We start from the raw sequence: 1,153,433 nt of genomic DNA, 5'->3' as shown, positions 1-1,153,433 counted from the left end.
ACATTGCCAGTGAAGAAGAGACAGGGAGGGGAGGCCTTAGAAGAGAACTCGCTGTTACCATCCTTTGGAAGATATGGTGAAAATAACCCGAATCGGAAGAGCACAGAACCCATCCTTGGCCTTGAGACGGCTCGGAACCCGCTCTGTACTTACTGAGCATGGAGTATACTGATTCCTTTTCGACTTGTTTACACAAATTAACATACTTAATCATTAGAGCGACCTCGTGTGTCAGCGCTATCATTTGGATAAATGTCCCTTCAAGGCCTATCTTCAAGGAATGATGGGTTCCTATGGTGGCACTGGGAGGTCTCGTGTACCTTGAAATGATGTAGCCGAGAGGGAGTTTGTTTGACTTTTTATCTTCATGGCTGTGATTAAAATACCCTGGACAAGCAGTTTCTGGAGATTAAGGGTTTGTTTTAATGGATAATTCCGGGTTACAGTCTGTCATCGGGGGGAATGGAACAGTTGGCCACAGCACATCTATAGTCAAGACAGGACCCGTGACCTTCCCTTTGAGAATGAAAGGGCACACCAGAGGCTGACTGTCACCATCAGGGTCCTTAGTATTTGGGGTGCTGAGAGACACCCTATTTGCGAATTTCTTTAATAAACTCTTTAATATGTGAACATCTTTGATCTCCTACCAAAAAAATGTCCTAATTAAATGCTGTGTCATTGAAGTAGGAACTCAAGTGAATTACTTTTTCTTTATTGGCCCAAGAATGTCATTATTTCTTAATGGCTTCTGCTTTATTATAATGTAATAACATTAGGTCCTATGTGTTAATTGCTTATGTGTCAAGTACTGCTGTAAACATTATATGTGTTTGTGTTATATATATGAAACTGTTCTATTAAATGTTTTATACACACATAAATACATCTGCACATTTAATTCCCATGCCAGGTATATGATGTTTGGTTGCTATTGACATCAAGTAGACAGCCAAGCTCAAGTGACTGGAGGTATAATAACGTTAGCTAGAAGACCAAGGTCACTCAGCTTCTAAGAAATGGAGTTAAAATATATCTAAGCAACACTGTGAAGCCAGCTGCTTCTGCCTTCCACCTTTCCCTCTGTTTTGAGAAACCCAGGGACTTTGCTGGCGGTTCCTCTCCATGTGTTCTTTTTGCCTGGGACCCAATCACAGCAAGTACACAGCAGAACATTCCAGAAAGCCTAGTCTGTGTGCATGTGTGCTTCTTTGAGAATAAATTGTTGGATGTACAATGTGAACATTTTAGCGTTGTATCAATAAGCTCTGGGTTGCCTCACGGACAAGTGGTAACGGGTTTTCACCCAACACAGAGTCGAAGCCACAGATGAAGATCACTGAACAATCTGTGGAAAGAGTCCTGGGGATCCAGATGTTAAAGTCACTATGTAAGGGACGAAGAAGGCTACATCATGGGATGGCGAGGCAGGAAGGGGCTGGCATCCGCTCAACTGATGACCACCAAAGAGGAGTGAAGCCCAGCGTGCCACTCTGCCTTTCCGCCTGGATTTTAAAAAACAACTAAACAAACAAATGGATAAAATTCAGAGTGGCTGAAGATGTGAGAAAAACGGACAGCCTCATAAGCCAGGGTGGGTGAAGAGTTGGTGCCAACTGTCTGGAGGGCCGTTCAAGTCATATATAAATAGCACTAAAATGCTCACATTGTTCTCCTAACAGCTTATTCTAAAAGAAGTACACATATACCCAGATTTAGATACAAATACGCTCCTTGCATTATTTATGAGTGAAAAATTTGAAACTCCCTAGACGTCCCTCTAAATTGAATATTGCTTATATGTTGCATAGTAAATGCTAGAAAATTCTATATTCAACTGTGTATGTTGCATATAGAATGTATATTTACATATGTATATTTAGTACAAGACATACTACAAGCCATGGCGCATGACACATGAAAAAAATAACTAGCCCAGGCAACACAATTCATACTATAATCAAGACAAAAGGCAATCTGCAAATCAGTTGCACGTGGAGTTAATATTTTGGTGATTAAAATACAAGCATTCACGGAGAAGACAGGAATAGAGGCTCTAGCAGCCGGCTCAGGCTGCTCTCGCAAGATACCGTAGACCCGTGGCTTACACAGCAGGAATTTAGTCTTGCAGAGGAATTGATTCTTACAGAGGCTGAAAAGTCCAAGATTAAGGTGTCAGCTGACTTGTTTCCTGCTGGGGACTTTATTCCCTGAGTAGTATAGCCACCTTCTTGTCTCATGTTCTCTCTCTCTCCACCCCCCCACCCCGTGTGTGTGTGTGTGTGTGCGCGCGCGTGTGTGTGTGTGTGTGGCATATGTGCACTCTTAGACAGATCTCTCTCTTCTTTGTTTATCTCTTTTGCTTGAGTTCTTGGTATCATTATAGTTTTTCTTTTTTGTTTTTTTTTTGTTTTTTTTTCCCCTGAGACAGAATTGGGTCTTAGTCTGGCTTCAAACTCACTAAGTGGTTGAGGAAAACCTTGAACTTATGATTCTCCTGCCACTCTACCTCCTGAGTGCTGGAATTACAGGCATGTGCCACCATGTCTGATTTATGTGGTGCTGGGCATGAAACCCAGGGCTTCAAGTATGTGCTAGAAAAAAATGTTGCTAACTGAGCTACCTCCAATAGCCCTTATTGTGTGTGTGTTCTGTTTGTTTGTTTGTTTGTTTTGAGACGCGGTCTCAGTGTCTAGCCAAGGCTGACTTGGACCTTCCTGAGAGTGTTGGGGTTACAGGCGCGTATTGACCACCACACCCAACTTTCTTCTTTGAAAGTTGCCCAGTCCTATGGGTTAGAATCCCACCCTCTGATCTCATTTACTTTAGATTATTTTTTGCAGCCCGATCTCCAAACACAGTTACATTAAGTGAAAAGGATTCAGCATATGAATTTGAGGTCAAGGGGAGGCATAAATCAGTCTATAGAAAGATCCCACTGTTACTAGCAATTCTAGCTGAGTGATGATGGCCAGGGTTTGGATGAAATTGTGTCTTCCACAGCTGGGGTATTTGGACACCTCGTGCCCAGTGGATGACACTGTGTGGGGTGGGGTCGGAAGGTGCAGCCCTGCTGGAAGAAGTGTGTCTCTGGATGGGTTTTGGGAGTGGGTAGCCCTGCCGTACTCCTAGCTTGCTTCCTCTGCTTCCTGCTGCTGGATGTGATGTGATCTCCCAGCTTCCTGTTCTGGCTGCTGCGCCTGCCACTGCTGCCATGCTTCCCCACCATAGTGTATTTTTTCCCCTCTGAATCTGTAAACCAAAGTAAGTGTCTTCTCCCATACGCCAGTTTTGATCATGGTGTTTTATCACAGCAACCAGAAAACTAGCTAATCCACAATGCCCATCTGTTGATGGCTGGATCCGCAGTTGGTTTAGCCAGTCACGGGAGGGGTTGATTGGATCGCAAATGTTCTAATTTCATTCGTGGATTAATCCCTCAGTGAATTCAGAGCTGAAGGGACTGTTAGGATGTGGGAAGAAGTCAGGACTGGGGAGGTGCCTCTTGTTACCTTTTGTTTTCTGGCCACTGTAAAGTGGATAGCTGTGTCCTGCCATGCCCACCTGCTATGCCCTCCAACTGGGGTGCTCATCCTTACCTCAGCATAGACCTAGCCCACCTGATGCACAAAACAATCCCACACCAGTTAGTATTTAAAGGGGCATTTATTTTGGGGTTAAAACTCACAAAGCACCAACCGTCAGGGAAGGAGCCTAGTCAGCGGAGCAGGAGCAGGAACAAAGCCCTGGAGCTACGGGAGCACACCCGCCAGATTTATAGGTAAATATTGACCTAAATGGATCCAGCCCTACAAACAAGGTGATTGGCTGGGCTTCCCCTACACCCACCCTGGTCAGAGGCCTCTAAGACTATGAGCTAAAAAACAAAAACAAAACAAAACCTCTTCCTCATTTGAGTTTCTTTTCTTGGATATTTTGTCAGTCACAAAACCATCTGATTAGCAGGAAGATGACAGCAAAGGATTCTTAGGTCCTCTGTTATCAGATCTTTTTATAACGAACATGCTTCTTTGGTGTAATAAGAAACAAAGTGTGATTTCCAAGTGGGAGGCCCAGACAGGGAGTCCCCGCTTGTCTTTCAGCTCCACATTCCTCAAGCAGGAGAGCCAAGAAGATCATCACTGCGTCAAATCCAAAGACAGTATCAAGACCAGCCACTTGATACGTGTGCTTTACCCAGGTTTGTTTTCTTTCTGAAATCAGTCCTGAGGACTTGAACTAAATTTCAGTACTGTCATCATCACGTGTAGAAGGACCCAAGTAGGAGACCTGCACCTAGCCTCCATGCGCTGGTCAATTGGGGGTGCTACTACAGGCAGGCCATGTGCCTTTCTGATTTCAATGGACTCAACACCTTTCAAGAGGAAATCAAAGGACAGGCTGCCTTATAGGGACTTGAACATAGCATCTCTCTTGCTTGTTACGGTGTCCTTGGTGCCTCACATAGTGCCTGGCAATGGGATAAGTGTGTAAGGAAAGAATCACAGTGACTCAGAAGTTTAAACTGTGTAGCCCAAGAGATGGGCCAAGTCACAGTATAGGTGGCAGGCAATGGCTCTCATTGGGTCAGCCAGGGGGATCACTGGAAGAGGCAAACGTGAGCAACAGAATCTACAGATGTTTCTGAGGACCAAGAGGGGGTGAGAGGACCATTCATCTCAGACCCTGTGGTATGTAGTAAGTTCTCAATATATTCTGGGTGACTAAAGGAAAGGAAATATTGGGCTAGCGTGGGTGAAAGTGGCTTTCAAATCATAAGGAAACTTCCAGAGATTGAGCAATATTATTACCACCCTCTCTGCTCCCTGGATCCACAATTAGGTGACACTCTTCAGCATCTTGTGTTGGTGGAACTGCAGAATCAAGACACACAAATGTTGGGTTTGGAAACTTCCAGGTAGCCATGTTTGAAGAAAGTACAGCCTTGAGACAAAGGGAGAGTGTCCTGTATCCTCATTTGAATGAAGCCAGTAGCTAACTGCACACGCCTGCCTTCGCTTCATGTAAAGGAAGCAATAAGTATCTTATTTTTCTTATCTTGGGAGTTAGCTAGCATCTGGTGCTGTCTTGGCTTATATGCAATAGCTGAGATAATTCAGATTGCAGATCTAAGAGGTTCCTGAAGGCTGCGTGTGGGGCAAAGGTCCAGGAGCATGATACTGGAGCCCTGGGCACTACCTATAAGCAGAGAGTAGAACTCAAAAAGCCCCTCTGGAACTGAGAGCTTGTAAACCTGTAGCTCTGATCATGGTCCTAGCAGTCCACATGACCCTAGTGAAGACAGAAGAAAGGCATACTCGAAGAGAATGACTACAGAAGGGTTTCATTGGGGGTGCTGATGAAAAGGCACCCGTTGGAGACCACCTGAAACACTTACTGAGTCTAGTCAGGCAGACTATCACAGCCAAGGGTTTGATCTGAAGGATTCCAATATGAGCTGCTAAAATGTTTACAAATCAGATGTTAGGGAGAAGAGCCAGAGGTCCTGAAAATGAAAGGTAAAAAAGTACACTGTTGTGGGAATAATCCTTCTGTGTACTGTGAATATGTATTCCTCCCATTGGTTAATAATAAAGCTGAATTGCTCTATAGCCAGGCAGAATAAAGCTTGGGAAAGCCATACAGAGATACAGAAAGAAAGAAGGGTGGAGTCGAGGGAAATGTGAGCTGGTCTCCAGAAGAACAAGATGTGCTAAAGGATAGGTAAAGCCACAAAGTCAGGTGGCAGAATGTAGATTAATCAAAGTGGGTTAATTTAAGTTGTAAGAGCTAGTTAGTAATAAGCCTGAACTATAGGCCAAACATTCTATAATTAATATAAGCTTTTGTGTGATTATTTGGGACCGGGTAATCGAGACAAAAGAAAAGCTCCAACTCCATTTATAGTGCACCCCCAAAGCCACCAAGGATAAGGGGACATCGTTCTGTGTGCTTGCTTGGTGAATTGACTACAAATGCCTGTTTCAGTTCCAAAGACCTAAAAACAATGTTTTCAGGATAGTGCTTCTGCTCTTCATGAAGTAAATACACAGATTCCCAAGACCAAGCTGAGCCAAGGTCATTGCAGCTCCATTTCCTTCCGTCCTAATAGTCTGGCACGTCAAGGACACGCAGCGGACGCTAATAACCAAGCTTTATACAACATCTGGCAAAAGTCCTCATAAAATCCGGGGAGATTACACAGCCTGGGAAATGGTGCAATTAGTTAGATTTATAACCAGCTGACAGATTGTACCCAAAGGATGCTGATAAACAGGATATAGAATCTGCTAAATGGAGACCTTCAGGAATGAGACAGACATTGTCAATAAGTAGGCATGTTTGCCTGATAACAGGGAACAATTGGGAGAGAGGCCAAATGGAGAGCCTATGTATTGACTACCAGATGAGCTCATTACACGAGTCCCAGGTAGAATGTGCAGTCTATAACCTACATAACTGTATACAGCTGTTCCAGCTGTTGGGTTGTGGTTCTGGTGTTGACATAACTTCAATTATCCAGGAGAAGCTCAAAAAAATTAGTGTTGGCCACTAATTCAAAGGTTAAAAAAAACAACATAAAATATTATTCAGTACAAACACAGCACATCTGAAAGCCTCTTTTGGCAGCTGGGCCATCAATATGTGAGCTCTGACCCCAGAAAGATTTTCAGTAGCACAGGGCTGTGTCATGTGTCCACTTCTATTCAACATGTTTATCAATGACTTGGACCAAGCTCTAGTAAATATGAGGATCAAATTGATTATTGATCCAAAGCCAGAGGGACAGCCGGATGGTCAACCCTGGAGTCTCAGTCACTTCAAGAGATAGAGATGATGGCTGAATTGTGCAAGAAGAGCTCTTGGGTAAACAAACGTTAGATCATGTCCTTGTACAGGGTGTGGGGGGCTAGGGACACATGATTTAACAAGAGCACGTGGTAGAGTTTTTGTTGCCCACAGATCAGCGAGCGGCATTGGTGTGATGTGGTTGCCAAGATGGGAGGAAAATTTCAGCCTCACCAAGGGGAGCAGATTCTGTTCTGCTCGGGCCAGCAGCAGCTGGAATTTTGCCCTTGGTTCTGGGAAACATCTGAGATAGATGACAGAGATATTGGAGCACATTTGAAGGATTGCAGCAAGGAGGGCAAAGAGATTGAATATTATTCAAATGGAGAGCAGACAGCCGAAGATGTTAGGGCTTCTTGCCTTAGAGAGCAGAAGTCCTGGCATGTAATTCCTGGGCTCTGACACTTGGGGAGCGTCAGATGGATTTCTCAACTAACATGGGAAAAGAGATAAACCAACAAAAGACAGAGTTCAGTCAACCCTTCCAATAGTCCGTGAGCATGTCTCAGATTTGGGGAAGGACAGGCTCCACTTGAGCCCTGGAGACAGAAAGTTGGGAGCAGCAGGTGGATCATTTTAGCCAAGACCAGGGTGGAGGAGATCTGACTGTTAGTTGGGTGGCCATCAGAGATACAGTGGACACAGCTCAGGACGGGAGGCAGAGCGGCTCAGATGGGACCTAGCCATGATTTTTTAAGCAACCATTAAAACTAAGTGCAAACCTCTAACAGTAGGGCTAGTAAGGATATAGGGCATTGAAGAAAGTTTTGGAGGAAGGGGACAAAGCCAGTGGGGACTTAGGAAAAGTCAATGTTATAAAGCATAGTTTCCAAAGGGTAGGGTTTCTCCTCCTAGGATCTCAGGGGACATCTCATTTTTCTCTACTTCATGGAACTCAGAGAACCACACTTCCACAAGGATGATTTTCTCACCAAGTGACGAGTACTCTCTTCATTCCTAAACCTAAGAAACACATTCTTCCCCCAGAATCTATAGATTCTGTCCACAAAGCATTAGCCGACAAAGCTGTTTTCCGATGGCTGGAGGAAAAGTCCATCTAAGTGTTGCAGAGGGAAGAGGGGGATCCCAGAGTGGTAAGTGATTGTCTGTAGTCCTGGTGATCTAAGGCTGCCCTAGGAAGCATTATAGACACCCATGAGAGCAAGAGTCGAAGGGCCTCTGGGTGAAGCACTGAACCCCAGCTACAGAGCAACTTCTGATTCTTCACTGCTTCAGAGCCAACAGTTGAAGACACCAACTGTCTGGCTAGGAAACAAACGGCCTTTCTGATAAAAATTAACACTGAACTTGGCATGATAACGCATTCTTGTAATCTCTGTAGCACTCAGGAAGCTGAAGAAGGATTGCCTTGAGTCTAAGGCTGGCTTAGGGTTATACAGTGGGGGTGGAGGTCAGCCTGGGCTGTAGAGTGAGACCTTCTCTCTCTCTCTCTCTCTCTCTCTCTCTCTCTCTCTCTCTCTCTCTCTCTCTCTCTCACACACACACACACACACACAGAGAGAGAGAGAGAGAGAGAGAGAGAGAGAGAGAGAGAGAGAGAGAGAGAAATTGCTAGTAGGCTATAAACTTGAACACTGATTCTGCCCATCATAGACAGTTCCTGTTAGCAGCACAGTGCTCTGTGTGTGTGTGTGTGTGTGTTCATAGCAGGCAGGAGTTACCTCCAGGCTAAGGACAATCTCTGCGGCCACACCTTTAAGGTGACGTTCATCCAGAGATTGTGTGTCATTACAGTTGTGCACACCAGCATCACCATCATTTTCCTAGATGCAAAACCATCTCATTCCATTTCTGTCCTTAGCACTCAGTCTGGCTTATCATAGTGATAGTTGGCCCCCAGGGTGGTACCCAATTATCCCTAAATTCCAATAGCCGCATCCCTGCACGTGTCAGCTAGGGCTAACTTGAACGAGGATGACTCACTGGTGACCAAGATATTATAGAAATAATAAGTGTGACTCTTCAGGCAAGGTCATAAGCATAATCCTTGCTTCGTCTTGGCTTTCTCTCAGTTTACTCTGGCCAAGCCGGTCACCATGCTGTAAAGACACTCAAGCAACCCTCTGGAGAGGACCACGTGGTAAGGAACTGAGGCGTCCTGCAAACCCGGGAGTGAGGGCAGAACCTGAGGATGGATTCAAGTCCTTAGTCATAAGCTGTTCTACCTGACCTCATGGACTCTATCTCATGTGGGACCCTGATCCAGGACCACCAAGCTAAGCTCCTCTAGGATTCATGGCTCACAGAAGTCAGAAAAGACAATACTGTTTATTGTGATTTCAGTTGCTCAACTTTGAGATCATTTGCTACACAGCAAAACACAACTTATGAATCCTCTGTAAGTGCACGATGAGTGGGGCAAATAATGAGCAGACAACAGATGAATACATATATGATTACACCTTATAGTAACCATAACAACAGATGAACTGATTACACCTGGACAATAGCCCCGTAACAACAGATGAATATATCTGATTGCACCTTATAGTAACAGATGAATATATCTTCTGATTGTAACCCAGTAACAATAGATGAATATATCATCTGATTGCACCTTACAATAACCCAGTAACTGTTGTGGCTCAGCTCTATCAAGGGACAAAACTGCCCATGTCATGAACAAAGCGCCTCACGTCCATTGCATGAATGAGGAAGAAGAAGGCAGATAACCAACATGTCTCTCACGCCATCCAAGAAACTTATTTCCCTGCAAGCTCACTGGGAACGGTATTCCCCCAGCATCCAGATGCAGAAGTTCATTTTTTTGAACCCCAACCTTACACAGGTTCTTTACCCATTCAGAAATTCTTTTCTTGATTTTTCTACCTAGTGCTTATATTTTTGCTTCTATTTTACAAAATAGGGCTCCAAAAAAATTTCTGCCATCAACAAAGGAATCCTTATAAATACTCAAGGATCCATGGACCCCAGTTTGAGGAAATCTGAACAATGGACTGTCCAATGGGAGGATACTGTACAATCGTTTGATGGGATATGGCAAGGCTTGAAGTCTAGTTTAGAATGCTTGTTAGCATGAATAGGGCCCCAGGTTCCAACCCCAGCACTGTGGGGCAAAGGGGAGGAAGGGGAAGCAGGGTAAGGAATATTGCTAAAAATAATCCATGGCAAGACAGAGAAATAAGTTCATAATAACGCACTGCTGACCCAGACAAGAAGGCAATTCTGATGGGCACAGGCAGACGACCTAATGGATGATGAACTCCCTGCATAAGGACCAGAGTACAGCTCCCCAGTACTCAGGTGAAGGCCAGGCAGGTGTGGCGGCTGCCTGTGATCCCTGCACTTGGGGAGGTGGAGACCAAGGATCCATGGACCACACTGGCTAGCAAGACTAACAGATAAGTGAGCTTGCCAGAGCTTGCCTCAGTAAACGAAGTCGAGAGCGATTAAAGAAGATGTTCTGTGTCGACCTCTGGCTTCCTAACTCACCCCCTCACCTGCACACGCATACACTTATATGTGTAAACATGCATGCATTCATATACCACATATACACACACATACAATAAACAATAAGTAAATAAGGAAAACAGCTTCTAAGAAAGCAAATGTACATGCACAAATATATCAGATTTTATGTTATTGTTTATATTATTAAGTATGTTGTTATGTGTATAAATATGTGAATGATAAGATACACCCCCTGCACAGTCAGACATATTGAGAGGGAGCAGGCCATCCTCCAGATGTGTGGATTTCGCATGTGTATATTCAATCAACTGGGGAAAATGTTTGGGGAAAAAAATAGTGTCTGCATGGGGCATAAAGGGCCCTTTTTATTATTGTTGACCACCCCAAAAATATTATACAGCAATTATTTACACAGAATTCACACTGTATCAGGGATTATGAGTGATGTGAACATGATTTAAAGGGCATAGGAAGGGCAGAGGTTATATGCTGATATTACACTATTTATATGAGACTTGAACTTCCCAGATTTGGGGACCCAAGGGAACAAGGTGTTGTAGAAACACAAGTGTTCAGTCAGGGACACCTGTATCCAGACAATACTTAGGATTTCCTTCCTTAGATAAGATAATATGGCTAATTTTTTAAGAGTAGGGTTTTCAGAGCTTTTTTTCTTTTTTCTTTTCTTTCTTTCTTTTTTTTTTTTTTTTTTTTGCATCCTGTAATACCCAAGTCTGTCCACTGCATGTTTGCATATTGCTTATAATCAGAATAAAGTGCTGAGATTATTTTTCCCAAGTGAGACACATATGGCTGACTGCCCCAGCTCCGGGAGGGATCCTGCTCAGGAAGACTGGAGAAACAAAGGACCACTGGTGCCCCTGATTCTGGCAATCCCCCACAGTCACAGAATAAGGCCGAACAGGGAGTAAGGGCCTGGCTAGGCTCCCACCGGCATGTGGCCCAAGGGCCACCATCTGGAATGGAAGGTCAGAGCCTTTTCCTTCCAACACAGCAGGAGCAAGATGGACCAGAGGTTGGGAGAGTAGGAAGAAAGCTTGGAGACACAAAACTAGGTCATCAGGAAGCTGAGGAAATAAACAAGGGGTTCCTGTGGAGGACAGGGTCGCTTTGATCCCAGGATGGGAACAGGAGAAACCAACTCTGGGAAGAGTGACCTGGTCTCTGTGACATCCTAGGTTCCCTGCAGGCTGACACGGGGAGATCCTTAGAAACACACAGCAAGGACGGGAAGCAGCCGCTAGCCTCCCACTCTCTCCCTCCTCACCCGAACACATGAGCGCATCTCAGCTCAGTCACTGACCCTGGCAGCCTACTCCACTTTCTATGACCACTCCAGTCCCTGAAAGATGCCCCGACCTGACACCAGCCATGGGGTTATCCTTCCTTCGGCTCTGCTATGTGACTGGTTCTCTTTGAAGAGTTTGCGTACACCTCTATCATGCAGAGCAGAATAATCTGTGATAGACTTTGTTTTCAAATAAGTTTGCAGAATTAAGATTGTAGTAAAGTGTACATAGCATGAAGTGCACTGTCTTACCCATGTGTAAGTACGCAGAGACTAACCCGCTTCACACCATTGGGCAAGTAACCACCACCATTCCCCATCTCCTTCCCTCCTTCCGTACTGAAATGCTGTCTCCATCAAACACTCACCCGCTTTCCACTCCCTCTAGATCGTGAAAGCTACAGCTGGTTTTTTTTTTCCCCCTTTCCTGCATGAATTCGGCTAGAGACCTTATGTAAGCAGACTCCTACCGTGTATGGCCTTTGGAGGCTGGCTTGTTTAATTTAGAATAATGTCCTCAGGGTTCACCTATACTGGAACACACGTGAGAGCTTCCTTACTTTTCAAGGCTGAACGATATTTTGCTTTTTGTACAGATGACATCTTGTCTATGCCTTTGTCTCTCGATGTACACCTGAGCTGTTTCCACCACTGGGTTATAGCATCGTTTATACTGCTGCTGTGGAAGTGACTGTGTGTGTGACATTTTGATTTTAGCAAAATGTATTTGTTACTTTTTCCTTTGCTGTTATAAAGTCCTGAGGAAGAAAAATTAAAGAAGGATGGATGGAAGGAAAGAAGGAAGGAAGGAAGGAAGGAAGGAAGGAAGGAAGGAAGGAAGGAAGGAAGGAAGAAAGGGAGGAAGTGAGGGAGGGAGGAAGGATGGATGGAAGGAAGGAAGAAAGGAAGGAAGGAAGGAAGTGAGGGAGGGAGGAAGGATGGATGGAAGGAAGGAAGAAAGGAAGGAAGCGAGGGAGGGAGGAAGGATGGATGGAAGGAAGGAAGAAAGAAAGGAAGGAAGGAAGCGAGGGAGGGAGGAAGGATGGATGGAAGGAAGGAAAGAGGGGACAAGGAAGGACAGAAGGAAGGAAGGAAAAAAGAAAGGAAGGAAGGAAGGGAGGGAGGGAGGAAGGAAGGGAAGAAGGGAGGGTTTATTTTGGCTCATAGTTTGAGGGTACAGTTCATCATTGTGGGTTTTTTGGTTTCAGAATTCCATGCTTTCCCACACTGTGGGCATCCCAGTCTCTAGTCTAAGGAAGATCTGGGAAAAGGTTGTCCCTGATCACTCTTCCTGTCTTGGGTAGAGTTCTATTGCAGCGAAGAGACACCATGACCATGGCAACTCTTATAAAGGAAAACATTTCACTGGCGCTGGCTTACAGTACAGAGGTTTAGTTCATTATTGTCATGGGAAAAAACACGGCATCACACAAGCAGACAGGTTTGTAGAGAGGTGGCTGAGAGTTCTACATCTGGATTCGCAGGCAGCAAGAAGAGAAAGCAACGCTGGGCCTGGCTTGAGCATTGAAACTTGAGGCCACCCACATTGACACACTTCCTTCAACAAGGCCACTCCTCCAATAGTTACACTCTCTGTGAACCATTTTCATTCAAACTGCAGCACGTCCTGAATTAGTCTAAAACAAAATCAGTGGTTATGGTTTTGTCTTACTAAGTATTTATTGAAGTAGGCAGAAAAAAAAAATCAGCCAAAAAAGTCCCCATCTGAATCCACAGAACCCAAAAACCATATTGCCTAATGTAAGGAAAAGATTGAGATGAGATTATCCTGGATGACCTGCATGGCCCCAAATAATCCCACAGGTCTTTAAGGAAAGAGGCAGGAGGTGGGGAGATGGCCACGCAAGCTTGAGGACTTGAGTTTGACTCCCAGAACCCACATGAAAAAGCCAGGCGTGGCAGTGGATACTTGTAAACCCAGTGCTAGGCAGGCAGAGACAGGTGTACCCTTGGATTTGCTCGTCGTTCAAACCTACCATAATAGACTAATCCAGGCCAAATGAAATGCCCTGTCTCAAAAAGCAAGGTTGATCGCATCTGCGGAATGATACCAAGGTTGACCTTGCCTCCACATACACATTATACACGTGGGCACACATACTTCTCTCATATTTCCACACAGAGAGAGGAAGGCAGGAGAACCAGAGTTAGAGGAGGTGACGGGACATCAGGCAGAGGCACAGCGGGGCTGATGGACACTAAGAGGTGACAGGATGTCAGGCAGAGACACAGCGGGACTGATGGACATTGAGAGGTGATGGGACGTCAGGCGGAGGCACAGCGGGACTGATAGACATCTTCCAGTAGAAGATCGCCAATCTTGAAAACAGCATTGACTTCCTTTTATTATTATTATTATTACTGTTATTATTATTATTAATGTGTATGTAGGCAAGAGATCAACGTCAGGTGTCTACCTCAAATGTTTCTTCACCTTTTATTTTGAGACAGGGTTCCTCACTGAACCTGTTACTCACTGATCCAATTAGTCTGGCAGGCTAGGGAGTCCTAAGAGTCTTCCAGTCTCTTCCTTCCCAGTGTTAGTATTACAGGCTCACACTTATGAGGATGCTGGGGGTTGAATTTAGGTCTTTATGTTTACAAGGCAGGCCCTTCACTGGCTGAACCATCCTCTCAGGCCCTCGACTCCTTTTTCCTAGCAGATCTACCAAGGACCATCAGATGTAAACTTGCTCGTACTACCCTGTACTATAACGATAGGGTCCTACCTGTCTTCCAGATGGCCTACGGAAACCTCCAGGGCTTACTAGCATGCTTGGCAGCATGCCATCCAGTCTACCTACTGTGAGTGAACAAGAAGGGTTGTCACCATGGGACTAGGTCTGTCCTACTCCCAAGTTAGGCTTCTGCCACCAGGCCCTCGGGCCTACCTAGCTGTTTGGTGCTAAGAGAAACCTGTCGCAGAGAGTTCAGGTCATTTTGACATCCCAGCGTCTCCATGTGCTGGGCAGAGCTGTGAGCAGGGCAGGTTGCTGCTTGCAATTAAGTCTTCCTGATGTGACTTTCACACACAGAAAACCATTTTTTTTCATTTTTTATGTAATCTTGACTTTCTCCAACATACCCACCTCCCATTTGACCCACAAGGACAGAAACATGGCTTTTAAAAACACAGCGTTATGCCTACTTTTAAACAAAGTCCAGAACGGCAGAGAGAGGGGTAAAAAAGCCTGCTTCTGTCTATTTTACTCTTCAGGAGCTGGGCTGACAAATCATCAAACTGAGGGTAATCAGCTCAGACTATTTATTTACTTCTGAGGCTTCCCCAACATAAGGATCCACAGCAGGGCAGGAGTCATCAAGTAGGCAAAAAAGGAAGAGAAGGAGCTTTGAAATTAAATAACAAAGGTCTCAAGTTTCTGCTCAGGTACCCACAGTGGTGTGACTCTGGGACAAGGCTATGGGGGGGGGCACCATGCACTCCACTGTCAAAGGGGATAATGCTACAGTGTCGCAGTAATGTTAGGATGCAGCGCACAATGCCTGTCTGCGCTCTATGTGCTACCATACAGCTCGTGAGCTTTGGGCAAGGGGCTGGAGATTGAAACACACAAAGACACATATAGACAGAAAGACAGACAGAGACATGGACCTCTAGTCACTGATAAGCCCTCTATTCAATAGTGCCACGGAGCCTTATATACCCAACAGTTAAGTTATCCTCTGATCGACAAGGCCAAGGCAACACGTGCTCATGAAGCAGAGCTGGTAAACAACTTCTGGTAAACAACTTTGACACAGCTTTCAGTAACTCAAATCAGAAGGAAAGTAAATATCTCTAGCAGGGAAGAGCAGCTGGAGGCCAGGACTCCAAATGGTCCCAACATTAGGACTCAAGGACCTAGTAACTATCCCTGTACCACAGGGCCAGGCACAGTGTAGAACCCAGTGCCGTCCAGTCTCGGACATTGCAACATCATGTCGTCATCTACAAGTATATTGGGTCATATCCATAGCTGTCCTTGGATGTATGAGTTAATGGACAGCCGGATGGGCATACCTGGTAGGCAGTCAACACAGATAGCCTTGTTTGGTTATCAACCAATGGGACTCCAGACTGAGCTCAAGTGAACTGGCTGCTTCGCTCAGGTCTAGACTCTGACTGTTTGTCCTACTGACTTGTCAGTTCCTGGTGTGTGTCTCCCTTTCTCATCCTGAAGACTTGATGCTCATGGTTAGCACAAGTTAAGATTAGATTCAGCTGTATAGAGAAAAGACCTAAAACAAGAAGCATGAAATAGCAACCAAAGAGTATTCCATTGTATATCGCTTCCCTCCTCCCCTCCCCAGATCCTCTTGGTTTAGGCTTCATGGTTACAGACAGCTCTACTCTGAAAATGTTAAATGAAAAACTAGAAACAAACATGATCCTAAACGGTACATTATCCCATAAATCCTAAATTGCTCACTACTCTGAACTATCCGGCTCTCCCACCCTTTTCACCCCTGGAATGGGAACGATCCTTTTGTTCGCTCTCCACACTGTATGTTCTGCCCTCCTTTTTACCACCTAGTCATTTTGGCTGTCACATCCACCGTCATGGTATCACGATGCCTGTATCGCAAACCCTGCATCATTCCCTGTGGTTCACATCATCAGCTTCTCACGTATCACACCCTCTCACCTGAACACTAGAAGCATCTTCAGTGTAAGAAGTTTTGAGAGAGAGAGAGAGAGAGAGACCATATTTGCATAACTTTTACTATAGTAAATTTAAATAGTATTCTATTTTATCATGAATTATTATTAATATCTTATTTTGCCTAAGTTATAAATTAAACCCTATTATAGGCATGTGTGTTATAGGTCAAAACAATACAGAATATACAGGACTCCGTACTATCCAAGGTTTCAGAGGGACTCTTGAAATGTATGGTAAGTGGTCTACCATAGCTTGTTTTAATTTTCTTGACACAAGCTAGAATTACTTGGGAAGGGAGTCTCAGTGAAGGAGTATCCAGGTTGGGTGGACAGATCTGTGGGGAATTGTATTGACTGTTGAGGAGGGAAATTGTGGGTAGCACCATTCCCTAGGCAAGGGGTCCCAGGTTGTGTAAGAGTGGAAAAGGTAAGCTGAACAAGGCATGTGTGTATTAATGAATAGCTCTATATTTTGATACACTCTAACATTGTATTTATTTAGTGTGTGTGTGCTCATTTCACAGCGCAGTATGTGGTGCCCAAAGGACAGCCTGCAGGAGTCAGTTCTCTCCTTCCAGCGGCGGGTCCGAGGGATTGGGCTGAGACGTCAGATTTCACAGCAGACACCTCCACCCACTGAACCGTCTCTCCGTCTCTGTTCTTGGCTGTGGTTCTAATTAATGTCACTGACTGTTTCAGGTTCCTGCTGCCTTGACTTCTCCACATTGATGGACTATAACTTAGTGTCTACCCCAACCCTAAGCTGAACTTCAGGTACCAGACCCCCTTTCTTTCCTCCTTATGATAATTTTCTTGGGGTATTTTATGTTAGCAGAAGCACAGCTAATATAGTGGTCCTAAGAAACTACTGGTTTCAAGATAACCAAGCCTTCTGCTTCCTCCTCTTTCTCCTTGCCATCATCATCAGCACCTTCTTCTTCTTCTTCTTCTTCTTCTTCTTCTTCTTCTTCTTCTTCTTCTTCTTCTTCTTCTTCTTCTTCTTCTTCTTCTTTCTTCTTCTTCTTCCTCCTCCTCCTCCTCTTCCTCCTCCTCCCTCTCCTTCTTCCTCTCCTTCTTCTTCCTCTTCTTCCTCCTCCTTCTTTCTCTTCTCCTCCTCCTATTCCTCTCTCCCTCCTCCTTTTCCTCTTTCTGCTCTACCACAATTGACCGTAGGCTTCTTGTGTCTTCTTGCTCCATCATTTACCGATAGCTAATGTAATATTCAGTTGAAACAATCATGTTGCATTCATAAAATCAAAACAGCAAGGCAACAGGATCATAGCCTCCTTTCAAAGATACTTCCTGGTTGGGTGTGGTGGTCACATCTTTAATCCCAGAACTCTGGAGGCAAAGGCAGGAGAATCTCTCAGAATTTGAGGCCAGCCTGGTCTATATAGTGAGTTCCAGGACAGCCAGGACTATGTAGAGAGACCCTGTCTCAGCAAACTAACAGCAACAACAAAAAGATTCATAAAGAAACGTCCAGGAAGTTGCCCACTGCACTTTTTTTATTAAATTTTTTTATTATTAAAAATTTCCACCTCCTCCCCGCCTCCCTTTTCCCTCCCCCTCCCCCACTCCCCACGCCCCCTCCCCTCCCCCTCTCTCTCCAGTCCAAAGAGCAGTCAGGGTTCCCTGCCCTGTGCCCACTGCACTTTTATCTGCATTCTACGGATGGCAATTTTGTCACATGGTCTCACTCAGCTACTAAAGAGGTTGGGAAATAGCATTTTCATCTTAAACAGTCATGTGCACACTAAAATTTGTTAAGGCTGGGGAGTACAGCCTGGTGATAAAGCACTTGCTTAGTAAGGGCAGGCAAGGCTCTGGATTCAATCCCCATCAATGGAAAACAGACAACAACTACAATAATAAAACTCGTCAAAATTTTATGGAGACTCAAATCGGTTGGAGATTCACTGTTCATCTGATGTAGTGTCCTCTTGCTCTCCTAGTAATCTGTTCCCACATGAAATAAAGGATTACCTCCATAAGAAAGGATTACTTTCTTCCCAAAAACCTGTTTGTTTTCCGTAGAACATTTATCTCCAGTTGGAATTACGCGTTTGGTATGATTACTTGACCCCTCTATCCTAAAGAATTAGCTAGGTGCTGTCACTCATGTCTGTAAACCTAGAACTTGGGTATCCTAGACAGGAGGATTGCCATGAGTCTGAGTCAAGCCTGAGCTTCATAGTGAGACTGTCTAGAAAAATAAAGAGGAGGAAGAGGAGGAGGACGAGGAGGAGGAGGAGGAGGAGGAGGAGGAGGAGGGAGAAATAAATGTGAATAAATATGATGAGGACAAGGATATTGTTTGACTTTATATACTGTTGTACTCTTGGTGCTCAGCATAACTTAAAACATCCTTTAAGCACAACATCTCAGTGAAATGATGAACTTAAAGGAAACTGCTAGCTCTTTCTATAGACCTATGGAGTCCCCCTCCCCTTCCCTTCCCCTCCTTCCCCACTCCACAAACACATTTAAAAGGAATAAACATGGACGTTCAACACTGCTACAATACACATGAACATGAAAATAATTACGCTGAGAAAAAGAAGGAGTACTGGGCTGGGGAGATGGCTCAGTGGTTAAGAGCATTGCCTGCTCTTCCAAAGGTCTTGAGTTCAATTCCCAGCAACCACATGGTGGCTCACAATCATCTGTAATGAGGTCTGGTGCCCTCTTCTGGCCTGCAGATATACACACAGACAGAATATTGTATGCATAATAAATAAATAAATAAATATTAAAAAGGAAGAAGAAGAAGGAGTACTGTAAGACTTTTGTGGGTTCAAAATTCTAGGAAATGCAAGTGAACTTGAAGTGGCCAGAAAATAGAAAAGGCCATGAAAGATGGAGCCAGAGAGGAAGAGAAGGTTGGACATGAAGGCACTTAAGAAAATCTGGGGGCGTGGGGCTAAGGCCATGTTTACTGCCATGACTGTAGTATTGAGGGTTACCAAGGTACATTTAATATGTATGATTTATTTTATTTTGTTTTACTTACACAAGGTCCTGGAAGACATTTATTTATAATAACATAAAAGAACTACTGTGAATTGTCAAAATATTAGCATATCAAATACATGAAAAATAATGAAATAACAAGCCTTACTTAGCAAAGAGAGTAGCCTAAACATGTGTTTCTAGGCAAATAATTCAACATATTAACAGACTTAAGTTCACTACTGGATCTTAGGAAATGAAAAAAAAAATCAGTAAATGTAATAGTAACAAATCAGTAATCTACAGGAATTCTCTCATCTAATGATTTTAGTAAATTATTACTTTTCATAAAAAAGTAACTCATACCAACTACAGAGACATTACATTTTCCATTAAAATCATAAATGAGGGTTGGGACATTAGCTCATTGGTTAAGAGTACTTGCTGCTCTTATAGAGGTCCTGGGTCTCATTCCGAGGACCCACGTGGTGGCTCACGACAATCTGTAACTCCACTTCCAGGTGATCTGATGTCTTCTTCTGGTTTCTGAGCCCACCAGGCACATACATGATATACATACATAGAGGCAAAACGAACCCATAAAAGAAATCAATAAAGCCAGGCAGTGGTAGCTCACGCCTTTAATTCCAGCACTCAGGAGGCAGAGGCAGACGGATCTCTGAATTTGAAGCCAGCCTGGTATAAAGGGCGAGTTCCAGGATAGTCAAGGCCACACAGAAAACTCATGTTATGAAAAACCAAGACAAACAAAACAATAAAAATTAAATCAGAAATGATATAAAGATGGCTTTCATCACTGCTTCGTATGTCTACCCAATATTGCACAAGTGACTTGAGCCAATGCAATAGGGTAAGAAAAGTAAATGAGGTGCAGTTTGAAAGCCTATCAACAGGGCAGAAAAATCTCTGAAACTACATGAACGTTACTCAAATGATGAGAATTTCTCAATGTGGAACATTTCTGTAGGGATCAAAGTGTACAAGGGGCTCTGATAAATCCATCTTGTTACGGGCAGTAGTAATAAGAGGCTAATGTGCATTAAAAAGAGGCTCTACCAATTCAACACTTAGTATTTTAAATGCACTACATTTTATTGAGCACCATATCATCTATGTATAATTGAATCATAAAATACATAGTACAGTCCATTCACTGTATCTGTTGGCTCCATACTGCGAATTCAACCAATCTTAGGTGGAAAATAAGAGGGAGAGTCGTTTTCTTTTCAGGAGTATGTTTAATGGGAGGTTGTCAGTGCTCTAATGTGTTTGAGCAGCAAAAAGACTTGGTGGATTATTAAAACAAACAAAACAAGGACATGACGTTAAGAGGGCATGCAAGGGAGTTCTGGGAGAAATTGGAGGTGAGGGGTGGGAGGAGGATATGATTAAAAATACATGTGTATATATATACATGTAATTCTCAAAAATAAAATAAAAAACAAAAACAGATTTTGAAATGAGTGTGAAGAAATGGGATATTTTAGTAATTTTAATTCTATATGTTATACAAATACAAAATTAAAAAGAATTTTAACAGTGCTAAACTCTTAGTTATTCCATAAACAGTACAGTACAATAACTATTCTACAGCATTTACCTTGTATTAGAAGTAGCCTAAAGTTAAAGTATATAGGAGGGTGTGCACAGGTTCTATGTGAATACATGTAGGCCTGGTTAGATTTATGTCAACTTGACACAGAGAAACCTCAATAGAAAAAATACCTGCATCAGATTGCCTGTAGCATATTTTCTTTGATTAATGATTAATGTGAGAGACCCAACCCTTTGTGGGTAATGTCACCCCTGGGCAGGTAGTCCTGGGCTGTAAAAGGTTTAGCAATCCAGGAAGAGCCAGCCTGTAACCAGCACTCTGCTTCATGGTCCATGGTCTCTGCTTCAGGTCTGGCCCTGCTTCAGCTCCTTCTTTTGCCTCCTCTGATGGCGAACCTGATAGGGATTTTGTAAGCCAAGTGAACTCTTTGCCCCCCCAAACTGATTTTGGTCATGGTCTTTATCATAGCAATAGAAAGCCAGGATGTGTGCCATCTTACACAAGGGACTTAAGCATCCATGGACTTCAGTATTTTTGACTAATACTTTGGGGACACAGGGACAACTGTTTATGTAGCCTAGTCACGGTGCATGGAACTTGTGTAAAGAGGCAGGTGTGACTCCACCCTCCCTGGTGGCCTGCATCTAACGGGCTGTGGTTTGCTGCCCCAGAAAGAGTTATAGCCTTTGTATTACTTATGGCAAACATATCCTCCATCTGCCGTCCCTTCATCAGGGTGTGTCTTAATTCCTTGCGTCAGATCGTGAAGATGAAAGCTTTCTTTAAACTCAAGGAAGTCGCAATGTTTACATCTTAGAAGGGACATGGTGGATTCTAAAATGCTTTGGGTGGAGAAAAGCAGAGGTTTTAGATTATAGATACTGTTTTTTAGGTTTCCAGCAGCTTTGTAAGGTGGGCACTACTGTTGTCTAGATGCCATGGTTAGGGAAACTGAGGCATAAATCAACTTACCCAGGGGTCACACAATGACTAAAGGATGGAGCTGAGATTCAGTCTCCATCTGTTGGATGTTAATACCCGAGTTCTTTCATTCTCTGGGCTGAATTCCTCTAGAAGAGGAGAAGAAGCATAAGAAGGAAGAGGAAGAAAAAGAAGTATTACTCTCTTCTTAATGATATCCAGATGTCTACACCAGACAGAAGAGTCAAGTCAGTCATTCATACTGGCAGACAACAACAACAAACACAGTATCTTTGAAGTAACACAGGACTGAATTCCCCCTCTGACTTTTCTCCTTGAATGACCTTAGGAAGCTTGTTACTTTATTTGTAAAATGATAACAACAAGAATAACAACACAACAGCTCAACATGCTCCTACATGCCTGTAATCCCCGCATTTAGAAGGCTAAGCAGAGGAATCATGCATTTGAGACTCCCAGGGCTCAACGGAAACAGGTTGGGTTTCAGAATAGCCTTATCTACACAGCGGGATCTTGTCTCAGACAACCAAAAACCAAATCAAAACAAGACACATTTTCACAGTTGTTCTGGCTTTTGCAGTCTGTCCACCCACTCTTCCGCATTTCCTCAGTCTTGGCAAAAGACCACATGATATAGATGCTCTATTTATGGCAGAACACTCCCCGGACATATAGCCTCTGTACTTTAACAGTTGTAAGTCTCTGCAGTAACCACTTTCCAAAGCACAAAACTTGATGACCTCTTTTTTGTTAAGATTTATTTTATTTATTATGTATACAGTGTTCTGCCGGCTTGCATGCCGGCATATCAGAAGTGGCAGCTCTTGGTCCACTGAGCCATCTCCCCAGCCATACAGTTTGGATCTTAATATTCTCTAAAAGAGTCAAGACTTGGTCCTTGGCCTAAAGGTGGTAGGATCTATTGGGAAGTTTGAGGCATCTGGAGAGGTGCCCTTGGAGGATTGGGGGACATTGGTCTCTTTATGTCTCTCTCTTGCTTCTCTCTGCCGTAGTATGAGCAGCTTACCTCACAGTTCACTTCTGTTATGCTGAATCCCTCATCACAGGACCATAAGAAAGAGGCCAATTGAACATGGACTGAAATTTGCACAATTCTTAGTCCAAAAAAGCCTTTTCTCTTTATAAGCCTATTTTATCAGATATTTTGTCAGAGTAATAGAAAGTTCTCTAATATAAGCACTTGTGGAAGAATTAAAGAATCTGAAAGCCTACATTTTAATTCATAACAAAGTATCAATTTTTTTTCTTTTAGCCATGACAGATCTATGAGCTGTGGTCTGGACGTAGCCCCAAAGTCCGTGTGTTGGAAGCTTGATCCCCAATGTGGTAATATTGGGAGGTGGAGCCTCTGGTAGGTATTTGGGTCATGGGGCAGGCCTCCAAGAGCAGATTAATGTCATCGTCTAGGGAGTGGGTTAGTTGTCACGAGAGCCTGTGCTATGAAGCAAGCCTGACCCTCCTGCTGCTCCTCATCAGCAAGCCCTCACTTGGTCTCCCGCTTTCTATCACGAAGCAATAAAAAAAATGCTGTTGATGTCACCCCCTTGAACTCCGCAGTTCACTGTCATGAGTCAAATAAACCTCTTTTGCTGCATGAGCTCTAATTGGTCTTAATAATAAAGACCTGGAGACAGATATCAGATGAATGCTGAAAGATCAGAGAGACAAAGGAGCAAGCCACGGCCACCTCTTACCTTGCTAACTCCTCAGCCGGAAAAAGGGCTGACGTGTTTCCTCCCATGTTATATTCCTCTCTCTGCCTGCCCATATCACTTCCTGTCTGTCTGTACAGACCTCCAGACCTCTATGGTTAGCTAGTGCCTCGCTTTTCCCTCTAACCTTCAGGCAAGTTTTATTTGTTAGGGTATAAACAAGACATCACCACACACTTTCCCTTAGTGCAACCTAGCCTAGGGCTACTGGTATATAGCAGTTGCCTCGCATATACACGGCTTGGGTTCAGTAACCAGTACCACAAATAAACTTCCTCCTGTTCTAAGTAACATAGCCTTTGCATTCAGTTATAGTAAGAAAACACAAACCAGGCGTTATTACTGCTATCGTGATACAAGAGGCTGATGGTGGGAGAAACTGGAGGTGGTGCATATAGGAATATTATTGCTCTCACAAATGTTCTATAAATCTAAAGCTCTTCAAAAGTTAAAAAACTATATTAAAAATTATCTTACCCTCATTCATGTATATCCCAGAGGTTTGGAGGGGGCCAGTTAGCGCCAAACAAATGCGCGTAAGTTATGTGCGGGATTGGAAGGAACTCAGTACCCGCATGGGGCACCCTGCACTCTGGAACTTTTGGTGGGATGATTTTTTTTTTTTTTTTTTTTTTTTGGTTTTTTTTCAAGACAGGGTTTCTCTGTGGTTTTGGAGCCTGTCCTGGAACTAGCTCTTGTAGACCAGGCTGGTCTCGAACTCACAGAGATCCGCCTGCCTCTGCCTCCCGAGTGCTGGGATTAAAGGCGTGCGCCACCACCGCCCCTGATTTTGTTTTTTTTGTTTTTTGTTTTTTTTTTTATTCTTTTTTAATTAAAATTTCCAACTGCTCCCCGTTTCCCATTTCCCTCCCCCTCCTCCCACATATTGCCCCCTCCTCCTGCTCCCCTCCCCCTATCCCCACTCCTCTTCTCCTCCCCCCAGTCCATTCCCCCTCCCTCTCGATACTGAAGAGCAGTCCAAATTCCCTGCCCTACAGGAAGACCAAGGTCCTCCCATTTCTATCTAGGTCCAGGAAGGTGAGCATCCAAACAGGCTAAGCTCGGTGGGATGATTTTGAAACATAAAGTATGCATCACAGAAGGGGGAAGAACACGATGCAAAAACTCATTGTGTTGCCAGCAGAAGCACAATTAAAATATTTCTAACAGAGAGCCTACAAGGCCAGGTGGCGCTGTGCAGCACAGTGAAGACCTGAGGCTGTGTCCCTTCGGAAAGTCTCCTGAGAAGCCAGCTTTAAAAGAGCCTGAGACTCAGTAGTAGCTCCATTTTAACATTCCTGTGGGAAACTGTGGCATGCAAACTGGGCATTAGTCTCAGATCAACCGGTAAACAAGAGTCTACCGGAACCCATTTATAGATAAACTGAGGCTTGGGGTGCTTAAAAACCTCTTCTTGGGGGCAGCTCTGTGAAGTGCTTTCTCATTACATGGGTAAGCATGAGGTCCTAAGTTTGATTCCCCAGAACCCATGCAAAGCATCTGAATGGATGTGATGGTGGTTGGAGTCCCAGTGCTGCAGAGACCAAGACAGGCAGCTCTCTGGGCTTCACCCGCCAGGCAACTTAGAAAAATTATCAAGTTCTAGGCCCGAGGGACCTTATCTCCAAAACAAGGTGGGTGGCATCCTGAGGAATGACATACAACATTGGCCCCTTGCCACAATACACATGTGCATACACACGCATGCTATTCCCACATTACCTCTCCCCACCCGTAAATCCTTGTCCCAATTTGTGGAAGGCAAGCATGACTTTTCTGTGGTTCCTTCCGGCTATCTTTCAGCAATGGCAACCAAAGCACAGGGCGCCGTCAACTCATTTATTTTGTTCTTGGCAACCACTGAAGCCCCACACACCATATGCCCCTAATGTCGGCTGGCAGGGACACACACACGCGCGCGCGCACACACACACAGAGAGAGAGAGAGAGAGAGAGAGAGAGAGAGAGAGAGAGAGAGAGAGAGAACGTAAACCCAGCACATGCCAAAGAACCCAAAGCCTCTACTGATGTGGTCCCAGAGGAAGCCCGTGTTAAAAGCAGACACACAGACCGCTGCTGGTGACTCACGGCTTCTAAACCCCTCCTCTAGCCAGTTGTACAAACTTTTCCAGTGTATTGAAGTCTTGGAGGAACAGAGCTTCCTGGGAAGATATCAAGGAAAATGTTCTAGGAGCCAGCCAGCCAGCCCAACTCAGGGAGTCCTCAGCCCTCTTTTTGAGGTTTCTTTCACTCTCTTTTCCCCTCGGCAATTCCTTTCAATTCTTTCCCGGTCGTCATTGACCTTGTTCGAGTTGCTAGCTCTCTCCCCTTACACTGTGGCACTTCTGTAAATGTTTTCGCTCTTTGTTCTACTTCCTGCCCTCTTTGAGCTTGACTGTGATGTCTGCTCACTGAGGCCCTTCTGATCCGATTGCTCATTGCCTGCACATCCTCTCCCCAGGTTTCAAAAACAAGGGCAGCCAGGCCTGGAGGGCCCCTCATTAGGCAGACACGGCCGCGCTCAACCACCAGTCGCAAGCAGAGAGGGCAGAACCAACTCCACGAATGACCAGTATTGAAAAGAAAGCTCCAGGGGTGAGAGAGACACACAGACTGGCAGAGTCTGAAGCAGAAGGTTAAAAATAAAGAAAAGAGGGAAAAAAGACCACCAAAAAAAAATCTGCTTTTTGACTGCCTAAGCAGATCCCCTTTTAGGACCTGTGGCTTTCCAAAAAAGGTTCTGTGAGGGGCAAAGCATTTCATGCTGTAAAAATCTTCCAACTGAAAGTGATACCTTGGGTACGTCTGACATCCATCCCCCGGGAGTGGCTGGCTGTCCGCTACTCCTCTCTACTCTGAAGATGGCAGAAGCCTTTTATTCCAGCGAAAAGTACCACCGTGATCTGAGAGTGTATTGCTGGTCAGTTCCAGCAGGAATGGAGTCTGGGAACTTTGCTTGGGGATCCAGATGAGTCAGCCTCCTAGGAAAGAGGAGAGAACGAGGGAGGGGAGTGTTGTGGAGTTGTCCAGAGGGCCTAGGGGCACACCCAAGATGCAAGCAGAGAACTGTGAGGGTCTTCAGGGGCTCTGGCTTTCCACGGAGCTCAGGGAGCGGATGACCTTCCACAAAAAGTTGTTTATTCTGGGTAGCAGAAGTGGTACTGGCCTCGGGCATCAGAAGGCCTGGCTTGGAGCCCCACTGCCCCAGAGTGACCTTGAATAAGCCTCTGCACTCCAGTTCCCTTTCCACGGGTGAAGACAATGCCTTGCCTTCATTGAGCATTGGACAGATGTTTTCTTGAGTACCTACTATGTGCACGACACACATTAGGATCCCAGCACTTAGCAGACAGTTTGCGGCCATGCTCGTACATAGTGAGACTTTGTCTCAAAGGCCTTTTCTTCGCAATAAATAGTAACTTTAGACTAACAAAATTTAAATGTAGTGGACAATGTTTTCGAAAATTTAGTTTACTCAAACTGACACTACAAGAATTACAAAATACGCCTACTCCTAAATCCCTTTTAAAAATTAATCTTTGATTACAGAGACACAAAGGTTTTGAAAGACCCAGATCCACATGGCGTCACCAGTAAATTATTTCAAACATTCAAATAAGAAATGACACCAGTTTCGTATAAGCTCTTCCAAGAAATAAGAAAAACAAAAACGATTTCTAACTTAATTTATAAGGACAGAGTAAACTTGATACTAAAACCCAACAAGGCATTTGCAAAATGGGAAAATTACAGGCTGACATATCATATGAATGAAGAGGCAATTTCTAGATGTATTATTTATTTTAGTGTGTGTGTGTGTGTGTGTGTGTGTGTGTGCATGTTCATGATTATCCCTACATGCTCAAGGTGCAGGTGCCCTCAGAAACCAGAAGAGGGCACTGGATTCTCTGGAGCTAAAAATACATAATCTGTTGTGAGCTGTTGACCTGGGTACCGAGAATCTAACTCAGGTCCTCTACAAAGCTAGTAAATCGGCTTAACTACTGAGCTAGCTCTTCAGTCCCACAACACAAATCCTAAATACTAGGCTGGGAAACCACATCCTGAGAAATAAATTTCAAAAGTAATAACATATCACAACAAAATGAATTTGTTCTGGCACTATACGGGCTTTTAAATACTAGTTAGCTAGCCATTGTAATTGGTCTCACAAACAGTTAAATCATTGTCTCAATGGGTAGACAAAATTTATTTTACAAAATTTTATAACCACTAGCCATTAAAAGGTAGAAGTCTATTAATTATAAATGGAGGTATGTCTGCTATAACTACTTATACTTAGCATCACAGTGGAGAACCTGCCCAATGCAATGTAACAAATTATGATTTTAAAGATCATTATTTACAAACAGTGTAGAGAATCTCAGGGAAATACTAATAAGTTAAAAAAAATGAGAACTCAGAAAATTATTTGAGTATAATTTTAATATGCAAAATTAATCACATATCTATAAACCAACAACAAGCAGTTAGAAAATAAAATTTCCAGGGGATGAGAAGATAGTTCGGTGGGTGACGGCACTTCCTACACAGGTTGATAATCTGCATTAGAATTTTGGAACCCATGTAAAAAGCAGGATGCAGTGGTGTACATCTGGAAACCTAGCAGTCTTACAGGGGAATGGGAGACTGAAACAGTGGATGCTCACAGGCCAACAAGCCTGATGTACTCTGCAGCAGGTGGAACTAAAGAGACCCTGTCTGCCTGCTACACAACATCACACACATACACACACACCACAATTGATACAAGCAAAACTTAAATATTTTTAAAATTTATCCTTGCATTTGCATTTAAAACCTTAATTATTCAAGTAGGGTTAGAACTGCTAAAGGTTCAAGAATGTAAAAGATGAAAAAGATTATTAAGAGAAATGAAAGAGAATCTAATAATAGAGAAATAAATGTTTGTTGAGTGTCTTGGAGTTACTGTTGCCATGATGAGACACCATGACCAAAAGTAAGCTGGAAAGTGTTTGTTTGAGTTACACTTCCACGTCACAGTTCATCACTGGAGGAAGTCAGGGCAGGAACTCAAGCAGGATCCTGGAGGCAGGAGCCGGTGCAGAGGCCATGGAGGGGTGCTGCTTACTGGCTTGCTCAGCCTGCTTTCTTATAGAACTCAGGAGTGGCGTCACCACAATGTACTGGGCGCCCTCCCCCATCCATCACTAATTAAGAAAATGCTCTTCAGGCCCACCTCCAGCCTGATCTTATGGAGGTATTTTTTTCAACCAAGGTTCCCTCCTTGCAGATAACCATAGCCTGTGACAAGCTAACATAAAATTAGCCAGCACATTGAGAGTCAATAATATAAAGCTAGTTTCAATGCAATCCCAATTTTTTTAAAAAAAAAAAAACAGATAATTTTGTGTGTGTGTGTTGACAAGATGGTTCTAAATTTTATGTTGAAATGCAAATAGATTTGAGTGGTGAAGGTCAATGTGAAAAAGAACGATAGAATATAAGTTGGAAATACTGATACAGAGTACTGATATGTAGGTATTGATTGCTCTCATTAAGATCCTGAAGGGCTGAGAAAATGCTTACTCAGTAAAGTGTTTGCTGTGGAAATAAGGGCCTACCTGAGTCTGGCTCCCTAGCCCCAACATAAAGAGTTGGGTCCAGCAGTAGGTGCCTACCCCCAGCACTGGGGAATCAGAGGCAGGAGGATCCTGGGGCTTGCTGGCCAAGCTAGTGTGGATGAATCAGTCAGATCCAGATTTGGTAAGAGATCACATCTCCAAAAATAAGGTGGGTAGATACTCAGTGTTGACCATTGGTCAATACATACGTGCATACATGCGTGAACACACACACACACACACACATGCACGTACGCATGCTCATGACCTTGCTTATATTAGTAAGACTTCTGGCACTATCACAAATATCCTTGAAATAATCAACTTAGAAAAAGGAAAGGTTTCTGTTGGCTCACAGCTATAGATGCTTCAGACTGTGGTCAGACTGACCTTTTGATTTTAGGACTTTGGTGGGAAAGTCAGATGAATGATGAGGTGAAGTAGGATAATGGACTTTGCTACTGACCAGGGGCTGAAAGTAGAAGAGAAAAGGCCTAGAGTATCAGGGACCAGCCTGGACAAAAATACCTCTCGCCAGGGTAGAGGTGTGGGGATTTAGAAATATAGTAAAGAATACGAAGACACAAATGAAAATAATAAATTGGAGAAACATATAGGATAGTATTAGGAGGAAATTCCAGTGAGTACTGAAATCTCCTGTGTTTAATTTCCAACTGCTTAAAATACCCCTGACCCCAAAAGGTAGGAGTAAGACAAAACATTACATTAACTTGATACAAGGAAATGAACATACCAATTGAAGAACATCATAGTTAAACATTCTGTTGCTAGAACAAAACAAGTCATATATACACACACACACACACACACACACACTAGACCAAAACATTCTGTAGGCAAACCACTCCCTGGGTAGAACCCAAAGTTATTTCCTTAAGGGAACTGGAATTTAGTTGGGTCCTTAGATTTTTGTTTGAGGTAGTCTGAGGTAGGAACATATCTACTTCCCTATTCCTGGAATACAAGGTTTGGTTATTAGCCACAGCTGTTGACAATAACCTTGAGAGCACAGAACTCTCTGACCTATTTCTAGGTGGGATTTTTATTTGAGGTTGAAGCACAATAACCTTGAAGGAACTAGAGGTAACTAGAGGTAAGTTCCAACTCTCTAACCTTTGGTCAGAGTGGAAATAGGCTCACATTTTCAGGCCTCCATACTAAAGTCTGATTATTTTCTTCAAGGACATGCGCCCTGTGCTGGTTTAGTTTTACATCAGCTTGACACAAGCTAGAGTCCATTTGAGAAGACGAAATCTCAATTGAGAAAATGTCCTCACCAGACAATTCTATGGGAAAACCAGTGGTGCACTTTCTCCAATGATGATTGATGTGGGAAGGCCTGATTTACTTCGGACAGAGCCACACCTGAGCTGTGAGTCCTGTGTACTCTAAGAAAGCAGGCTGAGCAAGACATGAAGAGCAAGCTAGTAAGCAACACTCTTCTCTGACATCTGCCTCAGCTCCTGCCTCCAAGTTCCTGCCTGAGTTCCTGCTCTGACATCATGGATGATAGACTGCAAGCTGTAACATGAAATAGACTCTTTCTCCACAACTTGCTTTTGGTCATGATGTTTTTTACACAGTAATAGAAACTCTAAAACACTCCCTTTGACTGAACAACATGTTCAACACATTGAAGGCACCAACACTTGCTTCCCAGTAGCACGAAGGGCTGGGTGTCAACATTAACCCATGATCCTTTAGGGAACATTCCAGACATAAACTATAGCAATGTGATTGGTGAGATGTTAGTTAAATGGATCAAAGTCATAGGGAGTTCTGAAAGAATAATCATATTGTATTGGTTAAGTTTGTGTCCTTTCAACCAAAACGCCTGAGAACAACTTAAAGAGTAGGATTACTTTAGCTCATGACATTGGAGGTGTCAATTTACTACACTGGCTGTGAGAAAGGAAGGCAGAGCAGAGCAGAGTCCTTCACATTACGGTTGTCTAGAAGCAGTGAGAAAGGAATAATATTTTGCCAAGGCAAAATAATAGTTCTTAAGGACATATGCATAATAACCTACTTCCTCCAACTAGGCCCTGCTTTACCCCAGACCTCCATATTATGCCTACAATTATTAATCCATCGAGCAATTAATTCATCAATTTGGCCAGAGCCCTTCTAATCTAATCTCCTCTGGAAATACCCATATAGATGCAGGCAACGCTTTACTCTTGACCTAGTTACTTCTCAATCCAACCACATTGACAAGATTAACCACTATACATACTTATACAACCACTTGGTTTATTGTACAGGTGATACCACAGAACAATGCAGAAAGGATAATCATTTAAATAGTGCTGTATTTGTTGGATATCCATATAGAATAAAATTAAAAGTTTCATTTTATTATTTAATTATGTGTTTGGGGGTGGGCAGAGTATTTATACTGAGGCTTAAAGAGGCGATGAGATCACTTGGAGTCACAGGTGGTTGTGAGCCACTAGCGATGGGGATTGGGAATTGAACTCAGGTCCTATGGAAGACTAGCTAGTGCTCTTAAACACTGAGCCACCATTACAGCCCTAGAATAAAATTAATCTTGGGTCAATGTGGTGATTTGAAAGAGAATAGCCCCCAAGGACAATTAAGTACTGTTAAAAGGTGTGGCTTTGTTGGAGGAAGTGCATCACTGTGGGGGTGGGCTTTGAGGTCTCTTTTTCTCAAGCTTCCCTCAGTGTGACAGTCAGACAACTTCCTGTTGTCTGCATGGTTGTCATGGTCATGGTGTCTCTCTCTTTTTTTTTTTAATTATTTATTATGTATACAACATTCCTTCCATGTATGCTTGCATGACAGAAGAGGGCACCAGATCTCATTACAGATGGTTGTGAGGCACCATGTGGTTGCTGGGAATTGAACTCAGGACCTCTGGAAGAGCAGTCAGTTCTCTTAACCTCTGAGCCATCTCTCCAGCCCCCATGGTGTCTCTTCACAGGAATAAAAACTTAACTAAAACAGAAATTGGAACCAGGGACTGGGGTATCGCTGTGATAGGCTTGACTGTGCTTTTGTTGAAAGTAATATTGACTTCTTTAGGTTAGGAAAGCAGTGGAATTCTTTAAGCACTGCTTAACTGGGTACTCAAGTAGGAGCATGGAAGACAATGGTGATGATAATAATTTGAAATGTTGGGAACTGGCTCAAAAGTTCAGAGAAGAATTTTAGAATGTTGTCTAGAAATCATTTTTGTGATATTTTGGTGGAGGGGAAGTAGATGTCTTTTACTCTTGTCTGAAGAGTCTGCCTGAGGCTAAAGTGAAGAGTTTGGGATTAATTACCTTGGTAGATGATATCACAACAGTCTAATATAAACTCTATTGTGTGGATATTAGTGATAATGCTAATGAAGATTTGTAATTAGAAAGAGCAAGCTGAGCATGGTAAATTATAAAATGTAAATTTTGAGACGAAAAAGGGCACCGGGAAATGGAATAAATATAAATTCTGTGTTCAAGAAGATAAACAGATTAAGAAATGGAATAAAGGTAACCTCAGGGCAAGATTCCACCTAGCTAAGTTTCCAACTCGTGAAAGGGAACTAAAGAAAAGCTTAGAGCTTAGTGTAGTCAGGCACACCTTTAATCTCAGCACTTGGAAGGCAGAGGCTGGTGGATCACTGAGTTTGAGGCCAACCTGGTCTAAAGATCAAATTCAAGGACAGCCAAGCTTAGGCAGTAAAGGAAAATAGAAAGCTGGTGAAGATATAATTAAACAAGGGGGCCATGTTCCAGCCCCAGTGAACAGCAGTAGCTGGCAGCTTCAGCCACATGGTTCTGGTTTTAGAGTTAAGGATAGAAGAAATAGGTTATAGGAGTTACCTCAGGACAGCGGCTGAGGCCAGGCCTGTGTCCCTGAATGGAAGCCTAGGGGAGAGGCTGTGAAGGTATGGAGGTGCAGCTTGGGTGACCTTGGAGAACCCAAGACATTGTAGATGACAGAATCATGGGACACCCGCTGAGGACAGTTACTAATGGGGAGTGGAACCAGCCCAAGAGAAAGGAGTGTGTTGCAGTCAACAAAGCGAGACAAAATTGGAGATGTGGAGAGTATTTTGACACCAGACATGGAGATGCAGAGTTTGGAGTTTGCCCACCCGATTTTCAGGTCTTGCTTTGATGCGGCATTTTCTCATTACGCTCTCTTCCCTGTGTTTGGGAATGGCAATGTGAATCCTGAGCCATTATATGTAGGAAGTATGTGATCTTCCTTTTGATTTTTACAGGGGTCTTACAGTTACAAGATTTCCATGCATCTCAGAAGAGATTTTGGACTTTAAAACATTGTTGAGACTGTAATAAACTATGGGGACTTTTGAAGTTGGACTGAATGAATATTTTACATTATGATATGGCTATAAGACTTTGGGGGCCGGGGAACAGAATGTGATGGTTTGAAAGAGAAGTGGCCCCCAAAGGGAGTGGCACTATTAGGAGGTGTGGCCTTGTTGGAGGAAGTGTGTCACTGTGAGGGGAGGCTTGAGGTCTCTTTTGTTTAAGCTGTCCTCAGTGTGACAGCGAGTTAACTTCCTGTTGACAGCAAGATCTAGCACACTCAGCTTCGCACATCTGCCTGCAGGCTGCCATGCTCCTCTTCATGATCCTAATGGCCTGAACCTCTGAAGCTGTAAGTGAACCACCCTCAATTAAATGCTTTCTTTATCAGAGTTGCCATGGTCATGGTATCTCTTCACAGCAATAAAAGCCCTAAGACAGCCTTCTTCCTATGGTCAATGAAGATACATTTTAGGTAGAATTTAGATCTAAGTGTAAAAAAAAAAATTCTTGATAATAGAAATAAGCAACGGCATTTTTAACACAGAACGGAGCATTCACTATAAGGTGAAAGTTACCAGTTGGGTGAGGTGGAAACATTCATTTTACCTCTCAAAGACATTATCATAAAGCAAGTGGGAAAGTCATTAGGGAAGGGAGGGATGCTTATGCTAATTATAGCAACAGGGTCCTTGATTCAAAATACTTGCAGAACACTCACAAATCTATAGCACAAGACCAGAAAGCACAGTAGAAAAATACTCAAAAGATATGTACAGGTAGGTAGCTTACAAAAATAGCTATGCAAATATGCTGAAAACAGTAAACAAATGGGGGCTCAATTTCATTGTCACCAAGAAGTGCTAATCGAAAGTCACCATGACTCACACTTATACACACACCAAAATAGATAGTTAAAAAGCAAGAATATGTTCGTAGCAGCATTATTTGTCATAGCCAGAACTTGGAAACAACCTAAATGCTCCTCGAACGAAGAAAGGATAGAGAAGATGTGGTACATGTTTACACAATGGAGTACTACACAGTAGAAAACATAAGGACATCTTGAAATTTGCGGGCAAGTGGATGAATCTAGAAAACATCATACTGAGCAAGGTAACCCAGACCCAGAAAGACAAATATCATATGTACTCACTCATAAGTGACTTTTAGACATAAAGCAAAGAAAAACCAGCCTACAGTTCACAACCCCAGAGACCCTAGACAACAAAGAGGACCCTAAGAAAGACATACGTGCATCTAATCTACATGGGAAGTAGAAAAAGACAAGATCCCCTGAGTAAATTGGGAGTGTAGGGATCGTGGGAGAGGGTAGAAGAGGAAGAGGGGAGGAAGGGAGGAGAGCAGAGAAAAATATATAGGTCAATAAAAACAATAAAAATCAATAATATCAATGATTTAAATATGAGGTGATGATTTAAATATTTAAATTTTCATATGAGAATATGAGGTAACTAGGGCTGAAGAAATTGGCTAAAAGCTCTTGTTGCTTATACAAAGGACCCAAGTTGGGGTCCCACCCATGTCACAACCACCTATAACTCCAGTTCCAAGGGATCTGATACTCACTTCAGACCTCAGAGCAGCCCTGCACTCAGGTGCACATAAACCTTCATATACATTCATTCATTCATTCATTCATTTTGGTTTTTCGAGACAGGGTCTCTCTGTAACTCTGGAGCCTATCCTGGAACTAGTTCTTGTAGACAGGGCTGGCCTCTACTGACAGAGATCTGCCTGCTTCTGCCCCCCCGCCCCAAGTGCTGGGATTAAAGGCATGCACCACCACCACCCGGTTTCACCCAAATTAAAAAAAAAAATGAAATAACCAGAACTGTTATTCATGACTTGTAAGAATGTAAATTATTATAATCACTTAAAAATCATTTAGTGTTGCTTAATGAGGTTGAAGACATGTACATCCTATGATCAGTTCCATTCTTAAGAGTATGGTTAACAGAAATACATGAGCATGTATATCATAAGACTTACATGTGAGTGTTTTTGTGAACATTGCTAATGTTGTACCCAAGTGAAAACAAACCATACGTTTGCCAGAAGTAGAATAGATTTCTTTAAAAGTTGTGTTTACACAATGAAATTCTGTTTGATAATGAAAACGAATGATCCAACACTGTTTTGTAGTGAAGTCTCACAGGAATAGTGTGGTTGAGTTCAAAACAAAACAAAACAACGCAAGGCCAACAAGATGTCTTCACGGGTATAGTTGCCACCTGTTGAGCCTGGCAGATGACCTGAGTTTGGTCCTCAGGTCACATATAATGGAAGGACAGAATTGACTCCTGCAAGTTGTCCTTTGGCCCCCACACATGCAGTGTCCTGCACGTCCCAACACACACACACACACACACACACACACACACACACACACACACGGGTCTAAATGGGATATTTTTCTTTCTCAACGAAAAAAAGAAGCCAAATGCAAACCGATGCGTTCCTTCATATCCAACATTACTCAATCTATAAATAAAGCTCAAAAACCCAAACCAAAACAAAAACTATTAATGGATTTAGGAATGTGTGTAATGAGCCAGCCCCCCCCCCCACCTCCCGTGTTGTTTTGCTGAGGAGGAAGGACTCATCCACAAGGGTAGTGAGGTTCGCGGTAAGGCTTTGGTCTGTGGCTTTGGCATGAGGATTCACAATGAACCTATTTTTTTGTTGTTCTTGTTGTTTTTAAAGGAGCAAGTCACAAGATGCATACAAATATGTATTTATAGCAGACCCAGATCTGGCCGCTCACAACGTGAAAACCGACACTTAAGACTTGAGAGTTTGTGGGAAGGAGGCTCGGTCTGCTTTTCTTTTTGTTTTCAAAAGCTGGCTGCTTGAAGGAGGGAGGGAGCATCATTCTCAGAATTCCATCTCGGGCAACTGAGATGCTCACAGGGCCTCCTGGGGACACTCAGAGAGACTGGCCAGGAAGACTGTGTCCTACATCCAACCTTCGTCCTTTACCTGTGGCTCACGACCCTCTGGGGAGGAACGGCTCTGTCATGGGAGTTGCACAGATATCCTGCGTGTCAGATAGTTACCCTATGACTCATAACGCTAGCAAGATTATAGTTATGAAGTAGCAACAAAAATAATGCTATGGTAGGGGGTCACCGCCACACGAGAACCTGTATTAAAGGGTCGCAGCATCAGGAAGGCTGAGAGCCACTGCTCTGGAGTGTATGGCTCCATTTTTCTTCTTTCCCCGGGGATGTCCAGATGGGCCTCAACCTCCTGGGATGAATTCCCGTAGTTCTTTAGACAGACAAATGACTTTCTGCGGGGAGAGCCTGACTGCAGTCTGTGTGATCTGTGTCCATTGCTGCACACGGCTAAAGATTAGCAGGAACGTCACACGCTCGTTATTGTCGTTCTGTTGCTATTGGACCAACTCTGTAAAACTAAAGGGCTGTCTGCCTTTTATGATCTTAACCTCTTCAGAATTTGAAAACCGAGCCAAGGGAGAGGCTGGCACCTTGCGAAAGGCGAGGGTGGGAGCACAGCCTTGTGAGGACAGCTTCCAATGCAGCAGACACCCATGTTGTGCAATGATAAAAGCTCCGTGTGTGTCTACATGTACTGTGACTTTCAGACCTATGTGCAGGCACTCAAAACAACTGACCCCTTCTCTGTAAGACAATCTGGTGTCAAGAAACGTAGCGTGAGTTGACTGTACTCCAGTCCTGTGGATTTCAGTTTTTCCTCCTCTCTTTTGCCCTAGGTGACATCACCTATTGGTGGGAAGGTATTTAGGAAGAGGCTTGGAGATAGTATCAACCTTTAGCAGAACCTCCTTGATGGACTTCCCAGTCTGGACCTCAGGGGAGGATTCAGGTGTACACTGACACACACTTACACTGGCTCTTCACCTCGGTCTAGCCCCTCCTAGTCCCCTTATACTCACTTTTAGCAGGTGCAAATCCCTTATTCACAGGGGCAAAATGCTTTGACGTTGGCTCTCTCCTTCCTCTCCAGAACCAAGGGCTCCTCCATGGCATCGCACTGGCTCCCGTTAGCCACGTCACCTGCTGGTCATACTTCATTTCTGCCATACCCTGGGGACAAGGGCTCCTGCAGTCACTGTTTGCCATCTATGGAGGAGGTGGCAGAGCCCTACTGCTGGCAAATTCCTCAACGTGCTTTCAAGAGTCATTGTGCTCTTCCTACCTCTGCAGTCCACTAGGGACAAGTTCAGAGCGGATGTGGATGTGTGTGGGTTGCTGGTCTCCATCAGACCCAGTTTTCCACCTCCTCCTCGCGCTCTGCTTCTGCCATGCTGATAGGGAAAAGCTCTACAAGGAGGAGGCTCCCATCTTTTCGCATTTTTCCGTTCTCTCTCAAACTTTTGTTGTGCACCAGTGCTAAGCGTTTGAACCCTTTGTTCTCCGCTTCCATGGTGACAGCTCTCCCCAAGGGCAACAAGAGGTAGGAAGAAAATGTGAAGGAGAAAGAAATCCACGTGAGTCAGTATGATGCGATATCTCCTCTCTGCCTGTGGGTGCCTGGGAATGTTGGGGCAAAGAGCTGGAAAGCATCTTAGTGACCTGCTTGGAGGTACTATGAGAAGGGAGCAGGAGGGTGCAACAGGAAAAGGGGGACTTCCTGTATCTCCTGCACGCATGAACCGCCTAAAATGCTGGCAATAAGCATGTATTCACATATAATTGTAGCAATTTTTTAAATGTAATGTTTGGTTTTCGAAGGAAACAAAATCGGTAATCAGCATTGAGAGAAGTATGTGTGTACATGGAGAAGCCCAACACAAGACTAGGAATAGAGACCACAACAGATGTGGTATTTTGTTTGTGTTTTAACAAATAAAGCCTGTCTGAAGATCAGGGTGCAGAGCTAAGCTGCTAGAGGCCAGGGAGTGGTGGTATACACCTTTAATCCCAGGACTTGGGAGACAGAGGCAGAGGGAGCTCTGTTAGTGATGGAGGAAGGTCAATGGCTAATAAAGAAACTGCCTTGGCCCATTTGATAGGCCAGCCTTTAGGTGGGTGGAGTAAACAGAACGGAATGCTGGGAAGAAGGGAAGTGAGCTCAGACGGCATGTCTGTTCCTCTCCAGGGCAAACGTGATGAAGCTCCAACCCAGGATGGACGTAGGCTAGAATCTTCGTGATAAGTGCACCTCAAGGTACTACACACATTAATAGAAATGGGCCAGGCAGTGTTTAAAAGAATACAGTTTGTGTGTTGTTATTTTGGGGCATAAGCTAGCCAGGCGACCAGGAGCTGGGGCGGCAGGAACACAGCCAGCAGCTCCTACTACAAAATGGCACCCAACGTGGGGCTCGAACCCATGACCCTGAGATTAAGAGTCTCATGCTCTACCGACTGAGCTAGACAGGCGACCAGGAGCTGGGGCGGCAGGAAAAATGTTAGTTTAAGGCTACCCTGGACTGCACAGGATTGAATCTATCTAAAAGAGAAACAGAGCTCACACAAAGGTGATTCCAGCACTTGGGATCCCGCATGAATCCCAGCACTAGGGAGGTAGAGACAGGAGCAGTATGTCTGGCGGAAAGAGGAATATAAGGCAGGAGGAGACAAAAGCTCACTGAAGTCTGAGGTTTGGTGGAGAGAGTTGCAGTCAGAGAATGCAGTCTGAGGATGCAGTCTGAAGACAGGATCATCCCTTTGGTCTGAGCATCAGTAGAAGTAAAAGGTCGCTCTAGTGACTGGCTGCTCTGCTTCTCTGATCTCTCATCTTTCACCCCTAATATCTGACTCTGGGTTTTCATTAAGAATAATTAGAATTTATCCCCCAACAGTGTTTTCATTCTTCACAGCCTAGAAATCTCCTGAGAACTGATCAAAGATATGTGCAGTATCCAAGTTAAGCATTCTTTAGTTTTATAATAATAAATTAGATGCATAATAAATACATCTAATCCCTGATAAATAAGTTGTGAAATAAGCATATTATGAGATACTACATGATCACCAAAAAGGTAGGGGTACTTACTGCATGTGGTTCAGATAGACGGATGGCTGAATATATAATGATTGACAAATGGGGTAATGGATGAATGGGTGCACAGATAAACGAATGAGTATATGTGGGTATTGATATTGCAGCCTTGAGACAGTTTCCTCTTTTGTTTTGCTCTTAAGGCCTTTCATATGATGAGATGAGGACCATTCAGGTATAGAGGTTGTGCTGGGGTTTGTTATTGTTGCTTTGTCTGTTTGCCTGTTTGTTCTTGTCAACTTGAAACATGCTAGAATCTTCTTGGAGGGACAAACCTCAATTGAGGAATTCCCTCTATTTGATTGGCTATGGGTGTATCTGTCAGGCCTTTGCTTGATAAATGACTGACATGTGAGAGCACAGTGCACTGTGGGCCACGCCTCCTGGGCAGGTGGTTCTGGGTTGTATAGGAAATCAGGCTGAGCAAGACAGTAAGCAGCATTCCTCCACAGTTCCTGCCTCTGCTCCTGCTTAACTTCCTGTCCTAACTTCCTTCAGTGGTAGACTATGACCTAAAAGTTACAAGGTGAGAGGATTCCTTTCCTCCCCAAGTTGATTTGTTATGTGGGACTCCCCACTGTATGCTGTGAATGCCATTGGTTAATAAAGAAACTGCTTTGGGCCTATGATAGGGTAGAACAGAGCTGGGCGGGGAAAACTAAACTGAATGTTGGGAGAAAGACTGCCGAGCAGAGAGAGGCCTTGTAGCCCTGTCAGAGACAGAGGACCGAACTTTACCCGGTAAGCCACAGCCTCATGGCGATACACAGATTAGTGGAGATGGGTTAAATTAATATGTAAGAGATAAGCCAATAAGTAGCTAGAGCTAATAGGCCAAACAGCGATTTAAATAATATAGTTTCTGTGTGATTATTTCATGTCTGAGCTGCCAGACAGCTGGGAAACAAACAAGTGACCTCTTACAATGGATTTGGTCATGGGATTTATTGCAGCAGGAGAGAATAAACTAGGCCAGAGGTTCCTCTTCACTCAGTCAGTGCCTGTCAGAGGCACCAATATTAAACATATACATATATAGTTTTCATTATTATGCATTTGTGGCACATAATACGAGGTTAAAAAAAGATATTTTATGTACGTATAAGCCAGACATTGAGAATTGTCTTAGTTATTGTATTGTTGTGAAGAGAGACACATATGTGGCCAAGGCAACATATAAGAAAGAGCACTGAATTGGAAGCTTGCCTATAATTTTAGAGTGTGAGTCCATGACCATCAAGGCAGGGAGCATGGCAGAAGACAGGCAGGCAAGGTGCTGGAGAAGTAGCTGAGAGCTTACATCTTCTCTTCAAGATGGAGGCAAAGAGAGCAAGCCTGGGGCTAGTGAGGGCTTTTGAAACCTCAAAGCCCACCCTCAGTGACATACCTCCTCCAAAGTCACATCTCTTAAGTTTCCTAAATAGCCTACTAACTAGGAACCCACCATTCAAATATATGAGCCTATGAAGGCCATTCTCATCCCAACCACAACAAGCATGTTCTCCCATAGCCCTTTATCCTCCCCTCTTCCTTGCCTCTGATCCAACCAGTCCCTTTGTCTCCCTAGATAGCTTATCTCTACTTTTATGTTATACATACATACATACATACATACATAATTTAATATACATTTAATCCTAATGTAATTTAATCACATATAAGTGAAAACATATATTTGTCTTTCTGAGACAGACTTGTTACAAGGAGAGCAAGGTGACCCTTTGTTTTTCCCGGCTACCCAGCTAGCTTACACTTGAAATGACCACAGAGAAACTGTATTCATTTAAACACTGCCTGGCCCATTAGCTCTAACTTCTTATTGGCTAATTCTTACATCTTAATTTAATCCATTTCTATTAATCTGTGTATTGCCATGTGACTGTGGCTTACCGGCAAGATTCTAACCAGTGTCCATCTCAGGCAGGAGATCCATGGTGTCTGCCACTCTGCCCTTCTTCCCAGCATTCAGTTCTGTCTTCTCCACCTACCTAAGTTCTGTCCTATCCACTAGGCCAAGGCAGTTTCTTTATTCATTATCCAATGAAAGCAACACACAAACAGAAGTAACTCCTACACCACAGACTTAATTCACATAATATAGTTACTTCCATCTGCACCGTTTTATTACAAGCAGGGTAACTTCATTCGTTGTGACCGAAAGAATTCTATTGTATACACGTACCATGCTTTTCTACCCATTTCTCTACTGTTGGACATGTAGCTCAGTCACTCAGCTATCATGCACAGTACCACACTGCAAGTGTGACTGCGATGTGCTGACTTGGGGTCATGGGGTATATGTCCAGGAGTGGTACCGCTGGATATATGGGAGATCTGTTTTCGGTTATTTGGAGTATCGTCTGTACCGATTTCCATCATGGCTGGACTAGCTTGCATTCCCACCAGCAATGGAAGTGCTTCCTCGTCCACATCTTCACGAGCATTTTTGGTTGTTTTCTTTCTTTAAAACATGTATTTATTTTATGTGTATATGTGTGTTCCTAAGTATGAATATATACATAAAGGAGCCCTTGCGGGTCAGGAGAAGCACAGCTCCCTTTGGAACTGGAGGTACAGATGGTTTTGAGCCATGAGGGTTCTGGGAACTGAACCCACACCCTCTAGAAGGAGCAGCACACACACTGAGTGCTGGTCCATTTCTCTAGCCCTGCTGTTTTCTTGATGACTGCATTCTAGCTGGGATGAGATTGAAAGTCGGGGTAAGTCCAATTTGCATTTCTCTGATGAGTTGTGAGGTTGATGATGTCTGGGTTTTCTACGTAAAACCAAAGTGACTTTTCTAATTGACACGGGGAGGGACTAGCTGAAATAACTATTTGGGCCTTAGACAGACAGACTACCACCTTATGAGATTCCTCCCATATCCGGAGCAGGGACAGTGTCCTTGTAAATTCTATTGTTCCCAGGAAACCTTCTAATTTGTGGACATCACACATCTTCCTTCCTTTGGGATAACTCTGAGTGGGCGGGACTCCCTGAGGGAGCAGCTGGACATTTCCATAGAGAATCTGTGTGGGCTCCAGGGATTTGGGAGGACCGTGTATGAGAGTACACATGAGTGTATGTAAGAGTGAAAATATACTGACATTAGTGTGTAAGTGTATGTGTGTGAAGGTCTACATGTGAGTCTGAGTGCATATCAGTATGAGTGGCAATGCATGTCTAAGAATATTAGGGCAAGCCAGGCAGTGGTGGTGCACGCCTTTAATCCCAGCACTCGGGAGGCGGAGGCAGGCGGATCTCTTTGAGTTCAAGACCAGCCTGGTCTACACAGAGAGATCCAGGACAGTCAAGGCTACACAGTAAAACCCTTTCTCAAAAACACAATAATAATAATAATAATAATAATAATAATAATAATAATAATAATGGGGCTAGCCGGGTAAGGGGGAAAGGGTAAGGGTATCCTGGAGGGTGACCCCTCACCCTGCCAAAAGTGTCAGAAAGGAGATCAGGCCTGCATACAATTTTGTCCCAAGAATTTTCACAAGTATGAACTTCTAGGTAATAGGTCTCTATGACTGAGTGAAAGATCACATGGGTGACAGAGGAGATGTCACCCTTGCAAGGGATGTTTATTTGGAATTGAGGTGGTGTTTTATCACCTTGCGGGGAGGACTATGATTTAGAAAAAGGCCACGGATATACAAAGTCCCTCCCAATGTCAGCTTGTCCCAGCCAGCACACCAAGCTAGCAGAGGACCTGGAACCTTTCTGTATCCTCAATCTATGCTGGCCAGGCTCTGCCTGTAGGGACATGAGTTAAATCATAAAAAGATATACAGCATTAAAGGGCCCCAGTGCAGACCCCACTATATCGCCTCCTTGCTCTATATTTTTAGGTACGAGCACAAGCAGAGGTGTGGACATGATACGTAGGAGGAGAAGCCTGGGTCATACTCCCATCTTCTGGCGTTACACGAATAATAAAAACCCAGAGACAGATATCGGGATTCAAGATGAAGATCAGAAAAGCTAAGCAGCCAAGTCACTAGAGAGATCTTACCTCTACCAAGGCTCAGACAAACAAAGGGGTGATCCTGCAATGTTCTCCACCAACCTCAGACTCCACACTCCCCTGACTTCTTGTCTCCTCCCTTTTATATTCCTCTCTCTGCCCAGCCACATCACTCCTGTCTCTGCCTCCCTAGTGCTGGGACTAAAGGTGTGTGACTCCCAAACACTGGGAGTAAAAGCATGAGCCACCACCACCTGGATCTGTTTCTGGATCAATCTCACATAGCCCAGGGTAGCCTTGAACTAACAGAGATTCATCTGCCTCTCTCTCCCTGGGGTAAAGGTGTGAGCCACCACTCCTTGGCCTGTATGACTGACTAGTATGGCTGCTTTGCCCTCTGGTCTTCAGGCAAGTTTTATTTATTTATTTTTAATATTTATTTATTTATTTAGTATACAATATTCTGTCTGCTTGTATGCCTGAGGGCCAGAAGAGGGCGCCAGACCTCATTACAGATGGTTGTGAGCCACCATGTGGTTGCTGGGAATTGAACTCGGGACCTTTGGAAGAGTAGGCAATGCTCTTAACCACTGAGCCATCTCTCCAGCCCAAGTTTTTATTTATTAAAACACAAATAATATACCACTCTACTCTGGTCTTCTGCCCAAGATTCACCTACCTAGACCTGAAAGTTCATGAAATGGGGGAGTGATGGTTTAGGACAGGCAAGGGTGATTGTTCAAAAGGACCCCCTCCCTTCTGTGCTAAGAAGGCTTTTCCCCCGGGAAATCGAGCTCCAGAGTAGTGTAGTCTCCAGAAGGAGAAGCAGCCCCTGCCATCTTCAGAGCTCGCCCCTTCTCCTCAAGTGTTGAAAGGGCTTCTTAGGATGCCCAGCTCCCTCCTCAGTGGGTAGGACCCTGCAGAGGCCAGCTTCGGCGTCCTGAAAGTGCTGGGTCAGATGGCGAACAGGAAGGGTGAACCTGGTGGGTGGGGTGGACAGAGGGACAGGAAAGGGTGGGATGGGCAGAGGGACAGGAAAACTCCTTGTCTGGGCTGAGCAGGAGTTCAGGTGAATGAGGAATCCAGCAAAGCAGCCAGGCCCGGAGGAGCTGCTCCTCAGAGTATGTTCAGAGCCATGGTTCTGCCTCCAAGTAAGAGATGCGTTCCCTGGGCCCCATCCCACATCCCACACCCACAGAGCCAAAGCAAAGAGCCGTGGCCTTTGCTCCTCTTTCAAGGGCAGAGTGGGATGGGAGAACACGCAGTCCCTCTTCACTGAGGTTGGAGGATGTGTGAGCCAAGGTGGCATTAATCTATAGAGGATACTTTCTATTTTGTTAAGCGTTTCAGTCCCCAGAGCTTCTGGTATTTTGGAGACAAGGAAATGCATCTGGGCTTATGTTAGAAGAGCTTTATGGAGAGGTAAACTGAGGCGTAAGAGGGATCATAAGACTTAATAAAAATGACGTAGCCTCGAGTAACAAACACAGAGTCAGTTTGACCTCCTGAAAGAAAGCTCAGCCTAGGAGAGGGGGATCAATAGCAGGTGACCCCATGAGAAAACCATGGGAATTTGGGAGCCCTGAAAGGTGTGACCCTTCTGAATGAGCCTGGCTGCATGATTGCGAACGGTTCGCTTAGCCTCAAAGAACAGCTTCTCTTCTGAAGGGTTATGCCAAGGCTTTCTCTGGGTACTTCAAAAGATGATTCAGGGCTGAGAAGGCAGATCAGAACACAAAGTTCTTGTCATACAAGCAAGAGGACCTGGGTTTGATCAGCAGAACTTGTGCAGAAAGTCAGGTATGGGTGCTGGAGAGATGGCTCGGCAGTAAAGAGCACTTAACTACTTTTGCAGAGGACCTGGGTCTGGTTCCTAGGACCCACATGGTGGCTCACAACTGTCTGCAACTCCAGTTCCAGGCCATCATACATCCTCTTCAGGCCTCCACTGGCACCAGGCATGCATGTGGTGCGCATACTTGAATACAGGCAAAACATTCATATACATAAAAAAAATAAGTAAAATCTAAACCAGGCGTGGTGACACATGCTTATACTATGAGCATTAGGGATACACAGACAGGTTCCTGGGCCTCAATGACCGGGCAGCCTAGCACCATGTCTGGATGAGAGAACATGTCTCTTAAACAAAACGGAAGTTGGATATTACCCACGGCAGAATAACACCTAAAGTCTCTAAACACATGTGTAAGCCTGTACCAACACCTGTACAAATGTGTGTGCATGCACACATTGTGTGAGCACTTGTACACACACATTAAAATTCAGGCACCCTGGCACGCATCTGTAAGCACAACCTTCACAAGGCAGAAATAGGAGTATTGATATCTGAGGTCAGCCTGGGCTACATAGTGAGACCCTGTCTCAAAGACCCTAAATAAATATTGAGTCAGTATATTAAAACGCTACCTGCATCCACCCATCACGAGACGTGCGGTACTCCCGTTTCTCTGGAGGTCATAGAGAATAAAGGCCAGCCCTGGCCTCAGGTGTCACACTTGGGACCACTGCTGCTACATGCTCAAAGGGAGTCAGGAGGAAGCCAGTGGCTGAAGCAAAGGCAGTTAGCAAGTAACGGACGGATCTCAGTGGCTCCCTTTGGGCAACCAACTACAAAACAGAGCTCACAGGGAGAGGCGGCTTGCCTGCTCACCCTCCTCTCCCTCCTGCTTTGGTGGCTTTTGTCCCTGTGACCTTCTCTACAGATTTTAATTAATAGAATTTATTCTTGGGAGCAGTTTTAAGTTCTCACGCTCACAAAGAGTAGGAACTACAAAGACTCTCTCTCCTGTGTCCACCCCCTACCTTTCTCCTATTCCTCACAGTGTGTACTCCAGTGATACCTCTGGGACAAATGACGTGTGGGTATTGATATGCCATCATTAGCTGAAGGCCAGTGTTTCCATTAAGGCTCACACCGAGCTGATAACTCATACACAAATATAGTGTTATATAGAAGCTTTACTGTCTGAAAAATGCCTTGTGTACTGGCAGGGAGTGGGGACAAGCGAAGGGTACTGGGGTGGAGGTAAATATGAGCAAAGTCAAATGATACATGTGTGAAAATGTCATAATAAACCCATTATAATATTATAAATACATACAAATGCCTTGGCTCTTGTTTATTTCTTGCTCTCCAGCTCTTGGCAATGGCAATACTGCTCTCTCTCTCTCTCTCTCTCTCTCTCTCTCCTTCCCCTTCCCTCTCCCTCCAACACTCCCTCTCTCTCCCACTGTGTGTGTGTGTGTGTGTGTGTGTGTGTGTGTGTGTGTGTGTGAATGTACGTGTACCCATCTGTGGGGACCAGAGCTGGCAATGGGTGTCTTCCTTGAGTGGTCTCCCTCCACCTTATATTTTTTAAGGCAGGATCTCTCACTGAATCCCCAGCTCACTGGGGTGTTGTGAGGAGCAGCGGCGGGCTGCATTCCGCCACCGGCTAGCTTTATACCCAAAATAATTACACGGAAACTGTATTCTTTCAAACACTGCTTGGCCCATTAGTTTCAGCCTCTTATTGGCTAGCTCTTACATAATGATCTAACCCATTTCTAATATTCTGTGTAGCACCACGAGCTGGCTTACCAGGGAGGATCTTAACCTGCGTCTGCCTCAGAGAGGAGAATCATGACGACTGCCTGACTCGGCTTCTTTCTCCCAGCATTCTGTTCTGTTTACTCCACCTACCTAATTTTCTGTCCTATCAAAGGCCAAGCAGTTTCTTTATTAATTAACCAATGAAAGCAAGAGATAGATACATGACCCACCTCCATCACTGGGGGACACTTAGCTCTAGGACCACTCTTGTTTCTCCCTTTCCCCACCCAGCTACCAGGGCTACAGATGTATGCAACCACATTTGGCTTGTATGTGAGTAGCAGAGATCAGAACTCAGGTCCGAACGCTTGTGCCACAGCCGCTTCGCCAATGAAGCTGTCTCCCTAGGTCCCATCTTTTCCTTGTCTCCTTTTTGCCTTTGCGTAGTGTCAGAGACTTGGGTTCAGGCACCAGATAGTCTTTCCAGATTGGCCTCTTTCAACCGAACAATAGACATTAGTTTCTTTCATGTCTGTGTGGGGCATATTCACTCCTTTCTTTGTAGCAATGGCTCTGCGACCTTCTGATGTGGGAGGAAAACCCTGCAGGCCGGGCCAGGCCCTCCTTACCACCATCTTCTAAGAGTTGGGGGTGCTGGAGGTAGGAGGGTGCCGGCTGCACATTCTTAGAGCAGGTAACTCAGTTAAGCCTACCCTCCTGTCCACAGCTGTGACGTGCCATGGTATGACAGATGCAAGAAAGGGGGCAGGAGCAAGGATTAAAACCACTTCCTGGGACTGAACGAGCATGGGATCAAACCGGACTCTCTGAATGTGGCTGACAATGGGGGCTGACTGAGAAGCCAATGATAATGACACCGGATTTTGATTCTACTGTATGTACTGGCTTTTTGGGGGCCTAGTCTGTTTGGATGCTCACCTTCCTAGACCTGGATTGGGGGGGGCTTAGACTTCCCACAGGGCAGGGCACCCTGCCTTCTCTTAGGACTGGAGAGCGAGGGGGAGGGGGAGGGGGGAGTGAGAGGGAAATGGGAGGATGGGAAGAGGTGGAAATTTTTAATAAATAAATAAATTAAATTAAATTAAAAAAAAAACACTTCAAATGAGAGGCAGGAAGAGCAACATCTCAAGGTTGCCCACCTGGGACATGCTCTTAAAAGACACCTTTCCTTGTGGGCTTGGCAAACTCAGACCATTGCATGCTTTCCATACAAACATGAGGATCTGAGTTCAAATCCATCAGGACTCGCATGAAAACCCGCAGAGAAGGCAGTGTGCACCTTTACGCTAGCACCTGGGAGATGGAGACAGACAGACCTAGATCCCTGGGGCTGTGGGCCAGTCGGCCTAACAAAGTCAGTAAGCTCCAGAAATATACTTTCTAGAAAACGGAGAAGAAAGTGGTCAAGGAAGACACCCAACATGAATGTCTGGTCTCCACATGTGCGTGCATGATGTATACACATATATAAAAGAAGACATACCCTCAGGTGCATCAGACACACATCCTTGTAGGAGATATTGTCTGTCACCTGCATAGCACAGACAGAATGGTGACACAAGGAACCCTCCTGGCCTCTGCCATGTGTTAATCCTTTCCCCAAAAACAAGCAAGGAAAGAGAAGTCTCAAAAGTGAAAGATCACCCTCCCCCTTGCCTGAAATCAGCATGGCTGGCCTCAGTCATACACAACAGCTGCCTGGCTGCCTTCCGCCCCCCCCCCCCCCCAGTAAATGGTATTTCAGAGGAACTGGGCAGCATCAGGACACCCCCAACGCAGGCAGGGTCAGTTTGATCTCATCTGTCCTGCTCCCCCAGGGCCAGGACAAAAGTGTCACTCTGTGTGTGACACGGTGGCCTGATTTGTTCTCACCCCTGCAGTCCCTGTCAATGACTCCCAACTGCCCAGCCTTATTCCTGCTCTCTTCTTTGGCTGGCATTATTTATTGCAGCAAAATGAACAGAGGAGCAAGTCTTAGCTCTCCGGAGTGCCATTGGCCCACAAAAATTTACCCACAGTTCTACACAAGTTGGGCAACCTGGAGGTGTTCGCTGCTTCTTGTCTGTGGGTTCTGGAGGACTGGGACCCAAAGAATTCCTGTGGGAAAAGCCAAAGAAAGTGCACTGGAGTGGAAGAAGAAATACCAAAAACAAAAACAACAACAACAACAAAATCCGACTACCCAAACGAGGAAAAGCTGTTTGTTACCATCTGATAGTTCTTCGGCAAAGGCTGCATGCCATTGCTTTGCAAGTCTAAACTTAGCAATACCAGGGACCCCACGCCTGTGGATCTCAGGCCTAATACATCGAAAGCCCAAACTACAAAGGTCTCTGATGTTTCCTTTTCCAGACTTTTTTTTCCTTTCCGCGATATGAACTTTCCTAAGGCCCCCACTTTCCGAGCAGCCATTCTCCGCGTCTCTTTCTTGCTGAAGCTGCAGATGTACGTGGAGGTGGTGTGAAGACAGCTAATTAAACTGCAGAAGCTCTGCGGGGAGGCAGGGAAGGCCCCGCAGAGCTCGCAGGGTGATTGATTTGCACTGTCACACGGCTCTGCTGGATGTCATAACTTAGTGACAAATCACGGATTACAGTGGCCCAGACGAACTCGCTCCCTTTGTTGTGAGGCGGACTTCAAAGCCGTCAAGCATATTAGTGTTTTTAATAAGTAGTTAGGTCAAGAGACGCTTACAGTTCAGACTTACTTTCCTGTACCCCAGAAGGTATTAGAGTCAAGGGGGGAGGGGAGGAGTCAAAATTTATTAGCGGGATGAAAAATAAAGTATGAAACAATAAACTAAACTAAAATAAAAAGCTGTCCTATAAAGGGAGCGGTCTCTTTGTTGGGGTATTGGGGATTTTTGCATTATTTGTTTAAGCCACATGGCGGCCTGCTGTGGCGAGCCGTACCTTCTACCTTCTGGAAATTAGATTCTTTCCCCCCAGAGGGAAAATGACTCCCAGCACTTCAGTTCTGCAAGGAGTGGGTTCATAAGCAAAGGGCTTCATTTTAATCAGAGCAGCAGGCTGGGAGGGTAAGGGTGGGGTGTTTGTGCGTGAACATCCTGTTCTCAGCAATTAGTATCATAAAATAGGGGTGGCTGGTCTTATCTCAGAAGTGCACATCTCCCCGAAGACAGCTAGCTGCAGCTGGGGTTGTTTATCTTGGGGTTTTTACCTTGGGCCTCAGAAGCCTGACCTGAGTGGTGCCATGGTGGCTGCTGTTGGCATGACGGCTTCTCCACAAACTGGCAAAGGTCTTTGGAGGATGCTGCTGGGGCAGCCCACAGTGAGATGCCAGAGACATGTCTGTGAAGTAGAAGTTCTAACTTGGAAAAAATCATGTTCATGTATTTGTGTGTACACATGGGGCTACACGCACATGAGTGTATGTGGAGGGCAATGATGGACATGAGGTATCTTCCTCTGTGTATGTCCATCTTACTGTGTATGTTCATGTGTATGTGAGTGTGTTCCTGTGTGTGTGTGTGTGTGTGTGTGTGTGTGTAGGCTAGAGAAAAACGTTGAATATCTTCCTCAAATCCTCTCCACCTAATTTTTTGAGACAGAGTCCTTCACTGAATCCCAGAGGTTGACCAGTTGATGCAGTTGGCCAACAGGCCAGAGAAACCCTGCCTTTGCCTCCCCAGTGTTATACATTTGTTGTTTCTTGAGACAGGGTCTTACTTGAGAGCTGGTTTCCTATTTCTGGGTTTTGCAATTTCCACTGCCTCAGCCTCCTGAGATGCTGGTGCTCCAGGGATAGCCACTGGGTCCCTAACCCTGGCGAGGTTAAATATATGGAGACTCTGGTTGTAGAGAATCATGGCCATTGTGACACCAGGTCTCAACATGGCTGACCCAACCCATGTATTTAAGGAGAGGTTCAAAGACACAGACACAGTAGGAAGGCTCTGAACAGTTTCTCGGGGCTTCCGTTCCTTCATTTCACACAGCTGAAGATACTCTTTCTTCCTCTCCCATAAAGTTATGGCAGCCCTAACGAAACAATGCTATGGGAAATAGCTCACAAATTCACCAGCATTATGCAGTCCTGTCGGAAGACAGAAGTACTTCTCTCCTGCACACTTCGTTGTCATCCCTTGACCTTGAAACTCTATGGGGACAATTCAAAAGAGATTTCCTCTCCATAAGTAAGTTCATCGAGTCTCATATGAATTAATGCTGTGTGTAAAACCCATTTGGAAACAGGTGTAGTAATACCTGTCTAGGAGGACCAGAAGTTCAAGGTCATCCTCAAGTCTGAGACAAGTCTGGGATGCACAGGATTTTAACTCAAAACGAAAATAAAATTGGGACTGAGTGTTTGGCTCAGTCAGTAAAGTTCTTATCATGTAAGCCTGAGGATTTGATTTTGGAACCCTAGCACTCACATAAAAAGCTGGGTGTTACCTGACTGTAACCCCAGCCTGGGGAGGGAGAGACAGGAGGTCCCTGGTGCTCACTGGTCAGCTAGTCTAGCTGAATGGGCATGCTCCAAGCTTAGCAAGGCTCTGCCTCAAAAAATAAAGTAGAAAGCATTTGAACAAGGGCTGTCACACTGACTCCCTGGCCCCATATACACTCGGACATGTGTGTTCATGCATGCCCTCCTACCATGTGCATACACACTAACATAAAACCCATTTGAAGCAAACAATGACCTCAGTCTCCTTCTTCTAACATGTATAAATCTGTATGCTTCCCTGCATCTTCATGAACAAAACAAAACAAAACAACAACAACAAAAACCCCACCACTAACTATGATGAGAAACCACAACGGTAGAATCTTGCTGTTCAGAATTAAAATACTGGAATGAGCCAGCTAAGCTGGGCTACCGTTAGGAGGTAAGGATGATGATGATGAAGGCTCCCCTATAGGAGGTCCCAGCAGGCTGCCAATAAAGCAGCAGCTGCCAGAGTAGGAAGACTTTGAGGAGCCAAAGGCCCCTGAAACACAGTAGTTGGAGAATGGGCCCCGGCCCCAGTATCTTGCGTCCTGCTATGCACAGCCCTGAGACAAGTCAGCAGCCTTGTCTGTTTTTAAGCTGAAGGCTGTCTTCCTCTGTCTGGGTACCAACCCCACTACATTGCACTTGTAGTCATTCCTTTGTATCCTCTGGGAAATGGCTCCAATATCTGTCACAGAGACCCGGAGTCAAGATATTCAAAGCCCTTATTAACAGTCGTGGATTTGCACAGAACCTACATATAGCCTCCGGTGCACTTGAAATATCTCCAGGTTGCAGACAGTACAGAGCACACACAGTAAGCGGCAATGGAAATTGTTGGTATGTTGCATTGTTTGGGTCGGGGGGGCAGGGGATAATGATAAGAAACGGTGTGTTGTACTGGTTCAGTATAGACATAATTTTAATGAATACTTTCTAAAGCTGGGGAGATAGCTCTGTCAATAACGTGGCTCCCATGCAAGCACAAGGACCCGAGTTTGATCCTCGGAAGCCCCTTTGAAAAGGTAGGTGAGGTGGTGCGCACTTCTAACTCCCCTGCTGGGTTGATGGAGATAAGTAGGTTTATTCTCTCCCCATGCTGGACCCTACTGCTCTAGCTAGCTGGCTAAACAGTGTAACCTACGGGGCAGATTAGAGGCCAGAGAGAGATGCAATGAAAATGAGAACGGAGCCCAAGGAACAACACCCAAAGCTGCTCTTTGGCCTCTATATACATGCACAAATACACACACACTTTTTTTTTTGAACCACCAGATGTGGAGCCCATGACATGGAAGGATGAACATATACACACAACAGCCTGTCTTTCTTAGAGAGTCCCTTTTTGTGATGGGAAACACATGGGTAGATAAAAGCAGGAAGTAGAGGCAGGGCGATGAGAACAGGAGAATTCTGGGAAGAGGAAAGGCTCAGTCTGCAGTCGTCACAGAGGAAGCCAGACATAGAGGAAGCAAGATGAGAACACCTCACTGATAAAAGGTACCAAGCCACGTGGCTAACACAGACAAAAATAATAGGCTAATTTAAGATGTAAGAATTAGTTAACAAGAAGCCTGAGCTAATAGGCCAACCAGTTTATAATTAATGTAGGCCTCTGTGTGTTTCTTTGGGACCGAGTGACTGCAGGATTGGGCAGGACAGAAACCTCTGTCAAGAGCATCCTGCCCAGGGTGCTCCTTTTGCCTAAGACCAAGTGCTTCATTGTATGTTCATTAAATTACATTTACACAGGGGCTGAGATGGGTCAGCAGGTTGAAGCACTTGTAACCAATGCTGATGACCTGAACTGAATCCCGGGGACCTACATGGAACAGGGGAACAGACTCCAGGGACATGTCCTCTGGTTTCCACATGTATACTGCGGTAGAATCAGCACCCCTGCTTTCCAAAAAATAAAATTCAAATACTTTTATAAACCAGGCTTGTGGTATAGACAAACTGTCTTAGTCACTTGGGAGTCTGAGGCAGGAGGACTGACCTGGTTGGGTTATTTAGAGCCTGTCCTAAAATTGGAAGTATGAAAAGACTGGAGAAGTAGCTCAGTGGTAAAGCACTTGCCTAGCATGCATGAGGCCCTGGGTTCAATCTGCAGAACACACACACAAACACACGCACACACATACACACACATGCACACACACTTAGATTTACAGTAACTTTAACAAACTGACAATCTCCTATATTGTGATTACAGAAGGCAATCATGAGTTCACCTGGACACACACACACACACATGCACACTCACTTGGATTTAGAGTTACTTTAACAAACCGACAATCTCTTATATCGTGATTACAGAAGGCAATCACGAGCCCACCTGGCCATGAGCTCATCTCCCTCACTGTAGAGAAGGTTGCTCATGCGAAGTCTCTCCGTGGGAAACACTGGGCCTTATCTAAGGAGACTGCACCTGCCCTTTACACACAAAGCTACAATTCCATTCCTGGGAGTTTACTTTGGAAACAGTCCCACACAAGCACCAGGAGACAGGCAGGGATGTCCGTTACAGCATCATCCTGAGAGACATAGTTAATTGCCTGAATGCCCAGCTACAACAGAGGGGACAGACGGCAGAATTTTGATGTAAAAGAATGAGAGTATGTTAATTTTTAAAGATTTGTTTAGTTTAATTATTTTCTTTTAATTAATTATTATTAATTATTTATTTTTACTTTACATGTATTGGTGTTTTGCCTGAGTGTATGTCTGTGCACCACATGCATACAGTATCAGAGGAGGCCAGAAGAAGGGGTTGAATCCCTGGAACTGGAGTCACAGACAGTTGTGAGCCACCACGTGGCTGCTGGAACTGAGCCTGGGTCCTCTGGAAGAGCAGCCACTACTCTTAACCACTGAGCCGTTTCTCCAATCCCTTCATATAGAATAATTCTTAATAATGTAAAACATAGAGGTTGGAGAGATGACTCAGTGGGTAAGCTGGTTGTACAAGCCTGAAAATCTGAGTTTAACCCTGGGTACCCAGAGTGGAAGGAAAGAGGTGACTCTCCTTAAAGTTATCCCCTGCCTGTTACACACACACACACACACACACACACACACACAACCACCAGCAGCACCACCACTACCACCATCACCAATGGCATCAATGGTAGAAATAATAAATGGTTTTAAATAATTTTAAATAAATAGTACCATTTTAAGCAAATGACTGAGCATTCTATTTTGTGTGGAAGGAAAGTGTCGTAGCTGGGTAGGACTCAGAGAGTTGGCACACTGTGGATGAAGGTCAAGATATGATGCTACCCACCATCTTGGAGCCTGTGTCAGTCACGCGATCTGGCAATGGCTGTGTAGCTAGTTAGTCGATGCCAAGAGATTCTAACTCAAATGTTCACGGCACTGGATTACTTCATTCTAAATTCCTCTGAGAAATGGAGTAAAAATGGGTCACAGAGCAACCAACCTGGGGAAGTTGACCTGTGGGCTAACCAAGCTCAGGTTGTTCCTTCACACCTTCATACTCCCCAGCGTGCACCACACACTTTTCGTATATTAAACAATGCTGTGCTCAGACTCAGGATCTGTGGTGTGGGGAGCGGTGGCAAGTAGACAATGGGGCAGGTACAAGGAAGGTTTGGAAAGGAAAAAGAGGTGACCCTGCGGGTAGCCTGCTCTTTGGACTGTTAATGAGTGAATGTCTGTGTAAGTGAAAGATGAATCAGAAGGTCAGGCACCTCTCATCTTTATCACTACAGAGAAGAAACAAAGAAAGATGTACCACTCATGCCTATCTACATTAGAAAAGTTATCTCCCAGAAAGAGACTGTCAGCAAAGGTTGTTCAATCATTTCCCGATTGCTCAGACCCAAATAATCACACAGAAACTATATTAATTACAACGCAGCTTGGTTAATAGTTTAGGAATATTCCTGTCTATCTCTTATATCTTAAATCAACCCATTTCTATTAATCTGTATCCATGAGGCTGAGGCCTACCGAGTAAGGTTCTAGCATGTCCTTCTCCTTCTGCAGCTACATGGCATATCCTTGATTCTACATACTCTCTCTGTATATTGCTGTTTAGATTTCCCACCTTGTTTTGCTCTGCTAAACCATTGGCCAAAACAGGTTCTTTAATAGCCAATGGTAATAAAACATATTCATAGCGTACAGAGGGGAATACCACATCATCTCCCATTTTCTGTCTAAATAAAAAGGAAGGCTTTAACTTTAACAGTAAAATTACATATAACAAAACAGGTATCAAGCAAGAATTACAGTTATAATATTTATATCTACTTTATCTTTTATCATAACTAATAAAAACAATAATTATAACTATTCAAATATATATATTTATAAATATATAAAAATATATAATATATAAATATATATTTATAAATACATATAAATATTTATATATATAAATAAATATATATATAAACTATATAACTTTAACTCCATCAAAGACTCCAGAAGGATATACTATTACCTAAGTTAACAGGAAGTACACTGTAAGTAACTTCCAAAACTCTAGAATTAACAGAGACTTCTTGTTGCCTGTCACCCAAAGTTCTTCTGTAAGATTGGGGCATCCATCTTCAGCCTACAGGCCCACAGTATTAATAAACTTTCTCATGAAGCAGGAAATTTGAAAGACTATTTTGCCGCTATTGGCAGTTTGTCAGTCACTTTCTTATGTATCCTACAGAATGTCTGGCAGACTCTTTCATGAAGCAGGAAACCCAAAGGACTGTCTTACCTTCTTTTGGCAAGTTCAACAGTCATTTTTCTGTGAGTCCTGCATGTCCAGTTCATACAGCATACCATCAAGCAGTTCAGGTAAGAACAGTTTCTTGCCCAAATGGTTAGCCTCGTCATATTGAAGGCAAATTTCATAATGATTTTCTTAAATGCCCAACAACCTCTGTGAAGTAAATGGTGCTGCCAGAATCAGACATATCTCACTGTCAAGAAAAGTCTAAGTTCTTAAAAAATTTTAAATGTTATATTCTGTAGGTATTTGAAAAGGTTGAAGAATACCTATCCAACTGAAATATATTGCTGTACATCTAGAAAACCTAACTAACATGACTACAAGTTTGACTATTATAGATGACCATCTGTTAACCTGTATTTCTTTTTTTTTTTTTTTTTTGGTTTTTCAAGACAGGGTTTCTTTGTGGCTTTGGAGCCTGTCCTGGAACTAGCTCTTGTAGACCAGGCTGGTCTTGAACTCACAGAGATTCACCTGCCTCTGCCTCCCAAATGCTGGGATTAAAGGCGTGCGCCACCACCGCCTGGCTAACCTGTATTTCTTAATTATATATTATATTTTTAATGAGCTGCACAAACACAATACTTTAATCAAGAGCAGAAATATACATATAACAAAATTGACCTTTAAATTTGTATCAATAAACCAAGACCCATACCAGTGCAAACTATTCATCTTTATAGAATATCCCCCTTTAAATGTAAATAGACATTTATAAACAATAATTTAGAGAATTTGGACATTTTTCTCTAGACTCCTTCCTGTTGATTGGGGTGCTGTTAATCAGGTCTTTCATCGGGTATTCTGTATGGTAGGTTCATCTCAGCCAGCTTTCCTGAAGCTGTTATGGATGTTGAATCCTCTGAGTCATCGCTTCAGGTGATCTTGTTTGATCAAACCATATTAGCCAGTAAGGAATCCACAGCTTTCTATCCTCTGTGGAAACAAAAGCAGAACCTCTTTTCCAAAGCAACATATCCTTAGACCCAAATTCTGAAGTCAAGATACCTTTAAAATATATATGTTGGTTTAGCTTAGCAGCCTGTACAATGAAATGTCTCTCTGTACTTAGCTCATTCACAGTCAAAAAATTCAAAGAAAATACAATAGTATACGTAATCCACACTCTGTGTATTTTCTATCTTTCATGGCTTATTTTTCTTTATTCTTTTAATCTATGACTGTCTGTACTCTGTCTGTTTAAAGCTTTTATTTTATTTTTTAAAACCATTTATTTCTTTTTATAACTGTCTATACTCTTTTTCTTCTTTCTCTCAAGCCTATGTACACTTTTTAACATACACTGTGACACATTCAGAGGCTTATTTCTGTCTGAATTTGTCTCTATTGCATATCTGTAATCATTTTCTGACCAGGAGCACTTTAAAATGGCAAGCAGCTTGGTTGCAGCAGCCCTGGATGCTGACTTCACCTCTCTCAGTCTTTCAATATGGCAGAGGTACCTTTACTGCCAGTTCTTGGACTGCTGGGTGGGAACCATGCTCACCAACTCAACTCTATGAAGCAGTTGGCCCATGCTGCCACCAAGTAAATTGCAGCATGCTGCCCAGAAGCCCCATTCAAGTGCTCAGCCTCCTGAAAGAGCCAAAGCTGTTTGTGAAACTAGAGCGAATCAGGAAGCCTTCTTAAAGGAGCCACACAGGTTTTGCTGCTACCGCTGAGTCAGGAAGCTTTCTCTTAAAGGAACTGTGCTTCTTTTTACTTCTACAAACAGAAAAAATCGGAAAAAAAATACTGCTACCAAGAAGTTGTGCTTGGCTCTGTTCTTTTGTGTCTAGAATTCCTTTCCAAACTCTCTCAGGTTTTACGTGCATATAGTTGCCTCACTTTGGCATGACATTTTGTCAGCAGAGGCTGCTCATTTGTTTCCCAATTGCTCAAACCTAAATAAATCACACAAAACTATATTCATTACAACACTGCTTGGCCAATAGCTTAGGCATATTTCTAGCTAACTCTTACATCTTAAATTAATCCATCTGGGTATCACCACAAGACTATGGCCTACTGATAAGGTTCTGACTGGTGGCTGGCATCTTCATGGCATCTCTTTAGCTCTGCCTACTTTCTCTTTATATCTCTGTTTAGATTTCCTGCCTGACTTTACTAAGCCATTGGCCTAAACAGCTTCTTTAATGACCAATGGCGATAAAACGTGTTCACAGCATACAGAGGGGAATCCTACATTAAGAGACTGGAAGTGACCACCAGTCACTGACCAATACCACCCTCTCTCATCCTCTGCACAGAGCTTAACAATATCTCATTTTTATTATTAGTTTGTTGATTGCTGCTCTCCCACACTCTGATGGCCCACAACTGTTCCTCCGCTGGGACATAAGCTTTAGTACCTTAGCATTCATGTTTATCAGAGCAGCAATCCCATGCCCCGCCCACAAATTGGGGTGTTGTTCTTATATAGAACCCTTCAACCTTACAGCAATCTTTAAGACAATTTTTCTTAACTTATACAGTAATTATACCCAGGCCATCAGCAACAGTGGTTATTTTAGGATGTATAAAAACGACCAAGATAACAGTCTACTCAAATATAAGTCCCAAGACAACCAAACTACTCAGAGGGGATAAGAAGGAAACACCCTTCCAGATATTAGTTTAGGCAAGAATATTTTGATATGACCCTAGAAACATTGACCACAAAAGCTAAAAGTGGCAAAAAGGACTGTAGTTAGTTAAAAAAAACTTCTATGCAACAGAGAGAAGGACGGACAGGGTGAAGAGACTGCCTACAGAGTGGGGAGAACTTATTTGTGAACTATTCATTTGCGAGCGAAGCATATCAAGAAGATACAAGGAGCTGAACAACTCAACAGGAAAAAGAAATCCTTTCTAAGAAAGTAGGCAGATAACCCAAATAGATGTTTTTAAAGAGAATATAAGATTAGTCAACAAGGATACGAGAAAAGAAAAAGGCTCAATATCATTAATCATGCGGAAATGTGAAACCAAACAAGAAGGAGATGGCATCATCTCATGTTAGTGAGAAGGACTTTTGTCAAATTGCCTGAAACCAAAGGCTGAAGATGCAGGGGGGTGTGGCTCGGGGGTGTCCTTAAGCACACCTTCCGGATATGCAAACTAGGGAAGCCATCTTGGGGAAGCATGAAGAGGGCCTTCCAAACACTAGAAACGGGCTTGCAAGGGTTTCGTGGAGAAGGGTGTTTGCTGCCAAAGCTGCTGATCTGAGCCCAATAGACAGTTTTCACGCTGTGGAAGGAGAGAATGGACTCCTATTTGTCCTCTGACCTCCACACCGTGACATGTGCCCCCTCCCAAATAAATCACTGTCATAGAAATAAATACAAATCTAGAAATAGAATTTTCATAGGCTCCTACTCTCTATTTATGCCCAAGATGTGGAAGCCAGTCTGGACATTTCAAACCACTTCACTTGAGGTTTCTCAGGCTTCTCGAACATTTCCAAGCCACTCCCGTGTATCTGGAATTTAGACAAAATTATGCGGCTGCTATCTCAGGTTTTTGTTTCATTCCACAGAGGGCTAGTATTTTATTTCTTTTTATATTGATTTTTAAGCTAGCACACAAAGTAATGGGTTTCATCAAGGCATTTTCATATGTGTGTTACGCTTCACCGCCACTTTCCTTACAATCTCTCCCACCTCTCTCAGGATCTCTTTGTAGTTGTATCACACACACGCACACACAGAGAGAGAGAGAATAGACACACACGTGTGAGTATGCGTGCACACACATGATTTTCTGAGACCGGGTCTCATGCAGCTCAGGCTGACTTCAAAGTTGATACATTGCAGAGGATGTCCCTGAACTCTTAGCCTTCCTGTCTCTACCTTCCACGTGCTGGGATTACAGGCCTGTGTTACCATGACGTAGAGCACGGGACCCAATGCTTCATGCCTGCCAGGCAAGTACTCTCCAAACTGAGAACACCCTTAGCTCTATAACTTTAAATTTAGGGTCTGCACACGATGAAAGAACATGTGTGATATTTGTCTAAGACTGGCTTAATTCACTTACTAATGATTTCTAGTTTGATCTGTTTTCCTGAAAATGTCCTGATTTCATTTTTCTTTTGGGCGGGATGAAATGCCATTGTGCGGCTGTACCTCGTTTTCTTTGTTCATCTGCTGATGGATGGCTAGGCTGGCTCCATTTCCTGGGTATTGTGAACAGCACAGCAGTAAACATGGCTGCGCAGATCGCTACGGTTTGCTGATTTGCTGGCCTTCGGATCTACACCCTGGGAATCCAGGCTGAGTCTCAGGAGCTCTACCTTTTGTTCCATGAGAAGCATCTAGTCTGATTTCGATATGAATGTGCTAGTTTATATTCCCCCGGCAACGAAAATGGGTCCCTTCCTCTTTCCTCACCGGCATAACAGCCACTCTTACTAAAGACTGAAGTGAGGTGGAATCTCAAAGCGATTTTAATTTGCGTGTTCCTGATAGCTAAGGATGTTGAGCACTTTTTCAAATGTTTATGAGCCACTCTCGCTTCCTTGTGAGGAACAAGAGCTTCCTCATGCTCTTGTTGTGCAGCACGGACTGGTCTGCAACTCTCTATGTGGTCCAGGTCAGTCTTGAACTTAGGACACCGGATTTTATTTTCATCCTTTCCACTCTCCTCCTCCCTGGAGGAGTCAGAAGAAGTTTCTAGAGAGAGAGACCTTAGGAATGATCTATTCGTTTAAATCCCCAGAGGAATGGGATGCTGTCTCTCTGGGCATACGCTTGCCAGGAATGTCTTGGTGGATGGTACAACCTTAGCTAACACCTCCATCTCTTGGGCTTCCCGCAGGGAGTGTGGCCACCGGGCAGCCTCCGAGAAGAAGCCAGGTAAAGAGATCAGCCAGCTTTCTTAGCAGCTGGAGAAGTTCCTCTCCGCTAAACCAGGAAGCTCATAAAAAGGCCTTATCTCTGGGCAACCCGTGCCTCCCCCAGTTTCCACCTGCCTGGCGCCTGGGGAAGAACAAAGGGGCGTCAAGAACAATGGCCATCTGTGAAGTCGAGCCTGCCCCGCGCAGAGCCATGGGAACCCCAGATCTCCATTCTCCCGTCCCCACCAGCCATCCTCTGCGGGATACCAGGCGGGTCTCCAAGCCAGTTGGGCTCCCTGTTTGCAACTTAGCCACGCCCTTTCTTAAGTATTCTCTTTCCAAACAGCTTTATGCGCGGAGTGGCCTCCTCTTTTGTTGTTTCTTAGAATCCTCCTGTGGTGACAATTTTAGAAATAGTCTGCCGTTTCCTTCCTTTCTGTTTCCCATCACTAAAGCAATCGCCCTCTCTTTCCCCAGCCTCGTGACCGGGTGACCGGAGCAGATTCCAGTGGGTTTGGTTGTTGCTTCCACGAGATGGGGTCTCTCCAGACCCTCCCGACAGATACAGAGTCCCAGGAGATCACGTAGGCAGCCTCCCCACCCTCACCATCCCTGAGAAACCTGACTTTATTTTCTTTACATTTTCCCATCTGCCCAGAGATAAGGCCTTTTGTTTTGTGTTTATTTTTTTAATCATTAATCTGAGACGTACCTAGATAAATATCTCTACTTTATGGATAAAGAAACACATGTACAGATTTGTCCAGGGTCATTAGTAGTTATTGGCTGAGCAAGGACCCACAACTCCTGACTCATAGCCCAGAGCCCTTCCTTAGTCTGTCATCTCAGGGACGTTACTCAGACTTATGGTCCTATCCCATTTGTTCATAGCACACAGCATTGAAGCTGAAAAGAATCGTGTCTCACTCATAAAGATTATAACCCGCAAACAGAGGTTGCTTCCCAGATAAGTCATTGGTAGCCAAGCTTGGATGAGGTAGTTGGGCTGGCCCCCGGACTTGGACTCATTGGGGATCCTTGCTCTGTTTCCACATTCCCACTCAGCCAGGTCAGCAGAGATGGGAGCACCACTCAGCTAAGACATCAAATATTGGAGTGCTACTCAGGACTGGGAGGGAGCACCATTCATCCAGGACACTAGAAGGGAGCACCACTCAGTCAGTACACGGGACCACTCACCCAGGACACTGAGACAGGAGGACCATTCACCCAGGACACTGAGAGGAGAGGACCACTCACTCAAGACACTGGGAGGAGAGGACCGCTCACCCAGGACTCTGAGAGGAGAGGACCACTCACCCAGGATGCTGAGAGAAGAGGACCACTCACCCAGGACACTGAGATGGGAGGATCACTCACCCAGGACACTGAGATGGGAGGACCACTCACCCAGGACACTGAGAGGAGAGGACCATTCACCCAGGACACAGATGGGAGGATCACTCACTCAAGACATTGGGAGGAGAGGACCACTCACCCGGGACACTGAAATGGGAGGACCATTCACCCAGGACACAGATGGGAGGACCACTCACTCAGGGCACTGAGATGGGAGGACCACTCACCCAGGACACTGGGAGATGACACTATTCAGCCAGAACACTGAGAGACCAAGTTTGAAGCGTGAGAGAAAAAGGACAATTTCTAGTTTGGGTGTGAAACTCTCCAGCTCCATCAGCTTCCCTCCAAAGTTACCCAACCCTCAAGTCCCAGTGAATTCAGGTTGCTTTGAAAACACAGCTTCCAGGCTAATCCCTTCTACTAGAATGGCATTCTCAAATTCTCTCAGATGGAGATCTGAGTGCTACCAAGTGACAGACAGTGAAATCTGTTTCCTAACAGAGAAAAAAAAAATCCCATCATTTCAATACAGACACACACAGACATAGACAGATAGACACACACAGACAGAAATATACGCATGCACACTGATAGACACAGAGACATACATGTAGGCATAGACATACACACATACACAGAAGGACAGACACACACACACTCCTACATGGGAATGCTTTAATAACAACCGTGATTGTTTTTGACGGATAGAGAGCATGGGTCATCTAGCTCAGCCACTCTCTATGTTATTCCCCTGAGATAGGGTCTCTCACCAAACCGGGGACTAGACTGGCAGCCCGCAAGCCCCAGCAGTTTTGTCTCTGCCCCAGACGATGCTCAGTCTACAGGCGTGTGTGTGGCTACACACAGCTCTTTTATTTTTAAATGTATGTACTGTGGACTTGAACTCAGGCCCTCGCGCTTGGGCAGCAAATGCTCTGACCCAATTAACCACCTCCCGAGCCCTTGATCCATTTTATTAAAATATTTTTTTGAGACAGGGTCCCACTGTGTAACCCTGGGTGGCCCAGAACTCACTATGTAGATCAGGATCACTAAGAATTCTACCTCCAAGTGCTAGGATTAAAGATGTGTGCCACCATGCCCAGGCTGAACTAACATTTCAGCAACGTGACAATCAAGATTCCTGGGTAGAATCCTACTTCCCCACCCGTACCTGCCATGGACCACAGGTCCTAAGCCAACTCCGGTGACTTCCATAGGAAGTCCAGCACGGGGCTCCATAAAGGTTCACTTCCCAACAGGAGTGATGCCCTTCTGTCCCTAGAGAGTCAGGGTCACACGGGAAAAGTTGAACCCCATTATCTTCTAATCCAACTAGATGGTGAGACTGCAGAGACAGGTCCACGACCCCGTGCTTACTTTTAACTTTTCTGGTCTCCACCACCTTACAAGTGATAGCCGCTTCTGAGGCGGAGCTCTATGTTATTATATGTAATAGCTCTAGCTAGTACACTCCGGACTGTGTGCAGAAGAGCTGAAAACCCATCCACACAAAAGCTTGACCATGAATATCTGTAACATCGTTATGTCTACCAGCCCAGAAGAGGAATCAACTTCCGTTTCTACTGGACGGCTATCCATGTCTCACAATTGATCATGGTTTATCAATGGATACCCAAACAATGGGATATTACCCAACCACCAAAAGCACTAACTCAGGCTACCATGGGGATGAGCCTTGACAGTGTAGGAGAAAGGATGGTTACAGTCCCCAAGCAAACGTTGCTTATCAGGGCTCTTAGCTCTACAGGCACTATGCTTCTCAGCCCGGGCTCTGAGACCCTTGGCTTGGAATACTTGCCAGCTCTCTAGAACTCCTCTGGCAGCCATGGCCTGTGGGTTATCATCTCTGGCTCCTTTCAACACCTTCACCCTGATTTATATATACGTCTGCTTCCTATTGCCTTTCTGCTGTGGCCATTCTCAAGCTGCCCCAACTGCTCTCTTAGTTGCTAGTGGCCCCTGTCAGGACACGGCGCTCTTCCCTCTGTTAGGACAGCCTAGAGGAACCGAGACATGCAGTGGGTTATTCAAAAGCTGGGGTTTCAGAATGGCCTGGATCACCCATGAGCAGGCATCCCCTCCCACTAGAGGTCAGATTCTGGCAGGCAGATGAGATCACAGGGAGAGACCAATGGGAGGTGGGTAGCTCAAAGCTGGCACCACTGGGTGGGTCTAAACCAATCAGAGTTTTACCACCAGTCATATACTCTCTCCATCAGCCAATGTGGAAACTGTTCACTGAAGTTTATAATTGGAGGAGGAGGTTAGCACAAAGGGCCCCAAACAGACCTGGCTGAGACTGTGTCTTTGGGAGCCAGGATAACCAATATTCAAACATCTACGGGGTGTTCAACATGGCCACCACTGGCATGGGCCAGACTGACTAACTGTCAGACAACTCAAGGCAGCTCAAGCATCAGGGGAAAATCCAATTTCTGATAATCAGTGAATTCAATTACCCATGCCCAGTGTCTCAGCTGATTTGTTGATTGCATGGTTTACATAAACATCATGAGTGCTTACTAGTAACTCTATCGTGAACACAATGATTTCAATGGTGACTTAGACCTGCCCAGGGAGAAATGAGTCCCCACGTGGGTTCTATTTTTCTTTTCTTTTTCTTTTTTCTTTTGGTTTTTCAAGACAGGGTTTCTCTGTAGCTTTGGAGCCTGTCCTGTAAGTAGCTCTTGTAGACCAGACTGGTCTCGAACTCACAAAGATCCACCTGCCTCTGCCTCCTGAGTGCTGGGATTAAAGGCGTGCGCCACCACCGCCCAGCCCCATGTGAGTTCTATTCCCTGCATTTCTTGTTCCTTTTCCAAAATTAGGTCTCCCGGCTTCCTTTATGAAACCACCCCCATTCTGCCCTGCAACCAACATACCGTCTGCATAGGATTGTGGTGGCTTACTTACCCTACAAGAAGGAAGAGTTTGCCATTCAGATGTGGCCAATCCAGCTCCTCAACTCTACCCATCTGCCCTGGGGTGATTTGTGGTCCAGGCTGAGTCTAGTCAGAGTCCTTCCCTGTAGGGATGACTAAGAGATATGCTGTTCCTTCTCTTTAGGGACCGTCAGTATACAGTGTATTTCGTGTTCCTGTTGTGTGAGGACATTCCTTGTACTACAGGCGGGAATGAGGCCAATGTGCAGAGCAAGACAGACCTGAAGGGCTAAGTTTGGGAGTGAAGAAGTCCTGGCAATGTGTAAGTACCTGGGTCTGTTTAACCCCTGAAGTCAGTGCCACTGTTCGCATGTGAAGTTAAATGTTGCTACCTCATTAAGTGGGTGGTATGGTTTGGCTCTGATTTGTCTCTCAGAGATTCACATGTTGGAATCGTGTTCCTCAGAGTGATGGCTCTGAGAGGCAGGAGAGCTTAAAGAGGCATCACTCTCAGAAGGGATTAATGCTGTAGTCATGAAATGAGTTGGTTCTCATGAAGAACAAGCCTGGTCCCGGAATCTCACTGACTTCTGACTTTGCTGACTTTGATAGACATTTTTTTTTTTTTTGCTCTTACATGCTCCCCTAGGCTCCCACCACAATGCTGTCTGCCATGTTATGACGTAGACAACACAGAACTGAGCTGAAGCTAGCACCATGTTCTCAGACTTCTAGAACTGTGATTTAAGTAAGCCTCCTCTCTTTATGAAGTAACAAGACCCTGGTATTTTGTTATATTTATAGAAGATAGGCTTGTACATCTAGGTTTGTTCCTTAACAACCAAGACAACCTAGGTAACTCGAGGAACCAGTAGTAAATGCTGTTTCCCCCAGGGAACAGCTGGGGCACCTGGGAATAAAGCTCACAGCATAATTTTCATCTCTTCTGTTGAGGAAAAGATCAAGGGCTCTGTTGTGAGAAATCCACAGATGCTTGAACAGAAGACTTATTCTTTAAGGGATGAAATAGGGAACACACTCATGAATACAGGGGGAAGCAACATCATTGCCTCTTCATCCACCAGGGAAGGAAGGAGAAAGCTCCAGACTAAGGCACCAAATGGTCCAGTCATCAGGAAGTCTTCCACAGTTCAAGCGATCCAAGGGAGAGAGCATATGTGACCCTCCCACACCTCAGTTCTTATGGGGGCACACATCAGAGAAAACCACACCCATGGTGAGTCACTCACAAATATCATTGGCTAAATGGATCGAGCTCCCATAACAGGGCTCACGGGTACTATGTGCTAAAGCAAAAGATGGAAAGAAAGACGCTTGAGAGGCTGGTCCCCTTGACTGCCATAGTGTGAAACAGAATCTGCAAGACATCAGTGTCACCATCTCCAAACAGTAGGACTTTCTACCCCATGAGACAGAACATGGTCAAGAGAAGAAAAGTACAAGATCAGTCAGGGACCAAGCCAGGGATGAGCAGAAAGATCCTGACTCTGTCTCACTGTAAGATCGAACCACCTGTGCATCCAAACAGGAGGTCCCAGTGACATCTGAAAGCTCCATCAGACATATTCTTGCCTCTTCAGGTCCCTTTTGGTTCCCCAGTCCAGAAGTTGCTAATTCCTGTCTAAACTCTCTTTTGCACTTAAAGTCAAAATGTACTCTATTGGTCTCTTCTGAGTCTGGGGGAGGGGAGATTGCAGAGGTCAGCAGGTCTTTGAGTATAGAAAAAAAATAAGCACACAAAGCTATGCAAGAACGGGCTGTGTGTGAGCCCACACAACGCCAATGATTTCCTGACTTAATCCATTTTTCGGCTCCACTGTGCAAGACCACAGCAGAGAGCTGAAAAGTACCTCTCACCAAGGTCCTCTAAAGACAGAAGCACGGTCCCCAAAGTAGCCCTTTGTAGTTCACAAGGTCCGTCATGCAGATTTCCACAGAGCTAATTACTGGTCAGCCAGCGGCCACTTTGAACTGGACTCACAACAGAGGTCTGCCAAGGACCTCGTTTGCTAGGTGACTGTTGTCATTGGGTGCCTATTATGTTTACACGTGGCAGAGGCCTCCTTCACTGTCACTCAAGATGGAGCAGAGAGGGGAGCCTTCTAATTAAAGCAGCAACAGGGAAGTGGAGGAGTCCTGGAACCTCCTGACAACGTCAAGGGCAAGATGGCTCGTGGAAAGCTAAGTTTGGTTGCTGCAATTCGTTTGAAAACGAAACCGAAGAAGAGAAAGAGAGAACGTGTGGGGCGGGGATGAGCCAGGCATTTCCTTCACGCCAACCTCAAGCTTTCTATCCATCCCCAGTCTCCAACAGAGATCCCAATCGTGTCCTGTGCAGACATGTCTCATCCACAGCAAGGAATACTTATGGTGTGGGTGTAGCGGCATTTCTAATGTATTTTAATACATAAAGACTGCCCAAAGATCAGAGAGTAAAACAGTCCCACTGGTCAGCCTTACAGACCAGTCAGTGGTGACATACACCTTTAATCCCAGTAGCCACACTAGTTGCCATAGAAATCAGGTGGTGCATGCCTTTAATCCCAGCCCTGGAGAGGAATATAAGGCAGGAGGAAGCAGCTCTCAGACACAGTCTCATTCTGAAAATCCTGGAGGAAGGATCACCATTTCAGACTGAGGTTGAGGTAAGAGCCAGTGGCTGGCTGTTTTGCTTTTCAGATCTTTAAGTTGAACCCCAATTTCTGACCCTGAGCTTTTACTAATCATGCATCAGTGTGGGTGCTGGTAAATGGAAGAGTGGCAGGGATCATCTGCTTTGCTGAGAAAAGGGGGAGCGGCCAAACTAAGGATGGTGGGAAGGAGAAGAGAGGAGTAAGGGGTGTAATCAGCAGATGCAAGGGGGGGGGGCAGATGATAAATGTGCCACACTAATAAAGGTACTGCCATGTGGCAGAGAGTAAATAGGGGATATGAGTTAGTTTAAGTGTAAGAATTAGTTAATAATAAGCCTGAGCTATTGGCCAAGCATTTGTATTTCATATCAGCCTCTGAGTTGGTTATCTGTGAACTGGTGGGCAGGTCAAGAAACCTCCATTTACACTCAAGAGCCAGAAGAGAAGTGAGTGTCAAGAAGCTGAAATGCAGCCATGCAGGATCAGAACTTGCATGACTGCTAGAAATAACTGGGAATTATGGGGGAACAGTCAGAGAAGAAAGAAGGGTGGTCAGAAAAGAGAAAGTTGGTCAGATGTGTGGGAAAGAGCAGAGTAGCTGGCTCGTGAGAGCTACAGACAGTAGGAGCCTCACTTTCAGATGGCTCCCCACTTCTCAAGTGACCCACCATGCTTACTATTAATAATACTGCAACTTTAATACTCCATGCTCTTTCAGACTAGCTGGTTGAGTGGGTGGCAGAACACCTGTCTAGTGTGCGTGGAGCCCTGGGTTCCACAGCCAGCATTGCATAACAACGATGGCCGTGCTATACTCTCAAAGTAAAGGAGCTACCTCCAAGATGACAATTTTTCTTGAAGGAGCTACTTTCTGATAACTCTGACCCATGGGGCTTGGCCACTGATAGAACTCAAGAAGCTTGGAAGAAGTGTTTCCAAAGCCATGTGCCTCCCCCATGTCCCAGGGATGCTGATACAAGGGTTCTGGAATGTTTTTGTTCCTTGAAGCTCTTCTCAAAATAATGCTCTTCGATGCTTTAAATATTTTTAAAGCAGAAGAGAAAATACACAGGCTGAAGAAAAGGAAGTCAATTAGCCTGAAAACAGAGTTATCAAAATATTTTTGAGACATATAATTACCATGTAAATTTATTAGTACATTAAGAAATCGTACAGTTGGGTTTAAAACCTACCGTAATTTAAAAGCTGTATAAATAACAGTGGAAGATATTTGGTGCTACTGTAAAAGAAAAATAAAGCATGAAAATAATCTTTTTGTTTTTTCTGGAGCAAAGTTAATACAGTCACAGATGCCATGGTTGCTTCTGTGGTTTCTTGTCCATGAAGCTGAAGCCCGGGCCAAGACATCCTCAGACACTTGTGAAAAGAAAGAGATTGCATTGTTCATGGAAAGAATATCTCATTGTTCCTGGAAATGAAAATGCCTTGGTCTCAGTCACATTCATGGGCTTCTTGAATTTTTGTAGTGCCTTGGCATGTCATAGACCACAGGTTGCAACTCTCTAGCCACAGCCCCCCCAGCCCCGTGTGTGTGTTTTGTGTGGTGTGTACATCTAGAGGTCAGAGAGTAACCTTGGGTATCATTCCTCAGGTGCAATCACCCCATACACATACACACAATGTCTGACTGACCAGTGAGCCTCAGGGATCTACTTTTCTCGGCCTTCCCAGAACTTGGATTTCAAGCATGCACCGCTATGCCCAACACGATTTTTATACGCATTCTGAGGCTCAGATACACGTCCTTGCGCTTGCAAGGGAAGTGTCTTATTACAGAGACACATCCCCAGCCTCCAAGTGGATTTTCTGGACAGATGAACAATGGCTGAAGAGGAAACAGAAACATCATTACCCTAAGGATAAGCAACCAACAGTGACTAATACCCAAGACAATGTCAGCTTATTGGCTTAGTTTTTTATCACCTACTAAAGAGCTGAGAGAGGATCCTGAATCAGGAAATGGGAGTTCAGGTTCACTGGGTTGGAACAGCCCAAGCCCACATGGCTGTCTTCCAGGACTAATGAGAAAGGACTTTGAAGGTTACACCTGCCCTCAGTCCCTGCTGTTTTCCATGTTTCCTAGCTGGCTCTGATGTGAATGGCCTCCAACACATATTCCAGCTGCAATGGTCTGAGTTACCCCTCCGTGCTTCCCTGCCATTATGGATTGAGAACTTCTGAAACCACTGGTAAACATCGTAAATCTTCTCTCCCGCAAGTAACTGAAATTTGTAATATTGGCTGATGTCAAATACCTCTGTAGGTGTCACTTAAACCCAGGTCCTTTCTGGGGCTGAAGGAGAAGGAGGAAACAAAGCTCATGTCTGGGGATGAATTGAAAAATAGCTGAACATACCCAATAGAACAGCAATAGCCTAGGTTCAATGTCCCTTCTGCCTCTCTCAAGTGCTGGGCCTTCTACACCAAACCATTTTTATTTCTCTGGGTCTTTGTGTGTTCTTCTCTGAGAAATAATGTAGCTTGGTGAGACAACTTCATCAGACAAGATGTTTCCCAACATCAAGACCTTCATGAATACTCCATTACCATTGCTGCCAATTGTAGCTACACGTTGAAACATTTTGAGGAGTTTTAACTTTAAAAAATGCTGCCTTCTGGGGCTGTAGAGATAGCTCAGATTTGCTATATAAACAGGAGGACCTGAGTTCAACTCCCAGTGTCCACACAAAAGCCAGATACAGCTGTGTCAGAGCGCAGAGACAGTAGAGTCCCAAGGATCAGAGGGGCTCACTGGCAAACCAGTCTAGACAAGCAGGGAGCTGAAGGTTCACCTGTCTCAGAAAGTAATGTAGAGAGCATGCTGGAGTAGGGTACCTGGCATCAACCTCTAATCTCCACATGCCCTCAAGTGGGGTATATACATAATGCCCATGTGGGTACATGTTTACACATGAATATGCATTCACACACACACATGCTCACATGCACACATGTGACTGTATACATGCACATGAATATGCATTCACACAGACCCCATGTGGGTGTATACATACATTTGAACACACACACATGCATGAGTGCACACACATGCCCACATGCCCAAACATGTGCACCCACACACCTGTACCCCATCTCCTGGGTCTTTTGGTCTGTTATAGTTGAAGTGTACCGACGACAAGCCTTCCTAGCTGATTCTAATCCTCACTCAAGTTCATGACCAAGACTCCGTGGTAAATGCTGAAGAGATTGATTCTTTCCACTTGGTAGAGCAATGATAGATAGTGGAGGGGCAGAACCATGGGACAGAGACAGGGTGACCAGATCCAGTAAGACCCAAGAATTAAAGACAAGAGAACCACTCTGGGCCGTTGAAAAGTGCCAGGGAAGGCAGTGGACTTGGGGAAGGGAAAAGCAGGGAGTGGGGTAAGCTGGCATAGAGTGCATGAGTTGATTTTGTCCTCTGAGCTGAGGGGACCTGGGCCAGCACCTTTGTCTTTCTGGACCTCTTATCATTTGTAGTGCGAGCCTTGCATGGAAAAAGAGAGGCTAACTGGGGAACTCTCTGTGGCCAACCCCTTTCCACACGCCTCACATATGCTACCCCATTTGGTTCTCAGCCCCTGACAGATGAGAAAACCACTGTCGGAGAGAGAGGCCAGTCATTTCTTTCTCTCCCACTTACTTACTGTGAGACCCAACATGAAGTCACATGCCCAGAATAGGGTTTCCAGCTCCAGCAACTCAAAACAGAAGTTACCCATTCAATTAGAATTTTAGGTAAACAAGGAATGCAGTTCCCTTATTGCATGTATGTCCCAAATATTGTTTGTCTGACAACCTGAGCTTGAAGGCAGTTTATCATCTGTGAAGGTTCGTGTTGCTTTATTGCGTTGTTTGGCATCTTATTAGCACAGAAATGTTCATTTTGGGTACTAACCTTCTGACATGTGTCCTACATTTTTTTTCTTGCTTGTGTCTTGTTTTTTATTTTTTTGACAGTGTTTGCTGTGCAGAAGTTTTTAATTTTTATGTTGCCACATGTTCCAATTTTTTTTCTTTATGGTTTATGGCTTTTTTTTTTGCCACACTAGAAGTTTCCATTCAAGATTATGCGACTATTCATGTATACTTTCCTGTAATGCTCTTGTGGCTTTATTTTTCGCATTTAGAGTGTCTGGAATTTATTTGGGGGGATGATGGCATTTTTTTTTCCCTAAACAGCAAGCCAGTTATCCTGAACACATTCAATGAATTATCTTTTTTCTTGCTTGTTTAAAAATGCCCTTTATCACACACCATATTCTGAGATTTACATGGCTATAATTCTGGAAACTCTCAATCTGTTCCACTAATCTTTTTTTCTCCCTCTCTTCCTGGTAGGATGCTGTTTAAATCACGGCAGCTTTATGCTGTGGTTTATTATCTATGGAGGAAAATTCTCCCTTGTTTCCACTCTTTTAAGGCTCCCCTATTTAGTCTCATTGTTACTCTGTTCCAGCACAATTTGAGTTATTTTTATCAGACACCCAAAGCAGGGGTTGAAGTTTTGATGTATACTGGGGTGAACTTTCAAAACTATTTAGGGAGAAAGGACCATTAAAATAGTACTCCCTTATCCGGGAACAAAGAGACCTACCCCTTTAGGCTTCCCGTTCATGTTCGTCCTAAGAACAAATTTCCTTCATGTACATTTTTGCACAGGTCTTACAAACGGATTCCTAGCATTGATAGTCATGAAATTTTCTATTTGATTATTTACTCACTATGAGCTATTTTGTTAAAATAGAACATGGGAGCAGAAGAGACAGGTTGGGGACAACTTTATACATCTGTCTTTTTAGAGAGATTCCCACGGAAGGTTCCTTTTGGAACACCATAATAAGAAACCATGTTTCCTTAAGGACACAGCTCCTGAGCCTGGAAGAACAGAGGACTCACACACCTTCTCTTCCTCACCAGCCTTCATTTTGTCACACCAGACCCAGACCTGCCATTGGCCATCAGCGCAAGTCCCGCCCCTGAGATCCATCCTCGCTCCTGGTTCTGTGGGACCAGCCTTCTTTGGAAGTTTTCTCTCCTTTGTTGTCTAACGGGCTCCTGCGAAGGGCACCCAGCATCTCTCTGACACATGCATTTGCTGGAAAATTTACATTTTCGATTTCCTCGCCCCGTTTTTGACTGCATACATAAAAGAGAATTGTAAATGTTTAGAAAAATCAAAGTTCTTCTTAGACACCTGCAGTTCCTCTGATTCTCCAATCGGTGCAACAGAAGACCAGCGGGATGATGATAACCTGCCCGTGTTCTCATCGAGGCTTCTTAAACTTTATTTCTTCTCTCCCTCTCAGAGCAGCTTCGAGTTCCAGGGCATTTGGAAGCCCTTCTTTGCTTGGACTGAGATATGACAGTGAGCCCTCTCTGTCATGGGGTGGAGGCAACCATGAGAGAAGAACAGGCAATGACATTGGCTGTCCCTGAGCTGGGGACACCAGGTATGTTCTAGATGCCCCTCTCCTTACCAAGTGCAGAGAGCTCTATTGATCCCATCTTTTTACACCTGCTATTCTCTGCCTGCTCCCTGTCTTTGGACCTCTGGTGTGCTCGTAGGCAGAGGACATTTGGTGCTGAGGAGGCTACCATCTTGAAAACTAGTTAAGTGTTAATTCACTCTCGGGAAAACATGAACTCTTCTGTCCTTTCTAGATTTTTCAGATGGAGGGGTGGGGGGAGAGAAAAGGAAAGAGAGAGGAGAGAGAGATACGCTGATGATCCCAACACTCAAGAGGAGCAGGAAGATCACAAGTTTGAGTCCAGCCTGTGCTGTATATTGCAAGGTTCTGTTTCAACAACAGCAACAACAACAATTTAAAAGAAAAAGCAAAAGGCCAAGCAGGCTGCTGAGATGCCTCAGCCAGTGATGATACCATACTGGTAAGCCGATGGACGATGGGAGTTCAATCCCAGGGACCTACATAGTGGAAGGCGAGAACTGGCTCCCTTAAGAGGCCTTCTGACCTCCACACATCACCGTGTGGAATGTGTGTGTGTACACACACACACACATAAACCAAAACAACAACAAGAACAACAAAAACCCAGTGTTGTTGACGCCAAGAATCTCAGAGCTATTCTCCACATTGGTGTGGAAGAAGGCACGCAGAGTTCGTAGTTCACTCTTAGCCCCGGTTAGGAGACGCTGTGGGTGATAAAGTCTAGGGTTTCTGGGTGGAACAGCACTGATCATCTGTGGGCCGTCTGACCAGAGATGACTGCACAGCTCTCTGCTAGCTCCATGGACTTGCAACCCCCCAAGCCGGAGTGCTGAGAAAGAGCTGTGCTCTAGGTTTCCCGCTCACATCCCCACCAACTCCAAGAAACAGAAAAATACGCCCAGGCTCTTTCCAGCACCAGGCCCATAAAACAGGTTCTTTCTTCCAAATCCTGCACCAGGACCCTTTCAGGGAAATCCGAACTCTAATAAGCCAATTTTTTCCACAGTTCCCACCTAGTAATGACAAGGGAGTGGGCCATGTTATGATCGCCCCGGGCTCATACGGCATCATGACATCCTTAGACTAAGACGGCTTACAACAGTAGGCCGCGTTAACCTTTTGGGACCAATATCCTACATGTCATCATAAACCATGTATCATTCTGACCAACAGCAGACAACATGTAGGATATTGGCATATTTTTCTGGTTTTTTTTTTTTTTTTTTTTTTTTTTGCTATAAGTTTGGAGACACCAAAGTTAAAGAGAAGAATGAAGTCTGCCTCCAAATCTCATCCCTGACACAAAAGTCTTCCTCTGCGTATCATTGCCATGCTGTTCACACACCCTGGTCTAATATGAGCAAGCATCTTCAACCCAGCCAGTCATGAGAACAGCTGGGAATTCTAGGGCAGCCATGGAAGCGATCTCCCGATCTTTCCGATCTCACGGCCCCTCTCTCCCTCATCATCTTTTATTGGCCTGCAGTTCATTGCCTCACTCTTTCCTCCGCCTCCCACCACCCTCCTTTGGCTCACACAGATCTTGTGGGAACCTGCATCTGGGGAGGGAGTCGTGTTCCCTTGGCATGATGCCGATTGAGGAGACCTCAGTCCAATGCCCAGCTGACAATATCACTTCCTCCTTCTCTAGCTGCTCTTTCTGGCTCAATACGGAGCAGCTTCAAAGCTCGTCACAGCAAAGGCTTGGGGCTCCTTCCTTGATTTCTGCCTCTCATCTCTTGTGTATTCCCCAAGAACTGTCAAGTGGTGGGAACCAGGTAGCAACAATACATTGAGGCTCTAAAACTAAAACAAACAAACAAAAAAAAAAAAATTGAAGAAAAAAAAAAATCCCAGAGAGTCCATTCCCTTTGGCTCCAAGTTCACATATGGTCAGCACATTAGAGACCTCTTTCAAAAGACCACATCAGGACTGGGGTGGGGGCAGGGCATGGGTCTTCTGTCATAAACATACATTGTGTTCCCTAAATCATGTGGGCGGTCAGGGCTCTGTGCCCTCCTGCTCACTGCAGATTTGGCCATGACATTGGTCTTAATGCAACATGATGCCTCTTCTAGAATGGTCTTCCTTGAAAGATAAAGTAGCAGCCCTTGTGAGTGATTGCTTCCAGACCCAACAAAGAGAAGCGCATGTGTTTGAGGGGTTTGCCTATTCCTCCATTGCACCGTAAAGTAGCCAACTTCATTTCGCACAATGCTGTTTGATAACAACCATGTGTGTGTGTGTGTCTTCTGTATTTATAGACTTGGGAAAGGACCTGCTTGGTCAGTGTGAGATAATTTCACAAGCAAAATGGAACCAGATGCGACTTCTCCTTATTCGGCTCTTTAAACGCAGGCAATGGAATTCCCAAGGTCACTCTTCTGTTGCCTTCCAGAGGGGGCTCCTTTTCTACAGTGGCTGTCTCTCCAGGGTACCTAAGGAGCAAGAGCAGGCGGAATTTGAGGAAGCTGCTTCTCAGGTTGGCATTTTCTTGCCTTCCCAAGCTTGGACAAACAGCAGGGCCGATGCTTCCTATTTTGGAGCAGACCGTCTCTGTCTTTCCTACCATTAGCTAAACAGATCTTCCAAGTTCCCAGAACACATATGATTGGCAAGTCTGGGATCTGCAAATGCTGAGATGGCTCCTTCAGAACGCCAAAGCAAAGGAGGCAGACGGGGCTGACACCGTAGAAGGGCAGAACTTTCTTTTTATCTTAGTTCCTGTATTGGGGGTTGGTTTGTTATTTGTTGTTTATCAGTGGTAGACCTGCCACAGTGCAACTTTGGCATCGTACAAAAATGTCCAGCTAAGGAAAGGAGTGGGAGCTGAAATCTAAGCCACGCACCGCTTATCAAGCCGGGTACCCCAGCGTGATATTTATATATGAAAGAAGAGAAACCTCAGTCCTCCCACAAAGAAGTCAATTGTTAGTTGAGTTGACTTTATAGTTTCAGAAGAAATACTTTTTTTTCCTGAGAAGTTGTTGGCGCCCATGGTGCCTAGAAGACTGTTGATAGCCTGAGAGATGAATATGCAAACGTGAATATGAATGCAAATATGAATATGATAGCCTGAGAGATAAATATGCAAACGAAAGCTAAAGTGTTGTGTGCTCCTGTTTGTGTATGAGTACTTCTCAGTGAACCCCGCTTCCCTGTACTCTGGTCTGTGTTTGGGAAGCACCAGAATAGTTCATCAGTAGAGCTTTAAATAAAGGATGGAAAGTGTGTGGCACCTGTACTACCGTGACACCTTCTGTGGCAGACATAACTAATCGATCCCAGGAATCTTTCACACTGAGCTCAAGTTAGCTTCACAGTCCTTCCGAACCCAGTAGATTACCTTCTGGGTCACTGCAAACGGAGTGGATTCTGTATATAAGAGAGAGTCCTCTGAGATGCCCTCAGTCGGAACTAGCTACAGCCACAGGAAGGCTACATAACAAAAACACCCCCAAACGAAAACCATGGATCCCTTCTTACCTTCTTGGGACAGCCAGAGTTTGGCCTTGGCTTCTCATCAGAGGCTGGGCTCAGATCTGCTCAATGTGTGCCCATTCTGGAGCCCTGCCAAGAACTCATAATTCGCTAGAGCATATCTGTTCTCGCACCCAAAGCAAAGACACAAGAGGACCAGTACGGCATATAAGGTTTCTTTTTTGCAGCGCCGCAGTGAACCCAGGACTTGAAATGCATGCATGCCAGATAAAGGCTCTGCCACTGAGCTGCACCCCTTACCTGGCATATTTTTAGCCTGCCAATATCATAACCACCAGCATCTCCTTACTTGAAACAAATGATGCCGAGTCCAAAACCCAAAACGTGGAAAATGGAGGAAAAGAGAAAAGTCTGTGACTTAATAAAGGCCATTGAAGTAGAAGTGGCTACAAGAAGAGGGAGTTTACTGTGGGCTGAGCTGAGAGGGAAGGAGTGGGGGAGGATAAGGGGGGCAGGGAAAGCCTATGATCTTACAAACCCTTGTAAGACACAGCTCAACTCATGGTCAAGAGCTCTATGCCAGGGCAACCAAGGAGTGAAAGAGTTTTCCCCTTAAGAGAAGTCTAGCTGCCTTAAAAACATAACTTACAGAGACTGAAGAGATGATTCGGTAAAGTACTTGCCAGGCAAGCCTGTGGATCTGAGTTGAATGCCCAGAACCTATGTAAAGTTGAACACAGTGGCACACCTCAGCCATCCCAGAGTTGAGGAGCCAGGGGCAGGATCTCAGGAGCTCAGTGGTCAGCTAGGCCAGTCAAATCAGTAAGTGGCCCCATCTCAAAAATAAAATTAAATTAAAAAAAAATAGGATGGGGACAGTTGAGGAAGATATCTGCTGGGAACTCTGGCCTCCACTGCACCTGGACCCATATACAAGAGTGTATACAAACATCAACATGCACAGGGCAGCAAAAACATCTTAATAACAGTGAGAGAGGAAGGAAAAGGTGGGTGGGTTTGGATGTAGCTCGGCTGGTAGAATGTTTGAGAGAACACACAAAGCCCGGGGTTTAGTCACTAGCACCACGTAAGCCCGGCATGCTGTCCCTGGTGCTTATAATGCCAGCCCTTGGAAGGTGGAGGCAGGAAAGTCTGTGTTTGAGAGAGGAGGTGCTGGGGGGGACTGCTTACGCTCTTATCTGTCATCTCACCAGAGGGAATTAATGGGGGAGGGAGTCACCTATATTTCTCGTGGTGTGGACAGGGTGCCCCTGTCAGGTTAGGTTCTGTGCTTTGTGAACTACTACAAACATGTGACAATTATTGTGATCCCCATTTACAGATCAGGAAACTGAGTCTCCTGATGTCACCCTTCACATGGTTAGAGAGTTGACAGGACTAGGATTCGAAGCTAGATGCCTGAATCTAGAACTTTCACCACATGGCTATAACATCTCTAAGCGGTGTCACTTGCCCAAAAGACTCAGCCCGACACTGTGTTTGATTAGACCTGGCCAGCGACGGCAAGGCCTTTGTGGATCTGGATCATGAGAAGGGAGCTGTCAAATCTGGGGTCGCAGCGAATACTGCTGTGAAGGAAGAGCGAACCTCCTAACTCGGCCAAGACCCTTGGGAAAGGTCGGTCTCCTATCAAATGAGCCCTCCATCTTCTGTCCGTGGCAGAGTCCCAGCGTGTTTTCTTCCCGTGTGAAGTCAAGAGCTCCTGGCAGCCGAAGGGAGGCTGAGAGAATGCTACAGTCCTCTTTCAAGCTGGTTCCCCGAGTCTGGCATGTAGGCAGGTGAGTCATTGATTTCCCTCTCTCCGCCACAGAGTACTGCCACAGGTACATGGATTAAAGGCGAGGAAGAAAGACTGCAATTGAATGGTCCAGGTTGAAAGGAAACTTTTGAAACAGGTTTGAAGACTCCAGTCGGGGGTTGGTTTGGAGTGTAAAATACCAGCTCCCAGCTCCAGCTGCCTGGCCTTGTTTAGATGAGGTGGAGAAGGAGGGAGACGTTACATAATTACCTCGCCTCTCCAAGCCGAAAGGAAGGAAGCTGAGCCGCCTTTCTTGTGTCTTTGGTTTTTGGCTCCCTGTATGCGCGCTGTTCTGCAAGTGTGACTTTGAGCTTGCCTTCCCTTAAAAGTGATTAAGGTTTTGCTTAGGTGTCAAATTCCACAGATGCCACAGCTCAGGGTTTCTAAAGAACTGCCTTGACTTCTTGGGATTTGATTGACAAGCCCAGGAGAGGTGGGTGGGAGGGGGCTCTCTGATGATGCAGGACAAACCATGTCCTGCTCTAAGACCCTGTGGAACAATCTGGGGAAAGTTGTCTCCAGTAGAAGCCAGTGGAGAAGAGGCCATGAGAGTCTTCTGGGGGAGTGGTTCATCTTAGGAGAAAAGGAAGTAGAGGTATGGACGTGTTTGAGACGGCCAAACAAGGACCACACGTGTATATCCAGAAGTGTTCCACGGATCCCTATCCTGGGCCTGGAGATGCACTTAACTGTGCGACAAACTGAATCCATTTTAACCAGTTCGGACAGCAACTTTGATGAACAATCCAGCAAAAGAACAGAAGTGAGCTCAACTAGGTTCCTCCTTCCAGACCAAAGGGCTGGTCTGGTATTTGAAAGGGGTCAAGGCAGGCAGGATGGCTCTGTAAGGGCACTTGCCGTCTAAGTATGACAGTTCCAGCCCAGAACTCACAGTAAGGAGAGAACTGACTCCTAAAAAGGCAATTTTCGTGTATGCACCTGTAAACACACACACACACACACACACACACACGATGATGATGATGATAAGCAATTTAAAAATAAATGACCAAAAGGAGAAGATAATTATTTTATCTCTCTCATATATATATTACTGGGCATTGAATTGAATCCAGGGCATCATGCCTACCAGCTAGGCAAGTGCTTGACCACTGAGCCATATCTCTGGCTCGCTCTTCACTTTTTATGATGGGAGAGCAGCTTGCTAAGCTGTGCAGGCTGGCCTTGAACTCTCTACCTTGCCGAAATTGGCCTCAATCTTGTAGTTCTCCTGCTTTAGCCTTCCCAGCAGATGGCATTATGGGCATGTGACATTAGGGCAGCTAAGAAATGATTTTACAGACGGAAGATTCTGACTGCTGGTACCAGCCTTCCAGAAGTCCCACGGGACTCCTGCAACAACAGACTTTCCAGAGATCAGAAAAGTCACAATAGAAATTACTCCTCCATATGAAAGCCAGTCGGAGTGAAGCCTGATCTTCTCAGTGTTCCTAAGGAGTGTTAGCCCACTCTGCAGGTGGGAAAGCAGAAATACGAAGGATCTTGCTAAAGACCACTCTAGAGCTCTTCCAGCTCTCAAACCATCCTGCTCAGTAATCAACACATCCCGTTCAGTGAGGCCACCGTGGCTGAACCCCTATCCAAGCACTCCTGTGCTCCTTATGGATCCCAGATTCATTAAGAGTCTTCCGACCTTTCTGGAAGCCTGTGGTGTGGGTGGAAGAGTGAAGAGAAGGTGGATGGGGAAAGTGTTCTCCCACGTGACCGTGGCCAGCCAGAGGTGAGATCGAGTCATGTGTCTGGCGTAGGCCCGAAAGATAACTGGGCTTCCGTCTGTGATCCAAATCATTTAGGATGATTTAGACCCACTGCCCTCTTTCCATGGAGTCATCCTCCACTCTGACACTGACTACGCTCAAAGTAGACTCTATGGCAGCTATTTCCTCCGACTGTATTTTTATACAGATCCACTGCGGGTCCCAGCAAGCCTCCAGCTTCTTCCTGCCTCCCAGTGGGTGCACACATACAAGTGTGTGTGAACAGGCTCATATGTGTGGGTAGCACATGTATGGAAGCCACAGATTGACATTAGGTAGTCATTTCAATTGTTCTCCAACTTGATTTTGAGACAGGGTCTCTCACTTAGTCTAAAGCTCACCAATTCAGTTAGATTGACTGGCCGGCAAGCTCCAGGGGTTCTCCTGGTTTTGCCTTCCTAGTGTTGGGGTTACAAACAAATGCCACCATGTCTGATGTTTTTATGTGAGTGTTGGGGATCCTCATGTTTGTGTGGCAGACACTTTACCCACTGAGCACCATCTTCCCAGCCCTTTAGAGATATTATTTTGAAGCCATGATGTGATATTCATCTTTTCTTATTCTTCAATAATGTACGCATTCTTGACTTTCTGAAATTACCTGTGGACTACAGGTGTGGTGGAAAGACTGAAACTTGCTGAAGAAATGCTTATTGTTCTGAGAAATGGTTAACCTACTGGACTCAACTTTTCTTGTCCTCTGGCAATTTTTATATCTTAACTTGTTATTCCATTACTCTAGGCTTATAAAATGCTTTTGTAAACACCATGCTCTTTCCCCAAAAGGCTTCCTTGTTTACATTTTCTTCCCTCCACATTAGCAAATTCTATTGCATGTAAGGAAGTTACCTACTGGGTGTGCCACATGGCAGCACCTTGTGGGTAACAAGTGCCATGCTGTGTTTCCTAAAGTGATCTACTGCTGGACTTTCTTCGCAGTGTTTATTCCAATAAAAGGAAGGCAGAGACAAGAAGAACCTTGGGACTTGCTGTCCAGTCCATCCAGACCAATTGATGGACTCCAGGCTCACTGAGAGACCCTGTCTCAAGATACATACATACATACATACATACATACATACATACATACATACAGTGGTAAGTGTTAGAGGAAGACATTCAACATCAGCCTCTGGACTTCACATGCATACCTATACACATATATAAAAGCACATATGCACACCAGATACAGATATACGTACGTAGCCAATGCACATGCATATATATACAAACAAACACACATACACATATACATACATACACATGCACACATATACACACACACATACAAAATACAAACACACACACACATACACTAGCAGTAAGTCTACTGACACATACCTTTAATCTCACTCAAGAGACAGAAGCAAATAAGTTCAATGTCTACCTGAAAACTTAGCAAGACCCTGTCCAAAAGTAAAAACTACAAAAGGAATGATAAATGAGAGAGTTCTTGCCTAGCATACACAAGACTCGAGGTTCAGTTACTAATACAGCAACACAAACCAACAAATGAACAAAACTGTAGAAACCAACTCATTTTCAAATATGCTAATACACAGAAAGCTATTCTTTTTTTTTTTTTTTTTTTTTTTTTGGTTTTTCGAGACAGGGTTTCTCTGTGGTTTTGGAGCCTGTCCTGGAACTAGCTCTTGTAGACCAGGCTGGTCTCGAACTCACAGAGCAGAAAGCTATTCTTGCTCCCAGTTTCTTCCTCTGCTTTTCTGTCTTTCTTTCCAAAAAGCCATTCATGGGCAAATGAAAATGAGCTGTCACTGTCAGAGCTACAACCCTCTAGCAGTATAATAAGTCACAGTTGCCACAGTTCTCAAGATGATGTCAGTCTGTCGATCACAAACACGTGGGCACTTTTTTTTTTTCAAGACAGGATTGCTCTGTGTAGTTTTGAAGCCTGTCCTGGCACTCACTCTGTAGACCAGGCTGGCCTCGAATACACAGAGATCTGCTTGCCTCTGCCTCCTGAGTGCTGGGATTAGAGGCGTGTGCCACCACTGCCCCGCTCAGCATGTGGTCACTTTTACAGCAGTGACTAGGACACATCCCAAGTCATTGGTTGAACTGAGCCATGATTATCTACTTTGTTCACTGACATTTTCAACCACTTCCATCTTAAGAAGATCAAGCATCCTTTTTCTAGTATGAGAGACATTGAAAATAATAAAGTCTGCTGGGATTGCCTACTCTAAACCTGGGCATTCGTGTGTGGTCCATTGACACGGACCCATGAACCTGTTTGACTTGGCCTTGACATGTTGAACACCATAGTGGGCCAGAGAGCTTGCCTTGTGAAGCAACACACTGATCATTTCTCGACTATTTACTGCCCTTGAAATCTCCAAAACAAAAGAGCCATGTTCTTCACCTCTAAACCAGGCCCAGTTGTTTCCCAAATGCGTCTGTGTGAGTCATGCTAAGAATAAATAGCTCCAGATGAGTCTTATGTAGAAGGACCATGTAGTGGTGACCCTTCCATATGGTACCCCCGTGGAGGTGCGGCACAGGCGGATAGAGACAAGTGGATCTTCTGAAGCTCAGTGGCCATTTTCTAGTTTTATCGATGAGTTTCAGGTCTAGTCTCAAAGCTAAAGGTGAAGAATAAGCAATGAAGACAAAAGATACTGGCTTCTGACTTCCACATGTTCGTGCATATGTTCCTATAGATATGTGCATTGTGAGAGTGCACACACATGCATGAGCACACACACACACACAGAGTGGAGTATGGTGATCCGCATTTTCTATCTTGTAATCCTCATGCTACAGAGGTAAAGAGATAGTTGGATCCCTGGGACGAACTGGCTGGCCAAGCTAGCCCACCTGGTGAATTACAGGCCCGTGAATGACCTTGTCTCAAAAATTACCAAAGGCACTTGGCACTTAGGAACAAAACTCATGGTTGTCCTCTAGCCTCCATATGCACGCGCATATGCACACCTTCATGTACGCCTGCATGCAGTGTGCATGCACAGACATGCACACATGCACACACACACACAACAAAAGAACATCTGGAGCAGGTGTGCTCACCTAGGAGAGAAACCAAAGGGACTGAAGATGTTGATGGAGTGATAATAAATACAATAACAATTGTATTAGTAAAAGTGAACCTGCACCAATATAGCCTTTGAGACAGATCACAAAAGTGTGCCCAAAAAGTTCTAATACCCAGAGAACAACCCCACTGCTTAGCTACCTCCCACCCACTTCTGTCTTCCAGTTACCAAATTGGAATCAAACATCCGAGAGAAAGGCATTCTAAACCTCAACCCAAGAACAATGGGGACTTAATTAAGAAAAGATTTTTGATCTTTAAATAGACAACTCCACACATGTTCAACGCATAGGGAAGCAGACAAAAGAAAGCTGACCACTTGAAACATCTCATTCTTTTTAAGCATGCAGATTTCCAAGAGTCAGTTGCTGCTGTGGGTGTCCTGGCCGCTTGTTTGGCATCGATGGACACTGCGGTCAGTGTGAAGGTAGGGGGCATCCTTTGGCCAGGGCTTTGCACGCTTCATTCTACACTTTTCAGTAAAACCAAAAGGAATTCTCATAATACAAAATCTCCATAGAAAGAACCCAAACCCAAGAACTGTTGTACAGTAGCACGTTTGGAGGCAGTTCTGCTTGGAAGCAAGGGTGACCAGGGAACGACAGCTCGGCTTTCTTCAAATTTAAACTTCTAGGAAAACCAACTATGAACTAGGTATCTACTGATTGCTTCAGGTGAGACACATTTGAAATACTTTTTGAGCTAAGTCTGGCTCCAGCTCTTTCCTTAAGCAACATAGGAACATTCAGGCCAGTAGAATGTCTCTGCCTGCTTACCTGCCTGATGCCTACCTGCATGCATGCATGCATGCCTACCTGCCTGATGCATGCCTGTGTGTTACCTACCTGCATGCATGCATGCATGCCTACCTGCCTGATGCATGCCTGTGTGTTACCTACCTGCATGCATGCATGCCTACTTGGCTTCTGTCTGCATGCCTGTGTGCTGCCTACCTGCATGCATGCATGCCTGCCTACCTGGCTTCTGTTTGCATGTCTGCCTGCCTACCACATGCCCGCTTGCCTACATGCCTACCTGTCTACCTGCCTGCATGCCTTTTTCCCTCTCTCCCTTCCTCTTCCCTGTTCCTATCCTTTTAACATTTTTTTTCTCCCTGCTCGTTCCTCTCTGGTCCTTCCTTCATACTATCCTGCCCTCCTTTCTTTTCCCCCTCTTTCCTTCCAATCTTTCTCTTCTGCCTCTCATGTCTTTTTCTCTTGTTGCCCTTCCTCCTTTGCTATCTTTTCTCTCAGTCTTGATTTCCAATTTTTCATTATTCCATTCCTTTATTCCTCTCTTCCTCTTTTCCTTCCCCCTTTCCCTTCCTCATTCTTCCTTCTCAACTTCTCTTTCTTCCTTTCCTGTGGCTTTCTTTCTTCCACTTTCCCATCATTTTCTCCCACGCCCTTTACATAGTTTTCTTTTAAAAACATTTTAGGTGTGCGGGCAAAATCCTTTCCCTAAGTTTGTTCCGTGCTGTCGTTCTTATTCATCAGCTTCAAGCTACGCAAGCAAAGGGAAACAAAAGATTTATCAGCATTTTCTGTTTCCAAGGCAATAAAACATTTTGATTGGATGTAACTTAGTCAAATGAGTGCAAATGTTAAACTTGCGCCCCAGTAGCTCTTTCCTCTGCAAAGTTGTTCCATGCAAGTTTCTTAAAAGCCTCCGCCACATTAAATCCTCATTAATACAAACCCAGTGTGTTTATGGTGTCAACGTATGCTTCAGAGAAGCCAAAAGCAACCGTTACACAAGTTGCTTCATTATCAATAATCTAGCCTCATGCCTTTTATGTGTCATCTCTTTACACAATACACTATCATTGATGACTTTTAGCAAATACATCATGGCAAAGGATTACTCTCATCAGAGGCAGCCTTTGAAAGGGATATGCTAATTTCTAGGGAGCAAGGAAACATCAAAACAGTGCCAGCAAATAGCCAAGGGACTCTTATGTCTTAATATCCCTTAGAACAGCTTTATCTCCTGGTGCAACGTGTAGCCCTCTATAAACAGGAAGCAAAACAGCCAAGGCATCAAAGGAGCGCCCGGCCGCGCCTGTAATTTCAGATCAGGTTTAATAAAGGTTATCTGCAGTGGGCTAATCAAACAAAAGGGTGCATGTTTTAAACAGCCATTTGATAATTTTCATTTAAGGGGCCCTATCAAAGAGCTCTCAACAATAGCGTAAGTCAGTTCAGTCCCAGCCCCTCCTGTAACGGAAAAAATCCCTTTATCGGTTGTGACGCTGCTTGGCTCTACATTTTCAGGGAACTCTAAGTTTAAGGTAATCAGTTTATTTGAAGTTGGTTTATTTTTAATGTCATCCTTGATCTCAATGTATCTATGAACCCAAAATCCAAAGTAGAAACTGTGCGGGAGTGACACCCACATTCAGAGCCAGGGACCGTGAGTCCTTCACTTGTCCCCTAAAAATTAGTTATCCCCAATAGTCAAACGGGATGTAGGGCTTCATGACCTGACTTTTGACTTCAAAATATGCTTGCAGAAATAGTACAGCCATTGGGATTCTGGCTCAGGTGCCCAAAATTACTTCCGAGGTTCCATGGTGGGTGCAGAGGTTAACAAGACTTGCTCTGTGTGATCACCATAAGCCTGGAGATGCAGAGAGCCAAGACTGGCTTCAGCTCTGTGCTGAGAGCCACTCCAAGAGGAGAGTAACAGTTTCCCATCACCCCCTCTCCTGGCCCTGCCCCCCAGGCCAGCCTTGACCGCTCCACTTCCCAGCTGGACTAAAGGTTTCCCACATTTGCAAGTCAAACACCACCTCACTCAGTTCCTCCCAGCTGATGACCACAGAGGGAGGAGGGCAGATGGATCACCTGTCCTCTCTCTCATCAGGGGAGGGGGCGTCGGGAGGGGGAAGGTCATCTGCTCAGAATTGGGTCTGGCACGGCTTGGATCCAAGTGAGCCACTGTGCTAAGTCCTTCCTTTGAGGTAATCCCAACCAAATTCAACCTCTCTTGGCGAGCTAGGGGTTTATGGGTTCCAGGGGCATGTTGACATGGGGGGAGATAGGGAAGACTTGTGGCTGAGGAAACCTACTTTTTGGGTGGTTTTCCCCACACTCCATACCCTTCCTCTCTGCCCCTCCAAAGAGAAAGACCTGCTAGGAGAGAAAGGGAGGGGACCCTCTGGCACTTGGCCTGTAGCCTATCTATCTCAGGCCATCCTCAGCCAAGGCAAGGGCTCCCCCACCCTCAGCTGTTGCCATGGCAGGGCACTTTGCCGTGGGGATCCAAAGGGACAGACACTGGTGGCCAGAGCGACAGGGTCAGTTGCAGGGCTGGGAGAACGCCATATGCCAGACCTTGAGGCTCGGGGCTAAATCAGCCAGCAAGTCGCCCATCGACAGTGAGAACCTTCCGGCTCCTTATTGAAGCAGCTGGGGGGCGGGGGCATTCTGTGCTTTGTGGAGAGACAGCCTGTGTGCCTTTCATCTCGTCCCTGGCCCTCTGGCCTCCAACAGAGTCCTGACTATGGCTGGCTCAGGCTCACCACATGTCTAGGATCTGGGCTACGTGAGAGTCATGCCGATGGGGCCCCGGGGTCGCAGAATTGAGTCCCCCGTGGTCCATCTGCCCCAGACCCTTCCCAAACCCAGCATCCAACTCCCACAGGCAAAACTCAAGCTTGACAAATTCCCACACCACTAGCAACCCAACCCATCCGAATTCCAGGCACTCACTGTAATCTCTCCACCCTGATATTCTGTGTAGGAATCTGATAAAACAAAAACTCAATCACTCCCACAAACAATGTGGCAGGCCGGCTGCACCATCCATCCAGGATAACACATCAAAGCACCAAGGACAGAGTCATAAACATCAGTCTCTAAATCCCCCCCCACACACACCCCCGGGGAGCTTTACTCCCCCTCCCATCTCCGCCCCACCCCTTAGGAACGTGCGCAGGCCCAGTGCGGTTTGCAGGCTCTGGGAAGTCTTTCAGGACAAGTGTCATTACTTTCTGAGAAAACCGGCCTGGGAAAAGTTCAAGGGGAAACAAGCTTGTCAAAGTCAATTTTTAAATGCTTGCTTGTCGCTGGGATTCCGCGTTTCATTTCTCCTGCCTTGTAACCTAAGTTCCTGCTGGATGGGAGGCGGCCTGGCTCGGGCGCAACTTGGGGCTACAGGCAGCTTCCTATTAGCGATGCTTCGGATTCATTTTCTCATTCAGCATTTACAGACCGGGTTCCTTGAGAGACACCCAGGCGAGTTCAAGGCTGCTCCGTTCAGTGTGAACAGAATGTGCCACGCCTCAAGGTTTTCATCACTTCGAGTGCCCCATTACCGTGTCAGGCTCATCGGAGACTCAAAGGGATCCATGAAAACCCGGATTGATCTGGATTTCAGCTCAACTCTGCCGCTGATCAGTTTGGGGAGCCTTGGTTTTGAGTAGTTAGCCTAGTTAGTGGGCAGAAACGCTTGCTGCCCAAGTGTGAGGGCCTGGGTTTGGATCCCCAGAACCTGGATAAAGCCCGGTAGAGATCCATCTGCAATCCTAGCACCTCTGCAGTGAGAAGACGCCAGCGGAGACAGGAGAATCCCTGGGAGTTTGTGAGCCATCTAGCCTGGAGCATGCAGTGCTAAACCAGATGGAAGACAGGACTCCTCCAGCTGACTGCCTCTCAGCTCATGGCACATACGTACACGCATGCACATGCACAAAGATTTTCATTAAAAATAAAAGACCGCCGGGCGGTGGTGGCGCATGCCTTTAATCCCAGCCCTCGGGAGGCAGGCAGAGGCAGGCGGATCTCTGTGAGTTCGAGTCCCGCCTGGTCTACAAGAGCTAGTTCCAGGACAGGAACCAAAAGCTACGGAGAAACCCTGTCTTGAAAAATTCAAAAAAAAAAAAAAAAAAAAAAAAAAAAAAAAAAAGACCATTTTGAGGATGAAAATATTTAGAAAGGAAACCTCACTAAACATTTAGTATGGGCAGTCATGGCGCTCAGATGGACTGTACCACCTCATGCACGGGGAAGTCAGAGTACCATCTGTAGGAGCCCCGCCTGCCCCCCCACCCCTTGAGTTCCTGGGATAGAACTGAGGTCGTCAAGTTTAACACTGAACTTTCTGCCTCGTAAGGTATCTCACTGCCCCAGCTTTTCTCATTTAGTCTTCTCAAATCCACTATCATGGAGGCATTGTTATTTGAATTTTACAAAATGAAAGGAAGGTCAGGTCACATAGCTGTCTATGGTGCCAGTGAGATTTGAACTTGGATCAACATTTAGAACATAAAAAGGCAGATAATCCTTGCCCCGTCAGCTACAGTAGGACATTCCCACCATCATGAACAGTTCTACTGGACATTGTTGACAAGACACTCATTATGAACCATATTTAGCAATGGGATTGCCTTTTTCCCTCATAAAATCATACATGAAATTGAAGTGTGTTGAAAATGAGCAAATGAACTTTCAACTGAATTTCCTTCCTAAAGCCAAATTAATAACATTTGCTAATCACCCAATCAATGAAAAGCATATTTCTGTGTATCTATGCACATGTGGGGGGATGTATTTGTACATATGTGCTTATGTGTTTGGATGCAGGAGTTGACATGGCTGTCTTCCTCAACCGCTCTCTATTTGTGAGCCACGGTCTCTCCTTGAACCTGGAGCTCACTGATTGACTAGACTGCCTAGTCATCAAGCCCCGAGATCCTTCTGTCTCTGCCTTCCCACCGCTGGGATTACAGGCACCTCCCAAAGCTTTTTTATGTGGGCACCAGGGATCTGAACCCAGGTCCCTACTCTTATGTAGCAAGCTCTTTTCCAACTGAGCTATCTCCACAACCCCTCAAAACATATATGTTAATTTCCATGCTGTTTGCTTTCAAATGTTTGCATTAGAAAGCACTTGATAGGCATGCAAGAAAGCATAAGTTATAACTACATAAAGTTTCACGAGTGATGATGATGCTGACACATCCATGTAGCCACCGCTGAGTGAAGAAACCAAACCCTGGCAGGAATTGCAGCCAGCTCTTCCCTTCCTCAGGTAGCCCCGCCCTTTTCCGGTGTCATCTACATTCCTCCTTTGGAGATGATCATCAGAAGGCTAATTTAATTGAAGGACAGTAACATCCTGTTCAAGGTTATTGTTTCAAACAGCAAATTGCAGCTCACAGTTTAGGAACAGTTTCTATATTTGTAAATTTTTCGAAAGAAGTAAAAGAGCCATAGTATTGCATGACACAAGAAAATTTATATGAAATTTAAATTTCAGGGTCTGCAAATAACATACAGTTAGGACATGTTACGCTGTCTGTAGCTGCTTTTGTATGACGGGCAGAGCCACGCAACCGCCATGCAGGTGACATGCTTGTCTGACCCCTTGAAGACAAGTCGGCCTACTTCTAGTCTAGATGACGACTCATGCCCACACCAGCTTCCACATCTCGTGTATAAATTATTTCTACATTTTCACCTTGATTGTGTAATAAGAAGCCACCTCTGATTCACACATGCAAGATTTTGACACTGTGGTTTTTCTGGGCTTTTCTATGGTTCATTCTCATGCATCTCACCTTACAACCTTAGGATACACTTTAATTAAACTCATCTGGAGACTGGGAAAATTCATTTCCAAGTTCAAACACACGTGGTCTCTAACGCTGGATAACAGTTCATCCTCAGATTTGCAGACGTGACAGATGTGGCCTTATTTAATTAGGGGCCAAAGAAAATCTCAAGCACAATATATCAGTTGGTAGCACGTGACAAGCTTCCCTGTTACGGTGCTACCCGATGCACAGTGAGACATGCCAAGACCATGCGCTGAACAGATGTTGCCTGAGTTCTGCTGGCCCGTGAATGGAGCTAGGCCCACATTAGCTGTGGCTTTGGAGTGAGGAAACAGCCAGAGTCTGAATTTAAAAAAAGACCACTTCATGTTTTCTGATCCATGACACACTGACCAGAAGTTCAAGTAGACTCCTGGGGACCGTCAGGACCATCAGGCATGACGTCGTTGTTTCTGATGTGTTACACCTTAGTAGCTAACACTGTGAGCAGACCTGTTGGTTCCTAGGAACTGTGCATGCGTTCCTGGGCAAGCAGTACTTGAGTGTGTTTCACGCATATGTGTGCATATGTATGTTTGTACATCTGTGCATGTATGTCCGCAAGCCGGAGGTGATCAGGTAATCCTTCCTCTAAACACTCTCCACCTTTTTTTTTTTTTTTTGAGAGGTTCTGTCAGGTTCACAGACTTTCATGGGAAGCCCTTTAGCAGCTACGCCATCTCCTCAGCCCCAATAACATCTTAATTTTATAATAGAATATAACACTTCTCACACCCATTGCACTAGAATGCTCTTAGCATGACGAAAGAGTTACAATTTACTGTTGATAATTCTCGGGCAGTGGTTCAAAGAAGACACAAGCGTGCAAGTATGGTTATCCGTCCAAGATGAAGGAGAGAGTACATCGTAACATTCACAGTTAAGCCCAACAAAGCTGTCCTCTGTCATGGGGTGTGTGTTAAAAAGGTTGATGAGATCTGCCTGGTCTGAGCTGAGGAGAGAGAGAGAGAGAGAGAGAGAGAGAGAGAGAGAGAGAGAGAGAGAGAGAGAGAGAGAGATCAGTACACACCAGTGGCTACACTATCCTTCTAGAACCTTCCTGAGCAGCTCCTCAGCCCTAAACTCAGGAACCACCATTCTCTAGTCCTCCTCAGTGTCCAGCCCATGTTCCAAAAGACTTCACCTTTCCTGACTTCTGATTTTCTCCCCAGGCGAACCCCAGAGTCTGGCCCAGCCCCGCGCTTCCATCTCTTCTGCACACGGACTTTGGAATCTTCTTCCCAGAACCAAGCATTTCCAGCTGGTCCCTTTCGAGAAGGGTTTCTGGTCTGTCCCACCCCAAAGGCTCTGGCCCTGGACTCTTCGAGGCAATGAAGCCAGAGTCACTTTGCACCCTTCTGCTGCCCTCACTGCTCTGCCCCCAAACCAGATGTATTTTACATAAAGATGTATTTTTATTGTTGAACTATTACAAAATTTATTAAAAACTATTTAAGTTTTTCAAATGCCTGTTTTAAAATGTATAAATTTCAAAACCTTTAGATCAGGGGTTCTCAAAATGTGGGTTGTGGCCCCTTTAGGGATCAAACAATCCTTGCACAGGGGTTGCCTAAGACCATTGGAAAACACAGATTTTTTTTTTTTTTTTTTTTTTTTTTTTTGGTTTTTCGAGACAGGGTTTCTCTGTGGTTTTCGAGCCTGTCCTGGAACTAGCTCTTGTAGACCAGGCTGGTCTCGAACTCACAGAGATCCACCTGCCTCTGCCTCCCAAGTGCTGGGATTAAAGGCGTGCGCCACCACCGCCCGGCTAAGATTTTTTTTTTTTATTATTGGTTTATATTGAGCTCTACATTTTTCTCTGCTCCCCTCTCTGCCTCTCCCCTTCAATTGCTCCCAATTTACTCAGGAGATCTTGTCTTTTTCTACTTCCCATGTAGATAAGATCCATGTATGTCTCTCTTAGGGTCCTCATTGTCTAGGTTCTCTGGGATTGTGATTGGAAAACACAGATGTTTACATTACAATTCATAATAGTAGCAAAATTACAGTTATGAAATGACAATGAAAATAAAAATTTTATGGCCGAGGGTCACCACAGCATGAGCAACTGTGTCAAAGGGCAGAACTAGAAGGCTAAGATCCATTGCTTTAGAGGCTACTCATACATTTCTTTGAAAGTGACTTCATATTCATTTCTGTGTGGTTGCAGGTGGAAAACTGCAAAGGGGGTAACTCATAAGGACAAAAAACACATCAAGAACTAACCATTTTCAGCAAGATCCTGGGTCCTGTTTCAGTGGACAGCTCTGAACTTGACCCTCCATCTCTGCTGTTTGAGGTTCGGGGAGATGAGCTGGTTAGGTGAGTGTTGAACCTGCTCTCAATCTCAGGCCAAGCCTTTCTCCTTTCCTGAGACCCAGGGGATGACAGGAAAGGAGAGGAGACTATGACCCTGGGGGTTCAGCACCCCGAGTTCTATTCCTTACACACTATAGCCGTCTCTCCCTCCTGGAGTCTCCCACCCATACATCGGGGACCAATGTAGGTGGGAGTTCAGACTCAGGTGATCATGGCGAGTTCTAAACCCACTTTCCCTAACAGATGAGATGAATGGCCCCCAACCTCCAAGGTCTGGCACAAGGACGGAGTGAGCTACCACCACGTGTGAGATGTGCATCAACCGTCTTCATCCGTTCCACAGCCACCCAGCAGTGCCCTCAAATGTGTTGGGTGACCTCCGCTTGTCCCCTGGGAGTTATACTCCTGGTGTTAACGGCTGTGAATGAGCCCTTGTGAAGCACACAGGGCCCGCCTCTTCTCCACAGCCGTATCATTTTAGGCAGACACACACTTGGAATGAGACTAGGCTTTCGTGACAATCTTGTCTACCCTGCAGTTGGTCCGGCATCATTCCTTGCCCCCGTATCCTGGGCTTTGTCACAGAGACACCCTTTGTGCATCCACTGAAAGCTTTGTGGTACAGGGCTCTGCTCTCACAAACGAGATCAAAGATGCCAGGTAACCAAGGCAACCTGTAAGGGAGACCCTGGGATGTCAGCCTCCATTCTGAGCCATCTAGGCTGGAACTGAGCTGTATTGTAAATGTTTTCCAAGTGGGGATCGGAAAGCTGGGAGCACACAAGCACTCCCCAACTCCTATTTCTCTCCTTTTGAGGAGCAGAGTCACGAAGCGTAGGTTTTAAGACCACCCACTAGCATAGGTTCATTTGAGTCCTGGCAGATGCTTGAAGTTCTAGAATGTTCTCGTGGAGAGAGAAAAGCCAGGTGGTGATCAAGAAAAATCTTTCTATACATACATTTTCCCTGAATCTTGCATTCTTACCCTTAAAGAGAAACCTTAAGCCCCAAGTCTGCTCCTTTTACTGGAAGTTTCTAGGCATATTTCCCAAAGGAAGTCAACACTGTGAAAAGCCAAAACCATCAGGCAACTGAACTTCAGTCACAGCAAACTGGGTGAGCAAGGATGAGTCCCTGTGTATCTCCAGACAGTCATCTTTAAAGGTGAATGGGGAGGTGCTGGTTGCTCCAAGGTCCCTAAACTCAGAGTGACTGAATGACCCTCCTGTTCTCTGAAAGACAGAACAGGGGGATCACAGGCAGAGAGCCTCTATGTGCCCAGAGCCTCCATAGCAGGAGAGATGCTGCTTCTACTGCACCTCCCTCCTCAGGGAACACTGCAAGGCTCCTGCACGTGTGATCAGACCATCAACGGCAGTCTAGACAGTGACGACCGCTTTGTTCCGACCGTCATTGCATGATCTTCATAATAAGGTGTATCTGAAAGACACCTTGTGTGTGGAACTTTCCAGATACACAACATCCCAGTGCAATCAAACCAAGGTCACTCTGGTTAGACAACGTCAGAAAAAACTTCATATGAAAAAAAAAAAAAACTTCCATTTTTTTTTTTCTGGTCCTGAGTTTTACTGAAGTCATTAAGACAGAATTTAATACAAAATAAATTACCCATTTATATTAATAATTTGCTGTGGATATTTACGGTCTTTTATAGCAGACAGAATGCCTTGGGAAAGCAATAGAAAACTATCAAGTCAGCCTAAGCATCAAGGAAACTTCTTGGCTCTTATAATAAAAAGTACAAAAGTAAGCCAGGCATGGTATCATACATCTTTAATCCCATTGCTCTGGAGGCAGAGGCAGGCGGATCTCTGAGTTCGAGGCCACAGAGTGAGTTCCAGGACTACACAGACAAACCCTGCCTCCACAGCAACAACAATAAAATTCAAAAGTAATATGGGCTTCAGCCGTAGCTTGATTCGGCTACACAAACCACCATCACGACTCAGTATTTTTGACTCAATTTTCTCCACACTCTACAAAGTGTGGCCATTGTTGAGTGGGTGTCTTAGGAAGCAGGATCCTGAGATTATGCCTCTAGTACAAGTGGTTTATTTGTGAGATGGTTCCAAGCCCCCTTATAGGTAAGTGGATGAAATGAGTTGAGGAATAGAAATACAGGCAGCTAGCACAGGAGCCAGTAAGGGACCACCAAAGACAAGTGAGGTTGAATCACACCGGGCAGCTCAAGGAGACAGTGAAGAGCATGCATCAAATGCATGCAAGAGGGTAGGGCATGAATCTACCTGCTCTGGTCAGTAGTTATTGGTTGAAAAGTTGGTTTCATGCACATGAACAAAAATGCTAACAGAGTCAAAGGCCTCCCATTCACTCTCCTGCCTCTCAGATGCCAGCATCCCAAGCAAAACCAAGAGGAAGTCGCTTGCTTTGTTTCCTGGCCACTCGGTCCTGAAATAATCACACAGGAGCTATATTATTTAAAACACTGCTTGGCCCATTGAGTCTAGCTTCTTATTGGCTACTCTTACATCTTAATTTAACCCATTTCTATTAATCCATGTATCCCCACGTGGCTGTGGCTCAAAAGGTAAAGTTCCGATGTCTGTGTCTGGCGGGGCTGCATGGTTTCTCTTTTTCTCTGCCTCCTTTCTCCCAGCTTTAGTTTCCCTGACTACCTAACTTCTGCCCTATCAACAGACCAAGGCAGTTTCTTTATCCACCGATGGTATTCACAGCATACAGAGAGGCATCCCGCATCAACTCTGAGTCATTTGTCATGCTTACTCGGGCAGCCCTGACCAGCTGTAGGGCCAGGAAGGGACATGTGCCAACTGGCATGACGTAGCAGAGTATTGTCCACCCAATACAATATGGCTGCCAAATAAAGACCATGAACTGTGGGCAAAGGGAGAGAATGCAGGACACAAACACCCGCCATGAAGCGGAGATGGGCCAGTTTGGACTAAGTGGAAGACGCTGGATTACTAAACTCAAAGGCACAGAGGCCTCCTAAGGGGTCACAAAGCCAAATGCTTAGGTATCAAGTCATAGCATTAGCAGCTGAAACCGGCCAGAGGGGAGGCTGCTGTGTTTGGGGTGCACACCCAGCCAGAGCGACCAGACCTTGCACTCTGCTGCAGCCAAGGACTGCCACAAGGGAATGTGGGTCCAGGGGTGCCAGATTTTCTGATATTTCAAGAGTAGCCAGAAATCTGGATTTTTATATGAACACTCTCCATCTGAAATGTTGGAAATGAATTCAAAATGTCTTGGCTCCTCTACGGGCCAAGTGACACACATCTGCGAGCCAGACACAACCTTGGATTGCCAGTTTGCAGCCTCTGATGCAGATCCACCCCATAATTTACTGAAGGGAAAATCAAACTGTTCCAGAGACCGTCAGTGACTTACCCAAAGTCACGCAGCCGATCGCTAGCAGAGCCAGGCTGGAGCCCAGTGTCTCCACTGTGGTCCATCATCACAGTCTGTGCTCAGGAAAGACTCATTCAGGACACACACCAAGGATGGCAAGCTATACAGCCCTCAGGTCTGATTGGGCCAGCGCTCTGCTTCTGTGAATAAAGTTTTATTGGAACACAGCCACAAGCATTTGTTTATGTATTCTCTGTCACTGCTTTCCCGTCACAGTGACAGAATGGAGTCATTGGGGCAGAGACCACATGCCTCACAAGGTCAAAACTATTTACTGTCTGATCTCCATAGAAAAAAATGTTTACCAGTGGCTATTCTGGACACTTGACGTTCACAGATGTCATATTTCTTGTTCCAGCTATTCAGGAGAATTCCCAAGGGTCTAAGCAGTATTAGCATTTGACTGGTATTTTGCAGTGTGGCAGGTTGGGGAGGGGCATGCCCCAGAGTAGGTTGGAGGCTGAGCCCAGCAGCTGAAGTGTGTCTCACCCCTAGGAAGTTATTGCCTTGAGAGGATGAATAAGGAAACCACCACCACCACCAAGGCCAAGTCTCTAAATAGCTCTGAAAGGAAAGGTGAGTTAAGGGGCGTGAGGAGGCCAAGATGAGTTGAGGGCGTGGTGAGGCAAAGGTGAGTTGGGGCGTGATGAGGCTAAGAAAGTGACTTAGTTAGCAGGACCTTTACAGAAATAGAATTTGGTGATGACGGGCCAGCAAGATGGATGACAAGGCCTACCATCAAGCCTGGGCACCTGAGTTTGATCTTGACAACACACATGGAAGCTGGAGAGAATGTAGGTTGTCCTCTGACCTTCACCTGTGTCTTCTCTCTCTCTCTCTCTCTCTCTCTCACACACACACACACAAAATAAATAAGTAATAAATAAATAAACAAACAAATAAATAAAATGTATTTTTTTGAGTGGTTAAGAGAGCGTGTTGCTCTTTCAAAGGACCAGAGTTCAATTCTCGGTACCCACACCAGGCGGCTCACGAGTGCCTGTAACTCCAGTTCCCAGATTATTGGATGCCCTCTTCTGGATTCTTCAGGCACCTGCATTCACATGTATGCATGCATGTGTCAAACACATGCACACACACACACACATATTAAAAATAAAATTAAATCTTTAAAGCCTAAAAAGACTTTGGTGGAGGCAGTGGGTGGGACACAGACCGTCTTCCCACCACACATTTTAAGGAACAGAAAAATCAGACAGTGAAGCAGTTTCAGAGTCTGCCCCAAACTACACAAGAGTCATGTATGTAATATGTGAATAAGATACATTGACATGGACAAATTAATCAAACTGATGAGCGAACCAAGCCCAGCTCAGCCTTCCTGGAGCAGGAAATGAGATCTCAACAATACCTAGGGCCTCGGGATTATATGTCAATCATTTTTTGCATGCAGTTTGAACTCTGATGTAGCTACTGTTATGGTTTTCTGTCTCTTTAAGAGACAAGCCACGCCCACTCCCTCCCCCATCCGCTGAGGTAGGTTGATCTTCAGCTTCCCGCCTGAGCTTGCTCTCTTTTCCATCTTCCTCTTGGAGAGGCAGCTTCGCTTCTGCCTCTCTCCTCACTTCTCCGCTTCCCCCCTTCTCTGTCTCTTTCTCCCCTTCCTCCTCCTCCTCCTTCCTCTCTCTCTCTCTCTCTCTCTCTCTCTCTCTCTCTCTCTCTCTCTCTCTCTCTCTCTCTCTCTCTCCCCCTTCACTCTTCCTTCTCCAAAACCCCCTGAATAAATATTCAACCTCACTCTGCATGTAGTGTCTATCCATGTCTCTGTCTCCTGCCCTCCCGCCATGTGTCTTCCTGCCTGGGACCAGCCACTGCTTGGGGACTGGCAGCCATCTCTGCCTGGGACTGGCTACTCCCAGGGCCCGTTGTCTGTCACCACATGGCCCACTACCACCATTTGGGACCTACAACATTTCTGCTGCCTACTGCTGCTGGGGATCTTGCAGCATTTTTAAAAAATTATAAAAGCTACCAATGTTTGCCCTTTTGTCAACTACTAACCCAAGCTAAAGTTCCTTGAGAGCAAAGAAGCAATTTGTCAAGAACTAAGCTTGTATCACTCCGAGGAGAGGAGGAAGTAACTAGAAAACACAAGATAACCTTAAAACCTTACTGCTTTGACTTTGTACTGGTCTCTGGTTCCAGAAGGTCATTTTCTCATGGAATCAAAGTGATAGAGTTCTAAAAAACCACCAGAAAGCACTGGAACCGTGGTGACATTCTTAAAAAGAGGCGTTCCTTCTGGCGTTTCATTCTAACATCCATGGGGACCAAAATTAGAAAGTCAGTTTCAATGCATGCATGTGTGCATGTGTGTGTGGGTGCCAGTGTGCATGTGTTTACACTTGTGTGATATAGTGTATGCATACGCAGGCACATAGATAGAATTTCAGTTTCGATTTTCCCAAGAAAAACCCAGCAACAGAGAAGGTTTGACGGTCTCGAAGCTTCCATGAGACCTAGAGAAGTAAATCATTTTACAACAATTTACGCAGATATCTAAACAACAGCTTAATTGATTGAACAAACGAGTACCATACAGCTGTCAGCAAGTTCTAAGATCTAACCTTGTGCCTCCTTGCCATGGAAAGAATCAGCAAGGAATACAATACTGTTTCTTGCTGTTTTATATGTATGTGTATGTGTATATTTCCTCTGCTGCACACGGGCACTGGCCTACTTCCCATGTGAGGGTATTCTGAAAGCATCCACTGTGATCACCTTTCTACATCTCGGAAGACAAAAGCACCTGGATAGTGTTATGAACCAAACTGAGTCATGTGTCCCTGTTCTCCCCACCCTCGCTCCAGTTTCCAGTCCATACACTGAAATCTTTGACTTTAGAGTTTCAGAATGTGACTGATTTGGAGACAGGATCTACTGAAGTTGACCAAGCTAAATGGAGGCTGCAAGGTTGGGATTTTTCTGTGAAGAGATAGTTTTGATAAAGACACATACAGAGTGGGGAGACAGCCATCAATAAGCCAAGAGAAGGTCTGAAAATAGACCCTTCCCTCATACTCTGGTGAGGGGGTAACCCACCCCTTCCTTTATGTCAGTTAACTTATGGTATTCTTTTACAACAGTCCTAGCAAACTCCCATGGCTCTGTACTAAGAATAGAAGCACTGTGCCTTAGAATGTCAATTTAATATATAAACATAAGGTATGGACAATTTCCCGTGATTTAAATATAACTCATAAGCTTCCCAGCAATGTTTCTTTGAGCTGATTATATGCAATAAATATAAATATTACATATAATGCATATATATAATATGTGTAATTTATAGTGTGTATACATAACATAAGTAGGATTGGCTCTAGTATATACTTGATTTGTAAGCTATTCAGAAGTATGTACTAGAGCCAATCATCTAACCATCTCTCTATATATGTACAATACAACATATAGTATGTATAGATCATGCATATGAGATCAGCTCTTGTGATGGATAGTTATTTTATCTTTTAAATTGTGTGTGTGTATGTGCTTGTACAGTGCACATCTGTGTACAGTGCCCAAAATAGCCAGAAGAGGGCTTCAGATCCTCTGGAGCTGAAGTTATAAACAGTTATGAACTGCCTAACATAGGTGCCGGGAACTGAACTCAGGTCCTGATGGAGGAAGGTCATTGGTTAATTAATAAATAAACTGCTTGGTCCTCATAGGTTAGAACATAGGTGGGTGGAGTAAACAGAACAGAATGCTGGGAGGAAGAGGAAGTGAGCTCAGATGCAGGGCAGCTCCTCTCAGAGCCAGACACGATGCAGCCAGCCGCCAGGTCAGACATGCTGAATCTTTCCAGATAAGCGCACCTAGTGGTGCTACACAGATTATTAGAAATGAGCTAAATTAATACGTGAGAATTAGCCTAGAAGAGGCTAGATATAATGGGCCAGGCAGTGTTTAAAAGAATACAGTTTGTGTGTTGTTATTTCAGGGCATAAGCTAGCCAGGCGGCCAGGAGCTGGGTGGCAGGAACGCGGCCTGCAGCTTCCTTCAACAAGGTCCTCTGTGAGATCAGCAAGTATTCTTAACTGCTGAACCATCTTTCCAGTTCCTGGTTGATGTATATTTAATTTGCATGCTGTTCAGCAGACTTTACTAGAGATAATTTTATATATTATATATATATATAATCACATATTATGATTAACTGGTAGATACAGTAAACATCTATGACATATGCTTTTGGCTCCAATAGACATTGCTAAAAAGCATACAAAATTAAAATTTAAAATCAGGGAAAATCCATCATGCTTTATGTTTCTGATTTTATGGGTGCATACAGTCACAAACATAAACGCATGACTTCCAGATAGAAGCAAAGACAAATGTGGGTATGTGGGGGATGGAGAGATGGCTCAGCATCTAAGAGCTCTGTGGGCTTCTTTCCCAAAGGACCCAGGTTCAATTCCCAGTACCTGTATGGTGGCTAAGAACCATTTGCAACTCAAGTCACTAAGGGAGTCAATTGCCCTTTCGGGCCTCTGCAGGCACCAGGCACAAACACGTGTGGTACACAGACAATCATGCAGGCAAAACATCCATATGCATAAAATAAATTTTAATCTTTCTTTAAATAGTCACCTAAGTAGAAAGAAGTGCATCCAGGTGTCATCTGTAGATTTTTAAAAATCTATTATTTATAATTAACATGTCTTATATAATATAGAAGTATAATTATATATATTGTATATATATGTATATATATATATATATACATGTCTTATATAATATAGAAGTATAATGATCAAGGCCTGAAGATAAAACTTGAGGGGTGAAGTGGTGGCCTACATGTAGAAATCTGTGGGTTCAGTCCCCAGCTCTGCAATAAATAAATAAACAAATAAAAAGTAAAATAATCTGAATTTGAACCATGGGCTATATGGGCGATAGGACCATCGGTGACTGGTATTGAATGTTACACCTGTCCCTAGACTGGTGGGGTTTCCCACAGTAGGCCTGGGTTCCTCTTATAATCACAGAGGGGATGTCCCTAATAAAATGAAAAGCTTTGGCGGGAAGCATGGTGACACGCTGTTAGTGCTGATCTCTCCGTTGCGTGTCTTAGGATGACTGTAGCTCTGTCTTCATTATCTGTCTGCCTCTTCCGCATCACATACTGATCACGTGTTACTCCTAATAATGAAAGTGGGAAGAGAAGACGGTCCCCTTTTTAAAATAGCCGGAAATAAGCCACAAAGCTGCCAGGCATAGCGAGAGAGGCCATACCATATGTCAGCAGCCATTGGCAGATGGCATTGGTATGATGGACTTTCATTGGAGTGGCCAGGAAGGAGGAACACTATTTCAACTGAACTACAGTCAAGTAGTTGCAAGGTATACAGTGATCTAGGGTACTTATGTGGTCTTTCAAATATGAAAAAAAATGCATCTAAGATTACTCAGTAGGCAGCATCATGAATGCTAGCTACCCAAGGACAGAGATGCAGCCAAACCCCTAGGCCCATGTAGGCTTCACCCCCATCTGCAAGTCATGAAGACCAAGGCTGGAAAGGCCAGTGTAGAACCCCGTGCAGAAGAACGCAGTGGGAGGGGCTGAGACCCTGGCTAGGTCCCCAACTCCCTGGAGACCAAGGGCAGAAGGAGTCACCCACTCTATTGTGTGGTTTCCTTTTGGAGGATGCCCACTGACCGACCAGGGAACTGTGTGTGACGTTTAATTGGCTAATGTCTGGAGAAGGCTTTGAAGATGAAACGTGCCAGGTGGGTATCATCACCATACACTTCTTAAACTGATGCATGAGAATAATAATAAAGTTCTCTCCCCACTGGGCCTTTCATCCCTGGGTTTCAAAGCTCTCAGGGAACCTTAATTAACCCTCCCAGCACCTCTAAGAAGTCAGCATTAATAGCCTCTCTCTTTGGAAAGGGGAGAGAGCGGATGGTAGGAGACTTGCTCAGGCCCTCGGAACGTCAGAAAGAGATGACATCCTTGTATGAGACAGACGATGTGTGCCTGATGCCTCCTCTACATGAAGTCTCTTGGGAAGTACTCGGGACACCCTATGGAGTGCTGGCACCGGCCAGAATCAGCTCACAAGTCCCAGTTAATAAATTTTCAGGAAGTTTGCAAACCAGTTGTGAAACAAAGCCATTACTGAAAATTAGATTATATATACGTAATTGAATCGTATTGAAAACAAAGGAGCAAAAACCCAAAATGCATCCCTCCTGAATATTTCGCCAGTTTTTGCTGCTGCCTGCCCCCTCAGGGTTGCTTACCACCGTATGGTAGACATGACGGATGACGGTACACTGGAACATCGCTTCCTGCTTCTGTGCTCAGAGATATCCCAGCGGTGGCTGGAATGAGCTATGGCGGAAGTATTTATACCACAGGCATTAGCAGCTGCTACAGGCCAAGACTTGACTGACCGCTCTCTTGATGTCTAGACTAAGAAGGTGTAGAGAAAATGTCATTTCTGTCACCAGCTAATTGTGGACAGCCTTTCAGAGAGGAATAGGGTAGTGATAGAGATCTTTCAGAATTATAAAGCCATTGTCTAAATTCTGCAAAAAGTCACTCACGATGTTAGTGACAAACAAGGAGTCTCCCCAGGCGCGTCACTTTCATCTTAGTTCATAAGTGAACATATCTGTCAACATTTGTGTCAAAACTACATTTCCCTCAATTGTAATTCTGGATAGGCTACAACTACCAGAGTTTGACAGAAATAAATAAAAATGTTCTATGAGACTGTTGGCAGAAATTGGGTTGTGCTTACAGATTGCATATTCTGCATTCTTTATGTGGGTAGAGTTTACTACTCTTTACACCTAATTTTTTTTTCTTGTGACAGCGCTCCATACTGCCAGCACACACTGGTGGGCTGTTTGTGGGTATGCGATGAGCAAAGGTCTTGTTCTGAGATGGATGATAGACAAGCTGGTACCTTCAGGGTCTTGGACACAATAGGGGAAAAGCAAGAGACCCCGTCTCAAAGAAAGAAGGTCTAACACCCTAGCTTGCCCTCTGACCTCCACACACCCCCACATCCACATTCAAGAATGTATGCACATCACATGCACATACACAAAGACTTGTTTTCAATAATGAATTTTTAAAACCCCATCAGCTGAGTGTGGAGGGACACACAGGCAGACCCAGCTCTTGGGAAGGAGGAAAGGAGGGAAGATCAGAGGTTAAAGATCATCCTTGGCTACAGAGTAACTTCGAGGCCAGATACCTAGGCTATATGAAACCTAGCCTCAAAAACAATTAATTAATTCAACTAAAATTAAAGTGATTTTTATATAAATAGGCAATCAGAGTATGCAGTCAAAATGTAAGGGGAAAATGCTAGCGGCATAAGGAAATTCATTCAGGACTTGTATTATTTGCCAACTTTTTAAAAACGTTTATTATTGCGGTTTATTTAATCATCTGTCATAAATACTTGGTTTCGCTTCTAATGCTGTATTTTCATTTGGATTCTTTGTCTTAAGAAAGATCTCCTCCCCAGTTTGTATAGAGTGCCAGCCTGTCACACGGGGGAGAGTCGTCTGTGGGGAGAAATACGAGGGTGTCCTGTGGATACCAGAGAGGGACTGAGTCCTGAGGAAGTCTCCGGGGAAGACTTTCTGCCTATCCAGAAACGCCGTGGAAGGATGGGAATTAAATGGCACCAGGTGAAATGAAACCACAGGAGGTATGGGCCTGAGTCTCCCCACTTCTTATAGCTCCTCGACCCTTTCTGAAGGAGGGGGAGACACAGAACCTCTTTCTCCAGTTCATTCATAGCCTCTCAGTCCAATGAATGGGCTAGGAAGGTGGCGGGGACAGGACAGAGAACCAACTGGAGAGAGTATACGAGAGGTCTCTTTGATGTCAGGACATGACCCACTGTGAAAACGTACCCTGGCCAGAACACCCCTGCCTCTCTGTAAATCTCTTGTTTGGAAACCAGTTTGACTGTATCCCTTTATTGTGAGAACGCAGTCTCCTGACTTGACAGTGTTTGGGTGGCAATTCCTCAGGTGATGGCAACAGGGATGCAAAGGGGGCACTGTGGGTTTTTGTTTTGTCTTAAGATCGCTATAGTTTAAAAATATATTGCCGAGTGGTGGTGATGCACACCTTAAATCCCAGCACTCAGGAGGCAGAGGCAAGTGGATCTCTGTGAGTGCGAGGCCAGCGTGGTCTACAGAGCTAGTTCCAGGACAGCCAGTGCTACACAGTGAAACTCTGTCTAAAAAAAAAAAAACAACATATATTGCAGGGGGCCGGCAAGATGGCTTAGGAAGAAACGGTGCTTGCCAACAAGTATGATGAGCCGAATTTGACCCCAAAGCCTACATGGTGGAGGGAGAGAATCAACTCTTGAAAGTTGACTTCTGATTTCCACACATGTACTGTGGTGTAAGCACGCCCATAACATGTTCGCACAATGTATAAAGTACATTGTGCATATATGTATATTAATATTTAAATATATGCATATATCTATCAACATATATTCCCCAAAGTATATACATATGTATATGTGTGTGTGTTATAAATAATATCTCAGATTTCAGGGTACACCAAAGTTCATACCCCAACAAGCTCAGCTAAGGCCTGGTCCCTCCCAAAGACATTCTGAGCCTTTCATCTTCAGAGTGGAAGAATGGGGTTTCATAGCCCGTGAGCATACATCCCTGCTATATCAGAAGGATCCCAGCCCCCACACTGAACACCAAGCAGCTTCCCTTAGAACTCCAGCCATCTGAATCCCTCCTGATGCCTTGGTCACAACCCCTCCAACCAACATATCTAGGGAACAGTCCAGTTTTCTGATGGGATAGTAGGACAATTGTGTCCCCCTGAATCTGATGGGACCTGATGCTGCTTACTTATCTGCAGACGGACCTGTCAAGGCTGTCAGTAAAGCTTCGAGGGGCTCCTGGAACAGCTGCCACCTGAGTCTTTTTATGTGTGCTTGTTTGTATGTGTGTGGATTGCAAACGTGTGTGTGTGCGTGTGTGTGCATGTGTGTGCAGATGACATTTGTGTGGAAGTCAGAGAACAATCACCAGTGTCAACTCAGGAATACCGTCCATTTGCTTTAAGTTGGGGGTCTCTCACTGACCTGGGGCTCACCAAGTAGGCTAGACTGGAGAGCCAATGGGGAGCCTTGGGGAGCCTCTTGCCTTGGCCTCCCCAGCTCCAGGGTTATAAGCACGTGTCATCACCACACCAGGCCTCTGGAGCTCCATACAGGTTCTGGGGCTCAAAATCAGGTCCTAAGCATATGAGGTAAGCATTTTACTGACTGAACTCTCTCTCCAGCCCTACAAAGCCTGTTTAGCAGAACAATCCCACTCCAAACAAAGATTTCCTCAGGTGGGAGGGGGAGCCCACCTCAACTGAAGGAACATATCCCAACAGTCCCTGTCAAAGCACTAAAAGATAACCATGATCCCTCCCTCGGCCAGAGGTCCCAGCCCTGTCCAGCTTGCCTGTCCTGCTTCTCCACTTTAAAACAACCATCTCAGGAGCAAGCACTTCACGCAACATAATCCTGTAGGCCACTTCTGATTGGCCGACGACATGCCTAGTCCAGTAGGGGCCGATCAGCAGTGCCATGAGAAATGGCTGATTATAAACTGGAGAGAGTGCCAGGCTGTCTGTGGCTGAAGCAGGATGACATCCATCTACGGACACAGGGTAGCCTGGCTCCATCAGGAGAAAGAAGAAAGGATAGAGCCAGGGTAGAAAGCCTCAGAGAAAATGGCCTAAGTAATGGTATAGTTTCCAGCTTCAGAGTTGCATTTGCTTTCTTGTCCCAATGGACCAGTCAGAATTCAGCTTCTCTCCAGTCTCCATCATATCCCTCAGCATCCTTCTACTATATCCTGATCTTCGTTTCCCCACCCCTCCTCCTGTCTGTCTCTTCCCCTCCCTTCCTAGCTTTTACTATCTTCAGTGAGAAATGCCACGCATATTCTCATATCTCGGGATGGCAGATTGACTCTTTTAAGATTTTCCAGGCTTCAACTGAATTTGTGACATGGGGTAAATTGTGGGCACACAATTCCTGATCACTGCAGGTTAACCGCTGAAGGTATAGAAGAGTGTGGCTCATGCATCCCAAAGAGAGACCATTGGATAAAACCCAAATTCAAAGCCAGCTCCCATCCAATGCATGAACTTCCTTTTCTCCTTTGCTCCAAAGGACTTCAACCCATTACCTTTCCAGCATGTTCATTACAAAACAGTCCTTCCAGGTTGAACCAAAATCTTCTTTTCCGGTAAATTCTAACCACCGGTCATAATTGCACACCCTTGAGCTACACACAATAGATCAAAGTCTTCATCCACATGATAGCACTTGAAATATTTCAAGTCGAAGTAGGATTATTACCATCCCTGCCTACTGAGCAGTTGCTACTTGCCAGCACGGAATTCTCACTCTGCGGTTTCCTCATGGGTAGCTGTTAGAACTTCAGCTTACAAGCAAGGAAGCAAAGGCAGGACAGGGACGCAAAGTCATGAGTCCATGGGTCTGATGGTCTTACATCAGCATCTTCCAGCAAAGAATTACAAAGAGTCCAAGGGTTGAGCCTTCCGGGTTGTCTCAAACTTAGATAGATCATGGTAGATGAATGGGATATGCTTAAGAACATGTGGACTTGATTTATTGCTTTTAATTGCTGAGACTCGTGGTGTGCTGGCCTCTCTTTGTAGTCCTGTCTTGAATCTGAAAGCATTGTGGTGAGCCAGTGGATGGCTTTGGGAGATGCCATCTCTTTGTCACCATCCTCTGAGTATTCCTGTCCATCCTGGCACCTCACTATTTACTACTTAGAGTTATGCTGTCCCAGCTACCTGCAGGATGGGCTCTGCCTCTTGTTCCCTCTGTCTGAATTGCTACAACCTTCTGCCACTCTGCTGTTGCCTGCAAAGGCCAGGATGGTTAAACCCCTGGCTAGACATGTAAGGGACATATCCATTTTTTATTGTCATGTAACAAACCATCCCAAAATATGCTGACATAAAGTTACCACCCTTAAAGCCTGACATTATGGGCAGTGATTTGGGCGGGAGAAGTTGCTGTTCTCTGCTCCACACTGTCGGATGTCTCGGATGGGAAGTCTTGAGAGTAAAAATAGTTTGCCACCCAGTACTGGGGCCATTTGAAGGTATCTCTCACACATACCTATCAGGAGAGAGCTAGCAGCTGTCAGCTAGGACCCTGGCTGGGCTGCTGGTCAACACACGGCTCTCTTTGTGGTCTTTCCACATGGGCTAGCTTGGACTTCCTCACAACATGGTGGCTGGATTTCATGGGTCCTAAGAACAAGTGTTGTCAGACAACGAAATAGAAGTAGGTGGTAATTTCATGCTCTGATCACAGAAGTCACACAGCATCGCTCTGTTCTAATACACTGGTTGAGGCAATGAACACAGGTCTTCCCAGACTGAAGGCAAGGGCCATGGGCCCCACCGTCCAATAAATAAGAGTGTGTAGGATGGAAGAGTATGTGTTGGAAAAAATACAATTTTCCATGGAGAAAAAAGAAACATAAAGACCACTAGCTGACACGGAGCTCTGGAGTAGGACCTCTGCATCATTCTAAACTGTATCCAATTTGGAGATTCTTCATTCTGAAAAGCCTGAGGATGCCCTCTTCCCCTAACGCTTAAGGTGGAAGATAAGAGACCTGCCTACATGCCAAAGGATCCCTCCCTTAGCTTCTGCCATAGAATGAGACCCCCATAAAGCACCAAGGACAACAGAAAGCTCTAGGGTATTGGCTTAAAGTTTCTAGATTTTACCAGCATAGGCTTCTATTTCCCAGCTCCTTTGTTACTGACAACCAAGTAGCTAGTTCATGTTCACTACACCAAGAAGAACTGCTTCACATTGGAGAGTTAGACTGCAGTAAGAGACCCTTTAGGACTCTCTGCCCCTTGCTGTGGTGGCTGGTAACCATGACAGCGTAGCTCTCCCTCTAGCAGAACACGTGCTGTTTTGACTTATCCTGGAGAGGTGTGGATACATTTCTTTTCCTCCCAGATAGGATACCAATGATGATCCTAAAACATAATTATACTCAAGCCCAGGTTGGTGAACCAATGAGTTATTGGGATGACTTGGAGGACCACAGGCGACTCAAAGACAGTCGCACCACCAAAGGGCCTAGCCCAACATGGGCAACAATTCATCAGAGCCGGGTTTCCGGAGCTTCCTGCCTGACTTGCAGGCAGCTGCACCAAAGACACTGTGCTCTCTCCAGAAACTGTCTACTGCTTATGGAACTCGAGTGAGCCCAGAGAATCTTGTGACTCTCTGAGCCTCCTGGGCATGTACGCTTTAGTAATGTCCTTAGTCTTATGAGCGAACATCCTCCAAGAATGTCTCAGTTTGGGGAAAATGGCTCACAATACCTGCCAGCCACTGAGGGGACATGGGGAATGAAAAGGAAAGCATGAACTTAACTCTGTCGAGCCATCATAATTTGAGGAAGCATTTATTACCACAGCTTCACTAGCCTATCCTCAGCAAGCGACCCAGGAGAGAAGACAGACGGAGGAAAGACTGAAGGAAGAGCAGTTGGGAAAATTATGTCAACACTTTGTTCCCTTCCCTGGCCTCCCGAAGTCTCTTGACCTTATGACAAGACTCTTCTGACTTGGGCCTCGAATTCCTGTCTCTCTCTACCCCCCGCGACTTTGCCTCCAATGTATTTCAGCTGGACCCATTCTCTCTCTGCAAACATCTGAAGGGTTACTTAGAAACAACACCCTGCAGCCAGATTCAAGTCTGCTGTATTTAGGAGCTCCCCCCCCCCTCGACGTAACCCCCAGTCTGAATGCTAACAACACTCACTAGGCAACATCCTCTGTCTCCTGCAGGCTGGTAAAGATGCCAATGCTTTGTCAGTATGGGGCATGAAGTATTGCTGCCCCCCACTTCCCCTGCTGCTGCTACCACCACTGACTGAGAGTCTTTGGAAGACGCCTGGGGCTGACAGCGTTTGAGGCATCGCTGAACGTATATCCTGCCAGGCAGGAAGAAGAGGAAATCTTCATGCTGCTGGCTTCCCAGCTCACAGCACCCCACCAACAACCAAGGGGCCTTGTTCAGACCATTGTCTTGCCTGATAGGAACAGAGGCCCCCAGTTCTGGCAGAAGCAGCTGGGCTCCACGCCTGGGCGGCAGGAGGTGGCCAGAGCTTATCCGAAACTCCCTACCCCACCATCTGCTGCTCTGAGCCCCTATGGCTGTCTGATTCTTTTTTTTTTTTTTTTTTTTTTTTTTAATAAGTTCAAGGGGAAAACAAAGCAAACTTGTAGAAAACAATGTGAAGGGTTGAAAGAATTTATATTTAGAGTGTGGCCAAGAGAAAAAGTGTATTTTTATCATCTTGAGTTTCATAATCCTACGGTTTTCATCAAACTTTGAAAACAACAACAAATGGCAGTATTCCTTTAACACACTTGGCGTGGACTCCGGGGATCTCTGTTTAGTCCCTTCTTGTCCCCTTAACACCATCCTAAATCCTGCCCAGTCTCCTAACAGACCAGCAGCTTCCTCCGGGGACAATCACTCTTTTTAAACCACACAAACCTTTGACAACATTCATTACGCTTGGGTTGTTTTCCCCTTCGGTGGTCTTAAACGTATTTTCCCATACTGCTTTGCAGTGCAGGCGAAGTTCTACAATCCTTCGCTTAGCTCGTCCGGTCCGAAGCACCTTCAAGGGGCACAAGTAAGCGGCTGACGTAAGAGGGGTGTGGCCTAGAATCCACTACATTAAGGACGGCTATCTACACACCTGGCTTTCCGTGGCAACGCTGAGCATCCAGAAGCGGAGGCTGTGGGAGCTTTAGGGTCCCAAGCTCTGTTCAGCCGTGTCCCAAAGAGCGTATCAGGTCATTTGAACACTGTATCAGGATACAGAGCACAGTATTAGCCAATGGGATTAAGAAAGACAATGAGGCAAGCCTCTTCTAGGCATGGCCAGCACACACTTCCATGTTCATCTTCCTGGTTTCAGGAAGGCAGAGCCGTGTAATGGGACGGTTCTGGGGATAGTAGCAGAAAAGAGACTCGTGGTATCAAGCATTGAGCTCCCAAGGGCTTTTGTTGCAGGTTTGCTCCTCCGACCCAGCTACACAACAGAGCTGAAGAATGGTTGGGGGTTAAATACAGAGGAAGAATGGAAACCACCGTGACAGTGGTCCTGGACAAAGCCCACGGGATGAGAAGGGGAACAGGGGGGAGGTGGGAAAGGCCCATGAGCGTAGACAGTGTGGGTCTGGGAGACTCAAGATAAGACGGCCGAGGCTGGTGGGAGCCAGTCTGTGATTCGTGCACTAGCCAAATGACGGGCTGACAGGATTCATGCTGGCTCCCGTTCCTCCTGCCCCTCGTTCTGCCTGGGGTCCCTGGCTGCTTGTTTTCAAGACCCTGCTAGCCTGTCGTCTCCATCGCTGAGGGCCTTTGGGAAGAAGCTGTACTTTTCCATCCTACAGTGAGCTGCCCACATCAAAGCCTGCGAAGCCGCAGGCATCCGAGGAGTCACGGGTCAGATATTTAATTATTCTAATCTAGAAGTCTGCTTTTCTCGCTTTGCCAAGAACAGAAAGTTCCTGTTGGAATATTAGGGTAGACCTCTGGAAAGGTGGGGTCTTATCCTTGATCCACAAAGTGCTCAGACCCTTCAAGGTTTCCAAAGCTTGTAACTAGAGATGGGGCTCCTTACCCACAACATAGACAAGGCAGGAACACACCACACACACACACACACACACACACACACACACATCCCTGCCATGTTCATAGCAGAGAGAGAGGACGGTTTGAGATGTATTTTATTTTTAGAACAAGCCACTGTCAGAAACAGGCACGGTTGTACACGCCGGTAACTTCAGCACTCTGGAGGTAGAGAGACAGGGAGATCAGGAGTTCAAGGTCATCTTCAGTTATACAGAAAGTTCACGGCCATCCAAGGTACGTGAAACCCTGTTTCATTCTCTCCCACAAAATAAAAGCCATTTTTAAAGTGTGGGGGGGTCCAAGTAGGTCTGTATTAATAAACAGCTTTGTTGGTCCACTGAAATCAGATAAAGAAATTACTGAAAAACACATTACCTCATCTACAAAGCCTAGGACATTTCCTCCCCTTTTTTGCTCTTTTTTTCTTTTCCTTTTTAATCTTTGAGAAAGATAATGAAAGAGGGGGCTTGAAGCCCTGATTCTATTGATGTTCGGACACACAACTGCTGGGTTTAAGAACCATAGGAGATCAAAGGGAACGGGCCCATTCCGGTAACATTATAGCAGCGCTAGAAGAGGGAGTGGGTCTCATTTGGAAGCTCAGAGGCTAGGAGTCGTTAGTACACCTTCATCTGAGCCGAGGACAGAAGGAAAAAGTGCCCAAGATTCCAGGGGATTAATTAGGAGTGCGGCTGAGACCGGCACAGAAGCTGCACGCACGGTCCACTAACGCCCCAGTAGCAATGTCATCCAAGAGGAGATGTGGAAGGCAGTGACTCTCCCCTAGCCTCAAAAGAAACTCTGACCTGACATTTTAACTGGCTTAGAGCCATCAAGTCCATTCTTGCTGGAATCTGAGATTAGAGGCTGGGGAAAGCAGAAGTGGAAAGACAGCAGCAGGTTCAGAAGTCAAAACTCTGTATCAGTTCTCATTCTCACGTGTGTGTGTGTGTGTGTATGTGTGTGTGTGAGCGCACACGTGAGTGCTCACACAGGTGTATTGAATGTGCAAGGGTATGGCATGCAGAGACCAGGGAACAATCTTGTAGGATGCTGTTCCTCCTCAGCAAAATCCATTGTTGTTTTGAGCCAGAATCTCTCACTGTGGATTAGACCCGGAGGCTGGCAGGCCAGCAAGCCCCAGGAGTCCGCCTGCCTCCTCTATCTACCCCAGCACTGGAATCACAAGCACACGTCCAACCTTCCTCTTATTATGTGGATGCTAGAGGTCACACTCGGGTCCTCAGGCTTGCAGGGCAAGCCCTTGACAATCAGAGCTTTCTTCCCAGTCCCATTCTGGTCCTTCAGTAGCTATTCCAGTGATTTCCACACTTCTCATAGGGAATCTAAGAAGGGCCTCACTACCTAAGACCCAGCTCTGCTGGGAGGAGGATGTTGGACAGGTGTGACTGAGCAGGTGGCAACACCAGGGAGGAGCTACCTGGGTGGTCCTTCTGAATACCAACAGCTCCCTAAGTCAAGTGCTAATGTAAAGAGTTAAATGGTGTTAAACACCAAAGTGTGGCCGCTCCAGGCGCCTGTCGACATTCTTCTCTCCAGAGCCCTTGCTCATTGGAAGAGCAGGAAGGAAAAAGTCCAAGATAAGGTGCCCCATCCTAAACTAGTCATTGCAAAGGGAAAGTCACACTCACTAAGACAGTCTTTGACACCCATCAAAGAGGGTGCCTTAGATACCAAGTGATTAGAACATGAGGTGCCCTTCCAGTAGGACCTGAGTTCAATTCCCAGCACCCACATGATAGCTCACACCTGTCTGTAACTCAGTCCCAGGGAATCTGACAGCCTCACACCAATGCATGTAAAATTAAATACGTTATTTTTTCCAAGGCCAGGGATCATATTTTGAAAGCATGCATGCAGCCCTGCTTGCTCATCCCCTCTGAAAGGCAATGGCAATCACTTTATGAAGACCCAGAACCTGCTTAGCTCCTCCTAGTAGGTCAGGCACTTACTGAGAGATTTATGTATAAGACTTTCATATCTCAGAACCACCCAGGGAGGAAGGTGGGTACCTTATTAGCCCATTTGACGGATGAAGAAATTGGGACTTGGAGCGGTCGAATGATTGTGTACCATCACTTAGCCAGGGAACGACAGAGCTGCATTTGAACCTCCCTTCTCTCGAACCCCCAGTCAATGCCCTTTCCATCAGCAGCCCACCGGCCTCTCCGGATGTAGTTGATCAAGTGTCCAATGACAGGGATTTGAATCTTTAAGTCAGCTGAGCAAGGGTGGCATTGACTAATATTCTAGAACCTGTGATTTTGTGGAGCCTCTGGAAGGGAAATTTTTATTTAAAATAACTACTTGGGGCTGGAGAGGTAGCTCAGACAGGAAAGGGCTTATCTTGTGAGCACAGGACAAAGGCTGGATTCCCCAGAGCCTGAGTGGAAAATTCCGGCATGGTGACACTCTTCGGTATTTGCAGCACCGGGAGAGACAGAGACTAGAAGAACCCTAGTTGGTCAACCTAGCCCAATTGGCAAATGCCAAGCCAGTGAGAGACCTTGTGCAGCTCTCTCTCAGTGGTAGAACTGGACTGTGAATCCAGGGTTCCCACCTCTCCCTCTCCCTGCAGACACAGCGACAGTTCCCTAATGACCCACCTCATTTTCTCCTATGTCCCTGTCTTATGTTAGGCTCCACCATCAAGCATCCCGTCAGAAACCTGAAATCTTGGGGCAGGGGAGATAGCTCAGTCAGTCAAGTAATTGCTGCACAGGCATGGGCTCCTCAGTACCTGTGTGAGAAGCCAGGTGTGATGTGTGGTGTGTATCTGCAATCCCAGTCCTGGCGTTCACTAACTAGACAGATTAGTTTAATAAACAAGCCCCAGGTCTCATGAGAGACCCTGTCTGTTTAAAAAATGCAGTGAACAACTCCAGAGGAACAATACTTCAGGTAGACCTCTGGCCTCTGTATGTACATGCACACAAGTGCACATATGAATATGAGCATACATGGGCACACACACACACACACACACGGAGAGACTCGAATCCTTTCTTGTCTTCTCAACATCTGGTGGCACCCATATTAATCAGTACCAAATTCACAGCCTCTCTGACTCCTTTTATTATTTACCAGTGCTTTCGTTTGCCTTTTCCGATAATGGTCTATAGAAATGCAAATACACTAGCAAAGGGAGCATTGCAAACATTCAAAATACGGGTGAGGATGTTGCTGGTAGCCTGCTTGCCTACTATGCACAAATCCCTGGGTTCCACGCAAGCGCCTCAAAAATTATGTGTGCTGGTGCGTGTCTACCATCCCAGCATACGGGAGGTGGAGCGGGGAAGGAGGATTAAAAAAAAAAAAATCAAGGTCATTTTCAACTATACAGCAAATTCAAGACCAGCTTAGACTTGACCAGGGATCCTGTCTTTACAGGGGGATAAGGGAGGAAGGGAAGGACAGAATGATAAGAGGGGAAGTAAGGGAAGGAGGAAAGAAAGGGGAGAGGAAAGGAGACAGACAGATGTAGAGAGAGATTGGTTGATTGGTTCAAAATAGCGTGGTAACTACACGTGGCAATTTATAATCCAAGCGCTACAGAGGCTGATGCAGGAAGACTATACATTTAAGGTCAGTCTGGTCTGCACAGCAAGACTTCGTCTCCCCCACACCAACAAATAGACAAACAAAAACCAGTATTTGTTCATGAAAACCATGCGAGGCTCAGCTAAAAAGTTGCTTTGTGGCTTTCACTGCTGCATCTGCAGACCTGAGTATGTTCAGGCTACAGAAAGGACTTGCCTCTAGTGTCCTCCACTGTGGTAAAAGTATATGGTTGGACCCCAGTAAGACCAATGAAATTGCCAGTGCCAACTCTCAGCAGATCCAGAAGCTGATCAAAGATAGGCTGATCATCCGGAAGCCTGTAACAGTCCATTCCCAGGCTTGATGCCGGAAAAACACTTGGGCTCGACGGAAGGGCAGGCATCTGGGCATAGGGAAGCGGAAGGGTACTGCCAGTGCTCGAATGCCCAACAAGGTGACCTGGATGAGAAGGATGCGGATCCTGTGCTGATGTATCAGGGAGATACCGTAGATCTAAGAAAACTGACTGCCGTATGTTGATGTGGGATTCCCCTCTATATGCCTTGAATATGCTTTATCACCATTGGTTAATAAAGAAGCTGCTTTGGCCTATGGCAGGGCAGAATATAACTAGGTGGGAAAACTAAACTGAATGCAGGGAGAAAAAAAGGCAGAGTCAGGTAGACGCCAGGTAGCCACCCAAGAAAGCAAGATGTGAGGTAAGAAACCACAAGCCTCGTGGTATAATATAAAATAATAGAAATGGGTTAATTTAAGATCTAAGAGCTAGCTACAAATACACCTAAGTTATTGGCCAAACAGTGTTGAAATTAATGTAGTTTCTGTGTGATTATTTGGGTCTGGGCAGCCAGGAAATGAAAGTACAGTTTCCATTTACATTATGCATCACAGCCTGTACCTGAAGGTCAAAGGCAATGTCTTCAAAAACAAGTGGGTTCTCGTGGAGCACTCATGGACTCTGCAAGAAGTCCTGGCTGACCAGGCTGAGGCTCATGGGTCTGGGAGCACCTCCAGGCCAAGAAAAAGGAAACCATCAAGACTCTATTCAAGGAGGAAGAGACCAAGAAAAAAAGCTCCCCTCTGTCTGTGCATAGTAGGCTATTTGTGGCCTTCGTAGATAAATCATTAAAATAAAACAAGCCTGTAGCGGCGTAAATGAACGACAAATGGAAATTATAGTAAAATATTTAGCTTTAATTAGGGAAAGACTCACAGAAACCAAAGTTCCAGCGGAGAGCGGGGAGCATGCCTGCAATTTTTGTAATTATTTTTTTATTTTATTTTTTTATTTTTTTTGGTTTTTCGAGACAGGGTTTCTCTGTGGTTTTGGAGCCTGTCCTGGAACTAGCTCTTGTAGACCAGGCTGGTCTCGAACTCACAGAGATCCGCCTGCCTCTGCCTCCCGAGTGCTGGGATTAAAGGCGTGCGCCACCACCGCCGGCGGGGGACCCCGCCCTACAAGCAAGGTGATTGGCTGGGTCTCCCCTACACAAGCAAAAAAAGAGTCCCTTTGTGTTGAAAATACATTACAAGTGGGAAATGGCAAATCTATTGCATTCTATTTCAGAAGTTTTAAGTCCTGTCTCCATCCTACTGAAACAGACTGCTACATCTCTTATAGCTATGAAAACTGATACAACCTTTTTGGAAAATAATTTGACCATATATATTAACAGCTATAAAAACAGTCATTCCCTTTTACCTAATACTCCCACTCCTAGGAATTTGTGCCAGGGAAATAACTCAAAATAAGTAGAAAAAAACCCTTAGCGGTATAAAGATGTTTATTATGTCTTTATAATAACAGGAATCTAAAAGCAAAAGAAATATTGAATTCTACTGGGACAGTAAAGAAAATGTTGGTGATTACCTCAATGTTATATTGGACAACTGAAAACTTAGGTAGTAATTTGAGGGAAGTATAGGGGAAGTGATGTCGATTGAAGTATATATGCCCCCCATTACAAATACGTAAAACATATATTTGTACAGATGAAAAATGGAAGGGGCTGCAGAGGAATGTAAATAATGTGTGTGATTGATTGGTGGGATTAAGGACATGCCCTCTTTGATGCTTTTGAGTTGGAAGGAAATGTTTCAGAAGCCCCTTTGAGGCTCTCTAGTGAGGAGGTGAGCAGGAACTCCAGCCACAGGCTTGCCGGGGGGGGGGGGGGGGGGGTTCTGCAGGGTTCTGCTCTGCCCATGGCGGCTGGCCAGCTCCTCACACTGAAACCGTGGTTGCCCTACTTCTGGATGGCTGGCAGAACCTTTCTTTGAAGGCTTTCCATCCCAGGTGGGCACCTCATTCACAAGCGTAGATGAAGAATGTACTATTGGGCCCCTGAAGAAGGTAGCCCTGGGCTCTGGGCCCCTGAGAACATGTGATGGTCTCAGTTCTATCATTTTACCTGGGTTAGTTAGGAATGTAGCACACGTCCTTTCTGAAGGAGTAAAACATACCCACAGTCCAAACAGCAAACAGAAACATGGTCAGGCCTGGGAGACCCCTACAGATTCTGGCACGGGCAGGTGGGTGATAACAGCTGTTCCAGGAAGCTCTCATGGACAGCATTCTCTTTCTCTGGGCCCAGTAGGCTTGAGTCTAACTTCACTGCCCACTTATGATTGGCGGGTGACAAGTCCAACCTTATGTGCCCCACCTGTTATGATATGGCATGAGTTAGGACCTTGGCGGCGGGTCCCATGGCAGGTGGGTCCAAACCACAGTTGGAGAGGGACAGACAAATACACTACACAGAGAGTGTGGAGTTTATTGAGATAAAGGGTAGAGGGGAGGGAAGGGAGAGCGAGAGGAGAAAGGGAGAAGGGGAAAGAAAGAGAAGGAGGGAGAGAGAGAGAAGTAGGGGGAGAGGGAAAGAGGCAAAGGTCTTCTTGCCTCTTCGGAAGAATGGGGGAAGATTAGAAGTTGGGTGGAGCTTGACTCTTGAAGGGACCTTTGTACCTGTGTAATTAATTTTCTCATTACCAATGGCTGTGAACCACCATGTGGTTGCTGAGAATTGAACTCAGGACCTTTGGAAGAGCTGGCAGTGCTCTTAACTGCTGAGCCATCTTCTTGCTTGCCATGCACAGAGGGGTGAGGTGCCAGGTTCCCAAGGGGCAGGGCCAAGGTGTACCTAGATACTAACACCACCTAGGTGCTCTTCAGCTGAACCTCACTCAACCTTCTGCATAGCACGGTCTCCTCCCCACCAGTCCACTTTGTGCATGTGTGTGTGTGTGTGTGTGATATGTGTATGTGTGCATGTTCATATATATAGGTGCAGATGCGTACAGAGGAATCCAGAGGCCGATCTCAGGTGTTGCTCCTCATGTGCCATTCACCACGGTTGTGAGACACAGTCTCTTATTGACCTGGCCTTCACCGATTCAGCTAGACCAGTGAAGAGAAGCCAAGAATCCTCCTGTCTCTGCCTCCCTGGCACTGAGTTACAAATGGGTACCACTAAACCCAGCTTTGGTTAATTGCATGCTAGTGTTATGTGCATGTGTGTGTGTGTGCATGTATGTGCCTGTGCACCCATGTGGAGCTCAAAAGACTTGCGGAGCTGGTTCTTTCCTTTTATCATGTGGGTTCAAGCCCAGAGCTTGAACTCAGGCCTTGGGGCTTGACAGCCAGTGGCCATGGGGCCATTCTGCTAGCTCCAAGCCTAGCTTTTGTGCATGGGATCTAGGGATAACTCAGGTCCTCATGCATGCCTAGCCAGCACGTGACTGGCTAAACCATCTCCCCAACCCTCCCCTCCTTTCTCACTTGCACCCTGCCCCTGTCCTATTTATACCTCCTTCCCTGCACCCCGACCTGACCTGAGGTCTGTCAATGACACAAACGAAGAGCACAGGAACCCAGCACCACCAGGACTGATTCATTCAGATGGGCCTTGCAGATGCCGAGTTGGCTTCATCCATTTTGTCCTTGCTGAGCAGTTCCAGATCTGGCCGTTTGCTGGAGGCCTGGGTGAGGCTGTCCACAGTGACATTCTGTGAGTAAACAGCCCTTTATCACAGGCAGGACGGTTGCCGACAGTGGCTTTCATCTGGCTCCACACAGAAGGGACGGAGAATGAAGCCTTTGGCTGATCAAAACACGGCGGGCAGGAAGCCAGCAGGAGCTCATTGTCCTTGCTGCCATCTTGGACTTCACTCCCACGCAGCTGCCTTTGGGTTTTTAAACAGCATTTGTTCAGGGGGACAGTGATTTAGCCAAGGCTGGCACCGGACTCAAAGGAGTTTGCAACTGGGTAACTCCAAATCACAATGATTGCTCTTAGCCTTTCCTCTCTTGGCAGGTGTCCTCTGTCCCAGAGACCCTGGGCAAATCTGCTCAGGAAGAAACTCGGGAAAGAGAGGCCGGAATTCATTAGCAGGGAGATATTATAAACGATGTCTTCTTAAATGCGATTGCAACTTTCAGGCCCAAAGGTAAATCAAATCAGACTAATCCAGGATAAGTTAGCAAGGACACCTCTTCAAGGATGTTGGGGAAAATATGTTTCTGCCTGTTGCTTGTACGGCAGGAATTCCAACCCGAGTTCTGGGGGCGGGGGCGGGGCATTTAAGAACAAGAGAGCAGTTTTAAATGTCTTACTTGAGGAAGGGCAAGATGGCTCGGTGAGAAGGCGCTTGCTGCCAAGCCTGATTGATGACCTGAGTTCAATCCCCTGGACCTACGTGCTCTAACACAGTGGAGCATCTTCCTGCTGCTCTCAGCTAAGCCAGGGCTGCTCGGCGGTGATGTGACACCAGGGGCTGAAATTTTCTTCATCCTGGGAACTGCGCTTTATCAAATGCTGAGCAGTATTCTCGGTCCCTTACTAGAGGACAGTCTCACCCCTTCACCCATGACAATCAGAGATGTCTCTGTCTTGTGTCCAACCTGTGTGAAGTTGCAAATGGCCATGCTCAGGTTCGAAACTGAGCCCAACACGCAGTCATAAATGCAATTAAAACATGGCGAGATACTCTATGACACTCTTTCAATTGATTTGTGCCGTTCTCAAGGGTGACATTTTATCAGTGACAACATTGCATTGTAATCGCCAAAGGATGGACACAGGCTAAGGAGCTGGATCAGTCTACGGAGTGCACAGCTTGCCATCACAAGAGCTGAATTCTGTGCCCAGAACCCATGTTTCAAAAGCTGGATGTGGTGGGATGCATTTATAACCCCTGCTCAGAGGAGATGGAGAAAGGTGCGTGTCGCCAGAGCTTACTGCCAAGTTCCTGGCGAACAAAACCGCTCCTCAGAAGAAAGAAAATGAGGACAATGGCTGAGAAATAACACCCAAGGTTGATCCTTGACCACCACATGGACAAACAGACATGCTCTCTCACTCTCTCCTCTCACTCTCTCCTTTTTCTCTCTACTATGTCCTCTCTCCTATCTCTCCTCTTTCCTTTCTCTCTCCTCTCTTTTATCTACCCTCTCTATTTCTTTCTTACGCACATGCCCATGTGCATGCATACACACACACACACACACACACATACACAGAAAGAGACACACACACAGGAAAAAATATAGGACAAGCCTGCAAGTTAGACATTATCAAGTGTCCATTAAAGACATCACCCTCTCCACCCCTGAGACCTGTGATTTAGAGGGTCTAAATTACAGTCTAAATTGAAGGAGGTGTTTTGATCTAAAGGGAAATGATAGAGGAATGTCATTGGTTAATTAATAAAGAAACTGCTTGGCCTCATAGGTTAGATCATAGGTGGGTGGAGTAAACAGAACAGAATGCTGGGAGGAAGAGGAAGTGAGCTCAGACACCATGCCGCTCATCTCCAGGGCAGACACAATGAAGCAAGCCGCCAGGTCAGACATGCTGAATCTTTTCCGGTAAGACTGGTGCTACACAGATTACTAAAGATGGGCTAGGCAAGATGTGAGAATTAGCCATTAAGAGGCTAGAACTAATGGGCCAAGCAGTGTTTAAAAGAATACAGTTTGTGTGTTGTTATTTCGGGTCATAAGCTAGCCAGACAGCCAGGAGCCGGGCGGCAGGAACGCAGCCCGCAGCTCTCCTCAACAGAGAAATAGCCTTATCTGCTCCCCAGCAGATCACTATGGGTGTGTTGTTGCTATACTTTCAGTGGGGACCCTGAACAGGACATTGAAGTTTCTAAATGGCTTCATGTCTGGAGAGAAGTCACCGAAAAAGGAGATGCCATTAAATGCTGGCCACATGGCGTGCTCCTTAGAGTTTGTCAGTTTGACACAATGTGGAGTCATCTGAGAAGAGGGACCCTGAGATGAAAACATGTCCCCCATCAGATTGGCCTGTGGACACTTCTCTGAACAGTGCTTGACGTAGGAAGGCCCAGCTCACCCTAGGTGGTGCCACCCCTGGGCAGGTGGTCAGGGCTTGTATAAGGAAGCAGTCTGAGCAGACCAAAGGGAACAAGTCAGTAAGCAGCGTCCTTCCAAGGCCTCTGCTTGGGTTCCTGACTTGAGTTCCTGCCCTCACTTCCCTTTGATGAACATGTAAGGGGAAACAAACCCTGGGCTCCCCAAGTTTCTTTTGGTCATGGCCTTTATGGCAGTGATAGAAGAACGCTAATTAGGACACAGGTGTTTCAAAATGTCCCTTCTTTTCAAAAGAAAACATACCTTTATTTTTTATTTATGTGTATGTGTTTTTTGTTTGCTTGTTTTTGCCAATGTGTAAGTCTGTGCACCACATGTATGCAGTACCTGCAGAGGCCAGAAGAGGGCATAGGATTCCCCTGGAACTGGAGGTGTGAGCCACAATATGTGTCCTGAAAATTTAACCCAGGTCCTCTGGAAGAGCTGCCAGTGCTCTCAGCCACCGAGCCACCTCTCCAGCCCTACATCCCTGCTCCCAAAACGACCCTTGAATCAGTAACTATGCTGACAAACTCACACCACAGAACAAACATGAAGATGTTTTTTTAAGAACATCAAGTCTCAGCTCCTGGCAAAGACCTCCCACCCCGGCCTTAGAATTTAGTTGCACTTGGTCCCAGTAACCACATAGCCTGTCTGCGTCACAGAAAATCTTGGAAGACTATTGCATTACAGTGGATGACATTAGTCTGGTGCGTGACTTCTGTGTGCAGAGTCTGCACGGGTCATTGTTTCACCCGGGGTCTTTTCGGCCACATCTGTTAGCTAAAACGAGGTGCATAAGTGAGCGAGAGTGAGTAATAAAAGTCTCAGATATTCATTCAGTCGCTTTACTGTACTTTGCCTAGCAAACACTGCCTAGCCCTGACCTGCACACTAAGTCAGAACAATAAACAGAAACAATTGGCGTTCCATCTGTTTGGAGAGACAGGATATGTGTACTTCAGTCGATACAGGATGTCAGCCAGGCACTGAACATGGCTCCAGATCAGAAGAGCAAACCAAAGGTGGCATCCTGGAAGAAGGGCTCTTTAGTCAGACGTGGGACACCTCACACTGGGCCCCAGGAAGCAATCGAGGCTCACTATCAGTTCTGAGCTCTCCTTAGACGTCGCACTCAGCTTTGATGATGTCTTGTGGTTCTTTCATTCTCCAGGAGTATTTATCTTCTTCTTCTTCCTCCTCCTCCTCTTCCCTGCTGTCTATATCCACTAAGCAAAGACCCCAGAATCTCCAGGCTTCCACTCCTTCATTTTGGTGAAAGACAACAGGGCAAAAATGAAACTCTTTCCTCTTCGTGTGTTTAGATCTACAGAGCTGGTTCCATTCCACACTACTGACACCATTTCTCAACAGATGAAGAAAAAGACCACCACCCTCGACCGCATGCCCCAGTGGCCCCCAGGAACCCAGAAATTCAAGTTCAGCATAAAATATATTGGAGTAAGTCAAACCAAACTAGTGGAAGACTTGTATGACAAGAACTTTAAATCTTTGAAGAAGAAGACACCAGAAAGTGGAAAGATCTCCCATGCTCTTGGGTAGATAGAATTACCAATGCAATCTTACCAGAAGCAATCTACAGATTCAATGCAATGCCCATCAAAATCCCATCAAAATTCTTCACAGACCTCGAAAGAACAGTACTCAACTTCATACGGAAAAGCAAAAAAAAAAAAAAAAAAAAAAAAAAAAAAAAAAAGTATAGCCAAAACAATCCTATACAATAAAAGAACTTCTGGAGGCATCATAATCCCTGACTTCAAACTCTACTACAGAGCCACAGTACTGAAAACAGCCTGGTATTGGCATAAAACAGACAGGAGGACCAATGGAACCAAATCGAAGACCCAGATATTAATCCACACATTTTCGAATACCTGATTTTTGACAAAGAAGCAAAAATATCAAATGGAAAAAAGAAAGCATACTTAACAAATGGTGCTGGCATAACTGGATATCAACATGTAGAAGAATGAAAATAGATCCATGTCTATTGCCATGCACAAAACTCAAGTCCAAGTGGATCAAAGACTTCAACATAAAGCCAGTCACACTGAACCTTATAGAAGAGAAAGTGGGAAATGCACTTGAACGCATTGGCACAGGGAACCACTTCCTAAATATAACCCCAGCAGCATAGACACTGAGAGAAACAATTAATAAATGGGACCTCCTGAAACTGAAAAGCTTCTGTAAAGCAAAGGACATGGTCAACAAGACAAAACGACAACCTATACAGAATGGGAAAAGATCTTCACTAACTTCGCATCAGACAGAGGTCTGATCTCCAAAATATACAAAGAAATCAAGAAATTGGTCATCAAAATAACAAATAATCCAATAAAAATGGAGTAAGACCTAAAGAGAGAACTCTAAACAGAGGAATCTAAGATGGCTGAAAGACACTTAAGGAAATGCTTAGTCATCAGAGAAATGCAAATCAAAACAACTCTGAGATTCCATCTTACACCTGTAAGAATGGCCAAGATCAAAAACACTGATGACAACCTATGCTGGAGAGGTTGTGGGGTAAAGGGAACACTCCTCCATTGCTGGTGGGAGTGCAAGCTGGTAAGTCCCTTTGGATGTCAGTGTGACGATTTCTCAGAAAATGTGGTACATTTACACAATGGAGTACTACACAGCAGGAAAAAATTGCAGGCAAATGGGTGGAGCGAGAAAACATCATTTTGAGTGAGGTAACCCAGACCCAGAAAGGCAATTATCACATGTACTCACTCATAAGTGGCTTTTAGACATAAAGCAAAGAAAACCAATCTACAAATCACAATCCCAGAGAACCTAGACAACAATGAGGACCCTAAGAGAGACATACATGGATCTAATCTACATGGGTAGTAGAAAAAGACAAGATCTCCTGAGTAAATTGGGAGCATGGGGACCTTGGAAGAGGGTTGAAGGGGAGGGGAGAGGCAGGGGGAGCATAGAAAAATGTAGAGCTTAATAAAAAACCAATAAAAAATATTTAAAAAAAATCAAGCTTAGAGGCAGGGACAGATCTCAACCAGACCTGAGTTCAACTCTCTGAGCCACTGCCGAACAAGACTGAGTACTGAGCATGGGTTTCCCACTCTTGTAACCCTCAGTACTGCACAGGAGGAGGCAGACGGGTTCCAAGTGCTGTATAGCCTAATTGGTAAACCCTAGGTTGATGATAGACCCTGTTTCAGGAAACAAGGTAGATAACACCTGAGGGATAACACCTGAGGTTATTCTCCGACCTACACATGTGCGCGAGCATGCATGCGCGCGTGCGCACGAACACACACACACACACACACACGTATGCCCACATACACATGTACTTAGACACACGTATACAGAATTCAATATTAAACATTAGCAGAATAGATGCTGTTTCCAGTGTCAAAGAGAGAAAATTCTGCAAGTCCGAGGGGTCAGGATCCTCAGCTTTCCCCCTTTTCTCCCTTCCCCTATGCTGCTCACACCCTTACACGTAATACTTGTGAGTAGAGCCATTTTCCAACATCTGACCCCATCCCCTGGCCACAGATGATTGGCTCAGGAGTGCCCCTCCTCTGAACAGTCTGAATTCCTCCCCCAGAGACTATGAACTATAAACACACACTTCCTGATACAACATATCATATCCTGTTTGTTTAACAAAAACGTCTGTGCTCTGTCTATCACTTCCATATCATCTATCTATAGATCCACCTGTCATAATCTATCGTGTGTAATATATATCATCTATTCATCCATTAATTATCTGCTGTCAATCATCTACTTATCCATCAATCATCTATTACCTATGATCTATCAATCCATCTATCCATCTATCTATCTATCTATCTATCTATCTATCTATCTATCCATCCATCTATCTTTCTATCACTACATACTTACCTACCAGGCCTTGGCCTAAACAGTGCATATGAATAAATTTAATCCGGATAACACTTCTATGAAGGATATATGATGGCCCCCATCCTCCACCCTCATTATACGAACGGGAACACAAGTGAAGGGAAGTAACACGGTCAAGGACACAGAACTGGCAAGAGACAGAGCTGCGACAATACCATGTTTCTTTGAGGAAATAAAAATGAATGGATGACAAGGTAGAATCAGGCTGCTTGTCCCATCTCTGTTGCTTTCAAATTGCCCTTGCATGAACTGCTTAGCTTTGCTATGAGAGAGTGAGACTGAGTGAGATCAATGAGATCAATAGCTACCAAACTGTGGACCAGCTACTGTTGTCATGAGAATTGCCGTAGGTAACAAATGAGGACAGATGTTTTATCATTATTCATTTCTGTGAATACTAGAAAGAATGTGTATACATATAATATAGATATATATCTAAAGGATATATAGTGTATATCATCTATATCACTCTATATCTTTATAATATATCCTTCCTACACACACACATATTTATATACATCCTTTCTACATAATATCCCCCAGACCTTTGAAAATGGGGCTAGTAGAACTTAGGACCAAGCCAAACTGGGTCATAGCATCATAGCTTAGAACCAAGTTCTGGATGCACAGGACCGCACAGCAGAAGATATGACCACTTCCCTGGCTGTGGTTGTTTCCATGCTGCCCAAATAAAGGTGACTGAGGTGGAGGTGACTCTGTTCCTTCATGCCAAGGTGAACTTTGAGCCAGGTCCAGCCACCCTAAGTGTCCTAAAGTGATGACATCTGTAGGTCTCCCAAGAACACCACAGTCCACAGATATTGAAGTCCCTTATATAAAATGATACCATAACTGGATAAAATCTAATACATCTTTCTGTGTACTTTCAGTGACATTTGTATTGCTTATAATACCTGGCCCAATGCAATATATATATATATATACACACACACACACACTATTTGGAGGAATAATGACAGGGGGAGTATATTTCCAATACAGATTAAATGTCTTTTTTTCTCATTTCTAAAATTGATTTCTGCTCATCTTTTATCAGTTCCTTGAGAATTTTATACATTTTGATCATACTCATCCCTTACCTTGCTCCTGCTAGACCCATTTCCCCATTTTCCCATTTCCATACCCACTCATCTTTGGGTACCCTCCTTTTTTAACTCATCGAGCATAGTTTGCGCTGCCCACATACCCTTGGCTGCGAGTTCTTTCCTGCAGAGTGGTTTGTCCACCAGGAAAACTCTCCCTGTCTCAGCAGCTGTTAGCTAGGTGGGGGCGGGACTTCATGCCTGTCTTTCCTCTCTACACTATAATTTTGCCTGTATTGAGCTTGCCCGGGGCTTGTTCACGCTGTCTCAACTGCTATGAATTTCACGCACCGCTGACTGCCCCGATGTTTCCAGAAAACAGTCTCCTGGTAGTCGTTCACAGCCGGGTAAGACACGCCCACTGGTGCAGCAGTGCCGTGACTGGAATGGGACCAACAAACCACTTCCTGGCCAGATCTACAGCCTGCTGCACAAGTTGAAATCTATATCTAGCGCCATTATTGGGCCAGGAACCCGCGGCCAAATAAAGTATAGGTTCTAGTGGACGTGCTAAATGGACATGGTATTAAATCAACTCTTAATGACTTTTTATTATACTCATAGATTAGTGCATCAGTCAGTCGCCATGAGGGAAGCTTCTTTTCGCAGTAGAAGGAGCTACAGAGACCCACAGATGATCAAGGTACAGAACATTCATGACTATGGATTGCTCATCCTTAAATGGGACAGATGCGATTTCATTTTGAAATTATTTTCCATGTACAGTTGGTTGACTTCCCAGATGTGGAATCCATGGCTATGTATTGTGCTGCACCGCACTGATGCTTTCCGTGAATTGATGTATTTCAGTATGATCCCTGTGAGAATCCTTTCCTATAAAAGTCAGTGTCTTTACCCTATTCCAGAGAAACTGGGAGTCGGGGAGCTCGGGGGACTGTCTACACACAACTAGCTGGCATAGAGTGGAGATTTGGGGACTGGAAAGATTACTCAAAGGGTAAATGCTTGCTGAGTGTCTTACTTAGGATGTCTATTGCTGTGATAAAACACCATGACCAAAAAAACTTGGGGAAGAAAGGGTTGAATACAGTATAGTCTCACATCACAGTTCTTTACTGAGGGAAGACAAGGCAGGAACTCAGATAGGGCAGGAACCTGGAGGCAGGGCCTGAAGCAGAGACCATGGAGGAATGCTGCTTACTGGCTTGCTCCTCACGGCTTACTCAACCTGCTTTTCTTTTCTTTCTTTTTTTTTATTAATTCTTTTTTTATTAATTAATTAATTAATTAATTTAATTATTAAAGATTTCTGCCTCTTCCCCGCCACCACCTCCCATTCCCCCCCCTCCCCGAATCAAGTCTTCCTCCCTCCTCAGCCCAAAGAGCAAGCAGGTTTCCCTGCCCTGTGGGAGGTCCAAGGACCACCCACCTCCATCCAGGTCTATTAAGGTGAGCATCCAAACTACCTGGGCTCCCACAAAGCCATTACGTGCAATAGGATCAAGAACCCATTGCCATTGTTCTTCAGTTCTCAGTAGTCCTCATTGTCCGTTATGTTCAGCGAGACCGGTTTTGTCCCATGCTTTTTCAGACCCCGGCCAGCTGGCCTTGGTGAGTTCCCGATAGAACATCCCCATTGCCTCAGTGTGTGGGTGCACCCCTCGCGGTCCTGAGTTCCTTGCTCGTGCTCTCTCTCCTTCTGCTCCTCCTTTGGATCGTGAGACTTCAGTCCAGTGCTCCAATGTTGGTCTCTGTCTCTGTCTTCTTTCATCGCCTGATGAAGGTTAATATTCAGGAGGATGCTTATATATTTTTCTTTGGGTTCACCTTCTTATTTAGCTTCTCTAGAATCACGAATTATAGTCTCAATGTCCTTTATTTATGGCTAGAAACCAAATATGAGTGAGTACATCCCATGTTCCTCTTTTTGGGTCTGGCTTAACTCACTCAGGATAGTGTTTTCAATTTCTGTCCATTTGTATGCAAAATTCAAGAAGTCATTGTTTTTTACTGCTGAGTAGTACTCTAATATGTATATATTCCATACTTTCTTCATCCATTCTTCCATTGAAGGGCATCTAGGTTGTTTCCAGGTTCTGGCTATTACAAACAATGCTGCTATGAACATAGTTGAGCATATACTTTTGTTGTATGTTAGGGCATCTCTTGGGTATATTCCCAATAGTGGTATTGCTGGGTCGAGAGGTAGGTTGAACCCGACTTTCCTGAGAAACCGCCACACTGCTTTCCAAAGTGGTTGCACAAGTTTGCATTCCCACCAGCAATGGATGAGTGTGCCCCTTTCTCCACAACCTCTCCAGCAGAGTGGTTTTTCGAGACAGGGTTTCTCTGTAGTTTTGGTGCCCATCCCGGAACTAGCTCTTGTAGACCAGGCTGGCCTCAAACTCCCAGAGATCCGCCTGCCTCTGCCTCCCGAGTGCTGGGATTAAAGGCGTGCGCCACCACCGCCCGGCTCAACCTGCTTTTCTTATAGCACCCAGGAGCACCAGCCCAGAGGTGGCACCACCCACAGTGAGATGGACCCTTCCATATCAATCAGTTGAGAAAATGCACCGCAGGCTTGTCCGCAAGCCAATCTGAGATGTAGAAGTAGCATCCCAAGGAGTCAGCTGTCAAAGGATAAGCCATGTGAAGCCCATCAACGGTGGAAAACAAGCAAGATAAAATGGCAAAGCCAGTTCCCCCAAGAGCTCGCCTTGTATCCTGCCCACCTTGGAAAGTTCCTTGGAAAATCCCGAGGCTAAGGGTTGGAGGAAAATCAGCTTCATGGAACAAGATATAAAAGAATCAGCCTGCTCCCGGTGCATCAAGAGGAGTTAATGCTAACACACAACCACAAATCCCAGATGTTGTTATGGTTGGATTACAGGGACTTGGAAAGTTCAGGCATGAAATGCCTGGATGATAACAATAGAAAACAGATCAAAAGCCCAAAGAAAGAAATCAAGAGAAATGAAAAACAGAAGGAATTGCTGGGGAAGATGAAAGAGGAGGGCTACAATTTGACACCAAAAGCAAAGCCAGCGGTGAAGCTTTGGCTGGCGGTTGACTCACATCCAGATGAGGATTTTTTTTTCAGCATTACTGGAGGTATGGGGTTACAGTCCTTGAGTGCATTTGTACATTTCCGGGACCTCAGGGTTAAAAGGATTTCCCAAGAGTCTCCCGGGCCTGTCCCCACTTTTAAATAATCTCGGAGACAGTGTCCAAATCTACGGTGGTTCTTTGATTCTCAGTTTTCTCCACAAATATCAGGCAAGTCAGCAAACAATGACATAAGGCAGTTTGGTTGCCCTGGCTACAGCCCTACATTCAGAGCCCTCCCCATCACTCGGTTCAGATCATACAGGACTTAACTCAGGACATAACAGGACTGACGAGACAGCTCTGCTTATAAGGTACCAGGCAGCAATCTGATTGCCTGAGGTCGCCCCCCAGAACATGGTGGAGGGAGCACTGACTCCTAAAATCTATCTTCTAATATCTACCCATGGCACACAAGCTCACATGTACGTGTACGTATGTATGTGTGTGTGTGTGTATGTGTACACGTGCGCACACATGCAATCTAAAATATCCATTGACCCTCATCTGGTCATCTGCCCATCCTAGAGAGCAGAATAGGATGCTTTGATTGGCAGGTTGAGCCACATGCCTATACCAGAATGCATCATCTCCAGTTTGGAAACTGAGAATGGAAGGCAGGTGTTCTCTGTCCCACAGAAGAAACAAATGTGTGTCTTTGGAGAACGGAAATGGATGCTAGAAATCAAAAGACCCGACCCAGCTCGGCCATTCCCATCTGACTCTCCTTTAATCTTCCCTCCATCCCAGCTCAGTCTTATAGACCAGACTCTCCTTTGCCACGTTCACCCTTTGGAGAAAGCCGTAAACACCATCACAGACACTAGATATCAAAAGCATATGCAATTGGTCCCTGCCTGTTGTAAAGTAAAGCCCACGGGTCAGGGAGACAGTTCAGCGGGTAAAGGAGCTGCCCAGTCTGGTGACCTGAGTTTGACCTCCAGAACCCATGTGGTGAAAGGAGAGATTCTACTCTAACAAACAGTCCTTTGACTTCCAGACACCCACGGTGGCATCTACACACTGTCCCTCCCAAAAGCACACACATAACTTATAATAAAATTTAAAAATAGTTGGGCATGGTGGTGCATGTCTTTAATCTTAGCACTCAGAAAGCAAAGAAGGTGGGTCTCTCGGAGTTTGAGGCCAGGATGGTCTACACAGCAAGTTCAATTAGCCAGGTCTATAGAGTGAGAACTTGTAATAATAATGGTTAATAATAATAATGATGATAATGATGATGATGCCCAAGCTATTTTATATTTATTTCCTAAAATGTAAATTCTAATTTTTCTAATTCTTTTTTTACAAAAGATATTTTAAAATAAGTGACATCGCCTTTTGACCATTTGGTGTCTCCAAAAAGGAAAGAAATAAGAGTTTACAAGATCTGACTGTTACCACAGAAACTACACATTTCATTAAGATTTAGGAAAGAGAAAAATATGACTCAGATATCTCATGAGTATGCTGCTTCTTAATGCTCTCAAGAAGAGACCTGCAACTATAGCGTTTCCCCCCATTTTGACCAATGGCTTTACAGTTCACAAAATACCTTTGTGCTTATTTTTTTGCATTCGAAGCTGTGGAAGGCTGCTTCTATTATTAATTACCATTTTTATAATGTAGAAACAAAGAGTCAAAGTGGTTGAGTGACTTGCATGGAGTTGTGTCTAGCTATTGCTGTACACAGACTTGATATCTGGTTCCCTGTCTTCCCTTCAAGCCATGAAGCTACCAGAAGTTGAAAACTATGCCACTTAGGCTTGAGGACTCTTGGCGAGGAGGACGCCAAAAGGCAGAAGAGCTGGAAGTCAGTGAGGACAGGGACAAGACAGTGGCCTGTGAACATAATGAAGCTGCTACACTAAGGAATTCATCGCAGGTGTAGTTGCCTACACAGAATCAAGCCGCCAAAGTTCCAGCGTGGATGGATGGGGGACTCATAAGAGCTGAGAGCCATTGGCAGCTGATGGCTCCTAGGAAAAGAAAGAGTCTGTTTGCTTCAGGAGTGTGGCTTCTCCTAGATTGCTTCTGCTCCAGGAAGTGGCCCTGAACTCATACATATTTAAGAAATACGAATTGGACTTGGTGTGTTATAATGAAAAAGAAAAAGAAGAGAATATATTGAGAGGGGGAAAACTGGGGGTCTGGGAGAAGTTGCAAGGAGGACTGGGGTGGATGTAATCAAAATATATTGTATACTTCACTATCCAGATCCACTCACTCCTCCTAGGCCATCTCCATCCATCTGTGATTCACTGCTAACTGCAGAACTGCTCTCTACCAGGGGCCACACAGCTCTCTTCCTCAGCCTCTCCTTCTAGCCCATCTGAATCCCCTTCGGATTTGTTGCCAACTGTGACCAGAGCCAGGGAACCTCTAGTTCTGCCTCCACCACCCTTCATGGAGCCAGACTGATAGCCCATCAGTCAGCCAACCACTGCATCCATCTTGGACTGCTTGGCGTCTGAACCCAGAGCTCCATCCAGAACCTTAGAGCTGAGGTTAGTCAGAGCCTGAACCCTAAAACCCAGAGTGAACCCAAGACTGAAAATAAGCATTGTTCTTCTCGTTTACAATCTGTCAAACTGAGGCAACCGTAACCAAATAACAAGACACCCACCCAGTGAAGGCGAAACCAGATCTCTACACCAAGCAACACCACAAATGTCATCACTCCAGAGGCCTAGATCCAAGCATAAAAACACAAGATAATGCGCGTCCTCCAGAAGCCAGCAGCCTTCTTATAATAGACCCAGAGAAAAGCAGTTCAGCTGAGGCACAAGACAGAACTTCAAAATATCAATTATTAATATGCTCAAGGACTTAAAAAGGATATGAATAAATGCTTCAATGAAGAATGTAAAAACACACAAAAAAAAGACTGATTGAAATAGTGAGATCTTTTCAAGACATAAAGGTAGAATTTAACAAAGAAATAGAATCACTAGAGAAAAGCCAAAACAAAATAATAACTCGGGAAGTCAAACAACAAAACTCAGAGGTAAGCCTCAACAATAGGGTAAAAGGCATGTGTCATAGTTACTTCTCTATTGCCATGACAAAACCCCATGACCAAAGCAACTTCACAGTTCCAGGGGGTTAGAGTCTGTGGCCATGGTGGAAGCAGGAGGATGGCAACAAGCAGGGACGATGTGCTGACCATCGTGGAAGCGGGAAGATGACAACAGGCAGACACAGTGTGCTGAAACAGTGGCTGAGAACTTACATTCCAGTCCACAAGCAGGAACCAGAGAGAGCTAACTGGAAGTAGAATGGGCTTTTGAAACTTCAAAACCCTCAGAGACAGACCTCCTACAACAAGGCCACGCCTCCTAATCCTTCCCAAGCAGTTTCACCAACTAGGGATCAAGTATTCAAATATATGAACTCATGGGGGTCATTCTCATTTACACTACTACTACATGGAATAGAGAATTTCAGGTCTTAAAAAAAACTGGGTAACCCAGTCAAATAAAAATGTTAAATCTTCTCTCTCTTTTTTTTTTTTTTAAAAAAAATATTAAATCTTAAAAAAAATAATCCAGGCACAAAACACCAGGAAATATGGGACACTATGAAAATTCCAAACTTATGAATAATAGGTATAGAGGAAGGAGAAGAAACAAAGGCCAAAGGCACAGAAAATATTTCTTAACAAAATTATAGAAGAAAATTTCACTAAACTGAAGAAAGAGATGCCTATCAAGACACACAAGATTTACAGAACACCAAAGAGAAAGGACCAGAGGGTGAGGAAACTCCACACCACACAGAATAATCAAAACACTAAATATATAGAACAAAGAAAGTATATTAAAAAGCAGCAAAGGAGAAAGACCAAGCACATATAAAGGCAGGTCCATTAGAATAACAACAGTCTTTCAGTGGAGACTGAAAACTAGAAGGACCTGGATGGATGTTCTACACGTTCTAAAAGAACACAGATGCCAGTCTGTAAACAGTCTGTACCTTCATTTCCTGGCCACCCAAACCCAAATAATCACACATAAACTATATTAATTAGAACATTGCTTGGCCAAGAGCTGAGGCTTATTCCTACCTAGCTCTTATATCTTAAATTAACCCATTTCTATTAATCTGTGTATTGTCACAAGGCTGTGACTAACTGGTAAGGTCCTGGCATCTTTCTCCTTTGGCAGCTACATGAAGTCAGCCTGACTCCACCTTCTTTCCCCCCCATCTCTGCTTGGATTTCCAGCCTTGCTATATTCTACCCTGCCATAGGCCAAAGTAAATTCTTTGTTAACCAGTGGAAATAAAACATATACACAGCATACAGAGGTGAATCCCATATCACCAGTCCAAATAACTATATCCAGCAAAACTATCAATCACAGTTGACAGAAAAAGAAAAACATTTCATGATAAAAAAATAATTAGACAATTTCTATTCACCAATCCAACTCTACAAAGGGTACTAGAAGGAAAACTTAAGAATGAAGAGGTTAACTATACCCAAGAAGATAAAAAGAAAAAATAATTCCAGAACAGTTCATCAAAAGGGAGGGAAAACACAATAACAGAAATTAATAATACTGTTCAATAATAACCCTCAACACTAATTATCTCAATTCCCTAGTAAAAAGACACAAACTGAAAGACTGAATTAGAAAACAAGGTCCATCTTTCTGATGCATCCAAGAAACACACCTCACCATCAAGGACAGATATCACCTTATGGTAAAAGGATGGAAAGGCTTATTCTAAGAAAATGGAAACAAGAGAAAGCAGGCACAGCGATTCTAACATCTGACAAAATAGATTTCAAGTCAAAACTAGTCAGAAGAGGTAGTGAAGGACACTCCATAATCGTTAAATGGAAAATTCACCAAGAGAATATTATAATTCTGAAACTGTATGGCCCCCAAATGCAAGTGCACTTAAGTTCATCAAAGAAACACTAATGCAGCTGAAATCACACAGTGGTCCTAACACAGAGATAGCAAGTGACAATAATACCCCACTCTCACCAGAGACAGATCATCCAGAGAAAAACTAAACGGAAGTGCTGGAGTTAAATAATGTCATAAAATAGATAAACCTGACAGGCACCCGCATAGCCTTCCACCCAAACACTCGGGAGCTCGCTTTCTTCTTAGCAGCTGCCGGCCCCCTAACACTGGTCACATGTTAAGCCACGAAGCACATCTTTTAACAGATACAATAGAATCGAGTTAGTGTCTACATTCTATTTGGTCATTTTCCTTTTTCTGTCAAGCTGGGTATCAACAACAATAGATAGAAAGTATACAGACTCACAGAAGCTGAACAACTCATTCACGAATGTAAATTGGGTCAAGGCATAAATTTTAAAAAAGGAAATTAGGGCTGGAGAGATGTTTTCCAGTGGTTAGGAGCACTGGTTGCTATTTCTGAGGACCTGTGCTTGATTCCCAGCACCCATATTGTGGTTCACAGCCCCCCCCCACTAGCTCTAGCTACAGAGGATCTGACACTCTCTACTGACCTTTGTGGGCAGGCACTCACATGCACATAACAACACAAACACACACAGCTACAAAATGGAAATTAAATTTTTTAGAGCTCAGTGAAAATAAAAACATGGCATATTTCATATGAGGCATAATGAAGGCAATTCTAAGAGGCAAGTTCATATCGTCGAACATCAACATCAAAAACCTGGAATGCCAGGTGTGATGGTGCATGTCCTTCATCCCATACTCAGAAGGCAAAGGAAAGTAGAATTCTGTGAGTTTGAGGCCAACTGGTCTACATAGTGAGTTCCATGACAGACAGAGCTACATAGTGAGACACTATAGTGATGAGGCGAGCAGGCCTGCTTTTCGTCCCTCACGGCTAGCTTAGCCCCGGAAATAATAACACAGAAACTGTATTCTTTTAAATACTGCTTGGCCCATTATATCTAGCCTCTTCTTGGCTAACTCTCATATTGATTAACCCATTTCTAATAATCTGTGTAGCACCACAAGGTAGTGGCTTACCGGGAAAGATTCAGCATGTCTGACCTGGTGGCTGGCTCCATGGCAGTCTGCTCTCACTTCTCTTCTTCCCAGCATTCTGTTCTGTTTACTCCACCCACCTACGTTCTGACCTATCAGGCCAAGCAGTTTCTTTATTAATTAGCCAATGAGAGCAACAGATACACAAATGACCTTCCCACATCAAGGTTAGCTAAAACAAATAAGAGAAGGACTTCTGGAGGTCTTGCCATCCCTGATTTCAAGTGTACTGCAGAGCTACAGTAATAAAAAATCACACAATATTGACATAAAACAAACAAGCTGAGCAAATAATTAGAACTGGAGACCTGAACACAACTCTACACATCTACAAATGTCTGACTTTTGACAACAAAGCAAACACACACATACTGGAGAAGACATAATCTTAAACAATTGTTGTGGTCAAACTGGATATAGCATGGACAAGAATGTAAACAGATCCATATCTATCACTCTGCACATACTAAACTCCAAATGGATCAAAGACCTCAAAATAAGACTAAATACCCCAAATCTGATAGAAGAAAACATAGGGAATAAGTTTGAACTCATCAGAACATGCTGGTGAGAATACAGAAGTGGGAGAGACACTTATTTATTGCTGGTAAAAGCCCAAACTGTAAAGCCACTATTGAGGTTCCTCAAAAAGCTGAAAACCAATCTAACATAAGATCCAGCCATATTAGTCTTAGGCATATACCCAAAGGACTCTACCTTCTACCAAGGAGATATTTGCTTATCCATGCTCATTGTTGCTTTAGTCTGAACAGCCAGAAACTGGGAATAGCCTAGATGTTTACCAGTTGATGAATGGATAATGGAAATATGGTATGTTTACACAATAGAACATTATTCAGCTATTATGAAAAGTGAAATTTGAAAGTAAATGGATGGAGCAAGAAAGAATCATTCTGAGTGAGGTAACCCTGACCCTGAAAGACAGACATTACATGTTTAATCTTAAATGTGAATGTTAGCTTTGAAGCTTTATATGTGTGTGTTTCATTTAGAATAACCACAGAGGTTAGGTAGCTAGTAAAGGACAAGGATGAGGAAGGAGATCTTCCAATGAAAGGGAAGCAGAGCACTGTGTTGTAAAGAGATAAGGTTGAAACTAGGAGGATTAAATGGGGAGAGGTTGGGACCCTGAAACCAATATGCAAAATATACTGGTGCAATAGTGGCACAAGTAACATGGAAGTAACCAATCACTTTTTTTATTTTTTAGGGCTCACTCTACGAGTTGTAACTCATACCTGATACTCCTAAATGTGACAAGAACATGAGACTAGATAGTTTGTGAGTCCTAGGGGAAAACCTACTATTATTCTGCCAAAGGAACATAGCAATAAAATTACTCCTAATAATATTTTTCTATACCTAACGATCAGTGACTCACTCAGCCTTTACCAGAGAAGCTTTTTTTATGCAGTAGATGGGAACACAAAGACCCTCAACTGGAAAATATGTAAAGAGAGAAAGAAATTGTCTTTATCAACCCCTCCCCGTAAGAATCAGGATCAAAGTGAAAGAGGAGTTGCAAGGACTGTAGGAGCCAGAGGTGGTGGGTGGGTGACCAAGGAAACAATGTCTTCCAGACACATCAGGGCTGATGCACACATGAACTCACAGGAGTTGTGACAACATGCATGAAATCTGCAAAAGTTCAAATCAGACAAAACCCAGTGTGGAGAAGGGGGGATGGGCACAAAAATTCCACCCTGACCAAATAGCTATTTTCAATGTGCATGTGATGCCTGCTGGAGAAGAGAAAAACTGGTTTTCTCCAATATTGTGGCATGAGGTATAGGAACTACACTCTAGGGCAGACCCCATGCTCAGTTATAGTTGGCCCACACAAAACAGACTCCATGTTTTGTGTGCTTTCTTTTGTTGTTATTTGTCTTGGTATTTTTTTATTTGTTTTGTGTTTGTTTGATTGTTGGTTTTGGTGTGGAGTTGTTTTTGAGGTTGGGTGAGTAGAGAGGTGGGAATCTGAGGGAAGCTATGGGAGCAGGAAGAATATGGTCAAAATATATTGAATTAAAATAATTTTAAAGCAAATAAATATAAAAAATAAATATAAAAATGCATCATATAATGTATGAAACTCTCAAAGAACAGACATATAAAATTAAATTTTTAAAAAATTGTGTGCCTGTGGGTTAGAGAGATGGCCTCAGAAGTTAAGAGCACTTGACATTCTTGCAGAGGACCCAGGTTTGGTTCCCAGCACCTGCATAGTGGCTTATAGTCATCCACAACTCCAGTTCTAGACAATCTGATGTCTTCTTCTGACCTCCTCAGGCACCAGGAACACATGCAGTGCACATACATATGCAGACAAAATACACATGCAAAATAAAAATTTGTTTCACTCATGCTGTGGTGTGGGAGAATTGTCTGTATTGTAAATCATGTTTTTTTTAAATATTTATTTATGTATTATGTATACAGTGTTCTGTCTGTGTGTATGTCTGCAGGCCAGAAATGGGCACCAGACCTTATTACAGATGGTTGAGAGCCACCATGTGGTTGCCGGGAATTGAACTCAGGACCTTTGGAAGAGCAGGCAATGCTCTTAACCTCTGAGCCATCTCTCTAGCCCCCTGTAAATCATGTTTTGAATAAATGCTGATTGGCCAGGCAGGAAGTATAGGCGGGTCAACCAGACAGGAAGTAGAGGCAAGGTGATGAGAACAGGAGGATTCTGGGAAGAAGGAAGTTCTTCCCCTGAGTCCTGCCCAGACCACCAAAGAGGCAGAATGTAATCTACCTGACTGGAAAAGGTACCGAGCCATGTGGGTAACATAGATAAGAATAATGGGTTAATATAAGTTACAAGAGCTAATAAGTAGCCTGAGCTAATGGGCCAATCAGTTTTATAACTTACGGAGATCTTTGTGTGATTTTCTTTGGGGCTTGCTGGCTATGGGGTACTGGGCGGGACAGAAACCCCAACAAGCCGGCCCTCATTGTTACAATGCTGGGCCATGAGAATCCCACAACAAGATTGTCCCAAAATTGAATAACTTGAAACCATTTGAGACTGGGGTTATCTCACACTGTGTATGATTTACGTGAATGTTTACAACTGTAAACCTTCCTACCATTGAACTTATTCAATCGATACTTTATGTTTATTTGCTGGCCTGTTTCCCAGATGCCAGGGCCTCCCTAAACTTGCCAATCTCAGGACCTGACCTAGAAGAAAGAGTTCCCTGCCACCAGAGCGACACATTCAAGTCTGGCGTGAAGCTAAAGAGTGGCTTCCAGGGAAGGGTGGATCCAGCTGAGTATGGGGAGAGTTTTTTTAACTCAGGCAAAGGAAAAGACTCCAGCAGGTAAAGCTTGTGAGTCCAGAAAGTCTTGAGTGGGTACAGAGAGAAGATCCACACATCTTGCCCTACAGTGTGATGGGGCTCCAAAGTGGATGTGGACTTGGTCTTAATGTCCACAGGTTGCCCTACAGTCAATGCCTGCTGGTGAGTCAATCTGAAGGCAGCATTAATAGGATGCTGCTCAAGTCATCCATGAATCTATGGTGACAAGAGAGAGTAAGGATGGACAGGAAAAGAAATGTTCAGGTTTGAGGGGGACTTGGGCAGACATTAAAAAAAAAAAGGACAAAGGACCTGGGAGGGGATATTGAGCTAATTTTAGCTGAGACTCGGGCCACAGGAATACAACAGGAGATGTCGGTAGCCTGAAACTTTCAAGAGAGCTAGTCTTTGGGAGCAGCCAAAGTGAGCCAGGAATCACCCCACATTTCCCATGAAAGTGAACATGGGGAGCCATTGGAGCTGGAGGATTGAACATATCTCTCAGGGAGCAGTTCATAGAACAAGAAAGAGGTGTGAAGAAATTAGGGGAGAGGATGTCTGAGGAGCAAGAGAGGGAAAGCTTTCTAGAGAAAAATAATTATCAGAGCCTGAAAGGAAACCTGGAGAGATAAGGGCTAAGCAGTATTGACTGGATTTCACAACAGAGATGTCCTTGGCCTGGTTGGCAAGCAAGTCAGCAAGCCGGTGCGACCAGCAGCCAGCAAACGATCGTTGGACAGATGAAGGGGAGGTGATGACATGGCCTCTGTGGCTAAAGACAACTCTTTTATGAAGTTTGGCAAGAAAGTGATGGAGAGAGATACAGGCATCAGGATGGAGGGATGAGCAGGGGCTTAGTTCAGACTGCTGTTATTTTAAAAGACTAAAAGGTTTAGCTGTGTTTGTGTGATGTTTGAGGCTTCCCCGCAGGTGGGCAAGACTGGCCTAGGGTTCTGAGGGAGGCAGAGGACTCTGGGAGACTAGAGGAAAAGAAGGAAGCGGACAAAGGTTAGGGAAGTGTGTCTGTGTGACCCAAGATATCAAGAGAGGTAAGAGCCAACCTGGACTTTCTCAAGAATGAGGAGGACAGAGTCAGTGTCATTTGCCTGAGGCAACGGGTCTGGGTCTACAAAACCATGTCTGAGAAGCACTCCATAGAGTTGTTTTTAAGGAGATATCTATCATGAATGGTTTTAGTTTGTGACCCTGTGTTGGGCTACATCCACAGCTATCCTTGGCCACTTGTGACCGACAAGGCTGAGGGCTGGACATGCCTGGGAGGTTCTGAGTTCCCTTGGCAGGGAACGTTCAAGGTTGATGAGCGTGTTAGCGGCACTGAGTTGTGAGTCTCAAAGTCTCCATGGGCTCGTAGCTGCCAAGCTGTGTGGGCTTTAAATCTGGTCTAGAATTCATGGTGAGGTCAAGAGAGACTGAGCTGAAATACCTTGTTCAGGAAGAAAAAAATGAGCTAAGCCAACGAATATAATAAAATAAGAACAAAGAGGAATATTTAATCTACTCCAGGGAACAGACTTTTCAAACATTTTTCCTGGATCTGTCTACAGTCCCTGTGATGACATTATATAAAAGGATGCTGATCCGTTCACAGAGGCAGATCTGCAGAATTTCTCCTTGACAGTATTTGGTAGCCTGGACTGAGTCACAAAAAGCCTGTGGAAGTAAAACCTTCCTAAATGGATCCTAATTCAATAATTCTGACTAAGTAAAGGGACTTACTTTCACAGTCGATGGAATTTTTCATTAAGGAAATCGATGCCGGGAGGGAGAGATTGCTCAGGGGTGAAGAGTGTTTGATGAGTTCAGTTCCCAGCACCCATCCTAAGTGACTCCCAACAGCTTGTGAGTCCAGCTTCTGGAAATCGAACGCCCTCTTCTGGGCTTTCCTGATACACACACATGTACACATACACACATACAGATGCACAGACATAAATAAAAAAATAAATCTTTTTGTAAAAGGAAATGAATGCATGGAACCGCAGCATACTGGAAAAGCCAAGTGACATGCAGTGTGCCAGCTGTGTGGTGCGCTGCATCTGAACCTCCAACCTGGGGCCACAGTCAGTGTTGCTGTCCACGTCCCTCTACACTCAATACAGACTCATACCAGGGAAGGATGAAGAGGGTGGCCAAGGCTGGCCAATGTCAGTCCATAGGAGAGCATTTTATGGGGTGGGTCAGGTAGGGAGAAAACTGTCTTCCCAGATGGAGAAACTGAAGAGGATCATCGCAGTCCAGCAAGCACTTGGCTAGTGATATGAACAGGACCTGGCATTGATTAAAGGTTCTGTCCACTGAGATTGCATAAAAGGCTGTGGGCCGTTGCTGTCACTGTCATGTTGGAGATGAAGGGGGGTGGTCTGTCTTAGGCTGCACAGCCAGCAGAGGGTGGAGTCCAGATAGAAGCCCAAGGTGTTTTACTGACTCTCAGTATCCATGAAGTCACCGCTATTCTGGCCCTTAGCCTCCAGCAGGAGCTAAGTGCTCAGTGCTGCAGTAAAAACCGTGAAGGGGAAGAGGCTCAGTGGCAGAAGCAATCAGTGAACATGGCGGCTGCATTGTTCTGTGTGTCATCTACCATGGTAGACAGCTGCAAGACTGAGGAACATAGAGTGGACAAAATGACACCCCCAAAACCCTGGAGCAGCCATTGGCTGTGACAGAGAGGTGATGAAGATGATGAGCAGTTTGATGTCATTAGAGTCTTCCTTCCACTGCAAGAAGCCAGGTCCTAATGGATCCTCCATTTTTTTTTCTAGGCAATGGGGTACCAGGGATGGAGTCAGGGAAGGGTGGAGGTTCTCATTCTGAGAGAACTGCTTAGGGGTGGCACACTACAGTGCACAGACATCATGGAAACAGATGATGCAGTGTGTCCAAAGGAAAACTTGGCTGCCCCAAGGCAAGGCAGAAGACAGATGCAGGAGGTCCTGTGGTCCCTGCTCTGAGTCCCTCCTGCATTTGGGCATGAACTGTGCATTGCTTTTGGTCAGTAGAGTAGTGCTTCATCTCCTCGGGTGGATGTTTAGAAAATGCTATATAAGAATCTTTCTTGCTATGAGTCTATTGACTTTACCCCTTAGTCATGATGAAATCCTTTAGTATTCAAGGATAGTCTAACCCCACAAAGGATTGCAATAAATCACATAAGTTATTAATTCAAAAATATTCATGAATCCTGCATAGTTTGGGAGACTGGATTTACTAAATTTGAAGACTCTTAGCTTGTGGACTTTACTTTTTATGCCTGTTTTTTGGTTTTGTTTTTAAGCTGAATCTCTCTGTGTAACCCCAACTGGCCCGAAACTCACTATGTAGACCAGGCTGTCCTTGACCCAGCAGTAGTCTTTCTGTTCTTACCTCATGAATACTGGAATTGGAGGGTGTGTAACCATACCCACTTGACATTCCAGTTTTAAAGTGAGAGGTCTCGCACCTACAGATTGTTCTGACTCTAGAAAGAAAGAAAAAAACTGTGGCCACGGATCCTCAGGTAGAAACCTAACCATTCCATCTTGAATCTCCTGAACCTGCAACTCGCTGACCTTCAGATGCCCTTGAGAAGATAATGTACGTCCTCCAAGGCCCACTTAGCCCCACAGCAGACCTGGAACAGAGATCAAGGGTTAAGATTAGGATCTGAACGCAAGTTCCATTAACTGAAAGAGTTAATAAGAAAAACTATTGCCATTTTATTTCCCCAAATAAAGGAAGTACATAAGTAGCTAGTCTTTGTGTGACATTGTGGCAGAATAGATACCTAGAAATGTTACTGAACAATTATGAAACAACTTTCCTCAAACCAGGATAGCATTGATAATGGAAAAGCAACTCCATAATAATCACACTGAGATGCTAGGGGTGTAGATCAGCTGATAGAGTTACTTGCCTAGCAGACACAAAACACTGAGTTCAGTTCCCAGCAGCACGTAAAACGGGGCGTGTCCATGCATGCCTGTAACCCCCACACTTGAGAAGTAGAGATAGGAGGGTTGGAATTTTGAGGTCATATGGAATTTAAGGCCAGTCTGAACTACAGGAATGCCCCTAGACGTGTGTGTGTGTGTCTGTCTGTCTGTCTGTCTGTGTATGTGTGTGTTGTATTGAGATATTAGTAGTAAACCCTGGACATATGGTCCTGTGAAGATGTAAGTCATAAACAATCCCACACTGGTTCGGAATGATGATTAATAGAATAGTTATTTATTTAAAGGGGAAAACTTACAGATCACCGTCCCAGATAACAGCCCTCTGTGCAATCAGGAAAGGAGCCTAGTCGCCGGAAGCAAGAGAGCAAGCAGAGGGCAGTTGCTGCATTTTTAAAGAGAGAGAGACCACGCCCCAATGAGCTGGTATCTCAGCAGCTATTGGCTGAAGGAGTGGAAGGAACTACCGTAACACCCCTGGGCCACAAAACGATATGAAAGCAAGGGTGGCTTCATGAGTGTGTGTGTGTACAGTGTATGCACATTTTACAGGTTCACACACACGTGCACACCCCTTGGAGGTCACAGAAGGGGAAGAGCACCATTCCCCACTGCTCTCTACCCTATTTCTTTGAGACAAGTCTTTCACCAGCTCTGGAGCCAGGCTGGTGGCCAGCAAATCCCAGCAATCCTCCTGTCTCTGTTCTTTCCAGTGTTCGGGTTTCAGGCACATGCACGGTCACGCTGGCTCTTTACATGGGTGCTAGAGATTTGAACTCAAACATGCTTGCATGGGCTTTTTACCACTGAGCCATCTCCCCAGCACTGCCCCTAACATTGCCAAACGTCTTAATCACTTCTGAGTCACCATTCTGAGAATGGTAATGCCACTTACAAATGTTATTTCGTTCGTTCTGTTCTCACTTCTAAAGTGGCATGCTTTTCCTTGGCTCTGGTTCCAAAAGCCAGGGTAATTGCATCTCACGGTCATTTCTTCTGGTGGTGATAGACATTCGTATTCCATTCTGTCAGCTTTTTGTGTCACTTCTAAAACAATCGGTCAGTTGATAACACTACAAAAATAGTTTGGGCATTATAGAATGTTGTGGGAGCTGCGGGCTGTGTTCCTGCCGCCCCAGCTCCTGGCCGCCTAGCTAGCTTATGCCCCGAAATAACAACGCACAAACTGTATTCTTTTAAAACACTGCCTGGCCCATTATATTTAGCCTCTTCTTGGCTAATTCTCACATATTAATTTATCCCATTTCTAATAATCTCTGTAGCACCCCAAGGTGCGGTTACCAGGAAGATTCTAGCCTACGTCCATCCTGAGTCGGAGCTTCATCGCGTCTGCCCCAGAGAAGAGAGCTATCAAGTCTGAGCTCACTTCCTCTTCCTCCCAGCATTCTGTTCTGTTTACTCCACCCACCTATGTTCTAACCTATGAGGGCCAAGCAGTTTCTTTATTTTTTAACCAATGACCTTCCTCCATCATTTCTCTTTAGATCAATAGAAAACTCAGTTAAAATAAAGAGAAAGGAAATTTAATCTTTAAATTACAGAAAAATAAATAAGTGCCCTTTTTTTTCAAGGTCTGATCACTTATTTGTTGCTCTTAAAGACTTATTTTTGGCTGGACTCAGAAGTAGAATCTCTCGGCTAGGGCAGTCTATGTTTCTTGGCAGTCTGTTCCAGGCATTTTTCTTTGGCTTCCTTCATTCTCTCTGCCGGAAGTTTAGTATATTCTGCAACCTCCTCGCTTTCCTTAGTGTGCTCTTGTCCAGTACATTTCATCATCATGTGTGATGTGTGTTGCAGTACATGTGGAGTAACAAGACACTGACTCTTGGGCGCTTTGATCCTGGGTTTCTCACCTTCTTCATTTAAGGTCTTTCTGATTGTATATTGGTGCCCATCATCTTCCTTACAAAGACTGAAAAGCTTTCAGATTCTGTTAGCTCTTTGCGGCCCCAACTGCCAAGGTGCAGGAGTATCTGCCAGTCCAGGAATATCCTTTTCTCCTTTTTTACCAAGTTGAGAATACTTAGGTTGGCATCCACAGAGCACCCTCTAACTGACTTCTGCTTCCCTTGGGCTGTAACAAGAATGCTGCCCCTTACTCAACAGCAGGCACACTCTGTCATGGGTCAAGATAACGTGCTTCATGGGCAAACCTTGTTTGGCACTGCCACTGATTCAGACCACACGGCTCTTCACTCTTCACCCAGAACATGGGCTACTTCTGGGGCCATGCACTTCTCAGAGAAAGCGTGAAGCCTGAGTTCATCGTGCACTTCAGAGAGTTTCTGACAGCCGATGGCTGGGAAGGAGACATTCAGCTCCGCCCTGATGTGACTGACTGCCAGGGTGGCACCATGGCAGAAAGTTCTCTTACAAAAGCAGCACACAGAGCAGCAGGCTTCGTTGTGGTGTTCCCACATTTACTCTGTTGTTGCTGATCCCCCATCTCCCTGTCCACCCTCTGCCCATTGCCTTTCTCCCCCACCTTCACCACACCCCCAGCCTCCTTCCTGTTTTCATGCCACACGTATGTATCCCATCACCCTCCTTTTTCTCCTTCTCCCCTTCTCATGATTCCCTCTCTAGTCTCCAGACCTACGGCCATCCCGAACGCACACACGACAATGAAGATCTAGGACCTGCATGTAAGAGAAGATATGTGTGGTATTTGTCTTTCTGTGTCTGGGCCATTTCTGGGACCAGGTTATTTTACTTCATATAATAATCGCTAGCTAACTGCAGCCATTTTCCTTCATATGTCATGATTTTGTTTTTCCTCACAGCTGAATAAAATTCCATTATGTATATATACTTCCTTTTTAAAAAAATCCACCCAACTGCTGATGGATGTCTAGGCCACTTCTGCTTCCTAGAACACACATAGACATGCATACATCTCTATAAAGTATGGACTTAGTCCTTCAGGTTTATACCATGACCATCTCACTCTTGGCTCTTACAGGGGAACCCCCCTACTGACTCCTTGGTGGCTGTGTGAGTTTACACTCCACTAGCAGTGAGTACAGGCTCCTTCTCCCATGTCCTCTCCAGCCTTTGTAGCCATTGGTTTCCTTGATGTCAGGCAATCTGACTGGGGTGAGGTGGACTAAAAAGAAGTTTTTAATTGCCTTTCTCCAGTCATCTGGACATCAATAACCTTTGAATATGGAGCCCTGTAGTATCATCTATCATTTCTATTATTATTTTACATGTGTCAATGTTTTATCTGTATACCACATGGGTACCTGGTGCCTATCACATGAATGCCTGGTGCCCAAGTAACTCAGAAGAGAACATCAGATCTCCTAGAATTGGAATTATAGCCATGTGGGTGATGGGAATGAAACCCAGGTCCTCTGCAAGAGCAGCCAGTGCTCTTAACCACTAAGTCATCTCTCCAGCCCTTCATATTCTCATTTTGCCCCATGTCCTCTGAGTGTTGTGACATCTGGGGCCCCAGAGCAGGTGGCAGCCCTCCTCCAGAACCAGCTAGCACAAGCTAAGCTGCTCCCAGGAACCATATCATGCCTGTTTGACTGGTTGAGTCTTTCAAAGTCTCTGCAGTGTGCCAGAGGGCTGGCCTGCTCAGCAACTGGATGCCCGCACCGTAGAAGGCGTGTGTATTCCTCATCCAACGATGTTGAGTTCACTGACTGGCAAAGCCCAGCCCACTAATACCTGCAGATGCCATTTATGGAGCTTTCAAGGGCAATAACTGTAAAAATCCCATTCCCTGTCTTAACAAACCAGAACCAAGCGGGGTGGCGTTGCCAGAGGCATGCAGCTGCCCATGACAGTGTATAGGCAGGAAGGAGATCTAACTCTCTGGACGAACCCTTAAGAACAAAGCATGCTTCCGCAGAAAAGTGCACCAGCCTGATTGGGGGAGGTGCAGTCGAGACCAGTATTTTCAGGTTGAGCATCCCGGGGCATGGAGGGTCACCATTAGAACTCCTCAACCCTGGCATCAATGACTCGGGGGTCAGATAGTCCTGTGTTGGAGGGGAGGATGTATTGCATAGTTACGATTTAGCAGGAGCCTAGATCTCCACCACCCGGGGCCTTTCTTCTATAAGAAAGAGCCTTAAATCCATGAGTGCACCGTCTCCTGGGACCAGGGATTCCACCTTTACTTCTGCAGTGGTTGCAAAACCACCACTAGATCTTGATAACAATTCCCTGGCTTGGTGTCGAGTTGGGGGAGAGAAATTGCCTCCTGTTGAGAAGCCCTCATTTACTGAATCCACTCAAGGACGAAGGTAAAGCCCTGTGTGATGACATTCACCTGTAATCCCAGCACTCAGAAGGTGGCAGCAATGACTCAGGAGTCCAAGATCATCCTCACCTACTTAAGGAATTCAAGGACAGTTTGGGTTGCATAACGCCTGCCTGTTTTTTTTTTGGGGGGGGGGCTGGGGTAATGATGAGGATTAAATACACTTAGAATTGGTCGTGAATTTGGAAACAGAACCCCACAAGCTTGGAACTCTGAGGTGGGTTAAATAGATGATAATGTGCCCTGCTTCCCACCCTGGCACCTCACCTAAGGATAGTATTGCTCATATCCTGCACATCTGCTGGGTGCTCTACCGCGCTCACGGCAGCCAATACCTCCCCCGGCATTTGCAGCTCTGTGTACCTCAGGCTTCCTGCTCACGACAGTCGGTACCCCGTTTGTGGCTCTGTGTACCTCAGGTTTCCTGCTCACGACAGTCAGTACCCCGTTTGCGGCTCTGTGTACCTCAGGTTTCCTGATCACGACAGTCGGTACCTTGTTTGCAGATCTGTGTACCTCAGGAAGTCTTTGCCCTCCTCTGCTTAAACCTGCACCACTTGCTGCAGGGGCATGTCTTAACTCATCTGAGATTCAGTTGGAAAAATGGGTTTATTACTGTACTCAGCTCATGACAGGGTTTTGAAAAGTAAACGTGTCCATGTCCCTGCAACAGTGGTCAGCCCATTGGTATTGCCATCACTACTCAGCAGTGACCGGGACATGAAAGAAGCACATTGGTTGGGCCTGGGTGACAGATGTGCTGAAAAGTAGAATTTGAGGAGACAGTTCAGAGGATAAAGTGTGAGGAACCAGTTCGAATCCCAGCAAGTACTGGGCATCATGCATGGCATGCCAGCTGTAATCTTCATTTTCAGGAAGCAGAAATGGGAGTATCGCCGGGGCAAACGGGCTAATTACACTAAACAAATGCCAAACTCTGGGTTCAGGTGAAAGATCCTGCCTCAAAATCTAAGAAGAAACCCGATGTCAACTTCTGGTCTCTGCACATACATTTGCACCTGCTCACACACCTATTTATACACATGCGTGCACACAGGCATGCACACACACACTGAAGCACCAGTATAGAGATTTCCTTTTCTCCTCTCTCGGATGGAGCCAGATCTCAGTTCCACTGTGACATACCCATCCCACTTGGTCCAGATGGTGCAAAATAACCCCGGCTCCATAAGCCTCCTCGGGGGAAGAGCTGCCTCTCTGGACTTTCCTGCAGACAGAAGTGGAAGACACAGCTAGTGAGAAGGTGAGCAAGTGGCCTAATTGCCCAGGGCCAAGGGGGAAGTGTTGGGACAGATGCTTAGTACAGAAACCAAGAAGGTTCCAGAACAACCAGCAGGTGGATCCTCCAACCTGAGCCCCACAGCCCGGATGAGTCTTCCCTGTAAGAAATCCTACACTAAGGGAGAAGGAAGTGACATCCCCCTGTGCAAGGCACGCTCTGTCTGCTCTGGCTTCCGCAGGCATGTGGGCACCGGGCCAGAGTCGTCTGTGCGTTGCTGGGGCTTCACATCTTCTTGGGAAGGTACCACAATGCCAAACACTGAGGCCTTATCAGCATTCTTCACACACACACACACCCCAACCTTCCAGAAAAGCACACCTGTGCAGGAAAGTAGCAATTAACATTATCAGCCATCAGCCGTAAAGGACCAGAAGGAAAACCCGGGGCTATTGTGAATTGTTCAGGCCATAACCACTTCAAGTGCTTGGGAATTAGTTTTATTTTCTCTGGTCTGCAAGAGTTGTGAGGAAGGGCTCTGTTGACCACTGGGCTACTTTCAAATATATCAAATGTGCCTTTATTCTAGAAGCTAACAACTTGAGCCCCCAGGGGAATCATCTACTGGGGTCCAGGCTTGCTACTTGAGGCATAGCACTGATGCCCGCAAGAAGTAAATCTCATAGTGGGTTGAGGAAGATAGAGCCCTCTGCAGAAGAATGCACCAAGCCTAGAAGAATAACTCACTCTCCTGATTCCATGACAAACCCCGGGAAAAGTGGCGAGAAGACCATCCCATTCCCAGCCTTGCTATAGTAAATCGTTCTGGAAAGGAAACCCAACGGGAGAAAAGGGCAGGTTGCTGCTGGGAGCAGCTGCTCCCACCAACTTAGATCAATCTGCTGACCGATTCAGTGCAGAGAAGGCAAGGCTCCCCCCAGAAGGGTGAGACTGGAGCCCCTTCCCAAATGCAGACCCAGCACTGTCTCTACCCTACTCCCTATAAGGCTGCAATGGAGACACCACCCCGGGGGCATGCATCCTTGATCACAAGCCAGGCTCAGAAGGGCCTCCTGGAAGCTAACTTACATCTCACTGGAGTCTCTGTTTTTCCGGCATTTTGCTACAGTAGCTCTTTAATAGGCTTTAGAAAAAAAATGAACAACCAAAGCTCTGAACTAAAGGCTGCCGGACATGCGTATTCCCCCAAATGCCTCTGCTCAGGGTAAAGCACTTCCTGCCAAGACTGACACCGAGTTCCATCAAAAGATCTGGCTCAAGCCGGGCGGTGGTGGCACGCGCCTTTAATCTCAGCGCTCGGGAGGCAGAGGCAGGCGGATCTCTGGGAGTTCGAGGCCAGCCTGGTCTACAAGAACTAGTTCCAGGACAGGCTCCAAAGCTACAGAGAAACCCTGTCTCGAAAAACCAAAAAAAACAAACAAACAAACAAAAAAAAGATCTGGCTCAAGCAAGTTGTCTTCTGACCTCCACATGCGCACTGTGGCATATGTTCATGCACTGTGGCATACGTTCGTGCACACACACACACAGCATACATACACAAAATTAAGGATTTAAAAAATTCCTTAGAACAATACCTAAAATTTGAAAAACACACCCAAAAAGGAAGAAAGAAGGAAAGAACTATTTTTAAGTGTGAATGCCTTAGATCCGTATTTAAAACTTGAAACTCCCAATGAAGAAACTGTCTGGCCTGCTCACACTGTTGTGGGAATTCATTCTGGCAATGGTTTTGGGGGGTTCCTGACTTAGGGCATGGCTTCTGTCTGCAGGCATGATCTTTTATAAGGAGGAGGAGGGGTCTTGCTCACACTTTTTGCTCTGGCTCCTGCTTGACCTGAGGGGAGACCAAACCGGCGGAGAAGGCAAAGGGTATCAGTGGCGGCTTCTGCCTTGTCCTGTATTTTGTGAGTCAGTATTTCCCTTGAATCCCCATAAGAAAGACTTCCATAAACTCTCTCGCGTTAGGAATCCCCATAGTAAAGACTTCCGTAAACTCTCGTGTGTTAGATCACCATGGATCCTTCTTGTTCTCCTGCAATCAAAAAGCCTGTTCAGAAATCACCATAGCCAATTACTTCAAGTGTGCTTCAGAATGGGGCCTACTTCAAATTGCCTCTTCTGGGTATTTTTGCTCAGGAACTCATCTTCTTATGCAAGATCTGTTTTAAGTCACACCATCCAGAACTTTTCTTTTCTTCTTCTTCTTTTTGTAAGGGAGAGGCAGGAGGGCAGAAGAAACAGCTCTGATTCCCAAACGACCTGTCTTGGCTCTTCTGGGACAGGGAGGCTGAACATAGAGGATACTGGCTTTGCAGAACACTTTGCCCATCAAGATTGTTTGGTTGGACTAAAAGCAACTCCCTCCCTACCCCCATCCTGAGGATCAAGCATAGCAGGCACCAGCTGCTGCCCAGTGAGATTCTCCCTTGGAGATCCCCATGTATTTATTGTACGTGGGCCTGGAGGCCAGTTCTGGCTTCAGCCAGCAAAATCGAGTTATTTCTCTAGGTGATGGGGGAGATCTAGCGAGTCTTTTCACCCCCAAATCTGTTACCAATTTTCACTTAAGAGAAATACTCAGGACTGGGGAGAGAGGGGATCAGTAGAGAGCTTGTAAGAATAATAAACACAATGGGTTAAATGCGGGTGAGGGGAGGGAGGGCAGGGTAGAAGAGAGAGAGTATGGGAAGAGATAAATAACACTAAAGACTTTCTGAAAAAGGTAAATGGCAACCTAATAGTGTAGAAGTTGTGTGTGTGGCAGGGGCAGATATATGTGTATACACACACACACATATATACATACATATATAATATATATGTATCTATACATAAACACATAAAAAGAGCTAAAATGGAGCTAAATGGAGGGTGGTGACTGTACCCCTACTAGACACCACAGGCAAAGAAGTAAAAAAAAAATTCCAGGAATAAGTTACTTCTTTTGAAGTTTTTGGTTATTAGGATCCCATAGACTCCCAAATATTACAGACTGTTGACAATGCATTTGGTTATGCTCCAGAACCCGACAGTAAGACCTATTATTTCAAACATCATAATCTCGAGTCAGACCGTAGAAAAATTCAAGCTGGTGCTCACCCAGAAGCTCCATTTCTACTGGCTTAGCTTTCATAGTGCTAGAGGTCGCTGTACACACTGTAGGAGGAGAGAAATAGTCACCGTCTAAGCCGCTGTGACCCCTGTGAGGTACAATCATGAGTGGCCTGGTCAAATATTCCCACTGTGCAGTAGTAGCATGAATGTCATGGGAGTGACTAACCACTTTCTGTCTGGATTTAAGTCCAGATGAAACCCATAGCTGGCATCACTATCAAGCCAAGGACCTATGGCTAGACAGGCCATACCCCTAGGGGAGAGCCTAGTACCATTATTCTGCTCAATGACATGATATTAAACTGACTCCTAATGGTATATCATTATACCCACAGGTTCAATGCATCTCAACCCCCATCAGAGAAGTGTCTGCAGTCAATGGAAATTAACACATAGATTCACAGACGGTCATGGTGCAGAGAATAAGATACTGGGGGATGCCCAGCCCTAAATGGAACATCTATACAACACTGTCTCCTCCCAAGGCTCAGGGATCATTGCTGAAGAGAGGGAATCAGAGGCAGTGGGCAGCTACTAGAAAACAGCCTTCTGGGCACAACAGGGCAGAGACTCAAATGAACTCAGTGGTTGTGGCAGCACCCACAAGACCTGTGCGAACCCAAACCAGAACAATTCATAGCATGGAGTTAGGCACTTATCATGGGACTCACCAAGGAGCTGTTGGCAATTATTAACTACTGGGAGAGGGAGAGCTGGCTTCCTCTAAGAATGTAGCCCCCGGAAAACCAACTACAAGACAGTGGAGGGCCATACACCCAAGAGCATTTAGGCAGTGCAAATTGGACTTGTTGGGTTTTTTCTTAAAAACATGACACAAGGTTAGGTGGGTAAAAAGGGGAGGTGGATTTGGGAGAAACCGGGGAAGGGTATGAATGTGATCAGAATGTATGAAATTATCAAAGAACTAATAAAATGATTTTTATATATTTAAAAATGTGTAGACATCTTTAAAAGCCAGGTGTGGTGTCACACATTTGTCAACCCAGAACAGAAATGGGGACAGAGGTGGTCCTAGGCCACCCACAGTCTAATCAGCTAATCTGGACCCAGTGAGAGACCCTGTCTCAAAAGAAAACCAAGGAGGGTGTCATCTGAGGAATGACACCTTAGGCTGACTATAGCCTCCACAAACATACGCACACATGTGCATAAGTATCTACACACAAGCATGCATCTGTACATGCGTGTGTGTGTGCACACACACATGTGCATTCGTGCATTTACTTACGGATTTCTACCCATGTGTTTTGGGAGATTTTAGCCATTCTACCAGATTGTAAGATGGGACAGGATGTTCTTCGTACCAAGCAAGAAGCTGGTCTTGAATTCCTGAGGAGGAGCTAGGGCGGGGGAGATGGCTCCATCACCAAAGCATTTGTGTCTAAGCAGGAAGACACGGGTTCAATCTCCAGCACCCACATAAACAGCGGTATGTAGCAGCATGAACCTGTAATCTCAACACTGGAAAGAGGGAGACTGGAGAGTCCTGGAGACAGGCTGACCAGCCTGTTTAGCCTACCTGGTGTGCTCTGGGCTAAACAAAAACAAGATGAATAGCACCTGAGGAAAGAAACTCAAGATTGACCTCTGGCTTCCACATGCGTATCTATATACCTGTATGTGCATAGATGTGAACACAGACACACACACAAACATGCACACATGTGCACACATTTTAAATCCACAAATTTGGAAATGAGGTTAAAGGACAGCTTCATGTCCTTTCCACGGCATCCTAAATTAGTCTCTGGTGTGGGAAGTCCTTCTGTATATGTGTTGCTTTCATTGGTTAATGAATAAAGAAGCTGCTTTCGGCCAATGGTTTAACAGAGTGTAGTCAGACCAGAAAAGATAGATAGAGAGAGTAGGCACAGTCAGGGAGAAGCCATGAAGTCCTGCCAACGACAGATGCTGAACAGAACCTTGCCAGTAAGCCACAGCCATGCGGCAATACATAGATTAATAGAAATGGGTTAAATTAAGATGTAAGAGCTAGCCAATGAGAAGCTAGAGCTAATAGGCCAAGCAATGATTTAGTACAGTTTCTGTGTGGTTATTTGGGGGCTGAGAAGCTGGGAACAAAGAGGCAGCCTCTTACTACCAGTCTCAATGCATAGATGGGCGTTTGCACACACAGATGCTGAGAAAAGTGTTGCCTATGAAGGGGCTCCTGGGGCACCATCAGATTTTCCTAGAAAGAGGACAGTGTGGTGGTTTGGATGAAAATGGCCTCCCACAGGCCCTTAGGAGGTGTGGCCTTGTTAGAGGGACATCAATGTTCAAGCCACGCCCAGTGTGTCACAGTCACTTCCTGCTGCCTGTGGATCCAGATGTAGAACTCTCAGCTACATCTCCAGCATCATGTCTGCTTGTATACTGCCATGCTTCCTGCCATGGATGATAATGGATTAACCTTCTGAACCGTAAGCCAGCCCCAATTACATGCTGTCCTTTATAAGAGATGCATGGCCATGGTATCTCTTCACAGCAATAGAACCCAAACTAAGACCGACAGGAAGGATGGATGGAACAAGGAAGAAAAGGCCAAGTATAGTTGTTGCCCAGGCTTCTGCCCACCTTATAGAAAGCTCACGAACCTGAGCAGACCCCCAGTATTGTCCCAAATTAAGGCAAGAGATCATATATGACATTGCCTGCTCAAGATCATCAGGGGGTGAAAGAGGAAGGGACATATGGTTGGGGGAAGTTTTTTTCATTGTCAGGCAATTCTCAGTGAGGGACATCAAGATCAACAACTGCTGTCCCTGTCAACACTGGCAAGGACAGAGTTCCATGTTGTCACTGGCAGTCAAAGGAGTTGTTCCCTTAATCTTTGAGGACCTTGACTCAGGTGAAACTGACCTGTTCCCTGTTTATGTATTCTCCTTATTACAGCCAGGGCCCCAAACATTTGCCCCAGTTCCCCTATACAGATAATATGTCCCTAAACTAGTGGTGGTGTGAAGACTCCACAGGGTCCCATCATTTCATCTTAACCCATGTCATCAACGGTGCACATGTGTAAAATCTGGCTTGTGACATCCAGGAGGTATGCTATGCTAATGTAGTATGTAGTAAAGCTCGTAGTAATGTAGTCATGCTTAAATGGATGCATCTGAAAATACATCCTTTGTGTCATGCTAGACTCAGAAATTACACAAACTTAATGACAATCGCTGGGTGGGGGAGGGGAAGCACTATAATGGGAAAGGAAGGAAGGAAGAAGGAAGGAAGGAAAGGAAGAAAAGAAAGGAAGAAAGAAAGAAAGACAGACAGACAGAAAGAAAGAAAGAAAGAAAGAAAGAAAGAAAGAAAGAAAGAAAGAACAGAGAAATGGTCATTCGAGTCACTATTCACTGCTTAGCTGAGCAGTTTGGATCTTGTGACTGGGTGATGCTAGAACAAACTGTCCTTAGAAGAGGAAAGACAATCTGTATCCTCCCAACAGACAGCTACCCACACACCGTAGGTGGAGATAACCATGGAACTGGGGTGACAGGACAGATTCCTGAAAGACAGAAGAAGAAAGTTTGCTAGCACGGCACAGAGTTGCTGGTCAACTGCCAGTGGAGTCAGGAGACTGTGAACAAGATGCTCCAGCCAGTCCCCTGAGTACACTGGGCCTTGGCTTTGTGGCTGTTGCATGCTCTGACCCAGTAAGATAAGCAGCCACAGATGGAGAAACTCAAATACCAAGACAACTTGGCTCAGTCCCCACTGGGAGAAGACTTGATCTCTGCACATCAGCCTCTGGTCTGGACTCTCTCCTGGCAGAGCAACTGAGAATCTAGGGCGCCTTTCTCGCTCTTCCCAGTGCCAAGGCACTGAGCTAGCCAGTGACCAGACATATCTCAGCTTGAGAAACCCAACACTAAGACGGTACTCGCCCCCCATACACACACACACACACACACACACACTCTCTCTCTCTCTCTCTCTCTCTCTAATTTCTTCTCTGTCTTGTCTGGTTTCTTTGGGTCATGCATCTGGCTTGGTGCCTGGAACACTGGAAGGGGGGGTTGATAAAAGTTGCCCTGAACTTCATGACCTTGAATAAAACCTGGGAACAGCCACCCCTAGGCATTAATTCACTTCCTTTGTAAGGGAAATCAAGGCACGCATCTTCCTGAGAAGCAGACTCACCTTCCAGCCACTGAAAGACGTTTCCATGGCAGAACCGAAGAAGACCGTTGCATCTGCATTAGCTTGCTAGGACCACTATAGAAAAATATCAGTCTAAGTAACTTAAATAGCACAAATGTATTGTTCCAGTGCTGAAGAGAAGATATCCAACCTCAAGGTATCTGTTTGGCCAGTATATGATGGACCTTCATATCACTTGTCTAGCTGCCGGGTCTTAACACACACACCTTGATTCTGCCAGCATTACCCCAGTCTTTGACATCACATCCTCTGGGCATGTCACTGTCCCTCACACAGCCAGTCATGCTGGACTCATTGTCCCTCCTACTCCAATAGGATCTTGACTTAATTAATTACATTAATTAATAGTTACTCTATTACCAAATAAGGACACGTTTACACCTTCTTAGTCACAGTTTCCCCCTTGCTGCCAAGTGTGGTCATGTTCAAGGTCTCCAAGGCACCTGTGCATGCGCACTATGCAGAAATCTTTGCCAAGAAAACACTGGTGTGCCTTCTCCGCCTTTCCTCTACATCTCTTCTGCCTCCCTGATGACAATGGACATGATGGCTGGAGCTACGGCCACCGTCTTAAACCAAAAGGTAACTACTGTGACACGCTCATGTCTAGCACAGGGTTAGTAACCTGCTGGCCAGGGGACATCCCTCCCACTCCTCACTGGTGTTTCTCAGCTATGGAGAAGGGCTTTGAGAAGGTGTTGACTGGGCTGCACAGCCCAAGCTCATCCTAAATTTGTATTCAACTCCTCTGAACCCTGTGTTCTTCTTGCTATTATAGAAAATTATGAAACCCCAGGGCCACACCCAAGCTGTTCTGAGTTGTGTTTCTAAGAGACCCCCCCACAATCTAAGACAACCAAAGTGATAAGAAAAGAATATGCTTCGTGACATCAAGGAGATTGAGGTACCAGTCCCTGCTACCCTTTCCCCCTCAACAGCTGTGTAACTGTAGGTGCATTCCCGGCCACCAGACATGGATTTCTTCATAAAACAGCAAGAATGCCCCTTTCAAGAGTTTCCCATGGGAACCACATTGAAAGCTGGCCGATAACTTACGTAACACAGCAAGTGAAAGTGCTGGCTGAAAATAAATAGCAATGTTCTTCCCTTGTTTTAGATAGAAAGCCTGCCCAGTAAGGAATGTAGGGACAGAAATGGGACAATTCAAAATTGTCCTTGTGTGCCAGCCCCAAACCCCTTCTGCCACTGACGTAGCGGTCAGAGGAGATGAAGGCAAGTTGGGAAATCAAAAGACCTGGGAGCCAGTCCTGTCTGGCCATTCGCCAGCTGGGTGACCTTGAGCCAGAAATATAACCTCTCTGCAGACCTAATGAGGTCCCACACATGAAAGGAATTTATAAATCATAAAGGACTATGCAAACAAAGATGGCTGCCCATGCTTATGCACAGCCTGGGGATAGAAGCCATCACTCCGCACGTTTTCTTTTTAGGGGACAGCTGGACAAAGGACTAGCCTCTACAAAAGACTGTGGAAAGCAGTTTGGTTAATGGTCCTTCACCCAGAGATCAAAAGGTGAAAGGTCACAGTGAGGCCTTGTCTTCCAGGGCAATTCCTATTGGGAGGCCTGGGGACTAGCTGCCCTTGCCGAGGCCTGGAGCAATTGACTGTCTAACCAAAGAAAAGGATACTTTGTTTTCTGTGACTCTAGGGGAAAGAAAGAAGAGGAGGAGGAGGGTGAGAGAGAGAATGAGATTGCCTGAGTCTCTCCCCAGCCCAGCCCACAGCATCCCCAGGGTCCCTAACACCCTGGATACTGGGTAAAACTCAACGGTGTCCGTCATTTTTGTGATGAGTTAGCTTTGAATACTTTGCTAAGTAAGCGCTATCTCATTGGATAGATGCCAGGATGACCTGGCCACTGAGCTTAGACACATTACCCCAGCTGACTCCAGAGCATAATCCTAAGAACTGCATTCCATAGGTAAGTACAGACATCTTAGACCATGGTAGGGGAGAATAAGAAATGACCCCTGTGAGACCCCTAGCTCACAGGCCAGGGAGAAACAAGGGTTAAACAGGAAGAGAAATTGTGTGTAGAGGACATATACCTATCTCCTTAACCCAACTTGTTCTAGGCGGCTATCCTCCACCCATCAACAACAACAAAAACTCTATAAATTTGGGAGAGGGTCTCCTTCATCTCTTGTCCCCTTCCCTACATTTAGCTGCTTGTCCAGGTTGACCACTGTGCCCCAAGGTCAAGTTCAATCCCAGGTAATGAGTAGTAAGAGTTTTCATTGGTGCCTAACCTCTAAATGACCTGAAGAAAACAGGGTGGAGTTTTTGTTCCAGGGAAAGATGGCGAAAAGGGCTGCCATCCCGAACAAATGAGGCTGAAGCGCCTTCACTTTCTTCATTTGATTGGTGGCTTTGTGGGTTCTTTTTCCATCCTCTCAGTAGATTGGCTGTGGCTCCACGTCTTTACTTCGGTGACAAGGAATTTGCGTTGGTCATCTTTTGTCCCTGTGACAGAATGCCTGGCGAATGACTCTAGACATCTGGATTCTTCCTCACTTGGCTTTCTTGCTTCTGGTGCAAGTTGTGATGAGGTAGAATGTCATGGTGGCACCATGTGATGGGGAGACAGAGAGACAGGAAGGGGATAGGACAAATCATGTTTTTGCAGGGCATGCCTTCAGTGGTGACCTATTTCTTTCAACAAGCCCTTACCTCCCAATAACGCTGCCATATTACGAGTCCATCAAAGGATTCATGAGTTGACTAAATCAGAGCCCTCGGGGTCCAATCACTTCCCCCCAAAACCCATTGGCTAATACTCAAGCCTTTAACACACAAACCTTCAGGGACATTTCAGATTCAAACCCTACCAAAGTCTGACATTCAAGAGGGAGAGACGCTTGTTGCGGTCACAAAGTGAGGAGGTAGGCAAGCTAGACATTTCTGTCATGGTTCATTTCTCCATCTATACGCACACAGCATAGAGAGAGGAGAGAAGCTGAGCTCGGGGAGCCAGACCTCCAGAATGACTTTCCAGAGTAGGAGCCTCTCAGATTCGGGCTGAACCTCCTTTGGCTGGGAAGTCAGGCCAAAGCATTGATATCACTCCTCCAGACTCAGCATCCTCGGCTTCCTCTTGTAAAGTAGATACACCCATAATGTCTGCTTCGTGGGATTGTTATGAAAAGCAATAGGTTAGTAAATGCAAAGCACCTGGAGCAATTGCAGCCTAGTCACCCCTCCCATGAAGCAAATTCCTCTTAAGATCTCTCCTGGGAACTGGAAACAGGTAGCATCTATTGCATGGCAGGAACTTCCGGTGAAGATTTTGTTTGCATTTTCGCCTCTCTGAACTACAAGACTGAGGAAGCTAAAACTTGGAGAGGATGAAACAGCTAGCTTCCAAGATGGCCCCGGGTCATCCTCAGTTCCTTGGCATTTGTGCTGTCCATGTAGCCACTGCCCACATCAAATATGGCTGAGCCAGTGAAATACCGTGGAACTGAGTCTGATCTTGGAGAAAGATCATGAAAGACATGGCACCTTCTACCTTGCTTTCAGAGATGGCCAACTTTGGAAAAGTCACTTGCTCTGTGAGGAGGACACTCACACCGTGCTTTGGGAAGGGTGATGTGATGGAGAACCAGAGGCCTCTTGTCAATGGTTAGCACTGATTTTACCAACAGCGACTGGGTCACGGCCAGCAGAGCCTTCACCTTCTTATAACAGACCTGAGTCGGTCCCACCCAAAGGGACCACCCCAAATTCCTGACTCACAGACACTGGGAGGCAATGCATCTTCCTCAGAATTCCGAGCGTTATATGGCACACAACTACAGCCAAGAAGAACTCGTCCCAAAAGAACAAGGTGCAAGGCCGGGTGCACCTGGTTCCAAAGTCCATGCTCTTAGGGACCACAGCATGCTTAAGGAGTGGTTTCCAGGCACACGGGAAGGGGAGTGATACTTCTGAGTTGCCCGTCACTTCTTCCCACCAGCCCCACCCACGGTGTCCAGCTGGCGGGGGAGTCGCGGCCTGTGAAGACACAGCACTGGATGTGAAAGCCAGAGTCAAACAAATTCAGAACCGCAGGCTGCCTATTGATGGGTTATAAGCAGCTGCCTGCCGCCTTCTCATTTTCAGAGGAAGGACATATTCATCCTGTTTGGAAGACTCCAGCTCAGGCCGGTGATCATGACAAGTCTCAGCACTCAGCGCTCGCTTCCTTTCCATGCTCGGACTTACCCAAATCACCAGCTAAGACTCTCTAAATATGCCATACCCAATTCAGGCTGCCCACAAGTTCCAGGTAGAGCCACCCCAGCTGCTGGGAGTGTCCTCTGAGAACTGTGGAAGGGAGAAAAAAATGGCCTCTCCCATCCCAAAAGCTGAGTCCGTACTTAAACCCCCTTCCACTCTGTTCCCACTTGCCCGTGTTCAACAGGCCCTGGGAGCCTCCAGAAGGGCCTGGAAGCCCCTTGGAATGTCTTTCTTCTGACTCTGTTTAGAATCCCAGGTTGCACAATGTCCACAAAACACCCTTCTCACTTGGAAAGTGGCTGGCGAGATTTTTTATCCCCTGAAAAGAAAAGGAGCATTCATTATCAGAGACGGTTTATACCAGGGTTAGTGTCCTCAAGAGACAAAGCGAATTCTCTCTGCAGCAGAGGGAACCTCAAAACAGAAAATTTAAGGGTGGGGTAGGTGAGGACCAGAAAGCAACTTTCTATGACCCGTGAGTGAAAGAGAGATCATAAATCTCCACAGTGACTTCAGTCACACTGGAGAACAACACGAACTTCCTTATCCATCCAAATCCAGTGGAGATTGGGGGTGGCAAGAGATGGTGTGCAGAGCCTGGTGAAACCTCGGCTCTCCCTTCACCAGCTTACACGGCTACGGTGAGTTTCTCTTACCTGTGTATCCTTCCATCTATAGAGACCTTCCTTGAGTGTTTTCTGAAATACAAGACCTAGAAGTTATATTGACAACACTCTGGGTCCCCCACACCTCCCCCAAGGATAATCCCTTAGACTCTCAGACCTGGTACTTTATATGAGCATCACATTGTTAAGTAGAGGGAACCAGGGCAGGGGGAGAGCTTTGTATCAAAAGACTTGGCTTTGAATTCAGACTCTGTTACTTTCTAAATCGTCAAGGTGAGTCCAGGTGGATGCCTCAGACTGAGACAATGTAAGCCAGATGTGCAGTTCACATCTGTGAGTCCAACACTTGTGAAGTGGAGGCTGGAGGATTAGGCATTCAAGGATATCTCTTGGCTACACAAGAACCTGTCTCAAAAAGGAAAGGAAGAAAGGGAGGGAAGGAGGGAGGGAGGGAGGGAAGGAGGGAGGGAAGGAGGAAAGGAAGGACAGAGGAAGGGAAGAAGAGAGAAAGGGAGAAACGGAAGAAGGGAGGAAGGGAGTGAGGGAGGGAGGAATGGAGGAAGAGAGGAAGGGAGGGAGGGAGGGAGGGAGAGAGGAAGGGAGGGAGGAAGGGAGGAAGGAAGGATGGAGGGAGGGAGGAAGGGAGGGAGGGAGGGAGGGAGGGAGGGAGGGAGGGAGGAGAGAGGAAGGGAGGAAGAGAGAAAGGGAGAAACAGAAGAAGGAAGGGAGGGAGGGAGGGAGGGAGGAATGGAAGAAGGGAGGAGGGAGGGAGGAAGGGAGGAAGGGAAGGAGAGATGGAGGAAGGGAGGGAGGGAGGGAGGGAAGGAGGGGCAAGGGAGGGAGGGAGGGAAATGTATACAGAGCGGCTACGATATGGCCCAGCATGTACCAGAAGCTCAAAAACAATAGCTACAGTAAGGCAAGCTAAATATGCTACCACTCTCAAAGATGAAATACAGAACCAAGAGAGGGTGAGGAAAAGTACCAAGGTCACAGAGTACACTGGGTTCAGAGCCCAGCCAAGGACCTAGGGTTCCAGATTCTCACATACCTTGTGGTTAGAATGTCCAACCTAACATGAAAAATGGAGGTAGGGAAGTGTCTATGGGCAGGGTGACTATAACAATAATGACAACAATATGGGCAGAAGACAAGTCACTAAATGTCAGGGCTCAAATCTCCACTCTCCATCTGTAAACTCTGTGGCTTCTTTTAAACTGTCACTATCAGGCGCTATGGGACAATGGTCTGCACCCTGTCAATTGTATTTTAATAAAACACTGATTGGCCGGTATCCAGGCAGGAAGTAGAGGTGGGACAGCAAGAACAAGAGAATTCTAAGAAGAGGAAAATTCAGTCTGTAGTCGTCACCCAGAAACAGAGAAAGCCAGACAGAGCAGGCAAGATGTGACTGCCTCGCCAAAAAAGGTACCAACCCACGTTGCTAACACAGACAAGAATTGCGGGCTAATATAAGTTATAAGAGTCAATAAGAAGCCTGAGCTAATAGGCCAACCAGTTTATGATTAATGTAGACCTCTGTGTGTTTCTTTGAGACTGAACAGCTGTAGGACCAGGCAGGACAGAAACCTCAGTCAATAATCAGGTGCCTCCGTGCTCCTGTTTTGACCTGCTAAAGGTCTTCTTCTCAGAATGACGACAAGGGCTAGTAGCTCATAAAGAATTGCAGTAATCTGACATCCTACTGCCTGGGGCAACCTTGTCCTAGGCTAACCACACATGGGACAGGTTTCCCAGGAGTAGAAATAGCTGGCCTATCCTGTTCTGGCCTTCAAGGGGGTTGGTAGATTGAGGACAGTTACTTATAGGCACTGACCGGACAGAAGGCAGACAGCCCTTCAGTCCCCTGTGCGTGCAGCCAGCCATCGGCGAGACAGTCCCTCTGGCCAAACTCTTGGGTAACTCAATTTTGAGCAAGTCTCTAAAGGATCACAAGGTCCCTGAGGAGAACACACTAGCCTTGTCCGTACATCCTCTGGGTTTGATCTCTATTTTCAAGATGGTCATTAATCAGCCACCACTCTATTTTTAGATATTTCATGCCTAGCCATCTGTCAGGCTCCTCTGGCCTTTCTCCAAGACTGGACTCTGATTTTTTTCTTTTAAATCTCTCTCTCTCTCTCTCTCTCTCTCTCTCTCTCTCTCTCCAAACTGAAACAAAGTCTTCGGGCAAGGAAGACATACGGAAGTTTCTGCTCAGCATCTCAGCATGGATAGTCACCGGTAACATTCTCATTAACATTGATAATGATAAACCGGGCAGTGGTGGTGCACACCTTTAATCCCAGCACTCATTCATGAAACAGAGGCAGGCGGATCTCTGTGAGTTTGAGGCCAGCCTGGTCTACAAGAGCTAGGTCTAGGACAAGCTCCAAAGCTACACAGAGAAACCCTGTCTCAAAAAAAGAAACATAAAACAAACAAACAAAAAAGATTGATAATGATGATGACGATAATTATGATGATGGTGGTGATTAACACTAATGATAAAAATTGGGGTGCTAGAGAACAACTCAGCAGTTAATAACAGGTGCTGCTTTTCCAGAGGACCCAAGTTCAGCTCCCAACACCCAAGTCTGGCAGTTCACAATTGCCTGGAATTCCAACCCTAGGGAATCTGAGGCTCTTTTCTGGACCCTGAAAGCACCTGCACTCTCAGAAGTAAACACAGACACAACTAAAGATTGCTTCAAACCTAGGCATAGGAGCGACAGCCAATCAGAGCACATCCTAGAGCCTGAGCCAGCATGATTTGGGTATCTAAGTCTGTGCCATCTGATGCAATAGTCATTCACCACAAGTAGCTACTCAAATGTAAATTTAAATTAGTTAAAACTAAACAAAATTATAATTTGGCTTCAATCATACTAACCATATCTCAGTGTTCAATAGCCACACGTGGCTAGTGGCTACTGCCCTAGACTGAGCCAGTAGGGAATTCCTAACTTAGATAATTCTGTTGAGCCACCTGATCCATGTATGGCCATTCTTGACCCAGACCACAACAGATTTCCTTCTCATTTTGTTGTCCTTTGCCCAAATTTATTTGAGTTTCTGTCACACAGAAACTAAAAAATCTTAATAAATACAAGACAAGTTCCACTTCATCAATCACTCATGGGCACTGAAGGACAGCTAAATGGGGTCACTTAGACTCCTGCAGTCATTTTATTCCTAGTCAAGCACCTATCGGCACATGGATCACTGAGTACCATATCTAATAGGATCAGATAGTTCATCCTCCACCTTCAGTTAGGCAAATATGTTTCCTATTTCCATGTTTCCTATGAAGAATTTTATAGATAGAAGGCTGGCTAGATAGATAGATGATAGCTAGATAGATAGATAGATAGATAGATAGATAGATAGATAGATAGATAGATGATAGCTAGACAGACAGACAGATAGATAATAGATAGATGATGGATAGATAGATAGATGATAGATGGATGGATGGATGGATGGATGGATAGGTAGATAGATAGATAGATAGATAGATAGATAGATAGATAGATAGATAATAGATGATAGATAGATGTATAGGTTATAGATAGATGATGGATGGATGGATAGATAGACAGTAGATGATAGATAGATAGATAGATAGATAGATAGATAGATAGATAGATACATACATACATACATACATACATACATACATAGATTATAGATAGAAAGAGCTCTCTTACCTGGAATGCTGAATTTAAACATGCCCTTCCTTAATTATCTTTATTTCCACCCAGCAGTCAATTCTTTCTTATCTGCCTGCACCCTAACTGATTTCCTTTGATAACACTGGTGAAGATCCAGACTCACTTCAGCTACCTTAAATAAGAGGGATTTACTAAAAGAAGTTGAGTGAGTGGGAAAGAGGATTCCCACAAGAACTCTAGAACAGCCCAGTCCTATTTCTGAGGTAATGTTATTTGGTAACTAAAGGAAAGACCAGGCCCTGGACCATATAAGCAAGTTGCTTTTTCATTCTCTCTAGCACTTGGTTACAACGTAATTCTGTTCTCCTAGCTGCTTCACATACCATTTCCAGGTCGCCAGCTCAGACTCCAAAAGATGAGACGCTTAGGGATCGCCTACAGCTGTCATTATCACAGATGGTCATTTCTTGGTATGAAGGTTATAAATGTGCAAGAAATGGGACCAAGCTGGGCAGTAGCGGTGCACACCTTTAATCCCAGCACTCAGGAAGCAGAGGCAGGAGGATCTCTGGGAACTTGAGGTCAGCGTGGTCTATAGAGTAGATTCCAGGATGGCCAAGGCTACTCAGAGAAGTTCTGTCTAAAAAAAAAGGTGGGGGAACAGCCTGATGCAGGTCATTTGAGTTCTGTTCTTTGGCTATGGCCTTGGTGAGCTGTGACAATACTCATCTGTAGAATACAGATAACATTACATGTGCTGATAATAATATTCCTGCCTCGCTAGGTGGGTAGACCAGAGCACGTGTGCAGCAAAAACATACTCTATCCGTTATTATATTAAGTGAGGTGACACAATCTCCGAAAGAAAAACATGCATGCTCTCTTTCATCCGTGGAATCTTCTAGCCAATACTATATGTGTGTATGTGAACAAATGTACACCTGTGTTACAGTACAACATAGCGGAAAGAGAAGAATAAAGGGTAAATATAAGGAGAGGAGTAATGACTGGAAGCAGGCTTTGCACATAAGCTATGAAGAGGATATAAAGCTAATTGTCCTGAAAGTGCAAAACTCAACTTCCATTCTAAATGTCTATACTAACTGTATAGAAGTTCACTGAGTTATATAGACTTTGGGTCTGGTTAATTTGAGCATGAGATTTTGTTTTCACTTATTTGCAAGTTTGTTTGTCATAATAATTTAAAATAATAATAATAATAATAAAGTTAATAATTTTTAAAAAATAGAGTCCATCCTAAGGTCTTGCTCTACCATTCCAAGGTAAGCACTCTACCACCAACCTTTGTCCTTAGCTCAGTTATAGCTATGGTTTGTACTGAGAGGGACTTGTTCATTACATTTTTTTTTTTTTTTTTTTTTTTTTTTTTTAGCGCAGGGGTAATTTTTGTCTCCTTCCACCATGTGGGTCCTGGGAATTGAACTCAGGTTGCCAGGCTTGGCAGCATGTGCCTTTACTCATTGAGCCACCTCTCCAGCCTCAGTGGGAGTCTTTTGACAACTTCCAAGACAAGACAGGGATCTAGAACTCTGTTGGTAAAGTGCCCCGTCACACCGCGTGAGCTCCTGACTCTGTTCCCCAACCATGCATGGGCTAATGGCTCTTGTTCTGCATGGCACAGATCCAGTAGAAAATCACTCTCATAGAAAGTTGAATTGAGTCTACGGCCATGCCACCCTGAACATGCTGGTCTCTTCCTTCTTGGAGACTCAGCACTGTCTGGCCTGCTTAGTCCTTGGATAAGAGAAAGATCTCTTGAACACCCTGACCCAGAAATGGCTATGCCCGAGCCAGACCAAAGCAAGTTTTTATTTCCTTTGCTTTGTTTTTTTCTCTTAAGTTTGAGTTGTTTCTGTCACAAAACCTTCAACAATTCTTGCATTATACTGCTATCTGTACAAAACACTCATACTTGACCATAGAGTGAAGGAAATTCATACCAAGCATCAAAAGACCTTGTTTCTTTTCTGGTCTCAGCCAGTTGCTAATTATAGCTCAATCTTCTCAGCTGAGGATATAACTGTTTTACTGACTGAAGACAGAAGGGGTAGACCAGATGGTCTCACCCAGATCCATCAAAGTCTAATCAAAGATTCTTCTATTTTAATTAAGGCCATTTCTTCTTGTTTGATCTCATAAGGGCAATGAACAACATATGCTCTCCCCATAAAACACACACACACACCCTCATTTCTGTTTGACCCATACCAAAGCACTCCTTTCCCAGCTGTCCTAGGGAGGTCAACAACACTGAGAGTCTGTGCCTTGTCCTTCTCATAGGTCCCTATTAAATTACCAAGACCAGTCAAAATGCCTGCCTATCTCACAGAAATGCTCCTAACAGGCCTGCTTTCTGCTTCCTGACAGTGACCCTAAATATAACTGGTGTAGGAACCAGATCTGAGTCAATCCAGTAAGTATGCTTTCTCCCTCTGCCCCTTTCATATACATGTGTGGTGTGCATGTGTGCATGTGCTTGTGTTTGTGTATATGTGTGCATTTGTGTATACATGTGGACGCCAGAGGTTGACAGTCTATGTCTTCCTTGCTCACTTTCCACCTTATTTTTTGAGACAGGGTCTCTCACTGAACCTGGAGCTCTCCAGTTTTGCAAAGCTCGCTGAGTTCCAGGAATCCACCCACCTTCACCGCCCTAGCCAATAGGATTGCAGGCACATCTAGGATTTATAAGAGTGCCAGGATCGAACATGGGTCCTCATGCTTGCCAGACAGGCAAGCCATTTCATCAGTATTAACTCCCTCTCATGGGAACTGTGCTCAAGAGAAGTCCCTCTCAGCAAGGCCCAGAACTGCAGACATGAACACTCATCAAAATTGCCATGGGAACCAAAGAGCAGGAAAGGCTAAAAAAGAAAGGAAAATGTTATCCAGGGAAACTGGAAGCAAGTGACCAGAGAGAGAATGAACCTCACCACCAACCCTCCCAGGCTTCAAGGCAAGCCCAACACGGCCCTTGGTATCTCTCAGGGCAGTTATAGTATTTCCCATCCTGCATACTCTTCCAGAGCCTTGCTGTTCCATCAAGAGACAGAGACCATACCCTCTCCCCTCAAACACATGTGAAACTCTGTGTCTACCTATGTAATAGAATGTAGCAGAAATCATGTTGTTTGATTGCTAAGGCTTGTTCACAGATGCCATGTCACTTTTGCATGGCTCTGCCTCACGACACACACAACCACCATGCACTAAGGAGATATGGAGTTTATGGAGGAGTCTGTGGGGGTGATGGGAACGGCAGAGGTATTCAATACCTACCCGACAGCCACCTTGAAAGTATCCAGTCTTCGCCCCAACAATCCTAAAGACGACCCATGGACCAGGGCTCAGACTCCAGACTTCCCCACTGAGCCCCACGCAGATTGCAAAACCAGAAGCCATACATGATTGGTGTCATTTAAAACCATTAGGTTCGTTTGGCTCTGCAGAGGGAGATTGGGAGAACAAAGCTGACCCTGTCTTCCTTCCCAAAGACAGCCCTCCTCCAGGCGTAAGCCAGCACACACGTGTTTATTTGACCTGCAACTCAATAGGAAAAACTATTCAAGGCCTCCTTTCTCACATTAAACAGAAGCGGGTAGGAAATTAAGGCTGCTGTTCGGGTCTACACCACTTTCCGTACAGTCAGACAAGAGGCCTGGGTCTCTTTTACATGCATGTGTGTATTTGTACAGGACTTTTCAGTTTTCCCTCACCCAACGGACCGGTGCTGGGTCTTTTTTTTTAAACACTTATTTATATATTTATGGATGGAGACATATATCAATCATCCATATAGAGGTCAGAGAACAACTTATAATAGTCAGAGCTCTTCTTTCTAGGGGATCAAACTCTGGTTGCCAAACTTAGCTGCAGGGGCCTTTATTCACTAGGCCATCTCACCAGCCCCCAGCAATAAGACTTTACATATAACATGTATCCAAGTCCAGAGATAAGCATTTACCATCCTGCACTTGCAAGCCCAACAAACTTTTCAATTCAGAGCAAGAATCCTTCTTGCTACAGATGCTCTCCCGAGACCCACACTTCAGCCATCAATCTACACAGAAGAGAGAACGACTATCCCAATATTTGAGTGATAATAGCCTGCTGCACCACCCAAGGCTGGAGCCGGTACCACTGCATAGACAACTGGGAAGCCTGGTACGCTAAGGAGCCAGACTGTCAGTCACAGAGTCTTGGGCTTCACAGTAGCACTGGAGCGGTCCTAGCCCATGAAGAAATGTTTGTCCCCCATGGTTACCACAAACCTCTGACAGAAACCTGTGTCACAAGGGGATGCCCAAGGGCCTGGAAAGAGCACATTGACTTCCACAAGACCCATGAGTTTCGGCAGGATCTTGGAGTGTGTAACATTGAGACCCGACACTATGTGGTTTCCAGTGTAGAACAAATGCCCCTATACCGTATCCTGTCCCTGCTGTGGAGACAGGGCTGAAAAGCCAGGCTCAAGTGCCATCCAGAAAGACCAGGAAGGCACTGAGAAGTCTAAACACTGGGTGCTCTTCCTAACATTACTCCCATCATGCATTTGGCTCTCGCCCATGACCTCATGTGCTGAGGGGACCAGGTGCGTTCCCTGCTTAACCCTGAGCTGTGAGTTTCAGTTCTATCTGTGATTATCCAAACAATCTGATCACACCCTGCCATGGGAACCAGGCCTCCTCACCCTCTTGCTACTAAAAGTCTGCCTCCCACACCCCTGTTTGTTCATTCTTTGCCACCTGGATACAACCCCCATGTGACGCCATAGACTGGCAGTGTCCCCTCCCTCGGGCAATAAGTCTGTGTGACCATCAACTGCTATTTGTCCCATCTGCCCTATGTGAACCTACGTGAACCAGGTGCTGCTGCATCCTTTAGAGGGTTCCCTGCCTTTCTCGGCTGCTCTCCCAGTGACCCGGGGATCGGGTAAGGAAATATAGTGATAAGCCCTGTAAAGACCCAGGGTAGGGAAAGTTTAAAGATTTCCAGGGACCAGGGACATGGCTCAGTTAGTACAGTGCTTGTCCCACAAACCTGAAGACCGTACTCATGGCCTAGCACCCACTTTACAAGCCAGGCACAGCAAGATCAAAAATACTGGTGACAACTTATGCTGGAGAGGTGGTGGGGAAAAGGGAACACTCCTGCATTTCTGGTGGTAGTGCAAACTGGTACAGCAACTTTGGATATCAGTATGGTGATTTCTCAGAAAATTAGGAAACAACCTTCCTCAAGACCCAGCAATATCACATTATTTGGGTATATATCCAAAGGATGCTCAATCATACCACAAGGGCATATGCTCTATTATGTTTATAGCAGCATTGTTTGTCATAGCCAGAACCTGGAAACAACCTAAATGCCCCTCAACTGAAGAATGGATAAGGAAAATGTGGTACATTTACACAATGGAGTACTACACAGCAGAAAAAAAATGACATTTTGAAATTTGTAGACAAATGGATGGAGCTAGAAAACATCATTTTGAGTGAGGTAACCCAGACCCAGAAAGACAATTATCATATGTACTCAATCATAAGTGACTTTTAGACATAAAGCAAAGAAAAAACAGTCAATACTTCACAATCTCAGAGAACCTAAACAACAAAGAAGACCCTAAGAGAAACATACATGGATCTAATCTACATGGAAAGTAGAAAAAGACAAGATCTCCTGAGTAAATTGTGAGTGTGGGGATCATGGGAGAGGGGAGAAGTGGAGGGGGGAGGAAGGGAAGGGAGCAGAGAAAATATATAGCTCAATAAAAGCAATTTTAAAAAAAAAAAAAAAAAGTCAAGTTCAGTAGTGTGCCTAGCAAAGGGACAGTGGACAGAGAGGACCCTGAGCTTGCTGGACAACCAGTATAGCTGACTGGGTAAACTCAGCGTACTGTGAGAGACCCTATCTTGAAAAATAAGGTGGAACCAGGCAGTGGTAGTGCACACCTTTAGTCCCAGCACTTGGGAGGCAGAGGCATTTTGAGGCCAGTCAGGTCTACACAGCGAGTTCCAGGACCCAGGACTACACAGAAAAACCCTGTCTTGGGGGAAAAGAAAGAAAGAAAGAAAACCAGAATATCAGGCAAGGGTCTGATGACCCTCCACACTTCCTCCTCTGAGATTATCAACAGTCCTCAGTGATTCCTCACGATCTCTCCTCCTCCCAGGGGCATAGCCACAGTCCTAAGGCCTCATTGTGAAAAATTCTTACAAGTAGGCACACTGATCTGATGGAGATGGTGGCTGTTTCCCTGAAATATAGAGCTATACAGTGCTAGGGTCCTGACAGAGGTCAAAACACAACAGCTCCAGGGCTATGAGAAATTAAAATCAAACCAACCTCTGGTATTTTGTTGCAGCCACTCAGGCACGCTGAGACTGTGTATTGGTCGCTTTTCCCATTTCTGTGACTACTGTGCCTGGCAGGAAGCAGCCGCACAGAAGAGGGGTTTATTTGAGAAAGTATATGGTCATCATGGTGGAAAACGCATGCTGGCAGGAGTGTGAGGATTATGTCATATCTTGGCCACAGTCACAGAACAGAGTAGACAGGAAGAAGGCTGAACTAGCAAACCAGTGACCCCCTTCCTCCAGTGAGGCTCCGCCTCCTCATGGTTCCATAACATTCCAAAACAGCGCCACCTGCAGGGAGACCAGCTAGTCAAACATCATGCCTGTGGGGCACATTACACATCCAAATCACGTGAGGTACCAAGAAGAATGCCACCACTTAGGGACACTGTGAGGAGGTTCCACAGTGAGGAGAGCCCAGCCCTAAAATCCCCCTGAGAAACCCCACAGCCAGCATTCCAAGTGTCTGACAACTATCAGTACATATGGGCTTCACAGAGGTCAGAGTGAGGCCTCCAAAAAGACGTGTCCAGGAGTCTGGAGAGATGACTCTGCTGGCAAGGTGCTGGCTGTATAGGCAGAGCTTATGAAGTCAGGCATGGAGGAGTGTGCCTATAATCCCAGCACTGAGAACGCCTGGGGCTTGCTTTGCAGTCAACCTAACTGAATTGATGAGTTCCAGACTCTGTGAGAGACCTTGTCTTAGAAAATAAGGTGACGGTTAGGAGATAGCTCAGGGATTAAAAGCACTTCTTTTTCTTCCAAGGGACTTGTATTCACTCCTCAGGTATCTCACAACTGCCTTAAACCCCAGCTCCAGGCTATCCAATCCCTCTTCTGGCTTCCTTAGGTGTCTACACATATGTATCAATGAATATACATACATACATACATACATACACACACACACACATACACACACACATATATATACATATATACATATATATACATACACATATATACACACACGGGGGACTCTTACAGAAGCAAATCTTTTTTTTTATTGTTTCATTGAATTGTGTGTGTATGTGTGTGTACACGTGTGTGCACTCACACAAATTTAGTATGTATAGGCAAAGGTTGCTTATTTGTTTCTAGGCCACCCAGACACAAAATAATCACACAGAAACTATGTTAATTACAATACTGCTTGACCAATCATTTAGATGTATTGCTACCTAGCTCTTATTCTTAAATTAATCCATTTCCATTATTTTATATTTACCACGCGGCCTATGGTTTACAGGTAGCGTTCCAGCATCTGTCTCCTACAGCGGCTACATGGGGTCTCCCTGACTCTGCCTATTTTCTCCCAGCTTTCAGTTTAGTTTTCCCACCCAGCTCTATCTGCCCTGCCATAGGTCCAAAGAAGCTTCTTTATTAACCAATGGTAATAAAAAGCATTTACAGCATACAGAGGGGAATCCCACATTAACTATGGGAGGTCAGAGGACAACTTTGTGGAGTTGGTTCTTTCCCTTTTTACATGAGTTCTGGGGATCAAACTTGGGTCTACAAGGTTTAGCCTTTGTCCCCTAAGCCATCTCACCAGCTTAGTCCTGCAATTTTAGGCTACCTTGAGGATGGTAACATGTTAGAGAAGGCCTGGGAATCGGCCATGATCTGAGTGCTCCCCTCTCTCCAAAACCTGTGATGAAATGGGCTCCTCAACACAACAGTGCCAGAAGGTGTGTCCTGGTCAAAGCTGTAAAGACTTAGACTAGGGACACGCAACCCGTGGCAGAAGGCAAACTTCAGTCAGCAGCATCTGATGTTCCTGTTTCCCTCTGAACGTTCACCCATATCTTTAAGGCTCTCCTCCTGAAGAAACTTCCCCTTCCCTAAATCAGTGACAAGTGCGACCAGGCCTCCACAGTCACTCAACAGCTGCAAACCCCAAAGCCGATCCTCCCTCCCCCACCACCTGCTGGTAACACCACACCCTCACCTCCCTGTTTGTTCTCATGTCTTCCTCTCTGCCAACACTCCTTTCTGCCCTACATACCCACCATAATCTATCTATCGGACTACCGTGAAGATGTCCCATCCTATCAGTTCCCTGGAATTATCCAGAGCGCAGGAGCAACCAGGACCCTCCCCAGGGACCACAGAAGATCCCTTGAAAACTGAGGTTAGGTGCCTATCCCAAGACCCCACACAGAATTTCCAAGAGTTCTAACTTGCCACAATCCAGTCGATACATGGTGGCACACACCTTTAATCCTGGTATTCAGGCAGCAGAGGCAAGCAGATCTCTGAGTTCAAGGTCAGTTTGAGCTACAGAGCGAGTTCCAGGACAGCAAGGGCTACAAAGATAAAACCCTGTCTCGAAAAGCCAAAAATAAAACAAAATGCCACAGTTCCCTACAGAGGCTCCTCAGCCCTCCAAGCCCTCCAGGAATCTTACGTGTTTCAGAGGCGTTGGCACTGGTCTAGGACTCTGCACTTCTCACAGCTTAGATCAAACTTAGAATAGTAGCAAGGGACGAGGCTGGCATTACCAGTTCCATTTTACAGGTAAAAAGCCTAAATTTGAGCCAGGGTAATTAACCAAGGCTGCATTGTGGGTAAAGAGACGATAAGCCAGAAGTCATCATGTCTGTCACTCACCAGCTTTTAAACAGGGTCACACGTAGCCCAGGCTAGCCTTCAACTTACTGTATAGTTCGGGATGATCTTGAACTTCTGATCCTCCTGCCTCCATCTCCTGAGTGTTAGGATCACAAATCTGTGCCGCCATGCTCGCTTTACGCAGTTCTGAAGATCCAACCCAGTTGGCAGAGAGCTGAGTAAACACTCTACCGGCTGAGCTCCACCCCAGCCCCGTGTTGTGGACTATTAGTTTAACTATGTAAAGATGTGTTACATTTGTTTATGCTGCGGAATATTACTTTAGCTATGTAAGGATGTGTTACATTTGTTTATGCTACATCTGTTTAACTACGTAACGATGTGTTGTATCTGTTCATGCTGTATTTGCTTAACTTTGTCCAGATGTGTTGCATTTGGTTCACCTTGCCTGCCTAAGGCATCTGAATGGTCTAATAAAAATCTGGGCAGCCCATAGCTAGGCAGGAGAGAGGCTGGCCGGCAGAGAGAATAAGCGGGAGGAGAAATCTAGGCTTGGAGGGAGAGAACGAGGGAGAAAAAAGGGAGATGCCTGGGCCCAGCCAGCTAGGCAGCCACCAGACAGACACAGAGTTGGACATACAGAATGAAAGAAAAAAAAAAAGTTCCGAGGAAAACATAAAGAGGAACAGGGCAGTTCACGTTATAAGAGCTAGTGGACAAACGTAAGAAAAAGCCAAGTCTCCTTGTGATTTCAGACTGGTGGTTCTAGGAAGCCTGCTACAGCCCTGTCTCTAACATTCTTGTTCTTTACAGTAAAACGGCCCATAAACCCTGCCCTGTCACTCCTTAATCTGTCCCCTTCTTGACTGCCCACACCAGGAATGTCTTTAAACGCACCTGGCCGTTTCAATCTTAATCATTTCTTTATGTTTCCATCTCTTTGAGCACCAGCTCTCAGGCCCATGCCTGGAGCACAGTGGATTCTCAGCTAGTGCCGAAGTGATTGAATTTCTCTCCTGCCTTGCAGAACGGGCCTGCCATCTCTCAAACCAGTCTGAAATAGAGTTTTCTTTCCTTCTCTCGGGGTTTTTATTGTCTTCTTTCCAGCAGGCCAGTCAATGGAAGGTTTATAAAGACGTACGGGCAAGCCCAACTAGATCCATTCATAAAGCAGCAATCCATTGCATCGGCACCAAGATATTTCTGTGCGGAAGGTGGTTACCAAGTCCTGTCACCCTGGCAACAAGAATCATAGTGATGGCGCTTCCACAGGTGATGGAAGTCAGACTTGAGTAGAAGGATGTCTCTTGGTCATTTCTGCAGCCTCAGTATGAACAGACTGGCTCCAACCAAGATGGGCTTGTGAATATTTGCTGAGTGAATCATCTGAGAGAAGGCATGGGCATGTCATTTTTAATGAACACATAATCAATCACACAGTGCAATCCTTTGATAGATGCACGCAGCATACACTGGTCGAATCTGAATAATCATTGTGTCACCGCTGACATTTACAGTTCTTCACAAAGAGAACATCCCATGTCTAGCTATTTTGAAGGATAGGACGCATTGTAGTTTATTTTTAAGTCAACGGGAGAACCCTCCAGAAAAGCTGCCCAAGCCAGGAGCGGAAGCTCTTACCAGAGGGGGGGAGGCACTCTGGCCCAGCAGGTGGCCCTGAGCCTGCTGTCCCCAGCCAAGGCCCAAGCTCTAGGAGAGGTGGGTGGGAGGCCATCTACCCAAGCCCTCTTGAGTGCCAAGCGCATTTATGTCTCCAAACTGAGAACCGGGCCCCTGCTTCTTGCCAACCATTCACTGGGGTGGGGGGGGAGATGATTAAAAAGCCAGAGAGACTGACTCATGAGGAAATATGAAAAAAAAAAAAAGCATAACAGTCCCCAAGTATGTTTAGCTTGGCACGGACATAAAAGGGGGTATGATAAGGACTCCAAGTTGGAGGATGGTCACATGTGGCGTGGGGGCTGCCTGGGGATGCAGGGAAAGACACAGATGGGATGCAGGAGGAGTGGGATGTGGGATCTGAGATGCAGGGGAAAAAATAAATAGTCCCTGAGTCCAGGACCTGTTTCCCATGGGGGTCAGGGTTAGAAACCACTTCCGGCAACACTGTCCTCCGCGCTGGCTACTCTTGCTGCCAGCACCGGGAGATTAAAGGGAATTTTCTTCAACAGGCACTTCAAGGACCCTCCCCCACCCTATGCCAAGCATGATACCAGGTTCGGGGGTGGGGGTGGGATTCCCTGCTCTCAGATAGCCTGCAATCTGTTTGGAAGAAGTCCCTGGGTATTCTTCATCTTCCCTGGATTTGACCACCAGCTTAAGTGGACCATCACTCCCCATGGTCCTGTAGACCCTCCCAACAGGCCTAGTTACTGCTTAACTGTCAGGAGACAGCCAGAAACAATGGGATGTTTTCTTACAACCTTTGCCCCACATTGTTCCATGAGTCCTGCCTGTATCGCGTGTCAGCTCTGTGAACCTCAGGTGACGGCTGCCTTCCCATTTCTGGCCTCAGAGACTCTTGTGGAAAAGGTGACCTAACATTGTGAGAAGGGATAAACCTGTTCATGGTTGCCCAAACAATGTATCAGACCCTAAGGGATTCTCAGTGAGCAACAGGCTTTGGCCACTGGAAGACTCTGGGAAACCAAGCTTGGCTTGTAGACAATTATAGGTTAACACGAAAACCAGCCATGAGGGCCTGGGCACAGACAAGCCCAGAGCACTTGGGCCTGTTTGGGTCGTCCTTCGTAGGACCCGCTCCTAGTTCACATAGCCACGGTGGAATGGCCCCAAAGGAAGGAACCCACAAAGTTTATGAGAAAGTGGGGGTACACCGAGGGCAGCAATTACAGAGGAACTAACCTGCGACTCCCTGAGTGCAGCATCCCCTGCACTTACTGAGGTTTTCTGTATATGACTGCTGCCTTCCCACGAGACTGTAGCTAGGCCCCTGGTTTAACTGGTAGCCTCCCGTCCCTTATTTAACAGATGGCTCCTGTCTCCCTTGTGGTGGCTACCTGCCACGTCAGCTGTCATCACGGCAGGCACAGGAATGGGACCCACCGCATCTATCAATTCCACAAACCTGCAGTGCGACGCCCTCGATACTCTGAACCTCAGTTTCCCTTCTGAAAACTAGGAATGAAGCTGACGTAGGCTGTCCTGCTTGTCACCAGAGTAAAGACGGATGGGTAAAAATGGAAGGACTTGAGAAAGGGCTCTCGGCTCTGCACCAAGCCTGCATCCCTAGGACTATTGACTGCACACAGCTGACTGTGAACACATTCCACGTTCTGTGGATTGTGCGGCAGGGAAGAACCCAGCTGTAATCCAGCCACGCAGCTCAGCTCAGGTATAGCACTGATCTTGTCATTGATGTGAGCGAGTCACTCAGGGCATTCCCATATAATAAGTCAGGGGATGGTTTTGACTCTTTCTGTGACTATATTATATTTGAGAGACTTAACCACACTAGAGACCCAGGTAGTCTATCTAGTCAGCTAACCTGACCTCATTAGAGAGCCCAGCCCTCAGCGGGAGTCCTCTCCTGCTTCCCCATGATCTCTTGTTTTACAGGTGAGGAACCAAGTTCTGGGGAACTTATTCACAAGCCGATTGAGCCTTGGTCGTTTTGGTTCCAACACGTGTGTGTCTTTCATTTTGTATGCCAAGAAACGCAGAGACGTTCTGGGCTTGCCATGACAGCCTGCCATGTCATTCTATAGGGACACTTGCTATGGTTTGAAAGACCCTGGAAGGGTCTAGGTCATTGAAGCAGATGACCTGATGATCTTCACCTTCCGAGGAGCAGCGCCCTGTGTGTAAACTGAGCCCGAGTCCAGCCCTTGCGAGATAGAGGAGGAGGGACCCCAGGGAGGGAAGAATGCCCAACAGCACCTGCCAGGGCTATGAACGAAGGAAAGGGTTGAAGAAGAAAGAACAGGAAAAAGCTTTCTTCCCCCTGTCAAGTTAGAAGCCAGCAGAGCGAGCAGGAGCCCAGATCAAACACCACTAAAGGTCCCTCAAGTCAACTTCTCCCTGTTTTAATTGAGCAAGGAGTCCTCACGCCCACCCCCACCCCTCAAACGCTTTGCAACTCAGCGAGAGCCACCTCAGCAGGTCGCAGTTAAGCCTTCAAACGACAGGCAGCCTCCGGGAAATGCCAGCAGCCCACAGGTGTAAGCTCCGGCCCCTCCCACTCTGTGCCCGGACCAGACAGACCATCATGAGATGCCTAGGGAGGGTCTCCGGAGCATGCCCAGGACCTCCTCCATGTAGGGACCCTTGGTAGAGCCACCCTCATATAAGAAAGGCATCCTCTGTGGGGGCCCTGCCTAGTCCTGAGGACATCAGTACCGGAGAATTAGGACCGAATCTCACAAAACCATTCTTCCCACCATCGTGTGCAGTGGGCTCGTGTTTTCTACTGTGTGTGTGTACTGGTGGTGCACACATGTGTACACGTGCATGTGGACGCTCAGGGACAATCTGTAAGTGTTGTTTGTTGGTGGCATTTTCACCTTTTAAAGACAAAGTCTCTCACTGTCCTACAGCTCTCTAAGTAAGGATAAAATGGCTGGCCCCTGAGTCCTCCTGTCTTCACCTCCCTAGTGCTGGAATTATAACCTCCTGCGGCTAGGTCCTACTTCTCTCTCTGTCCATTCTAGGGATTGAACTCGGGTCCTTGTACTTGCACTCAAACACGTTTCCCACTGAGCCATCTTTTTCTACTCTATTTAAATTCAGGTCACAGGCTTGGATTTTTGTTTCCAGACTCACTAAGGAGGCTCCACTCCAGTCTGTGAGAGATGGAGACACCAAGTCCTCAAGCCATGTGAAATCCTGGCCCAGACTCTGCTACCCCATCAGTTCTGCTCCTTGCTCAGGCCCCACCCTTCAACAATCATCCTGAGCTTTTGTACACCTCAGTTCCTCCACACCATGGCCGTCACCAAACTCCTCCCTCAGCCTGGATGCCTCTTCCTCTGCTCCCAAAGTCTTCCCACAACTGTGACTACCTCTAACATTGTCCCTGGATTCCTGGCTCATAACGGCCACCAGTGGCAAAAACCTGCATTCACTGAGCAGCCCCGCTGTGGCCAACAGCAGGCATTAGGCTGTGAGCCTTTCTGGATGGTCAATGTCCCCAAAGCCAAGGTTTCTCATTCTCATTTCTAACTGCACTCCAGCACGGGGATTCGTGCCAGAGGAAAGGGATGCCAGTGGGGCCTTGCGGGAAGAAGAAAGGAAGGCCTGTGGGATGTGCCCAGGAGGGCAGGAATGAGAAGGAAGATGGCCTCAATTGGGATAGGCCAGAGTCCCAGAAGACCTGACCCTGTAAGGGGAACTATAACTGGAGGAGTCATACCTGACCTTGAATTTACAGAGCGCCCCCCTCTCCCACCTATCTATCACTCTTGTCTGTAGCACGCAGTGTTGTTTGGGGAATGGAAGGAAAAGGGTGGAGGCTGGGGTCGAAGGGCGGAATGGGAAGCTAACAGCAATGTTAGCAGTTAGACAGGGAGAAGACAGTCCCGACGGGTGGGAGGCTGGGTTCCATGTCGTCCATCTAGCAGGTGGAGAGCATCAGACCAGGCGCTGGATCTCCCCTGCCAGCCTCAATTTCAGGATCCTGGGCTTCCCCCGCCCCCCACACCCCCACGCCCATTCCTCTGTGTTATTACTCCCTGGCTGGCATGTGGGGGCAGCAATTGTACCTGTCTCCCAGGGGCTGGTAGGACCCGGTGGTTTTATTCAGATAAAGCCCTTCAACAGCAGCTCTGAACAGAACAGCGCTTCAGAAAGAATATTCGTTATGGGATAATCTTTTCGTACACTGTGAATATGTGTTGCTCTTATTGGTTTAATAAAGAGCTGAACGGCCAACAGCTAGGCGGGAAGAGGTTAGGTGGGACTTGTGGACAGGAAGAGAGCACAGAGATGAAGAAGGGTGGAGTTTTCAGAAGAGGGGGGTCGAAGCCAGCCAGAGTCAGACACACAGAATGAGACAGAGGTAATAAAGTCAGAAGGCAGCAAGTAAATTAAAAGTGATCGGCAAAGCATTTATAATTAATGATAAATTATATGTGTGGTTATTTGGGAGATGATTGGTGGAACAGAAAAGTCCACCTGCCAATATTGGCCCTAGATGAGGAAATAGAGGCTCAGAGTCAACTCCAGCAATCGCATAACCTCACACTAACTGAAGATTCTTGTTGAGTTCCCTGTCAGGGAGGAGAAGGTTCCATGCCCTGCCACTGTGGGAAAAGGTCACCACGTAGAGTTCAGGTATATAAGCCAGTGGTCCTCAAACTTGATGACACATTGGAACCCCTTGGAGTCCACCTGTCCTGTCAGTCAGTCTGTTGAGCAGGCCCAGGTATCACAGAGTTCAAGGTTCCCCGGGGCAGCTATGCTGGCTAACACCAAAAGCTGGCTTCCAAAAACCGTAGCCGACTGGAAGTGGCCAGAGCCTCACTCCAGTGGAGAAACAGAGAGCAGAAAGGAGCTCACTTCTCTTTGTGATCTTCATCTAAAAACCTCATTTTCTCTCGCTGAGGGAATCTCCCAGCAACCTCCAAGCAACCATCCAAAGGTTGGGTCCTCGGCTGTAGAACAAAGAACGCTTTGAGGTCTCACAAGAGGCTGCATGGCTCTCTGGCCCTGGACTGCTAAGATCTCCAGGGAAGGCCTAGATGCCCCACCCAGCACAAAGGGAATCTTGGAGTGGACAGGGCTGCAGGCGAGTTTATCCTAAAGGCAGTCCCTCCGGCCACCCTTGATCTGGCCCTAGAAGCTCATAAAGTGAAGGAAAGCCAGGGGCTTGCCCAGGAGCCCCAGCACTGTGCCGGGATTCAGGTAGTGGCTTGTGACCCCTTTCGCTACAGGGGAGCCAGCTTAAGTTTGATGGGTAGGTGGGACCCTCACAGATATGCCAAGTGGGTGGGACCCTCACAGATATGCCAGGTCTCCTGCTCTAGTCCGGTTGCTTGGGGAGTACTCCTCCAAGGAGACAGAAGCTAGGTGGGAACAAAGCACTCTCGGTCTTCAAATAGTGAAGGTGGAAGCAAGACTTTGCTCTCTCCTGCCTCAAGGGTAGATGACAGGATGGCAGTCAAGAAAACTGCCAAGCCTGCCTGGACAGCCTATAATTCTGGTACTAGGGAAGCTGAGGCTGGAGAATTAGAATTAGAAACAAGCCATGGTTACAGAGTACGTTCAGTCCCAGCCTAGTGGAATCTAGTCTCAAAGTATAAATGGTGTTTTAAAAGTTCAAAAGAGGTGGGGTGTGGTGGCACATGCCTTTATCCCAGTACTTAGGAAGCAGAGGCAGGTAGGGCTCTGTGAGTTCAAAGCCAGCCTAGTCTACATAGGGAGTTCCAGGACAGCCAGAGCTACACAAAGAAACCCTGTCTCAAAACAGAACAAACAAAAAACCAAAAACTTTAAAAGGGAGTGGGGCTAGAGATTTAGTTTAGTGGCAAGGCACGCGCTTTGTCCGTGCGGGCACTAAGTTCGCTCTCCAGGAGTGCAGGGGAGAAGAGGCGAGAGGCAGAGCAGACCAGCTTCCTTTCCACTGCTATGTTAAAACACTCCGACTATAAGCAGCTGGACGGTCCATTCGGCTTACACTTACAGGTCACTGTCTCTCACTGATGGAGACAGAGGGAGCAGGAAGGACCACTTGCTGGCTCCCGCTTAGCTAGCCTTCTCATACTGCCCAGGAAATGGTATTAACCACAGTGGGCTGGGCCCGCCCATATCAATGAAGATAATCCAGACAGTCCTTCACAGATGATGTCCACAGGCTGACCCAGTAACACCTACTCCCCTGAGAATCCTATCTACCCCAGGTAATTCTAAACTGTGTCAAGTTGACAGTTAGTGCTAGCTAGAAGAAGAAGAGAAGAGAGGAGAGGAGGGGAGGGGAGGGGACGGGAGGGGACGGGAGGGGAGGGGAAGTAAGAGGATGGAATGGAAGAAAAGGGGGAGGAAAGGGGGAGGAAAGGGGATAGAGAGGAGAGAAGGGGAGGGGAGAGGAGAGGACAGGAGAGAGGCGAACTTGAGTGAGGTGACTCATGACTGTAATTTCAGCATTCGGGAGACTGAGTTCAAGATTAGCCTGAGCCACATAGTGAATTCCAGGCTACAGTATTGGACCCTATCTTAAAAACAAGAAAGAGAAGGAAAAAGGAGGAGGAGGAAGAGGTGGGAGGGGCAAGAGGAAAGGAGGCTGTTGGGTTAACTTCTCCAAGCCCTAGCTTAGGAAGCATCACACTCCTGCCTGGTCCTTGGCAATCACTTCCAGGCATGCGCTTTGCTGACCTGGACCCTACATCTTCTCCTACCCCTCTCCTTCTTTACAAGTCCTGACTCACTCAGAGCCACTCTTTCTATGAAGGTCGCTCTTTCTGGTGCCATCCTGATTCCCACCCTCTCACCCAACATCTTAGCACCCTTGGATCCGGCTGGCTGTTCTCCGTGGTGGTTGCAATGAGGCAGTGGGGTTAAATTATATATATATATGTGAGGAGGAAATGTATGTAGGTCTGATGTGTGAATTCTCTTCATCATCTGCCGCCCCCGCCCCCCACCCCCCCGCCCCGCTGCCTCTCTGGAAAGACCTTGGAGCCCTACTCTCCAGACTTTATCAGTGACCGGGAAGGAAAGAGGAAGGGAAGGAAATGAAGGGTCTGGTTTGAGGTCTGGCAGAGGTGGCCATCCCTGAGATGTTTAAACTGACCTCCTTGAGGGTCGTCGTTTCTTAGGTGGGGAGAGATGGTGACGTTTCTTCTTCTCTCTCTTTCCATGGAAAATCACCAGGAGTGGGGATGTGTGAGTTCCAAGATGGAAGCAGCCTGTGGTACCCACCTTCCTCCGTGCTAATGAGCAGACGACCACCCTTCCTTCCTCTTTCTTTTAACGGTTTTGGTTTAACTTGCCAAGAAACTTGTACCCAACTGTTATTTCAAGACTTTGGTTTTTTGAGACAGGGTTTCTCTACGTAACAGTCCTGGCTGTCAGGAACGTTTATCATGAGCTATCGTGGGCTATGACACAATTACAGCTTATAGCAATCGATAAATCAAATGTCAACCCCGTCAGTGGGTACCCAGTCAGCAAGGTGTACAGACCACCAACTCTGAAAACTGCTGCTTTCATCTATAACTTCACTGGTGCAATAACAGCTATGATATCTGCTCATTACCATGCATTTTTGTGTAATATGCATACGTAATCTCATGATTGCATCTCAGTCTTATGGGTGCATATTTCTGTAGGTAGGCAGGAAAATGACTTTTCATTTAGCTATCTGGTTTTGATATATACGACATATACTGGGGCATGCTTCCTAACTAGATCTGTCCCACAAGGACTGTAGACACTTAAAAGCTGGCTTTGTTCCTTTGGGCCAAGACTAACTGCACACAATGAGCTCACTTTTACCTCAAAGCAAATTTAAACTAGACTAAAGGCTTTTTGTAAATAGATCATAAGTTTAAACCTTACAGCTATGCACAAGGTCAGAGTCGCAGGTGTCTGACGAGGTTGTTACACAAAGGAGAATATGCCAGTTCTTCCCTTGCCAGTCTGCTAACAATAGGCCTATGTCTCAAAGTTTGTCGCTGGGCATTGAGGCCCCAAATCTGGTCACAGCCTTACTCCTGTAACCTTGGAACCTTGTGTTGCCATGGCAAAGGCTCGGTTCCTATCACTTACCCTAGAAATGTGCTTTTGACCAATGAGAGGTGACTCTTATAAGTTTTTCATTGCTTTGAGACTCCTGTAAGAAGAGTTTGTAGTCTAGGGCAGAGGAAGCTAGGAGAAGAAGCCAGGAGGAATCAGAATAAGGACAGGAGAGTTAGAATAAAAGCAGAACAATAAAGAGACTGGTTCAGAAAAGTACGTGAGAGAGAGGAGAGTTCGTCTTCAGAAAAAGTCCTTTTCGCTTGCTGTTGTGTCCAATCTGAACCCTAAATAGAGTCTTGGGGCTGGACTCTCAAGGGTCTCATTACCTGGCTGGCCTGGAACTCACTTTGTAGACCAGGCTGACTTCAAACTCACAGAGATCTGTCTGCCTCTGCCCACCCCCACCCCTGAGTGCCAGGATTAAAGGTGTGTACTACTACTGCCCAGCTAAAAAAGGGCATCAGATCCCCTGGAGCTAGAGATTCAAGCCGTTGTGAGCCATGGATGCTTGGGTTTGAACGCCAGTCCTTTGAAGGAGCAACAAGCTCTCTTAACAACTGAGCCATCTCGCCAGATCCCCAACTATTATTTAAGTTTGAGAACATACATGTAGTCTTAGAGGTAGCTAGCCACCTGGATAAATAAATGTGAAAGAAGAAAGCAATGGCTAGTAGATAGTTTTAATTATGAGAAACAAGAAAAAATATTGAATAGTTATGAACTCCTAGCAGGATGCATTTCTAAACACACACAGACACACTATAAATTATTCAAATAAATGTTTTTAAAGTACAATGTCTCTGTGTTAAGAAAACCCGAGGGACTGGAGAGACAGCTCAGTGGTTAAGAGTACTCATTGCTCTTGCAGAGGACCTGGGTTCGGTTTCCAGCACCCACATGGTGGCTCACAACCATTTATAATTCCAGTTTCAGGGGACCCTACACCCTCTTCTGACTTCCATGGGCACAACACTAGGCTCATATGTGGTGCATAGATATACAGGAAAAACACTCATATACACAAAGAAATTCAATAAATAAATAAATCCTGATAACTAAAAAAGGAAAATATACATAATTATAAAGGCTCAATACTAAAATATTTTAAATATATAACATAAATTAATTTTCATGTTTAAAGATCTGTTATAAATCAATCAGAAAATGATTGAAAATTCCAATTTTAAGAAAAATAGTAACTACGAATATGTAATTTATGAATGAGACTTGTAAATAAATGTGTGCATCTTAATATTTTTTGAGTAGTAAATTCAAACTAAAGTAACAGTAAAATTCCTTTTTAAAGCCAGGCAGTAGTGGCGCAGGCCTTTAATCCCAGCACTCGGGAGGCAAAGGCAGGTGAATCCCTGTGAGTTCAAGGCCAGTCTGGTCTATAGCATGAGTCCCAAGACAGGCTCCAAGACTACACAGAGAAACCCTGTCTCGAAAGACAAAACAAAATCCTTTTAAAGAAATTTAGCATATTATCAACTATTAGAAATAAACACTAGTGTCAGTGAGATGGCTCTGTGGGTAACAGTGTTTGTGATACAACCCTCACAACCCAAGATCCACTCCAGAGCCCACATAAAAAACTATCTGTAATCCCAATAATTCCTATTGTGAGATGGGAGGTTGATAATCACTGGGAAACAATACCTGAAAGTGTCTGCTGATCTCCACACTTGTTACGCCACACATGAACCTACACACACACTCAGTAATAATAATAATAATAATAATAATAATAAAGAAATTTTAATTTTAAAATGGGGCTGGTATATGCTCAGCAGGTAAAAGTGAACTGGGTGTCTGGCCCCTGGTGCCCTCCTTTCCTTCTCCTTTTTTTGCTCCTCCTCTCTTTACTCTTCTCTTAAACCTAGATTTCTTCTCCTATTTATTCTCTCTGCATGCCGACCCTGCTTATTTTTCCTTCCTGCCTTGCTATTGGCTGTTCAGCTCTTTATTAGACCCATCAAGTGTTTTAGGCAGGCAAAGTAATACAGCTTCACAGAGCTAAACAGACACAACATGAAGGCAAAACATTTCTGCATCATTAAATATTCCACTGCATAAAAAAAGGAACACATTGGGCTGGAGAGATGGCTCAGCGGTTAAGAGCATTGCCTGCTCTTCCAAAAGTCCTGAGTTCAATTCCCAGCAACCACATGGTGGCTCACAACCATCTGTAATGAGGTCTGGCGCCCTCTCTGGCCTGCAGCTATACATGTAGGCAGAATATTATATACATAATAAATGAATAAATATTTTTAAAAAGGAACACATCTTAAACTAATATTACACAACATACTCTAAATAAATAATTGCAATTAAAAATTTAATTAAAAAAACTTTTTTGAGACATTCATTTTATTTTATTTTGTGTGTGTGTGGTGTGTTTTTTTTTTTTCCTTGCAGGGATGTTTGTTTACCATGCATGTACAGTGCCTGCAGAATCAGAAAAGGACATAGGAACTGGAGTTACAGACAGTTGTGAGCATCCATGTAGGGGCTGGGAATCGAACCTGTGTCCTCTGCAAGAGAAGCAGCCAGTGCTCTTAACCTCTGTGCTATCCTTTTAGCCCCTTAAATATTTCAAAATTTTAAATAATTGAAAAAAATGCTAAATGTTGTTAAGATTTGGAAGAAGCAAACCCTGACTTGCAACGTGTGAAAACATAAAAATTAAAGAAGTAGGGATCTGACTCAGTGGGTGTGAAGGTCCTGTTTAAGGGACATCAGTTAAGAAAATAATTGAAACAATATATAACTATTTGGAGGTAAAGATATTCATCACTGAGTTTTTCATAGTGATTTTTAAATTAAGAACAGCCCAAACATTTGAAAATAGGAAATAAATTTAATATAGTTTGGCATGAATACATTGGATGGAATACTCTATAGCCAATAAAAATGATCATTTCAAAGAATATGTAATAACACAAAAAATGCTCACCTTGTAATATTAAGTGAGAGAAGCAAAATAAAACGAAACTCTTTGACGCATTGGAAATTCACTCTTTTTTATTATATAAACAAAGCTAAAGAAGCTTGGCAAACTGTGTTGGTTCTGGAGCCAAGCGCATGGGGAGAGCCATACAGTGCTTGGGCTCACTGCCTTGATCACTTGCCCACACTTTGGTGGGAGAGGGAGGGCTCAGGACTACAGCTCATAGGAGTCACCTGGAGTGAGATGGCAAAGCTTCCCAAGGGAGGGGCCAGGAAAGATCGGCACCATCAAACACCTGTACAACTGATGGGATTGGTTAGACGATGTGGGTAGGGGTGGTAATATGTAAAGGTGTTGGTGGTTTTGGGGTAAAGGTAGTGACAGGAACCAGGCAGGATGTACAAAAACTTACATGTCCTGCATCAGGGTGTGTGGGCACTCAGATCTGAACCATGGCTTTCCACCTGGGGCCTCATTTTTGTCTTCAAAACTTTCCCCTGTAGTTAGGGTTATCCTTCACTTCCTTGGGGGGGGGGGGCGGCAGCGCACAGCTGGAGAGATGGCTCAGCGGTTAAGAGCACTGAGGGACCCAGGTTTGATTTTCAGCACCCACATGGCAGCTCACAACTGTCTATAACTCCAGTCCCAGAGTAGGTCTGATGCCCTCTTCTGGCCTCTGCAGGCACTGCATGCACGCGGTGCACAGACTTACAAGCAGGCAAAACTCCCCAACCATAAAAATAAGTTTTAAGTTAAACAACAACTAAAACTAAGGAGAGGACTTAGCTTTTGCTCAGCAGCCTGTATGTCAGAACACATGTACCTAGAGCTGCCTGCCACTACCAGGCATCCTGGTAGTGCCATCCTGACTTCTGAGCAGATTTTTCAAAAGCCTGTGTGTGTATGTGCATGTGTGGTGTGTGTATGATGTGTGTATGTGTGTGGTGTATGGTGTGTGTGGTGTGTGTACATGTGTGGTGTACAGTGTGTGTGTGGTGTATGGTGTGTGTGTGTGGTGTATGGTGTGTGTGTGTTGATGGTGGAAGTCACAAAATAATCCCACACTAGTTCAGAATTATGAATAATAAAGGGTTATTTATTTAGGGGAGACTTACAGATCACTGTCCTAGTTAACAATCCTCTGCATGGACAGGGAACAGCAACAGAGTCTAGCAGCTGGAAGCAAGAGCCGCAAGCAAGAGAGCAAGCACACGTTTTTTTACAACTGTATTTATAGTATAAGAGACCACGCCCAAATGGGCTAGTATCTTAAAGGCTATTGGCTGAAGGAGCGGAAGGAGCTCCCACAGCAGTGTGTGGTGTGTGTGTGGTGTGTGTCTGATGTGTGTATATGTGTGGTGTGTGTGTGATATGTGTATGGTATATGGTGTGTGTGTGTGGTGTATGATGTGTGTGTATGGTGTATGGTGTGTGTGCTCATACACATATAAATTCATATATACATACACATAAACAGACAAATAAATAAATGTAATAGAAAAAATTAATTTGAAAGTTAAATTTTCACCCACATTTTATCTAGGCCAGGAAACCACACCAGCAAGTTCTGTGTAGCACTTAAGGGGATATAATGTCAGTCTTCCGTGATTTTGTTCAGAAGAAAACACTAGTTCACAGGACAAAATGGGTGAAAATTTCCACATAAAAATCTTAGCAAATGAACCTCATAATAATTTAAATAGATCAAGACAGGAAGGACTACTAAGGACTACTAAGGTAATTTATTTTTAATCAATCAGGGGCCAGGCATGAGGATGCACACATTTTTGCTTTATTTTGTTTGTTTTTTTTTTTTTTTTAAAGACAAGATTTCTCTAAATAATAGTCCTGGCTGTCCTGGAACTCACTCTGTAGACCAATCTGGCCTTGAACTCACAGAGATCCCCCTGTCTCTGTCTCTCAAGTAGTGGGTTTAAAGGCATGCTGTCACCACCTAGCAAGTAAGTGGTACACACCTTAAATAACAGCACTTAGAAAACAGAAGCAGGGGCAAGCAGAGCTCTGAGCTCAAGGCCATCCTGCTTGTCAGCCAGGAACACAAAAGAAACAAAAGAAAAATAAATAAAAATAATTATAAAAGAATCAATAAATATATACCATCATATTACAAATAAAAAGAGATAAAAACACGTGGTCAATTTGATAGTTACAGAAAAAGGACTTGACAAAGAACAATTTTTCTTTCACGGTAAAACCTCTCAGGAAGCCAGAAATGGCCAGGCATATCTTTAACAGATAAAGGCTGCCTGCAGCTTCTTACCTGAAGCTACAAACTTTTATGACGAAGGAAGGAACTTTTTTTTTTTAAACCAAAGATTGGGAATGGGCAATGAAATCTAAGCTTTCATCTTACAGCACGTCCCAGTCAATGAAAAACATAAATAATTTATTCAAAGACAATTTTCGTGGGGACCAGTGAGACAGCTCAGTGGGTCAAAGCATTTGCCAAACTGGTCTAATGATCTGAATTCAAACTGCAGAACCAACTGCAGAATTCAACGGAAAGACGGAATCAACTCCCCAAAAACTGACCCGTCAGGAAAGGAACAAGTAAATCAATCACGGTATATCCTTACAATGGACTAATACTTGATAATCAAAAGGGAAAATATGTATATGTGAGAAACTAGATGCAAGCTGAGCGAAACAAGCCGGCAAGGAAGCACACATATCGTATGATTCACGTATTGGAAATTCTACAGTTCTCATCAGCGGATGGTTTGTCCCTCCTCAGGGGTAGTATTTGGAAAAGTCTAGAACTTTTTTTGGTTGACACAGGTGGGGACAGTTACTCCTTGCGGGAGTAGAGGCCAGAGAGGCTGTTACCCATCCACTATACAAGGAGTCAACCATAGACTAGAAACCCAGTGATAAATGACGCTAGTCACCGGGCAACTTGGTGACCGCTTCTGGCTTCGGATGGGACGGGAAAGTGAGGGTGGATGGCCACGGAGCATGAGTGAAAGGAGAGTGTTATGCCTAGACTGTGGTGGAAGGAAACACCATTTTAAAACGTGTTTAATATGTGGAGAGTGCATGCTTGTGCTCACAGATGCCCCGTGCCACGGATACAGCGTGTGTGGAGACTGCAGGGTAACTCTCAGGACTCGGTCAGTTCCTGTGTGTTGAGGCAAGGTCTTTCTTGCTTCTACTCCTGAGTGGCTACTACCCCTGAGTACTACAGCTTCCAAGCAATTCCCCTGTTGCCACCTCCCATCTGGGATTACAGACACACCACCACAGCCCTGGGCTGCCAGGCTTACAGAGACTGCATGGCTAATGCTTTTATCCCTGGAGCCATTTCCCCACCCCTAAAGGAAGCTTCGTATTTCATGCAAATTATATCTCAATAAAACCAATGCTTAGAAAAAAATAACTCTGGATGCTGATTTAAAATATATTCTTTGCTACTCCCATCCAGCTGATAACAAATAGACCATGATTATAAATTATCTTAAGGCGAAGTCTATTTTTTATCAGGGTCCCGGGATCCCAGGTTATGTCATCTGTAGTAACTCTGAATTTCTGACCCTCTTGCCTCCACTTCTCAAGTGCTAGGACCATGGGAATGCTGGGATCACCACCATAGCTGGTTCACACAGTGGTGGGGATCGAACCCAGAGTTTCGTGTGTGCAAGGCAAACATCCTACTAACCAAGGCCTGTCCCTGTGCCCCTTGAATTCTAAGGAGGAAAACTGTGTCTTTCACTCGGCTGGGAACTTGGTTACAGTGGGGAAAGCTTGCATGTCACATAAGACTGAATCCATGTTTCCTAATTGGAATCGGGGGAGGATGGAACAAAAGCAAGAAGCAAATACTCCTGGTCAAGCAACATCACACACATGTCCATGTGTGAGCGCACAGCGATTTGATGCCATTTACATGGAGCCAAGAAAGCACCAGGGTAAATAACCACTGACCGCCCTCCACGTCCTCTGCCTCTGTGCCTTCATTCCCTGGTCCTCCAGCAGAGCCCAGAGACTCTTTGCCTTCCCAAAGACACAGCAAAGTTTGGGGACAGAGGTATCGAGAAGAGAAGACAGGACTGGGAAATGAGAGTTTTATAATCCTGTTCTATCGTGTGCTAGAACTAGTCATTCCCGAGGGAAGGCCTTGGTGAGCATCTCATCCAAGCTGCCTGAGGTCGGTAGCCTGAAATTGATCATGGTGGGAATGTTTACACTGTGGAGATCAGGAGATGCTCCCAAGACAGGAGAGTTCCTTGGAGACCAGCTTGGTCAAGGTCGCCAGCATCCAGCCACTCTGACTCAGAGGGAAAGGAAACTTATACCCCAAAAAGAACAGGCATGGGTGTGAACAGAGACAGTGTGGTTTGGAATTTATGAGTTTTCCTCTTAGATCATAAAGACAGTTGCCACTACCCTGAAGATCCATCTTCCTATTGAAAAAAGAAACAGGGCCGGGCCAAGGGAGAAGGGAAGCAAGGGGGGGGGGGTAGCTTGGAGGAACTCCATGGAACAGTTTAAAAGAAAATAGTAATTGGTAATCCTGGGCCTTCAGTTTAAATAAAAGAAAAATGTTTACTTTAGAAACCTGCTCTCAAAGGAAGGCAGATGTGGTTAAGGGAGAAAACCCTGAAAGCTCAAGGATCTGAGTTTGATCCCCCGGACCCACATAATAAGTTGGAGACAGTTGTATGCGCTTGTGATGTCAGCACTCCTGGTGTGAGACAGGCAGACACTGGGCAACCACCCAGAAGCCCGGGGTCAGCTGGCCTGGAGTCCACAGTGTACAGCATCAAGAGTGACCCTGTTTCAGCAAGGCAGAGGCCAGGAGCAGCTCCCAGAAGTGGTCACTGCCCACACACATGAGGTGATACCACTTAATCAATGGATTGATGGGTCGTTTGGTGATGTAACTCAGTGGGTGGAGTGCTTACACACAGTCAGTCCTGGGTTAGATCTCCAACGTCAACTGGGATTGGGGGCCCAGTCCTAGAATCTTAGCATCCAGGAAGTAGAGGCAGAAGGCGCTCAAGTTAGCTTTAGCCACACGGAAAGATAGGGGTAGCCTGGACTACATGAGACCCTGTCACAAAAATGTGGGGAAAAAAAACTGTTCTTTGTCTTCGGTTAAACCCAGTAGAAGGAAAGAAGTGGGTTTGATCTTAGCCGTGTTCTCAAAGGAAGGAGGCCAGGCCTGGTGTAAAGCCAGCCTGGCACAGCTTCTGTGGGACATGCAGAGACATCTCAGGACCTTGCCTAAAGACCTCCATGGCAGCCCCAGCAAAGCTCCAACCCCCACTCCCCAGTGTGACTTGTTGCAGCATATTTTCTGGCTTTGTTTTTAGGGGACCAAGGCAAGGGCTCGGGGCTCCCTGTGAGTACTGACTCTACCCTGGCACCTCCTGTTCTCTGGCACCCAGCTTAGCCTGTGCTAAGGGCAAACTGTACTCTGACCATGGGATTAAGACTATACACGCCAAGTGTGGCTCCATCAGTACCAGCAAAACCGAGGCTTTAGATAAAGATGGGAGGGAGTTATGACCCATTCTAGGGCTTGAGGGCTTTTCTAGAATGCTCTAACACATCTTTCAAATGTGATCTTTTTCCCCCTCATCAGGGCAGTGTTGAACTGAGTGTGGTAGTGGTGGTGTACACCTATAATTCTAGTACCTGGGAACTAGTATTCGTACCTAACACTGGGCTAAACAGTGAGTTCAAGGCTAGCCTGGGATACATAGGAAAAACCTGTCTCAAAAAAAAAAAAAAAAAAGACAGTGTTGGATCACCACAAAAGTCTACCCCCATGTCCTTGAACACATTTGGATAGCTGAAGGGACATTTTGAGCCCACACAGGCCTTCTCCATGAACCCCAGGAAACAAGAAAGAACAGCCAGCTACAGAGGCCCACAGCCAGCAGTCCTGCTGGGTCAGCCTGAGCAAGGCCTGGGATCCAGACTCCAGGCTTCGGCCCGTAGAACTCCTGAGGGACTTGGGGGAGGGAGGATGACCATTGACATAGCCTGGTTACCCCAGAAAAAGAAGGGCAGGGCAGGAGCATCTGTCATCTCTCTCTCTCTCTCTCTCTCTTCCTCCCCCTCTCTTTCCCCCCTTCCTCTGCTGTCTCCCTCTGCTAGTGGGATTTCTAAAAACTTGATCCAAAAAGAAAAAGGAAAAAGAAAGAAAGAAGACACAAAAGAACAGGAGGGGCAAACCCCAGGTAGAAATCAATGCTGCCTTTAAACCTTCCCTGCTGAAAGGCTCTGCCTCGCTCTGCCGTCTCTGGGAAGCCACTGAATGGCTGGGAAACTGTTTTTAATAAACAAGAGTTCAAACGCTGAGTCTCCGTAGCCAACAGTCACGCCTTAAACTCTAAACTTTACATGAAAACTCTCGCAGTCCCTTTGAACTCTCCTTCCCTCTCCGGCACGGCATTCCTGTGTTTATGCATTTTTTGAGATTGCTGGCAGGATCGTGGGCTTTGAATACTTCCCGGCTGTTTAGCAGCCTCCTGCCTTCAGAACCCATTAATGCCCCTCTCAGCAACATCAAGGTATTGCTTTGAAGTCCCTTCTGGCTACAGGCCTCTCACACTCTCTGGTTACTGTGCAATCAAATAATTAAATGGATTCTCAGAGAAAAAAAAATCATTCTTTTCCTTGGTAATTAATCACTCCAGGTTGGACGGGAGTACTGGGTTGCCAGGGGAGCGAGAATCTATAAGGCTCTGAGCCCAGAAGTCTTTGCTTGTGGCCCCCAAGGGAGAAAAATAATAGCAGGAAAGTCAGCTGGTCCCACACTCCAGTTCTGAGGTGCCGCTTCCCTTCCTTCTGGACTTTCGGGTCTCAGGGTCCCCACCTTGGGCTGCAGGGGAGGCCTCTCTGCCATGAGGGTCCTTCTGGGGCTGTGAGGTGAATGAGGTTGTGTGGCTTGGGCACCTCTCCCTGGGCACCCACTCCGAGCAAGGCAGAAGAGAAGGGCAGAAAGAAAAGTGGGGGGCGGGGAGAATGGGGATGAATAGGAGAGAGGAGGGAGGAAAGAGGAGGAAATGGAGGGAAGGGTGGGGAGCACGGGTGAAGGAGAGGTAGGAGAAGTGGGGAGAAGAAATGGAGAGGAGAAGGAAGTAGAGATAGGGGAATTGAGAGGAAGTGAGGGGAGAGATGGAGAGGAAGGCAAACAGAAAAGGAGAAGGAAGAAGAGAGAGGGAGGAGGGAGGACGGAGGGCAAAGGGTAAGATGTGGAGTCAGGTAGAGTGGAAGGCAGTTGAGGGGCAGTTGGCAGCCACTGGTTTCTCCTCTCTCCCTCTGCCAAACCTTCTCCAGGACCAAGCACCTCCAGAACAAAGCTGAGGGCTCCTTCAGGTGGGGGTGGGGGTCCTAGCCTGGTAGAGCCTAGGAGTCAGAGCCTTGACGACCACTGGTGTTTCCCACTCTCTTGGCTCTGTCCAGGCCAGCTTCTCCTGACCACTTCCAGAATGCTCAAGACTTAAAAGTCCCCTCTCCTGGGGAGCCCAGGCAGAGGCACAGGCCTTGGAATCTCCATCATGTAGTTTTGCTCACGCAATCAGGATCTCTCTCTCTGATTTCCCACTAGTCAGGGGTTGTGTCTCCAGGTACACGGTAGCTCTCAGAAGGTGAGGTTGATGCTGGATATTAGTATGGTACCCAGAGAACCATGCATGGGCCTGGCTCCCAAGACTTCTTATTTTTTTTTCCTTTTTTAAAATTAAATGCTCTGGAGCTGGAGAGATGGCTCAGTGGTTAAGAGCATTGCCTGCTCTTCCAAAGGTCCTGAGTTCAATTCCCAGCAACCACATGGTGGCTCACAACCATCTGTAATGAGGTCTGGTGCCCTCTTCTGGCCTGCAGGCATACACACAAACAGAATATTGTATACATAATAAATAAATAAATAAATAAATATTTTTTTAAAAAATTAAATGCTCTGGTGTTTGGCCTGCATGTATGTCTGTATGACAGTGTGGGGTCCACTGGAACTTGAGTTACTGACAGTTGTGAGCTGCCACGTGGGTGCTGGGAATTGAACCCAGGTTCCTAAGAAGAGCAACCAGTGCTCTTAACCGCTGAGCCATCTCTCCAGCCCAGCTCCCAAGAATCTTTAAATATAGTCTATGATGCATCCTAGGCTTTGGTTGTCTACCTCTGAGTAAACATGCCCCCCTCGACTCAAACTTGAGGTGTCTGACTCTTTATCATTCCCATCTTATCTTCCAAAGCGGCTAGTGTCCCCTCTTCCTCTTCACTTTTGGAACACTCAATAAGTAACCTTGAACCCCCAGGGGCAGGGCTCTGTGACATTCAATGTAGCCGTGAAAACAGAGCCCACCTTAGGGACTGGAGTCATAGTGTTGTAATTCTTTTTGGTTGGGCATGATAAAACAATGTGGCAGTTTGAATGAGAATGGCTCCATAGGCTTGTATATTTGAATGCTTGGTCACCAGGGAGTGGCACTATTTGAGAAGGATTAGGGAGGTGTGACCACATTGGAGGAAGTGTGTTACTGTGGGTAGGCTTTGAGGTCTCAAAGTACCAGGCCCAGGGTCTCTCTCTCTTCCTGCTGCCTGTGGATCTGTATGCAGAACTTTCAGCCACTTCTCTAGCACCATGTCTGCCTTTGTTCCACCATGCTCCCTGCCATGATGATAATGGACTAAGCCTCTGAAACCGTAGCGAGCCCCAATTAAATGCTTCCTTTTATAAGAGTTGCTGTGGTCATGGTGTCTCTTCACAGCAAGAGAACAGTGGCTAAGACACACAACAACAAACCCACACCAAGTTGACTTAGAAGGTAAGATTCATTGACTCCCAAGACTGGACTCTCAGAACAGTTGAAACCAAGGATTCAAATGCCATGGGGAAGGGGTCATTCATCTCCTCTGCCTCATCTACTTTCTTTGTGGGCCTCTGTTCATGTCACCCTCTATTCTACACTTTAGGAACCCCAGGAGAAAGGCCACCTCAGGAGCCAGGTGCTGTGGCGCACCACTGTAGACCAGCATTTTGGAGGCTGAGGCAGGAGGATTGCCGTGAGTTTGAGGCTGACCTAGGTTACATAATGAATCTGAGTCCAGCCTGGACTATAGAGTAAGACTCTGTCTCAAAAAAAATAAAAAAAAAGGGGGGGGGGGGTGGACTGGCTCACTGGGGAAAGCATTTGCGGCAAAGTCTGACGGCTTGAGTTTGATTCTTGTGACTCATACAGTGGAATGAGAGAAAAAGAGTTCTATAAGTTGTCCTCTGGTCTCCCGGGACACACCCATCCACAGGCATACATGCGCACACACACACACACACCACAGCTCCACATGCACAAACAAATAAATATAATAAAAAATATTTACAACTTCATTCTTGGAATTCCTACAAAAGTCTCAGGGCTGATTCTCATTGGACCAGTTTAAGTCACAGGTCCATCTATGAGCCAATAGCAGTAGACAAAATGATGCTCTGTACTAACTGGTCATGTGTCCATCTCTGGAGTTGAGAAGTGTTCTCCAAAGGAAAACAGAGGTGCCGTTATCCCACACTGAGAACTGCGTGTTGGAGTCCTGAAACACTGGGTCACGATGGTGTCACTTTATGACGTCTCTCAGGAGAAAGTGACTGGGAAGATAAAGTGCTAGAGATAAACGCAGGATCGGAAACAAGACCTTGGCCAGTCTTGTACACAGCTGGGAGGCCACGGCTCAGCAAGAGTCAGCTGTGCTAGCCAATGCTAACTGTCCACTTGACAGAGCCTAGACTCACCTGAGAAGCGAGTCTTGACTGAGGGATTGCCCAGATTGGATTGGCCAGTGGGCATGTCTGAGGGGATTGTCTTGATTGCTGGCTGATTCACATAGGAGGGCCAGGGGTGGGGGTGGGGACACCATCCTGGCATGCACAAGGAAGCCAGAGAAGCATATGCCTGGGACTGAGCCGGCACACATCACTCCTCCACAAATTCTACTCCAAGTTCCTGCCTTGACTTCCCCAATGGTGGATGGACCCTTCCCTCCCAAGGCTGCTTTTAGCCATGGTGTTTGTCACAGCAACAGAAAGGAAACTACAACATCAGGAAGGTAGTAAACAAACCAAAAGGTGACCAGGCGGTGGGACATCCTAGCCAGAAGGAGCAGGCAAGGCAGGCAGAAGTTCCGAGCTGATTCCTTCTCCGCCCAGAGTTTTGGTCCATAGCCTCTACAGAACCTGGAGTGCACTGTGGTCTAACCTGCCTTCTGCCTACAAGTAGGAGGGGCTTTGTTCTGCCTCTTACTTGAAAAGGAGGGAGGGATCCAGGCAGGTCTGGACCATGAGGAAGACTGTGCCCAGGAATGGCCACAAGGAGGGTTGGGAACTTAGCTCAGTGGTAAAGCACTCACCTCGTGTGCACAGGCTCTGTGTTTAGTCCCAGCTCTGGAATGGTGGTGGGGGAATCATGAAAGACCAACAGCAACAATACAAGGCCACAATGCAAAGGCCACAACGCCCACTTACCTTAAGCAGAATCTTTTCATATGGGACCGAGTCGTCCTGAGAATTTGTGAATATCTTAATAGACTTTTCTGAGCAATCAAGTAAGCCACACACTGGGAGGAAATGCGAACATCATTACCATTTGGTCACAGGTAGAGTTCTTTGACCTAAAAAACAAAACAAAATTTTTTCAAAAACCTAATTCTGTGTGCTTTTTCTAAGTCTCTACCATAGCTATGTATTTGGGGGTAGTCAAGGAAAAATAAAAACTACAGGATCAAAATCCCCAAATGCCCTGTGTAGAACACTTGAGACAAACTTTCTAATGTAACTGGTTGGTTTATCATTTATTTTGCTGCCTTACCAATTCTCTGGGTAGGGGTGGGGAGGACCTGGCTGTCCCTGAGTCGGGACAATCGGCCCCTGGACCAGTTGGAAGCAGGTGGCTGGTGCAGCCCTGCAGCTACAGACAGCTTGGGCAAGGCAGTGGCTCCAATTTTGTATCCCACTGGGCCTGGCCAAGGCTCAGGTGCCTGACAGCTGTGGCCTTCTCCCAGCCCAGACCCCTCCCCTTCCCTCACCTCCCGGGCATTCCAGGCTGGATGAATGAACAACAAAGGCCTTGTGGCCATCTCAGCCATGCCAAGAAAAGGGTGTCATCTGGAGGCTGTGCCAGCCCCCTGCCCACCAACCTTTCATGTTGACAAACTAAGTCGAGGGGAAGACTAATTGCTTCTCACTGTCTGCAGTCCACCAAGTGCTCAGGAAGGAATCACAAGACACTTCCACCAGGGACTCCCTCAAAAGGACTTGGCACCAGTGGAAACAATGCCACACGCCCATTGCCTGGCTGGAGGAAGCTGAAAATTGAGACTCCGTTGACAGGGAAAGGTCCCATTCCTGAGAGAAATCCCAGAATTGACTGTGTATCCCATACCGACCCTGAACTCACAGGAATCCTTCTGCCTCAGCCTTGTGAGTACGATTACAGAATGACAGGCATGTGGGATCACAGTGGACTTTTTGTAACGTCCCCCCCCCCCGAGGACAAAACAGCAAGGGGACAGACAACACTATGGCTACTTGTCACCGTGGAAACTGTCTACTGGAAGGATACAGTGAGGTCTAACTCCCTCCCTCTCACAGTGTGACCTCATTTGGAAGTCAAGTCTTTATGGACTCAGGTTGAGATGGGGCATCAGGATGGACTGTGGTTTAATGACTTGTCTTCTTCTAAACTGCCTGGCTGAAGAGATGGCTCAGCGGCTAAGCGCACTGGCTGCCCTTGCGGAGGACCTGGGTTCAGTTCCCAGAGCCTTCATGGAGGCTCACAGACCTCTGGAACTCCATTTCTAGGTGGATCTGACTCCCTCCTCTGACTTCAGAGGGCTCCTGCACAGAGGGAAGATGAGAAGATGTGAAGAAACATGGGGCGGTCACACAAGGGTGAGCTGCTTTGCCACAAATCAAGGTGCTGGGAGAAGCTGGATGAAACAAAGAGGGTCCTTCCAGAAGGTCCTTCCTCCGAACCTTTCAGGAACACAATCCTGTTTACACTTTGACCTTGGTTGTTGTTGTTGCTGTTGCTGTTGCTGTTGTTGTTGTTGTTGTTGTTGTTGTTCTTCTTCTTCTTCTTCTTCTTCTTCTTCTTCTTCTTCTTCTTCTTCTTCTTCTTCTTCCTCCTCCTCCTCCTTCTTCCTTCTTCTTCTTCTTCCTCCTTCTTCTTCTTCTTCTTCTTCTTCTTCTTCTTCTTCTTCTTCTTCTTCTTCTTCTTCTTCTTCTTCTTCCTCCTCCTCCTCCTCCTCCTCCTCCTCCTCCTCCTCCTCCTCTTCCTCCTCCTCCTCCTCCTCTTCCTCCTCCTCCTCCTCCTCTTCTTCTCCTTCTCCTCCTTCTCCTTCTCCTTCTTCTTCTGCTTGTTGATTCACTTTAGCAGGCTACGGATGTGATCCACATTCAGTAAAATACTTCATATTTCTGACTTGTGTTTTTGGGGGCTGGTGAGATGAACTCAGAATTCTCAACTGGGAGCCAAGCAAGCACAAAGGGAACACCGGACCCCTGCAGAGCACCTGGTCAGCTGATGGGGTTCCTTAACCGTATTCTTGACTGAAACATCTTAAGGGGATGAGAGGGTCCTCGGAATAGAAATCCACTGTCAGTCTATGTCCCAGAGAGGAGCTTGGCCCAGACTGCAGAGCCCAGACTATCAGGCTGGACACTCTAACTGATGGGAGAGACTAGATCAAGGGTCACCCATGTGTAAGGCATCGGAGATTCAGAGTCACCACCTCAGCCTGGCAGGATGCAGCCAAAGTCCTCAAAAGACCTTTGATTTGACAATGCTCCGTGGCAAACCTTCACGCCAGCGGTTAGAGACTACTTAGCATGAATATGCCAGGAGCCATGGTGACATTTATGAAGATCTAGCCTTGGCAATTTAGTTATACTCATAGAAAAAAAAACTAAAAACTATGTGAATGTCAAGTTAGAAATGATTAAATAAATACATTTAATGTTTCCTGTGAAGGATCCAGAAAAATTCCTCTTGCTATGGGAATGTGCCCAACGATTTTATTGAATGAAAATGCCATGCTACAAGATAATACAAACATATGGTATATGTTTACCCCAAAAGGGAGATGCCAAGGTGCTAGCACTATAGACAATTTGTTTTGTTTCTGTTTCCTCAGTATTAACTGAAGGAGTGCCTATCATGAGGTGGCAGGTGGCATGTTAAGTATTCTATGTACAATAGTGAACAAGACATTTATTTCAGGCTATGGAGATGCATTAATAAGCAACTAAGGAGTTACAACTGAGTTACACACGAAAATATGCAGGGTGGAAATTAAGAAAGCTGCTCCCTTCCTCCTCCCGCTTACTTCATGGCATCCATGTCCTACCACCTGTGCCTCCACGGCCCTGTCTCTCTGCCACTATGGGCCCTTTCTAATTTCCTAGCTTTTGCTGTTCCTCCAGGTCATATAATTATATATAATGGTTCAGAATTAGGATCCACAAATGAGAGGACATGCGGCATTTGTCTTTCTGGGTCTGGGTCAACTCATTCGGTATAATACTTTCTAGTTGATTCCATTTATCTGCAAATTTTTCTACATTCTATTTCTGTATTCTGTGATGTATGTGTCCCACGTTTGCCCTTGGTTAAAGGACATTTGGGTTGCTTGTTCCATCTCCTAGCTACTGTGACTGGTGCAGCAACAGACATGGCTAAGCAAGCATTTATGGAGTAGGGTGTCCAGTCCTTTGGGCGTGTGCCAGGTAATGGTATAGCTGGGTGATGGAGTAGGTCTCCTTTAACTTTGTGAGCATTCTCCAAATTGATACCCAAAGAGATTGCACGGGTTTGCAATCCCACTAACAGTGAAGGAGGCCTCCCTAATCCCTCACCACCCTCCAGCTTTTGGTTTTGTTGATCTTTGCCATTTTGACTAGGGTAAGATAAAAACTCAGTTGTTTGGGTTTTAGCTTCCTAATTGTTAAGGATTTGGGCACTTTTAATTTTTTTTTTTTGTGGTCATTTTTGCTGCTTCTTTGGAAAACTCTCCATTCAGATCTGCAGCCCGTTTTTCAAATTGAGTCCTTTCCACCCCCTTAATTTTTTAAATTTATTTTAGTTGTTTGTATATTCTAGGCATTGATCTCCACCGGACACATGGCTGGAAAAAATTTTTCCCCATTCTGTAGGTTTCCACTTCATTTCTGCTTCCTTCGCTGCACAGAAGCATTTCAGATTTGTGGGCCCATCTGTCAGCTGTTGGCACCCTGTTCAGAAAGTTTCCTTCCATGCCGCGTCACGTTCTTAAGGGGCTCGTCCGCGCCTTAGTCATGTTGATGCTCCCTGTGCTTTCTTCTAACAGTTTCGTTGTTTCCGGCTTCAGAATGAGGTCTTTCAAGACCTCTGGAGCAGGGAGCCTTTCACTCAAGTCTCAGGATAGCACAACCCCCCAGGAACTCACAAGAGACGGTCCCTGCTGCAATCACACGAGGTTTATTGACAGGACAGGAACCAGTGCACTGGGGCCGAAACTCATTTCCCATGTAGGGGTAGAGAGTACGGCCCCGAGTAGCTGGAAGAAGGAGTATTTAAGGGAAGAAACCACAACCCAGTAATCCAAAGGGGGTAGGGAGGACATCATTGGAAAATTCCAAAAATACCAGTGATAATCACAAGGGGGTAACTCCCTGTTTCTCAAGATTATTCTCAAAATTATAATCTAACTTTTTCAGCTAGTTCCTGAAACAGAGTCACTGAACCTGCTAACCTAGATTTTTGGCTCTATTTTTCCTGCTAGAGGGGTCTGGATTTATCTCGGTCTTTCAAGGTCTTTGGCCCATTTGGAGTTAAATTTTGTTTGTTTGTTTGTTTGTTTTGTTTTGTTTTGTTTTTTGAGACAGGGTCTAGCTTGTCCTGAAACTCATTCTTGTAGACCAGATAGGCCACAAGAGATCCGCCTACCTCTGCCTCCAGAGTGCTGGAATTAAAGGCCTGCACCACCACGGCCAGGCTGGAGTTAGTTTTCATGAAAGGTGATAGATAAGGATCTAATTTCATTTTTATACACATTTACACACAGTTTCCCCAACAGCGTTTGTTGAAGATGTTGTTTCCTCCATTTTGAAGTTTTGGTGTCTTTGTCAAATATCTATTGGCTGTAATTTCCTTCATTCATGTTTGAGTCTGCTGTGTCTCACTGATCTAAGTATCTGTTTTTGTGCCAATACCATGCTGTTTTTGTTACCATAGCTCAGTAATATAGCTTGAAATCTGGTGTGGTAATCCCTCTAGGATTGTTCTTTTTGCTCAGAATATTGACTGTGCGGTCTTCTGTGCTTCCAATATGAACTTTAGGATGGCTTTTTCTATTTCTCTGGAGAATGTCTTAAGGATTTTCATCGGGGTTGCCTTCCTTAAGTCTGTAAACTGCTTCTATAGAACAGTCATTTCTTTTTAAAGTTTTGCCTCTTGCAACTTTGCTGGAAGTGTGATAATTTCTAGAAGTTTTCTGACAGAATTTTTGAGAGAGGTGACGTTATGGATGTTGAAGAAAGTTGCAGAGAAACATCCTTTTATAAGCTTGCCCTTAAAAATATATGTGTGCATAAACCAGTGTGAAGAGTCACACCACAGAGTGCTAAAAACTCCCCACAAAACCGCCAGTGACCGGCACAGAACGTCTCCCTTTGAGTTGTTGGTCATGGTGGAGAGGTTCAGGGGAGCCCCAGAACCATACAGGTTATTGTCAATGCCCTTGGCTGCCTCCCGTGACTTGAAGGTAAAACCACATTGCTGAAGACACCACACACTCCGAACACAGGATTTGGAGGAATCCAGCTGGAACTAACCCGAAAGCCTCCACCCTGAAGCTCCCATAATACGTGGTGACTCACAACTGTCTGTAACACCAGCGCCAGGGGATCCAATGCCTCTTCTACAGGCAAAGGCACACACGTGGTGCCCATACGTATGTGCAGGCAAAACACCCATACATTTAAAAATAATAGAAAAAATTAAAAATAAAACTGTGCTAAAGACAAAGAAAATTCTCCAAAGACATATTTTTTTTTTTTTTTTAAAAAAGCAATTTCGCCGGGCGGTGGTGGCGCACGCCTTTAATCCCAGCACTTGGGAGGCAGAGGCAGGCGGATCTCTGTGAGTTCGAGACCAGCCTGGTCTACAAGAGCTAGTTCCAGGACAGGCTCCAAAACCACAGAGAAACCCTGTCTCGAAAAACCAAAAAAAAAAGCAATTTCAACTCTGGAGATTTATCAAGTACTAAAATCGAGATCTCAATGAATGATCTGCATTCTCGTGTTTACTGCTGCACTGTTCACGACAGCCAGGATGAGGAATTCACCTAAACGCTGGCGGCTGGATGAAGAGCTAAAGAAAATGTAGTATGTATGTACAACGGACTACTGCTTAGCCTTGAAAACTGCAATCTGTGTTGTGACATAAATAAACTCCGGGTCTACATGTTAAGCAGTTTTAGTCACAGAAGGATAAATACAATTGTATGACTCCACTCAGAAGAATTTAAAATAGGAACTGGAGAGACGGCACTGTGGTTAAGAGCACTGTCTGTTCTTCCAGAGGACCTGGGTTCGATTCCCAACACCCACATGGCAGCTCACAACTGTCTGTGACTCCAGTTTTAGGGGATACAACACCCACAGCAAAACATCAATGCACATAAAATAATAAGTTAAATTAAAAAAATGTTTTTACGTATTTAAAATAGTCATAGAGCTGGAGAGGTCACAGCTCAGTGGTTAAGAGCATTTGTTGCTCCTACAAAGGGCCCAGGATTGGTACCCAGAGATTTGATGTCTTCTTCTGATCTCTTGGCACCAGACATGCATGTAGCACACATACGCACATGCAGGCAACACACACACATAGGATAATCCTAAAAATAGCCAGAGTGCAACATGGTAGTTAGTTGATTTATTATCCAGTCAATGTAAATAATTCTGTGGGGTGAGGAATTCCAGGGCTGGGGAGATGGCTCAGTGGGTAAACGCTCTTGATGTACACATGAAGACTTGAATTTGGATCCCAGCTCCCAGGGAAAAAGACAAGCACGGCTGCACACTTGCCTGTAACCCTAATGCTGTGAGAGACAGAGACAGGAGGATCAGTGGGACTTGCTGGCTTCCGGTCGAGCTCCAAGTTCAGTAAGAAACTATCTCAAGAGAAGCAAAACACCTGACTTCTGGCCTCCACAGGCAGGTACACCTCTTCACATTCAAGTACAAACGTAACACACACATACAGAGTTCTAATTGTACAATATTAGTGTCACTAATGTAGTTGATACTCTTGTATCCTTAAAACATGGAGACTGCATTGTATCAATATTCTTATCACAGTAAACAAACCTGAGTGATTAATTGTTCCAGCTATATCCCGCCATACAAGGGCCAGGCCAGGTACTCACACAGAACGTGGTAGTGCTGGGACTCAAACCTGGGCCTTTTTGTTTTTCGAGATGGGGTTTCTCTGTGTGACAGCCCTGGTTCTCCTGGAACTCACTTTGTAGACCAGGCTGGCCTCGAACTCACAGAGATCTGCCTGCCTCTGCCTCACAAGTGCTGGGTTTAAAGGCGTGCGCCACCACTGCCTGGCCTCAAACCTGGATGGTAAGCCCTCCTTGCCTCTGAATCAAAAGGCTTTAAGATGAAAAGAAACAACCACCCATAAACCTCACCCATCACCAGACTTCTCCAAAGTTCCCCTCATACGACTTCATGTGGACGCTCTGTCCACGCCTCAGTCTGGCTTCCTGAGCTGTACACGTGAGGCCCACATGACAGAGTAAGCAACTGCTAGCTGATGTCTAAGGTCAGGTCACACACACCATCAAAGGGCAAGCTGCCCTTCATGACTCCTACTGAGGACCCATGGTTTGTTCCCGACACTTGACCCACCTGGAGCATGGATGATGGCTGTAGATGATCTAAGGCCAGATCCCAGGACAGAAAGGGTGGATGGCATTAGACTCAAAGCCCACTGGCCTTGACTGGCTATCTCTTGGCTACAAACCCACTTCCAGAAGCTTTTCACCCAAGACTGAGAAAACCACTTAGTCAGGTCAGGTATCGGTGATTCATTGCAGGCAGAACACGGCTTAAGCGAGGGGAAGCCACATCCAGACATACCTGTGCAATATGGTCCCTGGTCCCACTCCCACCCTGGGGGATCCAATGATGAGGCTGACGTTTTGAAAAATATAAAATTTTAATATAGGCTACATCTCTTAATTACAATAATTATTGTACCAAGTAATTTTCTTTAAATGAACTCTTTATAATGCATAATTTACAGTCTAAGTAGAACAAAATGCCATGACAAAAGTCACTGAGTAACAAGACTTGTAATTAAAAGGCATAAAATATATTTACATAAACCCCTTTCAAAAACCAAGGGAGAGCTTGAGCCCTGAATATAGGGCGGTGCACGGGGTGGGTCCCCGTGTCTGTACAGGTACTGTACCGATTCCCAAGTCAAACACTAGCCAGTGGGTTAACACTCTGCCCTACTTATACACAGGCCTATAGTACAGTAAGGACGGCGAACAGGACGTGCAGGTTAACTGAACACAAACCCGAGCGCCGAGGGGAAGGTAACGGAGGAGAGGTGCTGCTAGGTGCCCATGTCCTCGCATGGTCGGGTAGACAAGGATGAGGTCCTGATGGCCGTGGTCCAGAGACTAACCAAAGAGAAAAGCGACTCTCGCTTCCTAAAAAAAGCCAGCCTGAACCACAAGACCGTGAAGGTCAGCAGCCTCAGCCACAGGGATTCCAGAACTCAGAGGGGAAGGTACACAGATGGTCTAACCTCTGGTCCCCGGGGTTAAGGCTCCCTGCTCTTTCCATTCTGGATGGCCTCTACCCAACATGACATTTCCAAAGCGGTGAGGAATCTGTCACAACCCACCCTCAAGACCTCTGTGACGAGCACAGCAGAATGGCGGGGGTGGGACTGATTTCTGCACGTGGGCACCATTTTTATTTTTTAAGAAGCCTGTCTTCACTTGGACAATGCCATGCAGAGCAGAGTCTGTTCATGAAGAACGGTTAGGGCACTCCCAGCTCGGCTCCTAAGTGTAGACAGCAATCCAAACTTCTCTCTTCCATTTCCATGTTTAAAGCAGCATAAACGGGGGGAAGGGGGAGGAGGGGGATCGACTGTTCAATAAATATCAATAAGGACTCCTGTTTGGGCAAGCTATACACAGTTTTCTCTTAGCCTATGAATTTCAGATCCCTAGGAAGTCATATATTATGTATGGCAGTCTCTCAAACACGGTCAGCCTCTCCAATAGCCCAGTGTGGTCATGTTTTGAATAAATAGTTCGGATATTTCTGATCTCAGTCCCCAGCTCGTGGACACCGAAAAGCAGTCACTGTCCCACCCCTCCTGAAGGCCCAGGGGCCAGTTCTTCCCTCGACTTCGTCTTCTTCAATTGGTTTCATTTTCCTTCAAAATACTCTGTGGCTGTCGCGCAGGGCTGAGCCAGGTCTCTGAGCTTCGGGTCCACGGGGCTTACACACTGAGGCCGAGGCTCAATCGATCCTCTCCACTTTACCCAGGATCCTGCCTTCGTACATGGGGAGCACTGTCTCGTCGTCCCAGATCTCCTCAAAGACTGCTCCACAGGCAAACTCATCACTGGCTTTTTTGAAGTAATACCTTAAGAGAAGATGGGAAGGCTTGGTGAGACAGCATGGTCTTGCCAACAGAGAACCAGGCTGGGCATCTGTGCTGACCGGCAAGTACGCTGCAAACCGCAGTCCGTACCAGATGAATGAGGGCAGCCTACCTTGCCAGATGGGCCAGGCAGAGGCCTGGGTGGGAAGGCCAGGCTCTTCCTGCCTTCAGCCTCTAGCCAGAACTGCTGCCACCTGCCAGCCCAACATGGACACTCTCCTTCCCCCACCTCTTTCTGAGGGAGGAGAAGGGGAAGCGCAAGCGCTGGGGCTTCATTTGTGGTAACAGGGCAGGGGAGCCTTCAGGGACCCAGGACTCAGCTCAGCCTCAAGAAGTAGAAGGCTGACTGGCTGTTAGCATCAGTCAGTGGTCATTCACCCAAGTCTTCGGCCCAGCATAAGAGGCAAGTCAACCCTAGGACTCACCTGTTCTAAGCTGGGCATGGAACCCTTTTTGTCCCTGGATCCTTCCCTCTGCTTTCCCCACCTGGCTAGGATCCAACACTAATGCCTTCCCTCCTGCTGCCTTTATTTAAAGGTTCCTCTTCTCCCTCTCCAACATTCGCCCTTCTCCGACTGTACAGACACAAATGACAGCCTCTCTCGGGTCCTCATACTCTGTACAACCAACCATCCTGGGTCAGGTCGTCCAAGCCTTGAAGAGGACCCTCAACAATGCCTCTTCCTTGTCCCCAGCAACGGAGAACCCCCTCAAGGGGATTAAGCTTTCCCTGTGAATTGGCCCTTGCAGATCAGAAAGGCCACTCTCAGGCAAAAGGTCACCACCCCCTGGAACCATGGAGCCACTAAAACATCAAATTCTGCCTCATGTTTAGGGCTGAGGTACCTTCTCTTGAAAATAAATAAGTAAAAATGACCTCTCCTCAGTTGATTGTGGCGTTCCCTTGTTAGAGTAGGTGAACTGAATTAAGGGGGCAGGCTAAGCTCAAGGAAGCCGGGTCGAGCCAGGGCGTTTGTGGCTGAGCTGGCTGTCTAGGGCCACAGCTATTTAAGGGGTGCAACACTGTACAGGAGTCAAAATGCTTAATGAAGCCTTAGGGGAAAGAAAATAGGGAGGGGAGTCGAGACAGCAAGAGGGAATCCTTTTCCCAAACAAGAGGGCCTGGACCGCCAATACCTCCGGGCCCCCAGCTCTGACCCTCGAGCAGTTACCACGCTGGGCTTTCATGGCACCTCTGGGCAAACACGCGCTGACCTTTTCTGTAATTACAACCTTTTCCAGCAGGGAGAGAGGCAACATTCCCGAGCCCCCACCACCACCACCAGGACTTCAAACACACTGCCTCACCCTCCTTTTCTCCAAGAACCGGATTTTCCACAGCACCAGGCTGCATGTGGCAAACTCTGCCTTCTCCCGACATCTGGCACCAATGGCGCCTGGCATGTCTGGAGAGCTGTTTGTTTCTGATCTCCTGCCATGGTGAGATTACTCAACACGGCCCAGGTCCCAGCTCTACAACCCCAGCCTCACTGGGCTCTCTTTCATCAGGGTGGGGGTTAGGGGTACAAACTGCAATGTAGGGGGTCAAGGCCCTGGTTTGGGAAGGGAGGTGCAGAACTCTCTTGCCCAACCCCCACCTCCAGGAGGACACACCAAGCCCAACAGTGGAGATAAGGGGGGTGGGAGGGCCTTGCCACAGCCTGATCCAATCAGGAAAGAATTTGAGAGGGGACCATTTGTGCAAGTCTCTGTGCATTAAAGGGGAGGCCAGAGCTTCAAAGCCAGGCTTATTAAATGTGCCTTAGGGGGGAAAAATCAGAGCCAGATGTGGCCGGAGTGGTTGAGCGAGGCCTTTCCCTGTGGGCCCCTTATGCGATGTGCTGTGACACTTTCGCCCCCTGAAGGTCACCTGTGGTTCCCCTCCAAGTCCAGCAGAGTCAAAGCCAAGATCAAAATGAATTCCTGGAGGGGCACACTGGTGCAATTAGCTTCACCTGTGTCTCTGTCAAGATTAAAGGCGGCAGCCAGGCCTGTTCCCCAGACCCTTTGATAACATTGAGAATGGTTCCTTCCTCAGGTAGGACAGGGAATAGCCTAAGCTCAACTACACACTTGCCAACCCCAGTAAGCTGTCGCCTGCAGGGTCTTGGTCCTTCTCCCGGCTAAAGGTCACTGTTGGGACCACCAGAAGAACTCCACGACAGAATGGCTGGTGCAGCCACACAGTTTAGGATCCAGCAGGGAAGGTGGGGCAACTCAGCATCCTGCCACAGGCTTGCTCATCAGGGGGCCAGGGCCCATCCCGGAAGCTGAGCATCCTTCAGGCTCTCCCCTCACATCTGGGCTCTGGAGGTCCGCATGGGCTGAGCCTCTACACCCAACTGGGGAGTGAAGAAGGGGGACCTCCCTGAGTGCCTTGTCTGCCTCATTTTGTCCAGGCTTGGTGCTCTGCACCTGGGACACAACACTGTATTTCCTCCAGGGGAGACCCAGCAGGTCTAGCACTAAATGAGCGGACATGGTCATCTCCTGCCTTTCAGAAGGCTAAGAAATGTTTCTGAGCTGGCCTTCATCATGCTTGATCCCGGGTTCCTCTCAAGGACGTGTCAAGGTCAGCGTGGGCCTTGTTAAGGGTTCCTCCACTCTACCAGGGAGGCAAAGAGGCCAGGCGGCAGGGAGGGGACAGAGAAGCCCAGGGTCAAGCAGGAGACTGGCCAGCCTATTGGCCTTCTTGACTGCCCACAGGCCCAGCTCTCTCTTAGTCAGACAAACACGGCTGCTACAGGTGGCCTATCAACCCCAGAGAGCGTGCTCACCAGGTAGAGCAAGGAAGGGGTTGGTGGCTTCCAAAAGCCTGGTGTCTGCTTTTCTGAGCCTCCAACATGGCGGCCCCTGAGTGGCTCTGGGCTCTCCCTAATCAGTCCCCACCCCAAACAGACAAGGGGGCCTCCAATTTCAGGCAGAGTCTCTACCACAGAGCAGAGCCCTGCTTCCTGGTCAAACAAACTGGAACTCCTTGTCCTCCAGAGAACCAGCCCCTCTGGATGGCTCCCCCATGGCTGCTCTTGTTAGAGTTGAGGGGGAGAGTCAACAGAAGGACCCTAGATGTCCAGTGGCCCACTCAGTGCTGTTCCCACAGCACTCCCAAAATCCACCCGAGGCCTACAAAAACTCAGGTGTTCCAGGCAAACTCCAGAGCAGGAAAATTGGTGGGATCCTTACCTATAATTTCCCTTTTTGCTGAGCTGCTCCTTGAAGTAGCCCAGGGTCAAGGTTTGGGCCTTCAGCACCCTCCTGTATGGGATTTCTTCTCCACAGAAAAAGTAAGTGACAACCAGCTCGCTGGCCTGGAGCGCGTGGACACTTGCCAGTTTCTTTGGCTCTTTGTGACTGAAAAGACAGGATGCCACAAATTCAGCATTTCAAAGCAGATGCACACTCATAACCATACAGATGGGGTCTACAAAGGATGGGGGGGACTTCATATGACAGAGGTAGCAAGCTCTAAAGAGACAGGCAGAGCATGAGGGAAGGGGTGGTTGTCCTGACTGGAAATTGATAGCGTATCCCTCAAATGCCTTCAAATTGGGGTTCTCTCAGAGGCTAGCACAACAGAGCACTCGACAGTGAAGACCAGAGAAGAGACAGTATTGAGGAACTGCCTGCACAAGGCTCACCATGGAGGCAATTACCAGCCAGGGCTCCTCCATGGCCAGAGGGAGCTCAAATGCCTAAGAGGCCTGCCCATCATGGCCACAGAACCACATTCACAGGGGGATAATAGCCCACTGTTTCATATATGCCAAGCTGGTCCCAAGCTTGCTGGGCAGCCAAAGCTGACCTTGAACTTCCGACCTTCCTTCCTGTAGCTCCAAAGAGTGGCTAGCTGGTGTTTGCTCACCCCGCCTCTGCCTCAGGAGCTAGCCCAGGGCTTCCTGCTTACTATGCAAGCACCCTACCAGTGAGTTACACCCCCAGTCCCACCGTCATTTTAACTGTCCCATTCATTCTGTTTGGAGAGTGGCTATAAGAGTCACCAGGGTAGCAGCTGGCAGACTTGAGGCTAGCCAGTTAAAACAAGGAAAAGGTTCAGGAAGGCGGCTTTTTCGGGACCTCAGACGTTAGTCACTGCTCAGGATGAAGATGCTAAGAAAATGTTACCTAGAGCATTCTAGAACTGGCACATTTGGAATTCTGTCTAGGGTTCAAAGTCCAGTCTCCCAAGTACACATTTTCAACAAGAATCATGGGCCCAGTTTGGGACAAGGTTTTTATCTTCTCAGAGCAGAGCATGCTCGGGGTGACAGAAACAAAGACTTGTCCAGGCCTGTGAGCTTCCAAGTCCTACAACTTGGGCATCTGGAGTCAACCCTCCTACCCTTCTGACAATGGCTTCAGCACTAGCTTTTGATTCCTGTGAGCCCCGGAAACCCTGGGTTGGGGTTGGGGTGCAGCATTTTCACTAGGCAGATTTCCCATGATCCTCGCTGATGGCAACATCTGCTTCTACCAAGGCCACTTCCAACATGGAGTTCCACATACACATCACTCCAAACAATGATGTGCCCTAAAGTATAAGCCATTCCAAGTATCCCCGCCATGCCTGAGAGAGGACACTCACTCTGCCTGAGCCAGGCTTGGGTTAGAGAAGGGTGTGGCTCCTGTCTGACCAGTGGTCGAGTGGTTCCTGTCCCTCTGCTGACTGGTCACACAGCACCTGAGGACAAAGCAGAGTCAAGGATTTAGAGAAGCGGCTCTCAACCTTCCTAACACTGCGGGGCTTAAACATGGTTCCCCATGTCGTGGTGACCCCCCCCCCCGACCGTGAAATTCTCTTCGCTGGTTCTTCATAACTGTAATTCTGTTACTGTTATGAATCACAATGTGAGTATCTGTGTTTTCCAATGGTCTTAGGCGACCTCCGTGAAAGGGTTGTTTGACCTCCAATGGGGTCATGATCTGCAGGTTGAGGACCACTGGCTTAGAGGTTAGAGGTAAGCTCACATCTCCCATGGCATTGGGGAAGCAGAGAAAACCACTCTGGCCTCCTAAAGAGATGTAGGCCCAACCCAGACTCCATTCCTGCAGAAACCCAACCAAGGTCTCGTGTTCACGAACATTCTGGAAGAGCCTACAACAGGGCCATCTCAGTGCCGGCAAAGGGCTCAAGGCTCTTGATTCTCCCCTGGTCGTGGCTTCTCATATGTTCATCTAACCTGCCTCACATGAAGTAAGGACATTCGTAAGGATTTACACGGAACCATCCCACTTGTAGGAGGAATAAGTTGCCTCGAAGACCCTACCCTGCTTGAACTCTGACAAACGAACCGAACCAAAGAGAATGACTTCCCGAGGCTGAAAAGGAGACTTATTCAGCCAGAGACAAGAGGAGTCTCTCACCCCACCCCCCTGCTGAGTGCGTCCCACACTGCCACTCACCGCTGCTTCTGGGGCTTTGACACCTCTGCCAGCCTGCGGCAGGCTTCCTCCAGCTGCGCCAAAGTGTTGGGTGGGGTTAGGGGAGGCATTGCAGGATCCTGGGTAAACGGGTGAGCCCGGGCCACTGAGCGGGGGTGTCCGCTGGCCCCCAATAGATGGTGCCGGCTAACTCGTTCGCCTGGGGATGTGCGGGCAGACTCCAATGGGTAGCTCTTTCTTAGGCTTTGGGCACTAAACGGGACATGAAGAGGAGAGAAACTGGGTTAGAAAAACTGGAAAATGTGACTTCAGTAGAAACTTGTCTATTCTGAGAGAGAAGAAAATAACTCTACCATAACATGAGCAGGGGTCAATGCCAAAACATGACATTTTTGCGGTCTCCTCAGCCTAGTGTCTAATACTAAGATGGCAGTCACATTGGCATTCCAGACTGCAGAAATAGCCGCCCCACACAGCCTCGGTGTCGAACCCCCAGGGCGTGGTATTTACCTATGAGGCTTGGACTTGCTCTGCCTCTCACTCTCCAGCATCCACTGCCAGACATCCTGTGATCGGTCTCCTTCCTCCCCAGGGAGCTGAGGGGCCCCAGGTCCACTGGACATCCCTCCTTCCCTGGCTGGCAGGGCCAGACCCGGTTCTGTGCCTTTCGGATTTCGTTTCGGTAAGGTACTGCCTCTGCTGCTACTGTAGGGAACCAAGAACACAGATCCAGACTTCTCGTTAGAACTCCAGGACTCCTGGAGCGTGGCCATCCCGCAAGGGTACAGGGAAGGCAGGATGTTACTTCCCATACTTAAACCCATGCCCAGGCCCCTCCAGGAAGCTTAACTGTGACCCTGGCCCCACCTTACACCTGTTCAGGATTCAGGCAGGAAGAAAAGCCCTACTCTGGGGGACAGGGATGCTAGCCACTTACCAAAACTGCTCGCCAGGCAGGAGCTCTGGAGCCTTGGGATGACTCTTGCATTTGGAGTAACAGTAATACTCAGTACCCCCAGGACAAAGGCAGCGTACTCTCTGTGTGGCTTCTGCCTCTATCTCCTCCTTGGTCTTGGGGACAGCGTGGTGATGGATGTAGTGGTGGTGAACATGCTTCGTCGTCTGCTTGGTCAGGAAGTTCTTGCCTCCGAGGAGTGGGCAAGCAGCCACAGGGGGCAGCTTACCCCCAATCGGGAGGGGGGAGTGGTACGGCTGACGGTGATGCTGGTGGTCTGGGGAGCGGGAACGGGGGCTATAGCGGCCCACACCAGGTGACTGGCAGCCAGGGGTCTTGAGGACCCTGGACAGGTGGTCATCCAGAATGGTCTGTGGGTCCTCTTCATAGCTGCCAGAGGGTAGGAGGGCTAAAGGGTGCTGCGCCGGGGCTCCATCCCGTGAGCTCAGTGCTTGTTCAGACCCCTCCTTTTCTTCATCCTGGAAAGAGAGTCCCCAGGGGGGAAGTGAACAAGGAAGTAATCTTTCCACACCCTGAGTTCATGCACCCATGGGTTGGCACATGCATGCACACAAGCACGCTCATGCACAGGGATCAGGAGGATGCTGCGGCCGGCCCTACCTCCCGGATCTGCTGCAGCCGCTCCTCTAAGCTGTGGCGGCTCTCCAGCTCCAGTTTCAGCTTCTCCAGCCTAGAGATGAGCTCGGCGGCGAAGGCAGCGGGTTCCACAGGCGCCATCTCCTTGGGCAGACGGTGGGTTCTCTGAAGGTGTGGGAAGGAAGGAAGGAGGCACCATTAGCAGGCCAGGCAAGCGCTGGCCACAGCAGCATGGATGGAGCTTGTGGGGCCCATCGGTGTGCGCTCTCGAGTCCCCGTGTTTGGGTGGAGAATGGATGGCGAAACAGGCTGCCCGGCTCAGGACTTTTATGCGCGGGCTCCGTGGCCTCATGGAGAGCCATGGTCCCCACCAGCATTTGCCTTGGGCAGGAGCAGTTGGTCGCACTCCGAGAGGCCCTGCTTGTTCTCTCTGTAGTACAACCAGCCCATCAGTAGCTACTCTGAAGTAGAAAATCTTCAAAGACTGTTGTCAAACATCAAAAAAAGGCAGCCCTCTGAGATGGGGAGGGGAGAGAAACCAACTCAAGGAATAAAAAGTAGAGTCTAAACAGAAAGGAGTTGGAAATTAAAAAAAATAAGATTGGAAAAGAGGCAGGGGGGAGGGAGGGGGAGGGAAGTCACCGGCCCCAGATCAGAGAAGAAGTGGTAATTTATTTCCTGGCCGCACACTGCGCACCTTTGAGGTAGTGTTGTCTCAACACCGTCCTCCATCTCCCTCGTTTTCCTCCTCCCCTCCTCCTGCTCTCTTTGTACAGAAAATGAAGAAAGCTGCTGCGGGCTAGTAGCAGAACACTGCTGAGCTTGGCTGCCTGAAGCCGATCTATCAAGGGAAAACGGAACATCTCCAAACCAAGTACAGAATATAAAGAGGAGTCGAGAAAGCCTGCCAAGAGCAGCAAATGGGGAGAACCCCCACTGCCCGGCTTTCTGTCCTTGCCCTGTCATCTCCCCCCCTCTAACCCCCCCTCCTCTCCACTTGTTCCTCCTCCTTCCTCCTCCTCCTCTCTTGCTTTGCCTTTTTTTCTTTTGGGGCAGGGAGAGCAGAAAGCCAACTTGCTCTCCCTAGCTGAAGAGCCAGCCAGCCTCACCAGGGCAACCCCTTAGCTGCAGGAACGTGAGCAGGGGAAGGGAGGGCCCTTGTGGAAGGCGGTTCTTAGGAAGGCTGGCTCTATGAACCTGCACCCCAAAATCGACTTGCATACCCCAGGACAAAAATCAGCTGATTTATATGCTTGGGGAGAAGAATTCTGGTTAACAGTCCCACCCCACCCCTATTCAAATATCTTTGTCATCTATATTATGTGTGTGGGGAGGGAATCACAGAAGTCACTCCCTAAAGCAATCTTAATATGCTCATTTTAAGACAAGATGACTGTCGTCTGTGCCAGGAGTTTCTGAGGAGAGCAACAATCTGCAACCCTATTCAGGTGACCTGGAATTCGGAGTCCCATGTGCTAGTTTTCTGAATAGCCTACAACCACATGGATCAGCCGGACTCTCGGAAGCTGCCAGGAAGAACAGCGGACCAGACACCTGCTCTACAATGGATGCCCCAGCTTTCTTCCCTGTCCCCCAAATAGCTACTGTAGAAAGACCACGGCCTGGGAACTGGCTTATGGGCGCTTGAGCCTGATGAACCCTGTGCTCGCTGCCTTCAAGGAAGTGTATGAGGGTCCCAGAGCAACCTGTTACCCTCCTTCATCCTTGAGGGAGGATGCTTCCCCCAGGAAGCCTCACTTCCAGACACCCCCCACATCAGCACTCATGAGAGCCCAGCTCTGGAACACAAGAAAGGTTAGGACCGTATAGCTGCCCCCTGGGGACACGAGGTAGTAAAACAGTCCTGTAAACAGACAGACGGACGGCCAGCGACTGAGCTGTGCAGGAGGAGCGGAGTCCTAGGGAGGTGACTTTCCTTCTGTGGTGGGCAGAGCAGGAGGACACAACACTGAGCTTCTCCTAGCCTCATCCACTTCAGGTTTGATGAACTATCTGTGTGACGGGAACGGTGCCAGATCCGCACACAGAAGCTAACAGATAAAAATGGAGCTGCAGAGAGGGGTCAGAGGTTAAGAGCCCTCGTTGCTTTTTTAGAGGACCCAGGCTTAATTCCCAGCATCCGCATGACAGCTCACAACCATCTACAACTCCGGTTTCAGAGGATCTAATGCCCTCTTCTGGCTTCTGTGAGTACCGCATTCAAATGGTACATGGACAAGCAGACAAATGCCCCCCCCCACACACAAACACACACACACACACACACACACACACGCATGCATGCAAGCACTCGCGATTTCATTGAGGCTCCCTGCCTTGAGGGGACTTCCAGTTCAGCAGGAATGCAGGGAGCCCATCACCTCATCACCTAGTGATATATGGTTTCTTTTTCAGAGAACTTTCCATTCTTCAATTCAGGAAGTATCAAGTGTCCCTCTATTAATACCCCGCCCCCCAAAAAAGTTCTCCACTCCAGTAATTCCTTTCTCTCCCTTTACCCCAGCCCATCTCAGGCATGCTGGTCTCCACCTCCCAGCTCTTTTCATGAGTCAGGACCTGAGGAAACAGCACTCCCCGTGCCGTCTAGACTCACCGGAAAATGAGGTAGAGACACTTGGCCATTGGCCTTCACACTGCGGTGCATCTCTCTCTGGAGCTGCTTCTTACTCCCCATGCGATATGGAGGGATTCCATCTCTAAGAGAAAAGACAAAATACACAGACATCACTCACACATGCCTCTGGAGATTCTGCCAACAGGAACAGCCACACGCCTCCGAGGGAAGGAGCCACACATCTTCAGTGTAATTGTGTGATCGTGTCCCCACGGGGAAGGGCCTGTCCCAAGACCAAACGTCAAATCCTGCCCGCTGTCATCAATGGCAACTTGGCTTTCTCTCAGCCACAGGGAGATCAGCTTGGGAGGAGCTTGTGTCCCCAAGTAGCCTTGGACTTCTTTAGTCCTCTGGCAGCCTGGTATCTAAGTTGGAAGAATGGTGCCAAGGCAAAAGGCTGTCGGGTCATGTTAAGAACCAACCTAAGGGCTCCCCCCCTTTGCATAAAGATGCCTGTAAGTTCTAACAGCCAATCATTCCCAACTGTCTTTGGAGGTGCTTTTATAAAGCGCCTTGTGGCACTCTTCCCTAGTCATCAGAGACTCAAAGACACAGAAGGGACATGGACATTAAGAGTAAAGTCCCTCCTAGACACACTATGAACTCATCAAAACATTCAAGTATCTACACCACGCCAGACTGTACCTAGATACCTTCCCTCTGTAAGAGGTCAGTGGAGAGACGGAACAAAAGGTTCTGCTCCTCTTAGGAAGCTGATATCCTAAGAGAGTCTCAGGGTCGTATGCAAAAATAAGGAAAAAAAAAAAAACAATGTTCACAAGTGGTAAGCTCCGAAAGGTGGCGGTGGTGATGTAGGCCTTTAATCCCAGCACCCGGGAGGTAGAGGCAAGCAGAGGTAGAGGCAAGCAGATCTCCTGGTCTACAAAGGGAGTTTTAGGACAGCCAGGGCTGTTACACAGAGAAACTGTGTCTCAAAAAAAAAACAAAACAAAACAACAAAAGAAGTAGCAAGCATCTGACAAAGTACAAATAAGAGAAGGGAGGAGATTCACTGGGGAGGAAGAGGCTGAAATTTAAAATTGGTGTGTGGCCAACTGGGTCTGGGTGAGTTTTCCAGGCCCATATCTTTCAAGCTATTTAAAAAAGAAAACATGGGCCAGGTATGGGGGCCCAAGGCTTTAACCCCAGGCTGATCACTGAGTTCCAGGCCTACTCTTCAGTGAGACCCTGCCTCAAAAACCTGAACAAACCCAAATTAGCAACTAGAAGGAAGAATAAGGGGTCGAGGCCATTTAAAAACAAAACCAAAAATGAATTTCAGTCTTGGGAGCACAATGGCCAAGGTAAGACTTTTCTCCCTGCGGATGTCCCTTCCAGAGACCACGGGGTCACATGCTTCCCTGATGAGTCGCAGTGTCACTGAGATGCGCTGTCTGTTCCCCTTTCCCTGGTGTTTAGTAACCCCAGGAAGAAAAGACCCTTCACCTCATCAGAAGTGTCCACCTGTGTCTAAAGAATGGCCAGGAGTGATGGCTGACCATTACTGTCTGCTCCAGAATCTTAACTGTCTGCTGGAAGGCGGCTGATCTAGGTCACAGAACAGGGTCCTTGAGGGGATGATGAAGAGTCGGCCAGGACAGCAGTCAGACTAACTCCCACTTCGACTAAAGAGCATAGGAGGACTAACTACCCCAAGGGGTGCTAGGAGGTGGGAGAGGGGAGGTCAGAAGCAGCAGGCACAAGGTTAAGTATCTAACTCACCAAGGGCCTCTCTTGATGGTGAAGAGTATACAGGTTTTACGTCCAGCAAATTAATAAGAAGGTGCCATTGCTCTCACCCTGGAACTGCTGTTTAGACACCAGCAGCGTGAGGACCCTACCCAAGGCCAGCAACTGCAGCCCGAGGCCGCTGGCTCCCACAAAGCAAGTTCAGGTGCTACTTCAGACACCTGACCCATCAGCTTTTGTTCACAGGAATCGCATTCTATACAGGGCCAGAAATGGTACCTCGGACTCCCAACCTCTGATGAACCGCAGAACAGACATCCTCAACTCAGAAGCCTGCCTTCAAGCTCCCAAGTACCCTGATGATTTAAACCTGGGGGCCCATCCCGGAAGCTCCGGGAGGTCACGTGATAAGGTCAACGGGGGGGGGGGGGGATGTGAAGTCATCTTCTGTCACTGGAACTCAGTGGCTATGGGAGTGCCAGGTGGAGTGGGGTTCACCTTGGGTTAGTGCCCCTGGTCTGTGTAAAAGACGACACTCCTCTCCTGACCAACTCTTCTCTTCCTCTGGGGTCGTAATAGTGGGAGGTGGCTACCCACACGGAGCTACCTTGGAGTAACTTATATCAGGCTTCAAGAGTCCTGGGAAGGGCCAGTGAGAAGGCGCAGTAGGTAAGAGAGCTGGAGAGCTGAGTCTGGTCCTCAGAGCTCATATAAAGATAGCAGAACCCCAGACACCCCTTTCCAGACTCTGCCCTTCTGTCTCCACCAGCAGACCTTACTTATCCTTTCCTCTGGGGCAGAAATCAATGGTAGGAGAGACTTTCCTATCTTGTATGCTTTCTCCATATAAGGTAGGAAAGAGGAGAGTAGGAAGTGGGGGGTGGGGGTGGCGGTGGCAGCCAGAGCAATGGGCAAGGGAACAGACGATTTCCTAAGTACCTTTCACAACATCCAGGGCAGGTGAAGGACACAAGCATAGGAGAGGCAACTTGTGCTCAGCACCGAAAGGCAGAATTTTAGCTTGGAGAAGTCAGAGAGGCTTAGAGGCGCCTTTCTGGAAATATGGCTTTAATTCCCCCTAGCCAGGAATCCTCTTCCAAAACAGCCCCTCATTCCAAACGGGGGCCTCTCCTTTCTTTCTTCTATTCGGGCTCCAAAAGTTTATGACCAGCATCCTGGTTGCTCATAACCAGAGTCTGGTCCCTCTACGGTCTCCTTTAATTATAAACATTTTAGCTAACGAGCCTGCTGCCGGGCCCAGCTGTTTCTGGGGCGCACGGATTTTGAAGTGTAGACTCCACTTAGCTGCCATTTAAGCCGAGCCAATTAGCTTAGCCCTTTGACTCCACTGGGCCTGACCTAACCTGAATGTCACTTTTTCCGGTGGCTTTGAAATAGCAGGCGCGAGCGTACGCGTGCCCACATTTGGCAGCCACTCTGAAGCAGCCACCGATCACAGCCAACATCAAAAGCCTGGTTTGTAAGATAAGGTGATATTTGAAGTTCACTCAGGCACTCCCCAGTGTCCAGACCAACCCCCCCCACCATATGTAAGATATGAAGAAATAAAAATAATTAAGTAAGAAGACTCCCGCCACCCACTCTGTGGAATGGAGAAAGGTCATCTTGCGTGGATGTAGGGGGGACACAGAGAGCAAAAGCAAGCTACTGTCATGGTACCCTCACCTGACGGTCCTTGAACTTGGGTAGCGAAGCACCAGCTGCTCCCATGCTCAGACTTCCTGAGCCTGGTGCTCTGCATCACTTTTGCTGGGGCATAGCCCCATGCCCCTCTCGTTCCTAACCCTCCCAGGATTGGAGTTTAGGATTTTGCTGGAAGTTTAGCAGTTAACTTTCAAAAGAGGGGGAAAAAAATTAGAGCCACTTCTCCCGAGAATGGAGGTTTGAGAGTAACAAGCTCATAAAACAGCCTTCTCGGGGGGGGGGGGGGGACCTAAGATGGAGACTCAAATACCTCAGCCATCTTTAGGAGTGATTTTTTTTTTTCCTTAATTGCAAAAGAGAAGTCAGTACTGGGCTCTAGGAGGTGGCCTATGTGACTTGCCTGCCCCACTCCACACACACACCTAGGCCACTGCGTGCGGGTCCCAGGAAGAAGAACCAAGGCCTGGCCCAGCCCTGCCCACCTTCTCCTCAAGCCTCTTGCAAAGGCCCAGGGGACTTAATTGGTTCTGTGGCAAATGAGATGATTGCTTCCCTGCACTTGTGTCTAATGGACTCCAACCTTCCAGAGTCTATTGAAAGCTGCCTCTGGCCCCCCCTCCCCCCTCATCCCTGTCCCCTCCCAACTCCCAGCAGGGCAGCCAGCCCTGTTCCCCAGCCCCTCAGCCCCTCAGCCTCCAGCAGCCCAGGCAGGCTATTGTGAAGAGGAGAAGCAGCCAGGGTTCTTTTCATGCTTTATGGGGCGCTCCTATTCACTTGTTCAAGCACATTTCAAAGGGGCCTGCTACCCTCTTATCCCCCCCTAAGCTCCCCTAGATGAACAATGAGCTGAAAGCGGTTCAGCTTTGCTTTTCATCCCCTCTCCCCAACACACACACACACACACACACACACACACACTTCTCACATGGTACTCTCATCTGCACGAGGCCCACGATTGGCAGAGCTCTGAAGAGGGGGTCTAATCCCAGCCCTGGGAATCCCCGGGTGACCGCCCAACACAGGGTAGATGCACACACCCATGGTTGGCTGGCCAGAAAGTGCTTTACACTGCCCGGAGCTTTTAGCTCAAGCCAAGTCTGTCCAAGCAGGAGACTGGGGATCACCCCACTCCGGGGGGGGGGGGGGGGGGGGAGGAGCAATCCTATGCTTGGCAACGGATGGTAGCCGGACACCCACAGGAGCCTCTAAGTATGAGCAAGTCCCATAAGTGGGCTCTTGTTCCTGGACAACCCTCCATCCCCCACCAAGATAATTCCCAGGAGCCCTTGGGGAAAGTCAATGCCAGCTGCCCCTTTAGTCTGTCCAACCATGCTTGTGGGCATATGTGTGACGAGGAATCCAGTGGAATGACCACTTGGCCAGGAGGCTCTGAACCCCTAAACTCTAAGTCTCGCAGGGACCACTTCTTGGCGGTTTGGTTTCCTCAATATCTAGCCACCACAAGACACCGTTACATGGCCCACAGACTATGCCGCCAGGAACCTGAAGGAAAACCGCCAAGGGATGAGTTGCTGGCCCTTAAGTGGCCCTTATTGGCCCCTGTGCTTCCTAGAGTCTGTGCCTGGCAACTCAAGTATGGTGGCACCTAACTTTGGTGCCAGCACTCGGGAGACAGAGGCAGATGGACCAGATATCCATAAGCATCTCTAGCTACAGAATGAATGCAAGACTAGCCTGGGCTATGTGAGGACCAGCCTGGGCTATGAGAGACCCTTTCATATAATAAATGAGGATTCAGGAGAGTTATGAGCAGTACTAAACAAAAAGAAAAACTCAAAGAAGCTCAAAGGCAACTGGTCCCAATAACATCTCATCTCACGGTGAACACAGAAGATGCATGTGGCAGGGCAGCCGCCATGTCTGCCTGGGTCTGAGTTCTGCCTCTGCCATGGCTAGGGACATGTGAGGCTACTTCCTTCTTATTATGGCAGTCACCAGTCACTGCCTACCTTGCTGATTGGGTCCTGTGAGGACAAATAGAAACACCCGCATGGGGCCACACCCAAGTTATCTCATCCTGAACCTAGAATAACACCTCCGTGATGGGGACTGAAACTCAGCCAAGCGCCAGGACGCAAGCCAAAAATAGTCTCTAAGAAACCTAAACAGAAGCCTCACAGAAGTCTTCCGAAAAGGGCACTGGACTTCAGAGATTCACTCAATGCCTCCATTCAGAAGCGGCTTGCTCTTATTTTACACGCAGCAATGAGGCTCCTACACAATCCGTAATTACTGTGCTCTGAAGGAGTAAAGCTTCCGAGATACCAAGCCCAGGCTTGAGACCCAAACAGGACAGCAGGGACAACCAGAGAGAAAAACAACCAGCTATATGATGGGCAGGAGACAGGAGGACAGAAGTTCCACACAACCTCACATCCCGCAGCCTACAACACACCTTGGTTGTTAATTTTCTGGACTATCAAGAAACAAACTAGGGTCAGATATGCCTCTTGAGTTTGGGGCCAGCCTGGTCTACATAGTTGAGATTCAGTCACAACAAAACAAAACACAAAACCAAAACAAAACAAAAAACTAGGTCTATTAAGGAATAATGTGAGTTTTTGGGGGGGGTTCTTTGAGGGTGGCACTGGGCACACAGGTAGTATGCATATATACATTCAGGTAAAACACTCAACTACATAAAATAAGCAAGAATGCTTCCTGCCCCCCGCTACCCTGTGTGGGCAGTTAAAGAGCTCGGCCAATCATGAAAATGGAACCTTTCATTCCTGGTGGATAAAGGATGTGTACCCTACCCTCACTAGTGCCAAAATGATATTCTGGGTTTTTTGGTTTTTTTCAAAATAGGGTTTCTCTGTAGCTTTGGAGCCTATCCTGGAAGTCACTTTGTAGACTAGGCTGACCTCGAACTCACAGTGATCTGTCTGCCTCTGCTGGGATTAAAGGCGTGTGCCACCAATGCCTGGATATGATGGGTCTTTCTTTAAACTTCGACTTTTTCCCTGAAGAATATCTGTCACTTTGGGGAAACTGAGGCAACATAATAAAAACTTCCAGGAGGAGTTTTTTTAAAAAACAAAACAAAACAAAAGAAAACAAAAAAACAGGCAGCAGAGTCCAAACTAACCTCTGCCATTCTCTTTCCAAATAGTTCTGCACAGCCTGCCAGGCTACAGGACAACGGCCAACAGAAGCCAGACAGTTTCAAACATGAGAAGAATAGACAGTCGGTTTTAAGAGGCTAACAGGAATAAAGTCTAAGAGAGCATCCCAGAACCTACCACTGCTAGCTTAACGGGTTGTCTTTCAAGACCATTCCCTCAGCAGGAGAAACCCTAACTCTACAAATGCTTGCTGGAAGAAAGCCTCGAAAGGCCTTCCTGAAATGCTGATTCTCAACTGGGTGCTGGGTGAGAAAAGTCTTGGGTGGTTCTCACCCATACCTGACTTCTATCAAACCCCAAAGGATGGCAGAAAACTGGGACTCTAGGCCTCAGCTACATCCACACCCCACTATGAGACTCACGGAAAGTTGACGCTGGCCATCCAGAAATCCCCGACTTCACTTCAAATGACCCAACACTCAAAGCATGACCTTACTTGACAGTCAACTGACCTTATCGACTACTTCAATGACTTAGATTGTCAAAGTCATCTGTTGGCCAAAGATCTGAGACCAGACAGGACTACGGAGGGTCCTACCTAGGGTCTGGCACAGACTCAGGACTCCACCAACATTAAGGCCTGAGTGATGCCCACTGAACCGTATGCATGTCGGCAGATAGTCCATGCTGGCCTTTCAGAGAGGCCTGGCGCCTGGCTTTCTGTTCCTTGTCTTTTTCTCAAAGAGCAAGGGTGAAAGGAAAACCATTCTAGAAAGGTTCCACGTTCCAGCAGGTGGACTTGGTTTCAGGACCAGTCAAGTGATTCTCCCATAAGCACAACCAGGAGATGGTTTTTAAACTTAAGAAGTCCACAGACACTTGTCTTACCCTTCCACCGCACACTCTGGCTTCTTTCTATGACGACACCACCCCAGCTTCCCTTTCCAGGCCCTCACTGAACCCTACCCAGACCACGATGCCACTCTCCCTCACTAGCCACATGCCTGTCATATTCCCACCCCAGAAGACCAATGTCCACTCGTGGTTCCTGCAAAGCTGGGTGAGCGTGAGAGGCAGACACCCCATCCCTCAGGGTACCACACCCCCAGTCCCACGTGGAGAAGGGAGACAGGATACTTACACGCTACTGTCTGTCATGGACATGGAATCATCAGTCAAGGCGTCGCTGGAGATCTCGCTGTCGTTGGCACTGGTGGCTGGTGCAAAGACATAGCCGGAACCTACGTGGTAAGGATTAACGGGGTCGTTTCTCTTGAAGGACCTATGGGGGAAGTACAAGAGCATGGTCACTATTGCCCACCAGAAACCCAGGTCTCATCGGGTGACCCCAGAATGATACACTGCACAGTTCCACATCTGGTCCATGTCACCTTGTCATTCAGGTCCAGCTGCAAGCCTGGGCAGATGGCCACAAAGAGAAGACTGGTCGTCACTGACTCCCCTTGGAGGGAAGGCAGGCTGGGTTCCCCAAACCTTAGAAGATGAGGGGCCACCACAGCAGTGCTGCAGCGACAGCCAGGGAATGAACGTTACCGACTCCTAGGACTGGATTCTAGGACTGAGACAGGGTAAGAGCTAACTAAAAGCAGCCGCTAGACAGGTGTCTTTTTTCTCCTGGTCTCCACATCCAAGCCTGAGGGAAGAAGCCAATTCCCAGACCAAGAACTTGTGAGGTCCTAACTCCAGTGTCTGAGGTTTGCCGGCCTACTCCGAGTCAGGGGTGGCCTTCCCACTTTGACCTAGGCCTACATTAGCCAGGCAGATGGGACAGATAATGTCTAGGTGGCCCACACAGTGCCTGCAGCGCCCTTCCCCCCACCATGGCTGTCCTTCCCTTAGGGCTGGCTAAGGCGCCAGGACTGAAATGAGCAGCTGTGTCAAAGGCAGGCCCAGGCCCCTCCTCCAAGGGTCTCCAGCCCCTTTGTCTTAGTGGCCTGTAGGTCCCCCATTCTCAGCTCCAGAACAACCAGTGAGCCTGTCTCCTGCTGGGCTGCATTCCACTTGGGTCATCAGCCAAGGGCTTCTGTGAGGGGGAGGGGACACAGGTCAGCGAGCTGCAGGAAGGATCCCTTCCAGGGGGTCAGTCCGCCTGAAGTTGCAGGAGGCTTCATTTACCAAGCCCCTGGCATAGTCCTCCTGGGGCTCAGCTGGCAAGAGACAGGAGTGGAGGGGAAAGGCTCCGAGAGGAGCCCCGCTCCACCAGCCCACAGCAGCTGCTCTGTAAAGATAGCCGTGAGGCTGGCAGCGGACAGGGACCGGAGAAAGGTCATGACCAGCCATCTGCTCTTGTTCACCGAGTTCCTGTCCTTGCAGCTAGGCTCTGGTCTTCTGGTACCCAGGTTCTGGTCAGGACACATCACCACAACGAAAGGGGCTGTCATCAGGGAGGTATGTGGTTGCTACTGAAAGCCTACCAAATCACAAGCATTATCTTAGGCAGAAGGCATGGGGTGCTGTGCCCATTTTCTGGAGAAGGCCATTAGTGGTCCCCAGCACACAGTCACCAACGCTGTAGAGCCGAACCTGGTGGGCATGGCAAGGGTGCACCTTGCTATCAGTCTCTTTCTGCCTCCTATCACAAGCCACTTTAGAAAGTTCTAGAACTGGAGGCAGGATATGATAGAGAGGTTTCTAGCAAGGCTAGCTGGGAAGGACCCCCTAAGACGGAGGGAACCAGGCGTATCAAGTCACATGAGCAGGAATCTGAGAAGACTCAAGACACTTAGGAGAATACAGTGGGCAGGAGAGACTGCAGAAAGCCTTCTTCTGACTAAGAAGAGAGTGGACTCTAGAGAGCTACACTACTGAGACTGGTACAAGGTGTAAGGCCAGGGCCTATCCTAACAGGGCAGAGAGTGGACAGGAGTCTGGGGGACAGCCCTATGGACGGTAGTTACGAGCAGCACAGACCTAGGAGGACTGTGAGGAGGGGCAAGCGCAGACACGGGCCCAGGAGGGACGGACCTGTTGTCCACTCTGGTGACAGTGGAGCTGGAAAAGAATGTGTGGGGAAGCCCTACAGAGTTCATCCCTGAGGGGGTGAGAGAGCTAAGCATCGAGACTGGAGAGTCAGTGAGAACCGATGGACACGAGCTGGGACCGTGGTTCTGTGCCTCCGCGCCAGTCTGGATGCGTCCCTCAGAAACAGAAATGCCTACAAGTGCACACCAGGGGTGCTGCGTGCAAACCGGCCATACGCTTTTGACAAGTGACTCCAAACCAGCCCTTGGCCACTGGCCCTGCCCTGTCACTGAGGGCAGGAGATCTATCGCCTCTCAATGCTTTTTAATGAGAACTTTGACTGCTAAACCATCCTTGCCTGTTCCTCATCTGTATGTGCTCAATCTGGGGTTCCCAGGCATCCAAGGTGGCAGGGACTGAGACCATAGGGAGGCAGAGAAGACTGCGGGGTGACCAGTTGTTCTAGCATCCTGGCCAACGGGGGTCTGACTAGAAAAGAAAGGCTCTCTGCTCACCAGCGCCTCTAGAGGCCGAACCAGAGGCAACATGACACACAAAATGAGAATGAAGATGAGGCCAATAGAGATCACAGGGTGGGAGGGCACAGAGATACACCAAAACTTTTTTTTTTTTTTTTTTTTTTATTTTCAAGACAGGGTTTCTCTGTAGTTTTTGGTGCCTGTCCTGGAACTAGCTCTTGTAGACCAGGCTGGCCTCGAACTCACAGAGATCCGCCTGCCTCTGCCTCCCGAGTGCTGGGATTAAAGGCGTGCGCCACCACCGCCCAGCTACACCAAAACTTTAAAACAGACTAGGAGTCCCCTACTGTGATGGGCCAGCTGCCTCAGAAGACTGTCAAGGTAACCACTCCTGTCCCCTCCTGTCCTTGGGAATCCAGAGGGCTGTACAGTCTGTACACTCACGATAGGAGCAGAAGGCAGAGACCTGGAGTTGGCTTGGCTTTGCTGATGAACTACTGGACCAACACCCCCCCCCTAGGTGTGGGGCTCCCCATGAAAAATGAGCAATTCAAACATGGCCACCTGCACCACAGCCTCTAAAGGCCTGGGCAAGGGCACTGAAATTGGCGGCCGAGGGTGGGGGGTGGGGGGGGGTGTTAACCCCAGAAACATTCCCAGGACCCAATTGCCGGCAAAAGTGGAGAGACCTGTGTTCCCGAAACCTCTTCTACTTTCTCCTGTAGTCGTTAGCATGGATTCACAGCTGAAACCTATCCTGAGCCCCAGACTGTGTGGTCTGTGGGGGCACAACCCATCTGCACATGTGTATCCCCAACACCAAAAGTGGGGGGTGGGGGTGGGGGCTGGGCAGGAGCTCCAAACTTGGCTGAGCTTCCTTCAAAGACCTACATCCATCAAATGGGTTGCTGAAAAGGTTCTGAAGAGGCATGGCGCGGGATCAAAACAGCCAAGGCGGCCTGAAATAGCATTCAAACACCTTCCCTCCCCTCGGTCTTGCTATCTTTGGTGGTATTAACACATCAGTTATGTTTTAGATCTAAGACTTATACTTCAGCCTCCGTGGGGAGAAAATGACTCAATAGAAATTCCTTCCTCACCACAGCAACAAAAAAGGATACCTCAGTCAAACGGGTGTGTGCGCACGTGTGTGTGTGCACATGCTCCTTTTGCACATGGCTCCCAAAATAAACTTAATCTCCCTCCAGTTCTAAAATAGTGGGCTGCTGTGTGATCAGCAATTAAAACTGGAATCCGCTGCTCTTAAACTCAACTGATTGCAATCGAGCACTCGGATTTTCCTACAGTCATAACACGGCGGCAGCAAGGTGGTGGGGAGACACAGAAACTCAGGTTTTAAGTGCTCAGAACTTTCTCCAAAGTGCCACGTAATTTTAAGAAAATAGATCAGAGCTGTCTTCTTGTGATTGCTTAAAAGGGGGGGAGGGGACTGGAGCGTGCTACCTTAATTGCACCCAGATGAGGACTGTACTCCCAACTGGGCAGGAACTTTGCATTCCTGGGGAGTGTGCAGGCTTGGGGTACGTTCTGTGTGAGGGGTGCACCCATGAGCAGGCATGGGGCTTTCCGCTAACAAGTAGCACAGCCTCCTGGGTCCTTGAGGGAATGAAGTGTCTACCTCTTATCTCTAGATGTTGGGGCCACCTCTGTTCCTCTAGAGAATCCTATCCAAGGACCTCATTCTGGGGCCCCTCTCCCAACAGGACAACAAAAGGAACCGATTTTGAAGCTGAGCTTGGGACTTTGCATGAGCCTCTGACATTTTACCGTAAGGTCAACACCCTCCCTTCAACTAGCATTTTGGAAGGCGAGATCAAGGGATGGCTGGCCAGTAAGGGGTCAGCGTCTTCTGTAAGCAGGCGAAGTTTGACAAGTGTTATCTTAGCCAGCTGCGGTCACTAGCATTCCGTCCTCTAATTTCTGACCAATGCTCCCGGCATATCTTTCCTATGGCATCACTTTCTTTGATAATTGAAGCCAAACTTGATTCCAATGGCTTCTCACAAAAATGGGCCTCATCAGCGAGTTCTTGCAGAGAACAGGAAGCATTTGCAGCCAGCACAGGGCCATCTGCCGGGGCCTCTAGGATTTAAAGCCAGGCCAGAGAAGAGGGCCCAAGGGGAGGCAGATGAACCCCTGCCCAGAGTCAGGGCAGAAAAGGATCTTTCTGTATGCCCAACACTGTATCCTCCCTCTTAAAATAAGTGTGGGCCTAGTGCCTGAGATCACAGCCCCTGGCTCCACACACCTCCGCACTGGGCAGGGGAAGGGGAGTGTTGTTTGTGTGAGGGGTTAGGACACACGCTCCCACCACCAGGTCACTTATGCCCTTGGTTATTTATAGAGACCATCAAAAGTCCAAGCATCCCACTCAACCAACCACGCACAAACCAGAGCCCTTCCCTCCGAGGATAATTTCTGCTCTTCCGTCTCAACTATTTATATTAAACCCGACACCACATCGGTAAAGGCTACAAACCAGTCCTTAGGAACCAGGCTCCTCTGAGTGCCCACATAAACACAGGGCTTGGAAGACTAGCCGGTGCCTTGGGCACCCAGCGGCCCGGAGGACTCCCAGGAGCGGAGGCAGACAGGTCCTCTGCAGGTACCAGCTGCTTCAGCCCCTTTACTGGGTTACTTCCTCAGCCCATTCCCTAAGCCAGGCAGGATGGGGGAGCTGATGAGGAAGGGAGGCTCAACTCTGACAGTGAGGCCCAGTTGGTCTCTGTGTTCTAAGAACTGGCTGAGAGGCAGACTTGAAAAGGTTCAAAGAGCAGAGGATGTTGAGGCATGGGGAGAGGGGCGCCTCTAAAATATTACAGTGAAAAACGGGCTGAAGCCCCAGAGTTGCTATTTAAAAAGGCTATGTGTTGACTCTGCTGCCCTTTCCAGAGAGCCACTCATTAGGGTTAATTATACTAATTATAACACTTAACATCTTTTCAAAATGCTTCCCTTCACAAAAGGCTTTCAAGTTTATTATTTTGATCCTAAGAACAACTTTGAACATAGACAGGAGAGACAGTGCCCACCTATCTTACAGATGGGAACATGAGGTTTACAAAGTTTCAAACCAAGTAAGGCCATTGGCCGGGGCTGGAACTCGTCTTTCAGAGACACCGTACACAGACTAGGAAACCTTGCGTGTTAAAAAGAAGTAAGGCCACCTGGGTGTGTCTTAGATTATCTGTTAGGATGCCCTGTTAAGACGTGTGGCCTTTGGCTGGGCGGTGGTGGTGGCGCACGCCTTTAACCCCAGCACTCGGGAGGCAGAGGCAGGCGGATCTCTGTGAGTTCGAGGCCAGCCTGGTCTACAGAGCGAGTTCCAGGACAGGCTCCAAAGCTACAGACAAACCCTGTCTCGGAACACCCCCCCCCGTCTCCCCCCGCCCCAAAAGACATACGGCTTTGTGGAAATGCTGTTAAAACGTTTCATTCCAACTTAGCAGTGGGAGAAAATCCACTTGCTCTGGTGTGGAGGCTCAAGGAGTCCCTGAAGAGCTGTGCTGTACATATCAATGACACCCACAGTCCCCAGCCTGGAAGACAGGGCTCCCGAATCTCAAGTGCTTTGCAAACTTAACACTGGTTATATCCTAAATGAAGCCTCTGGGAGGAGGCAAGCCATCGCTTCGCCTAGGCCGCCCACCCACAAGGAGAAGCCAAAGCAGAGAGTCTTGCCTGGAGAGCGCTTTCTTACTGCCAGCCTCCCAAACCACACTGTGCTATTTACAAAGGTGACACTCTGGGGCTGACACAGAAGACCCACTGTCAGAAGGCTGCTGGAGAGGCAGCCTTACCACAGGCCTTAAGGAGTCTCATCGCTGCTTGCCAAGGCTGGAGGGTAAGGAGGCCAAGAGCAAAGTTTACCTACATGTCCTTGCAATGCAGCAGGGCAACAGATGCAGGTGCCTGGGTGCAACCAGCTACAGCGGCCCCAACAGCTTCATGCCAACAGCCTAGCTCCCTACAAGCTCAGGGCCACTGCAACAACCCCCTCCTGAGAGCCTACACTTGCCTGCAAAAGCCAAGCCAGTTCCCTTTAGGTGTAGTAGACCAGATAGTCTGAAAGGCGTTAAATTCACTCCCAAAGCTGCAAGAGCGCCCTCTGGTGGCTAGAGAGCAGGCCCTCCCCCTTCTTACAAGCAGTCAAAACCCAAGAGCGTGCCTACCTACAACAAGCAGGACTAACTATGGGAACCCAAGTGCTCCAGGGCAGCAATTAGGGGCATACCCCCCTCCAGCTGGGGGGGGGGGGAACCAATGGAGACCACGCCCCACAAAGACAGCAAGAAAACAGGCATAGACCGCGTCCAGAGTCCCTGACACAGAGGCAGAATAAAACCCGGCCCGCAGAAAGCAATCCAGGATCGCCACCTCTCGCCCTGCACATCATAAGCACAAGCCTAGAATTAAAAGGTGCATTCTCTTTTGGGCTCTCTGGAGAGGTGAAGGGACAGAAAAAGTCATTCCAACAGGAGGTCTGAAGTTGCCTGCAAAGGCCAAGAATCTTGAGACTTGGCCAATCTATAATGGTCTGTTTGTCTTTGAAGTATTGAAAAAGAGAAAGTGCTCCGGAGGGGCCGGTCCTCCCACACTTCTCTATCAGCACTAAACAACAAGCCATCAACAGAGGTCTGACCCTGGGGCTCCAAAACATTTTAAAGCTGGATGAATAGCCCAGCAGACTCTAAAGCAAAGGCTCCTTTGCGTGAGGAAGTCACAGGGCTTTCCCCAAGTTAGTTAGAAGTCTTCCTTGCTGGGAAATACCTAATTCTACAAAGGGAACCACCAACTAGGTGGCTAGGCCAATCGCTAGCTCTTATCTTAACAGAAAAGTTCAAAAGATCCCACCTACCCCTTCGCGGGTGCACACGTTATTTCCCGAGTCTCCACAACCTCACTGCCCCGCCCCCAGCCAGTGATTCTACTTTGATGACCAGCGGTCAAATGACCCCTCCCCAAACTGGCGCTCGGTGGGTCTAGTGACTCATGGGCATCAAAAGCTACTATATTCGTATTTTCTTTCTTTTTTCCTCTCTTTCCCTCCCAGTAGTCAGGGATAATAAGTAACCACCTTAATAAATACTGCTTTCCACTGTTTGAAGTTAGCACTGGAAGGCTACAGGTACTCAGCTGTGCGTACATTGCCCCCCACACACACACAACATGAGATCAAAGGGTTTCTACTAGCCAGAAGTCCTAGCTCTCAACCAACCTTTACCAGTTTCCAAAGCCTATCCACCCGCCCACCTACCTTAACTGAAAACATTTGCAAAGCTAACTCATCCTCCAAGCCCTGGCCCCACCGCCCCGCTCTGCCCCCCAGCCAAAAGCCTTACCTGAATGCATTCTCAACCGTTTCCGTGGATCGCACACTCGCTGTGGCCCGCAGAGTTTTGCTGGACAAGCCAACCACGGTGGGCGAAAGTTTGCATTTCAAGTCAGCACAAGTCCACTCCTCTTCTTCATTCAAGGTAGGGAGGTAGCCGCACAGGACCTTAAGGCTCCCCAGTCCCCCATTGCTCATGTAAGCTGTGTTCTCTCCCCCACTCCTCACATATTCGAGGTATATGTCCGAAGTCAAAAACATCTGGTAGGCATTTTCCTCCATCACAGCCTGGACCTCAGTCTGTGCCTGGTCAAACATGACGGAGTCGATCTGTTGCTTCTTGATGCCATCCCGGATGTAGGTCTTGGTGGCAGGTTTCAGCTGCTTGGAGACGATGCTGTTGTTTTCAATGTACCTCTTATAGATTGCTTTGGCTACTCGCAGAGTTTTGGTATCCTTCAAGTTCATCTGCCTGAATCCATTGCAGGCAAACCAGAAGTCCAGGGTATCCACACATTTCTCCCTCTCCAGGAAAGTCCGGAAGAGGTAAGCACCATCCTGGTCGCCCAACAGGGAGTGCAAGGACTTGGTCCACCTGGTCAGAGGGGAATCAGGGGAGGCCCGCCCCTCGGGCTCCCCCAGCCCATCTTCATTCCGCCTAGCATTAGAGGAGACAGGCATAGGTTTGGTGGACTGGCCCTTGCCAACACTGGGCTGGCACGGTGGGGTCTCCCCTTCTTCTCCCGGAACCGGGGGCCTCGGAGCATCCTCACGGAAGCTGCTGCTGGGATCTGGAAGGAGAGTCACTAACACAGCGCTACTCATGGTGAGGGAAAGCCTCTCACTGAGTTTAGGTTTTGTTTTGGTTTTTTTCCTCCTCCTCTTTCTTCTTCCAGTTCCCCTCAGCAATCGGCTTGGTCTCTCTCTCAAGTCAGCAGGGGCTCATCTGAGCCTCCTCTCTGGAAAGAAAAGGAAGGGAGGGGGAGGTGGGAGAGAGAAAAGGGTATTGATCTAATCAAAACCAGATCTACCCAACATCAAAGCAAGAAAGTAAACAGGCTTTTCAACTCCTCAAATTCAAATCAAGCAACCCAGCTATCCGCGAAGTGCTCATCTCAAGTATCCAACGCAGCTTTTTCAAAGGCGAAATCTGAGCTCCCCACACACTTTTTTTCCGGGGAGGGGTGAAGAATGAGAGGGGGGAAGGTGAGGCAGAAGCAGAGGGACGCGGGAGGTGTAAAACACAACCTTCCCCACAACCGCGGGTCCCAGAGACACTCAGGGTAGCCCAGCTGGACCCCCTCCCACAACCCGGCTGAGTGCAGGTGAAACCAATTTCTGTAAAACTTCCCCACTCTGCTCTGCATAGATAACTCAAGCTCTCAAAGTGCCCTTCCCCGGCATCTGGTTCCCATTCCCCCCACCACCTCCTCCCTCTGCGCTCCCTCGTCCCACTTCTTACAGAAGATCCTCGCCCGAAAAAGAAAAAAAAAAAAAAGCCCGCCCAACATCGGCGGAAAGGGGCTCAGGGACTCCTAAATTCAGCACGGACCCCCAGATTCCTGATGAAAATGTTGTCTGTACTCAAGACTCTCCGCCAAGAACGTGGTTCAGTCTACACCCCTTGTCTTCTCCGCTTCCCCAAAGCAGAAACCAGTTCACTATGTAAGAAGCTTTGATCTTCAAACTTTGAAAGAGAAAAGGGAAACCTCGAGACCCGCCGCCCCCGGCTCCCCCAATCCACCTCCTGGAGCCGCGAACCCAACAAAACCGGATCAGAAGGCGTCTCACGCTACTACAGCCAGTGCCAAGAATCCCAAACTCCACTGATCCCAAGCCATTCTTTCTCCAAAAGAAAAGAAGTCTTATCTAACCAATAAACAAGCTGCTCTCTCTAGCCAGGGAAGGATCAAACTAAGAAGGGCAGGGGCGGGCTGGGGAACCGGGAGGAACGCCGGGCCAGCTGCTCAAGACCCCGGGCCTGGGTGGATGCACCCCGCCCCACTCCTGGACCTCGGGCCGCCAGGCTGAGAACAAACCCGCGAAGTGGCGGGGCCGCGGGTAGCGCCGGGCACCCGGGCGCAGAGGGGGTGGTGAGACGCCGTTACCTGGAAGATGAAGGCCGCCAAGGCCGGGCTCTCATCTCCTGAGTCCCTCCGGTCCCGTCCCTCCCCGGCCCAACTGCAAACGAACGCCTCCAGTGTCCCGGTGCGCAGTTAACTAGGAGAGAGGCCGGGGACCAGAGAGCCCGGATAGGGGGTCACTCCCAGGCGTCAAGCCTCGCAGAGGTTCCCGTAGAAAAGGCACGGAAAACAGCCGCCTAGTCCAGAAATGGCGACGCGCGGAGTCTCGGCCTCTCCGCAAAAGGGGCGGCGAGGAGGAACGCGGGGGGCGCGAGCGCCCCGGACTCCGGCCGGTCCAGGGCTCAGACTGAGCCTCCACCAGCGCTCTGGGCACCTAAGAGCGGACCAGCGGTTGGGAGGGGGAGACAAGAGGGGAACGAAGTGGGAGGGGGCGGGGAGGGCAAGAGGGGGCGCCGCTACCCTTTCATCCCACCTTCCAAAGGCACTCGCGTGCATACGCACACCCCGACTCATCCACACCCACGGCGACTCGACCCCCGAGGGCGAGCTGCCCGTCTCCGCCTCAGACCCCGGCGCCACTTGGAGAAGTCTCCCTGACCGGCCCCCCCCGACACCCCGGGCCCCGCGTTGGGGAGGGGGACTCCGACGCATCGTGCGCTGGGCCGCCCGGCCAAACCCCCCGGAGCGCTGGGCGCCGAGCCCGCAGCTTCCCCTCCGCGCCGGCCCGGAGCGCGCCCCGAAATAGCCGGCCTGCCAACTTCAAAGCGCCGCCCCGCACATCAAAGCGCGCGGGCCGCCCGACCGCCGCGGCCTCCGCACTCACCATTGATCCGCTGGCGCACTCCTCGTCGAGACCTCGCAGGCGCCGCGGGCAGGGCCCCGGCCCGGGTCCCCCGCTGGACTCGCAGAGGCAGCCCCGGGCCCCCCCCGGACCCGCCCGGGCAAGGGGAACATGGGGAATCTCGCGGAGGCGGAGGAGGGGGTGCGCAGAAAACAACGATCCCGAGGCGAGAGCAAGCTCCGCACCGGGGAGGGGAGAGTGCGCCCCGCTGCCCCTTTTATGCAAAAGATCCGAGTGGGCCTCCGCCCCCGCCGCGGCCGCCCCTCGGCCCCTCCGGCCCCCGCCCGGCCGGCTTTCAACCCAGGTCCTGTTTCCAGCAGTCACTAGGCGCACCAAATGTCCTCCGGGCGCTTCCAACAAAAACTGCGCTGTGGATTTAACTGTGCACTTCAAAGGCGCGAGCCGAGCGCACGGTCCTGGAAGGGAGGTACGCGAGCCGCACCCGGGCCAGCCCAGCGCGCTCGTGCGCCCCTCTGGAGGCCATGCAGCCCGCACACCCCTCTGCTACCCACGACTTGCACCCTCCTGCCCCCTTCCGTGGCCCCGTACCCCGCTGCCAGCCGCCCCCAGCCGCCCCGAGCTTTCTTGCAAGCAGCTGCTCCGGGACAGAACCTCCGACCCCACCTTTTACAGCTGAGCTCTCCGTTGGGGAGGCGGGCGCCTTGGCCTCCGGGTGGCCCCGGAATCCATCGCGATCGGGGGCTTATTTTTAATTTCCCCGTTCTTGGGCCGTTACTGAGTTGCCAGGACCTTATCAAAGCACAGCCGGCTCCAGCCGACTCCCCCGGGCCGGGCTCAGGGAGCCAGTGATCCCGCCGCGCCAATCACAGCGGCGCTCGGCCGGCCCGCGCCGCCCGCCTTAAAGGGACAGAGCGAGCCTGCTCTGCCCCGCCCCGCCCCGGCCCCCGTTGCACACTCTGCTCCCGCGTTAACCCTTCCACAGTCCTTGTCCGCCCCCCGCCGGCTCCCGGCGGCCCCGGGGCTCTCTCGGCCAGAGTTCTGATTTCATCTTTCAAGTTCTCCTGCCTCTTTGCTCATGCCTCCTCCCCCTGCCTGCCCTGGAGCTCTCAAGCTATGGAATGCCAGTTCCTTGTAGCTCTCTGGCCATCGCAAGAACTGCAAGCAAGCAGAGCGTGCCCACCCCCCATCATCAAATACTTTCCTACCTTTATTCAAGTTTCCCTGGAAATTTGGATTGGGAGTGCCTTCTGGAAGGAACTGTAGCCGTAGGATCCGCTGACCAAGTGTCTTAGGGCATACTCTGGCTGGGACCCATAAGGCATGGCACATGTGTGCGTATGTGCGTGTGTGTGTGTGTGTGTGTGTGTGTGTGTGTGTGCACGCGCGCGTGCCCTCTTGTGTTCCAGTATCTCAATTAATATAGGGACAGTTTGTGGACGATTTGCGGTCGTGTTTGTGTGAAGGTGGGGAGACCTGGTTTGTAGTCAGGGAACACCCATCGGTTCCCCAGTTTGCAACCTTGCATGGCAGTCAGAGCCTTCCTTGTACACACATTTGACTTCTCAACAAATTCGTGCCCAATACGCTCTTCCAAAAAGGCTGCCACCATCCCATATGTTACATATTAAACGGCCATGGAATGCCTCCCACACACACATGCAATGTTAAAGTATAAAAATTCACCCCATTGTCACCTTTGGATTCCTTCCCATCTTCTCCCCAAAATGTTTATAAGGCAGAGCCCTTAAAAATGTGTCATAAGCCCAGAGCATTTATGTTTCTATTGTAGAATGTTTCCTCATGGGTGAGCTAAAGATCTTTCATTCTATGGGGGAAATAGAGGTGAGGATGTAGCCTGGTATAGCTATTACCTTGAATGCTCACAATTCTGGAAGCCCTGGGTTCCACCCCTGCCCCCTACCACCCCACACCAAGTAAACCAGAGTTGATGACAACTGGCTGTCACCCCAAAGATAGAACCAACAGAATGAGAATTCCAAGACCAACATAGTAAATTTGAAGCCAGCCTGGGCTATTTAAGACTCTGTCTCAAAACAGCGCTAACAAAGTAACAACACCAAAACCCACAGAAAAGTAATCCAAAAAGAGGAAAGAAGCAAAAGCCAGGGCCCTGGCCCTACCCTGCTGTGTTGGGGTTTTGCTTGCAAACCACTCATTTTGTCTGTCCTGTTAACTTAAAAATGAATGATGGATAATCACTCGGCTTTGGAAACTTTGAAACAGGTGAGAAACATGACTGTCCAAAGGGAAAGAGTAAGTGCCACCCAGCTTCTACTGGAGAAGAACTGGGGCTGTGGCAAGGGACAAGAGAACCCCCAGGGCTCAAGCCTCCAGAGTCAACAGCCTATAAATGAGGGAGGGCCTCCTCTGTGTCCATGGTCAATACACCCAGCTTGCCCTGCAACCAGGAGCCCACCTATAGAGGTCCAACAGTCCAGGCTGTGAAATGTGGTTCTTCCCAGAAAGACCAGAGAAAGCATGTTCCCATGATGCATCTGGGCACTGAGATAACCACTAGGTATGGAGAGACTGGTGGCTGGAAAGACTGTCTGCCTTCCAGAATCCTGCAGGGTCCATCGCTCCTGACTGCCCTCGGCTGCTGGCCCTGAAATGGTATATGGAACCCTAGATCCACCTCTAGGAACACACACCTCCTTAATCAACCCCAGCAAAACTGTGCCTCCTGGGGGTCCTGAGCCACAGAGATGTTGTTCCTGAAGCAGCAAGGTAGAGAGAAGCCCTGACTACCATAGACGCAGCTACAGTGCAAACAGCCAGGGGTATTCATGTATGTCACACCCACCCACACCCACACACGCACACACACAAAAAATCTGTGGGGGTGGGGGAGGGGACATAAGAAAAGTCAAGCCATCCCAAATCAAAATAAACAAGGTTCAGAAAAGAGGAGACTTTCAGAAAGGAAGTGGAAACTGGGCCTTCCTGAGTGGTTTTCCTTTCCCTCCTGGTTGTCCCCACTGACCCCTCACTGCCCCTCAGCCATTCAGTCATCGCAGGCTGCCTTTAAACCAGAGGGTGCTCCTGCTCCTTCATTAGCCCAGTGCAGCCTGGGGAGTCCCTTGTGGCTTGGATCTTCTCAGGAACAACCCCTGTGGGAGATGGGCTTCCGCAGCAGGTGTCGGGGTCACCTCAGGCCAACCGCTCCCCCATCTCTGCCGGCTCACCCCTGCCCAGTCCCCTTCCTCCCCCAACTTCATGTTCAGGGGAACACTTTACATCCAGCAGGAGGCTGGGGGATTGCTGAGAAGCCGGAAGCCCTCTCTAGCATTGGGTCTTCGACTACTTGTTGATATAACTGGAGGAGCATCCAAAAGCCTTCGTTTATTCCCAACCTTTCTCAAGATAGCAGTTTGCCATTTTCCTCTTCTCCCTGGCAGCAGCATTATCATGTGATTTGTTGTAATCCTGCACGGTTGCCTGGAAACTGGAAAGCAAGGTGATGGGTTTCTGCACATGCTCACTCGCCCTCCGGCCTTTAAAGTGCAGCCGTACGGAGGATAGACAGTACCCTCTGCCAAGGGGAGACAAGTTTAATAAAGCAGAGAGGGGTCCTTTTCTGGAATTCAGTCATGGGCTGACATCCTAGAATACCAGAACACAAGGCTAAAGGCTCCATGGGAGGCATCCGGCCAGATCTCAGACCCAGGCAGCTTCCACAAAAAACACTGTGGAGGGGAAGTCATGCCAGCTGGGACTTCAGAGTTGCTGAGACCCGGGATATTTCTCTAAGATTCAGATATTCTGGCTTTTCCTTCTTGGGGGAAAAATACCACCCTAAGCAATGTTCCTGTGTTGAGAGGGAGAAGAGGGAGGTGTGGCTAACTATTGCTGAGACTGAAGGTCACCTAACCACTCTGGGTGTCATTTGTTGTTCATCTAGACACCATGTCTGCCTGCATACTGCCATGCTTCCTGCCATGACGATCATGAACTAAACCTCTGAAACTGCAAGCAAGCCCAGAGAAAGGTTTCCCTTGGTAAGAGTAGCCGTGGTCATGGTGTCTCTTCACAGCAATAGAAACCCTAAAACAAGATGTTTTCCCAAAAGACAGTCTGAAATCCCTCCAAAGCACAGTTCATTCAGTTCCTTGACCCTGGGAGCTCAACTCTTTCAGCCTCCCCTGGATAACTCCTAGTCTTTCATGGAAGCAGTCATGTCCATTCCATGGGCATCTCGGTACTTGGACTCAACTTCCTGTCACTCTTCCTAAGTAAGTACCTCTTCATGCAGAAGAGAAAATACGATGCCGAGGACTTTGAAGTCACACGGGAAGGTGGGGTTGCTCTGAGAAAGCTGGAGAAGTTTGTCATTGGTACATTAGGTTGAAAACCATGGAAGCTGATACTTTAAAACTTCCCAATTCTAATCGAATTGATTAGGAAAGGCCTTCGCAGTATACTATCAGCTACAAACTGCTGGGTGTTCTCTGCAGCTTCTTGATCATGGCTTTAGAGCCTGGCTTTTTTTTTTCAGTTGGCCTGAACTTGTAAGCAGGAGAGGTCAACGGTATCAAAAACCAAGCAGGAAAAGGGCTGGAGAGATGGCTCGGCATTTAAGAGCCCATGTTGCTCTTGCAGAAGACGCCAAGTTCAATTCCCACCGCCCATGTAAGGTGAACTGCAACTGCCTGCAGCTGCAACTCTAGGTGACCTGAGCCCCTCCTCCAGCCTTTGCTTCCCTTGGCCCTGAGACAGGGTTTCTCTGTGTAGCCCTGGCTGTCCTGAAATTCTTTGTAGACTAGGCTGGTCTTGAACTCGGGTCTGCCCACCTCTGCCTCCTAAGTACTGGGGCTAAAGGTATGTGTCATCATACCTGGCCCCATTTGCTAAGTAAAAAACAAAAACAAACATCATCATCATCAACAACAACAACAACAAAACGACTCCTGGAAAGTGGAAAAATAAGCTGAGCTTGAAATCATTTCCTTTCTTTCTTCCTTGTTTCTTGACCCTCTGTGAACATTGCGGCATGCTGGGGTGCTGGAGGATTTGTCGCAGAAATGTTGACTGCTCTACAGAATTCCAGCCTGCCCTAGAACCTTCTAGATGTTGTTCCATGTTGCAGAGACTTCTCTACATCACATCCCCAAGTGTTCTGCCTTGTTTACATAACCTGTCAGAGCTGCAGCTGTGCCCCCGCCCCTAGTCTGATTAACTTTCAGGGACCCATTACAGTCTCTCCCACAAGCAAACCATTTCCAAGCTGGTTTTAAAAAAAATCTGGCTGAGTATGGTGGCACAGGCATCAGGAAGTAGAGACAGGGGCATCTCTGTGAGTTCAAGGCCAGCCCGGTGTACACAGCAGTCCCAGCTAGTGAGACTGTCTTTTAAATTAAGAAAAGGAAAAACCCTACTTGTGAAGCCATGAAGCCTACAGGACAGCAGCTCTGTCCTTGGTTCCTCCTCCCTTAGCTGAGAACCCCTCATCTTCCTTTCATGGGTGGGGGATGCTCTGTCCTCCGGCTTCTTCTCTAGGGAATTCCTTGAACTGTATGGAGCCCACGGTCTCCTAAGGTTGTAACTCCAGCTCTTTTGCAGTCTTAGTTCATCATGGTCACATTTCGCTAAGCCAGCCACAGGTCCCTCCCATTTAAACATGCTTAAAACAGAGCTGGGCTCTCTGTGTAGTTTAGTTAGCAGAGTGCTTGCCTAGCCCTCAGGAGACCTGGGTTCAGTACTTCATACTGCATAACCCCTCTGTGGCAGCACAACAAAGAACACCAAACCCAAAGTCACTGTACCACGGTGTCCCTCACGGGGTGGGGGTGGGGGACAGGCATCTTTCTGGAAGGCAATGGCTTCACCATCCTCCCACTGTCTACCTTACAAACCTGGTCCAAGTCTTGGCCCGTCTTTCTCCTTGGAATGCTCCGTTCATTCTCCCAATGCTGTTGACCCCACATCCTAAGAACTCTGTGTCGCCCTTCTTCCCAAACCCACAGCCGCTCCACAGCTCTCACCATTTCCAGCGTGGGCAGCAACAGCCTTTAAAGGCTCTCCACAACCCAAAGCCGCCCTGGTCAGTTCTTGGTTTCCAATCCTCCCCTGACCCCCCACAGACTTTCCATAAGGGAAATGAGTATGGCCCATCAGACGGCCTTTCTGCGCAATCTCCAGCTTCGTTCTGTTGTTTACCCATCCTCACCCCATACAACCCCACATGGCGGCTCATATCTCCCCTCTGCCCCTTTGCAGGATCCCCTGGGTGCCCGCTACTCTCTACTCTCCAGCTTCTCTGCTCATGTCCTGGGCTGGCTCCCGTGGGCGTGGAGTGGCTCCTGTCCTCTAAACTCCTGCAACACTTGGGCCCTGTACTTTTCTGTCTTTATCTACTCAGTCGGGGCCCCTCTCAAGTCAGGAACCAACCGTTCTTTATGAACTTGGGATTCTTAGTTGGGTGCCTGGCATATGGTTCAAGGAATGGCAGAGGTAGATTGTGGGTAAGAGTATTATGGGAAATATTTAGCAGCTGGTGATGAGAACTGACACTGGCCTATGTGCTAGAATAGTCTTGGGTGTGTGTGTGTGTGTGTGTGTGTCCGCCAAAGCCAAGCCTTTAGTGGCTGCTCCTTACGATCCACCCTAGGTTGTTTCTAGGATCCCTACTTAGATCCTACTGTGCAGGTCCCGCCTCTTGACCACAGGTGGAACTGATTGGCAGCCTTCTGATGAGGTGATGGGGTGTCCCATCTGAGATTAGCGTTTAAAAGGTTGTGATGGCTTTGTGTTTTTTTCCTCCCAAGAAAGGGTTTCTGCGTAACAGCCCTGACTGTCCTGGAATTTGCTTTGTAGACCAGGCTGGCCTCAAACTCATTGAGATCCACCTGCCTCTGCTTCCCAAGTGCTGGGACTAAAGGCTTGTACCATCACTGCCTGGTCTGGCTTTTTTTTAGACAATCTCACTGTATAGACTTGACTAGCCTAGAACTCTGTGTAGACCAGACCTGGCATAAAACTCACAGAAATTCACCCAATGCTGCCTCCTGAATGCGGGGATTAAAAGTAGCATCAGCCTGTGCGCACACGTACATACACACACACACACACACACACACACACACAACCCAACTGTGTCTTGCTCAAAACTAACTTCTGTCTGCAATGTTTTCACTGGGATTATGAAACAGCCCTCACACCAACCAGGTGAGAAATCTGGAAGCCAGTCCCCAGCTAAATCTTGCAAAGGCCCCGAGGGCCCAGGGCCAAGTTTACCTGCGAAGTCACAGGAAACCCTGAGCGTGCAGGCCAAACCCAGATTCTGAAGCCACAGATTAAGACCCATCCCTCAGGGAGAGGAGCAGCAAACTCAGATCCCTCAGATAACACTTTTGCCCTGTCAGCTCCTCTTGCAAAAGCTAAGAACCAGGTTGCAAGGCACACTGGGGGCGTGAAGCCTTCTTGTACTTCATTAGATAAGAACACACTGGGGGTGGGAAGGGGGGGCCGCAGCGTGAACTGGCCACAATTAGAGCACGTTTGAAGCTCTTCAAAGGCTTCTGGACCTTTATAAAAATATATCAAAACTCTCCAAAGAGATTATGAGAAGAAAACCGAGTCATTATGAGATTGTACTGATTACAGAGCGGGCGGGATCACACTCAAATGCCACCTTTGCCCATGTTGCTTCCCCAGCCGCACTAAATGAAGAGGTAGGATTTACTGTTTCAGAAGGTGGATAATATTGGCCAGCTACTCTTGACAGATTACAAGGAGGAAAACCGATCTCACTGGAGGGGTGCTAGACCGGAACAAAAGAAGCCGAGGAGAGTAGCTCTGATTTAAATGCAGTGTTAAAACCAGGGCTGGAGGGTGGGGACCGCTAGCGCCTGGAATGATGATCTTGGGGAAGGCGCTTCCGAATGCCAGTCAAATACCGGTGGAGCAGGAAGCGGCCCCGCGGAAGTCTTGATGGTTTTTTTTTAAGAGGAGAAAGTTCCCTGAGACTGTGTCCTCTGAACGGAGAAACGGTCCCAACCCAATTTCATTGGGGTTGAAGATACTGGTTTTCTCAGAAGAAACATTAGCTTCACAAACAAAATCAAAGGTATGCACTGAGCCCATCCTCCTGGACTTCCTCAGAAAAATACTTTCACAGATAACTTTAGGGCATTAAAAAAAAGATAGACTAATTATTGAAACTGTAAAACCCTGTTCAACGAGTCGTCCCAGCATTAAAGAGACGTTGGGGGGGGGGGGAATTAAGTGGCATAAACAAGTGTGCCCAGCTTTTCAGGAAAGGAGTTCTGGAATCTGACCTCGGAGGAAGGTGAGGTAGGAACGAAGCTTAGCTGGGACTACCGTCCTCCTGTCCCCGGGGCAAACTCCTGCTGCACACCTCGAAATTGACTGCCCAGTGTGCTACCTCTGCCTAGCTTGGTAAAACCCGGAATCCTCCGTTTAGATCACAGCTCAGAAGAGGACCAGGGTCTGTGAGTCAGAAAACACAGTCACAGGGGGGGGCCCGGGGGTGTGGCGAGAAAGGTTCCTCCCTGTGGGCGTGTCTGGTCCAGGGTGGGATCAGAGTTGGCAAGGCCTTTCCTGAGGCCGAGAGGTGAGAGGCCCAAGTGTCAGACGGCTGCGTGCCCAGGAGGTGGGGGAGGGGCGGGCCGGTGTCCAGGTGGTGGATACTTGGAGGGCACCCTGGGGACACCCCCAGCTGCTGAATCGCTTCTAGAGGTCAAGACCGAGGAAGACGCTCGCCAGTAAAGCCCCACCACCCGGTGTGTGTGTGTGGGGGGGAGTGTGAACTGGGTGGGATGTCGGAGGTCTTTAGTCAATTTCCGCTTTCGCTGGAGGCCACCCACTTGGTGTAGGTCGTGCACCTGCTTCACCCAAACTGGCCTCATCTTTCACTGACTTGACCCTCCCTACCCCTCGAGTCTTGCTCTTTTCTATCCTAACAAAAACAGGCTTCCTGCCTACTCCCCCCCCCCCCATGCCTAGGGGATCCCCTCCTCTGAACGTGCAGGTGTGAAGAAGTCGGCCTTAAACCCCAGGTGGAGGATCTGCACATTCCTGAGATGGTAGCTCTACCAAACAGAGGCCTGGTCATTTCCCAGGGAGCCTGTGGGGCTGGGAGCAAAGAGGATGCAGTCTGATGTTATGGGTGCCAGGCCTGCACGTGGTAGAAGGGTAGAGCCCTGCCCTCTGCAGCCTGCCACGTGGGCGAGGGTCAGAGTGGGGAAGAGGTTACCAATAACCCGGCGATCAAATTTGGGGTGTAGGGGTGTGTGTGTGTGTGTGTGTGTGCGTGCGCGCACAAAAGAAGGGTTGGTGTGAACTAGGAGGGCACCAATATGGTCTTGAGACGCTAAGGAGAGGCCATAGGGCCCAGGTCAGAGGAAGTGCTGCCCTTTCCAGAATCCCATAGAAACTGAGAGAGGCAAGCTGGGCCACAGTGGCCCAGGAAGGTTTAGAGAATGTGAACCCAGGAGGTAGTCTTCCCCTCCCCTCCCTCCTTTCCTTCTTTTCCTTGTTATTAGGGGATCCGATCCTCTTGCCTCAGCCAGCACATTGCAGCGCCACACTTGGCGGGAGGTACTTCCTTTATCTGAAAGTTTAAAGCTATGCCCAGGAGAGGGACCTAAGGGTTAAGCTTGGATGCTCTGGAGAGAGAGGGGGAGAAAGAGCCCCCCCCACCCCAGCAGAGCCGTCATTCCTTCCTTCCTCTGTGCCTTGGTTTCCCTGGATGTAAAATGCTTGGCTGTAGGGATTAGATTGGGTGCTGCGCTGAAAGGCCTAGGACGCAGCTGGGGCCCTGGAAACACTAGGGTAGAGTTAGCCATCTTAGAAAACAAAACAAAACAAAAACCCAAACTAAGGGAGTCATCCTGGCAAGGTCCCATTTCCCACTAGGGGTCTTCCTTGCATGTTTCCCCCCCTCAGGATGGGGGGCAGGGCTGCCTATTTTATCCCCTCCTTTCCTTGAAGTGGGGATAAAAATAGGTAGCCTAAGGTGATGAAAGTGCTGTCCAAATGGATACCAATGCTCCCAGGAACTGTGTGTGTTTAGAAACAGGGTTTCTCTATAGTCCTCGTTATCCTGGAACTCACTCTGTAGATCAGGCTGGCCTCGAACTCACAGAGATCCATCTGCCTCTGCCTCCGGAGTGCTGGGACTAAAGGCAGGCATCACCACTGCCTGGCAGTAAATTTTCAGCTTTCTGGTAACAAATGTCTTCCTAAGGCAAGGCAGGGAAGATTTTGGCTTTCATTTTATCTTTCTGTGGTTCATGGCCAGTCTTCCGAGAGCGAAGGTGCTATGGCCACCGGCCGCTTCATCAGGGTCCCTCAGGTTGGACATTTTAGTCCTCAGTGTGCCTAAATTCTGAACTCCGGATGGAGCCAGTTTCAGGTGGAAAATATTCCAGGATGGAAACAAGTTTGTGTCTATGTTAAACATAAAGATCTTTTTCTTGTACTCATTCCCCGCACCCCCTCTCCCAAGCCCCACAGAATGGTAACCATGGCAATGCTCTTTGCATTGTATTAAGTGGCATGTCCACTTGTTTATTATTATTATTATTATTATTATTATTATTATTATTATTATTATTATTATATTAGAGACAGGGTCTCCATGTACCCTAGGACGGCCTTGATTTAGGAGTAGTTGTTCAGGAATAATGACCTTGAACTTCTGACTCTCCTGCTTCCACCTTCCGAGGGGTTGAGACTCCACAAGATTCCAATCACAAATGGTTTATCTGATGCCAGAGGGTGGAGTTCAGGGCTTTGTTCAAACTAAGCAATCACCACACCAACGGAGTTAAACCCAAGCCTAGTTGTATGGCCTCTTAAACATTCATCTCTCAATCCATAAAATACCAGTAAGGACCAATAACTGTTTTGTAAAAAGGGTTGCCTATATGAAATGACCCTTAACCTTCTTACGTTTCCTGCATGCACACCCGGCTCGCCTCCAAGCTGACCAGGGAATGGAGATACTAGTGTAGGAATAGTGCCCACCCAGTTGCTGGCACTGAAAACAGTCATTAGAGACATGCATCCTATGAGGGTAGACCTAGGAAGCTACCTGGAGCCATGGGCACAGTGATCAAATGCAGCCCTGTAAGTGTGGTATTGGGTAGAGCCGATATAGCCAGAGTCTTCTAGGCTGACCTGTCTGCAGCCACAGGCAACCCCAGATCTGGTTCTCAGCGGGAAGTGAGTCTGAGGCTCCTAACCCACATCCACCAGCACAGACCCTCTGTCCTTGATGCCATCTTTGCTCTGTCCTTGGCGCCATCTTCCCTCACAAACAGCGGCCCTGTCTGAACCTGCAGGACCAAGGGAGCAGTAAAAGAGGCCATAAAGGAGTGGGAAGAGCTGCCATAAACCGGAGACAGAGTCATTAACAGTTCTCTCTGATAAGAGCTTCAAGGGCTTCCAGCAGACAGCCTGGTCCCTACCCCCCCCCCAACCAAGATATTTGAATCCTTGCTTCAGAGCTCACCGGGGAGGAGGATCAAGGAAGAGGAGTGGGGGAGGGGTGGGGTGGAAGAAAGAACAGAGGTGCGCTGATCAAGGGCAGAGGCAGGCTTCCAAAGGTTCCAGATAATAGTCCAATAGGGACAGCTCCGGTGAAGAGGCGCTTCCTGTGGGCTGGCTGCACCCTGTCATCTCATTCTCTTGCCCACTCAGCCACTCCCCGAGGTAGACACTATTACTGTTGAGTAACATTTCAGAGCTGTAGCCTAGGCTATACTGCCTAGCTGCAGTCTGCCTGGCATGGTCCAATATGCAGTGCAGATTGTACAGAGTGGACTGCCTGGCTCAGCGTTAGGAATGTCAAGATGGTGGCTGTGGCGTACTAAACCCAGCATAGCGCCCTCTGAATGGGTTGGTGATTGCTCACACCCTGTGCCATGCGGAGGTTCCATCTGGCAAAGCAGAGGTACTGGAAGAGAGTGGGCCAGATGTGAGGGGAAAGCGAAGAACCCTGTGTAGGTTGCTCAGCTACTCTCAGTACTTGTACAAGTTTGACAACAGCCACTGACCAAATCTGAAGGATTAGGAGAGGACATGAGCAGTTCAAGATTCCCCAACTGCCTCCCATAAGTCAGGGAATTTAAGGTGAACTGATGTCGTCTTGGGCAGGGCAAGCATTCAGGACTGGAAGAGCTACTGCGTAAATGCCCTTTCCTGGATGGATGGATGGATGGATGGATGGATGGATGGATGGATGGATGGACAGATGGATGGACGGATGAGTTCTGCCACCCAAAGCTCATCTGCCTTGAAGTCTAGGGCTCAGCGCTGCCCATCTTAGGTCCTCTTTCATAGACCCTGCTGCAGCCTTAGGGTTCTACTCTGAGTAATAGATGCAAACCTACGAAGCTGGTAGTATATCCCAAGTTGACCTCAAATTCACTCACAAGCCTAGGACGATGATGACCGAGAACTTCTTGAGCTTCCTGCCTTCACAGGTTGTAGTGCAATGTTTTACTCTTTTGGCTTTTTGAGGGTCCCACCACCTAGCTCCCCAATAAATCACACACAGAGTCTTATTCTTAGTTATGGATACCCGGCCTTAGCTTGGCTTGTGTAGCTGGCTAGCTGGCTGGCTGGGTGGCTGGGTGGCTGGGTGGCTGGCCCCTCACGTCCTCCTCTCCTTGTTCTCTCATTGCTCCTTGGGTCTCCCTCTATTTATCCTCTCTGCCTGCCAGCCATGCGTGTCCTTGCTTCTGCCTCACTACTGGCTGTTCAGCTCTTTATTAGACCATCGGGTGTTTTAGACAGGCAAAGAATCACAGCTTCACAGAGTTAAACAAATGCAGCATAAACAAAAGCAACACAGCTTGAAATAATATCCTACAACACATGGTTGATGTCATTCTAGGGCTGGAACCAGGGCTTTGGGCATGCTAGGCAGGCATTCTCCCGAAAATGAGTAACAACCCTAGCCCCGGCGCTGCTATATTTAAGGACCAGGGCCAAAAATGTAAGGAGGTATTTTATCACTTTTTCCAGTTCCTACCATCTGAGTGTGTAATCAGGAGAACCTCGGTGACTACCCAGCTTGGGCTCAGAGGCCTGTATTCCAGCTCTGGCTCCAGCTTCCTCGGCGAGTCAGGCCCCTTAGGCCGCCCGGGTCCTCATGCGGACAAGGAAGGGATTGACTGTGAACGGCTTGTCTCCTCATGCTCCTCCTTTGTGGAGTGAGCTCAGCTTTGAGATGGCCACGTTCACTGGATGGGAGAAGAAAGGTCATGAAGAGGCAGACCTGCCCATGTCTACATGAGTTGTGTAGCCTGAGCTGTCCCTGGTGTCCCCTGAGCCTGGCCAGGAAGGGAGCAGTGATAGTCTGTAGCCTTAGGACTAGCTTTCGGTGTAACTAGGAATAACAGTGTAAGTGTGGAGGTTTGTGCCCGTCATGCAAAAACAGTTGCCAGGCAGAGGTAAGACCACCATGAGTTCCAGGCCAACCTGGGCTACAGAAAGTAAGTAAGACCTTGTCTCCAAATAATCTGATCAGTCAACCACCCAACCAAACAAAGTCAGGGACCAATCACTCTGTGACCTCTCCCAAGGAACCACCATAATTGCCCTATGAAAAGGACCCGGCTCCCAGAACACAGTTAAAAGTGAGTCCAGGATCATCTTGCCTATTCCTGAACAACTTCTAAGTATTCAGGTCATATAGACGCGCAGGGATTGTCTGAGTAAATCACACAGACTTCCTAGGTTGCAGAGCGGAATGTTCTATGGTGACAGGTCAGGTGAAAGAGCCGTGATGTAGGAAATGCCCTGAGATTTACTCCAAACTGCAGGATGCAGATTAGAGCTGCTATATACCGAAGCAAGTAAGACATTCAGAAATGAGGGTCTGGCGAAGACAGATGGGGAGATAACAGCACCCTTCCTGAGAGATGACGGTTACACTGTTCACTGTGGCACACCCCCCCGCACCCCCACACCCCCCGCTCAAACTCAACCGATCTGACTACATTTGGTTATGTCACCCACAAGCAGTCCTCCCTCCCCAAACTGACCAGGAACGTAGCATTGAGAAGTTGAGCCTATGGGTATGATCTGGGTTGATGGCCTTTTTCTCTGGAACTCAGAACTTTGAATATTTGAAAGCAAAGAAAGAAATGCTACTCCAAGGGGCCTGCGTAAAGGTGGGAGGATCCGGGATTTGGAGAGGTTAGGAGGGAACAGGAGCTAAGAGAAACAGGTTGGGGGCGGGGAGAGAGCCAAGCGGGGGAGCCATGCCCCCATGGACAGAGAAACCAAGGGTGACTGCCTTGCTCAGTCTTTCTAGGTTTCCCCCTTCCCCCTGAGGGGCCTGATTCCTACAATGCACTCCATTCTCCCTTGCTGAACAGTTAGTAAGTGCTGGGCATTCTTGCGGGTGAGAAATATGGCCTTACACTTCCCAAGATGTCTATGTCGTTTTTAATAAGAAATAATGAAAGATGGGACTCCACCGCACCTCCAGGGGGCCCTACGTTGGTGATGTTCTTTTGAATTAAAAACCTTTAAAAAATATTTATTTCTATTATTTAAAAAATATTTATTTATTTTTATTTTATGTGCATTGGTCTTTTGCCTGCCAGGGTGTGTGGTGTGTGTGTGAGGGTGCCAGATCCCCTGGAACTGGAGCTACAGACAGTTGTGAACTCCATGTGGGTGCTGGTTCTGGAGGTGTAGTCAGTGCTCTTAACTGCGGAGCCATCTCTCCGGTCTAAAATATTTCCGTTGTTTATAATTCTATGTATGCATGTGGAGGTGTTGCATATGTGAGTGAAGGGACCTACGGAGGCCAGAGGCCAGATCTCCCAGGAACTGGAGTTATAGGCAGCTGTGAGCCTCCTCATATGGATTCAGGGAACCGAACTTGGGTCCTCTCAGAGAGCGGTGTGAACCCTTGCCTACCGAGCCATCTCTCCAATCTCAGGGATGTTCTCACATATGCTCATACGACTGCTCCTTAACTTTCAATGGAATTCTAGCACAATAAGCTTGTCCTAAACTGAAAATATCCTAAGTCAAAAATGCATCAAATACCTGTAACATTACACAGCCCAGGCGGGGGTTGAACTTGCAATCCCTCCTTTCAGTGGTAGTAGAATTATGGGCGTGTGTCGCCATGTCAGGTCGGATCTGACCTACTAATATGGTAGCTTTGGCTAACTTTTTTATGGGTGCTCGGAACTTCCATCAGCCCGGCGTGGGTCAGAATCATGGAACACAAAGCCTGTCTGTAATGCGTACCTCTGAGTGCCTCCCGTGGTCCACGGGACACTGCGCTCACCGTGAAAAGTGATGGTTATATGAGTTTACTTTCACACCACGGTAAAGCTGAAAAGCCACTCTTGTGAGTCTGGCGTGGTCTGTGTTTAAAGTCAGCTTTGCTTTATTTGTTTATTGACTTTTAGCCAGGCTTTCAGAGGAGCTACAGTTCAAGGGCCGTGTAGAGGCACACAGCCCACTGCCTCTCTTTAGGGTATTGGCATCGAGACTCCCAGTCAGTGCTCACCTGAGAACGGGGCCCTGTCTGTCTTGGAATTGTTATTGTGTTTGTTTTTCAAGACAGGGTTCCTCTGTGTTGCTCTGGCTGTCCAGGAACTTGCTCTGTAGACCAGGCTGCTCTTGAACTCAGAGATCCACCTGCTTCTGCTTCTTGAGTGCTGGGATTAAAGGTGTGAGTCACTCTCTCCCCACTTGAAATTGTCTTTGAAGGGCAGCTTGGCGTCCCTTGCCTTGCGCTGACTGCATTCCTAGGCTGCCATTGGTGAGCCTGTATTTACACGTGGGTCTCATATACTCTCTAGTACACACACGTACACACATGCACTCAAACCAGGACAGACAGACGCAGCCTGGACAGAGAAGTGTGAAGCTTTCTACACTTCAGAATTGCCATCTCCTGGGCAGGCTTCCCTGTTTGAAGCCTGTGTTCTCCCCTCGTGTGCTATCTCAGATTCTTGGCCTCATTGAGGGATTTAAAAGAGATAGAGTGTGGCCTTGAACATTCTTCCTCCAGATTGAGCACACAGAGCCAGGCTATTTTGGGAATTTCATTCATTCATTTCGAGTGTGTGCATTCCTGTATGTGGGTGGGCACCATGACGTCCGTGTGGAGAATGTGGGCGGAGGTCAAAGGACAACAGTCAGGAGTCATATTTCTCCTTTCAGCATAGGAGCGTTAGGGATGGGGGTCAGAGGCTTGGTGGCAAACACCGTTACCTGCTGGACCATCTTGCCAGCCTTTGCCCATTAGACAGTGAGAGCTTTATTCCTAACTGCCCACACTCTGAGCATAAGAGGCTGAGTGTGAACCAAATGAGGCGAGGAACTTATAAGGGGGAAGGGAGTGTGTACTAGGTGCAGCTCAACCAGGCACGAGCACCTTGTCCCTCTTCCCAGCTCTCCACCCTGACTTCTGGGAAGAGGATTTGTTTTCTTCTGTAGTCAGAGAAAACTGGCATTGGAGACCTCAATCTTGGATTTATTTTAGGTCCAACGTCACCACCAAAATGTTGTATGAGCTTTGCCAAACTTTCTCACCCTTCCTAAACCTCAGTTTTTCTAACTATTAAATGGGAATAAATTACTCTGTTTTTAAAAAAGATGAAATAAGGAAATTGGTACAGTGTCTTGAAAATGTGTGTTCCTTTTTGTCTTGTAGACCGAAGCTGTGCTGTTCTTCCGCACTGACTTCGGTCTCCTTGTGGGTAAACGGCCCACGGGTGTGGCTATGGTCCAGGGTCCTCCATGAGCCAACCTACTCTGAATTTTGCAGATTGTATCAACTGGTAGTGCTGTTCTGGTCCAGGGAAGTGGTGATGGCCGTAGTGTCGTCAACTGGCTTTCCATCCATGGTCTGGGCCAGGACAACATGGCTCACATCCTCTCCACAGCAGCCAGGCTGGTGTGCTGCCCAGGGCACTTAGACTCACCTAAAAAGCTCATCTCTCTATTCCAGAGGCTCCATTCAGAAGGTCCAGCTACAAGTGAAGGATTTGGCACCACTGGGCATGAGCAGGATAGGTGTGGGCTCAGTGGACCATCTAGTGGTTAGACTAGGCATCCTTTCTCCGCTAGGATGGGGAAGGAGCTGGACAGAGCAGAGGGTGGGAAGGCACTCCCAGCCACCCTTACTTGGGGTGAACTATCAGCCTCAGGGAAGAGACCTATGCCCTAGTAGTAGACAGGCCTGGGGCAGTTAGCCAGGGAGCCAGTGGCTTCTCTCGCCTGGGTTGAAAATGGTGGCCGAAAAAGTATGCATCACCACTACCAGCCTCACTAGAGACCATAGCATGCCAGCGGAGAGTCACAGAAGGAGATGCAAATGTTTTGAGTTTAGCTATTAAGCATAGTTTCCAGTGAGTGTTCTCATGTCTTGAAATGAAACAGATGAAAGCAACATGTGTCAATGGTTGTAGGAAGGCAATAATGTCATCGACAGGAAACACAGCGATTGAATGCCGAAGCCTCAGCCCAGAATTTAACCCTTCTGTTTATCTCCCAGTTCTTCTGCATGGAAGACTGAGGAGTTTCCTGCATGAAGAGGTCTCTGCCTATCTAGTCCTTCCTCAGGCAGCTTCTGGGAGTTCCCTGTGAGGATCACGAGCTGAGCCTGTGTCTTTTAGGGAACAATGGTCTTGGGGAGAAGGGGAGCCCTCTGGGCCTCTCTGCAGAGGAAACTGTAGAGCCCCGCCTCCCTTCTCTGCGAAAAGGCTACAAAGCCTTGGCTGGGGGACCACAGTTAAGAGTTCCTGGCAAAGACAGTGCCAGCTGCTGGCAGGGGCAGCAAAAGCAAGGCCAGCATGCTGCTGCTAAAGAGGCGGGTGGCGCCACCAGGGAGTCTGTGGGCCCCAGGAGATGCTGGCTACGGGGTTGCAGATGGAGCAGGCTAGGGGCCAAGACATCCCACTTTATCTGATATCTTTACCCAGGACGGAAAAAGATGTGTGTAGTAAAGCTAGTGTCCCCAGCCTGCAAAGTTTCACTGCCTTTGTCTCTGCTGAGCACACCATACTGCTTGTGGGATGCCTGCCTTCCCTGCAGACTTTACACGCCACACACAAACGATGCATAAAATCCAGACACCAAACAGGCATAAAGTGGGATGGTGAAGTGTCTGCAGCCCGGTTCCTTGGTGCAAGCCTGAGCCGTGGGCAGCACTTACCACCTGTCCTGGAGGCCTTGGGGCCTCAGTAAGTCTAGGGTCTAGAATGCTGGTCTTGAAGCCCAGCAGGTCAGTTTTAGAGGTTGGCAATTCAGCCCAATGGGTTTTAGATTAACCTGGATTGATGTATTTTAGGACAGTTGGATGGTGGGATTGCCAAAACAGATAGATAAAATCAAGGGACAGGAACATCTCAGTTCCTCCTCTCTGTAACACACAACACAACAACAACAGAAATGCCTCGGGCACATCCCGAGGAAGGATTTTAGCAGAGATGTGTTGGTGTAGATATATTAGGGCTGTTTGTGCCCATACGTATTAGTCAGCCTGTGGTGCCGTAACAAAATGCCATAGCCTAGCTGGGTTAAACAGTTGGAATTTATTTCTCATAGTTTGGAAGCTGGGAGTCTAAAATGAAGGTGTTGGCCAATTCGGCTCTGTGTGAGAGCTGTCTCCCTGGTATGGAGACAGTGTCTTCTGGCCAAGTCTTCACATGGTAGACACAGAGAGCTATACCAATGCGGCTCCTCGTAAGGACACAGACCCCCCATGTTGGCCTCACCCTTCTGTTCTCACTTAAAGATAATTACCCCTCAAAGGTCTCATCTGCAAATGTGGAGGACTGGGGTTCCACTGTTTGAATTTAGGAAACACAATTCAATCCACAGCCCCGTGTTTCACCTGACTCACATCTGTAGGTGTCTACCTCGTGTGTGTACACTGGCCTTGGCTCATGGGTGGTGACAGCGGTGGTCAGATGTGGGCAGTGACCTACAGGAGTCCTCCTCGTGCAGGGGATGAGCCCAGGAAAACAGACGGATAGCAAGAGAGTAAGGGCTAATGTAGAGATGGGTTCTAGGCACTGGGGAGTGAGACGTGCCTCACTCTACCCTGGATAAGGTGACAAAGGGACAAGACCAGCCCAGGGGCACCTCTGGATGGTGTTAGACCTGGGCAAAGCCTCAGCATCTAGAAACAGTTTTGGGGCGGGAGGGGGGCAACTGCCAGACAGCCAAACTTCAGGGGCTAACACATTGCAGAGGTGGTGGCGCACGCCTTTAATCCCAGCACTCGGGAGGCAGAGGCAGGCGGATCAGGCCAGCCTGGTCTACAAGAGCTAGTTCCAGGACAGGCTTGAAAGCTACAGAGAAACCCTGTCTCGAAAAACTAAAAAAAAAAAAAAAAAAAAAAAAAAAGCATGATCAAAGCTGGCTGAGTGTGGGCATGCACGGCCTTGACTTTACAGATAGCATACTTTGCACTTGGCGGTGGGGTGCTGTGTGCTAAGAGGTGTGTTTTAGAAAGCTATCTATTGTGGACTTAAATGCGAGCAGGATTTAGGGAGCAGGGACCCCATGGGAGTCTATTACCATAATCTAAGCTGCATTTCTCAATCTGTGGGTGGTGACCCCTTTGGGGTAGCATATTAGATATTTATTTATATTGCACTCATAACAGTAGCAACATTACAGCTTATAAAGTAGCAATGAAATAATTTTATGGTTACGGTTGTCACGACATGAGGAACTGTATTAAAGGGCTGCAGCATTAGGAAGGTTGAGAACCCCTGCTCTAAGGGGTGCCATTCAGATATTTCCATTTGACTGCAGCAACTTGGGTTCCCCAGAAACTCACTGTGGGGTTTGATATCATGTGAATTCACAGAAAATATTTTTTGGGATGAGGGTGGGGGAGGACCTGTAGAGGAATAAAGAAAGAGAAGGAAACCCAGAAGGAGACCAAGAGGACATGGCATCTCACAAGGGCACCTTGGGTCCACCCATCAGCACATCCAGGACAGCAATGCCTACCATCATATTCCCTCAGGGGATGAGGGAGCTAGAGGCTTCACGCACTAGCATCTATCAGCCGCTGGTTGCTGCCCTGAGGAGATGATAGATCATAGATACTCAGTGTTCTCTAAGTTGCGGGCTAAGTGGATTCTAGGTGCTTCCACCAGAGATGCAAGAGAGAAGCCAGGAACGAAGCATGACGCTGAGATTGGGGGCTGTCCGCAAGCAGAGCCTTACAGGTGTCTACTACCCAGAGGAGACTCGAGGGGCCTCTCAGGACGGCTCACGAACATCAACCACAGCCACACTTACCCAGCCAGGAATGGATGCTTGGGAAGAGCTTGAATGGTTCGGTTCATTTCTGGATAGTCAAGGAAATCCCCCAATGGGATTTTTACACCAGCTCCATTTCCAGGGCTAGGGTGATCTTGTAGCTCTGGAGCCTCTTCCCTGGTGAAAAGGGGCAAGAGCCTCTGTGAAGAAGGGAGTACTGGCCACACACTGACCTCACCAGTTAACTGGGGACCACATCAATAGTGACAGTAGGGCTTTGCACTGAGAACCAGGGCCCAAGGAAAGGCTACCGCTGACTGGCTAAGTGCTCAGAGGGCAAGGTCCAATCCCAGTTCTCTGTGACTCAGGGTTCCTCATCTCCACAACCAGGATGACTCTGCCCATCCCACTCATCTCTGTGACTGTTACAAAGATGAAAGTGGGACTCCAGTCTAGGCAAGTTCTCCAAGAATGTGCAAGGCATGTTGTAAACCCAGATCATACCCCACATCCTACATGAGTAATGTCAGGCTAGAGCGAGCAAGGAGGAAAAGTGATGTTCGCCTCCCGCTCTCTGCAGGTGGAAGATGCCGCAGCACGCTTCGGGCACAGGATGGGAAGTGACACAACTGGACTTTGGGTATGAAGGCCCGGTGCTGACAGAGACCTCAGTTCTTCTCTGGAGCCACAGATATCAGGAAGGCACGGGGTCTCCACCCAAAATGCGATTAATCACACGCATGTGAGTTATGCTTCAGACTGGAGGGTAGAGATCAAAGGCAACTGTTCAAAGAGCCAGCTCCCTGTCCACCCAGCTCAGCATGTCACACACAGTGTGCTCACCACGAGTCCCACCCCACCCTCCAGGGCCAGGCCAGCCAGGACCATTTGGTTTCCAAGTTAATCTCGTTCCTGTTACTGTGGAATAGGAAGCTACCATCTTGCTCCTGGTAGATAAATACTTTGGGGGATGTGACTTGAGGGAACTCACACCTACCAGATCTCACTCTTGTGGGCCCTCAGATGTGACGCTTCCCTTTAGACATCCAAGTCTATGACCTCGTCACATTTCGTTTATCTTTGTTGCAAGATTTTGTCTTGCAACAGAAAAATCAGAACTTTGACTGTGGCCCCTGAATTGTCCGGGGGATCTCCGTCACCTGTCAGCTCCTCCGTCAGCTTGAGAACTCTCAAGCCCCAGCGGGAACTGAGTGAGGGGCTTGAGGGCTTGTGGTTGGCTCCAGGTTGTCTGGGATTTCCCCAGGGTCTATGCTGAAGTTCTCATCTGGCTGGATGGCAAAGCTGTTTTTGCCAAAAGTCCCTAAAATCTTCAAGGGCAAAGTTTAACTGCCTTTCTTTCTTAGAACGCCATGCCAAATGGGTCAGTACCAGCAGGTGTCTTGGTGTCAGATTAGTGACAGCTGGCTGTGTTTCAGTACACATCTCCTGAGCAAGCTGGAACCTAAAGGCTCTGAAGTGTGGCCAAGCTGAGTTGTCAGTGAAGACAGCACAGTCCGACCCAGCATGGTGGCTCAAGTTGACAGATAGTCTCAGTGCCTAGGAGGATAAGGCAGGAAGATCATGAATTAAAGACCAGCCAAGATCTGTCTCCAAAGGGAAAAAGATGAGAGGGCTGGGGACATGGTTCAGTCTCTAAAGTGCTTGCTGCACAATCATGAGACCCAAGTTCAGATCCCGGTACGCACACAAAAGGTCAGGCACAGCAGCTTGCATGGCACGGGAGAGGCAGAGGGAAGATGCTGGCCAGAGGGCCTAGCCAAATCCACAGTGAGCTCTAGAGTCGGTGAGGGATGCTGCCTCAAAAAATGATGGCGGAGAGTGAATGAGGAAGACACCTGAAGTTGGCCGCTGGCTTCCGTGTGCACGTACACACATGTATGCAAACATGGACAGACTATGCTAAGCTAAGCACGTTTCTGGTTACTTCCATGCTGTCTCTTCTCTGAGTACATAGGCTTCTGTGCTTATATAAATCATCAGATGGGGTTTTCAAAAGTTACATTTGCTTCTAGAACAAATCACACCACAATCCCCTGCTGGGCTCTACTGACTCTCCATCATAAATTTTCATAATCAAACCAAATGCCGGGAAGTGGCCAAACAAACGTGATTGGTGTGATTTGGAAGGTGTGGTACCCGGGAGATGGCAGCTGGTAAAGCGCTTGCTTTTCAAGCATGAGGACCTGAGTCCAACACCCAGAAGCCCTGTTTTGTTTGTTAAAGGTAGGCACAGTGCTGTCTGGGAGGCAGAGACAAGCAGATCTCTTAGGCAGATGGTACCTGAGATTGTCCTCTGACCTCCACATACACATGGCTATACATACAGGCACACACACAGAAACATACATGTGCATGCACACATACACTCGTGCACACACACACACACAATTTCTGGAAGATGCATGGCATTTAACTTACCAAGGAGGGTTATGTTCTGTATTGCATACACACAGTACAAGTGACTTCAGACAGTTTTTCATAATTTTTTAAGATGGTAATTTTGTAAATTGTGTGTGTGTGTATGAGTATAGGTTTGTGTACAGGAGTACAGTGCCCAAGGAGGCCAGAAGCCAGCAGATCCTGGAGCTGGAGTGATGATGGTACCTTGTGGACTGACTGTCATGGGTACCGGGAACTATGCCTGGGTCCTCTGAAATCAGGAGGAGTGTGTGTGTGCTCTTAACTATGGAGCCAGCTCTCCAGCCCCAGGCAGTCCTTTTGCCAGCTACAGAATACCAGTCCTTTTTCAGGGGACACTGTGATCTCTGATAACCCAGAAACAGTCGTCAAAATGCCCTTTCCTGAACAATAATAAAATACTGGGCCTGGTGACACAGATCTGCCGTCCCAGCTATTGGGGAAGAAGACTGTAAGACAGTTACCTAGACAACTCCACGAGCACTGGGATCATCTAGGACAGTGGCCTAGAATGCACAAGGCTATAGATTCAACCCCCAGCACCACAACAGAAGACAGGAGAAGAGGAGAAGAAGAGAGAGGAGAAGGAAGAAGAAAGAAGAGCAAGAAGGCAAGAAGCAAGTGTGACCAGCTGATTAGATCCCAGGTGCTGGAAAGTGCTGAAACCTAAGAGTCACTAGCTTCCCAGGACATTATTCAGCAAAGAACTGGATGCTGTAGACCAGTGGGCCTTGACAGGAGGGGAGGCTGCGGAGGTCTCTGGAGGGCTCATGGCCCTCTCTCACCTCCCCTTGGGCCCAAGTATGGTTTTCTATTACAAGTCCATTGTGGCTTGAAGCGCTGCAAAAACCTTTGGCCAGGGCAGCACTCATATTTCTTTAATGAATGAAGGAAGATTTTGGCCAAAAAACAGGAGGAGGGAGGAGGTACTGAAGGTGGACCAGGCTACGAAGTAGTCTCAGCCCTACAAAGGGATCCGTGCCTCTGAGAACAGACCCCTGCCCTCTGCAAACATTTATGAAGCCTTGCTACATGATCTGCACTGGGCGAGCCCTGCTTGATCCCCGAGGACTCAGGAAGGACTCAGCAGAAGCCCAGAGGTGTGCTGGCAGGGGTGAAGAGCTTTAGGAACAGCCCCTCCCTTAGCAGAAAAGCCAGGAAGGAGGTCAGAGAGTCCTGCCCGGCAGCTTGCGAGGGGGGGGCGGGGGGGGGGGGGATAAGGCTGTAACTGCCCTGGGCAGCTGTTCAAGTGTGGAGTCCATTTCAAAGGCCTTTTGTTAAACTTTTAACAGCCAAAAGGACTGCCCGAAGCCATTCACTGGGAAGGCCGGGCAATTGCAGTGACCTGGAAGACTCTCAAGCCCTCCAGCCCAGGAGAATGGGGATGGCAGTCAATGCGCAGTGCGATAAATCAGGGCTGGGTCCTGAAGAGCCGTGATGACAAAGGGGAGGATCCCTCCACCCTTTATTGAAGGGTCACATACAGGTGTGTAGAGCAGGAAAGCGGCCGACTGACTCACCAGGATGCTGCCTTTGTTTCAAGAGTGTCGGGTCTCCCTGGGGGCGATTTTCTAGTTCAATGCAGCCCTCTGCACCCCTCCCCCCAACCTTATCGGCTTGTGGGAGTAAGAATTGTACTGCAATCAATTTGCTGACGATTTGGGGGCTCCGGGCAAGTCCTCTCACCTGTTTGAAACACTATCTTTCATTCATAAGATAAAGATTTTGGCCTGCTGGCTGTCTTCTCATCCTTAAAGAAAAAGATGTTGGGCCCTGCTCACCTGGTCTGCTGCTCTATGAAGGGAACCTCAGAGGTGCAGGAGGGTGCAGAAGGGAACTCCTCTTCCCACTTCTGTCCCCAGATGGGTAAAGGGTGGACTTGGGTGGGGGTTTTCCTGACGACCAAGGCCCTCCCACACCCACGGAACAAGAAGCTATGCTACCCCTCCCAGAGCTAGTGTTTCGAACGCCTCTTCATTGATTGCCATCCCCAAGGGGTGGGGCTCAGCGGAACCTTAGATCTCCTCCCCTCCCCCAGAGGCCTAGGACCTGTGGTTCCACCCTCAAGTTTGGGGCGAGATCCCGTCGCTGCTCTGCGCATCCGGGAAGCGCCCACTCGGATCCACACTCGGACCCAGATTGCTGGCAGGTTCGGGCCGGGTGGAGCGCTTGTTACCTGGAGCCCTGAAGCTCATAATGACTCCAGACCGGCTTCTCAAGTTGGTGGCTACAAATGTTAATAAAATTAAAGCCACCTGAGAGTTCAGCCTGGCGATCCTTTGAAAGCAAGTCTGTGAAGGGTTATTACCCTCAATTACCTAGTTGTCCACTCTCTTAGCTTGGGGTTAAACTCTTAACTCTTCCCTTTGAAGTCTTTATCCTTTTATCTATGACTGGACCAAGGAACTTCAGGACAATAATCAATGGAAACTTCGTAAGAGTAGAAGAGCCAGGAGGGGAAAAGGTGTGAATACCGTTTTTTAACTGGGGGTCGACTGGGGCAGATGGGGGGTGGGGTGGGGCAGAAGAGGCTGTGCCCCCAACTTAAAGAAGGCACAAAAAGGAGGTGTGTGTGTGTGTGTGTGTAACAACAACCATCCAGCAAGTAATTTTCAGATCTTTTGGAAAATGAAGAGAAAGCGATAATTTGCACCCCCCCATCAGAGAGGTGCAGCCCTCATCAAAGGAGGAGAGAAAGTTAATGAAGCAAAAGACACAATTAAAGAATGGATTTAATTAGGGCTTTGATGTCTGACATGGTGCATGACACTTCAAGGGGGCAAGGGACTACAGTGCTCACGCACCAGGAAATGGCTTGTTAAAACGATCTGTCCCCCAAGAGGCAGTATGAGAAGGAGGAACTTTCATCCTGGTCTCTCCCACCAGAAGAGAAGTCAGACACACATGGAGCCTAGCTAGAAGGGAAAACATCGCAACCTCCCTTTCTCCCCGCAAACTCTGGGTTCCCGGAGGCAGCGGCTGTTTCAGGATCATTATGTTTCCTGCTTCTCTGTTAAAAGGGGGGGGGGGGTGAGAAAAAAACGGTGCACGCGCGCTAACTAACGTTGGAAATGTGTGTTTCATTTCTCCTTTTTATTTAATCCCTTTTGGAACGCTTGTCTACACAGGGAAGATGAAAACGCCGGGAAAGGAGCCTTTCTCTGCAGTTTTGCAGTGGCGTTGGAAGGGGAAAGGAACCATCTCAGTAAGGAGGCGCAGCTGCCCAGCCGCCCTGCCGCCCCTCGCTCCGCACCCGTACACCCCCACACCGCACACACATCCTACACGCCAGCCCGGAGGAGGGCTGCCAAACTCACGTTTTGCCCTGTTACGACTCCCCCACTCCTCATTAAAAAAATGAAAGAATAAAATAAAAACTGCTTTTATTGTGCGTAACATCTGGAAAGCACCCTTCTCCATCTGCTCTGGACCCTGACAGGGCTTTTGACCACAAAGACCGAGGCTCCTCCGGCAGTGTGTCACTGAGCTGGGGCCTCTGCATGTCCAGTCCAGGAGATTTGGGAGGAGTCAGACAGACAGGACTACCCAAGTCTGCTGGATGTGGGAACTGGGAACCCAGAGTCCGTGTCTGGGTCCTGGGGCCTGGGTTTTCTAGGACTCTGTGAAGAGGGTCCTGTTCTGGGACTTTCTTGAAACAGGCTCTCTTGTCCGCACTGGGAAGGCCAGACTGCTTTTGAGACCCTAAGGCTAAGTCTTAGGGATATCCGATTGGAAACTGTTAGGGTTTTGCTTCCAAATGGCCCCAGTCTTGGGGTTTTATTTCTCATCCACACGCTGAGCTAGCTAGCACTCTGGCGAGGGGGGTGGGGCGAAGGCAGCGGGCTTGGAAAAGTAGAGAGGTTTATGTGAAAAGATCAAAATATTTCTCATAGTTTCTCCAAAGGCCTAGGGCTCTTTTCTCCCAGGGACTGAACTTTTTCTCCGAGAACGTAATCCTTTAAAGCTCTAGCCCTCATTTCTTTTAGGTCACTCTTCCATTTCTTGGATTTAAAGGAGGCAGAGGGGTCACAGATGTGGGCACGCCACTCAAAGCGAACCACCGGATGTGCCCATCCCTGTGAGGACTGGAACAGACTGAGAAGGGCTCGCCAGCTGAGAAGCTTCACGTGGGTAGGTCCAGCCAATGAGAAGCCTCAGGAATGTAAAAGGCTGGGACAAATGTTGGGTGTGGGGTGGGGTGGATGTCCCGGGCCTTGAGGATTTCCCTCTCGATACAGAGATGCTCAAGAATGACCTGTGAGTCCAAGGTGCTTAGGAGTCTGGGATGCGTCTGCTCTCAATTAACGTGAAGGCTAACGTTAGCTTAACAGAAAACAAACATCTTCGAATTAAGCATAATTATTGTAGATCTATAAAAACCGCTTCATAATATGATTTGGGTAGGCCCTGGAGGAGCTTCGAGTTGGACCCCAGGGTTTCATTGGCTTTCCTGCCAAGAGTTCAAGCGCTCAACATTCTGGGAAGGAATGAAAGATTTAAAAGGCCCGTCAGCCTGAGTTGGCCCATATTTGGCAGAATCGTAATCTCTCTTCATTGCACCCCTTCCCACTTGAGAGGGCTTTCCGAATATTTGCACATTAGAAAATAAGATGCTTGGGGGATGTTTACATTAGGAGGGGGAGAAACCATTATGGAGGGACTGATTTAAAAAAAAAAAAGGTTTGAAAACGCCCTGAGTTATTCTAAAATGCTTCTGATAATGCCGTGGTGTTCACTCCTCCCAACAAGAAGATAGGACACAAGACGGTTTTTAATTATCAGCTCAGAAAAGGCTAAGCCTGCCTTCTGATGTGCAATTATGGGTCTGGCTGGACGGTAAGCTTTGTGGAAGACAGTGCACTGGGCTTATAGAGGATGGGAACCCAGTAGGGGGACCTTGAACACACTGGGGGCTAGGAACTCAGAGGTCTGAATATCACTGACCATATGTTTCTTTGGGAATGCACGCTTCGCATCTTGGAAGGGTTTGTTTGTTTATATGACATATTTCTTGATTACTACTTGGAGCTAAACCTGAATTTACCAAGAGATTTTTTTTCCAGAAGGAGCTGCAGGCCAAAAAGAAATTTTCCCTTAGGAACCAAGAAAAAGGCTTATCTTTCTTGTTGCTTTCAGAAGTGAGCTTTGTAGAGACGAGAGGAGGTGTGAAAGACAGGCTCCTGTCAGGGTGGCTTTGCTAGAGGCTTTAACTGTCCAAGGCCAGAAGCACAAATGGGCCCTGGACAGTGCTTGCTCTCTTGCCTGGCTGGGGCCAGCGGTTTATCTGTCAAGTGTAATCTGAGCCAGAGGCTTGACTCTGCCCCAGACTTCCTGAAGGTGACTTTGCTTAGCCAGGTCACTCAGCTTCTCCAGGCCTCAAGCTAAGGGGCTGTTAGGGAGAGGTGACAACCCCTGTCTTAGACGTGTGCACCATCTCTGGCACACAGTCAGGCAACGAGGACACTCATTATTGTTTTTCTACTGACTCTCCTTTGAGAACAGAATGGGTCTGAGTGGATTTCTGGAGACTGTGGGTTCTCTGGGAGCAGGAGTAACTCACATTGTTGCTTCAGTTCTAGCATGAGGCTAGGAACACGAGGCACAAACACAGTTATGGTAACAGACCACTGAAGAATTGCTGTTAGCCACAGAAGGGGGGTAAACAGAACTTCGGTGTCCTTCGCTTCACAAAAGTGTTGTCTCACAGGATTGTTAAAAATAGCATCGTTAAACGTAATATTGAGTTTTATTGAGCAGAGAGAGGTACCAAACTCAAGGGGGCCATATTAAATAGCGACACCTCCTGGTTGAGCCCAGAAATGCGACCCAATTCTATTAGGCATTGCTACTAGCCCAAAGGAAGAGGAAAAGCTGGTTCAGGCTAGGTGGGTGGATTGTGACCCTACAACCAACAGAACAGGAAATGAAAGTGAAACAGACATTTCTACTTGGGACAAGTCAAATGCTGTGTCTCAACTTCTGACAGAATGTGCCACAGGCTACCTGCCCCAGGGATCTGACTACCCAGGCAGGTGCCCATAAATGTGCTTCCATCTGTCCTAACCACAAGTTCAGAACCCCGTGACCTTTCACAGATCCATAAAATGACAGGTTGGGCTTACTAGCTCATGGTAGGACATGGGAAATAGGACATGCCAAAAAAAATGGGTTTGACGTATCCTCCAGTAGAGTCAGCTAGTCAGAGAGGTCCCCACAAGCAGAGAGTGCATCTGGCCTTGGAATTGAAACTACGGGGAAGACAGGATTCACTTTGCATTGCTGCGGCTGGATCTTGTACATGTCATGCTTCCGTCTTAGCCCTGGTGTTGGAAGGGAACAGCTATGCAGACAGTGTTCTGTCTGACTACTTGCTTCTGCTGCTGGTCAGGGAACGGCTCGTGTGTGTGAAGGGCTATGCTAAGGACGGAAGCGTGTTAAAGTGAAGGGGGTGCCTCAGCAGACACACCTGCCATTGTGCACAGTCACTGGTGTCAGGGTCACCCGAGCAGTTCAGCAGTAGGCGTCACCACTGGTTACCTGCCAGGTCTCGGCCAGGTCATTTCAATTCTTCTGTTGTTTGTTTTTGAGACAGGGTTTCTCTATGTAGCCTTGTTTATCCTGGAACTTGCTCTGTAGACTATGCTGGCCTCTAACTCAGATTCATCTTCCTCTGCCTCCCGAGTGCTGGGACTAATGGTGTGCACCAGCACCACGTGGCTGCCATTTAAATTCTTGGGCAACTAGATTTTTCTCTAAGGTGAGGAAGGAGGACTAGATACTCTCCAAAACCCCTTTGGTCAAAGATCTTCCAGGCATCCTGATCCATCTGGAAAGGGAGGGGCAGGTGTTGTTGTGGGACATAAGCCACACTGCCAAAGAGCAGACATGAGTCTTGTCACCGCCACCATCCTGCTCGCCACGCCCTCCCTCTTGCCTATCAGAAGCCTGCTCCTGCGTCCCCCGTGCCTTGCCACAGCTGGTGCCATCCCCTTCTGGCAGGCAACTTTGTAGAGCTGCCAGCACATCAAGGCTTTGATGCCACGCCTGTCCCGACACCAGTGGAGACAAAGACGGGTACGTGGAAGGAGGAAGTGTGGCCACGTGAGGGGGAGACTAAAGACAGGCTATGTGCTGTCCCTGAAACAGTCACTGACTGGACAATGGCACCGCTAGCCACAAGACCCTTGCCTCTGCGGGGCTCCTGTGAGTCATCTGATGTCACATTGGGAGTTTTCTGGGAGCGGTAGAAGGGAAGCTGTCCCCACATCTTTGGAGGAGGCGATTGGGTATGAGCCTTAGCATCTTGGCATTTTTTTTTTTTGTAATTATTATCTCGCTTTTTCATTGAAATGGAAATGTCTTCCCACCTACCCTGTTTTACTGGAACGTCCTGTAGGGTAGGTCTTCTGTTGTTCTCAAAAAGAGGCAGCCTTTGGAGCGGTTGGAAATGGCTCGAAAGAACAGTCAAACCATCTATTCAGCTAAATCGGAGTCAGCTCCCCCAGAAAAAACTTCCCAAACTTCTTTAGAGTATGACATTTTCAAAGCAGAATTCTTTTCTTTTTTTCAAAATACCACAAGCAATGCATTGAGTTCGGGGAATTCTGCCTGCCAAGCTTCAATTTTTATATTTAACCTTTCTTCTTTTTTAACGTCTTTGCAAAAACATGCTTGGAACTCTTCAAAAACCTTCCAGTTTTGAAAGTTTGGGGGAAAAGTCTTAGTGGATGAAACCCTTAGTTCTCAGCTTCCCTGTAGCTTCCTTTGCAGCCCTGTGTTAGGGAGAAAGATTATTATCATTGCTCGCCAAAGAAGCCGGCATGGAAAAGGGCCAGACATGTGGTGTTGGCTGCTGACTTGAACCTACATAGTCCCTGGATGATGAATTATCGCCTTCTACCCCAAGCACAGGTTGGCACCTCCCTAAGCACCCTGGGATTACACGCATGCACCAGTATATCCAGCTCTCAGTGTTTCTCTAAGGCAGCGGCTCTCAACCTTCCTCACGCTGCAACCCTTTAATACAGTTCCTCATGTTGTGCTGACCCAACCATAAAATAATTTTCATTGCTACTTCATAACTGTAATGTTGCTACTCTTATGAATCGTAATGTAAATATCTGTGTTTTCTGATGGTGGAGGGGGGGTGGTCGAGACCCACAGGTTGAGAACTTTCTCATAGGTCTGAGGCCATTAGACGTGAGGGGCCCTAAAACCATGGTTATACCAGAAACACAACACTGAACACAACACAGTCCACTCGTGTTAGGACAGATGGGTGCTGTGCAGTCAAGCCTTACCTGTGAGGATAAAAATGCATGCATGAAGTGGAAGTAGCTAGTCTAAGGAGTGAACTTGTGAGGAGGTCCTGGTGGAACACTTGTTAGAATAGGGAAATTGGATTAGTGGTGATATTCTGAGCATGGTGTCCTTTGGGTCAAAAAAAAAATTGTCTTGTTCTATTTTTTTTTTCCTGGGGCCCAGCGAAGCATCTCGTTGTAAACAGCAGCCCCTAATCTTATTTTCTTTTTCTCCGGCATGAATTTTATTAACCCATTTTCTCATTTACCCACTCTGAATAGCTCAGTGGGTAGCATCCTTCTTAGAAGGTGAAAACATCCTTGGAGATGCTGCACTGGAGCAGAAATGCACACAAACCCCTCGGCCCAGTGCAGGGAAGAAAAGCCCCCTGTAATCCGGTCTGGTGCAGCCACGCATTGTCTTCCAGCCTTCCAGGAGCGCCCAGGCCTGATTCAAACAGCAGCCGCCAAGGAATGCAGCTCCTAATAGGCTGGCGGTTTGCAAAGTGATTAATATTGAGGTTGGGATGAAAAGCGGTCCTTCCAATCCATGGCCCAAGCAAATCCTCCCACAAATCTGCCACCTGTCAATAAGCTACTGTCCTCCAGCCCAGTGAGTCCAGAGCCCATGCTGCTGAGTGCAGTATGCCCTGAAGCCTGCCTCTTAGGTCTGCCATGTGACTGGAATCAGCCACATGCCCTGGGTTAGTTGTGCTACTATCCTGGTTTAGTGACCATGGACAGCCGCTTCCCTTCTCAGAGCCAATGTATGAGGGCAGCTCTGAGCAGCTGGCCATTTCGCCCTGAGAAACGGTGAAGGGCAGTTGGACAGTGTTCAGTCCTCTGTCCCCAGGATTAAAGATAGAGACAGCATGCCTCTGTTTCAAAGACAGAGCTTTATGGTGGGGGCAGATCCATTTCTTTAAGATATTATTTATGTATTCGTTCACTTACTTAATTATTTATTTTTTTCTTTGTAGTTTTTTGGATAGTCCCATCTTTACCCCGTTTCCAATTCTGACTCCAGATCTATGCCATGTTCCTGCAAAACTGAATTCAAGGAAGAAAGTAGACTCCCTCAAATCCAACAGACACCAAGTATCTGCCACACACGGAGTCTACAGCAGGTGCTGGAACACACGTCCAATATGATTCCTCAGCGAGGGAATGTGAATTAATGCCACAACGATCTAATCCTGGACATCCCCCAGAAGCCCTTAAATTCGAAAAGACAACAATAACACGTGTTGACAAGGACTTAAGGCGAGAGGAACCCGCTATACACTGTTGATAGGAATCTATATTGGTTCAACTACTTTAGAAACTTGTTTAGTAATATCTCCTAAACTATATACACGTCCACTAGGTCCCAGTAGTTTTACTTTTAAAACTATTTTCAGGAGAAATGACTGCCCATGTTTACCAAAAGACATGTACAATAATATTCATAAAAGTTTCAAACTGAAAACAACTCAAATATTCATCAGGGATAAATGTATACAAATAATTATGTATAATTAAAAGCAATATAAATTATGGATACTTATACAATAGAATACTACATAGCAATAAATGGAATGAGCTACTAATACAGAACATATGGATAAAACTCATAGCCGCTATGTTGAACAAAAGAGACAGGCACAGAAAGATACCTGTATTGTGGGGTTCCATTATTATACATCGGCAGTTCATAGGATAACAGCTTAGGGGTCACCCAAGGAGTTAAACGAGGTTCACATATAGGTTTAGCAGCTCCCTGTTTATGGTGCCTTGAGTTCTTATTCTCCCTGCATCCTGCAGTAGAGACTGTTCTTAAAGGAAAGATTATGTAAATATGGCTCTCAGTGAAGGTTCCTGCTTTCAAAGGATGGGTGTGATCCACTTTAGCCTCTTTCCTGTAGTGTTTTTCTAAAAGATGAATGTATGTTATGTGATGTATGTATTATGTATACAGTGTTCTGCTGGCTTGTATGCCTGCACTCCAGAAGATGATCCTAGATCTCATTACAAATGTTTGTGAGCCACCATGTGGTTGCTGGGAATTGAACTCAGGACCTCTAGAAGTGCTCTTAAGTAACTCTGAGACATCTCTCCAGCCCCTCTTGTGGTTTTTTAAAATAATTTTTTTGTCAAGTTTATTATTGTTATATTAGATAAGTAACTCAACACACAGCACTTTACCACTATTGGAAGTAGAACTTGATGCCATCTCCATGGTCTTTGACTCTTAATCTTTCGTATAATGAATGTCTTCCTTTTACTGGAGAGAATAGCACAAGTTGTGACATGCAGGTGATTCTCATGCCTCGGAACATCTGGACTGGGTATATGCCTATTTGTACATATGTGGAGGTGATGGCTGCAAGGAAATTGGCATCCAAAGATACTCCTGGGTGCACATTTTTTGGGGGTGAGTGTAGTGGTTTGAAAGAAAATGGCCCCAAAGGGAGTGGTGCTATTAGGAGGTGTGATGTTGTTGGAATAGGTATGGTCTTGTTGGAGGAAGTGTGCCATCATGGAGGCAGACTTTGAATTCTCATATATGCTCAAGTCACACCCAGGGAGACAGTTTACTTCCTGTTACCTTTGGATCAAGATGTAAGGACTCTCAGCTCCAGTACCATGTCTGCCTGTATGCTGCCTTTCTTCTTGCTGTGATAATAATGGACTAAACCTCTGAACTGTAAACCAGCAGTTAAATGTTTTCCTTTGTAAGAGTTGCTGTAGCCATGGTGTCTTCATCGCAATAGAAACCCTAACTAAGACAGTGGGTATATGTACATTTCTTAACAAGAGTGTAGGCCAGAGGTCAACTTCGGGTACCATTCCTTTGCTATGAACACCTTATTGTGAGGCAGGGTCTCTCACTTGGACTGGAACTCATGATTTTTGCTGACTTGCAAGCCCTGGGGATCTTTTACTGCCATCTCAGAGCTGGGGTTTACAGCATATACATCACCATGCTCGGCTTTTTTGTTTTGAATGGGTTTTCCAGGACAACCCAATGTCCTCATGTTTGCATGGTAAGCATTTAGCCAAACGAATCATCTCCCTAGCCTCTATTTGAAATTTCCTGAGCATTTGTGGGGAAATAGTACCAGGCTAAACACAAGGGACCCTTCACGGCAGAGACCACGTCACCCATACACAGCTACCAGGGCCAAGAAACAAGTGGCGTGGAGTGAAAGGTCAATAGCTGTTGACTTGACCTGAATCCAGCTCACGTCCCTGCTCCCAAAGAGCTTCCAAGACAACATGCTCATAAAAACAGCCGCAACAACATTTCTTCCAGAAACACCACAGCCACCTATGACGAACGATTCAGCGTCAATGGAAAACAGCTGTGTGATTGGAATGACCTGCGCATGAAAACAGCACCTAGAACTGGAGATGTCGTCAGGGACAAAAGTTCATGTGGAACATCTGTAAAACCCTGTTTACAGTCCTCAGTACTGCATACACAAACAAGACGTACATCTACTCCAGTTGTGTGGTCTTAGGTAAGTCTCATAATTTGGCCTCAGTTTCTCCAACTTTAAATGGCTGCGGTCTCACATGTATCATTAGGGTCCTTGGTGGTTCCAAGCTCCATCACTGTTAAGAACTTGAACTTGTCTTGGTTTACAGAGAGCAAGAGGGTTCCTGTGAGTCTTCCTGCAGGGTCCTGAACTGCAGCTTGACATGGCAGAGTGACCTTGGCCTGAGTTAAGTCCTATCTTGACTAGAGTCCTGGTCACACAACAGGGTGCTGGCATAAGGAATTGTCAGTTAGTCAGCTGCAGCTCAGCGGGATCTGAGGTCCCCTGGGGAAGGGGACTCCTGGACTTCCCTCCTGTCCATCCTTAGGACAAGAGGTAGATCTAATCCCTGTTGGAGTCAAGGTGGCAGAGGAGCGACAGTGGCGACAGGAGGATCAGAAGCCATCACTTACTGTGTGCCCCGTGCTGTGCACTTCACACACACACCGGGCGAGGAACACTGAGCAGGGATCCAAGTGTCACGATCCATCAAGCTCTGGTCATTATGTTACCTGCCTGCAGTCCCCACATCACACTGGACAGCAACTACATGCTTTGGGTCACTTCCGGCAATCTCTCTGGAGCCACCCCAGATTTTCAATATCCTGTCAACACCCACACCATCAAGAGATTCCATCCCAGCTGATTCACCCTGGGGTCTTTCCTTGCACTGCCCTTTCAAGAACTCTTATTAGAATTGACAATTGTAAATTCATTTCTTTTCTTTTTTGGTTTTGGTTTCTCGAGACAGGGTTTCTCTGTGTAGCCCTGGCTGTCCTGGAACTCACTCTGTGGACCAGGCTGGTCTTAAACTCAGAGATCTACCTGCTCCTGCCTCCTGAGTGCTGGGATTAAAGGTGTGTGCCACCACCACCACCCCGCTGTAAAGTCATTTCTTTCTTTTTTTATTACTTTATTAATACTAGGAATCAAAATTTTAAAGTCATTTCTTTTAGGAAAAGAGATTTTAGTTGTTCACTAATTCGGTGGATCAACCCATATACCATGGCTCTCAGTCAGCCCAAGCTCAGAGCTGCAGCTTTGTTGTTCTGTGAACTTGGGAACATGTCTCCTTCATAATGTTCAGAGGTATGGCTTCCACCTAGCCATCCCGACTAGCTCAGGTCTGAGGATGTCTGGAGAGGCTGCCAGCTCAACTTTGCTTCTGTCTGCAAATATGATATCACTTCTCCCTCCCACAGAAACACTTGGGGATGCCTGGAATTTTGTGGTCCCTTTGAATAGGATCCTTCAACCCTGGTTTCCATGGCTTTTGGGAGCAGCATCTCTGTGTTACCCAAGGGATCAGACAGTGGGGATTAACTCATGGAAGGGCTTTGGAGGGCAGTGGACTCCTATGTTCACAATGGACAGTTCCACAGGAACAAAGGGCACCTGCTATAATTCTTGCATCACCCATGACCATGTTCCCACCGAAGGGGAGGCATTTCAATTACCTACACATAGTGTTGGTCTAATGCAGTATTTGTTGCTCTACAAAACAAAAAAATTTAAAAACTCCTATTGATTTTTAATGAGAAAAACTTCAGCATAACCTCTTATTCCCTTTGGTCAATTAAAAAACACAACAAACTGGAATGGTATAATGGGTTGTTGTTTGAGACAGGATATGTAGCCTTGCCAGGTTGCCTCTACCTTATGGTCATCCTCCTGCCTCTGCATTCTGAGCGCTGGGACCACAGGTGTGCAGTGCCACCCCCAGCTGCTACAATGTGATTCTTATTTCAATGAGGTCAGTTACACAACATTCTTGAGGCCAGGGAGTAACTCTTGACATTTGGAAAATGAGTTCTAGAGTAGCCATGAAGACAGACAGAGGTTGGGGTGGGAGCTTGGTAGGGGACTGTCAATGGCACTCAGTTTGGGGGTTTTGAGGCAAGACATAGTTACTTAGCAGACCTAGCCTTTCCTCATCTTGAACCGCGGGTGTAATCGTCAAAACTGAGGTAGTGTATCATACTAGGGAGACAGAGCAGGGTTAGCTAAGTGCTGTTCCATGTCAGAGAGATGTTCTGTCCCCACATCAGGAGGTGACTAACTGCAGTGGGACTAAGTCATTGCATGAGATTGCATGGCTGGTAGAAGCTGTGCCCAGATCCGTAGGCTGCCCTGGCTTCCGTCACATGGTCAGGCATACAGGTAAAGAGAGTGGGTGCCTCAGGTTCCTCAGCACCCACTATGCCCTGGTCATGGATGAACTAGTCCCAGGTTGATCTGGGAGCGACCCCAGTGATCAGACAAGCCCAAGTGGTGGGAATGCATGGGGGGGGAGTGACTTAGATTCAGTCCTTGCCTGGCTATTAGTAAGACAACACAGAAAGAGTCAAAGTTTGCTAGGGAGGCTGGAGTCAGAGCACAGGGAGGAAATGAAAAGTAAATGGCTCCCTGTGAAGGTTCATCGGCGCTGTCAATGTGACTGAAGTTAGGATCGCTATGGAGACACACCTCTGGTCGTGTTTATGAGGGTGTTTCCAGGAAGATTCCCCCGAAGAGGGAAGCTGCATGCTGAGTTGGGGTTCCACTTTCCTTTGGGCTGAATACAAAGAAGAAAACCAGCTGAACATAGGCACTCAATGCTCTGCTTCCTGAGACCAGGTGACCAGTGTGACCAGTGTGACCTCACACTGCCTCACGCTCCTGCCACTCGCTGACCCCTCCCCACCATTACAGACTGTAAACTCCAGCTGAGAGTTTGTTGTGAGACAGGGTCTCACGTGTTCAAGACCAGCCTACATTTGCTATTTTGCCCGGGATAGCCTTATGCTTTCCGCCCTTCTGCCTCCAGTGTGCTGGGATTGCAGATGTGCACCAACACACTCAGTTTTCTGTGGGGTGGGGTTTGCTCTGTGCACACTAGTCCAGCAGTCTGCTCATCCCCAGTCCCCAGTAACAGCTTCGTGCACACTAGTCCAGCAGTCTGCTCATCCCCAGTCCCCAGTAACAGCTTCGTGCACACTAGTCCAGCAGTCTGCTCATCCCCAGTCCCCAATAACAGCTCTGTGCATGCTAGTCCAGCAGTCTGCTCATCCCCAGTCCCCAATAACAGCTCTGTGCATGCTAGTCCAGCAGTCTGCTCATCCCCAGTCCCCAGTAACAGCTCTGTGCACGCTAGTCCAGCAGTCTACTTCATCCTCAGTAACAGCTCTGTGCATGCTAATCCAGAAGTTTACTTCATCCTCAGTCCACAACAACAGCTCTGTGCACACTAGTCTAGCAGTCTGCTCATCTGCAGTCTCCAGTAACAGCTCTGTGCCTGCTAGTCCAGTAGTCTGCTAATCCCAAATCCCTAGTAACAGCTCTGTGCACGCTAGTCCAGCAGTCTGCTAATCCCAAGTCCCTAGTAACAGCTCTGTGTACGCTAGTCCAGCAGTCTGCTCATCCGCAGTCCATAGCAACAAGAAAGCAACTAACAGACCCCCTTGTGTCAATCACTCCTATCACCATTTCTGGTGGGCTCCCAAGTCTTAAATCCCGCCCAGCATAGTACATGTAAGTATTGCATTCAGTCTTCCAGCATTTTCTGTCTTGATAGGAGAACTTTCGAGGAGAGAGAGAGAGAGAGAGAAGGGGCGGGGAGGAGTGTGCTGGAAGGAGCGGGGTTAACGATGTGTTTGATCTGTTTCCAAAGCAAGGGGCAAAGAGAGCGATAAATATCAATAAATATCGACAGGGAAGATGACAGAGCTTGGTAGTGCGGCTGTTCTCAATGTGTGGGTCATGATCTCCATAGGATTGCATATCAGATATTTACATTACAACTCATAACACTAGCAAGATTACAGATATGAGGTAACAACAAAATAATACTATGGCTGCGGAGGTCACCACAACACGAGGACCTACATTAAAAGGTGGCAGTGTGGGGAGGGTTGAGAGTCGCTGTGGAAGTGTCAGGTGCCTGACATTGGCATAGGCACTGGAGCAGGTCAGGCTGTTGCTCATTCTCATGCTGAGACGGATGACAGACGTGTTACAGAGGGCACTGCTCCCCACCAAAGGGGTGTGTGTGTGTGAGAGAGAGAGTGTGTGGTGTGTGCACATACACTCATGTCATGGCACGTGTGTGGAGGTCAGAAAACCATGTTGGGTGTTAGTGGGTTCTGTCTTTCAGAACAGCACAGTGAGGATGCAGGGAGTCATGCCTGTTACAGGGACTTGCCCTCTGAAAATGGATTATTTACCACCATAACTGTTCAACAAGTGAACATTGTCTGGTTCAAAGTTTTCATGTTTGTGTTATTTGAGAGTAAACTCAGCCAGTGTCTGAGGTTAGGCTCTCTCAACAATGGTTTGAACCCCATTTTTGCCTTTATAAGTGACAGAGGAGGACCCCAGGTTTATTTTGAAGTCACCCTACCTTCTGCAGACCTGTAAGGAATATGGAAACCACTAGCTGGGAGTATGATTTGGCCATGCTGCTATCTTGGAACATTTTATTTTTCAGGTGAAAAAGGAGAAACCAATACTTGATTCTGTTTTCTGTGACAGGGACAACCCCACTTGGAAAGCAGGCAGCTCTGCCTCCCTCTGAAGCTCCAGCTCAGAAGATTCCAGGAAGGAGCCAGCGATATCCCATTCCCATCCCTCCTCCACTGTTCTTCCATCAATCATCTCCAAATGGAAAAGCAGAGGTCTCAGCATGTGCAGGGCAGCTCCTCTGTGTGCATGGTGTCACAGAGGAGTCCTGTCTCAGTAACGCCCCCGTGTGAGACACTGAGTGTCACTGGCTGGGCATCAAGAATCTGTGGGTTACTTCACATTTTACCCTGCAGTTGCCGAAGGTTAGCTACTTACTGGTTGCCTAAGATTTGTCCACCACTCTTAGAGCTACGAAGCACGGAGAGATAGAGATAAAGGGCTTATACAATGCAGCCTGCCACCTCTCATCTCCCTGTGTCGCCTCTGATACCAGCACCTAGAGGCCTGTAGGAAGGAGACACTGCCACCATCCAGAGAAAGGAAGAGCTTCCTAGATGGCCATTCTTACCTGGTTAAATAATAGCAACGAGGTGAAATTCCAAAGAGAAAGAATTTCCTTATCCGGCTGCAGCCGTGGCTGAGGGTGGAATGTGGCAGCTGTTTCCTGGATCCTTTCTCCACAGTCTAGAAGACCCTCCCTCCAGAGAACAGGGAGGAAACCCAAAGTGTGTGCACCGAAGGGGACTGCTTGTGACCAGGGACATAAACCATTTGGAAGGGAGGCCAGGACTCCCCACTTGCAATTCCCACCCCATTTTTCAAACTCTTGCCCAACACCAGGCTCTTGCACATACGACTCTTTGGGATGCTGGCCAAGTGTTGTTCCCCTATAAATGTCTTATCAGATGGTTTATGAAATTAGGCTTTGTTGCCATATAGCATATTTCCAAACAAACACGGTTTCCAGGGTTGCGAAGGGTGAAGCCTTTGAGCCTTACTATATCACAAGGCACATCAAATGCTCAAGACATTAACTTGGAAATGGACAGGGGGCTGAGTGACTATTATACAAAAAAGGGTTGAGGAGGCATAGTAGTCCTTCATATTGTGAGGTTGGTGTGTCTACTGTGTGCTGTGGGACATAGAGCATGGTGAAGAAGCTGAAATTAGACATGGTGAAGACTGAATTGGACAGGCAGATAGCCTGGTCTTTGATTTCAGAAAAAGTCTCAGCTTCCTCATCAGTTTTTTTTTTGTTTGTTTATTTTTTTTTGTTTGTTTGTTTTTTAAGTTTTTCGAAACAGGGTTTCTCTGTGGTTTTGGAGCCTGTCCTGGAACTAGCTCTTGTAGACCAGGCTGGTCTCGAACTCACAGAGATCCACATGCCTCTGCCTCCCAAGTGCTGGGATTAAAGGCGTGCGCCACCACCGCCCGGCTCCTCATCAGTTTTTTAAAAAAAGGAGACATCTGGGCAGTGGTGGTGCACACCTTTCATCCCAGCACTCGGAAGGCAGAGGCAAGCACATTTCTGTGAGTTCGAGGCCAGCCTGGTCTACAGAGTGACTTCCAGGACATCCAGGGCTACATAGAGAAACCCTGTCTTGAAAAACAAACAAACAAAATAATAAAGAAGCCACATGGGTTTCATTTCTTTCTTTTCTTTTTCTTTTCTCCCTGAGACAGAGTTTCCCTGTGTAGCCCTGACCATCCTGGAACTTTCTCTGTAGACCAGGCTGGCCTCAATCTCACAGAAATCTGCCTGCCTCTGCCTCCTGAGTGATGGGATTAAAGGCATGTGCTGTCACTGCCTGGCTCACATGGGTTTCTTAAAAGGATAAAAGAAAAAGAAAGTACAAGGAGGAAGAGGCTTTCTCTGGATGACCACAGGTCAGCAGAAGTCATGACAATGGAATTAATGGGTTTCAAAGGCAGAAACTGCCATCACCCCCGGCCAAAGGGGCACGCCGCCTGCCCACAGCAGCCCTATCCCTTGGGAGCTCACATGTGAATCAGGGGATCTTCAAGGGTGAGACTGGGCTGCAGGTCACAGGCTAGGTGCAGGGAAGGGGCTAGGCGGATTGGCTGTGGTGGGAGGAAGCGCTATGGGGAGGGCAGGTGCCCTCAAGGGAGGCTGTGCCTGTGGCCGTGTTTTGACATTTGACCAGATGGAGCGACTGGGAGAGCAACCCTAGGCTGCAGGAATATGCCTAGAACCCACTCATTCGTTTCTCAAGAAGTGTTTATCTAGAGCGGACTGTCACCTCAACTTCTATGCCTGCGCTTTCAAGGAGCACAAAAGCCAGGAGACACGAATCAACCGGCACTTTTCTCACAGTGCAGTGAGAGTCACATGAGAAAGGGCACAAGGAGTCCAAGCAGACACTGTCTCCTGATGGGGAAAGCTGACAAGCTGAGTCATGAGGAACAGGGAGTTGCTTGGAAAAGAGAGCTCTAGCCGAAGAAATAGCATGCCCCTTTGCCGGGAAGCACGAGACCCCACGGTCTAGTCAGGAGGCTTCAGAATGGAGCAAGGCAGGGGATGGCTGTAGGGTTGGGACATTTCCTTCCCCAAGAAACAAATACTGATGGTAGCACCGTCTAGGGGCCAGGCTGCCAATGTAGAGATGGAAACAAGATCTCCTGGTCTTAGAGAACCCATAAGGGAGACTGCAGTGGCTGAGATGGAGCGTCGAAACCTGTCAATGAAGAAGAGGTTGAGAAAGTAGAGAGGAGCCAGGCCTGGCAGCACACTTCTTCAATCCCAGCACTCAGGAGGCAGACACAGGCAGAGCTCTATGAATCCAGGGCCATCCTGGTCTACAGAGAGAGTTCTAGGACAGCCAGGGCTACACAGAGAAACCCTGTCTTGAAAGTGCCACCACCCCCCCAGCCCTGTCAAGGAAGTAGAGAGGAAGATGTGGCTGGGGAGGTGGCTCAGTCAGGAAGCCGCTTCCATTAAAAGTGTGAGGACCTGAGTTAGGATCCCCAGAACCCACATAAAAAGCCAGGCGAAGTGGTGAACACCTGTAATCCCAGCAGATAGACTGGGTGAGATGGGAGGCAGGACTAGGTTACAGCCCTTGAGACTGCATATATATATTTGTGGATGTCAGTCAAACTGAGGTCCTCATGCCTGCATAGCAAGCTCTCTCACCCACTAAGGCCTTTCCCCTAAAAACTGACTTCCAGTTGAAGTATTTAGAAGACTCAAGCTCAGAACATGGAGATACAGAGAATTATGTGGCTGCACTAATATGCCCCTGACCATCCAACCAACCACCCAGGGTTCCATTCCATAAGGGACAGGAGCCAGAAGTGACCCCAGAGGCTCCTGGTAACCAAGAGATTCTATGAACAGAAGAAGTTTTTAACTAAAGGCACATAAAGAGGGCAGCTGTTGCCTGTGGGGCAAAGCTTGCCAAGTACATGGCTTTGTAAATAAAGTTTTATTGGAATGCAGACATACAAACTCTGTGAATCCCTTCTACACTACAACCATAGATGTAAGTGATCATAACAGAGACTATGTTCTAAGGTCAAAAACATTTAAACCTGGCCTTCACAGGGAAAATCTGCTACAATCCTGCCTATAGATAGAATGGTTGGCCCTATCTCTGGGAAGAGGATGCCCCAGAGATATGTATGTATCTATGTATCTAGTTGAAACACCTACAGCTATGTATCTAGTTGAAACACCTACAGCTTATCTTAGATCTAGTATACAATTTCTTTAGCAGCCTGGTTTGCAGGGGGAAGAAAAGTCAAGCCGATCTCAAACCTGAAGCTATGGTACACACCCAGCTACAGCTGCCCATTTGACTAGGTCCAGGGTTGGTTCACACAAGCCAAGGGCACACACAGGGACTGGCTGACACTCTCCCAGCAGAGCAGTGGAGATACCTGAAGAGATCCAAAAGCCCCTTGCAGATGAACTTTCTGATCCTCCCTGCTTTAAAAGAACAAACAAAACACTTTAGGTAGACTGATGGAATACAGGTCCATCTAAGTTAGAGGACGTCTTTGCCGCATCTATTGCACAGCTAACAACAGTAAAGAGGATATGATTGTTTGTAGTGTCATATATCTGTCGTTGGAAGCAGATGAGAGCCACTGCTCAGCCAGCACCTCCTAGAGGGCGTGTGTAAATGATCAGTGGCAGCCTCCTTGAGGCAGTTTTCCCTCTCAGCAATTCTCAGACAGGCTGCTACAAGAGCCCCGGTCCTCCTTTCCTCCCACTCTATCCCTCTGAGATCCTAGGATTTGAGAGCATGGAGCTGGCCTCAAATGATTGCAGTGGACTTGTCCTTAGCCGGAGTTGGGAAGAGGGGGTGTTGTCTTCAGCGGAACACAGTGCTCCAGGACAGTGTCCCATGTCCTGAAACCTGGAGCACTGCTACTTCTCTCCCAAGACTCTCAGTTGAGAACGTTTTCCCTGGTTTTTATTTAGGACCTTTGTATGGAAAAAAGCCAGACAGTACATATTGTGGGTATTTATTTACTGCTTTAATTTTCTCTACTAGATGGTGACCATCTTAGGCATGGAACCAGGGGCCAACCTACAGAGGCTATGTAGTTTATACATATGGTATAAACTACTGAATCTTAAAGTCTGTTACGTAGTGGTTTCTAGGTTAGGCTATCCCAAAGGAAAGAATGGCACTCAAGCGGAATCCATCACTCCACAGTGGGGTGAGGAGAAACCCTTCCCATTAGGTAATTATGATCATGCCCAAATTTGGGACTGGCCTATTTGGCAACCCTCGGCAGAGGTTCTACATTCCTCCCGGCTGCAGGATGGATCTTGGATGCAACTATGCATGGTATGATACTCGTATAAAGCCAAGGAAAGGAATGAAGGGTGTGAGCAGGAGCAGGTCATGTAGGCAAAAGAGCACGGGCACTAGCGATGGCCTGAGCGCCTGGGGCAAGCCACGTTCCGTGGAAGGCTCTGCTTCCACAGTGAATGAGGAAGGTGGCTGTGCCTGTCTGGGTGGGTGGTCTAGTCTTGTCACTCAATTTCTCATCATTATGTGCTAGGACTGGCATCTGGTTTTCCTTGGTCCTGGTGACGAGACATAGGTGTGCTACTGCTTGGGAAGTCCTTGACTGCGATACCCTGGGACTGTAGACAGCCCAAGGTCCTTCTTCCTTTGGATATAGTAGAGCACTTTGAATTATCCAACCAGTCTCCTCAGATGGAGCATTCTTCACTCTGAAAACCCAGGGGCAGGTTCAGGGGCCATTTGATAACTCAATTTTAGGGAATCAATCCTCTGGAGATGTTCTTAGAGATTCTTTGGAATTTGCAAGTTCTTAGGAAATTCAGAAAAGCCATTTGCCTGGGCTAACCAATGATGCTGCTCTTTTTCCATTTCTGGTAAATTTCCACTTGGATTATTGGGCTAAAAGATCTGTGGGTTGGGTCTTAAGTTGGAAGAAGTATGTATGATAATTTTTGGTCTCAAGTTCACTAGAAAGCCAAACGATCCTTGACCTAAACTAACTCACTCCTCTGGCTTTGTGGTCCTGGAGGTTGAACCCAAGGTGTTATTTGTACCAAGATGTTCTCCACCACAGAGCCACAGCCTAGTCCTGTCATAAGCACCTTCCTCGAACTGAATACTTCACTTATACGAACTTAAATTGTAACATTAAAAGAAAAAAAAAGTGACCTCAAAAATGAATGTCAAAGCACACTAACTAACTATGCAAAGGCAACAACTAAATTAAAACCCAGGTTATTTATGTTTCTATTTGAAGGTTTTCCTTTATGAGCAGAGCCGACCAAGTTTTCTAAAAATACGAGTCTAGGGACATGGGACAGAAAACAGTCTCTTTGTCTCCCTTTTCATGGTCCCTAGGGCCTTGAAACTCTGCTCCAAATTAGTCCCCTTAGCAAACAGTTCCCGTGGATCTGAGGTGAACAGGTACTGCAGCAGGCCGCCCAGCGGCACCTGCCACAGAGGAGCGCTTTGCGCCCTTTCATTGACTCTTACTCTTTGAACTTCTCAACAGGTCCTTCAGCCTTCTTTTGTCCTTTGACATCAAAACAACAGACTCATTTCTGGAGGAGATGAAACACTGCTTTGGTGCTGTGACCTGCATTCATGTTCCGTGCGTTCAGCAGAGAACTGGCTCCCCAGCTCCGGCCGCTGCTTGACTCGTGGCATATGGAGAGTGCCCTCAGTGACCAATGCTTTCCAACTTCACGCGCTCTGCTCACCAAGAACTGGCCCTCTCCTGTCTTCACGTGGCTTTCTAGTGTCCTTCAAAACTGTGCTCATGATCAAGTGAGGAATCTTTCGTTTGACTGATTTCTTTCCCAGACTGTGGTTTTTCTTGATCCTTTTGTAGATTTGAGAATCCATACATACCATATTTACTTTCCTTAGATGTGGTGAGGTAGAAAACCACTTTAGTACTTAAAAGTAAAAAATGATGCCGGGTGGTGGTGGCGCATGTCTTTAACCCCAGCACTCGGGGGACAGAGGCAGGTGAATCTCTGTGAGTTAGAGGCCAGCCTGGTCTACAGTTGAGCTCCAGGATAGCCAGGGCTACAGAGAAACTCTGTCTCAAAAAAACCAATAAATCAATAATAAATAAATGGATTTTTGAAAAAAAGAGGTACTTTCCCTATCCCCAAGAGTCACGTGACTTAGTACTCACTTCTCGAGTGGACAAAGGAATACTACAGATCACAGTAAATACAGGCCTGCCTTCCAAAGGACCTGGGTTCAATTCCCAGCACACTTACGGCAGCTCATAACTGTGTAACTCCTGTTCCAGGGATTCTGACACCCCCATACATGAAGGTGCAGAACCAGGGAGCATAAAAAAGACCCTAAAACGGGGAGCAAAACAACTCCAACTGTGGAGCAGCAAGGGCTGTTTGTTTATACAGTGTCAGCTGCAGGTGACACTCCCCTCCCAGGACAGCCTGCCTGCTGGAGCTTCTGCACTGTGAACACATTGCTAGTTGGGTGGTACCATCGTCATCCTTTCTTGCCTGTCCATCTGCATGGCGAGCCCAAGGCATGGTTTAAGTGACTACAGAGGAAGCCAATTGAACCAAAGTGTTAGCAATTGAATCTGGCTCTCCCCACACACTCTTGCTTAAATCAAGTCACATGACCTATGCTTCTATAACAAAAGATTTGATGATGTACCTCAAAACACAGTAGAATTATCCTTCCTCTTCTCAGTGCTCTGAAGGCATGAAGCAAGGTTCCACCACCCTTAGAGACACAGTCACCTTATCAATACAGAGAAAACCATTATGATCATCCAAAGTTAGAGCATAGCCTAAGTATGTGTGTGTATGTGTGTGTTTGTGGTGTGGATATGTATATATGTGTATATATATATATATATCAGAATTACTTAAATTGTATTCTAGTCAGCTGAATGTGAAATCAGACAGTACTTCTTCTGTCTAAACTTTCTTCAGAGGATGAGAAATATACTCGGCTTTATACAGACTTCCAGGAGTGGAACTCAGAACTTCTCCATGTCATAGCTTTCCTGGATTGGAATCCTCTCCATCTGTTCTTGAAGTGCGTGGAGTTCTGCTCAGCAGTGAGCATTAAGAATTCAGTCAAGTTTATGATTATTGCGGCATCTCTAGGTTTGCTTTCGGCAGGTGCCATCTTGCAGGAGAGTCCTAGTTCATGCCTACCCAGCCTTCTTCTCGCCAGTCCCTCCCTGCAAAGGGACCCGAGCTGAATGCCCACGTAAGACATGCTTTAAAGTTTGTCATGAGGTCCTGCCTTGCTTTCTCCTGGCTGGGGAGGCTCATGTCCTATTACTGAAAAGGAACCGCCCACACGGCTATACCGGGGGTGACATATCCCCTCAGTCCTTGCCAGCTACTTGCCACTGTCATTGCTGAATAACAGACAATCCCGGCTGGGAGCCCTGCCTCAACAGGCTCAAAAGTCATGTTCTGGGACTGTCTGGATTGACTAGCTCCTCCCTACAGCTCAAGACATCAGGGAAAGCAAGACTCTCTGTCAGGGGGGAACGCTCAGTAAATCAGAAACAATCACTGATTCTCTGCTTTCATCTCAACCTGACTCAAATTATTAGTTTTTCTAGGTAAAAAAGCCATTTTCCCTTTCTCTTCTGGAAAGGGCCCATAATCGAAGCTATTTGACTGCACGCCACATCTTGCTTCATTTTCTTGCTAAGTAAATATTAATAACTGTAAGTGTTAGCATCAAAGGAATGTTGGTGCCAAATTTTTGCAAAGTAAGGAAAGGAAGACATCTGGGGCTTCCACACATCGTAAGCTAAATTCTCTAAGCCTTCACAGAAGCTCCCCAGGAAGTTCAGGGAACCAAATGCTAGTATGTACTGACAATCTTGCCTCTATTTCCAAAATTTGCTAAGTTTAAGCCTCTTCTCTCCTTTCTGTCCCCATTTCCTTCTTGCTGGGGAGCTAATTTGGGGCTTTGTATATTTTAAGCAAGCACCCTACCACTGAGCTATATAACAACCAATTTTCATTTTCAAAATGTTGTTTAGCCTCTTGGTATTCAGTAGTAAAACCCTAAACTGGCCTTGCTGTTCTCTACTTTTACACAGGTTTTAATTAAAACTTATTAACATTTATTTAGTGTACGCTCGTGTGTGTGTGTGTGCATGCTTGTGTGTGTGCATCCAATGGCATGTGTGTGAGGTATGGTGATGAGAGAAGAAATCATGGAAGCCTTTTTTCTTCTACCATGTGGGGCTTGGGGATCCCACTCAGATTGTCAGCCTTAGCCACAAGCACCTTTACTGGCTAAGCCATCTTGTGGCCCCAAATTATTGTTTTTAATGCTATCTTTTCTATCATAAATATGTGCTCGCTATTATCTGCCTGTGTTCTCTCAGAAGGGTGCTGGCCAGGAAAGAGTGTAATTTTGTTGTTAACTATACTATGTCAAGGTTGAGTTCTACCTAAAATGTTAAGTTAGTGTTGACATTTGTTGTTGTTAAGAATAAAAAATATCTCCAAAACAATGAAAATTCCAGAGTTTCTTATCAGTAAGGATCAGAAACAAAAATATTTGACTGAGCCATGTAGAGGAACTTCCTTCACGGAGGGTCAATTTCATTTATCACAATGTATCCTGAGGGCTGGTCTGCAGAGTGGCTGGTTGTGCAGGGGACTCTACAGAAAGGATGGTTTGGTGGAGACCACAAGGTGAAGGCAGCACTGAGCTTTTACAAACACTTCCTTGAACTTTGATAAACAATGCAGAATGCCTGTACAAAGCTCCAGAGCAGAATGGAACCATTGGCATCTAGAGTCAAAGGAAGGGAACCTGCCCCCAACCCCTAGAAGTCTATCCACTCCCCAGCAATCTCAGGAAGGCAGGTGCGGCAGAGTGGTGGACGCCACACCCTTCGCTGTAAGTCCTTGGGTTCAGATAGCTGTCCTTCACACTGGCTCGCCTGCTTCCTCAGGGGAGGTTCAAAGGGTTTCATCCTCTTTGAAGCGCCCTTGTCCGACCTGCCCACCACCTCCGCCTTTGCCAGCGCCTTTCTTTCACAGACCTCCTCCACTGACACTGCCCACAGGCATAATCTCTTCTCCGCCCCCTCCATTCTCATGTAGCCCAGGCTAGCCTTGAACTTACAGTGTGGTCAAAGAGGACCTCCTCCTCCTCCCTCCCCAGTGGGTCCAGAATGGGTTTAGGTAATGCCAAGGATTAAACCAAGCACTTGGTACAAACCAGGCAAGCACTTTACCTAATAAGCCACAACCCCAGGTCTCTCTTCTAGTCTCTCCAAACCATCCACCCCCTCCTACTTCTAGATGAAACCATGGGTTTCTGATTCAGTAGACTCAGATGGCTGTACTTGGCACACTCCTGGGCCCAACTCAAGACTCCTGCCCCCTGAGGACGCTTACTCCAAAGCCCTTTCTTCCTTTCCTCAAGTCTGTGCCACACATCTGAAAGGTGGAAACCTTGACTCACGTGAATTTCTTTGTCTGTCACAACCATCTCATTCCTTCATGTGCCGCAGTAGCCATGGCATCTGTGACCTTTCTCACCCTGGAGACCTGGGCCGATTTATGGGAACACTATGGGCATTTCCCAAGGTTTCCTCTGCCTCCAGCCTCTTGTCTCCCTCCTCCTGTCCACCTCAGCCTGCTGCCAGGCTGGCTCCTAACACCTCCTCATGGAGTCATTTCTCATTTAAAGTCCCTTAATTGCTCCTGTCGCTTGTAAAATCCTGAACTTTCCCTCAACCACATGGGCAATGCATTCTAGTGGAAAGAGCAGAAATGAGTGACGGAGAACGCAGGAGGCCACTTGCTGCTTCTACCACATATTAGGTAAGCGGCCTTGGGCAAATTTCCAGATTTCTCTTTGCTCCAGCTTCCTCGTATATAAATACTAATTACAAAATTGGAGAGCATCATAAAGTATAAATAGCCTTCATTTACTGAAGATTTATTACATGCTAAAGATGGGTCATCTCATTTAATCTTTTTTGTATGTGTGTGTGTTCAAGTTCATGTGTATGGGGGCATTAGGATTCAGGCATTATGTTGGCCCCTGTCACCCGGCAGGATGAGCCCAGGCAGTACCCTGGCCAGCCCAGGGTCCTAAGGCTGCTACATCACTACATATGTCACAGGTGCAAAAGGTGCCTTTAAGAGACAAGCTCCAACATTTACACAATGGAGTATTATACAGAGGGAAAAAATAATGACAACTTGAAATTTTCATGCAAATGGGTGGATCTAGAAAACACCATATTGAGTGAGGTAACCCAGACCCAGAAAGACAAATATAATATGTACTCACTCATAAGTGACTTTTAGACATAAAGCAAAGAAAACCAGCCTACAATTCACAACGTCTGAGAACCTAGACAACAAAGACTACCCTAAGAGAGAGACATACATGGATCTATTCTACATGGGAAGTAGAAAAAAAGACAAAATCTCCAGAATAAATTGGGAGCGTGGTGATTATGGGAGAGCGTAGAAAGGGTGAGGAGTAGAGAAAAAATATAGCTCAATAGAAACAATAAAAAAAAAGAGACAAGCTCCGCGCACTCTCACCCTTTTTCCTGCTGCTCTTCTGAAGAGGCAGGCTGTTCCTTGCCTCTTCTTTCTTTTCTTCTCTGTGTTTTTTGTTGCTTCTTCCTTCTCCTTTACCCTTCTCTCAATAAACCCCTCGCTTAAGCTCTGCCTGTATGGCTCTCCTCTGCCACATGGCCCCATTGGCCCATTACAACAGGGGGTGTATACGGGAATGCATGTAGAAGCCAGAGGACAACTTCAGGGGTCATTCCACTTGGAGTTTGTTTGTTTTGAGACAGGGTCTCTAATTGGTTTGGAATTCACGGCATAGCTGGACCGAGACTCCCGGAGATATCTGCTTCGGCCTCACTGGCACTGGAATGACAAGTGCTTTCACCACATCTGGCATTCTCTCCAAGAGTCTGTGGGTTGAACTCAGGTTCTCTAAGTACTTTACGGAGTAAGATAACTCCCAGTCCCCCTCTGCCCTCGTTTTTGAGACACGGTCTTACCATAAAATCTAAGCTGGCCTTGACTTTCAATCTTGCCTAGCTCATTTCATCTTCATGTTCTACTGATCCCCTCTATTAAATTAGTTTAACAATGGTTTGTATGTGTGTATACACTGGTGAGCTCATGCCACTATGTTTGTGTGGAGATCAGAAGACACGTTATGGTAGGGTTCTCTCCTACCACGTGAGTTCAAGGAATTGAATTTGGGTGTCAAGCTTGGTGGCATGCACTCTACCGGCTGAGTTCTCTTGCCTTAAAGGACCAGGGTGACTGCTTTGACCTATACAGAGGGCTGCCATTCTCTGTCTTCTGTCATGTACCTCTAACATACCTTTTAATGTCTACAATAAAGTGCTTTCCCCCCTCTCGGCAACTGTAATTGAGATTATCTGGGCATCTGGCCCTGACCCTGCCCTGGCTGTGGCTGCACCTGGAAGGACAGTGAAACTTCTGAAGCCATGCCCAGCCCAGGTGTCACCTCCATGGGAACAGCTTCAGATGTGCCCTTCGAGAGTCCAGCAGATCGGGTCCTGTCCATGCCGAGTGATGTTCTTGGGTGTTATATACTTTATCTTCCCCACTGGATCACCGATGCCTTCTGGTCAAGGAGCTACTGGCAAGGTGGTATTCATTCTTGCATGCCTCTTTCGCTGAGGTTCAGCCTCTGAGCTGCTGAGGCTTCGAGCAAAGGTCCACAGACAATTGAAACATTTGAGCAAATTATTCAAGTTTTGAAGAGTTGAGCCCAACCCGCAGTGAGAGGTGTTCTCACAGGCAAAGCTCTGATTACACTGCGAGAGGGAGATAAGGCCAATTAATCTTCTTCTTCTATCAATAAAAAGGCAGAGAGTGAACATGATATGGTTTTAGGCAAAGTATCTAACAGCAGGGGCCAGCAGTGGGGCAGCTAGTTAGGTTTGCTATCTTAATTGGCCTATTTAAAAAAGGATTTGGGGCATCATAAAGAAAATTTGCCTTTGAAAGCACAGAGATTTAAAAATTTGTGTATACATGTGCACACACACACAGACATACACAGAGAATCCAAATAAGATCTCAGATAGCATATGTATACTCCATGTAAATTCTAGCAGCTTCTAAATTCCCATGCTCAAAGACATAAACAGAAATGCTGAGGACAGTAAGATAATGCAAGTGGGAACTCTGTCGGAGAAAGGTTCCCTGACGCTGCAGGAAATGTCACCCTAGGCAGCCAACTGCTCCCAGATCCTTAACTCAGAAGGGGCAGGTGGAGACATGACAGGGCAGCACTGCCAGGCTTCACACAGTCACCACGGTGGCCGGCCTGGATAAATATTTTCGTTGCAGACACAATGGTAACTGATGGGCCAAACGACCAGTTTTGGAGAGGGTTTCCCACACAGCTGTGACACCGCAGTCTCTGGGAAACACCGAGGTGTTCAAGGGGAACGGGGGTAAGACCAGTTTACATGCAACGTGAGAAGTGACATCAGGGTTGATGGCAGGCAAATGACAGCCTTGGTCACTTGGCAAGACGCAAAAACCAGAGAGATCTTGGTGGATTTCAGCACATTTATTTAAAAAGAGTTTCAGGACTCTTCATTATCCTGCCAGGAAAATATTCCCTCTTCCAAAGGAAATGATTATTCCCCTGTCCCCCCCACCCCATTTTTCCTTTTACCCCCAAACTCTCTAGCTTCACTGGTTAAACAGAAGTGAATGCCTGCCAAATCAACCCTCTGATGGTCTCAAAACTTCACCAAGTTGGTTCTTGAGCCAGGAGCCACCCAACGCTTTGCAGCATGTGGGAAGATGGGACTTAGCCAGTAGAGGCAGCCTCGCTTCTTATACTTGGCTCTGTTTATATATTTACATTTCCCACCCAGGCTCAGCTGAGAGGTGAGGTCCAGGAGATAGGCCCAGCAGCACAAGCAGAAAGAACTCCCCTGCCATGGAGAGAAAGCTAACGGGGGCCATTAGGAGGCTGAGTCATTTATTTATCTAGAGGATTAAGCTCAATTTAGCTGGGTAGTTTTTAAGTTCTGTGGTTCAGGAAATTTCCCACTCAGTCTCATCCACGTCCTTCCACGTGCCTAAGAATTCCCTGGAAGAAGGGGAAACCTCCTAGGCACAGGGAGTGGGGCTCTAGTAGATCCTTAAAATAATACACTCGCTAAGATAATTACAATAAACAATGCATACCAAGTCCCAAACAGAGAAGAGCTGGGAAACAAACAAATGAAATAAAACCCAAAAAACTATGGTTGCTTCCATCTTGGAAAAGACTCAATGATGACAGGCCCTTACTGAACATTTCTAACTCAGGGCTTCTCTGAATTAGAATTTAGAATGCACTTCTCAATCCTCAGTTTAGCCTACGACTGTACAAGTATAATGCAGATCAACAGGATTTTCAAACAAGAAAAAATGATGCATCAACCACTGACAAAATGCAAGATGTCCAGACAGGAGAAGCAGTGATTCAATGATACAGTTTCTGAGTGATTATTTCGGGTCTGGGCAGCTAGGAACAAACAAGTGGCCTCTCCTACAACAAACTGGCGTACCAACGTGGGAATGACTAAATCCATGTAAAACCTGAGGGGCTTGGAGAGGAATTCTAGACACACACACAAACACACACACACACACACACAAAGTTAAGCATTTTCCGAGATGCATTCTTTTAAGAGAAGGTTTCCTGACTCAGTGGTAGCAGTAAAAACTGCACAGTTTCAAAATGGTGGCTTTTTGGGATGTGCTGCCAGCACAAACTCTGGCTCTTTTAGGAGGCCGAGCATTTAATGGGTTTGTTAGCAGAGTGCTACAACTTGCTTAATGGAAATATAGACCTGCTGTGTGCCTGAAAATGGGGCTGTGAGCATGGCTCGTGCTGAACAGACCTCCACCCCACCATATTTGACTGGGCAGAGCCAAAAGGCAAAGCAGCCTTAGACGTACTTACCATTTTAAGAAACACTCCTAGACAGAAAAGAATTACAGATACACAATAGGACAGATTCAGATAAAAAAGACCTCTAAATGAGTCACAGTGTTGGATAAATGTACACAGACTTGGGAGAGATAAGAAAAAGAGTATCGAGAGTTATAAAAAAAGGTTCAAAAAACAAAACAAAGCTTTTTTTTTTTTTCTTATGGAAGGTTATGACAGGGTCAAGGCAGCACAGAGGCTCTGACTTTGCTTGACTTCTGTTCTTTACACTTGACTCTAGACAGGTTCTTCCATGAACAGAATATAGTAGAAGCGTTGTTGGTGCTGGGGCTCAGGACTTAAATGGCTTCTGGTGTTTATGCCTGGCCTCTCCTGGACTTGATTAGAAGGGCCCTAACCAGCTGTCTCACCTAGCCGTTGGGAGCATGAGGATCCTGAACATGAGGAAGCACCATAGGCTTGCATTCATGTTTCCTGTGACGGCCCCACAAGCCCCATCTGATGGCATTCCTGGGAACCTAAGTGAGAACAGCCCACCCGAGTGCACCCGTCGTCAGTACTCTCAAGACAGAGATCACACCAGTGTGTTATAGTTAATGCCAGTAGGCTTGGGTTACTCTGTTGGCTTGAACACAGCTGATAATCAGTAACCAATGAATGAATAAAGGATCAACTAATATATGTGGATCATCAAAGTGGGACATCAGAACTCACTATGTGACCAGGCTAACCTACATCTCACAGAGATCGACTGCTCCAGGATTAAGTATATTATCGTACCCTGCTAGTTTGAGAAACACCAATGAAAGGATTGACGTGATTCCGCTGGATACAAACTAGAGAAGAGAGGCCCAAGTGGGTGAAGAGAACCACCAAGGAAACAGAAACAGCAGACACCGCCTATCTGCTAAATTCCTTTCCTAGCTAAAGGGACAGAGTGGGCCAAATGGCTTTATCCATGTAATTACATTTCAGCTAGTCAGATGAAAGCTGCTCCTCGGGAGTTATCCTTGCTCTGTCCCATGATGAGGTCTCTGTGAGCACCTCACCATGCTCCATGAGACCTCACATCAGTGGCAGACTGCCCCGGAGGATATCACACTACTGGCCAGCCTTACATCCTTCTCTAGATGGCAACACCCACAGCAGTGTTTAGGTCTCCGGTATAAAAATGCTTGTCCAATGAAAATCTTGCCTTCGAACTGAGATGCCTGGGGGAATAGGGTTCCAGTTGCTCTTGATACTAGGGTGGGAACCAGATTTAACAATTCTTTGGTTTCATGACACCAATTTCGATTCTCTTCCTCTGTGTGAGGCAAACAATATGACCTGAAGTTTGATCCAGATTTTAAAACAATACAGTGAAGGTTCGCGTTCACCCCGTCAGGACCCAGGACATTCCACTTCACTCCTCACGTACCACTTAGGGCCTCTGCCAGAGCTTCCTAATCAAGCCTAGAAAGTTAAGACCCACTCGGAGAGTTGAGAAAGTTTTATCTAATTATCTCCTTTCCCTACTTTGAATTGGCCAACCATGTACCTTCCCCTGGCTTTATCAAAGCGGCTGCCGGCACAAAAGCACATCCACAGCTAAGCAGCTTTAGTTAGCGCACTTCAAATTGATCATGCATTTTAGTTCAGTAACTCGCAATTTCTAGACCCTTTGATAATTCACTTTAAAGAGCAAACTGTCTTTAATGACAAGGCTTAAAAGAGGCGACCTTTCTGAACAGAATATGAAAGCTCCGAAGGGAGAGCTCTTTTAAGGAAACTATGAATTCAAATGACCTTGTGTTCTGAAACTTTTCTCCCACCATTTTTGATGTTTTACCTTTCCTTTCACCCTTAGACAGAAAGCACAAACGCCGCTGCCTTCCCTGGCTGGTGATGCACTTCAATGAGGACGCTGTTAATTGTTAATTCAAACTCCCAGTTCCTTCCTTCGGCACTTTTCTCTACAGACCCCTTTAATGAGGTTGCTCGCCATCATAAGCGCATGCCAGTTTCTGAAGAATCTGTTAATATGCAGCATTTACAGAATGGCCTCAGCACACAAGCAAGTCCCTTCTAGCCTCCTTGCCGCCAAGACTTTCGTGCGGTCTATGAAGCAAATCAGTCCTCTGTTCCCTCTCTCTCTCATATTTCCTCCTTCTCCTCTGCATCCCTTGATAGCGGTCCTCTGTGGAGTTCTTTGGTGAGTGGGGGGGTTGCAGAATCAGTAGTCAGACTCCCAAAAGGTCCGACTGCTGGGGAGACAGAAGTGGACTGATAGGGACCTATGATCCAGGCAGGTGATTGAATGCCGGCTTCCCTCGGGCTCTCCCCTGGCCTGATTCCTACAGAATGTCTAGCACTCAAACCCAGCCACAGCGTCTCGAGACGAGCTTCCCTTTCTCAGTGTTCCAAATGCCCTATCAGCCGCCACCTGTTGACAATTTCATGTTGGACTAGAAAAGGCACAGATGGAGGCTCAAGCATGGTAGCCAGCAACGATACCTGGAGCTGTAACTAAATTAGGCACTTGCGATGAACAATTGATCCTCCCTCAGATAAAAGCAAGGATGCAACCCTAGATGATTTTATAATAAGGCACAGTGTTGATAATTTATTTCCTGAGCACTGGTGTTTTGTCCCAGTATCACTTACATACTCAGCGCTCAACTCAGTGAGGAATTTCAAACATGCCAAAAGCAATTTTCCTCTCTCTTCCTTTATCAGAGAACGTTCACAAAAACTTGAGTGTCTGCTACCCCTTCCTATCACATCCAATCAAACAGATCCAAAGTTTTACTCGATTTACTCCCAGACATGCTCGGCGCACTGCAGAGGGGAAATGGGATCTGATGCATGTCAAAGGTTCATCAGTGTTGGTAATTCCATAACCCTTGAAATAAAGAAAAGAAAGAATAGCAGGCAAGTTTCCAAAGCACCTACTGATATTTCCTCATGGAAAACAAATATTCCTGGGTGTGAGTTCCAATTCCAGCAAACAAAACAACTCATTAAATATTTTCATTACAGGCCGATGATAACCTTGAAATCCTCTGACCTCAACCTGCTTTTCATGGTCCTCACAGAAGCACATACCAGCCACACAGCCTTCTTTGTTCGAGTGTTAAGTCACCACGTGAGTGTCAACTGTTGTCATTGCTTAGGTGGCTTTAATAGCAGCTGCTATGATTTTGTGTTTTACCGAATGTTCTCGATCATTCACAGGACACAAATTTATACTTCTGGAGGAGAAGTTAGGGGAGGAGGACACTTGGGAGGCACCAGGAAGATGGTGGCTCCCCAAAGATTACTTTGTGCAAGATGCCAGCCTCCTACGGATGGCCACCACACAGACTGACCTGCCCTGGCTTTGGAAATGGTTGTAAAACCTAGGTTTTCCTTATCTACCCCGTGTCTCAGACAAAGTACAAGTAAGGATAACTAATTCTCGGACAGCAAGCGACAGGCAACTTTGAGCATGGGAGAAAGAAAAATTCTGAATAAGTGTAAATAAATGATCTCTCCTTTCCTTTCACAGTAAACCAGATGATTACAGGCCCTGCCCCTCCCACTCACTACATTTTTAGAGGTCTCAAAAGGCCCGTGGCTCAGCCCAGGACCACTCAAATGAAACTGGAGCATCTTTGCAACCGCAGCTCCAGCTGACCAATCAGCACAGAGCTGGTGTGCGAAAAGCAATCCAGGCTTAACCACCGTTCATAAAGAGCAAACACTGCAGACAAGACCAATGGACAGGCACAGTTGCTTGTCAATAGGCTGTGTCCTCAAAACACAGCCAAATGCTGCCAGGCTTTCTTAAGGATCACGGACCAATGTGACAATCAAAGCAACAACCACACAGGAGACATCAAGAAAGTAACAGGAAAACCAGAGCTGCCTGCACAGTATTCCCACCCTGCAACCCTGCAGCCCCGGGATCAGGCTGGAGACCCACAGGACAAGTATACCCAGTGATTTGACTCTGGACAGCAGTTTCATGCTGAAATTATGAGTTGATCTTTGACATGATACAAAGTATTTTCCTTCAAAGCAGAAATTGAGGTAGTCAATATTTGTTGGGGGAAAAATACCATGTATATGTCATACTTAGCAGAGGAGGTGTGATGGAATGTTGAAAGAGAACAGAATAGTACAACATGCCATTTTAAACACATGAACATGAATATGGGAACAGCATCAACAGGTTAAGGTTTTATATGATACGATAATCATGGTTCCAATCATGCCTAACTTGCAAGCTCCCTGTAAAGCATTACCAAGGCACACACAGGCAGTTACGTCTGCCCAGTGTAAGCAGTCTTCAGCATCTACTCTAATACAAACGTGGGGTCAGAAAGAAAGAAATGGTAAAAAAAATAACTTAGGCAGACACAAATAAAGCCAACCCAGTGTACGGATGATGCATGTTTTTATGATCTCAATTACACTTAAGCATTAAAAAAAGTCATTGATCTCACAGTTCACAATATCCAAATCTTCAAACCTGCTGGATGAAGTCCACGGTGCAGCTCAGACAATCTCACCTGTCATGCTCTCCTATGCAGTTACCTGCAAAATAAAACCCATGTTAGGATTTTTAGCCTGACTAGGTCTGTCAATGGTAAAATGTGTTACAATTCTGAAGGAGCTGGAGGTTCAAAAGGGTATTTGCTATCAAAATTTCATCACGTATGCCTATAAGCAACTGATCTTATCATCATCAGGCGCACAGAATCTTTTGAAAAGTAAATGATTCACAAGCTCATTCCTTTTATTTCGATGCCAAGTAAGCAGTCCGGCCTGTGACTGCACTTGAAAGCAAAGTTGCCTGACTGACCTGGACCATCAGCAAACAACAACTTGGTTGGTGATATCACTGGGAACCTTTAAAAAGGGGCTCCTGTATTCCACAGTTCTGCACACCAGGATACCCCCATCTCTGTGAATGTTTAACACCACAAAGCCATTGACTTATTCTGGTCTGGAGAACAGTGCCAAACCCCCAGGGATAGGGACTTTGAAGATGTGAGACATCACAGAGAATTACATCATGCTACAGTCTTAAAGGAAGATGGTGTCTCCTTCAGTCCACAGCTGGGCCTCCAGGCCACACCTTGCCTGACTGCCCAGGTGAGGTCCCTACTTGCCACACCCTGAAATTCCCAAATCTTGTTCTGATGGATCTAAGTCCTGTGATTAAAGAGGTGGATGACTGCTCAAAGACGAGCTGTTCATTAAGAATGTCTTCCTTTCCAGACTATCTTGTGTCTAGACATTTCAGTGAAGACTTGCATGTCAAGCTAAAGACTCCAGGGGTACAGAGAACAAATTAATGGGAAGGCATTTCATTCACTGCTCATACCTTCTGCCTTGGTAGGTGGTCAGCTCTTCTTGAAGGATGGATGCTCTCTTTTGCAGAAAGATGACCTAGAAAGACACCTTGTATGAGAAAGGTAAATGCGTATGTCAACCCTGCATACACAGTATGCTGGCATTTCCCTTCAACTCAGATAATTCTCTGGATAAAACTCAGAGGAAGTGAATATTAATAATGCATTTTCCTACATCTGGTCACACCCTGTCCCTACCAAAAATCCACTAGAAGCCACAGAGCCAACCATAAACTAGCCCAGGGGCCATCTTGATCTGGTGCCATTCCATGTTGGTGGCTCCCTCGGTCCTCATGCCCTTCCCACACTGCCACCTTACACCATGCTGTTCTCTTTGTTGCCCTTTGGCTGGGCTCTCACTTTGGAGCACTTGTCACCTAGCCCTGTCCCAAGGCAGCAGTCCCTCCCCTGCATCCTGGGCTCTATGCCTTCTCACACTGCCTTGTGGTTATGCTTTCACATCTGTTCCCAAACCCAAGGGCTTTCTGCAGAGGGGTGACTCTGTCTGTCTCCCAGTCCCCGGCTTCTTTTACAGGGCTGGGCATGTAGCTGGTATGCACAAGCTCTTCAATGAGTGAGAGAGCAAGTGAAAAGAAAATTACTGCTTTCTGGAAACCTCAAATCCATTCTGGGGATTCCCTGAGGTTAGAGACAGGCTTTTGGAGTGGAAAGAGCTGGGCTTTTCCTGGAGTTGGGCCAACTTGAGCTCCATCCCTGGCTTCGCCTCTAAAGGCTCTAGGAAGGTTACTCAGCTTTTGCTGTGTCATCTGTGAGATGGAGTTCATGAAGCTGCTTCCCAGGGCCATAAGCATGGTGAGATATACCTCATAGTAAATGCCCAGAGTGGACTTCACAGTAGGTACCACCACGGAGTGGAGGGCTTGGGGTTAGAAGAAGCTGATGCCCAGCATGACTTCTCCAGTGAGGTCTTTATAGTACATTTGACTTCTTTGAAATATAAATGTCTATGGGATCAATGACACGTATATATCAGGCATCGATTAAAGACACCTTATCCAACCACATAAAACACAGTTTGGGGACAGCTTAAACTATGGTTTAATGTAATCAAGAGTCAGCGGCATTTGATCTGCTCAGAACTGTTTACTCTTGCTTCTTTGGTCTGAGTTGAAACCATGGCAACGGCTGGTTCTGAGACGTAGTTATGCAAGAGTACAGCTGGCAGAACCAAAACTGCCTGAAAGAGAGAAAGCACAGGCTTCCCAAATGGATGTGCATCACAGCAGTCCCTGGGTTGCTTATTCGAAACAGTGCCCATGCTTCATTAACCCACAGGACAATTGATAATTCTGACAGATGCAGGGGCGCACTGCTTTAGCTTTCCTCCCCCACCCTGCATTGCGATCGATTGGAATTCCAACAATTTTCAAAAACACAGGCACCTGTGCCTTCCAACTGAGTCTGCGCACTCTAAGGCCTCTGACTCCTCCGTGCAGCTGGCAGCACACTCTCTCTGGATCCACATCCAGTTCCAGGAGGTTGAAGTGGCTTTTGTCACAGCGAGATGATATGAACGATAACAGAAGCCACGCAGGTGGGTATTTGGTTTCTAGCCCCGCCCCCGTGCCTCCAAAATAAGAATCTCCTCTGAGGGCATCAGACCCTTGTAGCTGACCTCATGGCCACTCCTCTGAGAAGCTGATGAGTAACCCACACCTCTGAGTGCTTTTCACATAAAAAAAATCTGCATGCCCTTTGTGCTGTGCTCTCCAGCCATTTGTCTTCATATGCAGAGGTCAGCACAGAGAACCTGTTAGTAGCCGCCAAGGGCAGCAGGGGACAGCAGGAAGAGGACTGATGGAAAGGACCCTTCACTTCGGCCTTCTTGCTGAGGGGAACAGGAAAGCATCAGCTAACATCTGCTTCAGGTGGGCACGATGGCTCAAGACCTAGAAGCTGAGGCAGAGCTCTCAGGAGTTGGAGGCCAGTCTGTATTTCCTAGCAAGTTCTAGGTCAGTCTGACCCAAGCAAACGTCACAATCCTTTTTTCCCTCCCCACCACTGTGTAGCCCTGGCTGGCCAGGAATTTGCTATATAAACCAAGCTGTCTTTGAACTCACAGAGATCCACTTGCTTCTGCCTTCCAAGTACTGGGATTAAAGGTGTATACATCACCATGTTTGGTGTCACACAGTTATTTTACATATAATAAATACATCATGTTGAGATTGTTAAACTACATTGATTATTTTATTATTTAACGAGCACCTGCTATGTGCCAGGTACAATTCTTAGCATTCAGTTTCCCGATGTGTTGGAAATAAGACTATGCAGACTCCTCAGGTGGGAGTTCAAAACTCATAGGTTGTCAGGTGTGGTGGCGCTCACCTTTAATCCCAGAGGCAGACACAGGCAGATCTCTGTGAGTTCAAGGCCAGCCTGGTCTACTCAGTGAGTTCCAGGACAGTCAGAACTAAGTAGAGACATTTTCTAAAACAACAACAATAAAAAACAAAAATACATAAAAACCCTCATAGGCTGACAGTGAATGAAACAGTCAATACATGATGGTACACAACTTTAATCCTAATCCCGAAGAGGCAGGGGCGGGCAGATCTCTGTGAGTTCCAGGCTAGTCTGGTCTACAGAACAAGTTCCAGGACAGCTAGTGCTACAGGGTAAAACACCATCTCAATCCCCTCTTCCCTAAAAAAAAAAAAAAAAAAAAAAAACCCTTAAAACAACCGTTAATACAAAAGTCTGTTTGTTTTGAGAGAGGATTTTGCTATGTAGTTCAGGCTGGCCCTGAACTCATGATCCTCCTGCCTCAGTTTCCCAAGTATTCACCTCTCACCTTACACTTTAGGAACCACACACTTCAATAAGAAACAGCAAACCTAATTGCTTGCATAGCAACACTATTTTTCCTTGGACTTAAAAAATATATCTTTGAAAACCATATAAAACATACCATAAAAAATGCTTCTAAACTAAAGATGCTTCATTCCTCTGTATTTTAGCACAGCGAGGAAGCAGCAGTGTGTTGCAGAAAGGCACTTGAGACCCTGAGCCAGGAGGGAACGGTGAAACTGCACTGGACTGTGAATGAATGAAAGGTGCCATGGCTGACCCAGGTTCAGGGAACTAACCCAGTTCACGCTGGTGATGGGCAAGTGTGGGGCTCACAGTGACTTCTGGAGCGAGGAAGAATCAGGCTAGTTGCCAGCTTCTTTTCAGAAGGCATGCCCACCTATGCCACACCTACATCTTCGAGCATGCTCAGCTCTAGGAGTTACCTGTGACTTCAGGGAAGCAATGGTATCCTCAAGTTCTTGTCTCAGAGATGCAGGCATTAACCCTTTGAATTTTGTTTCATATTCTTGTCGTATGTACGTTATCTAAAGTAAGGAAAAAAAAACTTTTATACCCCAGAAATAACTGTTTTGGATATAAGTTGTCTTCAAAAACCATCTATTCACCCACAAACAGTTTTCTAAATTTATTGTCAGAAAGCATATAATAAATGGCATTAAAGTGAAGAACTTGATACAGTGATAAGTTCCTCAGCCTGAACACATGGTCCTGGCACAGATGGTCCCTGTTCACCAGGGCTGGAGAGAGGACTCAGCTTGCTGCTCTTGCTTTGGACCCAGCACTGATATGACAACTCACAACTGCCCATAGCTCCAGTTACAGTGGATCTGATGCCCTCTTCTGCCCCCTCAGGTGCCAGGCACACACATGGTGCATATACATAGCATGAGGGCAAAACACTCACACATGAAAAAAAAGTAAATAAATCTTAAAGAAAATCCCTGTTAACACACTTTCAGCGTCTTATTAAATAAACAGCATTCTCTCATCCCTCTTATGGGGAAGACCACTGTGCCAACTCTGAGGCCTTTTCTTTTCTTTTTTTTTTTTTTTAAATATTTATTTATTTATTATGTATACAATGTTGTGTCTGTGTGTATGCCTACAGGCCAGAAGAGGGCACCAGACCTCATTACAGATGGTTGTGAGCCACCATGTGGTTGCTGGGAATTGAACTCAGGACCTTTGGAAGAGCAGGCAATGCTCTTAACCGCTGAGCCATCTCTCCAGCCCCTCTGAGGCCTTTTCTGCACCAAGATGCAAATTATGACAAGGACAGACTGTGGTTGGGGACAATCATAGCATGCCTCTGGTTTGACTGACACTCTTGCAGACTACTGAAGTGCTTGGTAGGATTCATATGGTGACAAAGACACTAATGCTGGGGGATCTGCACAGCTGTGTCCCCAAGCCTCCAACACAGGTGGAAAGGTGGTGTGCACTATCCCTGGGCATTTTGGTGGTTATACTACTTCTAAGATCTTAACGGGTAAGCGAAGGTAGTGGAAATGACACCTTTGGAAAATTTGCAGGGATGTTACATCAATCTGTGTGTACAAAAAGCAGTGGCTTTCTTCAGCTATGTTCCTTGTAATGTAAGATGCAACAGAATACTTTAAATATTGACTATTTGCATTACATGTAAATTATCTGAATTGCAATGTTTTATATATACAGTTCATCAAACAACTGGAGACAAAGAAATATATTAGGGAAATGTAGACAACTGAATTTAGTTAGCTAGGGCAGGCCTGTAGATTTGCTGGGATTAATTTAAAGTCACTGCCTTGTAAATCCTAATTCTTTTTCCATTAAACTTTAGAATCAAGGAAGAAATGTGTTATAGTGATTAATTTCATTACTTACTAACAACCCACGACAACTGTGCTAGAGCATCTATCCCCTGGAGTTATAGATGGCTGTGAGCTGCCATGTGGGTGCTGGGAACTAACTGAGCTCTTCTGAAGAACAGTCAGTGCTCTAACCACTGGGAAATCTCTATAGGACCATATTTGGCTCTCAATCATTCTCTTCCTTTCTCATTGCTTTAAAATGTTAACATACTAAAGATATAATTATAAGACAAAATCTATATAAATGCACTGTATTTCTTAATATAAAACAAGAGATTTATAAATTCCCCCAAATAAATGCAGCCCACTCAGTGAAGTGCATATCTGTGTATCAGTGAGTGTATGTCACAGGCGAAGGAACCACTCAGTGAAGTGTGTATCTGTCTGTGTATTAGCGAGTGTACGTCACAGGCGAAGGAACCACTCAGTGAAGTGTGTATCTGTGTATCAGCGAGTGTACGTCACAGGCGAAGGAACCACTCAGTGAAGTGTGTATCTGTCTGTGTATCAGTGAGTGTACGTCACAGGTGAAGGAAGCACTCAGTGAAGTGTGTATCTGTCTGTGTATCAGTGAGCGTATGTCACAGGCAAAGGAGCCCTTGCTGCTGTTTCTCTGGCCTGTATGATTATTTTTTCTTTCTTTCTCCTTTTACAAAAGACTATTAATTTCTATGTGTGCAAATGTTTGCCTGCATGTATGTCTGTGCCCCATGTGCATTCAGTGCCTAACGAGGCAGATGAGGACATCAGATCATCTGGAACTGGAGTTATAGATAGTTGTGAGCCAACATGTGGGTCCTGGGAATAAAACAGGGGTCCACTGGAAGAGCAGTCAAGTGCTCTTCCCCACCCCCACATGTTGTTGAGGAAAACAGAGCATTCTAACATCTTAGGGAAGGGATGATGAAGGCTCACCAAGACTGGTTTGGGTAAGGGATATATAGGGCCATGACTCCGTCTCTTGCATAGGAATTGAGGCAATCATCTGACATAGAACAGAACCTGTTTCCTGTTGCCACTCCCTTGAATGTTCAATTGAAAATTGGTAATGAAGGACAAAGTAAACTAAGCCAATGCCACCATTACGTAGTCTAATCTTTTGAACTTGCTCTCTAATAATTGGGTACAGCAAAGGGGCAGCCTAGAGAGCCGTTCCTGGTTCAGTCAGTCACCACCGGAACACCAGGATAATGCCCTCGAAAGAATAAGCACCATTGGTCAGTCACTGTCTGGAAGTTGCTAGTTGTCTTGCTCAGAGAGTGCAGGTAGGCAGTGCCTTCTATACCCTTTCCCCTGACAGTGTAGTGGCCTTTTCACCACGTTTTCATGCAGCCTCTTATCTTGCACACTGCCCTTCCATCTGTTGTGTTTTCTTCTGTTTGCAACTTTTCTCTTCTAGTAAGCCAAGCTGTGGATAAGACGCCTCCACCTCTGACCCAGGAAGTGTGTTCTAGTTCATTTCTGTTGCTGTGATAAGATGTTTGAATTCAGAAACAAACTAAAACCAAACCATCCTCCTCAAACAAACCTAAGAACTTAGGGTAGAAAGGGTTTATCTGAGCTCACAATCTCAGGGTATAGTTCACTAAGGGAAGTCAAGGTGGCAGGGACGTAAAAGACAAATAGCTAGTTACAACACATCCGTAGTCAAGGGCAGAGAAAAGAGCGCAGCCGTGCTGTCTTGCTTGCTGGTGCTCAGCTCACTTTTTCCACTGTTTAATAACCTGTGTTTAGGGAATGTGTCACCCACAGTGGACTGTTTCTTTCCACATCAGTTCATTTAAGACAGTCCCCCAGAGGCATGCCCACAGGCCAACTGATCTAGGCAGTCTTCCATTGAGAGTCTGTTCGCAGGTGGTTCTAAACTGTGTTAAGTTTAGAATTAAAGCAAAACACCACAATGCATTTGATATGAAAAAGGAGGGGAGACAACCTTCACGTAAAGACCAAGCTTGAGACATGCACTCTTCTTCCTTTTGCCTCCTGACATTTTTTCAGTGGTGATTATAGGATAAACTAGCCTTACAGAAGATCAAGAAGCAAGAGGATAGAACTGGTCTAATCAGAGGGCTTGGGCATACACTTCTTTGATGAAAGAGTAAAACTGGTGCATATAGCTTTATTATAAAGTATTAGGATTTAATTATATAGTGTGGGTTAGTGGAATGGCTCAGTGTGTAAGGGGCAAAGGTGTTTGCCACCAAGTCTGATGACCTGAATCGATCCCTATGACCTTATACAGCAGAGAGAGCAGACTTCTGGCAAATTGTCCTCCAATCTCCACACGTGTTGTGGTGTGCCCTGCCTTGCTCCCATAAATAAAAATTTTAAAATGATTAAAATCATTAGTATATAGTATCCTATTATGCCAATGAATAAATTTATTAAACACCAAAGCATTTGATGGCTGTGTTGGCTTAAGAACTCTGAAAGGGAATTTCCAGGGCTGTCAGCATCATTTCCATCTTACCCTCTACACCCACCAGTTTCAGAAAGCACCACGTATAATCGTCTGTTCTTCCACATTCCTCAGCCACATCTCATCTAATAAGAGTCTCTGTCCACTGTGATTATTCATCTTTCTACTTCCCTTCATCTGATTTTTCTCTACCACAGTCCCACTGGGAACTAGAGCATCATAACAAACAATGGTATTTTGTAATGAAGAAAGCTCCCCTGGAAGCCGAGTAGAAGTGGGGTGTATATATGGTTAACACCTGACCGCACTTGACAGCCTGGTCCTCCCAGAAGGGCATGACACCACCAAGAACTTGTTTTTAGAAAGCCCTGTAAAGACAGAGAACATCCCCACCTAGAGGTTCCTGTCACACTGAAGCTCAGCAGAGAGGAAGGGGTGCGACGAGAATTCCGTTGACAGTTTCTCTTCATCTCTGTCACCACTGGTACCATCTTAATCTGGAAGGCATTTATCTTACACTGCAGTAGTTGGGTTTGTTTTTCAAACAGAGTCAAGATTCAGATCCTCTCTGATGTCAAGAAGGCCTTGCGCCCGTGGCCACATCCGCCTCTCACTGGTACCCAGCTCCTGAGCACTGGCTGCGCTTGTGTTCTTTCAGCGTGTCAAGGGCCCTGTGCGCTTCCCCAACACAGGTCTTAGGATTCTTCTTCCCCTCTCTTTTCATAAACAAATTGCTATTTTTATCTTTGATTTTTAATTTTTTTAAAAAAAGATCAATTAGCGTAAGCGTCGGCTTGCAAGCAGGTGCCACGGCACAAATGCGGAGTTCAGAGGACGACTCTCAAGAGTTCTTTCTTTCCACCCTTGTTGAGGCAGTCCATATTGTTGGTGTTGCTGCTGTGCTGTGGACCTCAAGCTGGTCTGTGAGCTTCTGGATGATTCTGTCTCTGTCTCCCATCTCAAGAAGGAGTGCTGAGATTACAGAGGTACACCACTGAATTAGGCTTTTATTTTGAAACACGAGTAGCGGGGACAGAACTCACGTCATCAGGCTTGTGTTGCCAGCACTTGTGTTTACCCACTGAGCCATCTCTGCTGCTCTAGAGCCTTTCTCACCTGGGGGGATTGATGCTGCACCCATCTACACCTCTGGATCCCGAGGTTCCCATTCTAGGCTGATGACAGGGAAGTTTGTCACGGGCACAGGAGGCCCAAGATAAAAGGCTGTATGACCCAGTGCTTGCGAGGGTCCCCTGGTGATATCCATGCATGTCTTTCGTTACTGTGTGCACCACAGTGAACTTGGTCTCTTCCTGTTCTTAGAACATGGTCCTTACCCTGACTTAATTAGCTCCCAAAGGTCCCATATACGAAATCATTGGGGACTGAGGGCTCATCACATGAGCAGGGGTGTGTAAGCAGGCACTCAGTCTACACAGACAGACAGACAGACAGATAGACAGACAGTCTCCAGTCTCTGCCTACAACTTGGGTCTATAAGTGGGAAGCCATTATACTGCATCTAGTTCTTGAATTTAAGGGAAGAATGTCATCTTAAAATTTGATCCCTGGATTTCTACCAACTAGAAACATAGGGGAGGCTAAGGGAGATTTAACTGATGCTTCTAGTCACTGTGGGCTGGTTTACTCAGAATGTGTCCTTTTAATACCTGGCTTATCGGAAGCCTGTAAAGCAAATGGAGTGTGACTGGTGTGTGGATCACAGTGAGCAGAAGGGAGAGAGAAGAGGAGGAGAGTTGGATTCATGGTATATACTGTTCTTTTATAGAGAGGGGCACGGGTGAGCACTGTGGCGGGTGGGGGCACGGGTGAGCACTGTGGCGGGTGGGGGCACGGATGAGCACTGGGGTGGGTGGGCTTCTCAAGCGTTTTTAAGGGCAGGTTAGAGGACATCGGCAGGAGCAGGACACAAGAAGGGAGGTTAGATCTCTACTACCAGGGATAATATACACAGAAATGCAGAGAGAGGGCTTTTGCCTTTGCATAGCAAAAAAGTTTATGCATTGGCCCTTTGGAGGAGTGAGAATTTAGAACTTACATGCCTGACTTTCTGGTTTGAAGAATAAAAATGAAAGAAACAGTGGTAAAAGATGATGCAAAAAAAAAAATCTGCAGAGCAGCTGAGAAAATGCACTGCCTTCTAAGAAATGTCATCATTATCGGGGTTAAGGTGTTTCGTGTTGCCACAGCAACTGCCAAGGAAGATCCATGTTAGGAAGGGTGCTCTCTCTGCAGCACAGCTTGTATGGTTGGAGTCTCAAAAATAAAGTGAAAATGTAAAGTAGCCATAATTTTCTGAAGATCCTTTAAATATTCATTCCCTGCTCTTCCTTCAGCATAGTCTCTCTTAGCTCTTTGTCTAAAGGCTGTCTCCCAAACTAAGAGTGTAGCTTGTTGGAAGTCCTCCTTTGCCTGTGTAGATGGGCCAGTTTCCAGCAGGAGAGATGGAAGTGGCTCCTGGGTGGGCCACCCCCCACCCCAGGCAAGTGGGTGGTAGAGGAGCTAAGAAATTGCCAACCTCTATTGTTTCAAAGGTGGCATGGATGAGTTTTGGGAAACGGTGACTTTTTCAGTGTTCTGGTCCTGTGGAGAGAATGATGGCTTCAAAGTAACAAAACCATTTGGTCCCAGTGCTTTGATTCCTGTTCGATGCTCTAAGCCCAGCTCTGGGGATCAAGTGATTCCCCGTCATTAAACAGAAAGGAGAGGTGTGCTAAGACTACTTAGAATGCTAACACACTTGGAAGAATGGGCAAGCAGCAAGGTACTCTAAGAGAAAATGACGAGGAATGCTCATGAACCAAAGACTCAAACACACAATAAACACGGAGGTTGTAACGGGAAATACAGCACATGAATACTAAAATCTGGGGTATTTGCATACAAGCCCTACACTTCTTGATGGAGACAGAAAGGCTTAGCAGCATCACTAGAGCCTGTATGTAGGTGTGGCATCAGGAGGGGCTTTCAGCACCCCCGATGGATGGTATGAGTACTATGTCACCCCACACTTGTCATCAGCCCTCTGGTAACTGGAATTCATCTTTCCTCCTCTCCATCACACCCAAGGCTGGGGCAGAGTGTGACAGGACCTAACTTAATCATGATGTCGCCAATGACTGATTAAGGCCTGGGCACATGATCTGAGTCTGGGCACCCAAGTTCATGAGCATCACAAGACCTCTGCTCTCTGATCTCATCCCCCGGACTTTTCCCTAGGGGATGTTGTTAATGTTCCTGCTGTCCTGCTACAGTGGAGTGAACACAGACAGACAGTAAAGCCACTCCAGGGGAAGAAGGGCTGGGAACCAGAGAGAAACTGGACCCTTAGCAGACTATCCCCGAAGCCAGCCTTCTCCGAGATTTTCTAGTTTTTGTCATCTGTGATCATAACAGGCTAGATACAACAATGCAGAACAAGCAAAATATTAACTTGCATTCATGTGTGTTGCATCCATTAGACCAAAGGCCTGTGACCGTCAGGCTGCTAGTTCACCAGCGTGGTAGTGCAGGCCTTTAATTCCAGCCCAGAGAGACTGAGACAGGATTACCAAGACTTCAAGGCCAGCCTGGCCTATATAGAGACCCTGTCTTAACAAATGTATAAAAATCAAAAACTCAAACAAAGCCCTCCAAATTGAAACAAACACAACAACAACAGAACCTTTAGTCTCAGACCAAGCTGGCTAGCTGCCAGTTTTGTAAACAAAGTTTTCCTGGGACACAGGCTATTTCTGAGGGACCATGGCAGAATTTAATAGTCACGGCAGGTCCCCTACGGCTCCTAAGCCCTAAAATAGTCGCAGCTTGGCTCTTTATACAAAGTTGGCTACTCCCCGAACTGTATGAGCTGTCAGTGACACAGGGTAGAGGCTGTGTTAATTTTGCTGATGGCTGAAGACCCAGGCTTAGCATGGTGCCTGGCATATGGTGGAAACTCAATAAATATTTGCTGCTCAATGAATCCAAACCTCAGTTCCCACAACTGCTGGTGTTAAGTCGGTCTTTATCTTAAAATGACAGGATCCTCAGAAAGTCTAGAGTAAATTAATCACAAAAGCTTTCCCTAAATACAAAGAGCAGATTCTTTCATCACGGAATTGCAGTTCTTAATCAGCACAGTGGCTATTAATAAGTAGGCCAGCTTCAAAGCTGAGAAAGTTGGAGACAAACACCCAGGCCTACAGAGCTGCTGAGATCAAAAGGGATCTTGGAGATTCACGGCAAGGCGGGCCTTAGCTTCGCCCTTACTGCTTCCTTCCACAGGGCCTTGCCTTCACCACTGTCGGATCTTCCACACTGGTGCAGGGGAAATGGCCCAGGCCTCTTGCTTTGTGACAAAGTGCCAGAGCTTTTCTGCCTAGAACTCTCCCTCCTCTTCTCATTTCTCAAGCTTCTCTTCCTAATAATATCACCCTCAACGTTTCTCCTTTGCTTAGGTTGACATACACTATGAGCACTTTCCTCCCTCCGAGGAAGGCGGGCTGGGGTCTTAAGGGCCCCGGCTCTGCAAGGGAACAAGAAAGGATGATGCATGGAGTCTGGGGGGAGGTAGACACTGGAGGACTTGTGCACCTGGGGAGGTGAATCTATGTGAGTTAGAGGGTAGTGATCTCTCTGTTTTATAAGCTCAGAAAGGGCTTGGGAACAATAAACTTTGGAGGAGGGACAGGGTGACTTTTACGTCTGTTTTCAGGGTCTGAGCTTCTTAGAGAGTGCTAGTCCTATTTGGTGGAGACTAGACTCCTGTAAAGGCAGCTTCTACACCTAAGTCCCAAAGCAAATAAGGGGCAGAGGGAGGAAGGCTCCCAACTGCATAACTGATTTTTATAAAGGACCTCAAAAGACTTGCAGACTGGAGCTCGCATTCAGTGTGAAATCCTATTGATTCTTGGACACGGAGCACTTGACATAGAGTAAAAGTGCAAGAGAGTCGGTGGTTGAACAGAATTACGATATGATATGAATACATATGTGGGACCTTGAAATTGTGATGGGCAGTTAAGGTCATGGCAACAGGGTTAGATTTAATGAAGCAGCAAAAGCTCAGCAAGTGAAGGAACTTCACATTCGCGGACATGATACATGCCAGATGCCATATGAAGTGAAGGAACTTCACACTCGCGGACATGATACATGCCAGATGCCATATGAAGTGAAGGAACTTCACACTCGCGGACATGATACATGCCAGATGCCATATGAAGTGAAGGAACTTCACACTCGTGGACATGATACATGCCAGATATCATATGAAGCACCTGACATATATTCTTTCACACATTGTAAAAAAAACCAAAAACCATTTTTAAATCTTTGCATAAAATATGAAAGATAAGATGTTATCCCAGCCAACAAGGAAATAGTTCATAGTGGGGGACCAGCTGTGAGAAGCAGGAAGGAAACTGGACGTCCAACCTCACACTGTCCTTCCTCCAACTGGGAAAGGGAAGAAAAGGGAGGATGCAGCTAGAAACAAGGTGAAGACATCTCACAGCAGGGCTAGCCTGGGGTTCCAGGGATAGCTACTATAGTGACGGAAGAAGGTGAGAGACTCCCCTGAGATGTCACCTCTGAGGTCACAGACTAGAAGTTGACAGCTGGCTTTGAGGATAGAAGCATGAGGAGAGTGACCAGGGAGTTTACACCTCAGTCAGTGCCTACTGTGTACGTACTATGGGGACAGGGTGATGGGTAGATGGAGTTGGCCTGGAAGTAGGCAGAGGAAATGATATATTTGGGGTTGCCTGACCTTCCTGTGATATGCCAGAGAGATGTTTGTGAGCAGAGGTCATGGGGAAGGCCAGAAGGGAAGACCTAATAATTACAAGCTAGAAGAGGAAATTGATGCTTTAAGTATGGAGAGCTCTCTGAATGGGGAAGGACAAGACAAAACTCCACAGAGACTTCCACACTGGGAATGAAGAAGAAAGTGGGATGAAAGAGAGATCAGGAATGGCTAGAGAGGGGAGATGGTCTATGTGTCTAGAGTGAGGTGCATAGATTTGGGTCTCATAAAAGACAGAAGAAGGCAGGTGGAAAATCAAAGGGAAGAAGCAAAGTAAAGCAAAACAAAAAAAAAGACCCCCCGCCCCAAACAAACGAACCAAAACCCCAGGTGATTGCCTATCATGAGCCTTGAACGTCATCAGCACAGAAGCAGCAGAGTGACTCAGGGCTACATTGCTCCCGGGAGAGCTCGGTGAGCAGTGATGCTAGAAATAAAGGGAGTCCGAGATGGATCAGTTCTGATAAATGGAGTATTTCTGGTTGTGAAGCAAAACTTACAACAGAAGGTCCACGTCTAAATCCTAGTCAACTCTCCTCCAAATATCTCATTTAGTCGGAGACTTTTGACCTGGTTCGAAGGCATTTTTCAAAAGAGGCAAACTATGACTGCTCTTTCTTTTCTGCATATTTAAACTCTTGACAGTTATAAATAAGTTAAACCTCTCCCTCAAAGTACCAATTATCTCCTTATGTTTGAGAAGGCATGTCTTGCCAGATATGGTATCCTATACAAAACACAAACCAGGAATACAAAGGTAGCCATTGTCTCACTGATGCACCCAGGACTTACTTAGGCAGCTCCAATTAACGCTAATGAGGATTTTGTGCACGAATCCCCTTCCCTCCTGACTAAAGGGAACAGAGACCCCACAACCTCACGGCAGAAAACTTCAAAATACCATTGTAAACACTCGCTGACCAAATGCATGGGCTATTCACCTTTGCACAACAGAGGGGAGGATTTGCCTTCAATTAAAAGTTTGGGAGCACAACGTTTTCAAAAGGCTTCGTTTAGGCTTCCTGAAACAGGCACAATCACGGACTCCTAACAGGGGTACTGAAAAGCCCCAATAGGTGATAACCACTCTGGACTCAGAAGAATAAGTAGACCTTCCAGATGGATAGGGCGCAGGTGAAACTGCCAGTGGGGGAGAGTGTGGAGGTGACAGGGCACCCATCCTCAGGACCTTAACTTGCGTGGGACGGGGAAGGTAGGAGTGGGCAGGTGGCGATGAGGTAGTGGGGACTTGGAGGCTCACGCCCAGGCCTTTGGCCTTGCTCCGAGAGAACAGAGAAACTCGTGATTTCTGACTGGGGATGAACACATGCTGATCTCCAGTATAGGGACAGAAACCCTCTCTTGCTTTGTCTCCTTCAACTGATCTGTCAGATGTAGATCTGGTCACCTTGGCCTTCACACTCCAGTAAAAACACTACGATGCTTCCTTCTGCCTCCAGATTCAAGACGACTTCTTTGTACACATCATCTAGGACCTGTTGTCATGACCTGAACTTACCTTTCCAGCCTCACGTTCAAGCAATGATGTTTCCTATGCAAGTCTCGAGCCTTTCTCCGTCCTATTCTGTGTCCTCTAGGCCTTTCTTACCTCTCGGGTAGCCAGGGAACTCTCCATGCTCAGGTCCTGTATCCTCTGCTATGATGCCTTGCTGTCTGGAGCATCTCACAGCTATCATTGTTAAAATGAAGATGGTCGGCATGCATTGTTTTCTAAGTCCTAGGCACCAAGCTGCATTCTCATGGAGACACATTATACTTCACGGACTCTTCCTGAAAACTCCCAAGGATGCATTGACAGCTATTTATTAAGTAAGAAACAGGCTTAGAGCAGTTACTGTTTCATCCAAAGTCAAACAGACACTTGGTACCCGAGCTGGGACTAACTAGGTCTTCTCTACTCTAAAGCCCCTGTTTTTCCTTCATTGCCACATAGTATGATAATGATTGATTTGCATACTCCTTTCTTCTACTAGAAATCTGAGTTCCCTAAGGCCAAGTTGTCTGTTTAACTGGAGATCAATGGTATTTAAGAAGTAAATAAGATTAAATCATTATTTCTTTGAAGTCTGAAAGAATTCTATGGATTGTTTTTGCCAGCACAGAGGCATTTTACCCCCTATGGGCTGGAGTACACTCAGAGCAGAATATCCCCAGCATCTGGCCCCTTGAACCACCTGGTCCAGGTGAGGTGGAATATCTTTAAAGAGAGAGTTATGTATATTTTTGAAAATTAGATCAACTGGTAATGAATATTAACTTGGCTTGGTCAACTTAGATTAGAAGTATGATTTACAATACGAACAGGTATTAGGAATCTACTTTGCTTTTATTTTTGGAGACAGGTTTGGTTTTCTTTGTATTGCCCTGGCTGTCCTGGAACTCACTCTGTAGACCAGGCTAGCCTCGAACTTACAGAGATCTGCCTGCCTCTGCCTTCTCAATGCTGGGATTAAAGGCCTGGGCCACCACAGCCCAGCTAGGAACTTACTTTTAAAAAGATAAATGTGAGCTGGGAGTGGTGGTTCATGCCTGTAATCCCAGTATTGGAAAGGTGGGTTAGGGTGATCATGAGCTTGAGGTCATTTGGGGCTACACAGTGAGTTCTAGGCTAGCCTGTGCTACAGAGTGGAAGATGCTTCAAGAAGCCAAAAATGAACATGAAATGACCAATGCATTGCTTTTGATTTAGACAAAACCATAGAGCCTTAAGAGATTACCCAGGGGAGGACCATTCTCAGTGTTCCGCTGGGAGACAGGCTTCACCGGCTAATCTCTTTTCATGATCCTGTCTACTAGCGCACTTTTGGGAACATTTCTGCATTCTCTGTATAACTGTTGCCCAGATCTTTTCAAAACACATCAAACCAACAAAGGTCACATGAAGAGCAGGCAGAGTTTGCTCTTTCAATTGAAGGCATTTCTTTAATATTAAAAATGTGGTGAAATCTAGAAACATATTTTAATGATGTCTGAATTCGTGCTACAAAGTCGACAAAGCAAAAAGCTCTCGCGGATCAGCAGAGGCAAGGGCCGTGGAAGCCTCAGTGGGACAGCTTTTTTTTTTTTTTTCTTGACTTCAATGGCACGAAAGATTCACTATTTAAAACGAGAGGAAGAAAAAGTTCTAGATATTGTCATTCTCCATGTTTATCAGCCGGTGGGCCAGAGTGTGCGAACTGGTGACTCCGGACTCCAGAGTGTCTCTTTTGTTCTCTTCATCTCGCACATGCATTTCAAACCAACATCGGCAGCAGAAACTCTAAGATGTGGCGGGATAAGGTTAGCATTTTATCTGGCATTATACTAACTTTCCCCTACCTCAGTTTTGAGAAAAACTTTTTTTTTCTCCTTCTTTCTTTTGATAGCTGAAATCAATTTTGTTTCCTCTTAGACCGAGGAAGAATTTTAAAACTAAGACAGGTGAGCTGACGTCCCTGTACCAAAAGTTGCTTATGTGATGTTTGTCATGTTCAGTGATCTTGGAAATATGAACCGCTGTACTGTGAACTTAGTCTAATCTGTACTTTAAATGCCCCTGAAGGCGAAGTAAATGTTTGAAAGAACTGTAACTCTTTAGACTCGTCTGAGGTTTCTTATTTAGTCTACACATGGTATAGCTTGAGTTAGTTTGTGGATCACATATGGTAGCTGGAAGAAGTGAGGGAGGGGAACAAGGAAGCCAGGGTGGCTGGATCAGGATCAGGTGGGAAATACGGTAGGGTGGGTGGGCTGGTTGGCGTCAGGCATGGAGGCCTGTGAACATATCTCTGGGCTTTGGGAATGTGCTCTTCTTGATCTAAAGTATCCGGTGGCTAGGACAGCGAAGCTGAACAGAGGAGGCCCCACCCGATGGGCCTGGAATTGGAGACTGCATTTCATGACAGTGCGCCCTGCTTATCTCCCCCATCCATGCCGCACAGCTGGGTTGAGGAGACCTAGACTGGACTATGCATAGAAAACAAAGAGAAAATTAGATCGTGTCTTCAAGGAATCCACAAATACCACACATCCAGCTCTGGGGAAACAATGTCAGAAGAAGAAACATTTGTGTGAAGAAAGTGCTCTTTGGATCAAGGGTGGCCTGGAAAGTCTGCAGGAAGTGATGACTCTTCTTTTTTTTTTTTTTAGGTTTTAACCTTTATTGCCTGAACTACATAGTGACAACTTTTTTTTATTAATTAATTAATTAATTTAATTATTAAAGATTTCTGCCTCTTCCCCGCCACCACCTCCCATTCCCCCCCCCCCAATCAAGTCTTCCTCCCTCCTCAGCCCAAAGAGCAAGCAGGTTTCCCTGCCCTGTGGGAGGTCCAAGGACCACCCACCTCCATCCAGGTCTATTAAGGTGAGCATCCAAACTACCTAGGCTCCCACAAAGCCATTATGTGCAATAGGATCAAAAACCCATTGCCATTGTTCTTCAGTTCTCAGTAGTCCTCATTGTCCGCTATGTTCAGCGAGTCCAGTTTTGTCCCATGCTTTTTCAGACCCCGGCCAGCTGGCCTTGGTGAGTTCCCGATAGAACATCCCCATTGCCTCAGTGTATGGGTGCACCCCTCGCGGTCCTGAGTTCCTTGCTCGTGCTCTCTCTCCTTCTGCTCCTCCTTTGGATCGTGAGACTTCATTCCAGTGCTCCAATGTGGGTCTCTGTCTCTGTCTTCTTTCATCGCCTGATGAAGGTTAATATTCAGGAGGATGCTTATATGTTTTTCTTTGGGTTCACCTTCTTATTTAGCTTCTCTAGAATCACGAATTATAGTCTCAATGTCCTTTATTTATGGCTAGAAACCAAATATGAGTGAATACATCCCATGTTCCTCTTTTTGGGTCTGGCTTAACTCACTCAGGATAGTGTTTTCAATTTCCGTCCATTTGTATGCAAAATTCAAGAAGTCATTGTTTTTTACTGCTGAGTAGTACTCTAATATGTATATATTCCATATTTTCTTCATCCATTCTTCCATTGAAGGGCATCTAGGTTGTTTCCAGGTTTTGGCTATTACAAACAATGCTGCTATGATCATAGTTGAGCATATACTTTTGTTGTATGTTAGGGCATCTCTTGGGTATATTCCCAATAGTGGTATTGCTGGGTCGAGAGGTAGGTTGAACCCGACTTTCCTGAGAAACCGCCACACTGCTTTCCAAAGTGGTTGCACAAGTTTGCATTCCCACCAGCAATGGATGAGAGTGCCCCTTTCTCCACACCCTCTCCAGCAGAGGCTATCATTGGTGTTTTTGATTTTAGCCATTCTGACAGGTGTAAGATGGTATCTTAATGTTATCTTGATTTGCATTTCCCTGATTGCTAAGGAAGTTGAGCACGATCTTAAGTGTCTTTTGGCCATTTGAACTTCTTCTGTTGAAAAGTCTCTGTTCAGCTCAGTGCCCCATTTTATAACTGGATTGATTAACCTTTTACAGTCTAATTTCTTGAGTTCTTTATATATTTTGGAGATCAGACCTTTGTCAGTTGCGGGGTTGGTGAAGATCTTCTCCCAGTCAGTGGGTTGCCTTTCTGTCTTAGTGACAGTGTCCTTTGCTTTACAGAAGCTTCTCAGTCTCAGGAGGTCCCATTTATTTAATGATGTCCTTAGTGTTTGTGCTGCTGGGGTTGTACGTAGAAAGTGTTCTCCTGTGCCCATGTGTTGTAGAGTACTTCCCACTTTCTCTTCTATCAGGTTCAGTGTGTTCTGACAGATATTGAGGTCTTTAATCCATTTGGACTTGAGTTTTGTGCATGGTGATAGATATGGATCTATTTTCATTCTTCTACAGATTGACATCCAGTTTTGCCAGCACAATTTGTTGAAGATGCTCTCTTTTTTCCATTGTATACTTTTAGCTCCTTTATCGAAAATCAGGTGTTCATAGGTTTGTGGGCTAAAGTCAGGGTCTTCTATTCGATTCCATTGGTCGACTTCTCTGTCTTGAGGTGTGCTCCCAAAAGTGAGTAGCATTGGATGGCAAAGAAAATTCTGGGAGAAAAAAACACGTGAACTAAGGGGCAGCGAATGTGGCTGGCACAGGACCCCAGAACTCTCTCAGTTGAGGGCTTCCGAGGGCTGCCCAGGGTCCTCATACCAGTGCGGCATGAAAAGAATCTGGAGGTCTGGCAAAGAGCTCAGATGAACACGCTGGAGTTGGTTTAGACGAGCGGCGAGAGAATGGTCGTTCTGGGTTAGCGAGGTCTCTCAGACACTAGAGGCAGCTGGAAAGATGCCATTTCACTGAATACAAGTGGTTTAGGGGTCACAGAGGGCAGTGGGGAGAAGGGAAAGATGAGCAGTGAGAGTTTGGTAAATACACAAACTAGATGATCTAATAGTTACGGGGCGTGAGTGGTGCTGAGGGCAGCATCCAAGGAATGTCAAGGCTTCTAGAAGGGCTTTCCTCAAGTCCTCTCACACGGGCAGAAACCAGAGCCCTGACGGAACCATCTCTATGTCTTTCATCTGTGCCAGTCTGGTGTTTGGTTGCCGTGATAAAACACTGACCAAACCAACTTGTGGGGAGGAAATGGTTTATTTCCTCGTGTTTCCAGGTAACAGGAAAGTCAGGGCTGGAACTCAAAAGCAGGAGCAGAGGCAGGAACCATGGATAAACAATACTTTTTGGTTTACTCTTCTTATACAACCCAGGACCCAGAAGTTTTACCACTTACAGTGGGCCAGCCCCCCCACATCTGTCGATAATCAAGAAAATGTTGAGTGGAGAGAAATATATAGCTCAATAAAAACAAAACAAAACAAAAAACCCACCCCCCCCCAAAAGAGGGAAAATTCCCCAGAGACTTGCCTATAGGCCATCTGATGGACATATTTTCTAAATTGGGGTTCCTCTTCCCAGTTGACTGCAACTTGTGTCAAGTTGACAAAAGTCTAAGCAGCACACCTTCCATTTCTCTATCTGTCTGTCTGTCTGTCAGTCAGTCTGTCTGTCTACCAATCTATCTATTTTTGGCTGTAATAAAATGCCACAAACTGAGGCAGATTAAACATAAACCTGTTTCTCTCTAGTTCTAGAGGTTGCAGGTCCCAGGACAAGACACCAGATAGGGGACAGGCTGTCTTCTTCCCAGGACAAGACACCAGATAGGGGACAGGCTGTCTTCTTCCCAGGACAGGACACCAGATAGGGGACAGGCTGTCTTCTTCCTGGGTCCTCAGAAGTCCCAGGACAGGACACCATATAGGGGACCTCTCAAGTCTTGTCTGATAAAGGCTCAAATGTCACAATGAAGAACCCACTTTCATGACCCAATCTCCTCCAAAGGTCCCATTTCCAAATGCTATATCAGAGATCCAGGATCCAACATATAAAAAAGAGGGGTTTTCTTTTCTTTTTTTTTAAGTGGGGTAGGGGGACACACTGTTCAGCCCACACTATCCATCATCATCACCACACTGTTAGCTATATCTTCAGTCTAACGCTCTCCCAACTGAGCTATTTCGGCCACGCCCTTGTTACCTAAATCTTAATGGCATCCTTGCACAGGCTATAGAGAGTTCCAGCTCCTCCATCTTTTCAAGTCTAGCCAAACGGAGCTGCTGAGATGGTGCAGTGAGAATGGGACAATGACAGTCTCTATGCTGCTACTGGGAGCACTGGATTCTCATGACTGTAGACGGGGGCGTATGTGGTAGTCTCAGGACTCAGGTGCTCCCTTAGCGAAGTTCCCATGACTGGACTTCTGCCTCCCTTCTTAGCACCCAGGTCCTGTGAGGGGCAGAGCACAGGGCAGGGAACTATGAGCCCAGCAGGTCTGTAGGAGCTTTTGTGGAGGGGAGCTTTCTCTCTTCTGCTGATATGAACCTGGGAAATAGGCCCAGGAACTGAGTTGTCATTTTTCAGTCTTGAGAGAGAGAGAGAGCATATAGAGAAAGAAAGAAGAGAAAAAGGCCATAAAGCTGAGGAATGAAGAAAAAGTGGCTCTTAGTCACAGGATTTGAACTACTGCCTCAGGCATCCCCTGAAGCCAACTGAACTCCACAGTTACATGAGTCAAACTTTTCTCCTTATTGTTTAAACAGTTCTAATCTCAAGCAGTTATTTCTAGTGAACCGTCTGACTGGGGCTGAGGTTCTCTGTGAGGGCCTAGACTTCGCACCCTGTGGGCTGACCCAACCAGCCCTTCAGTGAGGTAATGAGAACCTCTCAGTGTAATTCTCCATACCCTAATGGCTGGGCCTCCGAACCAATATCCGCATCTTCAGCTGCTCTGCCCTCTCATGGTTCATCTCTGCCACTCAAGGCCTCTCAGGGGTTGGAACTAACGAACTAGGTTTCCTCCTAAGGACTCTGGTTGCCTTCATCTAGGCTGTGCACACTAAAGTCTTCTGGTCCAATTCCAACTCTGGGTATTCACCAGAAAAGCCAGGCTACTTAAGCTAATGGCTCTTTTCTCCCGCAGGGGACATCTACTGCCTCTGGTTTAAGTGCACGCATAGTATCTTGCAGGACACCTATATATCTGGCAAGCTAATACTGCTAACAATTGGTCTGCTAATGACTCATTTAGGGCCCAGTCATGTCTACATTTTGTGAAGCTTCTGGAAGCACCAGGGAACACCACAGAAAATAAGTTGATGCAAAGATGAGGCTCGGTTTAGCTATTTGCTATGTGTCTTAACCGATGCGAGCCATCAAAGCATTAATTGTGGGAATAAGGTATAAATCAATAAAATCAGCAAATGGAAGTGATTAAAGGCCGAGCCACTTTAAAGCAAGAGTTGCTCAATCTCCCGAAAACAAAACCAAACTGCTTTGCAAAAGAAATGCTAATAGTTTGCTTTTGTTTTTCCTAAAAAGCACTAATAAATGATGGGGATGTCAATTCATAATTAAAGAGAGGTGCACTGAACTTTGAGCTTTTGTAACCGAGACAACATTCTTTTTAAATCATGGTAGTCTGGCAAGGCACACGCAAGATACTCTGGCTTCTTTGTACTTTTCTCCTCTTTACTTCAGTTTTTATATGAATGAAACATGATGACTAATTCTTCTCCTTGGATCCTTCAGGATATTATTTAAACACTGGCATCTGGTCTAAGGGAAATTTAATGCTAAGTCAGAGGAGGATTTGAGAAATAGTTTACATCTGCTTCTCTACGCCCCATCCCAGGAAGGCTGGGAGTGAGGATAGGGAAAGAACATGTTGCTGGCCCCGGGCTCCATGCTGGTGGGGCTGGTTCCTTTGGTGTAATACACACCATGGCTCTCCCTTTTATAAGGGTAAGGATTAATGCCACCCTCTTTGTAGCAATGTCGTGACCTCTATAATGCTTCTTAAATTGAGGACAATGATGGACCCACCAAGCCTTAACACGTGATTTAAATCTGATCTGACAGTACTTAAACTCAGAAGTCCAGAAGGCTAATGACTGAACAAGCTTGGGAAAATGTCCAGGGAGCCAAAGAGAAGCCAGATGAATTACTGAGAGCAATAGCAATGGGCAATGAATGGATGAAGGAAGAAAATGGCTCTTTCTGAGCTGGTGTCCGTTACAGGGATGGTCACTGCTATGCATCCTTTCTGGTGTCCTAGAAGGGAACATCTTATGTTCCTTTTACTTGTACATCTATAATTTATTACGTCAAAGCTTTAAACACACTCCTCTCACAAATGCACACACGTGTGTGTTTATTGAGAGGAATCCCCGAGAGGGTAAAAAGTAACAGTGACATTTTCGGTGGTCAACAGTTTCAGGTTCGAGCATATTTTAAATTTCTCACATTTAGTTAGCTAAAAATGGAGACAGATTAAGATCAGAGCATAAGGTTTGTATACAAAGGATAAACTTGAACTTCCAGAACCCAGAAGAACAAAATACACAGACATGTGGTATCACACAGGAGTCTGGCAGTTCAGCTGGGGGTGCAAGAGCAAAGCTTCATTGCCTGGCAGAGTGGGGCCAGCCTGCGGCTCGCTCCACGTGCATTCTGAGGAATGTACCGCATGCAAACAAACCAACATCAGTGAAAAGGCCACCTTTTGCCTTGTATTTTGTGTTTAGTTTGTCAACAAGTCATTCCCTGGGAACACCTATGCCTTGTCCTTTGACTAAGTCCCAGGTACCTTAAGTATGCTCCTCCCAACAACATGGTAGCGAGCCTTCAGAGCTAAGCCCAGGACTGTCTACCCATCCGGGGGACCTTATTACCATAGGGGCTTGGACTTCAGCACTTTTCTTTTGACAATTTGATATCCTGCACCTGGGAAAGCTCTATAGTCCTAGCTGTTTATATAATTCATAACCACAAGTACAGAGTAAGACAGAAAACACTCTAACGCTACCTGACTCCATGGAGCCCTTTAGAATCGACATTCCTGGGATTACCTATTGGAGAGAGTAGAGACCCCTTTGGCAACACAGGTTCATTTCCCCACCTGCCCTGGGTGAAACTGGAGGAGCGTCCGTTCCTGTGTCTGGAACAATACGGAGGGTTTTTATTCTCTTGGCTCATCGTTACTGAGTCCCTGTAAGAGTTTATGCCATCCTTTCAGACAACAACAGTTTGAACGGGTTCTTTCTGCTAGGTCAGCACTGTGCCAACTGTCAAGTGATGTTGTTCTTGGGCCCTGAGGGCTTAGCCTTGCAGGATCTGGGCCTCTTCTCTAACCTGTTCTGATACCCAAGATTCTTACATTTCCAATCCATTTTCTCCTAGCAAACTCTTCAGGGAAGGTCTGATGCTTAAACATTTCAAGGGGTAAATTGTGATAGAAAACCCAATTGAAAAATAAAAGTTCTGGTCTCTGATATTAATAGTATGCCCTATAATTCCAGTTTTCAGCAGGAGTCAAGGCAAACATTTTGGGAGAAAGGCAGACGGCCCTTCCATCTGTCTTCCTTGAAATCACACGACGGGCTAAGACTAACTTTATTACTATTGCCCACACTACTGACTAGTCTCTTGTCCTTTTAAAAACGGTATCATGACACCAAGCCTCTACACACGGGCCTACTTCCTGGGAACCTAGATGTTGTGGGAAGGGATTAAACCTAAATCTAAAGTACCAGCCTGAGTACTAGTAATGCTGGTGTCAGTGAAAGGCATGGGAAGAGGAAAGAGGCCTGTCTGGCTTGGGAATAGGGATGTCAATCATCACAGTGAATGAGAGCTGAGGTTAAGGAGGATAACATGATTCAAACAATGTTAAATTGTCCAAGATAGATGACATCACCAAGGCAGAGAGGATAAGCAGCTGGAAAAAGCAGGGAGCAGAGACCAGGGGAGAAGGCAAAGACTGCAGTAATAAAGAAGTAGGCAGGAGGGTGTCCTGCCTTAGAAGAATCTCTTCCATGTCACTCTGATGCCCTTTAGGAGAAGACTCTCCCACTCATCTTCTAGAACAAGTTAATGGTGGCTGGCACATGGCCCGCATCCATAGATATTTGTAACAGGTTAATGGTGTCTGGCACATAGTAGGCATTCAGGAAATATTTGTAACAGGTTAATGGTGTCTGGCACATAGTAGGCATTCAGGAAATGTTTGTAACAGGTTAATGGTGTCTGGCACATAGTAGGCATTCAGGAAATGTCTGTAACAGGTTAATGGTGTCTAGCACATAGTAGGCATTCAGTAGATGTTTGTGAGGGGTTTCCCTGGTTTTTCCCACCAGTTGAGGTGTATGTCCTCTGAAGCTTATTGATGCTTAGAAGAGGATCCCAAACCTTCTGCATTCTGTCCATTCAAGATGTATTTTCACTAAACTCTAGTGGTGGCAGGGCTGACATTGGTAAGTGCTTTCTAACAGGCAAGATCGCAACTCACCACCGTGTCTTGCTACTTTCTGTCTGTTTTGTAATGGTTGTAATTTTAAAAATTCCTCCTAACTGCAATTCCCAGGCGCTTTTCTATTTGTGGCAGGATCTTCTACATAACTGTAAATGGTTTTATCATGGTGCGTCACCCATTTAAAAACAGAATTCCAAAAAATGCCAAGTTCATAACACTTGATGTGTTCGTCAAGCTTCAACCTGACCTCACCTTCTCTCCCCATTGCAGACATTCCTAAATGTCATGGCTGGGAAGAAGTGGTAAGAATTGACCACCAAAAGGCTGGATTCAGTGTTAAGAGGGATTGAAGTATGCTAGAGTGCCTGGGTTTGCTCTCTAGTACCAAAAAAAAAAAAAAAAAAAAAAAAAAAAAAAAAAGACAAAAATATGTAGCCATCACAATTCTTACGTCTTTAACAGTCATTTTCTAGCAAGCTTCATTGAAAAGTCAGTTCAGATCTTTAAATACTTTAAATACTAATGAAAATTCAGTAAGCCTACTTCAGAATTAAAAATCTGATTGTCGGCCAAGTCTGGTCACTCAGGGAGTGAAGATTCGTGTGCTCACTAGCAGAACAGGTGAGCACTTCGTGGGACGTGCAGAGCAGCAGGCTCCCGGGACGTGGTGTGCTGCTGTGGAAGCTGTGGGGGGGACAGAGATTATATTCAATACAACTGCTTGGGACATTAACTCACGGTGGCACCCTCGAAAGAAATAAAGTTCTGTTATAAAGAAGCAAACAACGATCCCATGTATAAAGAAATGCCTACCAGCTCTAAAGGGAACTGCTTCCATACACTCTGCTGACTGAGGAGAGGGGGTCCGAAGCAGTGTGCAGCTGGTCGGAAGGGGAAATACTGAATCTAGGTGGCAAAAGGGAGACCAGGAGTCATGAGCTAGGAATCTAAAGGTCAGCCCACTGGTGGCACACAGACAATGTGCTGGCTAGTTTCATGTCAACATGACACATGCTAGAGTCATTTTGGAAGAGGGAATCTCAATTGAGAAAATGCCCCCAACTCGGTTGGCGTATGGGGGAAGGCCACTCCTGGGTGATTCTGGATGCTATAAGAAAGCAGACTGAGCAAGTCATGGGAGCACGGCAGTGAAAAACATTCCTCCATGGCCTCTGCATCAGTTTCTGCCTTCACTTCTCGACTTGAATTCCTGGCCTGCTTTCCCTCAGTGATCAACAGCTACAAGCGATGCGATGAAACCTTTTCTGCCCAGTTGGCTTTGGTCATTTGTTTAATCACAGCAAGAGAAACCCTAACACAGACAAACAAGCCCCCGGTGCTATAGTCCAACAGCTCCTGAAGGGAAGATGGGCAGGTATATGGTTATGCAGTGAGGAAGGATGCTTCTTGGCTCCCAAGTAGGGAGACTCTCACACTTTGGAGACAGAATTTTGCTCAGTATCTATGAGACTCCATGATGGGCATAAGAAGAAGGGACCAAAAAAATCACGATGTCAAAGGATAACTCAAGGAAATGATGTCTCTGTCTTGTATATGCCATGGCTTTCTGTGTCTTTAGCTAGTTGGTAGGAGCTCCCTGCATCAGTGGGGTTGATCTGTTCATCTCTCTTTTTTTTTTAAATATTTATTTATTTATTTAGTTACTTATTATGTATACAATATTCTGTCTGTGTGTATGTCTGCAGGCCAGAAGAGGGTGTCAGACATCATTACAGATGGTTGTGAGCCACCATGTGGTTGCCGGGAATTGAACTCAGGACCTTTGGAAGAGCAGGCAATGCTCTTAACCACTGAGCCATCTCTCCAGCCCCTCTGTTCATCTCTTATATGGCTAAAGTTGACAGTGAGGCCAACATATTTATGATATACTCGTAGACCCAATATATATGTGAATATGTTTATTTTTATTATAATATATTCTCTGTACCAAAAGAAGTCTTACTTTAGTGGAAATGAGAAAATATGCTTACAAACAGTTATAACAAAGATGATGTTTTTAAATCCCCAAACCAGAGCTATTTGAAACCCATAGGAAGGGGACTCAGTAATTAACAGCATGTGCTGTTCTTCCCATCCACCAGGGTTTGTTTCCTAGCACTCACGTAGTGGCTCACAACTGGCTGCAACTCCAGTTCCAGGGGATCCAATGCCCTCTTCTGACCCCCAGGGACACTGCACAAATGTAGTGTATAGACATACATGCAGGCAAAAACACTGACATACGCACACACAAATAGAAAGAAATAAAATCTTAATTTTTATTTTCTGTGTATGGATGCTTTACTTGCATGTATATCTGTGTACTGTATGTATAGTATCCATGGAGGCCAGACGCAGGTGCTGGATTCTGTGGAACTGCTGTTAGAGAAGGTCGTGAACCACCATGTGGGCTGAGAATTTTATGTGGGTCTTCAGGAAGAGCAGCAAGTACTTTGAGCCATCGAGCCATCTCTCCAGCCCTAATAAATAAAATCTTTTAAAAAGGAGAAACCCGGGGGCCGGAGAGATGGCTCAGCAGTTAAGAGCATTGCCTGCTCTTCTAAAAGTCCTGAGTTCAATTCCCGGCAACCACATGGTGGCTCACAACCATCTGTAATGAGGTCTGGTGCCCTCTTCTGGCCTACAGGCATACACATAGAAAGAATATTGTATACATAATAAACAAATAAATATTTTTTAAAAAGGAGAAACCCTCAGGAAGGAAACTATTCCAATGAAAGATAAACTTGATGCCACGCTCACTACAGGCCTAGGCTGCACAACAACACAAACTAGGATGAAAAAGGCAAAGAAGACAAAGCCTTATCTCTAGGAACAATGTAACTGTTTTCTTAAGAAACCCAGGAGACAGAGTGAAAACTCATTAGACCTAATATCAGACTGGTTCTGCTTGTAACATAGGTCTGTTTGTCTGCCCCCATTTCTCTATCTCTGTAATACATACATTACAAAACTCTGAATACTTTCCACACACATAAGCAGTAACCATGCAGAAAATACAGGGGAAATCCACAAAAGAAAAAAAACACATAATAAGGCCGGAATCGACTTAGGCCCCCCACCCACATGGAGGAACAGGTCAGCTGGCCGGAAGCAGATGGAAGAGTAGCTCAAAAACACAGAGCTGTGGTGTGTGTGACATGAAGACTCAGCATTGCCAGTTACCCTAAAATAATCCATACATTCAGTGAGATCCCAGCCAGCCAGTAGGTGGGATTCTAAAGAGAAAAATCTCCAGGCTCAGGATACGATGGACCCCTGGGATGGGAGGGGCCTGCTCCACAGGTGAGGGCTGGAGCCAATCAGGACTCTCCTAACCCCAGTAACAGATCTGCAGTAACTGATTTGGCCCACAAGGCAACTTTATGAGGAAGGTATTAACCCTTTCAGAATAGGGAATTGGAAGCAACATGGAAACCAATTCACTGGAAATTGTATAGTTAAGTGGGAATGGCAGAGCCGGGACTGGAACGCAGGCAGCATTCTTCAGCACTTGTAATACATCACTGGGATCTGTTATGGATTATGTATATACATAACTGGCTACACAAGGAAGAAAGGAGAAAATAGTTCCAAACAGATTCACATCTATATGGAAAACTTGATTTTGGCAAAGGTGGCTTTTTTCTTAAACATGGGAAGTATGTTTCAGTCAAAAACGATAGTAATTATTTTTTTTCCAAGACAGGGTTTCTCTGTGTAGCCCTGGCTGTCCTGGAACTCACTCTGTAGAACAGGCTGGCCTTGAACTCAGAGATCCACTTGCCTCTGCATGGGATTAAAGGCATGTGCCACCACTGCCCAGCAATTACTATCTATTTTGAAGGAAAAATAATAAAGTAACATTCTTACATTAGTTTTCTATCATTCTTATAACAAATGACCTGAACTATAACAAAGTCATCTGCTTAAAATGACATGAATTTGTTATCTTATAGTTCTAAGGTCAGGCGTCTAAGGGGATCAGTTGGTGTCTCTGCTATGGGTTTCCCAGGACAAAAAGTGAGGTGGCATCCTGCCCAAGGTCTTATCTGGAGCCTTTGGAGAGAACTCTTTCCAATGCTCATACAGGTTTTTGGGCAAATTCAATTTCTTACAGCTACATCTCCTTGCTGGCTGTCAGCTCAAGCTATGTTTTGCTACAATCATTGCTCATCAGGCTGTCCCCTCGGTCTTTAAAGTGCAACCGTGTGTTTGGGTCTTCTTTTGACACTCTGACCCTTCCCACTGCCCAGCTCTACCTTTAGCCATGGCCCTTCCCCTGCCCCCGTTCTGTCTCTAGCCATGGCCCTTCCCCTGCCCCACCCTGCCTCTATCCATGGCCCTTCCCCTGCCCCGCTCTTCTGCTTCTGACGAAGGAAGTTCTCTCTCTGCCCAGAGTAGTCTTGTGTTTGGATTGGGCATACCGCTTGGATAATCTGGGATAATCTCTTTTAAAGGCTATCTTGACTACACCCATTAAGCACCCCCCCCCCTTAGGTCATACCCGTGGAGTCCAGAGATTAGATTATAGCTCTCCATTGGAAGTCATTGGGTCTATTCAAACCCTTATCTCACAGGATATATGATTAATGGAACAGAACAGAACTCTGTACTCCATAGCCTGGATCGGGATGGCTTTCTCAGGTAAATTTGTAAATCATCTAGAAAAAGACAGTTGTGAGTCTTGTGTCACAACCCCAGTTACTCAGGGCTCACGAGGGTGAGGCAGGACGACAGCAAACTCAAGGCCTGCTTAGGTTACAGAATCAGTTTTAGGCTAGCCAGGTCAATTTAGCAAGACCCTTCTCAGACAAAAGGAGGGAGGTGGGAATACAGCTCAGTGGAAGCATGTTTGCTGAACATGCATAAAGACTAGGTTCAGTCTCAACCCCAAACCAAACAAACCTCCCAGGCACATAATAATCCCAAAACTCTAAAATATTGAATAAAAAAATTTAAAAGAAAAGCAAGTAGGAGTATTTGCAATTTGCTTAACTAACAAATCTGTAATATACAGAAGACATCTTAAAAACACTATCGTTCAAATCAGAACAATAAAGGGGCACAGTGGCTCACAGAGAAGCAGGTGCTGGACCCTCACTCCCAGCAGCAGATGTGCCAGAGCGCCAGAGGACTGACTGGACATAGAGGATCAGGGCTGAGGGCAAGGTAGAAGGCAGGGCTGAGGGCACGATAGAAGGCAGGGCTGACATTTGGGAGCAAAGAATGTGGTGGACTCTGCCAATGTCTAGAGCAGTTGATGAGAAGCTGAACAGATGGTTTAACAGTCTCGCACACAAGGAATTGCAGTCTGGGACTTTCTAAGGGGGAGTGTCTGGTAAACCCCATGCTTTGGGCACACGCCAAACAGGTTACATTCTGTGAGGAGGCGTGACAGGCTTGGAAATGGACCATCTCTTGCCAGCGATGAAGTCTGGTCTTAGATCATCTCAGTCCCTGAAAATCAGCAGAAATTAGTCCAGGCTGCAAATGCTACTACCTGACTACAAATGTACATTCTGTCTGGAAGACATTCACATCATCCTGGAACTGACGTCATTTCTAGAACATTCCCTACGAAGTGTCTACACTCAGCAGAGCCAGTTCAAAAGAAAGAAAAGTACTCAAAGTCCCAAACACACTTGCTTTAGATTATGGCTATCACACATAGGTTTTAAAAGAATTGAGATATATGTGCAACAAAATTAAGAAAACGATTGTGAACTTTGGTACACAATAAAAATAATTAAAAGAACTAAGCAGAAATTCTAACTGAAAAATATAATCAATATTTAAGACTGGCCTAATAGAAGATTAGATACAGTTAAGGAGAAAATTAATGAACTAGAAGCTAGACAATGAGAAAATATTCAGAATAAATACAGATACAGAGAACAGAGTTAGGTTTCCTCCCACAACACAAGCATATATAACACATGTGTATAGGCTCATGCTCAGGTGCATGCACACACATTAATAGTACAGTCATTCCAAATATTTATAATTTTTTAAAAATTTTACAATTCTAGAAGGGTTCACCTGAATTCTATTAATTTTTTTTTTTTTTTTTTTGGAACCGTTAGATGAACCTAGGCCTTGTGCATAGTTAGGCAGGGGTTTTATTTCTGAACTACTTTCTAAGCTGCTCTCTACCAAATACATCTAAAAATTATTTTATTTTGTTATTTTTTGTATATGAGTATTTTGCCTTGCATGTATGCCTGAGTGCCATGTGTGTGCCCCTGAAGGCAGGAAGAGAGCACTGGATACTTGGGCACCAGAATTATAGTCATGAGCCTCCATGTGATTCTGGGGACTGAACCCAGGTCTCAGCCTCCAGGTGCTGTAACTAAAGATATGCATTGTAGCGCATGGCACTACATGTGGATGCTGGGGATGTGCACGCATGCTTGGACAGCAAACAACTGATGGAGGCACCTCTCCAGCCCTCAAGTCTCAGGTTTATATAGAAATGCAAAAGGCTGAGAGGAGCCTCACATGAAAGTGAACGTCGCAAAGACAAGGCTCAGCAGTACACGTCAGTCACAGAGCAGGCGCCTGGTGAGCTTTGGTGAAGTTTGGTAGGTTTGTAGTTCACTCTCAGCTCTCCTTCAGTTTCCAAGGCAAGAGTTCCATGCCCAGAGTTGCCTGTTTTACTTATCAAATCACACAGAACCTGGAAATCTTAGGCCCTCAAGGGAGCGTCGGCCATCCTTCAGATTAGTTTTCCCACTTCTGTTTTCCCTTCTTCAGGACTGTGAAGCTCAAGGGCAGAGCTTCAGCCTCTGTGCCTTTCCCACTGTCAGCTTTGACAGGTCAGTACCAAGAGGCTGAAGATGTCTTCTTTCTCTTCATCATCAGGACCTGGAGAACGTCCTCTGTCCCTGCAGAGCTCCTTGCCCCTTCATGTGCCACAAGTGTGCACAGACCTTAACTACCTGTTTTCCTGTATCATGACAACAGGACCCTTACAGGATAACCAAGTGTCCTTGCCAGGTCTGTATGTAGAAAGCTAAGTACTAGGCTACCTCATTCAAAACAGGCCCACTCCTAGCATTTTAATTATGTCTACTATGTTGTATTCTTTACTAGCTTTTGTTGTTGTTGTTGCTGTTGTTTGTTTGCTTTTCAAGACAGGGTTTCTTTGTGTAACAGTCCTGGCTGTCCAGCTCTGCAAACCTGGCTGGCCTTGAATTTAGAGATCAGCCTGCCTCTGCCTCCCTAATGTTGGGATTAAAAGTGTACGCCACCACCACCCAGTTTACTAGCTCTGTTTTTTTCCCATTTAATTCAGTGTTATCTTTTGAGTTTGAATATTTGTAATAATTTTTTCTTACTTACAATTATTCTGATTTTAAAACAGATATTGTTTTATTTTTAACTAAGTGTGTGTGTGATGTCGGATTCCCCTTTGTATGCTGTGAATATGTTTTATTACTATTGGTTAATAAAGAACTTGCTTTGGCCTATGGCAGGGCAGAATAGAACTAGGAGGGAAAACCAAACAAAGATAAAGAAAAACAGTAGGTAGAGTCAAGGAGACCCTATGTAACTGCTGAAAGAGACAGACGTTAGAACCTTACCGGCAGGCCACAGCCTCATGGTGATATACATATTAATAGAAATGGGTTAATTTAAGATATAAGAGCTAGCTAGGAAGACGCCTAAGCTATAGGCCAAATAGTGTTGTAATTAATATAGTTTCTGTGTGATTATTAAGGTCTGGGAGGCTGGGAAACGAATGAGCAGTCTCTGTCTACAAGTGTGTGTGTGTGTGTGCACATGCGTGTATGTATAAAGCGGTATGCACATGTAAAGTGCAGGTGTCCTTGTAGGCCAGAGGTGTTAGATTTCCCCTAGAGCTGGAGTTATAGGTGGCTGTGAACCACCAGACATGGGTGTATGTCCTCTGTAATAGTAGTATATGCTGGGGCTGGAGAGATAGCTCAGTGGTTAAGAGCACTGGCTGTTCTTCCAGAGGACTCAGGTTCAGTTCCTAGCACCCACATGGCAGCTCACAACTTACGTAGCTCCATTCCAGGAGATCCATCCAATATTCTTTTCTGACTTTTATGGACACTCAGACACACTTTCCACTCCCATCCCAAACAATAAATATTAATAAACAAAGGAGTAGCATAGCTCTTACCCCTGAGTCTTCTCTCCATTCTCCCTTTCGTCCTTCTTGATTATTTTGAGGCAGGATCTCATTATGTCTGGCCTGGAACTTGCTGCGTGATCAGAACTCATAGAGTTCTGCCAGCCTCTGCCTCCTGAATGCTGAGATTAAAGGTGTGCACCACCACACCCAACCCTTTCTGATTTTTTTTTTTCAACAGGAAAAGGAGATCTTTTCGGCTGGACCAAAGTGAAAAGGAAACTAGAGGTAGCCAGTGGCATTTTTGAATGCTGGGGTCTCTTTGGGACGTGTCAAGCGCGGTAAGTCGTCATTAGACTCTTTCTTGCCACCGCACTGCTTCCCCCACCTCTCCTACCTCCTCTACAGACTCTGTGTCTATCTCTCCCTTCACTCCCTCCTTCCAGCTGTTCACTCGATTCCAGGAATTCAGTGCTTAGCGGCTGCCAGGAAAGTGAGCCTCATAGGACACTGCTCAGGGACACAGGCTCCTTTTCCTCTCCTGGGAGGCCCATTCCATCACCAAGGTTAATGCTGCGCAAGTTTCACCCACTGATTTTAAAAGGTGGTAAAGAAGCAACTTGGTTTTTGTGTCTGTCTAGTTTTTAAAGCCTCCATGATTTATTGGTTTGAAGTAAATCATTTGAGGATTAAAAAAAAAAGATATCTTAAAAGTTCTAAAATTAGATCCAAACTGTCTTTAAAAATTAACTGAAAGAAGTAAGAAAATGTTATTAATTACTTCGTCAGAGGCACATAAGATGAGTCCCAGCCTAGGCAGGCACAGCCTGGCTTCCAGTACTGTGTGGGAGCCCATATATCCTGGGCTTGCTCTAATCATCATCACTCAGTGTTTGCCGCAAGGACAGAGAGCCACTTAGCAATGCAGAAAATGCTCTCTGGACAGACAGCTGCAATGGTGCGGTGGGTGCCTGGCTGATATTTGCATCTGATATGTCAGCAAAGCACAGGATTAAAACCGTGCAGCAGGCACACTGGGGATCCTGCCTCCTCTCTCCTCCCCAGCACAGTAAGTCCAGTGACGTTCAGAACAAAGAGACTCTGAAGAGAGCAAGGACGAAACACAGAGTAAATTCACACCAGAGAGAGCTCGCAGTTTGCCCCGACAGTGCTGTGATGTTGTGAACCTTTTAGTGAGGGGCTTAGGACAAGTGCTTGACTTGCCTCGCTTCTAGTGTCACCCCGCTAACTGCTTTATAACGGACATGCTGCGATGTGTATTGCAATAAAATATATTGTCCCTGACACAGAGTTCAAGTGTTTGTTTCACAAAACAGACACACGCAGACAAGCTCATTGAGAAGAAGAGGTGGCCGAAACGAAATGCATTTCTGTCCTTCGTAACAACTCCAGCCTTAGGATGATGCATCATGCCAGCTGTCTGGGAACAAATGTGTTTTGTTGGCACGGGAACAGAAGAATCAGTCTGAATTTTGTAAATAAACTGTGGTTATTAAAATTGTTTGAAACAAGCTAGAATAATAACCATTAAACATGAAAAGTCAATAAAAGTCTTTGAATTATATTTCTGTTGCAATTATTATTCCTGTTTTCATAATGTGCTCTGGGAGAAAGCACAGTTTCGAGTTGTTAGTACTTTCAAATAGAGTTCACTGCAGATGGGTTAGCCCACAGCAGCCTGGGCAGGGAAGTCTTAAAATCCATTATGGAAAATGGGGAAATTAAAGGCTTGAAAATCTGTAGAACCAATTCTTCCTTTTAACAATTGTCACGATTATTGCTGAATCGATTTTCTGTCTTCTCAGCATCGTGTTCTTCAAGGCTGCCCAGGACCCCATGGATTTGCTGGCTGCCCTTGTGATGACTCAGGTGGTTCAACCTGAAGCAATGCTATAAAATACAAGCTTTGAATGCATCGATTTGGGGTCCACTCTATCCATGTTACTCCCTGGCAGATCACTGAGCACTGTGGGAGGCAGCAGACTCTTTGGAAAAACAGACGCTGGCAGTTGAGGGGTGCAACAATATGAAGGGCATGAGGCACTGTGAGGGACTGTCATGCCGCTTAACACTAAAGGCTCCAAACTTTCTTGGTCTCCAGGGCTAGGAGGGAAGAGGTAGAGTGCTCATTCTATCTGTGGAGACAAGAGAGAACTATCTGGATATCCTTCCACTCTGGCCTTCTCAGGGCACTAAAAAAAAGATTCCCTATTATTGTGCATGTATGATGTGTGTATGGGTCTGCCATGAGATGTGTGTGTGTTGTAAATCAGAGGACAACTTTTTGAAGCCACTTCTCTGCTTCTGTTGTAAGCTCAGGCCATCAGGGTGGACCACCAACTGCTTTGCTTGTTGACTCATTGGTCCCTAGGAAGGTTGTTTTTTTTTTTTTTTTTTTTTTTTTTTTTTTTTTTTTTTTTGATACAGGGTTTCTCTGCGTAGCTTTGGTGCTTGTCCTCGATCTAGCTTTTGTAAACTAGGGCTGCCCTCGAACTCACAGAGATCTGCCTGTCTCTGCCTCCCAATTGCTGGGATTAAAAGCATGCACCACCACTGCCTGGCTCTGAGAAGATCTTTTAAGAGAAACTCAGACGGGAAATCTGCCCGACTTTAGAAGTGAGCAGAAAGAAGGGTTGTGTGGAGCAGGTGCTGGCACCCCTCTTTGTCTTAGTTTTCCCTGGGTCCCAGTGCTTTAGGTGCTATAATGTCTGGGGAATAGCTAAGGGCTGCTAAGGATGTGAGAAGCCATGAATGATCTTGTCAAATGAAATGCCCACCTCAGATGAATAGCTGGAGTATTATTTTCATAAAAGTTTAGATAGACAAATATACTACTAGAAAGTCACTTAGACTACGTTTAGGAGGTTATCCCCAAAGGCCTGTATCCATGAGCCAAGTTCAGTGGCTTCTGAGCAAATCTTCAACCTTAGACTCCCTGTAGCGTGTGATGCTGATGCTGCCAACCTTCCTCCCTGCTCTCTCTTCCCTAGCCTCTCTCTCTGCCCTGTCACTTCTCCCTCTTCATTTCTCCCTCTATACTCTCTGAGCATAGCAAAGAGCGGGGTGGAGGGGGCAGGGCTAAGCACCTATATACAGACCTAACACAGTTCCAGTCCTACCCTCAGAGCAGTCAGTAACCAGGGCAGTTGGGTGGGAAAGCCTTCAATGGAGATCACAGGAAGTGTCACAAAACACAGGGAAGGGGGAGGTTCCATATGGGACTGAGACAGCCAAGCCTTCCCAGAGAGACTCACACGGCTCACAGGTGTCCTGAAGGTGGGGGTCCTTATCTCATAGGGCACAGACTGCTAGGGGGCATTCTCCTGCTCCTACAGCATTCAGTTCTCCTGGCTCTGCTCTTACCTTTCTATACCCATTTGATTCCTTCGTATCTGCCTCTACTTTTTGGGTTCCCTGAGTTGGCCCTGACCATGCCATTCATGGCCTCTTGTTGCCCATCTTTTTGCTGTGGGCTTCTGCTGTAGCCCCTCTGAGTGGGTGTTCACAGCCTGAGGACTCTTTCCAGAGCTGGTCATTCAGATCTTCAGCTCCGTGTTTCCATGGGAGCGTCACTTCTAAACATCTCATATGCCCCATCTAAGAAAACACTGTAGTAATGTCTACTGTGCATCATCTTCTCATTTGAAAAATTCTGCCAGTTTTGATACATTCCTTTCTTATTCTTGCTTGCACATCTATGTTTTGTGAAATTTTCCTTGTGAGTAAATCTATGTACCCTTCTATTCTCTTTGACAATATCAAATTCAAGTTTTATTTCGATGTTCTGAATAGGTCTCTTATCTACTGTTACCGACTCCTCTTAGCAAGGATAAACTAGACCATGTAGCACTCCCTATCTGAAAGAAGTTTCTGGTTGCTGACAACATTCTGACAAAGACTCTAACTCCCAAGCCCTGCACCTGAGACTGACCACCCATTGCCCTGACACATTCCCTCATCCGTGCTTAGTAAAGAGCAAACGGATACTCAGTAACAAAGCAATATTTCTTTTCTTTTTTTTAATGGACAAAATGAATGAGACCAACTTTCTGGTCTTATTTTCCTCTTTGCTAATGTTGCCTCTGGCCACGCCACTGCTTAACCTCCCCTGACCTTCAGGGCAGCTTTGCTTCGCAGCTCCCTGATGCTGTCCCTACTGGAATATACCTTTCCACGGCTCATTTAATGCCCAGCTCAGAGCCCCTTCCCCACAATGAATACCTAATTACACACACCACAGTCACATGTTTCATAGTGTTTAAAGTATTTCTACATACACTGTCTTGTTTTCATGTTCCAAAGAGCCCCGTGGGAAGAAGGTCTTACTCAGTTTACCAAGATCACATGATTAGATCATATGACTAGTAGTAACAAGGGTGGATTTAGAACCACGACGCTGGATGACTCCCGGGAAACCTCCTCAGTTTCCTCTCCTTGGGTCTTGATGGGGTCTCCGCGACAGCCTCAGACCTAAGCACACAGTGACCACGGAGACTGGTCACTAGATTTTCTCTTAAATTAACTGACGTGTTTAGGTCTTAGTCATGAAGTTGGGGCTACAAAGCTGTGACTGAAGTGGGTAGGGCGAGTGACTTTCAGAAATGATATATTTTAAGACAACTATGGGCTACCTGTGCCTCTACAATCTAGACTAGGACACATCACACACTATTAGGAGCTAAAGCAGTGGGCTACAAAAACCCCTGGCCAGAAAGCTGGAGTGGTCCCCAGGGTAGCCTGAGGTGGTGGTGTAGGTTGCCGGAAGTAGAAGTGGCAGCTCTTCCCTAACTAGCCATGGAAGGAGCTGCTTTACCTGGGCACCTAAGCTCTTGTAATGACTCCCTGTCAACATGGCCAACCCCACATAGGGCACAGGGAACACAACCTTCTGACTGAACCCCCACCCTTATCTCCTCAAACCAGGAAGATGTGAGGGAGCATCAAGGCTCTTGTTCTTTCCGTGACTTAGACTGCGTCTCCGAGACCAGCAGAAGGAAGGCCGGCTCTCTCTCCCTGCTGCAGTCTACATCAGCACCTGGCTGGCTTCATGGTGCTGTGAGCCTGAAAAACCCTTGACAGCAGGATCTACAACCGTTTATCTTGGTATCTTCTCATAGCCATCATTGTCTTGCACAGAGAGCCCAAGAGGACTAAAGTGAAGCTTGGATAGGCTTGGTAGATTACTTGCCTAGCACGTAGGAGGTTTTAGGCTCTATTCTCAGCACCAGGTGGGGAGAAAATATAAAACAATTAGTAGAAAAAAAAAGTACCTACTTCACGAAATGATCAGCACTGTAAGTTATTACGAAGTGTCTGAAGTGTTGGTTTTAAAAAAATTACTTATTTAACATAATTTTTCTGAGAAATTGAAAATTTCTCAAATTGAAAAATGAAAATATGAAAAAAGAAGAAAGTCAATATATCAATAGAGTCCACCAGACTTAATAAAATCTTTCCTCAGCCACCAGCAAAATCAGTTAAATCCTTATGAAAGTCAACCATGTGTTTAACTTTTAGATCACCAGTCCGAACAGGGGGCTTTGTGCATGTGATTTACCTCCCACACTGTATAGGCCAGAACCTGGCTCTGTTTAGTGACATTGTTATCAAAATATGATTCATACAGCATGAAATATATCAAGTATGGGGCTGGAGCAATGGCTCAGTGGTTAAGAACGCATATTGTTCTTGCAGAGGACCTGAGTTCAATTCCCAGCACCCACATCAGGTAGCTTACAAGTGCTTGTAACTCCAGCTCCAGGGAATGAATGATTCTAACATCAGATTCAAGCACAAACACAGACACACACACATCTACATATAAATAAATAATAATAAAAATATTTAAAAAGATACCAAGTAAAAGTTCAAGTTATTTCTTTTTCACTTTCTTTTCTCTACTCTATAATTTGCCAGATAAATCATCTATTCTCCTTGTGAATTACAAAGCATTTGATCCCAAAGGTGAATTTTAGTTTTTGTAGTGTGGAGCGGCAGGCCGCTTCCCTGCCGCCCCAGCTCTTGGCCGCCTGGCTAGCTTATGCCCTGAAATAATTACATGGAAACTGTATTCTTTTAAACACTGCTTGGCCCATTAGTCCTAGCCTCTTATTGGCTAGCTCTCAAATCTAGATTAACCCATTTCTAATAATCTGTGTACCACGACAAGGTGGTAGCTTACCGGTAAGATCCTAACCTGTGTCTGTGTCGGGTGGAAGAATCATGGCGACTGCCTGACTCGGCTTCTTTCTCCCAGCATTCTGTTCTGTCTACTCTGCCCACCTAAGGGTTGGCCTATCAAATGGGCCAAGGCAGTTTCTTTATTAATTAACCAATGAAAGCAACAGATTAGAAAGAAATCACTCCCACATCAAGTTTTAGCCCTAATATTCTCTTCTGCACCTGAACTCAGGTGACAGACAGCATCTGTCTATTTTATGCCCCGTTACCAAGATGGAAATTAACGTGTGGGGAGGGAGCAGAGCATACCCAGCCCCATCCTAGCCTGGGTCAGCTACTTTCGGGCCCTACATCAGAGGTGACTTAGACTTTCTGGAGGGCTGTTTCTGTGCACAAGGAGGAAGTCTGGTCAGAGCTCTGAGCCCTCACCCTTTCCTGCAGTTTTGAGTTTCTTACCCAGATCTTATCTGGAATAGGAAATACATTAACTCCGATGTGGATCAATATAATGGTGATTATGCTTATTACTATTTGGGGATTACAGGAAGAATCATGTTTTAGTAAGATTAATTTAGGAAACTAGTTATTTTCTCATTTCAGTTCTCTGAATCTGCACATAAGGGCCAGTGGTGGAGATGTGTTCTCTGCGGCTCTGCCTGGCTTGGTGATCTGCCAATGGAGACAGTGGAGCTGATAGTACCGAGGCGAGTGGGCAGAAAGGATGCCACCCATCAAGACCTGATGAGAAGGAGCCTTTTGTTTTTAATTAAAAGCATAACTTTTAAAATGCCTCATTCATTTTTTGTTTTTGTAAAATCAAAACACAGGAATTTTTCTTAAATGAAAACCAGAGACAGTTTAAACATTTTTTTAAGCAAGTAAGTTATAAAAAGCAGCCTAGGAAATTGTCTTCTGTAATTCTGCCAGTTTCAATTTGTTTTTTTGGGGGGGGGGGCTTTTTATGCAGCTAGTATCAGGATAATAATATTTAGTTGACAGGGAAGAGAAGAGAGTTCTAAGTAGCTGTTTTGCATTCACTTTAGTCGTGCGGCTTGGCGATGTGAGGCTAGCTACGGCTACTGGAGACGCTTTGATGAGCGCTCGAAAGGAAAGTCATAGTACAAGGCTATCAGCGTTTTAGAGCCCAAGTCCAGCACAAGCGGAGGCCCTAAGAAACCTTCACCACAGCAGTCCTAATCCTTTTTGACTATTTCTCTTGGGGTCATAAAATGAAAGGGGGAACTGGGTGGCAGTGGCGCACACCTGTAATCCCAGCACTCAGGAGGCAGAGGCAGGTGGATCTCTGAGTTGGAGGCCAGCCTGGTCTACAGAGTGAGTTCCAGGACAGGCCTCAAAGATAGACAGAGAAACCCTGTCTCAAAACAAACAAAAACAAAACAAAATGAAAGGGGAAACACAAGTCACATTTAGATAAAAGGTTAAATTAAGTTATAGGTGAATATTATTAATTTATTAAGTACAGATTCCTTGCTGCTTGTTCCTGTGGAAACAACCGACCTTTCTGTTCTAGCTACATCCTAGGATCTTGTGCAAAATACCTAACAGCTCACGGTGGCAATGACTAAGACACATTCAGCTTCATCCACGGGTATTTCCTAATGTTTCTTTGGTAAACTGTAGCCTAGTAGAAGATATCAGGAATTAGTGTAAGAAGTATTCTAAAGAGCTATTGTCACTGCAAACATGAAAGCAACTTTGATGATCAAAAAGAAGTCAGCAACAAAAAAGGCTGAAAGTAGTTCCTGAATCCTTCCCTATTGTTCATTTGGGATTTCTTGATTTCCCAACTCTCCACATATTATGGAATTTTCTGTGTGAAGTTTTGCCATGAATTTAAGTGGTGTCAACAAAGTTTTACCTTAAGTCACATTTTACCACAAAACGGAGAAGCTGCAGCCCTCCAGGGAGCCCCAGGGAGTGTTCTGCTTTTGAAAAGCTTGGTTTTAAATTCTTTTGGTTACACATGTCCTGGACAGGGGATGGTGCTCAGGTGACCTTCCGTGATAATTACACTCATGCTGCTTGGGCCTGCACGCCACCACACTCCCACCTAAGGACGCGTTTTCTGCTGTGGCCAAACCTGCCCTGTGCTCATTCCCTTTGCCCTAAGCCTTTCTCTGCCTGGGAAGGTCAGTGGGACTAGCTGTCCAGGCACTCAGAGCTCCAGGGTTACTTTCTTGTCATCCTTTGTAAGCCTGAGATTTGAACCTGGCACCAGTTTGCTTTTTCCTATCTTACACTAACTAGACATGAACTTTGAGGTTGTCACAGAGGAACCAGGTCGAGAATCCAGATAGATGACTTGTGTTTGACACAGCTCTGTTAGGTGTGGTCCTAAGTGACCATCTGGAAAACAAAGATGGCCATGCTGACTTTGATGATCACAGAGAGGACTAAATACTTCTGTACAATGTCTGTTCCCTTGCAGACATTTGGAAAGTACAGGTGCCTTTTTTTTTTTTTTTAAAAATCAGAGTATTTCTACTGTTTTCAACTCTATGACACAGACACTACGTAATACACAACATACATGTATTTGTGAAAGCAGAGTTATCTATGTGAAATAGATTCTACAGGGAGCATACCATGGCGTGGATAGCAGTTATAGGGAGTCAAGTAAGTTTTAACTTTTTAAGTTCATATGTTTAAATAAAATTAACTCAGAATGTATCGCACATGTGAATGCAAATCACACAGCCACAAAACTTTCAGGGAAAAAGGAGACAATCTGGAACTTAGTGCCAGGACGAAGCCCTTGGTTTGACACTAAGAACCTGATCCCTAAGAGGAAACGCTGATAAACTGACCTCATTAAAACCCTTTGGTTAGCGAGTCTGTTAACATGCGGACGCATTTGACAACTGCACAGTGCAGCAACTGTGAGAACTCAGCACCATTTTGTCCCACGCCTGCCGTGAGGCCCTCTGTCAATATCTCCAGAGGTGCACAGAGCCTCTGTGACCAGACCTGAATGCTTACGTTTTTCAAAAGTCAAGTGACCCGTCCTGAGACCCTGTGCTGAGGTTCACTGACCCAGCTGAGGTACCCGTATCTGGGGACACTCCTAGTGGCTTGTGCCTAGTGTACTGTGACCCTGAGGAGGTGGTGGCTGAGAACAATGGTCACCCAGGATTTCATTAACACTCGTTGGTCTCTGTTGGTCCACTGCTAACGGTTTTAAAGTGTCAAAATTTCCACTTGTTGTAATTCATGAAAACTAAGAGTTGAGTAAAAATAAGTCTGGCATTTGAAATAAAATAGGTTATTAGCTATTGTCATAGTGAGCTTATTTTATTAAAAGAATAGAAAGAAAGAGAACATTAAAACTCAAAAGAAAACAGGATTTATGCCTTTCAACTAAATAATGTCCATTGATTTTATGGGGCTTTATACAGTCAGAATATATGTGCACTTATTTTTAAATGATGGCGTAGGAGACACTGTCGGCTATCTACCCAACATCTATTTCTCTGATTCTTTGTTTTCCCCCATTTCTTGAGCAGCCCCACCATCAGCAGGCAGAGGAGTGAGTCTAGAGCTCCCCATTCTCAGGAGAGGCTGGAAACCCACTACCCTCAGCCTCCAGAGAGCACAGATGTGGATGGGATATGTGGCAGTGCTGTAGCCATCCTGGAATTGCTTTGAGAATGAAGCCACCAAAGGGGGTAGAGCCACCAGAATGTCAGAGAGGCAGCTCCCGGGCCTTCACTATCTCTAGACCGCCTCTTCTGTGTGGCAATGCTCGTCCTTGTTTCTGATGGCCCCGTGGGGCACTCTGTTCTCAAAACAAGCGGATCCTAGCTGACACAGTGAAGCAGCCGCTGGGCTGGAGGACAGAAGAAACCAACCAGAGAGGACGTACCTGCTCCTGTGCCTCCAGCTCTTTGTGCTGTAGCTTCTTCTCTGCACTCCGCACCTGATTAGAGCGGGTTTCCAGTTCGTCTTGTAAAGCCTGCAACAGTGTAAAGAAATACAGCAACATCAGAAACTAGTGTACTTGAAAAAGTAGCCTTGCCACATGAATTGGCATTACCAAGGCCTTGGATGGTGGCTTTTTACTGTTGTTTCAAAGAGTTTCAGTGAACAAGGCCGGGTTTTGTGTGCTAGGCCCACATCGTTCATGCTGGAATAAAACTCTACAAAGGAGTGTACTGGTACATGACTCAGTCCCAGTCCTTGGGGCGCTGAGGCGAGTCTAGGCTACATGGCAAGACCCTATCTCAAGATGCCAAAAAGTCATAGAAAATAAGCCCGAATGTATAAAAGAGATAAGTTAGCAAATGTCGATTATTATTAAAAGTCTCATATTTCCAGCATAGGGCTATGACCATATACCAAAGAATGAAGTTATTATTAGTTAGAGCAGCCTTACCAGTCAAAGAATGAAGTGTTGGAATCTATAGGTATTGTGATATCTAATTATAATGATCAATTCATAGCAAACCTAAAGGAATCTCCACAGCAACTCAGGATAGTGTGGAATTTGAAGAACCTGTAGGACGTGGACAGAAGTAACCTTGCGGTTGCCTAGTAGTTGTTATAAGCAGATTCCAGGTCACTATGGGGAGCTTGGAAGCCACAGAGGTCTACAATTATCATCTTGTCAGTTACCATTTTAAGTAAAAAGTAAGCTAGAAAAGATGCAGAATACACGACGGTAACCCCGTATCATTGTAGAAATGAGACACAAAAAGTTACAGCAGACAGAAGCATGGGGTGGTAATAGCGATGACCAGTCTTGGAGTGAACCTCATCCAGCCAGTATGACTGCATTGTGCTGAGACTGTGACAGGGTCTCTACAGGTCATGAGAAGGGAAACCACAGGGCCCTCCGAAGTCCCCAGGCCCACGTTATAATGGTGGGGCAGTGAGCAAACAATGAGTGTAATATAGATCCTTGGTCAGTGCAGGAGAGAGACACGGGGGTGGGGGCGGGGAGAGGCTATCCTGGGGAAAAGGTTACAGTTCTAAAAAAATGGCTCAAGAAGCGTTATCTGAGCAAATTTTGGCAGCAGAGGAGAGTGCAGGCCACGTGAACCGTCAGGAGAGCCGTCCTTCCAGTCAGAGGACACCGAATGTGCCAAGGCCTCGGGAAGCCACAAAGGTTACGGTGGAGATGGAGCAGAGGGGGGACGACGAGGTCTGAGGTTATGTGGAGGTCACGGTTGGCTGAGTGGTTGAGCACACAGAGATGGGAAGCTGCTGGAGGGCTCTGAGCAGGCAGTGCTTCAGTCACAGTCTAGACAGGGGCAAGGTAGACAGCAAGGCTGGCCAGGACCCTCCGTGTCCTGGGAAGCAGTGACGGAGACTTTTATCAGGGTGGAAGCGGCGAGTGAATGCTGGCCTCCTTGTAGACTCTGCCCAGAAGGGTTAGATGCAGAGCATGAGAAAAAAAGAGGACCCCACCCCCACCCCCGCAAGGAGTCTGCACAGTTTGTTCTAAGAGATGGGGCAGGTGTTCTGGGAGAAGCCCTGGAGCTCAGCCTGGGACGTAGGTCTAAAATGCCTACCGCATATCCAAGCACCGCAGGCTCAGGAACAATGTCTGAGATCGGGTTTGGTAAAAATTCTATGTGTGAGGGCAGGTGGCACCTGCCTGTAATTGTAGCATCTAGGAAGCTGGGGAAAGAGGATCATAAGTTCAAGGATAGCCTGGGATACACGGTGAGATGCTATGGTAAGAACAACATTCCATGACAGCCAGGGCTACACAGAGAAACACTGTCTCAAAAAACCAACCAACCAACCAACCAAACAAACAAACAGATCCCCCCAAAACAACAAAAACAGCAGCAACAATAGACAAAAACAAACAGCAAAGTAAACTAAAACAGACAAAAATTTCAATACAAGGTCAATCTTTTACACACACACACACACACACACACAGTAAATTTTAATTTGGGGGTTGAATCTTAGACCTCTTTGAGCATTTAATGAAAGCTACATGGTCACTCTCCAAAAGGGGAAAAGCATGATTATGGTTTTGTTTCTGATTTTTGGGGCTGTTTGAAGTCCATTCATGGGTAGACCTCCTGCTAAGAACTTTTAATTTACAGAGTAAGATGAACTTCTATGCTTTAGGGTCTGTTTGATATTAAACATTATAAATCTACAATCTGACTAGGTCTGGAAATGAACTTGGAAATCTCAAGGTCTTACCTCTTTTTAATATTATTGTGGTCTGGTTCCAGAAAGATGGATGCGATTGTTCCTATTCCTGCCAGTTATGCAGCATTCTTTTACCTGTGATAGCACTCAGTAAACAGGATGTTATGGCCTCTTTTAAAAATAGCATGTCTGGGGCTGGAGAGATGGCTCAGAGGTTAAGAGCATTGCCTACTCTTCCAAAGGTTCTGAGTTCAATTCCCAGCAACCACATGGTGGCTCACAACCATCTGTAACGGGGTCTGGTTCCCTCTTCTGGCCATCAGGCATACACACAGACAGAATATTGTATACATAATAAAAAAAAAATTAAAAAAAAATAGCATGTCTGTGGAGAGTAACGACTGTTGCTGGGGAGAGAATCCATGTGTACTTTTCGGTCCAGCTCTGTGCAGCTCTCTAAGTCATCCTCCTGCAGTCAGCCAACACCCGAAACCCAGGTCCAGTGATGCTATCGCCCTGCGGAAATTTGGAGCCACTCTCCAGCACCCCTGAAATGTGGCTCTAGCTTCAGAAAGGACCGTGGACTAGTGGCCTGGAGGAAGCACCTGTGGGCTTGTGTGTTGAGCTGGAACCATTGTTCCTATCGGTAACAAGCTAAGAGAGCGTGGATTGTATTTCTAGCTCTCATGGTCAGTCCATGTAGCAGGTCATATTCTGTCTTTGTTAGAGAGGAGATGGGGGGGCCACACGTGTTCAGGTTTACATGGCCAGTAGTGGGCACTGGGCTGGCATTAATGTTTCTTTAACTTCAAACTCAACCCTTGGGCTGTGCTCTGTGGCTTCATTCTCCTTTGAGCCCAGTTTCTCTTCTCTTTATCCTACCTACCCTGTTCTGAAACTCAGGGCAAGCTCACTGGTCTCCTCTGGATCTTTCCCATCTAGTGTCGAGAAGACCTAATGCGCATGTCTGCGTGATGCTGCAAATGACTGCAGCAGTGGGTTCCCTGCTACTTCTGCAGGCTTGATGACTGGCCAGCTCAACACCTGGCACACGTGAGTCTCAAATCGCAACTGAAGGGAACTGACTCACAGATGGTGGGGTTCTAGTCCCTGAGGATGTCTCTCTCGACCATTAGGGCTTCTGGTGGTCCTTAATATGGTGCATTTATCCAGTGGTAGTCTTGTGTTTTGAAATAAAGGCTATATCTTGTAATATGCCTAGCCATCTCTGTATACACACACACACACACACACACACACACAATGGTTATTAAAATAATATGCTGTCTGGTTCCTGCCATAATAAAGTATTTTTTTTTTTTTTTTAGTTTTTGATTTTATTCACAGAAAAATACAAAGTTGTACCTCTCCCCTGTCTTAAACAAAAACCTCCTGACTGCCCCCCATCTCCCCTTCACTAGAGGTCCCCCCCACTCCACATGCTATCTCCTGTTTTCTCTTCTGGGCTCCTATCTTCACATTCTCCTGAGTTTCACTTCACCAATCACTTGCTACCTCCAAATGCCAAAGTCAGAAGCTGATTTGTTTCTTTACTTTGTGGTAGCATTTCACAGCTACTTGTGTTTTTCTCTTGATCTCTGAGGAATTCATTGTTCCAGTGAAAGCAAGCGGTTAAGAAAGAAGGCTGCTTCAGATGGCAAGTCAGACATGAGGAGTCGGTGAGTGGAGCAGCTGCTGTGGGAAGTGGACTTAGTGGAGTCAGGAGCGGATGTTTGGGAGAAAAGACAGGACTGAGTTTTGACGATGAGAACTGGGGATTGGGACCAGCAAGTGGGGAGTGTTGGGGCAGTGTGGTTTTCACATGCAGGTTTTAATGGGCTGGCGGGACCGTGACATTAATATTTATATCCAGCAAATTCATATGTTAAAGTCCTAACACCCAAGGCCATGGTGCCAGTATAAGTTCCTCGGATGTTACTCAAGGGGCCTTAGAAACTGGTATGGCTATAGCCCTGTGTGCTTGTGTGCCATACTGACTGGGATTAGCGACCTAGAAATGGGGTGATCAAGACAGTCATCTCGGAGCCACGAGTCACACTTTTACTAGACACCCAGTCTGTAGATGCCTTGAGGCCATAGTCTCAGCCTCTGGAATGGAGGAATCAGTGATGTTTACAGCACCTGTAGCTTAGTTGGTACGGTTACAGCCCCCTGAGCTGATAGGTAGCTTGCTAAGCTGGGTCTGAACAGGGTAGAGGGCTTCTTGGAGCCATTTCCCACTTGTCTAGGGAAATGAGCAAAGTAAGGAAGGTTCTGAAACCTGTCCTTATGATGGTTCCAAAGCAGGCCAGGCAGAGATGCAGGCCAGGCAGAGATGCAGATGCAAAGAGGAGGCCAGAGAGCTGCAGGAATCTGGAGGGGCGGGAAGCAGTGGTGGAGACCAACGAAAGACCGTTTCCAGGGGAGACAAAAGTTTCCAGGGAAGCAAGATCAGCTCTCATCTTGTCTTCATATTCCGCACAGTGAGACTATTCAGTCTACCATATTTTATCATTATTATCAAGATTCAAATTATACTTGCTTTTCAAAAAAAAATAGTACTTCAAACTTGCTCATAGTTTAAAAATGTAAAATACTATTTTCTTAGAGGCTAATCAGAGAAAGTTGTATCTAGAAATGACTTTTATTATCTATTAAAAATCAGTGTAAAAAATTGAAAAGTAACCAAAAAATTCTACTTTCTCAATTAAAGTGTAGTGCATAAAAGGAAAATGATAGTTTCTGCTGGCAAATGTTCCTGGATTTATATTCTAAAATAATTATTATGTTATTTGAATTGGAACCTCACAGTTTGACATAAAGACTGTGGGAAAATGACCACAACTCAGCATGCACAACCAGTGGGCTTTCGTTTAAGTTGTGGTTTCTTTTTTGAAAAACAATCAGATGATATCACACACACACACACACACACACACACACACACTCAAACTTTAAGTGTATCCTTGAGAAAAGCCCCCAAAATTGAAGAACAGAATGTCCCTTTAGGTCAAAAATATGAACCCACTCCTGATTTTGGACATTTAAGTTTTTTTTTTCTTCTTCTTTTATTTATTTTTTATTCTTTTTTAATTAAAATTTCCACCTGCTCCCCGTTTCCCATTTCCCTCCCCTCCTCCCAAATATTGTCCCCTCCCCCCACTCCCCTCCCCCTATCCCCACTCCTCTTCTCCTCCCCGCACACCATTCCCCCTCCCTCTCGATACTGAAGAGCAGTCCAAATTCTCTGCCCTGCGGGAAGACGAAGGTCTTCTATCTACGTCCAGGAAGGTGAGCTTCTAAACAGGCTAAGCTCCCACAAAGCCAGTTCATGTATTAGGATTGAAACCTAGTGCCATTGTCCTTGGCTTCTCATCAGTCTTCATTGACCGCCATGCTCAGAGAGTCCGGAATCAACCCATGCTTATTCAGTCCCAGACCAGCTGGCCTTGGTGGGCTCCTAATAAATCAGTTCCACTGTCACAGTGGGTGGGTGCATCCCTCATAATCGGTTTCTAGCCATAAATAAAAGACATTAAGCATATAATGTGTGATCCTATAGAAGTTAAATAAGAAAGTGAACCCAAAGAAAATCATATAGTCATCCGCATGGAGAGGGGGAAGTAGACAAGATTGCAGGGCAAAAACTGGGAACTTGCAGGTGAGGTGGCATGGGGCAAAGGGGAAATGGGATGAGAAATATGAGAAGGGGAGGATGGGAGGAGCTCGGGGGATTGGGATGGTTGGGATATAGGAAGGATGGATACGGGAGCAGCGAAGTATATATCCTATCTAAGGGAGCCATCTTAGGGTTGGCAAGCGACTTGACTCTAGAGGGGTTCGCAGGTGTCCAGGAATATGTCCCCAGCTGGTACCTTGGGCAACTAAGGAGAGGGAACCTGAAATGACCCTATCCTATACTGATGAATATCTTGCATATCACCTTAGAACCTTCATCTGGCGATGGATCGAGGTAGAGACAGATTCTCAATTTGGAGCAACCGTCTGAGCTCTTAAGGTCCAAATGAGGAGCAGAAGGAGGGAGAACAAGAGCAAAAAATCAGGACATTTAAGTTTTTATTCTAAAAGATTGTTCCTTCTGTCTTGGCTCTGCTGCATCAATGTGCATCACTTCTGAAAAGCCAGTTCTTTTCTCTAATCATATCTGCCTTTGAATACTACGCAGGTCAGTTTGGCAGAGAGCTGGACTGTTCTTGAGTTTCTGGTATTTTGTGGTAGGGAACAAAGGACATGTTCCAGAAGAAAAATGTAAATGACATAATATTTTCTACACAACAACTCTAGAAGAGAGGGGCTAGAAGACACCACGCAGGGGCACAGCCTCTGTGTACTGCAGACTGTGCTTTACCCTGTGAGAAGGCAGCAAGAGACTGGAGGTCTGTCTGTATTCTTATTGGGTAAACTTTTATACAATAAAATTTAGGCTTTAGTTTTTAAATAGGTAAGATAATTTTTAAAGTTTATCATAAAGGCTGTAAACAGGGGGCTGGAGAGATGGATCAGTGGTTAAGAGCACTGACTGTTCTTCCAGACGGCCTGGGTTCAGTTCCTAGTACCCACATGGCAGCTCACAACTGTTCTAGGGGACCCGATATCCTCATACAGACATACATGCAGGCAAAATACCAATGCATATAAAATAAAAATATTTTTAGAAGTCTGCAAACATCCTCCTTTGGTTTTGATCCATTAGGCAACACTAATGTAGAAACCCTGGTCACAAAGGTGGACTAAGATGACCCTCATTTCAGCTTAGCTGCTGTTTGATGATGCCCACATCTGTTTATGCAGCACCAGCCCAATTCAGTTATAAATGGGCTGATAAGATCGCCTATGAGAAGGCGTTCTTTGACGCATAAATTGACATATAAATGATATTTTTCTTTCTAGTACTGCTAACTTCAGGCTAAGCTATAAATGCAAGTAAGAGGGGGCTGGAGAGATGGCTCAGTGGTTAAGAGCATTGCCTGCTCTTCCAAAGGTCCTGAGTTAAATTCCCGGCAACCACATGGTGGCTCACAACCATCTGTAATGAGGTCTGGTGCCCTCTTCTGGCCTGCAGGCATACACACAGACAGAATATTGTATACATAATAAATAAATAAATAAATAAATATAATAAAAAATACAAGTAAGAGTTGTAAGATTACATTTGACTTCATTTTAAGTTTATTTTTAATTAAATAAACAAACAACTTGGACAAAGAAGGCCAAGGTGTGTCACTCATGCAGGGAGACACACATCTAGAGTTCCTAAAGATGACATGATGACAGTGCGCCATTTCTATGGGGTGGTTCTACTGCTGTTGGAGACCATGACATGTTTTTAAATAGGCTATGTCGAGGTACAAAGGGAACACATCTTGGCTGCCTAAAAAGACACTCAAGATTTCTTATCAAGAGCCACTTCATTCATAGGTACCCAGGATGAACAGATGGACCACTTAGTAGTGAGGAGCAGAGCAGCACTCAACTGCAGATCTACGAGCCGGAGGGAGCTTCTGCAGGGACCACTGGCCCATTCCCAGGGCTTGCTATCATTTTTTCTATCGTGGTGACTTTTAGGCATCAGTCGCATACTCCTGCATTCCAAGAAATCATCTTCTAAAAACCTTTCATAACCATTCTGCCTTGTGATACTGGTGTGAAGAAAAGGGGACCTTTGGGGACTTTAACCCAACACATATGCTACTTTGGACATAAGTCAAATCTCCTTTCAGGAAAAACTTTAGTGTTGTCGGAATAAGCTACATGCATGAGAAACAGCATTTGAGTGTGAACTTGCTAGGCTTCTGATTCAACATAAAGACAAAAGCATCATGGACAATGTGAAAAAGAAGGAGGTGCTTCCTTAAAAGAATAAGACAAATTTCAATTTTTCCTTTCTTTCTCATATCTATTTTTAGTTCTTTAAAATTCTTCAAGGATGTCCTCTAAGAATGCACTTTTCAAAAAGCTGCGTGTTTCCTGGTCTGCACAGAGGTTCCCGGAAAGAAATCATGTTATTTAAGACTTTGATGATCTAAGGAAGCTGGAATTCCCCAATGCACCTCATTGATGCCCCCTTGTCACAAAGACCATCCAACAGCCAGTTCTCAAGTCTCTCATGGTAGCCTAGCTATTTCCATGGAGGAAATTCGCAGAGCATCTGCCCTCCCCGCCTTCTCAGGCAGCAGTCTCACGTGTGAACAAGTTCTTATCTCGGGTGTAGACATCCAGGACCAAGTTAAGAACCACAGCTCGGGAATTTTCAGGAGCATAAGGGGATTTCCTCCTCTGGCTTGTGTGTTAACCAACACAATGGGTTCAGTCTGCAGAACAGGTGCAAATCAGTAAAAATGTCAGATCCCTACAGACCACCACTCTCTCGCACAAGCCCGGGAAGGGAGTGGACCCACAGCCACTCGTTTCAATTTCATTTTTTTTTATAGTGCTAACCATTCACACATTCAACTTCAAATCCCCTCATTCAAGACTTTTTCCATGAAACATTTCAAATCTAGATTTCAGAAAGTTCCGGTTTCTCATCAAGTTCTTACATCTCCTACAGCACACTCGTGTTCTGTTCCTATTGTGATTTCGTCTGCTTCCCCCTCATTTTAGACTGTGCTTCATAAGGATAAGAACTCTCTCCCCTTCTCTTTAAAGTGAACTCTGAGACAGTTGGTAAATTGTTATTTATGCTGTAGTAGGTTTTGTGCTCTTCATACAAACCAGTTGCATAAAAACCAAGTAGCTTTTTATCTAAAGCAGGTTTGTAGATTGGGGAAATGGTTCAGTGGGTACAGGGCTTATTGGGCAAGCATGAGGACCTGACTTTGAAAACCCAGAAGCTACAGAAATCTGGGTGTGTTGGCAATTTTGTAATGCCAGTGCTCCTACAGGGAGACGAGAGGTTGAGACAGGACAATCCCTGGAAGCTCAGGGGCCAGCTAGCCTATGTGTGTAGTAGTGAACAGCCTTCAAACAAGGCTGAAGTCAGGGACTGACACAGGCCTCAGCATGTGCATACACGCTCAAATGCAGGAATACACACACTAAAAAAGTAATAAAATAGTTGTATGTTCTGATCACCCAGACTGTGCTCTCAAGTGTCAATGGTGAAATCTCTTCTGCTTTCACGACAACAGGCATCAGTGTCTTTCTTCTCAAATTCCAAGGGTCAATTACAGCCGAGTTCCTTCATGAGCTCATTGGCAGGCCCGTCTTCCCTGCTGCCCTGTGCTTTCATGTATTATAAGCATGGGCTGTGTGGCATCCTGACAGTGCCTTTAACCTTGGTACGCTTATTCTCTGATGGCCACATCTCTTTGTTTCTGTTTGAATGGCTGTCATTCCATTCCTCATACACCCCTACCATCAGCTAACTTCCTCTTTTGTAACCTGATTCCATTTCCAGTGAAGTCTGGAGCTTGTTCTCTGCAAGGTGAGCCATGATGTTTCTATTGCCAATCTAGTGCCTTTCCCACATCTCTACAGTCCAGAGTCTCTCTGCTGGCCCGGACACTGTTGGGTCACCCTCCTCCCAGACATCCTTTTCTTTCACACCACAAAATTGGGATGATCTTCCTCCAACTTCTCTTGCCCCCCCCCCCACATGCCACTTTCCCCCTTCCCTTTCAATTGTGGGTATTTCCCCAATAGGGTCTTCTCTCTCTACTCTTTGTCTATATACCATCTCCTTTGGGTAAGAAACCGATTTTATAAACTCCAGTGGAATGCACATCAGTAGATCCCGGTGTGATGGGCAGTGTTAACCAGGTCTGCCTGTCGCTGATTCCTAATACCCATCTCCACACATACTGCCTCACACATGACAGCTGCAATTGTCTCCCCTATGGGTACATGGTCAGTTGCCTCAGCATCATTTCAAACTTATCAAGTTCAAGGTCAAGTTCATGAACTTTCCCTTCAACCAGCTTCACTTCACTGCCAACTCTCCTGATGGTTTGGTTAAATGATAGCCTTCCTTGAAAAGATATCTACTGAAAAATGTGTGATGGTGGCTTTATGTGAATACAGGTCCTTACAGACATAAAAAGAGTATACCTTTTTAAAAGTTAAAACAAAACCACAGCTAACAGTCTTGCTAGGCAATCCAGACAGGGCTTAAATTCATGATCTTTCTGTCCTAGTCTTCTCAGTTCTGGACCACGGTTATGGGCCACCATGTTGGGTTCACAGGACATGTGGGAGAGAGGTTGCTCAGATGCTGGAGTGATACCTATGAGCCAAGAACATGAAGAGCCTCTGGGCAACAGTAGAAGCTGAAGAGGGCATGGAAACAATTCTTTTTGACAGCTTGGATTCAGAGGGAGCTGGGTCTGCTCACATCTTAGCCTTCTGACCTCCTGAGCTCGGAGACAACAGCTCTCTCTAGTTTCAGGTCATCTAAGCTTTTGGTTGTCACATTAGCTAAAGAAGGAAAACCCTTCCATTGTGTGCGTTTTCTCCTGCAATACTAAACACACATACATGCACTCTTTCCCACCTCCAGTAAATCTTAAAGATCCATTGGCCCTCACAGGGTCATTTACTTACCCCAGAAGACAGAAGAATGGATGGTCTGTTGTTGAGTCATATGTTTGTACCAGAATGAATGATAAAATTAGTTCCATCTCCAGGTTAGGAAATGAGAATGGAAGACAAGAGTGGCTGCCCCTCCCCCCGAAAAAGTGGAAGTACATCTTTATGAGGACAGAAATGGAAGTCTAAAGACCAGACCCAGCTCTGCCTCCCCCATCAGGTCATATGAAAGAAGAGAGTGTGTGTGTGTGTGTGTGTGTGTGTGTATTAGTGTTTTGAGAGGAAACATACACAACAATGGAAGTTTTTTTCCTCCCATGTATATTTGTTGTCTATGACTAACTTGACAACCAAAAGCTCCCATAAGACCCAGCTCTACTAGAGCCGTTCTACCAATGCAAGGACCAGCAGAACCCTCACGGTGAGAAGATCAGAGACCAGCACTAGGGGAACTGTATTATTTTCATACTGATTCATTAGTGTTTCTCTGGTTTTGCATACATGCCATTTCAGGTTACAGAGGGAGCTGTTTCAGGTTAGTACGGCACATGCTCAGATGAAGAGAATTGCTCACGATGGGAAGGTAGAGAGCCTTAGGTGAGCCCCACATTTACACAGGGGATGCAAATCAGCTATGCCAGGAAAAGGTTGTTCTTTTTTTAACCTTAGGATTCTGGCTATCTGGAGCCCATACTTACGAGGGAAGAAGTTTAAAACTTTCCATTTAAACCACTTAGAATGAGAGGATTTACAAAGATCCTGTTTAATGTTCAGCTGACACGTTGTCAAAAACATTTATCATGCAACCTTTTGAAGTTTCTTCCACTCCTTTCTAGTTATTAAAGCTCAGATTGCAGTTAGTTATCAACAACAAAGCAAACATGTGACAGAGTTTTTATAGTCAACCGTTTGGTTTCTGAACTACTAAGCAGAATTCACTTCTTCTGATCAGAAAAGTGATTAGTGACCTAGTTTTCATGCCGAAAGCACCCCGCAGCTGATTTTTAAAATCACTTCTGTATGAACCCAGAAAGAATGCCAGGGACTTGGAAATTTCTTTTCAAGTGTTTATGATGCTCCAAATTCTAAGAATGTTCAGCTCTGAGAATGTACTACTTTAAGTCAGAAAGGAATTCTTCCAGTGCAAACCAAGAAACAGTGACCTACATTATGGAGGCGAGTTCTCGGCAAGTTAGTCCCTAATATAAATTTCTTCAGATTAAGAATACACAAAGTATATTCCAAGAACACACTAAGAATATATTAAGTTCATATTTTTGATCCATGAGGATAATACATGTAAAATATGTTTTGAGTATAGACAATGTGCTCAACATCATACGGGGGGCGGGGTACAAAGTGAAGTGAGTCTTGGTGGCATCGTTTAGGTGCTGACATTATCATACAAGGCATGTGATAAAGACAAAAAGCAGGAGGGCACAGTAAGTGTCTTAAGCGGCCAATTGAGAACAAAAGGAACAGGGAAGAACAGAGAAAGAAGTTCAAAGACACCACAAGGAAGGAAGCAGATAAATCCAGAATGTGGAACAATCTACAGGACAAACTGACCTGCTTTCTGCAAGAAGTCAATGTCATGGCACCAAAGCAAAGAAAGGCATGCTTTAGATTAAGAAAGGCATAAAAGATGAAGATCAAATGCAATGTGTGCATCTTGCTTGGATTTTGATTCAGGCAAGTTGCCTATAAAGTGGCAATCTAAAGTCAATGGGGATGTCTAACTATAAAACAGGCAGTAAATAAGGCCAAAGGAGAGCCTAATTTTCCCAGGTGTGACAATGAGACCAGGGACTGCAAGGACCGTGTTCGCTCAGAAGCATTCTGGGGTACAAAGGCAGAGTGATATGTCTGAAGCTTGCTTCAATGTAGTTTAGCATAAATTGAGAGGAAACACAAAGCAAATGTGGGGTTGGAGACAGGGTCTTATTCTGTAAGTCAAGCTGTTCTGGAACTCTCTAAGCAGCTAGCCTAGGCTGGCCTTGAACTCATAACAATCTTTCTGCCTTTCCTTCAGTGCAGTCATATCTTGGCAGCTGCTGAAGATAGGTGCTAGTCTCTACTTTAGGCAATGTATACAGTTTTCAAATAAAACAGGAAAAGTCCTATCCACAGTAAGATGGCAGGGGGTTTTGGTATGATATTGAGAAAGTCTTCAGGAAGAGCTTTGAGGAAATAACATTGCAAAGGTCAACAAGGGGAAAATTGGAGTGTGCTGAGCAAAGACGGTACAGTTCATGGCGCAGGGGGAGTTGGGGTAGCCCTGCAAAAGGGAGGCCCAGCAGAGGCCCAGCGGCCCTTCATTCAGTGAGAGCAGCTTGTACATTCTGTTCTATCTGCAGCATGAGTTAGCCATTTTATACTTAGTCTTCCTCTTCATACATCCTTCCCAAATCACCTTCACCATCCCCCTTGCAGAGCAACCTTTCCTGTCAGGTCTGTTCTGGTTCTTACAGAGCTCCACCTGACTGCTGCATGTTCTAGTTTTATTGTTGTTGCTGTGATACCCTGACAAAGAGCAACACAGGGGAGGGAAGGATTTGTACTGCTTATGATTCCAGATGACAGTCCATCCCTGAGGGGAAGTCAAGGCAGGAACTCAAACGACTAGTCACATCACATCCATAGTTAAGAGCAGAGGAAAATAAATGCATGTATGTCTACTTGCTTGTTTGTTCAGTTAGCTCTCTTTGCTTCCAAATGTTTAGGGCTCAGCCTAGGGAATGGTGCTGCCTAAAGTGGGCTTAGACAATTAATAATCAAGACAGTTCCTCACAGATACATTCATAGGCCAATCTAATCTACATATTCCTCAACTGAGACCCTTTCTCCAGGTGATCCTAGACTGTGACAAGTGAGCATTTAAAGTCACAGCACATCATCTATTGCTCCTCCCACTGTATCTTGGCACTGAATGACTTTTAAGGCTACTCGTTCAAAAGCTCCTCTGGGACACGAAACTTACTGAGAGTAGAGCAAATGTGTCTGTTTACGAGTTCTAACCTGAACATACAAGAGTGATCATGAGTACTTATGCTCCTAACGGCATAGCGAGAATTGCATTAATGATGAAATTATGAGGCATCTAACGCGATTTGTATTGCTCAGTGAAGATGAAAAACTGAATTTTGAAAGAAAAATCACCGGGTTAATAAACTACTGTTGGACATGCAAGCATTTTTCTCTTCAGCACTACGTAACGATCAAAATGTCTTTCACAAAGAAAAAGATAAAGCTTTAACCCTTTTGAGGTAACTTTAATCTGGTTGCTAATGTGCAATGTAAATTAAGATCCTGATCTGCACAGGAACCAGCTGGAATAAACACACACAGCGGTGTGGAAGGTACATGGTTTCTTTAAAGTCTTTACCTTTTGTTTTCTTGAGATGAGGCACTGATTGAGCTAATTTCTCATTGATGATCCTCCTGCCTCAGCTGGGATTCTAGTAGTCCACTACACTTAGCTCGAAACATATTTAAAGCAAAAATACAACTGGCTCTTAATAGTATTGCCAAAATTTTAAGAATGCAGTTCAATATTTGCTCAACCTTAACTTTTGAAAGTTTTTTCTATACTACTAAACTATCTGTTACAAAGTTATAAAGCCAGTGTTTTTAATTCTGAAAAGAATTTAATGACCCTGAACCAAACATCTCAGACTTAAAATATGGTACTGTCTCTTACAACTGACAAAACTTATTTTGGTGCCCTAAAGTAGACACAACCTAGGAAATCTGATTTTAACTAATCTAATTTTGAAATTACATTTATTTATTGTGTGTGTACATGCTGTGGAGCATGTATAAGGGTCAGAAGGCAACTCGAAGGACCTGGTTTTCCTTTTACCATGTGGATTCTAAGGATTAAATTAGGTCATCAGGGTTTGTAGGAAGCATCCCTATTCATTGAGCTATTTTGCCAGCCCCTAATTAATCTTTTACAATTATGTTTCCTTATCAATATTCTATTAGCACAGCTTGTCAGTCCAGCTCTGAATAGTTGAGGCCAATTGGTATACCAATGATGGATAAAATCTGTTTCTGGACTAATATCACTTTAAAAATTCTTGTTTTACTTTAGATGGTAAAATAATATATATGAATTGGAGAAAAACAAACAGAAACGGCCAAGAGGGATCCAGAAGCTCCCTAATGTCTATATTCAAATATAATGCTGCTATTAGTGCAAGGCCTTTCTTTCCCATGTCTCTCCCCCATGCATATGAAGCTGGCATAATGAACCCCAAGAAGTCAGCGTATAACCACAGAAGGCCCTCGGTGGCTCCAGCTGTCCTTCAGTCGCACTCAGCAGAGGTGGCTCTCATTTTTCTCCTTGGTGAAGATTCAGAAAGGTGCCTTGAGTTTTCAGGTCACTCTAGTCCTAAAGTCGCTTTAAATTGCACACAGAGGCTGAATCCATTTAGATCGTTCTCAACAGAAATTATTCTAAGGCCTAACATATCTAAAATATTCCAGACTGCCATTCTGTGATTTATTATTGAGGTACTTTGGGTCCTATTCATCTCTGACCAGGAATCTGAATTCTGCTGGGAGGCAGTGTTGGCTTTGACACCAGCCCCTAATGACAAAGATTAGATGGAAGCTGGCTGTTTCCTGATCTCTGTTGTAGAATATTATTTTAAGATGTGTTATATTTGTTTATGCTGTGGAACATTTAATGATGTAAAGATGTGTTGCATTCTTTTATGTTACATTTGTTTAACTCTGTGAAACTGTGATACTTTGCCTGTCTAAAACAACTGATGGTCTAGTAAAGAGCTGAGTGGCCAATAGCAAGGCAGGAGAATGGAAAGGAAAGGCTGGCAGGCAGAGAGAACAACTGGGAGGAGAGATCCAGGAGGAAAGAAGGAGAGGAGGACATCAGGGCCCAGCCACTCAGCCACCCAGCCAGCCATAAAGAAAGAAGTAAAGAAAAATATACAGAAATAGAGAATTGTAAAAGCCCAGAGGCGAAAGATAAATGAGATAACTTAAGATAAGAAAAGCTATCTAGAAACAAGTCAAACTAAGGCCAGGCATTTAAAAGAAAGAATAAGACTCTGTGTGTGATTTTTTTTTTTTGAGAGCTGGGTGTTAGCCCCTCCCCCCAAAACCCCAAAGAGTAAAACAATAACCATCAACAGACCTCCTCCTCCTATTTGTATTTTTTAATATAACATTTTTAATTCTTCTAGAATTTCACACAATATAGTCATTCTCCATTACTCCCCTCAACTCCTCCCAGGCCCACTCCCCCCTCTCCTAACTCTTAAAAAGAATAATCCCTTGAATTCACTTTTTGCTACCCATATAGTCATGGGTGTGTTGCCATCCACTGGAATATGGTTGACCCAGCAGGGTCTACTCCCTTAAAGAAAACTGACTTCCCCTCCCCAGCAGCCATTAGCTGCCGGTAACTCCTCAGCTAGGGGTGGGTGTCAGGAGCCCCTCCCTGACGCATGGCAGACTGTTGGCTATTGATCTTGTACAGGTCTTAAATGAGCAATCACAGTTTCCATGAGCTCCCGAGTGCAGCGGTCCCGACGTGTCCACAGACACTTTTTTCTCTGGGCTTTCTTCATCTCTTTTACAGTATCTCAGCCTCTCTTCTACGGTGACCCCTGAGCCTTGGGGCTGGGGACAGTGATAGAGATGCATTTTACTCTTCCCTGGGACTACCCCTTACGTTTCTTTTGCCTAGCCTTCCCAGAAACTCCACAAGATTACTGCAGTCCTCTGTCAACTGCTCTTTGCCTGCCGGATAACAGTCTTGTCACTCTCGCCTTTCTGGTGAAGGCCCTATATCACAGCACTCTCCCTGCATCGGGAGATGGGGTATATGGACTTCAGGGTCTTGTTAGACAGTGAACTACTCCATCTTCTGCAGCAAAAGTGTCTAGTGTGATTAATGAACAAAATGTTCATAAGTATTTGCAAGATTGATATCACAATTCTTAAATTTTGAAATTGTGTTCACAGACAACATCCTAGGTAGAAGTCTGTGCTTGGGTGCATCTCATCATTCTCCATGGAGAAGGCCTCGAGGGGTCCCCCACTACCACCCAACATCTAGTGTTGAGACAGAAGTAAGCTCCTACTGGTCCTAGGCAATGTTTCGCCCCCTGACAACCCTTCCCAGCTCTGAATAGCTCAATTCTGATTTTCTAAGCTGAGAAAATCTGCTTTTTCTCAGTTTCCCTCATTCACCTCCCTTTGCTTCCCAAGCTCTCTTACACATGACTGCTAAAAGTCTTTCCAAAACACAATCCTAAGCTGGCTTCTCCGAGATGGCCATAGTTCTTCTTTACTATAGAGGGATTCAAACGCCCAACATAGGCGATATCCCTGTTACTCAATGTGTGTTGTAAGAACCAAAGGGTCTCGGGTGACCTGCTGGCACACCGAAATGTGAGAAGCACTGGTCATCCAGGGCACGCTCCCAGCAGTCCTACAAGCAAAACTCCTCTCAGCTCCCAGTGCTGGGAAAAAAGTTCTGTGACCCAAGTACCTGAATCCCAGCTGTGAGGCCTAGGTGCTGGCCTTGGTCAGAAGTCCCCTGATAACAAGCTGCAGAATGCCACTCCAAAATACTTCAGGGATGTTCTACCCCAGATTAAATTGCTCCCAGGAACCATTCACATTTCTGAAAATGATCTAAATGGGTTCAGCTTGTGTGTGTGCAATTTAAAGTGACTTTAGGACTAGAGTGACCTGAAAACTCAAGGCACCTTTCTGAGTCTTCATCAAGGGGAAAGAGGAGAGCTGCCTTCACTGAGCAGGACTGAAAAACAGCGGGGGCCACAGAGGGGCTTCTGTGTCTCCTAAGACCTTGACTTGACTTCTAGTGAGGACACCAACTGCTGAATCTTCCTCCCTTTTCTCTTCTGCTGCTGGGAAGTTCAGATATGATGGGCACGGCCTCCTTAGCAACCTTAGACTTCATGACAGCCTGGTTAATTGACCCCCTCCTGACTTCATATTATTCTCCCATATTTGTTTCATATTGATTTTTCTCACTAATTACTTTTACTTCTGTAGAATCATAAGCATCTCTACATCTGAAATACTCACTGGAATGTGGAGAGGTAGAGTTGATAACATTTACACTTGGGCATTGCAGCAAGGAAGCAATGGGGCCAATGAATGTTTCGTTTCTGTGGCTTCATCAAATAACTGTACTTGTTGAGCTCCTTTGTGTGTTAACACATGACTTTCTGTGACAGTCCCCTTGACAACTCATGACATCATTACTGTTATTATTCCCTTACTTAAAAGTCAACAAATGGATGCCCATGAGACTTGTAAGTCAATTGTCCAAAGTCACATAAGTAAAAGAGGTGCCTTAGACACATAACGCTAGTCCCAGCTTCCTTCAGATCCTGCCTGACTGTGCACGTGGAACTGCACATAAGACGCTTTTACCAGGACCCAGAGTGTAAATGCATAGACTCTTGTGTGAACAAACAACAAGGATGGTGAGGGATGCAAGCACTTGGGGTAAGGCTTGTTGGGAGCTCCACGGCTCAGTATGAGGTGTAGATTTCTCTGCAATTTAAGCTGTGCAGGCTGTCCTGGCCCCACCTTCCTCTATGGCCCTGTACTTTTCTAAACCAGGAATGTTGTCTGGCTGCTCTTCCCATCGTGGGCCAGGTTCAAAGCAGCAGCCTTGCACTAACAAGTGAAAATGGAAGGATTGTTTGAAAATTAATTCAAGTCCAAGCCATAAAACAAGACAAAAGAAAAATAAAGTCTCGAATGGTGGCTCATAAAAACACCACTGGATGAGACAGCATAGCTTGGTGGAGAGTGGGACGGGCACCTGGAGCTCTGCTTTCTCACAGCAGCGAGCATGGCCACAGGTCATTTTGGCTCCATGAACCTGTTTCTGCACGCGTGGTGGTGAGATGTCTGAGAAAATGACCTGCCAATTGTCGAGCGCTAAATTCAGCTGCCGCATACAGCTGTATTTCCCAGACCACAGAGGCTCTGTCAGCCAGCGGGGAGGTGTGTCAGTGTAAACTGTAATAATTACACATCCATATTTTCTAGTCTGACTCGCTGAGTTCTCATTGCTGTTCACCTCTTTTACTTATGTGACTTTGGACAATTGACTTACAAGTCTCATGGGCATCCATTTGTTGACTTTTAAGTAAGGGAATAATAACAGTAATGATGTCATGAGTTGTCAAGGGGACTGTCACAGAAAGTCGTGTTAACACACAAAGGAGCTCAACAAGTACAGTTATTTGATGAACATGGGACAATAAGAAGTGGTTGGCCATATTTGTAGCTGTACATTGCCCCTTTCTTTTGTTAAGTATTTGTTACTATATTTCTCATGAACAGTGTCTATTAGATCCATCTAATTGTATAGTATTGGGCAAGTGAGGACTCTAAAGCCTTTTGGAAACGCATCAGTTTTTATCAAATACTGGAGTCAGAACAATTATAGAGTCAGAACATTTTTCAAGATAAATTTCCATTCCTCACTTTCTGCCTCTGCTGTAGTCATGAAATTGCACAAATGGCAACAAAGTGCACTAGGGCCAAGAGCCCATCTCTAGCCTCCCATCAAGAACAGCTTCCCCCTTGCCTCATGACCACTGCCATCACCTGCCATTGCCTGTGCCCCATGACCTGTGCTCACCGAATACCTGACAGTAAAGAATAGGGTGTAAGCAAAACAAGAGAAAACCACACGGCTGTTTTCCCCACAAACAGAGATGCTACTGCTCGATTTAATTTGCATCAGAGTCTGCTTAATGCTGCGTGCCCAGGGCCCTCCTACCTTCCTTCCTTCAACAGGGACAATGCGGCCCATCATCAACATCCAAGAGTCGGAAGTGAGAAGGAGCTTCAGCACCACACTGCACTCATATAGCAGGTACCCAAAGTTCACAGAACACAACAGAGAAACATTGGAGATACTGAAAATAAGGGAAACGAGGCAAGAAATGGATAGTTCCTACCTCCATAGGTCAATTATGGCAATTCTTTCATAATTCATGAACATGACTTATAAAAGTTGAAGGGTAAGGTAAAAACAGGTACCCCCTCACCCATTTCATTTAGGTCTTGGAGGAAACTGAAGTTCTCTATTTATGGGTAAGTGGGAAGCATCCTGGAGAAATGCTGTCCAGTATTGCTTCTATCTCGGGCAGGAACAGTCCCAAGGACTGTTGAAATACGGCATATTAAAGTTGATGGCGGGAACAATATCAAACAGGACCAGAACCTCTGTACCACCATATCTGTGACTGCCCTCTTCCATCTGACTGGCAAAGCCCGGACAAACATGCAATTTCTGCTGTGCTGTGGGCTTCAACACAGTTTCAAGCAATAAAAAAAGCCTTCAGCTTCCCCACCAGCAAATGTAAATAGTGACCAGAATAGTACTAGAGAGAAAGCTGGGCTGGAACTTTTTTTTTTTTTTTTTGCTTTTGATGAGAAGATGTGAGCAAGTTTGTCCTCTGTGTAGGTGGGTGCTGAGGGAGGTGCCCACCAGCAAGGGCTGGATGGGGCACCTGTGTGCAGCATGGTACAGAACCATAATGAACGTGAGTGAATGCCCCAAGTCACCTTTCTCAGGGTGAACAGGCTAAGGTGGGGTTGCGGGAAAAGCCTGGATCATTTAACACGCCTTTCTTATTTTTAATGAGCAGACACGAGGTGCAAAATAAACAGGAAACACCAAGTCTTGACCACCCAGACCACACTATAATCTCTGAGTACCAACTGTTTGCACTTTTCTTATGTGTTTCTTCTTCCTGAGTCCAGCAGCTGAGTGTTTGGATAGTTTTAAAGAAATGCAAGAAATGAGAGCTGCAGGCAGTATGCCTTTCCAGAACATAGTGTTGGCCAAGAGTGTACCAGGTTTGCAGACCGTTAGAGCCCGCTAATAGAGTTAGAATTATTACAGAGTCTTCTGAAATTGTTGTTTTCATTTTAGACAACTGCAAGTCCAAGTCTGCAAAGGACGCAAATTATATTAACTTTAGAAACAAAAACAGAGGAAAATCTAAATATAGCCATTTTAGGAAAAACTATACTGTCTAAAGAACAATTTAGAAGTTATTCTAGGAGCTAAACCAAATTGTGCTGCAGACTGGCTCCTAAAAGATGTACTCAGGTAACAGCAAAATTAAGCTATTTCATTTAGTTCCTTTTAATCTAATTTCTCCTTCTGAGTCTGCTTTTATTGCTATATCAACAGTCCAGCTATGATTTAGAAGGGGTGATAACCCTGATACAATGCCCTCCTCAAAACCAATTAAAGTGGCTAGGAAGTGGCTTTATAGCGACAGAGGACCTGAGTGAGTTGAACAAGTGCTATGCTCACAAACCACACTTCATTCACATTCTTGCAGAAGTCCCCATCCTGACGGCCAGTTCCTTCTCCAGGCATCGAGGATACAGCTGTGACAATGAGAAGAGGGCATGCTCTGCTTCTTGGGCCTTAAGAATGGAATGAGCACATGACAACTTTTCCTTCCTTCCTTCCTTCCTTCCTTCCTTCCTTCCTTCCTTCCTTCCTTCCTTCCTTCCTTCCTTCCTTCCTTCCTGTTTACTATATTCACTAGGGAAACGACCATGTGAGTCTTGGTATATGCTGTGGGCAGGGCAGCAGCTCTTGTTTCAGCATTGGGCTTCAACCAAATCCCTGCCTAGATCCGTAATGATCATGGCCAGCTGGTTTGGGGCAAAGTCTACCTTAGTGGTGGGTACATCTTCCCAGGCATGGCTACCAGTTATAGGAACATTAACTGGAACCGGATCCAAACCCTGCAGATCTGCCATAAATACTTGTTCTGACACCATCCAGAGATATCACACTGAAGGTCTTGTTGGGGTTATGCATGCTGTACCTCCTGAAAACTCCCACTGTGACCAGAATGCTGAGTTAGAAGACTGGAGATGACACAGATCACAGCTTCAGAGCAATGCTGGGACACACCTGTGTTACTGATGCTAACTGTGCCTTTGGTCACCCAGACTTAGGCCTGGTTGCCTGGGGGCATAGGCTGGAATTGCTACCACATCTCAATCCTTCAAGCAAGTCTTTCATCTTAGCAACTGCGTAAGTTGGAGGTAGTCTTTCATATTTGGTTTGGTCTCCATGTGTCTCAGATCCTTGGCCACCCCACATGTGAACAATATGGTTAAGGGTCACAAAGTTCAAAGGGACTGTTGCTGAGGAACAAATGGGCTGCCTAATTCCTCTGGACACTCAAGCATGACTATTTTAGCTATCTTTTCAGAGAGATACCCGTGCCAGTAAGAGTGGAGAGTATGGTTGGGTCAGGTGAAAAGCCAGACACGAGACACAGGAACTGGAAGAGGGCAGTCGACTGCAAACATCTCCCCAGCATCTCAGCTGCCATGTTGTTTTAAAGCTATTATTTTCTTCTATGTTGACCAATTTACTTTCTTACTTCCACAACTCCATCTTCAAGGGGCTGAAGAACAACTAAATTACCCACTTCTCTTTGTGCAAAACAGTTTCTTGGTCACCTTTCTAAAGAAAGCTCTGACTATACCTGTTGTAAGATATTTTGTTTGTGTTCTGACAAATAAAGCTTGCCTTGAGATCAGGGGGCAGAGCTAAACCACTAGTTAACTATAGAGGCCAGGCAGTGGTGGCACACACCTTTAATCCAAGCACTTGGGAAGAGGAAGCAGGATGATCAGGAGTTCAAGGCCACCCTAGGCTACCTGAGATTGAACCAGTCTAAAAGAGAAACAGAGTCTGGTGGTGGTGGTGCATGCCTCTAATCCCAGCACTACAGTCTGTGGAAACAGTCTCTATGCTCATTCTGTTTGAGGATCTGAGCCCTCTCCTCCCCGACCAGTTCAGTCTGAGGATTTGTAGAGACTTTCCTCCATTCAGTCTGAGTTCATAGTGCTAAGATGTCTCTAGTGCTGGCTATTCTGCTTCTCCAGTCTTTCGCCTTGCACCCTAAGTATCTGACTCTGGGTTTTTTAATTGGTATTTTTTTTTCAAGACAGGGTTTCTCTGTGTAGCTTTGGAGCCTGTCCTGGAACTCACTAAGTAGACTAGACTGGCCTTGAACTCACAGAGATCTGCCTGCCTCTGCCTCTAGAGTGCTGGGATTAAAGGTGTGCACCACCACCGCCTGGTCCTGGGTTTTTATAGTTATGACTGGTTAGGGTCATGCTTCATATGCCCTTTGACTAAATTCTCCAACTGCCCCCAGGTTCTCTTCAAAAAACCAATCATTCCCTGGTCCCAGTGCACCCAAAAGGTAAATTTTCTCCAAGCCCACTTGTCGACACTCGACAGGCAGATGCAGGAGGTGGGCGCAGAGGTGGTGAAGGCCATGGATGGATCGGATGCTACTTCCCAAGAATTTTGACTGTTGAGCCCCAACATAATTCCTCTCATAGATACACAGATAGGTATGAATACATACATAGGCATACTTCTTTTTGCTATACATATGTAATAGATATATATTTTATATGCATATAAATCCTGTCATCCTGGCAACCTAGTCTACTTTTATATTCTCTGACTATTTAAAATTGATGTATTTTTGAAATATTAAATCAAGTAATCCAATAATTATACAAGAAAGTATCACACCATGGAAGATTTATATACAAGAAACAGTGTGAGGGAATGTGGCTCAGCTGGTAGAGTGACTGCTTTGCATGACACCCTGGGTTCCACCCAAATACTGCATAAAACTGAGCACAGAACGCACATCCATAATCCCAGCACTCTGGAGGTAAAGGCAGGAGGATCAAGAATTAATGGTCAGAAATAGAGGGTGCAAGGGCAGCCCGAGCTACATGAAACACTGTACAAAGAGAAAGATTAGGAAAGTAGAGTTCACATTGACAACAGCAACCACCTACTTTGGCTGATGTTTATGGTCCATTTAGAGTTTAGGGGAAGATGCCAAGCCGGTGGACCTGTGGAGCTGTTTGCACAGTGGGGAAACTTGAACTTTGGTCTATATAGACATGCAGGTGATTTATTTGCATAGGTAACAGATGAAGGACTAGAATCAGAGGGAGTAAGAGACCCACGAAGAGTCCAGGAGAAAAGTATCAATGAGTTATCAAATGTTATCAATGAGCAGGAAGTGGCTTGAGGTAATGGAACCATGCGGCAAGGATTACTTCCTTAAGGCGGAGGAGCAGTGGTGTGACGGAGGCAGTCAGGAAGCGCAGAAGTCTGCTGGGACTTTAAGTCAGGAGTGGGAAGAGCAGGGAAAACTGTGTTGTGTTCTAGGCACCAAGAGGTCAGCCATGCAGAGATGTCTATTCATTTTGGTATCTGAAAGGATACAAGGGTCAGGGGTTCAAAGCTGTGATTCTTCTGCCATTGCTACCTGTGAGTAGTAGAAGTGAATGAGTCTAACAGAGAAACAGGGAGCAATACTGTAGAACCCACAGGCATAACATACTATATGTAGGGACCCGGAAGAGCTAGGTGAGCCAGGGAATGTTGTCATAGAAGAAAATTTAATGTAGTGGACAGGGGCAAGTGAAGGAGGGGAGCAGCTTGGGGCGGCAGGGGACTCATGACTAATGTCACTCCTGCCATCAGCAGCAGCATGACCATCATTTCAACAGTGATGGCTACTACCAGTTATTGCTGCTGCTAGTAACACTCAAAATATGTAGGAGGAAGTTGCTCACTTTAAGAATGTGGTTTTATGGTTGGCAGATGAAATGCCAAATCCATTTCTTCATTGAACAAAAATTTATTGAGTGTGTAGCATTTGGCAAATATCAAACTGGGAAAGAGAAAAAAGCAAAGAACAAGAAACAAATGTGTGGTGAGAAGGTGCCACAGGGGTTAGGCACGAGCCTGGTCTTTCAAGAAGCTGAGGTGGGAAAGAAGTCAAAGGGGGTACTCGGAGTCAAGTCAACATTTGCTCCCTGGGGAAGAAATAGATGTGGAAAAGAGTATTTAATGATTGTATGACTCAAATATTATATTACAGTCATTGCGCAGTGTGATCTAGCTAGCATTTCTAGTGCTATTTCTGTTGGAAATGTGCCAGAGTTTGGGATACGAGGTACACGTTTCTCCCTGCAGCATTCTTGGTAGGGTAACCAATCCAAAGTGTGAGGACAACGACAGACATGAGAAGGAGCCGAGATTATTGTGCTGGTTTATATAAGAATGGCCCCCTGAGGCTCATATATTTGAATGCCTGGTCACTGGGGATTGGAACTGTTTGACAGGGTTATAAGGATTAGGAGGTGTGGCCTTGTTGGAGGACGTGTGTCACTGGGGGTGGGTTTTGAGGTTTCAAAAGCCCATTCTTGGTCCAGATTCCCCTCCCTACTCATTCTTTCTCTGGAACTGTGATTAGGATGTAGCTCTCAGCTACTTCTCCAGTACTAGGCCTGCCTGCCATGCTCCCCGCCATGCCCCGACCTCTGAAATTGTAAGCAAGCCCTCAATTAAATGCTTCCTCTTCTAAGAGTTGCCATGCTTATGGTGTCTCTTCACAGCAACAGGACAGTGACAAAGACAATTATAAATAAAACCCCAGGAAGAAGGCATGATGTTGTATAAGGCGGGGCCAGGGAACTATGAGACTGGGAAGCTTTGCTAGGAATGCACTGGTTAGGAGACTCATTGAGTCTGATTTCTAGAAATGATCTATTATATGCTTATGCTACAACCTTTAAAGAAAAATTTGAATACCGAACCTTAAAAAGCCAGGAGTCTCTAAACAATAGTGCAGACTACCCAAGCCTGGAGACATTCTCAGCTGCCATAATTCCTAGAAAAATGCTAACCTTTATGCCTGGGCCCTCAGTGGGGGATATAATTTACTCAGCTTAAAAGAAGCTATATTTTAGGATCTGTAACCACATCACACTTAAAAGTCTTTGCTATGAATTTAAAAACTGGCCATGCCCCCGAAGCAGCCCTTCAGTGGCTGTCCTCTGCCTCAGGCAAGCAGCTGGGTGGGCTGCACAACGCATGCACCAACTCCCTTTTATCCACCATGATCTCACAGACACAAGCCCTGGGAGTCTCGGGACGGAGAACTACCAGAGGCACTGGAAACAGAACAAACATCAGGTTTCGACACTTCTTTGCTTATTTCCAGAAAAACCACATTATAATCACTGTCCTTACCTTTTCTCTCCCCTTTGATGAACAGTTTCTCCCCCTGAGATTCTGGTTCTTTCTCTCAGCTGCAGCTTTAATTGAAAGGCAGACATTTGAAAGTATATATTTTTATTCAATGTCCCCACCATACCAGGCATATTAAAGATGCTATATGATAAATATAGAGTACTGATTTGCATTCTTTTACTTGAATTCTTATTTCTAGACTCTCCAAGTTCAGGAGCTTTAATTTTCCTGTATATGATTTCATGGGAAGCTAGCAGCCAGAGAGTTTGTGCTGGTGCAGCTGCAGGTGGCTCTAGGTGAAACGCTGACCTCTCGGTTAGGAAGAAATCAAAAGCAAGAGCGCTGACTGAACAGTCTTGTCTATTGACAGTCATTGAAAGTGACAGGCTCACACTCGAAAAACAAATGAAACAAAAACTCCTCTGAGCTATAAGTTTTTCTTGTGTTTCTCTATTAATTTAATATTTAATTCTCTTCAACAAGTCATACAGAAGTAAATGCAATTCCTGGGTATAACTATGATAATTTTATCACCTTGTAGCCTTGCTTAGGCTAAGCTCAAGTGAACTGTGGTATTGCTTTCACATTTCTTTTTATTATTATTTTGGTTTTTTGAGACAGGGTTTCTCTGTTGCTTTGGAGCCTATCCCGGAACTACCTCTTGTAGACCAGGCTGGCCTTGAACTCACAGAGATCCGCCTGCCTCTGCCTCCCTAATGCTGGGATTAAAGGCGTGCATCACCACCGCCCAGTTTGCTATCACATTTAACTGGAAGTTTGTTACATTTGCTATTTTATAGTCAATCAAGTATTCACATTTCTATAGAATATAATCAATGATGAGTCTGAAAAGGAACTCTTTCAGTTCATCCTATTGAGAGCCCGAATCCTTAATGAGTAGACAAACATGCATTAAACTCCACTGACTTATTCGGGGGAGGATGCAGCTTAACTTCTCTGGGGAATAGCGCTCAGGGAAAAGTCTGTACATTTTAGGACTTTTAGGGAGTTTACTGAGAAAACAAAAGGAAATATTTACATCACGAAACAGTATAGCTCCTACATACTTGTGATGGATAAACATCCCAAGAAAGGGCCAGGCATTCCAGTCCCGCAGAGCTGCTAGATGGTGTAGGGACTGAGGGTTGAAAAAGATTAAAGGTTTCTTGAGGCGAAATCTGAAAGGTTGCCCACCCCACCACTCCCTTAATCCCAATTTCCTCAGACATTTCCACATGACACTCCGCGAAACCCTGCCAACCATGTGCCTGGCAAGTGGAGAAAAGACACCAGACCTGGGTGAACTTGGCAGTGAGCTGGAAGTGATATAGGCAGCACCTGTGACCCTGTCTCAGGAAGGTCAGAAGCCAGTCAAGGAGAAGAAGAAACAGTAGCAACCCAATATGGGTTGCACCTGAACACAGTCCAACTCTTAGGGGAGGGGCAATAAACATATGCAGGACCTATTAACTAGTTGACACTGTTACGATGTCCTAACTCATTCAACTCTAACTCTCACAATTTCTACGAGACAAACTTAGTTATTATTCTCATTTTGGAGATGGCAACACTGAGAGATTAAGTAAGCTACCTGAGGACAAATGGATTCCAAGTGGGGAACCAAGACTTGAACCCAGGCAGTCTGGCTCCAGATTCCATGATATTAAGGCCCCATGCCTCTCTTTAGTGCAACACATACAAACTGATCTAAACCTCTAAACCTTAAGAAAGATGAAGGGGCAGTACCAGTGAGAAGATCCGATCTGTTTAGGTTGATGAACTGCCCAAATAGGTGCTTGACTTCCATGAGCAGCCCACTGTGCCCGTGTCCTTCTGAAAACAGAGAACACTGCCCTATTGATCCTTTTATTCATACACTGATCCTCTAACATCATAGAAATTGTCATTTGAACTAACTGGATTCTCAGAATAATTGGTTTCCTCTTCGAAAACAAATTCCTTAGGCTCTTCGCAAATCAATCTTGGCATTAAGTCTTTGTGGAATGTCCACGTTGGGAAGCCAGCAAGAGACCATTATTGATTAGCTTTTCCTTCCTTGGGAATGGCCTTTAAATTAGGTGAACTGTCCAGAGAACTGCCTTTCAAATCATGACCTTTTTCCTAAATTGGTCTCTGACATTTTGTTTATGAGGAAGAAAAGAGGAATGGGGGTGGGGGAGAGAAGGGAGATGCTGAGGAAGAAGGACCATAAGAAGTCACACAGCCAATTACTGAAGGAGACACTTATTGCTTAGTGTACCAAAGAAATGGCTTGGCTTATTAACCACACCAAAGAAAAGACAAGGCCCAACCAACTTCATGAGTTTGGAAACACAAGTTTGCTGATACAATTTAAAAATGATCGCAGTGAGATGGCTCAGCAGGTAAGGATGCTTGCTACCTGAATTTGCTTGACTTGAGTCTGAGTCCTAAGACCAATACATGGAAGGAGAGAACTGACTATCCCCAATTACTCCCCTAGCCTCCAATGTGTGAAATGTGTGTGTGCAGAATAAAACAAATATAAAAATTTAAAAACTAAAATTGGAAGAGCCAGCTTGGAAAAAAAAGGTAAACATTTCACTGAGGAACATTAGTGCTCACTAAAACCTGAAATAATCAGTTTTTAAGTAATGGTGGATTAATTACCAGTGACAAAAATGATTCATTGCAGGAAAGCCAGCGGCCCAGTTGAGCTCTGGTGAATCTTATATAAGAAGCCAATTTTACCAGGAGGAATCCACAGAGACCAGTTCTCTGGATGAAGAAATGCAGGCTAACATCACTTTTGAACTTGGAATGAATCTGCCACTAGGAATGGCAAGAGAATAAAAGATAGAAAAAGAGCAATTGCAGAGAGAAGGAAAAATAACGCTTGTTCCTAAGAATGCTGCTGCCTTGTTTGATGAACTAGCCTATTTGTTTTGGCTCTGACTAAACTCAAGAATGTTTCTGCATATTTTACAGTGTAGTTTATAGACATCAAAGGAACAATCTCCCCTTTCATCGTTATTTACACATAAAAATAATGCAATTTGTGGTGCATGTACAATGTAACTTCTTAAAAAGCTCTTGAGTCTAATTTATTAATTGCTTGAGATTTAAAGTTAAACAAGGGTGAGATGCAAATCATCTGTTTCTCTGAAATATTTGACCAGCAGATCTTGTTTTATTAATGAGATGCTCAACAGCTATATGAATATTTATGGAGGTGGTTGGAGGGCTTTACGAAGAGTCCTGGAGCAAGTGACAGAGACATAAAAGGCAAGTGTTCTAAGTCTCTTGAAAACATGGGGCTGTTTCTTTGTTTTAGCCTGCTCTTCCCCTGTGCTTCCAACACCAATGCCTCCCTACACCCCACCCAGCACCCCAAAGCTTTAGTTTCTGCTACAGCGGCTGTGATGGCAACAGCATCCTCCTGATACCCGTGGGAATGACAGCTCACTCTTTTTGGGTGGCACAATTCACTGCACTGATTTTTCCAATGGAAGGCATTTGGAAAAAATGATCCATGTCAAATATTACATACAATTTGCTTATTTTATTGATTTTCTCTTAGTTCCTAGAACTTTCACATAAAGCTCCGTCTTTTCATGTTGGATTATGTGTAAAAGCATGAGTTAAAATTGTCAGCTGTTTTCCTGATTTAGAAAACACATTGATGTAGAATTATTTATGGTACTAGAACTGTTTATTAACCCCCTCATTTTCTAATATTTTATAATATTCCAAATTAATACATCTCTATATACTTATTCTACTTTTTTTTTGGTGGAAAAGAACACACACATAGCCTACATATATAGGTACATTGCATTTCCTTTTTTAAAAAAGCATCCATTTATCTCAGCCTAACCCTGTTGGAGTCAAGTGTTTGAGCTCTGTAGCAACAAAGATGGTCTGAAACCGAGTCCACCAACAGGCAATGGGCTCTCAGCCCAGTTGCTCCAGGGTTTTCTCCACATGCCACCTACCCCTTATATCTTCTGCAGAGGTGATCCCGCTGTCCTCAAAGCTGTCCACCCCACCGGGAGCCATCTTTATGCTCTAGAACTCAGGTTGTTACATTTCCTTCAGTCATCTCATCTCCCTCCAAATTCTACTTCCTAGTCCTTAAGAGAGAGGATCTCATCAGACTATTAGGAACAAAGGCTTATGATTAGCTTTACATTTATAGTATATGAATTACTTCAAGTCGGTAAAATGCTAACACTTCAATGATGTCTGCGTCTTAGTTTGCTAACCCAAATCTCACGTATTTGAAAATTTGTGGGTGAAGGAGGTGTGGCAGTATGTTTCTCTGTAAAATTTATCAGAACATTTCATTTACACATGTGCACACATGTGGATGAGAGGCCACTTGCTCACATATGAAGGTCTGAGAACAACTTGTGGGAGTCAGTTCTTCCTTTACACCCTGTATGTCTCGGGGATTGAACTCAGGTTGTTAAGCTTGACAGCGGGCACCTTTATGGGCTGAGTTGTATCACTGGCCTCAATTTGTCCTTAAAATGGGGTTACATTTAATTAATTACCGAATGAATTAGTATGTGTGCATGAAACAGTGTGCATCCAACTTGGCGGACTACCGGTGGAGTCAGTTTTCTCCTACCATGGGGGTCCTGGGAGAACTGAACTCAAGTCATCAGGCTTAGTGGAAAGTGTTCTTACCCATGAGCCATCGTTCCAGCCTGCCCACTTCCACTAACACCAAAGCTGGGACTGCTGCAGTTACGGGTGCTGTTGCAAGAGGCAACCTCAACTGTAGGTATAAAATGTTTACTAGCCAAGGGCTGCATTCTGAGTCAGCTTAGACTCGTTTTTCTGAGTGCCTGTTGCTGGGTTGAGACCAGGGGTAGGAGATATGAAACTCAGGAGCATGACTAAGCACAGCAGGATTTTATGACGTGTAGTATCCAAGTACTGGTCCATAAGAAATCCTTCGCGGAGGAGGGGGAGGCGACCTTGAAATAGCTCTGCTAATGTAACAACAGGCATTCTCTAGCAGGTGAGGCTGCAGTGGGGAGGAAGAGAGCTGCAGGAGGGAAGCAGTGGTAGGAACACAGAGGTACTTGTGGGTAGCCAGGCACCTTGCCTAGGCCAGCGTGGGCATTGAGAGACCCAAGGAGAATGCATAGCTTGCCAGCCAGGGGAAAGTTTGTTCTTGAGGTTTGATAGTTTGGTAACTATCGTTAAGAGATTAAAACATCATAAGACATAAAACAAACAAACAAACAAAAAGCCAGTCCCTCAGCTCTCATTCCCTATTTGAGGTACAGTCAGGACATTTCAAATGTATTTACATGTATAAGCATGATCATCTGCCTTTTCACCCACCACATCTGGCAAGCTTGCTTCAGTGGCACGGGCACCCACTTTGTAAGTATATCAATTGTTCCCCAGCTTTTTGCTTTAGCAACCCTGAAAAGACATTGAATACATCTCTATAAGATGAATTCCTGCTGTGGCCCTGCTGGACCAAAGATTCTAGGCTGTACTGAGTTTCCTCCCATTAATGATACACGAAACCATGTAACTCCCAAACCTTCTCTTTCAGTTTTTTTCCAAATTCAAAATTTATGACAGTCTGATGGTAGTTGGACCTTTGAAAGCATACTTTTGATTTCCATTTCTTTCCTCTTGAGTGAGAATGAACACATTTCTCATGTTTGCCAAATGCTGATGCTCTGTATGTGAATCCCATCTTTATGTCTTTCCTCCTTTGGGGCAGGGTTCTTAGCGTTTTCCTCCTGACTTCTGTGCCCTGTCTGTAATGTGGCATAGCACAGTGGTCTAAGAATTTCCTGATGGTTTCTCATCCTGGAATGGCACTGAGAGTTTTGGCCAGGATATCAGCTGGGGAGATGCACTTTTGAATCAATTACAAATCAGGAAAAGCTCTGAATAGGGTTATATCAGATAAGACATACATTTAAGAACTCTGGTAATAGACAAGATAAATCGGAATGAAAGACCAAAAAAGGACAAATATGGACTCCAAGTTTCTAACAGGAAACAGGAAGACTGAGGGCACCCTTTAGAAATGGAAAGGAAGAGCAGTTGGGAGGATGATAATTCAATGTTGTAGTTTCTGACTGGGAAATAGTAGTACATCCTCCCAGGAAGGGATAGATTATCTATTACTGCTTCTTACTACAGTGGGAATTGCTGGTAGAAATCAACAGAGTAACATGACACCTATATCGAAGAGCAAAAGGTTAGTTGGTAGCTCTTAGGAGCTGCATAGTGATGATGAAACTGGGAGCCAGATTCATCAAGAAAGTGGGGGACCTCACAGAACTGCTGCAGCAATGTCCCTGGGTCTCCGAAAATAACGATGTGACAGCCTGTACTTATTCACGGTGTGCTATTGCAGGACTCCTGACAGCAGATCCGCCGGCTCGCTCCAGCCATGCTGGCTGCCTCCAGCATACCACTGATGTAAGGCTATCCCTGGATGTTGCCATTGCCAACGAGGAGGCTGATGTATAGGAAAACAAGACCAAAGCGTTCTTCTAGGAACAGATCTGGGGATGCAAGAGATAAAATGACGGGAACTAGGAAGAGGTAATATCCTAGTTAGGTCCTGTGTTACCCTGACCCAGGCCAGAGTCATTTGGGAAGAGAAACCTCAACTGAGAAAATGCCTCCATCAGACTGCCTGCAGGCAAAATGTGGTACTTTTTAAATTAGCTATTGATGTGGGAAGGTTCATCTCACCATGGGTGGTGACACCCCCTTGGTAGGTGGCCCTGGATGGTCTGAAAAAGTCATTCATACATCTATGAGCTCTGTGTCTTAAGACTTAGGTGTTGCCTCTTCTCTGAGGCCTCAGAGGGAGAAGCCCATGTGAACTGTGTTCCTCTCCTCCGTGGCATTTTTGGAGCACGGTGATACTGAGTCAGGCCCTCACGGAGATCCTAGGGTAGAAACCAGAGTCTGCAGATTCTAGGGAGGAGACAGGGTGATTTTCCACAGGGGGAGACTGGGACAATACACAATCCTCAAATAGAAACAAAAGTGAACAGCAAAATGCATAAATATCTCTGAGAGAGAGCACAAGTAGAGATTATAAATGCCATCAGTATCAGGCAGATCTGTCGGTAAACATGCTAACCATAACCTTTTGAGAAGAATTTGTGGCTTTCTAGACTTCAGGAATGCAGAGCAGGACACAGGGCCCATGATTTAATTCACTCTTTTCTGTAAGTGTTTCAGGAACAAGAATTTACCATGTATGTTGCTGTGGAAGTGTTAAGATTCTGCTGGACAAGTGAGTGCCTCTTCCCTGCAAACCAAGGCTCTAGTGACTAGTGATGTCACTGGAGTCTCAGGTCTAACTTACGGCAGTGAGCTGGGAAAGGTTTGTGGTAATATAACAGATATGGTAAAAGAACTCATCTTTCAAGAAGTATGTCTTACGGCATTTTAACATAATTTGTCTTTATGGGCTCTCTTCCCCATGAACCTTTCCATCCCCAGCAGACCACTTTCAATGTAGATGTCACACATGAGGAAGCTTAGAAAATATATCTTGCCTCATTAGCCAGAGTCTAAGAGAACAGCACCTTGTATGTCTGCGGAACAGAACTTCATGCTCCTGCATGTTAGTTAGCATTACCCTCTGAGCTCACAGAATTCATTCCATTAGGAATTGTCCTGTAGGACATTGTGAACATTCCTACACCTTCTGCACCACCGCAGCTAAGCCCTTTCTTTGAAGCTCAAGCATTGAAAGTTCCTAACCATGAGGCCAAATGTCCAAGCAGAGATTCCCTACCAAGGAGAAATGTAAAAAGTGTTGCTGCAGGCACAGAAAAAGACTTTTAAAGTGGGACACTTCTCTCCCTTGGCCACTGGCTGGAGTTCATGAGGAGAGGTCAGATGCCAGTAGACCATCTAGAAATCGGTTGTGTTACCAGAAGGCTTCAGAGGGGAAAGGAATATTTCATAAGCTTGGGCAGTTCTCACTAAGAGCTTATATGAACCGATTTCCCAAAGGTGAAATTACAAGTCTTTTTGAGGGGTTTTAGTAGCATTGAGACACAGAAAGAAATCTTGGCCTAGTCTCAAATGGCTTTCTTTGGGACCTGCTCGTTATTGAATTCTTGCCTTCCCTGTTTGCATGTCCTAAAAACAAAGAAGAAAGTGGTATTTTCTATTGACACAGGAGACCACTTCCTAAATATAAATCCAATAGCACAGATCCTGAGATCCTGAGAGCAACAATTAACAAATGGGATCTCCTGAAACTGGGAAGCTTCTGTAAAGCAAAGGACATGGTCAACAAGACAAAACGACAGCCTACAGAATGGGAAAAGATCTTCACCAACCCCACATCGAACAGAGGGCTGATCTTTATTTTTTTTTTTTATTATTATTATTATTTTTTTTTTTTTTTTGGTTTTTCGAGACAGGGTTTCTCTGTAGCTTTGGAACCTGTCCTGGAACTCCCTTTGTAGACCAGGCTGGCCTCGAACTCACAGAGATCCACCTGCCTCTGCCTCCCGAGTGCTGGGATTAAAGGCGTGTGCCACCACCGCCTGGCTGAGGGCTGATCTTTAAACCATAAAAAGAACTCAAGAAATTGATCATCAAAAGGAGAAATAATCCAATAAAAAATGGGGTACAGACCTAAACAGAACTCTCCACAGAGGAATCTAAAATGGCTAAAAGACACTTAAAGAAATGTTCAACATCTTTAGTCATCAAAGAAATGCAAATCAAAACCACTCTGAGATTCTGTCTTACACCTGTCAGGATGGCCAAGATCAAAAATACTGATGACAGCTTATGCTGGAGAGGATGTGGGGTAAACAGAACACTCCTGCATTGCTGGTGGGAGTGCAAATGGGTACAGCCACTTTGGAAATCAATATGGCAAGATGAGAACCTATGGATTCCTTCCAGGCTAATGTGGCTTGATAGAACAAGGTCCGCCAAACGGTCCTTGTGAACCCTAAAAATACTTTGTCCAACAAACAGCAGGAAGCAGTTTGGAGAAAACTATGTCCAAATTCCAAAAATGATTGTTTATAAATGTTTGTTTTCATTTAAAGGGGGATATGATATAGACATGAATACTTTGTATTGGTATGGGTTTCAGAAAATTAGAAAACAACCTACCCAAAGACCCAGCAATACCACTTTTGGGTATATACCCAAAGGATACTCAATCATACCACAAGGACATGTGCTCAGTTATATTCATAGCAGCATTATTTATAATAGTCAGAACCTATAAACAAGCTAAATGCCCCTCAACTGAAGAATGGATAAAGAAAATGTGGTACATTTACACAATGGAGTACGATTCAGTGCTAAAAAGAAAAAAAAATGCCATCTTAAAATTTGTGGGCAAATGGATGGATCTAGAAAGTATCATATTGAGTGGCCCAGAAAGGCAAACATCATATGTACTCATTCATACGTGGCTTTTAGACCTAAAGCAAACAAACAAACAAATAACAACAAAAACAAACAAACAACTCCCCCCCCCCCCAAACCAGCCTACAATTCACAATCCCAGAGAATTTAGACAACAATGGGGACTCTAAGAGAGACTTACATGGATCTAATTTACATGGGAAGTAGAAAAAGACAAGATCTCTTGAGTAAATTGGGAGCATTGGGATCATGGGAGAGGGTTGACAGGGAGGAGGGAAGAAGGAAGGGGAGCAGAGAAAAATACATAGTTCAATAAAATCAATTAAAAATGACAGTGTTGCTAAAAAAAGGGGGAAAAAAGAAAGTGGCATTTTCTTTGTGTCCTCTTGAATTAGAATTAATAATGCTAAGAATAGAAGGGAGTTTTCCACCCCACCCAAGAAGACTTGCCTGCTCACTCAAAAGGGAGACATTCACAGCATCATAACCTAAGTGCCATTTTCCTAGAAGATAAGCTCAGCAAGCGTGCAGCAGTTTGGTATGACCTTGCTTCAGACTGAGGGAAGACAGTGACAACAGAAGAGCCAAGGGGAGGTGAGCGGCTCTCAAGTGCTCACCCTGCTCCCCTCCAGTTCTAGCCTCTGGCAATTTTTTACTTCATTTCAAAACTCACCGAGAAAGATTCTTTATTCAGTGGACAAAATCTTTCAAGTTGTATGGAAAATATTTTTGAGCCCTTTAAACACTGCTTTGTATATACTAAACCAGAGAGTAAATTAGGCTTTGCTGAGCAAATGGATGAGGATGTGAGGGTCAGTAATTACAAGAATAGGAGAAACAGATTCCTCGGAATCCATGGCTTGGTCCACTGTACTCTGTAAGCCTGGACTGCCTGTGTGGCTAATTTTATTACAGCATTGTCCAAAAAATAATGGCTTGTGGCTAATCAACAACTAGAAAATATATAGATCATTTCACTTAATAGTTAAGAATGTAATAGGTGTTTGAAATTTTTGCAACTTTAATAATTATAAACTATATTAGAGATAGTTCAAAGGCAATATAATGAACACAATGATTGCCAAAATATATAAATTTAAGCCTCACAGCCAAAATTATTGAATAATCCCTGTCATATTCTTATATATACATGTGTGTGGCTATATTATACACATATATAATTCCTGTCATATTCTTACATATACATGTGTGTGAATATATACATATATAATTCCTATACTATTCTTATGTCCATGTGTAAATATATACACACATATATAATTTCTATCATATTCTTACATATATATGTGTGTGACTATATATACATATATAATTCCTATCCTATTCTTATGTGTCCATGTGTGAATAAACATATATACACAAATATAATTCTGATCATATTCTTACATAGACATGTGTGTGATATACACACACATATATAAATCTTGTCGTTTTCTTACATGTACATGCGTAACATGTGTAGTCATAAACTCTGTATTATGTCTACTCTTGACAGAAGACCTAATAATAAGTTCTGATGTAGGTGGGTCTGTTTTGTGTCGATCTCATTGGTTAAATAAAGAAACTGCCTTGGCCCTTTGATAGGACAAAAAATTAGGTAGGTGGAGTAAACTGAACAGAATGCTGGGAAGAAGGGAAGTGAGGCAGACGCTATGGAGCCAGCCACCAGGTCAGACATGCTGAATCTTTCCCAGTAAGCCACCACCTCGTGGTGCTACACAGATTATTAGAAATGGGTTAATCAAGATATGAGAGTTACCCAGTAAGAGGCTAGGACTAATGGGCCAGGCAGTGTTTAAATGAATACAATTTGTGTGTTGTTATTTAGGGTTTAAAGCTAACTATGCAGGAGCTGGGCAGGACGAAAAGCAGACCCGCCTGCAGCTCCTTACTACAAAGTTCATCTTCTGACCCAATTCTGTGATGACCTAACTGCCTTCCCTATAATAGACACTTGGTCTCTGGTTAACCTCCGGAACCTGAAAGGCCTCCCTTTTACTGTTCAGGTTCATTTCCTGACTGTCCTTGTTAGGGTTTCTACTGCTGTGATAAAGACCATGACAAAAGGCAACTTTGGGAGGAAGGGGTTCATCTCGGCGCACAACCTTCAGGCCACAGTCCATCTTTGCAAGACATCAGAGCAGGAATTCTTGGGAGGGACCTGGAAACAGGAACTTGTTTACTGGTCTGCTCCCAATGGCTTGCTCCCCAGTCCTGGAGATCGTGGCTTGGCATAGATGCTGAAATTCACCAGCCAATGAGGTGAGGAGAAACAGGACACCAGTCAGGTTATTCTCAAAGGGTTTGGTTTTAAAATCCCTCTTTATTCTTAAAAAGGAACCACCCCAGGGCCAGCAAGACTGCTCAGTAGGAAGAGGTGCCCTCCACCAGGCCTGATGAGTTCAGTCTCACCAACCCACACGGAGGAAGGTGAGAAAAGATGTCCTCTGATGTCAAACTGGAATGCGGAAGCTGAAACTGTCATGTGTGAACCTTGTATGCAGCTACATTAAAATCCCTCAGTCTCTTTTGTGCATTGAATGGATCTTTTGCTCATGAAGGGCTGTGTAACATCAGGCATGTTCGTTTGAAGAACATGGTATAATGAGTCATAGAAGTCTTTCAACTAGAGATGCTTCATTCTCTTCCTGCCCCGTTCTTCCCACTTGCAATGTCACCGATCTCATCAGAAAACTTTAAGCATTGCCAAGCTGTCAAGCTCACAACAGTGATACCAGTTTTCCAAAATTCTAACTTATTGCTTGAAAGGGCAAATTTTATTATTAGCAACAATATAGTCAGTTGTTATCCTTGACATGTCAGGCTCACTTCATTTATTTTCAAGAAAGTGCCTGTCAGATACTAGAGTGTGAATAAACACAGGTTGTCAATCCTTGCAGAACAATAGAGTTCAGCCCACAGCCTTGCAGAACTGCCTTTCCTTGAGACAACTGACTGGCTTCAATAGGTGGCAGACGGGTTTGATGTGCACCTGTTATTATGAAGAGTATAGTCTCAGGACCTGAAATTTAATAAATAGGTATTTGGTTGTTCCTCTTTGTTCCAACCGCATGTGTGTGAAAGGAAGAAACCGCTACCAGGATGGTGGCCTGGGCCATCTCCCATTGCTGCTGCACACACAGTGAGGAAGCTGTGCTCATATGAAGGCAGTTGGAGCCCAGGGAATGAAAGAAGGGTGTGGGCAATCCCAGAAATGCAGTTTTAGGTGAGTGGGTCTCATTTAAGATTTCTTCTGTAGGAAATGGAAAGCTACTGACAGATTTTAAGCTACAAACAATATGTTTGTGTTCTTTTTTTTAGAACTGTTGCTTATCCTCCGTGTAAGGGGCAGAAGAACTATGGGCAGTAATTCTAGAAAGGAGGAATTGTATGAGGCGGGGTCAGAGAGAATGCAGCTCTGAGTAAGGGTAGGAACAGTGACAGGGGATGAGGTGTGTGTCTAGGGACATTTAGGAGTTGTCCCAAGGACTGACTTATGAGAGATAAGATCAGAGAAGAAGTCCTTCAAGAGGGCTTCCAAGTTTATCACCTGAGTAACTAGATAGATGATGGTGATTTGACTCTAATATCCGGTACAGAAGGAGGACAGCTTGGGCTTGGGAAAAGCAAGAGGAGACAATTTCGTCTCACGAGATGTCTGCTTGAAGCTGCCCAGGGACCATCTGAGTGGAAACATTTAAGGTGGCTAGAAATGTGGGCTGAAACAGGGTATGGCAGCATGCTACTTTAATCCCAGGGCTTAGAAGGCGGAGGCAGAAGGCTGTTTAAGATGACTCTGGTCAAATAAACTAACAAGAAGCAAACAAACAAGAAAACAGAGGTGATAGGCTCAGGGCAGAAAAACAAAATTGCAAACAAACAAATAAATAGAGGCTGTAGGCTCAAGCAGAAAAAAAAAAAAAAAAAGGAAAATTCCTAGGTGTGGAAGTCCCCATGAAGGGCTGAGACTGTTAGGGATATCACAAACAAGAGGCCTACATGTGGTGAGCATAAGGAAGAGAGAGGGAGACTAGAAATGAGGGCTGCATCAGTTGGAGGACCTGGGAAGGTGTTGCTATGGGAATATAAACGCTTAGAGTCCAGTTTCTGTACATTAAAACCACAGCACACAGATTCTGAGAATGGAAATGTAATTTCTCTGCACCAGTGTTGCAGGCACAAATGAGCAGACGCAGCAGAGCTATTTCCAGCCATTCTCTTATATCTCTAGGATCTACCATGAAGAGGACATCTCGGGCAGCTGCAAATCCAAAAAGATTGTACAGACATGTGGAGTGGGTCATATCCAATTGAAAGACTGAGTGAAATCGCTAACGTGCATAAACCCTCCATCACTGACCCACAGACATGCTGCATGAAAACAAAAGTTTGGTATTAAAAAGCCCTGAATTCGGGAGACTGTTATGCAGCTTCATTGTGGCAGCTGCTGGCCAACACAAGTTATTTGTTAATGTTATAAAGAAATCAATCAGGATTTTAAAATCAGATCACTGATAGTTTCCTTCCAATACCAAAGAAGGTGAGTAAAACCTAAATGCTGGGGCTTTAGCCCAGTGGATAGCATGAACCTAGAGTGGGAAGTCCAAGCGTTCAATCCCCAACACACAACAAAAAACACACAAACTCAAGGGGGAAAGATGGATGAGAGGGGACCAGGTGAGCCCAGCTGTATTTGAGGGAAATGACCTTCTCTTTATTTCATGGGTGTCAAGAGCATGAATAAGAGCTCAAGGATACAGAGCAGCCCCTTCGCTTGCTAATGTAAACCCTGAGAGATATTATTGAATTAAATCTAAAAGAAGAGAAGCCAGCTCAACAGTACTGCATGCTTGAGCCTGCTCCTATTCTCTCTTCCCATTCCCTCAGACTACAGAACAAACAGAAAGCACCAGAGCTCAATTTTCTGTACCCAGAGGTCACTGTGTTTTAAAAGTACCTGCGATCAAATCTAACACTTAGGGATGGATACCTGGTTAATAGCCGTATAGACCCCTGTTCATCTATCACTTAGGGATGGATACCTGGTTAATAGCCCTATAGACCCCTGTTCATCTATCAAACTTATATGAGAAAGTCTCCTTCAGCAATTCCTCAAAAAGTTGGTCATTTATATAGAGGAACACTGGGTCCTCCCAGATTTCCTCACAGCAACATTAAAGTCACATGAAACTGGGCATGGGCATATGCCTTTAATCCCAGCACTCAGGAGGCAGAGGCAGGTGGATCTCTGAGTTCGAGGCCAGCCTGAATTACAGAAAGAGTTCCAGGACATCTAGGGTTACTTAGAAAAACCCTGTCTCTAAAAACCAAAACCCAGACCAACCAAACACTCCCTTCCCCAAATCCCTCAAACATTACATGAGCGACAGGTACCCACTGGAAGAAAAGGTGAGCAAGAACACTGCCTATGTCACATGGCCAATACAAGGCTTCATCAGTAGATACTTTAGTCAGGAAAAGCTCTGAGTAGACAGAACCATTGAGAACCACCTGGGCAACTGAGCCCCAAATCAAAATAAAGTTCTAGAGATGGGGATGCTGAGGAAAAGGCACAGTGTATGACTGCATCTGTACAACACGAGAATTAAGTCAATGGTGCAGCTAACCATGACTGAACAGCATTTGCCAAGGGAGCGTGGGAAGTCAGGAGTAGGAAGGATAAGTGTGCAGGTGCACTCACTTCCCAGCCCCAGATCAATCCACCATGTCCCACAGTTCAATACTCCCCTTCATTTTTCCCCCTGTCTTTCTAATTTGTGGAATGAAAGAAAAATGTTTTCCTAAACAAACAAAAGCATTTAAAATAGGATTCAGCCTATGATTCCAGTTGTATATCCCTCCCTTATGTGTAACAGGATATCTGAAATGATAATCACATTGGTTCTGTGACAGTTATTTCTGGTTAGTGACATTTGGGATGACCTGAAATACTTTTATCTTTTAAAATAAATTCTAAAGGATATCAAGAGAATATATCACCTTACATATTTACAGAGCTGCAGAACAGATTTAGTCTAAGAATAAATCAGGAAAGGTGAAACTTTATTGTGACATTAACAACATGGACTCCGGATTGTGGGGACAGGAGCTTTCTCAGTATTATATAGTTGAGGACCAGCTGCTGCCTGAACGGTTTCGGCACTGACCTGACTTGTGATGGGTAGTGAAAGGAGACAGACAGACATACTGAAGAGCTGGGGTTGGGTGGGCTGTGCACTTTGATGGAGGAGCATCAGCAGCCTGGAAACAGAGTTTATGATACAGCTGACCCAGCAGGTGGCTTGATTATACAGCTGGAAGAGGAGGCAGGTTAGCCAGACTTGGTAGGGGGGGTCTGCAGGGGAACAGTCTTGGGCTGCAGTCAACTGGGAGGAGGAAGCAGTAATTGCTGCTGTCTATGCACACTGCTAACATCTGCACTGGGACCTGGGGAAGCCCTTGCCATTCCCATCGGTCTGAGGCATTGGGGTCTGTGACATGGTGGTGCTCACGTCAACAATATACACTCATCCAAAGCTTCATTCACTCCCTATAGATGACTGTAATGGATTTACCTTGATCATATAATCTCTGCCCTTCTCATTGGGAAATAGGGTTTACTTCTTTTGACTTGATTCAGTACTGGTCTGAATGTGGTGGGAGTGTTTCTGCACTCTCCTAGTGCAGCCTCATGCAAAACGCAGGCTCTTCCTCCCATTTTTGAAGCCCCCTCTGCTACTCCTCATTAAGAAGGCTCTGTAGTCATCTTAGACATTCCAGGCTCAGTTAAGCTTTCTCCTAAGTGAAGCCCAATGATGCACTGGATGCAAAAGAGCCACTCAGCTTCCCACTGCCCAATTCTCCATTTCAAGAATTACAAACATACAATAAAGTTGCTGCTCTAAGCCATCAAGTTGAGGTGTATATGGGTACTCATCTGATATCTCAGATAAACTTTCTTTTTAAAATATTTTAAATATATTTTATTTAAAATATTATATTCATTCATTTATTTTGGGGAGGCATTACTATGGTGAACATGTAGAAGCAAGAGTGTGCACTTGGCATGAGTCTTCATGGTGTGGGTTCTGGGGATGGTAATCAGGTTGCTAGGCTTGGTGTGAGGGCCTTTATCCACTGACCCATCTCTTTGCCCCAGGGAAAATCCTTTCTACAAGTTTAGCTTTAAATGTAGAAATGAGATAAAGCAATAAATGATAAAGATTTTATTGCTCCTAAGTAGTGATGCTATAATTCAAATATATCAAGAAAATACACAGGCTGGAGAGATGGCTCAGTGGTTTAGAGTTTTAGTTTCTCCAGAGGACCCAGGTTTGATTCCCAGCACCCAAATGTACACACTTCTAGGGGATCTGTTGTCCTCTTCTGGCCTGTGTGGGTACCTACAGGCATGTGCTACATAGAGACATGCATATGGAAACCACCCATACACGTAAAAGAAAATGACTTCATCACCAATCCACTTCTCAGAGTCATCTAGAAGTCGAACTCTGATATGTAATTGCATTCTTCTCTTGTATTTATTTTCCTAGCAAAGCATCTTGTGAACATCTTCAATGTGCATACACAGCTTTCTCTGACAGGGTTTCAGCTCACTTCCTATGGTGAGAGATGGGGAGGAGACAGAGAATGCTGGTGCCACAGGTACCTGGCACAGAACAGAACTCACTCTGTAGCCAAGCATTTCATGACTAAAGCAAAGTATGACACTTTAATCGTATTGGGTGAATTCTAGAATTGGGTCAAAGGTTAAGCAGGCCTCCTAAGTAATTTTTAAACAGGGATGGGCATTGTTGAATTATCAACCAACGTATTTTCCCACATTACTATGTGTACACGGGTCTCGGTGGATTCTGTAGACGGTTTCTCCCTCACGTGTTCTCTGCAGCATGGCTTCAGCACCCAGAGAAACCCGTAGTTAGCTCAGAGGGCACAGGCACTGGGTTCACTAATGATCTCTAATGTCAGTCTTCAGTTTGAGAGAGCTCAGCTCATCAATCGGAAAGCGGGGCGGGGGGAGGGGCAGCGGGAAGCAGGTTTCACAATTAGCATCCTGGCTGTTTATACACCAGTGTTGACTATTTCTTTGGACAGATGTATTTGGTTCCAGAAAATTGAGCTTCATGGTGACTCTGCCTCTCTCTAATTGTCTACACATGTCCCTGTATCTGCATCTGGATATGTAGACCCCTCAGCTTAATTAGAATGTAAAACTCTTAGATTTGTTCTGTCATTCAGGCAGATGAAGGGTGGAGTAAGGATCTCCACTGGACATCTGGTTATTTCATTCATCTTCAGAGATGCCCTGTGAGGACACCTGACACGGAGAAAGGGAGGAGGCCTAACAAGGAATAGCTTAGTCCCTCAAGGAAGACAGACTGTGGCTTGGACCTCGCACACCAGTAGCCAGGCAGTCTGGGGTTGGACTGTTTGTCCAATCTCAGCTTTGTCTCCTCACCACTCTGTTCAGGAAATCCTTTTCTCAGAATGATTCCCTTAACTGCTGGGGAAACTGAGGCGGGGTGTTGGGGTGGAGGCAAGTGAGAAGGAGGCAGAGAAGAAGGCTGGACAGCTGCAAGGGCTCTCGATGCTGGACGACTGGGAGCGAGCTGGGGAAGCCCACTAGAGCTGCTACAGTGCTCACCCCGGACCCAGCGCTTACCCCCACCTACCCAGCAAGCTCAGATGAGATAAAATGAAAGGAATTCTTCCAACCTGTGCGCCAAAATCCCATTCAGAAGCAGGGACTTGTGATGAATAGCGAGACGGTGAGTTGGGAGAAACGCCTTCGGAAGTGAGGGCGAGGAAGAGCGCCACAATGCACCAGATCCCTACTGGTGCCACAGGTGCCTGCCTCCTCCCTGAGGGACAGGCGGCTTCCTGAGAGCCAGAAGCACAGTTAGGGAGAGAAAACTCTCCAGGAAACGTCTATGACCAAGAGAGTTAAGTGCTGGGTGTGGAGCTGGGGTTGAGGTCAATGGAAAATTAAAGGGCCGTTTCCCTTTCAAGAGAACACAGGGCTATCTTTGGATGTACCTCTCCTTTTTCATTTTTAAAGACTTGACTAGTACATGAATAGATGAACTGGAGGTAATTTGGGTTTCGTGTACAGATGTCAAGACATTTGAAAATTTAGTAGTTTCATGTGATTTATTTCCAAAAAGTTACAGATGATAAAAGATCATGTGGCAGACAAAAAATTGTTAGGGCTAAGAATTGTTGTAATAGAACATTAATTAAAATATTTGTTAGAGAACTCAGAACACTGAGCCGAATGAATGACTATCACTTATTATTCCTATGTGTGTGTGTGTGGGGGGGTAGCTAGGGAAAAAAAGCCAAGAAAATGAATGATAACAAATCAATTATTTTAACAACTTTTATAGAAAAAAAAGCTACTCACTTTATGCATTAAGTAACAGAACCCAAACTAAATTTTATTTCAACTATTACTGCATTTCCATTTTTTAATTAATAAGCTTCCCCCCCAACAGGATTTTGCTATAAAGTTCAGGCTAACCTTGAATTCATGATTCCTCTGCTTCAGCCAAGGGCTGAGACTACAGATATGTGGCACTATACTTGGCTTTTTAGCTGTATTATGACTTTAATTTGTTACTATCAGGAAAAATAGGCTATATATTTAAAAAATATTTATTTTTATGTGCATTGGTGTTTTGCCTGCATGTATGTCTGTGTGAGGGTGTTGGATCCCTTGGAACTAGAGTTACTGATGGCTGTGAGCCACCATGTGGGTGCTGTGGAAGAGCAGTCAGTGCTCTTAACTGCGGAGCCATCATGCTAGCCCCAGTCCACATGGTTTATGCATGTGTTATGTACATACCAACTCTCATCACTTAAATTCTGTCTGTGATTTGGGGTGGGTCTGGAGTTATGATTTAAGGGCCTTTCCTTTAAATGGTTTAAAACTATAAGAATAAATATTTTAAAATAGGTAACTGTGCTAAATACAATTCTTTCAAGGTAATTTTAATCCTTTAAAAACAATGCCAGGGGTAACCTAACTCATGTCTTCCCCTGCTTACGCAATGGAATCCACTTTATTTGCAAATTGGAAATTACCGACAACTTGGTTATTTGGACATAAGTGGAAGAGATATCTACTTAAAACGAAACTTTAATGTAATTGAAACAGTTTAAACAAATTCCACAGCTCAGTTCATGCAATGGAAACAGTTAACAGGCCAGTAGCACCAACTGTAAGTGAAAAGGGGACACGTGAAAAGTAAAAGGGCTTGAAAGAGAGTTTTAAGTGAACAGAACATGACAAAGAAAGAGTTTTGTTGTTGTTTTTGTCTTATAACCTATGGAGGCAAAATTTCACAGATAGAAATAAATAGGCAAACATCATTAACCAAACCCCAAGTCCTCACCTGTGAAGTGAGGAGGTTGGTTGTGCTGGTCTCAAAGGGTTTTTATCTCTTAAAGCCTTTTATTTTATTCAATACCATACACACACACACACACACACACGTACATACATATATATATATCACTTATTTTTCTTTGTATAATTACTCTACATGCTTTAAGTATTGTTATAGCAAAGTCACTGAAAAACAACCTTTTGCTAGGCATTCTTTAAAACTATTTTGTTCTCTTTCAGCTTTATTTATAAAGGTTTCCTGATGCTGCTCCTCACAGATGAAGCACAGCGTGGTGCAGACACTTACAATAGCATCTGCCACTATGAAGCCAAGGAAAGAGCTGCTTTGAGATCTAACTGCCTCTCACCTAGAGGATCAGGTTCAGGGAGTTTTATGTTGCTATTACGGTGTGAATGGTTCTCTGAAGCCATTTAGAAACAACCAAAGTTCTCAGCAGCAACAATCGACCCTGTGCTATGTCAAAGCACATGAGATGGCTGGCATTCCGTGCCTGGAACAAACGCTAGTGCTCATTACGCGAATACATAATGAAAGGATGTGGGCAAAGACCAGAATGTAAATTGGAAGCTGACTTCTGAATGTGCTAGGCAGCAGTACTGGGCTGAAACAGTCTAATTTCAAGAGACAATTCCAAAGTAGTTCTCAAGAGAAAGGACGAGGTATTTTTCAAATATTTGTTCAATATGAATGGGGAGGGGTTGCCAAAAATGACTCTTTATGCTGGCATGCGAGCTCTTGGAGGGAAGTCAGCCTGAGTCACTGGACACATCAAAGGCAGAGAGGCCAGTGAATGGAATTACTGAAGGCTGTGTGAGCAAGCCAGATACCTGCGTTCATCTGCCCACTGCTGCGATTTCAGCCTCCTTTTAATTACATTAAAGCAGCTGGTACCACTGGTTACTGCAGTCTTTAGATTACCTTGATTGCTTGGTCATTATCTCTAATCAGCTGCTGCTTCTCATCTTCAAACTTTTGTACAACATCCTGGAGCCGCCTTTCTGCAGCGAGCTGCTGCCGACTGCTCTCCTCTTTCAGAGAGGAAATGGTTGTCTGAAGTTCTGCTATGATCTAAAATGAAAACAGCATGCTGTAACTTCAAATTCTCCAGCGAGAGGCATCTATTTTATATGTATTTATGCTTAACAAAAGAATGAATTTGGCAAAACTCTATTTCACAAACTGAACATTTTCAATTAACATATCACTCAGGATAATGCATGAAATTCCACGTAATAAAAGACTACAATAAAACTATGAATGGTGGACAACTGCTCAACCAAATATATTTGGAAGGCATTTCACTCTAACATTCCACAGTATTTACTCATCAGAAAAAAACATCTGTGAGCTCAAAAAATGAAAAGCGTCAGACTATTTTACTGAGAAATAAATTTCTTAGGAGTGAGCATGGCTGGTCTGACTTTTGTGAGATTTGTACCACCACCACCAACCACCACCTACCACCAACACTACCACCACCACCAACCACCAGCACCACCACCACCTACCACCAGAACCCCCCCCCCCCACTACCACCAGCTAGCACCACTACCACCTGCCACTACCACCACTACTACCATCGTCACCACCACCACTACCACCTCCAGCACTTTTATTCTTCGTGGTCGTGCTCACTCTTTACAATCAATTCTACACAGTAAGTCTTGGGTATTCACTAATGTTTTGTACTCTGTTGAGATTTGAAGTTTTTATATTGTTCGCTACTGTGAGGTAAGTATGATTATTATCCACTCTTTACAATGAGGAAACAGACACATAGAGGTCAAAAATTTTACACTGTTGAAGTCCACAGTCAGTTTCATCTTCTAACGAGCCAATTTCACGTTTGTTTTTGACAAAATTTTAGTATTAAAGTTCACACTTCTAAATAGGCTTCCTAAGCGCACACACTCATGAAAGTTTATTCTGGCTCAGTCCCTTCCTAGGGACTCCTGTAGCTCTCTCCACACTCAGGAGTTAGTTCCCTCCAGGGCAGGGTTCCTGCCACCTTCTCAAATTAACATCTGATGAGGAGCGCAATGGGCCCACTGAGAGCGCTGCTCTTTCTTTGCTTTGGATGCAGCCATTGCCTTTTAGTCTCAACAGTAAGAATTGCTTTTGAAAGCAGGAAATGGTTGTTTGTCTAATAAAAGAAACAGTATTGGTGCCCACAATGCTGAAACAGTATCAGTGCTTACAAGACAGCTCTGCTCTGGGAGCAGGATGCAGTCAGTGAGAAACATTGGGCTTAGTGATCTTTCTTGATCTCAGTTTCCCACAAACAGGAGCACAGCATCAACAAAGCAATAGAAACTATACGGAGGCCATAAAAGTCAAGTGCTATAGAAATATTAGTTGTCACAATGGACATAAACAGAGCATTGTTGTGATAAATATGGAATGTTTATGCTCAGCATGCAAATTCGCTGTAACAAAGGTTAAAATTTAATCAAATGTTAAGATTATTTTGTAATGAAGAAATTCATAAGGGCAGTATGAGAATATTAAAAGGACCCTCTGCTGTGAGTGGAGGAATTCCTTACTGAGAATAGAATACTGTTCATCTATTTTAAGAATTTTGATTAAATGTTGCTTCCATGCAACAAATGTTACATCCGTTCAATTACTGCCCATAGCACTTTCATCCATAAGCAGTAAAGGTTAAATTCTCAGTGAATGTCAAAAACTGAAGCCCAGAAGAAGCAGCTTCTAGTCACAGGCCAGAGGGGCTAGGGATAAGAAAGCCAGATTTCCTCAACCTACCATGAAATTGAAGATTGATATTTTATAGGAACATGGGCCAAACAATAAACACAGCTTAATATTTCAGTGTCTCAAGCTGAGTAAGCCAGAGCTTCATAGAAGTGGGAGTTTAACTCCACAGTGTGTGTTTAGTCCTCTGTGATTTTATCACGTGTAGATTGGGTGATCTACCATAGTCATGGAATCTACTTTGAAAGTACAAGGTATTTGTTTTCCTCTTAAAAACACTAGAAGTGAGCAAATCAGTATTGAGTAGAAACAGGGGGATCAGGAGTTCAGGTCAGCTTCAACTACATAGTAAGTTTGGGACTAACTTGGGCTACGTGAGACCTTGTATCAGGAAAAAAAAAGTAAGATTGAGATTAGTATAGCTAGGATTTAAGATAAAAATATTCTGAGGTATTTTAAATGGTTTTAAGGGCTCAAGATCAGGATATTCCTCATGTTTAAAAGATTCTGGACAAGGCATACAAAAAGAAACGAGTGTAGGTTTTGGAACAATAAATGATGTTCAAGGAAGGTACACTTGCTTTTATAGTCTTTAGGGCGAGAGATAATGAGACTTCTATGGGGAAACATGAGATTCTATTTGGAAAGCTACGTTAGATGTATAAAGGTGACATCAGTGAAGCACCGTGGCTGGAGAGTACGTTGATTAAAAGGCAGGATGGCACTGTGTCACCTAAAAAAGTATTTAATATTCCAAATATTCCAGATTAGAAAGTCACCAGAATACCAGGTTAGAAAACAAGGTTTGGATTAGGAACACAGCATGGGTCTTTACGTCTATTCATTGTAGACTTTGGAGTACAAGAAGACAAACCTTCTGCCTTAGCTCAGTGCATATATCACCAGCACTCAGCAAGTATTTAACTAATGAGTTATAAAGGTAAATTAAGTAGTGTAGTATCATGGTAAATAAGAAATAATCACCACTGGGAAAAATAAGACAGCATAGTCTACCCTTTCCAAAAGTAATAGTAAAAAATTTTTGAAAAAAAAAAGACTCTGTTATATACAATCATAATTGGGAAGCTCCAGTTTGGAGAGAATCATAATCAAAGAATATGAAGTAAAATGTCACTAAATGCTTACCATGTATTTATTTCATGGTGATGAGCAGATTAGGACATTTTCATGTAGATATGAAAAATTAACACTCTGACAAACAACAGGGGCTATTTTGGGAGGTTGCTATGAGCAGTCTGACCCATGAAAGCAATAATGGTTACTATGATTGTTAAGCAATGAAACTTTGTGTAGATATTAGGATCTTATTTGAAGTCTTTCAGAATTTAAAATAGAGGTAAATTTTCACCTTTTATTTCTATTGTTTTTTTCAGATTGTGGGTACAGCTTGAGACTTTTCTAAAATTCTTCCTCTAAGTTCAATAGCCAACAAAAACCCTACCTAGAAAGGACAGGAAGGCACTGGGGTTCCTTACAAAATTCAGGAAGGTAGAGCCCTTTGCTCCCCTCAGCATGGCCCCTGGACAAAGTGGGGGCATGTGACATACTTCACAGTCATCGGTCTGCACACGAAGGGGAGCTAGCCAGGCTAGTGGCAGGGGCTGCTTGGCAGGGGTGGGTTCATCTGGAAGCTGGTCCTCTGTAGCTAGGGAGATCTCTGCAGACTCGTACCGCTCTGATTTGGAAAATGAAGAGTAGGGAAGTGACCTGAGTTTAGAAACTATGCTAAAACTGAGAAGGCCAGGTGAATATCTAATATTCAGACAAAAGGAATGCCTTTGTGACTGAGAGAAATAGCATGTGTGGAGCTGCTGCCTCCCTGACTGTTGTGGGGAAGGCTGTGTAGGCTCAAAAGCGGCACAGTCTCTGAGTGTGCCTGGGGTTAAGTGCACATGGTCTACTAGGTCCAAAGCTTGATATGATCTTAAAGATCAAGTAATTAATTTCCCTCATGGGAAGGAAAGATGTCAAATATTTTCCCAATTTAAGTTGCTGCTCTCCTGAGTGTCAATGGACCATCCCTCATCTGTTCACACTAGCACTGTTCTTGAGAGGAAGATTTTTAATCCTGATAACCACAGTGAAGCAACTTGGCTTCCGGCACTCTCACCAGCTTGATGAGGTGTGCATTAGCGATTCCAGAAAACTCGCACAAACAGCCCATGTTTCGTTTTTTGTTTTTTTTGTTTTTTTTTTAATGTTCATTTAAAAATAATCTGTTTCTCAGCAGTGACTGGCACTGTAGACTGGTGTTTTCAAACGCCAGTTCATGGCTATAAATACTCAGCGCGTCAGAGGTAGGTACAGAGACTACTATCAGCATAAGCCTATCTTCCGTTTGACATCTATATTTTTCTGGCACAGTATTGCTCTTTCGTCTGCAAAATGATTACAGTGCACGATAGCTTCTGGTGCTTTCCCACGTCCTTCTCCTTCATGTCTTGGAGAGAAATAGTAAACTTGTACATTTCCAAATTTTGTGGTAAAATTTCATCAGTTCTTGAGCACCCCAAAGCACAGTGTATGATGAAAAGATTTAATCTTTCTTCTAGACCTTTTCCTTGGCTCTCTTCTTCCTTTTCCTGGTGCATTGTTCATACACCTAAGGTTGCTAACATGTAGTAAATGTTTTAGTAATAAGAAGCACTGCGTGCTTTGGACATTGGTTTTACTTACTCCTTAAAACTGTCTTAAGACGATAGCACTGATCTCCCATTTGACTCCTGAGGAAACTAAGTTCCAAAGGCGACAGGTAAACTTGCTCCAGGTCACACACGTGGTAGGACTGGTTGGTATTCCAACTCTGTGGACTCCAAGCTTGGGCTTTCTTATATGCTACCATTTAATTTGCTTTAATATCACCTAATCAGGCTTCTTCACACATTCCTGTAGGTAAACTTAAGCTCCTGTTTCCAGTCTTGTCAGCTAAGCAGTTTCGTTAGCTAGATTCCATCTCACTGTCTGTATCCTCCCCTCCAAATAAAGCAGAAGGAGCGCTATGCCGAGCTGTGGCTTTTCCTGTTTCTGTTTCAACTTCAGTTTGGGAGTCTTAAGATTCCTTCCAGAGGTTATAAGCATCGTTCAGTAGATTAACAAGGACATCTCTCCCTGAAGTGCTGGGATAATGGTAACCAAGTCACGGTCATCTCTCTCATAAACACATATGACTATTCAATTAAACAAAGACTTCTGGTTTTCTTAATGACATGAGAATTATATAACATACCCATTTTAGAAATAATTACAGAATTGACATTTCCTGATAACTACATTCAAAGTTTTGCTGTATTAGGAAGAGAAAGCATTGGGCCAGGCTGGTATGTCAAAGGTCAAGATTGCCACTTTGAAGTCAGTTCCAAGCTGAGTCCTGGCTTAGTCACTTGCTAACTCCTATGATCTCATCTCTCTGATCTCAGATTTCTGCCCTCTACTGCTGAGCTACATCCCCTTAACTCTCATTTTCTCAACTGGAAAAATGGAGCCGATGAGGAAAACTGAATGAAGTCACCAGGCTTGTGCCCAGAAACGGGTATTACCATTTGTTTTGTTGCTCCTATTATTAGGCAATTCATAAAATGGACCATGGATTTCAGTTTACACGCCATTGTATACAGGCAATGATACGAAAGCCAACTTAAAGTCATTAGACATGAAAACTGTAGAATTAAATGGCCTAGTTATCCATCTACAAAATGAAGGTAAATGATGCTTGATTTTTCTAGCAGAACTTACAGAACTCCAGAGGTTTGGGGCTCCCTAACTGAAACCTTTGGGAGAAAGAACAGCTCATGAAACAGAGGGTCTGCAAGCATCATCCTAGCAGAGGTGGCATTTAACTGTTAGCCTTCTTTATAGTAAACCCGCAGCGTTAACCATGAACAAGTGGCGGGTGCAGAGATTCTTTCCCACCCTCCAGAAGGAGCCAACAGTTGAGCTGACTATTTAACCTAGAATGGCCTGTCGTTTTGAATCAGTCAACTAGCTCATGGGTGCAATGAGTTAGAATATTGAAAAGAAAAAAAAGTACAGATGTTATCAGGCTGCTTACATCACAGATGTAGGTGTGTGCCCCTGCCTTGTGAAATGTCTTTCGGCCTGGGCTTGTTCAACCGTGCCAGCTGGTTTTACAACATCTTCCTCTGTGTGTATGTGTGTGTGTGAACATGAAGGTGTGTGTGTGTGTATGTGTGTGTGTTGGTTCAAATGGCTCAATATGCACAATTGTTCCTGATTTTATTAAGATGGAAATATTAAAAACAGTTTATTTATCAATCCATCAAAACATGATACAAATTCATGAAAAACTGACAAGAATTTGATTTAACTCTGAAGTACAAAGGCTGTGCTGTGTTGGTCTCATTTCTGCTCTTTGTTTCGGATTTACTGTTTTGTTTTGTGTCTTTGGCCCATGCTTACCTGGGAAGATTTGGCAAGCTTCAGAGTGTATTCCTTCTCGATCTGCTTCAGCCTGCTGTTGGCCTGCAAAACACACGTACACGAACACACACACAGTGACCTGTGAGCTTGGTATCTCTTCCACATGCCTATCACCAGGCAGCTGGGATGCCTGCCAGCTGCACCGCCCTTCTGGGCAGCCAGAAAACCACAGGGTTTGTCTTTGATCTGACGCCAACTATTCATCACTGAAGAAGCAAGAAAAAAAAAGAGATCTCTCCTGCCAATTATTAGACAAACACAAGACTTCTGTGGATAGAAAGAAAAAGGGAAAAGGAGAGACAGAAATAGACATAGCAAGTGTGACGGCTCAAAGGTAAAGGAAGGGGGAGAGGGAAGAAACAGGAAGGGAAAGGAAGACAAATGGGACAGGGAACTGGAGGAGGAGGAAGGGAAGGAAGGTGGCAAATTGAATACTCTTTCACCTTGGTTTAAAAAGAGAAACAGGTGCTCTCTCAGACAAAGGCAGATGTGAGAAGTTCAGACCACTAAGCAGAGTTGAGCCCCTACTTGGCTGAACACACAAGAACAATCTTTTGAAGTGACAAATATATCTAAATCAAACAGTTTTCTGTCCTGGAACTAGGGTAGCTTTCCCAGAATAAGTCCACATTGCTTAGAACGTGATTATCCTTCTGCCACTCATTTCTTAGTCCTTTGGATGTGACCCTCTTTCTGCCTCTGGGAGTGCTTGGGATCTTCACTCTCTCCGTGCTCAGAAAGGTTCCAATGACAAGCCCTACACAGGGCCCTTTCCCTGTCAACCACATAGACCCTTCATTTCTCAGACACTACTCTTGTCTGCTTGTCCATCTGCCTGCCTCTCTCTATTTTATCATCTTTTTTCACAGTTTCTCTTTTTCCATATCTCTGTCTTTTGATTTCTCCTAGAGTTTCTTCAACTTTTACTTTAAGGTTCTATGGGATTCGAGACAACTGCTGGTATAGACAGAATTTCTAAGGGTTCTTTCTTGTTCTATAGAACAGCATCATTATGAACTTCCATTTTACAAGTGAGGAAACAGAGGCACAAAGAGTTTTGGTAACATGCCCAGGACATATAGATTAGAAAATGATGGAGCTCAGATTCACACCTGCCCCCAACACACACACACACACACACACACACACACACACACACACACACACACACACCATAGCCGCCACCACCACCACCAGTAGCAGCAGCAGCAAGAGCAACAACAACAGCAGCAGAACAGAGGACTCCTTACTCTTCTGCAAGTGTGCACAGCATCCACATGCACACAGGACATGAATTCTCCTGAGGTTATTTAGCGTCTGAAGATGTAGCTGCATACCCGTCTGTCAAGCACTATCTAAGTGTCTCTCCATTAAAGGGTTTTATATACACTGTGAGTATTTTGGTTCCTGTCTTTCTTTTTAGAAACTTTCCACACATCTGCTGCTCTTTGGTGTCTTTTTCCCTAGAACCTCTACAGTTCCCTGGAAGCAGATTGAATATGTGCAGACTTCTGGTTGGATTGATGTCCCCATTAGGTTATGACACAGGAGCCTGGTCTCCCCTGAGTCCTGCTCCCACTGGACTTCCTTCCTAGACATTTGCACAGAGCGTGTCCTCTAATAATGCACTTATATCCCAGATCTGGAGCCCCTAGATAAGCACCTGCACATTGAGGACAGACAAGCCACCTTTATTTTATCCTAATTGCACCCAAGTGCAATTTCTCATTCTATCTCTTTAGAGAGTCCCAGGGGTGGGAGTGGGACTGGTCATGTGATTAGCCATCCCATCAGCTCTGAGACATGTTACTTCCTTATTCAAATCTGAATCCATTTTCCAGTTGTCACCCTATCCCTGCTCAGATCCCCTGCAGTTCCTGAATCCTTCCCCAACTTGGACAGCAGGACAAATACTACTGCTTTTAAAGGCATTCTCCAAGCCTTCTTTTTCCTGAAGGCTGTTTGTACTTTTGGTATGCCAAGACCATCTTTAGTCCAGCCCTTTTTCAAACTCTAAAATTTTGTTGGCTGTTATGTGTTCTGCTGTTTCCTTTTCCTGTCTTTTTGAAAGAATTATTGTACAAAAATGCATATGCCTGAGTTGCATTCCAAAGTTCCGATTTCATTCTAGTTACCACCACCACCACCACAACAACTACAACTACAAACACACACACACACACACACACACACACACACACCAAACCCTGTAGCTATTTTAACATTCAGTCAAAACTGTAAGTCAAAGTCCATGTCCTTTTCTTTTTACTTCTTGTAGTGCTGGAGATCAAACCCAGGAATTCGAAGTGTGACATCCATGCCATGTCCCCTCTCCAAGGTCCAGGGATCATTTAGAGGGAGGGCGCAGGAAGACTGTAAAGGCCAGAAGAGGTGGATGACCATAGTAAAACTGTTTTCTGGACACAACTCGGCAGTTGAACTCCTAGTGTCTTGCCTGCACGCACAAGATCCACACAGGATCAAGCCAGACAGAATCCCAGCAAGGAGAGGGGAGGTATCAGGGAGTCCCAACCCTAGATGAGAATCTATTGGCAACTGATGGCTGAGAGAGGGGGAAAATCTGTTTTCTTTGGGGATGAGGTCCTTGAATGGCTAGCCATGCCCTAGTGACAACCCTAAATCCATACACATATTGGTAGCACTAAGAGAATACATGAAATTGGGAGGGATTAGTGGTAAGGAAAAGCAAGGAAGCATTGCAGGGGAGGAAATGAAAGGAAGGCTGAATTGCAACACATTATATATATGCATGAAATTCTCAAATAATGAAAACAATCTTATATTAAGAACAAACCAACCCACAAAACAACCCAAGGGCTTTGTACATCTTGTACCACCAGGCTGTATCAACAATCTTTTATTTTTTACCCATTGATAGAACTTCCTCAGAGAGTGGAGAAAAATCGTAAGTTTAAGGTCAGCAAATAATTTCTTTATTTGGCTAACACAATGAGATGAGGAAGCAGTCCGGGGGCAGGCTCTTCTCCATCCCAGCACTGTATCTGAAGTGATACTCGTGAGATCCTGGAAAGCTGGTCTGACCCCTAACAAACTACTTGATAAGAAGTGTTTGTTCAATCAACAGATAGATATATAGCACCCAGCCTTTTCCTGTGTGATCGCCTGCGACCTACTTTTGAAGCAATCCTTTCAAAATCACGTGTTTCCTGGACTCAAGTTCAAAACAATCCTGTATAGTTCATTCCACAGATCTCTGCATCTCCGAGCCCTCCAAGTCCACGGTCCGATTTTGTTTCTCTAAGTTTAGCAAGGGCACGTGACTACTGCTATTGCTTTAGGAGTTGTCAGACTCTGCCCCAGCTCTGTGACGAACACAGCAACTCTCCATTACTGAATTAGGCCACTTTGAACCTCTTGAGGTTTATTGGTTTTGGTTCCCATTCTGCTAATGTTACTTATCACAAAATGCTTGATGAAGTATTTGTTGCTTTTAAAATAAACACTTACAGAGCTCTTACCATGTGCCAGGCACTGTTCTAAGTGCTTTAAAAATATTTACCCACTAGAGAACCTAAAACTTAACCGCAGTGTCCTAAAGACTAATTTCCTTTTCAGAGATGCTGGTCAGCCAGGAAAGGCCATCTCAGATGCAGTTTCTTTGCAGAACCTGTGGCTAGCTGGCCCCAACAAGCTAGGCAAACTCCTTTACTGATAAGTATCTAACTCATCCATCAAGTCTAAGGCTACAGAATTGCACAAAACACAGAAGAATATCTCTTTACCTCTGCACACTTCTGCTTGAGCGTGAAAAATGTACTTTTTAAAAGTGATGCTTTAGATGGCATCATTGTCAATAAAAAAGATAAAGTAGGGAAAAGAGGAGGGGGATGAAGATAGAGGGAGGTTTGTAATTAAAAAAAAACACACAGGTTCTCGAAGACTTCCTAGGTAGGCTCGCAGGAGATTAGGAAGCCATGGGCAACTCCAAGTGCAAGGGCCCTGAGTGAGATGGAGCGCAGGACACAAAGGGCAGTGCAGGGGACTAGTAACCAAAGCAGTTAGCAATCACTGAGCTGAGCTCTGAGGCACTGCGGGTGAGCGTAAGGAATTTGTTTTTTAATATGAATAACATGGGAAATTACCGAAGTATTTCCTGAATAAGAGAAAATGTAATTTGTTTTAAGTAGTAATAAGATCACTCAAGATTTTATTCAGGGCAAGAATCAAACAAAGAAGCCACTTAGACTGCAGCTGCAAATAATACAGGTTGGCAAAGGGGTGATGAGACACAGGAGGCTTCTGGAAAGACCTGAAGGAAGGACCAGTGGATACATCATTTCATATAGAGAGATGGGGCAAGCATGACTTCAGGGGCTGGAGAAGTGAGTCAGTGGGGAAGACACTGGATGAATAAGTGTGGGGACCCGAGTTCAGCTCCCCAAGCCCCATATAAATCTGGTGTGATAGTTAAAATCTGGGCACCCCTGCAGAAAAATGGCAAGGGTTACAGGTGAATCCCTGAAAGTCCATAGGCCAACTAGCTTCTTGTACATTGTGGCCAACAAGATGAGACTGCCTCAGACAGGATGAAGGTAAGGACTGACACCCAAAGTTGACCTCTGACCTGTACATGCAAACCATAGTCATATGTACTAACATGCATTCATGCACACAAAATTAAAGAAACAAACTTTTTTTTGTCCTAAGTAACTAGAAAATGAGGTCATCATTGATATGGGAAAAGCCATGGATGGAACAGGTTTTGCGAGGAAGATCAAGTGAGAAGTGTCGGAGACATTAAGCTCATCCACGGTTGAGGTGGACATTTTTTTGAGCTTTTGAGTCTAGAGTTTGTAGGAGATGTGTAGGTTAAAAATATGAAGCAAGAACTTCCCAATGTGTACCTAGTGTATAAAATCATGCTGTTACGTGAGCTTGTAATACACTGAGTAAATTTAAAAAATGAACAGGCCTAAGTATATTCCGCTCTGGGACTGCAGATGTCCAGAGGCTAGACAATGAGGAGAAAAGCTAATAGAAGAAAAGGCCAGGGAGATAAGCAACCAGAACAGGAATCATGACACCAAGTTGGGGAAGGAGGACAAGGTCTAGGTTTGGTGTCAAATACTGCAGGAGGTCATGTCTAGTGAGGACAGAGAAATGTTCACCTAGAACTGACATCATGGTGGTCACTGCTGACCTGGAAAAGAAAATTTTGGTATAATGCAAGGGACGAAAGCAGGATCCGAAGGAATTCAAGAGAAAGGAGGAGGAGGCACTGGCATAGAATCTAAATAGTTGGTTCGGGATTTTATTTTACCAAGAAGAGAAATGGGGGAGGGGTACTACAGAGGTTGTAGGTAAGGAGAGTGCTGATTTATTTTCCATAAGATGAGGGGAGTCAGGTGTCTGCAGACAGATGGAATGACACTAGCATTAGAAAAGAAAACGGTACAGATGATGCCACAGGTTTTCTGGAGATCTGTCTTTGGACAAAGGGGATGTGTTATGGAGTGAACTGTGTTCCAACAAATTATTTACATGCTGAAGTTCCAATTCCCAAAAGTGATTACAGTTGGAGGCAGAGCCTTTAAAAGGTATGAAGGTGAAATGAGGCCACAGGGCAGGGTCATTACAGGGGAGAACAGATCTCATATCTCCCCTTCTCCTCTCTCCCTCCTCTCCAGCTCCCCAGGATAAAGGGCAGGTAAGGATGCAGAGAGCAAACAGCTGTACAAGTCAGAGAGGTTTCACCAGAAAGGAGCTCTGGGTTAACCTTGGTCTTGGACTTCCAAACTCTAGAACTATAAAGGAATTATGACACCCAGCTTGTGGGAGCTTGTGAGGATACCAAAGAATAACTCAGATCCTGGGAGGAGACAGGCAAATGATCCCCAGAAAGAGCTTCTTATTGCTTCTGTTTTCTCCATGAAACAGGAGGAAGGATGCACTGGCTGGACATGAGAATGGTAGAGAAGACCACTGGGAGACATGAGGGATGAGAAAAGGCACAAGCAGTCATCTAGACAAGAAAGGGAGCAGAACGCCAGTCTCAGGATCCAGGGAAATATCAGGGCTCACTGAAATTACCAATGTTAAACTTAAAGCAAAACTGGTTTGTACTATACAAACACATTTAGAACTTACAAATAGCTAAAAAGAGAAGAGTCAGTACATTGGAGACAAAGTATCTAAAGCGAGAAAATTAATTTATATTTCTTTGAGGGTTTTGCTATTTATCTGAATGTAATTCACAGCTTTCTACATTTTTGAATCCCTCTGAAATAAGTCTAAAATGCTCTTGGTAAGTATGGTTGAAAATTAAAAGCAATTTACCATGCAAACTAGCTTTAAAACATATTTTGAATATTTTTATTCTCAGGATAGTACTTACTGTATGCTTCATTTCTATTCATAAAATTAAGTAAGATTTAGTATTTCAAACCAAGCCTTAAAAGTTGGGCATGGCAGAGCACACCTATAATCTCAGCTTTCAGGAGGCTGAGCCAGAAGAACTCCACATTTTAGGTCAGCCTAGGTTGGATAGCAAGACCCTCTCCCAACAATGACAAAAGCCAACAAACCCAAACCTTACTTTCATACGAATCATCTCTCTCAACACAAATATGATTTCCATAGCCACCCTCTGCATGGCCTGGACAGACAGTAAGACAAAACAAACCAAAGCAGAAGAGGAGCAGCATCAGGACTTGGAAGAGTCTTTCCAGAGCTGCTGCTGCTGTGTCACCACTGGCCCCTTCTCAGTGCTACACTGGTGACCAGTTGGCCACGCGCCTCCCCCATACCTAGTTCTCTGCCTTTGAAAGACTGCCTCCCTAGGTCACTTTCTACTCAACAGGCCTGCTGTGTTGGTCCCCTCTCCCTGCCGAATCCCTACGAAAATACTTGGTTTTAAACTCACCCAGAAAAGAAAACAAAAAAACAGCAGCAGCAACCCTTCCCCAGAGATTTCTTATAAAGGTGTCAACGGCCCACAGACACCTTAATGTATTACCCTTTCTTGCAGGTCGTGGGCAGAGAGGGTCTTTACTGTCCACCCTGTTTGGGACAGGGTCTTATGTTGTTCACCACTGTCTACACTGTTGACTCTCAGGTGTCCAGACAATCAGCTGTCTCCACATCTCATGTCATCATAGGAGCACTGGGGTGACAAGACATGACTTCGTTTGCATTACGTGGGTTCTGGTAAATGCTTTAGCCCACTGGGCTATTTCCCCAGTAAAACACCGTGAAGACAGGTCTGGTCATCTGGGTAGGACTGCACCACTCTACCAACAAAAATGGTGAGAGAATTCCTAACAAATATTTAATTTAAAATATCTACAGACCACTTGAGCTTCAAAAATCACTGCACTTTATTTCCAAATGAAGGTGCACACTTAGCCAGGCTTGGTAGCACACACCTTTAATCTCAGCACCTGGGAGGCACAGGCAGGTGGATCTCCGAGTTTAAGGCCAGCCTAGTCTACATAGTGAGTTTCAGTATAGCCAGAGCTATTTAGAGAGACCATGTCTCAAAAAATGGAAAAATTAAAAAGGCACACATTTGTGAGGCATAGATAAGAATTACGGTTTCTATTACGACCAAGATGGGTAACAGGGGCTATAGTTTACATGACATGATGGAGTTTGAGGAAATAGTTTTAGGATACTGGACATCAGTAAGCACAGGACTGTAACACAGAGAAGGGAAACAAATGACGTAAACCGTCTCCGTCCCTTTGACTAATTTGGTTCTTCGCTTTTCATCATCAGCTTTGCGGTTTCCCTCATGCAAATCTGGTACATATTTTCTTATATTTATACTTAAGAGTTTAATGTTGGAGAATGGCTCTGTAAATGCTGTTATGTTGTCAATTTAAAGTTCCATTTGCTCATTGCCAAATCCAGGAAGGCAGATGAATTTCGTATATTCATCTTGCATCCTGAGACCTTCCTGTATTTGCTTATTAGTCCCAGGACTTTGCTAGTTCATTTGGGTTCTCCACAGAGGCCATCACAACATCTTTAAACACAAGTGCTAAGCTCTTCCTCATCTGTGTAACTTTCTTCATCCTGTCTGGTTGCATCACCTACACTAACCACCAGCATGATGTTGAAAAAGTGTGCTAAGCAGACAGCCTAGCATTGATCTTTGCCATAAGGGAGAGGTCAAATCACAGGTGAAATGTTACTAACCCATGGGCCTTTGGTAGACCCTCTTTCTCAAGCTGAAGTTTCCCTGCAGCTCAACTGTAATGTAAGGGCTCTCTAGAGGAGGAGACCTGATGAGGTATGCAGATATCATGTAAATCAGAGTCCTGCACCCTTGAAACAGACTGTAGTCCTGCCTGCAATGATTCCACATGAAGCATAACAAGCTATCCCCACCCCCAACAAAAGGCAGCATCAACTGTCTCTATGTCTGAACTTCACCTAGCTGTGACTCTGGGAAGCACACCTTCATATTGGGAATAAAAATCAAACACAAGTGTAGAATGGAAGAAAAGAGTTTTATCATTTTTTGGATATTGTTGGATGGTTTATATGTATATGTGTTTTCATTTTATTTTTGCGTGTATATAATATGTACATAATATAAATGCCTGTGTTTCATCTGGCTTGTGACATGCTTTTCTAACATTTTAGTCATTTAATTTCTAAATGACTAGTTTTTATAACTGTACAATGTTAATCCACTGTTTTAACCTCTATCTCACCTTCATGACTGTCCTCCACTATTCTGGATAAAATCCACATTTGCATATCTAAAGCATTCCCACTGTTACCTCTTATACCTCCCACCCATATTGCGCCCGTCTCTCACTGTATTTCTTCCTCCTCTCTGCAGCACCTCTTCATTCCACTACCCAAACACTGACACCATCTACTCTTAGAAACAAGTCTGTGTAGCACACTTCCCACCAGTACCCCAATGCTATTCTCTCTGAAACATAGCGGGATTGCAGGCACAGTGCAAAGGGATTTCTTAGAGCCACGCAAACTCAGTACTGTGAATAAACAAGTGGAGTGCCACTGTACCTCCCCCTAAATAGCTCAGTCCCTTTAGAGGAATCCCAGAAAATGAGACAAAGAGCCACACAGTGGGGGGAAGGAGGGAAATTTAAAATAGGAAGATATATCCAGTCTAACAGATATACAAAACACAACCAAGACACATGAAGAATTTAAGCTATCAACCCATTATATTCTATCCTATAGTGGAAACCAAAACCCTCCAGATGGATGAAAGAACCCAAGAAAGAATTCAGAATCTTACATATTTTAAATGTACATTTTAAATTATTTTGTATATGAATGTTTCAGCATCTGTGTGTGGTCTCGGGGTTTACACAGGTCATGGTGGGCATGGAGGGGTTAGAAGGTAACTTTGGGAACTAATGTTCTCCTTCCAGTAGTTCTGGGGATTATGTGAGGTCCTCAGATTAGGCAGCAAGCACCTTTACTCTCTGAGCCATATTATGGGCCCTGGATCTTGCTTTAGAGAGGATTAATGATCACAAAGAATCTTCATAGACACAGATGATTCAGTTAAGGGATTCTATTTGAGACTTTGAGAAGGTAGTTTCTAAAGTAAAGAAAACAGCAAATTAGAGGAGAAAATCCAAATTACAGAGGACAAATTCAGCAAGGAGATTGAAACAGAAACAAAAGCAAAAAAAAAAATTGGGAATTAAAGAAACAATTAGATAATTTATCAGAGCACATTTACTAGAATAGCTTATGGCCACTAGTCCTAGGTAGTCCCCAGTGGCTGATAGCATGCTACAGATGCGCAGAGCCCAGGAGCTGCTCCATCCACAAAGCTGGATGCTTCAGTAATGGCAATGAGTTTAGTAATCTTTAGTTCATAGCTGAAGGACAAAGAAGCGGATACTGATGCGATTGAAGGATGGCAGCACAGTAATGGAACAGATGCATTCACCAGCAAGAAGCAAAAGTCACCAGGCAGACAAGCAATACCCATCCAAAGGAGCTGCCCAGCCCAGGGGTCTTCTCTCCTTGACAACCATCTTTCCTGAAATTGCCTCAACAGACCCACCAGAGGCATGCCTCTTGACTTCTGATCCCTCCAGTTGGTAACTGAGATGAACCATCACACACAAGGTTGTGAATTTTTTTCATGAACGGATGTTGAATTCTATCATCTTTCAATATGACTTATATGATTTTCTTCTTCAGTTTGGATTGCATTAATAAGTTTTTAAATGCTGAGTCGGCCATGCACAACCTGGATCATGGACACCCATCTGATCATGGTGTTTATTTTTGTACATTTTGGATTTGATTTGTTACTTTTATTTAAATTTAGGACCTCTGTTCCTGAGAGATAATGTCCTGTCATTTTCTGGTAAAGTCTTTGTCCAGTTTCATTAGCAGGGTCCTGTTGACCTAGCAGGATGCATTAGGAAATAGTCCCCCTCTCTTTAATTTTACAAAAAGATTATAGAGGATCAATATAACATCTTCCTCACATGTTGATAGAACTTATCATTAAATATGACATCCTGATGCTTTCCGTTTTGAAGGGGAAGGTTATTACTTGCTGAGTACTCATTAAGAGCTACAGAGTTCCTCTCAAGAGTGAAATCATGCTTGGTACTGGAAGCCAGTTGCATGGGGCTAGTGAAGTCATGGATCTTAAGGAAAACCTACAGCTAACACTTCACCAAACCAATGCAACCTTACTACATTTTAAGTATTTGTCCTTACACCCAAACATAAGTGTAGTTCTGACCTCTCATCAAGGAAAATTGTATTTGTAACAGACAGAGACCACTACAGACATCCACAACTGATCAAAATGAAGAACTGTGGAGCCCAGTCCAAACCGATGCACATATAATACAACTCCTGCATCTAAGGCTCAGGACTCTTTGTAGAAAAAGGGTCAGAAAGAGTATAAGAACCAGAGGAACAGAAGTTTTCTGTGAGATGGTGTCTCCTAAAATGTCACAGAAGGGACATCAAAGAAGTCTCACCAACATGGCTGTCTGGAAATGGCTTGAACAAGAAGAGACCAGTGGGCATGCTAATGTGGTTGGGGGCAAGTTCAGGAAGCCCCAACCTTAGACAAAGATCTACAGGCAACTAAGAAATGCTGACTGAGGTCAGGAGAAATAGTCTTCCTTAGGCTGAAGCGCACCAATTGGTCATCCAATACCAAATGGTCAGCCCTGAAAGCATGTGTACAAGCAACAGTATACAGACGGAACAGGTTCTATTTTATATTTAGCTGCACACACACATTAATAATTAAAGAACAAAAGGCCTAAATTTGAAAGTGAACAAGGAGGTGGGTGGTACCTGGGAGGGTTTGAAGGGAGGAAAGGGAAGGAGGAAATGATGTAATTATATTATAATCTCAAAATTTATCAAAAAAGAAGCTATAGAGCTACCGAGATCGCCTCTTTCATCTTATATGAGAAAAGAAGCTACAGAGCTACCGAGATTGCTTCTTTCATCTTATATGAGATTTCCTTCCCTTTTTTTTTTTTTGCAGCAGTTAAGAGAGCCTCTTCTACATGTTAAGCAACCACTGAGCCTTACAAAACTCTAAAGAATAACTACTCAATTAGCATTTTGGGGGGATCTCATGGAGCCCAGGTTGACCTTGAACTTCCTATATGTCCAAAGATGACTTTGAACTTGGTTCTCCATAATTTATTATGCTTGTAATAGAGTAGAAAATTTTGCAGTAAAAGCCACTAAACTTCACAAAGTACAACAGCCAAATCTGAGCTGAGGTGTGTCAGGCATGTTCCTTGGTGTTCTGTGGTATGATACCATACAAAATGTCCATGTTCAATGTTCAGAACCAAGGCTGAGTGAAGCAGTTCCAAGCAACACATGCAAACACATGAAACAAAGGAACACATGTAAACACATGCAACATAGCAACAAATGCCAATGCTGTCAGAAACACATCAGTCCATTAAGCGATTTTGAATTAAGGTTTTTTTTTTTTTTTTTTTGGTGTGTTTAGAAGACTTTTATTGTTGCCATTTTTTTGTGACTCTGTCATTTAGTCATATGACCTCATATAGAGTCACAGCTCAGAGTTTAAGAAGCTATGGTTTCTAGTATGCTACAGAAGTGGTTTAGGGATGTTCATTATAGCCAGTTGACTGATGATTTTGTAAAGTTCAATTATATTCTTATTTTTCTGTGTGCTGGATATTTCTGTTACTCAAGTTGGTGTTGAAGTCTCCAAATACAATGTGGATTCATCTATCCCTCCTCAGAGTTTTAACACCTTTCCTTCATATATTTTAATAATCTACTTTAGGGGCATGCACATTAAGGATGTTCTTGAGGACTTACTCTTTAAACTTATACAATGCCTCTATTTCTGCTAACTTTCCTTGTGCTGAAGTGTACTCAAAACTTAATGGGTCACCCACACTCATAACACTAGTATGTGAGTGTTGGTGACCCGGATCTGAGGCCCTGAGAGCAGGAGAACTGGTCTTGCTCCTTGCTGTAGGACACACGGGATAAGCTGGGCAAAAAGTGCTGGAGAGCTCACTTGGGTAGGGACCATGAGGGAAAGCTCGAGGACTGACCGGTCCAGCTGCCACTCAGGCCCAGACCCAGGGCTGTGAGTTGGCCCCCTCCAACATCCACCGAATCTATGAACTGTTGGAGCATGTAAAGGGGATGAACCTACACATCCAAAACAGCAGGATCTCCATGACACAGGACGGCAATAGGATATTCAAGAGGAGCCCAGTGAGAGCCCACTATTGGTGGCACAGCAGAGGCCAGAGGCCTCAAGCCAGACCAAAGATTCCTGGCAATGAACACTTGTAAGGAAAGATGAATGGCCCGAAGGGTCAACTGTGTGACTCAACAGGCCACACTACAGCTTCCACAATATTCTTTCTTTCTCCCCGCAACCTCTTTCTCCCTTGCTTTGTTTCTTTGTTTTGGTTTTGTTTTGGGACAGAGGTTGCAATGGCAGAGGGCAGATGCAAAAAGATGGGGAGATAAGTGGGATGGGAATGCATGATGTGAAATTCATAAATAATCAACAAAAACTAAAAAAAAAAATTGAAGAGTTAAAAAAAAGAAACCAAACTTACTGGAACTTTCTTGTGACTAAATGAGGGTGGCAAATCTTCCTCCACTGGTTTACTTTTAGTCCGTACGTGAATTACAGTCAAAGCAGGTTTCTAGTAGGCAGCAAGAATTTAATTGGATTTTAGTTTTGACTCACATGGACAATTTCTGCTTTTTAATTAGTCGATTTAGGCCATTAACATTCAAAGTGATTAGTGATATAATTAGACATACTTGTTATTTTTTCTATTTCATACCTATCTTCATATTCTTTTCTTTCATCCTTTTTCTGTCTTTTATGGTTTTAACTGAACATCTTCTATGATTCAATATTTTTTCCTTTTTTATATATCAATCATATTTTAGAATTTTTTTTTCAGTGGTTGCCCTAGAGCACAACCTTCCCAATATTGTGACCCTTTAATATAGTTCTTCAGGTTGTGGTGACCCCCAACCATAAAATTATTTTCATTCTACTTTGTAAGTGTGATTTTTTAATTGTTATAAATTGTAGTATAAACATCTGTATTTTCTGATTATTCTTAGGTGAACCCTGTGAACGGGTCATTTGACCCCAAAGGAGTCATGACCCACAGTTTGAGAACCACTGCCCTAGAGCTTACAATATATTTTACTGTCAAATCTCACTCCATAGTCAGTGAGTGTCATACAACAACAAAATAATTCCAACCTTTTCTGCCTGCCCCCTTAAAAAGCAATTGCCATTTGTTTTACATGTAATTGTGTTGCATAATTCCTGAGTACCTACAGCCATCACTATTTGAATCTGCTGAGAACGTCTGGTAAATGCTGAGCATGATGGCATAAGTCTGTAATCCCAACACTTGGAAGGACAAGGCAAGAGAGCTACCATGAATTCAAGGCCAATCTGGGTGGGCTACATAGTGAAACTGTCTCGAGGACACAAAACAAAACAAAAATCTGTTAAGAATTATTTCATTTATTCTTCTACTAACATTCTTTCTCTACATGGACCAAGCCTGTGCCCCACACGCTCTTCTTCATAGAGAACATGCCTTAGCGTCTCGTACAGAAAAGGCTCCACTGTAAGAAGCAGCACGTTTCGTCAATTTTTGTCTGAGAAATAATTTCTTCTCCGCTTTCAAAATAAAGAATTTCAGATTTCTGGGGAATTTTTCTCTCAACACTTTTTACTCTAAATGTTTTACTCTAGGTTCTTCATGCTTGATTGCTTTTTAGACAGTAGATGCAATTACTATTTCTGCTCTTTATAGGTAAGGTGTTTCCCACCTCCTGGTATCTTTAAAACATTTTGAGAACTTGTTAGGATATTTTAGCAGGGAAATTCAGTATTCATATACAATTGACCAAAGAATGGTCTTCTTGTATTAGGTCATGAGGCTTCAGGAAAGACAGCAATGGACCAATGAGAAAAGGCAGGGGCACTCTCATAGGTAGCCAGATCAGTCAGCCAACCCTGACGATCAATGTAGCAGTTTGCAGCCAGATCACCCTCACATCCTAAAATTTGTTTTGATTTCTTGATAACCAGATACTTTATGTTAGGTGTAAGTTTCTTTAGTAAAAGTCTTTTATAGGAGCTGGAAAGATGACTCAGTGTTTAAGAGCACATACTACTTTTGTAGATAACCTAAATTCAGTTCTCAGAACCAATGCTGGGTGGCTCATAAACGAATATAACTCTAGTTCCAGGAAGACCTCAGACCTAAAAGTAAATAAATACTAAATCTCTTAAAAAGTCATTTACAATATGGTATAGGTAGGGCTAGGGGGGTCCCATTGTCCATTAAATGGTAGCCAGGAATGAAGACCAAAGATGGTAAGGGAAGCTCCGGGTGCAATGAGGCTGGAGCAGGCTGCATTTGACAGCTCATACTGACAGCTGAAGATCTTCTATTGGAGTGGGTTACGGCAGCAGCTGGAACGCTCCAGATAAAGATTCCAGCAGTAATTGTGGGTGCAAAGGTAAGGGAAGCAGCGTATGGATAACTGCAAGCTGTCTTAAATCCCAGGGTGAAACCTTCTGTGGCCCCACCAATGGGATGGCTGCGTACTTGGTTTCCCTACCACTGCACAGGCATGGATGAACACACACTCCAGATCTGGTTGGGAACCCTTTTGGCAGGTTTTGGTCACTCCCTTCTCCATCTAGGCTTGCCAGCTCATTCCTGATTTTAGTCTTGGCTTCATTTGAATGCACATGCACCCAACCAATCAGGGTCTAGCAAGCCCTACATAAAAGTGCGTTCCAGTTTCTTAATTTTATTAGTTATTTATTTGCCTGTGTGGTTTCCTGTCACAGTTTTGTCTTCAGCAGGCTCTGCTTAGGTCCTGGTTCTAAGACACTTTCTTCAGAGAAAGACTGAAGGTGTCAGTTAGGTTTTCTGGACAGCTAGTTGAATAGGGAAGTGAGGAAGGCTGTGGCGGTTCTCAAGGCATGCAGGAGACAGATCCGACCGAGTCATTTACCTGTTGCTCCAGCTGCAAGCAGGGCAACTTGTTCCAGCCTTCAGGAGGCGAGCCCTGCTACCCAGCTACTGGGCCATCAGTGATCTGTTAACTGTTAAGCTTCTCTGCAGGGATGGCTCTTGGTTAGCACCTGAAACCTGTGAGAACTGAGAGCTGTGACTGGTCAGCATCCCATTTCTACTTTCCCATTCAAGTTTCAGGCTCCCATCTAGATTGCTACTGTGTGGCCAATCAAAGCTCTCCTTGTTTGTTTTCCTTTCACTGAAAAACCACTGCAGTTTGGGGAGGATGCGATCAGGACCTGGATGGGGACTGGAGAATCTACCGTCTCACTGTGATTATTTCTGTCTTCTACTGAACCTGCATCACTGAGCTAGGAACCCAACTGGTGTCTCTCAGCCCTTCCCTGTCTTAGGTCAGGCAGGACGGCTGGAGGGAGCTGGAGTTACACACTTCCCTTTCTCCACACAGGAGGTCTGAAGGAGCTAGTGTCGATCACTTCCCTTCTTCTAGGTTCCTTGGACTCGGAAAAGTCTCCAGGAGGTCAGGCTCTGGTGAAACGAATCTGATGAAGGCAGGCCTGATTAAGGGTAACAAACAGAATGCCCTGCTGTGTCGGAAGGACCATCGCCCCCTTTCTCTGTGAGGAACATTCACGGATTTTTCTCTAGTACTCATTGTGAGAATCCGGTGGGTTTTGGACGTAAACTCAGCAGCGGTTTATCTCTTAGACCTCCTCACCAGCCCCAGTTCAGGCTGTCCACTGATAGTGGCTCCTGCAGAGCCTTCTCTGAGTAGGATTCTCTCTGACAAGTTGTGATTCCCCACAACTGCTTTCCAAACTCTAGACCAGGAACTGTCCTTATGAGCTCACGTCTGACACAGAAATGAAGGTTGCTGACTTTACAGTTTTCTAGGTCTGAATTCATTAGACTGACTGGTACCTCAACCACCTTGTGTGCCTGAGAGGAAACTGTAAATAGACCAAGAAATAGCATTTCTAATAGAGAGACAAAAGGGCAAGTTTAATGAACAGCCTTAATAATCTCAGAGACACTATCACATCTTCTTAATTATTATATTACAGGTGGAGAAATAATGATAAAATTTTTTGAAGATATTATGGCTAGAAAAACTGCCAAACTGAAAAAGAAACCCCCAAACCACAAGTCCAGAAGATCACTGAACAAAATACAAGATAAACACAGAAGACCACATCAAGGCTTCGCATAATAACATTGTAAAGAACAAGGAATAAAGCTATTACCTTAAAATCAGCCAGAGAAAACAGACGCATTAAAAGATAATAACGACAGAGTTCTCATTTCAGCCATACAAGTCAGAGAGCAACAAAAGCTGAACGGGCCCATTCGTCTAAAATGGCATATGCAGTGGAAATAACCTTTCACACTGAACTGAAAAAACAAGTTCTCAAAAGCAAATCATCACTTGTAGTGTATGGTACACAAAAGGGCTGGGGAGATGGTTCAGTGGATAAGAACACACGCTCTGCAAACACAAGGACCTGGGTTTGAATAGCCAGCACCCATGTAAAAACTAGGCATGGTGTTTGGAGACAGGGGTCCCACAAGCTTGCTGGTGAATAACTGCAGCACGGTGCGAGGAAGGAGATGTGGAAAGGGTGTCATGGGAGAAGTAGGAAATACCGTACAGAGAGGGCTTTGTTAGGGAGCGAGCATTAAAGGATGAGGATGATTGACAGTATCACAAAACAACACTAATGGTCCTTATGTTATGGGGACATCGTCTGAACGCTTTCTACATATCAGCAGACAGAAGGGAAACCTCTTCAAAATCCCTGGCGTAGGTGTTCTTACCTCACTGAAACCTAGAGATGATTGAGAAAATGTGTTCAAGGTTATAAAGCAGGGCATGAAAACAGAAAATCCACAAAAATAATTGTAATATTTAAAAAAACCAATCAAGCTATCTTTTAAGACAAACATTTGGGGTATACGAATAACAGTGCAAGCTATTTTCTAAAAATGTGGAAGCATGGTTATTGTGGGAAACTGAGAAAACCCGACATGGTGAACAGGGCTGCTGCTGCTCACTCTGCAGCACAGACTGCCAGTGATTCACCTGCGCCAGTCTGCATGTTCCAGGAGATTCTCATGTCTTAACCCTTCTGACGTTGAGGGTCTTCGCAGACTCCCAGAACAGAATGTCACAGTAAGCTACAGTGTAATCACAGGAGTCAAGCTGAGGTTTTTGACTATAACTGTGCCCCCCAGCACCCGGTTCCTGCTACAAAAGTCTACCAGACGTTGCCTTACCCATACTGATTCTCCAACTTCTTCCCCAAACCTCAGTCTACAAAAAAGTCTCCAGGCTGGGAAAAAGGAAGCAGCCTGAGATGCCTCTCTGTGGGTCTCCATTCTTGAGAGAAGGAGAAGGCCACATGGTGACCCTGGGGAGAAGCCTTGGAGAGCAGGAAAGACCAGAAGCCCCATGTAGGGAGGGGCTCCTCTAAGAACAGAAGGGGCCTGTGTCTTCATGCCACAGGTAGGCAGAGGCTGTTGGCCTCTGTTTGTAGCGACACTGGCATGGGTGTAAACTTCAAGGGCAGACAGAGAAGCCTATAGTGTTTCAGCAAGCCAGTAAGACTGCTGGACACAACTCTCCATGAGCTCACTTCTCTTCCCAAGCAGGAAGAGCATTCAGATCCTAGGTGTCTGAAAGTTGCATGGCCATAGCAAAGAGAATTCTGTCTTGACAGGCTTTCAAAGAAGGGCTACCAGCGCCGCAAGCTGGTAGCCCAAGGTTGGCTAGGACATCCAATTTCACAGAGAATGCTCGGGGGCCAGTGACACCTGGGTCAGAGGCTCCACCTCCTCCATCACGTTTGTGACAGAGCTGCTGGAACTTACGTGCTACCCTGGGGAAACATGGGAATGACTGAGCTCCAAGAGGGCTGAGGACAAGTATAAAGCTTCTGCCACCATACAGTCAAATAGTGACTCAAACAGAAACTGAATTTGCAGAAAGGTTTTACATCTGAGCTGATGTCCTGAGACCTGCGACAGGGTTAGACTACTAAGAGCTATGGTACTGGCGCTTGGCTCAGGTCCTAACCTGCCATCATGTCGCCTCCTCTTGAAGGAGACATGAATGAAAGCAGCGGCAGCAATTGAGGGACAAAAGCCACTTTATTATAGGCTGTGAGGGTGCCCAGTACCCTTGATGTGGTAAGTGGGTGGGAACAAGAGCTGTGCCTCTGAGGTCGAGACTCCTTCCTCCCAAGCCTGAATTAACATCTGACCATCCTTTGGTCAACTACAGGGCTCAGGGCATCTGAAGCAACGGCAAGCTGGCTAGGCTTAAGGAGAGACAGGAGGCAGATGGCCTTGGCCCAGCCATCTCATTCCCAAGCATGAAGACAGTGCTCTGTGAGAGTGACATACAGGCAAGTATGAGCGGGTGGCACTTTTATAGGGACTAGTCGCTGCCACCCGAAGTGGAAAAAAAGGGACAGGAGAAAGGTACTCTACAGGACAACAGACCACTCTGATTACACACAAAAGCCATTATTCCAACATCTACTTTAGAAGTGTACTAATTCATCATATATATTTAGAATAAAACTAAATGTCCTCACAAATTTAGAATGACACCAATTTCACTGTAGCCACAGTAATGAGTAGCTATCAGAAATGGTTGTAAACACGCTCTATTAATCAATGATAGCTCACTTTCGGTTTTCCCCAAAATCCAAGGTTACCAGTATATTATTTCTATAAGCCAGCTAGTCTGAGGGACAGTTCATTAGACTTGATGTCACATCTTCCACTGATGTCACAGATTTGAAGGTCTCCCCACCCATTCCTACTTGGCCCCATTTTGTTTTGATTGTCTGCCTGACAACTAGGACCTTCAATCTATGTCATCCTCAAGTAACATCAAAATTAAAGATCTCTGTGTTCTGGAAGTTTGAAAGGAGGCATTGTGCTATAGGCATTTATCATCCTCCAGCCCTTTTCCACATCCAGGCCAGTGCTAGGTGCCCTCAGAAGTATGTATTTAGAGATGAAGTTCACCTCATTTCCTGAACATTCTTAATCTGGGGCCATGGGTAGCCTTAAGGATCCTTGGAATTCCTTAATGTTTTATGCAATATTTTTGATCCAGTTTTTGTAGAGGAGGCTCCAAATATTTCAACCTATTTTCAAAGAAGAAAACAGCATGAAGTTTGAATGGCATTGCTCCTTGTGTGCTGACAACAGACCCTCCATTCTGATCCTCTCTTGGGACTACGAACATTCCCTTTTCTCCATAACGGCTCTCTAACATTCCCCCGATTTCATTCAATATTGTTCTTGCTCAATCTCATCTCAAATTCATATTTAGCCAATCTCTAACCCACCCTGGGCCACTATGACAAGAACTGCTAATCAATTTTGACACTCTACAGAGCTCACACCATTTTTCTGTTAACATTCTCGAATACTACCTTTGTCTTACTAGAACATAAATTCTTCAAGGACAGGAATCATTGTCTAGTCTGGCTACTGATACAACTCAAAGCCAAACCTCAGCCAAGAGTTATCGAAGAAACCATTTCTTTCCTCTTTTAAAATTAGATTACTTATTTTACATCCCAATCCCTGCTACCCACAAGCCACTCCTTCTGTTTCTGATCAGGAAGGAGCAGGCCTTCTATTGGTATCAACAAAATATGGCACGTCAAATTGTGATAAGACTAAGCATCTCTCCTTGTGATAAGGCTGGGCAAGACAACCCAGTATGAGGAACAGAGTCCCAAAAGCCAGCCAAAGCATTGGGTGCAGCCCGTGCTCCCACTGTTAGGAGTCCCACTAGAAGACAAGCTATGAAACTGTACAGGGCCTAGGCTGGTCCCACACAGGCTCCCTGATTATTAGTTCAGACTCCGTGAGTTCCTATGAGCCCAGAAATCCCCATTTGAGAATTGATAAGCTAGTCAAAATACCATTTTCCCATCCTCAATGACTCCTCAGTTCTGATTCATTTCCAGGGAACTGAATTGTCTTAGCTGCTTTGCCTACAGTCAGAAACTGGCAACAAGGCTCCAAGAGTCACTGTCCACTCATTTTACAGGAATCAATGGAGAAGCCATACCCTTTGTCAAAGAAGGAAGAAACCAGGGGTTTTGGAAAGGGCTATGGTTAGCAATACCACTTTCAACTGAATGTATATTCTGTAAATATTAACAATCAATTCTTAGAAGTACCATTCCTGAATATAAAAATCAGTATTTGATGTATTTTTTGACTACACAGAGTTAGTGACTGTGGCCAATACTGTGGGCTAAACTAATGTGTATTTTATGGTAAATAATCTAAAGAAAAACATGGAACACTGCTAACTGAAGACTAATTCTCTCACCATTAGAGCTCACATTTAGGTGGCTAATACTCATACACACTCACATAAGACTCATGTGTATTTCCTCTCCCCACTGACTGAAAAAGAAAGCAAACTGTGAAACAAGCTTATGGAAACAGTTAAGGAATTAAGATTTAATCATATTTCAAAGCTCACCCTCAGAGAAGCTCACTAAAGCAAAGGCCACAGAAACTGAACTCATTTATTAGTTGGGCAGGAATACAAACTTAAAGAATAAGGGGCAGGGAGAGGAAGCTTTAGTTTGCTGTAGGGAAGAAGTAACTAGTCTCTGATGTGCAAAAAAGAATTTATCATCAAAGACCTAATGGAAATGGGGCCAATTAATTTTAAGAATCTCTACCTCCTGTAATGTCTTTACATGTCTTTGACACTGTTATACTTTACACCAAAATCTAATGATTTGACAAATGTCCATAGAAGATAACTACTCTAGCTAGCTAATTTTAACAGGCATACAGCTAGGGAGAGGGCTCAGTTGGTAAAGTACCTGATGTGCAAGCATGGAGACCTGAGTTTGAATCTCTAGCATCCATAAAAACCCCAGGCATGGTGACTTGTTCCTATAACACCAGTGCTGAGATGGTGAAGAACAGAGGATCCCAGAAATGTGGTAGCTAGTCAGTCTACAAAACTGGTAAGCTCCAGGACAGTGAGATGTCCTGTCTCAAAAACATAAAAAGGTGGTGAGGTATAAAGGCACCTGATGTTGACCTCTGGTGTCCTGTGCCTATGTGTGCAGATGCACACAAACAAATATCCACACGCATAGTGTGTAAGCACAATATACATTCAAATGTACTTAATAAAATTTACAAATGAGCGACATTATGTGGTATAGTTGTTTGAGTAGCAGAATATTTTCCTCAAGTTTTGAGTTCAAAATTTAAAATGGTTCAACAATCAGATGACAGCAATTTGATTATTGACCAGATAAACTATGTCAAGTTAACACTGAATCAAGGGTCTTAAATATTCCAATCTGGCATGTTAAAAAATTTTATGAATATTTCACTTTTTGTGAAAAAATCCTCTACTTTTGGCTATTTGTACAAAAAAGGAGAACCTGTTAGAGTTGTAGTCATTCCAAAGATAATTTGATGATTTCAACACGAGAGCTGCTCTGGTTAGGCAGATGCCTGACAACAATTGCCCTATTCCCCACTCAGTCTGCAAGCCAAAGGTGTAGCCAGCGGATGCCACTTTGTAGCTAACTTCCCATCACCCACCCAGACCCTCCCAGCTACTCCAAGCATCTTTCCATACATGTGAGTTACTTTGACTACACCAAAAACCACTGCCAAGTGGGAAGCAGTGAAGCATGGTAGTTAACAGTGCTGACTTTGAAGTTCAACCGACCTGGGTGGTGTGACCATGGGCAAATTATACAACTTTCCCGGGCATTATTCTAGGATGTGCAGATAAAGTGGACAATAGTGATTGAACATGGTTGCGGTGTAGCAACGCAGGGACAGTAGAAGTTCTAGATGGCAAGGGATCTGAAAACTGTGAGTCGGCACTGGAATGAGGACTGAGTCCAGGTTCTTTAAGCGTGAGAAAATGGAAAACAGAAAAGGCTAAGCAAGAGTGATCAAAAGGAGAATTTGACAGACTGAGATTTAGAGGTGAATGGCTGAGTAATGTTAGCTCCAAGGCATGCCTGCATTTGCATGGATAAATTTAGTACAAGCAAGATAGAACTTACCCTACAGCAGATACGCTTTCAAAACTGGAGGTCGGCCTGTGAGAAAGGCTGAGTACTAAAGGCAGTCTTGGGGTTGATTCCACTTCCCCTTTCCAGTTTATCCTTCCATTTTGAGTCCTGAAAAGGATTCTGTCTCAGCTTCTTTACTGAGGACACGGTTTTCTTCCTGACCTGTCCCTAGGACTGGGATATTCTGCTGCTTTCCACAATTCTGGTAAGTTGTTTTAAACTTGTAAATATGTACAATAATATAGTTCATATACATAAAGGAGTGTACTATTATCTAAGATTATGATATGTTATAGAACCCTCCTAGGGCTGAGGTGATGACCCAGTTGACAAAATGCTTGCCATGAATTATGAAGATCCAAGTAGTTAATTCTGGGGACCTAGTAGACCTCCAGACATGGAAAAAGCCAGGCCAGTATGATGACTGGCTGTAATCCCGGCAGTAGCCAGATTAGCTGAATTGGTGAAATTCAGGTGCAGCGAGACTGTCTCAGTCCATACATGAGCACCGTTTTGACTACATTCTTTTACTTAGCACATTTCCAGGGACTACTTTTGTTAGGACATTGATCACCATGCCATTTCATTGTCAAAGCCACCGTGTGGATGCAGCATATTTTACCCATTTTACAGGAAACAAACATGATGGCTCATTTTGATTGTCACTTTGGATTTCTAAGTACCCAGAAGCTACTAAAGGGGAAGACCTACCCTGACTGTGGGTGGTACTTTCCAAAGGCAGGTGGCTTGAATAGAACAACATGGAAATAGGAGGCAATTTTCTTTGCTTCCTGGACACCACATGGTGGGCAGCTCCTCTCCACCATATTTCCACCACAACGATGCCAACCAACATGGCCCAAGGCCTTAGCAATAGAGACATGTTAAGTCCTCCATTTTAAAGCTATGTTTTAACTGTATTTTGTCAAGGAGATCAGAAACTAACACAGAACATTTCAGTTGTTCCCACATTTGACAATAGCAAATAGTGCTGCTCTAAAAGTCTTACAAATGCTCCTCCAAGAAATATTTTTTTTTTCAGAATTATGGGTATCGTCTTAGTTTCTTTCCCATTCCTGTGATAAAACTATTCTGATAAGCCACGTAGTGGTGGCGCACGCCTTTAATCCCAGCATTAGGGAGGCGGAGGCAGGCGGATCTCTGTGAGTTCTAGGCCAGCCTAGTCTACAAGAGTTAGTTCTAGAAGAGCTAGGGCTATACAGAGAAACCCTCAAAAAATTATTCTGATAAAAGCAACTTAAGGGAGAAAGAGTTTATTTTATTACAGATTCAGGTTACAGTCCAACGTGGCGGGGAAGGCGAGGCATCATGAACCTGAAGCAGCATTTACCAACAATTGCAGCCCAAAGAGCTTAGTGAATATGTACATGCTAGTTAACAGCTTCGTGCTTCCGTCATGCCATCCAGGATCCCTGCCAAGGGAATGGTGTCGCTTACAGTGGGCGGGCCTTCCCACCTCAATGAGCACAATTAAGATAATCCCTCAGATACATACACAGAATAAAGAGACAGTATCTCATTGAGGCTCCCTTCTCAGGTGATGCTAGATTGGTGACATTGACAATTAACCCTAACCATCACAGGTATTGAAGCATTCTTTGTTTGTTTAGGGACATAGGTCTTTGTAAGCCCTGGCTGTCCTGGAAGAATTTTATTTTATTTTATACATATGAATGTTTTGTTGCATATATGTCCATGTACCATGTGCATGTAGTGTCTCAGGAGGCCCAAAGAAGGTATCAGATTCCCTGGAACTGGAATTACAGATGACTGTGATCCTCCATGTGGGTGCTGGGAATCAAACTCAGGTCCTCTGCAAGGGCAGCCAGTACTTTTAACCAATGAGCCATCTCTCCACTCCATTTTTTTGTTGAAGTTTTAACTTATCTGTGTTTTCTTTTGTCATTTCTGCTTTCAGAGTCTTACCTAAGACTCTTCTATCTAATCCCATGTCATAATATTTCTCTCATGCTTTTTTCTTTCTCCTGTCCCTCTTCTTTTCTCTTTCTTTTGAGTTTTAAAGTTTATATGTATTAATTATACAAAAGAATGGACCTTATTATTTTGCACACACAAAGTCTATGACACACTTTGCTCATGCCCTTCCTGCTCTCCCTCCCCTTACCTCCTCCTTTTGTCCTCTGTATCTCCCCCCACTGATCCCCTTCCACTTCTCAGATAGTCCCCTTTACATTTCATATCTTAATTTTTCCTAAAGTCTAGATTCCACATAGTAGAAAACTATAGCATTTATCTTTCTGAGTCTGTCCTATTGTGTTTAACACTATGATTTCCTGTTCCATTGATTTTCTTGTAAATCTCTGACATATGCATCTCTCTCCTCTTCCTCCTTCCCTGCCCCTTTCTCTCTTCAGTTCTGCTCTATGTCCCTACACCTGGCCCAGTACCGAACTGCTCATGCCCACAGCTATGTTACAAAATTTGGTATACTAAATTTAAATTTAAAACTAAATATTTTCTTACTATCTGCAGAGGCATTCAGGGTTTTAGCTTCTTGCTCACTCAATCGTATTTATAGAAATTTGTCCATCTCAATCAGATCTTCAGTTTTATTGTCAGAAGGCTATTCGTTATCTTTTCAATCTCTCCTAGATCAGCAACTATCTTCCCCCTTTCCTGTTCTTTGAGGTCTTTTCCCTATTTTTCTAGCTGTCTTCTAGAAAGTATTTTACTAGTCTTTTCAAATGGCTGCATTTTGCTTTTGCTAAGTTTATTTTTTATTCATATACTAATTTCCATGACTTCTACATGTAGCAGGTCTTTCTCTGGACTGCTAGCTCCAAATAATGACATGGAGACTTCTTATTATGTACAAAAACTTTGTCTTAGCTTAGACTTGTTCCCAACTAGCTCTTAAAACTGAAATTAACCCATCTAGGTTAATCTACATCAGTACCATATGTCAGACTTCCTCTGCATCTGGCTGGCAAATCTCCAGTCTCAGATTTTTTCCCCAGAGTTGCTATCTCTGCCTGGAAGTCCCACCTATCCTCTCCTGCCTAGTTATTGGCCATTAAGCTCTTTATTAAACCAATCAGAAGGTGCCTGAGGCAGATGAGGTTAAACAAAGACACACAGTGTACAAAAAGATTATCCCAACATCTACATCATTGCTTCTTGAGTCTCTAGGAACCCTTATGACAACTTATTGATATCAACCTAATTTTAAATAAGAATTGCATCGTCCCATTTGCTGTACGCCACTAACCCTTTCCTACGGTAAGCACTCTCCATTGTAAAATTCCTCCTACAGTTTAACACACGGGTTTGTGTGTGGGGCTTCAACTGCAGCTGTATTCCTCTGTCCCTAGTGCTCAGGTCCAAACTCAGCGTCAGGTTACAAGTTGCACAGGTCCTTCCCCAAGTCCATGGTCACTCAGCCAATGTCCCAAACTGAACGGTGGCACTTCTACCAGAATCTTCTCATCCAGTGTCTGCCATTTTCATTTAGACACAAATCAGGAACTTCAAAGAAAGTCTCAGAAGCCTTTCCCATGCTCTTGACAGTCTTTTTTTTTTTTTTTTTTTTTTTTAAGATTTATTTATTTATTATGTACACAGTGTTCAGCCTCCATGCCTGCAGGCCAGAAGAGGGCACCAGATCTCATTACAGATGGTTGTGAGCCACCATGTGGTTGCTGGGAATTGAACTCAGGACCTCTGGAAGAACAGCCAGTGCTCTTAACCTCTGAGCCATCTCTCCAGCCCCCTCTTGACAGTCTTTTCACCTCTTTGTGCTTGCCTTTTTCTGTCCTGAGTTTCACAGCAGTCCTGGAACTGGCCATCCTGTTTCCTCCAGACTCCTCCCATGAGCCGGCTCACCACCTTTCATCTGGTGCTCTCTAGTTCTACCACACACGAACACACTGCTTTGTAATTGAAAACCCTTAATTGCTTCTAAGCAAATACGAGAGTTCCTCAATCTGACAGACAGTGTCATTCAGGGGCAGGCTTTCATTTCTTCGGTTGCTTGCTTCTCTTTCTCTGCTACCTGTTAGACATCTGCTAATATCAGACTGTAGTCCCCTGAATATGCTGTTCCACATCCTGGATTTTCTGCCCATTTTTTCTTAAATTTATATCCTTCTGTTTCCTGGTGAGATCCTAATTGTCTCTTACAGATCATTTAGCACCATCTCCTTCAGGAAGTCACAGAACCTCAGGAAATACCAGTTTTAAGTTAAGTTAAATTCTTCTATCAGCCAGTACACACAAACATTTTAGCCCTTATTGTATTATACTAAAACTATGTACAACTAGTTTGAGAATTCCCTACAGGCAGAGAAAATTTAAATAGAAATTTCCCAGAGTTTAATGCATAGTAGAATTCAAATTCAACATTTTCTTCCCAGTGAAAAAAGTGGACTGTGGTCACATTTTCCTCTTATTCCACGGCACAGTGGCCACAGGGGGCACAGGGTGCCTTAGCTGGAAACAGCAGCAGCAGCTGAACCGACCACAGGGTTAAGGAAAACAGAAAGGAACCTCCCTTTCCCTGCCTGCAGGAGGAACCGCAACTTTAATCCCAGGAAAGAGATTAGAAAGTTTGCTACCTAAAGAGTATTGTAGGACATGGGAAATTGAGAGACCAGACAAGGAAAGTTCTTGACATATGTACCCTCAAGGAGAGAGCAGTTTCAGTTTTGGAAAAATTATAAGCAGGGGTTGGTAATGATCAGGGTTTCAAATAAATTAGGCTAAAGATTAGGGACCATTTCAAAATCCGTCATGTGTTTATTTATGCTAGGAACTGGGATCAGGGCAAGTGTAGAGGGAAGACTAACAAAGATGCGACCATGACTATAGGGTTGCAAAGGGACTGGTTTGGCTGATGCTAAACGTACAGCTACATCTCCAGACTTTCAGGAAAGCTGCCCTCAGAACCAACCAGCTCAGGCCTACCTAGCTTCAGTGATGGTCTGCTCTGGGCAGTTCCAGAATGCTCTAAAATATTCTACTTCTTGATTCTTTCACTCCTTGGTGAGAAGCAGTCTGAATTAAGACCCATAATTTCCATTCACATGGGTTTAGGTCACAATTATTTTGTTTTTGTAGTGATGTTCTCAATTGAATTTGGGAGGCATCACAGTGTCATGCAAAGACCCTCCCAAAAAGCATGTTAGAGAACTCGGGGCTTGTAAATGCAATCCCCATGCTCTCCTGCTGAGTTCTCCAAACTGGTAGGTTTCTTCCTTTATGCCTTGGCAGCAAGACTGCTTGATCTTCTTCTGTCTTGGTCCAACATGTCCCTTGGGGGTGTACCTGACACATACAGACACCAAGTGGCCCTTTATTTCCTTTCAGAACAAAAGCAGTACCACAGGCTGTCAAATCTACGTCAAATTATATTCTATTTTGATCCCAGGTAAAGGAGTAAAATGCTATTGAGTTTCTGAACTACGAACTAAGATCATGAAGCTAGGATCATGTTCCTTCTCTGTGTCTGATGATCGTCCACGCAGGGAACCACTGATCTCCTAATTGTGCAGATACTGAGACTCCTTTTCTAAATAGTAGTATAAGGACAATACGCGCAAAGCTGTGACTCCTGCCTGCTGGTTTTGCTGCATCATCTCACTGTACATTATTCTTCTCTGAAAAGAGTCACTTGAGCTTTGGTTTCCTAAACAAGAGACACTCATCAATTCTGATGGCCCTGCCAGAGTTTCTGTGGTAGCACAGACACATTAACCATAACGATCTCTTTGCCACTGCACTAGGAACTGATCTACTTTAAATAGTTTCTGTGAGGTAAGAATCAAGCCGGTCAGTTTAACTCCCGTTCCTGCCAAACCCTAACACCAGTGGCATGGGACACACTGTTTAATCAGGAAAGCAGATACAATCTCAAGGTGAAGTCTGCACTGAACTCTCACCCCTCAGCACGTCATTACTCACTTCATTTACATCATGCAGATCCACTAAGAACTAACTTCTCTAACTACAAAAATGGAAAATCATTTTGGGATTTGATCCTCATTCATTTTCAACCAAATATCTAAATTCATTCCCAATTCACACAAAAACTGCAACAGTTTCACCTAAATCAGTTTTCTGCGAGCTAAACATCCCTCCTGCACTCAGATGTGATGCGGAACTGCTTTGATCTTTATTCCCAAATTTATTGCTCCGTGTAATCCATGACAAAATGTAATGTGATTTACTGTATCTCTCTATGACAGCCCAGCAGCTGACAGAAGTTAATAATTTAGCATAAGGAAAAAACCCTCCTGGCACCAAAGCAGAAGATCATAATGGGGGCTCTTTAGTGTCAGTTTACAATGATGCCCATACAAGCCAGTCCCGAGAACTTCAAAACAATTCTTTTTCTAATGTTCTTAATGAAGGAGATTTTTATTCCTTAAACATGCTTTGTAGCTGCAAGCAAGTCATTTTGGAACATTTTGCTTTTGTTCTCATTAAAACAATGTGGGACCAGTCAGAGGCTGATGCTCCTTTACAGAGAAAAATACTAATTTCCTCCATTGGATTTCAGCTAAATCAGGGATCATGAAACATGGGTTCCAGAAAATTCTTTACAAAGTACACTCACATCCATTCTCTCCTACATAAGAAGTAAATGAGATGATTCAGCACTGTATATATAGCTCGGAGAACTGAACAGCGCTAAGACTCGCCTGAGGAGTCACTAGCTGCAGACTTGCTGACACTGGCTTGCCATGAGAAATCTGCAGTCAGGACAGGAAACATCAGGCCATATGGCCCTTAGATCTCTTTCAACTAGAAGTTTCTCTGGTCTTTAAGATCTTCTAGGAATTTTAACAGTTTTCTTCTTATTTTTAAGTCAGTTTTCTTTAACATTTTTTGAATTACTTATTTTTAGCTTATGTGTAAGAATGTTTGTATGCAATGTGCACCACGTGTGTGCCTGGTGCCTGTGGGATCAGCAGAGGGTATGTCCCCAGGAACTGAAGTTATAGATAGCTGTGAGCCACCCAGTGGGTGCTGTGAACTAAATTTCGATCCTCTGCAAGAGCAATAAGGTCTCTTAACTGAGCCAGCTCTCTAGACTCATTTTCTTTCCAAACAGAGAAATTTAATATTGCATTATAAATACACAAAATTAATAAAAGCAAGTTTCTAAGTTTGCTCCCCCAGTGGAGCTAATTTTACACTAGGGGCTGGAATTTAAATTTAATGGGTTCAGTAGAGGAGGCCACACCACCCTACTAAACCAGTCTCCGCCTTCTAGGGCAAGCCTCTCTAACAAAGCTGGCAGGCTGCATAGAGATGCTGACCATCCATTTTCATTCTTGTCTCTGAACTTCAAGTGAAAAGAATTAGTAAGCCTGCATTTTTTGGTCCCTACTGCTTACTGATCGGTGGCTCTCAAAGCTGCCTGTAAATTGGCACCTCCCATCCCCAGAAGCTTCTGGAGAACAGGCCTGGGGGAAAACCTCTCAGTTCTCTGTTTGATTCTGATGCTCAGCCAGGGTTTGGAAACTATTCTAAAATAGCTCTGAGCCGTGCTTATAGTTGTTCAGGATGCAGACTCCAGAGTGGTCTGGTGCGGAGGGTGGCAAATCTTATCTATCTGTCTTACCAACTTGACTTTTAAAGAAACAGGCAGAAAATACGATTTTTCCCTTTATCAAAGGAATTTTCCACTCTAGGTGACTTTTAAAAATCTCGTTACCAATTCCTGCAAGAACTTGTACTTTTATCTCATGGATTCTCTCTCTGCGTCATTCTTTTTTCTATTTTGCCCTAAAGGCAACAGGTGGAAAGCTCAACCGAATCTGACTTGCAAACAGTCTGGAACACAGACACATTTTCCCCTCTATTTTTCACAGTCTACTTGCTGAGGAGGCAAGAACTGTTAAACTTCACTTGACTGGCCAAAGCTATATATTTCCTCCTAAACAGACCCAAATGATGGCCTCTTCAACCAGATTTTAAGGTGACCGTGATGATACAGTAGTTCATTCTCCTGTCACTCTTTAGCGTGAAGTGGAAAGAAGAGAAGATGTTTTCTTAGCACAACTCCCACAGCCTCTGCTGCCAACAGAGGACATTTGTAAAAACCTGCTAAGAAAACAGTTTTCCCCGTGACGGTTCTGATAACAAACTCCAAATTCCAGCACAGGGAGCTGGGAATGTGGTCCGGCAGCAGTACCCCGACTTCACCCCAGACTCTCTGGTGTCATTAGTGTTCTAGCTAGTCTCCTGCCTGTCTCCCACCTCCCTCTGGCATTAAAGCCAACAATTCAAGGGTCATGCCAAAATCAAGGAGTCTCGGGCCAAGGAACTGGATTTTACCACGCACATTGCCAGATGTTGAGGTCCGTGAGCAGGGAATCAGACAATAATGAACGGGAAGGCGACTCCTTGGGACTGTGGAGAAGGGAACAGAAAAGAGAGCAGGTAACTGGTAGGGGCCAAAAAGAATGGCTGCCAGCAGCCAGGACTCTGTACAGTCCTAAAGCAACCACTATCTTAGGAGAAAAGGACAGTAAAGTCGGGCCAGCCTGAAGTCTCTGTCTGAGAGAAATCCACATTTCTGCAAATAAAGAAGAGGAAGGAGCTGCATGTTAAACCCTTTGCCTAGGATCCACCTTTCTGTCCGTCTGACCCCAGCACACTGGCATCCAGGCAGACTCATGAGTGCACTCCCCACAGTGTTTCTCTCTACAGAGCTGTCAAAGTTCTGGGTGGAAAGAGAGGCACCAACAGACATGAGACGCGAGAACAAGAGGAGCCATCTGTGCCCTTCAGAAAGCGAGGATCTAAAGTTGCCTTCTTCTGGACACGAGACCAGTCTCACAAGTTCTCTGGCTGTTTCTTCCATTTTTGACTATCACCTGCAAAATTTCCTTAAGACAGCAAAGCTCTGTGAGTATTCACAGAGCCGGGCCAGCACTGCCACTATCCAGAGCTCTTCTTTATCACCCCAGATGAAATCACCTACCCCTAACCAGCACATTCCTCAGAGCCCGCAGCTGCCAGAAGCTCCCACCCCACTTCCTGTTGCTTTGCGTTTGTCTGTCCACAGAATATCGTAGAAAGGACACATGTGACTTTTCATGTCTAGTTAATTTCATTTCCATAACAATGTCAGGGTTTATCCCCACACATCATAGCACACATGAGCATTTTACTCCTTTGTATATCAGAATACTGTTTCACTGCATGGGCATATCACACTTTTGTGTACTCATCAGAACATGGCTATTTGGTCTGTCTCTGCTGTCTACTGTTATGAATCATGCTGCTGTGAACATGAATATATACTTCTTTGTGTAGACATGTCTTTGATTCCCTTGGAATACACTGATGAATCAAAGTGCTGAGTCCTCTCGTAAGTCTCTGTCTGAGGAACTGCTGAACTATTTCCAAAGTAGCTACACCATTTAATAAAATGGCTGTCAAAGTATTAGGGTCTTAAGGTTTCCATATCTCTTTTCCATACTGACAGTACCATAGACCAGTGGTTCTCAACCTGTGGGTCGTGACCCCTTCGGGGCAGAGGGTTGAATGAACTTTTCACAGGAGTTGCATATCAGATATCCTGCATATTTACATTACAATTCATAACAGTAGCAAAGAAAATAACTTCATGGTTGGGGTCACCACAACATAAGGAACTGTGTTAAAGGGTGGCAGCATTAGGAGGGTTGAGAACCCCTGCATAGACCATCTGTACCCCAGTGAGTATGAACACCTCCTGTTTGGATCTGCATTTCATAGTGACCGTGGACACTAAGCATCTCTGGTGTACTACTCCTTTTCCCAGCTCATTTTCCTAGAAAGATGTCTATTCAAACCCTCTGCTCATTTTTAAGTTAGATTATCCATGTTTTTGCTTTTTTGAGTTGGAAAAGTACAGCATAAATCAGACTTCTATCAGAAAGTTTTTAAGTGTTGTGTATATTTTGTGAGCAGTTGCAGCTTCTTTAAGACATCGGGTCTCTGAAGCACAGAGGGTTTACATTTTGATGAAGTCTAATTTATTTTCCATTGCCTTTGTAATTACTGAAATATCTAAATAGCTTGCTTAGTTCAAGGTAATGAAGATTTATAGTATGTTTATTTTGAAAAGTTTCATATTTTATTTCATAGACAAGTCTGGTCAAATACTGACATTCATTTTTAAGTTGGAAATGATTTTATGTATCTAGCATTTTAAAGGATAGATTTTGTTGAATGCAAGATCTTGGTTATTTTTTGATGAGAAATTAATTTTTTTCTGTTTTAGGTTTTGGAGGTACTAGGATTGATCTAGGACTGTGCATGCTAACAAGAGTGTGATCACTGTACTGTACCCTGCCTGTCTTACCCTAAGGCAGCATCTCACTAAGTTGCTCAGGTTGGTATCAGGCCTTAGACTGTGATCCTCCTGCCTCAGACTCCTGAGTAGCTAGGGTTATACAGTCTTGTTATCCTCTTGCCTCAGCCTCCTGAGTAGCTGGGGTTACAGTCCTGTGATCCTCCTGCCTCAGCCTCCTGAGTAGCTGGGGTTACAGTCCTATACTAGCAGGCTAAACTGTCCCCTATTTCTCCAGAAAATTCCTTTTGTTTGTTTGCACATGGAGTAGGATCCTCAGGGACAAGCCTTACTGATTCCAATACTCCTCTCCCAGCATTCACACTTGATGCTTATAGACCTCATAACTCACTGACTGAAACCTAACTATTTTGAATAGTCCTTCCTCCCAATACTTGGAGGGGTTATATTCTTTGCTTAAAATACAATTTACTGCACTATTGAACAGAGCATCATACAGGACTATAAGAAGTAAAAACCCTGCTCACACTATCATCTCTAAAAAAATCATTTTTAAAGGATATTTCCAGGCCATTCATATGAGCAGTTCCTAGGTACACTCACTGCCTGTTCTTAGGCAATGTCCACTGAGTTCAGTGTCTGTTTTTCTTATTTTCCTAATGAAAGAGCATTTTTATGAAACTCTGAGAAATGCTAAGTCTGAATTTCTACACAATGAGATTTAATGAAGTTAAATACTGTTACAGATTATTTAGTATATCCTAGATGCAGGCTAATCCACAAGGATAGAAAAGCTTTGGTTTCAGTGTTCAACCTTGAGCTGATAGCTGCAGTACCTTGCTGCTTACTCGGCAGAGATGAAAGAGGCACAGAACCAAGGCTCCTGCAGAAGAACCTGCACCTTATGAACAGCACAGTGGCTTAAGAGAGTGCTGGATTAATTACCAAAAACTTCTAAAAGTGTGCCTTATCTGGTCTATCTAAGCCAAAATATATGCTAGCTTAAGTAAACATGAGAGGGACTTGACTTGTTTCACAAAACAAGAGGAATGTCTCCATGTTCATGATACTTTCGTGTTCTAAGTCTCTGAAGCTTGCTTTGTTTGAGGTTGAGACTCCAACCCAGGGCTTCACACATGCTAACCACATGTCCCACAGTGCACCGAGACAGCTCAGCCCCAAAGCTTAAACCAAATGGGCATTCAGAGAGTCCTCCACGTTAATATAGGTAAATAAATTTATTCACTCAGCACATATGTTGGATCACTGAGACATGAGGAAATACTTCACTCAGATTTGTTTTTGTTTAATATACTGAATTTAATTTTTGGAGGTTTTGGAGCCTGTCCTGGAACTAGCTCTTGTAGACCAGGCTGGTCTCGAACTCACAGCGATCCGCCTGCCTCTGCCTCCCGAGTGCTGGGATAATTTTTCTACTAAGTATATGCCTGATGACATCATTTTAAAAAGCCTTTATTGAGTTTAATTTCTAATTACAAGGAGATACATTTTGGGCTAAGTGAAAAAATTATTGGTGTTTTACAAATAATTTAAAATACACATATATAATTCATAATTAAAGTTGGATAACACTTGTGAATGAAGGTAATATAAAGAATTAAGAGTGAAAAGATCTAGAAATATAGCTTAGTTAGTAGACTATGCCTAGCCTGCACAAATTCTGGTTTCAATGCTCAGAACAGCATGAAACTAGACATGGTGGTACACACTTGTAATGCTAGTGCTCAAAGGGAGAATAAGAAGAATCAGAAGTTTAAGATCATCTTAGGTTATATACTAAGTTTAATGGAAGACATGAGGCCTCTTCTCACAAAAAGTATTGGGTCGGGGGAGCTGGGAGAGAGTCCCAACAGTAGAGTGTTTGCCTCACAAGATTGAGAACCTGTGTTTGATACCCAGAATCCATATTTAAAAATATCTAGGTATTATGTACTTATAAACCCAGCACATGAAATGGGAGTCAGGGAGATTTCAGGGACTCCTTGGCTAGCCAGCACAGCCTATCTGGTGAGTTCCAGGCCAGTGAGAGACTCTGTCTGAAAAAAGGTAGATGATGCCTGAAGAAAAACAAATGAGGTTATACTCTGGCCTGTGTGTGTGTGTGTGTGTGTGTGCACGCTCACATGTGTGGATACACACACACACACATACTACACTGAAAAGCAGTTATTAAAGCTAGGAGCTACAGCCATCGAAAGAGGAGCCATATCTTCAAACTCTACTGACAGAGTCATAGCCAAGACTATTATGCAATGTGAGGAGGCCCCAGCCCATTCAGCAAATGACAAGTCCTGTGCACATCATCTTAAAAAGGAGGAGCTGCAAGAGTCCCGCCAACATTATCGCTTTACTGCGTCTTACTCCGTCTACTCTCTCTATCACCAGTACAGAGACTTCGCCGTGGTCTAGAGTTCTACGGACTCTGGTGATATTAGGGGTCGCCCTTGCCCATGGAGAGGGATTATAAAAACCAGTCAGGTAGAAAGCAGCTGTCAGCAACATACAGCAGGAGGAGGTGAAGTGGCGAGAGAATTATGGCAGGAGGAAGAACTGAGGGGCCCACGGAAGTCACATTTGTTACAGGGAATCTCATACACTGCCCTAAAATATTGACTGTGGGTCGAAAAGTGTAGCAGTCTTGTTTGAGAGAGCAGGACTAGCATGTAAAGTATGTCAGAAGAGTATCTTTTAGGGTGGAAAACTCCAACATGCATATAGAGACAACAGGGAAAATGGCACGTGGGGAATTTTATTCCCGGAAAACAGCTGATAAATGAAGTATTTCTGCACTTCCTTTTACCTAGCGTAAGTGAGCTCTTTGAAATTCATCCAAACAATGTCTTGTTGAAAAAATAATTGGAATTAATCAAGACACGATGTTAGAGAATCTGATTTTGATTTGCCTAAAATCAAAACTGAACTCCTCGAGTAGAGGCTCTTTCTCTGCACCAGTTCCCTCTCCCAGATGTTTGTAGCAGCTATGTATTGTTTTCAGAATTTTAGGCTGCATATTTTATTCAAAAGAGGTAAGATGTTTTACTGTTTTATTCTATACAGTATTATTCTGTGAAATTGAAACTGCAGAATTATTCATTTTGAAATATTTTCTTTTTAAATATTTTTAATATCTATATAAAAATAATGAACAATTTACAGATCTTTCTCTAATCAGAACCTCAAGTGTATATATAAAGGTACTGTACATATATAGGTACTGTACATATATAAACATTTGCAGCCAGGACATTCATTTTTGTTCAGCATTCCAAGACCACTTGGCTAAGTCAGTATATAATCAATACAGTGACAGGTTACTTAGGAAGAGCCACATTAGACTGACAACATATGATATCAAAATTATGTCACATTTAACAATAAAAATAGGATTTGTGTCACTAATTGTGACCATTTCTGTAGTGGTAAATTCTTAGCATTTATCAAGCCTCCTAATTTTGCTCTATTCAAGTAGTTATATATAACAGATGGGTAAATACAGTTCTGGGTGGAAGCATGTGTTTCTACAGGGGTCAGTACAGTTGGTCACAGTGGAGTTTGTCAGACTCACAGGGTAAGAGAATGAGTGTTCAAATACTCCAAAAGTAGATGATGGAGGTGGTTCTTGTATTTTATCTGTTGCTTTCATTGGTTAACTAATAAAGAAAACTGCCTTAGCCCATTTGATAGGCCAAACCTTAGGTGGGTGGAGTAAACAGAAGAGAATGCTGAAAAAAAAAAAGCTGAGTCAGGAGTCGCCATGATTCTCCCACTCCAGACAGACGCAGGTTAAGATCTTCCCTGGTAAGCCAGCTCATGGTGCTACACAAAATATTAGAAATGGGTTAGATCAATATGTAAGAGCTAGCCAATAAGAGGCTGGAACTAATGGGCCAGGCAGTGATTAAAAGAATACAGTTTCCATGTAATTATTTCGGGGCATAAGCCATGCGGGCGGCCGGGTGCCAAAGACGCAGCCCCGCCGCTCTTATTACAACAGTCTGTATTTATAGATGCTTCTGAATGCTGTTTCAGGGAACCTAACTAACATCCTGATCTATTGCATGAGGTTAAAAACTGTCTCCAACTTTCAGCAAACAGTTTTTCTTAGATTTTAGAAAAGAACTCTGAAAGCTTTTCCTGTTTTTAAATAGTTAATTAGCTAAAAATTAAAATTCCAAAACATAGTCTATACTTTATTAGTCCTGACTTTCTGTGGAAGCCCAATGCAGGCTCTGCTTCTAAATTTTTAAAACTCGTGTATCTGCCCCCACATGAACTTCTCTATGCAACAGGAGCTGATGCTTTGTCTGGCAGTGGACTGTAGCACTGGCTTCATGATTAAGTCCCTCACAATGATCTATATATTTTGGCTTTCCCATAATGTATTAAAGACTAATGGTTAATAATAAAAATAACCAGATATAGTAATTTTTATTTAAAGAGAAATAGTATTTCTACATGCTTCTGTACTTCTCTCATTACAGTTGAGTGTACTACATGTGATCTGAGACACTCTAACTACATTAGGGTTGAAATATTTTCAGTCTCAATTTAGGGAGACCATTGAAGATGTAGTCAGCTATCTAATTAGCAGCTTTTTATCATATGCCACGCACCATTCTAAGGACAGAGCAGTCTACAATAATAATAAATGTAGAAGTAGTTATAACAGTCAAACATAAGATTTGGGAAATGTAGCCAGACATGGTGGGGCAGACCTTTAACCCTAGCACTGAGAAGCCAGTGACAGGACAGTAGGTCTACACAGAAACACCCTGTTCCCAAATAAGAACATTCAAGTAATTAAGAAACACGTAGAATAAAAAGGCAGATTATCATAACACCAAGTGATAGGGTACAGTGCAGCAACTACAGTGCAGATGTGGTTTCTGATGTGGAACTCCAGATAGAGGAAAAGCAAGCAGAAAGGACTTAGGTAGGAATCAAGTTGGCCCAGTCAAAAATGGGAACAGAACCACTTGCCAGAATTTTGTAACTAAAGGGAAAATAGGAGGAGGTGAGTTGGAGAGTTGAATACTTTGAGGTGAGGATAAAGGTTAAAGAGCAATTTCCTTTTTAATCTTAAAATAAAGAGAAGTCATAGGAAGGTTTGGAGCAGGGAAATAATTTGATCACATCTATTTTCCAAAGGATCTGGTTGATGTGCAAATAAGCTGTCGGAGAGATTAAGCATGAAAACAGGCGAACTAGGAAGGCACTGCTTCAACAGTCCAATCAAGAGCCAATGGTGCTTCTACCAGCGTGACAGTGTCACAAATATCGGAAGTGGAGGGTGCGATGTTACATGCAGTCAAGAAGGGGCAGGACTTTTGATAGGTGGAGTGAGGGGTTGCAAGAATGAAGCCAAGAATGAGTATCTGTTAACAGAGCTGGAAGACAGTGGAGAACCAATAGTTTTCTTTCAGAGAGACTAAGGGGGACAGGCCTAGTAGAATTTCAGAGCAGAGTTTTAGGAAGAAGGTTGGATACACAAGTTTGGAGATCAGGGAAGAAATAGGATTGGAGACACAGGACATGAGCAGGGCAGCTCCAGTCTGTAGATGGCACTTAAATCTGTGGGCATGGTACTTTAACATGGGAGGAAAGGAGCCTTAGGGGTGTGTAGAGATAAGGTACAGCCAGAAAGCTGATGGAGCAGGTGAAGCCGATCACTGAGAGGCCCGTAAAGAGGATAATGTTGCTCTGACCTGGTGAAGAGTGTGCAGTTCATCAGAGAGGGTGGTGATCAGCCGGGTCCAAGGCGCTGAGGGGTCAACTGAGATGAGGATGAAGACTGAGCATCCCGTTTAGTGTCGAGGCCATCTGCTGGTTAGACCAGTGTTTCTGTGCAGTGAGATGACGATGGCTCTGGAGGAGGGAAAGTGGACTATACGGAGGAACTTGTGATTGGGTAGTAGATTTGTGCTGGCCTGAAAAGACGGTCTCTTGGGCTTGCTTCCACTTTTTCAATGAAACTGAAGTAATTATCTCAGAATAGGAATACAAACGCAACATGTTTGAGAAGTAGAAAGGGGTATGCAATTGTTCCAGTTAGCAAAATGAACCAACTCCTCAGGTGGAGAGCCCATTTATGCTTTTTGGCCTTGAGCTTGACTGAGCACAATTAACACGTCTTCTCTTGAGTCATGCTCAGTTGCTCAGATACAGTGGTAGAAAACATGAGTATTGATTTGGTCTAACCAAGGTTAGGGTCTCACTAGCAATGAAGAGTAGATGGGCAAGGAAGTTGAGCCCATGTCAAGGCGGGATTGTATTGATGGATCGTGGGTCTAAACTGGGCAGTAGAGAAAGACAAGTGATGGAAGTGAGAAATGAAGGGTTGCTGGGTTGCGTACCCCACAGGGCACAAAGCTGTTGGGGTGAGTTATAAAGATAAAAACAGGATGGGTAGAGAAACCAAGACTGGAAAGTGACCCAGTTATAGGAATTTTCAAGGACTCTAGTGCACAGCCTCACCCAGGGGCTGATGCTAAGGAATGGTGGTGGTTTTGGTCTTTTGGCACCACATTCATCCCATACAAGTTATAGCCCCGGAAGTCTTATAGTGTGGGAAGTAATACTAGCTTTCACTTACTCTCACTTACTCGAGAGAAAAAAATTTTAATTGCTTTTCTTTCCCAATATTCTACTTTTAAAATGAAAATCAAATGAAGAGATGTGTATTTTTCTATAACAATAGGATGCTTCCTTTTTGGTCTAAAGCTCTGAATTGAAATACTTTACTACAGAATACATGTGAAGTCATTTCTGTTTTCTTTTCGTTGTGAATGCATAACTTTTTGTCATTTGTTTTAAATCACAGCCATATGTAACAAAAGAGATTTTACTTGTTGAAACTATCTTAATCTCTCTTGATTTTTATTTTCTCTGCTCTCCAGAACGTTTAAATGTTTAAAATGGCTTTTTTCCTAATAGATGATTCAAAGTTAAAAAAGAAAAGAAATTATTTATACCCATTATACCAAAAGAGACCCAGATAGCCCAGAGAAAAACTTTCCATTGCTATCAAAAGCAGCCGTCTAATGAGGCAGACAAGGACAGCTGAGCCATCAATCAGCTACCCTATTTCTAAGTGAAGGCTTTATTGAGCTATTTTTGGTTCCTGATACATATTATCTCTCCCCCAATCCCAACTGGATTCAAATGAAATATTACAATGGAACAAAAAAACCAGTTTTATTTAGGGAGAAAAAAGCAACCTTTCAAACAAACACCCCTAATCCATCAAAGACAATGATAAGACACTCAAGCAGCTTTCCAAAGGCAGTGACTTGCAAGCATTGCTACTTAAGCCGAGAGGGATTTCTACAGATGTCAGAGTGATATTTAAAAAGAGCATGCACTAAAAACAAATGTATTTCTTTAACATTTATAAGGAATAGAAGCTTGTTTCAAAAATTGCTAGGATTGGAAATGAAAACAAATACTGTTTTTCTAAAGCTATGGCATAGAGAAGTTACTCACAGAGAAGGCAAACTCATAGTGTAAACTAAAACACAAAGCAAAAACCTACAGCAAAATACTATTTTAAATAAAGATTAAAATAGTTCACGGGTGAGCATTCCCCTGGACCCAGGTGGTCTGTAGCACATTACAGAACAGTCTTAGCTCTCATCTACAGAGAAGCCCATGAAAGGCTGACAGTTTGTTTATGGATATGGACCTGTAAGGGCTAGAAAAGAGAATCTTCTAAGTTAAGAGGATCTTAGATCATGTCCAGGGTGATCAAAAAGAGCTCAACGATCAATAAAGATGGAAACAAGAAGTAGGGTGGGGCGTGGCTGGTGTATAAAAGGCACCATACAAACTGCTGGGGTGCAACCCACTCACAGTCTAGTTGGGGACTGAGGAATGGGCAACAAGATCACACTTGTCCATTGTCCATACCACACTATTTTGCCAAGAGCAGCGTCTAGCCTTTGCTAACAGATGCCTGGGTTAGCTGGGTAAGGGCATGGGGCACCAGCAATTCCTCACAAGGTTTCCAGAGGAAGGATAAGAATTAGCCTCTTGTAGCTGCCTGTACAGAGCAAGCTCCTAATGCCTCTGGACCCCAGGATCTCCAACCATTTTCAGGAAGTAATACCTTCAAAGAGTTGTGAGAAATTCAAGGGGGCAACACACGAAGGTGCCTGACACATGGCCTACAATAAACTCCAGGAGGCCAATAGATTCTGGTAAGGGTTTTGTCAGTTGTTTCAGTTTAAATGAATCATTTTCTGAGAATTTCCATGAACAAATGAAGTCCAAAACTGATGTCCTGGGTTATCTGACCTTAAAAATGGCAGTTATTCGCTTGTTGACACTGTCAGCTTCTAAACAGAAAACCTCTATGAAACATCTTGTACCAAATGATTGACCAAATTGTTGGAGTGGAAATGGCAAGGAGAAAGGAGCAATAAAAATGTATTTGCCAACTTACATTCAGATCATAAATCCCCCCACCAAATAAGCCTTTTCTCAAAATAGAACATGATGAGAAAGCATGAAAGATTGAAGTTTGAAAAGATGGTAGTCACAGAAGAGACCCAGGATTCTGTTAGGAAAGTGGCCTGTCTAGGCTGTGAACTGCTGACAGACAGGCTCTGCTGGAGCCCACGCCTCTCCCTGCACGTGGCTTCAATGTTAACAAGCAGCTTAAGCATAATTTCCTCGGGGAAGTGTTTTGAGGCTTCAGACCCTACACTGCTCTGGTCTGTTCTCACGGCTCCTCTACTTCCCTTCTCAGTATGGACACCATGCATATTGTCAGCATGCGTTTAACAGACTAGCTGGAGGCACAGGTTCTGGTGGCAAACTGAGACTGAACCTCAGCTCTCTAAATACTGAGCATAACTTAGTTGAACTGCACACCTACCTAGCTAACCATCTTTGAAGTAATTGTGATTCCATTTCTTAGAGGCAGGCCTTGCTTTGCAGGGTCCAACCTGCACAAACTTCAGTTTTCATAATTTAGTCCAGTTAGTTGAATTTCCCAAACAACACTGTTTAAATCTCATTTATCACAGTAGTTTTTTTGTGCTCTAACTTACTATTTTTTAAAAAAACTTTTCTGATCTTTAAAAGGTCTTACTGAGTTACATCAGTTCTTTCTATACATGGAATATACATCGTTTTCAAGGTACACATTTTATGTTTTCTCTCAGCCTGCACCTTGCTCTTCCTGCCCACAACTTTGAGGGTATCTCTGCCTTCTTACAGCAGGCACAGCCCTTAATGGGTAAGTAATCTTTACAGCCCTTCTGAGTGTCTTTGAAGAATAAAAATTTCACTTTGATAAAGTCTGCTCTGTCTCCTTTTCCTTTCAGGCTTCATAGGTTATGTACCCTAAGAAGTGTTCCCCTAACCAAATATCCCAAACATATTTTCCTGTGTTTTCTCCTAGAATTTTGTACTATGTTTAGGACCATGGTTTATTTTAAGTTGACTTCTGCACAATCCTGTGATAAAAGTGAAGGCTCTTTGCCCAGTGCTGTATATCTGATGGTGGAAAGACTGTCCTTCTATCCATCATTTTAGATTCTCTCTGTCTCGCTTTTCCTTTTCTTACCCCATTCGTTTCCTTTCTATAATTTTTTTTTTTCAAACAACAATGAAAAAAAAACCCTCTGTTGATTATAAGTATGAAAGCCTACTTCAGGTCTCTATTTTGTTTCCTTGATACATTTGCCTTTATCTCAACCTCTCAATTCTTGAAGATAGGCTTACAGTTATTCACAATGTCAGGAAGTATGATCCCTCGGATTTGTGCCTTTAAAAAAATGCTAAATGCTCAAATGAAATTTAGAGCAGTTTCAGTGTGTGTGTGTGTGTGTGTGTGTGCGCGCGCGCGCGTGCTGAAGATTAGATTGGACCCATGCTACTGTTAGAGTCATCATGGGAGAAATAACAATCTTCCTAACTGAATCTCCCTCCCAGAACTTGATTTTTTCATTTATTTAGGTCTTCTTTAATTTATATCATGAAAGTTCTGTAGTTGCCAATCTACAGGCATAAATATCTTATTGTGGAAATATTTCAAATTTTTGATGCCACTGTAAATAAAAACAATGACTTTAAAAAATTTACCTTCAAACCATTCATGCAGTGCACAGAAGTGTAAGGGATTATGTGTATTGACAAGCTACTTTAATGATCTTATAAATTTACTTATTAGTTCAGATGGCTATTTTTAGATTCTTATTTCATATTAGATATTTTGCCTTTGAATAAGGAAAAATCTTCCTTTCTTATTAGTGTGTAATTCTTTTTCTTCCCTCGCTAGACTGTCTAGACTCTCAATATAAACGTGAAATAGCAAAGGAGGGCCGACATCTCTGCCCTGTTGCTGAGATGGGAGAAATAATATATAGTTTTATTACCACTAAGTAACATTTTAATTGTAGAATTTTCTTTTTCTAGTTGTCTGTTCTTTATTTTCTCTTTGAGTGGATGCTATATTTCTTATAATGCATATACTGCATATTTTGAAATAATGTGATCTTAAATTAGCATAGTTGATTAAATAATTTTAAATGTTGAACCAACTTTGCACTCCTGGCCTGCTATCCTTCTATCTTAATTGCTTCCTTATAGCCATGAAGACACAGCATGACCAAGGTATTTACAGAAGAAAATGTTTATTGGGACTCATGACCATCATGGTAGGGAATGTGGCAGCAGGCAGGCAGGCATGGCCCTGGAGCAGTAGCTGAGAGCTTACATCTTATCTGCAAGTTGGGGCGGGGGATCAACTTTTAAAACATTAAAGCACATCCAGTGACATATCTCCTCCAATTAGGCCACACCTCCCAATCCTTCCCAAACAGTTCTACCAAATGAGGACCAAGCATTCAAACATATCAGCTGACAGGGGTCATTCTCATTCAAACCACCATACACTTTTATATACTGTTGGATTTGACTGGTGCTACTTTGTTAAGGATTAATTGTACCTTCATTATGCATGTTTTTTCTTATAACATCACAGTCTAGTTTTATCATCAGGGTATAATGCTGATCTTCATAAGGTAAGTAGCAAAATGTTTCTCTACTATTTTCTGAAGCAGATTGTGTTGAATTAGCAAGATTTCTTTGAATGACTAATAGACTATACCATTATAGTTATCTCCTTTAAAACATACTTGCCTATATAATCATTTATATACCTAGGATAATTCCATAAAGAGTGTGGAAACAGTTTAGTTCTTTAAAAGAATAATATCAGTTGCTTGAATACAGAGACTGACAGATGTCTAAAAATAGATTTTAATTTTCTCTTTTACTGTAAATTAAGAATATTGTTGTGAACATCTAAGTGGTAAAGTATGTACATATACTTAATTGATTTTTTTTTTCTTAAAGATTTATTTATTATGTGTACAGTATTCTGCCTGCATGTGTGCTTACTGGTCAGAAGAGGGCACCATGTGAGCCACCATGTGGTTGTTGGGAATTGAACTCAGGCCCTTTGGAAGAGCAACCAGTGTTCTTAACCACAGAGCTAACTCTCCAACTCAAATTAATTTTCTAAATTGTGTGAACGTAGATATTGTTTTTGATCAGAATACCCTGCTCATGTACTTACAATTTATTACATGTTTCACTTAAATGTAATGAATATTATTGAATGACTTCCAATAATGTTCCAATATTTTATAGGGGCCTACATTTAAGAAATCATTTTGAGCATTAAAATTTTAAACAAGCTTTTATCCTTTTAAAAACATTTATTTTTAAATTATATGTACGTGTGTGTAGGTGGGTATGTGCATGTGACTAGAAGTACCTGGGAGGTCAGATCTCCCTGGGACTGGAGTTATAAGCAATTGTAAGCCACCTGACTTGGTGCTGGAAACCAAACTTGGGTGCTCTGCAAGAGTAGTACATGTGCTTAAGCACCGAACCATCTCTCCAGGCCCACAATTTGAACACTGTTAGAACTGTTATGATACTGGGGACTCTTATAAATGAGCTGAATGACATTCTGCCTTATAAAACAGTCACTAGTCTTTCAGGACAAGGGATGGAAGGTTGTGGTTAAAACATGACGTGTTGGGAGTCAAGCTAAGAAGGCGTAGACTTGTGATGATCATTCATCATTGCCAGCTTTACTGGATTTAAAATTGCCAAGAAGACATTTTAGGGAATTTACAGAGAGGTTAAAATGAGGACAGACAGCCCACCCTGAGTGAGAGTGACATCATCCCATGGGCTGAGTTTCTGGACCAAATAGAAAGAGGAAAAGGAGGAGGACAAACGAGTGCGGCATCCATCTCTCTCTAATTCTCTAGTGCAGACACTACGGACCTGTGGCCTCTCACTTGTGTCTCACATAGCCTTTTGCTATGATGGACCAGAAACAGAGTCAAAATAAATCATCCTTCCATTTGATGTCTTCTGTCAAATATTTTGTCAGTGAGACTGTACCCAATACCACATCTTACAACAGAAAATATCTTTACACAGCACAGTGTCAATCTCCTGGTTTGGGTAATTACATTATGCACAAATACAATGTCAATGCTGAGATAAGAGGAGCTTGATGAAAAATATATAGGAAGGTCTCGTGCTAATTTAGAACTTTACAATAAAAGCGAAAGTTGTCACCTTTAATATTCTTTAAAATAAGTGGTTTTCATAAACAATTACTCTTTGCAGTCTCTCAATTAGTTCTAGGCTCATGGATTCCCATTTTTTCCTATGACTGTCTCAGCAAACACCTAAAGTCTGGTGCCATTCAAATGCTACACATCAAAGTCTGATGGAGGTGGGTCTTGTATTTATCTGTTGCTTTCATTGGTTAATTAATAAAGAAAACTGCTTGCCCCTGATAGGACAGAAAATTAGGTAGGTGGAGTAGACTGAACAGAATGCTAGGAGAAAGAAGCCGAGTCAGTGAGTCGCCATGATTCTCCCACTCCAGACAGACGCAGGTTAAGATCTTCCCTGGTAAGCCAGTTCGTGGTGCTACACAGAGTATTAGAAATGGGTTAGATCAATATGTAAGAGCTAGCCAATAAGAGGCTGGAACTAATGGGCCAGGCAGTGTTTAAAAGAACACAGTTTCCATGTAATTATTTCTGGTAAAGCTAGCCATGTGGAGCTGGGCGGGAACGCAGCCCACCGCTCCACTCACAACAGAAGTCCACATCTCCCTTAACTCACCCTGCATCACTACAGGTTCCCTCTGATTCCCAGCTCTTACTCTGATACAGAGTTTTCTTGCACATTATATAGTTTTCTAGTTCTTTTATGTTTTATATCCACAAGAGTAAGAAAGCTCCCAGTAATCAGCGACAAAGTTATCTTTTGTGATCTTTCTCAGCACTGAACCAAGTATACAGTAAATGCTGCTAAAATATGTTGACTCAGTCACCTATACATTGCCATAAAAATAGATATCTGAAAGTTCACACCATCTATTTACAACCCCTCTCTGCTCTTATGCATTCAATACAACACTGAATGGACCACTAGTTATCATCTAGACAGGGTACAACACTGAACACTAGTTATCATCTAGACAGGGTACAACACTGAACACTAGCTATCATCTAGACAGGGTACAACACTGAACACTAGTTATCATCTAGACAGGGTACAACACTGAACACTAGCTATCATCTAGACAGGGTACAACACTGAACACTAGCTATCATCTAGACAGGGTACAACACTGAACACTAGTTATCATCTAGACAGGGTACAACACTGAACACTAGTTATCATCTAGACAGGGTACAACACTGAATGGACCACTAGTTATCATCTAGACATGGAAATTCAGATTACTTCTTGTGTTCAGGAAGTTTCTAACATGTATATTTCCTTCAGTTTAAGAAAGTAGCTAGGATTGAAAAAACACCTTAATCCATATTATATAGAATTACAATTTTGAGAAATATAGACCTAACCTACAAATCCGTAAAGTCTCATTTAAAACTCTGCTAAAATGCCTCATTCAAAAACATGAAAAACAGTAACATATGCAACTACCACAAATCAGATTCAAAGATACTGACATTTTATGAGATATTTTCCATAACCCTGGGTCGTTTCCTTGGAGTACTCTGAGGATGTCTATTGATTTGTTAAAAATCATGCAGTGGAAACAAACGTATTTTCTTCGCTAAGAAAATACCGTAGATGAATATTAAATATAGTCCTGCTGGCCAAATTTCACATCTGTACACAATTAAAGTGCAGGTCTTTTCTCAATAATAATTTGTCATACCTTCTGAAACATACACAAAGAAGTTATACAGCGTCGCACCGGAGTGAGTTGCTAATTGTAGCACAGTGCTACAGGCCATGCACTCACTGGATTACTGCAGTCTGAGCTGTGGGGCATGGTGGCATGTGTGTGAATATTAGAAATTTTTGGATTTTTTTTTTTTGCGTTGGGGGTAGATAAAACATTGCAACACTGCAAAGATTTTTTAAGAAGAACATAAAGTTCCAAACATACTCCAGTACTATAAACAACTAACAAAGAGAAAAGTACTTTAAGAAAAGTATAGCAAGGCACAGTAGGAACTTCTTACAATTTTGGGACTCAAATACTTTTAAGAATTCTCCTTAAATAAACTAATATTAAAAAAATGTTTAGAAGAATCATTAACTTAGAATGTCAAATATCACAAAAATGCTTTAAAAATTCATAGTAATTTTATAAATGTGGGAAATTACTACATTTGGCTGGATGGTAGAGAAAAAAATATTCCTCTGAGAGGCTCGGCAAGTGCTGGTGGCTGCTGCCATCTTGAATTGAATCTTTTTATAATATTTTCATTTTTCAAAGAAACAATGACGTTTTAATTCTTTTTTTTTAAAATATTTATTTATTTATTATGTATACAATATTCTGTGTCTGTGTATGCCTGAAGGCCAGAAGAGGGCACCAGACCTCATTACAGATGGCTGTGAGCCACCATGTGGTTGCTGGGAATTGAACTCAGGACCTTATGCAGAGCAGGCAATGCTCTTAACCGCTGAGCCATCTCTCCAGTCCCCTGACGTTTTAATTCTTAAAGAATACTTAAATACATGGAGTTTAAAGTATCACTTGTCCCATCTTCTTTCCATGTATATTGCTGTCATTTTCGATAGTCACATGTATATTTGTCACTTTACATACTGCAGGAATAAGATTCCTGATAAAAAGAGGTTAAGGAAGGAGGGCTTATGCTGGCTCACGGCTCAAAGGTATAGTCAGTCAGTGGAGTCCTGGGGGCGGGGCATGAGGTAGAAGTTGAGTGTGATGAACACTTGCGTTAACCACACTTTCTCTTTATTCAGTTCAGGACCCCGACCTATGAAATAGTACCGCCCACATTTAGGCTAAGTCTCCTCACCTCCATTAACTTAATCTAGAAATTTTCAGACCTGCTCAGAGATTTGTTGCCAAAGTATCACCAATCTCATCAATGTGACAAAGTGATATATGATGACTTACATATTTCAAGAAGAAACAGATCCATTTCTGGACACATGTGGCCACTGTAGTTACCAGGAGGGTATGGAGATAGACAAGTGAAGCAGTAAGAAAAGTTTCCCACTAAAGCCAGGCTAGCCCATGATGGGTTCACTGCTGAATCCTACCAGACCTTAGAAAGCTCACACAGAAAGGAAAGGCGGTAGTGCTGGCCATTTTTTCATGAAGTCAGTTCTATTCTGCTACACAAACTGGATAAAAGCACAAAAGAATAAACTATTAGGACAGTCTTCTAGATGTACATGGATATAAAAATTCTAAATAAAATACTTGCAAACTGGCTAAGAGCACACACTGCTCTTACAGAGGACCTGAGGTTCAGTTCAATCATCTATGTTTGGTGACTCACAACCACCTGCAACCCCAGCCTTTGGGTATCTAACACTTGTAACCTCTGTGAAGACCTGCACTCATGTGTTCGTACCCATTTCCATAATTTACATTTAAAATTTTTTTTTAAAAAGTAGAAAAATACTTGCAAACATAATTCAATTACAAATAAGAAAGTTCAGTCACCATACCCAAATAATTTTCACTCCAGTGATGCAAGGATGTTTTAATATATGCGAATCAATGAATATAATACATTACACTAATAAACTCAAGGTCTGAAATCACCTGATATCCTAAATATATGCAATAATTCCTTTACACACACAGAAGAAACCAGGGATAGAAAAAAAAACTCAACACAGTCAAGGTTATACATGACAAAGCAGTAATCAACATTTTATTAAATGGACAAAACTTCTAAGCATTTTCTCTCAAATCAAGACTAAGACTTAAAGGTTTATTTTCTCCACTCCTGTTCAATATAGTCTTTGAAGTCTTAGCTAGAGAAATAAGGCAAGAAAAATAATTAAAAGGACCATAATGCCTCAACTAGATAACTTAAGCCACCAAGTAAAACATCCAGGTGCCAGGCATGGATTATATCTTACTGAGTCATTGGCTAACTGGGTTCCATAGACACATCCACACAGACAACCTCACAGACTATTGTAAAGGCTACTAGCTATCCTCCACAACTTGATAATAAGGTCTTATTGCTAAGATACTACCTCCTTATGATACTGAACATGGAGAAATTGAGATGGTGCCCAATTAGAAGCTTAACCCCTAATGACTAGCACTCATGGTTTATGTGCTACCAGAGGAGAAAAGTAATTACAAATATCACCCAGATACAAACCCTGTGACCCACAAAAGCAATTTGCCTTCAAGATATACTAGTGCAGTAGTGGCACAAACATTATGGGAGGAACCAGCCACTGTTTTGGTTGGATTTAAGGGCCATCACATAAGATGGAGCCTTAAAGTGCTCAAGTGGACGAGAACCTAAGACTAGAAAGGTCATGAGTCTACGGGAAAATCTACTACTATTGTTCTGCTGGAGGAACAAAGTGGCTCCTAATACCATAGCTATACCCATAGATCAAAGTGTCAGAGAAGCTTCTTGCAGCAGATAGGAATTCACTAGATCCACAACTGGACAGTGCATAGAGAGTGGACTTTGGAGCACTCAGCCCTAAGTGGGACATCTAAACCAAACCCTTCTCCTCAAGGCTCAGGGATCTATATGACAGATATTGTAAGAGGTTGAGGTGGTAGATAATTCCGAGAAAATAGTGTCTTCTAGACACAACAGAACTAATAATATACATATGGACTCACAGAGACGGGTAGAGCATGAACAGACTCTGCACAAGTACAAGACAGAAAAAGTCCCACCCCAGAGAAGGAGAAGCAGACACACAGTCCCGCTCTTAACAAAAAGCTCTTGGCATTCTACAGATGCTGGGAAAGGACAAATCAGTTTTCTCCAATGAAGTGTCAGTGGGTGCATCACCCACAGTCCAGGGCAGTTCTCGTGGCCAGAGTAGTTGGCCAACACAAAATGGACTCCACATTTTTTGTTGTGTTGGCATTTTTTGCTTTCGTGTATGTGTATGTGGGGGGGGGGGGGGCTTTTGTTATTTCTTGTCTTGTTGGCCTTTTGATTTTTTTTTTTTTGAGAGAGGGTAAAAGAGAAAAAGAACATGATATTGGATTGGTAGGAATATAGGGAAGACCTGGGAAGAGTTAGGGGAAGAGAAAGAATACGGTCAAATATACTGTATGGATACATACATATTGTATGAAAAACTTTTAATAAAGAAGTGCTCCTATGCTCGTGGACTGGAAGTAATATCGTAAAAATGACTATCACCACAAGAAATGCATTACCACCTTTATATCTTTATCATTGCAGCTTGTTCTATCATATAGATCTTCTGGTTATACAATAAAACAAACTAAACCCCCAAACCATAGTAGTCATTTGTAGACTCATGCTCACTACAGAACCATTAATAATTGCTAAGTGTCCATCAGGATAAACAAAATGTGGTATATCCACACAATGTAATATTTTTTTTTGATCTTACAAAAATTAAATTGTGACACAGCTAAGGTACCCCAATAGTAAGTGAAATAAAAAAGTCACAAGAAGGTATCTACTAAGTAATTCCCTGCAGCAGACACCTAGTGTAGTCGAATACACAGAGATAGAATCAGAGTGGCGGTTCGCAAGGGCTGGGAGAATGAGTGTGCAGTTACTAGCTGACAGATGCTATTTTGGTTTTGTGAGTTTAGAAGTGTTCTGGAGATGAAAAACGTCCAGCTGCACAACTTAAGTATACTTAATGTTACTGTATTATACAATTAAAACATCTTAAAATGGTAAATTTTATGTCATATTTATTTAAATATATTTTAACATTAATGAATTTAACTAAAATAAGGAAAAGCAGAAAGAAGAAATGGGATTATAAAAATATTTTCCCAAAAAAAAAAGCCATGAAACTGTGACAGCTTTGTTTTGGGCAATGGTGCTTTGTAAAATTTTAAGTAATGGTTAAATAAAATTTGCTCACAGTCTATTATTTCTAGAAAATTCTGGTCAATTTCACCTGTTCCCCCTTGACTTTGAGACCCCCCTCTCCTAGATATTTCCAAAGCCGTCCAGTCTAGTAACGTTAGATGGTGACCTTAATGTCAGCTAAATGTAATGATAGCTGTTTCCAATGCCAAGTCCCCTCTCCCACTAAAATTAATCTCCTTGATGGAAAGGGTTGTGTTCACATCGCCAGTCTAAATTTAGGGTATAATGAGAATTAGGTTTTGTTTTGTATTTTAGTCTCCAACTCGGACATAGAGGTATGTCTCTGCGTCTCATTCTTACCTTTTTCTCTCTGGGGATAGATGGTCCGATGTCCCTCAGGGGTCTCATACTGGCAGCCTGCTCACCTGTTGGGGCATTATACTTCTTTTCTTTTACCCCTATTAGTTCCAGGACCTGTCTTTCCTTGGGTGATGGGAGGTCTAAGTTCAGAGAGGCCCACATCTCCTGCAGCCCCACTATGATCCCAGAGGTGACAAGAACTCCATATGCAGGCTACAGGACAGGCAAAGCCACGGTGCCAATTTTTGATGCCTCTCTGCCCTGACAGGTGACTTGGGCCCATGGGATCTACCATGGAGGAACCCCTCATCTCCCAGGGAAGGATAAGGGACTGTGACATCACAATCACATTGCTTGTTTTCAGATAATAGCTGATGAGATGTTAGAACGTAAGGGCCAGTTCACTCTCGTCATGATTTTGATCTTCTGGGGTGGAAAGTCAGATGCTACCCTAGTGCTTAGAGACAGGGAACAATATGAATAGACAGACAGTGGCTTCTAAATATCCCTGTTCAGCTTACTAAGTACTTATAATACAGAACATTTAGAAATACAGAAAATACAATTCAAAAACCACACACAGGGTCATCCAACCATACTATAAGCTTCACGCTTCCACATTTTGATGTGTGTGGGTCTCTCTGTGGGTTACTTTTCCATTCCATGTCCTTCACTACACCATAATTAACTTCAAAACACCCCCATCACACTCTGGTCTCAGCCAGTTACAGTTACCCGGACACCCAAGGTAGCTTCTTAGCTGACTTTCTACTTTGCTCTTTGACAGCTAGGCTTTCCCTTCAAGGAGAAAGGTTCTCATGTCTTCCTTTATTGTCCTTATGTCACACAGAAGGCACCATGTGATTGGAGCTCTGGGACTCTGGTAGCATCTCCTCTCAATTACTCCTCTCTACTTGCACAACACACGTCTTCCAAGCTGCTCCTTAGCCATAGCAGTTTTGCTTTTTGCCTTGGAGTCTTCACACTGACTGCTCAGGTACTAGTGATCCCTTCATCCAAACACTGCCATGGCCTGCAGCAACTGTACCTCAGTGAAGTGACATCTGGCTGTGCCATTTAAATGGTTTATATGTTCCCTATCTAAATACAGATCAGAGCATACAGCCAACCTTCATGTTAGGTTGAATTCTGACATGAGTATCTGTTTTGTTCACTGCTTTGTCCTAACTGACCAGGACTGCATACAACAAAGGCATGGAGTGTGCAGAGTGTGTCATTGCTTGTGAGCTGCTGCCTTCATTTCCTCCCTTTGGAACCCTCCCGTTCCCTCCTCTCTCTTCCCAATGATACTTTCTTCCTTTTAGCAGTGTGCAAGCCAACAGGACCGTGCTTTCCCCACTGCGCTCCTTCAGTGGCGTATGAGAACTATGTAGGGATCTCCAAAGGAATGACCCGTTTCCTCACTTTTCCACTCCTTTTCCTCACTACCACTGAGGCAGCGACCTTTACCACCTGGATGGAACGGTTACACTGAGAGTGGGCTATAACAAGACGCTAGGTTCTTCAGTGACCTTCTCCAACAGTTCCCACAGCAGTCTTCCTAACCGCTCCAGATTGTTACCTGAGAGAGAAATAGAACTCGCCTTTTACTTTGTAACTGTATTTTAGGGTCTTTTTTTTTTTTTAAAAAACAAATCTTGTGCTTACTCTAATACAGAGGGAACCGCACAGAACTTTTCTCTTTAAAGTCAACAATACAGTGAATTATACTAACAGTGTTTCTGATGTTAGACCAGCTCTCCATTGCTGAAATGACAGCCCTGAGACTGTGGGATATAATGTTCTAAAAAATGTAAATTTTGTCTGCTGAATTTTAAAAATGTTCATAAGTGAGATCATTTCTAGAGGTATATATTTTGAAGTGTTGCCTATCTATGCTATATTAGCCAAGGAATAGATTACTGGTCCAAGAGAAGGGTGATTGTGGCGATTTGAAAGAAAATGGCCCCCGAAGGGAGAGGCACTATTAGGAGATGTGGCCTTATGAAGTAGGTGTGTCACTGTGGAGGTGCTCGAGATACTGCCTGCTGTCTCAGATCACTTCCTGTTGCCTTCAAAATGTAGGACTCTCAGCTACTTCTCCAGCACCATGTCTGCATGCTGCCATGTCCCACCATGATGATAATGGACTGCACCTCTGAACTGTAAGTGAGCCACCCCAATTAAATATTTTTCTTTATGAGAGTTGCTGTGGTCATGGTGTCTCTTCATAGGAATAGAAGCCCTAGCTAAGACAGTAGTCTTCAGGTCCACAGCATAAGAATAAGAGACATACAATTATATCACTAAGCTGAAACATTCACAAACACCAAAAACCTTGCATGTATGAGACACAAATGCTTATTTCTGTTATTTAATAGCATCTCTTTCAATCCAAACACTAAAATCTGAAGATAACAGATGAACTTAAGTTCCCAAGAAAAACCAAAATGTTGTGCTACACAAACCTAAGAGATTTTTACTTATTCTAGGTATTAAGTATTTCATTTATGAGCATCCAAAATAGACAAAATGAGTTTTAATGAATGTCAAAATTCTCATTGTTAGTGGTTTTATTAGAACATTAGGAAGCTGGACTGAAGAACGACAAGGATTCTCTGATTCACAAATTCCAAATGCTTATTTTAAAATTAAACAATCATTCACTTATACTTCTAGATTTTTTTTTCAAACAATTTGTTTTTTTGAGATAAGGATTCAAGTATGCCAGACTTGTTTGGTCCTTGTTTATATAGACAAGGATGAGTTTGAATTTCTGATCCTCTGGTCTACCCCCCCCCCCCCAAAAAAAAGCTGGGACTATTGATTTATCCCGAGTTGCTAGAAAATGAATGCTCTTTACCACCATGCAGAGGCAGAGGGAGGGAGAGCAGACTAGGAATGTGCAAGCTCTGGGGAAAGGAGCAGTTGTTCTAGCTCCATCTGAGACTTCCCATGAGTATCAAGCTGGGCAGTCCTATCATGTAAGACAGGCCCTTCATGGCATGAACAGTCAAGCAATCAGAGCTCTTTGCATAAGCTAGGTACTAACCCTCCGCTAGATGCATGATGAATAGGTGAAGATCTTTCTCCATTTTGTAGGCTGCCTCTTTGCTTAAATGACAATTTCCTTTGTTGTTCATAAAACTTCTAGCTTCACGAGGCACTAAGATGAGCCCCACTTATTAATTGCTCATCTTAGTGCCTGTGCTCTCTGTATCCTTTTTAGAAAGTCTCTTCCTGTGCCAATGAGTTTTCAGGCATATTCTCTACATTTGCTTCTATTAGATTCTGAATATCTGGTCTTATGTTAAGGTTCTTGATCCATTTGGAGTTTTGTGCAGGGTGATAGATATATATCTATTTTCATTCTTTTACATGCAACTATCCAGTTTGACCAGCATCAATTGTTGAAGATGCCGTTTTTATTCCAATGAGTATTTTTTTTTGTTTCTTTGTGAAAACAAAACATCAGGTGTCTGTGGTTATATGGAGTTATGTTCAGATCTTTAATTCTACTCCTTTCATCAGCCTTGTGCTTTCATGCTAATGTCCTGGTGTTTTCATGGCTATAACTCTGTGGCACAACTTGAAACCTGGAACAACGATACCTCTGGCAGTTGCAATATTTTATTAATCATGATTATTTTAGATATCATGTTTTTTGTTTTGTTTGTGTGTGTGTGTTTCCATGTAAAATTAACTATTTTTGGCAGTTTCTGGGTGGAATTGTGTTGGAACTTTGACAGATGCATTGAATGTGTAGACTGCTTCTGGTAGGATGGCCATTTACATAGTGTCACTCCATGGACATCCATGAACATGGCATCCATGAACATGGCATCCATGAACATGGGAGATCCTTCCATCTTCTGATGTCTCATTCAGTGTTGTAAACTTTTTAGTGTATAGGTCATTTGCTTGGATGGTTAGAGTTATTCCAAGATACTTTTTTTGAGGCGGTGGTGAGAGGTATTGTTCCCCCGATTTCTTCTCAGTATGTTTATCATTTGTATACAAGCATAAATGAAAGACCCTCCTCTTTCAGTTTAATAAATAAACACCCTAGATGTGATTTCAGTATTGACTTAGGGGACGTCCTATGGGACAAGTGCTTCACAGATCCCGGATAAAGTAGGAGAGGGTGAGGGCCATTGCTTTAAAAAGAAGAGGAAATAAGATTCCAAGAAGAATATATCATCTCTTGTTACAGAGGAAATAATAAGCTAATTTAGTTGAAATATTTGATTTGGTATCCTGTAAAAAAAATCTTACCTTTTAGTAAGACAAAATAGCCCCTTCACCACACAGAGGATGTTTACCATGAAGGTCATTTACACACCAGAATTCTAAACCTCCACGGGTAATGCATTTACCTCACAAACATAAAGACCTGAATTTGGATCCCTAGGAGCTGGAAAAAGCTGGTAGGGATGATGCTTGCCTGTAATCCCAGCATGCAGGAAGAGGAGACAGGGGATCTCTAGAGCAAAGAAAATAGCTGGACTAGACAAAGCTGAGAGCTCTGGGTGTGGTGATAGAGGCCATCTCAAGATACAAGGTGGAGAGCAATCTAGAAGTCACCAGACATCAATGTCTGAATTCTAAATGCAGTTACATACATGTATATAAGCACTCATACATGTGGCCCCACACGAGTACACACACACACATTTGTACACACACACACATTTGTACACACACATACACATACACACAAATCCAAGTCTCACTCATTTTATCCAAGCTCAGCATCATCTTAGGCTTTCTAAGTTGGTATTGTGTAATTTTTCTTTTTCAAATTCTTGTTATACTAAGAGGTACCCATTAGCCCAATAAAGTTGTCTACAGTTCACAGACCCACAGGAAAATAACAACTTTAAATTCATAATTTGGAGGATATAATATAGATTAGACTGGATGTTACTTGTCAATCAATTTATATAAATCTCAATATTTAATTTAAAATTTAAGGATATTAAGCTCCATATTTTTTAATCAAAGGAAACAGTCAGGGAAAAGATCAAAGGAATAAGAGAATTGAAATTAGAAGTCCCTTTAAAGCAAAAAATTACAATGTCTTCATAAGTTAATATTAATCCTTTAATTATAAATTTCAGAGGTCTGAGGAGTCTCTATGAGCTTAGCTTTGGGTAATTATGCCATATGCAGCATTTCTTAAATTTGAAAAAGATGTTGAATTGTTGCTCAGAGTCTTTTAATGACTTTAGGCTGGCAGATTTCCAGAATAATTCTTCAGATATCACTTAAAATTATGGACTGGGAACCTAAGCTGGCAAATGTATGTTAAATTCATAAAAGCTTTTTACTTTGTATACCGCAGAAAATTATTTGCCCATATATTTTAGAATATCAAAACATTAAGTTCAAAACAGTTCCTCAAAGGGCAAGACAGGCACACTAGACGGAACACAGATAAGAGCATTTGTGACCAAAAAGCCAAAATGTGCGTCCCAAGAGTATTTGCCATAATAGTTAGATTTTATCACTAAAAGTAAAAGGGGTTCATATAGGTTCACAAAGGAAACAGAACCCTAAGGGAAGAGAGACGGCAAAGAATACCAACAGACAAGTTACAGAAAATGAACAATGTACATCACAAATCTAGTATAAATATCCAATTTCTTGATAATAACTAATTTTCAGAACAATACCAAAAATTAAGAAGAATGTAAGAAATGCCCAAGGCATATGAAGGAACAGCAAACGTCCCTATGGGGAAACATAAGATGGTCTGTGCTATCAGAAATGCAGCTGGACCTCACACTTCCATGGGAATTTAATTGAAGAGAAAGGAAAATAGGAAGAGTTGATAAAAATTCATAAAGAAATAAGCTAATAGTCATATTAAAAATTTTAAAGCCCAAATATCTCATAATAAAATAACACAATAAATTATGCTGTGTTTACAACTAAAATAGCACAAAACAATGAAACCATAGTTTTACAGAATTCCAAACAACACTGAAGTATCTTTAGCATAACTTGAAGAAAAGGCAGAGACAAGCTACCTAACGTGCTCTCGGGCAGCTAATCAGAAACTGGTAACTTGCACAGATGTTAAGCTGTTCTCGCTGGTTATATTTGAAGGCAGCATTCCCAGGAGGTTTCAACGATTATTTTTCATATTTTCTAAACATCCTTTATTTAAAGAATGATTGCTTCTAAGTAGCTCCACAGTTTGTTTTTCTAACAGACATGAAAATTACCCACTATCAGCACAGAGCAATGCTCTTTAACCTTTTGCAGCTCCAAACGCCATGCACTTTATTTCAGCTCTGTTTGAGGGGACTTTAACAGTGCACAGGCAGCCTTCACTTTGCACAGGCCACTCCTGTTCTCTTGGATTCTCTGCTTCAAGGACGTGACCTTGTGGAGGTGCTTCATGTTTTCCAGAACTCAAGCTCACTGAAGATGTCATCTTGGTCTAAATCACTGCTGACAGCCAGTCAGGTAGGATCCGATTTAGGACTTTTCTAACCATAACTTTGTGCTACTGAAGGGTCCCAGGCCTATATGGAAGGCTCTACTTAGATCGCTTCTTATTCTAGTGTTATCATCTTCTCTTTGAAGCTAAGTTTACACTCAATAATAAGACCTTGTTCCTGACTAGATCCTGAGCTGCTAGCAGATATTTTAACATATTATATTGTATATGGTATATACATGTATTGTGTGTGGGGGGGTGCATGCTATGTGCAAGTGCTTAGGTAAGAGGACAACATGGGCTATCTTGTTTTGGAAGTCTGTCTAACCCCCTTCAGACAGTGCCTCTCACTGAACCTTTTATGGTTTGGCAGCTTAGCCAATGAGGCCCAGCTCATTATTCGTCTCTACTCTATAACCGTGGAATTATAAGTATGCACAACTGTACCATTGTTTTCAGGGAGATGCTGAGGATTTGAACTCAGGTCCTCACATTTGTGCAAGTGCTCTTACCACTGCATCATCTTCCTAGTATTATATTAAGCTGTCTACTCAGATGAGAAGAATTTAGCAATTTTGCATAATTATTAGCAACTAAATTTCAGCTTATTGGTACTGATTTAAATTTTCATAGAAGGAACTAAAGTGCCTATTTGTAGAGAAAAATCAAAATTATATCTAAAAATAAGCTTTATGTTTAACTTATTTAATATGGAAGAAATTATATGAGACACAAATGAATATTTGAATACAAAGATAAATTTTGCCCTATTCAAAGTATTCATAAAATCAAATTTGGATGACATACAATAATTTATTTATCCACACTGTCATACACTAGGGATATACTGAACTCTTTGATTCACTCACATAACATTTAATGAATGTCTTTTGTGCAAAGCACTTTTATTTGATCCTGGAGCTTTAAAAAAATAATATTCACAAGGCATGCTTTTGACTTAGTCCAGGCATTTTCTGCAGCTGAAATTGTTAAACTCTTGTTTGTACTAGTTAAGTAAAACACTCATCAATATGAAACACAAATAACTAAGTATCAAGAACCTAGTACTTGGATTTTATCACATAGACTTTGAGGTTGATATACTCTATCAGAAGCCAAACAGTCCCACCAGCCTATGTACTGCTCTCTTCCATTTCTCCAGACGGCTCTTTTCTTTACCCACATTTCCCTGCATTCTGGTTAATCTCTTCAGTGCCTTTCTCCCATGTTGCCCAAAACAATTGTGCTCACGTCTGTCTTTTGTACAACTTACCTTCTTAGTCGATTTTAGGAACCCTGTTCTTCCACACTCACACTCTCGCACTCCCTCCTTTGGACAGGAGCACAGCCCCACATCCCCCTGTATGTCCATGGACCCTACTTTCACACTGCTTGAAACTCCCGACTCAAGCCGACTGTATGATTCTGCATCAAGATCAGCTGGTAAATATTTACCTATAAGTTTCTTTCAAGGTCTATCACAGATTTTTTTTTTATCTTTACCAACCTTCTTTCTGTCTCTTTCCTGGATAGCAGGCCTGTATCCTGTCCCGCACACAATATGCACTAGAGGCGAGCATCTCCATGCACCAGGCTTCTCTAGCATCAGTGCTACAGAACTGAACTGCAGATGAGGCTCTCTGCTTGTGGGACTCACACTCTAGTGGGTGGGAGGGCTAGAGAATAAACAAGTAGCACAAATACAAGCATGGTTTTATACTGTGAGAGGAGCTAGAAAGGCATCCTGAAAGAGGTGGTTAAGTCAGTCAGTCTGTAGATGAAGAGCAAGGAGAAGGATCCTCCGAGGAAGGCAGCAGGACACTATAGAACATTATGAGAAGAAGGTAGTAGGTATCAGGACCTGGAAGCAGGAATGGTTGGCATATTCAAGGAAGAGACTGATACCCCACATTTCTCAAGGGCTGGGGGGGGGTTGCCCTCAGCTGTACACCCATATGCAGCCAGCAGGCATGCCACCAGTCATCCTCGGCCAGGCTTCAGCTGGACTACCTCTCACAGTTCCTTTTCTCCTGTTTCAAAATGCCCGAGAGGTGTTGACTCTTGCTGACCTGGCTATCAGAGTTCCCAGTCAGCAGAGGGCTCCCACATCTGCATGGCCTCACTCAGCTTTGGCAAATGTGGTTTGTGTCTACACTATCATTTCAGTATGCTGTCCAAGATCATAGCGACGTCTCAGCTTCAGATCCAGTGGCCTTTCCTCAACCCTCATCCTTCTTGACTTTCTGTCACATTCTTGACAGTCCCACTTTCCAAAGACTCTTTTTGTGTTTCATGAAAATAAATTCTGTACATAGTTCTTCTACCTCGATAACCTCTGTGACTGTAACCTCCCAACCTCAGATGTTTGTGGCCCTACCTCATTGTCTGTTTGTCTGCCTCTCCTTCCTTCCTCCTCCTCATCTTCAGCAGTCTCAGTCTAAAGCTAGAAGCCAGGCATTCTCTGTGGGCAACTTCTACACCTGTTTTCCCCAGGCCCACCTTTTCCTCCAATATCCAGAAATATCTTTTCAATAGCAAATGAAAACCAAACAGCATGTTCAGGCAGCACTCTCAACTCAGTACATTGTGAGCTGAATTCATAAGCTTCTTCCTCAGCCCTAAGACGATGTTTGCAAATGATTAACAGGTAAGTGTGACTTTCACGAGACTCACAGTGTCCTCTCTGCAATGATCCTAAAGCATGCCCTTTTTGCTTTGTTGCCACTGAGATACTTTGCCACCAAGCCCTCAAGAGTCTGTCTCCTAGACTAGACCTGTTCCATCAACCCTTCTACGGCTATGCCATCAAAAGGATGCTGACAGAATGAGTCTCCGCATGATACCCTGAAGTCGGATTCCCTACTGTATGCTGTGAATATGTTTTATTACCATTGGGTAATAAAGAAGCTACTTTGGCCTATGGCAGGGCAGAATAAAGCCAAGAGGGAAATAAGAAAAGAGATATTTAGAAAAAGTAGGCAGAGTCAGAAAGACACCATGTAGCTGCCAAACAATGAAAGATGCCAGAACCTTACTGGTAGACCATAACCTTGTGGTGCTATATAGATTAATAGAAATGGATTAATTTAAGATGTTAGAGCTAGCTAGAAATATGCCAGAGCATGGGTCAAGCAGTGTTGTAATTAATATAGTTCTGTGGAATTATTCGGGCCTGGGTGGCTGGGAAACCAACAAGCAGTCTCAGATTACAGTTCCCACTTCTAGACAGCTAATTCCTCAGCATCTGTGAGTTGGAATGCCATGCTCCATATCTACCAGTCAAAAAGTGCTCCATTCACTTTACACCTAATTTAAATGGCATTGACTCTTGCTAATTTTACTCACTCTCAAGGGAAAATTATTTCCTTTAATTTTGCATGTTCTCTTATAGTACTTATAGTCATACATCTACATGTTTTTGTCTTGCAGTTTATTATTTCATTATCTTCTAAAATGATCTTTTTGAGGATAATATCTGATGCCCTTTTTTCTTGCTCTAAGTCACAGTCCTGCATCCTCTCTACCACCTGCTGCATCAGCAGGTTGCTATCTGTGTGAGGATGCTTCCTAATTCTCAAGGCCCTGCTTGCAACAGTATTAGAGCATTGCTATGTTGTACTGCTTGGATGGCAGGCTCAACAACATCCCACTTATATGTTTACAAGGCACCTTAGCCTGAATGTGTGCTGCGCAGCCTCACCTCTTGCTCTCATAGCCTTCTTTGTAGCATAGAGTAACGCCATCTGTCTCCTGGCATCACCGTGACTGCTCTCAGGCTTGCTCTCTTGTCTCCCACATGTAAACTAACAGTAAATCCTGCCAGCTCTACCTTTCAAACACACCCCTGTGATTTTTTTCTTTGAAGAATACCACAACTGCTACTATACTGCCAAGGCCCACGGCCCTTATGGTCTGTTTCATTATCACAGTCCTTCATGACTGGTCCCCCTTCCTCTTCAGCCCTCCAGCTAGTCCATTTTCTTCATGGAGAGATCCCACTTTACAGTGTCGAGTCAGATAATGTCATTGCTCTGTTCACGCATGGATACCTCCTCTACGCATAGACACAGTCATGTGTCATATCATGACAACCTCAGGACCTGGGCTGGGGCCCTGAGAGCTCCTTTCTGGATTCTCCTTGGTCATTGTCTGCAGCCACACTAGTATCCACACTGGTTTTCTGAGGCCAGGCACACTTTCAGCTTTTTGGAGCACCCTTACTACTAATGGTGAGTACAGAGCTTCCCTGTCAAGGGCAAAGTACGTTAAAAATCTAACTTCAGTGTGAATTAGGCACTAAGGCCATGCCCTAAGCTCACACTGTAAAATCTGTGCAATAATATGTAGAGTGATTGTATGTAGTCTTTCGGGGCTCAACATTACTTGAAAAGGAAAAGAAAAAGAGAATCCAAAGTTGAACAGAATTACATGATTCTTAAATTTCCCTTCCCAAGTTCTATTCCAAAGATCCAGACTGGCATTAACTAAAGAGTTCCAAGAACAACTTACAGCTGCTATGATGAACAGCAATTCTCTTTCAGCACCTGATTAAATATTTAAGCTCTTAGAAAGAATATTCTAGATTGTAATTTGAATGTAATACAAGCCAAAATGTGTAAATAAAATATTGATATTTACTCAAAAATATAATATTATAAATAAACTTATTTCTGCTAAAATATCAACCTAGGAAAATACACCGTCTTTTTTGTTAGTGTTATTAAAGAGAAATTATAAAGACTAAAAATAACTATCAGACAACCTAGGGAAAATGTATAACTCATTCTAAACCTAAGAAAAATCCAGGACTACAGCCCAGGCATTCCCACGCTACGTGGTTCGTGACAATGCAATGATACTGTCCTGTCAGGTGTTTCACTGTGACGAGAGAGCCCCTTCCACACAGTCAAGGGGAAGTCAGGCATTTCCTAACTTCCTTAGAGCATTTTAGCAGTGCATGAGACAGAGCAAGATGTCCAAACTGCTCATCTAACTCTGAAGAGCAGATCCCTGTCTAACACCTTCCAGAGACTAAACCTCAGAGTGGGTTTTAAGTCTGCACTCTACAGTCTAAGCAGAGGCCTTCCAAACAGCTCCTCACCTTCTCCAGGGTCATCTCGGTCTCTGCAGCATGCGTCTTTTTCAGCTCCATTCTCACCCTCTCTGATTCAGCCTTCAGTTTGTTGACGGCGGTCTCATGGTCCCTCGCAGCCCTTTGTTTTTCTTCTTCTCGAAGAAGACCAAGTTCTACCAGCTGCTGTTTCCGCTGAGAGTTCACATTAATCAGCTCTTCCCTCAACTTATGGACCTGGGCCTCCATGTCAGCAATAATCTAGGAGAAACAGACAGACATGAATGGAGAAGTCAGAGAGGAACAACCACACAAGGTCAGTAAGTACACATCTTAAAGTTCACTTGCTCTTCATGTCCCCACCCAGGATCATTTTTGCTCTGTGTCCTTCAATCCCATGCTGTTCCTTCTCACCCTCAGAGGTGAACACCATGTGGAGATAAACATTTTCCTACACACTGTCTTATTAAACACCACCACATTGCCTAATCTTACTTGTTCATAATACCTATGTTGGTGGAATGAGTGTTCTTCTCAAACTGGTCTTCAAATATTCAACATCAAGTTCTTGGCATTTATCTAATGTCTTTGTGTTTTTGTTTATGTATTGTTGGTTTTGGCTTTGATTTTACTATGTCCTATTTTCTTAGTTTCTTTTGTATTCCTTCTTCTAGTATTTTATTTTTTGGATATATAACTCATTTTTATCCCTTCTTTTCTGATTTATAAACTTGAAGTTGTGTTCCATTTGTTTATTTTAGATATATGATGTTTTTATTATCACTTAGTCCAATACACATTTAACTTCCTTTATTCTTTCTTTTGACATGTGAATCATTTAGATGTATGCTTCTTAGCTCTAAAATTCATGGACTATGTTTCCTAAAGCTGCTCTTATTAGAGCTCTTTATTAAGTACCCCAAATGGAGTGGTTTAAAAGAACATTAATGTGAAGCTTGGGAGAGGGCTCAGCAGCCCTCTGAACACTTAAGAACACATTGCTGCTCTTGCAAAACACCGAGGTTTGGTTCCCAGAACCCATGTGGCAGCTCACCACCATTCATAGCTGTTGTTTTAAGGGGGATCCCTTGTACTTTTCCGACCTCTGTGGGTAGCAGGCCGAAACACAGTGTGCATACATACATACATACATACATGCAAAACATTCATACACATAAAATAAATCATTAAAATATAAGAAAAATATGTTCTTTTACAGTTCTGTGATGTGGGATTCCCCTCTGTATGCTGTGAATACCATTGGTTAATAAAGGAACTGCATTGGACCTATAGCAAGCTATAGGGAAACAGAGATAGGTGGGGAAAACTAAACTGAATGCTGGGAGAAAGGAGGCAGAGTGAGAAGTAGCCATGGAGCCACTGCCGGAGACAGGCCTGCTCAAACTTTGCTGGTAGGCAATGACCTCGTGGTGATGCACAGATTAATGGAGATGGGTTAAATTAAGATGTAAGAGTTAGCAAATAAGAAGCTAGAACTAAGGGGCTAAGCAATGATTTAAATAATATGGTTTCTGTGTGATTATTTTGGGGCTGAATAGCCGGGAACTAATAAAGCAGTCTCCCTTCAACAGTTCTGGAGCATAGAAATCTCCATACTAAGTGCTGTCTGAATTGGTTCCTTCTGGGGCTCTGAAGAGCCCATTCCACTCATCTTTCTTAGATGCTGGAATCTGCCATTCACACTTGGTATTCCCTGGTGTTTAGACACAGCAGTCCAACCTCTTTTCCACCTTGCCAGGGTTCTTCTCTCTCTGGATATCTGTGCCTCTATGTTTCTCTGTTTCATAAGGGCATTGGCCACATTGGGGTTAGGAGAACAGAATGTACCATATCTTCCACTACTAAAAATTAAGATTGTTTGATGGTAAGCTATGCTGTCAAGTTTTTAAAACTCTAAAAGACAGCTAAGAAGTTGGTCTAAACTTTTTATGTATGTCGAGTGCTATATTCTATAAATGTCCATTGGATGAAATATTGATACTGCTGGAGTCTATCAGCTGCTGACAGATGGAAGTGTAAGCCATCAGCCTATGAAGCACATGAAAATCTCATTGTACTGACAAACTTGTCTATTCCTCTTTGCTAAGTTTCCATTTATATATTTTGAGATTATAAGGGACATCTCTTGTTCACTGGCTTTTCCGTTATCAATGATCCTTCCTATGTTCTTATTATTGAATAAATGCCCTCCTTACCTTCAGCATGAGTTCTGCCATAAAGTCACTTTTGCCTAGGGTTAATAACAAGAACAGCAGTTCTTTAGATGGGAGGGTATTGTTTTGTATATTTTATTTAGTATTTTACTTTAGAGCTTTCTGCATTTTCAATTAAAAATTTAGATGGATATATATTATAAACAGCATTTTGATTTCACCTTTTTTAAAAATCATACTAATATTTCTCTTTTAAATATAGCATTTAGTTTAATTAGTTTCCATATAATTAAATGTTGACCTTTAAAAAATATTTTTGTGTTATTTGTCATTCCACATTTTCTCCATTTTGTCTTTTAGTCTAAACAAATCCATCTGTTCCCTCCATCATCTTTCCTGTCCTCCCTCACCTGGCAGTCACGAGCTGCATTCCCCATCCTGGTCCCTCACTCTTTGGCTCTCACAGTGAGAACACTTTGCTGTCCTCCAAAGGGTTTGGCACCAACCCTTGCAGCGTTTACTGGTCTGAATACCTCTTTCTGGGTGGGGCTGAAATGCCAGTAGTTAGTCCTTTGAAGGACTTCGCTTCATCTCTGCCTGCTTTCCGGGTCTGCTCTTTGTCTCCAATGTTCCTTGGGTTCTTTACTTTACCCCTCGTGTCCACATGCCTTTTTATTTTGATCAGGCTTGTTACCTTCTAAATCTCTGTCAAATCTTTGACAAGTACTACAAGTTTTTCAGTGAATGCGGCTCTTCTGTTCCAGGCCTTAGAGAACCCAGGCTATCTTTCTTCTTACAATATTGCCAACATAACTTTATTTAAATTTTCCTGTTCTTTCATTTCTCTTTATACCTTTCATATTCCTCATGCGTAGTCTCTCCTGAGTTGCTTTCTTCTGCTTATGAAATGCTGTCAGGTTGATTCAGGTTCCAAGTTTCACGTGTTTTGCTCTTATTTCTAGTCTTATTCTTTGTCTAGTATGCTTTACATTCTCTGTCTTTCACCAGATTAAATCCATTTACATTTTTCTTAGTCATGACATTACACATCAAACATGACTACTTTCTAGTTGAGAGATGACAGGTCAAGCAGCTAAGTCCTGTAGTCACGTTCTAATCTCCACAACTTCTGAATGTTCTGGTTCATAGTGTTCTACTCAACTTCTGTGCTCCTAAAAAATGTAAGCTCCAATTATTGGCATGTTATCCATGGGAACAAAGTGGCTGTTTACCCATCATGTCATTCTGGTAGACAAAGGAAACACTAGCATCTCTAGACAACTTTGAACAGACTTTTCTCAATCCCTCCTGATTATTCTGATGATGGGAATGTAGGCAGCAAATCCTTGTGAGAACTAGCTAATATCTCTGAATTTTTCAGGTATAGACTACCTACTCACTGTCAATATAAGACTGAAATATAATTCCTCTTTTTTTCTTTGTACAGGGCTACATGTAGCCTAGACTAAACTTGAACTTATGATGTAGCCAAGGCTGGTCTTGAACTCCTAATTTTCCTGCCTCTGCCTTCTAAGGACTTTGCATTACAGACATGAACAACACTCCTGGCTTAAGATGGAGTATTTCTGTTCCTGGTTCACTAATGTCCCACTCAACTACACACTATGGGTATGGCCCTTTGGTATACCAGTTTTATGTATACTGATGGGCCTAATTGATTCCCTACCCCCAAAAGGCCCAGATTTTTATAAATAAATGGTCCCTGTATATCATAAAAGTAGGAAAACAAAATGAAACAAATATTCTCAACAAAAATTTATCCAGTTTAAAAAATACCTTCAAAGTGAGAACTTCCTTTAGTCCTTTGATGATAGCTTCTCTTTGCACGCAGTGTTTGGAATCTGACTGTTCTGATTAGTACAACAGTTTATGGAAACAACAAAAAGTTCTTTATAAAAAGTATGTGGCAATTTCAGCACTGTGCAAAGTGACAGTTGACCAGGGAACCTAGTTTGCCATGGCACCAGATAAATACTTAGTTAAAACTTAAGGAAACCTCCTTGGACCCTGTAGCTGCCCGTGTTTATGTCTGCATCTTCTGTCCCACTGATCCACATGTCTGTTTCTGCGCTGGTCCCGTGCTGTTTCTGCTGCTCTGGTTCTGCAGTGTACCTTGACAGCAGCACAGTGACACTTGCAGTTTATTTATGTGTGCCTAGGGTTGCTTTGGCTACCCTGTCTTTTGTAGTTCCAAGTGAATTTTAAAATGGGATAGGAGAATATAATCAAAATAATTATATACGAATATTTATGAAAATAAAAGTTTATTATACAAAATGGAAAGGTAAAAAGAAAAGAAAACATTTAATTTCTACTATTAGCTATAAATGCAACATTTCTCAAAACACCATCATAATATAAATGGTAATATACACCATGTAATATGTAGTTAAAAATGAACATTTTAAAAAAACAGTATTTCCCTATCTGGAACTCAGAGAACCCCAAAGTGACAGTAAAACAAAGTATTAGTACCATGATAAGAAAATGCACAAAGCTAGGGCTAGCAAGATGGCTTGGTGGGAAAAGTGCCTGCTGCACAGACTTGATGTCCTGAGTTCAATCCCCAGAACCCATGCAAAGGTAGAGGAGAAAATAAAAACAAAAATTGTCCTCTGACCTCCACATGTATACTGTGGCACAGATGTGTACAAATATAAATGTCAGACATACAAATAAAAATAAAAATATAAAATAAGAAGCCAAATCAGAGAGGGGAAGATTGTGAAAGCCAGAGGCTGGGAAGGACTGTTATCCTGCAGTGTCTTCTCGACACTACAGGGCCTTGGCACTCCCACACTCACAGTGGCTATGGCTGCTTGAACAAGGTCTGCCCAAGATCCAGGCCACCAAATTCCAGTGCAGAAGCTGAACTGCCTTGGTAGCTGAAGGCTGCTGGGGCAGAGAGGTTTAGTTTTCTTCATGGATGTGTGGCTCCTGGTAGGTTGTCTGTGCTCCAGTGGATGGCCCGACACAAAAGTGCATACAGGCAGTACTGAGATCATCTTGTTTTTAAAAGAACAAAATGAGGACATGAAGTTGGAAAGGAGTTATAGGGGGAGATCTGGGAGTAACTGGAGGGTGGGAACAGGGGTGGATAAAGTAAAATGCATTTTGTGTGTGTGTATGAAATTCTGAAAGAATAAAATAAACTTTTGTAATAATCAAGATAACTATACCTCACCATCAACAAAAAGATTTATTTCATTGTTTAAAAACTTTACTGTTTCTACTTGCTAAATGCAAACTTAAAATTTTGAGTATTTAGCTTGCACAAGGCACCTTCCACAGATTATTTGATTTAATCTTTGCAGTAATTCTCTGACAGATACCAAAACACTATGATTCCCTCATTTTGCACTGAGGAACACCATCACTAGCTGAGGAACACCATCACTAGCTGAGGAACACCATCACTAGCTGAGGAACACCATCACTAGCTGAGGAACACCATCACTAGCTGGCCTGCTGACCCTGCTCCTTACTCAACCACTCCAGGTGGCAGCACAAAGATACTTCTGTTTGGAAGTGGGTGATGATGACAGAAGGCTGAGGTGGTAAGTGTCCCCCTTTTTATTCCGTCTCTCTCTGAAAATGCCAACTTAAAATCACCTCAGAGAAGTGTGTAGGACTTCACATAAAACTCCAGTTCTCCTAGTGTGTGCTAGAAAAGTCTTTTTTCCTCCTGAAAATACATGGAATGTTTTGTTGCTTGTTTTAACCTTTCATAAGGATATATACATTTGCATATCAATAGATAACAACATATAAATTGCCTTTGAAAATAGTCTCTTGCTTTTTGTTCTGTGTTTTATAATGATTCCTCCAATCTTAATAATTAGAATAACAAATAGTCATTTAATTAAATTAAGAATAGATGAGAACACTAAGATTGGACAAACAGAAATACTAGACATGCTTCTAGAGACAAAATGTTTTTTAAAAAGTTCCATGATGTTCAGGTGACAAAACAGAACTGGCTGTCCTGCCCAATCAACACTGTGACATCCTCAGGAAGCATGGCTTTAGAGGTCAGTAAGTACCAACAAACTCCAAGAAGAGGCCAAGTCAGTTCTAACATAAAACTTATGACTATGGAAAAATACAGAAGGAGGCTGATGTGAGTCCTTTTGACAAGTGCCTTTCCCTTCGGTTGCCATGAGACGATCAACTCTTATCAATTTGTCTTATTGAAAATTATTGATAACCACATGATAAATTTGTGAACAAATTACAAAGAAGTTTTGCTTTAGAGTACATCGGTCAAATTTTTTGCACAAAAGATACAATAACGTGCCCCACCCATCCTCCCACCCAGTCAAATTGCTCTAGAGAAATAATCTAATCCACTTTGGGTATGGCCCACAGTGTGCATATGTGCAGAATCCACTCCACACTTCCCTGGAGCTGTACTGCACAATGTCTATTCTATTAGCTGACTTGGTTATGTGATGTTGAATTAGAAAAAGGAGTATTTAATTTCTGACAAAATGGACACACATAGTGGCTTAAATTTAATGGTGATTTTCAAAATGAAAGTCTGTTCTGAAATTGCATCAATTAATCATAGAAGAAATGGAATGGTAAGAAGGAACTTAAGGGTGAGGGCTTCACTTAGGTCATAGCATGCATTGGTAACTAGACTGATTTGGGCACTGGTGTCAGTGGGAAACAGGTGCTGTTGTGTTGCCTTACACTATAAATAATACGTTATAAAACTTCATCTATGCTACTGATAAAAAGGAACTGAATTACTGAAAATTTCACAGACAGGATAGAGAGACGGCTCAGTGATTAAGAGCACTGGCACAGGATCCAGTTTTGGTTCTCATCACCCACATGGTGGTTCACAACCTTCTGTACTCCAGGACCAGGGGATCTGACACCATTTTCTGTCTTCCTCAGGCAGCAGGCCCATATGAAATACACATACACACATGCAGTCAAAACAAATCATTAAAAATTTTCACAGGTTTTAAAGGCTGTGTCTATAAGCAAACACATCAACAACTGTTTTCAAACTAACTGACCTTCAATCAATAATTAAAAATATACCACCAGTTTCCTTAGAAAGCTAATGATCTCAAAGTCATTTAGAATCTCACAAGTTGTAGCAACAGAAAGGCAAGATTCAAACACTCTACAAATGATTATGAATTGTCATGATCACCATCAAAATAGCCACAAATAGAATTTATAAATATACTTCATAAATATACAATGTAACTTACATTGAGGGCAAGTTGTTAACTATAGTGGTATGTTATTTGTATTTTAATAAATAAATCTTCCCTGAAGACCAGAGAGAAAGCTAAAGCCACTAGAGGTCAGGCAATGGTGACACACACCTTTAATCCCAGGATTTGGGAAACACAGGCAGATGGATCTCTGTGAGTTCAAGGCTGCTCTGGGCTACACAAGATCAATGCAGAAACAAATCCACATGGCTGTGGTGTTACCTCATTTTCCACACGTCCTTGGTGACTGTCTGGTATCTGCTTGATTCCATTCTCTCTCTCTCTCTCTGGATTTCCCACCTGGCTTTATTCTGCTAAGCCACTTGTTGGAACAGCTTTAATTATCAACCAATAAAAGCAACACAAATACAGAAGGACATCCCATATCAGTTAACCAGTTGGATTATTTTCCAAGGAGAAAATTATTTTTTTCAGACCTTTTGGTATAAAGGCACATCAGTGAAATCCTGACACATGAAGCTAAATTTGCAGTCTCTGTCATCTTTTATATAAAGGTCATGAACAAGCACAAAAAGCTCAGACCTTTCAATGCTACTTATTAAAGTTATAATTTACCATTTTTAATATTCTTAATACTTATGTCTTATGTGAAAGCAATCATGTAGGAAATGCTAGGGAAAAAATTCCCTAAGGAATATCGTGAAGAAAATATAAAGTACACCCACACCATAACAGCTGAGACAGTACCATGAGAGTTCAGATGAGGAAGCAGGAAATTCTCGCTGGGAAAAACTCTGCCAGACTAAATAAAACCAAATAACCTCAGCTAGTCCCTAAGAGGTGAAGAAATGCCATCTGCAGTTGGCACAGACAGGATGTTTCAGGTATACAAAGAGTGAGAATCATGAAATAAATGAGACACCAAATTAAAGAGAAATGAAAAAAAAAAGTGTAGACATTAAAGAACCCAGAATGCTATAAGATTGATCAAAAGAGACAGGCCCACTGAGTTAAGAATAAAATGGCTTCAACTAATTTTGGAAGCAGAAATGTAAGGGTTAAATAACTAAATGCTTGCTAAAGGTGAGACGGAAAGAGGAAGATGGTTGAGTTATTAGCATCCTGACTTCAGCAGGCTTCATAATTGAGGTATCTGAGAATCCCTCAGGAAGTGAAAACTAAATCTTGCATGAGACTTTTTTGATGTTTCTTTGTTCATAGAAATAACTGAAACATGCAAAGGGAAAAACAAAACAAAGCACGCCCAGGTTGAAGTTCATGTGTTCAAAGCAGAGAAATGAACAAGGAGAACAACCAGGGGGAAGTACCATGGAAGGAACCAGCATATCATGTTGTGGCTCCAAAGCAGCTGTCCCGCAGAACACCAGAAAATCTGGAACTGGTAAAGCAGATCCAGAGCAAGTGTTTTCTATCCTCGCTGAAACGAATACCAACTCCTCTTTGAAGAAAAGTTTTCTCAGGTAATGTCTTCAAATGTTTCTTAAGTTAATATTAACAGTGGGAATACAGAAAAACCATCCCAAATCACCATGAACAAGTTAGTCCTCCTGTGCTCTGTAGTAGTCAGAGTAAGGACAAAATACACACTAAAGAGCTGAGGACACAGCTACCAAGACAATGCCTACTGAAGGGAGGACCACAGATTACGGCAGCTAAAACACAGTAGAAGCAAACATTAGATGTAGAAGGTAACTTAATAAAGCACCCACATTACAGCTGAGTAAACCAGAGAAAGACAACTAAGGAATAAGGTGGTTATGGAAGGGAAATGAGAGACCCAATACATGCCTAATTAGAGCTTGAGGAAGAGGAAAGGGGGTAACAGGGAGCTTTCAGGTGACAGGAGAATTTTGAAAAGTGAGAAGTAGGGAGTAGAAGATCTGCTGAGTGGGGGAGAAGCAAGCGGGGAGGGCTGGCCGCACTGGCCTAGCGTGTGTCCAGAAGAGGTAGGGTAATAAATGACTAGCCGCACACAGGAGAATATACCACACAGTATCACTCTATGTGAGACCTAAAAATATAAATGACTTCATTCAATAAGAGAACAAAGCAGTGGTCACCAGGGATGTTGGTAGGGATGGGAAAAGAAGATGGGGACAGGAAGGTCAGAGGACAAAGCTGCATAAGTGTAGCCCGAGCTTAGTTACATAGGTACAGCAGAAGATCCGACTGCTAGGGTTCATAGGCAAAGGGAGTTTAGATTTCTTGCCACAGAAACGGCAACTACATGCGACAGTTTACTTCAGTATAGTGTCATCTCCCTATCCATACATAGCCTTCAGCATCATTTTGTTTGTTTTAACTAGACTTAATGAAAAATTTTAAAAGGATAAGATGAAGGGGACAGGAGGAATTGAAGGGATGAAGAAGGGAATAGCATGGATAAGTACTTAAAAACCCTTACTAACACATTTTCCTAAAGTTCAATTTTATTCCATACATAATACATTGATAAAATTTAAGACTCCATTCTTATTCCTCATTCTAGATTTGTTTTTACTGGTACCTTTAAAAGAGTCTTGACTTTCAAAAGAGACTTAGGAATCGAGAGAATGAAGTTGAAGCATTCACACTACGTGACTTCAGGACTTCCTAAAACTACGTGAATGTGGCAGACAGTGCAGAACCAGCAAGGCCCACATCTCCAGACTGATGAAGAGTGGAGCCCAGAAAGACTCACACAAACTGCCGGCAGGTCTTTACAAAGCCTGGAAGGCTATTCAATGAGAACTTTTAAAACTCAGGGTTCTGGGACAATTATATATACATTAAAAATCAACAAAGAAACAAATATCACTCCTTTCACAAAAAATTAATCAGCTATAAATGGATTATGGATATAAAGGTAAACAACAAACCCTCAGAACAGAAGGACTGGGGTACAGATCACTGATCACTGCTTAGCATCACAAAGCCCTGGACTTGATCTTCAGTGCTACAAAAATAAGCAGAAAAATAAAAAAAAAAACATAAAAACTTAAAGAAGAAAAAAATACGAGGAAATATATCAGGTCTTCACTACTTGTTATTATGTACATCAGCATAATCTATGAAATGAAAACACTGATACAAGGAATAATATTTTAAAATTTTAAATGGCTACCCTGTGAAAGATATGTTAAAAGCATGACAAGATAATACACAGAATGGAAGAAAAGTGCAAAGCTCAGGACACAACAAATGGAATGGAGCTATGGGAAGAAAGGTCACATCTATTCATCATGCAAATGCACTTAGATGTATTCGTCAAATTAAAGCACTGACCTTCCGAAAATTGGTGGCCTCTGAGGGCCATCCTCTACAACACTGCAACTGAATTAGCCGACAAGAAGTGACCAACGAGTGCAAGAGGAAAATAGTTCCCTATACACTTTGGAATTAAAAGCACTCACTTTAACTCAGGGTTCAAGACAAAATTAATAGGCAATGTAAAGTAGCTAGAGCTGATTTGTGGAAGGACACTGGTCCCTCTCACATTGGGATTGTTTTAGATAGAAATGAAAGGGGTGGGTGACAGCAGGTCAGGTAAAGTGGTCAATATTACTATATATATTTTTGTAGCTTACAAATTCTGATTGATGTTACTTACTTCCTAACTCAAACAAATGCATAACATTTAAGAAAGATGTTTATAAATGACTGATAATTTCAGTGTGCCCTATTAACCTTGGAAGATGAAACCCCAATCAGGGAAAAGAGTCTTGTGTGTGTTATTTATTTAAAATGCTAATTATTAATAATATTGGAAACCTGATTAATAAATTAGTTAAGGAGATCAAGTTCTGGCAAAACTAATCAACAAAACAAAAGGAAAGCACACAAAAAAAGCACTGTTAAGAGATAAAAATAAAGCTATGGCAAGTCACCCACAAAACCACACACCACTAACTAAAATGACAATAAAGAAGAAGATGCCACCAGAGCGGAAAGGTAATAAAACACCATGTCAACAATTGGAGAACTGAGATGAAATGAACACATTTCTTGGAACAGACAAAATAACAGAATTAAAAACTGAAAACCAAGCAAATTTAATAAAAAAAAATGAGGTAATGCCTACAAATTTTTCCTCAAAAAAATACTGAACTCATAACTTCATAGGTAAGTTCTGAAATTTCTCTTTTGAAGGGACATATCGATCTACTAGCTATAAACTCAGAAAACAGAGAAAAACAAAACTATTCACAAATTAGATTAAATGTTAGGACAACATTAATAAAAGATGAAAGGGACAGTAAGAGAAATAGAACTGCCAAGCAAAATCATTTATAAATACAGGAATAAAAAAAGCCTTAAAATAAATTACAGGTAAACCAGACCTACCGTTGCATAAAAATAAAATATGTAATCACTGAGTTTAAAGAATGCAAAGGCAGTTTGACACCTATAAAAATTTAGAACTGTCAACAACGTAAAATTTAAATGAAAAGAAAAAATGTTTGAGCTGTAAAAATTTATCAAAACTGACCCAACAAACTAAAACATAAAAGAAACCCAGAAGATGTGAATCACCCTAAAATCATTAAAAAATAGAAATGGTAATAAAATATATTTCCAGAAATGAAGTATCAGGCCCTGCTCTACTGGTTAGTTCCACTAAATATTTAAGAGAAAAAAAAAAGTAACTCAGTCTTTCATACTGCATCCTTTCAGAGAACAGAAGATTAATCATTCAGGAACTCAATTTATAAAACGAGCTAACCTCAGTTTAAAAGCATACTAACTGGAGAACCCCCACATCTATTATACAATGTGCAGGCCATTATCTCATCAATGGTCTTTACTTAGCTGAATCCAATGATATAACATTATTAACACTGAATGGAGGGCTGAACAGGTAACTCAGTTGGAAAAGGCCCCACTGGGCAAGCATGAAGCCTGAGTTCTGGTCCCTAGAGCACACATAAGGAGGAAAGCACATTAGCATGCATCTGTATCTCAGAACTGGGGAAGCAGGGGTCTCTGGAAGCAGCTGGTCAGTCTGCCTGCCTGGCAGGTGAGCGCTCAGACAGTGAGAGACTGTCTCAAAAACAAGGTGAAATGCAATTGAGAAAAACACTTGAGAGCAGCCTTTCATGTCTACATGTATAGGCACAATGTGCTCTTGTATCTATGAACACACACACAAACATACACACATGTATCACCATAAGGTTAAAATACCAAAAGTAACCTAAAGTATAATCTATTTATTAACCCATTAAAAGAAAACAGCAAGTATATCTCAATAAACAGAAAAGTATCTGATAAAACTGATTACTTCCAGGGTTATACTATTTCAATGAAAAAATACTTTAAAAAGTTTAGCGACAGAAATTTTCAGCTAAGTAGGCAGGCATTTGAAAGAATGTTCTCAACTAGCTAATAGGTACTTATTCAAACTTTAACAAACTTCATTGTTTTTTGCATGTGAAGCTTTGAAATAGTCTTTTTAAAATCAAGAAGGATCAATGCTAAGCGCACAAAGTAGGGTATAGAGAGAAATATGCTCAAAGAATATGTTATAGTTCATGGAAATGGCCTTATGTAATCCAGGGTAATAAAAATTAAATTCAATAAAAATTCTTAAAAGTAGGTACATAAAAAGATTTACTCAACTCTAAAAGTGTAAGCCCCTATGAAAGTCACTGAGGATGATACCTCAGTGAGGCAAAACACACCAGTTCACTCCTGATGGAACTATAGCACCAGGTTCAATTAAAATATAAAGAAAAGTTTTTGAGATATGTGAAAAGACACACGTGAGCAGGAAATGGGAAAATCATGAATTTGAAGCCAGTCTGAGCTATAAAAGAAAAGGGACTCTGGGTGTGGTGGCACATGCCTAAAACCCAACACTTAGGCAGCTGAGCTAGGAGGAGAGCCTGACCAATCTGAGTTATGGAGCAAATCCTGCTTTCAAAACCTGGAGCTACAGCTTAGTGCTCAGAGCTACTTGCCAACATTTGCAAGACTTAAAGTTCTATCTCTAGCACCTATACTCCCCATAAAACAAGAAAAGCAGAAAACAATTAAGGCTCTAATACTACCTATTAGACATCCAGACTTAACAATATTACAGTAACTAACAGAGAATAGGATTATAAGACAGTAAAAAGACTGACTGATGGAGCACAGCTGAGAGCCCACACATCTGGACATTTGGACAGGCACTAGTACAGCGGGGGAGAGGGGAGAGACAGAGAGATAGAATGTGCTGAGAAAAAAGTGATCAATATAGAAAAAATTAAAACAGATCCTTATTTTAGAAGGGACCAAAAGCAATTATCTCAAATCTTTACTAGCTACACATCTGACGGGATTAATATCTAATATACAAAAAGAACTCAGAAAACTAAATAACAAGAAACTGAACAACCCAAATCCATAAATGGATGAATGAAGTGGGCAGACAATTCTCAAAGGATGAAGCAAAATTAGTCAATAAGTAGATGAAAACTGCTTAGTCCCAGAGGACATCAGAGGAGTGAAAAATCTACACCACACCAAGAGTCCATCTCACAAATACATGCTGATTAACATGGGACAAAGGGGAATTCTTATACACATGCTGGTAGGAATGTAGACTGGTCCAGCACTGTGGAAGTCAGTAGGAGATTCTCCTAACACTAAAGTGTATCTACCTAATGACTCAGCTATACCTCCTGGATTTTATCAAAGCAGTACAAGCCAGCACATTACAGAGATAATTGTGCATCAACATTTATTGCAGAATTATTCATAATAGCAAAGTTACAGAATCTACCTAGGCACTGGTCAACAGAGGAATTTGATAAATATAATGTAGTATAACTACACAATGATAATTTATTCAGACATAATGAAGTCATGTCAGTGGCAAGAAAGAGGATGCAACTGGAGATCATCATGTTAAATGATAGGTCCAGTCTCAGACAAGCATCTCATGTTTTTTCTCATTTATGAATCCCAGATAATACACAAATGCACAAAATTGTGTGTTTATATATGACATTAAAGCAGAATCAGAACTGTTCAGGGATGATGGATGAGTGGAAGAAGTGATTAGGAGTGCTTGAGGAAATATTCTCAAAATATATTACATACTTTAATGAAAAAGTCCCTATGAAACCAAGTATATGCCAATAAAAAATCTACCCATTCCCAAGTTTATATTAAAAAGAAATGAAAAATAAGAGTATAGAATGCTTGTCCATGAATGCTCATAGCATTATTCTTAGTGGTCAAAAATTAAATGTAACTAAAATGTCTGTTAACTGATGAGCTGACAAATACAGCAGATCCACAGAATGGAATATTACCCAGTAAAAAAGAGGAATGGAAAACCAAGCCTGCTGTAGCATAATGAACCTTGAAAACACATTAGGTGAAAGAAGCCATCATCACATACCGTAAGATCCTACTTACACAACACACATGAAAAACCTCTAACACAGTAGGAAGCTGCCTGGGGCTAGCAGTGAGAACTAGGGATAACTGGTAATGCATATGGCTGTTTTGTGGGTAGATGATAAATTTCTGAAACTGACTGGTGAGAACTGACCATCTCTATGAGAACAGTGGTCTCTCATTAGCTTCAGGTCTAATGAGCTTTTCTCATTAGTTTCCAAAGTTTCATGGTCAACCATGGTCTAAAAATATGAACTGGAAAATTCCATAAGTAACTTTTAAATTACAGTATATTATAGGTGTAAATAATATATCAATTGTATCTATTTACAAGTACACTGAAACCCTTGTCAAATGAAACTGTTGGAAAATAGCCTCTATCTTTGCATCAGGCAGGTGAGGAGGAGGGACAAGGATGACTCAGATATGCTGCTTGAACCACATTATGACCAGGATTAAAAACACAGATATTAGGCCTATGCACCACATTTTAAATTACTTTATATTATTTAAGAAAAGCTGGCAAGAAATAAGCCAAACTAAACTGGACATTCATAAGAATACGTATGTCTCTGTGTACTGATTTGGGAGCTGGGAAGTGGGTCCCCAGAGAGCAAAGAGTGAAAGGAGGAAAAAAAAAAAACCCACCCAACTACATTTTAGCACCCAACATGGGGCAGTATTTTCATGTAGGGCCTGAGAAAGCTAAAACAAACAAACAATCCTCCCTCAAAAAACAGATACAGCTCCTTTAAGAAACTCTACCTTACAGCAGAGCAATTAACCAGCATTTTTCATGCTAAAGAGAAATAAAAAACTAAGTTAAAAATGCCTGCCACAGTGCAGGACACTGGCATTCCAAAGTTTGGGGGTCGAATGTAGCTCCTGATTAAATGCACCTCAAACCAGGCTGCAAACTTAGACTTGGCTCTCATGACCCGAGAAGTGGCTGGAACCAGCCAATAAAGCTTCTCAGAGGACCCAGTCATCACTTAGCAGTTTAAAGTTTGCTCACAAGGTCAAAAAAAAAAAAAAAAAAAGGCTGAAGGAAATACAATAAAAGAGGTACAGACAGTGGTGCACGCCTTTAATCCCAGCACTTGGGAGGCAGAGGCAGGCGGATCTCTGTGAGGTCGAGACCAGCCTGGTCTACAAGAGCTAGTTCCAGGACAGGCTCCAAAACCACAGAGAAACCCTGTCTCGAAAAACCAAAAAAAAAAAAAAAAGAAAATAAAGTTAGTAGATCATCTATAATAATCATAGAGATTTGCTTGCCTCTGCCTCTTGAGTGCTGGGATTAAAGGCATGTACCACCACTGCCTAATTTTTTTCAAAATAAATTTAAAAAAATTCTCTGAGAATCTACTACAATATATTTTAATTATATTATTGCCCTCTTCAATTTCTTCTAGATCTTTCTCCACTTCAATAGCCACCAAACTTCATATTCTCTCAAAAAAAAAAAAAAGAAAGAAAGAAAGAAAAGCAAAAATAAACACAATTTACAGAGTATAATTTGGGTTGACATGGGTGTTGGGTCTACCCTGGAGAGTGGTCAATACCAAGTGTCACACCCTGGAAGAAAACTGACTCTGCATTTCCAAATAGCTAACAAATAACTAATAGCTCTTCAGCTAGTGGGATGATTTCATGACTGCATTTTCATCTCTTGGACTGGGATTGTGTCTGATTTGAGCTTGTGCTCAAACAGAATGATTGTGCATGCTGTCAATCATTGTGAAGTCATATGTTCAGCTGTCCTGTTGTATCTGTAAAACACTCCTTGAAGTCATCGAACACCTTGGGCTCTTCCAACCTTTCTGCCCCAATTAGATTGGAGAGAGGTGTAACACAGAGATCCCATTTAGCACTGAAGGTCACTTATTCTCTGTACCTTGGCCACTTTTTTGGGTATTTTTGTTAACTGTTATCTACTGCAAGAAATTTCTCTGATGATGGTTGAGTGATGCACTGAAATATGGATATAGCAATGAGTCCTTCTGTTGCTATGCCCATTTAGTAGAATAATAGTAATACATTCCCCTGGGGCCCATGATCTATCCAGTCATCACACCTAATTTTAGCTATTATACAGAGCTATAGTAATAAAAACAGCATGGCACTGATATTAAAATACATATGTTTAATCATTGGAATAGAATTTAAAACATGAACATAAGTCCACACACCTACTACCATCTTGTGTTTGTAAATAATATACACCAAAAATAGACAATATCTTCAACACATGATTATGGTCAAATTGGGTGACTGGTGTTTGTAATAGAAAGAAATTAGAACCATATCTTTCACCCTGCACAAAACTCAACTCTAAAATGATCAAAGACCTCAACATGAGACTCGATACCTAGAACCTGATAGAAGAACATAGGGAATGTGCTTGAACTTATAGGCACACGAAATGACTTTCTAAACAGGATCTAGATAGCACAGACATTAAGACCTGTTGACAATGGGACCAAAAGAAACTAAAAAATCTGCACAGCAAAGAAAAAACCCTACCATCATTAAAGTAATGAGGTAGCCTACAGAATAGGAAAAAACACCCTTACTAATTAATTATACATCTGACAGAGTTATTATCAAGGATATATATATATATATATATATATATATATATATATTCTGGTGTAATACAATACCTGGTGTACAAAGAAGTGTAATTATATCAAAACTTGATTCAGGGTACATGCCATGTCTTCCAATAAGGATTCTAGAGACAGGCTACCTGTACTAGCTTAAAGTTTAAGAAGGGTCTGGCCCAATCTTGGTCATACAGCAAGCATGGAGGTCATTAGCAACCTCTGGTCCTGGCTGTGGGAGCTTGGGAGAGCCTCTAACCATACAGCTAATGTAAGGGTCATTTAGACTATTATGTATCTTTTCTGCCTATAAGAGTCATTTAGGTTACTAGCCATCTCCAGTACTGGTTCTAGGAGCTTGATAAAGCCTGGGCCAACAGATAATGCAGACCATTAGGCTATTAATCACCTCCAATTCCCAGCTTTCTTGATGGAAGAATAGTTTTTACATCTTTCCCCTTGGAAAAACAATCCTGCATGCTTAACATTCCTGGTCTTCCGGGAAATCTTTGGGCACAAGGACCATCAGGCTATGCTTCCAACACTTGGATTTTGCCAAAGGCTCATTTTGCATCTAATAAGATGTGGTTTTAGCATTTTAAAAAAATGATTTCAAACTAAGTACTCAAAAATTAGTTTATAGATTTTTTTTATTTGAGTTTCTACATAAAAGACCTGTTTCTATATTATTGTTTGTCTCAGGTGATATAGGAAAGACAGGCAGTAGATAATGATAGAAAAGAGAAACATTAAAGAATGCAAGAAAAGTGTGGGCAAGACACCAGGTGATCACATTCCTATAGCAGCATATTTTCTATTTTTAACCTGTCGCAAATAAAATTTCCTGGACTGATAATACCCGTGGTTCTACCGAGTGGAAAATATCTTTCAGCCTGTAGAGGACTAGAGGTGTGGGAAGTGGAGCCAGCAGCTTCGCCTTTAAAACCATCTTAAAATTGCTGAAACTCTGCACACACGCAAGAAGTATTTTTAAAGCACCTTGGAGTTTTTCAGAATCTCATTTTATTGTTTCCAGTCCAAGCAATTAAAAATAAAACCATTACCCTACCCTGTGTTTCAGCTAAATATTAATGTGTTCTGTAACTTGTAAAGATGGGTAAGAAGCTGAAATTTCCCTACATCCACTCTAAAAAACAGTTCTGGAAAGAATTGTATGCATGAGACTACAATGCTGTACTGTTGTTCATGATGACACTATTAAATTACATGATGAATAAGAAGACAGAGCTTACCATAGAAGAAAGGTTAAAATTTTTATAAGGCTACAATTTTAGAACAATTAATATACATTTTCGGAACACACTTCACAATCTTAATGCCAAGAAAGAAATGAAAAAAAAAGAATTTGCAAAGAAAAAATTACTCTACATAGTTTTTTTTTTAAATAAAAATGAAACGAAAAGGGGGAAATGGGGTGAAAACATAGAAAAAGAACAGAATTCTCATTAATCTATATGTCTATCTGGAGGAAGATTAACCTTCATTAGGAATAGAATACCTATGTCACATGACCAGCAAATACACCTGTATTTGTTCTATGTAATGACAACACTAAGATCCATAACTGCTGTTCAAACACGTCTTGTTGAAAAGAACTTTCAAATCACCTAACTTAAAATAGATACCACTGTGCTTTCCCCCCTTTCCCATGTATTTGTGTGTGTGTTCATGCTCACATGTGTATGAGCACATGTGTGCACATGCATGTGGAAGTCCAATGTTGATGTCTAGAATGTTCCCTGATTGGCCTTCCATCTTACTCTTTTGAGATGTGGTCTCATGATCAAACCCACAGTTTGCCAATATAGCTAGCTGAGTCAGCCAGCTGGCTTCAGGGATCCTTTGTCTCCAACCTTTGAAGCTAAAGTCATAGGTGAGACAGCACTCCAGTCTGCACAGAAGTCAGAGAGGCTGTATGGACCTAACCCTGGTCCTTCTGCTTGCACAGCTATAACCTATGAACCATTTCCCCGCCCTAAACAGGATAAAAGAGTCATCTGCTTGCTTTGGAAATTTGTTCACCTAAATTGATTTTGTAGAAAAACTTAAGTCTACAAATAAATGATGCAAATAATAGAAGCCAAATGAAAACACACAATGTATATATTTTAGACTTAAATAGGATTATATAAGTGAAAATATTCCACTTGAAAATGATGACTCTAAAATGAATCTACAAAAAGCACTTTCAATGATTTCATCTTGACAGTAAAAAATAAATACATTAAATATCTCACACAGACATACTACCCATAACTGGTGCAACATCTTTGTGAATAAAAGACATGTATGTTTGGAAAATGGAGTTTGCAATATGTTGTAGACTATTGTTTTAAGGTGTGTTACATTTGTTTATGATCTGGAACATTTGTTTAATGATATAAAAATGTATTATTTTTCTTTATGCTGCATTTGTTTAACTCTGTGTAGCTGTGATTCTTTGCCTGTCTAAAACACCTGATGGTCTAATAAAGAGCTGAACTTCCAATAACGAAGAAGGAGAAAGAATAGGCAGGGTTGACAGGCAGAGAGAATAAATAGAAGGAGAAATCTGGAGGAGGGAGGGAGGAGCAAGGGTAGGAGGACATCAGGGGCCACTCACCTAGCTACCCAGTCAGCTACGGGGTAACAGTGAAAGATACAAAGAAGTAAGAGAAGGAAAAAGACCAGAGGCGAAAGGTACTTGGGATAATTTAAGTTTAGAAAAGCTGGTAAGAAACCTAGCCAAGCTAATGCTGGGCATTTATAAGGAAGAATAACACTTCATGTGCGATTTATTTGGGAGATGAGTGACAGGCCCCCAAAAGAGCCAAAAGAGTAAAATTAAACAACATACTGACGTTCCAACATGGGGCTAGAGTTAAAAAACAACTACATTTTGCTAGAATTTAAAAACAAACAAACAAACACATCAACAATACCAAAAACACTTAATGCTACTTTCTTTTTTTTGATATTTATTTTATTTTATTTTTTTTTTATTGAAAAAAAAAATTTTCCGCCTCCTCCCCGCCTCCCATTTCCCTCCCCCTCCTCCCGCCCCTCTCCCCTTCCCCCCACTCCTCTTCTCCTCCTTCTCCAGTCCTAAGAGCAGTCAGGGTTCCCTGCCCTGTGGAAAGTCCAAGGTCCTCCCTGCTCCATCCAGGTCTAGAAAGGTGAACATCCAAACTGTCTAGGCTCCCACAAAGCCAGAACATGAAGTAGGATCAAAACCCCGTGCCATTGTTTATTTAACCTTCAAAGAACAAATTCCAGGTGGAATTTTTGCTCACTACAAACTTCTTTCTATAGAGAATGCCATTTAAGTAACTGGGAATCAGATTTTCAGCATTCTCTCCACTCTACCACCCCTTCCCAGGAAAGCAGAGTTCTGCTGAACTGGGTTTCTGCTACTTCAGCATCAGCTCCTCTTTCTGAGCACTGTCTGCATGAGGTCCAGCAGCCTGTGTGTTCTGGAATACTAGTTATCTGTTGTCAACCTCACAGCAGTCATAAGGCAACAACTAAATAGAAGAAAATTCATTAAGTGAGCCAGTCATGCCGACTATGAAGGTTAGTGGGCCTGCCACTCCTTCAGTCAGAGCCGCAGACTTCTCTCCCATCCCTGTGCTTTTCAAACAGTGTGCACTATTAGTCAAAAGACAGGCAGACATAGACACAGAAGTTTTAACTTGCACCATCTAAAAGTCAGAATTTCATTTTGAGAACAGTTTTTTAAGTGGATAGCAGAGAACCAAAAGGTTGATCTTATAAAAAAAAAATCTGAAAATAAGAATATTACTTCATCCCTTGTCTTTCTAAGCACTAGATTATATACAGAGACATAATTTATACTCCTATGTTTTCCCCAGTATAAAATAATTTATTTCTTTGTAGATCTGTTTCTAGGAAATTTGGAAAAAGCTTAAGATAAATATCCAGACTAAGGAAATCCACTCTGGTGCCATATAGCAGAATCTACTCCAGGTACCTTGACCTCAGCCAGCAGGTGGACGTTCCTAAGCTCACTTGTGTCTGCATGCTGTGCACTATAGAGCATCCTGGCTACTCCTGCATCATCAACTCACCATGTCTGCATCCTGTGCACTATAGAGCACCCTGGCTACTCCTACATCATCAACTCACCATATTTGCATCCTGTGAACTATAGCGCACCCTGGCTACTCCTGCATCATCAACTCACCATGTCTGCATGCTGTGCACTATAGAGCATCCTGGCTACTCCTGCATCATCAACTCACCATGTCTGCATGCTGTGTACTATAGAGCACCCTGGCTACTCCTGCATCATCAACATAGTAACCCCCTGAGATGGGGAGGCAGCAACTACATTTACTTCAGTGGCTTGAACATTGCTATGTGATCTTTTAACTTGCTGCATTTCTTCTTCTACTTCTAAAATGTATTCACCCAATACAAAAAGAAATTAGGTGGTGAAGTCAATGTAAGTAACTAGGAAAAGGCAGTAACTGAATTCAACGTAACATCTGTTGCTGGATATACATAGGAAGGATACAAGTTTTAATTCCTTAGGTTTTCACCTCAAAACTGTTTTCAATTCTATTGACTTTTTGGGTTTATTTTTAGCTCGGCTTTGTAAAGATGAATATTCAAGAGCTTTTCTTAAATATTTCCAAGCATATATTCAAAAGGTATAAATACTTCTATAATAAAACTGGCACATAGACATTAGAATTGTGATATACATGATGTGACCACACACTTCAAAATAATGAGATAGTATAAAATAAAAAGTTATAAGTGAATTTAGAGAATTTCACCTGCCATTTTAAGAATACCTAATACTAAGTATTAGTAGTAGGTAATACTAACATCTTTCTAATATTATATTTTTAGTTCTGAGAAAACTAGATAGTTTTGTATATTTGTGCATCTCAGCAGCATTTAAAATCATGGAACAAAGGTGACCTAGATCAGTATGGTGGAGACCAATAGACTTTTGGATGAGATAGGTGCGCTCAGAGTGGTATGGGCTATAAATCCAACAGATTTTCAAAACGCACAGAAACACTGAATTTAGAGATGAACATCCACAGAAATTCTAGTAAGTGTGCTGTGACGTTTTTATATTGGTATTTTTATTAAATATTAACAACCAAATGCTCTATTTTACAATGGGCATGTTCCACACACTTCAGTATGGACTTGTTTCAAATCATTCTGCAATTAGAAAGCTGTGTGTGTGACCACCCTTACGCTCTAACAAGTTTCTAATGCCTGTCACAATTTACAGCACATGCTGTACTTACCCAACGTGCAGAGCAAAGTCACCCGACAAAAAAGTCTGACATTTTGTGTCTTCTTAAACCACATGACAAAAAGATTCCTTTCGTCCTTTCTCTCCCATGTAATCTTGAGAACGAGCTCGTTCTCCTCCATCCACTCCTGATTACCACCTCAAACCCATGCTTAAAAAGGCTGTGCCTTCAAACAGGCTCACAGCTGCCCACTGTGGTCACGGTCCTGCCAAGCTCAGAAGCCAGACAAGACTGTCACCCTCCATCTTTGACACTTACTTGCTTAATGATCTAGGATCTAGATTCCTGGCATTAGGAATACTCTTAACTAAGACTCCTACTCCCAATCAATTTTATGATTAGATTCTTGACTAACTAGAAATATACCCATTTTCATGTTTTAGCTACTTGGACTCTTGAAGCTTTCTCGATCTGAATTAATTTTTACTAACTCACCTAATTTGATTTCTGATCCATAAACTGATTCTCTGATGTACACTGACCCACAGTCATGCCTAGGAACTAAGGCTCTATCCAGTCCTACCCTCTACAACTCTTGAAGTACTGACATTATTGGATTTATTCTCAGGCCATTTATTGAGCCATTTATCCCCCCAGCAAAACTAAGTAAGTGGCAGAAATGGAAATAACTACCTGCAATGTGTTGAAACAGAAATGCTTGTTGCCATGGAAACAGAGCTGTATTTGTGACCTAACATTTATTCTATGTAGTTCCAAAGTCATGAAGTAGACAAGAAAGCACAGACTTAACTAAGAATGTGATCAAAGAAATCAGAAAGTATGTATTACTTTTATTAGTAGGAATTGTACAATGGGTTCTTTCTGATCTGCTCTTTGTTGTTTGCTGGGTAAGAAATGCCACAAACTTACATAGATACTAATTTCATATGTATATATAAAATTATATATACGAAATATATATGGAAATAATTCTCCTAGTGTTGTATGTTCATAATCTAATGTTTGAAACAAAGTAGATGCTTGTTAACTAAAATAAATATCCACAATGCAAACCACATCAGCTAAATCACCTTTTTTTGGTTGTGTTTTAGAAAACCATTTATATTAGAGTACATTTACACATATTCTAAATGCTTCAAAATTTTGCAAGCAGATTCTTATAACCTAACAAACATGAAGGTTGTTATTTAAAAAAAAAAAAAAAAAAAAAACAAGCACACATAAAAGAGGCTTGAAAAGATGCGTTGCCAGGTGTGGTGGCGCATGCCTTTAATCCCAGCACTCCAGAGGCAGAGGCAGGTGGGTCTCTGAGTTCAAGGTCAGTATGGTCTACAGAGTGACTTCCAGGACAGCCTGGGCTACACACAAAAACCCTGTACAAACAAAACAAAACAAAAAGACAGGGTTATGGTATGTGTTTTCGTTCGGGAATCTGACTTCTCACCCCTACCTCATCACCACCTCTTTGCTAGCTGTGGTATCTTTCATTGTGTCTTAGAGAGATCCAGAAAAGATGTACAGAATCAGGAGACTGGGAAACCTAAAAATCTTTTGCTTACTTTTTGTCCACTATTTTTTTTTTAAAAAAAAAAAACCTTTGCTAGCAAAATCAATAAATCAATAAAATTGATTAAACGAACATGTCAACACTAAAGAAATTGTAAGGAAATCGAAAATAATGTCTTGCGTAGTAACACATGCTGGATTCTTCCAGATGAAACTGTTTCCTGTGCACTGGCAAATCCTCTCTGAACAACGTTGTTTTGTTGAGGGATGTGATTCTGCTTCTTCCCCATATTTTATTGCATCATGAAATCGCACTGTAACTGGATGTTGAAGATTTCTTATGAAAATTTGGCTGAATCCATCTTCCACTGATTTACACTGAGAGTTGAGTTTTCCATGTGTTTCTTATTCCCTGCAGTCTTCTTATTTATCTTTCCTCAGTTCTCTACCGATGAAGACAACTGTTCACGGCAATCATCGAATGTCCTTTCTATCTTGGTGTCCTTTCTATACTTGTAGACTTTTCATTACTTGGTATCATAAAAAGCATCAATCATTGTTAAAATACCTGTGATCACCACTATGGAGACCACAAGGTTTATCTTAGAGCTTTAACTGTTCATCCTGATTAATTCTCAAAAAAAATATTTTTCATCTACCTTATCTTAAAACATGTATCATTATTATATAAACAATATGAAGAATTTATTAGCTGTTCATATAAAATAATAGCAAATACTGATCCCCAAAGATGTTTCACAAGACACAGATAAACTGTATCTCAAAACACAAGGTACATCTCAGAAGAGCTGAAACTCTCCAAACTTCTCTATTAATATTCACTGTGTGCTAACTAGCTGGCAATACCTAAACCTGTTCACTTCTGAGGACCACCTGAGAGCAGCAGATGCAAACAGAAAAAGAATAATGAAGTCACTGAATACCTACAGGCTTTCTTTATGAATTTCTCACTCAAATATTTTTAACTTTAAAAATACATAAAGAAGGGGCTGGAGAGATGGCTCAGTGGTTAAAAGCATTGCCTGCTCTTCCAAAGGTCCTGAGTTCAATTCCCGGCAACCACATGGTGGCTCACAACCATCTGTAATGAGATCTGGTGCCCTCTTCTGGCCTGCAGACATACACACAGACAGAATATTGTATACATAATAAATAAATAAATATTTAAAAAAATACATAAAGAAAAACAAAGTATAGCAGTAAGGTGAGTTTTCATGATTTCTGATCCCCAACCCACTTTCTAGAAGTTGCTTTCTAAGTTGCCTGCCTTTAATTCTGTAGGTAACTATCAATAAGCCTTTTTAGTCTTTGTGAATTACTAATTTAATCATGGCTTTTTGATTTCCTGCCACAAAAGACATTTAATTTATATAGACCTGCTCTCTCTTCACCATCTTCAAAACACAATTGCATCACCATTTAATCCTTTTATTGATTATCCTTATAACTATAATAAATTAAGTATTCTAACACTTCTATCATTTAATTCCTCACTCTGGACATGAGTATATTAATACACTGTAACTTTAGCCTGGCTTCTGTAGTTAACGTTTTTTAAATTAAATTTATTTGCCTTTGTGTGTGTGTGTGTGTGTGTGTGCGCACGCGTGCTTGTGTGTACACATGGGTGAAGATAGTGGAGGTCAGAGGATAACTTATTTCTTTCCTTCCACTATGTGGGTCCTGGAAATTGGACTTCAGTTTTCAGGACTGGTGTAGGTGGCTTCACCTCCCTGAGTCATCTTGCCAGCATAAACATGTATTTTCATGATCTACATAATTTCTTATTTTTGTCATCCATATTTATATTAAGATTGGCCACATACAGTGTCTATCATAATGAATATATTTCCTATGACTTCAAAAGGCAAATTTAAATACAGAAATACAATTATTATTTGAAACAGGACTAGATTATAAAGTTCCAAAAGCATAGGCTACAAAGGCAAGAATGGAAAAGTAGGATTTTTCAAACTGAAAATAGATTTTTGGAAGTAAAGAAAAGAATTGCCAGAGGTAATGGTTACAAAATGGGATAATATGTCTAAATCTTATACTTGATAAAGGGCTAATCAACAATACAGGGAACTCATGCAACTCAAAAGCAAAACCTATCAAGTAACTTGATTAAATACTGCACAAGACCCTGAATGACATTTCTCAAAAGACATAAAAATGACAAATAGATGCCAGCATCACTAAATACTATATAAATCTAAATAAAAATCACATGATTGGTGGGAAGGTGGCTCGCTGGATAAGGACACATGTGTTCAAAACCTGCAAACCTGAGCTCAATCCCCAGATCATCTGCAGGAAGACAAGAACTGATTCATGAACACTGTCTTTGGGCCTTCACACACCAACCACCCATGCATGGCCTCCCACACCACATGCAATGGTAAAATCTTAAAATCAGAATGAGAAATCCATAGAAAGAGAGTTCCCCTGTGATCCAGAAATCCCACAGCTGGGCATATTTCCAAATGACTGTAAACTTGGTCTCAAAGATGCCTGTACAACTGTGTTCATTACATGACATAACAGCAAGACATGAAAACCACCATGAACAGATAAAGTGTATCTCTTTATCTATGTCTACATAACTCACACTGTGTCTACGTGACTTACAGGACACACACTGTCTACGTGACTTACAGGACACACTCACACTGTGTCTACGTGACTTACAGGACACACTCACACTTTCTATGTGACTTACAGGACACACTCACACTGTCTACGTGACTTACAGGACACACTCACACTTTCTACGTGACTTACAGGACACACTCACACTGTGTCTACGTGACTTACAGGACACACTCACACTGTGTCTACGTGACTTACAGGACACACTCACACTGTCTACATGACTTACAGGACACACTCACACTGTCTACGTGACTTACAGGACACACTCACACTGTGTCTACGTGACTGACAGGCATTCTCACACTTACAGTGATGAACCTGGAGGTCACTCTAATCATGTCAAATGAAATAAGCCAGACAAAGTAATATAATGTTTGCACAAAACCTAAAATAGCCAACATAATAAAGGTAGAGAATAAAACATTAGTTGGAGGGGGAGGAATGCATGGAAACATTGGTATTAGGGTAGAGGTTTCATTTATAAAAGATGACCAAGTTCTGGCAACTAATATGATTCATGTGCCTCAAACCACACTGCACTGTGTATCTGAAATCACCAATCCAGCAGATCTCACATGTTCTTTCCACAAGAACAGGGAAAGCATAACCACAAGATGTTGGAAGGACTAAGTAGCTGATGAATTATCAGTGCAGCATCCCTTCACAGTGAGAGAGAATCAAAAACATCAAGTCATACACCTTAAATATATACAATTTTTTGTCAATTGTAGCTCATTAAAAGCAATAAATATATAGTAAATACACAGAGTTTTTTTTTTGTAAAGGCTGTTTTCAATAACCATTACTTAATTTAACAAATTTCATTTGCTCAAGTTCTCTTGAGCCAATGAAACTGTAGAAGTATGAGGCAAAGCCAGCCACAGAAACAAAAACACTTGGGAAAACATTCGTCAACTGGGAAGAGCTTTCCTAACTCTCTGGGTGGAGGACAGGAAGTTGACAGGCCTGTCTTTAAAGCTGAGGGACCAGTCTGTCTGTGACAGCTCCAGCTAACTGGTGGGGAGGGGCTTCAGTGGGTAGACAATCCATCTACATAGCCTCTCAATAGGTTGGGCTCCGACACGATAAAAGTCATGGAAACCAGTTAGAGTCGAGACTACCAGCACTCCCCCAAGGAGCCATCCCGATTTCTACACTGTAGTTGACACAGAAAAACAAAAGCCCCAGGAGGCTCTTCACTAAAACAAAATTTCAAAACAAGGAAGTTATAGATTCTGATGTAGATTCTATGATCTCAAAACAAACCTTTCTCATTCTTGGACTTGAAAGAATCAACACAGCTACCCCCGACTCCAGAATCCCGAGTTCCTTCTCAGGAAGAGTCTGCTGCAGTGGTCCTCAACCTGTGGGCTGTAGGGGTTGCCCAAGACCATCGGAAAACACATATATCTACATTACAATTCATAACTGATGGAGGAAGGTCATTGGTTAATTAAAAAAGAAACTGCTTGGCCCTCATAGGTTAGAACATAGGTGGGTGGAGTAACGAGAACAGAATGCTGGGAGGAAGAGGAAGTGAGCTCAGATGCAGGGCAGCTCCTCTCAGAGGCAGACGCAATGCAGCCAGCCGCCAGGTCAGACATGCTGAATCTTTCCCGGTAAGACTGGTGCTACCCAGATTATTCGAGATGGGTTGATCGGGATATGAGAATTAGCCAGTAAGGGCTAGAGCTAATGGGCCAAGCAGTGTTTAAAAGAATACAGTTTGTGTGTTGTTATTTCGGGGCATAAGCTAGCCAGGCGACCAGGAGCTGGGGCGGCAGGAACACAGCCCACAGCTCCTACTACAGAATGGCGCCCACATGGACAACTGCATCCACAGAAAGCCTGAGAAAGCTTGGGAAAGAATAGAGTAAAGCATGTTTTCTTGGTAACAGCAATTTCTCGGTTCTGCTCTGCTTGCTAGAGGCAAGCAAGCGCTCTCATCTAAGAGAGGCTTCCTGACTCAGCTTTAGCTGCAAAAACTTGCAGCTCTCTTAAGAGGTCCTGCCACAAAACACTTAATCGGTGTTGATGAAAAGCTGAATGCATGCTTTTTTGGTTTTCAGCTGTAGCAGGAAAAAAGCTGCACCATTTAAAAATGCCGGCTTTGTGGGCCATCCTGCCAGGACAAACTCTGACTGTTTGAGGCAGGAGGTCAGCTACAGAGAGAGCATTTGAGTGTTGTAGCTTGTTTGCTGGCAAGGACCTTGAAACGCCACAGAGTTGTGGTGATAAACATGGCTACAGCTGGTACCTCAGCCATGAGGCTGGAAAGCTAAGGAATAGGCTGGATCTAGCCATCAAAGCCACAGCTTTAAACCTACCCATATTGCTCAGTAATTTCAAGGCTCGTGTGGTCAGAAAAAGAGAGATATACAGAAAAAGAAAGATTCAAAGTCAAAGAAAATGTATAAATGATTTACAGTGTGTTAAAAATATATGCAAGCTAAAAGTACTTAAAACTAAAAAAAAAAAAAAAGGAAGAAAGAAAGTAGTTGGGTGTGGTAGTACACACCTTTAATCCCAACACTTGGGAGGTAGAGGGAGATTGACCTCTGTGACTTCAAGGTGTGGTAGCACACACCTTTAATCCCAATGCCTGGGAGGCAGTGACAGAAGGATCTCTGAGAGTTCAAGGACAGCCTGGTCTACAGAGTTATTCCAGGTCAAAGATACAGAGAACCTGTCTCAAAAAGCAAAAAATAAAAGTAAAAATAAATGAAATAGAGATTAAAACAAAGCCGCACAAAGATGGAAAATACAATGAGAATTTTGATACTGTATGCTATTATGCTCTGTTTGAATTGTTTGAATGCTGAGGAAGGAGCAACAGCTGCTAAAAGATATTTGTTTATAAATGCTACTGAACTAATCCAACATAGATATTTTGAAAATACCTTGACGTCAGAATTTGGATCTAAGGATATGATACTTTGGAAAAGAGTTTCTTCTTTTGTTTTCACAGAGGATGAGACTCTTTGGATTGTTTCTATCCCAATATGGTATGATGGACCACGCCCTCCTGAAAGGTTGCTGTGAACACCTTCAGAAAATTACTTCACTCAACTGCCGACTGAGATGACCCTGGCACACAGGTTACACCATGAAAGATCTGAATAACAGTGCCCCCATTCAGCAGGAAGCAGTTTGGAGAGAAAAAACTGCGCCCATATTCCCAAATATTTTTTATAAATTTTCTTTCACATTTAAAGGGGGAGATGATATAGGTATGAATAATTTGCATTGCTATAGATTTTAAGGTCAATTTTGTTATAGGTATATGTATTTCTGACCTTGATTAAGGTATTGTGATTGTGCAGTTCATTTAAAAATGTAATGTATATAGGTTGTTAATGGATAATTATCAATAATAGTCAAGCTTGTAGTCATGTTAGTTAGATTTTCTAGATGTACATAGATATATTTTAGATAGGCATTCTTCATAAGCTAGCCAGGCGACCAGGAGCTGGGGTGGCAGGAACACAGCCCGCAGCTCCTACTACACACAACAGTAGCAAAATCACAGTTATAAAGTCACAACAATTTTATGATTGAGAAGTCACCACAGCATGAGGAGCTGTATTAAAGGGTCACAGCCTTACAAAGTGGGAGAAGCACTGTTCTAGGAGATGATGAGACGCTCTTTTTAAACAAGTGAGCTGTTTGTTATCTCATTTGTGGCAAACTGAGCATCAACCTCTTCTTCCCAAGGATGTCATCTGATGTTATAATCCTGCAAACCTGTAACCGTGATACTTGATATCTTCTTTGAAAAAGGACATTAGGTTAATTTAAAATCCTGAGACATTGGCTAGTTCTGCTGGCATACACCCGGCAGGTACATCCCCATGAGTTCAAGGTTAACCTGGTCTCTATAGTAAGTTTCAGGCTATCCAGGGCTACACAGTAACATCCTGTTTCAGAAAAAATCAAATAAATAACTAATGTGGAGATGGGAGTTTTCTGGACTGTGCTCGGGGCCCAATAGCATCACAAGACTCTGTAACAGGAGGCAGAGGGTCAAGAGGGAGAGTGAGGGACTGGGACAGTGACATAGAAGGCAGAAAGGGGACACAAGCTGGAGTCGCTCTAGAGATTCCAGGTCATCAGCAGATAGAAATAGGAAACATCCTCTCCCCTAGAAGAGCCAGAAGGAACAAAAGAGCTCTCCCAATAATTTTAGTCCTGAAAGATTAACTTTGGAACTTTCATCTTCAGAACTGCAAAATAACACATTTCTGTTGTCCTAAAATACAGAGCTTGCTGCAGGTTGTTATAACACCAACAGGAAACAAATCTACCTTTTGTAAATATAAATCAAAATCAAATATTGCAAGCATATGAGAAAAGCCAACACAACTGTGAAAGATAAAGACAGACAGACAACTTAACCTTGGATAAAAATGAATTCAGGGAGGAGAATCTAAAAGTCATTCTAATTCATAAACCAACAGATAGCAAACCTGATTACATCTATAAAAAAAAAACCAGATGCTTTTAAAGAAAAAATATGAGACTGGGGGTAGGACTCAATAGATAAGTGCTTTCTGTGCAGGCATGAAGGCTGGAGCTTGGGTCCCAGCACCACATAAAAGGCAGCGTGGTTACAGTGCACCTGTAAGTCCCAGCACCAGGGAGGGGTGGGGACAGGAGCCCAGACTGTGAACTCCGGGCTCAGGGAGAGACCCTGTTTCAAAACCAAGCTTGAGAACAACCAAGGAAGTGCGATGGTATGCTAGTTGACACGAACTAACGCCACCTGCGAGGAGAGAATTTCAGTGAGAAAATGTCTCCATCACGTTAATCTGCTGCAGGTCTGTGTGGCATTTTATTTATTGTTGATTGATGTGGGAGGGCTCAGCCCACTGTGTGTGGAGCCACAACTGGTCAAGTAGATCTGGGATTAAATAAAAAGTTAGGTAAACACCAGCTGGGAAGTGAGCCAGTAAGCAACATTCCTCCATAGACCCTGCTTCAGTTCCTGCCTTCAGCTTCCTGCCAAAGCTCCTGCCCTGGCTGGCTGAGATGACTCTGGTTTGTAAGATGCAAATGCTTCCATCCCCAAGTTGTTTTCGGCCATGGTGTTTATTCACAGCAGCGAGACAGCAAACAAGGACAGACAGCAGAGCTGACTTCTAATCACTGGAAAAGGAAGACACCGCGAATGACAAGCATGGTTGCAGGAATGAAAATTAGGCGGCCAAGAAACAGGTCTATCAGGAATGCCAAAATGGACTATGAGAAACCAACACAAATCAGAACAGACACAAGAAAATCAAGATATCTCCTGTACCTGGTACCAAAATGTCTTCCTGTGCATGGCCCAATAATCACAAGACTATCCCACAGGGGGAAATGACGGATGACAATGTTTTCAAAATTACAAGCTAATAGATAATGATCTCTTTCTGTTTTCTGGATTTGTTGGTGCTGAAGAATTAGCACTGGCCTCATGTGTGTGAAACAAAGGTTCTACCACCAGCCCCCATTTTCAGCTTTATTTTCTTTTAAAAAAAGGTCTCATTTTATAGCCCTGGCTAGCCTGGAACTTGCTATGTAGAGCAGGCTGCCCTCGAATGCACAGAGAACTGCCTGCCTCTGTCATTGGAGTATGTGTACCTGCTTCCCCTTTTTATAAGCAATCATGTTTTCACTGTCAGTTCAAAGCAGAAAGTGAATGTCATCAATTTCAACACTACAAGTGATTACAAGACATCAGAAGAGGCCCAAGGAACAAAGAACAGCCTTCCTATGCTCAGCCTCAGTAGAAACTGAGGCCCTCTGGTCATGGCCTAAAGTCACTATAATAAAACACAAGGTTGGGACAATTACTTAGCATCACAGTGTTAACAACAAAAGTGGAAAGTCGCATCACAGAGCATTGGCGAAGAAGGCTGGAAAGTGGGTAGCATGTGACACTTAGGCCACTTCTTCCACTGGAAGGTGCCAAAAATTGTCCAAAGACATAAAATCAAGATTCAGAGATATTCGTATATTTTTCAACAACAGAAACAAATGAAAGCTAACCTAAACAAAAAGCAGTTAGAGAAAGTCTCTTCTGTAGATGAGACTGGGGGATTGGAGGGTTCTGATCACAAACTCTACTTGGTTTTGTACTATTTTAGAGGACAGTAATACTAGATTGGAGGCTGGAGAGACAGCTCATCTCTAAAGGGCACTGGCTGTTCATGCAGAGGACCTGGGTTCTGTTCCCAGAATCCACATGGAAGCTCACAACTGTCCATTACTCCAGTGCCAGAGGCCCAGGGCCCTCTTCTGACCTCTGTGGGCACCAGACACACACATGAAGACAGACAGACATTCAGGCAAAACACCCATAGACTTAAAATAAATAAAAATTATAGAAGAATAATGAGTCAATAATTTTTAAAAAGAAAAAAATGAAATTGGACAAAAGGAAGCAACCTCCTTGAGACAGATGGGGCACTGGAGACAGCTGCACTAGCTCAGCTTCGCGTACATGACTCGTTCTTCCTGGGCAGTGGCAATACGCTGCTGCCTGAGACCTTGCTCAGATCAGGGGCTTGAGGTCTCTTCAACAGGGGCCAAAATGTCTGCCTTCAGCCTCTGATTTAGTCATACACTGCAAAAGGGCAATTAGCAACCTTTCTCAAACTGCTCTGAGGGCAGGGCCCCCTCATATTTCATGGAGACGACATATATCAAGTGCGCACAGCTGGCTAATTACCTTAACTTTTCTTATTCAAGTAATAAAATCTTCTGATTACTTATAGCAAAATCACTGCTAATAAAAGAGAAGTATTTAGCAACTGCAAAATGAACTCAATCTCAAGCAGGGACGTTTATGATTACAGTAAGAACAAAAATTAGGAATAGGAAATCAAAAGCCCCTGCAACTCAGAGAGAGCAATGGGACTTTGTTACACTGATGTATTTTCCCCCTTTGCGTCATTTTTATGAGAACAGACACGGCCAAGTTCACACATTAGCTTCAGAGGCAGAGCAGAGAAAAGGTTGTGAGGGAATGCACATGTGCATGCATACAAGCATGTGTGTGCTTTCCCTTTGGCCATCAGACATAGCTTCAAACAACCGTCTTATTATTTTACCCCATGAAAGTTAATTTATTGCCTGGAGAAGAGTTAAAGGAGTTCTTGAAGATGATCTCAGACTATGTTCCTTTTGCCAAATAACTACCCCTAATTATAACATCATACCCATTGGACATGGATAAAAAGAACAAGTGACGGCTCTGTGGTACAGCCGTTCACCATGACACAGTTGCCACATTTGTCCTCCCGTGGCAACACTTCAATGTATGAGAGCACTATTTCTACACACTGAGCTTAGTTTATGCAGCAGAGATGTACCTAAAAAGTCCCGAAGATAAAACCACATCAATGTCCATGATCACAAGGACACCACAAAATTAATGACATGCTACATACCAGACACCATTTTAAAGATATGAATGCAAACTATTGAAAAAACTTAAAGCTATGCAGAAGTGCCATTTTAGCATCTAGGAATCATAGCACAATTTGCTTCTTGCAAGACCTTTGTGACCATCAGCATGGGGGACTTTTGTCCCTATTTCTTATAGGGTTGACAACCTCTGCCAGGAGAAATTATAAGGATGTACAATAATTTTGTACTTGTTGAAAACATTAAAGGAGGAAAAGTATTCTCTTTGATTAGAAGAAGATATCAGAAGAACGGTACTCAGGGTAGTCTCTGCCAGAAGACAGAATTATCACCTATGCCCATTGCTCCCCTCTGAAGATGGCTTTAGCTTCCTGTTCCACAGCTCAGAGAACTTCACTTTTAAAAACTATACTCCACACATCATTGTATATTCATGCTTTTTTGTCTTTTGCCCTTCATGATTAAGTGTACCTTAATCATTTTTTTTTTTTTTGCATTTTATCTGTTAATGGCTAAACCTAACTTAGATGCCCTCAAGATGGCTTGGATGGATATTCTTTCATTTTATCTTATTACCAAAATGGTAGCCAGTAAGCTGAATTCATTGTTATTTTATAATTTAATAGACATGCTCTGCATATTTTAGAATTTTGAAGGTCTACAAACTATAATGTAGATAAGCTGTAACCTCTCCTCTGGAGACAGCCATACAAGTAGCAACATTACAGCGGAGAGTCATTTGAAAGGGTTTGCTGAGGCCACTGTCCACAAAAGGAGTTTTGGGTAAAGAGTAAACAGAAGGAAGGAAAACTGCTAAGATCCTCTCTAAGTTTTTTTTTTTTTTTTTTTTTTTTTTTTTGGACTAGGTAAACATCTCAGCATACACAAGCACACAAGGACAAAATTAAGGTGCTACGGCACTCGCATCTACTATGGTGGAGAATAGTGCATGGCGCTGGGAAGAAACCACAGGACCAGGTCACGCAGCATAGTATGGGCCATGCAAAGGCAACAGGAGCATTTTACTCAAATGAGTTTTCTAATCCAATTAATATTTCACAAAAGATCATTTTGCTACTGTGAAAAGAACAATACAGTAGAGAATCGGGACATGCATGTGAAGGTTTAGATTAGGACAATGTATAGAAGAAAATGGAAAGGAGACCTGTGTGGGGTCTGAATCCACAGCACTTTCCAGTCACTGGACTAAAAGAAAGGGGAAAAATCAAGACAGACCCCAAGGTCAGCTTCAGTGTGAATATACAGCCATGCTTCCCTACAGACAGGGTGAAGGTAAGGAGTCAAGGCTTCACCTCTGGACAGGAAGTGTAGACTGAAAGATGTCTATGAGCAAGGTAAGAGAGGACTCAAAGGAGGTAGAAGGTGCCAAAGGGGGCCAAGCAGAATGTTAAGGGTTGGTAGATACTGAAATGAGAGATGGGCAATTGGAGGTTTTAGCATAAGATCAATGAAATGCTGGTGACCACTTACTAGAAGCACAAGAGAAAAAGTGAAGGGTTTGGATTCCAGCACTGAATGATGGAAAAACTAGTGGCAGAAAAAGATGAAAAGGGGGAAGTAGAAGGAAGACTAGGGCATAAGCAGAAGCTTCAGGCATCAGTGGGTAGGACAGAGTTAGTAGTAGTTAGTCAGTAGGACAGAGTAGTAGTGGGGAAGCAGAGAAGCAAGGCTCAGGGAGAGAGCAGCGCAAGGTGGTGGAGTTGCAGTGCAGTGAAACTTGGCGCTAAACAGGGGCTAAAGGCCAAGCAGTGAGGCTGCACCACGAGAACTCCACACCAGTGTGCACTGTGCCTGCAGAATGAGTTAGGTAAGAATGGACTCCTGGAAATCTGCATGGAAGTGTTTGATTCCATGCTTTCTTCTAAGGGGAGAAGGGGAAAAAAGAAATGAAACATTCTAGAATCTGTGGCATCCCACTGATGGCCATCTATACAAGTTTCCCCAAAAGGGTTTATGCTTGCTAATTTAACATTATACATCAAGAATTTGTTCTAACAATGTTTATAGTTTAATTTATAGTTGAGAATGGAAATTCTATTTTTAAGACCGTGGAAAACATTACATAATTATTAACTGTGCATCATCAAATGGTACCAAATCTTCTAAGCAAATGGAAAAGCCACTTTTTATTATGAGCAATAGATAGCAAATTGCTAATACAGCACAGGTACACATTATCTTGAGAAAATTTGTTAATGAATTATTGTTGATCCCAAAGACTACTAGAACATCAAAACATAATCAGTTTTGACTTTCAAGTTCACTTGAATATATGTTCTACATTTATAATTATCCTAAATTACTTAGTTGCTTAGCTGTTTGGCTGAAGGTACTGCCTATTATTCAGTAGTATATGGAACAAAACCAGTGTCAGAATCTGCTTTCACATATGGCTTCTTTTCCAGATCAATAATTAGATAAGGAGAACTATTTAATGCAAAGTAAGTGTTTTAAATTTGTTTTGCCTTTAAAAATAGTTTGAGTTAATAGATTTTACTTCATTAGCCTGAAATTCGCCAGCACACATTAGCACTACAAGAAGACTGCAATAGAGAGAGGCTCAGTCTCCAAATCCTTCTTGTCAAATCTAAGAGATTCCAATCAGCCAAACACCTCACTAATAGTCATGGGACTGCTGTTTTAATTAGCTGCTGATATTTCTGACTAAGAATCTCGGATGATGAAACTGTTTTTGCTTGTATTGAACCGGCTTGGCCCAGACTAGCCTGTCCCGCAGTGACATGTATGTTGAATACAAATCAGACAGCACAGCTTTAAATCTGTGTTGCAGCTCTCATTTCCAATTCGAGAACTGTACCATAATCATAAGCTTCTGCTGGATGAAAGGGAATCAGCTCTCTGAATATTAGCTAATGCCACATTTGCAAGTCCTGAAGAGATCTGTGCTGTTAAAAAAAAATAGATCATTTCGCGTGAACCTATATATATGAATTGCTTTGTACTGCTCAGCTGATAGAAGCAATGCCTGTGCTGGGATTAAACCCTTTTCATCATAAAACCTCATCTGGTTCGGAGTCCAAGTCCATCAAACCTTTTTCCTTTAAAGTCCCGCCTTTGATTCTACATCAATTTATTCAAACCGCAGCTGGGTGGCTGAAAACGAAAGGACAGCATCATTTAAACCAACCATGTTCCCAACTTGAAAGAAGGGCTATAATTAAAAAAATGGGCATAAAAGAATGGAAATGGGATAATATTTTTTAATGGTAGTTCAAAGGCCGACAGATGTCAAAGCCTTTGAAGATGTCAGTACACTGAGCAAGAAGTTGCCATAAAAGAGCTCGCCTAAGAGGTGAAGCGGCTTTTTAATGGCTGCAGAAACCCTTGCAGACACATCCTTGTGTTTTTAATTTGTCAGAGCTTCTGCAGTATTTTCAGATTAATGACACATGATGATAACTGCATAGCAGACATATTTTTATACTTGGCTAAATGAATAGTTTATTTCACATTCTTTTAGAACTAGATAAGAATAAGGACACTTTGCTCTAGGAAGTCCCAAAGTCTTCTGATTGCTTCACATATTTATGCTAATTCTGTGGGACTGGCTCAATTCAGCTGGCTATTGCTGCCAGCTTTTGTTCTTTACCAGTCGGGTTGCTTGTAACATTACAGTTCACATGTGGCAGTTAGGGTGTGCTCCGCGACAGTTTCATTCTTTTCATGCACTCGGAACAATATGTGCCTGAATAATTAATTTCTGCACCAAGTCATGTCAAAGCAAATTAATGTTTAAAAGCATTCCAGAGCTGAATCTAAACAACCACAGGCTACCATGGGGTTCCGAGGAGACAGAGGTGCACAAGAGAAAACACTGCAGCTGCAGCTACAACTTGACGTCAAGGCACTGGTGAGCACTCTATGAACATTTGGGGAGGAGGGGTTCAAGCAGCCACTCATCTGAAGAGTTCTGACATGTCAATTTGATTTGTTCTGCAAAACTGCCCTCACAATATCTATGAAGGTTAACCACAAATCTCTAGTGAATAGTAGCAGAATCTTCTCCCACTAATGGGTATGCCTGTAATTTATACCCACGATGCCGTACAGGTGAGAAAGAGTTCATGGGTGTTGCAGTTAGATGCATTGGGGTTCAGATTCTATCTTTTCATATAAGAACAACTGGTTGGACTTGCCTTCCCATCTGTGAAGACTGAGATTACAGCACCTCCTCCCAGAACATGTGGGACAGGGTTGAACATATGCTCAGTTCCCATTCTCAAGCTAAAGAAGGTACAGGAAAGAATTAGGTCATTCTCATTGAAAATGGTTACATTTCTATATACAACAGTATCATATTTTAATGAAAATATTCATCTTTATAAAGCAGATGTTGAAATTTCCCACTGTCTCACAAACAGCAATTTGTGAACATTATCATTGTTTCTGCTAGAAACACCAGCTAGCCAATTCCTACAGCACACAACTTTTCCTTCTACAGACCAGCCCGGCAATGACACTCATGGCTGCCTCTCTGTGGACGGGGTGCCAGGGTAGGGCTGGGGCATAGCAGCGGGAATAGCATTCTCAAGCAGAATGAAGCCGCCGACTGGAGAACTAGAGAGCTGAACCAAACAGTGCTCCAACCCGAGGAGAGCAGGAAGCCTACTGTTTAGTTCTTAAGCAGTTGATCAAGCAGCCTCCCACCTGCCCCTCAAGTTTTCTATGACAGGGAAAATTTGAGGGCCCAAGGAAGGGCCCATTTTCTTCTTCCATCTCTCTAGGTAACTGGTGATTGACTGGCCTTCGCGCCAGCTTCAAACTGGGCAAAGCCGCCTTGAACAATCTCTCCGTCTTGTCTGCATTTTCCTACTGCCGGCCTTCCTGTCGCCCATCTCCAGACCCAAACCTCTGGATAAACCTCCAGCTGGTATGCTACTGGAGGTTATTACTCTAAAAACCCCTTTGCCTTCTCTTTTTTCTCTTTTCACACACCCAGTTTCATTTTCTAGTATAATGGGTTTCAGCTTATGAGAAGAATATAATTCAAGAAGATGTTACAACATGGCCTCTGAGCTAGCTATATCCTCATTTCCACTTGAGTGTTCAGATTTTCACTTCACCAAGGACTTCTCCATTTCTGTACATCATGCTCAATCATCTGACTACGGATGCAGAAAGATAACCAGGTGGTACCCCACCACCTCATTTCCTCCATTTGCTAAATTGCCTGACAAGGACCCTCCACCAAAGGGCTTCCACCCATCCCATGCTGACCTTAGCCCTGTAAGGTGGTGCTGGATGCTCTCCTTCTGTTCCTGACTCCCCAAACTCGGGCTTGAAGGAACACCCAAGAAAAGCCTGCTATATTTTCCTGCTAGAACTGAATTTGTACTTTACTGGGTGATTCTGGCAGTCAACCACATTCACCCAGAGGAAACAGAAAGCCCCTCTTGTTACCGACTTGAGCAAAGTTTCATGTGGACCTGAAAATGCGCTGCTTCCAAAAGCCACAGTGGGGCTGGAGAGGTGGGTGGGTGTCCATGATACTCCTACACCACTAACATGCCTCCTGCAACCCACGGCTTGCTCAGCCACTAGTGGCCCAGGTTGCTTCACTCTTCTGAGCCTTGTTTCCCAGCTCCTTGCAGGACTCCTTAATCACTCAGTCTATGTCAACTGCAGAACTATGGGAGGCAGCAGCAGTCTTCACAGGCTGCTGCTCATCAGGTACACTGGTCTATTTCTGGTCTATGTCTACAGTTTCTAGTTTGGCAATAAACAGCCTACGATGGAGAGGGTTGTTTAAAAATACATGCCCATTTCAAATCCCCACAGCCATCTAGGTGTCAGCCATGAATTTACAGCATATTAATTATTTGTTCCAGGTTCTCTTCCTCTTGACCATTTTCTCTGTTTCTATTTCTCTCACCTTTCCTTTAAGCGCTGTGTCTCTCCTGATTCTCTTCTGCTGCCTCCGTCACACTGAGATCCATTACAATCCACGCTTTTGACCCCGATCTATTTCTTTTTTTTATATTTATTTATTTATTTATTTATTATGCATACAGTGTTCTGTCTGTGTGTATGTCTGCAGGCCAGAAAAGGGCACCAGAGCTTATTACAGATGGTTGTGAGCCACCATGTGGTTGCCGGGAATTGAACTCAGGACCTTTGGAAGAGCAGGCAATGCTCTTAACCACTGAGCCATCTCTCCAGCCCCCCGAATCTATTTCTAATGGTGATGGAGAACTTTCTTTTGAACACAGTCCTATATGTCCACACAACTCAGTGGCATCAATAGCTGGATGTCTAGTAACATCAAACCATAGCTCTGGGGATCTCCCCTCTCCCTCGCTGCCTTATCTACCATCCCTATGAAACCACCTTAGATAAGAATACCATCATCATTCGCTTGTTTATATAAAAACTCATATAGAAATAAATGTGAGGTACTATTCTTTCAGGAGTGAAAATTCTACAGCCTTTACTAGGATTTTTATTTTCAATATTAATCCACTCTAATGTGGTTTCTTAGTGCAATCAGAATAGGTAACAACTGAAGATTTTGGAAGACATAGTCTTTGTATTTCTGAATTGAGGAGTTTAGCTTTCCCAGTGCTTTGCAGCTGCCAGCGGAGAAAAGAGATCAGTGGACTTGCCTAGCACCAGACCCTACACTGCAATACCAACATGCCAGGCAAGAATGTTTACTGGGATAACTGTGGCACAACTGCTATAGGATAATTAATCACTCTCTGATCAGATGTGAGGCCTGCTGTACAGGAAGGCATTTAGTCTCTGGCACTGTAATCCTACTCAAAAGCCCATGGCTGCACTTTGTTAAATGGTCAAATTGTCAAGTTGCTTGACATACTTATGATTCTGACCCCAGAGCCTGGGATTGTCTCAAGTTCAGTCAGAGCATCTTGTGCAGGAACAGCAATCAGTGCAGAGTGAGTATTAGTCAAAGTGTTGAGGATAAGGTACCGAGTCCTCAGCCTTGAACAGGACATCTACAATAACCCTACGACCCAGGCCCAGGGAACATTACGGGAAAAGAGGCAGAGAGAACTGAAGGCTGGGGAGAGTGCTGTGGAATGCTGTCTTCGGTCTGTTGCAGCCCTGAACTCACAACTGTGGTTACTGCACAAGAACTGTACAAGATCAAGACAGCACAATTCCAGCACCGAGGGGGTGCATGATCTCTAGTCGCCATCCCTTACTGAGGAGATATTGGAAGTGAATTGTTTCTGGGACTGGGAGTCATTCTTTGAGGGTGTTGCTACTGGTAGGACTCCCATGTTCCAGTGGATGCCATACACCAACACACATATGGGCAGCACTAACCGTACCTGTTTGTATGTATTTATGTATGTATGTATGTATGTATGTATGTATGTATGTATCTATCTATCTATCTATCTATCTATCTATCTATCTATCTATCTATCATCTATCTATCTGATGTGTCTTGGGAGTGGATGTGGATGTTCTGGGGGTACATGCTGGAAGTTGGAGGGGAGAAATAAGGGTACATATGATCATATATATATATATATATATATATATATATATATATATATATGAAGTTCTCAAAAATACTTCTAGATGATTTTTTTCCTGAATTCCACTAGAAAGGTATTCTATGTTTTACCCAAAGATTGAAATATCTGAACAGTTGGGCTGACTGTAATATAAAGTGTAGAACACCCCACATTTTAAATCTGTGGCTTTTATCAAGGGCCAGCTTCAGCAGTAATCTTTGAGGAAAGTCTTGAAGTCTTGTCCTCCACTTCTCTTAATGTAACCCAGTATGGCCAGATCTGAAGTCAGCAAATGATGTTCTCAATAAGTGCACATAACATTCACATTTCAAGCATTTGTTTTTTCAGACAACATTAATGAACACATACATATTTCATATTAAATTACAGTTTTGGAAATACTAAAACAAATAAGATTATTAATAATTGCTAATATAGGATATTAAGAAAAACAAATTACCTTATTTGTTTTAAACTTTTCAAAGATTTGCAATTTTTAAATTTTCCTACTGGAAAATTCACTTGCTCTGGGATTTGGCCTGGACACTGAAATCTCCTTTTCACTCAGGGGTCACTGTACTTTTGTTGTTGTTTTCAAGACAGGGTTTCTCAGTGTAGCCCTTGCTCTCCTGGCACTCGGTCTGTAGACCAGGCTGGCCTTGACCTCAGAGATCCACTGGTCTCTGACTCATGAGTGTTGGGATTAATGGTGTATGCCACCATCATTGTATTACTGGGAAGACGCACACACATGTCTAGAGACTGGTGCTACACTTAAAACTGTCCCTACAAGCAAGGAAAAAGTCTTAGAGTCCATAGCACGAGTTCTAGTTGGTCTTAATAAAACCCCAGAGTCAGACATAAGGGCTAATGCTGAAGATTAGAGAAGCAGAGAGGCCAGCCACTAGACAGTTCTTTTACCTCTACCAAAGCTCAGACTCAAGAGGCAATCCTGTCCTCAGACTGCATCTCCAGACTCCATCTGTCTCCACCAAATCACAGACTGCAACTGTCTCTACCAAAGCTCAGACCGCACTGAGTTCCTGTCTCTTCCCCTTATATTCCTCTCTCTACCCAGTCATATCGCTCCTATATTCATCTTCCTAGTGCTGGGATCATCTTTGTGTGGGCTCTGTTTTTCAATCTTGTGTAGCCCAGGGTGGCCCTGAACTAACAGAGATCCCTCTGCCTCTCTCTCCTGGGATTAAAGGTGTGTGCCACCACTCTCTGGCCTCTAGTGGCTTACCTCTGCACTTTTGATCTTTAGTTAAGCTCTATTTGTTGACACACAAACAAAATATCACTACAAGATTCAGTCTCTTAGTGCCTCAAACTTCATTCTCTGAAATGCCATTATTTCATATTAAATGAATTTTATTTAATCTTTGATCTTAAACCTAAGGGGAAAAATACAAATGAACTAGAAAAATAACACATGTTCAAACTCTGGAAGTTTCAATTGTTAATATTTTCTTATTTCATATTGTTTTTTTCCAGTTGTTGAGTAGACAAATAGCCAAAAACATTAGAAAGATCAGCAAATAGAATAATTATTAAAACAAGTGAACTTTAAAAATTGGACTTTACTATTTGTTTCAAATCTTCAAATCTCAACTCATTAATACTGACTTCAATATTTTAGGTTTAATAAGGCATTTTTATTATTTACAAAGTTTCTACTTTTTCAAATACTTTCTGCATATGACATTAAATTAGTTTTGGAAGAAGGACCATAACTTTTCTGCACTTCCCTTCTTTTCTCCTCAAATATAAGTTCTCCTTTACATCAATTTCTGTCATTTTGTCATTAAAGTGGTTCAGTTGTTAAATATCATTCATATCATGCAACAGACATGATTCCAGTTAGTTCAGAATAGAACCTAAATGACAGCTTAATAAGCTTCAATTTGCCAGCTCTTTGAACATTTGATGATATCATCATTTTGCCAATCATTTCTTGCACTCTGGTTTCAACTTCTCTGTCATGAAAAATTACCTCAACTATACAAATGAAGACCTCAGGGATGTACCTTACAGAACTGATGGGGTCGGAAATCCAAAAATGGCTTTTCTGAGACTTCAAGGAAGAAGATAGGCACCCAACATCTCCTCAAAGATTTCACTGAGGCAGAGGTGAGGAGCAAGAACACGGCACTAGAGATAACTAGAGGCATTTCCCAACGTCGGTGTTGTTAAGCATCCACAGATATAAAGACCCACTGCAGTTTACCGCAATGGAGAACAACAGTCTTGTTCCACTACAACTTTACAGCAACACTGAGGACCGCAGGCATAGAAAGAAACACAAACTGAAAGTGCTTGGAGAATCTCAGCATGGAGACAAAGGCCCTGGCGTCTCTCCTGTGCCGCACAAGCCTTCATGTAGAGGCCTGTGCATTTTGTTGTCATGTCCAAATTTTTTTAAAAACCTAAAATCTTTTTCTGAGAATGCTCTGACATTAAAAAAGCCATTGAATTAAGAGTATGGAGCCCTGTTTGCTAATTCTGTGACCTTCGGCAAGATGATGTCCTTGAATCCAAAGTTCCTTATCATAAACTGAAGTAAATGAAATGCGGTCCTCTCTAGCCGACCTAACCTGAATATATTACCACTACCACTACTACAATTATTATTAGACACAACATCACCTATGAATAACCTCTTCATGTGAGTGCTGGAACCACCTATGTTCAATGATTGTTCAACCTATGTGCCTTGCTGAACTGTTTTGCCACTACAGAGGGATCATGTTCTACTCTGTATTTAAACTGTCTCCAGCATTTAATTAACTCTTTTTCAAGAACAATTTTAGTATTTTCAAAGAAACCCATTAAGTATAATGAGAACAAAGAAAAGATTTTTAAAGCAGTTATTATTAGTTGATACAAGGTTGTTAATTCAAAAGGAATACTTTATACATTATTATTTAGAAGGCTTCTCTTTAAATGAATATTCTTTATCTGAAAGTGGACCACATAGCATAGCATGTGGTTTCCATGGTAACTAACCCATCTTAAAAATGTGCATAGAACGACAGATACACTGTGATTCTTTTAGGAATGAACCATTCTTAGAAAAATAAATTACATGTTTCAGTTTGTAATTTTGCTTAAACTTCTCTTTTCCATGATGAAGATTAAAATGACTCATTTATGTTTTTACTTTGTAAGGTGAAAATTTTAGGATTATAATGGAAAAAGAGTCTGGAAATCTTTTAAAATTGTAAGCTCTATCTTTACTTGAAATGACATATTTCTGCCTCGTTAACTTCATGGTAATAGTTATACATTTTAATTTGTATCACTTACAGTTACACTGGCATATTCTTAATAGCCCTGTAAAAGAAACCACTGTTAGCTACAAATAAACTATCTTCTCATCAGGATATCTATATCAAAATATAAGGGGAATTTTCTACCACTTCAATTTGAAAAAAAATATCTGTATGATCTAGGATGGTATTAGAAGAATAAAGAATTTCCCCCACAGACTTTTTACAAATTACTTAGTTAGGAAATGTCTACTTATATTTAAGTTTAGAGAAATACACCAGTTAATGGTGACAAAGCATCTGAAGAAAGCAGATCATGGTCGTAATGAGTTTTATCAGATAACTTCCTTAAAAGTCCTGTTTTCTTTTTGCAAATAAAAGTGAATGGCGGAAAGTCTTTTCCTACCAGCCCTCTAGCGCCTAGAAATAACTTTGTACATTGCATCGAAATCCTCTTAACACTTAGAACACACTTAATTCTCCTCCACTTTCCCTACAATACAAATAGCTGGGTATGTCAGGGACAGCTATCAAAGTGTGGTGTGTACACAGCTGGAGCACAAGACAGCCACTCTGATGTGACTGTGTCTCTAGAAGAGGAGATGAAGAGCAGGCAGGGTGACAGTCAGCAGCTGCCTCATTAAGTTAGGGAAATAAAGAGTCACACAGTTTGGGTTTTGTAAGCAATTAGTTTGGTGTGATCCAAAGAAATAAAAGTCTTTACTCCTTTAGAATATGGGAGTAACAATAGATACTGACGGTGAAATACTACTTTGGTCATTTAGACACAGATATAAATAGTTGTTCTTCCTGGAACTCATTACCATTTGATTCTCCTGACTAAAAGTTTCGCAGTCAATTCAGAGAAGAGAATGTAAGGTAAGGAAGAAAGGCATTGGGAAATTGGCTAACATCTAACTTACTCATATAACTCAGCCATGTCTAAGTGGCTACTTTGAGACATCTTACTAGAATTCAGCCCAGCAATAAGGTGACAGCGCTAGAACCTGGTGGGGTTGTTAGAGAACACTCCCGTATGATCCATCATATCTGGTGGGGTTGTTAGAGAACACTCCCGTATGATCCATCATATCTGGTGGGGTTGTTAGAGAACACTCCCATATGATCCATCATATCTGGTGGGGTTGTTAGAGAACACTCCCGTATGATCCATCATATCTGAAAAGGTAGAGCTCTCAAAGTGGCTTTGCTCTTTAAGGAAAATGACATTCTCGTGAAATTTAGCTCATTAACATACAGTATACTACCTACACTTGTGAAAACTCTCAAAGATTCTAACATTTCCCCTCTGATACTTGAAAATGTTTAAGCCACAGAAAACATTATCAGTTTTATGTCAGTCCCATAAGATAAATTTATACCAAAATGAGAGTTAGGGAGAAGAGTCAAGGCTTTTCTCATTGTCAGGGACAGCTATCAAAGGCTTTTAGACTCACATACGTCACCATCTTTTCCTTTTTGTTGTGGCTTCTAGTAGGCTCACAGGTTAACCTCACACTTAACTACAGAACATTCTACAAGTGTAAATGTTCTAATCTGACCAACATCATCTATGGCTCAACTACTATTTTTGATCATAAAGTATGAAGTTATTATAAAATGTTGCCTATAGCCTTTTTGAATGTATTAGTTATACAAAGAAAAGTCAAACATTTTTGATAGAAAATGCTATCTGTGTTCACAAGTTGGTGTACCAATAATGATCAGATTGCACGGACTGCTCAGTACACCCTTTGAGAAATTTCAAAGGGTTATAGCAATGCTTAACTCTGTGCAGTACACAAATCTAAATTATAAATGGGAATTTATAGATTGTGCTCATATATGCAAATTAATAGAAAATACAATGTTGTTAAAGTGCAATTTTAAAAGTATAAATATCTTCTCAGGAAAAATTTTAAAGAGGAGGTCTACAAATTCTACATTATAGAATGTGCAGTAGGCACAAATTCTTAGTGTGAATAAAGCAAAATGGGTTGATTTACCTACTTACTATGCAAAAGTTATTTAATAATGATCAGAATCATGACTATCCGTTTAAAATATCAAAGATACTCAGTACACCAATGTTATGCAAAATCCATAGTGCAATATAAGTGGTTGGTTTAGCCTACTTTTAGACATTGCTAATAGCTTTCTCTAAGGCTGCTGTCCTGAGGAGGGCTGACAGTGCCTTGCCAGTTTCCCTGATTCCTACATCTGTTTATCCTGCAGTAGGTCACATGAACATTCCAAGGTGTTGAAGCCACCTCTGGTGTGGATTACAAAGGCTCCACAAAACTGTCTTTTGGTATTCCTATATGCCTCTCATTCAGGCTGTTCACAGATAAGAACAAAAAATCTCTAAAAGGTTCATCATCCTAAACTGACAATTGACAACCACAAGTCAAGGAAACATGTTTTATTTTTGTTCCAATTCAACATAATAAATTCATTATGTGACAATACAAAAGCAAAATAAGAACTGCATATAGAACTGTCATACTAGACAAAGCTTTGTAAGATGATATTTATAAATTTTCTTTATATTCAAATGAGATTGAATCAATCAAATCATTCTCCAATTTCAGTAAGAGAGTATTGGCAAATGAAAAATATTTGACAAAATCAAAGATTTTTACATGTGTTGATTTCTATTAACCTGGATGCTTTTTCTAAAACATGAGCCTAGACAGACTCAGACTGAACAAGTAAAACAATAGTGACAAAATTTGATGTGCATTTTAGCAAATATAATTATCACATGATAACATATCCTGCTGTTAAAAAGTCTGGAGAAATACAGCATACACTAGAATAATTAGTTAGTAGATGAGGTCATGGCTAACTGCCCTTAGATGTAATACGGGTGCCGACATTGTCTTAGAAAAGGGGACTAATGGAAGAAAACCTAATTTGTTGTGATTATAATGCTGTTCACGAAGAGGGAGTCATAGCTGGCAAGACGCACACTGCAAAGGGTAACCTCACAGTAATGGTTGTCTTTCAGCATATAATACACTACATATTTGGAAGGAGTTGAAATGATTTAGTTTTGACTATTATCCTCATTATCAGAGTCTGATGGAAGAGAGCAGCGAACAAAGCCATTGCATCCAAAACAGACAGTGCAGGGCAGTTCTGTAGCTAAGAACTGCAAGTAGTCCTTCTTACAAAATGGCCTCCAATGCTAAACCAGATGAGCCAAATTTAACTGAAAATCAAATCTCTCTGGAAATGAAAAATTATACAATATAATACCTAAGGTATATGAGGTCTTTTCTGCATCAAACACCACAGTAATTTTTGTTAACTTCTATTTTGAAAAACATCAAGCTGTTTTGTGTATATTTAATTCGTGAATGGAATTTAGTACTTCAAAGGTATTATACATTACATTTTTAGGCCACAATCATGAAAAGACATAATATAAAAATTTAAGAAGGAAACTGAGTTCATATCCTCAGTGAATCACCAGAGACACACATTATTAGTATTTTGGTATGCATAGATTTTTAAAATGTAGTTATTAATAAAAGTTCTTTAAGGTTGTATTCTCCAAACACAACTAAGCAACAATGTGTGCCAAGATATTTTTATTTTGCATAGGAATGAATTGGGTCTGAGTTTGCATCGCTTACTGCATTCCATGACAGCAATCCAAATTATTAAAACACTCTAAGAAAGACACAAAATATGAGAAATCTCCAAAACCAAAGCATCTGAATATGTCACAGAGTCAGTCCAGTTAACACTGTGATGAGAATAAACCCAGGGAACAGCCATATTGGACCATTCCTGTGGCTGAATTACACATAACAGTTCTAAAATTTCCCTTTTGTTATGATCAAATGAACCGCACCCTACATGGCAGATACGGCATATGCAAAAATCACAAAGACTGCCTATAAATTTGGCTTCTGGTGTGTCAGTTTTCCACCATAGCACCAAAATAGTGGGCATTTAAGCAAACTAATGAATTTTATTCTATCTATTATGTAATTTTACTATGCAAACAGATCCCATACTGACCCAGACCTCGTGTTCCTTATGGGAAGACAATGGTAAGGTTAACATTACATATGAAGAGAAAACATGTTCAAAAACATTCTTTAAAAATCATATGACTGAAAATTACAAGAACAGCATATATTTTCTAAGGGTTCTAATGAGGTTGTTAACAAAAATATAATGAATGTTGTTATAAACCATATGATTATCTTGGAGCCATGCGTACTGCATTAATCACCTTTCAGAAAGTATATAACCATAAAACAATCAAAATATACTTTCCCCATAAATGTATATATTGACAGAAAATCTGCAACAAGTATACCCCTATTGCACCAGTAACTCTCTGAAATAAAAGACAAATCAAGGTCAAACGAAAAACAACCAAGCCCAGTCTTTTCTTACCGCCATCGCTCGCCACTCAAAAAATTAACATCTTCTTTAATTAGGAATGTTTTGATGTTTAAGTAATTACGAAATTGCTTAAACACATACCATAACAGAAGATTTATTTTGTTATTTGGAAATTATATTATTTTGGAAGGAAGGATAACCAGGGCTTCTCTGTGCTGTCGTTAGCATGTTTGGATTTCAAGGGCAAAAGAGGTCTTTAGACCTAGTAGATGATATGGTTTTATTAGAAAAGAAAATTATCTTTTTATTGTTGTCAATTTCTCTTCAATTTTTCTTTAATAAAATTTCACAGCAATCTGCTCAAGAGGATATACTACAGGGCCTTGATTATATATCCCTTAAAGAATGTATTGTACCAAAAGATACATACCCAATACGATTTTTTTCATCTGAAATTTATAAAGATAATTTTCCATGCTGACAGTGCACATTTCATCCACAAGTTTGAAGAGTCAAATGCTACCACAGCTGGGGGTTATTCTGCCAAATGGCTTCCAACAGGGACTACAGAGATGGAGGCTAGGAGGCATGTGTGTGTGTATGCAGGGAAAAGCAACAGACCTGATGGGAAATAGCCCTTCTCTGGAGTCATTTTTATCAATTACCATCCAAGTAAGCTAATCAAACGTAGAGTCTGACGGAAAAAAGCAACAATAGGCAGGAAAGCAAATATTAAAGCAGCTGCTTGATTGCCTTCAGAGATTAAAACAAAAAGCCAGGGGTGAGGCTAATATATTTCTTAGGGATTTTCTAAGGCTGAGGGGAGGGGTAAGGGGCATACCTTTAAAAAAAATCATGAAAGGAACTGAGACAAGATTATAAAAAAGGGACCAAGTTATAGCGCGCCATGGGATTTTTAATCTGGCTACCTGTGGTTTCTGTAGTTAAAGCCTTATTCATCCTCCAAACGGCGTGGGGTGGGGGTGTGGGCAGGGGGAGAAAACAAGAAAATCACATTTATATGTCAGTTTTGCAAATGATCAAACAGCGTGCATCAAGAAGAAGAAAACAAAAAACGCTGATGACTTTTTAAAGATAGACACCCGTTTTAGCAAATATTATTGATAATTACCTGTGCATCTCGTTTCTTGGACTCTTGAATTTGATTTTCGTGCTCCATATTGGCAGCGCGAAGCTGTTTCTCCAGGTTTTCAATTTCCCGTTCATGGTCTCGGACTAGGCTATCCTTCTCTGCGTTATGCTGCTGTAATAGGTGCGTCTTCTCCTGTTCATGCTCCAGCTTCAGCTCTACTATCTGATTGGACAATGAGGAGGACAGTTCATCAACAGAACATCCTTGTCGTCATGACAACTCATGTACAGCTTAATTTTTCTCTAATTTGTCCAAATTGAAAATTTTATTTTTGCGTCATTATTACCTCACCCTTAAAATACCTTTATTTGATGGGGAGCATTTTTTCTAAACTCCTAATATTCAAGATACTTGTCATATTCAGGAAATCCTTTGCAATCTGTTGACACTAATGTCTGAATATTGAAAAGATTTGCATTGAATGCTAGGAATTTCCTCCCCAAGAACTGGGTATTGCTGATCAGCAATGGTTGTAAACGGTTAATAGTCAGTACGCTTTGCTTTCTGATTGAATATATAAATGTAAAAAGCAGAAATTAAATCGATCAGTTCCCTTTATGATTTTCCAATAAAAGATCTGAGTTAAATATGCATCTGGATTATTATATATACAGTTGTCTTTTAGAAATAAAATGATAAATTTCAAAGCTCTATTATCTCTCTGTCAGCTACGGCACACCAACATAAACAGATGTTATGTCTTCCAGAAGGGCACCTGCTGTGCTGCAAGCCTGCGCCATGATTTCATAAAAAGCGTTCTCTTCTCAGGATCCTTTCCCAGTCCACTCCACACTGGAGACTGTGACCTTGGCCAGTCTTAGCCTCTCCCTGCTAGACTGAATGGCAGCCTGAGACCAAGGGCCTGGTTGCCGCAGCTTTGATACTAATCCTCCCAGACTGCACACAATGGCACCCTACCTGGCCTGCAAACTATAGCCAGCCAGGCTGTCTTTGAAGCAGGTGATGAATAGGGGACTGCAGGAAGCCAGCTTCCCCAGTGAACTCCAGGCCACACAGCTGCTAACAACAGTCACTTGGATTTTTCTTCAGTTTTGGTGGATTTCGGGGAGGGGGTGCTGTTATTTAGAATATGTTGTGTTATTTTCTGCGTGAGAATCCATTTTCAAAAAAGCTAACAGTAGGAGCCTGCTCCAAATCGATCTTGTTTCCTGCCCTGAATCATCAGACTACCTTATCTTAAAGCTATAGCAGTCATTTCTCCAGCAAAGCACACACACAGCACTAAGTCTCAGAAGTCATTTTTCCTACAAAATTTTAGGCTTTCATTTCCTAATCACAAATCAAGTATCAAAACATAAACAAAGTTTGCTTTAGATTAAAACATATGTTTAAAAATATTTTGAGTTAGTAATCAAAAGTAAATTTATAATCATTCACAAATTTGTTATACTGTTTAGAAGAAATGTATGCTAATGCATGAACAACTTGAACATACCACTTATAAGCATGTTACAACAATGTATAAATAATATTGAAAACGTGTTTTTCATCTGAGACCAAAGATGCATTTTAGTGAATTAATTTAAAATTCGGGTGTTTGCCCTATCTTATTCCAGTGTTAGCAGTAAAGAGTAAAAAAAAAAAGTAGCTTTTAAAAATAATATATATTAAGTAACCAAGTAGTAAATAAAAGTTTTTTATTATTTAAAATAAATAGATACGTTTTATTCTGTGATCCATACAACTAAAATACTAATCCCAATTGAAGAGAAAGATTAAAAAGTGACCATTGCTGGAGCAGATTTTTAGCAGCTAACTATGAATTATTGAACTGGAATATCTTTAGTTCTTAGACACATTATTATTTCTACTCAGTGTTATAATATCAAGTATCATTATAATAAAATTTAAAAGATTAATCAAAATTATTCAAGCACATTCTATAATGAAGTAAAGCAGAAAGAGGCATAGAAAGTTCTACTTGGATCTTTGAGAACTTTTTAAAAATTGTGAGATGGTTATGATTTAAGATTGATAGAGAGTAGAATATTTATAAGTAGCCAAATAGCCTGGGACTAGAAGGAAAGAATTACAGAATATTTTCCTCCCAAGGACATAAGCCAAGAAATAGGACTGAGGCCACTAGTAATAATGTCCGATTGTTTATCTTCCCTTTATTTTACAACAGTTCTGTATACAATGTATGGGGTTATAGTCACCCCATTCCTCTTTGGTATGCCCCCTTCCTTTATTTTGAATGTTGTCTTCTCACCCAGTCCCCAAGTGGCTACATGTAGAAGGAGCTGCGGGCCGCTCAGCTCCCGGCCACCGGCTAGCTTACTGGGCCTCCTTATAAAGTACAGTTAAAGGGTTGCTTACAGGTGTGTAGGTACTCCCCCCAACAGGCTTTTCACACAGGGATGAGGGGTTTTTTACAGCTGTACATAGCTGGGGCTCCTCTAGCTTAGTCTTTTCTGGCCTATATACTCTACCCCGTCACAGAGGCCAGGGTAATTGAAGGAGCAGCAAGACAGTCAGATGAGGGTTTATGACTCTTTCCATCCTTCAGTGAGGAATTCAGGAAGGATTTTCTGTTTCAGTGAAGCTCAAGTTAAGTGGAATGATCGGCAAAATTAGTTAAGAATTCACCTTTGTAGGTGGAGCTCAACTTCGGGATAGGGACCATGTCTTAACTTTAAATTCCTATTAACTCACTTTATGTCTGTCTCTCTGAAGCACATGCAGTTCTAGGTGAAGTGCTGAGTGCCTGAATCAAACATATCACTGCTGTTGGAAGAATACTAACTAACTAGAATAACCCAAGTTTGTCAGTCAGTATGGGACTGAGAAAAACAAAACCGGTCAAAGTTTAGAAACTCCTCCTTCAACTGCAATGCTTCATACACTTACTTTAAATGGAACAATGTGGGATCCAGGAACAAACAAAAAATAAAATCAGGGTTGGTAGTGTTTGTGTAAGCACGAGGACCTGAGTTCCACTCATAGAACATGTATACAAAAGCCAGGACACTGTGACATGACTACAATCCTAGTGCTGGAGTCGGGACAAAAGCCAGGTGGATCCACAGTGTTCAATGGCCAGTCAGGCAGGACTAGCAGGTGAGCTTAAGGCCAGTGAGAAACCCTGTAATAAATGAGGAACAACATCCGAGATTTGACTTCTGACCTACACATGCATGCACGTGCACATACCACACATACACACAAAACAACAACAAGAACAAGAACAAACAGAAGTAGTCAGATGAGGCTACTTCCCTTTTCTCAGCACCAACTGCCTTGTCCACTGTGGAGTCCATGCCCATGAACAGACTGAATGGCTGGGCAGTTTCGCTGCCGCCCAGCTGAGTCACCACTCACTGGGGCCGTCCACTCTCTTGTACAGATGCTGCTCCCACAAGTGCCTCATCACTCTCTGGCCATTAATTTTTCATTCTTTTAGCTCATTATTACTTATAAATATGCCTGGAATCTATTTTATTTTTAAAGTCTTTCCCTTAACCCTAGAAGACCATAGCTGTCATCTCATTTCTCTGCTCCGCTTTCATTCTTCAGAAGGACTGCTCATAGCCTCTCTCTTATCCATACTATCTGGGCTCTGTTCCCACACTCTACTAGAACTGGACCAGTTGACTAAAGATTTGCATGCCAAAGTCAACAGGTCTCAGTTTCCAGCTAATGCTCCCTCTTGGCAAGGCCTGAAACAAAAGGCTACTCACTTCCCTTTCCTTGAGGGGACACTTGTGTGTGCTCCATGCAATCATACTTGAATTCTCCTGTCACCTCGCAGGCTGTCCCTTCTAAGACTCTTCTGTTGCTGTGCCTACCTCTTTCCCATCTCTAACTGTTGTCATGGCCTTGGGTTCAGTTTTGGAACTTTCTCTCTATGTACTATTAATTCAATGTCTGTCACAACCACTAATCCAGTTGCCTAGTGGAAAAAAATCTAGTCCCATCTAACTTCCATTCCATAAGTACTGACAAATCCTGCTGCCATACAGATCCCCAGTGTAACTACTTGTCATTGCCCAACTGCTCCTACATGGTCCCAGCCGTGGTGGTTGTGTTAGCTTCTTTGATAACTTAATTCAGTCTAGAATCACTTGGGAAGAAACAATTATTGAGAAATGTCCTTAGCAGATTGTTCTGTGGAGCATTTTCTTTGTTAGCAATTGATGTGAGGGGGCCCAAACCATCATGGGTGGTGCTGCCCCCAACTGGAAAGTCCTGGGTTCCATAAGAAAGCAGGCTGAGCAAGCCATGAGCTGTAAGCCAGTAAGCACCCCACCTGTCCTGTTTGAGTTCCTGACCTGATTTTCTTCATTGGTAAACAACAACATAGAAGTATAAGCTGTAATAAACCTGTCCCCGTCGTCCCCTCCCCCCCCGCACCAAGTTGTTTTTGGTCATGGAATTCTATCACAGCAAAAACCCTGACTAATATAATACACTGCTCTCTTGACAGACTCCTGCTACCATCTCCCAATGCACTTCTCTCCTGCTTCCACTATAGCAGACACAGAAATATCTGAAAGCTAGAGAAGGCAGCCCTTGCTCAAATGCTCCCATGGTTTCTCATACCCCAAATGAAATCCAAACTCCTATAGTCTGTTGTATCACTGGATAGGATTTGCCCTCTCCAACTTCATTCCTGCCAACCTCCCTCAGCTCACTCCACTCCAGTCACAGACCAATCTATCGCAGCCTCAGGAAGGTTCTTCCTTCACGTCCTTCAGGTCTTAATTCAAGTATGGGTTCATTAGAGTCCTCAGTTGTCAATCTATGTAAAAATGACTCTCTTTAAAACAGCTCTCCACTCACAGTCAGAACAGCCAGCTTTATGGATCTTGAAAACAAAGGTCACTGCCTCATATTAAGTTACTGAATTTTCAAAGAAAGAAATTCTTCATTGCCATATCCTGATCCTTTGGAACAATGGTTAATGCAAAGCATTTCTTCTTAAAACATGAATTAATAAATGAGAAAACACTGACTCATGTTCACATTTTAACCAAACAAGACAATGCAAAGAGTGAGTTAGCTATGTTACTACCCAGGAAGAAATATTAAATGAATCACCTCTAAAGTGAAACACATATAGTCCATATTCTGGTCACTGTCTTTACCCTTGCCGACTTAATTCCTGTTCTTTTTACCAGTCTTTAATCTAGGTGGAAAAAAACCTCAGTTACTCCCCTATCTTTTAACAACATACACAAATAAAAGGAAGACAGAATGTGCTGACTTTCACAAAACCCGTCTCCACACCCAGACACTTGGCCTTGTCCTCATGACCAATGCCTGTAGCCTCACTACTTGGATCTCTGATTTTGACAATTCATGACCAGGAATAGAGTTCATATCCTGAAGCCTGTAGGGACAGTATGTGCCAGAGGAAAATTATTTGTTATAAATTGTAGGTCTGGGGATATAGTTCAGTGAGAGAGAACTTACCTAGCATACATGAAAGCATGGATTCTATCCCAGTACTGGAAATAAAAAAAACAGTAACAAAAAAAACAAATATATAAGAAAAGCTAAGTGAAACATTTTACAATAAATTATATACATCTAAAAATTAAAAATTACATAAAATTATATTTTGAAGAGATTTTTAGGGAGACTCACAAATTCTTGGTGACTAATAATGAAGAAACATTTTTTCCTAACAATGTTTCGCCAGCTCTTTGTGGAAACACTAAAGTAATGTAGTAGTCCCACTCAGATGAACTCTTCTGCTCCTTTAACTCTCTAGTCTCCATAAACACACTTGCCCTATCTCAAAAGACACGACTCCAGTTATAAGACCTCATGAGTGTGTTAACAGAACACCTATGCCACCCCATCCCTCTCTAGTTACAGCAGGGGTCCTGTCCCTCTGCTCCAGCCAGTAACTCAATCTGTGATTAGGCCCTGCCTACATGTCTACACTTTGTATGACCCAGGCCACTGAATGAATGAACCCCCCCAACTCTCCCTCCTGCGTTCTATTTAGTAGAATAAACAGTCTCCTTCAACGCCCCACCTGGTCTTCACTGAAAACTTCCCATTTGTGTATCTTGCAGAATGGTCAGTTTGTCTCTGCCACTGTGTTTGTTGCCAAGACATTTTGTTTCCAATCATTCAGATTATGGCCTTGCTAGAGATGGCACCGGTGTTTGTTTTTCACAATCACTGACAACAAACACTTATTCTTTCTGAAAATTGTGATCATTTGTTTATCAGCAGAACAACATTTTTCTTTAAATGCTTTGTAGTCTAAAGGGAAGATATAAAATAGAAGATTAAAGAGAGATAAGATAGAATTGCCAAAAACACATTTCCATGGTTCAGGAAATCCTAGCATGCCTCGCTGGCTGTTTGTTTCCAACATGAATGTAGTCTGTGAAAGAACAATTAGAATTGTCTTTCTGTTCCAATGGCTCATACAGGAAAGAAACAGGAAATCCTGATGGAAGCTTGGGCTTTACAGGATATTTGTGAGTATTTATCCCCTGTGTTTGATGTTTCTCTTCCACATCTGTACACTCTGGGCCCACATTTGGCCCACTTGTTCTTTGCTTTTCTAACATCATTACAGCCCCCAGTAAGTTGTGTTCTATACAGGAGGGGCTCACACCAAGCCTGCTGGAGGAAACTGAGGCCCAGAGGGCACAACTCTCCCACTTCCTCATTATAAAACCCAAGGATTGACTGGGAAGGTGCTTCTGAAACTTTGCCACCAAAAACTTTTCCAGCACTGCAAATGACTTATGCCCACATCCCCTCCCCCAGGACCTGAGGCCACAGCCTTAAGTAGAAAGCAAACTGAAAGCTTCGTTGAAAATGTCCAATTTCATATTAAAATTTTGTGAGAATTTTGCATTTTACAAAGCAGCAAAGTCTATGTTTTAATATGAATATTACTTCAATAGTAAAACCATATGCTTTCTGTTAAAATAATCACATGAATCCCACACTCCAGGAGGAATATAAGGAGCCTTCCACAACCCTATTTGCTAACCACCCTGCGGGGTTACTCTGCCCCAGTGAGAGAATCATGGGCTCGGGTAGAAATGCCATAATCACGGTGTCTCAGTGTTCACCTTTGGAGAGAAGGAAGACAAAATGGTAGAAAGCACGTCACACTTGAATATGAATGGGAACTGAGAAAATAGGTGGAAGTGTATGAGAAAATGTGCTAAGGCAGATACGTAAGGAAAGACTCCGTCATGGCACACGATTAGTGTGCATCTCTCATGGAGAAACTGAGGCCAGATGAGCAGAAAAATCACAGAATGTTCAGTATGGAAGGGACCTTCACAATGGGATAACTCCAAATGCAAAACACGCCTTCCCAACCCTCCCAACAGATACTTTAACATGCTCGACACTGGGAAACATACTTTCTCATAGACTTTCAGTGCACATTTGAAAGTTCTTCAATAGAGAGCTACCTTGAAACAATTCCAACTGCACTGGGGTTCCATTTCTGCTCCCGGAACTCCCAGCAGCAGGTTTAGAGTGGAGGCTATGAGAACAGCTCAGGTTCTAGTTTGACCTGTCACCTATTCAGCGTGGAACTACAGCTAGTGATATACCTGGACATGCTTGTGCTCTAGACCTAGAAGATGGGGGAAATGAATAAAGACGGCTGCCCCAGCAGAACACTGTCAGGATGAGCATGTACAGGAACATGAAGACAGAACATGTAGAGAACAGTGCTTGGCCCAAAGGAGTTCCGGGGGCTGTGGCCTACAGTAAAAATGGAAGATACTCAATTCTCTTTAGTTTGGTGATGGAGGAAGGTCATTGGTTAATTAATAAAGAAACTGCTTGGCCCTTATAGGTTAGAACATAGGTGGGTGGAGTAAACAGAACAGAATGCTGAGAGGAAGAGGAAATGAGTTTAGATGCCATAGCTCTGCTCTCTGAGGCAGACGCGATGAAGCTCCGACCCAGGATGGACATAGGCTAGAATCTTCCCGGTAAGCGCACCTTGGGGTGCTACACACATTAATAGAAATGGGCCAAGCAGTGTTTATATGAATACAGTTTGTGTGTTGTTATTTTGGGGCATGAGCTAGCCAAGTGGCTGGGAGCTGAGTGACAGGAAGCGGCCCGCAGCTCCATCAACAGTTTGGTCTCTTCTTGGTTAGATAATCTAATGCTTTAAAAGTTCTCTCTCACATAATTCCTGACCTTGTTATATTCTATGCTCAAGTTTGTCAGGGCTCTACATAAATATGACCCGAATTTTCACTGCTTATGTGACATAAGATGTAGATAGACTAGGATCATAGCTATTTAAACACCCTGTCTTGTGGTCCTGCTCACTGTGTCCCCCTGATCTGATTCTTTCTGTCATCTCTCCTTTCACTTCCCCTCAAATTTCTGCAGCTGATATTCTAAGCCAAAGCAAAGCACAGCATCTCATGTTTAATCCCAGTAAATAAGCTACTTAATTTCAGTCCATTTGAAAGATCAGAAAATTGGGGGGGGGGGTTATCCTACATATTAACTCCCTGTCTGAATTCTTCAACAAGCTTGATTCTAAATCACCACTTGTGATTAAAAAACACCTGTCTCAGTTCAGTGACTCCTTTAAAGTTGGCTCTGTAAGCTGTCACTTCACTGAGGAGTTTCTCAGAGTGCCTTCATGCTGACCCTTGTCACATTGCTCATGAAAAGCAGACAGGCCACCTCTGCTGTGGGACAATGGTCTGTACCCTGTCACTTGTATTTAGTAGCCAAACAGGAAGTAGAGGTGGGGCGACCAGGCAGAAAGTAGAGGCAGGGCAACGAGAACAGAAGAATTCTGGGAAGAAAAAGAATCAGTCTGCAGTCATGACCCAGCCACAGAGGAAGCAAGATAGCAGCAAGATGTGACCACCTCGCCAAAAAAGGTATTAACACAGACAAGAATTATGGGCTAAGGATTGTCCCTGCTGCCGGGTGGGTCGGGACGCCAGACCTTCTGTGCCCCAGCGGAGTTAGGGGCACTGATGCAGTTTCTGCTCGGTGACCATGGCGGTGTTTCACGACGAAGCGGAGATCGAGGACATTGGATATGATGAGGACTCGGAGACTTATTTCTACCCCCGTCCCTGTGGGGACAACTTCTCCATCACCAAGGAAGACTTGGAGAATGGAGAAGACGTGGCAACGTGTCCTAGCTACTCTCTCATTTTAGAAGTGATTTATGACAAAGATCAGTTTATGTCTGGAGAAACAGTCCCAGCACCTTCAACCAACAAAGAGTTAGTTAAATGCTAAAGAAGCCCTCAGTGACCCACATCCTGGGCAGCAGGCAATGAGCCCAGGTGAACGGATCAAGTGCTGAGTGAGCCCCCTCTCCACAGGACAGCTCTCTGGGGCTTGCTCTTCCGTGGGTGGGCATCATCATCACCTGCTGAATTCTCCATAAGAAATGAGCCCGTGACGTCAGCCCTGGATTCCATGTTTACATGGATTCAAGGAAGAGCCTTGTGAACTGGCGCATTTTCTTTCTCCTGGTTGCACCATTTGAACATCTTAAAACTAACTCATTTTTCTGAAAATAACATCATCTACTTCAAAAAAAAAAAGAATTATGGGCTAATATAAGTTATAAGACTTAATAAGAAGCCTGAGCTAATAGGCCAACCAATTTATAATTAATGTAGACCTCTGTGTGTTTCTTTGGGACTGAATGACTGCAGGACTGGGTGGGACAGAAACCTCTGTCAACATACCTCCACTCCCCTTTCCCTAAAATTCCACTGGCATACCTGGGTCAAAGAGGGAAATGAACTTGGTTTAGTTGGGTTACTTTGGGGTATACTCAGGCTCACATGTTGGGTCACTAATGTGCTGTCATTTCTCAAAATAAACATTCACAGTAAAAACCTGAAATTTATAGACTGGCTTCTGGAGAATATTGTTCTAACCAATAAATTTTTCTGCTAAGAAAATTTTCAAAGTTTTAAAGTTACCACATTGACCATTATTTGGCTAAAATGTATGTTGTGTATGCCCCTACATCTTTCCATCACCCTCCAATCACAAGCTACACTGCTTACTAAAATATTTGAAGCTCCATTTTCCCGAATGCCTCTCTTACACCACTAGGATTATGGAATAATCCTTCATTTCTCACTAGACCAAGCATATGACAGTAGAAATATACATTATTAAGTTGGTATGTTTCCAACTGACTTTTAGATGCCATTACATAATAATCAGAAATTGACCACACCATTCTTCTACTATGTAACTCCTTTTAAAAATCTGATTTGAAAAATAACCTTTGTACTGAATCTTACAGTTTGAAAATAGCATGTTATCCAGATTTTGGTGCCTTTGAAAACAATCCACTGCCATTGTTCTTGAGTTCTCAGTAGTCCTCATTGTCCGCTATGTTCAGCGAGTCCGGTTTTATCCCATGCTTTTTCAGACCCAGGCCAGCTGGCCTTGGTGAGTTCCCGATAGAACATCCCCATTGTCTCAGTGTGTGGGTGCACCCCTCCCGGTCCTGAGTTTCTTGCTCGTGCTCTCTCTCCTTTTGCTCCTGATTTGGACCTTGAGATTTCAGTCCGGTGTTCCAATGTGGGTCTCTGTCTCTATTGCCTGGCAATGGGTTTTTGATCCTATTGCATGTACTGACTTTGTGGGAGCCTAGGCAGTTTGGATGCTCACCTTACTAGACCGGGATTGAGGTGGGTGGTCCTTGGACTTCCCACAGGGCAGGGAACCCTGATTGCTCTTCGGGCTGACGAAGGAGGGGGACTTGATTGGAGGAGGGGGAGGGAAATGGGAGGTGGTGGCGGGGAGGAGGCAGAAATCTTTAATAAATAAATAAATTAATTTAAAAAAAAAAGAAAACAATCCACTAATGCTTTATCTTTTCTTTTCAGATTTTCATACTTATTTTTACAATATGTACATGTCTGTGTATATGATTTGAATTTATTTTCTATTTCATTAATTACACTTAAAGTGTAATGTAATATTAATGTTCTATATTTTTCTATAGCTTCTTGGCATTAATAGTTCTAATGCCTTAAGTACCTATATAATGCAATACTGATTTGTTAATTTCAAGTAAAATGGGTTACCTAAGGCATTATGGGAAAGTCTGCATTCATTTCACTTCAAACCTACAAATCTGTGTTCACGCCATAGAAGTGTGTAGTCTTTCAAATTATTTTTGCTAAATTTATATGTATAACAGCACGATATAGATACATATCCTTTAATTTTATACAAATGAGATAATCTACATGGTGTTCTAAATGTAATTTATTCCTCTTATCAATTTGCATGTTTTGACATAGGATTGCATCAGATAGATTTAGAGTGATATATTTCACTTGTAACTTTCTATTACTCCAAATAATCTACAGACACACACACACACACACTTTGTACACATGTGTAGATACTTCATAGGGGAGGTTCACCTCCTCCTCTCTTCCATTTGATCCAGTCCACTTATTTCCGTGTTCTTATACTCTAACACACAATTTAACTTGGGACCCTGAGCAGGTCACTTCACAACTAGGATTAATAATAGAAAGTTATAAGCGAAAATTTTTCAACAAAGAACATATTTAAGGTCCAAAATGATATGCTAGATTCTAGAGAAATAACAAAAAAAGTGATGTGGGCTAAAAAGATGTAAAGCCTTGAGCACAGGTTAGATCTTACAGGGCGGGCATGAGTTGCCTGTTCCAAACAGAGGATTGTCAGATTCTAAACAGGAAAGACCAATGTACTCTTTTTCTAACTAGATGCGATCATACCATCCCTATGGAAGTAACTCAGGCAATTATTTTCGCTAATATATTAAGATTAAAACAACAACCCTCAGGACACATATCAGATCAGGCATGCTTTTTACTAAATTCAAGTAAACCACTAATTGCTATCAATTAGTAGAGGAAATAAAATCCAGTGATCATAAGGGATTAATTAGTTTTGATATGGTACCTGCTTAATGGAGCTTAAAGTATAATTTAAAAATTATTCTTACTTTAAGATTCCAAAGATTTAAATATCTTTAGAAATAAATTTATTAACCTGTGCTACAAATCCAATTAATGCTTTTCCAGATGTTAAATACAAGCAAATTAGATAAATAAAAAAATTAGTAGTAGTTAAATATTCTGGAAAACTTTCACAAAAAGAAGAGCTTTTGATTTTGAAAATCTAAAATCTTTCCACTGTAGTTTGGGTCTACTTCCCGGCTCCCACACTTGGAACTTTCTCCCTAAATTTCCCTGACCTGCTCTGTCAGTTTTCTTCCTCCCAGCTTACTCTCTCTCTTCTTGGGGTCTTGGAACTTTCTGTTTCCTCTGACTACAATGCTGTGCCTCAGAGACCTGGAAATTCCCTGTGGTGTTCTGAGGCCTCTCAGCAGGGATTCGGGCTTCCCTGATCACCCACATATTCATGCTGCCATGCTGGTAATCAGGCTCCTGCCCTGAGATGGGCGAAGACTATGCGCATGCTCTTTTTCTCCTTTTTACTCACTTTTCAGAATCACATCAACTCTTATTCATGTGTTGACTGTCTACCAAGATCTAGAGCTCATCAGCAAAGGGACCCGCCTCCTTGACAATGCCTAGTGCCCTTAGCAGAGGCAGACACAGGGCAGGGACCCAGTGCCAGCTTGTAAATGAGTGAGCAAGTCATCCTAGGGCTAGAGGGAATCAAGACCCACAATAAAGTTCACAACTAAATAGTCAGAATAATAAACGACCTGAATAGGCTTCAGTAGAACATTAAAACTTTTGTGTCTATGTTTCATTACAATTTATTAAATATTTTACATTCATTAGTGGTTGTATTTTTAATTACAGAAATTTCTCTGATAAGAAGAGATGGTTAAAAGAGGGTCATATGCCTATCAACAATTAACTGGTACCCTGAAAAGGAACGAAAGGCTGACCTGCTGCTCATGTCTCTGCTTGGCGTCTTCTAGCTGCCACAGAAACTCCTTGGACTGCTTCTCGCGAAGAGACTTGGATCTAGTTAGGTCTGCTTCCACCTTTTCCATCTGTGAAGTTAAAAAACAAATTTTTAAAAACCTTGTATTTCATAACATAAATTTTGCCCATCCTTTAAAATCCCAGACCTTAAACACCTCAATAACCAGTAATGAAAAGAAAGTTGATAAAATAATTAAACATATGACAATTTATTTTAGTATATTTTAATAGTTTCAAGAAGGAAATTAAAATTGGTACATATTTGACTATGTTCTATTGTTCTACTGTTATAAGAACATTAAAATATACTACATTGAAGAAATAAAGAAAAATCTATGTAATCATCACAAGATTTTAAGAAAAAGCATCAGACAAAATTCAAAATTCATTCTTGCCAGGCAGTGGAGGTGAATGCCTTTAATCCCAACACTTGGGGGGTAGAGGCAGGCAGATCTCTGTGAGTTCAAGGCCAGCCTGGTCTACAGAGTAAGTTCCAGGACAGGCTCCAAAGCTACATACAAAACCCTGTCTCAAAAAACCAAAATGAATCAGTAAATAAATAAATGCAAAGTATTTTTCCTTTTAAAATGTGGTTTTCCCGTATTCAGCCTAGGCTGTCCTCCTGTTTCAGCCTTCCACTACCAGGATTGCAGGACTGTGCCACCACCAGTAGCTACTGAAAGCCAACATTCCTCCATCACTGGAAATTCTTGACAAATCAGACACAGAAAGAATGTACTGCAGCATAATGATGAGTTAATAAGCTCCAAACTAGCATCATAGCAAACTGTGAAAAACTGAAGGTTCCTCCTCTAGAATAAGGCACTAGAAAAGGATATCCATTTTCACCCGTTCTCCATAGTTCTGGAGATGATAGAGCAAGGACTTGCTGAGACAAATGAAATCAAATGAAATCATCACTGATCCTGCAAATAGAAAAACCTAAAGATGTCACTAAAAATTTTTAGAACTAATAAATGAATTTAATGAAGTTGTCAAATATAAAGCAGCAGTCTAAGACCAGGAAGGTTATTATAGATCACCACAAAAGAATTGAAGAAAACAACCCCACTTAGATATGTAACAAAATCTAATGATTAGGCATAACTTTAAACAAACAGCTAAAGAATGTATGTATCAGAACTATAAAGTGCTGATAAAATAAACCAAAGAAAATAATTCAATATAAAGATATCCTGTGTTCTTTGCTTAGAATAATTAATAGTTTTTCAATGTTTACACAAATCAAAGTGATCCATAGATTCAGTGAAGTCCTTATCAAATTCCAGTATCCTTTTTCACAGAACTGGATATAGGAAGCCTAAAATTTGCAAAGGACCATTAAAGATTCTGGGCACCTCAAGCAATTTTGAGCAAAAAGAACAAAGCTGAAGCCATCACACTATCTGACATCAAGATATACATTGAAGCTACAGTAATCAAAACAGCATGACATTGACATAAAATCAGACACATTGACCACTGGAATGTGAGTCTAGAAATGAACATGCAGTTGATTTTCACATGCACGCCAGGATCTCACAGACAAAAATTTCTTCAAAAGATGTATTTGAAAAATTGTCTGTCTACCTTTAGAGTGTGGAACTTGATTCTTTCACACAATACACACAAAACTCAAAATGGATGAGGGATTTAAACATTATACTTGACACTGTAAAACTATAGGAATAAATATAAGGACAAAGATTCTTGACATTAGTCTTTGCAAAGATTTCCTGGTGCAGCGACAAAATGAAGAGTCAACAAAGCAACAGTAGACATGAAAGCAAAGGTTCCTTTACAGCTGCTGTGACAACCCAGTGAAGAGACACCTAGACAGTGGGTGGAGTGCATTTCACAAAGGGTCACTATCAAAACACAGCAAGGAACCCAGCCATTTAAAACCAGACAAAGGTCTTGAACATCCAAATGGCCAACAGATTCATGAAAAGAATGTTCAATAACACTAACCATTAAGAAAATACTAAATTAAAATCATAATTAGCATCTTAGACCCATCAGATCGATTATTATTCAAAAGATAGCGCTGAGAAGAAAGCAAAATAAAAGGAATTTCTGAGACTGTTGGTGGGTACATAAATTAGCACTGCAAACATAGAGAACACTACAGAGCTTTCAAGTAAATGCAGAACTGTAATTTGATCTGGCATCCAGTAACCATATATATATATATATATATATATATATATATATATATATATAGTAACTGAAATGGCTATGTTGAAGAGATATTTGCACTCCTGTGTTCATTGTAGTGTCATTCATAGTAGCCAAAATATGAGATGGCTCCCAATATTCACAGACACAAAACAGACCTGGGTTCATGCAAAGCCGAGTCCTGTCCAGCCTCTGAAAGGAAGGGCAGCTGCCATTTGCAACAACATGGGAGGAGGTACCATGTTAAATGAAATAAACAAGTGCAGGAAGATAAAGCTGCAAGGTCTCACGTGTAGAATTTGACAAATTCAAGATAAAGGAACAAAGAGGACAGTGGCAGAAAGGGGGAAGAAATGGGACATGTTATTCAGGACAAAGTTTCAATGACACAAGAGGAGTTCTAGTGATCTGCTGCACCAGGAGGGACTTCAGTCAATAATGCAAACCTCAGGATCCATCAATCATCTTACCACAAAGAAGGGAGGTATAAAGAGTCTAACTCTCCCATCTGAGCCATCCACATGATGGAAAGATATGATATGATCCACCATAAATATATGATGGTGACTTGTGAATTTAAGAAATAATGAAATCATAATATTTAGAGACAAAAAGTTTTCTTATAAATCCATGAAAGTAAACAAAAGTAAAGGCAAGAGAGAAAACAGGAGATAGCAGACCTGATCCAGATCCTAAAAACCTAAAAATAATAAATAAATAAATAATAATTAGTAAACAAAAGTAAAGGGACAGGAAAGAGAGAGGGCAAACTGGGTATGGCAGACTTGATCCACTTAGGTTTTTTGACAAAACTTCACATAAAACAGATTCTTGCTTATTACTTCAGTACAGACAGAATATAAAAGAAATAAATTTTAAAATTGAAAATACATAAAGTTGTAAAACAGCACTTTATAATTAACACTTTATAGATCTAAGCATTGTTGTCTGTAATCAGAATAGAAAACAGTAATACTTTTAAAATAAACGTTACAAAAACAAAGAAAATAACAATAAGTAATAATGAAATATATTTCACTTTAGAATAACACTGACTGAGAATGCCAAACCCCACTCCATCATTCTTCAACAATTTTAGGAGTATAGAAAGCAACTCTTATAAAGCTTATCTAAAACTAGACTTCCCAGTTGTCATAACTACAAAGGATTCTGTCTCACCACACATCATCATTCCAAATTCCATTCCACTTCAAACAAAAACAAAGGATTCCAGAGCTCCTTCATTGTGCAACTCTGGCTTCAAGGAAACCCAAGAATACAGTCTTGTGGGCGTGCTCAGGAGCAGGGGCAGGACTGTATGCCTTTCTGTGTTCAGTGTGCACAAAAGCAAGAACCAGAAACGGTGAGTGGCATTGGAATCTTCCTGGTAGGAGCCTCCAGGTTACTCCTTGCTAAGAGAAAATCCAGGTACTCCAGGCTTCAAAAATGCACCATGGGCCCTAATTGTTTCCCAATGTAAGGAAGTTCAAGAGTAAGCAACTACAGGAGGCCAAAGCTGTCAGGGTCACAGCTGCTGTGTGTCAACCTTGCCCTAGCAGTTGCAAAATAACCTCTCTAGTTCTGGACATCTGGGAAGGGGAGGGCAGTGGGCAACGGAAAGGAGACAAGGGAAGAGGGGATGAATTAGGTCAGAGGCCCCTTTTAAGCCAGGGTCTGATGCTCCTTCTTCACTGGCAACATCACTGGTCTTGAAATCACATAAAAGACACATTTCTGGACATGTCTGTAAGAGAACTAACTATAAGGGGATTAACTGAGAAGATCCACCCTTAATGTGGGTGAAATCATCTCACAGGCTGGGGCCCCAGATTAAATAAACAGTAAAAAAGGGAGAAGGCAAGCTGAGCCCCATCATTAATCTCTCGCTCACTCTCTGCTTTCTGCGGATGCAATGTGCCCAACTGATTTATCCTCCTGCTGCCATGCCTTCCCCATCATGATGGACTGCACCCTCAAACTGTGAGCCAAAATCAACCCTCTGTCCCTGATCTTCTGCAAGTTTAAGATCCTGTCAATAGCAAGTTGACTGCCCAATTTGCATCTCATCCCTTTGAATTACACTAAATGTCCACCACTTCCTATAAGAGAAGAGTCTTTTTTTATTGATTTTTATTGAGCTCTACATTTTTCTCTGCTCCCCTCCCTGTCTTTCCCCTCCCCCTTCAACTCTCCCCCACAGTCCTCATGCTCCCAATATACTCAGGGTATCATGTCTTTGTCTTTAACTAGATGATTCCCTAAATGAGATCAGTGTTGTAGGAGAAAGGAAGAATGTACAATGGATAAATAGATAGCATTTTATACCAACTATAGTCACAAAAAATAAATGGTCTTTCTCCAGTAGAGTGCTGTGTGTCATTACATCATAAGTAATATGACATGCATAATCTAAGTTGTACAATTACAAAGTTATACACTGTATAATTCAAATATATGTTATTATATTTAATAAATATTTAAAGAAATGCTAAGAAATTATATTTTAACTATTTTTAGATACATATACATAGATAGATATATAAGACATAGAAATATATAGACAGGTCAGCAGATAGATACAATGCCAGGAAGTAGGGAATGGGAGATGGCTCAGTGGTTGAAGAGCATGCCCCACAAGTATAAAGACCAGAGATTGTATCCTGATAACCCAAATAAATGGGTTGGGTTGATGTAGTAGCCCATCTGTGACTATAACCTTAGAATACAGAGATAAGAGGTCCCCAGAAGAAAGAGGTTAGCAAGACTAGCCATATTGGGAAGCTCTCAGAAGTTCCCTTTGGATAGAGCCTGCCTCAATAAATAAGGTGGTAGAGCCATTGAGGATAATTTCTGATATCAACCTCAAGCCTATGTGTACATATGCACACACATGTGCACACACACATGTTCACATGCAGAAAATGTATACATATACATGTATAGCACACACCTACACAGATAAAAAAGGAAAACAAAAACAAGTGGAAGAAAGCTGGATAAACAACTATTTATATGCCTAAATAAATGAAGAATAAAAAATAAAAGTCCTGAGGTAAAAAAAAAAAGCAATTAGCATTCTTCTATGAATGATAGTGATGTTTGTTTGTTTTTTTTTTTTTCTTGCACTGGGGTGCTTCAGGAATGCTAAAAACATACTCTATCACAGGACTGTATCCCAAGCCCCAATAATTACTAACTGATATAAGAAAGCAAGATGCCTTTTGCATATATTAGTGTGGGGAATGATCAGTATAAAATGGAAGAAAAACAAAAAGTACAAACATTTCTAGAAAAAAAGTAACTATATATAAATACTACCAGATTACAGAACACCTTGGTTTTTCTGTTGTGATAAAACACTCTAACAAAAGCAACGTAAGGGAAAAAGGGCTTGTGAGGACTTGGATGAGAAAGTCCCCCAGATGCTCATGTATCTGCAGGCTTAGTCACCAGGGGGTGGAACTGTTTGGAAAGGATTCAGAGGGTGGCCTTGTTGGAGGAGGTGCATCACTAAGGTGGGCTTTAAGGTTTTAAAGCCCATGACAGGTCAGTGTCTGTGTCTCTGCCTGCTGCCTTCCAAACAGGATATAGAGCTCTCAGCTACTGCTCCAGCACCATGCCTGTCTGTGTTCCACTATGATGACCATGCTCTAACAATAACTAAGCCAGGCCTATCAAGGCACAGTCCACCATGGTGTGGCGGTCAAGGCAGCAGAAGCCTGATCAGTGCTCATGTTGGGCTGACAATCAGGAAACAAAGAGGGCTGCCTGTGTGATAGTGCTCAGCTCCCTCTCTCCAGCTTCTACAGTTTAGCATCCCTCAAACAATGGTGTCGGCCACAGTGGATGGCTCTTCCCAGTTCAGTTAATGCAATCAAGTCAATCATTAACAGGCTTGCTCAGGTGCCCATTTTCAAGGTAATTCTAGACTCCATCAAGCTGTCAAAGAACACTGGTCATAACAGAGATTTTACTGAAATTAATAAAATATACAGCATAGCATAACATTAATGGATTAAATATCCAACCCACTAGCCAACAGAACTGGTTTTCTAAAAATTTTAATCATATTAAACCGAAATTATTTCTAGCTGTAAATTATAGCAAGTATCTAAAATCTGTTAAAAAATAAAAGGAATGGACTGTAAATCAAGAGTTATCATTGAAGAAAAAGGCTAGAAAAGTGGGGAGGGCAGAAGACCTTGGGGCTACAAGCTGCCTGAAATCCATGCAGTGGCTTTGCAGACATCTTGAAAGTTTCAGGCAAATGGATAGAACTAGAAAAAACATCCTGAGTGAAGTACCTCAGACCCAGTAAGACAAACACGGTATGCACTCACTCATAAGTGAGTACTAGATGTAACCCCAGAGAAGCTGGGTAAAAAGGAGGACCCTAAGAGAGCTACACATGGAGGGACCCAGGAAGGGGAACTAGTTAAAATATCCTGGGTAAACTGGGGAGTGGAAGGGAGGAGATAGGGGATGAGAATATAAAGAATTGAGAAGGCTGAGTTGGGGAAGGGACAGAGAGAGAGAGAGTAATGAAAGAGATATCTTGATAGAGGGAGCCATTACAGGCTTAGGGAGAAACCTGGTGCTAAGAAAATTCCCAGGAATCTACAAGAATGACACAAGCTAAGACTCCTAGCAATAGTGGAGAGGGTCCCTGAACTGGCCTTCCTCTATAATCAGATTAGTGACTACCCTAATTGTCATCATAGAACCTACATTCAGTATCTGATAGAAGCAGATACAATGACTCACAGCCAAGTATGGGCTGAGCTCCTGGAGCTTAGCTGAGAGTGACAAGGGATCATAGGAGCAAGAGGGGTCAAGATCATGATGGGGAAAACCACAGAGACAGCTGATCTGAGCTACTGGGAGCTCAACGACTGGATAGATAGCTGGAGAACCTGCACGGGACCAAACTAAGCCCTCTGAATGTGGGTGACAGTTATGTAGCTTAATCTGTTTGGGGGGCTGGCAATGGGAACAGGACTTATTCTGGGTGCATGAACTGACTTTTTGGAGTCAATTCCCTTTGGTGGGATATCTTACTCAGCTTTGATACAGGGGCGAGGGGCTTTGTCCTGCCTCAGCTTGGTCTGGCACGCTTTGTTGACTCCCAAGGGAGGCCTTACCCCTCTGAGGAGTGGATGGGGGCAGGGAGTGTGGAGAGGTTAGAGGGAGGGAGAAGAGGAGGGAGGGGGAACTGGGGTTGGTATGTAAAATGGAAAAACAATTTTAAATTACAAGAAAGAACTTTCATACAGGGCATGCAAACAGCTGTTTCTTTCAGTCATTTGTTTTATTAAAGGTAAACACACCCCATTTCTGTTTTTAAATATAAGTAACTATTCTAATAATTAAGATATGTGATTCTATAGTTATCAATAACTGACTCCTACAAACAAGAAGAAAAGTTCCTCAAAGTGAAAGAAACAGCATGAAGCAAATCTTTTAAAGTTTGTTTCTACTTTCATTCATGGGTCTCGCTGTGGAAACAGTCTTTTCTCAAACAAGCGGAACCCTTCATTTTTTGGCTTATAAACCCCTCTGCTTTCTATAGCAGTCTCCTACTAGAGGAGATGCCTGGCACTCCGGGCTTCTACACAAACATTTTGCAGGAAAACCAGAGCATGCAGAGGCAAGCAGAAAAGGGAGGGAGGTTACAGAAGACCCAATACAGCCCTCCACACAACGACTCTACTGTGGTATTCCATATATAATGTAATCTATACCAGCCACACACCTTTAAATAACTGATAATCTTGAATAAGAGACTTCTAATCTATCATGTCTTACCAAATATATTTTAACATTTTGTTTAACATGTATTCAAGTTCCTCATGCGAAAATCACTTGATTGATTGAAGAAACCTAGCTGTAAGGATTCCATCACACATGGAATTCCTTAGTACTTATAAAAATGGTGCTTTCTTATCTCAGAAATCCAATTATACTTGGCAAATGATGTGTAATAGAAACCATTCCTACAACAAGAGACAACCAAAACAACATCCTGCTTATATCACCACTATTAATATTCAAAAGTGTGAATAAACCCCACCCAGCAACCCAGGCTTGGCAAGAGCTGCTCATGAAAACAGGCCATGGAGACAGAATGTGGAGAAGTAGAAAGATTACAAAGGCATGTACTACACCATTGGGAGAGGCTTCTAACTGTAATTCTTGCTTGATACCTGTCTTGTTATATATAATTTTACTATGTTAAAGTTAAAACCTTCCTTTTTATTTAAACAGAAAAGGGGAAATGGTATGAAAAGTCCTTCTGTATATGTGTTGCTTTTATTGGTTAATGAATATAGAAACTGCTTTGGCCTGTGATAGGGCAGGATAGAACTAGGCAGGGAAAACTAAACTGAATATTGAGAGAAAGAAGGCAGAGTCAGGAAACACCATGTAGCCGCTGCCAGGGACAGATGTGCAGGAACTTTACCCGGTAAGCCACAGCCACATGGCAATACACAAATAATAGAATTGGTCTAGTTTAGGATATAAGAGCTAGTCAGAAATAGGTTTAAGCTATTGACCAAACAGTATTGAGAATAATATAGTTTCTGAGTGATTATTTTGGATCTGGGCATCCGAGACGAATGCATGAGCTCACTCAGCTCATGGAGACATGGTGCATAGATGGTAAGAAGAGCACACAGACTCTTAAGGTAAAAATGAGGCACAGGCAAATTGTCTAGTGGATTTGGTGAAGTTGGAAACTGGAGGCTGGTATAGCACAGAACAGAGCTGATCTGAGGAGTGGTTCAATTTCCAAAAACAAATCCCCAAAGGCTACCTGTAATTTTAACTATCCACATTTGATGGCCACCTCTTTCTATGTATGGATAAGGTTCTTAAAATACTGGTTCCAGAGTTTTACCCAGCTATGATTCTTTGATTGAGCTGCAATAATGACTGGCTTGGGAAGATATGTCCATGGGCTCAACAGCGGCATGCAGGAGTGCTGAGGCTCCTTTAAGAGAAGGCTTACTGACTCAGCATAAGAATCAGCAGCTTCCTGATTCATGCTGCCAACAAGCGCTCTGGTTCTTTCAGGAGGCTGAGCACTTAAATTACTTTGCCCATCAAAAGCTGGAAGCAGTTTGGAAAGAACTACATCCAAATTCCCAAATATTGTTTATAAAGGTTTGTTTACATTTAAAGGGGGATATATTATAGAGGTGAATACTTTGCATTGTTATGGATCTTGGTTTATTGATACAAATTTAAGGTCAATTTTGTTATATTTATATATCTGCTTTTGATTAAGGTATTATATTTGTGCAGCTCATTTAAAAATGTAAAATAAAATTAAGAAATACAGGTTAATAGATAGTCACCTATAAAGTCAAGCTTGTAGTCATGTTAGTTAGATTTTCTATATATATAAAGATATATTTCAGTTAGATAATCTTCAAACCTTTCAAAGACCTACAGAATATTGCATTAAAATGTTTTAAGAACTTAGGACTTCTCATGACAATGAGACACATCTGCTCCTGACAACACCAACTATTTCAAGAGGAAGATGGGCATCGAAGCAGCTCCTTATGGGGTTTGTTAGCCATCTGGGGGAAAAAAAAATAACTGTTCTTGCCTGGACTGCTTGGTGTTATGCTGTATGAACTGGACATGTAGGATCCACAGAAAAATGACTGACGAACTTGCCTAAAGGTGAGACTGTCGTTTGGGGTTCCTGCTTCATGAAAGAGTCTGCCAGACATTCTGCAGGACACAAAAGAAAGTGACTGACAAACTAACATAGGCGGAACTGTCTTTGAAATTTCCTGTTTCATGGAAAAGTCTGCTCGATACTATGGGCCTGTAGGCTGAAGACTGGATGACCCAACAGTACAGAAGAACTTTGGGTAACTGTCCAGGCAGCAAGGTGTTTCTGTCAATTCTAGAATTCTGGAAGTTGCTTACAATGTACTTCCTGTTTTCTTAGGTAATATTATATCCTTCTGGAGACTTTGATGAAGTTGAAGAATAGATAGTTATAATCATAGTTTTCCTTAGTTATGATAAAAGATTTTATATATATATATATATATATATGTATATAGTAATTGTAATTCTTGCTTAATACCTGTTTTGTCATATGTAATTTTACTATGTTAAAGTTAAAACAGTTTTTATTTAGACAGAAAGGGGAAGTTGATGTGGGAAGTCCTTCTGTATATGTGTTGCTTTTATTGGTTATTGAATAAAAAAGCTGCTTTGGCCTGTGATAGGGCAGAATAGAGCTAGGCAGGAAAACTAAACTGAATGTTTGGAGGAAGTAGGTGGAGTCACTGAGACACCATGTAGCTGTCAGAGGAGAAAGACATGAGCCACCAGCCGGAACCTTGCTGGTAAGGTAAACCACAAGGCTTGTGATAAAGTATAAAATAACAGAGATGGGTTAATTTAAGATATAAGTAGTCCACCCTCAGCCATAGGTGCACCCAGCTCCTATGTCCCCCATGCTAAGGCTCCCACCCACTTAAGATGGCCCTGGGAACATGCCTCTCCCTCCCCCAGGCAAGTGAGTCATGGCCCCAGCATCCCTTGGTACTTGTACACAGCCTTTTCCCTTGGCCAGTCCTTGGAAAGTTTTCTACTTTGTCCTGTTCTGAGTCCATTAAACAGCCTCCCCAATATCAAAAAAGAAAAGATATAAGAGCTAGCCAATAAGAAGTGTGAGCTAATAGACCAAGGAGTGTTGCAATTGATATAGTTTCTGTGCAATTATTTCCCATCTAGGTGGCCAGGAAACAATCAGCCTCCACCTACAACTGTACAACAGTAACAAAAACAGAAATACATACCAGAGGAACAATATAGATGACCTGAAATAAACATCTCCAGAAACCTAATTTTTGACACATTAAAAAAAAAAAAAAAAAAAAAACATACATTAGGAGAAAAAGACAACCTTGCCAACAAACATTTCTGGGAAAACTGGATGTCCACAAGTAAAAGAAAAATAAAACTAGATCCCTAGCTCTCAACCCATACAAAAATCAGCTAAATGGAATGAAGACCTTAATGTAAGACCTGAAATTCTGAAACTGCTAAGAGGAAAACCTAGGGAAGAACACTTCAAGATACAGGCACAGTCAAGGACTTGATGAAGAGGACTCCAACAGTGTGGGTAATAAAACCAAAAGCTGGCAAACAGGACTGCATGAAATTAAAAGGTTTCTGCACAGAAAAGGAAGCAGTCAAGGGAGGAGACAACTTACAGAATGAAGGCCATTTTTTCTAGCTTATATCTGATGGAAGAGTAATATGCAGACGATACAAAGAACTACGATATGGCCCAGCTTTACTTCTGGGGATATATCTGAAGGACTCTAAGATAACACCCCATAGAACCACCTGCATATCAATGACTAGTGCAGCACTGTCCACAATAGCCAAGTTACAGAATAAGCCTAGCATATGTCAACAGAAGATGAAGAAAGAAATGTGGTATACACAGTGGAGCTGTTTGTCCATGAAGGAGAATGAAGTGTTGCTTGTTGAAGATTGTATACAATTGAACATTGTCATATAAATGAAATAAGCTAGACTCAGCAAGACAAGTTTATATTTGTCTCATTTCTGAATCTGTGATTTTACAGACATAAATTGTGTGTATGCATGCATGAGTATGGGTGTGCATGTGTGCATGTCTGTGTGTTTGTACCGATAGAATCTGTCCAGGGGAATGAAGGAGACTACAGCAGGTAAAGAGAGCAGAAAGGGAGAGGATGCAGAGTAAACAGGGCCAAATGACACTCTGAAACCAATCACTATGACTATGAATATATGTCCATAAAATTTTTCATAAGTAAAAATAATAAAAGAAAAACATGTTATCTATGGGAAAATCATAAATAGTGACTTCTGCCTTTCTGATACAGCCAAGGGATTTTTTGTTTTCTCTTTTTCTCTAAGCATGCCTCATCACATTAGTTCACAATAGTGTCCCTCTTCCTACTATGCTAGCTAGGCCCTTTTGCATCTTTCCCCTTTGATTTCTTCACTTAGCCCAGGTTTAGCCAATTTTGATAACATTTCTTTTGGGTCATTTGGGTTGTACTGATTTTTCTGTTTCCCTGCATCTAAACTTTCACTGTTCGTTCTCCTCTGGACACATGCTTGCTTTACTTTTCATTCATTCTTAGGGTGAAGCTGAGAGTGCTGACTTAAGACTTTCCTCTTTGGATATAGGTACTTCAAGCTATAAATTTTTCCTTATTTACTACTTTATCTGAACTGAATAAATTTTAATATGTCATACTTTTTTGCTTTAAAGCAGTTCAAAATTTCTTATTTTCTTTGTTTTACTGTCCTTGACCCATGAATTACTTTTAAAAGTCTGTTGTTTAATTTTCAGATATTTGAATGTTTTACATATTTATTTTGTCATTCATTTGCAATTTATGATAATGTGGCTCAAAGAACACACTTAGCATAATTTTAATCCTTACAAATTTATGAGACTTGTCTGATGGCCAAGCATATCATCTGTCCTAGAGAATGTTTCATGGGTGCCTGCAGTCATTGGGTGGGGTGACTAAAATCACCACCCAAGCCTCAGATTCCCTCAAGTGGCAAGACCAAAACCAACACAACATGATAAAACTTTGAAACTTATGAAGATGAAATTTTCCCAAAGAAAATGAGACCTTTGTTCTGACATCAATTCAGTTGATCTGCAAAATTAAAAGAATTCTCAACATCTTCTATGGTATTCTAACAGAACTCAGTGATTACAAAGCATCCAGTATAGACTTTTCTGTTTTTATATTCTTTCTTTTACAGGACTTTCAAGTATTCATTTGCTGGGAATTATCAATAACCAATCCCTCTGATTGCTCAGCAACATTCCATTAGCTCTTGTCCATCTTTTCATTTGTTGAGTAGTATTTGAATTACTGATGTTTGGGACATTTATGAAGAAAGTTGCTCTCAACATTTGTGCATAAGTTCTTCTCTGCATCTATTTTTATTTCTCTTCATTAAATACACAGAATACCTGACATACAGTATGTTTAACTGTTTTTTAACTGGCAATCTTTCAAAATAGTATCGCTGTTTTTCATGTTTTCTAACAACAAACAAGAACTCCAACTGTATCACATCTTTTTCAACATTTCATACTGCCCACTCATCTTTGTCATTTAATCCATTCTATGTAAAGAAGGGTGACATCTCATTTTTGCTTTAGTTTGCATCTCATTAGTGAGATGTTCAACATCCTTTTATGTGCTTCTTGGACATTACTGCATCTTCTTTGAGGTGTCTATTTAATTCTTTGTCTATTTTTTAATTGGGTCATTTGTCTTTTTATTGAGTTGTATTAATGTCTTTCATATTTTTGACACAAATTCTTTGAAATGCAGAAATTAAAATATTTTCTCCCATTCTCCAGTTTTTCCTTTTGTTGTCATTTATTGGAGTCTTTCAAAGAGCAAAACCCTTTAATTTTGGTGAAGTCAATGTGGTAGTTTCAATTGAAATTGATTTTCCATGTGGTAAACAATATGTCTTCTTTGATATGTCAAGTTTTAGAAGTAAAATGAAGTTTTGTTTATGGTCTACCGAATTTCGTAACTGATTTACAAGAGTAAAGATTTAATATGTTAGCCGGGCGATGGTGGCGCATGCCTTTAATCCCAGCACTTGGGAGGCAGAGGCAAGCGGATCTCTGTGAGTTCGAGACCAGCCTGGTCTACAGAGCTAGTTCCAGGACAGGTTCCAAAGCCACAGAGAAACCCTGTCTCGAAAAAAAAAAAAAACCAAAAAAAAAAAAAAAAAAAAGATTTAATATGTTGTCTGACATGGTTGAAAGTAGAAAATTTGTCTGGTTCATGCTTCTTGGTCTAATAGACAAAAAAAAAAAAAAAAAAAAAAAAGAAAGAAAAGAAAAAAAATACCAGCCACATTAAAAACACCCCTATGATCTCTCTGTGCTTCCCAGCACCTTTCCAGCATGTGAACTGAGAAGTACTGCCTTTGACACACAAACACATGACCTTTGGTCTAGTGTAATGACTTATATTAATTCTAATTTGTATGATGTTTTGTTATAGTTATTCTTTATATTCCATGAAAATAAATGACACATTTTCGTCATCCCTTTAACAAAATTTTTGATTAATTTTATTTTAGTTGTGTCTTTTGTCAAAGCATATTTGTGGATTTGTCTGTTAATTAATAGTACTCATTAAGCAGAAAAAGCCTATTAATGTTTGCTACTACAAGAGCGTACTTTGTTGGACTCTGGACAGTGCATTGTTCTCTGATCCTGTTCTTTGGCAGTATTCCCTCTCAGGTTCTCCAATTACCTTCTAAACATCTTTATGAAAATGTGCATCTTCATAATGGTATTAGTACCCATATTTTGTTGAAATAATAAACTGACCTAAAGTAGTCTCCATATTTCAACAAAGAGTGTGGCCCAAAGTAACTTCCACATGCAGTGTGGTGGTTGGGCAAGCAGGGTGTAACCTAAGACTACAAGGCCATAGGTGAACAACAGTGAGTCACAACAGCCAGCCACTAGCCAAGTCCAAGCTGAAGGCTGCCATGTTATACCCAAATAAGGCAACTGGCAATGTGTACCAAGCAGAAAATAGCTGTTGGTCACTTCTGTCTCTTTGGTTATAAAAACAACTCATCATATTTTGAGACTAGGGTGCTGTGGATTCTTTAACATTTTTATTATAGCATGGTGCCTGGTTCTATATTTTTTCCTTTTCTCTTTTTTTATGATTAAGTAAACATTACAAGGTTCAACTGGTCTCAATGTTTCAATTATTTATATTTTCTCGACTTCAATTTTTTTGTTGTTGCAGAATATTTATTTACACTGTAAAAATTCATCTCTGCCTAATGCACCTTTTGGTTACTTTAATAAAGAGCTAAATGGCCAATAGCTAGGCAGAAAAAAAAATATGTGGGATTTCTCAGAGGAAAGACCTCTTGATTAGGACAGACAATAGTTCATCAAACCAAATGGCCATTCCATCGAAATTAACTTATAAGACTAACAAATTTTTTTCATGTTTTCTTTTTTATTTTTCGAGACAGGGTTTCTCTGTCCTGGTACTAGCTCTTGTAGACCAGGCTGGCCTCGACCTCACAGAGATCCAGATGCCTGCCTCTGCCTCCCAAGTGCTGGGATTAAAGGTGTGCGCCACCACTGACCAGCCTAACCTAACAAATGTTTCTCATTTGATTATTTATAAAGTGTCAATTTCCAGGTGGTTAGCTAAGAAGGTCCAGCACTATAGTTTAGTCTATCAAGAACTTCAGATAAGCCTTTCACTTTCCCATCACACTGAGACTTGACAACAGCTAGTGTGGAGGCCCAAAAATATGAGCCTATTTCCACCTTGTCTAAAGGTCAGCTTGCTCAAAGTTGTTACCACAACCACCCTGATCAATAGAAGAATCAGAACTTCTATCCTTCTGTTCCTTCAAGGTTATCATCTGCTTCTACCTCAAAAAAAGGCCCCACTTGATTTAGAACAGAGAGTTCTGCTCTTTCAAGATTATTGTCAACAGATGTGGCTAACATCCAGACCTTGTATTTCAGGAATAGAGAAGTAGTTATGTTTCTATCCCAAACAAAAGTCTAAAGACAACTAAATTCCTACTCCCTTAAGGAGATAACAATGAATTCAACCCAGGGAGTAGTTTGCCTACAAAATGTTTTAGTCTAGCGTGTGAGCATTATTTGTCTTGTTCTAGCAATAGAATGTTTAACAATGAATGTAGCCCGCAACCTCCAACTGTTATATTCATTTCATTGTATTATGTTAATGCAGTTTTTTTTTTAATCTTACTCCTATCTTTTGGGGTCAGAAGTATTTTAAGCAAATGGGAATTAAACACAGGTAATTTTAGTAGTCACTGGAACTCCCTCCCAGAACTAGGTACTATCCTGTGTTTTCTTTTTATTATTTACATTCATGTCTTCGTTCTCTTTACTATTTTTCTAATCTCCATGCCCCTACCCTGGTAAATGGTATTTTTGTAGAAGCTGGTCTCTGAAGAGCTAACTCTCACAGGACTTGATCTTTATCTCATTTTTTCAGGGTCCCCTAAAGATGCTGTTACCCCCAGACAACAGAAAGTAATTTTAATAACATGATGCTCACACTTCTGAGAGATGGAATAGGTGGTTTTTGGTTGTTCAGTGGGTTATGGATGTTTGTCATCAGTTAGTGAGGTTGGTTGCAAGCTATTATTGGCCATACTCAGGGAGGAAACCAAGCAAAGGAAATTAGATTCAGGGATCTCATTCTGAAAAGAAAAGGGGGGATAGAAGAATGGTTATTTCAAACTGAAAAAGCAATATTTGGGAGCTGGCTGCCCACAAGAAAGACTACATAACGTTGTAGTGGTGTGTTCTTAACCAGTCTGGCTGGCCAGCAATCTACAGGGTTTGCTGTTTTTGTCTTCTCCCCATGCCCGGTCTCTTCTGCTAGAACTATAGAAGTGTGTGACCCTGTATGGCTTTTACATAGTTGATAGGGGCCTCATGCTTATGTGGCAAACACTTTATGAACTGAGACATTTCCTAGTTTGTTCAAGTTCTTAAATTTCTATTTTATAATGTATATACCTTCTTTTGGGAAATCAGTACACTTCATATTCTTCTGATTCAGTTCCTGCCTCCAGGGTCCAGCCCTGTTTAAATTCCTGCTCTTACTGCCTTTGATGAACTGTGATATAGGTGTGTAAGATGTCCCTCCCAAGGTGCTTTTGGTCAGTGTTTCATCATGGCAACAGAAACTCTGACTATGACAGAAAGTACTATAAAGTAATCTAAATATACTTACTACAAGAAGCTGATAATCAAAATGTAGTCATCTTCAAATGGTAAAATATATTTACCAGTAAAATATTCTAATTAAACATAGAATGCAAATACATATATCAAATATAACAAATCAAATGAGAATAGCAGAAAAAAGCTTTTAGTACTTATATAGTCTTTTCTTTTAAAAATTTACTCTGAGAATTTCATGTGTATATAACAATCACATATTTTTTCAATGAAAGAATCAATACAAATCAACATGCTTAAAAACCATATTATATGGATATTATATATATAATATTATATATTATATACATAAAACTTACAACATTAAATTCTTATGTAACGAAAATCTATTATATTTTATACATAAATTATAGAGATTTTATATGAAATATAAAATGAATTTAAATAATTTACATAAAATTAATTTCTCATAGATAGAAAAAAACAACATGAGTAGACATGAATAAAAAATTAAATTAGATATTACCTATAATATTTCAGTTTGCATACACAGTGTTAATGTAGAGTCTTCATAATACTTAGGTAGTTGTAATAATTTCCTCTATTATTTTGCAAATATCTAATTTTATCACAAAAAAAGCTACCATAAAAACTTAACCTTCAAGAATTGAAAACAATCTATTTCCTCTTGAGCTGCCCATTGAAAGAATCAATGTGACTGATCAATAAAAGTATTTACAGAACACTGGGAAGCACAGACCTGGTTGAGTTGAGCCCATGGTCTGCAGAAGCCAGCATGTGGAAGCCTTTGCCTGGTAAGTTCATCCATCCCCAGGGCAAGATGCATTTTTGTCATTCTCACACTTCATGCAGGGACTTGAGGATTTTTAAATGATCATTCTGGCTTCAAAGGTGAATCAAGGGATCATACCCCTTTTCATTCTCAGTCTCTGACCCAGTGTTATTGCTACTTTGGACAAAGCTTTCTTTTTCCTAAGGTCTCACTATATAGTGGCTGGCCTGGAACCTGCCATGTATATAGGCAAGCCTGGAACTCATAATTATGCCCCACCTTCTTTTTAATTACACATACTCACGTGAGCCTGTGTGTGGGTATCTACAAATAAGCTCAGTTCTTATGGAGGCAGTTGGATTCCTTGACGCTGCAATTACAGGCTGTTGGGAGCCAGCCGGTGTGGGTGGTGGGAACAGAGCTAGGGTTCTCTGTAAAGGCAGTATGTGTTTTAACTTCCGAGGCAGTCTCCAGCCCTCACCAAGTGGTTAAGAGTGAGATGTTTCTGAGGATGAGTGTGTGTCTTACCTGCTCTTTCATCTCTGCATAGACCTTCTCAGAGTTCACTTCTACCTGCCGCTTAAACTCCTCCAGGGCAGCATCTGCCTGCTGGGCCTGCAACCTCTGAACCTCAGTCACACGGCAGAGTTGTTCCTCCTTCTCCCTACAAAGTTCATAAAGCTCCAGAGTTACATGGGGAAAGGATGAAGAAGGGACTTGGGAGGGGAAAGGGAAAGGGGAAAATGTCTTAACTCTTTTTAATTGCAAACTTTTAAAAAATTAAAACCAAAAAAGAACTAGGTAATAAAAGAACAAAATTAGCCCTCTCTAAAACAAAATTCAGATAGCATTTTCAGATCCGTATTCCATAAAGTTTCTCTTTCAAAAGCTGACAATTGAGCAATCTGTCTGGGTGGGGGCAAAAACACATAATATGTATTTTAATGAAGACATAACTATATTCAAAGATGCCCCTAAAAACAAACTATACAAAACTATGCATTTCCACTTACTGGTTGATAGATAAAATGTGGGATATCTATACAATGGAGTATTACTTGAACTTAAAAAGTAGGAACGTTTAAAAATATATTCTACAACATGGAGATTATGTATATAAAATTTAAAAAATATTAAATATGACTAATTAAAATAAGTCATAAAAAATAAAATGTGGTCCCATTTATGTAAAAAGTTCAGAACTAAAATGTTGTACAAAAGATTTCCACACTAGCCCAGAATGGAGTATAATAAAGGTTTGTTTATTTGGGGGTAAATTCACAGAAAGAGTAGTGATTCACAGTCCTCTGTGTACACAAGGTAATCATCCTTGTGGGAGCTCCAGCCAGGACTCCATAGCTGAAGTGGGCCTCCAGACTGCCTGCTGGTGGCCACCTCCCTGTGATGTTTTCCTGACAAACTAGGCTATCTTCCTTCCCTACTGGCAAGTTCATATAAACACACAAAACTGCCTATTCCTAACTGTAACAATGACAAATGCCAGTGATAGAATAATTTAACTCTTATAAATCAAAATATGAATTTTATCACAATGGGAGGAAACAGCCTTCCCAAACCATCCATTATGCTACTGCCTTTTAAAAGGTGAGCAGAAAGAGCTTGAGCTTTCGGGAGTTACTAGAATCCTCCCTCTAAGATATGTCACTACAGGTTCTCCTATAGAAACATAATTATTTTATATCAGAATGTCAAATTTCTCCCTGACTCCAACCTGGAAACCTTTCCCAAGCCTGAGTGGTCAACAGACTGATAGGAAAAGTGGCATGCATCTTCCTTTTAAGCAGGGCTCCTCAGTCTCTTTATAATCAGACAGTATTCATGGGGGTTAGTTCTTCCCAGATCCCATCACCAACTCACCCTGTGTTTGGGCACAGCACATCTGTACCTAAGGAACCCTTTGCATATGGGTTAAATGAACATGCCATGAGTCTTCAGCTCCATGTAAGAACCGCCTGTGTCTATTTATCCATTCAAATCCTCATCTACATCTATCTTCTTGGACCCCTGATAATAATCATGGTAGTAAACTCTGACAAACCCTTGTCTTCCATCAGAATCCCTCCTCTTCCTTATAATGATAGTCATCATTTGCATGTCCTGTGGGGTTTAAGGCTGCTCCACAGCATGTGACACCAAGCATGGGAACAAAGCCATTCTAATCAGGCTTCAGGCCAGATGCTGCTTACAGTCACTACACTTTACAGCAATGGGTACAGACCTCTGGAACTTTGAAAACCTTTGCTTCATGTGTTTGTCTTATTTAGTGGTGTGTGTGTGTGTGTGTGTGTATCTGTCTGTCTGTCTATGAGTGTGTCTATGTGTGTGTGTGTGTGTAACCCACACACATGAGCACACATGCTAGTACACGTGTGTAGGTAGACATGCTTATGTGCATGTGGAAGCAGAGGACAGCCTCAGGTTTTCTCAGGAACCATGTACTCTTTGTTCAAGCTGGTATCTCACTGGTCTAGAACTCATCAAGCAGTTTGGGCTGACTGGACCCAGAACGTGGTGGCCGTGGAGTAGGGGGACTTCATTGCTCTGCCTTCCTGTTCGGATTGTAAGTATGAGCCACCACACTCAGATTTTTAACATGGGTTCTTGAGACTGAACTCCTGTCCTAATACCTGCACAGCAAGCACTTTCCCAACTGTGCATCTCCTCAGCCCCAACATGTTCATATTTAACAGAAAGAAAACTATCTTTTTGCCTACTAGTTTTCCAACACATTTTAAAACAAATGTCTTCAAGGTTAATAGAGTTATGAGTTGCAAGGTCCCAATAAAAGTAAAGATTTTTGCCACTTAACATTATGAACTCTTAGATAACAGTGGTTAATAATGTCATGTGGAAGACTGACCCTAAGCTATCACTATATAAAACATCAAGCATTCCAATGGTTATTGGGGCTTTAATTTAGTTTGGTGCATCTACACTCTCTTATATTATTCTACCTAAGAATCAGAAAGCCTTGATCTATATGTACAAACAACATTGCTATATATACTGAACAAAGTGATTGACAAAATCTTCATATATTGAAACTACATATAGGAACACTATAAAGTCATATACTATAGCCACCTGATGTGGGAAAGTCATATGTCAATCTGTTGATTTCATTGGTTAATTAATAAAGAAACTGCTTGGCCTGATAGGTTAGAACATAGGTGGGTGGAGTAAACAGAACAGAATGCTGGGAGGAAGAGGAAGTGAGCTCAGACTCCATAGCTCTCCTCTCTGAGGCAGATGCGATGAAGCTCCGACCCAAGATGGACGTAGGCTAGAATCTCCCTGGTAAGTCACCACCTCATGGTGCTACACACATTAATAGAAATGGGCCAACCAGTGTTTATATGAATATAGTTTGTGTGTTGTTATTTTGGGGTATAAGCTAGCCAGGCGACCGGGAGCTGGGTAGCAGGAACGCAGCCACCAAAATCTAAACTTTAGGAGGCAAGTGGATGTTCTCTGGTAGGATGGTCCTGAGTGATAGCAAGAGGCTACTTGCTTCTTCTGTTAGAGGCTCAAAGAAAAAGAAGCTATGGTAGGTACCTGGTGACCCCATTTTGGTGCTGGGTTAGGCAGGGCAAGGGATATTCATCCATTGCTTAGAGATAAAAGGGACCAACCTATGTAATTCTTTAAGTGCTGAGACACTCTTAAAAACATTTGAGAAATGTTTTAGATGAAACTTCATCAAACACTTACCTATGTTTACCTATACATAGAAAAGAAACAGTACTGTATAATATTTGAAAACATCAAATATTTAAACACTACAGTTTAAAATTATGTACCATATGTTTACCTGAAGAAAATCTATTAAAATAATGTAAAATATATAACCTAAAGCAAAAATAAGCATTTGAACAATTATTTAATTATATGTGAAATAGTTCACATGAGGTGTTTAAATGCTTTAAATTTAATAGGGCAAATCTTTTCTTCACATCAGTTCAATGTGCAAATAGGTTCAGCATCTAAAATCATAAACTTTAGCCATCATCAATATATTTTATAGACCATTTAAAATATCCCAATAAATTCTGTACATGTTCTCAACTCACAACTTCTATCTTGATTGAGAACTGGCATTTTTAAAAAGTATGAAACAATAAGCCCAAGGAGCTAGATAGATGGCCCAGTGGCTAAGCATGTACAGTACTCTTTCAGAAGACTTGGGTTCAATTCCCAGAACAATGTAAAGTGGCTCATGGCTGCCTGAACTCCAGCTCCACGAAGAGCCAACACATCTGGCCCCTGCGGGCACCTGCATCATCTCCACATGCCCCTCCATGCAGACAATTTAAAATAAGTTTTAAAAGATAGCAAGCAAAGGGAGATGTCAGAAATCTGGCTGGTAGAAGGCCCTCCACACGGGCTACTCTAATCACACAGTATAAAGCTAATTGTCAAAGAAGGTCTCACTCAAGGCAAATCAGTATATTTGCTCAGTCTGGCATGTACATTCATCTCCACACACTTAGGATTCTTATGTCTTAGTGTAGATTGTCTTTAGCTTGATTTAAATAAAAAAAATGATCATTTTAATGAGCTCCATTAAACTTACACAAGGTGCAAAAAACAGAAATAAAACTTTAAGCCTTTCAGCCAAAGATCTTTTCCTAGAGGTCATAAAAAGGCTGTACAAGAGACAAAACAGAGGGAAAAAAGTGACTTTCAAGATTATTTTTTCAGTGGACTCATGCAGCTGAGGATTAATGCATCACTCAAATGCCTTATAGCTGGACTTCCATGAAGATAAAAAGGTGGAAAGAAAATTTGCTTTTTAGCTGTGATTTATTTATGAAATTTTCCTCATCTAAGTACATAAAGGATAAAGAAAAAAGAAGCTCCATTCTTACTCAGCCACAACTTAGCTCAGATTAAAGGGTGCTCTGAAGTGCATGATTATTTCAAAAAGGGCAATAAAATGCAGGGGACTAATGGACTACAATTTGGTATTTCTTGAGCTTTACAAGCTAACGTTTATATGTGCAAGCCAAGTCTAATTTGAAAATCTTCCTTTGGCACATTTCTGTAGCAGCACTTTTGATAACGATGGCTGTAGTCCAACACGGATTTCTAAGGCTTCACATTACAGTGCACTTCATTTGCTGCCAGCTTGGCATCCGCACTGGAAACTCCAAGAAAAACAAAACAAAACAAAAAACTTCAAACAAGCCTGGAAAACAGCTCGAAGTCTCCATCCTTTCCATCTGGGCTTGGAGCATAAGCTTTTCAAGAGGCAATATCACCTACCTTTGGCTGCCAATCAGAACTTAAATTAATTAGACTGAGTCAGTAAAAAAAAAAAAGTCATACCATTTACTTAGCATGATAAAAAAAAACACACTGCTTTATCTTCTTCTTCATGTGACTTCAATATACACTGGCCTCTGCTAATTCATCTAAAACATGGGGACTGCTACAGAAACTGCAACACTTGATACTCTTCCGGGGTCAGAAAGGATGTCTAATAACACTAGTGTTGGCATTGCTTTTAATATTGACAAGATACCAATACTGCGGTCCCCAACTGACCTGCAGAGCTAATATAATCCATGTGTTCAAGGTCAGAGGCCAAGTAACACAAGCCTCTAGAAGATGTCCAAGACAAGGAATGGGCTCATCCCTGAAGTCCTCTCAAAGATCAAGGCTTGGCAACACCTTGACTTTAGCTTCTCCTGGTGAACTGCCAACTTGTAGAACAGCAGGGATAACCTGGAACTACTTTAAGACACTACACTGGTAGGGGTTTGTTACAGCCACAACAGAAAAAGAGTAAAACATTGGTAATTGTCAGACACAAGGTGGTCAAGGGTACCAGAGGTACTTAATATAAAATTCTTTAAACTTCTTCAGAAATACTCTGGGGAACAAAAGAAGAGTTGGGTATAAGGAAAAGAGCTGAATTGGGCAAAGAAAATAAGGATAAAATCTGTTGTATTTCTTTGAATATATGGTTTGTGGATTTTCAGTGATTTGATGGTCTTAATAATATCAGGTTAAAAACAATGTAAAAATGAATTCTTTCTCCAAAACACAATACCTAAATAAAACATGAGCAAGATTTTGTGATGAAAATTGAGGACTTCCACAGACTACTAGTAAAGCCAAGCGTTCTTTGACTAGGACGCATCTGCTCAAACTGGCTTCACTATCATCCAGATAGTGAAGTCACTTCAGCTATGAAAAGACTTCTGGAGATCAAAATGTCTAAAAGAGCAGCCAACAACATAAAGCAGTTCTATAGAATTCTCTTTTGACATGAACGTAACAGTCCCAGAGACCCGGCTCCCAAGGCCAAATCTGATTTTAAGGAACATGATTGGTGGAACGTGCTAGTTATGAATAAGTTATGGACTTCAGCTAGGAGGTTCATAAATCCTTTCAAGTCAATTGAATTTTAATTAAGATTCAACACAAATGGATCTGGCATGACTCTCCTGGTCTTCAGCTGCTATTTAGGAGCTGAGAGGGATCCTGGCGACAAATCTGAGATCTACTCACTATTACAAAAAAATCATAAAACAAGTAGAAGTGGTTTCCATCTTGGAGAAACATCAGTCAGAGTAAGGAAAAGGTAAAAGAGCAAAGAAGAAAATCAAACAGTGCTGCAATATTTTATATGCTAAAATTTAGACAGAATCATGCATGCTGCAGGAATATAAATGATACAAAGAGGCAGTGAATGTCTCCATGGGAATTAATCTCTGGAAGTGAAGCGCTGGCTCAGTCAGTACCGTGTTTGTCCCACAAGCATGAGGTCCTGAGTTTGAAGCTCTAGTGCCCACATAAAAAGCTAGGTGCAGTAAGGGGCATCTTTAACCCCAAGTCTGGGGTCTGGGAGGGACAGAAAGAGGAGAACCCTTGGCGTTCACAAGCCAGCCAACCAGTTAGTGAGCTTCATGCTCAGGAGGAAAGTCTGTCTCAAAAACAAGTTGTAAACTCATACAGGAAGACACACTGACAAACAGCTTCCACTCACATACATATTTGAATCCATATGTATTCATGTACACACACACACACCACAAACACACCCAAAAAAACCAAATTTAGAAGACCAGATGTATGTGTAATAAAAAATAAAACTACAAAAATAAAGGCTTATGCTGTTTAAAGTTTTATATAATATTCTTATGCAAAATAAACATGCCTATTATATGGACATGCAAATAAAGCAAATGAACTCTTATTCTGAAGCTCAAAAATCAATTGATATTTCATAGTACAAATTAAAAATTTTGAAAAATGAAGTTATTCTTTAAGAGTAATAAAATAAAACTTATATACAACGAAGAAACAATTTTCTACAATTTTAATCCTTAAACTTTACAAAAAGTATCTTAAATCTAATGTTGTTCCTTTTTCATTCCCTATATGTAAGAAGCTACTGATTAATAATTCCATGGAAATTAAACACCATCTATGGACATATTATCGGCATATCTACTGATACAATTAATTTTAGAGAGTATTATTTTAGTAAATATGGAAATATAGGTTTTTCCTGTAAAACGGTCAAGGCTAAAGCTTTTGGAACAGACACAGAGCCATTTCTTGTTACCAGGAAAGAAGAAAGGCTGTGGAGTCATTCAAGCAGAATGACAAGCCAACCACAGCCAGATCAAAGGAGTGAAGAAGAAAAAGGCTGAAACGTGAAGCTGAAATATTTATTCCCTTCAAAAACATCACCCAGGCCTTGTCCCTGGGCACTTGAATACTTCAAAGTAGCTGGGAAAGATTCTCACTTATGTTCATCACTATGCACAAGTAGATCAAATTTTAAGTAGTCATATTTTCTCCTTATTTATCAAATATATATGCAATACTTATCGTGGAAGTCTTCACTTCTAAGGATAATTTCTAAGTGATGTGGTTATTTCTTAGTGACAACAGATATTTTCTAGTACTTCCAATAATGGTATTCCCACAACCTATAACACTGATCGTTGTGACCAAGTGGTGAACATTAAGGGAGAGCCTACCATGCTCACTGAACTTCAGGACAGTCCAGATATTACTTCATTTAATTTCAATAGTTATAAAAAGTTATTAATTGAACACATAAATAAATGGAAATTTTATTTCCCAATTTGACATAGAACATGACAGAATGACAAGTTGAATCAGTGGTTCTCAACCTTCCTAATGTGACCCTTTTATACAGTCCCTCACGTTGTAGTGACTCCCACCCATAATATTATTTTTGTTGCTACTACATAGCTATAATTTTGCTACTGTTATGAATCATAATGCAAATATCTGTGTTTCCTGATGGTCTTAGGTGACCCCTGTAAGGTCATTTGACTCCCAAGTGGTGACCCACAGGTTGGGAACCACAGAGTTAAATCAATCCAGCCAACGGCAAAGTCTAAGATGGCTTTACCATCTTATTTGTTTAAATGCATGCATAACTCGTGGTCCTGGTTTCCTTGCTCATGTTCTCCCTCCTTCTGCTCCTCATTTGGACCTTAAGAGCTCAGACCGTTGCTCCAAACTGAGACTCTGTCTCTACCTCGATCCATCGCCAGATGAAGGTTCTAAGGTGATATGCAAGATATTCATCAGTATAGGATAGGGTCATTTCAGGTTCCCTCTCCTTAGTTGCCCAAGGTACCAGCTAGGGACATCTCCCTGGACACCTGCTAACCCCTCTAGAGTCAAGTTTCTTGCCAACCCTAAGATGGCTCTCTTAGTTAGGATATATACTTCGCTGCTCCCGTATCCTCCCTTCCTATATCCCAACCATCCTAATCCGATGCACCCACCCACTATGACAGTGGAACTGATTTATTGTGAGCCCACCAAGGCCAGCTGGTCTGGGTCTGAATAAGCATGGGTTGAAACTGGACTCTCTGAGCATGGCGGACAATGAAGGCTGATGAGAAGCCAAGGACAATGGCACTACGTTTCGATCCTAATACATGAACTGGCTTTGTGGGTGCTTAGCCTGTTTAGACGCTCACCTTCCTGGACATAGATAGAAGACCTTCGTCTTCCCGCAGGGCAGAGAATTTGGACTGCTCTTCAGTATCGAGAGGGAGGGGGAATGGTGTGGGGGGAGGAGAAGAGGAGTGGGGATAGGGGGAGGGGAGTGGGGGGAGGGGGCAATATTTGGGAGGAGGGGGAGGGAAATGGGAAACAACGGGGAGAAGGTGGAAATTTTAATTAAAAAAGAATAAAAAAAATTAAAAAAAAAATAAATGCATGCATAAGTGATGACTCTTTACTAAAGTGCTGTGTCTTCACAAATAATTTTAACCAAGATTTCATTACAATTTTCCTTATATATCTATATATTAAATCACTCTCAGAGTCCCTGAAATCTACAGTGTTCTTCAAGCATTTACACAGCACTTACTAAATACTAGTTATACGTTCAATGCTAGATATACAAAAATGTTCAAGCCATTTTCACCCTTTTCCTGGGGAGTAAAACAGACCCGGTACTGTTGTTTTTAGTGCTATAATAGCTACACAATGATATTAATGCAATACTTCAAGAGGACAACATACAAGGGAACTTGGGGTTGAGGAAATAAGTCAGTTAGTAAAGCGCTTGCCTAACTTCTGATCTGCTGTACCAATGCAGAAAGCTGGGCATCGCAGTGCATAACTGTGATCCCAGCACTAGGAAAGCGGAGACAGGCATATCCCTACTCACAGGCCGATGGTCATTCCAAATCAGTGACTTCCAGGTTCAGTCAGAGACTGTCTCAAAAACTAAAGATGAGCAATTGAGGAAGATATCTATTAGAGGAAGACACTTTTACCCTTCACTGCATGTGGATTCATACACAAACATGCACATACACATACATACAGCATACAAATACAAAAACATAGTTCATTATACCTAATATGTATGTATATGTTCACATGTGTGTGCACTATACACATGCAACAGTAGATGTAAATACACAGAACAATCAAAAAGCTTCCTAAAATATTTTTATTCTAGTAAGTGACTAAGAATACGCAAAAGGTATATATAATACATGTTAATGTTATATGCATATAGTACGTTAAAACATACTGTATATCCTTATAAAATGTGTACTTATAAAATAGAGAATTTATTTGATATTTGTAAAAAAAAAAAAAGGCTTGTTTTCCTCAGTACCTACTTTTGATGAAAAAGTAAATATACATAATGACACTTATTTCAAATACAAGATTTAAATGGCCAGGGAAAGAGATTTCTAGAGATTAAACATATACTTTCAGATAAATTTAATAATAATCTCATTAGTTAATCTGAAACCATTTAGAGTTTGTTAAATCATTTTCTGTTAATGTACTGAGTACTCATCAAATACCAGGCACAGCACTACACTAAGCATCTCTGAACTAGTCACATCTGGTTATTTGCTTCCAGGGGAACAATGTATTTAATTAATCACAACAATAACAATCAATAGCTAGTAACTGAAAAGGCATAAGTTACTTTGGGTTTAATAAATATATAGATAATTATAATTTTAACTTAATTTAAATTAATGAGTATAAATACAAGTAAAGAAAAAACTTTATAGAGATATCCCACAAGAAAATGGTAATAACGTTAACTAAAGAAGGAAGACGACTTAGGAAAAGGAAAAGGTTGGCATTCTACCATCCGGGACAGTAGGCAGAACAACTGTGGAGGGAAAGATAGGCTAACTCAAGGGGGAACAGCACCTGGTCTGGATGAAGCACGGAGAAAAGAAAGCAAGACTTGTGGTGACGTCAAGAATCACTGTGCCATCTGAAATTCTAGAGATGGACTGAACACGCAGTGAGTGAAAAGCACAATACAAAGGATCAGAGATGAATTACGTAGACCAATGAAAAGAGCTGTGGTGATGACAAAGTAAGGCATAGGAAAAAAGACATAAAACACATGAAAATTATCAGCAACCTAATGTCTATATTTAGAGTACATGAGAGAAAAGAAAGAGATAAGGATATACATATTTGAAGAAATGATAGCAAAATAATTTTTTAACTTAGCAAAATTTATGAACCTATAAATTTAGGAACTATAAACATAGGTAATATCCAGAAGAGTACGGTAAGTTACATGATAATCAAATTTCTCAAAAGCAGGAATAAAGAAAAAAATGTTAAATAATAGTTAGAAAAAGGAGATATCAGACTTTCCATAGCAAGCAAGGAAAGGAGAAGACACTTAAGCAACACCTAGAAAATGCTTTTTAAAAGCACAGCCTTGTCAACTTAGAATTCCATTACTGACAAAATCATCTTTCAAAACCACAGGGAAAGTAAACCCTTTCAAGATAGAGAATTATAGACTATTGTCAGGAGACCCACACTCCTAGAAGCAAAACGAGGAATCTTCCTGGTTGAAAGGCAAAAATACAGGCAGAAATATGAGACTATCATCAAGATTTGTAATCACATGCATAGATTTGAGATTTATTTATATTATTACGTGACTTTAAAAATAATTCACTTTAAATGAAAGTTAGGTAAGGTAGTAATGGCTTTATAATATATTAAAGTAAAAGGTGTAACAAGAATAATTCACAGTACTAAAAAGAGAAGGTAATAATTCACCACAGGATTCTTATATATAAACTAGCCTATACACACACACACACACACACACACACATATATATACACACACACTAGGGTATATTGTGAAAACTTTAAAATATATAAGCCAAGCCGGGCGATGGTGGCGCACGCCTTTAATCCCAGCACTTGGGAGGCAGAGGCAGGCGGATTTCTGTGAGTTCGAGACCAGCCTGGTCTACAGAGCTAGTTCCAGGATAGGCTCCAAAGCCACAGAGAAACCCTGTCTCGAAAAACCAAAAATAAAAAAATAAAATAAAATATATAAGCCAAGCCATGAATTACCCTCTAAAATACCAAAACAACTAATAGAGAGGATAAAAATAATTATTTAATTAATCAAAAAAGTAAATCTATATTTTACTTTTTCTTTAATAAATTAACTGTAGTTTATATTCTATAATTGTCACACTCATTAGTTCTTTTTAAAATATTTTTTTCATGGAATGAATGACAGTTTATTTTAATATCCTTACCTGTCAAAATTATCTCAAATTCTTACTCTTAAACTTTGAATTAGTCAATATAGGCCACAGTCAATCTATTAAAGGAAAAAGTTTTTTTTTTAAAAAAAGGCAGAACCAGGCAGATAGAATAAATACAAATATCCATATTTAAAATTATTAGTGATACTAAATATAAATGGTCTAAATATTCTAAGTAAAAGGCAATGGCTGTCCAAAATGATTGAAATGGCATTAACCAACTTTATGTGCTGCCTAGGCAGAAAAATTCCAATAGATTAAAAGTAAAAATATTTTTTAAAAATATCAACATTAAGGTAACAGAGTAGCGATATTAATATTATAAAAAGTAGACTTCAGAACAAAGAATATAGCCATAATAAAGGTCATTTCAACAAAAAAGTTTAAAACACAAGAAACACAAAACTTCCAGAACTACAAATACAAACACATGTATAATTAGAACTGTCAATTAAATATTCTTCACTATTAATAATTCACAGAAAAATAAATGAAGAACAAACAGAAATTAAGTAAATTACCAGGAAACTTGACCTTAATGGCATTCAAAAAACATTCTTTCACAACACAACAGAATAAATAACCATTTCAAGAGTACAAAGAATTAATCAAGATAAACTGTATTCTGGGAAATAGAGCAAGTCTCAAAAAATGTAAAAGGATTAAAGTGAAGATTAATCTCGGCAGTATTTACAAACATGGGAGATTTATAACATGTGAAGAAGAAGTTTATCTCTGTGAAAAAAAGAAAAGACATAGACTGAAAATATTCTTTCTTATATTAAAATTGTGACTAGCTAACTGTACAACATTTAACACTGGTTAAATGTGAATATGTGACTGATTATGTGCGATTCTCCCACAGTCCATAGTTGCCCATCCAATAAGCACTTTGTTTCCTTCAACAAGAAGAGTCCCCGCCCGCCTCTTCCCAGACAACAACCCTGAGCTGGGAGAAACGGGAAGTGTTCCGCACCTTCCCTCTCTAGTGAGGACTGCCTCATCGGTGTCCCTCCTTTCACTTCATACTGTCCCTTGGGCTGGTGAGTAAACCTAACCTCATGTGGAAATGTTTTCTGACCTCCTGTTTTCCCAAATTAGTTCAGAATTTAAAAAGAAAAGATAGTGTTGTATGTTAGCCTCTAATCCTTTTCAAATAAAAATGTTATAAAATTTTCAGATTTTTACACAAGTTTAAAGAGTTTATTACCGCTGGGAAGATAAAATACCAACAAAATTCCTTATAAAGTGGCAAAACATTAATTTTATTTATAAATAATCTTCCTTCAATTTCCTAAGGAGTCTACAGTACAGAATTAAACCATTCCCATACTAATTCAGACTTTGTTAATAATAATTTGTGGTAATTCGATAAGGAAGGATATTAAAGTTAACTCTCATTCACTCAAAATAAAGTCTCCACTAAAAAAGTAATGTGTGTGATAATTATAGTCTATAGACCATAGTTAACCTATTTTTAACTTCACTTTCAACTAAATAAATCCCCAAACTCAGAGTAGCTGAATAAAATGCCTGTATAGTAAGCATTTTACTGCAGTCTCAGAGATAACTGGAATACCTTAGGCTCCTGACTCACAGCTGCATTTCTTACACCATCCCTGCTTCCCTCTGCATTTGCCCAGTCCCCTTTCGTCAACAACAGGCTTCTGAAAACTTCAGTTTGAATGTATACTGACTAATGAGTCTGCATCTCGGTAACTGGGAAAGTTAGCCTTCCCTGCCAACGAGACAAGATTTATCAACTCCAAAGAGAAACCACTGGGAACATCCACAAGGGTCTTCTCGAGAGGTTCCGCGAAGAAGGGAGACCTAACTTAAATCTGGCTGGGCATCCAGACTAAAGACAACTGAAAAGGGAGAAAGCAGAACACTGGAATTCCCCTTGGTGTGTGACTTGTTCCGTCCAGATGTCAGCAAGCAGCTTCCCTTTGTGCCCACTATGAGGGACTACTCCCTCAAACCAATAGCTAAAGTAACATCTCTTCTCCCTTAAGTTCTTTCGACCTGTTTTGCCACAAGGACAAGAATAATAAATAATACAGTAACTTTTCAGGTTTTTGGTTCCTGCATTTGTCTGCTTTAGTCTACCAGATTTTAAATTCCAAACGCCCATAGTCAGAAGGGGGGGTAATGTACAAAACACAGCGGTTAACAATAGAGACTTTTGAGACAAAGCCACCCAAAGTTGTGAACCCTAGCACCTTTATCAACTGCAGAACATAAGCTCTTTGAACCTCAGAGAAAAAAGAACTGGTCATCTTTATCAGAAAACCAATCTAGGCCCAATGAAGACAGCAGAGAAAAGGAGGTGTCCTGTGGGAGAGAAAGGAGTGAGCAATTTTCTGGGGTACAAGAGACTCATTTGGAGTTAATGGACATATTTGTGAATAATTTGGATCAAGTCATTTAAAAAGCACAAAAGGAACACTACTTAACTAGGCCCAGAGTGGAAATTCAGGCCACTGATATTCCCATAAATTGGAAGACAAGGGAAGGAAGATCATTTGCAAGTTGAGTCAGCCTGAGCTACATAACAAGGTCCAAATCAGCCAAGGCTACACATGGAAGCCCTGTCTCCAACAACAATAGGCAAACAAAAAAAATTATGCTGGTGATAGAGAAGCTAAAAACCTACATTCTTTCCAGGCAAGAGCACTGATTTAGACTCCACAGCCCGGGTGTGAAGCTCGGCTCAGCCGCGGATTAGTTATTCAGTGCTGGTCAAGCTGCTTCATTTCCCAGCAGATGGTAACACACGACCGACCACACAGGAGTCTTCTGAAGACAAGCTAAGAGACGGGGCATGAAAGACATTGTGTACAGGGTCAATGGTAAAGGAAGAAAGGTGTCACATGATTAGTTGCTCTTACACCCCCATCAAGGTTATTTCAGCACATTTCACGGTAAAAGTGGAACTGTAATTCTAATAAAACTGAAGAAGCTAAATGCATAAGCTGCTCTAAAATGTTTGCTCAATTCCAAATAGAGCATCCAAGAAGCCTAAGAGAAATCTCATGTTACACACTAAACTTATAGCGTGAAAGTGTCCCAAATGTGTCTGTCAATAAGAAGCTCCCTGACCATCACACTCCATGACACACATTTAAAGCAGTGTGTTCTCATGAGAAGAAATGTCGCATTCTATGATGACATTTCTACAAAGAACCACTTAACAGAAAAGAAATTTCTTTCTCTGCTTGAAGCGAGGTGGCCACATATTGCTCTCCTCTGCAAGCTTCACACTGTGCTCCGCAGAGGGAGGGTTAAATCAGCATGCTCACTGGAGCTAAGGAATGTTTACAATAAACCGCGCACTCTGACCACTCTGGATCTAAACTGGTTTCAGATGCTCCATCAGAGTGTAGAAAAAAAAGAGAGAATAGCTAGGTCCCCCTCCACCACCACAGTGATATTTAAGGAAGTTATTTGTAAGACGAAAATGACACTCGGGCTTTGGGAATTTACTAAATTATATGGATAAGTTTGTTCTAGAAAATACAAGTGATTATATGGGTACAAAATTGAATAACTGTAATCCACCTATTAGCAATTTCTCATTAATGCCTTCTAGTAATTTATGTTTAATGTCAAACTTAAAATATACTTAATTCTAGTTGTAAGAAAAGTAAACTATGTTATTCACAAAAATTACTTAGAAATTATTAAAGTAAAGCCTGTTTAATATATAATAGATGTATATTCACATCAGAGCCACAGCATGTAAAATAAATGAGTGCACAGTATAGACATGATAAAACTTTCATGACGAGCTGGTGGATCTCCTCAGTCATCATCTCAATCACTCCTGCCATTTACAAGCACATGATTAATCATGATGGCGAGAGCGAAGGAACAATTAGCTTTCCGAGTAAAGAACTAGAAATGTTTCTAATTATAATCACATAGCACCCCTTTAAAAAGAAAAGGCAAAATCAAAGAATCAGACATCAAAAGGCCATTAGGTCTCAATCCAGACCATTTCCAGACCTGGTTTACTGCACATAAAGCCTGCTTTGCAGTGTTTTCATTTTTCACTAAGAACAGAGATATATGGTTCAAATTATTGAAGTTTCTTCAAAGTTCCTTGACATTTGTGTATTCTACAATTAAGATGAATAAATTTTTTATCAAGTAGTAAAAATTGGAGGATTAAAATTTAACAGCTACCAATGGTGAAGAACCCTCATTAACTTTCATGACACCAAATTTCAGGAATTATGACTTAGAAAACACAAAGGAAATTCAATGAAGAAATAAAACTGTGTTTTTCAATGATAAAAGTATGTAACATTTTTATCTATTGTTTACAAAGATCTGAAACAAGCTTTCTCCTAGGTCTTCATGTCTGTTTGTTATACTCCTGACCTCTTGCTTGGACATTAACATGTCATCAGATTCATGCTCTTGAAATATTAATTCCTTTTGATGCGACAGTTCTCTCCTCCACTAGCTCATTTCCAGTTCTTCCTTCAAATGGCAGCTTACTGCCCTAACTATGAAGAAAAGTCAGTCTTTCTTCAGTGTCCCTGGGCTCATCGACTACTCTGGTAGCACTCCAGTCATCCCCTCTGGGGAATCAGGGCCACCGGCTCTGTGTGCTTCCAGGTTCCCGGGTAACATGCACTCTCCATGTCGACACAGAACTGTTCTTACAAATTCTCTGTGAATTATACTGTTGCAGGCATGAGGCTCACGGTTAAGTGTTTGCCCCGCACACATGAGGTCCTAGGTACAATCCTCAAAACTGGGAGAACAATTAAATAAACTATTTGTCATATAAGCTATTTTGTTCAGAATGTAACCTGTAGGCATTCTCAAGAAGAACTCCAATAAAAAATAAAGTACAGACCTAAACAGAAAACTCACAACAGAGGAATCTAAAATGGCTGAAAGACACCTAAGGAAATGTTCAACATCCCTAGTCATCAGAGAAATGCAAACCAAAACAATTCTGAGATTCCATCCTACACCTGTAAAAATGGCCAAGATCAAAAACACTGCTGACAACTTATGCTGGAGAGGTTGTGGGGAAAGGGGAACACTCCTGCATTGATGGTGGGAATGCAAGCTGGTACAACCCCTTTGGATGTCAGTGTGGCGATTTCTCAGAAAATTAACAAACAACCTTCCTCAAGACCCACTAATACCACTTTTGGGTATATATCCAAAGGATGCTCAATTGTGCCACAAGGGCATGTGCTCAACTATGTTCATAGCAGCATTGTTTGTCATAGCTAGAACCTGGAAACAACCTAAATGCCCCTCGACCAAAGAATGGATAAGGAAAATGTGTTACATTTACACAAAGAAGTACTACACAGCACAAAAAAATAACAGCATCTTGAATTTTGCAGGAAAATGGATGAAGATAGAAAACATTATTTTGAGTGAGGTAACCCAGACCCAGAAAGACAATTATCATTACGTACTCACTCATTGGTGGTTTTTAAACATAAAGCAAAGAAAACAAGCCTACAAACCACAATCCCAGAGAATTTAGACAATGATGAGGACACTAAGAGAGTCATACATAGATCTAATCTACATGGGAAGTAGAAAAAGACAAGATCTCCTGAGTAAATTGGGAGCATGGGGACCTTGGGGGAGGTTTGGAGGGGAGAGGGGAGAGGTAGGGAGGGGAGCAGAGAAAAATGTAGAGCTCAATAAAAATCAATAAAAAAAAAAGAGAAAAAGAACTCCACTACTGAAATTAATACCAGACCAACAGATAATTTATGAAATTTGTTACCAACAAAACTTACTTTCTGCATTTCTATGAAGAAACCAGAGCATCAGACAGCTAGCAAACAACATACAGTTGAGAAAGGTTTCTAACATGGAGAGTTATGCATATATAAATGTTAAGGTGAATATGGCTGACAGACTCAGAAAGCATCTTAAATTATAATTCGAAATAGAAAAAGATGTGATATAACAGGAATTGATTAACAGGTGGAAAGCCTGGTGCATAAAAACTTCAATTAAGAAAATACAGAAGTGGAGAGTTTAAGAGAAGAACCTTAATGAGATCAGAAAGAATATTCTGGCATGGCTCCAAGAGGATGGAAAGGGAACCGATTTCGTGTGTAATTAGAGACAGAGGATCAGAGGCACGGAGGAGGACCAACTACTGCTCCAATAGTAATGACAACGGCTTCATCATACACCATACACTCCATGAACAAATAATGCGAAGAACAATTTTTTTAAAGGGATAAAAGCTCAGAAGGAGTTGTCTGCAGTCTATTATATTAATAAAGCATATATCCAATGGTGTGAAAAAAATCAAAGAGCCCACATGGCAACAGAGAATATGATGATTTTTGGGGGGGTTAAAAAAAGTCATTTGGGAGATGGAGAGTCAGCCTTTGATTCTCTTATTAATTTTGCAGAAAGCTAACCGTGCTGCACTGCTCAGGAGGTCACTGGCTCCACACGCTTCCCGATATCCTCTTGAAAAAGAAGCAAAAGACCACAAAGCAAGCTGAGATCAAGGACTTCTTTATTTTAAGAAATCAAGTTTCAAAGTCATGAAGAGGTCAGCATGCATCTAGATGTTGGTGCCACAAACTAATCTATAATTGAATCTACACTGAGCCACAATAATTGATTCCAAAAGTGATGGTGCTGGCTTAACATGAACTTAACTATGCAGTTATAAAGAGCATGGGAGTATACATATCATATTTCAAAAATCTAGCCAAAGACTTCGGGCAAAGATAAGTTCTAGCTATATATAAAAAAGATGGCATCTGCTTAGCATCTCACAAATTGTCTCCCCAAGTGATCACTAAAATACCTAGGAGGAGAAATAACAGGAAACAGTCTGATAACAGTAAACTGAATTATATAGGCAAGCCAACGAAAGCTTGAACAACGAAAGTAAAGGCAGAGCCGAAAACAGACTGAGAAAATTGCCCAGGTGTACTGCTAGACTCTAAAGCAGATGGAATTTGCTTCAGAAATTAGAATTGGAGCTAGAAAGATACTTCCTATCTCTCAAATAAAAGATCCCGAATCTAAAAATATCCAAACACTTGGTAGCTGGCATTCTACTAGGATGATGTCCCAGAAGACATCTGGATTAGAGGGAGGGTGCGTGAGGCCGGAGTACTGCACAGGGAGAGCTGCAAACTTCACAGCTCAACAAATAAAGATGGACACGAAATCAGGGGAAATGTGCACTGAAGAAACACTGAGAACTACAAATTCACATTCATTCAGAAAAATCAAAGACTCAGACGGCAGGTTATTAAAAGCTTTAGTATTAGTAAAACAGGATCTGCAGGCAATATTCCTAGAAATCTAGAACCTCCTGGCAAATGACGGATGCTTTTATCCAGTTGTTGATTTTTACAGAAGCAAGGACATCGAGCAGATCAACATGAATCTCAGGGAAGACAATGTACACCCAGAATGTGTAGCACAGAACACAGGAAGGTGCATAAACTGTGTGCTCTAAGTGTGTGTTAAACAAATAGAATATCAAAGTCAGGTGAGGTCTGCCTTATTCAAGATGAAGTAATGAAGAAGAAAAGCAAAAAACTGGAGTCTGGAAGCTTCTGTAGAACCTGGGAAAGAGAACATCTAAGAGACACACAAGAAAATTCTGTCTCTCCCTGTCTTATATTCCTCTTAGTGCTGGGACTAAAGGTGCGCACCACCACTGCCTGGCCTGTAAGGCTGACTAGTGAAGCTGCTTTGCACTCTGATCTTCAGGCAAGCTTTATTTATCAAAACACAAATAAAATATCACCATAAGACAATGTATATAAATGGGTAGTAAGATCACCAAAGACTAAATTGAAAACTCTAAAATATAGTCTCCTCATAAAAAGAGCTATGCAAGAGAGACTGGAATACAGTAGTGAAGTGGACCAAAAGGTGCGTCTGGCCCACAGCGGAAAAGAAGTGATTTAGTGGGAAGACACAAAGTTCGCCACCACAGAATCCTGGGTAAATGTTAGCAAGCCAGATCCAGCAAAATTTCTTAAAAACATTCAATGAGACTTAGGATTTATCTAAGAAATGTAAAATTTAACATTTGAAATCATATATGCATTTTATAGCATTCATTTTATAAATTAAATTATGTTATAGTAAGATGTTTAAAATGTTACGTGGTTATTTCAATGAGCAGAATGCTTCTGAGAAGCTGTAACATTCATTCATGAATTTTAAAAATATAAAAAATCTCTTGGAGGGACAGAGGTAAAACGTTGGTAAAGCACACATGTGGCCCTGGATATCATTTTCAGTATGACACAAAAGAAAAACAATAAGAACGAAACAAACCAAACAACTTCTTAACAAATTAGGAATGAGCATCCTCTTATCAGCTACAATATGTCTGTGCCAAGCAAAAACAACCGTTAGCCAAATAGAGAGTATCTTGATGCAAGAATTGCCTATGAGCAGGGATGACCACACACGTGATGACAGGAAACAATTTATTGGACATTATAGCAAAGCAGAAAATTAAGAGTTCAGAGAGAGACACATAAATATTGAAATAAGAAGAGAAAATGATAATTGTTTGCTGACTATGTAGTTAGTATTGTACACAAACCAAGTCCAATGAAAACTATTTTAAAAATTTTTAAACTTTGAAAATAAAATTAAGCAAAATTCCCAAATATAGCAATTCAATATTTTAACTGCTTTTCTGTTCAGACTGACACATGAATTTTTAAAAAACTACAATTGTTTTTAAAAGATAAAATATAATAATGTGACCTATTAGGTACTTAAAGTACAGAAAAATTTATAAATGTTTTATAAAAGATATTAAGATAAACAATTTAATGGAGAAATATACTCACTCAGAAGATAAAAAGAAATTTTTATTCATATTTAAACTAAAGGAAAAGTATTATAAATATAACAAAAACCCTTCAGAAGTTTTGAAAACCTTGATTATAAAATTCAAAATGTAAAGTCAAAGTTGCAAATATCTAAGAAAAAAACTGAAGATAAAAACTAGTGTAGAAGGTACAGATTCTCACTCTGAAAGGGATCCAGGGTTACCATAGGCTTCAGGTAACTAAAACAGTACAGCAGGAGCTAGGCTACTTAAAGCAGTCATAATCATTTAATTTTCCTAATAATAAATGCACTAATGGCTTTTAGTGCCAATAACCAGGGCCTCCTTTAGCACTCAGGACAGTCTGCTTAAACATAACCTCTTGTTAGAATGGCATCAAAACATTCCACTTTGGATTAGCCTAGAACTTGAATGGCAGTAATAATAAACTCAACAATAAAATAATTCATCCATGATATAAACTTGATATAAATCTTCTCGCTGTAGTTAAGTGGATCCCAGATGATTTCAGGCCTGTCTTATATCTTCTTCTTACTCTCCAACTCAGCTGTTAAGAAATCACATTACAGCTAGATATGAAAATAATGACACTACCTTAAGGATTACATCAGTTACTAATTTTAGTAGCAATACAACAGAAAATGGCTGGGAGATTCCCAGTGGGTAAGGCACTTGCCATACAAGTGTGAGACTCAAGTCTGTACCATCAGCATCCATATAAATGCCAGCTAGATGTGGCAGCCCAGCTGTACTTCCAACCTCAGAAGACAGAGATTAGGAATCCCCAGAACAATCTAATCATCTAGAATAGCCTTAAGGGCATGCTGCAGGCCCTGCCTCAATGACTAGATAGTGATCAAGGAAGACTCTTGACATGAGCCTCCACATGAGCACATGCACACACATGCATACTCTACATACAAAAATATACAAGAAATATAGTAATAGAAAAATATGTACTGTTTCCATTAATACTTTCAAATAGTTTTTAAATATGTTTCAATCAGTTAAAATCAGCATGGCATCTTTGTCAATTATAAATTATAGACCACTTTTCACACTGTGGTAGAATAGTACTTGTCCTATTTCTCCAAGAAAAAATTTAGGAAGTACAAGTTTGTTTTCAAATGAGAATAAAATATCTTATAAATTTTGTGATGGTTGGCGGTAACTGTGAGGGGCTTTTCTACATTAAGAAATCTGGGGGATTTTCTTAATTGGGCTAACTGGGTTAGGAAGGCCCACCCTGTGAGTGGCACCATTTCACTAAATAAAAAGTAGAGAGGAAGCTGAGAAGCAAGCACACCTTAAGTTCTTGCTCTCTGCTCTTGGCTACAGATGTAATAAGATCAGCTACTTCAAGTCGAGGCTGCATCAACTCCTCTGCAGTGATGGACTGCAGCCTGGAATTGTGAACCAAGTAACCTCTTAAGTTTCTCTGGTGAGCTGTTTTCAAATTTATTTTTTTTTAATTTTTTTCCTTTTTTTTAAAAAAATTATTTATTATTTATTTATTTATTTTACATACCGACCAGTTTCCCTTCCCTCTTATTCTCCCATCCCCACTCCCCTTTCACTCCTCTTCCATCTCCATTCAGAAGGGGTAAAGCCTCCCACGGTAGCCAACAAAACATGGCATATCAAGTTGAGACAGGACCAAGTTCCTCCCCCTTGTATCAAGGTTGGGCAAAGCATCCCACCATAGGGAATAGGTTCCAAAGAGCCAGCTCATGTTTAGGGGACAGGTCCCACCAGGGTATTTTCTACAGCAACTGGGAAAGAAATTAAGATACAAAGTGAACTTATAAACATGTTTTCATATACACCTAAAGCACAGTGATTAATAATTCCTTGTCACTATTCATCAACCTCATAAACAAAATGACTAAGCCGTGGTTCAACACGCTGGCAATATTTAAAACTAGAACTAGAATTACACTATTATATTACAATACTTCAAAATCCTAACACTACACTGCTTTAACTGCTTCCCCTTTCCATCACCCATTCAGGCTCCTGGGTGAACTCGAAGGCTGTCTGTGCCTAATGCAACTGCATCCTTTTTTTTTTTTTTTCCTGTAGGCAGTGTTTCATTTAAAAAGTCTACTGACAGCTGGGCAGTAGTGGCACACACCTTTAATTCCAGGAGGCAGAGGCAGGTGGATCTATGGGAGTTTGAGGCCAGCCTGGTCTACAGAGTTAGTTCCAAGATAGCCAAGGCTACACAGAGAAACTCTGTTTAATACCCCCTTACCTCCAAAAAGGAAAAAAAAATAAAAATAAAATAAAAAGTCTATTAAAATAAAGCCCCATTTTGAATAGACACACAATTATTTAGTGTTCTATTAAGATTAGTTCCTAGTAAATACAAGGACAGGAACACTGTCATTATAGTTTTGCAGTTTTAATATTTTTAAGACATTCCTATTTGAAAATTAATCCCTGTTGCCTACTAATACTATAAATGTTGATTCAAAACAGCAAACAAGCAGTTTTAAACAAGGAGATTTAAAACAGATTAATAGAAAAAGCTTTTTCAACCAAATACAACTTATTTTAAAAATAATGTCCGGGGTAACTAATCTGTGTTTTTACTTAGTCGGAGATTGTAAGTACTATACATGTAAAGAGAGGGGTGTTATTTTTTAAATCTATATGTCAGTTTGTTGGAAAAGTAACATACAAACCCTATTTTCTAACTTTAAACAAAACTAGGAAAAGTAGGCAAAGAAGACAGTCAGCTAAGTTCTTCATAAACATACAACTTCACATAAAGGCTTTCAATGAGATGGGGACATTTGCTGAATGCTACTAGCATTGACAGTAGGCTTCAAATAGAAACATAACTCAAGAACATTCGAAACTGAATTGCTTAAAACCCCATTTAGACATTCTCACACTAACTCAAATTTTACCTGAAAAGGCAGCTAACATAGGAAAACATAAATAGGCATTTTCAAGAAAGCTATAAATGCAGAAGCCTTGATTTAAAAGAATATTTTTATATATGTGAATGTGTTTATGAGTAGTAAATTTAGTGAAATGAGCCACTAAAATGCCTCCTATTGTTCTTTACATGCAGCACTTGTTCCCTTATCATCAACCCTTTGTTAATATGCAGATGCAGGACCAGTTGTGGAAGGTGTGTTCTCAGTGTCAGAGGTCCAAGACCATTGGTTGAACAACAGAGAAGAAAGGCCTTCCTTAATTCTCCTCTGGGCTTTCCACTCACTTCAGCTGATGCTCTGCAAACACCAGTGAACAGTTAAGTTCTGCCAGATCCAAGCTGCTCTCCTACATATGTCTTGCCTGACGGAGGACTTTGCCCAACAGAAATGCACATGCATATGCACAATTTTATGCTGACCACATTATGATCCTTCTTTTCCTCAGGCCATGATTTTTTATCTTTTTTTTTAAGATATGTAAAAATAGGACTGTGTAGAATGAACTATTTTATACCAGGCTTCTTTGTTCCACATCTAGACTTGTAAGATAAATAAATTACTACTTTATATTACTGATATTATTAGAAAATCACACAAATTGTCAATGTAGTTTTGGTATAAATTATATTTCATGTGTGCTTTTCAAAATGCAAAGAATTAAGATAGTATAAACTTGTTTTGTGTCACCTTTTGAATTTTGTTGCGAGAAAGGAGTTTGAAAAAGTTGTTCATCAAAAATGTTTAAAGGCCTCCCTGAATACTTCAGACAATTTCTACACCACTTCATGCCTTATTACATTTTAGTTCCCACAACTTAGCATCAAATTTGATGAATACAGGAATATGAAAAGGGAATAAAGTAAACCTACTATCTAAATACATCTGTTGAGAGTTTTGTTTATGTATGTATTTATCTAGTTGTTTGGTCTGAGACTCAAGCCCAGTCCTTTATATGATGACAAATTTTAACTGCCTAAAGAATAAAAGGAGCAATTGTATTGCAGTATCAATCCTTCAAACAGGAACACTATATTGTTTTGTGGCATCCAATCACTTTCTAGATGTATAGTCTACTGGTTATCCCATACCACTGAAAAATGAAAAACACATACAATTCATGACAGTTACAGTTACAGTTATTATATACATCAAGTAGTAAACTATTTTCTATAATAAAAATGAAACAGGAAATAAAAATGATCAAACCACATAGAGAATGAAAATACAGAATGGTAGCAGTCAGCAACATTAAGACACTTTCAGATCCCAACAGTGGTGACAAGTGAGCTCTCTAGAGTTAGCATTCCAAGTGAAAGACTGCATGGCTAGTCTTCATGATCAACATTACTGCATGGAGAATCATCCAGAAGATTGAGTGGTGAGAGGACTGGTAGGCATATCTGGAACAGCATCTCCAGATTGACAGAACAAGGCAGACACACCCTGAACATGAGCAGCACCAGCCCAATGGCTGGAGACTCCTGTAGAATCCAAGTGGGAAAGGGGAGCCAGCAGAGCACAGGCGCACTTGTTTCTGCTTCCTCCTGCCATCAAGCGACCTGCTCTGCTCTTCCACACCTTCCCTGACACGATGCAGGGAACCTCTAGAGCCAGGAACCAATAGGTCTTTCCTAAGTGACTAATATGTGATCCAAAGTGTCCCCTTAAATAATAATAGCTTTGAAATATCAAGTTGAAATTGAAACCAAAGACTACATTGGCCATTTCAACTGTTTAAAGAGAGGATCAGCACCATCTCATACACTACCCAGCCCTTCACATCTCTGGCACACCTATGTCACAATAAAGTCACACAATTTCCCCTAATGTCACATTCATTATATAACATCCAATTAACAGGATTACATGTACATGGTTACTAAATTCTGGGACGGAATTCTATGAGAGAATCAGAAGACCTAGGATGGGGGTGAAGACACAGGAGAAGTGTGCCTGAAAAGGCAAGGCAGCAAGGGGAGACAAGCATTCTGAGTAAGACCAGAGATGGAAAGGAAATGAGACTGGCCAGAGGGCAGGATCTCCAGATAGAACAAGATCATAACCCAGGAGAGCTTCCCATGTGCCCACACTCTGTGAAATCAGGTAAAGAGCTCCCCCTGTCTGACAGGCCTGCTATTAGCAATCCACCTTTCTGATTATCCCTTATGTTTTTAAATTCTTTGACTTATGCTAAACTCACTAGATGCTCAAATATGAACTTACATACTTCGGCCTTGTCTGCCACCCTTAACTATCCATTTAACTGCACATACAAAACAGTCCTTATTAAATAAGCCAAAGGAAGAATACCTACATGAGTACACAACACCATGGTCTAAACACCAGATTATTTTTACCTTTGGGCATATTTAATCAAGGGGGAAAAAAGCTTTCGAGAAGTCAAGGCAAGTTTTTACATATTAGGGCTGCAAAATGAAATCATACATAGGCCAACAAAACAGTACAATTCTTAGATCAACAAGAGTTAACTGTCACTCCTTGGAATATTCTCCATTTGGAAAACAGCCAGCTTCTGCTATTTACTTTGGAGTTCCAAATTCACGATGACTTCCTCTGTTATTTTCCATTTTGGTTATTGCTGTTGTGCTGGGCACTAAACTCTTAAGACCATCAGTCAAGTGCTCAAAATGAAGGCACTGACTACCTAGGGATGGAAGGCATGAATCTACCAAGGAATTTTACTTAAAGTCCAAAATAGTTTGGACTTAAAAAAAAAAAACAAAAAAACCTCCAAATAAAATGTGTTATTTTGGTACGGTCCTTTCAAGCCCTTGGTGAGTGTTAGTCTTGTAACGAATCAAGACGACAATTTAGCGCTTCACGACTGTAACTGCTTGCCTTCTGATCCCCCTTTCTGGCATCTGGTTCATGGTTGATGTGCACAAATAAGCAGTAAGTCCTTGTGTAGATAAAACATTGCTTCTTGTGATGTCATAGTACATGAATTATTCTAAGATGTTATTTAGCCAGTAAGCCAATGCATTTTACTAATAAACAAAGCAAGGGGAAAGAGCTGGGCTGCCGTCTTCCCAGGGAGAATGTGATACAAGACATGCTTGATGGGAGGTGTCCTTTGGTGCAGTTCTGTAAATGCCTGCGGTTTGGAGGTTTGGGGAAGAAAACAAATTAGCTAGACACACTGACCTCAGGGGAATGGCCTTGCCCCTCGAATCCCTTGGATCAGGTGCCACGCTGATCTTCCTCCAGTAAAATTCCTTCTGCTCTGTACTGCCACTGCCAAATTTCTTAAATAATCAGTGGTTACATGGTCCTCTGGGAATGTGCTTTCTTACATTACCTGATATATGGTAAGAACTGAGTATTTATTAAGTATATCAGTATTTTTCAGCTAAAACTTTCACAATAAAAAGCAGTCAAATAGTCCACTCACTATGTAAGCGGATGGGAAAGGCCAGTTCTAATGCCATCCGTGTACCTTCATGCATTGGGAAATAGATGAAGCCCTTCCTAAACAGTGCTTAGGTAGTGATCCTTTGTGAACATAATGACTAAACACTTTATGACCCAACAAAATCTGCACAGTGATTTCTAAAGGCCCTAAGACCTAAATCTCATTTTGTGAAAATGTGTTTCCACTTAAGAGGAAGAGGGCATCTGAAACCACTAAGATTTTTCTCTCATTCCTATCATTGAAAAACAGCTGAACTGGTTTTTCTGTTAAAAAAAAAATCAACTAGTAGACTAAGTCTGAAAACAGAGAACCATGATGAGGAAGCAATGAGCAGCAGTGCCCTACAAGGCTATTGTGAACTGGACACTCACAGCCTAGCTAATTTGGCTCTCAGTGTAGCATGAGCGACTTGTCTGTGCTTTAGTGTTGTTTTTATTTTCTGTGTGAAGTCAATGTGCCTGCCAGGACAGCAGGAAAGCCATGCATCCAGGGCCCACAGGGGCTTGGGCTGCTCTGGCACTGAAGTTAGAAAGTTGTCCGCCACTGAGTGGGCGCTCGGGATAGAACCCAGGTCCCGGGGAGAGAAGTGGTCCTCACAAACACTGAGTCATCTCTCCAGCCCCAAGTAAGAGCAGTTTTCAAAACACTAAATATTTTGCAACTTTTTTTTTACTCACTTCAAAGCTTCCTCAAATTTATTGATCTTCCTCTGAGCATCTTCTTTCTCTTTATCAAGTTCACTCTGCAATTCATGGACCTGCCAAGAGAATCCGTGAAACTCACTGGAAGACAAGGGTACTGAGAGACACAAAGAAACAACAGTCTCAAGTCCATTGGAATATAAATTCAGACTCAGGTCTTTCATGGCAGAAACCTGCTTAATCATAGAATAACTTCAATTTTCTAATCGCAATATAACTTTTCAATTAAAAGCTAATAATTATATTTGCTTAAAATGAATTGGCATACATCAACTTCAAAAATGCACCAACCACTTTGATATTTTTTTAAGTATCATAGTTTTGACAAAGGAAAGAATTTTCATAGGATTTAAAAGACTAGAATAAATGATATGTCTGCATTAACCAAATATAGAAGGGCTATTATGAAATCTTCCATTGTTGAGCAAGACTTGTGCACACATTGACCAAGTTTGGAACAAAATTTCCATCATGACTGCCTCTTTCCTGCATGCAGCAACCTGGGAGTAGGTGGGACTCAACTCAGTGTTGGAAAGCATCACTTACAGACCTTCTAGACACCACTGTAAGAATGAAGATGAATCTGACGGGGGTGAGATGAGCGGAAAGACAAGAAGCACACCACACACACACTGACACACCATCATCGCCATCATCACCACTCCCAACTACCACCCCCCCACACACACTTTAAATCTATGTCACACATTGCAATGGAATTAACCAAAGGTAGTTAGGTATTTTTAATCAGTTTGGTTGAAGACCTATTTAAGTCAAATCCCACATTTTCTGGACTTTCTTTTTATATTCACCTTGATTTTTTCCCTATGGTAAGGAAAATAAATTAGTAAAATCCACTATATTCTTGTAAACTAATAGTAGTGAGGCCAGAGAGGCATTTTTTCATGATAATACCCAAAAAAGCCTCTACTAGTTTCTGTGATGACAACCACTAAGTCAAGACCTGAGAAGTGGAGGGTTTGATGCATGCTGAGGCAGTGAGTGAGCAGAACTAGCAGACACAGCACCCCTTCCTGGTACTGTAATGATCAACTTAAAATATCTCATAAATACTATTTTTCATATGATCAGAAGAATCATTTCACCTTGAAAATCTTTACCACTGAATTTAGTTACACAGGAAAAAATTTACATAGAAAAAAAAGGAAAGTATGTTCACAATTTGCCAGGCTCAGACTTCAAATGCTGTCTCACTTCTTATAGATTCTTGGATATATATTACAATGCTTGACATGTTAAATTAGAATATAAACAAACTTTATACATTAGGCATATTTTTGGGAAATTCTAGCAAGAATTACAGGATGAGTTTAAATGGTCATATTCCTACTTCTCTGGTTATTTAGCACACTATGACTCAGTCCTTCTACAAATGGGGATCAACAATAACCATATCAAAGTATCCTGATAAAAGTGAATTACTTCAGGCAAGGTTCTTATGAGTACGAGAACATAAGAAATTCTCAATGATAAAAATTATAGATGCTATTTCAGATTGAACACCAAAGTACTTTTGGTTACTCCAGGTCATTATGAACAACAGTCCAATATGTACAGTACACAGACTGCTTGCCTTTCCATAGAGCAGACCCTGAATTGCCAAGCAACCTGAGTTCTTCTAAGTGCTCTGTATCGCTCGCTATACAGTCTTAACTGCTTTCAAATGTGGGCTTCCACTTCTTAATGCTGGTTAGTGTGTGACACATGCACCTGGATAAAATAGTTCTAAGGCCATCAGCCCCATTTCTGAAGGGGGAGGGAGCTAGCTGGGTGGGGCAGAAGGACTCCCCTCTTGGCGAGAATCCATGCATTGATGCACATGCTCTTACGCTGGTTCTCACTCAGGTCACTATCTGTGTGACAGCGTCCTGACCCACACCAGAGCAGTCATTAAAGACATTCTGGATTTGTTTTCTCTTCACAGAATATGTGAGTGTTGCACGCTTGAGATCTTTTTTTTTTAATTGTAGCTTTATTTTGATCTATATTTCAGGTATTTGCAGATAATATACAATTAAATACCTGCAAGTAATCAATGTATACTGATTTTGATGGCTGACTGTAGCTTAATATTTGTGTTGGGAATATTATATAGATGATTTTTCATAAACTATGAAACAACATAAAGGTAATCTACATTTTATTTTTTCCACTTATATTCTATTTATTTATTTATTTTTAACACAGAGTAATGCTGTGTTGCCCAAAGGTAATGTGGAGTAAGATTTAAATGTTTTACTTCTAATCTTTCCTCAATATGTAGTTAATAATAAACTATACTATTTAAGGCAATTAAGGAACTTAGTTTACTACCAAACATAAGAATTTACTGTAATAGTTGATTTCAGTAGTCATAAGCACATTTGTTGAACACATGATAAATATACTCTTTCGTCCCCCAAATTTAAAGAATCAAGAAATGATGGGAAAAAAACTCAAACAGTTGAATTTGACATAGCAAAGAGCACAGGGCCAGGGTTGGTCCCAAAAACCAAGCAGCTGGACAAGACTGCCTCTTAACTACTCTAATCTCCATAGCCCAGTATTTAAAATGTGGGTGACCTCATTGCATGATTTTATTAAGTACTGTAACAGCACAATTTCCTTTCTCTTCTTTAACTTTGGGGAAGGTATATATATATATATATATGGCTGCTGTGAACATTTTAAAATTATTTAAATATAATTATACAAAGTACACAAGAATGCTAAGCACTGGAAAACTGTACTTTAGTGTTTAGAGCTTACATCACATTTGTCAAGAGTTACGGAAGACTTTTAGGGAGGTAAGTCAAGTCTAGCACATTTTAGCCTGAGCATATAGCGTCTGCCTGTGTTCTTCTGTGGGTAAACAGCACCATCACTTTTTACTCTCAGTGCCTGTTTGGAAAACAAGCACTAGGTTATTTGTAGGAGGCAGGTGTTTCCTTACTAGTAAAATCATTTACTCTAGCCATTTCCTGATTTAACAGATTAGGACACTTCATCAAACAATGACGTTTAGTTTTATGGCCTATTATTTGTTTGATGTTCAAAGATCTGAAGACCAGGCAACAGCCACCAGAGATCAATAAAGACCATGAGATAATATGTGTGTGCTTAAATTAGGGACAGCATCTGCGCTGTCTTCCCCCTCAGAGAGTGGGGTGCTATGCTCCCATCCTGCTGCTTTCGCACTGGCATGAGGAAATAATGTCATTCAGATGGCATTTCCTCCTTCTGAACAGAAATTCAGAACCACATTTTATACAGAAAGTTATTGAATGTGCACACCTGTAACACTCTCCAAACAAAAGCCCTATACATCCCATTCAGCTATCCGGTTACACAGTCCAGGCCTCCGTGAGATTTATGTCAGCTTTTTGAGCTGTCAGAAGAATATTCCCTCAGGGGGTACAAGACATCAAATCTTCAAGGCTTGCGATCCCAGCAGGTTTAATAAAGAAAGAAGAACAGATGTCAATTCAAAAGGGGGAGACCATGAAATTAATTGTGAAACAAAAGTGACACACTGAGCAGCCTTTCCTTTCAATATAAACAATATCAGTAACGATTGCAATATGAACAAATGCAGTTATTTTTCTTCTAGAGATTATTTTAAACAAGTCATGTTTATACTGAGAACCGCAAAATGGATTCTGGTTATTTTATTTAAAGTGAGGTCAATTGATAGCTCTTGGAAAGGGAATAGCTGCAGTCACCATGCCTAATAGAGAGGTTTCAGTCTCCTTTTAGAGGTGAACTACAACAGGAATTGCCAGCAGGTTAATGACAAAGATGGAATTATTACAGATACTTATGCATTGCCTTCCTAAAACAAAGCATTGACTCCCCTCTTGACCTCAGAAGGGAACAAAAGTCAAGATGAAAGTGTGGCCTCTCCATCTTTGTTTTGCATCTGCCTCCCTTCTTTCAGGTCACTCAGTCATCATGGTTCCTCATCCAAGACAAATCTATCTAGCAGCCAGTGTCACCTAATGTGTCTCAGTGACTTTCAAACCAAATCCACCACCACAAGAGTAACTGAGGGATCTTACTGTCAGTTTTATATTGTCCTTGCTCCAGACCCCACAAAAAAGCTAAACAGTTTCCAGTTATTGTTCTGAAACTTGAACTCTAAGAACAGCAGAGCCTAGCAGGACAGAGCCTTGGAGCACAAATAAGCTTCTCTAAGGAGTCAGCTTGTCCCCTCAAGCAATAAAGACTTCTTCAGATCATCCTGCCGAACTAGAGCTGAGATATTGACCACAGGGTGGTTGGAACTACTTAACTATGCATACTATTTGCTGTCTCCCTCCCCCACAGAATGCTTTCTCTGTCTAAGCCTAAAGCTCATGTTCCTGCCCAGAACATGGACTGGGTTCACTGAGCCACTTTTCCTGTTCCACCGATTAAGTCTCCTTTGGTTTTCACTAGTACTGGAATTTGCAGTGTGTTAGGAGGTAGCAAAGCCTTTACTCTGTGAATGCTGCAATGTGGGCTTTTACCCTAAGCTCCAGTAACAAAACCAATTCTCATATTTCTTTCCTTTAGTCTAGTCCAGGAGAAAGGCTGATAGCAGAACCTTAGTTTACTTGGTTGTTAAAACTCAAGAAAACAGTAGCAGAAAAGGCTGTCTGGGTCTGTCTCTCCATGGCACACTTCTCAGGTGTGCCTTGCTCCTAGACACCAGTCCATCCTGTTCCACAGGCCAGCAGATCAGAGGAAAGTTGGCACAAACAGCAAGAGAACATTGGGCCAGAAAGGTGTTCCACAATGGAAGATAAACCAGAGGTCTTCCCAGGGCACAGTGGATGAACAGCACACCCAGACTAGCCTAACCCAGTGCCTTACACACTAGACAAGACTTCCAGGTTTGTTTTTTGGTAAGCAAAATATTTAGGGAGCTACATTTTTCAGCAATAGAAACTGAAATACTTCAATAAAAACTATTTCCTCTTCCTATCCAGATACCATTTTTAGATATAAAATATACTAAACATCTTGCATTGAACTAGAATGAATAAAAAATAATTACAATTATTCATAATAAAAATTAAAAAACACACAAACATAAATCAATATACTTAAGAAGAAATCCTATTTTGCAAATGGTGACCATACTCTATCCTATGCATCTCTTGGCTGTGTTAAGCTCCTGGACGGCAGAGTGCCTAACTATTCCCAGCCTCATCATATTAGCTAATAGGATGACTTGTCCAATGTAAGCATTGAAAGGATATCTATTGAGAAACTAGTTGGACACAAAAGATCTGTTACAAAATGGATTGAGAATGCTACCATACATACCAGGGTTAGCTTTAGTTTATATATATTTTAATGGAAGGGTAAACCTCATTTTCTATTATATGCTTATTTTATAAGTGGATTCATTTGGCAAATATTAAAATAACAAAACTATCAATAAAACATTTGTTACTTCAACTACTTTTACTTTCCATGTCTTATAGTAAAACATTTCATAATTGAAAAATTTCAGTCACAAATCTGTATATTGCTATCTAAAGTATTAATAACTTTTTAGTTATTGCTGAGAATAGGAATGTTAAAATACATTAATGAAAATATGCATGATTCTGACTACTAAGAAACTGTTAAGTTTAAGTAGTCAATGTTTTCGCTGATTTAGGGTTTTTTGATTACATATTCAAAGTTTTTATTACATGGATGATACACAAGAATGCAATGTAAATCCCAATTGCTTCAAACTTGTAGAAATAAAACATCAAGGTGTTTGTAAAAGCAGTTCAGTCAACGATGCTCTTCACTCATCCAACAGAACACAAAAATAGAGCCTTAAGTTGGTATGAATAGTAACTGAACTAAAGACACTGTTCATAAACATGAAAACTTTGATTATATTGGTTAGATAAAATTACATTAGAAACAAACAATTGTTTATAAGATGGAATAAATACATTACTTTAATAAATCAGTTCCCCTTAAATGCTTAAGTTGTTATTTTAAATGCTATAATTTCCAATCAAACGTATTACCTTTTTCTCATAGGTATGTTTTAAATGGTTCCTCTCCATGTGAAACTTATTTTCTTGATCCTGTGAATGATAAATGATTATTTTTAGTATGTTTAATATTACCTCTAACGACAATATAATTAGTGACCTAATAAAAGCAATGAATGTACTTGATGTCAAACTTCTCTTCAAAGTTTTGCATGTTGTTTATCACTAAGAGAGCCCCAAGCACCCAATTTTCTAAGTCACAAGAAGGGACAGCAGCAGCTTTACATTATAAGACACAAACATTAGCTGTATGAAGATGCTGCTGTCCTCAAGTACAAGAATCACTGTGACCTTTAAGGTTATTATAAGACTATGAATGAGCAACTAAGTCAAAATGTCAAGGATATGAAGTTACTTCATATCCACATTCTTGATGCTCTTTGAGAGAAAAATAATGCTATGAGAAAAAGAGAAAGGGAAGGGAAGACAATGGAGTTTGAAAACTTAAAAGGGAAAATTTTTCTAAAATAATACATTTACATAAGACATTTTCCTACATCAAACAAACATTTGATAGCATACTACACTAATAAAATGTAGAAAGAACAGCAAATAATGTATACATATTTATGTAATTTAATACATCCCCTAATCACATCGGTGATGATACACATTATTGAGTGTATACCAAATAATAAACACTAGAACCTAATTTTTAAAATACTTAACAAAGGGACTGGAGAGATGGCTCAGTGGTAAAGAACACTGGCTGCTCTTCCAGAGGACACAGGTTCAATTCCCAGCACCATATGGTAACTCACAAATTGGTAACTCTAGTTCCAGAGTATCTAATACCCTCAAACACACGTGAATGCATGCAAAACATCAATGCACATAAAATAAATCTTTTAAAAATATTTATTTTATATTTAATACATTATTATTTTATACATTTAATATATTTTAATAATTTATTTTAAATTAGGACACAACATATTAGATATCATTGTGGCATTTGAACAAAGCATTTTAGTAGAATGTCCTTCCCTCTCACATTCCCTGCTCCTCTGCTACTCATAGCCCTCCAACCCCATTCTCACCCTGTGTCTTTACCTCTTTCACGCTCCATAAACGCTTTTCCCAGCCCCAGCTACCTTTACCGTGCCTTGGTCTCCTTTCTTGTTTTTTAGGTTTTACCCACATTCCTACACACACAGATGTACACATTAAGGGCTAGGAACTACATATATATGAGAGAAAACATCCAGAACTTATATCTATACATTTAGGTCACCCTACTTGATATTAGAATTTCCAATTTCATCTACTTCCCTGAAAATTTCAAGATTTCATTCTTAAATCATTCAAGGTTTTATTTATAAACTAATCTCAAAAAAGAGATCTTTCAAATCAGCTGTCTTTTATTCTCTATGTTAGCATCTCTAACTGTGAGGTGAACGCCAGGAGCACAACCAGAGATGGCTACGTCCACAGGGCTTTTTCTAAGTTACTTTTAAAATTGACTCTCATTTCTGAACACAGATCAAGAAGGTAAAGGAACTGGGTCACTGATCTGGCTAACAAACAAGACTTACTTTTGCTTGCTGTTTCCTCTGAAGCTCTGACTCCTGGACCTGCTGTTTTAATTGACAGATGTTCTGTTCTAACTCTTCAATCACACCAGATGTCTGTGAGGATTGCAGAACAGAGAGCAGAACATTGACTTTTGTACCGTTCCACACTTCTGGCTGACATAAAGTCTATCATTTACCCCTGAAAGTTCAGTCAGAATTTAAGTTATTTATAAACCTGAATAAAAGAATATTTTAAACATAATTTTAAACTTAAATCTACTTTAAGTATACTGCCTGATAGTCAACGAGCTGAGCAGTAACTAGAATACCAGTTGAAGACAAGAATTAATATTTTGAAGTAAAAGTGTAAATTAAAATCTGTGTAGTATTTAAAGCTACAAAAATGTAACACTGAATTAAAATTCTATAGAAATTTTTAAAAGTTAAAAATAAGAATAAAATAAAGCAAACATTTCAAAGTAACACCACTGTATGTGTGCAGTAGCACTTTAGGAAGCTTTTGTTCAGAATTCCTCCGTAAAACTTCAGAGTTTACCAGGGCATGTGTTGAGCAGAACCAGGCTATTAAGTGCAGTGTCAGCTAAGAGACATTCAGTGTTTTCGGTGTTCTAAACAGCAGCAAATGTTCTGAAGTCTTGTGATTTCAAGAACAAAATGTAAAAGGGGAAAATTTCAAAAGGAAATGATTGGATACTCCATCGCTGTCCACTGCTGAACACTCATGAAACGTGGTTACCCACACATACAGTACCTTAGAAGCCATGGAAACATGGTTACCCACACGTACGGTATCTTAGAAGCCGTGGAAACGTGGTTACCCACACGTACAGTACCTTAGAAGCTGAAAGCGCGTGCTCTTGTTTTAGGAGGTTTATGTCGGAATCGTATTTGTTTTTTAATAATTTCACATTTTTCTCATAATCATTTGCCAGATGTTCTTTCTCTTTATGTAGTATGTTACGCCTAAAACAGTAGGATAAAAAAATAACTTTCTATATTTTTGGAACCATTCTCTAAAATGGATATCTTAGTCAACTAAATTCAAGAATATTATCTTTCAATATATGAAGTAAGTATCCATATTTTCATCAACAGGTTTCAAACACTATGTTCTAAAATACTTTTAGAAATGTGTAAACACTCCTGTTTAGGTGGGACCACCCTAGGACTTACTGCACAAGTGTTAACTCTATATTTATAAGGTCAGTCAGAGCACTGTGCCCCACAGACACTGACTCAGCACTACCTTGTCTTTAGCTCCTGGAGTTCACTACATGTTATCTGGTAGCATCTCTCAAGCTCCATTTTTTCTTGAACCAGTTTCTGCCTCTGTAAATTGCTGTTCTCTGCCTCCCCCGTCAGCTGCTGGACACGGCCCTCCAGTTCTTTGATCATGTGGTTCTGGAAGAACAAGTCGTTAGGAAAGTCTCTAACTAGCTTTTCAAGTATGTGAACCAGTGAGCACTCTGAAGAAACATATTGCCTATTAGAATATGAAAGTCAATATCAATATTGGAAAAATATAAATCTTAGCCAGGCGGTGGTGGTGCACGCCTTTAATCCCAGCACTTGGGAGGCAGAGGCAGGCGGATCTCTGTGAGTTCGAGACCAGCCTGGTCTACAAGAGCTAGTTCCAGGACAGGCTCCAAAGCCACAGAGAAACCCTGTCTCGAAAAACCAAAAAAAAAAAAAAAAAAAAAGAAAGAAAGAAAGAAAGAAAGAAAGAAAGAAAGAAAGAAAGAAAAATATAAACTTTTAACCAAAACTTGTAAAAATCATTTTTTATCATAAAATTATCAGCATGCTTACACATATTCAACCATTCACTCATTCATGGAATGTTTACTAAGTCAGACAATTTTCCATGTGAGCAAAGAAGACAAGGCCCACTTCTCAGGCAGCCCCCAATCCCACTCTGCCCCTCATTATAGTTTAGATTTGCCCTTTTCTCTCACAGTTTTAATAATGATATTCAAAATTAAATCCATAGCATTAATGCCAGGAATATCACATAACATAATCATGATTAGCAAGTATACAGAAATGTTTTATCCCATAAATCCTTACTCATTTTTTCTGTAATGGTTTTTCTATTTCAATTAAAGCTGTTCTTTATTTTTCAAAAGCATCATTCAAATAATTCTTTATTAATTGGTATTTAAATTATTTTGAATTCATCATTTTGGCAAGACTGGTTTGAAAGCCCAAACAAAGGTGCTTATAAACTTCTAGATGCTTCATTCAACACAGTGCCAGACCAGCATTAGCTGAGAGACGACTGGTTTCCATTTTCACAACTACACTTTTAATAAGTGCAAGTAGGAAAGCTTAGCGTGGCATTTCTTTTCTACTGTTTCTCTATGGCACAGAGTTAAGACAAAGTTTAAACATTACTGTTAAAAACCAACACCTTGAGAAACCGCCACACTGCTTTCCAAAGTGGTTGCACTAGTTTGCAGTCCCACCAGCAATGGATGAGTGTGCCCCTTTCTCCACACCCTCTCCAGCAAAGGCTATCATTGGTGTTTTTGATTTTAGCCATTCTGACAGGTGTAAGATGATATCTCAAAGTTGTTTTAATTTGCATTTCCCTTATCGCTAAGGAGGTTGAGCATGACCTAAAGTGTCTTTTGGCCATTTGAATTTCTTTTGTTGAGAATTCTCTGTTCAGTTCAGGGCCCCATTTTTTAATTGGGTTAATTAGCATTTTAAAGTCTAGTTTCTTGAGTTCTTTATATATTTTGGAGATCAAACCTTTGTCTGTTGCAGGGTTGGTGAAGATCTTCTCCCAGTCAGTGGGTTGCCTTTTTGTCTTAGTGACAGTGTCCTTTGCTTTACAGAAGCTACTCATTTTCAGGAGGTCCCATTTATTCAATGTTGTCCTTAATGTCTGTGCTGCTGGGGATAAACGTAGGAAGTGTTCTCCTGTGCCCATATGTTGTAGAGTACTTCTCACTTTTTCTTCTATCAGGTTCAGTGTGTTCAGACTGATATTGAGGTCTTTAATCCATTTGGACTTGAGTTTTATGCATGGCAATAGATATGGATCTATTTTCATTCTTCTACACGTTGACAACCAGTTCTGCCAGCACCATTTGTTGAAGATGCTCTCTTTTTTCCATTGAATACTTTTAGCTCCTTTATCAAAAATCAGGTGTTCATATGTTTGTGGGTTAAAATCAGGGTCTTCTACTCAGTTCCATGGATCGACTTCTCTGTTTTTATGCCAATACCAAGCTGTTTTCAATACTGAAGCTCTGTAATAGAGTTTGAAGTCAGGGATGGTAATGCCTCCAGACGATCCTTTATTATATAAGATTGTTTTGGCTATCCTGGGTTTTTTATTTTTCCATATAAAGTTGATTAATGTCCTCTCAGTGTGGCGATTTCTCAGGAAATTTGGGATCAACCTACCCCAAGATCCAGTAATACCACTCTTGGGAATATACCCAAGAGATGCCCTATCATACGACAAAAGTATCTGTTCAACTATGTTCATAGCAGCATTGTTTGTAATAGCTAGAACCTGGAAACAACCTAGATGCCCTTCAATGGAGGAATGGATGAAGAAAGTGTGGAATATATACATATTAGAGTACTACTCAGCGGTAAAAAACAATGACTTCTCGAATTTTGCATGCAAATGGACAGAAATAGAAAACACTATCCTGAATGAGGTAAGCCAGACCCAAAAAGAGGAACATGGGATGTACTCACTCATAATTGGTTTCTAGCCATAAATAAAGGACATTGAGCATATAATTTGTGATCCTAGAGAAGCTAAATAAGAAAGTGAACCCAAAGAAAATCGTATAGTCATCCGCCTGGATAGGAAAGTAGACAAGATTGCCGGGCAAAAACTGGGAACTTGCGGGTGAGGTGGCTTGGGGCTAAGGGGAAATGGGATGAGAAACGTGAGAAGGGGAGGATGGGAGGAGCTTGAGGGATTGGGATGGTTGGGATATAGGAAGGGTGGATACGGAGCAGCGAAGTATATATCCTAACTAAGGGAGCCATCTTAGGGTTGGCAAGAGACTTGACTCTAGAGGGGCTCGCAGGTGTCCAGGGAGATGTCCCCAGCTGGTACCTTGGGCAACTGAGGAGAGGGAACCTGAAATGACCCTATCCTATACTGATGAATATCTTACATATCACCTTAGAACCTTCATCTGGCGATGGATCGAGATAGAGACAGAGACTCAATTTGGAGCAACGGTCTGAGCTCTTAAGGTCCAAATGAGGAGCAGAAGGAGGGAGAACATGAGCAAGGAAGTCAGGACCACGAGGGGTGCACCCACCCACTGTGACAGTGGAACTGATTTATTGGGAGCCCACCAAGGCCAGCTGGACTGGGACTGAATAACCATGGGTTGAAACTGGACTCTCTGAACATGGCGGACAATGAAGGCTGATGAGAAGCCAAGGACAATGGCACTAGGTTTCGATCCTAATACATGAACTGGCTTTGTGGGAGCTTAGCCTGTTTGGACGATCACCTTCCTGGACCTAGATAGAAGTGGGAGGATCTTGGTCTTCCCGCAGGGCAGGGAATTTGTACTGCGCTTCAGTATCGAGAGGGAGGGGGAATGGAGTGGGGGGAGGAGAAGAGGAGTGGGGGGAGGGGGCAATATTTGGGAGGAGGGGGAGGGAAATGGGAAACGGGGACAGGTGGAAATTTTAATTAAAAAAGAATAAAAATAATAATAAAAAATAAAATAATAAAATCTCAAAAAAAAAACCCAACACCTTTCTTCATTTTTACCTTTTCTTCATTATAAAACTGAACAGAAAGCCGGGTGGTGGTGGCACACACCTATAATCCCAGCACTCGGGAGGCAGAGGCAGACGGATCTCTGTGAGTTCGAGACCAGCTTGGTCTACAGAGTGAGTTCCAGCAGTCAGAGATATACAGAGAAACCTGTTGCAAATATATATGACGTTGTGTCTAACGTTCTCCAAACCACCCTGGCTTCCTACAGTAACTGTGTGACACAAAACCAGGACGCTTCTGATCTCCAATCTGAAGTGGGAGAATCAAGGGCATCTGTATTCCTTCTTTCTGGGAACTGATGAAAAAGAAAGAATAGGAAGGAAGCCTAGAACTGCAACTCCACCTTAGTGACCCTAGCGAGGAACTTCTGTTCACGAGGGCATGGCTTATACAACATCACTCTCCCATTAGGAACACCTAAAAACACAGAAATAAATCTAAAAAAAAAAATAGCAAGAAGGTGTTAGAGGAGGCCCAAGGCAGACTGGATGTAAGGAAGATGAAGAGCCACAAAAGACGAGTTAGAATTTGCTAAGCTGCCCCCATTTTTTAGTCCTAGAGGTATTTCCAATCTTGGAGAATGAGTGAGGACTGGACAAGAAACTCAAAGCAGAGGCTGGCCAACTTGAGACAGCAAAAGCTCTGAGAAAAACACTGCACAAGTGAGGGTTGGGTCTCCTTGCCTCCTATATAAAGATAGGAGTCAAGAATTTCAAAGTCAAGACAACTATTACCCAGACTAAAAGAAATAAATGAGTGGTCATTATAAACTGCTAGAAAATGACCAAAGACATAAACCAAGACCAAGGGGCTGAATTACTACAGACTTTGCTTAAGGACAAACAACTGAATGTCATGAAAAGAGAAAAAGCTCAGAGAGAAATACAGACTACTTTTTTTTACAAGAGAAAGAAAAAGGATGAGAGGAAAAGAAATCCACTGCTTCAGTGAAGAAAGTGGCAGACATCAAAACAGTATTGTGAGCTCAGATGTCCAGGGTCACTGGAGATTAATAACAAAGATAAAGTGAACTTGAAATGTTAATTTGGGTACTGATCAACTGTTAAAATTTCATGAAACCTTAAAAGGTATCTGTGAGCTCAAGATGTAGTCATTCACTGCACCTGCTTAATAAAACAAGTGCTCACAAGTAGCTCCTTGTCATTTTCCTATGAATGCCACGGTTTGAACTGGTGGCCACTTCCTTGGACACCTGTAGATTCTGTAAATCCCAAATACTAACAAAGACCCTGGTGACAGATATGCACACATCCTTACTTGTCTCCATTCATTTGAAACTGCTGTTTATGCTCCAATAAGAGGATAGCAAATGTTGGGGATATAGAGAATTTAAAATCTTGTATAGTACTGGCAAGAATATTATACTGAAATATTATACTGAGAGAAGTAACAAATACTGTATATCTTCTCGTGCAGATCTTATACTGGAATGTTTAGATAAATGGACTTAAGTTGGCATGTCAATAAGAGCCAGGACAAAGGACCATGAGAGGTTACAGGGGGATCAGTGAGGTGAGGGTGGTGGGAAGACTAGACAAGAAAACATTTGAAGGCGGTGTGGGTAGGATCCCCCTCATCTCCTCATCCCTCACATCTGCCCTCTGTGCTTGCAACCTTCCCCCGAAAACAAACCAAATTTAAAAGAAAAACCAAAACCCACATAAAACAAAGAAACAAAACAGAGAGACAGACAGACAGAAGAATCTTGTCTGGGTGCTGTAGGGTGACCCATTGAGTCATACAGTTTACCCTTGAGCCTATATTCATCTGTATTAAGTGTTCATTGCCACAAGTCATTGGTCTAGGCCTCTTACTTCACCTATGATGCCACCACCACTGATAATGAGCTCTCACTGGGGCTCTTCCTGGATATCCTTGGCTGTCCTGTGTCCTGGAGATCCTGCTGTTTTAGATCTCATCCCCTTTACCAGCTCCAACAGTTCATAGATGAGGTATGTTGGGCCAAGACATAGGCCTGGTTAGGGTCTATGATGATGTCCATGGCCTGTGTTAGTACAAGAGGTCTCTGGAATCATGCCCCACCCTTCACTGGCCCTGGGACTGCAGCTCCTACCACTCACTAGATACTATAGCCAAAGAGCTGGCCCTGCCTCCCCCAGGGCAGAGCTGGCCCCCCACACTTGGGAAAGACGGCCCTATCTCTCACCACAGGCATACACATCACCTGAACAGCACACTAAAGACGAGCCTAAGAATGAGAAAGCAGGAGAGCTGATCCCTCTTCCCTCCATGTGGTGGCATAGGTGGAAAAGATTGCCTCACCCCCACCCCTTGCTACATGTGACAGGCAAGAGAGCTGGTCCTAGATAGTTTTATGTCAACTTGACACAAGCTAGTTATATGAAAGGAGGGAACTTCAATTGAGAAAATGCCTCCAGAAGTTCCAGTCATAAGGCATTTTTCTTAATTAGTGATTAATGGGGGAGGGCGCAGCCCACTGTAGGTGGTACCATCCCTGGGCTGGTGGTTCTAGGCTCTATAAGAAAGCAGGCTGAGCAAGTCATGAGGAGCAAGTCAGTAAACAGCACCCCTCCATGGTCTCTGCATCAGCTTCTGCCACCAGGTTCCTGCCCTGTTTGAGTTTCTGTCCTGATTTCCTTCAATGGTAAACACCAATGTGTGTAAGTCAAATAAATCCTTTCCTCCCCAAGTTGCTTCAGTAATGGTATTTCATCAAGCAATAAAAACCCAGACTGAGACAACTATAACACCCAAAAGTCTGTACATAACTAAACACATATAGTTTAAAGAGATTTCCTTGTCTGGGATAACAATGCTCCCTCCAATAGACAAAACCTATCTTATTAATAAAACTCCAACTCTAAGCACGAGAGTCCCTCTTTTGGGTTGCTGGTCATTTTTACCCAAGAGACTCCTAAAACATTATATATTGCTGCTCTTGTCTTTGATTGTTTCCCCAGAGGTGGAAGGCAAGTCTCTACTGTCAAAGACACCATCCATTTCAGCCCAGAGGCTCCTGAGCTGGTGCCAACCTAAATGGCTCCTCTCCAAGGACTGGTTTTCATGGTCCAGAAAGAGGCATGCAAGCTCCCAAAGCAGGTAAGACCCCCCCCCAAAAAAAACCAACCATGACATTTACAAACCACAACTACTACCAGCAGAACACTGTAATGTTAAGGGTGCAGTAGTGGTTAAGAATACCTTAGTAGTAACTGACGGCTCTCTAACTGACTTAAGACTCACTCAACAAAAAGAAAACCATGCCTGGTACTGGAAAACCAACCAACTTCCCACGGCTTGTGCAGTCATGGACACTAGAAGAGAGCCTACAACCACAACTTCACTAACCCAGCGTGATTCTGGCTACATTCTAAATATTTGTCCTTATGCCCACAGGTAAGTGTAGTCCTCATCCCTCAACAAGGATATTTCTTTCTGCAACAGACAGAGACCATTACAGAAAACCACAATCAATCAAAATGCAAAATTGTAGAGACAAGCCCCAAGACATGAATTTGAAAGGTGGCAGGGCTAGTATATGGGAGGATTTGGAGAGGAACAGAAGTTATATTATAATATAAACAAAATAATTAAAAAAAGAAGGCCTATAGGTGTGAATGAAGTACCTTAAGAACAATAATATTTGGCCAAAGTCATCTTTAAAAGAACATAAAGAGCTTAAAGGATATAAAATAATGCAGCCCTAAAACTAGGATAAGAAACCTGAAAGAAAGGATGTTAATGCAACATCCTATTTCACAGGCTCTAGAAGACAATATAGGGGAATTTAGTGGTATACAACAGAACCAGGGACAGGTTCTGTGACCACAGGAAATGAAAGGTTACCTTAGATACACATTACAGCTTCCCACATTGGGAGCTTCTGGCTGGCAATTGATTGCACTTCTTAAAGTGGACATTGTTTATAAGCAGAAGTTACTATAGGCATTAGATTAGAAATTTAGTTTTTGATTATGGGGAAATTTGAATTTGGCATATATAGAGCAAGAGATGACAAAGAGGGCAACTGAGAGGTTTTTGGAAGAGTCCAGAGATGAGGCATCAATGGCCTGGACTCAACTTGTAGAAACAGAAGAGAAGAGATGAGATACAGGGAAAGTTTCAGAGAAATAAAAACACAATTCCGAAAAAAACTAAATAAGCAAGAAGTGAAAAAAGTACCAGTCTTTCTGGTTTGACTCTAATGTGCTAAGAGATTGATGAAAAAGACTAGAATTAAGAAAATGTATTTAAAAAGAGAGAAAGTTGTAAAAACTACATGATCTTGGTATGAAGTACTATAGATACGATTTCAGTAAGTCTTAGGAAGTATGGCTGTTTATTTCCAACCTCTAAGAGATTAATAACATAAAAAGGCAGAGTAGAGGACCAGGGGTACAGTTCAGTGACAGGTCACTTGCCTACACTCAGTTCCTAGCACAGGGAAAGAAAACAACAAAACAACAACAACAAAAAAAACCACTTAGGACTAGAGATAGTGTTTTAGTATTTGTTTAAAAATAGAAAGTTTTATCTATGAGACTCCTATTAGAAATTTACTGCCAATGTCAAAAGATATAAATTGCATAGACAAAATTACAATAAATGGCCATAAAATAAAACAAGACTCAACAAAAAGCAAAAACGTTAAAAGCATAGTAATATAACAGAGGACGTTATTCTCCCTGACAGTCTGGTCTTCTGTCCTAGGCACGTCTTGAACTCTACCTGGCTTAGTTATTAAATCAGGAACTTCTCACAAACTCTGTGCAGCACTGATGAATTCTGAATTCACATCTGCTCTTTTCACGATTCTCTTCATTTATTATTATGTATAATGAAATCTGAACATGCAGTTTAAAATTCAATATTCAGAATGCTTCAAAGGTCCAAAACTAGAATGAAATCTGAAAATGACCTCTTAGATCTAAAGTGTACTTTTCTTTCCAAATAGACAAAAATAAAAATTCTATTGTGAAAGAGATTTATCCATTTGTATACTTACAGATTTTGATGTCAAAAGTGGTTCTAGAGCAACAGAAGTATAAGGATGAATTTTTAAAGTATCTGGAAATCTGGAATAGATTTGTCAACACCTACAGTTACTGAAGCCTCCCTCTTGTGCTACCACTGCTCTCCAGTTTTATGTTCCTTCCACCATTATCCCACACCCTTAAAATCCATTTCCACATATCCCCAGACTTCTGTTTGAATGAACTAGGAAACTCACTAAGCTCTTTAGTAGTCTAGTGTACCTTCTCATGGACTACACTTTCTACCTCAACACTAAGGGCTTTAGCCTTCAATCTGGTTATAGGTCTAGAGACACCTATGGGTGGGTTCTGAGAGACATCAGTATTATCTTTACTGGACATTTTTAATGAGATAAAAATTAAGTAAAAAGATTATGTCAGCATAGATGGCCAATAGTAAAAGTAATACTCTTGCAAGCAGGTATACATTTTTATATGTGCTTATGTATGTTTTGTACACAACTTTTCAATTTAGTCCATGGAAGAATTCTGCTAAAAAAAAAAATCATAAGCCTGTGTCTTACAGTAGCAATTCTCAAAATTCAACAAATTCCTGAGACCCTTTGATTCTCGGTAGGTCAGCAAGTTCAAATCTATTTTTAAATTACATGAAGACATTGATGTTTGTCTATGCAGTTTCTAGAGGTGACACTATATGAAATCATAATAGAATAAATGCAAAAGTGAATGAAAACCCAGTCACCTTCTATTAAGCCAGAGGTTAAGACTGACAAAAGTAAAAAGCAAGGACATATGTCATTCAATTTCTTTTCTTTATGAAATTTAATTTGTTTGTATATCTTTATCATGTATGTACAGATATAATAAAACATTTATATTTGGTACTCAGACTGCAAGTATTAAATATTGTTACTTATGTTCATATGCTATGGTTTAATAGTTTTATTTTAAATGAATAATTAACTAAAGTTCTGTTAAATATGGTAAAACCCCAAGTATGACAGCAGACACCTATAATATCAACACCAGGATGCTAAGGCAGTAGATGTTTAAGTTTAATGCCATTCTTGACTAGACACTTAAACCTTCTCTCAAAAAGCCCCAACAAATAAATAAAACCCAGCAGCATAAACAAACAGCAAACAGCATGTATCAGCCATCCTGTTGTGATTGCCATCCTGTTGTGATTAGCTGATGATGAAAAGTACCAAATTCACCCCTTTGAAAACCAGTTTCTATAAGAAATAGAAAGCACCAGAATAAGCATGTCTTTCTCTTTCGTAGACCTAATTATTTACTTTTCAGTATTTTCAATCTTAAAGTGGGAACGATTAAACATGTTTTTTTTACCTACTGTTCTTCGCTGCACCTAACATACAAAGAGATACTAAAGCCAATGTCCAAGACTTGTAAGTAATGTGACTTTGTTATCTGTTTGTTTGGGGCAGTGCTGGAAACTAGACTCAAAGCCTTCCACAGTCTAAGCAAATTATTTACCATTAAGCTCAATTACCAGATGTAAGTGTATTTGAATGGAAATAGAATGTTTTCAGAATTAGTATGAATCACTAGGTTACAAAGGGTCCCAAGTGCAAAGACAGTTGGCCTCACACAAAGGCTATGTGAAGACACTGGCACAGATCCACACAAGAACACCTGCTGATGACATAGCTTACAGCTGGGAGCCAAAGAATGTCAAGGACTGCCTGCCCCCAAAGGAAGTCAAAAGAAGCAAAATAGGATCCTTCTCCTACAGCACCTTCAAAGACCACAGGTTCTGCAGACACTGAGTTTTACCTCCTGGCTGGGAATTGTTAAGGCAATGTATCTTTGTCATTCTAGGTCATCTAAATTACAGTCATTTATTATCCAGTACTGAGTAATTAATATACCTATCACATTGCAATGTTTATGTTTGTGTTTTTTAATGACAATATCCAGCATTAAACTGACAATAGAAGCAATTTGCTAAGAAGAATATATAAGTACATTATTGTGGCAAATATTAATCAGTGTCTTTCTTGATAGAAGCATTATTAATAGGAGGGGTTTATACATTTTATATATTATATATGAATTTTTATTTAGCTATAGAGAAAATTAAATGATATTTTCAGGAAAATGATTCTAAGTTGGAATCATTATATGAAACAAAATAAATCAGACTTAGAAAGAGAAATACACTATATCTTTTTCTCATATGCAAATCCTAGATTTTAGTGTGGGGATGTGCCCTTGAGTGTACATGTCCATGTGTGTGCACTTGGGCGTGTGTGTGTTTGTGTGTACTGTCGTAAGAAACAGCAGGGAAAGAAGAGCTCTCGAGGACAGAAAGAAAAGAGGGGACTGGAACACATGTGAGAAGAGGGCAGCAGGGCTTCGGGAGAAGAAGGAAAGGGACAGCAAAAGGAGACAAGGGATGAGGGAGAGGGAGTAGGAAGGCAGACAAAGAAGGACAAAATATGCATGAAATGCCATCCTGAAACCCATTATCTGTGGGCTAGTTTAAACAACGAGCAAAATAATGACACTAGGGAAGGATCTTTTCTTCGAATTGTAAGCTTGCATACCTTTTGAAATAAGAATAACTTTGCTTTAAAAACTACGATTGCCAGGTCTCTGTGAGTTTGAGGCCAGCCTGGCCTACAGAGAGAGAGTTCCACGACAGTCTCCAAATCCAAAGCTACACAGAGAAACCTACCTTGAAACCCCCCACAAAAACTATGATACTATGATTGCCATCAATCTTTAACATTTCATATAAGTTCTAGTCAACGGACAGCAGTGAAGTAAAATACTTGTTACATATGTTTAAAAGCCTAAAATCCATGACAAGCATGTATAGCAAAAATGTATCTCTTAAAAATATTTATTCATTTACTTGTTTATTTATTTAATTGATGTGTCTGGGTGTCTTATGTACATGGATGTCTGTGCACCACATGTGTGCAGTGTCGTGGGAGCATTCGACCATCTAACACTGCAGTTACAGACAGTTGTGAGCTTCAGTAGAGCAGCCAGTAACTTACACAAGTCCTCCGCATGAGCAACAAGTGCTCTTAACCATTAAGCCACCACTCAAGCCCCCCAAAATAAGTAACATAATAATAACGTCAAAAATATCATAAATAATATTCTGAAAAAAATATATTCTCCAAACCCTATTTCTTTATGAATGTGGGGAGTTAATTCTAAATATAACCATCAAAGGAAAGAGTTCAGGCAGGACAGTTCTGCTCAATAAGGAAGATGGACATGCACACTGAGCATCAAGAGTGACTATAAGCCACAGTAATGATGTCAGCTAAGGCAAAAAAACTAGCTAGCTGTAAACCATGGAGAACTTCATTGAAGGGAAGTTACATACACAACAGCCAAGGCAGATCAAGAGAGAGGAGGATGGACTCAAAAGTGAAACTGGAAAAACAAGGGTAGTCATGCACATGAAAACAATGAGATTAGATTTTAATTAGTAGTCACAAAAAAGTAACAACAGGAAAGATTAAAGACTCCTGTTAAAGAACAATTTAAAAACCTTTAGTAAAGCGTACATATAGGCAAAAATCCTGCACTCTCAGTAGAGAGATTTGTTTAACAAGACACAAAAAAGCAGGACTTGTGTGGCAGTGTGCAGGTGATACTTGCACTGAAGACTAGCCATAGCCACATAGTAAGTACCAGACCAGCCTGAGATGGGCAGAGCAACCTTGTTTCAAAAAAGGAAAGGAAAGGGAAGGAGAATGGGGAAAATGGAAGGAAGCAGAAGAGGCAGGGAAAAAAGAAGGAAAAGGAAGGATATGAGTAGGGGAAGGAAGATGGGAAGAGAAAAAAATAAACAGAGGGAAATCAAGATAAAGGGAAGGAATAGGAAAATTGAAAAGAGATGAAGAAAAAAGAAGAGCGAAAAAGAAGTGGGGCTAGAGGCAGGGAAATAGGCAGGAGAGAAAGACAGCGGGAATGAGGGTGGATAAAACTGATGAAGTTAGGGCTTCTTTCATTGAAAGATTACCTCTCCCTCTATTATAGGAACACTATCTCTCTTGAAAGTTATATTCCTTTTAGAATTGGTGAGGCCTCCATCTTACATATGGGAAACTGCCAATGGGCCTTTTCAGGAGTCTCTAAAGTGAGGCTCACCATTTCCTCACGACTTGAACAAACTCTTACTTTGCTTTCTATTGCCGAGATAAAACACTAGGACCAAAAATGGAATGTGGAGCCAGGAAGTGATGTAGAGGCCATTGAGGAATGCAGCTAACTGGCTTGCTCTTCACAGCTTGCTCAGTCTGCTTTCTTATACAATCTTAGACCACCAACTCAGGGGCAACACCATACATAGAAAAGTGGGTTCTCACACATCATTAAGAAAACAATCACAGGCTTGCCCATAGGCCAGTCTCATAGGAGCATTGATATTCCTTCTCCCAAAGAACTCTAGCTTTTGCCAAGTTGACATAAAACAAAGCAGCACAAGCTCTTGTTGACCAATAAAAGAACTTGATCTCCTGCTTTCCCAAATCCATATCAGAATAACAAACCAAAGGGACATGAGTTCTCAGTCCAAAATAACTGAGACCTGTGGAAGATACATTGAAAGACAACAAATTTATTTTTAAAAAGCAATGTAATTGTGATGTAGGATTTCCCTCTATATGCTGTGATTACCATTGAAGAATAAAGGGCCTATAGCAGAGCTATAGGGGAACAGAGCTAGGCTGGGAAAACTAAGCTGAATGCTGGGAGAGAGAAGGCAGAATCAGAAAGAAGCCATGTAGCCACCGAGACGGACACTGGAACTTTACCCAGTAAGCCACAGTCATGTAGCAATACACAGATTAATAGAAATGGGTTAAATTAATATGTAAGAGTTATCCAATAAGAAGCTAGAGCTAATGGGCCAAGCAGTGAGTTAACTAATACAGTTTCTGTATAATTATTTCAGTTCTGGCCAGCCAGGACAATCAGGCAACCTGCTACTACACAATTGTCCAAGATTGCTTTCTGTCACTGTGATAAACACCATGACCAAAAGCAATATAAGAAAAAGGGGTTATTTCAGCTTATACTCCTAGGTCACAGTCTATCACTGAAGGAAGTCAGCTCAAGAACACAAATAGGAGGTAAAACAGAAACAAGAATGTTGGTTATTGGATCACTCATTAACTCATGCTTAACAATTCTTATATATATCAAACCTACCTACTTAGAGTCAGTGCAACCCATAAAGGACGGGATCCTCCCACATCAATCATCAATCTAAACAATTTATCACAGACATGGTCACAGGACAATCTGATCTAAACAATTCTTCAACTGAGGTTTCTTCTACCCGGGTGACTCTAGAATATACCAAGTTGACAGTAAAAACTAACAAGGACAATATTATATATCATGTTATGGTTCATAATATATAGTACATTATAATTGTCTAAATATAGTTAGAACAAATAGATCTAAACTAACAAATATATTCAAGATGCTATTAACAAATTAACTGGTGAGAAGGGATTTTTTAGAGTCAAATGAAAATACTTGGCATGAAAAATCAGTTGAAATAAAAAGTAAAACAGACATAATACGTAGGAGCAAACCTATTAAAGAATGAATTGATGAGGGTAGAATAAAAGAAGCTTTCATAGAGAGAAATAAAGAACAGTGAGAAACTGCAAGAATAGAAAACACAAAATAAGACCTAAGAGACAGAATGAAAAGCTCTTTTTTAAAAAATAACTTCTATGAATACATTTCTCATAACAAAAAAAGAAAAAATATTAAAGAGATCAAAACAATGACAAATGCCATTTCTAAAAGCACTATAGAGACATTTAGCATGTGATGTGGGATTCTCTTCTGTATGCTGTGAATACCATTCATTAATAAAGAAGTTGTTTTGGGCCTGTGATAGAGTAGAGCAGAGCTGGCGAGAAAAACTAAACTGAATGCGAGAAATGAGGCAGAGTCGAGGAGAAGTCATGTAGCCCTGTGGGAGATAGTTGCTAGACTTTACCTGGTAAGCCACAGCCACGTGGCAATACACAGATTAATAGAAATGGGTTAAATTAAGATATATGAGTTAGCAAATAAGAAGCTAGAGATAACGGGCCAAGCAATGGTTTAATTAATACAGTTTCTGTGTGATTATTTCGGGAGTCTGGGTGGCCAGGAAACAAACAAGCAGCCTCTTACAACAAGCATGCATAAACCCTGGGGATCTGCAAGTATTTAAAACTACTTATTCATTTGGGAAGCACTAGGGGCCAAATTTTTCCTAACATCACCTTATAGGCATGGCCCCACTGTTTTCTGGCATTGAACACTGAGTTAAAAAGTCTGAAGGCATCTTGATACTCTTCGTCTCATAAGCAACTCAGTTTTTCATTGGGAGGAAGTGATGCTTTACAGCCTGCTACCCAAAGGGATTTGGAGGCTCTGGAAATTCTGTTCACCACAGCCAGCAAATTACGGCAAAAACTCTGAGTCTGTTTCTTCTCTCCAAAAGATCACCAGTGTTCTCCTAGAGTTACAAGTGAGACGAGCCTGTGCTCCACAAGCTGGAAGAGACCATCCACACCTGCTGTCTGCTCTTGCTTAGTTTAAAAAGTTGCATCAGGTGGATGATGGTTCTGATGTGTTCTTGGATTCGATTTGCCAGTATTTTGTTTAGTTTTTTTGTATCAAAGTTCATGAGTGAGATTGGTCTGTAATTCTCTTTCATAGTAATGTCTTTATATGGTTTGGGTATCAGGGTAATTGTAGCCTCATTAAAAGAGTTTGGCAATGTTCTTTCTGTTTCTATTGTGTGGAACAATTTGAAGAGTATTGGTATTAGTTCTTTGAAAGTCTTGTAGAATTCTGAGCTGAAACATCTGGTCCTGGAATTTTTGGGGGTGGGAGACTTTTGATGACTGTTTTTATTTCTTTAGCAGTTATAGGTTTGTTTAATTTGCTTATCTGGTCTTGATTTAATTTTGGTAAGTGATTTTTATCCAGGAAGTTGTTCATTTCCTTTGAGTTTTTCAATTTTGTGGAGTACAGATTTTCAAAATATGACCTGATGATACTCTGTATTTCCTCCATGTCTGTTGTTATGTCCCCCTTTTCATTTCTGATTTTGTAAATTTGGGTGTTTTCTCTCTGTCTTTTGGTTAGTTTGGATAAAATTTTGTCTATTTTGTTGATTTTCTCGAAGAACCAACTCTTTGTCTCATTGACTCTTTGTATCATTTTCTTTGTTTCTAATTTTGTTGATTTCAGCTCTCAATTTGATTATTTCTTGCCACCTAGTTCTCCTGGGTGAGTTTGCTTCTTTATGTTATAAAGTTTTCAAATGTTCTGTTAATTCACTAGTGTGGGATTTTCCCAGCTTCTTTGTGTAGGCATTTAGTGGTATAAATTTTCCTGTTAACACTGCTTACATTGTGTCTCATAAGTTGGGGTATGTTGTGTGGTCATTTTCATTAAATTTTAGGAAGTCTTTAATATCTCCCTTTATTTCTTCATTGACCCATTGATGATTCAGGTGAGCATTGCTTAATTTCCATTTGTTTGTGGACTTTCCGGAATTTGTGTTGCTGTTGAATTCTAGTTTTAAGCCATGGTGATCCAATAAGATCCATGGGGTTATTCCACTTTTTTTTTTTTGTATCTGTTGTGGTTTGTTTTGTTACCAAGTATGTGGTCAATTTTTGAGAAGGTCCTATGAGGTGTTGAGAAGAAAGTATATTCTTTTCTGTTTGGATAGAATATTCTATCAATGTCTGTTAAGTCCATTTAAGTCATAACATCTGTTAGTTCCCTTATTTCTCTGTTTATTTTTTGTCTGACTGATGTGTCCAGTGGTGAGAGTGGAGTGTTGAATTCTCCCACTATTAGTTTAATGTATGATTTAAGCTTTAGAAGTGTTTCTGTTACATATGAGGGTGCTCTTATATTTGGGGCATAGATATTCAGTGTTGAGATTTCCTCTTGATGAATTTTTCCTGTGACTAATTTGAAATGTCCTTCTTTGTCTCTTTTGATTGATTTTAGTTTGAAGTCTATTTTGCTAGATATTAGAATAGCTACACCAGCTTGTTTCTTAGGTTCATTTGATTGGAATTTTTTTCCCCAAACCTTTACTCTGAGGCAATGTCTGTCTTTGAGGTTGAGATGTGTTTCTTGTATGCAGAAGAAGAATGGATTCTGTTTTTTAATCCAATCTGTTAGCCTGTGTCTTTTTGTAGGTGGGTAGAGTCCATTTATATTAAGAGATATTAATGACTGGTGATTACTATCTCCTGTTAATTTAGTTTTCGTTGTTGGTGATGTTAATTTGTATGTTTTCCCCTTCTTTGGGATTTGCTGCTGTGAGATAATCAATTGTCTGTGTTTTGTTGATGTAGCCAACTTCCGTGGGTTGGAGTTTTCCCCTTCTAGTACTTTGTGTAGGACTGAGTTTGTGGCTAGGTATTGGTTAAATCTGATTTTGTCATGGAATATCTTGTTTTGTCCTTCTACGGTGATTGAAAGTTTTGCTGGGTATAGCAGTCTGGGCTGCATCCATGGTCTCTTAATATCTGCATAACACTTGACAAGGACCTGCTGGCTTTCATTGTCTCCACTAAGAAGTCAGGTGTAATTCTGATAGGGTCTGCCTTTATGTTTGTTGAAGGAGCGATGGGCTGCGTTCCTGCCACCCTGCTCCCAGCCACCTGGCTAGCTTATGCCTCGAAATAACAACACACAAACTGTATTCATTTAAACACTGCCTGGCCCATTATATCTAGCCTCTTCTTGGCTAACTCTCATATCTTGCTTAACCCATATTTACTAATCTGTGTAGCACCACAGATTAGTGGTGTCTTACCAGGAAAGATTCAGCATGTCTGACCTGGTGGCTTGCTCCATCGCATCTGACCAGAGAGGAGAGGCCTGGTGTCTGGCTCACTTCCCTTCTTCCCAGCATTCTGTTCTGTCTACTCCACCTAACTAAGGGCTGGTCTATCAAATGGGCCAAGACAGTTTCTTTATTAACCAATGAAAGTATCTCTTCCATCATATGTTACTTGGCCTTTTTCCTTTGCAGCTCTTAATATTCTTTCTTTATTCTGTATGTTTAGTGTTTCGATTATTATGTGGTGAGAGGACATCTTTTTTTATCCAGTCTATTTGGTGTTCTATAAGCTTCTTATATCTTCATAGGTATATCTTTCTTTAGGTTGGGAAAGTTTTTTTCTATGATTTTGTTGAATATATTTTCTGTGCTTTTGAGTTGAACATTTCCTTCTTCTATACCTATTATTCTTAGGTGTGGTCTTTTCATGGTCACAGACCTCAAAAGAACGGTACTCAACTTCATATGAAAAAGCAAAAAACCCAGGATAGCCAAAACAATCCTGTACAATAAAAGTACTTCTGGAGGCATCACAATCCCTGACTTCAAACTGTACTACAGAGCTACAGTACTGAAAACAGCCTGGTATTGGCATAAAAGGAACTGAATTCAAGACCTGGATATTAATTCACACACTTTCGAACACCTGATTTTTGACAAAGAAGCAAAAACTATCAAATGGAAAAAAGAAATGGTGCCAACCTAACTGAATATCAACATGTAGAAGAATAGAAATAGATCCATATCTATCACCATGCACAAAACTCAAGTCCAAATGGATAAAAGACCTTAACATAAAGCCAGCCACACTGAACCTCATAGAAGAGAAAGTGGGAAGTACACTTGAACGCACTGGCACGGAGAATCACTTCCTAAATATAAGCCCAGTAGCACAGACCTTGAGAGAAACAATTAATAAATGGGACCTCCTGAAAAAACTTCTGTAAAGCAAAGAACACAGTCAACAAGACAAATGACAGCCTACAGAATGGGAAAAGATATTCACCAACCCCACATCAGACAGAGGTCTGATCTCCAAAATATACAAAGAACTCAAAAAATTGGTCATCAAAATAATCCAATAAAAATGGAGTACAGACCTAAACAGAGAACTCACAACAGAGGAATCTAAAATGGCTGAAAGACACCTAAGGAAATGCTCATCATCCTTCGTCATCAGAGAAATGCAAATCAAAACAACTCTGAGATTCCATCTTACACCTGTCAGAATGACCAAGATCAAAAACACTGATGACAACGTATGCTGGAGAGGTTATGGGGTAAAGGGAACACTCCTGCATTGCTGGTAGGAGTGCAAATTGGTACAGCTCCTTTGGATATCAGTATGGCGATTTTCAGAAAATTAGAAAACAACCTTCCTCAAAACCCACTAATACCACTTTTGGGTATATAGCCAAAGAATGCTCAATTGTGCCACAAAGACATGTGCTCAACTATGTTCATAGCAGCATTGTCTGTCATAGCCAGAGCCTGGAAACAACCTAAATGCCTCTCGACCGAAGAATGGATAAGGAAAATGTGTTACATTTACACAAAGGAGTACTACACAGCACAAAAAAATAACGACATCTTGAATTTTGCAGGAAAATGGGTGGATCTAGAAAACATCATATTGAGTGAGGTAACCCAGACCCAGAAAGACAATTATCACAAGTACTCACTCATAAGTGGTTTTTAAACATAAAGCAAAGAAACCAGCCCACAAATTACAATCCCAGAGAACCTAGACAACAATGAGGACCCTAAGAGAGTCATACATGGATCTAATCTACATGGGAAGTAGAAAAAGACAAGATCTCCTGAGTAAACTGGAAGCATGGGGACCTTGAGAGAGGGTTGAAGGGGAGGGGACAGGCAGGGAGGGGAGCAGAGAAAAATGTAGAGATTAATAAAATCAATTTTAAAAAAGTTGCATCAGGGACATTTCAAGCACATGCAAATGCATTATGATCAACACCTTCTGCCCCACCCTTGCCTCTTCTTTCATACCTAGCAGCCCCAATATTGCAGACTCACTGAGCTGCCTGATGCCTTCCAGGCTGTGTGGAACAGCTCAGCTATGGTTCCCAGAGTCCTGGGCTTTCTTGAACCTGTCAGATCAATGTCAGTCTTTCCAACGCTATTATGATTTGAATCTGAACTGTTTCTCACAAAGTCACGTTTTGAAAGTGTGGTCTCCCGGTAGCTGTGCTGTTTCAGTAGTCTGTGAAGCCTTTAGGTGGTGGACTCTACTAGCTAGGGGCGAGCCTTTGAAGGTTAGTTTCTGTATACTTTGCTTGCCAGTAATTTCTTTGCTTCTTAACTTGCTGTTCCAAAAGAAGCCTCTGCCACATGTTCCTGTCACCATGAACTCTACAGCCTTCCCAGACTGAGAGATCCTCTGAAACAATAAGTCAAATGAATCTTTCATTGTACAGTTTCTGTACAGCATTTTCTTTCGGTGGCATAAATGTAACTAATACAAACTCCAAAAGCTCTATTAACTTTTGTGGGTTTTGTCCATCTTCATTTCTGAACTTTTCATCTGTTTTTTGTCATTTTTTACAAGAAACAGAGATCAAAAATCCCATCTTCAAGCAACTAATTATATTCTTAAACCGAGTCTTTCTTTTTCACTCATATGACTGTCTAATTCTTAGATGCTGCATTTTCAAAGACTCTAACTGTTGAAAGCTTATTATGTAACTTCATTCATATATCAATTCAATATTGCCAAAACTATTATTTTCTTATCAAAGAAATAAGAAAACTTAACATTCAAAGAGTTAAGAAGACCCCCAAAGTGCTAAGGATTTGATAGTTCTCCAGGTGACACGTGTATGTACATGCCCCAGTCAAGAAGCTCTGCTAGGAGACTCTGTCAGAGCAGAAACACTCCCAATTTCCATCACACCAACTTCAAGTATCATCAAAAATCGCTCTTATATCCAGTATAAAAGAATTTTAAAAAGAAAATAATTATGTCTGAACTAAAAGAAAATGAAAAGAATTTGCAACCACTTCTAAGAAATTAAGGCACAGAGGCATCATCAAACAATCCAGAGTCTGACATCTCCGTGAGCTTCTAGGGTCTGTCACTCTCACTATATCAAGTAAGAGAGTAGAGCTTTTTCTTTAAATTTAGTAACAAATTTATATAAAATGTGTATCAGTGAGGGGTGCAGACATGGAAAACAAGATGGATGTGAAGAGCGAAAGAGAGAAGAGAAAATCACTTACTGTGGACTGTGTCTGCACCATGTAGTCACCCTCCATTTTATTCAGCCGCACGTTTGTATCCTCCAGCAATTCCTGAATAGTCTCAGTATGTCGCTTCTGAAGCTCAAATTTTTCCTTTTCCATTTCTGCTACAGCATTGTGAAGCTGCACAATGAAGACAAGACTCTTTCACTATCATGGAATATGTTATTTTGATAATTAAAAAAATGTTTTCTAATGTTCCTATTTATATCTATAAAGTGATCTGAACAAGAGTCTAAGACTCACAAGTAAAAATATCACACAAAGAGCATACATTTTTTTCCTCTGCTTTCCAGAACAGAAAATTTCAATAGGTGGGCAAATACTAAAGGAATTTTCTGACTTGGGTAAGAAAGTAAGTAAATCTGATAAACAGTACATTTCTCAATGAAACATTATTAGGAGTCTGAAAAATACACAAACAGAAATATTAATAATCTTATTGTTGTTCATTATGAATAACAACTGTATTATTTATTTCATTTGTACAATACAAATAGGAAAATGCTTCTTCTCCTATACAAATTTCCAGTAAGGTACTCATTCAGCATTCCATAATCAATACAAACAACAAACACAAAGATCACATTTATGAGTGGAATATGCAGCAAGGCTGACAACATGGCAAGTATCATATACAAAGATCTTAATTGACTGATAGTCTTATGTTGACTAAATGAATGAAGCTATAACAAAATCACTGTGAACTAAAGTAAAGGAAGCAGACAACAGAGGAGGTCTGAACAGGATGCGCAGCGAGCTTCAGGGCAGAGGCAGAAAGCTGAGCAGGCAGAGCACAGCTTTCTGTCTCTGCCTGTGGCTGCTCACTCTCGGACCTCACTAGGAACGGAGCTTATCCAGTGTCTGTATGAGATGGAGAAAGCAGGGGTTCCGAAGAGTCTAACAGATGCTCTTAACTCGCTCTCTGTGAACAGGCAGAAAGGCAAGGGGCTATCACAGGCAGGGTGAATCCTGACCCAGGAGATACTGAAACAGATGCAGAAAGCAGGCGAGCACAGAACCAGCCTAGCAAGAGTCCCAAGAATCTCATTCCAGGTTCAAGCTCAACAAGAAGAGTAAGGATGACTCAGAAATGGCCACCCGGAAGACCCTTGGACTTTGCAAATTTAATGTAGGCAGTTTTGACTACTGTAAGCACTCCTTCAAATCTGACTGCTGTATCTGTAATTTGTCTAAAGTCTGTGTTTTTCAATGCAGGGCTACTTTGTACTTAAAAGTGACCCAAGATGATTCCTAAACCCCAGTACCAGCACCTCAGTGCTTCCCCAGGGCATGCCAGAAGAAACTATTCACTGGGGATTTTACTCACCAACACAAGTTTGCACTATAAACTTCAGTCTGGTTAGATAGTGGTGCCTTTTAAGCATTTTAAGAGAGAAATTACCCAAATTGAAACCATTATTTCCATTATCATTTTACTTAACACCTACTGGCTCTGACAAAAAAAAAAAAAAGCAAAACATTAATTAAAATAAAAACTAAGTAAAAAAAATATGGCTTTAAAACAAAAACTATTTATAAACCATAGACTCTGAGAATGATATATACCAAAACATGAGCACTGGCTATTTGTAGTTAATTTTGAAGTTTTAATCATTTTCCACCCTTTCTGAGCTTGTCCCTCTCACACACACTCCGCAGGTCATGTGGCTGACTCTGGGTGCTTACCTTTTTCTCCCAATCGTTATTCAGAGATTCTCTGCTTTGCTCACACATCTTCTTCAGTTCTGTTATCTGATTTTCTTTAGTTTCTCTGATAACTTGACAATCACGTATAAGGATCTGAACTGTCAAAAATTATGAAAATAAAGTTAAACCACTTCTAGGAACCACATTAGAATTTGGTGACACCTATGTAATGATACATTTAATAGATGATTTTCACTAAGCCTTACTTTTCTAAAACCCCTCTAACTTCTTGCTTTTTGACCATTTCTATAACCATAGGTGAACTTGATTAATTAGTCTTTACTCTCTCCCTAGAACATTTAAACAGCAGGTTAGCTACTATGGAGACTCCATCAGCCAATTGCTTTTAAGATACTGGCTCCCATGCTAGCCTCAAGTATTTCTCCTCTAATGTGGCCTTTGTCACTTTAAAGAGTCCACGCATTGGTGCAGATCCCATAATGAGTGCCAGGCTGGGGATCATGCTAGGTTCCCCTCCCCTAAAGGATATGGGCCTAAGGCTCTGACAGGGGAAATGGCCCCTTATGATCCAGCTGCTCTCAGAATCCATCTCTTGTCTCTTCCACATCTTCAAACTTCACCGTAAATATACCAGCCTCTCTCTGCTGGCTCCCGAGGACACCTCCTTTTAGGCTTTAGTACCCAATGTCATCACCTAACTACCTCCATTGTTGGAAATTTTCTCCTCATGGAGCGTGAGCACAGGGTATCGTCTTTTTAAAACACTCACCAAGCAGATCCCTGCCTTTACACAGAATCAGATCTTTTTCTCCAATGAATCACTTAGGACATTATATCTATTTCCTTGCCATTTTCCTCTTAAATAAGGTCATTTTCATTGAGGAGAAAGATATGTCAGCTTCATTTTTTATTCAAAGGTGTAACAGTGCCACATAGAGAAGTTCTCAAGAGTGACGGGCTGACCGAATAAAGGAAGATACATCCTGCTCTTCCCAGGCAGTTTACAACCATGTTCAAATCTTATGTTATTAGACTTTTAAAAACTGTATGTTATTCCTTCCTTTCCTCTAGCTAAAATGACAGTTTAAGTGAAATTTTCTTTAATAAATTTTAACCAACTAAATTAAAAAATACATTAAGCCATAATTTTATTTCAACATAACATCTTATCTATGTTTTTATTTACTTTAAAATGGAATTTTCAAAAATATTTCCCCAGAAGTTTCTTTTATTCTTATCTTAACTATGCAACTTGTAAAGGAGAAGAACCCAAGTGGACTGCACACTCGTGTTTAGCATGTGTAACACGTTTTTGCAGCATTAAACTACGATTGAACTGCATTTTAAAACCCTTAAAATGTGTGTGGGCCTTGTTTTGTTGCTCTTGTTCTTGTTGCTGTTGTTGATTCCTGTCATAGGGTACCACTGTGTAGCTGTGTTACTTGGAACCTGAACTCTTCCTGCCCAGAATGGAATGCTGGGATTACAGCCATGCACCATCATGCCTGGCAGGAAAATAGTTTTTCTTAAAGCCTAAATATTTTTCAAGCTTAAGGATGTTTGAAGTGCCTACTGTGAAACAGAATAAGACAAAGTCTATAAAAAAACAGAACACGTTAGCTATCACTGATAACAATTAAGGGAAAAAATGAAACTATATAATTACTTTTGGCAACCTTTAAAGCAGGAAATTAATCTGAAAATGCCTGCTTCTCTGCTTAGTTCTCACATGTAACTGCCCTGTTTAATTGTCAAGAGTATTACTATCCACCCCACCACATTCAGGTTGTGGAGAAACCCAATGAATTTGGCACATCCTAGATCAAAGTCTCTTTTGGCCCTTCATTCTTACCCACTGTCCATATTTCTTCCTTTACCAAATCTTAAGTCTTCGGTTTCATTTTCACTAATCTCAAATCTGTAAACATTCTGAGCCTTTATCAAAGCATGTGCTAAATTCCACAAGGCTGTGGGCTCGAGATGTGCTCAGTGGTCAAACATTTGCCCAGTGCGCACAAACACAACTCACCAACTTTAGAGTTCCTACCCTAAAATGAGGAACTCCTCTCTGGAATGAATTAAATCATGTCCAACTAAACAAAATCAAACAAAAGTCATTTTCTCAAAACGTGACATTTTTCTTGTGAATACCTGAAAATTTTGATGTTTCGGGTCATACTGTAGACAATTTAATACTTAATGCTTTCTTTTTCCTTTTCAATGAATGTGTAAGTGGGAAATATATTCTATATTTTTTTCTGTCAGTCCCAGTTGCCACTGCATCTCTCTTTCTCTCTGCCTCAAAAAACACACACATTTTACCTAGTCACATGAAAGTTCATATAAATTTCACCTATTGATGGATGCTCACAAAAATCTCAGAAATTAAATTTTATTTTTAAATTTTAAATCATCAAAACAAATCAAATCGCCCCAGCAGATTCACATGGCACACCATCACCTTTCTTCTCAAGATTTCTTATCGTTTCCTCAGTTTCAGCTTGTTTCTTTTTGTATAAGATTTTCAAATCTTCTAGTTCATTATTCTTTCTTTCTAAAATCTGCAAAAAGGATGCACAGTGCTTTAGTTTACAGAATTAAGTATAGGCTATATCACTACATGTGAGGGAAGTATTCAGCAAGTCTATCCATCCCATAAATGATTCCACCTAAATACAAAACTTACTTTATATACATTGATAAAAATGTTAACACACAAGAATAATGTTTTGTTTAGAATTTCCACATATATTTTTTAAAAGATTGTGAACAATGAATTACATGAATCCCTAAAACATGATTTGGAAATTAAATTGTCATCAGGTGGCAGAGAGAAGTCATCAGAAGCGGGCTCTGTTGGGTAGGCCACGCCACTGCACTGCACTGGAATGCAACACCTTCCAACTGAATATGTCCAGGGATCCTCCTACCAGAGTCCCCTAGTCTTTCCCTGCTTAAAGCCAAGACCTCCTAGATGTATGGGAAGATGATGTAGAACAGGCTTCATCTCTATCTAGCTCTGCTTTATGAATCAAGACAAAATGAACTCAAGATCTCAAACACTTAATAATTTTTTATGCAATTATATTTATCAGTTTTTTCCACATTTAATAAATGCAACTACGATTTTATATTTCACAACAAAAAATAGTAAATAACCAAAATAGGAGCGTTAATAAACAGTAAAAAATGTTACCCAGGAGCTCAAAAGAAAATCAGAGAGAGAGAAAAAAAAGAAAATCAGAGAGAAGTGGGAGTGAGCCATAGTCCCACACCCTCAACCAAACTCAAGCAAAGCTGCTCACGGAGGCCGAAGGACCTTTTCTTCATGTTATTATTAGCAGCATTCAACCTCACCTTCTCTCCTTAGTCTTAACCCTCTGGTCGCTGGAACACATCCCCATAAACCATGAGCCAAAATAATTTTCCCTTCTTGAGCTGTTTGTTCTCAGGTATTTGGTATTAGTTGTATGAAATGAACTAATATAATAAATTGGTACCAAGAAATGAGGTCACTGCTGTGATAAGCCTGACCACGTGGTTCTTCAGGCCTTTGGAACTGGTTTACAGGAGGGACAAGGAAGACTTGAGAGCAGGCTAAAGAAACCCTAGAATACCGAAAGCAGAGCTTAATAAGCTATTATGGCTCAAGTTTGGGAAACTAAAATGTCAATAAAACTGGAGACAGTAAAGGACAGTCTGATGTCGTATTAGGAGTCATGGCTCCCTCAGAAACTGGGCTAGATGCCATCCATGTTTTATTTTGGCAAAGAATTTGGCTGCAATCTGCTCATATCCTGAAACTTCATGAAGCTTAACTAAAAAGTCATAGTCACAGAAAGTTATGAGACAGCAAAACTAACCCGGCATGCGGCATAAACACTACCTACTGTCTTAGTCAGGTTTACAGAGACTGAGAGCAGAACAAAATATACAGTTTGGCAAAAAGAAAAAACAAAGTTAGAATCCAGTTGAGGAGAGAAGGTGGGGACAAAAGTGTGTGTTTGTTCAAGAGACAGTGCCTTTAAAGAGAAAGCACAGATGCAAGACCAAGACAGGAAAGGAGCTGTGAAGCATAAGACTTCACACATCCAGCAGGGTTAGAGAGCAAAACAAAATCACCTAAGATGTTTCATTTGAAAAGAGAGTGACTAAACACAGAAAGCCAGCGGGGAACCCTGCTCAAGCAGGCTACCTAGAAAAGTGCTTTTAACCAGATTCAATCTCAAAGACACAAGAGGCAACTCAGCTATGGCCCAAGGGGTCAGGATACGTCTGAAGTCGGCTTGAAGATATGATGTTGTTCATGTGGTGCTGGCTTTGCAAACTATGAAGAATAAGGAAGTGACAGAAGTTTGTGCCAGGTTCTAGAAAATCATTGAGACCAGGCAATGGCCCGAGAGAGGCAATCTGTGTTACAGACAGCCAAGCTGGAGAAGCAAGGTTCCCAAGTCCAGTGGAGCCCACATGATACTACCACAGCCCCACATGATTTACATGGAGCTGGAAGGTTTGGTATTTTTCATGAATTTCACTGTTACTTTGGTCTTGTCTTTCTTTTCTATTCTCCCTTACTCTCCTTTGGAATGTAAATGGTTTACCCCACACCATTACATGCTGGAAACATAACTTTTTACTTTAAAAAGGATTCACATTTAAGGGACTACCTTGAGTCTGAGGGAAACAAAGCCTTTGACTTTTGAACAGCCCTGGAACTGTAAGGCTATGGAATCTTTTGAAGCTTAACTGGATGCAGTTTGACTTTTGAGATGGGCATGACTCTCCAGGGCCCAGAGTGGAATGCTTGGTTTGGATAGAAAGTATCTCCTGCAGGCGCAGGTGTCTGAACATCTAGTTCCCATGAGGCAGGACTATTCTGAGAGACCATGGGGCATTTGGAGACGGGGCCTCGCTGGAGGAAGTGGTGTCACTGAGGTTTTATAACCCAGCCTCACTTCTTGTCCTGTCTACCTCCCATTCTACAAATATGAAACAATCAGCTGTTGAAAAATCCCACTGCCGCCGAGATGCATTCCCCCTAACTTTCTCCATTGTGGTAGACTGTATCCTCTAAAAACACATGCCAAAGGGGAGTCTTTCTCCCATATGTTCTTGTCCAGCACTGGTCATGATGATGAGTAAGGTAACTGATACATACACCAAGATGCTGATTTCAGACTCTACCACCACGATTCTTCCAAACATCTTTCAAATTCATTTATCCTATACAGTAATGTATTATTCCTCAAATAATTCTACTTCATTTTGATATTTTATAATAAAACTTCATTACATAAATTTATAATTAAAACTTTCATTTAAACAAAGGTAAATTTTTCAGTCCAGCAAGAATATTGCTTTATGATTTGAATGAGGAAGAAGAAAAGAAAATAAGCACATTTTTCTTAAATACATAAGGAGTTGTTTCCTTCTTGTTGCTTAAAAAAAAAGATGATGGATGTGTGCCCCATCACAAGCCCTGGAGCACAGAAAATTCTGCACACAATATACATGTATATACCCTACCTTCTGCACATCGGCATCATGTTTCTGTTGCAGCTTAAGTTTCTCTTCATAAAACTTTGCTTCCATCATTTTTGTTTTCATGTCCAACTTCAAGGGAAATATTTGAAAGATTACCAGAAAGTTCTTATAGTGGCATCCTGCTCTTACATTCAAACCCACACAGTGTTTCAGTGTCTAGTATTTCCATTCCAGTATGTCTCTTCCAACTTGTTTCTTTGTTCACATCTGTTTGATCATTTCAAAATACTCCTATTAGCCTCTCTGTTTAAATATGGCATTCTAAGAAAGATTATTCCTATAAATGGCAAATTACTATCTAGGCAGCTGGCTCGGTTAGTAAAGTACTTGATGCAAGCATGACCTTGGTCCTGAGCCCACATTAGAAACAACAGCAACAACCAATCCAGGTACGGTGGTGCACACTTAGCATCATGGCTCCGGGAAAGCAGAGACAGGAGGGTCCCTGAAGCTTGCTGGCTAACAGCCTAAACTACTTGGTAGGTAATGGGCCAATAAAAATGCTTGTTCATTTCAAATAGGAATAAAAACAAAGCAAACAAATAATACCGAACATTAACTTTTCAGTAAGACAAATGAAAACCTCAGTAAAACTCCCAATCAATAGAATGGATCACGTGAAAAACAGTGATCAGGAGACGATAAGTCAAAGGATACGAATCATTTGTTAAGGCCAACAATGAATTTAAATATATATGAAAGAATAAAATATAGGGACTCTTTGAGACAGCGTTAAAATGTCAAATTTATGAATTATGGTCACAGAACAGGAAAAAAATCCCATGTTAAAGACAGTAAACATTTCCAACAAGATAATAGAGGAAATATGCCCCATCCTAGGAAACTAGATGACCATCCAGACAAAACACAAAACACAAAATAGGTAGAACCAAAAAGAAGAAATTCTCACATTATACTTTAGTTAAAACACTAAAAATTCAGAAAAAAACAAAGTGGATTGAAAGTTGCAAGAGAGAAGGACCAAGTCACACAGAAAGGCAGGCCTATCAGAGTAAGAGCTGACTTTTCAATGCAAACTCTAAAAGCTAAAAGAGCATGAAAGCATGTGTTTTAAGTTCTGAAAAAGATCTCAACTGCCCATCCAGGAACTATATTCAACAGAGCAGTCACAATGTTAGGAAAAAGAAAAGCTTTCCATGACTAAAGTAGGTTAAAGCAGTCTACGACCACTAGGCCAGTGCTACAGTGGATAGACTCTGGATAGAAGAGAATGATTAAAAACATATAGGAAGCCATGTGAAAAAAAAAAGGTTCAAAAACATTTCTCAACCAAATAAGGGTTTAAAAACCATCAAACACTATAAAATCAACAAAATGACAGGAACTGAATATATACCTTTCAATAACAATTCTGAACAGCGCTGGATTAGACTCTCCAATCCACATATACAGAACAGCTAATTGGATTAGGAAGCACATTCTTCCTTTTGCTAAATACAATAAACAAACCTCACAAACAAAAGGTAGACACTGCAGGGTGAAAGAACGGGCAAAGGTATTTTAAGCCAATAGTACCAGGAAACAACTGGGTGTCAGAATTCTGATACCTGACAAAACTGATGTCAAACCCACACTACCTAGAAGAGATAACAGTTACTTTATGCTGTTAAGGAAACAATCGAACAAGAGCATATTACATTGAACATAGGTGACACAATTCCATAAAGCAAATACTATGAGATTAAAAGTCACAGATTAACACCAACACAATAAAAAATAAGAATAAATTAATACCCTTTTCTCAGCCAGGCAGTGGTGGCGCACGTCTTTAATCTCAGCACTCAGGAGGCAGAGGTAGGCTATCTCTTTGAGTTTGAGGCCAGCCTGGTCTACAAGAGCTAGTTCCAGGACAGGTTCCAAAGCTACAGAGAAACCCTGTCTCAAAAAACCAAAACCAAACAAACAAAAATACCCTATTCTCACTAACAGACAAGTCATCCAAGCAAAAAACAAACATCAGAGACAAATGACACCATAGATAAATAAACTAGCAGTGCATCTCACCCAAACACTACAGAATAAACCTTCTTCCCAGAAGTCCATATAACTCATTCTAAAGCTGATCATGTACTGGATGGAACACAAAGCGAGTCTCCACAAATAGGAAAACTGAAATAACTTTCTGTATTCTGTGACCATGGAATAAGACGATATCAAAAGCAAGATTATTCATAAAAAAACACACAAAAAAACCCCACCACACTACCAAAGAATGACTGGGTGATTGAAGAAATCAAAATAATTTACATATTTCTAGAACTGAATAAAAAAAAATCACATGACATTCTAAAGTCTATGAGATACAATGAAGGCAGTTCTTACAGCTCTAAGTGTTCATGAGACAAAATCAGGGGAAAATCTCAAACTGAAGCACCTCAAAGCATGGGAAAAATAAAACAAGCCAGAACTAAGCCAAGTAAAGAGAAATAAAATTTAAAAACAGGGCATAAATTAATGAAATAGGAACAAAGAAATTTTTTTAAAAAATGAATGAAGAGTTGGTGCTTTGAAAAAATAAACACCACTGACAAACCTTTCACTAATCAATAATACGCAAAAGAGAAAAGACAAAAAACTGTAAGACTAGAAGTAAAGAAGCAGATTACAATAGATAGCAATGAAATACAGAAAATCCTAAGAACATATCTAACAAACTTATTCTATACCAAGTTAGAAATATAAATGGATGAAATGATAGATAGGACCTACCAAAGTTAAACAAACAAAAAAGATAAAAATATAACCATTTCCATGGCAAGCAACATGATTAAAGTAGAAATAAAAAACCTGCAAATTAAAATAATAATAGTAAATAATGAATAATGTGTGCTGTTGGCACCAAAATAGGCATATGGATTGATGGAATAGACCAGGATGTGATGTGATCCCATACAAGCACAGTCATCTGATTCTCGACAGAGAGGTCAACAGTATACCCTGGAGGTTTGTGAGCCACCTCACCTAAGTAAGTGCTTCTTCCCTTTGCCTGCCCATCACCCCAGCGGCCCAGTTCTAGACAGCAGCCCAGCCAAGCTCTTTGTTTCCAAAACACCTGTGCTGGGGAAATCACTCTTCTCTTCCCTATGGCCTCCATCTTTGCCCATTACCTCGCGCGCCCTGTGGCATTCTCTATACCTGCAGACATAGGTCCAGATCAGTGGCCCTCAGGCCTGCTGACCCTCCTTCCTTCTATCACTCTTCCTCCACCCACAGCCATCCTGGTGGCAACAGGCCTAGCTCCACACCCATGGTTTGGGAACCACCTTTCCCTGGTCCAATTAAACAGTTCATCCACTAAGATTTACCTGGGCTCACTCAAGTCGTGCATCTCCTGCACTGGCCAGTCTAAGAAAAGCCAGATTACCACATCAGACACATAACCAAACAAAGAAGCCCACATGCCCAGATCAAATCACTAAAACAAAAACCACCTGAGTCACCAAGCTAGCATATCTCCCATCAAACCTAGCAGTCCTAAAGAAGTGTTCTGTAGTGAGAACTCCTGGATAAACTCCAGGACACAGAATTTAGAAGAACAATCATAGATTTTATTGAGGAATTTCAAGAAGACACAAGCAAACACTTCATTGAACTCCAAGATGATAACAATAAACACTTGAGTGATGACCAAGATTATACAGATAAACAGGTGAATGAAATGACCAAGGTAATTCAGGATTTGAAAAATAAATTCAACAAAGACAGGAACACAAGCTAAAATGAAGATGAAATTGAAAAACTCAATATTCTGATCAAAAAACTCAGGTGAAGCCTTATAACAAGACGGAATCAAACAAGAATGGAGGCTCCTAGGGCTCCAAGATAAAGAGAAAGATTTAGACAAAGTGAGCAAGAAATATGAAAAAATATGAGAGGAATATGAAGGAAATACAGGACATCATAAAAAAACAAACATTTTAATTTTAGGCATAGATGAGTCAGAAAAATCACAAGTCAATGACACACACCAGATCTAAAGGACCTGTAGGATCCTAGCAGCAGCAGTCCTTCACCACTGCGCCATCTCTCCAGCCCTTGGAAAATATTTTTGTAAGAGAACAGATAGGTGGTTTTAGCAGGGAAAGAGAAAATTTAAAAAAGAAAAAAAATAAATATTAAAAACTGGAATCCTAATAATTGAATAGGGGGACGAATAACTAGGTAAGGTTAACAGATGTGAGATAGTAGCAAAGGCGTCTGTACATTTCCTGACAGACTATGAAAGAATCTAAATACCTGAGAAGTGGAAAACTGATTAAAATTTAAAAAAAAAACTTTCAAGGTAAGCTAGAACTCCAGGTTGTGAATAAATGTGTAATTGGAGGATCTGTCCAAGAGAATGTGAGTGGGGAAGGAAAAGAAAAGACATAAGAGTCAAAAATGTCCTATCTAATCTTTTAAAAGAGCTGACTTGACTTAGCATGGAGGCTCATGTCTATAAATCCAGTACTTTATGAGGCTGAGGCAGGGGAATAATCAGTTCAAGACAAGTCTATGCAACACAGTGAGTGCAAAGATATTCTGGACTGTAAGGTGAGATACAAACTCAGAAGCAACCCCCAGATTCTAAGAAAAAGAAAACAACAACCAGGCAAGTCACAGACAAACTGAAAATCTTGACAGATCATGGAGAGAGGTACTGTTTACATGGGAATAATAAAAATGACAGCTCATTCCAATCAAGACAAACAGACACCAGCCAAATAAGTAACATCTCAGATACTGAGAGGATCAGAGAAGAGTCATGTGGCAAATCACCAGGAGCTCTCTAAATGATGCCCTAGAGAATGAAAGAAAATGAAGCCACAGAAAACATTAGATCCAAAAGAAAAGGAAGGAAGGAAGGAAGGAAGGAAGGAAGGAAGGAAGGAAGGAAGGAAGGAAGGAAGGAACTGGAGAACTAAAAATGACAGTCTTTCTCTGCTCACAATTTCCAGAAAAGATAACTGCACAATAAAAAAAATAATAACCACAGCAAAGAGTGGGTGTGGATCTGGAAAGAACCTAGCAAAAGAACAAATGATGATCGTGACTGGCCCATCCTCTCTCCCTGTCTTCATCCCGAGGCCTCATTCCTCAGCTTGTCTAATTTTGACAGTTACATCTGAGCAACCACAAATACAGAACACAAAACAACACATGTGCCCCAAATAACAGAAAGGAAAAACTACAAAGTATGTTTAAATTGTGGATAAAATAATATATTTAATACAGACAACCACATGTGATGTGGGAGTGTCATATATCAATTTGTTGATTTCATTGGTTAATTAATAAAGAAACTGCTTGGCCTGATAGGTTAGAACATAGGTGGGTGGAGTAAACAGAACAGAATGCTGGGAGGAAGTGAGGCAGACGCCATGCCTCTCCTCTCCAGGGCAGACACGATGAAGCAAGCCGCCAGGTCAGACATGCTGAATCTTTCCCAGTAAGACTGGTGCTACATAGATTACTAAATATGGGTTAGGCAAGATATGAGAGTTAGCCAAGAAGAGGCAAGAGCTAATGTGATGGAGGAAGGTCATTGGTTAAAAAATAAAGAAACTGCTTGGCCCTCATAGGTTAGAATTAGGTGGGTGAAGTAAACAGAAGAGAATGCTGGGAGGAAGAGGAAGTGAGCTCAGACGCCATGCTCCCCTCTCCCAGGCAGATGCAGGGCAGCTCCTCTCAGAGGCAGATACGATGAAGCAAGCCGCCAGGTCAGACATGCTGAATTTTTCCCGGTAAGACTGATGCTACACAGATTATTAGAGATGGGTTGATCGGGATATGAGAATTAGCCAGTAAGGGCTAGAGCTAATGGGCCAAGCAGTGTTTAAAAGAATACAGTTTGTGTGTTGTTATTTCTGGTGTAAAGCTAGCCGTGCAGGAGCCGGGCAGGACGAAAAGCAGGCCTGCAGCTCCACACTACACTAATGGGCCAAGCAGTGTTTAAAAGAATACAGTTTCTGTGTTATTATTTTGGGGTATAAGCTAGCCAGGCGGCCGGGAGCCGGGTGGCAGGAATGCAGCCCTCAGCTCCTTCTACACATGTGAAATAGCTAAAATATGATGGGTAAAATATCATCTCATTGAACTGTCAAATTGAACTTTTAAAATAAAGTTGAACCAGCCATGGAGGTGTAAAACTATAATCCCAGCACCCAGAAGGAGGACCCCAGCAAACTCAAGACCAGCATTGTCTACACAGTGAGTTCCAGACCAACCAGGGTTACACAGCAAGACCTTTCTCAATCAATCAGTTTCATAAGACCAATACAGAAATACAGAAGAAGGTGAACATAGCCACTATAAGTCATTAAGCCCAAGATTTAAGTCAGTTATAAAATCTGCAGAACTTTGTTACAGCAGAAAATAGATAAATGTTGAAAGACACGGCAGAATCAGGACAAGCCTAGAGAAATTGAAACAAGACAAATATGGAGCTACAGGTGGGAAGATGAAATAATGGCATTAATTGCCATTTAAAGGCAAAACTCCTGCATTAAATAGGAGATGCCTTTAACCCAAGAATCATGTAGAGCAGCCCTTCTAAACAGAGCCAGAAAGTAGTGACAGTGGCAGCAACAGATCTGCAAAAGCAATACTTGTTTTTGCAACATTAGCAGCAGCAGCAGCAGCAGCAGCAGCAGCAGCAGCAGCAGCAGCAGCAAGGAACACAGAGAATTTGCAGAAGAAAACCAACTGGTTCATTACACACTGTGACCAAATACAGTCCTAGGGATCTACATGAATTATTTCATTTAACTCCAACAACAGCCTTCCAAAGTGGGTGCTTGTATTATCTCTCCCTTACAGAGCACATAACTGAGTCGCAGAGAAGTGCCTGCTTGGGGTTTCACAACAGGAAGGTGGACTGCCTGGATTCTCTCACCCTCATGAGTCTGTGTCCAGTCAATGAGGTGGCCTGGCACTGGGTGACTTTTAGATGATGGTTCATCTATTCTAAACAGCTCAACAAATAATCAGAACTCAAGCCAGTAAAAGAAGATACATTCTTTAATAAATAACCTGGTGGTCTAAAGGTTCCCTGGGAAGTTAAGTTGCAATGGGAATGAGAGAAAGGGAAGGACACACAGATGCACACTCAGCACCCTGTAACACTGTGGTCTTCCTTTTGTCACTAATAAAGTGTGCCCACCCCTGCTGCGCCTGTTGCTGGGAGCACCTGATGGAGGAGGGTCATCTTTCTATCTGTTGCTTTCATTGGTTAATTAATAAAGAAACTGCCTAGGCCCATTTGATAGGCCAACCCTTAGGTGGGTGGAGTAAACAGAACAGAATGCTGGGAGAAAGAAGCCGAGTCAATGAGTCGCCATGATTCTCCCACTCCAGACAGACGTAGATTAAGATCTTTTCTGGTAAGTCAGCTCGTGGTACTACACAGAATATTAGAAATGGGTTAGATCAATATGTAAGAGCTAGCCAATAAGAGGCTGGAACTAATGGGCCAGGCAGTGATTAAAAGAATACAGTTTCCGTGTAATTATTTTGGGTAAAGCCATGCGGGCGGCCAGGTGCTAGGAACTTAGTCTGCCGCTCTTATTACAACAGAGTGGCACCCAACGTGCTAATGAACTCCACGTAAAACCTGAGAGGGCTTAAAAAGGACACAGAGAGAATTTAAGACAGCTTTTTGCTGTTTGTGAGTTGTGTGAGGCAAAGAAATTGTCCTGACTCAGCAACAGGAAAAAACTGGCTGTTTTAAAATGCCGGCTTTCTGGGCTGTGCCGCCATCGCGATCTCTGTCTGGCTCCTGCTGGAGACAGAGCTTTTGAATGGAGCATTTGGAGTAAAGTGCTATGGCTTGCTTGATGGCAATGTGGACTGCTGTGTGCCTGGAACTGTGTGTGGCTCAGGGGCACCAAATGGCTCTGAGGCAGGAGGGCTCAGCTCCACCATGCTGAACTGTGCTGGTCTCAGGCAGGTACTACCGTAATTACCATAATAACAGTGCAGTTAAGGTTTGGACTGAGCAGGACACAGGCGGTACCATATTATCTGTACATGGTGCAACTTAAGTTTTTAAGAAGTGCTTAACATTTTAAGAAATGCTCCTGGATAGTAAAAAAATTACAGATTCACAATAGGACTGATTCAGACACTGTTGAATGAATGTACGTAGGCTTGAGAGAGAGAAAAAAATATATATAAAGAATAAAGTTAATGTCTTAAAAAAAGGGTAAAGTCTTTAAAGAAACAGAGTACAGATAGTTATAGATTAAAAGAAATAAAGAAAAATAAGCCATGTAAAAATGGAAAATTCACAGAGAGTCTGGATTCTTTGTATTATTGTGTTTTCTTTAAAATTTTTGACTGTAAAGGAGCTAAGTGCAGAGAGACATTTCATTATATGGGCTGCCAAGCTAAACCAGAATGGATATAAGGGTATTATGATTTCAGAATATGGGTCTAAGGATATGATGCTTTGGAGAGGGTCTTCTTTTGTTTTCACAGAGGATGAGACTCTGTGGATTGCATCTATCCCAATATGGTATGATAGATCACGCCCTCCTGAAAGGTTGCTGTGAACACCCTCAGAAAATTACTTCATTCAACTGCCGACTGAGATGACCCTGACACACAGGTTACACCATGAAAGATCTGAATACAGCGCCCCCATTCAGCAGGAAGCAGTTTGGAGAGAAAAAACCTGTGCCCATATTCCCAAATATTGTTTATGAATGTTCTTTTACATTTAAAGGGGGATATGATATAGATATGAATAATTTGCATTGGTATAGATTTTAAGGTCAATTTTGTTATATGTATATGTATTTCTGATCTTGATTAAGGTATTGTGATTGTGTAGTTCATTTAAAAATGTAATGTATAGGGGTTGGAGAGATGGCTCAGAGGTTAAGAGCATTGCCTGCTCTTCCAAAGGTTCTGAGTTCAATTCCCAGCAACCACATGGTGGCTCACAACCATCTGTAATGGGGTCTGGTGCCTTCTTCTGGCCTGCAGGCATACACACAGACAGAATATTGTATACATAATAAATAAATAAATATTTTAAAAAAATGTAATGTATAATTAGGAAATATAGGTTGCTAATGGATAATCATAAATAACAGTCAAGCTTGTAGTCACGTTAGTTAGATTTTCTAGATATATAGAGATATATTTCAATTAGGCATTCTTCATATCTTTCAAAGACTACAGAACATGGCATTTAATGTTTTAATAACTTAGGGCTTTTCATGACAATGAGACATGTGTGCTCATGGCAGCACCAATCTACTTCAAGAGGATGATGGGCATCGAAGAGGCCCCTTATGGAGCCATTTGGGCATGAAACTGCTCATGCCTGGACTGTTGCATAAACTGGACACAAAGAACCCGCAGAAAGAGGACTGCTGAACTTGCCTAAAGGTGAGATGGTCTTTCGGGGTTCCTGATTCATGAAAGAGTCTACAAGAATTTCTGCAGGACACAGCAGAAAGTGACTGAACTGTCTTTGGAATTTTCCTGCTTCATGGAAATGTCTGCTGAAAACTATGGGCCTGTAGGCTGAAGATGGATGCCCCAACAGTACAGAGGAACTTTGGGTGACTGTCCAGGCAGCAAGATATCTCTGTCATTTCTAGAGTTTTCTTATTTCTTGTTTACTTAGGTAATATTATATCCTTCTGGAGTCTTTGATGGAGTTGAAGAATAAATAGTTATAGTTTTCCTTAGTTATGATAAAAGATAAAGTAGATATAAATATTGTAACTGTAATTCTTGCTTGATAACTGTTTTGTTATATGTAATTTTACTATGTTAAAGTTAAAGTCTTTCTTTTTTGTTTAAACAGAAAAAGAGGAAATGATGGAGGACGGTCATCTTTCTATCTGTTCCTTTCATTGGTTAATTAATAAAGAAACTGCCTAGGCCCATTTGATAGGCCAACCCTTAGGTGGGTGGAGTAAACAGAACAGAATGCTGGGAGAAAGAAGCCGAGTCAGGAGTCGCCATGATTCTCCCACTCCAGACAGACGCAGGTTAAGATCTTTCCTGGTAAGCCAGCTCGTGGTACTACACAGAATATTAGAAATGGGTTAGATCAATATGTAAGAGCTAGCCAATAAGAGGCTGGAACTAATGGGCCAGGCAGTGATTAAAAGAATACAGTTTCCGTGTAATTATTTTGGGTAAAGCCATGCGGGCAGCCGGGTGCCGGGGATGCAGCCCCGCCGCTCATTATTACAACAAGCGCCTTTCACCTCATTGGCACATTTACCGACTGCGGAGAGCCTCAGCTGAAGGCCCCACAGCAGCGGCTGCCCGTGAGTGTCAGAGCTTTCACGGCAGTTCTCATGGTTAACTAATGAAACGTTTTCTGGGTAGTCTATAATTTTTGCTTTATTTTTTTCTCCTTTCACAACTCATTTTCACTATTAAAATAGTAACCTCAAGATCACAATGACATCATTTTTATTTTTCATACAAAGCCTTCGACCACCAAATCTCAAAGCAGTTGTATCCTCCACTGTTGAGCAACACACAGGAGCTTCCTATGTCCGCCCCTCTTCTTCTAGCTTGCCTTGGCTTCTGTGATAACTGCTACTCTAGCTGGTTGCCTGGGTCTTAGGAACTCTTTATTATTTCTGCACTTATTCCATCCTTCTGCTATTTAAAGTAGCCATTCTCCCTGAATGAGTCTCGCACCCATCTTTACCACCTATAAATGTGAGCCTTTGATGGCCTTAACGGTGTTCAACTGTAGCAATCCCCATGCAGAAGAATCACAATGTTATCCCCCAGCCTTAGCTCTTCTGTGCCAACAGTCACCTCAACACCGCCAGTGACATGTGCCTAGAGAGTATCAAACTCAACGAAAAGTAAAGCCAGCATTTACTACTCTCTGTATCTTGGACTCCTCTTTTTCCCTCCTTCTCAATGTCTAAGTGTCTCACTAAGTGCAATCCCAGCAGGGTTTCGCTGGCAACCCTACAGCTACCAACCTGACAGCTCTTCATCGACCCTCACACTAACTGACAACCTCTTCATTCTCTTCCCATCTTTCACAATCTGACCCATCTGACAAACCACTGCCAATTTAGTTGCCTCAGGTCTGTTGTGAAAATGTCATCCTCTAGTCAGACTTCCAGAGGTTTCCCATCTTGTGTTGACAGCAACATGTCTTTGTGACCAACACTCTCTTTCACATGACATACAAAGCAGTTCTAAGTGCTAGCTAAACACAGCCTTGTTCCATCCTCCCTGGCTTCAGCTGCCTATTAAATATCACATGATTCAACTCCTGGCTCCAAAGTCACTCTTTCCATGAAATCCACCACAAACTCTGCTTGCAGAAGCAAATGTCTCTCCATTCTATGTAGAATGTTTCCTAGTCCACATTGCCTTTCCATTGCTTTGCACGCCTTTCTTTCCTAGAAATAAAATATGAGGTTTGAGGTGTTTCTCGTGTTTATTGAAAAAATTGTTTTGATTACATTTTTAATTAATTTTCCATATACTTTGAGAATTTTTACTGTAGTCATAGACTTCCTTTATTCTGTACATATATATGTGTGCATGCATAAGTGTATATTATGTATATTAAAGTTTCACACTTTATAAAGACAAACAAGTGAGTCAATTTTGAAGAATTTTTAAGTGAGCCAGTAGAAAATATGAGCAGAGAAGCCCTTCTTAAAATAGTGCATTGAGCCCCTCAATCGAAGAATGGATAAGAAATATGTGGTACATTTACAAAATGAAGTACTACAAAGCAGAAAAAAAAACCAATGACATCTTTAAATTAGCAGGCAATTTAAAGAGATGGATCTAGAAAATACCATATTGAGTGAGGTAACGCAGACCCAGAAAGACAAATATCATATGTACTCACTCATAACTGACTTTTAGACCTAAAGCATAAACAAAACAAAACAAAACAGCCTACAATTCACAATTCCAGAGAACCTAGACAACAAAGAGACAAAGAGGACCCTAAGAGAGACCTACATGGGATGTAGAAAAAGACAAGATCTCCTGAGTAAATTGGGAGCATGGGGACCATGGGAGAAGGGAGAAGGGAAAGGGAGAGGAGCAGAGAAAAATACATAGATCAATAAAAACAATTTAAAAATAGTGCATTGATTTTAGCCATTCTGACAAGTGTAAGATGGTATCTCAAAGTTGTTTTGATTTGCATTTCCCTGATCGCTAAGGAAGTTGAATGTGACCTTAAGTGTCTTTGGCTATTAGAACTTCTTTTGTTGAGAATTCTCTGTTTAGTTCAGTACCCCATTTTTAATTGGGTTAATTAGAATTTTAAAGTCTAGTTTCTTGAGTTCTTTATATATTTTGGAGATCAGACCTTTGTCTGATGCGGGGTTGGTGAAGATCTTCTCCCATTCAGTAGGATGCCTTTTTGTCTTAATGACAATGTCATTTGCTTTACAGAAGCTTCTCAGTTTTAGGAGGTCCCATTTATTCACTGTTGCTCTTATTGTCTGTGCTACTGGGGTTATATGTAGGAAGTGGTCTCCTGTGCCCGTGTGTTGCAGTCTACTTCACACTTTCTCTTCTATCAGGTTCAGTGTAGTCAGATTTATATTGAGGTCTTTAATTCATTTGGACTTGAGTTTTGTGCATGGTGATAGATATGGGTCTATTTTCATTCCTCTATAGGTTGACATCCAGTTATGCCAGCACCATTTGTTGAAGATGCTTTCTTTCTTCCATTGTATATTTTTGGCTCCTTTGTCAAAAATCAGGTGTTCATAGGTTTGTGGGTTAATATCCGAATCTTCGATTCGATTCCATTGGTCCACTTCTCTGTTTTTATGCCAATAAGGAGGGAGAAGATGAGCAAGGAAGTCAGAACCGCGAGGGGCTGGTCCACCAACTGAGGCAGTGTGACTGTTCTAAGGGGAGCTCACCAAATTCAGCTGGACCAGGTCTGAACGAGCATGTGATCAAACTCTGATTGTGGCTGACAATGGGGGCTGACTGAGAAGCCACTGATAAAGGCACTGGGAATTGTTTTTACGGCATGTTCTGGCTTTTTAGGCCCCTAGTCTATATGGATGCACAGCTTCCTAGGCCTGGATGTAGGGGGGCGGGGCTTGGACTTTCCACAGGGCAGGATTCCCTGCCCTCCCTCAAGCAGGGATGGGGAGGAAGGAGGAGGAGGAGAGGAACGGGAGGAGGGAAGGAAGTGTAAATATTTGAATAGAAAAATAAAAATAGTGCATTGATAAATGCTATCCTTTTCCATTACCAAAAGCTAACTGGTGTTTAGCTCATTCTCGTGTCCTAATCGTTTTAAAGACATTCACTTTCAGACTGAAGTACCCACCTAGGCCACTTGTTCCCATCAAAAGTTTTACAGTGAAAAAGAGTTGAAATGAATGGGAAATGGCCTTGCTCATCTGACTAAACTCTAGGGATGTGCCTAGATCTCCTTAGACAATCTTCTTGAACACCCCAGCAGGCCAACCCACATTTGAAAGAAGAGAAATCAAAAGACCAGGACTCACTTCAAAGTACTAAGAATATACACCAGTCCACACTGTGGAAATCCCAGCAAAGACAAAACAGAAGCTGGATGACTCCACTATGTAGACAGCCTTCCCACAAGCTTTGCAAAAAGAATTCCTGAAACTTTTACTTAAAATTAAGCCCCATTTGCTCTGAAGTGTTTACTTCAAACAACAGCTCCAAGGCTGCACATTCCTACAAAATTAATAAAGCTAATGAATATGTTGATTCATTTAACATAAAAATCTCCTTAAGTATAATGATAGCCTACTTAAAGTATGATTAATTAAATTTAAAAGTAACTGCCAATGTCACTTGTTCAATTTATTCAACTTCATGTTTACAAACTTTGAGCTAAGCATTTTCTCATTAAAAAATAATTTTCAAATGTTTTATTCAACCAGCTATTCACATTACTCAAGCAAAGGAGCTGTGTTTATATAAAATGCTACTTTTTGTTATTACCTATTTGAAATAAGCAAATATAGTATTTGATACTGAAACTGACCAAATACCAAAATAAAATAAAAAAATCACAATAATCATTAATGACTGTAACAGAAAAACAAATTGAAGTTATTTAGAGAAACATTTTTAAACTAGCAAGGCCAGGGCAGAGGTGAGGATCAACAGGCCTCTGAAGAGGCCAAGGCAGGATAGCTGCTTAAGCGTAGAAATTTGGGACCAGCATGGCTATCATATTGCCATACACATGCAAAAGGGGAATAATGTAGATATAAAATAAAATACCAAATGCTTTTGTCATATGCTAGGGCATCTCTTGGGTATATTCCCAAGAGTGCTATTGCTGGGTCCAGGGGTAGGTTGATCCCAATTTTTCTGAGAAACCGCCACACTGATTTCCAAAGTGGTTGCACAAGTTTGCAGTCCCACCAGCAATGGATGAGGGTACCCCTTTCTCCACAACCTCTCCAGCAAAGGCTATCCTTGGTGTTTTTGATTTTAGCCATTCTGACAGGTGTAAAATGATATCTCAAAGTTGTTTTGATTTGCATTTCTCTGATCGCTAAGGAGGTTGAGCATGACCTTAAGTATCTTTTGGCCATTTTAACTTCTTCTGATGAGAATTCTCTGTTCAGTTCAGTGCCCCATTTTTTAATTGGGTTAATTATCCTTTTAAAGTCTAGTTTCTTGAGTTCTTTATATATTTTGGAGATCAGACCTTTGTCTGTAGCGGGGTTGGTGAAGATCTTCTCCCAGTCAGTAGGCTGCCTTTTTGTCTTAATGACAGTGTCCTTTGCTTTACAGAAGCTTCTCAGTTTCAGGAGGTCCCATTTATTCAATGTTGCCCTTAATGTCTGTGCTGCTGGGGTTATACATAGGAAGCGATCTCCTGTGCCCATATGTTGTAGGGTACTTCCCATTTTCTCTTCTATCAGGTTCAGTGTGTTCAGATTGATATTGAGGTCTTTGATCCATTTGGACTTGAGTTTTGTGCATGGTGATAGATATGGGTCTATTTTCATTCTTCTACAGGTTGACATCCAATTGTGCCAGCACCATTTGTTGAAGATGCTTTCTTTCTTCCATTGTATACTTTTAGCTCCTTTATCGAAATAAAACCGGACTCTCTTAATGTGGTGGACAATGAGAGCTGACGAGAGGCCAAGGAGAATGGCACAGGAACTTTCATCTGGCGATGGATCGAGAGAGAGACAGAGACCCAATTGGGATCAACCGTCTGAGCTCTTAAGGTCCAAATGAGGAGCAGAAGGAGGGAGAACATGAGCAAGGAAATCAGGACCACGAGGGGTGCACCCACCCACTGTGACAGTGGAACTGATCTATTGGGAGCTCTCCAAGGCCAGCTGGACTGGGACTGAATAAGCATGGGTTGAAACTGGACTCTCTGAACAAGGCGGACAATGAAGGCTGATGAGAAGCCAAGGACAATGGCACTAGGTTTCGATCCTAATACATGAACTGGCTTTGTGGGAGCGTAGCCTGTTTGGATGCTCACCTTCCTGGACCTAGATAGAAGTGGGAGGACCTTGGTCTTCATGTAGAGCAGGGAATTTGGACTGCTCTTCAGTATCGAGAGGGAGGGGGAGTGGACTAGGGGGAGGAGAAGTGGAGTGGGGATAGGGGGAGGGGAGCGGGGGGAGGGGGCAATATGTGGGAGGAGGGGGAGGGAAATGGGAAACGGGGAGCAGTTGGAAATTTTAAGTAAAAAAGAATAAAAAAAAAAAATACCAAGAAATGTACCTGCATGCTGACCAACTGTTTCAAGTATATCAAAAGAAAACAAATATACAAAAATCAAACAAAATTTATTTTAATATATAGAATAACTACAAAGTCTACAAGCTTTAAATGAAAAACTAGTAACACTGTTGAAATTAAATTTTACAGTATTAAAAAAAATTAAGTATGACACTACCAGCCCTCCCTACAGACCAACAAGTTTCAAAACACTGTAAGCAAAAACAGAATGATACACAAAAATAGAATATTTGTCAAGCTTTCTTTGTAAATCCCAAGCATCACCACTAATCAATTTAGAAACCTGATTCATAAAGCAATCATCATTCCGCTTTGACCAAACTGTGACCTTCCTCCTCCTAGAAGACTTCACCAGTTACTAACCATGAGTCACCATGCTGAGAACTAAGACTGTTTTTCACTAATATAGCTAGCACAAACTACTCTCAGGATACAAATTTGAAATATTTCATTAGGCAAGTTGTTATCTACTATACCAATTTATAACAAAGAATAAGTCAATTCCATGTTCTCCTGGGGATTAGAGATACATGAAATTCTCCTAAACATTAATGATAATTATTTCAGGATTTATCACATTAAAAGAAATGTTAGATAATATGCACATAATACATGCAGATATTTATTCTAATTTTTTTAATTTGTTCATACAAGAGCCAAATTTATACAGAAGAATCAAAATAAGTAGTACTACTATTTATTTTGCTTAAGTTCTCTACATGCTTTGGTGTTTACTTCCGTTAGTGACTTCCTGCCTCTTCCTCATTTTTTCCTACATCAATACCTGGCTGTTGGTGTTCTGTTTGAACAACTCAGCAAAGGGCAGAGCCTATTCAGTTCCATCCAACAAATTACTCATCAGCACCTAGGACACTGACAATGAACCAACTCGTGCCTAAGGAGCATTTCTTTATACAGTTACTTATTAAGAATTGTGTTGGTATGTTTTATAATAAGTCATTAAAGTACCAGTTTTCTCATTTATTATGTAAGTTACTTCATTTGGCTCTGTAGCACAAATTCTAATTGTACTTGATAATAAAAACTCAGAGTCAGATATTAGGGGGTGAAAGCTGAGAGATCAGAGAAGCAGAGCAGCCAGCCACTAGAGAGACCTTTTCCCTCTACTGAATCCTCATACTGAAGGGGCGATCCTCTCTCTATGAATCCTCAGACTGTATCTCAGACTGAATCCTCAGACTGCACTGAGCTCCTGTCTCCTCCCACCTTAAAGTCCTCTCTCTGCCCAGCCATATCACTCTTGTCTCCAGATCCCTAGTGTTGGGATTAAAGGCATGTCATTCCAAGTGCTGAAATCATCTTTGTGTGAGCTTTGTTTCTCTTTTAGACAGATCAAATCTCACGCAGCCCAACATGGCCTTGAACTCACAGAGATCCACCTGCCTCTGTCTTCAAAGTGTTGGGATTAAAGGTGTGTGCCACCACTGCCTGACTTCTACGGTTAACTAGTGGCTTAGCTCTGCACTCTGATCTTCAGGCAAATTTTATTTGTTAGATTATAAACAAAATATTACTACATGGCTCTATTTAAACAATGCGTTTAACTTAAAAATCCATGGGAAAAGGCCTAACTATCATTCAGTGTGAGAAAGAAGCAGCACCTCTTTCTAGGAAATGGGTGAGAGTGGAATGCTATTAAAATCGCAATTTCAGGGCTGGAGAGAAGGGTCAGCAGCTAAAAACACTGGCTGTTTTCCAGAGGCCCTAGGTTTGATTCCCAGCAGCCCATGACAATTAACAGCTACCTCTAACTCCATTTCAGGAGATGCAATGCCCTTTCCTGAAATCTTCAGGCACCAAGCACACATGGTGCATGGACATACATGGGGGAGAAACACCCATACACATAAATTAAAGTAAAATAAATTTGTCCTGTTTTGTTTTCTTTTTAAATCCAGCAGTCTATTATATGTTCTCTGAGAACTGAAGGTTGATCTAAAAGCTGATCTTTTGTGCTGTCTCTTATTTTTAGTGACAACAGGTTTCCAAATATCTTGGTCCATGTCAAGAACATTTTCTCAAATTACAAGGAAGAACTAAAAACAGAAATCTGCTGGATGATACTCCTTGTCAAACTGTTCTGTAATGTGACTAGCAAAAGAAATGCATTAAAAGCTACAAAAGCTTTAAAGTCTCCCAGTCAAAAAAAGGCCAGGGCAAGACAGTTTTGGTGAAGAATTCTACCAGATTTTCAAAGAGCTAAAACCAATTCTCCTCAAGTTATTCTGCAACATAAAGACAGAAAAAATATGGCCAAATTCATTTTATGAGACCACAATCATCCTGATATACAAACCACACAAAGACTCAACAAAGAAAGAGAATTACAAGCCAGGCAGTAGTGGCTCACACCTTTAATCCAAGCACCTGAGAGGCAAAGACAGGTGGATCTCTGTGAGTTCGAGGCCAGCCTGGAATACAGAGTGAGTTCCAGGACAGGCTCCAAAAGCTACAGGGAAACCCTGCCTAGAAAAACTAAAAATAAAAAATAAAGAGAAAGAGAAATTACAGATCAATATCCTTCATATGCATTAATAAAAAATACCAACTTAAATACTCGCAAACTGAATCCAAGTAGACAACAAAAAGATCATCTACCATGATCAAATGGGCTTCATTCAAGACATGCAGGGATAGTTCAACATATAAAAAACTATCAATGTAATCCACCATAGAAACAAACTAAAAGAAAAAAAAACCACCCGATCTTCATTCCATGCTGAAAAAGTCTTGGACAAAATCCAACACTCCTTCATAATCAAAGTCTTACAGAGACAAGAGATACAAGAAACATACCTAAATATAATAAAGACAATATATAGAAAGCTGAGCGCCAATATCAAATTAGATGGAGAGAAACTTAAAGCAGTTCCACTAATATCAAAGACAAGACAAAGCTGTCCATTCTCTCCATATCTATTTAATATGGTACTTGAAGTTCTAGCTAGAGCAATATTATGACAACTAAAGGAGATCAGGGGGATACAAATTAGAAAGAAAGAAGTCAAAGTATCAATATTTGTAGATGATATGACAGTATATATAAATTATCCCAAAAAATTATACCAGGGAACTCCTACAGCTGATTAAGTGACTGGATAAAAAATAAGCCCAAAGAAATAAGTAGCACTCCAGCACACAATAAATAGGTTGAGAAAGAAATCAGGGAAACAACACCCTTTACAATAGCCACAAGTAATATAAAAATTACTCTAACCAAGCAAGTGAAAGACCTATAGGGTAAGAATTTAAAGCCTTTTAAGAAAATAATTGAAGAAGATATCAGAAGATGGAAAGATCGCCCATGCTCAGGGTTCAGTAGCATGAACACGGTAAAAATGTCCATCTTACCAAAAGCAATCTACAGATTCTATACAATTTCCATCAAAATCTCAACACAATTATTTACAGACATTAAAAGAACAATACCCAACTTCATATAGAAAAACAAAAAATCCAGATAGCTAAAACAATACTGTATAATAAAAGAACTTCCAGAGGTATCACCATCCCTGATTTCAAGCTCTGCTACAGAGCTACAGTAATAAAAATCACATGGTAAATTAGTATAAAACAGACAGGTGGCTCGATGGAATGAACTGAAGATCTAGACACAAATCCACATGCCTACAGACACCTGATTTTTGACAAAGAAGCCAAAATTATACAATGGAAAAAAGAACAGCAAATGGTGCTGGCCTACCTGGATGTTGGCATATAGAAGAATGCAAATATATGCATATCTATTGCCCAGCACAAAATTCAAGTCCAAGTAGATCAAAGACCTCAACATAAGACCAGACACAATGAACTTGATAGAAGAAAAAGTGGGGAATAGTCTTGAATGTATTGACACAGGAGACAACTTCCTGAGCAGAACACCAACAGCACCGGCACTAAGTCTGACGATTAATAAATAGAACCTCATGAAACTAAAAAGCTTCTCTAAGACAAAAGACACAATTAATTTGACAAATTGGCAGCCTATAGAACAGGAAAAGATCTTCACCAACCCTACATCAGACAGAGGTCTAATTTCTAAACTATATAAAAACACAAGAAACTAGACATTAGCAAACCACATAATTCAATAAAAAATGGGGTACAGCTCTAAACAGGGAATTCTCAATAGAGGAATCGCAAATGGACAAAAAACACTTAAAAGAAATGTTCAACATTCTTAGCCATCAGGGAAATTTAAATCAAAACAACTCTGAAATTTCACCTTACACTTGTCAGAATGGCCTAAGATCAAAAACACAAGTGATAGCTAATGCTGGCAAGGATGTGGAGCAAGGGGAACACTCCTTCATTATTGCTGGTGGAAATGCAAACTTACACAGCCACTTTGGAACTCAATATGGTGGCATCTCAGAAAATTGAGAATAGATCTACTGCAAGACCAAGCTATACCAATCTTGGGCATATACCCAAAGGATGCTCAATCATACCACAAGGACTCTTGCTCATGTTCATAGCATTTTTATTTATAATCTTCTAGAAACAACCTAGATGTCCCTCAACCAAAGAATGGATAAAGAAAGTGTGGTACATTTACACAATGGAATATTACTCAGCTATTAAAAACACTGACGTCATGAAATTTGCAGAAAATGTATGCAACTTGAAAAAAATCATCCTGAGTTAGGTAACCAGGTAGACCCAGAAAGACAAATATGGTATGTACTCACTCATAGTTGTTATTAGCTGTAGAGTAAAGGATAGCCATGCTATAATCCACAGACCCAGGGAGGTTAGATAGCAAGGAGGGCTCAAGGGTGTGAAGCGTATAAATCTTCCTGGGAAGAGGAAATAGAATAGACATCAAGGGTCAAGGAGGGGGTGGGCAGTCAGGAACAGGAGGGATCAGGTGGGGGAAGGATGAAGGGAGAGAGTAGTGGGAGACACAACTGGAATTGAGAGGCATCTCTATGATGAGCTAGAAACCTAATGCAATGGAAACTCCCAGAAATCTATGAAGTGACCCTAGCTAAGACTTCTAGCCATGGGGGATATGGAGCTGAACACTAGTCCTCTCCTGTAACCAGGAAGACTTACAGCAGAGGGACTGAGACACCAACCCAACCCATAACCTTCAACCTACAGTCTGTCCTTCCTACAAGACATGCTGAGGTATAGGTGGTGCAGAAATTATGGAAGTGACCAACCAATGAATGGTCCATCCTGAGACCCATGCCATGAGAGAAAGTCCTGATGCTGCCTAGAGGGCCAGGACCCAAAGGCTGAATGGCTGAGAAACTTAGGATAGAATGAGACATGACTGGAAAAAAAATCAGTGATATGATTCCTGATGATGATCTGCTATATTCACAGACTGGTGCCTAGCCCAATGGTCATCAGAGCCTTCATCCAGCAACTGATGAAAATAGATGCAGACCCACAGCCAAACACTAGGCAGAGCTGGGGAATCCTGCTGAAGAGGAGGAGGAAGGATTGTAGGAGCCAGAAGGGTCAAGGACATCACAAGAAAACTCACAGAATCAACTAACCCAGGTTCACAGAGACCGAACAAACAACCAGTGAGCCTGCAAGGAACTGACCTAACCCCTTTGTATATATGTTACAGTTGTGTAGCTTAGTCTCTAACTCTTGCTGGCTATTGGGACCTTTTCCCACATGCTGAGTTGCCTCATCCAGCCTTCAATTTGAAATGCCATGTTAGGTTGCTATCCATGGGAGGCCTGCCTTCCTCTTAATAGAAATGGAGGAGTAGATGGGAGGAGGCCAGAGGAGAGCTAGGGAGTTCTGAGAGTACAGGAAGAAAGGGAAACAGTAGTAGGATTCTAAAATAAAGAGTAAATGAATAAATAAATAACAAAGAGCAAGAATGATGAGAATAAAAAAATAAATTGTTGGGGGCCATTTTCTAAGCCAAGACCACTCGCTTGTTTCCCAACCGCTAAGACCTGAATTATCACATAGAAAGTATATTAATCACACACAGTTTGGCCTATTAGCTCGGGCTTCTTATTAACTAACTCTTACATCTTAAATTAACCCATTTCTATTAATCTGTGTATTGACATGAGGCTGTGGCTTACTGGTAAGGGTTCAGTGTCTGTCTCCTTTGGCAGCTACATGCAGTCTCTTTGACTCCACCTATTCTCTCTCTTTATCTCTTCCAGTCTGGCCATATTCTCCTAAGCCATTGGCCCAAATAGCTTCTTTATTAACCAACGGTAATAAAATATCATACAGAGGGGAATCCCACATCAGTAAGCAGATAGAGAGAATGCATAGATTCACTGAGGTTAAGCACACTCATTCTAAAACTGACATTGTCTCTGCTTCCTGAGCATCATAGTTAGGAAGGAATCCTGCATCACAACCCTCCCTAGAAGAAGGGAGCTGCAGCAGACAAGATGGGAGATACACACTAAAATCTTTAACAGCAAGCCCAGCCTGGTCTGCACTGATTTGGTTTTGAGCCCAGATAACTAACCTTTTTTTCTCCTGTGCATCACACCTGCATAGAGTCTGAACACTCCTATTACACAATATCAACTGTGTTCACTACTAGACATGTGAGAAGTAAGACAATCCTACCTCTTTCTCGTGCATTCGAAAGAGAAAATGCTCATCATGAAGACTGCTAGACTTTCTCAGGCTGGCCTTTGGAGTTATCTGTAGAACCAGTAAGAGTCATTTAAAACTTCCCAGGACTAGCTTACCAGCTCTTTAAAAATAAAATAATGAAGTTTCTGAAATTCATTTCAAAACAATGTTAGCCTTGGAGAAAATAAGGGGATTCATTCACTTCTAAGCAACAAGATTAAAATTACTATTACACTTCCCAATGTGGGCCTACATTATTTTATATTTTAAAAAATTCATATTTTATTTAAAGATACCTGTCCCTAGAAAAAGCCCAGTGAAATCATTACTTACCAGAGAAACTGGGAGAGGCTTCTGTCTCAGGTACCGAGGATTTTCTATCTGTAAAATTATAAATAAAGACATTAATCTTGGAGTCGTTTGAATAAAATACATTTTTCTAGGTGAAAATGTCTTCTGTATATCTTAATATTTAGTTCATTTTTAAAGTAGCACACATACATTTATTTCCATGAACTTCCTCTCTGGGTTGAATGCATCTTCATGGCCCTCGACCTCAGTGCCCACTCTCATCCACTGCTCTTCGCTTCACGTTTCACCTTTACCAAATCCTGAATGACTATGTTACCAGAATGTGTGCCCATCTGCCTGTCTGTTTATACCCACAAGCCCTCGAAGCACACATGTATTCATTCTTTAAATATCGATTTAGTCACTACACCCCAGACATGCTAGAGACACTATTTAATTGCAACTCATAGCGTAAATGAGGACATGAAATTCCCTTGAGATTCTCCCTAAATCTATCTTTCAGTTTCACTATCCCCAAACTTACATTCCAAGGGCACCAAACAACTTGTTTTACCATGTAAACACCATCTGCTAAAAGCTGCAGTCATTCTCCCACCTTCTTCAAGACTCACTGAGTCAGAATGAGGTGTCTAGGAAAATTAGCTCTTCCCACGCTAGTGCCACCCTGGATGCTCACCTCCTTTTATGACCTAGCACTCACTGTCGCCAAAAAATGTGGGTTCGAAAAACAAAGACCATGACTGCCACATCTCCAGTCTATTCCCAACACCCACTCTAGTGCCCACAGATATTATTAGAGAAAAGGAGGGGGAGAAGGAACTACATTCGGCCCCACCTCTCAGCAGCTCCTAAAGCATCCTGGGTTCACTTTCAAGGCCCTTACATAATACCCTGAGTGTTCAACAGTATGTTTCCACACACATCTTTGGGAAAACTGAGTACAAGGACACCTCTGTTATCTAACACATATTTAACGTCTTTCAATAGAAATTTCTTGAATTGCTTTATGCTAAATAAAGCCATTTTATGCTAACTGTTTCATTTACAAATAAAATAAAAATTAAAAGTCATTACCAGAAAAGTCTAATTTTTTCACAGCATAAACTCACAATTTACTACAGCAACAACCACAAAATGAAAAGAACACTATGACTCCAAAAGAAGAAGAGGTGCTTACCCTGAATTACACAATTAGGATTAGGTGACAAGCCTTTTCATATGTATCTTATTCAATTCAATTTTCCAAAACCCTAGCCGGTTTTCAAAAAGCAATATTTTATATAATTGTGAAGATATCTACACTCAATTTGACATAAAAGACAAAGACAAATCAAGAATCAATTGAAGAAAACAGAGGAACTAAACTTAAAAAATCGGAATTTAAAATTGCTGAGTCTAGTATAAGAGCAGATGGGATCTGAAGAATATATGCATTTTATTTACTCCCTAGAAAGGCAAAACATGCACATGGGTTTCTCCACCCAGAGACTAGATCCCATAAAGGTACTGGAAACCATATGAATTTCAATTTATTCCTTGCCCTGAACATACACCAACAATGGAACCAAATAACGCCTATTAGCAGTGCCTACATCACAATGAAGAGAAAGGAAATAGTAATTCCAAGATCCACATGAAAGTAGTCAAATAAAGATCCCAAGCCTCAACAGAATTAGCAAAAAGTACAAAGTCACCGCAACTGTATGTTTGGCAACACTATAGACTGGCTGTGTCTAAGGCTGACTTCAGTGCTCAAGATGCAAAGCATTTTTAGAAGATGCATGAATCACAACAGAGCCTTTGTTAAGTGGCTCAAGCACTGTGCCAGAGAAGGAGGTGACAAACTGCACATGCACAGCTGCTTAAATACAGGCAGCAACCTTCTAGCAAGCAGCAAATACCTGCTGTCCCAAAGTACATGTGAGAAGCAAGTTAACATTCTTCACTGGGGGAACACAGAAACTGAGTTCGCTAAAGACACATACACATCAATTACACACCCAGCTCCAACTCATGAAACTGAATTAAATATGAGGAGAAACAGGAAGAGGAAAAATAAGTCTCAAAGATGCTCAAGCTCTAATTAAGTTTAGATTTAAAACCAAAAGCCAAGGAAACCATCTGTGACTTATTTTTGTCCAGCTCTACATTTATAAGCAGGACACAAAATATCGGTCTGGTTAATTACAATGCAGCATTTCAACTCTAGAGAAATAAGGCTTATTCCACCACCTTCATCTTTAAAAGCATTAAATAAAGAAGTTAAGGGCTTCTATTATTATGAATTATTTTTTCAAAATGATGAATAAAGAAAAATGTCTATTCTAATTCATAAAAACAACAAAAAACCGTGAAAACTGGTAACAATATTCTGCTGTTCTTATTCATTTATAATACACTGAGTTTGGGAAATATTCAAAGAAAATCATGTTCTTGAGTCTATTTAGGGAAAATAAGCAATCTATTTTCTGATTTTGTAACAACAGCCAGATGTGCTTTGAAGTTGACTACTCCCGCTCTGCAATCCGCAGGCAGCATGGACTTGGATGGAGCAATGTGTAAACAGTCTTAAGGCCGACTTCTTTCATGTTCTTTCAGAAAACCTCGGTCTCTCAAAATACATGAAGAACAAACGCCACAAAAAAGAACGTCTAGCATGGAAGCTGCGGAGACTCATGTGAGACACTGATGTAGATGAGACTGTAGAGAAGGCAGAGCCCCAATAACTAGATTCCCACAGCATGAGTCCTTCAAGCACCTGCACATTTGTTTCCAAAGCAAAGAGAATAGCAATAATAAAATACATAATAATTTAAGCTAGGCAGTAATATAGATATCTGAAAGCTCTCTAACAAAAACTGACTTTGGATGTTTTATTTCATTTAGTTTTTAGCAGGCACACTGAATTACAAATTGTTTTTTGTTGGTTTATATTTCCAATTTATTCAGGTTTTAGCTGAACTTCCATAAGCAAATACCTTCTGATTGACTAACAGTCCGTTAGAGAAACTTTGTTTCCAGAAAAATTAAAAAACACTTCATCAGATACACAAACTTTAGAGGGAAAGATATTGTCAAATGATATATTACCAGAAACACCAACTAAAATAACTTTTAATTATAGAAAAACTCTTCACAGGGGTGAAGGGAGCTGGGCAGGGGATTCGGCTTTCAACATCTAGTCAACTGTGTTTCATAATTATTACAGAAATTATATTACAGAAATTACATTATATTATATATAATATATCGATGTTATAGAAATCAATATTTGGGGCCAGTGAGATGGCTCAGTGGGTAAAGGTGCCTGATGCCAAACCTGGTGGCCTGACTTCAATCCCTGGGCGCCACATGGTAGAAGGGGAGAACCAGCTCCCACAAACTGTCCTCTGATTTCCAGAAGTGTGTGCACATGTGTGCATATGCTAGTGGGCACACGCGCGCACACACACACACAAATAAAGAGTAACTTTTTAAAAGAACTATTTTTCCACAGAAGTAATACTACATGTGAAGACTCATTCAATAGTTTACCCAAAATATTTCAACAATCATTGAACAGGCTTAAGACATCCCATCCAGCAACAAAAGGAAGTGGTGGGGGAGCCCAAAGAACAGAACACAAGCAGGAAATACTGTTGTCTACTGCCCGTGAGACAAATTATACCTTGGTGCATCATTCATTGGTTCTGATGAGCTAAGGGATCATTGTTGGTTTTGTTTTGACATGGTTAGGTTTTTTGTTGTTGTTTTGATTTGTTTTTTCTGAGGTTAAGTAAGGCATTATTAGTGGATCTTTAATTCTCAGCACCACTTTGGAGACAGCACAGAACTTTTATGAATCTTCACCATTACTCATTAATGTTGGTTTTACTTACCACTTTTACACAGACCTATTTGATACTGATAGTTTTTGTATTTTGATTTTGATTTTTGAGTAAAAACATGAAAAGGAAACTACTCTTTTGGTGGTAATTTCTAGTGTTACTGAAACAATCATTTATTGGAAATGTATCTATTTCCTAATCAGATCAGTTTTATCAATACCTATGGCCATACAAAAATAAATTCACCAGCAAAAGTTCTTCTCCTAGGCCTCTGTTTTATAACCATATTTCTTCTTATTTTTAGAAAATGCCATCTCCTTTTTAAGATAAAATATCAGCTATAATAATTTCTCCAATCTCAAAACCACTTTTCTTTTTCGGTATATTTAATTTTATTTACTAACTTCTGTGTATGTGGGTATGTTTACACCACAGTGTGCGTGTGGAGTAGGGGGACAACTGGGGAGAGCTGGTTTACTCCTTCCGTGATGAGGGTCCTGGGGACAAAATTAGGGCATGAGGTTTGACAAGTGCCTTTGCCCATGAGTCATCTTAACAGCTTGTGTTCTTTCTTTCTTTCTTCCTTCTTTTCTTTTTTTTTTTTTTTTTAAGACAAGGTTACTCTGTAGCATAGGTTAGCCTCAGACTCATGCCAATCCTCCTGCCTGTGCTTCACAAATGTTGGAGTTACATTTTGGTTTACATGCCTGGCTATTTCTTGACCTCTTTCAAAAGGTAACTCAAAGTGAATAATGACTTTTAATAGGAAAAATTCTACATAAACAAAAATTAGTTGTCCTAAAAGGCTTCCGGGTTTTTCAAGCATAATAAATTAAAAAATGAAAAGTGCATGTGTAGGTCAGGAACACAAATTATTTATTTTGTTTTTCCTCAAATAATAAATAAAAAGACAAGAGAATACCCATGGCTGACAGCTCATTTTAAACTCCAGAAAATACTTATTTAAATTTTGTGAATGAAGACCACTGAGTTTTAGCAAATCCATTCAATTGTGCCATCTTAGTTTACCTTCTGCTGTTGCGATAAACACCATGACTAAAAGCCGCTCTCAGAGGAAAGGACTTATTTGCTCTGACAGCTGTAGTCCATCAGGAAGAAAGTCAGAGAAGGAACTCGAAGCAGGAACCTGGAGACAGGAGCTGATGCCGAGGCCATGGAGGGGTGTTGCTCTACTGGCTTGTTCTCCATGGTTTGCTCAGCCTGCTTTTTTATACAACCCAGAACCACCTGCCCAGGGATGCCACTGCCCACAGAGGGCTGGGCCCTCCCCCACCTGCCCAGGGATGCCACTGCCCACAGAGGGCTGGGCCCTCCCCCACCGATCAGTACTCAGCCAGTTGATGATGGCATGCTCTCAACTGAAATTTCTTCTTCTTCAATGACTCTTGTTTGTGTTGAGTTGACAAAAACAAAGCAACCAGCACAGGTATAATGCAAAGAGTTCAAACTTTTAAGGTGCTTGCATATACTTGTAGTAAGCCTTTAAAATCTACGAAGTACCGCTCTGGCCTCTAGCCCAATAATCTTTTGTTTACATTAATCAAGTCTAACTTAAATAGCATTTTCAGTATCTGAAGACTTTAGTCTAGCATCTTTCATTCTGCATACTTCCTGAAAATCATTCACTTTTTTGTATGGCCTGATAACAATTCTTTCTATCACTGAGGCAAACTCCATTGTATGCACGCACATACTACCAGCTCATCCATTCTCCATTTAGAAGTATTTAGAGCTCTTTGCTTTTTAGTCAATAACAAAATAAAAGGGGGTGTTATTACAAACACTTGTATGAAGGTTTAGTTTGAGTATACACATTCATCTTACTTAAATCAACCCTCAGTGCGACACTCCTGAGTTATATGGCAAATATTTTACTTCCTTTGGAAGATGTCCAGCTTTAGAAAGTAACATTTTGCCACTCCCTGAAGAAAGACATAGGTTTCAGTTGTATCTCATCCTCACCAGCACTTAACACTGTCAACTGTTTGCTAAAACTATTGAACAGATACACTTGTATCTCTTCATAGCATCCTTTGTCTTTCTTTTCCTTAGATTTCCTTAGCAAGAATTTTTCATTCATTCTAAATAAAAGTCTTTGTCAAATATGAGCTCTACCAATATTTCTGTGTTTTCTGGTTTTGGTACTAACACTGGTCACACAAATGAAACTTCCATCTTGTTGAAAAGACTGTGACAGATATTACTTCTCCCTTAACTGCTTCATTAGATACATCAGATAAATCATCCATGACTAGAGTTTCTTCAGTGGAAGATTTTTAACTACAGGTTCATTGTACTTAATAGCTGCACAACTCTTCAGACTTCTCTTTTTAGAGAGTTCAGGTTGCTGAATGTCTCTGTCCCTTTTATCTACAGACAAATTTATGCCCACAGAGTTATCTGCAGTAATTCCTTATTTGACATTGAACATCTGTAGGGTTCTCTAGTCTAACTCCTCTTTCATTACTAATATTAGCAAGCTTATTTTTTTATTCTTAGTCATTCTGGTTAAAAGTTTGTTGAGTTTATTCATCATTTAAAGATCCAGCTGTTAGCTTCATTTATTTTTTTCTAATGCTTTTCTGTGTCCAACTTCTTCAATTTCTATTTTAATCTGTACTATTTCCTTCATCTGCTTGCTTTGGGTTAACTTGTCCTCTTTGCTCTGGTTTCTTTAGACAGTTTGATGACTTAGTACTTTGTTCTTTCCTCACTTGATGCTTTCATGATTTTTTTTCTTGCAATATGTTTACTGCGATGTGTCTATGCATGGATAATCTTTGTGTCTAGCCTTACTTGAAAGTCACTGGGTTTTATGAATACAGAGATAATTTTTTCAACAAATTTGAAATTTTTCAGGCATTATATTTTCAAATATATTTCCTGATCCTTTTTCCCTCTCTTCTCATTCTAGTACCTCCATTATGTTTATGTTATTCTGATATATTTAAGGGCATCCCATATTCTCTGAAACAATGTTTATTTTTCCTTTATTTACTTCTTTTTTATATATTAAATTCCACGTAATTTATATATATTTAGTTTTTTACTGAGAGTCTTTCCTATTTGATGGTGATAACTGCATTCTTTGCTTCTTTACAGATAGATGGTTTGCTTTTGTTCTTTGAATATATTTATAATGGCTGCTTTGAAATTAATTAAATCTGGCCTCTGGATTCCTGAAAGGCTTCTGCCACCTGATTTTTTCCCACATGTCCAGGTCACTCACTGTTAATTCTTTGTATGCTTTCTTAAAAACTATATATTTTCCAATATATCAGATTATGACTACTCTGCCCAGAAGCAATTGTTGTTGCTTACTTGTTTAATTATTTCCTAGTTTAGTCAGACTATTTTCATAGTTTGCTTCATTCACAGTGTAAAGACTTGGTGTCACTCTTCAGTAATTACAATGTTGACCATACACATAATCATCTTTGTATGACATTGATTTTAGCAGGGCTATCTCTATTTAGGTACTGCCATTCCTTGTATTTTTGTTAAACTGGATATTTAGCTCTCAGTTTACCATCGAAAGCTCCATTATATTCTTGATCCTGGTTAGGCTTGATCTCCTCTATACTGTTTCCAATACACTGAGTTCTTCATGAGAACTTATCTCACAGTTCTGGACTGCCTGGGCCCTGGACTACATCTATGGGCACCATGTAGAAACAGTACCCCTGGTCTTCTTGGCTTGCCACCCTTGATGTGCAATCTGCCCTATGAATAGAAGGCTATGTTCTACAAAGGTGGGCTGAGTGAAGAAAGGCATCCCATACCCCATCACTCAGCTACATTCACCAGAATCTTACCCTTTGAACTCAGACTCCAAATGGCTACAAAATGGCAGCACACCATTCGCTGGGACATAGAGTATCTCTTGGTTGGCAACTGAGGAGAGAGAGGACTCCCACCCTCTTGGTCACACCCAGTGAGGACGCGACTTCCATGATGCTCAGCTAGAGGGACAGGGGAGGATGATAGTAAGTCAAGGCCCGAGTGCCACGGAGCTTTGCTGCTCTTAAGAAGTTATCATTGGTTTTCTTGAATAAGTGTGGAATCATTCGCTCTGTGTCCTTAGGATGATTTCCAGATATTGTTCATATTTCTTACCAATTGTGCTTGCTTAGCTAGAGAGCAGGTCTGTGCAGTTCCTAATGCTGCTAATTCAAAGGATAAGACTCTCTACCTTCTTTTCAGTCATAAGTATTCCATGCTGTAAATTTTGCATGGAGATCTACTTTAGCTAGATCCCACAGATTCTGATTTGTCACTGTTTACTAAGTTAAAATATTTTCTAATTACTTCTGGATTTTCCAAAAGTATGCTGTTTAACTGACAAATATTTGTGGAATTTCCAGGTATGCTTTTTAAGACATAGCACAATATAGCCCAGGCTGACTTCAAACTCAAGATCTAACTGAGGATGACCCTGAACTCTTAACTCTCTTGCCCTTGCCTCCCGAGTGCTGGTGTTGTAGATATGCACCATCATGCCCAGTTTTATGCTTTGGTGATAACTAAACCTAAGTGTGACCAAGAAGATTAGAGTCCTCTCTCTCCTCTCAGTTTCCAGTCAAGAGCTGTGTGGATGCTGGTCAAGATCTCTAGCTCACATCAGTCTGTTATTGGTCCCTAGTTTGATTTCTTTATCCGAGGGGTTGTAATTACAATCATTATAATCAGGTAGTAAGACTCAAAAATGTTGACAAGGATGGTTTGCTTCTCAGTGGACAACTGGCAGGTTTTAGAGCTACTTACAAGTTCTATTACCCCTTCTGTGGAAAACAGTTTTAATGTCAGTTCTATTGTCCACGTCCCTACAAAGCTATCATAGAGGTACCATCCAGGACTACAGCAATAGTTTGAGTTGTAATTCAATTCTCTAAAATTTTGCTATAATATTTCTGATATTTGCTATAATATTTCTGCTATAAGATACATTGGAGAAAGGCCAACATGTGTGTTGTTTTATACAAACAATTCTCTTCTCCCCTCTTTCTGAGATTACTCCTCACATTAGAACTAAACATTTCCTTCTCAGTCCCATAGGCCAGAATGCTGAGCTCCCTCAAAGTCTGTGTAACCTGGATATCACACGGCTCCACTGACTGAGCCCTCTCAGTCAAGTGATAAGAGAAAACACAAGGGAAATACATGTAACCTGCTTTGCAGGATTCTTTGTGTGACAGAGACACTTTTCCCTGGCTTCATCCTGACAGACAGGACCATTCCACTGCCACTACACCACAAAGTGTTTTAGTCTGGACTAGGGACAGAGCCAGGGAGAGGAAGAAAGGAAGGAGGGAGGGAGGTAAGGAGGGAGAAGGAAAGGAAGTATTACCACTGGCTCTCCCAGTCTATTTCCTAGACCTCTAGATGAAAAGATTGGTTCCCCTGTGGATTTTTACCATCTAAGCCTGTAACATAATTCCCCAATTTTGCCTACCCTGGAGTTAAAGAAGAAAAGCAAATATGCAGACAGGCCAAGGAAACACTCTGTTATATTAGCCGTGCCAGTGTTCCTCTCCTATTGGCCTGCTCTGTTGAATTTTCAATATCTCCAGGTGGCTGACCTCCATATTATGGCAGGGTTTTCAGTTACAGGAGCTAGGCTCCAAGAGGGTTATTTTACTGTGGCGTGAAACAGAAGTTGATACTCACTTTTAAAAGAAATGAATACTAGTTTCTCAAATAAAACTGTGACTATACTTCCCAATGCAGACTTGGGAAAGTGCTGTAAAAAGAAGAGAAAGCCTGAAAGCAATGGCAGAAAACAGGGGAAAGACAACAAAAATCTGAGTGAATGGTCTCAAATATTATCATTTAAATACCAGTGTAAGAGTAATCAGTAAATTTTAAGATAAAATTGACCTTCCTACAAAGTGTTATTTTTCTTTTAAACAAACAGTAATGACCACGATTTTGGCATTACAATTCAAAACCTTCATGCAGTGGAAGCTTTCAATTCTGTCAGGATAGTAACTTTTCCATATAATTCTAACCACAGAAAACAGGAAAAATGATGAGAGTACCTGCTAATTTGATTTATGATAGTAACTGCCATTGCTTGTCAAAGTTACTCCACTTATAAAAGAAAATTCATAAACACATTCTAGAAGGCCATAAGAAAGTACCTATTGGAGCTAAGGAGATAGTTCAGCAATTGAGAGCACTAGCTGCTCTTCCAAAGGACCTGAGTTCAATTCCCAGTGCCCACACAGCAGTTCATAACCACCTGGAATGATGAAGCACCTTGTGTTATCTGATTTTAATTGCATTTCTATATTTGTTTTATTTGGATGCTGTTGCTATGATGGCAGCTTTTTTTTCTCCTGACTGGTACTAGAAACTAAAGGATGCTCATTAATAAGACTTTTAATTAAAACTAGAAGACCCATCTATCCCCACAGATGTGCAAGCAGATACTCAGAAGCATAAGTCAAATGAAAATGCAAGGAATCTGATTCCACTAGAAGTTCACAGATTTTTAATAACTGAATCCAAAGATGTTGAAATGGATGGAATGCTTAAGAATTCAAACTTAATTTAAAAATGAGCAACCACCTCAATGAGGATTTCGATAAACAGAATGTGAATTATAAAAGAAGTGAAAGATCTGGGCAGAAACTTGGCAGCATAATCTCTAAAAGGAAAACCTAGAAACAAAAAGGCCAATATAAACTCAAACAAAGCTCCATGGAGAGCATCATCAATGCACTGACCAAGCAGAAGAAAGAATCTCAAGAACTAACAATAAGGTTACAGAAGCATTATAGTCAGATAACAATAAAGTTAAGAACTAAGCAATCACAACCACAAGCAAGGAAGGCTGCAGAAAAACTAATGATTGAAAAGTAAAATATTTTTTAAATGAGAGATAAATTTTTCATTACTACCTTTTAAAAATCTCTGCTTAAAGTATATACTAGAAAAAATTAACATATTTGAGAAAAAAGAAAGTATATTTTGAGAAAATTGTATTTAACAAATTCTAGAACATGAACTACATGAGCAGAAAGAAGGTACTGACAATGGTGCCAGCAATGTCAAAAATGCAGCCTTACCTCACAGCCCAGATCAACTCTAGCTGCTAGCTGCTCCTTCAGAGAACAAAGAAAACAAAGCTATTTGTACATTCACAAACAAAACTGAACTCAAGACAACCCCAAGCTTTTCACCAACTGAATAGTTTATTCCACTTCAATCAAGAGATATAGGTTAGCCTGTTAATGTGCATGCCTTGTAAATCCACAGGAACGTAAAGCCTTTCTATTTTATATGATTTGTAAATTTTTAAATTGGTAAAACAAATTCCCAAGCAGGACTAGTTTTAAAGCATTGCATCAAAATATTTTAGATATTTTTAAATTTATTTTCTTATGTGAAAGATTTAATTTTCTGAACAGTTAAATAATCACAAAAAAAAAAAAGGCACTAAGAACTATGCATCTAAAGCTCCAGACGACTCAGGGCAAAGGCAAGTTTAAAAGAAAAGCACCAGGGTTCATTTTCTTCTTTGATGCTGCTCTGCAGCGGCCATCTGTCCTTCCGTGGGGTTTCCTGTGCTCTCTCATGCTGACAACAAGGCTTCCCTCCAACAGCAACAATCCCTGCACCTTCTTCCTCCGGGCTGCTCTCCTCCTGTCCAGCAATTCCACTTCTCTTTTCTGTAACTAATCTTTTCCCAAAATGAAGAGGAGATCCACATTGCCTTCATTTCACATCTAATTCCACCCTTCTGATTGTCCACTCAGGACAAGATACTCTCTCTGTCCATCCCCACCTGCCCCATTTTTATCTGGACCCCCTGAAAACTAGAGCTGCTCTTGATCTTGCCAACACCCCTACTATAGTGAGTCCAAAAGATGCCTGCAGCCCTTGAATTTCATGAGCCCCAATCCTTTAATTTTGCAGTTAATCTTACCATCTCATAGAACTCCACCAGTCTGAAATAAAATTCAGTTTTAAAATAAGTTCCTTTACCTGACAGTCAGTTAACTGACCAAGCCGATATCCCCACATCTTAGTCCGTCAGTCACTGAGTTTCCTTTACTCTTTCACAGCTTTGCCTCCCCGCCCCTCCCATTCAACAGCAGCCACACTGGCACACGCTGCCTCTCAACACGTAATGGGCAATTAATCTGCTTTCTCTGTGTCTACTCACACCTAGTCTAGCCGTCATAATGTCATTAACAAAATTTGCCTAGAGCATTTTGTTAAAGACGAGAATGAGTGAGAAATGGACAACTTGTTAGCTGGCTGAAACTGGAACAAACCTGCTGAAACTAAAACAAACCCAAGTTTTAGTGTGACCTAAGCAACAAAATATGAATACAACAATTCTGGTCAAGAGTTCACATTAGCAACAAACTGAGATCACCTTGGCTGTCCAATAAAAAAAGAATACTTGAATTTTAGACTACAAATGCAAAAGAAAAATTAATGCTTATAAATTTAGATAAAATTCAATGCTGTAAGTCATAAAGAATTTATAATATGTTCCAATTTCATTTAAATTTTAAATATTATAAAGTCATATAGAAGAAAAGAAAGATATAATCAGGTCAAATTGTCTCAAATTTGGAATATTTGCATAAACTTTACCAATAGAGTACATCTATTACAAAGATCAAAATTTCAAAATGTTCTAAACTCTTAAACATTTTGAGTGCCAATGACACTCAACAATTCCATTTAGAGAGCATCTAGACTTTCGATTTATAGGCAGATTTCAGGGTCCCGCCCGTATAACAATGTTAATCTCTGTTAATATTTTGAGAAAACTTTATTCCCCTGATTTTCATATCTTTAAAACTTTAAATTCTTTTTATTCTTACAGTGCTGGGATATAAATTCTTAAGTGGCAAAAGCATCATGAAAATCATTTGAAATCCAGTTTAATGTCCTCAAAGCAAATTGACAGCATATATGAAAAATAGAATATGAAGGGGGAAAAAAAGCCTCCAGGTCTCACTACAACCTGAAATCCAAATAGATAGCTTCTCAGCCAAGTTGACAGAACACACCTTTATATCAACACTCAACATGCAGAGGCAGAGATTACCCAGGAGTTTGAGACCAGCCTGGTCTACATAGTGATCATAGCTAGGCCAGCCAAAGCTACATAATGAGAGTCTGTCTCAAGGAGCAAACACAAACAGTGAAATCTCAAGTTAACATGTAATACAGGACAGCCTATCGACATTAACTACCCAATCCCCAGATAATAATAAGCAGAAACAATCCCATACAACTAGTTTGGTTCACTTACACTAACAAATCTTTGTCACATCTACTGTTGCCTTAAATTCTTTCTGTCCACCTATGCAAACACTTGCACCCTTCCTGAGAAGGGCCATCAGGCAGAAGGGAATGCCAAGGAGCCCTCTGAAGCCACCTGGGGCACATGAATACCAGTGTGTAGACATTTTCTAGAAAATGCCATGGGCACTACAGGGCAGCTGCTCATGGACTGACACTGCAGGCCTGTCCCCTTCCTTACTTCCAGACGCCATGCTGTCCTGACTCCTTACCCACGGTACTGCTGAAATCACACGTTGTCTCGTCTATTATCAGGCTCCTTTTCCCATCTGGACTCCAATTAATCTTCCTCAAGTTCCCTTCTGGGTCAATTTTTAAATTCTTTTATCCAATAAACCAAGAACTTGGAAAAGAAGCCCATGTCCACAGTAACATTTGTACTTGAAAACCTCTGTCTATCATGGCTACTCACTTATGACTCTTCCTTGAGTTTTACTTTCTTGTTGTTTAATCTGAATTACTTTCTTCATGTTCTCATTCCCTTCTTTCCCTCTACCACAGCATATTCACTAGCCGCACAACATCATGAGCAATAAAGCACTTGTAAAATGATGCCTCCATATTATTATAGCACTGAAAAATTCCCATCACTGAAGGGGATCAAAGGCATCATAACAAAGGGTTTTGTTTTTACTTTAAGTTGTCCTAATTAGCCGTCAGTGCCCTTATACATCTTTCTTTACCATCCTCTTGATAAGGTCATAAGGTTGACACTCAATGGTTAACCTACACAATCTAGGTTTGTGTACACACAAGAGGAAATCACCTGGTGACATCATAGAATGTAAGGTGTGCCCCTGCTGTTAAGTGACACGCACTCCTACTTTACTTTGTGTATAATTTAGTTTGGTATTTTTGTGATATGTCATCCTCAATTATTATTTAGCTATTTTAATGTGCCTGACTTATTTCATCAACAAGAAAGTTGGCCAAGGACATTTTATATTTCCTTGGAACATCCTCTTACTTAAAATTCTTTCAGGGCCAAAACAGTAATAAATGTTTAATAACCAATGTTCACTGGATAGAATTAAATTAGTTAAGATATTTTCTATACCCAATATGACTCTGCCTTTAAAACAAATATGCATATAAAAAATGTTGGTTTTACCCCAAGATTCCAACTATTCAGGCGAGCTTCAATGTCACTGTCATCCAAAGAAACAGGAGATTTTTTTGAATGAACTTCCTGAAATACAAAAACAGGTAACAAGAAAGAAAAAATTAAATAAAAGAGGAAACAATGGAAGAAACAAAGAAGGAGGAAGAAAAACGGGTGGGGGAATAAGAGGAGAAAAAGAAAACAAGACAAAACATGTCATTCAAAGTAATGACCATTTTGTGTACTTATTTGGTGATGTGGTATTGTCCACAGAGGACCAGGGTTGTTACAACTAAGCTAGTCTCAACTCTAATGACTGTTTATTACAGATGCTTAAGGCAATGAGATGCCTTAACAATATATTCACAAAGTAAGTAGATTTCAAAAAAATCAAAAGAATATTTTGAAAATTAATCCAGACTCTTTAAGTTTCTTGTACAAAAAGTTTTAATTGTGGTATACCACAGTAGCTTGAAAGCAGGGAGAAAACTTGAAAAGATGAATTATTTACTCTCCTTAAAATTAGTTAACAGGGAAGTTTTGTGTTGACGTCCAAGAAGTTCTTTGTTCTTAAATTAATCTCACTCATACACTTATAAAAAGAGAAATAAACTCAAGACTCGCATCATGAAAACGCAATTATGTGACTCTTTACTTTTCTCCTGTATAAGTCATAGTACTACACATTTATCAACCAAATTAAAACTATTAAAACTAATCAACTAAAGACAGCCTAGGATTTTTCTGTGCAGAGAAATCCAACCATAGTAAAGCTCTAGGCGCAGCCACATAGAGGAACAACTGCCTTACAGACCTGACATTGTCTTCTGAGATAGGCTCTGTTGTCAAAACATGCTTCTGCTTTAGGAGCACCTCGCTGCTAAACACTGAGCGGGTCTATCCATGACATGTACACCCAAACACGTGATGAAAGCAAGCAATGTTCTGTGCATTCTATTGATTTCCTCTAGTTCCTGCTCAACAAGGTGAAAGGAGTTTCTATTGTTTCTACCTTTAACAATTTGTAATGACTTTCACTGGTGCCCTCTTAACTTTTTTAAGCCTTCTTTGTGAGCTCATGACCTTCCTTGTAACTCAAAGTCACATAGCCCAAGACAACCAGCATTAGGCAATAATGGTTACACATAAAAGCACTTCTCCCTTTACACAGCTTGTTCAAATCAGTCAATGGTAAGCACAATGATTTGAGAGGCATTCGTATCTGAATATATATATATATTATATTTATCAAAAAGCAATATTTTTTCATCACTATAAATTAATTTGCTTCTAATTTTATGATCACTGGGGATCTAATAACTCAATTAACATAGTGAGTAAAGGAGAAAAAGAATGAAAACTGGGATGTTCCAGCATCACTCTTTGGCGCTCAGGAGAAATGATAGGCGGACCAGTGTAGTTCAGCATCAGCGAGCAAGCAAAATCGCATCACTCTCGTTAACATCGATACACCCACCAAAACCTTCACACTTCAGTTTTTAACTTCAGACTTTTAAATACTAATTGGAAATTCAACAATATGAAACAAACTTTGGAAATCTTTTTAAAACATAGAACAAGTAGAAGTAAAACATAGTCTTACACAGATCTTTGAGGTAACATGTTGTCTGTCTTCTCTGTAAGTTGGACTCATGGAATGGGACCTCATTTCAAGCTTTCCAGTGTACTCCTCTCTACTAAGAGACCAAAATAGTAATGGTTAAACTGTGGAGAACTCACAGGGCAGAGAATATCCAAATCTAGGATCGGTCACCTTTATAAATGAGATGATAGTTCACTCAACAGAAGAACAATATTCATGGACATAAATGAATAAACATTTGTACTTCTAGTATGTTCTTTCATTTACATTAAACAATAAGTAAAATGTCACATAAAAGCCCCTTAAAAACAAATGCTATTTTCAAGTGAGATTCTAGCCACATTATCTAAATCATTTCTCTTCCTTTCCTTTTCCCAGGTGCTAAGGAAAGTGTAAATGACATGTACATTCTTAAAGAAACATTGTTTTCAGGTTAGCAAACTTTGTTACATTCAAGATTAAATCTTAAAATACATAAAGTAACAAAATTTCCTAGTTGCTTAAAGTTTCAATTAATTTGAAACCATATTAGAAACCACAGAACACAGAAACTGTTAATATAAAAATAAATCTTGTCAATTCAGGCAAAATGCTGTAAGTCTAGGGGCTGTGAAGACGGTTCAGCAGTTAAGAGCAATGGCTGTTGTTCCAAGTACAATTCCCAGAACCCACATGGCAGCTTACAACCACCTCTAATTCCAGTTCCAAGGGATCTCTGCCCTCCTCCTGCCTGCATGTCCAGCAGGCCACACACTTGGTACACAGAGATGCATGCAGGCAAAACACCCAAAATATCAATAGTTTTTAAAATTTAAATATAAATCTAGAAAAGGGAAATTATTTTAATAGATGTTACAAAAAAGGCTCTTCACTAATATAAATATACTATAAAACACTATTCTCTAGTATTACACATTAGGCCAAAGTTTTATATATATGCTTTAATACCTACAGAGCAAGCAACAGCTTCAAGGCAGAGGAAACAGAAACTGACTAGAAAGCATAAACACTCTCCCAGTCTTGGTTTGGCAAGCTACAATTACTACATTTGAAAACATTCTGAAATACTAAATAGGAAAGCCTAGAAATAAAAAATTCATTGAACTTTATCACCAGCATGAGAGCACAGAAAAGATATATATAAGGATAAATAAACCTACAGTTTTTCAGAACTTACTTCCCAAAGGTAAGTTGGAAAGACACCCATACATTTAGTTTAAATAACTAGTGTTCAATTATAAACTATACCAGAACCCACATAAAGGTGAAAAGAGACCCAGTTACACAGAGTTCTCCTCTAACTGCCATATGCATCCTGTGACACACATACCCAAACACAGTAAAGAAAGAAAGAAAACTTTAAAATGAGTGCCCCAAAAAAGGCAGGCTATTAAATAGATTAAAAAAAAAGTACTAAAGTAATGTAGGGTTTGGGGTATAAAGTAAGACTAATAAAATAGCATCCTTTGGGTTCATTACTAAGCAATGCTAAATGTCTGAATAAGATATATTGAAAAGAACTATTGATTTTTTTTATAAGTCTATTCAGCCTCCCAGCTGTGCAAATTGTTGAAAGCAAAGAGGAAAACGGACAGGCAGTAATTTGAGGCTAACTTCATTAGCCAACATGCTTGAGCTTATACAAGCATTTAAAATTTAGTTTATAGGAAGATACACTTGATGCGCTAAGCAATGAATGGCCTATTCTTTTTTGAGAATTGATTAAACAATCATAAAAAGAGATGTAGTTAAAAATTGAAAATGGTTAAATATTAAAAGTACTTCTTGAGAAAATATTAATAAAAAGGAAGTCTGAACCATTTATCTATTTATTGCACAGGGGCATGAATAAAAGGACAGACTTAATTCACATGCACCTGCTCATGGCTCCCAAGCAACTGCTCTCCCTTTACAATGAATCTTCTGAAAAGATCCCTACCCCAATTTGTCATTTATTTTTCAAGTAACTACAAGATGACTTTCACTCATCTTACCCTTCAGACCTGTCCTTCACTAGCTTTACTCTCTCTTCCCATCCTAGACACGCTATGGTCCTAGGCTTCTGCGTTTAACCTCTATTTTACTTTTATCTGCTTTTCTTGGTTAACCCAATCAATATACTATTAGCATTTCAAACAGCAAGGGGAAGCTTTGCTTACCAAATCTGCAACCCTTGTTCAAATTATTCTTAGCTTCTAGCTCCATCATAGATACAAACTGAACACCACTGCTTCTAATTCAACATATCCCAAACTACACTCAGTAAGAAGCTCCTAAAACATGTCCCCAATAAAGACCAAGGAAAGCAGAGATATGCAAAAGCCAGGTTCTCATGAAGGCAATTAAGCCAACAAAATGAGGACGTCAATACTGTTGCAAAAATCTGGCTGGCACAAGAAACAGATACTAGGCACAGAAGTTTCATTCTATGTCACGTAGCTGTCTTCAACTGGAAACACAACTAACTTGAACTCTTGAGTATATACAAGGACAGCCTCAAGTTTACAGTGATGGGACTAGGGGTCAGAGTGAACAGTGGAGCAGGGGGTAGGAGGAAAACCCAGCCTACAAGGCTCTTTGTGAATAACAATTGCTGCTGCCACACAGAACACCTGGTCCTGATGCTCGCATAGTTTACAAGTGGTACATAGGACACGGTCATAGCAAGCTCATGTGTGGTTGTACATGTGCCCAATTAGTAAAGGGGTAGATTAATTTCAGGGTGCCAAAGTTAACAAGAAAAAAATAGTATCTTGCTACAGAATAATTCTTCTGTACACTATGAAAACGTGTTGCTCTCATTGTTAATAACAAGCTGACTGACCAATAGCTAGGCAGGATTTTGGGGGTAGAGAGAATGCAGGGAGGAAGAAGGGTGGAGTCAGGGGAGTCACCAGTAAGACACAGAGAAGAAACAGGACATGTAAGATGAAAGGCGGAGTGTAGAGTAACAGAAATGGCTTAGTTTAAGTTATTAGAGCTAGTTAGCAATAAATTTGAGCTATTGGCTGAGCATTTATAATTAATAGTAAGTATCTGTGTGGTTATTTGGGAGTAACAACCAAGACACAGTGAAGCTCCACCTACAAATGGCACTCCAACATGAGGCCAGAATTTACACAAATGACCTGAAAAAGCTTTTTAAAAGATTCTAAACATACAAAAACAAAGTCAAATGTGGCTTCTTGGTAACTGCCTTATCTTAAGGTAGACTCTATTTGCTAGCAAAAAGTAGAGGCATGGATCCTTTAAGAGGTAGCTTCCTGGCTCATGCTAGCAGCAAACAAAGGCAGGGCTCTTTTAAGAGGCCCTGCTATGAACACTTAAATGGGGTTTATGAGCAGCGGGTGACATGCTATTTTGTGGAAGTGTGGACCCCCAAAATCCTCAGAGTTGAGGCAACAAACATGGTTCCCACCAGTAACTCCACCATGAAGCTAGGTTTTCAGGGAACCAAAAAGGGCGGATCCAGCCACCAGTCACTAGGCTGAGCAGTGCTGGCAGCTGGCATAGCAGTTTGAGATTCATCTCATGCAACAGTTATGTGGGTTGGTCTGTCTGAGAGGTCTCTGGTAGTGGGACCAGGATCTATCCCTGGTGTATGACATAGCTTTTTGGAGCCCATTCCCTATGATGTGATAGCATGCTCAGCCTTGATGCAGCAGGGAGGGGCTTGGTCCTGCCTCAACTTAATGTGACAGATTTTGTTGATTCCTCATGGGAGGCCTTACCCTGTGCAAGGAGGAGAAGGGAGCTGGGGTGGGGGGGGGAGGTGGAAGGAGGGGTGGGAGAACTGTGCTTGGAATGTAAAGTGAAATTTTAAATAAAGATTTATCTCATGTAATCAAAAAAAAATAAGAATGCTCAGTCAAGACAGATCCAGATGGAAAAAAAATCCCTCTAAACTGGTTATAGTGTGCTTAAAAATATACATATGCTTGAGAGAGAAAAAAAAAGGTAGATTATAGATTAAAAAATAATTTTAAAAATTATAATAAAAAGCCCTTTAAAAAGGAAGAATAAAATACATATATACTTTTTAAAGGACTTTATACATACATATATCTATATATACATATGTATATACACACACACACATATGTACAGACTACTCCAGCCAAGACTTAACAATTATCCTGATTTTTCTCAAGGTTTCCCTAAGGATGCCAGTGCCCCAAGACAACAGGAAGTAGTCTGTAAGTAGAGACTAGACTTCTCGTTCGTTCCTGGCCACCCAGAGCCAAATAATCACATGAAAACTATACTAATTACAACACTGCTTCATGCATTAGTTCAGGCTTCTTATTAACTAACTCTTACATCTTAAATTAACTCATTTCTAGTTATCAATGTATCCCCACAAGGCTGTGGCCTACTAGTAAGATTCCAGTGTCTGTCTCCTTCAGCAGTTAGTAACATGGTGTCTCTTTGATTCTGCTTACTATATATATATATATATATATATATATATATATATATATATATATATACCAGCCTTGCTGTATTCTGCCCTGGCTGAATATAGAATAAAGAAGCAGCTTTATTCATTAACCAATAAGAGTAACACATATAGAGAAGGATATCCCATGTCATCTCCCCTTTTCTATCTAAATAAAAAATAGGGGTTTAACTTTAACATAGTAAAATTACATACAACAAAACAGGTATCAAGCAAAAATTACACTTACAATATTTAGTCTATTTGTATCTTGAAAGTTTCATATTTAATTTATCTTTTATCATAACTAAGGAAAACTATAACTATTTGTCTTCAACTCTTCAGAGACCCCAGAAAGATATGATATTACCTAAGTAAACAGGAAGTGCATTGTAAGCCACCTCCAAAACTCTAGAATTGATAGGGACAGCTTGCTGCCTGGACAGTCACTCAAAGTTCTTCTGTAACATTGGGGCATTAATCTTCAGCCCACAGGCCCATCATATCTGGCAGACTTTTCCATGAAGCAGGAAATTAGAAAGACCTTTTAGCCTATATTAGCAGTTTGCCAGTCACTTTCTTCTATACACTACAGAATGTCTGGCAGATTCTTCTAAGAAGCAGAAACCCTGAAGGATCATTCTGTCTTTTGGAAAGTTCAGTAGTTACTTTTCTGTGGGTCCTGCATATCCAGTTCATACAGAATACCATCAAGCACTCCAGACAAGAGCAGTTTCTTGCCCAAATGGCCTATGAGCTCTATAAGGAGTCTCTTTGATGCCCATCATGCTCTTGAAGTAGACTGGTGCTGCTAGAAGAAGATGTGTTTCACTGTCAAGAAAAATCTAAATTCTTAAAACATTTTAAATGCAATATTCTGTAGGTCTTTGAAGTGTTGAAGACTATCTAGCTGAAATATATCTCTGTATATCTAGAAAACATAACATGACTGTAAGTTTGAATATTATAAATGACTATCTATTAATCTGTAATTTTTAAATTATACATTATATTTTTAAATGAACTGTATAAACATTAATACCTTAAAAAAGAGTAGAAATACCCATATAACAAAATTGATCAAGCTTGGTGGTGGTGGCATACACGTTTAATCCCAGCACTCAGGAGGCTGAGGCAGGAAGAGCTCTGTGAGTTTGAGGCCAGCCTGGTCTACAAGAGCTAGTTCCAGGACAGGCTCAAAAGCTACACTGAGAAACACTGTCTTGAAAAACAAAAAACAACAACAACAACAACAAAAACTGACCTTAAATTTGTATCAATAAACCAAAGTCTATACTAATGCAAAGCATTCACCCCCTTTAAATGAAAACAAATATTTGTAAGCAATCATTTTGGGAATTTGGACAGTTTTCTCCAAATTCTTCCTACCATTTGTTAAGCAAAAATGTTTTTAGGGTTCACAGAAACCTTTCAGGGGCTCTTGTTCCATCAAGCCACATTAACCTAGAAGGAATCCACAGGTTCTCATTTCCTGTAGAAACAAAAGCAGAACCTCTTTTCCAAAGTTACATATCCTTAGACTCAAATTTTGCAGTAAAGATACCTTTAAGATACACATGTTGGTTTAGTTTAGCAGCCCCCACAATCAAATGCCTCTCTGTAGTTAGCTCATTAACAGTCAAAATATTTAAAGAAAACACAATAGTATACATAATCCAGACTCTGTGTATTTTCCATCTTTATGCAGCTTATTTCTTTTTCTCTATTACTTTTTAATATTTTTGGGGGGGGGGGGGTTTCGAGACAGGGTTTCTCCGTAGCTTTTGGTTCCTGTCCTGGAACTAGCTCTTGTAGACCAGGCTGGTCTCGAACTCACAGAGATCCGCCTGCCTCTGCCTCCCGAGTGCTGGGATTAAAGGCGTGCGCCACCACCGCCCGGCTACTTTTTAATATTTAATTATCTTTACTCCTTTAATCTATGACTTTCTGTACTCTTTTTCTCTCTCATAAGCCCATATACATTTATCTAACACTGTCACCATTTCGAGGCCTTTTTCATCTGAATCTGTCTTTATTGCATATTTGTCATCATTTTCTAACCAGGAGCACCTTTTTTTTTTTTTAATGGTAAGTGGGTGTAGGTAGGACCAGTTCTGTGGCCCTTACTTCACCCAGTCTAACATAGCAGAGGAATGTTCACCACTTCTGCAAGCCATGCTCACCGCCCCAGTTACAGGGACACAGTGGATCTGTGTTGTCATTAAGCAATTTGTAACATGCTGCTCATAGACCCCATTTAAGTGCTCTGTAATAGGACCAGCATGAACCAGGAAACTGGCTCTTAAAGGAGTCATGCAGTTTTGCTGCTGAGTCAGGAAGACTTCTCTTAAAGGAGCTGCACTTAAAGGAGCTCACTGCCAGGAAACATAGCCTATCTGAAAAAAAAAAAAAATGTGGCTACCAAGAAACTGCACTTGACTCCTGTTTTTGTGGGTCTAGAAGCCCTCTTTTACCTTTTTAAAGTTTTTTTAGGTCTTCTGTGGATCTGTGCTCCAGATAGTGGGTGCCATTTTGTAAGTGGAGACTGCTCGTTCATTCCCAACTGCCCTATCTAACCTTGTCAAAGTATTCCAAATACCAGAGAAATGTAGGTTTGCCCTATACTGATAAAAAACTAATGTTTCATTGTAATGCAATTTAAAACCCAAAGGAAGATCAATTAAATGTTCCCCACAAAATAAATTTTCTATAAGAAATAATGCCACCAAGATGGGAGAGTGGGAATCTGCAGAGCTTCCTTTCTCAGTTAATGAACCAATTCCAAGTGTGAGTCATCGAGGCACCAGAAAGACACTCCTGCACCACAGGCAAGGGTGTAGTCACATGCATTAAAGCAGGTAGAAGGGAACTTCTCTGCCATCCTCTTTACCATAATTCCTCTTCCCAACAGAACACCATGTGATGGAGGGTGGGATCTCCAGCTCCAAGCTTCATCCAGGGATGAGAAGGAATGGGACTGATTTCCCAGGTCCCAGCTGGAAGATTTGATTTTGATTTTATTTCAGTCTCACCTGAATCTGAGTTCTTAAAGGGTCCCAGGTTGGGTACTAGTAGAACACACACAGCATGAACTCACATGCATTCGTTAGTTGGGCTAGCCATTAGCTCAGCACAGAATAACTAAAGCATAGAGAACTGGGACACATACCTAACACTATGATCTTGCAGAAGGATGCCCAAGAGACTGATGAGGTAGGCACTGACGGGTCCAGAATTCTCTAGATGCCTGGAGACTACTAAGAACAAAGGCAGCATATGGATTGTTATACATTCAGATAGAATCCCTTCTCTGGTTCAAGCCCAAGGTTACACAGGAAGGGAAAGAGAAGACAAGCATATGCTTTCTCATCTTTTCAGGAGCTTCCCATGAAACTTACTTAACCTGTTTTGATGCTATAATGGGATCAAGTAGAACCTAGCTTCACAAAGAAAGATGAAAACAGAGAAGCAAAGCTAGGCCCAGGTGCTACTACTCTAGGGGATTCAAAATACAGGAGCAACACCAATGGAAACAGGAACTTCCAAGCTCATGAAAACAGAAAGAAAAAGCAAAATAATCCTTAGGAGTTTGTACATAGAGTCAGAGGACACATCCACAGAAAAAGTTTGCAATGATCCCAGAATCTCTGCTCCAGCTAATTATTAAAGGTCTCCTATTGTACAAAGAAATAGTCCAGAGACACTGGCGATGGGAGTGCTTTCAAAATACATAGAAGTTCAACACAAAGTGTTAAGAACTGTATACGATGGCCTAAACAATGGAAGAAATCGATCTGAAACTAACACTCAAGAAACAGAAGTCTAAAAATGACCTGCATCCAGTATGGTGGCTTCAACCTATAATCCTAGCACCCAGTAGGCTGAGTCAAGAGAACTGTTTTGAGTTTGAGACCAGCCTAGATTACAAAGTGAGTTCTAGGTCAGCCTGAGCTATGTAATGGGAGAAAAAAAAAAAAAAAAAGCTGTCCAAAATATATAATATGTATCACTAAAATGCTTGGTAGGTTTGGAAAAAATGAGCATAAAAAATAAAAATTTAAATTACTGGATGTGAAATATTTTTAAAGAAAAACAAAAATGGGGACTAAAGAAAATAATAGCTGAACTAAAAAAAAAAACTAGAGGGAGGGCTGGAGAGATAGCTCAGCAGTTAAGAGTACTTGCTGCTCCATCATGAGGACTTGCATCTGTATGCTATTATTCATGTAATGAACCAAAGGTCCCACAAACACCCCTGAACTCCAGCTCCAAAGGATCCAACACGCTCTTCTGGACTTTACACACACAGATATCCACATCCATACACACATTCACACAAAAATTAAATAAATCAGTAATCTGTTTCTTTTTAATTAACTGAGGATCGCAACATCATCCATTATGAAGTACACAAAAAATTAGTATTCCCCAAATCAGCACATTGGAAATTATCCAGTTTGAGAAGCAAAACTAAAACAGAAATTGGGGAAGGGTAAAGGACGCATAAGGGACTGCAAAGCATCACACATTATTGTACTGAAAAAGAAAAGGCAGAAATGGGCAGCAAGACTGCTTACAAGAATCTGCTAACAAAAGGACATCCAGATTTATGTAGCTTGAAGAATTCCAAACAAACCAAATGAAAAGAGAGCTACGCTGCAACACATTATGAATCACACTGTCAAAAGAGGGCTTTGAGATTAAAAAAGAAAAGAGCAAAGTAACAAAATACAGTGGAGCCTCCACAAGACTTCCAGGAGAATTCTCTGCAGAGCCCTGACAACCAGGGGAGAGTATGGTAATATATTCAAAGTACTGAAAGAGAAAAAAAATGGACTACCATGAAAATTATGTTCTGTAAAGTTTTCCTCTATGAAAGACAAAGTCTTTCCTAGACATAGTCACAAGCTGAAGAAGTGTACTGTCACTAGACCTGACTCAAAAGAAATGCTGTACGGATTTCCCCAGTCAAAAGGAAAGTAAGCTAATTAACAACATGAATAATCATTTAGTGTAAAGTTCACCAGTAAAGACAATTACACAGGCAAATAAAGATTAGTCCATTAACATACTGTTAGCAAATTCATTGTTTTCAAGTATGGTATAAAGACATAAATCTTAAAAATAACTACAAACTACAGTAATTTGTTAATGATAGATATTGTAAAAAGGTGAAAATTAGAACATTAATGAAAATGTGTGGAAGGAATAAGAGTAAAGAATTCTTGCATGCAGTCAAAATTGTTATCATACACACACATTCCTTCCAAGACTCCCCAGTGGATGCCTTCAAGAGTAGACAGTGCTAAACACGGATGTACTAAGAGCCACAACTACTAAAGGACTACGGTATATCAGACATACTATATATGCTCTGAACAAAGAGTATCCATGTATGGGTGCAGCAAATGCACAAGATTCCATCATACTACCTAGATCACTACACAATATAAAAACACAGATGGTTTACCTCTGGAATTTTCCACTTACTATTAGCATCCTACAGTTCACTGTAACTGAGCCTGAGGGAAGCAAAGCTGTGGTTAAGTGGACTACTGTAGCACATTAGAACTGAAACATGATTTATGCAAGTTGCATGGTAACATAATTTTGTAATGTAGTAAATATAAAAAATATAAAGAAAAGCAATCAAAGCATACTGCAACAACCAAAAACAATCAAGTCACAAAGAAAGGCAATAAAAGAAGAAATTAACAAAGGAACTATAAACCATCAGAAAGCACGTCACAAAATGGCCATGCTAATGCAAAAATGGGAAACTAAACAACACACACTTTATCCAATGGATCAAAGAAAAAATAAGCAACAAATTTAGAAAACACTGAAACAATTGAAAAATTACAACATAATAAAATGTACAAGATGAAATGAAAGCAATGCTAAGAAGTTCCAGCTATACAAATCTAAAAATTGAAGAAAAATCAAGGCAACAACCTGAATTTAAACTTTCAAAAAAAAAAAAAAACTTAACCCAAAGCCTACAGATAGGAAAAAATACTAAGATTATAGCAGAATTTTTTTTAAAAATGTATTAAAGAAAAATCAGTAACATCAAGAGTTAATTTTCTGAAAAAAATCAACAAAAATGACAAACTTTTAGATAGGGTTACTAATTTAAAAGGATGGAGGACTCAGCTAAAATCAGAAATGATAGAGTCCAACCAGTTTCTCAGAAACGAACTCAGAGAATATTGTCATCAGTTGTATGCCACCATCCTGGATAACCTAGATAAAATGGAAAACTTCCTGGAAATACACAGCCTGCGAAATCTATATCGTGCATGAGGCAGGAGGGACAGGAGCAACACAAGCTCAGAGCCAGCCTGAGCCATGCAACAAGCTAAGGAATAAGTGGGCTCAGCAGCAAGACTCTGTCTGAAAAAGAGAATTAAATGGGTGGGTGGATAGGATGGGGGAACTTTGTTTATAAAGTATCAAAAGGGAATAAAATATCTAGAAATTAATGTGAGCAAATATGCCAGACCTATATAACATTGATAAAAGATACAAATAAATAGGTATTCTGCCTTCATGGGCTTGAAAGACTGATGTTGTTAAAACGTTTATAATACTCAAAGCAATACACATCAAAACTTCGATGGTTTTTTCATATAACTATAAAATATAATCCTAAAATCTACACAGAACCAAAAAAGATCCTATATAACTAAAGCAATCTGGAGAAAAGCTAGCAAAGCGCGAGGCATGACACTTTTGATTTCAAAATATAAGAGAAAGCTGCAGCAATTAAAAGAATACAGTTCTGGCACTGGGATAATATAAATTATAGAATATAGTAATGAAAATACTATTCTATATTACATAGATACTGGGGCATGGTCTCAAGAAGCTAAAGCAAGAAAACCAACATGAATTTGAGGCCAATCTGGGCTACAAAGTGCTAGATGAATCTCAGCTCAAGTGAGACTGTTCCAGCCTGGTTTCTGTCACTGTAATAAACATCACGAACAAAAGCAATGTGGGGAGGGAAATCTATTTCATCTTACACTTTCAGGTCACAGTCCATCTTTGAGGGAACTCAAGGTAGACACCTGAAGGAACTCAAGCAGTGACCATGAAGGATCACACTGCTTACTGGTTTGCCCAGTAGCTGCTAACTAATGCTTGTTTTCTTATACAATCTAAAACCCCCTGCCTGAGAATGGTACCCACCAGAAAGCTGGGCCCCTCCCACATCAATTAGCAATCAAGAAAATGCCTCATAGATATGCCTACAGGCCAATATGATCAAGACAATAACATCACTGAGACTCCCTCAGACATTTCTGGGCTGTATCAAGTTCACAGATGACGCTAACTAGAAGAGAGACCCAACCTCAAAAAAAGAAGAAAAGGAAAGCAGGGATGGATGGGTGGAGGGAGGGAGAGAGGAAGGGTGGAAAGGGAAGGGAAGAAGGAAAGGAAGATTGCATAGTAAAGAGGAAGAGGAAGATTCCATCTTCTCCAGGGAAGAGCCTCCCATAGGTTATCCAATCCAAGTGATCAGTCCTAAATATATATACATAGGACTCAGCAGCGTGTGCATGTGTGTGTGTGTGTGAGTGAGAGAGAGAGAGAGAGAGACAGAGAGACAGAGAGACAGAGAGAGAAGGAAACAGAAATAATTTTCAAAAAAGACTGAAATAAATAAATGCAGCTGGAGAGACAGACTAATGTGCAAGAGTATGGATCTGAATTCAGATCCTCAGCAGTGGGACACATTTATAACTTCAGAGCTAGGGGATGGAGACAAGCAGCTACCCTGTATTCACCGACCAGCCAGTCTAGCTAAGTTGGTGAGCTCATGGCTCCAGGTTCAATGAGAGACCCTGCCTGCAAAAAAATAAAATAAAATAAAATAAAAAAATAAGCATAAAAATACACATATACACAGGAAGACGTTGGATATCAACCATTCACCTACACACACAGGCAAACTGTGTGCACACCAGTACACACATGAACAAACATAGCTTCAAAACATAACCCTAAAGCAAATTTATGATGGCTTAGTAACTAAATTGTTATGTCCTTGTTATCTGCGACAGTCATGGAATTCATAGTATCCCAAGATGAGGTAACTCACAATACTTGATTTTCATGTCCTTGTATAGCCCCTCTACACTGTGTCTGAGCTGGGTTTGTGATTCATTTTATTTAATAAAATGCACCAAACTAACACTCCACTAGTGCTAGAAAAAAGCCTTAAGTGGCCCTACAGCACCCTTTGTTACACAACTGGAGACGCTGTGCATCCATGTAAGAAGTCTGAATACCCTGCTGGAGAGAAGAGACTGCCACATGGAAAGGCCAAATGGGAAAGTCACATGAAGAGGAAAACTCTGACTGCATAAAATAATCCCAGCCTTCAGAGATGAGTACCGTCTACCAGTCACCCAACTACCCACCACTAAGATGTCAGCCATCCAATTACCCACTACCTAGATGCCAGCCAGCCAACTACCCACCACCAAGATGCCAGACATCTAACTACCCACCACCAAGATGCCAGCCATCCAACTACCCACCACCAAGATGCCAGCCATCCAACTACCCACCACAAAGATGCCAGACATCCAACTACCCACCACCAAGATGCCAGTCATCCAACTACCCACCACAAAGATGCCAGACATCCAACTTCCCACCACCAAGATGCCAGACATCCAACTACCCACCACCAAGATGCCAGACATCCAACTACCCACCACCAAGATGCCAGACATCCAACTACTCAACACCAAGATGCCAGCCATCCAACTACCCACCACCAAGATGCCAGCCATCTAACTACCCACTACCAAGATGCCAGTCATCCAACTACTCAACACCAAGATGCCAGCCATCCAACTACCTACCACCAAGATGCCAGCCATCCAACTACCCACCACCAAGATGCCAGTCATCCAACTACCCACCACCAAGATGCCAGACATCCAAATACTCACCACCAAGATGCCAGCCTTTCAGCTACCCACTACCAAGACAAGAGCCATCCAAAAACCTACCACCAAGATGCCAGCTATCCAACTACTCACCACTAAGATGCCAGCCATCCAACTACCCCACCACCAAGATGCCAAGGGAAGGACAGAACTATTTTCAACATTATAGCTCTGTCTAGTCCCCAGATCAGTGCAGGAAAAATCAAAAAAAAAAAAAAAATGGAGAGTGGCCCCACTGAATCTAGTCAATAGGCAAAGCAATAAAAATCATTGTCCCTTTCATTGTTAAGGTGGATCATCACATAGTAATGTACCCATAAGTAATAAACTGGTTCCTAAAAGCAGTTCATTAACTAAAACCTAAAGCATACGGTCCAGTTTTAGGAAAGACACCTGGCAGAAGGTAAAAGGACCTATGCACTATGAAGAAGGTGAAAGGACATGGAAGAAAATGCTATTTGACACAGAGCAAAAAGTCAATCCACATGGTTTGGAGACAGAAAGTTTGCCAAATATCACCTTAATATGGAAAATAAAGAATTATCTTTACTGAGTTTGTATAACACTAAAGTAAAGAAAATTCCAGGTAAATACTCAAATGGCAACTAATTTATTTTAGTTGAAGCAGAAAAGGTGAAAAGAAAAAAAGAAAGACACATTTCCATTTTCAGCAGGGACATACTAAAGACATTCCCAAGATAGGGCTCATCACTTTTAAAAACAAACATTTTTCATTCTCAGTCTCTCATACCAGCAAAAGACCCTAAATTAAAATATGGCGTTCAAGCAAGATTTGAGCACTGCCTAAACAGAAAGGCAGACTTGCAAGTGTAAAACTTTTTGTTAAGATTGAAAAGATCAAAGTAGTCATGAGGTGATACTCTGCAGTCATACACAGAATCCTTTCAAAAGATAAAGTGTGTGCCTCATGGATCCTGTCAGACAACAGGTCCTCTAGGAGTGACACTGCAGTTTTCTCTTGAGTGTTCTTAACCAAGACGCAAAGGTGAAAATGACATATCTCTAAGAGAGATTAGATGTGGCTTCTAATAGTTTAAACCCAAAAGAAACATACAAGATATCTATAAGGTTTTTGAGAAATTTTATCAACAAATCATTACTACCTTGGACTGAAAGTATAGATAAAATAGCCCACTGGACTCCAAAAAAAAAAAAAAAAAAAAAGCTTCTGAAAAAGACAAACTAGGATAACTCACAAAGTGGGTGGAGAGCCAGTGAGAAGAATCTCATGCCATGCAGAATTGTTCCCAGGTCTTAAAACGAAGTAAAAGAACATCTAGCATTTGCCCATCTAGATCTCAGAACTGTCAGACTCAGGGACTCCTTTGTGGCTCCCCTGACCTCTCTCTCCTGTAAGAAATGTCTGTGAAGGTTTCCTATACTTGTTTCATCATCATATCCAGGCTAGGTGGGGTAGGTATACCTCTGAGAAGAAACAGTGTTCAATATACACATGAAAAGATTCTACCAACAGACATTAGGAAAGATAAATTACAACCACAAGATATCACTATATACCTATAAAAATGGACACCATTACTTATCAAGTACTCCTGTACAATTCTATATTATAAGAACATCAATTCTTTCCAAATTGTTATATATATTTAAACCATCTATAATCAAAACTCTCAACAGTGGTATGTAGTAGGAGCTGCGGGCTGCGTTCCTACCGCTCGGCTCCTGGCCTCCTGGCTAGCTTATGCCCCAAAATAACAACACACAAATTGTATTCTTTTAAACACTGTCTGGCCCATTAGTTTCAGCCTCTTATTGGCTAACTCTCACATCTTGATTAACCCATTTCTAATAATCTGTGTAGCACCAAGAAGAGGTGGCTTACCGGGAAAGATTCAGCATGTCTGACCTGGTGGCTGGCTCCATCACATCTGCCCAACTATGCTTTCTTTCTGCCAGCATTCTGTTCTGTCTACTCCACCTACCTAATTTTCTGTCCTATCAAAGAGCCAAGGCAGTTTCTTTATTAACCAATGAAAGTAACAAATAGACAGATGACCCATCTACATCATTTCCCCTTTTCCTGTTTAAACAAAAAAGAAAGGCTTTAATTTTAACATAGTAAAATTACATATAACAAAACAGTTATCAAGTAAGAATTACAGCTACAATATTTATATTTATTTTATCTTTATCATAATAATGGAAAACTATAACTAACCATTCTTCAACTTCATCAAAGACTCCTGAAGGATATAATATTACCTAAGTAAACAAGAAGTAAGCAACTTCCAAAACTCTAGAAATGACAGAGACATCTCGCTGCCTGGACAGTCACCCAAAGTTCCTCTGTACCGTTTAGGGCATCCATCTTCAGCCTACAGGCCCATAGTATCCAGCAGACATTTCCATGAAGCAGGAAATTCCAAAGACAGTTCAGTCACTTTCTTTTGTGTCCTGCAGAATGTCTCGCAGAATCTTTCATGAATCAGGAACCCTGAAAGATCATCTCACCTTTAGGCAAGTTCAGCACTCCTCTTTCTGCGGGTTCTTTGTGTCCAGTTTAAGCAACAGTTCAGGCAAGAGCAGTTTCTTGCCCAAATGGCTAACCAACTCCATAAGGAGCCTCTTCGATGCCCATCTTCCTCTTTAAGTGAATTGGTGCTATCAGGAGCAGATGTGTCTCATTGTCATGAAAAGCCCTAAGTTATTAAAACATTTAAAATGCCATATTCTGTAGTCTTTGAATGATATGAGAATGCCTATTTAACTGAAATATATCTCTATATATCTAGAAAATCTAACTAACATACTACAAGCTTGATTATTGATAATTATCCATTAACAACTTATATTTCCTAGTTATATATTACATTTTTAAATGAACTACACATCACAATACCTTAATCAAGAGCAGAAATACATATACATATAACAAAATTGACCTTAAATTTAAATCACTAAAGCAAAATCCATATCAATGCAAATTATTCATATCTATATCATATCACCCTTTAAATATAAAAGAACATTTATAAACTATATTTGGGAACATGGGTTTCGAACTGAATGGGGCCGCTGTTAATCGGGTCTTTCATGGTATAACCTGTGTGCTAGATTCATCTCAGTTGGCAGTTGAGCAAAGTAATTTTTTGAGGGTGTTCACAGCAAACTTTCAGGAGGGCGTGGTCTATCATACCATATTGGGATAGAAGCAATCCACAGGGTCTCATCCTCTGTGAAAACAAAAGAAACTCTTTTCCAAAGCATCATATCCTTAGATCCAAATTCTGAAGTCAAGGTATTTTCAAAATATCTATGTTGGATTAGTTCAGCAGCATTTATAAACAAATATCTTTTAGCATCTGTTGCTACTTCCTCAGCATTCAAACAATTCAAAGAGAACATAATAGCATACAGTATCAAGATTCTCTATGTATTTTCCATCTTTATGTGGCTTTATTTTAACCTCTTTTCGTTTATTTTTACTTTTATTTTTGAGACAGGTTCTTTGTATATCTTTGTCCTGGAATAACTGTAGACCAGGCTGTCCTTGAACTCTCAGAGATCCTCCTGTCTCTGCCTCCCAGGCATTGGGATAAAAGGTGTGTGCTACCATACCTTGAAGTCACAGAGGTCAATCTACTTCTACCCCTTGAAGTCTCAGAGGTCAATCTACCTCTGCCTCCCACGTGTTGGGATTAAAGGTGTGTACCACCACATCCAACTACTCTCTCTTTTTTTTAAGAACTTTAACTTTTAGACTGCATATATTTTTAACACACTATAAACCATTTAGATGTTTTCTTCATCTTTGAAGCTCTCTTTACTGTATATCTCTCTTTTTCTGACTACAAGAGTCTTTAATTTGCTAAGCAATATCGGTAGGACTAAAGCCATGGCTTTGGCAGCTGAATCCAGCCCATTCCTTAGCTTTCCAGCCTCATGGCAGAGGTACTGGCTGTAGCCATTTTTATTGCCACAACTCTATGGCGTTTCAAGGTCCTTGCCAGCAAGCAAGCTGCAGCATTCTGCTCACAGACCACACTCAGTCGGACTGCCTGCCTGAAAGAGTCAGAGTTTGCCCTGACAGGGCGGGCCAGAAAGCCAGCATTTTAAAATGGCACCGCTTTTTTCCTGCTACGGCTGAAAACAAACAAGCATGCAGTCAGCTTTTCATCAACACCGTTCAAGTGTTCATGGCAGGACCTCTTAAAAGAGCTACAGGGTTTTGCAGCTAAAGCTGAGTCAGGAAGCCTCTCTTAGATGAGGGTGCTTGCTTGCCTCTAGCAAGCAGAGAAGACCCAAGACATTGCTGCCACCAAGAAAACATGCTTTACTCTATTCTTTCCCAAGCTTTCTCAGGCTTTTTGTGGATTCAGTTATCCACGTCTGGGTGCCATTTGTAGTAGGAGCTGCGGGCTGCATTCCTACCACTCGGCTCCTGGCCTCCTGGCTAGCGTATGCCCCAAAATAACAACACACAAATTGTATTCTTTTAAACACTGTCTGGCCCATTAGTTTCAGCCTCTTATTGGCTAATTCTCACATCTTGCTTAACCCATTTCTAATAATCTGTGTAGCACCATGAAGAGGTGGCTTACCAGGAAAGATTCAGCATGTCTGACCTGGTGGCTGGCTCCATCGCGTCTGCCCAACTATGCTTTCTTTCTGCCAGCATTCTGTTCTGTCTACTCCACCTACCTAATTTTCTGTCCTATCAAAGAGCCAAGGCAGTTTCTTTATTAACCAATGAAAGTAACAAATAGACAGATGACCTACCTACATCAGTGGTATGTATGGAAAAAAGGAAGTGAACTAACTATAAAATTTATATGGAAACATAAAGCAAGAATTGCCTGGGAGTGGTAGTTTGAATAAGAATGGCCCCCTACAGGCCACATATTTGAGTGCTTAGACTATCTGAAAGGATTAGGAGGATTAAGAGGTGTGGCCTTATTTGAGGAAGTGTGTCACTGGGGGAGGTGGCCTTCAAGGTTTCAAAAGCCCAAGCCAAGCCCAGACCCAGGGGTGTGTGTGTACTGCCCCCCCCACCTGCAGATCAGGATGTAGCTCTGGGTTCTTGCTCCAACACCATAAGTGCCATGCTCCCCAGCATGATAATGGACTAAACTTCCAAAACTGTAAGCAAGCCCCCAACTAAATGTTTTCTTTTATAAGAGTTTCCTCGATCCTGGTGTGTTTCATAACAATTGAAAACAGCAAGTAATCTTGAAGAAAAGAAGCAACAAGAGTACCAAAATCTCAGAAATTATTTAAAGCTACACTACTTGAAGCACTATAGCAATTTTACTTTGTCTCCAAGGTGATTCTAGGTTCTGTAAAATTGAGGAAGAAAATAAAGGCTGACTTCTAACATTCACATGCATGTATATAAACATGCATGGATACATATACACACACATGTAATGTCCATGGCAGTGGAGCACATTCCCAGAAGGTACTAGGGCCTGGGTTCAGTGTCACGTACTTGAAGCACTATAGCATTAATACAAAGATAGACAAACTGAAAAAACAACTACAGGTGAGAAACAATGCCATACAAATAAGATTCCCTAGATTCCAAAAATAGCATCAAGCACAGCAATGGGGAAAGTAAGTGCTGCCTTTTGGCCTGCATTGGTGAAACAGTCATATTGAGAACTGATGAGAAGCAAAGGGAGTTATGATTATGGAATGCAGTTTCCACTACCTGTTATAACATATTTATAACAAAAACTGAAGAAGAGGCCATCAAAAGTATATTCAGATATCAAAGTGTTCAAACTTATTTCATACAAGTTGTTCTGTCCATCCTATGTGGTGGACAGACTATTTTTGTTAGTGAGAGATCCACAGAAGTCAGAGACGGAGCAGTGAAGAGCAACTCAATGCTGTTCATGGGTTATCTTCAACAAAAGGCACGTCCAGGAACAGCGCAGAAGCAGACAAAAGATCACCCTTGTTTATCACACAGCCCAATCTTAGACTCCTGCTGTCACACTTCCCACCTAGACAGAGAGCATGCCAGCAGTTCGCCCTATAGGTCAGATTCTATAATGGTTAAACGGCCCAGACCTAGACCTGCAGTGTCCATACAGTGACTGCTAATCACATGTGGCCATCTAAATCTAACAGAATGTAAAATTCACTGGTTCTCAGCCTGTTGGCCAAGATCAAGTTCAGAATGCAAAGTTCAGCTCCTGGGCCATATTTCAAGCATTCAATAGCCATCGTGAGAAACACCTACCATATTCACACACACACACACACAAAAACAACAACAACAACAAAAAACCTCTATTGACCACTGCTACAATCAAACGTATTTTTGCCCAAGCACCGAAGGTATTCTTAAATTAAATGAATATTTATTCTTGAACAATATTTAAGAGGCTCTACTATGTGAATTGTAATCACACTGATACCAACAGTCATAGACTCTAAGAAAAAAAAGTACTCACTTCCTGCCAAAACCCCTACTCCCAAATCAAGCAGCAAGGTACTTATAGTGTGTCATCTGCATATAAAACAGTTTGACAAAGCAAAAGATTACACTGCTATTTTGGAGCACACAAAAAATAAAATTAATAATCTTCAAATTAAAAAAAGGCAAAACATTTTTCAAATACAGCAACATAGTCAACACTGTATTTTCAAATACAGTAACATAATCAAGTTTTCACTGTACTTGATCACCCTCTGCTGGTCCTGCTGTTAAACTGCATGTACAAAGGAAATTCTATCTACACTGGGAGACCTTTTTAAAGGGCACAAAGAATATCAGCTTTCTGCCACGATGCATTCCTGAGAACCACATATGAAGAGGATCATTGTAAGGCAAAGCACATTTTCCATAAAGACAGACTGTGACTATATTCCTCATTCCAAACTAAAAGCTACCATCAAATAGGCCATGGAAAACCCTCATGAAAGCAAACACACAAAAACTATAGTCCCTTGTAATGATTTAAAGCAGGACAATTATTCTCCAAGTCCTTTTTTATGAGCATGAATACACATATCATCTAGCTGACAAATAAAAGTTAAAAGGTAAGTTCCAATTAATATAAAATTAGCCTAAATTTGATATTTCGAAAAGTATGTATATCATTGTTTAAAAAAAAACTTAGAAATTTTATTGAAAATTTTGTTATTTTTATTATTATTTTATATCTCAACCACAGTTTCCCCTCTCTCCCCTCCTCCCAGTCCTACCTACCTCCTCCCCTCTGGCCCACCCCATCCACCACTCCTCCATCTCTTTTCAGAAAAGGGTAGGCCTCCCATGGATATTAACCAAACATGGCATATCAGGTTTCAGTTAGACTAGGCACCTCCTCACATTAAGGCTGGTCAGGGCAACCCAGTTTGAAAAAAAAATGGTCTCAAGAGTCAGCAAAAGAGTCAGAGACAGACTCTTCTCCCACAGTCAGGGTCCATAAGAAGACCAAGCTACACAACTGTCACATAGAAGGGCCTAAATCAGTCCCATGCAGGCTCCTCGATTCTTGGTTCAGTCTCTCTGAGCCCCTATGAGCCCAGGTTAATTGATTCTGTAGACAAGCCTAGAATTATTAAACATCTAGACTCTTTATAAAATGAATGATACATAAAAAATCTAAAGGAATGCATTTCCCTCCAATAAATAACTCCTCTCCAATAAGCAGGAACGGTGTGCCTCCTCCACTGTGAAGCAGTATTGAGAGGGCTGAGGATAGATGGTTGCCAAGTATCAGTAGTAGGATTTGAACCATGGCAAACCTCATTTCAGCTCAGCCTAGAAACAGCAAAGGAGAAAGGAATAACTGCCTGGACTGCTGAGTTGGCATAGAGCAAAAAAGGCTGGAGAGATGGCTCAGCAGTCAAGACACTGAATCTCTCCTAGAGGACTTAGATTCATTCTCAGAACCTATGTGGCAGCTCTTAACCACCTATAACTATAGTCAGGGGACCTGACACCTTTTTCTGGCCTCCACAGGCATTGCATCCACACTATGCACAGATATGCATGCAGGGAAAACACCCATACATATAACATTAAATGAATATTAAATTTTTAAGAAAAAATTAAATTTCCCTATTTTCTGCCTAAGCTACCTAAAGCTTAGAGGTATCCTAGAAACACAATCCATGAACCTGCATTCCAATATCAGACCCATTGTTGGGAATGCCGTGTGAGCCTCCTGAGGCTACTATGCCTCCACAAATGCAGAGGAGCAATGCTGTCAAGCGCCCAGGCTTACAGAGAGGATCAAACAGGTAACTAAGAACACGTGTCCAGATAGTATCTAACATACAACAGGCACTCCACAAACAGCACAGATGCCCTCAGCTGTCTTTCCTGCTTTAACAAACTAGAAAGCAAGTAGATTTCACAAAATCTGCAATGTTTACTCATCAAGGAAAGTTTCCTTCTTACGTTTCAATCTACAGACTTGTTAGTCTACAGACATATTTGTTACATAGTTAAATTTATTAACTTTAGCACTAATAATAAAAATCTGTATTCCAAGCATTTGATAAAAGTTTGGTATTTTAGAAGGCAATTTGACAGTACCTATAAAAATATAAATGTATGGTTACTAAAAATAACAAACATGTATACAAAAGAGAATGCTATTATCTCTATACTCCAGACAAGTCCCATTCACTAAAGATGATACCTAGGTACTTTACGCACACATACCCCACCTCTTTAAAACACTTCTATACACAAATATAGCTCACTATACCTCTACCCATTGTTTAAACTTTATATATCTTACATATGTTCCCAAGATAGGCCATATACACTATTTTAAACTACTGTACAAGATATTAAATCAACTAATAATCCCACCAATAGAGCAATTCACCTCCTAGGAATCCACTACAGTCTAAAACATATGAAGTGTGTAAGTGTATTAGTGGTACTATAACTGATGAGCTGGTATCTCTAAGCCCTGGGCCAAACTAATGGCCAAAGTTGTTCACCTCCATGGCATCTTATGGAAATCATATTTTGAACCCCAGCCACTACTCCAAGATCTGTGCTTTACTTCATACTTAGAAGAAGATCCTGTGGTGGCATTTAATTTGTATTTTAATAAATAAAGCTTGCCTGAAGATCAGAGAGTAAAACAGCCACATTGGCCAGACTTACAGACCAGGCAGCAATGACACACATCTTTAAACCCAGTAGCCACACTAGCTTGCCCTAGAAACCAGGCGGTAGTGGTGCAGGCCCTTAATCCCAGAACTAGAGAAGATTATAAAACAGGAGACAGCTCTCAGACTCAGTCTCACTCTGAGGATTCCTGGACGCAGGATCGCCATTTTCTCACTGAGGTCAAGGTAAGAGCCAATGGCTGGCTGCTTTGCTTTTCTGGTCTTCAGGTTGAACCCCAATATTTATCTCTGAGTTTTTATTAATCATGTATCAAGATCCCCCACCTAACCACTTCCCACCATTATAGTTTTTAAGGGGTGCTTTCACCTATTTTTCCCCTTGCTCCTTCTGTGTCCTAAGCAAAACATGGCCCTGCAGGATATGGTACTTTCTCTTAGTATCTGAATGAAAATCTCTTCTTTAAAATTCTTATCATAATTGGTTAAAACAAATTCCACATATATTTAACACAAGATACAAATGAGCTAAGCATTAGTGTATGAACCAAAGCATTCTTCATAGTAATAAAGAATGGAAGACATTAGAGATAGCTTTAAAACATTATCTTTTTAAAAACCTACATGGCAATCGTTTTGAGAACTAAGTGAAAAAAGAGAAAGTTATGGAAGGTGTGTATACACTTCATAATTTCTTATTCACATGGGCATAGATGTTAGGTATCTATTAAAGAATAATATATACCAAATTCTTGATGGGATTACCTCTCAGGAGGGAAGCAGGAAATAAAGAACATAAAAAACCTTAGCTTTTCATTCTGCATACTCTACACTTAGGCTTCCACAAGTATTCAGTTTTCTACATTAGAAAAATTCTGCATTCATCATGCATGGTTCCATGACACCATAAGTAAGCAAGGAGCTTTAAATAATATGTGTGTATTTTCTCATACTTCTGTGGAAGTCTAGGCAGAGCTGAGCTAGGTCCTCTGCTTGCTACTTCATAAAGCTATAACCATGATCTGACGAGAGCTGTGTTTTCATATGCAGACTCCTCAGCTACAGACAGATTCACTTCTTTGCCCCCATGATCGTCAACATCCGGTTCCCTGGGGCTACAAGAATCATGGAAGCTGCTACTTCTTCAAAGTCACCAAAGGGCACAGCAGCAAGACCTAGAGTGAGATGGTGCTGGACAGAACACAAGGCACTCACAGGAGTGACCTCACCATTGCCATACTCTATTGGTTAAAAACAAGTCACAGGCCCTGCCTATCCATATTCATAAGGAGGAAATTATAGCAAGACTATCAGGAATTGGATTCTAGGGGCTACTGTAAAGACAACCCATCACAAAAACAAGGCGATTATCAGACCTCAGTGGTTATGCTCTCCTTAGGTGTTGCAAAGTCATAATCAACTAAAGTAAAATAAAAATAAAATATTTCTTTGTCAAGATAAAGGTCAGATACTAAACACAAAAATGTAATAGCCGAATTTTAATTAAAATAGTAGTGAAATTTGGATCATCTAAAAGAAAACATAGGGAATGACATGAACATAAACCAAGGAATATGAATGAAAGAAAGCAGAGACTCTCAGGAGTGATTGGTACTGGAGTGTCTGCTGTAAAATGCTAAGTATACTAATGCATGATGTATATTTGGGGGACGAAAAGAAAGCATGATAACAAGGGCTAGAATACGGCCTCATAATACTTCCAGGGAGTGTGAAGCAAGGCTGCTTCCAGCCTACAAAGGAATAAAGGTAAAGGGAAGGTGTCATCTCCCCTGAATAGGGATCCTAACAAAAGGCTTCAAAAGGACTCTGCATCTTTAATAATATAAAAAGGCTAGGGCACAAACAGCATCATCTAAAATGCCATTAGAAATGCTTCACATACAAAAAGGTCTAAGTAAAGCAGGGTTTTATAAAGTGATCAAAAAAGAAACACTAAGGGGGAAAATCTTTTAAGATTAAAGAGGTTTTTCAAAGGACAAGTTGAAGTGGCTGTAAAATTTATGAGGCAGCATTAAACTTCAGTTCTAAGTAACAATAAATTATTCACTATAAAAACATACATGTGTCAAATATTATAAGCCTCTTAAACTTTTTAAAACAATTCTTACAGAAGTTATTAGATGTAGTAGGTCAACATTAACAGATACCAACTTCTTCGTTAGCACAGTATGACCACTCAGAGAAAAGAAGTCACCTTAGAGAGAAGAATGAAAGCGGGCTTTGGTGGGTTACTCAGTGCCATGGCGAGCTGAATCACATGCAGGGGCTGCCTTAAATCAATCTTTGTAACTTTAGCTAGAATAATGTTAGTTTTATCTTTTAAATGTCTCCATGTAAAATGACAAATATCTGTTAAGTAAAATACTTGTGGATTAAAGCTTAAATAAAATTTAAATTTTAAAACAAATCAAGTCATAATTATTAAAGGAGTATGAAATACCCTGAGAAGGGCTTTATAACCCTAACTGACCATTAGCCTCGTGTCACTGAGCTGAACAGAAAGACCTTTAGGCGTGTCCTTGGCTGTTCCTCCAGTGTCGTGTCTCACGGTGTATGGGCTCCTCTACAGTGCATGACTATGTTCCCTCCTATGTCATGTCTCACGGTGTATAGACTCCTCTACAGTGCATGACCATGTTCCCTCCTATGTCATGTCTCACGGTGTATAGACTCCTCTACAGTGCATGACCATGTTCCCTCCTATGTCATGTCTCACGGTGTATAGACTCCTACAGTACATGACCATGTTCCCTCTACCATCTTATAAAATCTGCCTTCCCTCCACATTCTCTAAAAGTTCAATTCAAAAATTCTTTTGAACTACTATCGATGCCACAATACACCTACCTTAGAAGGTCTTTGTAGGTAGTAAATTAAATATGTGGCAGTGACTAATAATCTTCGTTAAGCACACATATAACTCAACTAAATATAAGGACTTAAGAAATTTTCAACATGCTTGCACCTGCTAGGAGGAACTGAAAATAAATTGCAAATATGAAAAATATCATTCCTACCTCGTGAAATTAGAATCTAACGAAGAAGCCAGACATCAAACATGTGCAAATGTGATGAGTGCGACAGGAAAACGTGGAGTCCCATAAGGAGAAGTGACAGTGCCACGTGGATTGACTTGGGTGTCAGAGTTTTGTCTGGAGGATGGGTGGGACTGACGAGAATCATCACACAGTCAGTTCTTCACATTGCTTATCATTTAATCAATAACTAACACCTTGTAATCAAGTAACTATTTTTCATTAAAATTCATTTGATTATAGATAGTGGTGAAGGCTAATTTCCACTATTAGGTGGATGCGATTTGGAATACGCAGGAGATACACTTCTGGGCACATCTGTAAGTAGTATTTCACTGGGGAAAGAAGCTCCACCCGAATGTGGGCAGTACATCCATGGACTGGGGTGTTGAGCTGAGTGAAAAGGGAACATGGGAAGCCAGGTGGGCACCAGCGTTCATCTTCCTTCGCTCCGTGACTGCAGGCACAATGTGACCAGGCGCTTGCTACCACACCTAGCCTGAAATGATGAACTCTGTTCCCTCAAAGTGTGATCTAGAACAAGCCCTCCCTCCTTAGATTGTTTTTATTAAATATTTTGTCCCTATAATGAAAAAAAAAAAAAAATATATATATATATATATATATATATATATATATATATATATATATATAGCTAACACAGTGAACAAAAACACCTTGTTTTGTTTTGTTTTTCGAGACAGAGTTTCTCTGTGTAGCCCTAACTGTCCTGGAACTCACTCTGTAGACCAGGCTGGCCTCCAGCTCACAGAGATCTGCCTGCCTCTGCCTCCTGAGTGCTGGGATTAAAGGCGTGCGCCACCACCGCCCAGGCAACAAATGATTTTTAACGTGTGAACTTTATTATGCTTTCCTTTTCCAGTAAAGTGACTGGGTGACATGTAAATATTATTCCCACTGAGGTTGGAAAGAAAGTTCAACAGTTTAGAGTGCTTGCTGATCTTCCAGGGGACCCTAGTTTTGGATCCCAGCACCCAAGTTGGGCGGCTCACAACTGCCTGTAACTCCAGCTCTGAGGAATCCATCTCCCTCTTCTGGAGTCCAGGGAAACCCCATACACATTATATATTCAACACAGATACACGCATACAAACATAAATAAAAATAAAAACCAAATCTATTTTTCAAAGAAGAATATTTTCACTGTATTTTTCTCAAACTTTATCTCGTGGTCCAAAGAAGAAAATGTCCATTCAGCTAGACTCCTGCCAAGGTCACATATTTCCTGTCCTGAACCCTTTTATGCACACTTTAATCTTCACAGTATTTGCGAAATCCCATATGACTAGTGCACCAAAACTATCTGTGAACTTCTCTCATGTAAAGCAAGTTATAAATCACATCCAGGCAGCTTAAGCAGGCAACAGAAAAGTGATTATGTTGCCTAATTTTGTACTTCCTTTCTTGAATTATTTGATTCCTCAACTGCATCCTTCTTCTCTGCACTTTTGATACAATATTAACACAGAAAAATACTTTAAAGACTATTTAAAGAAAAAAGGCCCATGCTCACTAATACATATAAAGAATGTGAAATTCACTAACAGCATACTACAGTAACAAAGTAACCTACTATAACTATCTATAACCTATGAACCCATGGCTAGCTTACAAAAAGATTACCAGGTTTTCATATTTTTTGGAAGAGCAAGAAAACTGATTGCTAATTTTGACAAATCCTTCAAAAACCACTGTTAAAGACAGCACTGTGCAAGGGAAGCAAAACCAATCTGCTCAGGTCACTGATTCTGTCTAAGATTTACAGTTTCCAACTCACGGTCAAGGGCCAAGACAGACTTTAGCTTTAGTGCCCTCTCAGACCACAAACTCCAGGCTCATGTCACTGTTGCGGGAGGTCCTTCCGCTCCTCCAGCCAATAGCCGCTGAGATACCAGCCCATTGGGGTGTGGTCTCTCTCCCTTTAAGAAAGCAGCCACTTCCCTCCTCGCTCTCTCACTTCCTGCTCCGCTTCTGGCGACTAGACTCCCTTCCTGATTGCGCAGAGGGCTGTTGTCTGGGACGGTGATCTGTAAGTTTTTTCCCCTTTAAATAAATAACCATTCTATTAATCATAATTCCAAACTGGTGTGGGATTTGTTTGTGACTTACGCCTTCGCCTTCATGTTACCATTATACTTAGAAAGGAGCCCAAATTTTAGCTGAACTGTTCTTTAAATAGAGGTTTCATGTAACCCAAACTGGCCTCAAACTCGCTACATAGCTGAGGATGACCTTGAATTTTCTGATCCTCCTGCCTCCACCTCCCTGGTGTTAGGATTTAAAGCATATACTGCTATGATCAGGTTTTGCAGTGCTGGGGATCAAACCCAGAGCTTCATGCATGCTAGGTAAGCATTCAACTAAGCAACATCCCTAACCTCTAGCTCAAGTATTAATACAAATTTTAGCAGTCAAACAAGCCATTATATTTCTCATCATTTACAAAACACAATCTCTCTTCCACAATGCCATTTAGCTGCTAAGAAGCTAAAAATTATTCTGTAACTTTACCTCTTATTTTAATTCTCTATGGATATAAAAATAAGCATTAACACCATCTAATACAACTCGTCCATTCACTTCTTACTCCTCTAAATATATCATTAATGCTATCATATCTTCCTTCACTTTTTCTCCATTCTATATTGTTTCCTCTTTCTAATAAAATTATTTCATGGACTCTTTAGTTTGTGTTCAATTGTTTTTTCCCATCATGATATCTCCAATCTGAAAGACACACAGCCAGACCACATCTATAATGGATGTATTTCTAATTACTAATAACATTTCCACATTTAATAAGAAATGGACCAAAGACACTATAGTGGACAATAATTACTGCTTTGTTAATAGAAACAAATTCATAAAATTAAAATTACCGAATGGCCAGAAGTGAAGAATGAAGTGTGACACATGTCAAATGATACTAGCCAATATTTCTAACATTTCAAGAAACTTCAGTGTCAACAGGAAATACCAAAATTTAATAAAAACAAAAGTTTAAATCTCTCCCTCTTAAAGACAAAAAGTTATACTGCAACAATAACAGCCTTTTGGTACATTTTTATAACTTAGAAGTTTATTTTTATTTGTACTAAAAATACTATGTAGGCTTGATCCTCTACTGAAAAAGTAGTTGAATGGGTCAAGTTTATAGTCTTATTTTATAAAATGAAATAGTGATGTGGGGAAGAGATATTCCAGCAGAAGATGCAACCTGGATGTGCAGAGTGTCACATTCTGATGACATCACTGGCAATGCTCTTTGCATTGTCATAAAGGAAACATGTAGCCAGGTCACTTTTCAAACAATAAAATACACACAGAAAGAGAGTTAACAGATATTCATAAAACTACTTAAAATGTAACATAATCTTCTTAAATAAGTAGTAAATTCTTAAAACCTGTTATTTTTACTTACCTAACATCTATTCACAGCCCTCAACATTATTAAAATACAATGTAAAGCAAAACCTTATGCTTAATAAGAAAAAGCTCCAACATAGCCAGTTGCAAAAGCAGAGTAAAATTTCCAAATTTGAGACTCAACTCCGCGGCATACCTTTGGACACCACTTGAGACTCAACTCTGCGGCATACCTTTGGACACCACTTGCCGACAGCACCACCGTGCTCTCTTCTCCAGAAGAAAACTGCCATGACTCACTCAATCTGTGTTCGCCTGGCTCCAGCTCGCCCACCACCCAGTCTGGTAACTTCTCTGGGCTTGTACCTTTTGGTCGTGCTGGATTTGGTTCATCAAAATAGATGGACTGGTTTTTAAAAATGAGAGAAATCATTTCTGTAAAATGTACTATAAACAAAACACTTAAGTTTCCCATCAACTTTTAAATTTGACAAAAGCTTTTCAAATATCCAGTTTAAGTACAACTACAGATAAATATATAAAATTTATCATTGAATACATAATAAATTATGCAATACTAAAATAATAAAATGGTTAACATATTTATATTTCAGTGATGTTCTACTATACAAGAAACCTAATGAACAACAAATTACATGGCAGATAAAGCTGGGAATAATTATTTACATAAGGAAACGATATTAGTATTATAATTGTGGTTCTCAACCTTCCTAATGCTGTGACCCTTTAATAAAGTTTCTCAATTTGTGGTGACCCCAACCATAAAATTATTTTAGCTGATGCCACATAACTGTGATTTTGCTACTGTTCTGAATCATAATGTAAATTTTTTGGAGAAAAAGCTTTGACAAAGGGGTTAAAACCCACAGGAGAACCAGTGTTTTATAGTTAAATGGAAAACTTTTTAAACTATATCCTATTCTATTTTCTCCTATAACCAGCAATTCATCTGCACATACAGGCACATATATACACAAAATCAGTATTTGGAGTAATCACAATTTAAATGTGCCAGAAATTAAAACTAAAATTAGAAGTGCCTCGATGAAGTGAGAACTACAAAGTCAGAGACATGGTATTTGGTTCTAACCATATTGTTCGTTCCCTGGGAGGTCAAGACAAAACTCTGGCCTTCTTAGTATCACTTGTGAAATAAAGTTCTCCCTACCATTTTATGAAATTGACTGTGGATGGAAAAATGTGACACAATATATTCATATCCCAACATCTACTGTTCCTCACAGAACACTCCATGTTAGACACTCGGATGCATTAGCCCAGGAGTGTCAATGAGCCAGGTGCATGATAAGGTTTCTGGAGAAAACTCTACCTGTGTAACCATCACCTAAGTCTACAGAAGTCCTCGAGGGGCTACTCTTCAGAAAATAGTCAAACGTGACCCCTTTATCTTAAATCTGAAATGAAAGACGATTCCTTTTTAAATGAGATGCAGTTATCTTGGTTACTCTCTGCTTCTCTTCCCATGGTTTCAGTTATTTGCAGTGAACCATGGCTATACATATTATTGGGAAATGCCATAAATAAGTTTTAAATTGGGTGCTATTGTAAGTTGGAATAGTCTCATAAACTCTGTTCCACGATCTCCAGCAAGGTCTATTTGCACAATATACACCAAGTGCTGGCTAGTTCTACAGCAACCTGGTACAAGCTTTAGCTATTTGGGAAGAGAGAACCTCAGCTGAGACTGGTCCATGTGCAAGTCTGGAGGGCACTTCCTTCACTGGATGTGGAAGGTGCCAGCTCATTGCAGGCAGGCCCACCCGGAGGCTGGTGGACCTGGGTACTATAGCAGGTTGAACAGGCCATAAGGAGCAAGCCAATAAGCAGCATCCCTCCATGACCTCTGCTTCAGTTCTGTTTCCAAGTTCAGTTCCGCCTTGACTTCCTTCAGTGATGGACTGTGATGTGAAAGTGTAAGCAAAATAAACTCTTTCTTCCCCAAGTTGTTATTGTCATGATGTTTTATCACGGCAATAGAACCCTTGAGTAAGACAATATCTACTCATAGTCACTGAGTAGTTGTCTTAGATGTCTCAGTACAGGACAAACAACTCCATGCTGTCTGTTATTTTGGGAATCTTGTGGAGATGGGGAATGAAAGCTTCTCAGACAATAGAGAGACTGATGTACTCATTCTAATGTCAAACAAATACACAGAGTCAACTACCTACTTTCCCCAATACAGCCAATCTTGGCATAAGCAAAACATATGGTACTTGTTTTACAATGGATAATAGCATTCAAAGTTTTTGTGTTCTGCCACCAATAAAAGGAATTATCCTCTGGTATGCAGCATGTGATGATACTAAATTTTGATTAGTAAATTGCTAAAATGTACAGAAATTTTGTATTAATTTTGTAATAATTCTAACATTCACATATGTATATGCAACTCCAGTTAGCTGTCCAATTAGATATGATACTCATAACCTACACAAACCAAGAGGCAAGTTTATGCTTACAAGGAGCAAGATGGGGACAACCAACTAGCCATAAAATAACTATCTTATAACAAAGCTAATAACAATTAAATCACTATAGAAGATTATTTTAAAATACTAATTTAATATTATCAACTGACTAGAAAGGAACATCTAAAAACCATTAAACTGATGTTAAACAAAATATATGAAAGAATTAATAAACTAGAATTTATTGAAATACTTAACATATTAAGAGTCTATTTGAAATTAGTAAGAAATTAAGGCCAGTTTTAAAATTCATTTTTATATAAGGGAATATAAGTGAATAAAATATTAAAAGAATGTTTTCTATTGAAATGGGAAAAATGAATGAAAGTTTTAATTTATGTATTATCTAGCACATATAATTCAATATTATTTCCTTCCCAAAAGGGATGCTATATCGTAGTCAGTTTTAAGGAAATGAAACTGCTCTGCAGTAGTCAATGGTACTTACCATATATGATGGTAATGTTTTTAGCGTTCCTGACTCAGGACGGTGTGTAAAAGGGCCTTCCAGGACTCCTCGCCTAAGCATGTGCAGTAACAGCTTTGCATACAAGTTCCGATTCTTCCTACCCAGGAGTCCTGCACCTGTTCCTGAGGGCTCACACAGTTTTCTGATCCAAAGAGCACACCTCTGCCGTTCTATATGTATAGAAGAACTATATGAAATCTGATGTCAGGGATGAAACATTAAATTATAAAGACTATATAAGGACCTACTGTAATCTAGAAGGGGAATAGCCAACTTCCTAAAAAGCCCAATTGTAAATACTCCAAGATTTAGGAATCATGTGATTTCTGGTGTAACTTACTCTAGTTGACCACCTCACCAAGAAAATATTAATGAACTATATGCAAGCAAATGGTGTGGCAACATTTCAACAAACTTTACAACACCAACAAAAAATGGTTGTGGGCTGGAAAAAAAGACTGTACACTCCCAGTCTGGAGTTCACTTTATTAGTTAGGTGCAGCTGGGCAACACAAATATGAGTACATATTTTCATAAAAATAAGATTCTTGGGACCTGTCATTGATAGTTAATAAAAATAAAATTTCTGAATACAATTAAACATGTTTTTAGATAAAATTTTGCATCAATAAAATAACTTTAGATATAGTGAAAAGACTTCTCTAAATCCTAACTACAGAAACACAGAAAGCTAAGCACATATTCACTCAAAAATTAAATTCAAACATTTTATCTATTAACGCCAATAATTCCAAAGGATTTGTAGCTGATTCAAGGCTTTCTTTTACTATCACTAAAATAATTGAGTGAATAATTTCATGAAATAATTACCCTTCTAAAAAGATCTACCTAAAAATGCGGCACATTTAATCCACATAGCCCACTGAGTGTATTATCTTGCTGTGGCACAGGATTTTTTAACTCACATGAACACTACTCTGATATTTTTATCAGTCTAACTTAATTTGTGGATTGCATATATTATAAAAAATCACTAATCTCTTGGCTTATAAAAGGTCATAATCATTTATTGTTTTGCCTACACAAAAAATCACTAAGTCTGGATTTACCACTTTGTAATCTCACTACAGGCATTAGAGGTAGATATCTTTTTAAAAAGTGTGTATTTTTGCTCTGAAAATTTTATGAAGACCAAACAAACTTTATGAATATCCAGTGTACTTTAAACAAACAGAAAATACATAAGTAGAATTGGTAAGCTTGAGCAAATAATTAAAACTATGATATCGTCATGTCTTCTAGCAAACTGACATCTACACTATATTCAATGCACACACTTTGGTACACCTTGATTAATGAAGAGCTTAATTCTCTACTTAAAATGGTAGAAAAGCCCACTGCGAAAGGCAGCTTTAGCTATAACAGTAGATGAGCTGGTACAAATTTCTAGTCTCTCTCTCTCTTGTTTTTGTTTCTTTGTTTTTGTTTCTTTTTTTTGAGGCAGGGTTTTTCTGTGAATCTCTTGTGTCCTGGAACTCACTCTGTAGACCAGGCTGGCCTCAAACTCACAGAGATCACCTGCCTCTGACTCCCTGAGTGCTGGGATTAAAGGCGTGTGCCACCATCGCCCAGAGAAATTTCTAGTTCTTAAATGGGATGAGTTCCTACATGTTCACTATGAAGTAGTAAAAGAGAACCATATTCCACATAGATGATGTGTATGAACTTAGGGTTATATATAAGAATTCTAAATACCTAAAACCTATTTTTAAAAAAGACAAAATATGAGAATAGTTTGATTTGAAATACATTTATAATAGAAAATCCTAATAAAAATTTTCTTAATTGGCAGATCCAAGACAAAAAAAGGAAAAATTAAGTGCTTATCAAAGTTCTACAATCACAACATGGGTGTCCATCAATGGGAAAATAAGTAAAATATGGGACTTATATACAGTATGATTTATTCAGACATAAGAACAAAATATTGTCATCTACAGGAAATGAAATGAACTACATATCATCATGTTAAGCAAAACAAACCAGATTCAGGAAGACAAATATCGCACATTTTCTCTCATACACAGAATCTAGACATTAAAAAATGATATGGAAATAAGAAGGGTCACTATTACAGAAGAGGAAAAGGAAAAGTAGAAGTAGGAGGAGAGATAAGAGAGAACAATAAAGGTCATGACCATGACCAAAGTAAATATAATGTTCATAACATATATAAAAATGTTATAATGAAACCCATTATTTTGTGTAATTAACATGTGGTAATTTTTAAAAGGTAGTGAGTATCAGAAGAGGATTGATACCCATCTATCATTATGTACTATCAGAAGTCATCATGAGTCAGCGACAGATGTGAAGGAGTAGAACCTGAACCCATGAGATCTGAAGAGCAACAGAAGAAGGAAGGAAAGGCTAAGGACCAACAAGGTAAGAAAAGAGGCACAAGGATATGGTTCAAGCGAAGATCAGAGAAGGCTGCAGGCTCCGAAACAACAGCCGAGCAAAGACTGCATCATTTCTATGTCACACTCCTATCTCTCAATGCAGCTCCAAATAAGTCTGTAGCATTAAGTTAGCCCCTCACTTTGAATATAAAACGCACTCAGATATCTCAGGGACATAAGAACTTGGGAGAACAAAAAGCCATAGCTTCTTAGGTTCACTCCACACCCCCTACTCAATGTCTACCAAATCTACCAATTACTCATTACCCCTACAGTCAATAATACAACCACTGCAGCTTAGAGCATCTCCTTGAGCCCTACATTCTATGCAGCCCTCTAATGCATTAAAATTTCTGTAAATCTCTCTTGAAACAAAGGTTCTCATTCCAAAAGTACAAATAATAGGGCAGAAACGAAAGCAACAGAAACTTATCAGCTGATCAGATTTAAAGAGTCAGAAGTTAACAATGGGTCCATGAACTGGAAGTCACTTCCAAGGAGAAGGGAAAAGACAAAGTGAAGAAAGAGAAGTAACTAACTTTTAACATCTCATGCTTTAAGCTCATGGCATGAGCCACAGCATCACAATAAAATCCTGTCAAAGCTTAGAGGGCACTGCCACTAAATTTTTATTTACCAAGGAATAGCTCAAAGTAAACAATCCTACATCAATGATAAACATTAGCATTAAGTGACTTTTTTAAAAGGGAATTTCAACTTTATTTCCATTTTGACAGTTCATTTGTAGGACATCTAATCCTAACTGAAGATATTCAGAATCACCAAGGAAACACATTTCTGGGTGTGTTTGTGATGGTGTTTCCAGAAAAATTTAACTGAGGAGGAGAGACCCATGCTATATGTGGGCAACATCATTCCACGGGCTGGAGGACCCAGACTGAAGCTGAGAAGCAGCATCCTCTGCTCTCTGCTTCCTGACTACAGATGCAACGTGCCTGGCTGCTCAAGCCCCAGATACCGTGCCCTCCCCACATGATGGACTGAACCCTCAAACTGGGAACCAAAACACAGTTGCATCTTACAGGTATTTTGTCATAGCAATAATAAAGCCATTAGTAGTTAATATAACTGTTTTGATTAGGTATTCTTATTTTTAATCTTAAGGATCTTATTTCAGCTAGATATGGTGGCACATGCCTATAATCCAAGTACTGGGAAGGCTGAGACAGTATGTTGGAGGCTATTCTGGTCTACATAATGAACATCAGTCTAGCCAGGGACACATAGTAAGAATATCTCAAAAACAAGAGTCTAATTTCAAACACCATCTTACCTGACCTGTGGGGTAATTTTAGAACAAAAGGCTTCATATCTACCACAAAGTGATCAAATTCTGCATCCAGTTTTTCCCATTTTTCTTCTTCATTTTCCATTTCCATAATCTGTTCTGTGAAAAAGTTAAAATTAGGCATCAAGTATTTGTATGAGGAAAGCTAAGAAACCATGAGAAAACACATTAAAGAAAACTGGTCAGTTAAATACCAGTCCTCCTTAATTGACTGCTAGACTCAGTGAAATTCCGATTAAAACTCAGACGAGCTGATTCTAAAATTTATATGAGAAGGTAAAAGAATCCGAGTATCAGCAAAAGTTTTGAAGAAACATGAAGTTGGAGGCTCAGATCACCTTATTATACGCTGAACTATAGCAGTCGACATTACAGTGCTGCCTAGAGAACAGATAGACCAGAAAAACAGAACAGAAAGCACAAAATGGACCAATAAAAGTATGGACTCTTGATATCCAACAAAGGCATAATCAAAGAGAAATGACAGTTTTTCTAACAAATAATGATGTAACAATAATGCTATATACATGTAAATATGAATATTGGACCTAAATGTAAACTGTAAAAATTGAATATAAAGGAAAAGATCTCCTTGACTTTATCAAAGCAAAAAAAGAAAAAAGAAAAAGATTACCTAAAAAATAAAAAAACTGATATATAATATTAGACTTCAGCCCACCCTAACCCCCCAAAAATCCTGCCAGCTTTGATCTGCAAAGACCCTAAATAAAGACTGGGAAAAATTCTTGCAAATTCTGAATTCATAAGTAACTTATATCAACAGCACATGAGTGATTGGGGAATTATAGAGCTCTGTGGTGCAGTGTTGTGTGCTGTGAGGCCCTGGTTCAAACTCCAGCACAGAAAAATAGCATTAAGGAAAATATGAATAATTCTCATCACTTGGCCATAAGAATAAAAACCATTCAATAAAAATAATGACAAAAATCAATCCCTTTGACAGTAATTAATTGTATATTTTTAAAAAGTAAAGAGAGATGATAAGAAGAAATAAATCATAAGATTCTGGAATGATGAGCCGGGCGGTGGTGGCGCACGCCTTTAATCCCAGCACTCGGGAGGCAGAGGCAGGTGGATCTCTGTGAGTTCGAGACCAGCCTGGTCTACAAGAGCTAGTTCCAGGACAGGCTCCAAAACCACAGAGAAACCCTGTCTCGAAAAACCAAAAAAAAAAAAAAAGAAAAAAAGAAAAGATTCTGGAATGATGGTACCAACTACCCTGTTGTCATTACAGACTGTATACACAGTTTTAAATACAGCGATGAATCCTCCAAACATATATAACTCCTATGTGTCTGTTATATTTTTATTTTAATAATTATATTTTAAATTATATTATTTAAATCAGTTATATTATATTTTAAAACATCAATCCGTTCACCAAAGACAAAATACAAATACTGGCAATTATGCACATAAAAAGATGCTCAACATCACTAGTCACTAAGGAAGTGAAAAGCAAACCATACTGCAATACCCCAACAACACATGAGGACAGACAAAATTAAGTCAAGAAATGCAAAATGGTGGTGAGAACGGAGAATACAGAACTCTGATGTGTTGCCGGCCAGAAAGTGAAATGACAAGGACTTTCTGGAAATCGTTTGGCAGTGTCTTTCAAAGCTAATCATGCACTCACCATATGACCAAAAACTCCCAGATGAAATGTAAAATCTATTCTCACACAAAAAGTGCAAATGTGGTGGTAGCTTGAGTGATTTTTTTAAAAATCAACAGTGGAAGCAGTCCACAAATTGTAATATTATCACACATACTAACGGCTGCACTCAGCAACCAAGAATGAATACTGACACCCAAAACAAGAAAAACTACAGAGAAACAACTCCTTTTCAAAAGGTTATGTGCTGGGATTAAAGGCATGCACCACCACCACACAGTACTCGGGAGGCAGAGGTAGGCTGTGAGTTCAAGGCCAGCCTGGTCTACAAGAGCTAGTTCCAGGACAGCTACAAAGAAACCATGTCTTGAAAATAAAAAAATAAAAAATAAAAAAAAAGAAAGGTTATGTGCTAAATCTGTTGATATGAGGTCCCAGAAAAGGAAAAAGACTTTAGCAGCGAGAACAGCCAATGGTCATAGAGATCATCAGCGAAGGACAGTCTAAATAGAGAGGATGTGCACCAGAAAATCACCAGGGGTGTCTAACTGTTCTGCACATGAACTGCTGACGAGATTGTAAAGTCTGTACACATGTAAGAATTCACTGAACTGTATGCCAAAATCTTAAAAGTCCTTTAATTCCCCTATACACCTTTAAAAATATTAATTCTTCATATACACTGACAAAACCAGAAACAAACTATCTTATGTTAAAAATATATCTAGGAAGTAGCAAGATGGCTCAGTTGCTAAAGAGCTTACTGCTTAAGCATGGAGACCTGAGTTCGGATCCCCAGTACTCACATAAAACTCACATGTGTTTGTATGCAGTGAAGGCAGAGACAGGTGGGTTTCTGGAATTCCCAGAATACCCAGTCTACCAATAGATGAGCTCCAAGTTCAGTGAAAGAGCCTGTCTCAAAGGATAAGGTGGGAGGAGGTGACATCTGGTCTACGCACACAAACACACACACACCTTCAACCCTTACCTGTAGCACAAACATATAATGCCATTACTCAGAATGCTCAATGCCTACCTTGGTTACAGCGTGATCTCGAGGCAAACCTGGACTATTTATACAGATGTTGTCTCTAAATAACAAGTAAAAAAGAGCCAAGTGTAGTTTAATATGGGGTGTAGGACTTGTCTAGCATGTCTGAGGCCTAGGTTCAGTCTACAGATCCTTGGAAAATTAATTTTATGTGTGAAAACTGAAGAAAAAGAAAAAAGAGAACAAATTCCACAATCAATGTGTATTTAAACTGTGAACTACCCAACTTGTCACGTACTTACAAATGATGGATTGGGGAAAGCTCTGCTCTTCCTTCAAAGCTGTCCTATGCCACAGTTTAACATTATCCCTGTGAAACGAGGCTCCAATGTTTACAGCTTCTCACCAGTGTCTTCTACAGCCTCCTGTTCTGTCTTGGTCAGTGACCCTACCTTCCACTGGTTCCCTTCACTTCCCTCACAGCCATGAGAGGGAGCTATGGCCTCACTACTGCACACAGGTGCGTGGTTTATTCAGTCTTTCATTCTCTCCACCCAACACTACCTGGGAGGGCAAACACTGGCTAAGATCCCAGCTACTGCTTCTCCCACAATCACCTCTTTGGGGCCTCAAGTCATCTGGCTACACGCTTGCTTTCCATTCCCGTTAGGAACAGGCCTGCACCTGATAGTAGCACCTCCTCCGTGGACGCTCACATGCACCTCTCTCCCTCCTCCTCCCATCCCACCTCCTCTTCCCTTAGAACACAGCAAACCCCATCCACCCTGTCACTCTCTAACCAAAGAGCCACTCCAGAAAGACGGCACTGTCTGGGAGTTGGATGGCTCTTTCAAGAACTGACTTTTGACCAGTCCACAGAGCAATGCCCAAAACAACATACACCTTAAAGCCCTTTAATTAATTGTGACTTTTTTTCTTAATTTAAGAAAAAAATAGCTCATAAAAAATAGATGGTACTCACCCTACTAAAATGGTGCTCCTCCCACCTCTGGAAGGAGGACACATCCTTACATCCTTACCTGGCCACTGTTCCTACATCCCAGTCAGCAGCAATTCTCCTTTGCAAGACAGTATTCCCTCCTATCACTTCTCAACCATCACTTACCTATTCCCCCTTACTTCAAATTCTCCATCTCACTGGCTCCTTCCCTTCCTGTGTCAGCCCTCAGTCTGGCCTTCCATGCACCAGTCCACTCTTGCTTTCCTTCCAGCTCCATTCTCCATGGGAATTACCCGTTCCACTCCAGCAGGCTGCTGAGCCCTTTCAGAGTTCCCCGTGATGCAAACAGCTATCTTCTTGTCTCCCTGGTACCATACCTCACAGCACCCTACCCTCCTTATGGTACTACTCCTACACCTAGTACCACTTGCTACTCCTAGAAATGCATCGTTGACTTAATAGCTCACTTCCTCCTGCATTGCTGCCTTCCAGGTCCTTTCTTCTCAGTCTCCCAACGGCTCATTTCCCCAGGCATCATTAAGTCCAGATTCTGCATTGCTCTTTCCTGGGTTTTCTTAGAATCTGACTTTTTACCTTCTCTCTGGGCAGTCACAATCGGTACTGGTAGTTTGCTTATGCTGTTTACCTTAAATTTTATTGCTAACTTACTCTCTCCTTGCAGTTCCAAACTCATATTTACAGCAGCTTCCTGGACCTATTCTGTAATGTCCTGTTTGTTACGAAGTTATATATATCCCAAAGGAAATTCTTTACAATTGTGTCCATATGCTCAGTGGTATCATCATCTGTTTCATCTTCCTTGCTAGACATATCAAGGCTTCCATTATCTAAACTCTCCATAAAGCAGCCCAGGACAAACACGCAGAAGCCCCAGCTTCTCTACTCTCACTGTACTCTACCAGAGAAAACCCTGTGTGTCACTAACTTGTACTACTACAATGACCCAGTGACCTGCCCTCCAACGAGCCCTGTCTCTACCTGAGAAAAAGGTGATACTGATCAGAACAATTTCAAAATGTCTCTGCTGCTCTATCTCTAGACAGACAATATCCCTACAGAATACTTTCCAGACCCTATGTGAGCTATGCAAGTGCCTTCCCATTTAGGCCTATCTCTTACCGCAGCTAGTCTTCGCCTAACTACACAAACCCACCTATGGCCATTTTAACCTCCCCACTGTCATGATGAACTTCTCACCATTCTTCAAACACTCCAAGACTTAGCTAATCAATGCACAGGTCTATACAGACCTGGAGGCAGACCTATACAGCTCAATGTCATTGCTGAGCATAGCTAGTCCTACTTACCCTAGGCTAATTTCTGCTCTCTTCTTACTGTAAATGTTCACATGTGTGTTACTGCATTTACCATAAGAGGTTCTTGGAAAGCAACCTACACCTTAGTAAGCATTCTGCATATTATAAAGTACATGTTAGGAGCTAAAGAATTGATTGCTGAATAAACAGATTAATGTTCAACTTCTGTATGACAAAAAAATGGCTTTTTGACAATTTTTTTGGGGAGGAGGGAGTACAAGTTTCTGTGAGTGTGTGCATTTTCATGTGGCAATTTTGCATGGCTTCTTTGATCACTATGCACATTAATTTTTGAGATAGGGCCTCTCACTAAGCCTGCAGCTCATCAATTCAGCTAGGCTATCTGGCCAATGAGAACCAGGAATCTACCTGTCTCTCGGGTTACCGCTGCACACTACCACATTCAGCTTTTATTTGAGGGTTGAGCATCTGAACTTGGGACCTCACGTTTGAACCGCAGGCACTGTATAGATGGAGTCATCCCTCGGCCCCAAAGGATTGGTTTGAAACACTTCTGTTCTGAACACCAAGTAGGTCTTACAGGATACATGCTCCTAATTCCATTTGTCAAAACCGGCCATCCTACTTTCTATGTTACAAAGAAAGAGAGGAATGTGTTTTCGACTTTAAGACACAGTTAAACTTCATTCCGGGTTGGGGAGGTAGCTCTGTGACAGAGCATTTGCCTGGCATATGTGAGGCTCCAGTCTCAATACTCAATGCTGCATAAATAGTTAACTAATCAAGTAACTTGGTTTAAATTAATTTAACAACTAGTTCATTAGTTTGGGGGAGTTGTGTTTGGTTTGTTTCATTTTAAATTCCTACAATATATTCAGTACTTGGTGAAAGTACAGTATGATATTATATAAAGCACACTATGACAGCATACTGGATAATAGATAATAAAGTTGAAAACAACTATTCAAGTGGATAAATAAAACAGCAGAAACTCTTGGGTCCACAACCTTAAGCACGGCTTTGCCCTAGATCCACTTCCAGGCTTACACGCACGCCCATGTACTCAACTTTGCCTAAGCCTGTCGTTTGCTGCAACCAAAGCAAAAACGTTCCTCGTGATCACTAATTCCCAACAAATCCTTTGACATTTGTGGAAATGTTAGAGTTTGATATTAGAGGAGACTAGCATTCAGCAGTTAAGTGACTCACCAAAATCATATAATTAAGCAAAGCCCAGATTAAAATTCTGAAATCCCTAGGTTTTACATAATCTGACAACTTGGTCATTTACATGTAAGTCAGAAATATCTCCAACTAATAAAAAAAGTAATTTGAATAATAGAAAGGCAATCTGAATGCTATCTGAACATGTAATAGTCAAATCATACTCGGAAAAGAAAAGTAGAAATGGGCTGGGTCAGTAAAGTTCTTGCTGAAGAAGCAGGAAGACTGAGTTCAATCCCCAGTATCCACCTAAGAAGCAGGCACAAGGGACAAACACCTGTAATTCAGCAGCAGAAAGACAGAGAGACAGGTGGCTCCCTAGAGCTCACTCACCAGTCAGCCAAATCCAATCAGGGAGCCCAGGTCTCAGCGAGACTCGCTCTAAAACAAGTTAGACAGCTCCTGAAGAATCCAAGGTCACATTGACTCCTGGCCCCCAAATTTCTGTGCACACACATACCCACGCAAAAATAACACCAACGTGATTCTTAGCCGAACTCTGCCTTTCTTTGCCCCTTATTTATTCTTCAACAACAACAACAACAAAAATTAATGTTTCAATTTTGGAAGGAATTTCTGCTACACAAATTATGTCTAGCTATCGAAAAGGTTTTTACACTACATCAGAACTTCAGGTTTAAGGTATTAAAACTGAAAAACGAGGGTCAGGCATGGTGGCGTATGCCTTTGATCCCACCGCTTAGGAGACAGAAGCAGACTTATTCACTAGGTCGAGGCTATCCTGATCTACAGAGTGAGTTTCAGGACAGCCCCTGCTATGTAGAAAAACCATGTTTCAAAAAGTTTAAAGAAAAAGGAAAAATAGGTAAAGCTCTATCTCTGGTTTAGAATTAAATCACTCATGGCCTGTCTTTCACTGATAACTAAAATGACTGCTTCATGCACAACCTATTTCAAAAGTATAGAAAAAAGTAGGGTGTCTCGTGTATTTATATTCTGTATTTATGTGGTGTCTTTTATTAAACTCACTGGCCTCACCTTTTTAAAAATCTGTTTTTTTGTGGACAGCTATGAAACAAGCTAAGACCTTCTCAAAGGTGCTTGACTGCCACAGAAATCAGCAAAGCACACGCAAGCCGCCAATATTAACAGCCTTAAAAAAGAGACAGCCACTAAGCCAAGGACGCACTTCACAGCATGCACCTCGCCAAACGCAACATTGTCCTGAAAGTTACGTAAAATGTGTTTTGTTCCATCAAGTCATATTTAAAATATATTGTGGAGAGTAATACAGAAGACTTGAAGTGCCAACGAGTCAACAAGGGTTACCAGGGCACGTATTTTGCGGGTTACACATCTGGATGTCTTCTCAGAAGACATCGGGGCAACTGTGGGCGTTAGAAATGTATCCCGGTGTGTCCTCCAGGGTACTTAACCAGATAGACACGATTTCCACTATCCTTCACCGGCTGGAAGGTGGGGCTTAGCGGCGTCAATGACCCGACTGGGTCCTGGAGGCAATCAGCTGGACCTGAACACTGCATAAATGATCCTGTTCTCCCCTCAGCTGGGGGTGAGGGGAACAGGCTCACTGGCATTTCGCTCGCCTTTTCTATCTTACTTCCCATTATCTTTAAATAGTAATGACAAGTCATAAAAATACCAGCATACTGATGGGGGGGGGGGGGCACACGCCCTGTCATCCCAGCACTCAAGAGGCAGAGGCAGGTGGATCTCTGTGAATTCGACACCAGCAAGGTCTACACAGTGAGAGCCTGTCTCAAACACAAAACAAAAGGCCGCTGTCCTAAGTACTTGTTTTCTGGGTCTCTACAAACACTGCACGTCCCACTAAGGGACGGCGACTCCGGGCTGGGAAGCTTGCAAACCCCAAATTCATCAGGGCTTTCTCGGAGCCAGCCTGCTGTCGGGTCCTGCTACCCGGGTAAAGCACTGCAGCTGTCCGGTTCCCTGCGGTCACTTCCTCCGCCGGTGTGAGCGGCGCCTGCGTGGCCCACCCAGGCCTGGGCCGCTGTCCTACCTGCTCCAGGACACAGATCTCTCCTCACAACCCCAAGCCCCTACCTCAAGGCTGTGGGCCACGCCATGCCGCCTGACCCAACTTTACTGAGAACTTTCCCTGGCCTTCGCTGGGCTGCTAAGCCCGCGGGGGCGCGCGCCACACAGGCCGTAAGCGCCGGTCCCCGGCCTGCGGCGACGCCCCTCCCCGAGCCAGCCCGCACGCGCGGGGGCTCCATCCCGCGCAAAATTCCACTCAGAACCTGGGACTAGGATAGGAGTGGCAACTATTGGTGAGAGAAAAAGAAGAGAGAGAGAGAACCTGCAGCCCCCACAAGCAAGCCGTCCACTCGGGCCCGCCGCCGCAGCCAAACGGTTTCAAATCCTTGCGGGCCGCTGGGTCGCTGTCGTCCAGCATAACCAGGGGCGGGACTACCGAGCTCGTCTGTCCCGCCCCCTCGAGCAGCCGCTGGCCCTCCACGCGGTTGCCATGGCGACGCGCTGGGTGATGTCTATCACTGCCTCTCACATCCGAGGGGGCGGGAGTTTCCGCCCTCCGGGGTGCGGTTGTCACTCAAGGGGGCAGAGACTTCCCACCGCGCTATTCCCCCACCCTCCGGGAAATGGTGACCCCAAGCCGCTCCGTCGCTGTGGTAACGGTCTAGTCCACTGCGCAGGCGCAAAGATCGTGTTGTTCCCCCCCCCCCCCCCTCCGTCTAGCCTTTGGCGGTTTCCTGGATTCATCTCTTGTGATCCTAGGGGGCTGTGTGGAATGAACGCTGCTGCTTCCGGGCTTCCTACTGAGTAGTTTGTGAACACTTTAGAGACTGAGGAGAAAACAAGAAAAACCCAAAAGCGATGGACTTACTGGACAATGTTCATAGAAAAGCCTGTCTGTTGTTTGAACAGACATCACCTTTGAGTGAGCTTTAAAGCCAGGAGAATTTACCCTCGTTAGCTCACACTACAGACGTGAGAGGGTGAATTGTTCAGGATAAAGAGCCATCGTAAGTCTGAAAACACTAAGCCTGAAAGATGCCGAACTGAAATAAACGGCTTTCTGTCTAGTAACTGTCTACAGAATAGTACCATGAAATAAGGGGGAAAATTGTATTTTTGTCCTTCCCAGGAAGTATCATGAATCTCGGGGCAGTCTATGTTGCTGTGTGGTGATGTTCTTTGGTCATTTACGTTTCTAGGAGCTCTGAACTGTGTACTTTAAAATACCAACAGAAACAATTTAAATTGCAAGAATACTGCCTTAAACGAAATTCAGTGTGCCACTGTTTTTCATCTAAATTCATGGCAGAATTCCTTCTACAGAATCCCTGCGTTGCGCTCAGTGTGGTGCCCGACCTAACACAAGCGCAGCTTGAAACGTCTTTTTAATTTTCCATAAGGAAAACAAAAGAGTCGCTTGTTTGTAATTAGCTCTTTCCGGCTTCCAGAAAAAGACATACTCAAGGTACACTTTCAAATCCGCCTCCCTGGAGGTAAACACCAATAGCTCCTCATTGTTTCAGAGGCAAAATGTGCTAAAGAGAAGAAAGACTGAAGAATGCTTTCTAGACTATTTGGTTTCCGAAAGCAAATTTGAACACGCTCACAGCTGAGAAATGACCCACAATCCAGATCATTTGCATGGAGAATCATTGTAAAATATGCAGAAATGTGACCAGTAGGAGACCATGGAATGTAAGAGGTGGAGCTTACTGATCAAAAGATACAGATTCTCAAGAAGGAATAAGAAACTCAAGGGTACAACGTGGTGACTATAGGCAGTAACTGTGTGCTGAACCTTTTGAAGGACAGTTTGTGTTATATGTATGTACAGGACACTTAACCGTGTATAGTTAACCCACATCACTGGCGAGTTCTTTGGCCTTCGCCTTTTCCAGCTTGTCAATGCGAGCCATAGATTTTGGACCGGAAGCATTGTCACCCTAGTGGTGGCGGATCTCATTGTATCTGTCCCAGTAGTTGGTCCTGGTAGCTTCCACCCACTTAGCTGAGTGTTTCTGTCTTGAGTTAATCTGCATGACAGCAACATTGGTGCTGGCCTTCCTTGGACCAGCCGCCTCAGCTTGGCCCTCTCTTGTCCCTCTCTTTGGTGATGCAGTAGCAGATCCCCATCGTGTGACACAAGGCAGAGAGGAAGCCTACCAGCTCTACGGGTAGACCCTGTGTTGACCAAGAGCAGAGCTTTCTTATTCTCTACCAAGGTTGTTGTGACCGTTTGGACTCCTTCTTGACGGACAGGTAGCCTCTTAGTGGCGATGTCCCTTTTGCCAGCATCTTTTTGTTCAGCACAGCTGGGAGCCTTAGCTTCTTCTCTAGCTTGGTCTCTCTTGCCCTGCACTTTTGGGCAAGCTTAAATAGGTGGTGGCTGTGTGACAGCCCAGGGTCTAGGTGAACTGGCCCAATCGCAGGAGGTACTTTGAGCTGCTTATAGAAGAAGGTTCGTTGCTGCTGCAGCCAGATGGAGCAAGGCCATTTGATAAAGCATGTGGGGTCCCTTTTGATCTGGGTGTCTTGCCCAGTGCTGAAGTTCTTAGACCTTTTCTCATAGGACTTACCATGTTTTTGGCCTCTTGCTTCTTCATGATGGAGGGACAGTGGCCATCTTCTTCCCCTTGGCCTTTTTTTACTTTGGATATTTTCTTCTGCTGCAGTAGAGAGTATATATCATATTCTTGAAAATTCCACTCAAGGTATATTGCTGTAGTGTTCACCTTGTAAAGTGGATAAGTGCATGAAATAACATATATGTTAATTTGCTCAAGTTAACAAGTCCATGTTGCATGCATATTTCAAAGCATTGTGTGGTACCAATAAATGGATATGATTTTTAGACAATAAAAAAAGTACAGAGATAGTCCAGTGAGTACCCGAGTGCTTGCTTGTGCATGAGGACCAGAGTTCGGAACCCCTGCCCGGTGGGTGTGGTTCCTGCCTATAATTGCAGCACTAAGAAGGCAGAGAGACAGGATCTGAAGAGCAAAATTGCTAAACAAGCTGCATAGAGGAGCTCTGGGTTCAAATGAGATATCGTGGTGAGTGATCAAGAAGACCCCCAGCAGGCGCACACACTCACACACATGTGCACACACACACACGTGCACACACACACATATGCAGGCACATCACATACACATATTTTCAAAGGGGGCAAGAGGAAAAATGTAATTCAGTCAAGTTCAGAGGAAATGAGGGAAGGAATTTTCCTCCCTTAATATCTACCCTCAAATCTCTCCCAAAATAACTCTTGGAAAATATTAATGCAGACCGGAATTATGATAGCACATTTTTTCCTTCATTGTTTTTCATCGATGTGAATTTGTCTAGTCATTTGAAGGACTGTGAGTAATAAACACGCTGAAAAATACATGACACAAAAATAAATGTTACTGACTTGGAATCACTGCAGTAGAGTATCAGTTGTTTCCACTCCTTATCGAGAATTAGACATAAACAGAAGCGGAGTTTTATTTATTAAGAATTTTCAGTTGCAGACTTTTTTCAGATTTTGTATCCATGCTATTGTAGGTAAATTTAGAAAATGCTGAGCTCTTTAGAGAAGAAATTAACACAATTTTACCATTAAAAAATAACCAGGATTGGGGATGGGGTGGTGGTGGCACACACCAACCTGGTCTACAGAGCACATTGCAGGACAGCCAGGGCTACACACAGAGATCCTGTATTACAAAAAGAAAAAGAAAGAAAGGAAGGAAGGAAGGAAGGAAGGAAGGAAGGGAAGGGAAAAAAAGAAAAATGACAGGATTAACATATATGCACATACACATCTTCTATCTATACATTACACCATCATCACTTTAAACGTGGCCTTATTATCCCACCATATAGCTATAAAAGAAGTTGTTTCCTTCTCTGCTGTAGTTCCTAATTCTGGTTTTCACAGTATTCCTATAATAAAAGCCATTGTTGAAGTCTCAGTTCCCCGTGACCTCCATATGACAGACTTATTTCATGGATGTGTGGGTACATGTATGTATATGTTTGTGTGCACATGTGCGGTATATGCAGAAGCCAGAGGTCAATGACAGGTACCTTCCTCAGTCACTGTCCACCTGAGTTTTTGAGACAGACTCTCACTGAACCTGGAGCCTGTCAGCCAACCGCAGGGGGCTGTCTACCCCTGCCCACCCCCACCCTCTCCCAAGGCCGGAGGTTATAAGCTCCTGCACCCGGCTTTCATACGGCTGCTGGGGATGGAACTCGGGTGCTCAGGCTTTCAGGGCGCGCACTGTATTGACTGCGCCATCTTTCCAGCCTGTAAGACAAGGGGGACCCTAAGAGGGCTGCATGAATTGCCCTGGAAAGGGAAATAGGATGAGATCTCCTGGGTAAACTGAGGGTGGTAAAGGGAGGGAGATGGAGGATGAGAACATGAGGGAGCAGGGTGGTCGAGTCTGGGGAGAAGTGGAGTGGGAAAGCAATGAAAGAGATATCTTAAGAGAGAGAGCTATTATGGGGCTAGGGAGAACCCCGATGCTAGAAAATTCACAAGAATCCATAAGGATGAGCCCAGCTAAGACTCCTAGCAATAGTGAAGAGGAGGCCTGAACTGGCCTTCCCCAGTAATCAGATTGGTGAATACCCCAACCGTCATCATAGAGCCTTCATCCAGTAACTGATGGAACCGGATGCAGAGATCCACAACCAGGCATCAGAACTACCTCCAGGAATCCAGTCGAAGAGAGGGAGGAGGGAACATAAGAGCAAGGGAAGTCAAGATCACGAGTGGGAAATCTACAAGACAGCTGACCCAAACTGGTGGGAACTCACGAACTCTAGACTGACACTGTGGAGCTTCCAAGGGACCGAACTAGGCCCTCTGCATGTGGGAGACAGTTGTGTAGCTTGGTCTATCTGAGAGGCCCTTGGCAGTAGGACCAGGATCTATCCCTGGTGCATGAGCTAGCTTGTCAAAGCCCTTTCCCTGTGGTCGGATGCCACACTTAGCCTTAGTGCAGGGGAAGGGGCTTGGTCCTGCCGCAATTTAATGGACCAGGCTCTGTTGACTTCCCACGGGAGCCCTTATCCTTTGGGAGGAGCACATGGGATGGATGAGGAGTGGCAGGAGGAGGGGTGGGAGGAAGAACTATGGTTGGAATATAAAATGAAATTTAAAAAATAATTTTAAAAAAAAGTTTTTAATGAAAATAAAAAAGCATTAAGGTTTTCCCTCCCCAAATTACAAATCTGTAAGACTCTTGGCAATCTAGAAGAGTATTGGAGTCACATTAACAACTTTTTGGATCTATGCAAATTATATCTTTAAAAAGTTAGATGGCTTTTAATTTGCATTTTCTACTCTTTGAAAATGTGACTGTTTCTTATTAGTCCCTTTTAGTCTTCCATGGTAGACTCTCTTTCGCTCTTTGATCATTTTTGAGGAAGTTGACCTGAGACGGTGTGGTGGTTTGAACGAAAATGGCTGCATAGGTTCCTGTATTTAAATGTGTGGTCCCCAGTCGGTGAATTGCGGAGAAGAATCCGAGGTGTGTCACACTGCCAAGCCCAGCCTCTTTCTCTGCCCGCTGTCTGTTGATCAGAACTTAAAGCTCTCAGCTACTGCCCCAGCACCGTGAGTGCCACCATACTTCCCACCATGATGATAAAGAATCAACCCCTCTGAAACTGTAAGCAAGCCCCCAAATTCAATAGTGTCTTCCATAAGAGTTGCCTGGGTCATGGTGCCTTGTCATGTCAACAGAAGAATAACTAAAACAGATTGGCAAAGACCCGCCACATTTTTAAACAGAATGAACTATCGATAACTTTGTACACTTTTGTGTAAAACTGATAGTGTGTACGATCCAATTTTATTCAAAAAACTTATCTGTTTTTACTTTCATTACCTCTGTGTGTGTGTGTGTGTTTGTGTACGTGTGTGTGCGTGCATGCATGCGTTTGCACGCGCGCCATGGCAGTCAAAGAACAGCTTATGGGAGTCACTTCACTTGGTTTGAAAGGTCAAACTCGGGTCATTAGGTTTGGCAGCAAGCATCTTTGCCCATTGAGATATTCTGCTTATTCCACCATTTTCTATTATTAAAATGTCATTAAAATAAAATCTTGAATGATTTAGCCATCTAGACTGGAAACAATTTATAAATACTAAGAACCATTCCTCTGTTGTCTTATATAAACATATTAGAGATAGACATCAGAACAAACCCACAACCAGTAAATTCCTTAAATTGGATGGGAAGTGATTCAGAACTTTCTATTTAGAGACCACAAAAGTATAAATTACACCACAAATCAATGCAGTTAAGAAAGAGCAAAGAGCAAAAGGCATATTTTCTTTTCTTCATTAATAAAAACTGAAAAGGTCATTACCTTTAGAACAGTGACTCTGGATTCTTTTATTTAAACCAGAACTAAGCAAAACTCACCATTCTATTCCTATGCCAGTTCTTCAACCCAACTTCTTGGAGAAACTCATGCTACGGGTTATTAACCAAAAACAAACAACAAACAAAACCAAACAACAACAACAACAAAAAAAACCTGGCACTACCCCCATGCCCAACAGTCTATATGTCACCTTGGCTAGCATTGGAAGGAAGGAGCGACCAGTTAGTAGGGCATTTCAGTCGCCTCTATACGACGATCGTTAGTGCGGGTGGCACTAGGCTATAAAATCACAGTTTTCAAGCACAGCTATTTCCAGGAAGCCACCGGGGGAAATCAGAACTTAAATAGAAGTGTAATCACAGTACAAGGCAAGGGTCTGACGTCTAGGTATCTGGGTTCTGGAACTCCTTATGGCAGAAATCCAAGTTATGTAATGCTCTAGCTTCCTTATGGGACAATTGGCAAGATAGAGATGTTGCATGTCGAAAATTGCCCAGCACCTAATACAAGGACATTTCTATTTCTAGTCCTTCCCAAGTCTTTTGTGAACATTTTGAGGCCAGTTCTAAATAGGGACGGCTGAGACATCCAACCTCCTGGACTGAACAACTATCAAATTCTTGGCCTTTCCATCATGAGACAGCCATTGTTGGACTACCCAGCTACAACCTGTAAGGCAGTCTAATAAATCCCATTGTCATCTTCATCATCATCATTATTGGAGAGAGATTTGTATATATGTACATATGTGTCTATATATTATATATTCAGCCTATCTTTCTATTCCTTTATTTCTATTCTATTCTAATAAATACATCCAGTAAATGCCACTAGGAGGCAGCAATAACACACAGAAAAACTTATCCATAATTTTCTTTCTCTCTCTCTCTCTCTCTCTCTCTGTTTCTGTGTGTGTGTGTGTATGTGTGTGTGTTGTGTATGTGTGTCCAAGGCTTGGTAGCAAATCCTTTTGCCTTCTGAGCCATCTTAATCATTTGTTTTTAAGAGATATTATAACTAGATGAACTTAGCAAGGTCACATGACCTAAGGTCAAGCATAATATATAAATATAGATCATGAGAATAAAAATTAAATTAAAAAACTTTTTAGGCCGGGCGGTGGTGGCGCACGCCTTTAATCCCAGCACTCGGGAGGCAGAGGCAGGCGGATCTCTGTGAGTTCGAGACCAGCCTGGTCTACAAGAGCTAGTTCCAGGACAGGCTCCAAAACCACAGAGAAACCCTGTCTCGAAAAACCAAAAAAAAAAAAAATTTTAAATAGCTTGAAAAAGAGGAAATGCACTTTGTGCCAGGGCAACAGAAATGGTGACTTAAGGGCAAGACTCTACCCACTGATGGCCTGTAGGACATAAAACTGCAGACTTACTTGAGAATCTTTCATTTAAAAAGAAAGTACCTGAAAATATGGAGCTACAGAGGTCCCTGCTCCAAAATGGCCACCCAAGGAAGTGTTTCTTCCCACTTCCTCTCCCTAGGAGTGGGAAGGCCACTTTGAGTGTTAGCAGGACACAACCTAGAAGCACCTGGGAAGAGTTCCCATGGCCGGTCCTCTGCATTGGGGTGGCCTGTGAGGATGCCTGTGGGGACTGCCTTATTTAAGTTAATGGCCCACTGTGGGTGGCACCATTCCCTAGGCAGGGCTCCTGAACCCTGTAAGAGTTAGAGGCATTAAATTGAGCACAAGCAAATAAGCAAGCAAAGCTGCATGGGTGCATTTCTCTCTTCTGGTTGTGGATGTGGTGTGTCATGTGACCAACTGAACCCAGGTCCTGTCACAGTGACTTCCTTGTATGATGGATGTGCCCTCTGTTCCTCGGCTGCTTTTAATCAGGGTGCTTTTATCACAACAGAAACAAAACTAGGACACACACTAGATTAAAAATGGAACAAAAAGCTCATTGCTATAACATATTTATGACTTAGGAAGAAGATATATACTCTGTGCTAGAATGTCTTAATAATTGTAAATGGGCTCTGTTGAAGGTCTATGTTTAATTACGTAAAGCAGGAAAATGTACAAATCAAGTTGTCCCAATTAAGGGTAACTAGAACTCAGATGTTGTCTTTCTGAGTGCATCTCTCTCCCTCAAACCTTCAGATTTAGATGATCAAATACTTAATAGCATAATGGATTAAATGAACCCTGGAGAAAATATAAGTGTAGAGGAGAAAATAGTGTCAGATGGTAAAGCAAGGGAATTAATTTATCTGATGATTAACTGACATTTGCGTTTCTCTGCCATTTCTTGCAGAAAACACACCAGCGACAAAGCACCCACATGAGTATTGTTTGCTCTGATTGAAATACCCTTGAGCACTGGATTAGCGACTTTTCTTCTAATTTCGGCAAAATACACAGAAAACATCCACGTTGGGGAGGAAAGGCTTGCTGGACTCATGGTTTCAAAGGGATCTCTGACTATCAAGACAGGAACCCCGGGCGGAGAGGCTCTGTGCCCCGCGGCAGGAGTAAGAGGCCTCTGCTTGTTCACACCACAACAGAAGGGGCAGGAGTAAGAGGCCTCTGCTTGTTCACATAACAGAAAACCCCAGTAAAGAAATTGCCCCTGTGAACAGACCAGTGTCAGATGCTGGACAGAACCGGGAGACCGGCACTGAACTAAACAGAGAATTTTCAACAGAAGAAATTCAAATGGCCAAAAGACACTTAAGGTCATGCTCAACCTCCTTAGCGATAAGGGTAATGCAAATTAAAACAACTTTTGAGATACCATCTTACACCTGTCAGAATGGCTAAAATCAAAAACAGCAATGATAGCCTTTGCTGGAGAGGTTGTGGAGGAAGGGGCACACTCATCCATTGCTGGTGGGAATGCAAACTTGTGCAACCACTTTGGAAATCAGTGTGGCAATTTCTCAGGAAATTTGGGATCAACTTACCCCAAGATCCAGTAATACCACTCTTGGGGATATACCCAAGAGATGCCCTATCATATGACAAAAGCATTTGTTCAACTATGTTCATAGCAGCATTGTTTGTAATAGCCAGAACCTGGAAACAACCTAGGTGCCCTTCAATGGAAGAATGGATGAAGAAAGTATGGAATATATACATATTAGAGTACTACTCAGCGGTAAAAAACAATGACATCGTGAATTTTGCATGCAAATTGATGGAAATAGAAAACACTATCCTGAGTGAGGTATCCCAGACCCAAAAAGATGAACATGGGATGTACTCACTCATAATTGATTTCTAGCCATAATTAAAGGACATTAAGCATATAATTTGTGATCCTAGAGAAGCTAAATAAGAAGGTGAACCCAAAGAAAAATGTATAGTCATCCTCCTGGATAGGGGAAGTAGACAAGATTGCTGGGCAAAAACTGGGAACTTGCGGGTGAGGTGGCATGGGGCTAAGGGGAAATGGGGTGAGAAACGTGAGAAGGGGAGGATGGGGGGAGCTTGGGGGAATAGGATGGTTGGGATATAGGAAGGGTGGATACGGGAGCAGAGAAATATATATCCTAATTAAGGGAGTCATCTTAGGGTTGGCAAGAGACTTGACTCTAGAGGGGCTCGCAGATGCACCCATGGATTTAAACTGGGGTCTAACAGCATGGCTGTGCTGTTTGCCTTGCTCCCAGCCACACTCAACCGCTTGGGTGAAGGCACAAGGAAGGGGAGGAGTAGGACCTACTCAGAGGCATGACACCAAAGCCAGATGTTGGACTGACGACGGGTAAGTGAAGGTCTTTTGGCATCATGTAAACCCCGTATCAAGTCCAGTTCTGGGGATCTGGAAGTTCATGCTTATCCCTTTGCGGCCATGATTCGTAAACTCAAGTTAGCATAAGAATTATCTAGGAACAATACAATCTACATCAATATAGATTTTGGACTTATTCTCAGGAATTGTGGGATATAGACTTGTTTTTTCATTGTAGTGAGTAGATAGATGTGACTGTCTATAAACCAATCTGTAAAAACTATTCCTTTGGAAGAGGTCTGTCTGCTATTTGTTATGCTTGTTCCTTCGCAGCCAGGAACCAAGGATGTTTTGAGTATTTGGATCTCTTGACATAACAAAAGCCACAGTACCACATGGAGCCACACGGTAATGCCTGAGGCAATTCAGCAACTTTATTTTGCTGTTTCAGGTGGAGTCCTCAGACAAGCAGAGCTACAAATATGACATTCAATTTGGTTTCATAAAATGGCTTCAGCACGGCTTCACGTCCCAAGCATCCGTTTTCCAGAAAGCCAGAGAGCTGTGCTCTGTGGGAGGATGGGGAAAATGAACAAGAGACAGTCATTTCTCACATGTTCTAAAAAGCTCAGCCAAATCAAATACATCTTACATGTGTGTTGAATAAATCTAATCCTAGGAATAAAATCGTTTCGTGTGAGGTCTCAGTGACGGGAGAGAAAAATAGGCAAGGATAAGTGATTTATTTCCAAGAAGAGAAAATGAACGGTTTTATATAACTCTGGCAGACAAGATTAAAAGGGGGAAATCATATTCACCCTTTATTTATTCCCTACGGCTTCAAGAGTGCTGAAGACCATAAGGAAAATCAGACTGAAAAACTATAGCAATGAAGTTCTGATTTTTAAATTAAATCCTCCTCGTAATTTCCCTACTGATTTGTACTAAGTCCATTGCCCTTTGTCAATATTATATTTAACATCTCACTATGCGTCTATCGTCTTCTGTGTTTTGTTTGTGTGTGTGCACATGAATGTGGAGACCAGACCTCGACGTTGGGTGTCTACCTCTGTCACTCTCCACTCTGCGGTCTCTCACTCATCCTGGAGCTCACTGGTTGGCAGTGAACTCTATAAATCTTCTTTCTGTCTCCTCATTCTTCTGTTCAGCCCTAGGGTTAGAGGCTTAATACCCAGCCCAGCTGTGTTCTGGGTATCCAAACTCAGGCCCTTGGACTTGGACAACAGGCACTTTACCAACTGGGCAGTCTCCCCAGCCCTAGTGTGTCCATCTTTGGGACAATAACAACCTATTCAGTAGGGTTCTAGCTATTTGTAATTGTGATAATGTCACTGACTGAGCACTTATCCTATGCCATGCATAATATTTCTAATGAATATTTGTAATATTCAAATAGGGTTGTGATGGTGGCTCAGTTGGTGAATGCTTGCTGCGTAACTGTGGGAACCTGAGTTCAGATCCCAGCACCCATGTGAAAAGTTAGGCATGGCCACACACAAATGCCTGCAATACCAGCTTTGAGACAGCTGGGGACGGGAGGACCACAGGAACTTGCTGGCCACCAGCCTAGCTCCAGATCATAGAGAACCTGTCTAAAAGGAATAAGGCAGGGAAGGATAGAGTAGGGCCTCTGGCATCTTTCACTAGCTTCCACATGTAAGCACAGGCGCACGTACCTTCACATACACATAACACACACTCATACACACACCACTCATATACACACACACACAAAATAAAATACTTCTATCAATTGAACCAACCTTATGAGGTACATCTTATTAATCATTTACATTTTCCTTCTCTAAGTTATAAATTCTCGGCCCCCACCGCCCCCCACCCAGTTACATTTATTCTCAATTGTCTTCTCAGCTCTGAGTACAGGGTTATCCGTGTATTTGGACCATTTATAAACCTGGAGCCAACAGTAACTTCAGCCTTCCTTTGCTTTTCATTCCTAGCAATAACAACTATGTTAGCCCTAAATCAGACAACTAGCTTAGCATTTAGCTCTCCACACTGACCGGGATCCACTTCTGAATAAAACACAAGGAACTAGCATCTTTCTCAAAATATTTTGCGCTAATTAAACTTTGCCCTTAAGAATTCTTTCTAAATTAGGCATTTCTGGAGGCAAGAAAAATAATATTGGATCTACAGGCAAATTACCGTCATTATCATCATTTCTCTAAAATGTGGAATAAAGAAGTAATAAATGTTTGCATCATTCAATATTTCACGATGTTAATTTTCACACTAAACTCGGAATTACAGGAGATGGTATAATTCACCTCAACAGTCAGCAAGGAAACCTACAACCTCAAGGTTGTAGGAAAGTACTGGACAGCAAAATGTGTATGTAAGCCAAGAAGCTCTCTGATTTATCTTACTTTTCCCCATCACAATCTTTAAAAAAAAAAAATAAGTCAAATAGATTTAGCTTCTAAGAGTCAGTAGATAGCATAAACACTGGTGATAGTGAGGGCCAAGGGGAAGTTCCAAGTAAACAACCCATGGGAATCTTACCCTTGAAACACTTGGGGATTTCAAGGGTGCCATCAATGCATTGAGTCTCTTCAGTATAGCTGCACTTCTTCTCCTTATTTTTACAAAAGAAAGAGACCTTGTCACCATGCTTCATTCCATCCTTAAACTGTTCCTGGATCTTCACTCTCTCTCCTTGGTACAGCACTGTGGCTTTCTTAACAGATACTTTGCAAGAAGCTGAAAGAGACAATATCGGTAGTCAAGACAACAGTCGACTCTTCATTAAAGAGAACATAGAAGACTTATGTTCAGTGAGAAGGCTGAGAGGGTGAAGGCACCTGCCACCAAGCCCCGCGACCTGAGTTTTATTCACAAGGCCCATGTAGCAGAAGGAGAAGACTAACTTTAGCAAGTTGTCCTTTGACCTCCACACAGGTACTATCATGTGTGGGATCCCACATACATTTATACACAGACACATATGCACAAAAATATACATAATACATTTTTTTAAAAAGCATAAAAAAACCTTTTGAGTCTGTAGATGAGCACAACTGAGATAAATAGGCCAAGACAAGGGCTCTAAGAAATGTGTGATGTGCAACATCAAGTTGATTGATGATAGACGTTTCCTGTCCACATTTCTGCCCTTCAGTAATGGCATAAGGGCAAAGGAGCAGCAACTCCTTGGCTCCCATGAAAGATGTAAGCCTGAGCTGGCCTGCACTCAGATCCTCTTTACGGGGCCGATACATCCATCAGTCAACCACCATGGCTATAAGCTGCTGACGGCTCACAGATGACTCCTGTTCAAAAGTTAGTTTCAGGGCCGGCAAGAGGCTCAGTGGATAAAGGCACTCACCACCAAGCTTGATGAGTGGAGTTCAGTGACCTTGACCGCATAGCAGAAGAAAAGCATCAACTCCAGAGTGCGGTAGACTGACCTCCACATGTGGATCATGGTGCCTGTGCCTGCACACAGGGGTGTGCGCGCGCACACGTGCTCACACACAATAAAAAAAGTGAGAGATTTTTAATTGTTTTCAGTTTCTTTCTTTTACATATATGTGTGTGTATTCCTAAATATATAAATACAACCTTCTCAGTCCATATGATATTACTTGTATGTATATAATTTCAGAGCTGACCACTGGGTGTTGGAAAGCTGACTGGGGTTGGGGACTCTTCCCTGGGGGAGAAAGGCTTTTTCCCATTTTCAGCACTCCATAGTCACCTGTAGTTCTTAATCTAGGGCTGAGTCCCTGGGAGATTTCCCACTTCTGGGACTATTGCCGCCATCCTTGTTCAGGTCTTCTAAGACTTTCAGGATTTTAAGACCGTATCATATATATATATATATATATATATATATATATATATATTATGTATAATATGTATATATATGTATGATTACACACACAAATATATATGTGTGTGTGTGTATATATATATCTATATATATATATATATATACACTTAAAAAAAACTTGGTCAAAATGAAAGATCCCATCCCAGATCCACGAAATCAGAAACTCTGAGGACAGAGCCCAGAAATCTGTGTAAAGACTAGCCCTCAAGGCTATAGAAATGACTTAGTCAAGTGCTTGTCATATAAGCATGAGACCTGAGCTCAGAAACCCCACATGTACCTACATAAAAACCTCACTCATAAAAAGAGTGAAAGGGGAAGCCTGAAGATGCAGACAGGCGCTTTGCTGGAGATCTCTGGCCAGCCAGCCTCCAGGTTCAGGGAGCAATCCTGTCTCAAAAAGTAGAGTACAGACTGATTGAGGAAGACACCTAACACTGACCTCTGGCATACACACACTTGTGTGTACACACCAGCAGGCACACAAGCATACACCCATACATTCATGCACACACACACACACACACACACACACACACACGTCCCTAGGGGACTCTGATACAGAGCAAAGTTTGAGAACCAATGCCCACCCTAACTTCTCTGTCCCGGTATTTTCTGAGATATTGGCTTCATAAATCAATTGAACTTAAACACCCGTCCCAGACTCCTCTGCTTCTAAAAGATTCCAACCTATAACGCCAGTCATTCATCATTTTGTTTTTGTGCCTACTCTCCTTTTCTGTTTGAACAGTTCAGCTTACGCAGAGATGGAGTGCTATATGGTCGGGCTTTACATAGTCATTGCTTTATCTGAATCATGGCACTGACAGGATTGAGGACAGATGCCCAACTCCAAAAATTTGACATCTCAGGGAAAGGACGATGCAAAGATGCCAGCTGGTGATGGACGCTTTACCTGTTGTAGAATCAAGCCAATTTCAAACAGGAGAGGGACACTGAGACAGGACATGTTTTATCAGTTCCTCATTTGCATATTTTTTAATATAACAAGCCACGATTTCCTTGAACTAGTTTAGATGTGTCATTCATCTTTGTGACAAAGAGAACCTTGACCAAAAAAAAAAAAAAAAAAAAAAAAGAGAGAGAGAGAGAGCCCAAAAGTGGGTGGGGTAGGATGCTCAGGCTGCAGAGATGGCTCTGTGGTTGAGAACATGCACTGCTCTTCCAGAGGACCAGAGTTCAGTTCCCAGCACTTGCATCAGGTGGTTCATAGCTGCCTCTAACTCCGGCTCTAGGGAATCCAACCCCAGCCTCTGTGAGCACCCATATTCATGTGCACATACCTCACCCCCATGCGAATTCACACAAATCTAAAAATAGTAAAATAAATATATATTTTTAAATATTTATTTATTCATTATGTATACAATATTCTGTCTGTCTTATGTCTGCAGGCCAGAAGAGGGCACCAGACCCCATTAGAGATGGTTGTGAGCCACCATGTGGTTGCTGGGAATTGAACTCAGGACCTTTGGAAGAGCAGGCAATGCTCTTAACCTCTGAGCCATCTCTCCAGCCCCCTAAAATAAATATTTTTAAAGGATACTCGTGAGCATATTTTAAAATAAATACAGGCAGAAACCATAGTATTCCACCATATTATCAATGCTTCAGAAAATCCGTGTATTTCCTATAACTAGACTCTAATCAACCTTCTTAAGCATGAGAACTCACCGTGTACTATTGAGCCCTTAGGACTTTTACATGTCAATGGCTACGAAGCCAGTCTGAGCAACAAGGAGAGAATAAACAGGACGAGAAAATGGCAAACGAGAGCGATGCACCGGACGGATTCAGTCCTTTGCAGGACCTCACTCACACTCCCATACCTTTACAGCTTGGCTGGGCGGACCAGCTTCCCATCTTGGTGCATTCCACTTCATCTGGGCCATCCAGACTGTATGTGTCATGGCAACCAAACTTGGCTTTATCCTGATAATGAAGCTCGGGCTTTGCAGGGTAATTCACGAACCCATTGTCTGGCCTCGATGGGAAGGGGCATTTTACTTCTGAAAAGTGTATTCAGAAAGGAATGTTAGTAACAGTGTCATCTGACAGTTACAGGGTGGCTACATCCTTCCTAGCATCACACCACGGAATCACTGCGTATTCCTGTGGATGAAATGCAGTTTCTAGATGCTCAGTGCTTGGTTCTGTCCCCGTTCTCTTATACTTACAGAACCCTGAATATTAAAGAGGAAAGAAAGATCAGAGAAGGGAAGGGGAGGAGAGAGGGAGGGAGGGGAGGGGAGAGGAGGGGAGAGGAGGGGAGAGGAGGGGAGGAAACATGTTTTGAGAGTGAATAACGGCACCCTGCTAGCTCCTTGCGTTTCGAGTTTTCATCATAAAGTGTCATTCGTCATAAATTTCTACAGTCTAAAAATTAGGTATGAAAGAAGAGGGAGAACGTCTTTTTTCTAATCGACAAACCTGATTTAAAAGATACTATGATGATCCTTAAATTTAGATAGATTATAAAGTCATAGCCATCAATCAGACTATAATCCAGTTTTTAAAACCTTCCTATCCCTTAATCCTGACATCTTTTCGTCAGCCTCACTGGTGTCCAGCTGTCACTAGATACAAGCACATCCAAGCCTTTGGCTTTGCAAGTGTTGTGTCCCTGCATAGCATGTCTTTCCTTCGTCTCCCACTCATAATCCGAAGCCTGTATCAAGGGTCTTGACTTCTGGAAATACCACTCAGTCTGTCTTGGACTGTGAATTGCATGAGATTTAATTCACTGCAGATCAGAAGCAGAACTCGGTCATCTGTTATTCCTGGTACAAAACCCACTGCCTGACACACGGTAGGTACGCAGTAGACATACAGGATGGTGGTGCACGCCTATAATCTCAGCATTTGCGGGGTAGAGGGGGGAGAATCAGGAGTTTGAGACCAATCTCAGCTATGTTGCGAGTTGAAGATCAGCCTGGGGCTATGGTTGAATAGAACTTTCTGCTGGATTCAAACTTTCCCTTTTAAACTGGATTCAAACTTTCCCCTTTGCTCCAAGAAGCAAAGGGGGTGTACACAGCCCCTCTCCAAGGTTGTGTAAGCAGGAGCGATTGCTGAGAGAGAGAAAACTCTCCTGCTGGTGGCGCAGCCTGCAAGTCAGGCAGAGTACCAGCCATGCAGCCTTCTTACGTCATCACCCATGCATACTGAGATTTACTTTTTAGTGATGCAATCACATTTGAGTTACTCGTGGGAGAATTTATGCAACCTCTTGCTTCTGCTCCTGTAAGTAACCCCAGTAAATTTCCTAGTTCCCTAGGCTAGACGTGAGTGGTATCATTTCTTTGGTCCAGTCATGGGTACTAGATCTGGGATGAATAAATATTGTTCATGTCTCTCCAGGAAAAGTAATACAAGAGATACATGAGACTCTTTCTTAAAACAAAATTAAAAAAATAAATAAATAAATAAATAAAAATAATTTTAAAAGTTCATCAGGAGAGATGATTTGGGATACCCCAGTAGTAGATATTTTTAACACTTTTAAACATGTTCTTCTCTGCTACTCTAGTAATTCTGTCTTCTCCACTTACCCCTGCATTCTGGCAATTCAGTCCAGTTTCCGTGGGCTGTGCATGTAACTGTGTCGTTTCCAAACATGGCATGGTGTGGCAAGCATTCGAAGACTGCTGTGTCCCGATAGAGAGAGGTGTTCCCAGCTGACGGCTTGTGCAGCTTCAGGGTTGCAAACTTAGGAACCACTGGTGGTGGGCAGGTGACAGCTGCAACGGGAGATCCCCGTTATCTCTATGAAAGTAGTTGGGGCTTTGCAATGCACTCGTTGAAGGCAGTGGGATAGCTGTGAGTTTGAGGACAGCCCAGTTTGCATAGACAGGGAGATATTGTCTCTACATACATACATACATACATACATACGTACATACGTACATACTTACATGAATTCTGTGGGCTGGCAAGATATCTCTGCGTATAAAAACAAATAACTTGCTGCCACACTTGATGACTGGAGTTCAATCCATAGGTCCCACCCAGTGGAAGAGAAAATGGACTCTCATATATGGTCTTTGGACCTTTACCCATAGGCCAAATGAATACATGTAACTAAAAAATTAAAACACACTCTTTTCAGAATGAAAGAGAACATGGGAATGAAGTTGAGGAGACATAAACTTTGATAACAGGGTCAGAACAGCCCACTGTTGATGGCAAGTAAGAAAAAGGCAAATTGAATGTGCCAACTGGTCACAAACTGTGCCACAGAAGAGAGAGGGGGAGGAGGACAATGACGAAGAGGTGACAATAGTGACTGCAGCAGCAATATGTTTGTTTTGCCAGACTTAATTTGACTTTCGTAGCCAGTGTTCTATACATCTTTAACCTAAAGGCTACCTTGAAAGATGTTTCTGGAAACTGAAATGCGTGGAAGACATTGCGCAGAGACTATCCTAGAGTGCTTGGTGCCATGCTGTTTGTGACATGTGAGTTCTGCCCCTCGTACAAATTGTTTGTTTTTATTAAACACCTCCTGCTTTTGCACAGAAGATATGGAGGCTTACACATACAGCTGCAAGGACCCAGGACAAGGCAGTGGCTTATCATCCCGCCTTGACAAACAGAGGGTTTCAATAAGTTCAGGGGAAGGTACACCAACATAAAGACCCTGCTGACAAAATGCTACTTAAGGTGACCAATGCCAGTCCTCCCTCTCCCAGTCTTTCCTTCTCAGAGAGTGCTCCATGGCGACAGCCTGAGAAAAGAGCTCAGATCACATCCGAGATGCCCGAAGCAGCACCTATAGGTTAGCAAGAGGTCTGGTGACCATGTGCACACTCAAGCAGGAGAGTCACTCATTCGGATTAGACTGAATTAAAAGCAGCTTTTCTGATCTTAACTGGAGAAAAAAAAGATGAATTTATGCAGTTGGTATAAAGATGCTTTAAAGGAAAGACTATTTACATGAACCATGGTGATCCTTGCTATTGATAAAGAACTCAATTTATCTTTAAGGATTGTTGTGGTTTGGCTTTAACTTGGTTAGGATTTATTTAGAATCACTTTCCCATTTTCATTTGCCAGGATGGGTGTCACTGAAAGGTTAAAGGACCACATCCACCGCTACGATGCCTGGTGCCTCTTAGTCAAAGATTAGACGTCTAGGCACCTCAAGCTAGGATACTCAAGAATACTTGTCTTTACAGAAACAGGTTCAAAGCTACTCCTGATTTCTTAACTGAGCATGACTGAATCATGAGGTCCTTGCTCTTAAGATAGAAGGTGCTTGGTGGCTTACTATGAAGGGACCTTCTTTATCCCTATTGGTGGACTCATTGCCTTGGGGGCAGAGCTATCTCCTTTAGCCTTATAGGCTCAAGATCCAGTATCTGGGTCCTCTGTTCCCAGTTATTAAAGAGGGGAATGATGCCGGGCGGTGGTGGCGCACGCCTTTAATCCCAGCACTTGGGAGGCAGAGGCAGGTGAATCTCTGTGAGTTCGAGACCAGCCTGGTCTACAAGAGCTAGTTCCAGGACAGGCTCCAAAGCCACAGAGAAACCCTGTCTCGAAAAACCAAAAAAAAAAAAAAAAAAAAAGAGGGGAATGATTCACTGCACTAGTAAATGAAGAAGTGTGCACTAACGAGGAAGAGGTGTTTGAAACCACTGCTGGCAGAAGTCCTCCTTGCTGGGATGGGTGGTGTACCCTAAGATTAGCAAACTGGCCTAGCCTGTAAAAGACCCTAGCTTGGCTCCCCGAAATGACATAAAGAAAAAAACCAAGTGCCTCTAACTAAACTATGGCAGACCCTGATAGACCTTGCCTTTGCCAAAACAGTGAAGGAGTTTTGTAATTAACAAACACACCAGGTAGCAGACACATGTGAGTTCATAACTAAAATACTTCTAGCCTGCCACTCAATGGTAAGTTGTTGCCTCTTCTGGAATACAGTGATACCAAGCTGAACATCCCCATGAGAGACCGAGCATCCATCTCATTGAACCAAGACTGAGGATCTCTGGGGACAAGGGGTTTTTGGATTGTGGAGGTAGCAGTACTAAAACCAGGAAATTTCTGGACAAACCAACTTGCCCCTTAATTCTCAAGTGGGACCTAGAGACTCACGAGCACAGACAGGAAGCTCTGGGCTCCACCTTCCTTCCTCGGTGCACTTAGCAGAGTTGGTTCCATTCAGATAAAACCTGGAAAAGGGAAATGCAATTAACCCATGAAGTATCTCCCTGGCATCGCAACTGTGCTCGGGGATTGCATTCAAGGAATTAGATGCAGAAAATCCGGGTGCTACCACTGAGACCCCCCACCCTTATCCCTATTCCTTTGTTTTGAGGCAGGGTCCCACTATGTTCCCAAATAAGAAAACTAAAGGGATCCCCCACCTTAGTTTCCCCAGTAGCTGCTACTATAATCGTTCCATGTGCTCCTCCCCATCTTATGATGCTGTTTTCTAAGAGTCTCTGTTCTTAGGACTCATGGAGTGGTCCAGCAAAAACTTCAGGCAATAAATAAATAAATAAATCACTGGAAGTTGGTGAGTGTAGAGGCCATACCCCCAAATCCTCATTTCCAACCAGTTGGCCAAGTTACCAGTTCCCTATATAAGGCTGAGAACCAGCTCTCTGAAGGACGACAAAAGTGAAGCTGTAATGTTCATTATCTCAATGAACAAGGGTGTTTCTGTGTCTCCACTCCTGAACAAGGATCTTCCAAAAAATATTGTGTACAGCCATGTGGTGCTTTGAAAGAAAATGGCCCTCAGTGGGAGTGGCGCTATTAGGGAGTGTGACTTTGTTGGAGTGGGTGTGGCCTAGTTGGAGGAGGTGTGTCACTATGGGGGAGGGCCTTGAGGTCTCCTATGCTCAAGATACTGCTCAGTGTCTCAGTTCACTTCCTGTTGCCTGTGAGATGAAGAACTCTCAGCTACCTCTCCAGCACCATGGTTGCCTGCAAACTGCCATGTCCCATCATGATGATAACGGACTAAACCTCTGAACTGTAAGCCACCCCTTTTATAAGAGGTGCTGTGATCATGGTGTCTCTTTACAGCAATAGAAACCCTAACCAAGCAGCATGTTCTCAGTGGTATGACATTGATGCCATTTATTTCACCACCCTCCACATCACCACAGCATTTGTTAAAAACAAGACTAAAACGTGTTTGTATCTGGCAAGCCCCACCCAGAGGCAAACCATAAATACAGAGCAATTGTGATGGGTAGCTGAAGAATCCAGAAATGTACTCTGTCTGCCTGCTGCTTCACCTCACTAGAGTCCTTACCCAGGGTTACAAGTGAAACTGATGGTGTTGGGATATTCAAAAGTCGTATAGCGTACAATTCCGTTTTCTAAGATTCCAGCAAAAGGACATACTCTGGCTGCGATTTAAAGAGAAAAACTGGTAAGTTTCTATTGAAGTATAAATATGTAAACTCATGTCCATCCTTGATCCATTAACTACTACTAACCATTCCAGGAAAGTGATCAAAATGAGACAAATAATACATGTGTCATGATAGTCTTTATAACAGTCTAAATGGTCATTGTCATAGGATTGTTTTAATTGACAAACTAAACCACCAATTGTACTATTATGCAGCCAATAAAATACAGATTATAAAGATTATAGAGACATATATTTTTATAATATGCTGATTAAACAGAAAAAAAGTATATTTCTTTACAATAATGCAAAAGGCATGTGGAAAACATGTTGAAATGACATTACTAGTGATCAGAGTTATTGCTGATTTAAAGTGATTTTTCACTAAAATTATGCTGAAGGGCTAGGATCATAGCTTGATGGTGACATACATTAGGAGCATAGCTTGCTGGTGACACACATTAGGATCATAGCCTGATGGTGACACACATTAGGATCATAGCTTGATGGTGACACACATTAGGAGCATAGCTTGATGGTGACACACATTCGCCTATACACGTCTCTACATTTAATCCCTACTGCCTCCAAAAACCCACTTAGATTTATAAAAATAAAGAACAAATGTGAATCATTTGCAGAAACATATATAATTATGATAAAGGTCATATCTATAGAATCAAAATAATTAGAGCCCTGATTGCTCTACCTAGCTATTTTTACTACTGTACAAGACTGCCAGAAACTCAATTTGGTTGACTGCTTAATATTTTACCATAAAAATTAGGCTAAGTGCTAGGTGTGGTGGCTCACATCTGTAATCCCAGCCATCAGGAGGCAAAAGCAGGAGGATCAGAAGTTCAAGTTCATCTTCAGCTACCTTGTAAGCTTGAGGATAGACTGGAATATATGACATCACATTAAAAAAAGGCTAGCATGATCATAATCCAGGTTCTGAGAAATAAATGAAGACAACCATTTATCATAAAATAACGGGTTCTGAAATTTATACTATCAAAGTGTGTCAAGTTTATATTTTATTGTAAATATATAAATATATACATTATTTGGATTCAGTTATACTCAGCTCAGTAAATATTAAGTGTGCTTCCATTCTGAGGCAAAGTCCAAAGATATGATGATTTCCCAAACTCTGTTTACCCATGAGTCCCTTTGGCAACAGTTTTTCTGTCGTCATTTTAATGTGTGTTATGCTTCCCCCTCCACTAATCAACTCAGCACTCTCTCTTATCTCTCTCTATTTCTCAGCCCTTATTTAGGTGTCCTCTTTTCTAAATAGTGTTTTGTTGTTGTTGTTGTGCACCCCCACCCAGCCCTGTGTACCCTGAGCAGGAAGAGGTAGCTTTTTTTCCCCACCAAATATCCAGAATCCAAACGAGGGGAGAGAGGTTAGGACTCAGAGAACTAGAGAGAAGCTTCAGACTTACGTGTACATTTCAGGGTGTTGATGGGCCACATTCCTGTGAGAGGACATGTAAATCGTCTCATGCCTCCCCGGGACACATAGCCTGGCTTGCAGGAGTAGACAATCTGCTCCCCTGGGTCATAGAATGTTTTTAACGGAACAACCACAGCAAATGGTACTTCATCTGGCTGGGGACAGGCTGAAATAGAACACAAGACAGATGGTTAAAAAAAAAAATCTCAATCCACATTTTTAAGGTCATCCAGCATGCAAGGAAAGCACACTAAAAATTGTAAGGCTACCCAGTGCCATACCAAATGCAAGGTCTCATCTGACATCAATGAGCATTTGAAGGAGGCCCTACTGGTATTTACATTACAGGTCCATGTGCTGGGGCTTAAATTGGCTGAATATCCTGCCAACAAGCTTTAAGAACAGCCATGTCGGACAATAAGTACCATTGCCATCTCTCCAGCATCCACTCTGACTTGAAAGTCATCCCAAACCCATGGCTTAGAGATAATATTCTCTCGAAGGCAAGAAGTACTCACTCCGTCCTGCAATGGCAACGTGGCAGAGGAAAGCCGAGAACAAGATGAGCACGGAGGAAACCATCGTGGATGGGTCTCACCAGCTCCACCAAAGCAGTGTCCTCTGCTGAAGAGAGACACGCAAATACAGAAGAGCTTAAATATTAAACCATTTTGGGGGTGTACTTTTATTCCTGTAAACAGAAGCTGAAGTGCCGTGCTTTGAGAAGAACTGAGAGAACTCTGTTTGTTTTTTAATCATTTACTCCACTGCCCTGAGTCCATTGTGAAATCCTCGGCGGGTGCTTTCTTCAGTAGAGCACACTCTTTTTTGTTCTTAATAGCACAAATAGTTCAGCATTGCCTCTGATAGAATCCTGATGATTACTCTCTGGGCCTCTCATTCTCCTTTTTGTTTTTTCGCTCTGTGTTTTGGTATGTTAGAGACAGATCACCAAAAGGATGAAGCTCCTGTTTCACTCTGTATCCTGGATATATGAAGTCATGATAATCTTCTACTCTGTTCCTGGGACCAGGGGGGAATGCTCAGCTACTAAGAGCACTGCCTGAGCTTGCAGAGGACCCAGGTTCTGTTGCCAGCACCCACAGCAGGTGGCTCACAACCACATGTAACTCCAGTTCTGGGGGATCTTATATCTTCTTATGATCGTCAAGGACGCCTACACACACAAGGTGCACAAATGCTCATAGACACACACACATAATACACCTGAATAAATATTAAAATAAGCAAAATGGTGTTCCACTTGGTACATAGAGGAGCCTGAAGAAGACCTTCAAAGAGTCAACTTCCACTTTAATGGACCCCAAACTGAACTCAACATCTGCCACAAAAATTGACTAATTTCTCCCTAATTCACCTTTTAGCTGCTATTCATAACGAGATCTTCCTGGCCACTCCAATTGTGACAGTGGAGATGTATGTCCTTGACTCCTCAATCTCCTATCATGTCAAATCAGCACTTATTCATGACACATCACATCATATGTCTAGGCATGTTTCTTTTATAAAGGCTGTCTTAGGTTGCTATGAAACCACAAGTTGAGTAGGAGAAGAGAAACAGACCACCACAGAGGATGATACTTGGGAGAGCCCTGGGCAGTCATGCATCCATAGCTCTCTTTAATACCCTGTTCTCTCTAGGAGTCATGGATACACATATGGACAATGGCTGGGTTGTATATGACAGTGGAATTTTGACCCACAATCTCTGGATTGCAACCAGTCTAAGAAGTCATACAATGTACGCCTCTGTAGCAATTGGTTCTACAAGAGAAACCCATAATCTGGTGGTTCTCAACCTGTGAGTCACGACCCCTTTGGGGGTCAAATGACCCCCAGAAGAGAAGACCATCAGAAAGCACAGTTCTTTGCATTATTATTCATAACAGCAGTGACATTACAGTTATGAAGTAGCAATGGAAATAATTTTATGGCTGGGGTCCACCAGTATTAAGAGTATTAAAGGGTCACAGCATTAGGAAGGTTGAGAACCACTACCCTGACCTACTGTGTAGGACATTCCATATCCAATTAGCCTGCTTCTAGACATGCTATGCCAACAACCACTCAAGGCTTCTTCCCTCGTTTATATTGCAAAGCCTTCCCACTTCTCTGTCTCATTTTGAGTCTCTACCAAATATGAATGCTGCCAGCTGAATCCTTTTCTTCAGCAAGCTCTGAAAAACTAACAATCGCCTCTTGTTGGCTAGGTGGTCTTCTTCTGTATCCACACACACACAAACTTCCCCGATAGGTGACTTGAGAAATGCTCCCATCCTGCAGCGATTCTCAGACCAAGCTCCCAAGGAACACTGTGTCCTAATGACAAGGAGAAAAGTGGACTTCAATGACCATAAAACAGTGGTGGCCCCGTCTCCCCTGCTGTCCCAAAGAAAAGGATTCTTGCTGGCAACATAGCTCCTAAGGTCTGCTTTATTAGGGAAGATTCCTATGGCTGGTGCAGAGGAGAGGAAACTAATGAAGACAGGAAGGGCCTGGTTGTTCTACATAATGAAGATGGAGGATGGGGCAAAGCCAGTAATGGATGGGCACAGAGGCGGGGATGAGAGAAGTTGGAGGTTGAGATGCAAATGTTGCTGGCAAAGTTGTAAACCAAGTGACCTGGCCTTTCAGGGGTCAGTGATAGGAGACTTGGCTTAATGATTCTGGTTAATAGAGGAATTCTCTTGACTGAGAATATTCTAGGAGAATGGAAATTCCTCCCCATTTTATCTTAGGTCGCTATACTTGAGTACGTGCAATTCTCAAACTCATTAAACTGAACATTTAAGACCCATGTGTTTATCTGATTACAAACCAGTGCACTTCTTTCTTCCTAAAAATACATAAGAGTCTGGAGAGAGGGGTCAGAGGTTAAGAGCACTGGCTACTCTTCCAAAGAACCTGAGTTGGATTCCTAGCACCTACATGGTGGCTCATAACTGACTCCAGTTCCAGGGGATCTGATGCCCTCTCCTGGCCTCCATGGGTACTGCAAACACATGCTACACATACATTCAGGGAAAACAATTGTACACATAAATTAACTTTAAAAATGCTTAGAAAGTTCTGTCGAACAAGAAGCTGGTAACACTATAGTAGAAATATTGGAACTTGAAAAATATTATTTTGAAATAATCATAAAAATATCTAATCCTGCCAAGAAATATCAATAGATGGTGGAACTGGGGGCTGCAAGTAGAATGGAAAATGAAACAGTCACACAGTTCTAAAAGTGTTTCTCAGAAGATAATTACTGCAAAGGGGCGAAAGAGGCATTTGTCTGGGAAGAACCTAGCAAACCCCATCTTAACCAAGCAATCAAAGTCAAAGTGGCCATTGGTAGGACCAACTACCTTGGTGTGCTCCCCATGTTAAAGTGACCATTAGTGGGACTAGTCACCCTGGTGTGCTCCCTATTTCCTTTCAGGTGCAATGAGAGGACAGTATCTCCTCTGTGCTATTCCTGCTAACCCAGAACAACCTCAGTTTCATCACAAGAAAGCCTTGTACGCAGCCATGCGGAAGGACACGGTACACAATGATTGTTCTGTAACTTTTTCAATCAGGTGAAGACTATGAAGGGCAGAGGAAAGACGGGGTGGGAGAGGATAAAGTAAGCATACAGTGTGAGCCTGTGGCTGTAAAAGCCTGAGGGGACACTTGATGGTGTTTGAATGGCAATCTCTGGGTCCAGAGTACCCAGAAGCCTTTGTCCTATCCCTGCAACTTTTCCATACGGTTGAAGTGAAAGCTATTTTAAAGTACTTAACAGTTACGTTAAACGTTTTAATTATGATGACTTTGTTTTTAAGACTTCAAAATGAACAAAGAAGGTCTGTTCCTTCTGTGGTTCCCTTGAAAGTCCGATGGATTCTGGACGAGGTTCAGCCATCTTCTTTCGTTGTGTACCCAACAGTGAGCCCACCAGGCTCCAGTGTCAAGTTCCAAACCATGGTCACACGCACGGCCTTGATGAAGATCGATGGGTCACAAAGAAAACAAAGGACATGAGTGTGGGGAAAGGGTTTCTCTGAGGGAGGGGGGCGACGGGGCAGAGGGAGATAAGAGAGGGTGCGAACTGAGAGCCATCGGGATACATTATACACATCCACGAAGCTGTCAAGGAATAAACTTAATCAATAAACACCGTCTTCAATGAATTCTGTGTGAGTTATTATGGGTTTTTTGTTTGTTAATTTGAGCACTGGGGACAGAACCATTTTAGGTTTATCTATTTTATTCTATATCTATGCGTGCTTTGGCCGCTTGTATATATGGGCATCACTTGTGTGTCCAGTGCTTGTAGAAGTCAGAAGAGGGCATCAGCTCTCCGAAAACTTGAATTATGGATGGTTAAGAACCACCAAGTGGGTTCTGGGAACCAAACCTCAGTTTTCTGCAGGACCAACAAGGTCTCTTAAGCACTGAGCTGTCCCCCTCCCAAGTTCCACAAAATACCATTATTAAACCACATTGTGATATGAGGCCTTGATTGCTATCTGTGATATCCCGAAAATTAATGCAGTGGGTGGGATTTTCTCAGCTGTGTTGGTCTTGCCTCGCTTTCTCTCAAGGGTCTCTGTTCCTGTTTGTTAGCTTTTGACCTGAGGGAAATGATTTAAGAGTGACAGGGACTTTCTCAGGGAGCTAAAGTGCCGGAAACTCAAGCCATCAAAAACCTCCTCATGCTGGTGGCTTTGGGGCTCTTGCCTTATGAGTTGGATGAATAAAATTATTGGACTGTAAAAGATAAGTTACACAGAGAAAAGTTCATTACAAATTCATAGTGGTTGCTTAAGAAGAAAAGAGGGTGTGGGAAGAGAGAAGAGACAGCATCTATAGCAGCAGTGGTCCCAGGAAATAGGGTACCAGTGAGCCCTGCTGCCTTGGCATTGATAAGGCTTCACTGGCTGGAGGAACTGGGTTTGAGCTGGTAGGTACCGCTCTCATGCCAGGTGCCTTCCAGTCTCAATCACAGCCTTAGCATCCAGGAAAGGAATCTCCTTTAAAGGAAAAGAGATATAAAAACTAGACCCACTTCCTGGTATCTCCTTCCTCTTGCTACAGTGGAACCAGAGATATTTGAACTGAATCAAATCTGTCATCTGCCCTCCAGCTCCTGCAAATCCCAAGAACATTCCCAGCTTTTGAATAAGAAACTGGTCACTTTTCTTCAGGACCCTAAACCACTTAGCCCATTCCCACCTCCCATTCTCAATCAATACAAAATAACATTAGCAGGGAAATGAAGAAACAATTAGATCAAACTCAGACTAGCAGGAAGCTTCATGTGTTCGTGGTTATTTTTATTTCCTGGCTGGTAAAAAATATCTCCTCTTTCTACAATTAAATGCTAAGATCATCTGCAAAGTTAATAAATGATGATAATTCTTGGTCCTGGATGGCTTTTTTTTTAAACCACTTGAATATGGCTGAGAACTACAAACTGTTCCCAGAGCTCTTCCAAAAATACTTGTGGGGCTGATGGAAAGCCGTTGAGTGGGGAGAGATGGGAGGGTACCACTGAAGAGTTCCCATTATTCCGTTTGGGATGTGCGATTCTGTGCAATTTCAGCTCCATGTGGTTTGCCTATTGCTTGTCTTGTTCTCCATATATTTCAACTCAAATTCCAAACACTAGCCCAGGCCAGCTGAGCATCTGGCCGGTAATTGATAGTAAATGACATTTTAAAAGCATATTGAAATTTAGCATTGAGATTTATTTGGCAAAGCAAATGGAGGACATGTTAAGAAAAGAAAAAAGAAGTTGTTTTGGGCAAATGGGGAGTTTGTTTTGCGTTGTTGGGGGTTGCACTCAGTAGTAGATATTAGCAACGCTTAGATTTAATTTTTGTGTTGCTTTATTTGAGACAAGGTCTCACTATAAAGCCTTGACGGCCCTAGAATTTACTATGAAGGCCAAGCTGGCCTCAAACTCATAGAGATTCACCTGCCTCTTGAATGCTGGGATTCAAGGCATGGTCACCACACCTGGAGAATTTTTTACTTTGTTTTTATGCATATACGTTTGTGTGTGTATGATGGAGGGGGCTGTGCATGCACCGTAGTATATATGTAGAGGCCGGAGGTGAACTCGGTGAGTCAGTTTTCTCTGTTTTTACAGAGGTTCTGGGGATCGAACTCAGGTTATCAGTCTTATTCAGCAAATGCCTTTACCCACTGAGCCTTTAGATTTAGTGTTATATATTTCCTGTTACATTTTACCATTTGTAAATAGGCATACATAGATATAAACATATCCTCTGTTGAACACTTAGCAACATTTGTTTTATAGGAAACGGGAAGCCTTATGTTTGAAATTCTGAATGATTTTATATCCATTCCTATCCTCGTTTGTACATCAAGCTATAAAGACCTGGACCCAGAGTCCAAAGTCTCATCGAACCCATTGCTTCACATGTTCAAAACATTTCTTATTTACTTCACAAGCATAGACTTTGACCATATCATTAGAGATTTAGCAACAGCTTAGACTGAAAACAAAACTATTCTCAATATCGTCTCTTTTGGGCTGGGATCTCAGTCACTACCCAGCAACAAGGTCTCGGCAGAAACATGCAAGTACCTTTGCTCTGGTGACAGTAAAACTAGCAGCAGCTATGCAGGCAATTTGCAAAGGGATAGGAAGCATGTTCCGGGGCCTCAGGGGAATAATTACAGATGTCTAGAAAGGTACAGCCTTGGGAGAAAGGTCAATCAATAAGACACTTGCCTTGCATGCATAAGGCCCTGAGTTCAGAACCTGGGATTCATGCAAAAAGAGTCCAGGAAGAATGTGATGTTTATATGAGGTGGAGGCAAGGGGATCCCTGGGGCCTCATCAGCAAGAGGACCTCACCAGTAAGTGCTGGGTCAACAACAGACCCTGTATCAAAACAAGGTTTGGGAGTCTAAGAAACCACACTGGTGTTCTCCATGTGCATATACTCACCTGCACACATAAGAACACTCACACACGTGACTGAAATGGCTTCCTGTGTTCACTGGGATCCTCTATACATAAATAAATTTTGCCTGGAAAAATCTAATATATCTCTGTCCTCCTATCTCTATGTATCTGGAGAAACCACTCTTAACCTTAGTTGTACATTAATCTCTCAATTCTTTTTTAAAAATATCAAGACCAGCCGGGCAGTGAAGGTGCATGCCTCTAATCCCAGCACTTGGGAGGCAGAGGCACGCAGGTCTCTGAGAGTTTGAGGACAGCCTGGTCTACAAAGAGAGTTCTCAGACCAGAAGGGCTACACATAGAAGTCCTGTCTCAAAAAACCAAAACCAAAATAACAACAAAACACACACACACACATATACATACATACATACATACATACATACATACATACATACATACATAAAATCAAGACCTGGGGTCTTAGTCTAGGACAATTGAGGTAACTTTTTAAAAAGTACCCATTTTCAGTAAGGGTCACAGCCCACAGTCCCAGCATATCAATGTTTACCTATGTCAAGTTCAAGTCCTTGAGTTCATCATATCCATCACGGAATGCAACTCCTGATCCCCTGTGGATTTCTTCCTGGCTTTCGTGTACTAATCTGTCACCGAGCTGGACTTTGTGGTTGATACTGGACTTCTAGAAAAAATAAAAAGACCTCACGACTAGAAGGAATTTGTAGTTGATTAAAACAGAGATGACAAGTCCACAAAGTAACAGAGGGAAGGCAAGACACTTGTGTTTCCCAGTGTGTAAGGGTGTGATGATGAAAATGGACATAGCTCTGGCGGCTGCCAAACAAATGAGCACAGCGTGCTGTACCCCAACATTTGCAAACAGTATGGTGCACCCCAACAGCTGCAAACAGCTGCAGTACCCTAAGGACTCCAAACAGTTGAATGTTTCTAGGAGAATATTTCAGGAAATGAACAATGGAGGACGAGGCTGAAGGGGAGAGGGAGCTGGACCAAAGGCTCTTGTTCATGGGTTTGAATTCATCTTGAAGTCAGGAGGGGGTGGGTACAAGGTCAAGTTAGTATTTTGGAAAGAAAATCCACAGCAGGGCAGAGGACTCATTGGAGGAACAGGATAATACAGGGAGAGAAGGAACTTCGGAGAAAGACTGCGACATGTCACTAAATAAATTCATCACAATGTAAAGTCATCTCCAGCAGCAGTGTCTGACCTTATGACACTGGCATGACACTGTCATCTACAAAGTTTACAATGGAAAACCACACACTCACGTTACACACACACACACACACACAAGCACAAAAATAATCGCATCATGTTTTGAGTAAGCTTATGATTTTCTGTTAGTCTGCATTCCTAAGTGTCTCAGCAGTGGGGAATTTTCTGTTTTTAACATGTGGCAGTTGGAGAATTTCCACCCCACAGCATCTGCACAAAGGGATGTTTTTGCTTCTTCCTTTCCTGTCTGTTTTATCTTCATATCCATAGACCAGAGGTGCTCTCGGCCTCGTTCAGAGAAGCTTGTTTTTTCAGGGGACAGAAGTCAGTGCTTAATTTGCCAGAGTGCTAAGAATTAGACCCTGAGTCTTCAGCTGGAGAGGGAATATCTATATCCACATCTAAATCCTCTCTATACCAAAGCTCAGGGAACATTAGGAAGAAGCGGCAGAAAGAAACCTCCGGAGGATGGGGAACTGTGACATGCCATCTTCTGGGCATGACATTGTGTTTTGCAGCAGTTTTTCCCAAGATTGAAACATTGCATCCCCTAGGGAAACTTATTAAGAAAGGAAGAAAACTACTCAAATTTGTAACACAATTAATAAAAACCCAGAGACTGGATATTGGGGTTCACCCTGAAAATCAGTAAAGCAAAATAACCAGCCATTGGCTCTTACCTCTACCTTAGTCTGAAATGGTGATCCTGCCTCCAGGAATTGAGACTGTGAGTGAGAACTGTCTCCTCCCATCTTATATTCCTCTCTAGGACTGGAATTAAAGGCGTGCACCACTACTGTCCAATTTTTATGGCAAACTAGTGTGGCTACTGAGATTAAAGATGTGTGTCACCACTACCTGGTCTGCAAGACTGACCAATGCAGCTATTTTACTCTCTGATCTTCAGGCAAGCTTTATTCATTAAAATACAAATGAAATATCACCATGGATTATTTTTAAAAGCTGTTAAATTAAAACAGTCTATATATTTTAAGGACATCTTAACATTAGAATGGAAGTCAAAAATATGTTGCTTTGAAGGAGGGGTTATAGACTTCTTCAAAATTAATAAAGATCAGATTTGACTGGAGAAGACCTGAAAATTTTGACTACAGATATGAAGAAAAGCCAACAGGAAAAAAAACCTACAGGGAAGGTAACATAAACAACTGATTCCTCTACTATTGGAATACCTCAGAGACTGGATGAGACATAATAAACCTTGTTAGCTAGAGTCCTCATGACTTATTATTACATATCTTTCCATATGACATGGATGGAGATTTATATTAGTTTGGTTATACAGTCAAAATGGACTTATAAAGTTGACAGGTGTCTTTTACTTACTCAAACACAGAACAGAGAAGCATCTTCAGTTGATTTGTGCACATTACACATTCCACAGTTGTGTAAATGCTGATATGTAAGTTACTTCTAAAAGTTTGTGTGTTTTCAGAAAGAAAGAACCAGACACCAATAAAGACAAGCAACCCAGGTGATCCAGCCTTTCCGAATGTCTCTGTTGCTGATTCCTCAAAATTCTGCATGTAGAAAAACTTCAAAACTACTAGCAGCAGTGGTTCAGCTTCAGAGACTATTCCATCCAGGACTTCAGATAAACGCTACACTTTCCCATCACACAGAGACTCAACAAAAAATAATACACCTAGCTCTGCCAGAACTTGATCATTACCCCAATTTTCTCAGGGTCCCCTAAAGATATCATCACCCCCAGAGAACTGGAAGTAATTTTAGGAACATTACCCATATTCCTAAGAGGTGAGGTGGGTGTTCTTTGGTGGTTTATGGATGTTTGTCGTCATTTGAGGAAGTTGGTTGCAAACTGTTACTGGTCATGGTCAGGGAAAAAGCTCTCTTTCTGAAAAGAAAATAGGGCAGATACAGGAATGATAAGATAGGAGGGTAGATTATTGAATCTACTTTTAAACTAAAGAGCAACTATTAATCTCAAATAGTTTACATTGGTATGGATTTTTGTATATTGATAAAATTTTAAGATTATTTCATTATAACATAATCTATAGATGTTTCTACTTTTGAATTTAAGTATTTTTGTATATTGATACAATACAAACACAAATTTGCTTGAACATACTATATATATGTATATATGTTTCTGTTCTTGTTTAAGATATTGTATCTATGAAGATAATTTTAAAACATAATATAAAGTTCTAGACTTGAAAGCTACTATTATAAACTACTTGGGATAATTAAGAAATGCAGTCTAGTATTTAGTCAGCCATAACAATTAAACTTATAGTCATGTTAGGTATGTTTCAAGAACAGAGATGCATGTTAAATAGACAGATGGTCTTTGAACCCTTCAGAGGCTTACAAAATATGGCCTTAAGATGTTTTAATATAATAAAGCTTTTCATGACAGTGAGACATATCTCCTCTAGTACCAATCTACTTCAGCAGAAGATGATGGATGTTGAGGAACTTTTATATGGAATTTGCTTTCATTTGTGACAAAGCTAGCTATTGGTCAAGAAACTTCCCTTGCCTCAATGTTGACAGTATGCTGTCTAATTTGGACAAGCAGAACACAAAAGAAGGCAGCTGCTGAACTTTGCCAAGACAAAGTAGGACAGTCCTTCAAAATTCCTGATTCACAGAAAAGTCTGTCAGATATGCTAGGCCTCTAGGCCAAGGATGGATGCCCTGACATTGCAGAGAACCCTTGGGTGAGTGTCCAGACAGCCAACTGTTTCTGTCATTTCTATAGCTTGGGAAGTTGTTTGTTCTATACTTCCTATTTGCTCAGGTAATATTTTATCCTTCTTGGGTATCTAATGTGGTTGAAGACTAAATAGCAGTATCATTTTATTTGTTACCAAATTAAAAAAGGAAATTTATAAAAAAGATGTAAAATTTATAAGGTTAAGAGACATAAAAGCTTAAAATTGTTTATCTAATAAAATGTTTTAAGGTCTAAAAAGATGTTTTTGGGATAGTAATACAAGTTATGATAGAAAGTGGTTTAGGTATAAAACTTTGAATTCACCAATATAGGATAGATGATAGAGTACTTCCTCCAAATTTGCCAAATAAAGATAGACTGGACATTGTAAATCTTAATTGATGACTAATCTTATTATATATATATATATAGTTTTACTATGTTAGAGTTAAAACCTTTCTCTTCTTATTTAGACAAAAGGTGAAAACGTTGTGAGATATTTGATTACACTGTATTACTGTGATTTAATAAAAAGTTAAATGGCCAGTAGCTAAGTAGCAAATATTAGACAGGACTTCCAGGGAGAGAGAGGAATTTGGGATGAAGCTAGGTGCACCAGAGAGATGCCAGCCAGGCACTGAAGAAGTTGGATATACGGTACAGAGGAGAGGTAACTGAACCACGTGACAGAACATATATAAATAGAAACAGGTTAATTTAAGCTATAAGAGCTAGTTGGGAAGAAGGCTAAGCTAAGACTAAGCTTTCATAATTAATAACAAGTCTCCGTGTTATTATTTGTGGGCTACTGACCGACAAGAAAGTATTACTGCACAGAACAACTCTCACATTAAAAAGAATAATAGACAATGTGTTCTGGAGCCACTCTGAGTGGCCATTGCCTAGGAACATAGATTCTGGTTATCCCAAGCTTCATGTTCCAATGCAGAAGCAGTTTCATGATTTTTTTAGTTTTACAGAACTAGAAATGTCATAAATCAGGGCATGTTTAAAATACATTCATGGGCACATCATAGAGGCCATTACAAAAAGATGAGGGAAGCTTTTCTATAGCCTTCAGATGGTTTTGATGACATTCATAGTTTGACAGTTGGTGGAAGCTAATGGTTTGCTAAGTTAATAGATTTAAAAAGGTTTCTTTAAAAAAAATCTATTGGGGCCGGGCGGTAGTGGCGCACGCCTTTAATCCCAGCACTCGGGAGGCAGAGGCAGGCGGATCTCTGGGAGTTCGAGACCAGCCTGGTCTACAAGAGCTAGTTCCAGGACAGGCACCAAAGCTACAGAGAAACCCTGTCTAGAAAAAAAATCTATTAGGCACAGGATGTTAGCTAGACACAGCGATGGGCAATGAATGGCTGCTCAGGTGGTAAAGTCACCCCGGAGAAGGTCACTGGACTCTGGTCCTGCAACACTCAGCCTCTGCCCATCACTGCAGTTCTAATCAGTTAATAAGCCTTGGTCATCACAGCTCCATACCAGGAATTGTCACTGACAGTAGAGGCGTTGGAGGGGGGAAGGGAAGGTAAATATGGCCATATTTCATATGTGAAATTCTCAAGAATAAAAAAAAAATGTGGAGACAGGGTCTCACTATATAACTTTGAGTGGCTTGGAACTCACTATGTAGACAACGCTGGTCTTGAACTCAGAGATTCACCCACCTCGGCCTCCTGAGTGCTGGGGTTAAAAGCGTGTGGTGTCACACTAGACAATCTTCATTTCCTAAGCTGCCTTTCATCAGTGGTAGCCAGAATGCTTACAGAGTCCTCAAGGAACACCAGGCTCATGGTCAGTGCTTGCTAAAATGCAACCCACATCTATGGTCATACATAAATGCCTCACGTGTCATGCACAAAAGTACGTGAAATGCCTACACGGATCACACAGTCAAACAGATCTAAAGGAGGCTCAGGGAACTGATGCTCGTTGTCACTAGACAGCACAAAAGAGTAAAAGATGAAAAGAAGTAGCTACGTTTCATTCTCCACTGCTGAGAGATGGTGGGAGCTAGCTGCTGCAGTTGGGTATGGAAGTTTTTTAAATTAAAAAGACATTATTATTACCAGTGTGTGTATAAATGCAGGAACATGGTGGATATGTCAAGGTTGGAGGACAAAATTTGGGAGATTTGGGGATGAAACTCAGGACACTAAGTTTGGAGAACAAGAACCTTTATCTTTTAAGCCACCTCACCAGCCTTGAACATGGGTATCTTGTCTCCCTTTTATTGTATTATCATATGCTAGGTCAGAAGGCAGCTGGCCACATTTTCTCTGTAGTCATGAAGCAGTGAACAGGAAGTCAGAGGGGGCTACCCATCCTCAAGCCCTGCCTCCAGTAACCTACTTCCACTAGTAAGATTCCACCCCCTAAAATGTTCCACAACTTTCCCGAAGAGCACTATCAACTGGCTACCAGCTATCCTAACACATAAACCTGCAGGGGACATTCAAGCCACAAGTGGACCCCAAATAGTACTACTATAGGTGACAATTCAAGCCAAAATGAATTATTATAAACTGGTTACTTTGAGAAGCTATGGTCTTAACATTACCTTTAGTAAGGGAATTATTGTCCTTTTTTTCCCCAGAGCTGGATGGAACCCAGGGCCTTGCACTTGGTAGGTAGGTGCTCTACCACTGACCTAAATCCTTACCAGTAAGGGAAATTAAAAAAAAAAAACTTATTTATATACATGGTGTTCTGCCTTCATTTATGTCTACAGACCAGAAGAGAATACTAGATCTCATAGTTGGTTGTAAACCACCATGTAGTTGCTGGGAATTGAACTCAGGACCTCTGGAAGAGCAGCCAGCGCTCTTAACCTCTGAACTATCTCTCCAGCCCTGGGAATTTTTATAGCTAACATAAACATCTGCTTTCTCATGCCTTCTGTATCAGGAAGTAGTGTCTACTTTACTAGAGACACCTAGACAATGAAGAAGCCATGGTCAAAATCTGCCTAGCATCTCTGACCCTTGGTTCTCAAGGGCCTTCTTACACATCTGTCTCTCCTGGCATCATCTCTCCCACACTCTCCGTTCCGTTCTTGGTCTCAGAAAGGGATGGTCCTGATGCCTGAAGGGTTTTGTTTTTTTTTTTTTTTTTTTGAGACAGGGTTTCTCTGTGGTTTTGGAGCCTGTCCTGGAACTAGTTCTTGTAGACCAGGCTGGTCTCGAACTCACAAAGATCCGCCTGCCTCTGTCTCCCGAGTGCTGGGATTAAAGGCATGTGCCACCACTGCCCGGCTGATGCCTGAAGTTTTAACCTTTACTTTTGAGATTCGTTTACTAAAGATAGATTAACCTCTCTGAGTTTTCTTTGTGTGCTCATGAGATGTACATGTTAATAAACTTCTCTTTCTCCCCCACCGGTCTATACAGAAAGTTCCAATCAAGAATGATAAAGGGCAGAGAGACATTTCTTTTTCCTCCCCTACATGACTAAGGTGAATTCTGTGTTCACATCTCCTGAGGTCCCAGCTGCCTCGTTGTTCTAAGCCTGAGTTAAAAGATCGGGGTTACCACCCAGTTAGTTTCCTTAATCTCTTCAAACTCAGAGATGATGATGATGATGATGATGATGATGATGATGATGATGATTTAGGGTTTTTTTGAGACAGGGTTTCTCTATGTAGCCCTGGCTACCCTAGAACTCTCTCTGTAGCCCAGGTTGGCCTTGAATTCACATAGAGATTCACCTGTATCTGCCTCCTGAGTGTTGGGATTAAGAGTGTGGGCAACCACTGCCCAGCTCAAACTCAGATTTTTAAGCAAGTCCTAATAGTTCATTATTTAGTGCTTGTCCTCAGCTTCATGCACTGGGTGAATGAAGGAAGGGAAAGATACCTGTACCTCACACTTCCTTCCTTCCACACATAGACGCTAATACTTGAGATGTTTTACAATGTTTCTTTTTTTGACAAACATAAAAGCCACATACCCTCATCTTATGGTCTATGAACCATAATATGTTTAGAAGTGATCAGAGTGTCACTAGAGGGCGGAGTCCCTTTCACAGGTTCTCGGGCTCATAGATAAACAATTTTTTTCAAAAGACATAGAAGCGAATCAAGCAATGATATGTTGGAATTAGGGACAGGAAAGGTAGGCAGGAATGCTTGCAATCTCAGCAGCTCCTGCAGTGGGAGATAGAAGGAGGAAGGATTTGTAAGTTGGCATGGGTGGGTGCACACCACTCAGTCTCATTAGTGGGTAGCTATGCCTGCCACCTCTTCACGTTGTCCTCGGACCTGCCACATTCCTTTCTGTCTTTTGATCCTAAGCTGGTCTTTCTGGTTAGGAAATAGAAGTTTTTTATTTTTTTAACACTGGAGGGGTCTCACCATGAGGGCCCTGCCCAGATAAGGATGGCACCTGCTGTCATGTACATAAAGGGTCCTACTGACCCAAGGCCATTCTGTTGGTGAAGGATGTCACTAATCAGCGGTCATGTCACTGCTGTCAGAGTGCTGACAGGTTGACATTCGTGTGTCTTTAATGGCTGGAGAGGCCCCTTGCATTCTCTGTGCCCCTTCCTTCTGTTCCCTCTCAGGACAGCAATAATCAAAGGGAGAAAGAAAACTTGTGAAGCATCCATATTTTAAATTTTGGCCACATGATACTGATAATAATAACATCATCCGTATCAAGGACATTGAAAATCCCATCTATGGCAGGCTGATTAGTTTTGGGGTTTGGGAAAACACAGATTCAAGCAACCTTCACGATGTGTTCTGAGGTCTCAAAATGACAGCCATGTTTATAGCTCTAAATCACAGTGGGATTGGAATTTATCACATTCATTATGCCAGAATTAGAGCTGTTGCTAACAAAAGCCAAGCGTTCTTGTAAGGCGGGGTCTGTGTCTGTGCAGTCTCAGTCTCTGGATATTTTGAGGAATAGTTCCAGGATATAGAAAGTCAGACAAAGTTAGCAACACTTTGGACTGGAGAGTTGGTACAGTCAGTAAAATCCTTGCCATACATGAAAAGTTTCCGTACCCTGATAAGCCTTTCCTTCAATGCACAATCCAAATCAAATCAAATCAAACCCAATTAGAAAAGGCCCAGGTTTAATGGATAAAACGCTCACAGATGATCTTCCAGCCCCTCAGACAGGAGATGGGAAAGAGGGACTGGAAAACCATATGTCTGTTTTCTGGGAGACAATTTAAATACACTGTGGGAGTGGTCTTGAGCATCTCTGAAAGATAAGTCATCATTTGGAGAGCTATCTGAGATGTGGTAGGGTTTGGGTAGAGATGGGATAGGGGCTTAGGGTAGAACTTCCCCCAGAACATCCCAGACTCTTTGGGTAAATGGATGCCAGGGGCTAGGGTGAAGCTTCCTCCAGGACATCACAGATTCTTTGGGCATATGGATGCCAGGGGCTGGGGTGAAGCTTCCCCCAGGACATCACAGATTCTTTGGGTATATGGATGCCAGGGGCTGGGGTGAAGCTTCCACCAGGTCATCACAGATTCTTTGGGTATATGGATGCCAGGGGCTGGGGTGAAGCTTCTAACAGGATATCACAGATATGAGGAACTGAATTTCCTCTCCATAATCCACATTAATTTTTTTTTAAAGCTGGGTTTGGGGTACAGTACTGGGGAGGCAGAAACAGAAGGATTCCTTGGGCTTGCTTTCTGGTCAGCTACTCTAGCCTTGAAGGCAAGTTTGAAGCAAGTGAGAAACCTGTCTTTAAAAAGTGAGGTAGATGGCACTAAAGGAATGACACCTGAGGTTGTCCTCTGTCCCCCCACAAACACACACTTACACACATGCATGCACGTGCGCACACACACGCACACACAAGCTCATGTGCACGCACGCATGCACTCACTCGTGCATGTATAAATACATACATGAGATCAATTCCTAGAAACGGAATTGGGAGACCTAGAGTATGTACGGTTTTCACTTTGATCTATATCCTCACATTGCCTTCTCTTGGAATTTGGCAGAGATTCTGGGATTGCCTTTCGTGGAGCCTATGACAGCTTCACACCCATCACTAAAGTATAAGAAAAACACAGGCTAGTTAAGGCATGATGGCTCGGGCATGTTTCCCTCGGTGAACACCAGATGGCAGAACAGACCCTGATATGTGTGCTGTGACACCTCGCGAAGGAATGGGAGACTCACAGCCTCACGCGTCTTGTAGATTCAGCTGGAGAAGCTGGCGAAGGGCTTGAACATCAATGCCCTTCCATAGGTGCTGCTTCGAGTCATCGTCAATAGCAGATGGCAGTGCCGTTGGTCTCGCTTACTTGTAGGAGTGCTGAAAAGATCCCCTCGTCTTGCTCCATACGTCTTCCCTGTTACCCTTCCTTCAACTGAGCCGAGAATGTGTGAGGAGTGAGGAGAACACAAGTTAGCGGCAGCAACCTCCTGGAGCTGCTTCTATGTGCGAAAGCAGCTTATGTGGTTCATGTTGCTGCAACAAGGAAATGCATGAACATATGTGTGTCACGTAAGAGTATTTCTCCAGGCAAATAGAAATGATAATTAAAGTTGATGTATTTACTATGGCAAGGCTTCGATTTGGCAGAGAACCAGCAAGCCAATTTCACAGCGGAGAGATGGTGATTTCTTTTCCCCCAGAGAATGGCAGCTTGAGCAGAAGAGATACAGAGTTGCAGCTGTCTTGCTACTTATGAATAGACTTTAAGATGTGAGCACCCACATCCTACCCATCACTAATGGGAAAGGACCCAGAGACATATGTCACTTGTAACGCCTGTGTTAGTTGGCAGTTGAGAGGGGCAGTTTTTCATCATTTTCTCAGAAGGTATATAGGCAAGTTAATGAGGTACCTGGATCAAAAGTCACTAGCTACACAGTGCATCTATTACCCTTCCTGAGCAAGTGACAGTGTCTTATAAAGTGCCCAGGATGAGATGCAAGGAACTCCAGGGGCAAAATCATCCCTTTAGTTCTTTAGGACAAGAACACTCTAGGAACTGAAGGGAAACGTGCCCTGCCACAAAGCAATAAATTAAGGTTTATGAGGACCTAATAAATGTTAGGTTGTCCTCAACTGTCATCTCACTTAATGTTTATTCCAATCTCACTTAATGTTTATTCCAATCTCACTTAATGTTTATTCCAACAAAGTTAGCAGGGTACAGTGGCCCATGCCACTATAGCACTGGGAAAGCAGAGGCAAGCAGGTCCCCGTGAGTTCAAGGCCAGCCTGGTCCACAGAGAGAGTTGCAGGCCAGCCAGGGCTATGATAGGGAGATTCTGTCTCATAAAACATAAAGAAAGAAAAATTATAAAGGAAATTTTATCCAACATGTTTTAGAGAAGGAAACTGTGGTTGCTTACAAATTAGCACAACTGCCGAGTGGACAAGCAGAGCTTTGGATCTTAGTCTATCCTATGCCCTGAATCAGTGGTTCTCAGAAATCCTCCCCGCCACACACACACCAAAGTGAACATCAATGGCATGATTAGGGAAGCCTAGAAATGCAAATTTATGCAAATCAACCTAGTCCTACTGAAACAGAAATTTTTGGAGTAAGCTTAAGCAATCTGCATATGTGTGTGTGCATATGTGTGTGTGTGTGCGCACGTGTGTGTGGAGTGTGTGTGTACACGTGTGTATGTGTGTGTGGCTGAGTTGGGAGGGTTGTGTTGTGTGCGCACATGTGAATACTCTTGCACGTGTAGGTATGAATACACTTGTGTGTGTGCCTTTGGAAGCCAGAGAACAACCTCAGATGCCATTTCTCAAGCATTATACCCTTGTTTATTGAGACAGGGTCTCTCACTGACAGGTGACTTGTCCATTAGATTAGACTGGCTGTGCAGCAAGCTGCTGGTATCCTCCTGTCTCCACTGTCCAGCGCTGGATCCAGAAACACACACCACTTACTATGGCCATCATCTCTTTAAACACTAATTCTGAGAACTAAACTCAGACCCTTAGCCTGCAAGGGAAGTTCTTTACTGACTGAGCCATCTCCTCAGCCTTGCAGGGTAGGATTTGTTATGGCTATTTTCACACTGAGGAAGCCAACACAGAGGATAACCATGCCATTTGTTGCTACTCCTGATACCAGTAAGAGCCAAATACTTTAGTGTATCTGACTCCACACTGCCAACTTCGGTGAACCCCTAGAAAGTTCTACACGATCAGTGATAGTGACTGACTGAGCTTGCGTCTATCCTAAGGGTTCTTTCCAACCGTAATAAGCCAGAGTGTATGGTTTTGAAGCCTAAATCTAGATGAGTAATGGCAATGAGAGAGGGGAGTGCACCTAGAAGCCCAGCAGAAAGAGGTAAAAGTAACAAAACCAACTAGATGGGAAGGAGACAATGAACACTAGTAAAAAGGTAATAACGTTTTAAACATTTGAAAATTGTATCACTTTGTAATTAAAACAAACAATAGAAGTTAACTAGAGTTGATTGAAGGTCTCCTGCTATCTCCTGTAAGAATAAAGATGAACAACTCTTGGATCTATCATGGCTTTAATGGGTATGATCATGGTGACTGTGACATTCACTGAAAATAGACCGAGCGTTCCATTGTGTGTGCAAGGGTTCCAGGAAAATCGATATAAGGAATGGTGAAAACGAAGATAGAATTACAACATTTTTGTTTTCTTTCTTGAAACAGGATCTCAGTCAAGTCCAAGCAGGTCTCAGAGTCACAAAAACCCACCGGCTTCACCATCTTCAATGGCGGGGTTACAGGTGTGAGCTACCTCATCCGAGTCAACACATTGCTAAACACACGGGCAGGCGTCTCTCTTCTTGGGCACTGGTGCCAGTGTTGCGTGAATAAGTGACTTGAGCAGGACAGTGGCAGTGTGACACTTAATGTGATAACCAAGACTCGGAGACTAGAGAGCAGTTGGGCGGAGATACACTGGACGAGGGGAAGTCCAGAGCCTGGGAGGAAAGGGAGGACAGCGGTGCTGTGCGATGCTACCATGCATTTTAGCAGGACACCAGTTTATAATTATAAATTGCTTGCTTTTGACATTTTGCATTTAATTTTTTTGTGGCTATTTTAGGTAACTAAACCCAGGGGAATCAAACCACAAGTAAGAAAGAACTACTGCGTTCTGACTTGCACGTCTGTTTATTTTGAGATTTTACTGTGTCTGGAAGCTGTATAAAGAAAACCCGTTGACTAATAAAGTAGGGGAAACATAAAATTAGTTTCAGGGCGTAAAGAAAGAAGAAAAGGAGGTAGGGAGGGAAGTAAAGGTGAGAAGAAAAAGATGGGAAATGGCTCAATGGGTAAAGTGCTTACCACGTAAGCATGGAAGCTGAGTCTAGACCCATGGAAAAGCTGGATGCCACGGTGTGGAAAAGCTGGATGCCACGGTGTGTCTGTAATCACGGACCTGCTGCAGAGGGATAGGGGACAAAGACAAGAGGAGTTCAGGGACCTTGTGGACCAGCAGTCTGGTGTATGCAGCCGCGAATACCAGGAGACCCTGTCTCTATAACAGTGGGAAGGCAAGGATTTTGATGAGTGAAACATGGCACAGTCTCTCTCCCTCCCTCTCCCTCTCTCTCTCCCTCTCTCTCTCTCTCAGTCTCTCTCAGTCTCTCTCTCTCTCTCTCTCTCTCTCTCTCACACACACACACACACACATGATTAAGAAAGAAATTGCTAAAATAAGCAACAGTTTAGCTTTTGGTTGTAGGTACAGTTCTTCAATTCTTCTGTTATATCCCTGAGGGCTATTATTGCCTCAAACCAAGCTGTCTTTGATTTTTTTGCAGACTCTTGAACTGGTCTAGTTTCAGACTTTTGTATAGTTTCAATGTTTATTGAAAATTCATGTTGAAATATTATACCCAGTGTAAAAGTATTGAGAGCTGGGGTCTTTATGGGGTGATTAAGTCATTAATCATATACCTTCCAGTATAGGATTAACGTTCTTATAAAAAGGGATTGAGAGAGGGAGTTTGACCTCTTGGTCTTTCTACAGCATTTATCCTGTCACCAAGTAAAGATGCAGCCGTCTTGAAAGAGAGAGTTAGTCTTCCTCAGGCGTAGACTCTGTTGGACCCTGGGCTTCTCTGCCTCCGTGACTGGGAGAAACCCATTTCTTTTGTTTATAATTCCCCGGGTTACCATGCTTCCGTTGCAGCACTGGGAGAATCTAGGACTTCATTCCATTTCTTTTGGTTCAGTTTTACTGTTAGAAGGACATCCTGCTACCTGCAGGCCAGGTCCCCTTCCAAACTTGAAGGCTGGAAATGAGGTTCCGAGGTCCTGACTTGGGTGCAGTGTCATGAAAAAGGCCTGGAGTTGGGCCTGGAGTTGAGATTAAAGTCACCAAGACTCCTACATTGGCAGGATGTACCCTTGTATGTGTAGAGCCTGCTGTGCAAGGGAGTTCAAACACCATTCGGGCCATTGTTGCTATTCTAGATTCAGTTACTTAGCTGAGGCTATTGTTGCTTGCTTTTTATAATATCCCAAACAGGACTTAAACTACTTAAAAATTAATCCGAGGTTTAGTGAAAATACATTTTATATGTTGAACATGCAGCCACAACCCTTTATCCTTCTTCCTCTCCCCTCAGTCCTCTCTGGCCCCCTAAGATGGCTTCACTTCTGCTCTTATGCCATACAAGCCAACGTGATTTTATGTATCGTTACGGAATCGAGGACCGACAAAGGAGAGAAAACATAGGATCTTTATCTTTCTGGGACGGACTTAATTCACTTAATTGGCTCATCTCCCACCAGCGTCATCCATTTTCTCAAAAATGGCATGTCTTTATCCCCTCGCCATGAATGACAAATACTCCATTGTACCTGTGACACATCTTCTTAATCTGTTCCTGTTGGTTGGCTTCATAACTGAGCTGCTGTGACTAGTGCTGACGCTGGTGTTCAAATATTGCTGTGATGTGTTGACTTGGGGTAAATATCCTGGAGCAGCCCAGCTGAGTCACATGGAAGAGCTATTGCTAGTTGTCCAATAGTTGTCCAATGCACTGCCATGTTGACTTGCCTACTGACTGGGCTAGTAACATCCCCGCCAGCAGCGTGTAGGGGTTCTCTCCTCACATCCTCAGCAGCTTTTGCTGCTATTTGTCTTCTTCGTGACCACCATTTTGATCAGAAGAAGATGGAACCTCGGTGCCATTTTGATTTGCATTTCTCTGATGGTCAAGGCCTAACCTGGATTCTTTTTTTCCTGGTTTATACCAGGCTTTCATAATTTAAAAAAAAAAAAAGTTAACTAGCCAGCTATCAGAGTCTTGGCCATCTAAGAGATACACAGACACTCTAAGAAACTGGCAGCAGAGACAAGCCAGCAGGCCCAGGAGAGGGTTGTGTGTCACAAGCATCCCCCAAGTCATGGGTCACTAACAGATCTCATTTATTCAGCGCTCCTGCTGGGGTCTTGCCTGAGTGGTCAGTGAAAGCTCGCGTCGGGAAGACAAGACTGCTCCCTCTAGAAGCAGGCCGGGCTCATCTCTCTGCTTGGGCTGGAACATCAGGACAGCAATTTGGAGATAACTGATCCAAAGCACGGCGAGGTTGATTACTGAGCAGATACAGTGGCAGCAACTTCAAGGGAGCCCCTTAAGTGGTTCCCATTAGTAATGAGGATCTTAGACATTCTAACACCACCCAAACAAGTCCCACCCCCAATGCAGACCACAAAGCAGAAGTTTCCCTGTGGATCGGCTTGAAGGGAGATAGGGAAAGAAGTGGAAGAGAGAGCCTAATGCAAGGGAAGATTTTTGTTTGTTTGTTTGTTTTTTCCTATAAAATGTAATTAGGTGTTTTTTCACAAAAGGTAATTAGTTGGTTTTCATTTTTTAAATTTTATTGATGCAATTTTTAAATTTTCCTATCAAAGGTAGTTAGCGCAGCAAGGACTCACATGTCCTGAGCCTTCTCCGCTCTGTGCTGATTAGCCAGCTACATCAAGTTGTGAAGTTGAGCTCCCACCAATGGGATTGAGCCACAGTCAGTCACCTGTGTCAGGGATAAAAGATAGAAACCATCGTGGCCAAGTGTGCTTGCCAGTCTAACTGGGGTCCTGGTGCACCTTTTTACAAAAAGAATTGCCCTGCCAAGCTACATTGGCTCTGTTGGTGTGTCCTGTACCAGGCTTTTTCTTTTGCGGCCACCAACCAGCTCCCAAATCATGACACAGAGACTTATTAGTTTTCAGTGCTTGGCCTGGCTTAGGCTCATTTCCGGGTAGCTCTTTCAACTTAAATTTACTCATTTCTCTTTGCCTGCCTTTTGCCTTGGGCTTTTTAGCTTTCTTCCTTCTGTACATCTTACGTTCACTGCTTCTTGTGTCGGGCTTGCGGCTGCCTGGCTGGTCCAGGGTGTGTCTCTCTGCTTCTCCCTAGTTCTCTTCTTCTTCCTCCTTTTCAAGCCTGGATTTCTCCTATTTAGTCTCTCTGCCCAAGGGCCTCACCTATCCTTCTCCTGCCAAGCTACTGGCCGTTCAGCTTTTTATTAGACCAATCAGGTGCCTTAGGCAGGTAAGGTGGAACTAATATAACACATCGTTATATAGCTAAGCACACATCCTTACATCGCTAAACAAATGCAGCATAAACAAATGTAACCCATCTTTGTCCAGTTAAAATAAAATTCCACAGCAGTGTTCCTCTGCCTGACCCTGAGACTGAGAGGATCTGTCTGTCTCTAGCCCCTCCCTAGAGCACTGCTCAGCTCCAGGCCTGGTGCTTCTCCTTCTGGCACCATCACCCTCATCTTCAATCTCCTTGCGGATATCTGTGAGGTTGCTCCTGTGCTCCAGGTGTAGGGTGAAGTGCTTCATGCTTCATCTTGGGCAGTTAGCGATTGTGTGCGTGTAAGCGTTCTCATCCTCTTCCCTCTGATGCAGAGACGAAGGTCACAGACGTTGAGTGTCTTGCCCCAAGGTCGGGCAGCCGACCTGATGATGGAGCTGGGATTCAGTCTCTGGCACCAGAGTCTACTCTCTAGATCCCCTACTCATGCTATTCAGAGTGTGGTCTCCTGGAGAGGGACACTGGCAGTAGGTGTGGGTAGCCACCATCATCTGGTAATGTGCAGAAAATGCAGAATAGCTAGATCTGCACATAGACTCACAGAATAGAGAGCGGTTATCTGAGGCTGGGGAGTGTGGGGAGAAAGGGCATAGGAAGCAACTGGTCAATGGGTAGTTAGAAAGAAAGAATGGGCTCTGGTGTTCTAACACACAGTAGGTGGCTACAGTTAACATGGCCATATTGAATATTTTAGTATAGTAGAAAAGAAACTATTTTAATGCTCTTACTATAAAAAAGATCAATAGATGAGGTGGTCTGTATGCAAAATACCTACATTTGCATTTGATTATTCACCCCTCCGCAGACTGTATGTGTGTGTGTGTGTCTGTCTGTATGTATGTTTGCATGTGTCTCAGTGTATAGATCAGAGGACAATCTCACATGTTGGTTCTTGCTTCCTAAAACAAAACCCCTTGTTTGCTGCTGGATATATGAGGCTACATGGTCTGCTAGCTTCTGGGGATTCTCCTGTCTTTACCCATCATCTCCCCTTAGGGGCTCAGCAATGATAGATGCTATTGTGTCTGCTTTACATGTATTCCGGGGATCCAGACTCAGATCGCCATGCTGGCTTGGCAAATACTTTCCGCGCTGAACCCTGAGGGCATGCATCAGAGCATCAGTCCCACTGTGCCCCATAGAGACGAACAGTTGGCCTTTATCCAGAGCGAAAGCAAGCTTAGAGAAAGGAATGCCATATCTCCAGTTCCTCTGCCCTGCCCACGCCTGAGAGGGCATTTGATTCTTGGGATTATTGAGCCTAGAGCAAGGTCAGTGTGCCTCACACGGGCACTCCCACTGCTCTTTCCTTCTCCCTTATCCACTCACCACCCATAAATCACACCCTGGCAAAGTGCTAGACTGGATGGGAACCAGGGAGTCCCGGAAGGAGGGGAGGGATGGGTATATGCCCGGCCTCTGGGTGAGGCCAAGGCTCAGCTGGGGCCCATTACTTCTGCAAACCTGGAAATGGCTTGTCTCGCTACTTCCCTAGGCCGACAGGGTTTCCTGCTGTTAATGGGTCTGAGTGCCCAGCATCGTGACTTTCTCCTTCAGTGCTCAAATCGTGACCGAAATGTGACTGCCCGCCACTGACCTCTGGTGCTCAGGCACACTCAACGGTCCCTTCAGAAATGATACGGGCACTTATCTGAGAATGAATATTCAGCCCCAGAATCAAAGAGCTCTGGTATTGGGTGAGGACACTGGGGGTCAGCTACTATCTGATCTCATGGCTCCTAAACCCAAAGTGCCAATCTCTAGGTCTCCAAGGGCCCTTTTAAGTATGTCTCTTCATGCTTCTCTAGCTTCAGAGAATTGGACTCTGCCAGGGTCGGTCTTTTAATAAATGTTCTGTCAAAATTTGCTCTCTCACTTTGTCATCCAGCCTATGCCTGGACGCCTCCGGTGTCAGGGATCTCATTCCCTAGCCAGGGACCCACTTTGAATAATGGGAAGATTTTTATAGTCCCGTGAGCGCCAATGAGGCTGACCCTTGCCTCTTAGAAACATACATTGATTATCTGATTCCCATGCTCTATGACGGTTATGATTTGTGCGTTAAATGCCTCCAAAGGATTTGTGATACCATTGGAAGGTGGCAGAACACATAAAAGGCAGGTTTTGATTAAAAGAAACTAGATCACTAGGGTCATACCCCTGTAGGAGATATGGGGGTCACAGTCTGCCTTCTCTCACTCTGCTTCCTAGATTCCATGAGGCGAACAGTTTTTGCTCTACCATGAGCTCCAGGCCACGATGCTGTGCCTTCCAAACCAACAAAATATATGTGACACACAGAGAGAAAAGTGATCATTAGGAATTGGCTCACCAAGCTGGAGATTCCAGAAAGTCAGCTGTGCAAGTCGCAAGTCAATCAACTCTCAATGCCGAGACCTGGGAGACTGATAGTAGAAAACTAAGCCAAGGACTGGAGAGATGGCTCAGTGGGCAAAGCACTTGTGTAAGTATGGGGATCCTGCGTTTAGATCCCCAGAACCCACACAAAGTCAGACGTGGTAGTGCCTGTCTGTAACCTCAGCACTCCTACAGGGAGATGGGAGGAGGAGATAGGAGAATCCCCATAAGCCTGTGGGCCTGCTGGCCTGGCATGTACAACAGGAAACAAACAAGGTGGCCAGTGAGGACTGAGATCCATGCATGTCTCTGACGTCTACACAAGCACCACAACATGTGTGTGCATGCACTCATACATGAACGCACACACATATCGATGAAAGAAAACATAAAGTCAAGGTTATAAGAGATAAGTGGGGTGCCCCACCTCAAGTAGGGTGACAGAAAAACTAGGGGCAAATTCCTCCAGCTCTGCCTTCTGTTCTACCCAAGCCTTCAGTGGACTGGATGGTGCTTACTGACACTAAGGACATAACCTTCTCCAAGCTCTCTGATTTGAATACCGAGCTTATCCAGAATCATTCCATGGACAACTCCGGGGACACCATTCACTCCGGGAAGCCAGTCAAATTCACTTATGGAGTTGACTATCCAAAGAATCAAGGACGGGTGGCAAGTGGGTTTCCAGCCACTAGGAAGAGGAGTGGACTGAATGGATGTGCACTGAGAACTGGGTCAGGTATCCAGAAAGCGCTCTCTGTTTAGGAACATGTACCACAGCCCTGCTGTACGGAGCTCACTTATGGAACATGTACCATAGCCCTGCTGTACGGAGCTCACTTATGGAACATGTACCATAGCCCTGCTGTATGGAGCTCACTTATGGAACATGTACCACAGCCCTGCTGTATGGAGCTCACTTATGGAACATGTACCACAGCCCTGCTGTACGGAGCTCACTTATGGAACATGTACCACAGCCCTGCTGTATGGAGCTCACTTATGGAACATGTACCACAGCCCTGCTGTACGGAGCTCACTTATGGAACATGTACCACAGCCCTGCTGTACGGAGCTCACTTATGGAACATGTACCATAGCCCTGCTGTATGGAGCTCACTTATGGAACATGTACCACAGCCCTGCTGTATGGAGCTCACTTATGGAACATGTACCACAGCCCTGCTGTACGGAGCTCACTTATGGAACATGTACCACAGCCCTGCTGTATGGAGCTCACTTATGGAGGTTGCAGCTCCACTGAACATACGGTTGCATCTGACTTGATCACGTGATGCCTGCCTACATGGTTGTCCAGGAATTGAAAAGGATACCTTATTTAGTGGATGCATAGAATATTTGTTCTTTGCAACAGGGCTATGTCACTGATATCGTTACAGTTGGCCTGTCTGCAGCATGTATCAGCACTTCATTCTGTTCCATGGCTGAGTAATATTCCTTTTATATAGATATACCACAGTTTATTGATTCATTCATCTGTTAAAAGTCACTTGAGCTGTTTCCATCATTTGGCTCTTATGCGTTGCTATCAATATTCATGTATATATGTGTAGCCATATATTTTTATTTTTCTGAGAATTGCCTTAGCTGTCGGTTTTTAAGGGACAGCTATGACAGTCATTACGTACCAGTCTCCATGGTTCCCCAACAAGGTGAAACCTCAGTACCCAGGCTGTGAGCAGTTCAGTAACACAGTCTTGATTTGTGTTCCTTATTGTGTGACTTAGTTTCCCTACTTCGCTTCAAGGAATCAATTTCAAACGGAGCTCCCAATATGTGCCTCTCTGGTTCTTAGTTCAGGCAACCCTGAACAAGATACGATCTGTAGCCGGGCGATGGTGGCGCATGCCTTTAATCCCAGCACTCGGGAGGCAGAGGCAGGCAGATCTCTGTGAGTTCGAGACCAGCCTGGTCTACAAGAGCTAGTTCCAGGACAGGCTCCAATACCACAGAGAAACCCTGTCTCGAAAAACCAAAAAAAAAAAAAAAAAAAAAGATACGATCTGGATAGGAAAACCCATGTGTTCTAGGCTCATTTTCTTGCTGTGATAAAAACACTCTGGCCAAAAGCAACATCAAGGAGGAACGGGTTTGTTTTAACTTACGAGTTACAGTCCGTGACTGAGGGAGGCGACAGCAGGGACGTGAAGCAGAGATCATGGAGTGTGACTACAGGAAAGAGTGTCTCCTGGATACGGCATGGCAGCTGCACATATGAACAACATGGTGGCTGTGATCACATGCACAAAACCTGTGTAAGCCACAGCCAGACCAAATCCCGGCATGGAGGGCGGAGCTAAGCACCCCTCCTTGTGGAGCAATTGGCAACTGTAAGCTGTTGGGAAAGAAAGGGTTCGTTTTCTCTGTGAATGTAGCCCCTGGTGAGTCAGCTGTGGTCCAGAAGAAGGCCACCTTCCAAGAATATTTTTGGTCAGCACAAATTGGTCTTGAAGGGTTTTTGTTTTGTTTTCGCTTTTTGATACAAAATTGGGTGGGGAGTGAAGGAGGTGAATCTGGAAGAGTTGGGGTGGTGGTGACAACGATCGAAACACGTGCAACACTCTCAAAGAACTATTAAAAAAAAACCATGGAGAAGCCCTGTTTGCTGGCTCACTCCCAGCCCCACACCCATGCTTGGCTAGCTTTCTTATACAGCCTAGGACCACCTGCATAGGGGATGGCACCAACCACAGTGGTCTGGGCCCTACCATAAAAACAATCAAAATAATTCCCCAGACATTCTCACTGGCCGGTCTAAACCAGCCAGGCCCTCAATTGAGAATCACGTCTCAGGAAACTCCCAACTGTGTCAAGTTCACAGTAAAAACTAATGGGACCACTATGAGTGTTCAAATCTGCTCACATACCTACTCTCAGGGGACAGAGAGAAATGGCCTCCCTGTTTCCATAAGGGCAGCAGACAGGGCCTTTGGGTGGCATGTGATGCTAACCAGGAACCCTTTGTATCCTGTTTATCCTCCCACAACAACCACAGAGTGATGGATACTGTCAGAGAGGTTGGTCTTGAGGCTGTCCAGCAAGCGGACACACACACACACACACACACACACACACACGACACAAGCAGTAGACAGACATGCCAATCTGAAGCCAAGGTTTTCTGGTTCCAGCAGCTGTGATCTTTACCCTCCTCCTGCCTGTCCGCCCTACAGTGCTCCTCCCAGCAAGACAACAGTTCCCTAATGGCATAGAGTGAGTGTCTTCTTGGCTCTCCATCCTACCGCAAGGGAAGCCAATGTTGTTGCTTTTTTTTTTTTTCCTCCCTGTGAATTTCCCATTCCTGGCAAGTGGCTGACTCTCCTTGTTTTCCCTCGATAGAATGCAGCTTCCAATTGCTTTTCAGCAATCATTGACTGAACATGCATCTCTGTTTTTATTTTTTTTTTCTCCAACATTGACACACTGTCTCTTACACAGTCCTACAGGGCAAGGAGCATCCCGGCTGAAGAACAAGGCATGGTTTCTTGGTTGGAATTCAGCATAACGTGGCTCCGTGGCGAATGCTTTAAAGCAAAATAACAAACACTTCCCACCTGCTGCTTGTGGACTGCTCCTGGAATGCTGGGTAATAAAACTGTATAACATTCAACCTGTCAGCAATCAATCGCTTCATTAAAGGCCCCGGAGATGGATGGCAACAGTAAAAAGGGCAGTCTATACCAGCAGTGGAGAAAATAAAGATTCCAGAGTTTGGAGTGGAGCAGAAAACCAGAGTTGGAGTCCAGATTCTGTCTCTTCCTCTAGCGGTGTGACTCTAACTAAACGCTTGAGATTCAGTTAGATGAGGATGAGGTTTTGGGAGGAAATCAAACCAGAATCATACTTATGAAAGTTTTCAATAAATGTTAGGAGGCAATAAGGTGGCTCTATGGGTAAGGCTTCTTGATGACCGGAGGTAAATTCTGGAGCTTATATAGAGGTGTAAGGAGAGCACTGACTCCACACATCACATTGTCCTTTGACCTCCACATGATTGTCTTGGTGTGTGCCCCCCGTCACACACACACGCTAAATTTTTAGAAATGTTAGGTTTGTTGTTACTGTTTCTACAAGAAAGACTAATAGATGCTTCTATTTTCTTGCGGAGTAGGCTGATATCTGAAACAAACAAAACAAAACAAAACAAAAAACAAACGGAAGTCAAAGCATTGGCTTACAGACTCCATTACATGACTAGAAAGGCTAAAGGAAGCTCACTAGACCACACGCAAGTTTGAGAAAGAGCCTGTATGCTTTAAAGTGGTGCTGGGTTCCACCAAGAGCAGTGGCAACATCAGCTGGGAACTCAGTCAAAATGCAAATTCTCAAGTCATGCCCTGACCAGTCATATCTGGAAGTCTGCAGGTTGAACACTGTAATCCGTATTTACCAGCTGATTTAAGTGACTGGGATGTGAGGACGGCTGCTTTAATACACCGCCTTGGGGTTGGAGATGTCACTTAGCTGGGAAAGTGTTTGATAGCATGCAAGAAGCTCTGCAGATGCCTGTAACCCCACTCTTAGGGGCTAGAGGCAGGGGAACTCGAAGTTCAAAGCCATCCTTGGTTACATAGGCCAGTATGGGGTATAAGAGACCCTGCCTCAAAATAAATGAATAAGAAAATAAATAAAAACAAGAAAGTGTGCAACCTCAGTTGGTCTTCAGCACAAAGGTGATGGGTTTTATTGCTCCTGAATTATTATCCAGAAGACAGAGGAGGCTCAGAAGAGAAGCAGACATTCTTCAAAGTCTTAGGAATTTGCTTGACTAATACAAGCCTCCCCCCCCCCACTCTTCTGCCCACTGTCTTTTAGAAGGATTACATGTCTAAAACAGTCCTCCCAGCCCGCAGCTGACTCAGTAAGCTGGCACACTCTTCCAGCCTAGCCGGTTGAATGACCGCACGGTATCGGGAAGATGTGTCACTAAGCAAATAAACCCTGCAGAGTGATGCACTTGCTGCAATGAGTCCCTTAAGCCGTGTGTGTGTGTGTGTGTGTGTGTGTGTGTGAGAGAGAGAGAGAGAGAGAGAGAGAGAGAGAGAGAGAGAGAGAGAGGCGTTCCCCCGAGACCTTCAGTGCCAATCTTTTTCTACTTGGCCCTTCATTGTGTTGAAGCAACAACTCCCGGGCCATGGGCTTCCTGCAACCCCACCCGCCCCCGCAGCGTCCGCTCCTGACCCTGCCTGAGAATTCAGATGCACTGCTTTTCCAGGGACCTCAGCTGAGCTCTCGCGCCTCTCAACTCTCCCGTGTCTTGCACAGGTGCCCGCAGAAACTTGTGCATTCGCCCCGCTTCGGCTGAGCAGTCCCGGAAATCTAGTTCCTCCGAGAGCCTGAGCTGGACCAGGCTCTTCCCTGCCCTCCATCTGCAGCTGCAGAACCCTCTTCTCCCCAAATGCATTTTCCATTTCCCTTCCTGAGGAGTTCAGGGTGACAGAGACTTCATCTATCACACATCTACAATATACCCATGGTGGCAAAATGGGGAATTCTAAATCATACAGAAAAAGTCCTTTACTGATCTCAGGTCTCTAAAGGCCTGACTGAGTGGGAAAAGGAACTGTTCAAAATTCGGGTTCTATTCAAGCCACCCAAGAGGCCGGGTGACGGGCTTGTAGGTTGTCCCCCTCTCTTTGACTTCCAATTCACTTCTAGGCTGCCAAAGTGGTCAGAAGGGCAGTGTTTCAGAATGGGTGGGATAGCTCTCCAAAGAGAGTAGCAAGGGAGAAGGGGCAAATAAAACTGGGTAGCTAGAGGCTCCGGAGTTTTAGAAAGCTTGGGCCAGGCCGGGCAGTGGTGGTGCACGCTTTTAATCCCAGCACTTGGGAGGCAGAGATAGGTGGATCTCTGTGAGTTCGAGACCAGCCTGGTCTACAAGAGCTAGTTCCAGGACAGGCTCCAAAACCACAGAGAAACCCTGTCTTGAAAAAAGCAAAAGAAAAAGAAAGAAAGAAAGAAAGAAAGAAAGAAAGAAAGAAAGAAAGAAAGAAAGAAAGCAAGCTTGGGCCAAGGAAGCTACTGGAATAACGCACAGACGATTAGCCTGCCATGTGATCTGGCAATCGAGAGCGCATCAGTGACCTCTGGGAGGATGGGGTCACTAGAGCGCTGGTCAGGAGTAGAAGGCAACTGACATGGGATAAGGAAATGAAGACGCAGGGACCAGACTTCTCCAGCATGTTTAGGAGGAAAGGGGGCCAGGCTTGCACTCAGTCCTGGGTTTGCTCTCCAGCAGAACATGAACCGGTAGTGGTAGTGCACATATGTAATCTTGCTGAGCTGTCTCTCCAAACCCCAGTTCCCTGTTTCCCAAACCCTGAGTAGGAGGCAGTACAGAGACAAGCAGATTCTTGGGGCGTCTAGCTAGCAAGACTAGATGAGCTCTGGACTCAGAGCAAGACCCTCTCTCAAAAATAAAATGGAAGTGGGCTGGAGAGACAGTTCAGCAGTTAAAAGCAATGGCTGTTCCTTTTGAGCACCCCATTTTGATTCCTAGCACTCCCATGGTGGTCTACAACCATCTATAACAACAGTTCCAAGGGGGATCTGACACCCTGTTTTGGTCCTCAGATGGTACCAGGTATACCTGTAGTGCACAGACAAACAGGCTGGAAAAACACCCACACACATAAAATAAAAAACCAAGTGGGAAGTGATAGAGCAATGAACCTTGCATTGACCCCTGGCCTCCGCACAAAATGCTTGCCCATACACATTATATACACACCATGACACATACGCACACACGCATGCACACACTTGCACACACATGCAGGGAAGAAATGCCAATTGCCTTCTGCGTATGAGTTCAGACATGGAATTCCTGTTGGTTTCCATCTAAGTCTATCAAGTCCAAGTCTTTCTATGAGCTATCACTGGCTTGCTAGCAAAAATCCCCAGACAGCAGAGCCCAGAGCCCGAGGGCCCACGAGGCTGGCCAGCGATCTGGGTTCTTAAGCCTGTGCAGGTGGGCAAACCTCCAGCTGCTCAGACAGTGCCTCCAGGGACACCCAAGCAACTTTTCAGAAATGGCAGTGAGCAGGAGCCTTGTCACATGCTTCTGTTTATAAACTCTCTCAGACAAGGGACAAAAGAGTAGCCACTTTTACCAAGTGACTGTTAGCATTGGGGGGAGTTTTTAACAATCTTGGACATTTTCTGCTCTTATTGCTTCACTGAGGTTGGGTTTTTTGTTTGTTTGTTTGTTTGTTTGTTTGTTTGTTGAGGCAGTTTCTTGACATGCAGCCCGAGCTGATTTGGCATTCACGATATATCCCAGGCTAGCCCCAAATCCAAAACAATTCTCCTGCCTTGACTTCCCAGGTCAAGGGATTGTAGGCATGCCCAGTTTATTGAACTAATACATCTTTCTTGTAAAAGGTGGTGGCTTTGGTCCTCAGTTGTATTAATCAGAAACAATTATAATAGTAATAAAAAACCCATTTGGAATGAGCACTTGGAGCTTCTCCAGGAGTTACACTCTCTGCGTGCCCAGGCAGGTTAAACATATAAACTTTCAATAAGATTCTTTCATTGGTAGTGGGGCTCTCTCATGACATACTCATGCCTTGCATATGGCTTTAATGCCAGCACTTGGCATCAAAGTGTTGGGAAGCAGAGGCTAGTAGATCTCTGTGAGCTCCAGGCCGGCCAGAGCCACATAATATGATCCTGTCTCCACAACAAAGCATCCAGCCAACTAGTTTGCATGCAACAAAAGAGGCCAAAGGTTATGGCGACATACTTTATTATTTTCTAATGAAATAGCCCTTACTGAACGAAATGATTTTGTTTTCTTTTGAGACAGGGTCTTATGGAGTCCAGATTGGCCTCAAACACACCATGGGACAGAGGATGGCACTCAATTTCCGAGCCTCTGGCTGCCTCCATATACCTCAAGCCATTTTGCCAACAAATATTTATTGATCACGTGTGAGACTGAGAAAACAATAAAAGGAATTATTGTATATGATGAGCAATGTTATCATAAGATGAGGCTGCCCACTTAGCTTCAAGTGTCTAGGGGAGCATACTCACAAAAGGATGATACGGGGCCTTTGGTCAGTAGACACTTCAATGAAGGTGTACAACAAGTAATGATTAGGCCAAGGTAACTGGCATGTCCATCATCCCTTTACATATGTGTCATGTTTTATTTTGTTTTGAATATTCTCTCCTTGCTATTTTGCATTAGTCAACTAATTATTGTCAAACAGAGGCTGGGGAGATGGCTCAGTTGGTAAAGTCCTTTGCCTAGCAAACCTGAAGACTAGAGTTCACTTCTCTTAAACAGCTGGACATGGTGGTAACCACTTGTAATCCCAGGCTCGGGAAGGCAGAGACAGGGGGATGCCCAGGGTTCACGGGCCTGCCAGTCAGGGTAATTGCTAAGTTCCAGGTTCAGCGAGAGACCCTGTCTTCAAACAAGCAACAAACAAACAAATAACAACAACAACAAATAAGGAAGAGGAAAGATGAGGAGAGATTGCTCAAGGTTGACCTCTATGACCCACAAGCACACCCATGCGTGTGTACTTTCAAACACACGTGCACCCTCATGCACATGAACACACACATAAAAGCATGCACATCATACACACACACAAATGTTAGTCCACCAGAGTTAGCCCACAATGCTGTAGAATGTATTCTTCCTACTGCAGCCATGCACCCATTTGCTGTCTTCTCTGCATCCCTCCCTCCACCTACCAGGACCTTGGAACTGTGAAGTCAACTTCAGCATCCGCTTGTAAAGGAACCCACACAGTACTTGTCTGTCTGTGAGTGAGTTCTCATTTAACATGATGCCTCAAGTCCACCTGCGTTGTTGCAAATAATGGAATTTCAGATTTTACAGCTGAACAACATTTCATTTCATCCATCAATGAACATTAGATTGATTGTGTATCTTGTCTATTGCGGACTGTGTTGCAAACAGCCTGTGAAAACAATTATTTCCAAAACATGTTTATTTCCATTCCTCTGAGTGTACACTATGTAACGTGATTCCTGGGTCATGTGACAATTCTAGTTTCTTTAAAAGGGTCTCTATGCTGGCCTCCTTACGGGAAGGAGCTTGCGGAAGCTCCTCCCTGACTATGGAAAGTATTAAGAGATTGGCAGGGTAGAGGTGATGGTGGACAGCAAGAGAAAGCATAATACTGCTCTTTTAGTTTGAAAGTTCCATTCTTAGGTATTTGGGGTACTCTTTTCTGAGTCTCAACATTAACCAATAGTTTTGTCTTGCTGGGATCTTTCTCTATATTCCAATAACATTCCAAATTGTCTCTAGCATACTCTGGAAACTATCTTTTGATATTGAGTCTCACTGATACAGGGTAAATAAAATCCCCCCTCTCAATTTCACATATGTACGTATTCATGATAGGTGTGCATATCTATAAGCACTTTCACAAATGTGCGAGCACATGTGTGTGTGCACGCGCTCTTGTGCGCATGGACATGTGGAGGCCCAAGAGAGCATTTGGTGTTTGCTCAATCAATGACCACTGATTACATATTGAAGGAGGTTCTCTTGCTGTATCTGTAGTTTATTGCTTGAGTAGCCTGGAGAGCAAACTTGCTTAGGAGGATTCGCTACCTCCACTGCCATGTGCTGGGATTTCAGGTGGCCTACCATCCTAGCCTGGTGTTTACATAGGTTCTAGTCCTCAGGTTTTCAAGACACACACTTTTCCCATTGAACTATCTCCCTAGCCCTAAAACCCTTTTTCTCTGCTCCTCCTCCTCTCTGTCTCTCTCTCTCTTCCTCCCTCTCTGTCTCTCTGTCTCTCTCTGTCTCTCTCTGTCTCTCTCTGTCTCTGTCTCTCTCTCTCTCTGTGTGTGTGTGTGTTATGGCATTTGGCATATGTCAAACCCATTTGATCCATGGCCAATAAAAATTCTTTGAGTACCAACTACACATCAGACATTGGGGACATACTATTTACTAAAATGAATTCCCTCTCTTAGGAAGCTTGCATTCTATTTGAGCTGAGCTGACGTGAACCATCAAAACTCCAAATAGAATCTAGTACCAGCCCGGGCAGTATCTTTCTGTCTATATTTATTAATTTATCTATTTTAAATGTTTTAAAACAAGATCTTGCTATGTAACTTACGTTAGCTTCAAACTTGTTATGTAGCCCAAACAGGCATAAAATTCATGATTTTTCTTATACCTCTGCCTCTGGGTGTTGGAATTCCAAGCATGTGCCAGTATACCAGGCTTCTTCCAGCTCCTTGCAAAATTCTCCAACATTCAGAGGGAACTGGAGCGGGGGGAGGGGGACACAGGAAGGCAAGTTACCTCCTTGCCCTCTCATCATTCTGGGTTTAATGAGGGTCTTGGGGGCAAATCCCATTTTTGGTTCCTGTGAAATTGGAGGTTGTCAACGGAGCTATTCATCAGTCCATGTTCCTGTCCCACCCACGGTTAGAGACTCTTAAAATAAGTGCACCTATATCCAGTGCTGTCTACTCCAGTGTCTGGAAAATGCTGGGAGAGATGAAGTATCAAACACCATTTAAAGGAACCCTTTAAATTATATAAAATTACCTAACAACCACCAGCCCTTGTTGTTTCCTATGAGGAAGGAATCCATGTGTAATTTTAAGGAAGGGTTTGCAGTGTGGAGAAACCATCTCCTGCTCTCTGAGCACTGCAGCCCCATTGTCTGCAAGAATGGACAAAAATAGATTCCTATTTATTACAAGAGCTGGTGCCAGGACATCAGATGTGTCTAGTTGGGATCTGGGATCCTTGTTCATCTCCCGAGCATAGACCCTGCGTTTCACGTCCCTGGAGTGGAGACATCTCTGCTTTGCTAACAGGCATCTGAAGCCACAGCCTCTTAGACCGAAGTGGAGAATTAAAGTCCATGTGGCTTTTGTCTTAAACATCTCATAGGGAAGAAACAATAATGTTTTCTCTATGTTATTTTAGTAGCATTACTTTGTCCTTCTTCTTCGTCTTTCATGAATACATGGGTCATAGAGAGTTGGCTAGAGTTGTCGTGAGTCAGAAGCAAAGCCCGGACCCTCTGGTCCTCCTTTGTGCTTCATGGGTCCTCGTGACCGAGGTACACATGCATGTGGAGGCCAGGACAGACTTCATCTACTCGTTCCCAGCCAGTTTCTGAGAGATCATCTCTGTCAGAAGTCAGAAGTACATCTTTCTCCCCTCTTCCTCCCATGCTCCTCCTTTCCTCCCCCACCAGAAGTTCCTTCCTGCTCAAGCCTCCATTCCTGACTGTGGCTTGGGGGTGAGTTAAGCCTCAGCTCTCCAGTCCTTTGTGGAGTGTCATGTCTTGATGGATTCCCATGTCGTGCAGATCCCGTACAATTGAATTCCCATCCTATTGCATCTACTGTCAGTTAATCCCAGAGGAGCTTCAGATACACTTCGTTGGTCCCTGCAGTAGCAAGGCGAATGCCATTGCTGGTCTGGAGAGAAGGCATGCAGAATCAACTCAGCCATGCCAGTGCACAGCAAACAAGGCCTGCCTGGTTGTCTGAATCTCCGTTCCACACACAGCACCTGTTGGCTGGGGTACTTTTGTCCTGATGGCCTGTCACTTAACTCCTCGGGGGAAACAATGGCTCATCACACTGCAATACTTTATCCACGCCTATTCTTCTGAACGAGGTGTGTCTGCCCAGGGCTTTACAGGCTCCTTTTTGTAGCTGAGATGAACTGTTGAATTTGAGCCATTCTTATCCATCTTATGAATTTGCTAGTCTGTGCTCAAGAAACTGTAGAGGAAAAGCAATAACAACTCAAAGCAAACTTGCCATTTTCTGTTATTCGATCTTTTAAACACACACACATATGCACACAGGTACATAAACACACTTATGCACACGTGAATGCAGGCACTTGTGGATTGAGGAGTGCTCCGTCTTATGGAAGTGGAGTTACAAGTGGTTGTGAGCCGCTTGACGTGCTTACGGGAGAACCGTATATGTACCTAATCGATGGGCCATCTCTCCAGCCCAGCCTTTGACACTATTCACCATGATATCTATCTTTGCCATGGTCTATCTGCAAGTGCAACTATTGAAAGTCAAAACAGGATCCTCCAGGGAGCGGCGTGATGGCAGAGGACTCCATAGAGGGTGAGTTCTCAACCACAAGAATTGCCATCAACTCTAAACTTGTATAGATCTCTCTCTCCCTCTCCTTCCTTTCTCTCTCTGTCCTCTTCCTGGTGCTGGAGATGGAAGCCACATCCTCACTGGTCCCAGGCTAATGCTCAACCACAAACCCAGGGAATCAAACTCTTCTTCACTAACAATTCTTTGCTTCAAGAAGCTCTAGATTTGCTGGGCGGTGGTGGCGCACGCCTTTAACCCCAGCACTCGGGAGGCAGGGCAGGCAGATCTCTGTGAGTTCAAGACCAGCCTGGTCTACGGAGCTAGTTCCAGGACAGGAACCAAAGCCACAGAGAAACCCTGTCTCGAAAAAGCTCTAGGTTTAAAATGCTGTGGAGAAACAAATGATGACTTATGGGCGTCTCTGTTCACTTTTATCATCTTTGCCTAGTCCAATTGTTCTGGAGCAAATTACACACTGTATCAAACAAAGAAAAGATCGGCAAATAGGGATGACTCAGACAGAACGCACATGGAAGTATCTGTTTGTTCTTTCTTGGAACTGCACGCTCAGTCATCACAAGTCATCCTCGTACCACTAGATGGAAGGTTGGGCTTCTCTCCGGCTCTCTCAGTATTTACATCCTGTCAGCAGTGGCTTTCATGTTTCACCAAAGGATCGCTTGAACTCGGGGCAGGGAAATAATCTATTCCACTCTGACAGGACCAACTTGGGCGAAGTCGTCTTGTCAAGTCATGGAGGTTCTGCATGGACAGTGTTGACGGTGTCAGCCAAAGATGGCAAGTCATTTTAGTGGATGCTTTTGTGGCACAGTTGTGGGAATTTGATCTCAACTCTGCTGGTATATATCCCGTGACCCATCTGCACCCAAATTTTCTCACCAATCACAAAGGGAGTATTATCACTTACCACATAAGAGGTGAGGATGGACTTGAGTTCATCTGCTTAAAAGGATCAGAAACACTTCCTGGGACATAGTTAAGCGTACAATACATGCTAACTTATTTTATACTGTTTCTCTCTTGCTATACTTTGTAACTAGTTTAGTTAAGTGAGTTAGAGAGAACTGAAATAGCTGGCGTCAGCTAAAGGTAGTTGTTGACAGGGTTTGTAAATTTGGAAGCTATGCCTTATTGGTCCAGATGGACGAAGAGAGAATCTAGCCTGACTTGGTCCCCACTAACCATCCCGGATGTCATTGTTTCTGGGTGAGAATTACTATCATTACATAATATGCTCTCCCTGCATCCAGCTAGCTTGTCCCTTTGAATTCTATTCAAATTTTGCTCAAAGCTATGGAGCAATTTGGTAAGCCAATTTATTTTAACATTAGGTTTTCATGGCGTTACCTTTTAATAATAAAAAAACAAAACAAAACAAAACAACAAAAAAAACCTTTTTGTTTTGTTTTGAGACAGAGACTCACGTAGGCCTGGCTGGCCTCAAACTTGCACTGTAGAATTTTTGGTTCTCCTGTCTCCACCTCCCAAGTGCTGGGGTTGCAACTTTGTGTGGTTCCATGCCTGGTTTATGTGGGGCTGGGGGAATTTCTGCATGCTAAGCAAACACTCCATCCCCTGAGCTGTCTCCAGATCTCAAACTGGTTTTTGATCACTGATACTCATACTGTGGTTCTTAACCTTCTTAACACAGTGACCCCTTAATACAGTTCCTCATATTGTGGTGACCCCAACCATAAAATTATTTTCATTGCTACTTTATAACTGTAATGTTGCTACTGCTAGCTAAAGGGGTTATGACCCACAGGTTGAGAACCACTGTGTAAGAGACTTATGAATCTGGATTGGCCAGGTGCCTCCTGAATGTGTTTGAACCTTGGAGGAATTAATTCAAGCACTTGAAGGAATGTACATGCAGTTAACATAGCAGCTAGGAATTTCCCTTTGGTTCCCAGGACTGTTAAAGGGCAGGGAAATTAATGACAAAGTTATATATAAAGCAGAAGATGTGGGCTTGTATGTTCCCGAAGGTCACTTTTGTCATTATTTCATTTTGCCTAGAAAAACATTTAGCTGGGACATTTAAGTGGTGCACACCTATGACTCCAGCACTTGGGACTTTATAGTGAGCTCCAGACCAGCCTGGGTACCATACACACAGAGAAACTCTGTCTTAAAACAAAAACACAAGCAAGCAATTTGAAAGTCTTCATTTTTAAGTTTTAAAGTTCAGCTTGTAAGTCATTTTTTTTAAAAAAATTATGTTAGAGATGTTTTAGAACAATAATAACAAACAATAAAAAACCCTGTCAATTATCTGACAAAGTTTTCCTCATTAAACATAAAAATCCTGTCATTTGCAGCAAGATGCATGGAACTGAAGGGTATTATGTTAAGTAGAATAATCCAGACATAGGACAACAAGGACCGAGTGTTCCCTCTTATCTGCAGAAGCTACAAAGACAGGTGACTCAAGCATAAAATTGTGGTTGCAAAAGTTTGGGAAGGCTGGGAGGTGATGGCACACGCCTTTAATCCCAGCACTCGGGAGGCAGAGGCAGGTGGATCTCTGGGAGTTCGAGGCCAGCCTGGTCTATGAGAGCTAGTTCCAGGACAGGAACCAAAAAGCTACGGAGAAACCCTGTCTCGAAAAATACAAAAAAAAAAAAAAAAAAAAAAAAAAAAAAAAAAAAAAAAAAAAGTTTGGGAAGGGCTTGGTGCAGAAGGATAGTCGAGGGAGGTTGGACTTGATCCATGTATGTTGTATGCATGTACTGAAACATATCAGTGAGCCCTAGTAATATGCACAGTTAATACATGATAATTTAAAAACAACCTGGTGAAGGGCCCAGGAAGGTGGCTCAGCAAGCAAAGGAGCTTACCACATAAGCCTGATGACTTGAATTTAGATTCCCAGAACCCAGGTAAAAACCGGGTGCCATAGGTCATGTCTGTTGTTCCAGCATCTTATAAAAAAGAGTGTAATTGGGTATATGGTTTCAGAGGGTCAGAGTCCATGATGGTGGAGCTCAGGCATAGAGGCAGGAACAGCTGAGAACTCACATCTTGATCCACAAGGGGGAAGCAGAGAGCACACTGGGAATAGTGTGTGAGTCTTTAGAAACCCCAAAGCCCACACTCCCAGTGATGCTCCTTCTCCAACAAGGCCACACCTCTCAATCCTTCCCAAACAGTTCTATCAACTGGGAAGCAAGTACTCAAACATAGGAGCCTATTGGGGCCATTCTCCTTCAAACTACCACACCCTGGGTGATGGGTGGTAGAGTCAGGAGAATCCCCTGGAAGCTCCTGGGACAGCTAGTCTGAAATAGGAGTCACAGCAGAACACGAGAGACCCTGCCTCAAACAAGGTGGGAGGTGCAGACTGACACCCAAGGCTGTCTTCTGACTTCTACACATATCATGGCACATGTCTACTCTCACACATGAACACATGTATACATTGTACATAAACACATACACAAAAATAACTTTTTAAAGCTTCTGGGGGAAATAATAATGGTAATTTAAATAAAATAATTTTTAATTTTTTTCTTTTTTCCCCTTCAATGATGGGAATTGTATTTAGGACTTCACACATGGTAGGCAACTGTACCCTGCCTACCACTGAGCTTCATACCCTTAGTCAAATGAAATATATATTTTTTGGACACAGGAACTCATATATCCCAGGCTTGTCAAGGATTACTTTGAACTTAAGGTATTCCTGCTTCTACTTCCCAACTGCCACAATTTCAGGTGTGCTCCATCATCCTGGGATTATGGTTGATGTGGTATGCAGATGGGTTCATGCTTGCTTCCTCTATGAATTGATTGAGCCACATTCCAACTCAATTAAAGAATTCTTTTAAAAGTTAGTTTTTTAATATTCCGTGTGTGTGTGTGTGTGTGTGTGTGTGTGTGAGAGAGAGAGAGAGAGAGAGAGAGAGAGAGAGAGAGAGAGAGGGAGAGAGAGAGAGAGAGATCACATGCACACATACCATGGTGTACATCATACAGGTCAAAGGACAACCTGTGGGAGTCGGTTCTCTCCTACCACACAGGTCTTGGAGACTGAACTCAAGCTGTCCACTTGGCAGCAAGCTCCCTCACCTGTTGACTTCAGAAATCATTTTTTATTGGTATACAGTAAAATTATAAGATGAACTACGGTTGGATAATACTATTCTTGTTATCTTCCAATTTACAGTCAGGGATACAACTGCTAATATATATATGCAGGAATAGTTATATAATTTACATTTGCATATACAGCATAACATGATTAATAATATGTCAATGTGTTCTTTATATGTTACAAGTTGTGTATCAGAGATAAAAGAATTAGAGGACTATACTTTTTTGGGACAGTATTGGGATGGAACCCAGAGCTTTGCACATAGTTTACTACTTCTATCCCAGCTTAGAAGAGTTAAAACTTAAGTAAAATCTGTAACTTTTAATTAAGCTTATAAAATGGGTGTGTGGGTTAGTTTTTATTATTATAATCTATAGTCTCCTGGAACGAGAAACTTGACTGAAGAATCCACTGTCAGACTGGACTGGGGACATTTCTGAAGGGCATTTTCTTGATTCTTAATTGAGAAAGGAAGCCCTAGCCCATTGTGGGAGGTACCATCCCTAGGCGTTGTGGGTGGTGCCATCCTTGGGCACTGTGGGTGGTGCCATCCCTGGGCACTGTGGGTGGTGCCATCCCTAAGTGTTGTGGACTGTGCCATCCCTAGGTGTTGTGGGCAGTGCCATTCCTGGGCAAGCAGCCTGAGGTAGACAGGCAGGACCAGACTGAATGAGAGTTGGCTGAGCAAGCCAGGGTGAACAGTTTTCCTCCATGTTCCTGCCTCAACTTCCTGCCCTGACTTTTCTTAGTGACTGAATGTGCCCTCGAAGTGCTCAGTAAAATAAACCCTTTCCTCCTCAACTTGCTTTTGGCCTCAATGTTTCTCATAACAACAGAAAGCAAACTAGAAAACTGGTGAGCGAATTAAAGTTCTCTGGGAGTTTTGATGTGTACAAAGTGCTAAGATTTCCATTTAACAATCTCTCCTGGGGAAGACAGATGACTTAGTGAATAAAAGAGCATGCTACCCAGCCTAGAGACCCAAGTTCAATCCTCACCACACAGTCGAAGGAAATACTGCCTCCCTGCAAGTTATTCTCTGAGTTCCACGTGCATAATGTGGTCATGTACAACACACCCCAAATAAATAAATATTTTGATTTTTTAAAATTTAAGACATCTTAGTTCAAGTTCATTCATGGTGTGGGAGGTCCTTCTGTATATGTGTTGCTTTTATTGGTTAATGAATAAAGAACTTCTTTGAGCCTATGGCAAGGGCAGAACAGAACTAGGTAGAAAAGCTAGGTTGTATGCTGGAAGAAAGAAGGGCAGAGTCAGAGAGACGCCATGGAGCCACTGGAGACAGATGCTGGGAATTTTACCCGGTAAGCCACAGTCACATGGTGATATACAGATTAATAGAAATGGGTTAAATTAAAGTGTAAGAGCTAGCCAATAAGAAGTTAGAGCTAATAAGCCAAGCAGTGTTTTAAAATAATACAGTTTCTGTGTGATTATTTTGGGTCTAAGCTAGCCGGGCGGCCAGGAGGAACAAGCAACCCTTCCTCCAACACATTCACATTAGAATCACAAAACAAATTTATTAAAACCCCAATATGCAAATTCTCTTAGATACAAGTTCACAGTCATCTTGCAAACCTAACTCAAAAGATACAAATAATGTCGGTTTGATTTAGCCTATCATCTGGGTTGGGCCATTGGACAGAAAATGCTCGCACTGCGCCTCAGTGGAGGCTGTTGCGTCACCTACCCGGGGCTGCTGTGGATACTGCAGAAGAGAGAGAAGCGGGTACCATAACTTTCCTCACTTCCAATGCCAAAGTGCCTTTCCTCACTTCTGCCTACGGAGACAGGCCTTTTTAAAAAAAAAAAACAAAAACAGTTGCTTAACTACAGATTTTAAAATGTAGACGGTTCAGTTGGTAGAGTCCTTGCTGAGTAAACATAGGGACCCGCATTTGATCCCTGAACCCATATATGACATCAGGCCTGGTGGTGTGGGTGTGACCTTGTAGTCCTACTGCTGGGAAAGTGGACACAGGTGGACCTTTGGGCTCACTGGCCAGAGAGGCCAGCCTAATTAGTGAGTCATGAATCTGAGTAAGAGGTGTCTTTTAAAAAAGGAATGTTGGATGGTGCCCGAGGAATGTATGCTCTGGCCTACATGCAAACACGTGTGTGCACGCGCGCGCGCACACACACACACAATTTTAAGCTGAAGTCAAGAGTCCACAGATAAAGGATGAAGCTGTGTCCGGAGGTCTCCTTGTCTTCCTGAAATCAAATTGTCTCCAAAGAACTCAAATGTCATCAACCTCCATCGTGGGAGCCACAGAACCAGAGAAGACCAGTTTTTATTGCTGGAAACAAGTCAGCTATGGGCAGGAGAACTCAAAGAGACGCTGACACAAGGCATCCCTACCTTCCGTCTCATTTCCCGAGGGCTCATTTATTTTTATTAAGAGTAATTTGTTTCCCCACAAATGGCATTCCTATCCCTTTGTCTTCACCTGAAATGAAGGCATATAAAACCCTAATTCTAATCACCTCCTTGCGTCTTAGCCTTCTCCCAGCTAGCTCTCTTTTGTCAGGTTAATTCACAGCCCCTCAATCAAGTGTGCAGACACTTGACACTTCTCCGACACCTGTCAATCACACTTGGTCGGCAGCACCATTTGATACATCTGTTGACTGCTTTTCTCTCCGGACTCATTTCCATTTTCATATAAACATGCTGTGGTTTTCCCAGGAGCTTTTATTTTGATCTCATTGGCTACCCCACTCGATGTTTGGCGACAGTAGGAGAGTGGCTCTTACTTCAGTCCCCGCCCCCGTGTGTGTGTGTGTGTGTGTGTAGGTTTATGTTTTGTGCATGTGTGCACATGGAAGCCAGAGGACGAGGCCCTGTGCCCTCTTCTCTTGCTCTTCACCTTATTTTCTGAGATGAGGTCTCTCACCGAGCTGGGATCTGCCTGTTGCCATCACCCTCCATCCACCCTTCAAATGCTGGTGTATGGTATGGATGCTCATCACCAAACCTGGCTTTACATGGGTGCTGGGGATCCGAACCCAGCTCCTCTTGCTTACTTGGTAGGCACTCTACCAACAGAGTCACTTGGTTGCCAATCCAGCCTTCCCGCCTGCCTTAAAGTTCCTCCAAGCAACCTCTGACCTCCCTATCTTGGAAGTGTTCTGTTCACTAGTCATCTCCCTCGTCCAGAACATTGCTTGAGAGGGCAGAGTGAGCTCAGTCACCACTGTTTTATAGACACCGTTTCTGAATGTGCTTCATGTTCTTCCTGCTTGTCAGACTCACATGTCCTGCAGACATCTGGACAGAGTCCAAGGCTTCGGGAGGTGTTATCATTCTAGTTCGAAGGTCACGCCAACCAGAGACAGGACTACAGGTTGAACAGTATGCCCAAATAATATCACACATCTATCAGAGGAACAAGGCTGTGATTATCCCATTGATACCTGTGCAACAGCCCTGAGGGAAGGCTGTCCTTGTGTGTCCCTGATTTTAATCTGTCACCCGTGTTGGACATACACACCTGGTGAGCCACTTCACCAACTTTTGGTTGACTCTGCCTATGTTTCACGGTAGGAGCTGCTCTGTATTTGCTCTTTCTATACCCGACATTCTAGTTTCTTCTCTGTTGCTATGATAAACACTCTGGCCAAAAGCAACTTAAGGGAGGGGAGGGTTTATTTTCCTTATTATACTTTCAGGTTACAGTCCATCACCAAGCAAAGTCAAGGCAGGAGCTCAAGCAGATGGTCACATCACATCCCCAGCAGACAGAAGTGGAGACACACATGCTGCCTGCTCACTCTCATCCAGATTCTGCCTGTCATATCTATCAGAACCTAGGGAATGGTCTACCCACAGTAGGCTGGGGTAGACCAGTCTGATCTAAACAATTCCCCAGTTAATTGGGTAATTCTAAGCTGTGACCAATTGACATAGAAAAAAATGAGCTACCACACCAACACAACACATCCAAACGAAACCAGGCTTAAACAAAAGTAGTTTGTTTGTTTAAGTTTCTGCTGTTATTGTTTGAGATAGAGTCGTATGTACCCAGGCTGGCCTCAAGTTAGTCATAGATGATTTTGAATTCCTGATTCTTCGGCCTACAACTCCCTGGGGCTAGGATCACAGGTTGGTGCCAGTACTTCAGGCTGGCATGTCTTATTTATGTCAAGGTTTTATTAGGTAGAGATGAAGGCAAAGCATACAAGCACATGAGCAGATGGTCTATGCTGTCTTCAACTGCTTTTTATGTATACTTGGAAAAATCATTAACAAATCTCAGCTGGCATGATGGTATACATGCTTGATTCCAGAACTGGGAGAGCCTGTGGTGGTCAAATCAGCAGGAGTTCAATACTAGTCTGTGCTACTCAGTGAGTCTGAGGCCAGTCTGCTTACATAGTGAGCGAGCCCTTGTCTCAAAATCGGCAAAACAAAGCAAAACAGAATTTCAATTTGTTCATTAGGTTAATTCCTTAATTCCTTTGAGGACAGAGGCCGTTGACTCAGGCTAGAAGATTCAAGTAACATGCAAGGACAGTCTTTCTCCCCAGGAAGGCTGGGAAGGTACCATAGATAACACAAGTAGTGCCTGCTGCCATTCAGTTAAATTAGGCATGAATGGAAAGCTGAGGAAATCCTGGGGTCCTGCCGGGGGAGGCGATGAACCATGTCATTTCACAGTGGAACTGCAGGTCTTATATTCTATGCGTGTCACCTCTCCTTGCTCCCACTTGGCTGTCATTGGGAGTGCTGTGGAAAGAAAGAAGCTTGGAAGACAGAATGGGCTAGAGGAGGGACCTCTGAAATTACTCCTGAAACCCAGACTCAGGAAGGCTGAGGTTGATTGACATGTGTATGACGTTTCCCAAGTACTTAATAAACACTCATATATATTGCCTGGCTAACTTTCTGTTAAAAAAAAATCCTTGTCTGACTCTAGATATTCCCACTTTTAGATGGGGAATAGAGACCTGGAGAGGTTTATTTCTATGGATGACCCAACCCAGTAACTACAGGAGCTGGTACTTGGACCCAGGTTTTCTGACTGACTTTCACGCCCTGGCTATGTGGGGAAATAAGAAGAGAGGTAGAAAAAAACCACCCCCAACCTAGAAGAAAAAGTTGAGGTCCCAGCTGCCAAGAAGCTCTTGGGCTGAAGAGGGGCAGGGGCCAATGTTTTCTAATAGACTTCTCAATGATCTGCACTCAGATGAGCAGACACTCCCCCAGTCTGTGAATCAAAATAATAATGGCAGCAGAAACCTTTTGAGCCAGCGTGGTGGCTCAGCAGGTAAAGTACCTGCCACAAAAGCTTGATGACCTGAGTTCAATCCCTGGAACCTAGAGAAGGGTGGAAGAAGAGGCCTGATTTCACAAAGCTGTCCTGTGACCTCCACATGTCACGTGCGCATCATGGTACACGTGCACGTCTCCCCCCCCCACAACATGCTCCCCCTGCCTCCCACCCTCCCTCCTTCTCCCTCCCCCCCTCATACACACACACACACACACACACACACACACACACACACCATGCTCCCCCTTCCTCCTGCCCTCCCTCCTTCTCCCTCCCCTCTCATACACACACAACATGCTCCCCCTACTCCCTCCCTCCTTTTCCCTCCCCCTCATACACACACACAATAATAATAATGAAAGAAATAAAGAAAACAAAACCTTTTGTGTCAAATATGATAAATCCCTCATGTAAGATTTTTTATATTTTGAGAATTTCATACAGGTATATAATTCGCTTTGCTCGTTTCCACCTCCCTTGTTATCTGCTCTTACCTGCTCCTATTCCTACGGAAGCTTTCACTTCTTTCCAACAAGTCCCCCTGCTTCTACGTTTATTTTCATTTGTTTTGATTTTGTGACACTTGGAGGTGTTTTAGGGTTGCTTACAAGCGTGTGGGTAGGGAGCATGAGCAACTTACCAGTGACGACACCACTGAAGATAATGACTCTCCCTCCTGCAGCAAACATTAGTTACTGATAGCTCCTCTGAAGGGATGGAGTTTGGCAAGCCTCTCCCATACCCATGATGTCATGGTGACAGGCCCCATCTTGTGATGGTCTCATGCAGCTAACCACAGGGGGTTCATGAGGGCAATGACCATGCTGTGTCCAGCGGACAGCTTTCACAGCACCCCTCCCCGTCCTCCAGCTTACGCTCACTTGGCCCTCTCTTTCGCAATATCCCATGAATCTTTAGGGATGGGAAGTGATATAAATGTGCTGTTTAAGGGTCAGCAGTCAACAGTCACTTGTTCTCAGCACTTTGAGCATTATCTGCATTAACTATAACCTACTGCAAACTCATGTGGGATTCCCCTCTGTATGCTGTGAATACGTTTTATTACCGCTGCTTAATAAAGAAGTTGCTGTGGCCTATTGGATATAGGTAGGAGGGGAAACTAAACTGAATGCAGGGAGAAAGAAGGCAGAGTCAGGTTGATGTCAGCCAGCTGCCAAGGAAACGAGACATGTAGAAAATGAGGCAATGTCACAGTCATGTGGCAATGCATAGACTAATAGAAATAGGTTAATTTCAGATGTAAGAGCTAGCTAGAAAGAGCCTGAGCCATTGGCCAAACAGTGTTGTAATTATTATAGCTTCTGTGTGATTATTCAGGTCTTGATGACTGGGAAACTAAAGTGCAGTCTCTGCTTACAGTAAACAGAAGCTGCTCAAGGCAGAGAGCAGCACTAACAAATTTATAGATACAAACACACATATTCAAAAGGTGGATTGATGCCATTTAGCTAAACAATAGTAGTAGATTCTTCCCCAGAGATCATGACCTCCTTGTCCATGGGCCTTTAACCAGGATTACAGCACCAGGCATGCATTTCTGTGGTGAACCTCAAATCCAACCAGAAAGTGGTTGGTTACCTGGTAATAGGCATGCCACTCTTGCTGGCAGGTTGCTACTGTAGCTCACAGGGTTCAGGGATAGGTAAGATTACTGGGGACTTTTCTTCCCCGGCCATTCTGGGGAAGCGTCTGGCATTATGAAAACTAGCCATCATGGTAGAAGCTTCCCCTTCAGTTCTAGCTTGCTTTCTCTATATCCTAAATGCCTATTAAATAATTTAAGATTGTATTTATATGTATGTGGCTGCACACACACACACACACACACTTCCCTTTCCTATTCTCTCACTCTCCTTTTCATTGGACCTTGCATGCGTTAGGAACAGCCCTGCCTCTGAGATCTCTGCGATACACCCCCGGTCCTAGATAGATTCTTTCAAAAGTGCTAGCATACACACTTCTGGTTTTGCTTTTCCACTCATGTATCTGGAAGTTATTTCTGCATCTGTGTGTATAATTGATCTTATTTTTAAATAGCTTCAATTCATTCCCAGCATCTGAATTCATCATCGTTGATCTAACTAGTCTTTTAACTCGATATTGATGTCAACGCTGCTTCTCTGCCTGCCTTTGTGTACACATTCAGACACACATGTAGGGTACCTCTCTAGGAGTGGAGTTGCTAGGTCAAAGTATTTGGAGTATTTTAAATTCTCGTAGTTACTGTTAGGTTTCTCTTTATCATATCTATGATGGTTAATTGCCCACTTGACAGAGTTTAGACTCTCCTGGGAGATGAGGCTCTGGGCATGCCTGTGGGAGATTATCTGGATTTCCTTAATTAAGGTGGGAAGATGGATCACCGTGGGTGGCATCATTTCCTGGCTAGGATCCTGAACTGTCTAACGGGAGAATGTGAGCTGAGAAGCAGCACTCATTCATTCTTTGTTTCCTGAGCTTGGGTGCCATGTGTCCAGCTGCTCCAAGCTCTTGTCGCCTTGGTTTCCCCACCCCAGTGGACGATGCGCTGAAGTTGCTTTGACCAGAGTATTTCATCACAGCAATAGAAAACAGAAACGAAGACAACATCTACAACATACTATGACTTACCAGTGATAGATGGCGCGGTTTGTGATCACGTTATCTTTACTCAAGCAATGTGTCCTCACATTTCTAAGCTATGCCCAAATCTTCAGTCACAGTGCAATTCCAGCATGGTCCTAATTTACATTTATCTTATTATGAGATGGATTGGAGATCTTCTCTTTCTTTGTAAGCATATTTAAGAATGGACCATTATGTCTCCGAAGGTCAGAGGTCGTCAAGCTCAGCATTGGTTTTCAGGTGCTGTGCGTGTTTTTTTGAGACAGGGTCTCTCATTGACCTGAGATTCACTACTTAGCGTAGGCTGATTGGCCAGTAAATCCCAGGATTCCTCTTTTCATTTCCCCAGTGCCTGGATTACAAAAGCACATCGCTATCAAGCCCAGTGTTTTAAATGTGGATTCTGGGATTAAACTCAGACCCTCATCCTTGAAAAGCAAGTATCCTACTTGATACTACTGAGCCATTCCCCAGATCCTTAAAATCTTGCTTGAGGACTCTCTGGCCAAGACATTTATCTCTATATTTCTATTTTTTTATAATGATATCTGATAGGATATGTCTTCTCATTTGTTTCTTTATCTGGGCTTTTGAGTTATCGTGCACATTTTCTTAGTCTGTTCTATGTAGTGGTAACAAAATACCCAAGGCCAAATGCTTTATAAAGAAAGGTGGTTTATCTGGCTTAGTTTTCAACACTAACAGTCCGTGGTTAGATGACTTCAACAGGTAAAAACCTGCGTGGCTGTGTCACAAAGTGGTAGAAATACACTAAAAGAACTAGCTATGTGTGGAAGGCGCCACACATGCCGTGGCCTCGGTTTATAATAACCTGCTCAGACAAGTACCCGTGTCACTCAAGAACTCTGCTCATCCTTCTCCACGGTGGGGCCCATGACTTAATCTCTACCTTCCACTAAGCCCCGCCTTTTAAACGCCCCACTGCCTCCCAACATTGCCACACTCAGACAAGCTTCCAGCCATGAACTCTTCAGGGAGGAGCCTCATCTGAGCCATGGCGACTTCCTTCAGAAATCCTACTTTTATTTGGCCGAGTTATTTACGGTTGAATTGAAGGGAAATTAGAATTTTGATTTCTTCCTATATAAATAAAGGGCATCTTTACACTTATCCAAAACATAAAGTAGATTTAAACAGGTGCATCTGGGAGGTGGGGAGATGGTTCGGTAGCTAAGAGCGCTTGCTGTCTAAGCATGAGGACCTGAGTTTGAATGCCAGCTCCTAAAAGCCAGCTGTGTGGGGTGGAGACAAGAAGATTGTTGGGGTTTGCTGGCTGCCAGCCTCTCTCCAGGTTCAATGAGAGACCCTGCCTCTTGAAAACAAGGCAGAGAATGACAGAGCAGGATGCCTAACACTTCCGGTGGCTTCATCCATGTCTATATGCCCTGAACATGTGCACACATACCACTCACGCAAACACGCACACACACATACAAAGGAACAAGAGCATTTGATAAAGGATGACTACTCGTGATGTTTAAACTTAAAAGGTCTAAGAATTCGTGATTCTGCAGGTTCCAGGACAGAGATCATGATGGGGCATAGACTAGAGTGGGTTCCGCCGATAAACATGATTTGTTCAGGATGTGGAGTCCACAGGAGGACGCCTTGTAAATAGGATGCAGGGATAGAAGGGAGGAATGAATGGGGGAGGGGTGCATTGACTTCCAACTTGAGAAATGGGGTAATAGTTTGAGATACAGGATGTTGAAAAAGGACTTGGGTGAGGGCTTGCTTAAAAGGTCAGACCCAACGGACCTTTCAGGAAACATGCCACCAAGTGGAATCAAGTAGGATGTTCATTGGGACCTCCAATAACCTCCATATCTTTCTATGAGTTAAAAAATGGTATTCCTTCTGAGAAGTCAGAGGTCCATACCTTGTTAAGGAAGATGTGACCTGGATTTTAGCTGCTTCTCAATCTATTGAGTTTGGAAGACTTGGTACTCTGACTGGGGCTTCTGACTCACCAGCTCCCCAAGTGTGCCGGACAATGGTCCCTGGGCCTTGCATTCTCCTTCTCATTTAGATTTTAGTATATTTATTTCCAGACCTTCTACTCACATAAATCTAACCATCTGCTTGATTATACATCCTAATCTGCTGTCTTACCTTTCCCACAAGCTTTCTATAGTGTTGAAAAAGCCTAAGTGATCAATTCATCTTGGCTCCTATAAATCTCAGTGAGAAGCTTTTTCAATGCTTGAGAACTCCCTACTGCCCAATTTGAAAATGGCCCCATTGAAAGCAGACCAGGTGGTTTCGTTGAACAAGTTTTATGCTGCATGTCAAGACCACTGATGTCAAGCAAACCACTCTAGTTTGAAACCATCTCCACGAAACAGCAGATTAAAAATAACCATCCAGCACTGAGTACTACTTCCCCAAGAGTTCTCTCCCTTAATCTTCTCCATTCGGCTACACCACGGGGGGCTCCTCAGGTGGCTAGCATGAGTGCACAGTGATGGACCCCATGCTAGAGGAGCAGTTGCCTTGCTCAGTCACTGCGATTCTCCACTGCAGGTGCACTGCCCTCTCTGGGCCAACTGAGCTCAGAAGAAGGTAGTTAATGCAACACACTCAGCCCAGCTGTCAATCAACGGGCTTTCAGTTAGCCATTTCTCTCCATACCCACAAGGACAGATGCAAGCAGGCAAAAGCCACAGCTTGAAAGGGAAGAGACATTGACCCCCATCCTATCCACTCACAGTTAAAAGCAATCACTTCCCAAGACATCAGACTGCTACCCAGCCTGTCTGGTTCTTAGCTGTATCCCCCGTCACCCCATGCTACTCATTCAAGGATCCATCAACAACCCTGCCCTCCATTTCTCTCCATCTCACCTTCAGGGCCCCAGGGAATTAGAAAAAAGCTTGTCTTTAGTAAACATTTGTGGGAGACCCCTGTCTTAGATAAGCATGGCTGTGTGAGGGGCCATGGGGTCATGGTTTCATTCCATCATACTTCATTTCAACTGTAATTATCAAGTGGTAAACATTGATGGCTTGAGAGGCATATATTGTCTTTTGCAGAATTTTTTTTATCTATTTTCCCAGTGTTCTTTGCTGTCCATTCTTCCCCTACCTCTCCCTTCCTTGCTCCTGTGGCCTGGAAGTGTTGACATTTCTGCCTAGATAAAATATCGCGAAGCACCAATAACACTGGCCGTGCGGGCTAGGCTCACCAGTTCGATACAAGCTGGTGTCTATTGAGAAAACGCCTTAAGATGGGGCTGTAGGCAAGCCTGTGGGGCATTTTCTTAATTAGTGACTAATGGGGGAGGGCGCAGTCCATTATGGGTGGTGCCATTGCTGGGCTGGAGGTCCTGGCTGAGTAAGCCCTGGTGAAGAAGCCAGTAAGCAGCAATCTTCTGTGGCCTCCTCATCAGCTCCTGCCTCCAGGTTCTCTCCTGGTCTGTGTTCCTGCAGTGGCTTCTCTCAGTGAACTGTGTGATTCAGAAGCTGTAACCCAAATAAACTCTTTCCCCTCCAAGTTGCCTTTAGTCATGGTGTCTCATCACAGCAACAGTAATCCTATAACACTGGCTCACCAGATTCTAAATGGGTCAGCCAACAGCCTGTTCTAGTGATGGCCAGTCGGTAGCCTACACTTGTTTAAATGTAAAAGCTATCTTTTCATCAAGAGTCACACTTTAGCAATCTCAAAAATTAACAGTCTTAGGTTGGGCGGTGGTGGCACACGGCTTTAATCCCAGCACTCGGGAGGCAGAGGCAGGCCGATTATCTCTGTGAGTTCGAGACCAGCCTGGTCCACAAGAGCTAGTTCCAGGACAGGCTCCAAAACCACAGAGAAACCCTGTCTCCAAAAAAAAAAAAAAAAAAAAAAAAAAAAAAAGTCTTTCATGGGTTGTCAAGCTAGTTATCTTAGACATCTTAGACAATTAGAATTTTTCTTGAGATCTTAAATTCCTGATCCTCTTGGAATCACTGGCTAGTGCTGCCATGTCCAACTTTTCTTGATGGATTTAGCTCATGAAGATGTTTTGTGAACTTAGTGAATCTGGCAATTGGTACTCAACAATAATGTAGCTGGTGTGACGGCTCATGACTGTAATCCCAGCGTTCAGGAACTGCGACAGGAGGATTGCTTAGAGTTTGAGGCCTGCCTGGACCGAGTGGGAAATGAACCGCTTGCTGGGAGATGGTTGCTTCTGTTGTGAGGTTTAGAAGAACTCCAGGCAGACCTAATAAATATTCAGCAGAGGCGGCCAGCGCCATGTGCGCCCTTTGCATAGAGATCTATTCCAGCTACTCTTTCAGACAGTTTTACAGCAATTTACAAATGTGCTGGCTGAACTCTACACCTGCCAGTATCTCAGCAATTAGCTTAGGATGCAAAATGATTTCTAAATTAAGGTTCTGGACATGTAAAATCAAGAGAGCTGATCATCGGCACCACCACAGCTCTGGTAGCCAATGAATAATGAGATCACAAACCAGGACAAGTCCTCAGGCATCTTACCCGGTGATAATGACTGCCATACAAATCTATATAATATGTAGGTGAGCTACAAGTCAAAGATCGAAGGTAGGTAAGAAGGGATCAGTTATTCAAACTCGCTCCCTTTTACCTACTCTTACAGAGTGAGGATCAGGGCTTGGCCATTTTAGTAGCATAAACGACAAGAGTGACATTTTAGTCAGGTGAAAGGTTAAACGGGTAGAGGCTTATAAAATGTCAGTAAATCCCAGAAATGCCGGTGCGTCCAGGTTACTTGAGAAGAAGTTAACCTATGTACCTGCTAAGGAGAGTGGCGTCCAGGGACCCGTGCCTGGTTCCTCCGGGACAAAACTTCCATCCCAGAAAGAGGAAAGTGTGAGCAGGGAAGAAGGAGTGGGAGGAGGAGGTGGGAACAGGAGGAGGCCCAGCACGACGAGCGGAAGGAGAGGAGGAGAAAAAAGAGGGAGGAGGAAGCCGAGGAAAAGGGAGGAAAAGAAGCAGGCGGCGGAGAAGGACCCGCCCCTCCCGGCTTCTTCCTGGGCTGGGCATCTCCAGGACCTCCCCGGGACCGCCGCCCTCGACTATTCCCCAGGCTCACGGGGACCCCTGAGGACGCGTGTCCTGTTCCGTGCAGCGCAGCTCAGCGCAGCGAAGAGGCTCCAAGCTCTCGCCGCGCGCGCCCCCGCCGCGCGCGCTCCTATCCCAGCCCGCGCGCGCGCGTGCACCCATACACACGCTAGCTCTCCGGGCATGCGCAGTGGGCGGCGCCGCTCCGGGCCGCCTCTGCCGCCGCCGCGAGTAGGAAGCGCGAGCGCCGGGCGCCGGGCTGTCAGTGAGCGTGGGGCCAGCCAGCGAGCGAGAGAGCCGGAGAGAGCCAGAGAGCGCGGCTCCGCTCCCAGCTCCGAGCAGCGCAGCGCCGGCCAGGCTCTCCCCGGCCACCGCCGCCACCACAGCACCTCTGCACCGCCACCTCGGCCGCCGCCCCCGCCCACCCCGGCCCTCCCCGGCTGCTGCTCCCCGGCGGAGGCAAGAGGTGGTTGGGGGGGACCATGGCTGACGTTTACCCGGCCAACGACTCCACGGCGTCTCAGGACGTGGCCAACCGCTTCGCCCGCAAAGGGGCGCTGAGGCAGAAGAACGTGCACGAGGTGAAGGACCACAAATTCATCGCCCGCTTCTTCAAGCAACCCACCTTCTGCAGCCACTGCACCGACTTCATCTGGTAGGTGCGCGCGGTAGCCCGGGGGACCCGGGAGCCACCTTTGCCTGAGGCTCAGGTCTCGTAGTCCCAGGGATTGGGGTTCGGGGACGCCTCCAAGCCCGGGAGCGTCCGCACTCTCACGGACAGGACTCCTCTGAGAACTTAGAGTGCCCGGCCGGAGTCCGAACTCTCGCCCGGAGTGACAGGCGCGCACCCACGCGGGACACTCCCTGTGAAGTGGCCGGGCTTTGCCTCGCATGCCCTGCCCTGAAGGAACGTTTGGCCTGGCACGGGGGTGAAACGGATGGCGGGGTGTGGTTGGGTGGTCCCCTCGCCTCTTCTGGGGCGCACGGGTCTTCCTCGTAGCTAAGTGGAGCGGCCGGAACAGCCCGGTGGAAGCGAAGGGAACGGGGAGAGAGAGTGTTGGAGACAGAGTGGCCCTGAGACGCGCGACCAACACGCCCCGGAGTAGCGGGGAGCCGCTGCGCGCCGCTCCAAGTTGCTGGCGAGCCAGGCTGGGCGCGTTCCGGGGAGTGTTTGTGCCTCGCGTCGGGTTGGGACTCCGCTGGAACCTTGGGTCCCTGCCTACTGTAGGCTGTTTCTACTGGGCACGGAGACTTTGACTTTTCTGGGTGAGCCCAGAAGGGGGAGGGTGGGGAGGGAGAGAGATGGGAGGCAGCAAACTGTTGAAAGCTTGCCGTGGGGGAGGAGGGCTAACCCAGCAGGCAAATGGCAGAGGGCAGAGGGAGTCATTTAAAATAGACCCTGTCAACAGGAGATTAGGCTTGTAACCCCGTTGATGAGGACAGAGGGCTTATTTAAGAAAAGTACTGTAATGACTAAAGGTGTCACAGTTCAGGTGATCTCCAGTGAAGGCCGGGCATTGGTAACTGAGGGGCCTGGTAGATGGAAGGGTTCAGGGGGTCTCTAGTTTGGGTTGCCAAACTAGGTGAAATTATGTTTATGCAGATTATGATTTTTTTTTCTGGAGAGAGAATCATAGCTTTCATCTGATTTTCAAAATGTCAGTGACACCCCCCTCGAAAATCCCCAAACTAAGGGAACGCCCAGACCCCCTTCCCACCACTTTGAATATTAGTTTCAGTTTTCTCTTAGGACACCCCGATACTTCTTCATGTTCTTGGAATGACAGCTCTTTAAAAGCGAGAGCTGTGCCTGGGGCTCCCTCGCTCCCTCCTGGGTGGGAAGCCACAAGGCGGCACAGTGCACCTAGACCCTAGCATGTTGGAGTTTCAGAGTGGATAGAGGATGGGTGGGTGGCTCTGAATCCATGCCACCCAGAGAAAGGAGTCAAAGGGGGATCCCCACCATCGGAGTGCCAATACGATGCTTGATATTTCCTCCCTTTAAAGAAATCATTCAAAAATGTCCATTGGTGAGCAACACAGCCTTTTAGTTTTCATAGTGCAGTTAGCGTCTGAAGCAACAGAGCTCGGGAGCGGGGTGACTGTAGATAAGGCTACTTCGAGCAAAGAGAGGACATTGCAGTTGGCAGTTTGTGGCCTCCTGTGTTAGCCCTGAGATTCTGTTCAAAGGGGACAGACTGCTGATTATTTCTTGCCGGAAGTAGATAAGTTAGAAAAAGGACTTACATTATTACTAACTAACTAATGAATCTCCACTATCACTGCCCAGAGGATCAGTCAGCCTGGTGAACTGAGGTTCCCGGGTCACCAGGCACACTGTGATGTGGAAGTGAAGAGTCCTGCTTCTTTCCACTCCGAAGCAAGTGCTTCGCTTAACCTGAAAGCAGCCACTCGGATGGCTAGGGAATCCCCCACCAAGATCATCTTGCAGTGGATTTAATTTCTCTATATTCCTTCATTTATGGTTTCTGTGAGCCTTTAATTTACAATTTTATTTTAGTATTTAAGCACTGGTAGTTTAAAACTGTTTGATTTAGTTTGAGTGGGTTAGGACTTTGAGGTAATTGTAAAGGAATGGGGGAATCCTTTGTAAATTTAAAATGCCATGCAAAGCAAGAGATTCTGTGTGCCCCTGAGAACATTTTGATGTAATACATTCTGTTAGAACAGTATTTGTAGTGAAATATCAACAGCAGGGCTCTGCTTACAGAGTCAGGATTTACAGGAGTGAAGTGGTCTCTGTCTATGCTTTAAATGCCATTGGTTCTCAATGAAAATTAGATCGCAGTAATCTCAAATGCAAGCAATAGCAGCAATATTTCATCAAATGGGTTCCTTCAGCCAAAGCTAAATGTAAGCAATGGTGCTATTTGGCAAATTCTAGATAAGCACTATTTGAAACAAACTACTTTTTAGTTATTTTTAGGGAGAAAAAAATTAGTTTGTTCAGGAATAAAAGTAAGCCACTCCTCCATTCTAAAACCACAAGCTCCTTTTTGTCATTTGAGTATCACAGCAAACAATCTTTCATATGAAGTCATGTTCTTGTTTTGAAATGTAAGAACCAATCACAAGGCAGAAAAGACTAGATAGAAGCTTGGTCCTTTATAGACAGATTCACTTATTTATTTAAGAAAGATGAATGTGTACATTCATCTAATTAGATACTTAGGAACATTTTTATAATCAGGCCATTGGGTTCCAAGTATACTTGTTCATGTAACTAGTTACAATGTGGTCTCAGTGAAAAGGATACTAAGATATTTGTTCTTGTTTTCTGTTTTCCAGGGGGTTTGGGAAACAAGGCTTCCAGTGCCAAGGTAAGCTGCCTCCGTGGGCTTTATTTTCAAGTACGTCCAGAAGTGAGCACTGCACACGGGAGCTGTTCCTCTGCTCACCGTTTCTCTGTGATCCGAAAGATACGTTATTTGGATACAAGTGACATTCGTATGGGCCTTGTAAGAAAAATATCACATGGTATTGCCTAGTAATCTGCACATCGAACTGCCTTTTTTTCTCATTGAAGAAAGAAAAAGCAAAAGCCTTCCTGTAATTTTATTTTTTGCCGAGAACATTCCTGTCAGAAACTGCTGTCTTTGTGTGGGCGTTTAGAAAAAAAAAAAAGGAATCACTTCGTATTCATGTGGCATTTCTTTCCCGTTCTTTTTCTTTGTTTTGTTCCTCTTCCCTCCATACCTTGGGTTCTCAAAGCAATTAATTTTAGACTGTGCATCTCTCCAAGGAAGTTGTATAGGTCACTTATTGTCACCAGGAACAAAGTATGCACACTTTGACAGCATGTCAGCGAGAGGAGAGTGACTGAAAGCTCTAGCATCGCTGTGTGCTGCGCCTTTCCTTTGGCTTAAGTATATGACTGCATGAATGAGCTCCTGTGGAGGCACCCACCGGCTTTCCTCTCTGACCTACAGTTGCATTTGTGCTCACTCAAACCCAAACCACCATCCTTGTGGGGCCATCGAATAGCTAACATTTTATATTCTCTGTCTTATCTGTCGCGTTGGAGAAATTGCTCCTTTATAGCTTGCAAAGGTATGTCAGGTTCCCTAGCTCGCCTTCTGGCTTGCCTGCTCATCGTCTATAGCATGTTTATTTAGTTCGGGTTACATTTCCCATCTGGGCATAGGTTTATTATTAGGGCGAGTGGAAAGTACATTCTAGCCTGGAAAATATTGTCCTAAGATTGTCTTTTACTAAGTGCATTAGATAAAGGCACTGCATGTGCTTTTCTGTTTTACAAGCGATGGTGTATTACTAAGTTGATTATCTTTCTGTAAACTTGCAATTTGGTGAGCTTGTTTCTAATAGACATATTAGAGAGGGGACATTTATAGCATAATGATCATTAATACTGTACCTTTCTTAATTCCATGATGTGCTTAAAACCCTGATTGAATGAGTCATTTTGAGAGCTCCATTTGGAAATGAAAAGATATTCCTTTTAAACATAATAAAGAGGAAAGTGCATTGGATCGGCCTCTATGATAGATGAATGGAAGACCTTGGTTCTTAAATTGTGGGCCTGAACTTTATAGGTTAGGTATGGGTCTAGGTTGGAACATGAATTTCAGTAGTTGAGAGATGCAAATGAGATCTAAGTCTGTTGCTATTTTGACAGTGACTTTGGTTTGGGTCAGCGCCTATGGAAACTTACAAGAAAAGTATTAACTGAATTTCCTCTCCTATTACTTGTCCAGGGGAGTAGTTATGTTGTCTTAAAACTATATCGTTCCCCCCCCCCCCCGCCGTGAAAATGATTCAAAGTCAAGTGGGTCTCTGCCAGCCCCCTGGTGAGAGCAGGTTTTGTTGGTGAGGTCACAGGGCGACCATGGTGCACGGTCATGAGGAGTTCTGTGAGATGTCCCGCACAGTATGTCCTGAGCGTCCGGTGGGTTCTCAGGTTAATAGCCTCACACCTTCCTAACTCTCTTTGACATGATTTTCTTTCTTTCTTTTTTTTAAAGTATACTCATCACATTTTAAGCAGTGAACTAGCACACCGCTTTCTCTTCACCTCTCCCAGGAATAACATCTTCCAAAAGCATTCAGTCTCTGCTTGCACATACTTGGTTGCAAAAGAGATGGAACTTTTATGTTATTTGTGCAGGTGCATTGTTTTCCCTCAGTGTATGCTAAATAGCTGTCCGTGCCAGCGTCAGCGCTGCCCGATTCTGTGCCGTGGCTGCAGGTGTGGTTATTCATCCTTGTCTCCACTGTTGGGTATTTCAGGTGTTACTAAGTTCTCATAGACACCACAATGGGGAGCATCTCTGGGAAGCAGGCTAGGTATTTCTAGACTAGATACCCACAAGGGTGGATGTGTGCATTTTAAATTTTAATGAGCACTGTAGAGTTGCTGTCCAAAAGGGCTCCAATGTACAGTTTACTGTGGATGTAAAGTGTTTGCTCTTCCCTTCACTCTCTGGGTAGAGAGGTTGCTAGAGAAATCAGCTCTATCTTTGTTAATGTCAGAGGGGTAAAGAGCCTTACTTTTAACTTCAGTCTCCTGGGTTATTAGTGTGGTCAAATACTCTTTCTTTTTTCTTTTCACATGTGCAGTAGCTATTTGTATTTCTTCTGTGAACTGCCTTACTAGATTTACAATAACACTGAATTTATAAACCACACGGATTGAAGAAGTAGGCCTTATGTCCAGTTCTTTGCTTTGAAGAACTTACCTTCCAATTGCTTTAAGTAATGGATTCCCCTAATGCAGGCACACATTTAATTCACAGTAACCTTCTCTAGGATGGAGACGTTTAGAGATGCTATCGACCCTCTACATCTTGTTTAGTATGTATCATCTGTGTTTGACTTCTTGTGGCCATATTGTATCTTATTGTGGTAACTAAATAAAGAAAGATGCTTTGCCCAGGACTGTGCTTTTTATCCTCTAGGAGTCCGACTCCAGCCTGTCTTTATTTTAATGCCTCCTCAAAGTCAGCACTCCTTTGAGCACCTCACTGCTTTAGAATACATTGTAGCTTACTGTTCTCTGACCTTTTCCCTTCGATTCTGGTTGTTAGAAAGTTATTCCTATTCAGGAAACAAACTCATCCCCATCCACACCATTGGACAGCCATTTCCTCCAAGTAATAGGAGGAGTTTGGAAAAAAATATTTTGGAGAAAGGGACTCTCTATGTGGCCCAGGCTTGCCTTGAATTCTCAGAGGTCTGCCTGCTTCTGCCTCTTGAGTCCTGGAATTAAAGGGCCTGTGCCACCATGTCTGACCCTGAAACTTTTTTTTTTTTTTGGATTTTTCGAGACAGGGTTTCTCCGTAGCTCTTGTAGACCAGGCTGGCCTCGAACTAACAGAGATCTGCCTGCCTCTGCCTCCCAAGTGCTGGGATTAAAGGCGTGCGCCACCACCACCCGGCCCTGAAACTTTTTATATTCTTGATATATTAGGTTTTGACTAACTGGTGACATTATTTTTTATTTATTAACAATTTGTTGGTCTGGGCATCCGGTAAAATGGTTGTAGCAAGTGTACCCTCTTCGTCCTTCCCTGCCCCTCTCTCCCCCTCCTCCTACCCTCCCTCCATTCCTCCTTCTCTTCTCTGTCTCTCTTTGATCTCTTTCTCTCTCTCTCTTCCTCTTATTTCTTTGCATATGTTCCAAACAAGAGTCATATATCCAAATCACAAGTAATAAGCTCTGTCACAATTTTGCTTAGTGAATGATAAGAGTGATAAGACTAAGATTTCATCATATAAAACACTTAAGTTTATTTCCTTGACCCAAGATTTGACATAAATGGAATCGAGGAACCTTTTGGACAAGTGCTGAGTTATTCCCACTCTCACAAAGTGGGTGTTGTACCATTTTTATTTATATTGCATCCTGGATGTACAATTCTGAAAAGTGATATTACCAGGGCCGGTCACCCAGGAGGATCCTATTGGAGAATTCACTGTCTGGATGACGATAAAGCCAAGAGTCTTAAATACCAGGGAGAAGAAAAAAGAAGTTCTCTGTAGGCCCAGAAGCCATGAAATAGCGTCTTTAAGATCTTCAGGGATCGACAGCCTTGTCCCTTTGTAGCTCCTAAAGGCTAGCCATGAGGCTTGCATTCTCATTTTGAATGTTTGCTTACTGGTTTCTGCTTCCTGCTTTCTGACTTGGTGCCGGCTGTGTTCATTTCTTCTCCCTATAACATTAGCAGATAGCTGATCTACTTCTACATTTTCCTTTCCTTTTTTTTTTTCAGAGAAAGGAAGAGAAAAGGAAGTATATTTGTGTGGCCTAGGCATTGATGACACTGAGTTGGTCTGTTAGGCAGGGAGGTCTGTTTCCAGGGAGGATTTCTGTCCTGCATCCGCTGCTTCCTGAAGCAGTTGTCTAGGACAGAATGGCCCTTGGTACTGCTCTCACAGAGTCTGGTCCTCTGGGGCTGTCTGCTACTTTCACTACTGGAAATGGGACCAAGCCAAGTCATTTTTTTTTCCTTCTCTGAGTTAGCAACAGCCCTGCCCGTCTCTAATTACAGCGGTGGAAGCAGCCTCTGAAAACGTGGCCTGCTTATTTGACATGCCAGGCAGTTGCTCACGTAGTTTGTTACATCCAACTAGCCTCTGAATTTTTCCTCCTTTCCTTTATCTATCCTCTCTCCTATTTAATATCACACATGAAAGTGAACTCCCAGCCCAGGATGTTTGGTTACACTATCCCTGAGACAGCATCCAAAGTCAGCTCTGCCTGCAACTACAATCAGGAGCAGCCCATGCCGCTGCAGGGTCAGCCTTGGACTCTCAAGAGATCCCTAGGAGTGAATCCGCATTTCCCCACCTCCCAGTGGTTAGGAATCTTGAGCCCCTTTCTCGCTAGGGACACACATATCGTATCTTGTCCTTTGCCTGTGACTCCACTTAAGCTCCAACTTGTCAGCAGTTTTTCTTCTGCTTTGCTGGTGACATTTTATTTTGAATCCCCGTTACATACCTGACCAGTATTGGCTTTGCATTCCTTCAAAAAAAGTGACAGTTGGTGTTTGATGGGGAAACAGGAAAAAAAGAATATTTATCTGTGCCAAGCTGTACAGGCTGAGGGATTCTAGGAAGAGACTCACTTAACGGAGGCAGACCGTTTTTGAGACAGTGGCCCATAGAACCCAGGCTGGCCTTGAACTTGCAATGTAGGTGAGGATCACCTTGAACTTGTGATTTTGCCTCTGTCCCTGAGGTGCTGGCATTACAGGCCTGTGCTGCTTACTTTAAGTGGTGATGGCGATTAAACACTAGGCAAGCACTCTGCCAGCTTAGCTGTATGCCCAGGCTGAGGCTGGCCTTTAAACAGAAATGGGGCAGTGGGGATTGAGTTGGCAGCCTTGTAGAAAAGGGATGTCCAGAGTCCTCATCTGCCAAGTAGTGTGGATGCCAGGTGCCAGGAGATAGACAAGGGCTGAGAGCCAAGCTGGGCAGAACTGTGAGCTTGGCCAACCTGAACAGAACATTTTTTTTTTCTCTCATATGCTGGAATCACTGCCTTGTTTGTTTGTTCGTGTGATTTGTGGTGCTTGGAATTGAACCTAGGGCCCCTCAGTTCTGATCCCAGCCCAAGGTTTGAAGGGTGCGTGTCTTACAGGTAGCACAAGAACTCAGCCTCCTAAAACTGTCAGCGAGCTCCAGCTGCCACGGGCGCTCAGGGTTGTGCCAGAGGTTTCTGTAATAGTTTGTCTGTAAAGCAGAGGCTCACGCCTCGGCATCCGCTTTCCCACTGGTGCCTCAGTCCCAAATGATGGCTATAGCTAAAACCTTTTAAAAAATTCTTTGTGCAGGTGCACCTCTGTGTACACATCTGTTTGTGAGTGGAGGCGTGTCCGTACCATAGAAGTCGGCCCTTGTCCTCCACCTGGCGGAGACAATCTTGTTCCCATCCTCCGTGCTATGGCAGTGCAGTTGGCTTATGGGCTACCGAGCCACCGGGACATTCTCCTGCCTCTATCCTCCCATCTCCCTGTAGGAGCACTGGGATTACACATAGGCATCTGAACTGATTTAGGCTTTCTACCTGGGCTCAGGGAGTTTGAATTCAGGCATCTCCCCGGTCTCGTGTAGATGAACTCTTGGTGTTAACTAGAATTGCAAATTTGATCCAGGAAATAGGAGGTTCAATTTGAAACTCTGGAAGGTTTTTAACAATGTACGAAGTGAAGTATTGTGTCAATGTCAAAGGCCACCTTGCCTGTAAAGCTCAGAAGAGTTAGTCCGGTGAGGACAGAGGCCACTCAGGGTCTTCTCAACTGATCACCTCCCCACCCAGTAAAGATGCATACTATTTGCTGTAAGTAGGGATGCCAGGCCGGAAGTGATGTCAGATATTCCCATCTGGCACCGATTTCTGTTACATGGCTTGAGGAGTGACTCTCTTTTGCATGGGGTGAAGGTGTTCTGTTATTTTATTAACCTGCATCCTCTCCCATTGGAAGGCAGAGGTGTGGGGTGTGTGGAGTGCTTATACCCCTCTGGAGGCAGTGGGACCCTAACAGATGTTTACTTTTGTAGAAGACATGGACAACCAGGCTCCCTTCCTTTCATTTTATGGTGTCTTGATTTCATACCCTCTGATGGTGTTTTCCCCTCCCAGATACTGTCCCCCCAAATTTAAGGTTTTAGACACAGCAGCCCATAGGTTGTGGGGCTGCTTTTCTTTAATACGGTGAGTCTGGTTTCAGGATAGCATTCATTTCTGAGCTGCCGCAGGGTGTAGCTCGGCCCTCAGCAGGGTGTTCAAAGGCCCTTCACCTGCTTCTTTTGACTTCCTAATGGATGTTTTCCTCCTCCATACCGGAAAGCTTCCTTCCTCTGGTTCTCTGGCCATCATAAGTTGTGGTAGGCCAGGCAGCACAGCTCAGGCCTGCCCCAAACTTCCAGGCATTCCGGCTATTTATGCCCAATGCAGAGCTTCATATTGGCAGAGTACAAGACCAAGTCTTCTCCTGTCTTGTGTGTCTCCAGTGTTTAGTGCAATGCCTGGCACTCTGCAGACACTATGTAAATATTTGTTGGGTGTGTGATTGTATAAATATTAGAACCGTTGTGATATGAATGCTCATAACCCGAAAGATAACAACCGTGGGCCGAGTGTCAGCCTTATTATTTTTTTTTCAAGCTAGTTTTTTTGTCCAAAGGTCTGTCACGTAGAGTACATCTTCAGAGGACTTAAAAAGGCACTTTTGGCAGCTTTGAAAAACAGCAGAAAATGCCAGTTTGCATCTCTAATGAGTTGTGTGTAGTACTGACCCTACTAACTTAGTACAGCGCAAATGAAACTTATATTCTCTCTCTCACGAAAGCGCCAGGACTAAATCTCACTGCCACAAATAAAACAAGCTCATCTCCTGGGCTGTATTAGGAAGGCAAGGTGTGTGGATCCAGAGTGAAAAATTGAAGCCATTCTTCAGGGGACGTTTGGGGCTGTCACGTCAGTGTCCTGCTTTACCTTGAGGTCACTAATAGCTGACCCCACGCTGTCATCCTAACACATCGATTCTCTTATTTTTAAACTTCCTAAACTTGAAAGGTTTTTTTGAGCCTTAAGGTGAGAAAAGAAGGGATGGGAATGGTGGCAGAACATATCTGTAATTGAATTGCAGTAGCTTTAAAGGTTTTATTCAAACAGAAAGAAGAAAAAAAACCCTAACATTTATTAGTTGCTATACACTATCAGAGTTTTCTCATTTTATGTGATTTTGTTCTAAAAGCACCCTGGAGTCTCCTTTGCAGAGGGAGAGTTGAGACCGGCTCCAGCCTGGGGGTGGGGCCTGGACTCAGACTGTAAAGTTTTGCAGCAGCATTCTTCTCAGCTAACTGGAAACTGGTTCCTTTTGGTGCCGGTGAAGCCAGGATTTGTATGTAGGAGGGGAAAAACGATGCTATTAAGGAAACACTGAGCCACTTCTCTGGAACTAGACTCCTGGAGTGTTTGTGGTCATCACCCTTCTCAGACTTTCCACAGCAAACCCTTCATTTAAACTCTTGTTTTCCTACCCAACCCTGAAACTCACGGTAGGCGTTAACTTAAGCCATGTGCATCTCAGTAGGGACACAGTATTAACAGTCAGATTGAATGGAAATTGCTAAAACCAAATTAAAAAAAAAAAACCTCTCTTAAATTATACAAAGGGGAAAATGACTCGTGGAAATAGATTTTTGTGAAGAACAGAAGAGAGGGGAATGACTTGATTAATTGTCAGCACAGAACTGGAATTATTTAGGAGCAGGTCCACACAGTAAGATTAGTGTAAGGACAGCCCATCGTTCATATGCCTTCCCTCGCTGTCTTCCCCCACCCCGTATCTATACATTTCTATTTTTGGCGTTTTAAGGAATGCAGGGTCCATCTGTCTTGTCTGGGATAGCTCTAATAAGGGACTGGGAGATCAGTAATGATGGGAATAACGGGCATGCAGGCATCTTACAGACCTGTTTAGGTCCGATGAGCAAACTCCTTTGTGTGTGTGTGTGTGTGTGTGTGTGTGTGTGTGTGTGTGTGTGTTATGCAAATGTTCCCCCGCTGAGTTGCACCCCCAGCCCCAGACTGTTTTGATGTATCTCATCACTGGTGTCCATCTTTCACATGGTCAGCAGGGTGAGGAGTTTCTTGTATTTGAAGCCCAATGGCAACCGCTGCCTCCTCTTTCTTCCCCTGTCGTATTCACTGCTAGGTACTGTCCTTGAGTTAATTGATCATTAGTTGGCCTTAACAATTCTGAAGAGGTAACTGCCTCTATTTTACAGATATTCCAGAGGAGAGGGAAGGTTAGACACTGGTTGGCTATCACAGTTTGAACGGGGTGGATCTGGGACTTAAACCCAGGTGTTATTAAGCTATGGATTGCGCTGCCTCTCACGAGTCCCCATTTCTTGATGTTTTTGTCACGCATTGACCACACTTGATTGTGGAGGTGTTGAGGGATCAAGAGTCACTATAGCAGGTGTGTACTATGGATGCGTGGACTACCACTGTATCTGTAGCATTCCAGTGATTTGGCGCACAGGACAGGAAGCTTGGCGTCAGGAACTTAGAGTGAGCCTAAGAAGCCCTCCATGAGAGCATCAAACCATGCCTTTGCATCTAGCATGGACATAATATTATTCGCTAGTCTGAATGAAGGACGAACTCTGGAAACATGTGGGAAGACAGCACACATTATTTGTATATACTAGGTGATGGTTTAGGTTGGGGCTAAGAGGGTACATGGATTCCCTTGCCTTGGAATGAGGAGGTAGACATTCTAAGGTGAGGAAATAGTAGCAGGAAGCATGGTAGGTGAGTGTAACTTCTGTGTTCTAAAAGTAAAACAGGCCAGAATAGGAGGCTATATTATTTAATATGTTACCAGTCCCATCTAAGTCCTAGAGCAGATCGGAGAACAGTTTGTGCAGCTCTTGGTGGCTGCAGACTCTTAAAACGGTGGCCTTTTGCAAGGATACATTGTTTCCTTGTGTGCCTTCTTTTTGTTCTTATTGTGTCTTGTACATGTTTCAGGAAAATGTTATAGTGGGGGAGATGGCATTGTAGCTTCTTGTGAAAGATACATTGTATTGAAGTTGGAAAGTCCCTTGCTTTTACAAAGCTGGGGCCTTCACACTGTTGCTGGCTCTCTCAAAGGAAGCCTGGGGACTGATTACAGAGTCACTTTAGAAGTTCAGGGCTCTTGGTCCATGGAAATTAGGTCCAGATACAAGACACTGAGTTATACTAAATATTCTTTACAGATTAACATGGGAAATATGGTTAAAACATTTACATATTTAAAACCGGCAACATTATTTTAGGAACTGCCTGTTCATTTAGTTAGATTTTTCTGTTCATTGTCATTGCCCATTCCTTTCTTACTTACAGGCTGAACTCAGCCTGCTGTATTTTCAGCATGCCAGAGAACTTTGCAAGCGATACCACTGAGCTCTGGGGCTCTAGGCTGAAATGTAAGATGGGTTTTCACCTGGACTTTTATCCGAGCTCCCAGGGGAGAAATGGCAGTTCACACGACACTACTCCCGAGCTGATGTGTGCTTACAATGTGTGTCTATTGTGCTCGCCCTGTGGAGAGCTGGCAGTGCCACCCTTGCTCTGCAACAGGGACACTGGAGCAAATAGAAGTTAAAGAGCTCGCCCACAGCAGGGAGGGAGTGGTGGAGCTGGGACCTGAAACCAGGCAGATTCAGTGATGGCCAGGGTTTTCATAGCTGTGTCTTCTTCACATATGAAGCTGCACAGACACACAGCCAAACCCTGTTACTCTTTTCATTTGTTTTTCCGTCAAGTTTTTAAGTGAAATATGATTTGTAGTGCTGTTTGTGGCAATTGACACAAAAGTCTCAGGAATTGAAGAAAGTGTGGCTCACACTGGTGAAGGCTTTGCGTAGGTCATATTCAGATTTACCTTCGCAGCCAGGGATCTGGCTTAGACATGGAGTGCTTGTGTGGCAAGCATAGGTCTTGGATCTCATCCCTGGCATGAAACTAAACTAAACCAAACCAAACCAAAACATTTACCATGCAGTTAAATAACCTTAAGTCAGCTTAAATTCTTTTCTGAATTTTATGTTAATACTTAAGCCTCCGATAGTTGAATTCACATAACTATATAACTGTCTTAAGTAACATGGCCTATAAACAGACTGTCTTAAAACAGGAGATGGGACATTACTATGCACACAATTTAAATATTGATTCCTAACTATAGTATATAGATGTGTTTTAAAAGTGCCTCTTGTCCTGTCTTATAAATTCAAGTAGCTCTCTGTTCAGTTGTTATAGCATAAACATTCCACAAAGAGTGTTTGTACTCCATAGTGAGAGTGCAAGCCACAGCTATCATATTAGGAGTCACTGTCCAATAATAATCCTAAACTTGTCTTGGGAGTGGGTCTAGTTTTCCATGTGTTGGGTTTGGTCACTAATGTGCACTCTGTCTCTCCAGTTTCACACTTGGCTAACAGCCGATGGCTCAGTTGACAGACATTTGGCTTCAATTTTAAAGTGTGGCCTTAATATTATTTTATTTCTATATGCTACATATATGCAATTAAAAAATCAAATGATTACTAATTATAAACCATTTAGAAGCTTGCATTAAAGTTTATTGTGTCCCACTCCTGGTTTGCTTAGTTTTGTAACCAGGTGACCCACTACCTCTTAATATAGAGTTAGATGACATAACTATCAAATGTCCAAGTGATGCAGATCAGCTTGTAAAATCATAGTCTATGAAGATTAATTTTCAGATCAGGGCAGCGGTCATTGGTGTGTGAGGACTTGCCTTGGTGAGCTAAATGAATCTAGTGAAATGCTCTATAGCTGAGATAATGAAACTCTGAGCCTTTCTCTTGGGTTTTCCACTTAATATGATAATGAGATACATTACTAATGCTTTTGTGACTACTTTCGTCTTGTTTTCTTTTAAAGTAAACTCTAGGGCTGTTGAGCAGATAAAGTGCTTGCTGGGCAATTGTCAGGACCTAAGTTTGGAATCTCAGTACCCATGTAAAAGTCAGTGTGGTGGCTCATGCCTATAACCTTGGTGCTGAGTGGCGAAGATGGGCAGATCTCAGGATCTCAGGGGCAGTTTGGCCAACCAGCCGATCTAGCTGAAGTAGCAAGCTGTAGGTTCAGTGAGAGACTTTGTTTCAAATAAACAAACAAAAAATAAAAATGATGAAGAGAAATGGAGGAAGACACACGCTAGCTGGCCGCCTCTGTGTTGCCCCCCCCCATGTACATGCATGAGTGGGTATGGATGCACCACACATATACATATACGTATGAGTACACTCTGGAAAAATAACATATTCATGATACTAATTTTGATAGCTTCACTTGTACATAAAATGCTTTTGGCAGACTTGACCATTAGTGGGAGTTGATTCATGGCCTCACTTTTATCCCAGCATCAGGAAATACATCATTGACTTTGACTTTTTATGCATTTGCCCATCTGTCTCTCTTTTTTTTTCTTTCTTTTTTCTTTTTTTGGCCAAGTTATATTACATTTTGTTGTACTATCCTGAAGCCATGTGGAGACTTTATCTTAGACTTTCAACTCCCCCTGCCCAACAGGATATCACTTTGTAGCCCTTGTACTTTGTATGCCGGGCTGGTCTTGATCTCATACAAATCCACTTCTCTCCGCCTCTTGAGTACTAGGATTAAAATCATGTGCTACCATGCCTGGCTTTTTAATTTTTTTATTTTCTTAATATATTTATGTCAAATGGATAAACTTTTGTTTACTATGAAATAATTGTTTTTATGAACCATATTGCCTAAGTTACAATAGAGTCAAAGCCAATGAAATTGGGGTTGTGCAGTGTACATGAACCATCTGAATTCATATACACCTAAGAAGATGACTCTTACCTCCTCGACTCTTCCTGATGTCACAGGGCCAGGAAGAACCATCGCCACAGAATTTTAGATCAAGAAAGAACTGTGGAGGTAGAGATATGGTTCTATTGCTCGAGAGCCTGCGGAAGACGCGCTAAGCCCATAAACCAGCAGCACCTAGGACATGAAAGTAGAAGGGTCGGAGACTCAAGGCCACCTTGGCTACATAGTGAGCTAGAGACTGACATTGACACGAGACCCTGTCTCAAAACAAAACAAAAAACAGAAATAAAAGAGGTCCATGGACTCTAGCCCAGCTCCTTGAGCTGTGATGTTGACTGTGAGAGCTGAGTGGCTTTCTGTAAGCCCAAGCACACAGAGTGGACACTTGGGTCTCCAGCCTCTGCTCCGTACATTTCGTTGTGCCCACTGTGCCATTTTCCTACCTCCTGGAAGCTCATGAATCTTTGTATTGGGTTCCGTGGATTTGAGTCAGGAGTCCTGCTGCCTATGAGTGCTGTCGCCTATCCAGCAACATCTGTACAACATCCAGCAGCCCGAGGGCTACGGCTACCAAAAGCAGGCCCCGGGATCCTCTGATTTTCTTGGGAAAATAGCAGTTCCTTCTAGGAACAGAAACACAGCTTTTATGTAAGTCTAGGAGTTCTGAGTAAATTAGGATTGTATGTTTAACTTTGATAGTTTATAGGTAAACAGTCTCACAATTGTATATAAAGAGCTGTTTAACTCATTAAAACAGACTTTAGAATTCATAATACATGAGATTCCATGGGCAAGGAAAAGACTCCCTTTGGAAATACATACCTTTTTTTCTTAGTAGGCCATTGGCCTTGCCATGATCTTCAAACAGAACAGAGTTTTCATTTTATTTAATTTCTTGTTTTTGTTCTCTTAATCTTCAGATGCATATATTTTTAGTTATCCCCTGAACAAGACTCCAAAGCTTCTAGAAACCGCAGCATTTATATTTTGTTGTTTTGCTTGTGGTATTCCACTCTTAGAATGGAACTTATTTCTAGGCAACAGTCCTAGCCAGATGCAGAAGTTAAGCTTTGTTTCCTAGAGTTTCTGTGTTGTAGATTTGAGGTTCTGATCTCGGAACTGTGGACACAGCTAATAGCCACACAAAATAAACCAAGTGGCAGATCTGATGATAAGTGAAACATGGATGTTTATGCACTCCATTTCCCAATATTTATTTTCTAGCCAAAGCTGAGTACAACACTAACGTCTTGTAAATATTCCTCGGGAAAAGTAGTTTCCCGTGCGCTAGATTTCTAAGCTGCTTTAAAAATCAGCCCCAGGGTTTGCAAGATGGCTCAGTGTATTTAAAGGTTCTTGCTGCAGTCTGAGGACCCGAGTTTGATCCCCAGTATCTCCATGGTATAAGGAGAGAACTGACTTCAACTAATTGTCCTCTGACCTTCACACATGTGCCACTGTGCACACGTGTGTACATGTACACACAGACACAAATATGCACACGAATAGATTAGGTAAAATGTAATAAGTAGTTTAAAAATTGGTCCCAGATGATATTTCCTTTTCGTGGGTGAATTCTCTGGGCATCCTCTTGGGTATTCTGCATCGTTGCAACATTTGAAACATGTTCCAAATCTGAAAGTGAGGAGGGTTGTCCTGAGGATACTCTATAAAGACAGCTTGAAATTACACCATAGGTCAGGTGTGCATGATAACTGTGAAAAAGCTTGACGGTGCCTAAATGCCGAGGGCGGGCCAGCGTCATCACACCTTCCTTATTTCTCCTCTGTCTCCCTGGGTGGAAACCGTTGCCTCCTTCAGTCACACGCTTCCTTTCCCAGCAATCCAGCCCTCTTTTCTGGAGGGAAATCCTGGGGAGTTTCTTGGTGAGAGGGGGCATACCTTCATTTAGTACATGAGCTCTCATTATGCCAAGCACGTCTTGTTCCAAAGTGGTCCAGCTGTGTCTACCTCTTACTGGAGTTCTTTCCTGTCAGTCTCTGTTTTAATTAAATGAATTATTAATTAATTAATTTTTGGAAACTGGGTCTCAGGCTTCAAACATGTGATTCTCCTGCCTCTAAACTTGGAAGTTCTGTAATTACAGGTGTGTACCGCCATTTACAATTCTCTGTTTACTTTAGAAGAAATAGGGTTCTTTTCCCTAAACTGTTTATGTTGAAATAATTTAAATCCTCTCTGTCTCTGTCTCTCTCTCACACATACGCACACACTTTAGAAAAGAAGGCGGGGAGTTTCTACCCTCCTCCCGGTATTTCTCCTAGTGCAATGATCAAAACCAGGAAATTAATGGTAGCACAACAGTGTCATTAACTTATAATCCTTCCTTGAATTTTCCTCAGATTCGCCTGTTTTCTGTTCTAGGATCCCTTTTAGAATGCCACGTTGCCTTTTGTCAGTTTTCTTAGTCTCGGAGGCCACAGTTTTCCATCAGTGTTGTATGGGTGTGGCGCACCTGGGCACAAGCCAGATGTTTTCCTTGATGGCGATTCAGACTTGTCCTTTGCCCCCACCCCGCTGTTAGTGGCACTGGGGTAATGTTGCTCTGGGTGAGGTCAGCTTGTTGTCCATGTGGTTGCTGGGTGGATGTCACTGTGAGTTTATACTGCTTGTCATTGGCAGGAATCCTTTTCATAAGCAAGGATTAGTAGGAATGCAAGCCGCCAATGGCCAGGGATTGCCTGTATGTGCTGGTCTTGTAGGAGAGACAACCTAGAAGTCCCTGCAGCTTTGGCAATCTGGAAAGCCCCCTTTGGCTAGATGAGCACTACCCCCATAGGGTTTTGTGCCAACAGGAAGCCTTTATTGCAATGTGGTAGCCACAGACACCATCTGGCTGGTAAACCCTTGAAATGAGGAACTAAATTTTTTATTATTTAATTTTAATTCATTAAAATTTCAAGTTAAATGGCTACATGTATATTGGAATTTTCAGCTTTAGCATTCCGGGGGGCGGGGGGGGGCAAAGTTGGTCATAGTTTGAAACCTTTTGCTGTACAATAAAACACAGATGGAGAAAATCATATAAAGCAAATGCATGGCTTAAAGAAGGATCATGAGGTTGACATTCTGGTGACCCTGCCTAGGTCAAACAGAGAACTCTTGCCTGACCCCTCCTGCTCAAGTCACTACTGTTAGGACTTAGACAGTCATTGTTTTCTTGTGTTTTCTTTTATCTTCTCAGTACCCCTATACTGCAGCTTTAATCTTGCACATTTAAAAATAGCTGGAAATGTTCTCATATCTCTTCTAATCAAGAATGGCCTCTTTTCCCTTGTAATACTTTGGGAAGTCCCTAGATGTTAGGATATAGAGTTTCCCACAGTCAAATTTTACCATTTGCACACCCCAGGTGAAACTGGCGATGGTCCTCGGTCTCCAGGTTTGTGAGACTCCTTTGCATTTTCTGCAAGTTGCAACTTGATCCAGACGTTCCACTGATCAGACCCGGGTCAAGCCGGGTCAAGCCGGGTCATACAGTTTTAAAGATGCCTTTATAACGCCCCTGCCTGTGAGTTATGTGTGTATTATTAATGTGGAAAGAACATCAATAGGACATTTTCCATCACATGAGGCATCCCCAATTGAGGGCAGTTCATAAAGTTAACTGGTTTACACTAAGCCCTCCAGGATATAACATGACACATGGGCCTGTGGAAAAGCAAATTTTCGGAGTTCTTTCTAAATACTTTCACATACATTTATTTGACTTCTCTGCAAAATTTAGCATGTCTGTGGGTAAGAGGTGTGTCTCTGTGTGGGTGCGTGTCTGTCTGCTGGGAGTGTTGGAAAAACTCAAATCAAATTGTTATATAGCCATTTATTTGTCTAAATATCACCCACATGACTGTATGCACTATCTTCTTTAATCTTTTTTCCATTTCCAACACAGGATCAAAGTTGGGCTTTAGAGTTATTTTTGTGTGTGGGAGCATCTGGAGGCAAAGGGACTGAACACGGAAGATGAAGTGGTGGTTGCTCATGTGGAAAGAATTGGACCTGCTGTGTACGGACCCTCTGTTAGTTGTTGGGTTGGGGGGGGGCTTTTCTAAGATTCTCAAGCCTGTGACCTCTTGTTGGGAGTTTAACGTGTGGCTGGATTCAAGGAGCACTAGCGTGTTTTTTTTTTTCAATATAGAAAGCCAACGTGTGTTAACATATTAAAGAACGGGCATTTTTCTAACATGAGAAGTGAAATCTACACTGGAAATAAGGCAATCTTGGCCTCTACTCTCACAATAATAATGAGAAATTTGGTCTCAAGTAGGGGTGCAAATATGCGGTACTCTTGCCCTCTTCTGTGGTGGAGCACATGCTCACAGTCATGCTCCTTGATCAACTTTAGAAGACTTCTCAACTCTGTGTTCCAGGAGCTGCCATGGCAGTGGAAGCTCCCTGCCTTCCCTGGTACACACGGCCTAAGCCCCTCCTGGCTGCAATCTTGTCTGAAGGCAGGAAAGACCCTCAGGGTGCTCTAGCTTATCCGCCCCACTTCCATTTTTCTCAGTTCCTCATAGAAATGCAGAATCTCTCTCTTCCAAAAATCTATGAAAAATTTTTCCTAAAAATATTGCCACTCAAGCTAGGGAGAAAGCGCAGTTGGAGGGCACTGTTTTGAGTTCAATGTTCAGAACCCGTATTAAAGAGAAACTAAAGCCCAGTGTTATTGGTGCCTTCTTATAATTCCAGCACTCCAGGAAGCAGGCGCAGGCAGATGCCTAGGGCTCCAGGCCAGCCTGTCTAGCTTGGGCTGCTGAGTTATAGGCTAGTGAGAGACTGTCTCAAAAGCAGAGTGCATAGATTCTGAGAAATGACACTGGAGATTGTCCTCTGGCTACCACATAATAATGTATAATGATGCACCGTCACCGAACATACATACACACACGCACACTTACACATACAGACACACATATACATACACAGACACACATAGACCTACACATACAGACCACACAATAGACACACAAATACACACACATGCATACAGACATATGCATACACAACATAAACACATACACATATGATACACACAGACATATACATAGACATATAGACACAAACATACACAGACACACAGAGTCTTATACATACATACAGACCACACACACATAGACAAAGACACACACATACAGACACACATATACATATAAAACACACACACATAGACCTATACATACACATAGACCACACACACATAAACACAGACACACATATACATATAAAACACACACACATAGACCTATACATACACATAGACCACACACACATAAACACAGACACACATATACATATACAACACACATACACAAACCGTACACACACACAGACATACACAGACCACACACACACACAAGAGCTGGGGGAGATTAAAGAAGAAACCGTCATCCTGAAAGTGCTTGCTTTGCAGGTGTGTGGATGCTGTTCTGAGTTTGTTGCTGTTGTGTATTGGCCTTCAGCCAGAATTGAGTTGGTTTTAGATGAAAATTAAAGTGAAAGCACTAACCAACTAACCAATCAACCAACAGCAAAGTTAAACACAGCCCGTGCTCATCACTCCATGGCACGAGACTTTTCTAGCTCACGTTGGCTTGAACAAATGTTTATTTCTCAGGTCTGTGTGGCTCCTGTGCAGCTGAAATGCGGCCTTTGAGCGGCGCATTGGTTTTGTGGTCTCTTACAAAATGCTGTCACTTAAGTCATTCTGGACACCACTTAAAATATCTGGGCAAGACATAACAAAATAAATACCAGTCATAGACCTTTCTGCCTGGTTTTAAGGGGTCATGGGAAGAGTCCTCATGGCGATGGTGGATGATGGGAGCCTAGATTGCTGTTTTCACAAATACGTGAGAAGGGCTGGGTGGTCGCAGTAGCTGTTTGTTCAGCATGTGTGAGGCTCTGGAATCCATCCCACTGGTTTTGTGTGTGTGTGTGTGTGTGTGTGTGTGTGTGTGTGACATCGGAAGCTGCAAGTCAGGATGCCTGTTGTTCCTAGACTGAGTTCAGGGACGGGGAGAAATGCCTAAGGGGTGGGTAGTTATGTTTTTTGGAAGCCCGCTTACAATCCTTTGAGCTAGCCAAGAGAGCCCGGGGATTACTTTGTGTTTATAGGATGGCATGCTTTCGCATGCACAAATCCTATTTGTGCAAATTTGACCTTTAGAACGATTTCCATCCACTTCTCCCATCCACCTCCTTTCTCCTCTCCTAAAGCCTGCCTTTTGCGTGACATTCTTGGTCTTATGGTGGATGTCACGGCCCTGAGACCTTCCTCTGGGGCTGGCTGCCATCCGATACTGTGCACGTACCTACCAGTTATTTAGCCGTATTCTTCACCAGGGGTCACAGTTGCTGTTGGGGAGAATCATAGCACCGAACAATTACTGAGAACCTCCTTTGTGTCTAGCTCAGTGTTAAGCACTTATGTATTTTTCTAGTTTAATTTTACAACCAGATGAGGGCGGTTTATCTCACTGATATGCCCCAGAGAGATGAAATGTGCCCAAGTTTGGCACATTGGAGATGTTGAGATGACTAAGTGAGCAGAAGGTCTTGTGCAAGCCTGGTGACCTGAGTTCAGACTCACTGTGGGAGGCGAGAACTATCTCCAGGAAGTTGACCTCTGACCTCTGCACAGGTGCTATGATATGAGTGTTCATAACACACACACATACACACACACACACACACCTGCCTGAATCACACACAACGAAGTGCTTCAGTCAGTTTGTAGGTGGTTTTTTTTTTTTTGTTTTGTTTTGTTTTGAGATGGGTGTCTTACTATGCTGCCTGGTTTGGCTTTAAGCCTCGAGCCTCAGCCTCCCACATAGCTAGGGTCTATCACACACTGGTCTAAAATAGATCCCTCTGCACCTCTGCACACCCTACCCCTTGCCTCTGGAGACAAGGGTTCTCTGCATAACATCCCTGACTGTCCTAGAACTGGCTCTGTAGACTAGGCTGGCTTCGAACTCACAAAGATCGTCTGTCCTCTGCTTCTCAAGTGCTAGGATTAAAGGCATGTGCCACCATGTCTGGCTGATCTGAAATAGATCTTGATCATGAATTTTATTTTGTTCTTCTCATCATAAGGATTTTGCTGCAATTCCTTGAAAATAAACTCCTCATGGATTTGTCTGTTTTTTAAAAGCAAATTCTCCATCTTAACAGTTTGAGTCTGGATGTTATCTTTCTGTACCCAACACACATAATAAAAACATGTGAGATCGTCTGTAGGAATGTGCTTTTTAATTTCCTGTCTTGAGTCCTGGCGTATAGGATGGCAGTGGGAAGCAAGTGTAGTCTTGCCTGGCAGACGTTAGACCGAGATGGCTTTAAAGACACACAGAGGAGTTTGTATTTTGTCCGAGGTTAATTCAGTCCCAACACTTTCCTCTTCAGGAGAGTCTTTTTTTTGTTCCTGCTTGAGTCTGGAGGCTTCTTTGTGCTTTGAGAGGTGGCCCCTCACTGCATACATGCCGTGCTCTTCTGTGTGTCCTTTCTGAGTAACTGAACTTGCCTAGAACAGGGTACAGCCTGGCCACCACAGGTTTAGCCTGTCTAAGACTGGACATGCTGCACTCTGACCTCAGGGCCCACATGCGTCGCACTCTGAGGTTACTTAGGAAGGTGTAGAAGGATACTGCTCATAATCTCTATATATCTCTTCCAACCTGGCTATATTCTGCCCTGCTATAGGCCAAAGCAGGTTTATTCATTAACCATTGAAAGCAACACATATACAGAAGGACATCCCACATCAGGAAGGTCCTTCTATTAACCTGTATTTGAAAATTCTTGATTATCTAGGGTTGGATACCAGGCACGTTTATTGAAAGCGATATCAAATAGTGCTTTTTTTTTGCTTTTGATCATCAGTTCTCTTTGAGATGTGTTTCTGTCTTCTACTTCTATAAGCCCTAGATACCTAGCGTCTGCAAACCCCTGTGAGTCGCACACTCTTCCTACTTACGTCCCCTCTTTGATTATTCTTTCTGTTCTGTCTTTGTCTCTACCATCATCTCTTTTTAAAATTTGAAGTTCTAAGGGTGAGCTTATAATTTAGCTTTCACATGTCATTTGGAGGTGGGGCCTTGTTTCACAGAATGGCACCTAGAATTCCAGAAGACCGTTTTAAAGATTGACATGTTAGTAAGGGTCTGATGCTGGACAGAGAATCAGTACAGCTGAGACTCTGCTGTCATCTTTTAGAGAATGTACCTAGCCATAAATTTAATAATTAAATGGACAAATAACTAAAGGCTGTGTATGGAGTTACAAAAAAAAAAAAAAAAAAAAAAAGCTATTTGGTGGTGTGTCACAAAGGAAGTAGGCTGAGCCTGAGGTCAGGAGAATCTCACCCAAGGAAACAGCCTTTGAGTGAACTCTAAAAGTTGGCAAGGTGTGACCACTGAAGAAGAAAGTAAGGACCTTCTGGGGGAAGCAGTAAGCGCTTTGCAAAGGCCCCCAAAGAGGGGTGGGAAGCAGGTCTCTGTTGCAGGGGTGTTCTGAGGAAGGGAGGATTCCAGATCCAGCAGCATTCATCTTTCAGGTTGGAGAGCTTGCACGTGGGCAATGCTAGTCCCGCAGCTCATGAGCTGTGGTGATTCTCCAAAGGGCTTTCAGCAATGAGATGGCATGATCAGAATTGCCCTGGAAGGGGTACACAGATTCTTTTCGTATGGAGAGCTAAGTTTCAGTGGGCAAGGGTGGATGCTGTGACCTACTGTGAGGCCAGTTTTTGCTCTTTTGAGACATTTGATTCCTGAAGCTAGAAAGGTAATGATGAAAACAAACCCAGTCTCTATTCAGAGGTAGAATCAGTTGGATGTGAGGATGAATTGGCTTGTGAAGAAGAAGCCAGAGTTCAAGGTCTGGATTGCGGTGTGGTGTGCTAGAAGTGGCTGAGATACTGTGGACAGACAGGGACTTTAGAGGTCTCCAAAGGGGCATGGGGATTCCAGAGCAGCTGCTGGATTTAGGTGCTGGAGCTGGGAAGGGCACTCATACTTGCTTCAGGCTGAGTTAACCACTTGCAGGATGGAGTGCCTGGGCAGAGACCTGGAGGGAGAGGATAGTGTCCAGCCTTTGTCAGAATGGTTCTGCCAAAGAGAGGGTGGGGGTGACCACTGAAGCAGGGTTCAGACTCAGGGCTGTGGTGTTAGGATGGCAGGGAGGAGGTTGGGAGACAGGAGCTGTTCCCATGGCCTGTGGTGGTGGGAGCTTTACTGTAGTCAGACACAGTAAAGGCAGTGGAGATGGGAACTCTCTGAATGACAGTTCTTAGCTGGGCTAAACAGGCACAGTGGCTCACCAGAATCCTGTCTTCTCATGCACTGACCCCCAAGAATGGCTGGCCCATTGAAAAGGGAGGAACCCAGGGGCTCACTCTTTGGAAAGAGATAGTTGAGATTCTCACGCATTCAACACGCAGGCTTCACTCAGCTGTTTCACTGCACCTTCCCCTCTGCGTGTCTTTAGTTGTCAGCACAGAAGGAAATAGCTGGCAAGTCAGGCCATTTTCTCAGGGAAGAGCCCTTTGGCTGTAACTGAGGAAGTGACCCATCCACTATTGCCTCCTTCCTTTATTTGCTCAGCTATGGCATTGGTTTCTCTGCGTAAAAGGATTTTTAATTACTGTTTTTTTCTTTTTCTTTTTTTTTTCTTATGCGCTTGTAATATCTATTCATCCATCAGGAGGGATCAGCTGGATAAAATGCGAGGCATGTAAGCATTTGCCGGCATTTGAGAGATTTTGTTAAGCTAGAATATTGCATTAGAGACTCAACTCCATTTTCAAGTATTTTGTTAAGAAGGCCTCTGGGTGATTGTAGAAAAGGGTATTTGCAGGGGTCACGTCCCTGGATATTAACTAGATTAGGGATGGATGCCAGATAGTAAGAGGAAAAGCAGTTTGGGATTCACCCGTCTGGAGGGGGTGGTAGGAATATGGCTCGTGGGTCTCCACTCTGGCATCAGGGCGGGAACAAAGCAGAAGTTGTTTCCACTCTTTCTGCTCTCAGACCATTTATTTTGGGTTTTGTTCAGCAAGAATTTTGTCTGCATTAGTAATTGCTCCATATTTCAAATCCCTGGAGAGGTACCATAAATTAATAAGTGCCTGTGTCTACAAAGATGGTCCTGAACATAGGCTTTATTTAGTGCTTTGGGGCACTGTGTAGATATGGGTGTTAGGATAATTTGGAACGTGTGTGTGTGTGTGTGTGTGTGTGTGTGTGTGTGTGTTCGTTCTGATGCCCGCTCTCGGTGATTTGGATGGGAAGTCATGCATCTAAGGCTTCCTGTCCCTGCAGTTTCTCCCTTGTCCTGGCTTCCATGCTCAGGCCAAACCGGACCCTTTGCCTCTGTCCTCTGAGGAGTCTGATATGCACTTGCTATGTTCTCCCACGTGGCTGATCCTGCTTTATGAATCTAATATCTTTCTGTTTCTGTCCTGTTTCTTGGGGCTGACAAAGTCCTATGATAAAAAACGCACCCCCAGATTTCTGAGGTTCAACCCAGCAGCTGGTTGCTTCCCTCTTGCTGTTCCCATGCATTGTGAATCAGTGATGTCAGCGTCTCTACACAGATGTAAAAACTCTCATGGCTGGATGGAGCTTGAGGCAGAGTCCTTCAGGACCCCTGGCAAAGAGAAACTGGAGGGTCACACTTCAGCTCTAAAGTAAGCATGTTGCTCATTGGCTGGGCCAGCCATGTCACCTTCTAAGGGTTGGAACAGTAACAGTAGGAAGGGTTGGATCATGTGGATCATGGGGAAACACTGGAGTGTTTGCAGATACTGTTCTCCTCCTCCGTGCTACCTCTGTATAGTTGTTTCTGTTATTTTTGACAACTGTGTTCTTAGCATAGCTGCTTGGTTGTTGCTTTTCCATAATGGAAACTGTCTCGAACACAGTAGAGATGACACATCATCATCTCTGTCTCGTTAAAGCACTTATTTTTATTTTTCACTTTTTTCCTCCTAGACTTGAAGGGGTGATCAGTGTTTCCCTTTTGAATTCAATGATAGCAAAACAATTATTTTTTTTTATTCACAACATATCAGGGAAAAAGAAGGTACCTCTCTGTTCCATCTGTTTCAGGGCATATAAACAGAGCATCTCTCAGAAGAGACCCATCGTTCTGGTGACGGCCTGCTATCTTCTACATTTTAAAAATATTTTTCTTTTGTGTGTGTGAGTGTTTTTCCTGCATGTATGCATGAGCACCTCATGTATGCCTGGGGCCTCTGGTGGCCCCTGGAGCTGCAGTCACAGATGTCTGTGCAGAGCTTGATATGACTGCTGGGTCCTCTGCAAGATCAGCAAGTGCCCTTAATCCCTGAGCCATCTCTCCAGCTTCCTTATTGTTAGTATTTTAAATATATTTTTCTGGGCACCTTTTAAACACATTGTTCATTTTTCGTTTGCCTTGCCGGGATCGGACCCAATCACCATGCAGGAGCTAGGTCATGCTGTTCCATCCCCGCCCTGAAGCACATCCTTGTAGGACTGCCCAGGTGTCTGTGTCTGTCACTTGGCAGGTTGACCCCCTAAGGGCTAGTTTTCAGATTCTGCAAGGAGAGAGCTCCTCCCCAGTGCCTTGTTCTTGTTTGTCTGAGGTGAAGGAGCCTGTTTATGTACATGGGTGGGGAAAGAGGGGCAGTGGGTGAAGGGGCGGAGCACCCTTGTTGGGAAGTATCATCCGGCAGCTGGCGTGCACCTGTTTGGGGCCCTGGCATAGGAGGAGCGGAAGTCAATCGAATCTTTCCTTCTGCTGGGGGTCACTGCAGAGACTCTGCACTGTGGTGCCCTTAACTGAAAAAGGTTTCAGTCTGTTGCAGCCTTCACTTTGTGGTTGGGCTGAGGTTTTAGAAATTTGTTTATGCCCCCTATCTGTCTTATACCAGTCACGTGTGCTCCTTTTAGAAAAGCTGCATATGAAATATAAAAAGGGAATGAAGTCACACCCAATGTGCTCGCCCAGAGGCAAGCTCTGTTAATAATTTGTTGTATTTCTTTCCTGTTGTATACATATGTATGTGTGCGTATTAAATTTTTGCCATTTGTTAAAAACATTTTTTAGGTCTTGTTTTAGTTATTTAAGAATATGTTGTGATGTAACTTGATTAAAAACTAGACAAGAGACTTGAATAGTCATTTCTGCGAAGCTGGTATGCAAACTGACGGTGAGTGTGTGCCCACGTGACCCACTGTGAGGGAGATGGAAGTGGAGACCACGTGACATGGTGCCCACGTGACCCACTGTGAGGGAGATGGAAGTGGAGACCTCCAGATGAAGTACTTCACACCCACTGGGATGACTGTTTGGAAAGAAACCCGAACCAGAGCAAAGCAAAGTCAGGAAACAGCAGTGAAGTCAGAAGAGAGGACCCTGCTCTCCCGCAGTTAACAAGTGCTGGGGAAGTTGTGTGGATGGAAGAGCACAGTTGCTTTGTTGGTGAAGGATGTAAAAATGGCACAGCTGTAGTAGAAAACAGTATATGGATCCTTCAGTGATTTAAATGTAGACATACTTTGTGGTCCAGGGGTCATACTGGGTATGTGCCGGGAAGAACTGAAAAACAGAGGCCTGCGTGGATACACCTGCATTCTCACATCCACAGGGATATTCCCAGGACCCACACGGTGTAGCATCCCAAGTATCCAGAGAGGGTGGGTGACGAGGTGACCGGTAGAACTCGTGTGCTCGAGTGCGATTCAGCCTTTAAGAGGAAAGGCATCCTGACACGCACAACGTGAATGAGCCTCGAAAGCGTGGCACCCGTGAAATAGGCTTCACACGTAAGTGTGATTCTATTTCTACAAGGTGCCGAGAGTGCCAGACTCGTAGAGACAAAATAGAATGTTGATGCCGGTGCTGGGAGCAACGAGTGTTCTGTTGGGTCGTTCTGGTTCAGGAAGGTGATGAATGTCCTCGAGATGGGTGCTGGTGTTTGCAGAACGCTATGCGGGCACGTCTGAACATGCTACTATGGATTAATGAAGAACACGCTTTGGCCACCTTCCTCATGGCTAGGCAGCCCTTGAAAATGTGGGTGCACTATTCTGTTATACGAAGCCCTTCACTGTCTTATTCACTGTTGGAAATTGACAGGCTTTAATTTTTCGCTTGGGAGAAACACTGTGTGGCACATACTTCTATGTGGAGTGCTTCATAGAGATTCCTTGGCTACACAGCGTGGGTGGTTTTAAGGCTCTTGATCCCTATCACCACAACACTTTCAGATTATTAAATTTCATTGCGACAGCTTTCCCAGCGGCAGCGAATGGGACGCTCACTTCACCCTAACATCTATGTGCCTGTGCCATCACCATAGGTAAACTGCCAATCAAGCCAAGCAGTGGTGTCATTTCAGTTTCTTTCGTCAACATCCCCATCATCGCTATTTGACGCATTTGTGTCGGAACCCAGGGCTTTGAGCATTCTGAGCATGCGCTCAGCCATGAGCGACCACCCTCTGGTAATGGCAAGCGCGAGCATTCTGAGCATGCGCTCAACCATGAGCTACCACCCTCTGGTAATGGCAAGTATTCTGAGCATGCGCTCGGCCACGAGCTACCACCCACTGATAAGGGCAAGTGCTTACACATTTTCATTAATAAAACCTGAAATACAACAAGAGCTTTCTTTGCATTAACCGAAGTTTCTGGAAATCTACTAGGTAATGTATTCCACTTGAGACACCTTGACCGTACTGCTAAACAAATATTATACTTCCTGGTCATACTCATGGTCTAGGAGAAGAGCCCGCCTGCTATGGAGATAACGCTGACACCTAAGCTAAGCCAGCATGTGGGGCACAGTCTGTATTGTATGGAGGCATCTTCCAGGCATCCTCCAGGCGGTGAAAATGTACACAGGGTACACGCCGCTTCCTGGGAGTTAAAGGGATTTCGTTGGCCACTACACTTGTATTCTTTTCTTTATAATTTGTTTGTCTATCACCTCTTACTATCTTAATTTTTTTAAAGATTTATCTATTTTACATATGAGTATATTTCCTGCATGTATGTATGTATATATATATACAAACACCACATGTATGCAGTGTCCGCAGAGGACAGAGTGCATATTGGAGTCCCTGCAGCAGGAATTATGATGGTTGTGAGCTACCAGGTGGGTGCTGGGAACTGGTCTGGGTGCTTTGCAAGAATAACACGTGCTCTTCACCACTGAGCCACCCTTCCACACCACTTTAAAAATATTTACATTATTATTATTAATCTTTCCTATTAGTGCATTCATTTCTAGTCTTTTAGACAGGGTTTTATCCCAGCTAGCTTTGTACTCACTATGTAGCCAAAGGATGTCCTTGAACTTCGGATCCTTCATCTCCTGAGTGCTGAGATTATGGGCATATATCACCACACATCTAGTTTATACAGCACTGGGGATTGAAGCCAGGACTCCATACATACTAGACAAATACTCTTCAAACTTAGCTGCATAATCAACATAAATACTCCTCTTAAAAAAGTACCCTTTATGCAATACATTATTCACCCTTGTTATTAATGCATGTTGAAAGTATTTACCCTTTTCTGGTTCATTTACTCTTTCCCACAGCCCAGCACCCCACAAGCAGCTTTTATGTTGGGGTGTATTTTAGCATCATAGTAGATAGGAAGTGCCTTCTATCTGAAAGGCAGCAGAGAAGAAAGGGGCCAACTGGCTTTCTCGCTTCTTGCAAGTAGGGCTTAGTTTAGCATGTAGACTAGAGCTAGTCTCAAGGGCAGGCCATATCTGTACCAGCAATCTCAATCCTTCCTCTTGCCTTCCTGCTAGCGCTCCTGTGCTAAAGATCTGAAGTCCCACTGCTGCCAAGGTAGTTTCCCAAGTCCATCAGACTCCTGTCTGTGCATAGCAGCTGCGTGTGCTAGGAAACAGATTCCCTTTGGGTTCCTGAGTGGGACCGCAGATAAGAGCAGTCATTGACCTCCATCCTCAGACTAACTGCTGCTGTTCCTTCCAACTGTCTTGTTAGAGAGGCTCCTCGTTCTCATTTCCCCATGGAGTCACACTTGGGGAAAGTGTCACGAGAGAGTGGACATGGAGGTCACAAGAGGACCCAGCGATGTCTGAGAGAAAGGATGGCAGCAAAGGGACGTAAGAGAGGAACAGAAACTGCCAGCTTCCCCCTGTGACCAGCTTGTCATCTTCTCTCTGTCCCCAACAGTAAAGATCTTCCTTCACTTTACCAGCTCTCAAAGAGACCTGGACATTTAAGCCTGATCCGATTAATCTGGTCTTTCTCTGAGGTATCTCAGCATTGTTTCTTCAGTAAGGATTATGGAAATTGGTGTTGGCCTTTTGACTTTGAGTGTTAAGAGTTCAATTATGCAGCGTGCTAGTCTATATAGTTAATCCTTTTGTGACTTTCAGGACGACAGTTTCTGCTTCAACTCCTCCAGTTCTTGTGTGTGCGTGCGCATGTGTGTGTGTGTGCATGCGTGCATGCACATGCCTATGTCCGTATGTATCCATGCATGTGTGTGTCTGTATATGTGTGTGTCTGTGTCTGCAATGGCCCATGTACCTTTACCCAGTGGACCATGTCATTTGCTCCTCCTAGGGCATTTTGAAGATTCTCTTGGCTGTTCTTTTCAACCTGGCCTCATACTCACGCTTTATTTTTCTTCTCTTCTGGGAGTATGTGCGTTTGATACGATTCCTGGGGCTGCCATATCCTGTTGCAATCGCCAGAAAACATCGCTTTTCTTTGGTCACCGACCAAGCTTCTCATTGTCTGGCTATGGAAGGAAGAATTCAGTCCAGATTTCAGAATTGTCTGTTTTTGTCTTACTGTGCAGAAAGCCCACCCTGGCAGGGAACTGCGCTCTTAATTTTTAGCCTAAGTGCCTGATATTGCTTTGCTTAATGGTGATTGTCAAGTGGAAGTGATGAGCGAGGCTGGCACTGGGCGCGTGCAAGGCCTGATATTTCCATTGTCTTAGTCTTTCCGACTTCTAGGACTATTTTCCTTATGTGCAGCTGCCCAATAACACTGGGGTGGGCATAACATTTCACCCCACTAGTTTTAAACATAGAGGGTTTTTATTTTGGTTGTTATTCAAAGTTGTTTTATAAATCGAAGAAAAAAATTGTGGAGGGGAGGGTAGTATTCCCTAGCCTAGGCTAGTTTTCCGGTCTTCAATTCCCAATGTAGCCAAGGTGACCTTGAACTTCTGATCTTCCTGCTCCCTTCCCTCCCCCAAGTTCTGGGATTACCACCTTAATACAACCACATACAATTTTTATGCATCCCTAGGCATTGAACTTAGGCTGTTGTGTGTGACAGCCATGCAGGCTACTGTGTCAGCCGCCTCTCCAGCCTCAGGGACTAAACTTGAAAACTATACCTGCATCAAGACTCTGTGGTTCCCTGTGTGCTTTGACAGATGTGGCTCAATGCGGTCCTAGTGGGAAGAGGGAGACAAGGTTACATTTGTGGCAAAGGACTGTAACCAACAAATAGATGCTTTTGTCATTTTAATTGGCTCTTCCTGGCAGAAGTTTCCCACAGCTGTTTCTCTGGGACACTGACAACTATTTATGGTAAGTAATTTTTGTGGATTGTAACAAGATTCAACAGAAAGTTGGATCGTCCCTCTTGGAAGTGTATTTCCTGAGCTCAAGGCAGATGTACTCACATCGTGCCTGTGTCTCCAATTCTGTTTCTTCTTTCTTTAACGAATGTTCACTGTCAAAGTCCTAACTCAAGTTCTTGCTTCCCTTGCACCACCCTTTAGACGTTTATTGAAGTGTGGGTCGGTATATGCTGGGGAAGGGGACCAGCTGCAGAGTGGATGGCCATATGGATGCCGGCAGCCCTTACAGCAGCCTGTGGCAGGCAGGGCTACATGCTGAGAGCAACGCTGCATGGCTGAGGCACTTCCTGTGGCTTCTCAGCACTCTACAGTTGCTTTTGCTTTGATCTGGAACCTAATGCATCTTTTCTTTAAGTTGAAGCCTTCTGGAGACAGCAGCTTGGGACAGGTGAATTCTTCTGTGCCATCCCAAACTTTGTAAGCCTCCTCAGGTCGAGAAAACTCTCGTCCGCCACAAGGATAATTATTTATCATTTTAAACGAACCACGTTGAAGTTAGCAGGTTCCCTTTTAGCAGATGCTACAGTTTTCCTTTACAACTCCTACTGTTTTCTGGAAAACCCTTCCCATAAAGGAAGAACAAATTTCTAGGCTGTGGTTCATCTTCAGCCCTTAATATTGTTTTGACGTTACTACTTGAAGGGAACTTACAAAGAAGCAGAACAGCTGTTCTGGAGTGCATTTAGAGACTGGAAACTCCAGAATCTGTTGATTTCTTTTTCTTGGTTTTTCCTCCCCACCCCCACCCCTTCAAAGACCTTTAAATAGAAGCTGCTTCCTTTAACCACGTTGACCCCAAGCCCTATTTGATGTCTCAATTGTGGAGCCGAGTGGCAGCTTGCTTCCAGAGGCCACCAGTAAGGACTTACATGTTTTATGGAAAAGGCAACGAAATAACCTGACATTAAGAACCCACCTTGAAAGCTGCCAGTTGTGCCATTGTGAGCTTAATCAGATTTCGCAATGCTTTTTCCATAATTGTGCAGCCAAGGCGGACATGAAAGGGTCTAATCGCACTGTCCCATTGCATGGGCTACGAAGTGTAAGCCCTACCATCTGACGTGCACTTTACAGAAGGATCGTTTTCTGAGTGACAGTGTGGCATGGATTAGTTCTCTGTTAAACGACTTCATCTCATTTGTGTATTGCATTAGGCTGGGAGTGTGTGTGGGGGAACGACAGATAAGAGAGCTAAACCGTATGAGCCATGTCATTGTCAAAGCCCTAACTCAACTTCTGGCGTCTCTTGCACCACTCCTCAGGCATTTATTGAACTATGGGTCTGTGTGTATAGGGGAAGGAATCTGGTTGCAGAGTGGATGGGCATTTGGACACTGGAAGCCCTGGGTGGTGCCGGAAAGAATGACAGCCAGGTCTGTGTCACGTGGCAGGTAGCAGTTTGTGCTTTGTTTTAGACACTGCTTAACCAAACCCAGGGGCTTGTGCTGGGTGATAATGATCATCTCAATAATGGAAAAACAGTTAGGGGAGCCTTGGAGGATTGGGTTTAGGGTGAGTGGATCAGCTTGGGCATGGTGGTATCCAAATGGTCAGTTTGATTTTAGAACATGGCTCCAGTTTGGCTTAGGTTTTGAATACTCAGGAAAGCCTCATAGTAGATAAGGTCAACAGGAACTTAGTGATTCTGCTATGTGGAAGGGGGAGGGGAATTCTTTCAAATCAATAACTTTCTGCAAGCATGGCCATGGCTGCTGCTTCTTTTTTAAGGTGAGAAAGTATAAACTTTGGGTTAAAAATTAAAATAAAAATGCCAGGGTTTTTAATATCCTTGGTAGAAAAGACTTCTAGGGTATCCAGGCCTACCTGAACTGGAACCTCAGAAATCCTCTATTTAGAAGTTATTCACAGCTCTATGGTCACTTCAGGCTCAGAAACAACGGTTCTGCTAAAATTCTTTGGCCATTAAGAAGGTAGGGTGTAGTTCACTTACCTATGAAGTTCTAGGTTCCATCTCCAGTACCACAGAAGTCAGACGTGATGGCGCAGGCCTGCAATACCAGCACTTGCCAGGTGGAGGCAGGAGGAGTAGACGTTCCAGATCACACTCAGTGAGTTCAAGACCAGCCTGAGATAATGAGAATACATCTCAAAACAAGACATTAGTAGACAATAAAAAAAGAGAAAGCGGGCCAGTAGAGGTCCTGTAGGGCTAGGAAGGAGCTCGGTAAGAGGAGCCTTGTGACAATCAGTGGGTAGGTTAGTGAAATCCTGGTGTCCTTTATGCCTGCGGATGGGAGAGGCACCAGAGATCTGAAAAGACATTGTGTGGGTCCTGTGCTTGCTCGCTCTCTCCCAGTGTGTGTGTGTGTGTGTGTGTGTGTGTGTGTGTAGTGATGCCATGCTAAGTTAAGATTTGACTGGTGACAGACCTTTGTCTAAAAAACTGATACTTTCCAGCTCTTTAATGTAGACGTTTTGGGATCAAGCGAGCCTCACAGTAAAATGTTCACCAAGTTCTTCAAATTCAGTCTCGTTATGTCAAATGGTAGGTGACAGTTTTCCCTTGTATTTCATATCTGAGGTACAAAGTCTTACATTTGAAAACATACCTAACATCTTGTTTTGCTACGAAGCACTACATAATTAAGTGGGGGCATATTCTAAAATGTGTGCACAGGTCTGGAGAGGCGTGCCCTGCATTGTGGCTCTTCACCAAGTCTGAAGATCCGCCTTTGATGGGAGTTTGTTAAAGGGTAAACATCACTGTGTAAACCACCTGCCCTGTACGGTTTTTGAACAGTAGTCACACATAAGGAACTGTTCTCGGGTGATGAGTTATACTTGGTCATCAGTCATGAATAATTAACTTGAACTTGATTGTGCCAGTAGGTTCCAGCCCATGGTGGTAGCCGCTGTGGTTAGAGATGAACTTGAACCAGTTATCTTCTGATGGAGTTTCTCTTTCTCTTATGTATACACATCCATTTTTATTGTAGGTCGACCTAGACGGTTGTCTTTAAAAACCCACCTTACAGGGCTTTACAATTTACCAAGGGAAAAATATCAAACAGGAAGGCAGCTTGTAAAACTGCGATAGAGATTTCAGGAGAATTGTTTTCTGAGAGCTTTGCACAGGGTTGTTTTACACGGGCCACAGATGTGCTGTACATGGCTTCACAGGTTGCACGCTATTCTGATGCTATTCTGCAGAGATAAATTCAGCCATTCAGTAAAGCTCTTTGGAGAACCTGCTGTTCACTGACACCAAGGGTGCAGCAGCGACTAAATCGACCATGCTCCCTATTTTGAGACTGTTGAGCTCGGGCCAATTGAAAGCTGGGCTCAGAGTGTCAGTGCTCTTGGAGCAGGGTGGACATTGGAGCTTATGTGTGGGGAGGCAGAGCCAATGCTAGGCATGAGGAACTGAGGGCATGGGCCGGAATGGGAATGGTATAGACCCAGATGATGTAGAAATAGAGCAACTGTAGAAAAGTCTAGAAGCAGGAAAGAAAAAGAACATGGATTAGGGTACCAGTGTCTACACCTTTCAGAGTAGTCTATCCACTCTGCTAAAACTGAAGAGGTCTTTTGTTGTTTGTTTGTTTTGAGACATGGTTTCTCTGTGTATCAGCCCTGACTGTCCTGGAACTTGCTCTATAGACCAGGCTGGCTTCGAACTCATGGAGATTCCCCCTGCCTCTGCCTCCCAAGTGTTGAGATTACCAGCATGTGACACCACTGCCTAGTTTATCTGAAGAGTATTATTCAAAACTATTATCTCTTTTTTTTTTACTTATTTATTTATTTTTATTCTTTTTTAATTAAAATTTCCACCTGCTCCCCATTTCCCATTTCCCTCCCCTCCTCCCAAATATTGCCCTCCCCCCACTTCCCTCCCCCTATCCCCACTCCTCTTCTCCTCCCCCCACTCCATTCCCCCTCCCTCTCGATACTGAAGAGCAGTCCAAATTCCCTGCCCTGCGGGAAGACCAAGGTCTTTCTATCTACGTCCAGAAAGGTGAGCGTCCAAACAGGCTAAGCTCCCACAAAGCCAGTTCATGTATTAGGATCGAAACCTAGTGCCATTGTCCTTGGCTTCTCATCAGTCTTCATTGACCGCCATGCTCAGAGAGTCCGGAATCAACCCATGCTATTATCTCTTAATCAATCACTTTTCCTTCCCGCCCTCCCTCCTTCTTACCTTCCTTCCCCTTCTTCCTCCTCTCCTTTTTCTTCTTCTTTTTGTGGTATTGGACTAAGGCCTTGCACTTTACCACTGAGCTACACCCCTGCCCCACCCCCTCCATCTTTTGTTGTCATTGTTTATTTTGGAGATTGTAATTACATTTCTTTTCTCTTTTCTACCTCCCCAAACTCCCATAGATCCCTCCTTGTTCTCCTTCAAAGTCATGGTCTTTATTTGCATTAATTATATTGCATGCATATTTGTACTTGTATAGATATGTATTCTAACCAGGACTTGTTGAGCGCATATGATGTTACTGTATTCTTCCCTGGGGAGGGCACCTCTCCTGCTCCCCACTTCACTCAGTTATCTGTAGTTCTGTGTGTAAGGCTGGGACCCAGTGGACTTTTCTCACGCAGTTTGTCACGTTTGTTGATCATCCCTCACTCAATCTTACGTTTCATTAGTTTTCATTCACCAGAGTCAAGAATATTTCTGTTCAATATATTAAAAAATGAAAACATGTGGGAGACCCTATACTCATAAAAGTGTTTCCATTTACCTGTGTGGCTCCCTGTCCACACTTGCAGAAAGATGTACAGAGTGGCTTTTACCCCGTGTTGATATCGTTGTGTGTGCTGGCATTAGAAGTGACTTTTTTTTTCTACTTGTCTTTCTGCTCTGTGCTATAACTCCTTGTAAATATTTTTTAATGATTTTAATGTGTGACAACATTGAAAGCAGATAACTTTGATTATTTAGAGAAGGCTTTCAATATCCCTTTTTAGTGTTTGCATGCATGTGCACATACATGTTCAGGTGTGTATATGTCAGATGTCTTTCTCTTGCTCTCCACTTATTTATTTATTTTTAAGCAGAATCTCTTAACTTGGAGCTCACCATACAGCTTAGATTGACTGGTCAGCAAGCTCCCGGTGTCCCTTTATCTGTCTCTCAGCAATGAGGTCAAAACATAGGTCATTGTGCCTGGCTTTTATGTGTGTTCTGGGACCTGAACTCAGGTCTTCATGTTTGCACGGAAAGCTCTTTATCCACGGAGCCATCTCCCTAGCCCGTTTTTTTATACTTTTAATTTTCAGAAGCAGAGATGGGGAAGGAAGGGAATAAGCATGTTTGCTGTACTGAGTGCTATTATATACCTATTAATATCGCCTATTATATACCCAGCCTGGTGCTAAGGAATCCCCCTGTCTGAATGTTGGCAATTTGAGCAGAGGAGGTGGGTGTAAGAGGTTCTACCTGAAAACTGGGCCCGAATTAGGGAAAGACTGGATATGAAGGAGGTCAAAGGAGAGGGTGTGTTCAGGGTGACCCCTAGGTTCCCTCTTGAGAAGCAGGATGGGTGGGTGGATGGTACTACCATTCACTGAGATAAGGGGAAGGACAGGAGCTTGCTGTTTGTACATCTGAATCATGTCTGACCAGGTGACCTTGGGCTTCCTTTCAAAATCAATAGCATCATAATGCCTGGCATTGTGTGCCTTTCGCAGGTGCTTAAGGATTGACTCCTTGGGGCCCTGTCATGCCCTGAGCATCTTCGTTTTCTGTTAATTTCTCAACAGCATTTTCTGGGAAAAGGTGCCTTTTTCAGAGAGTGTTGTGACTCAGGAAAGGTTAAGAACCACTGACTAATTGTGTTCCCTTGCAGAAGCCACTCCATAAATACTTGTCTTGGGCTGCAGAGCCGAGGAACAACACTGATGGATGGAAATTTCCTAGGCCTTGGAAAGGAGAGCGATCCTCTCCCTAGTGTACTCCCCAAGGATGTCACTCATCACGCTAAATGACCCCCAGGATTTTTGTTCCTCTCGTAATTATTATGGACACGCTAGTCCCCCTACACACACCTTTGAAGCTTAATCTTTTTTTTAAAAAAAACATTTATTTAGTGTGTGTGTGTGTGTGTGTGTATGTGTGTGTGTATAAGTCAGAGGACAACTTGTGGAAGTCAATTCTCTTACCATGTGGGCTCCGGGGATCAAACTCAGGGCACTAGGCTGGTTGGCAAGTGTCTTTACGCTGCTGAGCCATCTCCCTAATCCAACCTTAATCTTTCTGATACAGTTATGATATGAGTATGTCACTATATCATCATACTAGTTAACTTACAGTGAGCTCGGTGTCAGCATCCCCATCTCAGATGAGGGAACCATGACCTAGTAACTCTTAGGTATAAAGTCTCAGAACTTGGACTTGAAGACAGTGTTTTTGTTAACCCTAACCTCTAACTTTGACTCAGTCATACTGCTTTCCTTGGTGTTAATAGTTCTTCTGGTTGGGAGGAGACTGATTCCCTTCTTTAAAAACCAACCAAATAAACAACAAATAAATGGAGCTCTCTCTTTAAAAGAACTAAGTTAGTTTATTCTCCAGTCAAATATGTGTGACCATGGCCCAGATGAGCTCCAAAAGGAGCACAAATTCAGGTTACTCCAAACTCAATGCTCTAGGCTGATAAAATTTTATGGCTTTTTTAAAATGGTAGTAGAATGAAGAAAGTCATAAATCAAGGTCTTTCAAATATATTAGTGGGGACTTCAGGTGGGTAGATTGTATCACCTTGGGGAAAGCTCTGCCTTGTGTCTCGGACTTTATGCGCTTCTTGTCTTTGGTTGGTAGAGGCCAGTGGTCTGCTAAGTTAATAGAGTCCGAAGGTTTCACCTGATAGTCACAGGGACGTGTGGTTGGGCAATAGCTGTTAATGGGGCTAGAAGGCTAGCCTAAGATAAATTGTGATTAGGCTGTGGACCTGCAACATTTCAACCTTTTTGAGGCCACAGAAGTTTTTCTGCTCAGTTTGCCTTGGGAAGGGACGGTGTCCTTCCAGGAACTTCAGTTCCCTAGTCACACCTCTCTGTTCTACCTGTTAGCTGTGGTGGCACACCCTGCTAATACGCATGGCACTTGGGAGGTAGAGGGTAGAGGACCAGAAGTTCACGTCCTCTTCTGCTACATAGTAAGTTTGAGCCAGCCTGGGCTACACGAGCCCCCTCCCCAGATAAAGTGAAGGAGAAAGAAACAGAGTTTGCACACAGCAGTGAGCTCGAGCCTGTTGAATGTAGCAGCCTGAGTACGCCCGGCTAAAAGATCGGCTTTGTTTTCCTCATCTGTCTCCAAATTTATTTTGTAAGCTAAGTGCCTCTCTACCTTAAGGGGGATGGAATTCCCTAGGAACCCTTATGTCCTGTCTTGCTTTGAAAACTACACAGAACTTCAGAACAATTAAGTCCAGCTTACAGATTGAGATTGCTAGCATTGTGACCATCTTCACACACCAGCGTTCTCAGTTTCTTGTCTGTTGTCTCATTCAGTGTGTGTGTGTGTGTGTGTGTGTGTGTGTGTGTGTGTGTGTACATTGTGTGATTGCACTTCCTAACCCTTTTTAGGAAGCCAGGTTGTGTAAGCAGGCCTCCATGTCCTGTGTGACTAATGAGCAGATATCGCCATCTCTTCCTCTTGAGCCTGCTCTGATGATCTTCAGAGCCATCTTGTGTGCCATCACCTGCCTAATTGGCTTTCTAAGAAGGACTTTACAGTCTCAGGTGGTCCTGCCTACAGGAGCCTCCTGAGGGCGGGCTCAGGATCCCTTTCTGGTGTTGGAGGCTGGCCATTCCAGAGTTCCAAGGCCAAATACTTTTTTTTTTTCAAATCATGGAATAGAAATAGGCAGCCAAGTACCCTTTTGTTGGCAGATTTTACACGTGTGTCTGTAATTGTGCGTGTGTGCATATATGTATATTCATGTGCAGGCCAGAAATCAACCTAAGATGTTGTTTTTAAGGAGAATAACCTTTTTGCAAAACAGTGCTGCTCATTGCTGGGACCCGAGGCTTAAGGAGTATGTGAGGCAGATTGGCCAGCAAGCTCTCGTGATCTGGGTCTTGCTGCTTTAACACCAGATGGGGATTTAGGAACCATCACTCCCAGCTTTTCATGGGTGCCAGACATCCAACTTCCATCCTCACACTTATGCTGCAAGCACTTCCCTTACCTAGATATCTCGCCAGCCCTGTGTGTACCTTACTTCCTATGCTTCTCCACCCTCCCCACCCTTGAGACCCATCTCAGGGCCTTGTGCAAGCTAGGCAAAACACTCCATTGCTGAGCTACATTTCCAGCCAAAGCATGCATTTTTAAAAAGACAAATTTATTAGGGATTATTATTTTTTGTCTACTTTACTTGGACATCGTCTAATTATTTGAGTATAAGTTAAAATCAGGCCATGGTTCTCAACCATGGTTCTCTGGATGCTGTTCCATCCTAAAACATTATTGGAGACTTCAGAAAGCTCTTTTGCATAAGGGTTTTATCTACTAATTTTTACCACTGTAGAAATTAAAAATTATTTATGATTTAAAAATAGCAATTCTTTTATATGTTGGCATAAGCTATGTACTTTTATAAAAATGGACACCCTTCTCCAGATAACCGTCTTTTAGTTGGAAGTGTGGCTGTGTCTTACAGTCTTCTTTGCCTCACTTAAAGCACGTTTGGACTCTCAGCTGCCTGTACTTTTAATTTGTTATGTTCGGTAAGATTTTGGTTTACCCATGGTCTGTGCCCATCATCGATAGGAATTTGAAGTGTTGTCCTCTTTTGTAATTGTCTGCCTTTTAAACCATGGCTGTCCTAGTCAGCAACTGCGACTCTCCCGCTACCTGCAGAGGCTAGACCGCAGGAGCCACTGCACGAGGAAATTGTTCCCTCAGGTACCCACCGACTTTCAAAACTACTGAGAGAACTTACCTAAATCTCTGTCCTGCTAAGGAATTCAAGATTCAAAGGCTGAGGTAGAATCCTGCTTCCCAGAGAGGCCGAATAACAAGCAGCTCACCTAGCTGTCCTCCTGCGTCTCCCTGCCCCTCCTTATAGACCCTTCACCACCTGGCTCCTCCCTACTACTTCCTGGTCAGCTAGTTGCTGATGCAGCTCCCAACCACAGGTGAATTTTATTTCATCAAACACATTTTTTGCATCATTAAGCAAATATTCCAGAGCATAAACAAAAGTAACACACCTTAAAATAATATTCTACAACAGGGAGGAGGTGCTTTTTAATACTGTTTTCAGGTCACATACAGGATGAATTCTTTGATGGTGAGAGCTGGCAAGTGGCAGTTCGTTCATTTGTCCATTTTCCCTTCCTTCTTCCCACTAGGTTTTATATTGCTGAGGCTGACCTAGAACTTCCTAGGCAGCTGAGGTTGGCCTTGAACTTATGGTCTTCTTTCTTCCTCTTTCTGAGTGTTTAGATTATAGGCCTGCCACCACACTAAGTTTACATAGCCCTGGAGAGCAAACCTCCGGTCTCATGCCTGCTGGGCAAGCCCTCTACCAGCTGAGCTGCAAGCCCAGCTCCACGTGATGGTATCTTTTTTTTTTTTTTTTTTTTTTTTAAATATTTATTTATTTTATTTATTATGTATACAATATTCTGTCTGTATGTATGCCTGCAGGCCAGAAGAGGGCACCAGACACCATTACAGATGGTTGTGAGCCACTATGTGGTTGCTGGGAATTGAACTCAGGACCTTTGGAAGAGCAAGCAATGCTCTTAACCTCTGAGCCATCTCTCCAGCCCCCACGTGATGGTATCTTTTCAAGGCCTGTTTGCCACGAGGTCTGTTTTACATATGAACTTAGTCTCTTCTGTCCTTGCTTGAGAAACATTATCTGTGGAGTTCTGTGGGTCTTCTAAATGTGGACAATATCAGCCTCTCACAGTTTTTAATATCACCATCAATCTCATAAAAAAAAAAAACCTTCTGAGTATTAGGAAGCTGTCGGGCTGATGGAAAATGCAAGTTCTTTATGATTCAATTTTTTTTTCTTGAAAGCTTGGATTTATGATTGGCATTAACTGCTGTCAGTTACTTTCTGTGAAGCGCTAGGATCACAGGCCCACACATTCATTCTCAAGAGAGTACCTGCTGGGTGTCCGAGTAGCCAGACTTTCTTGTAGTGTTTTCCATTTGCTTGTTTGCTTGTTTTTGATAGGGTTTCACTAGGAGCCCTGGAACTCAGAGTAAACCCAAGCTAGTCTTGACCTTGCTTTGATCCTCCTACTTCTGTCCTAAGGATGCTGAGATTACAGTTGTGTGCAGCAACTCCTAGCTGTGTGTTTGTCAAGTAAAATTGGTATTTCATGGAGAAAGTGACTGCTCGGTCCGGGACGGCAGTCGTACTGGGAGTGTCTGTCACACAGAGAGTTCTTATAGGATTGATAACACCATCACGCTTCCTCAAGATCTCACACAATGGGCTGGAGAGATGGCTTAGCAGTTGAGAGCACTGGCTGCTCTTGCAGAGGACCCAGGTTCGATTCCCAGCATCTACACGGTGGCCTGCAACTCTCTGTTATTCTGGTTCTAGGAGATCTGACACTACCTTTTGGCCTCTGCGGGCACTGAACCACACATGGGGCACATTCATACATGTAGGTAAAACACTCATATACAAAAATAAAAATAAAGTTATTTGTGGGGGCTGGAGAGGTGGCTCAGTGGTTAAGAGCACTAGCAGCTCTGCCGAGGACCTGGGTTTGATTCCTAGCACCCACATGGTAGCTCACACAGCCACCTGTAACTCCAGTTCCAGGAGATCCCAACATCCTCCTCTAGCCTCTGTAGGCACCAGGCATGTATGTGGTACATACACATACATGCAGGTAAAACACTTATACAAATAAAATAAAAATTAATAAATGTAAATAAAGATCTTACATGAAGCTAGCATTACAAACAAAACTAAGCTAGGGGTCCTTGGTGGGAAGAGATAATGTCTCTTAGTCAATAGGCTGCTGTCCCCTGGGTCCCGGCTGAACATTCCACTGTTCTTTTCCCATTGCTTTCTGCACCAGCAGTGCTAATTTTAAGATGAGAAAAGTCAGATAATGGTTTAGGATTTTCCTGAAGAATTTGCTTGTAGCTGGTGAGGTGACTCAGCCAGTAAAGGTGTGTGCTGCCTAATCTTAACAACTGAGGCCGGCGACCTGGGTTTGGCCCCAGGACTCACATTGTAGAAAGAGAGAGCCAACTCCTATAAGTTGTCATCTAATCTTCTGACATTCAATGTAGCCTGCATGTGCACACAGACACCCCCACCCCTGGCAAATGTTATAAAAATATCAAGCAAAGAATCTGCTCATGAGGAATTGTAAGGGTCTATGGGTCAGGCTTAGAAACACATTTTTTTCTTTTACATTTTCATATATCTTGAAGTCTTGCAATCAAATATGGAATCCAGGGCCTTGCATATGCTAGGCGAACTCCTTATTTATGAATTCACACTCAGCCCTTGATGCACACTTATGCACGGCACTGGGAATATCACTGTAGCAGTAGGGTAACAATTGCCCTGGAGAGTACACCCCAGCTCTTCTAAGCCTGTCAGTCATCACTGTGCATTCATATTGGTTTGTATCCCTCCAGCCTGGAACAGAAGACATAGAGATGGTATCTGGAAATGGGTTGACCCACAGACGGGGAAGGCAGCTTGAAGTTAGGGTCACCTGACGAACGAATCGTCTGCCTGTGGATAGTGGAGCGGTGAAATGCCTTGGCTTTAGTTAGTGAATATATACAGTTGGGAATTCTAGGTCCCCAGAGAGATAGTTGGTGAGAACTTTAACATAGTGCTTTACTGAGAGTGTCCTGGGTTTGTTTGTGGGGCCTCACGCCGCCTGTGTGTTCCTGGTCACGCCTTCCTAAGTTAGAGCTTGGCAATTTCCCAGACACAATGTTCCAACTCATCAGGCACCCAGTAGACCGCTATGTGTCGAGGCTGCGGCTCTAGAAAGAGAACATGGGGAGCAATATAATTCGTGAGTCACCCTGACTTAGTGCAGATGGTCTTCTAATAAAAAGGTATTTCATGTCTATGACAGTGGGCATAATGCAAACATTTCATTTCTACCTTTCATAAGATGGCTGGATAAGCTAATAACCAAGGTGATGACCCAAGTTCAATTCTGGGACCCACATGGTAGAGGGAGAGAGCTGACTCCCTGTGTGGTAGAAATATATATAATTTAATACTATTTTATAAGCTTATATAATAAGATTATATATATGATTTTATAAAGTAATTTCTCCTTATGACTTTTTCAAACATACTCAGTCATCTTTATCTTTTCTTCCTCTGTATTACGCTCTTCTGCTCCATTTCCTCCCTCCCCCTACATAGCACCTGTGTGCTACTATGCCCACTCTAAGCACCCCACTATGGTCTCTACTTCCCTGACTTCTGTGAGTACTCCAGGTTAGTCAAATCTAAATGTTCTCTTATCCATTGAGCCGTCTCCCTAGTCATGCTTGTTTTTGAGGCAGGGTCTCACTTGTGGCTCAGGATGTTCTTGAACTCATGCTTATCTTCCTGCCTCGGCTTCCCCGAGTAGTAAGAGTGCAGGCACGAACCACCACATCCAGCTGAGACCTTCATTTTAAAGTCCCAGCTGGTTTCTGCCTGTCTCCAGTGAGGCTGAAGAAGTAGCTGGCCTCAATCCAGACCCCATCAGGTGGACTCATCTTGGGATATAGAACTGTTCTGTTGCAAAATTTTGCCAAGAACCTGGCTTCCATTTCCTGGGTTTTATCTTCTTCTGGTTTGATGGAAGCTGTAGGCAGCCGACCGCCCAGAGCGCCCCCTTTGATGTGAATACTCTGTTTTTGTGGGTAACTCTGCAGAGTCCTTTTCTGAAGCCTCCCACTTGCCCACCATTTCTTTAGGAAATTGATTTCCAGGGTCACTGAACCCTTAACCTACCTTCAGCGGCCGTTCCCAGCCCGCTGCAGCCCTCTGCCTCTCAGCCTTGAGGCTTTGATTGAGTATTGCATGTCGCTTTGGCTGCCACCATGGCCTCTTATTTTTAGGGCCTTCGTTAATGTCTGCCACGTGTGAAACATGCAAACAGAGCCGGGCTGCTGGAATAGGAAACTTGGGTTTTTGAGGCCACCGTGCTCTTATCATACAGGTCCATCAGCTTCTTTGGTTACAGAGGTAAAAAAAAAAAAAAAAAAAACACCAACAACCAAAACCTCCACCGCAGGGGCCTGTCAATGGCTGGGTAGATAGGTACTGGGATCAGAGCTTGGGGTGTGCACCTAAGGGCCGTGGAAGAAGATATTGTTACTAAAGCTCTGGCCAGTGTCCACAAGGCTATGGCCTTTCCAGAGCTGGCAGGCATCCCCTTACAGCGCAGCAACGATACATTGTGACGGCTCTACTTTTCTTCTTTCCTCTGTCTGTTGGGGACTTTTGATCCCGTGTTTCAGGAGGCCTGCGGAGAGTCTGGAGGAGGCTCAGTGGGCCACCGCACTGCCGATCTAAGAGGGCTCCAAGGATCACCACATCACCACGTGTTAGCATGTCCAGTGGGCTCAGCCCAGCCCGGGGCTCACCCAGGCAGGTAGCTGACCTCCCTTCAGAAGGTGTGGGCCTGTGGGAAATGGAAAGGTAGAATGGATGCGGGACAGGTGATTCTTGGCTTCCTAAGAGAAGCAGAGAGCCAGATGAGAGCATTAAGACTCTTTCCGTCTTGGGAAGGCTGAACGTTGGTGATCATGGCCAGTTCTTTGATAACCATTATGGTTAAATGAGGTTACATTACCTCTAGAGCAGTGGGTCCCAATCTGTGGGTAGTGATTCCTTTGTGGGGGAGGGTCAAATGACCCTTTCCCAGGGGTTGCCCAGTGCCATCAGAAAGCACAGATATTTACATAACAATTCACCACATTAGCAAAATTACAGTTATGAAATAACAACGAAAATACTTTTATGGTTGGGGGTCACTACAACATGAAGAACTGTATTAAAGGGTCACAGCATTAGGAGGTTGAGAACCACTGTCCTATGGAGACCGGAAGCCTGCTCTAGTTGCTATCTGTCAAGTGTATGGACCTAACGAGCTTCCTCTCCCTGTACTCTTTCAGTCTGCTGTTTCTCACCCTGTTGTAGACTCCTGAGCATCAACACCGTTTGTGTATCGGTTAAGTCTTCTCACTTAATAGAGTGTAACTTTGATGGAAGGACCTCAGAGAGGACAAGACTGTCATAATCTTCGATGCGTCCCCACTGTATGGAGATAAAGCTGGTACTTGGTGGGAACGGGCAGGCTGTGACTATTAGGTAGCAGGATGCTTGAATGAGTACAGCCAGATTTCCTGGCCAGGAAAAGTGCAGGGTGTCAGCACTGTTCTTATTTTTATTGCCCCCTCTCCCAGGCTATGGGCACATGCCAGCTCACAGGGGAGAGGTGGCAGTTGCTAGAGGCTGTGTATTACCCAAATGCCATGCTAGTTCAGGTGGCCCTTCTTCTGAGTCGTGCGTGTACTTTCTTACCACATATTGGTCCCACGTGTCTGTGTTTCCAACCCTTAAGACCCTCCCTTAGGGGGAGGATTAGAAGTGAAAGCCTTTGCCCAAGGTTAGATTTTGTAGATCATCACTTTGGGCAGGGGAACAGTGCAGATGCTCTCTGAGTTTCCTCCCATTCATGTGGCTGGGTTTAGAAGGGGCCATGGGGACCACAGCACAGACTTTGAAACTGTCAATACATGTATTTATAGTATAGGCTGCTGGAGAGATATGCCATTCTACTGGGGTTCTAGACCATTAGAAGCTAGCTTTTAAATGATTAAACGTATGACTGTGTCTTGTTGATTACAAGATAAATACCTAATTAAACCAGCATAAGCAGAATTCATTTAAGGATACTTAGGGTGGTTTATGGGTATAAGGGCAGGGCAAGGTGCCAGACTGTGGGGGTGTCTCATGGCACAGAGAGAGGACAGAACCCTGCTGGCCTGAGGCCTGTTGGCTTCTGCCTCTCTGTCAGCCCCATTCTTCTCTATTGCAGTGCTCGGCTTTTCTCCCCTATTTAACGTCTAAAGCAGCAATACTGGGTTACTTGAGTAACGTGATGCCAAATTCAAGTATTCACAGACACAAGTGGCAGTTCAAGTTCCCAAGAGATAAGGATAAGATGCTACCCCAGTCCAATGAATGCAGCCCACACAGGAGGAGTCAGAGGGATGAATGAAGCCTGCGGGGCTGATGTGAGAGTTCACAGTGTGGAAGCTGTTTCAGGAGTCTAGAGGTAGTCTACCAGGCCTGCATGGCTCTGAAGAGCATCCTGCCATCTTCTTTGTTACTGCTTTCTTCTGTCTCTTCCTGGGAATCTCTGAGCATCTTCCTGAGGCTCACCCCAGGGGACCATCTGTGGGAATGAAGTAGACTCTTTAGTGAGGCGTGAGCTCTGCAGATGGCCCAAGAAGAGGTCTCTGCTGCAGGGTGTCTAGACAGAGAGTCTGCCAAAGTGGCGGAACTTCCACAGACAGAACCAGAGCAAGCAAATGGGAGAACAAGGAACATCTGGCTCATGCTGTCTGTCTTCCAGCTGTGTTTTCAAGGCTTTGGGGTGGAGGGAAACGTGAGTGGGTCTGTGAGGGTTACTCTGGGCTGATCTTTTGTAGATAAGGTAGTTTTTATCCGGTCACTCATATTTCTTGTGTGTGGCACTTTAGCAATGGGTTCTTAGTATCTTCGCAGACATTTTGGTCTGTGGAAATGGTTGTTCGTTGTTGCCCCCTACCTGTTTGCAGTGAAGAGAACTCCATAGCTGGGAGCTTCAGCTGCAGAAACCAGCTAGGTCCCCTGGTCCAAGGAGGACGTCCTACACTGCATGTACACTCGAAAACCTTTCCATTTAGCACAGCAGACCTCTCTGCACCCTTTGCTGCGGCTTAACTGCTTTGATGATTCACTGTCAAGCGGGCTCTCCATTTTAAATTTCCTGATGCCTCTCAGTGATCTTCCATTTAGGCCCATTGCCAGCTACAGTGACAGGTATTGCCTCCATAGCCCAACCAGCATAATCCTATAATCGGGCCATTTGATTCAGAAAAGGGGTTTGCATGTCCTCCTGACTCTCGTTCTGAAAACACTGAGGAATTGCCTTATAGAAACCCACTATTGCTGTGATAAACACCACGTGCAAAAAAAAAAAAAACAGTTCTGGGAGGAAAGGTTTTATTTCAGTTTGTAGGTCATAGTTCATCACTGAGGGAAGTCATGGCAGGAGCTTAAGGCAGGAACCCAGAAGCAGGAACTGAAGCAGAGGCCATAGAGAAACACCGCTAACTGGCTTGTTCTCCATGGCTTGCTCAGCCTCTTATAAACACATACATACAGCTCAGCCCCTCCAGCCTTGGAATGGCGCTACCCCACAGTAGGATGGGCTTCTTACATCAATGAGCAGTTAAGAAAATGTCTCACAGACAAGGCTGCAGGCCCAGCTGATCTAGAGAATCCCTCAACTGAACTTCTTCCCAGGCGACTCTGCATTATATCAAGCTGACAGTTGACGCCATGACAGAAACAACACGGAAAGTACATGGAAATGAATGAGTTAAGGTGGTGCCTATTCTCTGCAGTTCACTGCGAGTTCTGTCTCCCTGCTGGACCACTTCTGTAGTCTTGAAACGGATGCTAGCATCTCACTCCAGCCTTCTAAGTGTCCTCAGTGACTGTGACCTCTCTGTCCATTTATCTGTCGGTCTGTCTAAACTGATGTTGCCTTCACAGCGTCCATGATTGGTTTTCCTTTCTGCTGTCAGGAAGCAACTATGTCCAATACAGACAGCTTCTTTGAGGCTGAGCTAGGAAGGCTCACCACTGAACACATGAAATCCATCTTGAAAATTTCTTCTATCTCAGCATGCAGATCCCTCAGTAAAACCGTATCATCTGTTTTTCCAGAGAGTTCTTGGCCAGGGCTGGGCATGAGCCCTTGTTAGGCTCTGTGCCTAGTTACTCAGTGTGCCTCTCTGGGGTTCCTTTTCATCTGCAAAAGGACGTGTTGGTCAGCTGCTTGATTCAGTCCATCCCAGTACCCCAGGACTCTAGGTTGGGAAATTCAGTCATCTTTAACTGTAAGTTATAAACCTACCTCAGTGGGCCGGGCCAAATAACGAATTCTGTAACCTAAGCTTCCTGCAGGCCTCCGGTTCCTCCGTTGCTGTATACACACTGCCTAATATGGCAGCTGCTTCAGACGTCTTGTTGCTTCTTTTGTCCGCGAATAAATGGATGAGTGGTGCATATTCTGAACTGGCTTTGCAGGGTGCAAGCTAAGCCCGGCGGCTGCCATTTAGAGTCTATTTCGAAGACAGAAGATTGAGAGCTACCTTATAAATTGCAAACTCAGGTTTTGGATGGAATGGTTCAGGTCTCCTCCAATCCAGGATAGTGGCTCTTACAAAGACTGGGTTGCTCTTTCTTTCTGGCATAGTTGTCCTTAGGACTACCTACTTGCCTAATCAGTTTAAGCGCTTCCATCTTAGACCACTAATCCTATTTCCCCAGCCGAGAGGCAGCAGGGTAAGAACAACCTTGTCCCACCGCTACTAAAAGATGATATTGCCTTGCACACACAAGACAGTACTTACCTTTTTCCCTACGAAAGGATGATTAAGAAGAAATTTAATATTCATTTATACTTTATATCTTTCTGTGATATTTCTTCAGGTCTTGTAGTATAATCAAGGGAGAAACTTTTTTTTTTAATTGTAACCATTACTGATTATATTCTCCCGATTTTCAGCGTCATAACCACAGAAGGTTTGCTTCCCTATGCTTGCTCACATCTTACCAACACATTATGGGCCCTAGTTTCTAGACGAGGAGAAAACAGTGAAAATGGAAACCACCTTTGGTCTGTGGTATTTTCCAAATAAACAACTGGATTAGTTTGAGATGGACGTATTTCACGGTATTTGCTCACCACAGTCTTGTCCAGATTCCTGCAGGTCAAATTTTTTTGTTGATTTTATTTCTCTTTAGTTTACAGGTACAGAAAGGGCTGCACCGATACTGAGCCCATCATAATCCACTTATAGACAAGCAGCTAGTCCTGATGCTTTTCTGTCCGGCTGGATACCCCAATGAAAGCCCAGAAAGTGGTAATGGAAGGGAGGCAGGGAGACTCCTCTTCAGTCAGGGACATTTAGCCAGAGCCTTTCTAGGCTCCTCAGAGTCAAACACAGAAGCTGCTTGTCCAGTCATGGGCTTCCCTATGGCCCCTCAACTTTAGGGGCTGGGTTTTGAATTTCTACCAGTAGATGCCTGTCTCTTAAAGAGTGTGCAGGGCGTATTCTGTCATCCTCGGAACTTCCCACGTGTCTGAAGCATCGTGTCGACCCCTGCTCACGGCTGCCATCTTTATTATGTTCTCTGCTTTTGAAGACCAGCCCCAAGGAACTCATCTTAAAAGTCGAAGATTTTTTGCATGTTAAACCTGCCGCTTGCTCACTTTTTTATAGAAGTCCCAATGCTGGAAGCCTTCTTTACGTATGTCCAGTTGTAGATTAAATGATTCAGACACCGTTGGTCCTGTGTATTGTCGAGGCAGACTAATGAATATGGAGACATGCTCATGAAAATGGACCCTATCATTCATGAGAGAGTAAATTATATTCCCGGTGTGATTACAGCGATTAAAAAAAAATCTTATGCACAGGAAGAACCTGAAAGCAATGGAATGACGGAAAACTTTCCATTTTTGTTGTTCACTCTATTTTTCTGAATGGTTCGGTATATGTATTTTTTAAGTAAGATGATCTCACAGCTTTTGTTGTTGCCTGACAGTAACATAAGGGTCATCATAGCAACATGAACGACTATTTCTGAACTATACTCTCATCAAGAAGACACCTTAAAGAATCAGACTATATTGCCTTTCCCGCTTCTTACTCCCTTGACCATTTCTAGTAGGGAATGCTCTGTAGTAGGGTAATAGCTCCTTTTTCCATGATCTGGCCCGTTTGAATTTTTGGTTTTGTTTTAGAACGAATCCTTTTCACATCATCTAAGGGGGGGTTCATGCACTCATCAAAACCAGTAACCCAGCCCTCCTTCCACCACACTTGACTCTGAGATCTGTTTTGCAAGTGTCTGAAGATGAGAGGTGGGTGTGATGCCACCTGCGATGCCTGGCTCTGGTCAGGAACACCATGGTGGAATCTCATGAAGACCATGTGAATCTCTACCATCGAGGATTTTATTTTTAGAGGAATCAACTTTTTTTTTTTTTGTATAATAAACACCACACAGTTGAGCTTTTGAAAGTAAATGAGATTTGGAGAGCTGCTAAGAATGGTTGCTGTGGCAATAAAAAGTTATGCTTAAAAACCCAACCTTTTGGGTCTGGAATGATTGGCTTTTGTAAAGACTCTCCTGGAGCAGGGCTGCTAAAAGGTGATAGAGTTTCCAGCTAGCACTTGTCCTTGTGTTCTTAGCTTCTCAGTGTTAGCCCTAAGCCAGAGGTGCAGAAACTGATGGTGGAGTATGGGGTGGTACCTGAAGGGCTGTGAAAGCGGCTATGGCAAGCAGCGGAGGCCCCCAGAGCAACAGTGATCTAAGTTGCTGGGTCTTGGACCAGTCCTCGGTGCTTTCTATCTTTGTTACGCACATATCTTTTAATGTTATGCTCTGTAGATGCAAAGCTAGCCTAGAACTGGTAGAGACTCTGCCCTCATAGGAAAGGCAGTAGGGATATAAACAAACCCAAATAAATAACACTAGATGATGCAATTTTGTATTTAGCTTTGAATGTCTTACGGAGATCATTTTGCACAAGTAGATCTCAAATTCTTTTTCATTATTTGCACTTTTGTTTTGTTTCTGGAAAAGGATCTCAAGTGGCTCCAACTAGATTTGAATTCATTAGGTCTCAGAATTCATGACCATCCTGCCTCTGCCTCCCAAGGGCTGAAGTTAGGGTCCTGTACCACCACACTTAGCTCTGTGGGGCTGGAGAGATGGCTCAGCCATCAGAGGCTAAGTGCATAACCACAAAGATAGGGGATGTGTATTAACTATGGGGCTGTGGAATTAGAGCGGGAGTGACCGCTGACCCTGCCACTTCCCAGCTGTGGATCGGTGAAGTCACTCTTCCTAGCAGTTTCCTCATCTGTAAACGGGAAATAATAGAACTCCCTTCCTCGTGACGCTTGTGCTTGTCAATGAGAGGGAGGGACCGTGCAGACTGCTAACATATTGCATGGTGCGGTGTGAACTTGGTGGTAATTATCTTAATGCATGGTTACAAGAATCAGTTTTATTTAAGAACCCAGTGGACCCTGTGTTATGAACCACAGCCTTGTATGAGCTTGGGAGAGAGATGCTGTCTTAAGCGATTGAGAGGACAGCACAGTGAGAGGGACCGAGGTCTGGTGAGCCAGTCTTTCCAGTGAACCCCAAAGCAGAGAAAACAGGAAGAAGAATGGCAGAGCCTAATGACATTAATGAGAATTATACAACTCTAATTTAATTATCTTTTGTTTTGGTCTCCTTCAGTTAATACTTTATCATCTATAATGGATAGCTTGAGCATTCCGTGAAAAACAAATTGAGGAAAATGTACTTGTTGGTATTAAGCATGGGTCTGTTTTCATGGGTTGTGCACACAGAGCTGTAAGGCCAGAAGGTGCCTTACTGTTGGGTTGGATGGTATTGGTTGCATTGAGGTTTTCCCTGGAAAAGGAAATATATATATATATATATATATATATATATATATATATATATTTAAAATATGGTTTGAGGAATAAGTTTACATGATTCTCTTCAGGAGGGCAAAGCAACCCTTCACCACCACAGACGAGGCCTGGCCATTTTGGAGTATTAGCTGGATTCAATTATTCTTCACTGATGGTTTATATTAATGACTGCAAATCATATAATTCTTTTCTTAACGATTCCAAACTAAAGCCGATATGATATTGAGAGCACACACTTACACACCCACTCATTCACACACACACCACAATGTATGCATATACATACAAAACACACACATATACACACACAGCTGTCTCTCAATGTTTTTGTTCATTCATTCATTCATTCATTCATCAACACAAAAACTCATACTCCCACCTTTTTAAAATATTTATTTGCTTATTCATTTATTTATTTATTTATTTATTTATTTATTTATTTATTTTTGAGATAAGTTTTCTCTGTCTCAGGCCTTGGCTGTCCTGGAACTCATTTTGTGAGATCTGCCTGCCTCTGCCTCCCAAGTGCTGGGATTAAAGGCGTGAGCTTTCACCAGCAGGTTATCTTTTAACTTTAGCGTTTGTACACCCCAGAGTGGTGCTAGCAACCCGCCTCTGCACTGACAATTTCAAAGTCTCTTCATGACCGATGCATTCAATTATTATCTACCTGGTAGCCCCGCCCACAAAGGAGGCGTGGCATGTGTCACATCAACAGCAGTTCTGCTTGGTTCTTATTTTGTGTCAATCAATCTCAGAGCAATCTGATAGGCTATTAGGGTGAAGTTTCTGTTGATGTCACACATGGACATTCTGAGAGGAAGGGTTTCACCTTGAAGATTGAGGAAGCAAATCTGAAGTTTGTCAGAAGTTAATTATGACACTATAAACACAGTCCTTGTTTTCTTCTGGTTTCATAGCTTATTCTTTTTTTCCCCCATATTAGCTGAACTCACCTTAAAACCAAAATGGAAATCCAGTGTAAGAATTTTATTCGTCTAAAAATTCATCACTCCCCAAGCAAACCTGATAAGAGCCAGTAAATTAAAAAATATGAATTTATGTTTTTTAAACATTTATGTAGGTTGTATGTGTGTGGGCATGTGCATGCCACATGATACATGCCACTTGCCTGGGTGGAGGTCAAAGGACAACCTGTGCGGGTTGATGCTCTTTTATACCACATGCAGTCTGGTGACTGAACTCAGGTCATCGGGCTTGCCAGGAAGTACCTTTATCAGATGAGCTATGTCACCAGTCCCTAGAGATTCAAGTTCAGATGAAAAGCAAGCTAAGATTGTTCTCAATGCTGAATTTCTAGAAAGTCCTCAAGTGGCAGCAACTTCCATCGTGAACAGCCCGCGGCTTGCTTTACTTTCATGCTCTGATGACTTAATGCCTCAGAATGATACTTGCAAGCCTGCTGGCTACAAGTTTCTTTTAAGAATACCATCACAGCTGGGTGTGGCAGCACATGTCTGTAATCCCAGGTCTTGGAAGCTACAGGGTGGCTATCATTTGAGGCCAGCCTGATCTACATAGTGAATTGCCAACCGGGACAACACAGGGAGACTCTATCTAAATTAAACCAACAATCCAAACCAAGTCAAACAAAACAAACCTTGTTAGCAGTTTCCTGTTTCTTCAGCACTGGATCTGACACTCACAAGGCTGGTTCTTCTAGCTCTTGAAGGGTACATCATATGTTAGAAGGCCTCCTCTCTTTGACAGAAGATTCTAGCTAGGCTACATGGGGCTGAACACCCTGAATTTCCTGTCAATTACAGAGACTCGGTGGTCCTGTTTGGCTGAGCACTCACGGTGAGCAAGTTGAAGGATGCTGACAAACAGCTCAGGAAATTGTGTCCCCAAATGCAAATAGCTCCAGAAATAATTCAGATTTTTTAGGCTCCACTTGAATACTTGGAAACAGAAAGCGATTATAGACATATTTATAGTAGGCACTAACGCACATAAAATCAAAGTACTTTGAGTGAGCTTGTGGCTGTTATTCTTTATACAACCGGCATATAAAGGATTGTTCCTTGTTCTTCCGACCATTTAACTCTGACCAAGCTATGCCTTGGGTAAACATCTTGCCGTGCACAAAGCTTGACTTTTTTAAATCTCTTAAATTTAATTCCGGACTAAAAATAATAGTGGCGACCAGAGCATCTCTGAATACAATAGGATCACGAGGGGCAGTTTGTAGTGGGCTGTAGATGGGGAATTAGCATATCATTTTGAAACGGAGGGAAGCTGTTATATGGCATCTCTCTTCCAGTACAACTGGACTACTAAGATCCCAAGCGTGTTTACCCTGCAGTCCTGGGAATCGGAGAGCAAAGCTCTCATGGCGGAAGCATTCAGCCGTTCATGAGAACCTGTCAGGTCGAGTGAGCTGTGAGAGTCGGTTTGGAAGCGATGCCAAGAAACAAGTCACTTAATGACTGGCCCCTTTCAGCCCTCAGGGTGGGGTACGGACTTGAGTAGTCTGTGGGGTTACATGAAAGTGCTCAGCATGTTGGTGTGGAGACAGCCCTCGTCTGGGAAGTTCTTCATGTCCTCTGGCCTGATCAGTTTCCTGGGGGGTCTTAGGTGGGAGGAAAGCCTCCCTGGGGACCCCTGGGAATGGAAGCAACAGTGAGGGAGTGCTCCACTTAAGCAGGAGAGGCACCTGCCGCAGGCAGACAGACAGGAGGAAAGGAGGAGTGTGCTGTATCTTTCCTGCATACATATTAGGGGGGAGTTGGAAGGCCTGTGGGCCTACACTTGTCACCTGCACTGGATAACGTAGCTTCTTGGATCTTCTGGCAGCATCTGGGTGTCCTAAGCAGTCGAGTTGGAGAATGGTCAGCTCCAAAGGGGCTTAGGAGGGAGGAAAGCCCCATGAAGAGGAAGACGGAAGGACTGAGTTTGAAGGAGTGGTTTAATCACTACCCTCTCCTCCTCCTGAGTAGCAGACTCAGTGCTGAAGATACAGGGAACCGAAATAATTTTTGTTTTTGTTCGATTCCATTTAGTTTGTTGGTCTGTTAGTTTCTGTAAATGAGAGGAAGAACATCCCAGAAGGGCATTGAGTCTGAACCTCAGCTGAAGAAATCTGAGAAAGGCAGAATCATCTTTTCCGAGGTAGGGTATGCCATGTAGCCAGTGCCTTGTCCTCCTGTCCTCCTGTCCCTGTCTTTGGTTGTCATGTGTTCCAAGGGAGCCTTCATCCGCTTTGAGGTTTCCATTGAGGTAAGGTTTAAAAGCAGAAAGGAGAGGAAGTGGAGCTGGTCTTCAGGCTCCCATGATCGATCTGTGACCCCGTTGGTTTCATTAAAGACTGTCCTCTTGTGAATGCTGCCTCACTGACGATGGGCAGCAGAGAAGAAGAATGTACCGAAGGACGTGGAGTCTGATTGGTCTTATCCTTGCATATGCCGGCAGGAGTCATGAACAAAACCAAACACTGGCATGCCATTTGGCTTCAAATCTCGTTTTGCCTGGCATCTTCAGGCCCTAGACTGGCTCATTCCTATGCTTCTTTACAGAGGCATGTGCCATGGTGTCCCTTCCCCAGGAGCTGTGCACTACACACTGTCTTCCTTGTTCTGCTTTCTAGTTACCTTGCAGTGAAGGTCTTTTTTTTTTTTGCATATTTTTTCTTTTTTTAAAACTTTATTTATTTATTTAAGATTTCTACCTCTTGGGGCTGGAGAGATGGCTCAGAGGTTAAGAGCATTGCCTGCTCTTCCAAAGGTCCTGAGTTCAATTCCCAGCAACCACATGGTGGCTCACAACCATCTGTAATGGGGTCTGGTGCCCTCTTCTGGCCTTCAGTCATACACACAGACAGAATATTGTATACATAATAAATAAATATTTAAAAAAAAAGATTTCTACCTCTTCCCCACCACCCACCGCCTCCCATTTCCCTCCCCCTCCCCCAATCAACTCCCCCCCCCCAGCAGCCCGAAGAGCAGTCAGGGTTACCTGCCTTGTGGGAAGTCCAAGGATCTCCCACCTCCTTCCAGGTCTAGTAAGATGAGCATCCAAACAGCCTAGGCTCCCACAAAGCCAGTACGTGCAGTAGGATCAAAACCCAGTGCCATCGTTCTTGACTTCTCAGCAGCCCTCATTGTCCGCTATGTTCAGCGAGTCCGGTTTTATTCCATGCTTTTACAGACCCAGTCCAGCTGGCCGTGGTGAGTTCCTGATAGAACATCCCCATTGTCTCAGTGTGTGGGTGCACCCCTCGCTGTCCTGAGTTCCTTGCTTGTGCTCTCTCTCCTTCTGCTCCTGATTTGGACCTTGAGATTTCAGTCCGGTGCTCCAATGTGGGTCTCTGTCTCTGTCTCCTTTCATCACCTGATGAAGGTTAATATCCAGGAGGATGCCTATATGTTTTTCTTTGGATTCACCTTCTTATTTAGCTTCTCTAGGATCACGAATTATAGGCTCAATGTCCTTTATTTATGGCTAGAAACCAAATATGAGTGAGTACATCCCATGTTCCTCTTTTTGGGTCTGGCTTACCTCACTCAGGATAGTGTTTTCTATTTCCGTCCATTTGCATGCAAAATTCAAGAAGTCATTGTTTTTTACTGCTGAGTAGTACTCTAATATGTATATATTCCATACTTTCTTCATCCATTAGTGAAGGTCTTTTTAAGCCCTTCTCTTTCTCTCCTTTCCCTGTCTCCTCTCTCCCTCCCCAAGGGAGAGCTTGTTGAACACCTGCTGTGGGACTTGAGGAGGGTGGCTTTCCCATGACTTGGGGGTGTCTAGTTTTCCCTGGCTACTGACCTCTCCTTCTGCACATACAAACTTTTGATGTCCTTCTCATCTCTACATCCCACTCCACTGTGGTCTCCTGCAAACCTTCTAATCATTCAAGGCCCACTGGTGTTGCACCAGGCTTCTGAACAATTATCGAATAGCTTTAATTATGCGTATCCCAAATAGTAGAAGGTAAAAGAGACATTGACTTCATGTTTTACCTCTTTGTCCACCCTAGAATAGATTCTTCCTTATGCATAGAATTTTCTTGAGTTTTTTTTTTTTTTTTCTCTATATGGGGAAGGAGGTCAGTCAAAATTAAGAGGGCCGATTTTTCTGGAGACTCCAATGCAGCATTGTGTCAAGTTCTCAGTGTTTTTAGAGCAAGAAGTTCAGAGTACTTTTTGTCATTATACATGCCGCGAGGAGAACGGAGAAGGACAAAGGACGAAAGTGTGACTCCCGTTGGCTCACTAAAGCTTCCTGCAGAAGAAACAGAAAAGGGAGAGGGTGTGAGTGGCGATGGAAGACCCAAAGCTCATTTAATTCCTGCTCCATCACAGGGAACACACGTCTTAGACACGCTTGACTCGGATCTGTGACCTCGCCAGGACGTTGCTTCTCCTTCCTGATGCATTTTCCCTGCCCATGTTGTCTAGTTATTTGTAAATGGTCATATCTACTGTCATTAACTCTGGGTGTGTGTTGTGTGTGTGTTTGCATATATGCCTGTGAACTTACCTGTGAGTGTGCCTCTGGCGGCTGAGGTCAATTTAAGATGTCCACCTTTATCCCTCTACACCTTATATATCTTTGATCTCTCACCGGATCTCTGCCTCTCGATTCTTTGGTTGGACTTGATGGCCAGCAGGCCCCCAGGATCTGCCTGCCTCTGACTCCTTCTGGCTGTGGTACATGCCCTCACCCCTGGATTATTCATCCTCATGCTCGTACCTTGGGACTTTGCGCCCTGAGCTATCTCCCCAGCCTGTTGATCAACTCTTTGTATATGCTGTACTTTCTGGAATGAGTTATTATCCTAAGTGCTTGAAGATGAGCCTCCTGATAACATAATTGATTTCATTCAATGTACGTCCACCGAGCAAACAGACTTATAAATGTTTAATACTCTGATTATCATAACTTTCTTATTTAAGCAGTTAAAATGCACACTGAGGCCTTCTATACATGATTTATCCAGCATTTAGTGCCACCTCAACTGTGGCTTTTATGGTCTTTGAGAACTGAATGTTGACAGTAATGCGGCGTTGAATTTCTTTTCATTTGTTTGCAAAGTAGGGAGCTGTCATCTTTCCTGAGCGGCCAGAAAGATATGAATAGAAATGTTTGCGTTATTAATTTCATGTCCGTATCATGGTGAGACTTTCCTGTACTTTTGCAGTCTGCTTTATTCTTAAGGTTCTAATAACTGTAAGTCTGCCACCAAACTCACGCTCCTAGGTGTCTTCCTGTAGAAAAACCTTGCATCTAGGTTTGTCTGTGGCATTTGAGGTCGCTTTCACACTCCTGACCTTTCAAATGCTAGCACGAGATCATCTACTCATGATGGAATGTATAGTATTTTAATGGAAAAAGTTCCTTCTGACGCCAAAAATTTTATAAGTGCTTCAATACATGCAAACATAGCTTGCTACTGGCAGGAATGTGTATTAGAAGGAAAACTTAAAATACTCCTCCCTCCCTTCCTTCTTCCCTTCTTCTCCTTCTTTTTCTTCTCTTCCCCTCCCTCTCTCCCCCTTCCTTCCCTCCCTCCTCTCTCCCTCCCTCCTTCCCTCCCTCCCTCCTTCCTTTTTCTTCCTTTCTCCCATTCTTCCTTCCTCACTTCCTCTCTTCCTCCCTTCTTCTCATCCTCCATTCCCACCCTTCTTTTTTTTCCTCCCCTGTGGTGGTTTGAATGAGAATGGCCCTCATAGGCTCACATATTTGAGTGCTTGGCCCCCAGTTGGTAGAAGTGTTTGCGAAGGATTAGGTGTGTGCCCTTTTTGAATGAGGTCTCTGGGGTCAGGCTTTGAGGTTCCAAAAGCCCATGGTGCTTGTGTCTCAAGGTATGAGCTCTCAGCTGTTGGGGCCATTGTCGTGCCCTCCTGCCTGCTCCTCACCATGATGCTCATGGACCCTAGCGCTCTGAAACTGTGACCCTAAATAAACTCCTTTTTCTGTAAGTTGCCTTGATCGGCGTGTCCCATCGTAGCCATAGAACAGTAAGTGAGACGGGCCTCTTTCTCCCCTCTCCTCACTCCCCGTCTCTGCTCACCTTGCTCAAGCTGGGCTGCATCCCTGGCAGTAAGTAACTTGGTTTTCAGTGAGCCTTTTCACAGGGTTTCACATCTCAGTAGCTCACTAAGAATCCATGGCCAGGATTGTGAGAGCAGCACCATACATGATATCCTCCTGGTCTAGACTAACCAAAACACAATTCAAACCTTGCCTTTGGGTTTGCATTTCAGGCTTCAGTACTAAAGGTTGTAAACAGATTGGCATGCTCTACTTCTCTCCTCTTCTTCCCCTACCTTTCTGTTATTTTGAGATGTGGTTCTAGTATGTAGCCCCGACTAGCCTTGAACTATCTATGTAGAATAGGCTAGTCTGGAACTTACAGGAATCTTCCTCTCTCTCTCTCTCTCTCTCTCTCTCTCTCTCTCTCTCTCTAGTGCTGAGATTACAGGTGTGTGCTACTACACCCAGCTCTAAGTTGTACTTCACTTTTTTTTTTCTGTGTAATTCTGGAGCTCAAACTTAGGTCCTGGTGAGTGCTAGGCAGGCCTCTACCACTGATCCCCAGCGCCACCCTAGTTCTTTATACAGATACAATAAATGTTGGAATCCTGAACTCAGAAGGGATTCAAATTGACCCTTTCACTGACTTGAGCACACACATGACTTATAGGAACTTTTCAACGTTAAATGATGGCCGAGAGTCTGGAAGATTGAAATGGTGAAGGGAGGGGAGGACCCGAGGCCGTCTCTCCCAGGCCCACTGCACTGAAACAACGAACTGGCCAGAGTTGGCCTGCTCTGTTGCCAGTGACCTTAAAGAGAGAGAGTGAATGCTTCCACGTGTCCTTTGCAGACTGTAGCAATTGCCACTGTAAGAGTTTAATTTAATATGGAAATAGAAGATACCCACCAATTACCAAAGTCAGTCTTTAAAATAGAACTTTATAGGGAGCAAACTTCTAAATTATTCCCTAAGTCATTAAATGATTTGAGAGGCACATTTGGGGTTTTTATTCCAGGTTGGTCTTTATGTAACCATCATTTCTGTGTCAAAGTGATCTGTTCAGAGCCCCCTTTCCTCCCCTCCTGTTTTCAGGTAATTATGTTGTCAGGACGGGAGCAAAACCTTTTGAAAACATTGCTTTCAAGCTGCCAGAAGCAGAGCATTCATAACTGCCTGCGATTTGCAAACAGTTTGAGAGTTTGATAAGTTTTAAACAGGACCATGTTGAGTTCATAGAATCTGATTTCTTTGAAGGAAACAAAAAGAGAACAAGAAAAAAAGAAACCTGCTGTTCAGTCCCCCCTGCAGAAGAGCCTGGGCTACCGGCCAACAGTTCCCTGACTGGGGACCTGGGCTAAGCTCCTGGGCAGAGGGCGGATCAAACACTTAATAAAAGCTCCCAGGGCAGGTGAAAAATTAGGGTTCTGGAAGCCAGAGGCTGTTACCTAGGGTTACAAGGGCAAGACAGGTACCCAGTGAAAGCTACAGCCATCTACAACAATAGTTAAAACTTGGAGTCTTAGAGCTCTAAGGCTCAGCTGTTTCAGATTTTGCAGTGTGTGTGTGTGTGTGTGTGTGTGGTGCACTTGTAGAGGTGAGAGATTGACATTGGATGTCTTCAACCTCCTCTATTTTATTTTTTGAGACAGACTCTGTCACTGAACCTATAACTCGCCAGTTAGGTTAGACTGACTGACCAGGAAACCCCAGGATGCCTCTTGTCTCCACCTCCCCAGCACTGGGGTTACAAGTGTACATCACAGCTTTGGTCTTTTTACATGGGTGCTGGGTGGCTGGAGAGATGGGTGGTTCAATGGTTAAGGGTGGGTGAGGGGATACAAATTTAGATCCCCATATTTATGTAACAAGTGCTCTACCCACTGAGCCATCTCCCCATCTCTTCTTTCTGAATTCTTTACTCTGTGTTTACTGTAAGATTCTAAAAGGCGTTACTATAAGAAACAGGATAAAGTTGTTCCACAAGGTCTGATTCCTTTCTACCTCATTTTATCCTCCTGACTAAATGACTGATTAGGTTCAATGAAAGCAGACCTGCTGTGGGCAACACAATGCGTACCTGGTCCCATGAGACCAAGTCTAAACCTGGGCTATGTCCCGCTGACCTCAGGGCACAGGACACATTTTCACATTTGCTAAATATGGGACAGAGCCAGTTACAAGACAGAACTCACAAGCCTATGGTGATGCACATGCAAAAGGCCCTGTCTTAGGGTTTCTATTGCTGATGAAACACCATGGCCAAAGGCAACTCACACTGCTAGATGACAGTTCCTCATGGAAGGCAATTAGGGTAGGAACTCAAACAGGGAGGAGCCTGGAGGCTGGAGCCGATGCAGAGGCCAGAGAAGAGTGCTGCTTGCTCTCCATGGCTTGCTCAGTCTGGTTTTTTTTTATTTTTTTATTTTTTTTTATTTTATAGCACCCAGGACCACCAGCCTAGGGATGGCACCACCCACAATGGGTTCCGCCCTCCCATGTCACCTCTTAAGAAAATGCCCAACAGCCTTAACTATAGCCCTATCATAATGGATGCAATTTCTCAATTGTGGTTCTTTTCCCTCAGCTCTCTGGTGTCAAGTAGACATAGAACTAGCCAGCATAGACCCTTGTGTAAAATAGGCATTTAGTTAACTCTGTTCCTGCTGGTCTTAAACAAGTGCTTAAAGGGATAGCCAACTGTGAACTCCCTGTGTTCACAAGGCGGTCTTCAGGACTCAGCATAGATTGATGGCCCTGTCCTAATGCAGTTGGTTAGTGAAATAGACTCCGAAATCCAGCCAGTGACACTGGAGCAGTGGCTTCTCTCAGAACATCTGAGGGTGATGAAACTCCCCAATGCTGTGCATTCTTGCTGCCCACAGAATTCTGTGCATCTTGAGTTAAAATACTGGATGGAGCCCCTTGAACATTTCAAGCCACTAGGCTCAGATGTTGGTTCTTCCTTTAACTTGGTCTTTCTCATAGTATAAAGATAGGAAGGATTCATCTTTAAATGTGGAGAGATGCCTGGAAACACAGCATCAGATGTTAAATTTCGCACAAGTTCAATTTTGGACAAGTGAAAAATTTGAGTTTCTTGGTTTAGTTGGCTTTAGAGTACGTAGGTGGATGGGAGTCTGCCTGATCCTTGCTCTCTAAACTGTCGCGAAACAGCTGCTCAGGGAAAGCCCTAGCACCGGCAGGATTTAGTTGCCATGACTCTTGAGTCCTTTCTTCCCAGAAATCCTGTTCTCTCTGTTTGATTTTACTCTCAACTGGCACATTCTTCCGATATGGCTGTGGAAGGACTGCTCGTTCAGAAGGCCGTAATTCACATGTGCAGCTTAATTAGAAATCCCACCGAGCAAGGTTGAGGTGAGACACATCAGGTGCCGGGGTAGGGGTCTGTCTGATGCTACTACACAGCTCTAAGGTCTCACTCCTCTTCAGTGAGCTGCAGTGACCACACCTACCTAGCGGGGGTCCCAGAGCAAGATTCCCCGGTGCTTCCACAGGAGGGTCATGTGCAGACACCTGCAGGTTTAAAACAGCAAGAGAAAAGGGGTGTGGGCAAGAGCTCGGAGAAGAACCCATTGCCCTGCAGGTGCTTCCTTTTTTTTCCTCCCTCTTCTTACTCAGATAAGCTCCCTGAAACTGACTTCAGCTAGAAGTTTAAGGGGATGGATGCTGTGATAAAGGGTTAATAGCTAGAAACATTTTAATGTGGGGCCCTGAGGTCATCGTTTAATCTATAAACATTGACCCCACCACTCCATAATATCCATGGGCTCATTTACGGAATCATTCATCCATAAGCAACCTATCTAGCTGCTTCATAACTGTTTTCTGTCTGCTCTTTTCCAGGAGGACAGAGGGATGAGCAGGGCGACAGCCCTCCTCCTCCATGTCTGTCTTCCCTGTTCCCTCTCTGAGCACCATCCCCTGTACCAGTGTGATGGAGGTGGGTCATCTTTCTATCTGTTGTTTCATTGGTTAAGTAATAAAGAAACTGCCTTGGCCCCTTTAATAGGACAAAAATTAGGTAGGCGGAGTAAACAGAACAGAATGCTGGGAGAAAGAAGCCGAGTCAGGGAGTCGCCATGATTCTCCCACTCCAGACAGACGCAGGTTAAGATCCTCCCTGGTAAGCCAGCTCGTGGGGCTACACAGAATATTAGAAATGGGTTAGATCAATATGTAAGAGCTAGTCAATAAGAGGCTGGAGCTAATGGGCCAGGCAGTGATTAAAAGAATACAGTTTCCGTGTAATTATTTCGGGGCATAAGCTAGCCATGTGGGCGGCCGGGTGCCGGGGACGCAGCCCCGCCGCTCTTATTACAACAGAGTGGCCCCAAGTGAGATGTCTCTGTCATTTCTAGAGTTTCTTAGTTCTTGTTTACTTAGGTAATATTATATCCTTCTGGAGTCTTTGATGGAGTTGAAGAATGGTTAGTTATAGTTTTCCTTAGTTATGATAAAAGATAAAATAGATATAAATATTGTAACTGTAATTCTTGCTTGATAACTGTTATATGTAATTTTACTATGTCAAAGTGAACGCCTTTCTTTTTTGTTTAAACAGAAAAAGGGGAAATGATGGAGGTGGGTCATCTTTCTATCTGTTGTTTCATTGGTTAAGTAATAAAGAAACTGCCTTGGCCCCTTTAATAGGACAAAAATTAGGTAGGCGGAGTAAACAGAACAGAATGCTGGGAGAAAGAAGCCGAGTCAGGGAGTCGCCATGATTCTCCCACTCCAGACAGACGCAGGTTAAGATCCTCCCTGGTAAGCCAGCTCGTGGGGCTACACAGAATATTAGAAATGGGTTAGATCAATATGTAAGAGCTAGTCAATAAGAGGCTGGAGCTAATGGGCCAGGCAGTGATTAAAAGACTACAGTTTCCGTGTAATTATTTCGGGGCATAAGCTAGCCATGTGGGCGGCCGGGTGCCGGGGACGCAGCCCCGCCGCTCTTATTACAACACCAGTGAGGCTTCCCTGAAGCCTCTTACAAATGGCCTCTGGCTCTCCCCATGGGGAAGGATCCTCTCGCCCTAGCCAGCACCCCCACAGCCCCTAAGCATCGCTGCGGAGCAATCAGTTAGATCCTGCCAGAGATCATTTTCTCTTATCACCAGAGAACGTGCAGTTTCCAACACAAGCCAGAGCACTTTGCGAGCGAAGCAGGGAAGGACCTTAGTGATTAAGCCTGGACAGCAGGCGTGGGCCGGGGCTGACCCTGCAACTGTGGATGGACATATGGTTCTGCTTGTCACCTGTACTTTATCAAAGCCTTTCTGATGGTCAGGATGGCCCTGGTATAGCTCTTTGGCCTCTGTGATGACATAGACTCAACTAGTTCATTGGGTGAAGGATAGATAAAGCAGGTACTTGACTAGGCTTTCCCCGGGGACCCTGCTGGTAAATTATCAGAGAGGTTAGCAGTTCCCAAGTACTGAATTTGGTGTTTCAGTATGTGCGGTCCTCACAGTAACTCTACAGTATACTATTATTTCCCCAGACTGAGTCTTTCTGTGTTAACCCAGATTGGCCTAGTACTCACAATCCTCCCCCACCTTAGACTTCTGGGTGCTAGAATTACAGAAGTGTTCCACCATATATGGCTTCTCTATTGTTTTCAAAATTTGTGTGTGTGTGTGTGTGTGTGTGTGTGTGTGTGTTTACATTGGGTTGGGGGTACTGAGGTCAATGCTCTGTGCCTCCTGCAATCACTTTCCACCTTAGGGTAGGATCTCTTCCTGATTAACTTGCCAGCCCCAGGGACCCTCCTGTTTCAGCCTCTTTGGCACTGGGATGAGAGGCCTGTGTCACCTTGATGACATACCCAAGTCTCCACAGTTGACTCTTCATGTGGGTTCTGGGAACCAGGTGCAGGTTCTGGTGCACGCTGAAGGTTTAAATAATTCACAGGGCAAATGTAAATCCACGGCATAGAAACTGATGGACCCTGCCTCTATGGACAGCACCGAGAAAGAGGGAGGAAGACCTACTTGCATGAAGCCTCCAATATTTTTCGCTATGAGTCTCAGGAGGGAATTATTTTCACCGAGAATATCGAACATGTGATTATGTATGATGGCAAAATGCACAACAAAAGTGTGACAAGAGGCAGGGCGGGGGGATGATGATCGCTCATCTGTGTAGCTCTTTGCGGCTTTGTAAGAGGAGGAGTGGGCTGCTTGTAGTCCCGGCTAGCTTACACCCAAAATACACCCGAAATAATCACACAGAAATTGTATTAATTAAATTACTACTTGGCCCATTATCTCTAGCCTCTTATTGGCTAACTCTCATATGTTGATTTAACCCATCTCTAACAATCTGTATGTCACCACAAGGTCGTGGCTCACCGGGAAAGATTTAGCATGTCTGACCTGGCGTCTCCATGGCAGCTCTCTGTCTGCCCAGAATTCAGTTCTGTCTTCTCTGCCTACCTAAGTTCTGCCCTATCAGGCCAAGCAGTTTCTTTATTGATAAACCAATGAAAGCAACACATAAACAGAAGGACCTCCTACACCATGGCTTCCTTATCTTTGTTAGAAAGATGGCATTTTAAACCCAGGAAAGTTCAGTTTAACATCAGCAGGGATCCAGAGTCCTCCCCACTCTCATCTGTCTGACAGTCCCCCCACCCCCACCCCACCCCATCCCCACCCCACCTCCACCTGACTCTGAGGAAGTCACTAACCTCAGAAAGATGTCCCTACTGACTAGCCTGGAGTTCAGATGGGCAAAGGCGTTCTGAGACAGGGTCTCACTCTGCAGTCTCAGACTAGCCTGGAGTTCAGATGGGCAAAGGCGTTCTGAGACAGGGTCTCACTCTGCAGTCTCAGACTGCCCTGGTGCAGCTCTGCCGCTTAGCTAGTGATCTTGGCCTGTCTTGCCACCTTCTGTTTGTTTTAGTGTCTGTCTGCAAAGGCATGGGTATTGATAGCCCCAGCCATGATCCCTACGATGGATCATCCTAGGAATGAAACCAAGCACTATATGCAAAGTCCCCAGAATAGGTCCTGCCTGAAGCAGCCCTGGAACCATCTTACTTGCCTCACGCTCAGTGCCTTTTAAAGGCCACAAGGTGATAACATTAGAGCAAGGCAAACATCTAATGGCCCAAATCCTGGAAACGGTTAATAATAAAGAATGGGATGCTAGATTTTCACTTTAAAAGTGAATAAGTGGGGGTGACTGGACGTGTAGACTACTAAGCTAGAAAGGATAAAGGCAAAGAGGCAAAAAGTTGTTGGGGAGGGGGGCAGGTGCATCAGAGGTGGGGGAGGGAGAGACACCAAAGGGCACAGGTAACATGAAGGGAGAAAAAGCACTATGGGAGGTGGAAGGTTACAAGAGAAAGGGCAGAGAAGACAGGCAGAGAATCACCAAAACCAAAATATGTTTGAAAATTCCACCGTGAAACCTAATATTGCCTAAGCTAATTTAAAGTTTTAAAATAAAAGTGATTCTTTAAAAATATTTTTTAGGTAGGTCTTTTTATGTGTATCGGTGTTTGTTGTTGTTCTTTCTCTTTCTCTTTCTTTTTTTTTCTGAGACAGGGTATCTTTGCATAGCCCAGGCTCTCCTGGAACTTGCTCTGTAGACCAGGCTGGCCTCAAACTCACAGAGAGCCCCCTGACACACCACCACCACCCAGCATGTATCATTGTTTTGCTTGCATGCACGTCTCTGTACCACATGTGTGACTGGTGACTGCAGAGGTCAGAAGAGGGCATCAGTCACCCTGGAACTGGAGTTACAGACAGCTCTGAGCTGCTATGTGGGTGCTGGGAATTGAACCTGGGTCCTCTAGAAGAGTAGTCAGTGCTCTTAACCCATGAGCCATCTCTCCAGTCCCTAAAAGTGATTCTTGAAAGTCCCTCTCCGAGATTTAGCACATGATAAAAGATGTCTACTTTATCTTTTTTCTACATTTGACTAAAAACTATGAAGAGTTTAGGATCTTTGTTTTTACCCTTTTTTGTATGGTGTGTGTGTGTGTGTGTTTTACACAGTGCACATGCAGAGATCAGAGGATGAGTGTCCAGTGAAGTTTCTTCTCTCCTACCACATGATACCTGGGATGGAATTCAAGTTGTCTCGCTAAGCGGCAGGTGCTTTTACCCTCTGAGCCTTATGAGCTCAGTCCTATGTTCTCACTGACAAGTGGAGCCTGACCAGGGTCGTCAGCTGCCCTGTGTCTCTTTCAGAGACCTGTAAAGACAGAGGTACACCACACACGACCTTTTCAGAGACACATAAGGATATGTACCAACAACGCCCCAGTATTTATGCAAATGGTGAGAGTTTGGTGGTTTTAACTTTTCTGAATTACCTCCCAACCCTTAGTTGTTACTTCTTTAACCAGTGGATAATCCCAACTATTTTCTAAACCCAGGAAGGATGATTGATTAGTGTTGTTTTTGCAGTTCAAGGCCTGAAATGGAGACAAGAAAAGTTAAGCCAGTTGCTCCTACTGAGGCTGTCTCTCCAGCTTTCATGACCTCCTTCCATCCTTGGTCTAGGGCTTTGTCACTGATGTGGGACACATAGCCACGGCTGAAGGCTTAGTTGTAGGTGAGAAGTCAGATGGAAGGGTGTTCAGGTCTTTAGTGTTGAATCAGCCTATTCCCTACCCTCAATAACCCTCAGAGTCTGTAAAGAAAGTGGCCTTATGAATGGCTTTGCTTCCACGGGTGGGACAGATGAATGATAGCGCTGCTGAGACTGGAGGATGTCTTTGTTTAGCTAGAACAACGGTTGGTGGCACAGGTCAGTCTTGGATGGCTTTGCCTCAATTCTGTTGCTTGGCCGATCTCTATCCCAAGGCCTTCCTTCTGCCCACATCTTTCCCACGGATGTCTTCTTTTTCCATGTTCCCAGCTGCACCCCACCTCCACACTTGACCTTACACCCTCAGCCCTCTGGTCCCCCTCTTCACCAGCCTTTGTTAGCCTTGAGCAATGCAAAGTACTGGCATGGCTCTGGCCTCTCTTTAGAGCTGTGATTAGGTGTTTTCTTCCTAAGATCCATTTATTGAGGGCTGGCTCTGGATCCTGGGATTGCATCAGCCAATCAGGGTGGCCTTTGTGTTGCCCTGTCTCTGCAGCTCACACGGCCTCTTGCCTACTGGTTGCCATGGCATCAGTCCAGCCTAGAGGAGACTCTACTATCTACTTTCCTCCCTCATCCTGCAGTCCCCTCTGTACCTCACTCCCCTCCCCCCCAATTAATTAAGCAAGTGAGCAAACAGGTCTTGGTTGACCTGGTTAAAGGGCAACAGGATTCCCACTCAGTGGGGAGCCATAGAGAAGGACTGTAATGACATAATTACAGCTGCCATTCTCCTGAGTGGCTGCTAAGTGCCTGGCACCTGCCATGGGCATCCTTCATGCTGCTGAATCTTCATCACCTGCACAGTGTGGTGCCTCGGGGGGGAACAGTTTAATGGAGGTGCTTGTGGCCTAAGAGGGAGAAATCTCAGGCGTAGAATCAGGAGATGATTTCTGCTCAGTCGTGCTGAGAGAACTGGGCACAGAGGGAGAAAGAGAGAGTGCTTCCTTGAACAGTTTGTGTGTGTGTGTGTGCGCACGTGTGTAATGTATGTGTTCATATGTGGAGGCCAGAAAGCGATATCAGGTGTCTCCTCTATTGATCCCTGCCTTATTTTGAAAAAGACTATCTCACGGAACCTGGAGCTCACTGATTAGCTAGGCTGACTGGCTAGTGAGTTTTAGGGTTCTGCTTGTTCTCACCTCCCAGACATTGAGATTACAGATGTGCACACCACTGTGTCCAACTTTTTACATGAATGCTGGGGACATGACCTCAGCACTCATGCCTTATCCACCAGCCTGTCTCCCCCATCTCCCTTGGATGCGTCCATATTGTCTCCTTTCTTCTGAACTTTGTCCCAGTACCTGGTGGCTCCTTGATAAAGACTGCTTAACCGTGGAGAAAGCATTCCACTCATATTGGCTTCCAAATGTCCCATGTAAGCTGCAGGCTGTGTGTCATTAGAGCTCCGAGGGCAATTCTTGAAAAGAAAATGCATATTTCTTTCCTACCATATTTATAGCATCTCTGTTTCTTCTGAATGTGTTTTTACTATTCAGGTCATCTCCCAGGAAAACACTGAAGTGGGCGATCGTGGCAGGAAGAGATAAAGATGTGGTGGCTCAGAGAAATGATAATGGAAATGTCACTGTTCCTGCCATCTTGGGCTAGCCTTGACAACAGGATCCATAGAGCCCTAGCATGTTGCTTAGTCCTTATAGGCTAGGGTCCCTTAGGCAGTCATAGACAGCGATGCTGTTACCTGTCTAGCACATCGTGCTATGAAGATCAGCTGAGGTCATGAAGTGTCCTGCCTTTGCAGAACATGATTTATGACCTCAACAAAGACTCTCCAGGCCCATTCTGTTCCCATTTATTGACTTATGTATACTGGGTATGGTGTTGCAACCATATCCTTGAGAGGTGTTTCCTCCATAGTACCCCCAGCACGATGGGCCTCCAGTTTCACAGACCCCTTCCAACCTGGTTAATGAGAATCACTGGCCCAGGAGTCTACTCTCTGGCCCTCCTGAGATGCCTATAAGCTTTCCATCAGGTTTGCGAAGTGACTCCACACCACCCCCTTGTTTGTGTTTGGAGCTCTGGACTTTATATCGCAATCTAGTTTCCCAGGCCCGATGGCCTGTCCAGGGCATCTGGGAAAGGGACGGGAGTGTGGACAGTGTTCTGCTTGCAAACCCTCACTCTGGATTGTGTTCACAAAGCCCCTGACTGTGGTGCAGAGCAGGCTGGACCCGTGAATAAACCCTGGGGAGGGAAGGCTACAAATGACAGCTGCTAGGGGAGAAACCTTGCTTGCTCAGGACAGGGAAGATGTTAGAGACCCTGGGGCCCAAGCCAAGCCCCTGATGAGTTGTACAACTCCAGGAGTCTAGAACACTCTTGGTCCCCTCACACTCTTGACCACTCAGAAAAGTAAGGCCAAGAAATAGGAATGTCCTTGTGCTAAGTCCCCCTGATTGAGCAAAGGTGGAATCCAGGCACACTGCTGCTTACTGTCTTGAGAGTGGTTGCTGGTGTTTGATGTGGATTGGGGAGGAAAAGGATAGCTGGTAGGCACACTCAGTTGTACCCCACTGAAGAAGGCATTCTTTTCATTATTTGTCTTTTGTTCTTCCACAGATGCTTTTTGTTTTTAAGGTAGCAGATTTGAGAGATATTTTCTACACCACCGAACTCATCATTTTAAAGATCCAGTGTCCTGGGTATCATCACAGAGCTGTGCAGCTATGAATACCATCCAATTTAGCTAATTAATTAGGGAACAGGGCCTCACTTTAGCTTGGGATGACCTGAAACTCATGTCAATCCCCCTGCTTCAGTCTTCTAAGTGATGAAATGGCAGGTGTCTATCACCACACTACACTCAGAAAACTGTCTGATTTTACATTTTCATCATCTTGCGTATGACAGTTCCTTCCCATAATCCCCTCCCTCTGGTCGCTGACAACCAGGAGTTTACTCTGTCTCTGTGAATTAGCCGTTCCTAACTGTTCAAATAGAAATTCAGTCTTGCAATATGTGGCCTTTGTGTCTGGCTACTTTTATTTAGCGTAATGTTTTTATCCACGTCATAGCATGGACTCAGTGCTTCCATGGCTTAGTAATATGTAGTGCGCGCTCTTTCTCTCTCTCCCTCTTCCTTCTCCCCCCCCCATCTCCCTCTCTCTATCTCTATCTATCTGACTACATGTCTGCATCTTGTATTTATCTATTCTCACATTATGGACATTTAGATTTTCAGTTTTTGGCTATTACGAATTGTACTGTAGCAAGCACTCATTTTTGTGCAATTCTTATATGAATGTATGTATTTATTCTTACTCAGCCCGTACCCAAGTCTGATATTTCTGAGTCATATGTTAGTTCTAGGTTTAACATTTGGAGGAGCTACCAAGATATTTTTTTAAAGCTGACCCATTTTATAACACTACCAATAATGTAGAAGAATTAAAATTGTTCCACATCCTCATCTGTGGTTTGATTTTTTTTTTTTAAATTTAGTCTTCTCAGTAGGTATGAAAAGTTGACTGGCTATGGCTTCAGCTTGTATTTATGTAGTGACTAATGACATTGAATATTTTTTCATGACCATGTCTTTTTTTAAATAACAGTTTTTAAATTTTATTATTTATGTGTATGGGTGTTTTGCTTGCATGTATGTCTGTGGACCATGTCTGTGCCTGGTGCCTGTGAAGGAGACTAGAAGAGAATGTCGTATCCCCTGGAACTGGAGCTGCAGGCAGTCATGAGCCATGTAGGGGCTGGGAACCATAGTCCTCTGTGAGAGCAGCCAGTGCTCTTAACCATGGAGCCATCTCTCCAGTCCTTGGTCACGTGTTTTTTTTTTTTTTTTTAGAACCGTCTCTTCAAAATATGTGCTCATTTTTTAATTGGGTTGTTTGTGTTAGAATATGTGTTTTGCTATGTAGTTCAGGCTGTCCTGGAACTCACAGAGATCTTTTTGCCTCTGCGCCCCCCACCCCAGTGCTGGGATTACAGGCAGGTACCACCATGCCTGATTTACCAACATCCTCTATGATGCTTTAATGAACCCTAATCAATCTACTTTCTTTTTCTCATTTTGGATTTCATGTCTAACAATCACCATCAAATCTAAAGTATCAAAGATTTGTTTGAATAGTTTCCTCTAAGGATCTTACCTCACTGAAAGTCATATTTGTGTCTATGATTCATTTTAAGTTAACCGTTGAGGTTTGTTTAATTTTTATTATGAAAAGTCGTCTTGGCTTGTGAGGTAGCTCAGCTGGTGAAGGCAATCTGAGTCTGATGACCTGAGTTTGAGTCCCTGAAACCCACATGGAAGGGGAGAACTGACTTCTACAAGTCATTCTCTAACCTCCACATGTGCGCTGTGGCATGTGCACAGCAATGCACACGCGCATACACGTGTGTGCACACACACATGCACATACAGACAGTGTGATAGAAATAAAGGAATTAAATACAAGTCATCTTTGTGAGGGTTATGGAAGCATAAACATAGGCAAAAATAGCTTTACGTTTTCTAAACTGGATTGTAATACTCAGCCCTGTCTTGTCGCTAAAATTACTAGTCACACGATCCCAAAATTATAGGCTTAGTTTTCTGAGAGAATAAGTAAAAGGTTCAATCTCAAATTAATTTTATTTTGAAATTGAACTAACTGCTCAGACATCCAATTTCGGGAGATGTCTGACATTGCCCCCAGTGAGTAATTCAAGATGCATAGGAAACAAACATTCTGGGGCTGCTTCCAGGGAGCTGTTGAAAAGTCTGTCATGGAGACATTTGAAAGCACATGACTTAGAAGTCTGCCTGTGCTTACATTAGATCCCCATATTTAGATGAGTTTCTATTGTTTGAGTCAGAGAGTAGGTACTGCGGCCCCCAGTTTCCCAGCAACTCTTTCGTATAGAACGGGAAAAGCAGTAGTGTGTCCCTCACAGGATCCTTGGGAGGATTGGATGACTGATGTATGTATTGGAGGTTTAAAGCAGAGCCTGACTCTTAGGAAATACTCATTACTAAATGTCTTTTTTATTTATCTTAATAAATTGTGCATTTCAGCCACAAGCATAGCAGTTCTTATGAATAGTTGAATAATTATAATAATGTTTCTATTGCTTATTTGTTTTTGTCTTTTCTCAATAAAGTGTCCGTCCCCCCCCCCCCCCCCCATCCCATGTAGCCCAGAACAGTCTTAAAGCTCCGATTCCCCTGCTCAGCATCCTGGATACTGGGATTTCAGGTACACATCGCCTTGTCCAGCTCTTGGGTAATGATTAATACTGTTTCCCTTTTAGCTCTAAAATCTTAGATTACGAAAAATCAGTTTTAGCTCTGGTGGCAATGCAGACTGGAGTATCTAATCACTTGACCTGGATACAATAGAACTGAACTGCTTCTGGAGCTTGGGTAGCAACATCCATGAGAGTCAAAAGCAAACACTCAGGGTAGACGTGCAGCGACTTGTGACACCCCAGTTATTTCTTACAGGACAGCCAGCAAAGAAGAATCTCTAACTTAGCGGAACTGTTTTCTAGAACGTATAGGAACCACCAAGTGGCAGAAAGTCTCAAAAAATCTGACAGAAGCTTATGAGGCTTTTGGGAAATGGCTGTGGGACATTTTAAAGTCAGTTTTTGTATCTCTGTCCTTGGTGCAGGGCAGCAGGGAGGATGGGCACCCTGGAGCTCAAGGCTCTGGGAGCTTGTTTACCACCCTCACCCTGCCTCCATCTTGTTTGGTTCTACAAGTATTCAGAAAAACCGCCAGTAGACATACTAACTTAGCACCAAGCAGCAAAATTACAGATTTTTTTTTAGCACCCATTGTTGAAATAGAATGAAGAGATTGCCATCCTTAGTTTTTCAATCTCACTGCTTTGCTTGTTGGAGTCTCAGAAATAATTTATTTCCACTTTACTTTCTAGTTATTCTGTGATTTCTCTCTGGCCTACTGTTTCCAAAGAAACAATATGTGACCAGCCAAAACACTATTACATTCTTGATTGTTGAGTTTGGCAGTAACCAGGAAGGGACTTGAAGCTCCATTTGAAGTGGACGTGGGTGACATGTTGAGCCGTTTCGTGGTTTCCCAGCCAAGAAGAAAGTGTCCCAACCACATGGCAGGCTAAAGGGTCATTGGTGTTAGGAGAGAGGCTATGTTTTGAGTCTTCCTCTTTCAATTCTTTGCAGAGAGAAACAATGAAGGCAAGGAGGTGCTTCTGGGAGAGCCACACTGGCAAAGAAAGCTTGCTTTCCTCTAAGACACGTGACCCGAAGAATGGCACGTGCTATGTAAGAGAAGTCCGCTTCTCTGTATTCTTGACTAGGGGCATTCCACACACTAAAGAAAAAGGGTTTTCAGCTCTGAGAAAGAGTGAATGATTAAATGTTGGGCTCGGTGATTACTGTTTCTGTCTGCTCTTTCAAGATGAATTGCTTTAAAATACAATAAAACAGAAAAACATATTAGAGACTAGAGAAAAAAGTGATAATCTAAACCTACTGGTTACCAGCCAGGGTATTCTCAGGGTCATTTCTGGTGGTGCTGGGGGTATTTGTAGCATCCATTGGGTGGAAGTTAAGAGTTGATAGCATCCTACAGACACAGATTGACCCCACAGGAGAAAGATCCAGTCTGAATTCTGGCAGGGCTGAGGTTGAAAAGTTCCATAGTAACAGGAATGGGGTAATTCCACTTCTAATTATTTTAGCATGTTGGTGCCTCTCATTATCTTCTGTGTATTATACATAATTATGTGCATAACTCTCACCTCTAAATCTATTCTTTATGCCTCATATTCTAATTAAAGAGGTCACTGTATAATATTCAGAATTTTGCAATTTGTGTTTCTTCCTTGTACTATAAATGTTCTAGCTAGCTGCTTTTGTGACTAACCTATGATGAATAATTTTTGTATTTGCCCTTTTAAAATTCTAAGTGTCTTTTGAGGATGGGATTTACAAGCATTCATAATTTTTTTTTTCCTGAGGAAGAGGTAAAGTTGTTACATTATTTTTTGTAAATATTTCCATTTGCTTCCCAAAGACATGGAGCTAATTCCATAGTATCAGTAGCAATAAGTAGGTTTCCATTTCCCTGTGTTCTTGCAAAGCATGAATATTATGGAGAGAAAAAAGTACTGTGTTTATTCTCATTTATTCATTTAGCTAACTCAATAGGCAACTGTGTTGTCTCTTTGATCAGTAATGCTTTTGTGTTGGCAGAAACATTGTCCTACAATTTTCACGAGAACCCTCAGAGCTCATCATAAAACCCCGTCTTTCTCTTCAGCAGGGTTTATTAGGAAAATAATTCTGTATCTGTAGAATGATGCTTCTCCTTGCCTCAAAGAAATTTATTAAGAAAACGAAATTACAGCTTCAATTTTGTAGGAGGGCTTTTAAAAGAACCAGACTCATTCAAAGCATCATGGAAAATCTGGTCGAATTCTAAGAAAGAAAGTAAGTTATTTTTTATGAAACCACTCAGGTTTCAATGAAAATGACTTCAGGTATAAGCCAGGGCTCCCTTTACTTGCCTAATTTTGGTTGTTTGTGGAACTCTTAGCTCTCTTCATCACTTCATACACACAGTATGTATGTTTGGTACACAGAGCCGTCAGTAAATATGTATTAAACACAAGTAAATAAATTTGTGCCTCCATGATGGGCATGGAGCATAATTTTCTGTTGCAATAATGACAGAGAGATATAGCTTACTATGACCTTTTGATTGTTGCTGGCCTGGGTTGCAATTTGCTTGGCATTGAAGAGTTGGTTAGGAAGAAATCCTGCCCTGCTATCACGTTTTCAGTGCTGAGCCTGCTGTATGGAATAGTGATTGAGAACAGAACTTTGTAAACTCCTCATTGAGAGAAGCAGGGAGGTAGTTTTTCTGCATGTGTGTGTGTGTGTTTCGTTTTGTTTGCTTTAGTTCTTCTCCCATCCTCTCCTCCCTCCACTCCGATCTCCCCCAGATCCTCTTCTCCTTTCCTTTAAGAAAACAGCAGGTCTATTAGGTGTATACTCCGAAGATGGCATAGCAAGTTACACTAAGACTAGACTCAGGATGAGGCAACCCAGTAGGAGGGAAAGGGATCCAGGAACAGGCAAAAGAGTCAGAGACACCCCAACTCTCAGTGGTAGGAGTCCCACAAAAATCACCAAGCTACAGCCAGAACATATTTGCTGAAGACTTAGTACAGACCCAAGCAGGGAATTTTTTTTTATACACTTGTCCATAGAATTACAAACAGGACTTTGTATAGTTTAAAAAAGAAATCTTTCTGACTTGAGAAGATTTGACGGAGCTCTTTGAGATTAAACCATCATAGTTTTATGTTATGCTTACTAAGGTTTTGTTTGTTTGTTTGTTTGTTTGTTTTTGCTTTTTCAAGACAGGGTTTCTCTGTAGGTTTGGAGCCTGCCCTGGAACTAGCTCTTGTAGACCAGGCTGGCCTTGAACTCACAGAGATCTGCCTGCCTCTGCCTCCCTAGTGTTGGGATTAAAGGCATGTGCCGCCCAGCTTCCTAAGGTTTTGTCCTTTAGGGAACCCTTGCTCACCTATAAGTCATTTGTTGTAACTGAAAATGACTCTGTTCTGTACTTCTTCATCTTGAATTACTCTGACCTTAGAAACTGCATGTGCTCACCTATGCTCTATAGCTATGTCACGGTTTCTTTGGTTTGTGAGGTATTGCCTCCATCAATCGTACATTTATCATATGGAGCCTGAAGTTATGTTCCTATTTCTTCAATATCACTGTGTTCTTTTAAAGAAAACACTTTCAAAATTCAAAATCACTACACTTATTTATTTGTGTGTACTAGTTTGTGGGCACATGTGTGTCACAGCATGTGTGTAGATGTCAGAGGGCAGCTGGCTGGAGTCAGTTCTGCCCTTCCACCGTGAGGAGTCTGGGGATCAAACTCAGGGCATCAGGCTTGGCAGGCTAGCACCTTTACCTGCTGAACGATCTCACCAGTTCTAAAAGTGTAAATCATATGTATATATATATATATATATATATATATATATATATATATGATAATCATAGATAATATAGATGCGTATACTCTTGTTCAAAAATTCAGACAAGTAAAATGGTATAAGATATTTTTTAAACTTCCCTTCCCTTGCCAAGGGCCCACTTTGCAAATGTCACCACTGTTTAGGTCTTGCGTGTTTTGCAGTGGACCTTGTTTGTGATTTCTCTCCCTGTCTGGCTTGCTTGGCTCTTTGCTCATCACTTTAGCTCCCAGTCCACTTTCCTCACTTTCCTGTGGTTCTGCAAGTTGTTTTGTTTTTTTTTCTCTCACCGACAACATGGACACTAGACCCCTCTCCAGTACACAGAAGCACAACCGCCCTGTATTGTTTGATCCTGTCAATGTGCAATGTTCCTTACTGATAGGCACTGAAGTTACATGCTTGTATTTGCCTTGGAAGCATAGCCTTAGTGAGCAGCATCCTTGCCCTCCTGTGTTGGAAGCCTGCCTCTGCTTCTCCCTAGCTTTCTGTCTGCGTTGCTCTGTCTCTCTGTCTCTAGGTTTCCCCTCTACACTGGGTTGGGTCCGAGTAGTAAAACAGTTCATGCCTTAGTGTTGCACCCAGGGCAGGGAATGCTCACTCATTGTCGTCTGTGCCTCTGGCTATTTTTGCCATTGCACATAGAAAGCATGTCAGCCAAAAATTCCCCCTAAATGCAGAACTCCTGTAGCTTCAGTTCAAAGAGATGGGTGATGCTAATTTTGATGTGTGTTGTAGTCCTGTACCAATGTTGCTTGGAGTGATTCTGCTCATGGTAAGTGGGGACAGCTTTCCTCTTGAAGTCCAAGAGCCCTGAAAGCAAGTGTGGTCTTTCCTTCCTTCTATTTATTTTCAGTTTGACCTTAGTACAGGGTGATGCATCTTAGGAAATATCGGTGTGAAAACAAGCCTGGCGCAGCTCTCCCACGGAAGAATCGGTGACAGCATGCAGGTTCTTAATGCTCTTCGCTCTGTGGTTAGAATTTTCTCCCTTGTCTCAGCTCAGCGTGCCTGACTATGAGAATAAAGGTTACCGCCTACGTGTTTAACGTTGCTTGACATTTGCATATGGGCAGGTACATCCTGTTTGATGAGTAGTGTCGAAAGCCATTGGGATGATTGACACCTGTGTGCATTAAATAGGAAAACATTCCTAGATTAATTTTCCTTCTCTTTGAGTTAGGGTTAGAGGGTAGGCATAAGTGAAATGCTAAGCTCCAGTTAGTTATGAGTTTCTTTGCTCTGATAGAATAATGGCCTGGTCACTGTGTGGGCAGTGACTTTGAAATTTCTGCACACGGTACCTGGTGAGACAGGCTCTGTCATTCGGTCAGGCCAAGGCTCATCAGCAGCCATCCACAATGAGAAGGAAAGCTGGGAGAAGGGCTACGTGAGAGGTGCTCTTGGCAAAGCTGAGGCAGGGTCTTGAATTCGTGGAGACTCCTGACAGTCAGTAAAAGGGGCCTTTTCATTTTGACCTTCCTTTGGGGTCATTGGCATGGTGGCTTCTAGTGGGGGGTGACCCAGGAACACATACTGTCCTCAGGAGCCATCCTCCCTGTACTGTTTTTGAGAAAGGGTCTCTCACTGGCCTGGGGTCCACTGATTAGGCTAGACTGGCCAGGGAACCCCAGGAATTATCTGACTATTCTTCCCCAGTACTAGGTTGAGAAGCACACATATCAGGCTCTTTTATTTTTTATTTTTTTAAACCTGGGTTCTGGGGAGTAAATTCAGAAACTTATGATTCCACAGAAAGCTCTGTAAGACTGCTTTGATCTTAAAAGAAGGGTGAAGCTGCTCCCACGAGTGTGGTGTTTTCTCCTCTGCGCTGTCAGCATGGCTGGGAGTGTCTTGTGGAGGCTGACGGGAGATGTGTGAGCTTTGATTTCAGAACTTTCCTGTGGTTATCAAGTTTATGTTTTTGGTGATGCCTTCTTCCCTGGGCATTGGTCGCTTGTTAATCAGATGACCACTGCGAGGGCCCCCAGACAGCTTCTCTGTGGGCTGCATGGACCTCTCCCTTCCAGTTGTTTTCTGTAAACTGGATTCTGTCATTTGTTAATTCTGATGTCTCCTTACATATTCCCTACCCTCCTGCCTTGTAAGTTCCCTAGCCAGGAAGAATAGGCAGCCCCCACCCTCACCCCCAGAGGTGGCCTGCCTCACCTCTGTCCCAGATAGAGGCAATGGCGAGTTCTGGAGCCCAAAGGCCTGCGAAGCTGAGGAACCAGGTGTGTATGTGTGGGAACCTGCTAACCCTGAGAACCTCAGACACGAAAGTAGTCCCTGCCATGGACTTTCGTGAAGTCTGTGTCTGGAGTGGAAAGGGATTTCCCACTCGACAGATTAGATGGGTCCATGTTCAATAGGGAACTTAAGATACTGACCAGGACCTCCAGGAGCTTTTCCTCACCATTGTGGGGGCTCTGATCAGTTGCTTTCACAGTGGGCATCCTGGGAAGAGCTTTGAGAGCAGAGAGGTGAGGAACACGTGACTCCTCCCACCATTCTTGTTTGTGTAGTCTCACCCTGCCAAGGTGCTCTCCCAGCCCAGGCATACAGAGATCTGATGGTGTGGTCCTCCCTGCCACTTCTGTGTGCTCTTGGTGCCCTCTTTCTCCCCCAAGATCTGAAGAAAGCTTCATTCTTTCCTCCTTATGTGTGACATCCTCTCCTTTCGGGCAGCCAGGATGTTGCCTAGTGCGGTTATCTGTGCAGGCTCGTAGTATCACTGGCTGTGCCCAGCACTGTGCCTGGCAGTAGCTGGAAAGGAAAGCCCACAGCGGTCTTCCACCCGCCACTAGAAAGCCACTGAGTCTCTAAGCAAACCAACCAACCAACAAGCAGACAAATAAAACCGTAAAACCCCGCCTTTTTTATGGACCATTTAATGATCGAGCACCGGTGGTATTAGTTACTTGTCTGGTTGCTGTGACAACAATGCCTGACAGAAGCAACTTTAAACTTCGGCTCCAGACCATCACGGCGGGGAGATTGTGGCATTAGACGCACAAGGCAGCAGGTTACGGGGCATTCCGTCAGAGGTAGAGAGCAATGGCTGCTGGAGCCCAGCTAGCTTTCTCCTTTGCAGTCAACCTGAGATCCCATCAAGCCCTTAGGATGGCTATACTCATGTTTAGTGTGTCTTCCCACCCCAGCCGACCCATCTAGATAATCTCTCCCAGACTTGCACAGACTCATCACCATGGTAACTGATGATTCTACATCCCATTGAGGTGCTAATCAAAATTAGTCATTGTAAGTACTGTTATTTCACTCTAAAAATTGTAATGTGTTTAGAAAATTTCTAAATGGATAGAGAAGTTGAAGGAACAGTGGAGCAAATCCTCCCATTTCTCACTCAAGATATGCCACGTGTTTCTCCTACCTCTACCCTCAGAGCTCTTACACACATACACACTTGTGTGCATGCGCATACACTCACACACATCATATATATCACGTCACACACACCATACACATCACACCACACACACACCATACACATCATACCACACACCATACACATCACACCACACACACCACATACATCACAAACCACATACACACACATGTACATACCACATACTATATACACACCATACACCGTGAATACACATTACATACACACATTATGTATACATACACACATATCATATACCCATACCGCACACACACCTGCATATCACACGCATACACACATACCACAAACACCATACAAGATAAAAACCACACATCATATATACACACATGACATGCACACACACACAAACACTCCACACATACACACATGAACACATACACACCACCTTTCTCACCCCCATACGTATCACACATTCTTATCTTTCTCTTGGAAGGAATGGTCAGTGAGTAGGCACTCTCTCCTTTCCTGTTTCACTCTTGTGAATGGAGACGGCGACTGTGAGCGTTGTCATGGGAAATGAACACTTTTAGAGTACAGGGCAGAGGAAAGTCGCTTTTCAGCAGATTGGGCAATTAGCAGTGGCTTCTGTGAGAGGGTGAGATGGCAGTGCACCCACAAGTGCAGGCAGCAATCAGCAGTGTCCACGCCTGGCAATCCAGCACCCAGGAAAAATGTACTGCCCTTAGACAGAGCGGCTTATCTTCTGGAGCCCACTCGGCTTTACCGTATTTGGAGCTTTGGCCTGCAGAGTGCTTTGTGGTTCTGAACTAACCTCATTTATTACTTCCTTAACCTCTCAGGGGCTGTCATTGAAAAAGTGCCTTTAATTTTGCATGCATTCACTAACAGGTTTATTAATGGGCAAGAAGCAGGGAACTGTGCGTGCAGATTTGGGAAGTGTTTAGTCAACGGGGCCTCCTGGCCCTGTGAAATGCTTACAGGAGCTCAGTGACCTGGGATGACAAACAGACACAGTGTTTGCATATTAATAGCTATGGCATATTGTTATAATTATTCTTGGGAATTCTATACCTCCATAGAGAAGAGGAAATACAGTCCATACCAAGTAGTCAGAGCTTCAACTATGTCTGTGGTATAATAGAGGGATTTGTTGAATTTAAAGAAGCCAGAAGGTCCCATCAAAGCACTTTGATGACAGCATGCTTTGCCATTTATCTAGATGCATATGAGGCTCAAGTGAAAGACATACACCCTAGACCAGCAGGAGATGGGCACTTTCGGGCCCATTAGGCACTTTGTTGACACAACAGTGGGGGACTTGTGTCAGGCAAACATTATGTACTGGTGTGAGGTGGAATAGCAGCAGCTCGCTTGATGGAGGTAGTCTGAAACCTGGACCAGTGTTCTAAAACTTGGGAGTGTTTTAGAAGTGCTGGGCAGCCCCTATCAAATCTAGGTATATTGTGTTTGGCTTTTCAAGTCCTCATCTGAGTTATGTAAGGCCACGTTGGCTGTTGCCATCATTCTGACAGGTGGTGCTGTCACTGGGGGCACGTGACAAGCCTGCAAAGGAGGGAAGGGCAGGTAATGGCGGGCACTACAGTGTGTGTAGGTCAGCTTCTAGTTAGGACCTTCCTCTGGATTCTCTGGGACTGGCCTTTGCTACCTCAGGAATGGGCCATCATTGCCTTCAGTGCACCCACCTGAGTTTGGAGTCCCTAAGCCTGGGTTTCTGCAGAGTGTGGTCAAAAGCCCCTCGGTGTGCTGTGGTGCATGCGTGTGCGTGCATACGTGTGTGTGTGTGTGTGTGTGCAATAGAGAGAGAGACAGAGACAGAGAGTCCGCAAAGCTTTCCAGAGGTAGAACTGGTGGGGGCTGGTGAGCCCTCTGTCTTGGGGTGTCTAGCACTCACCCAAGTGAGGGATCTAGTGGGGTAGCTTTTCATCTGGAGGATGCTAATACAGGGAGGGGGAGAAACCAGGGCTGGCCAGCCATCTGCACATAGACACTCTGAGGAGCATGAAGAGCCCCCAAAGATATGTGCTTTATGCCATGTGTGACAGGTTGCTGTGGGGCTTTCAGTGGGTCAGTTCAGGTGACACCTGAGTTGGCAGGCATACGAAGGAGACCTTTGCTCATCTATGAGGAATCTTGGCCTAGCCTTTTGCCGTGAGCAAGCTTCTTAGTCATGCTGCAGTGAGCTTGGCAGCCTGCTAGGCTCATCTCACAGCCAGCAGGATCCTACCCTGGGACCTGTAGGGGCCATGGGGGCAGTTAGGGAGGTCAGAATGACTTTGCAAGGAAAGATTTACTTCCAAACTATTGGGTTGGACTAGTGTCTGTCCCCGTGGGGGTGAGAGTGACTAATGGGCGGCTGGTCTTTGAATCATCACTCATAGCCAGCATGTGGCACCAGGCACCTCTGGGTTCTAAGTGCAGAGTATTTAGCATCCCACAGGGCAGTGGAGCACTGTTCCCAGGAGACTTCTGTTCTGTGGGTGGAAGCAAGTCACGTGCTAGGTCTGTGAAGTCCAGAGGTGGACGGGGCCACTTCAGACGATGCTGTAAAGAAAACAAACCATGCGGAGGCTCTAGTCCGTGCTGTTGAATTGAGATAGGATGCAGTTCTCAAATTCTAGAGCTGAGGATGTGCTTGTTCAGCATTGGCGAAGCCTGGAAGTTGCTAAGCAAATGTAGTGGCCCATCCTGCAATTCCAGCACTCAGGAGGGTGGTGGCTGAGGGTAAAATGTTACCACTTTGGCTCTGGTGTTCGTCTGAAAACAAGGAGCGGTTCCTAACTCTAATTTATTTTGTCTTTTATTTGTGTTGATATGCCCGTAAATCAGGGTTATCATTATTTTTACCATTGTTTAGGCAGTTTCAGACCAGGGGTATCGCTTCGCTGTAGAACAATTACTTGCTTAGTATGCCCAGGACTCAAGATTTTAGCCTCAGCACTGCAGAAACAAAGATAACAACTACAGAAAACTCTCAAATTCCCTTTTATTTTCATTTTTAGCATTCTTGCTGTGGGTGCTGTCAGGGGGCTACAAGACAGGCTATAAGAGCTAACCATGGTAGTTCCATAAACCAGGGAAGAATGTTTTGGGGTTTCCGGGGCCCTTTTCTATCGGGACCTCATTTCCCGCTCAGGAACTTTGGTGTTTTAGATTGCTGCTTCCCAGCCCCTCTCTTTAACTACAGGAAGGAACTCTGCCAACCACACGTCTCCCACTGGGAAAAATAATTGGCCCAGGGAGCAGGGCTATTTTTAGCATTATTTCAATTCAGGTTTAAACTGTTAGTTCATAGAATATGGTAGCTATTAATTTAAGATGTGAAGATGGGCTTACTAAGTGTAGGTCTCCCACTCATTTGGAGTCTTTTGACTGCGTGAAATGCTACTTGTTGAATGGAGTAGAAGTTGCTTCTATCTGAAGGTCTCAGGTGCAGCTAAATCTAGCAGTGGCTTGGGAGCCACTTGGAAAATACTGGTGTGTGTGTGTGTCTGCATGTAGGTGTGTGTAGTCCGAATGTATGTGTGCACCTGTGTGTGTATAAGCATATATGTATATGTTCATGTGTGTGTGTGTTCATATGCATATGTATATCTATGTGTGTCTGTGTGTATGCTTGCATATGTGTGCTTGTGTGTATGTATACGAGTGTGTGTATGTGTGTGTATGTTTGTGTGAGGGAGTGGGAGGATGAATTAGGATTCTAGGATGTGGTAGAAGTGGTAGAAAGTGATAGCAAATACAAGGCAAACATTTTTTTTAAAAGAAACCTTCCTGCCCCTATGTGTAAAATAATTGTATGAATACATGTTCTTTGGAGCCTGCTCTCTTTTTATGGTACCTGTAGACATTTATTTCATAATACATTTTATGCAGTTTTATCCCGTTTTTCCTCTTATGAGTACTTTACTTTAGTCTGTCTCTTGGAATCCTTGTTCACAGTTGAGAGGAAATGTTATTCTGAGAATTGCTCAGTTATGTTGGTCACAGGTGAATTCTCTCTCTCTCTCTCTCTCTTTCCCTCTCTCTCTCTCTTTCCCTCTCCCCCTCCCTCCCTTCCTCATAGGCGCTAAGGATGTATTAAGTTTGTGACTGATAGCTCTTTATGCTGAAGGCTTGACTCTCTCAGGGTACCCCAGAGCTTTGTTGTAACTTCCAGTCCTATGATCTATAATTTGTCGTTGAGGGAGGATGACCCATTCAAAAAGGGTCTTCTCCTTAGTGCCCTTGTTCACCATACAAAGGTAATCCCTGTATCCTGGCAACATCACTGCAGTGTGACTGTGTTTAAGACATCGTCTGTGGTGTCTTCACAGTGCAGGAGTTCCCTGTGCTGTCGTCTGAATGCCAGTGATTAGAGTCATTTCATTCTGTGTCCTTCCTTGGCAGAGCCGGCACCTACCACTGATGACATTTTTGAGCTCTAACCACCAGGATGTGGACCTCAGGGTTTTCTTTCTATCATTAATATTTGGGTCAGCATAAAGGGCAAATACTATCCATGTTTTGTTTTGTTGGCAATACAGCTAAACCCTTGAAGTGGTCATATAATTTCCTTGGGGTGACACAGATAGCAACGAACAGAACACATGTTCAGAAGTCCTAAGTCTGTATTTTTAAGACTTGGAGGGAAACAAGAAAAATAACAAAGTAGTATTTTACAGAAGCTGGGAGATGATTCAATAGCTAGAATTTTAACTTTGTAAATATGAAGACTTGCATTCAATCCCCCAACATCCGTGTTTAAAAACTAAGATAAAATCACAAAATAAAATGTAGCACTTTAATCCCAGCACTGGGTGGTGGAGGCAGGAGGATCCTTCGAGCTTGACGGCCAGTCAGTCTAGCCAGATCTGCAATCTCCCATTTCACTCAGATAAGGTTGGGAGCAGTTGAACCAGATATTGACCTCTGGCCTCTACATGTAAGTGCACATATGTGCACATGCAACCACACACCCACATGAACACTGTGTAGTTCCACCCCAGAGATTCTGTCTACTCCAAGAGATACACTTTATACCCACAGAGAGAGGCTGAAGCAATGAAGTGATCTCTCACCCTGGCCACACCTTCCAAGTGAAGAGCGTGGGCCTCTAATCAGTTGAAGGAGAGAAATCAGAGTTGGTCTTGGACTACTTTGGAAGACTGACTGGATGCGATAAGAGCATATGGACGAAGAGCTCATCAGCATGAGGAGGAAGTTTGATGGGGAAAGCCCTGAAACAGGGAAAGAAAGTTGTCTGAGAAAGTTCTGAAGCCGGAAGTCACATAGTTCAAGCGGGCAGTCTGTGGGCAGGGCACAGAGGGAACATTCCCCATTTGGAGGGTATGTGCTAGTACTCAGGGTGACCAGGAAGGGAACGGGGAGCGTAAGCAGTTAGCCAGTGGGGCAGAAAGGCGGGTGATGGGGAGGGTGGCGTCGCCCCACTCGTCTATTCTTTTAATAAGTAAAATTATAACGTAATTCCATCCATTCATTGAATGGTTATGCAATTAGGGCCCTGCTGCTGGGGAAAGCTTCCAGAGATTTTAGTGCACTAGGCAGACAGAATTATGGTGTTTGCTTTAAAAATCAAACTTGTTCTCTTTCCAGAGACTTAATTTTATTTAATGCTCAATTTTTGCGTTTACTGGTTCTACATTTTTCTTGCATATATTCAGATCCAATTTGAAGAAGAATATATGGGGAGTTTGGCTGTCGGAGGCACAGAAGGACAATGGTTTGTCAGATTTTTCTTTATATGGAATCACAGAGTTCTGTAAGGGTGAGAGCTGTAACACTCTCACCCAAATAATATTTTCTTTAAGTCAGTAAATGAAATTTTAGATGTTCTTTTAATATTTTAAAATATTCTATCGATATAATTTTTAAATTTTGGTAAAAGATATGTAACAGACTTTATTATCTTAACTTCTTTTTTTTTTTTTTAATTTGAAGTGTAGTCTCACTATGTAGCTTTGGCTGGCTTGAAACTTGCAATGTAGACCAGTCTGGCTTCAAACTTAAGAAATCCACCTGTCTTTGCTTCCCAAGTACTGTGATCAAAGGTGTACATCCCAAGCCCAACTCATCTTGCCATTTAAAAAAATATTTAGATTTTTTTGAAATTAAAATGTAATCGCATTGTTTTCTCCTTTTTCTTTTCTCCGTCCAACCCTTCCCACACTCCGTCCCTTCTCCCTTGCTGTCTATCAAATCCACGGCCTCTATTTCTTTAACTGTTAATGCACACACAGAGAAGCACACACACACACACACAGAGACACACACACACACACACACTTAAATATATTCATACAGTCTGCTCCATTTGAGTACTGTTTTTTTTGCATGTGTATGATTTCAGGGCTGACTTCTTGGTATTGGATAGCCAGTCGTGGAGAATATGTTGCTCATGTAACAGACATCCAAGACCTTCTCATCTTGCAACTGAAACTCATTAAACCACTTCCTATTTTCCCCTCCCCCTAGCCGCTGACCTTCACCCACTTGCTTTCTGTTTCCATCATTTGATTACCTCAAGTAGGATCACACACTAGGTGTCTTTTTATGCCTAGCCCATTCCATTTCTTCTAATGGCCCCTGGTTTCCTCCATGTGGCAGTGGCATGGTTTCCCTTTGCAGACTGACCAGTACTGTTTTCTTTACCTATACTGCATTTTGCTTCTCCATCCACGGGTGGGAACTTCAGGGTCTTCCCCGTCACTATGATGAGGATCCCTGCCACAATCTGGGTGTGTAAACATATCCTTGCTTTCAATTATTTTGGATAGAAACCGCAAAGTGAGATTGCTGGATCAGAGTGACTCTGTGTTTTAATGTTATAGAAGTCCCCATATTGTCTTCCACTGAAGCTGCCTCATTTCACTTTCGAACCTACAGGGCACCGGAGTCTGTTTGTTTTGTATCTTTATCAACATTTGCCGTTCTCTGTTTTGTCGCTCATTTCTTTTAATGGCAGCGGTCATAATGGGGTCCTGAAGGCAGCTTTTAGTTTCTTACCACGTCAGAGGTTCCTCATAGTTAAAGCTTGTGATTTGAGATTTTGTATATACTTTTTGCTGTTATGCCACCCAAAAGGAGGATGGTGGCCACACAGGGAGTCTAGTAACTAAACAGTGCCATGCAGTAGGTTTATACCATGGCTTGGGCTGAGAAGTCTAACCTGAGGACACACAGAACTCATTGTGAATTGGTTTCTCATTAAACCAAGGAATGCAGCCTACCCTCTGAGACATCAGCATTCCAGTTGGGCCCTCAAAAGAGACGTTATTCCTGACCCTGTACTGGTGGAAGAAATAAAGCCATACCTGTATGAGAGACTTTATGCTCACACACTCAGGCACAGACCTGCAATGTACAGGGTCCTTCAGGGATGAAACAGCAGGAATCTGAGACCCACAGTCCACCACGGCTCCCAAGTAAGGTGTGGACACTATTTATGAATTTACCCTGTGAACTCTAATTCAAATCCATGGCCAATCAAACAGAAAAGTAAATCAGTGGGAGTAGTGTTTTACTTAGAACCCATTAAAGCAATTTAAGTGCAGGTTTTTCCAGGTCTAAATACCCGGCTTCCGCAGGAGGGCAAGTGTAGATGTGGGAATACCTTTATGAATGCTCCCGGAGAGATGGAGGGAGGAGGCACACAGTACAGCCTTTCAGGGAACTCAGCGGCAGCCGCAAATCCATTTACGAACAATCCAAATCATGGAGCTTTGCAGCATAATGTTAGCTCTCAGTAATGCAGTTATTGAAAAGAAATCAGAGGTTTGGATGTAGCACGTGCAGAAGTGGGCCATTATCAATTTGAATACGTGAGTGTGGCTTACTGGTGGATCCAGCAGAGTACCTCCTTTTTTTCTTGCTCATGTTGCATTTCAATTATTCAAGTAGGCAAGGAGGCATATCCGCAGGGAAGGGTTCTCTGACTATACACATGCTCTACAGCCCGATGCGGTGCAGCTTTCCTTAAACTCTACACCTTTTGCGATCTGCAGAGAAGTTTAGAAGTCAGCTGGCTGGTGTGTACTCGTGCATGCGCAGTCAGCACTTTGCAGACTGAGCCATCTCTCCAGCCTTCTGGCTATTCATTTATATGTGAGGAACCAGGGCGGCAGGCCAGCACCAGACTTGTTACCAGTTCACGCCCCATTTTTTTAAAGTAGTGGACCAGACAAGAAAGACAGTAGCTGTACCGGTGCAGGACTTTGCACCAGGAGATGCCCAGGAAGTATTGGTTGAGTGTCTTTACCAAAAGCCTATGCAGTTAATCTCTGGTCCTCTAAATGTCAGCTCTCAAGTGGTCCTGGCAGGCAACTTATCCTCTTCCTTGACTCTAGTGGGAAATAAAACAAATAAAACAAGCAAACATCAAACACAAACCCAAAGCAGTTTCCTTTGAGGACACATTCTGCCATCCAGTGAGCCAAGAGTGACTCTTACCCAAGTCCTCAGCAGTAGTCGCAGCTAAGAGATCTGAAACCAGCTTGCTGTCTACCCCTGCATCTCCCCATCCAGGGGAAGAAGGAAAGAGTAGCCATCGTCCCAGGCGGATCCCTATTTACTTTGTCAAGGCAGGACAGTCTGCATGCCACCTCTGCCCCAGGGACTGCTGGTGAAGTAGGTGTGGGCTGAGAAGCCCAGGAGCATCTCCTAACTGGAGAACCCAGGGTCCCGCAGGTATATATATCATCATCCGTTAAGCTGCATTGCCACTCATTCCTGATTTTCCCTAAGTGCCGTGTAGACACCGTGACACCGAGCCAGGACTCAAAGCCAGCCGTGTTTCCTTGCTTCCCTTGGGTTTGCCAGCAGGCTCTTCACTCCTTGCCGCGATGCTCTCTGGACCAGGGCCAGCTGTTGCTTCATGTGGAAAACATCTACCTATATTTAGTGTCCCCACTGGGCCATCCAGCGTCAGCTTTCTGTTACTTCATATTCATTAATAATTGGGAGAGGGAAAATCAACAACAGCACAACCCTCTCTGTAATTGCATCTGCATCCGATTTCACAGTTAGAGCAGACATTTAAAGATTTTGTTGGCTTTAAAGTCTAAATTTAGAAGTTCTTGGTAGGCGATGCCTGTTTCTCCAAGGGTTTGTAATCTAACAATTTGAGCCCTGTTCTTTTACATGTAAAATTAATCCTTCCCAGTTGGTACTAACGCCTGAATGGAGATGGTTGAAAATATTTGGCAGATGGGTCTCTGTGCTCTTCATTAGGAATGAAGAAGTCGAGCATTTTGATAGGAGAATGCACTTGGCCAGAATCTAGCAGGCTTCCTGTGGCTGTGTTCCTGTTAGCAGGCTTTGGGGGCTTCCTGTAGCAGTTATTATAGTCAGTGTGGAGGAACAATGGACTATATTATTCTCACCTCTTTAAAAAATAAAAAAGAATGTGGCTTCCTTCCCTCTTCTCCAGCCAGCTGTCAGGTTTGAATGCGTGCCCCAGTTTGCTCTATCATAAGCTGAGTTCATGGGCTGAGTGACAAGACCTGGCAGCTCTCCATGACAGCTATTGCCCACGGCCAAACACCCAAAAAACCCTGGTTACAGATGTCTTAAGAAAACAGAATAGGGGAGATTCACCTCTGGGTTTCAATATATGGATTTTTTGCTCATTTTGGAAACTTTGAATTAAAAATGTGATTTCTTCATGGATTTAGTTTCTTCTGTAAGGCAACTTGCTCTTAAAAAAAAAAACATTTTGTTACTCTGAGAAGTGTTTGTAAAAATGTGCCGGTATAGGAGACAAGGACAACCTTCTCTGAGCTAAAGGCTTGTCCTAGGTCAACTTTGGTGTGATGGAAACCCAGATAAATTATGTTCCCAGGTGACTAAAAGACCACTTTCTGTGTGATGTCGAGAACATGGTGTCCCCAAGACCCCGTGTTGCCAAGTTCATGGAGCTACAGAAGCAGCGGGGTTCTCAGTGTCCTCGGTTGGGTGTCAGAGCGGGAGAGTGAATGTGCGGTGCTAAAGCTAGCTAGTGGTTAGCACCTCAAATAAAAATAAAAATAATCCAGTCAGCTGGGCGGTGGTGGCGCACGCCTTTAATCTCAGCACTCAGGAGGCAGAGGCAGGCAGATCTCTGTGAGTTCGAGGCCAGCCTGGTCTACAAGAGCTAGTTCCAGGACAGGAACCAAAAAGCTACGGAGAAACCCTGTCTCGAAAAATCCAAAAAAAAAAAAAAAAATAAAAATAAAAAAAATAATCCAGTCATTTGGGCTCAGTACTTAAGGTGGTTGGAGCCTAACACCAGAGAGGTCAAGGGGAGAGACCATCCCCTCTCAGTTTCTTATGTCCCTTGGCCAGCCCATACAATGTCTGCCAAAGAAGAGGTCTGTAAAGTCAGGTTGGGGTTTTGTACCTCTGAATAAGAGAGCCTGTCTGTTTCTAACGGACTGGAAATTCTTGGCAGTATCTTTGTCTGTAGAGGACACTTCATTTCCAGGAAATGATTGCATTTGTGAAAGTCTTTGCCATGTAACATCCAGACCATCATTGTTGCTTCGACAGCCAAGGTTCTGTTTTAACGTCTTTACATGATTACAGAGATCTGGAGAAGTGGATTTTGGCATGTGCTTGGTGAACATCTCATTGAAATATGAGTTAAATGCATGAATTGCCCACCTTACTTGTCTTTTCAGGCATTATATGCCATCTGTCCATTCTGTTTGTGTGTATGGTGTGTGTGTGTGTGTATGGTGTATATGTGTCCTTGTGTGTGTGTATGTGTGTATGGTATATGTGTGTGTGTATGCATGTGTGTATGGTGTAAGTGTGTGCATATGTGTGTACGTGTGTGTATGATGTATGTGTGTATGCATGTGTATATAGTGTATGTGTGTGTGAGCGTGTGTGTGTAGGGTGGTTGGTTTGGGGTAGTTTCCTTTATCAGTCCTTTTTTATTTTTGAAACAGGGTTTCTCACTGAACCTGGAGCTCTCCATTAGGGTGAGGCTGGTTGGTCAGCCAGTCCCTAATGTCGTTTTGTCTCTGCTCCCTGCCCCAGTGCTGTGGATATAAACAAACTTTGTCACATATGACTTTTATGTGACTGCAAGGGATCCAACTCAGGTTTTGTGGCTCGTACATCAGACCCTTTATGAACAGAACCCCTGTGTGCTCATGTTAGGATTTGTATGATTCTGCTCTCCTGAAGAATGTTTTATATTTCCCAGGAGAAAAAAAGGCAGATTTATTTTCTCTATGTTTAAATCAGTATATTAACATTTTATGGTGCATTAACAGAATTTTGCAACAACTTCTTGGCAAGGATTATAGCATTCATACTTGAACAGTACAGACACCATTTAAAGCCGCTCTTTGATGTAAATATACATTTTTACATGTGTTTCTTATAAATAGATAATCGGAGAGCAGTTTAAATCCATCATTACTTTAGTGGTTGAAATTTATCTTTTTGAAATGCTTTGGGTAGGGATTTGAGCGTTTGTATAATTTGTTATTGGAACCACCATTGTCTCCAGAAAGGTTACGCTCAATTACATATTATAAAAACTGGCATTGACACTAATTCACAACACTAATTCACTTTTTGTGTCTCTTTTGGGGAGATGGATGACATACAATTTGAGAAGTAGTCACTGGGAAACATCCACTAATCAAAATAGGCTGTAAAGGCGGCCATAGGCCAGCAACACATTGTTTGTAGATAAACTCAAATTGTGCAAAAGGAAAAACATTTGGAAGGAAAAAAGAATTTGATCTGATTGCTCAGTATATAAAAAGACCTAGCTGTGGGATTGTGTTGACTATTTCATCAATTGTTAGTTAATTATTACCTTTCTATTTATATAATTTATTCAAATCAGTGCAATTTTCGGACACCATTTTAGCCTGAAAGTTGTCAAACATTGTAATAGAACTTCAGGTTTGAAAAACTAGCCCATAAAAATGAGGGAATCTAGGCTCTTTTTGCTTTTGCTTTTTGTTTGACTCAGGCTAGCCACAAACTTACTAGGTAGCTGAAGACAGCTCTGAGGTTTTCATTTTCCTGTCTCCACCTTTCAAGTGTTGGGGTTATAGAAGTGAGCCACGATGTCCGACTTAAGCATTGGGAAATCCCTATGCTCTGTTTCATCTTAATCAAGGACTTAAAACCTAGCTTGGGCATTAGAACTCAGTGTGTTACCTTGTGATGGTCCGAGGAGGAAGGCCCAGACTGAACACCCACTACCTCATTTTGCACTTTCTCCTTTAGGTAGTCTTGAAAGGGATGGCTCTTGTCTTGTATCCATTTTTACTACATGTATTCATTTCATTTCACCTTGACAAGCCAGAACAGAGACCAAGAAGGTCAAATATAAAGTTGTTAATCTTGTTGCTTTGTAGTTGGTTGGTGTGTGGGAAATGTGTCACTTGTAATTGAAATAGTGTTTTTCAAGTATCTTAAAAATTTTAATTTGGGGGGGAGTTTTTTATTCTGAATGCTGAGGAGTGATGGGTGACGAATGGTGGGGGGGGGATTTTTAAAAAAAAACCCAGGAAAGTCCATGGGATCCTCTAGAGTAGGGTGAGGTGATGGATGTGGGAGAGGTGGTAAAGAGGGGCAAAGCATCTGTCTTCTCTTCCTCCTAGAGGTTTTTAAAGTCATGGGTGTTTACAGCTGGTCCTAGGGATGCTGGGTCAATCTTGTGCTGTTTGTAATGTAGGGAACCTTCCTCTTGTCTTGTGATCCTGTTTATGGATTCTGTTCCGCTGGTGGATTGTAACTGATGATAAAGACTTTTCATCTCTAGGGAAAGAGCACTTTGCACAGTGACCAGCCCTTGGCACTGGCATATCCGATGTTTCTGTATAGTATTCTCTTAGTATATCCAGCAATTCTCTCAAGTGTATTGAGAATATTGTATAGAAACAGTACTTGAGAGTAGACCTGTATTCAGTAGATTAAACCACAAGTCCTTGAAAAGACTGGACTCGGTGGACAGACCCTACGGGTCAGTGTGCCATTAGTACATTTTGTTCCGGCATTTGTTCACCCAGTGAGTGTCACATGGTGCATTCCTGTGTGCTGGGTGCGATGTCAGGTGGGCGTGAGCTGTGAGCACCGACTGGCATCTCTCCAGTCCTTTCCACTGAAGTATATGGCAAATGTATTCATGGATCTCTGCCTTGGCTGTGTCTGATTTTCATGTATTTATTTACTTTCTTGATGATGAGTATTGAACTCGGCCTTGCACTTAGTGGATGCACACTTGACCACCAAGCCAAACCCCAGCCCTTCTCTTTTATTTTATAGGGGACGATAAGGTTATTTTTTTTTATCATTGAAAATCATTTACATCTCCTTTATCATTCTTGTTCAAGAGAGTTCTCATAGTGTGCAGGCTGTGAACAGGGATGCATGCACCTAGAAGGTTGGATAACTCTGGAGTGGGTTCACGGTAGAAACTCAGGCATGGTGGGTCTTCCTTGTTTGTCACTGAAGACAGCACTAAATGGTCAGTCATTCCAGCTTAAGAGATAGTTTACAGTTATTAAAATTACCTAATAGAAGAAAATCATCACTTAACTTTGAAAACATGGTAAATTGTTATTCTTGGTTTCTGTGCACAGTTGCATAGATTTCTTTCCAGTTCACTGACATTGTGAAGTAGCTGAACCTTGAACTTCACGCTGACTTCCTTACATGCAGGCGAAGGGCTGGGAGGGTTGTGCTTGCTTTGACTTACAGCTGCTTCCACCTTTCACTGAGCCAAACTTTGCATAGAGTTAGTATTCTCTATGCTTGATTATTGCTTATTGTTTGAGAACTCTGGAATCCTTAAAAAGTGGAGCAATTTTTGTCATTTTTTTAGACACGGCAAAATGATCGATGTTGACCTATGCACAAGTTGTTCTGTGAGACAACAAAACCCATCTGTCGCTGCTCTAGTATTCCTTCCTCATAAGACAGAGTCGCTGCAGGTGTGGCCCGTGGACCCCTGCAGGCTGGAGAACCTGTCAGGTCTTTAATGTCAAATGCATCTTCACGTTATCACTCGGGTTCCTTTACCTCCTTTCACGGTGTGAGTGTTTGCCCTGCTGTTGGATGAGCCTTGATTTACTACTGTTGGTGCTTTGGGCCAGGCAAGCCACAGCCATGACAGCCACTAGCTGCCATGTAATCGTCCTCACCACTAGTCGGATGTTGCAGAAATAGAGAAAAAATTCAGTATTTCTTGAGGATGGTCCTGATGAAGCTGTCATGATTAGTTAGTGCTGAGTTACAGGTTTCCTTTTCAAAGGACAGGGAAGTGCCTGGGAAGTGTGTGGGAAATGCCTGGGAGATGTCTGGGAAATGCATTGAAAGAGCCTGGGAAATGCATGGGAAGTGCCTGGGAAATGCACTGGAAGAGCCTGGGAAATGCATGGGAAGTATCTGGGAAGCCCTGCCAATTTTCTTCCCAGCTATCATTTTTCTTTGGGTTTGCCTGAGGTCACAGTTGCGCAGACTTGGGTTTAGTCTATGTGTTCTTTCGTTGTTGTTTGATTTGAAGATGAAGTTAGTGTCTCGCTTCAAGGGAATGAGTGAGTCTTTGGCCTGTGCCCCAAGTCTGAAAACTGCAGCTCTGCTGGCCTCATTGAGACCTCAGAAGAGACCTCATTGAGAGGAGGGAGGAAACCCTTGCCTGGATTCCATCTGGCCAGCAGGGACTCTGCTTTCTGACCTGTGCTTGGTGGAACTTCCAAACTGATTTTGTAGGAAGCAAGGTACATGTGCTCTGTTTGGGGGAATAATTCCCTGAAAGCATCCCACCTTTTCCTGTGCCTCTGCATCTGGCCTGGCAGGAGCGAAGAGATGCTGAAGCTCCTCAGTTTGGCTGTCAGGTTATTGAAACGCTGGCTTCCTCCTTATTAAAATGCTCCCAGTAATCTCACGGTGAGGGAGGAGGAAGCCTAAGCCCAGGGGTGCAGAGGGAAAACTTTATTCCTCCAAAGAGGTTTGCAGTTTGTCAGCCCATTTTGCAGGGGGTGGAGCCTGGCTCAAGACTGCTTCTAGCTAAACCTAACCCTCACGTCAGGAGTCAAAGATGGACTGCCAGGAAAGGGTGTATCTTTTTGTCCCTCCTCTCAGTGTGGCCATATTGAACGAATCCCTTCTTTTTGTTTTCTGTTTCTCACTGTTATAGGTTATGTGTTTATATTTGTGAATGTGTGCTTATGGAGGTCAGAGGGCAACTTGGGAAACTAGGTTCTCTCTTTGCACCATGTGAGACCTGAGGATTGAACTGTGATACTCGGGCTTAGAGGTGCCATTGCCTGCTAAGCCATTGTGCTGGCCTTGCATGCATTTATTCTATTAATTTGGCACTTCTGATTGGTGGCTGAGCCTGGACTATGGGGCATAGGCTGTGACCCTGTGTCTGAAAACATCTCCTTTGGATGCAGGAGATGGAAAAGTAAAGGCAGCCTGTGTCCTCCTCTCACTTCTGATTCAGCAAAATGTGAGGGGATTCTTCTCTATCAGCAACTAGTTACTAAAGGACACAAACTCTCAGAGGAGGAAAACCAACTACCACTCATTAAACCGTGCAACAAAGCAGCTATCCTAGAACTCAAGACTATGAGTAGAGGTAATAGTTTATTTAAAGGCTGCGACAGGGTCCTAGCTGAACAGACAGATGAACATCCAGACAGAGAGGTGTGGTGCTCCCATGCCTTCGATCAGTGTACCTCCCTCTGGGCACTGCCCCGTGTTCATAACCAGGAAGCTCTGAACCCTATCTTTTGGGGGGTGGCTTATGAGACTTCATTGTGTGGACATGTTGGATTTTGTCATCAGCTGTCAGTGATCAACTGACCTTCAGGCCCTCTTCACTCCCAGAGGACAGGCGTTGGTGCTGAAACTTCTAGCTCAAATAAAATGATTGGTTTTTGGGTAACTAGTCTCCATCCTGAGGTGTGGCTGCTAGTCTGTCAGGGGCCGCCTCTTTACAACAACAACAACAACTCCAAAGGATTTAGGAGTCCTATGCCAGGAACTGGAGTAAAAGGCCAAATATTGGAGCAGAAGATTCTCCTAGTGTCTTGAGCCTAAAAGGTGCAGGAAATGAACCAGACACCAGTTATGTATCCTTTTGCAGAATCACAGCCTGTTACACATGTCTGCAGAAAGGGTAGGGCTTTTGAAAATTTGAATTTCTTAAGTAACATGACCAGCTTGGCAGCAATTCTGCCCCTGACCAATTTCTGTTTCTGTTTGACTGTGCAAATCAGGGAGACGTTAAAGTCCATGGACAGCAGCTGTACAGGGAAGGAAATAGAAAAAGTCCCTTGGGGGGGGGGGCGGAGTTTAGGGTGAGGGATGCTTTCTGGTCTCCTGATGCAAGGTTTCTTTCACTTGAAAAAAAATTTAAAGACCAGTTAGTGATATAGTTACTGTGCTGAAAAACAGCATTATATAAAAAGTAGAATAGGAAGAACACGATGGAAATATCTTTAAATAGTCCTAGAGGGGCGAAAATAGTCTGAAGTATACTAGCGTGGTCACAGGTGCCCCTGGACTCAGGCTGAGTGGGTTGTGTTTTCCCTCACACTCCTTTATATCTTCCAAACTTCCTAAAATGGAGTAGCATTTCTGTGAACTTTTTAAGGAAGACAGCTTTGGATTTATAGCGAAAGTCTGTATGATCTCTGCTGACTTCACATTCACCAGTATTATATATTTAATGATGATCGAGGTGATAGACACTGTTTAAATATTGTTGACAGTTGAGTTTAAATATTAGGAGGAGATTTATTTAGAAAACAGCAAGGCAGCAGATGACCCTTAAGTCTCTGTCAAATAGCAGGAGCAGCGCTGCTTCTGAGCTGAAGAATGCCCTTTGTAACAGTGATCTGAAAGGGATTAGAAACTCACCAAGAAGAGGCAGTTTACCCACGCACGGCTGCTGAGATGTAAATAATTAACTTTTGGCCCCGCTGTGGCCCTGATAGTTTGAAGTCGTTCGTTCAGAAACACTGTAGCAAAGGCCAGAGGCGGCAAAGCCACACTGCCAAGTCCTGAAAGTGTTTCACAGAATTTTCTCTGCTTCATAGTCTCTCATCCTGAGCATGTAATTATATCGAGGTGGATCATAAACTGGGTTCTGTAGGTAATGACTCTACCAGCCACATGATCCAGACCCCTGGAGAATGGGTAGCCAGAGTACTAACTGAATGAGAGAGGATACCAACGAAAGGTGGGCATAGGCTATATAGAAAGAGGAGCCTAAGAAAGATGGCACACATGTTCCTAGTGTGCTGGAAGAGGGAAGGGAAGGATGGATGGATTGTGAGGGCGACAGGAAGCTGACGCAGAGTAGTTGGCTGTAGTGATGCTTAGCTGTGGACCGATGGGTTGAGAGCTGGAGAACTATCCACTCGGCCACCCAGTGTGATCCGCCTGGTTTCTTCTGAGACATTCCAAGGACTACTGGAATTATAATCATGGTTAATGAGTGTTTACCACATGCCAGGCATTTTACATAGACTGGTTCATTCAGCCTGCCCAGCAGAGTTGAGTGGACACTGTTGGTGTCTTCACTTGACGATGTGGACGCCATGCTGAAAAGCTGAGGAGGGGATGTTGGGGTGTGACTTCAGCAGCTGACCCTCCACTCTACGTGACTTCTTGTTTCCTAAGTTCCTGGAGGGACACTGGCCAGTGTGTGAACTGCTCATCTGAGTGTCAGGGATTCCCTTGTGGGATCAGTGTGTGAGCATCCCTCTATCCACATGTCACAAATCACCAGACTTTTGTCCAGAATCTCAGTCCTCTCCCTTTTCTTTACAAAAACAACAAGAAGGGTAAAAGCCATGAAGTTCATACCAAGGTTTTCTGGAATTTACTGGATCATTTGGTGTAAGTATAAAGACAGATATGTAGGTGTCTCAGTGTCCTCACAGAGAGGGAGTGCTTGATGTCTGAAGAACCAGAGACATGTTTCTGTCCCATTGTGTTGTCCAGCTAGTCCTGCTATGTGTTGCCTGTGTGCCTCTGCTTTCTTTGGCTGTGAGAAAGCCATCAGGCATGCCCTCTGGAGGAAACGTGTAGTCTCTTTCTGTAATTATTCTGGGCTCAGGTTTTCCGTCCAGCAAGCACTCAGCCAGTGTGCTGGCCATGATGCTTCAGCTTTCCTTCACTGCATGCTATTGAAGGGAACGAGAAGTCCACTCTAGTGGGCTATTTGTACGCTGTGTGAAGATATGTCACTATGGTTGGTGTAATAAATTGCTGAACAGCCAATAGCTAGGCAGAGAGATAGGCGGGATTTCCGGGAAGAGAGAGGAAGCGGAGGAGGAACCAAGGCATGACACCAAGGGGACATATTGGGAGTCGGACATACAGAATGGAAGAAATGGTAAAATGTAGATTAACATAAGAAAGTTAATTTAAGTTATAAGAGCTAGTGGGACAAGCCTAAGCTAAGGCTGAGCTTTCATAATCAATAATATCGTCTCTGTGTCAGTATTTGTGAGCTGGTGGCCCAGAGAATAATCTGACTATAATCCCCCCTCTCCAAGTCACTGTGCAGAGACTGCTGCCTCCTGGTACTCATCACTCCAGCACAACTTCCAGTCTATTGCTTTGCTGCTTCTCATGCAGTGAAGGTAGAAAGTGTGCCTTGTCTGGTTAAGAATATACACACACAAACACACACATATGTATATACATACATACACACATATGTATGCACATACATACACACACATACATACATATGTGTATATATATATTTCTGTATTGATGTCCAATTTAAATATTGTTGTCTCTGCCCCACCCCAAAAGATCTACATAGAGAAGCCCAGAACACTCTTGATGTGCTCTCTCCTATCTCGAGGAGGCAGGAAGCTTGAAGGACGTCCTTCTTTTAACTACTTAACTCCATCTTCACAATTAACTCCCAGAAATCCAAAACATCTTAACCTTACACGCTGCACACGTCTTCTGTTCCCTGAATTAGCCACGTTTTCATGCGGCCCTCGTTGAAGACGGTGCAGATGGCTCAACACATGCTTCTGAGAACTGCCTGTGAACTCGGAGTTTTAACCATCTCCTGAATCTGTGTCCTCTTATTTGGGAGGAAAAAGGAAAATGGCAAAAGGACATGCCTTTTTGGGAAGAGTGTGGCTTGCAGATTTCCAATTGCTAGGGAGCTCTGAAAAATTCTGACAGCAAACTGGCCAGATGCAAACAAGCCTAGTTTAATAAAAGCCCCAAGACAGAGGCAGGGTTCTGTCTGGAGAGACGACCCGTCCAGCTTATTCCTCCGTTCACTTACTGATACCTCTTGTTTCTAACACTCGCCGAGCTAGAGAGATCTGCTGTAAACAGTAAACAATCTGTGGAAGGCATAAAGAGAGAGACAACTCTCTCTCCCAGAGGCTGTAATACACTGGTTTTCCTAAGCTTTGGGGGAGGAGCGAAGTGGTGAGTGAGAAATAATTAGTCCTAAAGAAGAGAAAACAGTTGGAGGATTTCTTTTCTTGGAGACAGCCTCACTCTGTGGCCGCAGCTCCTCTAGCTTCACTATGTAGAGCCGGCTGGCCTCGAACTCCCAAAGATCCACCCGTCTATGCTTCTCAGTGCTGAGATTAAACGCACTGCCACAGCTGGTAGGATTTTTTGTTTGAGACAAACTCTAATGTAGTAGAGACTGACCCTGAACCTGCTGGGGTGAGGTGTGTACCGCAATGCCCATCTCCAGTCTGTTAAATGGATCTTTTCACCAAAGCTTTATCATTTTATGACTCATTTGAGACCAAGAAGATAATGAGATGATCTCTTTTGGCCTGAAGTTTGAGAATTCAGTGGTGTGCTCTGTACTTTTTCCTCTTCTGTGGTTTCAAAATATCCTTTAGTGGGGGAAACTGATTACAGAGAGACAGATTGTAACTTTTACTGGCATTGGTAATATATTCCTTTTATGGCTAACACTCACAGTGGAAACCTTAGATTCTGGTGGGTGACTGGTGACACAATCTTACCACTCTCTACCCCCAGTCCCATTCAAAGCCTTCTCCTCTTTCCACTCATGAGACAAGAGAAATGAAAGTGAAAGTTCTGGTTGAGGAACAGAGGGAAATGCAGAAGAGACTGGTGTACCTGAGACTCGAGACTCATCTCAGGGGTTCCCAGGCTCTTCTGGCAATGCAAAGGAGTGACATTTCACCTTCTCTTGAAGGAAGGGGCTGTCCCTTCCCTCTGACAATATGTTTTCCATTTGCCTCTGTTGTCTAGATGTCCCAACTCAGCCTTGGGAACTGGAGAGAGCTTAGCAAATAAAATGCTTGCCTGCGAGCGAATGTGACAACCTGAATGTGATCTCTGGCACTCATATCAAATTGTCAAGCGTGGTGGCATGAACTTGTGTCAGTGCAGGGAAGGTGGAGTCAGGAGGAGCTCTAGGGCTCAAAGGCTAGCAGCATAGTATAATGGGTGAGCTTCAGGCTGATGAGAGACCACACACACATACACACATACACATACCTCCACATACATACACACAGACATGCACACATACACATATGCACACATATACATATACACACATATACACACATGCACATACCCCCGCATACACATACATACACACAGACATGCACACATACACATATACACACATATGCATATACACACACATGCAAACCCTTACATTTATCTAAAACAAAACAAAGACTTGCCCATGATACTCTACTTTTCTTCCCTCCTTCCCCTCCCTCCATTCTTTCTTTCAGCTATGTCGGATGATTTTCAATATCACAGGGAAATCTATTCATGAAATGCCCTTTTATCCGTTACCTACTTTTGGCATTGGGTTTGTTTGCTTGGGCTACTGTAACACAGAAGAGGCTGGGATCTTCAAGGATAGCAATTTGCTTTCTCGCAGTTCTAGAGACCAGAAGACCGAGATTAAGGTTGTAGGCAAATTGATTTCTTCTTGGTTTATGGATAGATGACCAAAATCTTCTGTATGAACTCTGGCCATGTTTGTCCTAATCTCTTTCTATCACATCAGGGCCCAGAGTGGTGACCTCATTTAGCCTAATTACCTCTTGAAAGACCCTATCTCCAAATAAGGTCACCTTTTTAAGTACCGTAAGGAGGTTAGGCATCAACACAGGAATGTCAGCCCAAGATAGATGCCCATTCTACCTTTTGATCCTAACTCTGTAGTTCTAGACCCCTGGGATTATATTTCTGTTTCAAGAGCCCAGAGCATCTCAGTTTATAATTGTTTGATGTGTCAAGAATTAGAGTGAGGCATGCGTTTTGTTCTCTGAGCTCATGAAGGCCAGCCCAGCGCCGATAAGCTTAGCAAGTATTTGTGCGATGTTGTTAGCTGCATGGGTGTCATAGTCATATGAAAGTTCAAGGGATGACAGAAGGACATGTTTCAAAATGTTCTAACTGATGAGTGAAGCGGAGCTGATCTTGATGTCGCTGTTGACTGTAAGGCTAGAAGCAATAACCCCAAGAGGAGAATCTCACGCTGAAGCCCCCCTAATAGGACAAGCTTTCCCTGTCCAGCCCTCTGCTTCAGCATCATGGGATAGAGTAGGGTATATGCTGTTTCATGTCAAGTCATTCAATGAACTATGACACTGCATTTTCATCTTTTGGTTATTTATATTATTTTATGAGTATGCCTGTATCGTATGTATGGGGTCCGGGTCTCTCCAGGAGCATGTGTGTGCACACTCAGGCCAGAGGAAGATGTTGGCTTTCTTCCTCTACCCCATGCCACTTTATTCTCCTGAAGCAGGGTCACTCACCGAACCCTACACTTGCCATTTCGGCTGAACTGGCTGGCCAAAGAGACCCCTAGAGATAACAACCATTTCTGCTTCTGCTTCTTCTCCGGTCCTGGGGTTGCAGGCAAACATCGCCTTGCCTAACTTTTACATAGGTGCTGGGGATTTGAACTCCCATCCTCCGCCAGCATAGCAAGGGCTCATTACCCATTGAGCCACCTCTCCAACCCTGGCACTGTAGTTTTAAAATGGTGGTTGGACTGTTTACAGCCACGTTAAATTCGTTTATTTAGTAGACACAGGGGCCAGTGTTGCCCCTCATTCACACAAAGCCTCACTCAGAGGAGGCCTGTTGGAGATCTGCATCCTCTGAGCCAAAGTGCTGGAATGTTTGCTCAGGGTACCACGGTGATGCTGCATCACAGGAGGGAGTGAAGCCTTTGTCTCTGGTCTTTTCAAGGAGCAACTTGGTTTTTTGGCTCAGATCCCTACCTGCTACAATTCCGTTTGTGTTCCCTTGTTAATAGCCATGCCTAACATTTCCATGATTCCATATTTGGAAACCTTGGCTTTTTGGTAATTTCCAGATTGGAAATTTTTATAATTCAGAGAGATTGGATTCAATATTCACAAAGCAGAGATTTGCCAGCATGATGAGTAATATGGGTTGAAATGGCCATGAAAGACTTGGGTTTCTTCCTGATATCTTCAGAAGCATCATTTACATATGGTAATGGTTCACCTGACTCAGAAGAGAGTCTCCTAAGAACTCACCTGCTGGTCCTGGTCATTGTGAAGACGTTAAAGAAGACTATAATGGAATCGTTTTAATGCGTCCTGGGTTTCTTCCCAGGAATCTGCAGTTCTAATTATGGCTTATTGCAGTCTTTCATCCCCAGTTGAGAAACACAATAATATTATGCAGGAATAAAAAAATAATTGAGGCACACTTACCACTCTCGAATCTTCCACGGATGACTCTAATTACACAGGGAGCACTTGCCTACTGCTGAATGTGTTTTAAGATTTCAATCGTTCAAGTGCCGCTGATGTCAGGTTTTGAAACAGCAGCAAGCAAGCTGCTCCACCACAAATCCTCCCCTGGCCCCGGGTTCTTTGGCTGATAGAATCAAGTGCTTGTCTTCAGCTTTTGAACGGCGTAAAAGCCCTGTTTATTAAAAGCAATTCTCTTTGACACTTTGTAGCATTAGGATGAAGCTGCCTTGCAGGAGTGGAGAGCGAACCTAAACTCTTACCAGAGGACAAGGCACTCTTCCCCAGGGCGTCAGCCTTTCTCGGGATTTTGTTTTGTTTGTTTTATCCCTGCCACACCCGAGTGTCTTTTCCTTCTTTCTCTCCTGTTGAAGATAGAGGTGTCTCCTCATATAGTCCCAGATGGCCTCAAGTTCATCTTGCTATAAGGTGGGGAGGTAGCACCCCTAAAAGATCACAGTTTCCAAGGCTTCTTGAGCCGGTGGCTTCCAGGTTCATTGTCTAAGAAGAATAAGAAATGTGGACAGGAGTGAATAGGAAAAGTAGATTTATTAAGAAAAAAATAAGAAAATCTTGAGTAGGAAGCATTGTCCCAAGAGAGGGGGTTCTGCTGGACCATCCTGCCTGATGACCTCCAGTGGATCTTTTTGGGAATTGGATGGAGACTGACATAAACTTTATTGGTTATTTTTTGAGTATATCAAAAGCTTAACCAGCAAGGAGCCTACTAAGCCCAAATGAAGTATCCTTGTAAGCCCAAATGAAGAGGTGATCATGTCATGTATTGCTCCTCCAGTCATGCTTGACCAGTCATGGTTACCTTTGCCGATTTTCTGTGACCTCTTTGTCCTCACCCTAGAGACCACGTATTGAGTCACTTCACTTCTTATTCTCCAACCGCGCGACTCGCTTCTAATTTATGACAGCCGGCGCCTGTTGTTAATTCCTAATAGAAGCCAACTCCTGCATCATTGACAGCTTCAGACTTCCTGAGTGCTGGGACTGCGTGTGCGTACCACCACATTCGGCTTGGAGTATCTTTCCAGCAAGATGAAACAGCAGATACTCTGGCTGTCAGGCGTGATGTTTGCTGTTTTTTTTTTTTTATTCTTTATCATATAAACTCCTTTCTAGAAATTTCCATATTTAAATAAGTGGTGTTAAAAAAGACTCCAAAATCCAGCAGATCAATTTATAACAGATCTGTGAATAGCTTGAGTTTGCCTTATTGTTGCCATATATAGCATCCGGAACGCTGCGATATGTTTCTACTCTGCCTCTGTGTGGAGGAGTCTAGTAAAATGCATTGTATGTGTAAACAATCTAAACATGTCACTCACAGAATAGTGCAATATGTCTGGTTCGTAAGTTACCGTGGCCAAAAGTTTTAGAGCCTCTGAAAGCTGTTAGATTCTTCCCCAGAGTCAGGCCCACTTGAGACCTTCCTTCCCCTCCTACTGTGTGTAATAGCCAGGTCCATCTCAAGACCCCACTCTCGCCCGACAGCTGTCCGTCTGCCTGCTCCCTTTGCTGAGTGACTTATGTGTTCTGTCTCTTACTCATCTGGCCAGGCCTTCACAGTGTGCTGGGAAGAGAACTGCTTTTTTGCTGCTTCTTGTATGGGGGGCATTTATCAACTCCACATCAACCTGGAGCTGGAGGTCTTTTGTTTCCTCTGTCAGCTTTGTCGGTTCCCCAGCAGTTCTGCAAAAGAGTGCAGTTGAAGGTATATTCACAATGCTTTTTAGGAACAGAAAAAATAGTCATGTTTCTGTGGAAAGCCGTTATAAGCAACTTAGAAAGAAGACATGTGTCATCTTCTGAACCCAGTGCTTCAACTGTACATATTGTTTGTTGGCAATAGGGTGGCTCAATGGTAGAGGATGTTAATTGGTTAGGTTGCAAATGGTCTGCCCTTTTCCTTTCCTTGTGGTACTGGGGATTGAACTCAGTGCCTTGCTGAGACCTACCATTGTGCTCCACTCTGGTCTCAAATAGGTTTTGGGGGGCTAATGTAGTTCAGGAAGAGAAAGCAAATGACCGCAGGCCAGCGTGGTATCACCAAGCATACTTCTACTTGCCATGGTCCTGTGAAATAGGTTTGTGATCCTGGTTTGTATATGAGGATGGTGAGCCCGGTGTGGCCAAGGCATTCCACAGCAGTACATTGCTGAGCTGGCTAGGAGTCTAAACTAGCTCTCTAAGCCCATCTGTGCAATGGCTTGTCTTATGTCTACAGAATTAAGAGAAGCACGGATGATGAACTTATCAGAAGAAAAAGAGGTGGTGGCACATGCCTTTAAACCCAGTACTCAGGAGGCAGAAGCAGATGGATCTCTGTGAGTTCAAGGCCAGCCTGGTCTACAAGAGCTAGTTCCAGGACAGACTCCAAAGCTACAGAGAAACCCTGTCTCAGGAAAAAAAGAGAGAGGGAGGAAATTTCAGGGCAAAAAATATGGAAAATGGTGGAGGTATGGAAGAGAGCTTGCTGGAGCCGCAGTGTTCAGGGAGCAGTGGGCAGACAAGCCCGGCTGGAATAGGGCTGGGGACGAAAGGTGGGCAGAGAGTAACAGGCAACCAGTGGCTACTGAGATAGGAAGGAGGAGTTTTCTCAAAGGATAAGCCTGTGATAGATTATCCAATCCCAAGTGGTCAGCTCTAAACACATGTACATAGCCACACTAAAGGAACTCAATAGGTTGCACACATGTGCATGTGTGTGCACGTGTGTATATAGAGGAAACAATTATAATTAAAGTGGTTATGAATTCAAGAGTAAGTTGGGGAGATAGGAGGAGGTGGGAGGGGGAAGGAGGTAGGAATCATGTATTCGCAAAAATAAAATATAAAATAAGGTAAATTTCTTTAATGCATGGGGAAAAAGAAAAGATTGCAGGTCATGTCACTGGCCAGACATTTTTTTTCAAGGGGCCAACCTCTGTCTTTGTGACCTCAGCCAATCCCTGTCTGAGTCAGAACGATGATGAATCAGGGGCAGGCACATGATTCCTGTGTGAAGTAGACTGTGTGTGGCTTACTTACTATCCAGCTCTTGAGACGCCCCATCTGCTGACCTCTGGCTTCCTATTTATTTACAGACAAAGACTCCCACATGCTGGCCTTGTTTTGTACACAATAGCTGGAGTTTGCTGTGTACAGTGGTTCAGAAGGCCAGCCATGCAGTCAGGATTGACTGACAGTGGGCACCTGAGAGTCAAGTGCAGAGCTCAGAAGTTAGGTAAGGAAGAGTTCCGAAGAATGATTGACTTTTCCTGGGGACCCATGGACAAATGTGGGTGTACCCCAGACTGGGCACAGACGACAGGTGAGAGAAGGGACTCCACCCGAGGCTAGCGTGGTAAGCCAGCGAGTTTACTCACTGCATTGCTTCCAGGATGACGGTTGGGTGTCACGCGGTATCTCTGGAGCTCCCCGCCCAACTTGCAGGCAGCTCCACCGAAGAGTCTTTTTCCCACCAGCCACTATTTACTACATTAGTAACTTGGAGAAGGGCTTGGGAGTCTTATAATTTTATTATAAGTTTCTTGAGCATCAGCTCGCTCCCATCTTCCATCTAGGAGATGATTTTCCAATCTGAAGGAAATATCATGCAACATAGGTAGTCTATGATGTCAAGTAAACAGGATTATCTTTTAAAATGCTGTTGAAGACCAGGAGCCAAATAGCACGTGATTGAAAAGAGAGCCCAAACACAAAGAAAAGACCTTTAGGTCAGTCAACTGTGAATATATGGTGCATCGTAATAACCCTAGATATGAAAGTTAACTAACATTTAATCTCACTTGTTCCAGATAAGGATAAAGTTAAATGAAGTTGCTTGCCATGTAATTTGGTTTTATTGCCTTTGTAGTCTTGTTCCTGATCCCTGTTGCTATGGGACTGAGACCCTCCCTTTATGCCTGCTTGACTGTTAACGCCTTATTTTTATGATCTTTCTCATCATAAATAACCTCACCTTCGAGGCGTGGCCGATTCATGTCACTGGCTCAGGCAGTGTCCACGTGGCTGCTGCTGTACTGAGTCTGTGGGTACTGCCCAACTCAAGAGAAGGGGATGCTGGAGACCTGAAATGGACTGGCTTGTGGGGAGAGGGGCATATGAACAGCGTAGAAATCCATAGGCCATTGTATGCAGTGATCTTAGCAAAAGCGTTGAGCTGTCTTCAGAATGCTAACGAGCAAGTGAAATGAGTTGTCAGAGGAAGACAGCCTGAGCCAAGGATGATTTATCTCCGCACTTTGATGGAGGAAACGTGGTTGACATCACATCAGAATGCAGGGGGGAGATGCAAAAGACATTTCAAAGAGGTTGAGGCATATTCCAGAAAAGTAAAGTTGAAAGTTATGGAAGGGAAGGCAACTGCTAGCAACAGGCTAGAGAATCATCGAAGAAATCACCAATGAATAAATTAACTTTAACTAGGGTTTCCACTTAACAAACAAGTAGGGGTTACACGTGTGTTCCATGGAAGGCCAGCACTGGGAGGTTTAGAGGCACAGCATCTGTCTGTTTTCTAGATGGAACCACTGAGCTTAGTGTCCTTAGTCAAGGGCAGTCTGCCCTCCATCTCTGAAGAAGAGTTACCACCTGTCTTGTTCTTTTTCTGTTCTCTGGAGACATGTACCTAGCCCCTTGACCTCACCCCTCCCTGTGCCTCCCTGAACAGTTTAGGCAAATGTATGACGGCATTCATCTTCATAAGAGTGTGCATTGGATAGCGGAAGTGAGGCTGAAAGTCAGGCGAGAGCTGTGGCAGAGATGTCAAAGCCGTTTTCCTTTTTCTGGTTGCTTTAAGATGTTTTACTCATGTTGGGGGGTTTGACTAGGATGTGCAAAGTTCTAAGTTCAACCCTCCATGCCCCCTCAAAAAGCTCACCCATTTTCTAAGTATTGTAACTGTTCTTTTATAATCCAGTCATTGAGGCTGGGCAGGAAAGTTACTACTTCAAGGCCATGGCTAAGTTCCTAACAAGAGATTCATCCGCACCATCAGCCAGTGGAACCCTTGCTCTACCAGTCTTGGGACTGTGAGAGGAAGTGGATACTTAGCCTTGGTAGCATCTCTTGGCCTGAGTGGTAGAATACTGCGCTCCCCTGAGTCCATCAAGTACCTCTGAGCTATATATTCCTTCTTTGTAGAACGATATCTGTGTTTGGGGTGGATCTGGGTGGGTGGTCCTTTTCATGTCTGCACACCCCTTGATGGGCTACTTCAGTCTCTGATGGCAACTAGGAGCACGCATCCCCCTTTGACCATGAGTGATTCTTTCTGGAGAATCCCTGGAGAGAACAGAATAATTCTTTCTAAGGAATGCCCATGGACAGAAAAGAACAGCCTCTGCTCTGTTTTCTGCATTCCAGGCCCTGAAGCTTCTTGGCTTTGGGGGTGACGTCAGACACAGTACTGAGTGTGGAACCATTATAGTACCATCAGCCCTTGAAGCTGTCCCTTCTGACTAAAACTTAACCAGTAGGGTCCTGTCATGCCTCAGGCTCCAGGGGGTGATTTGGAAGATCAGCATCTTCAGGTTTGGTTCGAAGCAGTACATGAGCTCTTGGTAACCAGTGGATCATCCACCATGTCATATCTTATTCATCCAGCAGTAGCCTCTCTCTGTGGTACGGAAACCCGACTATAGGGCAGAGGGCTTCTGCATGCCCATGGACATCATCCTGTGCCCTGTAAGTGTTTCTGGGTCACCAATAGAACTTGATATTTGCTTATGGCGTGGACAGCATACAAGGATCGAGGTTATTTTTCACCTCCCTGCCATGCTTTTAGCTTGCGCTTGCAGATTCTGAGGGTAGCCTTCAGGAGGACTTAAGAAAGCACAAGGGGGTTGGCTAAGGCCTGGAGCACAGAGTTGCCAGTGGCTAGTTCCTTTCAGTGCAGTGGCCAAAACTATATCACCCGGGCTCATCACTGCTGATGGCTTCATTTCTGTCAGTGATCTCTTTCCCTCCCTGCAGAGAGGAAAACCCTGGCCTGCGGATGAACAGGAGTCTACCTAATAAAATCACAGGACCCAGGGAGAAATGTCCCTAGGAAGGAACCACTTTGAGGAAGCCTGACTTAGGCCTCAGGTTTGCAATAAACCCACAGCCGCCTAAAGTCGTGCACACTGGAAAATGCATTCCGGTTGTGTGTTACTAATGAGCAGTTCCGAGAACGCTCTGATCCTTCTTATGGGTGTCTACTAATTTGCTGTCCTTCTGATGGGAGGGGAGTAGAACAATGCATTTGAAGTCACCCCTGCTCCTTGTGCTACTGGCATCATTGTTCCCAATACTTCTAGATATTTCAAACACGGACAATTAATATGCGTTATGAGATGCAATGTTCATATTTATTAGGGCCACTTAATAGCAATGGAAATGAGTCCAGTGCAGCTGTGGCGGACAACAGTCGTAGGGATGGATTCATTCCTTCACTTTTTATGCCTTTTATTTGCTATTTCAAATCCCTTCATACTTTTCTTGATGGGGCAGACTTTGCTGCTGTTGTTGAGGAAGGATGCCCTGATGTGTTCCTTGGCCTCTGATCTAGCTGATAGGAATAAAGCACATTGCATGAGGAACATTGCAGGAACGAAGGCTCCACTCTCGAGAGGTCCACAGAGAAGGCTGTGTTCGGGGGAGCTGTATCCCTCTGTCCTAAGCACCGGCATCTTCAGCCTGGCTTTCCTGGTACATGTCTTTTTCCTTCATCTCATCACCTTCGTACTTCTTCAGGAGCTCAGAGTGGAACAGTGGGTGGCATTGACTCCTGAGCTGAATGAGTTTGTAGCTCAGCTTTGAGAGGCCTCCTGTGTCTCCCTTCTTTGCCCCTCCCTCTGCCCTTATTAATTATAGATTTTGATCTTCAGCAAGTATCGAAAGCCAAGAATTAAGAGTGTTATAACTATGTCTGAAACAAGGCCCAGTTGGCACCCAGTATACCTGGCCCATCCTCTGGAAACCAGAAGTAGTCCTCCTTCCCCGCACTGTCTCATTTGTTTTCGGCTTGTACTCGGCATTTCCCCGGAGGACTGACAGGGCAGTACTGTCTTCACATCCTTAGGAAGAGCTGTGCCCTGAAAGGCAGGCTAAAACACTTTCATGATTCCTGTTGAAGAACGAGGCCACTGCTCAGCGTTTGAAACAACATGGTGAATTGATTACTTGTGTAAGTGAGGGAGTGAGTTCAGCATGGTGGGCAGCTTCCTTCAGCAGAAAGCCGAGCTCCTGTCTGAGCTGGGGAAGCACCAACTAAGGGCTGCTCTGGCCTTGGAAGTGGGAGTGAGTGATATCGGTGAGGTCACGGAGTCAGCAAGTTGCCAGCCACTTTCCTGGCCAGGTCAGTGGGTGAAACAGACATGCAGAAGCCTGCACACCGGTTCTGAGCTGTCACTCATTAAACTGATGGTTTCTCGTCACCGTGACTGCGGATCAGTTGTGAGCTTGCTCCCCAACCCCATTGCATTCCACTTTCACCCCCCTTTTCGGTGTTTTCTCAGGCAAAGTTTCAGGAGAGGCCCTGGGGAGGGTCTTCCTGGCAGTGATCCATTCTCCTTCCTGCTAATATCTCATCTCTAGGGGTCTGATTTTTGTTTGTAGTCAAGTTGAATGGTTAGGGAAACCAAGTGACTTTTCTTGGTTTCCGCATTTGGTTGGCTGAGAGCCTCACCTTGTAGTGTTTCTAGACCTGAAGCATCTTGACTCCAAGGACTGCTCCTCCCTTTTGTGTATGTATATCCTAGGCATACAGCGTGCAGATTCCGAGCAGTGGATGCTGGGGGTTGAGTAAGGCAAAACAGGTTGTGCTCTGAGTTTAGATTGCCATTGTTTCTTCTCAACTCCAAGAAAACCCCATCTTCACAGCCAGCTTGGGGACCTTCAAGTAGATGAGGGAGCTGCCTGAAGAGTCAGGCAGGTGTAAGGTGAAGACGTGAAAGGTGAAGTGACATGCAGAGGGGTGCATGCGTGCGTGTGTGCATGTGTGTGTGCGTGCATGCACGTTGAGTACACGTGTGTGCCTGCGTGTCCTCCAATCCCTCCCTCTTTGCTTTCATCAAGGAGGATTCTGAAGATTAATGTTGCAGTAACTGGGTCTTCTCCCGAGGCCATACTTCAGCAGTATGTGTTCCCAGTGGCGTGGGTGCTGGAGAATACCCCAGAGTGCCCTCTGGGCCGTGGAAGCATCTGCAGTGAGATTACTTTCCCTGAAGTTCCTATATGCGCAGCCCAAGCAGCCCTTTTCTCCACCGAGGACTTGCGGGCCCCTCCTTCCTCTGAGCTGCTGAGGGAGAGGGCTGTTTGTTGGCTTGTCTTGGCAGGAGCCCAAGGGCTCACATGGGAAATCCTCCAAGCATTCTCTGCAGCTTGGCCGGAGCGCTCACTTCCCGTAGTCATCCCTCAGATCTCAGGGCTCCAGCCTGATCCAGCACCCTCCATCCGTGAGTGGGACAGCTTGGCCACTCCGGGGTGCATTTGCTGGCTAGAGAGCCGGGAGGAGCCCTGACTCCTGGCTTTCCCTCTGCTTGCATGCTTTATTCCTTACCAAACTCCCATGGAGACCCTGGCAGCCTCTCTAGGATCACCAGAGCCATCAGGATCTGGGCGTAGGGGGTGGTGTTGGGGGTGATTGGGCAATGGGTTTTATTCCTTGGAGAGCAGATAAAGGCTGATCCTTCCTCTGAACCACAACCACTTCCTATCACCAGGGTGGGCTGTCACTTCTCCCATTAAGGGCCAAGATGGAAGTGTGAATGAAAGCAAGCCCTTCTTTATTGAACTCTGCCGTGTGGGTTATCAAATGCATTTTACATCCGCCCAGTGACATCCTGGGCTTCACATTTTAAGAGTCCCCCAGAAGCAAAGGAAGTCAATGGTCTTAAATGGTGCTTTGTTGAGGGTAGATAGTGTACCGATAGGACCTTGTAGACTCTCCCCGTGACCGGAAGCAGGCAGTGGCTGACACAGCTGTTTCTGCAGAGCTCCCCATGTCTGTCATCAGCTCTGGCATTCTGATGGCCTCCTCTTTTCTTGGATAAGCAGCAAGCCCAAAGCCAGAGCTGCAGACTCGTAAGAGGTACCCCTGATAACACCTTGGAGTCAGATTGCCCATGGTTGCATTTCAGCTCTAGACTTGTGTAAGCTGTGTGACATAAATTCTCTGTGCTTTGGCTAAAATTATAGCGTCCAGCAGTCATGATAAAAGCCCCTTGTCGTAGCACTGCAGCCGCTCTCATAATGCCACTGTGAGTGTTCACTTGGAAATGCTAACGTTAGGTGCTGAGAGCCTTCCTAGAACAAATAGTCAGTCATTCCGCAAAGTGTTAGCAAATCTGCCACCACCAATGAAATCCCACATTGAGTTATAAATCCCACATTTATTTTTTTTATTTTTTTATTTTTTTTGGATTTTTCGAGACAGGTTTTCTCCGTAGCTTTTGGTTCCTGTCCTGTAACTAGCTCTTGTAGACCAGGCTGGCCTCGAACTCACAGAGATCCGCCTGCCTCTGCCTCCCCAGTACTGGGATTAAAGGCGTGAGTCACCACCGCCTGCTTTAAATCCCACATTTATTATAGCAGCAAGAAGAGACTGTGAGGGCTCCTACAATGGGGTCCATATACGACAAATGGGATGGGTGGGTGTTCAGCGAAGGTCAGGGGAAAGTTGATAAGGAGTGGTTTAGCCTGAGAACCACCAGAGCTTTTAACGTGGATGGGCAGGAATACACCTAGTTAAGAGTGGTTCTGGGCTCTGAACTCCAGTCTCCTGGTTCAAACCTTGGTTTTACCGGTCACTGTCTGTGTAACTTTAGCTAAGTTTTAGTTTAGCCATGCTTTAGTTTCCTCTTTTATATATCAAAGGCGACGAGAACAGTTGCCCCAAAAGGGTGTTACAGGAATCAGATGGCTAACCCATGTAGAAACCTGAAACAGTACCTTGTATGTCGTAAGTTCTTGGTAAATGCAAGCGCCTTTATTACAGCTAATTGTCATCCTACTGAGAGTCAGAAAAGTGGGTGTGGGATTAGAGCTCGGAGAGGTGAGGACAAGAAGCTGAACTTGAGCTGTGACCTCAAGTAGCGGAGCTATGGATGGTGAAAGACCTTCCCAAGGAAGTGAATGCAGAGACTTGATAAATGGAGGGCCACAGAAAAAGATCAATACACCACCACGAGGAACAGCTCTGTGGATTGGCGAGAGGAAAATGAATCCAAGAAAGATCTAGACAACGAATAACTGGAGAATCAGGGGGAAATCAAGAGCCTATGTTGTCATGGAAACCAAGGAACGAGTTGTCAGATACAATACTGTGAGAGTTGAGTGAAGATTGAGGGTAAGAAATGTACCACTAATGGGGCCTGGGTATTATTTAAAAGACAAGAACAGTTCAGTTGTGGGATGTTTGAGAGCCATGAGAACTGGGATATGGGGACCATGATGAGAATGAAAAGAAAAAGATCAGCTGGCATTTAATAAAATAGCAGAGCAAATGAAACTTCCCGACAGAGAGTTGTGTTCTAAAGACATGGGAGGAACAACCTAAGAGGTCAGAGAAGTGTAGAGCAAGTGGCCCTGAGTGTGTGGGCGTGGGTGGTGAGGTTGGCAGTGTAAAGAACACACAACAAAACTGAGAGACTCCTCCTGGGCAGCGTGAGAAAGTGGGGTTTGGTAGAGTGAACTCATGGAGGACCCCTACGCAAACATAGGCTAGCAAACAGATTCTCTAACTCTCTGTGTGTTTGTGTGCGTACTCGCATGCCTGTGGAGGCCAGAAGTTGACGCCAGGTACCTTCCTTACTTGCTCTTCATCTAATTTTTGAAAAGTGGGTTTCTTACTGAACCTGGTGCTCACCAGTCTAGCTAGACTGGTCTCATCTCTCATCTCTCATCCACTCCCCATCTTCCCAGCACTGGTATTGCAGATGCTGAGCCCCCCCCCCACACACTTTATGTGGGTACAGGGGATCCGAACTTAGATCTCGATCTTGTGCAGTAGGCGCTTTAACAACAGAGCCACCTCCTCATTCCTGAACCCGAACAACAAAAGCATACTCACATGAAAGTTGATTTATGATCCTTGCAGTTATTCTTGCTACTTGTAAATTAGTTTTTTATTCCTAATATGATGCGTGATTCCCCTCTGTGTGCTGTGAATATGCTTTATTATCATTGGTTAATAAAGAAGCTGCTTTGGCCCACAGCAGGGCAGAATATAGCTAGATGGGAAATCCAAGCAGAGATAGAGGAGGAAAGAAGGCGGAGTCAGGCAGACGCCATGTAACTGCCAAAGGAGTAACATGCCGGCGTACCAGGAAGCCATAGCCTAGTGACAGTAAACAGATTAATAGAAATGGGTTAATTTAAGATATAAGAGCTAGCTAGGAGTATGCCTAAGCCATTGGCCAAACAATGTTGTAATTAATATAGTTTTGTGTGATTATTTGGGTCTGGGTGGCCGGGAAGCAAACAAGTAGTCTCCGTCTCCATTAAGGGAAAGAAGCACCTATGGAGTTTTGAAATCCCCTCAGTTTAAAGAGCCTGTGTCTCCTAGGGAAGGGGTGTTGGGAAGCAGTTGAACTCAAAGGCCTTTGCTTTTCTTGCCCCATTATGTACTAACATGTGCTTCTTACAGCGGAACCTGGGGTGGGTGGCTTGCTTGCTTGACTTCCCTAAGCAGTCTGAATTTAGAAAGAGCAGTTCCTTGAGTGGCCAAGGTTCAGAAGCTGTGAACCCTAGAGGCTGTGGTTTTGTTGTCTTTCTCATCCTCAAGCATGGGATTAGTCAGGGGACATGGCTGCTCCTTGAGATGATCCAAACCCACGTGGAAACCTGTCTCCCTTCCTGGTTCCGTTCAGTATCCTGAAAAATCCCTCATCTGCTCATGCTTTCTAAGAAAGAAAACTGACTCATGTCTGCTAATGTCTCTTAGCATCTTCTCTTCATATCTGGATGCTCGCTTAGTAAACGGATCCGGCGATTTTGTAGTTACGCACCTGGATTATAAATGAAGTACTGTAGTGCATTCCCTTTGCACAGAAGTGAGGCGGGTGTGTGCTGTGGTTCATTCACCTTGCACAGAAGTGAGGCAGGTGTGTGCTGTGGTTCATTCCCCTTGCACAGAAGTAAGACAGGTGTATACTGTGGTGTATTCCTCTTGAACAGAAGTGAGGCAGGTGTGTACTGTGGTGCATTCCCTTTGCACAGAAGTGAGGTGGGCGTGTGCTGTGGTGCATTACCTGTGCACAGAAGTGAGGTGGGTGTGTGCTGTAGTGCATTCCCTTTGCACAGAAGTGAGGCTGGTGTGTGCTGTGGTGCATTACCTGTGCACAGAAGTGAGGTGGGTGTGTGCTGTAGTGCATTCCCTTTGCACAGAAGTGAGGCTGGTGTGTGCTGTGGTGCATTCCCCTTGCACAGAAGTGAGGCTGGTGTGTAGGGAGCAGAGTCTGAGCTTGAGAGAGGATGGGGGCAGGGTTCTGAACTGGGGCTGAGGCAGCAGGAGAGTTATGGGGTCCCTGTTCTGAAAGCAGTCACCCCTTATCATAAACTGAGAAAAGTCCTTAGGATTAGAGACTCTCATGATGAGGTTCCCAGGTCCTATTTGGTGATAGTCTTGAAGCCTTGCATTCCTGCATGATCTCTGTCTGTACAGCAGCTGTGTGCTCCAGCATTGCATTGTCTCTGCTGCTGGTAGCTCCCGTTGAATGACAGGTGTGTATCACTGTACACAGTCAAACTCAAAGCTTTGTGCATTTTAGGGAAGTGCTCTACCCCCAGGCCACATCCCCAGGCCAGGAACAGCTAAGCAATTCTCCAGGGGCTTTGCATTCTCTTATCACCTCTTTGCTAAGCAGCGGGAGGTCCTTCATGCTGGAGGTTTGCAGAAATCCTTTCTTGTCAGAGGGTTTGGGAGGCTAAGGTGTAGGCAGTCTCTGCCCTGTATCATATGTGACCAGGAAACCTTCCTTGCAGTTCACCTTAAGACCCTAAGAAGAAAACCAGCACCATCATCTTTCTAAAAAGAAAATAAGAGATTTCTTTGGTCCCCTGGAAATCCTATAATAAGTACATCTGCATTCCACTGCTGGGTTCCATAAACCCCTCCAGGGAAGCGCTTGGATACTATGCCTGTGCGTTCCATCTAGACAAATATCTTGGTTTTCCCCTTGCCTACAAGATGTACCAAGATTTATAATTTTTTAATTGAAATAACAGAAACTTTGAGTCTTGAAATTCCAACAAGAAATCTTTGACATCTAAGTGGTTATATCAAGTTGATAAACTTAGATCAGTAACATGAGTTAAATAGCTGGAATAACCCCAGGCTCCATGGTTGTCAGATTTTCTCTACAGCCATGGATAGGAAGGGACCCTTGGTCTGGCATAGCTTGAAGTGTTGGTCTGAAACTTATATCAGTTCTAATATTTTTCATTTTATTAACTTGGTTACTTCTAACTAATTTGGTTAGTCAGGCAGTCAACAAATGTTCTTCCGTCTCTGGATTCCCAGGGTTCTATGGGGCTCCGAAGCTCAGATGTAGAACATAGAGGTTTTCAGGTGATAGCCAGCAAATACCCCGGTGTTTCCAGCCACGATGGCTAGGAGTGGCATGAAGATGCCCAGGGCATTGGAGAAGTATATAATGGAGTTATACCGTGGCTGTGTTGGGGCCAATGAGAGCCTGTGAGAGACTCAGGGTAATAAATGGTGTATGTCAGTTCTCAGTTCCCCGGGGTTTGTCTCTTTACCCGGCTGGATGCTGGTTCCCGAGGGTGGACCTGCTTCTCTTTCACTTGGGAATGGCAGCCCAGCCCCATCTGCTTGCTGCTGTGTTTTAAAATTTGTCTCGTTTTTGTACGGCTCCCTAGGCTCTTGAGAAGATGCTGTCCTTGTATGGGTGGTTCCAAGATCATCTTGGAACCTGGATGTGTTTCCTGTGGGAGCAGGGGTGGCTCTCTGGAAGCTACTTTCACAAAGCAGCCATTTGAGTGCCAGGGCCAGGTTCCAACATGAAGCTGATTTCCATGTTTTCGACATCGTGAATCCTATTAAGGTGAAGACAGAGAATGTTTCATTCATGCTGAAATGATGGTTCCTTGCCTCCTTGGTTCTTGTCATAAGGCTCGGGTGTATGTGTACCACTGGTGATGATTATCATTGAATTCATCTACACTTGACAGTGAGCTTCCTGAGGCCTTTTTGATATTGTGCTACCCAACACACTTGGCAAGTGTGGATGGATGGATGGATGGATGGATGGATGGATGGATGGATGGATGGGAGGAACTTACGCCACATGGGACTACATTAAGGTGTGAGTCACCAGGCCTGATGGTACTGACTTTTCACCTTCCTGTCATGATGTCAGTCTCTTTGCCTCTGGGTCTGCCACTACTGCCCTCCACCGTCCGGCTCTCACCTGGTGCCCCTGCATTGGACGCTGGCTTCAATCTGCCCCCAATCCTCACTCCATAGAGTGAGCTCCAACAAACCCACTCTGCCCCACCCTCCCTAGTCATTCTCACACACCGACTTTCCCACTGCACGTAGGATGACGTAACATCCTTTACCTGCTCAGCTGGGGGTTCTGGATTGTCCACTGGCCCAGTATTGCCGGTCACCTGTCTGCACATCCTCCCATCTTTCGCTGGCCCCATGAACACATCCTCCTGTCCTCGTTCTCACGGGGCCACTCACCTCCTTGGATGTCACACTCTACTCCTCTTCTCTTCTCGAGCTCCCAACTGGAAATGTGGATTTTTTTTTCCTGAAATTTTTTTTTTTTTTAAATTGAGACCATTGAAAGTTCCTCTTTAATTTTTTTTCGCGCGCCACTGGGGTTTCTTCATGTCCATCCTAGATTAAGGAAGACACTTTGTTTTATAATTCATTTACCTTTTCCATGGGACCAAAGCCTCACTGAGGTTAAAACTTAACCTCGAACCCCAGCACTCAGCATGTGGAAGTGCTTAGTGAATGCTCATCAAACATTTGTTTTTAGTATTTATTTTTGCTCTGCCTCTCACATATGCATGTTTTCTTTTCTCCCATCTGAGCTAACTGTGCCACAGTTGTGTGGCTGGGAGCAGTCCCTGGGTCTCCGTTTGCTAAGAGCCCGTAACTAATCTTAGACTTTGCCAAGCAAGCCGTGTATGTTTGTGAGTGCCCATGTCAGCAGCCTTGCTTCGCATCTCTGTCTGGGCATCGCCTCACATGCATATTCTCCTTTCACAGGGCAGCTAAACACATAGCATCTCATTAGAGTTCATGGGCTCCTATTGGTTAGTGAAGAGTTTACTTCCTAGAACAACCATTGAAGTTGCAAGTATGCAAGACCTTTTGAATCTGATTTGATGGGGGTGGCCTTTTCTGGACTGTTTCCATGGTGGGCTATTAAACTTTCCGGTGGCGAAAAGGCCATCTCTCACTGCATTATGACTTGAGACTGAGGAAGAATGACTTCGGAGGGGACGTGCTTTGGATGCGGTCGACATTGTCACTCCTGGAACAGGAGTGTAAAAACACAGGATTCTCAGGTGTCCTTGTGTATTAAACAGAAAGCCTGATTGCTCTGGCTGTGGAGGGTCCTCATGAGAGCTGGTGGAAAGATGGACTTGACTCACTAAATAACTCTCCAAACAGGTTAAACACTTTCCTCCAGCTGCAAGAGGATGTCTCGGTTAGGACGAGTGATGTATTGTGGCTTGCCGGGGTCCGTGAAACAGCGGATGCAGATACCATTTGTCGGCCTCTCCTGAAATGAGAGGCCAGATCCTAGGCCACTGACTTCCTGCTAAATATTGGCCAAGGCTGTGGCGTACATATCTCATGTAACGAGGGAGCAAAGAACACAGTAGATGGCAAGGAGAGTGGGGGAAAGGGTTAGGTGGTATGAAATTCCTGACTACCCATGACCTAACAAGAAAGAATGCCATCTCATGGCTGGACGCAGTGAAAAGGCCTGGGAAATAGCAGAAGAGTGGATAGACCCCTGCTTCACCGGGAGGCAGGACTCCTCCAGATGCCAAGGCTGGAACGGGTGCTCCCAAGCTTCGCCACAAAATAAACTGGGGCTGGGATCAATGCCCTGTAACTTATTGGTCTCTGCAAAGTGCTGTATGTCTTTTTCTGAATCTCAGTTTCCAAATCTGTAAGGGGTGTGTGTGTGTGCATGCGTGCGTGATTGTGTGCATGTGTGCATAAAGGATAAAACCCAGCAGGGTAATTACAAGACTCAAGGACTGTAAGAATATGAAGCCCCTGGTCCTGGGGCTAGCACACAACGTGGTCAGGGAGATTTAGATAGAAAGAAGCTAGTTTGCCACCCTCTTATCAACTCAAGCGAGTGTGTTCCGGGATCTGGAAGCATCTCACCTGATGGAGTGCATCAGTTTATTGACTAGAAACAGCTTATTTCTTGCAGCTTATTCTGTGGTGGATTCGTGATTTGGATTTAGTGAAACCCATTGTCGGGTCACTTGTTGGAGAGTCTTATGAACCTGGCCAGTGGTGAGAACTCAGGGTCTCAGTCCCCTGCCTGTGGGCTCCAGGGGACTCTTCCTGGACCATAAGGCTGCACATCTCTGGTTTTCTGTGCGAAAGTGTGTTGCTAGTAACCCCGGGGAGGCTTCTTCCCCTGTCGTCTGTCTACGCAGGAGTTTAATTTTAGCAGTGGGGACTGTGAATTATTTGTGGAGAGGCACTCCCACTTCTGCAGCCTTGTTTGCACCTGGCAGAGATAATACAGCTTCAAAGAGCAAAACACAATCTCCTTCCCTCACTCGTCTCTTTTCTTAGCACTTCAGAAAACCCCACTCCATTTCTGGAGTCCTCGGATGTCTTTCCCCACTTCATAGAATACATAGCGCATGGATCACTCACCTACTTGACCTAGTAGGACTTACACATTGCTGCATGTACAGGCACTGGAGTTCATAGCAACGTGACCCTGCAGTGGTCACCTGGGCATCATGTCTGCATCTGCACTAGGGTAGACACCTGCAGTGATCACCTGAGCATCACACCTGCAGCTGTAGCCAGGGTGGGCACCTGCAGTCATCACCTGGGCATCATGTCTACAGCTATAACCAGGGTGGGCACCTGCAGTGGTCACCTGGGCATCATGCCTGCAGCTATGGCCAGGGTGAGGCTTTGGAACAAAGTCGTTTCTCCAGCCCTGTTTTCCACTCATCTTCCTGGGGTTTCCATCTTCACTCTTACAAGTTCTTAGGAATGCTGCCAGTTCTGTACCCAGATAGGGCTGCAAGAAAATGGGAGGAAAACCCAAGATCTGCTCCCAGCAGAAGTGCGCAGGTTATTTGCTTTCAAAGTCAGCTGGGTGCAGTGGGTCCAGGTTGTGGCCGACACACAGAAGATGAAGTGTTCTAGGTAAGAGGGCATTGAGAACAGTTCCCAGTCTCACTGATGGAGAGATAAGGAGGAATCTCGGATTATTAGATTATTCAGGCACAGGCCTAATTGAAAGCATCCTGGGAGATGATCTATTAAGGCTAGCTTCTTAGAAGACTAGAACAGTCACAGGTGAAGCAGGAATAATGCACTAACCTTGCACATAGCCAGGGACTCCAGACATGCTTGATTAGGTCTGCTCCAGCATCCGCTCCTTCATTGCATCACTAGCAATGTCAGATGTGAATAGTGTCCACATGTCCCCACAATCCTGAAGGAAGGGGCAGAGTGGAGTGCTTTGGATGAAGGTGTGTGTGTGTATGTGTGTGTGTGTGTGTGTGTGCGCGCGCGCGCACACATGTTAGAGGTCAACATGGGATGTCTTTTTCAGTTTCTTTTTTGCAGCAGGGTCTGTCACTAAACCTGGAACTCACCAATTTGGCGAAGCTTCCTGGTCATAGGGCCCCCATCTATCATTTCTGCTTCCCAGTGCTGGGGTTCCGATGCACACCACCATGCCAAGCTTTTTGCATGAGTTCCGGGGATGGGACTCAGGTCATCTTGCTTCTGCAGTAAGTACTTTACTAACCAAACCGTCTTTGCAGCCCTCTTGGTACAGTGTTTTAAATGCTCCGTGATAAGGTGAAGTATATCTTCTGAATTAGGCATTAGGAAGAAAGGTGGAGTGTTTGAGCGCTGGACTTTTGGCCGACTCCAGAGATCTTAGAGCATTCACTCACAGACCCAGACCAAGTTCAGACTCTGCCATGAAATACAGAAACCTTGACTCAAGGAGCCAAGTGTGTCCCATCTGCTCCCTCAGTATGCGGCTTCTAGGAGCCTGTAATCATCGCTAGCTTCTGACAGCCTTCAGAATTCCCTTTCCCCTCTGTGCTCTAACTCTGGGACATCTTTGCTCAACCTTGCCTTGGCCATCTGGTCTCCTCTCAACTGTCCTGTGGCCTTCGGGCTCCTATTAACTGGAGGGCTTGTCTATGACCAAACTCAAAATCCCACAAATGTTTGGCAGAACTGTTCCTCTGCAGAATTCTCAAAGCATTGCGTGGATTGTTTCAGTGCAGACTCCCCAAAGTGTTGTGTGTTTACCCCTATGCCCTACGGGGATTTTCTTGTTATTCTATCTGGGCAGGGCTCTGAGCATTTAGTGCTTGGTAAGCTGCCTGTAGCTCAGAGAACCGGTCACTTAGGAGAAGCGACAGGGGCAATTGAATTTAAACCCTGGAGTAATGACACTGCGAAGCTTAGGGTCTCCAGCACACAATCTCGCTGTTTCATTGTGTGTCTCTTTCTGGGTGACTGAAGTCAGGCTCTGGCTAGTTTAGGGTGTACTGAGTGCTTCCCAATTTAAGCATCGTGTGTCTTTTTTTTTTTTTTTTTTTTTGTCACATTGCAATCTGTCCTCATGTGTGTGGTACTGACAAAAACAAGATCCGGTTCAAGGGAGGGATGGTTTTTGGTGCCTGATAAAAGCTGAAGTTGGTTTTGAAAATCAAGATGCCTGGCGGAAATTAGTGTGCCGTTGCAGCTGCGCCGTGCTCTCTGGGCCCAGTTAGGCTCTGTGCCATGAAACTGCTTGGTGTAACGAGGGTGGAAAATTGGGAGGAAACGGCCTCTTATGCCGTTCATCTTTGGAAACATCCTGTGTGTATCTGTGCCTACCCTTTATTTTGAAAATGAGTTTGCACAAAAATCCAAATGTAGCGATCAGATATAGTGGGAGAAGATTGATTATTCTGCTCACAGCAAAAATTCTGTGGCTTCAAGGGAATTCGCTGTGGGTTTCCCTGGCTTTCGACATGATATGATTTACTTACAATCAAGTTAAACAAGCAAAGGAAAAAAGATAGGCAAAAACTAGCAACGTCCCAATCCCATTACAAAATCCAGGAAGATATTCATACAGTGTTCTTTTGCCCCCAAAATATGAGCCAGAAGAGTGTTGAGAGGCGGATGTAATCTAAAGTTCATGTGGACAAGGGGAAGGGAGATGCTGTGGGGTGCAAATCTAGATTTCAAAGATTACTTTATGAGCTAGTGAGACGGCTCAGCTCCTGTCAAGCCTGAAAACCGAGTCTGGTCACAGGGACCCATATGGCAGGAGGAGAGAACTGGGTTTAGCAAGTTGTCCACCAACCCCAATGAATGCACCATGATGTATGCACGCCTCCTCCCCCATGCACATCCATAGAATAAATAAATAAAACATCGCAATGAAAATTTTGTCAGTCATATGTATGTGTGTGAAGTGTGTTTTTCCTCTCACTGTGTATGTGTTGTGTGTACGGAACATGCCTATGCATGTGTGTATATATGCACGGGAAGGACAGAGGACAGCCGCAGGTATCATTCTTCAGGATTGATGAGAATGATGCCTTTGTTTGCGAGACAGGTTCTGTCACTGCCTGGTGCTCTCCAATTAGGCTAGGCTGACTGGCCAGTGAGTTCTGGGAAGCTGCCTGTCCCTGCTTCTCTAGCCTGACATGCATTACTGTGCCTGACTTTCATCCATGATATCTGGGGTGAACTCAGATCCTTGTGTTTTTTTGAAGATGGCAGCTGAGCCATCTTCACAGCACCCTTTTGTGTTTGTTTGTTTGTTTTTTGTTGTTTGTTTTTTGAAAAGACTTTATGTAGTTCAGGCTGGCTTGGAATTGGATGTGCAGTCTAGCCAGGCCTCAAACTCTTGATCCTCCTGGTTCAGCCTCCCAAGTGCTAGGAATAGATTGTGTGTTTGCCGTAGTATTTTGCAGGTTAGCCCATGTTTAAAAAGCTCTTAAACTTTAAAAAAAATATGTTGCCAGGCAGTGGTGGTGCACGCCTTTAATCCCAGCACTAGAGAGGCAGAGGCAGGTTCTCTGTGAGTTCAAGGCCAGCCTGGTCTACAAGAGCTAGTTCCAGGACAGGTTTCAAAGTTACAGAGACACCCTCTCTCAAAAGAACAAAACACAAAAACAAAAACAAAATGCGTTTGAGCTTTAACAATGTATGTGGAGAAATTGAGCTATTTTTGATGTAACTCTTCATCCATATTGTCTTTTTAAAAAGTATATCTATCTTAAAAATGGCAAATAAACCCAATGCTTGGTCCACATTCCGGGTGTTGACTTCCTTTGCCCAGGCAGAAATTCATCCAGAGGACTTCGCGGGGAGGTGGGGTTGCTTTTGCTTCAGGCAGGTCCATGCTGCCGTGTTTGCCATCTCCGCCTGCCCAGCAAGCAGCTCCTGTCCCCTTTTGTGTTTATCTTGGATAGATCCTGCTTGACTGTTTAGGGAAATGCTGTGTGGTGGAGGCAGAGCCCCTTCTTGATACCATAGTGCTGGACGAGCATGGGGCTCTCCCGAGAGCATGGAGCCTGGGGCTCTCCCGAGAGCATGGAGCCTGGGGCTCTCCCAAGAGCATGGAGCATGGAGCTCTCCTGTGCTGCCTTCTGCCCCTTCCCTCCTGAGGGAAGCTTTGGACTTTGTTCAAAGTGAAACTTGTTCCCAGGTCCTCACTCTGCACCTTTGCCTCCCTGTGTTTAGTGATGGGGAAGAAGGAAAGAAGCGATGTGCTTCGGATGACCCAGGAGGCAAACTTATCGCACATTCTTTGTCCTTCTTTCTCTGATTTCCTGTCCATTGACTAAACAGTATGTAGATAGGAGAAAGACTAAACCTGGCAACTTAGTGGATCTGTCTTCCAAGGGAAGCAGAGTCTGTGTGTTAGTCCAGTGACGTTTAAATGCTTCAGATGTGCCTGCTGAGAGCTCTATTTTCGGGACTGCGAGCAGACATCCTAAGGATAGCATATGATAGACATTAATGTCCTTAGAACTGAGCTCCAGTCTTCTGCAGGAGCAGCAAGTGCTCTTAAGGGCCGAGCCATCTCTCCAGCCCCTTGACTTTTGTTTTGATAGCATGTAAGCTATGTGTGATTGAAACTTTGTTATTCCACAGAATGCTAGAACTTCGACTTTTCCTAATTAGACTAATTCTGTAAAGGAACAGAGATGTGAATGTTCACATTCTCGTAGTGTCCGAGGCTGGCCAGGTGCTACCGACGAGTGGTTATACTTTGATCATCAGAGAACCCTTCCATTAAGAGCCTGGGCAACAGAGCCCCACTGTGTTGGGGGCATGCCAGGGAAGGAGCTGGGGTTCTGTCTTCTGTCCACAGTCGTGCCTGTCAGCCAAGACCGTGAATCAAAGTCTCCGGCACAGAGTCATATTATAAACCCTGGGCTTCCTGTAGAGTTTGGCTCGCTGCGGACTGATCTCTAATAAAGACAAAGGCCAGGGGACAGAAATATCTTTCCTTTTGCTCCTGGCAAATACCATTTTGATTCTGTCTCCATCTTAGTGTCCAGAAAATTGGATTGGAAGCAGGACATTGCTGGGGAGTAAATCAGATTAGGGCGTCCTCCATCGCTGCCTCCAGCAGGCCTTTCATTGGGCTGTGCACTCACTCATTTATATGAAGTCGTTTATGACCCCCCTGGGTCACAGGGACATTTCTCAACCAGCCGAGTCAGTACAGCCAATGGGCGGCCTCCCGTTCACAGGGATGGGCTTTCTGGAAATGCTGCCCATGGCTTCATTTTGTCTGGAGAAATGTCTGCATCCTTACAGTCCTACGCTTGACACTAAGTGACCTCAGGAGAACCTCCATCTCTCTGTCACAGGCCACCTGGCATCCGTCAACGGTCCAGGTCTCAGAGCTGACTGGAGTGGGCCCCCGGATCCAGGTTCACCGCGGGTGTTCCCAGAGTCTTCTGTGTGGGCACTTATGGAAAGGGTAATCCATTCTCACAGGAACCCATCTGGTGACGAGAGGCGGTGAGGAGCGAGCCGCGCAGCTGTGTGCAGCAGGAGAAAGGAACTGCCCTGAGGGGTGTTGAGGTTCCACTTCCTCCTGAGACCTTTCATTTTCCAAGAACTTCTTGGAGTGTTTTTGTCACAAAATGCGATGGGCCCTACTTGTTTCTGTGGCACAGATGCATTTAAGAACGAAGGCTTGCATACTTTAAGCTAAAATTAGGTCCCAAAAGCCCATAGATGATTCCAGAACTGATTCTCCCTGCCCTCATTCCCAGGTCAGCCATGGAGCCCAGGACCTCATCTATGCTCACTGAGCTCCAGCCTCAGCTTTCTGAACCCCATAGCAACCTTTGGGGGTTTCTCCAAAGCCACAGGAACTCGCCCAAGCCCCCTGTTATGCAAGGAGCCTCTTATTGTTCCCTGATACCTTTCTCTGTCTTTGTAAGGTTAGAGATGTTTTGGAAGCCCAGGCTGAGAGTCCTTCATACCACAGTGACCTCAGACCTGGAGGCAAAAGCCTCCCTCCCCTTACTTCCTATTGACTAGATGGCTGCTGATCATGAAATACCCATGCTTGACACCACAGAGAAGGCTCCCATGAAGTCAGGAGGCTCCGTGGTGAAGGAGGAATGGGAAGCTGGAGGAGGTCCCAAGGAGCGGATGGGAACCAGGATCTACATGCTGCCATCTGGTCCCCCACAGGGTCACCCCTCATCTTTCTTCCTGCAGCTTCTAAAATTGTTTTGATTGCTTTTCTTGTGGCCCCCATTATCCGCCTCAGACTGAATGGAATTGAGTCATTGTATCCCTGGGGGTAGAGAGACATAGAAGTCAAAATACCATACCATTCTCCTCAGACCAAATAGCAAGAGTACTTCGGCTTTTAACTTTTAAAATTGTGGGATATGATCTCATTGTATTTCGGTTAAATTTATTTTTAATGGATAACTCCAATGTTACTGTGCTTAGCTCTCAGTGTTGGGCATCAACCCAGAGCTGGTGTAGACTTTATTTATGTCTGATTTCTTTGTGAAACTGATTCTTTCTCATGCCCTACTTTTAGGATTTGAATTTTAGTAGGATTAATCTAAAATGACTCAGAATTTTATACAATTAATTGCATTCAGCTTCAATTACAGTTTGTGCTAGCTGAGCCAGGCTATTGTCCTCCCTGGGGCAGACACTCGCACATGGCTGTTTTGGCAGGTGCTAAGGCCCTGGGGCTCTCTGCCCAGTGTGCCAGCTTCCTGGGGAGAGTCTTTTAGGACTGACAGTCTCTCACCAAGTGCAAGAGGATGGTAAGGACCCAGGAATGCCATGGGGTGATGACTTCTGATTCTTTTCAGATAGTGGGGTAAAGACCCCAGATTCTGGTATACAGGGTGGAAGAGGAGATAGTGATTCCCAAGGTTAGAGAGCCTCTTTGTGAGGTCCCCTCCTCCTTCACTGTTTTGAGTCCTGTTTTCACTGACCATGGGCGGGGCCAGGGAAGGCCAAGGGCCTCTTCTCAGACCAGATGACAGAAGGAGGTTGCTTTCAACAAGAGGCTGAAACGTGATGGTGTGGAGAGGAACGGTCCCATGGTTGAATCAGCTACGGTCTGGGCTCATTCTACTCAGGTGGGGGATATCATTAGCCCAGTGTACTTAAGTCAGGGACAGCCTGTCTCCAACTCCGGCAACTCTGGAATATGTTCTTATTTTCCTCACAGGCTGACTTCATTCACAGTGTCTATTTGGCAGCATATGACCGAATTTGGAGCCTCACTCTTTTTTGGCAGAAAAACTTCATTAATTTTAGTTGGCTCCCCACACCCTTCACAAATGTGCCCGAAAAAAAAAATAAAATAAAATAAAATAAAATAAAGGAAAAACCTGCCTCTCCTAACCACACACAGACACCATCCCTTGCTGGACTTCCGGGTTCCAAGATGTTCTGTGTGTATGACTGGGGGTGGGTATTGTGGGGAAGACACCCAGAGCATTTAAAGTGGAGCTGAAGGAGCGTGTGAGTTCACGGCCTGTGAAAGATTATCCTAGTTCCTCTGATCACGTAAGCACACCGTTAAAGGAAACCGTTAAAGGAAACGGGCATGCGACTATTGCCGAGCTCAATCATCTTCGCGGACTTAGAGCAAAAGATCCGCAGTGGCGTCTGATGAACTAGATTCTTGATGTGTGGGTGGGAGCTTTCCTTCCACTCGGTATCCAAGATCTCAGGGCTGCCAGGAAGAAGCCTAAGTGCATGCCGCGCTCTGTTCCTGCCTCTGGAGATGGATCCCGCTGGCCCAGCACCACGTTCATAGAAACCTCTGTGTTGGAAGCCTGGCTGGCTTCCTCTATTTGCTCCGCTCCCCCACCCCCCGGTTTTTCTCTGTAGCCAGTCTGATACTCTCCTTTCAAAGTCTACTTGTCACCTCACTGTGTGACCATACCTGTAAATAATTTTCCAGATACAGTTAGTTACAGTGAGGTCTCATTAGGTTAGGATAGGCGCTCAACTTAGTAACTGTGCTAACAGAACACACAGAAGAAAGTAGGGGACATGGCGCAGGAAGAGGTGGGTTTGATGTTTGTCCAAACCAAGGAATGCTGGGAAACACCAGAGACCGGGAGGGAGACATGGAATGATCCTCTCCAGAGCGTCCAGAGGGAATCAACTGTATCAACACTTTGATTTCAGGCTTCTCTTCACAGAACTGGAGAACAACTTCCTGTTAGCTAAAGCCATTGGCGCTTAGCCTTGGAACTTTTCATCTTCCGTTGTCCCTCTTCTTCCTCTTTTCGTCCTTGTTCATCAGAACAGGGCAGACATTGCTGTCCACTCTGGGTGTACCTGTGTCCAACCTGTGTGTAAGAACTATAAGTGACATTTCTCAATTGACTTTTTGAATGAGGTTCAGTAGGGGGCCATGATCAATCCTCAAGTCCAAGGTTGATAATACTCAAGATCTCTGTCATGCCTCAATGTTCCTTCATTGTCATCTGCCAGGACAGTCTTCCATAGTAGTGTCTGAGCCAGCTGCGCCTTCCCTGTGCTGAGGTTTGAGATGGTTTGGGAGCTGACTAAGAGCACGCACGGAAGACAGCAACTAGAGATATCCTCCTTGCTGGCTTGCTGCCCTTCAGGTCAAGGGCAAGGAACTGGTCTGAGCAGGGGCACTGCTGGGCTACACTGTGTCCACGCTGTCTTGTTGCTTCCCTGGAGGTTATGTCACAGCGTTGGAGGAATGCGCTCTGTGGTAAAAGGAAAGAAAGTACAGTGTAGGGAAATGAAAGCTGGTGTGGAGTTGTTCTAGTGGTTTATCCTAGCTAAGACTCCTGGGGATGCCTTGATTGTCAGTGGCTTTGGGTATTCAGCATGAAGTAATCACATTTGTGAGCATTTATTTCCTGATTTTGGAGCTTTTAGGATTTAAAACGTTGCTTAGACTTTATGATTTGAGCAACTGAAATCTAAGATTTTCCAAAACCCAGAACTTCTTGAATGGCATGGTAGTGCTTAAAGTATTAAAGTCAGAGCATTTTTTATTTCAGATTTTTACAGTAGAAATTCTGGACTTATGTAGGGTTTCTTAGTGTCCAAGGGTGGTCATGAGGAGACCTCAGTGGCCCCATCCTGCTTCCAATTTTTTTAGTCCTGGAGAGTCCTTCCCTAAAAATGGGAGACCAGTGGTGCCATCAAAGGGCCACTGCTGATGTTAGGTGTCAACAAAGGCTAACTAAATAGTCAGTTCCTGCAGAAACTACTGACCAGGACCATTAACCAGTCAGACGAGCAACTGGAGCATATTGGACTCTTGCAGACATCAGACATCTTTTATGGGTGATGGAATGGATCCCAATACCCTCATGGGTCTTTTTTGTACATAAGATCTTCTCTTCTCTCTCACTGGTCAAGATGCCTGGGAGCAGGTAGCCGGACACCAATATTACAGCTTGCACAGATTTCTTAGACAAGTTCTAGGGACTCAAAACTACTCAGAGGGTAAGAGCAGTTTTGAAGTTAAGAAACAGTATTGAAATACAAAAAAAAAAAAAAAAAAGTCTGATTCTCAGAACCACATGGTGAGGGTGACCCCTTCATCACTGTCTTGAGGACTCAGTGTGCAATGGATCTGCTCTCTATTTAGCCCATTGGAATAGAGTTCTAGCTGAAGAGATATAGACACAAAGACAACCTTCTAGACATTGCAGTTAAACAAAAGCCAGACTCTGCAAGCAGCTGTCATAGAACCCTAGCAGGATCTGGGCATGCTTGGGACCCCCCGTTAGGATCAGCTCAGCCTCTTCCAAGCATGGATTTGCTGTGTCCTTTACAAGGCGACCGGTCTGCTAGCATTGCTGGGTTACATAAGAGTAAGCAAAGAACAGGACAAGAAGGGGAAGGAATTGGTATGTATTAAATGCCGACTCCCTTGACATGTTCACATCAATCCCAATTTAACAGAGGCTCAGAGACGTGAGATCAATCGCCAAGTTTACTATGTTGCAAAGTAATGGAGTTGGGATTTTAAACTTAGATTTGTCTCCTGAGTTTTCTCACTTATATTAGCTCCTCATTCTCTACTGTGACCAAACACCTGGCAGGAAGCATTGTAGGGAAGAAAGGATTTATTTGACCTCACAGATCAATCTCAGGGAAGACATGGTGGGTTCGTGGATGTCCTGCCTGCCTGTATGGCTCAGTATTGGCCAGTTGGGCCTATAGACAAAAGGTTTTACAACCTCCCTGAACAGCGCCACCTGCTGGAAACCAAATGTTTGCGCGTGAACCTCTGGTGGGTGGGGGGAGTTTGATGAAACTATACCACCACACTCTTCTACAGATGCATAGATAAAAGGCAGTCTGACTTTACCAGAGGCACTAAAGAGCACACTGAGATAGTATATCCAAAGAGCAGCCTGAAGAACACTTATTGGAAGGTCACACTGTGTTCTCTACCCTTGCTCATGAAGGCAAGAAGTATGTCATGTGAAACTCTTGGGAAATTCTCAGGGCTAGATTCCAGAACCCCGGTGAAAAGGCAGGTGTGTTGATACACACCTTTAATCCCAACCCTTGGGAGGCAGACAGGGAGATGGTTGTGAATTCAAGGTGAGCCTGGCGTATGTAGTGAGTTCCAGGCAGCCAGGGCTACATAGTGAGACCGCATCTCAAAAAGAAAAGGGCTAGGCAGGACACCTGTAATCTCGGATCTGCAGACGTGGAAACAGGTAGGATCCCTGGAGCTTGCCAGTCTGCCAGCCTAGCCAAATAAGTGACCTCTCCATTTAATGAGAGACCCAGACTAAAAGAATAAGGTAAAGAGTAATTGAGAAAGTCACCCCGTGTCAGCCTCCCTCCTCCACATATAGGCATACACACCCAAACACACACACACCAAATAAGTAAATAAAGAATAAAGCTATTTTAAAATATTGGTGAGTTTGGAATAGGCTTTTTTTTCCTTGAAAATTTCTTCTTGGACTACCTTGTTCTCTACTAGTTCAATTAGGGAATGTCTGTCACTTTTAAACACCCTAAAACTGTTCATTCTTCCCTGTCCATGTAGAGAGGCAAGGAAGGACTTGCTGGATGCCAGAGGCTTTGTTTATCTTCAGTGCAGTTATTCATCTGCCTCCCTTGGGAGAGTTTTCAAGTCAATAATTGTTTGGAGCATGTTAGTTTCCTTCCAGGGCTTGAGTCTCATTCTCTACCTGTTTCCCGGCCTCTTGCTCTTGCAAACGAGCAGCATACGCAAGCCCCCCCCCCCCCCCCCAGTCTGCGAGTGTTATACGGCACACGTGCAGGAGGAGCTGGCCTGGGGACCTTGAGTAATCCATCCGCAGTCTCTAGGGATGAATCATTCATGAACGCAGGTTTTCCATCCAGCTCATGGGATTCAGGCCCTACTTGCAAAGTTGATTTGTTTAAAAATTCACACTTGCTCTGGGCTTGTTTCCTATAGCAAGAGCTGCATTGCTCTACTTTGTGAGTATAAATGAGTGGGCAGGCTGAGCGTCAGTGGTCACGTCAGGTGATGGATTCCCTGTATGAAATACATGAATATCACTGACTGTAGACTTGAAAATGCCCAGCACCAGTAGCTTGTGATATAGAATTAGCACAAATGAGTTTATGACCCTTGTTTCTGAAGTCATGGCCATTACTTTGGCCTTATGATTATAGTACTAATTTTTGTTTAATTTTTTGAGACAAGGCCACATTGATCCATGACCCTCAAGCTTGCGGTGCGCATACATGCCAAGGCTCATGTGAAATTCAGAGGACAATGTGCAGGAGTCCTGGGGATCGATCTCAGGTAATCAGGCTTGATGGCAAGTGCCTTTAACTGCTGAGCCATTTTCCCAGTCCCTACGTCTGTCTAATTTTAACTGATGCGTGAAACCATAAAAATATTTGGGGTACTTACCTTGAGATGCTATGACCCATGTATATACCTTATAGTATTTGAGTAGCAAGATTTCTAAACTTTGACTTATTCTAATAGTTGGCGTGGAGAAAATTTAGCAGCTGATACACTGATTTGTGTGCAGAGAAAGTGGCCATTGATTATGAGCAAAGGGGTGGGACAGCTGTCTCCATTGTATGATCTCAATGTCCTACATAGGGAGGGAATTCAATGAAGGCAGTCACGTTTGAACTGCTAGAGGTGTTCGTGCCATGACTTTCTTTTTAATTGTCTAAGATTTGACATTAGCACAGGTACACACATACAAAGCACACCAGACAGCACAGTGACCTCAGCCAGAGGCCAGCAGCTTTTCTGCTTTAGGGTGCCCAGTTCTCCAATGGGAAGTCATTCTGTCAAGTGTGTTCTGTGCGCTCTCTCAGACATCATACACGTGGTTGCAGAGGCTAAAGGTCACTTTCCGTCGTCTTCCTCGGTCATTCTCCCTCATACTTTTGGAGACAAGTTCTCTCAGTGACTGTGAGGCTTGCCAGTTCAGTTAGATTGTCTGCTCAGCAAGTCCTGGGCCTCTGTCTGTCTCCTCTGCCACCGTCCTGGCTCTTTCATGGGATCTGGGGATTCAAATTCAGGTTCTCGTGCTTGTACAACAAGTACTTTTCCTGGTAAGTGCTGGGAAACCATTCTCAATTCTGCAACGCGAGGAAATGCAGATGATGCACCGTGTGCAGAGCCCTGTTGCTAGCGTTTGTAAAGATTCTGAGGCAAGTCTGTACCTTTCTCTTTTTTTCGAGACAGGGTTTCTCTGTGTAATAGCGCTGGCTGTCCTAGAACTGGAACTGTGTAGACCTGGCTGGCCTTGAGCTCACAGAGTTCTACCTGCCTCTGCCTCCCAAGTACTGGCATTAAAGTCATGCGCCACTGCCTGAATTTATATACACAAATATACATATATAAAAATAATTTTATATATATATAATTTATTTAACTTTATTTTATCTGCATTGATGTGAAGATGTTAGATCCCCCTAGAACTGCCATGTAGGTGCTAGGAATTGAACCCAGGTCCTCTGGAAGAGCAACCAGTGCTCTCAACTGCTGAGTCATCTCTCCAGCCTTGTGTACCCTTTTCTGTAGTCAGTGGATGGACTTTTAAGCAAGCAAGCTGCACATGTGGAAAAAATTTGTGTGTGGGTGGAGGAAACATCTGGCAGCTGAGAAGAGAGGTGGGGACTGGTCCCTCATGTAGTGACTGAGAGAGCTTGAAGCTGTGCCAGAGATCCCTGTGTGTGTGTCACGTGCTGCTGCCAAGTCCTCTGCCTCTAGAAACCCTCTCTGGCCTCCTGAGCACTTGCTTAGGGAGCTAAGGGGGCTCTGAGTTATTCTGGAAATTTTCCAAGTGAACAGCAAGTCGCCTCCTCTCCCTTCCAGGTTCTTTTATCGTTATGACAACACAAACGGACTAACTTCTCGGCAAACTAGCATTCACCATAAGTTTTACCACATTGAATGTTACAAAAAATAAATAAATCAAAGATAGAATCCATGCTGTTGAGAACTGATAAGTCTCCCACTAAAATCCAGACATCATTCTTTCCTTTTTGGTGGAAAACACAAAGATTTAGATGTTTGAGATTTTAAATAAAGTTGACCGCATTTCCATGTCTCTTCAGGGCAGGGGACAAGAGTGGGAGCCGGACCAATGCTACTAGGGCAAGCTTTGCCTGGGGCGTTCCTTCCCACAGAGGGCAAGGAGGGAAAGACACGGTGGGAATTCAAAGTATGACCCCTTTCCTTCCTAAAAAAGACTGGAAATTCCTCATGTCCTCAGTTTGGAGTTTGATACAGGAGAGTGATTCATTTCTCATGGTAACAAGGAGTCTTTGAAATGAAGGTTAAAAAAAATCACACCCCAAGAGAAGCTTGCAGGAGAGGGCTGTCCTCTGGCTCCTCTGTTTTCCCCAAATGCATGGGTTCTAGTGGCAACTCTCCATGTAGCAAGTCCTTTCATTGTCTGTCTTTGAGCAACTTTCAGAGGCTCGGCCACACATCTCACCCCGCCAGTCTGAGATGGAGTGGGAAGACCTTTCAGACTGCATGGTCTCTCACAAACTTTAGACCATAGCGCTGATCATCCCAGTTACCTTGAACAACTGAGTCTGGACACCAAGGAGTCTGAAGAAAGCATTGTCATGCCGCTGTCCCTGCGCCACATGCTACAAAAGATTTTATTCAGAACAGTTATTACAGAGAGCATGACATAACAAGCCCAATTTCCTCATTGTAAATGAAAGACGGAATGATGGCTTCGTTCATCCTGAGAAGAATACTTGGGGGAACGTTTTTTCTTGAGCTGAACAAAGTGTAGCAAATAGTGTCCACTCTGGTACTTTTAAGTTAGAATGGGAGCTGGGCTGGTGCCTCAGCAACAGCACATTTGCCTAGCAGTGAGGAGACTGTGGTTTCGGTCTGTGGCGCCACAAAAAACAAATAAATACAAATTTGTAAAGTAAAAGCAGAGTGAAATTTTGTCTGTACTCTGAAAGACTCTGTCTTTGCTCTGAGGAGTGTGTTGGATTCTTCTCCTAGGAACGTTCTCTCTTGCTGTGGCGCCATTGTTCTGAGAACTAGTTTGGTGGAGCTAGCCTTCCCAGAGTTTCTGGGAGTACATCTTCTCACTCCCTGCTTGCTGCTCCATAGCCAGGGTAGTGATGTGTTTCATGTAGGAGTGGATGTGATGGACACTGTACTTAAAAAAAGAAAAAGTCTTGTGTGATTAATGGTCATTATAGAAAATAAGGAAATAGGGAGAAATTATAATGAAAACAAAAGCAACCTATGTATCAGATGACAGCTATGCTGTAATCCCATACTGCAGGCATTTTAATATATATACATATATCCATCAGAAGAAGAAGATATGACTCAGCAGTTGAGAGCACTGTCTGCTCTCCCAGAGGACCTGAGTTCGATTTACAGCACCCACATGGTGGCCCACCACTGACTATAACTCCAGTCCCAGGGGATCTGACACCTTCTTCTGGTATCCATGAAGACTGCAGGCAAGGTATCCAGACACACATGTAGGCAAAACACCCATATACACTTAAGAACAAATGAAGAAAACAGTATCCATCTCTACCTAGCTGAAGAACTCATCCACCATTCTAATTTTATGGATTCATATCAGTGACATCATTTCGCAGATTGGCACTACTGGGCCGCAGAACCTTTGTGAGAATTTTGCCGTTCGGCTGCCCACCAAGCTGCCTGGTTCCGTCACTTGTGTCACCGAGGAGTTGTTAGGAAGTAGGAGAAGGAGCTGTCTGCCTCTGCTGAAGCTTTTGGGATAAGTGTTTGATGTTGAGTCCCTGAGACTTTACTTTTGAAATGCAAACGTGCAGACCATTGGGGGTGAAGTCCTTAGCTTCTCAGTACAGGTCTGTGGAGCTTTGTGGGATAGAGAGAAACCTTGGGAATGTGTCCGAGGCCCCCTGGGTAGGTGGCAAGAGTTGTGAGGATAAAGGAGCCACAAGAATCACAGCAAGGCCACATGCTCAGAGGTTTGTCAAGAATCCAACTGGTCAAAATACAAGTTGTCTCTCCTCTGGGTAAAGACAGCATATGTCCATCCATGCGTGTGCCTGCCCCGCACACTCACGTTTTTCTTTCGTCTAGCAGAATTGAAACAAAACAGTTTGGGTGCTTGTGCCAGGAGGAGGCCACAGAAACTCACAGCACAGTCACACGGCACCAGAAAAACTCCCCAGACCTATCTCGGGTTGCTGCTTAATGGGCCTGAACCAGTTTGCATTTTTGCAGAGCAGAGTCATCACAGCGGCTGGAGCTACCTGGCCCCCGCCTGGCCTTGGGGACCTGATCTGTGTAAATCCTGCAATTCCCTAAGTGTCAAACAACTCAGACTTAAAGGGCACCAGCAGCCCTTCTTTTCAATACCGAGGAGTGCCCTTTTGAAGCAGCCTGGAAGGACTTGACATTCTAGGGTTTAATTATTAGAGAGACAAGCAAAGGCAATGAGATGCCACTCTGAAGCAAATGTTTAACCACTCGAGTAGAGGAGGAAAGAGAGTGCATTAAATCTCCAAAGGGAACCCTCCAGTCGACTTTCCCCATGCAGGCTGATGGGCAGCTCGCAGCTCCAGCTGAATGAGTGTTTAGACAGCCCTCTGGGCTGCGCTGAAGCTGACGAGGGGGCACCCTCTGTCCGACGTGTGCTTTTAAAATTTCATTTCTACAAAGTGTCCCCTGAGTCCTGAAGCATGGCACTGTATAAGCTAAAATCCACTGGCCGTATCCAGGGCAGATTCTCCACTTTCTTGTTGTAAGGGTCAAATACCTGAACCCAGCTTAAGGAAGGAAGTGTTTGTTCAGACTCTCGGTTCCCGGGTGGAGTCCATCATGGTGGAGAAGTCACCTTTGCAGGAGCTCAGGTCAGGTGATCACTTTGTGTCTGTGGTCAGATACTGGTGCTTGCTTCTGCCTGCTTCCTCCTTTTCATTCAGTCCCGGATACCATCCTATGGAATGGTGGACCATAGGTAATGTAGCTCTTCCATTAACCCTATATAGATCAACCCTCAACAGACACACCCAGAGGCTTAGCCTGTGTGATTCAAGATCCTGTCAAGGTGAGAGTCAAAGGTAACCATCGTACTGACCAAATACTTCATTTCCTCACAACTTTGTTTCCATCAGAACCTTTCTCTAGAATGATGGTTTTTGTTGATGTTCGGCAAGTAATGCATCACTAATAAAGACTGGGTGTGTCACGTAGCCTTTGACCTCTGTTTCCGGACAGCACCATGGATTGTAACTATGCTTGACAGTTCGTTCCTCTCTGAGAGTGTCTATGGAGGGGGCCAGCCTGGATATGGGGAATGTCTTTCATTAAGCCTGGAGCTCATTGATTTGGTTAGACTGGCCAACCAGCAAGTCCCCAGGATTTTTCTCTCCCCTCCCCCCCCTTGTTTTTGTGTGAGTGCTGAGAATCTGAACCCAGATTTTTATGCTTGCATGGCAAACCCTTAACCCACTTGGCCATCTCCCTGGCCCCAAAGATGTCTTATATCCTCACAAGGAGGCAGAGTTAATACTGTGGTACTCTTGTCTATCAAATCCCTCTCTGGTTTCAGGAAGAGCCATATTGATAACACTAGATTTGGTTTCTGGTGACAGACAGAGTAACTTTGGGGTCACAGCAAACCACCTACATGAATTAGTGAGAAGGACCATGGGACAAAAAGAGTCAGAATTTTGTCTATCATTTCTATTAATCAATAAGGAACCATTCACAGCCAACATGGCAACCTTTCTGGAAACCCAAGTTGGGGGTGGTACCTTCTAAAAAGTCCCAAGCTTTGTCATTCCATCCCCGGGGCCGTGGCTATAAGGAAGGAAGTCAGGTCTTGTGGCCCACACAGTCCTGTACCAACATCCTGGGTTTACTCCATGCTGGTAACAAGGTAGAAATGATCTGAGTCATTATTTATAGCCAGCCCGTGAATCCTATTAGCAATTTCTCCAATTTTCTCTTTTGATCAAGGGAACAGAAATCCATTATCAAGCACTTCCACAAAATGACCTCACATTTCCTTCCTGGACTTAGCGCTCAGCTGTTGGGAAGGAGTGAAGAGCCAGCAGAGTTTATGTTAAGTCGCAGTAGCAAATAGCTCCAAACCGACCAGACATCTGCAGGCAGAGCCCCTGGCTGGCAGATGCCCAGCCTTGCAGAGGACGTTTCTGGGAAAGACGTCTTGTGGTTCTCTGTGGGTTTCCAGTGCTAAAGCAGCGGGATATGGAGGCTGCATGTTAAAGGACCATAGGTCTTTTTAGTCCCCAGAGGAACTGTGCCTTAGAGAGCACAAAGGGCCATAGCTGCCTCCACCAGGCTCCTACCCCCAACCAGCAGCCTCTGCTGTCTGTCTAAGCTGTGTGTCTATACTTGCCTAACTGGGATGGTGAATGAGGATGCTGTTGCCTTCTTCCAGGTTGAAGTCAAGCCCTGAAGCACTGCTGCCCTTCTTTCTTGGTTTATCTGCTTCTTTATTTATTTTGAAAGGAACTTGTTACATAATCCTGGCCGGCCTGAGGATTCACTGTGTAGACCAGGCTAATCTCAAGAGAGCCACCTGCCTCTGCCTGCAGAGCGCCGTGCTTGAAGCTGCAGGCAGATGTGTGGCAATCATATGCCTCTCTTCTCTTCCTGATCTCCCCCTCACCCTCAACTGAAGCTTCAAGTTTATATCTGACCATGGGGGGTGGGGGGATGCCCACCACAGCTCCTGCATCTCAGTGCCTTGACCTAAACATTGGACCAGTGCCCCTGCCCTGTTGCCCATCCCTGCCCCCTCTCTGGGTCAGGATTCTCGCTGTGACTGACTTTACCCCCATACTTTTCTGTTACTTTGCTTGCTCCTTCACGCCATGTGAAGGCCATGAGGGGAGGGTGGAGGAGCTGGCTTCCTCAGGTAGAGCTTTTTGCATGAATGTAGATACCACATACACACAGAAAAAAAAAATTTGAAGAGTAGTGTGAATATATCAGCATTAAGAATACTTCTTTGTTGATCCCTGTTTTCTTCCACAACTGATCGAGTTCAAGTGATCCCGCAGTAGACAGTCATTTCAAGAGCCTCTTATAGCAATATGTCAAAACCTGAGAAGAATAACATGGATAGCGCAATTGACATGGTCAGACTCCCAGTGACATTGTCTCTGTTTCCTTGTGTATATGCCTGCATGCCTGAGAGCTTAAAAAATTGATGGGGACCCCATTCTGCTTGTAGTGAGCCCTCCTACCTGGTGCTCAGGGATTATGTCTCTGCATAAATTTGCTGGAAATAGGCACCAGTCTAGTTGCAAGGCCATTATTGTTATGCAAATTGGAAAAGTACTCTTAAGCCATACTCTTAAGAAAGGATCATAGGAAGAGCATTAGGTGGGGCTGCAGAGTCATTACAGTTGTAATGAATCAGATGGGAAAGAACCAACATTGAGGCTTCAGGAGCCACATTCCACCTTCAGCTTTGAAATGTGCTGGCGATGTTCATATAGTCTTGAATATAACACCATCTCCCTTCTTTGTTTCTGAAGAGTCATTTAGATACGTTTCTGTTATCCCACATCTTCCATCTTCCACACAGAGCAATGATGGGCAATGACTGGAATTTTTTAAGTAGGATTATCGCGGTCCTGGCTTTGGTTGTAGAATTTCCCAGCGAATGCACAAACCTTAAAGTTTGGGTGCTGGGCGCCATCAGATGTGTGAGCACCTTCCTCAGGATTCATTCCTGTGGAGTGCTTCCCAGGTTATCCTGAAATGACCAGCACTCCTAGAGCACCTGCTTCATTTTGATAAAGACCTTCTCCCACCTTCTGTGACAGGGAGCTTACAATGACAACCTTCCTTTCTATAAGGTTTCCATCTCTTAAGGACAAACAGAGCTGGGTGGTAGTGGCGCACACCTTTAATCCCAGTACTTGGGAGGCAGAGGCAGACGGATCTCTGTGGGTTTGTAGCCAGCCTGATCTACAAGAGCTAGTTCTAGGACAGGCTCCAAAGCTATAGAAAAATCCTGTCTCGAAAAATGAGAGAGAGAGAGAGAGAGAGAGAGAGAGAGAGAGAGAGAGAGAGAGAGAGAGAGAGAGAGAGAGAGAGAGATATCAAATCCTTTAACTATCATCAGACCTTCAAGTGCTGTGTGGACAGCTAAGTTGCAGGCCAAGCCTTTTCCTTTCCTGTCAATCCACCTCTTTTTTTGGAATGTGGTTCTGAGCTTCATCCTCTTGTCTTTAGAAATTAAGCCAAAAGATCCAAAGTGCTGCTTGTTATCCCAGCACTTTGGGGTGGGGGCAAGGTGGGGGCTGAGGCAGGAGGATTTCTGTGAGTTTGAAGCCAGACTGAGCTATGTAGTGAATTCTATACCAGTCTTGGCCTAAACAAAATTTTAAAAAGAGGGAGATGGGGAGAAAAGAAGGATAGAAGAAAAGATGGAAGGATGGAAGGGGGTTAGTTATACTTGCTGGGCACGTTCACATTCTTGGCCTCTAGCACTGGGCACATAGCTGGTCTGAGAGCAGAATCACTCCCAGTGCCTATGTGAAGACACAAAGGCTGCTGAGGAAATGCCTGGCTAGTGGCGGACTGGCCTGTCACATCCTACCTGTGTTCCACCTTCCTAGGATGGGATGACGCCATGATTTTCTTTGGTCATGTCTTAGTGACTGACTCTCTTGAGATGTCCTGGATTATGCTCAGTGATGGAGGAGGGTCTGTGTGTTACTTTCATTGGTTAATAAAGAAACTGCCTTGGCCCTTTGATAGGACAGAAAATTAGGTAGGCGGAGTAAACAGAACAGGATGCTGGGTAGAAGGAAATGAGGGCAGACGCCATGGAGCCAGCCACCAGGTCAGGCATGCTGAATCTTTCCCAGTAAGCCACCACTTCGTGGTGCTACACACATTATTAGAAATGGGTTAATCAAGATGTGAGAGTTAGCCAATTAAGAGGCTAGAAATAATGGGCCAGGCAGTGTTTAAAAGAATACAGATTATGTGCTGTTATTTCAGGTGTAAAACTAACCATGTGGGAGCCGAGCAGGACTAAAAGCAGGCCTGCTCTCTGCCTCACCACTACAACTCAGAATCTTTGTGCTGTTGGTATTGGGAAGAGGGAGTCAGGCTGGACCTCTGCAGGTATGCCACTTCTTGGTGTGCCTACCTGCACCATGACAAGCCCCCATCATATGTCCTGGTTGACTTGTCCTGCCTACTTTATGGGAAGACCTGGCTCATAGGGAGACAGTAGAATGGAGGAAGAGGCCATCTGTGGCCTCATCTTTTGGTTGCATGGCTGAGATTCCCCATGCCTGGCCTTTGGGAGGAGATGGGAACCTGGGAGAAGGAACCTGAGCTATATCTCCAGCCCCGATTTTAACTTGTTAATGATAGCAACTTGGAAATATATTTGCACGATGAGTAGTTCACACATGGGAAATGGTTGTGCTCAATGGGACCATCACCTGCAAGGAAATGTGTCAGCTGATGTCCCTGAATCCTCTCATTCCGCAGACCCTGTGGTCTCTCCATCTCATTCCGCAGACCCTGAGGTCTCTCCATCTCATTCCGCAGACCCTGAGGTCTCTCCATCTCATTCCGCAGACCCTGTGGTCTCTCCATCTCATTCCGCAGACCCTGTGGTCTCTCCATTCTCTCGTTTGGCAGACCTCTTTCATAATGCAGCTCTTGCTGGACTTCTTTAATTCTTGCATGAATCAGTAATAGCAACTTAGCCAGATTCCTCCTTCAGGAATTGAGTACTTCCAGTATCTTTTATTTGGTATTTGTTTGAAAATCATATAGTAACAATCTCATCCCTCAAAAGCAAAGCTAATTACTGCTAATATTTTGCCAATATATCATTTTTAAATTGACACCATTCCATTTTGCAGTCTCTCTCTTTCCTTTTAATGATGACTCCTAGATGTTTATCTACCGCTTAGTTCTTCTAATGGATATGCACTAACTCACATTTCCGACCTCAGCTAGTTTTTGATTTTTCATAAACACCTGCATGTCACTGATCATTATGCAAATCTGTCTTCATTTAGTAGGGGTTAATTGCTATTCGTGTAATGACAAGCATGATCTCCTATCAGTGTGCAGCCCACAGCAGTTAGATGTAACCCAGGTTTGCATTCTCCTTTCCTCTTGGTTGTTGCTCATGTGGTGGTCAACTATCCTGAAGCTTCTGAGCTATGGTTTTTGATTTCTCTACAGACTCTATGGCCAAGTGTGGAACTCTGTTACACAAATGTCTGGCAAACTTACACACCAAAACAAGTCTAGTTCTACGCACAACACTCCAAGTCTGATGCTTTGCAAAGCACTGTGGGATCTTGCAGTGCCTGGCATTGCTGTGTCATTGAAAGTATGATATTGTGGCTGAATAATGTATGAATGGTTGGGAGAAGAAAAAGCACAGAGCAAACAGAAAGGGGTAAAACTAATGTTAATTATTCCCAAACACCAGCCTCGAGATAGCCCTGTGAACAGTGTTTTGGCTGCTGGAGAGAGAGATTCAGCCTCCTGCACAAAAAACAGGGATGAATTTTAACATCAGAAAACAGTGGCAAGTGGTTTTGAAGCATCTCATGACAGTATAGCTTGAAAAACATTTTTAGTGATGGAGAGATGGTTCAGCAGTTCAGAGCACTCACTGGCTGCTCTCCAGGAGGATTCAGGTTCAATTCCCAGCGCCTACATGGCATCTCAGAACCATCTGTAACTCCAGTCCCTGGGGATCTAATGCTCCTTCCTTACTTCTGCAGGCACCGTACCACATATGGTACACAGACACACATGCAGGCAAAATATCCATACACAATTAAAAGAGAAAGAATGAAAGAAAGAAGGAAGGAAAAGGAACAAAACCAAAACCAAAACATTTTGAATTTATAATCCCGAGTAACAGTTTGCTGTATTTTTTAACATTTGTTTGGCCTTCTGTTTCTCAGTATGTGTTTTGGGAATGTAATATATTTGATCTATTTGTCTGGTAAAGTTGATTATTTTTTTCTTTTCATTTGCTAATTTTCGCTTGTTTTTCTGCCACTCTGGGTGAAAGAAAATGTTCCCTTCCACATTATTCGGCAGTCACCTGTGGCTGTGGAGTCCCTTGGATTCTTCAGATTTCCTTGTGGCAGCTCCTGCCCCCGACCCTTTGTAATTATGTGCTGTTCCACGTCCCCGATGTTTTCTTAGTTCCCAACATTCTTGATAAAAGGGAGGTAATTAGTGTATTATGGCTTCTTTTTTGAATTGTTCGCCAAGATAAGCAGAGGGGAATATGCTACATGGGTAAAAATTTGCATAACAATATGAGCAAGCCTTTGTCACAAAAGCTCAACATAATCTCGGGGAAAATGAAAGCACTTATTTATGGAAAGTTCCTGCATGTACTTATCTCTAAGAATTAAAAATTGCCTCCGGCTGGGGCTGGCCTCCACTTACAGAAGTAATGTCACACCCTGTTTGCTCTCAGTACACCCTGGCTTTCAGGTGACACCCTGACATCCTCCTGTCAGTTCTGAGAGGGTCCCTTCCCTCCTTGGAACCACTGACTTCATTCAAAGCCAAACCAGAGAGTTAAATATGGAACATCTCTCCCTGACTCACTCACAGTTGCTTTGTGCTTGCATGGAAAGTGAATTAACGAACGAATGAATGAATGAATAATAATAATAGTAGGGCACATTTGATTAAAGCGGTGTTTCCTAAAATACCTAGGATAGCCTTTCATTTTCCCCTATGAACCAAATCAAGAGTAACCTTTTCTCTGGATGACAGTCGTGTTTCCTTCCCATCAGCCCCATGTCTGCCTCTGACTACCTGTCTCCACAATTTGCATGAGGTAGCTCAAACCCCTTTTCATCTTTTTGCATAAATGTTACTGCCAAACTCAGCTGGCCACCCCAGCTGGGAGGAGAGACGCCTCTGGGGTTTTAGTCTTTGCTATGCACCAGCACCCTTTTGCCCCAAGTCTCTCCCTGCTCAGGCAGGGATGAGGGCCCTGGCTCTGTGCTAGCTTCTCCCTTAGGACCATCTCTGCTCTTTGCCGATTCTTCTTCTCACTACTCAAGCGTGGCGCCTGGGGCCTTCTGGTTTCTACCTACACCCTCCTTCTAGAGAACACACTCAGATTTCCATCTCTTCTCAGCCGAGGTCTACCAGTGTCATGTGAAGCCCTGGTGCCCTCCAGGCTCTGCCAGGCTTCCTGGCCATTGGCTAAGTGACAGACAGACACAGGTACGCGATTATGTAATCACAAATAGCGGAAAGACAGACAGAGGATTTGGCCTCATCACAACCTTGACCTTGTAGCCAAGTGGACCGCTTGCTCCACACTCTGAACTGAGAATGCTGGCTCTCTCTAAGGCTGCAGTCCCTTCATAACTGACTTCAAGGGCTAGCCGGATGGCTCGGAGGGTAGAGTGCTTGTCCCGTAAGCCAGATGACCTGAGTTCAGTCCCTGCAGCCCTGGAAGGTCAGTTGTCCTCTGACCTCCACACCCATGCAGTGGCATGGCAACACACACAAATAAAATAGTTAAAAAAGAATACAGGCTATTTTGACTTAAGCATAAAACTGTAGCCTGGGACATGAAAACAGAGGCAGGAAGGAACCCTTGCCTTATCCATTCCCCCTCTCTTAGGTCCCCAAAGGTCTCCACAGCTTCAAAGTCACTAAAGCAGTCTCTCCCCAAAGTCTCATGATACTGCAGTTCTCAGATTAGTCGTGGACACTCACTGCCTCTTAAAATTAACAGTAGCTTTTGAAAGGTAGGAAATGCACATCACTCTCCTGGGCCTTGGGGCCCTTGTACATTCCAAATGTGTTTTCTGCATGGTTGTAGATGTGTGTGGGAACCACGTTTTTACAGCCTGCTCAGGACTAGCAAGTATCTCCCCAAATGTGTCCACTGTGTGGCTATGGCTACAGAGTCCAGCTGGTAGGCAGTGCAGAAGAAAGCTAATGATTTTAATGTGGAATTTTGATTACATACCGGTGCTGAACCCTTTAAAAATTCTGGCTTTATTAAACCCATCCATAATCATGAGCAAGGGAGTCTATGCAAATATCCCAGATACTTCTGAACGTCACAATTTCCATTTCCTATCAGTTCACGTTTGAATCACCTTATCGCTTATAGTCAGCCATTGTCTCGGGATACTTTCCTCATATTAACTCCGTCCTAACTCATCTGTCTGGCATTAGCTCATTGTACCTTTGGACTCAATACACTCGCAGGTGAGATCATCAAATTTGATAGACACACATGCACCATGTCATGGAGAAATGTCTTGGATCCCTTACCTTACCCCTTGTCCTTGTTCTTGAGTCTTTTACTTTCTAGAAGCTTCCTTGATGCATGCATGAATTTCCAGGGCTGCCACACAAATTACCACATACCGAGTGGCTTAGAGAACAGACACTGCCCTTCGGTTCTCAAGGCTGGTTCCTTCTCAGAGTCATAGCAAAGAATCCACTCTGTAGCTCACCCTTCACTTCTGGTGGCTGGTGGCAATTTCTGGCATCCGTTGGCTGGTAGACACATCCCTCTGGACAGCCTCCATCTTCACATGGACTCCTCCCTATGGATGCTCTCTTTCTGTAACAGCATGGTCACACTTGGTGAGGAACCCGACCTCCACCAATGTACGCAATCCATCTAATTAATTATATCTACAACAACCTACCTCTACACAGGATCTCAGTGGCTTTTGAGTTGTAGAGAAACCAAGTTTGGCTGTGTTTGTAAGATCCCCATCGAATTTATTTTTTCAGCTTTAAATTATTTATATTTTCCGATCACGATGGAAGTGGAGAATAATGTCATAAAGGCCATGTTCCCACCTTGTAGCTTCAGGAATTATCAGCATCTACAAGTCACGTGCCACCCTTTCTGTGCCTTTGTCTCACCCTCTGCTGAGAGCCTGTTGAACGGGATCTATACAGATAGGAAATTATTTTACTTGTATAATTTTTGAAGACAGAACAGCAGACTCCGCTGTCTCACCTCGGTGGCAGTGATGGGGGAGAAAGGTTAAAGTGCTGCAGTTAGTCTTACAACATGCATCTGGTTTTCACACTGTAGCTCATTAAAGGAGAAAAGCAGGAGATTAGAAGGCAGTAGGGAAGACACACACAGACACACTCACACACACACACTCAGGGACTGAAAATGCTTACCACTGAATTATAGCACTTGCCCTTTTTTATTTTATTTTATTTTATTTTATTTTTGACAGGCTCTTGCTGAGGTACTCTGCTTGAACCTTACATAGTTTAGGCAGGCGTTGAACTTGTGATCTTACTGAGCAGCTGGTACCACACCACAGGAAGCATTCCTTTGCCCCAGCTTTCTCCTTAGTCTTTCCCCAGCTCTCAGATCGCCCCACCCTTTCCAGCACCAACCACGAGTGAGTGTTCCCGGCACCTCTCTGGCTCCCTAGGGATCCCTTTCACTGTGTAGACACCTTGTTAGAAAGTTGAATCTGCACGCCTCCAGGCCTCTTGACGCTGGATCTGCTTGCCCTCTGCCTGGGTGGTCAGGAAGCATAAACCACTTAGCTTGTCTAGGACAGAACCCCGGGTCTAAGCCATGCAGAAAATATTTTCTCCCTCAGACTGTATAATACTCAGGCAAGTCCAAGTCCACCCTCACCTCACTTTTGACCTCCTGCATGCATACTCTATAATCCCCCCCACACACACACATACACACAGCCATCAATCCCTTTACCACATAGGATTCTGAGAGCAGAAAATCTAATTCAGAGTGGCACCAACAATAGAGACATGCATAATGTGATCTTGTTCTCCAGTATCCTAAACTGTACGGTGTATATGAGGTAGAGATATACATGAAGTAGGTGACATTCTTACAGGTACAGAATTGCTCACGTGACTGAGAGTCTGAATGGAGAAAAAGGTGACAGACGTTGCAGATCCACACAGCGGGCAGCAATACAAAGAGAGGATACTTAGGACTAATAGGCGAAATTCTAGAAAAGGAGGAGGGAGAAAGAGTGAGAGATGGTTGTGTGGTCAGATAATATGGAAAGAGGAGTTTTAAAAACATTTGGGTGTGTGCATAACTGCCGAGAAGCTGCAAGGTGCCATCCGATGAGTGGCATTCTTTGTACTGTGTGGCATGGCACATTTACTTGATTTGTTTCCATACAACTTTAACGTGTATCCTAGGAGAAGACTGTTTTCATTGTTACAAATCTGAAACCAATAATTTTCTTTTAAAATGCAAATATAAGTTCAGTTTTCCCTTACTTTCCCTACGAAGCTGGAAGCACACGATGTCTTAGAGATTTTCATTTCATTGTATTTTGATGTGACGTTACCTTTCATTAATCCCTTCCAGCTAAGCAAAATTTAATTAAAACCATCTCACATGATGGCAGCCATTTATGTATTTAAAAAAAAAAAAGAGCTCAGGCAGACTTGGTGGAACAGGCCCATGATCTCAGCTCCTCAGACATCTATCTGGGCTATACATTGATTTTGAGACTAGTCTAGGCAACTTTGTGAGACCTGGCCTCAAAATTTAAAAGGGAGGAGGGAGAGGAGAAGGAGAAAACAAAGCAGGACTGAGGGGCAGTGGAGAGATGGCTCAGTAGCTAAGAACACTGGCTATTCTTCCAGAGGACCCGCAAGCCATTCCCAGCAGCCTCGTGATGACTCACAAGGGGCTGTAACTCCATCTACAGGACTTTCAGGAAATTTGATGCCCTCATCAGGCGTCTTCAGGTACTGCATGTGGTACACAGACACAGGCAGGCAAAACACCCATATATGTGAAAATAAATTTTAAAAACTTTTAAAAGACGGCTTGGGGTAGTATGTTAATGGAGACTGTGCTTTCACTTTCCAGCTACCCAGACCCAAATAATCACACAGAAACTATATTAATTACAACACTGTTTGACCAATTGCTCAGGCATATTACTAGCTAGTTCCTATATCTTAAATTAACCCAGTTCTATTAATCTGTATATCACCACGAGGCTGTGGCTTACCTGTAAAGTTCTGGTGTCTTTATCCTTCCTACATGGTGTCTGCCTAACTCTGCCTTCTTTCTCCATGCATTCAGTTTAGTTTTTCCACCTAACCTTATTCTGCCCTGCCATAGGCCATAGCAACTTCTTTATTAACCAATGGTAATAAAACATATTCACAGTATAGAGAGGGGACTCCCACATCAGTAGTGCTCACACTGGACATCTTGCCTAGCACACATGACCCTGGATTCAACTTCAAATACCACAATAATGTCAGGGAAGCTCAGAAAGTTTGGCTGAAAGCCCTTTGTCCTGAGTAAAGCCAGGCTATACAGTTAGCAGGGTCCATTTGTAATCAAGAATGGGTTACATCATGACTTTCCCCCTGCTAACTCTGGATAATAAGAAACTGTTGCGCCTATGTTCCATGTTACATAATTATTGTCCGAATTTGGAAGGATTTGGACTTGAGAGCGAAAGGACATGAAATTATGTTTTGAAGAAATACAAAGTAATCTATGACATTATGTATCCTCCCCATGACAATTAGTATCAGGCGTAATTAGGGCCGTCCCATCCTTTGTATAGATCTGGTGGTAAAAGATGTTCATTGTTTGGTAAATGAGTCCAAGCCACAATGAGGGTACTTCTTTCTGTCATTGTTACTGACTTTTACGGTCACAAGGGCACTGGGAGTGTTGGGGAAGCGTGGGCTGTCCTCCACAGTTTACCATCACAAGGGCACCAGGAATATCGGGGAAGTGTGGGCTGTCCTCCACAGTTGTACAGTTGTGTGAGTCGGTCTGAACCACCTCATGGCCCCCCACTCAGTTCTGCCATTCATTTCTTTGGAATTTTAAGGAATAAAAGAAAATATTTTCTTCATTTTGACTAAGAATTATGAATGTAAATAAAACAAAACCCATGTAAACAGGATTACAAGGCTCAATCCCTTACTCTCCATGACTTCCTATGCCACTTATTTCATAATATTATTTACAATTTTGTAAATATTGCTCTTGTGTTAAACACCTACTTTATATTGTTGTAAAGCATGTTATATGAATATTATCACTTAAACTATCTTATGTGTGTGCTTCAGTGGCATTAAATATATCTATAGTGTTCTGCAACCACCACCTCTATCCATTTCCAGAGATTAAAAAAACAATTTTTAAACAGGAACTATGTATTCACTAATTTGCTCTATCTCCAGTCCCTGGTAGGCTCGTACGAGTGTGTGTTTGTGTTACATATATGTGTGTGTTTGCAGGTGTGCACGTCTAGGAGTGTGCGTGTAGATGCTATTTGTTGACATTGGATGCCTGCCTCTATCCTCCACACTAATAGCAATAATAATTGATTTATTATTAATAATTGTTACTATTTGAGATAGGGATTCTCTAGTCGGGCTGGCAGGGAGCCCAGAGATGGACCTGTCTCTAACCCTCCCAGCACTAGAGTCACAGACGTGTACCATCCTTCCAGGTTAATAACTCCGGTTCTCACTTTGCCCCTGAGCCATCCCCCCAACCTGATAGCCTCTTTTCTGTTTTCTATCTGTGATGAGTAGACTCACACTCTGTTGCATGGGTCAGAGCCGTGTTCCTCCGTAGGACTGCCCAACACCAGACTGCATCCTCTCCATCTCCGATGGGCATTTGGGTTACTTCCACCTCGTGTCAATAGGGAATAATGGAAATTTGGTGAGTTCTGGCTTCCAGCTATTTTGAGGCTATATCTAGGAATGGAATATCTGGGTCATATGGTAATTCTACGCTTAATTTTGGGGTGCCTCCAAACCTTGTCCCAAGCAGTTGTATTACTTTCCATTTCTATCTACAGTGGATGTAGATTCCAGTTTCTCTACATCCTTGTCAGCACCTGTCAGTTTTCCTCCCATCCTGTCACAGGGTTTCTATTGCTGTGAAGATTCTATGCCCACAGCAATTCTTAGAAAGAACAACATGTAATTGGGGTGGCTTACTGACAGGTCAGAGGTTCAGCCTATTATTATCATGGTGAAACATGACAGTGTGCAGGCAGACACAGTGCTGGAGCTGGAACTGGGAGTCCTACATCTTGCAGGCAACAGGAAATGGTCTGTAACACTGAATGTAGCTTAAGCAGAAGAGACCTCAAAGCCCACCCCCGCAGTGACACACTTCCTCCAACAAGGACACATCTACTCCAGCAAGGCCACATCTCCTGACAGTACCACTCCCTGTGAGCTTATGGGGGCCAATTCCATTCAAACTAACACTTCTTCTTCCCCTTGCTCCTTCCTGTTCCATTTCCAACCTGCATCCCTCTTGCTCCTCCTCTCCCGCCTTGCTCCAGTACCCTCCCTGAAGAATATGAGGTGGCAGAAGCATTGCTGCAGACAGTGGGCTGTGTGGGGCCATGTTTGTGAGGCTCCTAAGAAGGGTATAGGGGTTGATGAGGCAAGTGTCTGCTGTATCCCATTCCTGTATCAATAGCATCAGTTCCTGTATCAATAGCATCAGTTTATCATATTGTTTCTGAGGTAAATTTCTCCACGTAAGTGGAATGTGGGGAAAGCCTTTGGACTCGCTGCTTGTTCAGAGTCACTCTGGGAAACACATCCCCACTCAGGAGGCCCAAGACATCAGTCTGCATGAAGATGATGTTGACACAGAAAGAGCTCACATGTCGTGGTGTGTGTCTCTAATGGACCGAAACTCCTGTCGTCAAGTTAATTTTTACCAGATTCCTAGGAACAGCGGTGTCTGAAAGGGAAGTTGCTCTCACTCTGTTTGGCTTTCCATACACCTTTTTTGTTGGTTCTCGAAATCCTTAAACTAAACACACATGACTGAAAACCACTGTTAATGTCAACACGACACTCTTGCAACACACTTCAATCTTTGATTTGAATATTTAAAATGAGTGTCTGACTGAAAATTAGGTCACTGTTATTTGTTCTGTTTCTGTAATGTACTTTTGCCAGGTGAGGGATATACTCCTTAATTTCCGTTTATTTACATTCTATCGTGTTAGTCATTGGCAGGGATCTCCAGATTGAGCATTCTCCATCACGAAGTCAGGTCATGCTTGGGTGCCTCCCGCCGGCAGGCCTGTGGGTGATGCCTCATTTGCACTATGTGGTGGGTCCACCTCAGGAGCTATCGATCTCCATCGGGAGGCACCGTATCCACAGAGAGGATTACAGGAAAGTCATCCTGGGCCGAGGAAATGATAGAATGAAGTTAGACTTTGCATCTAAGCCACAGGCTGGCCCCTGGAGACTAGGAAAATGGCTCGGCAGGGAAAGAGCTTGCCTGACAAGCGTTAGGCTCTGAGTTTGGGTCCCAAGCGCATCCTTAAAAAGCCAGGCGTGGTGGACTGCAGACACTCCTGCAGTCCCAGTGCTGGGGAGGTGGAGGCGGCAGGATCCTTGGAACTTGCAGAATAGCTAGTCTTGCCAAATAGGTGTGCTCTGGGAAAAGCAAAAAAACCGTTTCCGAAGAATAAATAAGATAAATAAGATAGAGAGGCAGAGAGGAAGACATTGACCTCTGACCTCCACATACACACACATGTGCAACCCCCCCAACACATGCCTACCACCCTACACAGACACACACACACACACACACACACACACACACCACCTCTCCTTTGGTTACACAGATGCACATAACCCACAGCAAGGGAAAAGATGCTTCCGCTCAGTCTTGCTGGATGCTTAGTGCTTTGTAAAAGCAGGCTTGTGGAGCAAAAGACTGGCCCTGGCCTTGGTTGCATCTTCCTGTCCTTCAGGAGGAGCTGATCTTGAGGTTACTTGCCTCCTAAAGTCAGGAAACTGCTGGAGTGGTGCCACGTCACAGGTACCCCAGATTTCACTTTCTTCCCAGCTCTCCTTTCCCCACCTCCTTACCCCACAGTGCATGGCCAGATGAATTCCTTTAGATTTTTAAATAAAATGGGAGTGCTCAGTTTTAACCCTGGGAAGATCTCCAGATAAGCCCGGTGCACTCATTGGGCCCTCTCTGTCTGTTCTTCCCTCTGCAACAGCCCCGTTTCATCTCATGCTTAGACTATGTTGTCCTACAAAACATGCATTACTAGTTTAGTTTGCAGCTTGGAAGCAAAGGTCCTGGGCAGCCATCTGTGAGTTTCAGAATGTCTGGCCATTATGAACGTTTTCTAGGGCAGCTTTCCCCAGACAAGTGCTGTGTTCAGCCAGTCAGCCAAATCCCTCGGTTCTCCTTGGCTTCTCCTTAGAGGTAATGGTGAAAGTACAGAGCTTCCTCCTTACTAAGGCATGGGCATGCCGTTTGCTGTGCATTGGGAGAATAGGCATTGCTTGTTGTTTTTTTGAGACAGTCTCCTCTAGCTTCCTGTTGGCTTCAAACTCACTATATAGTCAAGGACGATACTGAACCTCTGGTCTGCCTGTCTCTACACCTCTCCCCATATTCTGGGATCGTAAGTGTATACCACTGTAGCCAGCATGTATGGTGATGGGGGCTGAAGCTAGGGCTTGTGCACGCTAGATAAGTGTTACGGCATAAAAGAATGGCAGATAGAATTTATTATAAAATATTCAGCTTTAATAAGGGGAGGACTTACAAAACCAAGGTTCCAGCGGAGAGCAGGAAAACAGAAGGGAAGGCGGGGAGCACACCTGCAAAATTTATAAGTAAATATTAGCCTAAGGGGATCCCGCCCTTCAAGCAAGGTGATTGGCTGGGCTTCCCCTACAGATAAGCATGTTACCGATTGAATGTTAAAAGTGCAAGCAAGCTTAAGGGTCTCCATACCCCAGATAATTCATAATCCATGATAACCCTGGACACATGGGACCTTCTATCTGCCTCCTGTTGGAGGCATTCACTGAAATGAGACCTTTACACTGAAGCAGCTTGGGACAAGGGCAGCTAAGACAGGGTAGGAGGAGGAAGTAATTTGGCAGGAAGTAAAGATTTTGCTGTCCCTGCAAATTTTAGAGGGCAATGAGGGCTTGATGCTTAGGAACCTATTTGAAGTAAAGATTTCTTGAAGTGTATTATAGAAATATTTCAGCTAGCAGCAATGCTTTGCTATGCGTGTGAAGATAAATATGACAGAAAGAGACACAGTGTTCTTCCAAAGGGGCAGTTACATAGCATCTCCTTGACTCTGCCTACTCTCTTTCTATAGCTCTGTTCAGATTACCTGCCTGGCTTTACTCTGCTAAACCATTGGCTGAAACAGCTTTATTCAGTAACCAATAAAAGCAACACATACACAAGGACTTCCAACATCATTTCCCCTTTTCTGTCTAATTAAAAAGGAAGGTTTTAACTTTAACATAATAAAATTACATATAACAAAGCAGATATCAAGCAAGAATTGCAGTTACAATATTTATATCTAATTTATCTTTCATCATGATTAAGGAAAACTATAATTATAATTATAAATTCTTCAACTCTTCAAAGACCCCAGAAGGATATAATATTACCGAAGTAAACAGGAAGTGCATTGTAAGCAACTTCCAAAACTCTAGAATTGACAGAGACATCTTGCTTCCTGGACAGAAACCCAAAGTTCTTCTGTAATATTGGGGCATCCATCTTCAGTCTACAGGCCCATAGTATCCGACAGACTTTTCCAGGAAGCTGGAAATTTGAAGCGTTAATTGCTTTCTTCTGTGTCCTGAAGAATGTCTGGTAGTTTCTTCTGTGGATCAGGAACGCTGAAGGACCATCTCATCTTTTGGAAAGTTCAGTAGTCACTTTTCTGTGGGTCCTGCATGTCCAGTATATACAGCATACCATCCAGCAGTCCAGGCAAGGGCAGTTTCTTGCCCAAATGGCTAGCCTTGTCACACTGAAGGCAAATTCCTTAACAAGTTTCCTCAATGGTCATCAAGCTCTCTGAAGTAATTAGTGCTGCCAGAAGCAGACATGTCTCACTGTTGAGAAATCTAAGTTCTTATAACATTTTAAATGCCATAAGAATGCCAATCTATTTGAAATATATCTCTGTAATTTAGAAAACCTAACTAACATGACTACAAGTTTGACTATTATAAATGACTATTAATCTATAATTTTTAATTATATGTTACATTTTTAAGTGATCTATATAAGCATAATACCCTAAACAAAAGTAGAAATATGACAAAATTGACCTCAAATTTGCACCAATAAACCAAAGTCCATACCCATGTAAAGTATTCATTTCTATATACTATATCCTCTTTTAAATGAAAACAAACATTTATAAACAATCATTTTTGTAATTTGGACATTGTTTTTGCCAAACTACTTTCTGCTGTTTTTTTGGCGAACTATTTTTAGGGTTCTTGGAAACCTTCAAGGGGGTCTTGTTCTATCAAGCCATATTACCCTGGAAGGAATCTACAGTTTCTCATTCTCTGTGAAAACAAAAGCAGAACCTCTTTTCCAAAGCAACATATTCTTAACCCTAATTTTGAAGTTAAGATACCTTTATGTTGGTTTAACCTAGCAGCCCCTAGAATCAAATGTCCCTCTATACTTGGCGCATTCATAGTCAAAAAATTCAAAGAAAATACAATAGTATGCATAATCCAGATTCTTTGTGTATATTCCATCTTTATGTGTGGTTTTTTTATTCTATTTTTTAATACTTAATTATCTTCTTTAATCTGTGACTTTCTGTACTTTCTTCTCTCCCTTCTAAGCCTGTGTACATTTTTTAAATACTCTGTGATCTATTTAAATGTCTTTTTCATTTGAATCTCTCTTTATTGCATATCTATAATCATTTTCTAATCAGGAGCGCCTTTTAAAACAAATGCTAAGTGGACATAGATGGTACCAACTCCACGGTATTTGCTCCACCCCAGGCCAACATGGCAGAGGCATTCTCACTGCCCCTGTGAGCCATGCTCACTGCCCCAGCTCCAGGGATGCAGCGGGTCTGTGTCGCCATTAAGCAACTAATAGCATGGTGTTCACAAACCCCATTTATGTGCAGGACCTCCCAAAAGAGCCAGAGTTTGTGGTACCAGCACAAACCAGGAAGCCCTCTCTTAAAGAAACCACGCCTCTTCTTACCACCATCAAACAGAGAAAATCTGAAAAAAATATGGCTACTAAGAAGCCATGCTTAACTCTGTTTTTGTGTCTAGAATTCCTTCCCACGGTCTCTCAGGTTTTATGTGGATGTAGTTGGCCCACGATGGCACCACTTTGTAAGTGGAGACTGCTCTTTAGTTCCTGGCCACCCAGATGTGAATAATTACATAGAAACTATATTAATTAAAACATTGCTTGCCAATGACTTAGGCATATTTCTAGCTAGCTCTTACATATTGAATTAACCCATTTCTATTAATCTGTGTATTGCCATGGGCTGTATGTAGCTTACTGGTAAAGGTTCTGAGCATCTTTCTCCTTCAACAGCTACATGGCATCTCCTTGAATCTGCCTACTCTCTTTCTGTATCTCTATTCAGATTTCCCACCTGGGTTTACTCTACTAAACCATTGGCTGAAACAACTTTATTCATTAACCAATAAAAACAACACATATACGGAAGGACCTCCCACATCATTGAGGTAAATAGAAAGGCAGAGAAAATGAAGGGGAAATAGAAAAGGCTTTCATGTTTGAGTCTTGTTGAAGTCTCCTGCCAGCCAAGAGTCAAGAAACTCTGGACAATTTGTAAAATCTGCTGTGCATCTTGCTCTCATAGAGACAATATTCCTTTTATGTTAAGATATTTTAAATAAGAACTTTAAAGCAGCAATGAAGGTTACTTAAGGCCTAAGCGTATATGACCTTACTCTTTTCCCAGATGTAAACCTGAAAATTTTGGACAATCTCACAAACAAGACTAGACACTTTTCTTTAGAATTAAAAAAAAAAAATTCTGCAACCCCTGTGCCCTCTTCAACCTTGTGACCTTGGATTTTGCTGTTTCCACTGTAATCTTATCTAGTGTGCAGTCATCACCTTCCTACCAAAAAGAACATGTTCCTTAGCAACCTTCTGAGAGGTGACCTCAGAAGCCACCAAAGTCATTCATATATAAGGCTGTTATACAGACATGTACATGCTTTCTCTGGAGAAGCGCGCACCACGCACGAATGTCTCATCCCTCGCATGAATGCCTCTTTATCAACCTCTGAGGCTAAATCCAGGTGAAATTCTCAACAGCCACCAGCTTGGTTTCACACAGATTCATCCTAAATGCCTTTCTGTGCCTAAGAATCCTGATGTCACCTGAGTTGAGTCTTCTGAGACAACCCTCCAGGCTGCTGCAGGCGGCAGCCAGGACTGTGCCTGTTGTCTTGTCCCACTGCCCTTGATGCCAGCAGTGGGTGGGACACTATGAAAGTGACCAGGCTGTGGCACCAAGCCACCTTAGCATGAGTCCTGGCTCTACTCCAGGCAAGGCTTTCCTTGTCTGCCGGTCTTTCAATCCAGCCCCTTGAGGGTTTTCCCTGTTTCCATTTCTTTCTCATTTGTAAATACTCATCATGTACTTAAAGTAGACCAGATACCCAAACACTGTTTTCCATCTAAAACTGTGGATATTGAAGCATATTACATAGTGTTGATAGTATTACATAGATATTACATAGTGTTGAAGCTTCACTGTGAGAATCCACCTGAAGGAATGGAACAAGATGTCGACTCACAGCAAGGCGCCCGGCCAATAGGATTGTGTGGTCAATCAGAAGGTCCAGTCACTCTGCTGCAATGTCTTGTTCATCTGAACAGTCTAACTATTGATGCACGGTTGCTCCCAGACCTCACTGGCTGAGAGGCCCCTAACTAGACTTTGGCCCTCACTCCATCACTTCTGGCCTGTTCCCCCGAAACATTGCTTGCATGCATGTTTCTCTTTATTTGACACCTCTCCATGGTTTCCAAGGCCCAGCCAAAGGATTTTGAATTTCTTCCTGGCCACTCCCAACTCTCTAAGAACTCTGAGTACTTGGCTTGGTGCACTAACACATTCTTGTGGGATTTCAGCTCTTAGCAAGCCTACCATCTTTTCTCACCCATCGGAATGACTCACTCTCTGCTTTATCCTTCAACTACTAACACAAATGCAAGAGGTTGTGTTATCATTGTGCAAGAAGAAAACGGTGCATGAGTCAAGAATCAGGAAGCTCAGACCTTCCTTGTACCGTATACTAGTTCCTTTCTTCTGCAGTAACAAACACCACACGTATGATAGTTTCCAAACAACACTTTATTCTTTCGCAGTTCTAGATAGAGAAAGCCCAAGGTCACGGTGCTGGACAAGCAAGCACCTTTTGGCTACTTCCTCTAGAAGGAAGGAAGATGATGATCTACATGAGGGAGGGTAAAAAGTCCAAGAGACAAAAGAGCCTGACCTTGCCCTTCTGACTGTTTACTTTTGTGTTGTGTATGTGCGCATGTGTGTAGGCATGCATGCTTACACCGTCTGGAAGTAAGAGGACAACCTGCTCCGGTCATTTCCCTTCTTCCACCTTATGGGTCTTCCTAGATCTAACTGAGCCTATCGGGCTTTGAGGCAAGCCCCTTTACCTTCTGAGCCCTCTCATCTAGCCCCAAACTTGTCCTTTTCTAAAGGTGTCTTACCTACAAGGGACAGGTTTTCATTTCCCAGTCACTTTCCTGGGGTCCCTTCTCCATGGACCACTAGAACGGCAACCAGAGTGTATCAGTGTTCTGGATGGAGCATGCATGCAACCTGAAATGTTGCAAAACCTCGTGACTTCCCCAATGCTTTAGGCAGCACATTATTTATTTAGCATTTGTAGTATTGTTTCTTTATTTTGTTGTTCCATGCAGTACGACAGTAGAGGGGACTTGGTGAGCTCCACTCCAAGCTCTGAAGAAAAGACTAAACAGATTGCTTCTGTATCCTCCATATTACACCATCCACATAGCCCTCTTGGGGATTATTTATTCATTTCTCACAATTAAATTATTTTATTTATTCATCTTCAAGGGTCATTATGAAATTACTGGGCTTAGAAATGTCTCTCAATGATTTTGCTAGATTTGCCAAAGTTCTTCTACCTCGGGAATAGCATCCATTACAGACAATTACAAAAAAAAGTGTTAGATTGTATCCAACTGTTTTTCTAAAGAGTGTTTTCTATACATTGAGTTCATATCTTTTTTTAAAAATATTTTTATATATATATTGCTGTTTTGCCTACACATACATCTGTGCACCGCATGCGTGTAGTCCTCACAGAGGCTAAAATAGAGTGTCAGATCCTTTAGAACTGGAGTCACAAATGGTTTGTGAGCTAACACATGAGTGATGAGAATCGAACCTGGGTCTTCTAACTCATACTTAGGATACTTCTGTGTTATTTATCATCAAATATTCCTCTTATAGTTATTTTCTTAACCTATAGAGTATAATGTTTCCATTCATAAGTACATGTATACATTGTGTGCATGTGTCTCTGTATATGTGTGTGGAGGTATAGGACAGTGCAAAATACGTTAAACTTATAATCCTAGGTTTTACCTTGAGAAAATATTTCATAAACTTAGGATATCCCATCCCTCAGTTTTAGGGTTGAGGGTTCATGGATTAGAATTCCTTAGCATTTTGTGGTATTATCTCTAAGCTTAATTGAAACAAAATGTTGCTGACTTTTAGATGAAATGTCTTTGTGTTGCTGTGAGATTCTGTCTCTACCAGAATTAAAATGACTCCTCACCGTTTGGTATATTAAATCTAGACCCTTCTAATTTCCTTTTTCTTTTCTCTCCCCAGTTTGCTGTTTCGTGGTTCACAAGAGGTGCCATGAGTTTGTTACTTTCTCTTGCCCGGGTGCAGACAAGGGGCCCGACACTGATGTGAGTAATCAGGAAGCTGTCATTTGATGTTAATGTTGCCATCCGAAGTTATTTATTTTGCGTTGCCTCTCCGAGCGTTGTTCTGGAACATGCTATTTTATTAAAAAGACATCTCAATTTTTCTCACTCTGTCTTGCAGTAATGAACACGTCCATCATCCTTCTGAGGTCTGCACTACTTCTCAGAGATATCCTCAGAGGAAAATCATTAGCTTGTATTTTTCCACTGTGGGTGACCACACAGATTAATCCACCAGATTTATAGTAACAACTGTATGGATGCATTTTGTAATGGGCATGACCACCTTTGTCGGCAATTTGTCTTGAGCATTTTAACAAACGACCCCTCATTTGCACAGGGAGATCAATGTGTATCGTGTATCATAAATGTCCCCATTGAAGGGATCCTGTAGGCAGCCATTTCATTGACCATAGTCCCTGAGATGTCCAGTATTTTTATTTCACTTTTTATGTCCTGCTTCTCCCTGTGTCTACTGAGCGTGTCAGTTTCATTTCTTTAACAAAACGCAAAACCAGCAGAGGACACTGAGAACCAGGAGAAAATGAAGTACCAGTGTCTAAAATACATTATGTGGAAAGAAATTTGGTGACACATGAAAAATGTTTTAAGTGAAATTGGGGGGGGGGGCATGTCTAGTCCAAATTACTCGGGCTAGATCAGTTTAATAATTTATCATTAAGTTATGGTCTTCACATGGTTCCCACCTATGGCACCTACTCACATCAGGAAACTGATTTCAAAGTGGCTTTCTCAGCGACTCAAGAAGTTTCTCGGAAGGTGACATTTTCACATCGGGCTCTGAGGAATTCCAATTTGCCTTGCTGTAACCCATGTAACAGAGGAATTAATTTTCATGATGTGATTAAGATATTTCTATTGGTAGAAACATCATTGCAGTAACCACTGCCTACTGCTTCTCTGAAACTTTTCTGCCCGAAGCTTTGAGCAACACTAATCTATAGACATAAATATTTTGAATTCAGCTTGAAGGATACTACTTGTCCATTTAGCAGAGCAATGGTGATAGTTTCCTCACCAGGGTCTATGACCTCCCCAGCCACAGGCTTTTGACCAGTTTTATAGCACCAGGCATCCGTTCTCTCTGGTGCAAGGAATGCACTCACACTCAGACAGAAAAATCAGAAAGTGCTTGGTTACCCTGTGAAAGCTGTGCCTCTGTTGTACCAGTGGGCACATCTTTCCCGGCCAGTCAGTGTGGCAGCATATGAGCCCACAGGTGGGAAAGAGCTTTGATAGCTTTTCTCCCCCAGCATCCTGTACAGCACCTTTCGGCATTATGAAGGGTAGTGAGCAGGAAGAAAGCTTCCAGCCCAGTTCCAATCAAAGCCGTGGTGTCTCTGGTGATGGGTCTTACCATCTAGTTCTGATGGGCAATCAAGTGCAGTGGCCTGTATTGTTTTGTGGGGGGGAGGCTTCTGCGGCCTCCCTGACAAAACCTCATAGGAAGGTAACTCATCTCTGGCATTAGGAGTTTCATTTAATACGTTATCTTCTGGGGGTGGTTTTCTCCAGCCATGACGGGAAGTTCTGTTCACAGACTAATATTTAACTTTTATTTTTAATTAATTTGCAAAACTATCAGGTTTCCTCATGGCTTTTTTTATACATCTTCAGTTTGGGGTGACCCCACTCCCCCATACTCCATCTCTTCTGCCCGTCACTCTGAAACCTTTCCACCCCTGCTGCTTACCTCTTGGTTTCTAAGCTCGTGTGTTCAACTGTCCTCCCCAACTCCCAGACCTCTTCCCCCCTTCTCTCGTGGCCTCTTTCCAGCTTCCTGGCCTCAATACACATTCGCTCCCACATCAGCACACATATATAAATCAGAAGCTAAGACCCACACATGGAAGAGGACATGTAGTGTTTGTCTTCCTGTGTCTGGGTTCTCTCCCAACTTTCCTAAAAAGCTGACATCCTGTTGTTTGTGTTTTGAAGTTTCCTGAAGCAACACGGGCCATGCTTTTGTTTCCTTGCTTATACTTCCATGTTCTTCCTCTTGTGTGGTCCTTCCTCATTTCTTTACCATCCCTTCCATGCCCCATCAAGAGTGAGAAGGTACAGGCAGGTTCCCTGGCATCTCTTCCTCTTCCTACGTTTTCAGTTAAGTATCAATTATTGAAAATCTATAATGAACCAAAATGTATCTTGAATCTCGTGGTACTACAGTAAACATGTAGATGTCTGCTCCGGTCTTTGTGGGCATTGTTCTGGGGAAACGTGTGCCTTATCCTTCAGGTTTGGTCCTGGAAACCTGATTGGGGCAACTATATATACACAAACAGAAAAACTGGTGGTGGGTAGGCTGTGCTCTTCCTGAAAGAGAACACCCACTATGCAACCTAAAAACTCAGCACCTTTATTATATACACTCCAAGGAGGAGAAGTATAAGCTGGTCACCGTGGGAGATCTCTGTAAGGGAACCATCTCAGGTTGCAGTCACCCTGGAGGAGGAAGCTGTGGTCGCTAGCTTTTGTATATACCATTCAGTCCTTTGTACATTCTTGTCCTGGACCAGAGAAAGGCTTTGCCATGCTTTTGGGCCTTACCCAAAGAAAGTTTTGCTCTTTCCATGGGACTGAGGCAATAAGGTCCTTGACATGGCCGTGCGCATGTCAACAATACCCATGTTCATACAAGATTTAATCTACTTCCCACAAAAATGGACACTAAAAAGTCACAGATTAAAATGGGACACCTGCATACTAAATAGGTATCCTTAAATAACCTAGGTGGTAACGGGAGACTTCCTGGATGAAATGGAATTTAAACTGAGCTTCAACAATGGAACAGTGGGCAGGAAACAGGCAAAAGTGTGTGTGTGTGTGTGTGTGTGTGTGTCTGTGTGCGTGTGTGTTGGGGGTCTAAGGGGCTGTAGAAGGAGTTGTTTCAGATAAGGGGAAAAAGCAGGTAGGGAGGTGTAGGAAGGAGTGCAATCTGTGAGTGCTGGAGAAAGACGAGCATCAGATGTCTCCGTAAGGATTTGGAGTACAAACTCAAACGCAGTGAGAGCCCAGGGAAAGGTTTAAGTGAATGACGTAGCACTATGGAGCAGCTGGTGAAGGTTACTCTGGCCTCCTTTTAGGAGATGGTGTTAGGTGAGAAGTGGGTCAGGGTCCCGCTGGAGCACGGGAAGGAGATTCAAAGGCTAGCCAAGTACTTGCTCTCCAGAGCACTGGGGCAGTAGTTTGCTGGAGTTAGGAGCAATAGAGACAGGCAGAGGGAACACATTCAGGAATTGTCTGGGAACCACATAAGTAGTCCTTGGTCTTTATGAGGTCGGGGAGGTGGGGATACTGAGAATGAGTCTCATGTTTTTGACCAAAATGCTTGGATGAATTGAGGTCTTGTAGGCCTGTGGAGACACTGGAGTTACAGATGCATGCCACTGTGCCCAGCATTTACATAGGTTCTAGGGATCCAAACTCAGGTCCACGAGCTCGTGTAGCCAATACTTTACCCACTTACCCACTGAGCCATATCCCCAGCCCATATGCTTTTCTGAATAAGTTTCAAATTCACAGAATTCCAGGGCTGAAAGGGTACTAAAGATTGATATAGGTTAATTTCATTTTATAGTTAGGAGACCGAGGCATATTAGAAAAAGGCATAAATGACCTGGATACCATTGTATGCTATTTTCTGAGCATCTGGGATTGTGGTTGACTCCTTCAGAGAGTAAATCTTGAAGGGAAGAGTAGAGAAGCCAATGGATTGGTGGTATAATGTCGTTGGAGTAGGTTTTTTAGCATGTATTGGCATTTCTGATCAAATACTTATAATAGTGCCAAAGGAAAAAGCCAGTTGCAAGAATGGAAGGATGGGGGAAATTTAGGTTGAATTTATGAGCAAAAGCTGCTCCAAGAATTTTTCCCCTTGGAAAATTTTAAACTATTGAACAGAGACTTTGTTCACCGCACAGGGAAGAGTTCTGGTAAGCTATTTCTGTGCTTCTTGCTAATGCCTCCAATAAGCTCAACGCCAAGGGAGCCAGAGAAGTCGTAAAACTTGTAAAATCCACAAATATTGGACCTGCTCGGTCATCTTCAAGAAAGAAGGAACAGAAAAGCACTGGAGAATAAACCAGCAATCCCCACAAGACAGCAGCCTGTGGAAGAGTGCTCTGAGTTCTTTGGAACAGAGGCACTCCCCAGAGCTCCAGGGTCCACCATAGTTGAAAGTCTGCATTAGCTTTGGGTATCTCAGAGGAAGAAAGGGCTTCAGGGTTCAATGGAAGGGCTCTTGGAGATTGTCAGGCCAATTTCTCCTCAACCTCTCAACCTGCTCTGAAGGAGGAGTGTCCCATTGCCCAGCACTTATTCAAAGCCTAGAGGGAGAAAAGAGGCAAGCATTTCCTAGAATCTAAGAGCAACCCACCTCTCACCCCAATTAAAGGAGAAAAAAGCATAGAAGACTTCTAAAGAACTCTTGTCCAGTCTCTGGGGCTGTGGATTTTTCAGAGCAAGGAGTCACCATCTGGAAAGTGTTGATGTTGGGGTACACGGCCCAGAGACCAGGCAATGCTGTTCCCAGTGGAAAGCCCACTGGAGATCTAGACATGCCACCTCAGAATGCAGCTAGGGTTCTGCCCACCAGCCCTGAACCCAAGGTTTTATGGGACTACAGATTTTTAAACAATAGCCTTTGTTTAAAAAAAAATAGCTTTTCTTCTTTCTCCTCCACTAACTTCAGAGGTGGTTGGGGATACAGACTGGCAGAAGAGGGAATGTGACCTCATTTTGCTTTGAATGTCAGGGTCAGTGAATGTGACTTGCTCTGTGGAGGAGCCAGGAGAGCTGTTCTGTTTTCTGTGCCATGAAGCCCATTCTCCGACAGGATTCTTTCCCTTGTTCTGGCCATGAGGAGGTCAGGAGGGTAGGAAAGGTTACGATGGGTCCTGTGCCGTCTGACCTCCAGACTTCCTCCTCTACCTGCTTAAGATTATATCTGCCAGCGTAGCTCACCAGCTCTCTGTCCCTCTGTCTGGAGTACCTTTCTGTTCTTAGGATATCTCTATGAATCTTCAATTGTGCCTGTTTGTACAGCCCACCCTGACAGAGAGGAAGTGGTGCATTCCAGCCTGCCAGTATACATGTACATATGTGTGAAAAGTATGTATGTATGTACACACATGGCATATATGTGTGTATATGCACAGAGATATTAATATATATGTATATATTAATGATATGTGCGTATATGCACAGAGATATTAATATATATGTATATATTAATGATATGTGCGTATGTGCACAGAGATATTAATATGTGTGCATATATATATTAATGTAAGCACTTCCAATTTCTTCTGCTTTCTGTTTTGTCTCTGTGTCTTAAGTGTGAACAAAGCTGTGAAGGTCTTTCAGAGAATCCTAACGGTCTCAGCATCGCTCTCAACACTGTCAGGTACAGCCTTCCACAATTAAGCCTTTAAGTCTGTGGAGTTGGCTGGAAAAAAAACCACAGTCTTACGTGCCATCTATAAAGAATCCAAATGCCAGAAGAACCCCTATCTGCTGCATCTGTACTCTGAATTGTTCATTCTGTACATTGGATGTAGGTGTATTGGATCGTATCGTGGTGGATGGTGTCTATTAAAAGGCCTCCCCCAGTACCCGGAGGGAATATTCTTGCCTGGTATTTTTAATGAGCTGTGCTGTTTGGATGGGCCTTGTGTATTGCTGCCAGCGGCATATTCTGTTTGGGAAGACTGTTCACATTCTATCTTGTGCTCTTTGTATTTGAACCCCACTGAATAGGATCCAGATGATTCCCCGGGTCGTGGCTGTATCTCACCTGGGAGTCAGCCAGCATGCTTGTGGGCAGCCCCAGAAGCCTGTTAATGCTTGCCAGTGTGTCTGGAAGGGCACCCAGGGAAGAAGTTAATTAACTTGTGAGTTTTCACTATGACTTGCCCGGAATGACTACACCTCCAAGTCTGTGAAATTATGAGGTTTGTCCCATTCAAAGATGCTGGAAGCAATGATTGTCAACACTTAGATGGAAGCCAGCGTGCAAACTGTGGCAGGGCAGAGGTGGGAACCCACGGCGGCTAGACTCTATGGCCACGTCTAGTAGTCAGCGTTGTTTTTGCCTTACTGTGACCGTGTGTTCATACCTGTGTCTTAGGAACCATTCCGAGAACAAAAGACTCTGCATTGTTTGAAATTTTACATTTCAAAGATTCATCTAAGACAAAACAAAAGCATTAAAAATAAACCTAGAAACAAATTGAGTTAGTGGATCATATCATTTTCTTCCAGACCGTATTTTTTTTTCATTTAATGTGGATGTAAATGAGATGGTTTGTTGAGCAAAGTCCATTTCAGTCCAACACATTAAAAAAAAAATTACTCGTGGGCTGACAAAGAAGAGTGAGCTGTGTATACGGTCCAGAAGCAACAGCCTTGCTGTTCCCCAGGCTGCAGTCCTGCTGCTCATGCTGTAGGGCTCCTTCCTAGACCTGGGTTTTCTTATTTATAAACATGGAGGTGGGGCTTGGTCATCTTTAGCATTGGTTTTATTCCTGAGCGCCATTCTGTTATTACTGAGGGGTGTGGTAGCATAACACAGACAACTGTGGGGTTAGCCTCTAACTCTAGAGATAAACCAAACAGTGAGGGTGGGGGTCATTAGACTTTGCAGGCTAGCTGCCCCATGGAAAGAAGAAACACAATGTTACTACTGAGTCAGGTGGGAAGAAACGCAATGTTTCTACTGAGTCAGGGGTGGGGAGCAATGCGCATTATTGAGACAATAGGAAGGATTCATGGAGATGGGGACATGGGAAGACATACACATGTTGGGGGAAGGCCGCTTGTTTGTTCCCAGCTGACTCAGTAGTAATAACCTTAAATAACCACACAGAAACTGCATTAATTAAATCAATGCTTGGCCTATTAGCTTTAGCTTCTTATTGGCTAGCTCTTACATCTTAATTTAACCCATTCACGTGTGTATTGCCACGGGGCTGTGGCTTCCCGGCCAGGTTCTGTTTAGCATCTGTCTACATGGCTTCTCCCTGACTCCACTTTCTCTCTCTCTCTATCTCTTCCAGCCTGGCTATATTCTGATAAGCCATTGGCCAAAAGCAGCTTCTTTAGTCATTAACCAATAAAAGCAATAATATATATATATATATATATATACACACACACATGTATATATACACATATGTATGTGTATGTATATATATATATATATATATACAGAAGGACTTCCCACACCATACATGTGTCTTTTTTTCTTTTCTTTTAAAAATAAGTAGACCATATTTTCATGTTCCTCATACTGCCCAATGGGAAAAGAGCTGCAGCACCAGCATTCATGTGACATGTGTTACAAGAGGATCTATGATAAGCACAAGAAGAGAGACCTGTGATGTTGTGCACACCTCAGCGGAATGTCTCCGAGTGAGCCTCTATGCCCACCCACAGGTGCTCTTCCCTACTCACCAGGATGCCCTGGGAAAGCTGAAAAGGAAGTTCCTTCAGGGCAACAAACCCAACTCCAGAACCCCAGTGCTAATTCTGCTCTTCCGTGGGTGGATTCTCTCATGGACCAGATTCACAGTAACAGAAGGTCTGCCCTGCACAGGGAGGGAGGGACCTCTCGTATCCGAACCACATTCACTCAGTTGCAAATTAAAAATGGTCTCAAGGATGCCTGTTCTTGTTCTAGGCCTAATGAGTACAGGGTGCAGCTGCTGAGGCTCCAGGAGACATCTGCCTTGCTAACCCAATGAGAAGAGGAAACAAATGGTGTATCTGTCGCTGGGTCTATGGTTGATTAACTAGAAATGTATGGTGTAACTACGAATATATCATTTAATTTTTAACATGCTACCTGAAGCCATGTTTCCTTGGGAGCTATCCCGGGGCTTTCCCACTTAACCCAGTGGTTTTAGGTCACTGTCATCATAGGAATTTGGACAGAGAGGCAGGAGGACTGTCCAAGCTCAAGGTCACCCTGGTCCTCATAGCAAGTACCATCCTAGCTAATAGAGTGAGACATTTCCAAATAAATAATAAGCAAAGTAGTGGAATTCGTGAGTGGTTGTGTCTACACGTAAATTATTTGTGGGAAAGGCTGTGTCTTTTCTTTCCAAAAATTGAGTGTTCTGCCCAGGGCCTGGCACTGAGTAGAGTGGGTACTCAGGGAGGGTTTGCTACGCCAAGGAGAACCAATTGTTGAGGTTCTGATGTCCTGATTTGCCCTCGATTTACTTGTCAGGCCTTGGATTACCTGAGTGTTTTCAGCTGCAGGTGAGACTCATACCGAACCTCAGTGCAGGGAGTTTTGTGACAGTGTTAAGCTATGGGTTTAAAAGAGAGAGAGGGAGAGAGAGAGAGAGAAGAAAGAACGTAGACCTTAGCAGCAGCTTTGGACTGGTTTGATTCAGAAGTTATGGTATGATGGATTCCTTTCAAGGAGTATATGATATACAAGCAGCGAGACTGCCCAGGCCCCACCTATGTGTTTGGAGACAGTGTCTGATGAGGCAGCTGCCGAAGACCCAGGGCTGCATGGTACACTGCAGGAATGCTGGCATGTTCCTAGTATCACCTGACATGGAACACCTCAAGTAGTTCATGCCTTTGGGTTTTTTACCCCCTCATGTTACATAATCAGCGCGTGTTTCTTGAGCATTGTTAATGTGGCAGGTGTTGTAGGATGCAGATGTTTAAAAACATGGCCTTTGTCTTCAAACAGCTTATTCTTACTGCGTTCATGCATATGCATGAACACACAGTATTACTGTTCCCGCCGTGAAGAGCACACAGCTGCGAGCGGCTTCTATCAGTTGTTTTCCCACTGAAAACCAAGGCTCAGGGGTGATGAAGTCCTTACTCCAGCCCAGCAGTGGTACATGGAGCTTTAAGTTTTGAAGTGGATCTTCCCATTTCCAGGCTTGTCGTCTGTCTCCTGGTACCATTAGATTGCACAATGAAGGCAACCAGAGAGGCAGTTTCCAGCCATTCCATGCTTGGGGGCTGAATCCGGCCGGGGTCAGCGTGACTGTGAGAACTCTTAAAGTGGCGAGATATTGGAAATGTTATTAACAGGAAAGTCATCCACAAAGGAGACCAGGAATGAACCCAGCAGGCATGCAGGACTCTGGGGCTGGGCGAGAACCTGTTGCAGCTTGCTCTGGCTTCTTCAAAATGTAGAGAGGTGGGTTTTTCAGGGCACTGAGTGTCTGGAAAAACAATTCATGTGGCTTCACCCTTAGCTGAAAGCCGGCCCAGAGCTTTTGGCGCATGCCAGAGGCTTATTCCTGGATTCTAATGAGTCATCTTTTTAATAAACTTACCTCATGGCCCCATTCAGTTGGCCAGTCCCTGCCTCACCTTGGCCCTGTTTTCACTACTTAGTCCATTTCCATCAGCAGAGCAGGAAGACTCTGTGGACAGAGGAGCACAGATCCTGGCGTCTAGGAAAGCGGGGACAGGTTCCTGAGGAGCTATGACTGTCTTCACCACGCACTCACTTATTTACCGTGGGATCCAAGACACAAAATAGTCAAAAGCTTGCAAGGCTTTGTTTCAGCCTTCAGCTTGAGAGCCAGGGAGCCCAGGACAGGAAAAACCCACTCAGAAAGCCTTCAGGCAGGAAGCCTTCTAGCTTACTCAGCAGTTAGTCTTTTGTTTTGTTCAAGGACTTAAGGGACTAGGTTGAGCTCACCCTGGTAAGGAGTTTCTTAGTTTCACTTCCTGTTGCTACCATAGAATGCCCTGACACATGCAACTTGAAGGAGAAGGGGTTTGCTTGGGGGAAATGATTTGTGTGCCCCATAACTGCAGGTTACTCTGTTACTGTAGGGAATCCAACTTCGCAGGAACTCGAAGCCTCTAGTCACAGTGTCTCCACAGTTAAGAGCCAAGAACAATGAGCAGGTGCCTGTACGTTAGAGCTTAGCTTACTTTCTCCACCTGGACCAGAAATGGTGCCATCCACAGTGGGCAGGTCTTTTCAGCTCAACTATCATAATCCAGATACCCTCACCACCCCCAGACACGCCCACAAGCCAGCCTAAGTAATTCCTCCTGAAACTCCCTTCCTAGATGGTGTGAGGTTGGCAATTAAAGCTAGTCATTATAGCAACCTACTTCCCTCAGCCTAACAGCTCTCATCCCCAAACACCCTCATAGAAGCATCCAGAATAATGTCTGACCAAAATAGCTGGGTACCCAATGGCCCAGTAAAGGTGACAATGAAAACTGACCATTACAAAAGAGGGCTGGCTACACAAGGTTGTGCATCCTGGGAAGGGTGAGTCACAGGGACTGATCACGTAACCATTTACCATAGAAGACTTAGTCTGTAGACCATGCTTTCTCCCCCCTAATCATATTCATCTCTATATCCCCAAGCCAAGATTACCATTGTTTGTTGAAAGGGTAGGGATTTCATATATACACACAATGAAAATATGACTTTTCCCTCCTATGTGGGAAATTCTCAAAAATAAAGAAAAACTTTAAAGAATATAGAAAGCTACTGTATACAAAACTAGATATGAAATTTATATTAAGTACTTATACATACCATTAAACTGTCAGACACTTTATTTCTATTGTAAATATATATGTTTACCTGAGCTGATTCAGATATAAAATAAGATGAAAAAGTACACAAGGCTCCTATATATTTCATTGAGATTTTAAGATACAAGTCTACTGTACATCAAACCTGCGTGGATTGTCAGGTGCGTTATTCTTGAGAACTAGAACTAGATAGTCACTCAAAGGAAGCTGAAGTACAAGACGGTGTAGATGAAGGTGAATTGTGTCTACTATTTGTAAAGTTCACAAGAACTTGCTACCAGAATTAAAATAAAATTGGAACAAAAAACAATCATACTAAATAGATTAGAATATTACTTAAACTTTAAAATCCAACTAGGTAAATAAAAGAGAGAAAGGATTGAGGTTTCTGGTCTCAAAAGTAAACTGGAAAGAATTGCCTGATATCCAGAGAGACCATGTAAAATGTTTGGAGGGGTTTCTTGGAAGCAGTATAGTCTTCCCAGGCTGTAAGGCATGGTCTTTAGGAAATCTGTCTCTTTTTGTTGTTGTTGTTTTGCTTTTTATCTCTTTGAGGAAACAGGGTTTTGGTTTTCTTTCCTTGTTAGGGACTTCTGAATGCTTAAATGCTCTCGCAAAGTAATGCAAGGTCCCCGTTAAACTAAGTGACTGGAAGTTTGCAAGTGGGTACAGTTTTTTTTTTTTCTTCAATGTCAATTTGGAAAGCAACCTACTGAAGACAGTTCTTGTTTTGTCAATTGTATAGGATGCAAGGATGCTGGGGCAGAAACTCAAGGCCTCTTTACACACATGCAGAATGTCCCACTCCAGAGCCACACCCGCAGCCCTACTCCAGATTCTTGATTGATATTCCTCGAAGTTACGGCTGTTTACACAACTATTATCTGGAAAGTTTAAAATACTTCAGGGTTCAAGAGGTTGGGAATGGATCGTGTTTGGTCCCCTTCCTGTCCATCATTCTTTCCGTCCTGCTTGCCTTCCCATACCTAACTGCTTGGATCTACAATCTGTGCCATTTGCTTCTGTTTTTGCTCAGAAGAAGCTCATTTGATATACATTTTGAAACACTTGCTACAACTATTTTATCTGGGTCAGATGTTTTTACACATCATAAAACACACGCACCTAAGGCAAACAAACCCCTTTCAGAAGGCAGTTGGCTCCCTGCTTCTTCTCTACAGTTTCTGGGCCCTGATTCGTCCCTCCCCCGCCTCTGCTGTAAAGCCAGAAGCTTCCTCGAGTTAACATGGAATCCAAATGTTTAAAACATGAGAGTTTCATGCTTAGAAATGGCATTCTCTGTGGAGGAGGGTGATTTTAGGTTTCTAGATATTAAACTGTACCATGACTCATTTGTTCTTAAACAAGTCATTCTCCCGCTACTAAAATTAATCACAAAAAAGACCAGGGTAGCTTGAAAAAGAAGAGGAGTGGGCACGGCTGTCCCTAACATTAGAAAGGCAGGGCTGCTCTCTTAGCATTTGCTGGGTTTGAATGATGCGCCAAGACCAAGGCAATTCATTTTAACCATTTCCTCCGGCTACACTCTGCAAGTCAGAATAACTTCATGTATAGGGCCAGGAGTGGAGGAAGTAAAACGGCAGGTGTGTTGAAAATTCTGAAATGAGCTATGTCTGTAAGTGAAGCTGATTTCTTCGGTCCACACACGGCTGTCAGTTGTGCACTCAGATCATATTCTCCATGCAGTCTTAGGTCTGTGTGTCCAGTAGTCAAACAGTGGGGGCGTCCAGCTAAAAGCCTCTGGAGACATCTACGGTCTACTGGAGGGTTTCTGTCCCAGACCCTCCTCTACATGGCGGCCAGAGTAGGAAGTCTGCAGCTGCCGGGTAAATCAGTCCTTGTTTGCACTGTTCCCTTTCCAGCTGTGAGAGTACAGCATGGCTCCCACCGGGGAGTCACGGCCTGTGGATGTGGTGGCCTGGTGCTTACCCACTTGCTGACCAAGCTTAGAACTTCCTGACGTCCATTTATATCTTGCCGTTCCCTGTTTAGACGTGTGTCCTTGGAAATAGTCTTTGGAGCGCTCTTCACATGTTACCCGACCCGAGGTGGTGTATTCCTTTATGTATTTCATATCCTCCATCACCATCTGAACCCTGGGCACTTGTTAACTGACTTTTGTGTGTCTTTCCATTGTCATGAACACACCACAAGAGCAAGGGTCTTATCTTATTCTTCCATTTAACCTATAACAATACCTGGCACGTTGTAAGTACTTGCTACATATTTGCAGACTAGATGGATGCATATATTCTTTCTACAAGGGAGGCGAAAAATATTACAGTGTTGTGTTTGCTTCCTACTAACAGTAAAAGGAAATATCCCAGGACTCTTGGAGATTTTTTGATTTTTATATTTTTCTGACTGCACTGTCAACCATATTGAACTGGCTAAGACAACAAAGACATGGGCTTGCCATGTGAGGAGGCACTGTTTTTGAAATAAAAAGTTTATTGTTCATCATGTTACTGTTTAGACTAGGTGGCCTTAAAATACAATGTATCTTCTCAATGTTACTTAACCAGAGTATCCAATTAATCTTCAGATTCTAAATGCCAGCCATTCTGGACATAGGAGATAAGTGTTGAATTTAAAATCTGGAGAATAATTTATGTCTTTATAGGATCTTAACACTGTTGATTATGGCCAGCAAGCAGTGTCCTCTTTTATAGATTTCCTTCAGGAGACTTGGATTTCTCCGACTAATTCTATATGGAGCAGCAGAGAGCTGTTAAGTCAGCTGTGGCTCAGCAGTGGGATATTCTGTGTAACAGTACAAATGATGGCTGGAAGGATACAGAGACATGCTCCCCTGCCGCCAGGTCTCTAAACCCGACGTAATGTGACTGCTAGCCGATGTTATGTGCAGGGATCAATGACAAGAAGGGAAGTTAAGGAATCAAAACCACTAATAATTTAATCTTTAGAACAATTTGACTTAGGGATTTTTTTTACATTTAATCTTGTTAGTACAATATGATTTTGAAAGGTTCTAAAATTCTCACTGAACCGTTTGTACTTCCCTTTGATATTATCCTTGTGACTCTTTGAGAATATGACAGATTGCTACCATTCTTTCAGCTGTCATCGGCATGAAATATGCCCACCCATCTCAGAGGTCTTCTTTGCTCAACAGTGTAGGATGTTTGGTGCTGATGTCTAGACTGCCACATGTGAAGTTGATTAATTGTGGGCCACCATATGGGTGCTGGGAATCAAACCTGGGTCCTCTGGAAGAGCAATCAACATTCTTAACCACTGAGCCATCTCTCTAGCACCATGAATTTTTTGTAACAATTGCTTTTCTCCAAAATTTTGTTGGTTGTTTTGTCTGGTGATTGTGCATCTAAGCTGATTTGTTTTGGAAGAGTATTTCATTTTGATTTTGAGTTTTAATAAATGTGTGTGTTAAGTCATGGTGTTTTTTTGTATAGTTACTCCTGAGAGTAGATGTAACATTCAGTTGGAGCCGACCAGGTACATGAATGAATCCACTGTTCAGAAAGCAACTTGGCAATACTCAGAAGCAATAGAGCATCCCAAAGCTATGGGGGTGGTCCCCACCAGGGCTACCAGGCTTCACTCCAAGTGTGATGAACAACTGTGGACGTATCTGAAGGATGTTTCTAGAGACTGAGAAACTGGCATGAGCAAAGCAATTGTGGGGATGGGGCAGTTGTGGCAGAAGGACCCAGGAAACAAGCCATAAATGTTCAACTTGAGGGAATGAGAAGGCTGTAAAAGTCAGTGCAAGCTGCCTTTTCATCATGGTCCTGTCTTCCTGGCTGCAATAGTGGGTTTGCTTTGGCGTTCCAGAGGGCGATCCCAACTCAAAAACTAGCAATAATCCCCAAGAAGATTCCAATTTTTTGCCCATCAGTCATGTCTATTTCCCATAGCTGGGAGGATATCTATATGTTTTTCCTTGGGTTTACCCTCTTGTTTAGCTTCTTTAGGATCACAAATTATAGACTCAGTGGCCCCTATCCATGGCTAGAAACCAATTATGAGTGAGTACATCCCATGTTCTTCTTTTTGGGTCTGGGTTACCTCACTAAGGATCGTATTTTCTATTTCCATCCATTTGCATGCAAAATTCGAGAAGTCATTGTTTTTTACCGCAGAGTAGTACTCTAATGTGTATATATTCCACACTTTCTTCATCCATTCTTCCATTGAAGGGCATCTAGGTTGCTTCCAGGTTCTGGCTATTACAAATAATGCTGCTATGAACATAGTTGGACAAATGCTTTTGTCATATGATAGGGCATCTCTTGGGTATATTCCCAAGAGTGGTATTGCTGGGTCCAGGGGTAGGTTGATCCCAATTTTTCTGAGAAACCGCCACACTGATTTCCAAAGTGGTTGCACAAGTTTGCAGTCCCACCAGCAATGGATGAGGGTACCCCTTTCTCCACAACCTCTCCAGCAAAGGCTATCCTTGGTGTTTTTGATTTTAGCCATTCTGACAGGTGTAAGATGATATCTCAAAGTTGTTTTGATTTGCATTTCTCTGATCGCTAAGGAGGTTGAGCATGACCTTAAGTATCTTTTGGCCATTTTAACTTCTTCTGTTGAGAATTCTCTGTTCAGTTCAGTGCCCCATTTTTTAATTGGGTTAATTATCCTTTTAAAGTCTAGTTTCTTGAGTTCTTTATATATTTTGGAGATCAGACCTTTGTCTGTTGCTGCCCAAGAAGACGCCCCAACAGATAGATGTTTCAAACAGTAGGAGGAATTCAGAACTGGGATCCCCAAGAGACAGGACAAGATGTACCAGTCCTGAGCTGTGCTGTTCAAGAGGAGCCGGGAAGGGTGCCAGGTTTCTCTTCAGAATCCCTTTTTACCCACCCAATTCTTAGTCTTCCTTCAAGAAGAATCAGGTTTGACATCTGTCTTCTCAGGAGATTCCCCTGAGCACACCCCCACCTCAGTGTGGACTTCTTCCCCACCCTCCTCTTCACCTATATTCAGCTGCCCCTCTTCTTCCTCTCCACACAAGTCTCTTGAGACTTCCTGACCACAGTGCTGTCATTGTTTCTCCATCTCTATTCTTATATGGTGGCCTCTGGTGAGCAAAGCTATCCTTTCGTCTCATCCCCAGTGCTTGGAGGAACTCTGGCTTGTAGGTGCTTCTCGATACTTAACAAGTTAGCAGAGAAAAGAGTAGACCTCAGTGAGACTCTTCTTGAGTTAACCTTGACGTTGACAGAATTTCTCATTTAACTTTGTTGACACCAGTTCCCTTCTAACAGGCTTTCCCTGAGCCAGTCACGTGTGGCCTCTGAGCATCACGGCTGGTTATTGAGAACAAAGAGTAACACCCAGTTCTTTGTGCAAGTGCCATCAAATTGTGACATCCAACTTTCCTGCCCTTGAGAAGGTGGAAGACACAGAGCCATTCTGTGCAGCACTTCATACGTTTCGGTTAGAGTACAAACCCCATTCACTGTCTGTGTCGACGATGGCTGTGAACTGTTAAACAGCTGGGGTGCTGAGAACAGATGTGATTACAATAGTCCTCCAAGTTCCCTCTTGTTTACTGAAACAATAACCAGGGAAGAAAAAGACAAACTTTAAAAATACCTTGGTATACATGTAGATGACACAGCCTTACCTCATAGCAGCGGAGAATGAATGGTTCCCACTAGCTGTCCTTCCAAAGAGTTTTTTAGAAAGAAGACCCTCCCACCTTCCTCCCTCCCTCCCTCCCTCCCTCCCTCCCTCCCTCCCTCCCTCCCTCCCTTCCTTCCTCTCTTCCCCCTCTCTTCTTTCTTTTTTGTTTTTTGATAGTGAATTTTTTAAAAATCCTGGTAGAGAAACTAAACAAAAAGCTTAGGCAAAAAGAAGGGTCCCCAGGTATTTTGGAGCTGCTGTTTTTTTCCATCTCATCCAGGAGGAAAAAGCAGCAGGCTGCTCAGAGCGTAGGAAAAGGAGATTGTGCCACCGTTCCTCTTGCTTGCGTGATGCTGTAGATGGTGCATGGTTTGCTTTGAATAAGTGTGTCTCTCAGAGGGTGGGTTTGTAAACATTCTGAGGAGCCTTCTACCAAACTCCTGCTTCAGATTGTCCATCTTAGTTTTGAGAAAAAGATTTTTGGTGCTTCCGTGATAGTTTTTAGCTTCTAAACCAATGTCATTTATTTACGGTAGTATTTGAACTATCAATACTGTACTATTACTGCTGAAGGGTTGCTTGCTTTCTTTTTTCCTTTTTTTTTTTAATGAGAATCTTCACAGGGAAATTGATGAACCTGATAACCTAATTTTAGACCTCCCGAAATTTGGCAGATGGGTGGTATTTATAGTGTTCTGAATCAGTTCCTATTAGAAATTTAAAAATAGTTACACATTAGAGAATATATTTAAGAAAGAAAAGGTTTTTAACCGTAAATCTGGTGCCCAGGGATTTGTTTTTAGCCTCCTAAGCTGGGTGTGCATTGTGGTAGCAATTTCTGAAGAGGCTTTTTGTACTCTCTTCATTCTCTTTCCTGTGTGATGCTGCTGTTGTCATGGAAACAGATCTTGGAGTTGCTTTGTTATACAGCGTAAGGGACTCCGTGATATGGAGATTAACCAGAGGTTGCTGTCATCCACATACAGTTGTGTATGATGCACTTTGTACAAAGCTTAGAACACTGTGGTTTTGAGGGCACGTCATTTCTGATGTCTGTGAATAAAACACGCACATATTTCAGGTTGTCAGCCATGGGCTCCATGAAAAGTGCAAGCAATGGACACATGGAACTTCTTTTAAAAGTAAGTGTCCAGTTGAGGACAGTACATTGACAAAGGAAACCATGGGGGTTTTCTGTTTTGTTTCTTGGTTTTTTTTTTTTCTTTTTCTTTTTTTTTTTTTTTGAGTGTCATGGGAAAGGAACAAGGCCTCAGTAAAGGGGATTTCTGTTAAAATGTCCGATCTTACGGTGGTGACATTGGCTCCTGAGATGAAAACAGTCTGTGTACAGTCATGTTTGCGTGTGCTCAGAGCTCAGAAGTTAGAATGGTTCATCAGCAAGCTTGCACATGGTGAGCTAACCCAATCATATACCAAAGCAGGACACCGTGTGACACTGTGGCTTGGGTCACCAGGGTGTGAGATGGGCTCCTCAGCACCAGAAGACGTAGTGCATGCTCGCTGCTCTGAGATTGTCCTTGGCCTCAGTTCCCCTCACCTTTAGTGGCATTCTTCAAAGTCATACTGAGAATGTAATAGGGTAATAAAAGACTTGTATCTAGTATTTGGTGTATGCTAATCCCCACTCCCCACCACACCTCCCAATCCCTTGGTGTCCCTAGGGCAGTAGGCCTGCAGCCTCGGGATCCCCTGGGAACTCATTAGAAACACAGAGACCCAGGTGCCATAGAGGGACTGGTCACTTGATGTGGGATTCCCCTCTGTATGCTGCGAATGTGTTTTATTATCGTTGGTTAATAAAGAAGCTGCTTTGGCCTATGGCAGGGCAGGATATAGCAAGGCAGAAAATCTAAGCAGAGATAAAGCAAAGAAGGCAGAGTCAGGGGGATACCATATAGCCACCCAAGAAGCAAGATATAACAAAACCACGAGCCCGCCGGGCGGTGGTGGCGCACACCTTTAATCCCAGCACTCGGGAGGCAGAGGCAGGTGGATCTCTGGGAGTTCGAGGCCAGCCTGGTCTACAAGAGCTAGTTCCAGGACAGGCTCCAAAACCACAGAGAAACCCTGTCTCGAAGAAAAAAAAAAAACCAAAGAAACAAACAAACAAACAAACAAACAAACCACGAGCCTTGTGGTAAAATATAAAATAATAGAAATGGGCTAATTTAATATATAAGAGCTAGCTAGGAATATGCTTGAGCCATTGGCCAAACATTGTTGTAATTGTTACAGTTTTTGTGTGATTATTCGGGCCTGAGTATCTGGGAAACGATAAAGCAGTCTCTGTTTACAGTCCCTTGGCTCTCTACATGAGTCATGCACTTGAGAAGCTTTACCCGAGTACACTTCCCTCAGCATTTTGTCACTACTGCTGATGTTGCCCTCATCATTGGTGATGGTGTGTGTGTCTTATTAGGGATCAGACCCACAGCTCGCACATGCTAAGTACATGCCCTATCACTGAACAATATACCTCCATGGACACAGATTTGTCTTGAACATGATTATGGCTCTTGTTGACATGTAAGGCTTCCGCCAGTTCTCCATTGAGCTCACCCACTCCTGTGTTCAAAGGAGGTATGAGATGAGGTGGCTTCCATCTCTTGAGTTTGTTGGAAGAGCAGAATGAGAATCTCTGTGTGTGTTTATCTTACTATCAAGAGCAGGATAAACTCCAGTTCTCAAGGCTAGTAGCTATTTACCCCTAAATTTCAAACGTGCGGATGTATTGTCTATAGTGAGCTATAAACAATAGCGGACGTATTGGGGTAAGGCTGAAGAAGTCATTGGCCTTGCTCTTTTCTAATTCTAATGTTATTCATTCTGATTCCCATGTGACTTGGTTTCCAGGCTTTGCAAACCAAAAAGTTTATCCTAAGCTTACCAGGAGAGAGCAAGTCATTTCCAAATGTAGTTATTTTAAGAGACAACAAAATTCCCGTGGGCCTGCCATACCTGATGTTACTGACTTTAAAAGTCCATTTTTTAAAAAGTGAGTCCTGGGATGGTTTTAAAGTCTGCTGGCATTGGGAGATAAGGAATTTTCATTTATGAGGCATTTCAGATACTGTGTGACATGTAGTATTTGAGGGACTCTTGGGATCTGCCTACTTGATAGCTGCTAAACTGTAGCTTCAACTCACTTTGACATGGGGCTTTTCTAAGACAGTTTCTGGGCTCCAAGAATGGGGCACAAATGACTTGATTGGGTTCAACTCTTTTCTAAGAAAAGTTGAAATATAATTTTCCTCTGTAATGACTATTTTTGGTTGTTAACTTGGCTACATCTGGCACTAAAAATCAAAATTGGAGGGCACACCTATGAGGGATTTTTGCTTCATATGAAGTAGGTAGATCTACTTCTAATCTGGATCTTGAAGTAAGAAGACATAACTTTAATCTGGGCCACACATTTTGCATCCAGCTTTGTGGACCGAGCAACTACTGGATTCTCGGACTTTCCATACACAGCCAGTCATTGGATTTGCTGGACTGCAGCCTGTAATTCATTCTAATAAATCTAATATAGATGATAGATAGATAGATAGATAGATAGATAGATAGATAGATAGATAGATGATAGATAGATAGATAGATAGATATAGAGATAAGAGAGAGACAGAGACAGACAGACAGAGAGACAGAGAGATTTGTTCTATAAATTTTGTTACTCTAGACCACCCTGACTAATGCAGCTCCCTTTCTTGGCTAATTAAGATGATTAAAAGTTATAATCCAGTTAGGGAGGGATAAATCTAGCCCAACTGGGCCCAATTTGGGAAGATGTGTATGGAAAGAAGCCTGGCCTATGACAGACTGAGACTCCTCGCAGGAAAGTTGTTCTTGGGCTTCTGGATTTGGACCACATGTGTAGGAAGCAAAAATGAGGTCTGCAATTGTTCTACCCATATACTCCTTGGACGACAAGAATGCTGGCTCAGGAAATGGGAGGCCTAGTTTCCAGCTTTAGATAAGCCCCCAAAATGCTGGCTGTTCTTTGGAATATAGATACTTGCATGAAGAAAGAATGCAAGAACAGACTCACATTTAGCTCTGTAACAGACCTCAGCTAATGTGAATTCTCTCTTCTTTTCTAATAGGTATGCATGTGTGTGGATGGGTACACACATGCCATGGTGCACATGAGTGGAGGCCAGAGGACAACCGGTGTGTCTGTCTTCACGTTTGAGGCAGAGGTTCTTGTTCACTGTGATGTATGCCAGGCTAGCTGGTCACAAGCTTCCAGAGAGTCCTCTGTCACTACTTCCTCTGTAAGCCTCACAATTGCTCTTTTTTTTTCTTGCTGATTTTTTTTATTAATTAATTAATTTAATTATTAAAGATTTCTGCCTCTTCCCCGCCACCACCTCCCATTCCCTCCCCCTCCCCCAATCAAGTCTTCCTTCCTCCTCAGCCCAAAGAGCAAGCAGGTTTCTCTGCCCTGTGGGAGGTCCAAGGACCACCCACCTCCATCCAGGTCTATTAAGGTGAGCATCCAAACTACCTGGGCTCCCACAAAGCCATTACATGCAATAGGATCAAGAACCCATTGCCATTGTTCTTCAGTTCTCAGTAGTCCTCATTGTCCATTATGTTCAGCGAGACCGGTTTTGTCCCATGCTTTTTCAGTCCCCGGCCAGCTGGCCTTGGTGAGTTCCCGATAGATCATCCCCATTGCCTCAGTGTGTGGGTGCACCCCTCGCCGTCCTGAGTTCCTTGCTCGTGCTCACTCTCCTTCTGCTCCTCCTTTGGATCGTGAGACTTCAGTCCAGTGCTCCAATGTCTCACAATTGCTCTTTAGCTGAGGGTAACCTAAGCCCTAGAATGTAATACTATGTCAGTTTTTTTTATATTTATTTATTTATTTATTATATATACAATATTCTGTCTGTGTGTATGCCTGAAAGCCAGAAGAAGGCGCCAGACCTCTTTACAGATGGTTGTGAGCCACCATGTGGTTGCTGGGAATTGAACTCAGGACCTTTGGAAGAGCAGGCAATGCTCTTAACCACTGAGCCATCTCTCCAGCCCCCTGCTATGTCGGTTTTTATGTCATGCTGGGAATTGAACCCAGAGCTCTGTGCATGCTAGGTAGGCACTCTTCCAACTGAGTTATATCCCAATTCCCTAGTAATACCATTATGACTTTTTAATCTCTGCTATGCCGCACCAAAAAAAAAAAAAAAAGTTTCTTGTCTATTGCCAGAGGCAGGAGAGACATTGCTCCCAGGGAAGCAATGGGAATTCAAGCAGATGAGCCCAGGACAGGGAAAGATGAAAAATGAAGATGGAGTTGGAAGCTTCTTGTGCACTCTCTTGGAGGGTCTCAGTTCCCAGTCTGATATTATCTTGTTGCATAAAGTAGCCAAGTTCTTCCCTTGCAAGTGGAGATGCCATTTAGGGAAGAGGGACCAGATAGTCAAAACAAACTTGACACATGCCGAGGGAGAACAGTGTAAGACATGACAAAGTTCATGTGTAAAACTAAAAAAAGAAAAAAAAATGCTATTTTGAAGACACAGATGATATTAGGCCTGTCTTTGCTGGTGTATAATATATATGTGTGGCTCATTTAAAATTCAAAGTGATGTCAGATGTTTTGACACATGGCTTTATCCACTCTAGAGGTAGAGGCAGGTAGATCTCTGTGAGTTCAAGGCCAGCCTGATCTACATTGCAAGTCCCAGGACAGCCAGCACTAAGTAGAGAGACCCTACCATGAGAGAGGGAGGGAGGGAGGGAGGGAGGGAGGGAGGGAGGGAGGGAGGGAGGGAGGGAAGGAGGGAGGGAGGGAGGGGAAGAGAGAGAGAAGAAGAGAGAGAGAGCCCCTCCAAAGGATGAGCGGGTAAGGCAGTATCCACTGTGTGTGCCCACCACAGTGCCTTGGGCTCTGCTCCTGTCCTGGGCCATGCCTTGTAAGACCTCCACTGCCACTTCCTCAGCAGCTCTGTCACCAATCCTGCAACCATTGTTTGCATCTCTCTGAAGCTGCACTAGCACAATAGAAGAGTCGCGGGGAAGTGTTAGAGCCCACATGAAACAGAAGGGATGCTCTCTCCAGTGTGTGTCACCTGGGAAAGGTTGACCTCTCTTAGATTAGATTATGGTCATGCTGAATGTGCTCACATTTGGCTTTGAGAAACAGAAGCAGGTTCATTCGATCATTATAGGTTTCCAGAATGAAAATGATCAGGACATTATCACTGTCAGGACACTGTATCAGGACATTATCAAAACCCAGCTGCACAGTTGAATCCTGTGGGTCACTTTCCAGAAAGAATTTCACTGGATAGTTCTCCATCTCAGCACCAAACACACTTTCAAGTTCTGTGACCTTGAGCTGGTCACTCCACCCTTTTAAACCAGCTTCCTCATCCTAGGGTGGAAAACAGAGTTTAAGGATGAATCTAATGAAATAACACCCTTGAAACGCTTGCTGCTCATATCACAGCAATCACTCAGAAGACATGAACTAATTGCTATTCTTAACCAAAAATTTGCACATCGCGTGCCAGCTCAGAGCCATGGAAGTGTGCAAAAGATCAAAAGAGTCATGTGCCCTGCCCTGTCGACTGTATGACTGAAATGGTGGGAAAAGCCAGTGCGCATGACTAGCCAGCGAGCTCAGAACTGAGACCACCATGTGCTGACGCTCACATTGCAAGAAGGCGCCAGAAGGATGTAGCCTGCATTCAGGAGGGCTCTGCCTGGTGCTGGAGGAAATGGAAGAGGGTAGAGGCTGGAGAGACATTTTAGAGCAGGCATCGGAGGGACTCGTTACGAACAGAATGCTTTCTGATGATGTCAACATATCTAATACTAGACTCTGACTAATTGCTATTTATAGTCGCTTGTATTCAAAAGCTTGTTTATGCCGTAAGTGAGGCCAAAAAAGAATTGTCAGCTGAAGGGGGTGGAAAGCACTCTGAGCTCAGTCTGCTCTCTAAAGGTCTTGAGCCATCTCCACGCCTGACTAGCTGCGTGACCTTAACCAAGCCACCCCGACTCTTCCTTCACTGCACAGGATGCAGGATGGCGGTTGTGCTGGGAAAGCAGACAACTGCCCGGGGCTTCTGTGTCTAACATTCAACATCTGTGCTTGAAAAGAAAAGGCTCTGCACTTCTCAAAAGCGCTGGTTTTATGTGCAGCATCTTTAACCCTTTCTCTATGCAAAGAGGCTGTTGTTCCATGAAGACTGCTTTTCACATCCAGTGCATGCCATTGGGGTGCTGCTCAGCTGTTTCGACAATGTACCTCATTGTTTCCTGGATATGTCTTCCTTTACCAATATCACTTGCCTTCTCCCACTCGAGTCTTCTGCCAAGAGATCATATCAGAATGACTTCGCCACCCCTCCACACAGAAATAATAAACTATATGATCCTTCCGTGTGTATAGTATATTGCAAAGTAGCCACAAACCTTCTCTCTAGATGGTCTATTCTCTTATAGCGTGTGTTTGCTCCTCCATCAGTCAGGAGGTGGGATCTATTTCCCCTTTCTCATAGTTTAGCAACTGTCCCTTCCTTGGACCAGTAGAAAGCAATCCAAATAGAATTGTGGGAGTTCTCAAGTGAAGCTTTCAGAGACCCCACAGTTCCCTTTCTTACCCAATCTCTTGGAGCTTCTTGGAGGCAGCCCTGTCTGTCCTCCCCGAGGATGAGAGGCCTGTGGAGCAGAGAGGGGTTTCTGAAGAGGCTCCCAGGACAAGCCAGCACTTTTCTGCCAGACCTGTTAAACCCCACCCGCCTCCCTGCACAGCAAAAACACAAACCCCATGAAGCTTCCAGGTGCCTGCAGCTGCATGAAATTTTCCATCTTTAAGTGTCAATCAATGTCAACGCAAAGGGGTTTTTACTACTACTAATTGAAAGTGACAAATATTTATGTGTTTATCAATATAGATATTGATATATTTTCCATCTGTTGTGAGTGCTATTGGTTTTGAAAGGCTGGCATAGGAAAATGCCTTTTGCATTTTGAATCATCCCCCTAGAGGCAAGTGTTTGGAATGGAATCACCTAAAGCTTGCTCTCTAGCTGTCTTATGCATCTCATAGGGAGAACGGTTGTACTATATGATGTTGTGATTCAGTGGAAGAAGATTCTAGGGCCTGTGGTCCTGCTTCAGATGGGTGCACATCATCATCAGAATGTTCTTGGAAAGCCATGGGCCTAAGATAACCTGGTCAGTGTTTGGTTTCCTTCTGGAGACTGAGACTATTATATTTATTACATTTAGCACCAGCACCATTATCACCATCATCACCATCCTCACCATCCTCACCATCAGTAGGAGTAGTTACAGGTGGGCAGTCACATACCCCCACATATGTGTGCAGGTCAGGCAGGAATCGGTTCTCTTCCACTCTGTCAGTCCTGGCAGCAAGTGCCTCAACCCGTTGAGCTGCTTCACAGGCTCTGAGACTTATCGCTCCAGTAGAAGTGTTGATAAATGTCATGACTCAGCCATAAGTACTAATGTAGCCATAAGCTACAAGACAAACGTAGAGGATGGATACCTGTCCTCATGACCTAACTACAAACACATGTCATGACTTCACTCTCCACATGCCTCTCTTCTATCCCTCCACCCCAACTGAGCCTAAGTTGATGAAGGAGTTACTTTCATTTAATAAAGAAACTGCCTTGGCCCATTTATAGGCCAGCCCTTAGGTGGGTGGAGTAAACAGACAGAATGCTGGGAGAAAGAAGCTGAGTGAGGGAGTCGCCATGATTGTCTCACTCCAGACAGACGCAGGTTAAGATCTTTCCTGGTAAGCCAGCTCGTGGTACTACACAAAATATTAGAAATGGGTTAGATCAATATGTAAGAGCTAGCCAATAAGAGGCTGGAACTAATGGGCCAGGCAGTGATTAAAAGAATACAGTTTCCGTGTAATTATTTCAGGGCATAAGCTAGCAATGCAGGTGGCCGGGTGCCGGGGACGCAGCCCCGCTACTCCTATTACAACACTAAGTTCTCTGGCATGCCAGGCAAGCATCTAGCTACATCTCTAGCCCTTCTCCCTTATTTTCAAAAGTCTGTTTCATGTGTGTGTGTGTGTGTGTGTGTGTATGTGTGTCCATCAATGTGCATGTGTTTTAACTCAGAAGAAGGACATGAATAATCCCTGCTCACATAAGATGAATAAGAACTTTATAAATAATATTTTATTTAATGCCCTTGCTAATGACACTTCATGTAAACAAAACAACAACGACGAAGTCACCATGGTTGCTTATTGTCTCAATAATGATGATATATCATATGGTCTAGAGAAGGATCTAAAAACGATACATTGTGATGGGAAAATTTGAGAAATTGCACATATTAACTGTTTGGCCATACAGAGACTCGCTGTGTGCGGTGGAAGAAAACAGTGACATGTTACCAAGATGAAATGTTGAAAAACCTTTTTTTGTTGTCTTTGTTCTTTGAGACCTTGTCTCATGGAGTCCAGGCTGACCTAAGACTCACTGTGTAGTGGAGGTCGGCTGTAAACTCCTGATCCTTCTGCTTCTGTAATGCTAGAGTTATACGCGTGTACCACCATGGGTGAAATTAATTAACTACTTTTTATATAGTGCTGAGAATTAAACCTAGAGCCTTGTACATGCTAGGCAACACTACCACTAAGCTATAGTCCCGCCTGTCCTAAGAAAAAACTTATTAGTGGTTGGAATTAGTAAAACAGGTTTCAAAGTAAATATATATAGTTGAAATGTGTGTGTGTGTGTGTGTGTGTGTGTGTGTGTGTGTGTTTCCCAGCGAGATGGTTGTCTGTGGAGATGATCGGATGGCTCTGAAATAAAGCCAACAGATGGTTTGCTTCATGATAAATTTGTACCAATTTGCTGTGGTCACCTAATGAAGCACCACAGAGTTCTGTGGCTTTTAAACAACCATTCCTTGCTCCCATAATCCACAATACCTGTGAGGGCTGGCTGGTTTTCAGCTAAGCTCAGCTGGCCTCCTCAACATGAAGCTGTGCTTCTGCTCTACTCCATGGGCCTCCCTTCCTCCTAGAGGAGGCAACTAACCTGGCTGCGTTCTTCCCTGGGCTGCCGACGACAGGAAGAAGTACCACTTCCTTCTAAGCTTGTAATGGGGATGCTGTCCCTGCCTGTCATGTTGGCCCAAGTCAGTCACAAGACAAGCCTAAAGTCCAGAGACAAAGAAATGTATGCTGTTTTTCCGGGTGCAAAGGAGGACATGAACAGCATGAGTAGTTGAAGCTAGCCATACAATCTGTGTGATAGAAGGGGCAAGAGTTGTTAAAGATGAACAAAAAGATAAACGCTGCCAGAGATGGCAGTATTTTAAGTACTTTGAGACACACTGTTATCTGCATATCACTGTAGCAAGGGTTGCAAATTATAATTCCCTGGGCCCCATCCTTCTAAGGCCCAGCTCTGTTTATCTTGTTTGGTTGAAACACCTGCCTCCCACCCATTCCCACATTGCCTGTGTTGCATGTAGCTGTTGCTACAGCATTGTGGCTGAGAACCTCAGATAGAGGTTGCAGGGCTGCAAAGCTCCAGGTATTCACCATGTGTCTGCCTGCAGATAGGGCTTGGCGTTCCCTGTTTTGCATGATGCAAGTAAACAGTTTAAGAGAAGTGAATTCAGCTGGAGCTCCACCGCTCAGGCTGCCCCGTTCCTCTGCTGGGGCTTTGCACTCTGAGTCTGTGTGTTCCTATGAAACAGTTGAAATAAAGAGATAATATACTCTCAGTGCCTGGCTTTTGTTACAGGCAGCCAACACAAATCACACCTGCGAGCTATAATCCTTCAAAGTTCACAAGTCTTGGCAAATTGCAGAATGTGGAGCACAGATGAGGGAGCGAGTTGCTAATTTTGCTTTTGCTATTAATGTTTTATGGCTGTGAGGGTCATTCATGATGTTAGACAATAGGGCCATTGTTTCTGTTCTGCTGAAAGACAGTCTGATTGTGTTTTATAGAACGCGCCACAGACCCACTCTCCCTGCTTCCAATGAGAAATGCTTCAGTTCTTTGTCTGCCCAAATCACTCTCCATCAGCTTTAGGGCTGAGCGGGGAGTGACTGTCCAGAGCTAATGGGTTGGCAAATATTCAGACTGCTTCCTTTTTTCCTTTCTTGCTCTGTGTACATATGTATGATGTGTATGTATATGTGTGTATGTATGTATTATGATGTATATGTGTATATTTATGTATTACGCATATGTATATGTGTGTATGTATGATGTGTATGTATATGTGTGTATGTATGTATTATGATGCGTATGTATACGAGTGTATGTATGAATGATGTGTATGTATATGTGTGCATGTATGTATGTGTGATGTGTACGTGTATGTATGCACGTATTTTGCTGATGCTGTTTTTTAACCCAGGGACTCACATCTATGACACAGGCATTCTGCTACTGAAGTGTACTCATCCAGCCCCATCTCTTGAATGAGTAAAACTACTTTCTTGTAAAATATTACAAAAAATTTTGAACGACAAACACCAGCCGTTGTTTTGCCACCACATTGGCAAATACAACAGTTTTATTAAATGGGAGACCTTTATGGGATTTAGAAACAATAACTTCAATTACTCTGTGGAAAATGTTTCAGTTCAGTATTCCGTAAAATCGCTGATGGTTCGCTGTTGCAAACACAGAAAAGCAGTGTTTGTACATGAAGGTGGAACAGCGGCCCCTTATGACATCCACATCCTAGCTCCTAGAACTCGTGAGGATTATCCCCCTGGCAGAAAGCATTGTGCAGATATGATAAAGTTAAGATTTTTGTGTGGGAAAGATGGTTCTGGATTTTCTGGGTGGGCCCAGTGTTATGTCAAAGGTCCTTTTAGGAGTGAGGCAGGAGGGCCGAAATCAGCACAGTTTGAAAGAGGAGGGCTCTGGGTTGTAGCTTGAAGACGAAGCAGGTGCTGCTTCTATCAGCCAAGAATAAGATGACCTCTTAACGGTGAGAAAAAGCAGGAAATGCCAAAAAAAAAAAAGACTGACTTTTACAAAAATGAGTCATTTCCTGGTCTTCCCCTCCACTCTCCAGAGCCCTGTGACCTTACAGAGCGTCTTTCCTGGAGTAAAAAGAGGAGCAAAGGTACTCCTGGGACCTGTCTGTGCTCTGTCTCCTGCAGTCCAGGCTGTGGCAGTTAGAGGCCTCAGGTTGCTTGTCCACCAGGCTGTGCACGTATGGGCAGACTCACCACAACGCAATGAACTCTTTCTTGAGTCACACGGTGGGGAGCTGGAAGGACCCATGGAGGGGAGTCCAGAATTGCTCAGCCAGTTCTATCTTTTCTCTTCACAAGTAAAATAAGTCTCAAAAATTTTCACTTTCTTTTTATTTATCCGAAGCCTAGGTTTTGTTACTGTTGTTGTTGTTTGTTTGTTTTATTTTGTTTTGCAACAAACTGAGGCTCATGGTGGAAGGCAGGGCTCTAAGGCTGCTCATTGCCGAAGTTCTCATGCCGGGTCCCTCAGTACTGCAGCTCCTGGCTTAGCAGCTAAGTCACAGTCAAAATCCTCTTCAGCCACAGAATAAAGCACTGATTGCACTGCCCCCATGTGCAGGCTAATCAGATGCACTTGATAGTATAGCTGACTCACCTCCGGTCTGTTCCCAGCTCCTCTCCCATCTTTATCTGCCCTTGCAGGTCTGCAGCATGCAGGAAGGTGATCAGGGAGGACATAAACGCCTTTTCTCACTGTGGACCAAATAATGAATCACACTGTTTTGGCTTTAGGTTGTCTATATAAAACGCACATTTGACAGTTCTTGGAAAGTCGGTGATTTGGTTTGGCTTCCGTCCCAAGTTCAGTTTCCTTTGAATGCCTGCTACATAATGTATCGTGGCTGGAATCCTTACTGTCTTGGGGTTCATCAAGGAAAGATTTTGAATCATCAGAATGGAGATAGATGTCAGCTGTGTTTCCTAATGTGGAGAAAAAAAATGCCCGGCAACTCGCGTTTACTTTGGCTCACAGTTCAAAGGTGCAGTCCATCACGGTTGGGAAGGCCTCGCAGATGTTCCATTGCATCTAGGGTCAGAAGCACAGCGCAAGGAAGTCTGGTGTTCAACTCACTCCATCCTTGGGCTGGTGCCACCCACATTTAGGGTAGGTCCTCTTGCCCCAGTTAACCCAATCTAGAAACTCCCTCCTATTCATGCTCAGGTGTTTGGTTCCTACTTGATTTTAGATATTATCAAGTATTGATACTGATAGCCAACATTCACTATCAGAAGATATAATCCAGGTATATATAATATGCTTTTTTTTTCAATCATGGCCATCCATCAACTCAAGCAATAGAAAAAGAAATTAAAGTCATGAATCAAATGGAGGAAAATATCCCATATCTGAAATGTGTACCGCATTTTGTAGTATTTTTTTATACTTTATTGTCTGGCCGTGCACCATTGTCCTCTGAAATGTTAAAAGCTTTGGAACATTTAAGGATGGCTCAATCTGTATTTTAATGAAATCGAGAGATTCCAAAATGGCTAGTCTTACAGACTTTGGCCAAAGTGGATGGTAGAATAAGTGAATGTTTCACTGCACCAGCAGTTTCCAAGGCTCCCTCCAAACAAGAGAAAATACCGGGGCTGCAGGGACATGTCAGGTAGCATCTGTTTCCTTTCAGCTGTAAAGATGGCTGGGTATAAAAAGCAGAATAGGACTTTGCAATTCACTGCCTCTTTTGCAGCTCTCAGTTTGGCGCTCAGGTTCCACCAGAGTGAAAATTGATGTCACTGTAGCCTTCTTCTTCTGTCACCTGCTCTTAAGACATGGAAAGAGGCACAGGCTCCAGAGGAGGGTCCGCTGCATGGTGTTCAAGCTTGGGAAAAGACTCCATGATGCACCTGATGACATTGGCAGCTCAAGCCAGGCCAGACAATCCAGGGACTTCTTTCCCGGATTTCTTTCGTGATCTCTATGCCACCATGGACCTTGAGATGCTAATGCTCTACCCCAGCCTTTCAGAAATGATGACACTGGAGCAAATGGTGGAGAGCAAGAAAACTGTCTGTGGCCTGCTATTCCTTAGCTGTGGAAGAAATAGTTGCCTCTCACACCTCCAGGCCCTCCAGAGTCCTCAAATCGGTTCCTTAATTGATACAGACCTTTGCAGACTCTTAGGGTCTTTTCAGGAACATTCTTGGCTCCAGTGATATTTTGTCTAAATCTTCTTCTTGCAAAAACCATGTAAGCAAGTGGTCACAGAAAATACAGGAGATCCACATGATGAAGAAGCCAGGCAGTGAGCCTGCTTGCTATATGTGCAGCAGAGTCTGGGGGTGAAACCCAGTGAGCTGCAATCTCATGACTGCAAAGCCACGAAGACATCTCTTTATGGTTTTCTGTAGGACAGCAATTGGTCTCAGCCCTGACTGCACCTTCGCCTCACCTGAGGAGTGTTTTAAAACAAGCCTTGGTCCCGGGTGAGTTCCAGTTCAGTGGAATTCACATCTTAGGGTGGGAGCAAGTGATCCATGTTGGGTCAGAGTTCCTCGTGACCAGGGTGGAGGATCTCCGTGTTAGCCTTAACCACCTTCACTTTCCTAAGTAGAACCAAAGCCTCTTCTCATGGATGGTATAAACAAACAAAAATGTTGGGTTCTGGCACAGCTCACTAGTTTATGGTGTTTCAGGTATATAGACTGGCCCAGGTATTTATGTGACTTTATAATGACCCACCCCCCTTTTGCTGTCTTCTGTCCATCTATGAAAACAGCAGCAAAACGGAACCGAACTTCCCGTCTGTTCATGCCTTTCCACACCCATGCCATCGTCAACTGGCCTCAGCCTTTGGGTGCTCCATAGAGTTGACAGATGCCAGTCAACACGGGTATCTGTATGTCCTTGGGGCAAACAGGGCTCAGAACAGCAGATTTCTCACTAAAAGTGTCTTCATAGTCTTTATCCCAGACCTCACAGACTGGAGCCCATGTTTCCAGTGTGGAGTCTGATTTCCCTGGAGATGATCTGTGAATAGCTTTAGGGCCAAGTGCTCAGCAATAGATGCAGCCAGCACCCAGAGCCTTCTGTGAACTCCCCAGAAATGCAGGGACTCCTGGGAAGTCCCTCACTCCTTCTTAGTGGAACACAGTATTGCTCTTCTGAGCACAGCAGGGTGAATTTCCAAGGGGTGGGGGGACTGCACTTGGTTTTGCCTCTGGGGATGTTTTCCTCCCAGAGTGACTCACATCTGGTAAAAGCCTCTGGTCCCCTGGGTCTCTCTACCAACTGTGCTTAGGAGGGATTAATGGAACAGCTGGGAGCTTTTAAAAGTTACACAATAACCCATTATCTTTTGGATGGTTGCTTTACATCGGGCTGTTACTATTGGTTTTGCCTGATACCATTGATTCATTTTTCTAAGTTTTTGCTTATCTTTGTGAGGTTTTTTTTTGGGGGGGGGGGTTCATTTGTTTTTGGATAATAGACTCATGAAACCCAAGCTGGTCTTGAATTTGCTATGTACCCAATGATGACTTTGAATTTGTGATCCTTCTGATTGAGGACCATACCACCACACCACCGAGTTTATGCAGTGTTGGGGATTGGACCCAGACCTTCCCGTGCACTAGACAAATACTCTACAAGCAAAACTATAAGCCCAGCCCTTGTCATCTTAGTCTCAGTTAGGGTTACTTTTGCTATGAGGAAACACCATGACTGAAGCAGCTTGGGGAGGAAAGGGTTTATTGGACGTACACTTCCACATCACTGTTTGTCATCAATGGCAGTCAGGGCAGGAACTCAAACAAGGCAGGAACCTGGGGGCAGAAACTGATGTGCAGAAGTCATGGAGGGGTGCTGCTTAGTGGCTTGCTCTTCATGGCTTGCTCAGCCTTTCTCATGGAACAGGACCTGTTCTTGTTCTTGAGGATGACACCTGAGGCTGTCCTCTGGCCACACACACACACACACACACACACACACACACACGCACGCACGCATGCGCATATGTACACAGGTGTGTGCGCGCGCACACACACACGAGTCAGAAGCACTCTTTGAAAAATATCATAGTGGGCTGATGAGCTGACCCAGTAGATAGAGGCCTTTGCATGCAGACCTGGCATTTTGCATTGACCAGTAGGTCCCTTGAGATGTCAGAAAAGAACCAACTCCTAAGAGTTTCCTTTGCCCTCCATGTTCTTGCCATGCATGTGTACACACACTAAATAAAATAAATAAAATCTTCCCTGCCTCTCCTCTTTACCAGGATGACTATTCCTGGCTTTTCTATGAGAAGAGGCATTGCCTCTGTGCCCAGTTTTAGACCTGACAAGATAGGCCCTCTTTTGTCCTTAGGGCAACCACATAAAGCTTGGATCCTTTTTAGTTCTGCATCCTTCCCCAGGGCTCAACATTAACCTCCTCTGCTTCCTGATAATTATCAAAGCTGTGTGTCCTGAAACAAATCATATCCAAGACATGCTAATTGCTTGGCTTATAATTAATTCTTCATTTGGCCAAGGGAGCAAGGACTGTCTTCAGAACAGGCCTCCTGCTTCCTTTCTCGATTTACAGTCCAGTGCTAACCGCCGCTTTTCCCATCTAAGGCTTTGTTTCCTCAGTGTTGGTCACAAGTATCCATAAAAGACCCAGAGGCCATTGCAGCAGCCCAGCAGCCCCTTTTTCCTCTTGTTGACTTAGAAGGGAGGCGGGTGAGTGGCAGGATGCTTTCTGTCCCTGCTGAGGAGTTAGTTCCAAGGCGGAGGCTGCTGGAAAGAACAGTGGGGGTTTGCCATCTTCTGGAGCTTAAACAAACTGTAGGAAGGTGGTTGGGTGAAGGCCACTGGACTTTCTGGGGCAGGAGCTGCCCTTGATTCCCTAAGCCATGACCACCTATTGAGCACAGCTTTGGGGAGTAGGCGTCCAATATTCAGCCTGTCGGGCTGTCATTTAGAGAAAATGTGAAGGTCAAAACCTTTCTTAGATGCCTGTCCAGTTTGTAAGTGGTAAGCATTGATTACACTGACTGGAGTTGTTTGCCGTCTGAGGGCAGCCCGCACTCAGGGGGCTTTTGAGGGTTTTGTGTTGGAGACCAGATTTCACGTGTGCCTTTTTCCCTTGCTTGGAGACTGCTGTAGATCTGCTCTGAAGAGGCGAGGTCAAGGTCCCTGGCGCCAGAGGAAGATTCCACTGTTGTTTCTCTATCTTTGGCATATCCAGGGACGTTGGCTTCTCAGCCCTAGGATGTCTCACTTCCTCTTGTATTTTGTATTTTGAGTTTTAAAAGTCACAGTCAAACTTTCTGAGCTGGAGCCAATGCATTTGAATAACAGACTTCTAAAGAGAGAAGTGGACGAGAGCCCTTGAAGGCCATACCTTCCCATCTCCTATGGACATTGACACATTGAAGAATTGCTTAAGATGAGCATCACCTAGTGTCCTGTGCTGCTCATATTGGTCCCCAGAGAAATCTGATCTGAACATACTTTACCTTTGGTGGAAGAGGCACATCATTTATCCACACCAATACCTACATAATAAAGACAGCATGGGCTCGATGGCTGACAAACACCCAGTGCACCTTCCAGGGACATTACGTGAATTTGTGTCTCCAGGTATCCCCACTCTCTCTGAGGTTACTTCACCATCTGCATCTGTTCTCTCCACAAGGGAATAATGAGTGTGGGTTTGCCGAAGGACAAGCAGGATCACACTGGCACTGCGATTTGAGGTTTGTCCTTTGCCAGAAGCTCTGGGCCACCTATCCCTACTGCATTTTGCACATCTCATGCTTTGCCAGGTGGATAAAACTCACCAAGGATGAGGCCCTGTGTTGGACGCCAATTTGTTGTAGGAGGTTTCTGTCCTGCCCGGTCCTGTAATAATCACACAGAAACCATATTATTTGCAATTCTGTTTGGCCAATAGCTTAAACATATTTTTAGCTTGCTCTTATATCTTAAACTAATTCATCTCCATTCATCTGTGAATCACCACATGGCTATGGCTTACCAGATAAAGTTCCATTGGTGTCTATCTCGGGCAGGGGCTACATGGCTTCTCTCTGACTCTGCCTTCTTTCTCCCAACATTCATTTTAGTTTTCTCCGCCTACTTCTATTCTGCCCTGCACAAGCCTAAGACAGTTTCTTAACTAATGATATTCATAGCGTACAGAGGGGAATCCCACATTAAGGCCCCTACTTAAAACATCCTTGAGTATGAATAGCTCATCTGTTGATCTGTGTCCATCAGGTCAGGGCTCTTAACTCAGGCCAGCACAGAGAAATACACTGGTGTCTTGATAGTTGTGTACATTGGCAGGACAGTATCGTTTTTTACACTTTTATTTATGTGCATGCATATATGCCTGCACTAATTTATTTTTTGTGCACCACATGTGTGTAGGTGCCCATGGAGACTAAAAGAGGAAGTTGGATCACCTGAAATTGAAGTTACGGGTGGTTATGAGCTGCCTGATGTGGGATTGGGAGCAGAACCCAGCCCTCAGTAAGAGCAGTGTGTGCTTTTAGCCCTGAGCGGTCCCTCCAGCCCCTGGCACAGCTTCTTGAGCCCTAACCCATCATAGAGTCAGATGCACACAAGTAGTCTCTGCTGGAGAATGCCTCCCTCAGAACTGCACTGGCTCAGCTTCTCTGAGGCCATCTCTCTCTTCAGAGCAGACAGCAGAGACCATGGCTCTGCAGGGGAATTCTCAAAACACCTGAGCCACAGTGACTTTTGCTTCATGGCTTTCACCTTGCTTCCATCTGCTCCAGATCTTTTCTCTCAATTTTGTTGGGGTCTCGACACCTCCTGGTCCCTGTGTCTGTTCTCTCAGTAACAAGAAAAGTAGCATCACTGAAATAATGAGACCATGAAGGTTTCTGTTGTGAGGGTTGATTTAGAACATTCCAGTCCTTCTAGAGAAGAAGGTGCAGAGCTATGGAGTTATTCACTTCAGCTACACCTCAAGTTTACTGACAATCTTTCTGTTATAATAAATGCCAGAATTGAACTAAAGGTGGAAAATTGTGTCAAAACAGTATCTTGTATAATCCACATTGTAACCAGCATTTCTTTCCCTTCCCTTCTTATTAACTGCACCCTGGTTATTAATTGAATTAAATTGCTTGCCTGGATGTTGTGTGGCTGTTGGTTTCTGCCCTCTGATATTTGCATACTTGTGGCTTCTATTTTTTTAACTTGGGTTTTGAATACTGGCCTTTCTTTTTACTGAATGTTCCCCAATTCTCCCACCCTGGCATTGCTTGCAACCTCCGGCCAGTGACAGCACTAGGTACAATGCTTAACAGTGCTAATGTTGAGAACCCTCTTCAAGGGTATATAAGAGACACAAACTGTTTGTCTAGGGGTCTGTCTACCTGAGTTCAGACATACCATCCAGATGAGTCCTCTGCTGGACAAGCAGGCCTCATTCAGCAAGGAACCACAGAGAAGATCACACAAGATCAGAAACAGAATACACAAGAAAAGGCTTTATGAGGTTATAGCACATATTAAATTATGCACTCAGACTAAAGAAGAAGAATGCAAATTAAAACATATGAAATATGATTAGCCCACTGTAAACACAGTTAATCTCCGAGTCGGAAGACCTGGTTTGGAAGCCTGGCTTCTCCACTTCCTGATTCCATCTTGGGCCTCTTGTGTCTTCCCTTGGGGCTGTGGAACAGGGTTGCTGCTGTTGTTGATGTCACCGTCACCACCAGTGACAGCAGTAGCAGCTATAAATGGTTGTGGTTATTGCTATTATTATCGTTGTTATTAGTAGCCGGGGCTAACAAGACAGGCTCCATCTGCTCTTCTCCCATGGGAATCACAGTTTCCTGTGAAGATCCTGTGGGGGGATTCCTGTGGATGCCTGGGAGAGATTCAGGGAGAGAATGCGATTGCCCAACTCTTGTCCAGTCTCCCAGCTCCTGTGTAGTTAGACTGATGTCCCCTTAGGCCAGGCCCTGGACTGAGTGCTGGATGCATGGAGGTTAAGAGCCCGACCTCAGCCTCCAAATCCTGCAGTGCACCGAATGACCCTTAACTCTCTCCTTGCAGTTCACCCCAGGTATTTAGCAAAATTTCCATGCTGCCAGTTTCAAGAATTCAGTCAGCAAGGCCCCTGTGCTTCTGAGATGTTGATGTAGCAATTTAATATGCAGCCAGGTACAGAGGACTTCGGCTTGCTCAAGATTAGAGGTGACAAAAGCTACAGTGTTCTCAAATTATCCTATATCCCCCTTTCCCTGTGTGTAAGTTTTCATGTTATGCCCATATGTGTACAGTGTGTATACAGGAATGTCCACATGTATGTGGGGGCAAACAGTTGATATTTGTTTTTTTTTCCTCAATTGCTTTCCACCTTCCTTTTGGAGACAGTTTCTCACTGAACCTAATTTCAGCTAGACTGACTGACTGACTGGTCAGGAAGCTACAGGGATCCACCTATCTCTACTCTCTCCAGCTCTGGAGTGTCCAGCTTTTAAAGTGTGTAGGGGTGGTGTGTGTGTGCTAGTGTGTGTGTGTGCTAGTGTGTACATGGTTGTATGTGTATGCAGGTGTTTGTGCCTGCACACATACTTGGAGATCAGACAAGGGTTTCACGGATCCTCCACCATCAGACTCACTATCTATCCCTTTGAAGCAGAGTCGGGTTTTCTTGGCTGTGCTGTAAGACAGCAAGCTGCCACCATCTTCCAGTCTCTGCCCCACTCGTAGTTGGGATTACACAAATACTGGAATACCTGGCTTGTTGTGTGGGTGCTGGCATCCAAACTCTAGTCTTCAAGTTGGTGCAGAAAGTACTCTTGCCCCTTCACCCAACTTTTTCCTGTGTTTGGGGGATTGAACTCAGGTCCTCACATTTATACAGCAAGCACTTTACTGAAGGGAACTGAACTGCTCCCTTCTCCCGTTTTGGGGACTATAGTTTGTCAAAGATTTCTCAACCGTGGCAGGTTTCTGTTGCAGCCCATGGGAAAAATTTTTGATTGCCATAAACTATTATGATCCTGCAGGTGAAGAGGAAAAACCAGCGTGGAACCAACTCTAAGCTCATGGGTCTGTTGCTGCAAGGGTGGGCCTTAGCACTAGTGTTAAGAGACAGAATTGTCAAGCACAAATCTACCCCCTCATTTCATCAGGTGTGGAGCCAAGACTAAATAATAACATATGTGAGGGGTCTTAAAAATGAACATCGTGGAAAGACTAGTGTAGACAGCTTTTCTCTATGACCCAGATGCAATTTGCTCATCATGTGAAATGTCATGAATCATGTAACCCAACTCTGAAACGTGTGTGCTTGTATAAGACTTGAACCCTCTTTTCTTATTGCTACCACTGATGGTATAGACGTTTCCCTAAGCCCAGCTGAAGCATTTCCCCTCTTCCCTGCTCTGAAGCCCCTCATTTGTACTACAGTTGAGCCCTGTGTGCCTCCTCTGCATCTTCTTGACTCAACCAAATAGTGAAAAGTCCAGAGCCAGCCCTTACTGAAAATGTATGACCGTGTATAATCCTCGCCCATAGCCAGGGTAAAGAACGTGGTTCGGAATTTCATTGCTCACACTCACAATTGTGAATCTTTCAGAGTTGCTTAATCTCTTGGAGCCTTAGTTTTAGACCTTCCAAAATGAGAGACTTGCTAATCCCTCGGTGGGCTCATGAGTAGATAGCGAGTCAGCCTAAGGCATCTGGTGGACTCGCCAGCAGATAGTCAGGGGTGGGCCTTTTCGTCTTTGCGTGGTCGTGTACTGTGGCTGCCCTCCCTGTCTTAGACCAGTATGAGCACTTGAGACTTCAAAGTGATTTCCTAAGTGGAATCGGTGCCAGAGCAGGGAAAATAAAATAAAATATTCCTGCATTGAGCCAGGAAACATCCCAATAAGCAAACTGTCCGACAGTGTTACATGCCTACTGGACTTGAGGGCATTCCCAGGGAGGCCCAGCATGCCCTCCTGCAGAGACCATGCTCTCTCTCCAGAGTCTGCCTTAAGGCCCTCGTCCCCATACAGTCACAGAAGCAGTTAAACTCCTTCTATCATCCAAGCTGTCGTGAAAAGAACAGTCCACCTACTCCTGACCTCTTCCGCATGCATCTATCCACAAGCAAATGTACTAAGATTGTGTTTACGAGACGCGTACCATCCATCATCATGTTTCCACGCTGCATCTTCAAACTTTCCCTGTTGTTTGGGGTTTTGTTTTATATCCCTCCTGCCCTCGTTTCCTGTCTCTTTTGGTTGTTCAAACTTCTTTGCCTGCTTGAAAGCAACTGCCCGGGTGCTGTATATGTGTCTGTAAATACGTGCTTCAGGTGGGACGATCTTTCTGTTCTAAGGGATCAAATGATACAACAAGGAAGCAAATGACTCTTAACAGCCAGTCCCCCTTTTTAAGGCTGCTTATTCCATGATTTTATTGCCGAGTCCTGTCTTAACAAGAACCAGAGGGAGATTTTTACATCAGGGAACCACGCTGTGTATCCTTCCTTCAGCAAAAGCCGGGGTTTCCTGGCCCTGGATGCAGCAGATCAGACCTGGCTCTAGGGGGCACCAATTAAGGAAGAGTGAAATGCATAAAATGGTTTTTGAAAAGGTCACCACACTGAGAAATAGAAACACCACTTCTCCTGTAAGGGTAGAGAGAAGGTGCTCAGGAAAAGTCCAGAAAGCCACATGATCAATTTAAACAAGTACGCCTCCCATCTCTCTGAGAACTCCAGCTTGCCCCTCTCCTTCAGTCAGAGAGTCGCTGAGCCAGTTGGCTGCCAGGAAGACAAAGTTCTTCCCTCCTGGGAGCTCCAGGCCAGCAAACTTTTGGAAGTATCTGTGGCAGCTTGAATGCTGCTATTTAAGACCTGATGAAGAGGCAGCTTGGAGAAAAACCTCAAAAATAAATACACTGATTCATCATTGTTGTTCAGGCTTCCCAGCCACCCGAGCCGAGCCAGGGTTCTGGAGACAAAGGGTAGCATTCACCAGGAGCTGTTCAGTCACTCAGGAGTCCTGGCAGTGCTGAGGGGGCGGCAGGGAGGCAGCTTTCTGCAAAACCCGGTTAAGGCGTGGTGCAGGAAGGACAGGACGAGACAGCCACACTGCTAGGTTTTTGCTAAGTGGAGGAGGAGTGTATCAGCCAGAGATGGACGTCCTCACCGAACAGTGGATCATAGCGCTGCAGTGGTTGGGTGGCTGGCCACAGTTGAGTGGGGCTCTCTTCCTCCAGTGTCTAGATGCCAACACCAAGGCGCTCCGCTGCTCTGTGGCAGTCTGGTGCAGAGCTAGCCGGACTGGGAAGCAGATGTCTGGAATCTGGAGTCAGTTGACAGTATGGAATGGAACTGGGCCTCTAGAGTCTTAGACCTTACATGGATTTCCCCAGCTGCCTCTGTCCATTCTTGGATTCTCTTATTCCTCTGTATCTCTGTCTCTACTGGAGAGATCACAGACCTCCTTTGAAGTAGGGATTGATTGTGAGCCACATGGCAGGTGTGTGGTCAAAGGCCAGTAAGGCCCTTATGGTTTGACATATAGACCTGGCACTTTTGGGGTGTAGTACATTTCTCTGGCCCTCCTGAACCTCTTCTTCCTGATTAGGAAAAGGCTCAGCCGCCACTGTGTTGAGTGACCACATGGGCAAGGTGTACACAAGTGTCTTTGGGACCCCTACCAATGTAAGGGGCAGCTGTTCTTACTGTTCCCACTTGAGCCAGTGGTCATTAGAAAGTTGGTTATAGGACATGGCAGGATTTTAGCAGAGACTCTGCAATGACTGCCATCTTCACAGTGGCCCAAGTAAGAAAGTTTGCTAAAATCTGCAGAGAGGGCTTTCTAAAGCTAGATGTTAATCTGTCATGTGCCCGTTGAGATAAGGAAAGTCAACTGCAGATTGCAGTCAGGGAGGTTTACAGCACACAACCCTACCGCTTCCTCCTCTAGGCCCATGCCTGGCCTTCTTAGACAGAATTTCTGTTGCACCAATAGCTTCAGGGTGTGGCCGCTCGGTTAATGTTGTTTCCTCCAAAACTTGTATTGATTTTTGAAACCACGAGCGCTTGGCTGGGATCCAAAGCTAGTTTTCCCTTCTAGATCTGGATGTGAAAGAAAAAAGATACTTTCAAACCAAGGCAGACTCGGAGTCAGCAGATGACAGCGACAGCTCAGGGAAGGGATTGCCAAGCAACACAGAGCTGTGTTCCCAGGCCACTGCTCACTGCCCTGGAGAAGTGCACTGTCTCCGCCTGACTGCCATTGGAAAAAGCCACCCAAGGTGACTGGGTGTGCCAAAAATGTAAGGTGAAACACTGCTTCTTGGTGTCACTGTACAGAATTGTGTCCTGGAAGTTGAAGAGTGCCACGAGCCCTATAAAATGTACAGTGACATTGTTTAGAATGTGACAGCTCGCCAAGATTTCCCATCAACACTGCTTCTCAGTTATCACCCTCAGGGACAGAGTCCTAAGCTTAGGTAAGTCCCTAAGATGTTCCTAGACCCCACAGCAGATTTTCATAGATAGTTTGACCACGTTTGTTCTGTGTGTGACTGATAATAAGCCACTGGGTGTAATCCCACAGCAGGAGTTTGGTGTCAGGCATTCACAGAGGCCCTGAGCTCATGTTGCAATTATTATGGTTCTATATAAAGCCACAGGGGGAAAAAGTCATTTCATGCTCTTAAAACTTACTGGCTAACTTCTAAGGCATTTGTATGGTGTAGGCTAAACCCAAACATTTTCTCCTAACCTCAAAATTATTACAGATAGCCGTGAGGAAGTGTTCTTGTGAGACAATGTTAAAAATGGGATGTTCTTTGCTTTTCTCTGTGCCTAGGATTTCCATAATGTCGTTTATAGTTCATTTCCTTGGGTTATATTTAATAGCATCATCCTACAGAAGCTTAGGATGGGCTTCTGTGGATGTACAATGATAGAATATGGCCTAAGGAGGTACCAAGGCACAGATGAGAGATGGACAGATGGAATACCATGGGCAGAATCTAGAGGTTACATATAAGGGTACCAAAAGCAGCCACCCTTTGTATGCTAATGCTTCAATCAAAAACAAACTATGTATATGGCTGCAACCCAGGAGATGGAACTGAAAAATTCCCACCTAGTAACGTCAAAGTTGGAACACTTAAATAATAGGCTTGGGACAATGCTGTGTAAACAAATATGTTTTGCTGGCTCTATTAAATAAAGTATAGCATGCATCTAAAATTGCATTGTGATAAACAGATGTGGGGTTGCTTCCTATATTTACCATACTTACTATTATTTTAGAATGTAAGGCTTTCATATATACATATATACTTATAAAGACATGTTTGTGTGTTTGCACCTTACATGTTTGTGATATTTGATAGACACGTTTGCTCTTGTTATAAATTCAGTCTGATATTGTTTCATTCATTCTAGATTAGGAGCCTGGTCCTGAAGCCATTCAGTCTCAAAGAAAACCACAGAGGCTTATATTAATTATAAATCGTTTGGCCTATTAGCTCAGGCTTATTATTAGCTAGCTCTTACAACTTAAATTAATCCACAATTCTTGTCTATGTTTAGCCACGAGGCTTGGTACCTTTTCTCAGTAAGACATTCTCATCTTGCTTCCTCTATGTCTGGCTGGTGACTCTGCCTTTCCTCTTTCCAGAATTTTCATAGTCTGGTCACACTGCCTATTATTCCTGCCTGCAACTGGCCAATCAGTCTTTTATTAAACCAATACAAATGACAAATCTTCACATTGTACTTGACCATTCTCCCACAGTAAGGTTTCACCATACAGTTAAGGAATATAGTAGGCTGTGTAGGTTTGTGTAAGTATATTCTGCTGTATTTGAAAGCATCCTGGAAAACATAACAGTGATGAAGGACCCAGCTACAAGACACTTGGATCAAGAGATACTAATGGGCCAAGAGGGGCACACAGAACACTCTGGGTAAAGGTGCCATACTAGAGAGTGTAGCGAATTTAGAAGAATTCCGCTGAAGAGGCATGGTAAGAGTTGACGGCTAGAAGGATGACTAGATTGCAGGGATTCGATTCATGTAGCATTGTTTGTTTCCCTGGAAAACTGTCATAGTGCCATTAAGTAATGAGTTCATACAGCTTTACTGGTTTGAACTTACATTGAGTTTGAACAGATCATTTCCACTGTAGGTATGTACTCTTCAGTGGGTAGCTATTTAAAAATTGATTTAAGAATTGAAATCAGTCTCATATAGTCAGGCCTTGCACACCCTACGTTGCAGAGGGAAACTTGAACTTGTTATCCTATATCTACTTCCATGTGCTGGATTACAGGTATGTGCTACCGCAACCAGTTTTTATGTTGTGCTGATGATCAAACTCGGAGCTTCATGCTTGTTAGAAAAGCAAGCACTCTTATCAGCTAATCTATATTCACCCTGTCCCTTCAGGGTAGAATTTGATCATCTACAAGGTAAATAACTTAGTGTGTCTGCAAAATGTTATAGTCAGAAATACCTTGGAATTTCAGTTAATGAATTAATGGTTATTTCATCTAGAATCTAATGTGGAATTACGTTGCTTATTTATACACAACTGCCAAAGCTACATACTTTTATATTTTCTATTCTAGCTTGTAGCCAGGGGGGATGTTGAATACAATGTGCCTGATTTACAGCCCCACACATTATACATTTTTCCCAATACATGATCATCTGCTTGTTCCTTTCATATGATGACAGCTGTCTGCACAGCAAATGGAGCTTAACATATTTATATAAAATATAATTTGGGGAGAGTTTCCTTATAGCATGGTTGGGGATTACTAATTGAATCTTCAGTAGGATGCCAGTGTTTTCTGGCTTCCTGGCATTCTTCAAATACCATGTGGCTCTCTTCTTCTCTGCCTTTCGTTAAGACGCCGCTAGTTTTCTTATTTATATAATGGGAGACTGCAAGATACCAAAGCATATGTTACTGGAGAGAAGGCTTCTGAGGGTATCAAGTCCTCTTTCTCACTTTAAGTAAGGAAGTTCCTGTGAGTTTCTACTTAGCTGCTGCAGTTAGCATGAGGCAACAAGGCAGTCAGTCAGACTGGGGTAAGGCTGGACATTGGGCAAGTACCCCAGCCACGCTGAAGCCCATGCACCCTCCACCCGTGGCAAACAAAGCCATCACCCGAAGCACACTGGTTTGTTAGTTTAAAAGTCTGCAGAAAATGGGAGAAAGCTCCGGCAGGCTCACTGATCGTACAGAAACGAGGCTGTTCAGAGCCACTTGGTGTAGGAACAGGAGCCGTATGCAATGGCTCACAAATCCATTGCCGTGGATAGAAATAGCATGAGCCCTGAGTCAGGGTCATTACTGTAACATGGAGGAGATGTGAGTGTATAATGGTTTTAGTCTGTCTGTGAACGCAAGGTACTTGCAATACATTTAGAGTATTGGTACACATGCTGGCTTTTTAAAAAGAAACTAAAAATAAACCTTAGTACATAAAAAGGAAATGTCCAATTTTCTAGAAATTATCTAGAAAACGTTGCTGTTCCCTTACAACATGACTTGTCTAAAGCCCTGTCACAACACTTTCTGTTTCCTTTATTCAAAGAAATAATTTCGAATATATTTTTAAGGTAAATTACCGTAGCTGCCCGCAATGAGTTACTACTGTTTTCTCTGCTTTCAGCTGAGGCAATGGTAAATAACCTCACCAAGGTTACATAATTTCGGGCAGTCTGATACTTTACAGTGGCCAGACTTTTTGCTAGTGCTAATCCAGTGGTGGAATATTTTTCTCTCTGAGACTTTTAGAGATGTTATTTCTGCTTGTCAGTGTTCTAGGGGTTATATATAATTTATCTACACGCTGTAAGCCTTTAAATTCACAAAAGAACATTTCCGTCTTTGTATTACCTTGTTTTTTAAATTCTGACATCTTACTCTGCATATTTTAGTGCAGGCTACCAGTGTTTTTGTCTATTGCTGGGTAACCAGAGCTAAAACATAGGAAAAACTAATGAGGAGAAAAGGACCGAGCCATCTAAGCCGCCGCCTTTGTCCACCAGCTTTCTGTTGCTGGCTACGTTTACTGTTTTTTCTTCCAAGGAGGGGTGTCAATCAATTTTATGAGCACAGGTCCAAAGAGAGAAAAATTTAAGACCCTGATCACCATAGAATCTCTTCACAGTGGAGTGTGTCCTGCAGAAACCAAATATTCCACAAATGCTGGCAGAACAGGGAGAAACTGGTATCTAATGTGGTGGGGAAAGAACCTGCTTTCACATAGTAATATTTTGATTTTGACCTAGCTCATACCTAGGTAGTCATCCAGGCTCCCTTTTGAGTTAGTGTCGATGTGATATGTAATTCCCTCATCCTCCTAGCATGTCTATGGGCTTCACGGCGACAGTAAGGAGCTTGAGTCCTTTTTATCTGATGTGACATCTTCATCAGTTTCATTGGAATCACTGCTCATATGTAATGCCACAATTACTGACTTACATGCAGTTGGATTCATACTTACTGTCCACCACTCATATGTAATGGCGCTGTTACTGACATACTTGCAGTTGGATTCATATTACTGTCCACTGCTCATATGTAATGGCACTGTTACTGACTTACATGAAGTTGGATTCATAGTTACTGTCCACCACTCATATGTAATGGCGCTGTTACTGACATACATGCAGTTGGATTCATACTTTCTGTCCACTGTCATCCTGATATTCACACCCAGATATTTTGATCCTGCCTCCTTTAGGGATAATTGAATATCTTTAATCACTCCATTTTATCTTCATGGTTGGTTTAGTGACTGCATTGCTATCAGGGGTTACCATAATACATTACCACAGTATGTCTTAAAACAACAGATACTTACACACAGTTCTGTAGCCAAGGAATCCAAAATGAAAGTGTTGGCAGGGTCAGGTCCCCCCTAAAGACTCCAGGTAAAGATCTTTTCATGCATTTTCCTAGCCACTGTTCATTGCTAGTAGCCCTTGGAGTCCCTTGGTTTGTAGCTACATCACCCCCGTTTCTGCCTCTGTCCATAACCCTCTGCTGTGTGTGTCTGTTGCCTGCAGATCCACTTCTCCTTATGAAAGTGACAGTCTCTTCACTGTGTAATCTTAACATAGTTGATCTGCAGGGATTCCCGTTTTCAAATAAAATCACATACTGTTAGACCTGCAATGAGAACTTCAGCTTTTGAGAGAACACTTTTCAGCCATACATACATACATAGATACATAATTTATGACCACTTTATAGTTTATAGTATAATTCTCTAAGTAATCCCAGTTTACTGTGAATAACATTGTGCCACGTTCTCTATAATATTAGAATCTCAACAAGTGTATGCTTCCCCCTCATGGCCGGACAAGCATCAGATACTTACATGTTGATGTAGCATCTCCCATATCTGTCTCCTCCTCTAATTCCTACTGATTCTGGGGTAAGTCCCCATTGTTTCTTGCCTTCTGTTTCTAAGAACCTAACTTTGATCAGTTTACTGAGATCAGAGGCAACTGTCATTTCTTCCTGGATTCCTTGTCGTGTGTAACACCTCTGTGTTTCTTGCTCACATGAGACTTGAGGACTTTCCTGCTCACTTTGTCATTATTCCCCTTTTGAAACCTAACTGAATCCTGCCTTCCTTTTATCCTCCAGTAGAGTGCACTCTGGCCTCTGTGCCCCACCCAACCCCTGTTCCCTTCCTCTGAATGGTCCATGTGTCATCTTCCTCCCAGAGGATACAAGGGCCTTGGACGAGATCTCTCAATCATCTGCAATCATAGCCCCTGCTCAGTGTCTGCTGAATAAAGCTCCCAGTTACTTGAGAGTTGATTGTGGCTGCCCTTAGTATTCACTAAGAATTGTGTCCAGGTTGCTGAGTGTCCTTCCCTTGGTGGGTGTTGTGATGAATTCTGTCTAGCCAAAGGAATTTCTTAGTCCTTTGGTGTTAACTTTTAAGGTACTAGGAAGTTAAGAGTAACTCTGATCATTTCTAGTCCTAGATGCCCAATAATTGTGGCTTCTTCATGAATAGTGGAAGCGAGGAGCCATTCATGCCAAAAGTTTGATTCAAGTATTTACTTTAATTACAATAATTTAAGTTTGTGACCAAAGAAATCTGTTTATGGTATTTTATTCTGATACATTAAAGCACTTCAAACAAGAAAATGAGGAAGACATTGTGCAGATAATTTTGACTAGAAACACTAGAATGTTAAAGACATTTTGTAGCTTGTTAGAACTTTGAAAATGCCTTGCTACACTCTGACTTTTCTTAAGATATTCCACAACCCCTGAGTCATTTATTAAATGTAGCCTGATTTTTTTCTGATTAGAGAAATCAGACCAAGTCCAGCTATAATGGGGATCCATAGAGTAAGGACACATTTTGCTAATTCTTTTAGCAAAATACCATGTTCAGTCTACATTTTGCCTGCACACCAGAAGAGGGTATTGGATCTCATCATAGATGGCTGTGAGCCACCATGTGGGTTCTGGGAATTGAACTCAGGACCTCTGGAAGAACAGTCAGTGCTCTTAACCTCTGAGCCATCTGTTTAGCCCTTTTGCTAATTCTTATATCCTGTAGTGGAAGACTATTCTAAAATAAAAACAACAATTCCTTATAGTTCTCAGTGGCTATGTAAACAAAACTGAAACAATGTACTGAGGTGGAGGGAGGCTTCTGTGAGGCCTCCAGGGTCTGTGGTGCAGATAAAGATGTTCCTCCTGGGCTCCTACTTCCCTTAGCAGTAATGCCTGATGCTTCATTCTTCCCTCCTGGGGGCCCTATGCAAAGACGGAGGCATCTACCACTAGCAACATGTGTAACAAAGGAGCTTCATCAAGTTACACACTGTCTACCAGGCTCAAGGTGAATGCACCATGTAGATATCGTCTACAGAATAGACCATCAAGGAAGGTGCTATGGTCTGCTGCAAAACAGCCCCTCTATAAATGCACCCGTGTCCTTATCCCTAGAAGCTGTAAATGTGCCTTAGTTGTAAAAGGAGTCTGCAGACATCGTTACATCACAGAGTTTGAAATAAGTAGATTATCCTAGATCATCCAGGTGGTCCTACACACCGTCACAAGTGCCATGTTCAAAAGACAACATATACAGAAGACCAGGAGGCCAGGACTGGAAGCCCAGACCTGAGGGCTAGAAGCAGATCCTCCACAGACCTTCTAGCGGGAGCACAGCCCTACCGCTGACTATACAGCTATGCTGATTTGGGCCCTCAGGCCTCCAGAACCATAAAAGCCTAAATGTCTATTGTCCAAGCCATCAAGTCTGTGGCAGTGGGGACTCAGGTGTGTGTGATTATTCTTTCCTTCACAGGAACAGTTTTGGAGGCATGGTTCACCTACTCAGAGCTGTCAAGTTTAGAATGGGTGGAGCTGGCACTTCCGCTCAGTCTTTTACCGCAGGTACGGTTAGTCATCCTCCATCTAGTAGAGCAACACTAAACTTGTTTCTGTGGCTGGTAATAGCTGAAAGGGATAAAGCCAAGGTCTCAAACAGTCTGGCAGGTTGCTCCTATCTGCCTTGGAATAATGAGAATCACAGAATGTCCAGGTTCCTCTCAAAAGACTGACATCTCAAAGAGAGGAGGGTGATGCCTCTCCAGGCTACAGGATGGGCTCAGTGATGTGTGTCTGTCCTGGTTGAGTACTCATTTTTCACCTACACCATGAAAGGAGTTGAAATCACCTGGCCTATAGACTGATAGGTCCGTATTTCTGTGGATTCCACTTGGAACTCCTCTGGTGGTGACTGTACATAGCATTTGCAGTGTTTGGCAGGAACGCAAGCCAGTTGCTGGTGTGTGTGTGTGTGTGTGTGTGTGTGTGTGTGTGTACATGAGCACACAAGAAAGAAAAGCTGATTTGTTTCCCATGTTACTGCTCATGTTTCTCTCTTTTGGGGGGTAGATGGTAGGGTGCTTTCTTACCAGGGATAGTACAGATAAAATTTTTTGATCCTAAACAAAGAGTGGAGTGCATTAGGGAATTCAGAAGGACTGCTGTTTTGTGCACCATAAGCCACTTCTACCTCCCTCCACTTGGAAGGTCCCTCTGAAACCCCCTCTATGAGTCTGACTTTTAAGACCTCCCTGGACCACTCTGTCCCATGTCTTCTCCTTGTCTTGTAGATAAACAGACATGCCTTTCTGACAGGCTCTGGGTGTCTCTTAATGTTTCTGTTTTAATAGTCATAGCCAGGATGGGGAAGGAGCTCCCAGGACTCAGTCAGCCAGTGGTGTTAGACTTCTATCTGACTCTGATCCAATGTTCCCCCACAGGGGCTTCCTTTACAGTGTCCTGGCTGTAGGTCCTCGGAGACAACTTGTGTACTGACTGTCCAGTTTTCGGGTCAGTGGACTTTCTATTGCGGTCAGGGAGAGGCCAGAGCAACAGAAACCAGAGAGATTTCCTCAGTGTGAGCAGAGGGGCTGCGCTGCCTTCAGTAGGGCCCCTTGGTGTCCCACCACGAGACAGATGTGGATACGCAGAGAACACGATTTAGTCATCCACCTACAGGGACCTTGCACTGTTCCCACCAACAGATCCTTCATCACCAAGAAAATACTTTTCCATCCTCCATTAGCCAATGCTGTTGAATGCTCATGGCTTGTAACACACACACACACACACACCACACACACACACATACACACACACTTACCCTACCTCATTTGGGTCTCATTAAACGCAAAAGAAAGGTCTCTGCTTTCCTCACCAAATCAGTGGATTGTTTTTGTTTTTTCAGATGTCTCATGAAATGCCTCTCTTTGAAGGGTGCCTGATAAAAATCCTCATTTCTGACTTCACCCAGGATACTTCTTGGCAATGTAAAGACTCGTGGTCTTGTCCTTTAAGAATCACTTAACAGGAGCTGAAGAGATGGCTCAGCAACTAGGAGCAGTAGCTGGCTGCTCTTGCAGAAGACCCAGGGTGGGTTCCCAGTACCCACATGGTGTGTCTCACAGCTGTCTCTAATTCCAGACCCAGGGGATCTGGCTCCTCTTTGGCCTCTATGGGTACCAGGCACGCACCTGGTCCACAGACATACATGCAGGCACATCCAAAGATACACACAAACACACACACTTTTAAAAGCATTAAAAAAAGAACAACTTATTTTACTGGAAAACTGCTCCACCCAGAGATGAAAAGTCTTTTTGAGTTTTTTTTTTTTTTTTTTTTTAAATTATTTCTGGCACATGTGATGGGAGCTGCCGTGGTTGACAAGCAGTTTCCATAGTGACTGTGCCTGTCTACAGTTGAAGAGCTTCCCATCCAGATGCTGTGTGATCAAAGCTGTGTAGAATCCAAGAAGTCATAAAGAATTCCGGTTATCACACCTGAGCGCTGCTATCATTTATGATTCCTGATAGAAAGTACAGAGCCTTGGGATTTATTTTGCCAGATGAGTTTTTGCTGACCAGCATTTCTTAAGACTTTGTTGCAGAGGCTGGCACCCAGCCAGCTGGGCTCTGAATGCGGAAGCATCCAGGGAGCCCAACTCCGTTTGGTGCCCATGACTGGTTCTGTAGGGTTGCCAGCTCCTGAGAGCACCTTGGGTGTCATGTTGCAGTTTACCACCTGGACACATTTGGGTGTTACACTGAAAGGCACTTTAAAAATTCAGGGTTTAACTGTTATCACCAGAAAACTTCTATTAAAATATGCATTTGCACTCCAAATTTTATGCAGATGGTTAATCTCCTCCGGTTAATAATCTATTTTTCTTTTGTCTTTTTTTTTCTTTCATGTCTGGTCAAGACAATAGTCTGTATGGGCACTAGGTGGCAAAATCTATCCTATTCCATCTTAGTTCATAAGATATTAAAACTAGTATTAAAAGATTTGACTCCTGGAGCAAAAGAAAAGGAAGTACTTAGCCAAAAGGGGAGGGAGTTTGAAAACCACTAGGCTGGGTTTAGAGCTCTGAAGGGCACTTAGGTGTGCCAGGACACACTACCTCAGACTTCTCAGTGGGAACTCCCAGAGGACCAGGGTAAGGAGGAGGAAGACCAGGTGGGAGCCAGCCTTGATGGCTCAGGCCTGTGGTCCCAGCTCACGGACTCCGGGAGGAAGATTGTAGATTCAAGACCTGCCTGGATTAAATAGCATGTTCAAGCCTAGCCTAGGCAATTAGTGAGATGCCATCTCAAAATTTTAAATAAATAAATAATAAATAAATAAATTAATAGCAGGAGTCGGGGATGCCACTCTGTGGCAGAGCAGTCACCTAGGATGTGAAAAGCTCTAAGTTTAATTCCACGGGGGGGGGGCAATTAAAATTTAAATTTTTTTTAAATGAAAAACGCTGGCAGGCTACTTTGGGTCGGTATAGGAACAAATGTCCCATCACTACAGAGCAATTGACCTTTGAACTAGGGGATTTCACAAAACTGATTCTCTAGGATGTAAAGACGAGACACTCAGTGGCCTTCTTGTGCTGTCCCGTGGCAAGTGTCTTCAGTAGGTGGGACCTTGCAGCTCCATCTAAGACTTGATCACTTACACGGTTGTGTTTCACTCAGAGGGCTGAAGATCCTTGACAAGGTCTGACTTTTAAGGGACTTGGGGAGGACACGATGAATTATTCAGAGACGTCAAGTTGCACAAAGACAGCCACCTTGCTACAAATTACGATTCCGAAGTGGTTAGTAAACCATCTTATTCATGCGCTCTACTTACGATAGAAGATTGATGGCTGACATTTCTTAGACGTACCCTCATGAGCCCACAGCCCACAGTCACTCTTCGAATGGATGCTAAATCCAGTGGGGGTCTGGGTGGGGTACACCTTATGGATGATGTGAATCTTTTAATTTTTCTGGGGAAAGAGTACTCATTAAGATTTACAAATGATGTATTCAGGATCCCCATTGATGCAATTGCTTTCTCCTGTAATAGGTAACAAAATATGGTTCATGTTCTACAGGGACAGAGCCTTTTCTGAACAGTTTTAGCACAGAGACTTCTTTTGGGGTATTTTGTAGTTGAACATGCAGACATTTTTTCAGCAAAATACAATGACTCTTCTGCCCATCCTTTGAAAACATACAAATCATTTTTTTTTTATTTTTCTCATTTAATATTGATTTTCTTTTCAATGAGCAGTGAGTTTAGCAGTTTTTCTCTAGGTCTGGGAGAATCCTGAGGGGACTTGGCAATCAAGTGTGTGGAGGAGGTACCACTCACTGGATACAGGGTCAGAACATGTCCTATCCCCCAAGCCCACCTGCCACTGATGTCCAGGGCACCATTCCCCAGCAGTCCAGATGCTGCTGGCAGCTGGGGAGCCTCGTGATGGAGCTCCTGCCTCTAAATAAAGCCCGTATTTAAGAACATCAGAACCCTTGCCAATATGGCAGCAGATGTACATGCAGGAATCCCTACAAAACACAGCAGGACCCGCACCAATAGATCCGGGAGCTAGGCTAATGGGTTCGTTCATGAACCAGGTACTCATTTAGAGGCAGATGAATAAAGAGCACAACAAAGGCACCAGACCATAAGTGACACTTCCCCTCCTGGGAGTTCTGGGCTAATTGAGGAGACTGAGCTGACAGTGACTATGTATCCAAACGATGACTTTTTCAGACAGGGTCTCACATATCCCAGGCTGGCCTCAAACCTGTTGTTTAGGTAATTATGACCTTGAACTTCTGATCCTCCTGCTTCCACCTCTGGAGTGCTGTGTGTGATGTTTTACTCTTTTGGCTTTTTTTTGGGGGGGGGGGGGCATCACCCAGCTCCCAAATAAATCACCCACAGAGGCTTATTATTACTTTCAAATACCCAGCCTTAGCCTGGCTTATTTCTAGGCAGCTTCCTTAACTTAAATTATTCTGACTACCTTTTGCCTCTGGGATTTTTCCTTTTATTTCTGTATATCTTACTTTAACTCCCTGGCTGGCTGGCTGGTTGGTCAGCCATCTCCTGATGCCCTCCTCCCCTTGTTCTCTGCTGCTCCTCCCCCGTTTCTCCTTCTATTTATAGTCTCTCTGCCTGCCAGCCCTGCCTATCCTTCTTGCCTTGCTATTGGCCATTCAGCTCTTTATTAGCTCAGTAGGTGTTTTAGACAGGCAAAGAATCACAGCTTCACAGAGTTAAACAAATGCAGTATAAACAAAATAAGGACACCTTAACATCATTAAACAAAGGTTCCTCAGCATAAACAAAAGTAACACACCTTAAAATAATATTCCCCAACAGAATGCTGGCATTACCTTCCCAGGGGTTAGTGCCACTGTGCCCAGTTTTCTGTGATGCTGGGAATCCATTGCTTGGTTAACATTCTATCAGTTGGGTTATACTCTCCAGCCCAACAAAAATATCACCTGAAGTCATTCTGGATGCTACTTAGGGAACAAATAACAACGAAACAAATACTCAGGTATAGTGATAGGGAGAGAAGGAGGCGCCGTCTCTTAGATCTTGGGAAGTGACTTTGCTAGAATGGAACGTTTACCCCAAGAGGTATATAGCATTAGTCTAGACAGGAGTGGAGAGCATACCACAGGAAAGGACCATCATGGGCAAAGAGGGCAAGGTGCAGGCTCAGGTAGGTCAGCAGGATAGAAATGAGTGGTGGCAGAGGATCTGATGCCTTCTTCTGACCGAGTTGTAGAGGGGAGCCATGGCTCAAACAAAATTACCAGTGGGCAAGAGAATCTGAGGAGAGCCATAAACGAGGTGCCATCACTTGGGTCAAGGATAGCAGAGACCACACCTGGGGTAAAACAACAAGCATGGCAGGAAGCAAAGGTCTGCAGGAAGAGGACAGCCTCAGGTCCCTTGTAGTCATCTCAGCTCCTGGGTGTATCAGAACAGCAACCCGTGGGATGAACCTACTTTGTAATTAGTGTCTGAGGCTAATGTAGTGAAGGCAGGGCAGGTAAGTCCAATGGGCGGGTAGATAGGGGGCAACAGCGCAGAGACTGTGAGGAGAGAAAGCCCCAAGCACTCTGTGCAGGAGTCTCTTCCTTGACGTCGCCCTTGAACAGGAGTAGTGCCTGTCCTCTGGGTTGAGCTGCAGCATTCCAGGGATTCACAAACTTGGATCTGGTCCAGCTTCTGCCATGGAACATGAGGGGTTCCAGCAAAAGAAGCCTTGACTCAGATGGTTAGAATAGGGTTGAGCCTTAGAAGCCTTCTAGCTTCTTACCTTAGACTTAAAACTCTCTCTCTCTCTCTCTCTCTCTCTCTCTCTCTCTCTCTCTCTCTCTCTCACACACACACACACACACACACACACACACACACCCCTCCCCCTCTCAGGGAGTGGCAGGCTGTTCACAGAAAGACACTAAGTACACCTGAGCATCTAGGCTTGGGAGACTCCAGCCACGGAAGGAAACCTTTACAGAAAGTTTGGAGTGATACTTTTGTAGGTCTTCATTAAATCCTCATAGGGTCCAATTTTTAGAATTCCTTTCAGAATTAATTTATTTAAGGATTAAGCCCATCAAAAGCCCAGGACTATTTCAAGTAAACAGCCTACAAGTAGAATCTTAATGTTACCCAGATAACTTCCCTCGTACGTGCACTGTGGTAATTGGGCTCCCGTCTCTAGTGTGAAAAGCCAAACAGTTTCCGATGTAATGAGTCCTGGCCGCTGGGGCAGATAGATTTCGGAATTCTCTATTTATAGCGTCTTGAGTGTCACTTGCACCTTTTCTTTAATAAGCGCTGAGCTGTCCTGCAGCCCACAGGAGCCTGGATCATATAGATGAGCGAGCTGGGGTGTCTTAGGCAACAATTCCTGGTGCAGATGAGAGCTGAAGGTTTAGTGTGGCTCCCTACCCCACCCCCTGGAAACGATGCTTCCTCTAAACCAAGGGGATCAATCCCTAGAAATTGATGATGCATTTGGTGTTGAGTGCTCTCCCTCCCTCCCCCACCTTTCTCCCTCTCCCTCCCTCTCACTCCCCCTTCTTTCCCTCTTCCCCTCTCTCCCTCCCTCTCTCCTTCTTTCCCTCCCCACCTCTCTCCCTCCCCCTCCCTCACTTCTCTCTGTCTCCCTCCCTCTCTCCCCCTCCCTTCCCCTCCCTCTTTTGCCCTCCCTCCTTCCCCTTCTCCCTCTCTTCCCCTCCCTCCTACCTTCTCCCCCTCTATCTATCCCTCTCTCACCCTCCCTTCTTCCCTCTCCCCCTCACTCCCTTTCCCTCCCCCACCTCTCTTCCTTTCCCTCCCTCTCCCACCCCTCTCTTTCTCCCTCTCTCCCTTCCTCCCCCCACCTCCTCTCTCTTTCTTTTCCCTCCCTCCCTTGACCTGCAGAAGTTGTGCCATGGGATATGGCAGGGAGAGTTGGATGATCCAGACAGAGCTGTAAAAACATTGACTGGGAGGACTCAGCTGAGCTTAGAGGAGATCAAGAAAATGAGCAAAGAAGAATACAATTTAAAATGGAAAATAGGAAGGAACAGAGGCCAATTCTGAAGGATCAGAAAGCTGAGCTGACTTAGGAAAGTAAGGAGATGGCCTTTCAAGCCATCACCAGCGTGTTAGTTAGAAGGGTATTTCTGCTCGCAGCTCAGCTTTGCTGAGTTGGGAGGCAGAATAGCATGTAGAAAAGGCTTTGCAACAGGACTCTGCTGTCTTGAGTTGATTGCAAGCTGTCTAGTCTCCCACAGCCTCAGTTTCCTTCCCTGTAGCATGGGAATAAAAGCGATCTGTCTTCTCACAGTGAGGTCATGAGTGTATCAAAGACAAGGCAGGAAGAAGCAGTTTGTAAGCCAGAAAAACAGTCCAGAGATGGATTTCTTCCTAGATTTGAAGGCCACACTAAGCATTCAAATTCCCTGGGAGCTTAAAGATGTGACCAGCCTCACCTTGGCACTTTCCGTTCCTTTTTCTGTGTTTTGCAAAGCACTTGCTGTCATTTTTGCTGGGCAAGCCTTGCTGTAATCCCAGTTCTTACAGGTAGGAAGCGCTCTATGGAGCCAGAGTGCCCAGTCCTGGGCTGTGCCTTCATGAGATCACCCAGTGGTCCAGCTCAGTTGCCTGGCCCAGTCTATGAGGCCTTCCTCTCTGCTTACTTCTGTCTCCCCCAGGTTCTCCCTGGAGTCCTCCCCCTTAATGCTGACTCGGCAGCAGCCTGCTGGAGTTTGAAGGACCAACAAATGACTCAAAACAAACCACTTTAGATGGTTTTTAAGTCTTCCATTAAACAGATGTGATTAGCCTGGAGAAGTGGAAGCAGGGTAGATGCTCAGAGGTGGGCATCTCCACGTGCATTTTAATTCAGTCAAGATTAGTGGGAGGCCTGGTGTTTAGCAACTGAGCTGCAGTTGAAGCCCAGGACTCATCAGACCCATGGGGTGTTTTAATGAAGGCAGAATGCCATTCTCCTTGCTGGTGTGTGAGTCTGACGGGGTGAGGTGCAGCACTCCTTTGCGTTATAGATTCGAAGTATACAGACAGTCACATTTGACCCTTGAAGCCAGGATTAGCCCACTTCTGGTGTGTGTGTCTGTCTGTGTGTCTGTCTGTGTGTGTTTGAGACAGGGACTTAGTCTGGATTCAGACTTATGATCCTCCTGCCTCAGCCTTCAACCATGCTTGGCTAGCCCCATGTTTCACTGGTGCTCCAGAAAGGACTCTCCTCTATTCTAAGCAGAACAGCTTTGCATTGTGATTCTGTGTGTGTCATATCCACACTCAGGGGTGGTGCTTCTTAGGAAGAGGATGCAGGAGTGGGGGCTATAGCTCAGTGGTAGGGGGGTTTTCAAGGTTACAGAAAGTTGTGGGCTTGATCTCCAGCATAAAACAAACAAAACAGGTGTCCATGGACAGCTAAATGGACAAACAAAATGATGTGTGTGCATGCAACGGCGTACTATTCAGCCTTATTAATTCTGCACATGAGCTGGGAATTTGGCCCACTGGATTAGAGTGCTTGCTGCACCCACATAAAAAGATCAGCATAGGCATGTATATAACTGTAACCCCAGTGCTATGAGGAAAGAGGGGACACCGGAAACAAGGCCCAACCCCAGGTTCGGTCTGAGACCCTGACTCAAAGGAATATGCAGAGAGTAATAGGACACCTGGCATCCTCCTCTCTCTGACCTCTGTACATGCATGCATGTGTGTGAGCACCTGCATATACACGTGCACACGTACACACATGCATCATAGACACATATCCCCCAACACAAAAATCTGACAGTGGCACAACATGAATGAGACCTGAAGGCAAATGCTAGATGAAGTACCAAGTCACAAAATGGTGTATGGTTTTTCTCATCATGAGATACTTAATAGCAGTTGAGAGCTGTTGCTAGGGCCCCAGAGAAAGGAAGATTGGCAAATCAGTCAGTGTTTCAGTGGTACAGCATTTCAGTTTGGGAAATGAGCAGTTCTAGAGATAGTGGTAGTGATGTTTGTACAGGGATCTAAATGTGCCTAGGGCCCAGAACTGTGCACTTACAAGCAATTAAAATACCAAGTTTCTTGTCATGCGTGCTTTACAGTACTTAAGCAAATGCTAAGTGAAACAAAACCTAGGTACCTGTAGGTCTCTCCTGCCCCGCTTCAGAAGACTTATACCTGCAAACACTGGCCAGTTCTCTCTTCAGTACTGTGGCCGACATGGAAGCCACGTACATCCTCTTTACTCAGAAGAGATGGGAAGAATCGCAGTTACTTAGGTGTGATGTGGGCAGCCTGGAGAAGACCTGGGATGGAGGACAAATGGGAAAGACAGCGATTGAGAGGCAAATCCTACCCTTTCACAGTTAGTAACTATGTTGCCCCAGGTTTCACGTCTCCTGTGCTGTCTGTCCTACCAGCCTGTGTTCCCCAATGACAGTGTATATGGTGTGGGTAATTATACACCGAGTCCTATGAAAAATGCTCTCTGTAGTGGAACAACATTTAAGAATGCTTTCGCCCCACTATAGAGAAAGCCAAATTGAGACTGAAGAGGACAGTTGTCCAAGGAACACACGTGGCTATCAGACCAGACCAGACCAGACAGGCTACCTCCTACGTGGGAATCACAGTGATGGGCACATGGCCATCTTAAACAAAGATTCTCCATGGGCAAAGTGAGCGACCAGGAATTAGGTTGGGAAATTTACATATTCTATGTGAAAGCTTATGCTTTCTAAGATTAAGTAAGTGTGTGTGTGTGTGTGTGTGTGTGTGTGTGTGTGTACAGGTGTCCACAGAGTCCAGAAGAGGGCGTTGGATGCCCTGGAGCTAAAATTACAGATAGTTTTGAGCCACTTGATATGGGTCCTAGGAAACAAACCCAGGTCTTCTGAAAGAACAGAAAGCACTTTTAACTACTGGGCCATCTCTTGATCAGCCCCCAACTTTGTCATTTAAAAGCAGACTGGAATAGTGTCCCTTCTCCATGATTGCTGCAAGCACCATGACTATAGCAATTATACTTCCCATAAACATTTTTTAAACCTTTATTCTTTCAAGGAATTGATTTAGGTGACAGAAAGTATATAGCATTCCCGCATACCTGCCCGACATCTCCAAATTTGTGCCATCCACCCTGTTATGAACCCCTGGCATTGGTTAGTGTGGACAGTTGTTACAGCTAAGTCATTATTGGTAAATGCCTATAGGTTAGTGTTCACACCCACTGTCGTGCATCCTGTGGGTTTTGAAAAGTGTGTCAAGTCATGGAGCCCTTTTACATATCGCTGTGGATGGTCCTACTGCTCTGGAAACCCTGTTTACTTTTCCATCACCTGCACTGCCTGGATTGTTTTGCCTTTTCCAGAATGTCTATGGTGGAATGTTAAAATGTGCGTAGCCTTTTCAAATCGTCTTTCCTTGCCAAGGAGTGTGCTTTTAGGGTTCTCCCATCTCCTCCCACAGTTTGGTAGCTCTCTTCTTTGTCTCCTGAGTAGTATTCTAGTCTTTCACTGAAGGATGCCGTGGTCACTTCCATGTTCACTTAGCTTTAATATTTCAGTCTTCAGGAGATGATGCACAAGTTGAGCATGTATATTACTGTTGCAGAGGATGTAAGTCCAGTTCCCAGGGAGCTCAATTCTAAGCGCCCACAGCAGATAGATTACAACTCCCTATAACTCCAGGTCCAGGGGATCCCACCATCTTCTGGCCTCATTGTATCTACAAAGACACACACACACTTAAAAATAAAATCTTTTTATAAAAGATTTCAATTTTCTACAAGTCTGGCTCTTGATATTTAAGAAAGGAAATACAATGAACCAGGACCCCCGAGTCTTGTTCATTTAGCTTCTGAATAATCCTGCTTCGATAGCTGGGCATCTCTATCTCAAAACAAACAATTATCAGCTTCTGGGCTGTTCCAGCCATTACAGAAGTCACAGGCCCTGTGAGGCTGGGCAGTAGATAGGTGTCTGGCCCATGTGGAGGTCTTAAAACTGTCTGAAAATTATACATTGGATCTCAAAGAGTTCCCAGAAATAAAAGAATATGAATTGTGATCTATTACTCCTCACATTGATTATATATGGAAGGGATGGTATTTTAGATTTATTGGATGAAATAAAACATCATGTTAAAAATGCCTTTTGTTGATTTCTTCTTGCTTTTTTAAATGAGGCTACTAGGAAATGTAAAATTACCTGTGGTCTACAATGTTGTTCTTTGGGGCGTAGCTGCCAGAGGACAAAGACAATTATTTGTCTCCCATGCCCTTTGAATATGGACACTTTTATTATTGAGCACCTACTATATGAGAGCCAGAGACAAGTCACTGACTGAAAGAGCCATGGCCTTGTGGGATTTAGTACTTACTTAGTTTTCAGAAGGATGTTCCTTGCCTTTAGAAAGACTGGAGGTGCAGCTTTGGACAAATTCTTAACTTTTTTATCTTCAGTGTCCTGATTGTAGACTGGGGATAAATAGTTCACTTGTCATGATGTTGCTTGTATACCCGGAACAAAGGGAATGCTCCAAGTGGAGTCCGTGCAACTGCTCAGCAATTTTAGGGTCCTGTCTGCAACCCACATCTTAAAAGCCAAGGGCAACATTGCAGTTATCTGCAGGTACAAGGTTCTGGGCATGGGGGATCTAGTCTGGGGTTCACTCTACCTGTGTGTCTCCATTTCCAAGTTTTGATCTTTCCCTGTCTCTGCCAGTAATGCCCAGGAGGCTTGTTTTCTGGAGCACCCACCTCGCCTCTTCTTGAGTTCTAATCGACTCCAGCACAAGTTTTAAAGGAAAATATGAATTATTGCTCCACTTCCTGTCTAGAAAGCATTTGCTTTCTCTGAGAGCTGGAGATAGATGTGCCTAGTTCCTCCTTCAATGCTCCGGGTTCCTTGGTCTGCATGGGACTGGTACTTCTGTGGGCTCTGATGCTTGTGCGCGTTAAAGAGCAGAGAGAATGTGCTGTGATCAGGCTGATAAGACGCAAACAGAAGCTCTTGGGATCCCCACCTCCGTGTTATCTGTTCCCCTCTTTTAGTACATAACACAGCAGAACATAGGAACTCTAGGATCCTGATTGCTGTTTTCTACTCAGGCTTTCCTGAATATTGTATTTGATGACCCCTTGATCAGTGGGATGTTTGTCTGTCTGTCTTTCTGTCTGTCAGTGTGTTTGTGTGTGTCTATGTGTACATGCATATATGGGAGTCAGAGGTCAATGATGGATATCTTCCTCTCTCACTCCCTACCTTATTTTTAGAGACATTGTCTCTCACTGAACCTGGAGTTCACAAGTGGTCTAGCCTGGCTGGCCAGGGAACCCCAGAAAGTCTTCTGCTTTTGCTTCCCCAGCACTGGGACTACAGAAGGCACTCAAGACCACAACAGGCTTTTCCTTCTTACTCAGGTGCTGGGGTTAGAACTCATAAACTTTGGTCCTCATGCTTGACAGGCAAACACCTGACCAACTGAGCCATCACTATGGCATGAGGATTTCTATTTCTAAAGAAAAACGTGACTTAGGTAAACAAAACTATGTCCTACCAATGTGAGACGTCATTTGTTAGACTAGCATTCATTTTTAATTGAGTGTCTACTCACTTGATCATCAGAATTGATTTTCTGGAACCCTTATAGCTCAACATCTAGGCGCCACCTCACAGCAATTCTAAGGACTCAGCGTCTATCAGGCAGGAAGCACTTGCAGATTTCCAGGGACTCTGAAAAGGGAATGTCTGGGGGGTGGTGCTTAACAAAAGGATGGTATGTAATTTAGAAAGAAAAGTTTACCACGTGGATAACTGAAGGCTCAACGAGAATATCAGAAAACAAAATCGTCAGATAATGTTTAGATACTTTTTACACTGCAAGCATGTGTTCTGTACTTAATTTGTAAAATGTGGGAAGACAACCTTGCTGTGATAGGTAAGCATCAAAGGAGAAGAAGGCTATGTTTGTGATGTGCTAGGCTCAACAAGGGCATTTACTTAGCTTACTCTAAGGTCGCTATTGAAATATCAAGTGTCAAAGTTTTGTAAGTATCGAAATGCAGTATTAAGCAGACAGGAAATAGGACTGAGGTGACTAACTAGAACAAGGCAGGTAGGACTTGGTACAGTGTTAGCCAACAACTATAGAACATTCCAGACTGTGACCGTGTAAAGAGTACCTCTTGCTTTTTTTGTGATGATTGAGACTGACCCCTGCTGGTAGGTAGTGACTAAACTGTGGATGGTAATGACACTGGATACCAAACTAGCCAAAAAGCCTGTCTGGTCATATGCAAATCTGCCCCCCACATCTGCACCTTGCATAAACCCTTACACTGTTGCCACAGTCCCCAGAGGGAAGGGAAGTAGATGCCTTGGGACTTCACTCTTTCATCTCTCCTCCCTACTCTTTCCTTAAGGTTTCCTAGAGGTGAGAAAATGGACCTTCCACACCATTAGAGACTGTGATCCCAGATACACCTCCAGTTAGTTAGGCACTTGAGAAATTTGATGTCTAGGTTGTTTGTGTTTGGTGAAACATTGATGTCGCATTCGTTTGGGAACTATTTTTAAAATTCATATCTTAAGGATAAAAATCAGTTGGGAAGTAGCCCAGAAGGCTGGGTTCCTGCCTACAAACTGATAAGAACACATTCTTGGGTGCCAATGGACCGGGGGAAGGAAAAGAGATAATGTATGGCATTTGTGGGTTCCCTGTGAGGGAAAAAAATTATAGCATAAATAGCATTAAACATAGAGAAAAACAGAACACTGGCCTATGATACATTAGCAGAGCAAGCATTTGTTTTAGAGGGTAGTGGTTTCCAGATAGGCTGTTTAGCAGCTTTTTCTGGAACTGGTGCTAGAAGGGAGGAGCCCATGGTGTGAGGGGCTAAGTCAGGGGATCAATGTGTCCTCAGAAGTATTTGCTGTCCATCAGGACCCAAAGGCCAACCCTGCTAAATTGGATTACCTTTAACTCATTTAGCCAACCCATGTTGCCCCTGACAGCTCTGTGGAATAGCTGATGTGGAATTAATGAAGTTGGGATGTTTCTAAAATGAAATTTTAAAGTTGGGCTTTGAGAAGTGCATGAGCAGTGCCTGGTGCTGTAAAATGACATTATAACTATTTCATTTTGAGATGATTTGACAGTCATTTCCTTGCTCTGATGTTTATAAGTTACCAGTCAGGGAAAGGAATAATGTTGTGTGTCTTGATGAGGTGATGAAATTGAGAACGAAGTCTTTTGTCTTTAGACTTATGTTTCTATCTTCAGGCTCAAGTTATGTCCAGGTATTTGTGGGAATAGAAGGTTGGAAACCTGAGGTCTTTGGTATTGGTTTTTTTCCAGACATATTTTAAGGCCCTCTATTTTGTGTTAAAGCTGTGCCTTCTATTACAGATCAGAGATAAACAAGGAAGTAACCCAAGAAAAGCCAGTAAAATCCTCAACCCCAATTAACACTGTATACAAACTAATTACAGGAAGATGGTGGCCCTAGTCATGATCATAAAATAATGTGTGTCCAGGAATTATCAGAGGGAGGAGAGTGTGTTTATGAACTTGTAATGACTTAAATAGAACACAGCATAGGACTGATGATAAACGAAAAGTTTCGTGTTTTGGATTGCAATATAGTTAAAACATTCATTATCTAAAACATGAAGGGAGTGACAGGCAGGCTGGGGATAGGAGAAGATATTGGCCACATCTATAACTGTAAGAGAGCTTATGACCAGAGTGAAAGACAATATCCACAAATCCTCAGACAGTCCAGTAGAAGAATGGATAGCAGGGCATGGAGAAATGTCCAAGTCGTTAAGAGTACCTGCTGCTATTGCAGAAGATCCAAATTCAGTTCCCATCACTCATGCCTAGCAGTTCAGAGCCGCTTATAGCCCCAGTTCCAGGGATTCTGACACACTCTCTAGCTTCCTCAGGTACCTGCATTCACAACACACATATGCACACACACACACACACACTTAAAAGCAATTTTAAAACATGCACAGTATATTTGCAGTCAACACAGGAGGGTCTGTGTATAAGAAAGTGCTCAGCCGGAGTCATCGGGGAAATTTGAATGAAAACTGCAATGCTGTGTCACTGCAGGTCATCATAAGAGAGAACAGATAACTATTAGAATACTACAGTGTAGGCAGGGACATTCTGGTAGTGTGCAGGTTGGTATGACCACTTCAGAAAACCATTTAGCTTGAACTAGAGCTGAATACTCACCATAGGGTACTCGAGTTTCTGATTTTATGCCTGACCACATGTGTACATGGGTTTGCTAAAAGTCATGCCCACAATAGCCATAGCAGTTATTTTTTCGTATGTGCCTTAATTGGAAGCAGTCCAAATATTTGCCACAGGCAGTATGCATTTCTTGAATAGCCCTGTCATGAAGTCTACTCGGGACTGAATGAAGAACTTGTAACTTGCAATGGGTCTCTCGGATGTGATGCTGAAGCAAAGAGCCGAGGCATGACTCTGCATGTTCTGTGTCATTCCGTAGATGGAAAGCGCAGAAGGAAGCAGAAACGCCTATTCTGCATGAGATAGGCACACCTTGTTTGCAAGGAGGTTCTGTGGAGGAGGCAAAGGAAACCCCTGGGGTCCCGCTCCATTCTGACTACCACAGATTGGGGGGTACTATTGAGTTCACACAGGGAGAGTTTCCAGTCTGCATGGTGATTCTGTGCACAAAAAGAAGAAAGGTGATGTACCCAAGGGCAACCATTCATTTTAGAATGTCTTCCAGGATCAGGCTACTGTGCAGTTTGTGTAGGGTATTGTGAAGTAACAGAAGGGGAAGATGCTGGGGAGTAGATGGGAGACCGTGAGATTGCTAGCCACTTGTCCGTGGTGTGAAACACTGTGTAGTTCTCTTTGCAGGTAGGGGATTCCCTGCCGTTCCTAACCAGCTTTGGCAGTTTTCCTATTAAAATCGTATGTAACGGCTTGATGTTGCTAATACTCTGTTCATTTGGAGCATCAGACATAACTAGCTGCAAACGTCTCCTCCCTAATGGTGGGAATTAAGTTTCCATTAATGGATAGGCAGCACAATCCAAGGAGGCGAGTTCTGAGCTGGCAGCCAAGAGCCCTGGGCTCCAGGTTCAGCTCCCAGTCCTGACCTTAAGCAACTTCTTCAGCTATTCTCCACAGCACCTTCCCCTCCCACAGCATCATAGCAAAGCTGCTGTGGAAGCCATACTCCCATCTTTAAGACCGTTGTGGAGATAAAAACAAGATTGTACCCACTTACAGAGCAATAGATCTGTTATGCAAACCCCACCCTCCAGTGAGAACTGGTCATGTTTATATTGCTTCCTAGGTTTTTTTCTTTTCTTTTTTCTTTTCTCCTCCTCATCAGCACCCTCTTCCTCCTCTTCCTCTCCCCATCTTCTGCTGAAGATATACCCTTACAGGTTCCAGACAAGCATTCTGCCACAGATCCACACCCCGAGCTCACTCTTCTTAGGTTTCTCAGTCAATGTGAGTAGACACAAGTGGTGAAAGCCGAAGCATAGTAGAAAGAACGACCACAGTGGAAGACGGGACAACCTGGATGTGTTGGGTTTTCGCCATCCTGATCCCCGTTCCTTGGGGTATTACATGTACTTATTTTTACAGGTTCGAATTAGTACCTGATCTCATTGAATACTCAGGAGCTAGCTCAGGAGACAAGTGTAGTTCTTTGTCCAGACTTCAAAAGTAGTTTTTGTCCACATAGATATGTTTAGATTTAATGATTCTCCTGTTCACACTTCATAGATTGGGAATAAGTTTGATAGTGCTAAATCGTTTTAACTCTTCCCATCATTAACATTTAGAAGACTCTCCATGATGGAAGAGAAGGCTAATTTGGAAACTTTTAGTCAAATTAATTGGTCAGGAGAAATCTGTCTAACAGAGGAGGGGGTAATCTATGTTTTAATCAACTTCAATTTAATTGAACAACCTTCCTAAATGAATTCTTTAGAAATTGTTTTTCTCAGAAAATAGGCTATTGATCTAGGCCAGAGGTTCCACAACTTTCATTTAGCAGCAGAAGTATATTTTTGGCCGGGGGACTAGCCTCCACAAAAATAGCTCTTGCCAGGGTAGGAGTGAGGGGATCAGAAAAATAGTAAAGAGGACAAAGAAGCTGATGTGGGATTCCCCTCTGTATGCTGTGAATATCATTGGTTAATAAAGGAACTGCTTTGGGCCTATACTAGAACTATAGGGGAACAGAGCTAGGTTGGGAAAACTAAACTGAATGCTGGGAGAAAGGAGGCAGAGTCAGAGAGAAGCCATGGAGTTGCCGCCCAAGACAGATGCGCTGAAACTTTGCTGGTAGGCCACAACCTCATGGTGATGCACAGATTAATGGAGATGGGTTAAATTAAGATGTAAGAGTTTGCCAATAAGAAGCCAGAGCTAATGGGCCAAACAGTGATTTAATTAATACAGTTTCTGTGTGATTATTTCGGTTCTGGGCAGCTGGGACGAACAAGTGGCCTCCTACCAGAAGAAAGAATAAAATAATAAAACAGAAACATAGGATAGTATTGTGAGGGAGTTCCAGTGAATACTAAAATCCTCACATTTAATTTTCTGTATGCTTTTATACCCCAATACAAAAGGGGGAAGAAGGCAACAAAAGACTGTTTTAATATGATATAAAGAATACCTGAAACAGTTAATTGCTATAACACTTTGGGTTTTCATTGTTGTCTAGGTTCTCTGGGATTGTGATTTGTAGGCTGGTTTTCTTTGCTTTATGTTTAAAAACCACTTGTGAGTGAGTACATGTGATAACTGTCTTTCTGTGTCTGGGTTACCTCTCTCAAAATGATGTTTTCGAGCTCCATCCATTTTCCTACAAAATTCAAGATGTCATTATTCTTTTCTGCTGTGTAGTACTCCATTGTGTAAATGTACCACATTTTCTTTATCCATTCTTTGGTCGAAGGGCATTTAGGTTATTTCCAGGTTCTGGCTATGACAAACAATGCTGCTATAAACATAGTGGAGCACATATCCTTGTGGCACGATTGAGCATCCTTTGGATATATACCCAAAAGTAGTATTACTGGGTCTTGAGGAAGGTTGTTTTCTAATTTTCTGAGAAATTGCCAGACTGGCATCCAAAGGGGTTGTACCAGCTTGCACTTCCACCAGCAATGCAGGTGTGTTCCCTTTACCCCACAACCTCTCCAGCATAAGTTGTCATCAGTGTTTTTGATCTTGGCCATTCTGACAAGTGTAAGATGGAATCTCAGAGTTGTTTTTATTTGCATTTCTCTAATGGTTAAGGATACTGAGCATTTCCTTAAGTGTTTTTTTTTTTTTTTTTTTTTTTTTTTTTTTTTTTTTTTTTTTTTTTTTTTAGCCATTTTAGATACCTCCTTTGAGAGTTCTCTGTTTAGGTCTGTACTCCATTTTTTATTTGATTATTTGATTATTGTCATCAATTTTGAACAACCTCCAAACTCTCTGACCATCAGACAAGATGAAAATAGGCTCACATTTTTGGCCTTCACATTTTTGTAAATGAAATCTTCCACTAACCATAAATATGGAGGGTGAGGAGGGGTCGTGAAGTCAAGAGACTTTATTGATGACTGTTTAACATAAGGGGAAGGAGTCACTATCAGCCCATGCTAGGGACATTCTCTGTGCCTGGCTATGTCCTGTCCCTGTTCTGTTCTGACACGTCACTCCACAGACCTGGTGTGAGGAGGGATGGGTGCTATGATCCTAGATAAGTAAAGTCCCTAGCACCCCATGATACTAAAACTGTTGTTGAAGTGATGTTAACCTCTCCAGAGTGAATACTGTGTTTTGAGAGGCTGTGGAAAATATTATCAATAACTGGAAAAAATACCCAGAGCAACTGAACGAACCAACTTTCCCCAAATATCTCAGCTACAGGATCCAACTAACCCACCTTTAACCTCTTACCCACAGAAACTTTTTTTGACTCAAATATTCTGAAATGTTATGAAATTTTCTATTTTCTCTTTTTCCTTTCCCCCTCAAGCATTAGGCTTGGAAACCTCTGGGTCTGAAAGAAACTCTTGATCAGCTCTGACTCTTCTAAAGCCAAAGCCCAAACTCAGTTTCTTTGGGGATCAAAACAGAAAAGCAGGACTTATAGCCATCCCATCTCCAACCCTGCCCGAGTTTGAAATATACCTGTTTTTTTTAAAAAAAAAAATGTGAACAGACTTTATATTAACCATGGGCTACCCTAGCAATCTTGGGAAGAATGAAGAATCAATCAATAAAACAATCAATCAATCAATCAATAAATTAAAAAAAATCACCCAAATTTCAGGGGATAGATTACTAGATTTCAGTTGGCAAGTATCTGTAATAAAACATGATACTGTTCCTAGATTTGATGTTTCTTTATTATTTTTAGTGAACTATCTTGTTACCCAAATATTACTTCTAAAGTATTATTACTTGCCAGACTATACCTTAAGTTCATAAAATATTCTACCTTTTCAAAGGATGAACTACAATTTGTAAATAAATAACTAGAAAATTTGGCCTCAGAGACAATAAAGAAATCAGAGTGAAATAAGAGCCTAGTTATTAAATTAGTGGAATGGCGGCCCCAAGGCCAGGTAAGGAAGCCGAAGATGCTGACCTTAGCCTCCATTTGTGTGTTACTGGTTGATATGGGACTTTGGGGCACAAATTTGGTTTCCTGTGTCAATGGGCATCACTGTTTGTAACTTTGACCCAGTGGCTTCACTCCTGTATCTCTCTGCCTAAAGATAGTCCCTATTGAAAAGCTGTCGCTGTTGGGATCCCGGTGTCAGGGATGGAGTGTATTAGTCAGTTCTTGTTGCTGTGACAAAATACCAGAGGAAATGACTTAAGTATGGAAGGTTTATTTTGACTCAGTTTAGGGGGTCTGACTCTCTTGTTTCTGACTGTGGTGAGGTAAGGACATATGACCAGGAAGGTTGCTGACCTCAAGCAGCCAAGAAGCAGAGAAGAGTGACAGGCAGAGGCCTTCAAAGTCACACCCCCAGTCACCCTTCCTCCAGCCTGGGCTAACCTCCACAGGATCTAACCAACCACAAAAATCTGTTCCAATTTTGAATCCCTTGGTGGATGAACTTTGCATCGATGCAGTAGAAGCCTTAATAACCCAGCCATCTCCAGAAAAGCCCTCAAGGACGTACCCAGAGATGCTCAACTGGTGTTGTAGGTGTCTCTCAGTTCAGACAGGGCATGTAAACACCACAAGCAGTCCCAAAGGAAGCATGAGCTGCTGCTGACTTAGGCTAGAATCCCAGTGTCTACCCATGGTGCCTAGAACCAGCCTCTTAGCCCCTAAGTCTCTGTTTCCATTTTTAAAATGAGGGTGACAATAACTTTTGCTTCGCAGCATTTCTGTGGAGATTAAAATGAAGTTCTAATACCCATTGTACTTAGCACCCTGTCTGGCTCATGGAAAGTGCTCTCTGTAGATGGAGGAAGGTCATTGGTTAATAAAGAAACTGCCTTGACCATTTGATAGGCCAGCCCTTAGGTGGGTGGAGTAGACAGAACAGAATGCTGGGAGGAAGAGGGAAGTGAGACAATCGCCATGCCTCTCCTCTCTAGGTCAACCACGATGCAGCCAGCCACCAGGTCAGACATGCTGAATCCTTCTCGGTAAGCCACCACTTTGTGGTGCTACACAGATTATTAGAAATAGGTTAGTCAAGATGTGAGAATTAGCCGATAAGAGGCAGAGACTGATGGGCCAGGAAGTGTTTAAATGAATACAATTTGTGTGTTGTTATTTTGGGGCATAAGCTAGCCAGGCAGCCAGAAGCCAGGCAGCAGGAAAGCAGCCCACTGCTACTTCAACACTCTGTGGCTGTTGTTACGTTATACATCACTGTGAAGGAGGACGGGGTCTGGATAGAGTAAGCAGTGAGGAAGCCAGAAGCCCTGGGTTTGTGTTGTCGCTTGTGCTAATGCTAGTTATCACACAGCACTTAGAAACACTGATCAGCCAGGAAATGGGAAAAAGACAAAATACCCTTTGGTGGGTTTATGTGGGGACTGTGAAGGGTGTGTCATAGCATGGACAAGCTGGTCACAAACTGTGTCACATAGGAGCACAGCAAATGCTAAGTGCACCTTTGTGTCTAGATGGAGGAGTCTGTGCCCAGGGAAACAGATGTGTATAGGGAAATGAAGGGGGAAGACACAGATGCTCCCCTTGCAGTGGCTTCTGGTGAGAAACAAGGAAGAAGCTCCGGTCCCATCTCGCAGAATCAGTCAGTCACAAGACACTTATGCTTACACTGTAGCTATGCCAAGGTCAAGGAAGGATTGCATTATTTGTGACCCATCTAAAATTTGAAATAGGTGACTTTTAAAGTTCAGAGCCCAGGGTTCCTTACTTTGGCATCGAATTTGCTTCCTGTTGTTTTTATACAAGGTGCCCAGGACTTTTCTGTGCTGAAACTTGATTTCTGCTGTTCCCAAACAAGAGAAATTTGACACCTTTAGCTTGGCCAGGCTTGAAATTACATTTTATTTGATTGCTCAGCTGGTCAGATAAGTGATCGGATTCAGACCTTGGCAGGGAATAACCACAGGGCTGGCTGTCCCCCCTCCTTGTGTTTCCTGGGTCAGAGGACTTCACGACCTTATCATCTATGAAAGGCTTGCTAAGTCCGCCATGATCCCTCTCATTCTCAGTTTGCAAACAGTGAAGTTTTCTTCCTGGAAGGAGGCATGCATTTCCCATCTCAGTGCTCTTCCGTCAGGGACTAAAGGCCGTAGCATACGCAGGGTGTTGGCTTCCCAGCATTCTGCAGGGTGTGCTCCATCTTCCTCTAGCTTCTGGAGTCAGGCTTATGACACAACTCACTCACAGTTAAAAAGTTGCTTCTTCAGAACTCTTCTGGCATGAGAGAAGAATCAACCCCACTTCTAGAACAGAATGGAAATAGATAAGAATCCAGAGGTCAAGAAACCAGGGCACACACTGTGGACAGGCAAGCAAGCCCCATGTCTGCCTGCTGAGATGGGCACATGTATCTTCCTTATTCATATCTGTGATTGTCCCAAAGCTGTCCTAGCTGGCCACTGTCTCAGAGCCTGTCCCAATAGCCCATCCGTCTACACTGTGGGTCACGTTCCTGTGCTGATCCTTTTGTTTCAGACCTGCTGGTGGCTCCTGAGATGGCCGCCCTTTGAAGCAGTTATAGGCACCCTCTGCAGCCCTGCCCCCGGCTCGTCATCTCTGTCAGTCTTCTGGCACTGGCTTTGGCCTCTGGGGAGGCTCAACTTGCACAGGCTGCTATTTCCTGGCTACAGCGGTTCAGTGTGCACAACCCATAGTAAGTGCTTGGGTTAGTCCTGTCACCTCTCCCTAGTGGCATGGGCAGACCAGGAGAGAAGGTACATGACACAGATCATCATGGCCATAATCACATAATTAAGCTGTGTGACAAGATCTGGATGGGGCCTGGAGAGGACGCTGACCTGGTTAGGATGGACTTCCCACACTGCCTGTGGTTACAGTTAAGCTGAAACTTAAGTAGGAAATCCGAGAAAGAGCTCCAGGACAGACCTTTCCACAGCTAGTAGCACAACAGAAAAAGGCAGAAAACGGTGGTGGTAGCAGGTGATGGCCCAAGCCTGCTCCTGCTGCAGGTTCTTTCCATCCACAGGAGCTTATCGGTCTTGAAGGACCCTTCAGGATAGGTACCTTCCATCCTCACCAGGATGTGACGTGACAAGGTCATGTGGCTGCTGGGTGGTGGGATCTGAACCCAGGTCACATGGCTCATTATAATTATAATCACTCCATTATTGGGCTTAACCCAGTCAAGGCCTTTGACTGGAGCTATGACCAGTAAGTAAGGTAAGACTAGAAAATGGAAGCCAGGCTGGGGTGGCCACCTAGGGGGGTCATGGAATGCCATGAATGAATTTGCATTTTAAAAGGACCCATCTGCTTGCTGGGGAGGACAGTTCAGTTCAAGGGAAGATAAAGGAAGGCAGCCAGGAGAAGAACTGTGTACAATAGATGGAGCAATAACCATTGGATCCCCACCCTTCCTTTCATGGCCCTTCCTGTGCAACTTTCACCTGGCATGGTGTCACTTCCTGTATGTGGCCCTCTCCTCTTCTGCACTGCTTTCCCTCAGGATCCAGGGAAATGTCATCTAGACCAGAATAGCATCTCTCAAGGGTTCTCTCTGCATAGCGGGTTCTCAATAATTAGACCAAAGGAATGGAAGAGGAATATTTGCATAGATAAAAAGAGAGACATCTTACTGGAGATGTTGACTCACTCATGTGACTGTCACAGAGTAAGCTACCTGTCTGTGGCTGCTACCTCAAACAGAGTAACTACTCAGACAAATCTGGGGGGTCTATTATTAAATTTTCCTTTTCCTTAGTAGCCTGAGTGACCAAAATTATTCACCAGCTCGACATTCTTAGTGAGTCAGGAGGTCACTAGCTGGTGTAACAGCATTCCTGTTCCATCTGCCAGACACTGGGAGTCTGCAGCAGCTGGAAGCTAGAGCGAGCCCTGACTGGGATGGAGGCTGGTTGCCTCTCTTGGCTCTGCTCATGGCCTGTAGTGCCCTCATGGTCCAACATGAGAACACAAAGCAGCATTTGGCTTAGCCTTCAGAGTTCCAAGCATTCTTAGCATCCCAGACATCTAAAAATGAGCATATTTGCTTCCACATGGGTAGGTCTCGGAGAGGTGAGCATTTCTTAGCACCCTGCACTGTAGCTGAAACATGCATACTTCATTAACTATGAAGTATCATTAGTGTGCTGTCAGATGGGCTCTCACCAACTGAATGGACAGACTGGGTTCAAACACAGAACAGGGCCTGAGGGATGGATCAATAGGTAAAGCACTTGTTATGCAAGCATGAGGATCTGAGCTTGAATCCCCAGAAGATACATAAAAATGGGCAGGGTAGCATACTTCTGTTATCCTGCGGCTCCTGTGGAGAGAAGGGAGGCAGAGATGGGAGAATCCCCAGAAGCCTGTGGGACAGCTAGCTGGTGTGCACAGCAGGGAACAAGAAGGCCCTGTCTCAAACAATATAGAAGATGAGTACTGACACACAATATGGAAGATGAGAACTGACCATACTAGACACATGTTCTTGCACTGAGCTACATCCCCAGTCCCCATGGAGGTAGCATCTACCATCATTTTGGATAGCCTGGATTAGTGTTGCCTGTCTCAGGACTTCCTTCCTTCCTTCCTTCCTTCCTTCCTTCCTTCCTTCCTTCCTTCCTTCCAAGATTTATTTATTTATTTATTTATTTATTTATTTATTATGTATACAGTGTTCTGCCTGCATGTATGTATGCCTGCAGTCTGGAAGAGGGCACCAAATCTCATTCCAGATGGTTGTGAGCAAACGTGTGGGTGCTGGGAGTTGAACTCAGGACCTATGGAAGAGCAGGCAGTGCTCTTAACTGAGCCATCTCTCCAGCCCCTATCTCAGGGTTTTCTACCAGGGATGTTGTCAATGTATAGAGACTTTTTTCAGATCCCCCCCATCCTCGATTTCTGCCATCATCCTAGACAGAGTAGAAATGCGATGTGCGGAGACACTTCCATTAGAAGAAGGCAGCCGATCCAGAACTGCAGTGCACATCTAGCTCTTCACACTCTGTCATCACGGGGTTATTTGTAATTTGCTGCATCAGTATATTGTTACCTTGATTATTCTTCCTCATCAGAGAAAGAATGTTTCTCCTATTCCCTAAGTAACTTTTCTAGATAAGTGGCCTGCTGGCTTTTCGGCAAAGGCCACATAGTAAATATTTTTGGCTTTGCAGGCCATATGGTCTCTGTCACAGCCACTTCACTCTGTGGTTGAGGTGCAAAGCCAGTCCCAGATGGTATGTATAAGAGGGAGTGTGGCTATATTCCAGACACTTGATTTATTGGCCCTGAAACATGACGTCCACAAAGTTATCACTTGTCACAAAATACTATTCTAACTTTTTAACATTTCATCCATATTCGAGAAGTAATCTTTCAAAAGTTTTAAAACACTTTTCACTCTTGGAGTGATCTGGTAACATCTCTCCATTCTTGGAGTAGTCTGGTAACATCTCTCCATTCTTGGAGTGGTCTGGTAACATCTCTCCATTCTTGGAGTGATCTGGTAACATTTCTCTAGCCTTAGAGCAATTTGGTAACATATCTTGGAAGACATGGGCATCATGGTCTCACAAACCATCGAAACTCGGACCTGCTGTGTATGCTTGGGCCAGCTGCCTCTTGTCTGGGCATTTGTTACATGTCCTGTCCCGTGGAGTGGAGATAAGGATATCAGGTGACCTTCTCAGGACAGCTGCTCATAAGAAAACTCTAGTTTGGCCTGTCTTAGAGTATTGCAATTTGTCAGCTTTTGGACTGTCTCACTTGTTAATGGTTTGAGAAATTCCCTTCAAAATAGTGTCCCCTCTACAGAGCCACATTATGTCCCCAACACTTGCAGGCTTGTTTTCTAGTTTTTCTTTCTCCTCTGCTCACAGAAATGGCATGAAGTTTTCTGAACCAAAGTGAGGACCCTGCTTCTATGTTAGACCCCCTCAAACCTCAAAGACATTTGTTTATATCTAAATCCAAATAATTTTTCATTTTGCCCTCATGGACACGGGGTTAGGAACCCTAACTTCTCCTAGCTGGCCTTAATATCAGCTCTGCTATCAGCATTCCTGGGCTATCATAAATTAATTTGATAAACGATTAAAATTTTCTATAGCGGGACTGGAAAGATGCCACAGTGATGAGGAGTAGAAGCTGCTCTTTCAGAAGACCTGGGTTCAATTCCCACACCCACATAGTGGCTACCACCTTCTGTAACTCTAGTTCCAAGGGATCTTGGAAGTGACCTCCACAAGCATGAGGTGCACATATGGTGTGCAGGCATACATGGAGGTAAATCACTCACACACACAAAATGGTACATTTTTTAAAATTAAAAAAGTAAACCCTATGTATAGGAGGAGTCGGCCTCAGCTCCTCAGCTGGGCCCTTGAGAATGTGAGCTGTGTGTAATGAAGGCAGACAAGAGCATGAGGTGACAAAAATTCTTCCAGAGTTGCTGAGAGGATCACATAAACTCATACATTAGAACCCTGCACCCATTCTAAGCAGAGGATAAATACGGGCTGTGTAATGGTCTGCTGCTGTCATTTCTCTTCTCAATCAATTAACATATTGCTGCTGAGGTCGGGAGCTTGGTGATGCCCGAGGTGCCAGGTTGCAGAAAGCAAGGTACCATTCTGAGAAGTTACGCATCCCTGATGGACTGTGGACAAGGCTGCACGAAGTGGTGGTGGTTTGGGGTTCCGCACTGCTCTACAGTAGCTCCGGGCAGCTAATCCTGGACTAGTCCGTGTTTGTACACTCACGAAGGTTCCACAACGCAGGGGTTCAGAAGGACTGGTGAGTCCCAAGACTGAAGTCACAGTTAATACTTAGTTTTATTTAGAGAGGCTGTGTTAAAATAGTATCATGCTGGCTTCAGGTGGTTTTGATGGAAATCGAGCACCTCCTGGTTTAATGTTTAGTTAAGTGAACCATAAGTTTTAAAGGGGTCACTTTTCTTGATTAGGAACAGAGAAAAATTATATGGAGAATGTATGAAAATGAGTAACACTGTTAGGATGGGGTAATGGGTGATAAGGATTTTTTTTTTTAAATAAAGAATGGTTTTGCCTTTTATAAAAGGGAGAAGACAGTCTAAAGCTATTATAATGTCTCGCCAACATAAATTCTCTCTATCGTGAAGCTAAGACTGCAGAAGCATGCGTCATTAAATTCAGAGCTACAGTACCAAGAAAACAAAACAAAAACCTTAGAACGGTGGTTCTCAACCTATGGGTTGTGACCCCTTTGTGATTGAACAGCCCTTTCACGGGGGTCACCTAAAACCATCCCCTCTTTTTTCCTTCAGAAAGAGATTCCTGAATCTAATCTCCTTTGTTTAGCTTTTTTTTTCTGACCATTACCAATAACAACTTGTAATCACCCCCCCCCCCAAATGATGACAAACATCCATAACCCACAGGATGACCAAAAATCACCCACCCTACTATTTGGGAATATGGGTATCATGTTTCCCAGACTGCTTCCTGAGAAAATTGGGATAATGATCAAGTCCTGGGAGAGCCAGCTGTATTTTTTCTTTTCGTTTAGTCCCTGTGTGATGGGAAAGTGTACAACTTATCTGAAATCTTGACTGGAAAGCCTGTGAGGCTGGACCATCTCAATTAGAAACTTTGAAGTTGTTCTGGATGTAAAATTTTGAGGAAACTGTGACAGAGGCATTCTGAAAGGCTGGATCACCTGGACTACTTGTCTTTATTGTGTCTGGTCCTTTCTTTCTGAAAACAAACTTTTAAAAGTAGCAGATATATATATATATATATATATATATATATATATATATATATATATATATCTGCGTTAACACAAGCATGGAATGTACAGTGTGTGCAAGTCAGTTAAAGATGATTCTTTTTGTTTTATGTTTGAGCAGATAAAAGGCATCAGTTAACTTTATAATGGTTTTTTTTTTGGACTCATAACCAAAGTTCTAGCCACACCATATGAAAGGATGGCATGTAATCATAAGTCATGAAGACTCTGTAACCAACAAGATTTATCATATCTCATCCAGTCTCAGAGTTGTTCCCATGTAAAGGGATCAGCATACATGTCACCTGTCCTGTAGTCCTTCCTGTCTTCCTCCCTCATGTCTGTAGCCAGGATCCTTATGAGTTCTCCCCCAGTCAAATCTGATCTCTATTAACTGGGAATGAATCCAAAGCTTTTTTTATTCCTATGGAAACAAAGGCATAACCTCTCCCCTAATACAACATATCTTTAACTTCCATTCTGAAGCTAAGACATCTCTAAAGTATATAGGTTGGTGTAATTAAACAGTCCCTTCCATAATCCAATGCATCTCAGCTGCCTTTAGCTCATCAGCATTCAAAAAATTCAAAGTCAACTAGGCACCATACAGAATCCAGATGCCCTCTGTATTTCCTATCCTTCTGTGACTTATTCTTTATATTATTTTAATCCTTTTTAAAGACTTTATTATTTTTAAACTATTTTTATGATTGTCTATGCCCATTTTTTTTTACTGTGTCCATTTTAAGGTTTTCTTTTTCTATACTGCTTTACTGTGTGCCTGCAGCCTCCTCTCAGCATGTGAGCCAAACCTTAAACCCTACACACATGGTATTGACTGACTCAAGCTCACAGGCAGCAGCCACATCTCTGCATGCTGCGTCCCACCTGAGAGACTGCAGGACTAAGAAGTCGCATCTGGCTCTGTGTTTGCATGTTTGGAACTTTTCAAAAAGTTTTCTCAGGTTCTGTGTGGAAATACATGCCCCACATTGAATGCCATCTAACTCAAAAAATACGATTTGCCACAAAAAAAAAAAAATCCGGATGTTCAGATAATGAGCAGAATCAACATGACTTGCCACCCCCAAAACATCTCTCTCTCTCTGTGTGTGTGTGTGTGTGTGTGTACATGTGGCATGAGGGTACAGATCCATCACATTCATGTGGAAGTCACAGCTCAACCTCAAATGTCATTCCTCAAATGCTGTTGACCTTGCTTTATGAGACAGGGTCTCTCTCACTGGCCTGGAACTCACCATGAAGGCCAGGTTGGCTGGCCATCAAGCCCCAGGGATCTTTCTGTGTCCTCCTCCCTGGAACCAGGATTGCAAGCCTGTGCTACAATGCCCAGCTTTTCTGCAGGTCTAGGAATCAAACTCACATTCTCATACATGCACAACAAGCCCTTTCCTATCCAGACTATCTCCCCAACAGCCCTAAAATTACTCTAGTTGATACTAAGAGAGTGAGTGTAGTCAGCACACTGCGGCAATCAGCACCTTGTACAGTAGGTAATTCCATCGTCCTGTCTTGGGCAATGTCGTTCTCTCTGGGCTTGGCCAGCCAGAAGTTGAGGTTTTAGTGGCAGATAGAGTTATGATACTGAACGACATAATCATCTCTTTGAGCCCATAGAGACTTTTACAAAGCCCTTCAGCACTTTGCTTGCCAGATTTGTGCTTTGCTGCTCTCTGAAGCCAGGTATTCTCCCTCTAGTAAAGTTCTGTGTTATGCTCCACTTGTTCTCTATGGTAAAATCCTATGTTACACACTCATTGTCATAATAAATAGTAACCAAGTATCCATAGCAGAACAGGCTCCTCAACACATATGTAGAAAACACTCTGCCCATCAGGCAGGTATGGACCTAACACTCACTAGAACATGCCCATGTGCAGATCCAGGTGAGGGGTGGCTGACACCTTGCTCTTGCTGCCACTGATGTGGGAAGAGACACCTTTAATCTGAGCCCCACCCTCTACTGGAAGCCTATCCAAGGACGCGGAAGAAGGAAGCTTTCACTCTTTGCCTGTTTGCCCTTGCCCTGCTAGCAAGTCCATTCCTTCACTGACCATCTACTGAAGACCAGCTAAGGCATCCAGCACGGTGCACTGAGCAACTTCTGGATTCTCAGACTTTTTGTTCATAACCAACCATTGTTGGGTTAGGTGGACTATAGCCTGTAAGTCAGTCTAATAAATTACACGTGCATTGTGTGTGCGTGTGTGTGTGATAGAGAGAGACACACACACAGAGAGAAATTCATTCTATAAGTTCTGAGAGAGAGAGAGAGAGAGAGAGAGAGAGAGAGAGAGAGAGAGAGAGATTCATTCTATAAGTTCTGCTACTCGAGGGAACCCTGACTAATACCATCTCCAGAGAGACAGACAGACAGACGGACAGACAGACAGACAGACAGACAGACAGATTCATTCTATAAGTTCTGCTCCTCGAGGGAACCCTGACTAATACCACCTACCATGTTTGGCAACTCCGGATCTGAGAGAGGACCTGTTTCCCCTCCACCAGCAGCGTGGGATGACTGTTTGCTCATTTCCCACCAGTCAAAGCTTTGACCAGACTGACCAAATCAAAGGTTTCAGCCTGACCCCTGTGAAATCCCAGGCACTCACCTCCCTGGGATGGCCCAAAGGCAAAACACCTTCACCTGTGCTCATCCCTGCTCTTTCAGGGCTGTCTGCATCATTGGCATACCCACCTGCTCCATATCCTCCTGTGGGGCACACGGGCACAGGTGGCCTTTTCTTTCTGACATGTAGAAATCTGTTACTTTTTATTGTTGCTCCTTTGTTGTTGTTCTTCTTGAAGGGAGCTGCATATTCCTCCGGGCTATGACATTTTCATAGTTTTTTGTTTTATTTTTTTAATGAGAGAAAAGTGAGTTCTAGGAAAGAGCACTCAGCAGACCTCTAAAGTGGGACCTGCAAAGGTTCACCTGTTCTGCACTCTGGTACTATTCTGTGGGGTGGAAAGCTCCGGAGTCCTGTCCCTATCATTTCCATCCATCCAGAAGTCATCAGAATGGAAATGAAATTTCCTGTCTGATGTGGGATTCTCCTCTGTATGCTGTGAATACCATTGATTAATGAAGAAACTGCTTTGGACCTATAGCAAGGCAGAACTTAACTAGGCGGGGAAAACTAAACTGAATGCTGGGAGAGAAAGAGAGGGCAGAGTCAGAAAGAAGCCATGTAGCTCCACCGAAGATAGATGCTGGATGTGTGCTTTACATCGGCATTTATAGTATAAGAGGCTATGCCCAAGTGGATGGGTAACTTAAAGGCTACTGGCTATAGGAATTTCTTCAGCACCTGTCTTAGCTTTTTGTCTTGCTTTTCCTTTTAAACCATTGTCTGTAGGGACGTGCCTATGTTCTTGGTTCTCTGTGTTCATTTGGGACTTTAGGTCATAAGTTGCTGAATCTATTATCAAAGCCAAAGGCAGACACAGCTTACCACTTCTGGTTCCTTGTATCATATAGCCCACAAAGGATCTAAGTAATTTGCCAACACATACTAGTACATGGATGATTAATTATTCTGCCTCAAAGTCTACGCATGTTTTCATAGTACAGAAGCAAACTTTTCATAATAAACCTCACCAAAAAGTATATCTACTTGTAGGGACATAGCCCCACCCATTGGGGGCATGTTCGCCTCGGGCTAATGTTTACAAATAAATCTGTCGGGCGTGAGCCCAGCAGCCCTTTTTCTTTTGCTCCGCTTTTCCAGTGCTCCGCAAAAACCTGTGGTCCTATAAGTTTATTTCCTTAATGTTAAATATTGAATGTGAGTGTTCCTACCTCTATTTTTGTATGAGTATGCTTATAACTTTGTCTATATTATATTGATACATCTACCATATTACATTGTACATTTCTACCTCTGATACTATGACATTGTTTACAGTTAAAGATCATTGTCTTCATATATTACACAGTTGTTTATTCTTTTAGTCTTCAAAGTTAGATAGGTATTGAGAATTATATGTTTGTCATATTTATTTTTAAGTTTATCAGGTCTTTTAGTTACATAGAGATTATATTTAGTATAGATAGTATGATCTTCAGCCTCTTCGAAGAGCTGTAGAAAATGGCCTTTAATCTAACCTAAAATTTCTGTGCCAAAGAGACACAATTACTCCTGGCAACACCACTCTACTCCCGAGAGAACGTTGAGCACCAAAGACACTCCACTGGGAGCTTGTCTTCTTGGCAAAACTGGCCTTTGGGTTAAAAAAAGCCCATACCTCAACTTCTGACAAAGATACAAAATATCCCTACGTGGATAAAACAGGATTGTCTTATCTTGCCAAGACAGGGTAGGATAGTCCTAAAAAAGTTCCTTGCCTTTAATAATGGTATGCCAGTTATGTTAGGCCTTAGCCAAAATTGGTTGACTCAACATTGCAAACGAGACTTTGGGTGATTGCCCAGGTAGTCAGTTGTCTCTGTCAATTGTTACACATTTTGGATATCTCTCGATTGTTAAGTAATATTTATTCCCTTCTCAGATCTTTAACGGAGTTAAAGATTATATAATTGTAGTTACTCTCTATGTTATTTAGACTCCTTGAGATAAAATGTTTAACAAAAGTTTTGTTCTCAATATTGTTTGTTATATTTATTATTTGTTATTATTGTATATAGTTGTATTTGGTTTGGTTCTATCTTATTTAGACAAAAGGGGGAGATGTAGGGACATAGCCCCACCCATTGGGGGCGTGTTCGCCTCGGGCTAATGTTTACAAATAAATCTGCCGGGCGTGAGCCCAGCAGCCCTTTTTCTTTTGCTCCGCTTTTCCAGTGCTCCGCAAAAACCTGTGGTCCTATAAGTTTATTTCCTTATTAAAGCTGTATATATCTATATAATCTGTCTACATTCATTTGCGCCGCCACATCTACTAAAGGTAATTGCTGTTGATATCTGGTGTATATCCCACTGAGATTTTTCTAAGACCTCTATGACTACGTGGCAGCCATATAATAATAAAGTAACAGTAAATGTTTCAGATTATATATGCTTGTGTACTGAACAATTTAGAACACATTCTTGGTTAGTAAATCTATTCCTACAGTGTCCTTGACAATGGGACCATAACATTCTCTGTGTCTTGAAGCTTTCCAAAGGTCCTTTAGCATCAGCTGTATCAGAGTTCCCGAATTGTGCTGCGTTGTGAGAAACAGCCTTAAAGAAAACATTCCTACACATGAGTGTTTGTGAATACCTTGAATTTCTCATTTAAAAAAATTCAGGAACTGGAATTTCCAGATCAAAGCCAGGCTCATACCTCAGATCCGTCCCTGTCCTGGGTATTTATTATTATTATTATTATTATTATTATTATTATTGTTGATTTGAGGCAACCTAGAGTCACATTGGAAAAGGGAACCTTACTTGAAAAATTGCTGTGATCACATTATCCTGTGACAATGTCTAGGAGAGATTGTCTTAATTGATGATTAATGTAGGAAAGCCCAGCCCATTTTAGGCCGCACCATGCCTAGGCAGGTATGTCCGGGCCCTATAAGAAAGCTAGCTGAGTACAAATTGGAGACCAAACTTATAAACAACCTTTGTCAATTGTTCCTGCCCTGAGTTCCTGACCTGGCTTCCCTCAGTGACTGATTGTGACCTGGAAGTGTAAGCCAAATAAGCCCTTTCCTCCCCAAGTTGATTTTGGTCAAGCTGTGTAGCATGGTAACAGCAATCAAATAAGGACAACCCCTGTGGCTGTCTGTCATGGCCCCAGTAGGATGGTTCCATGATTCTCTCATTCAGGGAACATCTTCCAAGCATCAACCATTTTTGTGACTTGTTATATGGAGATGCTTTTGTGATCTCAGGGACTCGACATGTGGGAGGTTGAAAGAGGAAGTTGAGCTAGGAAGGCAGCAGACCCTGCCTGTAAGGGGACTGTCACTCAAGAAAAAGGCTTGGTTGTTCTCGAAGATGAAGAAGTGTATAACAAAATACAGAGCCATCTTACTATGATTCCTGTGGGTCCCCACCACACACCGACAGCTGACTTGCATTGGCATGAGCTTGCTTTCAGAGCGACAGCTCTGACTTGCATTGACTAGATATGCCATGAGTCATTTTACTGCCTGTGCATCCGTTCCCACTCTCAGGTGGGGATATCAATGGCACTGGCCTTATCTGCCTGACAGAAGTGAGCTTCAAGTCTCCTCGTAGATGGGAAAGTGACTTGGGGACTGTCAAGCTTTACATCAGTGCAGTACAAAGCAACTCGCTGATGTTGTCCCAGGGCACAGACAAGGGCATCCGAGGAATAACAGCTCTCCAAGGACGTTGAAGAGAATGCCGGTCCTGAATTGAGACTTCCCCTGCCGCGCAGGAATGTGGGCAAACACACACCCTGCTACCTGACCTGGCATTCATCCCCAGTGGGAGCTAATGGTAGGGGAGAGTGCCCACTTGGCTCTCTCATGACCTAGGTTAAATCCCTGTGGGTGGGCACGGCTCTGTGGTGCAGTTTCTACAGCTGTGCATCTGGTGATGGAGGAATCCGTGTGAGAACTCAAAGGAATAAGGCCTGTAAGTGCTCAGTGCACAGCGCGGCATTACACGTGAAATGTCTAAAGTGTTATTATCGTTGTTGTTATAAGTCAATTTGGAAAAAAATGTATTCTTTCAGCCATTTGATTTATTGTAAAACAACACACTTTTGTTTTATGATAGACTGCATGTTTGACCGTCTTTCTGGTACTTCCTAAATAGCCCCCTTCCTGGTAAAAAATGTCCTGCTATGAACACTTAGTGATGGACATGAGACACTTGGTGACAGATTTTTCTGGACAAAGCTGCAGAGGACTAAATCACTGCCACAGGAAATGAACAGATGTCCCAAGGGTCCCTTTATTGTTGGATAGCTGCCCTAAGAACTGCACAGCTGCAAAGACCAGGTGTAGTCACGAACTGCAGGTGACTCACCAGTCCACATTCCTCACCCTCAAGGAAGTCCAAAGTAGAAACTGTGTGAATATTCTCACTAAAGGGATTAATGTTGCTACTATAGCCAATTGCAATTTGGTGACTGAAAACAATAGAAATAGGTCTGGTGGCCAGAAGTTCAAAGCCAAGGTGGGCTCTTCCATTCCCCTATGCTCTCCTAGCTTTCACGTTCCTTGTTATGGAGATTAATTATTCTGCCCTTTTCCCCTCTCTGCCCAAGGCCACTTCTTTGGTTTAGATCCCCCTTCCACTTTCTGGTATAAGATCATCAGTCACTGGATTTAAGGCTTACCCTAAATTCTAAATGAGTTCATCCAAAGATCATCAACTTCGTTACATCTTCAAAGACCCTATGTCCAAATCAGGTCACCTTTGTAGACACCAAGGAATCAGACTTGGTATAACCTTTGGGGAGAAATAATTCAACACTATAATGTCATAGCAAACGTATTAAAAAGAAAGTTAAATTCATTGCCACAAAGCCCCACACTGTAAGCCCCACGTTGACTGTAAAAATTTAGAGCACAGAGCTCTGGAAATGCAGCACAGCTTGAGAGTCAAAAGTGGCAGGAAATAAGCTTTATGTCCCACAGAGGCGGCTCTCAGGTGTGGTGGCGCACACCTTTAATCCCGGACTCAGGAGGCAGAGACAGGTGGCTCTCTGTGAGTTTGAGACTAGCATGGTCTGGCTGGGGCTACATAAAAGACCCTGCTGAGATGAGGGGAGGGGTTGATTGAACCGGGCCCTTGTTCACACACTCGGTTTGCTCAGTTGTTCATGAAAGCCAAGGCTCACACCTGTCAGCCACGCGTCCTTCACGCATAAGCCCTTCTTAGTTCATTCAGTTAGTTCAGTGGGTGCCGTGTCTGTCCGTTCTCTCTCCAGGCTTGGTAACGGTTACTGTGCTTCTCCTTGGACACTTTGTTGCTTGCGCCTTACCTGCTTTGTTTCTGTTTATTGTTCCGAAAAGCGAGATATTCCAAAGCAATTAAGCACAGGGCAGTTTGGCAGGTTCAGAGCTGTGATTTCCGTGTGTGAAGTGCACAGATGTGTTTTCCTCGGCTCTCCTGCCTGTGGGCCTCCACTCCACATCATGCCAGGTGACACGAGGCCAGTCCTAACAAGTTTTGGTCCCTTCTAGAGTAACTGGTGTCTCCCTAAGTTCATGATGTGTAAGGGATGATTTTTTTTTAACCTCCCTTATCTGCTCAAAATCTTCATAGGCAATCAAAGAAATTTATAAACTTGTAACAATTCCTTTCAAAAAATTCTTCAAGGGATAGTGTAGCTGGATTGAATGAGAGAAAGCGTGAGGCGGATTTGAACATGCAGCAGGGTGAGGTGGCCTTGGATGTTGCCATCTGGAGCCCTCCAACTTCCTGCTCTGGAATCTTCTTTGGGATTTGGAAGAGAGCTCAGTGCTCCTTTCCTGAACTTGGTTGGAAATCTGGCCTCCACCCCTTTCTTTCAGGCATCACTCCATTCAGAACAAGAGGGCCAGGAAGAGAACACTGTCACCCCAAAGACCCCTGTGAGTGTCTCATAGTTAAGAAATAACATGAAGATTAAAAATATTATCCGTGTTTTCTCGGTGGTCGAGCGGAATCTGTGACATGGATCTTTTTGCATATAAACACACCTACGCCTGTTTATTTAAAGGGAGCCCTGGTGAGATCTTAAATAAAGAACAAGGCAAACAGAAAGGTAGAATTGGAGTTGTATGCTGTCCCTTCTGTCTATGTATATATGTATGTGCATGTGTCAGGGGTAAACGTGTGTGTGTGTGTGTGTGTGTGTGTGTGTGTGTGTGTGTGTGTAGCCAGAAGACAACCATGGGTGACATTCCTCAGTTTTAGTTAAATTTATTTCTTTATGGCTGAGATAAGGTCTCTTCGTGGCCTAGAGCTCCATAACTAGGCGAGGCTGGCCGACCAGGAGCTCCAGGGATCCCCCTGCCTTTTGTCTCCCCTTCCCAGCACTGAGATTATAAGCACACTCCACCACATTCCACATTTTTGCATGGATTCTGGGGATCAGACTCAGGTCCTTCTTTTTAGTTTAAGTTGTTTGACCTCCTGAGTAAATTGGGAGCATGGAGACCTTGGGGAAAGGCTAAAGGGGGGAGGGGAGAGGCAGGGAAAGGAGCAGAGAGAAAAATGTAGAGCTCAATAAAAATCAATAAAGAAAACTTGCTTCAGGGACTGGAGAGATGGCTCAACAATGAAAAGCATTTGCTGCTCTTGCAGGTTCGATTCCCAGAATCCACATGGTGACTCACAACCATCTTTAACTATGGATTGATTCCCTCATGTCTTGTACATGGACATACACCTAGTAGGCGAACATTCACACATATAAACTAAAAATAGATCTTAAAACCTATTCTCTAGGTATGCCATGGTGACATCATGAGAAAAGGAAAGTGGCCCCTATTTCCTGGAGTTAGAAAGCATCCCTTCAACAGATCTCACAATAGCAGTGATCCTGGGCATTGGTTTCTAAAAGAAAATTTGATTTATTTTGAAGCCTGTGTCCAGGAGTGTTTGTGTGTTTTACCACGTGTTTCTTTGGTTTGTGTGAGGGAAACAATGGAGTTTATACAGGCCATCTTGAGCAGCTAGCATTAGTCTCCTGAACTCTTGCATGGTGGGATCAAGTGCTCGGAGAAACTGTGTCGGATACCTGTGCCAGGACGAAGTACAAGTCCACGGTTACGCTCTTTAGTTTGCTTCCTTAGCACCTGCTGGAGGTAATGCTACAAAACCTTACCCTTGATTTTGATTTAGCCAATGTGCAGGGCTTATCATTAAATGGTTTAGCACCTGGGATCTCCGAGGGACGGGCTGCTTAGAATCATCTAAAAGCATAAAATTTTGAGAATCACATAAAGCTGTTTGGATTATGATTTTACTTTTAGGTGTCAGTAATCCTTTCACCAACAAATGACTGGCGTTTGAGGGTGTGGAAACCACCCCTAGATATGGTATGCACGGGCCCCTTTCCTCTGTGCCCCCGGGCTCCTTGTGAGTATCTCAGTGCAGTACCCGTCACAACATCTTGGATTTGCAAACACAGGGCCAGCAGGTGACAGTGAAAGGGCTGTTATTTACTGGAACGTTCACTGTCTTCCACCGCGAGGCCCTCAGTGCTTACCTCAGGGAGACGTTAGCAGCATCCACGCTTTCCAGCTGAGGGCCGGAAACCTGTTGTTCAGCCTTCCCTCTAGTCATCCAACTCAGAGCTGGAGATGAGGAGCTCATGGGATTCCAAGCTGATGTCTTCCTCATGGCTTCTTTGCTGGTGGGAAAACACCGTGTCTCCTTGGAAGGAATGATCCAAACCACACTGGGAGCCATTCCACACCCACTGTATGGCTCAGATGAGAATTGATGACGATTGAGTGTTGTTGAGGGTGCGGGGAGACGCCCGACAGCTGCGGGTGGCAGTGGACACTGGCGAAGCTGCTTTGACCATGGCTCCAAAAGTTAACTGTGGGATGACAACGTGGCCACTCCTAGGTTTATTTTCTGTACCAGTTACTTTTCTCTGTGACCAAATACCAGACAAGAAGCCACGTAGAGGGAGAAACATTTATTTTGGCTTATGGTTTAAGACGGTAAACAGGGACTGGCTAGAGGGCTCAGTAGGTAAAGGTGTTTGCCGTGCAAACCCTGAAGACCCGAGTTCAATCCCCAGAACCCCCATAAAGGTGAAAGGAACAGATCAATTCCACAAAAAAGTAAGGATACATGGGGTAGAGATAAACTGAGGGAGGATTATTATAGAGAACAGGTGGGCGGAAGCATTCCCGACATGCCCATGTCAAGTTCTGTTACCCAGTTACAGGGTTACTGCTTTTTGTTACTGGGAACCCTCTGGACCGTCAATAATACACGCCACTACCTATTAATCTGCTCTCTTTAGGGATACTCAGAGTGGGCCACCATTAGATGGAAAGGTTCTTGATGGCGTTTGACATCCATACTGTGCCTGTGATACAGAGTAGATGCTCAATAAGTATTGATTGAGTCCAGGAATGTTAAGCAAAATGGAACAACTAGATGTTTAAGCTTTTTTAAAAAGCAAATGGCTAAGACAGATATGTGACACTTCTGAATCAGCACAGTAAAGAAACTAAACCAGGTGGCTGCTAGTTTCTCCGCCATAGTGTTGCTTCAGTCGTAGCAACCCGCATCCACCTCTTCAGTAACTCTAAATACCTCCTTCCTTTACTGTTGATGCGTGAACACACTCACAGGAAGTCATCACTTAATGAGATTAGGGAATGGGGATGAAGTTCAGATCTATTTTATCTGCCACCCCACTCTTTCTGAGCATCACCACCTTAGTTGTGAAAAAGAAAATCCTGCTAAATTTAATTAATTCTTCTTAAAGTACTACTTATCAGTGGAAAGTGAAGATAATGCAACAAAGGCTGGGCAGTGGCAGTGCACACCTTTAATCCTAGCACTTGAGAGGCAGAGATAGGTAGATCTCTTAGTTCAAGGCCAGCCTAGTCTACAAATCAAGTTCCAGGACGGTTACACAGAGAAACCCTTTTAAAAAAATATCAATAAATTATATTTGAAATAATCTCATCAGTAATTTGAGAGGGAGATGAATATTGTAGACACTCATGTCTAAAATATATTCAGGAAGATGAAACGGTTAAATAAAATCAAGGGAAAACTAGGAAACATTAGAGTCAAAGACTAGGAGACACTTATAGAAATCACAAAAGACTCCAATAGATAAATTGGCAGAAGAATTAAAAAAGAGAGTTCTCAATAGAAGTACCATAATTAACATAAAATAAATATTCTGGTAATCTAACAGATGATAAAAATTAGGAAAAATTGAACTAAAATTTCTCCTCTGTTTGACTAGCAAAGGTTTTATCTTAATGAATAACACAAATTGCTGGTAATGATAGAATATCAAAGAATATTTTTTTTGGCTTCAGAATGTGTTGTAAATTGGTACCACTCTTGGAAATCAGTATGGCAATGTATAGCAAAAGCGCCTATTCTATTTCTGGAAATCTCTTCTAAGAAAAGAACAAAAAAATCATTAAATTATATGTCTGAATATGCCCTTTGTGGCATTAACTTCCAATGGTGGCAGAATAATGATGCAAATCAACTCTTTTGTGCATTCATTTAAGAATTTTAAAGTCATGGCAACATAACTAAGTTTATTTAACATTAAATGAAATAAAGCTGAGATTCTAAGTTTATATTTACTCTGTAACCATACAGAACCAGGAGTGTTAATCCACCAGAGGAAAGAGCACTGGAGTGGTGTGACTGAGCTGTGGGGAGTTTGAGGAATGCCTTAAATTTCTTTCTCTTATTTGATAATGCAGTTACTTAAAAATTCTAAAACATCTTTATAAATAGATTTTTTATTTCTATGAGTTATGTTCCCTAGAATATTTATTAATATTATGTAGATTATCTCAGTCAATAAGAACCAGAAAATGTGGGCTTCGTTGAATGGTTTTCAATTGAAAACACTAAAGAAGTATTTATTTTATTTTAAATTTTTTAATTTTATATTATACATATACATATATGTGCATATATATGTACTTTGCTTGCATGTATGCCTATACATGCATGCCTGATACCCAGAGAAGTCAAAAGAGGGTGTCAGATCCCCCAGAACTGGAGTTACAGCTGGTTGTGAGCCATCATGCAAGTGCTGAGATTTGAATCCAGATCCTCTGGAAGAGTAGCTGGTGCTCTTGCCACTGAGCCACCTCTCCAATCCAAGTACTTACCATATCTTAATGATGCTCAAGACACCAAAGATCAGTTCTGCCTCTGCCAGCCCACTCAGGGTTTAATGGTGTCTCTTGCTTTTCTGATTTGCATATTCCAAATCAGTTAAATCAGACATTGAATCAGTTAAATACAAACTTGCTTCAAGCAAGCTGTGGATTATCTTTTTAAAGAGTATCCTTTAGGGCTGAAGGAAGCAGAGACTCTTCCTGTCAATGCCTCTATCAAAACCATGAGTATCTGTTTCTTACATATTTAAATGCACTTGATTTAACGTGTGTGTGTGTGTGTATGTGTGTGTGTGTGATGTGTGCAGGTGCACAGGCCTGCACATGTGGAGGCCAGAGGTCAACTTCAGGCATAGTCTTCTATCACTTGCCACCATTTCTTAATTTATTTTGAGTCAGGGTCTCTCACTAAATATAGAATTTTCCATTTCAGCTAGACTGGCTGGCCAGAGAGCCTGGGGTCTACCTCCCTCTGCCTCCCTGGAGTTACCGGTGCACACCATCATACCTACCCTTGATCCTCATGTTTATGTATCAAGCACTGTGCCCAGTGAGCAATCTCCTGAGACCCTTAATTAAAATTTTTAAAGAAAACGTATCACTGAGGTCCAGTTTAGAAAACATGTCACTTTTCTCCCATTCTGGGTCTTGCCCTTGATCCCAAGGAACATACATGGTTATAAATTACTTTTTCTTGTAGCTACATCCGCTCAATTTGCCAGTTCAGTGGACATTGAAGTGGATATGATCAGAGCTTCCTTCCCATTTCTCAGCCCCATTTTCTTAGGCATGTGAAAGCTGGTGGTAGATTTGTTTGGGATGCCCGTTGGGCTAGCCAGACCTTATTCCTGAGTTCACATTTAACTCAGTAGATATTGTCATATTTATAGGATATATTCCAGTTGACAGCAGTTCAAAGCGCTATTGTAAAGCAAGAAGACTCATTATCTTTTTGGGAAGCTACATGGTTCCTAACTTCTCTTCCATAGAAGGTTTTTAAGATTTTAGGATCGCAGGACAAGAATATGCCATATCATTCATCTCACTTGTTCCAGCTCTCTGTGCTGTAGTTGGGAAGCTGAGCAATTGGTTTCTTAATGCAATTGCCTGTGAGTATTGGATGGCTTCTTCTAGAATACAGTCAAGTTGGATTAATTTGATAGCTCAGACAGGTATTGAGACTCATTTAAAGATAAAATAATCAAAGACAAAAATGTTTACCAAATTAGAACATTCTAAGGAGGCAATATAGGTTAGGGCAGTGATTCTCAACCTTCCTAATGCTATGACGCTTTAATACAGTTCCTCATATGCTGGTGACCCCAACCATAAAATTGTTTTTATTTCTACTTCATATCTAATTTTGCTACTGTTATGAATTATAATGTAAGTATCTGATATTTCTGATGGTCTTAGATGACCCCTGTGCAAAAGCCTCTCAACCCCAAGGAGTCATGACCCCAGATTGAGCAGCCTGTGTTAGGGTTATCCTGGACTGATTTTTATACCTACATGTTGACAGTGTTTTCCATCAGCTAGTTTCCCTTGGCCTCAGAGTCCTCTGAAGCATCAAGGCCCCTTGAATTTGAAGTGTGGGGCTGTGCAGACTTTCCCACACAACTCATCACTACCTTGGTTATGATGGTGATGGTGGTGCTGTATCTCTGTGCCTGTGTGCCTATGGCATTGCTTTACCTTTTCATTGTTGTGTGTGCTGCTTGAGTATGTTTTCAGTTTTCCATAATGAAAAGATTTTGCAAAGCCCCCAGGCAGGCCAGGTTGGAAAAGCATAGTCTGCTGCTCTCACCACCAGGTGAGAGTGGGAAGATAAGGGTGCTGCGTGCTTATTGTCAGAACCTGGAACACACACCCTTTCTTCTGCTTCACAGACCTGTGCGCCTCACTCGGTGTCTCTTCTCCTCAACCTAGCATCTTAGGATTTAGAGAACCACCGAGAATTCTGCTCCATGTGACTCAACCAGTTTTTTTTTATATATAAACATGGGGAGTTTGTATAAGATATGTTGCCGTACACATTTCACTGTCCAGGATACATCTGAAGTCGTTCCCTTAGGTTGTAGCTAGTTAGTGTCTTTTCACACATAGCTTTTGCAGCTAGCCAGTGTGTGAATCCAGGGATGGATGCATGGATGGGTGGATGGATGGGTGGATGGGTGGATGGATGGATGGATGGATGGGTGGATGAATGGGTGGGTGGGTGGGTGGATGGATGGATGGATGGGTGGGTGGATGGATGGGTGGGTGGGTGGGTGGATAGATGGATGGATGGACGGACGGACAGACGGGCGGACGGTGGATAGATGGATGGGTGGATAGATGGATGGGTGGGTAAATGGGTAAAAGTACTGAGCAGTTCAGGTGGATATCTCTATTAAGCTGATAGAATAGCTCAATTCAAAGAACAAAGGGGTATGACCAGTGCATCTCAGACAGCTGAAAGAACGGACGGTGGCATTGCTCATTTCCACTGGTTGGTCAGGCTTGTCAATCTGCCTTAATCTCCTGAAGCTCTTTAACAAAACGTACATTTCAGTCACATATCATGTAAATACATCTTATTGATTTAGTCAAGCAGCTGACCAGTTCAATTAAAGATGCTTCAAATTGTTTGAATGATTTGGCCAGAAGCCCCCAGGAGTAAATAGAAGGAGAAAATAAAAGGAAAGGAAGGGAAGGAAGGAGAGCTGGGAGAACTACCTTGATTGTGTAAGATTTTTATTTCAAAGAAAAAAATTTATTAAGAAAAACAAACTTAATGGTGGTAGTGGTACATGCTTTTAATCCCAGCACTCGGGAGGAAGAGTCAGGCAGACCTCTGTAAGTTTGGGGCCAGTCTTGTCCTTTTCCAGTACAGCCAAAGCTACACAGAGAAACCCTGTCTCAGAAAAAGAAAAAGAAAAGAAAAGGAAAACAAACTGAAAACCATTTCCCATGATACTCTCAACACAGAGTATTTCTGGCCACCAAAGCATGGAGCAGGCAACTCTCCAGAAGATGCTGGCTGAATATCCTTTGCTTCAGTTCCAGCACCGTCCACCTGGAGATCATCAGATCTCACGAGTGACGAGCTCAGTCACACACGCTATCCCTGACTTCAGCTACAGGTCCACTCTATCCTAGCCACTCGGGTGGGTGTGCAATGATATCTCATCACATTTTGATTTGCACGTCCCTAGCGGCTAATTCTGTTGAGTGTATTTTCATGTGTTTGTTGGTCACTGTTCAATTTCATGGCATGCCCGTGAACATTATTGGCCTGTCTCATGGTTGGGTTAAGTATCCACTGTTGGCTTGGAAGAGTACATGTGACTTCCGAAGCGTGTGTGAGTGGGAAAACACCATGTATTTTAATCTGCCCAGAGACGTTAAGAGCAGTTTGATTGACTCAGAGCTCCATACAACCTAATTTCAGGTACCATTCTGGTAGGGGGGAAACTCAGTCATTGATAACAGATAGCAGTAGAGTGTCTACAAAATCCAGATTCAGTCTCTTGACCTGTTGGCATGGTGGGAGGCCTGGTGAGGGAATACCAAGTTATCAGAGATACCTGGTTTACATTAAGAATATTTAGAAATTCATGAAGTTCTCATATTACATAAATTTAGAATTCCTCTGTGCAATAGGAAATATTTCACTGGTTCTGTGAGAGGATTTTTGTCTTCTAAGTTGTGTGGAAACTCAAGAGATAAGTAGCTCATTTGTGGTATTGTGAATTTTTCCAAAGGAGGAAAAAAACCTTATTTCCCCTTACAGATAGTTGAAGGAAATTATCTTTTCTGTTTTTAAATGATCCTAATTGGCCTTCTCCATCACAGACTTGTAAGACTATGGAGTATGTACGAAGCTATGTTTATTCATCAGATGTCCTTAACATAAATATGCTGCACTTGATTATGTTAATTTCAGAAGAAAAGAAGATTAAGCTTAGAATTAGGCAAATATAAGCAAGTTACAATTGTGTATAAGGATTGCTGCTTTTTCTGGAAGAACTTCAGATTTTACCCCTAAATCTAATTAGCAGCTGTTTGCTGGTACACATGCATGGTCCTTTGCTGGTGCACATGCGCGGTCCTTTGCTCACCTCTGTAACAACTGCATCGTCCAGGTGAAGTGGGGCACCAGAGTTCTCAGCCGGAATCCTCCAGCCTGCTCCAGGCTCAGGGTGGTGGGCAGCACAGCAGTGTCTGTGAGCCACAGAAGCCAGAGGTCAACTGCTCAGCCATCTACACAAAGAGGAGGCTGTTTTCAAATGTGCAGAAATGGATCTCGCTGTCAAAGACACTTTCATCAGCCAGTGTTCTTTGCTGTTCTATTCTGTCCCGGAGCCTTAGCGGTTTCTTGGAGCTACCACAGAAAACCTACCGCAAGCCCATAAAACAGCAGGATTTTACTCTCCCAGAGTTCTGAGACTAGAAGTTCAGAAGCAGAGTGTTGGCTGGGGTGTGATCCCACTGCGGCCTCTAGGGAAGGATACATCCTCACTCCCTCTCCTAGCTTCTGAGGGTCCCCAGCCGTTTCTTTTTTTTTTTTTTTTTATTCTTTTTTACTTAAAATTTCCAACTGCTCCCCGTTTCCCATTTCCCTCCCCCTCCTCCCACATATTGCCCCCTCCCCCTGTTCCCCTCCCCCATCCCCACTCCACTTCTCCTCCCCCTAGTCCACTCCCCCTCCCTCTCGATACTGAAGAGCAGTCCAAATTCCCTGCTCTACATGAAGACCAAGGTCCTCCCACTTCTATCTAGGTCCAGGAAGGTGAGCATCCAAACAGGCTCCGCTCCCACAAAGCCAGTTCATGTATTAGGATCGAAACCTAGTGCCATTGTCCTTGGCTTCTCATCAGCCTTCATTGTCCGCCTTGTTCAGAGAGTCCAGTTTCAACCCATGCTTATTCAGTCCCAGTCCAGCTGGCCTTGGAGAGCTCCCAATAGATCAGTTCCACTGTCACAGTGGGTGGGTGCACCCCTCGTGGTCCTGATTTCCTTGCTCATGTTCTCCCTCCTTCTGCTCCTCATTTGGACCTTAAGAGCTCAGACGGTTGATCCAAATCTTGGCCCCCAACTCTTTTACTCCCCATTTGCCTCTGTTTCCCATGCCTCCCCCATCCTCTCTCCCCGTGTCTATGTCTCTCTGTCTCTCTGTTTCTCTCTCTCTCTCTCCCTCCCTCCCTCCCTCTTTTCCTCTTTCTGTAAGAACCTAAATCCTAATCTAAATCCTGAATCAAGTGTAACCTCATCTTAATTTACCTAATCCCTCCTGTAATGCTCCTATTCCCTGTTACTTGGAGGAGTGTGTTTGTACATTTCAAGACATGTGTTTTAAAAACTTGAGACAAAGATTGGTGTTTTAGAAGTACCTGTGTACACTGGGGACTTGGGCATATACCCCTTTCATTCCGGTTCTCCCTGTAGTTACAGTTGACTAAATTTGTTGGTGAGTTTTCAAAATGGCTCTGTATTCTCCTTGTTACCATGACGGGGTCTTGTGAAAAGCACACGCCTCTGTATCATCCTCAGGGTGCCTGACGTGCAGGATTCTCCGGCTGTATGGGTTTAAGTTTCCTCATCAGTAGAAGCAATTCACTTACCTTACAGCATCGTGGAGGCTAACAAGTGCTATGTCAAATTATGCCAACTACTAATTTTTCAATAAACTAACATCTATCTATCTATCTCCTTTTCTCCCCTCTAATTTTCTGTTTGTTTGTTTACTTGATTTAGTTTGGGGATTGTTTCTTTGCTTGCCTATTTGAGGCAGGTCTTTTTGTGGAGCCCAGGCTGCACTTGAACTTGTAATCTCCCTGCCTCACCCTCTAAATGTTGAGGTTGCAGATGTGTGCAACCACATCTGGCCCTTAATTCCTCTTTTTATGAAAAAAAAAAAAAAACAACAACAACTCCTCCAGACGTATTCCTATGCTTTCTTGTCACTGCTGTCAGAGAGAGTTTGGGGATAGATGTAGCGTGGATGCCTGTCTTCCCAGAGAGACACTGGTTCTTATCACTACATCTACTAAGAGATGCCTGAAGCATTAATGGCTGCTGATACATGTGTGTGCCGAGTGCTACAGACATGTAGAGATCAGCACAACTGCTTTCCCTGGCCGAGCGAGCTTCCTTCAAGCAGCTTTGCAGGACACTTCTCTATAATAGTTCTACTTTTCTTACCTTTTTTTTAAAGCTCAAATTGGATCCTTTTTCCCTCTCTGAACTATAGAATCAATAACAAGACTAAGTGCTGACCCAGCCATTAAGGTTTTTATTGTTGGCCAAAGATGGGAGAAATGGGAAATAAACCTATACATTACTTCTCCTGCTGTGTGAGTCAGGAGGTTACGGCCACTGGATGAAGCCAGTGAGAGGGGGGAGGCTAATAAAGGGAAGGACATCCGTGTGTCTTCTCTGGGAGTGGGTGGACTAAGGATTCGGGGACCACTTTTTTATCAGTCTTCTGACACTCTTATGCCATGGTCAAAGCCATTGGCAACTGTCATGCCACTGGGGTCGGGATACAGATGGAATTATACTGTAATAAATTCAGAGTCCCTGGAGGGCACTCAAGCCAAGATTCTACTGGCTTGGGCTAGATCTGAAGAAGGAGCCCTGATCTAAGATGTCCTGTCTCAGCAAGAATGGGGAGGGGGGGGCAGAAATTTAGCTAGACAACCAGCTTAGAGAGGAGGTGACCCCCCCAACCTCCTCTGATCACACTTGGCTGTGACATGTGTGTTCCGCCTACCCACTTGAGTAGATATCGACATGGAACACGTCCTTCCTCCACTGGAATGGGAGGTGGCATTTCTAACAGTAGAAAGGGTAGCGCTGGGGATTGAGGGTCTGGCCTAGGATAAGGACCATAGACATAACCCTGTTGCTTGGGTAAAAACATTTTCCCTCAGAACAACATCTCTGAAAATACATTTTGAAGCAACCTATTTATTTGTAGAAAACTGTCTCTCCTCCAAGCCTGAGAGAAAATGAATAATTTACATCTCCATTTGGATCACCTCCCACTGTAGCCCCTGGTCATTCCAGGAGTTGCAAAGATTTGGAAAGAGATGTGGAGCTGGACCAGAGTTGGGCCTCCATGAACCACTGAACTGACCATCTGAGCCACCGCCTGAGCCTCTCCAGGGACCCTCTACTTATAGTCCAACATTGTTGAGGGCGTTGCTTATAAATACAGAACCATGCAAAGCTGTCCAATGCTTGGCTCGACCATCCTGTCTTGTGGTTTTAATCAGGAAGCCTCACTTCCCTGTTCTGAATCCAATCTCAGATGGCAGGATACACTCAGCATTTTATTATTTACAGCCTTTTCTCGGGGTGCAGTCAGAATTTACTACAGTAGAGAAGAATGAAATAAAATCATAACCATAGAAATATGCCTATCCCCTAAAAGTAAATTAGCATGTTTGCGTGTCTGTATGGGTTCTCATCTTCCATTCAACATGCCAGCGATGACGATACAAAAGCATATCACACGCTGAGACTTGATTCTAGAGCCATCTTGACACCTGAATGCAGCTGAACATCTCAGGGAACATCCTTCCTCCTCCAGAACGAGTGTGAGGTACAATGACAGGTCCCTCAGAAATGCCAAGTTCCCGGCTCATTGAGTCATTCGGCTCACATCTTGGGTGTCTCGTGTGCGTCTGCTTGAGCTCAGGCACCTGACCAGGCCTGTGAGGCTGCTACCTTGACCTTGGCGATCAACCAAAGCTAGACCTAGAGCTGAATGAAGAAGCACACCCCCAGATACCAGTGCTCTTCCCAAAATGTTAGAGATCACGTGGTGCAGTCCGTACTTTAATGAGACAGATTCACTCTGAGCCGTCTTCACACAGTTCATTAAGTGGCTATTATCATAGTAAGTGCCATAAGCCTTTATTCCAGAGGGATCCAAATGGGGAGGGGAGGAACTTCCAGGCTATGTGATGAGGAGACAAAGAAGTGGGAGGACTGCGACCCATGAGGTGTCCTCAAGAACTATGGGGAACTTCCTCTGACTGCCAGTGACAGGATGGGTCATGGTCAGCCTCTTGGTAGGAACAAGAAGTTAAGCTTTTATGTGACCGGGAGGTTGGAAAGCGAAGGACGCCGGGTACTGAATGGCTCATGTGATGGTTATTCTTGGTGGTCAACTTGACTACCTATGGAACCAAAACCCCAAGATGAAGGGCACACCTGTGAAGGATTTTTACATAATTTCAAGTAGGAAGATCCACTTCTAATCAGGATCATTGAGTTACGGAGACACGACTGTAATCCAGATCTTTCAAAATGGGCAAAGACAGGCCATTAATCTGCATTTTGAGGTGGGAAGACACACCTTTAGTCTGGGCCACACCTTTTGTTGGAAGCCTGTGCCTGTATAAGGACTTGGAAGAAGGAAACTTGCTCTTTGCCTGCTTGCAAGCAAGTCCACTCCTTAACTAACATTAGAGTCCAGTCTGAACTATACTATACATCCAGCCTCATGGACTGAGCAACTGCCAAACTCCTAGACCTTCCATTCACAGCCAGTCCTTGTTGGATTAGCTGACCACAGCCTATACTTCATTTTAATACATCCAATATATATACACATACACACAGCGAAGGGGGCTTCATTCTATAAGTTCTGTTACTCTAGAGAACCCTGACTAATAAAACTAATAATAAATAAATAAATAAATTCCTCATTAATAATTCTGATTGACAGAACATTAATAAAATCGGCCTGTGAAGCAGCGACGCGGAGCACATTAGAGCATGTCGGTCTGTCTTTTCCTGATGCAAACTGCGAGGTCCCAGGATCAAAGGCAGCAGATGCTCGGGCAGACGTTTCATCCCGGAGTCTGGTGGGGGCAGGATGATGGACTTGCTTCTCAGAGTGGAAACTCTGGGCGGTTTCGTGTCTTTTGATCTGTCTTCATACAGGCTATTTCCTTCCTGTCTGTAATTCAGTTTTGTGGCGTCCTCCCTCTCCCAGCTCATTGGCTGAGTTTGAAGCTGGACGTTTTTCTTCAGAGGGCCTTCACCTGTCCGTCCCCAGATGGCTCCTCTTGCTATCTGACTTACACCAGCGTCGTTGTTATCAAAGCAGGAAGATTACAGGACCATTGAGATCAAACAGAGAGCAAAATATGATGGCAAACCAGGGAACGGACAAGGTTTGTCCCTAATGGGCCTTTTGCATCCTTTCTGGTGAATTATGCATGAACTGGCTTGGAGCTGTCAGCCCAGCTGATCTGCCTCCAGCTATGGAAGCTCAGACCCAAATAAGGAAGGAACTGCGGTGGCTTCCTGGCTGTTGCCACAACAGGCTAGTTGTTTAACCTCAGTTTTTGAGAAACCGTATTGAAGTTGGGCTGGCATTCCATGGAACTGTTTGCTGCCTGCCGCGTCTTCCTTTGTAAACCCCTCCTAACAATCACAGAACATGGAAGTAAAGCATCCCTGTGACTACGGGACCCTCGGAATGGCTTACTGTACAACGTGAGATAATCTCTCATTGTTTTGAGCCAGTGATAAAAGTCTATCAGGCCTTGGAGGAACCGTAGGAGTGTGTTCTCAAGAAACTTTCTGGGCCCAAACACATTGCTTAATGGTGTTGACCCCAAAACACAACTCTCCCCTTAAAGGGGATTAACAGTATCTTATCCTGGGACCAAATAGGAATGACCATGGCCCCGAGACAGAGATTTAGATAACCTAAAATTCCATTTCCCAATACAGAAGCAGTTTCATTGTGCTTATATGGTGATGAAAAAAAAAAAAAGATGTAAAGCAAGACACTTGTAAAAACATATCAGGCAGGCAGGTAAAAGCAAAGGTGGAGTCTCTGCTCTAGGCCCCAGATGCATCCAATGGCATGCGCAGCCATGTGGTTGGCAAGGGCTAGGTATCTGTCCATTCCAAGGGATTTGCCTAATGGTCACAATGATGTCAGCACACACGAAGAGGAAGGCGAGACAAGGCTATTCCCAGGGCTAAAGCTGTCCCGTGATAGTTTGGGTCTGGACTTGTAACAGTCCAAGCTCTCCTTGGGCACTGAAGTTCTGGTCAGTTAATCAGCCTGGCAGAAGGTTCAGTGGAACTCTCATTTGCTGTAAACACAAGCAGGATGAGAAGGTAGCACATTTATTTTTAAATGGAGGATAACTTATTGTCTGGGCACTCTCTTACAAGAGTCTTGTAGTGACAATGTTGAGATTGCCTCTATTAAATAGTCTTTCATTCATGTGCTCATTCATTCATGCATTCATTCATTCCTCTGTGTATTTCATTTCTATATATATATTACATGTGTATGTGTGAATATATATATATATATATATATATATATATATATATATATACACACACAAAGATGATCAGGAGCCTATTATTAGGACTTTTTTAAATTGTAGTTTTAAGTTCATGACTTAAAAACTTTAAGACCAGCTGGGTAGTGGTGGCGCACACCTTTAATCCCAGCACTCAGGAGACAGAAACAGGTCATCTCTGAATTTGAGGCCAGCCTAGTCTACAGGACAACCAGGGCTACACAGAGAAACCGTCTTGAAAAAAAAAACAAAAAAACAAAAACAAAAAAAAAAAAAACTTTACTACCAGGAATAGTTTTGAAGATGCTTCAGGGCCCCCATAGACAACGAGCAAACATCAAATCACAAGAAAGTGGGGTACCTGAAACTTCCTTATAGATCCTCATAAAACATTTGATGACTACAGTGATGTCGTGTTCCAAGAGCTGCGTCCCTCTGCATGCCATGCCTGCATTCTTCATGGTTAGGCCGGGACACAGGGTTTTGCTGAACAGCTAAGAGAAATGCAAGTAAGGAGTCTGTGCCCGCCTTCCTCAGATACAAATATGTCTGCCTCTGGCCCTTCCCACTCTTCCTTTTGCCCATCCATCTACCCATCCACCCATTCACCCATCTTATCATCCATCCATCCATCCATCTTCTTAGTTCTCTTACTCATTCCTGAGACCTTTAGATATAAAATAGGTAAGGCGTGAGTGATCTGTGCAAGTAGAATTTATCTCATTGAATTATTAGCCCCGAATATCGCATCTCCTTTCTTCATGAATGAGAGAAGCTTTCCGATTAGGAAACAAATCCTGTGGTCCTTGAGGTTTACTCTTGTAATCTCAGTCCTTGGAGGACCTCAGGTCAGGAAGTTGTCCGGCAGAAAGGTGGAAGTCTCTGCTTCTTCAGCACCTCCTGAACTGTTGCATTATGGGAGCCAGCACTACTTGCAAAAATTAGCACAGTGGCATCTCTCCTCACTCTCTTTTCTTCATCTGGCCACATAAACTATTCCAAATTGGCCTGTGATCCTGGCAGGCATCATGGGTTCCGAGTGACTGTAGGAATAGGGAAGCCCCAAAGCCAAGTGTGTAGACAAAGCATCAGACGCTTTTAGCAGTGAGTGCATTCACTGGCTGTCTCTAAGTATGGCTGGTGATTTTTCTTTTCCTTTTTGTCCCTGGTGGGAAGTGACAGTTGGATGCCTGGCACTTTCACACGGCCTGTTTTCCCCATGGGAAGTTGTAAAAAATATCCATTAAGGCTGGTTTGTATATGCAACAGAAGGGCATAATATGCCCCTCAAAGGAATATCATTATCTTCATCCACCAAGTGAACGCCCATGAGGGATGGCAGTGCCCCGCAAACCCCTCAGAGCCTCAGCTCTTGGCAAAGCTCAGATGTGTTGAAACCAACCCTTCCTCTTTCCCCGACTTAGTGTCTCAAGGCAAAATCCTCATTAGCGGATGTTTGAGGAGGTTTCTAATTGTCTCTTCTAAGCCTCTGAGAGGGTGAGGAGAAAGGAAACTGGAGGACAAGCATCATCTGGAGAAGGTCTGGAAGATGGTTCTGTCTGCATTCTCTCCGCTATCGCTAGTGCAGGAGGTTGACTGTGATGTCAGTGTTGGTGAGTCAGTGGTTATGTGAGTCAGTGGTCATGTGAGTCAGTGGTCATGTGGAGTCAAAGGTGTCACAGACCTACAAGCACTCATTCTGTGGAGAACGGGCCATTTGGCTTTCAACACGCAGCCATTGCCCAATGTTCTGTGTCACCCCGCTACCTGGATAGCAGTAAGAGAAGTCATCCACTCTACTTTGTTCTAACAAACAAAAGGCTGACAAGATGGGTAAAATCTACACAACTGCCCTGCTACTCGCTAGGAAACTGTGCCTGGTTTTTGTTTGTTTGTTTGTTTGGTTAGTCTTTGAGATTATGAAAACTCCACCTCCCTCTTTCATTTGCCACAAAGCTCCATTTAAAAAAGAGGAAACAGGGCTGTCTTTGGTCAGAAAATGGCTCCTTCACCTCCCGTCAGGCAGATAAGGAGGCAAGTGAGCAAGGAAGAGACTATAACCGGATACTGTAACTTTTCCACAAGTGCCCAACAGCTTTGCATTGGGAAGCAATGTTTTGTGGCCAACTGAAGCTATAAGAGAATCTCCAGGAATATATGTCATCAGCTGAACCTTCTGTCACTCCAACAAAAATCAGGATCTGTTCATAACAGGGAAAACAGAAGGAATGCAGTTTGGTGAGCGCACAAGTGTTTGCAATGGGCAGGTTAAAAATGGTGTGTGTGTGTGTGTGTGTGTGTGTGTGTGTGTGTGTGTGTGAGATCTATGCATGTGTGTGTGTGTGCACACTTGGAGACCAATGATCAGTACTGAGTGTCTTCCTTTATCCTGTCTTATTTCTTTAAGACAAGGTCCCTTGATGAGCCTGAAGCTCACCATTTGGCTGCAGTGGCTGGCCAACAACCATGATGCCCATCTACTATGTGGGGCTGGAGATCATCCTTGTGCAGCAGGCACCTTACCCACAGAGTCACCTCCTAGCCCCAAACGAAGTGACTCTAAGGAGTCAAACTAAGGACATCTTCATTGTCACTGTGTTCAGATGGCTGGCTGTCAGCAGGCCTCAGGAAGTGTGTATGTACTGCTGTCCCTGGGGAGCTGCAATTTCTGCCCCATCCTTTTCTTAATTATTCAGTGCATGTTTGTGCGAGGGAACAGATCTATCCTTCAGCTAACAAAATAGCCTGGAGGCTCGGAACACATCTTATCATGGAACATCTGAAAATAACTCAACTCTGAAGTACCATGATGAAGTTGACCTCTAGCAAAAGGGTAAAAATAAGGCTTTATCCACCATCAGCATGAGTTTAGCCAATTTCAGTGACTTTGTTCTAGTGATGTTGGCATCTCTCCTATCAGCTTTAACCACCAAGAGCTGGTCTGCAGAGGAACTGACCATTCCCAGGGGAAGACTGGCCTTGGCCTTCATGTTCATGCCAGAAGCTCCCTGTTGGGTTCATTGAGCTGTCTCAGTCAATTATAGTTTGGAAGATCAGGGACACAACAGAACCAATCCCAGAGAATGGCTGGGTGATTAGTTGTATTAAATTGCATGTTCTTGGGAACACTGTAAAATCTGGAATTCCAGTGTGTCTTTAAGTTTGTCCCTTAGAAACTAATCAACAACACAATTTTAACTATTGAAGCATTTTAAAATGCAGTTCTTTCTTCTCTAGGAACCTGCAAACTGCACTTAATCTCTGTACTTAAATGCATTCTTTGCTCCAAATTTACAATAGTAAAACCTATTATAATCAATTAAACCCAACTACCTAGATTACTTAAAATTCACCAGGAGAAGTATTTTCTCCACATAAGAAGTAGAAATCTAGCTGAGCATGGTGGTACCCATTCTAGATGCTGAAGCAGGAGGATTGCTATGGGATTGAATGAAGCCAGCCTACATTACAGATATGAGACCCTGACTCAAAAAGAAATAGAGTAAGAAATGAAGGAAGGGAAGGAGGAAGGGAGGGAGGGAGGGAGGGAGGGAGGGAGGGAGGGAGGGAGGGAGGAAGGAAGGAAGGAAGGAATTTAAAAACAAAAAAAGCTCTTTTCACATCTTCACTAAAACTAGGATTCCTTATAAGCATATATCTGCTGGAGAGAGTGGAGCACAAACACTGTTTACAATGCATGGTTTATTGACATGCACTCTCCATGCAAATAAACTATAGCTGGTCTGGTGTTTTCCTTGAAAATGTCATAGAGCCATCAGAGGACGACAAGGAAGGGCAAGAGCTTCTGCTGCCTTGAGGTACAGAGGTCCTAGATGTCACCAGGACAGTCTCCCTGGAAGTTACCTGGGTAGGTGTCCCACAGTGATCTGAGGTCCTCAGATATGTTTGCTGTGTTAAACTGCAGAAGAGCTTTGTAAGCTAGCTTTAGTGAGTCACTTGCAGGGATAGGTCTCTTCATCTCAGTACTTTGGCCAGTTCAGCATCCCTGCACTGACTTCCTACAGAAAAAAAAGCTTCCTGACCAAGGTTGAGAGCAGTCTATATTCACAGGTGTAAACATAAATATTTAATGGCAGCATGGCCATTATACAAACTAATAATAAGCAGGTTCTTCTGATGGTGGATGACCTCCCAGCCATGGGCTTTAGATCAGAATTATTGTACCAGTCATGAAATTTTCTCCTGTGGAGAAGGCCTCAAATCAGAAAATGCTTAGTTACCCCCATAACAGCTATGCCACTATTGCATCCATGCACACCTATGCCTGGCAGGTTTGTACTGTATCATGTAGGGTCCAGCACTGGATAAGGATGTTAATATCCCTACTCCTCCAATAGCCTGTAGAACGCTGTCCAGCACTATAAAAGCTCACTAGAAGGGAGGAGTGTCCCAGTTAGTTCGGGACTGATTTCTCTATGTCCTATAGCCAAAGTGTAGAAGTCAGCACATTTCAAGGACTCAGTGGCCACATATTGCTAGTAGTGACTGCATTAGGGCAGTGCAGATTTAAAAAAAAAAAAAATACATTTCTGGCCAGGCAGTGGTGGCACACGCCTTTAATCCCAGCACTCTGGAGGCAGAGGCAGGCAGATCTCTGTGAGTTCCAGGACAGGCTCCAAAGCTACAGAGAAACCCTGTCTTGAAAAAACAACAAAAGGGAAAAATTTTTTTTAAAAAAAATACTATTAGCGCTAAGCCCAATCATAAATTTCTCTAATAAGCAAACCCTTAATCTTCTATATACCACAAGGAAGACTCCCATGTTGGCACAGACTACCTTCCTGCCTAAATCTTTATGTGTGAAAAACATGCCTGCATACACATACCAGGTAGATTACCTGTGACATTACATTTGGTTTAACTGGCAAATGTAAGCATGACTAAGATAATAGAAAAAAAAAAAAACATTTTGCCAAAAGAGCAGATTGTTTGAATTCCATGTGTCTTAGAGGCTCATGAAGATCTCAACAGGACTTAGCCTCTCACTCAGGTCATCAGCACAGCAGTGACAGCAAGGGTCTGTCCCCATTCTGGGGGTGACAAACCTGTAAATGGTTTGGTTTGCATCCCTTGGTGTCATTCTGTTCCCCTCTAGTGGACTGAAAGGGTATCTGTCATTCTACTCTAACTTGGACACATTTGTAAGAACAGGAGTTGGACTCTTGGGTCAGTTAATAATGTCATTGTCCTTATTTCTGTGTCATGACATGCTGCTTCTTGGCACTGGGTGGTCTAGCCTTCTGCTCGGGGTCCATTTGAATCGCATGTGAGGAAAGCTAGGGTGTCTGTACTGTCTCTCTCCTGATGTCAGCAGGAATCTCACTGCCTAAGATGTTCCAAGCATCTACTGTGGGCTCAGCATCTGGCTCAGAGCTGGGCCCGTTGATTCACTCAAAGGCTCAGTGGATAACAGACTTCAGATCCCCAGTGTCCACAAAAGCCAGGAGGGTATAGTAACCTTTCTGTAATCCCAGTACTTGGAAGGTGGAGACAGAGCATCGTCCCAGGGCAAGCTGACCAGACAAGTCAAATCTGTGTACTCCAGAGTCATCGAGATAGCCTGCACTCCAGATTCAGTGAGAGATGCTGCCTTAATAAATGAAGGACAGTCTCAAGGAAGAAACCTGATAGTAACTAACCTCTGACTTCCACATGCATACACATGCATGCCAAAAAGGGTGTGTTTTGAAATTCTGATCTTACCACATAGTAGCTAGCTATGCATTCTGGTTGAATTAATTTTCCTAGGCTCTTTTCTTTTGCCTTTAGGATAGAGATGGTCCTTCTTTGACCCTGCATGAGAATAAGGAAAATAAGGAAATAATGAAGTCTTTCAGAAGTGAGACCAGACTCTGAATTTACCTGGCCTCATTTCCTACCTGCCCCTGCCCCCCACTTGACCGTGTTCGGGTACAAATGAGGAATAGACAAGTAAATATCCACATGCTTCCAAGTCCTTGACCCTATACGGGGAGCCATGAGGACTGGGACTGGTTCCAAAGGCTCATAGGTTACCATGCTGTTTTTATTACATTTCTGCCTTCTCTTTAAATGTGGAACTCTTCCTTAGAATTAGAATGGTTAGCAGGGAAAAGATAGAATTTTTAGAATATCCAAGTTAGAGTGTTTCCATCTCCCCAAATAAAAGGAACATTATCCTAAAGGGCATATGTGCCAATCTATTTAAAGTCATACCCCTCTTCTCCACTTTATTATAGGCCCCATGCCAGAGCCTCCTGCTGCAGAGGGAAAAGGGAAGCACAACAGTTAGACACAACTGTTTGATACAGGTGGAAATAAGAGTATATTCACAGCGATGTTTTCCTAAGTATTTACTCTATTTTTGAGAAAACCACCACCATCACCACCACCACCAACAACAACAACAACAAGGAATTCCAAATTTGTATTAGGCTTTTTTGCACTCCCCTAAAAAGCTGAACTTTGCATTTTTATAATAGATGAATAAATAGCGCCAGTAGGTTCAGATGTAGGATTGGGCCATCTCAACAAGGACTGCTATTTTTGTCACTGTTTTAGATTGAGTTCTGGAGGCATCACTTAAGATGCATTTAAAGTCACAGTTGTAAGGAAATGCATTAGTGTTGTCTCCTATTGTTTAAGCAAAAGGAGGGAGGATGGAGGCAGGTCAACCTCCCTCCAATGTGTGCCCCTCAGCCGCTGAAACACAGCAGCCAAATACAGATGCTTAGATAGAAATGGGGGGGGGGGGTGTTTAAGTTAGATGCTGAACAGGCTAAGCATGAGGACAGTGAACCTATACTTGGGACAGTGCTTTTCCTGTATGAGGGTTAGGGTAGAAAGGCCTTTACCTTGTCTTTATCTGTAAACACTGATCAATGTGATAGCAAGTACCCAAGAAATTCAGAATAGGCTATAAATAGGTGTTTATAACCCTGGCTCACCTAGAACTTACTGTATAGACCAGGCTGGTCTGGAACTCAGAGATCTACCTGCCTCTGCCTCCCAAGTGCTGAGATTAAAGTCATGTGCCACCGCACCTGGCTAAGATGTTGTATTTTTATGGCTTAGGACAACCATCAGTAACCAGCTAATTGTTGAGGTTTTCTATCCAAAAAGAAGGTAGAACCTTTGGTGTTTCTCAATTTCTACTTTTCAAAAAGGGATGAAAGGTTCCACCCAATCAAAAGACCAATAAATTATCCAGGAAGATTGAGGCAGGAAAAACACTGGTTTAAGGTCTGCCTGCAGAGTAAATTCAAGGCCACATGGCGACTTAATGAGACCCTGCCTTAAAATAATAAAAATTAGGCCAAGCATGATGTTACATGCCTGTGCTCCCAGCACTCAGAAGGCAGAGGCAAGAGGATTACTGCATGTTCAAAGCCCACCTGGTCTATATAGCTAGCCCAAGGTTATTCAGGGCTCCATTCAAGACCTGCCTCAAATATGACGTAATAAAACAAAATGTCAGGTGAAATTTAAAAAAAAAAAAAGGACTCTGTGGATGTAGCCCAGTGTTAGAGCACTCTCCTTGGTACAAGACCATATCCCTAGAAAAACACCAAATCTCCTCATGAAGAGTCAGGAACGTGCTACAGACAGGGAGGAGGAACTGTCTCCTGACAGCATGAGTGGTCACTAAGCACACTGGGAAGCCTGGCCTGGAAACCCATGAGCTCACCTATCACTTGAGCTCACACAGAAGAGACTTAACTCTCAAGCTTACAGATGGCTCAGCACCCATCTGGCTCAAACAAAGCAGCGAGGTCAGAACCAGAGCCTCTTCCCACACACGGTGAGCTCTCGGATCTAAGAGTTTATGTCTTCATCTCTTTGCCCTGAGATTTCTACTTTTGTCTTTTCTCTCAAGGAGCTGCCAGGGTCTGACTGTAAATCTTGTTGGTCCTGATGCTTAAAATGTAACTATTTGTAAATAACCTAACTGTGTGGGGATTGGGGGTTGGCTGAATCAGAGTACATCTGTACACAAAATAACACCTAGTTAGATGGGACATTGTGTTATAGTGACAGAAACAGCTTCATTGGAACTGTTAGGTTAAGCAAAACCCAGGCCAGTCTCCTAAGTATGATTCCTCTACTCACTGTTCTTGTCTCTCATGTTTTCGTTAAATTAAATATACCAAAATGTTAATTTATAGTTTCTCTCAATTCAGCTATGTCTTTGTCAAATTCAGCAAAATTTTGTCTTTTTTTTTATTAATTAATTTATTTAATTATTAAAGATTTCTGCCTCTTCCCCGCCACCACCTCCCATTCCCTCCCCCTCCCCCAATCAAGTCTTCCTCCCTCCTCAGCCCAAAGAGCAAGCAGGTTTCTCTGTCCTGTGGGAGGTCCAAGGACCACCCACCTCCATCCAGGTCTATTAAGGTGAGCATCCAAACTACCTGGGCTCCCACAAAGCCATTACGTGCAATAGGATCAAGAACCCATTGCCATTGTTCTTCAGTTCTCAATAGTCCTCATTGTCCGTTATGTTCAGCGAGACCGGTTTTGTCCCATGCTTTTTCAGACCCCGGCCAGCTGGCCTTGGTGAGTTCCTGATAGAACATCCCCTTTGCCTCAGTGTGTGGGTGCACCCCTTGCGGTCCTGAGTTCCTTGCTCGTGCTCACTCTCCTTCTGCTCCTCCTTTGGATCGTGAGACTTCAGTCCAGTGCTCCAATGTTGGTCTCTGTCTCTGTCTTCTTTCATCGCCTGATGAAGGTTAATATTCAAAGATTCAAATTTGCAAAGAATATCATTTGCCCATTTAAAGAATATATGAGTAAACAATTGAAAATTAATTTAAAAAATAGAATAATTAGTATTTTACCTAAATGGTACAGTTTTTTAAAAAGATGGTAAAGCCAAAAATATTAGATACTACCAAGAAGTGGCATCTCTTGTAGTTAGAAGGAGGTTAGTACTGGGGAAGTAGCCAGACATTTCTAAAAATGGAACCTTACCCATTTGAACTTTGCAGTCCAAAAAAACAGGGTTACACCTCTGTCTCCTCTGTATGTATCAATCCCAGCTGCTGGGGAATCAACCAACACTATTAGCGAGGCATACAAGCAACCTTGGTGCAACTAGTATCTACTTTACGTATGCGACAGAAATAAGAGTCAAATCTCAGGAGCGTTACCTTGCTAATACATAATATTAGGCTTCAAAACTTGTCCCTGACCATCACTGAATCAGTGGCAGGACTTCTCACACAATGACCTGACTCTGTCTTCTGTAGATTAGCAAAGATGATGGGATCTTAGCGATGGAAACATGAGTAAGTATATTTCCGTTTATCTCTGATTTTTTTCTCAGATAGTCTTGTAAACATGGCCATACATTTTTAAAGACACAAGTTGCAGAGGACTAGCAGGGGTCTATGCAATTAATGCTTCCTGTATTCCTATTTTATTTTATTTTCAAGCCATAATATTGGACTCAAATGAATATGTAATTAGAATGGGCATTATTTGATGCTGCTAAAACTGCTATTAAACTTTAATAATGAACAGAACCATGGTTGTCATGAGTTAGGGGTAGAGGACGCATAACTAGAAGAGAAAAGCGCATGGGAATTAGTGATGGACAACCCTGTTTCTTAAGAATACGATGAAGCCTCATGGAACTATGCTCAGAATGTGTGGGATGTGGTCCAAGCGAAGCCTGTTTGTAGCATTACACCAACATCTGCTTCTGGTTCTGTTCCTACACTAGAGAACATCAGAACAGGGATCCCTTTAATACTCTCCACTAGCAGTTCTCAACCTGTGGATCGAAACCCCCGGGGGCTGAATGACCCTTTCACAGGAGTCACACATCAGATATCTACATTACAGCTCATAACAGTAGCAAAATTACAGTTATGAAATAGCAATGAAAATAATTATATGGTTAAGGGTCACCACAAAACGAGGAACTGTATTAAAGGGTCGCGGCACTAAGGAGGTTGAGAGCCTCTGCTCTACATGGTTCTTATAACTTACAAATCTAAAGCTATTTCCAAATTTTAAAAAGTTAATGACATTTTAGTATGATACTTCCCTAATAAAAATTGCTGTTTTATTGCTTATGATAAGCCTAGGTAAAATGATCAACATATTTAACTAAATGGAAAAATAATTATAATATATAAATATTTTTCCTCGGAGGACTCAATATGGAAATATGAGAAAAAAATCAATTTATTTTCTAAATAAAAATCTCCCATGAACTGCTAGTATCATAGTGTAAGGAAGCAAAGCTGCATTGTGCGATGTTGCATGGCCCCCCTCCCTTTGTTCCCTCACCTGTCAGAGGCCTGTATCTGAGTCCTGCTGTGTAACATTTACCTCCTTCCAGAAAACAGAATCTCTCTCTCTCTCTCTCTCTCTCTCTCTCTCTCTCTCTCTCTCTCTCTCTCTCTGTGTGTGTGTGTGTGTGTGAGAGAGAGAGAGAGAGAATAAGAGTTAGGCTTTGCCCAAGGTGAAACTGCCACCTGCATTGTTCTCTTGTTCTTCTTTTTCTCTGCCCTGGGCATGGTTCAGCCCATACAGCATTTGTCCCTTCTTCTCTTGGTCATCCCATCCCATCTCCAACACCCAGTCACCATGAGCAACAAGCAGTTGCTCCTACCCTGGTGCCATTGGTCAATGCGTGAGAAGTGAATGAGGTGTAAGCCAGTGCTATTTGGACGTGGTTTGTTGTTGCTATGCCCACTCATGGTATCCAAACGGTGGATGGTTTCTCTTGGGCTTAGGGCTGTTTTCAGTTGGCCTTCAGCCTCCAAGCTGGCGATCATAGCCCTTGCAGTTGCTGTCTGCCAGCTAACTGAGAATGGAAGTTGAGAGTAACCTGCTGAGGTTCTTTGCAGGTAGTGATATTGTTCAAAATCTTTGTGGGCCATACTTGGGGAAGAAGTTATATATGCTCTGCTTCGTTGACCTCCAGCTCTGCCGTATGTCTTACCTGGGCCAATCAAATAGGAGAAATGATGGCACCATTTTTAGGTGAGGGATGTAAGAGACTTTGAGTAATATTGCCCTTTCTCTTTCTCTTCTGCCAGAAGATGTGGGTCAAACCCTGTCAGGAGCTCTATCAGGAAGCTCTCAAAGGTGAGAGAGATAAGTGCTGTGTTTATCTAGTAGAACCTAAGGGCAGTTGTTTATGCGACATACATTAACAAGAGTCCCGCTGGAGTCTTTCCTCCTTGGTGCGAGCACTGACACATAGCAGGTACCCAGCAAATTTTATAGTGAAATAAAGAAGCCTAGCTATAAAGTATGCTTCTTTTCTGTTTTGTTTGATTTTTTCAAGACAGGGTTTCTCTGCATAGCCCTGGCTCTCCTGAAACTCACTCTGTAGACCAGGCTAATCTCAACTCAGAACTCAGAGATCTGCCTGCCTGTCTCCTGAGGCAAGTGCCACCACTGCCCGGCAAGTATGATTATTTACAAGTGATTAGTCCTTAAGTTTTATTTTGTAATTATTCTCACATTTAAAACATACTTTAATATCAAAGTTCCATAAACTGTCAATGATTCTTTGGTAATCTGAAGTTTAGAGTACATAGGACATTGACATACATGCATATATCAATGTCTGAAAGTGGTGTGGGCATACACTATGCAAGCTAGGAAGACGTAAGCCATACAATACCATTTTTTCAAGAATTGTTGGGCTGTTTTTTTTGATGTGTCTGTGGGGTATGTGCACATGCATGTGGGTGTCTGCAAGGCCAAAAGAGGGTGTTAGATCTCCTGGAGCTAGAGTTACAGGTCACTGTGAGATTCCTGGCATGAGCGCTGAGAACCGAGCACCCATCCTCTCGGAGAACAGCGAGTGTTCTCCACCTCTGAGCCTGCTCTCGAACACCGTGACATCACTTTTCACAGATACAGACTGTACTGCCGAATGCGCTCCTGGTTATCCCGTGTAGGTACCTCCTTGGTAGGCTGCTTACGAAACTGCAGGCGGTCTCCACTCGTTATCAGATCTGATAAGTGAGCCTCAGTTTCTCTAACGAGAAAATGGCATCTCACGAGCCCGATGGAATGTAAACAGATGTGTTCCGTGGGACTTCACCGTCATTTGGGATGCCAGGGAAATGCATGGATTCATTTTTTCCCTATGTCTTCTCGGAAAATGTCCAAGTGCCTTTTCACTTCCGTCTCTGAACCTGTCTGTCCCTACACTTCCTGGAGGCATTTCATTTCCCAATCTAACCATACAAAAGCCGTGTCCTTGTTCACTGGAGGAAGGGTCGTGTTTATGTCTGGTTTTGACATAAATGTCATTCTAGCCTGTTTGACTCTGTGACTTGCTCTTTTCATCAGAAGATAGCTCTTGGTGCTCAGTTCGTGTTGTTACAGAAAGAGCTGGCTAATTTGCTTTAACTGTTACATGGTGTTCAATACTGTAGGTATATTGCAATTTATTTATAGTTAGTTGCCTTGCAGGGAGAGAATTATCTGTACTTTAAAGTCTTGGTGGATTCAAGTTTGATGGAAGCGCCTTGCTCAACTGGGCAAAGTATCTTAAGAATCCTACCAATGAAGCTTAGTTTGACAAGTTATCCCAGCTATAAGGATGCCTAGTATTTGGGGCTGGAAAGATGGCTCAGTGGTTAAGAATACTTGCTGCCCTTGCAGAGGACCTGGGTTCAATTCCCATAAGTTCCCAGCACCCATATGATGTGATGGTTCATGACCATCAGTAATTCCAGTTCTGGGAAATCCAATGCCCTCCTCCGATATCCACAGGCACCAGGTAAGCATGTGGCGCACATACATACATGCAGGCAAAATACTCATAACCATAAAGCTAAATCTAAAACGAATTTTTAAATTTATTTTAAAGATGGCTGTTATTCATCCAAATAAAATGTGGCCACTTTGCAAAACCAAAATGAACCCCTGCTACCAGAGTTCTTTCATAAACAGGCAACACCGACAGCAAGAACAGCCTGGTCAATGACAAAGCCTTGTTTTTGTTTAGTTTTGTTTTGCTTACAACCAAGTCTCATGATCCCAGACAGGTCTCAAATTTGCTATATAGCTAAGGTTGATCTTGAACTCCAGGGGGGTCAGCCTTGGAGTGCTGGGGTCAAGAACTTTACCCCTGAGCTATACCCCTAAGCAGCATTGTGCATTCTAAACTTCCCATGGAGAGGGATCCAGCCTCTGAGAAAGGCTATAGATTGGAGACAGAACGCAATGATTATAAAAATAACCACGGCTTTGGTGATACCTGCAGCTTTGGTTACAAAACACATTTTTAATAAGTTTTTGGGTTTTGTTTTGTTTTTTGTTTTATCTCATGGAGTTAAAAAAAGGAAAAAAAAACCAACTTCCTAAGAAATTTAAGATCACAGTAATGATGCCAACTTTACCCTCGGAGCAGTGTATTTGGTGTTTCTTATGTAGTCAGCATGCGGGTGACATTTAGACCCAAGCCCGGCTTCCAAGTATGATTCATGAGAATGCATCAGATGGTGAGAGCAAGGAATTTTCCTTGGTATTTAGAGGAAGCAGCTTGGAGGAGCTGCACAAGGAAGTCACGCCCCAGAGCTCCACAGGATTAAAAACAGCCTTGCCCAAGAACTCAGAAAGCCTGACCCTGAGGCCTTCAAGGACAGGCAGTTGGGTTCTCTGAGAAACCTCCAGGGCGCTTGGGAGGAATTCAGATGTGGGTAGAAAATGCAGACTGGGATCACACACACACACTCCAGCCTAAAGCTTGTCTTCCTTACTCATCAGATGGCAAGGACATGTGAAGTACCTGCTGGCATGGGCTGTCCTCATGTCCATCCTTAACAGCTCCTCCAGAGACTTTGCTCAAGAGTGAGATTACAAACTCACTATCTTCAGTACAGCCGCAGTGTTCAGCAAGGAAGAATCTAGGAAGTCCAAAGCTCCATCAGCATCAAAATCCGTGGTATACAAGAACTAAGGGCTTGTTTATAACCTATTTCCACAGATGATGATGATGAGAAGGAGGGAGTCTTAGAAACATCTTCATAGGGACGTTGAGAAAGCTTTCCAGGGAAAACAGGAAAACTGATTGAGTTACTATATTTTAGAACTAAGAAATAAGATACAGGCTAACAGATGCTTTCAATAGAACTTGCATTTTGCATTTTTTTTCTCCCATTGCTTGTTTTTTTTTTTTTTTTTTTTGGAAAGAAATCCAGATTTAGATTTATGAGTGAGATTCCATTTGTGCCGATGAGAAGCAGTGTACTCGAAGCCTCCATTTTGATGCGGTCACCCATACAGCAGATGTTACAAGCATGTGCCTGGTCTATTAGAACGTAATATCAGGCCCGTGATGCAGAGTAGCAGATTTTATACTCCCTTCAAGCAGAGGCTGCCTCAAGAAGTTAAAAAGAACATTTTACACGTGTTTCACTAAAGGGAAAGAATGCTAACCTGGTCACAGAAGAGTTTAGTCTTTAACAGATCATTCTTTGTGTGCTGTGACTAAGCTTACCACACCTTACCCATGGGATGGCTTTCCCTCGAACAGCAGTTCTTGACCTGTGGGTCAAAACCCCTTGAGGAGGGCATCGGATGACTCGTTCACTAATATCCTGCATATTAGATATTTACATTACAATTCATAACAGTAGCAAAACTTCAGTTATGCAGTAGCAACAAAAATAAATTTATGGTTGGGGTCACTACAACATAAGGAACTGTGTTAAAGGGTCACAGCATTAGGAAGGTTCAGAACCTTCTAGAACCCTCCTCTGTTCATGTTTCCCTTCTCACCTTGCCTTCCAGAGAGCTCAGAGATAAAGTTCATACTTAAAACTTAATATTCCGTCTTGGTTCTGTCACAGTTACTAATTTAGCAGTGTCAGTTTGGGCTTCTCTATCCTGTTTGAGACTGGTGTGTGTGTGTGTGTGTGTGTGTGTGTGTCCATCCGTCCTCTGAAAGGAAACAGTGGTCCTTCTTACACCCCTTATGTCAGCGACAACAGATAGAATCCAGGTGGCTATGGCCAGTGGAAACCATCACAATCAAAGACATAGGTGAGATACATTGGATGCTATGGGCAGATGAAAGTGCCAGGGCTTTCGGATGTGACAGAGAGTCCCAAAGCTGCTCAGGACTGACATTTAGACAGAAGCACACTCAGGCTTCAGCTCCTTCTGTGACTGGTGCCTCTCCACTTGGAAGCCCAGCAATTTTCAATCTCCCTGTAACCCATGCTGGCTGCACACTTGGCTGAGCCCTCAGTCAGCCAGAGACTCAAAATGACTTTGTTCCAGAGAACTGACCACGGAGGCTGAGGCACAGTGTGTGTTTCCTTTACTTAGAGAGAAACTTTCCACTCCTACTTTTGGATAGATCTTGGGAGTCACCCTCCCAAACCCCTTCATGTGCGTTCCAGTGATTACGAATCTCATGGACAGGTGGCAGATGTTCCTCGGCTGTTGATCTACCCAAGTTCATGATATTTGCTCAGCAAACAGGCCTGTATTCCCTACCCAGTACACGGTATATTTAATTCATACATTGTACAATGAAAGTCCTTTTGTTATCATCATGCACAGAAAATCTAGAGACCCCAGGACGCCTGCAGTTGGCCGGTGGCAGGGCAGCAGCAGCGTCCCGCTCAGCTAACGCGCTGTAGTTATGTAAGCTGTTCTCACTGGGGGAAGCTGGGTGAAGAGCATACGGGAACAGGCTGTACTAGTTTTGCAAATTCTTGTGAGTCTTAAATGATTTCAAAATAAAAAGGGTTTTGTTGGTGTTTTCTTTTTCTAAATATCAAGACAGTATTGAGAAGACCATCTAGTACAGTTGTTCCCAACTTTAATTTTAGCAGCCGCCTCGCCTCCCTCCTTTGCTCCCTTCCTTCTCCACCCTCAGTGGCACGGGGCACCTCCTGCCAAGATCAGGGCTCCGTCAAACCTCCATAAAACCCTAGTCCCCATAGTCCAGGATCCAGATGAGGAAGCTGAGACCCAGGGAAGGCAAAGGCATTGTCTGCCAGTGGCTGTGGCAGAAATCCAGGCAGCTGGGAGTTTCTGCTCTGGCAGCTTTCTGTGAGCTTGGTGAGCCCCGTTGAAGTAGCAAGGTATTTTCTCCTGTCAGGCCTGGTGAGATTTATCACACTGGGTGAGTTTCCATGCTCCTGCCTCCCTCTTCTTCTGTGCAGGCAATAACATCATCATGACCTTTAAACTGGGACTGTGCTTGGGGTAATCTGGACCACCAAACAGTTTCAAATTCACCATATGGGGCAAGAGCCAAGGAACTTCCTGGGAGGACTAGACACAGAGTTCAGGAAGCAGGACTAAGAAACATGCCCTGCTCGCCTCTATCCTGACCTCCAGTGAAGGCTGGAATCACCCCGCTCTTCCGATGCATCCATTGCAGCCCACGCCACTGAAGCATTTTAGAAAAACCTTGGACTGCATGAAGTTCACTTCTGTGGCTAATACACTGACAGCCTCTTAGGTTTGTCCAGCTCCTATCAGGTTGCAAACCCTTTGCTTATGCTCCTATGCTGCTGGAGTTAACAGGAGCACATATGGCTATTATAATTCATAAGCAGGATTCAGGGTCACACACGTACTTTGGGCATGAAGGACACTGGGACTTGGTGGCTCTCTAGTCACATACACAAGAAGTGGAAGTGACAGCTTCCCCTCTTTCTACATCTCCCAGCAGTTTGAACCTGGAGGTACCATTGGGTGTTGGATGAGTAAGAGTTAGGTTTTTCTGAAAGTGAGGCCCACTGCCCATGTGCCACGTCAACAAAAATCTGTGTGACAGTTAGCTTGGGACAGCTACCCCAGGGCTGACCACCCTGTGCATCCTCCAGAGGGTTCGGAGTGAGCTGCCACCCTTGATTTACTGTCAGTTGTTGATGCCACGTTTCTGCAGGGGACCTGGCTGCTTTCTTCTTTGCCCTCCACATTGTAGGACACAACCTTCACTGTCAACACGGGTCCAGCTAATTGGTGCTGATGCTGGCCTGATCCTGCAGCATTCCGCCCCACGCCTCAGACATCAGAGAAACGGATCGGCTGCTCTAATGTCAGAGACTGCTCTTCACTCCAACTTCAGAGCCATTACTAGCTAGGGAAAACACTCCCACGAGGACACGAGGTATTTTATAACCCGAGAGGGGCCTTTAGAAGGCCAGATAGTGGGTTGCTTCATACGTACGACTAATCATGAGCCAGTGACTTGTAGATAAGGTACTTGTTTCTATGCTTGACGACTGGAGTTTGATCCCTGGAAATCACAGGGTGGAAGGAGAGAACCAACTCCCAGAAGTTGTTCTCTGACCTTCACACAAGGTGACATATACAGACATGCACGCACATGCACACACACACACGCACAGTAATTGATTAATTAATTAATTTTATGATAAAATAGTATTTGGTCATTAACACATGTATTCAGCTGCTGCTGTCAGGCCCTATTGCCTACAAAGCTGTGATCGAAGTCTTCTAAACTTGGGATAATCTGCCAGGCTCTGTTAAAGCCCGGAGGAGACCAGAGCAAGCGCCATGTACCTACACTCTCACTACTCAGCAAGCTAACAAAAGGGTCTTGTGTTTGAGGCCAGCCTGTGCTGTAGAGTGAAGTTCTGTATTCAAAAACAATGGGAGGGGAAGAGAAGAAGGGAAGACCATAATGGGAGCTCCTGCCTGGGGTTTCTGATTAAGGGGGTATCTAGGCGCTGTATCTGTGATTGCTGTAGCTGATACTCTGCTATGTGAAACCCGTTGCCCTAAAGCTAGAGTGGGCAAACGTTTCTTATGAAAGTTAGGTAGTAAACACGCTTGGCTTTGTGGTCCCTTCCCTCTCTGCCATATTCAGCTCTGCCACTGTAGCTGCAGAAACCATGTTACTGAAGGAGCATGACTGCATTACAAGAATATTTTGTTTATAAAACAAGTGGTGTATCTGTACCTCTCCCTCAAAACAAAAGGAGGTACAGCTCTAGAAGTTCAAAAGATGACAAGAACCAGCTCCTCATTCTGGGCAGACGTCTGAAAGCTTGCATAGTAAGAATCGGGGTCAGATCCCAGCTCCAACATCTGTGGCATTGCTCTGGAGAGGGGGTCATCACCATCTCTTTAAAGTGAAGGTAGCAATATTACAATGAGGGACAAGGTGACTTGCTCACCTTTACCACATGTAGTGGACACATCTGTGAGTGTTTGTCTTACTGTCCTTTACATTTTTTTTGTGTGTGATTAAAACATTCCAGAATTTTCTAACCTATGTCTCTAAAAAGTAATCGTAACTGTTTGTTTGGGATATGTTTAGCTTGGGTTCTGGGTTCCAAAGCCAAGCAGAAGACAACTCTTATAAAACCAAGCTCGCCTTTAGAATCTGTTAGACCTATGGTGCCCAGGTGCCTTTGAAAGTCAAAAGCTTAGCATGTCTTCCTTGATGGCTCTTTGCATGTGAGCAGCACTTGCCTCCAGGAGAGCCCAGACTTACTGTAACTTCCTGGTAGTCCCATCTCCTATTCCTCCCATACGGTGTTTCCTGAGGGTGGGGCCTTGTATTGCATATTGAGTATGGCATCGGTTTGCAGTTCAAACAGTACACAAAGATCTTTTTGCTCAGTCCTCTCCTTGAAGGAGCTGGGGACTAAGTTGGTGCTATGAATCTTTAGTTCCAACACTGCAGAGTTGAAAAGTACTGCGAAAGGAGGATTGAAAGTTGAAGACCAACCCGGGTTACATTGTGGGGGAGGGGGGATGAGGAGGGAAAGAGAAAGAGGTAGAGGAGAGTGAGGAGGAGGAGGAGGAGAAGAAGAAGAAAAAGAAGAGGAAGAGGAAGAAAAAGAGGAAGAAGAGGAAGAAGAAGAAAGAAGAAGAAGAAGAAGAAGAAGAAGAAGAAGAAGAAGAAGAAGAAGAAGAAGAACAACAACAACAACAACAACAACAACAACAAGAACAACAAGAAGAAGAACAAGAACAAGAAGAACAAGAACAAGAAGAACAAGAAGAAGAACAAGAAGAACAATAACAAGAAGAACAAGAAGAAGAACAAGAAGAAGAACAAGAAGAAGCAGCAGCAGCAGCAGCTAGAACCATCAGCTAGAACTTTCTTCTCTGACCCGTGCACACTCACCCTGCACTGAACAGCTTGCTACTAGGTTGCTCTCCTAAGCAATTCCACAAAGTTTGGCTTGGTTTGTCCTTTTTATAGCCACATAAGTTAGGTGAAACTGACTTCCCAGTGCAGATGAGGCAGGAAGAACAAGCCATTTGTCCAAAGTCATGCTTCTGAGGAGTGTGAGAATCCAGGCCCCTGGTTCACTATGGCATGCTGTATATAATTCCAGTTTATCTGTCTGTGAGCCAAAGAACAGGAACCTACAAGAATAACTTTCTGATTGCACCCTTGCACTCTGTTTAGTCTGCTAGAGAGACCAATGGGCCTGCAGCTATGCTTGGGGAAGGGCTACTCCAGTGAGTTTCTGGTTTTCTTCTAACCACTGACATTTCCCCCAGACAAATGCACAGAATCTCTGAAACTAGCACACAGTCAAGAGGTAGGTCCCGTCCATCTCAGGGTGTGTCTGATTCCACAGCCCATCAGGATTCTGGTAGACAAGAGAGTTCCCGAAGGATCCAGATCTCAGGTCACTCAGCTCAGCCTCACAAGACAGCAGGCACTTTGTCTCTTCTGTGCCACAGCCCTGCGAGGTGTTGGGGGACAGGGGCAGGAATGGTTTGAGGCTCTGAGCATGCCCCCTTCCAGACCTTGACGATGGTAAGCTTCAATGATAGCTCTCATGGAAACGTCATCGACTATATACAAATTATACACTTCAAAATGGGGGAACATGAGTATTTGCTGTGTTAAAATGTGATATGTCAAAAGACACACACATACACACACACACACACCCTACGTAACTCCTCTGACCCTAGGGAACAATACACAGTCTGGAACGAGCCAAACTGTGCAATGAAAATAGGGCATGAGCTTGGCTTAACCAAAACTGTAGCCCTTTCATACCTAAAATGGCTGTTGTTGTTCTTACTGCAGGACCCCAGGAGCAAGCACAAGTTCAAGATCCACACTTATGGAAGCCCTACCTTCTGTGACCACTGTGGCTCCCTGCTATATGGACTCATCCACCAAGGGATGAAATGCGACAGTAAGTTCTCCCTTCCACTAGGTGGCCAAGATCTGCAGCTCCTGCTTGGGTCTGCTCAGTGCCAAGATTCCAGAAACTCCTCAAAAGCAGCTCACCGACAGAGAGAACTGGTTCAGATAAAGATCAGGCTCAAAAAGTGATGACTTGCTCTCTTCTCTGGGTTCTGGTTTATTAAGACTACTTACTTGTCTAGTGATGAACTTTCCCCCCACAAAGTTATCTGATGTATAAATGAAGTTAACGGGTACTGTCACTTTTTCAGTGTGTCTGTCTGTCTGTCTTTCTGCGTCTGTGTGATAGAAATCTTCAATCCCTGTAAAATGCAGGCTCGTCAAACCCCACAGAAAACTCCCCACCTCCAGATTCCACATTTGGTTGGCTTCAAAATAAGCTAAGCAACTATAGTCATTATCTTCCTATGTCTCTAATTAGTGGGTGGACTGTGGAAAATTCCAGCAGGCTTCTCCTTAAAACTAAAGCTAAAATGAAGATGGGAAGCAAGGTAGCTTCCTGCGCTCACTCACCCAGCCTGTGGACAAACTGGGGGATTCTACAGCAGTCTAGTTAGGCCTGACATCACAGAGGCCCACTGACATGGAGGACAGGAGGCCCTTTCCCTTCTCCTCCTCCTCAATCCTGTGTACCTCCTTATCCAATACCAAAAGGCAAGACAAATAACCTCAGGAACTTTCTGTGTTGCTAATTCTCGAGCGACGAATTTACCTGGGCTAGATGCTTGAATAAAAATGTATCCTTCCAGGGCATGAAAAGGCAGCTACTTAAGCCCATATTAATAAGTGTTAGCAAAACACCAGCAGGTTCTCATATATTCCTAAAGACTAGATTGACCACCAAACTTTGTATCGTGCATGGAGTAAATACCGTGTTTTGCATAAGTTGGGATGTGTGAACATTAGGGCCATGGAGAGTCTCTCTGAGCCCAGGGTTTGTTCGGGTTACCCAGCTGTGCAGACTAATGGCCCCATCATCCAGACCAGCAGCTTCTGTGCTTCAAGAAACCCTTAGATTTCAAACACATCATTTTCATCATCTTCAGTGTTTCTAAAAACGGTAATCCTAAGTACATTTGTAAGTATATTTTTAGCTATTTTAAAACTTGAAGCAGGGCTAGAGAGATGGTCCAGTGGGGGAAGATGCTTGCAATCAAGCCTGACAACCTGGCATCAATCTCTGGAATCCACATGATCGAAGGAAAGAACAGATTCCTACAGATTGTCCTCTGACCTGCACATACACACACACACACACAAACACAATTAATAAATGTTAAGAAACATGGAGCAAAAGTAGACACTCTCATGTGTTATATACATATCAACCTTGACAGGTTTAGTAAGGCTGAGACGTTTATATTGCCAGCCCTACTCAAGAGGTAGAACAATGAGGACTACTGAGAACTGAAGAACAATGGCAATGGGTTCTTGATCCTATTGCACGTAATGGCTTTGTGGGAGCCCAGGTAGTTTGGATGCTCACCTTAATAGACCTGGATGGAGGTGGGTGGTCCTTGGACCTCCCACAGGGCAGAGAAACCTGCTTGCTCTTTAGGCTGAGGAGGAAGGAAGACTTGATTGGGGGAGGGGGAGGGAATGGGAGGTGGTGGTGGGGAAGAGGCAGAAATCTTTAATAATTAAATAAATTAATTAATAAAAAAAAAGAGGTAGAACTTGCCATCAGATTTCCGCCCCCTACCCCATCATATACATTCCATAGAGAAGTTTCTAGCTGAGGAGGTGTGCTCTTCCATACTGTTCCCTCCAGCGTATTCTCTTCTGGATGGAGCAAGGATCCTGGGTGCTGTGTCACTTTTACATGAGGCAGAAGCCAATGAATTTCCTGAGATAGTCTCTGCTGCTATAACAAAATGTCTGAAACGGGTGTCTTATGAGGAGTAGAGGGGTTCATTAGTCTCAGAACCCTGGGGGCTGAGATCCAAGGACAGAGCACCAGCATGGAAAGCTAGACTAGGGTGCCACCTGAGACCTCTCTTCTGTTTATAAAGTCATAATGCCACCATGGAACCCCTTGCAATCACGCTCATGACCTCATATAGTATTACTTACCTCCCAAAGGCTCCTCCTACAATTGCTATTATTGTGAATTTGGGGATTGAAACTGCCTGCACACAAACTCTGGGGGAGGCATTTCCATCATGGCAGACATTAATTAGCCTCCCAAACCACCTGTTCTAGGGTTTTGTGTCTTGGTTACCCTTGGATATCTTTGTAATAAATAATCTGTATAAATCTGAATTTAGTAAATACATTTTTAACAATAGCCTCAGGGTTTTACATATTAGGATTCAGCTTTAGATTTCGTTTGAAAACCATGGACTTCATCTCTAAACTGACCCAGCCATTGTTTTTGTTGTTTGTTTTGTTTGTTGTTGTTGGTTCTTTTTTTCTTCGACTTTGGGGCATCCAGGGTCCTTCTGGGAAGGAGGAGAATGAACTAATGGCATCAGGAACCCAACCTACCTTAGCAGAGATGTAGCCATTCCTACGCAGACCCCTGCCTGTTGTCTGACTGGAGACTGGAGTCTGTGCACAGTTCCATTCGGTGGGGGAACAGCTAGCCACCACTTGTGTCAGCCAGCCATTTAATCTGTAGGGTGAGAAATGGGATCAGAGGGTGCAAAGGAGCTTCCCGAGGCAGAGAAGCCAGTTTGGGTAGAGCCAAAACCAGAGCACAGCCCCAGAGTCTGTTCACCCCACGCACACCCTCCTGGTTACCCATATTCTTCCCGAGGCCCTAAATTTAATTTATCACCCCTAAATTTCATCTTGTGCCCAGGAACTTGAAGATGGCTAGGGCTTAGTTAACCCAAGGGACACAACTAACACAGCTTCCCAAGGGTTTTCTTGGCTAAGCGAGAGCTTTGTGAAAGAAGCCTCAGGGACTCCGCCTCTGTGAAGACAATGTTTGCTCTTTTCTTGCTGTGTCATTATCTAGTTTTCAGTATTTAATTGCGGCAAATATTTACGACTTTAAAAAACGAGAGAAAAAGAGAGAAGAGAGAGAGAGAGAGAGATTGAGATTGAGATTGCCATGTTGGGATTACGTACGGAGAAGGAAAGGGGTAGTCAGGCCCTGCCTTGAAGATTGCAGGTTAAGCCTGTTAACATCCCAGGGAGAGTGGGTGAGGTTTCCAGGAAACCCGAAGTACCAGGAGGGCGGGGCTGACACACCTACACAGCCCCGCGTTTGTAGTCAACCCTGGGGTTCCTTCTCAGGGTTTCTTTGGTTCACAGGAATAAGACTGATCTTTTTATATCCTCCTCCTGTCTCGCCTACATAATGTCAGCGTAAGGAATGGCTTATGCCAGGCATGTATTTGTTTTACTTGGATTAATATTTAAATATTTGAAGACAGGTTTAAAATATCAAACATAAGTTCCTTTTTTTAAAGGCAACATACCTACACCTTCTCAAAAATACCAAGTTACTTGAGGAAAAGAAGTGTTTGGGGGATTCCCTGTTCTCAGCTCACAGATTGCCACTTTCTTGTGGCCATCTCAGAAAGGCAGAAGGAATTCTCTGACAAAAAAATGTAAAAAGTATCCTCTGTTATACGTTTGTGTGTTGTATACCTGTGTGTACATAAACTATTAATAGTTAGTCTGGTCTCTGTACACATCACCTGTATAGATTTCGTTAACTAATTTGAAACGGTCGCAGAAGAACAACTTGGGTTCTTTTGCTGTGGTAAAGACTGAATAAATCTGAGATGGATATTTTAGGGGTGTCATCACTCACAAGAGGAAGCCTGTGCAGGAAGGGACATCTGCTAACTGTTCGTATCACCGGAAACATTATAGCAAGGTATCACCTTAGGGGCGAATCATTCCCACTTCTGCTCAGACACCAAAACATGGAGGCAGTGATGTGAGCCCAGATGGCCAGCCTGACCCTTTGCTCTCTTGATTCACAGCCTGCGACATGAATGTTCACAAGCAGTGCGTGATCAACGTTCCCAGCCTCTGCGGAATGGATCACACAGAGAAGAGGGGGCGGATTTATCTGAAGGCCGAGGTCACGGATGAAAAGCTCCACGTCACGGGTAAGGCATCGTCCAGGAGAATGGCTGCTGGGCAAGGGTCAAGGTGATGGCAAAACAGGTGAATCTAAGCTCTCGGGGCATTTACCACTAATTAATAATACGTCCTATGAGAATGCTCTCCACACAAGGATTTCCAAATACTCAAATGTCATGCGAAGTCTAAACCAACCTGCAGACTTGGGTGTTCTGACAGCACGGTCACCATTTTCTTCCTGCCATGCCTGGGACAGGACAACCAACTGGTCAAACTGCTATTGGTAAGGCCAGAACTGGGCCAGGGAAGACAGATAGGTGGAGGATCTAGACGCTCAGTGGCCTTGGGCTGTTATGACCTGAAAAATCCATCTCAGAAATAGTGCAGCCACTCAGAGTCTTGCATGTTTTTCCTCCGTGTCAGGTATGACGTCAGAATTGTCATGTATGATATTTACTTCCCTCTACACTTGATTCTTAGCCTCATTTTTCAGACAAGAATCAGGGGTTGGAGAGCTTGCGGCATGCAGAATTAGTAAGTGGGAAACCAGAAAAGAACCATTTGCCTCTAAACCCTCAGCCTCTAATTGTCGTACACATCCTCAACCAGCGGCCCAGCCTTGGTGTGGAGCTCTTATCCACGGACTGTAACACTCCTTCCTGTATCTGTATGAACCCTACCATTGTCTGAATTTCCTTTTGGTTTTTCCAGACCCACTTTTGGTGCATACTCAGCAAAGCTATCCCGGTATCTTGGTGACCTAGGACCTATTGGTATCTTCAACATGTCCCAGCCTCTCTATGCTATCCTGAGGACTGAATCCAGGGCCTTGTTTTTGCTAGCCAAGTGTTTTCCACTAAGCTAAAGCCCAGCCCTCCATGTCAGCTTATGATTTAACTCTCAGAGAACAGTCTGTGCACTTGCCCTTGGGGATCCCTGGTAGAGTGACCGTAAGCTTGTTCATTTCCCCTCATCATTTTATCAGGAAGGGTTTATATTTCCATTTGTATTTATGGTTTTTAAGTTTTCATAAGTGCTAGAAAGACTGACTTTAATGATTTACCTATACACATAAAAATATGTGATAAACAAAAGATACAGGAAAGATCTGTTTAAGAAAAGAAGAAAGTAGAAAGAATTCAGAGAAAGCTTTACTTTGGGAAAGTCTTCAGGGTTTGGAGAGGATTTTATTTGTTTGTTTGGTTGGTTGGTTGGTTGTTGTTAGATGTTTTTTTCCTTCTTTGAAAAATAAGCACATTTTCTTCCTAGAGCTGTCCTCTCAAGTCAGAATGCAAAGAAGCTAAAGAATTTTGAGGGGTTTCTGGATATCTCCATGGAGGGTATTTTTAAGACAAAAACTTTCACCTCTTCTTCCCTTCTATGAAGTCAATTTTGTCACAAAGTTGTCACTCTACCTATGGGAGAAGTGGGGACAAGAGTTGTGAGTTTCTGTGTTAACTGCCATCTACTGCAAGAAAAATCTCTGATAAGGGTTGACCAATGCACTGATCTATAAGTATAGCAATATGTCATTAGGAGTCATTTTATTGCTATGTACATTTAGCAGAATAATAGTAGAAAGTTTTCTCCTTATATCCTCAAATCTATATGGCCTCAGATTCTTGGTCTCATTGACAGTGTTGGTTACAGGTCCCATCTCACAGAGTGGGTCTTAAATCCAATAGAAAACTAAAAAGTAGTTGGTTGTTCCCATGACCGTGGTGCCACTGTTGCACGGGTGGGTATATCTTCTCTCCAGACAGGTTATTGTAGTTTGCAATGTTCACCACTGGGCGAGACAGGTATCCTGCACAGTACCTTCCATCACTATGCACAATGCCTAGTAGGGGTGAAACTTCCAGCTGAGTACCAACTAGATTTCTCATGTTCTTTGTCTTGGGTGTGTGCTGTCTTCCAAAATAGAGTCTTACCACCAAATTCTGGAGGGTAACCAAGAACATTGAAATAGCTTGTAATGTTTGGGCAGGGTAATGAGACTAGTAACTCAAAAAGAGATGCTGTAGGTTTTATTTGATAACATATGGTTTGGAGTTAGAGTTTTATGCCCCCACCATAGAGAAACTCTATTAAAATCCTTTTATATATGTTTGTATTTTAAGAAGTTTCTACAGTAATAGGTTCCCATGCAACTTTTTCAAAAGGCCAGCTACTTTCTAAGCATTTTCTGTGTCTAACTTAAACCTGTGAGGAAGTTTACTTTGTGATCCTTGCTTTAGAGATGGAGAAATTGAGGCACAAGAAAATTTAGTAGCTTGCTCCTGAAAATGGGAACTGTAAATGCTTTACTAGTACTTTTATAGTACCGATAAGAATGGGAATCTATTTCTAAGATAGTTACTGGATATAACTCAGTGGGAGATCACTTCTTGAAAATTCATGACTCCATAAAACAAAACAAAGTAAATTAAGATTCAGTTATTTATGCAAAGGAAATACAACCCTAAATTCAGAAAATAAAGCTCAAGTAAATAGCTAATTAGTAATAATATCTTGAAAATTATGTTATTATTTTGGCAGCACTGGGGAGCAAACCTAGAACCTTGCACATGTTAGACAAGCACATCCTATGATCTTGGAGTGGGTGGGGGGTTGTGATAAGATTTCACTATGTAGCCCAGGCTGGCCTCCATCTATCTTCCTGCCTCTGCCTCCTAAGTGTGGGTATACAGATGTGTGCCACCAGTTCCAGTTAGTTATTAGACAGACTCAAAGAGAAGACATCCAACTCACATTTTTTGGCATTCCAAAGTATCAAGGAGAATGCCAAGCTAAGCAGTCCTTCTAGGGACAGGTATTCTGCCCCACCATTCCCCTCCTGCTACCTCCTCCTTGGTGCATGGTTCAGGCAACAGTTTGTCCTGAGGAAACCTGTTGACAACAGCTAACAGCAGCTACCACTTCTGTAGTGCCCAGGGTGTACCGCGTCTTTCTTTGCACCGTGCACATTAGGTCCCTTGTCTTGTTGGCTCCTCAGGCACTCTCATCAGGGGGTAACCATTCTTGCCCTCATCTTCAAGATGAGCCAGGGTGTGGGGAGGAGAAATGGGAATTGCCCTAAGCCACAGAGAAGAAGGTAATGGAATTGATCAGACCCCAGCTCTTCGTTTCCACACCTAGGCTCCGAGGACCCCCTCCCCTCGAGTTTCTCTTATTGAATAGAGTTCCCTTTGGGACAAACAATAAACCCACAAACATTTTGCAAACTTGCATTTAGCAAAACGCTCCAAGATGCTCTTGAAAATCCTAACATGGAACTTAAAACCAGGGGAGAAAAGTGGAAGGATTAAAGAGCAAGTCAAATCCAAGTGTCATTAACTACCAAATTACGTGGTCCCAAAATAGCACACTACGGGCAAGTGCTCAGGAAGTGGAGGGGACTGGGAAAGAAAAGACCCTTAGAAAGAGACCGCTGTGAGTCTTCAAAAGGTAGAGGGACGAGCGCTCGCAGGGAGGGGTCATATAGAACGTGGGAATTAGCGTGGCTTTAATGAGAACGCACATATGAGCAATAAAGTACAATGAGCAGAGCTTGGGGTCCAAATGCAAGTGACTTCTTAGAAAATGCATTTCAGCCGAACCCCTGAGCAGCTGTGTTAATTGCTAGATTTGCTGAGTCCCCATTTCACCTACGTGGATTTGCTCAGGTTGAAAATGATTTCCAAAGTATCTTAGGAGCTCCCGGTGGGAGCTCCGCTTTGGGATGGAATCACCCTTTTGAAATCAGAGGTAAGTTAGATTTCTAAATTGACGCAGCATTTCTGGGAATGACATCGTCTTCCTTGGTATATTTTTATATTGTCACCTCTGGGCAGTGGTGCTGGTTAGTATCAGAACAGTTGCCCCTAGCCCATCCGCAGAGATTTAAAAAGCTTTCCTCCATTCTTGTATCTTCTTTTTATTTGTTATGGAATGATAAAAGAAATTCCTCGTGAGAAGCAATTTTCAGTTTAATGTTGTAAGTAAATGAGGGAGAAATACCACCTGCTTCCTGGCTGTTTCAGGAACAAGTCTCTCCCACAGATAGATTATTTGAGGAAGAGTGTAATTTTCTCATATACTTTGATTTGTTAATGTAGCGTGGAGATTGATGTTCTAACCTGAGTTCTCATGGGGTGGCAATGGGATACCCTTCTCCTGGCCTGTGGTCCTTGCCACACATGGACCTCCCCTTCTAAACTTCCTTTGGGGCTTTAAGACGCTCACTGTTCAGGGCCAGGGTCTCTCTTTCCCAGGTGCTGAGACCGACCACCATGTTGTGTGATTGAAACATCAGTTCGTCCACACGTTCTTCCACCTCCTCGTAGCATATTTAATACAGAACCCAAGCAATGAGGCTTAGCTCCCTGCAATACTCCAGTTCTCTTAGCATCTGCTGTGACTTTTCCTGGAGAATTGTAGACTGTGTCTGTCCACCCCAGACAGGGCACCAATGACAGACCAAAGGAATCTTTCTAACCAAGTCCATCTTGGTAAACCAATGAGTTTATTGGACTTACTTACAGGAGTGTGGGTGACCCAAAGAGCTATGTTGTAATAGGAGCAGCAGGGCTGAGTCTCCGGCACCCGGCTGCCCACATGGCTAGCTTTACCTGAAATAATTACACAGAACCTGTATTCTTTTAATCACTGCCTGGCCCATTAGTTCCAGCCTCTTATTGGCTAGCTCTTACATATTGATCTAACCCATTTCTAATATTCTGTGTAGTATCACGAGCTGGCTTACCAGGAAAGATCTTAACCTGCGTCTGTCTGGAGTGGGAGAATCATGGCGACTCCTGACTCGGCTTCTTTCTCCCAGCATTCTGTTCTGTCTACTCCGCCTACCTAATTTTCTGTCCTATTAAAGGGGCCAAGGCAGTTTCTTTATTACTTAACCAATGAAACAACAGATAGAAAGATGACCCACCTCCATCAGAGCTACACCCCAGAGATGTCTCACCCCACTGTAATCGAAAGCATTCTAAGGTTGCAAAGATTAAATTTCTGCTTCAATTAACTTCCCTCCCATAGCAAGTCCAGAAACCAGGTGCATTTGGCCAGTGCAATTTTTTGAAGTCCCAGATATGATCACATAGTCAGTTCACAGAGGGGAGTATAAGAGAAAAGGTGTGGCTATAATCTCAGGTGAGGGCCCTGTTACCCTACGCCCACTCTCTCTATAAAGTAGTGGTAATAGGTCTCCTCCCATGAGGATTCCTTGCAGATAATCACGACTGCTCTGATATAAGATGGTAACATCCATTTCATACCCAGAGAACAGCATTCCACACCAGCATCTCAACAGGGCACTCAGATGGTTATGATGGGATATACATTATGGAACAGGTGATGTTTATGGGGGAGCTCAACATGCAAAGGAATGACAGGGCACACGAGGTTCCTTGAGGAGCAGTGGGAGCTTGCAGGAAGATGCCTTGACTTATCAAGAAAGCTGAAGGTGTGTTGTGTGAATGAACATTTATTTATTCACCCCATGTAAGGGGCCAATGATAGACCAAAGGATAGATACCACTCAAGTCCAGCTTGATGAACCAATGAGTTTTATTGGAGTACACTTACAGGAATATAAGTGAGGGGTTACCTATGGGGACAGAAATAACTCAAAGGCAGCTACATCATCAAAGCCAGCCATGTGGGTGACAGCTCATCAAAGTTGTAAGCCTGTAGCTCACTGTATAATACAACCTGAGGGTTAGTGTTAGACTATTCTTCACAAGTTAGAGAGTGCCTTTCTAAGTAGCTTGGTTGGTCTGAGACTCTTTCAGGGAGTTTGTCTAGTCTGAGAGTGTCCTTACTGTTTATATATGCTTGCAGAGGGACAGGGTAGTGAGGTATGGTCAATTTCAGGGACTTCCTTACACCTTTGGATTGTTTGCTTTCAGAGTTTAATGAGCTTTTTTTCAGTATGCAAAGTCTCACTTCCCCTTTGAATATCCTATATCCTAATGATCTGCCCTCCAAGATAAAGGTTTTTAATCTCCTGGGAAATTGAAACACAATAAAGTGGCAGATTCATATAGGGAGTAACAGAAGAGCCATGAAGACAGAAAAGATGGCTCTCTAGGCAGAGTACAGAGCATGTCCAAGAAGCACCATGTCATAGAGGGTTTCAAAAGAGAAGTGGAGAGTGGGGTCAGGGGATGATATTTCTCTCCATTGTCAAAGGATTAGGGATCTGACCATCGCAGTCCTTAGGAGCCATGTCGTGGAGGCTTTCAGTTCAATTCTTCTTTACACAGGGAGCCCTTAGTTGCAGGCAGTTATGTGTTGAACACACAGAACATACGTCTTCTCACCCATTGTTCACAATAACCATGGACTTGCTGTCTGTGCCCGTCACGGAGCACAGGAATAGCCTGTAGTTTACTGGGAGGCTAGACGCAAGTTCCTTCACTGAGGGCAGACGGTTGTAGAATAGCCGATGGGATCCCATCAGGGAAAAGCTGAATGGCTGCTTTGTTTAAGGGCAAAGCTGTTAGCTTAGGGGTCATCACTGTTAAACAGAGTCTTGCCTGTGGGGTTTGGAGCCAGATTGGGAACACAGGAGGTGACAGCTGAGGAATCAGGTCCTTTGGGTTGGCACAGAGTAGGGATGTCATCCAGGAGTCAGTTACCCTCAGATGCATCCTGACTATCCATCCATTGCTAGCAATGCTGCGTTCAGCTTCCTGTTGAGGTGGTATCAGCAGACCCCTCCACTCCAAGATATCTTTCTTGTTTGTGCTCAGTACTAGATATTTAAGTACTTGGAGTTCGGCAGTCATTCAACAAGGAAAGTATCTACTAAAGAGCCTTGATCCATGGTTACACCCTCATGGCTAGAAATGGTCATGTTCTATTTCTGTAATTCCTCATTCCCATCGCTTGGTCGTCTTCTGAATAAACAACTTCCATTTCCTTCTCCCTACCGTGTGCTGGGGATGTTGACTTGGGCTCACAAGTCGATTTTTCACTGTCTTTTTTTATGCTCAAATTGTCCCAAGTTGCAACAGTGAGAGCCTCTTCCAGCTGGCTCCAATGTCTTTTGATGTAATCCCCGAAGTGTTGCTATTTCTCTTGGGTACTTCCTTTCTTTTTAGAATATAAAAACTCACCTAGTACCTCAGTCATTTCTTCAAGGAAGTTTTGTTGTTGTTGTTGTTGTTGTTGTTGCTGCTGCTGCTGCTGTTGTATTATGTTTGCTTGTTTTAAAGTAAGAAATAGTACTTCAAATCCAAGATCTGGGAGCTGAGGGTGTTCAGTACTCCTGGGGCATACTCTTTTCAGTATGAAGGTGAGGGCTGTTTTAATGACTCCACCCTACCGCTTCCAACCCTGGGCCTGCTGCTGCCTTCCCACAGCTTGTATTCCCACTTCCTGTACCGTCAATAGGACCCTAGCTCAAAAGGTGTCCATGCGTGTGCTGTTTCCCTGTCCTCTGAGCGTACAGCAGAACTTCAGTTATACCAAAACCCCTATGAGGAGCAAACCTATCTTTGATTGCAGTGTTCTTGAGGTCTCAGTACAGGATGCACAGCCAGAATACTGTTGTTTGGCAAATGTTTTGCTGCGGAGTTTCAGTAGCAATTAGATACGTGTTGCCCTAGTCAAGTAAGCAAATTCAAGGTCAATGCAATCAACTGGATGGCCCGTATAGCAGACATCTATTTCTCGTAGTTTTGGAACAAGTCCAAGATGAAAGCACTGGTGTCTGGTGTCTAGTCAGGCCCCTCGTCCTGGTTTACAGGTAGCCATCTTCTTTTATCTCTGCATGAAGAAGAGCAGGCATGCTTTCTCTTCCTTTATAAGGGCACTGACCCCACCACGGCTACTCCACCGTCATCTCCTCAACACTTTCCAAAGGCCCTTCTCTCAAACGCCATCTCATTGAGATTGGGCTTTCAATACGTGAGCCCAAAGGAGGATGGAGACAAACATTGAGCTCAGAGCACTCAGCTGCTCTAGAAATGGCCCGAATTGGAAGGATGTTCTTCCCAGTAGGATGGCCTAGGAAATGCACAGTGTCCTCGTCAGTGTTCCGACCAGGACCTTATCATTTCAGTCAGGGGAAATGAGTGTGAATGAATTCAGATACTGAGACATTCTGCAGGGTAACTCACCTGGGTTTTCCAAAATCTGCCAATTTCATGAAAAACAAAAACAAAAACAAAGGGGACTGTTCTTGATTGAAAGAGGCTAATGGGACATGGCCACCAAATGCAATGTGTACTGCTTCACTGGATCTTGGATCCGAAGCAAAGTTCCAAACAGCTCTAGAGGGCATTGAGGACCACGGGGGAATGTGTGGTAATGTTTTTGTATCAGTGTAAAGTTCCCAAGTGGCAATGGCAATGTGTGGTTATGAGGGGGGTTGTGAAATAGTTTGGGGATCATTTTTCTGACATGTGTAGTATCTGAATGGTGGGAGCTGGCGCAGGTGGCCATCCTCCTCTCGGCTACGCTGGCCTCTTACTGCCCTGCTTCTTTCCCTCAGCGAGCCCTGCTGCTCTCACATTCTTAGACTTTGAAGGAAACCTCTCTAGCCATCACCTCCCTCAAGTTCACCATGCCCAACAAGCATGTGCATCCTTTGGCAAAAGAGAACAGGAGCCCACCTCTATAAGCTAAAACACACGTAGCAGCACTCACATGTGAGAAAGTACTGTTGCATGCTGTCCGGTCAAATGTAGGTGCTTCTGGGTCACAGCTGGCATGATCAAAGTGAGTCTGCATCCTCTGTCTGCCTTGGCTGGGCATCTCAGTGCTTTAGCTCCATGCAATCCCTTGAGGAGCCAGCACTTTGCCCCCCCCCCCCGTTTCATCTCTCATTACTGCTTCTGACCCCTTCCATGGTGTTTCCTCCTCACCGCGACTTGTCTAAAGTAGGTCGCTTTTTCTATGTGCCCTTCCTGTTATTTGCGATGAAATCCATGTCAGTGTCCCTCTACCAGATCATAAAAAGCCCTTTGAAGTTAGAGTGTCTCACTTCCTGTTACCAGCTGGATCCTCAAGTCAGTGCTTAATGTATTCTTATTGAGACGGATGATGGTGGTGGTGTTGGGGATACTAAAGGCACAGCATACAAAAATTCAGTCAGGCTTAAACCATGTTCCTAATATCCTGGATCCAAAAGACTCTTCCCATTTTAGTTCTCCATCTGGATTAAGTTAGAATGCCCTGTTTTAGCCTAACTTGTGAAGCCGCATGACTTTTGGAATCCTTAAGAGATGTGTACACCAGCCCACAAAGGAGTTGCATCCTTGAAGGAGAGAGCTGTCACTGTTTACATCCTGATCCGGGTGCCGCGCCCTAACTTAACGGTGGCACAGCTAAATGTCAGCTGTGTACTAACTAGCGGTGTGCCCTCCTACGGGTTGTTATTCACGCTGGTTCTCTCTGCCGTGATTTGAACATAGCTTTCCATGCTGGGTGCTTAGTCACTGGGTGCCTGTGGGAGGCAGCAAGATTCCCGTGAGGGGCAAAGGGCTGCCAGTGTCACTCACTTAATGCAGCCCTTGTCTTTGTCTGTAAGTACCCTGGTGCCACAGGCAAGTGACTTGGCTTCTGTCTTCCCGTCTCAAATGATCTCCAGCCCCCGGATTATTTACAGGGGGCTCAGTCATCATCTCCTTTGACTTCAGTGACTCCTGCCACTTGGAAGTAGACTTTGAATGTGTCCCTGGGAGTTGAGATGCGAATTATATCTGGGGCCTCTTTCAAGATTGCCCCATTAGCATACAGAGACACTGACATTGATGGAGAAGGCCATCCTTGTAAGGGATTTTAATTGCTTCTAATTATAGGATTATCTTTTAAGCACAAGATTAATTGCCGTGAAATTATTGCAAGGAACTTGGTCTTCTAGAAAGTCAACACACTGGCCAAGCAAGGCCTCTCTTAGAAGCTTGCAAACACTGTCTTTCTCATGGTTTCCCCTGAATCTCCTTTAACCCTTTGATAGAGGCGTGGCTGGAGTGGGTGGAGAAAAGGAAGAAATGAGCAATTTTTAGAGGTCATTAGATTCGACAATGGAATGTCCCAGAATAAATGCAGAGATTATCATTGACCTGTGGATTTATGTCATCTTCAAGGGTGGTCCAACCAAAAGCTCAGACGAGCGGATTCTATCTCAGGGTCCTCTCCAACACTAACTGCTTTGCCCCCATTAAAACTGTTCTTTCCCGTGTTTTATAAAGGCCCCTCCAATTAACGTGTGTTCACGCTCTGTTTATTGGCACCAGACTGGCAAGGAAACATCAGGCTTTCTTCATCTCAGCTCCTAGGCATTTCCACTTGGAAAGATACAGATTTCCAAAAGGAAAAACACACACACACACACAAGCTAAGTTCTTCAGCTCCTGGGGTGGTTCTAAAATATCCTGGTTTAAATAGAGTGGGCTGGAGCCAGCTGCAGGAAGGTCTACAGCACAGCACCCCCACGGGGCCTTTCTAACTCCCATTTTCCTTTGTAATCAATGCAAGGTTTGTGGTTAATTAAAGACAGTCAGGGTCCCCCTTTCAAACGCAGGCAGGCATTTCCCCCCTAGAATAATGGAGAAAGAACAGAAGAAGGCAAACTTCTTATAAAAGTTTTCAAGGTGAGGGTGCTGGGTCTGGGGGTTTCCTGAGGAAAGTAGCTTTTCACCAGCTCAGATCCCCTGGAGGCAGGGGCTCTATCGGGCATGCCCAGCAGGCAGGGACATAACAGGAGAGCCTGCATTTGCAAAAGTCTTCCTGGTGGTGCTTGTATAAGACGCTTGAAGTGCAGCGTACAGGGTACGTGGGAGCGTGTTTCCCTAGTATATGTTGCTGCTGTCATTTCAGAGATCATCTGAGTGATTAGTCAGGGGAGAACTGGTATGGGCAACCCGTTGCCCAAAGAGCAGTAGGGACAGTGCATTCGTAGCGGTTGTAAAATAAATAAACAAATAAACAGCCCTGTCCAGGCTTATTACTTCCTAATGCCTATTTGGGATAACCCTAAAACCTGTTTCAAACCCCATTCCAGCCCCCAAATCACAGGGGCCTTAAACTCCAGGATGTCTGGATTCTGAAGGATGCTAGTATACTTTAAAAAAAAAAAATGTTCCACATACTTTAGCTGACTGATGTCCTATAAGGCAGGCTCCAGAGGCCTATGCCTGAGTGACGGTAGGACTTTAGCTGACTGATGTCCTATAAGGCAGGCTCCAGAGGCCTATGCCTGAGTGACGGTAGGAGTATTCTGTTTTAGATAGGACTGTGGCTTTGGCTTTGGGGTGAGATAAATCGGTTATGACTCCCAAGACAGCATTCAGTGCTGTTGAATAAATATCTAAGGTCATTACTCTACCCGTGTGTGTGTGTGTGTGTGTGTGTGTGTGTGTGTGTGTGTGTGTGTGAGTGGCTGTGCCCATGTGGGCAGGTGTGCACGCAGCAAGAGCTAGTTCCGGCTGTCATTCCTCATGTTAGATCCACTGGCCTGGAGCTTGCCAAGCAGACTGAGAACACTGGCCAGCAAGCCTCACGGAGGGAGGGGTCCTCCTATCTCAGCCTCCCCAGCCATGGGATTACAAACTAGGCGCATATAATCCCGCTATACTCGGCTTTTTGACATGGGACCTGGGCCTGGAACTCAGGTCCTCGTGCTTACACGGGAAGTGTTTCACAAACTGAGCTTTATTCTCAGCCTCCTGTTACTCTATTAGCAGAGCTAAACTCAGCCCTGTTTAACCGTGTTTAGTCCAACAGATTGATGTGTTCGTAGACACCTTAACCCTTTGGATCCCGACTCATTCATTGTATAACTATAGTTATAATGGGACTCCAGCCATAAGGGAAATCTTGTCCTGGGTTTCATTTGCTTTCCCATGCTGACAGGGAAGATGTAGGAACACACTGACTGGCAAATTGCTTTCAAGCTTGGAAGCATCTTGCAGAAGAGGAGCAGGTACAGAGTATGCTAAGAGTGTCACGTTCAAAAAGTTTGCCTGGCTGTGAGCCTTGGTCCTGTCACACAACTTCCCTGTTTCCTGTCCTCATCCACAAAGTTGTAGCAAGATGTGAGACAACAGAACTGTATGAATCCTGAAGTTCCTATTAGCACTAGCATGTTGTTGCTATGAGAATTATCATCTTCCATCAGTGCCAGTCAGTGTCATCTGAAGGAGATGGCAAGCAAATGGGAGACGCCATGACCTCTACAGCCAGAGGGCAGGCAAGGCTTGTGGTCTGGTGATTTTCAAATGAGTTTGAATAGCACGCACCTTGTGCGGGAATGCTGATGGTCTGGAAGGGTACCGGGAGCCAGAGGCGGGCTTACTGACTTCCCTCCTCACTGTGAGCAAATACCATACAAAAAGCCACCTACAAGAGAAGATTTCAGGTGTTTTTTTCTAACAGTTCGGAAGAATATCGTCCATCTTGACAGGAGAAGGCGGGGCAGTGAGAGTGGCTTGGCCCATTTGGGGGCCCAGATGCAGAGATCTTGTTCTGGGCCCAGATGCAGAGATCTTGTTCTGGGCCCAGATGCAGAGAACTGGGAATGCAGGTGCTCAGCTGGCTTTCTGTATTTCCCCATGGGTCTTCCCTGGAAATGCTCAGACACACCCAGAGGTGAGCTTCATTGATGCACGAGGTGTCTCGTAATCCAAACAAGTTGATAATTGCTATTAAAAGGCTTCTGTGCATCAGAGGCAGGGGGAAGGCAGCCTGCAGAATGGGAGGAATCTTTGCTCACTGTGCATCCGACAGACGATTAATATCTAGAAGATACAAAGAACTGAAAGAACTGAACAATGCGATATCAAATGAGTCAATAAGCAGGCTAATGAGACAAGCAGACAGACCTCAAAAGCTGGAAAACAAATGGCCAATAAATAGGAAGTAAACATGTTCAATTTCCTCAACTACCGCGGAAATGCAAATGAAGACTGCATTGGAGAGTTCATCTGATCCCAGTCAGAATAGCAATATCAGGAAAACAAATAAATGCTGGTGAGGGCGGGGACACCAGGAAACCCTGGGGGTGGGAACGGAACCTAGTGTAGCCACTATGGAGAATCAGTAAGGAGACGCCTCCAAAAACTAAAAGTACATCTTCCGCATGAGTCGTTTTATATCACCCCTAGGCATTTACCCGAAGAGCTGTAGGTCAACTAACCCATCATGGAGCTGTTTGCGGCCAGTGTTTACTACACTGCTCACAACAGCGAAGTTATGACACCAATCTCAGGGTCCAGCAGCGGAGAAACTGACAAAGTCCAGTGTGCATGCTAGGTGGAATGTCTTCCAGCCTTAAAGAATGACATTATTTCATTTGTAGGGTAATGGATGCCACCGGAGGCAATTTTATTAAGCGAATTAAGCTAGTCTCAGAAAGTATCGCATGCTGACTCTCATTTGCGGTTCCCGGATTTTATGTAGAGAGATGAAATCCTGAACACAAAAGACAACCTTCCTCGGGAGATTAATGGGGTGGGTGGGGTCAGAAGGGTAGGGAGTGTGGCGTGAGTAAGAACGACACAGACACTTGGGCGAAGACTTCAGATTTAGAAAAAGAAAGCTGAAGGAGGCTATCACATCCCAACACACACAGGCACACACGCGTGCACACATTCATGCATGCACATATGCATGCATGCACACATGCACCCCACATGACAAGTCAGGCTTCTTCAACTATAGAAAACACAGCCTGGATCATATCTCTTTGGCCCTTTCTGTTCCACCTCTGGTACTATGTTGGACACAGTCTGAATGCTCTTTCTGGACTCTTGACATCTCTGTCCATGTTGACCATGGTCACAGGGGAAAGGAGAGACTGGACAGGAGAGGGATCATTTTCTGACCTGGAAAGGGAAAAACGCTAAGCAGATAAACCAATATGTAAAGCAGGACTCCTGGAAGACAAACCCAGGCTGTCCAGGAAAGTGGTTTGGGAGCCAGGTTCTTACCATCTATGTGGGACCCGTTTCCTTCGCCCCTGTTATACCCTTGACAGTGTCTGACCTTGCCACCAAAGTGTCACACGACTCCTTTGTTCGTACTGAACAAGCAGACCTGCTCCTGCCCTGGCTCCTTTCCAGAAACAGCCATGGGGAAAGCAAAATTTGATTTGGCAACCTTGTCCAGCTCAGCCGCCCACTTGCTAATTACCCCTCTTATCTAGACTCTATAAAACAGCACTCCCAGCTAAGCTTAAATGCTGTAGGAGAAATTCAGGTGATGATGTACCTCCAGGAAGCAGAGGCCTTTGAATGGAGTCCCAGGCAGAATGTGGAGCAAGGAGGAGCTGACTGATTCGAGCCAGGAACTGGACAAAGCTCTCTGCAAGGTGTTTTGAGCTGTTGGCCTTCAATGACCCTCCCCTGGCAGCAGCTTTGTCTGTGGGCTGTGTGACTTGCTTGGCAGCCCATGCCTCTTACCCCCAGAACTTTTCTTTCACCGGGAATTCCAGCTGCGAGAATGAACGAGCCGGCACCTGCTAACAATGCCTCTGAACGCTTAGCCTCTGTCCCAGGGAAAGCCAGTCTACGTGGCTTCCTTTTACCAGGAAAAGAAAAGCAAGGTCCATTTTCTCCGTGAGTCACTGCCACAGGGTCCTCCATGGTTAGGAAAGCGGGTGTCTCCCGTGTGGTTTGAAAGCTGTGGGCGTGGCGGGCAGGGGGTCAGGGCCACTCTCCAGCCTCTCAACTCTGGAAAACAGAGGTTGCCTGTGCCTACTTCTAAGTACATGGGGGTCTGTATTCTACACATGGCCCCTCACTTGCAGATTCTAGAACACTGGCTGTTTTCCTAGATTTTCCCTCCTATTTGACAGTTTGCCACCGCAGTGATTATTTCAGCGCACGGTAGACCATAAGCAGCCTGAGAATGAAGGTTTGGGGAAATCAACACCTTGGTCATTTCTGTGAACTAAAAGCTTTGTATCCAAAGACTGGAAAAGTAGCTCAGTTGGTAAAGTGCCTGCCATGCCAAGATGAGGACCTGAGTTCAGATCTCTAGTACCCACATATAAAGCCAGATGTGGGGACCGGAGAGACAAGAGAAGCTGTAGGGCCCACTGGCCAACCAGTATAGCCAATTGGTGAACTCTGGGGTCCAGTGAGAAACTCTGCCTCAAAAAATAAGGTATAATGATAGAAGAAGGTACCTGATGTTGACCTCTGACCCCTACATAGGCATGTACAGGCATGTGTGTGCATAGGGACACACACACGTACACACGCTTCACCTCCAAATGTCTCCACCTATCAGCATTTCCCCCCATTCTCAGTGTCATATTTCATTAGAGTCTAAGGCCTTGGCAGATAAGGCCTGGCAGACAGGGAGATCACAAAGGTAAGAGGAGTGTCCAGGATTTTCTTCTAACTGTGACTGAGGCAACAAAGGATTTGTCAATGAAAACCTCTTAGCCATGACATCATCTGTTTAACTAACATCTGTTCAGCTCAGTAGTCACAGACCAATGATGGCCATGGAGAGCAGGTACAAACACTTATCCTGCCTCTCTCTCCAAAGACCATGGTGTTCCAGAGAGGAAATGGTGTCTTGCACTCCTCAGATCGCTACCTGCAAGCAACCTTGCACAGGGAGTTATCGGTACTGTACCTGCAGCCGTGGGGAGGGTAGCTGGTTATTTCTGCACACCCATGTACAGAAGAGGTCTTTGCTAGTGGGTTGTTCCAGGACTAGCACCTGAGGCTCAGGCAGAGCGTTTCTAGTAAGGGTGCCCAGCAAAGCCCATCAGAAGTGGAATTCCTGGGACAAGTAGGCATGGTCAACTGCCCATCCTGAGCCTGAACGGAGAAAACAATGCCCTCAGTAGCCTTTACCCTTAAGCAGTCGGCTTCTTCGGGTTGGGGTTGGGACAGAACCAAGAAGCATTTTGTCTTTGTCTGCCACGCTGCGTCGAATGCTTATGATTTTATTAGCAGCTGCCCGGGAGCCAGGGCTGATTTAATTTAATTTAATCTCCTAGGTTATTTCAGTCTGGTGTAGTCTATTTTAAGCACAGATGAAGGGGAAGTAATCAGACCAGGGAGTGGATGTGGATGCAGGAGGGGTCTTCCGCTCCCTGGGTGGTTACTCCAGCTCAATCTGTCTAGATCTACAGGAAAGAACTCCATGGAGGGAGGCAGCTCAGCCAACCAAGTTCTTCTCAATATTGTCGCCCCCATCCTCTATTGGCTTTGGGGGATATTGTAGGGATGCTAATCATGCGGCTGTGAGTCTTTTTTCCCTGGAGTCCAAGAACCAAATAAAGCCCCCCACCCTTCTCCTTAGGCATTGACCATCAAGGTAGTATGTAGCATCCTGGTGTGTTTAGTTTGGTGCTAGGCATTCATTCCTTCTCTAGTGTTTAACTGGTCTGGGATTTGAAGTGTGGGAGACAGGATTCTGCCCGGATTTTGGTGGGTGTTGCCTGAGTGACAATGTTGTTCAGAGCCTCCTATAGTGATACCGAGAGCCCCAAAGTCACCAGAGTCTTGAGGCCTGGAGATGCCATCCCAACCTTGGCCCAGGAGCAGAATCTCAAAGCCACCTATCACTTTCTGTCCCCAGGAGGAGCCAAAATGCTGTGCGTCTGGTTTAGTCCTAGTAGTGGTCAAGAAGAAGGGCAACTCGTGGTTCAGTGAAGCATGATTCATAAAAACTCAGAGAGCTTTTGGGGTTCAGCCTGAAGATCTGCAAAGCAAAGCAGCCAGCCACTGGCTCTTACCTCACCCTCAGTCTGAAAATGGAGATTGATTGGATTTCTTAGAGGCAGAATAATGTGACTGTTTTTACTCCAGTTCAGTTGGAGACAGGTTCCTACAGTCCTAGGAAGGCCCGCCTGCGGTGGAGGTAGGTGAGAAGCTGTGTCAGTGAAACTTTGCCAGGCCGGGCTGACATCATTGGAGACAATCTCATTGCAGACAACGGTGTCATCCAGTTTTGTTTTGTTTTGTTTTGTTTTTTGGGGGGGAGCAGTTTGAGAAAGGGTTTCTCTGTAGTTTTGGAACCTGTCCTGGAACTTGCTCTGTAGACCAGGATGGCCTCAAACTCACAGAGATCTGCCTGCCTCTGCCTCCTGAGTGCTGGGATTAAAGGCATCATCCAGTTTTAGACACAGGCTCCAAAGGGGGAAAATTGCATTCCCATGGGAACCATGTACCCAGAATCTCACTGACTGTGGGATCCCTAAGCTCACAATGATGTCTGGTACCTGGTAAGTGTACAGGGTGTGTCCACATGTTGCTGGGAGTTTCCTCAGATGATGTTGATAATATTAATAACAAAGTTAAGAGCGTTCACATATTTATATGGTGGCAGGAAGTATGTCGAGTTTCTTTTCTCTTTTGCATAAATTCACTTAAGTGGTCCTGTTGGGTGAGACACTTATTCTCTTTACGTCACAAATGAGGAAATGGAGGCTTAGAGGATTTGGGAAACTTTCCAAGGTGAAGACATAGAGTCAGAACTTGATTTCAAGCAGGGGATTTCCATGAGGAAAGAGCTGAAGGTTTGGGTCACCTCCGAGAGCAGAGGCTCAACGCTAAAGAGTAGAAATGCCATGAGGAGGAACTGGTGTGCAGTGTGTGTGTGTGTGTGTGTGTGTGTGTGTGTGTGTGTGTGTGTGTGTGGAGAGTAGGAACGGCAAATGGGAGCTCAGGTGATCCAGGCGCCTTTGAAATTTATCAGAGGCAGTAGGTACTTTGGACCTACTGGTGCTCCCTCCTACCAGTGATCCCTCCTCCCTGCGCTCCCTCCTCCCTGCGCTCCCTCCTCCCTGCGCTCCCTCCTCCCTGCGCTCCCTCCTCCCTGCGCTCCCTCCTCCCTGCGCTCCCTCCTGCGATACTCCCTCTTCCTGGCTGGCTCTCTCACCACATCTTCTATCACGTGTTCCAATGAGATGGCCGTCACACCTCTGAGGCCAAGAGATGGCATCTTGAGTCACATCCTGTAAGACCAAGAGAAAGCTTACAAAGATATGCAGCTAGTGAGTTGTCCACCAGGATTCTGGGGCTGGGTGAAATCACAGCACTGCAGTCCTGGTCACTACCCATTCCAGCCTTGCAGTCGGTTAGATTAAAATTAGTAGTGCAAACAAATTACCATGCTGAGGATGATCTCAAGGAAGCTAGTGAAGCTAGGGCTCTCTCTGCTGCTCAAAGCAGATCACACGTTAGGAAAGAGTGGCCTCTAAAGGCAGGAGAGGGGACAGCCTGTCTTCCATGTTGGAGGCTCCAGTGCTCACTCTTGTAATCTTCCAGGAGAGAACAGATCCCTGGAGACTAAGTCCAATGTAGTCTTGACTGGATGATTTAGCAAGATGCCAGTTTATTGGTTTGTAGAGAGAAATAGAATTTTCCCTTACTTTTTGAAAATCTGAGCATTCTCTTTGTGGCCAAGATCGTGGAGAGAGCAATTATAATGATATTAGCAATTTATTGATTTGCCATTTAAAATGCTGTCCTACAGGCTACATACTATCCTTCCATATAGTCCTTCTCTCCCCCACGTCAGACCCAAGGGAACTCAGAACCCTGCCTGGTGAGCATGGGATTGTAACAGGAGGAGTCAATGCTCACTGGCATCAGGCTAGCCTAGCCGGCTTGTCTCTAGATAGAGAATCATAAAAGCATTCAGTTAAATGCCTGGGCACTTCCCCATGACCCAGACTCATAGGCACTGATTGTGTTTGCCTTGGACCCTCATCTTATTTAAATATATTTACACCAGGCACGGGCTAGCCTTGAAAGCTTTAGAGCCCTTGGGACCCTCATCTCCGTCAAGGAGAAGCTGTGCTCTTATCCAGTATTGGGAGATCAGGGAGTCTGTTGGTTCTCCAGGAAGAACCTTGCTTTCTTCCCTTCCTAGTACCCAAGTGCTGTGGTTGAATATATCCCTCAGAACTTACGTATTGGAAATGTAGTCCCCAAAGTTGTATGTTAATAGTACTTGAAAATGGCACCTTAGGGAGGTCAGTGGGTCAGAGCTGCTCTGCCTGGAGGCATTCCTTTACAGGGGTTTGCTTAACTCAGGAGATTAAAATCTTCACTTTCTTATGGAGTCGACAAGTAGATTTTAACTTACAAAGGAAAAACAAAAGGGCTGATCTTAGCAGGTCACATCATATTATGAATCCCAGGTGGGGGACAGTCTCAATGGCAGTGTGAACCTCGCTGATTCAGGATGTACAATTGCCAAACCTTAGGAACAAAATATGATCTCAGCTCGTATAGAAAAACAAGCTGATCCTCAAAGTAAATGTCATGACCATCTGTTTGAGTACCAGATCAGTTACCAGAGAAGCAAGTTAACCAGTATCCAAGCAGACTGGACAGCCAATAGACAATCCAAATGCAGCCTCTTTGGGTAGACACCAAGTCTAATATGTCTTTTGTCATTTGAGAGTGAGCAAAGAAAGAAAGCATATGCATAATAGAGGAACCGTTTTTTAAAATATATTGAATAAGGCTGAAGAGATGGCTCAGTGGCCACAAGTGTTTACTGCTTTTCAGGAAGTCCTGAGCTGCGACCCCAGCAGCTACATGTAGTGATTCACAGATGCTTGCATCTTCACCTCCAGGAAATCCGATGCCCTCTTCTGACCCCTGTGGGCAGCAGCATGCATGTGGCATGTACTCATACAAAAAAACACACATACATGTGAGTAAAGAAATAAAACAACTTCTTAGATAAAGTACTAATAAATCTATGATATATAGAGAGAGATGAATGATGGCAGAGAAGAGACTGCCATCTGGAGAGTATACATGGTGATAAATTAATGAAGGAATAGTGCCTGTCAGAAACTATTTGAAAAAATCCATATGAATTTTTTTTTTTTGCACACAAAATACGTACAGTTTAATGAGTTTTGGAAAATGTAACTACCACCCAGTTAAGATATACAGAATTCCTAATACCCTGGAAGCATCTTGTTCCTTTCCTATCTAATTCCCCATTTGGACTCAATTGTTAATCTAATTCTAGTAACAGTTGATCTTTTTTTTTTTTATTAAAAAAAAATTTCCGCCGCCTCCCAGCCTCCCATTTCCCTCCCCCTCCTCCCCCTCCTCCCACTCCTCTCCCCCTCCCTCTCCAGTCCGAAGAGTAGTCAGGGTTCCCTGCCCTGTGGAAAGTCCAAGGTCCTCCCCCCTCCATCCAGGTCTAGGAAGGTGAGCATCCAAACTGGCTAGGCTCCCACAAAGCCAGAACATGATGTAGGATGAAAACCCAGTGCCATTGTCCTTGGCTTCTCATCAGCCCTCATTGTCCGCCATGTTCAGAGAGTCCAGTTTTATCCCATGCTTTTTCAGTCACAATCCAGCTGGTCTTGGTGAGCTCCCAATAGATCAGCTCCACTGTCTCAGTGGGTGAGTGCGCCCCTCACAGTCCTGACTTCCTTGCTCAAGTTCTCCCTCCTTCTGCTCCTCATTGGGACCTTGGGAACTCGTTCCGGTGCTCCAATGTGGGACTCTGTCTCTATCTCCATCCATCGCCAGATGAAGGTTCCCGTGATGGCTCTCCTGGTCCCATATGAATTTTAGTAGAACACAGGAATACATAGTCTGTAAAACAAGGACATTAAGACACTTGAATAAAAAAATACAGAGAAAAGGCAGACATAGAGGGGTTTTGTTTGTTTGGTTTTTGTTTGTTTAATGACGAAGGAACGTACAAAGAGGCAGACAAAATGAAGGGAGGCAGGTAAATACAAAGGCCGACAAAGAAACGTAGATTTCAACACTTGCCACAAAAATCCAGAGAGGAAGTATAGGAAATCCCATCAGCAGCCCAAGGAAACTGTGGTGATGAAAAGGAGCTTAATAAGAATGGGAGGCTGAGAACGGGACCTAACTGGAGAATTATCTGTCTCTTCGTCCTAAGGGTCAAAGAAGCAAACTGAACAAAGAGCAGCGATGCTATGTTTAGATGCCTGTGCACAGAGCATCCAAACTAAAAGGCGATGCTCTACCTTAGGAGAACCAATAGGAAAGAACGCACAACTAGGGCTGTACTAGAAAACTTTAGTTACAAAGAAGGGAAGCAGATGCCTTTCCTTCAGAATTATAGGCGCTACAAGGGGAGAAAATCTAGTTGACTGGTAGCAAAGTAAAGAGCTGCAAGATGAAGTCAATGGAAGTCCAGACTGGGAGAGTCAGATATATAAAATTATAACATTTGGGACTAGAGATCCCACGTTCTAATCTTATAGGCACAGGAGCAGAGATTGGAACAGGAGGTGGCAGGGACTTAGGGAGGTGGGGGTTGGAAGATACCGTTGGAGAAAGGCTGTGTGAAAATGGTTGGCACGAATCTCTAAGGTGAGCAGTAGAATCAACACAGCATCTATATTTTCTGCAGTTATGGGAATGATACACGCAAACAAAGCAGAGGGTAGCCAAAGACTGAAAGTAAAGTGAGTACCAAGGAGGCAAGAGAGTGATGATGTTTGCAAAGAAGCAGCCATTAAGTGAGAACTTGTGAGAGCATGCTGGGCGGGGCTTATTGTGCCTGAGTTGTGGTACTCAGAACCCACATGAAAAGCCAGGCACAATGGCTCACGCTTGTTATCCCAGCACTGGTGGTGCCCTGGAACTCCCTAGCCAGTCAACCAAGCCAAATCCGTGATCTCAAGCTCAGGGACAGGCTCTGAGCAACCAGTACTGAACTGAACGAAAAGGGGAAAGTGAGCCGAGCACCTGCGTTCATCTCTCTTTGCTTCCTGACTGCAGACGCCATTATGGCCGGCTGCTTCAGGCTCATGACCCCATGACTTCCCCACCATGATGGACTGTACCCCCAAACAATGGGTCAAAATAAACCCCCTGTTCATCAAGCTGCTTTTATCAGGTATTGGTCATGGCAATGGGAAAAGCAACTAATACAGATCCATAAGCTCAGAGAGTTAAAGAAGTGCAGGGATTTTTTTTTTCAGACGGTGAACTTCTCTGAGAAGTGGAATTCCAAGCACATGGATGGATTTTAAAATATGTCGGAAATGTAAAACAATTTAAAGTGCAGGCTTGCTGCAGGAACTAGCAGGACCTTGATTATGATAAAGTGGACGCCCTGGAAACGGAGCCTGCTTCTAAATAAATAGAGGCTTTCAGAGCCAGTCAGAAAGGTACGGCTCATCTCCACCGCTGTTGGGGGCGAAGTTGTCTAAACGTTTGGAAGAGAAAAAAAGAAGTGAGATCTCGCCTCATGCCTTACACCAAAATAAATTTCAAATGGATTTGAAAGTCGAATATGAAAAAGAAACAAAATAGCGAAAGAAAACACAGGTGAATACTTCACTGCCCTCGGAAAGGGCAAGGAGTTCCTAAGCCTGGGAGAAATGGAAGAAAACACTTTGGTGGTTTTGACTGTGAAACTTGGGCTCCTCTGTGTTTCCAGATGCATACAGAATTAAATATAAGCACAGAGTGCGACAATAAGGGAAAGGGCACTGCCACACACATCCAAACCTCCTGACCAGTGGGAATCCAGCTTACTTCCCAGAGGAAACCTAAGTAATAAGTCAGAGAAAAAGGCTTTCAAGCGGCCGGATTACTATATAGGGAAAGACTGCTAAGCTTCAGGGAAAAAAAAAAAAAATCAAGAGTCAAAATTATAATGCTGTTCTTTATTTTTCTTTCTTTAATCCTTAATGTGATTTTGGTAAGACATTGGTACAACTTTGGGGGGAGCCATTAGACAATATATCAGGTCTTGAGTGTGTTTTGGTATCTTTGAATCTGCTTTTTAAGAATGCAGTCCAAGAAGAAAAGCAGAATTTTGTGTATGATGATGATCAGTTGCTATGTTATCTACAAAAGTGGGGAATTTTAAACCTTACAAATGATCCAAACTGAGCATAGATTTTACAGTTGCTACAAGCTAGAATAATGGGCGCTGTGTTTTAAAATGATATTTTGTTAAGTTTTCCTAAGACTGACTTTTAAACTACCATAAGATGGTATGAGTTCTATAAGAAATAGATATTGCAGGCTAGAGATGTGGCTCAGTAATGAAGTGATCGTCTGGCACGTGCAAAGCCCTGGGCCTAATGCCCAGCTCTCCAATCAACCAACCAATATCATACTATAGATGTCTTTACAGGACAGTGACTGTCGTCTACAAAACATTGCCAACATCAATCCTCTCTTTTGGTGGAAGCGCAATTGCCTTTCATTTCCTTCATTATACTTTATGCATTTAAATAATTTTTTGATGACTATGCGTTGTTCCTACAAGGAGAAATAATCTTTTTTGTTGTTGTTGTTTTGTTGTTGTTTCAAACAGAATTTCTTTGTGTAGCCTTGGCTGTCCTGGAACTCACTCTGTAGACCAGGCTGGCCTCGAACTCACAGAGATCCACCTGCCTCTGCCCCCCAAGTGACTTCCCGTGTTTGTGTAATGATCTTATCAGTTTCCCACAACTAGCAAATATTTCTCACCATCTTCTCTTTTGGAATTCTAGAACATTAGTAGAAGATGTTTCCAGGTATGGAAGTGCGTATCCATTATCCCAATACCTGGGAGGCTGCGGGGAGAGGCCACACTCAAGGCCAAGCAGGGCTATATAGTAAGGCTTTATTTTTGGTGAAGAAAGGGGTAGAAAGGGGGAGAGAAGGAGAGGGAGAGGGAAAGGTAAGGGAGGGAAAGAGAGAGACAGAGAGAGGAGAGAGAGCCCACAACTGACTGCTGAATACCATGCCCATTAAATTCTTTGTTCAGCTGCCTTTGTTTGAGTGGTTCCTGTTTCACAATTAGGGGACACTGGATTTACTGGGGCAGAAATCCACCCTTATGATGAAGTAGTGAGTTAAAATAACAAGATTCCATGAACACATTTTTAAACAAGGGACATCTTAATTCCTTGAATTCAGATTTGTGGTCATGCATGGTGGGGAGGGGGTGGCTGAGCAGATGTATTATCGGTGTCTCTCACTCCTCTTGCCCTTGACTCTGGCAATAAGGAAACAAAGATCACGGAATTTGTGAGTCATTGTTTATTAACACGAAAGAGATCAGATCAGAAACTGTGCTTGTGATCACAGGAGGTATCGGCAGGCTTAAAACAGCACGGTTAGAGCAAATGCAGCAAGCCAGACAACCGAGACCCACCAAGTGACCTGAATCTCATTGATGCCCAAACAGCAATTGTTCTTTGCTGAAGATGCCTTTGCATTTTATTTCTTAGCAAAGTTCCACATGTAATGATTTTCCTAGAAACCTAGAGCAAATGGCCCTGCATGGAACACTTTTTTTTCCTGAAAGCTAACAAAACATCCCATGCCTTTGTCTTTGAGCGGTCTGAGGCTCTTCAAATCCTTTGGTGTCTTCTGGGTAAGCACTTGACTCCGATTGGCCTGGGTTTAGTCTCCCTGGAAAAGGTCTGTTCGGCTTTTCCCTTGTGCCTTAGCCCCTCCAAATGGACACTCTGTGTACTGCAGCCCAAAGCACAAGACTCTGAAGCTCTGTCGGCTCCAGCTTCTCTATCATCAAGAATCCACTAAGCACACATGGCTTCTGCCTTCCCCTTTGTTGACCCTATGGTGATGTCTGGGGTGAGGAAGTGTTTGTCCCCCATCCCTGTGTTTCCATCAGTCTGCAGAGATCTGACAGGCAGGGCTGGCAGGAGGCTGGAAACACGGAGAACCAGATTGTTATTCCAAAGTTGGGACAAGGGGACATGAGGTGGCTAAAGGGTTGTGCTCCAGGTAGGGTATGCCCAGGGATGGGGTAGCATGAACCCAGAACCACAGGGCAAGGGTGGTGTAGAGACTCGTGTGCATGGCAGGTACTAATACTGCATGCATAACAAGGTGCTGTACTTGCGGTAGGTGTTCAAAACAATAGCAAGGAAACCATGAGTCCTTGGGGATTATGTAAATCCTACATATGATAGGTTGGGTTGAAATAAATGTTTAGCTTCCTTAACCAGTCAGCTGAAACCAATGTCAGCTCCAGAGTTAATACCACCATGTGTGTGGTGAAGGTAAATATGAGAGTGGAGCATGCTAAAGACTTAAGTGGAAATGTTGAAAAAGCATGGCATGTTCATAGCTGCCTCGGACCCCAGCACTGGGGCGGCAGAGTAGGAGGAAGGCAGGTTCGAGGCCAGCCTGGGCTACGTAGCAAGATTATGCCTCAAAAAACAAAATAGAAATAAAAAACAAACAAAAAGTCTTTGTTTAAGTAAATGGTGGGAGACTCTGGTTATTAATATATTCTTTAGTTTCAAGATTAGAACCTTCTAGAAATGCTGTAACAGGTGCCACCGAAGTGCTCATGGGAAATTGCTCACTGGTCCTTTGTTCCTGGGAGGAGAATGTCATTTCTTGTTGCCTCCAGTCACATATTGTATTCCCTTGGCAACCTACAGAGTGTCGACTCTTCCTTGTTGCTTGCTTGAAGAGTCAGTTGTCTCTTCGTGCTGGACAGAGCCGGCGACTACTGGGCGCTCAAGCATGGAGGCCCATGTTCACACTAGCGATGAATGTGCCACAGCCATCCTGGACCGGTGCCCTCATTTGTAGTTCCCAGTCGGCATCAAGCCCCAGCAGCTTCTTGTTCTCTATTCTCTGGAACCCTCCCAACTCCCAGATGGCCTTGCTCCACTCAGGCCTCTGTAACAAGATACCATACCATAGCTTATAGATAGCAGAAATTCATTCGTGACTCAGGCAGGGAAGATACAATCAAGGCACTAGCAGCTGCTGTATCCTTGAAAACCCATGTCCTAATTCTGAAATAATGCTTTCTCACTGGGTCCTCGAAAGTTCCCTAAAGCCTATTTTAGAAAGACACAAATTCCATTCATGAGGGGTCCATCCTCCTGACCTAATCACCTTCCTAAGCTCCAGCTTGTAGTACCATTGTCTAGGTACTAGAATTACGTGTTAACTGGGTAAGGAATTGCAAGCATTTAGACCATGGTATGAACCTCTTCCCATCCCCAGGCAGAGGGAGATAATATGCTCTCCAGACATACAAGCTCTTCAGGATGTAAAGAGAGAGGTCAGTCTCTTGGCCCTCAGAGAGCTGTCTCTCCTAGTGCACATGCTACATACAGATGTCCTCCAGCCAGGGCCCGAGAGTGGCTTCCGATGTCATAGAAAGTGTAACTCTGTGTCAAGACATGACTTGAGACACAGAATGAGCGGGGATGATGGCGCAGTTGATGAAGTGCTTGCCCCGAAGCATGAGGACCCAAGTTCAATTCCCCCCAGAAGCTACAGGAAAAGAAAAAGACAACTTTGTCAGGATATGCTGGGGTGGTAGATACAGGTGGATCCCTGGGACTCGGTGGCCAGACAGCCTAACTTACCTTGTGACACCAAGGCCAATCTTAAAATAACAAGGTTGATAACATCCAAGGAACAACAGCCAAGGCGGTCCTCCAGCAGTCTGAATGCATGTACATACATGCACCTGCATGCAGAGAGAGGGGGGGGGAAGTGTGGGGCGGTGAAAGTGTCTCTTAGGGAGTTTTAGGATGCCCTATTACAGCAAGTTAAAGCCTTAAGAATGTAACCTGGTAACGTCACTTCCCTGACCCTCTCCTATGTGTCCCAACCGGAACCAGCTAGACCCTTCCCTCTGCTGGAGCTCCCTGTGCACACCTGATGGCCTGTAAGGTTTGTGGTCAGTTCTGCCACAGGGTCCCCTGCCAGTGTGCTCACCGGCACCTGTGCCATACCCCAGTTGTGTCGAGACCGGCCTCTCCGCACCATTTAAGAGTCTGAGTCAGAATTCCTAAACCAGGAACCCTGCCTTATTGCTAGACAGCTGGACCACCCCCAAAGCGTCCCATGGGAAGGGCACTCAGCAAATCCTGTTCCGGAAGCAATCTGTCACTCCACCGGTTTCCCCGTCAGCATTTGCAGGGAGTTCTGTCTCCTGGCAGGGAACTGGCTCACAGCTCCACGCTGGAACTGGCAGCCTCTTAGAGACAGTTTCTCCTTCTCAGCATCATCAGATGAGGCCCAGAGTAAAGGCGCAAACAAGCCTTAAGAACAGCGTGTTCTTCGCAGTAACATGCTGGGAAAGCTGGGCTTAGAGAAATCTGAGCGCTCGGTGATGTCCTGGAGTCACACGTGCCAAACTGGCTGTCCAACCTTTTCCCTCCTGATCCCATCCATTGACTGATTGGGAAGCTCTTGAACTTCGCACTCTGTTCTGTAAACACCCAGATTGGCCTGGGAACAGAAGACAGGTCAGCCTTTGCCTCCCATGCTCCTGGGCACATGTTCCTTAAATACTCCTGTTTCTGAAGTGACTTGCCATGGAAAGAATGGTCCCATCGGTGCCTAATCTTGCTCACTGCTTGCTCATAGTTCCTAGGTGGAGCTGAAGTGTGGAAGGCAGTTGTGCCTGATCAGTGTGAGATTTGCCCTGTGGAAACAGGTCATGGCCAGATCAGGCGCTTAGAGGAAGAGGCTGTGTATCAGACTTGTCCTGGAGGGCAGGGTAGGGAAAAAGAAACGAGTGCAAATGCACATGAGATGAGGATGTGCATGTGTGCCTGCATGGGTGCGTGTATGCATGCCTGCATGGGTGTGTGCATGCATACCTCCACCTTATTTTTTGAGACAGGACCTTTCACTGTCCTGTGGCTCACCAACTGGCTAGACTGGCTGACCAGTAAGGTCCCGGGATCCTCCTGTCTCCACCTTCCTTCATGTTTGTGTTACAAGCACATGCTGGCCCTCCATTCTCTTTTGGCCCTATGTCTTCCAGGCACTATTTGTCTTTGACGAGTATCTACAGGAGTCTTGGGGAACCAGTTCTTTTCAGGAGCAGCTAGGACTTCCCCTGTGGCCTCTCTGGTATCAATGCCACTGCATGCTCTTGATCTCTGTGTCTCAGTGACACCAGGGTCTTTCTTGATTCACTCCCTGGACAACTGTTGGTTCTGAGGCAGACACTACAGAGACCACTTGTGACTGGAACACACTGTTAGTTTGACAGTTGAATCCCAGAAGCCACTAGGACCACAACTTTGAGTCAGATGCTACAGTCCCTTTTGCCAAGTTCAAGGCATCAAGCAGACGTGCAGTTCTCTACCTGTTTTCATCCAGGAACAGCCCTGGACCGGCCCTGAGCCTGTTGTATGTGTCTTCACTTGGCTCTCTGTGCTTGGCCTGCTCTCACCCACCCTTCAAAGGAAGGGTGTTTGCTCTCATCTCTTAGCCCTCCCCACCTCCTAGCTGAGACCAATTTCACCAGCTCTTCACCGGGACTGTGTCTGTCTATTCTGAGACAAGAGATGATTGCAATCTATGAAATTACAGGCTCATCCTGGCTTGGCCACTCATTAGCTTTATGTAGTGAACATGTTATTCAGCCTCTTGTCTATCCTTGGGTTCCACCAGCACAGCACTTTGTTATCGTAAAGAACTCAGAACAGTGACTACCACTTGGTGATCCCCCCAACTACTGCCACCATTACCACACGATGCTCATTATCTTCTTGGGTACCAGAGGACCAAGAATCTGAATTCACCCTCAATCTCGGTACCACATGGCCCCATCAGTCCTGCTCAGTGGAGAAGCGAAGTGCATGCTCTCTCACTGTGTACCCTCTCCTCCTCCCCCCACCCTTCTCTCTTTCTCCCCTCCCCCCTCTTCCCCTTCCCTTTCTTCCACACATCTCTGCCTAAGCCTCGAAATCCCATCAAGTTTCTCTGGCATTAAATTTATATTCAAATGTGATCATATTTTCATAAGAAATCAATTTGTAGGTCCATGGCTTTTGAATGACAGTCTGAGCGTCTGATCATCAGTCAAAATAACTAATTTCCAGAGTTGAAAGTCCCCCTTTGTCGCAGAGATGTGGCATATGGGTTTGGTAGTCAGCACCCTCTCCTCACCTGATTATCGCAGGACTCCAGGCTCTTCGGGCCTCAGACACTAAACCTCGCCATTGTCTGCATTCATCCACCCACTGCCACCCTCAGAGAAGCTGAAATTCACATTCTTTTGCTGTCAGTGACCTCAAGCAAAGAAAACTTGCTGTTTTTCTGCAATGTCAGAGAACATGATTTTTGCTTACACAGGGTAAGGTGTGGTATTATAAAATTTGTTTGCTCTTGTTTTCAACTGCTGGGATGGGAGTGGGAGAGGCCTTCACTGGGTCAGCTCACAGGAAACAGTCCTGGCTTTTACAGCGAGTCCCTGTTTTGAGCCTTTGTCCTTTCTGTTGGCTTGTAAGCAGAAGCCATGAACAAGGATGCTCTCAGAAGGGGAAAAAGCAGCAAAAAATAAGGAATTATTTTCTAATGCAAAACAGATCATTTAAAGGGCTGACTTGCCATTGAACTTGAAGGCAGTTGATTTTTGTGCACAACCAAACAATGTCCCTCTGTATCTGTGAACCCTGAATGGGCAGGGTTACTGCCGGTCAGTGCTGACACATCCAGGCTGTAGGCAAGAGAATGCAGCTGTGTGTTCCCCGGAGCTTCTAATTCCTGGGCCTGTGGCTGGACCCACTGGAGCCTCTTGACCTGTTCTCCACCACAGTGCCCCATGGCAACCCCAGAGCAAGTTTGAAATCCAAAAGGACACCAGGAGGCAGAAACGGGGAGCATGGTGGGTATATTCTGTGGCATTGGCCTGCATCTAACCTCTATCCTAGCTGGTGTTCATGGATGTGCATGAACATTATTTGTGCTTCATAATTCATACCACACAGAGTCTCTAAACTAAGAAGCCATCTAGAAGATTCTCTGATGGATTAAGAACTGCACTGATATTTTTTTCAAACTCCCACACTATTTTGGAACACTTAGAAGCTGACTATTGTAGATAGGAGGGAGAGTTGGTATGTGTACCTATGCATGTGTGTACATGTATGTACAGAGGCCAGAGGTCAACTGCTGGTATCATTCCAGAGGGTCCATCCACCTTCCTTTTTGAGACAAGCCCTCTCATCGGCCTGAGACTCACTAAGTAGGCTAATCTGCCTGGTCAGTAAGACCTAGGTAGGTATCCTCCTGTCTCCACCTCCACAGTACTGGGGTCACAAGCATGCTTCACCACGCCTGGGTTTTTGCTCTTTCTCATGTGGTTTCTGGGGGAACCAATCTCAGGTCCTCACTCTTGCAAAGCAAGCACTTCATGGATTGAGCTCTCTCCTCAGCTCCATATACTTTCTTCACCCTGAGGGAACAGCCTGGCCTCCTGGGCCAAACAAGAGGCCTGGGTAATGGTGGTGGCAGCAATGACAGTGCTGACAATGTTGCAGATAGCTAATACTGACTTAATGTTAACACCCCCGCTAGTAGCAGCAGCGGTGTGATGACATGGAACACTGTCACTAGTCTAGGTACTCTTTGAAATACTGTACATGTATCAATGTATTCAGTTTTCAGTTACCCTGTGTGATGCGCAACATCACTGCCCCTACTTTACAGAAAAGCTGACTGAGAGGTTGAAATACTTCTCTAAAGCCGAAATAGCTAATGTGACATGCAAATGGTTGACCCCAACATGGGGGTCTCGTCACAGTGCCCGTGGGAAGTCAGACGTGCCTGCAGCATCCATTCAGGCAGCCCGTGTCCAATTTATTTCCTAAACATTCTGGGATGTTCGTTAAACGCTCACATGACTCAGGTCTCTGGGGTAGCAATTTGCTGATTTCAAAGAAAGCCTGGTAATGCCACCCCTGCCCGCCTGCCCACCTGCCTGTCTGAGTCCTTGCCTCTACTTCCCCCTGTCCATCAAGACCTGGACTAAATCATTGATTGGCCTTGTGGCTAAGGCTGCCACTTCATTCATTCTTCTGGGGCACTGTCTTAGTTTCCTTTCTTGTTGCTCTGATAAAATATTCTGACAAGAGCCTTTCAGCTCACAGTTCGAGGGGTACTCCATCATGGTGGGAAGTGGCCATTCACAAGGTCCAGGATCCCAGCCAGGGGATGGTGACACCCACACTGAGCAGCCCTTCCCCTCTCAGGTAACACAATGAAGATAATAGCACAGACATCCCCAGAAGCCCAGCTCTCAGATGATTCTAGATCCTGTCAACTCAAAGGTTTATGTCAGTCCAGAACCTTCAGAACCATCTCATGTACTGCCAACAGTCCATGTCCCCAGTGGTCCCTCCCCACAGGTGGAAACAGTGGGAAGGAATGAGACTCTGTAGTTGTTAGGGACGTGGACTATTCTGCAGCCTAAGAGTGCCAGGGTTGAAGGAAAGACAGTCTCAGCAAAGACCCCGAAGGCTCCTTTCTTGTCATAGTGTTAACCATCATGAATAGCCAAGATATTCCCATCTGTCAAGGCTGCCCAGTCCTCCAATCTGACGTGATTGTCCATCTGCCTAGGTCTGTCCTCGCTCCTAAACATTTATGTAAAACACACATGTCCTTGGCTCACCTAACTACCTGGAACAGGTACTTCACATGGGTGCTTCTCAGTCTTCATAAACTTATTTGAATATACCTTACCTGGAAATTATGTCTTCCGTTATCCAGAAATGATGTAACCTCTAACCCATGCTGGGTTCTTTCAGTGTTGGGCTCGACAGCCTATAATTTCTGAGCAGCCACCTCAAGGCAAAAAGTAGGAATATAATTAATATTTTACATTTCTGCTAAAGTCCTGGGATGACAGAATAGACTTTCCATTCTGAAATGGCCAACACTACAGCACAGATGTGTTTTTTCAACGAGTGTCTCCTACTTTTAATGGCTGTAGAACTGTTATGAGCTTCAAGGAATTTTTGTTTTTTTAACAGGGTTCCTCAATAGGGTATTGGGCCATTTCTACAGACCCCAAGGAGTGCAGTTAGTGATTCTGCAGGTTATGCACAAGGGAGAGGTAGATCTCTCCTATAGGCAGAGGGGCTGCATTTGGAAACTGAGTTAACATGGCAGGACTTGGGTGGAGGATTTCTTGTACCCATGGAGGTCGAAGGTCAACACTGGGTGTCTTCCTCAATCATTATCAACCTTATCCTTTAATTAATTAAAATTTTAATTATATGAATGGTATGAGTGCAGGTTTCCATGGAGATCAGAGGGATCAGATAGCCCTGGAGCTAGAATTAGAGATGGCTGTGATCTACCACTGTTGGTTCTGGTAATTGCCATGCCCAGCTTTTCCATAAGTGCTGGGGGTTGAACTCTGGCCTCTGCACTTGTACAGAAAGCACTTTTCTGACTAAGCTACCTCCATAGCTCCCATGACAAGACTTTCTTAAATTGAGCCAGTTGGTGGCACATACCTTTAGTCCTAACACTCAGGAGGCAGAGAGAGCCATGGCGTCTTTGCTGAGGCTGTCCTTCCTTCAACCCTGGCGCTCTCGGGCTGTGGAATAGTCCACCTCCCTAACAACTGCAGAGTCTCATTCCTTCCCGCTGGATTTTCCACCTGTGGGAAGGGACCACTGGGAACATGGACTGTTGGTAACTGGGAGATGGTTTCTGAAAGTTCTGAGCGGACATTCAAAGTTTTAAGTTCAGTGATGAGGAAGCCATTCCGTCTCCATTTCCTTCCATCCTCCTTTGTAATGCGGTGGGAGACTAGAATAACCTTAGTGTACTAACACGTAATTTCCTCTTTGTAGCTAGGAGAAAGCAGGCCTCTGCCATTGTGTCCAGCTAGAAACACACAACACAGATCTTCATTGGATTCATTTAATGGGAACTAACGGTTTAAAGCCAACAGTCTTGTTGGTTCATTTTCTATAGCTTGAAAAAATTTAAAGAAAAGTAAAATGGGCCATGGTCAGAGTCTGCATGTGGTGCCAGGGGTGCCAGTGGGGGCTTTAAACCTTCTGACTGTGGCTGTTCTGGAAACTGGCCTGGGAAACCTGGAAGCGCCTAATGCCTGAACCTCAACCCACCAACTGAGTTGAAATATCATAGCCACACATGGCAGCACCAGAATGCATACAGGGACATCCTGAGTTTTGAGCAGATGGACCCCCCAAGTTGGTCCCAGTTCACGTGTCCTGCCTGCCATCAATATCAGGACACTGTTTTCCTCCTGCAGTAAGAAATTAAGATTTGGTCTCGCTGTCTGCTTCAGTGGCATTTGGAATTGAGAACTCTTTTTATTTTCAGCTTAGATGATAATATCTCAGCAGGAAACCCGAGGCTTTAAATTCCATCAAGATCTTAACTCATCACCATTCAGAAAAGATGGGCCTTAAGTGAGTCCATTCACCGCCTGGCGGGCAGTGAATGAAAAGACATAAAAGCCAGTGGCAGGAGGCAAACCTGGAACTCTTGGTGGCCTGGATGAGATTCTTCATTCGCCTCTGGGATGTGACCTTCTTGCAGCCAACAGTCTCAGACATTCTAAGCACTTTCAGATTCTCCCTCAAGAGTTCAGTGAGGGAGGCCTGTGGCCCCTTGGCATGGCTGGCACGAGAGTTCCATTTTTACCTCCTGTCTTTTATCTTCTGTGATGCTGGAGTTTGGCCCTCTAGTGCTGCATAAGTTAAACCTTGAGTTCTCACATGGAGTCTCCAGTGGCTGAGTCCTGGAAGAAGTCTGACTCCATTCAGATTTTCCAATGGGTTGTAGAGACCCTCTAACTTACCGTTTCTGGCTCAGGAAACATTGAGGAAGAGGGTCGAAAGACAAGCCCAAGTATAGGATGTCTGCTGTGAGAGAGAATCTTCTCTAGGTAAGAGGGCGATGTACCTCTGAAACATTAACACTATGGTTGCTTAAGCAAGACCTACGTGATTGACACCGGTTGATATTCTGCTGCGGATGGGTAAAATCTCACAAAGCCCCCTAGATGAAGAGCTACAGGTAGTCATGGCTTCTAGGAGAGAAGATCAGCTTTCTCTAGTGAAGCGACCATGGTAGCTTATCTAGTCCCAAGTGGCCAGCCCTAAACACACACATACTAGCAACATTAAATATTACATAGACACATGTGTGCAAGCATGCATTCATGCATAACAATTATCAAAGAAGAGGTCATGAGTTTGAGGGGGTACACAGGAGAAGTTGCAGTGTTGAGGAAAAGGGTAGAAATGATGTAAATACTGTACTCATGTATAAAATTGTCAGAGACATTTTTAAAAAATAATATTTTAAATGTGCCTGAGATGTAGCGAGCATTCACACAATGATCTTTCCCCCCTTCTTTGCAAGTTCCCCAGCTTAGACAATGTATATAAGTTTCTTTATATACATTATTTCATTTTATTTCCTTATACGTTTATATCATCAGAATTATGACCCCAGTCATTTTTCTAGTTAAAGAAATGGGTTCAAAGACTTTAGCTCTGGCTTGGGTTTACACAGCAAAGGACAGGTTTGATGGTAGAGCCGTGGAGTGGAGCTGCCGAGCTGCAGAGCCCGTGCTGGTTGCCCTCAAGCTGGGTGGGATAGATGATGTCTCATGCAAGAAATGCATGGAAAGCCCACGTGCACTACTGGAGAAGACAGCCTCTGCTTCTCTGTGGCCTGCAGCCCTCGCCTGACTCACTCTCTCCTCAGAATATTTGAGTTCAGTGTCAGCTCCTTAGGTTAAGACTACTGAGTGAGAAAGACATAAGGCTGTGTCAGTGAGAATCAGCATATCGTGGGATAACAAGCTAGTACAGACAGTGCTTGACTTCGGTGTCTGCTTCTTGTGACATGCTGCCTGCCACATTTGAGCCCAAACACCCAGCATCTTTAGTATGTCTCCTCCCACTGCCAGCTCCGGGAACTGCTTCTAAATTTCCTCCATCGCTCGCTCTTCATAGTCAATGTACACCAATGGCCTGTGCTAGCTGGCCTGAGTTCTGGTGGTGTAATTTGGATTTCCAACCAACATACCATGTAATCACCTGGAGGCTTGATAAACAGATCTCTGGACCCTTACCTGGAACTCTGGTTCAGTACTTGATGTTAATAGTGCTGGTCCAGGGGCCATGGTGTGAGCACCTCTGGGTTAGAGAACCTCCTCACAGCTGACTGTGTCTGATGGTATGACATCATCAGGAAGTTGCCTTTGGAAGACAGTGACGGAGACATACTGCAGACAGACTCAGGCATATGAACTTTGTCATCTTCACAGGTAATGATTATTGCATTGATATGCAGTGGCTTTAGACAGCCAGCTACATCTAAGAGCACATTCCCCAGTGAGAAGGAAGTGCCTTTTCTTTGTAATTATGTGTTAATTCCCATGTTATTGTTTATGAAGCCAGGATATGCCCTGGGCCACCTATGGATCTTGTTAAAGTGAGGATTCAAAGTTTGTAATTTTTGAGGTGGGGACCAAGATGCTGCCCTGGGAATGAGCTCCTCCTGGATGATATTTGATGCACATTGGACAGCATTCCTGAATCCCAACCTGAAATGTCAGTGGTCCATCTCTACCATAAAATAAAAGCAAGTAGGGATCTTATTAGAAAAAAAAGTTGTTGGGCTACCTCCCTAGATCATTCTACTTTAATTCTGAGCCTTGGAACTTTAGCCCCTTTCTCAAGGGAATCCAAGGTACAACCAGGTTTAGGATCTGCCAGCTTTTATGCAGAAGAACAACTATACTTGGTAGACACTGAGTTGCCTGTGTAGCACTATGGGCCAGGCCTGGTGGTTGCCCAAATGGGGCAAGGGTCTCCTTTCCCTCTGGAAAACTGCAAGGTCATTGTGGTTTGAAAGAAAATGACCTCCCAAGAGAATGGCACTATTAGGAGGTATGGCCTTGTTGGAATAGGTTTGGTCTTGTTTAAGGAAGTGTGTCACTGTGGAGGCGGACTTTGAGGTCTCATCTATGTTCAAGTCATGTCCAGTGAAACAGAGTACTTCCTGTTGTCCGTGAGTCAAGATGTGGGAATCTGAGCTCCTTTTCCAGCTCCATGTCTGCCTGCGTGCCTCCGTGCCCCACCATGATGAGAATAGACGGAGCCTCTGACCTTTAATCACTTTTATTATTTTCCTTTATAAGAGTTGCCATGGTCACGGGGTCTCTTCACAGCAATTGAAACCCTAAGACAGACATCTAGCAATCTTGTTAAAATGCAGGTTCTGCTTCCATTGGTCTGAGTGGGACCCAGATTTGGGCATTTCTGTTAGGGTCTGGAATGTGGTCACTGCTGTTGTTTTAGACTTGTGCTTAGCCTGGAGGCTGAACTTTGAGGGCCCCTTTAACACCCACTGACTGTCAACAAAGATAGTAGACAACCTCATATTGAGTGACAGGGGCTTCTAATTCATCTCTTCTCCTCTCAGACAACATCTTCATTGTAGACAAAGGTTTAAAACATGTAGCCCAGGCTGGCTTTGAACTTGTTAAGTAGCCAAGGGTGGTCTTGTACCTCCACCTTCAAAGTGCTGGGACTGCAGGCATGTGACACTCCATCTAGCTACAAACACCGTCTTGGCATCCCTCATCCAGCATGGTGTCTATACCAATGCTGGCTCACACAAGTCAGCCTTCTAAATGGCAGCCTATAGAATGGGGAAAGATCTTCATCAACCCCACATCAGAGGGCTGACCTTCAAAATATACAAAGAGCTCAAGAAATTGGTCATCAAAAGAACAAATAATCCAATAAAAGAAATGGGGTACAGACCTAAACAGAGATTTCTCAAATTCTCATCAAAAATGGCTGAAAGACACTTAAGAAAATGCTCAACATCCTTAGCCATCAGAGAAATGCAAATCAAAGCAACTCTGAGATTCCATCTTACACTTGTAAGAATGGCCAAGATCAAAAACACTGATGACAACTTATGCTGGTGAGGTTGTGGGGAAAAGGGAACACTCCTGCATTGCTGATGGGAATGCAAGCTGGTACAGCCCCTTTGGATATCAGTGTGGCGATTTCTCAGAAAATTAGGAAACAACCTTCCTCAAGACCCAGTAATACCACTTTTGGGTATATACCCAAAAGATGCTCAATTGTACCACAAGTACATGTACTCAACTATGTTCATAGTAGCATTAATTGTCATAGCCAAAATCTAGAAACAACCTAAATGCCCCTCGACTGAAGAATGGATAAGGAAAATGTGGTACATTTACACAGTGGAGTACTACACAGCAGAAAAGAATAATGACATCTTGAAATTTGCAGGCAAATGGATGGATCTAGAAACCATCATATTGAGTGAGGTAACCCAGACTCAGAAAGACAAGTATCACATGTACTCACTCATATTCAGCTTTTAGACATAAAGCAAAGAAAAACCAGCATACAATTCACAATCCCAGAGAACCTAGACAACAAAGAGGACCCTAAGAGAGACATACATGGATCTAATTTACATGGGAAGTAGAAAAAGACAAGATCTCCTGAGCAGATCTTGGAGCATGGGGGCCATGAGAAAGGGTAGAAGGGGGGGGGGAAGGAAAGGAGCAGAGAAAAAAATATAGCTCAATAAAAACAGTTTAAAAAAAAAACAAGTCAGTGTTCTTTCTCTTATGTTTTCTTTTCTTTTTCCCTTCACAGTACGAGATGCAAAAAATCTAATCCCCATGGATCCGAATGGGCTCTCAGATCCTTACGTGAAGCTGAAACTCATCCCTGACCCCAAGAATGAAAGCAAACAGAAAACCAAGACCATCCGCTCCACACTAAACCCTCAGTGGAACGAGTCCTTCACATTGTAAGTGTTCTTCCCTGTCCTGTGATGATCTGTGCCCCCACCTGCCGCATACGGCCGACCCTGTTATTAGAGACATGGGCGGGGAGAGTGGTGAAGGCTGCAGGGATGAGGACATGGAGATAACCACACTCTCCCCACAGTGATGATCAGTTCCTGCTCTGCAACAAAGGAAAAAAGATTTTTGAGGTGTTACAGACCCAAAAAAAAAAAAAAACATATAAGATGTGTTCCATCTCTTGATGGACTTAGTTCTTTTGAGAGCTAGGAGAGGGTATGAAGCAATAATTGAATAATTTTTGCAGCCAAGAACAGTGAACGTGTGGTGTAGAAAGCACTGCTGCTCCTGAAATAGAGAAAACAGACTCACTTCTAAACAGGGAAAAGTTCCTCAAGGAGGTGACATTTGAGCCTGGTCTTGGAAGAGTGACAGAAATCCCCAAACAGAGATGAAGGAAGGGGAAGAATGGCAGGAAAGAGTGAAGAATCAGGGGCGAGGGAGCACTCACAGGAGGGAGCATGGGAGTATGGGGACATACTCAAGAAGCACTTCCTCTGTGTACAGCCGGAAGAAAATATGTCTGTCTGTCTGTAAGTCTGTATTCTAGACCTCGTGGGTCATACAGGCTCTGTTGCCAAAGCAGCCACAGGTGATACATAAACAAATAGCCAAAGCTGTGTTCTAATAAAACTTTATTTGTACATCATAACAAATGCTTCACACACACAATGAGTTGCCTGGGATCTCAGTATTCATTGATTCTTGGTCTAGACAGAGCTTTTGTAGCTAGCTAATGTAAAGGGCTGATATCCTGTTGACACAGGAAGGAAATTAAAGATGCTGTTTGTTTCAGGCACAGACTGTGGGCATGTTGGTGTTTCCCAAGATACCATGGTGGAGACGACTTAATGTATTGTGTACATGTTTCTTTTGTAGCAAGTTAAAGCCTTCAGACAAAGACCGACGACTGTCTGTAGAAATCTGGGACTGGGATCGAACGACACGGAATGACTTCATGGGTTCCCTTTCCTTTGGTGTCTCAGAGCTGATGAAGATGCCAGCCAGTGGATGGTAAGGGAGATCCAGCAATGACTCCAAACCCCAGGCGGCCGAGAGAAGCCGGGAAGAGGCTGGCGATACCCCACCCCCACCCCTTCACCGTCTGTGGTCCCTGTAGAGGCATCTCTCCAGCAGCCTGCTAGAGGCTGAAGGTGAAGAGCCATTGCCTGACCCTTACCCTCTCTTCTTCCCCTGTCTTTGAAGGTACAAATTGCTCAACCAAGAAGAAGGTGAATACTACAACGTGCCCATCCCAGAAGGAGACGAAGAAGGCAATGTGGAGCTCAGGCAGAAGTTTGAGGTGAGGATTCCCATGAAGCCATGTGCAGGACACCTTCTTTCCTCCATGCTACAAAGCATGTCTTCAGGGAGGGCTGCATTCTTGTCATGTCATTGGCAAGCCCAGAGTACTTCTCATGCTAATACTTGTTTGATTTAAGAACGCAAATGTTATATGTAATGGCTTCCATTGGCAAGCAGTTGGCATTCTGCGTCCAAAATTTTTTGGGTACCGAAGATTAGAAATAGTGCAGAGGTGAGAACATCTTTGATTTCCACACAATGAAACAGTCTGTGCAACGCTGGGAGACAGCAAGGTTATGATACACTCTCCTCTCACAGAGAAGGGCTCTGCCTCCAAGAGGGACTTCCTAAGGAGCAATTTGTCTATAATTAGCCACCACTCCAGTATCTGGAATTTTTTTCCTATAGAAAGCAAATTGCCCTGATTTTCTTCTGCAGGATAAGCCCCAACAGACATTCCTGTCTGGAATCTTTTTTTTTCTCCAGACTCCATTTAAGCAGGCAGTGTCCTGCTGTCCTTCTGCGTGGGTCTGTGTGTTTGCCTTCTGTCCAGTTTCATTTTCCCTCTTTCCCCTTCCTTTCTCCAGTCCCCCTCTCCTTTTTCTCTCTCCCTTTCCCTCCAGCTCAGCTCACAGTGAGCATTCTTCTCTCTAAACCCCTGCCCCAGGACCCCAGTCTCCATCTCTGATGTTTTCTGTCCCTCCCATTACTTTGCATTTGACCATTTGGTCAGCTTCTCTAGAGCCTCTACAGTCTGTACAACTTGTAACTCTCACTATCACACAGTGTTCCCTGGAAATCCCAGGAAGTCTGAAAGCATACAGAGAGGCATACACAGGTGTATAGGCAGTGAGTCTATACACTAAAACATCGAAACCAATGGATGCTGATGGTCCTTAACCTTATACTGTGGCCAAAGGGAGGAATGGATCAGATGGACTGGATTCTAAAGGATGTAAAACAGGAATAGTTCAGATGATTTCATCATCAAGCTGATGGTATTTGGTGATACTGAAGGCCGGGCCGCCAGGTTGCATAAATGATTGAAGTGAGTCATGTCTAGTTTAAATAAAGGATTCTGAAGAGCGGATGTCCAGGCTGGTGAGATAGTCAGGAGCAGGGGGATGGGTGAGCCAGTGAGTTCAAACCGACATAAAGGGGGCACTCGGGCTCGGAACATGGCTCAGTAGTAGAGCACTTACCTAGCATTCTCAAAGCCTTGGGATCTATCCCCATTTCCACAAAAATATTGAAATAGAAGAACAGTTCCTGTTTCTCAGGGTCATGTGGCATTGGTCAACATACATGGAAGCCCTTGCTGCCGAGTCTCCAGTTCCTCAAGAGAAGCCAAAAGTCCCACTTTTTTAATATGATGTCTTCCCGTTTCTTTCAATGTTGGCAGTCAATTAAAGCTGTGTAGGTCAAACATGTATCTGTTGCTTTCAACTCAAGTAAGAGTTATCTGGTAAGAACCAGACTTCAGTCTCTACTGCCAAAAACTACGGGAGAGGGGGCTGGAGCAATGGCTCAGCGGTTAAGAGCATTTGCTGCTCTTCCAGAGGACCAGAGGTCAGTTCCCAGCACCCACGTCAGGCATCTCACAGTCACCTGTAACTCCAGCTCCAAGTGATATCAACAGGCACACAAATAGGTAGACACACATGTACATAAAATTTAAATGTAAGTCTTTAAATGCTACATGAGAGAAAGTAATAACAGGAAATATGTGTTTAAGACTGGAAGAATGAGATTCTTGTGATCTCTAAGGAAGTCAAATGCAAGCTTGAAAGACAGTTTTCCGGGAATGGCCCTCCCTCCCTTCACCCTTCTCTTTTCCTTCACCATCTGCCTCCACCCCTGCCCTAGGTAGGACATAGCTCTAGACCACCTTCCCAGAAAGACCTAGATACACCTCCCTCCCTCACCCACCCCTGTGATGGATGGGTGGATCCTTCTAGAAGGAGTTTCCGGACACTAAGTGCCTATCTCAGGCAGGACAGAAATCTGCTACTCTTTACTGATGCTCACACCCCAAGTTTGTCATCCATGGTCACTGTTCAGATCCACGAGCATAGAGAGGAACTGTTGGGGCTTCACGGGCGTGTCACTTGAAGTTATTCAAATCTGAAACCACCTTATTGATAGAGAAATATTGACCCACGCTGGTGCCTCATTTCCATGATTTCCTGGTGAGTTAACTTCCTGTTTCTCAGAGCTAAGGGCCCACCCTGTTATAAAGGTCAACAGTTCCTAGTTATAGGATCTAAGTAAACATGGCAGGCTGGAGGGATTGAGGCCAAAGGGGAAGCATTTCTCTTAGAGACTGTCTCCCTGCTGGGAGAGCAGGACTTGGCAATAGAGCCCTAGCTCAGGGCCATACAACCTGGGGGTGTGGGGTCCTCAGTGGCTGGGGATGGCAGGTACCAATACTCTGATCCCTACGCTTAGACAGAATACCTGCATGAACGACATCCCAGGATCTCCTGTGTACATCTTTTGGCTTTATTTCCCAGATTTTCCTCAGATGGTGTCTGCTCATTTCCTGAGCATTTTGCAAGAGACCAGGCAGAAGCCTGTAGCTGATGGAACCGCAAAGATGCTGGGAGTTCGTGACCGCTTCCATGCTGTGTTTAAATGGAATTGTCTGGTGAGCTTAGGCAGGCACACAGTCCTGTAGCAGTTCAGTGTTCAGGTCTATACGTGCGATAGTTATAGCCCTTCCTTCCTCAGTTCCCAGTGTTGACATGGCATGCATGGGGTGCAGAAAGAGCAGGATTTACATTTGAGCAGATCTGTGGGGTGGCCAGCCTTTCCAAACAGCAGGTAAGTTAGCATCAGGATATAATTTGGGAGCTTCTTTAAACCCCCACCATACTAATTTCCTTCTCCATTCCTAGACCCATTGCTGATGGCATCCCTCAGTACCCCTCAGCTCACATGATCTGATGGCAGTATGTCTCTCTTCCATGTATTCTATCCACTTTGCATCCTTGAGCTGCAGACAAGTTCAATGCTGAGTTGTCATTGGCTGAATCCCAGGGGCCTCTCACAATACGCACCCAACCTTTTGACACAACATTGAATCTACAATACCTTGAGCCTCATTCCCAGCCATCCTGAGCTGCAGCGTGGCCTATGGCCAAAACTTGGACATGCTCATCCATTAGTTGTTCTGTCCACAGCTGATTTGGTTTTGGTGATTGTGGTTTTTGGATTTTTTGAGTAGGGAAAGAAAATGCATAGCTCAGATTACTCTTAAACTCAAGATATGCCGCCTGCCTCCCTGGTGTTGGAATTAGAACTGTGTCCCCATCATGTCCAGTCATCTCTGTGTTCTAGAAAGAATTAACAAGTTTCCCAACCTTCCCTAAGGCATCAAAAGTCACTCGTTCTAATTTAAAAAATCGAAACAAATGAGCGCTGACAGCTCTACCCACCCTGGAACGATTCATCAGATAATTAGATGGATTTTTTCTTCATATTTAAATTGTTGATTCCAGAATCTTGGCAAACACAATCATCTTCAAGTGAAGCTGATTGGAGCCAAGGAAAAGTTCCAGGATGGCTGGAAAAGCCTGTACTTGCTCCTACAGGTTCTATCAGAACAGTGCAGCTGCCCAAAAGACAACGCATACCAGGGCCTTGACCACAGTGCCTACAAAGTATCTCTGTGGCTTTTAACGTTTGTCTTCAGATAAAGCACACGCAGTCCCTGAGTCGCAAACTAAATGACATATCTTTTCATTTGTTCAATAAGTGAGGCTTCAGTCATGGCCAGAATAAACAGCCCTACTTCCTGCAGAACTTATCTTCTGTACCTGTGGGCCCAGAGATGAAGCAGGGAGTTTCCTGAGAAGTAAATACAATACGACACCTTGTTATATTACTTTGCAGTTCCCCTACAGAAGCTCAGCAGAGCCAGGACTCCAGACTTTCCTCCCAAGCCCTGGCCTCTGCTCCTACTGTAGCCTCATGGTCAGTTCTAAGAAGGGGAGGAGGGCTCAAGGTTAGGTTACCTCTGGCTCAGCAAGTCTTTCCTGTGAAAGGTCAGATAATATCTGCAGGCCACAGCACGGTGCAATCTTTAGTGCGGCACTGAAGACCCTGTTAATAATGTGTAATGAATAAAACTGTGTTTCAATAAGATTTTATTTATAGAAACAAGTAGCAGACCAGATTTACCCATAAACCATGGTTTACTGCCCATGTTAAAATGAATGCATTTTCATCTTGAAATGATGTTCCACAGAATGGGTGGGTTTTCTGCCATGTTGTCTGGCTCTACTTTGAAACAGGGGTGGAAGGTGAGACCCTTATCACCTTTCGTCACATCGTCTTAGGAAAGCAACCTTGTATGCATGTAAATGGATGTCTAGATACAGTGTGTCTGTAAAATGAATTTCTGAAACACATTGTGTCTGTAAGTCAGGCATGTTGTAAGTCTCACAGTGTATCAGATGTGGGATTCCTATCTGCATACTGTGAATATGTTTTATTGTTCTTGGTTAATAAAGAAGCTAATTTGGCCTATAGTGGAGCAGAATATAGCCAGGCTGGAAAAGAGACAGACAGACAGACAGACAGACAGACAGACAGTAGGCAGAGTCAAGGAGATGCCATGTAGCTGCTGAAGGATAAAGACGCCAGAACCTTATCTTGTAAGCCACAGCCTCGGGACAATACACGGATTAATAGAAATGGGTTAATTTAAGATAAAAGAGCTGGGTAAGAATACGCCTAAACCACTGATCAAACAGTGTTGTAATTAATATAGTTTCTGTGTGATTATTCAGGTCTGAGGAGCGGCCTGGAAACAAAAGTACAGTCTCCGCTTACAGATGACCCCCAAGTAGAAGAAGGTTATCCATGTCTATTAGGAAAGGAGAAAAGATCCCATACTGCATGGAGACTTTGCAACTCAGTGATCTGGTTTAGGGGCCTGAGTAAATACTCAAAAGTGAGTTTACCTGACATATGATTGTTAGAAACCACCCCAAGCGTAAACAATCGTGGAACCATAGTCAGAATAGCCTCTAGCAGGGCATTAGGGAAGTAACTAGGTTAGTGACACACAGCTTGTTGATTTACCACCGATTCCATTCCTGCGAAAGTTTAGTGCTTCCGGTGAGGTGATCATTTTGATCTTTTACATACATAAGTCAAGCATAGAAATTGCACTCAGCTTTCTATCAGACCACAAATTTCTTTTTTATTGTTCTGTTGTTGTTGTTGTTGTTGTTTTGGTTGGTTGCTTGATTGTTTTCCCTATACAGGGTCTCTTGTAGCCCAGTTCTCCTCAAGCTCACTATGTAGCTAAGGGTGACCTTGAACCTCTGATTCTCTTGCCTTTGCCTTTGAGTACTGATATAGAAGCTAGACCACTGTTTTGGAAGGCTGGCTGATCAGTGAGCCCACAGGACCCTCATGTCTCTGCTCCTCTCTCAGTTCTGGCCTTATAGGTGAGCGGCACCGTACCTGGCCTTTGGGTGAGCGCCGAGGATCCAAACTCAGGTCCTCATGCTTATGTCATCAGCCCTTTACCCAGTGAGCCCTCTCTCCAGCCCCTTAATAAGCTCCTTAATCTCTGACCTCTATTTTTCTTGTGTCTGAATGAGGAAATGACAGCACCTACTGGGAATGCATGCGGATCAAACCATGTCCCTGTCTAAGTTTAGACAAATACCTAGGACATAGTGAGGTTCAACCCATGTTAGCCAGGCTTCTATTTCTGTACCTTTATGGTAGTTGATTAGGTGAAGTAGACATTGCTTACTGTATGTGGGAAGCAGTAAATGCTGATGCTGCACTTTTTACGTGACTCGGGAATCCCTGTCCAGGCATCCTTGTTGGAAACAGACCAGTGAGTTGGTATCCCAACATTCACAGCCTCACAGACTCCAGCGCTCCTGTCTCGGTCGTGTTTGTAGCAAACAGGCTATAAAGATTACTGGATGCCATCGCTCTACAAGTTGTTCCTTCTTCCTTCTTTCCTGTTGACCCTGGCATTCAGGAGGCTGCTGAGGGGCACTGGGGTATGAGTGCTTCCTTGATTACAAACAGTTTCCCTTCTGAGGGACCTGCCTTCTGATGCTAATGCTACCATGGCCTGAATCCCGACCCTGAGCATCTGTGCTCTGTCACACAACATCCAGCCAACCCCCTCATGGTAAATCTGATTTCCCCAGTCTGAGACCACGTTCATCCTTTGTAACTGCTTGACATCCAGGCTCTCCTTTCAGATGTCACAGTAGACCAGGGATTCTTCTCTCCATTGGGTGGGTCAGCCTTAGGCAACTGCCCACTGCTTATAGTTCCAGTGTGGCACTGCCCAAATGATCTCATAACCATAAGTTTCAGAAAAAAATTCCCACATTTTCCTTTGCTTGAAAATCCCCTAGGACTATGCTGTATAATTTGACAGGGCCTAGTCATGTGAGACCTTGGATTATTTCAAATATGTACAGTCTTAGGCTGGCCATGATAGCAAATGCCTGTTATCACAGTGCATGGGAAACAGAAGAAGGAGAAAGGAGAATCAAGAGTTCAGGACCATCCTTTGCTACATAGAAGTTCAAAGCCAGCCTGGACTACATGAGACCATCTCTAAACAAAACTAAACTCTATGTAGTCTGATTTGAAATAAGTGGTTAATATAAAATATACAGGCTTTCAAGGACACAGTAACATGAAAAAAATGTAAAATATTTCACTAACCATTTCATGGTCAGTGTATACTGAAGTAATATCCTGAATATATTAGGTAAACATATTACATAGTCAAATTATAATTATCATAGATATTTTATGTTATATCTGCATATGAACATTAAACATAATTTCAACTATTTCTCTTTAAAGATTTATTTATGTATTATAGATACAGTGTTCTGCCTGCATGTATGCCTGCATGCCAGAAGAGGGTACCAGATCTTATTATATGAATGGTTTTAAGTCACCATGTGGTTGCTGGGAATTGAACTCATGACTTTGGAAGAGAAGCTAGTGCTCTTAACTGTTGAGCCATCTCTCCATCCCAATTTCAACTATTTTTTATGTTGTTAATGAATTTTCTAGAAAATCTAAAACAATGTGTGTATGTCTGTGTATATATTTCTACTGTACATGGCAGATCTAGAACATTCCTGTGAATTAATAAAGAATAATATGCTGTGGGCCAGCGAGGTAGCTTCCACGGGTAAAGGCATTTACTACCAAGTCTGATGGCCTAAGTTCAGTCCCTGAAAAAGCCATACTTCACGACTGTCACCCCTCTCCCAAGACAGTGCAGGACCCATCCAAGAGAGGCCCCACTGGGGAAACATGTCACATGTGAGCACCCATCTCCCCCAGCCACACTGAATGCTGTCGAAGAGGGCCCCTTCTTCCTGCCTACAGCTACATTACTGAGATCAGCAGAGCAGAAAGGGTGAGAGCAGGGAGCAGAAGCTGGGGACCTTACTAACTGTCCTGTGGACTACATGCTGGTACCCACCTGCCAGCCCCACTGGCTCACATGTACCCCAGATGCATGCAGAAAACATTCTGTGTGTGTCTGTAGTTTCATGCATTTGTGACTGTTCAGAACCACACTAGAGTCCAAACCAAAAGATTCCAAATCTGTTCGAAGGTTGTGAGGTTCTTGTGTGTGGGAGGGCGGCTCCTGAGGCTTGTCAGGAAGGCGTAGAAGGGACAAGGTCACCCTGGAGATGCTGCCAAGTCTCTGTTTTCGTTAACCTGGGAAACAATTTAAGATTCTTTCTTACTAATGAGCAAATTAATAGAATCCAATCACTACCAGAGTCAAGGTACTCACATCAATGAAGATGAGAGTCTGTGGATAGGTCACAGGGGAGAAAGCAGATGTTTTTCTCTTTTATTTACTACTGCCAAAATTGGATTTTCTGAAAGCCCCCATTGTCTTTGAAGACTTTATCTAATTTGCAATGTTCTTTTCCAGATGGGGGAAGAAAGACAGTCCATTGGAAACCCTCAGCTAAATTGTAACTATTTGTTGATTTGATCAGCCCTGCTATGGTTACTATAGAAACCTGAGTTCTTTCAGATGCCCTCTAGCCACAACACAGAAATCTGACGTACACCCAGTACGGATTCTGCTTCTTTGGTCCCTAAATAATTACTTAATTACTTTCTGATCTGGGTGATATTAAGGGGGTAAAAAAAATGAAACTATTAAAAGGCATCAGTTGAAAGATATTTTAATGTTTGTACTTCAATTGGTTTTAGAAACAAAATCTTAATAGGATATGAGGTGAAAACCATTTTCTACATCCGTTAGGTCGTTTGTCAGTAGCCCTCAGCACTGAGCAAACCCAGAGGGTCTCTGATGGTCACAGCCCAGGCTTGTGATCAGGGCGGGAGAGAGGACAAAGGCTGCCCTGGTGTCCTCCCACTGACCATGTGTTCTCAGTCTAACTTAATTTAGAGGCACAATACATAATTTTGTTGGGAAACGAAAAGAAATAAAGAAGAAAAGATTGCCCATTCCAGCTTTTTGTGCCATCCTAACAAATCCCTAACGTAGCGTGAAAAGCCTTGTGTTATAGGCATGACTTTGTGGGTGGATGTTGCCGGGTGAGGAAGCGGGCAAGCCTAATGCTAGAAGCAGCTCTCCCTGTGTACCCAGGCTCTGGTACTTATAGAAGGTCAGGGTGTGAGTGAGGATGATGCGCCCTGCTATTTATAGGAACTGGAAAAAGGGAATGGAGGGATTATGTCCCTTGGCACAAATGTAATCGTGGAGAAAAAAGCACTGACAGTTCTTTATGGCCCTATTTCAGATACCTCAGCAGAATTAAGGTGAGAAAAGCCCGGCGACAGAAAAGCGTATGTGGTTCTGGGAAGACAGGCAGGCTGGTTGGTAGAGTGCTTACCAACATGAGGACCTGAGTTCAGATCCCTAGCACCTGCATAAAAAGCCTGGCATGGGGCGGGATGAGAGTGGTGAAGCCTGGGACTTGCTGGCCAGTCAGTCAAATCAGTAACTCCAGGTTCCGTGGGAGACCCTGTCCCCCCAAAAAAGGTGAAGAGCAACTGAGAGAGACATGTGACATGAGCCTTTGGTCTCCACGTGTGCATACATGCGTCTGCACATATGCACATATGAACACAGACACGCACATACACCCCACACACCAACGTGCGATCCAAGCCAGATACCTGGAGTGTGAGCTACTGCCAGGATGAGGAAAGGATTTCGAGGCTAGCCCGGTAGATGTGGTGGTGGAGACTTGAGAGTTAACCCTGCTTTTCACCGAATCAATCTTCAGTTAATCAGAGTCCCAGGTACTCATTACGTCCTCAGAGGTGCTGATTGAGACGACAAACCCCATTGATTAACGAGTGAGCAGGTTCATCAGCTAGAGCTGCAGTGAAGTGAAGGGAATCGATGGATCAAACAGGGACCCATGCCAAACCTCCTGCCTTTGTGTGACCCATGAATTAAGAATAATTTGTTTTGAAATGTCTTTTTACCCTCAAATCAAAGAACTATAATGTTGCGAGACATGAAAATTAGGTGAAAATTAAGTTTCCACATCCCTAAATAGAGTTTTCTCAATGAGGGCCACATTCATTCCCATAAGCATTTTGCCTGAGGCTGCTTTGGTGCTGGGAGTGTGTGGTCCCAAAAGCCTGAAATCTGTGCCCTCTGGTCCTCTACTGAAGTTCTGGGATCCCAGGATTAGCAGAATTTGGAGTGGAAGACCTGGGAAGGGTATTTAAAATCATCTATGTTGATGGGGAAGAAGCAGCCCAGAAGGGACACACTTGCAAAGGACTCTGTTCTCCTGTCTGAAATGGTTATTTCCTGCCTCCTCCTCTGCTCTTGCCTGCAGCACCCACTTTTCTGAGCATGTGTGTGTGCACGTGTGCACACATACACACATACACACACATGTACACACATACATACACATGCACACTAAATCTGTGTAAACTTTGAAGTAATTCTCAAGCTTCTTACAAACTTATTTGCTAGACACACCTATTTCTGGGGGTAGTTGGATGCCTTCAGCAGAAAGCCTTCAGAAAGCCCTTCTGGAGTCACACCTTACATACCAGAGCCCTGTAGCAGTTGGGTAAAACCCACATGGGTCGTGAATCTGATGTCAGAGATAGACCAGCTTCTTTCCCACGCTGTTTGTGATTCCAGAAGTCAGGGACTCTGGCAGTTTCTAGCTGGTCACATGTATCTGCCCTGTCTATGTCAGGCACCTCCCCTGGAGGTCAAGCGTGGCGCAGTGGAACATGGGAGATCTTCACTACCTCAGTTCCCTCTCTAAACAAGACCCCAGAGTCTCAGACAGTGCAAAACGCTCTTCTCCTCCCATGCCCCCTAGATGAGCAGGGCTCTTGTTCAGGCTACAGATCCTCTTTGCCTGGTTGCTAGTGACTTCAACTCCCAAGTCTAATCAAGACTCACAGCTGGAAACCATTGCCACTCATAGATGGAGACTGCATGTTTGTTTCCTGGACACCCAAACCCGAATAATCACATAAAACCCATATTAATTATAACACTGTTTGGCCTATTACCGCAGGCGTCTTAATCTTAAATTAATCCGTTTCTTTTCATCTATGTATCACCACGAGGCTGTGGCCTACTGGTAAGGTTCCACTCTGGTGATATGGCATGGTAGGACCAGAGGGGCCTCCAGAATCTCAATAGTGAATGTGGAGTTACTGACTCGGTGGTTAAGTGTGTCTGTGGTTCTTTCCGAAGGCCTGAGTTCAGTCCCAGCAGCCATGCCAGGTGACTCACACGTGCGTACTCACACAGAGCTACACACGTCTACCTAATTAAGAATAACAGAAATAGTTCTTTAAGTCAGGTGTGATGGTACACACCTTTAATCCCAGAAGTCGGGAGGAAGAAACAGGCAGCTCTCTGTGAATTAAGGTCAGTCTGTTCTATATATGATGAGTTATAGTCTGGCCAGGGGAATGTTGTGAGACTTTATCTCAAAAGAAAAAAAAATGCAAAATGAGAGTTCTCAAATCAGGTTCAGGAACCTGTGTCAGGGTGCTCATGAGTATTTGGGGGCTCTTGCTTATTTCCATGGCTAGGGTCTCATCCTTTGAGACCATCACTGTGATATATAGGTGACGGTGACATTTCCCAACCTGCTTAGGTTGAAAGAGTGCCGGGGCCAGGAACGTGGTGCGTTTAGTGGCTTCCGTGTCTTTTGCCCATAACACAGAGGCAGCAACTCTCAGCAATTCCTAGCACTCACCTCCTGGCTCCTGCCTGGATGTCCACCAGTTCAGAATGTGTTCCCTAAATCTCTTGGAGGTGTGTCAGGGAGGATTGCCAGGGATTCTGGACTCCGTCACTTTATGTGTTTTTCCTTTGATCGTTTTCAAAAGGAGACTTTGGGTTAATTTAGCATAGGCAGATATTACCAACAATTGGGTAAATCCAGCATTTGTGCCATGGTATCTCCCCTGGGGTCTTCCTGGGGTGACTATCACAGATGGAAGCTAGAGAAGGGAGTTGCTAAAGCCTGTCAGTGCCTCTGGAATCATTCCTAGAGACACTGAGGCAAAGATGGCCGATGACCCTATCAAAATGCTTCAAACGTCAAGATTCCAATGGATGTTTTTGTTGCTGGCTGGTTCCCTTTAATAATGTTATAGATTAAGATCTCTTGCCAGAAAGCAAAGCTTTGGTAGTTAGAATAAAATACCCTATTTGGGAAACAGTTATGGATTTGTGAGTACTGACCTAAAGACTCATAATTATATGCTGTAAGAGAAGAAAGAAAATGTGTTTCTGCTTGGTATTTGACCAGCTTCCCATTTTAATAGACAGAGCCTTACCACGCTAATGTCTCACCCATTTGCCCAGCAGTTCTCAACCTGTAGGTTGCGACCCCTTTGGGATCGAATGACCCTTCCACAAGGACCACCTAAGACCATCAGAAAACACAGATATTTACATTGTGATTCATAACAGTAGCAAAATTACAGTCATGAAGTAACAATGAAAACAGTTTTATGGTTGGGGGTCACCACGACATGAGGGACTCTATGAAAGGATCGCAGCGTTAGGAGGGCTGAGTACCGCATTTCCCTCATTGCTCCTATTCAGGCTCAGGTATGCTATGGCCCATTTGGGTTGTGAAAACCAGGCTCTCTGGCATCCTCTCTCTGAAGCTGCCTCACCCCGGATGGACCTCTATGGCTGCTCTTGTCCCTCCTTGTGTGCCTTTCTCTGTTAAGAAGGTGCCGGTTCATTTTCACTGATGTTAGTACTTGGGACAGTGGAGCTTTCTCATCACCAGCGTTTTCTAGACAGCAAAGGAGAGCTGGAGGACACAGAACCTGGTGATGTGGCCTTCAGTTAACCGGAACAGGTTAATCCATGTCTCCCAATTTGTTTTACTGGGGAAATGTCGGGCCCCTTGAGTCACTGAGGAGCCTCTGAATCATCAAGAGAGCAGATTTTATTAGGAGCATGTGCGTTTTCTGGAGATGTCCCCTGGTTGGTGGAGTGCAGAGGGCACCTGGGTTTGATCCACAGCATGATAGAACGTAAGCTAGGCTTGGAGGCACACACCTGTAGTCCTAGCACCCAGGAGGTAGAGACGCAAATGTCAGGTGTTCAAAGTCACTGGGGCTACCTAGAAAGTTCAAGGCCAAGCTGAGTTACAGGAGCCTTTTGAGGGTGGAGAGTCACACGTGATGGGGAGGGGCTAACTTGAACTGGGAAAAGAGAAAAGACAAATGTGGCTTTGGTTTTATTCTGTTGAAGAGTCATCTGTGCGTAAAATTATTGGGAACCTAGCTGTGTGCACTCAGACGTGTGTACAAACAAGAATGACCCCACCACCCCATCACATGGGTGGGTGCCTAGCAAGATACATCCACTGATGCAGTGGAACTGTTAGTGTCCAGAAATGCCGAGGAGGGAGAGGGAATGGGCCTGGCCACGTGCGGGTTGGTTCCAGGCTTTTTGCTGTTCTCAGAATGAGGTAGTTCTATACCTTCTAGGGATCCACCATCCTGCCTACCCCAATCCCACTCCTGTGTCACCAGGTGACTGCCACCTTCTGTGCTCTGTGCTTTCTAAACCTACATCAGTGGGCTCCGGCGTTTGCCTCATGGTGCTGTGTCCAGAGAGTGAGGGCGGTGAGCCTTCTGAGCACTGCTTTAAAGATCTCTGTTTCCTCCGCCCTCCGCTGTGTCTTTTAAATCCTGTTCCATGAGGCTGAGAAAGCTTGGGAAGGCGGCACCCCTTGAACACTGCGCTACCGGACAGGTCCTTCCCTCTAAGTAACCCCTTCCGTGTTCTCAAGTGTAGGTGGGTGCCGCTGGCCACTCCAGGATGTGAAGGCAGTTTCTGTTTACAAACACTTCCAGGTGGATGAAATAAGCTGACGCTGGGGTCCCTGAACCTAGGTGCTATCTAAACCTGTGTGATGTGACATGCCCAAGCCATGTGTCTTTGTCATTGTTTCTGTTGGAAACCATCCTTCTGGGAAAAGGTAATATGACATCCTAAGGTTGAATCTCCTAGAAAAGTCAGGCCCTGGTGTAGAGCACAGACATAGCCAGAAAGGGAAATAGAGGGATGGAGCTACAGAAGTGGCTCAGCAGTCACCATCCTGTACAGCTCTTGCAGGAGACGTGGGTTCGGTTCCCAGCTCACTAACCACCTGTAACTCTGGTGGTTCCATGGGAGCCCACTTTTGGCCTCCACCGGCACCTGCATGACCTCCGTGCACATACGTACATACATACGTACAAACATACATGTACATGCATACTCATTTTTAAAATGGAGGGGGAAAGAGCTGGGCCAAAGCCATCACCTCTCTAGATCTCCCTCCCATAGGTAAACTGATCGCTTTTCCCAACTCTGCCCCCTCTTCACTACTGGTTGGCCACTGACTCTCACCCACCTTGGTATTCCAGGAAGCAGCATGGTACAGTGCGGGAAGGACCATATTCCTGGTACATAGCCCAGCCTTGCCACTGCCTGGCTGTGTGGCCTTGGCACTCTATCACTTGGCTGGCCTGTCTCCCCTCCATCTCTCCAAGTCAAATATAAAAGAGATAAAGCATCTTAAGCTTGCAAGGCTGCCTGGATGGTTAAATGAGTAAATATGAAAGTTTAGAACAAAATCTCCATGTTGTTCCTGGGTTCTCCCCGCATCCCTACTCCAGGAGGTAGGAATCAAGAGACTGTCTGAGATGCTGTTTTCCTCAGTAGCCATCTTCAATGAAACTCAAAAGCTCTGTTCTTCCGATTGGATCTGAAGCTCCCATCAGTATGCTGGGTACCATGTTGGTGACTTTTCTTACTGCTATGACAAATGCTTGGCAAGAAGCGAGTTAAGAGAGGAAAGGTTTATTGAGGGATTAGAGTCCATCGTAGGGTAGGCATAGCGGCAACAGGATGAGGAAGCTGGTCATGTTGCCTCTGCACATGGAAACGGAGACTGGACAGGATGCGGGGCTGGGCCCATCCCCACTGACCCATGTTCTCCATTAAGGCTCTCCCTTAATGTTCCAAAACATTCCCAAACAGGGCCACCAGTGGGGACCAAGTATTCAAACACATGAACCTATGGGGGACATTTCACATCTAAACCACAGCAAATACAAGCAACAACTGGACCGTGGTTCACTCCACTTCTCCCACCTGAGACAGAGAAGTCCAGTGACTCCGGTCACATGGTCGCACCACAGAGCCTCCTCCTGGGAAGTTTTGTGTTTGCTCTTATCTTATGTATTTCTTGTGCCCTTTTATGATGAGCCCTAGCGGGAAAACAGCCTAAGATAGGAAATGTCACCCATGCTGGGGTAATGCACCCAACCTTGAAATAAAACTGGAGGATGGTCATCCCCCACACCTCAGTGTGGCTTTGCTCTCGCTTGACCCTAGCCTAATCTTCACCTTGTGGGCATTTATGAAAATCTGTCAGCCACCAGCCCATGACTGCCCCGGAGGCTGTGTGTGTCTCTTAGCTGAGAGGCTACACAGAAATAAGCAGGACCTTCGGGCTCAGCAAGAGCCATCAGTGATTGGCCGCATGAGGGAGTGCCACCACTGTCTCATTTTTTTAATCAGGGTTATTCTTTCTGCACCCGACACAGCTCCAGCCCCCAGTAGCCTGTGAGTACCCATGTAGGTCATGGTAATGCTCCGATACATCTTCATTGGCCACTTTCAAGGCCTGTGGGTTACACCTGAAGAATCCCAGGACATCTAGTATGTGGCAAACCTTCTGCCTGCCCACCTTCCTCTCCCATTTGAGGCTCTCTACCCTTGAAGCCACTTAGGCTTCAGCTAGCTCCTCTCTGCTGCCGCCTGCAACAAGTCGACACCTCAGACAGTGATCCACGTTTTAAAAAAAAGAAAAAAAGAAAGTGACCCCCAGCAGTCTCTTACACCAGACTGGTGCCCCCCCCATATAACAGACACAGAAAAAGGTATGGATTTACACCCTGGTCTTGCACTGAAACTCCTCCTCCAGAATCCCCCCATTCCTCTGAAGACCAACTCTGGCAGGAGAACCACTTGGCCCTTTCTGAGTCTACCTATTCAAGGAGTAGCCCTGCAGAGGCTTTGTCTAACTACTCTCTACCCATCCTGAATCTCTTCTGATACTTCCTGCCACCTGGAAGGGCTGTGGCTGGATACTTTGGGGCAGCTTCTAGTGCTGAGCCAGTAGAAATGGAAGATCCCATTCATCTGCGATGAGGTAGCATTTCAGTCCATTTTACAGAAGGCAAAGCTGAGACCCAAGGCAATTAAGGATATCCTAAGTGTCATTCCAGTCTATGACCACTCCTAAATGTCCCCAGCCTCCCTGTGAGCTGATGGCCGTGAAGCCCAGAGAAGAACACAGAAAGTCCAGCTGTAACTGGTCCGGGAAGCAGGTGCTCCATGGAGCTATGATTAGATGCCTGGGTCTTAAAAAAACCATATGGTTTTAAAATGTTTGACAAACAAAGGCTTAAACAGAATATTATTAGTTCTGTCCTAAATTTAATAGCAGATGGCTCTTCTTTCAAAAATGCTTGCTCCTGTCCCTTCAAGACACTTTAGGAAAAGTTTGTTAGAGTAACTGAACAAGTGGATCCGGCACCACAGAGACAGACTCATAAAAGCAGAAACAAAGACCTCTGTGTGAAAGCACAGGTTCGAGCCCCTTTGGGGTGGGGTATGGTACGGTGCTTTGTTTGTCTTTCTCACAGCTGTCCATCCAACCATGAAGGAAAGCCAGCCTCAGGGTCAGCCCTGGCTTGGGCAGCTTTGAGTATTTACCTGCAGGAGGCGGCTTCTTGTGCACGTTCCAATTCAAGCTGAACCCAGTAGAGACTGTTTCATTTGACTTCCGCCCTTGTGTGACACCCATCATTTCCCATCATCCCGCAGATGGTTGTCTGCTTCTCTCTTTAAAGCAGATGCTGCGACTCTCGGCCCACTCCAGGGTCCCTGGCCACTCCACTGCCTCCCTCTCTGTTCCAGTCCATTCTCGGTTCTGTGGCTGGCAGAGTCTGGGTGCAGCAGAAGTTTTAGAACATTCAGAAGACCTAAAATGATTGTAAATTGTTTGGGGGTTGCAGTTTTTTGTAAGTTAAGGTGCCTGGTAATTTTGAAATACCCTCTGGCGTTTTACCAGTAGTGTCCTGGGCAAGCACTTGGCTCTCACCTTAGTGCTTCAAGTCCCCTCTGCACAGGTCCCTCTGGGAAGATGGACCAGGTGCAGTCTTTGCGCCACTTTGCAGTATTCACTGGGCCTCCACTGCCACAGGCAAATTTCTGCAACTGCTCCAGGAGCTAAATACCACAAGAGGGCAGTAAAAACTCACAAAAGAAAGACTCCCTGCATCTTAATGAATACAGACCGTCGCGGAAGCAAACATCTTCAGAGGGTCCTCCACTTGTTTAGAAGCAGGAATGGCACTGGAAGAAATGGGCATTTCATGCTTCCAGCTGCTCCTGATTTTAGACAACAATCACGGTGCTAAAAGAGAAGCGGCCAAGCGCCTTGTAGGTCTTGTTGGCTCCTTCTGTCTATGGCTTGCCCAGAGAAGTCCCGTGCCGCTGGCTGACAGTCTGGAAAACCATTTACTTGACAGTATGTGTGAAACCTGGACCCTGCACAGCCTGAGTGGTGGCAAACCCTGGCAGGAAAAGAAGTGGGTTAGGGTGAGAAAGGCTGCGGTCATTCCCCCACCCCCTTACTAGAGGTTCCCTAAAGCGGGCATCGGAGGAATAGTGCTGCCAGTCCCAATGGGAGAACAACTGCATTTTCATGGGTGGAAACACCCAGAAAAGGTTAAAATTGGGAGGATCTTCAAACAGGATCCTCCCATAGCAACGGGTGGGGGGGGAGCGAAGGGCAATGCCCTTGCTGGGACCACTTACCAGGTGAGGCACTTTGAGCTGCTTCTAGATCAGGCAGCTTCCCCTGAGGAGATAAAGGCAGAAGCAGTTGGGTTCACAGTTGCTGGTTGGGGGAGGGGTGCATGATTCTGCACCCTCTCTGAAGAGCTACTGGCAGTTAATGGTAACTGGTGGGTGGGGGTAGAGAGAGTATTGACCGTTAAGGTGCCCAAGCTCCTGTAACTGTAATGAAACTCAGTTGGGTCACCAAAAAAAGGAAGGGGCAAAGAGAGAGGGAGATAGACTTGCGGTGGAAAGGAAACCTAGCCAGGAAGAGGAGGGAATCAGTGGGAATGGGAAGAAAATAGGAGACCAAAATACTCCTCACACGTGTGAAAAAGAGATTAGCCGACTTAACAGGCATGTCATCCGTCTCTGGATGAGTCAAAGAACGTAATGGAAAAATAGACAACCATAAAGAAAATAACATACATAATGGCTACTAGAAACCCATAAGGCTTGGCAGAAAAATAACCAAGCATTGTTGTCCACACCAGGCAAAGCTGTAATCGATCCTGGGCCCCACTTCCCCTCACCCACCCTCGGAGTATGACTCAGTTGCCACAACGTCGAGGCCTGTGGACCTCCTGACTTTTAACAGCAGCAACCACCTGAGTGGATGTACCCATAAAACCGGTTCTCATTAAGGAAATTACAGAACTGGCTTGCCGTGTGTCCCCTGCCCTTTGGCTTTGCTGCCAAAGCACCTACTATGTTGGCAACGCAGCCTATTTGCCTGTGCCACTTAGAGCATCAAACATCACAGGAGAGTCTGGTGATTTAATTCAGATGCGTCAGGAACGTTTTACTGTTGCTACCCTGATAAGTTAGCAAGGAGTCATAGGCATTTTATCTAAGCCACTAAGGTTTGAAGCCCCAAGTTCGAGCCCCAATGCTGAAAAATCAAATCTATCAAAATGGGAAAGGTCATTAGCAGGTGAGGATAAATGATTTGAGAATCTGCAGGATGTAGGACAAGAGTAAAAACTGCACCCCAGAGCCCTGCCCCAGCCACTACCCGCCATTCTAAATCATGGCCACACATTCATACATCTGAATGTCATGCCACGGCATCAGAGGTGGGAAATGACGTCAGAGAGTATTTGGGCTGAGCAGTCAGAATTATGTACTGACCTTTGCTATGGCTGGGAGAGTGCTAATTCAAAACATGATTTGGGGCTTCAGAACCAAGGGAAGAAATGTCCCTCAGATCTGTCTCTGTAACCTCACCTGTAACCTGAGGTGCCTGTGTCCCTTGGCCCCAAATTCTTTTAGAGGTTGAACTGCTCTGTCATCCTCCTGAGGTTGGTGACACCCATCTGGGGCCACCTGGAGCACAGGAGCCAGTGGGTCCAGGGTCCTGTGTTTGGGAGAAAGTGGCATCCTTCCCTTTCTCCATAGCATGAGCAGCCAAACCTGTGAAGGGCTGGAGGCAGTGGAGTTGGGCCTGGGGACCATCTCCAAGGTTCATACATCTTCATCTGTATGCAGACATCCTCATCATAGGCAGGTTAGGCCTCCTCTGGGACCCTGCCAGGGCTGACAGACTGTGATCCTGGAGAGGGTGGCTAGTACACACCGGAGATTTGCTTGCTGTTCATCTGTGACTCCCAGCTTGGGAGGAAAACTACTCAGCAGGCATTGACAGTCATCCAGGCCCCAAAGTCCAAGGGCATAAACGCGAGCATACAGTCAAGTGGGAGTGGGGTAACGAGGGAGGTGGCCTGCCCCGGGGACGGCTGTTCACTTTCTGTACAGATGAACTTTCCTTCTGTTGGCGTCGTCTGTAACCCACACAGGCCAGGAGCCCTGCAAACATGACCCATTGCTCACAGCCCTCAAGCCTAGGAGGTTCAGGGTCAGTGAAGACACAGATTTGGCATCTGGATCATAGATGGATGCCTGTTTCTGTTTCCCTAGAAAGCATGACACACTTCCATAAGGACCACCCCCATTGTGACCGTGGACCCTTGGTGACTTAATTACCCCCCACACACACTTCTTCCTCACGCTGTCATGTTAGGAGTTAGAATTTCCACATGTAAATTTGGGGCAGATGAGTGAAACATTCAGGCCATGCCACCATCCAAGACCGTTCCTTTCAGTATGTCAAACGTGGAGCCCACAGGCCTCGTGAGCATGCATGAGGCTGAGCATAGCATGCATGTGACCTCACACAAACGCTATGACCCTTTAATACAGTTCCTCATGTTGTGGTGACCCCCAACCATAAAATTATTTTCATTGCTCCTTCATAACTGTAATCTCGCTAGTGTTATGGATCATAATGTAAATATCTAATATGCAGAATATCTGATATCCGACCCCTGTGAAGGGGTTATTCATCCCCAGGGAGGTCCTGATCCACAGGTAGAGAACCACTGCTCCAGAGCATGACCTTTGAGATGATGACATCATTTCTACACCTGCATGAAGATGGCCCCAAAGTCAGATCTGAGAGAACACTGCTAAAAGTCCCAACCAATACCATAAACTGACACCCTAAAATAAAGCCTGTCTTTTGGAATTGGTGTCTCCCCCTCTCCCACAAGATTTTCCTGTCTGTCCTTGTCGAGTTGGCAGTGGGTGCCACCCGCCTTGCCCCATCCAAACCCCTTGACTTGATGACTCTACGTCTATTAGGGGATCTAAACAAGAGAGCGATTCAGACTGAAAAAGCTGTGTCTGCCTGCTCTAGAAACAGTGACAACAGGGAGAGCCGAGGTGTCCGACAGCAGAGTGAGAACCCGCTAGCACATGGCTAGGAAATGCGGGTTACAGTGGAATTCTGTGTCGCTAACCATGGAGTGCAAATGAGAGATTGCAGGACATCTGTGGAACGTTACCAGTGATTGTCTCTAGCTGAGAAAATTATAGGTACTTTTTTTCTCCTTTAAAAAATAGTATGCACCTTAAATTTTTCGAAAATGAACATATATCATTTTATCTCAAGAAGCAATAACTCTGCCTTTTAGAAAACATTATGTGAAAAGACATTCATTCATTCATTCATTCATTCAGAGAAGTTGAGGTACACCAAGCCCCACACATGTCCTAAGTTCTGGAGCTAGACCAAAGAGTGCTCGGCAGAGGAGCTCAGGTGCTTTCCAGTGCAGAGAAAGGGTGACCAGAGCACAGAGCATAAAGAGACCAGGAAGACCAAGAAGGAACCCGAACTACAGGGATCAAGCAAGGTTCCTGGGACAGCTGACAGGGTGAGTGGGGACTGGGGTCTTAGGTCATAGAAGATTAGAAGAAAAGTGGGTTTGCCTTTATGGGTCACAGGAGGTAGAAAGCACAAAGGTCCTGGTGAGGCAGCATGCTTGGCCTGTTCCAATAAATGACAAATGAGCTAGCCAGAGAACAACAGGCTTCTCACGTACTTTGCTGTGCTGCCCACGACCCTGTAATGCCCACTAAGTAGCATCCTTTTAACCTGTTGCCTAGCAACTAAGTAGCAGGCCTAGCTGTCAGGACTCATTGCTGTTTGGAAACACGGGCACTAACCTTGCTCACAGGTTCCTCTAGCAATCCCTCCCCAAGTCCTCGCAATTAGCTTCTGAAGCACTCAGTTGCTCTGAGCCAATACTGAGCACGCATGGGTAAATACATTACCTTGAAGGCAAGGTTCTGTGCCTTGGTTCTGTAGGCACAACTGCTTCTGCTAATCCTTTTCTGCTTTGTGGAGTGGTGCTGAAATGCCTTGCCAGGGTTCAGATAATGAGCCCAGGGCATTTTTCATCATGAGAGGAAAAAGAAAAAAACATGTAAGAGAAATCCATGACAGTTCATGTGCTTCCGTGGTTGGGCACCTTTGGCCTGTGCACCCCTGGAATGTCAGAAGTAGCAAGACCCTTCCGCAGCTCTTGAGTTCAGTGGCAGTCACCATGTTACACTGCAAATAATTTTGATAAGTACATCCATCAGAGCCATACTTGTACTAAGGCAAGGAAATACTTCTATTGAAGACACATTCACAAAGCAAGTATGAATCAGATCACTTAAAGTAGGGCCGAGGGGAGTTAGACACTGACCTCAGCTCAGAGGTCGCCCAATTAACCACTGGGAAACTTGTGCTCACACTGCAATGTGGGTCTTAGGACTTGGATAAGCCAGAACTTCTTGTCAAAATTTCCAGGCAAAGAGGCGTGGCATAAGAGCCAAAAAGTGATGACAGCACACTCACCCCAACGCTGTTTTTTTGGGGGTGTCTGTTTGCTTGTTTGACAAAGCTAGTGTACACTCACTGCACACAACTGAAGCAAGGCGAGGTGTCACTGGCACTAACTTAGACCTCCACAGTCGCTGCCACCAAAAGTCAAATTATCCTAGCTCTGCTGCTGCAAATGGTTTAACCTGATAGAAATGTATGTCTCCCACCAGCCTGCCCTTCATATGCCTAGCACAGGTTATTTCTGTTGTGATCATTATTTTATGGGTTCCAAAGTCAGAGTCTCATGTAATCCTGGCTGTCTTGCACTCCTGGTCCAGCTGCCTGTGCCTCCTGTGTGTGCTGGAACTGACTTCAGCATTGCACCACCGCACCCCACGATGCAAGTCATTTGGCACGAAACTCCATCCTGGTTTTAATTTGAAAACCCTGCATTAGTGAGCTGAGCAGAAGGAGTCCCTCACATTGTCCAGACAAGTCTTGGACTCAGGAGGGGCCCCTTATATACCCGTGACTCGCTTCCAGCAGATGCCGATATGCAAGGATCTGGGCAGTATTCAGATTCGTGTTGTATGGTCTGCTTGCCCTCCGCTCACCCTGTAGCCCTCCAGGGGCTACACAATGCCTCTGTGGTTCCAAGTGAGATTCGTTATTAGTTGGTTATTAGCTCATTTCCTCATGAGGGGTGGACACTGGCTAGTGTCCGAGCCTGGAAATCCAGGTGGCATCACGAAGCCAGGGTAGACAAATGCTCAGGTGCATCTTTAGGAGACCCCGAATTCCCCAGGTGCAAGTTATTTTAGTCAAAGCCAACAACACATGCTATACCTTTATCTAACTAAGGACAAAAGAAGAGAGCATGGAAAGTTCTAGCATTTAGAATTACATTGCTTTATTTTACAACATCACACATCAAGGTTTTCATTTTTCCTTTTTTGAATAATTTCTATGCTGTTTTGTTTTACTTTGCTTTGTTTCAATACAGGGTTTCTCTTTGTAGCCCTGGTTGTCCTGGAACTCACTCTGTAGACCAGGCTGGCCTCGAACTCAGAGATCTTCCTGCCTCTGCCTCCTGCGTGCTGGGATTCAAGCCACCATGCCCAACTGCATGCTTTTCTATAAACCTTTGCCTTGGCCCAGTGGTTCTCAACCTTCCTATTGCTGTGACCCTTTAATACAGTTCCTCATGTGTGGTAACCCCAACCATAACATTATTTTCATTGCTATTCCAAAACTGTAATCTTACTACTGTTACAAATTATAACATAAATATCTGATATGCAGGATTTCTGATATGCAACCCAATGAGAAGGTCGTTCAACCTTCACTAGTTGAGAACCACTGCCTTAACCTATTTTAGCCCAACCCTACAAGGGACTTGAAATCTAGATGCTGCTGAAGTCTCCAGTTGGTCTCCTGCCATCCCCTCCCCTGAGAGATTGTGAGGCTCAGGGGACATACATAGCCTGTGCAGACAAGACAAGAAGCATGTGCAAGGACCACGGGGAGTTGTAGTCCATTTCCTGTTGCTGCAACAAAACACCCAAAGCTGGCCAGTATGTAAATTAAAGGTGGTCATCTAGCTATGGGTCTGAAGGGTCAGAAGCGTGAGCCAGTATCTGCCTGCCCTGTGATGAGGGCTGACATCGGGCAGAAAATGGAAGGGGCCTTCTGAGCACTCATCCTCTTGTCTCTGCCTGCTGTCAGCCTCTGCCGTCTGAATCCTGTTTGCTCTCACCCCAGCAGGGCATCTGCTCATGTTGGTCCCTGTTTACATTGCTGTAGTCAAGAATGTCAGCAGGTGGCAATGGGCTCCAGCTGTACCCCTACACACAGAGAAATATTGATTCGATTTGCACTCTAGGTGAAGTCTGCGCCACACTCACGACAGCCAGAGTAATGTCAACAATATGCAAGTCAGGAAAGGCAGGTCTCTGGGTCCTGCTGTTAAGCCAGTTGCCAAGCAACTCCTTCAAAACCAAGAGGAAGAGAAATTGTGGGCTCAGAAGCAGAGCTTCTTATGGGATGGCTGTGCCTTTTAGAATGTGACCTGGGGAAGAAGAGAAAGCCAGCTGTTCACAGCATCTGGTCTCTGGTCAGGGACGTTCCTAGAAGGCATCTGGGACTGCCCCCAAACTCCCCAACACACACACACACACACACACACACACACACAAAGCTGACATAGCTGCTGAGTATCCCTGGCTATCTTCTCGAACTCCATAGGATTCCAAACCCCTCTGCCTGTGAGTGGAGCTTGCCCAAAGACAGACCCAGACAGGCACCATTGAAATGCTTATGGGTTTTCCTGTTGCCTTAGAAGACTCAGTATGAGAGTTGGCTGGGTGTCCTTGCACAGCAAGGCCTGCAGAGGGCAGAATGGAGATGGTTCCAGAATGCTCTGTAGGAAAACTAGGACAGTGGGCAGTGCCACTCTGGATGGCAACACATGCATAAAGATACCTGGTCACTTATACCTTGGGGCTAGTTTGGGCAGGGGTGCAATCTAACTCCACCCATGTACTGGGCCCCCACCAGCCAGCTGTCCATCTTGAGTACAGTTAGTGATGCCACCTTTGTCTTGACCTGGACTTCATACACTGGCCTCTGTGAGCTTAGCACCTACATCCCAAACTACTGAGTGAGCCATCTCAGATGGAGCTGCACTTTGAAGGAGACTTTTCCTGAGCAGTATGAGCCTCCACTGGTCATGCCCGCATTCCCAACCTAATGCAGCATAGGGGACTGCCTATATTGGATTGGTCCATGGTCCCATCTGTGAGGGATTGTCTTCATTGATGTGGGAAACCTTTGATGATAAACACATTTTTCCCTAGAGCTAGGAACCAGCCCTGCCAAGGCATCTGTCCATAGTGAGACCTCCTGGAGGCCTCCTTACCTCCTCTGCTATCTACCCACTGGCCTACTGTGGTTGTTTGAATAAGAATGGCCCCCATTGACTCATATATTCAAATGCTTAGTCACCAGGGAGTGGCACTATTTGAGAAGGATTCTGAGGTGTGGCCTTTTGGAATAGGTACTTACTGTATCCTTACTGAAGGAAGTGTGTTACTGAGGGTGGGCTTTGAAATCTCAAAAGTCTACCTACGCAAGGCCCAGTCTGTCTCTGCCTCCCTGGGCTACTGCTCCAGTACCGTGAGTGCCACCATGTTTCAGCCATGCCCCTGCCACAGTGATAAAGGACTAACCCTCTGAAACTAGAAGCAAACCCCCAATTTAAATGCTTTCTTGTGTAAGAGTTGACTTGGTCATGATGTCTCTTCACAGCAGTAGAACAATGATGGAGACACCTACCCATAGAAGTGTCGACCTGAGCGAGAGCCTTGCCCCGCTGCTGAGCTCAGACCCACACTTAGGTCTGTGGCTCCGAGGAAGAGGAGGCGCTCCTAACATAAAGAACGCATCTAAAGCAGCGCTCCTCAACCTGCCCACTGTTGCACCCCTTTAACACAGTTCCTCAGGTGGTGGTGACCCCAGCCTTTATAAAAGTGTTTTCATTGCTACTTCATTGCTATAATTTTGCTACTGTTGTGAATCATAATGTAAGTATCTGATATGTGACACCCAAAGGGCTTGAAACCCACAGGTTGAGAACCACTGATATAAAGCAGTAACACCCTTGAAATCTGAGCCAAGGCTGTGGAAGAGCCACCAGCCCTAGGACATTGGCTGGCACTCTTATTGTCAAGCAGACATTTCCAAGTGCTAAGTCTGGCAGCGGATGTGATGCTGGCCCCACCCTGACTTCTCTGCTTTCTCAGGGGCTTCCTCGCTGACCACTGACCATCAGTTCCCATGGCATCTCCTTTGCCTTTTCTTTCTGCCAAGCCCTCTTCCTTTTCCCAGTTGGCAGTGAGAATGAGACTCTCCGTGAGAGTCCAACACCAGTGGCTCCCTCCGGGGTTGTCTTATGGCGTGGCTCCGGTGACACAAACTCCTTCTGGTAGCAGAGCATCCTGGGTATCCTCCAGGCTGATGGGAAACCAGATGCCAGGAGCTATTTCTTTACATCAATCCAATCCTTAGCCAAAGAAACCCCTGCTCTGGCTCTTCTCTTGAAAGTAGCAATAAATCATCCTCAGAGCTCACCAATTAGGCAACTCCTCTCTGGAGAATGTTCCGCTGTCGTTTCTGCCTGGCTACAAATTTCCTTCATATGGATTAATTTTGTTACAAAATCCACAACTAAGGAAAACATCCACTCACAGTCTCATTTGCTTGATTATGTTAACAGTCCTCAAGAGGTCAGCTTTCCTTCACAGAATTTGCCTGCCCTGGACAGGTTGCGTGTATGGAGTTGTTAACTAGGTGAAGAGTTTTCGCTTTGCAGATCTTCGCCAGGGGATGTGGACAGCCGCTGAGGATCATCCATACCCTCCCATTCCTCTTCTCGGCCCGTTGCCCGCTCCTCACAGCTGACATCCAGCTTATTAGCCGTGTGCTTGCTGGTTTCTGGCACTCCTTCCTGGGGGACGAAAGATGACCGATGGTTTTTCGTTGTTTCAGAAAGCCAAGCTTGGCCCTGCTGGTAACAAAGTCATCAGCCCGTCCGAAGACAGGAAGCAACCATCCAACAACCTTGACAGAGTGAAACTCACAGACTTCAATTTCCTCATGGTGCTGGGGAAGGGGAGTTTTGGGAAGGTAAGAAGGGAGACGTTCTGCATAAAACGTTGCCTCAGCGCTGCTCAGCATTGGAGCACATAGGCACAGTTTTTGGATAGTTCGGGCATCATTAAAAACAGCTGTCGTGATGGATGGACGGCTCAGAGTGAAGAGTACTTGCTTTCCTTCCAGAGAATCTGTGTTTGGTCTCCAGCACCCTTCAGGCAACTCATAACCGACCACCTGTAATTCTAGCTCTGGGAAATCCAGCAGCTCTGGCCTCCATGGCACCTGGGCTCACCCGCACATACTCCACCACACACATGCACACATATGTGCGTAGTTAGAAATAAAATACATCTCTGTGAACAAGTGTGCTGAGATTGGGAAGCTCGCTCAGTCAACAATGTACTTGCAAGCAGACGTGAGCCCATAGGAGGCGTGTTGGCGTGCATGTATAGTACCAGCACTGGAGACCAGCAGATCCCGAGGCCCAGCTGGCCAGCTAACCTAGCCTACTTGGCCAGATCAAGTGCAGCAAGAGACACTACCTCACAAAAAAAAAAAAAAAAAAAAAAAGGAAAGAGAAAGAAAAAGGTGATTGTTTATGACTGAGGTTGTCCTCTGGCCTTTAAACCAGTATGAACATACACATCTGGTCCCTCAATGAACACACATGCAAGTGTGTGCACACACATGTGGGTGTACACACACCACACATACACAAAACCCAAAAAGCTACAGAGTGTTAGTTTGTGGTGTCCCCATTTTTTAATGTTCAGACTAGAGGGCATGCTCCAAAATGCTAGCAGCATGATTGATTTTCACAGCTAGAAATTACACGTGACATCACCCTAAACCTGGGTGATTGTCATGGTGAGACCTTACATTGGGGCCTTGGGGACTTCAGTCTGTACACCATTGTTTGGCCTTTGTGGCCGCAAACCTTGTGATGGACCCGTGAACTGATTTTTCTTTTTCTTTGTGTTCTTGGCCTTCAAGGTTGCAGAGCTTACCTTGAGAAAACACGAATATGGATAATTTCAGACTAATCCCACTAGAGAATATTAAATATTCCCATTATTAGACAAAATAGCAACTTTATGTATTAATACCCTATACTGTCTGCAAACCTGGATACTTTAAAAAGGAGTATGGATGATGAAGGAATTTTTACTTGTAGTATCTTACAGTGCTTGAAAAATCCAAATGTAGAGTTTATGTTAGCCAGCTTTCTACAACTATATTGAATTACCTAAGGCTATTTATTTATAAAGAGAAAAGGTTTGTTTTAGCTCATGGCCTTAGAGGTTTCAGTTCATGATTGAGCAGTCCCATTACTCTGGGCCTTTAATGAGATAGTACCTCACGGAAGGAATGTGTGCTGGAATAAACTTCATCATCATTCATCAGCCAGGGACCAAAACAAGAAAAGAACGTGGCCATGGTCCCAGAGTGCCCTTTGAGGGTATTGCACACCCCCAATAACCTAAGGATCTGTGATAGCTAGCTTTCGTTGTCAATTTAGCATAACCAAGAATCTCTTGGAAATGGAGTCTCAATGAGGGATGCTCTATTGGTTTGGACTATGAGAATGTATAGGGGAGATTGTCTTACAAAGTTAGTTGATATGGAGAAACCCAGCCCTCTATGCGAAGCACCGTTCACTAACTGCTCAAGGGTGAGCCAAGCACAAACATGCAAGCAAGGGAGCATGTACATATCCATGTCTTTCTTGACTGTGATGTGACTAGATGTTTGACATTCCTGCCTTGACTTCTCCACGGTGATGGACTGTAACCTGGAATTGTACACTTAAATAAACCCCTTATTAAGGGGTTGTCAGAGTATTTCATCCCAGCAACAGAACTGAAGCTAGAACAGACCTTAGCTTCTGCAGGGTCTCCCACCTGCCACTGTTGCAGGGACCAAGACTTCTACATGTGGGCTTTAAGTACTGCTACCCATGATAAAACCATACAAAAATGCCTGAGGACTTTTCCACCTCACACACACAGATTGCACCCGCTGTTGCTGAACTGTCTCCTGCCCTTGTTCCTCACAGCCCCTGCTCCCACTCCCTGGACCAGTGTCTGCCCACCAGTGTTGAACCTTCTCTCCTTCCGTCCCCAGGTGATGCTCGCTGACAGAAAAGGAACAGAGGAGCTGTACGCCATCAAAATCCTGAAGAAGGACGTGGTGATCCAGGATGATGATGTGGAGTGCACCATGGTGGAGAAGCGGGTGCTGGCGCTGCTCGACAAGCCCCCCTTCCTGACACAGCTGCACTCCTGCTTCCAGACGGTGGTAAGGACCGTGGCTTCTGTCAATGCTCTCCCTCTTACCTGGAGGCTGGATCATGGTCTCAAGACCCTCTCATCCTGATGATATAATACAGTTTCCTTTAGGGGCAGGCTACTTATCCTATATTGCAGTAGCATTGATGTTATGTTAGGTATAAGTAATCTAGAGGTGATTTTTGCATCAGTAGGCACAAGTGCATGGTTTGCATACAAATACTAAACCACTGTAAATAAAGGGCTTGCACGTGGGTGGACCCAGGTATTCATTAGGGTTCCAGCAGTGGCTGTAAGAAAGAGGTCTTCTGTGGTGGCGCAAATGAATGCAGACAGATTATATAGATATATACAGCTTTAATAAGGAAATAGACTTACAGGACCACAGGTTCCCGCGGAGCACTGGAAAAGCGGAGCAAAAGAAAAAGGGCTGCTGGGCTCACGCCAGGCAGATTTATCCGTAAACATTAGCCCGAGGCGAACACGCCCCCAATGGGTGGGGCTATGTCCCTACATCTCCCCCTTTTGTCTAAATAAGATAGAACCAAACCAAATACAACTATATACAATAATAACAAATAATAAATATAACAAACAATATTGAGAACAAAACTTTTGCTAAACATTCTGTCTCAAGGAGTCTAAATAACATAGAGAGTAACTACAATTATATAATCTTCAACTCTGTCAAAGATCTGAGAAGGGAATAAATATTACTTAACAATCGAGAGATATCCAAAATGTGCAACAATTGACAGAGACAACTGACTACATGGGCAATCACCCAAAGTCTCGTTTGCAATGTTGAGTCAACCAACTTTGGCTAAGGCCTAACATATCTGGCATACCATTATTAAAGGCAAGGAACTTTCTTAGGACTATCCTACCCTGTCTTGGCAAGATAAGACAATCCTGTTTCATCCACTTAGGGATATTCTGTATCTTTGTCAGAAGTTGAGGTATGGGCTTTTCTTAACCCAAAGGCCAGTTCTGCCAAGAAGACAAGCTCCCAGTGGAGTGTCTTTGGTGCTCAACGTTCTCTCGGGAGTAGAGTGGTGTTGCCAGGAGTAATTGTGTCTCTTTGGCACAGAAATTTTAGGTTAGATTAAAGGCCATTTTCTACAGCTCTTCGAAGAGGCTGAAGATCATACTATCTATACTAAATATAATCTCTATGTAACTAAAAGACCTGATTAACTTAAAAATAAATATGACAAACATATAATTCTCAATACCTATCTAACTTTGAAGACTAAAAGAATAAACAACTGTGCAATATATGAAGACAATGATCTTCAACTGTAAACAATGTCATAGTATCAGAGGTAGAAATGTACAATGTAATATGGTAGATGTATCAATACAATATAGACAAAGTTATAAGCATACTCATACAAAAATAGAGGTAGGAACACTCACATTCAATATTCAACATATCAATATACAAGAAACAGTACCAGTACAATTTTCTATAAACAGTAATTCACAAATACCAATAATCCCAAAAAACCAGTTACCCCCTTCTTCTTCCTCTTCTTCTTCTTTTTTTTTTTCCCAGCAGATTTATCTGTAAACATTAGCCCGAGGCGAACACGCCCCCAATGGGTGGGGCTATGTCCCTACAGTCTTCTTCATGCAGGCCCTATACTAAGACATACACAAAACAGCCATAGAGACCAGGCTGGCCTCGAACTCAGAGATCTGCCTGCCTCTGCCTCTTAAGTGCTGTGACTGAAGGTGTGTACCACCATGCCTGCCCTTCTCTGTTTTTAAAAACCACTGATCCAACTGCCAAGCACAGCATTGGAATACCATGATACCCCATTTCCTGAGGAGCATGTCCCTGTAATGACACAGCAGGAAGAGCAAGCTGTGCCCTGCCCCGCAGCCCATGAGCTGTGAAAAAGGTCACAAGAAATGCATCCAGACTATATTTCCTGCTGTGTGAAATTCAGATTTTAGTGCCTGGAAGTCACATCCATCCACTTCCCTGTCACCTGCAGCTACACCCCCATTGTGAAGGCCAAGATGAGGAGTTAGAAGAGACAAAGAAACCTGTATCTTCTCTCTGACCCTTTACAGGAGAAAGTCCCTTATAAAAGACCCCAGTAACTCTGTAACCATTGTCACAGAGTAAAATGAAAAAGAAAAAAAAATGTTTGTATTATCAAGGCACTGTGGATTCCAGTCACCAAAGAAGCACACATTAAGATACGCCACAATGAGCAGGGTAGTGCTGTACACCTTTAATCCCAGCACTTGGGAGGTAGAGGCAGGTGGATCTCTGTGAGTTCGAGGACAGCCTTATCTACAGAGTGAGTTCCAGGACAGCCAGGGCTACACAGAGAAACTCTGTCTCAATAATAATAAAATAATAATAATAATAATAATAACAATAATAATACACCACAACGTGACAGGGCAGGCAGGTGTTTTCCACCTCCAAGCCCCCCTTTTAAATGAGGTGCAGTTGTGTGGTCTCACTCCTCCAACAGCTGTCATTGTCCATCACCTCATTTGTAAGTCCCCTGTGGCCAGGAATTGATGCGTGATTATGTCCCCTCTTTTAAAATCTTGGGAGACACCTAAATGGCTTTGGACGGTCAAAGCCTCCAAACGGGGCGTCCCTTTGGGCACGACTTGTTCTGAGGCTGCAGAGCCAGCACTGGCCACTGGGTGTCAGCCTCGCACTGGTCACTTGGTCAGCTCCTGCCGCACCCCCCCATCTCCCCACCCCTGCTATCAGCTGCTCCAAACCTCCTGGAGTGCCAGAGAGACCTGGTGGCAAGGCAGGAGGAAGAAGAGAATCCCAACCCCATTCCCTGACCCTATGCTGCTAGTGCAGCCCTGGAAAGTTGCAAAGCAAAGATGGCGTCAAAGCCAGAGAGTGGAGCTCCTGAAGCCACTTCCAGCTGTTAGCACCAGCTCCATCCTCTCTCCCTCCCCAAACTGCAGTTTAATATTTAGTAGCCGCTGACAAAATAGGGTGTTTTCTAGAATCGAGCGGAGGTCAGCTTTTACCGTGCTCTGTTGTGCTGTTAGTTACTTCTTCATTAAATCCCCTGGTCTTTCGTATCTGTCCCAGCATAATGTCCTCATAAATATGCAGACTTACTTGCTCAGTGATATATGCCCTCTGTGGGGCCAGCACTTAGCATACCAGTGACAGAGAAAATTTTTATAAAGAGGCAATATTTGAACACATTATGGAGGCAAAAGAACATTGATTAAAATTTCCATTTATGGTGCTCCCTTCCCCCCCCCACCAAATATCATTAAGTTTCTGTAATTTACAAGTTAACCCATGAGATATATTTTCAGACACATCCATTTAAGCGTGTTACTGCATTAGCACGGATGTCGCAAACCAGATTTTACAGCTGTGCACCATCGAGAATGCAGGTTATGAAATGATGGGCCCGTGTGGCGGCTTCACACCACCACTGGCTTGGAGCTATGCTATCTGTATGAGGGAGGACTGGGACGAATGTTTGAAGCCCTTACCGTAAAAAGGCACATATGAAACCAGGAAGCGGGCATGTAATCAGACAGCCATCACCTACAGGTGATCACCCTTCCCAAGGCCCCCATGCCATACCCAGAAAAGATTGTGAAGAGCCCACAACAGAGCAGATCTGTCAGTGTCGTCCCGAATTTGCTAATGAGAAAGCAAAGCAGATCAGGTCTGCCCAGGGGAGCCCTACTCACGTGTGAACCTTGGTCTACAGGACCGGCTATACTTCGTCATGGAATATGTCAACGGTGGGGACCTCATGTACCACATTCAGCAAGTAGGGAAATTTAAGGAGCCACAAGCAGTGTGAGTATTTTTTATTTTTATTAATATTGTGGGTTGGTTTTTGTTGTTTTCTTTTGTTTTGAGTCCTGAAATTCAGACAGCCTAATACTCCCAACTCCTTCTGGATAAAATGCCCAAGGGTGACTGACTGTACTTGGATCTGACTGCGGAAACTTCCCAGAGTAGTAGACACACAGATAGGACTCATATGTAATAGATATTTCTAAGGACCAGTTGATTCTATTCTCAGCAAATTGGACATGCTGGTGTCCCCATCACCTACTAACACCCCTATAGATGGACTGCTTCACCATTCATTGAGTAGATCCACACTCACTATGTATGCACCCAGCAAGAGTGTAAAGGAATGTGAGTCCAAGCCTTTGGGGAGCCCACACACTCCCGTGGCATTTGGAAAAGCCGTCCAACAATTTTAACACATTACTGAAACTGTACAAGTATACAGAGGGTACCACCAATACCCTAGAATTGGAGTACAAGAATACAGAGGGTTCCACCAATACCCCAAAACTGGAGAGTGGGAGCAGCACATAACTGGGGAATACCCAACCCAGAGGTGAGGGGAGCCTTCCAAGGAAGGGATAAGAAGAGATGGGGAGCCAGGTCCAGGGAGTGGACTGCAGCTCAGGTGATATAAGATAGAGAGGGGTTAGGTGGATGGGTGCTGAGCCTACTGACAGGCAGCTGGGGAAGATGGCAGAGAGAAGGTCTCACAGAGCCCAGTGACTGAGGAAAGAAGGAAAAGATGGTGGAGCTGGTGCAAGGGGGCCTGTGGGAACCTTGCAGGGATGAATCTGAGCTGGAATTGGGCCTTTTTCTTTGAGGAACACTCTGGAAGAGGAAGAGCAAAAGTTGGTGCCCTGGGTGAGAGAAGGAAACCTCTTTAAATGAAGTCCTCAGGTCAGGGTGAGGACAGCTGTCAGGGCGGAAGGATCCTAAGAGACTGATCACACTGTGGGAATGCAGGGGCAGAGAAGTGGGTCCCGAGTGGACATGGAGGAGTCATCCACAGGGTCGGGGAGGGGACACCGATCTCTGACATCCAGGGAATCTGTGACTGCAAACTGAGCAGAAAGCTGGTTTCCATACCTAGACGCAGAGGTGCGATGGGCCTGACCCACTAGTCAGCCAATGGGAACAGGGTAGGGGTGATGTGTGGTCTGAAGCGCAGTCAGAGGAATCTGGGCCTGGGCAGAGTAATCTGCTCTAGACAGATTAACTGGAGGCGGACAGGGAGCCCTTTAATCACAAGCTTTAAAAAATATCAAGGGGGCTTTTTCTGCTTTTATTTCTCCTAAGAAGCAAATGCATTTTTACACCTGCCGGTATCCCCTCATTGTACATCACAGAGCATTAAGATGCTCGCATTGTAAAATAAAGCTCAAAAGCCCAGAGCCAGGACAGAGAGGCAGCAGGATGGCTACCTTATGTCACCAAGTGACTGAAGAGCACCTTGTCTGATACCCTTCCATCCTGCTTGCGCTGCAGAAAAGTTAAAAATATAGGAAACATGAAAAAATAATACCAACATTACCTATGATCCTAGCTCTCCTCTCTCCCCTACCCCATCCTGGCCTCCCCTGCCAGCCCCCAGAGGCGGCCCCTCCTGCTTTTCTCCACTCCATGGCTATTGTGTTCATTTTAAGCCTCCAGGGCATATTTATCCAAGCATGGACTCGTGGCTCCGTGGATTTCCAAGGCTCCCCAGTGCTATGCAGATTTTAAAACATTGTTCTGCATTTAATCTGAGCTCCAGATATTATTAACCTATTAATGATTTTGAAGTGATGGTAATGACTGTTTGTATTATGAATGATTTAAAAGGGCAAACTTAGGCATGAATCATGGCGTGTACCCCATTTATTCCACACGGCCCTTCGGCGGGTGGATAAAGGAGGAACAAAGCAGCCAGAGGCCGGAGCTTACGCTGCAGCACTAGGCTCTGTCCTCTGAGCGTGGTCGCATCCCACTCAGCCACACCCCTGACATGGGAGAGTCTCACAAGTATTCACTCCTTAAGCTGTTACACTAGAATGGTTGTGTAGGGAGTAAAAGAGCCGCGTGCTTTCGGCGGACAAGAAAAATAAGTCTGTCACACTGGAGTGATGGAGAGACAGGCAGAGCCAGCTGTGGAAAGCTCTCGTGCAGGTGATCTCAGAGAGCTCTAGGCGCTCTCTCTCTCTCTCTCTCTCTCTCTCTCTCTCTCTCTCGCCTGAACTTGAGTCAAAGAAGTATCCAGAAAGCCCCAGAAGCCAGATGTCTGAAGCACACTTTCTTTTACAGATTCTATGCAGCAGAGATCTCCATTGGCCTGTTCTTTCTGCACAAAAAAGGGATCATTTACAGGTGTGTCTTGGAGCTCTTCTCGCAGCGGAGCGGTTGAGAGGTTTGGGGGGCCTCCGTGGGCAGGGGACTGATTCTGCCATGGGTGCTATGGGGACTTCAGGCTTGCAGCCTCGGGCAAGCCAGAGCCACGTTTTGATTTCTAGACTCAGAGCTGTCGCATGTCTCCTTTCTGCTTGTCACGTTTTCCCGCTCTGTTGGCAGCGCCTTCCTCTGCCTTTTATTTGAATGGAGGACAGGGAGCAGCAGAAACTAGACTGCTATCCTAGGCACTCAGCAGGGGAAGAACATGGGGAGCCGGGGAGAGAGGGAAGCGGGGAGTGCTGAATTAAATGCTTTGGGGTTGTGGTGAAAATGTGGCACCAAAAAAAGAAAATATCATGAATAATTAAGAAGACATTGGCGGGGCTGGAGAGATGGTTAAGAGCATTGCCTGCTCTTCCAAGGTTCTGAGTTCAATTCCCAGAAACTACGTGGTGGCTCACAACCATCTGCAATGCAGGAAGAACACTGTATACATAATAAATAAATCTTTAAAATAAAAAAGAAGACATCGGCTCAGGCAGATTAGAGGGTACATGGAAGACAGAGCTACATGGAAGGTTGTTCTAAACCTTTCACTCGGGGTACCTAGTTGTGTTTTTGTGTCCCCACTTCTGTGTCAGATATCAATAGATCAAATGCCTGGAATCTCCCCAAACCTGATCATTTGGAATCCCTGGGTTTGTAGCCACAGACATCACTGGGAATCAATAATTCAACCATTTATCATTTCCTTGGCATTTAAATATCTACCATATCCCAGGCTCTGGAAAAAGAAAGACACAGTGGTGTCTGGTCTCCAGGGTCTTACCACCTGAGAGCCACTGAGACGGCAGCTAGGCAAACGTCCTTCTATGTCACCAGCTGCAAGCGAATTAGGTCGCATTGTGGGAAGGCCCTGACATTCACCTGCTCCCCTGCAGGGATCTGAAGCTGGACAACGTCATGCTGGATTCAGAAGGACATATCAAAATTGCTGATTTTGGGATGTGCAAGGAGCATATGATGGATGGAGTCACGACTAGGACCTTCTGCGGGACTCCCGACTACATTGCCCCAGAGGTAAGGGTCCCCAGTTGTTTTCAGTCTACAAACGCCTGCCCTTCAGAAAATGCAAGGTCGTGTGTGGGTTGTGACCACAGAGTAAACTAAGGTAGACACAATATTCAAATAGGGAAAAGAAATAGGTGTGCCTGTCTCAAGTGGCAAAGCTATGTCCTATTTCATGGAACTTCTGCTTTTGTTCTGTGTCCCTCTGAGACAGTTGCATGATAAACTGTTTATCATACGTGCCTGTGGTCATAATGATTTCAGAGACACTGGAATTGGGGGGAATTTGCTTGTGTTTGCCATTTGCCTATAAGTGGATAGTGAGAACCATGGTGGTTCTTAGTACCCTGGAGTGACGAGGACTCTTACTACATGGGGTTACAATTCTAATGCAGGAAGATGCAGTTGGCATGGTTAAAAACATAGTTGGTTCTATGGTTTGTGTGTACAATAGTTGCCAATGTATTGTGCATCTGAAAAAAATCTCTTCCCTAGGCTGTGAAACTTCCTATAAGCTAACGAGAGTTGGTCGCAGCCCTGGGTCACCGTGTGACTATGTTCTGTCCACACACAGTCTCCAGCGTGGTGGGAATTTGGGCTCCTGGTGGTCTAGCCTCAGCTCCCCACAGAGTCACTGTTGGCATAACCCACATCTGTTCAACCTAGTGCCCATGAGTTTATCTCAGATACAAGGAAGGTAAGAAAGAAAAGCTCAGAAGCCAGACCAATGTGAGCTTTAAGCATGGCTGCTATCTATAGACTGTGGGGACTCAGGTCAATTTCTTAATCTCTGTGCCCTCCCCACTTTCTTCAAGCAAGTTAGTGATAGCAAGTGCCGTGAGAGTGTCCCCAGCGAACCCTCACACTGCCATATGCTGTTGCCCTGGCGGGAGCATTGCTCCTCAGGGAAGCTGAGCTTTGGTTTGTGGTGTGGTCTACAACACACTTTCATTATCAATTCAGTTTTTAAATTACATTTACCTGTGTTTGCACATGCACCGTGGCACCCATATAGAGGTCAGGGGAAAAGGAGTCTGTTCTCTCCTTCCACCATGTGGGGCCCAAGGATAGAACTTGGGTCATCAGTTTTGACAGCAAGAGCCATCTAGCTGGCTGCTGAAATTCAAACTTTGAATGACATGGCCAAGGGTGATGTGATGTTGGTATTTAACTGATTAGGGCCTCCTTCTTGGGGGCTTACTCATTATTACCTCCTGCCACACTCTGAACTTATATAATCACACTTGCCAAATATGTGTAATAAAGAGATGGTGCAGTAAGTATTACAGCCTTTGACTGCAGGGTGCGTTCTGAAGCCGCCTGCTGACTGACAGATACAGAGAAGACTCTGGGTAAGATCCCACCAGATGCCAGGGTGCTTGATGGCAAAGGGTGGCAACAGCATGTCTAGGGATGAAGGTGGCTTTGAACTTCCTCTCCATTAACACCAGCCTCTGCTGATCAAGCCCACGGCTTCTCATCTTTGCAACGCTCAGCTATCTCTTCTCATCAGGGATGGCACTCGTAGATGAAATTCTCTATATAGTTAAGATTTGTCCATCTGAGTGACTTTTTTTTGCTGTTCACACATAGATACATACAGAATTTTAATGCAAAATTCTAATGTTCCAGGTTCAATATCAATCTTTCTGTAGTTGAGGGGACTTACTTGTATCTCTGTTCTCACTATAAATGTTGAGTGAGAAGGGTCATCACCATCGTGGCTTCTTAGCATCCTCAGAGTGATGAGGACTCTGACTACATGGTGTTAGGACTTTAATCTAGGACAATGCAGTTGATGGGGTTAAACAGCATGGTTGGTTCCATGGTTTGTATATATAGTAGGGGCCATATTAGGGTAGATCATTCAACTTTTCCCACTTCTACAAGCTGTATGCCTTAGCTTGAAGAAGCGTCTTCTATGTCTTGGCTCATAGTGTTTTCTTCTACATTCTACGCAGCAACTGCATCTTCTGATTGCTGTGACTTTTCTGACTCCAACCCTCCTCTCCCCACATCAGCACCTGTGACTCTCCTCTCCCACACAGCACCTGTGACCCTCCTTTCCCCATCAGCACCTGTGACTCTCCTCTCCCACACAGCACCTGTGACCCTCCTCTTCCCACGACAGCACCTGTGACCCTCCTCTCCCCATCAGCACCTATGACCCTCCTCTCCCCATCAGCACCTGTGACCCTCCTCTCCCCATCAGCACCTGTGACTCTCCTCTCCCATGACAGCACCTGTGACTCTTCTCTCCCCATCAGCACCTGTGACCCTCCTCTCCCCATCAGCACCTGTGACCCTCCTCTCCCACACAGCACCTGTGACCCTCCTCTCCCACACCAGCACCTGTGACTCTCTTCTCCCACACAGCACCTGTGACTCTCCTCTCCCACGACAGCACCTGTGACCCTCCTCTCCTCACATCAGCACCTGTGACCCTCCTCTCCCCACATCAGCACCTGTGACTTTAGCACATTCTCAGCAGACTTTGGGAATCTGGGGACTCTTCACGCATAGAGAATAATGTGCACGTGCTGGGGGTGCCCTGGTTTCCGAAGTCTCCAATGTCCGGTTCTCTGATGAGCAATAGAAGTAGCAAGCACTGTGTGTGTGTCATGCACTAGGCACCTCAAACACAACCCCCAACCTCCAACCACCACCGCACCACCACCTCCTGTGTGATTAGAGGCATGACCCACCATGTCCAGCACTGGCTTCCTTACCCCCTCCCCCACCCCATGCTGTGATTACAGGCATGCCCAGCACTGACTCACATTCTAGAAACTCACTCTGAAAGCATGATAGCTCCATGGCACCCCGCCCTTCAGTGCTGGCAACTCAAGAGAGGAGACACCCTAGGAGCCACAAGCTATGTCCAGCTTTCTCTCGCTGCCCAGTTGCCTCTCACTGAAAACATAAGCAATGCAGCCTGAGAAAGTCTGTTGTCTCACCAGTTCTCCGAGCCTCCACACATCTGACAGACATGGCCCCAAGAATATTTAGTGTTTTGGGAAAAACCAAATAAGTTGAAGGTTTCAGAATTTTCTCCAAGGTTAAACTAATTCCATCATCTGTGTAAATCTTCCTGTCAGGCAGAAACAAAAATTAATTATCTTAGATGGCATTTTCCCTAATAGGCAAAGCAAAGATTGAAATATTCATGGCTGTTTGTTCAAAAACCTTGAAATCAATTCATACTGTAGCATCTCCATAATGGGTAAAGATGGGTCAAGGGAAAAATGTCACTCACAGATACGACTTGAGAGTGAAGATGAAAAGCCACAGAAGGGTGCATGCTCAGTACACTCAGACATCCCAAGGATTCTCTGGCTTCCCAAGAGTCCTTGAGAAGACTAATCACAAGTCACGCATCTCTCTGCAGACTCTCAAGTACCAGCCTGAGAGGCATGGCTCAGAGTCCAGGGGCACCCACTGAGATATCCAGGTTCTTGTGTCATGGAACAAAGTATCAGACTGTGGCACATGTATGTTGATAGATGTAGTTAGTGACCATTCACTGAGAAAGAGAGGGGCTCTCGAGAAGGATGTAATTCAGAAAGCTGAGGAAAGTCCAAAGCTCAGAGGCTACCCAGGACCACAGAGTCTTATCTCCTGAGTCTTTAGTCTCCATCCTCCGATGTCATCTACACATCGCCCGCCCTCTATGATGCTTGGAGATCCTGGGCCAATTTCTCTCAAACATTGTTTCATTATTTGGAGCCACACACACTCGGAGGGCGCTGCCATCATCCTCTCCCATTGGTTTCTTTCCTATCAATCTTGATGACTTGTTTGGGAGGAAGGCATTTTAAAATGCCGGCCCCACCGGCATCGTCTTCTCTCCTTCCATGAAGGAAGTGATGAGCCATTGTCCTTCTGTGTACCCTTGCTGCAATGGGAGAGAAACCCGTTTATAGTGTGTCACCCATGGGACATTCTCAAGCCTTGCTCGCACAGGGTATGTGGGCAGAGCACCTCTCCCATGCTATGTTGGCTCTGTCCCAAGTCCCCTGAGCACATCTTGATCAGCGTGTTGAGGTTCTGTGACCTCCCCGGGATCACACACCTGTATGTGGGCAAAGTTAAACCTGAATGTCGACCCTAAACCTCCTGACCCCAGAGCTCAGACAGTTTTTTTTCCCATGTGTTACATCATCTCTAGAGTCATGGGAGAAGGGCAATTGAAAGTGAGCATTTGGGGGCTGGGGAGATGAGAGTGGGTAAAGAGCTGCTTGCTCAGTCATCCAGACCTTAGTTCAGACCCAGCACCTATGGAAAAGCAACCACAATAGCACACCTCTATGGCTCTAGTGGTGTAGGGACAGGGACGGGGATCCTAGAGGCCTTCAGACCAGCTAGTCTATCTATATATCTGAGCTCTAGAGCCGGACTCACTAACATGGAGAGAGACTGAGAACCAGTTGACCTCTGACCTCCATAGGCACATGCACACACAGGTTAGTGCATGCATGCACACACACACACATACACCTGGGGGAAGCAATGAATAACAAATATACTTTTAGTATAATATTTTTATTGATTATTTGAAAATTTCACATAATGCATGCCAATCACACTCACTTCCTGGTCCTCCCAGGTCCACCCCTCCCACCCTTGTAACCTCCCCCCAGGAAAGGCCGTGAGGAGGTAGAGACAATTAAAAGAAAAAAATTAAAAACCACAGCGAGAAAACAGCTCTCACGGTCTATGCAGCCGAGCAGTCAGGCAGTAAATTGGCACTCAGCTAACGGAGAGAGAGGTGAAGCAAGCAGCAGCCCCAGCAAGCCTCCTCCGACTGCTGTGGGCCCCATGCCTGGCCTTAAGAAAAAAAGCACTTGATTAAAGAAAGAAAACGATAAAGCCAGCAAAGCTTTCTTTCCATCAGAGGCCAGCTTCTCTCTCTGTGGGGTCATGGTCCAGAGACTTAGGCACTGGGAAGAAGATGCATCTGCTTTCCCTCAGAGAAACACTTAAAGGAGCCCACCCAAATCAGGCTCTCCTTTGGCATCTTCCTTAGACTGTGTGGTTCTCCCCAGAACAGCTGTGAATTATGTGGGCCACATGACCTCATGTGTTTTATTGCCTGCCTGCAGCCCCTCATCTCCTAATTCCCTGGCCTCTGATCCCATCCACTCAGCCTCGCTCTCTGCAGCCTTGGGTACCGTCTGTGCTACTGTGCCCTAGAAGACAGTGTGCCTCTTCTCCTCATGATCCCCTCCCAGTGGCCTTCAGAAAAAACCGGGTCCTAGTAGCTTCACTGCCCCTTGGTGAATACCTACTACATCCTAGAGCAGGGAGCGCATACCTTTTGCCATTTGATCCCGCCATCAGTTCTGTTTTGCACATAAGGAGATGATATTTGCCTCATGTAAGGTCGGCCTAGACTTTGCGCCCAGGGCTGGGCAGCTATCCCCTGCAGTACTCATTGTCCTGAGAAGAGAGTTGCAGCTTCCGCCTCAGATCACACCGAGCACCCATCACACCCCCACGTAAGCCCATGAGCTGCTCTCATGGGCAGAGCTCATTTCCAGCCCAGAGGCCATTCTGTTGTTCCCCTGGGTACTCAGGGGCCTACAGTAATTGGCTCTTCATTTGGAGATTTATTTAAATCCTGTGAAAATAGGCCAGGGATTTCTGAGCTGTATTTTCCCTCTTCCTCTATGAAATCACCTCAGCAATGGTGGGGAGGAAGTGGGTGTCTCAAGAGCTATAACCGACATTCACTCATCTCCTAGTGTGGTCCTGCAGCTCACACCTGTGCCTCGTTTCATTCCTGCCTCCATGCACCAGTTCTCTGAGGCTGGTTGTGCTTCCCCTGGTTCATGCAGAAAAAGGGAAGGCCTACCCGAGGCTCACCGATAGCCAGAGGGACCTGGCCCATCAGCAGCCCCGTCTTGGTATACCTTCCTTCCTGCTCTTCCCAAACACATCTCCAAAGAACTGCTGGACATGAGAGCTCCCAGCCCTGGGAAATCTTTGTTCCAGCTAAACAGCTCATATAGACACAAACCTCACTCGTAACCCTCCTTTTGAGCCTGTCCTAGGTAAGCAGTTACTGTGTTCTGAAGTGTGGGTCTGGGTGGTTCCCTGGGCTTCAAAGGGGGGTGAGTCCCTGGGCTACAGGTAAATACTGGGCTATGAATCCCAAAGGCAGGCACCGCCCCATCCATGGAGGCGCCTCCTGTAGAGAGGCCAGAAGGATCATGGCAGCATTTGATTCCAGACTCATTGGTTTCTGCCCTGTGTAGCCCCGTGCAATCTTAATAGCCGCCACTGAAGACAGCCTTCTGTTCAACTTCAGGCTTTTGTATTCCTCCCCATTGGCTAGGCCCTGCTATAACCTTGTTCTTTTATGAATTTAGCATGACATCTGTAAAAAGGGGAACCATCATAATTCCTTCCCCAAAGTACAGCTTCCAGCACTGAGTCTGACTTGAATGAGCTCGTCCTGACTCAGAAGAAGCAGCCCCTCAGCCCACGTCTGCTGCTTGTCAGTTGCTTCTCTTCTACTTAGTCTAAACAACTCAGAACTCAGTGGTGTGCCCGCCTGTGAGCATGCGTACAGAGGTCAGAGGAGGACACCTGGTACCTTGTTCCCCAACTCTCGGATTTATACCTTTGGCAGGATCCATCACCGAACCTGGAGCTAGGCTGGTGACTAGCAATTTCTAGCAATCCTCCTGCCTCTGCCTCCCACAGCACTAGGAGTATGGGTACATTACAAGGCCATACTCAGGTTTTCGTGCGGGGGCTGGGGGTAAAACTCGGGTCCTCATGCTATCATAGCAAGTGTCCCTCCCTTGGGTGGGAAGATGATTTCCGTCCAAATAGACGTAGACACTTCCTGTTCTCCTCAGTCACAGGCAGAAGCATCATTTTTTTCTACCCAGTCCTCCAACTGGGCATATCTATTGTTCTCATATAATTCTTCTCCTGGAGATTTCAAATATTACAGATATTCCTCATATAATGTTCTACTATCTGTGATTGTAGATATTACCTTTCCAAGTATTCATTTCACATCTGTCTCCCCAGTTAGAGCCATTATACCTGATGTCTAGCAGAATGCTCCCCCCAAAGACAAGATATGTCAGCCATCAATAGTGACAGGTAGGCAAAGAGGGAGTGGGAGGTATCATTGTAACTGGAACTCATCCAATTGCTTGGAAGTGGAGTGTGTGTGTGTGTGTACATGTGTGTGTGTATTTACAGTCACTTCTGTGTCCCATGCTCTAAGTAGTGTCTGACACATAGTTAGCTAGCATTTGTTGAGGGACTGAGTTGAAAGGGTTAATGTTAATTGAATATCCAGGTGGCAATCGTCATATTTCAGAGTGTTCCATGTGTGCTTTGAGGACTGCCTCTCATGAGGGAGTGTTTCTTCTCTTCTCCCTTGAGCCAGGTTGACTTTATTGCCCTGAACACCTTTCACTCACAGGCCTAGGGGCCATTTCTTACTTCTGATGCCACGCACTGTGGGTGGCACGTATTGCAGGTCCCTGGCATAAGCTGTCGAAACCTGAGCAAGCTACACAACCTCTATCTGCCTCAGTTCCTTTTCATTGAAATGGGCCTCAGAAGGTCCAGATGAATTAACAGATAAAGACCCTAGCCTGTGGTGCTGATGTTGATTCTTCCAGTATTGCCCCACAGTGTTCCCAAGCTCTCCCATCTCTGACCTGTCACAAGTCAGACATCATCTAGAGTGTCAACTACTCTGGGTGCCTTTAAGTCAGTAGCCTTGGCGGAGGGGAGAAGGCTGGGTGGCCTGCAAGCGATGGCCTTCCGGCAGCCCTTACTGGGCCCATTGGCCTAATGGGAAATGAGAAGCCTCCTCCCTGGTCCTTTCATGCCCTGGTCCCGTGCCCATTCTGGAAGGAAGCCATTCATACCTCACTCTCACAAGACAGGCAGCCATTTGTAATGTCCTGACAGTCCCCCAGCATTTGGCTCGTATGCGTATAATCACAGTGATCACAGTGACAGAGGGCTCTAAAGGGAGTGACAGTGGCCCCGATCGGGGTCTGTCTTCAAAGCCAAAGTTCAACCTCCCATGCGCTGCAGGGAAACCCGCCAACTCTCGCCCTCTTTGCCAAGCTGGCCTCCTTTTGTGAGCGGCCCCATTACAGGAAGCCAAATTGCCATGGCAGCCTTTGGCCCTGGGCCTCGGCGTATCAGGCAGCCCAAGCTTGGCTGGAAGCCTCCCTTGGCCCACAAGTGCCAGAGGCACCTGCATCTGTCCCTATTGGTGACAGACCCAAGAGACTCTCATAGTTGTTCTGTGCTCTCTGAACCTCGTCTTCCACGCAGAGCTGGACCCCCAAGGCCAGTGTGAGCCAGAGAACCTAAGTGAGCAGTAGACTCTGATAGACTCTGAGTGCCCAAAACCATCACCACCCAATGAAACTGAAGCACAGATCACAGCTGTACTTAGACGCAGGGTTTTAATGGTCACAAAAGAAGCAGATGAAATTGATTTTGTTTTATATCTTATTTAACCTAGTATGCCCAAAGTTAAAAAATTGCAAAGGAGTGATTTTCCTTTCTTTATGAAATTATCAAAATCTTATAACTATTTTATACCTAGAGATAGTTTAGACTGGCCATATCTCATATACTTAGAAAACACATAGCTGTTGGCCCCTGGGCAGCATGACGTAACAGCATCCCAGATCTGTGGATTTGATCACCTGTCTTCAAGAAGAATCCCTAGCTACCATTTCCCTTTCACCCCAGGGTTCTGGCTCCTTAGAGATGTTTATCATAGCAGCAGATCCCTGAGGGAAAGTGCAGAAAGGAAATTCTAGTGCTGAGGTTGGACACTGTACCCCAGAACTGAGATCGTCTGGTGTACGAGCCAAGGGTGGCGCCGATGAACTTCTCTGAGAAGGGGGTACTGGACTGCCTTCCAGATGTCACCTTCATATTACAAGTGACAGCACAGTCATGCTCAGAGTGACTGTGATCTTGGTATGGTGGCTGACCAGGCAGCTCAGCGGGGTCAGCAATGCAGTGGATGGGAGACAAGCCACTGGCATTTGACGGTTTGCTTTTGTACAACTTGGAGAAGGGAGGGGGTGTTATCAGCGGGACCCATGGAATTTAATGCTTCAGAAATATAGAAGAGTGAGCTGGGGCTAAGTGGTGGAGAGAAGGAAAAAAAAAAAAACCTCTGTAGGTGGCTGTGACCTACAGAGTTGTAGCTCGGTCTGAACAAACACTGGATTCCCATACACACTGACAGCCTTCTGGAATCAGACATGACTTAGCATGTGTGAACACGGGAGTCTGGCTGATGGAACTGCTCAGGTATTCATGGCAGAAAGAATATGAAATAAACAGTTACCATGCATGGTGACTCGTGCTAATATCCCAGCACTCAGGAGGCTGGGGGTTGGAGACCTGCCTGGGCTGGGTTCAACCTCAGCTCCCTGGGACAGCAAGTAGCAGGTTATAGGGACTGGCTTTGGATGCTGAGGAGAGCAGTGTATGCAGCTACTTTAAGACATCATTGTTCCGCTGTGTTTTAAACCATTTGAAACCATTCCAGACCCATTTAGACTGATCCTCAATGCCCTTTGATAGTATTTTATCAAGTCCAGCATAGTTATATTTGAAAGCCACAGATTCCCTTTTAAAAAATATGAGCCAGCACTCAGAAACTTCTTAATCATGGAGTGGATTTATCAAGTCTGTCAACTTTCTGAGCCTCGGTTTTCTCATCTATAAAATGGGAATAGCCATGTCTCTCTGTCACGTGACACGAGAAGATGCAGGTGGAGTCCCCTAAAGTTCAGCAAAGTGGACTTTTTATTGCTCTCTATTTGGCCCAAACAGGTTTTGAAGAAAAGGTGAGGTACTGAGGTAACTGAGTCTAGTCACTAATGTTTCAGTCACTAGCCACTGTGGACATCTGCTCACTGCTAGCAAGCAGGGGTCAGGCAGCCCTCCTCCATCTTGTATCTAAGTCACCCAGACGGTGAAGATCCAGAGTCACAGTGTGGCAGGAGACAAACGAGCCTGTAACTGCCTCAACCAGGAAGTAAAATATCACTTCCTCTCGCCATCCATAACACAGCTTTTCTTCTTAAAACCTCAATTCTTAACCGTCAAGGGGTATACTAAATAAACACCATGGTGAATGATGGTATTTATAAAAATTAAGGCAGAGGATGCATAATATATATATAGAGAGAGAATATATGTATTCTCTAATATATAAAGAACTTTCATTAATCAATAAAAAGAAATCCCCATACTCTGTGTGAGGGTAGGGATCGCGTCCTCTCTTCACTGTATCCCTAGCACTTCCCATAGTCTCCAAAACAATGAATGGATGGAGCTGCCCGTTAGGGTAATCAGGAAGCTTACTAAGAAGAGAAACACAGGTGTCTAATTCCCATATGAATAAAATGAAAATAAAAAGACTGTTGAAATATCACTTTCAGTCACCACAGTGGCACTTTGGGAAACAATGGCAGTGAGTGCTGTTGGTGAGAATTCAAGGACACAGATTCAACTCTTCTGCTGCAGATCACGGTGCATTGTGCTGCCGCGCAAGCCATCTGGCAGTGTGTCCAGAGCTCTACTTCTGACCCAACGGTTCTATTTATAGGAATTTGTCCTGCAGAAATAGTCAAAGGTTTTTTTGCAGAGATGTTCATGACCTACTAGTTTTTAAGATGTTGTGTTATGAATGTTTTGCCTGCATGTATATCTGAGTACCCCTTACTTGCCTGGTGCCCATGGAGAACAGAAAAGGGGGATATCCCAGAACTGGAATAGCAGACATTTGTGAGCCACCCTGTGGGTACCGGGAATCAAGTCTGGGACATCTACCAAAACAACAAGTGTTCTCTACCACCAAACCATCTCTCCAGTCCCCATGCTCTACTGTTGAATAAAGTAACTAACCACAGGCTAACAGGCTGCCATGATCCTATTTGTAAATTTTCTTGTTAGTTAATTCTTATTGAGAATGACAACTATCCAAGATAAATCAGTAGAAATTAACTTACTGACCCGGTCTGGGAGGTCCTTCTGTCTATGTGTTGCTTTTATTGGTTAATGAATAAAGAAACTGGCTTGGCCTATAGCATGGGAGCAGGAAGGTAAAGTTAGAGAGAAGCCATGGAGCCACCGGAGACAGATGCACTGAAACTTTGCTGGTAGGCCACGACCTCGTGGTAATACACAGATTAATGGAGATGGGTTAAATTAGGATGTAAGAATTAGTCAATAAGAAGCTAGAGCTAATGGGCCAAGCAGTGATTTAATTAATACAGTTTCTGTATGATTATTTTGGGGCTAAGTAACAGGAACAAACAAGCGGCCTCCTTCCAGCCCTGACCATCAATGTGCTATCCCTAAACTAACCAATGTAGCCCATCAAAAGTATATGACCTCTCTTGGTGCTGTTTTTAAAGATATATCTATGTATCTATGTTATCTATCTTATGTGTGTGCCCTGACTGTATGTTTGTGCACCATGGACATGCAGGTGCCTACAGAGGCCAGAAGAGGACATCAGATCCCTTGGAACCGATGTGGGTTCTGGTAACCAAATCTGGGTCCTCTGCAAGAGCATAAAGTGTTCATAATCCTTGAGCTATCTCTCCAGCTCCCTCTTGTGTTTTTTAACCATTAAAACCCAACTCCTGTCTATTTTTCTCCACGAGGGTAAGTAGTTCTACCACAGTCAGTGACATCTCCACGTGAATCTACAAGAAGAATCCCAAAACAAGATCGGGTGCTGTATCCTGGAATGGTAGTTCTCAATGTACCCCCCCTTGAAGGGTCCTTTTCCTTGTCCCTCTGTGTTGAAATCGAGGCAGAATTTACCACCACCTCGTTTGCAAGAGTTGTGTTTACATACCTGCCTGCTTGACTTAACCTCTCCTGACAGGAGCTCTTTGAATGACTGCAGCACATAACTGATGTGTGTGTTTCCTCACAGATAATCGCTTACCAGCCATATGGAAAATCCGTGGATTGGTGGGCGTACGGTGTGCTGCTGTACGAGATGCTGGCCGGGCAGGTAACGTTTCACTACATGTTCGCATCCGTTTGCTGCTCTTGCATGTGGTGTAGCTTCCACTCAACAGAGGCAGTGATGGCAGGAGGGCAGCGCAGTGGGGCCAGTGTTTCTCCAAATCCCTGACCCAGATGATAATCTGATCATACAAACTCCGAATGGAGAGTAACAGCCTAGAGTGTGGACATGGAGCCATCACACTAGAGTATGGACATGGAGCCATCACACTAGAGTATGGACATGGAGCCATCACACTAGAGTATGGACATGGAACCATCACACTAGAGTATGGGCACGGTAGCCACCACAGAGAGTATGGACACGGTAGCCACCATAGAGAATATGGACACGGTAGCCACCATAGAGAGTATGGACACGGTAGCCACCATAGGGAATATGGACACGGTAGCCACCATAGGGAATATGGACATGGTAGCCACCACAGAGAGTATGGATATGGTAGCTACCATGTCAGAGTGTCAACATGGTAGCCACGATGTTGTGCACCCTGCAGATTGATGCAGCAGTGACCACTGTGAGTTTTTCAGGATCTCAGAACTAGGTTATAGTTCCCTACAACTTGGTCAATAAAAAACCATCCCAGCCATTGGTTATATGACTTATTAATAAAGGAATAAGCTAGTGAAACTTGTTGGCAGCCCCTTCCTATCCCCTTGTATCTCACTGTTGGCAATGCAGTATCCTTTTCACCCATGCCCAGCAAGACCAAACTTCTTGTTTTGAAAAGACAAGTTAGATTTCACTTTAGATGTGGCTCTATCTGAGAGTCAAGTGCATTGGCTCCCATGGCACTTCCTCCTGCAATGACTTCAACATCTGAGCCACTATAGAACATCCTGACTGCTTTAATAAAGAGCCCCCAGATCTCAGTGGCTGCCCCCCACTCTCTGCACATGGTCCTCTGCACCCAGCAGAGGTGGCAGACAAGGAAGGTGCATCCTATCCACAGTTATTCAAGAATTCAAGCACAGCTTTCTCTGTCCTGTCTCTCTGCTGTGGTTGAGGGTCTCAGAGCCTTCCACTGACACACCCTGTTTCAGCCAGTGATGAAGAGAGAGTGAGGGGACAGTCACAGTTAACATTCTAGAACCAACCCTAAGTGGCAGCAGTCACCCCTGCGTAAGTGGCACAAGACGCTTGATTCTCCCTGACTCTAAAGAGGGCTAGGATGCTGAGCTATCTGAGAGCTTGGTGAAGCCTTGAGGGATCTCTGACTTTATTCCTGTCTCACTCACCTTTCTATTGCTGTGATAACAACATGACCAAGGCAACTTATAAAAGAAAGAGTTTAATTGGGGCTTGCAGTTCCAGAGTCCATGACCATCATGATGGGGAGCATGGCGGCAGGTGAGCAGGCATGGTTCTGGAGCAATAGCTGAAGAGTGTACGTCATTACCTACAAACAAGAGACAGAGAGGGCCAACCAAGAATGGAAAAGACCTCCCCAGTATCATATCTGCTCCTACAAGGCCACAGCTTCCAATCCTTCCCAAACAGTTCCACCAACTGGGAAACAAATATTCGAACATATGAGTCTGTGGGGGCCTTCTCATTCAAACCACCACAACAATTCTGTCATTGATTTTTTTTTTTTAAATTCCTAGAACTCTGAGCTAGGCTTGGGCACCTTGACCTTAAAGCCAAGAACATTAATAATCAAGAATGGACAGAAGTACCCATGCTGAACACAGAGACATACATTTCTGGGGAAAAGGTGCCCACCGTTCTGAGATGGCACATTCATCAGCCACAATTTTTTTTTGCACACTGAATGCTTCCTATGTATAGTGAGGACAAAATGAACAGAAATCCTTACCTTCAGGCAGCTCGCAGCTTAGAGGAGAGAAACAATAGACTAATTAGATGAGGAAAATATATGTTAAGGACAGATATGAGGAAAAAGCCTGTAGCCTTGTGTGAGGCTGGAGCACAGTAAAGCAGTGAGAGATCTGGTGGCCGTGTGGACACAGTTGTCATCTCAAAGCTTTGACTCTAGGACAGGAAGCCTGCCCTTTATGTCTCTGCCATTACGTCATATCTAGGAAACACTTAAACATATATTTTTTTAGCTATGGAAAAATGCAAATACCTGCCTGCATTTGGTCAGTGTTTCCAAGCCTGTTAAGATCTGAGTGGCGTAGAAAGAATGGTTTGTTTATTTATTCAGTCCTCCCTGCCACCCATTCTGAGCATTCCTCTTAGGTGGAACAACTCAGTGCTTAAACACAGAACAGCTAGTTACAGTGACATAACGACTCACTGCTATGGCACATAGACAGGGAAGCATGGGTCACCTGTGCTTGAAGTCAGTTTCCCCTCTTGAAAACTTTGACAACAAAATTTAACTGTATTTACCTGCTACCTGGGAGCCTTGCTCATCACATAGACAAAGTGAAGTCTAGGTCTCTCCTTCCTCCTGAGTGTTGTGCCCTCAGGCCCAGAAAACAAACCCACCTTCATTTCAAGTCACATTTGCATATGCCAGCCAGGGCAATCCATTTTCCAAGAGCATCCTTAGCTTGGCTCCTGATTGGATGACATAAGACTAGTAGTCAAAGCAGCCTGCAGCAAAGTCCTCTCCTTCTTTCCGTCCTTCCTGCCTTTTTTCCTCCTTCCCACCTACTTGCCTGCCTTCCTCCCCAGTGTTATGGTTTAAGTAAAAATGCTGCAGGTTCCCCACGGGCACAGTGGCAGAAATAATCTGAGTCACAGCACCATTGTTATGGTAAAAGTAAAATGCTGCAGGTCCCCAAGTGACTGCAGTGGGCAACAGGCCTTGAGACCACACCACAAAGTGGTGGCAGGCAGTGGGCAGTGGGTCCCAAGAGCAGCCAGTCCCAGGCAGGGACGGTGTATTTCCCCAAATGGCTGCATCAGGCCACGAGTCCCAGGCAGGGAGCCATGTGGTGGGTGAGAGACCTTGATGGTGCACCCAGTCCCACGAGGAGAAACAGATGGGCAAGCCACAAGACCACGTGGGCGAGAGACAAAGACATGGATAGGCACACCATGCAGAGTGAGGTTGGATATTTATTTAGTGGGTTATGGGAGAGGAGAGAACGGGGAAGAGGAGAGAGAGATAGAAACAGAGAGGGGGAAGAGGAGAAGTGGGAAGAAGAGAGAGACAGAAGCTGCCTCTTTGAGAGAGAGAGACTGAAAAGAAAGGAACTCAGGCTGGAAGCTGAAGATCAGCTTGCCTCAGAGGATGGGAGGGAGTGGTCATGGCTTGTCTCTTAAAGGGACAGAGCAGACCATTACACCCAGGACTTCCTAGACCTCATTCTTCAGGAAGTAAAGTCTCCCTGGGACTTTGTGGTGACAGGAACAGCTTAAGAAAGGGCCTGTTTGCTTTGATCACAGTGGCAGATACTGGGGACAGCTGGTCATGCTGCACCCAATCAGGAAGCAGAGAGGGGCGAATGTTGCTCTTTAGCCGGCTTCCTCATTTCTGTTCCATCCCAGACCTCAGCCCATGGGATGCTGACACCCACCTTGAAGGCAGGTCCTCCCAAGCATGTGTTTCCGTGGTGATCCTGAATCTCACCAAGTTGACAGGATGAACCATCACAGGCCTTGTATCCAGGTCTTCCAGGAACACACTGGGAGCTCCCATACACCTTCTGGCCTGTTTCCCCATGCTGCTTCTCAGAACCACTTAGCCTGCCTTGCATGCATCTCTCAAAGCCTCTACTTTGGATTGAAAAGGGTACTAGCCCTCAAAAATGACACCTGCAAAGTGTCCACCATGCTGGTGCCATGCTGGGAAGAGGCCCCAATCTTTGTTCCACATAGCCTCACCTAGCTGCCCACAAATGGCAGGCATGGTTCCAATCAGAGCCTCGCAAAGGGAAGTGAATTCCTGGTGTGTCTGTGACTCAACCATGGGTGTCATTCAAACACACAGCCATAGGGACTCAGCAATAGGCGGAGATAGATACAGGCACTGAGAAGGAAGATTGATTATGAGCCTGTCTGAGGGGTTAGGCACTAAATTTGTCTTAACTGTGGAAGGCTAAAGATGAGCCGGAAAAGGTGGCTGGTTGCCTTTGGCTTATCAGCTGTCAGCAGCCAAGTGGGCTCATTAAGTCTGAATAGCCCGAATCTGTATCCAGGTTCTGGATGGCTTGACAAACAGAATTGCTTGGGACGGGGGCACTAATAGTGCTCCTGTGTCCCTCAATGAGCCCATTTCAGCTCCAAGTGCTCACACTATCTGTCACAAGGCGACTGGCTCTCATATCAATGTGTTCTTTTCTTTTCAGAGCTGCTTATCAGCATTGGGGTCTTCATCTCAGTAATTGAACCTTCAACCTAAATGGTGTGTGTTTGTGTGTGTGTGTGTGTGTGTCCAGGTCCTCAGCAATCTGCAAGTCAACATGGCAGGGCCGTTGCCCACTGCCTGTTAGGAAGTGGTTTGGGAACCATCACCTCATTTGTCTGATTAGAGCTCAGAGCTCTCCAAGTGGGATGTGGGGTACAACACGTTCAGAAATTTTTCTTTACACAAACCCGAGACTTGTTAATAGGGAACTGAGCTCAGAACACTGCGTCCAGATTGGTAGACATTTAAAAATAACCATAGGCATGGGGGCAGTAGGGGAGAGAAGCAGTCTGAAATGGTCATGTACCCCGTACCTAGGCAGCAGATTTCCCCACACTGTAGAAGCTGGTGTTATTAGAAAGGAAGATAGATGTAATTGTAACCTGTCACCACTGACCTGCCTTCAGCACCAGAGCCTGGGAGCACACAATTACCTATAAAGAGGCCCCAGGGTGAGCTAAAGAATCCTAGCAAGAACATAAACATGCTCACATCCTTTGCTGTACAATCCCGCACATGGGATGTTGTTCCTTATGTAATTCAGAGGAGAAAAGAGCTGGCACTCACAGAGATCATTCTACCAGCATTCTGCTAGTCTAGTTATTAGCCTGCAATGTTGGAAGCAATTCCAAATCACCCAAGGACCCATGAATCCATCTGAAGACATTTGGTGCCTCTCTACCTCTGCCTGGGAACACGGCTGGCTACCAAGAAAAATGTGTTTGCAGCAGTCAGAAAAGCAGCGGATTCAGGTTAAGTATCTTATTTGAAAATAATATGAGAAGCCCTGAGAGGCCATGAATAAAATAAGAGAATATTTGTGTGTAGATATGTCAGGGAAGCTATACCCATGAAATATCTACAGTGTGGCTGCTTAAAAACTGAACAATGACAGTCCCAGCTGGCATGCCATTGGGCATGGGGGAAGTCACATGGGACACCACCCCCAGATGAAGTTATAAGTGATTAAAAACTGCGAGAGAAGGAGAATCAGTCTTCCCTGGAGATGAGCACCCTGAATGGTCATCTAGTCCCAAGTGGTCAGCCCTAAAAAATATTCACACAAGCAATACTAAATGGACTCAGTAGCTTGGATTTATATATTTATTCACCTACATACATACATATATACACATATACATGCATACATGTGTTCTGGTATTATCTTGAAATCTGTAATAGTGGTGTGTGTTTTATGTACACATGTGTGCATACATGTGCGTGCATGTCTGCCTGCATGAATGTGTATGTGAGTGTTGTATATGCATGTGTGTATGTGTATGTATGGAGGCCAGAGGTTTTGCTTTCCACTTTATCTTTTGAGATCAGGTCTCCCATGGAACCCGGAGCTCACTGAGTAAGCTAGCAAGCCTATCCAGGGATTCTCCTGTCTCTGCCTCCCAGTTCTGAAATTATAGGCATGCACTGCCATGTTCTGCTTCTTTAAAAATGTGTCCTGGGGTCGAGATTTAAGTCCTCATGCTTTCATGCCATGCGCTTTACCAACTGAGCCATCTTCCTAAGGAGTCAAAGGAATAAGGAGTCAAAGACCTACAAATAATGTAGCTTATCTGAACTCAAAACCAGAAGGCTTTACTGGGAGGTGACCAGCTGATGATTTGGAGACATAGCCTATGCCATGGCCACCTCTGAGACACCATTTACCCTGCAGAGAGCATGCTCACCTCAGACTCAGACTTTGCTGCCCTCATGGCAGGGTGCAGCTCACAGCCCCATTCAGGACTTAGCTTGTTTATCTTAATTGTGAAAACCTCCTTGACCAGAGCTCAGACACTCTTCTGGGTCCCTTGTCAGGGATGGTGAGATGCTGTGTGGGTGTCAGTGAGAGGCATTGAGAGGATGCCTGTTATAGGGTCAAGAAGGTAGTGTCTTGGACAACAGGCCAGCACAGGCCATCTGCAGCTAAACACTCCCCCACTGACCTGCCTTGCGGGTCCCTCTGAGGTCGTGTTTCATCTACACACATGGGGTCTGCCCATCTTGCCATGACTAATCCTCAGCCAGACTCATTTTAGTTCTCCACACCCACCTGCACACTGCCACCAATCACACAAACTCTTCAAAGCCGGGCATTTGCAACCGGAAAGGAAGCTCTTTGGTGTTTTGTTTGCTTGTTTGTTTGTTTTGTTTTGTTTTTTAGAGAATAGGAGAAAGAAAATGAAATGGCACCAGCCAGCCAAAAGTCCATCCCTCCAAGGCCAGCCCTAAGGGAGGGCTCTTTGTAGACTTGGTGTCTCTCCCTCAGAGCATGTGGCTCTCCTGCCCTGGCCCCATGCCCAGTTCCCCTTCAAAGCTCTCTACTCTACCAGGGGTGCCCCTGCCATCTTTTTTGTTTTGTTTTGTTTTTGTTTTTGTTTTTCGAGACAGGGTTTCTCTGTAGCTTTGGTGCCCGTCCCAGAACTAGCTCTTGTAGACCAGGCTGGCCTCGAACTCCCAGAGATCCGCCTGCCTCTGCCTCCCGAGTGCTGGGATTAAGTTCAAGGTTGGTTGTACCAAAGAGAATATCCAGGAATTTCCCGTAGGTCCAGTCCTTCTGGAAACATCCCATTGGAGTGAGGAGGACAGCACAGAGCCCTTGGCTTGGTGGTTGTGCCTTAAATCCCCTGCTATTTCAGACAGCAATTTCAGTTCCACGGTTCCCTGTCGGCTTCTCTAGCTGCGGCCTGGCTGCTTGGGCTGCGGCCTGGCGGGGATTCTGTTCCCACAGGCACTGGCTCTGTTACTGCCCCTAAAGATAGCTTTAAATAAATCTCTATCATTCTATTTATAAATAAGACTCAAGATTCAGAAGCTGGAGTGAAAACCTGCTAGCTCAGAGAGGCTGGGTTATGACTAGCTAACCTCTTGCTGGCTCTCCAAAAGACCTGTGGTTCCAGATGCCCTCTGGTGCTCTATGATTACCTTCTGTCAACTAGTTGCTCACTCAGCCTCCTGACCTAAAGTTACTTTTATTTAATTACTGCAAATGCGAACTCAGGGTTCACAGTGTGATTGAATATCTCCCCCCACCAACAAAGATGTCATGGAGAAATGCTTAAAGAGCATCTTGGGCACAGACGGGTTCTTGGGATCTCTTACACCCCATCCCCATCACAAGAGGTTCCTCCTCAATAACAACTCTATGTACCCTTCCTTGAACTCTTTCTGGGTACCACCTACTGGGCTGGTACCAGAGATCTCATCATGGGAAATGGTATGTCTAGCAGGCAAGCCGCTTGAGTGAGCACCCAGCTGGGAAGTAGAGTTAGAATTCTGTCCCAAAGTCATGTGACCTCAAAGCCATGGTGTCTCATGGTACCATCAGTCCTCCATATCTCAGGATGGTGATCGTTAGCCCACTACAAGAGACAAAGGACATATCCAGAAGCTATCTCCTGTCCCTGCACCAAGCAGGCTGCCTGTCTTATCCAGTCAGAAGGGCCCCAGTTCTGTCCCTGTTCTGAAGTTTCTTCCATCCCAAGTAAAGGCAGAAAGCATTCGCTGTACCCTATAAACATAAAACCATCTGTAACTTGACTTGTTCATAATTAGATTTTAGCACATAATTACAAGATTGATGGATTAATTATAATTTATTTGTAAATCACTGACCACATTATTCCAAAAACATTTTCCCTAAAGATAATTTTGGGTTACTCGGGGCAAGATAATGAAAGGGACAGTTAAAAATTGGGAAACACACAACCAGTAGCCTAGTTAAAGATAATCAAATCAGCCTCTGCCTCCATGGAGCTAACCTTGCTGCCTGTGGTGTGTGGGGAAAGGCGGTCGTTTCTTCTCACAGACCTTCAAGTGCCGTGGTAACGTGTTATCCCCTCTGTTTTCCCATCTTTGTCTGGAACAGCCTCCATTTGATGGTGAAGATGAGGACGAACTGTTTCAATCTATAATGGAGCACAATGTGTCCTACCCCAAATCCTTGTCCAAGGAGGCCGTTTCCATCTGCAAAGGGGTGAGTACATCCAGGTTTCCCCTCTGGCAGTCAACCAAGACAGCTGGCAGAGGAAATGCACTTTCATACCGAATGTTGTTTTTGAGAGAAGGTCTTGCTATCTAGCTCAGCCAGTCCTGAACTCTCTGTGTAGCCCAGGCTGGCCTTGAGCTTGCAATCCTCTTGCCTGCACCTCCCAAGGGCTAAGATTACTGGTACGCACCACCATGCCTGGCTTCCCTTTCCAGCCTTCTAAGAGAGACACCAGAACCATCACTAATGCGTGATGCTGCAAAACTTAGAGACACACACGGCTTAGGGGACGGAAGAGACTTGAATTCCAGTGCTGTTCAAGGGTCTTGTCTCATTTTCTTATTCTATTGCATTTCAGTTCCCTGTCCGTTTCTTAACATTGCAAGCGGGTGGGGGACAGCTCAGTCAGTAAAGTGCTTGCCGCGTCAGCACGAAAACCTGAGTTCAGTCCTCGGAACCCTTGGAAAACTTGCATGCCAAGTGTAGTGGCATGCACTGTTGGAGCAAAGGCAGGAGGAGTCCCGAGGCTCACCGGCCAGCCAGCCTAACTCCAATCCTTATGTGCCTAACTCCGATCCTCATGTTCCAAGGAGGAACAATACCTGAGGTCGGCCTCCACACACATGCATACGCTCATACAACTTCTGTCTTCCACACATGTTCACACACGTACATGTACTCACAGTTACAAAATAAAGAAGTAATCGCAGGCCCTGGGGGAGTGCTGTTTCTCACATCTGGCATCCTAATTAATTCTCCTAACTAATCTCCACATCTGTGACACAATTCGTTCTTTCTCTCTCTTAAGACAGGCATATTTTAAAAATGGGTATAGATCATCCACGGGCAGATCAATGCATTTTACACAATGGATACACGCATGTAGCTGCACCCTGGTCAAGAGAGGCAGAACCCTAAATGCCCCCTCTGTCCCTTACAGTTGCTATTACCCACCACCCCAAGATAATCAGTATTAATCACACAGACTAGTCTTGCCTGTCTCAGCCTTTACAAGGAGGGGATCCTTTAGCTGGTGGCCCAGACCTGACTTTAGCCCAGCACAACAGTAGTAAACATAGCCAAAGAGCCGTGTAAATAGCCGTGTGTTGCTGTGTTTCCCTCTTGCACATTGCTGCATGGTTTTCCCTGTGTGGACATCAGACAGTCCATCTCTGCATTCCACTCGTGGGGGAGGGCACTTGCATTGTTTCTGCCATGGCTGGTGGCTGCTACAAATAGAATTGTTTTGAACCTCCTGGGTCCTGGGCCAACTCTCTTCTTTTGGGGCAATGCTAGCATTTTAACTGGTGGTGGTGGCGGCTTAATTCATTTTTAGTAGTCAAGCTTTGAATCACAAACTTCCTTTTTAAATTCATCAAAAGAGAGCATTCCACACCCAGTGTTGTCATTTAGTGTGATTGAAGGTGCCCGTGGCAGCTGGAGGAGCCTCTTGCTGTGGAAGAGCCCAGGGTTGGCACCTCCCTCTGAGTCCCACACCATACCTTGAAATGAGTCACTTGCTGTCTTTGCTGCAACGTGTGCTTTTTCCTAGCCCCTGTGCCTGGTGATGTTTTATCCAGGCAACAGGAGGAACGTGATGCTTGTCGCGGCATCCCATGGGATGCTGGCCTACGGTACTTTCAGCACACATGGTTTTCAGTGATCTTAAGCCTTTTTGTCAGTTGTGCATAGAAATAACATGAACTTCTCTTTCTCCTTCCCTCTGCCCCACCTTCCTTCCTTCCCCTCTAGTGTACTGAAGATTGAGCCCAGAGGTGTATGCCCTGTAAAGGAAGCTCCCTACCGCTGAGCCATATCCCCAGTCCCTGCTTCCCCATCTACAGACAGAATGTCCGTTCAAAGCACATGATACACACAGGTGCCTGTTTGAATTTTTATTCCATTTGGCCATTGTTTCCAACTGTGAAAATCACTCTACACAGACCACACCTGTCAGAGCACATGTGTTTCTTGGTGAACGTCCAGTGTGTTCTCAGGCCGCACCACCATCTATGCCCAGAGGCAGATCTAGCCAAGGAAAGTGCTGGCTCCGGGAGACTGCTGTCATCAAGCTGTCTTTTTGACTCTTTCTCTCCAGCTTATGACCAAACACCCCGCCAAGCGACTGGGCTGCGGGCCTGAGGGAGAGCGGGATGTCAGAGAGCATGCCTTCTTCAGGAGGATTGACTGGGAAAAACTGGAGAACAGGGAGATCCAGCCACCATTCAAGCCCAAAGTGGTGAGTCCTGAAGAGCGTCCTGAGCTGTGTCCCTGATCCTGGGTGTGACCCTCCCTTTCTCTGGGAAGTAGGAGGCTAATGACCCTGGCCTTGGCAGAGTAAGGAAAATGGTTGAGCCACCAGCTCGGGACCATGCACAGCCATGAAATCTGATGGCCAGGGTTCCGCTCCCTTCACAGAGTGAGGACAGATGTGAGGACAGAGAGAGGACAGATGCACAAACCTTTAGCCCTCCTCACCCTCTCAAGGATGGCCACAGAACACCCAGACAATTAACCACCTACTTCTCCAGCCTCCCTGACATCCCACCTCACCATGGGACCCCAAAGCACACCTAGATCTCCACCAACTCACAGGCAGGGCCTGGACACCATTCCCACAGTGGCTTCCGCACCCACGCATCCACTGCGAGGAGAGTCGGCCACCACCAGCTCCACCATTGCTGGTTTTTTTCAACTTCTGCTATGTGATTCCCATTCTTTAGAGTTCTGTTTGACCCGTCATACGATGGCCCCTGTTCCAGACTCTTTTCAAACATTCGTTCATATAGTCCTCCTGACACCCCTGTAAGGAGACATTATTGTCACCGCTTTGCATTTGAGAAAACCAATGTCAGAATAACTCGACAAAAGACACAGCTGGCAGATGCAGGCAGGATGGCGTCGGGGTCCTTTCCCCACTGCGATGTCTCAGTACGTTGGTGACAGCTCCGCAGCTTCTTTTGGTAGTCACTATGGAAGCCACTATGTCGCTTCTTATAGCTTCCGTCCCTAGAACTAAACAAAACCGAGTGTCTTTAAAATGCCAACTCCTCACACACCCCGCCTGCTTCTCCACACTGCTCAGGATACCTCCCCACCCCTTCCAAGTCTTGGCCCCAGCGAGCCTCTGCCTGTGCTCTCCAGAGACGGGAAGGCGAGTTGCATCACCATGGTCAGCATCGCCTTCACTCTGCCGGATCGGCCCCAATCTGTCTCTGACCAGCGTACCTGAGCAGGCGAGGGGACCCCTGTGGTGGCAGAGTTGCTGAGTAGGGGCAGCAAATCCTTCCTCAGATGTGTCCACGTGCCCTCTGTGCCAAAAATATCACTGGCAGCGGTGAGTCCGCTGGACTTTATTCTCCTCAGACATTTTTAGCCCAGACTGAAGACAAACTAAAATTAATCAGGTCAGTTGACTTCCCCCTGAATCATTGTTGCAAACAGGCAACTAAATAGACACACAGACACACACACACACACACACACACACACGTCCAGATTCTCTTCCGTCAGCCCTGGATTTGGGTGCTCCTACAAGGACCACTCCTTCAGGTCACATGACCTGGTTGTAAGACTTGGGGAGAGATGAGTTGATGCAGATAGCTCAGCAGGACAGTGTTTAAGAGTTTCTTCTTGTTCACAGCTACCTTCGTCCTTATCTTCCTAAATTAAAACGTGCAATGTCGGCAGTGGTGACTGAAGCAAGGAACAAGAGCCCCCCACCCACCCACCCCTTTCCCCATGTAGACCCTGTTTAAAGGATCAAGCAGAGAGGAATTCCTAGTCCGTCACTTCAGAAAGAGGCAGAGTGCCGCAAACCCAACCATAAAGCAGTTTCTTCTGGTTCTTCTCACCTTGGGTTCAGAACAAAACTATTTCAGTCTCCCAGCTTTTATAGGTCACCGGCCTTAAACTCATGGGTAGGGGGAAAACCGGGAGTGACTTATCTCAGGAAGCTGAGAATGTGGAAGGATCTGGAAGCATAGTGGTTCCTGGGGTAACAGCTGATGTATCAGCAGTGTTTATCTTTTTATTCCCAACGAACGGCAGTTTGTTTGTTTGTACTGAGTGCTAGTTTAAAAAGGAATACGTTGCATTTGGCTGTGAGGAAACAACCCCAGCATCACAGACAGAACAGAAACTGCAGTTCCTAAAGCTGCAGCTTTTGTGACAAGGCCAGAGGCAAGAACAAGCCACACATGCTCACAGTGAGCTTTTCTGGCCTTAGTCCTGTGCTCAAGGAGGGAGGAGCCAGAAAGAAGGTAGGGACAGACGTCAGGCAAGAGAGGGGACACAGTTAAGGGGGGAAGCATGAGAAACAAGTGGGGTCAGATGCTTTGTTTTTGTTTGTTTGTTTGCTTTGGTTTGTTTTTTCACAAAGAGCGAAGTGGGGGAGTTCCTGGTCATATGCTGGCCATCAGAGTGTCATGCTTTAAGCTCAGCCCCCACCCTACCCCACCATTCCCCAGACCCAAGACAGTCAGCTGATGGAGGTGGTTCTTGTATTTTATCTGTTGCTTTCATTGGTTAACTAATAAACTGCCTTAGCCCATTTATAGGCCAGCCCTTAGGTGGGTGGAGTAAACAGACAGGATGCTGGGAGAAAGAAGCCGAGTGAAGGAGTCGCCATGATTCTCCCACTCCAGACAGACGCAGGTTAAGATCTTTCCTGGTAAGCCAACTCGTGGTACTACACAGAATATTAGAAATGGGTTAGATCAATATGTAAGAGCTAGCCAATAAGAGGCTGGAACTAATGGGCCAGGCAGTGATTAAAAGAATACAGTTTCCGTGTAATTATTTCGGGGCATAAGCTAGCAATGCGGGCGGCCGGGTGCCGGGGACGCAGCCCCGCCGCTCCTATTACAACAGTCAGCCACCTCCTAATCTCAGGTGAGGAAGCTCATGCAAGGGTCCCTATGTTGTCACTCTGTTCATGGCACAGTGCTGGCGTGGAAATCCCCTACCAAGAACAGGTCAGTAGTCAAAAGGTCATATGGGAGAGAGGAAAGCAACTTAGTCAAAGTCACAGTATGGTTAGCATAGTTTGCGGGGAGAAAGGGCTGCAGACAGACACGACTCTGGGATGTGGCTTCCCAGCTTCCCCCGTGAAACACACTTCCCTGATCCATGGCTACACGCAAACTCAGCGGCGCATCCAGGAAAAAGGCAGCTGAATGTTCTCTAACAGGTAGTTAGTTCCAAGAGGGGCAAGCAGCCCAGGCCTCTTGGTTACTGCTGTAAACACCCAGGCAGCATGGCTGCCAGAACCTTCCATGTCCTCCCAGTGGGCCTGGCTCTGAGGGCGTCTTGGTGGAGGCTTCCTGGAGGGTTTCTAACAAGCACTGATGATTCCATTTCCCTGAGAATTGCAGGATTAAGAGTCATTAGCTGTTCTCCCATTTGTACTGCTCTGGTTGCCTGGAATTAGCCTTGGCTTGTTGTTGTGTTCCAGCTGTGGGACTTGACGTGCTCACGTTGACTGGCGGCTGCAGGGCAGCTTATCTGTGCGTGTGGATTCAGGAGTCTATTAGGTGTTCTGTTGTGTTTTTTGTTCTTTATTTTCTACTCTCTACTACTTTAAAAACCTCTGAAGAAAAATGATTCCAGAATTACTGATAACCCACACACACACTAGGAGGGGAGAGACATTACACAGCAGGGCAGACATGGAACTTACTGAGAAGAATCGGGGTTCTCTTGGGGTTCAGTCTTTTTACCTCTTTTTATCACTTGAATAACAACTTAAATTAGCCTTTAGATCAAATCGTCATACAAAATGTGAGGTGTCACAGCCAAAGACCCTTATGGTGTAGAACCCATTGGGAAGTTCAATACAGAACCTTCCATCTCCCGCTGACATTAAAGTCAAGAGCCACAGTGCTTAGTAGCCTGCCTACTATGAGAGGTCATGCATACAGGAGTGCAAAAAGACAAGAGTGGTGGCCATCACATATGGGGACTAGAGTCTCAGCAATGAGGGAAGAGAAGGCTCAGTCCTCAACAGAGCCATGTCTGTCCCCCAGAGGCTTCCCTGTGCCACTGTGAAGTCAAGATTGTCCCTAGGCTGGGTAGAGGCTTTCCTGTACTAATTTGCCATAAAGTAAAGGTAAAACCAGACAGGGGTGCTGTACAGATCCAGAAGTGAAGCCACTAGACAACTGTCCCCTTGTCCTTATGAGAAAAGTGCCATCCAGCCTGTTACCAGTGAGCTGCTCAAGGAAGCACATACAGCCAACTTCAGTTGTGATGTGCTCAGTGTTCCCCACAGCCAACCGAAGTCATTAAAAGAAAGTCTGTCCATATTCAGACAGCTCCGTGAAAGAGGTGCTCCTTTTGGAAGACATGTCACCTCTGAGAAAGGTCCCTCTTCAGTTAAAGCAGAACCAAATGCTCCTGCTCTCCTGTGGCTTCGAGCAGGCAAGGAGGTATTGCACAAGGAATGATACAGCCAGCCTGCTTGGCCCCTGACTCTCATCCAGGGAAGGACAGCCCCCTCTTTCTGCTTGGCCTAAGAAGCGAAGGTCCTTAGCAGCCACTCTGACTGCAGGGCTGGTCTCCTGGTGAACTGGTCATGCAAATGACATGGCCTCGAGCCACTTTTCTGTTTCCCCAGACACAGAGAAAGCACAGAGTTAATTGATTCTTTTCCTCTTTTGAATTGTATCCATTGGCACAAGAAGGCACAGTAGCTGCTCCCAGACAAGCCAAAAATAGCCACTGTACTAGAAGGGATGTTAAGAGGAAGGATGTCAACCTGTGAAGTCAACACCAAGAACTAAATATCCCTGAATCCACAGGTAGGAGAAGCATTTTTTAGATGAGCCAGTCTCTCAAGAGCCAACCTTCCTTGGGAAGTTATTGTAGTGACTTTACCAAAAGGAGGTAGGAAAAACTAGAATAACTTTCACCAGGGTGTTGTCATCCTTGAGGCGAGAGTCAAAGACAGTAAGAACAGCAAGCAGAGGCATAGGTGTCACGGGCTCGGCAGGTGCAATCATGATTCCTTCCCCCACCCCACCATCGGGGGAGCCAGCGACGGGCATGCTTACAAGATGAGGGTCCTCTTGCATGACGTCATTAGCTTGTTTAAAGAATATGGTGATGGTTTGGGGTTGGCAGGGTTTTGTTTTTTTTAATTATTTTGAAAGAATTTCTCAGCCCTGTGAAAGAGTTGGGAAACTGGGCATGGTGGCAGCCCTCCAGTAAATCCAGTACTCAAGAAGTAGAGGTAGTGGGATCATGAACTGGAAGACACCCTGAACTACATAGTGAGATCCTGTCTCAAAAGAGCCAAAGGCTAGAGGTGTGACTCGGGTACAGCACTTGCCTGGAATGCGTAAAGCCTTGGGTTCAATCCCAGCTCTGCAAGGAAAAAAAGTAGGGGGTGGGATGGGGGATCATAAAAGAATCTCTACCATCCCATTGTCCAGATTCTCTAGATGTTAGCATTTGACCATGCTTGCTCTGTTCTTTTTTCAATTTCTTCTCTGAACCAATACACACACACACACACACACACACACGCACACACACAGTGTGTGTGTTTTCCCGAACCACTTGAGATTAAGTTATAGGTATTATGCTTCTTGAACCATAATGACCCTGTGTTATTTTCTAAACTTGAGGACATCTCATGGCACGGTGTTCTTTTAATAACGAGTCTGCAAAGTTGCTTATCTGGAACAGCAGCTACTCAGGTGAAGGAGGAAGTCTGTAGAGACTGTCTAACTGAGATAATGTCTCGGGCACATCTAATCAGCCCTCTTGAGTGGCAGGCTGGTTCGTTTTCCTGGCCTTTCCGTTGAGCTAGTAACAGGGAGGCTAATTAAAATTGAGATTCTTGGGGCTCCACAGGCTTTGCTGACAACTTAAAAACACTAACCATCCTTGGAGACAGAAGAAATCACATCATGGTGCATTGGGGTTTGAGTTAAGCCTTTAAATCACTCGCTGTCAGCATCTTTCACTGGTGATTAGAAGCAAGCACTTTCTCCTAGTCTTTAGTAATTGCTTTCCCAAATATTTTTCTACTTGGGAGAAATGAAACCTTTTTAATAATAAAAAATATAAGCCTTAGAGTTTCAGTGGTTAAAGACACTGTACTACAGAATGCTCTCAGTTTTGTTTTTTGGTGGGTTTTTTTTTTTTTTTTTGGTTTGTCTTTTGATAAAGGGTTTCTCTATGCAGCCCTGACTATTCTGGAACTCACTGTGTAGATTAGGCTGGCCTCCTTGAACTCAAAGATCTACCTGCCCTTGCCTCCTGAGTGCTGGCATTAAAGGTGTGTGCCATCATACTTGACTAAAGCCCTCACTTATGTGGACTTATGTCTGTCAGGAAACCCATCCATAAAACGAGACTCCCTCCAAACAGCTTCTGCCCAAGACAATGTCCTAAGGAGGTGAGCTGACTATGTCTAATGAAGTCCAAAAAAACTAAAGCCCTTCTCTAGCCCCTCCCCCCAGGAGTGTTGGCCAGAAGTAGAGGACATCTCAATCTCTTTCAGGTAATTGTTACCATTAAAATACTATCTGTCTGTGGCCAAATGATCAGCCAAGCAGTAAAAATTATAAAAGGGAAGATGGTCTCTCCCCCTCCCTAACTTCTAGTCCCACAATTCATGATCTTTCCTGTAACCTTTCAGAAAGTTCTATGTATGTGTAAACCCATACATAAAGGACCCAATATGGCATTTGGCATCTCATGTCTTTCACATAGCAATGCACCGCAGAGGTTCGTGGGTTCGTGGCATTCTTCACACAGCCATTCCTGATTCTCGACATCTCCAAATCCTCTCCTCTGTCCGTTCTTATTCTCCAGACTTTCTCTACCAAAATGCACTGGCTTCAGTGGGCATCCAGGCCTTCGGTGAGCACACTTCCAGAACCTTGAGTGACTAAGCAGACTAACCGCACTGTTTAACCATTAACCCCGTGCGTGCCGCTGCTTGCCCTCCTCCTGCATCAAGACCTTCCCTGAGCATGCTGATCTTCGTGGAAAGGCCAGGGCCTTCTGGACACTTGACCTTACTACCCAGGGAGCATAGAGCAGATTACACCAGCTCGTGTCTGCCATCGGCTGCTTAACTCACACAAAGAAGTGTGAGGAGCTGTGCCCAGGAGGGGCCACAGCTTCCCAAATGCTCACACTGTACCGCACAGTGCTGTAGTCTCCCCCAGAGCAGAGACTGCAGGACAGGCAAGCATTCTGCTGATGCCAAGGATACCTTGACATATCTAGCAACTGTAAGAGGCCCTCCCCAAATTCCTGCATTTCCTTTGATTTCTATGCTTTTGCAGCTAACCTTTATGATTCGTTTGTTCTGAACTCGGCCTACCCCTGGGATCTGTGTGGTTCTGCTTCCTAGCGTCATTATTCTGTCACCACTCACGCATGCTCCTGTGCCAGCGACCATGGAGTTGTAGTCAATACAACTGAGACACCATAGAGCTCAGACCAGCACATGTATTGCACATGCTCAGTGCTTCTCAGGGGTAAGACCCGCAGACTGGGAGCCATGCCCTGCAGCATAGCTCATTCCTCTCCCTCTGCTCTTTCACAGAACAGAAGGGTTTGGAAGGCTGCTTGCCACCCAGGGTGTGGGTACAGAACTTTGCAGCTCGGCTTCCCCCTTGAGCCTGCATCACTCTGTGCTCCGGAACGTCTTTACTGTGCCTGCCTTCTCTTGGGGGTCACTTTATTGATTGGTAAATTCACTAGACAGGTGATGGTTTCTCTTCTGTCTGTCATGATAAAATGCCCTGACAAAAGCAACTTAGGAGAGGAAGAGTTCGTGTCAGCTCATTGTTTTTTGCCAAACTGAGGTGACAAAAACTCAAGCTCGCTAGTCACATCCATGGTGAGGAGAGAAAGAATGGATGCCTGCCGGCTTGCACTCGCCTTGCTCCTCCCACTCCTGCGTAGTCAGGATCCCTGGCTTAGGGAATGCTGTCACCCTCAGGAGGAAGGGCTTCCTCAGTGTAATCTGGACGATCCCTCCCAGGCGTGTCCACGGGTCAGCCTGATCTGGGCAGTCCCTCGCTGAGACTGCCTTCCAAGGTGGTTCTAGATTGGGAATAGCCAATGAATAAAACTAATCATCATGGGTAGAGGTATCAAATGACGAAAAGGTTAATTCCCTAATGAAGAGATAGAAGGCAGATTGTTAATAGCCCCATGCATCCTTCAGATATCATCAGCTGGCATGCAGGGCTCTTGCTACACGTTTGTATCTTCTCTCCGTGTGTCTCATCACATAGAAAAGCTTCACATCTGTTAAGTCCTTCAGCCCGCACCGCAGCCTTGGAAGGTGGGCGGTCACATCCTCATTTTACCTTTAAAGGGGGACGAGATTCCTAAAGCTGCACCTGGGCCTCTTGGTCTCTGGCCCAGTCCTCACTCTGCTGTCTCTCCTCAAGAGTGTCGGCACTGCCCAATGCGGGGGCCAGACACCAACTATTCTCAAGGAGATGGGGGGGGACCTGCCTGGGTTCACACATCAGCCCAGTCAGGTCTGGACCGCTTCCTGCTGACCGTTTCTCTGCTGAGTTTGTTCCATGCCACCTTGCTGGCAAAGGTTTCCACTGGCGAAAGCTGTTGGTGGCCCTGGAGGTGTGTGCCATGCTTCCTCACTCCAGAGGCACTGTTCGTAAGCTGATTTAGCCGCTGTGCGGGTCTAGTGGACCAGAACTCAGAGGTCACAAACAACCCAAACTTGCCTGTTGCTGTAGCTGCTGTGGAGGCTGCCCTTCAAATGGCTGTGGTAATAATGTCCCGGCTTCATGCCTGATGAATGTCAGGAGAGCATCTGCAGTCAAGCTAGCTCCTCCCACCACTCATTCTCTTGCTTATCCACAGATCTCACTGGTTGCCCCCATTTTTCTCTTCCTACTCAACTCCAAGGTGGCACCTGAAGCTCTGTACCCATCGAGCTGATGATCTCAAGGTTGGATCACAGGCAGCGGGCACTGGATTCTTAAATGTATATTATCTACTGCCCAAGCAGCCAAAGGGCTCTGGTGTTTGTTTGTTTGTTTGGGGATGTTTTGTTTTGTCTATGTCATGGTTGGTGTGTCTGAACTTGAGTGATTCAATTTTTATTCTTTGTCCTCAGCCTGCCCTTGCCTCTGGTCTTCGCCTAAACTGAGTCAGATTAAGAAAAGCCTAAAATGTGATTTCTCTCCCTCTCTTTCTTTGAGCCAGGGAAAATTCCCAGGAGCGTTAAGGTGAGAGAAGAGGAAGGTGTCTCTGGTGCTGAGCAGTTTTGAGACTAGCAGTCACGTGGTCATTGAGAATGATCACAGATCAGTGACTGGATTGGCTGGGGCTCCAGGCTGTCCCTTGGCTCCACAGTCTTCAGTACAGATGGCACAAGGCTTCACCAAAGGAGCATTTTCATCCCACTTATGACATTACTTGGTTTCATGAGCACCTAGGCACCATAGCTATAACTTTCTCTGGAATACTGGTTGTCGGATTGGATGTCTTCTTCCTTCCCTGTCTCTCCCAGTGTTGATGTTTGTGTAGCTCCCCTTTGTACATTTTGAGAACTCTCCTTTTAGATTTTGGATTTGTTTTCCCTCCTCTGGCAATAAATCCATGGCGCTAAGAACTTCCCACTTAAAACTAATTTGTGAGCATCATAAAGACAGTATTCAATAAAGACCCACATCATACAATCTTCTTAGAGAACAAATGCATAAATGTAATACCATACAGGCAGGCAAAGGGAACATTGCCTTGGCCAGCCTTGTTCTGCCTTGTAGGGAACATATCCTCTCTTTTTTCTCAGAACCTCCTCCTTTCTCTTCTTTACATAGTCAGTATCAGAAAAAGGACAGATGATGTCTTCTTGAGGGTGCTCTTGCCCACCCCCTGAAAGCATCAACAGTAACACTTTTGTATTCTTCCAAGGAGTGGGTACCCATCCACTGGATTCCAAAGGGAGTTTTTCTCAAAGCCAACCCTCACAGGGTGGTACCACTCGCTTTTTCTGTGGGCTTCTGCAGCTTTTGCATGCTCCGCTCCCACACATGACTGCTGCTGCGCAATTTCCTTGTCTGCCCCTTCCCACCAGCCGCAGGCCCTCTCATTACAGTCTAGATATACAGAGACCAGTATATCTTTCATAACAGCTGCACTGCTGACCTTTTGAGCCAGTAAGTCTTTGGGATTGAGAGGAAGTCCTTCATTTTAGGGCATTTAGCAGTGTCCCTTTCTAACTGCTAGTTGGCAGTGGCATCCTTGTCCAAGTTATGCGACAATTAAAAAATTGATTCCATTGTTAAAAAGCCATGTCTTTCCAAGAAGCCAACTGTTTCTTTAGCAGTCGACATCATTGCAGTAGGACTGAATGTTGAACGCGATACCTCAATGGAAGCTGCTTTCCATTATTTATCTGATTTATGGATCAAATGCAGACTCCTGGTCAGTTCCTGAGAAGGAACAGTATCTACTCAGCTGCTTCCTGAAGAGCCCTTTTCAGTGGTCCAGGATGTTCCCTGCATGTGGGGTGATGTGATTGCAGGCTGTGCCTCTGCTCACCTTGGCTTTGAAGTGCTTTGGGTTCTTGCAAAGAAAAACATCGTGGGAATAAAAACTTTGAAAGCCAAAGCTTTGTCGTCCCATATGTGGGAGCAGGACTGATGATGAGTGTGTTTCATTGCCTGTATGGACTACACAGGGGGACTTAAGCCCCGCCAGATCCAACAAGACCATACAGACCTCTGCCCTTACCACACATGCACTCCGCACATTGCCATCCCCATTGCTACAGTGTGAAAATAATACCAGAAAGGAACGCTGTTGTTTTTGAAGACCTTGCTTTAAACTTAAGACATGCTTTCTACCTCCTTAGACACTTCGCAGTGTGTTTTATTTGCTGAAAAGAAAGGAAAATCATAACGAAATGAGATTTTCTAGAAAACCCATCTAGAAGATAGAAGAAGTGAGAAAATACAGCCCCTGAGGCTAACAGATCTTAGTTTAAATAATAATAATAATATTGTGTGCTGAACTCTGACCAAGTACTAGGTTCTATGTGGAACTTGACAATAAACCTTTTTAACGGCATGAAGGGGAGATACAGTTCCTCTCCCTACTCTACAAAAGAGAGACTTGGGTAGAATCCACCTCACAGATTACCTAGACCTGCCCTCTGCTGGAGATCCAGCAATGCCTCATTAGGTTAAAGCCTATGCCGACTCAAAATAAGTGCTGCCAGCAGGTCAAAGAGTAATGGTTTGCAGCATGATCAGAATCCGCGTTAGTAGCACTGGTGAAACTCCCAGCTCTTCTTGGAAGTCCCAGGGACCTTGGCATGCCTTAACCTTTCTAGGTATCTGGAAGAGTGAGGCTGCTCATTCCCTACATTCCCAAGAGTTTAAAGTTTTGCAGGTGCATCGGGCAGCAGGTCTTCTGTAACTCTAAGTCGTATAACTGACTCTGAGTTGAGTAAGACTGGTGCAGTCCTGCTTAAGCAGCTGTCTAGTTAGACCCTCACAGGGGAGCTATGCCAGAAGCCTCCATTTGCAAAGAGTGTCTTGGCGGATCCTGGAGGAGGATGCTATTCAAGACAACCACAGGCTTTACTGCGCCTCTCTGGTAAAGTGCTCACCTCCTCCCGCCCTGAGACCACGCTGTGAATGAGCTCCATGTTGATCTGCCTGCCACTGGGCCGCCCTATCCAGATGTGCAGAATTCTTGCTGGGTGTAAAAACTTATCTCCTACCATTGTAACTATACCTATCCCATACTGCTTTAAGATTACTCTGAGGGTTGGAGTTTCTAAAACATCCCGGGCATATGGCAAAGATACACAGCTTCTGTCTGATAATGAATATTAGTACAAAGAAGCAGATGTGGGACAGTAACGTAACCCTGTCCATTCAAGGGCACTTACAGGCACAATCAACATCATGGCCTCTTCAACATGGAGCTATGACTGATGGCCCTGTGTGTGCACCATTCATGCTAATAGCTCATGCTTGCTCAACAAGGTAATGTTGAAGTTAAGAGAGGCTGTCATCTTGCTATGTTGTAACCAACAGTGTGTTTCTATTTAGAGTTTTGATTCTAAGAATATGTGAAGATTTACAATCCAGTAACGCTCTGTTGTTTGCTGTGCCTAGCTTCTGTTTCCAGTAGGCCTGCAGTCCTCCAAGAGTCCCAATTTCCCGGGACATGCCCTTTCCCTCCAAATGCTCGCAGAATACTACCCCTGTATTGTGCATTTTCTGACCTCTTTTTTTTTTTCTCCACAGTGCGGCAAAGGAGCAGAAAACTTTGACAAGTTCTTCACAAGAGGGCAGCCCGTCTTAACACCGCCAGATCAACTGGTCATCGCTAACATAGACCAGTCTGATTTTGAAGGGTTCTCGTATGTTAACCCCCAGTTTGTGCACCCGATCTTGCAAAGCGCAGTATGAAATCCACAAACGAGAGATCAAATGCCTCCCCAGCCCCCAGCCTCCCCAGCAGTGGGAAATGTTCCTTAACCCTAAAAATATAAGGCTATGGCCTTGTTTGTTATTCCACACAGAGGCCTGAAAATTCTAAGGACATTAGTCCATAAGTGATCAACTTTTCAGGATCTCTCTCTCTCTCTCTCTCTCTCTCTCTCTCTCTCTCTCTCTCTCTCTCCTCTTCTCTTTTACAACCAAGAACATTATCTTAGTGGATGATGACATATGTACAGAGTCCAGCTTAATTATGCGGAAGCACATCTGGCTCTAAGTTAATTCTTCCTAGAAAACGAAGAGATGTGTACTCCCTTCCCTTTTTTGGTATGATCTGATATATTCTCCACACCCTCCATCTTTGGATTTTCATCATCAGGATCCCTCAACCAGAGGTAGTAAAGTGAACCTCCTCCAGCTCAAGGGCTGGAAGCATCTCGACCCAAGATGTCTTTGGAAGGAAAGAGCAGGAAGCCCAAAGAGTAAGCAAAGAGAGGTTGGGGGTGTAGAACCTCCAAGACCCCATTGCTTCTGTCCTCTGCTTCAGTGGAAACAGTTCCTAGAATCTGAGAGGGCAGAATGAACCTAATCGCCGTCCCCAAATGTCACAGCGCAACCATAGTGCAGCAGTTTAAGAACGGAAGAAAACTTCAGACGAATATTCATTGAATCTATCATCTGGGTTGCCCTACTTGGTTGGTAACTATCTTGATGACTCATTCTTTTTAAGAGGCCAAATCATCTAAGGACATTGCTAAAGAAGCATGTGAAATCATTTCAGATCAAGGATAAACCATGTGTATGTTCATTTTAATCTCTGGGAGGTGATTCCTCGGTCCAGGGTGCCATCGGTAATTATCATGCCACTATTCGCGAGTGTTGTTAGCCAACCCCACACACACATGATAATATTTTACTACCTTTGTGGGTACCCTTCCTCAGAAGCTGACGTGTATGACCCCACCCCTTTTTGTACTATTTATTTAATAAGCTGCAGTGTTGTTTATGAAAGTACAATGTATAGTAATTTAATCAAAGTATTGAGTAGCATCAGCCCCTATTGATGGATTTTCCTCCTTTCTCTAGCCCTAATATCCACTTAGAGATGAAAAACAATATAGTTTGGGTTCCCCTTTCCAGTTCCTACTGAATGACACACCTGGAGCTGTAGGATCAAGATACTTTATGCTTATATCAGCTCAAAGATGTTTTTCTTGCTAGAAGGATTTTAATATGTTTTGTGAGTGCATCATGCAATGGATTTTGCATGTTTATAATAAACCTTAATAGCAAGTTAATCTATATTATTGATATAATTGTATCAAGTATAAAGAGTATTACGATAATTTTTATAAGACACGATTGTGCTATATTTGTGAAGGCTCATGTTTTCAGTCTGCTTTAAGATTAAGTGTTAGCTTTACTCATTGCTGCTGTTGCTCCCTCTTACCTGCTCCCCCATACACTGGCACTCTATCATAAATATTAATTTTTTAATGTAGATGTAATTTTAAATATGAATGACTACTTTACACATTTAACTAGGCTTTTACTATATATGTATATATGTGTATATATATATATTTGATTCTACCTGCAAACCCCGGTTTTGTTTGTGGGAATTATTTTTGAGATGAGACTCAGTTAACATCTTCATGGCATCCTCTGTTCGGGTTCCTCCCACACACCTCCTCTTGGAGGCAGCTGGAAACATTTAATTCCAGTGTACCCGATATGTTTGTATACATGTGGCATTGATACAGCACCTAGGCTGAACTCCGTGTGTGTGTGTGTGTGTGTCTCTGTCTGTCTGTCTGTCTGTCTGTCTGTCTGTCTTACTCTTTTCAGCCTATGTCTTTTGGGTACTCTAGGGGTGGAAGGGTGGGAGAATTCCTTTCTGTATGTTCATATGGACACAAGCAGAAGTACATAGTCTTTGTCCCAGAATGACCCAGTGTGTACTCCAGCACACACAAACTCCATGAGACAAGCTTTATCCCCATGCCTACATATAACCATCCCTGAAGCTGTTCCCAACAGACCCTTTCCAGAGGCACACGCTGTCTTAAAGCTATTGCTAGAACATTCCAGTCTTTGAAGAGCACTTCTTTGGTAAAGCACCTTCCCGATGCACAGTGTTTAGAAGAGGCAGGCTTCTACAGAGTTCCCACCTGTCCTTCTAGAAGGCGTCTCTCCTGGAAGCATCTCCCAGCTAAGCTCTCCCCTGTCGTTCTCCACCTGTCGGGCTGACAGTTACGTACACACAAACCACCAGGACAGGAGCATAGCCTGTTCTGAAAACCCCTAATCACAAGGCGATATGGAGCAGGGAATGGGCCAGACCAGAAAAGAGCAGTTTCTTCTGCAATCTTTCATGAGTTCTGAACTTCAGAACTCAAAAAGGGACTCATGTATTGATCTTAGAAGTCAAGCTCATAGTCTTGGCGACCACCTTTTCAAAAATACTCGGCTTAGTCCAACAGTAAAGGAACTGGCTTGTGAGCCTTGGAATGAAGGGATTGTTCTTTACCAGGTGAAACAGCAGGGCTGATTGCCGGTGAACCTCTCAAAGTGAGGGAAGCCACAGAGAAGAGACACAAGGGTCGTGGACAATCCATCCCAAGGTGCCAAGCTGCCTGTTTGTCTTAAGCAAAAAGCAGGCTTGAGTTTTCCCGTGAACAGCCAACATCCAGCTCCAAGTGATTCGGCTTCTCTAGCAAGCACGTTACAATCCCTTGGGTGGCTTGTATGCTTAGAGACTGTGAAGCAGCATTGTCAAGAGGGAGGAAAATCCCCCAATAACAGAGTCACAGAGCCGGCCTTTTGCCTAAGGAACAGCACACTGGCGGACAACCCGGAGAAATGATAGCTGTTTAAGGAAGTCTATTTTATACACCGCTGAGTGTTAAATTTAGATAAAGGCTAATACTTTAAAGATCTGGGCAGCCTGAGACAGTTATTGCTGCAAAGCTAACTCATGTGGATAGCCATTAGCAGCTGCTAGGTAGGATCAAGTGATAAAACTCTACATCACTGTCCCACTCGACAAGCCTTGTGTGAAGTGGGGCTCCCGGGACAAGGCTACCATTTGAACTGAAGCCACCATATTGGCAGCTGGAGTCAGGAGGGTTCCCTGAAGGGTTTAGCCCCTGGGGGAACTCTTTCAGAAGTACCTGCCCTCAGACTCTGCCTGCACTGGTAGGTCCTGTGGACAGAACCTGGCACAATCTGAGTCTCCACAGGACCATCTAGCTGTGACCCAGAAAATCCACTGAAAATGTTTTGTATTATATTCCCCTGGAAGGTGGCCATTTCTGTGCGGCAGTTCTCCCTCTTCCACCACAGGCCAGTGGGATAACTCTGCTTTGGGCACGGCATCTCAGGTTCTCTAGCACTTGGGGTGAATGGAAAAGCTGGAGTATGCTGCCCTGGAAAGGTGATGGGAGGCCCACCTCCAGGCAGGAGATAATCCAGGAGGCGAATGAGAAGCCCCAGGAACTAAAATGACTGTCCTCACCGAATCAGCCTCTTATCTCTGTGGCCTAGTTTGAGTCTTTTCTTTAGTTGGTCTTTTTATTAGTAATTTGAGGAACTCGGGAGGCCCAAACTCAGCCTGAGGTGGTCACATGAAAGATTACCAGAGGCCAGTATTAACCCTCAAGTGTTGCGGCTCAGGGCTACAGTTCTTAGCAGTGTGGTGGCTTGCCAGGCCCCAAAGAGCCACCCTTTGATGTGTCACAAAGAGGAGGCTAAGGTCAGCACCACTGGGGAAGAGCAGGGCTTGAGTTCACCCAGAAAGACATGGGAGATGCCTGCATGGGCTTTCCAATGGGGGGCATTGTCGCAAACAGAAGTGACCCTTTGTTGGTCTTCAAATGTGTATGGTTTTTGTCAGGGGCAGTCGGTTCCCCTCTCAGACTCAGCTGTAAGAAGTCCTTTGCTCTGGGCGGAGTCAGACCAGCCAGCAGACCCTGGAAGCCACTAAGCTCCGCCTCTTTCCATCTGATAATTGCGGGCAGCTGAGACTAGGTGCAGAAGTTTAAAAAAAAAAAAAAAAAACCAACAAACTGTGTCCTGCCAGTTTCTGCCGAGCAGGAAAAATAAGAAGGTTTGTGCAGGACTTTGTTTTCTCAAAACGGAAGAGAGGGGGAAGTGAGAGTCACGTGGCTTTGAAGGCCTCGGCAGGGCAGCACCACCTGACAGTCATTTTCTCGCCCTGGTCTTACGACATCACCTATTTCTTGTGTGTACGCGTCGCTCTGTTTCCTGTTTGTTTACAGCCCCAGAAGGGTGGGGGTGCCTGCCTCCTCCCTGCGCATGACTAAGCACACACTGCTCAGGAGATTCATGCTGACCCCGGGAGGTAGGGGACAGTCGTCAGCAGAGGCTCCACACAAACTTGGCGTTAGGAAACAGGTTTGAAAACTCGTTTTCCTTGAACTGCTGTTAACAAAATACGCTGGACGGTCAACCCTCCGGCCATGTCTCATTTGATCCAGTGCGGCAAAGCTAGAGAAAACTGTTTCTTTCTGATGTCAGAATAACCCAGAAAACCAGGAGAAGGGTGCCTGAGGTATGCACAGATGCGGTGGTTCTAGAAGTGGTGTCCTCTGTTTCCCTAGTGACGCTACAGCATCAAGACTCAATGGTCCAGCTTTCTGTGCCCCTCATGTGGTCAGATTTCAGTCAGTAAACACGCTGGACACACGAAGTCATTAAACAGCCTTCCTGTGACCCTCCCCGGAAGCCCACAACTTCCAAAGACTTTTTTTTTAAAACCTAAGACAAGAAATTAACTTATTAACTCTAGTAGAAGACCTGGATATCCTGGGCTATTTGTACTTTTTTATAGAGAACTTTAATAACTCAGTTCTTTTAAAATGAGTTTTTTAAAATAAAACTAATAAAAATTTCATAAAATTCCAATTCCGTGGAGCCTATAGGAAGACTTAACCGGAGTTGGAAAGCACACCCTTGACCCACAGTCCCATCGCAGCATTTACCCGCGCCAGTGAGGTCTGGAGTCCACATTGGAATGGCTGCAGGATGGTACTCTCTCTTTAGTAGACACTAAAGACAGCTGCCTAAGCGTTAGGTATCTTTAAACTGTAGGGAAGATGGCCTCACAGCCCCCCTTCCTGACATAGCCCTAGGAGAACATTTCCTGGGAATCTTGGGGACCCCTCTCCTTGCTTTCTAAGAGTTGGTGAGCAAGAACGGGGTGCTCCTTTGACTCTGTCTCCAGTTGCTTCTGATCCCTGAGTCCCTCACATTTGGTAAAAACTGAGAGATGCCCTGTAAGGATTCTGCCCATTGGGCAGTTTAAACTTCCTATCCCGAGAAGTAAGAGGCAACATGGGGTGTGCCTAGGGCTTCTGTTTCCATTTCCCTGTATGTGAGTAGACAGAACCCTACTTTTCAGAAAATAGCTACCCACCCCACTTTGTAAGAACCCCTTTTTTTTTCCTAAAATACGACAAAAGAAGGCTTTGCACTTTCAGATTAAACAACTGTGTCTTTTGTCTCCTGCTTCTTCTAAAGGCTATTCTGTGATCAATGTTTGTAGATTTTTGTTACTATTTTGCCTGGAAAAAATGTGACTCTCTCTCTTTGGGAGGTTTAGCAGACTATTAAACATTATCCACGAAGGTGGTTACTATTTTGAGCCTAAGGGTTTCTAAGAATCGGCCTTCCTGACTAAGAAGGTTTTTCAGACTATCTTTTATAGGCGATCAGAAGCATTGGAAGTTGCGTTTCCTATACAATTTCTGTTTTGTCTTATGAAGGGCACGCCATGTTTAAATCTCTCATTGAGAAACGCCATGCCAAACCCCAAATTGGTTTGGAGGAAGGAGTGCAGGTCACGGTTTGGGGCCCGAATAGGCCTGTACTGATGAGTGTAGGGGCTGTGCCACTGCTCACTGGGTTGCCGGGCAGGTGAGAAGGATGTGTAAATTACTGCATAGCTTTCTTGGATTTGTGTAACCTCTAATCTTCGTTTGCATGATTCGCTTTGTTAGATGCATTCATTGTAGTTCGGAAGCAAGTGTGTATGAATAAAGATACTGATCACTGCTGAGTGAGCGGCTGTCATTTGCATCCCGTAATGGCCTTGCAGTTCTCTCCCAGCCAGCCGGAGTTCACTGAATGGCGTCGCCGCCCCAGACACATCCTGTAGGACACTGTCTCATCTTTTCACCTGCTCCAGGCCTGGCCTGCTATTAAAGCCACCTTTTTAAAAGAATCATAAGATGGCTTTGGAGACTGGAGAGATGGCCCAGCAGTTATGGGCACTTGCTATAGAGTCATGAAGCCCGGAGTTCAGATCCCAGCACGCAAGGCAGGCAGGGTGTCCCACAAAGCCAGCACCGATGGCTTGGGCATCTTCTAACTTCTGAGCAGGCCTGTGTGATAACACACCCACTTGCCCATCTACTCACATACAAATAAACAAATGAATAAATAAATAAACATATTTTTAAAAAATCGAAATACTGTGTGCCAGGCCAGTGAGATGGTTCAGTGGGTAAAGGCACTTGCCACCCAACCTAAGGACCTGAGTTCAATCCTCAGGACTCCCATGTTGGAAGGAGAAAACTGACACCTAAAAGGTTATCCCCCCCCCCCCAGGATCTCACGTAGTCCAGGTTGTCCTCAAAGTCTTTACAGTTTGAGGATGATTCTACATTCCTAATCCTCCTGCCTCTC

General features: G+C 43.8%; 5 protein-coding genes and 2 long non-coding RNA genes across 12 annotated transcripts; 3 read left to right on the top strand and 4 right to left on the bottom strand.

Annotated features, from left to right (window-relative positions):
- Positions 1–12,991: 12,991 nt before the first annotated feature.
- LOC130876737 (uncharacterized) lies at positions 12,992–142,317 on the bottom strand. Of its 4 annotated transcripts, XR_009057349.1 has the most exons (4): positions 142,263–142,317; positions 109,685–109,793; positions 26,296–26,482; positions 21,809–21,896 (listed from the first exon to the last, which is right to left on the bottom strand). It is a non-coding gene; the product is annotated as an uncharacterized LOC130876737 (long non-coding RNA). The 4 variants fall into 4 exon arrangements; XR_009057351.1 differs by lacking the exons at positions 21,809–21,896; positions 26,296–26,482 and adding an exon at positions 12,992–13,251; XR_009057350.1 differs by lacking the exon at positions 26,296–26,482.
- Positions 142,318–203,170: 60,853 nt separating this feature from the next.
- Positions 203,171–230,374, bottom strand: Axin2 (axin 2). The gene is made up of 10 exons (XM_057774092.1): positions 229,506–230,374; positions 221,823–221,963; positions 214,221–214,323; positions 211,631–211,771; positions 210,992–211,488; positions 210,565–210,759; positions 210,076–210,306; positions 209,258–209,353; positions 207,859–208,026; positions 203,171–204,657 (listed from the first exon to the last, which is right to left on the bottom strand). The coding sequence occupies exons 1-10, from the start codon at positions 230,318–230,320 to the stop codon at positions 204,531–204,533; spliced, it is 2,514 nt and encodes an 837-aa protein (XP_057630075.1). The 5' UTR covers positions 230,321–230,374; the 3' UTR covers positions 203,171–204,530.
- On the bottom strand, positions 230,351–678,879 carry Cep112 (centrosomal protein 112). Of its 2 annotated transcripts, XM_057774090.1 has the most exons (28): positions 678,756–678,879; positions 670,323–670,436; positions 666,585–666,775; positions 663,857–664,029; positions 634,690–634,780; positions 633,096–633,173; positions 618,831–618,878; positions 618,489–618,566; positions 596,142–596,228; positions 593,077–593,176; positions 590,634–590,752; positions 588,924–589,067; positions 568,290–568,444; positions 567,877–568,006; positions 567,044–567,136; positions 565,482–565,541; positions 559,441–559,520; positions 531,969–532,104; positions 513,642–513,749; positions 500,729–500,911; positions 450,223–450,453; positions 386,974–387,036; positions 380,743–380,892; positions 334,046–334,135; positions 294,438–294,539; positions 291,153–291,217; positions 290,269–290,359; positions 230,351–230,454 (listed from the first exon to the last, which is right to left on the bottom strand). In XM_057774090.1, exons 2-27 carry the CDS (start codon positions 670,426–670,428, stop codon positions 290,356–290,358), a joined length of 2,865 nt encoding a protein of 954 aa, XP_057630073.1. In that variant the 5' UTR covers positions 670,429–670,436; positions 678,756–678,879; the 3' UTR covers positions 230,351–230,454; positions 290,269–290,355. The 2 variants fall into 2 exon arrangements, with proteins under 2 accessions (XP_057630073.1, XP_057630074.1); XM_057774091.1 differs by lacking the exons at positions 596,142–596,228; positions 618,489–618,566; positions 618,831–618,878; ... (4 more) ...; positions 670,323–670,436; positions 678,756–678,879 and having other exon boundaries at positions 590,634–590,747; positions 593,077–593,142.
- On the top strand, positions 509,738–509,986 carry LOC130877143 (diphthamide biosynthesis protein 3-like). 2 transcript variants are annotated; one of them, XM_057774094.1, is made up of 2 exons: positions 509,738–509,841; positions 509,917–509,986. In XM_057774094.1, exons 1-2 carry the CDS (start codon positions 509,738–509,740, stop codon positions 509,984–509,986), a joined length of 174 nt encoding a protein of 57 aa, XP_057630077.1. The 2 variants fall into 2 exon arrangements, with proteins under 2 accessions (XP_057630077.1, XP_057630076.1); XM_057774093.1 differs by having other exon boundaries at positions 509,738–509,986.
- On the top strand, positions 662,229–669,870 carry LOC130877144 (uncharacterized). The gene is made up of 3 exons (XR_009057387.1): positions 662,229–662,286; positions 668,860–669,011; positions 669,766–669,870. It is a non-coding gene; the product is annotated as an uncharacterized LOC130877144 (long non-coding RNA).
- A 10,083-nt stretch (positions 678,880–688,962) lies between the features above and the next one.
- Apoh (apolipoprotein H) lies at positions 688,963–701,847 on the bottom strand. The gene is made up of 8 exons (XM_057776169.1): positions 701,757–701,847; positions 701,228–701,404; positions 699,678–699,774; positions 698,507–698,583; positions 695,962–696,150; positions 694,240–694,419; positions 691,060–691,257; positions 688,963–689,081 (listed from the first exon to the last, which is right to left on the bottom strand). Exons 1-8 carry the CDS (start codon positions 701,818–701,820, stop codon positions 689,026–689,028), a joined length of 1,038 nt encoding a protein of 345 aa, XP_057632152.1. The 5' UTR covers positions 701,821–701,847; the 3' UTR covers positions 688,963–689,025.
- Positions 701,848–756,291: 54,444 nt separating this feature from the next.
- On the top strand, positions 756,292–1,152,798 carry Prkca (protein kinase C alpha). Its single transcript, XM_057773855.1, has 17 exons — positions 756,292–756,926; positions 759,581–759,612; positions 914,791–914,873; positions 1,033,070–1,033,181; positions 1,037,134–1,037,262; positions 1,074,612–1,074,768; positions 1,075,703–1,075,837; positions 1,076,030–1,076,126; positions 1,102,246–1,102,383; positions 1,104,478–1,104,651; positions 1,108,370–1,108,461; positions 1,110,745–1,110,807; positions 1,111,770–1,111,908; positions 1,123,862–1,123,942; positions 1,132,147–1,132,254; positions 1,134,365–1,134,505; positions 1,146,531–1,152,798. Exons 1-17 carry the CDS (start codon positions 756,754–756,756, stop codon positions 1,146,693–1,146,695), a joined length of 2,019 nt encoding a protein of 672 aa, XP_057629838.1. The 5' UTR covers positions 756,292–756,753; the 3' UTR covers positions 1,146,696–1,152,798.
- The last annotated feature ends 635 nt before the right edge of the window (positions 1,152,799–1,153,433 follow it).

Source organism: Chionomys nivalis, chromosome 7 (genome assembly GCF_950005125.1).
Source record: "Chionomys nivalis chromosome 7, mChiNiv1.1, whole genome shotgun sequence".
Lineage (NCBI taxonomy): Eukaryota > Metazoa > Chordata > Mammalia > Rodentia > Cricetidae > Chionomys > Chionomys nivalis.
Note: the sequence above shows the minus strand (reverse complement) of the source record. Positions and strands in the feature narration are given on the sequence as shown.

Excerpts from the sequence above, each read along its gene's own strand:
- Axin2 (XM_057774092.1), bottom strand. The coding sequence starts at position 230,320 with ATGAGTAGCGCTGTGTTAGTGACTCTCCTTCCAGATCCCAGCAGCAGC. Across the intron at positions 214,324-221,822 it reads TCCATGACAGACAGTAGCGT|AGATGGAATCCCTCCATATC; the intron begins GTAAGTATCCTG and ends CTTTTCTCTTAG. Across the intron at positions 209,354-210,075 it reads TCAAAGCCCCAGAAGCAGCG|GTGCTGTGTGACCAGTCAGC; the intron begins GTGAGTGGCAGT and ends CTTTGTCCTCAG.
- LOC130877143 (XM_057774093.1), top strand. The coding sequence starts at position 509,738 with ATGGCGGTGTTTCACGACGAAGCGGAGATCGAGGACATTGGATATGAT.
- Cep112 (XM_057774090.1), bottom strand. The coding sequence starts at position 670,428 with ATGGAAATGGAAAATGAAGAAGAAAAATGGGAAAAACTGGATGCAGAA. Across the intron at positions 633,174-634,689 it reads ATGTTACCTCAAAGATCTGT|GAAGTTCATTCAAAAAAATC; the intron begins GTAAGACTATGT and ends TTTGTATTTCAG. Across the intron at positions 618,879-633,095 it reads TGAATAGTTGGAATCTTGGG|ATAGAAAATCCTCGGTACCT; the intron begins GTAAAACCAACA and ends ATAATTTTACAG.
- Apoh (XM_057776169.1), bottom strand. The coding sequence starts at position 701,820 with ATGGTTTCCTCCGTGCTCATCTTGTTCTCGGCTTTCCTCTGCCACGTT. Across the intron at positions 699,775-701,227 it reads CAACACCCTGAAATGTACAC|CCAGAGTATGTCCTTTTGCT; the intron begins GTAAGTCTGAAG and ends TTTAAATCGCAG. Across the intron at positions 691,258-694,239 it reads CGCCCAGCCAAGCTGTAAAG|CTTCTTGCAAAGTATCTGTT; the intron begins GTATGGGAGTGT and ends TGTCTCTTTCAG.
- Prkca (XM_057773855.1), top strand. The coding sequence starts at position 756,754 with ATGGCTGACGTTTACCCGGCCAACGACTCCACGGCGTCTCAGGACGTG. Across the intron at positions 1,033,182-1,037,133 it reads CCAAGGGATGAAATGCGACA|CCTGCGACATGAATGTTCAC; the intron begins GTAAGTTCTCCC and ends CTTGATTCACAG. Across the intron at positions 1,110,808-1,111,769 it reads AAAAAAGGGATCATTTACAG|GGATCTGAAGCTGGACAACG; the intron begins GTGTGTCTTGGA and ends GCTCCCCTGCAG.